At 40.9% G+C, this 1,153,433-nt stretch overlaps 5 protein-coding genes, 1 long non-coding RNA gene and 1 pseudogene across 21 annotated transcripts; 4 read left to right on the forward strand and 3 right to left on the reverse strand.

The window, feature by feature from the left end:
- Window positions 1–13,174: 13,174 nt before the first annotated feature.
- SLC19A2 (solute carrier family 19 member 2) lies at window positions 13,175–41,302 on the forward strand. 2 transcript variants are annotated; one of them, XM_049881302.1, is made up of 6 exons: window positions 13,175–13,584; window positions 22,512–23,114; window positions 34,624–34,846; window positions 35,982–36,174; window positions 36,544–36,685; window positions 39,275–41,302. In XM_049881302.1, the coding sequence occupies exons 1-6, from the start codon at window positions 13,384–13,386 to the stop codon at window positions 39,401–39,403; spliced, it is 1,491 nt and encodes a 496-aa protein (XP_049737259.1). In that variant the 5' UTR covers window positions 13,175–13,383; the 3' UTR covers window positions 39,404–41,302. The 2 variants fall into 2 exon arrangements, with proteins under 2 accessions (XP_049737259.1, XP_049737258.1); XM_049881301.1 differs by lacking the exons at window positions 36,544–36,685; window positions 39,275–41,302 and having other exon boundaries at window positions 35,982–36,522.
- A 50,636-nt stretch (window positions 41,303–91,938) lies between these two features.
- On the reverse strand, window positions 91,939–92,731 carry LOC126073975 (nucleophosmin-like; annotated as a pseudogene).
- A 28,587-nt stretch (window positions 92,732–121,318) lies between these two features.
- CCDC181 (coiled-coil domain containing 181) lies at window positions 121,319–207,575 on the forward strand. Of its 6 annotated transcripts, none has more exons than XR_007516893.1 (8): window positions 121,319–121,491; window positions 126,733–126,872; window positions 129,518–130,468; window positions 144,739–144,885; window positions 170,516–170,670; window positions 172,382–172,546; window positions 201,015–203,745; window positions 205,616–207,575. XR_007516893.1 is itself a non-coding variant. In XM_049881297.1 (7 exons), the coding sequence occupies exons 2-6, from the start codon at window positions 126,756–126,758 to the stop codon at window positions 172,542–172,544; spliced, it is 1,533 nt and encodes a 510-aa protein (XP_049737254.1). In that variant the 5' UTR covers window positions 121,319–121,491; window positions 126,733–126,755; the 3' UTR covers window positions 172,545–172,546; window positions 205,616–207,562. The 6 variants fall into 6 exon arrangements, 4 of the variants coding, with proteins under 4 accessions (XP_049737254.1, XP_049737253.1, XP_049737255.1 ...); XR_007516894.1 differs by having other exon boundaries at window positions 201,015–202,986; window positions 205,616–207,573; XM_049881297.1 differs by lacking the exon at window positions 201,015–203,745 and having other exon boundaries at window positions 205,616–207,562.
- Window positions 185,918–211,022, reverse strand: BLZF1 (basic leucine zipper nuclear factor 1). Its single transcript, XM_049881303.1, has 7 exons — window positions 210,709–211,022; window positions 209,281–209,361; window positions 199,709–200,148; window positions 197,087–197,286; window positions 195,112–195,240; window positions 191,796–192,015; window positions 185,918–187,841 (listed from the first exon to the last, which is right to left on the reverse strand). The coding sequence occupies exons 2-7, from the start codon at window positions 209,309–209,311 to the stop codon at window positions 187,656–187,658; spliced, it is 1,206 nt and encodes a 401-aa protein (XP_049737260.1). The 5' UTR covers window positions 209,312–209,361; window positions 210,709–211,022; the 3' UTR covers window positions 185,918–187,655.
- Window positions 211,023–211,240: 218 nt separating this feature from the next.
- NME7 (NME/NM23 family member 7) lies at window positions 211,241–709,707 on the forward strand. Of its 10 annotated transcripts, XR_007516892.1 has the most exons (14): window positions 211,247–211,332; window positions 255,985–256,085; window positions 280,565–280,672; window positions 281,475–281,641; window positions 300,456–300,566; window positions 312,705–312,755; window positions 315,900–316,107; window positions 334,442–334,547; window positions 389,338–389,402; window positions 391,931–391,999; window positions 415,694–415,795; window positions 503,204–503,311; window positions 530,944–533,118; window positions 533,358–537,851. XR_007516892.1 is itself a non-coding variant. In XM_049881287.1 (13 exons), the coding sequence occupies exons 2-13, from the start codon at window positions 256,035–256,037 to the stop codon at window positions 594,427–594,429; spliced, it is 1,557 nt and encodes a 518-aa protein (XP_049737244.1). In that variant the 5' UTR covers window positions 211,246–211,332; window positions 255,985–256,034; the 3' UTR covers window positions 594,430–594,494. The 10 variants fall into 10 exon arrangements, 9 of the variants coding, with proteins under 9 accessions (XP_049737246.1, XP_049737244.1, XP_049737250.1 ...); XM_049881287.1 differs by lacking the exons at window positions 530,944–533,118; window positions 533,358–537,851 and adding an exon at window positions 594,019–594,494 and having other exon boundaries at window positions 211,246–211,332; XM_049881293.1 differs by lacking the exons at window positions 530,944–533,118; window positions 533,358–537,851 and adding an exon at window positions 709,630–709,707.
- Window positions 560,110–583,064, reverse strand: ATP1B1 (ATPase Na+/K+ transporting subunit beta 1). The gene is made up of 6 exons (XM_049881311.1): window positions 582,496–583,064; window positions 578,065–578,193; window positions 566,822–566,977; window positions 564,981–565,165; window positions 562,112–562,192; window positions 560,110–560,933 (listed from the first exon to the last, which is right to left on the reverse strand). Exons 1-6 carry the CDS (start codon window positions 582,590–582,592, stop codon window positions 560,670–560,672), a joined length of 912 nt encoding a protein of 303 aa, XP_049737268.1. The 5' UTR covers window positions 582,593–583,064; the 3' UTR covers window positions 560,110–560,669.
- Window positions 709,708–974,034: 264,327 nt separating the features above from the next.
- Window positions 974,035–1,040,586, forward strand: LOC126073980 (uncharacterized). The gene is made up of 3 exons (XR_007516897.1): window positions 974,035–974,151; window positions 1,039,871–1,039,965; window positions 1,040,055–1,040,586. It is a non-coding gene; the product is annotated as an uncharacterized LOC126073980 (long non-coding RNA).
- Window positions 1,040,587–1,153,433: the final 112,847 nt, after the last annotated feature.

Below are 1,153,433 nucleotides of genomic sequence, written 5' to 3' on the forward strand. Positions count from 1 at the left end.
TGCCACAGTAGTCAAAACAGCCTGGTACTGGTACAACAACAGATGGACCAATGGAACAGAATTGAGAATCCAGACATAAATCCACCCACATATGAGCAGCTGATATATGACAAAGGCCCAAAGTCAGTTACATGGGGAAAAAACAGTCTCTTTAACAAATAGTGCTGGAATAACTGGATATCCATCTGCAAAAAAATGAAACAAGGGCCATACCTCACATCATGCACAAAAACAAACTCAAAATGGATCGAAGACCTAAACATAAAATCTAAAATGATAAAGATCATGGTGGAAAAAATAGGGACAATGCTAGGAGCCCTGATACATGGCATAAACAATATACAAACATTACTAACAATGCAAAAACACCGGAAGAGAAACTAGGTAACTGGGAGCTCCTAAAAATCAAACACCTATGCTCATCCAAAGACTTCACCAAAAGAGTAAAAAGATTACCTACAGACTGGGAACAAGTTTTTAGCTATGACATTTCCGATCACCACCTGATCTCTAAAATCCACATGATACTGCAAAAACTCAACCCCAAAAAGACAAATAACCCAATTAAAAAATGGGCAAAGGATATAACAGGCACTTCACTAAAGAAGACATTCAGGTAGCTAACAGATACATGAGGAAATGCTCACCATCATTAGTCATTAAAGAAATGCGAATCAACTGTTCACAATAGCAAAAAGATGGAAACAACCAAGGTGCCCATCCACGGATGAACGGATAGATAAATTATGGTATATTCACAAAATGGAATACTACGCATCGATAAAGAACAGTGATGAATCTGTGAAACATTTCATAATGTGGAGGAATCTGGAAGGCATTGTGCTGAGTGAAATTAGTTGCAAAAGGACAAATATTGTATAAGACTACTATTATAAGAACTCGAGAAATAGTTTGAACAGAGAAGAAAATATTATTTGATGGTTACAAGATGGGGGAGGGAGAGGAGTTTTCACTAATTAAATAGTACATAAGAACTACTTTAGGTGAGGGAAAAGACAACACGCAATACGGGCGAGGTCAGCACAACTGGACTAAACCAAAAGCAAAGAAGTTTCCTGAATAAACTGAATGCTTTGAAGGCCAGCGTAGCAGGGGCAGGGGTTTGGGGACCATGGTTTCAAGGGGCATCTAAGTCAAATGACATAATAAAATCTATTAAGGAAACATTCTGCATCCTACTTCGGAGAGTGGCATCTGGGGTCTTATACACTAGGAAGTGGTCATCTAAGATGCATCAATTGGTCTCAACCCACCTGGATCAAAGGAGAATGAAGAACACCAAGGACACAAGGTAATTACGAGCCCAGGAGACAGAAAGGGCCACATAAACCAGAGACTACATCAGACTGAGACCAGAAGAACTAGATAGTGCCCGGCTACAACCGATGACTGCCCTGACAGGGAACACAACAGAGAACCCCTGAGAGAGCAGGAGAGCATTGGGATGCAGACCCCAAATTCTCTTAAAAGGACCAGGCTTAATGGTCTGACTGAGACTAGAAGGACCCCAGTGTTAATGGCCCCAGACCTTCTGTTGGCCCAGGACAGGAACCATTCCCGAGGCCAACTCTTTAGACATGGATTGGACTAGACAATGGGTTGGAGAGGGATGCTGGTGAGGAGTGAGCTTCTTGGATCAGGTGGACACTTGAGACTATGTTGGCATCTCCTGCCTGGAGGGGAGATGAGAGGGTAGAGGGGGTTAGAAGCTAGTGAAATGCACATGAAAAGAAAGAGTGGAGGGAAAGAGCGGGCTGTCTCATTAGGGGGAGAGCAATTGGGAGTATGTAGCAAGGTATATGTAAGTTTTTGTGTGTGAGACTGACTTGATTTGTAAACTTTCACTTAAAGCACAATAAAAATAGAAATGCAAATCAAAAACTACAATGAGATTCAATCTCACTCCAACAAGGCTGGCATTAATCCAAAAAACACAAAATAATAAATGTTGGAGAGGTTGTAGAGAGACTGGAACACTTACACACTGCTGTTGGGAATGTAAAATGGTACAACCACATTGGAAATTGATTTGGTGCTTCCTTAAAAAGCTAGAAATAGAATTACAATAGGATCCAACAATCCCACTCCTTGGAATACATCCTAGAGAAATAAGAGCCTTTACACGAACAGATGTATGTACACCCATGTTCATAGCCACACTGTTTACAATAGCAAAAAGACGGAAGCAACGAAGGTGCCCATCAACGGATGAATGGATAAATAAAAAATTATGGTATATTCACACAATGGAATACTACACAGCGATTAAGAACAATGATGAATCCGTGAAACACTGAGGAATCTGGAAGGCATTATGCTGAGTGAAATTAGCCAGCTGCAAAAGGACAAATATTATATTAGACTACTATTATAACAACTCAAGAAATAGTTTAAATAGTGAAGAAAATATTCTTTGATGGTTACAAGAGTGGGAAGGGAGGGAGGGAGAGGGGGTATTCACGTAGACAAGAACTATTTTAGGTGAAGGGAAAGACAACACTCAACACAGAAGAGGTCAGCACAACTGGACTAAACCAAAAGCAAAGAAGTTTCCTGAATAAACCAAACACTTTGAAGGCCAGCGTAGCAGGGGCGGGGGCTTGGGGGCCATGGTTTCAGGGGACATCTAGGTCAATTGGCATAATAAAATCTATGAAGAAAACATTCCGCATCCCACTTTGGAGAGTGGCTTCTGGGGTCTTAAACACTAGCAAGCAACCATCTAAGATGCATCAATTGATCTCAACCTTCCTGGAGCAAAGGAGATTGAAGGACACCAAAGACATAAGGTAATTATGAGCCCAAGAGACAGAAAGGGCCACATAAACCAGAGACTACATCAGACTGAGACCAGAAGAACTAGATGGTGCCTGGCTACAACAGATGACTGCCCTGACAGGGAACATATCAGAGAATCCCTGAAGGAGCAGGAGAGCAGTTGGATGCAGACCCCAAATTCTCGTAAAAAGACCAGACTTAATGGTCTTACTGAGACTGGGAGGAACCCAGAGATTATGGTCCCCAGACCTTCTGTTAGCCCAAGACAGGAACCATTCCCAAAGCCAACTCGTCAGACAGGGATTGGACTGGACTATAAGATAGAAAATCATACTGGTGAGGAGTGAGCTTCTTGGCTCAAGTAGACACATGAGGCTAAGTGGGCAGCTCGTGTCTGGAGGGGAGATGAGAAGGCAGAGGGGGACAGAAGCTGGCTGAATGGACACAAAAATACAGGGTGGAGAGAAGAAGTGTGCTGTGTCATTAGGGGGAGAGCAACTAGGAGTATATAGCAAGGTGTATTTAAATTTTTGTATGAGAGACTGACTTGATTTGTAAACTTTCACTTAAAGCACAATAAAAATTTTAAAATATATATATATCAAGAATCCTCTTAATCCTGTGAGTTAAAAGAATAAAAAGTACATGTTACAAAAAATGTCTATTAACTCTTTAATGAGAAGCTAGTTTGTTCTGTAAACCTTCATCTAAAGTACAATAAAAAAAATGAAAACCTAAAAGAAAAAAGAATGGGCAAAGGGCTTGAATAGATGTTTCCTCAAAGAAGATATACAAATGGCCAACAAGGACATGAAAACAGCTGAATATTATTCATTCTACCTACTACCATTGAGTTGGTACTGACTTATTGTGATTCCACCTGTGCAGAGTAGAACTACACTTCACAGCGTTGTCAAGGCTGTGAGCTTTTAGAAGCAGGTCGCCAAGCCTTTCTTCCAAGGCATCTCTTGGTGGGTTCGAACCACAACCTTTAGGTTAGTAGTTGACTACTCAACTGATTTGCCACCCAGGAGCTCCTCTTTAGTCATTCTAATCCAATCAGTTGCCAGTCGAGTTGATTTCTACTCATGGTGACACCACGTGTGCAGAGTTGAACTGCTCCATAGGGTTTTCAAGACTGTGGCTTTTTGGAAGCAGATCACTAGGCCTTTTTTCCAAGGTGCCTCTGGGTGAATTTGAACCACTAACATTAGTCAATAGGGAAATGCAAATCAAAACCACAATGAGATACCACTTCACACCCAGTAGGAGGGCTATTTAAAAAAAAAAAAGGAAAATAACAAGTGTTGACAAGTATGTGGAGAAACTGGAACCCTCATACACTGCTGGTAGGAATGTAAAATGGTGCAGCTGCTGTGGAAAACAGTTTGGCGGTTCCTCAAAAAGTTAAACATAGAATTACCATATGATCCCACGATTTCACTTCTAAGTACACATGAAAATAATTAAAAACAGGTATTTAAGCACATGTGCACAAATGTTCATAGCAGCACGGTTCAAAATCGTCAAAAAGTGGAAAAAACCCAAATGCCCACGAATTGATGAATGGATAAATGAAACATGGTATATACAAACAACGGACTATTACTCAGCCAAACAAAGAAATGAAGCACTGATACTTGCTACAATGTGGATGAACCTTGAAAACATTTTGCTAAGAGACAGAAGTCAGACACAAAAGGTCACATGATGTAAAATTCCATTAAAGTCTTTATAGGACATAAACAGCTCTTATAAATTGATAAGAAACATCCACAATAGGTCAATCCACAGAGACAGAAAGCAGACTAGTAGTTGCCAGGAACGAGGCGGAGCGGGGAAAGGACAGTAGCTGTGTAATGGGTACAGGTTTCCTTTTGGGGAGGTGAAAATGTCTTGGAACTAGATAGATGTGATAGCTGCACAACACTGTGAACGCACTGAAGGCCACTGACTTGATATTTTAAAATAATAAATAAAACCATTGCTATCAAGTCGATTCTGCCTCATAGAGACCCTATAGGACAGAGCAGAACTGTCCCATAGGGTTTCCAAGGCTGCAATCTTTATGAACGCAGACTGCCACACCTTTCTACTGCGGAGCAGCTGGTGGATTAGAGCAGCCAAACTTTCAGTTAGCAGCTGAGCACTTAACCACTGTACCACCAGGGCGCCTACTTTAAAATAGTTTACAGTAATTTTATGTTATGTGAATTTTACCTCAATTTTTAAAATATATTTAACTCTGTATTCATTTCCTATTTCTGCATAACAATATGACAAACTTATTGGCTTAAAAAAAAGTTATCATGACAATTTAACTCACAGTTCTGTAGGTCATAAGTCCAGGTGGGCTTGGGTGGGTTCTCTGCTTAGGGTCTCACAAGGCCAAAATTAAGGTGTTGGCTGGGATGGCCTCTTAAGTAGAGGCTCGGGGGCAGAAGCCACTTCAAGGCTCATTTAGGTTGTTGGCAGGATTCAGTTTCTTGTGACTGAAGTCCACATTTCCTGGCTGGCTGACAGCCAAGGAGTCAGTCTCAGTTTCTACAGACCGCCCACATTCCTGGACACATGGCTGCCTCTAGCAACAGGGGGCTGAATCCCTCTTGTCTTTTGAATATCTCTTACTTAATCTCCTAACAGCAGGAGAAAACTCTCCGTATTGAAAGACTCATGTGATTAGATTGGGTCCTGTGGATAATCTCACTTTTCCCATATAATGTAATATAATCACAGGAGAATTATCTCATCAAATTCACAGGTTCCACCCACACTTAAAGGGATGGGGATTGTCTTAGGTTGGATTCTCTAGAGCATCAAAACCAGTGACGTGTGTATATATATCTATTGTGTATTTAGAGGGAGATTTATCCCAAGGAAATGGCTCACAAGGTTATAGAGGCTGGCAAGTCCCAACTCTGTGGATCAAGTGTCAAGCTGGAGGCTTCCCTGACTCACATAGCTGCAGGGGCTGATGAAACCAAGATCCACAGGTTATATGGCAGGCTGCTGGCTCACAGTTCGTGAAGGTTAACGAATCCAAGATCAGCAGGTAAGATCACAGGCCACTGGCTCAAGTCTCAAGAACTGGAGGTCAGATACTGACAAGCCAAATGCAGGATCCAGGGTAGAGCAAAAGCCACTGAGCTTTGTCAGAAAGTCCACATATATTGGATGCAGGCCACACCCCCAAGGAAACACCTCTTCAACTAATTGGCTACTCATAGTAGATTTCAATATGCAGGTAATTACATTATATCAGCTGTCATCATGGAGGTGATTATATCATTACACAACTGCCAAACTACTACATAACTGCCAAACCACTGAGAATTATGGCCCCATCAAGTAGACACACAACCTTAACCGTCACAGCCCACTCCTTTTCAACTTGGCACCTGTATGTATGTCCTTAAACCATACATAATCTCTAAGTAAAGATGATTCTAAAGTCATACTTGCACCTAACATGATACAACTAACACCCACACAACAAAAAATCACTAGCCTGTTTACATCTTATATTTTATAAGTGAAGAAAACAAAAATATTTGATGCACACATACAAGGAAAAAATGCTCATAACAATTACAGTCCTTGTTTCTGGAACTGCTCATGTGGTCATAACTGGTATTTAGAACTAGCTTCTTCCACCATCCATTCTGTGTTTCCTTTGTCCTCAGCAACCTCCTCAGCAGGTTGTTGTTCTTTGCCTGGTGGGATGATCCAAACCTTCATTCCTGAAGGGTCTGGGCCATTAGTAGTCATGTTGGAATTGGATTGCCCTGCAGTTTTCCGTTGACTTTAATCACAGGTCATGGTAGTATTAAAAGACATTTTTAAGACATCTGTATTCCAGGCATACTCTTTTTTTACCTCCATTATGTAATATCAATCTGAATTCCTCTTGGTAATGAGGATCAGTCACACCAGCCAGTACATTAACTCCTTTCTTTACCTGTTGATCCAGAGGCATGAGGAGCCCAAAGTGGCCGGGTGGCACTCTTAACTTCCAGTTCAATGGAATCAGTGTTGTTTCTCCAGGTGGGAGTATTTCTTCCTTTGGAAAAAAGACCTCTAGACTTGCAGGGCCACTGGGACAGGAAGCAAAATTTTTGAGTGGGTCACTAGGTATAGTGAATGGTGCTACTCCTATTTCCATCTCTTGATTCCTGGAACCATGAATCCTGGCTATGGGAAAACAGCACCGTATATTGGATGCTGGTTTAGAGCATATACAGCCTCCTGAAGAATATTGCCCCAATCCTGCAAGGTACTGCCACCTAGCTGGTGCCATAATTGTGTCTTTAGAAGGCCATTCCATCATTCTATCAAGCCAGCTGCTTCAGGATGATAGGGAACATGGTGAGACCAGTCAGTTCCATGAACATGGGCCCGTTGCCACCCTTCGTTTCCTGTGAAGTGAGTTCCTTGATCCAAAGCAATGCTGTGTGGGATACTGTGATGCTTGGATAAGGCATTCTGTAAGTTCATAGAAGGGACTTACAGGGAAGGAAAATCCACATCCAAAGTGTCTATTCTGGTAAGAGCAAAACGCTGCCCTTTCCATGATGGAGTGGCCCAATGTAATCAACCTGCCACCAGGTTGCTGGCTAATCACCTTGGGGAATGGCACCATACTGGGGACTCAGTGTTGGTCTCTGCTGCTGGTAGATTGGGCACTCAGCTGTGGAGGTAGCCATGTCGGCCTCGGTGAGTGGAAATCCATGTTGCTGAGCCCACGCATAACCTCCATCTCTGCTACCATGGCCACTTTGTTCATGAGTCCATTGGGCAATGATGAGAGTGACTGGGGAAACAGGATGGCTGGTTCCCACAGGATGTGCTGTCCTATCCATTTGATTATTAAAATCTTCCTCTGCCGTGGTCACCCTTTGGTGAGCATTCACATGAGGCACAAGTATCTTCACTTCTTTGGCCTACTCAGAGAGGTCTATTCACATACCTCTTCCCCATAAACTCTTGTCTCCAATTTTGCAATCATGTTGTTTCCCAGTTCCTGGAGTTCCATTCAGCCAAACCATTGGCCGCAGCCCATGAATCAGTATACAATAGCACATCTGGCCATTTCTCCTTTCAAGCAAAGTAAATATCTAAGTGCAGTGCTTGAGATTCTGCCCATTGGGAGGATCTCCCTTCACCACTGTCCTTCAGGGAGGTCCCAGAAAGGGGCTGTAGTGCATGCATATTACGTGGAACCATCTGTAAACTAGGCACAAGTTTTTTCTTTCTCAGTCACCTGATCATAAGGAACTCCTCATGAGGCCATAGGTGCAGACTGGGAGGCAGAAGGTAATGTGACAAGAGTGGAGACCATAGCTATTTGGGCCACTTCCATATGCAACTTACTTATACCTTCAGGTCCTGCTCAGGCCCAATTTTTTTTTTTTTTTTTTTGTGGGTTGCATACTTCAAGTCCTTGGTGGTGGTGGTAATCTCTGCAACCCCTCCAGGAATGTGATGTTATTTTTGATTTACTATTTTCCTAAGTAGGGGCAGTTCTAATGGCTTCCAGTTGGCTTTTTCTACCATAATAGCCCTTACTCCATTTGTCAGGGAGCCAACGTGGCGGCTCTGCCAGTTGCTGAGTATATGTATCCTAATTATGCATTCTGGAACTTAGAAATCATTATAGGATGAATTTGGGGACCGGTGGGCCTACTGTGTGACAGACATGAGCTAAGACTCTGTTAACCTCACCTCCACATGTCTCCATTCTAACTGGCAGGCCACAGTGATGTTTTGAGTCTCCTGGAATTAGTGTCAGTTTAGAGCCAGTAGTTCCCAAAAAGTCTGATTATTTCCTTTTACCCAAAGAATAGTCACTCTTGTAAAAGGCTGTAGATCCCTTTGGGGAAGGGCAGGAGAAAGATTAACAGTAGTGGGTCTCTAAACTTGCTCAAGTCTAGGAATTGATTCAGGGGCCGTGACTTTCTATTCTGGTGAATCGTTAGACTGTTGCACACTTGACCTAGGATTCTTCCGCTTGTACAGATCAAGTAAATGTTTAGTAGATTTCCTATCTATTTCACCATGACTAAGCAGCGAATACCATAAGTCCATACGAGTCAGACTATTCTGATTACTGCTTTGACTTCACTGTTCATTACACTAACCACATCCACCTTGTCTTTGTTGACTGAGTGCCAACACTTGGCCCCTACCACCATGGGCTCCAATCAGCCCCATTGCAGTTAGGTGTCTTAACTCAGTTAGGGCAGTTTCCACTGTCAAATCTGACTTACGTAAAATAGCAATGACGACAATCTTCAAAGATGCTGGGGCTCCCTTCACGAATTTGTTCCTCACCATTGTAGTAAATGGTGTATCCTCTGGGAAGTCCATGTGTGGGTTTGTGGGTCTAACCTGAAAAATCCACTCTAACATGCCAATTTCCCTATGCCTTTGGATACCTTCTTCTACAGTATACCAAGGCAGGTCTGGTGCTTCAACTTGACTTAGTGTAGGCCACCATATGATTTATGTTTCAGTGGCCCAACCAGATAAACTATTAGATCCTTTCCTAACTTCTCAAGCAGAAACACTGAATGAAGACTCTGTGCTTAGTGGGTCCATATCAGTAAACTCAGACTGATCCATCTTTATGTTCCTTGTACCATTAGCCCACACCCTTAAAAGCCATTCCCACACATATTCCCCAGGTTTCTGTTTGTATATTAGAAAAGTCAAGCAGTTCTTTTCTAGTGTAGCATGCCTTCTCCTGGGTCATACTTCGTACTTCATCTTTTGTGGCCCGCTGGGACTCTTGTCTCATTACAGGTCTAGAAGCCAAAATGGATGGTACAGGTGTGTTTTGAGAACACTCAGCATTGTCTCGGAAAGCATCTGCCTCAGGCCATGCCCCAGGCAATGGCTCAGCTGATATCTCAGACAAAGGCTCTTCAGATACAGCTGGATTCATCTCATCAGATGGGGTGGAGAGGATAATGGTTTCCATGGCAGGAGCAATTCAAGAGAATTTAGGAACTCACTGTCCCCAGCTTCCTGATTATCTGCCCATATATCCCCATCCCAAGTCTCAGGATCCTATTTCTTCCCAATCAATGCTCTCACTTTAGCTTCAGATACCATTTGAGGTTAGGAATTCAATTGGCGTTGTAATTCACCCACTCTTACATTAAGACTCTGGATTTGGTTTTCAGCAGTATCAGCTCTTTTACTAGTAGAAATAAGGCTTTCTTTCAGGACACGAATGGCAACTTTGAGATCATTTATGTGGCACTTGAGCTTTGACTCTGAAGCCCTGAGCTCATCTCTTTCTTTCAGCACTTTCTCTAGCAAAAGTAGGACCAGCCATCCAGATTCCTTATACTTCTCACTCCTCTGACAAAATTTTAGAGAGGTATCAAACATGTGATCACCGAGAGCCTCACCTCTCCCCAATACCTCATCTATTGGTGGTGATATTTTGTGTATTTCTATTGCTACCTCATGCCATGGGTTAGCAGTGCTCTCTTTACTTACAGAAGCAAAGTCATCAAAATCTTTAAGACTAACCAGACTTCAAAACCATTTTAGAAAAGTCACTTTTACAATTTTCTTTCTCTAGAACCACTCTTCAGACCTGTTGGCATAGTGATTAAGAGCTCAGGCTGCTAATAAAATGTTTGGCAATTCAAATCCACCAGGCACTCCTTGGAAATTCTGTGAGGCAGTTCTACTCTGTCCTACAGGGTCACTATGAGTCAGAATCGACTCGATAGCAAGAGGTTTGGTTTTTGTTTTAGAACCACATTTGGTACAAAATATCTCAGGCTGGGTTCTCTAAAGAAGCAAAACCATTCATGTGTATATACACACACACACACAGATTTATCTCAAGGAAATGGCCCATGTGGTTGTAGAGCCTGCAAGTCTCAAGTCTGTGGGTTAGGCATCAGGCATTGGGCTGGAGGCTTCCCCTGACTCACGCAGCTGCAGGGGCTGATGAATCCAAGATCAGCAGGCAAGATGGCAAGTTGCTGATCCAAGTTTCAAGTCTGTCAGATGCTGATGAACTGAATGCGGTATCCAGAGCAGAATAAGAGACAGTGAGCTTTGTCAGAAAGTTCACACATATTTGATGCAGGCCACAACCCCAAGGAAACTTCTTTTCAACTGTTTGGCTACTCATAGCTGATCTCATCAGGAAAGTAATTACATCATTATATGACTGCCAAACCACTAAGAATCATGGCCCAGCCAAGTTGACACATACCCTGAATGATTACAGGGATTCTACAATGGCAAGGATCATTGGGATCATTCTTAGAATTCTGCCCACCCCGACCTCTGAGAGAAAAATAACAAAAATCATTTTCTACCTAATTCAAGAACATATTAGTTGTCAATATCCTGTCTTGTAGCAAGGAGGGTTTGAGGTGGCTAAGTGATTTATACCAAGAAGAGTTCCAGAACCAGTGATTTATAGATTAACACAGTTCAGGTCTCCAAGCGTCAAGGAAAAGGCACGAAGCTGTCCTTAATACATAGGCTTCTCTTTCTGAGGCCTCTCCTGGCTTTCTTTCTCTTCTCTTCTCTTACTAAAGCACTGAATGTAAATGCAAAGTGGCTGCCAATAGGACCACTGGTGGTCTTTATGTAGGGTCAAGTCATGACGAGCTGGCAATATTTAAATGTGGGACTAGACAATTGTATTGTGTAGATGAGTAGTTCTCAAACTTTTTCCACTCAGGACCCCTGTTCCTGAGGACCCTAAAGAGTTTTTGTTTTTATGTTTTATACCTATTGATATTTGCCATTATTAGAAATTAAACCTGAAACATTTTTTAAACACAGGACTATATAAGCACACTTTCTCTTCAACTTCAGAGTGATGTCATCATACATCATATAGCCTCTAGAATGGAAAAGGAAATAAGGTATTAGAATCATTATGAAAAATGTTTTGACCTGGTGGAACACTGAAAAGGTCCCGAGGACCCCAGGGCTTCCTGACCACACTTGGAGACCCACTGATACATGGCATAGTGGTTTAAGTGCTTGGCTGCTGATGCCAACTGCTCTGCAAGAGAAAAATGTGGTGGGAGAAAAATGCGGCACTGTTTCCTAATGTAAATATTACAGCCTTGGAAACCCTGTGGGGGCAGTTCTGCTTTGTGCTATAGGGTCACTATGTGTCAGAATCCACAAAGAGGTTTTTCGTTTGTTTTTTATGGATGTAAATACCAACAATTGAATTTCTTCAGTCTATTGGTGCATTTCCTCGTGCAGCCTTAGAAACAAACTTCCTTTTACTAACATCTGTTCCACTTGGCAGACTCATTTTTGTTGCTGACATATCCTACTTGCAAAAACTGTCATTTGTTACCAATAGGCGAAAATTGAGCTTGATGGGTCAAACATACATTAAAGAAAAATGGAGTTCAAAAATACTTTTTGTGAGCTTCTGGCATTGTCTGTTACTCTACAAACACACTGACAGGGAAACTTGGTTTAAATGCTGCAGCTAAGTCTCCAGCAGAATTGGGACAGGATTGAGCTGGGAGTCAGGCAGAAACAGGCACACAGAGGGAGATGAAAGCAAGCACTGGGATTCTTGCCAGGCTTTGCCCTTGAAAACTATGCCAAGACCTACATCTCTCTCTCTCGCCCTCCTTTTTTCTCTCTAACGCAGAGATCATGTCCTTTTAAACAGTGATGCGCTTAATTGCTCTTTTTGTATCCTGCCTGCAAAAAAAAAAAAGACGAATTCAAGCTAAATCCCTTTAATTGGGATTTTTGTTAAGTGATTAGCTTGTTCCTTCTTCTCACGCTATTTTTTTTCCACTTCCTTCGGTTCGGTCTCTCGCTAAGCGCCCTGAGCGGTTAGGTCCTGAGCTTCCAAAGTCTTTCTACCGGCAATGAAATAAAGCCGCTGGAGGAAAGGTTTAGCATTTCCCCGCCCCAAGGTCACCAAGTCTCTGGGAAAACGGGACGCCAGTGGAAATCCGAGCAACGGTGATTAAGAGTCAGAGAAAGTGACTGTGTGGAACGGCGCACTCCTTTCGCTGGCGGTTGAGGCCCAGTGGGGCACTCTCCACAGGTGAGCAGCAGCACTGAGGGTGACCCAGCCGACCTCGCTGTGGGACCGCGGCACGCCGCCTGACTAGCGCGCGCCGACGCGACCAGCCACTCCGTTCCGACTTGACTCCCACAAGCACCGCGCCAAAGCCGAAGCACAACAGCGGCCCAGCCTTCCGCGGCTGCCGGTTCGCATCTTGCGAGGGGCGTAGAGCCACTGACCAATGGGGAGCAGCGAAAATGCTAGCGTCCGCTGTGATTGGCTACCAGGCTGAAGGTTGGATTGGGAGGGTGGGCCTTGGGGCGTGTCTTGTTTTCGGCGGCGCGGCGGGGCAGCAACGCGTGAGGGAGCCGCTGCGGAGAAAGGCCCGGGGCGCTGCGATCGGAGGCGGCGGCTGGCGCGGGCCCTGCCGGCAGGAGGCGCCCCTCTCGGCTACAGGTGCCCGCGCCGGGCCAGCCGTGGAACCTCGTTCTAGCTGGAGAAGGAGGAAAAGAGGAGAAGGAAGGGGCCGGGCCGGTTCCCCGCCCCCCGCTCCCCGGATGGATGTGCCGGGCCCGGTGTCCCGGCGGGCGGCGGCGGCGGCCACCATGCTCCTGCGCACGGCTCGGGTCCCCCGCGAGTGCTGGTTCTTGCCCACTGCGCTGCTCTGCGCCTACGGCTTCTTCGCCAGCCTCAGGCCGTCCGAGCCCTTCCTGACCCCCTACCTGCTGGGGCCCGAAAAGAACCTCTCGGAGAGGGAGGTAGGGCGGGCCGGCGGGCCGCCGTGTGGGGAGCGGGGAGCGGGGGGCGACGGGGAGCGGGCGGGCCGCCGTGTGGGGAGCGGGGAGCGGGGAGCGGGGGGCGACGGCCGCCGTGTGGGGAGCGGGGAGCTGGGGGCGAGGAGGGCGCTTGGTGCGAGCAGGAGCGGCCGGCCATTCTGGACCAGCTTCTGTGACTTCCCGGCCGGAGGGCGGCTCCGCGCTGCGTGAGTTCATACTTTGCTGTCGTCCGTTGGGTTTATAGGGCGCGTCCTCTGTAAAGGGCTTGGAGCGCGGAGCTGGAGCCCCTATGCGCTGTACCTCGGGCGAGGTGCTCCTGCCGCTGTAATGTGGGCCTGACCGCCCAGACTGGTCCAGCAGCTCCTGGCTGTTGGAGGTGGAGGGGCCTATTTGATTGAAAAAAGTAACCACAGTAAACTGTACCTTGGACATGGTAGGGTTTTGGTAAAACATTTGTGGACTGACTGAATGTAGGGAGCCAGATGCTGAGTACTGCTTTTTTGAAAGCACCCCTTTCCCCCTACTTTGTTTGCCGTTGACGGATGGATATACCCAGTCAAGTGAGGACAGTAACAGGGACAACAAGAATCCATCGTTTTAATTTGTCTATTTTTAATTGGGTGACATTTCCCCCAAGGATACCCTGCCCATCCCCCCTTAGGTCCCATCTCCTGGGGTAAAAGCAGATACTTAGATGGTATGCCTAATTGTCACTTAATTATAGTTTCTCATGTGTTGTTAGTTGTTGCCTCACAGGTGTTAGTTTTGCTCAGCTAGATGGTGAGAACTTCGAAAGCTTCGGTACTCCTGTGATGCTCAGGGTAATTGAGAGCACACAGCCGATGATCAAGAACTTCTTGCTGATTGATTTTCCCTAGAAGAGGATTTATAAATAAAGTACTTCAGAAGTGCACATAGTGTGCTTTAGAAATGTGTTCACCTCTAAAGTGTATGGTCAATCCCAGCACTTGCCCTTAAACTGAAAAAGGAATTAATCTCCAGGTGCTGCCAAAAACCCAAAATAAATCAGATTCAACCACCTTTTCCTGGAACACAGCAAAGTGTGAAAGCTAATGTTTGGTATTCTTTTTCCTAGTGTTCACTGAGTGGCCACTCATTATCTGGGTTGCTGGATTTTTGTTGTTGTTTGGTTGGTTGGTTTTTCCTATGCCTTCTTTTCCTCCCATCCTGCCTCCCTGCCCCAAACAAACATAGCTGCCCTATAGGACAGAGTAGAACTGCCCCATAGGATTTCCAAGGAGCGCTTGGTGGATTTGAACTGTGGACCTTTTGGTTAGCAGCTGCTCCCAGTGCTGATACCTGGAAGGTGATCTGCTTTGTCACCTGCCCTGGACAGAATGCTGCTCAGTGATGTGTCATCGGGTGCCCTGTCTTATCAGAAAGCTTCCTAGGATGAGTGAGACATGTTCAGGGGTCATAGAAATGCAGCAGGGCTGCCAGGCCCAGCAAATATTTGCCAGTTGTGTAACTAAACCATAAGCCCACTTCTGTATTGCAGATTAGATGAGAAAGAGATCTGGGTTTGAAGAGAAATCTGGTGGTCTGGACAAGGGTGTCATTTTTCCCTGAGGCCCTCGAAATCATGACTCATCTGTTGGTTGTGCACAGTATGGCTCTGCTTACCCTGTAGATAACCCTAGGTGTTTCGAAGAGCTAAAAATTGAAATAAATAGAACAACTGACTCTCCTTCCCAAATGAGTACTTGCTTCCAGCGATGTGTAGTGAAATCGGAAATATTATGTAATTATTAGGCAAAGTGAATGCCAAGCCATGTTCCATGACACTTGTATTTAAGGTTGTATTTCCCACTAGAAGACTTCAGAAGGGCTAAGTTGGATCATCTTAGAGTTCTTGTTATCCTAGTTTGAAGACAAAAAGAGAAAAAAAGACAGAATTTCTTCTTTCCATTCTCAAAGGATTTTTCCTTAGATTTCAGAAAAGTGTTACCTTTAAAAACAGGTACCATTTTATGTCTTGAAATAGGTTAGAATTTGACTGCATTTCAGTAGTTGAAAGCCAAACTTTGAATAAAATAGAGATAGAACTCTTTATCTCCCAACACGTTTTTTTCCTTTTTTAATTGTACCTTAGATGAAAGGTTTACACAACAAACTGGCTTCTCATTAAACCATTAGTACACATATTGTTGTATGACATTGGTTAACAACCCCACAACATGTCAACACTCTCCCTTCTCAACCCCGGGTTCCCTATTACCAGCTTCCCTGTTCCCTCCTGCCTTCTAGTCCTTGCCCCTCGGTTGCTGTGCCCCTTTAGTCTTGTTTTGTTTTGTGCGTCTGTCCAATCTTTGGCTGAAGGGTGAACCTCGGGAGTGACCTCATTACTGAGATGAAAGGGAGTCCGGGGTCCATACTCCCAGGGTTTCTCCAGTCTCTTTCAGGATGGCAAGTCTGGTCTTTCTTTTTGAGTTGGAATTTTGTTCTACATTTTTCTCTAGCTCCGTCCAGAATCCTTTATTGTGATGCCTGTCAGAGCAGTCAGTTCACAACACATTTTTTTTATCCTTACATCTTTTTAGTGTGTGGTCTGACGGATATTCACTGCCTTTCTTTGATTTTTTCTAAACATTCCACGTTTTCTGCCTGACGTTCAGAGCCTTACAGTTTGGCGCTTGCCTCTTTGACAGCCTTATCTCTCACCACATCCTTTTTCTCTTTGCCCTTTTGCACTGACCCAAACCCCAGTCACATTAATCCTGTCATCACAGATCCATTCTGTGCATGGTCTCTAATCTCCTAGTCACACTTAAAGGGGTGACCTCTGCTTGGACTAATCTGCCCAAGTGTGTCTGTTGATGAATTTCTCTTAGCCTCTAACTGTCTCATCCTCAGGACCCATCTCAAGGAAGCAACTTCATAGTTCCTGTTCCTTGGCGGCACTGTGTGTGTATGTAGTCTTCACCAGGCAGGGAACTCTGGGGAAGCCGAGGTTTCGTTTTAGTCTTCTTCTCTAACCTCCACACAGCTTCAGAGTGGTGTTCTGCAAATAAGTGCTTACAAAGTGCTTGTTTAATTGAGACTCGGCTCTGCAATAAGGTCCAAATCTGAGGAAGTGCTTAAAGCTGAACATCTGTTTTCCATTGATGTTTTGTATCTCAGAAGAAAAGATAAATATGCTCTGATCCAGAGTTGGGAAAAGCATCTTGATTAGAATAAAGTAAATTCCCTTGGCTCACGTGGCAGGTTTTACCCAAGATGAGAGATTACGGTATGGACAATTAATAGGGTCTGTAATTGTACAAGGAGCCCTGTTGGCCCAGTGGTTAAAGTGCTTGGCTCCTAACAGAAGGATCAGCAGTCCAAACCCACCAGTTGTTCTGCAGGAGAGAGGTGTATCAGCCTGCTTCTGTAAAGATTTATGGCCTTGAAAACCCTATGGGGCAGTTGTACCCTGTCCTATAGGGTTCCTTTGAGTCAGGATCGACTCAGTGACAGTGGGTTTAGTTTGGGTTGGTAATTTGTACATTTTTGCCTGTAGGAAGTTTCGAGTATCTATCAAAGAACCATTTTCTGGTTTAAAAGTCTTCTCCTTGGGAGCATTGAAAGAGGAAGAATTGCCTTTAGATACTGGACAGCTAAGCTGTGGGGACTGTATCTCTTATCTCTTCATAAAACAACGCATTGCGATCAAGTCAGTTCCAACTCATGACAGCCTCATGTGTTACAGAGTGTAACTGAACTCCTCCATAGGGTTTACTTGGCTGTAATCTTTACCGAAGCGGATTGCCGGCCCTTTCTTCTGGATCTCCACTGGGTGGGTTTGAATCACCCATCCTTCCATTGGTAGTAGAACACGAACTGTTTGTGCTACCCAGGGAAAGTGCCCTATAAAAGCACCTTAGTGAAGATTGCAAAAGCTGCTGCAGCCATTAAAAGTGACCCTGGAACATAGTAGTGATCAGTAAAACCTTCCTGTTAGAAGAAAGGAGGCGTTTTAGTGTGGTAGAGTCATAATTTCAGATTCTTCCTCTGCCAGTTACTAGATGTGATAACTTTGGACAGCTTATTTAACCTTTCTTTAAGCCCAAGTTTCCTCAGTTGTAAAACGGAGGTGCTAAAAATAAATATTTACTTCATAGGGCTGTTGTTTGGATTAAATGAGGTGATTCAGGTAAAGTGCTTAGCACAGCGTGTAGCACGGCAGTTTGGTGTTGGGTGCCGTCAAGTCGATTTTCAACTATGGTGACCCCATGTGACAGAGTAGAACTGCCCCTTAGGGTTTTATAGGCTGTAATCTTTATAGGAGTAGATGACAGCCTAGAGTGGCTTTCTCCCCTGGAGCGGCCAGGTGAGTTTGAACCGCCAACCTTTCACTTGGCAGCGCAGTGCACCACCAGGCTTCCTTGCACATCAGTAGAGGTTTGCTGTTATAATGCTGATAATCGTATTAAAGGGACATTCACCTTAGATTGATACCCATTATGGGAAAGGATGAAAGTCTCTTACTTATAATAAATGAAAGAGAATTTGTCTGGTCTTTTCTCCTACTTGCCTTTACTTTTGTTTTTAGTTGGCACTGCAAGGCTGACTGCGTTACTTTCCCTTGTTTTCATTATCTAAGTTGTGATTTTGTGCTAGGAGTAGAATTAGACTTGTAATTATAGACATTTTAAGTTGATAGTTAAGAGGATGGGGTTTAAACAATGTAAACTTGGCAGGTAATCATCTTGGGGCAACTGAAGGAGGCTGAGTGGCACAAGCAGTTTGTAGTCAGCTGCTAGCCTAGAGGTTGACAGTTCAAACCCACCCAGTGGCTCTGTGGAAGAGAGGCCTGGTGAACTGATTCTGTAAGGCTTACAGCCAAGAAAACTCTATGGAGCACTCTACTGTGAAACATGGGGTTGCCATGAGTCAGGGCTGCCTTGATGGCAGCTAACAATTTTTTTTTTTTTTAATTTTAGGTGAAGGTTTATGGAATAAACTACCTTGTCATTAAACAGTGCACATATTATGACATTGGTTAACAACCCCATAACATGTCAACACTCTGCTTTCTTGACCTTGGGTTCCCTATTACCAGCTTTCCTGTCCATCCTGCCTTCTAGTCCTTGCCCCTGGGCTGGTATGCCCCTTTAGTCTTGTTTTGTTTTACAGGCTTGTCTGATCTTTGAATGGAGGGTAAACATCAGGAGTGACCTCATTATTGAGCCAAAAGGGTGTCCACGGGCCATACTCTCAGGGTTTCTCTAGTCTCTGTCAGGCCAGTAAGCCTGCTCTTTTTTTGTGAGTTAGAATTTTCTACATTTTTCTCCAGCTCTGTCTGGGACCCTCTATTGTGATCCCTGTCAGAGCAGTCAGTGGTAGCCGGTCACCAGCTAGTTGTACTGGACTCAGTCTGGTGAAGGCCATAGTAGTTGTAGTCCGTTAGTTTTTTGGACTAGTCTTTCCCTTGTATCTTTAGTTTTATTCATTCTCTCATGCTTCTGAAGGGGTGAGACCGGTGGAGTATCTTAGATGGCCGCTCACAGTCTTTTAAGACCCCAGACACTACTCACCAAAGTAGAACGTAAAACATTTTCTTTATAACTATGTTATGCCAGTTGAGCTAGATGTTCCCCGAGACCATGGTCCCCACAGCCCTCAGCCCGGCAGTTCAGTCCCTCAGGGAGTCTGGATGTGTCTATGGAGCTGCCATGACCTTGGCTTGTACAGGTTGTGCTGGCTCCCCCAGAATTGTGTACTGCCTTACCCTTCACCAAAGTTCCCACTTACCTATGAAGTGTTTTTCCATCCCCACCCCCCCCATAACCATCAAAGATTGTTTCTTCTTGTGTGTAAACCTTTTCATGAGTTTTTACAGTAGTGGTCTCATACAATATTTGTCCTTTCATGAATGACTTATTTCACTCAGTATAATACTTTCCAGATTCATCCATGTCGGAGCTGCTTTGTAGATCCATCACTGTTCTTTATCGTTGCACAGTGCTCCATTGTGTATATGTACCATAGTTTGTTTATCCATTCCTCTATTGATGACAACTAACAGCATTTTTGAAAAGTATATAAAATGTCCAAGTACAGACAATATTACTGGACTCAAGGTCAAAAGTCCCAGGGGGTGTGATGGAAAACAAAAGAAAATGGAGTGTTGGAGGAGTGATAGAGGACATTTTTAAAGGAAAGACTTGAAGGCTAGTAGCTTTATGGTGCTGTGTTTGGCAAAAAACATACTGGGGAAAATGTGAAGTGAAGAAACATGCTGAATCAAACAGGAGGCAGTTTTCAAACATAAGAAAACTGAAGGAGAGTTTCTGCAAAACTGTAGACAAAAGGAGTGGGAAGCTGTTAGCTGGGAACCCTTCACTCTTCACTGGTTTTATCTCAAGGTTACCTTGCTCCTTCAGTTTTGTGCTGAGAGGAGCCTTAGACTGTGATCATGCCAGCCAAGTGTACTCTGTTCCTCATATTACAGAAAAGGGCAACAAAATTTCCTGATCACGTGGAGGTTGCTAACTGATGTACAAATGTGAATTAGACCAAAATTCAGGAAGATAAGGCTATTTAAACAAATCACTTTGGATATTTGCCCAGTCAGAAATCAAGTCTGGAGTGTATTTCAGAAAATGGGGATTGCGTTTTATTTTATAGTTGTGCTCTAAACTGGCAAAAGTTTCATAGTACTTATTTACTTTATTATTTGTCTACAACACTGGAAAAATTAGCCCATTTCCACTGGGATCAACTGAGGTATACGTGAGAGCTAAAGAGAAAGTTACCCTTCATCTCAGATTGTCAAAGTCCAGGATTAGTCTGTTCTGTCCAGAGCATTTAGTCTGTTAAATACTACATTTCAGAAAGCACTTAAAAACTGGGGCCACTGATCCTGGCTTTAAAATGATCCTTTAAAAAACTATGTTACCTAAGCTGTCAGGACCTTGCTGGACACTGGGTAGGTGTAAGAAGAGGGAATGTCTTCTGTGATTGTTTCTGGAAGAATGGGGTTGACAGTCCAGTTAATGTAGTTATTCACGTTGCACCAGGTGGTATGTTTCAGCGTCTGTCCTCTAGTTTTCAGACCTGTAAATAAATAAAGCATGGTAAGTGATTTACATGCATTCTCTCATTTAATCTTTATAACAAATAACCCTATGAGGTAGGTCATATCCCTCATTTACTAATGATGAAGATTGAGGTTAAGGGAAACTGAAGAAACTTGCCTGTAACCACACAGCTAGCAGATAATAGAACTGAAATTCCAGCTGGGGATTTCCTGATTTCAAGCTTATTTTAAAAGTTATGTCTACTATAAAAAACCCAGTGCCGTCGAGTCGATTCCGACTCATAGCGACCCTATAGGACAGAGTAGAACTGCCCCGTAGAGTTCCCAAGGAGCGCCTGGTGGATTTGAACTGCCAACCCTTTGGTTAGCAGCCATAGCACTATATAACTGAAAAAATATGCATTAAAAAATAGAAAAAACTCCTGTTATTTTTTTCATATTAAGGAAAAGTGAAAGGGACATACAAATTGCCTACAATCCTACCATCCAGAGATAGTTATCCTGTCAAGACAGTAGGAAAGATTTTCTATCTTCTTTACCTATTCTTTTACAGGCCCCCTGTTGGCGCAGTGGTTGCAGCAGTTGCCTGCTAACCGAAAGATCAGTGGTTCGAAACCACCAGGGGCTCCGTGGGAAAAAGATGTGGCAGTCTGCTTCCATAAAGATTATAGCCTTGGAAACCCTGTAGCGTCTGTATGAGTTGGAACAGACTCAACGGCAGTGGGTAGGGTTACCTTCTCCTTAACCCGAAAGAAACAAAAACTGAAATCCGAGAAACCGAACCAAATTGTAGGATCAGGCTCCCTAACCTGTGGCTAGAAGTAAGAATTACTTGATGTTGATTCAATCATTGAGCCTAGTATCTTCCAGAAAGTATACTGGCTATTAGATGGGTTATATATATGAACATGGGGTCCACCCTTACAAACCTGTAAGGCAGTGGTTCTCAACCCTGGCTCATATTAAAGTCTTGCTTATGGATGGCCATCAATATTACTTAAAAGTTCCCTGGGAGATATGCAGCCGGGGTTGAGGAGCAGTGCTATGAGGTATCTGGGGAGTCTGACACTGTCTTAGTTATCTAGTGATACTGTAACAGAAATACCACAAGTGGAAGTTTTGACAAAGAGAAATTTATTCTCTCACAATCTAGGAGGCTAGAAGTCCAAATGCAGGGTGGCAGCTCCAGGGGAAGGCTTTCTGTCTTTGTCAGCTCTGGGGGAAGGTCCTTATCATCAATCTTCCCCAGTCGAGGAGGTCCAACTCATGTGCTGTGCTCCCAGTGGTTCTTTCTTGGTGGCATGAGGTTCCCATGACTCTCTGCTCGATTCTGTCTTTTATATATCAAAAGAGAGTAACTTAAAACACAACCTAATCTTGCAGATTGAGTCCTGCTTCATTAACATAACTGCCGCTAATCCCACCTCATTAACATCATAGAAGTAGAATTTACAACACGCAGGAAAATCACATCAGATGACAACATGGTGGACAATCACACAGTACTGGGAATCGTGGACCAGCCAAGTTGACACACATTTTGGAGGGACGAGTTCAATACATAACAGACAAAAACAAAGAAATATCAGTAGAGAGCTGTAAATGTTGTAATACAAATACTGTCAGGTCCAGCAGAGTCTTCTCGGATGAAGAAGCCCTTGAACTAGGCTTTGGTGAGTGGGAAGGATTTTATTAGGGATGGTGGTGGTGGGTGAGGAGAAGGATATTACAAATAATTATTAGAACTGCCATTCCTGTTGTCAAGGGTTCTTTGGTTGATTAGGATGAGGTTGATTTATAAGAATAAATTGTTACGAATATTCCATTTGATGGCACTAATAGCTTTTTGTTCTTCTCTTTCTACCAGGTCTTCAATGAAATTTATCCAGTATGGACTTACTCTTACCTGGTGCTGCTGTTTCCCGTGTTCCTTGCCACAGACTACCTCCGTTATAAACCTGTTGTTCTGCTGCAGGGACTCAGCCTTATCGTCACATGGTTCATGCTGCTCTACGCCCAGGGACTGCTGGCCATTCAGTTCTTAGAATTCTTCTATGGCGTTGCCACAGCCACTGAAATTGCCTATTACTCTTATATTTACAGTGTGGTAGACCTGGGCATGTACCAGAAAGTCACAAGTTACTGCCGAAGTGCCACCTTGGTGGGCTTCACAGTAGGTTCTGTCCTGGGGCAAATCCTTGTCTCGGTGGCAGGCTGGTCCCTGTTCAGCCTGAACGTCATCTCTCTCACCTGTGTTTCTGTGGCTTTTGCTGTGGCCTGGTTTCTGCCCATGCCACAGAAGAGCCTTTTCTTTCACCACGTTCCATCTACCTGCCAGGCTGTGAATGGCATCAAGGTACAAAATGGTGGCATTGTTCCTGACACCTCAGCTGCTAACCGCCTTCCTGGGTGGGAAGATCTTGAGTCAAAAATCCCTTTAAATATGGCAGAGCCTCCCACGGAGGAACCGGTAAGTTCAACATTAAATGTCTTGGGTGAATACTCAGTTGCTACTCTGGGGACTGGACCAATAATGGAAAAGCAGTCCCTCTTGCTAGACCTTGTATCCATTTGTATTCAGGCTTTATCCTGAGTTGGTTCATTCATTCCTTCATTTGTTTATTCTGGAAAGGGTTGTTTTATTTTGGGAATACCAAGTATATGTTCCCCTGGAGTGAGTGACCTCCAAAGTCAGGCCCGTGAAATAATATAGCGCTCATATCAGAGAGTTCTTCAATGACAGGGACTTTGTCTTCCTCTTTATATCCCCGGTGCTTGGTATGTAAAGAAAGCACTCAAAAAATTTTCCCTAAACGAATAGGTGAAATGATTCCAATAAATGATGAATATATTCTTCAAGTTTCTGAATCAGCGTCCAGAGTATCTAAGGATAGGAGGTTATGTCCCTCTTCTGTGCTGGAAGTGATACCGGGTATCTATTCTGAAATGACCGTTTGAAGAAGTGGTAATGAGTAATACAGAGGAAAAGAATCACAAGAGAAAAGTTTAAGATAATGATGGAATAAATATTAAAAGTGTGACTGTGAAGTTGCTTCTTAAAAGAAAGGGATATAGTATCATAATAATTTATCCCTCTATGCTTTCTAGCCAGGAAGGCTAATTACCGCCTCCCCCCCCGCAGCTCCCACCTTCTTAAATTTTTTTTTTCTTTCTACCAGATCATAGCTGTGAGTGGCAAGATTCATTCTTTGTTGAATTAGTCTCAGTTTTCCTGGGACATATTTGGAAATAAGCCTATTAACATTGCAATTTTGCAGGTGGGCTCAATCAGACATAAAGCTTCATAAGCTTTGTAGGCTGGGTGAGGATAAAGAGCCACCGTGAATAGAATGTTTCAACTTGGCATTTAACATTTCCTTTCAATGGCAATGGGTTTTTTTTTTTTTGACTGCCCATAGCCTTCACCTCTGGTTAAACCAAAACCAAACCCATTCCGACTCACAGCGACCCTATAGGACAGGCTAGACCTGTACCATGGGGTTTTTAATGCTATAAATCTTTACGGAAGCAGACTGTCACATCTTTTTCCCACGGAGTGTCTGGTGGGTTAGAATGCCAACCCTTTGGTTAGCAGCCAAGCGCTTTAACCACCGTGTCACCAGGGCTCTTCCTCACCTCTGGCTACTGGTTAAAATTTAAGTTATCATCCCAAAGATCCATCCCTATAACCTGGGTGATCCTCATCATGAAACTCACCTTGATTACCAGGCACCTGAGGATACTTTGGTCAGAATGAGCAGGGATAGGTGAGCAATGAAATGCTTGTTCCCTCATACTGTGTTCGATGATGCTGGGAGCCAACAGAGGGTTGATGGAGTGGGAAAGGGAAGTATAATCGTTTAATAGCTTTCATGTGATAGAAAAACTCAGGACCCTTTTGATCTGTTTCAAATGTGTTGTTATGGCTTTAGCTAACAAAAAAATACATATACACGTACATATGTATAAATTTTAAATATTAACATATTGGTGATAGTTCTAAAGACTTTCATAGACCAGTGATTTTCAGGTATTTTGAACATGACCCATAGTAAGAAATATATATTTTACATAGTAAAGAGTACGATATAAACCCAACCCATGGCAGTTACTGGGCAAGGATGGATTATATTAGTAGAAAACAGGCCTCTAATCCATTTTGAGAGAACCGTCTTATATATCCACATATGCTAATCCAGCAGCTCCAGCCAGGAAAGCCAGCAATGCTCTTGGCCATGAGACATGAACATGACCCATAATAAGAAATATATTTTACATAGTAAGGAGTACATATATAAACCCAACCCATTGCCGATGAGTCGATTCCAACTCATAGCGACCGTCTAGGATAGAGTAGAAGTGCCCCATAGGGTTTCCAAGGAGCGGTGGATTTGAACTGCTGACCTTTTGGTTGCAGCCAAACTCTTAACCACTGCACCACCAGGGCTTCAGTACATATAGGTATGTGTTTATTTTGCTTATGACTGAAACAGAAGTTTTACAACATAGTACTTTATCCTAAGACGGTCTATCCCATTTTTTTTTTTTAGAATGCAGGTTACTATCAGAGATCAGGCTGCTAAAAGGTCAGCAGTTCAAATTCATCAGCTGCTCCTCGGAAATCCTATGGGGTAGTTCTACTCTGTCCTGTAGGGTCACTATGAGTGGGAATCAACTCGACGGCAATGGGTTTGTTTGTTTTTTTTTGGTTTAATAAAACTATAATTATGAACCATAGTTTACAAAGCTCTGTCTTAGACCAACTGTAAATTTGTTGTTTATACATATATGTAATGCCCACGGACCGATTACCCAATAAGCAAAGTAAGCACCTGTTTAGGGCATCAACAGAATTGGGGCACCAGCTGTCCAAAGCAGACACCTATAGATGTCAAGCAGATAGGATACAAGGAAGAACAAGCGCAGCAGTAAAAAGGGAACTGACAGGGTACTGAGTGAAACCGATACCAGCTCCAGTGCCTGAAAATGTGCTGGCTGGAAATAAAGTTCATGCAGGGTCACCAGGGTGCCCATGCACAAAGTCGTTTAAACTGTGAGGCCCTACCACTTCCACACCTTTGTCGACATGTCTCCTATGATTCCCTCCCATGTCATTGAAACTCCTTGTCTTAGTGGGTCTCTCTGGAGTATATTATTTATTTCAAATAAACAAGAGGTGGGGGTGGGCTGTCGAGTCTAACTCTTGCTGCATTCATCCAGTATGCAATGGATCCAACATAAGCAGTTACTGGGCAAGGATGGATTATATTAATAGATAACAGGTCTCTAATCCATTTTGAGAGAACAGTCTTATATATCCACATATGCTAATCCAGCAGCTCCAGCCAGGACGGCCAGCAATGCTCTTGGCCGTGATGTAAACACAGGGCATGCGCTGGCATACATCCTGATAAACAGCCAATGGGAACTTCAGTTCCAGATAACGCGCAAAAGCGAGAGAACTCCAATGACCATTGCAGTAAATTCAATCAAGTTACTTTTTAACTGTTTAGGATTTATGTGCAGAGTTATGTCCTAAATTTTGTAAATAATAATTATAATTTTAACTTTAAAATATGTTTGGCATACATGCAGATGCAATCTAGCATACATTCAATGTAATACTAACATGAGTAATTTGAGATATTAACATAGCAAATGTCCAAAACACACTGGAAAAATTAAAAATTATCTAACACATAGTTTCACTTTATGTATCAAGTGAGTTCATTTTTTATTGTCTGATGCACCACAGGATACAGTGCTTGATACGACTGTATATATGCTGCATTGAGAGGATGCAGAATTCAGTATTTATTGTGCAAAATATGTTCTGTTTTGCAACAATGAGTGTTTCTAAATTTGTCTTCCAAGAAAACAACAAAGGACATTTATCAGAACATTACATTTACATTTTACCATAATATTTACATATCTCTGTGTAAGGAAATTGAACAATTCCTTGAGGAAATAAATGAATAGTTAGATAATAAAAATTATGTAAATATATTTTCCATTTTCCATCACACTGACTTCTTTTAAGAATTGATTGATATTGTTGTGACCCATAAAATAAACTTGCTTATCTAGAAGTGGTGCTATTGCTTTATTAATTATGTACATATCTCCAAATATAGGAGTTGAACAATTCCACAAAGAAATAAAAGGAACATTTTATAAATTTTTTTACATTAACAGTTATATTTTAATTTTGGACTGATCAGGTATAACCTCACATTCAGTTCTCTCTCATCAGCCACATAAGAATAGAAAGAAATGTTTTTAATTATAACACATTAGAGATGAATGATCTATCTAAAATATAGTAATTCCACATAAGAATAGAAAGAAATGTTTTTAATTATAACACATTAGAGATGAATGATCTATCTAAAATATAGTAATTAGTTGTAATATTTGTTTTCTGATCATTAAATTTTCTTTTATGACATCTTTTCATTTGTTCATTTATAGCATTTCCACCACATTTTTGTCAGTTTGTCATACTGTGGTAGCTTGTGTGTTGCTGTGATGCTGGAAGCTATGCCAGCATTATTTCAAATACCAGCAGGGCCACCCATGGTGGACAGGTTTTAGCAGAGCTTCCAGACTGAGACAGACGAGGAAGAAGGACCTGGTGGCCCACTTCTGAAAAAATTGGCCAGTGAAAACCTTATGAACAGCAGCAGAACACTGTCCAATATAGTGGCGGAAGATGAGCCCTTCAGGTTGGATGCCGAGCGAGTAATTGGAGAAGCTGAATTATAGGAAGAGAAACGGGCATCAAGATTGGTGGAAGACTCATTAACATCCTTTGATACGCAGATGACACAACCTTGTTTGCTGAAGGTGAAGAGGACTTGAAGCACTTAACTGATGAAGATCAAAGACCACAGCCTTCAGTACGGATTACACCTCAACATAAAACAAAAATCCTCACAACTGGGCCAATAAGCAACATCGTGATGAACGGAGAAAAGACTGAAATTGTCAAGGATTTCATTTTACTTGGATCTGTAATCAACGCCCATGGAAGTAGCAGTCAGGAATTCAAACAATGTATTGCATTGGGCAAATCTTCCGCAAAAGACCTCTTTAAAGGGTTGCAAAACAAAGATGTCATTTTGAGGACTCAGCTGTGCCTGACTCAAGCCAGTTGCTTCATATGCATATGAAAGCTGGACTGTAAATAAAGAAGACCAAAGAAGAATTGATGCCTTTGAATTATGGTGTTGGTGAAGAATATTGAATATTTCATGGAGTGCCAGAAGAACGAACGAGTCTGTCTTGGAAGACATATAGCCACAGTGCTCCTTGGACATGTTATTAGGAGGGACCAGTCCCTGGAGAAGGACATCATGTTTTGTTAGGTAGAGGTCAGCAAAAATGATGAAGACTTTCGATGAGATGGATTGACACAGTCGCTGCAACAGTGGGCTCAGACATAGCAACATTTGTGAGGATGGCGCAGGACTGGGCAGTGTTTTGTTCTGTTGTATGTAGGGTCACTATGAGTTGGAACTGACTCAATGACACCTAACAACAACAGCAGCCAGTTATAGCATTTATTATGAAACAAGCATCAAAATTGAAGTATGACCCATTTAAAGCAGAATTGGTGAAAGTCTGTTTTTCGTTGTGGAGATCAACAGAATTTTACATTGATTGTTGGAACAACTAAAATCACGGACTCATTTTCTTTGTTGCAGAACATGTGGAATATTCTTTTTGTATAAAATGTGGTGTATAGTAAAAGTCTTAGTACCCCGCATCCACTAAAAATCTTATAATCCAGTTCATCTCATTCTGCTCAAATGGCGTAGGCCACTTTTGTGTTCAGTCGCTAATATAACCACATTTACAAAGAAGTTACATCATGGATAGCTAAGACACATCCACAAACACGTATATATACCTGTGTGTCTGTATAACATATCCGGTTCAAATGCATGAGTAAGCAGAGGAGAGGGCACCACAGATTAACAGTGTATAGGGCCCTCAGCAGCCTTAATCCAGCCCTGGTAATGCAGGTATTTCACATACTGAAGAATTGTAAAATTTTAGAGTTAGAAGTGGTTCTAACCACAGTTTATGGAACAATCAAAGCACCTGAACGTTAGAGGGAACTTGAGGTCTCCTTAGCCCTCTCATTTTGGAGATAAGGATGTTGGGGTCATAGATTAGTGACTTGTGTACAATTCTACAGATGTTTACTCCTAGTCTAAGCATAATTTAATAGGTATATATGAGATCCACTTCTCTTTATATGTTGCTCCGTAAAGTCTTCCACTAGGGTGACAACGTTGTCAGGGCTGTCTTGTTGGCTACCTGAGAAACCCATTGCGGTCAAGTAGATTCCTACTCACAGTGACCCTAGAGGACAGAGTAGAACTGCCCCATGTGGTTTCCAAGGAGCAGCTGGTGGATTTGAACTGCTGACCTTTTGCTCCCAGAGCCCCATGTTAGCTACAGTGTGGTCAGAATTATCCTTGGCTCCGCTGCTGACGCTGTGGCAGGAAGACAGTACTGCTTGGCAGCAGTACTAACTGGCCCTAAAATGCTGCTGCTTTGTCTTTTGCAAGCTTGAAAGAAAGTCAGTATACGGATATTGGGGATCACGGGGCCATTTAAGTTGACAAAGCCTGTAAGTATTGTGATTGTGGTAATTATGGTAAAGAAGAGTAGGTAGGTGAGTGGTATTACGTTGATTTTCTAAAAAGGAAAAATGAAGTAGGAGGAGTCAAAGCAGTAGCCAGTCCCCAAGCCGCCTTGTGAGTCCTTTCCGGAAAGAGCCTGTTGCTTTGGGGCAAGCGGAGCTGATGCTGCTGGAGACACCAAAGCCAGTGACTGTTTTCACAAACAGGGAAATGGAGTCATTATGTGCTTGGTGTATAGCCGGATCTGATTGGTTCTGAGTTGTTACTCTATTAGAAATTATGTAAATTAAAGCACCTCTTTAACACAGGGCCTGGCGTTAGTAAATGGTACCTGTTACAATGGAAATACTTTCTGGTAGACGGACACCTTTTACTGTTAGCAAGCATTCTGTGTGTGTATCCATGTGTGAATCCTGTTCCTATAAGAGAGACTATAATATCCACTTCATGGAGTAATTTTGCGTACTAAATGAGGCAATGTAAAGCTTTCAATTGCACATACTTGAGTAGGTACTCAATACATGATAAATATTCTTACTATCATTATTAGATATGAATAACCAAGAACAGCTTTGTACCTTCCCTGTAGATGGTTATTTTTTTGAGAGGCTGTAAATAATCTTTTTCCCTTTGAATTAGTACCCCTGGTCTTCTGGGCCTTTTGAAAGGAGTCACCAGATCTAATACTAGTTCCATCACTAGTTCTCCCTCTTAAGCTGAGTTAGACAGCTCTTAAATGTAGAGCAGGTTAGACCAGATCGTACTAAGCTTTCCTTAACTCTAGAATCTGAGTTTAATGAGCTGATTGGTGTGAAGAGACTGTTTTTCTCCTGCTTCCCCGGTACAATGTGGACAGCTTCTCCTTTTCTGCCTTGTTATCGGTAGTTGACGCCAAGCTGATTCTGACTCGTGGCGACCCCTTGCATGCAGAGTAGAACTGCCATAAGGTTTTCAAAGCCATTTGGAAGCAGATAGCCAGGCCTGTCTTCCAGGGTGCCTCTGGGTGGACTTGAACTGCCAGTCTTTCGAATAATAGTCAAGCGCTTAACGATTTGTGCTCCCCGGGGACTCCTAGCTTCTCATACAGGTAAGAATGCATAATAAAGTCATCGTTGTTAACATAGAAGTGATTTAATTGCAATCATCAGCCCTTAATATCGTCTCGGTTTAGGCATTAGCCCTATTTCTCCTTCCCTGTGTGTTTTCCTGTTACATGTAGAAGAAAATCCGAAATTCTCATCGTGACCTGTAAGACCCTAGTCTGGCCCCTTGCCAGTTTCTCTGTCAGTATCTTTTACTACTGTGCTCTGCAAAGCTCTGGCCTAAACTGCATCAAGCTTATTTCTACTTCAGAGCCTTAATCAGGAGGTTCCCTCAGGACTGCCCTTCATTCTGATTTTTCCATGGCTGGTTTCTTTATGTCAATTCAGATCTCAACTCAGACACCAGCTTTTCAGAAGGCCATTCCTCAAATACTCCACCATCGTTACTTCCCCATAACATAGTCACTTGCTAGCCTGTTCCCCTGTTTATTGTCTTCATAGCATTATCATTGTGGCTGTTAGTTGCCGTCAGGTCAGTTCTGACTCGTGGTGAAACATCGGCTTGTCCTTGCCATTTTCATGATCATTGGTATGTTTGAGTCCATTTGTCTATTGTGTCACTCTCGTTGAGAGTTCCCACATTTTTGCTGATCCTGCCTGTACTTTACCAAACATGATATCTTTTTCTCGCAATTGATTTTTCCTGAAGACGTGTCCAAAGTAAGCAAGTCGAAATCTCACCATCCTTGCTTCTAAGGTTGTACCATATTTTTACATAAATAGCACACACCTTCTGTGTGTGTTTGCCCGCTGTGCTCTCCCACCACGAGACATTTTCGTAAGGATGTTTGCTATTTTTTTTACAGCAGTGGGTGGAAGAGGATTAAGGTAGCAGCGCTTGTGAGGGTGTCTTTCAGAGGGAAGACGAGGCCGGCAAACAAACACAGAAGGCACGTGTTTTTGTGTAAAAATAAGATACTTTGTGTAAGACTGATTTGTTCATGCTTCTGGCAGTTCATGGTATATTCGCTATTATTTGCCAACACCATAGTTCAAACACATCAGTTCTTCTGTTTCCCTTTTTCTTTGTCCGGCTTTCACATTCATTTAAGGCTACTGAAGAGGCCATGGCTTGGGTCAGGTGTACCTTGTAAACACTCATATGTGTATTTTTTTATTGTCTGTTTCCCTTATTAAAACGGGAATTTTATGAGGGTAAGGACCTTGCCTGCTGTAATCCAAGTACCTAGAACATTGTCTAGCATGTAGTATAACCAGAAAACCGAACCCACTGCCGTCAGGTTGATTCCAACTCATAGTGACCCTATGGGACAGAGTAGAACTGCCCCATGGGGTTTCCAAGGAGCTCCTGGTGGATTTGAACTGCCGATGTTTTGGTTAGCAGCCATAGCTCATAGTCATTCAGCAAGTATTTGTTGAATATATAAATGAATAGAATGTAAGGGAAGCCTGCTTTTGTCGAGCACCTGCTACACGCGGAGTACGACTCATTTAATTCTTCCAGCAGCCTGTCGCGGTAAACATTAATTTCTAGTTTGTAGTAAGAAAAAAAAACCCTAAAATATAGTTTTCTCATATGCATGCATGCAGGAATGCTCCTTCTGTGTCATCATAGCTCCCGTTTATTTTGACTCTGGTACCAGATACCATTTTGACTGAAGCTGCTAAGAACCTTGGATTCATTATCTCATTTAATTCTTATTAAAACTCTATGATGTCGGCACTGTGTCTACATTTTACAGGTGAGGAAACTGAGACTTGGGTTAAGTAAATTTCCCCGCTGCACATGGGAAGTGACGCAGCCAAAATTTCCAGCCCAGGTCTCCAAAATTGACTCTAAAAATCACTAGAGTAGACGGCCTTTTCTTGAATGAGGGCAATAATGTTTTAGCTTTTTTTTTTTAATTAAAGCAGTATCAAGAACATTTCTTTAAATAAGATCTGAAACTAGAGGCCCAGTGGGATAAACAAGTGAAAACTGAGCTTTTCTCTTTGAAACAGGACTAAGGGTCTGAGACTCTCACCCTCTTGGGCCTATCCTATTCTGCACCCCACATGAAACTCTTAAGGCCCCTTGAGCACATTGCGAAGGTCACTTGATTTAGATAGTGTCCGTGTTAGCTATGGAACAGCTGAAAGTCTTGATGTAATGGAACAGGTTTTTGTTCATTTATAAGGTGTCATTTAGGGACGTAAATAATAACACTTCAGATGCTTCTTTAGAAAGTGTAATTCATATGAGCTCAGCGTTTGAAACCTGGGAATAGCATAGAAGAGAGCAAGCAGATTACCACCAGAGGCACTGACTGTAATCAGGGAACGGCAATCTTTTTTTATTGTGTACCCAGATAATAGACTACTTCCTAACTCCTTACGGCAGAATTCATTATGATAGAGATCTATCTTAAATCCTGAAGTTGGTTACACTGGGCATGATTTTATGTACAGTATGAGTCCTTTGGAGCCCTGGTGGCGCAGTGGTTAAGAGCTTGGCTGCTAACAAGAAGGTTGGCAGTTGGAATCCACCAAGCACTCCTTGGAAACCCGATGGGGCAGTTCTACTCTGTCCTGCAGGACTGTTAGGAGTTGGGATCAACTCGACGGCAACCAGTTTGCTTGTTTTGGCCTTCAGTGTTTTAACTATGTAATAACAGTAGCAGATTTATTGAGCATTTTATAGTAAATAGATGCATATGTAATCTCAATAATCTTATGCAGGTAGGTATTATTATTATTATCGTTTCAATTTTCCAGATGAGAAAACCGTTTCTTATTATTTATGTATCAATTTATGGCAGAGCTTCTGGATTCTTTTCAATTCTTTTAGAAGTAGTAGTGCAAGAATTTTTTTTTTTCTTATAACCTTTCAGCATCTTTGGAAGTTTTAGATATCACAAACATTTTGTAACTTTCGCCACTTGGACAACTGAGACTCAGTAGTAAAATTCTTTAAAGTAGCTCAGTAAAACTGGTGGGCTTAGTGTAGAGAATACAGAAAATGTATTAGGTGCCATTCACTCAACTCAACAAATGCATATACATTTAGATATTATTAAGTATCGACTTGTACTAATTTGTTTAAATTGACCAAGTTTGCTCTCACAGAATGTCAGGAAAGCAGTGTAATGGCAGCAGTATTTGGTTTTTACTTCTAGAGGATTAGCATCACAAATTCAATTGAAGCATTTTCTTTTAGCCTGTCCCCCCCACCCAAGTGCCAGTACCCTCATGCAGTACCAAGAAACCACTACAATAAGGTTGCTTAGGGCTGGTGTGAGTAGGCAGAATGAGGGAACATTACCTGGTTCTCGGTATATGATAGTGTTGTTTCCCATTGCACAAATACTGAGTAATGTAAAAAGTATTAAAAAAAAAAACCCAAACCAAACTCATTGCCATCGAACCGATTCCAACTCATAGCGACCTTGTAGGACAAAGTAGAACTGACCCATAGAGTTTCCAAGGAATGCCTGGTGGATTCAAACTGTCAACCTTTTGGTTAGCAGCTGTAGCTTTTAACCACTACACCACCAGGGTTTCCAATAAAAAAAAAGTATAAGAAAATAAAATCACTAATAACTCCACCACCCAGAGAGAACTACTACTCCCGCCCCCCCCCCCCCCCCCCAAGATTTCTGTCTTAACTACTACTGTTCAACGAATCTGTCAGCTGTAAGGATAGGAGTTTCTCACTAACGGACTATAACTGAACAGTGTTTTAATAGGGTTACTGTCTGGATCTGTTGCTTACTAATGTTACTTGCCTTTGTGTTTGGCAGTGGGGAATATCATCTCCCTTTGGCTGTGTATGCAATCTCTGACCATATTTCTACCTTCGTTTTGTAAACAATAACACCCTTTGCTGGGTTGATTATATACAGCTGTGCTAATGGTTATGTTGTTGTGTGCCGTCGAGTCTATTCCAACTCATAGTGACCTTATAGGACAGAGTAGAACTGCCCCATAGGGTTTCGAAGGAGCAGCTAGTGGGTTCGAACTGCACACCTTTTGGTTAGCAGCCTGAGTCATAACCCCTTTGCCACCAGGGCTAATGGTAATAGAACATATAAAGCAAAAATTATATGAGAACTTATTTTTGCCCCAGATGGGATGAATGTAACTGCTAACAGATTTTTTTTATAGCAAAGAGTATGCAGTTCATTTTTACAAGAAGAATAAAAAAATCCATTAAGCAGAAAATTGAAACTGTGCAATTGGCTTCATGCTGTTTGGGCTTTGTTTCCGTTTTGCCGTGCAGGAAGCCAAGCCAGACCGTCTCCTTGTGCTGAAGGTACTATGGAGTGATTTCTTGGCATGCTACTCCTCTCGCCCTCTGCTCTGCTGGTCCGTGTGGTGGGCCCTCTCCACCTGTGGCTATTTTCAAGTCGTGAACTACACCCAGGGCCTGTGGGAGCAGGTGATGCCTTCCCGCCATGCTGCTGCTTACAATGGCGGTGTGGAGGCTGTTTCAACCTTGCTGGGTAAGTAGCACAAGGTGGTGGAGGCTGGGCCGGAGGGCGTACCCTTGGGAGTTGAGCCACCCGCAATCAGATTTGCTCCCCCTTCCAAATTCGTGGCAGTCCCAAAGAATGATTTACTTATCTTGAGCTCTGGCTTTATAATCGGGGAGGAAAATTTGGACGTGCTTAAGTGGTGAAGGAATATGACTAACACGCTGGAATTCTTTACAAGCTTTGGGGGAAACCTAATGTAATGATTTTCAAAATCGTTTGCTTATCCAAGTTTCCATCATCTCTGTATTTACCGTGTGGTTTTGCCACTTGATGTGAAACTTTGAGTATCCATACACAATAGTTTATAACAACACCTGTGTAGTGCTTTAATGTGTTCTAGGTGCTATTCTAAGGACTTTATGTATGTTAACTCAGTCCTCACAAAATGTCTAAGATAGGGCAATTATTATCCCCAGTTTACAGTTAAGGAAACCAGAATACAGGTAGGTTAAGAACTTGCACGACGCCATATAGACTGTAAGTATGAAAGTCAAGATTTGCACTCAGACAGAGTGGCTCCAGCACCTGTGTCTGTGACCATTACACTCTGTCCCTTCCTTATTTTTTGACTCACCTCCGTGAGTTGTTGAGAGGCTTTACATGTTTTCTGAAAACATTTAGAACTATGCCTGGCCCCTAAAAAGGACTGCAGTACATTTTAGCTGTCATTATCATCACAGTCATTTACCAAAGGCAGAGAAGCCCCTTTGCCATGCTTTTGGCTGCCCCTGGGTTTAAATGATAGATGACCCATTCTGCCGTGTTGCCAAGCTAGCAGCATTGGTCTTTTTTGATCCTTCCCTCTGCCTCAGCACCAGTAGTATTTTTCGTTAGCTGTATCCCTGGGTCTGTGCTCTCCTTTTCCATCTCACTGTTACCTGCCTCTACCCAGTCTTTCATCATCTCTCAGTGGTTCCATGTTGTTTATTCCACTGAGTCCAAAATTCTCTGCTTGGGTTTCAAGGCTCTCTACAGCCTTGAGCTACCCTATTTATAAATTTAGAGATTTTAAAATTTAGTCATCTAAGCTGATTGTTTTATTTATTGAAATAGTATTCATTTAGCAAAATAACTAAGTTACTTTTCTCTTTTTGTTTTGTAGGTGCTGTTGCCGTGTTTGCAGTTGGTTATATAAAAGTATCCTGGTCCACTTGGGGAGAAATGACGCTGTCTCTGTTCTCACTCCTGATTGCTGCCGCTGTGTACATCATGGACACTGCGGGTAACATTTGGGTGTGCTACGCAGCCTACGTTGTCTTCAGGATCATCTACATGCTACTCATCACTATAGCAACGTACGTATTGTGGTTCAAAGAAGCCTCGCGAACATCGTGGCAGGCTGAGCTTTGGTTTCTTCACAGACCGAGAAGTTCAACTTTCTGGTTAAAAGGGGCAAAGAGGAGGAAACATTGTGTCGTATGCGTGTCATCAGTCTTTCTCCTGAGGAAGCATGTAGCAAGGTCCGCTTATCCCCTTGTTTACATGTTCCTACTCTTTTCAAGTGTTGGCATGAAACCTGCATCATTTAGCAACAAACTGCTTATCACTTACTTGGGAAGGGAATTGACAGTAGAAAGAAGAGGCTTCTCTTCACATTTAAAGTAAAAAATTGTAACTATCCAGGAAATAATCTTGCTTATTTATTTCTATACTTTTTTCTAAAGTTTCCAGATTGCTGCAAACCTCAGCATGGAGCGCTATGCCCTAGTGTTTGGAGTAAATACCTTCATTGCCCTGGTGCTGCAGACTCTGCTCACTCTGATTGTGGTAGATGCCAGTGGTCTTGGCTTAGAAATTACCACTCAGGTAAGATGGTCTCTTTCAGAAGATGTTATGACTTGATCAGTGTGACCAAGTGGAGCATGCTTAATGAAAACGTGTTCCAGCGATGTAAACCCATTGCCGTGGAGTTGGTTCTGTCTCATACCAACTCAAAAGACAGGGTAAAACTGCCCCGTAAGGTTTCCAACGAGTGGCTGATGGATTTGACCTGCCGACCTTTTGGTTGGTACCTGAGTTCTTAACCACTGCGCCACTAGGGCTTCTCCAACAATGGAGACAGATAGAAAGTAAAAAAGTAGAAGTGTTCACTCTTTCCTTTAGTCATCCTCTCTTCCTGGTTCTTTTTTACTTAAAGGATGTTGGGACTATCCTTTTTTTGTTTTTTTATTAGGCCCTAGAACCATCTTGAGTGTACCTAACTAGCCCATTGGGACTATTTTAGGTGAGAGGTAATAATGGTTCCTTCCAAGCCAAGTTCCTCTGCTCAACCATTATTCCTGTCCTTGCTTAACTGTGTGCCGAGAATACTGTACCCCATGTTTGAGATACCCTGCTTCATGTCACAGCTCCCTAAATCTCCTCCCATCTTTGTTTAAAATACCCCTTACCCAAATACCAATATTTGCTTTTGACAAATAGTGTAATGATTCTTTACACACGACCTATTAAGAAAACACCTGCACAAACACTCAGGGACAATGTGGCAATGTGGATACTTAAATTCATCCAAGAATTGTATAGTTGTATATACTCACAGGATCGCTATGAGTCAGAACCAACTCGACGGCACCTAACAACAACAATATACGTTCATGGAGCCCTGGTGGCGTGGTAGTTAAGAGCCCAGCTGCTAACCAGAAGGTCGGCATTTCCAATCCACCAGCCACTCCTTGGAAACCCTTTGGGGCAGTTCTACTCTGTCCTATAGGGTCGCTTTGAGTTGGAATCGAGTCAACAGCAGCGGGTTTGGTTTGGGCTTGTATACCTTCGTGCATTGTGAGTTTGTACGTAGGGCTTGCTCTTTACTTTGGTAAAATGGGCAATTGAATCAAGAAGCTTCTGCTCCAAGCCATCCCAGCGCAAGTGATTCCTTCCCCGTTGATCTCTCCTTACATACCACCTGATAGTCCACACTTACCTGTTAGTTTTCTTAGGTATCAGTACCAACATGCTGGCAGAAATTAACTTCGTTTTTATTGAGGAGATCTAAAAGAAATAATAATGCTTAATGTGTATTGCGGAACTCTGGTGCCACAGTGGTTAGGAGCTATGGCTGCTAACCAAAAGGTCGGCAGTTCAAATTCACTAGCCACTCCTTGGAATCCCTATGGGGCATTTCTGCTCTGTCCTGTAGATTACTATGAGTCAGAATCAACTTGATGGCAATGGGTTTGGTTTGGTTTTGGTACTGTGTATTGTGTGCCATCTGTGTGCCAGGTACTTTATATAGAATTTTGCAGGGTTCTTGTCAGGATTAGAAAGTAAGAAAATGAGAGGGATGTTAAATGATTTATTTTAGGTCACACAGTTTGTAATGGTGCAGCAGAACTAGGATTTAAACCGATGTCCGTCTAACCCGAAAGCCTATACTTCTTCCAGGTCTTTACTATGCTCCCTCCTAAAAGGGGGCAAAAGTTGGAGCTTATTACTTTCTGTATGTTTCACAGTTATTACCAGAGGAAAAAAAACAAGAAGACCTCTCAAAGATTAGGTGCTCACTCTTGAGGTGGCGAGTGGGAGAGAAACTAAGCGCCCGCTGTGCTGTGTGTTTCACGAGGAAGTCTCCAGGTCTAGTCGAGGGGAACACACAGCTGACGTGTGAAACTGAATGTGACAGTCTGCTCCTGTTGAAAATGGTGACTTTAAACGCATGGAATAATAGGATTTTATGGGCTGTGCCCAAACTACCATGATTAATTGTTTTCCTATAGGAAAAGCCATCCAAGTTTACTTGAATCAAAAGACTGAGGGCCACACTCTTTTTATAAGCTCTAATCCAGCTTATATTTAGTAAAAAAAAAAAAAAAAATATTTAGTAAGTTGTGTTTAATAGAGGTGAAGATGTTGATAAACATTAGAATATTAGCTTAGGAAAGTTGTTTTTTTTTTTTTTTTTAAGTAACCCTGTAGTGGCGTATGTTTGACCTTCTGCCGCCCTCTTCTGGGGATGAATGGAGTTTCCTGATCCTCAGGGCTTAGCCTGTTGTTCCCACCTGCCAGCTTGAGGGTAGAGACCCTGACTCTTACAGCGGTAGCAGCGACAGTATGAACAGTGGTACCAACGTCAGCATTACGCTAATCAGTATTTACATGCATGATCCTACCTTTTTAATCATTTGAGGGTATTATGAGCAGTATTTTGTAAATGAAGAAGTCAAGGCTCAGAGAAGATTAAGTATCTTGATCAAGGTCACACGGCCAGTAGGGGACGAAGCCAGGGCTGACACTCAGGTGGCCAGGCTCCAGGGCCACTGTGGTGTGCCATCTCTTTGTATCTTCAGGGCTTGAGAAACTCTGAATATACCTTTAAAAATAGAGAATGTTCATGTGCATGTAAGAAAACAGTTCATCTGCTAACGGATAATTCTGTAAATGACTGCTTTCCTCCTTTAGTTCCTGATCTACGCCGGCTATTTTGCTCTCATTGCTGTGGTTTTCCTGGTTAATGGCACAGTCAGTATTATGAAGAAATACAGAAAGCAGGAAGATCCAGAATCGAGCTCTCAAGTAACCACTTCATAATCTACTGCCGAAAGCCGCCTTCTTACAGCAAGAGCTCTGCCCAACGACTGTGCCTGGATGTATTTAACTTTTTAAGGTGTAGACATATATCTATGAATGTGCATTTCATGGCCTCAGAGCAGCCGCTTGACTAGTACCTTGTGTTCTTGGACTAATGTAATGCTATTCAGAGGAGCCAGAAGTGAAGTTTATTTCACGGATTATTTATGAGAGCTATTTTAAGGATAACTCTTCCCTGATTCAAAAGTGAACTTGATTTTGAAACTAAGTGATCAAGCAGCACATGGCTTGTATACTTGATTAACGGGTGAGTTTGATGTTTTAAGGGTCAAGTACTTCTCAATGCCCTTGGCCAGAAGCTTGACCTGGTAGGACCAGGGCTTTCCGGGCCCACAGGAGGCTCTAGTCGAGATGGAAGTGCGGTCTAACAGCACCTGCCTCTGTTCAGCTTAGTTTTGATTTCTGTATTTACCCACGGGCATTTGTGTTTCTACAGATGAAAATTGTTCCTATTTACTGACAGTATTTGCTCTGGTTTAGTGTTCTGTAAGGAGCGTATGTCATTTCTCATTTTAAGTTATTTTTAAAAATTCATTGTATGAGTGTTCTCGGTTAATGTCTTGACAGTTATGTACTCGTGTAGGTTTTCTTCAGAAGTACATTTTTGCATTGTTCATCTGCTTCCTAGAGAAGCTCATGGACTTAGAGGAGAAGGCAAGTTTTAAAGCCTAACAACCTAAACAAAGAGACTAATCAGAAAACTTAAGGTAGGCCTGCTGCCCTTCTTTAATTCTTCGTTATGAAAGACTGTCAATTCCGTGAGGAAAAGTTGGTATCTGGGCTAAGGATATAACTAGCCCATTTTTTATTTGCATTCCCTTTATCTCCAAAATAACATTAAAAAGTTTTTTTGTTTTTTTTCGTCATCACCATTTCTAGCTTTTCTATTGTTTTGTCCTTCTTATACAAGTTAAGGATGCAATTAGGACTTGGGGCATTCCAAGGCCTTTTTCATAAACTGAGCCCCTCTAATTATTTCAGCCGGACAGAGACTTACATTGACTCGATGCCTGGATTTTGTGTGTGAAATCTGTCTTTGTTTCTAAGAGTCAGTAATCCTGAATATTTGCTTAAAATTAGGATTGCTAGTGATTCCATTTCTAAGTTATCTGAAGAAACGGCCTGTATGCGTTTAATTTTGAAATCAGTCTACCAAGTGGCTGCAGTGTATGTGAGATATGAACACTTTTCAGTTTTTGAAAAAGCCAGTTTTCTTGCCTTAACCTGCAAGATCTTTAGGTAGGTGCTTTGAACGAGAGTGTTAACTTTTTCAGAATGACACAGCTGAACAGTGATGATGATAACAACGTGAAGATCGTGAAACTGACGTATTCAATTTGGCTTAAGCCGGAACCCGAACGGCAGATGAACGGGGAGAAGTAGGTCGTTTTCCATGTACCTTCCTTCCCCAGTAAAGGAAAGGAGAGGAGCTCTGGCTACAGAAGGAGGGGGAAGCGGTGACTTAAAGGTAGCAGCCACCAACTTTGCATTTTGTGGATCCCTTTTTGCTTTGTTTTGTTTTTTTGCTACATAGGGAATTGTTTATTCAGAAACAAATAGAAAAGTGGTGTTTGAAGGATTTTATTTAATCTTTTTTTTTTTTAAATAAAGTGGACTGTGGTACAGTAAATTATTCACATTACCAAAGCAATATTTCCCTGTAATTTAATCGGAAGTTGTGGCACACAACCGAAGCCTTTACTTATTTAAGACAAGAATAAGTTCACATTTTGGTGTGTGGCCGTATTTATGGAATGCTAAATCTAGTCTTCAAGTGGTATTGTATGCAGTTTTGCAAAGAAGTGAAAATAATTTGTGGTAACTTTTTATTCAATTCTGTATAGATTATGAAAATTATTTTTATTAAATAAATATTTTACATTCTGTGTCCTTTCTTTTAGGAAATTATCTAAACATCTCACCAGCAGGAACATCTATTCTATCTTTTAACAGTTCCCCCTAAAACAAATTTCATGCCAAGTCTCCCCTCTCCTGGTCTTCTCGACCCGCCTCCAGTCAGCCTGGTCGTTCTTTCATTGCCTGCGGTCTTTACTTTTGATTCTTTTTCTTTGGTACTCTTGTTTTTCCAGTTTTCCCTGGCCTCACTTTGCACTGTTATTTTTCTTGGTCATTATCTTGGCACCTCTCTATCTCTTTTTAAAGCATTGTTCCCTTTAGAAACCTAAAAGATCCATACTCCCTTTGAAGTTAACTGAATTTTAAAAATAAAATAAGTCAAGGCAATGGCAGAAAGTACCATCTTGTTTTGAAACTTATAAAACCTTTCCTCCACCTCAAAGTATTCTGATACCCATCAGCTGAGAACCATTCTTCCTTATATCCCAGAAATTAAATCAATCTTTTCTCACAGTATCCAAATCAGTACCTTCCCTTTCATATTCCATTCCAAAACCTATTTCATTAAAGCATTTCATTAACTATCACCAAAGACTAGGAAAGTTTTCATGAAAATTAATTAATTAAAAATAGAGGATTTTCTGTGTCTACAGTTACATCCCCTGTAACTCATTGCCGTTCAGATTGTAAGCCATCTGAGCAGATTCCGTGTCTTATTTTTGTCTTCTATTGCAAACTACATCCTGGTGCCAGAAGAATATTGAATTGTAATGGCTTGTTCATATGATGGACTCAACATAGTCACCTCCTGTACTACATAGCTCCATGCCCGTGGCCTTAAAAGCCACGTCAACAAAAACGTTAATATGAAAGTGCCTGTTGATGACCTCTAGTCAAGGCATTGCTGTGCTTTAATCAGAGAAATGGGATGAGAACTCCTTGTTTGGCTTTTTATGGCCTCCTCTCCATAATTGATACCTTACATTTGTTTAACTTCTACTTTGGAAAAGGCCTTTGTGAACATTATCTCCTTTGATTCTGGAAAAGGATCTTTCAGTATTATGCATTCCTCTACTTCTTTCAGAAAGTAATACTGATGGAAGAGAGTTCTGAATGCCAGATTTGCCACTCAGCTAAAGCCGTGATACCTTTGGGAAGTCACTCTATTGAGCCTCAGTTTCCTCGTCTGTAAGCGGGGATGATACCGATGTCACAGGATGGTTGTGAAGAAGAGAGAAAACATCCATGACAACACCTGTCACAGTACTGGGCCCTGAAGAGAAGATTGAAAAATCAGCTCCTTTCCCCTTCCTCTCCATTTACTATTCATTTGTAGTTATCTGAAAAGCAGACTCTCAAAGGAAACTTTTCTTGGAATGTTTCCATGAAAATGAAATTGATCAGAGGCTTTTAAAAGCCCTCCTGCCTTTTTTATTCACGTTTTGGAAAGCACTTCACATTTTCAAAGATGAAGAAATCATGGCTCCTGCCCTTAAGGAACTTAAAATGTACGATAGGAAAAGATAAGTAGAGAGGATAACAACTACACAACTAATATAAGACAGTATGTCAGCTAACGTAACAATCCAAAGCCTTGGATTGCAAAGAGAGCAAATAAATACATTGGGAAAATCAGGAGTGGCTTCCTGAAGGAGATGGCATTTGAGTTGACCATGCAGAATGGGTAGGATTTTAACAGAGATTTGGAAAGAGGGAACTCTGAAGTGGAGAAACAGGCATGACGTGTTAAGGACAGACAGTGTGGAGGTGTATATGAGATAGGGTACAATTAACAAGAAAAATGTGGAGAGGAATAGGGTAAGATAAAGCTGGAAAGACAATTTGGGGGTTGTCTTAGGGTTCTCTAGAGAAACAGAACCAAAAAAGATTTATTTAAAAGAGTTGGCTCATGGACTATGAGGGCTGGCAAGTCTAAGATCTGTAGGTCAGACACCAGGCTGGAGATTCTGTCTTCTTGTGTCCCAAAATCCATAGGTCAGGCAATGAGAAGAGTGGAGAGCTTCTGGCAAGATGTCTGTTTACAGTCTGGAGGCAGAATATAGCCTAGGAAAACTCCATTTCACTCGTGAGGCCTTGAATTGATTGGATGAGGCGAACTCACATTATGGAGGGTAATTTGCTTTACTTAAACATAGAAAAAAAAAAGAAACTTTTTTTTTTTTTTTTTTAACTACTTAATAATAGCCAAACAACTGGGCAGCATAGCCAGCCTAGCCAAGTTAACACGTAAAAAACTAACCATCATAGTCCATTCCTTGTCACCTGGGCACCCATAATGCATCTCCTTAAACTGGGTTTAAACCATGCTTAATCTCCAAATAAAGACAATAGCGAAGTCATACTTCCTGCTAACATCATAACGTTATCCTGCTTACAGCCAAAAATGCACTAACCCTTTCCCCAGAGAGGATGCAGGGTCCTTCACTGATGTTGGCCCTATAACATAAATACTACGATGTAAAGTTTATACATCTTATGTTTATGATAAGTAATGGGATAAGGAAGGTGGCACAGTGGTTAAGCGCTCAGCTGCTAACTGAAGGGTCAGTGGTTTGAACTCACCAGCTGCTCCTCGGTAGAAGGATGAGGCAGTCTGCTTCTGCAATGATTTGGAAATGATAGCCTTGGAAACCCTGTAGGACAATTTTACTCGGTTCCTGGGTCGCTGTGATATGGAATAGACTCGAAGGGAATGGGTTTTTTTGTTTGTTTTGTTGTAATAAGACAGGGAAGAAAACAAAAATAACTGAAATTATATACATACATATACCACACACACCAAACCAAACCCAGTGCCATCAAGTCGATTCCGACTCAGCGACCCTATAGGACAGAGTAGAACTGCCCCATAGAGTTTCCAAGGAGCACCTGGCGGATTCGAACTGCCGGCCCTTTGGTTAGCAGCCGTAGCTCTTAACTACTATGCCACCAGGGTTTCTGTCACACACAATTCATAAAATAAGGAAGAAATATTCAACAGTTAGAATCGTCATTTCTTCAACCGGTCAGGTGGTCATAGCTGGTATGTACAACCAGGGCTTTCAGGTTTGAACCCCTGCTGAGAATTTGCATTTCTAACAGGTTCCCAAGAAGTTATACACAAGAATCCCTGGGGGATTTTGTTAAAATGTGGAGTCCAATTCAGTATACCTGGGGTGGAAATGCACATTTTCAGCTGGGAATTTGTTACAAATGTGAATTCTCACAGGGGTTCTAACCAGAACAAACTGGTTCGAAGCCCTGTGTATGACTGTCTTCTCCCGCTGCCAATTCCATATTCCCTCTGCCTTCAGCAAGCACCTCAGCTGGTCGTGTTCTTTGCCTGATGGGGTGAGTCAGATCTTCATTCCTGAAGGGTCTGGGCCGTTGGTTTGTAGCTTCCTATTGAATTTAATCACAGATTAGTACTGAGAGATGCCTTAAGGAATCTCCTGTATTCCAGACATACTCTTCTTCAGCTCCATTATATAACAGTTCAGTTTCCCTTGGTCATCGGGATCAATGACACCAGCCAGTATGGGCCCATTGCTGCATTTCACTTGCTGTGATGTGAGTTCCTTAATCAGAAGCAATACTGTAGAGAATATCATGATGGTAGATAAGAAATAATAGACCTCACTTCACATGTCAGAGAACTAACATTCTGCCAGTTGTTGAGTATGTCTATTCCAATTATGCATTCTGGAATTGGGAAAATCACTACAGGATGGGTTTGGAGACCTTCTGGATTCACTATAAGACGGACCTGAGCTAAAACTCCATTGCTCACCTGACATCCATACACCCCAACTCTGACTGGTGGACCACAACGATGTTTTGGGCCTCTCGATTAGTGTCAGTTCAGAGCCAGTATCTTAGTAATCAGGAAAAGTCTAATGCCAGTCACCTTGGTAAAATGTATGAAGGTGTGGGGGTGTTTATAAGATAGGGAAGAATTAACAAGGAATGTGTTGGAGAGGAGTAGGGTGAGATAAAGTTGGAAAGACAGTTTGGGGGTCATCACATAAGGTTATTAATTAAGAGATGGGGGTGAGGGGTAATGATTAAGCTGATCTTTAAGAAGTATACCTGGCAGCGGTGAATAGGATGAATTGTATGGGACGATACTACCTAAAATTGCTAGTTGGAATGCCATTGTAATTGGTAGGTGACTTACGGCAGTCGAAATAGAAATGGAGAATATATACCAGTGAAGCTCATAATACTGTGTCAGCCTACCCCTGCTGATTTGATAGCATAAAAAAAAAAAGTAGCCGTCAAGTCAATTCCGACTCATAGCGACCCTATGGGACAGAGTTCAACTGCCCCATACAGTTTACAAGAAGTGGTGGGTGGATTCAAACTGCTGGCCTTTTGGTAGCAGCCAGGTTCTTAACCACTGCACCACCAGGGCTCCTAGATAGTCCCCTAGATTGTCTGCTGTGTACAAATACAATGTACAAAAGGCTCCTGTGTTAGGGTAGGTGCCATTGTGCTGGAAGAAGGGCTATGGCTCAGTTGAGGCTGGTTTGAGAGGCAGGAATTGCTGGAGAAGTTCAATTCCAACTTTGGAAAGTTCTCCATTGGGTCTGAGCAATAGTGATTTACAGATTTACATCTGAAGGTTGAGTTTGGGGATGGGTAATTAATGATAATGAAGGAAAAGGAAAACCTAGGATCAAAAAGCAAGATCGACAAATCACAGACTGGGGGATAATTACAAAATGCAAAATTATATATCTAATAAAGGACTTGTCACCAGAGTATATAAAGAACTTTTACAACTCAATAAAAAAAAATAAACAACCCAGTTTAATAATTGGCAAAAGATTTAAATAGACATTTCATCAAAAAAGACGTACCAATGGCTAACAAGCACATGAAAATTGCTCAACATCATTGGTCATCAGGAAAATGCAGATTAATGTGAAATGAGGTATTAAATATACCACTAGAATGGCTGTAACAAAAAAGGCAGGCAATACCAAGTGTTAGCAAGGATGCAGAGAAACTGGGACCTTCATACACTGCTGGAGGGAATGTAACATGGTTCAGCCATGTTTGCGAACAGCTTAGCAGTTTATTGAAAAACTTACATATGGCAGGCGCCATTCTACTGATACAGATCTAACCAAAAAAGAAAACATACAGCCACACAAACAATTGTGTGCAAATTTTCATAGCAGCATTATTCAAAATAGCCCAAAGGGGAAAAGAAACCCAATGCCCATCAACTGGTGAGTAGATAAAATGTAGTCTACCTGTACAGTGACTACTATTCTACCACAAAAAGGAACAAAATCCTGATAGAGAACCTCAAAAACATTGTGCTAAGTGGATGAAGATAGATGTAAAATACTATATATGTGTGATTCTATTCATATGAAATGCCCAGAAAAGACAAATTTAAAGATGAAGAAAGCGGATCAGTGTTTCCCTGGGGCTGAGTGGGCAGTGGGGGCGGGGGGGCAGGATGCAGTACAGATGGGCTCAAGAGAATTTGGGGAGATGATGGAAATGTTTTTAAATGATTGTGGTGATGGCTATACAGCTCCGTAAATTTTCTAAAAATCATCTAGTTCCACACTTACAGTGGGTAAATTTTATAGTATGTCAATCATATCAATCAAGCGGTTTTTTTTTTTAAGCACAATTAGTTGCTCTTGTCAAAATCATCAGGATATAATAGTAAAGGAAACTGAGAGAGTAGCAACAGCTTCTGAATTTGACATACTAAATGTTACACTTTATATATTTATGTACGTACTTCTTGGGGGGTTGCCCCTCCTCCAGTGGAGTGCAAGGTTCGTGAGAGCAGATATTCTTGTCTTATTTCACTGTTTTATCCCCAGGGTCTAGAACAGTGCCGGGCACATGTAGGTGCTCAATGCATATTTGTTGAATGGATGAATGTATAAATTTAGAAAATGTTTGTTGCTTTGACAAAGCTTTTTTTTATGTAATTAATCTCAATGCCATTTATATATATATATATTGTACTTTAGATGAAGGTTTACAGAGCATGCTAGTTTCTTATTAAACAGTACACATACTGTTTTATGACATTGGTTAACAACCCCACAACATGTCAACACTCTCCCTTCTTGACCTTGGGTTCCCTGTTACCAGCTTTCCTATCCCCTTCTGCCTTCTAGTCCTTGCCACTGGGCTGGTGCACCCTATTAGTTTTGTTTTATGGGCCTTATGACAAAGCTTTTTTAATTACAAAAAAAAAGAAATGAGCCACCCCCCACCCCCCGAAAAAGATTCTTGACCAAAGACCAATATCACATCATGTTTTGGAAGATTCAATTGAGAAGGAAGAAATGTCTTTCCAGAAGCCCCCTTATATTATTTATTGGCTTTTTTTTAATTTTTATATTTTAGACTAAAAACTATGGAAGTGATCAGAGTTGATCGTGCAACCTGTGACTACCACAGGGTTAGAAACATTAGCTTGCATTCAATATGCTTTCTACTGGTACCAAAAACAACGAAACCTATTGCCATCCAGTCGATTCCGACTCATAGCTACCCTATAGGACCGAGTAGAACTGCCCCATAGGGTTTCCAAGGACCGCCTGGTGGATTTGAACTGCTGACCTTTTGGGTAGCATCTGTAGCTCTTAACCACTATGCCACCAGGGTTTCTCGTGCTTTCCACAGAAAAGACAAAATAAAGATCTAAAATTTTGAGAGGTGAAACCTAATGGAATGGATAGACTCTTCAGAGAAATCATCCAGGTTCATTACATTTGAAAAAAATGACAATGCAGAATTATGGAAGAATTTATAATGCATAAAAAACTTTTCAACTACAATGCAGTCACTTTGTCTATGAAAAGTATTGTCAAGGAATTTCCAGTTTCAGCTTCAATATGTAAAGAGCTTGGAAGTTGTCACTCCTGTCCTTAACAACAAGAAAAAGCTGAACAAACTAAAAATCAATGACTTATCTTTGACCCATCGGAGAACAGGTTCCAGGGAAAATCGACACCCAAAAATCTGGAAAGATAGTTGAATCCAGAGAATCACGGCCGAGATCTCCTTACCTGAGAACATTAACATTAGAGCCATAAACTGGTGATGTTGTGTGTCCTCTACTTGGTTCCAACTCATAGCGACGCTGTTTACCAGAGTGGAACTGCCCAGTAGGGTTTCCTGGGCTGTAAATCTTTATGGAGAAGAGAGCCAGGTCTTTTCTCCCACAGAGCCCCTGGTGGATTTGAAACCCCTACCTTTCAATTAGCAGCTAAACACTTAACCATTGTACCACCAGTGTAACCAAAAAAACCCATTGCCATTGAGTGCATTCCGACTTATGGCAACCTGAGAGGAAAGCGTAAAACTGCCCCATAAGGTTTCCAAGGAGCTGCTGGTGGATTAGAACTGCCGACCTCTTGTTAGCAGCCAGGTTCTTAACAACTATGCAACCAGGGTAACCAAACCAAACCCAAACTCATTGCCATCGAATTGATTCCGACTCACAGAGACCCTGTAGGACAGAGTAGAACTGCCTCACAGGGCTTCCAAGGAGTGGCTAGTGAATTCGAACTGCTTACCTTTCGGTTAGCAGCCTGAGCTCTTAACCACTGCATCACCAGGGCCCCCTGCCACCAGGGTCCAAAAACCAAAACCAAACCCAGTGCCATCGAGTTGATTCCGACTCATAGCGACCCTATAGGACAGAGTAGAACTGCCCTATAGGGTTTCCAAGGAGCACCTGGTGGATTCGAACTGCTGACCCTTTGGTTAGCAGCCGTAGCACTTAACCACTATGCCACCAGGGTTTCCGCCACCAGGGTACGAACACTTAAATAATAATTGTGATGAACTGCTGGAGGCTGAATGTAGACCAACATGAGAGTGAGAAACTCCTGGGGGCTGCAGTCTTAGGGGTCTCCCGCATTTCCATGGGTTTTATCTCTAGGAACCCCAGGTTCTGATAAAAAGCCAAGAAAGACCCCCTCTTGTCTCTGGCTAAGGGAAAGGGAAAAGTAACCGTTGGGAAATACGCCCAGAGCATTTTCCTTTAAAAAAAGTCTACTCTCCAGGAGTGCCTGGTGGCACAGTGGTTAAGAGCTATGGCTGCTAACCAAAAGGTTGGCAGTTCAAATCCACCAGCCACTCCTTGGAAACCTATGGGGCAGCTCTACTCTGTCCTATAGGGTCACTGTGAGTCGGAATCACCTTGAGGGCAACAGGGTTGGTTTTAGGTTTTACTCTCTAGGAGTAAAGACATTCCCCCAAACCAAACCTACCTGGCCCCATCTAGCTTTCCTGTCTCACCTAAGAGGGAGAAAGGGAAGCTAAGAAACACTTGTGAAGGTCACAACCTTGGGACCCAGGCCCCTAAAAGACTGAGATTTAATCTCCCCCACACCTTACCACCACACTAACAGGGCTTCAGTATAACAACAGCGGGTTACAGCTGAAGGATCTGCAAGACGTAGATTCTCTCTGAGGAGGTGTTCTTAGGGAAAGCAAAAGACAACAGAGGAGACAAAAACGAAGACAGTGGAAGAATTTTATGCCTATGGCTAGAGCAAACATTAGACACAAGCTAACTGCTAGCCAAATTAACATAAATCCTCACATTAAAGGCCAATTTAGCTGGCCCTCTACCAAGCAGGATGTCCTTCTCCAGGGACTGATCCCTCCTGATAACAAGTCCAAAGTATGTGAGACAAAGTCTCACGTGAACATAGATGCAAAAATTCTCAACAAAATATTAGCAAAGTGAATTCAACAATGTACAAAAAGAATTATACACTATGACTCAGTAGGATCTGTGCCAGGTATGCAAGGGAGTTCAACACTCTTTTAGCTCACGTGTATATACATGCACCATGTGTCTGTCAGTTTGTCATACTGTGGTGGCTTGAATGTTGCTGTGACACTGGAAGTTTTGTCACTAGTATTTCAAATACCACCAAGGTCACCCTTGGTTGAAAAGTTTCAGCAGAGATTACAGACTAGGAAGAAGGACCTGGCAGTCTACTTCTGAAAAATAGGCAGTGAAAATTGTACGAATAACAGCGGAGCATCCTCTGATACAGCTCTGAAAGATAAGCCCCTCAGGCTGGAAGGCGCTCAGAATATGACTGGGGAAGTGCTGCCTCTTCAAAATGGAATTGACCTTAATGATGTGGATGGAGTCAAGCTTTTGGGACCTTCGTTTGCTCATGTGGCATGACTTAAAATGAGAAGAAATAACTGCAAACATCCATCAATGATCAGAATGTGGAACGGACAAAGTATGAATCTAGGAAAATTGGAAGTCATCAAAAATGAAACAGAATGCATAAAGATCAATATCCTAGGCGTTTAGTGAGCTGAAATGGGTTGGTGTTGGCCATTTTGAATCAGACAATCATATACTATGCCAGGTGTCTTAGTTATCTCCCATCGAGTTATCTAGTGCTGCTAAAACAGAAATACTACAGTGGATGGCTTAAAAAAAAAAGGAAACTTATTCTCTCACAGTGTAGGAGGGTAGAAGTCTGAATTCAGGTTGTCAACTCCAGGGGGAGGCTTTCTTTCTTTGTCAGCACTGGGGGAAGGTCCTCATCATCAATCTTCCCCTGGTCGAGGAGTTTCGCAGCACGGGGACCCTGGGTTTGAAGGATGTGCTGGTCTCTTGGCTCTTGTTTCTTGGTGATATGAGGTACCCCTGTCTCTGCTTGCTTCTCTCTTTTGTATATCAAAAGAGATTGACTCAAGATACAACCTAATCTTGTAAATTGAGTCCTGTGTCATTAACAAAACTACCTCTAATCCTGCCATATTAACATCATAAAACAAACGAACAAACAAACCCATTATTGTCCATAGTGACCCTATAGGACAGAGTAGAACTGCCTTATACAGTTTTCAAGGAACACCCGGTAGATTCAAACTGCCAACCTTTTGGTTAGCAGCAGTAGCTCTTAACCACTACACCACCAGGGTTTCCATTAACATCATAGAGGTAGGGTTTACAACACATAGGAAAATCATATCAGAATGATGAACAATCACACAGTACTGGGAATTACAGCCTAGCCAAATTGACACAAATTTTGGGGGGACATGATTCAACCCATAACATTCTACCCTTTGGCCCTCCAAAATTCGTGTCCTTATCACATGCAAAACACATTCATGTCATCATATCATAGTAAATCTTAAATCCAAAAATTCCCCTTCATCTGTGAAGTCTGGAATATAAGTTATCTGCTTCCAATGTACAGTGGTGGAACAGACACAAGCCAGACATTTCCTTTACAAATGAGAGAAATGGGAGGGAAAGAAGGGATAACAGGCACCAAACAAGTCAGCAGAATACATTACATTAGCTCTCAAGGCTTGAAAATAATCCTGTGTTCTCTGAGACCATTTAGGCAATGGGTCTGCCCTCCAGATTCTGGGTGTTGGCCACACTCTCGGGTTCTGGGTGGAGGCCCCTCAGCCCAAGGCTTCAGCTCTGCCTCCTAGGCCCAATGGAACAGCAACTTTGCTCCCTCACCTTTGGGTGGCCCCATTCTCCTAGTCTGAGTGGCAACCCTACCCCCTCGGCACCAACAAGTCCTGTTCTGCCCCTTGGGCATGGCAGCCCTGCCCCCTCAGCTTTGGGCAGCAGATTTGGCCCCATCCTGCTGGCACTCGTGAACAGAAGCCCCATGCTCCAGAACCAAATTAGTGAAGATCTGACTCTTTGAAACCTAGGAGGCTGTGGCTCCACCATTTGAGATCCCAGAGGTTGTGGCCTTACCCTTTGAGACTGAGGCAACTCTGTTTCCTGTGTTCCTTGTCTCTTCAGCTTCTGATTCCTGGTTCCTTGGCCTCTTGGCCCCTTTGGACTTTGGGCCAGCCAGCATCTGCCCTGCTCAGGCAAGTGTTCCAAAACTCTTCAGCTCTACCAATGAGAGCCTGGAGGCACCCCACTCCATCAGTAAACTTCAGCAGGAAGGCACTCAGCTCTCTTGCTCTGTGGGTTGGCAAGCCTAGGTCCACCAATAAGTGCCCATAGGTACCCCACTCTGCCAGGAAGCCTCCTGCGAAAAGGCACTCAGCTCTCTTGCACCAAGAGTCGGCTCCAGTGCTGTCTCCCATTGGCCTCCTGGTTCTGCTGCCACCATCTGTGCCATCTCCAGTGTAACAGCTCTCCTCACTTCCTTTGGAGACCTCACCAGAATTACCTGACGTCCATAATTCCAGCAACAGTCTCTTCAAGGCAATCTAGGCTTTTACTATTAGACACTTTAAAACTCTTCCAGCCTCTACCCATTCACAGTTTCAAAACTGCTTCCATGTTTTAGGTATCTGTTAGAGCAGCACCCCATTCCCCATACCAAGTTCTGTCTTAGTTATCTAGTGCTGCTGTAACGGAAATACCACAAGTGGGTGACTTTAACAAGCAGAAATTTATTCTCTCGCAGTCTAGGAGGCTAGAAATCTGAATTCAGGATGCCAGCTCCAGGGGAAGGCTTTCTCTCTCTGTCAACTCTGTGGGAAGGTCCTTGTCATCAATCTTCCCCTGGTCTAGGAGTTTCTCAGCATAGGGACCCTGGGTTCAAAGGACGCAATGTTCTCCTGGCTCTCGTTTCTTGTTGGTATGAGGTACCCGTCTTTCGGCTCAATTCTCTTTTTTATGTCTCAAAAGAGACTGACTCAAGATACCTAATCTTGTAGATTGAGTCCTGTGTCATTAACATAACTACCTCTAATCCTGCCTCATTAACATCGTAAAGGTAGGTTTTATAACACTTAGGAAAATCATATCAAATGGCAGAATGGTGAATAATCACCCAACACTGGGAATCACGGCCTAACCAAATTGACACACATTTTGGGGAGACACGATTCAATCCATAACACCTGGAATGACAAATTGAAGAGGAATGGCATTGCATTCGTTGTCAAAAAGAATATTTCAAGATACATCCTGAAGTACACTGTTAGTGATAATATCCATAAGTCTACAAGGAAGACAAGTTAATACGCCTATTATTCAAATGTGTGAACCAACCACTAAAGCCAAAGATGAAAAAATTGAAGATTTTTACCAACTTCTACATTCTGAAATTGGTCAAGCATGAAATCAAGATTCCTTGATAATTACTGGTGATTAGAATGGCAAAGTTGGACATGAAGAAGAAGGTCGGTAGTTGAAAAATATGGCCTTGATGATAGAAACCACTCTGGAGATCACATGATAGAATTTTGCAAGACCAACGACTTCTTCATTACACATAGCATTTTTCAACAACATAAATGACAACTATACACATGGACCTCACCAGATGGAAAACATAGGAATCAAATAGACTATATCTGTGGAAAGAGACAATGGAAAAGCTCAATATCATCAGTCAGAACAAGACCAGGGCCAATTGCAGAACAGACCATCAATTGCTCATATGCAAGTTCAAGCTGAAGCTGAAGAAAATTAGAGCAAGTCCACAAAAGCCAAAATATGAACTTGAGTATATCCCACCTGAATTTGAAGACCATCTCAAGAATAGAGTTGATGCATTGAACACTGATGCCCGAAGACCAGACAAGTCGTGGGAGGACATCAAGGACATCGTGCATGAAGAAATCAAGAAGTCATTAAAAAAGACAGGAAAGAAAGAAAAGACCAAAATAGATGTCAGAAGAGACCTGAAACTTGATCTTGAACACAGAGAAGCTAGGTGAATGGAAGAAATGATGAAGTAAAAGAGTTGAACAGAATATTTCAAAGGGTGGCTTTAGAAGACGAAGTCAAATATCATAATGAAATGTGCAAAGACCTGGAGTTAGAAAACCAAAAGGGAAGAACGTACTCAGCCTTTCTCAAGCTGAAAGTACTGAAGAAAAAATACAAGCCTCAAGTTGCAATATTGAAGAATTCTACGGGCAAAATATTGAACGGTGCAGGAAGCATCAAAAGCAGATGAAGGAATACACAGAGTCACTGTTCCAAAAAGAATTGGTCAATGTTCAACCATTTCAGGAGGTAATATGTGCTCAAGAACCTATGGTATTGACAGAAGAAGTCCAAGCTGCAGAAAGACATTGGTGAAAAACAAGGCTATAGGAATTGACAGAATACCAACTGAGATGTTTCAACAAACGGGTGCGGTGCTGGAAGCATTCACTTGTCTATGCCAAGAAATTTGGAAGACAGCTACTTGGCCAACCGACTGGAAGAGATCCATATTTATGCCTATTCCCAAGAAAGGTGATCTAACAGAATGAGGAAATTATTGAACAATATCATTAATATCACGAGCAAGTAAAATTTGATGAAGATTATGCAAAAGCTGTTGTAGCAGTACATCCACAGGGAACTGCCAGAAATTCAAGCCACATTCAGAATAGGACATAAAACAGATGTCAGATGGCTCTTGGCTGAAAGGAGAGAATATCAGAGAGATGTTTACTTGTGTTTTATTGACTATGCAATTGCATTTGACTGTGTGGATCCTAACAAATTATGGATAACATTGCAGAGAATGGGAATTTCAGAACACTTAATTGTGCTCATGCAGAACATGTACATAGACAAAGAGGCAGTTGTTCAAACAGAACAAGGTTTAAAGTCAGGAAAGGTGTGCCTCAGGGTTGTATCCTTTCACCACACCTATTCAATCTGTATGCTGAGAAAATAATCTGAGAAGCTGGACTATATGAAGAAGAACGGGGCATCAGGATTGGAGGAAGACTCATTAACAACCTGCGTTATGCACATGTATTTCCTTTTCTGTCTGCCGAGAGGGCCTAGAAGAAACCATAACTCAGTAACAACAATTACAACTTAAACCCAAATCTTGGTTTCTAATAACATTATCCATTAAAAAGAACCAGGGAAAGGGGAAATAAACAGTAATTTTATAGGGGAGAAACCTAGTAAACTCATCCTCCAGGCAATCAAGATCAACGTCAACAGTGATAAATCATGTTGATAGTGTTTACCCTTGTTATGATGTGATGAAGATAGCACTTTATTTCTGTGGTCTTCCTCCATAAAAATCCATAATCCCTAATCATAGGGAAAATATCAGACAACCGAGGGACAGTCTACAAAATACCTGGCCAGTACTTCTCAAAACTGTCAAGGTCATCAAAACAAGGGAAGTCTGATAAACTGTCACAGCCAAGAGGAGCCTGATGAGACATGACAACTAAATATAATGCGGTATCCTGCATGGGATCCTGGAACAGAAAAAGGACATTAGGTAAAAACTAAAGAAATCTGAAGAAAGTATGAACATTAGTTAGAAATAATTTATCAAAATAAGTATATTAATTGTAACCAGTGTACCATGCTAAATGTAAGATGTTAGTAATAGGGGAAACCAGATGTAGGCTATACAGGGAGTTTCTATACTATCTTTACAAATTTTCTGTAAATCTAAAGCTGGTCTAATAATTTTTCTAAAGAAATTTTAATTTCAAGAAAAGTATCTCTATACTTATGAGAGAATCCTCATGATAAAGTCTAGCTGCAGCTGATTTTGAGAAAATTTATCAAGAAAGTGGCTATACCATTTTGCATTTCTGCCAGCAATGGATAACAGTTCCGGTTGCCCCACATCCTCACCAACATTTGTTATTTTCTGTTTTTTTTTTTTTTTTTTTTATCTCAGTCATCCAACCCACTGCCATTGAGTCAATTCCGACTCATAGTGACCCTATAGGACAGAGTAGAAATGCCCCATAGAGTTTCCAAGGAGCACCTGGCGGATTTGAACTGCCGACCTTTTGGTTAGCAGCCGTAGCACTTAACCACTATGCCACCAGGTTTTCTTCAGTCATACTGGTGGGAGTGAAATGGCACCTCACTGTGGTTTTGATTTGCATCTCCCTGATGGCTAATGACACTGTCCTTTTTGGTGAAATATCTATTCTTTTGTCCATTTTATAATTGGGTTATTTGTCTTTTTGTTTTTCAGTTGTTGAAGTTTTATATATATATTGGTTATTAGATTCTTCATCGGACATATAGTTTCCGAAGATATTCTCCTAGTTGGTAGCTTGTCTTTTCACTTTTTTTGGCAAAGTCTTTTGATAAACAAAAGTTTTTAGTTTTTACGAGGTCCTGTTAATTTTGTCTTTTGCTCTTTGTGTTTTTGTTATTATATTAGATCAAAAGCTAGACCCGACAACATTGCCCCTGCATTTTCTTCTAGAAATTTTATGGTTTTGTTTGCACGTTTAGGTCCTTGATCCATTTTGTTTTATTGTGGTTTAAGTGGAAGTTTACAATTCAAGTCAATCTTTCACACAACGACTTATACACACATTGTTATGTGACCTTAGTTGCTCTGCTACAATGAGACAGTATGCTCCTTCTCTCTACCCTATATTTCCCGTGTCCTTTCAACCTGCTTCTGTCCCCCTCTGCTTTCTCATCTCACCTCCAGACAGGAGTTCCCTACATAGTCTCATGTGTCTACTTGAGCTAAGAAGCACAATCCTCACCAGTATCATTTTATGTCTTATAGTCCAATCTAATCTTTGTGTGAAGACTTGGCTTCAGGAATGTTTTTAGTTTTGGGCTAACAGAGAGTCTGGGCCTTGATCCATTTTTAATCTGTATTTGTGTATACTGTGAGACATGAATCCTGTTTCATTCTTCTACATGTGGAAATCCCGTTTTCCTAACAACATTTACCGAAGAGACTCTTCTTTCTCCACCAAATGGGCTTAGCACTCTTGTCAAAAACTGGTTGACCATAGATGTATGAGTTTATTTCTGGACTTTCAATTTTATTACACTGGTCTATGTGCCTATTTTTATACCAGTACCAGGTTGTTTTGGTTACCGTATCTGCATGGTATGTTTTCAAATCTGGAAGTGGAAGTCCTCCTACTTGTTTTTCTCTTTCAACATTACTTTAGCTATGTGGGGCCTCTTGCCATTCCGTATAAAATTTAGGATTGGTTTTTCTGTTTCCATTTTTTATCCATTGCTGGTGGAATGCAAAATAGTACAGCTGTTGTGGAAAACAGTGTGGCGGTGTCTCAAAAAACTAAAAATAAAATGACCATATGAGCCAGCAATGCCACTCCTAGGTATATATCCAAACAACTTGAAAGTAGAGACTCAAACAAAGACTTGTAAACCAGTATGCAATGCAGCAGTATTCACAATGACCAAAAGATGGAAACAACCTAAATGGCCATCGATAGATTGCAGCGCAATGGATCACTTTTGTGTGGCCTTCCTAGCCATGACCTTGTAACTCCCAACCAAACGATTGGCCAGGGCCGTGTGATTCGGTAACTTTGACCCACCAAAGATATGGATCAGTTTTTTTCCCAGACTTTGCATTTGAAAAAGCATCCAGAATCACCTGGAACTGCCGATAGAATGATTTGCATTGGAAGGAAGGACCTGCAGAAAAAGAGTAAATGTCTTGCTTTTTGAATTTTGAGGAAATAGTTTGCTGTTGGATGAATAAATATAGGAAAAGTCAGTGTCAATCAGAAGGGGCGCCCGTTCAGTACTGGAAGTTAAAGGAAGCCAGCAAATAAACAGCTTAGTCTGCTTGCTTGTATTGACCATCTGGGTCAACTCATGAGTGGAAGTGGGAGAAGTGCAGCAATGAAGAGACAGGCTGAGTTTAGACATGTTTCATTGGCGCCCATTGACCTGGTCCATAGGGGACCAGGGATGAGAGAGAGAGAGGAAGGGCTGGCTGGTCAGAAGTAAAAGGAGTTGTGAGGACTACTGAATTACGGTGGAACCCGTTGACTTAGCCCAAGAGCGCTAGGGACAACAGTGTGTGAAGGGGATATCTGAAGTACTGGGAGGTGTGTGTGAAATTTCAAGCCTAAGGCTGCTACCCATTTTGCTTAGCTTGGATGGCTAGGTATGAGCTGACCTGAACCTGACCAAATGAAGAGAAAGATGTTTGATGCTGTGAGCTGGTGTAGATTGCTGCAATTTGATGGCTGCCTCTAGACTGGACTTTGCTATGGATGCAGATGTACAAAGTTCCAACCAGAAGAGAAAACTCTTGAAGACCGAGGAACGTGCTTGTCTCGTCAGAGTACTGGTTTGACGGGGATGGGCAATTTAGAATTGGCTATCTAAAATGGGGGGAGATAAAGGCATAAAGTGACTGAATTACACCCTTTTGTGAGTGCGCTTACATTACATGAAGGAGACACAGGAAGATCCCCACTGAAAAGATTTCTTTTCTCCTGATGGGTCTAGGGAAAAGAGGGTAGGGGAAGACGTTGACAGGATTGTATGATTCAGTTGTGAGTGTTGATTGTTCCAAGGGTTAATTTTCATTGTAAAATCTGTAATTGTAGAAGCTATAAGTGTTAAAGAGTGGACTAAGGGGGTGCTGGACTCAAGTACAGTGGCCAAACCTGTAGTTCCTTATAGGTTTTGCTATGCTGACACCTCGAGTGAGGCTTAGAGCAAGGGAATAATCTTTTCTCAGTTAAATGTCCTCAGAGGCCAGAAGGGGTGAAGATGAGAATAACTATAGGGGAACCTGACCAAATCAGATGGACATCTGCACCAGGCCTTAATGATTGGTACCTGAGTAACCTCACCCCGAGGTCTCTTTGCCCTACTGAAGGACTAATTGTTAATGACTGTTTTGGACTGGTAAAGTGATTGGGAGGGGGAAGTTATCCTCCAAATATGAAAGAACCATGATTAGAAAAACCAGGGGGTGGACAGTGGTGCAATGGATCATTTTTGTGTGGCCTTTCAGGCCATGGTCTTGTAACCCCAACCTGAGTGACAGGGTAATTGTGGCCCACCAAAGAGATTGGTCAGTTTTGCCATCTTGTGGGGCTTGAAATGAACCACCCCAGAGGCGGGAAAGAGAAGATCCCACCACCACCAAGGAAGAACACCAGGATCCAGGACATCCTTTGGACCCAGGACCCCTGTACTGAGAAGCTCCTGGGACCAAGAGACAAAGAGAATGAGAGCTATAACACTGAAGGCAGTGACACCTAGCAACAGAGACCCAGCAGTAGAGACCTGGCATCAGGAGATAGCATGGTGGGCTTCCCAGAGCATGGAAAGAGGAAGCTAAGCACCTTTGGGCAGAGGCCTAGGGCCAGGAAGAGGCGTGCCTGTGAGCATGTCTGGCAAGAGGCTGTCCTGATGGAAGAACTGTACCCTGAGTGTTCCTGAGCTTGAATTGTAACTGTTACTTCCCTAAAAAACCCCATGATCATGAGTATTGTCTGAGAGGTCTGTGTGGCCACTGCAATGAATTATCAAACCCAGCAAAGAAGAGAGTGCTGTGGGAAGAATGGTTAGTGTCAGAATTGGTGAAGATGGCAGAGAGAGAATGCATGTCTGACTGCTGCCTCATAGGACTCAGCCTTGGGCTGTTGATCTTGATTCTCCTTCCCCCTTGTGAAATTAGTGAAGGTCAGACAGCACCCCCATGCCATTTTTACAAGATGAATGGATAAACAAAATGTGGTGCACACATATATAAGAATACTACTTAGCCAGTAGGAGAAATTAAGTCTTGTTACATATTACAGTATGAATGGAGCTTGCAGATATTATGCTGAGTGAAATAAGCCATTCACAAAAGGACAAATATTGTATGACCTCACTTACATAAAATGACAAGAAAAGGCAAATGTGCAGACATCAAAGTTTATTAGTGGTTTCCAGGGGCAGGAGGGAGGGGGAACCAAGGCGTTAATGGTGATGGAAAAATAGCATTGATTAAGAATAGGGTGGGCTAAAGCATTACTGAAAAAGAAGAACAAAGTGGGAGGCCTCATACTACCTGATTTTAGAACCTATTATAACCACCACAGTACTCAAAACAGCCTGTTACTGGTAAAACAACAGATATGTAGACCAGCGGAACGAAATTGAGAATCCAGACATAAATCCATCCACATATGAGTGGCTGATATTTGACAAAGGCCCAAAGTCAGTTAAATGGGGAAAAGACAGTCTTTTTAACAAATGGTACTGGCATAACTGGGTATCCATCTGCAAAAAAATGAAACAAGACCCATTCCTCACACCATGCACAAAAACTAAATCGAAATGGATCACAGACCTAACTATAAAACCTAAAATGATAAATCATGGAAGAAAAAATAGGCACAACGCTAGGAACCCTAATACATGGCATAAAGAGTATACAAAACATTACTAACAAGGGGTGGGGCCAAGATGGCAAAACGGACAGACATTTCCGGTGAGCCCTCTTACAACAAAGACCAAAAAAAACAAGTGAAATGAGTATATTTATGACAAGCTAGGAGCCCTGAACATCAAAGGCAAGGTTAGAAAATGAACTGAGGAGCAGGAGAAGGAAGAGACAGTTCAGAATAGGAGAAGAGTTACCAGACCTGAATCGCCAGGAGCCCTCAGGCACCATTCCCAGAAGTGGCTGCGGTTGGCTGGTACTAGCATTCAGCTGCAGTTTCCTCAGGGAGGAGCAGGCAGCCACACAGCCTACTCACAGCTCCAGAACCACAGAAGAACGGCACTCTAGGCAAAAGCTAAGTACTTGTGTGTAATCCCCCTCCCCCCGCCCCACTTCCAAGCTGACTTCAGCAACTGATTTCTCTGGGCCTGAGATAGGCCCTGTTGAATGCCTAGAGCCATCCTCCTGGCCTTGGAGAAGGAATAAATTTGCAATTGGGAGAAAAGATAATTTGCCATCTCCACTAACCAGGAAAGCTCAGGACAGAAGCGGATCCTGTCCAGGCATAAACAGTCCATGGACTTTGAGTACCTTTCCCCTCTGCATGGACCTGTGTGGGCCTATTTCAGGAGAATAGGCCCTTGCTGGCAGACTACAACTGTTTCAGCTGTGCAGTGGAGAGGTGGGTATTTGATGTTTGACACCATTTTGCCTATTAAACAGAGTCCACAGCTACCCACATCAGGGGCCTAAGGGCTGGTGGCACCACTCAGGTCACCCAGCCACCCGCAACAGGGGTCCAAGGATAACTGGCACGTCCCTGTCCTTACAACAAAAAACATTGGTTCCCATAGTCCATCTGCAGAACACACCCACCAGTACGCTCTAGGGAACAGAGAAACTTGGGGGATGATTCTCAGCCCCCTGCCTTGTTCAGAGCATGGCACCCTGCTACAACCAGATACCGGTACCTACACCAATCACCCCTGCCCCTCTAAGACTGTAGGACAGAGCCTATAGCACACATTTGATGCTCAGCTACCTGGACACCTGCGCTGAATTCATGCAAGAAAAGTGAATGGACTCCTAGACTGATATACCTGATAACAGCTCTAGCCATATGGGGACAGGACATCAGAGCTCCAAAGGTGAAAATAATCAAGCTAGCTCACTCAAGCAACCTATTTGGGCATATCAAAAACAAAACAAAGCTATAACACAGTAAGCAAACATAAAATAAACTAATACAATAACTTATAGATAGCTCGGAGACAACAGACAATACCAAGTCACATAAAGAAACAGACCATGATTGCCTCAACAAGCTCTCAAAATGAAGAATCTAGGGATCTCCTAGACGAAAGTGCATTCTTGGAATTACCAGAGGCAGAATACAAAAGATTAATACGCAGAACCCTTCAAGACATGAGGAAGGAAATCAGGCAATATGCAGAACAAGCAAAGGAACACACAGATAAAGCTGTTGAAGAAATTAAAAAGATTATTCAGAAACATAATGAAAAGTTTAATAAGCTGGAAAAATCCACAGACAGACAGCAATCAGAAATTCAGAAGATTAACAATAAAATTACAGAAGCAGACAACTCAGTAGAAAGCCAGAGGAGTAGAATTGAGCAAGTGGAAGGCAGAATTTCTGAACTTGAAGATAAAGCACTTGGCACCAATATATTTGAAGAAAAATCAGATAAAAGAGTTTTAAAAAATGAAAAAACCTTAAGAATCATGTGAGACTCTATCAAGAGAAATAACCTACGAGTGATTGGAGTACCAGAACAGGAAGGGATAACAGAAAATACATAGAGAATTGTTGAAGATTTGTTGGCAGAAAACTTCCCTGATATCATGAAAGATGAGAAGATATCTATCCAAGATGCTCATTGAACTCCACGTAAGGTAGATGTCGAAAGAAAGTCACCAAGACATATTATAATCAAACTTGCCAAAACCAAAGATAAAGAGACAGTTTTAAGAGCAGCTAGCTATAAATGAAAAGTTACCTATAGAGGAGAGTCAATAAGAATAAGCTTGGACTGCTCAGCAGATACCGTGCAGGCAAGAAGGCAAAGGGATGACTTATATAAAAAACTGAAGGAAGAAAACTGCCAGCCAAGAATCATATATCCAGCAAAACTGTCTCTCAGATATGACGGTGAAATTAGGACACTTCCAGATAAACAGAAGTTTGGGGGATTCGTAAAAATCAAAACAAAACTACAAGAAATACTAAAGGGAGTCCTTTGGTTGGAAAATCAATAATAACAGGTATCAACCCAAGACTAGAACACTGGGCAGAGCAATCCGAAGTCAACCCAGACAGGGAAATCCCCAAAATAAATCAAGGTAAAAAAATGCACAAAACAGGGAAACAGCAATGTTATTATGTAAAAGAAGGCAACATAAAAACAATAAACGGGGATTAAGAAATGTAATCATAGATATTCCATACGGAGAGGAAGACAAGGAGATACAAAGAAATAAAAGCTAGGTTTAAATTTAGGAAAATAAGGGTTAAAAATAAGGGTTAAAAATTTGTCTCCACAAAGGAGACAAATATCCTACACATCAAAATAAAATACAAGAAAAAAAAAATGGAGACTCAGCAGAAACAAAATCAACAACAGTGAATATGAGGAAAGGACAATATAAAAACATAATCTACTCAGCACATAAAATTAAGTGGGAAAAAGAAACTGTCAACAACACAAAAAAAGACATCAAAATGATATCACTAAAGTCATACCTATCCATAATTACACTGAATGGAAATGGACTAAATGCACCAATAAAGAGACAGAGAGTGGCAGAATGGATTAAAAAACATGAACCATCTATATGCTACCTACAAGAGACACACCTTAGACTTAGAGACACAAACAAGCTAAAACCGAAAGGATAGAAATATATATATATATATATATATATATATATATATATAAAGCAAACAACAATCAAAAAAGAGCAGGAGAGGAGATGGAGCCAAGGTGGCAAAATAGACAGATGCTTCCAGTGAGCCCTCTTTACAACAAAGACCAAAAAAACAAGTGAAACGAATATATATGTGACAACCCGGGAGCCCTGAGCATCAAAGGCAAGCGTAGACAATGAACTGAGGCACGGGGGAGGAAGAGACCGTTCAGAAGTAGAGAGGAGTTACCGGACCTGAATCACGGGGAGCCCTCAGGCACCACTCCCGGAGCCGTGGAGGCACCAGGCTGGTACTAGCATTCGGCCACAGTTTCCTCAGGGAGAAGCAACCAGCTGCACAGACTACTCACACCTCCAGAACCTGAGGAGAACTTGCTCTCGGCAAAAGCTGAGTACTGCGCATATTTTACCACCCCCCCACCGCACAAACAGGCTTCAGCTGCTGAATCCCTGGGCCCGAGATAGGCCCTGTTGAGCACCTAGAGCCATCCTCCCGGCCTTGGGGAAGGAAAAATTTGCAGTTGGGGGAAAAAGATAATTTGCTAGCTCCATCAACCGGGGAGCTCAGGACAGAAGCGGCTCCTGTCCAGGCATAAACCTTCCGTGGACTTTGAGCTCCCTTCTCTTCTGCATGGACCTGTGTGGGCCTATTTCGGGAGAATAGGCCCTTGCTGGCAGACTCCAACCATCTCATCTGTGCGGTGCAGAGGTGGGTGTTTGAAATTTGACATTGCTTTGCATATTGAACAGGTTCCTTGCCTGCCCACATCAGGGACCTAAGGACTGGTAGCTCCACTCAGGTCATCCAGCCACCTGCGACAGGGGTCCAAGGATAACTGGTACCTCCCAGTCCTTGCAACCAAAAATTTTAGGTGTCCATGGTCCGTCCACAGAACCACCCACCACCACACTCTAGGGAACAGAGACGCGTTTTCCTCAGATACACTCAGGAGTCAGTTCTCAGCCCCCTGCCTTGTTCAGAGCGTGGCCCCCTGCTGCAATCAGATGCTGGTATATACGCCAATCACCGCTGCCCCTCTAAGACTGTAGGACAGAACGCGTACCACACACTTGATGATCAGCTACCTGGAAACCTGAGCTGAATTCATACAAGAAAACTGAATGGACTCCTAGACTGATATACCAGATAACAGCTCTAGCCAGCTGGGGACAGGACACCAGAGCTCCAAAGGTGAAAATAAGCTAGCTCACTCAAGGAACCCATGGGGGTATACATAAACAAAACAAAGCAAGCAGCTACTACACAGTATGCAAGCAAAAACTAATACAATAACTTATAGATGGCTTGGAGAAGACGATTAATACCAAGTCACATAAAGAAACAGGCCATGATCACCTCAACGGGCTCTCAAAACAAAGAATCCAGGGATCTTCTAGATGAAAGTGCATTCCTGGAATTACCAGACACAGAACACAAGTTTAATATACTGAGCCATTCAAAACATAAGGAAGACAATGAGGCAATACGCAGAACGAGCCAAGGAACACACAGATAAAGCAATTGAAGAAATTGGAAAGATTATTCAGGAACATAATGAAAAGTTTAATAAGCTGGAAAAATCCACAGACAGACAGCAATCAGAAATTCAAAAGATTAACAATAAAATTACAGAAGTAGACAACTCAATAGAAAGTCAGAGGAGCAGAATTGAGCAAGTAGAAGCTAGAATTTCTGAACTCAAACATAAATCACTTGGCATTAATATATTTGAAGAAAAATCAGAGAAAAGAATTTAAAAAATGAAGAAACCTTAAGAATCATGTGAGACTCTATCAAGAGAAATAACCTACGAGTGATTGGAGTACGAGAACAGGGAGGGATAACAGAAAATACAGAGAAAATTGCTGAGGATTTGTTGGCAGAAAACTTCCCTGATATTGTGAAAGATGAGAAGATATCTATCCAAGATGCTCATTGAACTCCACATAAGGTAGATATCAAAAGAAAGTCACCAAGACATATTATAATCAAACTTGCCAAAACCAAAGATAAAGAGACAATTATAAGAGCAGCGAGGGATAAACAAACAAACAAAAAAAAAACACGAAAAGTCACCTACAAAGGAGAGCCAATAAGAATAAGCTCGGACTACTCAGCAGAAACCATGCAGGCAAGAAGGCAATGGGATGACATATTTAAAAAATTGAAGGAAGAAAATTGCCAGGCAAGAATCATATATCCAGCAAAACTGTCTCTTAAATATGAAGGTGAAATTAAGACATTTCCAGATAAACAGAAGCTTAGGGAATTCATAAAAACCAAACCAAAACTACAAGAAATACTAAAGGGAGTTCTTTGGTTAGAAAATCAATAATATCAGGTATCAACCCAAGACTAGAAGACTGAGCAGAGCAACCAGAAGTCAACTCAGACAGGGAAATCTAGAAAAACAAAGCAAGATTATAAAAAAAAAAAAGCCCAAAACAGGGTAACAGCAATGTTATTATATAAAAGAAGACAACATTAAAATAATAAAGAGGGACTAAGAAATGTAATCATACACCTTCCATATGGAGAGGAAGATACAATGATCCCAAGAAATAAAAGTTAGTTTTAAATTTAGAAAAATCAGGGTAAATAATAAGGTAACCAAAAAGGAGACAAACTATCCTACTCATCAAAATAAAATACAAGGGAAAAATACAGACTCAGCAGAAACAAAATCAACAACAACAAATATGAGGAAGGTACAATATATAAAGAAAACATCAGCACATAAAATCAAGTGGGAAAAAGAAACTGTCAACAACACAGAAAAAAAAGACATCGAAATGATAGCACTAAATTCATACCTATCCATAATTACCCTGAATGTAAGTGAACTGAATGCACCAATAAAGAGACAGAGAGTGGCAGAATGGATTAGAAAACAAGATCCGTCTATATGCTGCCTACAAGAGACACACCTTAAACTTAGAGACACAAACAAAAAAATATATCAAGCAAACGACCATCAAAAAAGAGCAGGCGTGGCCACATTAATTTCTGACCAAACAGACTTTAAAGTTAAATCCATTATAAAGGGTAGGGACGGGCACTATATAATGATTAAAAGGACAATACACCAAGAAGATATAACCATATTAAATATTTATGCACCCAATGACAAAGCTGCAACAGACATAAAACAAACTCTATCAGCATTGAAAAGTGAGATAGACAGCTCCACATTAATAGTAGGAGACTTCAACGCACCACTTTCGGTGAAAGACAGAACATCCAGTCCTTTCTTGTGCACATGGAACATTCTCTAGAACAGACCACATACTAAGTCGTAAAGCAAGCCTTAGCAGAATCCAAAACATTGAAATATTACAAAGCATCTTCCCTGACCATAAGGTCATAAAAGTGGAAATCAATAACAGGAAAAGCAGGGAAAAGAAATCAAACATTAGGAAACTGAACAATATCCTGCTCAAAAAGACTGGATTATAGAAGACATTAAGGATGGAATAAAGAAATTCATAGAATCCAGTAAGAATGAAAACGCTTCCTGTCAGAAGCTTTGGGACACAGCAAAAGCGGTGCTCAGAGGCCAATTTATAGCAATAAATGCACACATCCAAAAAGAAGAAAGGGCCAAAATCAAAAGATTATCCCTACAACTTGAACAAATAGAAAGGGAGCAACAAAAGAAACCCTCAGAAACCAGAAGAAAACAAATAATAAAAATTAGAGCTGAGCTAAATGAAACAGAAAACAGAAAAACAATTCAAAGAATTAACAAGACCAAAAGCTGGTTTTTAAAAAAAAATCAACAAAGTTGATAAACCAATGGCCAAACTGACAACGGAAAAACAGGAGAGGAAGCAAATAACCCAAATAAGAAATGAGATGGGCGATATTAGAACACACCCAACTGAAATTAAAAGAATCATATCAGATTACTATGAAAAACTACAGCAGATTTCTACCAAACTTTCAAAGAAGAGTTAACACCACTACTGCAAAAGGTATTTCAGAGCATAGAAAAGGAAGGAATACTACCAAACTCATTCTTTGAAGCCACCATATCCCTGATACCAAGACCAGGTAAAGACACCGCAAGACAAGAATATTATAGACCTATATCCCTCATGAACGTAGATGCAAAAATCCTCAACAAAATTCTAGCCAATAGAATTCAACAACATATCAAAAAAATAATTCACCATCACCAAGTGGGATTCATACCAGGTATGCAGGATGGCTCAGCTTTAGAAAAACAATGTAATCCACCATATACATCAAACAAAAGACAAGAATCACATGATTTTATCAATTGATGCAGAAAAGGCATTTGACAAAGTTCAACACTAATTCATGATAAAAACTCTCAGCAAAATAAGAATAGAAGGAAAATTCCTCAACATAATAAAGGACATTTATACAAAAAAGCCAACAACCAACATCACCCTAAACAGAGAGAGCTGGAAAGCTTTCCCATTGAGATCGGGAACCAAACAAGGATGCCCTTTATCACCGCTCTTTTTCAACATTGTGTTGGAGGTCCTAGCCAGAGCAATTAGGCTAGATAAAGAAATAAAGGGCATCAGATTGGCAAGGAAGAAGTAAAAGTATATTTGCAGATGACATGATCTTATACACAGAAAACCCTAAGGAATCCTCCAGAAAACTACTGAAACTAATAGAAGAGTTCAGCAGAGGATCAGGATACAAGATAAACATACAAAAATCAGTTGGATTCTTCTACGACAACAAAAAGAACATCGAAGAGGAAATCACCAAATCAATGCCATTTATAGCAGCCCCCAAGAAGATAAAACACTTAGGAATAAATCTTACCAAAGATGTAAAAGACTTATACCAATAAAACTGCAGATTACTTCTGCAAGAAACCAAAAGAGACCTACATAACTGGAAAAACATACCTTGCTCCATGCGTAGGAAGACTTAACATTATAAAAATGTCTATTCTATCAAAAGTGATCTATACATTTAATGCAATTCTGATCCAAATTCCAACAACATTTTTTAATGAGATGGAGAAACAAATCACCAACTTCATATGGAAGGGAAAGAGGCCCCAGATAAATAAGGCATTACTGAAAAAGAAGAACAAAGTGGGAGGCCTTACTTTACCTGATTTTAGAACCTATTATACCACCACAGTAGTCAAAACAGCCTGGTACTGGTACAACAACAGATACATAGACCAATGGAACAGAATTGAGAATCCAGACATAAATCCATCCACACATAAGCAGTTGATATTTGACAAAGGCCCCAAAACAGTTTAATGGGGAAAAGACACTCTTTTTAACAAATGGTGCTGGCATAACTGGATATCCATCTGCAAAAAAATGAAACAAGACCCATACCTCACTCCATGCACAAAAACTAACTCAAAATCAATCAAAGACCTAAATGTAAAATCTAAAACGATAAAGATCATGGAAGGAAAAATAGGGACAATGTTGGGAACCCTAATACATGGCATAAACAGTATACAAAACATTATTAAGAATGCAGAAGAAAAACTAGATAACTGGGAGCTGCTAAAAATCAAACACCTGTGCTCATCCAAAGACTTCACCAAAAGAGTAAAAAGACTACCTACAAACTGGGAAAAAGTTTTTAGCTATGACATTTCTGACCAGGGCCTGATCTCTAAAATCTACATGATACTGCAAAAACTGAACTACAGAAAGTCAAGTAACCCAAATTAAAAATGGGCAAAAGATATGAATAGACACTTCACTAAAGAAGACATTCAGGTAGCTAACAGATATATGAGGAAATGTTCACATCATTAGCCATTAGAGAAATGCAGATCAAAACTACAATGAGATTCCATCTCACTCCAACAAGGCTGGCATTAATCCAAAAAACACAAAATAATAAATGTTGGAGAGGCTGTGGAGAGATTGGAGCACTTGTACACTGCTGGTGGGAATATGAAATGGTGCAACCACTTTGGAAATCAGTTTGGCACTTCCTTAAAAAGCTAGAAATAGAACTACCATACTATCCAGCAATCTCACTCCTCGGAATATATCCTACAGAAATAAGAGCCTTTACACGAACAGATATATGCACACCTGTGTTTATTGCAGCACTGTTTACAATAGCAAAAACATGGAAGCAACCAAGGTGCCCATCAATGGACGAATGGATAAATAAATCATGGTATATTCACACAGTGGAATACTACGCATCGATAAAGAACAGTGAGGAATCTGTGAAACATTTCATAACATGGAGGAATCGGGAAGGCATTATGCTGAGTGAAATTAGTTGCAAAAGGACAAATTTGTATAAGACCACTGTTATAAGAACTCAAGAAATAGTTTAAACTGAGAAGAAAACATTCTTTTGTGGTTATGAGAGTGGGGAGGGAGGGAGGGTGGGACAGGGGCATTCACTAATTAGATAGTAGATAGGAGCTACTTTAGGTGAAGGGAAAGGCAGCACACAATACAGGGGAGGTCAGCACAATTGGACTAAACAAAAAGCAAAGAAGTTTCCTGAATAAAATGAATGTTTCCAAGGACAGTGTAGCAGGCTCAGGGGCCTGGGGACCATAGTTTCAGGGGACATCTAAGTCAACTGGCATAATAAAATCTGTTAAGAAAACATTCTGCATCCCACTTTGAAGAGTGGTGTCTGGGATCTTAAACATTAGCAAACAGCCATCTAAGATACATCAATTGGTCTCAACCCAACTGGATCAAAGGAGAATGAAGAACACCAAGGACACAAGCCGATTACGAGCCCAAGAGAGAGAAAGGGCCACATGAACCAGAGACTACATCATCCTGAGACCAGAAGAACTAGATCATGCCTGGCTACAACTGATGACTGCTCTGACAGGGAACACAACAGAGAGCCCCTGAGGGAGCAGAAGAGCAGTGGGATGCAGCCCCCAAATTCTTGTAAGAGCAGACTTAATGGTCTGACTGAGACTAGAAGGACCTCAGTGGTCATGGCCCCCAGACCTTCTGTTGGCCCAGGACAGGAGCCATTCCTGAAGCCAACTCTTCAGACATGGATTGGACTGGACAATGGGTTGGAGAGGGATGCTGGTGAGGAGTGAGCTTCTTGGATCAGGTGGACACTTGAGACTATGTTGGCATTTCCTGCCTGAAGGGTAGATGAGAGGGTGGAGGGGTTAGAACTGGCGAAATGGACATGAAAAGAGAGAGTGGAGGGAGAGAGCGGGCTGTCTCATTAGGGGGAGTGTAATTGGGAGTGTGCAGCAAGGTGTATATGGGTTTTTGTGTGAGAGACTGACTTGGTTTGTAAACTTTCACTTAAAGTACGATAAAAATTATTAAAAAAAAAAATGAACACTTCAAAGGCCAGCATAGAAGGGGCAGGGGTTTGAGGACCATGGTTTCAGGGCACATCTAAGTCAATTTGCATAATAAAATCTATTAAGAAAACATTCTGCATCCCACTTTGGCAAGTGGCGTCTGCAGTCTTAAACGCTAACGAGCAGCCATCTAAGATGCATCAGTTGGTCTCAAACCACCTTGAACAAGGAAGAATGAAGAGCACCAAAGGCACAAAATAATTATGAGCCTAAGAGACAAAAAGGACCACATAAACCAGAGACTACATCAGCCGGAGACCAGAAGAGCTAGATGGTACCTGGCCACAACCGATGACTGCCCTGACAGGGAACTCAACAGAGAAACCCTGACGAAGCAGGAGAGCAGTGGGATGCAGACCCCAAATTCCCGTAAAAATACCAGACTTAATGGTCAGACTGGGACTGGAGGGACGTCGGAGGCCATGGACTCCAGGCCTTCTGTTACCCCAGGGCAGGAACCATTCCCAAAGCCAACTCTTCAGGCAGGGATTGGACTGGAATAGGGGATGGAAAATGAGACTGGTGAAGAACAAGCTTCTTGGATCGAGTCTACACATGAGACTATGTTGGCATCTCCTGCTTGGAGGGGAGATGACAGGGCAGAGGTGGCCAGAAGCTACCTGAATATACACAAGGAGAGGGAAGGGAGGAAGTACTGTGCTATCTCATCAGAGGGAGAGCAATTAGGAGTGTATAGCAAGGTGTACGTAAATTTTTTCTGAGAGTCTGACCTGATTTGTAAACTTTCACTTAAAGCACAATAAAAATTAATTAAAAAAAAAAGAGCAGGAGTGGCAATATTAATTTCTGACCAAACAGACTTTAAAGTTAAATCCATTATAAAGGATAAGGAAGGGCACTATGCAATGATTAAAGGGACAATATACCAAGAAAATATAACCATATTAAATATTTATGCACCCAATGATAGGGCTGCAACAGACATAAAACAAACTCTATCAGCATTGAAAAGTGAAAAGGACAACTCCACAATAATAGGAGGAGACTTCAACCCACCACTTTCAGTGAAGGACAGGACATCCAGAAAGAGGCTCAATAAAGTTACGGAAGAGCTAAATGCCACAATCAACCAACTTGGCCTCATAGACATATACAGAGCACTCCACCCAATAGCAGCCAAGTATACTTTCTTTTCTAGTGCACATGGAACATTCTCTAGAATAGACCACATACTAGGTCATAAAGCAAGCTTTAGTAGAATCCAAAACATTGAAATATTACAAAGCATCTTCTCTTACCATAAGGCCATAAAAGTAGAAATCAATAACAGAAAAAGCAGGGAAAAGAAATCAAACCCTTGGAAACTGAACAATGCCCTGCTCAAAAAAAGACTGGATTATAGAAGACATTAAGGATGGAATAAAGAAATTCATAGAATCCAATGAGAATGAAAACACTTCATAACAGAACCTTTGGGACACAGTGAAAGCAGTGCTCAGAGGTCGATTTATATCAATAAATGCACACATACAAAAGGAAGAAAGGGCCAAAATCAAAAGATTATCCCTACAACTTGAACAAATAGAAAGAGAGCAACAAAAGAAACCAGAAGAAAACAAATAATAAAAATTAGAGAAGAACTAAATGAAGTAGAAAACAGAAAAACAATTGGAAGAGTTAACTAGACCAAAAGCTGGTTTTTTGAAAAAATCAACAAAATTGATAAACCATTGGCCAAACTGACAAAAGAAAAACAGGAGTGGAAGCAAATAACCCAAAGAAGAAATGAGGTGGGCGATATTACAACAGACCTAACTGAAATTAAAAGAATCATATCAGTTTACTATGAAAAATTGTACTCTAACAAATTTGAAAACCTAGAAGAAATGGATGAACTACTAGAAACACACTACGTATCTAAACTAACACAAATACAGGTAGAAAAACTAAAGAGGCCCATTACGAAAGAAGAGATTGAAAACGTAATAAAAAAAACTCCCAACAAAAAAAAAGCCCTGGCCTGGACGGCCTCACTGGAAAGTTCTACAAAACTTTACTAAAGTTATTTCAGAACATAGAAAAGGACGGAATACTCCCAAACTATGAAGCCAGCATAACCCTAATACGACAACCAGATAATGACTCCACACACACACAAAAATTACAGACCAGTATCCCTTTTTTTTTTATCCCTCATGAACTTAGACACAAAAATCTTCAACAAAATCCTAGGCAATAGAATTCAACAACATATCAAAAAATAATCCACCACAACCAGGTGGGATTCATACCAGGTGTACAGGGATGGTTTGACATTAGAAAAACAATCAATGTAATCCACCACATAAATAAAACAAAAGACAAGAACCACATGATCTTATCAATTGATGCAGAAAAGGCATTTGACAAAGTCTAATACCCATTTATGATAAAAATTCTCAGCAAAACAGGAATAGAAGGAAAATTCTTAAACATTATAAACTGCATTTATACAAAGCCAAGAGCCAACATCATCCTTAGTGGAAAGAGACTGAAAGCATTCCCCTTGAGAACAGGAACCAGACAAGAATGCCCTTTATCACCACTCTTATTCAACATCACGCTGGAGGTCCTAGTCAGAGCAGTTAGACTAGATAAAGAAATAAAGGGCATCAGACTGGCAAGGAAGAAGTAAAAGTATCTCTATTTGCAGATGACATAATCTTATACACAGAAAACCCTAAAGAATCCTCCAGAAAACTACTGAAACTAATAGAAGAGTTCAGCAGAGGATCCGGATACAAGACAAACATACAAAAATTAGTTGGATTTCTCTACACCAATAAAAAAAAACATTGAAGAGGAAATCACCAAATAAATACCATTTACAGTAGCCCCCAAGAAGGTAAAAAACTTAGGAATAAATCCTACCAGAGATGTAAAAGACTTATACAAAGAAAACTACAAAACACTTCTGCAAGAAACCAAAAGAGACCTACATAAGTGGAAAAACATATCTTGCTCATGCATAGGAAGACTTAACATTGTAAAAATGTCTATTCTACCAAAAGCGATCTATAGATTTAATGCAATTCCGATCCAAATTCCAACAACATTTTTTAATGAGATGGAGAAACAAATCACCAACTTCATATGGAAGGGAAAGAGGCCCCAGATAAATAAGGCATTACTGAAAAAGAAGAACAAAGTGGGAGGCCTTACTTTACCTGATTTTAGAACCTATTATACCGCCATAGTAGTCAAAACAACCTGGTACTGGTACAACAATAGATACAATAGACCAATGGAACAGAATTGAGAATCCAGACATAAATCCATCCACATATGAGCAGTTGATACTTGACAAAGGCCCCAAAGCAGTTAAATGGGGAAAAGACAGTCTTTTTTAACAAATGGTGCTGGCATAACTGGATATCCATCTGCAAAAAAATGACACACACATCACACCATGCACAATAATGAACTCAAAATGGATCAAAGACCTAAATATAAAACCTAATATGATAAAGATCATGGAAGAAAAAATACGGACAACATTACAAGCCCTAATACATGGCATAAAGAGTATACAGAACATTACTAACAATTCAGAAGAAAAACTGGATGACTGGGAGCTCCTAAAAATAAAACATCTATGCTCATCCAAAGACTTCACCAAAAGAGTAAAAAGATACCTACAGACTGGGAAAAAGTTTTTAGTTATGACATTTCTGATCAGCGCCTGATCTCTAAAATCTACATGATACTGCAAAAACTGAACTACAAAAAGTCAAATAACCCAATTAAAAAATGGGCAAAAGGTATGAACAGACACTTCACTAAAGAAGACATGCCAGTAGCTAATGGATACATGAGGAAATGCTCATGATCATTAGCCAGTACAAAAGAAAAAAAAAAAAACCCAGTGCCATCGAGTCAATTCCGACTCATAGCGACCTTATAGGACAGAGTAGAACTGCCCCATAGAGTTTCCAAGGAGTGCCTGGCGGATTCAAACTGCCTACGCTTTCGTTAGCAGCTGTAGCACTTAACCACTACGCCACCAGGATTTCCATTAGCCAGTAGAGAAATGCAAATCAAAACTACAATGAGATTCTGTCTCAGTCCAACAAGGCTGGCATTAATCCAAAAAACACAAAATAATAAACGTTGGAGAGGTTTGGAAAGACTGGAACACTTATACATTGCTGGTGGGAATGTAAAATGATACAATCACTTTGGAAATCGATTTGGCACTTCCTTAAAATCTAGAAATAGAACAACCATATGATCCACCAATCCCACTTCTTGAAATATATCCTAGAGAAATAAGAGCCTTTTCATGAACAGATATATGCATCCCCATGTTCAAGGTAGCACTGTTTACAATAGCAAAAAGATGGAAGCAACCAAGGTGCCCATCAACAGATGAATGGATAAATAAATTATGGTATATTCACACAAATGGAATACCATGCATTGATAAAGAACAATGATGAATCCGTGAAACATTTCATAACATGGAGGAATCTGGAGGGCATTATGCTGAGTGAAATTAGTCAGTTGCAAAAGGGCAAATGTTGTATGAGACCACTATTATAAGAACTGAAGAAATAGTTTAAACAGAGAAGAAAACATTCTTTGATAGTTACGACAGTGGGGAGGGAGGGAGAGAGAGGGGTATTCACTAATTAGGTAGTAGACAAGAACTATTTTAGGTGAAGGGAAAGACAACACACAATACAGGAGAGGTCGGCGCAACTGGACTAAACCAAAAGCAGTTTCCTGAATAAACTGAATGCTTCGAAGGCCAGTGTAGCAGGGGCAGGGGTTTGAGGACCATGGTTTCAAGGGACACCTAGGTCAATTGGCATAATAAAATCTATTGAGAAAATATTCTGCATACCACTTTGGAGAGTGGTGCCATGGTCTTAAATGCTAGCAAGTGGCCATCTAAGATGCATCAATTGGTCTCAACCCACCTGGAGCAAAGGAGAATAAAGATCACCAAAGACACAAGGTAATTATGAGCCCAAGAGACAGAAAGTGCCACATAAATCAGAGATTACATCAGCTTGAGACCAGAAGAACTAGATGGTGCCCAGCTACAGCCAACAACTGCCCTGATAGGGAACATGATAGAGATCCCCTGAAGGAGCAGTAGAGCAGTGGGATGCAGACCTCAAATTCTCATAAAAAGATCAGACTTAATGGTCTGACTGAGACTAGAAGGACCCCAGAGGTCATGGTCCCCAGACCTTCTGTTAGCCCAAGACAGGAACCATTCCCAAATACAACTCTTCAGACAGGGATTCGACTGGGTTACAAAGTAGAAAATGATGCAGGTGAGAAGTGAGCTTCTTGGCTCAAGTAGTGGGCAGCTCCTGTCTGGAGGGGAGATGAGAAGGCAGAGGGGGACAGAAACTGGGTGAATAGACATGGAAACAGAGGGTAGAGAGAAGGAATACGGTATCTCATTAGGGGGAGAGCAACTAGGAGCATATAGTTAGGTGTATATAAATTTTTGTATGAGAGACTGACTTGATCTGTATACTTTCACTTAAAGCACAATAAAAATTAGAAAAGAATAGGTTTGCCAGGGGAACATGGCTCAGCCCAGAGAAGTCATTGCTCTGTTCCCCAGGTCCCTGGTCAGCAACTGGAGCAGTACCAGCCCCCCAGGGAGGGATGCCCAAGCACTGAGTAAGGTCTGAAAACAGAACAGCAGACATCCCCCTCACCATCATTCCCACCCTCACCAGACCCTGCATCTTCCCAGCGGTTTGGGCCCTGGGAGCTGGCAGCACATGGAAGAATTAGAATCTCAGGAAAGAAATTGGGGGCTGTTTTTTCTGTAATTGTGAAAACAAGGTCTTCAAACATGAAGACTTCTCCCCCGTCACATGAGCATATGTAAATGCTCAGAACCCACCCTGGAAAGGAAGACCGAAAGCATTTGTCCCACCAGGGCCTTGAGTTACCTGTAAGGTGAAGGGCAGGGGTCACGACACCAGCACAGGACTCCCCAAGGATACTGAGAGTGAGCTGGAGCTAGATATGAAAGAAGTCTATGAAATAGGACCTGCATTCCCACTGAGTCCTGCTGCTGCTTTTCCCCCAACTCCTTGCCCTTTTCTCTCTCCCCTCCTGACCCTTTGGTGCCTTTGGTTCCAAAGACTCAGATAAAATGGTATCCTCCCAGCACAGGGAGCTTTGGTGTCTGCCAGGCCACCTTAGGGCAAGACCCAGGGGCAGAGGCCCTGGGAGCACCCAGCAGCTCTTAGAGATGTCCTGTCCATTCAGTCATCTGAACATCCTGCTCATTTAGGGTCACAAGTATATGGAGCCTGAGTTCCTCTGTGTGCAAGTACATGGTTTTATACAGCTCAATCTCTGACCTCCATGTGTGACAACAAAAGCTGTGTTTCAATGTAATACCCGTGTTTCTATCTTAGGGGCCGCTGGCCGCGGGAGGTTATGTTTCTTAGACCCTGGGCTAACACATCCAAGCCATTACTCCCCAGAGCCGCAGAGCGTGCTCAGCATAGCTGTGCTTTGAAGCTGCGGACTTTTCTCTGCTGTCCTTAAAACTGCAGTCTCCCAGTCCAAGCTTTATGCTGTTTTTGCTTGGAAAGTGGCAGTGATTTGGTGGCTTTATTGGAGTCATTTCCTCCCCAAGGGGTGAGGTGCCTTTGCTCTTCCTTGCTTTTGAGGTATCATCCCTTTGTTCTCCCCTCCTGTCTTTTCTTGGCCTTCTGAATTGAGGGAGAAAGACTGATGGCAACCTAGGCTAAAGAAGGGTGTTTGTGACCCGAGTGCCAGAAGGGACAATTTAAGAACAAGGACTGGGCTCTGACTTGGCTGGAGAAGAGGGAGACGGGGGACAGAAAGCAAAATGCCCAGCAGAGGTTGGTTTCTAAGAAGCCTGGAGCCCTAGACGTAGATAGGCTTGAGATCATCTGCCCAAGAGGAGCCACCTCTGACCTGCAGACATTTCCTCCAGGTTTCATGTCCTTGTTTTTGTTCAAGTTGGGTTAAGCCTTCCCCCCTGCCCCCGAAGAAACTCCAATGTTTTATACTTCTTGCCAGCCCCAAGCAGCCTCCCTCTCGCCCATCATTCCTTCTGCTTCCTGCTGCCCCATCGGGCGGTGTTTGGAGCAGTGACTTCCTTTTATCCAGTGAAGTAGCTGGTACGGACATCTTCACCCCACCTAATCTGAGTCACCTCCTGCAAGATGACTCTGAATTTCAGCCTAATTATGCCCTCCCAGGCTCCTGTGGGGTTGACCACGGAACCATCTCTGTTCCTGTTTGCTTTAAATATTGTTGTGTGTTTTGTATCTGTGGCCTTGGCCTACATCGTGCTCTGCACATATTGTAAAGTAACTGTTTGGAGTGATTTTCTTTCCCGTTGGGCAGGTGTGGCCCCATATTCCTGCGCTTTCCACTTCATTGTTTAACAGAGAGGGGCAAGCCTCTGTATTAGCAGGACAGTCTTGGGTTCTGCAGAAGGGAACAGGTTTTTCTTTTTTTTCCTTGAAAACCATTTGGCTTTTTGATCCTTATATCCCATTATACCTTAAAGAGTAGGAGCTGCTCAGAAGAGCAGGTGTAAGCAACAGCGGCAGGATGGCACTGCCTTTTCCTGGGCACTAATCCTTACCAGGTCCGGTCTTCCCTCCCTGAAAGTATACGAAGCAACAGCTGCAGCAGCTATAGAGGAGATGCAAATCCTTGACAAGTACTCAGTGGAGGTTTGCTGTGTGCCTCCAGCCTCCCTACTTGGGGTGGAGGAACACAGGCGGCGGGGGTACATGTGCACCCATGGTCTGGTCAGAGGCATGTGGTGGGAACCCCCGCCCCACCCCAGGAGCAAGGGCTGGAAGAGTTTGCTGCTAAGAGCCCAGACCACCAGACCAAGGCTCTCTGAGTCACCCCACCCAGGCCCTCATGGACATCACTCCTTGGGGCTCCACTAGGGGAGAAGGGAAAGACAGCCTTATCCCCAGGTGGGGTAGCTAAGACGTGGAGGAGAGCTGTTCTTTAGGATTCACATCTATTTCTTCCTCTTCAGGGTGTGCCAGCTCCCTTCCTTCTCTGCCTCGTGCATGTATGAAAATTCCTCCTCTTACCCTACCCTCTCCGTACCTCCCAAGATCAAAGGACCACATACAGAAGGGCCAGAGGGCACCCTGTGAAATGAAATGGTGATTCTTGGGTTTCTTCTCCCCAGGCTGCGAGGTAGGGGTGGAAGGACCTGGCTTAGGGAGTTAAGGTTAAGACTGCAGAAGGGCTAGAGAGTTATTGCATATGGGTTTTGAGGCCACCCATGTCACTTATATCCCATAGACCCTATTCTCCATCCCAATGTCTACTCTAATGCCCCCAAGATTCAACTGGGCAGCTAGTTGGCCCCGTAATACTGGGCCTTTGTCATTGACTTTATTACTAGGGCATCCCAGGAAGCTTCCCAATGATCCCCTGCCATGGGACCCTCCCGGGATCGAGCCCCTCCTGCCCCAGCCCACCTGCTTGCCTTGGTGCTCAGCCCCCCGTTGGGAGCAGGTTGGGGCAAGCTGGAGGCCTGGGCTGGAAGGGCAGTGTTGCTGTTCATAGCTTTCATTCCATTGGCATTGCTCTGTTGGATTTAATTTCAGTCTTTCTGATTCTTCCCTTCTGTAAAGCGTACATTACCAAGTTCCTTGTTTTATACACACACACACACACACACACACACACACAAACTGTACTCTTTTTGCCTTTGTACATTCAGGCAAGAAGAGAATCTAAATCTTTTTAAGAGACAACCACCAGTCTGTGAGGGCTGCTTGTTATTTCTCCTGCAGTTTGCTGCTGAGCTACCTCCCCTTCCCCAGTTTCTCCCTTCTCTCCCAGGTTTCCTGATCTTCCTGGTCTGCTCCATGTGCATCCTCAGCTTCCCCTTCCCCGGCTGATGGCAAGCTGTTTGAACCCAGTGTCCAGACGCCCTGCCCCACAGTACTTTCCTGCCCAGCACTGTTTGCTGGCTTGGCCACTCCTCTTGTCACCCTTAGATCCCATTCACCAAAGTGGTTCAGACCCCTGGGTACTCTAGGACCTGTGTCCTATAGGCCCTGGCTCTGGGCACTCACCTGAGAAGCTATGCAGTTGGGAGTCCTCTGCCTAAGAGTTTGCACTATTTAAACTTGCCTGGGAGTCAGGATGGAGGGTTTTTAGGAATGAGTGAGAAACTGTCTCCCAGCTCTCCCCCTCAGATTCCAGCCTCCAGAGCGCTCTGATCCCAGAGACGGAGCATCATTCCTGGCTGACGGACTCCTGACGGACCCACCAGAACAAGGGCTATGGGTGTTGGGGTCAAGAGCATTTGGTCAGAATTTCAAAGGGTGGTAACATTCTGAAACAACCCAATGAAACCATTGTTCCGCCTCTCTAACTTTCTCCTTTTCCTCTACTTTCCTCCTTTCCCTTTTTCCCCTCTCAACTTCCTTTTCTTAATTGGCTTTGGAATTGAAGTATATTTTTAAGTTATTTGTTGTATTTATTGAATAAAGTTTTTAATGTCCCTTTCTTAAAAAAAAATTAAAAAAGACGGGTTACACAACCAGTTATTGTAATTGTTGTCAGTAAGTTGTACATCTGTGAAAAGCTGAATTGGCAAAAGTTATGTGACAGATATATTTACACTGACAAAATAAATAAATAAAAGAGTAGCTACTGAGGCTACTTGTGTACAACCAAACACCTCATGGGATTTTCTTCCTTGGTTTGGAGGTTTAGTGTCCTGGTTTCATGGAACATCACAGTTAATTGGGCTAATAATATGTTTCATGCTTCTATTCTGTCTCCTAGTTCGCTGTGTGGTGCCTCCAGTCTTAAAAGTTTGCAAGTGGCCATCCAAGTCTCAGTAATTGGTCTGTATGCACCTGGAACAACAGAGGAAAAAGAAGAGTCAGGAATAGAAGGCGAGTACAGAATGTGTGGCTAATCGCCTCCATGAACAACTGCCTCCTTTGCCATGAGACCAGAAGAACTGGATGGTGCCTGGCTACCATTACTGAACATTTTGATAAAAGATTTCATAGAAGAATCCTGATCAAAAGGGGGAAAGTAGAGAACAGAAATTCAAATTCTCAAGGACGCCAGGCTTTCTGGAGCTGTGGAGCATGGATGAACTCCTGAAACCATTGCCCCATGCAGTGCAATGAATCATTTCTGTGTGGTCTTTTGTGCCATGATCTTGTAACCCCACACCCAAGTGATTGGGTGAGACTGTGTCCCATCAAGGGAATTGGTCTGCTTTGCCACACTGCTCAGCTTGAAATGAGCCACCCCAGAGGCAGGAAAGAGAAGATCTCACCACCACCAAGGAAGAACAGCCAGGAGTCAGGACATCCTTTGGACCCGGAATCCCTGCACTGAGAAGCTCCTGGTACCAGGAGACAGAGAGAGAAAAAGAGCTGTAACACTGAAGGCAGTAAGAAGAAGAGGCAGAGACCCAGCAGCAGAGACCTGGCAGCAGGAGATGGCGTGATGGGCTTCCTGGCCCATGGAGAGAGAAAGCTGAGTACCTTTGAGCAGAGGCCTAGGGTCAGATGGAGGGAGGCATGCCTGTGAGCATGGCTGGGAAGAGGCTGTCCTGATGGAAGAACTGTATCCTTGAGTGTTCCTGAGGGACGGCTGGTATCAGAATTGGTAAAGATGGTGGAGAGAGGAGGCATGCCTGACCTTCACCTCATAGGAATCAGCATTGGGCTGTTGATATTGATTCTCCTTCCTCCTTTTCAAGTTAGAGGTAGTCAGACTCCACTTCCATGCTTGTTTCTTTACACCTTGAGATAATCTTTAAACCTTAAACCAAAAAATATCCCCTGAAGTCTTCTTAAAACTGAATAGTTTTAACTTAACTAGTAAAAAAGTTCTGCCTTGAGCATTATGCCTTTTTAAGAACTATCTATATGGGATCAAATTGACAGCAGCAACTTGAAAGATTAGACTGGGAACTTAGGGGGCAGTGAGTTTATGTTAATAAGGGAGGAACAACTCAGAAAAGGGGGGTGAGAATGGTTGCACAGCTCAAAGAGTGTAAGCAAAGTCACGAAGTTGTACATGTAGAAACTGTTGAATTGGTATATTTTTTGCTGTGTATAGTCTCAACAACAACAAAATAAATAAAATTTAGAGGAAAAAAAAGAAAATGGCTAAAAAGATTCTCATGAATGGAGAAAATTCCAAGTGTTAAAGTAGCTTCTGGGAAAGGGCATAAGGGAGTGATGGTCAACAGGAAACTCATTTATTCAGCAAATATTCTTTGAATACGTACTATGTTCCTCGCGATGTTCTCGTCTCTGGAGATACAATAATAAACAAGAGACACAAGGTCCCTGCTCTAATACAGCTTATGTTCTGATGGAAGGAGACGGAAAACCTGTAAGTAAACACTGAGGAAATCTTAGAAAGAAAGTTAAGTTCCATGCAGAAAATGATACAGAGCCATGGGACAGTGACTGGTAGAGGCGCAGAGGGAATGCTCCCAGGAGTGGTCGGTGGAAACCTCTCTGCGGAGGTAACACTTGACCTGAGGCTGAATGATAGAAAGGAACCAGTGACGGGAACATCCTCAAAGGGCATTCCAGGCAGACAGAATTGCAAAGGAGGAGAATAGCTTGGTATGCACGAGAAAAAGAAAGGCAAGGGTGGCTGGCACATAATGAGTGAGCAGAAAAGTGATGGGAGGTAAGATTACAGGGGTAAGAAGAGGCCTCACTCTGCAGGGTCTTGCAACTAAGGTAAGGAGTTTGGGTTTTATTCTAATAGAATTGGAAAGCCAGGGAGTACTGTGATCTGACTTACTTTTTTTTTCTTTTTTTTACTCTTTTTTTTTTTAATTTTTATTGAGCTTCAAGTGAACGTTAACAAATCAAGTCAGTCTGTCACATGTAAGTTTATATACACCTTACTCCATACTCCCATTTTCTCTCCCCCTATTGAGTCAGCCCTTCCAGTCTCTCCTTTCGTGACAATTTTGCCAGCTTCTAACCCTCTCTACCCTCCCACCCCCCTCCAGACAGGAGATGCCAACACAGTCTCAAGCGTCCACCTGATACAAATAGCTCACTCTTCATCAGCATCTCTCTCCTACCCACTGTCCAGTCCCTTCCATGTCTGATGAGTTGTCTTCGGGAATGGTTCCTGTCCTGGGCCAACAGAAGGTTTGGGGACCATGACACCCGGGATCCCTCTAGTCTCAGTCAGACCATTAAGTATGGTCTTTTCGTGAGAATTTGGGGTCTGCATCCCACTGATCTCTGGCTCCCTCAGGGGTTCTCTGTTGTGCTCCCTGTCAGGGCAGTCATCGGTTGTGGCCGGGCACCAACTAGTTCTTCTGGTCGCAGGATGATGTAAGTCTCTGGTTCATGTGGCCCTTTCTGTCTCTTGGGCTCATAGTTGTCGTGTGACCTTGGTGTTCTTCATTCTCCTTTAATCCAGGTGGGTTGAGACCAATTGATGCATCTTAGATGGCCACTTGTTAGCATTTAAGACCCCAGACGCCACATTTCAAAGTGGGATGCAGAATGTTTTCATAATAGAATTATTTTGCCAATTGACTTAGAAGTCCCCTTAAACCATGGTCCCCAAACCCCCGCCCTTGCTCCGCTGACCTTCGAAGCATTCAGTTTATCCCAGAAACTTCTTTGCTTTTGGTGCAGTCCAGTTGAGCTGACCTTCTGTGTATTGAGTATTGTCCTTCCCTTCACCTACAGTAGATCTTATCTACTAAAAAAAAAACTAATCAGTAAAAAACCCTCTCCCACCCTCCCTCCTTCCCTTCCTCGTAACCACAAAAGTATGTGTTCTTCTCAGTTTATACTATTTCTCAAGATCTTATAATAGTGGTCTTATATAATATTTGTCCTTTTGCCTCTGACTAATTTTGCTCAGCATAATGCCTTCCAGGTTCCTCCATGTTATGAAATGTTTCACAGATTCGTCACTGTTCTTTATCGATGAGTAGTATTCCATTGTGTAAATATACCACAATTTATTTACCCATTCATCCGTTGATGGACACCTGGGTTGCTTCCAGCTTTTTGCTATTGTAAACAGAGCTGCAATAAACATGGGTGTGCATATATCTGTTCGTGTGAAGGATCTTATTTCTCTAGGGTATATTCCGAGGAGTGGGATTTCTGGGTTGTATGGTAGTTCTATTTCTAACTGTTTAAGATAACGCCAGATAGATTTCCAAAGTGGTTGTACCATTTTACATTCCCACCAGCAGTGTATAAGAGTTCCAATCTCTCCGCAGCCTCTCCAACATTTCTTATTTTGTGTTTTTTGGATTAATGCCAGCCTTGTTGGAGTGAGATGGAATCTCATCGTAGTTTTCATTTGCATTTCTCTAATGGCTAATGATCGAGAGCATTTTCTCATGTATCTGTTAGCTGCCTGAATATCTTCTTTAGTGAAGTGTGTGTTCATATCCTTTGCCCACTTCTTGATTGGGTTGTTTATCTTTTTGTGACTGAGTTTTGACAGAATCCTATAGATTTTAGAGATCAGGCGCTGGTCGGAGATGTCATAGCTGGAAATTCTTTCCCAGTCTGTAGGTGGTCTTTTTACTCTTTTGGTGAAGTCTTTAGATGAGCATAGGTGTTTGATTTTTAGGAGCTCCCAGTTATCGGGTTTCTCTTTGTCATTTTTGGTAATGTTTTGTATTCTGTTTATGCCTTGTATTAGGGCTCCTAAGGTTGTCCCTATTTTTTCTTCCATGATCTTTATCGTTTTAGTCTTTATGTTTAGGTCTTTGATCCACTTGAAGTTAGTTTTTGTGCCTGGTGTGAGGTATGGGTCCTGTTTCATTTTTTTGCAAATGGATATCCAGTTATGCCAGCACCATTTGTTAAAAAGACTATCTTTTCCCCAATTAACTGGTACTGGGCCTTTGTCAAATATCAGCTGCTCATAAGTGGATGGATTTCTATCTGGGTTCTCAATTCTGTTCCATTGATCTATGTGTCTGTTGTTGTACCAGTACCAGGCTGTTTTGACTACTGTGGCTGTATAATAGGTTCTAAAATCAGGTAGAGTGAGGCCTCCCACTTTCTTCTTCTTTTTCAGTAATGCTTTACTTATCCGAGGCTTCTTTCCCTTCGATATGAAGTTGGTGATTTGTTTCTCCATCACATTAAAAAATGACATTGGAATTTGGATCAGAAGTGCATTGTACGTATAGATGGCTTTTGGTAGAATAGACATTTTTACTATGTTAAGTCTTCCTATCTGTGAGCAAGGTATGTTTTTCCACTTAAGTAGGTCCTTTTTAGTTTCTTGTAGTAGTACTTTGTAGTTTTCTTTGTATAGGTCTTTTACATCTTTGGTAAGATTTATTCCTAAGTATTTTATTTTCTTGGGGGCTACTGTGAATGGTATTGATTTGGTGATTTCCTCTTCGATGTTCTTTTTGTTGATGTAGAGGAATCCAAATGATTTTTGTATGTTTATCTTATAACCTGAGACTGCCAAACTCTTCTATTAGTTTCAGTAGTTTTCTGGAGGATTCCTTAGGGTTTTCTGTGTATAAGATCATGTCATCCGCAAATAGAGATAATTTTACTTCCTCCTTGCCAATCCGGATGCCTTTTATTTCTTTATCTAGCCTAATTGGTCTGGCTAGGACCTCTAGCACAATGTTGAATAAGAGCGGTGATAAAGGGCATCCTTGTCTGGTTCCCGTTCTTAAGAGAAATGCTTTCAGGCTCTCTCCATTTAGAGTGATGTTGGCTGTCGGATGTCCTTTATTATGTTGGGGAATTTTCCTTCAATTCCTATTTTGGTGAGAGTTTTTATCATAAATGGGTGTTGGACTTTGTCAAATGCCTTTACTGCATCAATTGATAAGATCATGTGGTTTTTGTCTTTTGTTTTATTTATATGGTGGATTACATTAATGGTTTTTCTAATATTAAACCAGCCTTGCATACCTGGTATAAATCCCACTTGGTCATGGTGGATTATTTTTTTGATATGTTGTTGAATTCTATTGGCTAGAATTTTGTTGAGGATTTTTGCATCTATGTTCATGAGGGATATAGTTCTGTAATTTTCTTTTTTTGTGATGTCTTTACCTGGTTTTGGTATCAGGGAAATGGTGGCTTCATAAAATGAGTTAGGTAGTATTCCGTCATTTTCTGTGCTTTGAAATACCTTTAGTAGTAGCGGTGTTAACTCTTCTCTGAAAGTTTGGTAGAACTCTGCAGTAAAGCCATCCGGGCCAGGGCTTTTTTTTGTTGGGAGTTTTTTGATTACCGTTTCAATCTCTTTTTTTGTTATGGGTCTATTTAGTTGTTCTACTTCTGATTGTGTTAGTTTATGTAGGTAGTGTTTTTCCAGGAATTCATCCATTTCTTCTAGGTTTGCAAGTTTGTTAGAGTACAATTTTTTGTAATAATCTGATACGATTCTTTTAATTTCAGTTGGGTCTGTTGTGATGTGGCCCTTCTCGTTTCTTATTCGGGTTGTTTGTTTCCTTTCCTGTATTTCTTTAGTCGGTCTGGCCAATGGTTTATCAATTTTGTTGATTTTTTCAAAGAACCAGCTTTTGGCTTTGTTAATTCTTTCAATTGTTTTTCTGTTCTCTAATTCATTTAGTTCAGCTCTAATTTTTATTATTTGTTTTCTTCTGGTGCCTGATGGATTCTTTTGTTGCTCACTTTCTATTTGTTCAAGTTGTAGGGACAGTTTTCTGATTTTGGCTCTTTCTTCTTTTTGTATGTGTGCATTTATCAATATCAATTGGCCTCTGAGCACTGCCTTTGCTGTGTCCCAGAGGTTTTGATAGGAAGTATTTTCATTCTCGTTGCATTCTATGAATTTCTTTATTCCCTCCTTAATGTCTTCTATAACCCAGTCTTTTTTGAGCAGGGTATTGTTCAGTTTTCAAGTATTTGATTTCTTTTCCCTAATTTTTCTGTTTTTGATTTCCACTTTTATGGCCTTGTGGTCTGAGAAGATGCTTTGTAATATTTCGATGTTTTGGATTCTGCAAAGGTTTGTTTTATGACCTAATATGTGATCTATTCTAGAGAATGTTCCATGTGCGCTAGAAAAAGAAGTATACTTTGCAGCAGTTGGGTGGAGAGTTCTGTATAAGTCAATGAGGTCAAGTTGGTTGATTGTAGTAATTAGGTCTTCCGTTTTTTATTTTTTTGCTCTTTTTGTTTGTGTCTCTATTGAGCTTCTTACCGGATGTCCTGTCCTTCTCCGAAAGTGGTGTGTTGAAGTCTCCTACTATAATTGTGAAGGCGTCTATGTCACTTTTCAGTTCTGTTAAAATTTGTTTTATGTATCTTGCGGCCCTGTCATTGGGTGCATAAATATTTAATATGGTTATATCTTCCTGGTCAATTGTCCCTTTTATCATTATGTAGTGTCCTTTTTTGTCCTTTGTGGTGAATTTAACTTTAAAGTCTATTTTGTCAGAAATTAATATTGCTACTCCTGCTCTTTTTTGCTTATTGTTTGCTTGATATATTTTTTTCCATCCTTTGAGTTTTAGCTTGTTTGTCTCTCTAAGTCTAAGATGTGTCTTTTGTAGGCAGCATATAGACGGATCATGTTTGTTTATCCAGTCTGAGACTCTCTGTCTCTTTATTGGTACGTTTAGTCCATTTACATTCAGCGTAATTATAGATGTGTTTAGCGTTGTCATTTTGGTGCCTTTTTCTGTGTGTCATTGACAATTTCATTTTTCCACTTACTTTTTTGTGCTGAGACATTTTTCTTTGTAAATTGTGTGTTCCTCATTTTCATAGTATTTGACTTTATGTTTGCTGAGTCATTACGTTTTTCTTGGTTTTTATTTTGAGTTATGGAGTTATTATACCTCTTTGTGGTTGCTTTAATATTTACCCCTATTTTTCTAAGTAAAAACCTAACTTATATTGTCCTATATCGCCTTGTATCCCTCTCCATGTGGCAATTCTATGCCACCTGTATTTAGTCCCTCTTTTTGATTATTGTGATCTTTTACATATTGAGTTCAATGATTCCCTGTTTTTTAGCGTTTTTTTTTTTAATTAATCTTAATTTGTTTTTGTGATTTCCCTATTTGAGTTGATATCAGGATGTTCTGTTCCGTGACCTTGTGTTGTGCTGGTATCTGATGTTATTGGTTTTCTGACCAAACAATTTCCTTTAGTATTTCTTGTAGCTTTGGTTTGGTTTTTGCAAATTCTCTAAGCTTGTGTTTATCTGTAAATATCTTAATTTCGCCTTCATATTTCAGAGAGAGGTTTGCTGGATATATGATCCTTGGCTGGCAGTTTTTCTCCTTCAGTGCTCTGTATGTGTCATCTCATTGCCTTCTTGCCTGCATGGTTTCTGCTGAGTAGTCTGAACTTATTGATTCTCCCTTGTAGGAGACCTTGTTTTTATTCCTGGCTGCTTTTAAAATTTTCTCTTTATCTTTGGTTTTGGCAAGTTTGATGATAACACGTCTTGGTGTTTTTCTTTTTGGATCAATCTTAAATGGGGTTCGATGAGCATCTTGGATAGATATCCTTTCGTCTTTCATGATGTCAGGGAAGTTTTCTGCCAGCAGATCTTCAACTATTCTGTGTTTTCTGTTATCCCTCCCTGTTCTGGGACTCCAATCACACGCCAGTTATCCTTCTTGATAGTGTCTCACGTGATTCTCAGGGTTTCTTCATTTTTTTTAATTCTTTTATCTGATTTTTTTTCAGCTATATTGGTGTTAATTCCCTGGTCCTCCAGATTTCCCACTCTGCATTCTAATTGCTCGAGTCTGCTCCTCTGACTTCCTATTGCGTTGTCTAATTCTGTAATTTTATTGTTAATCTTTTGGATTTCTGAATGCTGTCTCTCTATGGATTCTTGCAACTTATTAGTTTTTCCACTATGTTCTTCAATAATCTTTTTTAGTTCTTCAACTGCTTTATCAGTGTGTTCCTAGGCTTTTTCTGTAGCTTGCCTTATTTCATTTCTGAGGTCATCCCTGATGTCTTGAAGCATTCTGTAAATTAGTTTTTTATATTCTGTATCTGGTAATTCCAGGATTGTATCTTCATTTGGGAAAGATTTTGATTCTTTAGTTTGGGGGGGTTGTAGAAGCTGTCATGGTTTGCTTCTTTATGTGGTCTGATATCGACTGCTGTCTCCGAGCCATCACTAAGATATTGTAGAGATTTATTCTGTATTTGCTCACTGAGTCTTATCTTGTTTTGTTTTCTTTCAATATATGTAGATGGGCTACTAGATTGCACTGTGTTGATTGTTGTAGCCCTTGACTCACTTATGACCTATTACCAGCTGGTTTGGGCTGTTACCAGATATAGATGCCTGAGTCCATTCACTATTCTTGAGTAGAATCTGATTTTGGGTCATCAAGTGTGTGATGCACAGTGTCACCTATCCACCTTGAGAAGTAGTGGTGATAGTTGTGTGCACCAGATTCTAGTAGCTGCTGGGGTTCACACTCCAGGGGGAGCAGGATGCTGACAGGCTTCCCCCAAGTGTCAGTGAGGTAGGTGTGTCTCTATTCCTAAAGCACCTTGGTGGGTGGGCTCTGCAGCTGTACCTTAGGCCCCCAATGCAAGTACCTCTACAGATTGGTAGGTGTCACCCTCCTTAGACCCCTAAGGCAGGAGGCTAGGTGGTCTGGGGGGAGCTTCAGCCCTCAGTTCCCTGTTGTGGGTCAGTGAGGGCTCTGTTGAATACGCAGAGATATCAGACCTGGGAAACTTGTCTTTCCAGTAAATCTGCTAAAACAAATGCAGTCAGATCCCTGTCAGAAATGCCTTTGCATTATAATAGCCACCTTGTTCCCTGTAGGGATGAAAGCCCGAGACTGTGGATCACATATGCTTGGCTGGAGCTGGTTCTGTGTTTTTAGTCCAATTAGGGAAGGATTTTTGGTCTCTGGGTTTTTTGTGGTTGCTTCTCTCAGGCCAGAAGAATGGGTTAGGAAAAGACCAAAAAAAAAAAAAAAAAAAGGAAAAGAAAAACTGCGGAGTAGTTCTCCCTCTGGCTCAGGAAATTCCAATGTTAATGAAGCTGCCTGGGAAGGGTAGGGGAGGGTTCAGAAAAATAGGAGGGGAGAGTAGCACCCCAGAATATAGACAAAGTTACTTATCTTGCTTGGGATGACTGTTTTATCTGAGATTCCCGAGGGGCACGTCACCTGTGTGTGCTGGCTGGGTAGAGATTGCCCCCGAGGGTCAGGCCCGTGTCCCGTGCTTGCGCTGTCTGAGAAGTCGTGGTGAGTTCCTCCGCTGCCAATCCAAAGCCCCATGCTAAGGTTCCCCAGCTGGGATGCTGCACTCCCAGCTCCAAAACCAGTCACTGCCTCCGGTGACTTCTCCTCCCGCCAGCCGCGTCGCTGCGCTGCCCGCAAGGACTGGCTGGGCCCCCCCGAGGTCAATTCAGGGGCCTGGGGCTGTGCTCTGTGTTTGCACTGTCACAGGATGTCGTGCTCAGCTTCCCTGTGCCCAATCCAAAGCCCTGCGCCAAGGTTCCCCAGCTAGGACGCTGCACTCACGGCTCCAAAACCAGTCGCTGCCTCCCGGTGACTTCTCCTCCCGCCAGCTGCCTCGCCGCGCTGCCCGTGCGGACCGGCTGCACCCCCTCCCGAGGTCAGTTCAGGGGGTAGGGCTGCACCCTGTGTTTGCACCGTCACAGGATGCCGTGCTCAGCTCCCCTGCACCCTGTCCAAAGCCCGGCGCCAAGGTTTCCTGACTGGGACGCCGGCTCCAGGCTCCGAAAACAGTCGCTGCTTCCCCGTAGTTGTTCGTTCTCGGTCTCTGTAACTCAGGTCAACTCTTTAAATCTGTGTTTGTTGGTCAGGGTTCGTAGGTTGTCATGTATGTGATCCATTCACTTGTTTTTCCCAGTCTTTGTTGCAAGAGGGATCCGAGGTAGCGTCTACCTAGTCAGCCATCTTGGCCCCTCCTGACTTACTTTTTAAAGAGTGTTCCAGTTGATGACATGAACTTCTGAGGGTTATGGCAACCCACGTTCTTGGGAGATGTTGACTCTTTGTATGTGGATTCAGAAGATAAGATGTGCCCATTTTCAGCTAATGCCAAAGGTATTCTTGTATATCCAAGTTTTGGAATATGCTTAACAAATTTGCCAACCTCAGAGAACAAAGATATGCAGCCGTCCACTGCTTTTGGATGTCCTAAGAAGGCATGGGGCATTCGCTGGACTTAGGAGAAGAGAAAAAGCTTTGTGTTTAGTGAATTCAATGCAAAATTTTTAAAGTATGTGGTTCTGATATATAGTTTAAGGAAAATTATTCCTCTCATAACGATCTGACAATCCAGAATCATCTTTATTGAGTTTTACAGTTATGCTTTTCTGGCTTTCTTTTTTTTTAAAATTTAAGGTCATTTTAGGTAACAACCATAAGGAACCTGTCTCTCCCTTTGCTGTCGCCCCTGAGAAATTATTTTTAAAATTAATGCCAGGATAATTGGCTTTTCCTGAGGAAACTGTATGATTTTTTTCTTTCTGGTGACAAGATCTACACGATATACTTTATTTCCAGTTTTTGAACTGGCTGCTTAAAATTTGAAATTCAGTCACAGAAATGGAACATACACCTACTGATAGTGTATTGCATCCTCTTATCTGTATTTACTGCTCAGTGTATCTGAGATTTTATTGTAAGCAGCCTCAAATCTTTTTGGGAATAGGGTGGGTGTCAGTTTTACCATATACGTGTGTTGTGACTAATAGTCTGTTTAATAAACCAAAATCTGCTCTAAATCTTTCTATGGGATATTGTTAACAGTAAAGGATACAGGTAAATATGAATCCCAAGGACTACAGTGACTATGAATTTAAAAGCATTTTTATGACAACAGAGTGAACTGATTTCCTCATATATGCGAGTCAGTACTTTCTGCTCCCACACAGCTTGTAAACAGAAGGCAAGGCCATTCTTACTGCTAATCAATAAATACTGCATTTTTTTTTAACACAGAGTTTATTTCACATGCGTATTTTTGTCTCCCCACCATTTCCATTTGTCTGACCACTGCTACTGCTATGTCCTATCATAACACTCCAAGCAAGGAGTGGAGGGAGTTCCAACTTTAAAAACCAAATAGGCATTTTGGACAACACGTTCTTGGCAAAGGAACCTGGACACTTATCAGACACAGTAGGGAAAGTTCTCACTCTGCACTATTGAAAGAACAGACAGCTATCAACTGTTACAGAAATGAAATAAGACAGAAAATTTTAACATACTGTTTAAACTATTTTCTTCAAGAGATTTCTTCCATTGCCAGAGATCTTGATCCTGGTCGGTCATCTGGAAGCAATTCTTCATGTAGTGGATGAGTTTGGCTTCCACTTTGGGAAGAGAACCACCTTTTTCTATACTTGCTTGTGCTTTTCTTTTAATGTCTTTTATGTCCCTTCAGTGTTTTAGGAGTTTTTTCCTGTTTTTGAGGGATTCTTAACCTCTCGATGGTCTTTTACATTCTGGTTTTTTTGTGCATTTTTGGCTGGAGTATCCTGTATAGATTTCTTCACTGAGCTTTGTCTTCAGTTTCTTCATCATCAGAGTCATCCTCGTGATCTCCATCATCATCGTCATCATCATCGGTCGTCTTTGTCAGCAGCAAGTTTTACTTCTTTGTGTGGAACCTTGTCACCACCTGCAGGGGCAGATCACTTTCCCAGTCCTCCTGCTGTTCATCTGACCCTGCATCTCCCCCCACAGCTACTATGCTGTCCACTAATAGGTACAGGCCCCAAGCCACAGCTCTACCCTCAGACCGCAGGTGACTTTACTGCAAAGCCCCCGAGGGAGACCGCTGGCTGTACAGACATTTTCAAAGTTGCCAGCGTTACTGTAATTGGGCTGTCTTCATAGTTCATTGCCTCTGCTTCAGCAATGTGTGATTCATCCTTTGCACCAGCTGCTAAACTGACTGTTCTTAAGGATAACTCGTGCTCATTTTCATCATCATCCACCTTAAAATCATCCATAAATCTTTGTCGGCCTTTAGTTCACAACTGAAAAGATAATTTTGAGGATGTCCATGTCCGATGGATCTTCTGTGTGGTGATGGCATGCAAGGCGGGGGAGAAGGGTGGAGATAAACCACTACAGCTGCTGAGAACAGCTGCGCAGGACGGAATCACACCAGGGCTACTTGTATACTTCAAATAGTCTTTGTAGTTTAGCTTCCTTATTTTTTTCTGCTTTTCATGTTAAATTTGTATGTCCGCATGTTAAGAAAGTGCAACTTCTGCTATAAAACTGTGCTGAAAAAAACTACATTTACAGAATAGCTTAGCAAATGGCACATTCAACCATGCCAGTAGACAGTTTCAAAGAGAAATTCGTAGGTAATAAAACACCACTTAGAGGGGTTTCCTGTCAACAATTTTAAAACTAAATTGTGTGTTGATTCTCTCAAAGGCTAAGCTCTGATTTATTTCTTTCCAATAATATTCCTATCAAGTCCTTTCCAATATAGGTTGGTTACAGTATTCCTGGGCACATACTGACTAAGCTAGAGCCTCACAGCAGGAAATCCGTTTAAACTTCTGCCTTATGGGAGCTGGATATAGACTTGAAAGTGCTAAACATATGAAACAAGTGCTGAGCAAATCTGCTGACCAAACAACAGTAATTATAGTGCAAACACCTTTTTACTTAGAAGGTTTGTCTCAGGGAACGTAGTGCTGGCATACATGCTAAAAGTGGGTGTGTCTGCTGCTAAGGGTCACAGACAAACTCAAGCGCTCCAGCCTTTATCGTGGCACACTCACAAGATACCTTACAAAAAGAAAGGAATGTCTTGATTTTTATATATAGGTAGCTATATTTTCAGGAGCCCTGGTGGTGCAACAGTTGAGCACTAGGCTGCTAACTGAAAGGCTGGCTATTAGAGCCTACTCAGCAGCTTTGCAGGAGAAAGATGTGGCGATCTGCTCCAGATTACAGCCTAGATAACCCTATGGGGCAGTTCTCATCTATCACATAGGGTTGCTAGGAATCCAAGTTGACTCAATGGTATCTAACAACAATGACAACAGCTATATATATAATTATATCCAGATTTGATATATATTGGATATGTAAGACATACCAAATACTATACATATATGTTGTTGTTAGGTGCCATCTAGTTGATTTTTCACTCATAGAGACCCCATGTGACAGAGTGGAACTGCTCCATAGGGTTTTCTAGGCTGTAATTTTTATGGGATATAGATAAATTTTATTATAAATTCAATCTGTATAGCTATAATAAAAGTCTTCAAATGTCACCTCAATCAAGCTTACCCTAACTAAATTATTTAAAATTGCAACCCCACTACCAGAACCTACCCAGCATTCCTGATCCCCTCTTTCTGCTGTTTTCCATATTACTTATCACCTTCTACTGTACAATATGATTTACTTATTTAATGTTTATTATTTATTGTCTTCTTTCTACTAGATAACTTCCATAAGAGTAGGGAATTTTTGACTCCCTAAAGAAAATAGTCTCTACATTATCAATCAGTTTTTTAGTTTAGAAAAGATCTAGATGTTAACATATCAATTTCAAAAAATGTATGTTAAACATACAATTATAGAGCCTTGATGTTCGATAATTGAATGGGCATTAAACGTGGAATGGTAGGAATAATTCAGAAACACATTCTACTTAAATAACCCACCTCTTTCCCTTCTTTTCAAATCATCACATTCTAATTTCTGAGCTAGGAACTCAGAGATCTGAGCTTATTAGAATAAAGTAAAGGCTGTGAGAGACTGTGCTACAAACTACTCAAGACTTGGCTCACAAACTTTGTAATAGCTTTTTATTATTGCTTTCAAGACGTTTACACTTGTTTTTGTTTGCATCTGGGTTCTAGGTGGTTGAGGTGGTTTTCAGGAAATACATTAACTCACGGATACACTGTAAGTGCCTAGGCCAGGGTCTGCACATATGTGCTCAGTAACTGTTGAATGAATCAAAATGCCATAACTACACGCGAGTATGCATATTGTCTGCAAAATGTATTGCTTTGAACAGTTTTATAGAAGACATGTATGATCATGTCCTCAATTCTTGGCATTCAACTTAATCTCCTCTTCTTGGTTACTTGAGTTGAATAAATATTGGCTTTTCTAAGTCAAAGCGTTCCTTCAAAATCTTTATTTGTAGAAAGTGAGTCGCTTAACTTTATGTAATTCTCTTATATTGTGTACCTATTTATTTCTAAATATTGTGTAATGAAAATGACAGAAAAATGGAGGATACTGTCCATTTCTGGGATCTTATTTCAGAATATGCGCATCTAAAACTTATAGTTATGACTAGTGTTAAATTAACAGTGGCAAAGGAAAACAAATGGCACTATTTAAAACAAACCAAACACACTGCCGTGGACTCGATTCCGACTCATAGCGACCCCATGCCAAAAACCAAACCAAACCCGTTGCTGTCGAGTTTGTTCTGACTCATAGCAACCCTAAAGGACAGAGTAGAACTGCCCCCTAGGGTTTCCAAGGAGCTGTTGGTGATTTGAACTGCTGACCTGTTAGTTAGCAGATGAACTGTAGTGACCCCATAGGACAGAGTAAAACTGCCCTCCTGAAGTCACTGGACCAACACTCTAATTTGATGTTTAAACAGATAAAAGTTATTGAAGGAATGAAGCAGGGGAGAGCATGCATTTAGTTTGGCAGTAACTTGTTTTCTGCCTTACAGGCAAAACAAAGAGATATTTAACAAGTAGCGTGAGTACAGAAAACATTTTCACATCAAAACAATGGCAGAAAAGGAGGTGAGATTTACAAGGGTGGCAATTAACTGTGAAACTTTCTTTACGTCAGTTTCTAGTCTAACACAAATCTCTCATATTTGATGCAATTTAACTAAGGCAATATTTCTAACAAGAAAAGTATAAACAATACCAGCATGAAGGCTTAGTGATACGGAAGTTTATGATACATGTGCAGCTGGGCCAGCTTAATTGGAACGGACCATTCGTTAACCAAACCCCACACCAAACCTGTTGCCATCCAGTCAATTCAGACCCATAGTGACCCTATCGGACAGAGTAGAACTGCCGCATATGGTTTCCAAGGAGTGCCTGGTGGATTCGAATTGCTGACCTTTTGGTTAGCAGCCATAGCTCTTACCCACTAGCCACCAGGGTTTCCGACATTCATTAGTGAAGTATAAATGAACTCTGCTTATTTAAAAAAAAAAAAAATTTTTTTTTTTTTTTTTTTTAGCTGAGAGAAAAGAGGTAATGCCTAGGCATTTGCTGAGGAACTTCTTAAATTAGTTAAAACAACATGTTTATCTATAGGCTCTAATTTATTTTAACAAATCAGTGAAGCTTTTTCTAAGGCCAGCTGCAGGAACACTCTTAACAAGTACTACTGAGCTTTGTTTTTCAAACAGCAACTTTAACAGAAGCCCAGTGCTTCTCAGGAGTGTAGAAGTAAAACCCTCAGTATGGTTTCTGAATGGGGTGCTTAATTTTAATTCTGAAAACTCCCCAATCAGACCTACCGGCACCTCAAAGTTTAAAAGTTCCTCACACAATGGTAACTGATGATCTAAATTTACCAGAGTTCTGCACTTTCCAAAATACCCTACCTTAGAAATTCCTTCCTCGTCTCTGATTGTCAAAACACTAATTCTTTCAGTAACCTCTAATCTCCCAATAAAGTGTTAGGAGGAAATTATGAAATTAATTATGTCAATTATGTGATTAAGCTTATTCACCGTAGATTAGCTCATTTATTCTGTTATGTAAACTCAATAAATATTTATTAAACACCTAAACGTCCAGTACTGCAAAGTGTACAGAAATGCCTAAAATGCAGTCCCTGCTTTTAAGTAACTCACAGTTTAATAGGAATGAATAATAAGCCTGACTTTCCCAAGGATGGTTTAATTTCATGAAAATTTTCATGAATGGATATATCTTATTGGTCTTCACACTCTGTTTCAGATATCTCAGAGGCTGCCTTGGGCAATGAGGGAGAGATTTAATCTCATGCCACTCCTTATTCTGCTTATTTTGAGCCAGCAATTATGAATTACCTAAAGATCCCATGTAAACTAGTTGATGTCTCCATGTCTTTTCATCTCTATGTACAATGCTTGTTACACAATTCTTTTCTTTCTTAAAAAGTCACCACTTTGCAGAAGCCTTTTTATTGTCACCCTCCTTGGACTTAATCCTTCCATTTTCTAAATCAACGTACATGCACTTTGTGTGTCACATTGTGCTCCCTTCTGTGACCCTAATACCTCGCAACTTGTTTTCTCCCTTTCAAAATGGATCATTGAGAACCTGACCTAACTAAGGCCATAATGATGCTTTAAGTCATCTATAAGCACTTCTTTATTGCACCAGCAGCACTGGTCTCTTTCCAAAAGGATACAGAGCCCTCTCAGCTCCCTGCAGCCTTGGTCCTCTCTTCTCTTCTTCGTTCCCTTAAGCAATGGCCTTTAGCCTGCAAGACAGCGGCTAGGAAGGCTGCCTGGTGCTTTTGGTCTACAACTTTCTTTCTTGATCCTTAACTCAGATGGAGTGGACTTGACAGTCCAGTTCCACTAGCCGAGAGATTCTTATCTAAGTTTTTTTTCAGTCTGTTATGAACATACAGATTAGAGTCCAGGTGTCCAACATGCATATCTTTAGTTTAATAAAGAGTTTCTTGTAGTTGTTTTGTGATGTATGTGACTATCGGTGGGCTACATGCTTAAAAACATTAGGTAATCCTTGCGAAAATGATATATAAGTTTTAATGTAAAAATTGCTTTTTGGGACTCCATAGAGACAGTTTGCATTACTGTTGGATAGCCGGTAGTGTCACTTCCTAAGTAAGCTTTCTCACTCTTTCTGAATTGGAGTACGTTTCATTGGCTCAGCTGCTCCAGGGCACAGACTTCAACTGGCTAACACTTCTTTTTGTTGTAGAGAAACAACTTTCCCCAAAGCCTTCTGCAACAAAGAGATTTTATTGTGACATATCAGAAGACAAAATGGGAAATTGGCTGCAAGCACGCAGGCTATAACAGATTAAAATCCAAAGAAATACAATCTATAAGTGCTTTTTATACAATTTTGACAGGTGCTGATTCATTATGAATGAATTACCTACAAACTATGATTCGTTAAAGACGAAAAAGTTCATGACTGGGGGACCTTTTGTTGTTTTTCTCTTCTAACAATTTCATCTCTTGGCTCAGGGGTCCCAGGTCTGGCACATGATCGTTGTATTTTATTTGTTATGTGGGCTACTTATGATATAGGGTATATTTTTAACTCATTTCCTGGGGAAATTGTTGTTTAGTTTTGGTATACACATCCGCTGTCCATCGAACTAGTTAGAGTACTCTGTCCCAATCCTTTGATGTAGTTTCCTACTGTTTTAAGCTTTTCAGATACTGACAAACAAGTTGGCATTTTGTGGTGATAGCCTGCTGTAATTATGTTAACCCCTTATCAATCCCTCTTTTTGATTGCTGACAACTGTAAGTATATTGATCATCACAAGATAATGCCTGGACTTTGCTGGGCTCCTAGCATGGAGACCAGGCATCTTTGCCATGAGAGACACTTTGAACTCACAGCCTGGTTTTCGCCAGATATTGTCTTGTTCTTCATCAGGGTCACTAGGTGACAGTTACAGCTCCTTCAATCGTATTGCAGAAGTGGGCAGAATCAATATACACTACTGGTTTAGGAGTTAGACCCGCTCTAAAAAAAGGGAGCTGGAATTTATTAATTCTAGCAACCACACCTTTGAGCAAAATATAGATTAAGCCAGTTAATATTATTATCATTAAAATTTCTTGCAGGAACAAGTGAGCCCAAGATCCTATCCCTTGTGGTAGCCATCCATATAAATCTGGGGTTTGTAAAGGAGGAAGAGTGCAGCCAAACAGCCTGCTGTCTAATTTTAAGGCTCTCTTGTTCTACAATTTCAGAGGTATTTATCCAAGAGCAACAGGATGTATTGGTTACCACACATACCCCTCCTTGTTGGCCAATAAGAAGGCTAACGCAATCTAATTGTCCAGGACCACCTTTACCAGAGAGATTTATGATTTTTGTTGGTATGACATTCCATCAGCAACTTTATCAGCTATCTGTGCCATGTGGCAGACAGGTTTCATAAAGATTTTTCTAGTTCTACTGTTCTATATGGGGGAATTAATACTCTTAAAAATGATACCCCACCCTGGCTGTTCTGTTATGGGATTTCCATGTACTTCTCTTTTGGTTATTGAAATTAGTTTGATGTCACTCATCCAATGTTGACTAGCATTTTTGGAATAAATGTCAAATGAGACACACATTGATCCTAAGGTACATAGCCCTTTCATAGTCTGGTCATGCATACATGGAATAGGCCACACATAAGGATTGTCCCTAGGAAAAGGGTTGCTTAAACCACTGTAATTAGATCTCTCACATAGGAACACAGCACTATAAGGGGCACAAACGAAAATATTGGTATGAGGCTCAGGAATGCATCAGCCATGTCTCAACTAGATTGTTTTTACATATTTGAAATCTTCCAAACTTAAGTTCTAACTTGGTATAATTCCCAGAATAGGGATTGTCATAAATAGAGTTATTGTATTTACCATATTTAGAGTATAGTTCATTCAAGGTTGTTAAACAATCCTGATACTAATGATCATAATACCTAGGTGATTCAGGATAATAAAAATATATATATATATATAGCCTTGATTCTCCTTGTACACAGGGAACTTGGGGGTTAACTGCCTTTGCTCCTTTACAGTCCATAACTAGGCATCGTATACCTGTGAGATTGAAGCGAGGAATACTTGGATGGAACAGCTCGTTAGGGGGATGCCACAATTTAACCCTAATTGCTCGTTTTAGGGCCAGTTATAATTTCAAAAGGGGTTAGTTTATGAGGGCCAAAGGGAATTGATCTTAAATTCATTAACACCAGGGAAAGAGCGTGAGGCCAAGCCAGTCCTAATGAAGAGGTCAATTTAGGTAATTGGTTCTTTATAATACCATTTGTTCTTTCCACCAGTCCTGAGGATTTGGGATGATACGGACAGTGCAAGCCCTGTAGGATGGGAAAATTTTTGCACATAGTGGCTACTACTTGCTAAGTAAAATGAGTTCCTTGATCACTACAGAGAATTCCTGGAGTGCTGTAAATAGGAATTCTATTTTCTAAAACTTCTTTACTACAGAGGTGGCAGTGGCGTTCCTACAAGGATAATCCTGTATCCAACGAGAATATCAACAGATCATGATTAATACATATTTGTATCCCTGTGAGGGGGTTAATTGAATAAAATCCATTTGCCACTCAAACATAGGTCCAGTAGGAAAAGGGTACTTGCCAACAGGGGGTCTGAGTTATTTTGCTAGATTAAATTCAGCACGGGTTGGACATTGTCTGACTACCTTATCTGCAGTCCTCGAAAAATGACCCCAATAGTATTTCTTCATTCTTTGTACTGTCTTATCCCATCCTAAATGATCTCTTAAATGAAAACTAGTAGCCACTGGGATGCATAAATCCTTAGAGAGTACATACTGATTATTTGGTCCCATTTACAATCCCATTTGCTGGTTTATCTGACTTCAGGTTTCCATTGATCTTTTTTGGAGGAAGGGGCAGATTCTTGATATAATGGCATGCTATGCCATTTTTCTTCCCCCTCTTTCCCTGGATCCTCAATCTGAGGTTCAGATAAGGGGGTATTTTGTCCATTATAACAAATTTGGCATTGGTCCTGTCCAAAAAAATGTATATGGGGGCGATAACCTTTCATTTTCAGTTTCTCTCGCCATTAGCATTAGTCTACATTCTGACATTAGTCCACTTCCTGCTTTATATAGATAACAGGCTGCTGCTTTTTAAAAAATTTTCCCCAGAAACTTTGATCTAAAAAGGCAATAACATCTTCCTCCCATATAGTTTTGATTTCAAGTAGGCAAGTTAATAATAATGTAAGGTGGAGACCTTGAGGTATTACTGGTCTGTTTCTGGACCTCATCCATAATTGGGTGGTGGCGTCTAGCTAACACCCTCTTGAGACCCAACTAAGCACCTCTTCTTCTGGAGCTAACTGCTGATGTTTGTTTGGGTAAGTTATGCAGGGTGATTGGCAGTTAACAAGAGGAGCGGGAAGACCTCTGACTCTTCGATCTTGAGTTTTGGGAGACCATATTCTAATTCCCTTAAAATTAGTTGAGCTCCTCTTTTTCTCAGTTGTTGAGGCTATTCTTGCATGGGGGTCTGAGCAGCCAGTTCAGCACTTTTATCAGTCTATCTATTTCCCTTTACTTCCTCTGTTTCGGGGTCCCATTTAGGTTGATGAGCTTGTATTTCTATTATTGCTATTTCAGAAGGTAATAAGAAAGCTCCCAGAAAATCAGCCACTAAATTACCATTCTTTATGGGTTGTCCTGAGGAAGTTAAAAAAAAAAAAAACCCTCTGTTTCCATAATATTCAAAATAAAAAATTATCCCATACCTGTATTGAGAATCTGTGTATATATTGACTGACTAGATTGTGCTAACTTACATGCTCTTGTTAAGGCTATAAGCTCAGTTTACTGGGCCAAGGTTTCCTCAGGCAAGGGTCTGCTTTCCAATGCCTCTACCACAGTACTGACAGCATATCTTCCTTGATACCTAGAAATAGCAGCTTCAGGTTTTAGGATGGAACCATCTACAAACAGCACACGTGAAGGGTTGGAGAGCAGAGTTTCTTGCAGATCTAGGAGATAAAAGTAGATCTGTTAAATAAAAACAGTCATGATCAATGTCATTATCATTGTGATCAGGCATGAGGGTAGTTAGATTTAAGGCCTCTATAGTGTGTAATCTAAGGTTAGGGACAGCCAGAAGAAGAACTTCATATGAAGTTAGTCAGCTAGCAGAAAGGTGTTGGGTTAGAGTAGAATTTAAGATGACAGAAACTGCCTGTGGAACATATACATCTAGATTATTTCCCAATACTGTATCAGCTGTTGTTTGTACTAATTTGGCAATGGCTGCAACCATTGAGGATAAGCTCTAGCTACTGGATCTAATTGTATACTGCAGTACCCTATTCTGAGTTAAGGCTCCTAAGGCATTCCCTTGTCTTTCATAAAGGAAAAGAGAAAAATCTAAAGAATAGTTAGGAAATCCAAGAGCTGGAGTGTACACTAGACATTCCCTTAATTCCGTTATGGCTTGCACAGCTTCCACAGACAGCTCAAAAAGTTCAGAGATATTGCCCTTAAGATATACATAAAGAGATTGTGCTAATAAAAAGAAATTTTGTATCCAAGCTGTACAATATCCACATAATTCTAAAAATCCCCTTAACTGTTTCTTTGTTGTAGGTATAAGGTAGGAAAAAATAGCTTCTTTGTATTTTGGATCAATTGAGTCTCTTCTGCTGAGATTATATGACCAAGATATTTTACTTATGAAAGGGCAAACAGTAATTTTTTCCCTGGGCACCTCATGCCCTCTAACAGCAAGATGATGTAATAACAGAAGACAACCCTGTATGTTTGCTTGCTTGGTGTTAGAACAGACTAAGAGATCATCAACACACTGGGGTTCAAACTATAAAGGCAACAAGTCAACATATAAAACCTGGGAAAAGAAGGTGGGGCTCTCAGTGAATCCTTGGGGCATGACAGTTCAAGAATATTGTTGATTATCCTGCATAAAGGCAAACAGAAATTGGCTGCCTAGATGAACCAGAATAGTGAAAAAAGCACCAGAGAGGTCAAGGACTGTAAACCATATGGTGTCTGGTGGAATTTGTGCTAATAGCAAATGTGGATTTGGAACAACAGGGATTCGAGGGATAACAATGTGGTTAATAATAGCTCTAAGATTTTGTACAAATTGTCAGCCATGGTTATTAGGTTTTCTGACAAGAAATACCGGGGTATTACAAGGGTTAGTACATGAAACAATTAATTTCTAAAAAAATGATTGTTTCTAAAAAGTCTTAGAAGTTTCAGCCCTTCCTTTCCTTCAGGTTTTAAAGCATATTAAGCTACTTTAGATAAGAGCTTTGTTGTTGTTGTTAGGTGCCGTTGAGTCAGCTCCGACTCATAGTGACCCTATGCACAACAGAACGAACACTGCCAGCTCCTGCGCCATCCTTACAATCGTTGTTATGCTTGAGCTTATTGTTGCAGCCACTGTGTCAATCCACCTCATTGAGGGTCTTCCTCTTTTCCATTGACCCTCTACTCTGTCAAGCATGATGTCCTTCTCCAGGGACTGATCTCTCCTGACAACATGTCCGAAGTATGTAAGACGCAGTCTCAGGCTTAGTGGGGTCTATTTGGACTTCAGTAAGTTCAGCTGATGGAATGCGGCTGACATCGTTGATGAGTAGGCCCATATTGTGATGGTATTTGATTAAGGATCCGAGTCTCTTTTTCTAAGGGCAAAGGATCCTTCAATACCAAAAGACCTTGTAATAAACAAAGGGTTTCTTCTATCTCAGGCTTCTGGGTCTTATCATTATTTTCAATTTCAGGGAAATCGAGTAATATATTCCCTATGTCCGTAAACCGAATATGGCATTTCCATTTGGAAAGAAAGTCACACCTTAATAAATTTATAGGAGTACAATCACTTAGTAAAAATGGGTGGAAGTCTTCTATTGGCCCTAAAGAAACTGGTATGGGTAAAGAGTAGGTTAAAATTTATTCCTCATTGGAAACCCCTATGACACAGGAAGTTTGAATACTCTGGGGAAGAGACCTTTGCAAACTCGTAGGGTTGATTGCCAACAGTGTTGCACCCGTGTCCACAAGGAAGATACAAGGGTCCCCATTTACTTGGAGTGTTGTTTCTACCCAATGGGACAAAATGACTACTGCCAAAGCCTCTATAAGCTCTCTGGGGCATTGTCCCATTTATTTTTCTAAAGGTGGCACTTATAACATTCCATCTTAAAGGCTTCTTGCAACAGTTACAGACCGTGGGAGGAGTATTATTGGTGAGGGAATTCCATTGCTTTGGCTTTGCTTCTACAGGTCCCTGTAATTGCTGCAACTGGGGAGTCATTAACTTTTCTTTGTTTTCCTTTTCTCAGACTCTTTCTTTCGTATGGAAACACTGGTGGTGTAGTGGTTAAGTGCTATGGCTGCTAACCAAAGGGTCAGCAGTTTGAATCCACCAGGCACTCCTTGGAGACTCTGTGGGGCAGTTCTACCCTGTCCTATAGGGTTGCTATGAGTTGGAATCAACTCAACGGCACTGGGTTTGGTTTTTTTTTTTTTGGTCTTTCTTTCACTATTCCTTAGTTTGGTTTAATTTATAGGCTAACGTGGATAATTAAAAAAGTATCACTACTTTCTCAATTTAACTGATGATTTTTTTTTTTTTTTTTTTTTTACCATTTCGGCTAATTCAGGATTTGGTCCTCCTACAAACAGTGAATGAAAGGTGACATTAGCCCCCTTCATCAGTAATTTTTAACCCTGAATGTTATACAAACATTTTAGTTAACCTATCTCTCTCTCTCTTTTTTTTTATCTCTATAATCGTGGTTAGATTAATCTTTTTCTTGATTGCAAGATTGTAATTTGGTCCAATTAATTTTTGGAGGGGAAACTTTGAAGAAACAGTCTATAAGGTCTCCTATTAATTTCTTGGTTTCTGTTCTAACAATTGTACCTGAGACACCTATGGGGACATTTGAAGTTTTTTCAGGATCTACCCATTTTGCTGCTTCCATCCACTGATGGGCATCACCAGGACCTAACAACATGTCTATTAAATTATAGGTATCAGCACCAGGCTCATATGTTTCAACTAATAGCCTAAATTAATGAATAAATTTGTAGGGATTTTCCTTTGGGTCAGGGAACTCCTTTACAATGGCTGTAAGTTCAGCCTTAGACCATGGGTGGAAGGAGAACTCAGGGTTCCAGCATTTGGCCCTTTGTTTAACTACCGAGGGCATGATGGACCCAATATCTTCTGACCAAGCAAATGGTATTTCAGATAAGCTGGATCCTTTAACTCAGGATAGAGATTGGAAGGCAATGATTTGTCTGAGTCCAATATTGTACTGCCTTCCAACCCTTCTTGCAGTGTTTGAATTTGTGTGGCTTCCTTAGATACTACTTCCTGTAGGGAGGCAAATTTGTAATGATGTTGACATCATGATGTCTCAAAATACCAATTATAAAAAAACTTCCTGACAGAGGTGGGGCCAAGATGGCAGAGTAGTCAGATGCTTCTGGTGATCCCTGTGACAAAAAAGGCCCCCCAAAACAAGTGAATTGATTATATATATGACAAACTAGGAACCTTGAGCATCAAAAGCAAAGTTAAGAAATCAGACTGAGTGACGGGGGAGAGAGAGATGGTATGGAAGCAGCGAGGAGTTGCCAAGCCGACAGCAGCACCTCAGCCCCGATTCCTTGGTGTGACTGCCACAGGGCTGATGACAGTTTTTGGGGACATGGACACTTAAGCAAAAGAAGGCAAGCAAAGTGGCACGCTCCTCACCCTGTGGCATTTCTGCAATGGGGCAGGCTGTGGCATTTAGGACTCGGAAGATTCAGTGGAAGAAGGAAAGCGTGGGATGCAGCCCTAACCCCCTGGGGTGATCTCAGCGGGGACCCAGCCAGCACACACAGGCTACACAGGCCTCTGGAATCCGACAGAAAACAGTGCTCTTGGGACAAGATAAGTGATTTTGTGTAATTTGCCGCATGGATCTAATAGCTCGTCCTTTTGAAAGAATTCTCTCCTATCTATCTGATCCCTTCTCCCTCTGCCTTAGCCAGCTTCATTAACAGTTGATTTCCCTGGGCCTGAGATAGGTTCTGCTGCACTCCCTGAGCCATTCTCCTGGCCTTGGAGAAGGGACAAATGAACAAATGGGGGAAAAATACTCTGCCGACTCCCCTAATCTTGAAACTCAGAGCAGAAGCTGCTCCAGTCCAGGCACTAGTGATCCACAGACTTTGTCTTTCACCCCCCGCTCCCATAGAGCCAGGTGTCTTCACTTCTCCAGATGGGATCTGGCTATTATATTGCAAGGGTGAGGTTGTTTGAAGGCTGACTGTTTCAGCTGTGTGGTGGAGAGGCAGGTTTTGGATGTTTGATACTGCTCTGCCTATTAAACAAGGCCTTCACCTACCCACATCAGGGGCATGAGGACTGCAGGCCCCAACCACGCCATCTAGCCACCCATGAAAGGGCTCCAGGGATAAGTGGTGCCTACTAGTCCTTACAGGTAAAAGCATTGGGTGCTTATGCTACAGTTGCAGATCCCACCACCAGAGTGCTGTAGAGAACAGGGACATGTCTTCCTCACAGACACTCAGGGAAAAGTTGTCAGCCCCCTGCATTCCTTAGAGTGTGATTCCCTGCTGCTACCAGAAATCTGTGCATACACCAATCACCACTGCTCCTCTAAGATAGTAGGTGAGAGCCTACACCACACACTAGGTGACTGACTATGAGAACACCTGAGGTGAATCTATACAAGAATAGAGAATGGACTCGTAGGCTCATAAGCCTGGTAACAGCTCTAGCCACCTAGTGACAAGACAATAGTGCTTCAAAGTCTCCAATAATCAAGTTAGCTCACTCCAGTAGCCTATTTGGGTATATCAAAACAAAACAAAGCAAGAAACTAGGACACAGTGAGCAAACAAAAAATAAATTAATTCAATAACATACATGGCTCAGAGAAAAGAGTCAATATCAAATCACATAAAGGATCAGACCATAATTACTTCAACAAACTCCCAAAACAAAGAATTAAGGACTCTTCCGGATGAAGATGTATTCCTGGAATTACCAGATGTAGAATAGAAAAGATTAATATACAGAACTCTTCAAGGCATCAGGAACAAGATCAGGCAAAATGCAGAACAAGCCAAGGAACACACAGATAAAGCAATTGAAGCAATTAAAAAGATTATTCAAGAACATAATGAAAAAATTAATAAGCTGCAAGAATCCATAGAGAGACAGCAATCAGAAATTCAGAAGATTAACAATAAAATTTCAGAACTAAACAACTCAGTAGAAAGTCAGAGGAGCAGAATTGAGGAAGAAGAAGGCAGAATCAGTGAGATTGAAGATAAAACACTTGGCAACAATATATTCAAAGAAATATCAGATAAAAGAATTAAAAAAAATTAAGAAACTCTAAGAATCATGTGGGAGTCTATCAAGAAGAATAACTTGCGAGTGATTGGAATACCAGAACAGGGAGGGATAACAGAAAATACAGAGAGAATTGTTGAAGATTTGTTGGCAGAAAACTTCCCTGATATCATGAAAGATGAAAGGATATCTATCTAAGATGCTTATCGAACCCCATACAAGGTAGATCCCAAAAGAAAGTCACCAAGACATATTATAATCAAACCTGTCAAAACCAAAGATAAAGAGAAAATTTTAAGAGCTGCCAGAGATAAGCAAAAAGTCACCTACAAAGGAGAATCAATAATTTCGGACTATTCAGCAGAAACCATGCAGGGAAGAAGGCAATGGGATGACATATATAAAGCATTGAAGGAAAAAAATTGCCAACCAAGAATCATATATCCAGCAAAACTATCTCTCAAATATGAAGGTGAAATTAAGACATTTCCAGAAAAACAGAAGCTTAGGGAATTTGCAAAAACCAAACCAAAACTACAAGAAATACTAAAGAGAATTCTCTGGTTAAAAAAAAAAAAGTCAATTTTATCAGATATCAACCCAACACTGGAACACAGGACAGAGGAACTAGATATCAACCCAGATATGGAAATCACGAAAATAAATCAAGATAAAAAAATGCTCACAACAAGGAATCAGTGATGTCATTATGTAAAAGATGACAACATTACATCAATAAAGAGGGACTAAATAAAGTAGGCATAGATCTTCCATATGGAGAGGAAATCAAGATGATATAGGGAGATACAAGTTAGGTTTAAACTTAGGAAAATAGGGGTAAATATTAAGGTAACCGCAAAGAAGACTAACAATCCTACACATCAAAATAAAAAACAAGAAAAACATAAAGACTCAGCAAAAACGAAATCAACTACAACAAAAAAGAGGAACACACAACTTACAAAGAAAAACTACTCAGCACAAAAAAAGTGGAAAAATGAAACTGTCAACAACACTCAAAAAAAGGCATAAAATGACAAGACTAAATTCATCCCTATTTATAATCACACTGAATGTAAATGGACTAAATGCATCAATACAATAAATACAGAGCTACAGAATGGATTAAAAAAAAACATAATCCATCTATACGCTGCCTACAAGAGACATACCTTAGACTTAAAGACACAAAGAAACTAAAACTCAAAGGATGGAAAAATATATCAAGCAAACAATAGTCAAAAAAGAGCAGGAGTGGCTACACTAATTTCTGACAAAATAGACTTCAAACTTAAATTTACCACAAAGGATAAAGAAGGACACTATATAATGATTAAAGGGATAATATACCAGGAGAATATTACCATAATAAACATTTATGCATCCAATGACCAGGTTTCCAGATACATAAAATAAACTCTAACGGCATTGAAAGGTGAGATAGATAACTCCACAATAACAGGAGGAGGCTTCAACACACAATTTTCAGTGAAGGACAGAACATCCAGAAAGAAGCTAAGTAAAGACAGAGAAGAGCTAAATGCCTCAATTAACTAACTTGACCTCATAGACATATACAGAACACTCTACCCAACAGCAGCCACGTACACTTTCTTTTCTAGTGCACATGGAACATTCTCCAGAATAGACCACATATTAGGCCATAAAGCAAGCCTTAACAGGATCCAAAACATCAAAATATTACAAAGCATCTTCTCTGACCATAAAGCTGTAAAATTAGAAGTCAATAACAGAAAAAGCAGGGAAAAGAAATCAAACACATGGAAACTGAACAACATTTTGTTCAAAAACGATTGGATTATAGAACAAATTAAGGATGGAATAATGAAATTCATAGAATCCAATGAGAATGAAAGCACTTCTTATCAGAACCTTTGGGACACAGTGAAAGCAGCGGTCAGAGGTCAATTTATACCAATAAATGCACACATCCGAAAAGAAGAAAGGGCCAAATTCAAAGAATTATCCTTACAACTTGAACAAACAGAAAGAGAGCAGCAAAAGAAACCTTAAGGCACCAGAAAAAAGCAAGTAATAAAAATCACAGCAGAATTAAATGAAATAGAAAACAGGAAAACAATTCAAACAGTTAACAAGTCCAAAAGCTGGTTCTTTGAAAAGATTTAAAAAATCGATAAACCATTGGCCAGACTGAGAAAAGAAAAACAGGAGACCAAGCAAATAACCAGAATAAGAAATGAGATAGGCAATATCATAACAGACCCAACTGAAATTAAAAGAATCATAACAGAGTACTATGAAAAGTTGTACTCTAACAAATTTGAAAACCTAGAGGAAATAGACAAATTTCTAGAAACACACCACCTACTGAAGCTGACACAAACAGAGGCAGAACAACTAAACAAACCCATAACAAAGGAAGAGATTGAAAAAGTAATTAAGAAACTCCCAACAAAGAAAAGTCCTGGCCGTGACAGCTTCACTGGAGAATTCTACCAAATTTTCAGAGACGAATTAACACCACTACTACTAAAGGTATTTCAGAGCATAGAAAAGGATGGAATACTCCCAAACACATTCTATGAAGCCAGCATAACCCTAATATGGAAACCAGATAAAGACTCCACAAAAAAAGAAAATTACAGACCAATATCCCTCATGAACCTAAATGCAAAAATCTTCAACAAAATTCTAGCCAATAGATTCAACAACATATCAGAAAAAAATAACCCACAACGACCAAGTGGGATTCATACCAGCTATGCAGGGATGGTTCAACATTAGAAAAACAATCAATGTAATCCATCATATAAATAAAACAAAAGACAAGAACCACATGATATTATCAGTTGAGGCAGAAAAGGCATCTGACAAAGTCCAACACCCATTTATGATAAAAATTCTCAGCAAAATAGGAATAGAAGGAAAATTCCTCAACATAATAAAGGCATTTATACAAAGCCAACAGCCAACATCATCCTTAACAGAGAGAGACTGAAAGCATTCCCCTTGAGAACAGGAACCAGACAAAGATGCCCTTTATCACCACTCTTATTCAACATTGTGCTGGAGGTCCTAGCCAGAGCTATTAGGGTAGATAAAGAACTAAAAAAAAAAAAAAAAGCACATCCAAATTGGCAAAAAAGAAGTAAAAGTATCTGTTTGCAGATAACATGATCTTATACACAGAAAAACCTAAAGAATCCTCAAGAAAACTACTGAAACTAATAGAAGAGTTTAGCAGAGTGTCAGGATACAAGATAAACATACAGAAATCAAGTGGATTCCTCTACACCAACAAAGACAGGGTCAAAGAGGAAATCACCAAATCAATACCATTTACAATAGTCCCTAAGAAGGTAAAATACTTAGGAATAAATCTAACTAGAAGGTAAAATACTTAGGAATAAATCTAACTAGACCTATACAAAGAAAACTATAAGACACTACTGCAAGAAACCAAAAGAGACCCACATAAGTCTAAAAATATACCTTGCTCGTGGATAAGAAGACTCAACATTGCAGAAAGGTCTATTCTGCCCAAAGCAATTTATAGGTACAATGCAATCCCGGCCCAAATACCAGTGACACTTTTTTAACGGGATGGAGAAACAAATCACCAACTTCATATAGAAGGGAAAGAGGCCCTGGATAAGTGAAGCATTACTGAAAAAGAAGAACAAAGTGGGAGGCCTCATACTACCTTATTTTAGAACATATTGTACTGCCACGGTAGTCAAAACAGCCTGGTACTTGTACAAGAACAGATACATAGACCAATGGAACAGAATTGAGAATCCAGACATAAATCCATCCACATATGAGTGCCTGATATTTGACAAAGGCCCAAAGTCTGTTAAACGGGGAAAAAACCGTCTCTTTAACAAATGGTGCTGGCATAACTGGATATCCTTCTGTAAAAAAATGAAACAAGACCCATAACTGACACCATGCTCAAAAACAAACTCAAAATGGGTCAAACACCTAAATATAAAATCTAAAATGATAAAGATCATGGAAGAAAAAATAGAAACAACACAAGAAGCCCTAATACATGGCCTAAACAGTATACAAAACATTTCTAGAAATGTACAAACACCAGAAGAGAATTTAGACAAGTGGGAGCTCCTAAAAGTCTGACAACTTTGCTCATCCAAAGACTTCAGCAAAAGAGTAAAAAGATTACCTAAAGATTGGGAAAAAGTTTTTAGCTGTTTCATTTCCGATCAGCACCTGATCTCTAAAATCTACATGTTACTGCAGAAACCCAACTACAAAAAGACAAATAACCCAGTTGAAAAATGGGCAAAGAATATGATTAGGCACTTCACTAAAGAAGACATTCAGGCAGCTATCAGATACATGAGGAAATGCTCACTATCATTAGCCAGGAGAGAAATGCAAATCAGAACTACAATGAGATTCCATCTCACTCCAACAAGGCTGGCATTAATCCAAAAAACACAAAATAATAAATGTTGGAGAGGTTGTGGAGAGACTGGAACACTTATACACTGCTGGTGGGAATGTAAAATGGTACAACGACTTTGGAAATCAATTTGGCGCTTCCTTAAAAAGCCAGAAATAAAACTACGATCCACTAAAAACCCACTGCTGTTGAGTTGATTCCTACTCATAGCGACCCTATAGGACAGAGTAGAACTGTGCCATAGAGTTTTCAAGGAGTGCCGGGTGGATTCGAACTGCAGACCTCTTGGTTAGCAGCTGTAGCACTTAACCACGATGACACCACGGTTTCCAGAATTACCATACAATCCAGCAATCCCACTTGGAATATATCCTAGAGAAATAAGAGCCTTTACATAAACAGATATATGCACACCCATGTTCACTGCAGCACTGTTTACAACAGCAAAAAAATGGACGCAACCAAGCTGCCTACCAACAGATTAATGAATAAATAAATTATGCTATATTCACACAATGCATCGATAAAGAGCAACGATGAATCTGTGAAACATTTCATAACATGGTAGAATCTGGAAGGCATCATGCTGAGTCAAACTAGTTGCAAAAGGACAAGTATTGTATGAGACCACTATTATAAGAATTCAAGAAATAGTTTAAACAGAGAAGAGAATATTCTTTGATAGTTATGAAGAGGAGGGAGGGAGGGAGAGGGGGTTCACTAATTAGATAGTAGACAAAAACTAATTTAGGTGAAGGGTAAGACAACACACAATACAGGAGAGGTTAGCACAACTGAACTAAACTAAAAGCAGAGAAGTTTCCTGAATACAACCAAACGTTTCAAAGGCCAGTGTAGCAGAGGCAGGGGTTTGGGGACCATGGTTTCAGGGGATATCTAGACCAATTGGCATAATAAAATCTATTAAGAAAACATTCTGCATCCCATTTTGGAGAGTGGCATCTGGGGTCTTAAACGCGAGGAAGCAACCATCTAAGATGCATCAATTGGTCTCAATCCACCTGGAGCAAAGGAGAATGAATAACATCAAAGACACAAGTTAATTATGAAGACAGAAAAATAGAATAAGGGTCACACAAATCAGAGACTATATCAGCTGGAGACCAGAAGAACTAGATGGTGCCTGGCCACAACTGATGACCGCCCTGACAGGGAACACAACAGAGAACCCCTGAAGGAGCAGGAGAACAGTGGGATGCAGACCTCAAATTCTCATAAAAACACCAGACTTAGTGGTCTGAGTGAGACTAGAAGGACCCGGAGGTCATGGTCTCCAGACTTTCCATTAGCCAAAGACAGGAACCGTTCCCAGCCAAGTTTTCAGAGTGGGGTTGGACTGGGCTATAAGATGCAAAATGATACTGGTGAGGAGTGAGCCTCTTGGATCAAGTAGACACATAAGACTATGTGGGCAGCTCCTGTCTGGAGGGGAGATATGAAGTCCAAGGGGGTCAGAAGCTGGCTGAATGGACCCAGAAATACAGGGTAGAGGGAAGGAGTGTGCTGTCTCATGAGTGGGAGAGCAACTAGGAATATATACCAAGGTGTATATCACTTTTTGCATGAGATACTGACTTGATTTGTAAACTTTCACTTAAAGCACAATAAAAATTAAAAAAAAAATTCCTACTGTGGTTGCTTTTACATGAGACCCTTGACTTTCTAGTTTACATCTCAAATATAATATTTTTAGCCAAATTGAAACTTCATCATAGGGTCCACTGTTCAAGTTCACAGTCCTTAATGAAATTGTGCCATTTTTCTAAATACTGACCAGCAGTGGCACGAAAGTTTTGAACCATGGAGGCAGCAGGGGTCCTGGATGGGGGGCTTTTGTCACTCTTGTTATTATTTTTTTCTCATTTTCTTTTGTTGGCTAACACAGAAAAGAACAGGAAACAGAAAAGAGAAATAGGCACACAACCATAAAATCAAGAACTGTAGTTTTACCAAAAGACCTCCAGATGGAGCTCTCAAACAAAAACCTCAAATGAAGCTTCAAAGAAAAGTAGCCAAACCTGTATGTCTAACAAAAAATACGTCACAGTAATATCTCTTATTATGCAGAAAGGCAATAAAATTAGTACTTCGATAGTGCTTACCTCAGTTGGAGGATCTCTGAAAGGGACATGGAGTGCAGGAAGCATGACACAAGGGAGACATTGTGGCGCCAGCAAGCAGTCCAAGTCTCCTGGAGGTCCAAGAAGGAATTTGCTAACGAAGACCCTGCTCACACTGTGCCAATCTGTTGCAGAGAAGCAACTTTCACCAAAACCTTCTGCAACAAAGAGATTTTTATTGTGACAGATTGGAAAACAAAATGGGAAATTGGCTGCAAGCACTCAGGCTATACACAGACCAAAATCCAAAGACGTACAAACTATAAGTGCTTTTTATACAATTTTGACAGATGCTGATTAATTATGAGTAAATTACTTGTGAACTATGATTGGTTAAAGTAAAGACGAAGAACGAAGATCATAACTGGTTGACTTTTTCTTGTTTTTCTTTTCTAACAATTTGGTCTCTTGGCTCAGGGGTCCCAACTCTGTCATACGATGCTTGTATTTTATTTCTTATGTGGGCTATGTATCGTTGAGTAAAAACCCAGTGGCCTCTGAACCCAAGGTCAGCCATGTCTCCCAGACACCAAAGAAAGACTCTGGAACCAGCAATGGTGACATACAGTTTATTAGGGGAGCTTACTTACAGAACTGTCCTGGACAGTGGCTGGACCAGTTTAGCACTCTGCCACTGCCTAGCAAAGGACACAAGCTTGTATATAGCTCCAGCTGGGACTAAATCGCCTTGGTTTTCCTCCCTAGTCCTTGGGCAGCCAGCATTGCCAGGGACTTTACGTCCAGGCCCAGATGGTTTTCTTCTTGTTGCTAAGGCCTTCCTTGGCCTTGACCACCGGCCCAGTCACGCCACTCTCGGCCTTGTACTTTAGCCCAAGTCCATCCCGAGTTCATCCCCAGCATGCTTCAGGGAAGAGCGAAGCTGACTCCACTAGGAGGGGCTGCATATAGCTGAATAGCGTTACACTATGGTATGACGGAAACCCTGATGGCGTAGTGGTTAAGTGCTACGGTTGCTAACCAAAGCGTTGGCAGTTTGAATCTGCCAGGTGCTCCTTGGAAACTCTAAGGCGCAGTTCTACTCTGTCCTATAGGGTTGCTACGAGTTAGAATCAACTCAACGGCACTGGGTTTTTTGGGTGAATGGTATGATACTGGGTAGATCTTCAACTCATTTCCTGGGGTAAATTTTTGTTTAGTTTTGGTATACAAGTCCAATGTCCACTGAACTGGCTAGAGCACTCTGTCCCAATCCTTTGATGTAGTTTCCTACTGTTTTAAGCTTTCCAGGTTTTGACAGACAGGTTGGCCTTTTGTGGCTATGGACTGCTGTTTTTAGGTTAACCTTTTATCACTTTAAACCAATCTCCTTTTTCAGTCTGTCAGCTCCTTCACGCAGAGATTGAAGATTACTCATTTCTGTGACCCTAACAGGGCCAACTGGAACAGGGCCAAACTTTTCTTAGTAGTTCAGGTTTATTCTAGGTCAGCTCTGCTTTCAATTTTTTTTTCCTTCTTGAATGTCAGTTTATCACTCTTTTTTTTTGGTGTCAGTGTACCTGCTTTTAACAACCCACTTCTTCTCTTCACTTTCCTTTCAAATTACCACATTCAAGTTTCGGAGATAGGAACTAAGAGAGCTGAATTTATTAAAGTACGCCAAACTACTGTAAAAGACTCTCCTACGAACTGCTCAAGACTTAACTACAAACAAGCCTTTTACAGTTGTTTTTGTTTGCAGCTGAGTCCTAGGTGTTTGAGGTAATTTGGAATTCTGACTTCCATTAAAAAAAAAACCCATTGCCATCAAGTTGATTCCAACTCACAGAGACCCTACAGGACAAAATAGAACTGTCCCATAGGGTTTTCAAGGAGCAGCTGGTAGATTTGAACGGCTGACCTTTTGGTTAGCAGCCAAGCTCTTAATCACTTCATCACTAGGGCCCCATTTAAAGTAGGTATTTTTCTTAATTTTATAGCTATCCATGCCTCCTTTAATGCTCATTCAATTACAAAACACAAGAGTGCTATAATTGTAATATTTAACATACATTTTTAAAAAGTTGATACAGTAACGTCAAAATCTTTTATAAATCAAAAATTTGTTTTGAAGGAGATTGACTGCTAACCAAAAATTTTGTCTGATAATGTAAGGAATATTTCCCTTTTAAGAATTCCACACATAATTTTTTTTTCTTATTTACATTTTAGATATTTGAAGATATTCTAGAGCCTATTTTTATCCTTTTGGAAAACTATGTAATGACGAGAGTTAACATTTGTTGAGTGCCTAAGCGGGTTATCTCACTTAATCCTCACAGCCCTACAGGCAAGTATTATTGCCTTCATTTTATAGATGGAGAACCTAGACCTAGAAATCAAAATCTTCTACAACTAGTTAAGTACAGGAGACAGGATCTATATATTAAGGGTTTTACTTTAAAAGTCAATCTCTAAAGATACCACCTCACCCCTACTAGAATGGCAAATTTTTTTTTATTAACTTTTATTGAGCTTCAAGTGAACACTTACAAATCAAGTCAGTCTGTCACATATAAGTTTATATACATCTTACTCCCTACTTCCACTTGCTCTCCCCCTAATGAGTCAGCCCTTCCAGTCTCTCCTTTCGTGACAAGTTTGCCAGCTTCCAACTCTCTCTACCCTCCCATCCCCCCTCCAGACAGGAGATGCCAACACAGTCTCAAGTGTCCACCTGATATAATTAGCTCACTCTTCATTAGCATCTCTCTCCTACCCACTGTCCAGTCCCTTTCATGTCTGATGAGTTGTCTTTGGGGATGGTTCCTGTCCTGTGCCAACAGAAGGTTTGGGGACCATGACCACTGGGATTCCTCTAGTCAGAGTCAGACCATTAAGTATGGTATTTTTATGCGAATTTGGGGTCTGCATCCCACTGATCTCCTGCTCCCTCAGGGGTTCTCTATTGTGCTCCCTGTCAGGGCGGTCATCGATTGTGGCCGGACACCAACTAGTTCTTCTGGTCTCAGGATAATGTAGGTCTCTGGTTCATGTGGCCGTTTCTGTCTCTTGGGCTCTTAGTTGTCGTGTGACCTTGGTGTTCTTCATTCTCCTTTAATCCAGGTGGGTTGAGACCAATTGATACATCTTAGATGGCCGCTTGTTAGCATTTAAGACCCCAGACGCCACATTTCAAAGTGGGATGCAGAATGTTTTCATAATAGAATTATTTAATGGCAAATATTTTAAAAAACAGAAAATAACAAGTGCTGGTGAGGTTGTGGGAAGATTTGGTCCTTTATCCATTGCTGGTGGGAATGTAAAACAGTACAACCACTGTGGAAAACAGTATGGTGATTCCTCAGACAATTAAAAATAGAACTAGCATAAAAAAAAACAAAAACAAAAGACAACAACCCATATGACCCAGCAATCCCACTCCCAGGTATATACCCTAGGGATCTAATAAAAGTGACATAAAAAGACATGTGCCCACCTATGTTCACTATTCACAATAGCAAAAAGACGGAAACAACCAAAGTGCCCATCAACAGATTAATGGATAAACAAAAAACGGAAAATTAGTCATAAAGAAAAATGAGTTCCTGAATCATCTTGCAATGTGAATGATCCTGGAGGACATTATGCTGAGCAAAACAAGTCAATCACAAAAGGACAAATATTGTATGATTTCGCTTTCATAAAATGACAAGAATAGGTGTATATACAGAGACCAGTGTTCATTGCTGGTTCCCAGGGGTGGGGGTGGGGATTAGAGGGGAATCATTTTCTAGGTGGTAGTCACTTTTTGTTTATGGTAACAGAAAAGGTGGCACCACAGAATGTGGGTGAAGTTAGCACAGCTTAACTAATCTAATTGATGTCACTAAGTTGTACACAAGAAAAAGGACGAGTTGGCAAATTCTATGTGGAAACTGGAAAAGCTATGGAAACCCTGGTGGCGTAGTGGTTAAGTGCTACGACTGCTAACCAAAGGGTTGGCAGTTCAAATCTGCCAGGCACTCCTTGGAAACTCTATGGGGCAGTCCTACTGTGTCCTTTAGGGTTGCCATGAATTGGAATTGACTTGACGGCACTGGGTTTGTTTTGGCTTTGGTTTTATGTTATGTATAATTTTGGGACAACAAAAATAAAATAAGGGGTTACAGATGCTGATACTACTTAGACATAACCAGTCACCTCACAGGATTACTTTTCTTGGTTTGAAGACTTAGGGCCATGGTCTCATGGGACAATCCAGTCAATTGGCATAATACAGTTCTTAAAGCTTATATTCTACTTCCTGGTTTGTTGAGTGATGCCTGAGGTCTTAAAAGCTTATGAAATGCCATCTAAGATACAAATATGGGTCTCTATTCATCTGGAGCAAAAGAGAAAGAAGGAAATCAAAGATTCAGAGAAGGAACTGGACTACAGGACTAACGGTCTCCACGAACCACTGCTTCCTCTACCTTAAGCCCAGAAGAACTAGATGGTACTGGGCTACCACTACTGAATGTTCTGATCAGGGATGCAATAGATGGATCCTGATAGAAAGGGAGAAAATTTTAGATCAGAACTTCAAATTCTTAAAGAATACAGACTTACTGGACTCATTGAGGCTGGAGGGATCCCTGAGACAACGACCCTGAGATACTCTTTAAACGTTGAAGTGAAAATAACCCCTGAAGTCACCTTTAAACTAAACAGAAGTTTAGCTCAAATAGTAAAGAATGTCACTCTTGAGTATTGTGCTCTTTTAAAAATTTACCTGTATGAGACCAAATGGACAAGAGGTAGTCTAAAGCACAGATGAAAAGTCTGGGGGGTGGGGGAGGCCCTGAGTCTAAAATGGGAGTGAAACCACTAGAACAGAAATGAGAATGTTGACACAATGTGAAAAATGTAACCAATGTCACTGAACATTATCTGTAGAAATTCTTGAATGGGAGTGTGTTTTGCTGTGTATATCTTCACCAAAAAGACAATGAAATATCTTTTTTAAAAATCAATTTATAAAAACCTATTTTTCTTATATTTTCAACTCTTCAGTTATAGTTCTTCTTTGTCCTATTCCATTTTTTTATAACAACTTTATTGTTGACATACAATTTATATCCCATACAATTCACTTATTTAAAGTGTATAATTCAATGGTTTTTAGTATTATTACAGAGCTGTGGAAGCATTACCATATTCATTTTCATCAGCCCCAAAAGAAACCCCATACTCTTTAGAAGTCACTCACCTATTCCCCCACTAATATCCCCCAGCCCTAGGCAACCACAAGGTAATCTCCTTTGTCTCTACACATTATTTGCCTGTTCTCAGCATTTCATACAAATGGAATCATACAACGTGGTCTTTTGTGCCTGGCTTCTTTCACTTAACATAATATGTTTTCAGGTTTCATTGGTGTTGCAGCATGTATCAGTACTTCATTCCATTTTATTGTTGAATAATATACCATTGTACAAATATGCCACATTTTATTTATTCATTCATCATTTGATGGACATTTGGGTGGTTTCATTTTTTTGGCTATTATGAATAATGCTGCTATTAAAAAAAGTATCCCATTGCCGTCAATTCCGACTCACAGCAACCCTATAGGACAGAGTAGAACTGCCCCATAGAGTTTCTAAGGAGGGCTTGGTGGATTCAAACTGCTGATCTTTTGGTTGGCAGCTGTAGCTCTTAACCACTATGCCACCAGGGTTTCCAATGCTGCTGTTATTGTTGTTAGTTGCCATCGAGTCGGTTCCAACTCACAGCGACCCTGTCAAAACACTGCCTGGTCCTGAGCCATCCTTACAATCGTTGTTATGCTTGAGCTCATTGTTGCGGCCACTGTGTCAATCCACCTCATTGAGGGTCTTCCTCTTTTCCGCTGGTCCTGTACTCTGCCAAGCATGATGTCCTTCTCCAGGGACAGATCCTTCCTGACAACATTTCCAAAGTATGTAAGATGCAGTCTCGCCATCCTTGCCTCTAAGGAGCATTCTGGTTGTACTTCTTCCAAGACAGATTTGTTATTCTTTCGGCAGTCCCTGAAATATTCAATATTCTTCACCAACACCACAATTCAAAGGTGTCAGTTCTTCTTCAGTCTTCCTTATTCACGGTAGAGCTTTCACATGCATATGATGCAATTGAAAATACCATGGCATGGGTCAGGAGCACCTTAGTCTTCAAGGTGACATCTTTGCTTTTCAACACTTTAAAGAAGTCCTTTGCAGCAGATGTATCCAATGCAATGCGTGTTTGATTTCTTGACTGCTGCTTCCATGGCTGTTGATTGTGGATCCAAGTCAAATGAAATCCTTGACAACTTCAGTCTTTTCTCCATTTATCATGATGTTGCTCATTGGTCCAGTTGTGAGGATTTTTGTTTTCTTTATGTTGTGGTACAATCCATACTGAAGGCTGTGGGCTTTGGTCTTTATTAGTAGGTGCTTCAAGTCCTTTTCACTTTCAGCAAGCAAGGTTGTATCATCTGCGTAACGCAGGTTGTTAATGAGTTTTCCTCCAACCCTGATGCCCCATTTCTTCGTATAGTCCAACTTCTCGGATTATTTGCTCACCATACAGATTGAATAAGTATGGTGAAAAGATACAACCTTGACGTACACCTTTTCTGACTTTAAACTACTCAGTATCCCCTTGTTCTGTCAGACAACTACCTCTTGATCTATGTAAAGGTTTTTCATGAGCATAATTAAGTGTCCTGGAATTCCCAGTCTTGTCAATGTTATCCATAATTTGTTATGATCCACACAGTCGAATGCCTTTGCATAGTCAATAAAACACAGGAAAATATCCTTCTGGTATTCTCTGCTTTCAGCCCGGATCCATTTGACATCAGTAATATATCCCTGGTTCCACGTCCTCTTCTGAAACCAGTCTGAATTTCTGGCAGTTCCCTGTTGATATACTGCTGCAGCCATTTTTGCTGCTATATACCACTAATGCTTGCAAAAATATTTACAAATATTTGGGGTGAGTGGAAACATATTAAACTAGGAGTTCTGAAACGTAGGCTCTACTCTGGCTTTGGTAGTAGCTCCATGCTCATTAAAGATTTGACTAAAATTTCTCCAGCTTTTAACTATCAACAATCTTATATTTTTGCCTGTTTCAATTGGCCAGAGACTTTAGTCATGCAGCAGGAGAAACACCAGGTCATTACAACTATAATTTCTACACTGCAGCTAGGACATGTGCTCAATATCGTCATTCGGTATAACCATAAATCTTAAACAACAAAAAAAAAAACACTTAAGTTTACAGTTTGAGAAAGAGCTTAAAAATTCTATTTTATATTACACCCTTTCGGAGAAAAGATGCTCTCCATCACACCAAATGATAAATCCTAATGATAAACACTTTTAAAATATAGTCCGAATACTCTAAATTGCACTGACGACATAATTTCACTTATCCCCTCTATTATTTCTGGCGGTGGATGGATAGGTCCCCAAAACCCGTCATCTGTCACCACAATCTAAAATTCAACTTGCTTTTCCTTTTCACATAAAGATGATGTTTAAAAATTTTGAGAAAATTCTAGATGACCATTTTAAAATGCTTGAAAGCTGGAGCAAAAATCCAATTTGACAACTCTCTTGGGTAAGGAATATTTTGATTTTGACTCGGGAAAAGGAAAACTTCCGGTCAAAGTCGGTAACTAACTGGCAATCTGGGTATCAACTAGTGAAAACGGAAACTAGTTTTTGACGTTAATGGCGAAGAAAATAACACTGAAATATACTTCTAGAAGCTTTCCTGACAAATCCCATATCTGGCGAGAGAGCAACACGTGAGAAAATTCATAGCCAGTCGCTACGAACGGCAGCGAAACTCTCGGATGACGCATGAGTTGCGTGCTCGTCTCCTTGGAAACCGCAGCCTGACAGGTCCTTTTCCGGCCCCCGGATGAGCCACCGAGGGGCAGGTGTTCACAGGCCGTTGTCTGCGCCTGCGCGCGTTCACCCAGCCCCCGTAGGAAGAGAAGCCCGGATGGAGGACGCGGAGTGGCGTCGTTGCCATGGCAGTACGAGCCTGGCCACCTCCGGAGAGGCGCTGGGGTCCCCTGCGCCAGAGCTTAGAAAGAGGAGGGAAGGAGAGCTCCCCTGGCCATCTCTGTGACCCCCGCCGCCGCATCCTCCACAGGCAGGAGGGGACGTAGAGGGGGAAGGGGAAGGATGATGCAGAGATATTTATGTCGGAGAGCGGGCGAAGGGGTAAACGTCCAGTATAGCTGGGACGAAAGCTGGGTGGATGAGCGAGGAAAGAGCGCCCGTGTTGGCGCCTCAGCTCCGTCCGCGGTCCGGGAAGCCCAGTGCTGGGGGAGCCTGGCAACGCCTTGGTTCGCTGTCTGCGAGGGAAGCTCGTCTGAGGGCACCTTAAGCTCTAAATCTTCGCGGTAGCCTTTCCCTCTCACAGTTCTCCAAGGTGGACAGTAATCATTTTGACCCTGGGGGAAAAGGTCACTCCTGATATGTTAGCTTTCACGAAGAGGTGCTGGTATTTGTTCAGTTGGTAGAGCCTTGCGACCTTGGATACAAAATCAAAGTAACAACTAATGTTTAGGAAATATTTATTTTTATACTTCGTGACAGATTATGATTTAAAACTTTTTCTTGTTTTTAATTAATGGGATCATAGCCTTGGCAGATGTAGCAGAAAGAATGGGCCAGATGGTCTCGTGATGTTAACAGTTAGCAGTTGCTTCAGTACTTATTTTATGTTAAAAGACTGTCTCCTTGATATTCTTACAATTCTTTTAGATTTTAAACAAGCTTAGCTTTGAAAGGCTATGAGGCAAGGCAGGAGTCAGTGAATTGCATTAAACTATTTATGAGTATACAGAATCATGGGAGGAAGTTATCAAAATTATGTACACATATCGACTTAGTTTACACTCCCAGTATAAGATCTGCAGTCACCTGTCCACCGGGGATTTAGCAGACACCCAGGAGGAAGGAATTAATTTCTGTCTATAGTTTTTATTAAGAGGATGGATCTGGTCTAAGACATTTACATTGATGATTACTGATGATAAACTTTGAAGTTTAAATACATGAAGCTCAACTAGGGAATAAATGCTAGGTGATTTGATTCATGTAAGATGCATTCTTGTTCCAACATGTTGACTGTGTAGCATATGGACAGTACACTAGGGATGAAGATTAAAAGAACTGAAGGGGGTTGAATATCTTGTGACGCATTTGAAAAGCGCTTAAGGGATTTGGTAACAAGGAGTTATCATTTATGTTCTTTGTTTACTTGGGAACCAGTTCATAAGTTTTTTTTAGGTTATAGGAAAAGAGTTGTGCTTCATTTACTATTTAGAGTTACTTCGACTATAGCCTTGTTTTTTCCTTCAAACTTATGGCATAATAGCATGATTTAATAACTGTGTTTAATTTGTATCATTTTATTTTTATTATACTGATTCTTTGTTCTAACTTTAAATTTTCACATGGAAGGGTTGTTTGTAAATAATAAAGAATATCTGCTAAAGTCTTCAGGCAACCATATATTTACATGTTCAGGACTACGTTTATTATAAAATTAAGGGGAAGCCCTAAAGAGTCTCATAGAAATCTCATTCTACAGTTAGTTATATAATTTAAACATCTTAAAATAGTAGATTTTAATATTTCTGGTATGAAAGGTGGTTATCTCAAGGCATTTGTGACTGCAAAAAATATTATTTATGTATGTATTTTGCATCCTAGTAAGTTTATTTATTCTTTATCATTCATGGTGTCCCTTAATTTTAATTGGTAGGTAGGTAGGTAGATTTTACCTGTCTTGAAGCTAGACAATGGTAAATAAAATCACTCTGAAATATTGATTTGGTTTCACTGGGTCACTTCAAAATATTATTGCCCTCAACCTCTGATTTACAAATTATTGAAGGCTTACTTTGAGTCCTTTAAGAAAATCTTTTTTTTACTCTTAGTTTAAAAGAAATATCTATAGGGAATTACAGTCCAATTAGTATTTTAGAAATAATAATTATCCAGTTGAATAATTAACATTTAGTGTATCTAAAATTACCTTTGTCTTGAGTGGGAAAGGGAACCAGTATCAAGAAATATCCAGAGGAAAGATGACATTTAAAATGAAACACTTGAGAACGTCTTTTGTTTTTTAAGTCTTGAATTTCATTGTTTCTTGTTGTTACTCATAGGTTTTAACTGGTTAATTCTTTTCAAAAGTAGACTGCCAGGTCTTACTTCCTGGTGTGTCTTAGACTGGAAACTCAGTTGAAACCTGTTTGCCACAGGTGACCCTGCTGGTATTTGAATACCGGTGGCGTAGCTTCCAGCATCACAGCAACACGCAAGCCCCCACAGTACAACAAACTGACAGACGCTTTTTTTTTTTCAGTCTTGAATTTCATTTCATTTGTTGTTCATTATTTAGACATTTAATATTTATTTTAGGTTAAGCTTTATCCTGGTACTATGCATTAGTTTTTAAACTGTTACTCTTCATGAGTTGCAGTTAGCTGTTAATTTGCATCTTGTAAAATGAGAGAATCTGAGTAAAAAGAAACTGTAAGGGTCATCTAGCTCAGACATTTGCCTAAAGCTTCAATCTCCTTTAAAACATTGCTGCCACAGTCTTCTTCCAGGCTGTATATAAATACTTCCATTGACACTCAACACTCAACACTTCTATAGGCAGTGCATTCTAATTCAGGACAAGTTTGAAAATATAAACTATCTTAATTTTGCCAAAATTTGCCCACGAGTTTCCAACCATTGATACCAGTATAATTCCTCCTTGAAATTATACAAGTCTTCTCCTCCCTCACATGGCAGCCATTGAAATATTATAAGGAGTTGTTGTGTCACTCTTGAATTTTCTTTTCTTTAGGAAAGCGTTATCAGTGTTGTCAAGTATTCCTTAGAATCTGGGTTTAGGGCATTTTGCTCTCATAGCCCACCACCTTCCTTTTATCTATCATTCTTCTGGTTTGCTAACCTCTGAATATATTCCATTTTGTCTTTTGTTTAAAACTGTAGTGCAGGGAACTGGACACAAGGCTTCACCATCTCCCCCACAGCCTTAGTCTTAGAGCTCATTACATTTTTGGTATCCTCTCATTCTTTTTTTTTTTCCTCATTCTTTTAACTCATTTTGAACCTACTTTTCACTAGAACCTCTTAAAGCCTGTTGCACACATTGAACTGAAAACCTTGTCTCTTCGATTATCTGATACTTATGCAGCTAGTGGAAGGATGTTTTCCCACATGCTTTCACTAACCTGAGCCCTTGAGGCAATTCCGACTCATAATGACCCTATACGACAGAGTAGAACTGCCCAATATGGTTTCCAAGGAGTGCCTGGTGAATCTGAACTGCTAACTTTTTGGTTAGCAGCTGTAGCTCTTAACCACTGTGCCATCAGGGCTCCCGTTGGTGAATGGTGGGAAGGAAAAAGTGTAAATCTCACTTTAGTAAAATTTGTACCAGATTAGGTAGTTGGGGACAGTAAAATGAAGCTAATGGCTAAAAAGAATTTGTGGGTAATTTATTAATTGAGGTATAATGTCTCTCAGTTTGTGTCTTTAAAAATGTGCCTAGGTCTCATATGTTCTGGACATCTGCACTTTCTACTTCCAAAAAGGATTTTAGGTAATTTATTCTTGATGTAGGACCAAGAGAAGGCGAGTATAGAGACAGGGTCTCAGATATTTGGGGCCCTGAAGATCTGATTTCTATAGTTCCTTTGCAACTGGAGCTAAAATTCTATGTAAATTTAAAAAGTATTGCTCTTTTTTTTTTTTTTAAGTCAGTAGTGGTAAGTGTGTAGATTATTGCCGTATGTTTCTATCTTTGGCTATATTTGATGACGTTTATATCCATAAAAACCAACTGCTGTCGAGTTGATTCCAAGTATTAGTGACCCTGTGTCAGTTACAGCGACAGAGTAGAACTGTCCCATAGGGTTTCCAGGGAGTGGCTGGTGGATTTGAATTGCCAACCTTTTGGTTAGTAGCCGAGCCCTTAACCACTGTACCACCAGGGCTCCTGATGACATTCAGGTCTTTATAAATAACTTTCTCCAACTCTTTTCTTTTTGAAAAGATAATAAGACACCAAACTGACCCCCTCAGTCCTTCCAGATCCTTCTTCAGGAGCATACTTAACGTCAGGCCACACTGGTCAATACCATGCCCTTCCATGTTTGTGTGTTCTTTCTCATGCAGCTCTCTTTGCCTGGAATAACTGATGAGCTCTCCTACCCAGGATTCGAAACCATCTCAGTTTGCCTTGATAGTTCCAATTTTAGACTGAGTTAATTGCTTTTGCTTTTTTATTCTTCTTTCCATAGTCCTTTATATATACCTTTATTATATTTATCTTCTTCATGGTGCTTTATTTGTATTTGTCTTCTGTACTAGACTGTGAGCACCTCAGGGCTTAGGCCTATTTTAAAAGTCTCTACAGGACTATATATATGGGAATATAATAGGTGTTCAACACTTGTTTGTCACAATTGTACTTTAGATGTGTGTGTGTTTATATATGGTATGCTCACATATGTACACAGACACATTGTAGCTAAGGATTCATATGACTACATAGTTTGAAAAGTCATACACAAAAAAATTACCAAGGATAGGAACTGGCCTCAGTCTGTAGATAAGTAACTTTAGCATAGTTCTTTTAAAACTGGCTGAATTTATACACCATCTTCACGAACATTTAGTGACTTTCATCTGGCATCCCTGTTTCCTGTTATTGTCTTCCAGATAGTCTTGGATATCACAGTTCTTTTTAATGAAAATGTATTTTTTACTTAGGGTTGACAGAAGTTTGACTTCTGTGGAAATCAACATTCAGCATAGTTGGGAATTTGTTGTTACTTAGTTAAAAAGATCTCAGATCATAAATTATAATTATACTATGTAGCAATATGTCATTTGCTAGGGAGATTGAAAAATTGAGGATGGGAATTGATACAGTTGTTTTTATTTGAACGTGAGAAATTGCAAGTGGGGGAGATTAAGAAACTGTTACCTCCCCTGATGTGGAAAGAGTTTGATGATTGGCAGGGGATGTGGAAAATCCTTCACTAAGCCTCGGAGAATCTTCTGGTCTACCGTCCTTAGTCTCCGTGTAGAGTAGGGTTTGGGGAACTGAAGGGGGATGGGGAGATTTTAGGAATGGCACACCTATGGAAGTATCTGGCCATTGCAGTTTTCTCTTTTAGGGTATACAGATATATATTTATATTTAAATATTTCATGTTTCGTGTTTTTATTTGCTAATGAGCTTTTTCATGAAAACAATAATGCACTATCTTAAATCTTACCTTCAACATTAATCTCCGTACTTCACTGCTAAAGTAGGTATAACATATACTTTATCTTTTTAAACTCTTAATAGCATTATTCTGTCACAAAAGGAAAATGAATGGAAATGAAGGTATTGATTCAAAAGAAAGTGGAGAATATGAAGATGACTTTGAAAAGGATCTGGAGTGGTTAATTAATGAAAAAGAAAAAAACAATGTCAACATAATAGAGGTATATATAAATTGCCAGTAGAATTCGTAATGATTACATTGGGAAAAAGCATTGCAATTCTTGAAGGGTTTTACATATATTATTTAAACCTCACAAAATTTCTTTGCTATACTTTGGGCAAGTATCATTATGCCCATCTTACAAGATAATATAACTGTTGCCATCAAGTTGGTTCCAACTCATAGCAACCCTGTAGGACAGAGTAGAGCTGCCTCAGAGTTTCCAAGGAGTGGCTGGTGTATTTGAACTCTCAGCCTTTTGGTTAGCAGCTGAACTCTTAACCACTGCGCCACCAGAGCTCCATCTTCATCTTAGAAATGAAGAAATCAAGTTTAAATGTTGTACTCTAAGGCATAGAGCTAGAGAATAGGGATTGAATTAGTACCTAATTAAGGTAAAATTATAAAATTTACATAATAATATAAATAACAAAATTATAATTTATTGCATCAAAAGTAAAAGCAGATACAGTTAATTCCTACTATTTTATGGACTTGGGCAAAATCATGGGGTTATGTTTTTAATATAAATGAAAAATAAAGCAAATTCTCAAAAAAAGGTCTTTCTGCTGATATTTGAAACTCTAAGACTGAATTAGCTCTGCAGGGCAATGAATATAGACAAAAACAAAAGGTCAGATACTGAGCCTCAGGAATACTTCCAGAAAAAAGTGGATCCACTAGAAATGATTATGTGTTATTTGTGAGGGATATAGAAGGGAAACTCAGGAAAACGAACCAGTTCCTGGATTATGGAAGAGCCCGTTTCTCTCTTTGTGCGCGTGCATACGTGCGCACATGCACACATGTGTGTGCCTAGTTTAATGTGTATATTATGATGTATATGTGTATATATGTATGCATGTGTACACACACACAAACACACGTAAAATTAGTGTCAATAAGCAGGAAAATAATGAGGAAAAGTATTAAGACTGGGATATGAATAAGTGGTCTTAGAGGGATAATTAAATTGGTTACAGCAGAAGCCAGATTTCAGAGGGGTAAGGAAAAGAATTTGAGGGAATGAAGGTAGCAGATTTCACATAACAGACCTCTTAGTTCAATCTTCCTTTCTTACACAGTGGAGAGGACAGTGGGGTGAATGATATTTTAAATAAGCAATGGAGTTGACAGTGAAGATTTTTCTCAGGTGGATTTTACATGGGGTTTTTCGTATTTTTAACAGAAGAGTAAATCAGAATGAGTAGAGACAGATACTTAGAGGGGCACGTAAGGCTGAACTAAAGTCTCAGGACTGGGAGGGTGGTAGAAGTAGGGGGTGACAATGCTGATTTATTGTTTCATTTCTGTATTCATTCAGCAAACATTAATCATCTACCATGTATCAGGTCTAGGTGCTGGGGATACAGCCGTGACGAAAACAAAGAGCTCTCATGTATCTTACATTCTAGTGGGTGACCACAGCCATCTCTTCTTTTAAGGCTGGTGGGGAAAACTAGACAGCGCTAGACAGGGGTGAGGTTTGGGGAAGATTTCATTGTGAAAAATGGTAGCTTCATTGTAATGGGTTTTAAAAAACAAAGAAGTGGGAGCCAAAGGAGAATTTGGAAACATACTCTAGGAGGGAATCAGGGAATCAAATAAGGCTAAAAAGAGCAACTGCAATGCAGAGATCTTAGTTAAGTCGTAGGTATTTGGTAGTCTTTTTAATGGGCCAGGTGTATTTGTTTATCAGACATGTAGCAACCTTCTGCAGCTTAGAAAGAGAAGGCTGCCAGCAAGGATGACCTATCGGCAAGTAAAAGAGGAAGCGATTCTAGGGGACTGAAGAGGGCAGCGAGTAGTAGCTTACCATAGAACTGTTTGAGGAGAGAGAGAATTGTCTGAGAAAGAAAAAAATTGACTTGTAGAGGTAGTGTTTGAAAGGTGAGATGTATGTATGTGGGAGAGATGGTAGGTAAGAAGCCTTTAAATAGAAACAGCAGGAATAGAGCAGGGCTTCGTGATGAGATTATACTGGTTTATGCTTCACGTGGAATTATTATTATTATTCTTTTTTTAATGTAAGGCCACGTTATCTGATGGATCACTAGCATGGATTATTGGAGTCTCTGAGTATAGTTGAGGTAGGAAAACCTGATCTAGAGGTAAAAATTGACCTAGAATGTGGATTTAGGTTCTGCAGACAATTGTGGCAATAATAATTTGAAAAGATTATCAGAACTTAAAATGATTAGGAGAGAAAGGACTCTGCTAATAGGGCAAGATGCTGTTTTGAAGAATACGTTACAAGGAGGAGAAAACTTCGATAACTCTTCTTCAAAAATGTGTATGGAGGATAATTTTACAGGGGGATGTATATTAAAATAATGTTATTTATAGTTTTTTGCTGCATTAGCATAAAAAACTTAAAAAAAAAACAACGTAGTGCTTAGCAACATCAAATTCAAATTTTGAGCTATGTTTTCCCTGTAGTGCTCTTGTCACATATATGTATTTCCCATAGTGAAATACACATATATTCATGAATATGAATTAAAATCTGTGAAGTATAAGCAAGAATCACTTAAACTTGCCCATTTATAAAATAAAACTTATGAATAGGAAAATCCGTTTTGGACAAAGAGTGTCAATTTTTACTGAAAAGGAGAACCTCATATCTTTTTTTTTTCTTTTTTTTAGATGGCTTCTGGGAAAGAAGAAATCATTAACCATGCATTAAAAGAGAAAGAAGCAGAAATAGAATGCACCAAGCAGCTTTCTGATCCTGACAGATCTTTGAAGGACGAAGTTTCACCAAGAAGAAATGACTTCATTTCTGTACCAAGTATTCAAACTTCAGATCCCATATCAGATTCAGATAGTGAAAACTCTTTCCAGGAATCCAAAATGGAAAGCCAGAAAGACTTGGAGGAAGAAGAGGATGAGGAAGTAAGGCGATATATTATGGAGAAGATTATACAAGCCAACAGACTTCTACAGAATCAAGAACCTGTGGATGATAAAAGGGAGCGAAAACTTAAGTTCAAGGACAAATTAGTTGATCTAGAAGTTCCTCCACTGGAAGACAATGATACTTACAAAAATTGCTTTGAAAATGAAAGTAAGATGTCTGGAAAACTGTCACAGTTATATATTTCCAATGAAATTAGGCAAGAAGATATGCTCCTATCACTTAATGATGGAAGTTGTGAAGAAAACAAGGATAGAAAGATACTAGTAGAGAGAGATGGAAAGTTCGAACTTCTGAATTTACAAGACATTGAGAGCCAGGGCTTTTTGCCACCCATTAATAATGGTAATAATACAGAAAATGAACCTCAGGAATTATCACCCAGATCTCCCAACTCATCTGTCAACGGTGTTAAGAAAGAAGAGCCTGTAGCAAAGATTCATGCTATTGCTCACTCATCAATAGGAGAGCCACTGGCTTATATCCCTCAGCCACCAGCCAATCCCAAGACTCGTCCAAACTCTGCTGCCAGCTCAGATAGAAGTAAAGGGAATGGGAAATCTAATTATAGGACCCACTCTACAAATATATCTCCAGTTACCTCAACATATTGTCTTTCCCCTCGACAGAAAGAACTGCAAAAACAGCTAGAACAAAGGAGAGAGAAGCTAAAGAGAGAGGTGAGAGCATAATTGGACAATATATTGAAAGTAGAGTATGTTTTCATGTTTTATACATACAGTATGGATTGAGATAGTTATCAAAGCTTAGGAGATTTTTCTTATTTGCTTTCTTTTCTATTATTTGAGTAAGTGCTTAAGTGTTAAGAATGTGTTTATGGAACAAGCAATTGTGATTACCTTGATTTGTTCTTGTAAAAGCACAAAGCATAGTAAAGAATTACCTGTGTTGGAGCTAGATATCTCAGTAATGATTTTATCTAAACCCTTCATTTTAAAGGTGAAACTCAGAGACGTTAAGTGACTGCTGAAAGTCACCTTTATATGAGATTGGTCAAACTCAGATGTCAGATAGAAAAATGAAGGCGCAGAGTTGTTGGAGGTTAGGCGCCATCAAGTAGACTGTAGACTTGGATTATAATTCTCTTCCTTATGTATGCGTGTGCACGTGTCACATATCCTCCATGCCTACAATTCCTTGATTTCGTTTTAGACTAAGAATAGAGCCTGATAATCTTAATGAAATATTTCCTAAATGCCATATGGAGTCCTGAATTAATTTCTTGTGGGTTTGTTTTTGTTGTTGGCTCTTAAATGAAACTCAGCGTATCTTATAATTGACAATTCCAAGTAGGTCAAGTGATTTTCTCTAAACTACTAAGTTAGTGCCCCAATTTTCTGTTTCACTGGATACCTAAGTGCTTGTATTAAGCATACAAAATGTCTTTACCGTAAATATAAAGTATCTTAGGCTGAGTTCTCTAGACAAGCAAAACCAGTGAAGTGTGTGTGTGTCTGTGTGTGTGTGTATATATATATATATAGAGAGAGAGAGAGAGAGACAGACAGACAGTTATCTCAAGGAAATGGCTCACGTGGTTGTAGAGGCTGGCAAGTCCCAAGCCCATGGGTCAGGCATCAGACTGGAAGCTTCTCCTGCTTCATGTAGCTGTGGAGGCTGATGAACCCAATATTGGTAGGTCAGACAGCAGGCTGCTTTCTCACAGGCTGGGGAAACTGATGAATCTCAAGATTGGCAGGTAAGACAGCAGGCTGCAGGCTCAAGTCCCTGGAACTGGAGCTTAGATGATGCGAGCCAGATGCAGGATCCAGAGCAAGCGAGTGAACTTTCCAGAAAGTTCATATATATGTATATACTGGATGCAGGCCACACCCTGGCGGAAACTCCCCTTAAAATTGATTGGCTGATCACATCAGATCACATCATGGAGGATGACTCCATCATTACATAACTGCCAAAATATCATTACATGACTGCCAAACCACTGAAAATCATGGTGCAGGCAAGCTGACACACAACCTTAACTGTCACACAGTTTCAGCAGAATCAAATGTTAGTAAAATTTTATAATTAGTATGGATCTCAAAGATCATTTTACAGATAAGAGAACTTTAGACAGGTTAAATAACTTTAACAAAGTCATTCAGCTTGTTAGTAGCAGAGCTGGAATAAAAATTCCAGTTCTCTTGGCATTCACTGAGAAATGGTGTATTTTCCATCTAATGAGGCTTCAGGGAAATTTCTGGCATTTAAATCACAAATTCACATTACATAAAAAGATGAAAATCAAAAGATGTAAGAATGTGTAGCCTATAGGACGCCGAGGCAGAAATGTGTGAAAGGTTGCATACTTACAGAGTTTTGCTTACTTGGCCACTAAAATCTGAACTCTGTCAGGCTGTTAACTTGGTTCAGGTATATAACAACACACATACTCCTCATTTATTGATATGTTTAGGTTCCAAAGACCAGGTTGTTATGTGAAAATTGCTGTTATGTAAAAATGGAGGATGACCACATCTGATCACAAAATGGAGGATGACTACATCATTGTCATCAGGTGCCATTGAGTTGATTCTGACTCATAGCAACCCTATGTACAACAGAACGAAACACTGCCTAGTCCTGTGACATCCTCACAATCATTGTTATGCTTAAGCCAATTGTTGCAGCTACTGTGTCAGTCCATCTCCTTGAGGGTCTTACTCTTTTTTGCTGACCTTCTACTTTACCAAGGATGATGTCCTTCTCCAGGGACTAATCACTCCTGATAACATGTCCAAAGTACTTGAAGCATAGTCTCTCGCCATCTTTGCTTCTAAGGAGCGTTCTGGTTGTACTTCTTCCAAGAAAGATTTATTCATTCTTTTGGCAGTCCATGGTCTAGTCAATATTCTTTGTCAACACCACAACTGAAAGGCATCAGTTCTTCTTCAGTCTTCCTTATTCATTATCCAGCTTTTGCATGCATATGAGGCGATTGAAAATACCATGGCTTGGGTCAGGCTTATCTTAGTCTTCTAGGTGACATCTTTGCTTTTCAACACTTTAAAGAGTTCTTTTGCAGCAAATTTGTCCAATGGGATGTGTCTTTTGATTTCTTGACTGCTGCTTTCATGGATCTTGATTGTGGATCCAAGTAAAATGAAGTCCTTGACAACTTCAATCTTTTTTCTCTTTATCGTGATGTTGCTTTTTGGTGCAGTTGTGAGGATTTTTGTTTTCTTTATGTTGAGGTGTAATCTGTACTGAAGGCTGTGGTCTTTGATCTTCATCAGTAAGTGCTTCAAGTCCCCTTCACTTTCAACAAGCAAGGTTGTGTTATCTGCATAACACAGGTTGTTAATGAGTCTTCCTCCAATCCTGATGCCCCATTCTTCTTAATATAGTCCAGCTTCTCGTATTATTTGCTCAGCATACAGATTGAATAGGTATGGTGAAAGGATACAGCCCTGATTCACACCTTTCCTGACTTTAAACCACGCAGTATTCCCTTGTTCTGTTTGGACGCCTGCCTCTTGATCTATGTACAGGTTCCACATGAGCACAATTAAGTGTTCTGGAATTTCCATTCTTTGCAGTGGTATCCGTAATGTGTTATGATCCACACAGTTGAATTAAACACAGGTGAAATTCTGGTATTCTCTGCTTTCAGCCAGGATCCATCTAACAACAGCAATGATGTCCGTGGTTCCACGTCCTCTTCGGAATCCGGCTTGAATTTCTGAGTTTCCTGTTGATACACTGCTGCAGCCGCTTTCGAATAGTCTTCAGCAAAATTTTAACTTTTGTGTGATATTAATGATATTGTTTGATAATTTCCACATTCGGTTGGATCACCTTTCTTGGGAATATGGATAAAGATGGATCTCTCCCAGTTGATTGGCCAGGTAGCTGTCTTCCAAATTTCTTGGCATAGATGAGTGAGCACTTCTAGTGATGCATCCAGTTGTTGAAACATCTCAATTGGTAGTCTGTCAGTTCCTGCAGGCTTGTTTTTCACCAGTGCCTACTTTGCAGCTTGTACTTCTTCCTTCAGTACCTTCGGTTCCTGATCATATGCTACCTCCTGAAATGGTTGAATGTTGACCAGTTCTTTTTGGTATAGTGACTCTGTGTATTCCTTCCATCTTGTTTTGATGCTTTCTGCATTGTTAATATTTTCTCCGTAGAAGCCTTCAGTATTGCAAATCAAGCCTTGAATTGTTTCTTCAGTTAGTTCAGCTTGAGAAATGCCAAGTGTGTTCTTCCTTTTTGGTTTTGTGTCTTCAGGTCTTTGTACATGTCATTATAATACTTTGTCTTCTAGAGCCGCCCTTTGAAGTATTCTGTTCAGCTCTCTTACTTCATCTTTTCTTCCCTTGCTATAGCTACTCAGCGTTCAGGAGCAAGATTCAGAGTCTTTTCCGACATCCATTTCATTACGTAACTGCAAAATAAAATCATTATATAACTGCAAAATTACATCATTACGTATCTGCCAAACCACTGAGAATCATGGCCCAGCCAAGTTGACTTATAACCTTAACTATCACAGCCAGTTTTACTCTCACCTCACACCTCGGCATTCATTACTGCCAGACGTATGTCGTTAATGTGCAAAATAGTAGATTTTTTCTATTCCCATAAATGAGAAATGTTGGATGGATAATGAGATAGTGGATAAGTGAGGAGTAGATGTACTAAAAATGATCTGTTAACTCAGAACTTTATGACAATAAAAAAGAATTTGTTGAGAATGATTCAGCTATAACGTTTTTGCTGTATGCACGTGTGTGTGTGTGTGTGTGCATTTCCAAAAAAGTCATACAGAGGATTTTATATAAAGTTTAGTGACTTCTCACTAATGAACAGCTGGTATCTTAAACTGGTGTGACTGGTTTATAGCTGTATTTTCATTTTGATCTCTTTTCTGGGGTCACACTCTCTTTGTTGTGGAATATACTTTTCTCATGTCAGGATCCTCATAACAAAATTTCCCTTTGCTTATGTACTTGCTAAGGGGTGGACTTTAGGTGATAAGGCTTTTAACACTTTTAAGTTGGTTTCAGGGGAAGGCTTTCTCTTCTTTTTTTTTTTTAAATTATTTATTTATTGTGCTTTAAGTGAAAGTTTACAAATCAAGTCAGCCTCTCATACAAAAAGTTATACACACCTTGCTATGTACTCCTAGCTGTTCTCCTCCTAATAAAACAGCACACTTCTCTCCACCCTGTATTCCCCATGTCCATTCAACCAGCTCCTGTCCCCCTCTTCCTTCTCATCTCACCTCCAGATAGGAGGTGCCCACATAGTCTCATGTGTCCACTTGAGCCAAGAAGCTCATTCCTCACCAGTATCATTATCTTAGAGTCCAATCCAATCCCTGTCTGGAGAGTTGGCTTTGGGAATGGCTCCAATCCTGGGCTAACAAAGGGTCTGGGGACCAAGACCTCCAGGGTTCCTCCAGTCTCAGTCAGACCATTAAGCCTGGTCTTTTTATGAGTATTTGTGATCTGCGTCCCACTGTTCTCCTGCTCCATCAGGGATCCCCTGTTGTGTTCCCTGTCAGGGCAGTGATCGGTGATAGCTGGGCACCATCTAGTTCTTCCAGTCTCAGGCTGACAGAGTCTTTGGTTTATGTGGCCCTTTCTGTCTCTTGGGCTGATATTTTCCTTGTGTCTTTGGTGTTCTTCATTTTCCTTTGGTCCAGGTGGGTTGAGACCAATTGATGCATCTTAGATGGCTGCTTGCCAGCGTTTAAGATCCCAGACACCTCTCTCCAAAGTGGGATGCAGAACTTTTTCTTAATACATTTTCTTAAGCCAGTTGACCTGAAATCATGGTCCCCAGACCCCCGTCCCTGCTACCTTGGTCTCCGAAGCTTTTGGTTGTGTTCAGGAAACTTCTTTGCTTTTGGTTTAGTCCAGTTGTGCTGACTTCCCCTGTATTGTGTGATGTCCTTCCCTTCACCTAAAATAATTCTTATCTACTATCTAATTAGTGAGTATCTCTCTCCCTCCCACCCCACCCTCCTAAGCATCAAAGAATATTTTCTTCTGTGTTTAAACTTTTTCTAGAGTTCTTATAATTGTGGTCTCATACAATGTTTGTCCTTTTGCAGCTGACTGATTTCACTCAGCATAATGCCTTCCAGATTCCACCATGTTATGAGATGCTACACAGATTCATCATTGTTCTTAATTGTTGCATAGTATTCCATTATGTGACTATCCTATAATTTATTTATCCATTCATCTGTTAATGGGCACCTTGGTAGCATCCATCTTTTTGCTGTTGTAAACAGTGCTGCAGTGAACATGGGTGTGCATATATCTGTTCATGTGAAGGCTCTTATTTCTCTGGGATATATTCCAAGGAGTGGAATTGCTGAATCATATGGTAGTTCTATTTCTAGCTTTTTAAGGAAGCACCAAATTGATTTCCAATGTGGTTGTACCAATTTACATTCCCACCAGCAGTGTATAAGTGTTCCAGCCTCTCCACAACCTGTCCAACATTTATTATTTTGTGTTTTTTTGATTAATGCCAGCCTTGTTGGGGTGAGATGGAATCTCACTGTAATTTTGATTTGCATTTCTCTACTGGCTAATGATCATGAACATTTCCTCATGTATCTGTTAGCCGCCTGAGTGTCTTCTTTGGTGAAGGGCCTGTTCATATCCTTTGCCCATTTTTTTGGGGGGGGGGGATTATTTTTCATTTTGTTGTTGTTTTTCCAGTATTGTGTAGATTTTAGAGATTAGATGCTGATCAGAAATGTTATAGCTAAAAACTTTTTCCCAGTCTGGAGGTAACCTTTTTACTCTTTTGGTGAGCTCTTTGGATGACCATAGTTGTTTGATTTTTAGGAGCTCCCAGTTATCTAGTTTCTCTTCTGATATTTGTACGTTGCTAGTAATGTTTTGTATACTGTTTATGCCATGTATTAGGGCTCCTAGCATTGTCTCTATTTTTTCTTCCATGGTCTTTACCGTTTTAGATTTTATGTTTATGTCTTTTATCCACTTTGAGTTAGATTTTGTGCATGGTGTGAGGTATGGCTCTTGTTTCATTTTTTTTGTACATGGATATCCAGTTATGCCAGCACTGTTTGTTAAAGAGGCTGTCTTTTCCCATTTAACAGACTTTGAGCGTTTGTCAAATATCAGCTGCTCATATGTGGTTGGATTTATGTCTGGATTCTCAATTCTGTTCCTCTGGTCTGTGTATCTGTTGTACCAGTACCAGGCTGTTTTGACCACTGTGGCTTTATAATACGTTCTAAAATTAGGTAGTGTGAGGCCGCCCGCATTGTTCTTCTTTTTCAATAATACTTATCTGCGGCCTCTTTCCCTTCCATATAAAGTTGGTGATTTGTTTCTCCATCTTATTAAAAAAAGTCACCGGTATTTAGATCGGAATTTTACCTAGAGACTGCTTTGGGTAAAATAGACATTTTTATAATGTTGAGTCTTCCTATCCATGAGCAAGACATGTTTTTCCACTTATGTAGGTCTCTTTTGGTTTCTTGCAATAGTGTCTTGTAGTTTTCTTTGTATAGGTCTTTTACGTCTCTGGTAAGATTTTATCTTCTTGGGGGTTACTGTAAATGGTATTGATTTGGTGATTCCCTCTTCGATGTTCTTTTTGTTGGTGTAGAGGAATCCAACTGATTTTTGTATGTTTATCTTGTATCCTGATACTGTGCTGAACTCTTCTATTAGTTTCGGTAGTTTTCTTGAGGATTCTTAGGGTTTTCTGTGTATAAGATCGTGTCATCTGCAAATAGCGATACTTTCACCTCTTCCTTACCAGTCTGGATGGCTTTTATTTCTTTATCTAACCTAATTGCTCTGGCTATGTCCTCCAGCACAATGTTGAATAAGAGTGGTGATAGAGGGCATCCCTGTCTGGTTCTTGTTCTCAAGGGGAATGCTTTTGGACTCTCTCCAATTAGGCTGTTTGCTTTGTGTAAATGCCTTTTATTATGTTGAGGAATTTTCCTTTTATCCCTATTTTGCTGAGAGTTTTCATCATGAGTGGTTGTTGGTCTTTGTCAAATGCTTTTTCTACATCGATTGATAAGGTCATGTGGTTCTTGTCTTTTGTTTTATTTATATGATGGATTACATTGTTTTTCTAATGTTGAACCATCCCTGCATACCTGGTATGAATTCCACTTGGACATGGTGAATTATTTTTTTGATATGTTGTTGAATTCTATTGCCTAGAATTTTGTTGAGGAGTTTTACGTATAAGTTCATGAGGGATATAGGTCTGTAATTTTCTTTTTTGTGGTGTCTTTATCTGGCTTTGGTATCAGGGTTATGCTGGCTTCATAGAATGAGTTTGGGAGTTTTCCATCGTTTTCTGTGCTCTGAAATACCTTTAGTAGTAGTGGTGTTAACTCTTCTCTGAAATTTTTCTAGAATTCTGCAGTGAAGCGGTCTGGGCCAGTGCCTTTTTTTTTTTTTTTTGAAAGTTTTTAAATTACCTTTTCAATCTTTTGTTATGGGTTTATTTAGTTGTTCTACTTCTGTTGTGTGTTAGTTTAGGTAAATAGTGTGTTTATAGAAATTCATCCATTTCCTCTAGGTTTTCAAATTTGTTAGAGTACAATTTTTCATAGTATTCTGTTATGATTCTTTTAATTGCAGTTGGGTCTGTTGTGATATCACCCATCTCATTTCTTATTTAGATTTTTTGCTTTGTCTCCTGTTTTTCTTGTTTCAGCCTGTGCAGTGGTTTATAGATTTTTTTAATCTTTTCAAAGAATCAGCTTTTGGTTTTGTTAACTCTTTCAATTGTTTTTCTGTTCTCTGTTTCATTTAATTCTGGTTTAATTTCATTATTTGCCTTCTTCTGGTGCCTAAGGCTTTTTTTGTTGCTCTCTTTCTATTTGTTCAAGTTGTAGGGATAATTCTTTGATTTTGGCCCTTTCTCCTTTTTGGATGTGGGCACTTACTGGTGTAAATTGACCTCGGAGCAGTGCTTTAGCTGTGTACCAAAGGTTCTGATAGGGACTATTTTCATTCTCATCTGGTTCTATGAATTTATTTTGTCCTTAATTTCTTCTGTAATCCAATCGTTTTTGAGCAAGGTGTTGTTCAGTTTCCATGTTTGATTTCTTTTCCCTGTTTTTTCTGTTACTGATTTCTAGTTTAATGGCTTTATGGTCAGAGAAGATGCTTTGTAATATTTTGATGTTTTGGATTTTGTTAAGGCCTGCTTTATGACCTAATATGTTGTCTATTCTAGAGAGTGTTCCACATGCATTGGAAAAGAAAGTATACTTGGTTGCTGTTGGGTGAACATTCTGTATATGACTGTGAGGTTAAGTTGGTTGATTGTGGCATTTAGATCTTCCGTGTCGTTATTGAGCTTCTTTTTGAATGTTCTGTCCTTCACTGAAAGTGTTGTGTTGAAGTCTCCTAGTATTATTGTGGAGCTGTCTGTCTTGCTTTTCAATAGTTAGAGTTTGTTTTATGCATCTTAAAGCCCTGTCGTTGGGCGTATAAATATTTAATATGGTTATATCTTCCTAATATATGTCCCTTTAATCGTTATATGGTGTCCTTCCTTATCCTTTTTGGTGGATTTAACTTTGAATTCTGTTTTGTCAGGAATTAATATTGCCACTCCTACTGTTTTTTGATTATTGTTTGCTTGATATATGTATTTTCCCATCCTTTGAGTTTTAGATTGTTTGTGTCTTTAAGCCTAAGGTGTGTCTCTTGTAGGCATGCTCTGTCTCTTTATTTGTGCATTTAGTCCATTTGCATTCAGCGTGATTATGGATATGTGTCAGTTTAGTGCTGTCATTTTGATGTCTTTTTTTGTGTGTTGTTGACAGTTTCTTTTTTCCCTTTAATTTTTTGTGCTGAGTAGTTTTTCTTTGTAAATTGTGTTTTCCTCTTTTTCATTGTTGTTGATTTTGTTTTTGCTGAATCTTTTTATTTTTCTTGTGTTTTATTTTGATGTGTAGGATCATTAGCTTCCTTTGTGGTTACCTTATTATTTACCTCTATTTTCTAAATTTAAACCATACTTTTATCTCCCTATATTGCCTTGACTCCCTCTCCATATGAAAGATCTGTGACTATTTAGTCCCTCTTTACTGATGTAGTGTTGTCATCTTTTACATAATGACATTGCTGTTTCCTTGCTTTGAGTTTTTTAAATCTTGATTTATTTTTCTAATTTCCCTATCAGGTTTGGTATCTGGTTTCTCTGTCCTGTATTCTAGTTTTGGGTTGTTGTTTGATGTTATTGATTTTCTAACCAGAAGCTCCCTTGATTTTGTAGTTTTGCTTTGGTTTTTGCAAATTCCCTAACTTTTTGTTTATCTGGAAATATCCTAATTTCACCTTCATATTTGAGAGACAGTTTTGCTGAATATATGATTTTTGATGGGCAGTTTTTTTCCTCTAAGGCTTTATATATGTCATCCCATTTGCCTTATTGTCTACATGGTTTCAGCTAAGTAGTCTGAGTTTATTCTTATTGACTGTACTCTGTAGGTGACTTTTCATTCATCCCTGTTGTTGTTAGGTGCCGTCGAGTCGGTTCTGACTCATAGCAACCCTGTGCACAACAGAACAAAACACTGCCCGGTCCTGCACCATCCTCACAATTGTTATGCTTGAGCTCATTGTTGCAGCCACTGTGTCAATCCACCTCATTGAGGGTCTTCCTCTTTTCCCCTGACCCTGTACTTTGCGAAGCATGATGTCCTTCTCCAGGGACTGATGCCTCCTGACAACATGTCCAAAGTATGTAAGACGCAGTCTCGCCATCCTTACTTCTAAGGAGCATTCTGGTATTACTTCTTCTAAGACAGATTTGTTTGTTCTTTTGGCAGTCCATGGTATATTCAATATTCTTCGCCAACACCACAATTCAAAGGTGTCAGTTCTTCTTCAGTCTTCCTTACGCACTGTCCAGCTTTCATATGCATATGATGCTATTGAAAATACCGTGCTTGTGTCAGGCGCACCTTAGTCTTCAAGGTGACATCTTTGCTCTTCAACACTTGAAAGAGGTCCTTTTCAGCAGATTTACCCAATGCAATGCATCTTTTGCTCTTAAAATTTTCTCTTTTTCTTTCGTTTGTCCAGTTTGATTATAATATGTGTTGGTGACTTTCTTTTGGGATGTACCTTGTATGGGGTTCGGTGAGCATCTTGGATAGATGCCTTCTCATTTTTCACTATATCAGGGAAGTTTTCTGCCAACAAATCTTCAACAATTCTCTCTGTATTTTCTGTTTTCCCTCCCTGTTCTGGTACTCCAGTCACTTGTAGGTTATTTTTCTTGATAGGGTCTCACATTATTCTTAGGGTTTCTTACCATTTTTTTAAGATTTTTTTTATCTGATTTTTCCTTGACCATAATGTTGCCAAATGTTTTATCTTTTATCTCGCAAATTCTGTCTTCCTCTTTCTCAATTTTTCTTCGCTGATTTTCTGTTGCGTTGTCTAATTGTGAAATTTTATTGTTAATCTCCTGATTGCTATCTCTCTATGGATTCTTGCAGCTTATTAAATTTTTCATTATGCTCTTGAATAATCTTAATTTCTTTGACTGCTTTATCTGTGTGCTCCCTGGCTTGTTTTGCATTTTGCCTCATCTCCTTCCTGATCTTTTGAAGAGTTCTGCATATTAATCTTTTGTATTCTACATCTGGTAATTCCAGGAACATATATTCATCCGGAAGATTCCTCGATTCTTTGTTTTGGGAGTTTGTTGAAGCTATCATGGCCTGCTTCTTTATGTGATTTGATATTGACAGTTTTCTCCAAAACATCTATAGGTTATTGTATTAATCCATTTCATGTTTTCTCACTGTGTCCTAGCTTCTTGCTTTTTTTTGTTTCGATATACCCAAATGGGCTACTTGAGTGAACTAACTTGATTATTAGAGCCTTTGCAGCACTAATGTCCTTTCTCTAGATGACTAGAGCTGTTACCAGGTATATGAGCCTAGGAGTCCATTCACTATTCTTGTATAAATTCAGCTCAGGTGTCCAGGCAGTCAGCCACAAAGTGTGTGGTAAAGGCTCTCAGCTATGATCTAAAAGGAGCAGTGGTGATTGGTGTATGCACAGGTTCTGGTTGCACCAGGGGGTCACACTCTGAATAAGGCAGGGGGCTGACTGTCTTCCCCCAAGTGCCTGTGTGGAAAAAAGGCACGTACCTATTCTCTAGAATGCACTGGTGGATGGGGTCTGCAGCCTTACCATAGGCGCCCAGTGCTTTTAACTGTAAGGACTGGGAGGCACCACTTATCCTTGGACCCCCTGTTGTGGGTGGTAAGGTGGTATGGGTGGAGCTAGCAGTCCTCAGGCCCCTGGTGTGGGTAGGTGAGGACCCTGTTTCATAACTAGAGCCATATCAAATGTTATCACCTGCACTCCCCCGCTGTCTTTACACTGCACAGGTGAAACACTGAAAGTCAGACCTCAGGCTCATTCACCTTTGCAATGTAAGAGCAAGATCCTAGCTGCTTAAATGGGGCCACCTGGGTCCATGCAGGGGTGAAAGACATTCAAAGTACGTGGACTGCTTCTGCCTGGACAGGAGCCGCTTCTGCTCTAAGTTCCCAGGTTAGGGGAACCAGCAGATTATTTTTCCCCCATTTGTTAATTTGTTCCTTCTCCGGTGCCAGGAGAATGGCTCAGGAAGCACAGCAGGACCTATCTCAGGCCCAAGGAAATTGACTGTCACTGAAGCCAGCTTGGGGGCTGAGGGAGGAGGGATCAGATAGATGGAAGAGAGTTCTTTCAAAAGGAGGAGCTATTAGATCTGTGCAGTAAATTAGATGAAATCACTCATTTTGTGCTGAGAGTTGTTTTTCTGCTGATTCTGGAGGTGTGTGCAGATCTTGTGTGCTGACTCGTCCCCACCATAGTCGCACTGGGGGATCTGGGCGGTATCTTTGCTCACCTTCTTTTGCTGAAGCACCCGCGACCTGAACGCCACCAACAGCCCCACCGTGATTGTGCCAGGGGATCAGGGCTGCACCACTTTGCTCGCCTTCTTTTGTTGAAGTAACAGCATCCTGAATGCTACCACCGGCACTGCTGCAGCTGTGCCAGGGGATCAGGGCTGAGGGGTGCTGCTTCCTGCTAAGTCAGGTCCGGCAACTCCTCGCTTCTTCTGCACTGTCTCTTCCTCCCCTGTCACTCAGTCCGATTTCTTAACTTTGCCTTTGATGTCCAGGGTTCCTAGCTTGTCATGTATATAATCGATTCACTTGCTTTTTGGGTCTTTGTTGTATGGGGGACCACTGGAAGCATCTGACTTCTCCGCCATCTTGGCCCCGCCTCAGGGCTTTCTCTTCTTATGCCCAGCTAAATATTCGCCAGGCTGGGATGCTGGGATGCTGCACTCTCTGTCTCCATCCCGAATGTATCATTTCAATGTTCTTATTGGCAACTGCAGGGCTGATACTTTCTGTGTATATACCCAGATATTCCTTCTGGAAAGATAACCATATGATTATGTGTATTTATGCAAAGTATCCAAGATCCTCTTTGTAAAAAGGAAATGTATAAATAAATATAAAATTTAATCTTTAATAAATTCACATTTATATGTTAGCTCCTTTGGGGCTCAGAAAAATGGTATATAGATCTTTTAAAACATGTATTTTATATCCTTAATTTGGTAAAATTTTTTCTTCCCTATCTTTTGTTCAATCAAAAGGAGTTTGAAGGGCTTGCTGTTTTGTCAAAATGTAGGGAAAGCACTTTGAATTCCATTATTTTAAGAAAATTAAACCTGGACTAGTATAATTCAGTTCATTTAACTGGTAAAATTTTAGTATTGGGAAAGACTTATGAATTTGTTAATACAACTCTGTTTTACAGATGTGAATACTGAGGCAGAGGTTAAGTGGCTTGCCCAAACTGACGTAGTGTGATCACAGTAGGGCTGTTATTTGGATCTCCTGACTTCTAACACAGCATTATTTCCACTACTGCAGGCTGCTTTGCTTCCAGTGACTATTTTATACCTCTACATAATTGATACTTCGTGTTTAAGTATTTATTTTGTATAACATTAGCTGACTAATTCAGATTAAAAAAATTCATTTCCTTAATATTTGTGTCTAAATGTTTTTCTGATAGCAACAATGTTAGTTTATGAGCATCACGTACTTGAAAAATATTTTTACGCATTTTAATAAAAAATTATAAACACATAAAACTCCTATATCCCCATCACTCAAATTCAACAGTCATCAAGATTTTGGCAAATTTACTTCATCTCTTCCTCCTTTTTGGCTGAGGTATTTTTAAAGCAAGTCCTAGAAGCATAAACCCATTGTTGTCAAGTTGATTCCAACTCATAGTGACCCTATAGAACAGCGTGGAAGTGCCACGTGGCGTTTCCAGGGAGCGGCTGGTGGATTTGAACTGCTGACCTTTTTGGTTAGCAGCCAAGCTCTTAACCTCTCTTAACCACTGCACCACCAGGGCTCCAGACAGAATATCATGTCTCAATTATATAGGTTAGTATGCATCTCTAAATTATAGAATTTTCTTTCACAGCCACAGTGCCATTATCACACTTAATAAATATAACAATAATATAAAAATATTTAAAGACAGTGATAGTGCTTCAACTGACACTATACAGTGCTTCTAGAGTGTGATTTTTCTTTCTTTTGCATAACTGAAATTTGAGGAGTTGAATAACAAAAGTAAACCAGGAAGTAAAGAAAAGATCCAAGGTATTCCTAAACAACATCTATTATGTGTGTGTAATACGTGTATCTAATTGCAGGTTTTTTCTCTACAGTTTAATTTATCCAGAAAATCTTCATTTTTTTTTTTCCTAAGTGAATTAGAGGCCCAATTTTCAGATAGAAAATTTTAGGGGAAGGGAATCCAGATTTCACAGCTCAAAATATCTCTCTCCACTTTGATAACTCATACACAACATTATGAATGTTTCATTAGTGTCTTTTTTTTCCCGCTAGGAAGAACAACGGAGAATAGAAGAAGAGAAAGAAAAGAAAAAAGAGAATGACATAGTGTTTAAAGCATGGTTACAAAAGAAACGAGAGCAGGTTCTAGAAATGAGGAGAATTCAGCGAGCAAAGGAAATGGAAGACGTGAACAGTAGAGTAAGTAGAACCTCACTATGAAAAATAGTTTCATACAGAGATGAAAGCTGCGTTTATTTATGGAAGGTAGTCTGATTATCAGACCAAGAGCTTGTGGAAGAAGAGCAAAAATTATCAAGAACTACCCTTGCAGAGGATACAACATGCAGATGACTTTACAATTAAGTTCTAGAAAGTCTTCAAAATATCAAATGATTTCTGTTTTATTTAAATTTTCATAAGATAGAAAAAAATGGAAAGCTACCAATTCATTTTTTCAAGCTGGTATAACTTTGATACGCGAATAGGACAAAGATAGCCAAACTGGTCTCACTTAAGAGTAGAGATACAGAATCCGTACATAAAGCTAGCAAATTAAAGAAAATAAATTATTTAATTAAAAAAATTCAAAACCAAATTTGAAACATATAGAAAATCCAAGAGAAAGTAAAAAATCATCCATAACCTTACTACTTAAAAATAGTATTATCTCAGTTATATAGTGCTGCCATAACAGAAATACCACAAGTGGGTGGCTTTAACAAACATAAATTTATTTTCTCACAGTTTAGGGTGCTAAAAGTCCAAATTCAGGGTGCCAATTCTAGTGGAACGCTTTCTCTCTCTGTCCACTCTGGCAGAAGATCCTTGTCCGTCTCTTTTAAGAGTGGGTGATCTTCATGTGGCTTGGCATCTCTTCTCCCCATCTCTCCTTACTAGCTTGCTTGTTTAATCTCTTCAAAAGAGATTGACTCAAAATATACCCTACACTAATCCTGCCTTATCAGCATAAAAAACACAACCCCATTCTCAAATGGGATTATAACCATGGGCAACACATATTTTGGGGGGACACAATTTAATCCATAACGAGTATATGAGTAAACATTGAAAAGCCAATTCCCAGTCCTTTCAGTCTCATCTCCCAGCGACGATTACTTTTAACAAACGAAACCCATTGCTGTCAAGTCAATTCTGGCCCTATAGGACAGAGTAGAACACCCCATAGGGTTTCTAAGCAGTGGCTGGTAGATTCGAACAGCCGACCTTTTGTTAGCAGCCAAGCTCTTAACCACTGTGCCACCAGGGCTCCATCACTTTTAACAGTGAGGTGCAAATCTTTCCAGATCTTATTTAAAATATTTATGTGATTATATACATTTTTTTCTGACAAGAATGAGAGGATGCCAAAAATTTATTATTCTGCTTGCTTTTTTCCATTTATTCCATCACCAACATCGTTGTAGGTCATTACATTCAGATCTTTGCTTTTCTCTCAAATGGCTGCATGGTTATCTCATTTTTTAGAGGTAATTTAATTTATTAAATTACCGTTTGTGAATATTTAGATTGGTTCCAATATTGTGCTGTTAAAAACAATGGTTTAGTGAGCATCTTCATTCTACAGGAGAATATCAATGTTCTATAGGAGAGTTTAAGAGTGGGATTGATGATTTATGAGTGTGCAGAGTAAAGTTTTTGGTTAAATAAGGCAAATTGCTGTCCCAAAAGATTTTACCAATTTATACTTCCTCCAGCAGTGTGTGAAAGTGAATGGTCACCAGCCCTGGCTAACGCTGAGCACAAGTACATATCCTTCTGTGAATTTTCGGTTTATAGTCTAGTCTTTTTTTTTTTTTTTATTTTTGTTATTGAATTGTATATCAGAAATTTTAATCCTTTTTTATTATATCACTTGGAAATATGTTTTCCTAGTCTGACAATAAATTATATATTTTTTACATTGTTTATTTTGCCATTTGTAGAAGTTTTTAGCTTATTTATAATTTTGGAACGGGCAGTACTTTTGCAGGTAAGACACAAAAATTATAAATTAAAAGGGAAAATACTGAGAAATTTGACTGCAATTATATAATTAAAGAATAATATACTGTAATCAAAGAGTTTATTTTATGAAAGAAATTATGGCTCAATAAACAAATCTATTAATATAATTAATCACATAAATAGGTAGATAAAAAGAGAAAAATACATGATTATATTGAAAGATATATAAAAGGTATTTATTAACATTTAACATAATTTATTAAATTCCCAATAAAATATGAATCGTAGTATAAAGACTATCTCAGGAAACACTATAGGAATTCCCATTAAAGTCAGAAAATGGCAAGACTCCCATCTATCTTAAATAACTTTATTCTGGGAATGCTATCCAATTCATCAAGAAGAGAAAAAGAAACAAGGTAAAAGTATTAGCAGAGTGGCCATTTACATTCTAAATGTATAAGAAATTATAGTAATATTCCAGCAATCACCTCATAGAAAAATATAAAAGAAGGATCTCATTCACAATAAAATATGACTGTATAAGATACTTGGGGCTAAAGAAGAATGCATAAGGCCTATATGGAGAATACAATACAGTACAGCTTTGCAATACAGTAAAGAAAGCGGTATAATATTCCTGAATGGGTGGACTAAATAATATAAAAATGTAAGAGTTCCTCTCAATTCATCCATGTATTTAATGACATTTAAAATAAAAGCTAGTTAGGATTTTTTAAATTATTGCTATACTTGTTAATATTGTTAAATTGTGTCATAAACTAATAGTATTCTAAAGTACTTTTATGAATTTTGTCCCTATGCTGAAGCTGAGCTATAATATAATTTGACAGTTAAGTAATTGGGTTTATTACGTTGGGATAATAAGTGTATTTTGTTGATTATTTCTGTGGGACATAGTTTATAATGTGAGTCAGAGTTCCCAGAAAATGCCTTCAGAATATATAGATTGTGGATGACCTGTTGTACATTGGAAGAAAAAAAAGCTTTTAAGGGATGGAATTTTTATTGCCATTTCAAGAGAAATAGCTAAAAATGCCATGCATATTTGTTATGAACTTTCCATCTCTTGTTCAGTGATATTGATAAATGCTGTGTGTGCAGTGTATGTGTGTGTGTGTGTGTGTGTGTGCGTGCATACACATATACATACATATACATGTATCTGTATATAGGTCTGTACACCTGTATGTGTATGTAAATGTTATTTGCAGAGGTGTGTAAATTATTGGCACATAAAAATACAGACATTTCAGATCAAAATAGGAAAGGGAAAAATTGGGTCATTTATTTAAGGTCAGTATTTTCAAAAGAGACTGCATGTGAAACTAATGGCTTGTGTACACACGTACGCGCGTGCAAACACACACACACAGAGACACACACACACACACACACAAGAAATTCCCAGTGTTCAGCGTTTTCTGCCTTCTCCCAGTAGATTTTGAACCAGCATATATAACCTGTTGAGCAAGTCTGGCTACCATATTTGAATTTGAATTTTGCTCGTAAAAGATAGGACAGCTTCTAAAAAGTGGTATTTTTACTTATTTCATTTTTGGGAGTGAGAAATTTTGAAATCTTTGTTATTTTTATGCTACTTCTCTTTTCTCCTGTTTCTTTTATTCTACTAAAAAAATATTGGACAATTCCTCTTTATGGGAGTAAAACAACTCAACTTAAACCCTTTTCCCTCTTCTACCTTACTTGGCAGCCTTCACAAAGTTCATGTCCATAATAGATGTCTTTACTGTATGTAATATGGAGAAAAGTAAGGTTGAAAGGCTCACTCTCTTTACTTCTTTCTTACTAGTATCAGAGCTGTCATGAGTGGCTCATCGAGTGGATTTAGGTAGGATGAAAGCATTCCTGATGCTTGCTGTCATTTGCCCTTGCCTAGAATCGACTCGATGGCAACGGGTTTGGTTTGGTTATATATCTCGAGTAAATTAATTTGCACAGTACGAGGTATGGGCCTTCCTGATTTCCTGGCATTGGAATGCCCTGACAAAATGGAACTCTCCTGAGCTGATGAAAGGGCAAACACAAAAATTGAGGAACAGGCTGCAATTAAACATAATCTTCACAGCAAGACAATGAGAGTGAGAGAGACTCCTAGAGAGCGTGCATAGCTGGAATAAGTTCCGGTAGTTCCACTGTACTGTGCTGTGGCTCAGGCCAAACAGCTTGGGTCACAGCACTTGTGTTCTGGGGCCAAATTATTCCAGAACAGGGCTTGAGAGTTTTCAATATTGCAAAGCTGCATAAACAGTATGCCTATTCCTTGCTTTACTTACTTTTTCATTTTTACAAGCTGCTGCTAGATCTTTGCTCATTCTTTTTTTGGGATTGCTTCTATATAAACTTAATTATATATATTTTTCTTTTAAGTGGCATTTGAAAGGATTTTAATTAAATCAGTGTTTTATTGTTTAGTTTTTAAAATTTTTTTGAGGTAACATTTATATGCAGTGTCATGTGAAGATCTTATATGTATAACTCAGTGACTTTTGACAAATGTGTACCTATGGGTAAACAATACCATAATCAAGATTTAGGAAATTTCTGTCACTCCAGAAATTTCCATTTTGTCCTCTTCCTATCAATTTCCACCCCCTATGGGCAACTTTGGCATACTAGTTAAGTACTATGGCTGGTAACCAAAGGATCAGCAGTTTGAATCTGCCAGGTGCTCCTTGGAAACTCTACACACGGGTCAGTTCCACTCTGTCCTATAGGGTCATTATGAGTGGAATCGACTGCACAGCAATGGGTTGTTTTTTTTTTTTTTTTTTTTTTGCTTTTTGGTATGGGCAACTTGCCCTTGAGCATCAAGTAGCTAAAGCAAAAGGAAGAAATGATGAATAAAAGAGCTGAACAAATGATTTCAAAGGGTGGCTCCAGAAGACAAAGTAAAGTATTATAATGACATGTACAAAGACCTGGAGTTAGAAAACCAAAAGGGAAGAACACACTTGGCACTTCTCAAGCTGAAAGAACTGTGGAAAAAACTCAAGCTTTGAGTTGCAATATTGAGGGATTCTATGGGGAAAATATTAAATGATGCAGGAAGCATTGAAAGAAGATGGAAAGAATACACAAAGTCACTATTCCAAAAAGAATTGGTCAATGTTCAGCCACTTCAGGAGGTAGCGTATGGTCAGGAACCAGCGGTACTGAAGGAAGAGGTCCAAGTTACACTGAAGGCATTGGTGAAAAACAAGCCTCCAGGAATTTATGGAATACCAATTGGGATATTTCAACAAATGGATGTAGCATTGGAAGTGCTCACTTGTCTATGCCAAGAAATTTGGAAGACAGCTACCTGACCAACCGACTGGAAGAGATATAGGAGCTACTTATATATTCCAGCTATAAATTTATTGTCAAATATATGTATTGTGCATATGTTCCCCCAGTTTTCATTTTCTTGACGATACCTTTTGTTGAGCAGAAGTTTTTATTTTCATTGAAATTGAGTTTATCATTTATTCCTCTTATGGTTAATGCTTTTGGTGTTCTTTCTAAGAAAATATTTGCTTACTCCAGGGTTTGAAGATATTCTTCATTTTCTTCTATAAGATGTATTAAAGTTTTACCTTTTATATTTAGATCCCATGATCAAATTTATTTTTGTTTTGTTTGAGGTAGGGGTTGAGATTCATTTTTTTCCATATGTTTATCCAGTTGTTCTAGCATTGATATTGAAAAGATTTTTCTTTTCCCATTAACTTACCTTGGGACCTTTGTCCAAACTCAAATGACCATATATGTGTAGGTCTGTTTCTGGGCTCAATATAATGTTTCATGGATCTTTTTTTTTTTAATCCTTATGCCAGTACCTCACTGTCTTGATAACTGTAGATTTAAAATAAAATTTGGAATTAGCTGTAGATTTTCCAGCTTCTTAGGTATGTATCCAAGAGACTTGTAAGTAGAGACTCAAAACAGATACGTATACACTAATGTTTATTGCAGCATTATCCACAATAGCCAAAAGGTGAAAATAACCCTAGTGTCCATCCACAGATTAATGGATAAACAAAATGTAGTGTATGTGTATGGTTGATCATTGTTCAGCTATAAAGAAAATGAAGTTCTGATAAGTGCTAGGACGTGGATGAGCCTTGAAAATGTTGTGCTGAATGAAATAAGTCACACACAAAAAGACATACTGTATAACCTCACTTATATGAAATACCTAAAATAGGCAAATGCATAGACAAAGAAGTTTATTGGTGATTACTAGAGGCAGAGGGGAAGAGAGAACGGGAGTTTTTGCTGAAAGGGTACTGAATTTCTGTTTGGGGTGATATAAAACTTAGAAATGGATAATGGGGATGGTTGTACAACATGGTGACTGTCGTGGATTGAACTGTGCCCCCAAACATATGTATATCAATTTGGCTAGGCCGTGATTCCCAGTATTGTGTGATTGTCCACATTTTGTCATCTGATGTGAGTTTCCTGTACATTGTAAATCCTACCTCTATGATGTTAGCGAGGTGGGATAGGTGGCAGTTGTGTTAATGAGGCAGGACTCAACCTGCAAGATTGGATTTTGTCTTCAGGCAGTCTCTTTTGGGATACATAAGAAAGAAACAAGCAGAGAAACAGCGGGACCTCATCCTACCAAGAAAGCAGGGCTGGGAGCAGAGTGTGTCCTTTGCACCTGGAGGTCCTGCACGGAGAAGCTCCTAGTCCAGGGAAAGATTGATGAGAAGGACCTCCAGGGCTGACAGAAAGAGAAAGGCTTCCCCTGGCACTGACACCCTGAGTTTGAACTTGTAGCCTACTTTACTGTTAGGAAATAACATTTCTCTTTGCAGTACTAGATAACTAAGACAGTGACTATAATTAATGTCACTGAATTCTATCCTTAAAAACTGTTCAAATGGCAAACTTTTGTTATATATATTTTATCACAATAAAACTTTTTTAAAAAAAGTTAGAGTGGTATTAAATTTTCTTTAAATGTTTAATGGAATTCATCAGTAAAGCCACCTGGGCCTGGAGTTTCCTTTGTGGAAAGGTTTATAGTTATAAATGAAGTTTCTTTTAAAGACGTAGGGCATTCCAGTTTCCTATTTTATCTTGTGTGAGCTTTGGTAAATTGTCTTTTTTAAAGAATTAATCTGTTTCATCTAAATTGCCACATTTATTGGCATAGTGTTTTATTTTTCTATGTAATATTTATAGCGTCTATAGTGACATCTCCATCATTTGTAATATTTGTTAATTTATACTTTTTCTTGATCAACTTTGCTTTTTTTTTCCCCCAAATAAACAATTTTTGGCTTTGTTTACTTTATTATGTCCATTTTTAAATCTTTTCCCAATTTTATCTTTATTATTTTCTTTCTTCTAAATACTTTGTGATTAATATGCCCATTTTTTATTCTCTTTAGAAATTCAGATCCTTGATTTTAAATCTTTGTCTCTTTCTTGAATAAGCATTTAAAGCCATAGTTTTCTCCTCTAAGCATTAATTTCTTTGCAGCTCACAATTTTTTTTTTTTTAATTGTGCTTTAGGTGAAAGTTTACAGGGCAAATTAGTTTCTCATTCAAAAATTTATACACAGATCACTTCGTAACATTGGTTGCAATTTCCGCAGCGTGTCAGCAGTCTCTCCCTTTCAACCCCAGGTTCCCCATGTCTATTCATCCAGTTTTCCTGTCCTTTCATGCCTTCTCATCTGCTTTTGGGCAAGTGTTGCCCTTATGGTCTTGTATACTTGATTGAACTAAGAAGCACGTTCCTCACGTGTGTTATTATTTGTTTTATAGGCCTGTCTAATCTTTGGCTGAAAGGTGGACTTCAGGAGCGGCTTCAGTTCGGAGTTAGAAGGGTGTCTGGGGCCCATAATGTAGAGAATCGCTCAGGTCTCTGTCAGACCAGTAAGCCTGTTCTTTTTTGTGAATTTGAATTTTGTTCTGTATTTTTTCCTCATCCAGTCTGGGGCCCTCTGTTGTGATCCCTGTCAGAGCCAGGCACCATCTAGTTCTTCCACTCAGGCTGGTGGAGGCTGTGGTTCATGTGGTCCATTAGTCCTTTGGACTAATATTTTCCTTGTGTCTTTGGTTTTCTTCATTCTCCTTTGTTCCAGATGGGATGGGACCCATAGATTATCTCAGATGGCCGCTCTCAAGCTCTTAAAACCCCAGACACTACTCACCAAAGTAGGATGTAGAACATTTTCTTTATGAATTATGTTATGTCAATTGACCTAAATGCCCCCTGAGACCATGGTCACCAGCCCTCAGCCCCAGCAACTTGGCCCCTCAAGGTGTTTGGATGTATCTAGGAAGCTTATAAGACTATACCCCTTTGTGTTCTTTTTTATATGTGAATATACGTGCTATACATACAAATATGTATGTAAAAATATCCACAGCCTAACCTATATATGTACACAGGTATACTTCTGTATGCCCTTCTTCTATTCAGTGTATGTATCTGCCTGTAAGTTATTATTTGTTTTTACTGTTGTTGTAGGGTTGTATATGCTATAGTGTTGCCTCTTTTTTTTTTTTCCTTCTGTTCCTTGAAATGTCTTCCTCTGCCTTGGTTAAGTTGCGCAGACTTCCGCTATATTGTGTATCGTCTTTCCCTTCACCGTAGTTAGCACTCATCTACTATCTAGTTAGCAATTTCCCCTTCCCACCCCTCCCATCCCTTGTAACCATCAAAGATTGTTTCTTTCTGTGCGTAAATACTTTCTTGAGTTTTTATAATTGTGGTCTCATAATATTTGTCCTTTTATGATTGACTTACTTCACTCAGCATAATGCCCTCTGGATTCATCCATGTGTGAGATGGTTCGAGAAATCAACAAGTTCTTTATCATTGTGTATTATTCCATTGTGTGTATGTACCATAATTTGTTTACCCATTTATCTGTTGGTGGGTACTTAGGTTGTTTCTATCTTTTGGCTATTGTGAATAATGCTGCAGTGAACATGTATGTCCATATGTCTATTTGTGTGATGGTTCTTATTTGTTGTTGTTGTTAGGTACTGTCGAGTCCGTTCCAACTCATAGCAACCCTAGGCACAACAGAACGAAACACTGCCCTGTCCTGAGCCAACCTTACAATCGTTGTTATGCTTGAGCTCATTGTTGCAGCCACTGTGTCAATCCACCTCATTGACAGTCTTCCTGCTTTCCACTGACCCAGTACTCTGCCACCATGATGTCCTTCTACAGGGACTGATTGCTCCTGACAACGTGTCCAAAGTATGGAAGACGCAGTCTCGCCATCCTTGCCTCTAAGGAGCATTCTGGCTGTACTTATTCTAAGACATATTTGTTTGTTCTTTTCGCAGTCCATGGTATATTCAATATTCTTTGCCAACAGCACAATTCAAAGGCGTCAGTTTTTCTTTGGTCTTCCTTATTCATTGTCCAGCTTTCACTGTGCATATGATGCGATTGAAAATACCATGGCTTGGGTCAGGTACACCTTAGTCTTCAGGGTGACATCTTTGCTTTTCAACACTTTAAAGAGGTCCTTTGCAGCAGATTTACCCAACGCAATGCGTCTTTTGATTTCTTGACTGCTGCTTCCATGGCTGTTGATTGTGGATCCAAGTAAAATGAAATCCTTGACAACTTCAATCTTTTCTCCGTTTATCATGATGTTGCTCATTGGTCCAGCTGTGAGGATTTTTGTTTTCTTTATGTTGAGGTGCAATCCATAATGAAGGCTGTGGTCTTTGATCTTCACTAGTAAGTGCTTCAAGTCCTCTTCACTTTCAGCAAGCAAGGTTGTGTCATCTGCATAACGCAGGTTGTTAATGAGCCTTCCTCCAGTCCTGATGCCCCGTTCTTCATATAGTCCAGCTTCTCGTATTATTTGCTCAGCATACAGATTGAACAGATATGGTGAAAGAATACAACCCTGATGCACACCTTTCCTGACTTTAAACCAATCAGTATCCTCTTGTTCTGTCCAAACAACTGCCTCTTGATCTATGTAAAGGTTCCTCATGAGCACAATTAAGTGTTCTGGAATTCCCAGTCTTCTCAATGTTATCCATAATTTGTTAGGATCCACACAGTCGAATGCCTTTGCATAGTCAGTAAAACACAGGTAAACATCCTTCTTGTATTCTTTGCTTTCAGTCAAGACCCATCTGACATCAGCAGTGATATCCCTGGTTCCATGTCCTCTTTTGAAACCAGCCTGAATTTCTGGCAGTTCCCTGTTGATGCACTGTTACAGCCACTTTTGAATCATCTTCAGCAAAATTTTGCTTGCGTGTGATATTAATGATATTGTTCTATAGTTTCCACATTTGATTGGATCACCTTTCCTGGGAATAGGCATAAATATGGATCTCTTCCAATCAGTTGGCCAGGAAGCTGTCTTCCATATTTCTTGGCATAGACGAGTGAGCACCTCAAGTGCTGCATTTGTTTGTTGGAACATCTCAATTGATAGTCCATCAATTCCTGGAGCCTTTTTTTTTGCCGATGCCTTCAGAGCAGCTTGGACTTCTTCCTTCAGTACCATCGGTTCCTGATCACGTGCCACTTCTTGAAATGGTTGAACATTGACTAATTCTTTTTGATATAATGACTCTGTATTCCTTCCATGTTCTTTGGATGCTTCTTGCATTGTTTAGTATTTCCCCCATAGAATCCTTCACTATTGCAACTTGAGGCTTGAATTTTTTCTTCAGTTTTTTCAGCTTGAGAAACGCTGAGTGGGTTGTTCCCTTTTGGTTTTCCATCTCCAGCTCTTCGCACATGTCATTATAATACTTTGTCTTCTCAAGACGCCCTTTGAAATCTTCTGTTCAGTTCTTTTACTTCATCAATTCTTCTTTTTGCTTTAGCTGCCTGAGGTTCAAGAGCAAGTTTCAGAGTCTCCTCTGACATTCATCTTAGTCCTTTCTTTCTTTCCTGTCTTTTCAGTGACCTCTTGCTTTCTTCAGGGATGATGTCCTTGATGTCATTCCACAACTTGTCTGGTCTTCAGTCACTAGTGTTCAGTGCGTCAAATCTGTTCTTGAGATGGTCTCTAAATTCAGGTGGGGTATACTCAAGTTCATGTTTTCACTCTTGTGGACTTGCTCTGATTTCCTTCAGTTTCAGCTTGAACTCCCATATGAGCAATTGATGGTCTGTTCCACAGTCGGCCCCTGGCCTTGTACTGACAGATGATATTGAGCTTTTCCATCATCTCTTTGCACAGATGTAGTCAATTTGATTCCTGTGTGTTCCATCTGGTGAGGTCCATGTGTATAGTTGTCATTTATGTTGGTGAAAAAAAGTATTTGCAATGAAGAAGTCATTGGTCTTGCAAAATTCTATCATGCGATATCCCATGGTGTTTCTATTATCAAGGCCATATTTTTCAACTACAGATTCTTCTTCGTTTCCAACTTTCGCATTCCAGTCAGCAGTAATTATCAATGCATCTTGATTTCATGTTAGACCAATTTCAGACTGCAGAATCTGATAAAAAATCTTCTATTTCTTCACCTTTGGCACTAGCGGTGGTGCATAAATTTGAATAATAGTCATATTAACTGGTCTTCCTTATAGGCGTATGGATATTATCCTATCACTGACAGCGTTGTACTTCAGGATAGATCTTGAAACATTCTTTTTGGTGATTAATGCAGCACCATTCCTCTTCAAGCTGTCATTCCCAGAATAGTTGACTGTATGATTGTCTGATTCAAAATGGCCAATACCAGTCCATTTCAGCTCACTAATGCCTAGGATATTGATGTTTATGTGTTCCATTTCATTTTTTGACGATTTCCAATCTTCCTAGATTCATACTTCGTACATTCCAGTTTCTAGTTATTAATGGATGTTTGCAGCTGTTTCTTGTCATTTTGAGTCGCGCCACATCAGCAGATGGAGGTCCCAAAAGCTTTACTCCATCTACATCATTAGGTCTAGGACGTATTCCTAGGAGTGGGATTGCTGGACCGTATGGTATTTCTACTTCTAGCTTTTTAAGGAAGCACCATGTTGTTGAACATGTCGTTTATTTGTTGGCTGCGTGATGTACAATTTGATGAAGTATCTGTTTATGCCTTTACACATTTTTTGTTTGGGTTGCTTGTCTTTTTATTGTTGAGTTGTTAAGGTTTTCTGAGTAATTTAGAAAGTCAGGCTTTATCAGATATGTCTTTGCCAAAGATTTTTTTGCCAATCTGTAGGTCCTCTTTTTACTCAACTTGGAAAAGAATTTTGATGAGCATAAATATTTAATCTTTAGGAGGTCCCAGCTACCTAGTTTATCTTCTGGAGTTTGTCTGTTTTTATTTATGCTTGATATTCTATTTATGCCACAAATTGGGACCCCTATGTTGTCCCTGTGTTTTCTTTCATGAACTTTATATTTTTAGGTTTTACATTTAGGTCTTTGATCCATTTTGAGTTAGTGTTTGTATATGGGGTGAAGAATGGATCCTGTTTGATTTTTCTGCAGATAGACATCCAGTTTTGCCATCACCAAGTGTTGAAGAGACTATCTTTTCCCTATTTAATGGAGTTTGACCCTTTGTTGAAGATCAGGTGTCTGTAGGTAGATGGATTTACCTCTGGGTTCTCAATTCTGTACCATTGGTCTATGTGTCTGTGATTGTACCAGTATTAGGCTGTTTTGACTATTGTGGCTGTATAGTAGGTTCTGTGATCAGCTGGTGTGAGGCCTCCTACTTTGTTCTTTTTCTTCAATAGTACTTTGCTTTTCTAGGGCCTCTTTCCTTCCATAGAAAGTTGGTGATTAGTTTTTCCATCCCATTAAGGAATGTTGGAATTTGGATCAGGATTACATTGTATCTATAGATTGCTTTGGGTAGTATTGACATTTTCACAATGTTTAGTCTTCCGGTCCACGAGCATGGTATGCTTTTCCATTTATAAAGGTCTCCTGTAGTTTCTTGCAGTAGTGTTTGTAGTTTTCTTTGTATGAGTCTTTCATGTCCATAGTTAGGTTTATTTCTAAGTATTTTATCTCCGGTGGGGCTATTATAAATGTACTGTTTTCCTGATTTCCTTTTGGGAGTTCTCTTTGTTAATGTAGAGGAACCTGACAGATTTTTGTATGTTGATCTTGTACTCTGCCACTTGCTGAATCCTTCTGTTAGTTGCAGTAGCTTTCTTGTGGATTCTCTGGGATTTCCTATGTATAGGATAATATCATCTGCAAATGAGGATAGTTTTACTTCTTCCTTACCAATTTTGATGGCCTGCATTTTCCTTTCTTGCCTTATTGCTCTGGCTAGGACTTCCAGTAAAATGTTGAATAAGACTAGTGATAAAAGGGTGTCCTTGCCTTGTTCCTGTTCCTAAGGGAAATGTTTTCAGTTTCTCTCCATTGAGAATAATGCTGGCAATTTGTTTTGTGTATATGCTTTTAATTATGTTGAGGAATTTCCTTTTTATTCCTATTTGATGACAGTTTTTATCAGGAATGGGGTTGGACTTTATCAAATGCCTTTTCTGCATCAATTGAGATGATCATGTGACTTTTCCTTTGTTTTACTTATGTGGTAGATTACATTGACTTATTTTCTAATGTTGAGCCATTTTTGCATACCTCGTATGAATTCCACTTGGTCATGATGTATTTTTTTTTTCCCCACATGCTGTTGGATTCTACTGGCTAGAATTTTGTTGAGAATTTTTATGTCAATGTTCATGAGGGATATTGGTCTATAATTTTCTTTTTTAGTGGCACCTTAGCCTGACTTGGTATCAGGGTTATGCTAGTGTCGTAGAATGAATTTGGGACTATTCTTTTCTTTTCTATAATCTGGAATAGTTTGAGTAGCATTGGTGTCAACTCTTCTTTGAATGCTAGGTAGAATTCTCCAGTGAAACCGATTGGGCCAGGTTTTTTTTTTTTTTTTTTTTGGTCATTGTTGTTGGTAGTTTTTTTGTGACCTCTTCAGTTTCTTCATTTGTTATGGGTCTCTTCAGATTTTCTGCCTCATTTTGTGTTAGTTTAGATAGGTAGTGTGTTTCTAGGAATTTGTCCTTTTTCTTTAGGTTTTCAAATTTGTTGGAATATAACTTTTCATAGTATTCTGTTATGATCCTTTTTATTTCAGTTGATCCTTTTGTGATGTTGCCCATCTCATTTTTTATTTGGGTTATTTACATCTTTTTTTCTTTTTTCAGATTGTCCAGTGGTTTGTTGATTTTATTGATCCTTTCAAAGAACCAGCTTCTAGTCTCATTGATTGTTTTAGTCATTTTCTGTTTCATCCATTTCTGCTGTAATCTTTACTATTTCCTTTTTTCTTACAGCTGTGGGTTTCTTTTGCTGATGTTTTTCTATTGTTCGAGTTGTAGGGTTAAGGTATTGATTTTGGCCCTTCTTTTTTGATGTGTGGGTTTATTACTGTTAGGGTTCATTTTATGTATTTTGGAGCCCTGCCTGACATTAGGTGTGCAGATATTTATTATGGTTATGTCCTCTTGATGGATCCCTTAATCCCTTGTCTGTTATGATGGAGTTTGATTTAAAGTCTATTTTATTGAAGATTAATATCGCCACTCTTGCTCTTTTTTGATTACTGTTTGCTTGATATGTTTTTTTCCATCCTTTGATTTTTAACCTCTTTATTTCTTTGTGTCTAAGGTGTGTCTCTTGTAGGCAGCATATTGATGGGTTGTGTTTTTTATTCATTCTGCCACTCTCTGTGTTTTGAATGCTGCATTTAACCTGCTTACATTCAGTGTGATTATTGATAGATATGAATAAATTTACTGTTGTCATTCTGTTAATGCTTTTTTTTTTTGTGATGTTGACAGTTTCTTTGTTCTGCTTAGTTTTCTATGCTGAGTTCTTTTTGTTCATGGATTGTCTCTTCATTTCCTTTGTTTTTGTGTTCACTGAGTCTTTCTGATTGTCTTCTTTGTTTTGGTGATTTGTTAATTTTCTTCATGGTTACTGTGAGGTTTACCTTTATCATCCTATGTTTACATCTCTCTTATTTTTAGATATTGCCTTGGCTTCCTATCCATATGGAAGTTGTGTAACTACACCATTCACTGCCCCTTTTTGTTTTGAAGCCGTCATCGATTTCAGGTTGACATCCCTAGTTCCCTATTTTTGGTTCTTTGGCTTTGTATTACTTCTCAGATTTCTGTATCTGGGTCGGCATTTGGGTGGTACTGTTGTGTGGCCTGCTCTCACGTTATTGTCTGCTGACACTGGGTCTCTATCCAAAGGATTCCCTTTAATATTTCTTGCAAGGATGGTCTGGTTCTTACAAGTTCCCTTAATTTATGTTTATCTGGGAATGTCCTAATTTCACCATCCTATTTGAGAGACAGTTTTGCTGGGTATATGACTCTTGGTTGGCAGTTTTTTTCTTTTAGGGTTTTATATATGTCATCCCATTGCCTTCTTGACTGCATGGTCTCTGCTGAGAAATCAGAGCTTAGTTTTATTGAAGTCCCTTTGTAGGTGATGTTTTGTTTTTCCTGAGCTGCTCTCAGAATTCTTTCTTTTTCTTTGGACTTGGAAATTTGATTATGATATGTGTTGGTGACTTTTTTGGGGGTCTGTCCTGTATGGGGTTCATTGAGCCTCTTAGATGGAAATACTCTCATCTTTCATGATATTAGGGAAGTTTTCTTCCAGCAAATGAAAAAAAAATTCTTTACTGAGCTTTTTTTTTTTTTTTTTGTCTCCTCACGTTTTGGGGTTCCTATCATGTGTAAATTATTCCTCTCCATAGTGTCCCACGTAAGTCTTAGGTTTTCTTCATTTTGTTTTTATTCTTTTTTTCTAATTGTTCCTCAAGCAAATTGCTCCCAGGGATTTGTCTTCTGTTTCATTAATTCTTTCTTCCACTGTTTCAGTTCTATTTCTGTGTCCTTCCATTGAGTTATGTATTCCTTATATTTTATTGTTAATCTTCTGGATTTCTAGTTACTGTTTCTGTATGATTTCTAATCCTGAATTTAATTTGTCATTTTCTTCTTGTATTGTTTTCCTGAATTCTCCTAGGGTTTTGTCTGTGCTTTCCTTGATCTCTTAGAGGACCCTATATGTAAACCTTTTGAATTCTTTATCAGGCAATTCCATTACCATCTCTTCTTCAGAAAGATTTTCTGCCCCTTTATTTTGGTCATTTGGTTGAGCCATCTTGTCTTGTTTCTTCATATGATTTGACATTGTCTGCTGTTTCTGAGGCATTAAGGTGTTATTTGTGATTTTTTTGTTTTGTTTTGATTTTATCAGTTTGAGTGGGTTGGGCATGCTTCGGTGATCACTTGTCTGGCAGCAGAGAGGTGTTTATTTCCTGCCCCAGTTGGATGGGGCAACAGCAGGCAGAGCAAGCCCTCTTTGCTGTTCACTGTATATGTGAGATGGCTGAAGGCATACTGGGTGGGTGCTATATGGCAGTATGGGAATGCTCACAGTCGCTCACCAGGTGGGTGGGCAATGAGCAAGGAGCAAGCAGGCGCCCAGCGGGGAGGGCTCTAAGGCATACCATCTGTTAGGAGGGTGGGGTAGTCACCTGGGGGACATGCAGGTGCTCTCCCTGGTTAGGGAGGGGTGGGAAAGTTGGTCAGGGGGCACACAGGTGCTCACCCTGGTAGGGGAGAGGCAGGAAAGTTGGTCAGGGGCTTGACAGGTGCTCTCTGATGGTAGAGGGGCAGGACGGGTGACTGGAGTTCCTGCAGGCACCCTCTCTTGTGGTGGAGAGGCAGGGCAGGCAATCAAGGGGAGGACAGGCACTCTCTGATGAGAGAGGTGCAGGTTGGGTGGCCAAGAGTCAAATGGATGGTCTCCTGGGTGGGGGAGGGGCAAGGCAGGTGGCTGGGGGTCTGAGCAGGTACCCTCTCCAGTGGGAGAGGGGTAGGTTGGGAGGCCAGCTGTTGCACAGGCACTCTTCTGGGCAAGGGTGGGGTGGGTGGCCAAGGGTCATGCAGGCACTCGTTCCAGTGGGGAAGGGGTAGAGCAGACAGCCAGGGAGGGGGCGAGTGAGAAAAAAGAAAAAAAGCTCATCTATTGCTTTGTGCTTGCCACCTGCCCTACTGGTCAGGTACTGCCCCTGGAGAGTTGCCCTGTCTCTGGGTCCTGGCTCCGTCCCTGCTCTGTATATGCCAGGATCCCTGAAGTTCTCGTCCTCCTTCTTGTACTTTCCCTCCTTAGCTCCAGTTCATGTCCCGGCTTTGTCTCAAAATGGTCTTGCTCTGCCGGGCTCTCTGGGAAGTTACCTCTACTACGTATATCTCGCCCTGTTTGCTGCCGTTGTTCAATTTCTTTTTCCAGTCGGTGTTTGATATAATTCTGTATCCTTTCATCTGATGCTCAGGGTTCCAGGGTTGTCCTCTGTATATGTTTCACTTTGTTTCTAGTGTTTTTGCTGCAGGGGGATGGCATGGTGTGTCTGACTAGGCTGTTGTCTTAAATAAATTCTGTATCTTAAAAATTTTTAATGTTGTGTTGTAATTTTCTTTAAGTTCAAAATACTTTCTACTTTTCCCAGTAATTTCTTTTTGACCCATAGGTTATTAAGAAATGTGTTGTTTAGTTTTAAAATATTTGGGAATTTTGAAGACATCTGTTCTTGATTTCTAATTTAATTCACTTGTGCTTAGACAACATATTCTATAATGTTTTAGTTTTTTGAAGTTTATTGAGATATTTTATGGCACAGCATATTGTCTATCAAGATGAACTTTCCATGGGCACTTGTATACATTATGTATTCTATATATGGGTATACCAAACAAACAAACAAACAAACAAACAAACCCAGTGCCGTCAAGTTGATGCCAACTCATAGCGACCCTATAGGACAGAGTAGAACTGTCCCATAGAGTTTCCAAGGAGCACCTGGTGGATTTGAACTGCCGACCCTTTGGTTAGCAGCTGTAGCACTTAACCACTGCGCCATTTGGGTGTAGTTTTATATTAATGTCAATACAGTCAAGTTGGTTGATAATGTTAAAATCCTCTATATTCTTTTTTTCTCTATTCTTTTAGTTACTGAGAAGGTGGTATTAAAACTTCTAGCTATCATTTTGCACTTGTCTATTTATCATTTAGTTTTACTGGGTTTTGTTTCATGTAATTTAAGTGTTGTACATACGCGTTTAGGATTTTATGTCTTCCTGTTGAATGACCTGTTCACATTGTGAAATGTCCCTGTGTATCTCTGGTGCTCCTTATGTTGAATTCTACTTTTTTTGATATTAAGGAAGCCCCACCAACTTTCTTATGTTTACCATCTACATGGTATATCTTTTTCATATTTTACTTTCAACTTATCTGTGTCTTTATATTTAAAGAGTGCCTTTTGCAGAGACAGCATGTATTTGGAGCTTGCTTTTTTTTTTTTTTCTAATCATGGCTATCAATACCTACCTTTTAATTGGAGTCTATTTGTATTGAATTGTAATTTTTTATCTTGATAGATTTGAGGTCTACCATCTTGATATTTGCCTTCTATTTGCAGTCCTTTTTAGGACCTTTATTCATCTTTTTCTGCCACCTTGTACAATAATCAGGTATTTTTTACTATTCCATTTTATTTTTATTGACTTTTTAGCTATGCCACTTTGTACTATTTTTTAAAATTATTTCTCTAAGAATTAAAATATGTATCCTGACTTAAGAGGAATATATCATTTTGAAGGATTTTCTTTTTTTTTTACTGGATATAGAATTTGGGACTGATAGTTGTTTTTTGTTTTTTTTCCATTCAGTGCTTCAGAAATGGTGTTCAGTTGCTTTCTGGCCTTATTATTTCTGAAGGGTTGTTGTTGTTAGTTGCAATCTACTTGTGGTGGTCCCATAGTAGAACTTCTCCATAGGGTTTCCAAGGCTGTGATCTATTGGAAGCAGATTACTGGGCGTGTCCGAATCACCAGCCTTTCAGCTAGTAAAACCTTTAACCATTTGCACCACCCTGGGACCCCTCTCTGTTGTTTGTCATTACCGTATTTTTATGCAAATCGTGTGTGCCTTCTATGTTTGTTTGCCAACTACCCCCTTCCCCCGCAAGGTATTTTTGTGTCACCATGCCAACTTTTTTTTTTTTTAAGTACACATATTGTTTTATGACATTGGTTAACAACCCCATGACATGTCAACACTCTTCTTTTCAACCTTGGGTTCCCTATTACCCGCTTTCCTGTTTCCTCCTGCCTTCTAGTCTTTGCCCCAGGGCTGGTGTGCCCCTTTAGTCTTGTTTTGTTTTAGGGGCCTGTCTAATCTTTGGCTGAAGAGTGAACCTCAGGAGTGACTTCATTACTGAGCTGAAAGGGTGTCTGGGGGGCCATGCTCTCAGGGTTTCTCCTGTCTCTATCAAGCCAGCAAGCCTGGGCTTTCTTTTTGAGTTAGAATTTTGCTCTACATTTTTCTCCAACCCACAGGCTTTTAAGACCCCAGATGCCACTCACCAAAGAATGTAGAATGTAGGACATTTTCTTTATAAACTCTGTTATGCCAGTTGAGTTAGATGTTCCCTGAAACCGTGGTCCCCACAGGCCTCAGGCCAGCAATTTGGTCCCTCAGGGAGTTTGGATGTGTCTATGGTGCTTCCATGACCTTGACTTGTGCAAGTTATGTTGGCTTCCCCAGTATTGTGTACTGTCTTATCCTTCACCAAAGTTACCACTTATCTATTGTCTATTTAGTGTTTTTCCATCTCCACCCCTCCCCTCCCTCGTAACCATCAAAGACTGTTTCTTTTCATATGTAAACATTTTCAGTACAGTGGTGGTCTCATACAATATTTGTCCTTTTGTGATTGGCTTATTTCACTCAGCATAATGCCCTCCAGATTCTTCCCTGTTAGGAGGTATTTCACAGATTCATTGTTCTCGTATTGTTGCATAATAATCCATCGTGTGCATGTACCACAATTTGTTTATCCATTCATCTATTGTTGAGCGTCTAGGTTGTTTCCATTTTTTGCTGTTGTCAACAATGCTGCAGTGAACATGGGTGTGCATATGTCTATTCGTGTGACGACGCTTATTTCTCTAGGACATATTCCTAAGAGTGGGATCACTGGATCATATGCTATTTCTATTTCTAGCTTCCTAAGGAAGTACCATATTGTTTTCCAAAATAGTTGTATCATTTTGCATTCCCACCAGCAGTGCATAAGAGTTCCCATCTCCCTCAGCCTCTCCAACATTTGTTACTTCCTGTTTTTTTGATTTATGCCAGTAATGCCAGGGTGAGATGGTATCTCACTGAGGTTTTAATTTGCGTTTCTCTAATGGCTAGTGGTCGTTAGCATTTCCTCGTATGTCTGGCCACTTGAATGTCTTCTTTGGTGAAGTGTCTGTTCATTTCCTTTGCCCATTTTTTAAATTGGATTATTTGTCTTTTTGTTGTAGAGGTGTTGTATTTTCTTGTACATTTGAGAGATTAGACCTTTGTCTGATTTATAATAACCAAAATTTTTTTCCCAGTCTGTAGGTTCTCTTTTTACTCTTTTTGGTGAAGTCTTTTGATGGGCATAAGTGTTTAATTTTTAGAAGATCCCAGTTATCTAGCTTATCTTCTGGAGTTTGTGTTTTGTTGGTTGTGGTTTGTATCCTGTTAATGCTGTATATTAAGGCTTCTAGCATTGGCCCTATTTTTTCCTCTATGAACTTCATAGTTTTTGGCTATTTTTTTTTTTTTTTTTAGCATTGGTCCTATTTTTTCCTCTATGAACTTCATAGTTTTTGGCTTTATATTTAGGTCTTTGATGCATTTTGAATTAGTTTTTGTGTATGGCGTGACGTGTGGGTCCTGTTTCATTTTTTGCAGATGGACATCCAGTTTTGCCAGCACCGTTTGTTAAAAAGACTGTCTTTTCTCCATTTGATGGACTTTAGACCCTTATCAAAGATCAGGTGACCATGAGTGGATGGATTTACATCTGGGTTCTCAATTCTGTTGCATTGGTCAATGTGTCTGTCAGTGTGCCTGTATCAGGCTGTTTTGATTACTGTAGCTGTATGGTATGTTCTGAGGTCAGGCAGTGTGAGTCCTCCTACTTTATTCTTCTTCAGTAGTGCTTTACTTATCTGGGGCTTCTTCCCTTTCCATATAAAGTTAATGATAATTTTTTCTATCTCTTTAAAGAATGTTGTTGGTATTTGGATCGGGATTGCATTTTATTTGTAAATCACTTTGGGTAGAATTGGCATTTTCACAATGTTGAGTCTACCTATCCATTAGCATGGTATGTTTTTTTATTTATGTAGATCTCTTTTGGTTTCTTGCAGTTTTTTTTTTTTTTTAATTTTTTATTGTACTTTAGATGAAGGTTTACAGAACAGACTAGTTTCTCATTAAATAGTCAGTACACAGATTGTTTTATGACATTGGTTAACCCCACGGCATGTCAGCACTCTCCTTTTTCAACCTAGGGTTCCCTATTACCAGCTTTCCTGTTCCCTCCTTTCTCCTAGTCCCTGCCCCTTTAGTCTCCTTTTAGGGGCCACATCATTTTCTAAAATGGTGGTATCATTTTGCATTCCCACCAGCAGTGCATAAGAGTGCCTGTTGTGCAATGTCTGAAAATAGCTGCCACCTATATTTTGTCCAGCTTTAGTTACTCAGGGCAGGAGGGTATGTCTGATACCTGTTATTCCATCATGGGTGGATGCTGAAATCACTCAAATCAAAGTCTTTTATTCTTAATCAGAGAATTTAATCCATTAATAATTACTTTTATAATTTATATTTGATCTTTATAATGCATTTTGTTTTTAATGTCTACTTATAATTTCTTTCTATTTTGGTTCCCCCCACTATGGAGAATTATTTACTGTTTTCTTATGCAGTGATTTTGATGATAGATTTTTAATTTATCTTAAATTTTTAGAATATATTCTTAAACCTTTATTAAAAGAAAAATGATATTCTCCTTTGAAGAAGATGAGGGCTTTGGGATTTATGTGCTCCTTTTCCCAGTTTTTGTTAATCTGAAGTTATCAGTCCAATAATTCTTAATTAAAACTTTTAAACACAATATATCCCTAGCATGCAACATTAAAAAAAAAAAGTATTCAGTGTATTATTGGATATATCAAAATGATAGATACATCAAAAATGAGTAAATGCTGATTATTGTATGAGTGAGACTGGACATCTGTGAGCTATTTGAATTTTCATAGAAATATTCTTTTTCAACTTTTCTGTTTAGAATATTGTGTGCATATATATGTATATATATATATATATATATATATATATATATATATATATATATATATAACAAAGCATCTCAAAGTTAGAGGGAGCTTTAAATCTTCTTAGCCCTCTCCTTTTGGAGATAAGGATGTTGGGGCCAGAGATTAGTGACTTGTTGTGCAGGACTGTACAAATATGCTCCTAATCTAAGCATAATTTAATAGGTATATATGAGATCGACTTTGTACTTTGCCCCATAAAGTCTTTCACTAGAGTGACAACGTTGTCAGAACTGTCATATTAGCTACCTGAAAAAACTCGTTTCCGTCAAGTCAGTTCCAACTCATAGTGACCCCATATGACAGAGTTGAACTGCCCCATAGGCTTTCCAAGGATGGGCTGGTGGATTTGAACTGCTGACCTTTTAGTTAGCAGACATAGCTCTTAACTACTGCACCACTGTATATGTGTGTGTATGTGTGTGTATATATATATGTATATATACAGGGTCGCTATGACTCGACGGCACTGGGTTATATATACACGAACTCTTTATATATTAAGATAACTAATTTTTTGAAAAATCAGCTACATTTTTTTAAAATTTATTTCTGCAGTGTGCAACTTTGATTTTATATGGTTGATTTTATAAAACCCTACAAAGAGAACATGGAATAATTAAAATGTCATCCTTAAAGCATGACACAAAACCCCACTTTCAATCTATGAGCAAAGTTTTTGGTTCTGTCTTCCAAGTATATCCAGAATGTCACTATCCTAATCCAAACCACCAGCATCTATTGCCCGAACTGTTGCAAAATCCGGATAACTGGTCTCCCCTTCTCTCAGATTACCTCCCCATTGCCCAGTCAATATTTCCACTTAGTAGCCAGAATAATCCTTCTGAAATGTAGAATAAAAATATGCAATGGCATCTCAACTCAGAATAAAATCCAGAGTCCCTGCTGTGGCCTGTAAGGTTGTACGTTATCTGCTGGCTGTCCCTGGCGGACTTCGCCTCCTGCCGCTCTCTACCCGCTCTCTGCCCGCCCTCTGCCCGCCCTCTGCCCGCCCTCTGCCCGCGCTCTGCCCGCCCTCTGCCCGCGCTCTGCCCGCCCTCTGCCCGCCCTCTGCCCGCCCTCTGCCCCCTCTCTGCCCGCCCTCTGCCCCCTCTCTGCCCGCCCTCTGCCCGCCCTCTGCCCGCCCTCTGCCCGCCCTCTCCCCGCCCTCTCCCCGCCCTCTGCCCCCTCTCTGCCCGCCCTCTGCCCCCTCTCTGCCCGCCCTCTGCCCGCCCTCTGTCCGCCCTCTGCCCCCTCTCTGCCCGTGCTATGCCCGCCCTCTGCCCGCCCTCTGCCCCCTCTCTGCCCGCCCTCTGCCCCCTCTCTGCCCGCCCTCTCCCCGCCCTCTGCCCGCCCTCTCCCCGCCCTCTCCCCGCCCTCTGCCCGCCCTCTGCCCGCCCTCTGCCCCCTCTCTCCCCGCCCTCTGCCCGCCCTCTGCCCCCTCTCTACCCCCTCTCTGCCTGCCCTCTGCCCCCTCTCTGCCCACCCTCTGCCCGCCCTCTCCCCGCCCTCTCCCCGCCCTCTGCCCGCCCTCTGCCCGCCCTCTGCCCGCCCTCTGCCCCCTCTCTCCCCGCCCTCTGCCCGCCCTCTGCCCCCTCACTACCCCCTCTCTGCCTGCCCTCTGCCCCCTCTCTGCCCACCCTCTGCCCGCCCTCTCCCCGCCCTCTGCCCGCCCTCTCCCCGCCCTCTGCCCGCCCTCTGCCCGCCCTCTGCCCGCCCTCTGCCCCCTCTCTGCCCCCTCTCTGCCCGCCCTCTGCCCCCTCTCTGCCCGCCCTCTCCCCGCCCTCTCCCCGCCCTCTGCCCGCCCTCTGCCCGCCCTCTGCCCCCTCTCTGCCCGCCCTCTGCCCGCCCTCTGCCCCCTCTCTCCCCGCCCTCTGCCCGCCCTCTCCCCGCCCTCTGCCCGCCCTCTGCCCCCCCTGCCCGCTCTCTGCCCGCCCTCTGCCCGCCCTCTGCCCGCCCTCTGCCCGCTCTGCTGTAGTTTCACTGACTTCTTTACTGGACACGCCAAACGCAGCCCTTTCTCTGAGCCTTTGTACTTGCTGTTTTAACCGCTTGAACTACTTTCTCCAGATATTCCGTAACTTGCTCCCTTACTTTCTATCTATCATTCTATCATTTCTCCTTATCTCCCCCTTTATTACTCTCTCTCCTTGCCATGCTTTCTTTTGAATCTGACATATCTTTCAATCAATCATCTGTTTATTGTCTTCTGGTCTAGAGCAGTGCTATCCAATAGAAGTTTCTGTGATCATGGAAATGTTCTACCTCTGTGCTTTCCAATACAGTGGCTTTTAGCCACATGTGGCTATTAGCACTTGAGATGTAGCTAGCGTGACCGAGGTACAGAACCTTAAGTTTTATTTAATTTAAATAACCACAGGTGGCTAATGGCTACTGTTCTGGACAGTACAGTTATAGAACGTATGAGAGAAGGAACCTTGTTTTTACTCATTGATGCAGCCCAGTCCCTGTGTGCCCGGTATGTAGTAGATGTAAATATCTGTTGAATGAATGAATGAACAGTGATACTTATCAATCCCATTTGCCCATGAATCCTTGGTTCTTTTAATCTCCAACTCTTCAGTTATCTCTAGCCACCCCCAGACTTCCAGGTGTTCGGCATGATTCTTTATATTTGTGGCATCATGTCCCAAATCCCGGCATTGTACATCAAAGATCCTAAGTTACATAAATTTCATGTCAGACTGCCTTACTTGGCAGTGTGGGCCATAGGTAAAGGAGAAGGCCTTCTTGATCACAGAGCTCATATTTGGGTGAAGTGTCCAACAAGTGTAGCATTTCCTTTTGTGTTGTCACCAGGCATCTGCATAATAAGTCATATTTTTCCCAGGGCTCAAGAGCCCCAGATCAGTGTCTTTGCTCTTCGTCATTCCCTAAAATAAGAACTCTTTCAACGTTTGAAAATTCCCTGAAGGTAGTATCCATTATGAAGGCCAAGGAACCATGCAATAATCTACTCTGACTAGCATTTTCTTATGAAAAAATCTTAGGTTGTTAACTTTATGAGAAAATTCTTTAAGGCTGAAAATCCTTATGATTACTCTCCATACGAGTAATTGCAGTTTTGAGAACAGCTTAGCAGTTAAGTAGCTTCTGACAGATGCTCTGAAAGCTTAAAAACAAGGATAGAATGTGAAGGAATGGATGACTAACACAGGTGTTGGATTGGTGATCTTCAAATTGTACTTCAAGGTGCCCCTTCAGGAACCCTACAAAGACCTCAGGCCCACTCCTACTCATCCCCCCCAATGGTTCTTCAACCCCTTGTTTTAGATGCTTGCACTGTTTTGTAAAATTATTTATTTGAAAACAAGATTTAACTTTGAAAAGTGTGAAAAATCACTGCTTTAGACTTTTTTTTTATGTATATCATTTACCTCAATAAGACTTTTGAAAGGAGCCACCTGGCAGTGAATTCAGTGTAGAATTTTCTGACAGAAGGGTAACCTGTGTTGCTGATTTAAGGTGATATGTTTGGTTTGGATCCTAGTTATACAGATGATGAGGTTTGTATTATTATAAAGAATTCCTCAGTGGAACATGTGTCCTGTGGGGTTCCAGTAGGCAGGGCCTCAGAAAGTAGTTTTGATTTATTTAAATTTAGCAAAGCTTCTTTTTCTAATCAGCAGGAAAACAGAGATCCACATCAAGCTTTTCGGTTATGGCTTAAGAAAAAGCATGAAGAGCAGATGAAAGAAAGAAAGACAGAAGAACTAAGAAGGCAAGAAGAATGCTTATTCTTCCTTAAAGGAACAGAAGGCCGTGAAAGGGCCTTTAAACAGTAAGTTGTAAAGGCAGGGTATCTTTCCCCCTTCCTCATAGTCATTTCATAATCAATAAAGTTCGAGAAAAAAATCAAAATATTTTCTCTCTTACAGTGTGTACCTATTCAGTTTAAATCCAGGCTTATTTAAATGTGTGAGATAGTTCTTTAACTCCATAGTTTATATATGTATACCATTCTTTCTTCAAGATACTTTTCAATATTAAAATTGTTTCTTATGGCATCACTAGGATAGCCTTTGATAGCTTACCATTTACTTGTTCGTTTTCTTAGAGAAACGGGTCAAAGATTGGTTAGAGCTTCTCTTACCTGGTTCTCAGAAAAATTGGACAGAGTTGCTTTTACTAATAAATGATTCTGTTAGTAAACTAGGCAGGCAGGCTTAGGAGGAAAATCTGTGTAGACCAAATTGAAAAAACAATTTGGGTACTTATTTAGGTAATTTAAGGTAAACCTATTTCTTTTCAGTTCTCTGGGTAAGACTGCAGTACCTGGCTAATCTGAGAATACAGACTTGGCTGCATAATTTTGCCAGAAAGCCTTAGGGGGAGTAAGGCAGGGCTGGAAGAATGGATATTGAGTATAGTTGTTTTGAGGTTCATTTCTTTCTTTTTTCACTTTCTTTCTTTGTCTTTCTTTATCTCTTCCTTTCTTAACCTAACCCTTTATTATAACAGAAGCGGTAAATGTGCATTGTGAGAATGGAGGGAAAAGTCCTGTTTTCGTCACCCAGAAATCATTACTGTTAGTACCATAGCGCATATCTTCTGTGCACACATCTATGATCTTAAAATCTAGGTTGAGATCATACTGTAAATGCCGTCTGCAGTGTTCTTATTTTCACTAATGACCACATCTAATACCCCGCTGATATTCATTTTTTTTCCAATTACCCCTTAAGTCACTTACAGTTAATTTGTCTAAACTATTTTCCAATTCAGGATCACACAACAGTAGACCATGATGTTCCTTATGCCTCTTTTAGTCTAACATAGTTATTCGATTATTTAGGTTTATTTCTGACATTATTATTCTCTAACTCTAACACACACACACAGCACATACCCCACATTCACTTATATACTAGATAATATGTGTGTACACAGTTATTTTTAATGTTATTTTACCGAAGCAAGCTTTATAGACTTGAATTTCTTCGAACGTAGACACTTTTCTGTCACTTCTTTTGATGCTTTTACACTTAGGCTTATTTCTCCGTTTTAAGGAAGAACTATTTCATGCAGCAGAAAGCAAGAGTCCCATAATATCTCTACCAAGAAAACCAAGGCAGCGTTTCTGCATGTTGGTATTCTTAAACTGGTTAAGTAACATTTTAGAATACAGCTAGTTGCAAAGAATATGTTAGATGGAATTTATGATTTACATATCTGCATAGAAAAACATTTTTTAAAAGGGTAGGATCTAATCCATATATAAAAATTGTATTTATTACTGAAAAGCTAGTTAAGTTGGCATTGTCCTCATAAAACAAACTTACCTTCAAACATCAATTTTACTTTGATTCCAAAAGTAGCTATGCTTTCTTGGATGAGCCTGGGTTATGAGCCTGAAAATTTTCAGCTAATGTTTTAATAATTTGTGTTGCAACTACAGCATTTCAATGTAAAGAAATGTCAGTTTTCTTTAACTGCTTATAGAGTGTATTTGGGTTGACAGTAACCAAGTCTGATCATGCCTCTCTCTACAGATGGCTAAGAAGGAAACGTATAGAGAAACTAGCAGAGCAACAAGCTGTCAAAGAGAGAAGCAGGCAGCTCCGACTAGAAGCCAAGCGTTCTAAACAGTTACAGAGCCACCTGTATAGTATGTCAGAAGCCAGATCTTTTCGTTTTAGTGATCATTACAACTGAAGGTATCTATTAAATACTTCATTTGGCAGGTGCTGTCCTGCAAAATTTTGTATATCATTTCTTATGGCTTGTGTGCTTTGCTCATACTTTAAATTATGGAAGTGGTATTTACCTTTTGGTGATGTTAACAAGGAATTTATCTTTTTTTTTTTTAATGCTAGAACAAAATAAATAGTTTATTTTGTGATGTTGTAATGTATTGTGCCATCTCTGTGTCTATTCAACAAATAGAACAACAAATGAGCTCTATGTTGCTTTGATTCTAAGTTATTTTATTAACATTTTTGGCTGGGAAGAACACACGAAAGATATAGATTTCTATCCCATAGTTCTTAGTAATAATTCATAGTTTCTATCCATTTTTTAAAAGTTGCAACAGAGTATTTCAATAAAGCAGGAGGAACTTCTTAAATAAGCCTAACTTAAGACCTTACAAAGTTCCACTTACATCAGATTTTGAATTTGAGTAGTTGTAGCAAGCTAAGTGATGAGGTAGACCTACTTCCACATGTTTTCACACACACACACACACAAATAGTAGTAACAATAATGCATAATACTAATTTAGATATGTTACAAAATTATCTAGTCTTTGTAGAGAGCTGTTAGCTTGTCATACTTTTGGGGCTTGAGTGTTGCTCTGATGCTGGAAGCTGTGCTATTGGTATGTCAAATACCAGCAGGGTCACTGATGGTGGACAGGTTTCAGTGGAGCTTTCAGACTCAAACGGACTAGGAAGGACCTGGCGATCTACTTCTACAAAAGCTGGCCAGTGAAAACCTCATGAAAAGCAAGGGGACATTGTCTGATATAGTGCCAGAAGATAAGCCCCTCAGGGTGGAAAAGCCCTCAGAATACGACCGGGGAAGAGCTGCATCCTCAAAGTAGAGTTGACCTTAATGACATGGATAGAGTAAAGCTTCACTGAACACACTTGACATTTCTCAAGCTGAAAGAACTGAAGAAAAAATTCAAACCTCAAGTTGCCATACTGAAGGATCATATGGGAAGAATACTGAATGATGCTGGAAGCATCAAAAGAAGATGAAAGGAATACACAGAATCACTGTACTAAAAAGAATTGGTCAACATTCAACTGTTTCAGGACGTAGCATATGAATAAGAACTGATAGTATCGAAAGAAGAAGTCTAAGCTGCACAGAAGGCATTGGTGAAAAACAAGGCTCCAGGAATTGATGGGTCACCAATTAAGATGTTTCAAGAAATGGTTGCAATGCTGGAAGCACTCATTCATTTATGCCAAGAAATTTGGAAGACAGCTGCCTGGCCAGCTGACTGGAAGAGATCCATATTCGTGTCCATTCCAAAGAAAGGTGATCTAACAGAATGTGGAAATTATCGAATTATATCATTAATATCACACACAAAATTTTGCTGAAGATAATTTAAAAACAGTTGTAGTAGTACATTGACAGGGAGCTGCCAGAAATTCAAGCTAGATTCAGAAGAGGATATGGAATGAAGGGTAACATTGCTGATGTCAGATGGATATTGGCTGAAAGCAGAGAATACCAGAAAGATGTTTACCTGTGTTTTATTGAGTATGCAAAGGCATTTGACTGTGTGGATAACACATTATGGATAATATTGCAAAGAATGGGAATTCCAGAACACTTAACTGTGCTCATGCAGAACCTGTACATAGATAAAGAGGCAGTCATTTGGACAGAACAAAGGGATACTGCGTGGCTTAAAATCAGCAGAGGTGCATCAGGGTTGTATCTTTTCAACATACTTTTTCAATCCATATGCTGAGCAAATAATCCGAGAAACTGGACGATATAAAGAACACAATGGAAGGACTGGAGGAAGACTCATTAACAACCTGCATTATGCAGATGACACAAACTTGCTTGCTGAAAATGAAAAGGACTTGAAGCACCTACTGATATGAAAATCAAAGATCGCAGCCTTCAGTATGGATTCCATCTCAACATAAAACAAAAATCCTCACAACTGGGCCAGTAAACATTATAAACAGAGAAAATATTGGAACTTGTCAAGGATTTCATTTTACTTAGATCAACAATAAACACTCATGGAAACAGCAGTCAAGAAATCAAATGACACATTGCATTGGGCAAATCTGCTGCAAAGGACCTCTTTAAAGTGTTGAAAAGCAAAGATGTCACCTTGAAGACTAAGGTATGTCTGACCCAAGCTGTGCTATTTTCAATTGCTTCCTCTGCATGTGAAAGCTGGACAATGTATAAGGAAGACTTGACAAGAATTGATGCCTTTGAATTGTGGTGTTGGTGAAGAACATCGCATATACCATGGACTGCCAGGAGAACGAACAAATCTGTCTCAGAAGTACAGCCAGGATGCTCCTTAGAAGCAAGGATGGCAGAAGTTCATCTCACATACTTGGGACATGTTATCAGGAGGGGCCAGTCCCTGGAGAAGGACATCATGCTTAGTAGAGAGTCAGCAAAAAAAGAGGAAGACCCTCAACGAGATGGATTGACACAGTGTCCGCAACACTAGGCTGAAGCACAACCGTGACTGTGAGGATGGCATAGAGCCAGGCAGTGTTTCATTCTGTTGTTCATAGGGTCACTATGAGCTGGAACTGACTTGACGACACCTGACAACAATATATAGAGTTTATATTGTACCTAATGTTGTTTTAAATGCTTTGCATATATAATTTGATATAATCCTTATAACAACCCTATTATTCTCGATTTGTAGATGAGGAAGCTACAGTATTGAGAGATGAGCAATTCTCTCATGCAGACTTTGTATGATTGCAAAATCCTTTGTCTTAGCTATATTATAAAGTGTACATACCTTGATAAACATATATGAAATATTTAAGACTATCCAAGTATATGACTATACAGGAATCCAATGTGAGGAGAAGCATTGCTCTTGATGTATGTAACAGCCTAGAGGGTTGCTATGAGTCAATCTACTGGGAGGCAACAGGTTTGTTTGTTTGTATTTTAATAAGGGCAGAGGACAAAGGGAAACTCAGAAGAGTAGTGGGCAGGAGAGAGTTACTGTAGGAGTTCTGTTAAAGGTTCACTAGAAAAAGGTTCTTAACAGCTGGGTATTTGTAGATTAGTCACTTGACCCTAAATTAAAAAAACACAGAACTATCCATCCCTGTGTCAACTTCTGTAGCACTTGGAGGATATGCCAGGCCATTGAACATTTCACTGTGGCTGGTCTTGGGTTCTTGTTTGCACTTATTTCAGGTGTCTTACTATATTTGCCCCCAGTTGATAATAAGTTCCTTAAGGATAAGATTTGACATTAAAAATATGTAGTCCACACACTTGATGTAGTAATGAGCATGAGGATTTAAGGCTGCAGAACTGAGCATAGAGTTGGTGCAGTACTGAAATAACTAATTAGTGAGAATATACATGTAACAATTCGAAGTGCCTGCCCGTCATTATATGAAGTAATTGCTGTTCTAGCTAATTTTCTAAGGAAATGAAATATTTTGCCTAGGAAGAGGTGAGAAAAATCCAGTTATTAGGCAGAATTTGGGAGCTGGATGAAGTAGGCTGTTAGGATGGACAATGAATAGTTCTAAATGATATATCGATATATATTTGAAAAGGATATATTATAATGTAGTAGGATAGCTGGAAAAAAATGATACAGAATTTAAAATCTTGCTTTGGTGGACCATACTGTTTTTCCCTCCATTTTTTTTTTTTTTTATAATTTTTATTGTGCTTTAAGTGAAAGTTTACAAATAAGTCAGTCTCTCACACAAAAAACCACATACACCTTGCGACACACTCCCAGTTACACTACCCCTTATGAGACAGCCCGCTCTCTCCCTCCACTCTCTCTTTTCGTGTCCATTTCGCCAGCTTCTAACCCCCACCACCCTCTCATCTCCCCTCCAGACAGGAGATGCCAACATAGTCTCAAGTGTCCACCTGATCCAAGAAGCTCACTCCTCACCAGAATCCCTCTCCAACCCATTGTCCAGTCCAACCCATGTCTGAAGAGTTGGCTTTGGGAATGATTCCTGTCCTGGGCCAAGATAAGGTCTGGGGGCCATGACCACTGGGGTCCTTCTAGTCTCAGTCAGACCATTAAGCCTGGCCTTATGAGAATTTGGGGTCTGCATCCCACTGCTCTCCTTCTCCCTCAGGGGTTCTCTGTTGTGTTCCGTGTCAGGGCAGTCATTGGTTGTAGGTGGGCACCATCTAGTTCTTCTGGTCTCAGGATGATGTAGTCTCTGGTTCATGTGGCCCTTTCTGTGTCCTAGGCTCGTAATCACCTTGTGTCCTTGATGTTCTTCATTCTCCTTTGATCGAGATGGGTTGAGACTAATTGATGCATCTTAGATGGCTGCTTGCTAGCTTTTATGACCCCATATGCCACTCTTCAAAGCGGGATGCAGAATGTTTTGTTAATAGATTTTATTATGCCAATTGACTTAGATGTCCCCTGAAACCATGGTCCCCAGACCCCTGGCCCTGCTACGCTGGCCTTTGAAGCATTCAGTTTATTCAGGAAACTCCTTTGCTTTTGGTTTAGTCCAGTTGTGCTGACCTCCCCTGTATTGTGTGCTGTCTTTCCCTTCACCTAAAGTAATTCCTATCGACTGTCTAATTAATGAATGTCCCTCTTCCACCCTCCCTCCCTCCCCCCTCTCGTAACCACAAAAGAATGTTTTCTTCTCAGTTTAAACTATTTCTCGAGTTCTTATAATAGTGGTCTTATACAATATTTGTCCTTTTGCAACTGACTAATTTCACTCAGTGTAATGTCCTCCAGGTTCCCCCATGTTATGAAATGTTTCACAGATTCCTCACTGTTCTTTATCGATGCGTAGTATTCCACTGTGTGAATATACCATGATTTATTTATCCATTCATCCATTGATGGGCACCTTGGTTGTTTCCATTTTTTTGCTATTGTAAACAGTGCTGCAGTAAATATGGGTGTGCATATATCTGTTCGTGTAAAAGCTCTTATTTCTCTAGGATATATTCCAAGGAGTGGGATTGCTGGATCATATGGTAGTTCTATTTCTAGCTTTTTATGAAAGGGCCAAATCGATTTCCAAAGTGGTTGTACCATTTGACATTCCTACCAGCAGTGTATAAGTGTTCAAATCTCTCCACAGCCTCTCCAACATTTATTATTTTGTGTTTTTTTGGATTAATGCCAGTCTTGTTGGAGTGAGATGAAATCTCATTGTAGCTTTGATCTGCATTTCTCTAATGGCTAATGATCGTGAACATTTCCTCGCATATCTGTTAGGTACCCGAATGTCTTCTTTAGTGAAGTGTCTATTCATATCTTTGGCCCATTTTTTAATTGGGTTGTCTTTATGTAGTTGAGTTTTTGCAGTATCATGTAGATTTTAGAGATCAGGCGCTGATCAGAAATGTCGTAGCTAAAAACTTTTTTCCATTCTATAGGTAATTTTTTTTACTCTTTTGGTGAAGTCTTTGGATGAGCATAGGTGTTTGATTTTTAGGAGCTCCCAGTTATCTAGTTTTTCTTCTGCATTCTTAATAATGTTTTGTATACTGTTTATGCCATGTATTAGGGCTCCTAACATTGTCCCTATTTTTTCTTTTATGATCTTTATCGTTTTAGATTTTATATTTAGGTCTTTGATCCATTTTGAGTTCGTTATTGTGCATGGTGTAAGGTATGTTTCATTTTTTTGCAGATGGATATCCAGTTATGCCAGCACCATTTGTTAAAAAGACTGTCTTTTCCTCATTTAACAGTTTTGGGGCCATTGTCAAATCAACTGCTCATGTGTGGATGGATTTATGTCTGGATTCTCAGTTCTGTTCCATTGGTCTGCATATCTGTTGTACCAATACCAGGCTGTTTTGACTGCTGTGGCGGTATAATAGGTTCTAAAATCAGGTAAAGTAAGGCCTCCCACGCTGTTCTTTTTCAGTAATGCCTTATTTATCTGGGGCTTCTTTCCCTTCGACATGAAGTTGGTGATTTGTTTCTCCATCTCATTAAAGAATGCCATTGGGATTTGGGTAGGAATTGCATTAAATGTATAGATCGCTTTTGACAGAATAGACATTTTTATCATGTTAAGTCGTCCTATCCACAAGCAAGGTATTTTTTCCCCTTATGTAAGTCTCTCTTGGTTTCTTGCAGAAGTGTACTGTAGTTTTCTTTGTATAAGTCTTTTACATCTCTGGTAAGATTTATTCCTAAGTATTTTACCTTCTTGGGGGCTACTGTAAATGGCATTGATTTAGTGATTTCCTCTTCGATGTTCTTTTTTGTTGGTGTAGAGGAATCCAACTGATTTTTTGCATGTTTATCTTGTATGCCTATACTCTGCTGAACTCTTCATTAGTTTCAGTAGTTTTCTGGAGGATTCCTTAGGGTTTTCTGTGTATAAGATCATGTCATCTGCAAATAGAGATACTTTTACTTCTTCCTTCCCAATCTGGATGCCCTTTATTTCTTTATTTAGCCTAATTGCTCTGGCTAGGATCTCCAACAGAATGTTGAAAAACAGTGGTGATAAAGGGCATCCTTGTCTGGTTCCCGATCTCAGTGGGAATGCTTTCAGGCTCTCTCCATTTAGGGTGATGTTGGCTGTTGGCTTTGTATAAATGCCCTTTATTATGTTGAGGAATCTTCCTTCTATTCCTATTTTGCTGAGAGTTTTTATCATGAATGGGTGTTGAACTTTGTCAAATGCCTTTTCTGCATCAATTGATAAAATCACGTGATTCTTGTCCTTTGTTTTATTTATGTGGTGGAGTACATTAATTGTTTTTCTAGTGTTAAACCATCCCTGCATACCTGGTATGAATCCCCCTTGGTCATGGTGAATTTTTTTTTTTTTTGATATGTTGTTGAGTTCTATTGGCTAGAATTTTGTTGAGGATTTTTGCATCTACGTTCATGAGGGATATAAGTCTATAATTTTCTTTTCCTGTGGTATATTTACCTGGTTTTGGTATCAGGGATATGGTGTCTTCATAGAATGAGTTTGGGAGTATTCCATCCTTGTCTCTGCTCTGAAATACCTTTAGTAGTAGTGGTGTTAACTCTTCTCTGAAAGTTTGGTAGAACTCTGCAGTGAAGCCATCCGGACCAGGGCTTTTTTTTTGTTGGGAGTTTTGTGATGACCTTTTCAATCTCTTCTTTTGTTATAGGTCTATTTAGTTGTTCTACCTCTGTTTGTGTTAGTTTAGGTAGGTAGCGTCTTTCTAGGAATTCATCGATTTCTTCTAGGTTTTCAAATTTGAGTACAATTTTTCATAGTAATCTGATATGATTCTTTTAATTTCTGTTGGGTCTATTGTAATATCGTCCATCTCATTTCTTATTTGGGTTATTTGCTTCTTCTGTTTTTCTTTTGTCTGTTTGGCCAGTTATTTATCAATTTTGTTTATTTTTTCAAAAAACCAGCTTCTGGTCTTGTTAATTCTTTCAGTTGTTTTTCTGCTTTCTATTTCATTTAGTTCAGCTCTAATTTTTATTATTTGTTTTCTTCTGGTGCTGTGGGTTTCTTTTGTTGCTCTCTATTTGTTCAAGTTGTAGGGATAATTCTTTGATTTTGGCCCTTTCTTCTTTTTGGATGTGTGCATTTATTGATATAAATTGGCCTCTGAGCACCGCTTTTGCTGTGTCTCAAAGGTTCTGATAGGAAGTGTTTTCATTCTTGTTGGATTCTATGAATTTCTTTATTCCATCCTTAATGTCTTCTATAATCCAGTCTTTTTTGAGTGGGATACTGTTCAGTTTCCATGTGTTTGATTTCTTTTTCTGTTACTGATTTCTACTTGTATGGCCTTATGGTCAGGGAAGATGCTTTGTAACATTTTAGTGTTTTGGATTCTGGTGTGGCTTGCTTTATGACCTAATATGTGGTCTATTCTAGAGAATGTTCCATGTGCACCATAAAGGACTGGATGTCCTGTCCTTCATCGAAAGTGGTGTGTTGAAGTCTCCTACTATTATTGTGGAGCTATCTATCTCACTTTTCAATGCTGATAGAGTTCGTTTTATGTATCTTGCAGCCCTGCCTTTGGGTGCATTATATTTAATATGGTTATATCTTCTTGGTGTATTGTCCCTTTAATCATTATATAGTGTCCTTTCTTATCCTTTCTGATGGATTTAACTTTAAAGTCTCTTTTGTCAGATATTAATATTGCCACTCCTGCTTTTTTTTGATTGTTGTTTGCTTGACATATTTTTTTCCATCCTTTGAGTTTTAGTTTGTTTGTTTCTCTAAGTCTAAGGTGTGTCTCTTGTAGGCAGCATATAGGTGGATCATGTTTTCCTTATCCATTCTGCTACTCTCTGTCTCTTTATTGGTGCATTTAGCCCATTTACATTGCAGGTAATTATGGACAGGTATGAATTTAGTGTCTTTTTTTGTGTGTTGTTTTTTTCCCCCACTTAATTTTATGTGCTGAATAGATTTTATTTATATATTGTCCTTTCCTTATATTTGTTGTTGTTGATTTTGTTTCTGCTGAGTCTCTGTTTTTCCCTTGTATTTTATTTTGATGAGTAGGATAGTTTGTCTCCTTTGTGGTTACCTTATTATTTACCTGTATTTTTCTAAATTTAAAATTAACTTTTATTTCTTTGTATCACCGTATCTTCCTCTCCATATGGAAGGTCTATAATTACATTTCTTAGTCCCTCTTCAGTATTTTAATATTGTCCTTTTTTATATAAGAACATTGCTGTTACCCTGTTTTGGGCTTTTTTTTTTTTTTTTTTTAAATAATCTTTGCTTTTTGGGATTTCCCTGTCTGGGTTGACTTCTGGTTGCTCTGCCCAGTGTTCTAGTCTTGGGTTGATACCTGATATTATTGATTTTCTAACCAAAGAACTCCTTTTAGTATTTCTTGTAGTTTTGGTTTGGTTTTTACGAATTCCCTAAACTTGTGTTTATCTGGAAATGTCTTGATTTCACCTTCATATTTAAGAGAGAGTTTTACTGGATATACGATTCTTCGCAGGCAGTTTTTCCCTTCAGTTTTTTAAATATGTCATCCTATTGCCGTCTTGCCTGCATGGTTTTTGTGGAGTAGTCCTAGTTTATTCTTATTGGCTCTCCTTTGTAGGTGACTTTTCATTTATCCCTCGCTGCTCTTAAAATTCTCTCTTTATCTTTGGTTTTGGGAAGTTTGATTACAATATGTCTTGGTGACTTTCTTTTCAGATCTACCTTATGTGGAGTTTCATGAGCAGCTTGATAGATACCTTCTCATCTTTCACAATATCAGGGATGTTTTCTGCTAAGAAATCTTCAACAGTTTTCTCTGTATTTTCTGTTATCCCTTTTCTCTGTATTTTCTGTTATCCCTCCCTGTTCTGGTACTCCAGTCACTCGTAGGTTATTTCTCTTGATAGAGTCCCACGTGATTCTTAAGGTGTCTTCATTTTTTTAATTCTTTTATCTGATTTTTCTTCAAATATATTAGTGCCAAGTGACTTATCTTCGATTTCAGAAATTCTAGCTTCTACTTGCTCAATTTTGCTCTTCCTATTGAGTTGCCTAATTCTGTAATTTCATTGTTAATCTTCTGAATTTCTGATTGCTGTCTATAGATTTTTTGAGCTTATTAAACTTTTTATCATGTTCCTGAATAATCTTTCTGATTTCTTCAGTTGCTTTATCTATGTGTTCCTTGGCTTGTTCTGTGTATTGCCTCATTTCCTTCCTGATGTCTTGAAGGGTTCTGTATATTAAACTTTTGTATTCTGTATCTGGTAATTGCAGGAATGCACCTTCATCTGGAAGATCCCTGGATTCTTTGCTTTGAGAGCCTGTTGAGTTGATCATGGTCTCTTTATGTGACTTGATATTGACTATTGTCTCTGAGCCATCTTTAAGTTATTGTACTAGTTTTTGCTTGCTTACTGTGTCATAGCTGCTTGCTTTGTTTTATTTTGTAAACCTCTATGGGTTGTTTGAGTGAGCTAGCTTATTTTCGCCTTTGGAGCTCTGGTGTCCTGTCCCCAGCTGGCTAGAGCTGTTATCAGGTATACCAGTCTAGGAATCCATTCAGTTTTCTTGTGTGAATTCAGCTCAGGTTTCCAGGTAGCTGATCATCAAGTGTGTGGTACAGGCTCTGTTCTACAGTCTTAGAGGGGCAGGGGTGATTGGCGTATATACCGGAATCTGATTGTAGCAGGGTGTCATGCTCTGAACAAGGCGGGGGGCTGAGAACTGGCCCCCGAGTGTCTCTGAGCAAAACACATCTCTGTTCCCTAGATCGTGCTGGAGTGTGGGTTCTGCAGAGGTACCATGGGCACCCAAAGTTTTTGGTTGTAAGGACTGGGAGGTACCAGTTATCTTTGGACCCCTGTCATGGGTGGCTGGGTGACCTGAGTGGAGCTACCAGTCCTTAGGTCCCTGATGTGGGTAGGTGAGGACCTTGTGTAATAGGCAAAGCAACGTCAAACGTCAAACACCCACCTCTCCACCGCAGAGCTGAAATGGTTGGTGTTTGCCAACAAGGGCTTATTTTCCTGAAATAGGCCCACACAGGTCCATGCAGGAGGGAAAGGTGCTCAAGGTCCATGGACGGTTTATGCCTGGACATGAGCCGCTTCTGTCCTGAGCTCCCCCAGTTAGTGGAGCTAGCAAATTATCTTTTCTCCCCAGTTGCAAATCTTTTCCTTCCCCAAGGCCGGGAGGATGGCTCTTGGTGCTCAACAGTGCCTATCTCAGGTCAAGGGATTCGGCTGCTGAAGCCTGCTTGGGGGTGGGGGTGGAGGTGGGGCACAGTAAAATATACACAAGTACATAGCTTTTGCTGAGAGCACTGTTCTCCTCAGGTTCCGGAGGTGTGAGTGGGCTGTGTGGCTGACTGCTTCTCCCTGAGGAAACTGCAGCCAAATGCTAGTACCAGCCCACCGCCTCCACTCCAGGAATGGTGTCTGAGGGCTCCCCTTAGTTCAGGTCCCGTAACTCCTCTCCAGTTCTGAACGGTCTCTTCCCCTGCTCCTCAGCTTGTTGTCTAAGCTTACCTTTGATGCTCAGGGCTCCCCGCTTGTCACAAATATATTCGTTTCACTTGTTTTTTTTGGGTCTTTGTTGTAAAGAGGGCTCACTGGAAGCATCTGTCTATTCCGCCATCTTGGCTCTGCCTCCCTTCATTTTTTTATTAAGGTGAAATTCACATAACATAAAATCAGCCATATTAAAGTGTGGAATTCGGTGGCATTTAGAAAATTCACAAAGTTGTGCAGCCGCCAGCTCTATCTAGTTCCCAAACATCTTCATCTCCCAAAGGTAACTCCACACACATTAAGCAGTCACTCTGTTTATGCCTCCCCCTGCCCCTGGCAACTACCAACTGCTTTCTGTCCTTTTCTAGGGATTGGTCTATCTTGATGACATGCCCAGAGCGAGCTGAAATCTTGCCATGCTTGCTTCTAAGAAGCATTTTGGTTGTAGTTCTTCTGAGACTGATTTGTTTGTTCTTTTGGCAGTCCACAATACATTCTATTTCTTCGCTAACACAATTAGAGTGAAGCAATTCATCTCCTGTTTTCCTTTTTCCTTGTCCAGCTTTCTTATGCATATGAGGTGATTGAAAAGACCCTGACTTGGGTCAGGTGCACCTTAGTCATCAAAGTGACGTCTTTGATTTTTAAAATTTAAAGGGGTCTTTTGCAGCAGATTTGTCCAATGCGATATGGTGTTTGATTTCTTTATTGCTGCTTCCATGGACTTTGATTGTTGATCCAAGTAGAACGATATCATTGTCCAACTTCAGTTTTTCTCCATTTATCATGTTGTTTATTGGTCCAGTTGTAAGGATTTTCATTTTCTTCATGTTCAGGCATAACCCACACTGGAGCCTGTAGTCTTTGACCTTAATCAGGAAGTGCTTCAAGTCAATTTTGTTTTCGGCAAGCAAGGTTGTGTTATCTGCATATTGCAGTGATAAATCAGTTTTCCTTTAATCCTGATGCTGTGTTGTTCTTTGTTGAATACTGGGCATTTTGAATGTTCTTTGTATTTTACTGAAAACTGGGCATTTTGAGTATTATAATGTGGTAACTCTGGAATCAGGTTATTCCTCCTCCTCAGGGTTCGTTTTTATAGCTTGCTGTTGGCTGTAGCTGTTTATGTAGTGACTTGTTCTAATCTATTTTTGTGGAGTCTTGTATTTTGTCACATGTGGTCTCTGCAGTCTGTCCCTTTAGCTTGTGTTCATCTAGACAGACATTTCCTTGAATGTCAGGAGCCCCCGCACCTAAACAAACCAAAAAAAAAAAAAAAAAAAGCCCCAGAAAACACCCAGTCCATCTTTACAGATTGGCTGTGTTGGCCAGGCTGTCTACAACTGCCTTAGCCTTCGGTTGGTGCTTGCACGGAGCCTAGAGATCAGCCAGAGATGACAGCTTAGGATCTGCTTGGGTCTTTTCTGAGCGTGTGTCCTGCCATGGACATGTGCAGGGCTTTCTGAATTCCCCTGTACACATATGTGCTTTTGAATGCCCTAATTTCCCAAAGAAACTCTCTCCAGCTCTTCATCCCAGGCTTTCAGTGCCATATTGTTTGCCTCAACTATAATCTTTTGTCTTATGTAGCAGCAAGTTGTTCATTTCCCTTACAGTGTTTCCAAGGAATGTCTTCTGCTTTTCTGCCCTGAGTTCCAAGTTAGATGAAACAAAGTAAGTGCCTTGTGTCAGTCCTTCAGGGAGTCTGGGTTGGTTAGCACAGGCAAACCCAGCTCTTTGAGGGTAATGTCTGCTCTGCTTTCTTTAAAAACAGGGACCATGGCCCCTCCCTGGGAACAGGGGCTGCCATCTCAAGACTACTGCCAAGCTAGTGAGAGGGATAAGGCAAGGGCAAGTAAAAATGCATCAAAGTTTCCCTCCCATTTTTAAGTTACCTTTGCTTGATTCAACATTCACTTGGTTGCTGTAAACCTTGCACTATTTTCCAGAGTTCTGACAAAGTTGGTTCTGACAGCTTTTCCTTGATTTTTTGATGTTTCTGTGAAGTTACAGTCCCCTCGAGCTACCTACTCCATTTTCACTAAGTCACTCTCTCTAGAGCATTCTTTTTTTTTTTTTTAATCAGATTTTACAATTAGAAAAAATTTCAAAGTAGGGACTAATGTATGACATGTAATACTTTTGCCTGCAGTTATTATCTAGTGTGTATTCAAGACTCAATCTTCATATACTTCAGTTTTATACCTGATATTTTTATTTTCAAGGATTCTTTCTCAAGAATGTATACACAGTATAAACAGTGGCCAACATTTATTGAAAACTTACTGATGTGCCAGGGCTGTAGTAAACTTTATTTTATGTCCATGATCTCATTTAAATTAAAACATTAGAGAGCACTTCTTAAATTTGAAGGTACAAAGAAAAATTGTGATGCCATAGGTAAAAACTTGATTTTTTTAATCTTAGAAAGTAACTTTTTTTTCAGTGATGTCATTTTTACTATGATGTATTGTTTTAATAGCCGTATTACCAAAGACATGTATAGCCTAAGCAACTATAATCAACGGATGGGAAAGGTAAGTAAATCTGAAAGAAAAGGTTGAAGAATCAATTGTAAATAGTATAAGCTAGATGAAAGACTTGAACCAAAGCACAAAATTCTAGTGGGGAAGAAAAGGAATATTCACAATAAAGAAGGTAGAAAAATTTATTGCCTTTTGAAACTATAAATATCACCCAGATGAATCAGCCAAAAAGAAAAAAAGGTCATTAAAACATATTGTTATTTGACCAGATTTCTTTTGAAGATTTCATTACTGATAGGCACTTCTACAACTAATTAATGTTTTGGTATAATTCTGGGGATATTTTGAAGGCCTGTAAAAGGGCATTTTATGATGACTCATCCTAAAAATACAAATAATATGCAAATAATACACACCTTCTTTGTCTGCCAACTGTGCCCTCCCCTTGCAAGTTATTCTCATAAGTACCACTATGCCTATTTTACGTGCTGTTGTAAAAAAATTAGCATAGTTTGCCTACAAAAAATATCTTGTGAGGGAAGGGTGCAGTTGGCAAACCAATGTAGAAGGTGTGCATTATCTGCATAAAAATACAGTATACTAATTGATGGACTGCATTTTTTCTTTGAGTTCCTAGAATGTTCTGTGTTCACCATGTTTTATACAAATCAAGTTGGATATGCCTGTTGAGTGTTGCATTTACCAAAATAAGCTCAACAGTTGAAATATGCTTCATGTCAGGTTGTGTGCATACAGAACCAACAAAAGAACGTGTGTTGCTGACGCATGAGCTAATTTGGCTCTAAAATATTTTTCCCAATAGACAGCATTTATTTTTAAATTATGAGTCCCTTGGGCCCTAGTATTTAGGTAACCCTCTTTTGTAGCCCCCCAAAAAATACCAAAAAGGGAAAGAAACCTCCTCCAGCTATTATTACTTTAGAGTAGAGATCAGGTAACTTTTTCTGTAAAGGGACAGACAGTAAATATTTCGCAGACCTTACAACCCTGTTGGATCTACTCTCCTCTGCTGTGGTAGTGCAAAGGCAGCCACAGACGAGAGGAGACGGATGCCATGTGGCCGGGTTTCACCCATGGCAATCATTTGCCAATCCGTGTTTTAGAGTACCAAAATGAAACCTGTTCATATAAAATACCCCAAACCCAAACCAAACTCACTACCGTCGAGTTAATTTCGACTCACAGCGACCCTATAGGACAGAGTAGAACTGCCCCATAGAGTTTCCAAGGAGCACCTGGTGGATTTGAACTGCCGACCTCTTGGTTAGCAGCTGTAGCACTTACCCCTATGCCACCAGGGTTTCCGTAAAATACCCAGCAACATGAATAATAATTGAGGGCCTAAGGATGAGAAACAGAATTTTTATCTTTCAGAGTCCTTTAGAAAAAGTACAGGGTATTGCCTGAAAAGTATTCTCTAGTGTAAATATATTAACACAATTTTATTTTCTTACCCTGAGATGTTAAGAAAGGGTAGTCTGGGGTCCAATACTTCAGACGTCTTTGGAGATCTATGTTATTTAAATAGAAAGTGATCTTACCTTGTAGCATTATATGAACCCTAGCTCCCAAATAATAATGACTCTTGGGTAATAAGTAAGTGCCCGCAGCATGTCTCTAACACGTTGAATGTTAAAGGGCAATGAGCTCTCCCTGACAGTGATTGCAGCAATTGAAAGTTATGTTTTCATATCTAGTATAGGGATGAAATCGTCCAATGTTTTTCTTCGTAGCAAGTAAGGTAGCTGGTGAAGACTCAGAAAATGGACTCTCAGGTGAGTTCTCTGTACAGGCAACTGGATCCAAAATGCGTAGAATCTAAGGAAAATAAAAAACAACGTCAGTGTATGTGTTAACAGTACAGCTGTAAAACCTCTGGAAGGCTCAACCTTTAGCATATGTATATATACCCACACACCCCTATTCCTCACTTATGGACTATCTCATTATCTGACATTTTCACATTTATGACAATAGTAAAAAATCAACTACCTGACTATTCCGCTCATTAACAACATACATCTGGCAGTAAGAATGCCGAGGTGCAAAGCGGAGTGACAGCTGTGATGGTTAAGGTTAGGTGTCACCTTGGCTGGGTCATGATTCTCGGTGGTTTGGCAGTGATGTAAAGATGTAATTTGGCAGTTATGTAATGATGTAATCATCCTCTATTTTGTGATCTGATGTGGTCATCTTTTTTTACATAATGCCAATTTTCACATAAAGAGCTGGTCTTTGGAACCTAACCATGTTGATAAATGAGAAGTGGATGTCATATATATATATACACACACACACACACACATATATACATATGTGTGTGTATATATATATATATTTGTCAGTTTAAACCCACCCATTGGCATAAAAGAAAATCATGGAAACCTGCTTCTGTAAAGACCCTATGGAGCAATTCTACTCTATAACACATGGGGTTGCCATGAGTTGGAATCTACTTGACAGCAATGAGTTTTTACATATATGTGTATATGTGTATATGTGTGTGTGTGTGTATTACATGGAAACCCTGGTGGCATAGTGGTTAAGTCCTATGGCTGCTAACCAAAGGGTCAGCAGTTCGAATCCGCCAGGCACTCCTTGGAAACACTATGGGGCAGTTCTACTCTGTCCTATAGGGTCACTATGAGTCGGCATCAACTCGATGGCACTGGGTTTTTGTTTTCTGTGTATTACATATATATATATATATATATATATACACACACACACATGATGTAAGGGCCCTGGAAGTACAGTGGTTAAGAGCTACAGCTGCTAACCAAAAGGTCGGCAGTTAAATCTGCCAGCTGCTCCTTGGAAACCCTATGGGGCAGTTATACTCTGACCTATAGGGTTGCTATGAGTCAGAATTAACTGGACAGCAACAGGTAATATACAATGTGTGTAGGTACGTACCCACTTCTCACCTACTGACATGGTTAGGTTTCAAAGACCGAGTTGTTAGGCAAAAATCAGCGTTATGTGAAAATGGAGGATGATCACATCATTATATAACTGCCAGATTACATCTTACATAACTGCCAAACCACTGAGAATCATGGCCCAGCCAAGCTGGAACATAACCTTAACCATCACAGCCAAGGTTACTCTTGCCTTGCACCTCGGTATTTGTTACTGCCTGACGTATACATCGCTAATGCACAAAGTAGGTGGATAGAATGTGAAATATCAGATAATGGGATAATCAATAAGTTAGGAGTAGTTGTATATAGTTTCACTGGTACAGACAGATTCATTTCATTAATATGCAGCTATCATAAAAAATAACATTTGAATGATGAATTTGAATGAGAAGAGAATCAGTCCCTTTGCTCAAAAAGTCCTAAATCTAACAATGATGTCTATGGGTTACCTTTTTTTTTTTTTTAAATGATGAAATTATTACTCTCTTATGGATATTGATGGAAAACCATGAACATATAGAAGAAAATAAGGTTACATCAGTTCTATCTTATGTCAGTTTTTAATCTTCAGTCTTTCATTCAGCTGCTTATTATCAGGATTCTGCCTGTATTCTTTTGTTGAAACGGCTATTTGAAAGTCTTTGATCACTTTTTATTTTAAAACCAATGGCTTTTAACATCCCATTTTTAAATTTACCTGCACTATCTCATGCTAACAACCATGTCCTTGTTCTTGGGTTCCATCATACCATGCTCTCCCAATTGTTTTCCTCCTCTCACTTTTCCTTTTCCCGGTTTTCCTGATGCAGGGAGATCAGTTAGGAAGCAATTGGAAATAAAGGCAAAAGACAGGGGTCAACTAGATTAAGGAAGATGGAGAAAGAATAGATTCAAGGGTTATTTAGGAATATAGTTAACAAGATTTGATGACCTGAAGACTGAGGGGGAGAGAGAGGTATCAAGGAAGACTCATATCTCTGGGATGAACAGTAGAAGGGATGATGGTACCATCACCAAGATGTAGAAAACTAGAGAAGGATCAGATTTAGGAGAGAAAGTAAGTTGTTTTAGATACATTGAGTTTTAGATGCTTCTGTGGCACCCAAATGGAGGTGGTGTTCTTTAGGCAGTAGTTAGGCGTGTCTCGAACTCATAAGGCAGCAGGGCTGAAACAAATTTCAGAATTATACATACATAGGGTGAACTACAGCCATGAATGTACGTAAGCCCTTTCAGTGAGAATGTGTAATGGAAGAAGGGGATCTAAACCAAGCGTAGAGGATACCCAACATTGTTTGGTGAAATAGAATGGGCAGAGAAAAGAAAAAAGCCAGGAGGGCGTAGGGTTACAGAGGCCAAGAGAAGAGAGTGCTTCAAGGAGGAGGGAGTAGTCAACTACACTGGCAGCAACTGAGAAGGCAGTGATAAAGTTTCCCAACAAAGAGAATAGAAAAGGAGGAATAGATTTTTGGATAAAGACAATTCATTTTTAGATACTGATTAATTCAATAAACAGCCGAGCACCTACTCTGTGCAAAATTTTCATCCCAGACCTTGAGGGAACATAGACATAGTCAAGGAACAGGAGTAGTCAGAATGGGAAGAAAAGAACTTGAGAACAAAAATCATGGAGAGAGATATTGAGTTGAAAATTTTAAAAGTGGAACAGCTCTGGTGAGTACAAGACCCAAGATGGGGAAGAGTCAGTTGTTGAAGTGTAGTGGAGGTCAGCCTGGTTGGGGTCTCAGAACTGTGAGAACACTGTATTTGACAGGCCATCTGCATGGACCCTGAGTTCATCCAGGACAGTAGGGACGAGGTCTACACTACTTGATTCTGTAGTATTCAGCACATTCCTATGTATATCTGGAATTAACAAATAATTCCTCAGAAGTAATCGATTATCTATTCATGATTACTATGAAATTACACAGTGGTTTCTCTAGAAACCCTATTAATTATTCAGTTGCTGAAAAATAGGCCCTCCTTCAAAACAATGACATTTTTTTCTCCTTAAGAATAACTAATAATGTTAATTAAAATTAAAGCTCTAAGATCCAAGTTCCTTAGCATGAGAGTCAGGTTTAGAACCCGCATTTCCTGACTCCCAACACCAAGCACTTTCCATTATACCATGTTGTCTTAGTTAACTCGTGCTGCTATAACAGAATTACAAGTGGATGGCTTTAACAAAGAGAAGTTTATTTCCTCACAGTAAAGTAGGCTTAAGGTACAAATTCAGGGTGTCAGCTCCAGGGGAAGGCTCTCTCTTTCTGTCGGCCTTCTAATCAATCTTCCCCTGGATTAGGAGCTTCTATGAGCTGGGACCCTGGGTCCAAAGGATGTACTTTGCTCCTGGCACTGCTTTCTTGGTGATATGAGGTCCCCCTGTCTCTCTGCTCTCTTCCCTCTTTTATATCTCAGGAGAGATTGCCTCAAGACACAATCCAATCTTGTAGACTGAGTCCTGCCTCACTAACACAACTGTCGCCCATCCCCCCTCATTAACATCATAGAGGATTTACCAAAACCAAACCAAACCTACTGCCGTGGAGTCCATTCGGACTCATAGCAACCCTATAGGACAGAGTAGAACTGCCCCATAGAGTTTCCAAGGAGTGCCTGGCGGATTTGAACTGGCAACCTCTTGGTTAAGAGCCGTAGCACCTAACCAGTATGCCACGAGGATTTACAACATATGGGAAAATCACACAATACTGGGAATCATGGCCCAGCCAAATTGATACACACATTCTTTGGGGGAAATAATTCAATCCATGACATATCATCTTTCAGTAAAGGAAAGCCTTTGGAGTTCCACAGATCGTGAAAGAAAAAAATATTTTACCGTTTCAGCCATTTTTTCAGCTGGGGTGCTGCAAAATTCAACTGTTGATGGGATCTTTTTTTGACCGTTAGTGCCAACATTTCCAAGAAGATGGGAATTCACTGCCTTTGCCAACTTGTGATTTGTTAATGCTAGCTCTGCTGTGCTGTGGGGTTGTGCATTAGGGTAGTAAGTCTGCTCTCTTCCCCACTGCAAGGAGACCAAGAGCTCCTCCAATAATCTGTACAGAACACACACACGAACACTGAGCATTAATAACAAGAGAAAACACTAAGGAACACTAAATAAATATTTCTGAAATCATACAATAACTTTCTCCCTTACCTTTCTCTCATAAATCAGGAAGTCTGGTCAAGTAAGTTAAACTGCAGAAAGCATTTCCCAACCTATTAGACTGATATCTGGAAATCAGCAAAACCTACTTTTTTAGTTCTCGTATTCCATTTAGTGCAAGAACTATGGATTTGACTTCACATCTAGTGAGCGTGCTTTTTTTTTCTTTAATCCTTACTGATCTGATTCATAAGAAATCAATCATATAAAAGTACAAAGAGCTTTTTTTTTCAATAGTTTAGAAAAAAGTTTTTAATGAAAAGTAAAACTGTGAACCAGCTCTTGGTTCTTTCATACTTGATTACTTAATCTTAAGTTCTTTTGTCTTGAGTTAGCTTTTTTTTTGTCATTATCTAGAAATTTTACTTTGTTTAGTAATATTTAAATATATATATATAAACTCCTTTAAATATTCTCTTAAATTTGGATATGCACACCTCTTTTGTTTCCTTTCGCTATTCAAAATAGTTTTTTTTTAAACTTTACTGTGTTTTAGGTGAAATTTTACAGTGCAAATTAATTTCTCATTCAAAAATTCATACATAAATTATTTTGTGACATTGGTAGCAATCCCTGCTATATGTCAGCACTCTCCCCCTTTCCCCTTCCACCCTGGGTTCTCCGTGTCCAGTTTTCCTGAGTGGCTTCAGTTGTGAATTAGCTGCATGTCCAGGGGCCATAGTCTCAGGGTTCCTCCATTCTCTGTCAGACCAGTTAAGTCTGGTCGTTTTTTGTGAATTTGGATTTTGGTCTACATTTTTCTCCCACTCTTTCTGGTAGTCTCTGTTGAGATCCCTGTCAGAGCGGTTGGTGGTGGTAGTCGGGCACCATTTAGTTTTTCTAGGCTCAGGCTGGTGGAGGCTGTAGTTCATGTGGTCTGTTAGTCCTTTGAAGTAAAATTTTCCTTGTGTCTTTGGTTTCCTTCATTCTCCTTTGTTCCAAATGTGGTGAGACCAATAAAATGTACTTTAGATGGCCACTCACAAGCTTTTAAGACCCTAGATGCTACTCATCAAAGTAGGTCATAGAACATTTTCTTTATGAACTGTTATTCCAATTGACCTAGATGCTCCCCGAAACCATGGTCCCCAGCCCTCAGCCCCAGTAACTCAGTCCCTCAGAGTGTCTGGATGTATCTAGGAAGCTTCTATGGCTTTGCCTTGGTCAAGTTGTGCTGATTTCCCATATATCGTGTTTTGTCTTTCCCTTCACTGAAGTTAACACTTGTCTACTATCTAGTTAAAGCCCTGGTGGCACAGTGCTTAAGAGCTTGGCTGCTAACCAAAGAAGGTCAGTAGTTTGAATCTACTAGCCACTCCTTGGAAACCCTGTAGGGCAGTTCTACTCTGTCCTATAGGGTCGTTATGAGTTGGAATTGAATCAACGGTACAGGTTTTTTTTTTACTATCTAGTTAATTATTTTCTTCCCCATCCCTCCCCTTCCTCAAAGATTGTTTTCTCTGTGTATAAACCGTTTCTTGGGTTTTTATAATAGTGGTTTCATACCATATTTGTCCTTTTGTGATTGACTTATTTCAGTTAGCATATGCCCTCCAGATTCATCACTGTTCTTTTTCATTCCATTGTGTGTAAACCCAGTGCCGTCGAGGCAATTCCGACTCATAGCGACCCTATAGGACAGAGTAGCACTGCCCCGTATGTACCATAATTTCTTTACCCATTCATGTATTGATGGGCACTTAGGTTACTTCCATCTTTTTGCTGTTGTGAATAATGCTGCAGTGAACATGGATGTGCGTATGTCTATTTGTCACGGCTCTTATTTCTCCAGGATGTATTCCTGGGGTGGGATTGCTGGATCGTATGGTATTTCTATTTCTAGCTTTGTTTTCTATAGTGGTTTACCATTTTACATTCCCACCAGCAGTGTATGAGAGTTCCAATCTCCTGCAACCTCTCCAACGTTTGTTATTTTCCTTTTTTTAATTAGTGCCAGTAATGAGATGGTATGTCAGTGTAGTTTTGATTTGCATTTCTCTAATAGCGAATGACTGTGATCATTTCCTCATATGTCTGTTAGTTGCCTGAATGTCTTCTTTGGTGGTCTGTTCATACCCTTTGCCTGTTTTTTTAACCGGATTGTTTGTCTGTTATTGAGGTGCTTGAGTATTCTATAGATTTCAGAGATCAGATCCCTGTCGGATATGTCGTAGCCAAAAAAATTTTCCCAATCCGTAGGTTTTTTTTTTTCACTTATTTGGTGAAGTCTTTGGATGAACATAGTGTTTAATTTTCAGGAGCTCCCAGTTATCTAGTTTCTCTTCTGGTGTTTGTCCATTTTTAGTTATGGTTTGTATTGCATTTATGCCATGTATTAGGGCCCCTAGCGTTGTCCCTATTTTTTTCTTCCATGATCTTTACTGTTTTTTGATTTTATATTTAGGTTTTTGATCCACTGTGAGTTACGGGTCTTGTTCATTTTTTTACTGATGGACATCCTGTTTTGCCAGTACCCTTTGTTAAAAAGACTTGTCTTTTCCCCACTTAATGGACTTTGGTGCTTTGTCAAAGATCAGCTGATCATAGATGGATAAATTTACATTTGGGATGAAGAGTTTTTAATGAAGACTATCGATTTTGACAGTTCTGGAGCATATCTACATGTAAGCAAACTCTAATGTTAGGGAACAGTCCTCAAAAAGATTTCCTTCCAAGGGACAGAGGTGTACTGTTTGGCTTCTACCAACAACTATACAAAACTACAACAGTAATCAAAAACTACTTTTAAATCAGAGATTTCTGCAACTGTAGAAACAATTATCTTCCCAATTAAGAATGTGGGAAGATGCATGTCTTCTATCTTTTTAGTCCTCTTCTCTCCCCTGTAGCATCTATTTTAAAGTTCTACTCAAAGTATATACTCAATAAACTATTAAATGTAGAAACATAAAAATAAAAACTACCACAATAACAAAAATTGCAAGAGAAAGCTGAAGAGATCAGAATATAAAAAGTGCCATACTTCTGCGTGGCTAACATTTCCTGACGAAACTGTTCTCGTTCACTCAGGAGGTCTTGTATAGCGTTCTGTGCATCACGGCTCTGACGCTGTAAAACTGCTCTGGAGTTGGTTAACTCATCTGCCATCACCCTGAAAAATATTAAAATCTTACATATAAATTCTCTGACAATAAAACTCGATGAAGTTTATATGCTATCTTTGTGATTCTCACTTTCAAAAGTTTACAAAAAAGATTAATAGGCAAATTACTTTCCAATTTTAAGATCTTCATTAAAAGGCATTTAAAAATGTTCATGAGCTTAGAGCCCTTTAAAGCGATTCAGTTAAAATATTTGTTTATAAATGACAAAAAAACAAAAACCAAACCCACTGCTGTCAAGTTGATTTCTGACTCATAGCGACCCTATAGGACAGAGTAGAACTGCCCCATAGAGTTTCCAAGGAGCACCTGGCGGATTTGAACTGCTGACCTCTTGGTTAGCCGCTGTAGCACTTAACCACTATGCCACCAGGGTTTCCATAAATGACAAAAAAGGCAATAGTTAACTTTTCTATAAAATGATTATTTGGAATGGACCTCAATCTTAGTACAGATCCTTCAAATTTTGAAAAAATTAAATTTACTAAATGTTTTAAAAACAGAAAATTTGAAGGAGGAAAACAAACTCATTATTCAACCACTCAATTACCTCTCTGCCCTTCGAAAATATTAATATAGAAAGGGTTATATAAATAAAAGCAAAGTCTTCCTTCTTGCCTAGCATCCCTCTTTCATATGTAGCAAATAAAGTTTAAAAAAATATTTTTCCAGAAAAATAATTTATGACTATATCAACATGAAAGTATATGTTAAAAATAAATATATCCATTTTATTTACACATGAAAGTATATGTTAAAAATAAATATATCCATTTTATTTACACATGAAAGTATATGTTAAAAATAAATATATCCATTTTATTTACAATAAAGGGATTATTCAATATAAACTTTTCTACACCTTGATTTTTTTTCCATTTAATAATTTATCTTGGAGATCTTTCTTTATTAGCACATACCCAGAACCCAGTGCCATTGAAACATACATAGTTATATTTCATTTTTTTTTTAAAGACCACCACTTCATATTTTCTATTGATTGGATGTACCGAATTTTATTTAACTAGTTTCCTATTGATGGAAAGCAGTAACACTTAGCTGAAAATCTTAAGCCTAAAGTCTCAGATCTTAGTGACTACAAGCCAAAACCACACCCACTGCCGTCAAGTCGATTCCCACTCACAGTGACCCTATAGGACAGAGGAGAGCTGGCCCACAGGGTTTCAAAGGCGTAGTCCTTATGGGAGCAGACTGACACATCTTTCTCCCACAGTAACCCCAGAATGCCTTAAAATGAAAACTGTTTTGACATTGAAAGGTTAAATCAACTAAAATATCAATAAATGTGAGCAGAGGAATTTAATTTTTATTGCCCTTAAATGTAACTATCGGTATTGATCTGGATATTAAAAAAAAGTTACATGTTACACTTATCTGTGTAACATACGGATGATTTATTTGCCTCTTAGGCTGTTCAATGAGAATTAGTTTTCATTCTAAGTCAACAAAACAGTTAAGTTCATTTTCCTAAAGAGCATCATATACCAGTACAATTAGAAAACAAATGAACTAAAGGACTTTAGCAGAGTCATCAATTACTATAAAGTACCACAGACATTAAGACATGAAGCAACACTTTCCTAAAAAGTTATTACTATAATCGGTGGTTCTTAAAGGACAGCCTGGAAACCTTTCCTGTTTGGGGAAAAATCCCCAAATGATTCAATTCAAATCAACAGTTACTAAGCATATTACATGTGAAGTGCTTTGCTAAGCGCTGGAAATACACAGATGGTTAACACCCAGAGCCTGCTCTCAAAGACAACACACACAACAAAAGCTAGGAGAGAAAATAACACTGAAGGTAGAAAATACCTGCTTGCGAGGAATTTACTTCGCCACACGTCACACTGTATTGACATGCGTTCCAACTGTTCAGAAAGCTGAGCTGTGTTTCGACCTAGGGCTTCGTTTTCTAAAATAAGCTGGTTTTTCTCTCGGGCTAGACGTTCAAAGTGATACTGAAGGTCATCCCCCACAGAAGCCACCAGCAGCCTCTTTAACTCCCGGTTTACCTGGTAAAGAGCAAAACGATGCAGCGTGCTCAAAGCAATGTCAGTGATGTTAACGCAACAAAAGTCATGACAGAGGGACTGTTTTGTGTGATTTGGACCTCCATTACTTAAAGTGCATGTCAACAAGTGATAGTAAAGATTTAAGTTTCATAAAATATATAAAATAATCTCTACATCGAGCCTCAGTGTGCTTAAAAACTGAACCTCTTATAATAAAAATACAAATCGTTATCAAGAAAATTACAAATTGCTTCCAGTTAACACTTAGGGGAAAAAAAATTAAACTAAACCAATGAATTTTGCTAAAAAAAATCATGGACAAATGTTTTATGTAGTTTTTTATTCAATATTTAAAAATTCATTTCTTTGTAGATCTAAATTTTTACTTGTAGGAGTTTAAACAAAGGCAGTAATCCAGGATATTTATAAGTATGTTCTTTACATTGTTATTGCAAACAGCTACAGATTAAAATACAAATGTCCAATAATAGGCTACTGGTAAATCACAGTGTAGCCATATGAAGAATTATTGCTATTAATAATGACACTGTAGAACAACACTGTGACATGGGGCATGTTAATAAGTGGAATATAAATTAATAAAAGTGAAAAAGCAGGTTATGAAACAAAATTAACTCTATATAAAGTTACACAGAGTTAATATATAGAGTTAATTATATATATATATAGTCTCATATATATATACATATAGTTAAAAAGTGTTGAAAAGCAAGGATGTCACCTTGAGGACTAAGGTGTGCCTCACTCAAGCCATGGTGTTTTCAGTTGCCTCATATGCATGTGAAAGCTGGACAATGAATAATGAAGACTGAAGAAGAATTCATGCCTTCGAAGAATACTGAATATACCATGGACTGCCAAAAGAGAACGGACAAATCTGTCTTGGAAGAAGTACAACCAGAATGTTCCTTAGAAGCAAGGATGGCAGAACTACATCTCATGTATTTTGGAAGTATTATCAGGGGCAATCAGTCCCTAGAGAAGGACATCATGCTTGGTAAAGTAGAAGGTCAGCAAAAAAGAGGAAGACCCTCAATGAGATGGATTGACACACAACAATGGATTCAAACAAAGCAATTGTGAGGATGGCGTAGGACCAGGCAGTGTTTTGTTCTGTTGTGCATAGGGTCGCTACAAGCTGGAACCGACTTGACGGCAGCTAACAACAACAACACATACAGTTACATGGTGTATGGTATGATTGGTATGATTATAGGTGTTATAATAATTATAGATTATTGTGTTTTTCTCTCCTTTATAAAATGTGGTTAAGAGCTCAGGCTGCTAACCAAAAAGTCAGCAGGTTGAATCCACCAGCCACTCCTTGGAAGCCATATAGGGAAGTTCTACCCTGTGCCTGTAGGGTTGCAATGAGTCAGAATCTATTCGACGGCAACATATTTGTAATTAGAAGTTAGTTATTTTAAAAATAAATTATTTTTAGGTGTTTGGACAAGAACAACTAACCATAGTGTCACAAGGACTAGCATCCAACAAAAAATGTATGATCTAACAGAGGAACAAAGGGAGTGCGAGTCAATGATTTACTAAGATGTAAAGATTAGGAGTCCTGGTGGTACAGTGAGAAAAGTACTTGGCAGCTAACCAAAAAGGTTGGTGGTTCAAACCCACCAGCTGCTCTGTGGGAGAAGGATGTGGCAGTCTGCTTCCATAAATATCACAGCCTTAAAAACCCTATGGGGTAGTTCTACCCTGTCCTATAGGGTCACTGTGAATTGAAATTGACTTGATTGCAGTGGGTTTTGGAAAGATTAAAGCAATACAGTTAAGCACTATAAATTTTTTCAGATTCAATAAAGACACTTCACACCACTCTTTATTTCAAGTATCTTGTACACATAGGCAAAAATACTTAGAATGTGTGGATCCTTACAATAGGGACTGCTAACCAGTCAGTTTCAAAGCCTGACCTGGTCAACCTTGAGTTCAGCAGTTGGTAGGTGTAACCTTCCTTTACAACTATGGGTGGGCTTGTCCTAAGCACCTCAGACCTCCATATTCAATCAGGTTTTTAGTTTATAAGTTCTGAGAGAGTGGTAAATTTAAGTGAATGATAAAGAAATTACAAGCTATAAAAAATGCCATTCTCAAAAGGAAGCGTGGTTTTCTAATTAGTGGGCTCAGAAGGCCCAGGTGTACAGAAAGAGGAAAACCAGTGAACTAGGTGCTGCGGAGCTGATTCTGACTCACGGCAACTCCGTGTGTGTCAGAGTAGACTGTGCTCCACAGGGTTTTCAATGGCTGATTGATTTTTTAGAAGTAGATCACCGAAGCTTTTCTTTTAAGGTGCCCCCAGTCTTCTCACTTGGCAGCTGTTTGTACCACCCAGGGGCTCCAAAGAAAGAGCAGCACTTGTTAAAGCTATTAAGGCTGTTCTTACCTCTGTCTGTACTCGGAGCTGGTTCGAAAGGCCTTCTTTGTCCTGTAGTAGCCTCCTCTCAGAGTTCTTCAGCTTTTCCAGTACATGCTTTACCTCAGAGAGTTCTCTCATAGGTTCTAAGGCTCCCTCTGAGTGACCAAGGGATTCTCCTTTTTGATGTCCCAGAGACCTCACCTTCGCATTTTTGTTGGGGATATCATGGCTTATAGCAGCTTTGGGAACTAATATTCTTACAGCTTCAACTTCCACTGCTTTTTCAGGGAGGATCTTCCCTAGGTGAAGAACTCCTAGGTTCTCTGACGCAGCTGCTTTCTTCCGTGGATGCGGAAGGATGTGATGCTTTATGGACTGGACTCCAGAGGTGGGTTCAACAGATTTAGGTGGCTCCTCAGTTTCCATTCCATCTCCTGCTCCTCGGATCGGGGTTGCAGTAGGGGTGGCTGACAAAGGAAGAGAAAACCTGAATACTGACCGAACAGAAATGCCGTGCAGTACGTGCTCTACCCTGCATCCAGAATTACTGGCACTAAAACAAACAGAAAAAATTTAGAGTAGAAAGTGATGTTCAAAACATACATGTATCATTAAAAGCTAAAGTCTTAAAAAGGGTCAAACTTCTTTTAAGTAAATGATTTCTCTCTTAGTAGAAAATGCAAGAGATTTAAGATCAGAGGATTTGGCTCAAACCATGACTTCTACATACAAACAACGCAAGGACTGTGAAGATGGCGCAGGACTGGGCAGTGTTTTGTTCTGATGTACGTAGGGTTGCCCTGAGTTGGAACCAACTCGATGGCACCTGACAACAACGACAACTTCTAGTATGACCTTGGGTAAATAATTTAAACCGCCATGAACCTCTGTTTCCCAGTATGCTACAGGTTGTCATAAGAAAGAATGCAGTAATATCAAGTACCTGGCATGCTATGGACAATAACATTAGTTCAATATAAAAATAAATATCAACCGTATATATGTATATTTGAAATTCTCTATGTCAGAATAGATACATCTGTTTTCATGAACTCTTGGCAAAAAATGCTTTGCAGAGGGGCAAGGAAAGGCATCATGTATGTTATACTTGAGAACTGATTAGGAAAAGATTCAATCCTATTCTTAGGCCCAGAGCTGTGTTTATGTCCCGGTTACACCAATGAAGCTGCAGAGCTGCCAGATTCAACGTCCTTAGCCCTCACTTTCACCGTATCATGACCAAATTATTCTGTTGTTCTTCATTCCCTCTAGAAGCTTTCAGCTTTTTTTTGGTGCCGGGGTTCATTTTTTTTTTCTTTCTTTCTTTCTTAAGGGAAATTCTAAGAGGAGGCCTATCGGGAAAAAAATTACAAGAAGAGGTACTATTTTCCAATGATATGAAGGGAGGAGGTGATGAAACTCAGCCACCCAGTAACCTCAGAGCCACCACCATGAAACAAGTCTGAAAATCACTATCCTACAGGGTAAAAATCAAACTCCTCAGACTATCTTTCCAAGGCCCTCCGTAATTTGGTCTCATACCAGTTGCCTAGCAGACTACACAATACTCTATCTCCTAGGGCCTTAGTCAGGCCTTTGTTCCTGCTACTTCGTGTTCCCCACTCACTATATTCTAACTTATCCTTAAGAAGTCCACTTAAACTCCACTCTTCACATTAAATCTTTCCAACTGCTCCAGCCCACACTCTGAATACTGATGATACTTCCTGTTTCAAACATTCCATTTGGAACTTGTCATTTCGTGTTTGCTAATCTCACTTTCCCAGTAGATCTGATGAGTACATTAAGGGCAAGCATTATGCCTTAAACAAGTGGAAGGAGCGTGGTGTAAAGAGAAAGCATGTGAACTTCGGGAGCAGCCAGATACGGTTTTAAATCCTGTTTCTACCATTACTGCTTGTGCAGCCCTGGACAATATCCTACAATTATCTGAGCTTCAGTTTCAACCTCCATAAACTAGATTTAATATTTATCTCATATGATTACTTTGAGTACTAAATGAGAAAATGTTAAGAGTAATAAACAACGAGCATTTACAAAAAGACTGACTATGTGTCAAACAGTCCAGACATTTGGCATGTACAGTCGTCTCTCCCTCGGTATCCACGGGGGTGGGGGATTGGTTCCAGGTCTCCTCCCACATACCCAAGTCCGTTATGTAAAATGGTGCAGTATTTGCATATAATCTACACACATCCTCCTGTATACTTTAAATCATCTCTAAAAGATGACTTAAAATACCTAATACAATGTAAACACTATGAGAATAGTTGTTAACGCTTATACTTGATGCTTAATGCTTTCTCAGTCTTTGCAAACACTTTATCACGAACCAGAGAGACCAAGAGCTAAGGCTGCTAACCAGAAGGTCGGCAGTTCGAATCCACCAGGTGCTCCTTGGAAACTCTATGGGGCAGTTCTACTCTGTCCTATAGAGTCCCTACGAGTCGGAATCGACTCGACGGCAATGGGTTTTATTAGGTTTCTACTTTTCAATATGCTTATTTTTCTTCCTTTTCCAACTTTGTCACAGAGCTAAAGTAGAACAGGTCATCTTCACATGCAGTCTCACATATCCCCCGGTCTCTATAACTATTTTTAAACATTACATTAAAAGATATTAATGAGAAAAAATTCACCCATATTCCCATCACTATAAAATAACTGCTCATTTGTTCAAATTTCTTCCATATTTTTTATACTTAAAATCATAATAAATTTTGAAAGCCTGATATCTTTTTCTATTTTGCTATAAACCCATTGCTGTTGAGTTGATTGTGACCCAGTGACCCTATGAGACAGAGTAGAACTGCCCCATAGAGTTTCCAAGGAGCGACTGGTGGATTTGAACTTCTGGCCTTTTGGTTAGCAGCCAAGCTCTCAACCATTGTGTCACCAGGGCTCCATTTTGCTATAGTCCTCATATTTTTCATTTTAATGGCTACAATATAGTCCTTGAAGTTAATATAGTATTATTTTATTATTATTCTGTTGTTGGATATTTAGACGCTTCCCGATTTTTCATTATAATAACGTGTTAGTGAACTCTTTTATGCCCAGAGATTTTTCTCAACTTCTGATTTATTTAGGAAAAATTCCCAAACATAGAAGTAACGTGTCTGGTGAAGATTTACAGCATTGAACTTCCTCTGAAAATGACTCTACTGACGCGCCAGATCTATTCCCTGTTAGTTTTATTGATTTTTGCCTGCCGAGTACCCATGATTTAATGTAGCACTCAAAATAGGAGTACCTGTAAAGTGTTCAGAACGGCGTTTGACACCGTAAGCACTCATTAAATGTTCTTATTGCTTTTATTATTATTATTTATAAAATTTTCTAAAAAACCTTGGATCTTGATAAAGAGGGGAAAGAAAGCATAAATCCTGACTTTTATTCTCTTATGTTAGAGTCTTAAAAGTTATCTCATTAGACTATAGGACTACTTATTTCCTTTAACAGATGTTTTCTGAATGTTTACTATGTATATACAGCAATGTACTGGGAATCCTGAATTATGTTAGGAGGTGGAAAGACATCTGGGGTATAAGTAATGTGTTCTATTTCATAAAACACTATATTAGAATAAAATATTTCTCATTTCTACATGAAATGTAAATTAAAATACTCCTTGGGGCTTGGGACTCTACTTTCAAAAAGATGAGCCAATGAATAATTCAGAAGGTGGGATAAAGTTTTGGTAGCTTAGTGAATACATGCTGGAGCACGTTAGTGCTCACCAGGAAAATTTCCTCTAAATTGTTTTAAAAATAAAGGCCTATTCCCATGTTTTTAAAATCTGGCTTTAGGTTTGTCTAACTCTATTCAGTGTAAGTTTAATTTTGTTAATAAGATGCTCTGGCATTTAAGAAGTAATGTAGAACCCTGTGTTAACTCTGGATGAAAAACACTAAAGCCACGCCATTCAGGCCCATTGAAGTTGAAGAAATAAGAAGCAGGTGTGATGCTTCTGTCCCAGCTAAACAGGAAATCCAGCTTTTTCCAAAGAAGCAAGTTACAACACTTCCAAGTCATAATTTCAGGTAATGTAGGCTCAAGAACAACTCACAAAATGACTAATGTAAATTTAAAAGGCAAAGAATCATTGATGAGTATTTAACAGAAATCTCTTTTCAAACAAAACCCATCACTGTAAAATTCCAACAAGAAATTTCAACACCAATTTTCTCTTAACCTTATTAAAAAACAATTTAAGCTGTTCTACTCACTCAAGCATTTATGAATACCCAAGGTTATACTAGCTAATGTGCACGGGCAAGTAGGCAGTGAGAGCCAGGCTTTACATTTTCTCCCCTGGTAACTTAATTTTCATAATTCTGTTTTTTTTCCTGTGACACACATAGGAACCTTTATTACATATGCACTAGGCATAATCCTGGACCCATTCATGAGAAATTAGCTTTCAAGTGGGAAGACAAACATCTATGATACCGACTCCATAATCATGAGCACTTCTTAAGTAAAGCAAAACATCAACGCCTATTCTCTCCACCTTTTGAAAGGAACCAACAAAACAATTCTTAAAATATTCATCAACATTACTTTAACCTTTGGTCACTTACCAAAGAATTAAAGCGCATCTAAGGTTTTTGGTTCTAATTGTCTTCCCCAAGGTTGGGTGAAATAAAGGGAAAGAACAAACAAGGCACTAGTGCAGTGTGATGGATTGCTTTTATATGGCCTTTCTAGCCACGGTCTTGTTTAATCCCCACCAAATAATGGGGTGGGACTATGTAAATGAGGCTCTCGTGGTCCGCCAAGGGGATTGGACACCATGGTAATAATGTAAACAAGGTGCATCAGGCAAATAAGGCATATGGAACTCTAATGAGGGAACTGGTCAGTTTTGCCATCCCACCAGGTTTAAAATGAGCCATTCCAGAGGTGGCAAGAAGAAATAGGAGCGGGACAGGTCCTTTGGACCTGGGGTCTCTGTGCTGAGAACCTCTTACACCCAGGCTAAAGAGAGAGAAAGAGCTGTAACAATGTTGATGACACAAAAGGGCTAGAAGCGGCCACACAGAAATGGTGGCAGCAGGACCAGGAGACCGGTGCGAGATGGTACAGTGGGCTTTCTGGCCCACTGAGTAAGGTGGCTATGGTGGGTGTGATGACCTGCAGAGCAGGACAGCTGAGTGCCCTCAGGCAGGAGGCTTCCTGGTGGAGTGGGGTGCCTCCAGGTACTTGGTGGAGCCAGGCTTGCCAACCCATGGAGTGAGAGCTGAGTGCCTTTGGCCAGGAGGCTTCCTGGTGGAGTGGGGCGCCCCTGGGCATTTATTGGCAGAGCTAAAGAGCTTTGTAACACTTGCATGAGCAGGGCAGAGGCCATACCAAGGGGTCTAGGGCCAGAGAGAGGCCTGCTTGTGGGTGTGGCCGAAAAGCTGTCCTGATTGAAGAATTCTATCCAGAGTTTTTCCTTATTCTGAACTGTGACCTGTTACTTCCCCAATAAGCCCCATAATCATGAATATGGTGAGTTCTGTGTGGCCATTGCAACCAAGTATTGAACCTAGCAGAGAAGTAGAGAGTGCCTTGGGAACCACGTCAGGTGTCAGAATTGGTAAAGGTTGGGGAGAGGAGGTGTGTCTGACCACTGCTTCACAGAAATCAGCATTGGGCTTCTGATGTGATGGTGATTCTCCCCTGTCGAAGTTAGAGAAGGTCAGATCCCCAGTGCGTGCCACTTTTACACACTAGTCAAACACTAAATAGGGGTTGTCAAGCTTTTTCTGCAAACAGCCATAGTAAATATTTTAAGTTTTATAGTCCAAGAGACAAAATCAAAGATACTATGTAGGTATTTATATAACAGAGAAGGTAAATTTCCAGAAATTTTTATTTATTAAATTCAAAATAATAATTGAGCTTAATTTTTTTTTTTTTGTAATACAGGTCTAATAATGAGAACGGCCTCTGTTTTGGGATAACACTTGACTTAATCAGCCCTCGAAGTTTGTCCTCCTCATCATCAAACTGATTGCACATGTTCTCAGCTAACAGGCCTCAGGGCAGCCGTTTCCTGGGCCTTGCTCTACAACACTGCAGTGAGAATATGCTGGGCCTTGCTCTACAACATGGCCGTAAGAATGTGCTGGGCCTTGCTCTACAACACAGCAGTAAGAATGTGTTGAGCCTTACTCTACAACATGGCAGTAAGAATGTGTTGAGCCTTGCTCTACAACACGGCAGTAAGAATGTGCTGGGCCTTCCTCTACAACACGGCAGTAAGAATATAATGGGCCTTGCTCTACAACACGGCAGTAGGAATGTGCTGGGCCTTGCTCTACAACACGGCAGTAAGAATGTGCTGGGCCTTGCTCTACAACATGGCAGTAAGAATGTGCTGGGCCTTGCTCTACAACACGGCAGTAAGAATGTGCTTGTATGTAAATCTATGAAGACAGGTATTCTAATTCAGAGGCAATGCAGTGGGAAGAATACCAAACTCTGAGTGGAAATAACTCTAAGTTTAGTCCCTACTGCTACTTGTTGTAGGCAGATCACTTAGCTTATTCTCCTCCCATCCTGCAGTGCTTTCAGAATAATGAAAATACTATAATATTTTAAAGTAATTTCTCTCTTGTTCTAGACCGCTTCAAGTCCCACAAGCCAGGAATTGCTTCCTGCTACCAATCTTTCTATCACCAGTTGAACAAATGGTGCCTGGCACAGAAAAGATGAATAAATACCCAGGGACTTTCATCAATCTATTAACACACACTACCTAAATTTCATTTCAACATCCAGTAACTCAACCCCCACCCCCCAATTTTTTTTTTCACTACACCAAAGCATTAATTCCTAACTTAGGTAGAGTCTGACAAACTTTTCAGAACATACAAATTCAGGTATAAAGTGGTTAAATTTCAGGATTCTTACTTGGTAATACTAATTCAATATTATTTTAAATGTCACCAATACAACCCAATAAAATCGTTACTATTAAATTAGAAAAATACATTATAATGTTAGACAACATTTACTCACACAAAACCCATTCTTCTTGCCACATTTTCCATGAAAGGAGAGATCCCTGGTCAAAATAAGTGTGGGCAACGCTGCGTATCACTTTTCTTTTTAGGAACTTCGCAATGTACATCGGTATACTGAAGGCTCTGAGGAGTCCTGTAGCATAAGCTTTTCTTTAATCCAGCATCTCCTAAATTATCTGCCCATGGAATCCTTTTTCAAACTAATATGTATTAATCCACAGAACTAGTGTTAGGCTATTTTATGGAATTACATACAAATATTTAAATGTGTCAGACCTCACTATTTGGTCTGCTTTTCCTAAACTATATGACTTTACCACCTTTAATTTGAATCTTACTCTCCAAGAAAAGCTCTGGATTCTACTTTCTAGTTATTTATTATTTATGTATGTTTCCTTTGCATAAGCAGCCCTTGCAGCGATGACACATCCCTCTCATGATGGTAGTATTGCTCAAACGTCCTGGGAGGAAGTTCTGTGGCTACTAACCAAACAATACCATGCTTCTCTTCTGAGGCAGGAAGTGCAGGCAACTGGCAAATGTCAACCATAATTAGTACACCTTTTCTCAGGCTAAATAATACAGACAGCATTTGTTCACTGATAACAATAGTTAGCATATTAAGTACAGTAATAGCTGAATTACCTTCTTTAGAAGATAATTAAGATCAAATAAAATAACGTAGATTAAATGCTTTTAACTCTAATCCTCATGACAAACAAGTAATAAAAACAATAAAAAATAATTTTTAATCTCACAGAGGCCTGGCAAAAACTTTCAATCACTAATCATAATATTGTATTAATTATTATTATTTTTTTTGCTTTTGGCCAAGCACCATGCTAGTTGCTTTCATATTAGTTATCATTTAATTTCTCCTATTTCCCATTAATTCCTAGTGTATTATTTTCATTACAGCCTCTGGTTTGTGTATTCTAACACAGTAAAAGTCTTCTGGTGCCTTATAAAATGCTGCTGCACACGGCTGAATTAAATTCAATTAAATATTTATTGGCATGATCTTTTCTTCCTTGTTACCTAAGCACATTTCACTTCCCTTAGAGACAGCTGGAAACCCTGGTGCTGTAGTGGTTAAGTGCTACGGCTGCGAACCAAAGGGTCGGCAGTTCAAATCCGCCAGGCGCTCCCTGGAAACTCTATGGGGCGGCTCTACTCTGTCCTATAGAGTCACTATGAGTCGGAATCGACTCGACGGCACTGGGTTTGGTTTTTTGGTTAGAGAGAGTTAGTTTGCTGCTGGAGGTCAGCTTGCTGAAAGCTGGCTTCTAGGAAATTATTTCCCATCTCTCACTGATGGCCCTGGCCTCCAGAGCTCATTCCACCAAAATAAGCTGAGTCGGGAGAAGTTCACTTTGTGATACGTTAAAACCGCTGCTCGTGTCTAAGTGAAGATGGCCAGTAGACAGTAGGCTATGAAGGTCTGAATCACAGGGAACGAGATCTAGACTACAGATGGACTTGGATGTCATTCCTACAGATAATTACTGAGGCCCTGGGAGAAGAGAGAGAGGGCTAAAGGGTGAAAACCCAAACCCAAGCCCAAACCCTGTCAAGTCGATTCTGACTCATAGCGACCCTACAGGACAGAGTAGGACTGTCCCATAGGGTTTCCAAGGCTGTAAATCGTTAGGGAAGCAGACTGCTACATCTTTCTCCTGTGGAGTGGTTGGTAGGTTCAAACTGCTGACCTTTAAGTTAACAGCTGAGTGCTTAACTGCTGTGCCACAAAGGCTCCCTGAAGAGTAAAAAAGGGGGCTGAAAAATATTGCTATTTAAAGGATAAACCTAGAGGAGAGGAGGCTGAAGAAGATGCAGGGAAGGTACAACTAGAACAGTGCTGTCATAAAGCTTCCTGCAGTATGCAAATGCTGTACATGCACACCTTCCAATACAACAGCCACCAGGCACACGTGCCTACCAAACACCCGAAATGTGGCTGGTCAGAGTGACAACCTGGATTTTTAACTTTCTAAAGAACATTAATTACTTTAAATTCAAATAGCCACATGTGTCTAACACATTGGGCAGCGACGGGCTGAAAATTGCTGAAATAGACTGAAAACAGGAAGAATGATGTCACGGAAGCCATGAAAAGAAAGCATTTGAAAAGGAGGGGAATGTCAACAGCATTACTGTTATAGACAGGACAAGCAAGGCGGGACTAAAGAGTGACGACTGTATTTAGCAAGGAGGTCTTTGATATCTGCTAATTGTTTGTACATCTATTTAAATCTTTAAAAAATACATACTCCTGTTAATTTAAATCTTATAGGGGATAGGGAATATAGCTGTAAAATTTTGCTTTTACACTAAATGTTTAAGATTGAGTACTCATCTAATAAATACTACTTAATGATGTTAATATTTCCTTGTATATCAGAAGCTCTGAAACATGAATACTGCACTACAAAATAATCATGAAAAGATATGAAACATGAGTGATTCCCAAGGCCTGTAGATTTAGTTACCTGGCTCAAACAGTCCTTCACATTATCATAAATTTCACATTTTGAAAACGATTACTATCAAAAGAAGAAAACTTACCTTTGGTTTCTAAACTTTCAAGAGTAGTCATTTTTTTTTCCTAAAGCAATGTTAACGCACCCCAAGTCTTCTGCTGAAAATCTAGAGATGTATAAACATGAAAGAATTAACAAAACATAATACCATAAAACACATTCACTAAGTGCCTCCAACTTAAATATGACATTCCAATTGCTTCTACATTTAGTACACATACATTTTAGAAAAAAAGTGTTCATCATAGTCTCTTCTCACGAGTGGTATTATTATGGCTACCAAAGTAATCAAAAGATATTGTTACATAAGCTTCTTACAATGTATATATCACACAGGAGTTTAAACACCACTTCTACTTAAATGTTCACAAGCATTAACTGTTAAGGCCTGTGAGGAAAAGTCTGTTGCTGCTGCTTCAGGTTGAAGAATTAGATAGAACTACCCTTGCCATGAAATAAATGGATAATTTGAATATTCTCAGCCCTAGTTTGACTATTTCCCATTGCCCAGTTATTCACAGCTAATTGCGAAGCTGGTGCTGGGGGCAGATCTACTGCAAAGCCATTTTGCGTCATAAAACAACAAAATATTACTCAAGATAACTTAATTTGCACTTTCTTGGTAAAAAAGTTAAAGTGGTGTAGCTCTTAGCTGTAAAATAAAGCATACCCCGAGCATATGTACGCTAACCAAAAGGTCGGCGGTTCGAATCCACCAGCCGCTCCTTGGAAACTCTATGGGGCAGTTCTACTCTGTCCTATAGGGACGCTAAGAATCGGAATGCACCCGACCGCAACGGGTGAACATACTTTTCAGAAATGTATGTTATTTTTTTTATGGCCTTAAAACAAATTTTTTTTTTCTTTTATGGCCTTACAGCATAGTCTCAACAATTCACTGGAGAAGCTCAGGAGGGTTACACTTGTGCGGTGACATTAAAACGAAGATCTCTGCATTACATGACAACTGGTTTCATCACTGAAAATGATCAGTCTGAGTACTCGATACTCGACTCGGTACAAGGACTTCTATGACTAACTTTCTAACACTCACAACCCGCCCACCAAACCCCGCTCCCCCGCTTCACATAAAGTCTGTTGCCCTGAAAACGTATCCAAAGGCCCTTTGTCAGACCAATGACCATTGAAACCGTGCTCGAAAGACGCTTTGTGAAATCTATGAGCACAACGAGTGTTTCCGCCGGCAAATACCAAGGGAAGGGGTGGGGGGAGTGGATAACAAGTGAAAGCGGCGGTGTGGAAGCGATAAGCCTGTTAAGGTTGGCTGTACCGGGAAGACGAACTCGGAAGTTCCGTCCCTGTGTGAACAAGCCTTTCAGGGGCAACAGCAGAACCTTTCTTTAAATCCAAAGCGACTGAACACCAAGCTCCAGCCCAGACCTCTGCCCCCTTCAACATCCCCCCCTTAGTTATAAACTCGTTTCGGACTTACCTCTAAGACTCCTCCTGTCCTTATCAGAGGGCTTCACTAGACAGATTCTCCGGCTCAGAATCACAGGTTTCACACCTCCGTGCACCCAACTCCAATCCGAAGCCGACCCGCCCAGGCTGTCCTGACAGCAAGCTGAGAGCTCACTCAGAATCACTTCCTGTTACTAATGGTTTCGCTTCCGGAATCTTTTTCCAAAACAGTACGCTCTATGGTGCGTTTAAACGGAAGTAACATAGAACAGTAATACGGTGTAAGGTCTCAGTAAATAAAAAACGGGATAGAAACGTATTTGAAAGTAATATATAACAATATTTGGAATCCGAGAGCGCACTAGCTTAAACTTCCGGGTCGCCTGTCAAGCAAACGGAAGAGATGACGCTGGCAAGCGGAACGCGGCGTCCCGTCGTCCCAGGCGACGGAGTAAAGGGGCGGGTCTGTCGAGTGGGTGGGTGGAAGCGCGATTATTTTCAGCCATTAGGGACGAAGGGGCGGGGCGGTGAGGTTACGTATGTCCGGCGGCGGGTGGGGCTCTGTTGCTACAGTAACCGTGCGTGGGGGAATTGGTGGCGGCATCTTCCTCTTGCAAGGATACCTTGCTCCTTCTGCTGAGGTCCTGAGACTATGGTGAGTGCCAGGCGAGGCTGGAGCCACGGTTATGGGTTCCTGGTTCCTCTGCGTCCCGGTCACGGGGGAAGATGGACACTCGGCTGGAGTCGTCCCGTCCCACCCACTGTTGCTCCTTTGTTTCTTTCTCCTTTTTCGGGAGCTGTTCCTGGAATCTCCTCGCACTTCCTGTTCTTGCAGCATCGCAAATTCCAGAGATAGCCTAGTGGGCCTCACCCAGTTCGCTAAGATTCTACAGTAATGCACCAGGAAGTTGAAGGGGAAGACACCGGGTCTAACGGTCTAAGGTGGACGTTATTTCGAACAAGCATTTAATTACATCATTGCATTTTTCAAGCTCTTAGGTTCATCATTAAGGGCCCTTTATGGTGGTCAGTGTGACCATCTCAATACTGCTCCACATCTCCTGGGTCTTGGAATCTTTGCTCTTTTGAGTGGCAGAGCCCTGTCCCCCACCCCGTTAGGGGACATTTAATAATTGCCGCACTTTGGATCACCTGTCTACTAGCCAGTAGATTACCTTCTAGGGCCGTGCTTTTTAAGAGGCGTGCCCCTCAGAATCACTGGGAGAGCTTCACGTGCCTGAGCTTCAGCCTCCAAATTCTAAAAGAGTAGGGATGGGGCTAGAGTGTTTGCATTTTTTAAAAGACTCTAGGTGATTTTACCCACATGTTTGAGAACACCAGGGTTCTAGTTAATTCATGCAATCACCACATCTTTTAAGCACTTATGAATACTGCGCTGGAGGATGGAAAGATGACTACCACCAGATGTGAGTCACTCCTTTCTAAGCAGATGATGGAGTCTGACAGGCAATTTCTTCAACTTCATCTCCTAATCTACACACGGTATTTCTGGCCGTTCTTTCATTTCTAGTTCACAGGAAGAGGTGTTGAAGGATAATGCATCCATCTTTGCTCTTGATCTCATTCCCTCTCATCCATTAGGAGACATTTTGCTTCCAGTAACCTTTTTTCTTTCCTGTGTTTTCAGCCTCTTTCTAGTACTTATATGTGCTCAAGTCATATATCTTAAGAAAATGGAAAAAAAAAAACACTTCCTCCATCCTGTGTGTGTGCAGTCCTCCCATCTATCAGTAACTTCTTGAAAGCGTTGTGTTCTCACTTGCATCTACTCCTGCCCCTTCTCTCTGATCCTCAGCACTGTTGTTTGTTTTCCTCTCTGATGGCTTCAATGGAGTTACTCTTGTTTAAATTTCTAATGCCATTTTTGCCAAATTCAGTAATTCTCAAAATTTATTTTAGTCTCTTTGTGTCAACTTAAGTTCATGGTCATTCATTCCCTCCCTTTTTCAGTGGCTTTGCCTGCTTTTTAAATTCCTTGCCTCTGGGATTCACTCCTCAATCGCTTTCACTTCATAGTCTGTACGTTTCCCTTGGGCGATTTCATCTACACTCAGGGTTTCTACTTTTCCCTGTGCTTTAACTACAACATTTCAATTTTCAGCCCAGAAACTGGGTTAGGCTTTAGTAGGATATCCCTACCTAGGTACTTCAGAGGCCCCTCAAACTCCACAAGAGCAAAACAGAACTTGTTATCACTCCTCCTGGTTTCTCCTATTTCACCAGGTGAATTAATGATACCATCGTATTATAACCTAAACCAGAAATCAGAGCTATCCTGCATTCCTCTTTGCCTCTAACCCCCATAATCATTTGGTCAGTGGGTCCTGTTTTATTTTAGGGCCTTGTCATTTCTCGCCGGGACTGTTGTAATAGTGTCTTTAACAGTCTGTCCTGATGATACTCCTATCCCTTATTTTCTCTGCCACCAGAAGGAATTTTCTAAAATCCAGACCTGTTGATGTTACTTATGTCTTTAAAACCCCAGGATAACTTCTAATTCCCCACGGTATAAAATTCTAAGTGTATGGAATGATGTACGAAGCCCTCCAGGACTTAGAACTTGTCTGTCTCTCTGGCTTCTCTCTTGTGCCTTCCTTTCCCGGACACGACTTTAAGCTACTTGCCTTTCCTGTAACATACCAAGCAGCCTAAGTGGGCGGTATGCCTATTCTGTCTACTTTGCGTATACTGTTTCTTCTACGTGGAGTAATACCCATACTCCCGTGTTTGCCTGCCAGACTCCTAACGATCCTTCAAAACCCAAGGTAGGTGTCGCTTTTTCTGATGCCATTCTTCCCTACTCAAACAGAATTGACTCTTCATTCTTTTTTTTTGTTGTTGTTGTTACAACTGTACCTGGTACACATCTTTGTTAATGTACTTAACACATTCAGTTGAAATTTTGTTTATAGATTTGTTTCTCTTACTGAATTGTGAACTCTTAGAGAAGTAGATCTTGTTCACTGCTATTGCTTAGCCCACATTGTTGCTATTGTTAGCTGCCCTTGAGTTGGCCCCCAACTCATGGCAACTGCATGTGTTACAGAGTAGAACTGCTCCGTAGGGTTTTCTAGGCTATCATCTTTACCGAAGCAGTTTATTCCATGGAGCTGCCGAGTGGGTTCGAACCACCAACCTTTAACAGCCAATTGCAAACCCGTTGCACCAGCCAGGCTTCTAAGTCCATAGTCAGTGCTCAGATGTTTGCTGAATGAATAAAAAAACTAAAGAAGAATGTGGTAAGCAGTCTTGGAGAATACGAAGCACTTGGGGAAACTGACGGATGAAGTCCTCGCTTCAGTCAGAGAGTTAGAAGAGCCATCCTGAAGCAAATGTAATAGAATTCCAGCGACTAGAATGCAGTGACCTCTGTGGTGGCCTAGGGAGATGGAAACGATGTTTCCTGAATCCCGTGTTTGTGTCTGTCTTCTGTTTTGCCATTCTTACCTCGCAGCAGCCCTGAGAGCAGTGAACTCCTCCTTTCCCTACACACATTGCGTGGGGTTGCGGGTGATGGCTGTTTTAAATTGGAGGGTCAGTGAAGACCCCTTCAAGGATGTTCCTTTTGTGCTGAGACCTGAATGATACAAAGGGCTGTGTGCAGTGATCTGGGGAAGTGTTCCAGGCAGCACTAACAACAAGGTCAGAGGCCCTGAGGCAGCAAAGGGCTTGCCGTATTTCAGGAACTGACCTTACGGTTCAGTGCCACAAATACAGAGTAGTAACTGGGGGATGAGGGAGCACGGTGGAGAACAGCAGGAGATGCAGCTGGAGAGGTGGAGAGGCCAGACCACGTGTGCGCACTATGGCAGTGTTTCTCAGACTCTAGGCTGTGACCCATGAGTCGGCCATGGAAGCACTTTGTGGTATGTTGCCAGCATTAAAAAACAAGACATTAGAAATTTACCATATTGTACTGCATGGAGTAAGGGTACCTTCTATTTCACGAAACTTTTTTTTCAAATTATATGTGTGTGTTGTGTGCATACTGGGTTCTGATGTGAAATATATTTCTTTCTGTGAGGCATGATCCACAAAATACCAGATTCGGTGTATGCTGAACAATATATACTTTAGAAGAAAAAGTAGTTGAAATCTCAAGGCATACAGATTTGTTTTATTTTACTTTTGACCTAGTGACAGTCTTACTATATGGCAGAAAAGGCCCTGAATTTAGCAAAAGCCTAAAATTGGGTAGAGTAGAATTTTTTTTTTTTTTTAATTTTTATTGTGCTTTAAGTGAAAGCCCACAAATCAGGTTAGTCTCCCACACATAAACCCATATACAGCCCGCTACACACTCCCGATTACTCTTCCTGCCAATGAGACAGCCCGCTCCCTCCCTCCACTCTCTCTTTTCCTGTCCATTTCGCCAGCCTCTGACCCCCTCCATCCTCTCATCTCCCCTCCAGGCAGGATATGCCAAAACAGTCTCAAGTGTCCACCTGATCCAAGAAGCTCACTCCTCACCAGCATCCCTCTCCAACCCATTGTCCAGTCCTATCCATGTCTGAGGAGCCGGCCTCGGGAATGGTTCGTGTCCTGGGCCAACAGAAAGTCTGGGAGCCATGACCACCGAGGTCCTTCTAGCCTGTCAGACCATTAAGTCTGATCTTATGAGAATTTAGGGTCTGCATCCCACTGCTCTCCTGCTCCCTCAGGGGTTCTCTGTTGTGTTCCCTGTCAGGGCAGTCATTGGTTGTAGGCAGGCACCATCTAGTTCTTCTGATCTCAGGATGCTGTAGTCTCTGGTTCATGTGGCCCTTTCTGTCTCTTGGGCTCGTAATCGCCTTGTGTCCTTGGTGTTCTTCATTCTCCTTTGATCCAGGTGGGTTGAGACCAATTGATGCATCTTAGATGGCTGCTTGCTAGTGTTTAAGACCCCAGACGCCACTCTCCAAAGTGGGATGCAGAATGTTTTCTTAATAGATGTTATTATGCCAGTTGACTTAGATGTCCCCTGAAACCGTGGTCCCCAGATCCCTGCCCCTGCTACACTGGCCTTCGAACCATTCAGTTTATTCAGGAAACTTCTTTGCTTTTGGTTTAGTCTAATTGTGCTGACCTCCCCTGTATTGTGTGCTGTCTTTCCCTTCACCTAAAGTAGTTCTTATCTACTATCCAATTAGTGAATGCCCCTGTCTCACCCTCCCTCCCTCCCCACTCTTGTAACCACAAAAGAATGTTTTCTTCTCAGTTTAAACTATTTCTCAAGTTCTTATAATAGTGGTCTTATACAATATTTGTCCTTTTGCAACTGACTAATTTCACTCAGCGTAATGCCTTCCAGGTTCCTCCATGTTATGAAATGTTTCACAGATTCCTCACTGTTCTTTGTCGATGTGTAGTATTCCATGGTGTGAATATACCATAATTTCTTTATCCATTCATCCGTTGATAGGCACCTTGGTTGCTTCCATCTTTTTGTTATTGTAAACAGTGCTGCAATAAACATGAGAGTGCATATATCTGTTCGTGTAAAGGCTCTTATTTCTCTAGGACATATTCCAAGGAGTGGGATTGCTGGATCGTATGGTAGTTCTATTTCTAGCTTTTTAAGGAAGCGCCAAATCGATTTCCAAAGTGGTTGTACCATTTGACATTCCTACCAGCAGTGTATAACTGTTCCAGTCTTTCCACAGCCTCTCCAGCATTTATTATTTTGTGTTTTTCGGATTAATGCCAGCCTTACTGGAGTGAGATGAAATCTTATTGTTGTTTTGATCTGCATTTCTCTAATGGCTAATGATCATAAACATTTCCTCATGTATCTGTTAGCTACCTGAATGTCTTCTTTAGTGAAGTGCCTATTCATATCTTTTGCCCATTTTTTAATTGGGTTACTTGGCTTTTTGCAGTTGAGTTTTTGCAGTGTCATGTAGATTTTAGAGATCAGGCGCTGATCAGAAATGTCATAGCTAAAAGCTTTTCCCCAGTCTGTAGGTAGTCTTTTTACTCTTTTGGTGAAGTCTTTGGATGAGCATAGGTGTTTGATTTTTAGGAGCTCCCAGTTATCTAGTATTTCTTCTGCATTCTTAATAATGTTTTATATACTGTTTATGCCATGTATTAGGGATCCTAATGTTGTCCCTATTTTTTCTTCCATGATCTTTATTGTTTTAGATTTTATATTTAGGTCTTTGATCCATTTTGAGTTAGTTTTTGTGCATGGAGTGAGGTATCGGTCTTGTTTCAGTTTTTTGCAGATGGTTATCCAGATACGCCAGCACCATTTGTTAAAAAGAATGTCTTTTCCCCATTTAACAGTTTTGGGGCCTTTGTCAAATATCAACTGCTCATCTGTAGATGGATTTATGTCTGGATTCTCAGTTCTGTTCCGTTGGTCTATGTATCTGTTGTTGCACCAGTACCAGGCTGTTTTGACTACTGTGGCGGTATAATAGGTTCTAAAATCAGGTAAAGTAAGGCCTCCCACCTTGTTCTTTTTTGGCAATGCCTTATATATCTAGGGCTTCTTTCCCTTCCACATGAAGTTGGTGATTTGTTTCTCCATCTCATTAAAGAATGCCATTGGGATTTGGATTGGAATTGCATTAAATGTGTAGATTGCTTTTGGTAGAATAGACATTTTCACAATGTTATGTCTTCCTGTCCACAAGCAAGGTATGCGGGTAGAGTAGAATTTTAAAGCTGCTTTCTGCATCCAGATCTCTCTCTGTTTGGCCACTTGCTGTTAATCCTTCATGAGAAAGAGTGGGACTTTAGGAAGGAGAGAGAGAAATGGATGTCCCTTGTTTGTGTTCAGTCTATTGTTAGTTGCTATCACGTTGGCTCTGACTCATGGTGACCTTGTGTATGACAGAACAGAATGTTGCCAAGTCCTTTGCCATCTTCATGGTTGTTGGTATGTTTGAGTCCATTGTTGTGGCTATAGCATCAGTACATCTTTACCAACCATGATGTCCTTTTCCAAGGATTGGTCCTTCCTGATGGCGTGTCCAAAGGAAGCATGCTGATGTCTCACATCCTTGCTTCTAAGGAACATTCTGGTTGTAGCTCTTCTAAGGCTGTTTTTTCCATCCTTTTGTCATTCCATGGTGTCTTCACAATTCAGATACATCAGTTCTTCTGACCTCCTTTTTCATTCTCCACCTTTTGCAGGCACATGAGGTGATTGAAAAGATCATGGCTTGGGCCAGGCACACCTTAGTCATCTTTGCTTTTTAAAACTCTGAAGAGACCTTTTTTTTTTTTAAGCTTCAAGTGAACATTTACCATTCCAATCAGTCTGTCACATGTAGGTTTACATACATCTTACTCCCTTCTCCCACTTGCTCTCCCCCTATTGAGTCAGCCCCCACAGTCTCTCGTTTCGTGCCAATTTTGCCATCTTCCCTCTCTCTCTATCTTCCCATCTCCCCTCCAGTCAAGAGTTGCCAACACACTCTCCCGTGTCCACCTGATTTAATTAGCTCACTCTTCATCAGCATCTCTCTCCCCCCCACTGACCAGTCCTTTTCATGCCTGATGATTTGTCTTTGGGGATGGTTCCTGTCCTGTGCCATCAGAAGTTCTGGGGAGCATTGTCTCTGGGATTCCTCTCGTCGCAATCATACCATTAGGTGTGGTCTTTTAATGAGAATCTGGGGTCTGTCTCTCATTGGTCTCCTGCTCCCTCAGGAGTTGTCTGTTGTGCTCCCTAACAGGGGAGACATCGATTGTGGTCGGGCACCAACTAGTTTGAAGAGACCTTTTGCTGCACATTTGCGCGGTGCAGTACGTTGTCTGATATTTTGACTGCTGCTTTCGTGGACATTGCTTGTTGACCCAAGTTGAGTGAAATTGTCAACTTAAATTTTTTCTTCATTTATCATGATGTTGTTTATTGGTCCTTTTGGAAGATTTTCATTTTCTTCATGTTCAGGAATAATTCATACTAAATAAAGGCTGTAGTCTTTGACCTTCATCAGTAAGTGATTCAGGTTGTCTTTATTTTCGGCAAACATGATTGCATCATCTACATATCGCAGGTTGTTAATGAGCCTTCCTTCAGTTCTGATGCTGCATTTTCTTCATAGTCCAGCTTTTCGGATTATTTGTTCAGCATACAAATTGACTAAGGAAGGTGAAAGGATGCAACCCTGCCATCCACCATTTTGAATCCCGAACTGCTCAGTATCTGCTTGTTTGAACAGCGGCCTCTCGATGCATGTACTGAGCACAGTGAAGCGATCTGGAATTCCTATTCTTGGTAATGTTTTCCATAATATGTTATGATCCACACAGTTGAATACCTTCGTGTAGTCGATAAAACACCACTGGTGTATGTATTGTAGCAAAGCCATGGCATCTGTGCATAAGCAGGTGAGAATGGAAGTTGTTTTCTCTGTTGGTGTGACTTCCTGACTGCTACAATTACATTATCTGGTCAGGTTCTGTTTGTATTTAGTTTGTTACAATTGTAGCTTCCAGCACCAGCGTTAGGTTCTGGGCACAAACTCTAGTTGGGATAACTAGACAAACCACTTTTTATCTTGTAAAGCAGAGATACCCAAACCAAACCCATTGCCATTGATTCGATTCTAACTTGTAGTGACCCTATAGGATAGAGTAGAATTGCCCCATAGGGTTTTCAAGGCTGTAAATCTTTACGGAAGCAGACTGCCACATCTTTGTCCTGCTGAACAGCTGGTGACTTCAAACCGCCAACCTTTTGGTTAGTAGGCCAGCACTTAACCACTGTACTAGCAGGGCTCTGAAGCAGAGATACCGAAAATCCAAACCCACTGCCGTGGAGTCAATTCCTACTCATAGGGACCCTAGAAGACAAAGTGGAACTGCCCCGTGGGGTTGAAGTAGAGACAGGCACTTGTAATTTATCAAGTCTTTCATACATATTAGGATAAATAATCTGCCAGAGTCATCAATTTATATACCTTTATGCATAAAGAGAATAGAGAAGATAGTCCAAGACTCCATTTACTAACAAAGCGTTTATTTGCAATAGTGTTAAAAAAAGATGAACTCTTGGTGTGAAAGACCTTTAAAGATTGTCAGCTATATTCCACAAGAATTAGATAAATCTTTGAAGTACAAAAGTTTCAAAGTTGTTGTTTTAACAGAACTTTCAAAGACAATTCCATGATTATTAAGTAAAGAACAGGGTTTTATCCCAGGAAGTGTTTTTCAGTTTCCAACTTTATCTAAAAAGTTTCTTCTACAAATATCTATTGTATACAGCTAATTTAGAAATCTAAGACTAAAAAAAAAAAACCTTTTTAAAAATATATTTTATTACCGTCTGGGACCTGTTATATTCTGCTTTGATAGGAACCAGTAGTATTAAAAAACTGATAGCAACAGATTATTATCATGCTCTAATTTTCCTCACTCCATGTAACTCTATTTTCCTCTTCTGTAGCTTTTTTGCCTTTTCATTGCTCATTCTTTCTTATTTTCCAATCATTTATCCATTTGAACGGGTATTTATTGAGTGCTTTCTGCATGTTTGTTGTTAGTTGTGGTTGAATGGGCTCCAACTCATGGTGACTTTACATGTAACAGTGAAACGTTACCAGGTCCTGCGCCATCTCCGAGATGTTTGATGTGTTTGAGCCTGTTGTTGAAGCTGTTGTGTCAGTCTGTCCCACTGAGGGTTCTCTTCGTCTTCACTGTCTCTCTGTTGTACCAAACGTGATGTCTTTCCGGATGTTGTGTCCAAAGCAGGCAGGATGAAATCTCGCCATCCTTGCTTTTCAGAAGCATTCTGATTTCATTTCTCCTAAAACAGATATGTTTGTTTTTCTGGCAGTTTATGGTATATTCAGTATTCTTCGCCAACATCACAATTCAAATGCATTAGTTCTTCTTCTGTCTTCTTTTTTCATTGTTCAGTGTTTGCATGCACATGAGGTGATTGAAAAGATCACGGCTTGAATTTCAGTCATTAAAGTGATATCTTTGCTTTTTAAGACTTTAAAGAGGTCTTTTGCTACATGGAAACCCTGGTGGTGTAGTGGTTAAGTGCTACGGCTGCTAACCAAGAGGTCGGCAGTTCGAATCTGCCAGGTGCTCCTTGCAAACTATCGGGCAGTTCTACTCTGTCCTATAGGGTCCCTATAGGGTCGCCATGAGTCGGAATCGGCTCGACGGCACTGGGTTTGGTTTTTTTTTTTTGGTTTGCTGCCTATTTGCCCAGTGCAGTATGTCATCTGACTTCTTGACTGCTGCTTCCATGGACGTTGGTTGTTGATCGAAGTAGAATGAAATCTTTGACAACTTCTTCACCATTTGTTATGATGGTGTTTATTGGTCCCGTTGTGAGAATTTTTGTCTTCTTTACATTCAGAAGTAACCCGTATTGAAGGCTGTGTCTTTTGACCTTCATCAGTAAGTGCTTCAAGTTGTCTAAAGTTTTGGCAAGCAAGGCTGCGTCATCTGCATATTGCAGGTTATTAATGAGCCTTCCTCCAATCCTGGTGTCCTGTTCTTCTTCATACATCCAGCTCTAGGCCTGGTTATACACTGACTAACAAGATAGCACACAATGGTTCCCACCTCATTGAGCTTATGGAGACAAACCCTCCCAGCAGTGTGTGATGGTACCTGTTTCTCTAAGCTGGTATTCCTGTTCATTGCATATATGTATCTCATAATGGATTTAAACTTTTCATAAGAACTTCACCTTCCTTGCCCAGTGTACTGAGAGAAGAAGATGATAAATTACTGTATGTTCTGTAGATGAAAATCACTGTCACTACTTATCTAGAATGCTTAGTTGTCATCATAGTTTCACATCTCTCAAATTGTTAAAATTAAAAATTTATGTCAATATATACTAAAGAAGATAGTGGTGGCTTTTCTTATTGTTCACAGATTATCCAGTTCTCTCTCTTCTGCCTGTTTGGAAGAAGCAGTCAGGTGTAGGACAAAGAAACTGATCTAGAGCTATAAATCTAAAATTTAAGATTCTTGTCCTAGTTCTGGCTTCAGCACTTATGAGCTGGGGGACATGTGATCTTTCTGGACAGTTGCTTTCTCATCCATAAAATTGGAACAATAATTTCTGCTCAGATTACCTCCAAACATTTTTGTGAGGATCAGATGAGGCGATGTATATGAAAATAACAAGCTAATGTACTGTACATACGAGATACAGTCGCATTAATATTGACCAGATTGATGTCTAAGTAGTTGGGCAAAATGGAAGGGGATTAAAATCTGAAACTTCAGAAGTAAATATTTGAGACTCATGGTGTTATTGCCCAATTTTGTGAATATTTATAAATCTACTTATATATTTTAAATTCCTTCTTCACTTTCAATATAGGTTAATTTTCTAATGGAAACAATAAAGGGTTAGGAAGAAGGGAGGGAAGGAATAGGTCCAATTTCAATGCCTCTTATATCCCTTTTTTTTCTGCAGCTAAACATGTCTGATATGTTTTAGCGGGTATTAGATCTGAGATTCCTGAATTTCTGCTCAGCTTAAATGGATTAGCTGGAAACATTTACGCTTAATGCTTTTAGTCTTGAAATTTTATAGCTAAATAATTGGATTGTGAAAATACAATGAGTTCGTGGGACCCAGTATTTTCTTGCTACTTAGAAATACGGCTTTGAAAAAACTGAAAACGCTGCCCTCTAGTGGCAAGTACAGTGCTATAATTTACGTTAAACCACCTGGTCCTTTATGTAGCTTATTGAATTTTACTGTATGCTCCCAAATCTCTGAAAGGTGAATATCTATATATCCTGGTATCTGAATTTTTTTCATAATTAAGAATTAAATTTTATTTCCACAAGTATTTATAATGATGATATAGAGTGAGATATATAGACCTATAATAATATGATCACCTTTTTTTTCTGAGCATTTTCATTTAAAGGCTAGAAATAGCCTTAAGATTTTAACTTCTCTCCCAGATCTCCTGATTGTTCACGCATAGTCTAGGCATTCATAGCTAGAACATCTTAGAACCCAGACTGCAATACTAAGCATTTACAGACTCTAGCATACCTCCTGGCACAGAGTAGGGCCTCATTAATTATTTGTTCAATAAATGAGTAAATGGTAAATTAAAAAAGCATTAAATTGCAAATATTATGTTTGTTTGACCATCAGCTGTATGACCTTGTGAAAGTCATTCCGACCTCCTGGGCTTGAGTTTTCTGTACTTTAAAATGTCGGGGTTGACCCCTGTAATCATCAGGTGTTTTTTTTTTCTTTTAAATTTTTATTGAGCTTCAAGTGAACGTTTACAAATCAAGTCAGTCTGTCACATATAAGTTTATATGCACCTTACTCCATACTCCCACTTTCTCTCCCCCTAATGAGTCAGCCCTTCCAGTCTCTCCTTTCGTGACCATTTTGCCAGCTTCCAACCCTCTCTACCCTCGCATCCCCCCTCCAGACAGGAGATGTCAACACAGTCTCAAGTGTCCACCTGATACAAATAGCTCACTCTTCATCAGCATCTCTCCCCTACCCACTGTCCAGTCCCTTCCATGTCTGATGAGCTGTCTTCGGGAATGGTTCCTTTCCTGGGCCAACAGACACTTTGGGGACTATGACCGCCGGGATTCTTCTAGTCTCAGTCAGACCATTAAGTATGGTCTTTTTGTGAGAATTTGGGGTCTGCATCCCACTGATCTCCTGCTCCCTCAGCGGTTCTCTGTTGTGCTCCCTGTCAGGGCAGTCATCGGTTGTGGCCCGGCACCAACTAGTTCTTCTGGTCTCAGGATGATGTAAGTCTCTGGTTCATGTGGCCCTTTCTGTCTCTTGGGCTCATAGTTATCGTGTGACCTTGGTGTTCTTCATTTTCCTTTGATCCAGGTGGTTTGAGATCAATTGATGCATCTTAGATGGCTGCTTGTTAGCATTTAGGACCCCAGATGCCACATTTCAAAGTGGGATGCAGAATATTTTCATAATAGAGTTATTTTGCCAATTGACTTAGAAGTCCCCTTAAACCATGGTCCCCAAACCCCCGCCCTTGCTCCGCTGACCTTTGAAGCATTCATTTTATCCCAGAAACTTCTTTGCTTTTGGTCCAGTCCAGTTGAGCTGACCTTCCATGTATTGAGCATTGTCCTTCCCTTCGCCTACAGTAGATCTTATCTCCTAACTAATCAGTAAAAAAAACCCTCTCCCACCCTCCCTCCCTCCCCGCCTCGTAACCACAAAAGTATGTGTTCTTCTCAGTTTATACTATTTCTCAAGATCTTATAATAGTGGTCTTATACAATATTTGTCCTTTTGCCTCTGACTAATTTTGCTCAGCATAATGCCTTCCAGGTTCCTCCATGTTATGAAATGTTTCACAGATTCGTCACTGTTCTTTATCGATGCATAGTATTCTATTGTGTGAATATACCACAATTTATTTACCCATTCATCCGTTGATGGACACCTTGGTTGCTTCCAGCTTTTTGCTATTGTAAACAGAGCTGCAATAAACATGGGTGTGCATATATCTGTTTGTGTAAAGGCTCTTATTTCTCTAGGGTATATTTCGAGGAGGGGGATTTCTGAGTTGTATGGTAGTTCTATTTCTAACTTTTTAAGATAACGCCAGATAGATTTCCAAAGTGATTGTATCATTTTACATTCCTACCAGCAGTGTATAAGAGTTCCAATCTCTCCACAGCCTCTCCAACATTTATTATTTTGTGTTTTTTGGATTAATGCCAGCCTTGTTGGAGTGAGATGGAATCTCATCGTAGTTTTCATTTGCATTTTTTTTTTTTGGCTAATGATCGAGAGCATTTTCTCATGTATCTGTTAGCTGCCTGAATATCTTCTTTAGTGAAGTGTGTGTTCATATCCTTTGCCCACTTCTTGATTGGGTTGTTTGTCTTTTTGTGACTGAGTTTTGACAGAATCCTATAAATTTTAGAGATCAGGCGCTGGTCGGAGATGTCATAGCTGGAAATTCTTTCCCAGTCTGTAGGTGGTCTTTTTACTCTTTTGGTGAAGTCTTTAGATGAGCATAGATGTTTGATTTTTAGGAGCTCCCAGTTATCTGGTTTCTCTTTGTCATTTTTGGTAATGTTTTGTATTCTGTTTATGCCCTGTATCAGGGCTCCTAAGGTTGTCCCTATTTTTTCTTCCATGATCTTTATCGTTTTAGTCTTTATGTTTAGGTCTTTGATCCACTTGGAGTTAGTTTTTGTGCCTGGTGTGAGGTATGGGTCCTGTTTCATTTTTTTGCAAATGGATATCCAGTTATGCCAGCACCATTTGTTAAAAAGACTATCTTTTCCCCAATTAACTGGTACTGGGCCTTTGTCAAATATCAGCTCCTCATACGTGGATGGATTTCTATCTGGGTTCTCAATTCTGTTCCATTGGTCTATGTGCCTGTTGTTGTACCAGTACCAGGCTGTTTTGACTACTGTGGCTATATAATAGGTTCTGAAATCAGGTAGAGTGAGGCCTCCCCCTTTCTTCTTCTTTTTCAGTAATGCTTTATTTATCCGAGGCTTCTTTCCCTTCCATAAGAAGTTCGTGATTTGTTTCTCCATCACATTAAAAAATGACATTGGAATTTGGATCGGAAGTGCATTGTATGTATAGATGGCTTTTGGTAGAATAGACATTTTTACTATGTTAAGTCTTCCTATCCATGAGCAAGGTATGTTTTTCCACTTAAGTAGGTCGTTTTCAGTTTCTTGTAGTAGTACTTTGTAGTATTCTTTGTGTAGGTCTTTTACATCTTTGGTAAGATTTATTCCTAAGTATTTTATCTTCTTGGGGGCTACTGTGAATGGTATTGATTTGGTGATTTCCTCTTCGATGTTCTTTTTGTTGATGTAGAGGAATCCAAGTAATTTTTGTATGTTTGTCTTATAACCTGAGACTCTGCCAAACTCTTCTATTAGTTTCAGTAGTTTTCTGGAGGATTCCTTAGGGTTTTCTGTGTATAAGATCATGTCATCTGCAAATAGAGATAATTTTACTTCCTCCTTGCCAATCCGGATGCCCTTTATTTCTTTGTCTTGCCTAATTGCTCTGGCTAGGACCTCTAGCACAATGTTGAATAAGAGCAGTGATAAAGGGCATCCTAGACTGGTTCCCGTTCTTAAGGGAAATGTTTTCAGGCTCTCTCCGTTTAGAGTGATGTTGGCTGTTGGCTTTGTATACATGCCCTTTATTACGTTGAGGTATTTTCCTTCAATTCCTATTTTGGTGAGAGTTTTTATCATAAATGGGTGTTGGACTTTGTCAAATGCCTTTTCTGCATCAATTGATAAGATCATGTGGTTCTTGTCTTTTGTTTTATTTATATGGTGGATTACATTAATGGTTTTTCAAATATTAAACCAGCCTTGCATACCTGGTATAAATCCCATTTGGGCATGGTGGATTATTTTTTTGATATGTTGTTGAATTCTATTGGCTAGAATTTTGTTGAGGATTTTTGCATCCATGTTCATGAGGGATATAGGTCTGTAATTTTCTTTTTTTGTGATGTCTTTACCTGGTTTTGGTATCAGGGAAATGGTGGCTTTATAAAATGAGTTAGGTAGTATTCCGTCATTTTCTATGCTTTGAAATACCTTTAGTAGTAGTGGTGTTAACTCTTCTCTGAAAGTTTGGTAGAACTCTGCAGTAAAGCCATCTGGGCCAGGGCTTTTTTTTTGTTGGGAGTTTTTTGATTACTGTTTCAATCTCTTTTTTTGTTATGGGTCTATTTAGTTGTTCTACTTCTTTCTGATTGTGTTAGTTTAGGTAGGTAGTGTTTTTCCAGGAATTCATCCATTTCTTCTAGGTTTGCAAGTTTGTTAGAGTACAATTTTTCGTAATAATCTGATACGATTCTTTTAATTTCAGTTGGGTCTGTTGTGATGTGGCCCATCTCGTTTCTTATTCGGGTTGTTTGTTTCCTTTCCTGTATTTCTTTAGTCGGTCTGGCCAATGGTTTATCAATTTTGTTAATTTTTTCAAAGAACCAGCTTTTGGCTTTGTTAATTCTTTCAATTGTTTTTCTGTTCTCCAATTCATTTAATTCAGCTCTAGTTTTTATTATTTGTTTTCTTCTGGTGCCTGATGGATTCTTTTGTTGCTCACTTTCTATTTGTTCAAGTTGTAGGGACAGTTCTCTGATTTTGGCTCTTTCTTCTTTTTGTATGTGTGCATTTATCGATATAAATTGGCCTTTGAGCACTGCTTTTGCTGTGTCCCAGAGGTTTTGATAGGAAGTATTTTCATTCTTGTTGCTTTCTATGAATTTCTTTATTCCCTCCTTAATGTCTTCTATAACCCAGTCTTTTTTGAGCAGGGTATTGTTCAGTTTTCAAGTATTTGATTTCTTTTCCCTAATTTTTCTGTTTTTGATTTCCACTTTTATGGCCGTGTGGTCTGAGAAGATGCTTTGTAATATTTCGATGTTTTGGATTCTGCAAAGGTTTGTTTTATGACCTAATATGTGGTCTATTCTAGAGAATGTTCCATGTGCGCTAGAAAAAAGAGTATATTTTGCAGCAGTTGGGTGGAGAGTTCTGTATAAGTCAATGAGGTCAAGTTGGTTGATTGTAGTAATTAGGTCTTCCTTTTTTTTTGCTCTTTTTGTTTGTGTCTCTATTGAGCTTCTTACTGGATGTCCTGTCCTTCTCCGAAAGTGGTGTGTTGAAGTCTCCTACTATAATTGTGAAGGCGTCTATCTCACTTTTCAGTTCTGTTAAAATTTGTTTTATGTATCTTGCAGCCCTGTCATTGGGTGCATAAATATTTAATATGGTTATATCTTCCTGGTCAATTGTCCCCTTTATCATTATGTAGTGTCTTTCTTTATCCTTTGTGGTGAATTTTACTTTAAAGTCTATTTTGTCAGAAATTAATATTGCTACTCCTGCTCTTTTTTGCTTATTGTTTGCTTGATATATTTTTTTCCATCCTTTGAGTTTTAGTTTGTTTGTCTCTCTAAGTCTAAGGTGTGTCTCTTGTGGTCAGCATATAGACGGATCATGTTTGTTTATCCAGTCTGAGACTCTCTGTCTCTTTATTGGTGCATTTAGTCCATTTACATTCAGCGTAATTATAGATGTGTTCAGTGTTGTCATTTTGATGCCTTTTTGTGTGTGTTGTTGACAATTTCATTTTTCCACTTACTTTTTTGTGCTGAGACGTTTTTCTTTGTAAATTGTGTGTTCCTCATTTTCGTAGTATTTGACTTTATGTTTGCTGAGTAGTTACGTTTTTCTTGGTTTTTATTTTGAGTTATGGAGTTATTATACCTCTTCGTGGTTACTTTAATATTTACCCCTATTTTTCTAAGTAAAAACCTAACTTGTATTGTCCTATATCGCCTTGTATCCCTCTCCATATGGCAGTTGTATGCCACCTGTATTTAGTCCCTCTTTTTGATTATTGTGATCTTTTACATATTGAGTTCAATGATTCCCTGTTTTGAGCGTTTTTTTTTTTTTTAATTAATCTTAATTTGTTTTTGTGATTTCCCTATTTGAGTTGATATCAGGATGTTCTGTTCTGTGAGCTTGTGTTGTGCTGGTATCTGATATTATTGGTTTTCTGACCAAACAATTTCCTTTAGTATTTCTTGTAGCTTTGGTTTGGTTTTTGCAAATTCTCTAAGCTTGTGTTTATCTGTAAATATCTTAATTTCGCCTTCATATTTCAGAGAGAGTTTTGCTGGATATATGATCCGTGGCTGGCAGTTTTTCTCCTTCAGTGCTCTGTATATGTCATCTCATTGCCTTCTTGCCTGCATGGTTTCTGCTGAGTAGTCTGAACTTATTGATTCTCCCTTGTAGGAGACCTTTTTTTTTAATCCCTGGCTGCTTTTAAAATTTTCTCTTTATCTTTGGTTTTGGCAAGTTTGATGATAACATGTCTTGGTGTTTTTCTTTTTGGATCAATCTTAAATGGGGTTCGATGAGCAGCTTGGATAGATATCCTTTCGTCTTTCATGATGTCAGGGAAGTTTTCTGCCAGCAGATCTTCAACTATTCTCTCTGTGTTTTCTGTTATCCCTCCCTGTTCTGGGACTCCAATCACACGCAAGTTATCCTTCTTGATAGTGTCTCACATGATTCTTAGGGTTTCTTCATTTTTTTTAATTCTTTTATCTGATTTTTTTTCAGCTATATTGGTATTAATTCCCTGGTCCTCCAGATGTCCCAGTCTGCATTCTAATTGCTCGAGTCTGCTCCTATGACTTCCTATTGCGTTGTCTAATTCTGTAATTTTATTGTTAATCTTTTGGATTTCTGAATGCTGTCTCTCTATGGATTCTTGCAACTTATTAGTTTTTCCACTATGTTCTTCAATAATCTTTTTTAGTTCTTCAACTGCTTTATCAGTGTGTTCCTAGGCTTTTTCTGTAGCTTGCCTTATTTCATTTCTGAGGTCATCCCTGATGTCTTGAAGCATTCTATAAATTAGTTTTTTATATTCTGTATCTGATAACTCCAGGATTGTATCTTCATTTGGGAAAGATTTTGATTCTTTTATTTGGGGGGGTTGTAGAAGCAATCATGGTCTGCTTCTTTATGTGGTTTGATATCGACTGCTGTCTCTGAGCCATCTCTAAGATATTGTAGTGATTTATTCCATATTTGCTCACTGAGTGTTATCTTGTTTTGTTTTCTTTCAATATACATAGATGGGCTACTAGATTGCGCTGCCTTGATTGTTGTAGCCCTTGACTCACTTATGACCTATTAGCAGCTGGTTTGGGCTGTTACCAGATATAGATGCCTGAGTCCATTCACTATTCTTGAGTAGAATCCGATTTTGGGTCATCAAGTGTGTGATGCACAGTGTCACCTATCCACCTTGAGAAGTAGTGGTGATAGTTGTGTGCACCAGATTCTAGTAGCTGCTGGGGTTCACACTCCAGGGGGAGCAGGATGCTGACAGGCTTCCCCCAAGTGTCAGTGAGGTAGGTGTGTCTCTATTCCTAAAGCACCTTGGTGGGTGGGCTCTGCAGCTGTACCTTAGGCCCCCAATGCAAGTACCTCTACAGATTGGTAGGTGTCACCCTCCTTAGACCCCTAAGGCAGGAGGCTAGGTGGTCTGGGGGGAGCTTCAGCCCTCAGTTCCCTGTTGTGGGTCAGTGAAGGCTCTGTTGAATACGCAGAGATATCAGACCTGGGAAACTTGTCTTTCCAGTAAATCTGCTAAAACAAATGCAGTCAGATCCCTGTCAGAAATGCCTTTGCATTGTAATAGCCACCTTGTTCCCTGTAGGGATGAAAGCCCGAGACTGTGGATCACATATGCTTGGCTGGAGCTGGTTCTGTGTTTTTAGTCCAATTAGGGAAGGATTTTTGGTCCCTGGGTTTTTTGTGGTTGCTTCTCTCAGGCCAGAAGAATGGGTTAGGAAAAGACCAAAAAAAAAAAAGGAAAAGAAAAACCGCGGAGTAGTTCTCCCTCTGGCTCAGGAAATTCCAATGTTAATGAAGCCGCCTGGGAAGGGGAGGGGAGGGTTCAGAAAAACAGGAGAGAGTAGCACCCCAGAATATAGACAAAGTTACTTATCTTGCTTGGGATGACTGTTTTATCTGAGATTCCCGAGGGGCACGTTACCTGTGTGTGCTGGCTGGGTAGAGATTGCCCCCGAGGGTCAGGCCCGCTTTCCGTGCTTGTGCTGTCTCAGAAGCCGGGGTCAGTTCCTCCACTGCCAGTCCAAAGCCCCGCGCCAAGGTTCCCCGGCTGGGACGCTGGGCTCCCAGCTCCAAATCCAGTTGCTGCCTCCCGGCAACTTCTCCTCCCGTTAGTTGTGTTGCCGTGCTGCCCGCGCAGACCGGCTGGGCCCCCTCCCGAAGTCAGTTCAGTGGGGTAGGGCTGCGCCCTGTGTTTGAGCCGTCACAGGATGCTGTGCTCAGCTCCCCTGCACCCAGTCCAAAGCCCAGCGCCAAGGTTTTCTGACTGGGATGCTGGCTCCAGGCTCCGAAAACAGGCACTGCTTCCCTGTAGTTGTTCGTTTTCTGTCTCTGTCACTCAGGTGAACTCTTTAAATTTGTGTTTATTGGTCAGGGTTCGTAGATTGTCATGTATGTGATCGATTCAGTTGTTTTTCCGAGTCTTTTTTGCAAGAGGGATCCGAGGTAGTGTCTACCTAGTCAGCCATCTTGGTCCCCTTCTCATCAGGTGTTTTTTAAAGCTCTTACATTCTGTGGTAAATGGCCTCAGGAACTATTGAAATGTGCATACTTTAGCTGTTCCTCTTTTTGTTTTCTTACCTGTTTTCTCTTCTTTTTTAGCTAACATTCTCCTCTCCACCACCTCTTCTTTTGTCATATAAGCTCTTACTGTTTCTTTTCTTTTTTCATTCCCTCATCTTCCTCTAACTCTCCTGATTTTGGTGCTTACAAGAATTTTCTTGGAAAAGTCTGCAAACAAAGGTATATATATATATATATACACACACACACACATTTTTTATTCTCCTTTATAGCCTGCATTGCACTGTTTTTTTTTTTTAGTTGATTTTCAGACATTACAAGTACTAAGCTTCAGGACTATTAGACTTAATAAATTGTACTTGCTATCACAAATGGCAATAAAATGTATGAACCAAGATAGGCACACTCATTTTATTTCATAATATCTTAGAATTTTGAAATTGGGAGGCATGTTAGGTATCATCTTGTTAAGAACATCTTTATACGGGAACTGAGACTAAGGGGGTAAGTAAACTACTTACGGGTCCACTGCTGGTTGGTGGAGAACTACCACTAGAGCTCAGAACTGAATTGGAAGTATGTCTTAAATCAGAGCAACAATTGAGAACCCATGACTTAGAAGGCATGCTTTTGGACCTGCTAGGGTAATGGCTTTCCAACTTTTTCAAAATAAGAAATCCATTTCATGTCACGACCCAATATATGCACATGAATAAATGAATGAATTAATGAAATAGTAACAAAACTTTTACAAAGCAGTGTCCTGGGATACACACTATATTCTTTTCTTTTTTAAAATTCTGGTCTTGACTCACTAAAATTATGTAATGAGCCAGATACATCTTGTCCTACAGTTTAAGAGCACTGCTATGAATGCAGACCCTTTAAAAAAATAGTTTTTCCCTCAAGGTTCTTATTATAACACAATGGGACAAACGTGGTCTACACATGTGTGGTGAAATGAGTTTATGTGGTCTTTTGCCTTGGTGTTTTGGAAAAACAGTCTGAGAGAGTTTTCCCCTAAGCCCTGAGGAGTTACCTTTGCCTTAGTTATCTACCACAGAGGGTTTGTTTCTTTTGTCCAGGTTGATTGACATTTCCTGGTTAGGCTGTAAACCACTCGGTTGTCTGGTCCTGGACTGCAGCCTGCCCTGTGATTCCTATGCACCTTACAGGGATTGGACTATAGACTATGCAAAGGAGGTGAGCCATAGCCAAATATGCAAAAGAAGTATCTGTGGCCTACCAAGAGGGAATTGGGCAGTTCGTGGACACCACTGGGTAGGGCCATGCCTTGAAATTGACAAGGAGTTGTGCATATAAGCAGTCAACCCCACAGAAGTTTTTGAGGCAGAAAGAAGCAGGAAGAGAAGCAGCAGAAAGAAGCAGAAGAAAGAAAGAAGAGAGAAGAAACAGAGAGAGAGGAGGCAAGAAACCTCCTAAAAGAGCAGTAACATGGATTAAGGACCGTAACACTGAAGATGATGAGAGGGGCCCAGTGGCACAGCTGGTGGTGACAGACGGCAAGGCCAAGAGGAGCCTGTCCCGAGGGAGCTGAGAGGAGCCTGTGTGGTCGAGAGGAGCTGAGAGAACTGTCCTACACTGAAGAAGGAGGCTTTGCCTTCATGCTTCTTCATGCTGATCCTGAGTTGTAGCCTGTTGATCCTGATTCCTGAGTTGTACCCTGTTCCTTAATAAACCAGTTAACTGCAAGTGTTGTCTGTGAGTTCTGTGTGGCCACTGCAACAGATTATCGAACTCAAGAGAGAAGTAGAGTGCTGTGGGAGGGACGACAGGTGTCAGAATTGGTAAAAAGGTTAGAGAGCAGAAATTTGTCTCATTTCCACCTCATGGGAATCAGCTTTGAGCTGATGGTGATTCTCATCATTCCCCATGTGAATTTACATAGGTTCTGATGCCATTTCTATTACTACTCCCATCATTTTAAACATGAAAAGCCATGTAATCCTGGAAATGAGTAAAAATTCAACATTTTAATACTGCGTAAGAGTGGTGGCTTGCATGTTGCTGGGATGCTAGAAGCTACGCCACCAGCATTTCAAATACCAGCATGGTCACCTATGGTGGACAGGCTTCAGTGGTGCCTCCAGATAAGACAGACTAGGCAGAAGCACCTAGTAGTCTACTTCTGAAAAAATTGGGCAGTGAAAATCTTAATGAATAGCAGTGTAACATCTGGTATAGTGCTGGAAGACGAGCCCTTCAGGTTGGAAGACACTCAGAATACCAGTGGGGAAGACCTGCCTGTTCCAAAGTAGAGCCAGCCTTACTGATGTGGAAGGAGTAAAGCTTTTGGGACCTTCATTTGCTGAGGTAGCATGACTCAAAATGAGAAGAAACAATGGCAAACATCCATTAATAATGGAAACACGGAATGTACGAAGTATGAATCTAGGAAAATTCGAAGTTGTCAGAAATAAAATGGACCACATAAAGATCGATATCCTAGGTATTAGAGAGCTGAAATGGACTGGTATTGGCTATTTTGAATCAGACAGTCATGTGGTCTGCTATGCTGGGAATGACAAATGGAAGAGAAATGGGGTCATATTGGTCATCAAAAAGAACATATCAAGATCTATCCTGAAGTACAGTGCTGACAGGTAATATCCATAGGCCAAAAAGGAAGACCAGTTAATACGACTATTACTGAAATTTACGTACCAACCGCTAATGCCAACGATGAGAAAATTGAAGATTTTTACCTACTTTTGTAGTCTGAGACTGATCAAACATGCAATCAGCATGCATTGATAATTGCTGGTGATTGGAATGTGAAAGTTAGAAATGAAGAAGAATCTGTAGTTGGAAAATGTGGCCTTGATAATAGAAACACCATGGGAGATTGCATGATAGAGTTTTGCAAGACCAATGACTTCTTCATTGCAAATACTTTTTTTCACCGACATAAACGATGACTGTACACAGGGACATTGCCAAATGGAACACACAGGAATCAAACTGACTACATCTGTGGAAGGAGATGATGGAAAAGCTCAATATTACCAGTCAGAACAAACCAGAGACCAACTGTGAAACAGGCCATCAGTTGCTCACATGCAAGTTCAAGCTGAAACAGAAGAAAATCAGAGCAAGTCCACGAGAGCCAAAGTATGACCTTGAGTATATCCCACCTGAATTTAGAGACCATCTGAAGAATAGATTTGACACATTGAACACTAGTGACTGAAGACCAGATGAGTTGTGGAATGACACCAGGGACATCATAGATGAGGAAAGCAAGAGGTCATTGAAAAGACAGGAAAGAAGGAAAAGACCAAGATGGATGTCAGAGAAGACTCTGAAACTTCCTCACGAATGTCAAGCAGCTAAAGCAAAAGCAAGAATTGATGAAGTAAAAGAACTGAACAGAAGACTTCAAAGGGCGGCTCGAGAAGACAAAATATTATAATGACATGTGCAAAGAGCTGGAGATGGGAAACCAAGGGGGAAGGACACACTTGGCATTTCTCAAGCTGAAAGAACTGAAGAAAAAATTCAAGTCTCGAGTCGCAATAGTGAAGGGTTCTATGGGGAAAATATTAGACGGCGCAGAAAGCATCAAAAGAAAATGCAAGGAATACACAGAGTCATCATACCAAAAAGAATTAGCCAATATTCATCTATTTCAAGAGGTAGCATATGATTAGGAACCAATGGTACTAAGATATTTCAACAAAAAGATGCAGTGTTGGAGGTGCTCTCTTGTCTATGCCAAGAAATACAGAAGACAGCACCCTGGCCAACTGACTGGAAGAAATCCATATTTATGCGTATTCCCAAGAAAGGTGATCCAACCGAATGCAGAAATTATAGAACAATATCATTAATATCACACTCAAGCAAAATTTTGCTGAAGATCGTTCAAAAGTGGCTGCAGCAGCATATTGACAGGGAACTTCCAGAAATTCAGGCTGGTTTCAGAAGAGGACGTGGAACCAGGGATATCATCGCTGATGTCAAATGGATCCTGGCTGAAAGCAGAGAATACGAGAAGGATGTTTACCAGTGTTATTCTACTGTGTGGATCACAACAAATCATGGATAAGATTTTAAAGAATGGGAATTCCAGAACACTTAATTGTGCTCTTGAGGAACCTTTACATAGATCAGAAGGCAGTTGTTGGGACAGAAGAAGGGGATACTGATTGGTTTAAAGTCAGGAAAGGTGTGCGTCAGGGTTGTATTCCTTCACCATACCTATTCAATCTGTGTGCTGAGCAAATAATCCGAGAATCTGGACTATATGAAGAATGGGGCATCAGGATTGGAGGGAGACTCATGAACAACCTGTGTTATACAGATGACACAACCTTGCTTGCTGAAGGTGAAGAGTGCTTGAAGCACTTACTGATGAAGATCAAAGACTGCAGCCTTCAGTATGGATTACACCTCAACATAAAGAAAACAAAAATCCTCAGAACTGGACCGATAAGCAACATCATGATAAGGGAGTAAACGTTGAAATTGTCAAGGGTTTCATTTTGCTTGGATCCATAGTCAATGCCCGTGGAAGCAGTAGTCAGGAAATTAAATGACGTTTTGCATTGGGCAGATCTATGGCAAAAGACCTCTTTAAAGTGTTAAAAAGCAAAGGTGTCACTCTGAGGACTAAGGTGCACCCAACCAAAGCCATGGTATCTTTATTTGCCTCATATGCATGCAAAAGCTGGATGATGAATAAGGAAGACCAAAGAAGTGTTGTTGTTGTTGTTAGGTGCTGTCAACTGTATTCCCACTCATAGTGACCCTGTGCACAACGGAATGAAACACTGCTTGGTCCTGTGCCATCCCCATAATTGTTGCTATGCTTGAGCCCGTTGTTACAGCCACTGTGTAGTGTCTTCCGACCTGAGGGGTTCATCTTCCAGCCCTATATCAGACAGTGTTCCTTTGCTATTCTTAAGGTTTTCACTGGCTAATTCTTTTCAGAAGTGGATCGCCGGGTCCTTCTTCCTCATCTCTCTTAGTCTGGAAGCTCAGCTGAAACCTGTCTGCCATGGGTGACCCTGCTCGTATTTGAATACCGGTGGCAGAACTTCCAGCATCACAGCAACACACAAGCCCCCATGGTACAAACTGACAGACACATGGGGGGAAGAAGAAGTAATGCCTTTGAGTTATGGTATTGGTGAAGAATGTTGAATATACCATGCATGGACAGCCAGAAGAACAAACAAGTCTGTCTTAGAAGAAGTATAGCTAGAGTGCTTCTTAGAAGGGAGGAGATGAGACTTCATCTCATGCACTTTGGATGTGTTATCAGGACGTACCAGTCCCTGGAGAAGGACATCATGCTTGTTAAAGTAGAGGGGCACGGAAAAAGAGGAAGACCCTCAATGAGATATATTGACATAGTGGCTGCAACAATGAGCTTAAGCCTAACTCTGATGGAACGGGCAGTGTTCTGTTCTATTATACGTGTGGTTTCTGTGAGTTTGAACTGACTTGATGGCCACCTAACACCAACAAAAAGAGATTTCTGAAGGCGTACTTGATTAATTGCAGAGTGAGTGCTGAAGGAGCTCAGAGGAGGAAGGGATAATGTGTTAAGGTAGTAAAAAGAAGATTTTTGGAAGAAGAAAGATTTGAGCCGGTTTTTGGAATTTTGTTGGAGTTATATCAGTATTTTTCAAACAGTTATGACCGTTGAAATGTCTTGAACTCAATGACTCATCCACCAATTTATATTTTAATGAAATAGCATTCTAGAACAGAAAATACCATAGTTTGTCACACATGAGATGGGCAAGTATTCTTTTGTGAACTTTTTGACACTCTCTTTGTATCTTTTTACAAATTTGTGTTATTTTTTTCCAGTGCCTCATTTTTTCTTCAGCTGTAAAATGGAGATAATTATAGTGGTACTTAATTTAAAGGGTTTTGGTGAGGACCAAGTGACTTAGTAATTTAAAATGCTTAGAACAGTGCCTGTTTCACATTAAGAGCTGTGTAAATATGGGCTGTGCACATGTACGTGTATGAGGTACTGCGTGGTAAGGTTAAACCTGTTTAACACTGTGGATTGTGATAGAAAAGCCACTGCTTTTGATAAACTAGAGAAATTAGAGAGGGGATTTAAGAAATGGGAGACTTATATGAGGAAAAGCAAATGGGAGAAAGCACAATATGTATTGTCTTACTCATCTAGTGCTGCTATAACAGAAATACAAGTGGATGGCTTTAACTAACAGATTTATTTTCTCACAGTCTGGTAGGCTAGAAGCCGGAATTCAGGGCCTCAGATCCAGGGCAAGGCTTTTTGTCTCTGTTGGCTCTGGAGGAAGGTCCTTGTCATCAATCTTCCTGTGGTCTAGGAGCTTCTCCGTGCAGGAACCTCGTTTCTAAAGAGCGTGCTCTGCTCCCAGCACTGCTTTCTTGTTGGTATGAGGTCCCCTTGTCTCTCTGCTTGCCTCTCTTTTTTATGTTTCAAAAGAGATTGGTTTAAGACACAGTCTAATCCTGTAGATCTCATCAACATAACTGCTGCTAATCTCATCTCTTTGACATCATAGTGATAGGATTTACAACACATAGAAAAGTCACATCAGATGATGAAATGGTGGACAGTCACACAATACTGGGAATCACGGTCTAGCCAAATTAATACACATATTTTGGGGGGACACAATTCAATCTGTAACTTGCATATAAGATACATTTCTGATCAGTTTTCTATAGCAGAGTTTAGGAAAGGTAATTGGCTATGGGGCAGGTAAGGTAATTCCAGAATGTATAAAGCTTTGAGGAAACTCTAGCGGTATAGTGGTTGAGTGGTACGGCTGCTAACCAAAGGGCTGGCAGTTCAGATCCACCAGGCGCTCCTTGGCAACTCTATGGGGCAGTTATCCTCTGTCCTATAGGGTTGCTATGAGTCGGCACTGGGTTTGGTGTTTTGTTTTTTTTTTGGTTTATAAAGCTTTGAATGTCTAAACTTTGTTTTGTAGGACACAGTTTGGGAAGCCACCAAAGGTTTCTAGTGGAAGTTTATTTTGTCAGTAGTGTCCTGGGCACATTGGATTGGAGAGATAAAAGGCGAGGTGTAATTTCATATTTAACAGAAATATTTCGGGAAAGTTACCTCAGTGCAAAGGTTCGTATTGTATTAAAGGCACTCTCCAAGGGCCTTTGATGAAAAGAAGTGGCAGAATTTGGTAGAGGTGAAGCTATGAAAAAGATAGCCTTGACAAAGTGATTGTAGTCTCAATTTTGATGGCATTAAATTGAGAATTGATTGGGTGTTTACACTGAGTGGGTATGCTGGATGCCTCAAGGAGTAGAGATGCAGGTGTGGGCAGATCAGAATTAGAGCATATCAAGAGTTACATTTTTAGTTCTATTTAATTTTCATGTAAAAAATCAGTTAACTTTTAATTATGAATATAGAAAAGAATATAACTGCCTTAGTTATCAAGAGCGCTGTTGGCACAGTGTGAAGTGCATGACTGCTAAAGAAAAGGTTGGCAGCTCAAGTCCACCAGCCAGTCCATGAAAGAAGGATGTGGCAGTCTGCTTCTGTAAAGATTTACAGCCTTAAAAACCCTATGGGGCAGTTGTACCCTATCCTACAGGGTGGCTGTGAGTAGGAATCCACTTGACCTCAGTGAGTTTAGTTTGTATGATCTTAGTTATAACAGAAATACCACAAGTAGATGGCTTTAAAAATCAGAAATTTATTTTCTCACAGTTTAGGACACCAGAAGTCCAAATTCAGGGTGCTGGCTCTAGGGAAGGCTTCTCTCTCCTGGCTCTGGAGGAGGGTCCTTGTCTCTTCTGAGCTTTTGCTCATGGGCAGTCTTCATGTGGCGTGGTAACTCCCTTCCCCCAGCTTTCCTTGCAGTTGTATTTCATCTCTTATATCTCAAAAGAGATTGACTGAAATACCCCCTACATTGATCTTGTGTCATTAATTTAACAAAGACAACTCATTCCCAAATGTCATTATAACCACAGGTGTTGTTAGGTGCCCAACTCATAACCACCTGATGTACAAAAGAGCAAAACATTGCCCAGTCCTGCGCCGCCATCCTCATAATCGTTGCTACGTTTGAGCCCATTGTTACAGCCGCTGTGTCAGTCCCTTTATTGAGAGTCTTTCTCTTTTTCGCTGACCGTCTACTTTACAAAGCATGTTGTTCTTCTCCAAGGACTGTACTTTCCTGATAACATGTCCAAAATACATGAGACAAAGTCTCACCATGCTTGCTTCTAAGGAACGTTCTGACTATACTTCTTCTAAGACAGATGTGATGGTTAAGATTGTGTGTCAACTTGGCTGGGCCATGATTCTCAGTGTTTTGGCAGTTCTATAATGTGCTCACTTCCCTGTTGAAATTTGATATGTGATCACCTCCATGATGGAATCTGCTGAGTGGTACCAGTGGGGGTGGGGCCTGTGGTAGCTCACCACTGCCTCAGCCTTCATCTCTCTGCCCTCTGTCACCTACATCCTTCCTGTTCTCCTTCCCAAGGTTTTTGGCTTGTTCTGGATCCAGCAGCTGCCTCTTGTCTGACCTCTGGTTCTTGGGACTTGAGCTAGCAGCTTACCTGTCAGTCTTCACAGCCTGCGAGCAAGAGACCTGCTTACCCCACCTGCCGATCTTTGCTTTGCCAGCCCCTGCAGCTGTGTTAATCAGGAGAAGCCTTGAGGCCTTGCCTGCTGACCTTGGGATTCCTCGACTTTCACAGACTGTGAGTGGGAGCCCTGCTCTCCTACCTGCCGATCTTGGGTTCACCAGCTTCCGTAGTTCTGTGAATTGGGAGAGGCCTCTATCCTAATCCATGGACTTGGGATGTTCCAACCTCTACAATCACGTGAGGTGTTTCTTTGATACTTATACACTTTACTGCCTTTGTTGCTCTGGACAACCCAGCCTAAGACAACAGATTTATACGTTCTTTTGGCATTCTGTGGTACATTGAATATTCTTCACTTAGGATATCAATCTTTATGTGGTCCATTTCATTTTTGACGACTCCAAATTTTCCTAGATTTATACTTCGTGCATTTCATGTTCTGTTATTAATGGATGTTTGCAGATGTTTCTTCTCATTTTGAGTCATGCCACATCAGCAGACAAAGGTCCTGAACCCTTGACTCCATCCATGTTATTAAGGTTGACTGTGCTTTGAAGGAGGCAACTCTTCCCTAGTCATCTTTGGAGTGCCTTCCAACCTCAGGGGCTCCTCTTCCAGTACTGTATCAGACAGTGTTCTACTGCTTTTCATAAGGTTTTCGCAGGCCAGTTTTGTGTGTGTGTGTGTGTGCATGTGCATGTGTGCTTTAAGTGTAAGTTTACAACTCAAGTTAGTCTCTCATACAAAAATTGATATACACCTTGCTATGTACTCCTGGAAACCCTGGTGGCATAGCGGTTAAGTGCTACAGCTGTTAACCAAGAGGTCAGCTGTTCGAATCTGCCAGGCGCTCCTTGGAAACTCTATGGGGCAGTTCTACTCTGTCCTTCAGGGTCAGTGTGAGTTGGAATTGACTTGACGGCAGTGGGCTCAGTGGGATATACTCCTAGTTGCTCTCCTAGTGAGACAGCACACTCCTCTTTTCCATCCTGTGTTCCCCGTCTCCATTCAGCCAGCTCCTGTCACCCTCTGACATCTCCTTTCAACTCCAGACAGGAGCTGCCCACATAGTCTCATGTGTCCACTTCAGCCAAGAAGCTCACTCCTCACCAGTATCATTTTCTGTCTTATAGGCCAGTCCAATCCCTGTCTGAAGAGTTGGCTTTGGGAACGGTTCCTGTCTTGGGCTAACAAGGTCCGGAGACCATAACCTCCGGGGTTCTTCTAGTCTCAGTCGGACCATTAAGTCTGATCTTTTTATGAGAATTTGAGGTCTGCATCCTACTGTTCTCTTGCTCCATCAGGGATTTTCTGTTATGTTCCCTGTCAGGGCAGTCATCGGTTGTAGCTGAGCACCATCTAGTTCTTCTGGTCTCAGGCTGATGTAGTCTCTGGTTTATGTGTCCCTTTCTGTCTCCTGGGGTCGTAATTACCCTGTGTCTTTGGTGTTCTTCATTCTCCTTTGCTCCAGGTGGGTTGAGACCAGTTGATACATCTTAGATGGCTACTTGCTAGTGTTTAAGACCTCAGACACTACTCACCAGAGTGGGATGCAGGATGTTTTCTTAATAGATTTTATTATGCTAATTGACTTAGATGTCCCCTGAAACCATGGTCCCCAGACCCCTGCCCGTGCTATGCCGGCCTTCGAAGCATTCAGTTGTATTCAGGAAACTTCTTTGCTTTTGGTTTAGTCCACTTGTGCTGACCTCTGCTGTATTGTGTGTTGTCTTTCCCTTCACCTAAAATAGTCTCGTGTACTATCTGATTAGTGATTACCCCTCTCCCTCCCTCCTTCCCCACTGTCGTAACCATCAAAGAATGTTTTTTTCTCTGTTTAAACTATTTCTTGAGTTCTTATAATAGTGGTCTCACACAATATTTGTCCTTTTGCAACTGACTGATTTTGCTCAGCATAATGCCTTCCAGATTCCTCCATGTTATGAGATGTTTCACAGATTCATCATTGTTCTTAATCATTGCGTAGTATTCCATTGTGTGAATATACCATAATTTATTTATCCATTTATCCATTGATGGGCACCTGCTTCCATCTTTTTGCTATTGTAAACAGTGCTGCAGTGAACATGGGTATGCATATGTCGGTTTGTGTAAAGGCTCTTACTTCTCTAGGATATATTCCAAGGAGTGGAATTGATGGTAGTTCTATTTCTAATTTTTTAAGGAAGCACCAAATCGATTTCCAAAGTGGTGGTACTTTTTGACATTCCCACCAGCAGTGTATAAGTGCTCTAGTCTCTCTACAGCCTCTCCAACATATATTATTTTGTGTTTTTTGGATTAATGCCAACCTTGTTGGGGTGAGATGGTCTCATTGTAGTTTTTATTTGCATTTCTCTAATGGTGTATGATCTTGAGCATTTCCTTATATATCTGTTAGCCACCTGATTGTCTTCTTTGGTGAAGTGTCTGTTCATTTCCTTTGCCCATTTTTTAATTGGGTTATTTGTATTTTGTTGAGTTTTTGCAGTATCATATAGATTTTAGAGATCAGAAGCTGATCGGAATTGTCATAGCTAAAAACTTTTTCCCAGTCTATAGGTAATCTTTTTACTCTTTTGGTGAAGTCTTTGGATAAGCATAGGTGTTTGATTTTTAGGAGCTCCTAGTTATCTAGTTTCTCTTCTGGTGTTTGTGCATTGTTAGTAATGTTTTATATACTGTTTATGCCATGTATTAGGGCTCCTAGCATTGTCCCTATTTTTTCTTCCATGATCTTTATCGTTTTAGATTTTAATTTAGGCCTTTGATCCATTTTGAATTAGTTTTTGTGCATGGAGTGAGGTATGGGTCTTGTTTCATTTTTTTGCAGATGGATATCCAGTTATGCCAGCACCATTTGTTAAAGAGATTGTCTTTTCCCCATTTAACTGACTTTGGGCCCTTGTCAAATATCAGCTGTTCATACGTGGATGGATTTATGTCTGGATTCTCAATTCTGTTCCATTGGTCTGTGTATCTGTTGTTGTACCAGTACCAGGCTGTTTTGATTACTGTGGCAGTATAATATGTTCTAAAATCAGGTAGTGTGAGGCCTCCCACTTTGTTCTTCTTTTTCAGTAATGCTTTACTTATCTCGGGCCTCTTTCCCTTCCAGGTGATTTGTTTCTCCGTCTCATTAAAAAATGTTGTTGAAATTTGGATCAGGATTGCATTGTATCTATAGATTGATTTTGGTAGAACTGACATTTTTACAGTGTTGAGTCTTCCTATCCATGAGCAAGGTATGTTTTTCCACTTATTTAGGTCTCTATTGGTGTCTTGTGGTGGTGTCCTGTAATTTTCTTTGTATAGGTCATTTATGTCTCTGATCAGATTTAGTCTTAAATATTTTATCTTCTTGGGGCCTATTGCAAATGGTATTGATTTGCTGATGTCCTCTTCAATGTTCTTTTTGTTGGTGTAGAGGAATCCAACTGATTTTTGTATGTTTAGCAGGTATCCTGATACTCTGCTGAATTCTTCTAGTAGTTTCAGTAGTTTTCTTGAGGATTCCTTAGTGTTTTCTGTGTATAAGATCATGTCATCTGCAAATAGGGTTACTTTTACCTCTTCTTTGCCAATTTGGATGCCCTTTATTTCTTTATCTAGCCTAATTGCTCCAGCTACCACCTCCAGCACAATGTTGAATAAGAGTTGTGTTAAAGGGCATCCTTGTCTGGTTCCTGATCTCAAGCACAGTGCTTTCAGACTCTCTCCATTTAGGATGATGTTGGCTGTTGGCTTTGTATAGATACCGTTTATCATGTTGAGGAATTTTCCTTCTATTCCTATTTTGCTGAGAGTTTTTATCATGAATGGGTGTTGGACTTCCTCAAATGCCTTTTGTGCATCAATTGATAAGATCATGTGGTTCTTGTCTTTTGTTTTATTTATATGATGGATTACATTGTTTTTCCAGTGCACTGGCCAGTGTTTTTAGAAGTAGATTGCCAGGTCTTTCTTCCTAGTTTGTCTTAGTCTGGAAGCTCTACTGAAACCTGTTCCCCATGGGTGACCCCGCTGGTTTTTGAAATAGTGGTGACATAGCTTCCAGCATCACAGAACAGGCAAGCCAGTATAGTACAGCAAACTGACAGGTGAGTTGTGGAACCGCAGGCATAGAGGTTAGGATTTAGAACACATATTGTTGGGTGACATTGCTCGTCCATAACAGTAACTTTTATCAATCTTTTTTTTTTTTTTTTTGCTTTTTTCTAAAAGAAAAATTAATTTTAATTTTTTTTGTGTGTGTGTGAAAATAATACACAGCAAAGGATATACCATTTCAAAAAATTCTACACGTACAATTCAGTGATGCTGCTTACATTCAAGTTTTGTAACTCTTCTCACTGCCCTTTTCTAAATTATTCCACCACCATTGACGTAAAGTCACTGCCCCATAAACTTCAGTCTGAGCCCACAGAGATAAATAGTTGAAAGAACACAATGCTCAAGGCAGACATATTTCACTTACTAAGTCAAACTGTTGTGTGGTTCAGCTCAGACTTCCAGGAAAAGGTTTGGTTTGAGGTTTAAGATTTAAAATTATCTCGGGGTAATAGTTTTAGGTGTTCACCAGCCTCAGTTGCTCCAGAAGGTCTGGATTTAATTGAGAATTTGAAATTCTGTTCTGTTATTTTTTTCCTCCTTTTGATCGGGATTCTTCTATAGAATCTTAGATCAAAATGGTCAGTAATGGTAGCTGGCTACCATTCAGTGCTGTTCTCATGGCACAGAAGGCAGATGTTCATACTGGTAGCATTTCCTCCTCAGATTCTTGACTCTTCCTCCTCTGCTACTCCAGTTGAATGAAGACCTATTGTACCTTGGATGGCTGCTTGCGAGCTTTTAAGACATCAGGCACTATGCAGCAAACTAGGAGGTAGAACAGAAGCACTTTATCAATCTTCTTAATGTAAAGAATTTAGCTAGATAAATTGAGAGCTGGAGAACTGGGGAAAGATGCTTGTAGGGAATGAAAAGCAGTTGCCGTTGAGTTGCTTCTGACCCATGGAGACCCCGTATGTGTTAGGGTGGAACTGTGCTGCTAGGGCAGTCAGGAAGCCTCTCCTTGTCGCTGACGTTTGAGCAGAGGCCTGAAGGAAGTAAGACCATGGACAGCCATGGGGGTCCTCGCAGTGGAGAGGTCTAGGCAGACGGAATGGCAAGTGTGAAGATCATGAGGTAGCAGCCTGCTTGTTTGTCCAGTGGTTTGTCCGTACCAGCAGGAAAGCCAGTGTGACTGTACCAGATGGTGAGGGGAAAGGTGGCAGACAGTGAGGTAGCCTGAGGCCAGGTCAGACAGATAGGCCCCGTGTGGTGTGAAATCATAAAGTCTTAGGTCTGGTAGAGAATTTGGATTTTTGTAAGACCAGTGGTTTTAAAATGGAAGTTGTGACCCATTAGTGGATTATGAACTTAAAATTGTGAATAGCAACTGGCCCTTTAAAAATAGTTTTTGAACTACAATGAGATTTCTTCTCACTCCAACAAGGCTACCATTAATCCAAAAAACACAAAATAATAAATGTTGGAGAGGCTGTGGAGAGACTGGAACACTTATACACTGCTGGTGGAAATGTAAAATGGTACAACCACTTTGGAAATCGATTTGGCACTTCCTTAAACAGCTAGAAATAGAACTACCATACAATCCAGCAATCCCACTCCTTGGAATATATCCTAGAGAAATAATAGCCTTTACCTGCACAGATATATGCACACCCATGTTTATTGCAGCACTGTTTACAATAGGAAAAACATGGAAGCTACCAAGGTGCCTATCAACAGATGAATAGATAAATAAATTATGGTATATTCACACAATGCAATACTACACATTGATAAAGAACAGTGAGGAATCTGTGAAACATTTCATAACATAGAGGAATCTGGAAGGCATTATGCTGAGTAAAATTAGTCAGTTACAAAAGGACAAATATTGTATAAGACTACTATTATAAGAACTTGAGAAATAGTTTAAACTGAGAAGAAAACATTGTTTTGTGGTTATGAGGAGGGGAGTGAGAGGGGTGGAGAGGGGCATTCACTAATTAGATAGTAGATAAGAACTACTTGAGGTGAAGGGAAAGACAGCACACAATACGGGAGAGGTCAGCACAAGTGGACTAAACCAAAAGCAAAGAAGTTTCCTGAATACAACTGAATGGTTCGAAGGCCAGCATAGCAGGGGCAGGGGTCTGTGGACCATGGTTTCAGGGGACATCTAAGTCAATTGGCATAATAAAATCTATTAAGAAAACATTCTGCATCCCACTTTGAAGAGTGGCATCTGGGGTCTTAAGCGCTAGCAAGCAGCCGTCTAAGATGCATCAATTGGTCTCAACCCATCTGGGTCAAAGGAGAATGAGGAACACCAAGGAACAAGGTGATTACGAGGCCAGGAGACAGAAAGGGCCACATGAACCAGAGACTACATCATCCTGAGACTAGAAGAACTAGGTGGTGCCTGGCTACAACCGATGACTGCCCTGACAGGGAACACAACAGAGAACCCCTGAGGGAGCAGGGGAGCAGTGGGATGCAGACCCCAAATTCTCATAAAAAGACTAGACTTAATGGTTTGACTGAGACTAGAAGGACCTCGGTGGTCATGGCCCCCCGACTATCTGTGGGCCCAGGACAGGAACCACTCCTGAAGCCAACTCTTCAGACATGGATTGGACTGGACAATGGGTTGGAGAGGGATGCCGGTAAGGAGTGAGCTTCTTGGATCAGGTGGACACTTGAGACTATGTTGGCACCTCCTGCCTGGAGGGGAGATGAGAGGGTGGAGGGAGTTAGAAGCTGGTGAAATGGACACGAGAAGAGAGAGTAGAGGGAGGGAGCGGGCTGTCTCATTAAAAAAAAAGAGTAATTGGGAGTGTGTAGCAAGGTGTATATGGGTTTTTGTTTGAGAGACTGACTTGATTTGTAAACTTTCACTTAAAGCACAATAAAAATTATAAAAATTAAAAAAAAAGTTTTCAAAAGTAGGTATACAATTATAGAGTACATTGCATGTACTGAGGATAAGAATTGTTTCATGGGGCTTTTTTTTTTTTTTTTTTTTTCAGTTGTTTGAGGTGTGTATATTGCCCTGGATGGAAATTGTAGTTCTTCGTGTTGTTGTTAAGTGCAGTTGAATTGGTTACGACTTACAGCAACTGTATGTAGAATAGAATGAAACGCTACCTGGTTCTGGTAAAAAAAAAAAAAAGTGAGCCACTGATCTACGATTATTTTCCCTCTTTTTTCAGATGAGAAGGCAAAGCTGGGACATACTCAGTGGACCATATGTCTTCTATCTCAGGGTGGTGCTCTTGGTACCATACTGTGCTCCCATCCAAATGTGGTATGCACATCTGTGTGTGAGTGAGACTGGCTCCATACTGAATTCGTTCTAATTTTTAAGTGAAGGAAAAGAATTGAGAACTTTAGTTAGTTTATACTGTATCAAAAAGTACCCATTTCAGTTGTTTTATGGTCCTCTCTTACCCTTTGCCTCATTTTCCTTGTCTTTTTTTCTAAATATCCTTCTGTTTCTCTAGAAAAGATATCCAAAGTGAAGAGATTGGGAGGGAAAGACACCCAAGACTAAGACAGAGGGACAGAGACAAACATCCAAAATGCAGGAGGAAAAAGAGGGAAACATCCATGGCTGAGAGAAAGAGAGACAGAGACAGAGAGACAGAGAGGCAGAGAGAGAGAGAGACAGAGAGGCAGAGAGAGGGACAGAGAGAGAGAGAAAGAGAGAGAGAGACATAGAGACAGAGACAGAGAGACAGAGACAGAGAGGGAGAGAGAGTGATAGGAGAAATGGAGGCATCCCTGCTCCTGTGCAGCACTTCTGCTCTCCACAGTCTCTGCTGCCCCAGGCCCTCGTCTCTTGGGAAGGCAGTGCTTGTGGAGAAGGGAGCCCACCCTCTTTCACGTACTCACTTTGTTAAGTGTCCTGCCTTGTGGCTCTTAAAGTCAGGGCTCAGACTATGGTGCTGGAGAGAGTGAGCTCCTAGAGAGCAGGGCCTGTTTCTCTCTCTTCTTTGCGTTCCCAGGCCTGGTGCATAGAGACCTCCAGTAATGATTTGGCGAATCACACTGACCTTTTAAGAGATGTCTTCTGTGTGTTATAGCTAAATTCTTACTTATATTGTACCTGCAGTAAACCCGTAACCTTAATGACATGGTTAGGCTCAAAAGAGACTTAATTTTGGGATATTTGCAAGGGGCTTAATGGAATTAAGCCAAGGGTAAAACAAGAGGTTCTTTTACACATACATGCTATGCGTGCGTGAACACACACACATCAGATTAAACGTTTTTTGTTAATATCATGAGGAAGATGTTCTTGGAATTGTTTAATAGCATGTAAAAATTACTGTTTTTAATTGTTTAAAGCTCTGTTATATAATTTATTAGATGTCAGAAAAAAAATGAAGGGAATTTACTGGTTCTCACTGATCTTTCTTAAGAGTAGCTGTTTGAATAATTTCTTCAGTGGTTAAAAAAAAAAACGTTTTAAATTTACTTGGGGCTGGCTGGAGAAGGACCAAAACAGAACTCAGATTATGTCATTTTTTGCAAGGGGTTAGAGAGAAATGAAATTGTTGACCTCGCATACGTTGCCTTTTCATTAAAACATTTTTAAAAATTCTGGTGACTGGAGAGGCTATATTAACCAAAAAAAAAAGTATTAACTTTTAAATTAGACTGGGAAGGCTATTTTCTTAGTTACTATCATTTATCATTTATCGGATCCCTATTGTTATGGATTGTATTGTGTTCTCCAAACGTGTGTCAGTTGGCTAGGTCATGATTGCTAGTATTGTGTGGTTATCCACCATTTTGCAATCTGTTGTGATTATCCTATCTGTTGTAAATCCTAACCTGTATGATGTTAGTTAGGCAGGATTAGAGGCAGTTATGCTAATGAGGCAGAACTCAATCTACAGGATTAGGTTGTATTTTGAGTTAATCTCTTTAGAGACATAAAAGAGAGACTCCAGCAGAGAGGAGAGGGACCTCATGCCACCAAGAAAGAAGTGTGGGAAGTGGAGGCACATCTTTTGGACCAGGAGTCCCAGTGCTGAGAAGCTCCTAGATAAGGGGAGGATTGATGACAAGGACCTTCTCCCAGAGCCAACTGCGGGAAAGCCTTCCCTTGGAGCTTGCGCCCTGAATTTGGACTTCTAACCTACTATACTGTGAGAGATAAATTTCCCTTTGTTAAAGCCATCAACTTGTGGTATTTCTGTTATAACAGCACTAGGTAACTAAGACAGAATTTGGTACCAGGAGTGGGATCCAGGAGTGGGATGTTGCTTTAATAGATACCTGAAATGTGGAAATGGTCTTGGAACTGTGAATGGAAAGAGGCTGGAAGAGTTTTAAAGTGCCTAATAGTAAAAAAGCCTAGATTGCCTTGAAGAGACTGTGGGTGGAATTATGGACATCAAATACAGTTCTGGTGAGGGCTCAGAAGGAAGTGAGGAGAGCGCTAACACCGGATACAGCGCAGACGGTGAGAAGCAGCAGCAGAGAAACCGTGGTGGTAGCAGAGAAACGGCAGCAGCAGAACCAGGAGACTGGCATGAGATGGTGCAGGAGCTGACTCATTTAGCAAGAGAACTGAGTGCCTTCGGGTAGTAGGCTTCCTGGCGGAGTGGGGTGCCACTGGGCATTTATTGGTGGAGCTAGGCTTGCTGACCTATAGAGCAAGAGAGCTGAGTGCCTTCTGGCCAAGGTTTACTGGCAGAGTGGGGTGCCTCCAAGTATTCATCAGTAGAGGTAAAGAGCTTTGTGTCACTTGCCTGAGCAGGGCAGAGGCCAGGCTGGCCCGAGAAGCCTGAGGGGTTGAGGGGCTGGGAGAACAAGGAACCAGGGAGCAGAAGCTGAAGAGACAAGGAGCTTGAGAAGCAGAGCTACCTCAGTCTCAAAGCGTAGGGCCATGATCTCTGGGGTCTCAAAAGAGTGAGGCCACAGCCTTCTAGGTTTCAAAGAGTCAGATCTTCACCAACTCGGTTCTGGAGTGTAGGGCTGCCTTTCACAAGTGCCAGCAGGATAGGGTCAGATCCACTGCCCAAAGCTGAGGGCGTGAGGATACCACGCCCAAGGGACAGAGGAGCGGGGCATGCCAGGGCTGAAGGGGTAAAGCTGCCACTCAGATCCACTATTAGAATGGGGCTGCCTAAAGCCAAGGGAACAGAGTTGCCGTTCCAGTGGGCCTGGGAGACAGAGCTAAAGCCCTGGGCTGAGGGTCCTCCACCCAGAATCTGGAGAATGTGGGCAACACCCATATTCTGGGAGGCAGGGCCATTGCCTAGATGGATTCGGAGAACAGAGGATTATTTTCAAACCTTGAGAGCTAATGTAATGTGTTCTGCTGACTTGCTTGGCGCCTGTTATTCCTTCTTTCCCTCCAGTTTCTCCTATTTGTTATGGAAAGTCTGGCTTGTGTCTGTTCCACCATTGTACTTTGGAAGCAGATGACTTATATTCCAGATTGTACAGATGAAGAGGAGTTTTGTCTCAGCAGATTTTGGACTTGGAGTTGACCTAAGACTTTAGCTTTGATATGATGGGGTGAATGTATTTTACATGTGGCAAGGACATGAATTTTGGGGGGCCAAAGGGTGGAATGTTATGGATTGAACTGAGTTCCCCAAACGTGTGTCAACTTGATTAGGCCGTGATTCCCAGTATTGTGTGGTTGTCCACCATTTGGTGGTCTGATGTGATTATCCTATGTGTTGTAAATCATAACATTTGCTATTAATGAGGCAGGATTAGAGGCAGTTATGTTAATAAGGGAGGACTCAGTCTATAGGATTAGGTTGTATTTTAAGCCAATTTCTTATGATATATGATAGAGAAGTGAGGGACCTCATGCCACCAAGAAAGCAGTGTTGTGCTGAGAAGCTCCCAGAGCAGGGAAAGATCGATGACAAGGACCTTCCCCGGGAGCTGGCAGAGACAGAAAGCCTTCCCCTGGAGCTGGTACCCTGAATTTGGACTACTAGCCTCCTAAACTGTGGGAGAACACATTTCTGTTTGTTAAAGCCATTTACTTGTGGTATTTCTGCTCTAGCAGCACTAGATAACTAAGACACCTACTGTGTAATAAGCTCTTCATATCAGTCTCAGGTTTAAAAAACACACCCAAGCTTATTACAGCTAGCAAGTGGCAGGGCCAGGATTTGAACTTGTTTAAAGCCTATTCTCCTTCTCCACTACAGTTGGGGCCAAGAAGTTTAAAATTAAAAAAAAAAAAAAATTTGGAGGCACTCTTATGCCTTTATGTAGTTTTTTTAAGAATTGAAGACCATTAACCTCCTGTCTGAAAACTCACAATTTCCAGAGCGTATAAGTGATAGAAATATTTTTTCAGAAATTCATAATTCATTTTTTGATATTCTCTGCAAAAGTGTTATTTTTTAATGTGTAATTACGGGGCTAAAATTGAGAGGGTGCTTGTGAAGTGGCTGTGCGGCCTGGGCGTGTTGGGACCCACACTGGACGTTAGATGGCGTTCCTCTGTTGTTGAACTTTCAGGAAAAGAGCCATTTAATGGGTTTTGTTAGTTGCTATTAATTTTAATCATATCGATGTGGCATACGGATGCTGTTTATCCAGGCATCACAGAGTACACGGTACCACAGACTATTTCTCACGAAGCCAAAGACACACTTTCTCTTTTTGTATATTCTGAAGTCTAAATGATGAAGAGAGTGGCCTCATTTGGGATTAAACTTGGTTATTTGGAATCTGTTACTCCACCAAAATATCCTTAATCTTATTTTTAAAAAAGCCCAAACAGTAAACTACAAAATAAAAATAACCTGTAAATCACCTGAGATAACACAGGCAGAACATTTCAAAGGGTACGCTGTCTATGATAGTTGTTCTAGCACTTCCCAATGTTTATGAAGCACGTTCACGCTCCTGCTCCTGGAAACTGCATCACTCAGCTGTTCGCATGATATTTTCTCTGTGGCTAATATTTAAAAATACTTAGCCTTCTCCCTTTTCTCGTGAGGGTAACGCCGACAGAAGCGGCAGGCAAACTGTAGCTGATGCGGGGTTATGGTAATTTGCAGTGCACGTACATGCTCCGTGTATATTCAGGCGTGCAGCATTTGGGTTGGATCCTGAGGAAAAATAGGACTCGTCTGGTCTGGACATAGCTCACCATCCATCTCTGCAGCTCGGGCCGCCACACACTCCTCTGCACGCCGCGTGACAGCTATGAGCAAATTACAGATTTGTTTACAGATTTGGTATTTTTCTAACAGATGTCAGTAGTGTTTTTAGAGAGGCACCACTTTTTTTTATTTGCACAAAAGTGCTAGATGGGCTAAAGATCAGCTTCTTATAAAATTTCTATACTAACTGGATATCTGACAAAGTGTATCTATACCATTGACACTTATCCTAGGGAAAAAAAAAAGAGAAGGAAAGGGAACTCAGGAGAGAGAAGGTGACAAAAAAAATAACATTCTGAGATCCTTCTACTGTGCTAAAAATGTCTAAATGGGCTTAGAATGTGCACTGTGGAAGCAGGATGCCTTCCCGCTCCATCTTCCGCTCTCTAACACCACCTCAGGTCATACTGGCTCCTTTGTTTCTTACACTCACCAAGCTCTGTCTCCCTCACAGCTTTACACTTGCTCTCTGCTGGGACTGTTTCTCCCCCAGGTTTCTGCATGACTGGTCTCTTGTTCAAATGACATCTCTTCATAGAGGGCTTTACTGTCCATTCTCTTTGAAGGAGGACACCTCTCTGTCCCTGATCATTAACACATTTGCCTATTCGAAGATGTTTATAGGGCATTATTACAGGAATTATACTGTTTTTTTTTACGTTCTTTGAGAAGAAACAGAAAATAAGTAAGTAAGTGCCATGTTAGGAGGACCTTGTCTACCTTCAGTATCCCCAGTGTCCACCACAGTGCCTGGCCAGGAGGAGACACTCCGTATTTGTTGAATGAATGAGGAGTGAATTAATTCAGCTTTTTATCAGGCAGGACTAACTTTTCATTTCATGGTGGTGAGTAGATAAATGCTTCTTTTTGAATTCATTCATTCGGCAAATATTTAGTGGTTTAAACCCATCCGGCGGGCCATGGAAGAAAAGCCTGGAGATTTGCTTCCGTGAAGATTACGGACAAGAAAACCCTATGGAGCTTGGTTCTACTCTAACTCTAACATGTGGGGTCACCATGAGCCAGAATAGACGCAACAGCAGTGGTTATTTTTTTCAGTCGTTTTGTTTTGTTTTGTTTTAATATATGCCAAGGTCCCTGTATGTCTGTCAGTTTGTCGTACTGTGGTGGCTTGCATGTTGCTGTGATACCGGAACCTTTCCACTGGTATTTTAGTATATGAATAAGGAGGACTGAAGAAGAACTGACACCTTTGAATTGTGGTGTTGTCGAAGAATATTGAATATACCATGGATTACCAAAAGAATAAACAGGTCTGTCTTGGAAGAAGTACAGCCAGAATGCTCCTTAGAAGGAAGGATGGTGAGACTTCATCTCACATACTCCGGACATGTTATCAGGAAAAGGACATCATGCTTGATAAAGCAGTGGGTCAGCGAAAAAGAGGAAGATCCTCAGTGAGATAGATTGACACAGTGGCTGTGCAACAGTGGGCTTAAGCACAACGACAATTGTGAGAATGGCACAAGAACAGGCAGTGTTTTCTTCTCTTGTACATGGGGTTGCTGTGAGTCACAATCAATGTGATGGCACATAACAACAATGAAGTCCCTGGGTGTCAAAAACAGTTTGCACTCAACTACTAACTGAAAGGTTGGCGGTTTGAATCCGCCCAGCGGCGCCATGGAAGAAAGGTATGGCGATCTACTTCTGTAAGGTTACAGCCATTGAAAACCCAGTGGTGTGCAATTCTACTCTGAAACATGGGATTGGAATCCGCTTGATGACGAGGAGTTTTTTTTTTTTTTGAACTATATGCCATGTGTTTATCATTCCTTGAGATGCATCCATGAACAAAACAGGCAATAATCCCCGCCTTTAAAAGGCTTATATTCTCTTGGGGGAGATACACAATAAATAAATATTTAACCTATTAAGTAAAATACGCGTGATATTTGAAAGCATTTTGTGCTATAGGGAAGAAATGCGCAGAGTAATGGACATTGAGCAGTGGGGGTGGATGCAATTTAAAAGGAGGTGGCTGTCAAAATGCCAGGTGTCAAGGTCAGTTAGGACAATGAGCCAAACTGAAAGTAGCAGTAAAGCCTTTATTCACTTACATGACAGTACACGCTAGAGGCTAAAAAGAGAGGCACCGGCTTCCATGTGTTCCATTTTCCCCCGTATTATGGCACCAGGTGAGGGTCAGATGGATGCTGTGCAGATGAGGGGAAGGGTTGTCTCATTGCTGAGACAAGCAAAGGGCTCCTGCATTATGGACCCGTGGGGCTGGGGGGAGGGAGAGGGCCAAGAGTGGAAAGGTACTGAATCAGAACAGATAAAAGAACCTCATCCGAGGCTCCAGATAAGGAAGCCTTGGTAGAGGTGTCTGAAAGTGCCTCAGCTGAGGCCCCTGGTAACTAGGCCTCTGAATGGGGATACTTGGACTAGTAATGTAGTTATGCATATGAGCATGGCAGGTCTGAGGGGCCTGAGTCCAGGATCGCAACTCCCTCCAGAAACTGCAGTGCTGCGGCTGTGCACCAAGTCTGGTGTGAGAAGGGTAACTTCCCCCATGAGGTTTGCCAGACAAGGCCTTGTAATTACCTATGGTTAGGCCTGAAACATCACACATAGACTCCTCAGAGGCCAAGGTCAGTCTCAAAGAGAAAGCATTAGTTGAGCAAAGACTTGAGGGTGAGAAAGGATGAGACATGCAGATGTCGGTGAAGAGTATTCCAGGAAGTAGGATGGCCAGCCAGAGGGCTTTAGGTAGTAGCATGCCTGTTGTGTTCAAGGAACAGTGTGGCTAGGGCAAAGTGAGAAAAAGACTGAACATTCTGGGAGAGGAGGTGAGACAGGTAATTGGAGGTCAAATCTTGTAGGGCTTTATAGGCCCTTCAAAGGGGGCTGACTTTTACTCTGACAGAAATCAGAGGAAAATCTGAATCTGAGGGTTTTAAGCAGAGAAGTGATGCAATTCAACTTATATTTTTGCAGAATCCCCCTGGATGCTTTTTTGAGAGTAGATATAGGAAGGTAAGGATTGAAGTAGGAGACCAGTTATGAGGCTGTAATCTAGATGACAGAGCATTGTAACTTGGAACAGGGTGGTTTCAACGGAGGTAGTAAAGTGGTTGGATTATGTATGTATTTTGCAAGTATAGCAAACAGGGTTTTCTGATGGATCAAGTGTGAGATATGAGAAAGAGTGAGTCAAGGATAGAGTTAAACAGAGATGCTAGGATTTTGGACTGAACAAATGGAGTTGCTATTAACAGAGCTGGGAAAGACTGGGAAGGAGCAAGGTGGCGGGGGTGGGGCGGGTCGGGAGCAGGAGTTCAGTTTTGGTCCTATTAGAGATACATGTTTAATACCTAAGATGGGAGACAATTAGATATATGAGTGTGAAATTTAGAAGAGAGAGGTCTGCTTGGAGAGTTGTCGACATACAGATGGCATTTAAAACCATGAGACCAGACCAGATCATCAACAGGATGAGTGCAGATAAACAAGACAAGAGGTCCAAAGACCAAAACCTAACATTAAGACCTCATGTATTCTAACATTAAGAGATTAAGTAGAAATATCTGTATTAGAAAAGAAGATCTCAAATCAATAACCTAAGCTTCTACTTTAAGAAACTAGAAACAGAAAACAAGAAGAGCAAGTTAAACCTAAAGCAAGAAGAAGGAAAAAAATAAAGATCGAAAAGGAAACCAATAAAATACAACACTGAAAAACAGTAAAGTCTAATGAAACCAAAATTAGTTCTTTGAAATGGTTAACAAAATAGACAAACATTAGTTAGACTGATCTAGAAAAAAATGACCAAACCAAAAAAAACAAACCAAACTTGTTGCCACTGAGTCAATTCCAACTCATAATGACCCTCTAGAGCAGAGTAGAACTGCCCTGGAGGGTTTCCAAGGCTGTAAATCTTTACCGAAGCAGACTGCCATATCTTTCTCCCGCAGAGTGGCTGGTGGGTTCAAACTGCTGACCTTTTGGTTAGCAGCCAAGCACTTAACTACCATGCCATCAGGCCTCCTTAGAAAAAAAGGACAGAAGGTACAAATTAACCAAAATCAGGAATTAAAGAGGAGGTGTCTCTACTGACCCTACAGAAATTAAGAGGATTATAAAGGAATACTACGAACAAATTTATGTCAACAAATTAGACAATTTAGATGAAATGGAAAGTCCTTGAAGGACATAAATTACTAAAACCGACTCAAGAAGAAATAGATATGTGAATAGATGTATAACAGGTGTATAAATTAAGCTAGTAATAATTAAAAATCTTTCCACAAAGAAAAGCTCAGGTTTAGCTGTCTGTTCTGGTGAATTCTATGAGACATTTGCAAATAAATTATTATTTTTTTTACTTTAAAAAATCTTATGGAAAATAGAAGAGGAGAGAACAACTTTCAACTCATTCTGAGAAGCCAGAATTACTCTTATGCCAAAGCCAGACATCGGAAAAAAAGAAAACCACAGACCGATATCTCTCGTGAGTATAGATGCAGAAATACTCAACAGAATACTAGCAAACTGAATTCAACAACATATAAAATGATATACCGTGATAAAGTAGCATTTGTAACAGGAATGCAAGTTTTGTTTAACATCTAAAAATCAATATAATACGCCATATTAACAAAATAAAGGACAAGACTGCACGATTATCTCAATAAATGCAGAAAAAAACTTTAACAAAATCAGCACCATTCCTACTAAAAATTATCAACAAATTAAGACTAGAGGGGAATTTCTTCAATTCCCTGAAAAAGGTCTTTCACAAAAATCCTTTAGCTAACAACATACTTAATGGTGAAAGCCTGAATGCTTTCCTCCTAAGATTGGGAATAAGACAAAGATGTTTGCTCTCAACGCTTTTATATAACATTGTAATGGAAATTATAGCAAGTGCAGTCAGGCAAGACAAAGACATAGAGGGCATCCAGGTCGGATAGGAATAAAGCTGCCTTTATATGCATATGGCTAGACCTTACATGTTTAAAGTCTTAAGGGATCCAGAAGAACACTATTAGAAATAATAAGTTTAGCAAGATTGCAAAATACAAGATCATTGTAAATAATTGTAGTTCACCATGATAACAGAGAACAATCTGAAAATGAGATTAAGAAAGCAGTTCCATTTATAATATCACCCAAAAAGAATAAAATACTTGGGTATAAACTTAGCAGAAAACATGCAAGGCTTGTACACTGAAAACTCTAAAACACTGTTGAATAAAATTAAAGAAGACATAAATAAACAGAGACAATCCACGTTAATGGATTAGAAGACTCAGGGTTGTTAATATGGTGGTGGTGGTTAGGTGCCGTTGAGTTGATTCTGACTCATAGCGACCCTGTGTGCAACAGAAGGAACTGCTGCCTGGTCCTGTGCCATCCTCACAATTGTTGTTAGGCTTGAGCCCATTGTTGCAGCCACTGTGTCAGTCCATTTCATTGAGGGTCTTCCTCTTTTTCCCTGACCTTCTACTTCATCAAGCATGATGTCTTTCTCCAGGGACTGATCCCTCCTGACAACATGTCCAAAGTGTGCGAGATGTAGACTCACCATCCTTGCTTCTAAGGAGCATTCTGGTTGTCCTTCTTCCAAGACAGATTTGTTTGTTCTTGTGGCAGTCCATGGTATATTCAGTATTCTTTGGCAACACCACAATTCAAAGGCTTCAGTTCATCAGTCTTCCTTATCATTCTGTTATTGTATGCATATGAGATGATTGAAAACACCATGGCTTGGGTCAGGCACACCTTGGTCTTCAAGATGACGTCTTTGCTTTTTAACACTTTAAAGAGGTCTTTTGCAGCAGATTTGCCAAATGAAATGCATCTTTTGATTTCTTGACTATTGGTTGTGGATCCAAGTAAAATGAAATCTTTGACAACTTCAGTCTTTTCTCCAATTATCATGATGTTGTATATTGATCCAGTTGTGGGGATTTGTGTTAGCTTTATGTTGAGGTCTAATCAATAGGGAACCCTGTGGTCTTTGATCTTAAGTAAGTGCTTCAAGTCCTTATCACTTTCAGCGAGCAAAGTTGTGTCACCTGCATAATCCAGGTCATTAATGAGTCTTCCTCCAATCTTGATGTCCCAGTCTTCTTCATAGAGTACAGCTTCTTGGATTATTTTCTCAGTACACAGATTCAATAGGTATGGTGAAAGGATACAACCCTGATGCACACCTTTCAAACTTTAAACCATGCAGTATTCTCTTGTTCTGTTTGAACAACTGTCTCTTGATCTATGTAATGGTTCCTCATGAGCACAATTAAGTGTTCTGGAATTCCCATTCTTCGCAGTGTTATCCATAATTTGTTATGATCCACACAGTCAAATGCCTTTGCATAGTCAGCAAAACACAGGTAAACATCTTTCTGGTATTCTCTGCTTTCAGCCAGGATCCATCTGACATCAGCAATAATATCCCTGGTTCCATATCCTCTTCTGAATCTGGCTTGAATTTCTGGCAGTTCCTTGTCAATATACTGCTGCAGCCCCTTTTGAATGATCTTCAGCAAAATTTTAGTTGCTTGTGATATTAATGATATTGGTAATTTCTGCATTCTGTTGGATCACCTTTCTTTGGAATAGGCATAAGTATGGGTCTCTTCCAGTCAGTTAGCCAGGTAGCTGTCTTCCAAATTTCTTGGCATTAGACAAGTGAGCACTTCCAGTGCTGCATCTGTGTTTTAAACATCTCAGTTGGTATTCTGTCAATTTCTGGAGGCTTTTTTTTCACCAATGCCTTCAGTGCAGCTTGGACCTCTTCCTTCAGTACCATCGGATCCTGATCATATGCTACCTCCTGAAATGGTTGAACATCGACTAATTCTTTTTGGTGTAATGACTCTGTGTATGCCTTCCATCTTCTTTTGATGCTTCCTGCATTGTTTAGTATTTTTCCCGTGGACTTCTTCAGTATTGCAAGCTGAGGCTTGAATTTTTCCTACAGTTCTTTCAGCTTGAGAAATGCTGAGCATGTTTGTCCCCTTTGGTTTTCTATCTCCAGGGCTTTGCACATGTCATTATAATACCTTACTTTGTCTTGAGCTGCCCTTGGAAATCTTCTGTTCAACTCTTTTACTTCATCATTTCTTCCATTTGTTTTAGCTACTTGACATTCAAGAGCAAGTTTCAGAGTCTCTTCTAACATCCATCTTGGTCTTTTCTTTCTTTCCTATCTTTTTAATGACCTCTTGCGTTCTTCATGTGTGGTGTCCTTTATGTCATTCCACAACTCGTCTGGTCTTCTGTCTTTAGTGTTCCACATGTCAAATCTTTTCTTGGAATTATTTCTAAATTCAGGTGGGATATATGCAAGGTTGTATGTTGGCTTTCGTCGACTTGTTCTAATTTTCTTCAGTTTTAACATGAACTTGCATTTGAGCAATTGATGGTCTGATCCACAGTCAGCCCCTGGCCTTGTTCTGTCTGATGATGTTGAGCTTTTCCATTGTCTTTTTCCCCATATATAGCTGATTTGATTCCTGTATATTCCATCTGGTGAGATCCCTGTGTATAGTCACCATTTTTGTTGGTGAAAAAAGGTGTTTGTAATGAAGAAGTCATTGGTCTTGCAAAATTTTATCGTGCAATCTCCAGGATTGTTTCTATCACCAACGCCATGTTTTCTAACTACCAGTCCTTCTTCTTTGTTTCCAGTTTTCACATTCCAAGCATCAGTAATTATCAGTGCACCCTGATTGTATGTTTGATCAATTTCAGACTGCAGAAGCTGATAAAAATCTTACGTTTCTTCATCTTTGGCCTTAGTGGTTGGTGTGTAAATTAGAATAATGGTCATATTACCTGGCCTTCCTTATAGGAGTATAGATGTTATCCTTTCACTGACAGTGTTGTACTTAAGGATAGATCTTGAAGTGTTCTTTTTGATGATGAATGCAACACCATTCCTCTTCAAATTGTCGTTCCTGGCATAGTAGACTATATCATTGTCCAATTCAAAATGGCCACTACCAGTCCATTTCAGCTCACTAATGCCTAACCCAACCAAAACCCTAGGATATCAATATTTATACATTCCATTTCATCTTGTTTGAAGCTGTTTCTTCTCATTTTGAATTGTGCCACATCAGCAAATGAAAGTTTGACTCCCTCCACGTCATTAAGGTCAACCTTACTTTGAGGAGGTAGCTCTTTCCCAGTCTTCTTTTGAGTACCTTCCAGCCTGAGGGTCTCATCTTCTGGCACTATGTCAGACAATGTTCCACTGCTATTCATAAGGTTTCCACTGGCTATTTCTTTTCAGAAACAGACTGCTGGGTCCTTCTTTCTAGTTTCTCTTAGCCTCGAAGCTTAGCTGAAAACTGTCCACCATGGGTGGCCCCACTGGTATTTGAATACCGGTGGCATAGCTTTCAGCATCACTCAGTCCCCTACTGTGAGACAAACTGACAGATGTTGAAGGGTAATATGGTAGTTCTCTCTAAATTGATAAATAGGTTTAGTGCTCTAGATTCAGATTTCGATAGAATCAGACTCCTAGTAGGCATTTTTGCAAAACTTGGCAAGCTGATCATAAAATTGATATGGAAATGTAAAGGATCAAAATAGCCAATATAATTTTGAAAAAGAAGAACAACGTTGGAGGACGTACACGTCCTGGTTTCAAAACTTTAAAACTACAGTAATGAAGACAATGTGATAGTGACACAATGATAGGTTTAGATCAGTGGGACAGAGCTGAGAGTCCAGAAATAAACGATTTATGGCAAATTGATTTTTGACAAAAGTGCCAGGGACATTCAGTGAGGAAGCAATAGTTGTTTCGATCATAGATGCTGCTACACGTGAATATCGACATGCAAAAAGACATCTTGCATGAAAAGTAACTCAAAATGGATTATAGCCCTAAAAGTAAAGCTAAAATTATAAAGCTCTTAGAAGAAAAAAAAAAAAAAAAAAACGGAAACCCTGGTGGCATAGTGGTTAAGTGTTACAGCTGCTAACCAATAAGTTGGCAGTTCAGATCCACCAGGCACTCCGTGGAAACTCTGTGGGGCAGTTCTACTCTGTCCTATAGGGTCGCTGTGAGTTGGAATCGACTCGACGGCAGTGGGTTTGGTTTGGGTTTTTTTGGTTTAGAAGAAAATATAGAAATAAATCTTCATGATCTTGGGTTAGGCAAAGCCTTCTTAGATATGACATCAAAAGCACAAGCAGCCAAAATTTGTTTGTTTTCACAGTGAAAATGGTCTGGAACTTGCAAGGTGAGACACGAAAAACATCAACCCCAGTGTCATTCTGGGTCCTAGCAGGGCATAGATATGTTATACTTAAATGAGGTAATTGAAAAGGTCAGAGTTAAGACAGACTAACACGGGATAGCACAGTATGGGAGGGGGAGAGAACTGGCAACTTCAGGAAGCCATTGCTTGCCACTAGGACTGTAGGGGCAAAGGGAGAGAGCTACTGGAGAGAGCAGCTGCAATGGAAGGGCTGTCTGGTTGGTAGAGGGAAACAGATCTGGCAGGGAGGAAGTCAGGGAAATAAATACCTCACTCCTCACTCCTCTTCCTTTGATGTTCAGCCAGTGCACTGCACTGGCCAAACCGATGTCAGAGTCAGAGGACAAGGAAGGCTGATGAAGTCCCTGCAGGTTGGCGTCGCAGGCTAGAGCAGGTTGAAGAAGAGCAGAGCAAAGGTCTGGAGGGACACATGGAAACTGTCTAGCCTATCTGCTTATACACCCAGTGGTGGTGCAGTGGCTATGGGGAAGAGGCCAAACAAAATCAGGCCTGAGGGACTCATCACCTTGATTGAAAAACTCAAAGATAGCATTCATGTTGTTGTTTTCTGTGTCATCAGAAGATTTCTAAACCAGTAATAGAGTCAGCTTTGTAATTGAATATTGAGTAGTGAGTAATTGCTTCTTTTTTGGTTCAGATTCGTTTTTCTTTTTGAGTGTTGTGGTTCAGTTAATTGTTGACAACCAGTCTTGATGTATAACCTCTGCCTTGGAGTTACTTCACATGTTATCAAGAGTATTCTTTTCCGATGCTAGCTTAACAACCACATTTATCCAAAAAAAGTAAGAAAAGATGACTTCTTTCAGGATCTTTCTGGAAATGCAAGCAAATAAACATACTAATAGTAGAGGGAGTTTTTCTGAATTCTGAAGAGCACTATCATGGATTGAATTATATCTCTCCCAAAATGTGTGTATCAATTTAGCTGGGCCATGATTCCTAGTATTGCGTGGTTGTCTTCCATTTTGTGATTGTAATTTTATGTTAAAGAGGATTAGGGTGGGATTGTAACACCCTTACTTAGGTCACATCCCTGACCCAATTTAAAGGGAGTTTCCCTGAGGTATGGCCTGCACCCACCATTTATCTTACAAGAGATGAAAGGGAAGCAAGCAGAGAGTTGGGGACCTCATATCACCAAGAAAGCAGTGCTGGGAGCAGAGTGCGTCCTTTGGACCCTGGGTTCCTGCGTGGAGAAGCTCCTAGTCTGGGGGAAGATTGATGAGAAGGCCGACAGAGAGAAAGCCTTCCCCTGGAGCTGACGCCCTGAATTCAGACTTCTAGCATATTGGACTGTGAGAGAATAAACTTCTCTTTGTTAAAGCCATCCACTTGTGGTATTTCTATTATAGCAGCACTAGATGACTAAGACACGTACATTTTGCCATTTTATCAAGATCTAGTGCTGACTTTTAGACCTTGCTCCTTCAGACCTTTCAGTGTTTATTGGATTGTTTTAAGGTCCTCAAACTGCGAAAGTCACTGTGGAGTTCCAAAAGAAATAAGTGATATAGCTTCTATCTTCAAGGAGCTCATAATTTGGTTAGAGAGAGAATTTATGTTGCACAAACCTGTCAGACTACAACCCAGTGCACTGGTGTGGGAACATCAGTCGGCCATCAAGAAACAAGGGTCCTTGTTAAACTCTGCTGGTTAACAAGTCACGTGACCCTTCTGTTTCCTCATCACTCATGTTCCTTTGATCTCTGAAATTCTGTGAAATTCAGATTCCAAGTACAGAAATATAATTTGGCTAGGGTTGGCCTGGGAAGATTTCACAATCTTTGTGTTTCCTTTAGGAAGTCTAAGGGAAGGTTCAACCTTGCATTTGATGATCTCCTCTGGTAGATGGCGTTTGACCTATAGGATCCAAGGAGCCCCGGTGGTACAGTGGTTAAGATGCTTGGCTGCTAACCAGAAGGTTGGCAGTTTGACTCCACCAGCCATTCCATGAAAACCCTATGGGGCAATTCTACCCTGTCCTGTAGGGTCGCTGTGAGTTGAAAGCAACCGGCCAACAACGGGATAGGGCCCAAGCTGAAGAGGTTTTAAAAAGCCCCACTTTCTTCCCTAAAATTAGATGTGTGCCTTTTAAAATGATTCCATCTTGTTTTATCAGTTTCTGGGTTTACATTTATGCTCCAGAAATGGTTCTTTTCTGGCATTTTTTCACTCTTTAAGAAAATTAAACCAGAAGTGAATAACATATTCCCAAGCGTCACAGTTGGAGGCGTTGACGCGTGTGTGTCCTGCCTACCACAGCAGCGTCACAGTTGGAGGCGTTGACGCGTTTGTGTCCTGCCTACCGCAGCATTGACTTTTCCTGTAAACAGAAACAATAATGCGTTCTATTCCAGAGGCATTGTCTCAAAAGGGCCTATTTTTTTTTAAAAGAAAATAAAATCTTGGAAATATGTGGAATCCTCATATTGAGAATAATATTTTTTTTTCCCCAAAGGGAGAAATTTTTTTTCTTTTAAGATAAAAATGATTTTAGTGGTTTTACTTAGGTCTTAAAGAACTTGAGTGGAATTGGGTAACTAACTAAATTGAGTAATTCGCCTCCTTTTTCCTCCTTATGTAACTTGTCTGACTTTATTATGAGCAGCCCTAAACTTGAGTTGGCAAATCAGACTCTCCCATGAAGGTCTTTTCCACTTGTCTCACCTCTGTCCACCCTCACAGGTGGATTTATGAGGGAACAGTATCTCTCAGAACAATCGGGACCAGCTCCAAACTGGTTCTGGTGGCACTAAAGCAAGGTTAATGGTTGACGCAGTTCAGTGTGAGAGAATACTTACCTGGTCTTTGAAAGAAGCCCTGAGGAAGACTATTTGGTAAAGGATTAATACACAACAACTTACGCTTAAAACCTAGCCCATGTTAACAGGAAAATCTAAACCTTTGGGTGGTTATCTTTCCATTTCTATTGTACTTATCACTGTAGAATCTAAGTAAAGCTACGGGAATTGCTATGCTTATTTGCCTTCAGTGTCAGGTAATAAATCTTAATCTTTAATGATCCATTCTATTCTCAGCATGTTCAAGGTAAAGTGAAGTTTGTCCTTTGGAAACCACTGTTCACTAACCCTTCCTGGAAGCAGCTGGCTGAAGGTGGCAGGTTATCAGATTCTGTTGACTTCTATTAGAATGTCACTCAGGGTTGATGCAGGTTGGGGCTTGGAGACTCAGATCGAACCTTAGAAAGCTGTTGAACTGTGGACTTTATCATCTTGCTTCAGAATGTCTGTAAAGTTGCTCAGATGCAGATAAGTGACTTAAAAATAGATCAAGACCAATCACTGGATCTTAAACATGTGGATTTTGAATTTTTTTTTTTTTATTTCTAGTTAGTTCAAGACAGTTCTCCATGATGTGTTATATAAACCCATCTTAGTATAATTTAAGGGACCACTTTCGTATGAACAAAAATGTTTTGTTGTCTGTAGTAAAGTAATTTTTCTTGAAATACAGCATTATATAATGAAATGCTTACTTTAAAAATAAACTTTGATAAACATTTTTCAATGCTTTAGAATTACAAGTATAACAAGTGTGCCATGATTTTTATTGTTGTGTTGTTGTTTTCTATAACAATTTCTTTTTAACAGGTGATTAAATTGACAGGATTTAGTTGCTGAGTCTAGAGACCCAGCAAACAGTAGCACGTGTAGGCCCCCTAGTCCTTTTTCCCTCCGAGGCCCCTTTTCACTCCTGTAGGGACAGTGATTAAGGGGACAGGATCTGGAATCAGGCTGCCTGGGTTCACATTTGTTTACGAGCCCTGTAATTTTGGGCACTTTCGTAACTTACCTGAGCCTCAGTTTGGCATCTGTCATCTCTCTCATAGGGTTGTTTAGATAAAATGCCTAAGCGTTTAGAACAGTGCTCAGCACGTAGCAAGTGTTCTTGTAATGAATTACAATAAATTGCTTACCTTTCGGGGCCTTATGTCACTGATCTCCTTAAAGTCAAGATTGTTTCTTAGAATCCACAAAGTCTACTACAGAGCTTAGCATAAGGTAGGCAATTGATAAATATTTTTGGAATGAGTAAGTGTGTGAATGAAGTATCTGATCAGCTATGGTCTGTTTTTGGAAAAAAAAAGATAAAACTGACATTGACTTCTTCTAAGAAATAAAAGTGAACAGGGAAGAAAACATAACTCAGTCTTGAAGCTGTTTTGATCTTACATGTCTATCAAAAAAATAGAATACCATCTATACATCAGTGTTTAGTTATAATTTATATGCTACTATATTAATAGATTGCACACATTGTAAATCATATTCAATAATGGAACATTTAATAGGTTACAATAAACAAATAGGAATGTTGATACTTTCTTCTCATACCTCAGCGGGACCCAGTACTTTAGAGACTTTTGGTATAGAAAAAGCTATTTTTGTCAGTCAGACTTGGATTCAAGTCCTGGTTCTGGCATTTAGTGAGTGTGGTTACTTAACCTCTCTGTGCCTCAGTTTCTGTTCTGAAAAACTGACGTAATCTTAACCACCTCCTGAGGTGGTTGTGAGGACCAAGTGCAATGATAGATGCAGAGGACTTATTATGGTGTTTGACACATAAACGAAACCAAGACCAAACCCATTGCCATTGAGTTAATTCCGACTCATAGTGACCCTATAGGACAGAGTAGAACTGCCCCATAGAGTTTCCAAGGAGCGCCTGGGTGGATTTGAGCTACCAGCCTCTTGGTTAGCAGCCATAACACTTAAGCACTACACCTCCAGGGTTTCCTGACACATAAAAGGGCTCAGTAAATGTTAGTTACTATAATAATACTAATGATAAATTAGAGTTATTATTATTATGTGTTTTGGAAGTTATTACTTGTTTTGGGGTGGGAGCTGGGTAATGTTCCTAAATCATCAGTTCTGTTCTCTCACTCAGATTCTAATCCCCTACCTCTAAATGGTTACTGTAATAATTACAAGTTCTGCCTTCACTTCAGAGTCTACAACCCTCCATGTAATCTTGTCATGTTCACCCTTGACAAGGTCCTCTACCCTCCCACTCACTTTGGCTTGAAACCTTGAAAGCACCTTTGATTGATCCCTATCTCTCATTCCCACGTTTCTTCTCGTCACCACTCTTAGGCCTGAATTCCCATAGCTGGTTGGTCTCCTAGTTGGTCTCCCTGTTTTAGACTCTTTCTGCTCCCATCCATCCATCCATCTATCTGTCCTTCCAGTGTTTATATTGGAAAACATTTATTGAGCACCTACTTTGCCAGGGGAAACGCTGGTGGCATCGTGGTTAAGTGCTACGGCTGCTAACCTGAGGGTCAGCAGTTCGAATCCGCCAGGCACTTCTTGGAAACTCTATGGGGCAGTTCTACTCTGTCCTATAGGGTCACTATGAGTCAGAATCGACTTGATGGCGCTGGGTTTGGTTTTTTGGTACTTTGCCAGGTACTTTTCTAGGCCCTGGGAATATAGCCCCTGCCCTCTCACATCCCTGTTAAGATGAGTATTATTTAAACACTAACTTTATGATAATATTTCTCTACTCAGAGTGCTCCCTGGCTCAGTGAACATTTTTAAATGTAAACATATCTGAACACTTTTATCAAGCTCTCTTGTCCTCTTACAGACTTCATCCTCTCAGATTTCCGGTAACACCCAGTGCTTACCCCAGCTCTGACTCTGTGGCTTTGTAATGCTCACCGTCTGGATTGCTCCCCTTCCATCACCTATAGTTTTATATCACAGAGCCTATCTCTGAATTATTTTTATATTGTATAATTGCTGTTATTTTATGTGTTAGTCTTTATGTGTTCCTTTAGAATGACTGTAAGGCATCTGACAGTCAGGATTGTTGCTTTGGCCTCTGTGTACCTGTGGACCCAGGGCCAAGTCTAGAAGGGCACTTATTCTGTCCTGTCGATTCAGTCTGGGCAGAGCCTCAGATTATCCCACTTGAAAGGGACCCACACTGTCAACACATTTTATAGGCCTGTTGTTACGTTATTAAACAAAGAAAGTTGAAGTTGAGTTTTAGTGCTGATTGCGAAGGCGGAGTACGGTGCAGAGCCCGTGGAGCCCCGTGGCACACCTCCTCTTCCCCCCCCACCAGTTGCCGTGGAGTCGGTTCTGACTCACGCAGCCCGCGTGTGTCAGAGTACAACTGTGCTCCATAGGGTTTTCTGTGGCCGATTTTCTTGGAAATAGATTGCTAGGCCTTTCTTCTGAGTTGCCTCTTGGGTGAACTCAAACTGCCAGCATTAGTTCTATTTCGTTTGTCTATGGATTAATTAAATTTATGTTTGTTTAAATAAAAAATATATAGATATATATCATATCTATATATCATGATATATATCTAGATAGAGAAGAAAGAATTTGGCTGGTGTGCATGACTTATCGCTGAAATTAGTACATGTGCAAGGTAAAGATTTTAAAGAAGTAAAGTGTTAAGATATAGAAATACATACAAAATAATTTCTTTGGTAATTTTGCATAAGAAATCAGTTGCCATAGCTTCACAGGGAAAGAAAAGATCATTGCCTTAGTTCTAAATTGAGTCTCAGGTTCTCAGAGAGGGATTAAAAATATCACATCAAAGGTCAGATGACTTAATTACATGCTTTCACTGGCTAGAAAGTCTGTATGATGTGACATGCGATCTCTTGAACAACGTAAGACAGTTACTCGGATTTGCGAGTAATTGATTATTAGCTTGCTGGTATAGTGGACAGAGGCCAAGCAACAACAAGTAAAAACCTGTTCAAGTTGGGTCATGCTAGGTGCTACATAAACAGTTCTCTGTAGGAATTAGATCTGTGTTCTCTGCATCTGAGGTTGAAGTATTGGGCAGACACTGACCGAGTGCCTTGTGCAGGCACTGGATATACACTTTGTCGGGATATAAAGATGACTGGTACCCTCATTTTTGTCCTCGAGCTTACATTATAACAGGAAGATAAGATATGTGTATAAACAACTGTAAATACACTTCCAAAGACTCAGCTAAAGTACAGAAGTATTTCAGAGTACTGAAAAATATCTTTGATTGGGGGGCTCAGGCAGAATTCTGTCAAGTAGGTGGCACTGGAATTGTGTCTCGATGAGAAGATATGTGCAGACTGGAGGGGGACTAAGGGAGGGTGTGCAGCAGTTTAGAGGAAGTGCTGTGAGGAACGAGATAGGTAGGTAGTATGCTTCGTCGTTGAGCCAGGTCTGCAGCGTATCTAAGGGTTTTTTGTGGCAGCATGCCAAACTGCTGTGTGACCACTTTTTGCTTTGTTCCTGGGAAAACTAAATAGGTCAGTTATGTACTACCGCTTTGGAGTCTACCGGCACGCATCCAGAAAGGCCACTCCTCCCTGGGTTGTGATGTAGGTCTGAACTATTTCCCTGATCTCCCTCCACCCTCGTCAAATAAAAATTATGTGCTGCAGGGGCTGTGTTTTTAAAACAGAGGTGGTAATCGTGTACACAGGGTGAACACAGAAAGACATCCATTCTCACACGCTGAAAATGAAAGATTATTCCTGGCTACTGCTGTTATAACTCCTTCGCTTGTCCTTCCCAATTCCACCCACCACTTCCAGACTTAATTACATGTGCTAAGCACAGTGTTAAATAGCCCAAGAGTGGAGGTTGTTTACTGCTGTCCAGACATGAGGAGAACTGGTTTTTTTAAAGTTCAGCCAATGTATCTTGGTTCCTTACAGTCCACTAAATTATTATTTTTTAAATAGTAATGGGTATATTTTGTTAAACTTGTCTGGATTTGTAAAAGATGACTGAATTGTGAGATGCCATAGAAGATAAGGCAACGTTCCCTAAGTTCTCAAGTAAGGAAGTAGGAAAACATAATGAGAAATATGCTAACAGAGCTTGGAGCTAATGTGATTCTTTTTGTTGTTGTTGTTCATTAAGTTCTTCATTGCTTGATGGAGTGAATGAAAACTTCTAAGTGGCACTGAGCTTTGACCTCGTAGGTTCAAATAATATATACATGTGAAACTCGGTGTTTAATTATTAAACTAGTTCTATCGAAGTGGTTGTTCTTCCTGACTAGGATGTAATTGCTTAATCCCAGGGTAGTGTCATATTGACTCTTTTATTGGACTGTCCTTTAGATAAGTGATTTCAGAGGTAGTGTTTCTCTTTTGCTTCATCTTTCTATAGAATTTTAAGTGGCGTCACTGTGCCATACAGTCCTGAAGCATAGCACCACTGCACTCCCTTGTCTTAGAACCTCATGTATTTACGTGAGAAGCTCATCTGCTCATTCAACTCTAGAGTCATAATTTTTTCTTCCTTTTGAAGCATCTAACTACTGTCTAGGCAAGGATGAGTCAGTAGCCAAGGTGAGCTAAAATATTCCTCAGAAATGATTTTTTCCAACTCTTTGCATTTACAATAATTTTACTTTGTAGTCTTTTTTTTAATTTGTGCTTTAGGTGAAAGTTTACAGAGAAAATTAGTTTCTCAATCAATAATTTATACACAAATTGTTTTTTGACATTGGTTTCAGGCCCTGTGATGTGTCAGTACTCTCCTTCATCCACCCCAACTCCCCATTTCTGTCCCTCCATTTTCCTGTCCCTTTCTGCCTTCTCAGTGTCGCTCTTGGGCAGGTGTTGCCCTTTTGGTCTCATATGCATGACTGAACTAAGAAGCATGTTCCTCACATTTGTTATTTGTTTTATAGACCTGTCGCGTCTTGGCTGTAGGGTAGACTTTGGGAGTGGCTTCAGTTCTGAGTTAAAAGGGTATCTGAGGGCCATTGTCTTGGGGGTTCTTCAAGTCTGTCAGACCAGTAAGTCATGTCTTTTTTTTGTGAATTTGAATTTTGTTCTACATTTTTCTGCCGCTCTATCTGGAACCCTCTATTGTGATCCCTGTCAGAGGAATAGGTGGTGGTAGCTGGGCACCATCTAGTTCTTCTGGGCTCAGGCTGGTGGAGGCTGTGGTACTTGTGGTACACCAATCCTTTGGACCAGTGGTTCCCATGTGTCTTTGGTTTTCTTTATTCTTCCTTGGTCCGGATGGAATCGGAGCAGTAGATGTATCTTAGGTGGCTGCTCGCAAGCTTTTAAGACTCCAGATGCTACTCACCAAAGTTGGATGCAAAACATTTTCTTTATGAACTATGTTATGCCAATTGAGCTAGATGTCCCCAGAGACCATGGTCCCCAGCCCTTGCCCCAGTAACTCAGTCCTTCAGGGTGTTGATGTGTCCATGAAGCTTCTGTGACTTTGCCTTGGTCGTGTTTTGCTGACTTCCCCTATATTGTGTATTGTCTTTCCCTCATGAAAGTTAACACTTATCTACTACCTAGTTAATGATTTCCTCTCCCCAGCTCTCCCCTTCCTGGTAACCATCAAAGATTGTTTTTTTCTGTGTGTAAACCTTGAGTTTTCATAATAGTGACCTCATATAGTATTTGTCCTATTATGATTTTCTTTCACTTAGCATAATGCCCTACAGATTCATCCATATGGTGAGATATTTTTCAGATAAATCGTTGTTCTTTATCATTGCATAATATCCATTTATCTGTTAATGGGTGCTTAGGTTGTTCCCATCTTTTTGTTACAGTGAATAATGCTGCAGTGAACATGGGTGTGCATATGTTGAGTCATGTGTTGTCTCTTATTTTTCTAGAATATATTCCTAGGAGTGGGATTGCTGGATCTTATGGTATTTTAATTTCTAGCTTTTTAAGGAGGTGCCATATCATTTTCCATAGTGGTTGTACCATTTTACATTCTCACCTGCAGTGCCTCAGGATTCCAGTTTCCCGAAACCTCTCCAACACTTCTTCCTTCCTTCCTTCCTCCCTTCCTTCCTTCCTCCCTTCCTTCCTCCCTCCCTCCCTCCCTGCCTCCCTTCCCTCCCTTCCTCCCTTCCTCCCTCCCTGCCTCCCTTCCTCCCTCCCTGCCTCCCTTCCCTCCCTTCCTCCCTTCCTCCCTCCCTCCCTCCCTCCCTCCCTTCCCTCCCTTCCCTCCCTTCCCTCCCTTCCCTCCCTTCCCTCCCTTCCTCCCTTCCTTCCTTCCTTTCTTATTAGCACCAGTAATGTCAGATGAGATGGTATCTTAATGTAATTTTAATTTGCATTTCTGTAATGGCTAATGATGGGGAGCATTTCCTCATGTATCTGTTAGGCACCTGAATGTCGTTGTTGGTGAATATCTGTTCATATCCCTTGCCCATTTTTTAATTAGATTATTTGTCTTTTTGTTGTTGAGGTGTTATAGTATCTTATGGATTTTAGAGATCAGACCCTGTCAGATATGCCATAGCCAAAAATTTTTTCCCAGACTGTAGGTTCTCTTTTTACTCTTTTGGTGAAGCCTTCTGATAAGCATTTGTTTAATTTTTAGGAGCTCCCAGTTATCTAGTTTATCTTCTAGTGTTTGTCATTGTTGGTTATAGTTTGTATCATATTTATGCCATATATTATTAGGGCCCCTAGCATTGTCCCTATTTTTTTCTTCCATGATCTTTATAGTTTTAGATTTTATATTTAGGTCTTTGATCCATTTTGAGTTAGGTTTTGTGTATGATGTGAGGTATGGGTCCTGTTTCATTTTTTACAGATAGACGTCTAGTTTTGCTAGCAGCATTTGTTAAATAGACTTTCTTTTACCCATTTAATGGACTTTGGGCCTTTGTCAAAAATCAGCTGACCATAGAGAGACAGATTTATGCCTAGGTTCTCAGTTCTGTTCATTGGTTGACATGTCTGTTGTTGTACCGGTACCAGGCTGTTTTGACTACAGTGGCTGTATAGTAGGTTCAGGAATCAGGTAGTGTGAGGCTTCCTACTTCGTTCTTCTTTTTCAATAATGCTTTACCTATCTGGGGCCTCTTTCCTTTCCATATAAAGTTAGTAACTAGTTTTTCCATCTTGATAAAGAATGCTGTTGATATTTGGATCATGATTTCATTGTATCTGTGGATCACTTTGAGTTGGATTGAAATTTTCACAATGTTGAGTCTTTTTTTTATTTTATTATGCTTCTTTAAGTGAAAGTTTACAAATCAAGTCAGTCTCTCTTACAAAAATTTATATACACCTTACTATGTACTCCTAGCTGCTCTCCCCTAATGAGACAGCACACTCTTCCTTTCCACCGTGTATTCCCTGTGTCCCTTCAGCCAGCTTCTGCCCCCTGTTGAGTCTCCTTATCCATGAGCATGGTGTGTTTTTCTGTTTATGTAGATCTCTTTTGGTTTCTTGCAGTAGTATTTTGTAATTTGCGTTGTATAGGTCTTTTATATCCCTGTTTAGATTTATTGCTAAGTATTTTATCTTTTTAGGGGCTATTACAAATGCTATTGTTTTCCTGATTTCCATTTTGAAGTTCTCTTTGTTGATGTGTAGGAATCCAATTGATTTTTTATGTTGCTCTTTTATCCTGGTGTGCTCCTGATCTATTAGTTCCAGTAGTGTTCTTGTGGAAAATTGGGGTTCTCTTTATATAGGATTGTATCATCTGCAAATAGGAATAGTTTTACTTCTTTCTGTCCAATTTGGATGCCCTTTATTTCTTTTTCATGCCTTCTTGCTCTAGCTAGGGCTTCCATCACAATGTTAAATAGGAGTGGTGATAAAAGACATCTTTGTTTAATTCCCGTTCTTAGGGGGAATGCTGTTAGCCTCTCTCCTATTGAGAATGATGTTAGCTTTTTTTTTTTTTGTATAGCTATCCTTTATTATGTTGAGGAATTTCCATTTTATTCCTATTGTGCTGAGAGTTTTTATCAGGAATAGGTGTTGGACTTTATCAAATGCCTTTTCTGTGATGATTGAGATGATTCGTGATTCTTTTGTTTTGTTTTGTTTATGTGGTGAATTTCATTGATTGATTTTCTAATGGTGAACCATCCTTGCATGCCTGGTATGAATCCCACTAGGTCATGGCAGACCTGGGGTGGTGGTGAGCTGGTGTCTCTCTAGCCATGCAGTGTGGCATGTCCCATCAGGAGGGGGTGGCGGCAGTGCACAGTGCTAAGGGGAAGGGAGAAAGAAAGGGAAGAAAGGGAAAGAGAAAAAAAAAATGGCACTGTGGGAGCTGGCTGGTGGGGGCGGGGCAGACCCAGGGTGGCGGTGAGCTGGTCTCTCTCTAGCTGAGGACCATGATGTGGCCTGTTGGGAAGGGGCAGAGGTGATGCACAGGGCTAGGTGGGAGGGAGAAAGAAAAGGAAGAAAGGGAAACAGAAAAAAAATGGCATAGTGTAAGCTAGCTGATGGGAGCGGGGTGGACTTGGGGCTGCCACTAGCCGATACCTCTCTAGCCGAGCAGCACACTCATCAGGAAGAGGCGGGTGGTTCACAGGGCTAGGTGGGAGGGAGAAAGGAAAGGAGGAAAGGGAAAGAGAAAAGAGATGGCGCAGTGGGAGGTGGCTGGTGGGGGCGAGTCAGACCCAGGACTGCAGTGACCCTGTGTCTCTCCAGCCAGGTGGCATGACGTGGCCCTTTGGAAAGCGGCAGAGGTAGCATATGGGGCAGAAGGGTGAGGGATGGGAAAGTGTGTTTCTCTGGTTACTGGGTACTCTGTCTCCTGTTGTGAGCTGTGCAAAGTTGCTTTCCCATACTCAGTGTCTGGGGTCAGCTGCTGGCTTTGTTACAAGATGGTGATGCTGTGCTGCATTGGCTGGCAGGGGACCTCCACTCTGTAGCTCTCCTCGTTCTCTGTTCTCCGTCACTTTCTTCCATTTGGTGCTTGATCTAGTTCTTTGTCCTTCATTTGATACTTAGAGTTCCAGGGTTGACGCTTGTATCTGTTTTACTTCGTTTTTTGCATCTTTGCTGCAGAGGGATGGTGTGATGTATGTGTCTGTAGTACCATGTTTGCCTGTAGACTGTTTTAATTTAGCACATTAATTTAATGACTGATAGGTTGTTTGGTTCCAATAGGGGAAAACCTTTTTTTTTTTTTTGGAGGAGAGGGAAGGAGAGGATTGGGCGAGGGCATGGGGGTGTGTTGTAGGACAGTGTTTTTCAAAGGATGAGTCTCTTATTTCTAGATCATGAAATCAGTTTAGTGAGTCTCCTTCAGCATTAAAAAAAAGGGCAGAATAAACTAGACTAGAAACTTAGTGCATGTAACATAAAAACCCTGAAAAACCAGACCCATTGCCGTTGGGTCAATTCCATCTCATACCTAGTGACCCTATGGAATAGAGTAGAACTGTCCCATAGGGTTTTCTAGGCTGTAATCTTTATGGAAAGAGACTGTCACATCTTTCTCCCACAGAGCGCGTGGGGAGTTCAAACCACAAAACTCTTGGTTAATAGCCGAGTGCTTAACCACTGCACCACCAGGGTTCCTTGTATAGTACATAGTAAGAATAAATATTGTTGGGTGAACATTTTCAGTAATATATTTACACATACGTGTATTGGGTCACGGTGTGAACTTATTACTCAATAATAATCAAAAGTTCGAAAGTCACTGTTAATGGATTTTTAAATTTGTAGGAAAGAAATAGTACAATTGTATGTACTTTCTGTGACTTTTTTAAAAAAACATGAATAACTCTGAGTTTTTTCTCAGTTAGATTCCAGACTCCTTCAAAAGTCTTATTCAACTTTGTAAGCATTTTCAACCTCCATCCCCTTTGCCCAATACACCTCCAGTGCCGTTGAGTCGGTCCTGACTCACAGTGACCCCACAGGGTTCCTCAGGCTATAAATCTTTCTGGAAGCAGACTACCACATCTTTGTTCTGTGGAGCAGCTGAGAGGTTTGAACCTTTCGGTTAGCTGCCAAGTGCTTTAACCACTGTGCAATCAGGGCTCCTAACCAATACACCTACTCCTCGCTTATCAACTGCCTCGTTATTTGACATTTCACATTTATGACAATAGTAAAAAAATCTACTGTCTATTTTGCGCATTAACGGCATATGTCTGGCAGTAACGGATGCCATGGTGTGAGGTGAGAGTAACGCTGGCTGTGATAGTTAAGGTTATAAGTCACCCTTGGTGGGCCATGATGTTCAGTGGTTTGGCAGCTACGTAATGATGTAATTTTGGAAGTTATAAAATGATGTAATTTGGCAGTTATGTAATTTAGTTGTCCTCCATCTTGTGATCTGATGTGGTCATCTTCCATTACCACATAATGCTGATTTTCACATGAAGACCTGGTTTTTGGAACCTAACCCTGTTGATAAGCGAGGAGTGGGTGTATGCTATTTTATGTGTAGGTTGCCCTTAGTATTTACCCTTTAACATGGCCCTTTGCAGTTCTGTAATTGTAAAATGTGCAAGCAGTACCATTTAAACATTTTGTCTTTTGGTTTTTCAGAAATAAGTACCGAATGATATTTCAGACGTGCAGTAAATGATTGGTGTGTATAATGTCATTAAATTTTTTAAAAAATTTGTGCCTTTGAAAAGCTGAAGTTACTTGGGATACTTTCTTCTCCTCAGTTACTGTTTTGAGGCAGGAGCGTTTAAAGTATTGTTCTTTAAGATGCATTCATGAACAACTGTTAGTTCCGTAACGTAGACTTTTATAATCAGCAGAAGTATCCATCAAAATGGAGGTGAAACAAGATGTTTCCAGACAGATGAACCACACCACCACATCATATCACCGTTGCCACTGCATTTGTCTTTCTTCTTTTGATGCCTTTTAGTCCATGAACTGAGTTTCATTCTCTAGGCCCTAATAATCTTGTGTTGACTCTCGGTAACTCTTCTTTGGTCTTTTACAATAAAATTTAAAAGCAACTGCCAGAAACATTTAACAAGGATTTTAATTATCTTAGAGCCCTGGCGGGGCAGTGGTTAAGAGTTCATCTGTTAACCAAAAGGTTGGCAGTTTTAATCCATCAGCCATTCTTTGGAAATCCTAGGGGCAGCTCTACTCTGTTCTACAGGATTGGTGTGAGTCGGAATTGACTCAATGGTAATGGGGTTTGGGCTTTAGTTATCTTGGAAGGAGCCTTGATGGTGTAAGGGTTAAAGTGCTTGGCTGCTAACCAGAAGGTTGGTGGTTTGAACCCACAAGCCACTCCGAGGAAGAAAGATGTTGCATTCTGCTTCCATAAAGATTTATGGCCTTGAAAACCCTATGGTGCAGTTCTACTCTGTGCTATAGAGTCGCTGTGAGTTGGAATCTACTCTCCAGCAATGGTTGTTTTGTTTTTTGTTTTAGTTACTTTGCCGGAGCTCTTTAACAACTCCCAAATGGTTCCTGTTCTTTCTAGGATCCACCTCAAACTGATTTTCCATCCTGAGTGATCTCCTCTGATTTTTTTATTATCTGTGCTTCTTTTGCTCAGACGCTCTTTGTAGACAGACCGCCTTTCTCACCGTCTCCCACCCTCATAGCTCTTTTGGCTGATCTGGTACTCTTGCTTCTGTATTTTTCTCAATTCAGTGCTTTTGATATCTGGACTTTTAGCATCAGACAAACCTTTGTTTGAATCCCAACTCTGACCCCTACTAGCTGTTTGACTGGTGTGATCTCTAGGGATGGCTAACCTCCCTGAACCTCTGTTTCCCCACTGGCGCCTCCGTTATAGATTTGTTGAGAGGATTAACTGAGATCCTATGTTAAAATGCCTGATGTACTGTTCACTTAGCTCCCTTTCTGTCTGGTCCCTGCCTGCTTAATTCAATATTTGGTGTAACTGTTGTGTGAGATAGGTAAGATTTACAGCAATTAAAATAGTAGCAGTTTAGAGAACACTGAAGGAGTCATATGTACAATCAAATGTAAACAGTGGGTCGCACTGATGCGTGAAAGGGAAAGATAGTTGGTGCCCTAAAACAAACAAACAGTAACGGTGCCCTGCCTCCTTTCGTTTCCTTTTTAGAATTATAAATGTTTAGTCCTTAAACATGAAGCTCTGGTGGCACAGCGGTTAAGAGCTTGGCTCCTAACCAAAAAGTTGACAGTTTGAATCCATCTGCTCCTTGGAAAGCCCGTGGAGCAGTTCTGCTCTGTCCTATAGGGCCGCTATGAGTTGGAATCGACTTGACGGCAACGGGTTTAGTTGTGTCATTCGTGCCAGTATGTTCTGAATTGATGCCTACCTTAACTTCCCTGTTCTCTCTTGAGGCCTCACCAGGATGCTAAGTCCCTGGAAGAATAAAGGGCTTTTACTTGTTAAGTGGCCCCATTACATGGGAGCAAGGTACTATCAGAACTCCTCTTTAGGAACCTCATGATTTACTGGTGAAAAGCAATAAAGAAAAGGCAATTTTCTGTTATTACCATGTATTACTCAGAACTCTTCATCTTCACTTAACATACCCACCAAATGCACATACACACACAAACTCATCCTTCACCCCAAGCTCCTGAGAATTGAGGGGTACTGTTCCACTCATGTTAACATTTCGTTTTATTTCTCTTGAATTTGTAATTGATGTGTGTTTAGACAACGAGAATGATTTTTACTTTTTGCTGCTTTTCCCCCAGGGTTATTACTATGCAGAATAAAATATTACTTGAAAACATTTTTTAAGTAGATATTTTACTTTGCTATTGAGCCATTAAATGGAAATTTAGATAATTTATTTGGAAAATTCGCTGTGCTTTATTTTTAATACCAGAGGAGCCTTGGAGTGAAATGCCTTCTCATCTGTACCTATTTGTTATAGAATTAATCTGAGCTATAGAATCATAGGGTCGCTATGAGTCGGAATCGACTCGACAGCAGTGGTTTTTTTGTGTTATAGAATTAATTTTGCATCTTAGAGAAGCTAAGCAGTAAAATATGATGTCTGCTTTTTTTTTTTTTTTTAACATATATATGGAATGCTGGTAAGTATAATGCCTAACATGACTTGAAGTATTTTCACTGTCTTAGTTATCTAGTGCTGCTATAACAGAAATACCACAGATGGATGGCTTTAACAAAGAGAAATTTATTCCTTCACAGCCTAGGAGGCTACAAGTCCAAACTCAGGGTGCCAACTCCAGTGGAAGGCTTCCTATCTCTGTCGGTTCTGCGGAAAGGTCCTTGTCATCAGTCTTCCCCTTGTCTAGGGGCTTCTCAGCACAGGGACCCCGGGCCCAAAGGATGTGCTCTGCTCCTGGCGCTTCTTTCTTGGCAGCATGAGGTCCCTTTCTTCTCTTGCTTGTCTCTCTCTTTTATGTCTCTAAAGAGATTGACTCAAGATAGAACCTAATCCTGTAGATTGAGTCCTGCCTCATTAACGTAACTACTCTAATCCTGCTTTATTAACATTATGGAGGTTAGGATTTACATACAACACGTAGGATAATCAGATCACAAATTGGTGGACAGCTACACAATACTGGGAATCGTGTCCTAGCCAAGTTGACACACACTTTTGGGGGACACAATTCAATCTATAACATTCAGTATAGAATACAAATGCTTTGTTGTTTTGCACAACATCTTTGACTTCTGTGCTAAGCGGAAACACAGGGTTTAATTTTTCACATCTACAATTTGCAAAAGTAATTTCATGTTGATTTGTGGAATTAATGACTTTTTCCATGGTGCCTTTTCTTCGAGAAGTTTGAATTAAAATACTAATTATTAATGTGTAACAGATGGCATTATAAAATTTAAAAAGAAAATTGTTACTGGATTTTTTATTGATAAAAACAGACCTATGACTTTGTCTGAACTCCCCAAAAGGCAAGAATTTTTACTCTCAATCTGACTGATTATGTGCTTCACAAAAAATAGGAGAAGAAAAGTCATCCTAGCAGAACGGGGAAAAATTGAATGGAACATCCCTGATTTGTTTGTCCGTTATTTTAAGGGAGATTCTTGTTCACTTAGGTTCGCTGAAATGTGATAGAGATGGATCAGGAGAATGGGGCAGCAGCTAATGTAGAGGTGCTTTCTTTGCTTTATATACCGTGAGGAACGTTATATCGTTATTTCCATGCATTCAAATTCTGCATGCTTCATGCCCCACTAGACGCTAATATTGTTTTGTGGAGACTCTTTGTTTAGACCTCCCTGCCGATCGTGCCCTTCTTCAGTTCCGCGAATCACCTGGGATCGTTTTTCTTCTGCCTTCAGAACTCCCTTCAGAATTTCTTTTAATGCGGTTCTACTGGCAATGAATTTTCTTGGCTTTTATTTGCCTGGAAAAGTCTTGATTTTACTCTCACTTTTTGAAGAATATTTTTGCTGCTTATAGAATGTTATGTGGGCCATAATGTTTGGTTAGAAAAATACACGAAGAAAGACTTTTACTAAAGTCATAGTATGTCTCTTGTTTTACGTTTATTTTCTGTTGACTACTAAAAAAAACTAGTATTGCTTAAATATGACTTTTTGGGTGATTGTGAGAAAAATAATGTTTTAGAAACTACCCGTCTACATTATAGTTTATGAGCATAATCCTAAACATAACTAGACATACAGCTTCCACCATTAGAATTTATAAGTGAATTATTAGCATAAAAAGGACTCATCCATATTCCCCAACTGGAGAATCAGATGGCAATTCCAGGATTAGCAACGGAATTCCTAGATTCCTTTCTTCTTATGCCTTAATTTGTTTATTGTAATGAAGGACTTTTGGGGCTGCGGGTGGCAAATCCTGCTCAATCGTCAAGGAAAAAGAGCCAGTCTTTGACTTATTTTTTTAAAAAATTTCTTCTCTGTGATAGCTATAAGAATGCACCTGGCAGACCTCCAACTCAAAAAAAAAAAAATTTTTTTTTTTTTTTTTTGTTAGGGGCCTGAATTGATCAAATGCCCCAGCTGCTGTGCTCTGAAATCCACTGCTGCTTTTGTACCTCAGCTGTGGTTCCCAAGGGCAGTGCCCAGCGAGTGACTGAGCAGAGCAGGGACACTAAAGCGGGCCAGGCTGTCCTTGGGAGACAAGGGACTCTTCTGATGCCCGGCTTTGGCTGGAACACTTGTTGATGACCTTGCTGAACCTTCCTTAGACTGTACAGCATACTGGGATGATTCCATCTAACCTTCCTTCCCTCTTTCTTTCGCTCGGGGTCAGATTTGCGTTGTGGTCTGTCAGGTTTCCCGGCCTTCCCTGGCTCCCTTCTTATTTTCTTTGACGCAAATTTCTCTTATTAAAATTCTTGTATGTTTAGTCCTGTCTTGATATCTACTAGCACATTCTCCAACTGTTTCTATAAAATACCCTTCAAAAAGTGAAGGTAACATGAAGGCTTTTCCAGGTGAACAAAAGCCAAGGAAATTCACTGCCAGACTATCACATTCTCTTACTATTTCTATAAAAATGAAATTACTAAGGAAAGAAAGGGTGTTTACTGTAATTGTAATGGCAAAAATATTCTAATACTGCTAGATTCTTAAATTTAGGAAAGTTAAAACTTCATGTACGTAAGAGCTATCGCCTCAGAAATATTTCCTTATATTATATCAATAAAGATGTCCTTTTTTATATGTAAAGTTGTTTTTAGAAGGATTTTGAATTATTACAGTAGTCAGATTAAGGGAAAATGTTAATTTACTCATGATGATGGGATGGCTGTGGAGTACAAAGCAGTCCCTAAATTATCTCTGAGATATCTTAAAAATATTTCCTGAGGAATTAAGAGGGACCATTCATGAGGGTGTGGTGATGACTGTTGGTACAGTGTTGGAAGGCAGAATAATTCAATACAGTAAATACGTCATAACAAGTTTGTCTCAGATATTTGGTGATTCTCGCTTCCATTTTAACTGATTTTACGTCATTGTTAAAATTCGTCTATCTTTCTTTGCAGAATCATAGTGAAAGGTACGTTTTCATTGCAGAGTGGTATGATCCAAATGCTTCGCTCCTTCGACGTTATGAGCTTTTATTTTACCCAGGGGACGGATCTGTTGAAATGGTAAATGAGCCTTTCTTACTAGAAAGTGAGCGGAGGGGGTGAAGGTGGGATGTGGTGAAGAGGAAGGCAGCCTTTTATGTGGTTGCCGTAAACCAATGTGTGTGTGTGTGTGTGTGTGTGCGCGCTTGTGGCGTATATATATGTATGTATGTTTGTATTTGTATTCATTATAATTCCAGTAGAAGATTACTCTGTGCCTTTATTTTTAATGTCAAAAATAGGAATTAATATTTTTTTGTTAGAAAACTGAAGTAGAATTATACATGTTTTGGATTAAAGAATAGTAAGTGGGTATAGATAAAGATTATCGTTTATGATGTGCTATAAATATGTCTTCATTATTGAATGCTGTTATCACTATAAAAATTCAAATTGAAGAAGTTTGAGCTAAGAGGGGCCTGCTTATTTCTGTGTGTCCTTTTAGTGGCAGCCCCTTTTACAAATGGATCTTTTTGGTATTGGAATTTTGTGTAGGCAAGAAAGCAGAGATTTGGTTGTGTGACAGTTTTTCTTGGGGATTTCGTAGGCACTAATTTGCTAATGTGATTTGACAATAAACAAATATTTCTAAGTTTAGAGTTTTTTTTAGTATTAAATTTGTGATAAGAAATGTTTGTGTTTTTTTGGATTGGACTAGGAAATACAGAAGTTATAAAAAATTTAAGATTTATATTTGTAGCTAAAAAAGAGAAGCATCTTGCCTTTTATAAGACAGAATTGAGTACTATTTCTGGTTTATGATAAGATTGATATTTCCTGTTGACAAGTACCTGTTTTGTTGTGTTAATGTTTTTGGTTCTAGCATGATGTAAAGAATCATCGTACCTTTTTAAAGCGGACCAAATATGATGACCTACGCTTGGAAGATTTATTTATAGGCAACAAAGTGACTATCTTTTCTCGACAACTGGTACTAATTGACTATGGGGATCAATACACCGCTCGCGAGCTGGGCAGTAGGAAAGAAAAGTAAGAAAACAATTACATGATCTTCTTTTTTTCATTTTAAAAATGTTAAGTATGGGGCTTGGCACCAAATTCTAATTTCCTGTTTCTGTCTTGTGTTTTCAAATTGTCGAGAGTTTTTTCAAGTAATCCAGTTCAGTGTTATGACACTTTTAGGATTTTGTGGAGCATATGCTGTGATTTACTGCTTACTGAGAACAGCGAAGTGAAATCCACAGTCTTAGGCAGTGATTTTCTGGGGCAGAAAATACGAACTTTTCGTATGCCTCATCATCCTTCATACCACCTGTCTAACTGGTGGCTGGGAATATTTGAGTATAAAAAGTCTTGGTGATAAATGTGACCTATGGGAAAAAAGTTTTGAACACCTTTTTCAGAGCACTGAAAATTCTTCTCCCCTTTATTGCCAGGTACTTGTGTCTATAGTGAGCATCTTGATGTACGTTTCTGCAACAGGGCAACCTTAGGTTTTCTTTGATTCTGTCTACAGCCATTTTTTTGAGTGCTCAGTATGGGTAAGCCCTCAAGCTACTCACAGATTGGGAAGAAAACTACATGTCAACACAAGTAGCTGTTATACACAATTGGAAATAGTGTCATAAACTCAGTGAAAACTCAGAAGAGAGCAAAGTTATTTCAGTTGTGGAAGAGCAGGAAAGGCTTTGTGGGGACATTTGAGCTGGATCATGAACAGTGGATTGAAGTTTCACCACCCAAATGAAGTGGGTGAAGAAGGCATGCTGGTCAGAGGGGTGACTATGTGCAGAAGCACAAAGGCAGGAAGTCGTAGGTTATGTATAAGGAAGTCAGTTGTTCTGCTTGACTAGCTTGATGGTTTAAAAAACCTAATAAAGTAACAACCTGCATTAGGGTAGTAGCCATAGGAATGAAGAGGAAGAAAGGAATGTATGAAGTTAACAGGGGTAGGGTAGTAGTGATCACAATGATAAGCTCTCAATGACTATATGATTATATCAGGCAGGGTGTTGAACGATTTGTATGCATCATCTTATTTAAGCCACGCAACAACCTTATATTGTTAAGTACTATTATTAGTCCCACTTTGCAGATGGGGAAATTGACTTAGAAATGGAAGGTAACTTGCCCAAGGTCACAGAATAGAGGCAAGATTAAAGCCCAAAGTCTGTCTGACTCACGAATATCAGGATTTAACCTGAGGCAAAAGGTTGCCCTCATTTGGCCTGAATTCGTTTTTATGTTTCCATGGCCCCTAACGCATTTCCTCACACATTATAAGTACCTTATCTATGTTTGCTGAATGAATCAGTGGAAAGCAATTCAAAATTTATCATCTACTCTTTTTCCATTTACTCCCTGTTTTCAAATATAATGACCTTTGATCTAATTATCAAAGAAGTTTTTGTCTAGATTGTAACTAATGTCTGTTATAGAACTTTATACACAGACATGATGTATGTCCTGTAAATGTTGACTGACTGATCAATTGGAGAAAGACAATATGAATGTTGTTAAAAAAAAAAAAAAAAAAGAAAGCTGTGGTTGTTGTGTGCCATTGAGTCAATTGTGACTGATAGCAACCCTATAGGACAGAGTAGAACTGCTCCATAGGGTTTCCATAGCTGTAAATCATTAGGGAAGCAGACTGCTGCATCTTTATCCTTTGGAGTGGCTGGTGGGTTTGAACCGCTGCCCTTTCGGTTACCAGCCAAGGGCTTAACCACTGTACCATCAGGGCTCATTGGTGGAAGTTAGGGGTATGTATATTAAAAGCTCCAAAAACTACGTAATTCAATAGGAAAAAAAAAAATCAGTCAAACTATTTTTTGAGGCCTGCCATCCAGATAACTAGCTGATTGCCTAACCCCTGCGTCATACCCCCGCCCCCTAGTAATATGATCATTTTTTCTGTGACCCGTGAACCTTTCTTTACAGACCTTTTATAACCCTCAGGGTGGTTCAGTGTCCAATGTGGGTATTGTTACCGCAGAGCTGGTGAGGAGTCACCATCTACCAGCTGCCATCGCGTGAGCTCCGATTAGGGCGACCCCCTGTGTGTCAGAGCGGAATTGTGTTCCACAGGGCTTTCAGTGGCTTATTTTTTGGAAGTAGATCACCAGGACATCGTTCTGAGATGCTTCCGGGTTTGCTCGACTCTCCAGCCTTTCAGTTAGCAGCTGAGTGTGTTAACAGTTTGCACCACCCAGGGACTGTTGATGGATCAGAGGAATGGTAAATGCCTCATAAAAAGGAAGGCCAATAGGAGGAAAAAAATTTGGGTGTCAGATAAATAGGAATCTTTCGCTGTTATAAGATCTTATGGTAAAAGTCTTTGAGATTAAGAACAGAAAAGATGTCACTTTAAGGACTAGGTGCTTCTGACCCAAGCCATGGTGTTTTCAATCGCCTCATATGCATAAGAAAGACCAAAGAAAAATTGATGTATTTGAATTATGATGTTGGTGAAGAATATTGAATATACCACGGACTGCCAGAAGAACGAACAAGTCTGTGTTGGAAGAAGTACAGCCACAGTCCTCTGTAGAAGTAAAGGTGCTGAGGTTTCATCTCATGTACTTTGGATGTTATCAAGAGGGACCAGTCCCTACATAAGGGCATCATGCTTGATAAAGTAGAGGGTCAGGGAAAGAGAAGAAAACTCTCACTAAGATGATTTGGCACAGTGGCTGCAACGATGGGCTCAGCCATAGCAACAGTTGTGAGGATGGTGCAGGACTGGGCAGTGTTCCGTTTGGTTGTACATAGGGACGCCATGAGTTGGAACTTACTCGACAGCACCTAACGACAAGAACAATAGCATGCATTAACTCTGATTTGGTTAAAATGAATGTTATTGATTGCATTTTATAGAATGTTAAGTAACTTGATGACAGTGACACAGAAAGAAAAGAGAAACTAGCAAACCTTGTTTCACTCTTCAAACGCATTCTGTATTTAACCTCTGACATATTGGTTAATGTTATTGAGTGGCATTGATTTCTGGCAAAAGCAGGAGGAACAGAAGAATTCTACTTTAATGTGAAGACAAATTTGAAATATTTGGGCTTTATAAATACAGGTAATGAAAATATATATAGTATTATACTTTCACTGATATAAATTGACCATTTTTTCTTCTGATTCTTTCTCAACTGCATTGGGTTGGTGTGAAATGAGTTTCTTTATATGGCCTTTTGCCTTGTTGTTGTTCTATGTTGAGTCGGTTCTGACTCAGTGATTCTGTGTACAGCAGAACAAAACACTGGCCGGTCCTGCGCCATCCTCACAATTGTTGTTGTGTGCCATTGTTGCATCCACTGTGTCAGTCCATCTCGTTGAAGGTCTTCCCCTTTTTAACTGACCCCTCTACCTTACCAAGCATGGTGTCCTTCTCCAGAGACTGCTCCTCTGATAACATGTCCAAAGTATGTGAGACGAAGTCTCACCGTTCTCACTTCTAAGGAGTATTCTGGCTATACTTCTAAGAAAGATTTGTTCATTCTCCTGTCAGTGCATAGTATAGTTACTGTTCTTTACCAACAGCATAATTCAAAGGCATCAGTTCTTCTTCAGTCTTCCTTATTCATTGTCCAGCTTTCAAATGTGTATGAAGGAGGTGAAAACACCATGGCTTAGGTCAGGCACACCTTACACCTTAAAATGACCTCTTTGCTTTTTAGTGCTATAAAGCGGTCTTTTGCAGCAGATTTGTTCAGTGCGACACGTCGTTTGGTTTCTTGACTGCTGCTTCCGTGGGCGCTAATTGTGGATCCAGGTAAAATGAAATTCTTGACAGCTTCAGTATTTTCTCCGTTTATCATGTTGTTGCTTAGTGGTCCAGCTGTGAGGATTTATGTTGAGGTGTAATATATACTGAAGGCTAGTGGCATAGTGGTTAAGTGCTACAGCTGCTAATCAAAAGGTCATCGGTTCAAATCCACCAGGCGCTCCTTGGAAGCTCTATGGGGCAGTTCTACTCTGTCCTGTAGGGTTGCTATGAGTCAGAATCAACGTGACGGCAATGGGTGGGTTATGAGTAGTCTTTGATCTACAGCAGCAAGATTGTGCCATTTTGCCTTGGTTCTTTGGAAAAACAGCTTGAGAGATTTTTCCCCTAATGAGGAGTTACCTTTATTCTAGTTTCGTAACTAAAGGGTTTGTTTCTTTCATCCAGGTTGATTGATATTTTCTGGGTAAGCTACAAACAACTTGTGGTTTGATTCTTTTTGTCCGGTCCTGGGCTTCAGCCTGTCCTGTGATTGGCATGCACCTTGCAGGGATTGGTTCATATACTTTGCAAATAAATGACTATGGACTATGCGGATGAGATGAGTTGTAGCCTGCTATGCAAATGAAGTGTCAGTGGCCTACCCAGAAGGGATTGGTCAGTCAGTGGTCCCATGCTGGGAGGGGCCATGCCTTGAGTTGACAAGGAATTGTGTATATGCAGCCAACGCCACAGAGGTTTTTTAGACAGAAAGAAGACAGGAAGTGGGAAGAAGCAGGAAGGTGAGAGAAGAGAAAAAAAGCAGAGAGGAGGCAAGGAACCTCCTGAAAGAGTTGATCCTGATTTGTACCCTGTGGATCCTGATCCCGAGTCGTACCCTGTTCCTTAATAAACGGCTTAACTGTAAGTATGGCTTGTGAGTTCTGTGTGGCCACTGCAATGGATTATTGAGCACAGAGGAGAGGTAGAGAGTGCTTTGTGGGGAATGGCTGGTGTTAGAATTGGTAAAAAAGGTTGGAGGGTGGAAGTTTGCCTGACTTTCACCTCATGGGAATCAGCTTTGGGCTGATCTTGGTCATTATGCCCCCTGAAGTTAGACAGGTTCTAACTCTGCTACTACCTGAATTTCACAGTTGGTAAACCCAGCAACCATTTGAGTGATTTAAGAAACTTCTTTAGAATCCAAGAGTTTTTATAATGTTTCGTTTCATTTTAAATTACCAAAAAAAGTAGGCATAGGAGATATACATGCGTTTCTACCATGGCCCTACAGAAACAGCTTCAATGTAAGAATTTTAATTTGGATTAGTTCTCAGTTTTATATATTGTGTTTGTTAGGTGCCATCGAGTTGGTTCCAATTCTTAGTGACCCTGTGTACAATAGAATGAAACACTGCCTAGTCCTGCACCATCCTCATAATTGTTGTTATGCTTGAGCCCATTGTTTTGGCCATTGTGTCAGCCCATCTCATTGAGGGTCTTCCTCTTTTTCACTGACCCTCCACTCTACCAAGCATGATGTCCTTCTCCAGGGACTGGTCCCTCCTGATGACATGTCCAAAGTATGTGAGGTGTAGTCTCACCATCCTTGCTTCTGAGGAACATTCTGGCTGTACTTCTTCCAGGACAGATTTGTTCATTCTTTTGGCAGTCCATGGTATATTCAGTATTCTTCGCCAACATTGTAATTCAAAGACGTCAATTCTTTTTTGGTCCTCCTTATTCATTGCCCAACTTTCGCATGCATGTAAGGCAATTGAAAACATCATGGCTTGGGTCAGGTGCACTGTAGTCCTTAAAGTGACATCTTTGCTTTTTAACACTTTGAAGAGGTCTTTTGCAGCAGATTTGCCCAATGCAATATGTCTTTCAATTTCTTATCTGATGCTTCCATGGGTGTTGGTTGTGGATCCACGTAAAAACTGGTTTTGTGTAGATAGCGTCAAGTAAAATTTGTGAATTTATTACATCCCTAGTATGTTCATCATACTTAGTCCTTCCTTTGTGGAGTAAAGCCTGAAGTGGTTCGTGGGATATGTGGGTCTCCACAGGGGCTGTTGGTTAATTGTGAGCTTATGATCCAGGTAATTCAGTGTAATTCAATTCCGTCCACAAACCAGCTTCTGCTTCCCAATTCCCTTGGCTGTAGAAATCTGACATTCAACTCACCTTTCTATCCTTTCTTTATAAAGCTCCTCAAATCAGATGGATAGTGGTTGTTAGTTGTCAGTGAATCAGAGTATTTTGATTTTCTTTTTAGGTAGTAATGAATTGATGCTTTATGGTTTGTTGTTTAGATGCAAGGGCATAGTGCAGTCTATGTCTCTCTAAAATTCTATAACCCCAAACTAGAAATATTGAAGTAGTTTTTGTGTGATGAGTCACCATTGTTGACATCATTGTCATTGTTAGGGATTATGATAGGATTGGTGTGCTGTTGGATGATGGTATTGTCAATGGTAGTCTTCCCAGCAATCTAAAGTGCTATTTTTATATGAACTGGGTAAATGTTTGATATTCTGTTGCAGAACTACCTGGTAATATCGGGTCAGGCACATTATTTAAATTCAAGGCCTAAATAGTTCCTTGCCTGGCCCAAACGCAGATCTTGCTGCTAGCTTGCTGCTGAACCCAAAATAATGGGCACACCATAACACAGTTGTGAGTGGAAGCAGAGAGAGGACAGGACACAGGAGGAGGGGTCAGTCTGGCTCAGCTGTAACCAGTCCATCAGCAAGGAAGCAGAAGTCGCGCATGATCTATTAATGCACAGTGACCCCTGTTCACCCGCATGTGTGATTCCCATCCTTCTAGGGAGGATGTCAGTAGCCCTGGTGGCAAAATGGTTAAGTGCTCGGCTGCTAACCAAAGGGTTAGCAGGTGGAACCCACTAACTACTCTGTGGGAGAAAAGACTCGGCAGTCTGCTTCTGTAAAGAATATAGCCTAAGAAACCCTGTGGGGCAGTTTTGCTCCGTCACGCGGGGTCGCTATGAGTCAGAATCAACTCGATGGTGCCTAATGACAACAACAGGAAGGATATACAGGCTAGGGGTGGGGTGGTAGTGAGGAGAAAGACAGATGCTTTCTCCTCCCCTCTGCAGTCATCACTCAACACTGAATAACACTATATATTTTCAATTTTTATAGGGTCTAAAACATGTACACCAACAAAACAATTTTATGATGCAAATTACAACAACTGTATGCCCTAAACAAAGAAGTAAGTTATAAAAGACTTCTCAGGAATGAAGAAAACGTTTCTCTATGAATTTGCAGTGCCTCTTTCAGACTCTTCCACTTAAAACTGTGTGTCAGATAAGAGGAATATAGAAACATTAAATCATTATTGATCATCCTGAGAAGAGTCAACGACAGTGAGAGGAAGGAACGGAGCCCTGTACAGACATGGCTGGTCAAGGACTTCCGTGTGGGGGACTGAGCTTTGAAAGACTTATCATCGTGAAGTCAATTTGTGTTCAGCATTATAACTCAAGAAGCAGGACTAGATTATGTTCAGTTTACTGTGTTAAAAAAGGCACGATAGCAGGACATTTTAGAAAGTGTGTTATTAAACGATGATAATTTAAAACTTTTTGACATTTAAAGGTGGAAAGTTTTATGTTAATATTAGGAATTATATGTGAGTAGATTGCTTTTCCCATCTGATAAACGAGGTAGCAAAATGTTTCTCTTGATAGCTTTAGACCTATGTTAAAAAGTTTATAAAAGTCAGTGTAAAACAATGCCAGGATCTTACAAATAATTCATTAATTTTGAGTATTCAACCACATATTAAGGCTCAACTGTCCTCATTTCTATTGAGTCTCAGCCAGAAAGCAAACCAATTAATCACATTAAAGGAAGAAAGATATCACTAGGTTTGGTGTCCAGCATTATGTTGTTGTTGTGTGCCATCGAGTCAATTCTGACTTACAGCGACCCTATAGGACAGAGTAGGACTGTCCCATAAGGTTTCCTAGGGAGCAGATAGCTGGGTCTTTTCTACCACGGAGCTACTGGTAGGTTTAAAAACTGTTAACCTTTTGGTTAGCAGCTGAGCACTTAACCATTTACCACAAGGACTCCTTGCCCAGCTTAATATTACATGCTAAATAACACAGAGGGGCAGTGTAGACAGGCTTTGATTCCAGGGTTTGATCCTAAGTTATTTGAAGCTTCATCATAAGAAATGACAGCAGAAACCAAATTCACAGTAGCATTCAACGTACCGATTAAGAAGTCCATTGTCTGAAGAACACCAAAGACACAAGGTAATTATGAGCCCAAGAGACAGAAAGGGCCGCATAAATCAGAGACTACATCAGCCTGAAACCAGAAGAGCTAGATGGTGCCTGGCTACAACCGATGACCGCCCTGACAGGGAACACAAGAGAGAATCCCTGATGGATCAGGAGGACAGCAGGATGCAGACCTCAAATTCTCATAAAAAGACCAAACTTCATGGTCTGACTGAGACTAGAAGGACCCGGAGGTCACGGTCCCCAGACCTTCTGCTAGCCCAAGACTGGAACCATTCCCGAAGCCAACTCTTCAGACAGGGATTGGACTGGACTATGGAATAGAAAATGATATTGGTGAGGAGTGAGCTTCTTGGATCAAGTAGACACATGAGACTGTGTGGGCATCTCCTGTCTGGAGTTGAGATGAGAAGGCAGAGGGGGACAGAAGCTGGCTGAATGGACATGGAAATACAGGGTGGAGAGAAGGAGTGTGCTGTCTCATTAGGCGGAGAACAGCTAAGAGTAAACAGCAGGGTGTATATAAATTTTTGTATGAGAGACTGAATTGATTTGTCCATTGTCCTGAAATGAAATGTGGGTGAACAAGCCACATGTAGGAATACTTCTGTGTGGAGATAGGGGATTGACCGAAAATTACCTTTTCAGTTTTTTTAATACAGCCCAATATCAAATGTTTACTTGATCCAGGTATACCTTATTTCTGAGATTTTCTAAAGGTACTGAAACAGTACTTTATGTATTTTCTAGGCTTATGTAGTTTAAGAATATTTATTAATAAGCATGTATTTTCTGACATTAACGTTTGGTTCATATAACTATTATAATTTTTCATATTTGAGATTTGAAAATGTCAACAGATATATATTTGGAGAAATTTTATCGGAGGGAAATGCCGTAAAATCCTGGTTATGTTAAGTAGCCTTTGAAACAGCCTGAGACATCAGGTATGGCATACTTGGGCAGTGCTGTAATTGTTGTTGGGTGCTGTTAAGTCAATCCAACTGGTGGTGACCCCAGATGACAGACTAGAACTGCCCCAGGGGGTTTCCTAGGCTGTAGGAAGATGTAGCAGCTGATCATGTCTTTCTCCTGTGGAGCCTCTGGGTGGTTCGAACTGCCAGCCTTTCTGTTAGCAGCCGAGCTCTTAACCATTGTGCCCCCAGGGCTCCTGTTAGTAGTATTGTGGTATACTATTTTTTTTTTCTTTTAATAAGTGTAGGTGAGCTGGAAGACGTTAGAATTTCATAAAGGCTAAAAATTCACCTCTCCCCTTCCTCCTTTCCAGCCAGAACAGATGAAGTTTAGGACACCCTAACAGCGATTTATCCCTTCTCTCTGAGACGCGCTTCGTGCGGTTGCTGTGGCCTGGCCCTCCTGCCTCTGCCTTCCTGGCCGTTTCTTCTCTGTGGCTTTGGGCTCTCCTGAACAGCTGCCGTTCCCCACAGTCTGTCCTTGGCCCTCTTGTCATTCTCTGTGCTCTTCCTGGCGATTCTGTTTACCCTGTCACGTCAGCTATATGCTGTTTTCCAAATTGGTATCATTAGCCCAACTGTAAAACCATATACTCAACTCTTTTCTGAATCTTTCTATCTGAATTTCTCACCAACCAAAACCCACTGCTGTGGAGTCGATACCGATTCATAGCCATAGGACAGAGTAGAACTGCCCCATAGGGTCCTAAGGCTGTAATCTTTATGGAGGCAGACTACCACATCTTTCTTCCGTGGAGCGGCTAGTTAGCAGCTGAACGCTTTAACCACTGCACCACCAGGGTTCCTTGAATCTCTCACAGACACTTAAAAATTAACAAACCCAAAGTTGAATTAATTCTCTTTCATTAAAAAGCCTGTTCCGTCTGTATTTTCTAGCACTAAAACCAAAAAAACCAGTGCCCACCCCATGTCTAGATGGAGACCTAGCCTTATTGATTTATTTTACCTCCTTCAAAATGTTTACTTCTCTTCTTCCCTCCTCATACCCCTTGTACCTTACATCATGATCCTTTGCTCTAAATTATTAACTGACAGCAGACACAAGGAACCAAATGGAGATAAAAATAAATCAGTTTTATTTAACCTTTCTGGTGAAAGCTACATGTGAGAATGGATGAGGTTTTCTTCCTATTCCCACTTGCCTGCCTTCTCTACCCCTTGCTCAGTCTCTCCCCAGCTCGGCTTGCCTGAGGGAGAGAGATCTGCAGAGCAAAGTCTGAGAGCACACTTGCCCAGCCAGTTGTTCAGGGGTTCTCCACCTTCCTCAGCCCATCCAGCCCAGGAGGGAGAGCATCAGAGAGAGGGAGGCAGCTGTGCAGGGGCTGGATTCTGACCCAGATGTGCTTAGTATGTGGAAGGAAGAGAACAATGGGATATGCCCTGCTCAGGGGCTACAGGATTGAGAGAGAGGAGGCAGGGCCACAGATGACCAGAAGCCCTTAAATCTGGCCAGTTGCAGAGAATCAACAAAAGGGTTGGACGGACGGAGCTGTCTCCTGGGAGTGGAGTAGAAGTCACTTTACTCAATAGGCCAGGCGGGTAAATGTATTCCCCATTACCAGCTTTTCTGCCCCTTCCTGCCTTCTCATCCCTGCCTCTGGGCTGGTGTGCCCATTTAGTCTCATTTTGTTTGATGGACCTGTCTAATCTTTGGCTGAAGGGTGAACCTCAGGAGTGACTTCCTTACTGAGCTGTAAGGGTGTCTGAGGGCCATACTCCTGGGGTTTCTCCAGTCTCTGTCAGACCAGTAAGTCTGGTCTTTTTATTTTATTTGTAAGTTAGAATTTTGTTCTACATTTTTCTCCAGCTCCATCTGGGATCCCCTATTGTGATCCCTGTCAGAACAGTTGGTGGTGGTAGCTGGGCACCATCTAGTTGTGCTGAACTCTGTCTGGTGGAGGCTGTGGTAGTTGTGGTCCATTAGTCCTTTGGACAAATCTTTTCCTTGTGTCTTTGGATTTCTTCATTCTCCCTTGCTCCAGATGGAAATTTTGTTTTGTTTTTAAGTCTGTAAATATTTTTCATTTTACCCTCTTTCTATAATGCTGATTTTCCTAGGTATGCACCTGTAGGCTGATAGTTACTGTCAAGTTTTCTTTATCCCCCTTTTCTGCCACTACTGGCTTGAAATTATATATTCTATCAATTTTCAACCTTTTTAAATTTATGAACTTAAGGGTATTAATTGTCCTCTAAATATTGTATAGAGTCCCGTTCCACAATATCTGATATGTAATTTTAAAATTTTTATTGAGTTCAAAATATTTTCTAATTTCCATGTGATATCTTCCTTGATGCATTGGTTATTTAGAAGTATGTTTGTTAATTTCCAAGTTCTATGACCATGTGACTTGTATCGGCCAAAGAGACATCAGCAAATGTGCCTCAAGGGGATGCGGGATAAATACTTGTGCATTGGATGCTCTGTGACTGTGTGTGAAGAAGCCTTGTCTAGCCTCCTTAGGGATGAGAGACCACAAGGAAAGAGAGCCCTAGCCATCCCAGGTGAGCCACGCTGGCCCGCTAGCCGAGTGAAGCCATGTGAGTGAGCCCAGGAGAAACCACCACTCAGCCAGCCCATAGAATTTTGAGAGGTTAATTGTTTGTTGTGGTAAACCACTGTGTTTTAGGGTGGTTTATTAATGCAGCAACAGAGGACAGATATACTGTTATATTTTTGTGCTTCTTTTGTTTCTTTGTGTATTATCTTCACTTCATGATAACATATGATTCCTGTTGCCTGTCTTTTTTCCCTCCAGATTACATTTTAATTATTTCCTATTGAATAATTAAGTAGTGAAGACATCACAGAGGAATTCATTTAGAGTAATTAATCACACTTTGTTGTATTGTGTCATACTGTGATGACTTGCGTGTTGTGGTGATACTGGAAGCAGTATTCAGATAACAGCAGGGGTATCCATAGTGGACAGGTTTCAGCTGAGCTTACAGACTAAGACAGACTAGGAAGAAAGACCTTGCAGTCTACTTCCGAAATAAAATTAACCAGTGAAAACCTTATGAATAGCAGCAGAACATTGTCTGATATAGTGCTGGAAGATGATCCCCCCAGGTTGGAAGGCACTCAAAATACGACTGGTGAAGAGCTGCCTTCTCAAAGTAGAGTTGACCTTTCAGGACCTTCATTTGCTGATGTGGCATGACTCAAAATGAGAAGAAACAGCTGCAAACATCCATTAATAATTGGAACGTGGAATGTACAAAGTATGAATTTAGGAAAATTGGGAATTGTCAGAAATGAAATGGAATGCATAAACATTGATACCCTAGGAATTAGTGACTGAAAGGGACTGGTATTGGCCATTTTGAATCAGATAGTCATATGGTCTCCTATGCCAGGAATGACAACTTGAGGAGGAATGCTCTTGCATTCAGTGTCAAAAAGAATATTTCAGGATTTATCCTAAAGTACAATACTGTCAGTGATAGGACAATATCCATATGCCTACAAGGAGGGATCTGTCCCCAGACAGGGTCATCATGCTTGATAAAGTAGAGCATCAGTGAAAATGAGGAAGACCCTCAATGAGATGGATTGACACAGTGGCTGCAACAATGGGCTCAAGTATAACGATTGTGAGGATGGCACAGAACCGGGCAGTGTTTCATTCTGTTGTACATAGGGTCATTATGAGTCAGAACCTACTCCACGGCACCTCACAACAACAACACAAGGAAGACCAGGTAATAAGTCTGTTATTCAAATTTATACACCAACCACTAAGGCCAAAGAAGAAATTGAAGGTTTTTACCAACTTCTGCAGTCTGAAATTGATCAAAGATGCAGTCAAGATGCATTGATAATAGTGATTGGAATGTGAAAACTGGAAACAAAGAATAAGAATCAGTAGTTGGAAAATATGGCCTTGGTGATAGGAATGATGCTGGAGATCACATAATAGAATTTTACAAGATCAACAACTTCTTTATTGTAGATACCTTTTTTCAGCAATATACTTGTGGACCTCTCCAGCTGGAATACACAGGAATCAAATTGACTACATCTGTGGAAAGAAAAGATGGAAAAGCCCAATATTATCAGTCAGAACGAGGCCAAGGGCTGACTGTGTAACAGACCATCAGCTGCTCATATGCAAGTTCGAGTTGAAGCTGAAGAAAATTAGAACAAGTCCACGAGAGCCAAACTATGACCCTGAGTATATCCTGAGTTTAGAGACCATCTCAGGAATAGATTTGACCCGTTGAACGCTAATGACCAACGACCAGATGAGTTGTGTGATGACATCAAGGACATCATATATGAAGAAAGCAAGAGATCATTAAAAAGAGAGGAGAGAAAGAAAGGACCAAAATGGATGTCAGAAGGCTCTGAAAATTGCTCTTGAACGTCGAATAACTAAAACAAACAGAAGAAATGATGAAGTAAAAGGGCTGAACAGAAGACAGATTAAAGTATTATAATGACATGTACAAAGATCTGGAGATAGAAAACCAAAAGGGAAGAAAGATCACGCTTGGCATTTCTCAAGCTGAAAGAACTAAAGACAAAATGCAAACCTGGAGTTGCAATATTAAAGGGTTCTGTGGGCAAAATGCTGAATGATGCAGGAAGCATCAAAAGAATATGGAAGGAATACACAGTCACTGTACCAAAAAGAATTGCTCGACATTTATTCATTTCAGGAGATAACATATGATCAAGAACTAATGGTACTGGAGTAAGAAATCCAAGCTGCACTGAAGACACTGGTGAAAAACAAAGCTTCAGGAATTGACAGAATACCAATTGAGATGTTTCAGCAAACGAATGCAGTGCTCGAAGTGCTCACTCGACTATGCCAAGAAATCTGGAAGACAGCTACCTGGCTAGCTGACCTGAAGAGATCCATATTTATGCCTATTCCAAAGAAAGGTGATCCAACAGAATTTGGAAATTATCTAAAAATATCCTTAATGTCACAGGTAAGTAAAATTTTACTGAAGATTATTCAGCAGTACATCAGCAGGGAACTGCCAGAAATTCAGCGTGCATTCAGAAGAGGACATGGCATAGAGGCTATCATTGCTGATGTCACATGGATCCTGGCTGAAAGCAGAGAATACCGAAAGATGTTTACCTGTGTTTTATTGAGTATGCAAAGGCATCCCACTTTGTGGATCATAACCAATTATGGATAACACTGGAAGAACGGGAATTCCAGAACACTTAATTGTGCTCATGCAGAATCTGTGCATAGAGCAAGAGGCACTTGTTCAAACAGAACAAGGGGATACTGTGTGTTTTAAAGTCAAGAAGGGTGTGCTTTCAGGTTGTATCCTTTCACCATACTTTAGTCTGTATGCTGAACAAATAATCCAAACAGCTAGATTATATGAAGAAGAATGCAGCGTCTGGATACACAGATGACACAACCTCGCTTGCCGAAAGCTGAGGATTTGAAGCACTTACTGATGAAGATCAGAGACTACAGCCTTCACTATGGATTATACCTTTACATAAAGAAAACAAAAACCCTCACAAATGGACCAATAAGCAGCATCATGATAAATGGAAAAAATATTAGAAGTTTTCAAGGATTTCATTTTACTTGGATCCGTATTAATGCCCACGGAAACAGCAGTTGAGAAATCACAGGATGCATCGCATTGGGCAAATCTTCTGCGAAAGACCTTTTTAAAGTGTTAAAAAGCAAAGATGTCACTTTAAGGACTGTGGCACATCTGACCCAAGCCATAATGTTTTCAGTCACCTCATATGCATGTGAAGGGTGGACAGTGAATGAGGAATACCGAAGGAGAATTGATGCCTTTTAATTATTGTGTTGATGGAGAATATTGAACATACTATTGACTTCGAGAAGAATGAACAAATCTGTCTTGGAGAAAGCACAGCCAAAATGTTCCTTAGAAGCAAGAATGGTGAGTCTTCATCTAACATACTTTGGACTTTTTATCAGGAGGGACCAGTCTCTGGAGAAGGACATCATGCTCGGTAAAATGGAGGGTCAGTGAAAAAGAGGAAGACCTTCAATGAGGTGGTTTGACGCAGTGGCTGCAACAATGGGCTCAAGTATAACAGCACTTATGCGGATGGCACAGGACCTGGCAGTGTTTTGTTCTGTTGTACACAGGGTTGTTACGAGTTGGAACCAGCTGGACGGCACCTGACAACAACAACAATTAATCACATTAAATTTAAGTGGTAAAGACATAGCGTCTTAGTCATCTAGTGCTGTTATAACAGAAATACCTCAAGTGGATGACTTTAACAAAGAGAGGTTTATTCTCTCACAGTTCAGAAGGCTAGAATTCAGGGCACTGGCTCTAGGGGAAGGGTTTCTCTCACGGCTCTGAGGGAAGATCCTTGTGATGCATCAGTCTTCCCTTGGCCTGGTAGCATCTCAGCTCAGGAACCTCAGGTTCAAAGGACACGCTCTGCCCCTGGCACTGCTTTCTTGGTGGTGTGAGCTCCCCAACTCTCTGCTTGCTTCCCTTTCCTTTTATCTATTGAGATATAAAAGGTGGTGCAGGCCACACCCCAGGGAAACTCCCTTTACATTGGATCAGGGATGTGACCTGGTAAGGGTGTTACAGTCTCACCCTAATCCTCTTTAATGTAAAATTACAGTCCTAAAATGGAGGGCATCCAGAGAATACTGGGAATCATGGCCTAACCAAGTTAATACACATGTTTATATGGGGGACATAATTCAATCCATGACAATTCACTCTTTGGCCCCCTCATCACATTCTTGTAACATGCAAAACATATCCCTTCATATCATATCAAAAGTCTTAACTCCAAGTCCAAAATCCAAAAATTCCTCTTCATCTGTGAAATCTAGAATACAAGGTATCTGCTTCCAAAGGCACAATGGCAGAACAGGCACAAGCTAGACATCTCCATTACAAATGGGAGAAACTTGAGGAAAAGAAGGGATAGCAGGCACCAAGCAAATCAGTAGAACACATTAGCCCTCAAGGCTGTGAAAATAATCTTCTGTTCTCTGAGACAATTTACACAATGGCTGTGCCCTCTAGACTTTAGGTGTTGGCCACACTTTCCAGATTCTGAGCGGAGGCCCCTTGGCTCTGGGCTTCAGCTCTGTCTTCCAGGCTCACTGGGGCAGCAACTCTGCTCCCTGGGCTTTAGGTGCATCTCCTCCTAGTCCATCTGAGTGTTGACTTTACCCTTGGAAACACCAGAGGCCATGGCTCCACCCTTTGAAAGCCCTAAGGTCCTGGCCATAGCTTTTGAGACTGAGGCAGCTGGGCTTCTTGTGTTCTTTGTCTCTTCAGCTTCTGCTTCCTGGTTTCTTGGCCTCTCAGGTCTCCGGCCTCCTGCCTGCATCTGCCCTGCTGCGGAAAGTGTTCCAAAGCTCTGTAGCTCCACCGATAAGTGCCTGGAGGCACCCCACTCCGCCAGTAAACTTTGGCTGGAAGGCACTCAGCTGTTTTGCTCTCTGGGTCAGCAAGCCTAGCTCCAGCAATAAGTGCCTGGAGACACCCCACTCTGCCAGGAAGTCTCCTGTGCACAGGCACTCAGCTCTTCTGCTGCCTGGGTCAGCAAGCCTAGCTCCAGCGATAAGTGCCTGGAGACACCCCACTCTGCCAGGAAGCCTCCTGCGCACAGGCACTCAGCTCTCTTGCTCCGTGGGTCGGCACCAGTACTGTCTGACACAGGTTTCCTGGTTCTGCTGCTGCCACTTCTTTGCTGCTGCCAGTCCCCTGCCGCTGCCCCTTTTCTGCTGCTGCTCGTCCTCTATCATTCACAGTTTCAATACTGCTTCCACATTTTAGGTATCTGGTAGAGTAGCACCCCACTCTCAGTACCAAATTATGTCTTAGTCATCTAGCACTGCTATGACAGAAGTGCCACAAGTGAATGACTTTAACAAAGAGAAGTTTATTCTTTCACAATCCAGTAGGCTAGGAGTCCGAATACAGGGCACCGGCCCCAAGGGAAGGTTTTCTGTCTCTGTAGGCTCTGAAGGAAGATCTTCGTGATGCATCAGTCTTCCTTGGTCTGGGAGCATCTCAGTGCAGGAACCTCAGGTTCAAAGGATGCGCTCTGCTCCCTGTGCTGCTTTCTTGGTAGTATGAGGTCCGCAACTCTCTGATTGCTTCCCTTTCCTTTTATGTCTTGAGAGATACAAGGTGGCGCAGGCCATACTCCAGGGAAACTCCCTTTACATTGGATCAGGGATGTGACCTGGTAAGGGTGTTAAAATCCCACTCCAATTCTCTCTAACATAAAGTTACGATCACATGATGGAGGACAACCACAGAATACAGGGAATCATGGCCTAATGAAGGTAATACACATATTTTTGGGTGGACGTAATTCAATCCATGACACCTGGGAAAATTGTTTAGAGTAATTAATCATATTGATCAACCCATTGTGTCCTTGAGGCACTGTAAGAGAAAATGAAATTACAATTTAACTCCCATTCTGTCCATTTTGGACTTTTCACATTGCTTCTTGTTTATAAAAATCGATGACTGCTTGTATGTTTTATATTTTCACTTAAGAGCTGTGGTTCCTGAAATCTTCCAATGTTTAGCATCAACAACTTATACAGGTAGTTTGACGTACAGTATTTAAACAGTGTTAACTTTGAAATGAAGAGTTTTAACTGTATCTTCAGTGAAGCCACGTAATAGAAAATAATGTAAGTGACTTATATGCTTCAAAATAAGGAAGAAAATTGTCTGGTACAGCTTGTACCAGTCTAAGATAAAGAACTTTTTTTATTAAGTGTTTTTAAGCCCAGCCATGAGTTATATCCAGTTGTAAATAAGGATATTTGAATTAATATGTCCTCCTTGGTGAAGAAAAGCCATCTACGAAAAGACCAACCATTCTTCTTTGTGGAACCCATGAATTAATGCCATTGGTGTCATAACAACTGAAAAAGAGAAAGGGGCAGCAATTCTTTATGAAACTTTTGTGTTTCCTGTAAACTGATTACTGCAACTAGTCTGGCTTTTATCTTGCATTTGCAAATATTCTGGAAGATTTGGTGATTATCCCCTCTTTTAATGATATTAATATTAACATTTGCAATAAATGTGGTACAAAAGGAAAAGAAACCTAGAGTCTTGTGAGCTGAGTGCTTTGTCCTGATGATGCCACTGACTGGCTGTGTGACCTTTGGGAGGTTACCTCCCTGCACCAGATGTTCTCATCAGTGAAAAAGGGGGCACTTAGGTGAGCTCCATCTCCAAAAGTCTGTTAATTCTGTGACTTCAGAGGGGCGGAGTGCATTGCTCTGCCGTAGCCTGTTGAGGGGAAAGCATGATTTTGACAGTTAGCGTAGTTCCCTTTCTGTATTCATACACATTATTGGATGAGATCACGTTTGATTCTTTGTGCATCACACATGCTAGTCAATAGTCAGTGGAAGAATTTATAATTATCTCCCCGTCGATGCTGAACTGACTGCAAAATATATGTATGTTAAAATCTAAGGGACCAAAAACCAAGCTCATGATATATTCAATGTAACTTTCTAGAGATCAGCTTTCTGTATAAAATATATACTAAGAAATAGTGAGAAATTTCAAGAGCCTGTGTTTTCTAGTTTTGATACAGTTAAAAATTAGTGTTTTTCATAAGTTTTCACTGTTTTGTTTTGTTTTTTAGATTGGGCATCCAATTTTAATTTATTGAAAAACAAAATAAACTTACCTTATATTATACATATATATATATATTTAAGAGATGCCATTAATACACTTCTCCATATAATTAATTTTGATGTTCAATGATCAGGAATGGATGTTAAGAAAACTACTTCTGCCTAAGAATTATACATAAAATCTGCTGAACTACTTTATTTTTCAAAATTATTCTTTATTTCTTTACAGAACATTAGCCCTTATTAAACCAGATGCAGTGTCAAAGGCTGGAGAAATAATTGAAATAATAAACAAAGCCGGATTTACTATAACAAAACTCAAAATGATGATGCTTTCAAGGTAATTTGTTGATCGTTTTGTTAGTAATGTCTGTTTCTTTTTTAAAAACTTTTATTGTGGTAAAAATATATACAATGAAACATTTGCCAACTCAACAATTTCTACATGTATAATTCAGTGGTATCGATTACATTCTTCCTGTTTTACAGCCATTATCACCACCCTTTTCTGATGTCTGGTCCTTTTTTTAAAAACCACTTTCTATCTTTCATACTATTGTGTAGTGTGAAACCCTTCAGTTGAATAGCAAAGAACAGAATCCAACAAATCCTGGATTTGTAAATAATAAATAATGGCTGAAGCTAAGCATAGTAGGATTTGTTAGGTTCTACATGCCTCATCTATTTGACTTCATAACACCAATCCTTGATAATTTTAATGTTTTCTCTTAACATAGAAGTCTAACATACTGTGTAAAGAAGATAGAAGAGAAAATGAATGTTTGATTATGTCTGTTTGACAATGGAGTGCATAGTGTTAGTTTTGAGCTTTGAAAAAACAGTACATTTGGAAATTGTTATGTTGACTCCTCTCTTTTACCTCTTTACTACTCTGAAAAGCAATCCATCCTATCTTACCAGATATTTTCTAAGTCATTTAGTAAAAATAAGATTTATCCTAAGATACAACTATTGGTCTTCTCCCATCTGGAGCAAAGGAGAGTGACCAAAAAAAAAAACCACACCCGTTGCCATCGAGTCGATTCCGACTCATAGCGACCCTATAGGACAGAGTAGAACTGCCCCATAGAGTTTCCAAGGAGTGCCTGGTGGATTTGAACTGCCGACCTTTTGATTAGCAGCCGTAACACTTAACCACTACGCCACCAGGGTTTTCACCACTGCTCCAGAAACCTAAAACTCAAGGAAACAATTAGACCACAAGACTAATGGCCAATATGAACCATAGCCCTCTATAGCTTGAGACCAGAAGAACTAGCTGGCGCCTGGCTACTGCTACTGACTGCTCTGACTGAGGAACATAATAGAAGGTTTCTGTTAGAATGAGATAAAAATGGTGAAAACTCAAATTCATAAAGAAGACCAGACTTACTGGGCTGATAGAGACTGGAGGAACCTCTGAGACTATTGCCCTAAGATACCTTTTTAATCTGGAACTGAAGCTACTCCTGGAGGTCACTTTTCGGCTTATAAAATAAACAGTGACACCCGTGAGGAATGTGCTCCTTAGAACAATTAACCATATTAGACCAAACGGGCAACATTTGCCCAAAGCAAAAATGAGAAGGCAGGAAGGGACAGGGAAACTGGAGGGATGGAAATGGGAAAGGCAGGGTGGAAATAGGGGGAGTGCTGACACATTGCGGGGGTAGCAACCAATGTCACAGAACATTTTGTGTATAAATTGTTGAATGGGAAACTAAATTGCTGGGTAAACCTTCACCTAAAACACAATAAAATGTTCAAAGAAAAAGACCTATACATCCTGTTTGGCTGTTTCTATCACTAAGTAGGTAACTTCAATCAAGTGGTAAAGTTCGTTCCTACCTGGGCATATTACAACGTTAAAATATAGAGGATGGGACAACCTTCTCTTCAGTTTTTTAGAGAACCTTTGGAAAAAGACACACTAATGGTCTTTCCTCAATGTTGGGCCGCCCCTTTTTTTTTTTTAAATTTCCCACTTAGGCCAAGCAATGATTGAAACATTCCCAAGAATGAAGAAGGGAAATAGGGCTTCCGTGAGGGCCCAGGCCTGCTTTCTGTCTGGTCATGTTCTGGTTGGCTGAGTCTCTCACACCCCCAAGTAGCACCAGTGACAACAGGGACATTAACGTAGCACTTAGGCAGAGCTGGCCCTGGCGGTGGTCTTACCTTACTCACTGTTTTTTTTTTTTTTTTTGGCAGGTGTCTTCGCACTGCCTTGGGAAATTATCTGTTTCTGTTCCATGAGACAGTTGATTTTTTTGTCTTTGTGAGAACAGGTACAATGGATAGCAGTAGACATTCACTCAGGTTCCGTATAACTCTGATCCCTAGAAACCTTAACAGAATACCTGCGATCCCCCCTGCCATGACATGTATTTAATTTGAATCTTTGCCTCTCTAAGGTCTCCCAGTTTACATATTTTTTAGAGAGGCAGTAGGCTTATATTTCGGAGCACAGACTGTAGAGCCATATTGCTTATAACACTAGGTTTGTGACTAAACAGTTTGCCTCTGTGCTTCAGTTTCTGCATCTGTAAAATTGGGGTTATAATAGCACCTATATCATAAAGTCAGAATTGACTCGACGGCGGGCGTTTTGCTTTTTGGTTTATATCATAAAGTGGAGCCCTCGTGGTGCATTGGTTAAGAGACTGGCTGCTAATTAAAAGGTCAGCAGTTCAAATCCACCAGCCGTTCCCTAGAAATCCTTGCTCCTTGGGGCAGTTCTGCTCTGTCCTGCAGGGTTGCTGTGAGTCGGAATCAACTTGACGGCAGTGGGTGGGCATATCATAAAGTTATTATGAGAGTTACAGAACCAAACCTGTTGCCATTAAGTTGATTTTGACTTATGGTGACCCCATGTATTACAGAGTGGAACTGCTCAGTGAGGTTTTCTTGAGTATAACTTTTTGTCCTTTGTGCTTCAGGTGAAATTTTACAGAGCACATTCATTTCTTATTCAACAATTTATACACAAATTGTTTTGTGACATTGACTACAACCCCTGTGATGTATTAACACTCTCCTCTTCCACACCCCAATTCCCCATTTCCATCCCTCCATTATTCCTGTCCCTTCCTGCCTTCTTGTCATTGCTTTTGGGCAGGTTTTGCCCTTTTGGTCTTGTACACATGACTGACCTAAGAAGCACGTTTCTGACATGTATTATTGTTTGTTTTATAGGCCTGTTGAATCTTTGGCTTAAAGGTGAACTTCGGGAGTGGCTTCAGTTCTGAGTTAAAAGGGTGTTCAGGGGCCGTAGTGTCAGGGGTTCTTCCAGTCTCCATCAGACCAGTATTGGCTGTAGTTTTTATTGAAGCAGATTGCCAGGCCTTTCTCCTGTGGGACTGCTGGATGGTTAGAACTTTCAGGTTAGCAGCTGAGAGCAAACCCTTTGCGTCACTCAGGGACCTTATTTTGAGGGTTATGTGAGTCTAGTATACATAAAATTCTTTGAAAAACCCTGGCATATAGTAAATGTATATAAATGTTAGCCATTAATGTTAGTAATATAGTCCCAGCGATGTGATTATTTAGTGGGAATTGAGGGTCCCTATGAGTTGGAGTTGATGGTAACGGGTTTGGTTTGGCTGGAGGGCATGAACCTTTATAAGCAGTTACATTTGCCCTATTTCTGCATTTATTGAGAATGCTTGCTTTTAAAGCAGCCAGTGGGACTGAATTCTGGAGAATGACTTTGAATATTCTTAATGAGATTAAAATTTTTCATGTTTCCATATCTACAGTGCTTGAATAACTTGGCATTGAACTTCCCATGATAAAAATGTTACTTCTTTATCATAATGGTTCCTCAGCACATGAAGAAAGATGCTGGAACCAATCAACACTTCAAGAGCACCATGGGGTATAACTTTGCCGAAGCATTGAGTCTAAAACAAAAAAAAAAATTTTGGAACTTCGAATCCTGCTGATTCCATCCAGGCCTTATAAAACCCTTCATTCTTTGGAGGGTCCCAAATGTAAGCCGTTCTAGTTACTTGTCCACACTCATATTCAGTCCTTTGCTGCTCTGCGCTTTCTTCCTCCTTCCTCCTCTGAGCACTAATTGCTTACCAAACCCTTTTTACTGTCCCCTCTGGAAGACAAGCTTCATTTTAAACAAACACCCCTGTGTCCACAGCTTGTGGACACAGAACTTAGAAGTCTCCTGCCCACCTCTTCCCTGTGGTTGAAATCTGGCCCTTCCCTCTGGACACCCTTTCCCTTTCTGTCCTCAGGTGGAGGCTGCTCACTTTTGAGTATTCCTCCTGTTGTGGGGTCACAATACAGCATCAGTATTTTAGCTCCCTTCCGCAAATTCCCACTTCCCTTCTCAAAACCACTCATCTTTGGAAGGTCATGCCATTTTTCTATATTACCGTCCTCTGAACCTCATTTTCAGCCTTCAGGTCACATCTCCACACTTATTAAGGATTTAGGCACCTGTCTCACCGTCTTTCTCTCTATTTGCCTCCTCATCTCTATGAGTGTCACCATCGTTTCCATAGGCCACTGCCATGGCTGTACCTTCTTCTTAAAGTAGATGTTCTTCCCAGTTCTGTGCCTTCTTTTCCTTTAACTTTCCCTGGTAGTCCCATCCATGGCTCTGTCATCACCTACCACTTATTTATAGGTGGATGCCAGACATACCTCCAGCCCTGACTTCTGTCTGTAGCTACAGATCCCCAGTCTCCATATCCACCTGATCTTTAAGTTGTTTTACTTTTGCTTCCCATGTGTCTCTGGGAGCCATTCCCTCCTTATTCCCATTGCAGCAGCTTAAGTTTAAGCAGTTTATAGGCCTTTGATCAGGCCTTCAAAGTGTTAAAATATGCTACTGACTGATTTTTCTACCTCTAGACTTACAGTTCTCTATTATTTGATCGGCCATTTCCTACTCCAAGATCCCTCCATTCCATTCTCTGTATCACCACTATAATGAGACTTCTAAAATGAAAATCTGGACATGTCACCATCCCTTTCCTTAAAATCTTTCAATGATTCTCCATCGTCTACAGGAAAAAAATGACCAGCTCCTTAGTGGAGCACACAGGACCCTTGTTCATCTGGCCTGATCTACCTTAACAGGCCCATCTCTTGCCACTCCTAAAGGTTACCCAGCTTTCAGGTCCTTGGATATGCCATGCTTTATCTCACCTCAGCCCTTTTGTACCTAATTTTGTCTCTGTCGTAAACACTCTGTATTGTCTTCTGTCTAGTCCATTCCTACTCATTATTCAGGCCCAATTCAAATTTCTAATATGACTTAATTCCCAAGAAATCTAACTTTTTTTTTAATTGCCCATAGTAACTCATACATCTCTATTAATGTTACTGTCAAGTTTGGGATTTGTTTTTACCTAACTGATAGGCTAATAAGTTAGTCTGTTACTCTTTCATGCATGCTACCAGAGACATAAGACTCCTGGGTTGGAGACCAAGGACTTTATTACTCACAGTACAACAAGCTGCACGAGCGTCGTGTTTGTGTCAGCTCCCCTTGCCTCTAAGTCCCACGGGGATAGTATGATATGGGCCCAGATAGATGCCATGTATTCAGTGGGTTGTATCACAGCTGAGGAACATTGAATGTGGGTTACCCACTGTTCCGTAGCAAGCAGCAAACAAGCTTGCCTTTCTCTTGAAGAGAGACATTACCTCATCCCTCAAGGTTGGTTGCTATAAACACAACTCTGATAAGTGGTTAAGATAAAAAGGGGTCAGGGTCTTGAATTCTTGGAAAACTCAGCAAGGAGCATGGCAGACTCATGGAGGAGTTTTTCCCAATACTAAAATCTTTCCTAAAATTATTTTTATTAATGTCAAATCCTCTATCATGACAACATTTGAAAGGCAGCAGCTGAGTTATATCCGACTTTGTATTTCTAGTTCTTGAATCAGTGCCTGATTTAAGATAGACCCAAAGTAATTATTACTTGAAAGAATTAATGGATAAATTCTTGTAAAAGAATGGTGCGTTTCTTCATAAAAACAAAACATAACAACAACAAAAAACTTCTCTTAGTGGGATGCATTTGTTAATACCTGTCTCCTAAACTTTTTCAGGGAGGAATTAGATAAGAATAATGAAAAAAAAAAAAAAAAAAACATGACCTTTCCTGCTGGTTTCCACTTTAAATTTTGAGTGGTGATAATTACAGGGTCAGTGGTGTGTTAAAAGAAAACAATGAAACACTTTTAGTAATTCATTAAGATTTTTCTTTTCCTTAGTATTAAAGATTATGATTGTTTTTTTCTTTTTGATAGTTCAGCTTGTTGTGTTGAAAATTTAGAATTGGTCATATCTAGGACCCTTGATCCACCAGTCATCTGTCAGTTTATTGTACTGTGGTGGCTTGCGTGTTGTTGTGATGCTGGACGCTATGCCACCAGTATTTCAAATACCACTAGGATCAACCATGATGGGCAGGTACTAGCAGAGCTTCCAGACTAAGACTAGGAAAAAGGATCTGACGGCCTACTTCTCAAAAAGTTGGCCAATGAAAACCTTATAAATAGCAGTGGAACATTGTCTGATATAGTGACGGAATATGAACCCCTCAGGTTGGAAGGCATTTAAAATACAACTGGGGAAGAGCTGCCTCCTCAAAGTGGAGTCGACTTTATGACATGGATGGGTAAAGCTTTCAGGACCTTCATTTGCGGATATGGTATGACTCAAAATGAGAAGGAACAGCTGCAAACATTCATTAATAACTGAAATGTGGAAATCTGGAAGTCATCAAAAATGAAATGGAGCGCATAAAGATTGATATCCTAGATATCAGTGAGCTGAAATGGACTGGTACTGGCCATTTTGAATCAGATAATGTATGATCTACTCTGCTGGGAATGACAAATTAAGAGTAATGACATCACATTCATTGTCAAAAAGTACATTTCAAGATCTATCATGGAATACAGTGCAGTCAGTGATAGGATAACATCCAGACAACTACAAAGAAGATCAGTTAATGCAAATATTATTCAGATTTACACACCAACCACTCATACCAAACATGAAGAAGTTGAAGATTTTTACCAACTTCTGCAGTCTGAAATTGATCAAACATGTAATCAGGATGCATTGATAATTACTAGTGATTGGAATGTGAAAGTTGGAAACAAAGAAGGATGAGTAGTTGGAAAATAATGGCCTTGGTGATAGAAATGATGCCGGAGATCGCATGATGGAATTTTGCAAGACCAATGACTTCTTCATTGCAAATACCTTTTTTCAACAATATATATGGCAACTATACATGTGGACCTCACTGACAGAAAACACAGGAATCAGATTGGCTATGTTTGTGGAAAGAGACGATAGAAAAGCTCAATATCACGAGTCAGAACAAGGCCAGAGGCCAACTGTGGAACAGACCATCAATTGCTCATATGCATGTTTAAGTTGAAGCTGAAGAAAATTAAACAAGTCCACGAGAACCAAAACACGACCTTGAACATATCCCACCTGTATTTAGAGACCATCTCAGGAAGAGATTTGATGCATTGAACACTAATGGCCGGACGAATTGTGTAATGACATCAAGGACATCATACATGAAGAAAGAAAAAGGTCCTTAAGAAGACAGGAAAGAAAGAAAAAAACAAAATGGATGTCAGAAGAGACTCTGAAACTTGCTCTTGAATGTGGAGTAGCTAAAGTGAATGGAAGAAATGATGAAGTAAAAAAGCTGAGTAGAAGATTTCACAGGCAGCTCGAGAAGACAAAGTATTATAATGACATGTGCAAAGACCTGGAGTTAGAAAACCAAAAGGGAAGAACATGCTCGGCATTTGTCAATCTGAAAAAATTGGTTAAAAAATTCAGGCCTTGAGTGGCAATATTGAAGGATTCTATGGGCAAAATGTTGAACGATGCAGGAAGCATCAAAAAAAAAAAAAAAGAAGTAATACACTGTGCCAAGAAGAATTGGTCGACGTTTAGTCTTTTCAGGAGGTAATACCATATGATCAAGAACCAATGGTACTGTTGGAAGAAGCCCAAGCTGCACTGAAGGCATTGGCGAAAAACAAGGCTCTAGGAATTGAAGGAATACCAACTGAGATGTTTCAACAAATGGATGCAATGCATACAAAATTAATTCTCAAGCCTGAAAGGTTAATCCTCTGGTAGGAGATACTCTAACTTCTTTGCTATTTTAAAAAGTAGTTGTTGATATGTATTTGTCACGTACTGGGAACTCAGTTTAAAGTCATTAAGAAAATTACAAAATTTTAGGGGAAGTACCTGTTTTGATTTTTTTTTTATTAACTTTTATTAAGCTTCAAGTGAACGTTTACAAATCCAGTCTGTCACATATAAGTTTACATACATCTTACTCCGTACTCCCACCTGCTCTTCCCCTATTGAGTCAGCCCTTTCAGTCTCTCCTTTCGTGACAATTTTGCCAGCTTCCCTCTCTCTCTATCCTCCCATCCCCCCTCCAGACAAGAGCTGCCAACACACTCTCAAGTGTCCACCTGATATAATTAGCTCACTCTTCATCAGCATCTCTCTCCCCGCCGCTGACCAGTCCCTTTCATGTCTGATGAGTTGTCTTCGGGGATGGTTCCTGTCCTGTGCTGACAGAAGGTCTGGGGAGCATGGCCGCCGGGATTCCTCTAGTCTCAGTCAGACCATTAAGTATGGTCTTTTTATGAGAATTTGGGGTCTGCATCCCACTGATCTCCTGCTCCCTCAGGAGTTCTCTGTTGTGCTCCCTGTCAGGGCAGTCATCGATTGTGGCCGGGCACCAACTAGTTCTTCTGGTCTCAGGATGATGTAGGTCTCTGGTTCATGTGGCCCTTTCTGTCTCTTGGGCTCCTAGTTGTCATGTGACCTTGGTGTTCTTCATTTTCCTTTGCTCCAGGTAGGTTGAGACCAATTGATGCATCTTAGATGGCTGCTTGTTAGCCTTTAAGACCCCAGACGCCACATTTCAAAGTGGGATGCAGAATGTTTTCATAATAGAATTATTTTGCCAATTGACATAGAAGTCCCCTCAAACCGTTTTCCCCAGACCCCCGCCCCTGCTCCGCTGACCTTTGAAGCATTCAGGTTTATCCCGGAAACTTCTTTGCTTTTGGTCCAGTCCAATTGAGCTGACCTTCCATGTATTGAGTGTTGTCTTTCCCTTCACCCAAAGCAGTTCTTATCTACTGATTAATCAATAAAAAACCCTCTCCCTCCCTCCCTCCCTCCCCCCTTCGTAACCACAACAGTATGTGTTCTTCTCAGTTTTTACTATTTCTCAAGATCTTATAATAGTGGTCTTATACAATATTTGTCCTTTTGCCTCTGACTAATTTCGCTCAGCATAATGCCTTCCAGGTTCCTCCATGTTATGAAATGTTTCACAGATTCGTCACTGTTCTTTATCCATGCGTAGTATTCCATTGTGTGAATATACCACAATTTCTTTACCCATTCATCCGTTGATGGACACCTTGGTTGCTTCCAGCTTTTTGCTATTGTAAACAGAGCTGCAATAAACGTGGGTGTGCATATATCTGTTTGTGTGAAGGCTCTTGTATCTCTAGAGTATATTCTGAGGAGTGGGATTTCTGGGTTGTATGGCAGTTCTATTTCTAACTGTTTAAGATAATGCCAGATAGATTTCCAAAGTGGTTGTACCATTTTACATTCCCACCAGCAGTGTATAAGACTTCCAATCTCTCCGCAGCCTTTCCAACATTTATTATTTTGTGTTTTTTGGATTAATGCCCGCCTTGTTGGAGTGAGATGGAATCTCATCGTAATTTTCATTTGCATTTCTCTAATGGCTAATGATCAAGAGCATTTTCTCATGTATCTGTTGGCTGCCTGAATATCTTCTTTAGTGAAATGTGTGTTCATATCCTTTGCCCACTTCTTGATTGGGTTGTTTGTCTTTTTGTGGTTGAGTTTTGACAGAATCATGTAGATTTTAGAGATCAGGTGCTGGTCTGAGATGTCATAGCTGAAAATTCTTTCCCAGTCTGTAGGTGGTCTTTTTACTCTTTTGGTGAAGTCTTTAGATGAGCATAGATGTTTGATTTTTAGGAGCTCCCAGTTATCGGGTTTCTCTTCATCATTTTTGGTAATGTTTTGTATTCTGTTTATGCCTTGTATCAGGGCTGCTAAGGTTGTCCCTATTTTTTCTTCCATGATCTTTATCGTTTTAGTCTTTATGTTTAGGTCTTTGATCCACTTGGAGTTAGTTTTTGTGCATGGTGTGAGGTATGGGTCCTGTTTCATTCTTTTGCAAATGGATATCCAGTTATGCCAGCACCATTTGTTAAAAAGACTATCTTTTCCCCAATTTACTGACACTGGTCCTTTGTCAAATATCAGCTGCTCATACATGGATGGATTTCCATCTGGGTTCTCAATTCTGTTCCATTGGTCTATGTGCCTGTTGTTGTACCAGTACCAGGCTGTTTTGACTACTGTGGCTGTATAATAGCTTCTGAAATCAGGTAGAGTGAGGCCTCCCACTTTCTTCTTCTTTTTCAGTAATGCTTTGCTTATCCGGGGCTTCTTTCCCTTCCATATGAAATTGGTGATTTGTTTCTCTATCCCCTTAAAATATGACATTGGAATTTGGATCGGAAGTGCGTTATATGTATAGATGGCTTTTGGTAGAATAGACATTTTTACTATGTTAAGTCTTCCTATCCATGAGCAAGGTATGTTTTTCCAGTTAAGTATGTCCTTTTGAATTTCTTGTAGTAGAGCTTTGTAGTTTTTTTCGTATAGGTCTTTTACATCCTTGGTAAGATTTATTCCTAAGTATTTTATCTTCTTGGGGGCTACTGTGAATGGTATTGATTTGGTGATTTCCTCTTCGGTGTTCTTTTTGTTGATGTAGAGGAAGCCAAGTGATTTTTGTATGTTTATTTTATAACCTGAGACTCTTCCAAACTCTTGTATTAGTTTCAGTAGTTTTCTGGAGGATTCCTTAGGGTTTTCTGTGTATAAGATCATGTCATCTGCAAATAGTGATAACTTTACTTCCTCCTTGCCAATCTGGATACCCTTTATTTCTTTGTCTAGCCTAATTGCCCTGGCTAGGACTTCAAGTACGATGTTGAATAAGAGCGGTGATAAAGGGCATCCTTGTCTGGTTCCCGTTCTCAAGGGAAATGCTTTCAGGTTTTCTCCACTTAGAGTGATATTGGCTGTTGGCTTTGCGTAAATGCCCTTTATTATGTTGAGGAATTTTCCTTCTGTTGCTATTTTGCTGAGAGTTTTTATCATAAATGGGTGTTGGACTTTGTCAAATGCCTTTTCTGCATCAATTGATAAGATCGTGTGGTTTTTATCTTTTGTTTTATTTATGTGATGGATTACATTAATGGTTTTTCTGATATTAAACCAGCCTTGCATACCTGGTATAAATCCCACTTGATCATGGTGAATTATTTTTTTGATGTGTTGTTGGATTCTATTGGCTAGAATTTTGTTGAGGATTTTTGCATCTATGTTCATGAGGGATATAGGTCTGTAATTTTCTTTTTTTGTAATGTCTTTACCTGGTTTTGGTATCAGGGAGAGGTGGCTTCATAGAATGAGTTGGGTAGTATTCTGTCCTTTTCTATGCTTTGAAATACCTTCAGTAGTAGTGGTGTTAAGTCTTCTCTGAAAGTTTGGTAGAACTCTGCAGTGAAGCCGTCCAGGCCAGGGCTTTTTTTTGTTGGAAGTTTTTTGATTACCGTTTCAATCTCTTTTTTTGTTTGTTTTGATTTTTTAAAAATTTTTTCTTCAGACTTTTTAGCTAATCAGCTTTTAGTCCGTTGTCCTTTCATTGTCTCCAAAGATATTCTTTAGCAAGAATATAAATTTAAAAAGTAAATCCCTATTACCATTAATAAATTTGAATTTCTCCATATTTCCTCTCTTTGTTATATCAGTTGAAACATTGTTCTTTAATCCATTAATAAGTAATATGAATACATTAGTATGCATAATTTACCATCAGCTTTAAAAACCAGAAACATATAGTCATTCTTTTGGAAAGATTTATCTCATAAAAAATTATAACTATTAAATAAAGAACCTAGTCTAATTTCTCAGGTCGAAAGCCTGTAGAAGACAATGGCAGATTTTGTTTGAGTATGACTGTATTTTTTGATGTAACTTATTTGGACTTTTGAGAACAAACATTTCTTATTGGTCAAATGTTAGATTTTTCTTCCTAGAATGTTCAAGATGCTGGTGAGGGGAAGATAGGTGATATAGAACATGAATATGGAAGTAAATATTACCTCATATTTATTTTAACTTTATATGTTAATAAATCTGTGACCCATACTTGCAGAAAATTTCAAAGGGATTTGAGTAGGATACTTGGTTCAAATCATTTATCAATTCAGATATGGATCAGATAAATATGAGCTTAGAGGATTTCATCTTTGTTTTATTAATGTAAACTAAAAGTTGTTTTTTATATAATTCTTGTTAACTATTATTTTCATTATTTTACAGGAAGGAAGCAACAGATTTTCATGTAGACCATCAATCAAGACCCTTTTTTAAGTAAGTAATTAATTTGGGAGCTAATGGTATGTAATGGAGGATATCCTGAAAAACTGGAGTCATATTTGTACAGTTCCAAAATTGTTATATTTGAATAACCTGTCAGGAGAACCATAGTGACATCTTGGAGTGGTACGAAATTCTTTTCCAAGAATTTTCTATGTCCTTTTTTTTTTTATTAAATAAGAATTTATATATTTCACCATTAAATTTTTTAATTTTTAACATTAAATATCTTTAATCAGAAGCAAATAAGATGATTTGTTTAAATTATATGGAACACAGCTTTCTTTTTATATTTCAATGGATTAAGAAGACAGTGATCTATTTTATGGTGAATATTTTTTTTTATATGTTTTTAAACTCTTGTTTTGTCAGTCTTGTATACATAAAACAATGTTCCTAGACACCTGTATTTCAACTAGTTTGCTATATGTTTTGTTTCTTGAAATATAGTTAATATATGTTAGAAAGTGAATCTGTATTCTAATTGCTTGGAATGTAATTAAATTTAAGTGCATGTTGTGCGTGTTCATATTACTGTTGACAAAGGCATGATTACACCTCTAATAAAGGATACTATCATGGATTGAATTGTGTTCCCGAAAAATATGTGTCAACTTGGCTAGGCCATGATTCCCAGTAATGTGTGTTTTTCCTCCATTTTGTGATTTTCCTGCGTGTTATAAATCATAATCTCTGACTGTGGGATGTACCACCCTTGCTCAGGTCACACCCCTGACCCATTGTAAAGAGAGTTTCCCTAGGGTGTAGCCTTTACCACCTTTCATCTTATAAGGGATAAAAGGGAAGGGAAGCAAGCAGAAAGTTGGGGACCTCATACCACCAAGAGAGCAGTGCTGGGAGCAGACCATGTCCTTTGGACCTGGGGTTCCTGCATGGAGAAGGTCTTAGTCCAGGGGAAGATTGATGACAAGGACCTTCCTTCAGAGCCAACAGTGAAAGCCTTCCCCTGGAGCTGATGCCCTGAATTTGGTCTTCTGGCCTACCAGACTGTGAGAGAATAAATTTCTCTTTGTTGAGGCTACTATCCACTTGTGGTATTTCTGTTATAGCAGCCCCAGGTGACTAAGACAGAATCTATATTAGCCAAGCTCCTAAAATAGATATGCCATTTAGCATGCCACACAGAATAGTGAGTTTTTAATGTTTTATCTAAGAGTGTTACTAAGTTATAGATTATTTCAAATCAATCATTATAATATATTCCCAAGACTTGTTAAAATTGGCATATACAATTTTCTAGGAAGTTGATGGAAATTATACTTTGTTAGAGTTTTTGTGTGTGTTCATAGCATTGAATGACAACTCCTGGCTTAATGTCTTATATGTAATTAGTGTGCAGTAAATTTTATTCAGTGGATGAATAACTAGTTTTCTGGTTTTGGGAAAGACAAAAGACATAACAAAAGATGTAGCTGTAGTAATTGGAAATAGTTTCCTGAAGCAGTGTCTATTATGATTAGGCTCACGTTCCCTGCTTTATTGTATACCACACTCATATTACTGGCTTACTCCACTATGTGTTTTGAGAATTCTGTATCAACAGGACACTAGGTTATCAATTTCTTGAAGGAGGGATCTTGTTTTATAGTGTATATTCCAATGTATAGTATGTAATCAAAAAGTGCTTATTGAATGGATAAACACTGCTTTGTTCTCTTGACTTGAGTTCCCCAAATCTAATGATGTTTCTTTCTTTGTTTTTTGTAGCTAAGGCCTAGCAGAATATGTATGTGGAGGTTCTACGGGCCTCTTAGGGTTTCGGGCATTCATACTTTGTACATACTATTTTTTAAAATTATTCTTCAAAATAGACTGGAATGATTTAAAAAGGAAGCACTGAAGAGAGTTAGCTCATGTAACATGGTTGGTTAGTGAGACAGTCAAGAGTGAATTGTCACAACAGAGCCTGTCACCCTATGCTTTTCTCTCCACAGGGGTCCTGTCCTCTCTCTTGGTTTGGGTGAGAGAGAAATACGGACTTTAAAAAGTACTTTGTCCCTGTTTAACATAGTGGCAGGATGGTATCACGTACTTCACAGTTAAACTTGTCATTGCTGCCTTGAACAAATATAAATCTCAAAAACTAACATGAGTTATCATTTTTTCATGCCTTTCACTGTGACTCTGTGCAGTGCTTTTAATGAAGAACCTGTGTGTATGCTTTAATAACTCAAGGTAAACAGCCCAGAGTAGCTTTGACACCAATAAAAGAATATTTCTTCAAGACCGTTTGATTTTTTATCATTTGATCAACTCAATATATATTGAGTGAAAGTCCTTTGTCAGTTTTTGAATTACAGTAGCTCTTCATAAAAATAATTAAATTCTTATTACAAATATGTGACAAGACACCACGCTTATCACTTTCTGTGTGATGAAACTATTTGGCAGCAGTAGTAAACCACACAGAAGTAAAACGGAAGATCCTGTGTACCTTTCAGAGCAGTGGGGAAAGCCCGGATCAGCAATATGCATCTTAAGTTGATGAATAATATGTTACCTCCCAGTGGTTTTTCTGCTAACAGTAATGGATTTGATGTTACTACTGATTTGTAGTGACTCAGGCCACTGCAAGACGTTCAATTGTTAAAAATTTTATCCTGCTCATGTAAAATTACTATGCCCAGTAGTTCTGAGATCATAATATTCCTGCCTTTGAATTATGGTATTGGCGAAGAATATTGAATATACCATGGACTGCCAGAAGGATGAACAAATCTGTCTTGGAAGAAGTAGTGCTGGAATGCTCCTTAGAAGCAAGGATGGCAAGACTTAGTCTCCCTTACTTTGGACATGTTATCAGGAGGGTCCAGTCACTGGAGAACATCATGCTTGATAAAGTAGAAGGTCAGGGAAAAGGGGAAGACCCTCAATGAGACGGATTGGCACAGTGGCTGCAACAGTGGGTTCAACATAGCAACGATTGTGAGGCTGAGGTGGGACTGGGCAATGTTTCATTCTGTTGTACATGAGGTTGCTGTGAGTTGGAACCGACTTGATGGCACCTAAGAACACAACAACATTGAAATAGTCAAAATTGTGTTACATGCTCACTGGCAAGAGAGATACCTAGGTTACAGAATAATGAAACAAATATATCTTTTACTTGTTTTATAGTGAGCTCATCCAGTTTTTTACAAGTGGTCCTGTTATTGCCGTGGAGATTTTAAGAGATGACGCTATATGTGAATGGAAAAGATTACTTGGACCTGCAAACTCTGGAGTGGCACGTACAGATGCCCCTGGAAGCATTAGAGCCCTGTTTGGGACAGATGGCATAAGAAATGCAGCTCATGGTCCTGACTCATTCGCTTCTGCTGCCAGAGTAAGATATTCTAAAAATGTTTAAATTCTGTTTTGGTTTTGTTAAATGTTTTATGTCAAAGTATAACATTTTTGTCAGAGGTGACTTAGGTTGAATTTATACATGTGATCTAGTAGGAAAGAAAACCTTTAGCCTTTTGTCTAGGATCAAACAGTGTTTCTTCCCATGATATGTTTCCCCTGGGAACTGTTAACCATGGTCAGGGCAGGAATATATGGTTAAAATACAGCTTCTTCAGTTAAAGCATTTATGGACACATTTCTTGTTCCAAAAACTTAAATTACCGAGGCTCATAAGTGTTTGAATTATTGAATTAACATAAGAATACCAGTTTATATATGCCAGTTCTGAGGCCAGTTGCCGTGGAGTTGATTCCAACTTATGGCCCCCCATGTGTGTCAGAGTGGAACTGATTTTGCAGAATTAGATCAGCAGGTCTTTCTTCCTGGGCCCCTCTGGGTGGACTCAAACCTCCAGTACTTCGGTTAGCACGTTAGGTGTTCGCACCACCCAGGGACTCTAGTTTAGGGATAGTAAATATTAAAAAATAAGGCATAATTTTATACATTCTTTCTTTGACTCAGACTAAGCACTCTATTTTCAAGCTTAAGCATCCTTTTATTTTCCTGTATAGCTAGTGGTTATGAAAAAAATTCCCTATACTTAGTCCTTATTTCAAATCCATGTGAATTAAGGTATTGAGTCAGAATCAACTCAACGGAAGAGGGTTTGGTTTTTTTTTTTAGTATTATACTTGGCTTATAGTGATGTTGAATTTGTGAAGTGCAAGTTTGTTCTTAGCATCGTGAAAAGTTTCTCCAGTAAATTAAGATAGTTTTTAGTCTGGTCATGTTTGCAATGAAATAATATTTGACAGTTTTATAACAATCAATGTTTTGTTTGTGTTATATCTTCATTACCCGGTCCTTTCTACTCATCATTCAAAATAGACCCTAAACCTGACGACTGTTTTCTGAATCCCTGTTGTATTTTACCTGGACTACTGCAAATTTTTTTTTTCTTTTTTTCCACTGCAGTAGCTTTCTACTTATTCTTCCCTCTACTCATCTTACACTCAGTTTATGAAAACTTTACCCTGCCCAAATAAAATTCACTACGTCCAGAGCAATCTTTCTGAAACAAATCAGATTAACCATTCACCTACTGAAAACCCTTCAGTGAATTTCTGTCTCTTGTGGAATAAAATCTAAAATCTTTATTCTAGCCTCAGAAACTCTCCCTGTTCTGGCCCCAATCAGTCTATCTAACTTTATCTCCTGGTAATCTCTCCCTTAGTTACTCTGCTCTAGGCACACCCACTATCTTGCTTTTCCTGGAATAGCATATTTATGCCTGGCACAGTCAATTAACAGCAAAGAGGGCAATGTGGTTGGATGCGGGTGATGCGACCACAGAAGTAATCAGGGGAGAGATCATATGGTCTTGTATGCCATGGTAATACTTCTGGCTTTTTCTCTGAGGAAAATGGAGGGCCATTGTGACTTTTGAGCATAGACTGGCACGTTTGACTTGACAGTTAAAAGAAGCATTCTGGCTGTTGCATTGAATATAGACTGTTGAGGGAACGAGTAGCAGCGGAGGCTGTTGGAATATTCCAGAGAGATAGATGGCTTGGACCAATGTGGAAGCAATGGAGAAATGTATGTATCTATATACATATATTTTTTTGTATCTATATTTTAAATTATATTTTGATAGTTGAAGGTCAAATGAACACAATTTCTTGCGAGACTAAATGTAGAGTATGAGGAAAAGAGAGATACCAAGATGAATGTGAAGTTCTTGGCCTGAACAGCTGAAAAGATAGAATTTACATAAACTGAAAGGGGAAAGGTTGTTGATACAGTCAGTATGAGGAGAAAATCAGTAGTTACATTTTGAACATTGTAAATGTAACATGCATGTTAGTCATCCAGTTGGAGATACTGAGCAAACCATTGGGTATATAGTTTGGGGCTTGGGAGAGAGGCCTGGACTAGAGGCGTAAACATGGAGGTCGGCAGCACTAGGTGGTATTTTTAAAGCCAATTACTGGTTGAGATTACCAAGGAGAGAGTATGGATAGAGAATGAAGGGGAATCAAAGAGCGGGCTTTGTGATACTTTAATGTTAAGAGATCTGGTATAAAAAGAAAAATATTCTAAAGGTAGAGAATGGTCAGTGGAGTCAAATAAGGCCAGATACATCAAGTAAAAAGAGTATTGACTATTGACCATTAGATTTTATAATGTAGAGATCATTGGTGAACTTGCTACCTTAGTCATCTAGTGCTGCAATAACAGAAATACCACAAGTGGATGGCACTAACAGAGAGAAACTGTTACTGGAATAAGATTCTTGCCTCTCACTGGTCAAGAATGAGCAGGTAAGGCACATAGTTTTCCAAGCGCCGAGCAAAGCTTTATTGAAGAGGCTTGCAGGCAGAGATGAGGAGGGACTACAGCAATGCATACCCTCATCTCACAGAACAAAAGACAGGCCCAAGTTTTTTAAAAAGTTCTTGGGCGGGGAAAGATTCATGTTTATTCATATGCACAGGCGGGGATATGTTAACTAAGGTGCTGGGGCGCAGCAGCTTTCCAAGATGGCTCCTGTCCTGGAGGCCTCGGGTTCGTAGCAGAACTTATTATGGGGTGTTAACGCCTGCGTGGTCTCCCACTCTCTGGGTTCGATTCCCCAGCTGGGGCTGCAGCCCCTCACTGCCCCTGGGGGAAGGTCACACAGTGGTCACAGGTGGATATTCTGCGCGTGTCTCTGGGCCTGGTTTTCTCCAGCTGCTTCTGAAAGGCAAGTTTAAAGAAGTTTGTGGGCTATTTTTAGATACCCCGCCCCATTGTTCTGTGGAATGGCTTTGTTTCTGCGCCCTAGCGTATTTCTTATTACTTTGTTTGTAGATTTGGGGGCCCCTCTGTTCTCTGTCTCACTAAGTCTCTAGGTTCCACATTCAACCTCCCGTTACCTCCCTTACAATATAGTCTATTTCTCTTTTACTTATTCCTCCTCTAACCACACCAGTCTCCTCGCTGTTTTTCAAACAGGCATCCTCTAATCTCAGGACCTTTGCTCCCTGTCTTAAAATTTATTTATTTACAGAAAAGTAGGCTAAAAGTCCAAATTCAGGGCATCAGCTCCAGGGGAAGGCTTTCTATCTCTGTCGGCCTTCTCATCAGTCTTCCCCTGGACTAGGAGCTTCTCCATGCAGGGACCATGGGTCCAAAGGATGCACTGTGCTCCCAGCACTGCTTTCTTTGTGGTATAAGGTCCCCAACTCTCTGCTTTCTTCCCTTTCCTTTTATCTCTTGTAAGATAAAAGGTGGTGTAGGCCACACCCCAGGGAAACTCCCTTTACATTGGTTCAGGGATATGACCTTAATAAGGGTGTTACAATCCCTCTCCAATTGCCTTTAACATGAAATTACAATGAAAATGGAGGACATCCACACAATACCAGGAATCATGGCCCAGCCAAATTGCTACACACATTTTTGGGGGACATAATTCAGTCCATGACACTTGCCAAGATCAGTGTCAATGGAGAAGTGCTGACAAAGGCTTGCTTGGAATGGATTTGAAAGAAAATCAGAGGATAGGAGTTGGAGATGGTGAATATATATAACTCTTTTGAGGAGTTTTGCTACAAAGGAGAGCAAAGAAATGAGGTGGTTAGCTGAGAAGATTTCACTGGAAGATAGACCACGCTCGCTATTTTCTCTTCCTCAGCTACAGAGGCAGTCCTTCCACTTTGTTTCATCCTCATCATTCCACTGAGACTGTTTGGCTGAGATAATCAGTGTTCTCTTAATTGCCAAGTCCAAGAAAAAATTTTACTTTTTGCCTTACTGTATATCTCTGCTACATTTGAAAGGCTTGAACACTTTCTTCTTTTTGAAAATGCTCACCTTATTTTAATTCAGTAATGTCTCACTTTTCTTATTTCTTTTATGTGTAGCAGACTATGATCTATGTCCTATTAATGGGCTTTTTCTTACTCTCTCTGTTCTTTAAGTGTTAGAATTGTTCAGCTTTCTTTTGATGGTCTACTGCTTTTCTTGCTCTAATTCTCAGTGTCCTTCCTGGTTTGTGAAATGAGGTAATAATTGTACCAACATCATAGTGTTCTTCTGAGGATTAAATGCAGCCGTTTAAGTGCTTAGCGTAGTGCCTAGAACATTGGTTTTAGTGGGTGTTAACTGTTATTAATATTCCATTTTTATGGTGTTTCCCAAATCTATATAAGTTACGCTGGATATAGTGTCAGTATGCAAAGATCAGTAACATTCCTATACCACGGAAATAATCAGCTAGAACGTGTGATTTTAGGAGGGATTTCCACTCATGTAGTAAAATCTATATTATAGCCATAATAAATCTAAAAAATGTGTATGGGTGACTGTTATGGAAATGACACATCTTTGTTGTAGGCAACAACAAAAGACTTAAATAAGGTAAAATATATACCATGTTCTTGGATGGGAAGATTCAATATCATAAAGATATTTATTCTCTCCAGGTTGATTTATACAATATAATTTCAGTCAAAACACTGGCAAATTAATAAAATTCTCATGTGGAACAGCCAAGACAATTTTGAAGAGAAAGAAGAAGGCGTACTGGTTATAAGGTAGAGACTTTATGCAATAACAAGACTTCTTAGAAAGCTTAAGTAGGAAAAACTGTGGTATTGGCATGGGAGTGACAACTATATCAATGTCACAGTCCAGAGTGCTCAGGAAATGATCCATATGTAATAGGAGTTTGGTATCATTCTTAAATCAGTGGGAAAGGGATAGATTGATTAGTTAACAAATTATGCTTGATAATTTCATGTGGAAAAAATAACTTCTTAAGTCTATTCCTAGGATTCGCACTGGCATCTCCACTCCTACCCAAATGATAAACCCGAACTGAATCATTATTATTGTAATTCACCAAACTATTACTTTTGTTTTCTGTGCATCTCTAGCAGAGACATTGTGGAGTCATTCTTTCATCTGTCTCCCTTTTCTCCCACCTCCAATCAATAAGTTGTATAGATTTTACCTTCTAAACATTTTTTTTTTTAATTCTTTTGTTCTCACCATTCATATTATCGCTATTCTAGTTCTGACCTGGGTTGCTGCAGCAGTCCTGGTTCATATTTTTCTCCCTCAAATACACCATCTACCTAAGCTTCTGAGTGAGAAATCTAAGAATTCTAATCTGTCCATGTCATGACTCCACTAAAAACATCTCAAGGTTCTTCATTATCCCCAGAATCAAGTTCAAGTATCTGAAATGGCTTACAGAGCCCTGCATTGATGGCTCCTTTTGTCTCTTCTGCGCCACACCCTGCTTCTCCCCCTGTATACTGTGCCATTCTCATTCCGTTGCCTTTACTCGTACTGCCCGTGGAACGCCCGTGGAATGCCGTCTCTCCCTTCGTCCAGTTTTATTTGTCAGAGTTCTTAACATATTCTGTATATACATTCTTTATCCAGATGCATGGTTTGCAAATATTTCTTCTCTGCCGTTGAGTCACTTCTGACTCACAGCGACCCCCACACTGGAAGACTTGCATTTTTATCCTCTTTAAGGCACTGAGTTTTTTAACGGTGTCTTTGGAAGAGCAGAACTTTCGGTGGAGTCCAGCTTATCAGTTTGTTCTTTCATAGATTGTGCTTTTGGAGTCGAACCTGAGAAACCATTCCCTAACTCTGGATAACAAAGATTTTCTCCTGTGGTATCACCTAGAAGTTCTGTAGTTTTAGGCTTAGATTTAGGTCTGTGATTTTTCTTGAGTTAATTTTTGTATATGGTGCAAGTTATGATCAGAGTTCATCGTTTTGCGTATGGATATCTACTATCCCACCTCCATTCATTGATGGGACTATCCTTTCTGCATTATATTTCTTCATACCTTTGTCAAATTTTTATTGTCTATGTACATGTGGGCCTATTTCTGGACTCTGTTCTGTTCCATTCATCTATTTGTCTATCTTCATGCCAGTTCCATAGTTATTATGAAAATAAACAGCTCAATTAAAAAATTGGCCAAAGATTTGAACAGACATTTCATCAGAAATATGTAAGTAGTAAATAAGCACATTAAAAAGTACCCAACATCATTAGACATCAGGGAAATGCTGATTAAAACCGTAATGAGATATGACTACATACCTATGAGAATGGCTAAAATTAGACTGATCATGCCAACTGTCGCAAGGGTGATGAAGAACTGGAACTGCTGGTGGAGATGTAAAATGATACAACTACTTTGGACAACAGTTTAGCAGTTTCCTAAAAAACATATACCTACTATATAATCCAGCCAGTTCACCCCTAACTATTTACTCAAGAGAAATAAAAGCAAATGTCAGTACAAAAACTTGTACGTAAGTTTTCATAACAGCTTCATTTATAAAATCAAAAAAACCAAACCCATTGCCATCAAGTCGATTTTGACTCATAGCAACCCTGTGGGACAGAGTAGAGCTGCCCCATAGAGTTTCCAAGGAGCGCCTGGTGAATTGGAACTGCCGACCTTTTGGTTAGCAGCCATAGCTCTTAACCACTACGCCACAAGGGTTTCCAGACAAGGGAGTATATAATATGATTCTGTTTATTTAAAATTGTGGAAATGGAGTTAACCTATAATGACAGAAAGCAGATCAATGGTTATGGGGGAAATGGCATCAGGGAGAAGCAGGAGAAAATGATTACCAGAGAAGAGAGGCAAGGGATTGAAGGATGTCTTGATTATGGTGATGTTTCCATGGGAGTAAGCATATGTCAGAACTTAACGAACTATGTGCTTTAGATATGTGCAGTTTAATATATATCAATTACATCTCAATGAAGTAGTTAAAAAAAGGCTGCTCACATATCAACAATTTTTTTTTATTTTATTGTGTTTTAGGTGAAAGTTTACAGTGCAAATGAGTTTGTCATTCAAAAATTTATGTACAGGTTGTCACATTGGTCACAATCCCCACAATGTGTCAGCACGCTCCCCTTTCCCTTTCCATCCTGGGTTCTCCAGGTCTATTTGTCTAAATTTCCTGTCCCTTCTCACCTTCTTACTCTTTGCTTTCGGGCAGGTGTTGCCTGGTTGGTCTCATATTGAAGCTCATTCTTCATGTGTGTTATTGTTTCATAAACCTGTGCAATCTTTGGCTGAAAGGTGGACTTCGGGGGCAGATTCAGTTCTGAGTGAGCAGGGTGTCTGGGGACCATAGCCTCAGGGGTTCCTCCAGTGAGACCAACAAGCCTGGTCTTTTTTTTGTGTGTGTGAATTTTGTTCTACATTTTTCTCCGCTCTACCCGGGCAATTATTGTGATCCTTGTTAGAGTGGTTGATGGTGCTATCCAGGCACCATTTAGTTCTTCTGGGCTCAGCTGGCGATGCTGTGGTTCATGTGGTCCATCAGTCCTTTGGACTAATATTTTCCTTCTGTCTTTGGTTTTCTTCATTCTCCCTTGCTCCAGATGGGATGGGACCAATAAATGTATCTTAGATGGCTACTTGCAAGCTTCTAAGACCCCAGACGCTACTCACCAAAGTAGGATGTAGAACATTTTCTTTATGAACTGTGTTATACCAGTTGACCTAGATGTCCCTGAGACCATGGTTGCTAGCCCTCAGCCCCAATAACTGGGTCCCTCAATGTGTTCTACCAGTCTGAATCAACTCAACGGCAGTGGGTTTGGGTTTGGTTTTCAAGGTGTTCGGATGTGTCTAGGGAGCTTCTATGACTTCACCTCGGTCAAGTTGTGCTGACTTTCTCTATATTGTATGTTGTGTTTCCCTTCACCAAAGTTAACTGGTCTACTATTAGTTAGAGATTTATCCTCTCAACCCCTCCGCTCCCTGGAAACCGTCAAAGATTGTTTCTTTCTGTGTGTAAACTTTTTCTTGGGTTTTTATAATAGTGGCCTCATAGTGATTGACTTATTTCACTGAGTATAATGCCCTCCAGATTCAGCCATGTTATGAGATGTTTCCCAGATTCATCGTTGTTCCTTGTCGTTGCGTAGTAGTCCATGGAGTGTATGTACCATAATTTGCTTATCCATTCATTGTTGATGGGCACTTATGTTGTTTTCATCTTTTTGCTGTTGTGAATAATGCTGCAATGAACATCAAAAAAACCAAAAACAAACCCCTTGCCATCGAGTCAATTCTGACTCATAGCTACCCTATAGGACAGAGTAGAACTGCCCCATAGAGTTGCCAAGGAGTGCCTGGCAGATTTGAACTGCCTACCCTTTGATTAGTGGCCATAGTAATGAACATAGGTGTGCATGTATCTATTTGTGTGAGGGCTCTTATTTCTCTAGGATATATTCCTAGGAATGGGATTGCTGGATCATATGGTATTTCTATTTCTAGCTTTTTAAGGAAGTACCATATTGTTTTCTACAGTGGTTTTACCATTTTACATAGCCACTAGCAGTGCATAAGAGTTCCAGTCTCCTCTCAACCTCTCTGTCTTAGTCATCTACTGCTGCCGTAACAGAAATACCACAAATGGATGGCTTTAACAAAGGGAAATTTATTTCCTCACAATAAAGTAGGCTAGAAGTCCAAATTTAGGGCGTTAGCTCAAGGGGAAGGCTTTCTCTCTCGTTCAACTCTGGAGGGAGGTCCCTGTCTTCAGTCTTCCCTGGTCGAGGAGCTTCTCAGGGACAGGGACCCTGGGTCCAAAGGACGCGCTCTGCTCCTGGTGCTGCTTTCTTGGTGTTTTGAGGTCCCCAACTCGATGCTTGCTTCCCTTTCCTTTTATCTTTTGAGAGATAAAAGGTGGTACAGGCCTCATCCCAGGGAAACTCCCTTTTCCTGAGTAAGGGTAGTATTACAATCCTACCCTAATCCTTTCAACCTAATATTACAGTCACGAAATGGAGGACAGCCACACAATACTGGGAATCATGGCCTAACCAAGTTGATACACGTATTTTTGGGGGGACACAATTCAATCTATGACACTCTCCAACATTTCTTATTTTCAATTTTCTTCATTAGTGCCAGTAATGTTGGGCTGAGATGGTATCTCATTGTAGTTTTGATTTGCATTTCTCCAGTGGCTAATGATCACGAGCATTTCCTCATATGTCTGTTGGCCCCCTGAATGTACTTCTTTGGTGAAGTGTCTGTTCATATCCTTTGGTCATTTTTAATGGGATTTTTTAGCTTTATGTTTTTCAGGTATTCTATAGATTTTAGAGATTAAACCCTTGTCAGATATGTTGCAGCCAAATTTTTTTCCATTCTGTAGATTCTCTTTTTAGTCTTTTGGTGAAGTTTTTTGATGAGCATAAGTGTTTGATTTTGGGGAGCTCCCAGGTATCTAGTTTATCTTCAGGTGTTTGTACATTGTTCATTATGGTCTGTATTATATTTATGCCATGTACTAGGGCTCCTAGCATTGTCCCTAGTTTTTGTTCCATGATCTTTATCATTTTAAGTTTTATATTTAGGTCTTTGATCCATTTTGAGTTAGGTTTTGTGCATGGTGTGAGGTCTGGGTCCTGTTTCGTTTTTTTACAGATGACATCCAGTTTTCCCAGCACCGTTTGTTAAATAGGCTATCTTTTACCAATTTAACAGGCTTTGAGCCTTTGTCAAAGATCAGCTAACCATAGGTAAATGGATTTACGTCTGGGCTCTCAATTCTGTCCCATTGGTGTTGTGTCTGTCATTGTACCAGTACCAGGCTGTTTTGACTGCTGTGGCTATATAGTAGGTTCTGCAATCAGGTAGTGTGAGGCCTCCTGCTTTGTTCTTTTTCTTCAACAATGCTTTGCTTATCCAGGGCCTCTTTTATTGCCATATAAAGTTGGTGATTAGTATTTCCAACTTGTCAAAGAATGCTGTTGGTATTTGGATCGGAATTGCATTGTATCTGTGTACTGCTTTAAGTTGGATTGACCATTTTTACAGTGTTGTCTTTTTATGTATGAACATGTTTTTCCATTTTTGTAGGTTTTCTTGCAGTAGTGTTTTATAGTTTTCTTTGCATAGATCTGTTATGTCTCTGATAGATTTGATCCTAAGTATTTTATCTTTTTAGGGGTTATTATAAATGGCATTGTTTTCCTGATTTACTTTTCGAAGTTCTCTTTGTTGGTGTATAGGAATCCAGCTGATTTTTGTGTGTTGATCTTTTATCTGTTCTGCTGAATCTTTCTATTAGGTCCAGTAGTTTTCTTGTGCAGTCTCTGGGGTTCTCTTTGAACAGGATCATATCATCTGTGAATAGGGATAGTTTTACTTCTTTCTTTCTAATTTGAATGCCCTTTATTTCTTTTTCATGCCTTATTGCTCTGACTAGGACTTCCAGCACAGTGTGAAATAGGAGTGGTGATAAAGGGCATCCTTTTCTTGTCTGTTCCTAGAGGGAATGCTTTCAGCCCCTCTCCACTGAGAATGATTTTGGTTGTTGATTTTGTATGAATGCCCTTTATTATGTAGAGGAATTTCCCTTATATTCCTATTTTATTGACAGTGTTTAGCAGGAATGAGTGTTGTAGTTTATCAAAGCCTTTTCTGCATCGATTGAGATGATGTGTTTCTTCTCTTTTGTTCTATTTATGTGGTAGATTACGTGGATTGATCTTCTGATGTTAAACCATCCTTTCATAGCTTGTATGAGTCCCACTTGGTCATGGTGTATTTTTTATTTTTTTTTATGTGATGCTAAATTCTTTTGGCTAGAATTTTTTGAGAATTTCTGTGTCTATATTCATGAGAGATTTTGGTGTGTAATATTCTTTTTTTGTGGCATCTCTCCCTAGCTTTGGTATCAGGGTTATGCTGGCTTTATAAAATGAATTTGAGAGTATTCCTTTTTTTTCTGTGCCTTGAAATAGTTTAAGTAGTACTGGAGTGAGTTTTTCTCTGAATTTTTGGTAGAATTCCTCAGTGAAGCTGTCCGGCCCAGAGCTTTTTATTTTGTTGTTGTTGTGAGGTTTTTTTTTTTTTATTACCTCTTCAATATTTTCTCTTGTTATGGGGTTTGTTCAGATTTTCTATCTCAGCTTGTGTTAGTTTCAATAGGTAGTGTGTTTCTAGAAATTTGTCGATTTCCTCTAGGTTCTCAAATTTATTGGGGTACAATTTTCCATTGTTTTCTATTATGATCCATTTTATTTCAGTTGGGTCTCTTGTAATGTCCCCCATCTCATTTCTTATTTGGGTTATTTGCTTCCTCTTCTGTTTTTCTTTTGTCACTTTGGCTAATGGTTTGTCCATTTTGTGGATGTTTTCAAAGAACCAACTTTTAGTCTTATTATTTCTGTTGTTTTTCTGTTCTCTATTTCATTTATTTCTGGTCTAATCTTTATTATTTCCTTTCTTATGGTGCTTGTGAGCTTCTTTTGCTGTTCTCTTTCAGTTTTTTAAGTTGTAGGTCTAACGTTTTGATTTTGGCCTGGCTGGTGGGTATGGGTGTACCCAGGGCAGTGGAAGGCCAGTGGCTTTCTAGCTGTAGCATTATGGTGGGGGCCAGTGGGAATGGGGAGAGGTGGTGTATGGGGCTAGGTGGAGGGGGAGAAAGAAAAGGAAGAAAGGAAAGGAAAGAAAAGAAAAAAAAGGCATAGCAGGAGCTGGCAGTGGAGATGGGGGGACCCTGGATGGCAGTAGGTTGTTGGCTGTTAGCCAAGGTGGTGCGGCATGGCCAGACACAAAGGGGCAAAGATAGAGTATGGGGCTAGGTGGGAGGGAGAAAGAAAAGGAGGAAGGGGGAAAAATGGTATGGTGGGATCCATCAGGTAGGTGTGGGATAGACCCTCGGTGGCAGTGGGCTGGTAGCTCTCTTCCTGCAATGGTGCTGCATGGAGTGGTAGGAAGGTATAGTGGTGGCATATGGGGCTAGGTGTGAGGGAGAAAGAAAAAGAAGAAGGGGAAAAAAATAAATGGTGTGGCAGGAGCAGGATCTGGTGGATGGGGGCTGGGCAGACGCAAGGTGATGGTGGGCTGATACCTCTCTAGCCTGTCAGTGCAGCGTGGCCCGTTGGGAGGGGGTGGGAGAGGTGTATATCTAGGTGGGAGGGAGAAAGAAAAGGAAGAAAGGGGAAAAAATTGCATCACAGGAGCTGGTAGGTGGGGCTTGGGGGACCTGGGCGATGGCAGGCCTGTAGCTCTGTAGCTAAGTGGAACGGCCTGGACTGTCTGGAGGGTTGGTGATGGTGTACAGGGCTAGATGAGAGGGAGAAAGAAAAGGAAAAAACAAAGCAAAACAAAAATAGGATCCAGTGGGTAGGGATGGGACAGTCCTGGGTTCACGGTGGGCTGATAGCTCACAAGTTGAGCAGCACAGCGTGGTCCATCAGGAAGGGGTGGGAGTGGTGTTCAGGGCTAGGTGGGAGGGAGGAAGAAAAAGAAGAAAGGGAAAAAAACGGTGTGGTGGCGGGCCGGTAGTTCTATAGTGGAACGGTGCAGCGTGTCTTGTTGGAAAGGGGTGGAGGTGGTATACAGGGCAGAAGCGTGAGGGATGGGAAAGCATGTTTCTCTGGTTACCAGGTGCTGTGTCTCTTGTTGGGAGCTCCATGAAGTTAATTTCCTATACTCCCTGTCCAGGGTTATTGTTGGCTGTGCTCCAAGATGGTGATGCTGTGCTGTGTTAGTTGGCAGGGGACGTCCACTCCGTATCTCTCCTCATTCTCTGCTTTTCTTCAGTTTTTTCTTTTATGAAACTCCTGTGCTGTGTTTGATCTAGTTTTTTATCCCTTCATTTGGTGCTTTGAGTTCCAGGATCAATGTTTGTATCTGTTTTAGTTTTTCGGGTCTTTGCTGCAGAGAGATGGCATAATGCATCTCTCTAAGGTGCCATGTTGACTCTCTCCAGGTGCACTTTCTTGATGCTTCCTTAATACCTGCTATATATCTCTTATCACTTAAGCTTATCACTTACCAAGCCTAAAAAGTACTTGTTTTCTGTGTGTCTTCCTAGTAGACTGTGAATTCTTTGAGGTACATCTCTTTCATCTTTGTATCTGTAGGATTTAGATCACAGGTGTTCAAAATAGTCTCACAATTAAAAACAACAGAAGTGACACTTATTGGGTGCTTACTATCTAATAAGCACAGTTCTAAGCACTTTAGTATCATGTTTAACTGTCTCTACAATTCTGTGTGGTTGGTTATACCATCCCCATTTACGTTACAGAAACTGAGACTCAGAGAGTTTAAGTACTTTGCGCCTGGTCACCCAGACCGTAGGAGGTGGAGTGAGGACCTGAGCCCAGGCCCTCTGGCTCCAGAGCCCCTGTGCATAACCACCACTGTCCATTGTGTGTGCAGAAAATAGCAACCTCCCCTGCTTTATACATTACAGTTTTTTAGGATATCAGAGTAACAAAAACATCTTTTAGAGGATTTGGAAAATTTTGTCATTAGTAATCGTATGAGCAATGTTTAAAATTTACTTATTTATAGTATATTCCTTCAGCTCATTCCTTTGATCATTTATGTAGTTTGCATCGACATAGTTTTACTGTATTTTGATTCTTCTTTCCATTTCCTATTATATCATAACATTTTACTTGTTATCAAAGTACTGTTATAACTGTAATTTTAATGGCTGCAGAATATTCTCTTGCATGGATATAACATGATTTATTTAATTAGTCACTTATTTTTGGACATTTTGTTTGATTACAGTTTTTGTCTTATTTGTAAATAATGATGCTTTGAATATGTGACTGCATATTTTGTTTTTTAATGATTTGGAATATTTTCTGAGTGCAGATTTCTTATTTGATACTAGGAGAGTATGTAGAGAGAAAGTGCAGTATGTTTTAATGTTTTGATCCGAGACATTTGCAAAAATGCTGTTATTTAAACTTTACTATGTACAAGTCTTGGAGAAACTATTAACTAGGAACCATTTAGTAGTATTTTTATTGTGAGAATTAAAGATATGAGGATCTGAGTGTGGAATTAGTCAAAATGGTTTCATGAGACTACTATGGGATACCCATTGCCGTTGAGTCGATTCCAACTCATAGCAACCCTATAGGACAGAGTAGAATTGCCCCACAGAGTTTCCAAGGAGCTGCCTTTGGATTCGAACCTTTTGATTAGCAGCCATACCTCTTAACCACTGCACCACCATGGGATATCAGGGTGAAAATTTATGAAGCAGTGCAACTATATTGTTTAAAATTTCTTAGTAAGTCTTGACTTATCGAGTCTAAATTTTATTTTTTGGGAAGGTTATAGATTTTTACCCTTTCCTGTTAGACTTTTTTTGTTAGACAGTTTAGGGAAATATAAAAGACTAGCAGTTATAACGGAGACCCATGGAAGAAGAGGAGCTTTATGCAAAATGTTTTAGCAACTCAAATCACAAAGGGATATGGAAATTTTTTTGTGTGACTCTATATTTGTTGTGTGAAGCCTTCCAATTAGTTGCCATAACAATGACCTAGTAAAAGTGCTCTTGCAATGCTAGCTTGGATTAATCAGTGGGACAGATAGGACAGCCTGCACAGGGAGAAAGAGAAGGCTTAAAATAGAATCATTCACTTTCACAAAGAAAATATATTTAAGTAAAACCTTTACATCCTATAGGGTCACTATGAGTAAGGATTGACTTGATGGAAATGTTTTTTTTTGTTTTTGTTTTTAACATTCTTTATCTTAAATAAATATTTATTCAGAATATGGGAATTGGTAATGGATCCTTGGAAAGCACTTATTTTCATTTTTAAAAATCAAGCAAGAAAGGAAATTAGAGAAAAATTGAGACAAAAATAATTGGCCAAGTATTTGCTTAAATAATGTGTTAAACTAGAGGTAGAGATGGTCAGCATTGCTTTTGACTTTTGAAAGACAGATGATAGGAAAAGTTCAGGGCTTTGGAGTCAGAGTGACCTGGAATTAAACCCTGACCTTGCTGCTTGTTAAATTATAAAGACTTGTTACTCAGCCTTTCTGAGTCTCGTTTTTCTCATTTGTACAATGTAAATAGACATATTTTATTTAGCACATGTAGAGTTTATACATTTTTGAATTTCATTCATTCTAAAGTATTTATTGAGGGGCTACTATGTGTCAGAAATTTGTTCTAATTGCTGGGGAAACAGGAGTAAAATTCACCTGGAACTTGTATCCCTTCTTGTGGGGGCTGTGATCAGGTAATAAATAAACAGAAATATAACACGTTGGGTGGTAAGTGCTCCGAAGAAAATAGAGCAAAGTAAGAGGATAGAAAACAAGCCGGGTAGAGAAGCGATGGTGTGTTGGGGAGGGATGGGGAATGCTGTTAAATACAGGATCTTCAGGAAGTCTTCACAGTGTCTGATTTGAGCAGAGACATGAAGGAAATGACAGAGAAAACCATGCAAATATCAGGGGGAAGAGTGTTCCCAGCAGAATGAGAACAACGCGTGCAAATATCTTGAGGTGGGAACATGTTTGCTGTGTTCAGGGAGCAGTGAGGGGACCAGTGATGCCAGGGCAGAAATGTGAGTGGTGGAAATGGCTAGAGACTAGGTCAAGAGATCACCGGGAGAGGCCAGACCATATGAGGCCCTGTAGGACATCTGGGGCTTTGGAAATTCATTTTGAATAAGATGGGAGGTCATTGGAGCCTGTATACAGAAGAGTGACATACTTCAGGTTTTTACGAATTTCACTCTGCCTGCTGTGTTGGGATTAGACCAGGAGGATGGGGATAAGTGTACTGTGGGAAAAGTGTGGAATGGCGGCTAGTGCGAAAGTCAGAGGGAGAGATAATGGTGATGTGGACCAGGGTGATAGACGTGGAGGTGGTGAGACTCTGGATGTATTTTAAAGGATTTCCTGACAGATTGAATGGCTGGGTGGAGGGGAGGTAAGAAATGGAGAGGCAGCAAGGATCTCTCTTGAGTTGTTCTTGGTCAATTGGAAGGATGGGGAAAACAGGTGGGGGTAAAGACAGCAGATTTATGGGAGACAGAGTGGAAATCAGGCCTTGCGTTTTGGGTATGTTAAGTATGAAATGGCTGTTAAATGGTGCTGTCAAAGAGGCATTCGCATATATATGGGTGTGGAGTTTAGGGAGGGGGTCGGAGCTAGAGGTACAAGTGCGGGCACCATCAGACTTTTAAAGCTGTGTGACTAGAGATCAGCAAGGGAGTGACCATAGATAGAAGACAGTAGAGTTCAAGGGACTGAGCTCTGGAGCATTCCAGCGCTTAGAGATCAGCTAGATAGGAGAAAACCATGAAGGAAACTGAGAAGGGACAGCCAGTGAGGTAGGAAGAAAGCCAAGTGACAAAAACACTCCAAGATGCAGGGAGTGATTAGCTGCGTCAGATACTGTGGATTGGCCAAGTGAGAAGTTGATGGTAACTGCTCTTGAGTTGGCACCAAGATGAGGACAGAGAATTAACTAGCAGACTTGACAACAGGGAGGTGGCTAGGGGTTTAGATGACAGCTGTGGTGGAATGAAAGCCTGATTAGTTGTGGGTTTAAGAGAGAATGGAGAGCAAGACAACTCTTTTGAGGAGTTTTATTGTAAAGGGAGCAGAGAAATGGGACTCTAAAAAGGGCATGCCCTCTCCAGTTCACAACACTCTACCACTCCTCTTGTCACTCCAGGTCAGCCTCATTGATTACCTGTCAGGCCCTTGTAAGTGTTTGGGATTTCACCTGTGCTGTACAGGTCTTCTAAGACCGTGGAATCAGTGCAGCTGGTATAGGACTGCACTTGATAGTTGTTGTTACTGCTGAAAAAGGCAGCAATATGATACAAAGGTACTTGATGTCTAAGGAATAGGACATTTTTATTTTATTCTAAAATGGACCCTCTCAAGTGTTTCCCCTAGTATTTGAACAATTCCTCATCTCTCTTGTGGGTGTCAAAGATTTTTTTTAAATGTGCATATCAGTTTGGCAACAGTAACATATCCTATGATCTTTCAAGTTTTAAATTCAGTGAAAAATGAATGTTTACTTTGAGCCAAGAATTGTTTCGGGTACTGTGGGACCCACAAAGATACATAAGGTAGTTCCTTTCTTCATATTTATGCTTTGGTAGAAGGTAAACCAAAAAACAAACCCATTGCCGTTGAGTTGATTGCGACTCATAGTGACCCTGTAGGACAGAGTAGAACTGCCCCATAGGGTTTCCAAGAAGCAGCTGGTGGATTCAAACTGTGCCAATCTTTTGGTTAACAGCCAAATGCTTAATCACTGTAACCATAATTTTGGGTGAGTAAAGAGTGCTGGTCGAGACATCAGGAGAGGCTTCCCTGAGAAGGTGGTATTTGAAGTGGCCCTTTACACACTGGTAGGGTTCTTTGGTGTCTGGGGTGGAGCATCTTACAGAAAATAGTAGAAATAAGTAAAAAGCTTAGAGGCAGGAAAGCCACCTGGCTAAGTAATGAAAAGAACTGATTAGTGTGGCCATCTTTGTGGCTAGTTCACATTGCTGGGTTGTCATTTTAGTGAACCATGTGCAAAGCAAATAATACAGCCAGTACCTGAATCTGACTATAAAATATGGTTCCTTTGGTTTTATACTGGAACTATAGTAAGTTTGGGTGTTCCTGGGTGGCTCAAACGGTTAAGCTCCTGGCAGCTAAGCAAAAAGTTGGCCGTTTGAGTCCACCCAAAGGCACCTTGGAGTGACCTACTGAAAACTCACCCACTGCAAATCCTGTGGAGCACAGTTCTACTGACACACATGGAGTCACCGCGAGCCAGAATTGACTTGGCAACGACTAATACTGTAGGTCAGTTAGTTTTAACTAACTATAGTTTTCAGACTCCTGAATGCTAATATCTGTTTCTATGAAGATTTCTTAGTTTTTCAAATAAATGGATCTGTCTTCACAAACTAATACTTTGGGGAGAATTAAAACTTTGTTGGCAGCTTCTAATATTCAAAATATGTTAAGACATTTCAGTTTTAATCCTGAGACAGGATAGTATATATTTTCATTGCTCTAATTACAGTAAAACCTAAAAGCTGGAGCCTTTCTGGTAAGGTGGAAACCTGTCAGAGAAGGAAAACTCAAATATTTTCCGCTAATAGAGGGTGATACAGAAGTGGGAAGACTGCACTCTGTCAAAGGTGGAAAACTTGGAAGACTCAGAAAAACTAGGCAGTCCTGTTGAGTTCTGGCTCTCACAGGTTTCACTGTAATAGTTATTTATATGTTCTTCTGATAATATGTCTTGAAACAGGGTTCAGTTAATCTGTAAAAATCATTTTTAGCAAATTTGAAGCAAAAAATTTATATTATGAAACTTTAACTGCATAGTTCTTCCTCCCCTCGTGAAAATATCCAGATACTTCAAGGTAAGAGATCACACCTGCCAAAGTCATCTCCCTCTGTCTTTAGGAAATGGAGCTGTTCTTTCCTTCCAGCGGAGGCTGTGGGCCAGCAAACACTGCTCGGTTTACCGGTTGCACCTGTTGCATTATAAAGCCCCATGCTGTCAGCGAAGGTGAGTGCTGTGTTGAATACAGTGTGTCCACTGCATTTTGTTAGTGGCTAATTTTTTGATGTACGTTACACGAGGAAATCAAAGAGTACTTTTAATATTTACAGGCACATGAATAAAGGTGACACAGTATGAGGGAAATGTGTCTAAATCTTTATTTTTTATTCTTTATCTTAGTATCTGTACATCCTTAGAAGGTGTTCCTTGAGTTTTAGAAGGTTGATTCCTTGTCTCTTCTCCTTCCAATCAGAAAATTGTGATTCACTTAAATACCACTCCTCTTGGACAATTTAAAACATCATCTACCGCATCTGTAGTGTACGCTTTCTGAGAAAGTGGGAGACGTTTTCATCAGTTCATAGTAAAAAGTTCTTTGATACATGTTACATGTGTGTGTATGTATGAATGTGTGTATATATGACTGTTGTTAGTTTCTGTCAAGTCAGTTCGTCTCATGGCAACCCCGTGTGTGCAGAGTAGAACTGCTCCATAGAGTTTTCAAGGTCGTGACCTTCTGGAAGCAGATCGCCAGGTTGTTCTTCCAAGGCACCTCTGGTTGGGTTTGAACCACCAACTTTTCAGCTAGTAGTTGAGTGCTTAACTGTTTGTTCCACCTAAGACTCCATATATATGTGTGTGTGTGTGTATATATATATATATAATGTGTGTATATACATATATGATATTTATATATAGAGAGAGAATAAGTTTTCTTATCAGTATTTTCATTTATCTCAGTCTCTTCATCTGTTTTAGGCTGTTGTATGCATTTTTTCAGCTATCTCAAATCCTTCTGGAAATGAGGTGCAATGTAATTAAAAAGATCACTCTTAAAACGCTAGAATATACTAAATAATAAACAGAATTATCAGATTTATTTTTTAATTTTATGTTTTCCAAGTATAAAAGTAATTCAGATATATAGTAGAAAATTAGAAAAAAAAAACATAAACAAGGAAACAATAAAAATAACCTGTTTTGTCATCATCGAGAGATAATCAGTTATTATTTCAATGCCTTTCTTCCAACTTTTTCCCCTGGATTCTGTACGTGTGCGTAGCCGGCTACATGGCTGAGATGGAAGTCTGTAGGCTGCTGTTTTCATTCCGTTTTTGTGAGCACTTTTGGATGACTTTAATTCTTCATGAATATTGTATTAGCTGTACAATATACAATCACAGAAATGTAGTACAATACTTGGATATTTAGGTTGTTTCTAGTTTTTTGATATTAAAGATAAAGCTTGAAGAATATCTCTGTACATAAATATTTGACAATATCCCTAATCATTTTCTCTGGCTAGTTTCCTAGAAGTAGAATCATTAGCTGAAAGGATATGAACCTTCAAGCTCTTGTTGCATAATTAACACTTCTTTATTCGGAAAGCACTTTAATATCTTACAGATTCTTAGGACCATCATTGTAGAGCACTAATGTGCATGACAGGTAATGACCATTTATGGAGAAGGTACCGCTGTGTGCCAGATGGGAGACTGGGTACCTTATACATGGCGTCCCTCAGTCTTCACAGCAATCATGTCAAGTAGATGGATTTATCACTCTCAGATAAACCAGCTGAGCCTCCATGAGAATAAGTCATTTCCTCTGATTTTGAGTAGGGAATCTGGGATGCAAATCCTGGTCTCTTTTAATCCCCATATTCTTTCCTGTATACTGTATTGCCCCAACATAGAACAAAACATCGTGAACGACAAAAATGTCCATATTTAGTAATGGCAGGTAACATTTGTGATAGTAATATTTCAGGTGGCTGCTGTTAACAGTCTTTGAAAACAGATTGAAAGCTTGTGTTGACTAATTTTCTTGCCAGGAGATGGAGATTGACATAAAATGCCCACCAGGTATTTTCATAAGCGTGCTTTGCTAATGCCCACCAGGTACTTTCTTAAGAGTGCTATGCTAATTTTTTTTACAGTAGCATATGGAAGAGGATTGGCATGGCGGCACTTGTGAGAATGCCTCGTGGGTGGAGGGCGTGGCCAGCAAACAAATGCAGAGGACGTGTGTTCTTTGTGTAAAAACGTGGCATGCGTGTACGTGTATAAAATATACATACATAGATATCCATGTTTATCCATATATATGCATATATATATATTTGAATGTGATAAGAGATAAGTTAAGTTTTGCCATAAGAGTTCTTATTTAAAGGCCCTAACTTAGACTGCCTGCTATCCAAAAGGTCGGCAGTTCAAATCCGCCAGCTGCTCCTTGGAAACCCAATGGGGCGGTACTGCTTTGCCCTCTAAAAAATTGACTCATCAGCCATGGGTGTTTGGTTAGCTTTTGAAAGAGCTTATCTTTGGCTGTTATTTTGGCACCTTAATATGTTCTGTTCAACTTGGTTTTTATTAGATTTCGTCTTTGCTAAGGAAAATGAGATATGTGGAAATAAAATGAAGATAGAACTAGAATATATGCTAGCTATATATATACCGTAATTATGCAGATAAATATAAGTGAAAATCTAATAAAAATGATGATGCAAATAAATGAAAGGTGATATAAAAATGACTAATTTTATTGTATGTAATTTCATATTTTTACAGACTTAAATCACTTTTAGTCAGCTAGTCTTAAGATTAACTAAATTTCATATATTCATATTTGATGCATAATTAGTTATATGTATTAATTAAAATAAATTATAAGAAAAATCAAAATCAGATGACAGAATGCCTTCAACTTTGGCATTTAGATGCTTCCTCCCCTCCCTTGCCCTCCCCTCCTTTCCTCTCCTTTCCCTGCCCTCTCCTACCCTCCCCTGCCCTGCCCTCCTTTCCCCTTTCTTTGACTTCAGGGACGCTTTAAGACCATTTTGAAATATTATATAATTAATTCAGATTGGAGTTAAATATGACTGTAATTAAATAGTTTTGAACTTTATATTGAATTTATTACTAGATTTACTCTGTTCCCTTTCAAATGCTCGTTTATGTTTATCCTTTTCTATAAAGACCCCATTTCCTGGTCTATTTAATTTTATCCGTAGTCTGGTATAGGTGTGAAAGAAGAGATGAAAAGAAGGAATTGGTGATAGGAGACCCTCTGAAATGGAATAGGGTTGTTCTCTTCTGTCTATTGGAGACTAAGTTTGTTGCTTACTATGGGAAGGGAGAGCGTTACCTTGTCAGAGTCCTAGTTGTAGTGGTTTACAAGAGGGTCGTGGACAGATACTGTAGAGATTTGGGATCTCAGCTTGAGAAGTTGAAGGCAAGTCTTTCAGTGCAGTGATCTGAATGAGATGGGGCAAAGTTCACGATGTGGAAACAGTGAGGCAAGGATCTTGACTGAGACTTGTAAGTACACAGTTGTTTGATAAGTGAATGGTTTGCCCAGTGAGGGAATATTGTGAGAAGGGGACTGTTTGAGTAGTCTGTTGTTGGTGTAAATGGATTTTGGCAAAGTTCCTGAAGCAAATAGTGAAGTTATTTACTGATTTATGGCCTTACCTTTCTGGGCAAGAATTTCCGGGCATAAATAGTAAAGCCATGTGGATGTAGACAGCCTGAGTTCTTAGTCCTGTAGTTAACCTATGTGGAATTGGGTGGTCTTACTTCTCACTTTTAAGAGAGAGAGAAAAAAAGCAAAAGCTTAGTTTGAGGAATAGGTGGTGGGAAAATAATAAGGTATATTTGGGGCTTTTCTGCTCTTTTTATATATGCAGACTGAAATGTATTTTGTCATTTTGGGACTCAGGTTTTAAAAAGAAAGAAAAACAAGGTGAATGCTCTTTTTATTTTCTTTATTAATTGCAAAAATATTCAATATGTTTGCTTTGATGTCCTGTACTGAGTTGAATTTCATCAATAGAATTAATTATTTTCACTGTGAGACCAGACTGTCTAGGTTTGAATTCTGTCTCTGGGTTATTGGACAAATTACTTAACTGTTTTGGTCCTAGTTTCCTCAAGTGTAAAATGAGAATTACAGTACACCGTCTTCATAGGGTAGCTGCAAGGATTGCATGCATTAGTGTATGTCAGGTACTTGGGACACTGGCCAGTACATGACTAAGGGCTCCGCTATTATCACTGTTAGGACTGATTGCTACTTTATTCATTACTTCTACTACTATCATTATCTTTAATAATTAAACTGAAGACTCCTTAGTAACAAAGTAGTAGTCTAATATGCTAAGAAAAATCCAGTATCATCTATAGAAAAAAACAAGATCCCTGTCATTATTTAAGGAACAAAGGACTTCCCCAGCTAGAGCCTGGGTACAACTGAAGCCCCTGAGGTGGGAGTGTGGCCGACACCCAGCCTGTTCGGCAGTCGTCCTTGCCTGGGCTGGTACGGCCGACACCCAGCCTGTTCGGCAGTCGTCCTTGCGTGGGCTGGTACGGCCGACACCCAGCCTACCCGGCAGTCGTCCTTGCCTGGGCTGGTACGGCCGACACCCAGCCTACCCGGCAGTCGTCCTTGCGTGGGCTGGTACGGCCGACACCCAGCCTACCCGGCAGTCGTCCTTGCGTGGGCTGGTACGGCCGACACCCAGCCTACCCGGCAGTCGTCCTTGCCTGGGCTGGTACGGCCGACACCCAGCCTACCCGGCAGTCGTCCTTGCCTGGGCTGGTACGGCCGACACCCAGCCTACCCGGCAGTCGTCCTTGCCTGGGCTGGTACGGCCGACACCCAGCCTACCCGGCAGTCGTCCTTGCGTGGGCTGGTACGGCCGACACCCAGCCTGTTCGGCAGTCGTCCTTGCCTGGGCTGGTACGGCCGACACCCAGCCTACCCGGCAGTCGTCCTTGCGTGGGCTGGTACGGCCGACACCCAGCCTACCCGGCAGTCGTCCTTGCGTGGGCTGGTACGGCCGACACCCAGCCTACCCGGCAGTCGTCCTTGCCTGGGCTGGTACGGCCGACACCCAGCCTACCCGGCAGTCGTCCTTGCGTGGGCTGGTACGGCCGACACCCAGCCTACCCGGCAGTCGTCCTTGCGTGGGCTGGTACGGCCGACACCCAGCCTACCCGGCAGTCGTCCTTGCCTGGGCTGGTACGGCCGACACCCAGCCTACCCGGCAGTCGTCCTTGCCTGGGCTGGTACGGCCGACACCCAGCCTGTTCGGCAGTCGTCCTTGCGTGGGCTGGTACGGCCGACACCCGGCCTACCCGGCAGTCGTCCTTGCCTGGGCTGGTACGGCCGACACCCGGCCTACCCGGCAGTCGTCCTTGCGTGGGCTGGTACGGCCGACACCCGGCCTACCCGGCAGTCGTCCTTGCGTGGGCTGGTACGGCCGACACCCGGCCTACCCGGCAGTCGTCCTTGCCTGGGCTGGTACGGCCGACACCCGGCCTACCCGGCAGTCGTCCTTGCCTGGGCTGGTACGGTCGGCGCCGGGCAGCAGCCAGCAGCCAGGTCTGCTTTCGCTTTTGTAATGGCCAGGCAGCTTAGCCTTTTAAGTATTGGAGCCCTCAGATTTTTGTTAGAAATTTTCCTTTCCTAAAACAGCTTTATGCATGGGACAGTTGGGGTGCGTTTTTGATAATGACAGAGGCCCTTTTGAAATTTAGTTTCTTCGTCAGTAAAATAAGACAAAATGATTTAAACCCAAATAAGCTGTTATTCTGTGAAACTGTGGAGAAAATGCTTCTAAAGGGAAATTGTATTCTATGTTCTGTATCTCAGTTTTGTGTTTTGGCTATACAAATTGTGTTTTCACGGAGACGCAATTTTAAATTTTATTTTTAGAAGACGTAAAGACAGTTTTGGCATGATCTGTGTATTCAATTAATTAGGAAGCAAATGATTTATTAGAGTACTAGACAGTTTGTGAGTTTAACGTTAGAATTGCTAATTAAACGGCACTTGTAGCAGAAATGTCATATTTATCAAGTCCCTCATTTTTTTTTAAATTGAGTTTTCTTACTCAGAACCTCTTTCAGAGTTTTAACTTACACTGCAAATGTTTCTCTTGGTGCCTGGTAGGCCAAGAGCCCTGGAAAACACATTCCATTCTGTGGAACCCCTCTGGATTTGGGCTGATTGAATTGGTTACGTTTCCAGCTTTTTACTAGATTTCGTGCAGGTAATACTGTGGCTTACATACTGTGACAGGTGTAAATTTTTTGGTATATAGTGGTGGATTTAAACATCAGAAATCTAATTCGGTTTTGTTTATAATGTGACAATTTTGGACTTTTGTGATTATGTTATATTCTATGCGAAAGAGTTGGATGGAATTTATAAATAGATGCCCCAAGTACCTTGAATTACATACATGTTAGACCTTGACTTTGAATGCATAGAGCTCAGCATGTATTATATAACCAAGAATTCGATGAATTTGTAAATTATGAGGACTTTAATTAGTGTTTTATTGATTTGGAAGGAACCTCAGAGAGTTCTGCTTGTCCCTGGAAAAGAAGGATCACATTTAATGGTTCTGAAGAGGTAGGCATGTCTTAGGCTGTTAAAAAATTTCACTTAAAATTTGTTTGTAATGTGATTCCACATCTAATAACCTTTAGAGGAGATGAGAGTCCTTAGAATTGGCACTTGTGATGACTTGAGTGGGTGCAGAAGACAAGACTTCCTCAAATCTTATTAATGAGGCTGTTAGAAAGGGCTTTTCAAAACTAGGAACGGAAAAAAAAAAAGAACAACTTTTATATTGGTTATTACTAATTGTAGTTTATGGGATGCTAAGTACTTCACACAAATTATTTATTTCTCAAAGCTATTTATGAAGGTAGGTACTGTTCGAAACATATATTGAGGAGGAGGAAGCTGAGGCACCAAGATGTTAAGTAACTGGCCCAAAGTCACAGAATCTCTTATGTGGTGGGGCTGGAATTTGAACCAAGGCTGTCTTGTTATATAAGATAACCCCATACTGCTTCTACATGGGCTGTCGTTTAAACCCTACAAAACCCTGTACTCAGGTATGATTATTAACCCCATTTTATAGATGTGGAGTCTAAGCATTAGAAGAGGGTAGATAGCATCCTGAAACCCAGAGCTCTTGGATTCCAAAGCTGGGTTATTTCTGTATTCCATGAATACTGAGTTCAGTTGATTGCTTCTGGAAAGCCATTCCTGGTAGAAGGTTGTATAATAATTGGTCTAAAGGGTGGTTTTAATACCTAAGTTTTGACTGAATGAAAAAATATTCACCATTTAGATAAGACTTAGAGAAATTACTGGTATTCTGCTCAAGGTAAAGACAGTTAAAAGCTGAATTAATGAACAAGGTCTGGAGAATTATAAACTTAGAAATGTCCCTAAGACTTTTTCAGTTAAACAGAGAAAATGCCTTTTATATTTTTTGTGATGTTTGATTTGACTGAAAGCAGTCCTTGTTTGTTTTCTTCAGTTTTTATATTTTTAGGAATCTACTTGTCCTGAGTGTAATTTATTAGACTTGTTTCAGGTTACTGTCTCCTGCCTTTCTGCACGCTAGCACCAGTGTCCACCTTTCGCTTCCCTAAATATGCTTGTTCCTTCCCTCCTCAGGGCCTTTTTACCCTGCCCCGCCCTTTGCCTGCAATGTGTGTCCCCAAACTTCCTTCACCTGCCCCCAAAATGTCACTTCCAAAGGGAAACCTAACCTGACACCTCCTTGACTATGACAGGTTCCCAAGTGACATATTTTCTTGGCACTCTCTGCTTTTTCATCACAGTATTTAGTGCAGACAGGCAGACACACACACATACAGACACACCCACACACAGGCACAGATACACACGTACAGAAGCACACATATACCCAGACACACACAGACACAGATACACACGTACAGAAACACACAGACACAGATACACACATACAGAAACATACATACTCACACAGACATAGACACAGACACACAGACACAGATACACACATACAGAAACACACATACACCCACACACATACACAGACACACCCACACACAGATACACACGTACAGAAACATACATACGCACAGACACAGACATAGACACAGACACAAACACGCAGGCACACACACACAGACACAGATACACACATATAGAAACACACAGATACGGACACACGTACAGAAACATACATATGCACAGACACAGACACACACACAGACACAGATACACATGTACAGAAACACACAGACACAGATACACACGTACAGAAACACAGACACACCCACACACAGACACAGACACACCCACACACAGACACAGACACACCCACACACAGACATACACAGACACAGATACACACGTAGAGAAACACGCATACACCCAGACACACACAGACTCAGATATACCCACACACAGACACAGATACGCACAGAAACATATACACAGACACACACATAGACACAGACACACACAGACACAGATACACACGCATAGAAACATACATATGCACAGACACACACACAGAGACACAGATACACACATATAGAAACACAGACACGTAGACACAGACACACCCACACACAGACACAGATACACATGCACAGAAACATACATATGCACGACACGGACATAGACACAGACACACACAGACACAGATACACACGTACAGAAACACACAGACACAGACACACATGTACAGAAACATACATACGCACACAGACACACACAGACACACAGACTACGTAGTGGTTTTTGACTAATGAGCATTGTCTGTATCCCTGAACAGATTACAGACTGACTGTCATAGTTTTCTCAGTATTTTGTCCTCTTCATCGTATTTTTTTATGAGTCTCCTTCAGTGTCTGAACATTTTCAGAGAAAATATGGTCTCTGTAGTAACCTTTTTTTTTTTTTTATTTGTCAATCTTTGTTATGTAGTTGTTGTTCGTTGCCATCAAGTCGATTCCTACTCTTGGTGACCCCGTGTGTGAAAGCAGCACCGTGATCTGTAGGGTTTTCAAGGCTGTGACCTTTCTGAAGCAGACTGCACAGACACAGGTGCCTCTGGATGGATTCAGACTGCCAACTTTTCGGCTAATAGTCAAGCACTTGACCATTTTTGCCACCTCGGGACTCACTTTGTTATGTAGCACATGGTTAATTAAAAAAAAAAAAAAAAATTCTAATGTATTCTCGAAAAGAAGGGTATTTATTTGTTGCAGTGTTCTCTAGCAACTCTGTAGGGCAGAGTAGAACTGCCCCATAGGGTTTCCAAGGAGCAGCTGGTGGATTTGAACTGCCACCCTTTTGGTTAGCAGCTGAACTGGTAACCACTGTGCCTCCAGGGTTCCTCTCTTTATATGGTAACTATGAATCCAAGCCTGTTCAGATCTATAGCCTTACTATTGTTGTGTGCCTCTTTATCAGCTTCTGAAAAAAGCTGTGTTGAATTCTCCCATGTTAAAATTACCTACTATTATTATGAATTTCTTCTTTTAATTTTGACTGTTTTTCTTTGTGTATTCTGAGGCTTCACCTTTACATAGATAAAGGTTGTGTGGTTATTATATCTTTTTGCTCATGATGTTGCATTTCACTTTATTCCTGTTAAGTTTTAGTTTGAACCTTTGTTTGTTTACTCAATTTCATGGAAGTATAAAAAAGCCAAAAAACCAAACCCATTGCCATCGAGTCAATTCCGACTCATAGTGACCCAATTCCTACTCTAGCGACAGAGTAGAACTGCCCTACAGGGTTTCCAAGGAGTAGCTGGTAGATTGCAACTGCCGACCTTTTGGTTAGCAGCCGAACTCTTAACCGCTGCACCACCAGGGTTTCATTTTGATGGAGGTACAACTTACATGAAATGAAATGCACACATGCTAAGTGTACAGTTGTAGCAGTATATTATAGTATTTCAGACTCTTAAAGTCAAGAATCCCTTCTTAGTGTGTAGTCTTGGTCCCGTCTCATGTCTCCTTTTTGGAGATATTTAGGGGATGAGTAGATAGTTGATTGCTTCAATATATTACTGTGGCAAAGCAGGAGGATTGAATAGATTTTTTCAGGCTTAATTGTGTGCCTTACGATTATAGGCTCTCTATCAATGAGAAAGCAATGGAAAGTCACTGTGTCTTTTGAAGTCAGGGCTTGCGCATCACAGCTGACTGGAATAAAGAAACATTTGTTGCCAGGCAGCCAGGCATCAGCACCTAGCAACTGTGATGTCTGCATCAGGAACCTTAGGCTCTCTTCAGAGCCTAGTGATGTGTAGTACAATCCAAAGATCTGCACACATCTGTCTGAATTAGAGGAAACATAGGAATGTAGGTAAAGGAATGGAGAAGAGCTGGTGCTAAGCCTACTCTACCTGACAAGGATGATTTTAGTGTATAATGTTTGGAATAGCTGTTGTTCTGTGGCTTTGACACTTACTAATATGTGACCTTAGAAGTATTTCTTGACTTCCCTGAGGCCTCAGTGTTTTTATCTGCAAAATGGAGATGACAGAACCTACTTCATAAGTAAGTTAATACGTGTGATGCAAGTAGTTCCCTTTGCGTAGTAAGTGCTCATAAATGTTAGTGTTATCAATTAGCAATGGTAGCCTTAGAGATTAGATCATATGATACGACATTTTAAAAAAAAGGCCTGATTCAGCAATGTTTCCATTATCTATTGCTTTGTAACAAAGCATCCCAAAACTTAGTTCTTTAAAAACAGCTATTTGTTATTCCTCATAATTCTTTGGATTGACTGGGCTCAGCTGGCAGTTCCTCTGTGGCATACCTGGGGTGGCTTCATTCAGCTGGGAGCTCTGCTGGAGTTGGCATGTTCAAGATTGGCTATCCTCTTCCAGAAACTCTTTCCATGTAGTCTCTCATTCAGGAGCCTAGCCTGAACTTCTTTACGGCGTGATTGCCGGCTTCCAAGAGGAGCATTCGAAGACAGTCGGCAATCTGTAAGTACTCATCAAGCCTCAGCTTGCTTCGTGCCTTCATGTCCACTTTGCAAAAGCAAGTCATATGGCCAAGTCCAGAACCAACATGTGTGGGGAATACCAAAACCAAAACCAAACCCACTTCCGTTGAGTCGATTCCGACTCATACTGACCCAATAGGACAGAGTAGAACTGCCCCATAGAGTTCCCAAGGAGCATCTGGTGGATTCAAACTGCCAACCTCTTGGTTAGCAGCCATAGCACTTAACCACTACACCACCAGGGTTTCCAAGGGGAATGCATGAAGGCATCAGTACCAGGAATTATGGTTCACTGGGGGCCACCAGCGCAGCAGTCTCCCACGAGTTAATATAAAACATCATAAGATCTTAACACAGTTGGGTTCTGGGACCAGAACCTGCAACCAGTGTTGTGCCACTGGTGTCCTAGACGTCTTAAACTTTAGTGTGGTTCAGGACTTGGCCACTGTTAAGGAGACTGTTAAAAATGCATATTCTCAGCCCCTAGCTTCAAAAATTTTGTTTCAGTGAGTTGGCGTAGAGTCCAGGAATATGAAGTTATAAAAGCCTCTCCAGATTGTCCTGAGAAACACTCAGTTTGGGAACCATTTATCAGAAATGCTGAGGGGATTGCCATCATTGGTGGCAAATCTTATGAAATTTTGTGCTTCATGGAGGATTCCTAGTTCCTTCTCTGTGACCATGGGAGTGGCGAGGGAAGAGTTACCTTATGGTTCTCAGTTGTTCCTGTTACTCAGAAGTAGTTCCCTGTGCTGGCTTTCAGGTTAGTGAAATTTTCTTGGACTCTTGGCAGGTTGGGGTATCCAGGGCATTCTACTTTACTAAAGTTGTTTGTTGTTGGTTGTGGTGGTTGTGTGCCATAGAATCGATTCCAACTCATAGTGACTCTGTAGGACAAAGTAGCCCCCTCTAATATACTTTCACTTCTGTATAACACCTATTGAATAAAAATAGCAGAAAAATTTGATCTGTGGCTAGACAATCTTTAGATTGGCATTTCTCTCTAGTGAGATTGGAATGAACCCCAGTTTCATCGAGACAAATAGCATTGGAGGAAATACAATCTCAAGGAAAATGACTGTTGAGATAGGGCATCTCGAAAGTCGTAGTGCAGTTTTAAGCTTTAATAACTTCCGAAGCATAAATGCGGCAAAGTTACTATCATTTAGGAGCTGGGCTAGTTCGTATGAAGTGAGGATCCAGGGATTCAGGGCACATGATGTTACCTTAGCAGGAAATGTTTAAAAATGAAAGGCCAAGGTCGCATGACCTTATGTCCTAAGACTAAAAGTAAAGATAGTTCAAGTTACATGTTAGATTATAAATGCTTAAGTTCTGACAATATAATGGTAATTAAGTTGTTATGAAGAAGAAAAAGAGGGACTGTCAAGAAAAGAATATGTACGTTGCAGAAAGGCCATGGAAAAGCTTGGGTTTCCAAAGGACATGTTAAAAGGGCGAAGCTGACACTTGAGGAAAGTGCTGAAGATGTGGTCCCTGTAATTGCTTTTCGGTGGATTAGTAAATGGCACTCTGCTCTTCTGCGTGTTCACAGCCTTTGTTACTTCACAAAGCCCATGGTTCGAAGGTCTCACTTATTTTGGTTGCTCGTTTATTTCTAACCTATAAGCAAATGACATCTCCTACATCTGTATTGACATTTAGCGCACATAGGATGGCTTCTGTCTGTGCAAAATGGAGGAAGGTTCCTGTCATTCTTCCAGAGTTGTTTGGATGTTAGTTACTGTGGGGTAGCTTGTCATCAAAGGGTTGGTTTGTGGTGCCTCTTTAGAATAATCATAAGCATTCCAATTTAAGAAAATTGAAGAGTGCTAGGATGCCTCTGGTGTGCTAAAAATCAGTCTTGAAGTTTTTGGTACAAATTCATGCTATACATTCTCTGCCCTGGTTTTCCTATTCTTGACAGTATCCGAGATTTGAGGGCAGGCAAACTTGAAACCAGATCTTATGTTAGCATAAGGCTGAGTCGGGAGATGAAGCTTCTAATATGAGTTTGCAAGGTTTGGCTGCCGGGATGACTTTATAAAATATTAATTATGGTTTTCGTTTAATCTGCTCCCAATAAATGGGATTGAAAGCACATACCCTATCTTCTTCATATATGTGTATATATATGTATATGTATAAAATTTGTTGTAAGGTGCCGTCAAGCCGGTTCCAACTCAGAGCGACCCCATGTACAACATAACGAAACACCGCCCATTCCTGTGCCATCCTCACAGTTGCTGTGTTTGAGCCCGTTGTGGCAGCCACGGTGTCAGTCCCACTCACTGAGGGTCTTCCTCTTTTTTGCTGACCTTCTACCTTACCAAGCATGATGTCCTTCCCCAGGGACTGGTCCCTCCTGATAACGTGTCCAAAGTACATGAGACAAAGTCTCGCCATCCTCGCTTCCAGGGAGCACTCTGGCTGTACTTCTTTCAAGACAGACTTATTTGTTCTTCTGGCAGTCCATGGTATGTTTGATATTCTTCACATATACCATAGTTCAGAGGCATCAGTTCTTCGATCTTCCTTTTTCATTCATTGCGTTCGCAGGTAATATATATATGTCTGTGTGTGTAAATATATATATATATATAAACAAATTAGAGCTCTTTAGGAAAAATTATTTTATTAGCCTAAGGAGAACATCTTACATTGGTACGTAATTAAGTAAATTATGTATCAATGACTTTGTGACTTTTTTTAGCAAATTGTTTTCTATGTAATACATCACACTTTCTGTCTCTTCGAATTCAATTCATATTATCTGTATCATTAAATATAAAACAAATTAAGATATAACTCAAAATAATTTATCACCTCATATTTTGTCATCTGAGTGTTGAGCATCTGATACTGAAATAGATGAGAAAGCAACAAGAAACATGAATACCTGTGCATCAGATTTGTGCACACCTTGGCAATATTCTTAGGGAAAAAATCCCAGGAAATGAAGATGCCTACTAAGGGATTACATTTTCCTTTCCTTAGAATGTTTTCAAGTTAGTAGCACTTCATGCCACCGTCTCCTAAAAAGTTTTGTATGCTTCTGAGCAAGTGACAAAAATCTAACTAAAATGGGATTGTACTAATAACGATCGTTTGTGTCCTTTAACTGAACATACATTTTTTTCTCTTGTGTTTGTCTCCTGCTATACTGCTTCCATTTTCAGATATCCCTCCACAAATGATTTTCTTTTTCCTTTTTTTATTATGCTTAAGTGAAAGTTTACAAATCAAGTCAGTCTCTCATGGAAAAATTTATATACACCTTACTCCTAGTTGCTCTCCCCCTAATGAGACAGCACATTCCTCCTCTCCACCCTGTATTTCCCATGTCCATTCAGCCAGCTTCTGTTCCCCTCTGCCTTCTCATCTCCTCTCCAGACAGGAGATGCCCACATAGTCTCATGTGTCTGCTTGAACCAAGAAGCTCACTCCTCACCAGTGTCATTTTCTGTCTTATAGTCCAGTTCAATTCCTGTCTGAAGAGTTGGCTTTGGGAATGGTTCCAGTCTTGGGCTCACAGAAGGTCTGGGGACCATGACCTCCAGGGTCCTTCTAGTCTCAGTCAGACCATTAAGTCTGGTCTTTTTACGAGAATTTGAGGTCTGCATCCAACTGCTCTCCTGCTCCTTCAGGGATTCTCTCTTGTGTTCCCTGCCAGGGCAGTCATCGATTGTAACCAGGCACCATCTAGTTCTTCTGGTCTCAGTCTGATATAGTCTCTGATTTATGTGGCCCTTTCTGTCTCTTGGGCTCATAATTACCTTGTGTCCTTGGTGTTCTTTATTCTCCTTTGTTCTAGGTGGGTTGAGACCAATTGATGCATTTTAGATGGCCACTTGCTAGTGTTTAAGACCCCCTACTCCACTCTCCAAAGCGGGATGCAGAATGTTTTCTTAATAGATTTTATTATTCCAGATGATCTAGATGTCCCCTGAAACCGTGGTCCCCAGACCCCTGCCCCAGCTACTCTGGCCTTCGAAGCATTCGGTTTATTCAGGAAAGTTCTTTGCTTTCAGTTTAGTCCAGCTGTGCTGATCTCTCCTGTCTTGTGTGTTTTCCTTCCCTTCACCTAAAATAGTTCTTGTCTACTGTCTAATTAGTGAAAGCCCTTTTCCCTCCCTCCCTCCCCACCCTTGTAACCATCAAAGAATATTTTCTTCTCTGTTTAAACTATTTTTCAAGTTCTTATAATAGTGCTCTTGTATAATATTTGTCCTATTGCAACTGGCTAATTTCTCTCAACACAGTGCCTTCCAGATTCCTCCACGTTATGAAATGTTTCACGGATTCATCATTGTTCTTCATTGATGCGTAGTATTTCATTGTCGCGGTCATCTTAATCGATGCAGAAAAAGACATTTGATAAAATCCAACACCCTTGATAAAAACTCTCAGCAAAATATGAATAGAAGGGAAATTCCTCAACATAATTCAGGCCATATATGCAAAGCTAACAGTGAACTTTATTCTCAGTGGAGAAAGATTGGCAGCATTCCCCTTCAGAACAAGAATGAGACAAGGATGCTTGTTATCACCATTCTTATTCAATATTGTAGTGAGGTCCTAGCCAGAGCAATAAGGTGAGAAAGGGAAATAAAGGGTACCCAAACTGGAAGAGAAGAAGTAAAATTATTCTTATTCGCAGATGACATAATCCTATATGTACAAAATCTCCCAGACTGCATAAGAAAGTTACTGGAACTAATAGAAGAATTCAGCAAAGTGACGGGATACAAGATCGAAACACACACATCAGTTGGGTTCCTCTACACCAGTAAGGAGGACTCTGGAAAGGAGATAAAGAAAGGAATACCATTTACAGTAGTCCCCAAAAGGGTAAAATACCTAGGAATAAACCTAACTAAGGAGGTAAAAGACTTACACAAGGAAAAGTATAAAACACTACTGCAGTAAACCAAAAGAAAAAAAAAAATTTTTTTTTTTTTTTAAAAAGAGACCTGCTTAAATGGAAAAACAGTCTATGCTCATGGATTGAAGAATTAACATTGTAAAATGTCGGTACTACTGAAAGCGATATATAGATACATTGTAATCCTGATCCAAATCCCAACAACATTCTTTAATAAAATGGAAAAACTTATCTCCAACTTTATATGGAAAGGAAAGTGGCCCTGAATAGCTAAAGCAATATGGAAGAAGAACAAAGTAGGAGGCCTTACACTTCCTGATCTCAAAACTTAGGCAGCTACGGTAATCAGAACAGCCTGGCACTGGTTGACGGACACACAGACCCAGGAAAAGAACTGAGAGCCCAGAAGTAAACCCATCCATTCGCAGGCAGCTGATCTTTGACAAAGGCTGCATGCCCATTCACTGCTGAAGAGACAGTCTCTTTAACAAATGGTGCTGGCAAACTGGAGATCCATTTGCAGAAAAATGAAACAGTATCCACACCTCATACCATACACAAAACTAACTCAAAATGGATCAAAGACCTAAATATTAAAGCTAAAACTATTAAGATCCTGGAAGATAACATAGGAAAAAAACTAGGAGACTTAAGGGACCTAACTTCTAGCACAAATAGTCTATCAGACACAACTAAAAATACATGAGTAACAGAAGATAAATTAGAGAACTGGTACCTCCGAAAAACTAAATACTTACGCTCATCAAAATACTTTACCAAAAGAGTAAAAAGAGAACCTACAGACTGGAAGAAATCTTGAATGAAATATCTGATAAGGGTCTAATGTCTAAAATATATTAAAAAAACTTCAACAACAAAAACACAATCCAATCAAAGAATGAACAAAGGACATGAATAGACACTTCACAAAGGAGGACATTCAGGCAGCTAACAAACACACGAAAAGATGCTCACGATCATTAGCCATCAAAAACCAAACCAAACCCATCGCCATGGAGTCACTTCTGACTTACAGCTACTCAGCAGGACAGAGTAGAACTTCCCCACAGGGTTTCCAAGGCTGTAATCTGTACAGAAGCAGACTGCTACGTCTTTCTCCTGTGGAGCAACTGGTGGTTTGAACTGCTGAACTTTCGGTTAGTAGCTGAGTGCTTAACTACTGCACCACCAGGACCCCTTGCCATTGGCCATTGTCAAAACCAAACCTTTATGGCCGTTGAGTTGATTCCTACTCATAGCAACCCTATCACCACGGAGTAGAGCTGCCCCATAGGGTTTCCAAGGCTGTAAATCTTCACAGAAACAGACTGCCACATCTTTCTTCTGTGGAGTGGTTGGTGGATTCAGACCACCAATCTTTCAGTTAGCAGCCCAGCACCTAACCACTGCATCAGCAGGGCTTCTCGTCATTAGCCATCAGAAAGGTGCAAATGAAACAACAATGATGTACCATTTCACCCCTTCAAAAACGGCACTGAGAAAAGGCCCTAGGTAGATAAGTAAAGCATTACTGAAAAAGAACAGAGTGGGATGCCTCACCCTACCTGATATTAGAACCTGTTATACCACCACAGTAGTCAGAATACTCTGGTACTGGTAGCAGATACATAAACCAGTGGAACAGAACTGAGAACCCAGACATAAATTCATCCATACGAGCAGCTGATATTTGACAGAGGCCCAAAGTCAGTTAAATGGGGGAAAGGCAGTCTCTTTAACAAATGGTGCTGGCATAACTGGATATCCGTCTGCAAAAAAATGAAACAGGACCCATATTTAACACCATGTGCAAAAACTCACACAAAGTTGATCAAAGACTTAAATATAAAATCTAAAATGATAAAGATCATGGAAGAAAAAATAGGGACAATGCTAGGAGCCCTAGATACATGGCATAAACAGTATATAAAACATTATTAACAATACACAAACACCAGAAGAGAAACTAGATAACTGGGAGCTCCTACAAATCAAACACTTATGCTCATCCAAAGACTTCACCAAAAGAGTAAATTAAGACAACCTATAGGCTGGGAAAAAATTCTTGGCTATGACAAATCCGATCAGCATCTAATTTCTGAAATCTACAAGATACTGCAAAACCTCAACAACAGAAAGACAAATAACTCAATTAAAAATGAGCAAAGACATCAATTGATGAATGAATAAACAAACTGATACATATGCACAATGGAGTGTTATACAGTGATAAAGACTGACGATAAATCTGTGAAACATAACATGGATGAATCTGGAGGACATTATGCTGAGTGAAATAAGTCAATCACAAAAGGACAAATATTGTATGAGACCACTACTGTAAAAACTCATGTAAAGGCTTGCACAAAAAAAGAAACAATCTATGATGGTTACAAGGAAGGGGAGGGGTGGGGATAGAAAAACAGTAAATAGACAATAAAAAAAAGATAAATGGTAACTTTGGTTAAGGGGAAGCCAGAACAACTTTACAAGGGAAGGTCATGAAAGCTCCATAGACACATCCAAACTCCCTGAGGGACCAAGTTGCTGGACTGAGGGCTGTGGGACCATGGTCTGGGGGAACATCTAGGTCAATTGACATAATATAGTTTATAAAGAATATGTTTTACATTCTACTTTGGTGAGTAGCATCTGGGGTCTTAAAAGCCTGTGAGCAGCCATCTAGGATACTTTACTGCTCTCACCCCTTTGGGAGCAAGGAGGAATGAAGAAAACTAAAGATACAAGGGAAAGATTAGTCCAAAGGACTGATGGACCACATCTACCATGGCCTCCAGGATACTGAGCCCAGTACAATGAGAAGGTGCCCGGGTTCCACTGCTGACTGCTCTGACATGGATCACAATAGAGGGTCCCATACAGAGCTGGAGAAAAATGTGGAGCAAAATTCTAACTCAGAAAGAAAGGCCAGACTTGCTGGCCTGACAGAGACTGGTGAAACCCTGAGAGTATGGCTTCCAGATACCCTTTCAGCTTAGTAATGAAGTCAGTCCCAAGGTTTACCCTTCAGACAAAGATTGGACAGGCCATAAAAAAAAAAAAATGAGACTAAAGGGGCACACCAGCCCTGAGGCAAGACCTAGAAGGCAGGAGGAGACAGGAAAGCTAGTAATAGGGAACCCAAGGTTGAGAAGGGAGAGTGTTGACATGTCGTGGGGTTCTTAACCAAATATTGTGAAACAATATGTGTACTAACTGTTTAATGAGAAACTAGTTCTGTGAATCTTCATCTAAAGTACATTTAAGAAGAAAAAACTGCAAAGCAGAAAAAAAAATGGGCAAAAGCTATGAATAGGCACTTCACCAAAGAAGACATTCGGGCGGCTAACAGGTACATGAGGAAATGCTCACCGTCATTAGCCATTAGAGAAATGCAAATCAGAACTCCAGTGAGATACTATCTCACCCCAACAAGGCTGGCATTATTCCAAAAGACACAAAATAATGTTGGAGAGGTTGTGGAGAGACTGGAACACTTACACACTGTTGGTGGGAATGTAAAATGGTACAACCACTTTGGAAATCAATTTGGCGTATCCTTAAAAGGCTAGAAATAGAACTAGCACACGATCCAGGAATCCCACTCCTTGGAATATATCCTAGAGAAGTTAGAACCTTGACACGAACAGATATATGCACACCCATGTTCACTGCAGCACTGTTAGCAAAAGGATGGAAGCAACCAAGGTGCCCATCAATGGATGAATGGATAAATAAATTATGGTATATTCATACAATGGAATCTATGTAACAAGAACAATGATGAATCTGTGAAACAATAACATGGAGGAATCTGGAAGACATTATGCTGAGTGACATTAGTCAGTTGCAAAAGGACAAATATTGTATTAGATCCCTATTATAAGAACTCAAGAAAGGTTTTAAACAGAAGAAAACATTCTTTGATGGTTATGAGGGTGGAGAGGGAGGGAAAGGGGTATTCACTAATTAGATAGAGGAAAAGAATTATTTTAGGTGAAGGGAAGGACAATACACAATACAGGGAAAGTCAGCTGGACTAAACCAAAAGTTAAGTTTCCTGAATACAACCAAACAGTTTGAAGGACAGAGCAGCAGGGGCAGGGATCTGGGACCATGGTTTCATTGGACATCTTGGTCAGTTGGCATAACAAAGTCTGTTAAGAAAATGTTCTGCCTCCCACTTTGGTGAGTGGTATCTGGGGTCCTAAAAGCTAGCAAGTGGCCATCTAAGATGCTTCCATTGGTCTCCTCCCATCTGGAGCAAAGGAGAATGAAGAACACCAAAGACACAAGGAAAATAAGAGCCCAAGAGACAGAAAGGGCCACATAAACCAGAGACTCCATCAGCCTGAGACTGGAACAACTAGATGGTGCCTGGCTACCACCAGCGACTGCCCTGACAAGGAACACAACAGAGAATCCCTGATGCTGCAGGAGAAGAGTGGGATACAGACCTCAAATTCTAGTAAAAAAACCACACTTAATGGTCTGACTGAGACTGGAGGGACCCCAGAGGTCATGGTCCCTGGACTCTCTGTTGGCCCAAAACTAAAACCATTCCAGAATGCAACTCTTCAAAGATTAAACTAGACTGTAAGACATAAAATGATGCTTGTGAGGAGTGAGCTTCTTAGACTAAGTGGGCAGCTTCTGTCCAGAGGTTTGGCCGAGATGAGTAGGCAGAGAGGGACAGGAGCTGGTTGAATGGACACAGGAAATACAGAGTGGAGAGAAGGAGTGTACTGTCACATTGTAGGGAGAGCAGCTAGGGTCACATAACAATGTGTGTATAAGTTTTTGTATGAGAAATTGACTTGAATTGTAAACTTTCACTCAAAGCACAACTAAAAAAAATTTTTTTAAGGAAAAAAACGGCACTGATCAAAAAAACAGAAATCAACAAATGTTGACGAGGTTGTGGAGAGATTGGAGATATCATGCACTGCTGGTGGGACTGTAAAATGGTGCAACCACTATGGAAAACAGTATGGCGTTTCCTCAAAAAGCTAGAAATAGAAATACCTTATGATTCAGCAGTTCCACTCCTAGGTATATATCCTAGAGCTATAAGAACAGTGAAACAAACAGACAGACGGACACATATGTTCGTTCATTGCAGCATTATTCAGAATAGCAAAAAGGTGGAAACAACCTAAGTGGCTATCAGTAGAAAGATGGATAAACAAGTTGTGATTCATACATGCACTGGAATACTATGTAACTATAAAGAATGATATGAACTCTGAAAACATTTTATAACATGGATGAATTTAGAGGATATTATGCTGAGTAAAATACGCTGATTACAAAAGGACAAATATTGTACGGCCTCGCTTTTATAAAAAGTCAAGAATAGGTAGGTATACACAGAGAAAGCAATGTTCTTTGATGGTTACCAGGGAGGGGAGAAGGAGGGAGGGGGAATCACTTTCTAGAAAGTAAAAAACCCATTGCCTTTCAGCTGATTCACTTCCGACGGATAGAGACCCTATAGGATGAGTAGAGCTGCCCCATAGGATGGATTCTAGATAGTAGATGCTTGTTACTTTTGATGATGTGAAAGGCAGTACCGAAATGGGTGAAGTCTGCACAAGCTGACAAGGCAAATGAAGACACTAAGAAGTATGCAAGAATAAGCTTCAGTAAATGCTGTAACGTAAACAATTTTGCGACAACAGTAATAACAACCAGGAAATATGAGTGTAGTTACACAGGTATCTGTGTACGCATATATGTGTACAGGAAGACATGTGAGTACATCGTGTGCATCTATAGATGTACCTGTAGGCATATGTATATACACGTTTGAGTGTGCTAAGTATTTATTCACATATAGAATAAAGTACAAAAGGGGCACAGTTACAGAGGCTTCTCAGGCATATCCAAACACCTCACATGATTGGTTTACTGAGTTAAAAAGTTTAGGACCGTAGGCTCATGGGACACTCAGTCAGTTGGCATAACATAGTTCATAAAGATAACGTTCTATGTACTAGTTTATTGAGTAGTGTCTGGGGTCTTAAAGGCTTACAAGTGCCCATCTAAGATACAACTCTTGGTCTCTGCTTAAGCAGAGACTCAAAGAACCTTCTCCACAGGACTAAGAGCTCACAGGAACCACAGCATCTTCTAGCCTGAGACCAGAAGAGCTAGACGGTGTCCAGCTACCATTACTGACCCTGACCAGGGGCACAATAGAAGGTCCTGAATAAAACGGGAGAAAAATGTAGAAAAATTCAAATTCCTAAAAAAGGCCAGACTTCCTGGAACAATAAAGACTATAGCAACCCCCTAGACTGTCGCCCTAAGATACCCTTTGAACTTGGAACTGAAGCTTCTCCCAGAGGTCACCTTTCAGCCAGATAATAGATTGGATTATAAAGTACACATCATAAAATCATAACCAATGAGTGCCCCCTCAAACAATCAACTCTGTGTAACTAAGTGGTCGACATTTACCCAGAAGCAAAGTTGAGAAGGCAAGGTGGGGCAGGGAAGCTATGTCGGTAGAACACACAGAATGGAAATAATGAGATGGTGACACATTGTGAAAATTGTAACCAATGTCATGGAAAAATTTGTATAAAACGTGTTATTTGGGAACCTAATATGCTGCGTAAACTTTCATCTAAAACACAATTAAAATAAAAAAAAGATACCAACCAAAAATAACCCAAACTTGTTACCGTGGAATCGATTCCAACTCATGACAACTCCATGTGTTAAAGTAGAACGGAGTCCCATAGGGTGTTCTTGGCTGTAATTTTTTTTTTTTTTTTAATTGTGCTTTAAGTGGAACTTTACAAATCAAGTCAGTCTCTCACAAAAAAAACTTATATACACCTTGCTACATACTTCCCCAAATGAGACAGCCGCTCCCTCTCTCCACTCTCTCCACTCTCTCCTGTCGTCTCCATTCCGCCAACTTCTGACCCCCTCTACCCTCTCATCTCCCCTCCAGGCAGGAGATACCAACATAGTCTCAAGTGTCCACCTGATCCAAGAAGCTCACTCCTCACCAGCATCTCTCTCCAACCCATTGTCCAGTCTAATCCCTGTCTGAAGAGTTGGCTTCTAGAATGGTTCCTGTCCTGGGCCAACAGAAGGTCTGGGGGCCATGAGCACCGGGGTCCTTCTAGTCTCAGTCAGACCATTAAGTCTGGTCTTTTTACGAGAATTTGGGGTCTGTATCCCACTGCTCTCCTGCTCCCTCAGGGATTCTCTGTTGTGTTCCCTATCAGGGCAGTCATCAGTTGTAGCTGGGTACCATCTAGCTCTTCTGGTCTCAGGCTGATGTAGTCACTGGTTTACGTGGCCCTTTCTGTGTCTTGGGCTGATAATTACCTTGTGTCCTTGATGTACTTCGTTCTCCTTTGATCCAGGTGGGTTGAGACTAATTGATGCATCTTAGATGGCCGCTTGCTAGCGTTTAAAACCCTAGATGCCTCTCTCCAAGGTGGGATGCAGAATGTGTTCTTAATAGGTTTTATCATGCAAATTGACTTAGATGTCCCCAGAAACCATGGTTCCCAAACCCCTGCCCCTGCTACACTGGCCTTCGAAGCATTTAGTTTATTCCGGAAACTTCCTTGCTTTTGGTTTAGTCCAGTTGTGCAGACCTCCCCTGTATTGTGTGTTGTCTTTCTCATCACCTGAAGTGGTTCTTATCTACTATCTCATTAGTGAATATCCCTCTCACCGTCCCTCCTTCCCTCCACCCTCCTCCTAACCATCAAAGAATAGTTTCTTCTCTGTTTAAATTATTTCTTGAGTTCTTACAATAGTTTTTTTTTTTTTTATAATAGTGGTCTTATACAATATTTATCCTTTTGCAACTGACTGATTTCACTCAGCATAATGCCTTCCAGATTCCTCCATGTTATGAAATGTTTCACAGATTCATCACTGTTCTTTATCGATACATAGTATTTGATTGTGTGAATATACAATAATTTACTTATCCATTCATCTGTTGATGGGTACCTTGGTTGCTTCCATCTTTTTGCTATTGTAAACAGTGCTGCGGTGAACACGGGTGTGCATGTATCTGCTCCTGTAAAGGCTCTTATGTCTCCGGGATATGTTCCAAGGAGTGGGATTGCTGGATCATGTGCTAGTTCTATTTCTAGCTTTTTAAGGAAGCGCCAAATCGATTTCCAAAGTGGTTGTACCATTTGACATTCCTACCAGCAGTGTATAAATGTTCCAATCTCTCCACGGCCTCTCCAACATTTATTATTTTGTGTTTTTTGGATTAATGCCAGCCTTGTTGGAATGAGATGGAATCTCATTGTAGTTTGGATCTGCATTTCTCTAATGGCTAATGATCGTGAACATTTCTTCATATATCTGTTAGCTACCTGAATGTCTTCTTTAGTGAAGTGTCTATTCATATCTTTTGCCCAGTTTTTAATTGGGTTATTTGTCTTTTTGCAGTTGAGTTTTTGAAGTATCATGTAGATTTTAGAGATCTGATGCTGATCCGAAATGTCATAGCTAAAAACTTTTTCCCAGTCTGTAGGTAGTCTTTTTACTCTTTTGGTGAAGTCCTTGGATGATGAGCATAGGTGTTTGATTTTTAGGAGCTCCCAGTTATCTAGTTTCTCTTCTACATTATTAGTAATGATTTGTAAACTGTTTATGCCATGTATTAGGGCTCCTAACTTTGTCCCTATTTTTTCTTCCATGATCTTTATTGTTTTAGATTTTATATTTAGGTCTTTGATCCATTTTGAGTTAGTTTTTGTGCATGGAGTGAGGTTTGGGTCTTGTTTCATGTTTTTGCAGATAGGTATCCAGCTATACCAGCACCATTTGTTAAAGAGACAGTCTTTTCCCCAGTGAACTGTTTTGGGGTCTTTGTCAAGTATCAGTTGCTCATATGTGGATGGATTTATGTCTGGATTCTCAATTCTGTTCCATTGGTCTGTGTATCTGTTGTTGTACCAATACCAGGCTGTTTTGACTACTGTGGCGGTATAATAGGTTCTAAAATCAGGTAGAGTAAGGCCTCCCACTTTGTTCTTTTTAGTAATGCTTTACTTGTCCAGAGCCTCTTTCCCTTCCATATGAAGTTGGTGATTTTATTCTGCATCTCATTAGAGAATTTTGTTGGAATTTGGATCGAAATTGCATTAAATGTATAGATTGCTTTTGGTAGAGTAGACATTTTTATAATGTTAAGTCTTCCTGTCCATTAGCAAGGTATGTTTTTCCACTTACGTAGGTCTCTTTTGGTTTCTTACTGAAGTGTATTGTAGTTTTCTTTGTATAAGTCTTTTACATCTCTGGTAAGATTTATTCCAAGGTATTTTATCTTCTTGGGGGCTGTTGTAAATGGTATTGATTTGGTGATTTCCTCTTCGATGTTCTTTTTCTTTGTGTAGAGGAATCCAACTGATTTTTGTATGTTTTTTTTTTTTTATATCTTGTATTTTATCCCAATATTCTGCTGAACTCTCCTATTAGTTTCAGTAGCTTTCTGGAGGATTCCTTAGGGTTTTCTGTGTATAAGACCATGTCGTCTACAAATACAGATAATTTTACTTCTTTCTTGCCAACCTTGATGCCCTTTTTTTTTTTTTGTCTATCCTGATTTCTCTGGCTAGGGCCTCCAGCACAATGTTGAATAAGAGCGGTGATAAAGGGCATCCTTGTCTGGTTCCTGTTCTCAAGGGGAATGCTTTCAGACTCTCTTCATTTAGGATGATGTTGGCTGTTGGCTTTGTATGAATGCCGTTTATTATGTTGAGGAATTTTCCTTCTATTGCTATTTTGCTGAGAGTTTTTATCATGAATGGGTGTTGAACTTTGTCAAATGCCTTTTCTGCATCAATTGATAAAATCATGTGATCCTGATCCTTGTCTTTTCTTTTATGTGATGGATTACAGTAATTGTTTTTCCAATGTTAAACCATCCCTGCATACCTGGTATGAATCCTACTTGGTCATGGTGAAGTATTTTTTTTTGATATGTTGTTGAATTCTACTGGCTAGAATTTTGCTGAGAATTTTTCTAAGTTCATGAGGGATATAGGCCTGTAATTTTCTTTTTTTTTTTGTGGTGTCTTTACCAGGTTTTGGTATCAGGGATATGCTGGCTTCATGGAATGAGTTTGGTAGTATTCCGTCCTTTTCTATGCTCTGAAATATGTTAGTAGTCGTGGTGTTAACTCTTCTGTAAAAGTTTGGTAGAACTCTGCAGGGAAACCTTCTGGTCCAGGGCTTTTTTTGTGTTGGGAGTTTTTTGATTACCTCTTCAATCTCTTCTTTTGTTATGGGTCTATTTAGTTGTTCTACCTCTGTTCCTGGTAGTAGTAGGTAGTGTATTTCTAGGAAATCATCCATTTCTTCTAGGTTTTGAAATTTCTTAGAGTTCAATTTTTCATAATAATCTGATATGATTCTTTTAATTTCTTTTGGATCTGTTCTAATATCTCCCATCTTATTTCTTATTCGGGTTATTTGCTTCTTCTCCTGTTTTTCTTTTGTCAGTTTGGACAATGGTTTATCAATTTTGTTGATTGTTTCAAAGAACTAGCTTTTGGTCTTGTTAATTTTTTCAACTGTTTTTCTGTTTTCTATTTCATTTAGTTCAGCTCTAATTTTTATTATTTGTTTTCTTCTGGTGCCTGAGGGTTTCTTTTTTTTCTCTTTCTATTTGTTCAAGTTATAGGGATAATTCTTTGATTTTGGCCCTTTCTTCTTTTTGGATGGGGGCATTTATTCGTATAAATTGATCTCTGAGCGCTGCTTTTGCTGTATCCTAAAGGTTCTGATAGAAAGTGTTTTCATTCTCATTGGATTCTATGAATTTCTTTATTCCATCCTTAGTGTCTTCTATAATCCAGTCTTTTTTGAGCAGGGAATTGTTCAATTTCCAAGTGTTTGATTTCTTTTCCCTGGATTTTCTGTTATCGATTTCTGCTTTTCTAGCCTTATGGTCAGAGAAGATGTTTTGTAATATTTCAGTGCTTTGGATTCTGCTAAGGCTTGCTTTATGACCTAATATGTGGTCTATTCTAGAGGATGTTCCATGTGCACTAGAAAAGAACGTATACTTTATTGCTGTTGGGTGGAGTGTTCTGTATATGTCTAAGAGGCCAAGTTGGTTGATTGTGTCATTTAGATCTTCCATGTCTTTATTGAGCTTCTTTCTGGATATCCTGTCCGTCACTGGAAGTGGTGTGTTGAAGTCTCCTACTATTATTGTGGAGCTGTCTATCTCACTTTGAATGCTGATAGAGTTTGTTTTATGTATCTTACAGCCCTGTCGTTGGGTGCATGAGTATTTAATATGGTTATGTCTTCTTGGTATATTGTCCCTTTAATCATTATGTAGTGTCCTTCCTTATCCTTTCTGATGGATTTAACTTTAAAGTCTATTTTGTCAGAAATTAATATTGCCACTCCTGCTCTTATTTGATTTCTGTTTGCTTGATATATTTTTTCCATTCTTTGAATTTTAGTTTGTTTGTGTCTCAAAGTCTAAGGTGTGTTTCTTGTAGGCAACATATAAACGAATGGTGTTTTTTAATCCATTATGCTACTCTCTGTCTCTTTATTGGTGCATTTAGTCCATTTACATTCAGTGTAATTATCGATAGGTATGAATTTAGTGCTATCGTTTTTATGTCTTTTTTTGTGTGTTGTTGACAGTTTTTTTCCCACTTAATTTTACGTGCTGAGTAGATTATCTTTATATATTGTCCTTTCCTTATATTCATTGTTGTTGATTTTGTTTCTTCTGAGCCTCTATTTTTTTCTTGTATTTTATATTAATGAATAGGATAGTTTGTCTTCTTTGTGATTACCTTATTATTTGCCCCTATTTTTCTAAATTAAAACCTAACTGTTATTTCTTTGTATCGCTGTATCTTCCTCTCCATATGGAAGGTCTGTGATTATATTTCTTAGTCCTTCTTTATATTTTTAATGTTGTCTTCTTTTAAGGTTTTTTTTTTTTTTAATCTTGCTTTGTTTTTTTGATTTCCCTGTCTTGGTTGACTTCTCATTGCTCTGCCCAGTGTTCTAGTCTTGGGTTGATACCTGATATTATTGATTTTCTAACCAAGAACTCCCTTTAGTATTTCTTCTAGTTTTGGTTCCATTTTTATGAATTCCCTAAACTTCCATTTATCTGGAAATGTCCTAATTTCACCCTCATATTTAAGAGACAGTTTTGCTGGATATATGATTCTTCGCTGGCAATTTTTTTTCCTTCAATTTTTTAAATAAGCCATCTCATTGCCTTCTGGCATGCATGGTTTCTGCCGAGTACTCCAAGCTTATTCTTATTGGCTCTCCTTTTAGGTGACTTTTCCTTTATCCCTAGCTGCTCTTAAAAGTCTCTCTTTATCTTTGCTTTTGGCAAGTTTGATGACAGTATATCTTGGTGACTTTTTTTTAACATCTACCTTATGTCGAGTTCGATGACCATCTTGGATAGATACCTTCTCATCTTTCACAATATCAAGGATTTGTCAACAAATCTTCAACAGTTCCCTATGTATTTTGTTATCCCTCCCTGTTCTGTTACTTCAGTCACTTCTGGGTTATTTCTCTTGATGGAGTTCCACATGATTCTTAAGGTTTCTTCACTTCTTAAAATTCTTTTCTCTGATTTTTCTTCAAATATATTAGTGCCAAGCGATTTATCTTCAATTTCAGAAATTCTGGCTTCTACTTGCTCAGTTCTGCTCCTCTGACTTTCTGTTGAGTTTTCTGCTTCTCTAATATTATTGTTAATCTTCTGAATTTCTGATTGCTGTCTGATATGGATTTTTCCAGCTTATTAAATTTTTCATTATGTTCCTGAGTAATCTTTCTAATTTCTTCAGTTGCTTTATCTGTGCGCTCCTTGGCTTGTTCTCCGTATTGCCTCATTTCCTTCCTGATGTCTTGAGGGGTTCTGTGTGTTAAAGCTTTGTATTCTGTCTCTGGTAATTGCAGGAGTGCACTTTTATTTAGAAGATCCCTGGGTTCTTTGTTTTGAGAGCTTGTTGAGGTGATCATGGTCTGTTTCTTTATGGGACTTGATATTGACTGTTGTCTCTGAGCCATCTATAAGTTATTGTATTAGTTTATGTTTGCTTACTGTGTCATAGCTTCTCGCTTTGTTTTGTTTTGATATGCCCAAATGGGTTGCTTGAGTGAGCTAGCTTGATTATTTTTGCCTTTGGAGCTCTGACGTCCTGTCCCCAGATGGCTAGAACTGTTATCAGGTATACCGGTCTAGGAGTCCATTCACTTGTATGAATTCAGCTTATGTGTCCAGGTAGCTGATCATCAATTATGCGGTATAGGCTTTGTCCTAGAGTCTTAGAGGGGCAGGGGTGATTGGTGTAGGTATTGGTATCTGGATGCAGCATCAGGTCACGCTCTGAACAAGGCAGGAGATGGAGAACCGACCCTCGAGTATCTTTGAGGAAAGCACGTCCCTGTTCCCTAGAGCATGCTGGTGGGTGGGTTCTGCAGATGGACCATGGACACCCAAAGTTTTTGGTTGTAAGGACTGTGAGGTACCTGTTATCCTTGGACCCCTGTCACGGGTAGTTGGGGGACCTGAGTGGAGCTACCAGACCTTAGGCCCCTGATATAGGTAGGTGAGGACCCTGTTTAGTAGGCAAGGCAATGTCAAACATTAAGCACCCACCTCTCCATCGCACAGCTGAAACGGTTGGAGTCTGCCAACAAGGGCCTATTCTCCTGAAATAGGCCCACACAGGTTCATATAGAGGGGAAAGGTGCTCAAAGTCCACAGATTGTTTATGAGTGGACAGGAGCTGCTTCTGTCCTGAGCTCCCCTGATTAGCTGGGAAATTATCTTTTCCCCCAAATGCAATTTTTTTCCTTCTCCAAGGCTGGGAGGATGGGTCTAGGCACTGAACAGTGCCTGTCTCAGGCCCAAGGAATTCAGCTGCTAAAGCCGGCTTGGGGGGGTGGGATGGGGGCGGTAAAATATATGCAGCTACTTAGCTTTTGCCAAGAGCGCCGTTATTCTCAGGTTCCGGAGGTGTGAGTAAGCTGCATGGCTGGCCGTGTCTCCCTGAGGAAACTGCGGCTGAAGGCTAGTATCAGCCCGCCGCTGGCGGCTGCTATTGCTCCAGGAACGGTGCCTGAGGGTTCCCTGCCATTCAGGTCCAGTAACTCCTTTCTGCTTCTGAATGGTTTCCTCCTCCCCCTGCCCCTCAGTTCATTTTCTAAGCTTGCCTTTGATGCTCAGGGATCCTATCTTGTCATAAATATACTCGTTTCACTTGTTTTTTGTGGTCTTTGTTGTAAAGAGGGCTCGCTGACAGTGTCTGTCTATTCCACCATCTTGGCTCCTGGCTGTAATTTTTCTGAAAGCAGATCACCAGGCCTTCGTTCTGTGGTTCTGCTGGGTGGGTTTAGACTGTCAGGCTTTTGGCTAGTCACCCAGAACAAACCATTTGTGCTCCCCAGGGATCTTTCAGAGAGATGTGTAGGTGGACAGTGCTACATTTAAGTCAGGAGTTTGCCTTAGTAGATAATATTGTGCTTTTTCTTGTATTAATAAAAGTAATGGACATTATAGGAAATTCAGAAAATAACAGAAATTTGTGTATTTTAAAAATTACTTACCCCAGAGATTTGATTTACAAAGTGACATTTTCTTCCTTCCCTGTTAAACATAGCCATACACAACAGCATGGATGAATTTTGAAAACACAAAGTTGAGCAAAATACATAAGACATAAAAACATACATGCTGTATGATTCTAGTCATATAACATCCACATATAGGTAAAAGTCAGCAACATTTACAGGAATGCAGTGGTAGGTGGTGAAGTGTAAAGAGGTGCATGGAGAAGGTTGTTCTAAAGTCAGGCTGTCACCTCCCAAGAGGAGAGGAATGGTGATGCCTGGGAACACTTGCATTGGACTTCCCAGGTAGTGTCAGTGTTCTGTTTCTGTTTCTGTTTTTAACTGAGATGTTCACTTTAAAATTATTTATTAAACTGAGAGTATCTGTTACCTATTTGTCATAAAATATATAATATTTGTATTTACCAATAAATATGTAGAAAGCGACTAGGGATAGAACAGATAGTATGGTATGTTCCCATTTCATTAAAAACGGAAAAGATCACGTCTGTTATTTGTATATGTGTTGAGTAGAAGAATGTATAACAAATTAGTAGCAGTGGTTGCTTCTGAGGAGAAGGATTGAAATTCTGGAATGGGAGGGAGACTTAATTTCAGTATATACTCTCTTATTTCCAATTTCCACTGTAGAATGGTCTCAAAATTAAATGGTAAAGGATAAAGGAAATTAGGACAAAAAAAATAAGTAATTAACACCTTTATGACGTCCTTGTTAAGATTATGAAGGTTTGGAGTTGAGATCAAGGAAGACTATGACTGAATGTTAAAGTGATATGATCGACTTTTCAGATCATATCACCCTTTTTCATTGCCAGAGGAGTGGCTGTCTGTGATGCTCTTAGAAACCGTGCTTATGGTAATGAGCCTGCAACTTTAGCATGCATCAGGATCACCTGGAGGGCTTGGGAAAATACAGATTCCTGGGCCCCACCTTCAGAGTGTCTGAATCAGTAAATTTGTTTTGGAGCCTGAGAATTTGCATTTCTCTAAGTTCCTAGGCCATGCTAATGCTACTGGTCTGGGGACCAGGCTTTGAAAACCACTGGTCAGCAGAGCTACAGCTCCATAGAGGGATATGTTGGGAAATAGCAGAGCAAATGTGGAGAGCCATCATGCGTATAGTACTTGTTTCCAACACAAAAGGAGCAGGAGTTGCAGAATTTGTGCCCCATGTTGTGGCATTGTCTGTTTTTTGGGGATGCATGACAACATAGGCTTTGCCAAAGCTTGGGAAATCTGATAGAACCATTTAAAACCAACCGAAGAAACAGCGTTCTTGAAATAAGGTGCCTAAGTTCGTGGCCATCCTTAACTGTGACTTTAGATAGCCGGAATAAACAAAAATGTTTACACTCATTTAGGAGCCCTGATGGCGTAGTGGTTAAGAGCTGTGGCTGCTAACCAAAAGGTCGACAGTTTGAATCCACCAGCTGCTTCTTGGAAACCCTATGGGACAGTTCTGCTCTGTCCTGTAGAGTCGCTATGAGGCAGAATCAACTCCATGGCAATGGGTTTTTATGTACGCATTTAAAAAACTGTGCAGAAGGCTAGCTTTGAGAACCTTTTTCTTCATATTTCCTTGAAAAAGGAGACAAACAGAGAACTATTTTTTAGGTAAAGGAAAAGATTTATTATTTTGTTCATGTTACAGTTAATGGATCATGATTTTGAATTGCCTTATCAGTCTTCTTTTGAGCCTTCTTTTATTGTGTTTGCCGATAAAACAGATTTCCATTGATGACCTGTAACATGTATGGAACTTGTATAATGAAAATCTCCTAGAAGCATGGAGTCGACTTCTGCTGGGACTTGTGCTTAGTCCAGCCACGTAGAGACTGACCCTTTTTAAGACAGGGAAGGATCTCCCCCACCCGGAAGCTGGCAGTCCCTGGTAGTATAGAAACAGATTTGTTTTGTGATTGTCTCCTTAACTTGTTCTCTGGCTTTACTTTGGACTTCTGATGACCTATTTGCCTATTGTACAATTTTCAGTTTCTGACCTGCCTACTCAGTTACTCCCCTTAATTTTTTTTTTAATTTTTGGACCGTCCTTATTTTAAACTGATCTTGTTTCAACCAAGCTAGTGTTCTTGGCTTTCTTTGCTATCCTGAGCCTACCTTTTCTTCCTGGTAAGGATGGGTCCTTGACTGCCCTTTCCTGGAGACCTTACTTCTGTATGGCTTCTCTGTTTTCCCTACCTTGGTGTGGATCCTGCCCAAGCCTTTACTACGTTGCATTAATGCATCTCAGGATTGTGAATCACTGTGTTGTGGGGTACAGCTATAAAGATGCCGTGTTGGTTAATCTTTTTACTACCTTGTAAAGAACTTAAATATTGTTCTTGTTAGGAAATTGGTCAGGAAAAACATGTATTTGAGATCTGTCTATGTCGTTACTACACAGAACAAGTCAACCAGTAGGTCACAAAGCTAGGTTTCCTACGGTACTGTCAGTTTCTGAGTAGGGGAGATATTCTTTCCAGTCTTAAAAGTGGAGCATTAGAAATGTTGCTGGATGAATTAGGTCTGTCTTTTGTAAGCTTGCTTGCTACGTGAATGGATTTATCAGCTAATGGATTAATTTGTGATCCTTTAAGACTTAAGTGCCTTACTAGTTCTTGGTTTTAACAATTTTGCTGATTCTAACTCTTATCTGCAATTGATTTAATGTGATTTTACAGTATTTTTGCTTACTATAAGACAGAAAAGCATAAAGGACAGTTGCAGCCAAACTGACCTGTGGGTTTATCTTTTCATAAGATTAAAAAATTACTGGAAGATTGTCAATGAATTGCCATTACCTAGTTTTTTTTTAGTGTCTTAGTCATCTAGGTCTGCTACAACAGAAATACCACAAGTGGATGGCTTTAACAAAGAGAATTTTATTCTCTCACTGTCTAGTAGGTTATAAGTCCAAATTCAGGGTGTCAGCTCCAGGGGAAGGCTTTCTCTCTCTGTTGGGTCTGGAGGAAGGTCCTTGTCATCAATCTTCCTTGGATTGAGGAGCTTCTCAGGCGACGGACCCCAGGTCCAAAGGACAAGCTCTGCTCCAGGTGCTACTTTCTTGGTGGTATGAGGTCCCCCTGTCTCTATGCTCACTTCTATCTTTTGTCTTTTAAGAGATTGGTTTAAGACACAATCTAATCTTGTAGATCTCATCAGCAAAACTGCTGCTAATCCACCTCATTAACATCATAGAGAAGGATTTACAACACATAGGAAAATCACATCAGGTGACAAAATAGTGGATAATCACACAATAGTGGGAGTCATAGCCTAACCAAATTGATACACATATTTTGGGGGGACACAGTTCAATCCATGACACAGCAGTAACACATTGCTGCCTAGGAGACAAAGCTTTTGCACCTGGTTTTTATGACTAAGGTTGCTTGTTGTACATGTTTACTGGGATTAATATTAAATTCCTTTTGTTGAATTTAGAAATGCTTGTGATTTCTTTTGTACTTTGGCGTTGAAAATTAATCTAAACTTTCGTAATTTCAAGCTTTATTTGGCTTTATACTAATACATTTTGAAGACACCCTAGCCTTGTTTTCAAATTGATACCTTTTAATTTTATTTCACTAGATTTACAGTTGAAATGAAATCTGATTTCTCTGATTTAGTTATTAATTTAAATATATCACCTATTTATTTGTCATTTTTGTTAGTTCGTGTGCTCTTGTATCAGGAGTAAAACTTTTCCTACAGAGGTTCTAACCCACATAAAATGCAGCATTTTATTGTTGACATTTTCTGATCCCTTAGTCTCTCATCTGTCTCCGCTCCCATTTACTCTCTGGATTGTGGAGGGTAGCATGTAGGTGATGGTGACGTGTCTTGTACAACAGCCTAGTTGCTTCTCTGCAGTTCAGTTTTGCTCACGAGAATTCCCTTTTATGGGCTCTGATTCTTACCTAAAGGGTTGTGTGTGTGTGTGTGTGTGTGTGTGTGTCATTTCTTTCTACCTTGCTAATCGCAAGGAGTCAGCTTAGCATTCACAGTGAAGGTGTTTCTCAAGCTTTCACACAGTATAAGGACAGGCTCCTTGGCTTCAAGATTGCTTTCAGGTTACTGTACCGTATGAATATAGAGATATCAAGGTAAAATGTCAGGATTCCAAGAATGATCTTAACTTTAGGATAAGTTATTGCCACAGAAAATATTTTTTGATATAAAGACTTGTAGCAAATTGAAACTACAGTGAAACCTGTGAGAGCCAGAGCTTAATGGGACTGCCTTGTTTTTCTGGGTCTCACAAGTGTTCCGCCTTTGATAGGGTGCAGCCTTAACCACTTTTCTATCGCTCCTTTTAATGGAAAATGTTTCCGTCTTCCTTCTCTGACAGGTTTCTGCCTTACACAGGTTCCGGTTTTCTGCAGGTTTTGCTCTGCTGTATTATTTCCGTGAAAAGCAATTTTGCAATAACTTGAGAATTATGGTTCGTCTACGTAGTTAAAAACTTTTACAATTTTCTGTCTATAAAACAGTTTTCTGGTACCATTAACAAATAACTAAATACTAATTTTGTTTCATTTCTCTTTTCCGTCAAATTTGATAGTCTTCAAAATGGTGAGATGGAAGGAAACCGAACTAAATAGTCGGTAAACCGGGTGATCATTCACTGAACAATGTTTATTAGATATACATTCTATATTATTCTCTGTTATAGATTTTATAGTATATATTAAGAAGGTAAAAAATAAGTTTCAAGGATATGTATATACTTATATATGTAAATTATTTAATAGAATGATAAGTGGAAGCCAAATAAATATTTTAATAATTAATTTTCTTACCCTGTAACATAGTCTCTGGCCCTGGGGTCAAGCAGAACTGGGTTCAGAGTTTACTGCTGTGTTACTAGCTGTTGGGGCACGTTGTTTAACCTGGAGTGTAGATGAGGAATATCTATAATACAGACCATAATAGTACTTCCTTTCAGGGTTCTTTTGAAGATTACATAAAATAATGTGTGACTAGCACATACCAGGAGTCCCTGGGTGGTGCAGACGGTTAAGTGCTCAATTATTAGCCGAAAGGTTGGCGGTTCAAATCCACCCAGAGGTGCCTTGGAAGACAGGCCTGGCAGTCTGCTTTCAAAAGGTAGAACTGGGAGGCGGGGCCAAGATGGCGGACTAGGTGGATGCTACCGCGGATACTTCTTGCAACAAAGACTCAGAAAAACAAGTGAATCGATCACATACATAACAATCTATGAACCCTGAACAACAAACACAGATTTAGAGATGGAGAACAAACAAATACGGAAAGGCAGCGATTGTTTTCAGAGCCTGGAGGCAGCGTACCAGTCAGCGGATTTTCTGGAAAAACTAGTTTCCCAGTGATGGCTCGGAGACAGCAGTCCATATCAAACCACATAAAGAAGCAGACCATGACAGCTTCTCCAACCCCCCAAACAAAAGAATCAAAATCTTTCCCAAATGAAGATACAATCCTGGAATTATCAGATACAGAATATAAAAAACTAATTTACAGAATGCTTCAAGACATCACAAATGAAATAAGGCAAACTGCAGAAAAAGCCAAGGAACACACCGATAAAACTGTTGAAGAACTCAAAAAGATTATTCAAGAACATAGTGGAAAAATTAATAAGTTGCAAGAATCCATGGAGAGACAGCATGTAGAAATCCAAAAGATTAACAATAAAATTACAGAATTAGACAACGCAATAGGAAGTCAGAGGAGCAGACTCGAGCAATTAGAATGTAGACTGGGACATCTGGAGGACCAGGGAATCAACACCAACATAGCTGAAAAAAAATCAGATAAAAGAATTTAAAAAAATGATGAAACCCTAAGAATCATGTGGGACTCTATCAAGAAGGATAACTTGCGGGTGATTGGAGTCCCAGAACAGGGAGGGGAGACAGAAAACACAGAGAAAATAGTTGAAGAACTCCTGACACAAAACTTCCCTGACATCACGAAAGACGAAAGGATATCTATCCAAGATGCTCATCGAACCCCATTTAAGATTGATCCAAAAAGAAAAACACCAAGACATATTATCATCAAACTCGCCAAAACCAAAGATAAAGAGAAAATTTTAAAAGCAGCCAGGGATTAAAAAAAAAGGTCTCCTACAAGGGAGAATCAATAAGTTCAGACTACTCAGCAGAAACCATGCAGGCAAGAAGGCAATGAGATGACATATACAGAGCACTGAAGGAGAAAAACTGCCAGCCACGGATCATATATCCAGCAAAACTCTCTCTGAAATATGAAGGCGAAATTAAGATATTTACAGATAAACACAAGCTTAGAGAATTTGCAAAAACCAAACCAAAGCTACAAGAAATACTAAAGGAAATTGTTTGGTCAGAAAACCAATAATATCAGATACCAGCACAATACAAGGTCACAAAACAGAATGTCCCGATATCAACTCAAATAGGGAAATCACAAAAACAAACAAATTAAGATTAATTACAAAAAATAATAACAATACACATAATAGGGAATCATGGAAATCAATAGGTAAAAGATCATATAATAAAAAAGAGGGACTAAATACAGGAGGCATTGAACTGCCAGATGCAGAGTGATACAAGGCGATATAGAACGATAGAAGTTAGGTTTTTACTTAGAAAAATAGGGGTAAATAATAAGGTAACCACAAAAAGGTATAACAACTCCATAACTCAAAATAAAAGCCAAGAAAAACGTAACGACTCAACTAACATAAAGTCAAACACTATGAAAATGAGGATCTCACAATTTACTAAGAAAAATGTCTCAGCACAAAAAAGTATGTGGAAAAATGAAATTGCCAACAACACACATGAAAAGGCATCAAAATGACAACACTAAAAACTTATTTATCTATAATTACGCTGAATGTAAATGGACTAAATGCACCAATAAAGAGACAGAGAGTCACGGACTGGATAAAGAAACACGATCCATCTATATGCTGCCTACAAGAGACACACCTTAGACTTAGAGACACAAACAAACTAAAACTCAAAGGATGGAAAAAAATACATCAAGCAAACAATAAGCAAAAAAGAAGAGGAGTAGCAATATTACTTTCTGACAAAATAGACTTTAGACTTAAATCCGCCACAAAGGATAAAGAAGGACACTATATAATGATAAAAGGGACAATTGATCAGGAAGACATAACCATATTAAATATTTATGCACCCAATGACAGGGCTGCAAGATACATAAATCAAATTTTAACAGAATTGAAAAGCGAGATAGACACCTCCACATTTATAGTAGGGGACTCCAACACACCACTTTCGGAGAAGGACAGGACATCCAGTAAGAAGCTCAGTAGAGACACGGTAGACCTACTTACAACAATTAACCAACTTGACCTCATAGACTTATACAGAACTCTCCACCCAACTGCTGCAAAATATACTTTTTTTTCTAGTGCACATGGAACATTCTCTAGAATAGACCACATATTAGGTCATAAAACAAACCTTTGCAGAATCCAAAACATCGAAATATTACAAAGCATCTTCTCAGACCACAAGGCAATGAAGCTAGAAATCCATAACAGAAAAACTAGAGAAAAGAAATGAAATACTTGGAAAATGAACAATACCCTCCTGAAAAAAGACTGGGTTATAGAAGACGTCAAGGAGGGTATAAGGAAATTCTTAGAAAGCAACGAGAATGAAAATACTTCCTATCAAAACCTCTGGGACACAGCAAAAGCAGTGCTCAGAGGCCAATTTATATCAATAAATGCACACATACAAAAAGAAGAAAGAGCCAAAATCAGAGAACTGTCCCTACAACTTGAACAAATAGAAAGTGAGCAACAAAAGAATCCATCAGGCACCAGAAGAAAACAAAAAATAACAATTAGAGCTGAACTAAATGAATTAGAGAACAGAAAAACAATTGAAAGAATTAACAAAGCCAAAAGCTGGTTCTTCGAAAAAATTAACAAAATTGATAAACCATTGGCTAGACTGACTAAAGAAATACAGGAAAGGAAACAAATAACCCGAATAAGAAATGAGAAGGACCACATCACAACAGAACCAAATGAAATTAAAAGAATCATTTCAGATTACTACGAAAAATTGTACTCTAACAAATTTGAAAACCTAGAAGAAATGGATGAATTCTTGGAAAAACACTACCTATCTAAACTAACACATTCAGAAGTAGAACAACTAAATAGACCCATAACAAAAAAAGAGATTGAAACAGAAATCAAAAAACTTCCAACAAAAAAAAAGCCCTGGCCCGGACGGCTTCACTGCAGAGTTCTACCAAACTTTCAGAGAAGAGTTAACACCACTACTACTGAAGGTATTTCAAAGCATAGAAAAGGACGGAATACTACCCAACTCATTCTATGAAGCCACCATCTCCCTGATACCAAAACCAGGTAAAGACATTACCAAAAAAGAAAATTACAGACCTATATCCCTCATGAACATAGATGCAAAAATCCTCAACAAAATTCTAGCCAATAGAATCCAACAACACATCAAAAAAATAATTCACCATGATCAAGTGGGATTTATACCAGGTATGCAAGGCTGGTTTAATATCAGAAAAACCATTAAAGTAATCCATCACATAAATAAAGCAAAAGATAAAAACCACATGATCTTATCAATTGATGCAGAAAAGGCATTTGACAAAGTCCAACACCCATTTATGATAAAAACTCTTACCAAAATAGCAATAGAAGGAAAATTCCTCAACATAATAAAGGGCATCTATGCAAAGCCAACAGCCAGTATCACTCTAAATGGAGAGAAGCTGAAAGCATTTCCCTTGAGAACGGGAACCAGACAAGGATGCCCTTTATCACCGCTCTTATTCAACATCGTACTTGAAGTCCTAGCCAGGGCAATTAGGCTAGACAAAGAAATAAAAGGTATCCGGATTGGCAAGGAGGAAGTAAAGTTATCACTATTTGCAGATGACATGATCTTATACACAGAAAACCCTAAGGAATCCTCCAGAAAACTACTGAAACTAATAGAAGAGTTTGGCAGAGTCTCAGGTTATAAAATAAACATACAAAAATCACTTGGCTTCCTCTACATCAACAAAAAGAACACCGAAGAGGAAATCACCCAATCAATACCATTCACAGTAGCCCCCAAGAAGATAAAATACTTAGGAATAAATCTTACCAAGGATGTAAAAGACCTATACAAAGAAAACTACAAAGCTCTACTACAAGAAACCAAAAGAGACCTACATAGGTGGAAAAACATACCTTGCTCATGGATAGGAAGACTTAACATAGTAAAAATGTCTATTCTACCAAAAGCCATCTATACATATAACGCACTTCCGATCCAAATTCCAATGTCATATTTTAAGGGGATAGAGAAACAAATCACCAATTTCATATGGAAGGGAAAGAAGCCCCAGATAAGCAAAGCATTACTGAAAAAGAAGAAGAAAGTGGGAGGCCTCACTCTACCTGATTTCAGAAGCTATTATACAGCCACAGTAGTCAAAACAGCCTGGTACTGGTACAACAACAGGCACATAGACCAATGGAACAGAATTGAGAACCCAGATATAAATCCATCCACGGATGAGGAGCTGATATTTGACAAAGGACCAGTGTCAGTAAATTGGGGAAAAGATAGCCTTTTTAACAAATGGTGCTGGCATAACTGGATATCCATTTGCAAAAGAATGAAACAGGACCCATACCTCACACCATGCACAAAAACTAACTCCAAGTGGATCAAAGACCTAAACATAAAGACTAAAACGATAAAGATCATGGAAGAAAAAATAGGGACAACCCTAGGAGCCCTAATACAAGGCATAAACAGAATACGAAACATTACCAAAAATGATGAAGAGAAACCCGATAACTGGGAGCTCCTAAAAATCAAACATCTATGCTCATCTAAAGACTTCACCAAAAGAGTAAAAAGACCACCTACAGACTGGGAAAGAATTTTCAGCTATGACATCTCCGACCAGTGCCTGATCTCTAAAATCTACATGATTTTGTCAAAACTCAACCACAAAAAGACAAACAACCCAATCAAGAAGTGGGCAAAGGATATGAACACACATTTCACTAAAGAAGATATTCAGGCAGCCAACAGATAGATGAGAAAATGCTCTTGATCATTAGCCATTAGAGAAATGCAAATGAAAACTACGATGAGATTCCATCTCACTCCATCAAGGCTGGCATTAATCCAAAAAACACAAAATAGTAAAGGTTGGAGAGGCTGCGGAGAGATTGGAAGTCTTATACACTGCTGGTGGGAATGTAAAATGGTACAACCACTTTGGAAATCTATCTGGCATTATCTTAAACAGTTAGAAATAGAACTACCATACAACCCAGAAATCCCACTCCTCGGAATATACTCTAGAGATACAAGAGCCTTCACACAAACAGATATATGCACACCCATGTTTATTGCAGCTCTGTTTACAATAGCAAAAAGCTGGAAGCAACCAAGGTGTCCATCAACAGATGAATGGGTAAATAAATTGTGGTATATTCACACAATGGAATACTACTCATCGATAAAGAACAGTGACGAATCTGTGAAACATTTCATAACATGGAGGAACCTGGAAGGCATTATGCTGAGCGAAATTAGTCAGAGGCAAAAGGACAAATATTGTATAAGACCACTATTATAAGATCTTGAGAAATAGTAAAAACTGAGAAGAACACATACTTTTGTGGTTACGAGGCGGGGAGGGAGGGAGGGAGGGAGAGGGTTTTTTATTGATTAATCAGTAGATAAGAACTGCGTTGGGTGAAGGGAAAAACAACACTCAATACATGGAAGGTCAGCTCAATTGGACTGGACCAAAAGCAAAGAAGTTTCCGGGATAAAATGAATGCTTCAAAGGTCAGCGGAGCAGGGGCGGGGGTCTGGGGAACATGGTTTGAGGGGACTTCTAAGTCAATTGGCAAAATAATTCTATTATGAAAACATTCTGCATCCCACTTTGAAATGTGGCGTCTGGGGTCTTAAAGGCTAACAAGCGGCCATCTAAGATGCATCAATTGGTCTCAACCCACCTGGAGCAAAGGAAAATGAAGAACACCAAGGTCACATAACAACTAGGAGCCCAAGAGACAGAAAGGGCCACATGAACCAGAGACCTACATCATCCTGAGACCAGAAGAACTAGTTGGTGCCCGGCCACAATCGATGACTGCCCTGACAGGGAACACAGCAGAGGACCCCTGAGGGAGCAGGAGATCAGTGGGATGCAGACCCCAAATTCTCATAAAAAGACCATACTTAATGGTCTGACAGAGACTAGAGGAATCCCGGCGGCCATGCTCCCCAGACCTTCTGTTGGCCCAGGACGGGAACCATCCCCGAAGACAACTCATCAGACATGAAAGGGACTGGTCAGCGGGTGGGAGAGAGATGCTGATGAAGAGTGAGCTAACTATATCAGGTGGACACTTGAGAGTGTGTTGGCAGCTCTTGTCTGGAGGGGGGATGGGAGGATAGAGAGAGAGGGAAGCTGGCAAAATTGTCAGGAAAGGAGAGGTTGAAAGGGCTGACTCAATAGGGGAAGAGCAGGTGGGAGTACGGAGTAAGATGTATGTAAACTTATATGTGACAGAGTGTTTGGATTTGTAAACGTTCACTTGAAGCTTAATAAAAGTTAATAAAAAAAAAAAAAAAAAGGTGGAACTGCCCCACAGGGTTTCCAAGGAGCAGCTGGTGTATTTGAACTGCCAGCCTTTGGGTTAACATCCAAATGCCTAACCACTGTGCCACCAGGGCTCCACTTAGAGCACTGCGCTAACCATCTGCACTTTACCTGAGTGAGACTGTATTATGCCTCTGATATATCAGTGTCTGTTTATCTCAGTTACTACCAGTTCAATGTGCTTAATAAACTGGAAAGGTGATACAGTGCAGTGGTTTAAGAACGCAAGCTCTGAAACCAGATTTCCTGAGGTTTTATCCTGACTCTGCTAAGTTCCAGCTGAGTGAACTTGGAAAAGTTACTCAACCACTCTGTACCTCACTTTTTCACTTTGTTTTTTTTTAGATTTTCACTGTGCTTTAAGTGAAAGTTTACAAATCAAGTCAGTCTCTCATACAAAAACTTATATACACCTTGCTGTATATAGTCCTAGTTGCTCTTCCTGTAATGAGAGCGCATATTCCTTCCCTCCACTCTGTTTTCATGTCCATTCAGCCAGCTTCTGACCCCCACTTCCTTCTCATCTCCTCTCCAGACAGGAGATGCCCACATACTCCCATGTGTCTTCTTGATCCAAGAAGCTCAATTTTCACCAGTATCATTTTCTATTCCATAGTCCAGCCCAATAGCTGTCTGAAGAGTTGGCTTTGGGAATGGTCCCTGTCTTGGGCTAACAGGTCTGGGGACCATGACCTGTGGGGTCTGTCTAGTCTCAGTCAGACCATTAAGTCTGGTCTCTTTACAAGAGCTTGAGGTCTGCATCCCACTGTTCTCGTGCTCCCTCAGGGGTTCTTTGTTGTGTTCCCTGTCAGGGTAGTCATTGGTTGTAGCCAAGCACCATCTAGTTCTTCTGGTCTCAGGCTGATGTAGTCTCTGATTTATGTATCTCTTTCTGTCTCTTGGGCTCAAATTTACCTTGTGTCTTTAGTGTCCTTCATTTTCCTTTGATCCACGTGGGTTGAGACCAATCGATGCATCTTAGATGGCCGCTTGCTAGCGTTTAAGACCCCAGACGCCGCTCTCCAAAGTGGCATTTAGGATGTTTTCTTAATAATAGAATGTTTTCTTAATAGATTTTATTATGCCAGTTGACTTAGATGTCCCCAGAAACCGTGGTCCCTAAATCCCCTCCCCTGCTACACTGGCCTTCAAAGCATTCAGTTTATTCAGGAAACTTCTTTGTTTTTGGTTTAGTCCAGTTGTGCCGACCTTTCCTGTATTGTGTGTTGTCTTTCCTTTCACCTAAAATGGTTCTTACCTACTATTTAATTAGTGAAAACACCTCTCCCTCCCTCCGCCCCAGTCTCCTCACCATCAAAGAATGTTTTCTTCTCTGTTTAAACTGTTTTTTGAGTTCTTATAATAGTGGTCTCATACAACGTTTGTCCTTTTGCAACTGACTAATTTCACTCAGCATAATGCCTTCCAGATTCCTCTATGTTATGAAATGTTTCACAGATTCATCATTGTTCTTTGTCGATGTGTAGTATTCAATTATGTGAATATACCATAATTAATTTATCCATTCATCCACTGATGGGCACCTTGGTTGCTTCCATCTTTTTGCTATTGTAAACAGTGCTGCAGTGAACATAGGTGTGCATATATCTGTTTATGTAAAGGCTCTTATTTCTCTAGGATATATTCCAAGGAGTGGGATTGGAGGATCCCATGGTAGATATATTTCTAGTTTTTTAAGGAAGCGCCAAATTGATTTCCAAAGTGGTTGTACCATTTTGTATTCTCACCAGCAGTGTATAAGTGTTCCAGTCTCTCCACAACCTTTCCAACATTTATTATTTTGTGTTTTTTGGATTAATGCCAGCTCTGTTGGAGTGAGATGCAATCTCATTGTAGTTTTGATTTGCATTTCTCTAATGGCTAATAATCGTGAGCATTTCCTCATGTATCTGTTAGCTACCTGAATGTCCTCTTTAGTGAAGTGCCCGTTCATATCCTTTGCCCATTTTTTAACTGGGTTATTTGTCTTTTTGTAGTTGAGTTTTTACAGTATCATTTAGATTTTAGAGAATAGGGGCTGATTTGAAATTTCATAGCTAAAAACTTTTTCCCAGTGTGTGGTTAATCTTTTTACTCTTTTGGTGAAGTCCTTGGATGAGCATAGGTGTTTGATTTTAGGAGCTCCCAGTTATCTAGTTTCTCTTCTGTGTTGTTAATGTTTTGAATACTGTTTATGCCATGTATTGGGGCTCCTAGTGTTGTCCCTATTTTTTATTCCATGATCTTAATTGTTTTAGATTTTATATTTAGGTCTTTGATCCATTTTGAGTTCATTTTTGTGCATGGTGTGAGGTATGGGTCTTGTTTCATTTTTTCGCAGATGGATATCCAGTTATGCCAGCACCATTTGTTTAAAAGGTCTTCTTTTCCCCATTTAACTGACTTTGGGTCAATGTCAAATATCAACTGCTCATATGTGGATGGATTTATGTCTGGATTCTCAATTCTGTTCCATTGGTCCATGTGTCTGTTATTGTACCAGTACCAGGCTGTTTTGACTACTGTGGCGGCATAATAGGTTCAGTCAGTTAGCATGAGGCCTCCCACTTTGTCCTTCTTTTTCATAAATGCTTTACTTATCCAGGGCTTCTTTCCATTCCATGTGAAGTTGGTGATTTGTTTCTCCATCTCATTAAAAAATGTTGTTGGAATTTGAATCGGAATTGTGTTGTATCTGTAGATCGCTTTTGGTAGAATAAACATTTTTACAATGTTAAGTCTTCCTATCCATGAGCAAGGTATGTTTTTCCACCTATGTAGGTCTCTTTTGGTTTCTTGTAGTAGTGTCTTGTAGTTTTCTTTCAATAGGCCTTTTTCATCTCTGGTAAGATTTATTTGTAAGTATTTTATCTTCTTGGGGGCTACCATAAATGGTATTGATTTGGTGATTTCCTCTTTGATGTTCTTTTTGTTGGTGTAGAGGAATCCAACTGATTTTTTGTGTATCCTGATCCTCTGCTGAACCCTTCTGTTAATTTTAATAGTTTTCTGGAGGATTCCTTAGGGTTTTCTGTGTATAAGATCATGTCATCTGCAAATAGAGATACTTTTACTTCTTCCTTGCTAATGTGAATGCCCTTTATTTCTTTATCTAGCCTAATTGCTTTGGCTAGGACCTCCACCACAATGTTGAATAAAAGTGGTGATAAAGGGCATCCTTGTCTGTTTCCCAATCTCAAGGGGACCATTTAGAATGATGTTGGCTGTTTTCTTTGTATAAATTGCCCTTTATTGAGGAATTTACCTTCTGTTCCTATTTTGCTGAGAGTTTTTTATCATGAATGAGTGTTGAACTTTTTCAAATATCTTTTCTGCATCAATTGATAAGATCATGTGGTTCTTGTCTTTGGTTTTGTTGCTTACATTAATTGGTTTTCTAATGCTGGACCATCCCTGCATACTTAGTATGAATCCCGCTTGGTCATGGTGAATTATTTTTTCGATATGTTGTTGAATTCTACTGGCTAGAATTTTGTTGAGGATTTTTGCATCTAAGTTCATGAGGGATAGAGGTCTGTAATTTTCTCTCTTTTTTTTTTTTTTTTGGTGGTGTCTTTACCTGCTTTTGGTATCAGGAATATGCTGCCTCCATAGAATGAGTTTGGGAGTATTCTGCCCTTTTCTATGCTCTGAAATATCTTTAGTAGTAGTGATATTAACTCTCCTCTGAAAGTTTGGTAGAACTCTGCAGGAAGCATCCTGGGCCAGGGCTTTTTTTGGTGGGAGTTTTCAATTACCTTTTTAATATCTTCTTTTGTTATGCGTTTATTTAGTTGTTCTATTTTTGTGTTAGTTTAGGTAGGTAGTGTGTGTCTAGAAATTCATCCATTTCTTTTAAGTTTTCGACTTTGTTAGAGCACAGTTTTTTGTAGTAATCTGAAACGACTCTTTCAATTTCAGTTGGATCTGTTGTAATATCGCCGATCTTATTATTTGGGTTATTTGTTTCGTTTCCTGTTTTTCTTTTGTCAGTTTGGCCAATGGTTAATCAATTTTGTTAATTTTTTCAAAGAAGCAGATTTTGGTCTTGTTAACTCTTTCCATTTTTTTTTTTTTCTGCTTTCTATTTCATTTAATTCTTTTCAGATTTTTATTATTTTCTTCTGGTGCCTGAGGGTTTCTTTTGTTGCTCTCTCTCTATTTGTTCAAGTTGTAGGGGTAATTCTTTGATTTTGGTCCTTTCTTCTTTTTGGATGTGTGCATTTATTGATATAAATTGACTTCTGACCACTGCTTTCACTGTGTCCCAAAGGTTCTGATAGGAAGTGTTTTCATTCTCATTGGATTCTATCAATTTCTTTATTCCATCCTTGATGTCTCCTGTAACCGAGTCTATTCTAGAAAATGTTTATGTGTGTTAGAAAAGAAAGTATACTTGGGTGGTGTTGGGTGGAGGGTTCTGTATAAGCCTATGAGGTCAGTTGTTTGATTGTGGCATTTAGATTTTCTGTGTCTTTATTGAGCTTCTTTCTGGATGTTCTGTCCTTCACTGAAAGTGCTGTGTTGAAGTCTCCTAATATGATTGTGGTGCCGTCTACCTCACTTTTCAATGCTGGGAGAGTTTGTTTTATGCATCTTGCAGCCCTGTCATTGGGTGCATAAGTATTTAATATGACTCTATCCTCCTGGTATATTGTCCCTTTAATCATTATATAGTGTCCTTCCTTATCCTTTGTGGTAGATTTAAGTTTAAAGTCTATTCCGTCAGAAATTTATATTGCTACTCCTGCTCTGTTTTGATTGTTGTTTGCCTGATATATTTTTTTTCCATCCTTTGAGTTTTAGTCTCTAAATCTAAGGTGTGTCTCTGGTAGGCAGCATATAGACGGATCGTGTTTTTATTATCCTTTCTGCCACCTTATGTGTCTTTATTGGTGCATTTAGTGCAGTTAAATTCAGTGTAATTATGGATAGGTATGAGTTTAGTGCTGTAATTTTGATGTCTTTTTTTGTGCGTTGATAGTTTCTTTTTCCCACTTAATTTTTTGTGCTGAGTAGTTTATCTTAATATGTTGTCTTTTCCTCTTATTCGTTGTTGTTGTTTTTGTTTCTGCTCAATCTTTTTTTCTTCTATTTTATTTTGATAAAAAGTCTCCTTTGTGGTTATGTTAATATTTACCCCCATTTTTGTATGTTTAAACCTAACTTTTATTTCTTTATATCGCCTTGTCTTCCTCTCCATATGAAAGATCTAGGACTACATTTCTTAAAAAAATTTTTTTTTTTTCCTTAGTCCCTCTTTATTGCTTTAATGTTGTCTTCCTTTATGCAATGACATCACTGTTTCCCTGTTGTTTTGAGTTTTTTTTTTATCTTGATTTATTTTTGTCATTTGCCTGTGTGGTTTGACATCTGATTGCTTTGTCCAGTGTTCTAGTCTTGGGCTGATATCTGATATTATTGATTTTCTAACCAAAGAATCCCTTTAGTGCGTCTCGTAGTTTTGGTTTGGTTTTTATGAATTCCCTAAACTTCTGTTTATCTGGAAATGTTCTGGTTTTGCCTTCATATTTGAGACAGGTTTTCTGGATATATGATTCTTGGCTGGCAGTTATTTTCCTTCAATGCTTTATATAAGTCATCCCATTATCTTCTTGCCTGCATGGTTTCTGCCGAGTAGTCTGACTTTATTTTTATGGACTCTCTTTTGTAGGTGACTTTTCTTTTATCCCTAGCCGCTCTTAAGATTCTCTGTCTTTGGTTTTGACATGTTTGGTTATAATATGTCTTGGTGACTTTTTTTTAAGATCTACCTTATGTGGAGTTTGATGAGTATCTTGGATAGATATCGTCTCATCTTTCACGATATCAGGGAAGTTTTCTGCCAACAAATCTTCAACAATTCTCTCTGTATTTTCTGTTATGCCTCCCTGTTCTTGTACTCCAATCACTTGTAGGTTATTTCTCCTGCTAGAGTTGCACATGATTCTTAGGATTTCTTAATTTTTTTAAGTTCTTTTATCTGTTTTTACTTCACATATATTGGTGCTAAGTGCTTTATCTTCAGTCTCAACAATTCTGCTTTCCACTTGGTCAGTTCTGCTCCTCTGAGTTTCTATTGAGTTGTATAATTCTGTAATTTATTGTTAATCTTCTGAATTTCTGACTGCCGTCTGTGGATTCTTGCAGCTTATTAAATTTTTGATTATTTTCTTTAATAACCTTTTTAATTTCTTCAACTGCTTTGTCTGTGTATTCCTTGGCTTATACTGTGTGTTGCCTGATCTTCTTCCTGATCTTGTCCCTGATGTCTTGAAGAGTTCTGTATATTAATCTTTTATATTCTGCATCCGGTAATTCCAGGAAGGCACCTTCATCCAGAAGATCCCTTGATTCTTTGTTTTTAGAGCTTGTTGAAACAATCATTGTCTGCTTCTTTAAGTGATTTGATATTGACTTTTATCTCCGAGCCACGTTTAAGTTATTGTATTAGTTTATTTTGTTTGCTATTGTAGCCTGGCTTCTTGCTTTGTTTTGTTTTGATATTCCCAGATTGGTTGTTTGAGTGAGCTATCTTGATTTTTTTCACCTTTGAAGCTCTAACGTCTTGTCACCAGGTGGCTAGAGCTGTTACCAGGTGTATGAGCCTAGGAGTCCATTCATTTTTCTTGTATGGGCTTAGCTCAGCTGTCCTGGTAGTTGGTCATTAAGTGTGTGGTACAGGCTCTGTCCTACAGTCTTAGAGGGGCAGGAATGGTTGGTGTAGTACTGGTATCTGGTTGGAACAGGGGGTCACACTCTCAACAAGGCACATGGCTGACAACCGTCCCTGAAGCATCTGTGAGGAAAGCACCTCCCTGTTTCCTAGAGTGCACAGGTCAGTGGGTTCTGTAGTTCGACCATGGGTACCCAATTCTTTTGGTTTTAAGGCCTGGGAGGTACCAGTTATCCTTGGACCCCTTTTGTGGGTGGCTGGGTGACCTGAGTGGAGCCACCAGTCCTTAGGCCCCTGATGTGTGTAAGTGAGGACCCAGTTTAATAGGTAACGTGGTGACAAACATCAAACACCCACCTCTCCACCCCATGGCTGAAACAATTGTAATCTTCCAACAAGGGCCTATTGTCATGAAATGGACCCACACAAGTCCATGCAAGGAGGAAAGGTATTCAAAGTCTATGGACCGTTTATGCCTGGATAGGAGCCGCTTCTGTCCTGAGCTCCTCAGGTTAGTGGAGGTAGCAGATTATCTTTTCCACCAATTGTGAATTTATTCCTTCTCCAAGGCCAGGAGAATGGCTCAGGGTGCTCCGCAGGACCTATCTCAGGCCCAGGGAAATCGACAGCCACTGAAGCTGGCTTGGAGGCTGGGGGCATGGTAAAATCTACACAAGTACTTAGCTTTTCTCGAGGGCACCATTCTTGTTCCAGAGGTGTGAGTAGGCTGTGTGGCTGGCTGCTTCTCCCTGAGCAAACTGCGTCTGAAGCCCTGCCACAGGTGCTCCTGGTAGTGGTGCCTGAGGGCTCCCGGCGATTGAGGTCCGGCAACTCCTCTCCACTTCTGAACCATCTCTCCCTCCGACTGCTGCTCAGTCCATTTTCTAAATTTGCCTTTGGTGTTCAAGGCTCCTAGGTTACCATAAATATAATCATTTAACTTGTTTTTTCGGGTCTTTCTTGTAAGAGGGTTCAGCAGAAGCGTCTGACTACTCCACCATCTTGGCCCCGCCTTCCTCACTTTGTCACTTTAAAAAAAGGACAATGTAACCTACTTCTTAGGTTGTGAGGATAAAATGAATTGGTGCATGTGGTACTTAAAATAACACATGGCACATAATAAGAACTAGGTATATATAAGCCTAATCTCAAATATTGAGATTTAGCTAAACAATAAGTATTTAATAATTTTTCATTGTTAGACATGGTCTAGTCGTCTTTGCCCACCACCATTTTTTTCTAGCTCTTTATCTCTAATTCACTGCATCAAATGTCGTGTTACATGGTGGTGGTGGTGGTGGTAGGTGTCATGAAGTTGGTTCCGACTCATCCTGTGCACAACAGTAGAAAACACTACCTGATCCTGTGCCATCCTCACCATCGTTGTTAGTATTGAGCCATTGTTGCTGCCACTGTGTCAGTCCATCTCATTGAGGGTCTTCCTCTTTTTCCCTGTCCCTCTAATTTACCAAGCATGATGTCCTTCTCCAGAGACTGGTCCCTCCAGATAACATGTCCAAAGCACATGAGACAAAGCCTTGCCATGGTGGGAAGATTTAAAACGAAACCTTTTTTATAGTGCCTGTGGAGGAGCCCTGGTGGCACAGTGGTTAAAGTGCTCGGCTGCTAACTGAAAGGTTAGCATTTTGAACCCACCAGCCACACTGCAGTATAAAGATATGGCAGTCTGCGTCCATAAATATTACAGCCTTGGAAATCCAATGGGGTAGTTCTACTCTGTCCTATAGGGTCGCTATGAGTCAGAATTGACTCCATGGCAGTGGATTTTTTCTTTGTGGGGGGAGTGCTCAACGAATCATAAATACTAGTGTTTCTTTTATTATTCTGATATGTTTATTTCAGTAGAAAAGGCCCTGTGTCTCTTCTTTTGAGTCCTTTTCCCTTTTTAAACTCACATCTTGTTTGCAGTTTTGACCTTCTTTCATTCCTCATGGTGCCTCTGCCCTGGGGCGTTTTCACTTGTATCTTGGTCTGAAACACTCTTCCATCCTGTCTATTCATTTCACTTTCCTTCTTGTTTCGTGTATGAGCCCCAGTATCCCTTCCTCCCTTCCAGCCTAAGCCAAATCCTCATATCGTTGGCTCCTGTAGCATTGTGAAGCTCTCCTACATAGCATCTATCAGTTGGAATTTTACTTATGTGACATTAATTTTTTTTCTCTCTGACTATATCATAAACTCCATGGCGGTACAGATTGTGTCCATTTTCAGACAACATTGTATCCCTAGGTTATAGCATAATGCCTTTACAGAAAGGCCCAGAATAAATTGTAGATGAATTAATTAATATATCAGTCAATCAGCTTCTCTTAGAGTCCTGTCTTCTGTAAGTGGCCATCATAGTAATAGTCTTCCATGCAGTATGGGAAATGGATTGCATGTCCTGATGATCCTCAGAGCATGAAGTTAGGTAACAGATTGTTTTCTTATGAATAGATTATCAATACGAATAACATTTATAATGAATAGATATGTACAGTGTTTTCTCCTCACATACCGCACAGATTGTGACTATATTGTGAAGATCTATCTTAACTACTATAAGATTGTAAATACACTATAATTACAAATATAGTTTCTCTTTGTTTTTTGAATTAATAAATGTAATGATCATTTGTAAAAACAAGAAAATACAAAGGAAAAAATAAACAGCTGTAATCCTGCTTCTGAAATTAAACTTTTTATTTTGAAACAGTTGTCTCTGGTAAGAAACAATACAGAGGGATCCCATATACTATCTTTTTCCGTTTTCCCCCAGTGGTAACATCTTGCAAAGCTATCCCATAATAAGCAGGCTACTGACATTGACACAGTCAAATGCAGAACATTTCTGTCACCACAAGGAGCCCTCATGCTGTTCTTTTGCAGTCACACCCACTTCCCTCCCACCCTTTTGAAACCCTGGCAACCACTAATTTGTTCTCCATTCCTACAATTTTATCATTTTAAGAAGTTACATAAATTGAATCATAGAATATTTCACTTTATGGAGTATGCTTTTCTTGCTCTGGGAATAAAAATGAATCATAGAATATTTCACTTTGTGGAGTAGGCTTTTTTCACTCTGGAAATTCTCTGAGTTTGTTGCATTATCAAGAGTTTGTTTCTTTTTATTGCTGAGAAGTACTCCATGGTGTAGGTATACCACACTTTGTATAACCGTTCACCCATTGAAGGGCATCTGGGTGGTTTCCAGATGGGGGCTATTAACGAGGTCCGGTGGTGGGACCGGAAACCCTGGTTGCGTAGTGGCTAAGTGTTATGGCTGCTAACCAAAGAGTTGGCTGTTCGAATCCACCAGGCGCTCCTTGGAAGCTCTATGGGGCAGTTCTACTCTGTCCTATAGGGCCACTATGAGTCGAAATTGACTCGACTGCACTGGATTTGATTTGGTTTGGTGGTGGGACCACTCGATTGTCAGTTTGTCGTACTGTGGTGGCTTTTGTGTTGCTGTGATGCTGGAAGCTATGGCACCAGTATTTCAAATACCAGCAGGGTCAGCCATAGTGGGCAGGTTTCAGTGGTGCTTCCAGACCAAGACAGAGTAGGAAGAAGGACCTGGCAGTCTACTAAATATATTTAAACCAGAACAACACATTGCAGCATTGAAAACAGAAGCAGATATGTGAATACAGCTGCTCCCATTGTCAGATGTTAAAGAGATTTTTAAAAATTTAGAACTATGCTACTCTTTTCATTAATTCTTTTTGGAAAACAGTCATTTTTTCACAAAAAAATATATTATTTAACATTTAAAGGATTTAGTATTGTTATATATTAAATGAATTAATAAAGATTTTTATATTTTTCTCAGTTTTAATTTATTAATATTGATAGATATAGCATCTATATAAAAGCTCTTTAGAGTCACAAAATTTCTAAGAACGTAAGGGTCCATGAGACCAAAAACCTTGAGGAATTGTGGTTTACAGAATGAAATCAAGCCTCTTTGTATAAATCCCTCATCATATGGCTTCTGCTTCCTCTCCCATCTCCTCTCCTGTCTTGTTTCCCTTCCACTCTATTATTCAATGCAATGAAAATACTTGACTTTTCCTGAAAGGACCATGCTGTTTTTACATCTCTCTGCTTTTGCTCAGTGCTCCTTTTTCCATGAATTTTCAGTTTCCTCTAGCTTTCTGCCTAAACTACTGTCTCTCAATGTCTCTTGGGATTTTTATCTCTGGTAAACTCTTTGTCTTGAATTCTGCTTAGTCTGAAATTAATGTAACCACTCCAGCCTTCTTGTGCTTATCGTTTGCATGGTATATCATTCATTATCCATTAACTTGCAATTTACCAATTTTCAATCTGTTTACCTTTGTCTTTATATTTAAGGTTGGTTTCTTATATAGTTGGGTCTTGTTTTTTTAATCCATCTGAAATTTCTTCCTGTTTTGTGGCAACTTTCAATCTGTTAAAATATAATGCAGCTGTCGATATGATTGGTTTTAGGTCTACCATTTACTACTTGTCTTGTTTTTCCCTTTGGTTGTTATGATCTTATGTTTCTCCTTTCCTTAGAATTCTATTGTAATTTATTACTTTTTCATGGCTATTTTACTTCATCATGTGACAGGATCACATGGAGGGCTTGTTAAAACAATGATTTCTCTGTCAGTTTACAAATTAATTACAAACTAAACTGTAAAGTCAGTAATGTTTAAGCTAACAAGATTAACGTAACAGAGGACGTTGTTTGCCAAAACTGAGTCACCAAGCTCAGTATGAATGCGGTACAGACTGTGCTGCCAGGCGCGGGCCTGTTCTAATGTGATGACTCAGTAGCCACCACTTTTCTCTCTTGGAACTTTTGAGAAACCTCTGTATCTGCAGCCTGCTGTGAGGTCGTTCAAGAAATAGATCCACCTCTATCTTTTTCTCATTCCTCAGCCTGCTACCATGAAAACTGCAGTACTTCACCACAACAATATAGTAAATAAAAAGGCGTCTTCGGGCACTGATACTGCTTGGTGATTTAGGGTCACTGGGTAAACATCTGGAACCCTGGTTGCATAGTGGGTAAGCATTTGGCTGCTAACCAAAAGCTTTGCAGTTCAGATCCACCAGCTGCATCTTGGAAACCCCATAGGGCTGTTCTGCTCTGTCCTATAGGGTCACTGTGAGCTGGAATCAACTCAGTGGCAACGGGTGTTTGGTTAGGTAAACATCTAGATGATCTTGTGTGTGTGTGTAGGAGTGAGGGAGAGTTTTAACTGACTTTTTTAAAAAAGAAAATTAGAGGATTTTTATAGGAAACTGATGGTCTCAAAATCAGTCCCAGACCCCCATAGTCTACAGATCCCATTATGAAAATAATTTACCTGTGGGATAAAGACCAATTCCTTTATCAATTTGGATTTAACCTTTTTTCCTTTTCAGCTTTTTTTTTTCCCTTTCTTTTACCATCAGTGTGAATATGCCCAGAGTTTCCCAGTTTTTACCTTCTCTCCTCTTGTACCATTACCGCTATTCTAGCCAGCCATCTACAGGCTCTAAGGTCTAGTTCCAGTGCTGATTTCCCCTTGAAGCCTCTGTTTACCTCTTCAATGTTAAATGGATTTTTCTTCTTCGTTGACATCCTCCTTTAAACTTCTGTATCTAGCACTTTGGCATTTATTTTTCTGTAATGCTATTGTTTTAATTTTTTTGTATGGTAAATATTTATGTAACAAATTGTTTACCCTTTCAACATTGTTCACATGTACAGTTCAGTGGCATTAGTTATGTTTCTCATATTTTTCAGCCATTTTTAATTATTTGATTTCCATGTTCATTAGCTCACTAGACTTCAGGGTGCTTAATGGCAAAAAGAATGTCTTTAAAGTTTTTTGCAGTGTGCTTGGGGCCATTGTTGATATTCTTGAAGGACTTACTACTGAGTGATTTAAATGATTAAATGTAACGCTGAGTGTTAGGGGTTTAGTTTCTCCTGCAAAAAAAAAGAGTGTGATTTCTTCATATAGAGTATACACAAAGTACTTCAATGTAGAAAAGTTTACATTTCTAAGAAACTGAAATGCCCTAGAAATTCTGTATTTTTGCACTGCTTTGTTCTGCGTTTACAGGACTGCTGGGCAAGATCCTGATGGCTATCCGAGACGCAGGTTTTGGTATCTCAGCTTTGCAGATGGTAGGTAGCTTGCAATGAATCATAACTGTTTTTTAAAAATAAGTTTTAAAACATTCTGTGTTGAATTTTCTCTGTGCACTCATGAATCCATCTCATGAAAAATAGTATTTATTGAACTCAGTGACCTTCTTATAGTCAAAAAATATTTTAAAATGATTTTCTTCCACTAAGACAGCTAATAGTCAAACTTATTAAGATAAATTTATAGAAATTCTGGAACTTTAATTGCAAAATAAATAAAGACCAAAAAATGTATTTGTTCCTTATAAGAGTAAAATATAAGAAAGCTGAGCAGTTAAAGTGAATTATCTCTGTGGATTCCTGACTAAGCAGAGAATGGAAGAAGAGAATCAGTTCTGACCTTTCCCCTCACCAGTGCCTTTTGCTGGATTTGGAGTGAGCATAGTTTGGCCTCTATGTTGGCAGTTGCTACGCAGGATCTCCAGAGCCCATGCGTGCTTCAACTGCCCTTCCGACAGATTTCCAGGAAACCCCTCATTAAAGAAATCACCTCCACGTCTGTGGAGGCCATACCTCTGTGCTGTGCAGACCTATGCCTCTGACAAGAAATCGGACACCATATTATTGTAGGAATCAGATAGACAATTTGGTTTGTACAATGTTTGAAGGCTAGCAAGTTTATACTATTTAGTGAAATATCAAAACACTCATTTTCGAGCTGAGAATTTATTTAACTAAGATTATTTATATTTGCTTTTTCTGAAGAGGAACTGGTTTTGATTTCCATGAAGTTTTAGTATCACCCAAAATTAGGGGTCAGGGCATGGCACTAATTGGGGTTCTATCTATTTTGGGTCCCTGATTGGTGGGAATGTCCATAAACCAAAAAAGAAAGGGCTAGAAATATCAGCTGGTTTGCAGAATCATCAGGGAAAATGTGAAGACGGACAAGAAAATTGGTATTTGAAGAGTATTACCTGGGAATGGAAAGAAATTGTTAGCCAGAACTTTCTAGAAGTGACCTAAGCCCACTTAAAAAATAATAATTGGGGAAATTTTAGCTTTAACCATTAACCTCACTTAAGGCCTACAACATAGCACAGTGATTGGCCATAGTAGGTGTTGAGTGAAAAAAAGAATAATAAAACAATGATTAATTGAACTTATGGGGGAAGTCCTGGTAGTGTAGTGGCAAACATGAATATCACATACTGCTGTCATAGCGACCCTATAGGACAGGGTTTCCAAGGCTGTAGGTCTTTACGGAAGCAGACTGCCACATCTTTCTCCCATGGAGTGGCTGGAACCACCAACTTCAGTTAACAGCCAAGTGCTTTAAACCCCCACTCATTGATTTGTGGAGTCAAAGTGCTACATCCTGGGTCAGCTGATTTCTAGGTATGTGACGTTGGTCAGATTTCAAGAGTTGTCATCTTCAGTTTTCTTCTCTGTGCAATGAGAACATTATCATATGCCTCAGTGGGTTATTCTGTGGATGAAATGAAGTAACCATGCACAATGCCTTGTAGAGTTTCCAGCACACATTACAAAATAATAAATGATATCTTCTGTTACTCTTCTGTTGTATTAATAGTACAAAAACACTGAAAATAAACAGAACTCCCTCTCTTTAATAGTTATGTCGCCTATGAAGATAAATCCTCCCGGCTTGAATATTGTTTATGTAGGCAGAGATTTCTCAGTGATCTTCAATCTTGGCAGCAGTAAAGAAGCACAGTAGGAGGAAACATAAAATTGGAAATTCTGAGGTGGTTTTTTAAAAAATTAAGGTCTTAGTTCTTGAGACCCTAGAACCTAATGAATTTTTTTTTTTTTTTTCTAACTAAATTTGAATCCAGCCTTTATAAGCATGAGTTTTTGCAGGCTTATCTAATAAGCATACCCTTACTCAAAAATTTTTTGAAGAGTAGTAAAAGAATTCCAGATAGTTTATATAATAAGTGCTTTATTATTAACCAGACTAACTAGGAATTTTCTAGAATGCTTGGAAGAAGAAAAAATATTATCTTCAGCTATTTCTACAAAATCTGCTTTTCTCTAATGATGTTTTTTCTTGTGCCAAGGATTTATCAATAAACATTACATCGTATGTGATTGCTTTATTTTGTATCTAGGGTGGGATTTTATTCAGAGGGAGGTACAATGTGGTGGGTAAGAGCATGATCAATGGGGTCAGATTGTCTGAGATGGAATGCATATTTGGGAAGGTTGTATAACCCCCTGAGCCTTGTTAACCTCATCTGTAAATTGAGAATACTAACACTACCTTTATCATAGGCTTGTTGTAAGGATTAAATGAGATGATACATGTATAGAACCCAGAACAATACTTGACACATTAAGTACGCAATAACTCTTAGCTGTTTTCATTATTGATGAGGTGATCTTCAATCATGCTTTTGCTTCAAAGTGTGTTTAATTTATGCAAGGTTTATATTTTAATATAAACAAAGTATATCCAAGAGATTATAAATGTGAGTGCTAAGTATGGTTAATTTATTTTTCTTTCATTGGTTGGCTTATTTATTACTTATTTTTTAATATAGTTCAACATGGATCGAGTTAATGTTGAAGAATTTTATGAAGTTTATAAAGGAGTAGTGACTGAATATAATGTAAGTATTGAAGTAAATGTAAAACATTGGTCTTGAAAATAAATTTTGTATCTTGGGGGTCTCAGTGTAGTGCAGAATCATGAAACCAAAGGAAAACCAAACCTGTTGCTGTCAGATCAATCCGGACTCATAGTGACCCTACAGAAAGCATTCCTTAAAGTATCCATAATTTGCCAGCTGACTACACTAGTGAGTGAGGCCTTCTTACCCTGAGAGACAGTGGATCCATTTTGAAAAATATATTTCATTTATGAAACAAATATACACAGAATGAAAAAAAAAAAAAAACTTGCTGGATACTGACACATTTTGACATATTCTGTGAAGTTTATAATATTCTTAGCGTGAAAAACTGTTCAAAATGCTTTAGAAAGTTAAAAACAAATAGTTCTTAAGATCACACAGCAGTACCTAATACCTGCTTTAGTGTAAAACACAGATGCTAATAGAATCAACTGAAAGCGTGACTGAGACCGAAGAAATAACACAACTAAAAGAACTTTTGTTCAAAGGGCAATGAGATGTGTCATTGAAAACAAATGACTGTATTCAAATAAGCCAAATCTTGTTTCTTGAAATAGCACAGTAGGTATTTAATAAATGTTAGTTTCCTTCCATTCCTCTTTATCAAGTTATCTTAGACACATTTGTACCAAATCCCTGCCCATCACTCATGTTGCTTTCTAGAGTTTTGAGTTTTTTGTGTATGTGTGCATAATAAAATACACTATTTATGACAATGTAACTAGATTGTCCTCTCCTCACCTCTCAGCTCCCTTTTGTCTTAGTCATCTAGTGCTGCCATAACAGAAATACGACAAGTGGATGGCTTTACTGAAGACAAGTTTATTCTCTCACAGCCCGGTAGACTAGAAGTCTAAATTCGGGGTGCCAGCTCCAGGGGAAGGCTTTCTCTCTCTGTCGGCTGTGGAGGAAGGTCCTTGTCATCAGTCTTTGCTTGGTCTGGGAGCATCTCAGCACAGGAACCTCAGGTCCAAAGGACACCCTCTGCTCCTGGCAGTGCTTTCTTGGTGGTTTGAGGTCCTGAACTCTCTGCTTCCTTCCCTTTTATCTCATGTAAGATAAAAGGTGGTGCAGGCCACACCCCAGGGAAACTCCCTTTACATTGGATCAGGGATGTGACCTGAGCAATGGTGTTACATGCCACCATAACCCTCTTTAACCAGAAGCAGGGATTATGTTTTATAACATGTCGGAAGATCATGAAATGGAGGACAGCTACACAATACTGAGAATCGTGGCCTAACCAAGTTGACACGTGTTTTTTGCGGGACACAGTTCAATCCATGACACCTTTCCTTCCAGTCTACCTTTAAAAAGGAAGAAAGCACTTGTTCTTATCAATGAGAACTGGCCCAAGCCTGTATCTTATTTAGCTCTACATAAACCCATTGCTGTCGAGTCAATTCCGACTCATAGTGACCCTATAAGACAGAGTAGAACTGCCCCATATGGTTTCCAGGAAGCGTCTGGTGGATTCAAACTGACGACCTCTTGGTTAGCAGCTGTAGCTCTTAAATACTACACCACCAGGGTTTCTAGCTGTACATCGTAAAGGCCATTTATGAAATATTTTATTATGTATTTGGCACATTGGTAATGTTCCATTCTTCAGTAGAGACCAGAGTGTTTTTTCTTTTGTTGTAGTTTATCAAACTTCAGTCTTACCAACTTCTTCAACTTAGATTTATTTATTCCTGCTCTTTTATTAAATAGAAGAGATTTAAAATGTGCTCTTAACATCACTGCCCTCATTTTAACTTCAGAACTGACTCGAGGTTGGCAATTCTGTTGGTGTTGTAATTGAGCCACTCATGCGATAAGACTCTGGGTTTGGTTTCCAGCAGCATCAGCTCTGTTAGTACAAGAAATAAGGCTTTCTTTCAAGGCACAAGTGGAAATTTACCTTACAAGACAATGCTGAATACTCTCAAAACACATCCCTACTATCCATTTTGGTTTCTAGACTTAAGTCCCAGTGAGCCCCAAAAGGTAAAATATAAAGTGTGATCCAGGAGGAGGTACACTACACTCCAAAAGAACTGCTTGACTTTTCTAATATGTACAAATGGAAACCTGGGGAATATGTGTGGGAATGGCTATGAAGGGTGTGGGATAATGGTGCAAGTAACATAAAGATGGATGACTCTGAGTTTATCGTTATGGGCTCACTAAATACAGATTCTTCATTCAATGTTGCAGCTCAAGAAGATAGGAAAGGAAGTAATACTTTATTTGTTTGGGTCACTGAAGTATGGATTATGCCGTGGCCTACACTAAATCAAGTTGAACTACTAGACCTGCCTTAGTATAATGTAGAAAGTATCCAAAAGCTTAGGGAAATTAGCATGCCAGAGGACACACCTTTTAGCACAATGGTGAGGAACAAATTTGTGAAGGGAGCCCTAGCATCCTTGAAGACTACTGTGATTGCTATTTTATGTAAGGCAGATTTGACAGTGGGAGCTGCCCTAACTGAATTAAGACACCTAAGTACAACAGGGCTGAGTGGGACCTCTGGTGGGAGAGACCAAGTATTAGCACTCAATTGACAAAGACAAGGTGGACTTGGTTTTTGTAATGGACAGCAAGCAGAGTCAAAACAGTAAGCAGAATAGACTGACTCCTTTGGACTTATAGACTTGGCTACTTAGTCATGGCATTCCCTACGAGTGAAATCGATAGGAAATCTACTAAATATTTACTTGATCTGTACAAGTGGAAGAATTATATGTCAAGTGAACTGTAATCTTAAATCATCAGAATATGGAGTCATGACCCCTCAATGAATTCCCAGACTTGAGCAAGTTTAAAAACCCTCAACCCCTGTGAATGAGGGGGAGGTTGTGTCACCTTGAGGAAGAACCTCAGTACACTTCCAAAAATTTCTGCTGTTAATCTTTGTTCCAGCCTTCCACAAAGGGAGCTACGACCTTTTATTAGAGTGCCTTTTCATTGAGGAAAAAGAAATAATCAGACCTTTCAGGGATTACTGGACAGTGGCTCTGAACTGACACTAATTGCAGGAGACCCAAAGCATCACTGTGGCCCACCAGTCTGAGTAGAGGCATATGGATGTCAGGTTATTAATGGAGTCTTAGCTCACGTCTGTCTTGCAGTAGGTCTGGTGAGTACCCAAACCCATCCTGTAGTGATTTCCCCAATACCAGAATGCATAATTGGAGTAGATATACCTAGCAACTGGCAGAACCCCCACATTGGATCCTTGACAAATGGAGTAAGGGCTGTTATGGTAGGAAAAGCCAAGTGGAAGCCATTAGAACTGCCCCTACCTAGGAAAATGGTAAACTAAAAGCAGTACCACAATCCTGGAGGGATTGCGGAGATTACTGCCACCATCAAGGACTTGAAGGATGCAGGGGTGGTGAATTCCACCACATCCCCATTCAACTCGCCTATTTGGCCTATGAAAAAACAGGTGTATCTTGAACAATAACAGTGGATTATTGAAAACTTAACCAGGCGGTGACTCCAATTTCAGCTGCTGTTCCAGATGTGGTTTCATTGCTTGAGCGAATTCATACATCTCCTGGTACCTGGTGTGCAGCTCCTGACCTGGCTTATGCCTTCTTCTCCATACCTATTTTGAAGGATTGCCAGAAGCAGTTTGCCTTCAGCTGGCAAGGCCAACAATACACCTTCAGTGTCCCACTTCAGAGCTATCTCAGCTCTCCAGCCATGTGTCATAGTTTAGGCTGCGGGAATCTTGATTGGCTTTCCCTTCCAGAAGATGTCACGCTGGTCCATTGATGACATTGTGCTGATTGGACCTAGTAAGGAAGAAACGTCAATGACTCTGGACTTATTGGTAAAACATTTACATGCTCACCCAGTGGAGAGGGTGGGAAATCACTGTGACAAAAATTCAGGCACCTTCCACCTCTGTGAAATTTCTAGGAACCCAGTGGTGTGGGGCATGTGGAGATATTCCTTCTAAAGTGGAGGATAAGTTATTGCATTTGGTCCCTCCCACAACTAAAAGGAGGCACATGCCTAGTGGGCCTCTTTGGATTTTGAAGCCAGCGTATCCCTCATGTGGGTGTGTTACTCCAGCCTATTTATCAAGTGACTTCGAAAGCTGCTAGTTTTGAGTGGGGCCCAGTCCAAGAGAAGCCTCTGCAACAGGTTCAGGCTGCTGTGCAAGCCGCTCTGCCACTTGGGCCATATGATCCTGCTGATCCAGTGGTGCTTAAAGTGTCGGTGCCAAATAGAGATGCTGTTTGGAGCCTTTGGTGGGCGCCTATTGGTGAATCACAGCGCAGACCCTAAGGATTTTGGAGCAAAGTGCTGCCAGCCTCTGCAGATACCTACTCTCCTTTTGAGAAACAGTTTTTGGCTTGTTACTGGGCATTAATAGAGACTGAACACTTAACCATGGGCCACCAGGTCACCATGCAGGCTGAGCTGCCTATCATGAATTAGGTTTGTCTGACCCACAGAGTCATAAAATTGGACGTGCACAGCAGCACTCCATCATTAAATGGAAGTGGCATAGACGAGATTGGCCCAAGCAGGACCCGAAGGCACAAGTAAGTTGCATGAGGAAGTGGCCCAAGTGCTCATGGTCTCCACTCCTGTCACATTATCTTCTGTCTCCCAGTCTGCACCTATGACCTCATGGGGAGTTCCTTATGCTCAGTTAACTTAAGAGGAGAAAACCCATGCCTGGTTTACTGATGGTTCTGTGTGATACGCAGGCACCACTCAAAAGTGGATGGTAGCAACACTACAGCCCCTTCCTGGGACCTGTCTGAAGGACAGTGGTGAAGGGAAACCCTCCCATGGGCAGAACTTCGAGCAGTGCACTTGGTTGTTCACTTTACTTGAAAGTAGAAATAGCCAGATGTGCAATTGTATACTGATTCATGGGCTGTGGCCAATAATTTGACTGAATGGTCAGGGACTTGGAAGGAACATGATTACAGAATTGGAGACCAGGAGGTATGGAGCAGAGGTATGTGGATAGACCTCTCTGAATGGGCCAGAGACATGAAGATATTTGTGTCCCATGTGAATGTTCACCAAAGTGACCTTGGCAGAGGAGGATTTTAACATTCAAGTAGCATGACACGTTCTGTGGAAACCAGTCATCCTCTTTCCCCAGTCACTCCCATCATTGCTAAATGGGCACATGAACAAAGTGGCCATGATGGCAGGGTTGGCAGTGATGCGTGGGCCCGGCAACATGGACTTCCTCTCACCAAGGCTGACTTGGCTACAGTCACTGCTGAGTGCCCAGTCTTCCAGCAGCAGACACCAACACTGAGTCCCCTATATGGAACCATTCCTTGAGGTGATCAGTCAGCAACCTAGTGGCAGGTAGATTACATTGCACCACTTCCATCATGGAAGAGGCAGCATTTTGTTCTTACTGGAACAGACACTTACTCTAGATACAGATTTGCCTTCCCTGTACACAGTACTTCTGCCAGAACTACCATCAGTGGACTTCTGCCTTATCCATCATCATGGTATCCCACACAGCATCAGCTCAGATCAAGGAACTCACTTTCCCAATGCCGTCCCAGACTCACTTTACAGCAAATTAATTGTGGCATTGGGCCCATGCTCATGGAATTGACTAGTCTCACCATGTTCCCCATCCTCCTGAAGCAGCTGGCTTGATAGAATGATGGAATGGTCTTCTAAAGACACAGTTATGGGGCTAGCTAGTTGGCAGTACCTTGCAGGGTTGGGACAGTGTTCTCCAGGAGACTGTATATGCTCTAAACTAGCATCCGGTATGTACTGACTTTTCTCCCATAGCCAGAGTTCGTGAGACCAGGAATCAAGGGGTGGAAATGGGAGTGACACCATTCACTGTTATCCATATTGACCCACCCAGAATTTTTGCTTCCTGTCCCAGTGACCATATGCTCTGCAAGTGTAGGGTTCTTATTTACAAAGGGAGGAATGCTCCCACCTGGAGACACAGCACTGATTCCACTGAACTGAAAGCTAAGAATGCCATCTGGCCACTTTGGGCTCTGTATGACTCTTGATCAACAGGCAAAGAAGGGAGTTACCATATTGACTGGCATGATTGATCCTGATTACCAAGAGGAAATCACATTGATATATAATGGAGGTAAAGAAGAGTATTTCTGGAATGTAGTACATTTTTTACGGCATGTTTTAGTACTACTATGCTGTCTCAGGCTGGGTTCTCTAGAGAAGCAAAAAAATAAAGCATATAAATATCTATATTTCAAAAAACCAGACCAAACCAACTAACATCGAGTTGCTTCCAACTCATAGCGACACCATAGGGATTCCTAGGCTGTAAACCTCTACAGAAGCAGACTGCCACATCTTTCTCCTGTGGAGCCACTGGTGGTTTTGAACCACTGACCTTTTGGTTAGCAGTCGACCACTTTAAACACTGCACCACTGGGGCTACTTAAATATCTATATAGAGAGATTTATATCAACGAAATAGCTTATACAGTTGTACAGGCTGGAACGTCCCAAATCTGTAGATCGTTCTGGAGGCTTCTCCTGATTCATGTAGCCACAGGACCTGCCAAACCCAAGATCAGCAGGTCAGACAGCAGGGTTCTTGCTCACAGGCCACAAAGACAGAGAAATCCAAAGATCAGGGGGCAAACAGCAAGTAAGCTGCTAACTCAAGTCCCAGGATTCGGAGGTCAGATGAAAAGGAGCCAGCTGCAGGAGCCAAAGCGAGTAAAAGCGCACAAGCATTGCCAGGGAGTCCACCCATATTGAATATAGGCCACACCCCCAAGGAAACTCCCTTTCAACTGATTGGCTTCTAACAGCAGATTCCATCATGGAAGTGATCACATTATATCAAACCTCATCATGGAAGTGATTACATCGTCATATGACTGCCAAACTGCACCATTACTGCCAGACCACTGAGAGTCATGGCCCAGCCAAGTTGACACGCGACCTTAACTATCATGGTCCACCCTTGTCAACTTGGCAGCTGTGCACATCTCCTTAAACCATGCATAATCTCTGAATAAAGACAATTATAAAATCATATTTGTGCCTAACATAATACAATGAAATGCACATACAAGGCAGAAATATAACAATTACAATCTCCATTTCTGTAACTGGTCACATGGTCACTACTGGTATTTAGAACTACCTTCTTCCACCACCTATTCCGTATGCCCTTGGTGAGGTTACCAAAACCTTCATTCCTGAAGGGTCTTGGCCATTAATGGTCATGTCAGAATTTGGTTCCATAGCTTTCCATTGACATTAATCACAGGGCATGGTAGTAGTAAGATACGCCATAAGGGATCACCTGCATTCCAGCCATACTCTTCTTTACCTCCATTGGTAAAGAAGGAAATCAAATTTCCAAGAGGAAATCAGTCCTGATTTGGTAATCAGGCCTTGTGGTGCAGTGCTTAAGAGTTCGGCCACTAACCTAAAGGTCAGCAGTTCTAATCCACCAGTCACTCCTTGGAAACCCTATGAGGCAGTTCTACTCTGTCCTGTATGGTCGCTATGAGTCAGAACTAACTCAGTGGCAACGAGTTTGGTTTTTGGTTTTTAATCTTTGCCAGAAGGGTGACCCTTAGGAGTGGCTTCAGTACTGAGTTAAAGGGCTGCCTGGGGGCCATACTCTCGGGATTTCTTCAGTCTCTGTCAAACCAGCAAGCCTAGTCCTTTTTTTGTTGGTGAATATGAATTTTGTTCTACGTTTTTCTCCTGCTCTGTCCACGACGTCCTATTGTGATCCCTGCCAGAGCAGTCGATGGTGGTGATCAGGCACAATCTAGTTGTTCTGGGCTCTGTCTGGTGGAGGTTGTGGTAGTTGTTGTCTGTTAGTCCTTTGGACTAATCTTTCCCTTGTGTCTTTGGTCTTCTTTATTCTCCTTTGCTCCAGCTGGAGTGGGACCAGTGAATGTATCTTAGATGGCTGCCTGCAGCCTTTTAAAACCCAAGTTGCTACTCACCATAGTTGGATGTAGAACGTTTTCTTTATAGACTATGTTATGCCAATTGAGCAAGATGTCCCCCAAAACCATGGTCCCCAGCCCTCAGCCCAGTAACTCGGTCTCTCAGGGTATTTGCATTTATCTGTGAAGCTTGTGTGACTTTGCCCTGGTCAAGTTGCGCTGATTCCCCAGTGTTGTGTACTCTCCTACCCTTCATCAGAGTTACCACTTATCTGCAATCTAGTTAGTGTTTTTCCCTCCCCAGCCATCCCCTCCCTTGTAACCATCAAAAATTGCTTCTTTCTGTGTGGAAACATTTTCATGTGTTTTTATAATAGTGGTCTCATACAGTATTTGTCCTTTTGTGATTGATTTATTTCACTTAGTATAATGCCCTCCAGATTCAACCATGTTGTGAGATGTTTCACAGATTCATCATTGTTCTTTTTTGTTGCATTCTATTCCAGTGTATGTATCGTTTGTTTATTCATTCATCTGTTGATGGGCATCCAGGTTGTTTCCATCTTTTTTCTACTGTGAGCTATGCTGCAATGAACGTGGGTGTGCATATGTCTGTTCGTGTGATGGCTCTTATTTCTCTAGGATATATTCCTAGAAGTGGGATTGCTGGATCATATGGTATTTCTATTTCTAGCTTTTTAAGGAAGCACCGTATCATTTTCCAAAAATGGTTGTACCATTTTTCATTCCCACCAGCAGTGCATAAGAGCTCCAGTCTCCCCACAACCTCTCCATCGTTTGTTATTTTGTACTTGTGTGTGTGTGTGTGTGTGCTACTAATGTCAAGGTGAGATGGTATCTCATTGTAGTTTTGATTTGCGTTTCTCTAATGGCTAGTGATCATGAGCATTTCTTGTGTCTGATAGCTGGCTGAATGTCTTCTTTGGTGAAGTGCCTGTTCATACCCTTTGCCCCTTTTTTAATTGGTTTATTTAACTTTTTATTGTAGAAGTCTTGAATTTTCCTACAGATTTTAGAGTTTAGACCTTTGTCAGATATGTCATAGCCAAAATTTTTTTCCCAGTCTGTAGATTATCTTCTTGTGAAGTCTTTTGATGAGCATAAGTGTTTAATTTTTAGAACATCCCTTCTGGTTTTTATGTATTGTTAATTATAGTTTGTATGCTGTTTACGCCCTGTATTAGGACCCTTAGTGTTGACCCAATTTTTTCTTCCATGATCTTTATAGTTTTAGTTTTATATTTAGGTCATTGATCGATTTTGAATTAGTTTTTGTGTATTGTGTGAGGTATGGGTCCTGTTTAATTTTTTCCATAAGATCATCCAGTTTTGCCAGCACTATTTGTTAAAAAGACTGTCTTTTCCCTCATTTAATGGACTTTCGGCCTTTGTCAAATATCAGGTGGCCATAGGTACATGGATTTATGTCTGGGTTCTCAATTCTGTTCTGTCGGTCAATGTACCTATCATTGTACCAGTACCAGGCTGTTTTGACTACCTTAAGTGTATAGTAGATTCTATGGTCAGGTAGTAAAAGGCCTCCTATTTTGTTTTTTCTTCAGTAATGCTTTACTTATCTGGGGCCTCTTTCCTTTCCATATAAAGTTAATGATTAGTTTTTCCATCTCATTAAAGGATGCTGTTGTACACATTGGGATTGCATTGTATTTATAGATTGCTTTGGGTAGAATTGACATTTTCACAATATTGAGTCTACCCATCCGTGAGCATGATATGTTTTTCCATTTCTATAGATCTCTTCTGGTTTCTTGCAGTGTTGTTTTGTAGTTTTCTTCGTATAGGTCTTTTATGTCCTTGTTAGATTTATTCCTATTTTATCTTGTTGGGGATATTGTAAATGGTATCATTTTCCTGATTCTTTTTTTGTGGTTCTCTTTATTGGTATACAGGAATCTAACTGATTTTTGTATGTTTGTCTTGTATCCTGCTATTCTGGTGGATGTATTAGTTCTAGTAGTTTTCTCATGCAGTCTTTAGGGTTCTCTATGTATAATATCATATCATCCTCCAATAGGGATAGTTTTACTTCTTCCTTACTGTCTTAGTCATCTTGTGCTACCATAACAGAAATACCACAAATGGATGGCTTTAACAAAGAGAAGTTTATTTTCTCACAGTCAGGTAGGCTACAAGTCTAAATTCAGGGTGTCAGCTCCAGGGGAAGGCTTTCTCTCTCTGTTGGCTCTGGAGGAAGGTCCTTGTCCTCAATCTTCCCATGGTTGAGGAGCTTCTCAGGCACAGGGACCCCGTGTCCAAAGGACACTCTCTGCTCCTGATACTGTTTTCTTGGTGCTCTGAGGTCCTCTACTCTCTGCTTGCTTCTCTTTCGTTTTTATCTCTTGAGAGAGAAAAGGTGGTACAGGCCACACCCCAGGGAAACTCCCTTTACATTGGATCAGGGAGGTGACCTGGGTGAGGGTGGTATTACAATCCCACCCTAATTCTTTTAACATAAAATTACAATTACAAAATAGAAGACAACCACAGAATACTGGGAATTATGGCCTAACCAACTTGATACATATTTTTGGGGGGACACAGTTCAATTCATGACACTTAGCAATTTAGATGCCTTTTATTTATTTTTCTTGCTCTATCGCTCTAGCTAGGACTTCCAGCACAGTGTTAAATACAAGTAGTGATAAAGGGTATCCTTGTCTTGTTCCTGCTCTCAAGGGGAATGTTTTCAGCCTCTTTCCATTAAGAATGATGTTTTTGTATAGGTGCACTTTATTATTTTGAGGAATTTCTCTTCTTTTCCTACCTTAATTGAGAGTTTCTATCAGGAATGGCTGTTGGACTTTATTAAATGCTTTTCCTGCACCAGATGAGATGATCATGTGATTCTTTTATTTATGTGGTAGATTACGTTGACTGGTTTTGTAAAGTTGAGCCATTCTTTCATACCTGGTATGAATCCCACTGGTTCATGGTTATGTTATTATTACTTTTTATATGGTGCTGTATTCTTTTGGCTAGAATTTTATTGAGAGTTTTTGCATCTGTATGCATGAGAGGTCAAAATTGGTCTGTAATTTTCTTTTTTTGTTCTGTCTTTGGTTTTGGTATTAGGGTTATGCTGGCTTCATAGAATGAATTTGGAAGTATGCCTTCCTTTTCTATATTCTCAAATAGTTTGAGTAGCACTGGTTGACTCTGTAGCAGTGGGTTTGGTTTGGTTTCAGGTGCAAGCTCTTCTCTGAACGTTTGGAAGAATTCTCCAGTGATGCCATCTGGGTCAGGAGTTTTTTTTTTTGTTGAGAGTTTTTGTTACTACCATTTCAGTCTTTTCTTGCCATGGGTCTGTTCAGATTTTCTACCTCAGATTCTGGTCATTTAGGTAGGTAGTATGTTTCTAGAAGTTTGTCCATTTTCTCTCTGTTTTCACATTTGTTGGGGTACAGTTTTGCATAAACTCTATAATGATCTTTCATTTCTGTTGGGCCTGCTATAATGTCCCCCATTTCATTTCTTATTTTTGTTATTTGCTTCCTCTTCTGTTTTTCTTTTGTCATTTTGGCCAATGGTTTGTGGATTTTGTTGATCATTTCAAAAGAACCAACTTTTGGCTTTGTTGATTCTTTCTATTGTTTCCTATTCTTTATTTCATTTATTTCTGCTCTAATCTATATTATTTCCTTTATTCGAGTGGCTGTGGGTTTCTTTCTCTTGTTTGAATTTTAGGGCTAATGTTTTGATTTTGTCCTTTTCTTCTATTTTTGATGCGTGCATCTATTACTATAAATTTCCTCTAAATTTAGAGCCTTAGCTGTATCCCATAGGTTTTAGTATCATGTATTTTCATTCTCATTTGATTCTAGAAATTTTTTTATTTCATCTTCGATTTCTTCCATCACCCAGTGGTTTTTAAGAAAGGTGTTATTCAGTTTCCATGTATTTTTTTTTTTTTTACTTGCTCTTCCTGTTTTTAATTTCTGTTTTTATGGTGTCATGATCAGAGAAGATACTGTGTTATCTCAGTGTTTCGGATTTTGTTGAGGGTCATTTCACGGCCTACGATGGGGTCTATTATGGAGAATGTTCCCCATCTGTGTTGGAAAGGAATGTGTACTTTGCTGCTGTTAGGTGGGGTGTTCGTATATGTCTGTGAGGTCAAGATGGCTGATTGCGGCCTTAAGATCTTCTGTATCTTTGCTGAGTTTCTAGATTTTCTGTCCTTTACCGAAAGTTGTGTGTTGAAATCTCCCACTATTATTGTGGAACCGTCATTTTCCCTTTTCAGTGCTGTTAGAGTTTGTCTTATATATTTTGGAGCCCTGTCATTGGGTGCATAGATGTTTATTATAGTTATGTCATCATGGTGGACTGTCCTTTTAATCATTATATAATGTCCTTCCTTGTCTTTTATGGTGGATTTTGCCTAAAAGTCTATTTTATCTGAGATTATTAGTATTGCCATTCCTGCTCTTTTCTGGTTGCTGTGTGCTTGATATATTTTTTTCCATACTTTGATTTTTAATATACTTATGTCTTTGTTTCTAAAGTGTGTCTCTTATAGACATCATATTGATGGGTCTTGTTTTTTAATCCATTCTGTCACTCTCTGTCTCTATATGGGTGCATTTAAGCCATTTACATTCAGTGTGGTTATTGGTAGGTATCAGTCTATTGCTGTCATTTCGTGGTGCTTTTTTTTTTTTTTTTCCTGTGGTGCTGACATTTTTTTTGCTCCTCTTGCTCTCATGTATGAGTTTCTTTTGTTCATGAATTTTCTTTTGTTGTTACAGATTTTGTGTTTACTGAGACTTTGTATTTTTCTCCTTTATTTTGATGAGTAGTTTGTTAACTTTCTTTGTGGTTACCTTGAAATTTACCCTTATTTCTGAAGTTTGAACTAGTCTTTTTTTTACTTGATATACCTTGACTTCCTCTCCATTTGAAAGTTCTGTATCTAAATCATGTATTCCCTTTTTGTTGTTCTGGCATTGTCATCACTTTCAAATTGATGCCTCTAATTGCCTGTTTTGAATCTTTTAGTTTTGTTTTATCCTTGAGGCTTCATTACCTAGGTCAGTATTTGGCTAATACTGACCTGTGTCCTAGATCAGGTTGTTGTCTGATATTGTTGGCTCTCTAACTAAAGGACTTCCTTTAATAATTCTTGTAAGTTTGGTTTGGTTTTTACAAATTCCATAATTTCTGTTTATCTGGAAATGTCCTAATTTCCCTATCATATTTGAGAGGGAGTTTTGCAGCATATATTATTATTGGTTGGCAATTTTTTTTTCAAGGTTTTATATGTGTCATCCCGCTGCCTTCTTGCCTGCCTGGTTCTGCTGAGTAATCAGAGCTTAGTCTTATTGTTTCCCCTTTGTATGTGACTTTTTGTTTTTCTTGAGCTGCTCTCAGGATTCTTTCTTTGTCTTTGATCTTGAAGAGTATGATTATGGTATATCTTTGTGACTTTTTGGGGGTCTGTTCTATACAGGGTTTGTTGAGCTTCTTGGATGATCAGCGTTTCATCTTTCGTGATGTTAGGGAAGTTTTCTGTCAGCAAACCAATGATCCTCTCTGTGTTTTCTGCCTTCTACTCCTGTTCTGGAACTCCGATCACACACAGATTTTTGTTTTTGATTGTATCCCACACAGTTCTTAAGTTTTCTTCAGTCTTCTTTATTCTTTTCTCTGATTTTTCCTCAAAGTGACATCCATGGATTTGTCTTCAATTTCAATCGTTTTTTTCAAATTTGTTCCTAAAACCTTTTATTGCATTTTACATTTCTGAAATTTTGTTGTTTATGTTTTGGATTTCTAATTGCTTTTTTTTGGTATGATTTCTATTTATTTATTTATTTTGACATTTTGTTCTTGTATTATTTTCCTGAATTCTTCCATCACTTTGTCTGTATTTTCCTTGATTTTGGCTATGTTTTGGTTGGTTTTGTCTGTATTTTCCGTGATTTTGTGTGTGTTTTCATTGCTCTCTTTCCTAATCTCTTGGAGAGCCCTGAATATTAGGCTTTTGGTTTCCCTATGGGGTAATTCCAGTGCCTTTTCTTCTGCTAGAAGGTCACTGCTAGAGTCATCTTGTCCTTTTTTTAAAAAAATATATTTTGATATTGTCTCCGAGACATTCAGGTATTATTTTCTTTATTTATTGATTGTAAATTTGTTAGTTTTGTTCTGCTTTTTGTTTTATTTTGTTACGTCTGGGCAAATGGGGTGGGCTATCTTTGTTGCTTGGTTGTCCTTGGGCACAGTAGTTCTCACCACCTTGTTGTCCTGGTGTGCAGGACTGGTTGCTTAGCTGTGGTGCAGCAGGGCAGGTCCAGCAGGAATGGAAGGGATGGAGATGGTTTGTTTGTCTGCAGCGTGAACTGGGCTGGGGGCTGAAGCAGTGCTGCTGTGGTCTGCAGGGGAGTCCTGAGCTGGCAGGGAAGGGCCTGGGGTGCAGGCCGAGTTTCCTCAGTGCTGCAGCTTATGGTAGGAGGGGTCCAGAGTCGGTGGGATGGGTCCTAGCATCCAGGCTGGGTCTCCTCACAGTGATGGCAGGCGGCGGGAAGGGTCCAGAGTCGGCCGAAGGGGCCTGAGTTCCAAGTCTTGTCCCCTCAGGGCCACAGCAGGTGGCGAGAGTGGGCCCAAGCTAGTGGGAAGGGGCCTAGAATCAGGATTCGGCCTTCTGGGGTCAGCGGCAGTCTGTAGGAGGGGTCTGGAGCCATGGGAAAGGGTGTGGAGTACAGGCCTGGTCCATTGCGGGCCAAAGTGGGTGGCGTCATGGATTCAGAGGAGTCAGCAAGGACAGGTCTGGGGTCCAGGTTGGGTCCCCTGAGTGCTGTGGTGGATGGTGCGAGGGGTCCAGAGCCAGCAAGCAGGGGCCTAGGGCCTGGGCGGCGTCCCCTCGGGGCTGTGCATAGCAGCAGGAGGGGTCCTTAGCTGGTGTGGAGGGACCTCGAGCCCAGGCCAGGTCCCCTGGGTGTTGCAGCAGGTGGCGAGAGGGCTCAAGAGCCAGTGGGAAGGGGCTTGGGATCCAGGCCAGATGCCCTGGTTGCTGTGGTGGGTGGCAGTAGGGGTCTGGAGTCAGCGGGAAGGGGCCTGAGTTCTGAACTGTGTTCCCTTGGGTCCACACGTGGCCGTGGGAGTGGTCAGGAACTGGCAGAAAGGTTTGGGGTCTGTGCTGGGTCTCCTTGGAGTGCTGGCAGTGGGATAAAAAAAAGAAAGGTCTGGGGTCTGTGCTGGGTCTCCTTGGAGTGCTGGCAGTGGGATGGGAGGGGCAAATGCAGGGGAAGAGGAGGCTAAATGGAAGTTGGCAATAGGGTGGGTTGGTACTCTGGTCCCAGGCAGTCGGGGTTGCTATGATGGGGCAGTTACAGCCGCTGTTAACCAGAAATGTGGGTGGCAATTGTAGGAGAGTGTTCCTGCGGTTAAGAGGTGAGAAAGTCTGGGCTTCTCCTTGAGTTGCAGCCAGCAAATGTGGTCTTAGTTCTGAGTGTGTCCACACTGTACCTCTATCTCCTCTCGGGAATTCCATGGAGGTGCCCTTCTGCTTGCAGGGTTGTTAGCTTTATTCCAGGATGGCAACACTGAGTCATGCCGTTTGGTTAGGAACTTCCAGTCCGCGTCTCTGTTCGTTCCTCATTTTCTATCAGTTTCTTCTTCTCCTCAGTGACTTCCAATCTAATACTTTATTGCTTCGTTTAAGTAAGGGTCAGCGTTCTGGGATGGACGTCTGTATCTGTTTTACTTGGCTTTTCTGGTCTTTGTTGCGGTGGGATGGCTTAGTGCATCTGACTTGTCCTCCATCTTGGCACTACCTCCAAAGCACTATAGTGAGAATTATAGATTTATTACAGAAAAAGGATACAAATCAGGGTCATTGTAAAGAAGAGATGCATGGGGCAAAGTCCAGGAGGGTTTCCAGAGTGGAGCTTTTGTGTTCCAGAAAGGATGTTCTACCCACCCGTATGTATTGATGTCGTTCACCAACTTCCATGTCTAGAGCCTTCATTGGCTTGATTGCATATGCATGACTGGGACCTCATTACACAGGCATGATTGAGGCATGCTTAGCCCCCTTGCTGAGGTCAGCTAATATCAGGCCACAAACCCGTCCTTCTAGCTTGGCCACAAATCCTCAGGCGTAGTCCTTAGGCCTAGGTAACAAAAGGCTCTTCCGTTACTCAGGAAATTCCAGAATTATCTTTCAGGAACCAAGGACAAAGGCCAAGTTGCTGTCTATAAGGTGATTTGTTACCTCATAGAATTTTTTATCCTAGTAATATTTTATTGAAATAAATAATATTCTTATGAATGGTGTGTAATTGCTGATACCCTTGAAGTTCTTCTCCCATTTATAATTCTATTTCATTCAGAGAAGGTTGTGTAGTGGTCTTTATTCATATACTACAAATCCATTGATTTCTGTACTTCTAACACAGACGTGTGATTCTGATCTCCTTCATTGAGTAATTTGGGATACCAAGAATCAAATAGAAAACTCTGAGTCTCACTTGCTATTTGATTGTATTTCCTAAGGGGCCCCTTATTTCTTCATACAGTTAATCTCCAGGACTCAAGTTAAGCTCAAGGAAGAAGTAAAATTTTAACTCCTGCATACCACTAAATCTCTTACTTTTATGAGTTTTATCTAATTCAGTAAAGTAGATCTCATAAAGTAATTTCCAGAAGCAATGTAATCTTAACATACCAAAGCAGGGACTGATCTGTTTCTTACTTTCCAGTAAAACACTTTACCTTCCTTGTCTTAAGGCTCTTACTTATAAAATATATGGTAAGATATTTAAGGTCACAGTATTATGTCCATTTCATTATTCTAAATTTAAAGGCACATTGGTGTGAGGGTATGAAACGAACCTCTTTTAAACAGTGTGAAAGGGAGTAAACAGTGACCGTACCCCTGACATTGTTGTACCAGGTGTTCTTTTGTAACTCTTTTCTATTCCAGGTTTCTCACATAACTTGCTTCAAGCTATGAACTTTTCTTATTTCCCCAAGTTCATTGCACCCAGCTTGCAGCTCCCTATACTCAATTCCCTTCCTTTTTTGCCTCTGAAATCAGATTGTGGGTTCAGATCCCTAATCTGCCAATTGTGTGATCGTAGATAAGTTATTTACCTTCTTTAAGGCTTAGTTTACCCATCTATAAAATGGGCATAATGCTAGTATCTACATTATGAGATAGTTGTAAAAATTAAACGAAATAAATCATGTAAGGCAGTCTTAAATGTTGAGAGTGCTCAGTACATATTGGCTGCTATTGTTCTTGTTACTATTATTATTGTATCTTTAATCTGACTTTTTTTGGTAGTGGATTCCATGTTTATTATTTACACTTATATTTGCTGCTTCACCATTTTCAATTATAAAAAATTTCCTCTCTCATGTTATCATAATTCACTTATTCACAATACATTATGTTGTATGTCTTTTATGTGCCAGAAAATGTGCTATGTACTATAGATACAGTAATGAAGAAGACGACCCCACTACCTGCATTCATGGAGCTTATGTTCTGGTGAGGTAGACATTTGATCAAATGACCCCACGTGCAGCTACATAAGAACTGTGGTCAAACCCACTGCCATCCAGTTGATTTTGACTCCTAGCGACCCCATCGGATGGAGTAGAGCTGCTCCATAGGGTTTCCTAGGTTGTAATCTTTACAGAAGCAGACTGCCCCATCTTTCTTCCTGGAGAACTGTAGTCAAAGGACTGTAAAGGAAACAAAAGGTTTGTTTCTTTGTTTAGACAGCTTAAAAACTTAGCTGACTTCAAAAATCAGGAATACTGTATGCTTTTCATGGTTTCCTCTCTTCAACATTTTTTTCTTTTCATTCTGTGCATTTTGAATAGCCCTGTATATCTGTATTTTTTAAATAATTAATACTGGAAGGAAGGGAGGGAGAAACAGAAGCCAGCCAGCCAGCCAGCCAAAATTCACTCCTGTCTTTTTGAAAAATGCATGCGTGCCTTCTACTCAGGGCTTCCAACCAGTTAGGAACCGTTCAGTAATTGTCGACATACGCTAGGCAGCGTATGCATTGCATAGCCACCAAATCTGTTGCCCATGAGATTTTGACCCAAGTAGGAAACAGTGTTGCCCTACTCGAAGATGGCCGCCGGCCACGGACTCTGGGTGTTATGCTCCACAGCCCTCCCGGTAATCCAGTCTTCCACATCAGGCTCCTGAAACTTTCGAGGTCCATGCAGGAGATTGGATTATTGACATGGTGGCACAGTGGTTAAAGTGCTTGGCTGCTAGTTGAAAGGTTGGCAGTTAGAACCCACCAGCACTCCACTGGAGAAAGATGTGACAGTTTGCTTCTATAAGAATTTACAGTCTTGGAAACCCTATGAGGCAGTTCTGCTCTGTCCTATAGGATCAGTATGCGTTGGAATAGACTTGATAGCACTGGGTTTTGTTTTTGGTAGATAGCTATACACATTGCAAGCAGCGTGGTTGGCAGCCATGTTTGAATGGGGCACCACTGTTTGTTTCTTACGGGTCAAGATCCAACTGGCAGCAGATTTGGTTGTTAGGCAACACATGACTGCCCTGCTTTACGTCAGCAGTTATTGAACCGTTCCAAACTGGTTCAAAGCCCTGTTTCTACCCCTACTGAGAATTTGTGTAGACAGTAGTTTGATATTATGAGACAGAAAATCAGACTCAATTATCTGTAAAAATAAATTATATGTGACCTTTGTGAAATAGCACAGTGACTTCAGGAGGTACATTTTGGGATTCTTATGAGTAGGGTTATATGTTCCATATTAATTATGAAGTTGTTTCTCTTGTCTTTTAACTTCTGGCATTTCCGTTAGGTATGATTACTGAGTTTGGATCAACATTTAAATATTTTTCTGTAATAAAATATTTTACTTTGGCATAATGTGGCCTAAATCCTCCAATGTTATTAAAATGGCTTGTGTGGTCCTATGTGACCTGGCCTCGTCTCTTACTACTTCCCGGCAACGTCACATCTCCCGATAGCCTGGCTCCTTTGCCACTCTTCACATACCCCAGCCATACTTCTGTTCAAAATCTTTGTATTTGCTTTCATCTCTGCCTGAAGTACTCTGTTCCATTCAAGGAGGAGAAAGATTTGTTGAGTGTTCCTGACACTGTGAGAGGCACTTTCCTTTGATTGTGCCTTTTTTTTTTTTTTAATACTAATTCACCAAGAGAATTAAAAACCTTCAGAGTATACTTCTGTTTCCTCCATCCTTTTATGTGCTTTGTTGTCATACATTTTACTTCTATATATGTTAGAAACTCTACAACATATTGTTAATATTTTTGCTTTAAACAATCATCTTTCTGAGCAACTCAACAAAAACAGAATGTTTTCTATATATACTCACGTTTGTCATTGTTTTGGGTAGATGCACATTTTTATCTGGTATTATTTTCTATCTGCTTGAAGAACTTCCTTTAACATTTCTTATGCTGTAAATCTGCTGGCAATGAATTCTCTCAACCCTTGTTTGACTGAAAAATATTTTATTTTTTATTTTTCCTTAATTAAGAAACAACAACAACATTTTATTACCTGGGTATAGAATTCCAGATTGACAGTTGTTCTTCTTCCTCCCTCCCCCCAGTATTTTAAAAATGATGCTTTACCCTCATGTGGCTTACGTAATTTCTGACAAGATGACTGTTGTCTTCCTTATCTTTGTTCTTCTGTTATGTAATATGAGTTTCTATTTTGTCTGACTGTTCCTAAGTTTTTTTTTTTCCTTTACTGTTTATCATTGATATATATATATATATATATATTTTTAGCTAATTTGATTATGATGTTCCCTACTCTATGTTTATTTTCTTGGGGTTTTGTTGCATCTGTAGGTGTATGGGTTTCATCAAATTTAGAAAATTTTAGAAATTCTTGAAATATTTTTCTGCACATAACCCTCTTTTCTCTTTTTCTGAGACTTCAATTGCACATGTATTTGGATAGCTTCACATTGTCCTATAAGTTACTTTTTTTCATTCTTTTTTCTGTCCTTAATTTTGGAAAGTATCTAATGCATGCTTTCAAATTCATTGATCTTCTACAGTGTCTTTTCCCTTTTCATTTCATCCACTGTAGTTTTCAATTCACATGTTACATTTTTAATCTCTAGATGTTCCACTTGGATTTTAAAAATATCTTTGATTTTCTCTTCATGGTGTTCCTGTTTTCTTTAATAATTTGAGCATATGGAGTTTATTTAAAATTGCCTCACTTCTGTCATTGATGGTACCGGTTATGTTCAGTGAGTTTTCTTATGGTGATAGTTCATATTTTCATCCTTTGTATGCCTGGCAATTTTTTTTTTTTTTTGTATGCTGGATATTATGAAAGTTACAGTTTTACATGCTGGATGTCGTATTCCTTTGAGGAGTGTTTGACTTTGTTCTGGCATTCAGTTAAATTACTTGGGATTAGTTTGATTTTTCTTGAGGCTTTCTTTTCAGTTCTATAGGATGGATTCAGAATATCCCTTGATTTAGTCTTAGTTTAGACCAACTACTATGGTGCAGTACTCTTCTGAGGACTCTACCTGACACCCTGTGCATTATGAGGGCTTTCCATTCTTACTGTTAGAAACACAAACTCTTCTCAGACTTGTATTCTCTCTGTGAATTGCTTTGTCTACTGTTTTCTGGTGCTTCTTTCCCCGGCCTTGGATAGTTTCCTTTCACACATATACATAGTTGATTTTAGCCGAAGACTCAGGTGAACCTTTCTACAGATCTCTGTAGCTTTCTCTCTGTAAAGATCTCCTCTCCAATATTCTGTCCTGAAAATTCTAACTGCATTGTTTTTGTTAGGTGCCGTCGAGTCGGTTCCGACTCATAGCAACCCTATGCACACCAGAACGAAACACGTCCCAGTCCTGAGCCATCCTTTCAGTCGTTGTTATGCTTGAGCTCATTGTTGCAGCCGCTGTGTCAGTCCACTCACTGAGAGTCTTCCTCTTTTCCGCTGACCCCGTACTCTTCCAAGCATGATGTCCTTCTCCAGGGACTGATCCCTTCTGACAACATGTCCAAAGCATGTAAGATGCAGTCTCGCCATCCTTGCGTCTAAGGAACATTCTGGCTATACTTCTTGTGAGACAGATTGTTCGTTCTTTTGGCAGTCCATGGTATATTCAGTATTCTTCGTCAACACCACAATTCTTTGGTCTTCCTTATTCATTGTCCAGCTTTCACAAGCCTGTGATGCGATTGAAAATACCATGGCTTGAGTCAGGCGCACCTTAGTCTTCAAGGTGACATCTTTGCTGTTCAAAACTTTAAAGAGGTCCTTTGCAACAGATTTCCCAATGCAATGCATCTTTTGGTTTCTCAACTGCTGCTTCCATAGATGTTGATTGTGGATCCAAGTAAAATGAAATCCTTGACAACTTCAGTCTTTTCTTCGTTTGTCATGACGTTCCTCATTGGTCCAGTTGTGAGGATTTTTCTTTTCTTTTGTTGAGGTGCAATCCATACTGAAGGCTGTGGTCTTTGATCTTCATTACTAAGTGCTTCAAGTCCTCTTCACTTTAAGCAAGCAAGGTTGTGTCATCTGCATAATGCAGGTTGTTAATGACTCTTCCTCCAATCCTGATGCCCGGTTCTTCTTCATATAGTCCAGTTTCTTGGATTATTTGCTCAGCATACAGATTGAATAGGTATGGTGAAAGAATACAACCCTGCCGCACACCTTTCCTGACTTTAAACCGATCAGTATCCCCTTCTTCTGTCCCGACAACTGCCTCTTGATCTATATAAAGGTTCCTCATGAGCACAATTAAGTGTTCAGGAACTCCCTTTCTTTGCAATATTTTCCATAGTTTGTTATGATCCACACAGTTAAATGCCTTTGCATAGTGAATAAAACACAGGTAAACATCCTTCTGGTATTCTCTGCTTTCAGCCGGGATCCATCTGACATCAGCAATGATATCCCTGGTTCCATGTCTTCTTCTGAAACCGGCCTGAATTTCTGGTAGTTCCCTGTCGATATACTGCTGCAGCCATTTTTGAATAGCAAAGTTTTGCTTGCGTGTGATATTAATGATATCACAAGAGCCAAAATATGACCTTGAGTACATCCCACCTGAATTTAGAAACCATCTGAAGAATAGATTTGACACATTGAACACTAGTGACCAAAGACCAGATGAGTTGTGGAATGACATCAAGGACATAATACATGAAGAAAGGAAGAGGTCATTGAAAAGACAGGAAAGAAAGACAAACCAAGATGGATGTCAGAGGAGACTCTGAAACTTCCTCTCAAACATCACGCAGCTAAAGACAAAGGAAGAATTGATGAAGTGAAAGAACTGAACAGAAGATTTCAAAGGGCAGCTCGGGAAGACAAAGTAAAGTATTACAATGACATGTGTAAAGAGCTGGAGATGGAAAACCAAAAGGGAAGAACACACTTGGCGTTTCTCAAGCTGAAAGAACTGAAGAAAAAATTCAAGCCTCGAGTTGCAGTAGTGAAGGATTCTATGGGGAAAATATTAAATGACACAGGAAGCCTCAAAAGAAGATGGAAGGAATACACAGAGTCATTATACCAAAAAGAATTAATCGATGTTCAGCCATTTTAAGAGATAGCATACGATCTGGAACCGATGATACTGAAGGAAGAAGTCCAAGCTGCTCTGAAGGCACTGGCGAAAAACAAGGCTCCAGGAATTGATGGAATATCAATTGAGATGTTTCAACAAACAGATGCAGCGCTGGAGGTGCTCACTCATCTATGCCAAGAAATATGGAAGATAGCTTCTTGGCCAACTGACTGGAAAAGATCCATATTTATGCCTATTCCCAAAAAAGGTGATCCAACCAAATGTGGGAATTATAGAACAATATCATTAATATCACATGCAAGCAAAATTTTGCTGAAGATTTTTCAAAAACGGCTGCTAACTACATTAGCCTCTTTGAACTCAAACTTCTGTTGCTTCAACTCAGTGAGACCCTTGGGCTCTATTTGTGTTTCCCATATGTATCCTGGGGCCTGAAAACTGCCTCCAGGCAGTAAGATAGGGCAGTCATTGGGCCGACCTCATTCGTTTCTCTTCTCTCAGGAACCATAGTCCTGTGCTGCCTGCCTTCCAGTATCTGAAAGCTGTTGTGTCATAGATTCTGCGTAGTTTCTAGTTGTCCAAGGTGGGAGGATACATCTGGTTCCTGTTCTTCCTCTTGCCTAGAACTCATTATACTTTTTCAAAGGTCATTCAGGAGAAACACTTTGAAATTTACCTTTTTAGGAATGTTAATTCGACTGCACTATATTCACAGAGGAGCCCTGGTGGCACAGTGGTTGAGAGTTCGGCAGCTAACCAAAAGGTCGGCAGTTCGAATCCACCAGCTTGGAAACCCTATGGGGCTGTTCTGTTCTGTCCTATAGGGTCACTATGAGTAAGAATTGACTCAATGGGAAGTTTTTTTTTTTTTTTGGTATGTTCACGGGGAGAGAGACCTTAGAAAGATAGAGGTACTAGAAGATAATTGCAAATAATCAAAGTGTGCCTTGATAAGGTACTACATGAAAATGTGGTAGTGGTAGGAATGGAGATGAGGGGACCTATCTGAAAAATATTTTTGCAGGAAAAATATACAAGACTTGGGAACTGACTGATGTATGGGATAGGAGTGGGAAAGAAGTGAAACATGACTTTAAAATTAGTGATACAGTGATCCAATTGAAGGAAGGGTAAAAGATTATTAAATTCTCTTGACTCTTTTATATCATAGGAGATGGTGACAGAAATGTATTCTGGGCCTTGTGTAGCAATGGAGATTCAGCAAAATAATTCTACGAAGACATTTCGGGAATTCTGTGGGCCTGCTGATCCTGTAAGTAATTGTTTAAAATATTAATCAAGTTTGTGTTTTCCATTCACTAGAGATTTCAGTAGGTTTTGAATTTGTTCTTTAAATAAAATAATGTAAGAGAATTTGTTCGCATTTCATGATAAAAGTTAGTATAATAGACAAAGATTTTATTCAAAATACCATTTTACATAATTAATTATTTATGTAGTAGGCTAAGAAAAACTGAATTTTGTATTAGTCTAGCAACAATATAGAATGGGCAGAAACTTTTATTGAGACACTTTCTTTTATTGTTCCTTCTTGCCAAATTGTCTAATTAAGTAAATTTTGTGAACTCTGTGATAAAAGTTATCTAAGGTATTATCCTTTAACCTCTGAGGCCAGAAATAAAGCTCTTAGTGTGAACAATATTAATATGGGGACCTCAAAACATACATAAGTATGAGCAGTGGGTATTAATGTGAAACTTGTTTATTCTCTAGTATACCTTTCAGCTTGCTTTGGTTTTTCTTTCTAAGGGTATTTGGTGGCAGGGGCAGTTCAAATCCACCAGATGCTCCTTGGATACCCTATGGGGTAGTACTACTCTGTCCTGTAGAGTCGATATGAGTCAGAATTTTGACTCGAGGGCAATGGGTTTGTTTTTTCTCTTTTTTTTTTCTTGGAGCTGAAAAACAGATGTAGCATTAGCGTACATATGAGAAGCCTCCAGGCAAATGTTGTACTGAATAGCATTATGGGAAGTGCTACTAATTTTAAACACTACTTACAATTTAAATTTACTCTCTTTCCTTTATTTCTCCATCACCTGTAAATAGTTTATTGAAGATAAGCAGCCAATTCCATTCAGTTTAGTTAGGATAACATTTACTGAGTCTGCTTAAATGTGAGATACTAAGTCACAGCACCTATTAAGGACTCATCTTTGTGAGACAGCTGGTAGATCAAGCCCAGTGGAGAAGGACAGTACACCTGTTGTCAGTGATCCGAGTACGCACATAGATATCTTTTAGAACACATACAGGACAATGTACAAATAAGGACAAAATACTGTTGGTGCAGGTAAATAATAATAAAAAAAATAATAATAAAAAACTATAAATGCTGAAGGGCTGTTTAGTAGTGGAGCAATTAACATGACCTGGGTGTATTTGGAAAATGTAAACAGGGATTTGGAAGCAGAATCGGGGCACAGAGAGAATAGAAATCACTCTAAAGCACATACCGGCATACCTCATTTTGTTACACTTTGCAGGTATTGCATTTTTTACAAATTAAAGGTTTGTGGCAACCCTGTGTTGAGCAGGCCTATCGGCACCGTTTTTCCGACAGCATGTACTCACTTCATGTCTGTATCAGGTTTTGGTAATTCTCACGGTATTTCAAACTGTTTCATTATTGTACCTGTTATGGTGATCAGTGATCTTTGATGTTACTACTGTAATTGTTTTAGGACGCCATGAACCATACCCATGTAAGGCAGCAAACATAACAAATGTATGTGATCTGACTGCTGTACCAAATGGCCATTCCCCCGACTCTCTTCCTCTCCTCGGGACTCCCTATTCCCTGAGACACAACAATATTATATTAATAACCCTATAGTGGCCTCTAAATGTTCAAGTGAAAGGAAGTATTGCCGTCTCTAACTTTAAATCAAAAGCTAGAAATGATTAAGCTTAGTGAGGAAGGCATGTTAAAAGCCAAGATAGGCCAAAAGCTGGCCTCTTGAGCAAACATTTAGCCAAGCTGTGAATGCAAAGGAAAAGTTCTCGAAGGAGATTAAAAGTGCTGCTCCAGTGAACACATGAATGTTAAGACAGTAAAACAGCTTCGTGTCTGATATGGAGAAAATTGTAGGGTTCCAGATAGAAGAGTCAAGATTCTTTTAAGCTAAAGCATTAATCCAGAGCAAGGCCCTAACTCTCTTCAATTCTCTGAAGGCTGAGAGAGGTGAGGAAGCTGCAGAAGAAAAGTTTGAAGCTAGCAGAGGTTGGCTCATAAGGTTTAAGAAAAGAAGCTGTCCCCATAACATAAAAGTTCAGGGCGAAGCGGCAAGTGTGGATGTATCAGCTGCAGCAGGTTGTCCCGGAGACCTAGCGAAGGTAACGGCTGCAGGGGGCTACACTAGAGAACAGATTCTCAGTATAGACAAAACAGCCTTGTATTGGAAGAAGATGCCATCTAGGACTTTAAAAGCTAGAGAGGAGAAGTCAGTGTCTGACTTCAAAGCTTCAAACAACTGGCTGACTCTCTTCTTAGGGGCTAATGCAGCTGGTGACTTTAACTTGAAGCCAGTGCTCATTCACCATTCTGAAAATCCTAGAGCCCTTAAGAATTATGCTAAATCTACTCTGCCTGTGCTCTACAAATGGAACAACAAAGCTGGATGGCAGCACATCTGTTTATAACATAGTTTACTGGATATTTTAAGCCCACTGTGGAGACCTACTGTGCAGAAAAAAAGATTCCTTTCAAAATATCACGCTTGTTGACAATGAATCTGGTCACTCAAGAGCTCTGATGGAGAGTCTCAAGGAAATTAATGCTGTTTTCATGCCTGTTCACACAACATCCATTCTGCAGCCCCTGGATCAAGGAATAATTTTGACTCTCAAGTCTTATTATTTAAGAAATACATTTTGTAAGGCAACAGCTGCCATAGGTAGTGACTCTTTGATGGATCTGAGTGAAGTAAATTGAAAACCTTCTGGAAAGAATTTACCTTTATAGATGCAGTTAAGAACATTTGTGATTCATGGGAGAAGTCAGAATATTAACATTAACAGGAATTTGGAAGAAGTTGATTCCAGCTTTCATAGATGAGTTTGAGGGGTTCAAGACGTCCGTGGAGGAAGTAACTATAGGAAGTATCTTCTTCTGGCTTACATAATTTCTGATAAGATGTCTGTTGTCTTCTTTATCTTTTTTCTTCTGTTATGTGATGTGATTTTTTTTTTTTTGTCTGCCTATTTTTAGGGGTTTTTTTTCCTTTACTTTTTATTACTCTAAGATGTAGAGCTACCTTTTAATGTTATTTAAAAGGAGGTTCTGTGGCAGCACATATTTCTATATATCATCCCAGTATTATTGGACAGTGCCAGTTGCTGTTGAGTTGAATCTAACTCATGATGACCCCCTGTGTGTCAGAGTAGAACTGTGTTCCATAGGGTTTTCAATGGCTGTGGTCTTTCAGAAGTAGATAACCAGGCCTTTCTTCTGAGGTGCCTCTGGGTGGATTTGAACTGCCAACCTTTAGTTAGTAGCCAAGCACTTAGCTGTTCGTGCCAACCAAGGAAGCCTTATTGGACAATTAGAGTTTTTAATGTAATCAATATGTTTGTCCACTAAAAGTTAATCATCCGTGACTGGAAGCCAGAGCCCTTCCTTTGACTTTTGTGACGATAATTCTTGCCTGGTTCTTCTCTGTCATGCTGACTCGTCTACCTTGGTCCCCGTGCTAGACTTTAACTGTCTGTCTTTTAGGTGAGGGTATTCTGAGGATCTCTTCCTTTTGTCTCCTCAGAGCCTGTAAGAGACTCTTCCCTGGGTGAAAACCTTAACACTAATATAACAGCATGTTACACACTACCAGTTAATATGCCGATGGCTCCAAAACCCGCAGCTCCCGCGCAGACCTCTCTCCTGTGCTGCACACGCTTGTGAAACGCAGTGTTTCCTACACGTTTCTCCCTTCTCCTGTCTTTGTGACCGCCACTAATGTCCCCTGTCTGGACGCTGGGTGTCATCTGAAACTCCTTCCTGTCACCCAGACGCATCTATTGGTGTCTTAAGCCCTGTAACATGCCTCCTTAGTGTCTGTTTATCTTCATCTCCAGCACTATGTAGTTTACTACTTACCCTCACTATTGCTCTTCTCTCGTAGATTTTCTCTGGTTTGTGATGTCTTACCCTGCATGTGCATCTCCAACGTTCCTGACACAGCATTATTTCTAAAATGTAGAAACTTAGTGCTCCCTGATCTAAAAACCTGCAGTGACTCCCTGTTGCTTACAGATAAAGTTCACTTTCTCTAGGAGGGTGTGTAAAGTCCTCCACAAGAGATGGCCCTTGCTATTTCTAGCCTCATTTCTTTCTTCTTTTTTTTTCTTTCTTTGTTTTTTTAAATTTTGGCTAAAGTATACACAGCCAAAAATATACCGTTTTAACAGTTTCTACATGTACAATTCAGTGACGTTGGTTACATCCTTCAAGATGTGTTCCCCTTCATACTGCCCTTTTCAGCATTATCCTACCACCATATGGTGGCTAAGGCTGTGTGTCAGCTTGGCTGGGCCGTGATTCTCAGCGGTTTGGCAGTTATGATGTAGTTTGGCAGTTGTGTAGTGATGTAACCACTTCCATGATGAGATCTGATATAATATGATTACTTCCATGATGGGATCTGCTATGAGTAGCCAGTCAGTTGAAAGGGAGTTTCCTGCATCCAATACATGTGGACTTTCTGTCAAGGTTCGCAGGCTTTTGCTTGCTCTGGATCCTGCAACTGGCTCCTGTTCACCTGACGTCCAGTTCTTGGGACTTGAGCTAGCAGCTTATGTGCCAGTCTTGGGATTTGTTGACCTCTGCAGCCTGTGAGCCAGAGGCCTGTTGTCTGACCTTCTCTTGAGTTCACCAGCCCCTGCAGCTAGTGAGTCAGGAGAAGCCCCTAGCCTGATCCACACTGATTTTCCAGTCTCTACACCTTCGTGAGCCATTTCCTTGATATACATCTCTCTCTCTATATATATGTATATATATAGATGCTTCACTGGTTTTTCTTCTTTAGAGAACTCATCCTAAGACACACCATATATCTTAAACTGATTGCCTCCTAAGCTCTCATCCAACCTTTTGAGTTGCCATTGTCAGTGTGCTGTCCCTTAGTTAATTCTTTTAAAAAGTACATGCTCAAAGCAGAAGTACTTTACTAATTACAATAAGGTGGTTTGTTGTTTTTTGGGGTTTTTTTTTTTTTGTTGTTGTTGTTGTTCAAAGAAGACTGCAGGGAATAGTTTTGCTTAAGGTTTAAAGTTTAAAGATTATCTCAGAGCAGTAGTTTCAGGGGTTTATCTAGCCTTGATGGACCCAGAGAGTCTGGATCCCATTGAGAATTTGAAATTCTGTTCTTCATTTTTGCCCCTTTTGATCAGGATTCTTCTATAGAAACTTTGATCAAAACAGTGACAGTAACCAGTCACCATCCAGTTATTCTGGTTCTAGCTTTATTTCTTGTTGCTTTTTTTTTTTTTTTTTTGGTCTCTCTTTTTGTCCCCCACATTTGTACTCTATATCAAACTGTTTATTCTTAATCAGTAAACAACACTGTTTCACATTTCTGTTCCTTTCTTCACTCTGCTCCTGTTTTTATAGTGCCCTTCTCTTACTGGCATAAGAACCTCCTTAACTATTGAGACTTTGCCCAGGCGCCTCGGAACTATTTCCTGGCCACCCCAGCCTCACACAGAATTGGCCACTTCCTTTTTTGTCCCGTCACTGTACAATGTAAATACTGTTTTCATATCACCTGTTAAACTTTACTGTTCTAATTAATTTATAGTCTGTCTATTCCATGAGGGCCTGCCCTGAAGATGATGTTTTATTAACCTTAGTGTTCCTAGCTACTACCAGAGTACCTAGAATGTAGAAAGTGCTCAGTAAATAGTTGTTGGAGGAGCAGACAAATGGACGGACATGTTTAGAGTCACTGAACATAAAAATGAGTGAATATTTCATACATGATATAGTCCTATTGTTAAAGAAAAGGAAAAATGCCTAGAATTTCTCCAGGCCTTTGAATCTGCCTTATGTTTTCACCATTCTTACTGTGCTATGATATGATCTGTTAAATATTATATGAAATATGTATAAATGGATATAACCAGGAAATCTAAGAAGGGAGGGACAGCCCGAGACAAGTTGTGAGACATTAAGCAGGATGAGGAGGTGGCTGCTGTGGTTTCCCTGTGGAAGGATGATCTGGCCTGGTGTGTCAGATCCTGAGCAGAGAGCGGACAGCATGTGACCCAGGTGTGCTGCCTGCCTCAGGGAGTCAGAGCCTGATCGGGCAAAGAAGGCATTCCTGTGTGGAGGCAGCCCAGTGCAAGTTGGCGTATCTGCATGGGGGGTGGGTGGTGATAGAGGTGGGAGATTGGTTACATACAGAGGAATTGATCAAATTAGTAAAAAGAATAAATAAAGGTAAATAAGGGGAATGGGAGCCAGATTTCTCCCAGAGAAGGGAGGTACAAATACAGAAAAGGAGAAAACTGAAATAAACCCTGTGGTATTAGATTGAATTGAAGGTACTAATGTGAACTCATGATTTTGAACATATGTAGATAAATACAGAAATCAATCTGGATGTAAATGTGTGTGTTTGCACACAGAAATGTGCACACACGTCGTGTATGTTTGCACACCCATACACATATTCCTTAGCACTCTTCACACTAATCACAGTGCATGCCTGGTGCCCACATACTAAATACCATTCTTCACTATAAAAAACTGAGGCTACTTGGAGAAATGAAATGGCAAATTCCAGGGATGATCTTGGAACATCTTATTGTGCCGGAGTAAGGGTGACACTTCAAAAGAATGCAGAAGCCAACTTGAAAGGTCTCCCACTAGTGAAATTGGAACCAATTTGAGCATTAAAGTAAATACCGAAGGCAACAAATTAAAACCCATTCACTAGTAAGAAACTGGACTCCATACAGATATAAATACATTAATAACCACTGCACCCCCAGGGCTCTAATAAATTTTTAAAAGTTTGATAAGGAACGGGATATATACATAGTTATAAAGTGCCTCTCCCCAACATACTTAAGGAAAAGAATAACGTTACCATTACTGGTAGTTACTGGAGAAAACTATCATAAAATATATTTTAAATAGCTACCGTGAACAGCAAGAATTAATCGTATATACCCCAAAGAATTGAAAACAGACACTCAGTCACACACATACAGGAATGTTCATAGCAGCACCACTCGCAATACCCAAAAGGTAGAAATATCCCCAATGTTTCTTAGCAGATGAATGGATAAACAAATTGTGGTATATCTAATTTTATGTTACAGGAATATCACCTTAATAAAAGTAAATAAATCTATAAAAATATTTTAAAATACAGCAATCAAAGTGAACATCATAGGTCAGGGAAAATCAAAATCATACACACGTGATAGAATGGAATGAGAAGAATATAACATTGCTTCTGTGATCTCCCCAGCAAATGTTCATAAGGAATTCAGTTATGCAGAAATATCAGACACATTTATGGCCTGACATCTTTGGAAGTGTCAAGGTTGTAAAGTTGAAGAAAGACTGAGAAACTTCCAGACTGAGAGACACAGTAACTAAATGTAGCCTGTGATTCTGAATTTGGGGTCCCTTGACCATGAAAGACATCATTGGGTAATTGGTGAAAACTTCAGTGGGGTCTAAATATGGTTATTTTATTGTGGTTATGTAGGAAAATATTTATTTGTAGGAACTAGATATTGAAATATTTGGGGTTAATGGAGCATCAGATTGGCAACTTATTTTCATAGCAAAGTCCTCTGTACTATACTCTTACTTTTCTGTACATTTGTGGTTGTTTCCAAATAAATCTTAAAAATAAGTAAATAAATAAAATGTGATGGTCTCTAGAGTCAAGGCCAGCTCCACTGAAAAGTTGGAAAGAAGCAGATTATCTTCCTTGTCTCCTTCCTCCACTTTCCACTTTCTTTGGAGCTCAGGCCTAATCTTTATCTTTCTTCTTTACAGAACAGTCTCCGATCAGGTCAGGCAAATTCAGTCCCATGGAGATGCAGACTAGTGCTTGGAATTAATACGTTAGCACACCCTAGGGTCCCTTCCCCTCTCCTGTTTTGTTGCAGAGTGCATTGTTTTTGTCGTAAAAATAATCCCAATTTTAGAGCTTTAGGCCCCAGGAAACTGAGGGATTTCCTAGTTTTGCTTCATTCATTCACCCGAAAATACTTGAGTGCCTACTATGTGCCGGGTACTATTACTTAGGTACCAGAGATACCAGTTTACTGGCAGACTTGTACAGTTGATCACTGTAAATAATTTACCTTGTTAATGCCTGAGGTAAATTATTATAACTAAGGGTTAAACATTCATACTCATTTAAAGAGAATTTTTAAATAGACATTAAATTAAGTTATTCACACTCAGAAGTACAGTTAAGCTGTTCTTGCACAGTGAGCTTGTGGTGAAGGAACGGGGTGGTGAGACTAGTAGACACAAGGTTGAGTGGGTGGGATCTTGGATTATTAAATAGGCATTTTAACATGGTTTTCTCCTCCTGTAAAATGTATGCTGAATGCGCTTCACTGTGCTAGCAGAGTCATTTCAGCCTCACATTTGCAGTGCCATCGAGCTTCTGCTTGCTCGCGAGTTGGAGTTACATGAAGGCTGTCAGGGTCAGTTACTAGAGGGCTGCCTGCACTAGGGAAGGGGCCTCCTCAGCCCAAAGACAGCTGGACTACCTCCATCTCCCTCTCTGCCCTCCAGTATGGTAGCCACCTGTGGTTATATAAAGTAATTACAATTAAGTACACTTTAAGTTAGATTTAAAATTTAATTCTTTAGTTTCACTGACCACATTTCAAGTGTTCCATAATGTAATGTGGCTAATGGCTACCATGTTTGTGCAGATTTCAGAACATTTCTATCAGAAAATTCTGTTGGAGTGTTGGTCTAAAGTCTAGAGAACCCATTTTGTTCTTGTAAGTTTAAGAAATTTTTAAACACAAGGAATTTATGTGATTGCCTACTTTATCTCTCATTTAGTCCTCTGGGGCTTTACACTAAATTCTGTGGTTTTATAAATTATTTAATCAGTTTTAACTGGTGTTTAATTGCATATTAACTGTTCTTTGTTTACCTTGGCCTTCTATGTTTATTATTCACTTCTTAGCTTTTTATGGAATTGACTGGATGGCAATGGGTTTGTTTTTTGGTTCAGCTTTTTGTGTTTACAAGTTTTAGCTACTTTTTTGTGTCCTTTTTCTTATTTTCACTCCCGCCTCCTGTAGCTAAGCTGTCAGCAGCCTTTTTGATTGATCCCAATTTTTTCTGTGCTGATTGACCTAAGTAATGAAGATAGAATGAGGTTCCTACTTGGGGGTGGGAGTATTACGTGTACTAGCAGACTCCGTCAATTTCTATAGAGTTTTTTTTTTTTTCCTGTATATCTATCAGTTCAGTCTCTGTAAGATGATCAGAAATCTATCAATTTTATGATATAAATTCTTTGTTAAGTGAGCAAGCCACTTAAACAGAACATGACATAGTAGAGGAAAGAGGTGGTGATAAAGTTCTTCAGTGTTTACTAACCATTTGTGTTTACCAGACACTGTGCTAAAAGCCGCTATATCATTGAATCTTCCCAGAAATCCTGTAAGAGTGTTATTGATCATTCCAATTTAAAGATGAGAAAACTGAGGTCCTTAGAGGTTGATGTCACACAGTTAATAAGTAACAGACTTGAACTATGTTTGACCTCAAAGCCTGTGATCTTGAACAGAGCTTCCTCTTCTGGACACTCAACGTAATGCCTCTGGATTAGTGATGGCAGGAGACTTTTCTGAGTCTTTTCATGTTTTTTTTTTTTTTCATGTTTTCATGGATGTAGCTGTGCTAGAGGACCTGGGACCAGGTTTTTAAATTTTTCACAAATGAACTTGGCATCCTATCTGCTAATAATCGTGGCCAGTATCAAATCATACTGAGTTTTGGATCTTTTTGTTACATTGGGTTGTCGTGTACCGATCTTAAAATCAAATGAAATGATTACCTGTGGAAAGTGGTCAGCTGCTCCTCCTGTGCTGTGATCCCTGAACCAGGATGTTCCTGTTTTAAAGCCTTTACACTGGCAGTCCCCAGTGGTTGGCATGCTCTTCTACCAGATAGCCACATGGCTAATTCCCTTACCTTCTTCAGGTCTCTGCTTCGATGTGACCTTCCCAATGAAATGTACACTGACCATCTTATGTGATATTGGAACATGCCTCTCTCACTTAAATTCCCCTTCCCCATAGTACTTAATCATACTCTGTGATTTACTTATTTATTATGGTTTTTTGTTTTTAAACGCTTAGGGAAAATATTTAGGTAGTATAAAGAAAGGGAAAGTTGTTCTACTTCCAATAATTAATTAGCAGTGATATTATTATGATTATCATGGGCAATAAGCGTGTCAGTTTCTATATCCAGACATCCCAGGGCACTGGTCAGTATTGTACTCTCACTGGGCTAATAATGCCTTAGCTTACTCATCACTTCCCAGTCATGTTCCTGCTTTCAAAAGCTCAAGGGAAGGTGCTAAGCTAATATCCGGCAACCTTGAAAAAAATGAGCCCTCTCTTTCTTTGTTTCAGTATGGCGTTAACACCTATCACTTCTTCATACACGAAAATAAACAACACCCCTGTATGTTAAAGGGGCCCTGGAGAAAATTACAGACTTTTGCCTTCTCTTCAAATAAAATAATCCTAAGAAGGAAACCTTGCTTCATGCCCAGTGTCTTCTTTCCTAGTCAAAGAATCTTTGAAGTGCTTATGGGAATTTAACTTGGAGTTATTATCATTTTTTGAAAAGGCAAAAAATCAAACAAAAGAAACCTAAGAGACTTAGAGGAGCCACCACAGGTCTGTAGTCACATTTTCAAACCAGACTGCCTACTTCTTTACCGGATTCAGAGAGCACTTTAGAGAAAAGAGCCCCCAGTTTTGTTTTGTTTTTTTTTTAAAGGATTAATGATGGAGAACAGTATCAAGACTTTTTTTCTAAGGGGACCACCCCATTAAAATTCTGTTTCATGAGATGACTCCCTGTTCAAACCACTTGTCTCCAGTAAACCTTCCTTTCACCTTATAAAACACTTTCTTACTGAAATTATCTGTGCCTGGCTTGTCTCCCAACTTTGAAAATGTGATGAGGACTAAGGTTTCCTTATCTTCTGTGTGAACTTTAAAATTCTCAGAAGACTTAACCGTGTGTATAGATCTGCAAGAGATGTGCTTGTGTACGTCAGAAGGTAGCTGACTGCTGTGGACATTCCTGTACTCACACCGCCTGGTAGTTCTGTTACAAAGGGAATGGACAGCGCTGGGCATTCTGGAGACTCTGCTAGTTCACAGAGCCATCACTGTGCTTGTGTATATGTTTCCTTTCAATTTTGTGTATATATTTTCCTGCAAGAGATTTTGCCAATTTTGTGAGACAACTGTGCTGGCAAACAACTGAGATGATTTTAACTTGGGCCTCTGTCTGATCAAGATGGGTCTTCTTTTCACCAGAGCTAAACAGTGATAGGAGCCCTGGTGGTGCAGTGGTTAAGAGCTTGGCTCCTAACCAAAAGGTCAGCAGTTAGAATCTACCGGCGGCTCCTTGGAGACCGCACGGAGCAGTTCTACTCTGTCCTATAGGGTCACCGTGAGTTGGAATCAACTCAACAGCAGGAGGTTTGGTTTTGGTTTAAAACAGTGATCTAGATCTCTTTGGATAGTCAACCAGCTTAAGCCCAGGGAAATTTCTTCAGTTCTTATTCTTTTTCTTTAACATTTTATATATTTAAAGGTTGTTGTCATTGTTGTTAGTTGCTGTTGAGTTCCCTTTGACTCGTGATGACCTTGTATAAAACAGGAGCAAACATTGCCTAGTCATGCACTGTCTCCATGATATTTGATATATTTGAGCTCATTGTTGAAGTTATGTGTCAGTCCATCTCAATGAGGGTTTCCCTCGTTTTCGCTGATCCTCTCATTTACCAAACATGATTTCTTTCTCTAGTGACTGGTCTTTCCTGATGGCAACGGTCAAAGTTAGCAAGACAAGGACTCGCTATTCTCACAATTATTTGGTTATAATTCCTACCTTCAGGAAGAAAAAAAAGAAGATGAACAATTCACAGAAAAAATACCTATTTCACATAATATATGCTCAGCCTTGTTGATCAGGGAAATGCATATTAAGACAGAATGATATATATATTTTTTTAAACCAGTGGGATTGGCAAAACATAAAAAGATAAAATCTAGTGTTGGCAAAAATGTGGTGGAAAAGACACTCTAGATTGTACTGTGGATGAGATGTTGTTCATTTTTATACTTTCCTGTATTTTCTAAGTATTTTATAATGAGTTTATGTCTCTTTTATAAAGGAAAAATACACTGAGAAAAAATTAGCAGTGCTGCCTAAAAACAATACTAGGTAAAAATATTTTCTCTTCAAGTGTAGATAGCAATAAAGGGTTTAGTACAATTAGCTCAAAAAAGTGCATAATACGTGCCGGAAAATTCTTTTATTTCACTGCATCTATTTATTTTTAATTTCTTTTGCTTGTGTTAAATAACATGCAGTTGAAAAGCTTGTTGAAGATAATAACTGTGAACGTAAAGAGATGACTCAATGTTATCTAACCAGGAGAGTGACAAGGAATCTGACTTTTACTTTATGTATTTTTCCATGAAAATTGAAACAAAGATGTGTTCAAATGTAATATTAATGTTTTAACAGCAATATTTCACTGAAAAGGAGGCAATGTAATTCAGATTTACAAGTCAGATGTTCAGAAATTTATATATCCCTGTCCTGTAACGTGTGAACTTTTTAACTAAATTAACTTAAAATGAAAATGTTTTCTCTTTTTTTGGTTGTTCCAGTGAACTTTAGGAAATGAGAGTAGAGCAATAAAATTACAGTTCTTTATAAGTAGATATTTATGTTCTATTAATTTTTTTTTTCCCCTGTAAATGTATTAGCATGAAATCTCTTAGTTTTTAGGCTTTTCACACATTGGCGGTTTGTGGTTGAGGGGGCAGATGAGTTAAAATATCCTTCTTTTTCATATTTTCACATTTGCTACAGAGATGTCCACTTTGCCTTTACTTGGTATGGTCATGGTTTCTAAAGCACGTTTATTATTCCCAGATTTGATGAGTTCAGAGCAGTATTATTACTGTTTCTAGTTTTAAATATTTCAGAATTTATTTAAAAAATCAAAGGCAAATGTGACCATTACTTCTGTTGTTCAGACTCTTCGTCAGTGTTGTCTGTATAATTTTATGATGCGTAACCACCTTTCTGTTTCTGCTTATTGACTGAAAGCAGTTCAGAAATGCATAGTTCTCCGCTTCTTGGAAACCTCATGGAGCAGTTCTACTTTGTCTTCTCGGGTCACTATGAGTTGCAGTCAACTCAACGGCAATTTTTTGTTTTTTTCCCCAGTGAAGATGGCTTGGAATTTTGTTAAGGGTGAGAAATATCAAGTCGTTCTATCAGTGATCATTAAGCTATTAATACCTTTTCAAGCTAACTAAGAAAAAAGATGTTTATTTCTCGGCTAGTAGCAGCGTTGTACCAAACTTTGACTTTAAAAGCATTCAAATTTTAAATTATTATAAATATAATAGGGGTTTGACACAAGACAGATGCTTTAACTGGATTAATACATTCATTGCTGTGGCTAAGTAATAAACGGGTTAAGATGCTGTAAATATGCCGTAGAAGTAGAAGGTATTGCTAAATGGTTTAAGACAGTGAATGACATACCTTATGATAATAACTGACATGGAGCAAATTTAATCATGGCTGGTGCTTCGTTTGTTAATTAAATAACAAAATTCATCCTTGCCTATAAGCACTAATACCCATACCCAAGTTCAACAATAATCAAAATAGATCTATCTAGTTATGAACTGCTACTGGATCATTAATTTAAAAACAAAAGTAACGTACTTTTATTTCCTTGTTCCTTTTTGATTAGTTTTTGAGAAATCTCTATGGAAGAAGCATGAATGAATGCAGCTTTCTTAGCCTAGTGCTGTGCTGAACAGCACAAAGTAGTTAGCATTTATTGAGCACTTACTGTGATCCAGGCACTGCCAGTATTTCATATGTGATAATTCCTTTGATTCTCATACTAACCCAGTGAGGTAGATAACATGCTTATCCAGTGTTTACAAGTGAGAAAACAGAGGCAGAAAGAAGTAAGCAAATTTTCCTCAAGTTATACAGCCATTAAAAATAGAACTGAGGGAGGTGGGACCAAGATGGTGGAATAGACAGGTGCTTCCGGCGAGCCCTCTTACAACAAAGACCTGAAAAAACAAGTGAAATGAGTATATTTATGACAAGCTAGGAGCCCTGAACATCAAAGGCAAAGTTAGAAAACAAAGTGAGCAGCAGGGGGTGGAAGAGATGGTTCAAAAGTGGAAAGGAGTTACTGGACTTGAATTGACAGGAGCCCTCAGGGACCCTTCCCTGGAGCGGCTGCAGCAGACTGATACTGCCATTCGTCCACAGTTTCCTCAGGGAGAAAGAACCAGCCACGCAGCCTACTCACACCTCTGGAACCAGAGAAGAACGGGGCTGTAGGCAAAACTGTCAACAACACACACAAAAAAGACAACAAAAATGATAGCAGTAAATTCATACCTATCCATAATTATTTTCCAGTTTCCAAGGAGCGCCTGGCAGATTCGAACTGCTGACCCTTTGGTTAGCAGCCGTAGCACTTAACCACTACACCACGTGCTCCTTGGAAACTCTGTGGGGCAGTTCTACTCTGTTCTATACAGTCGCTATGAGTCAGAATCAACTCGACGGCACTGGGTTCTGGTGTTATCCATAATTATGCTGAATGTAAATGGACTAAATGCACCAATAAAGAGAGAGTGGCAGAAGTGATTAAAAAACACCATCCGTCTATATGCTGCCTACAAGAGACACACCTTATTAGACTTAGAGACACAAAGAAACTAAAAGGATGGAAAAAAGTATATCAAGCAAACAACAATCAAAAAAGAGCAGAAGTAGCAATATTAATTTCTGACAAAATAGACTTTAAAGTTAAATCCATCATAAAGGATAAGGAAGGACACTAATGATTAAAGGGACCATATATCAGGAGTATATAACCATAGTAAGTATTTATGCACCCAGTGACAGGGCTGCAAGATACATAAAACACTGTATCAGCATTGAAAAGTGAGATAGCTCCACAATAATAGTAGGAGACTGTAACACAGTACTTTCGGTGAAGGACAGGACATCCAGAAAGAAGCTCAATAAAGACACAGAAGATCTAAATGCCACAGTCAACCAACTTGACCTCATAGACATATACAGAACACTCCACCCAAAAGCAGCCAAGTATACTTTCTTTTCTAGTGCATATGGAACATTCTCTAGAATAGACTGCATATTAGGTCATAAAGCAAGCTTAGCAGAATCCAAAACATTGAAATATTACAAAGCATCTTCTCTGACCATAATGCCATAAAAGTGGAAATCAATAACAGAAAAAGCAGGGAAAAGAAATCAAACACTTGGAAACTGAACAATACCCTGCTCAAAAAAGACTGGATTATAGAAGACATTAAGGATGGAAGAAAGAAATTCATAGAATCCTATGAGAATGAAAACACTTCCTATCAGAACCTTTGGGACACAGCAAAAGTGGTACTCAAAGGCCAATTTATATCAATAAATACACACATCCAAAAAGAAGAAAGGGCCAAAATCAAAGAATTATCCCTACAACTTGGACAGATAGAGAGCAACAACAACAACAGAAAAAAACCCTTAGGCACCAGAAGAAAGCAAATAATAAAAATTAGAGCAGAACTAAATGAAATAGAAAAAAAGAAAAACAATTGAAAGAATTAAGACCAAAAGCTGGTTCTTTGAAAAAAATCAATAAAATTGATAAACCATTGGCCAAACCGACAAGAGAAAAACAGGAGAGGAAGCAAATAACCGAAATAAGAAATGAGATGGGCGATATTACAACAGACCCAACTGAAATTAAAAGAACGTTATCAGATTATTGTAAAAAAATGTACTGTAACAAATTTGAAAACCCAGAAGAAATGGATGAATTCCTAGAAACACGCTACCTACCTAAACTAACACAGAGGTAGAACAACTAAATAGACCCACAGTGAAAGGAGAGATTGAAAAGGTAATGAAACAACTCTCAACAAAAACAAAGTCCTGGCCTGGACAGCTTCACTGGAGAGTTCTACCAAACTTTCAGAGAAGAGTTAACACCACCACTACTAAAGGTTTTTCAGAGCTTAGAAAATGATGGAATACTGCCAAACTCATTCTATGAAGCCAACATATCCCTGATACCAAAACCAGGTAAAGATACTACAAAAAAAGAAGATTACAGACCTATATCCCTCATGAACTTAGATGCAAAAATCCTCAACAAAATTCTAGCCAGTAGAATTCAACAACATATCAAAAAAATAATTCACCAAGACCAAGTGGGATTTATATCAGGTATGCAGGGATGGTTCAACATTAGAAAAACAATTAATGTAATCCATCTTATAAATAAAAGACAAGAGTCACATGATTTTATCAATTGATGCAGAAAAGGCATTTGACAAAGTTCAACACCCACTCATGATAAAAATGTAGAACTAAATTGAAATTCACAAAAAAGAACCCAACTTACTGGTCTACCAGAGACTGAAGGAACCCCTGAGACTCTGGCCCCCAGACAACCTGCTAGCTCAGAACTGAAGCTGTTCCCAAAGTCTGTCTTTCAACCAAAGATTAGACAGGCCTATAAAACAAACAGTAATACCCATGAGGAATGTGCTTCTTCATTCAATCAAGTATATATGAGACCAAATGGGCAACACCTGTTCCAAAGCAAAGATGAGAAGACAGGAAGGTACAGGAAATCTGGATGAATGGACATGGAGAACCCAGTGTGAAAAGGGAAAGGGGGAGAAAGCTAACAAATTACAGGATTGCAACCAATGTCACAAAACTGTTTAAATTTTTGAATGAAAAACTAATTTACACTGTAAACTTTCACCTAAAACACAAGAAAAATTTTTTAAAAAGTAGGAAGTATGAAGCAAAAATACTTTTAATCTTGAATTTAAACTGAGTTTCTTAGGTATCTGTCAGCTTTTGGTCAGTTTGGAACCCAATGTTCTTTGGTGGGATATTTCTTGAGTAGGCCTGTTTTCTGTCTCTTTAAAAATAATGTTTTATTGTGTTTTTGGTGAAAGTTTACACTGCAAGTTTTGTTTCCGTCTGACAATTTTTACACCAGTTGTTCAGAGACAGTAGTTACACTTTCCACTATGTGTCAGCATTCTTTTTTTTTTTTTTTTTAACTTTTATTGAGCTTCAAGTGGACGTTTACAAATCAAGTCAGACTGTCACATGTAAGTTTATATACACCTTACTCCGTTCTCCCACTTGCTCTCCCCCTAATGAGTCAGCCCTTCCAGTCTCTCCTTTCGTGACAATTTTGTCAGCTTCCAACTCTCTCTATCCTCCCATCCCCCCTCCAGACAGGAGATGCCAACACAGTCTCAAGTGTCCACCTGATATCATTAGCTCACTCTTCATCAGCATCTCTCTCCTACCCACTGTCCAGTCCTTTTCACGTCTGACGAGTTGTCTTTGGGAATGGTTCCTGTCCTGGGCCAACAGAAGGTTTGGGGACCATGACTGCCGGAATTCCTCTAGTCTCAGTCAGACCATTAAGTATGGTCTTTTTGTGAGAATTTGGGGTCTGCATCCCACTGATCTGCTGCTCCCTCAGGGGTTCTCTGTTGTGCTCCCTGCCAGGGCAGTCATCGGTTGTAGCCAGGCACCATCTAGTTCTTCTGGTCTCAGGATGATGTAAGTTCAGCCTTCTTTTTAATTGCTTCCTGGTTGTTCCTTTCCAGATCTCTAGTTTCCCTGCCCCGTATCTTCTCATCTTTGCTTCAGAATACCATATTTTTACCCAAATAACACATGTCTTCTACATGTGTTTACCATCTGCTTCCCTCCCTCCCCCCAGAGGTATTTTTGTAAGTGCACTATGCTAATTTTTATAGCATGCTTATGAAATTACCTGGGCAGAGGAAGGGAGTGGTTGGCAAACAAGCATAGAAGGTGTATGTTAGTTGCTAAAAATACAGTAATTGTTGACCTTTTGGTCTCATATAGATGGTTTTTTAATGGATCACTTTACTCAGGGATAATATCCTTTATTTTGTGTGCCAGTCTGTTATTTCCATAAAAGGTGACCTCAGGGAATAGTTCCAGTTCAAAGTTTAAAGAGTATCTAAAGGCAATAGTCTCAGGGAGTCCTCTAGTTTCAGCTGGCCAAGTAAGTCTGAACTTCTTAAGAATTTGAGTTCTGTTCTGCCTTTTTCTCCTCTTCTGTCAGGATCCATGTATTGTAGCCCTGACCAGAGTGATCGGTAGTGGTAGCCAGGCACCATCTAGTGCTTCTGGTCTCAGGGTAGATGAAACTGTGGCTCGGTAGACTATTAGCCTAGTTTCTTCTCTGAAACTGTGTTCCTTCTTTCTCTTTTGGTCCTAATGCGTAGAGACCAATAGTTGTATCTTAGATAGCTGCTCGCAAGCTTTTAAGACCCCAGACACTACTCACCTCACTAAGATGCAGCGCATGAACTTTGTGATGCCAGTTGACAGAGTTGTCCCATGAGACTAAGGTCCTAAGCCTTCAAACCCAGAGAACCATTTTCTCAGGGTGTTTGGTTTAATCTGAGAAGTATCTGTAACTGTGTCCTCTGTGAATATATGTGCATGCATACACATATATGCCAATACACCTACATATGTGACCATACACTCATCTTTTGGTTATTGTTGGTGTTGTTGATATATTGTGTCATATTCTTTAGCACAAATATCCTTTTCTCTTGTGTGCTTCTTAGTGGCATCATGTAATTTGGTGAAGCTGTGCTCATTACACCCACATTCTGTGCTACTTTTCCCATCACCAAAAATAACAAGTATCTACAATCTAGAGAGTGATTCTCCCTCCCCTCTACCCACTAATGAACATTGGTAACCACCAGTGGACATTGGTCTCAGTATATATATCTATTCTTATCTTTTTATAAAAGTGGGATGATAAAATATTTGTGTTCTCCAGATCCATCCATGTTATAATGTGTTTCGTGGACTCATAATTGTTCTTTATGGTTACATAGAATCCCATTGTATGTATGTGCCACGTTTTGCTTATCCATTTGTTGAAGGGCACTTAGGCTGTTTTCGTTTTTTTGCTATTGTGAATTATGATGCAACAGATACGCATATGTCTGTTTGTGTCACTTCTGTCCGGTCTCTAGAGTATATACCTAGGAGTGGGATTGCCAGATCATAAGGTAGTTCTGTTTCTAGTTTTTTGAGGAAGGGACATACCATTTTCCATAGTGGTTGTACCATTTTATAGCCACCAGCAATGAATAAGGGCTCCAATCTCCCCATATCCCCACCAACACGAGGATTTTTTTTTATCAGTGCCCTTTTATCTGGGGTAAGGTGGTGTCTCATCGTAGTTTTGATTTGCATCTCTCTGATGGCTAACGATCTTGAGCATCTTTTTTTCTCCTGTTTGTTGGCACTTGAATGTCCTCTTTGGTTTGTTTTGTTCTTAAATCCCTTTCTTCAATGTTAGTTTTATTTATGTATATTTTTTTCAATTCACATTTTGTAAAAACAAAAATGTTATATTTCACCCTGCTGTAACCACCAGCTGTTGCCTTCTTGTTTGTTCTGCTTTTGAGATGCAGAAGTGGGTGGAATTAATTGATTGTGATCCAGAATAGATGAACTCTAAAAACACATTCTTTAAAACCTTCCAGGGTTGAAATGCAACTAATATTTTTTTTTCTAAACCTGCAAGTCTGTAGATAATCTATTTACTATTTTATTGTTTTCTATGAATGTGACCCAAGCCATTAAACACTACATTTTGAAACTTGTTGGGATTGTTGCCAGTTTTGACTTTTATGCCTTCCTATTAATTAATGTAGTTTACTGCTAGGAATTGTGACACTGAGATGTCACATTTAATATTGTGCAAAATGCAAATGAAATGAGGGTTGAATCATTAATACCACAGTCTCCCTAGTCTCAAAGCTGCAGAAATTATTAGAATAGAATGTGCTTTCCCTTTCTGTAGTAAGATTTCACTAGTTTTTTAACTTAAATATAAACTGTGTATGTAGACGTCCACTGAAAAGTTGACTGATAACAGCCATTTTCTATTTGCTATTCTTTGGTACTGTTAACCCCACTTCAAAAGGCTTCCAGAAGATTCTTTATATGTGTTGCAGGGGAAAACAGCACAGTAAACTTGGCCAAAAGTATTTCTTCCCATCTCTTTCATTCATTCATTCATTCATTCAGCCAACCAACACCCCAGGCAACCCACCAATCACCAACCAGTCTACCAACCAAAAAATATTTATGTATCTTCTGTGTCCCAGGTACTTATAGGTTCTGGCAATTAAAACTTGAATAGCATGCTTGTCTTCAGCCAGAGACACTTATATCCTAATAAAAATAGAAGGAACTAATTGTGTAATCAGTAATTGCTGTAAAGTCCTATAATTGCTGTGATAGAAATATATATCAGATAAAAAAAAGATTTATAATAAATTAAGTTTGAGAAATACTGAGTTAAATGAAGCTCAACAGATTTCTTTACTGAAGGACTCTAGAACATTTAGAATGCTAACATGCATTGTGAATCTCTAAAAAGGGCATCTAGTATGAAGTATTTTCCAACTTTGTTGCCAAAACTTAGAGATGACAACCAGGATAAGAAGAAATTCCCAACCATAATTCTTGCTAAGCTGCTTTCCAGAATCATGAAGAAAACATAAAGAACTTTGAAACATAGCTTTTATTTTTTAGGAAAGGAAGAACAATAAACAAGGCTACATAAATCTAAATTTCAAAATGTTATCTTCTTTATTTCCAGCCTGTTCATCCCAACACCCTCCCCACCCTCTGCAATGAATCTTTGGACTGATTTTGAGGCTTTTGTGCTTTCCTGCTTTTGAATTTCTCGTCAGTTTCAGCAAGTAACCATTTGTCCTGTAATAACAGGACAATTTTCTCATCCTGATATACGGACCCTCACATGATTGCATTTTTAGGTCTATTCTCTAGTTATATCATTATAAAATGAAAGGGATTGTCCGCTGTTAAAGGTATTTGGATAAAAAAACATAGTTTTTCTTTTGTTTTTATTTGTTTTCTGGGGGAATAGAGGAGTAATTGATTTTAACCTTTTCTTCCCCCTTGAGTATAGCCTGAGACTGAACCTAGGGCAGGTTTTCGTATTCTGGTGTCTATACACCCTTCACGGTTTGGGGGGTAGAACTCAGAGGTCTGTGAACTTGGATGAGAAAAATCACTCTAAATGAAGTTTAGAATTCCCATGAATATAATCAACAAACTACAGTTTGTTCCTGATATATAACTTCATCAGAAGCTTCTTTTCCTTTTTAAGTGTCATAAAACAGGCATAGCTAAGACCTGACATGGAATTTTCCATCTAATTTTTTTGATGAACTGTAAGATTATTCTGTATGACCAAACTAGGAAGCTTATACATGTGTATTTACTATTGTAATATTAATAATTAATTTAGCATAATGGTAGGTATATGTTATTGTTCTTCAGGATAAAATACACAAATAAGGTAATGCGGTTCACTTAAAAAATAAGAATTACTCTTATAATAATTACATTTTTTAGTTTTTTCATTCGTTTATTAATTCCTTACGTCTGATAAGAAGAGTCGCTGTCAGTAGCTTTTCTCTGATCTCATGCAGTGTAAACTTCGTCACCATCATCATACATACACAAGAAGAGAATAAGGTTTTGGATCTAAAGGCAACATTTGGTGCTTCCTTGACTCTAAACCGCCCCTCTGAAGTCAACATAAAGGAACAAGGCCCCCAAAGCCCCTGCAAGTCTTCCCATCCTGCTCACTAACGGCCAGATAGCTGTGAAGTGCGCATGCAGTGTGTGTCCTCGGCACTGTGTGTAAAGTGAGGGCAGTGAACATTCAGATGTGCCAGACAAGGAGCCCTGCTGGCGCAGATGGTTAGGTGCTTGATTGCTAACCTAAAAATTGGTGGTTCCAACCCACCCAGCCGCTCCATGGGAGAAGAAACCTGGTGATCTGCTCCCCTAAAGATTACAGCCGAGAAAACCCTATGGGACTTTTCTCACGTGGGGTTGCTGTGAGTCAAAATTGACTCAAGGGCACCTAACAACAACAGCAAGCACTGCTTAAAGCTTTTACCCCCATTACCTACTTTAGTCCTCACGAAAGGTATACTCTTCCCAGGAGGAAGCAGGGCATGTTACAAATGAAGACTCTCAGCAAGCCTGGCTACAGAACCCCACTGTAAAGCACCACATCTCAAGGACTGGCATTCATTATTCACTCTTCCTGCTTCTGCTTTTGACCTAATCTGTCTATACTCCAGATGGTAGCCCGAAAGGTATTGTTAAAACATGCCAGATCATGTTGGTCCTCTGCTCATACTCTGAAATGGCCCCCATCTCACTTAGAGTAGAAATTGGAGTGCTTTCGGTGGCTTCCAGTGGAACACACGGTCTTCCTTCTCACGCCTTACCCACTGGCCTCCTGTTCTCTCTGTGTTCACTCTGCTCCAGCCATACTGGCTCCCAGATACTTCCAGTGGACCAGGCCTACTGACTGCATACTGCTCCCTCTGTCTGCATTGCTGAGTGACACGCTCACCTCCTTCAAGTCTGTATCCCGTGTCACCATTTCAGTAGTGCCTTTCCTATCTATTTTATTTAAAAACTGCAAATCTTTCCCTTTCCTTGGGGAAAAAAAACCTATTTCCCTTCCTTGCTTTATTTTTCTCTGTGGCACTTACTGTCACTAGGCACACTATACACTTATTTATTTTCTTCATAGTCTGTTTCATTCTGCTAGACTCTATGAGGGCAGGGTTTGTTGCCTGTTTTCTTCACTTCTTTATCTACAGTGTCTAAAACAGTACCTGGTACATTAAGAAAAAAAAGAAAAATTGCCATTGAGTCGATTCCAACCCATAGCAACCCTATAGGACAGAGTAGAACTGCCCCATGGAGTTTCCAAGGAGTGAATGGTGGATTTGAACTGCTGAACTTCTGGGTAGTAGCCATTGCTCTTAACCACTATGCCACCAGAATTTCCACTGGTGCATGATAGGTCCCCCAAAATACTTATTAAATGAGTAGATGAATAAATTAATCTAAATATCTGTATGGAAGTTGGGGCAGATGTTACAGAGTGAATAGTAAGAACGGGCTCCAAGTCTTACAAGAGGGGATATTCCTTTATCTACAATGCACGGAACATAGTAAATACTAGATAAATATAAGCCATCCTGTTGATGATGCCAATGCTGCCAAATTCACCTGCCTCCACACTTTCCTTCTCAAACTTTTCTCCACTCACTTTTTAAATTGCGTAGCATTCTGTTTTCAACTTTTATTGTCTTTCTCGTTTATATGTCTGTCTGTGATGATTCCATCCATTTAACCACCACCAATATCATGGTAACTCTCAAATTTGTGTTTCCAATACAAAAATGCCTGCTGAGCACCAGATTCATATTTCTGACTAAATATTAGGCATCTCTGCCAGTATGATCCTACAGACCTTTGGCATTAAGATTATGTCAAACCTATTGCATTTTCTTTCTTTACTTCTCTGCTTCTTTTTCTTATCTCCGTGAATGGCATTACCATTCACAAAATCAGCTGAGCTAGAAACCTGAAAGTCTATCTTAAGTCTTGTCTTTTTCCTACCCATTACAATCAAGTTCTGTGAGATTCTTCGTCAACATCTCATATTTTTTTTCTGTCCATCTCCAAGGTCTCTACCTTAACTGAGGTTTTGGCATTCTTGGCTCTTATATACAAGAACCTCCTAACTTGTCCAGAATTACCTCTGTACTGAGTTGAATAATGTCCCTTCCTCCCCCACAAACTTCCTTCCGCTCAGAACATGTGAATGTAACCTTTGGAAATAGGGTCTTTGGAGGTGTAATCAAGTTAAAATGAGATCATACTGGATTTGTTGTTAGGTGCTATCGAATTGGTTCTGATTCATAATGACCCTACGTACAACAAAATGAAACACTCCTGGTCCTGTGCCATCCTCACAATCATTGCTGTGTTTGAGCCCTTTGTTTCTCATTGTGAGTCTTCCTCTTTTTCACTGTCTCTGATGGTTCAGGTGGTGTCAACTTGGCTGGGCCATGACTCTCAGTGATTTAACAGTTACGATGTAGTTTGGCAGTTATGTAATGATATGATCACCTCCATGATGAGATCTGATATAATGTAACCTCTCCCATGATGAGATCTGCTATGAGCAGCCAATCAGTTGAAAGGGAGCTTCCTTAGAGGTATGGCCTGCATCCTATGCATATGGACTTTCTGGCAAAGTTTGCTGGCTTTTGCTGTCCTCTGGATCCTGCATTTGGCTTGTCATCATCTGAATTCCAGTTCTTGGGGCTTGAGCCACCAGCCTGCCATCTAACGTGCCAATCTTGGGTTCATTAGCCCCTACAGCTATGTGAATTAGGAGAATCTTCCAGCCTGACGCATGACCCATGGTCTTGGTACTTTCCAGACTCTACAATCATGTGAGCCATTTCCTTGATATAAATCTCTCTCTGCACATGTGTATATATGTATGTATGTATATATGAGTGTGTGTATATATACACACACACATATACATACATATATGTGTATATATATGCTTCACTGGTTTTGCTTCTCTAGAGAACTCAGCCTAAGACACTGACTGTCTATCAAGCATGATGTTCCTCTCAAGGGACTTGTCCCTCCTGATAACATGTCCAAAGTATGTGAAACAAAGTCTAATATGAGTGGTGTTCTTGTAAGAAGAGGGACATGTAGACACAGAGACACAGGGAGAATGCCTTGTGCTGAGAGGCAGAGATCAGAGAGGTGCTGCTGCAAGGCAAGGATTGCTTGGAGTCGTCAGGAGCTAGGACGGAGGCGTGGAACAGATTCTTCCTCAGAAGGAACCAACTTTGCCAACACCTTGATTTCAGATTTCTAGCACCCAGAACTGTGAGAGAATTTCTTTTGTTTTAAGCCAGTCAGTTTCTGATACTTTGTTATGGCAGCCTTGGTAGACTAATACCCCTCTCTCCAATTTGACAGCCACCTGCTGCCTGATAATCTTTTAAAAATGGAAATCTTATAATGTTATGCCTCTGCTTAAAAAAATTCTGTGGTTTCCATTTTTTCCTGAGTAGTTAAAATTCCTCAAAAAGGCAGACATGGTCTTGCCCCTCCCCACCAGCACTTCCTGCGTCTCACGCTCTCATATGCTATGTTCCAAACAATTCCAAATGACTTGTAATTTCCTAACCACGCCATGCTAAAGTCCTTTACTCTCTTCCTGGAGAAGAATCACTCACCTCTCAGTTTAATGATTATCTTGGTAGAGCCCTCCTGAGACCTCTCTGCCATGGTCATCCAGTGTTACTTCTCCCATTATATTGTATCAGTTGATATTTATGCCTCCCCTCTCCAGACTGTGAGACCCTTGAGATCTGAGATTGTCACATCTGTCTTTGATTCTTTAGAGTCTGCAGCCTCCCACAGTACGTAGTCCATAGTTGACAGTCTGTACATTTGTAGACTGAAACTAATGAATGATTGAGTTCTATATCAGTCATAACTGTGGGAAGGTCGTGATCTCTAGGATTTCTTTCTTTATAAATAAGTAGCCCTGAAATCCTCATTTTTATCATGTGCACAAAGTTGTCATCAAACTGAACAGTTTATACTACTCCTTTAAACTCTAAAAATCTGATATTGGGGTGAGTAAAAAGAAAACTTTCTTTTTAAAAGAAGGTTTTAATTATAATTTTTGTGAATTATACCTTTTGCTTTAACCTTTATATGGCTTGGAGGTATAATTTACAGTTTTAAAAGTTGCAGCTCTGGAAATATGATACATGATTTTTAGTTTGTGTAGACAATAGGATCCAAGAAGTATAGCAGGGTGCTTAACACTCTGGGTTCTGTTAACTGAGTTCCAATCCCACCTCCACCACTTACTACCTTTGCTCTTGGTCAAGGTAGGTAACCTCTCAAAACCTTAATTTACTTATCTGTGAAGTGAGGTGAGTAATGATGCCTACCTCATAGGATTATTATGGTAAAGAATAAGTGATAATTCATGTAAGTTCCCTAACACATAGTGAACACTTAATAGATATTAGGTAGCATTGTTATTGTCATAGGTGTTATAGAGGTTATTATGAGAGCTGTAGGACCCACATGATACTGACAAAGGGTTAAAGGGTGCAATGGCAATATTTTTGAGAAATAAAGAACAGAAGTAATACGATACAGATACATTTAACTTAAGCACTTTTAAGTATTATTTCTTTATTGTATTTTCTGTAATCAAAACAAAGTCAATTAAAGAACATAATTTTTTGTCTTATAATTACCTAGATAGGCTTAAAGCGTACAACCCCTCACCGTTGAGTTGATTCTGACTCATAGCGACCCTACAGACAGAGCAGAACTGCCCCATAAGGACTGCAAAGAGCCACTGGTGGGTTCAAACTGCTGTAAGCAGCCGTAGCTCTTAACCAGTGTGCCATAACACTAATTTTGTACTTCTTTTGTTCCAACCTACACTTAAAAAAAATCAATCTCTCTGATAAATTAACTGTTTAAGAGAGGTTAAAAAATCGGGAAGAAAAGAATCTTGTTGTAAAGTTTGAAAAGACTGAGCAAGGTATGTACATTGGGTTTTTGAGACCTTTTAATGTTTTTGTCTTTTTTTTTTTTAAAGAATGTTGACACCTAAGATGATATACGTTTTTTTGCCAACCTTTAGTAGTGTACAATTTTATAGTCGTGATTGATGGGGCTAACCAAATATTGGAAATAATGATTCATCTAGAATTACACACTTAAATACTAATACAGTTTGTAGAGACCTAGACTTTTTCTGAGTATCAATCACAGTTTTTATTTTGAGACATATACACTTTTCCATAGTGGTTTACAATGTATGAAGCAATGAAATATGTGCTGCCGCATTTGGTCCTAACAACAAGTTAGTGTGATTTACTGTTGCCACTGTCTCCCTGTCTTAGTCTCTTAGTGCTGCTGTAGCAGAAATGCTACGAGTGAGTGGCCTTAAAATTCTACGAGTGAGTGGCCTTAATGAATGGAAATTCATTTTCTCGTGGTTCTGGAGGCTAGAAGTCTGAATTCTGGGCAGCAGTTCCATGGGCTCTGGGGGAAGGTCCTTAACTCTTTTCAACTCCCTTTCCTTTGTTCCTTGGTGATCGTCTAGTGGCCTGGCATCTCTCTTCCCGCTCTGTGCTTGCTCCTTTCTGTAGCTAATCTGCTCTTTCTGTATCTCAATAGTGATTGGCTTAAGACACACCTCACTAACATATCAAAGAAAACCCTGTTCCCAAATGGCATTACAGTCACAGGTGTAAGAGTTAGGATTTACAACATAAACTTTTGGAGGGCACAGTTCAATCCATAAGACTCCACCATATTGTCTGTGAGGTGTCGGAAGCACAAAAACACGCAGGACCCTCCCGGGGCGCTCGCTCAGGAGAAGTCGCGGGACCCTCCCGGGGCGCTCGCTCAGGAGAAGTTGCGGGACCCTCCCGGGGCGCTCGCTCAGGAGAAGTCAAGTCTGCACAGATCTCCTCATCCCTTTCTGAATTATGACCATCCCACCATGCTGCCCCTGCACGGTTAGATTAGGAGTCAGAGTTTTAATTTATCAACTCTTTGTGTGTAAGAAGGCTGCATCCCGAAACTTGGAATCTCCAGTTTCACACCAGTCTATCAGATAACTTGCCCTCTGCAGATGTGCTCAGTCACCAGTAGAGAATGGCAAAGCCATATGTCATGTCAGAGGCTGGGCTGCTTATAAGACTTGCTCAAGCACGATGTGATTGACTCCCACACACCAGCCTCTGCAACATTACAAATTACTGCATGCTCACATCTCTATAGCTTTTTTTTTTTTTTTCAAGTAATTGAAACCGCAAGTGCTAGATCTCTGAATTCCAAGGCTTTACTAATTGTGGAAGTATCCAAGTGATTTTCCCAACTGTATGATCCCTTCCTAAAATCAGTTCTTCATTACTCCTTTCATTAATTCAACAATGCACTGAGTGCTTTTTATATGCCAGGCAATGCGAGGCCGTGAAGACACTGCAGTGAAAAAAAACAAAACCAGACAAAAATCCCTGCCCTCACAGAGTGTTCTTTCAAATGGGGAGCCATATAACCAAAAAAATAAGTAATACAAGTGTTATGGAGAATAAGGAAGCACAAGGGGCGTGGGGAGTGCTGTGGGAGGGACCACCTCTGAAGGCCAGACATGTGAACCTGGCCCAGATGATGCTGCAAAAGAGAAATAAAGAATAGCGTGGAGGACGTAAGATATGGACGGTAAATTTAACTTTGTCTTTGGATAACAACAACAAAAAACTATCCATATATCATCTACATTTTGCAGAAATCCAGATTGGTACTTAGTTAAATGAGTTATTTGTGCTTAGTACTATTTGTGCTTGAATGTCTCATTCGCAAAGAGGTCAGCCTCCACTCCCTGCATTGATGATTGCAAACCTCTGACATTTTCAAGTGCTTATCCTGCTTTGTTTTATTTTTTATTACAAGTGTTCACTTCCAAACATAAATGTCGTTTACTTATTGAACACATCAATTGTTTCCTCCCACTATCAGGTAAACTGCAGGCAGCAATGGATATTTTATTTTTTCACAGATATATCCAGAAGAGTGCCTGGTACATGGTAGGTACTCATTGTATATTTTTTGAAAGAATAATGTTGATAAAGGAAAAATATGAATTAAGTTTCCATTGTATATTGTTTAAATATACATCTCATGTACTATTGATTGTGTCTGCTGTCTTTGTCAGTGACCCCAGAAGCTTTAAACCTTGTGGCAGTTAAAAGTTATGTGTCAGCTTGCCTAGGCCGTGACTCTCAGTGGTTTGGCAGATATCGTGTAATCATCCTGTATTTGGTGATCTGGTGTGAACAGTCAATCAATTGAAAGGGGAGTTTCCCTGGGAGCGTAGCCTGAGCCTGATATTATCTGGATGTTCTGCCAAAATTCATTCTGTCCCTACTGTGCATCCGACTCATCATCCTTTGACCCCTGGTTCTTGAACTTTAACCAGCAGCCGGCCACCTAACCTGCAGATTTTGGATTCTTCAGCCCTTGCAACCATATGAATCAAGAGAAGCCTCCAGCCTGACACCTGATCCATGATTTTGGGAGTTTCCAGCCTCTAAAACTGTGTGAACTATTTCCCTGAAATTCTCTCTATATACATTTACAGACCCCTCGTGGCGCAGTGGTTACAGGCTACAACTGCCAACCAGAAAATCAGCAGTTCGAATCCATTCAGCCACCCCTTGGAAACCATATGATGCAGTTCTACTCTGTCCTCTAGGGTCACTATGAGTCAAAATTACCTCAGTGGCAATGGGTTGGTTTTATATATGTTTTTATGTATACGCTTCACTGGTTTTGCTCCTCTAGAGAACCCAGCTGAAGACGCTTAGTACTGAGAGTGGTTCCAGAGGAACAAAATGGTAAGGATGAGTTTTCTGAATTGGTTCTTAAGTCTGGCTAGTCTTAAAGGCACTGACGACTTTGTAGTAAAGAGTGCACTGCTAATCAATAGTGTGAGGTCGCAATAGAAATATGCAAAATATCACCACCATTGGATCAAATATTTGTGAGAGACATGGCTCTGGGTGATTGCATATTTCATACTTTTCTACAATTTGCCAGAATGAGACGTACATGGAGGCTGGTTGGTTGGTCCTACTTTTGCTAAACAAAGTAGTGAAAGAGATGAGCTCAAAGCTTCAAAGTCACAGCTCAAGTGCTACATACAAGACCTGAAAGCTGACACTTGTGCCGTGAAAAAAAGCCTTATTTCTCATAGTAGCAGAGCTGATATTGCCAAAACCAAACCAGAGTCTTACTATAAGAGTAGATGAATTACAATGTCAGTTGAATTCCCAACCCTGAATACTGTCTAAAGGTAAAGTTAGGGCATTGATTGGGCAGAAATGGGCCCTGAAACTTGGGACAAGGATATATGGACAGTGTCTTACACTGGATTCGTTAGAGAAGCAAAACCAGTGAAGCATATACATCGAGAGAGAGAAGAGACAAAGAGAGAGAGAGATTTATCTCAAGAAAATGGCTCACATGGTTGTAGAGGTTGCAGGTTCTAAGTCCATGGCCAGGCTCAACCTAGAGGCTCCTACTGACTCAGGTAGCTGCAGGGGCTGACGAGCCCAAGATCAGCAGGTCAGATGGCATGCTGCTGGTTCACAGGATGCAGAGGTGGACAGATCCCAAAATCAGCAGGCAACACAGCAGGCCACTGGCTCAAGTCCCAAGAACCAGAGCTCAGATGATGATGAGCCAGATGCAGGATCCAAAGCAAGCAAAAGCCAGTAAGCTTTGCCAGAACATCCATATATACTGGTTGCAGGCCACAGCCTTGAGAAACTCCCCTTACAGCTGATTGGCTGATCAGATCAGATCACATCGTAGAGGTGATAACATTATAAAATGGAGGATAACTACATCATTACATAACTGCCAAACAACATTATTACATAACTGCCAAACCACTGAGAATACTGACCCAGACAAGTTGACACACAACCTTAGCCATCAGATTCCACTCTTTGTCAACTTGGCACCTGCACATATCTCCTTAAACCGTACACGATCTCCAAATAAAGAAAATTACAAAGCATATTCACACCTAACATGATGCAACTAACATGCATACAGCCGAAAATGCAGTAGCCCATTTACCTCTTATATTTTATAAGCGGAGAACACAAAAATACTTGATGCACACCTACAAGGCAGAAATACTCGTAACAATTACAGTCCTCATTTCTGCAACTGGTTGTAACTGGTGTTTAGAACTAACCTCCTCCACCACCATTCTGTATTCGCTTTACCTCAGAAACCACCTCAGCTGGTTGTGATTCTTTGCCTGGTGGGGTGACCAAACCTTCATTCCTGAACAATCTGAGCCATTAATAATCATGATGGAATTGGGTTGCTGTAGTTTTCCATTGACTTTAATCACAGGGAATGGTAGTACTAAGAGACATACTAAGAAATCTCCTGTATTCCAGACATACTCTTCTTTACTTCTACTATATGATATCAATCCAGTTTCCCCTTGATAATCAGGATCAGTTAATATGGTAACTCCCTTCTTTGCCTGTTGATCCAGAGGCATGAGGAGCCCAGTGTGGCCAGGTGGCATTCTTAACTTCCAATTCAAAGGAATGAGTGTTGTGTCTCCTGGTGGGAACATTCTCCCTTTGTAATCAAAACCTCTAGACCTGCAGAGCATAGGGTCATGGTGAGAGGAAGCAAAAATTTTGCAAGTGAGTCAGTAGGGGTAATAGTGAGTGGTGACACTTCCATTTCCACCCCTTGATTCCTGGACCTATGAATCCTCGCTATGGGAGAAATAGCACCGTATATTGGATGTAGCTTTAGAGCATATACAGCCTCCTGGAGAATACCTCCTCAAACCTGCAAGGTATTGCCCCCTAGCTGGCACTGTAATTTTGTCTTTAGAAGGCCATTCCATCGTTCTGTCAAGCCAGCTGCTTCAGGATGATGGGGAACATGGTAAGACCAGTGAATTCCATGAGCACAGGCCCATTGCCAAACTTCATTTGCTTTGAAGTGAGTCACTTGATCCAAGGCAATGCTATGTGGGATACCATGTTGGTGGATAAGGTATTCTGTAAGTCCATGAATGGTAGTTTTAGCAGAAGCATTCAGTGCAGGGAAGGCAAATCCATATCCAGATTAAGTATCTATTCCAGTAAGAACAAGATGCTGCCCTTTCCACGATGGAAGTGGTCCAATGTAATAAACTTGGCCACCAGATTGCTGGCTGATCACCTCGATGCAGGGTGCCATATTGGGGACTCAGTGCTGGTCTCTGCTGCTTGAAGATTGGGCACTCAGCAGTGGCTGTAGCCAAGTCACCCTTGGTGAGTGGAAGTTCCATGTTGCTGAGCCAATTCATAACTTCTGTCCCTTCCATCACAGCCATTTCATTCATGAGCCCATTGGGCAATGACAGGAGTGGCTGTGTATCTTAGTCATCTAATGCTGCCATAATAAATACCACAAGTGGATGGCTTTAACAAAGAGAAATTTTATTTTCTCATAGTCTAGTAGGTTGCAAGTCCAAATTCAGGATGTTGGCTCCAGGGGAAGGCTTTCTCTCTCTGTCGGCCTTCTCATCAGTGTTCCCCCGGACTAGGAGCTTCTTTGCATAGGGACCCCAGGTCTGAAGGACGTGTTCTGCTCCCAGTGCTTCTTTCTCTTGAGAGATAAAAGGTGTTGCAGGCCACACCCCCGGGAAGCTCTCTTTTGGATAAGGGAAGTGACCTGTGTAATCCTTTTAACCACAGGCAGAGATTATGATTTATAACACACAGGAAAATCACAAAATGGAGGAAAACTACATATGGCCTAACCAAGTTGACACATATTTTTTGGGGACACAATTCAATCCATTACACTATGTAAAGACAATGACTGGTTTCCACAGAATGCGTCATCGTATCCACATAAAACACAAATATCTCCACTTCTATGGCCAATTGATAGGGGTCTTTCCACATACCTCTTCCCTATACCTCCTTGCTCCCAGTTTTCAAATTCTGTTCCTTTCAAGTCCCTGACTGTGCAGCCAAACCATTGGCCACAGCCCATGAATCGGTGTACAGTTGTACATCTGGCCATTTCTCCTTCCAATCTAAGCGAAAAACTAGGTGCAGTGCTCAGAGTTTTCCCCACTGAGAATATTTTCCTTCACCACTGTCCTTCAGGGAGGTTCCAGAAAGGGGCTATAGTGCTGCCACTGTCTAGTTCTGAGTGGTGCCTGCATATTGTGCAGAACTGTCTGTACCCAGCCAGGAGCTTTTTCTTCCTCAGTCAGATGATCATAAGGAACTCCCCATGAGGCCATAGGTGTAGACTGAAAGATGGAAGGTACTGTGACAGGAGTGGAGACCAAGTGACAGAGTGGTTTGCACGGCAGCCTGAATCTGTTGCAAAGCCTTCTCTTGTTCTGGGCCCATTTAAAACTACCATCTTTTCAAGTCACTTCATAAATAGGCCTAAGTAGCACCCCCAAATGAGGGATGTGTTGCTTCCAAAGTCCAAACAGGCCCATTAGGCATTGTACCTCCTTTTTAGCTATAGAAGAGGCCAGATGCAATAATATACCTTTCACTTTAGAAGGAATACTCTATGCCCCACACCACTGGTCCCCTAGAAATTTCACTGAGGTAGAAGGCACTTGAACTACTGTTTGATTAATTTGCCACGCTGTAGCACACAAATGTTTTATCAGTAAGCACAAAATCTTTGACATTCCTTCCATACTAGGTCCAACCAGATCAGTAATAGATCAGTGTGACATCTTTTGGAAGGGAATGGTGATCAGGTTCTCTGTGGACTACATTATGACAAAGGGCTGGGGACTTGATATAGCTGAGGTGGAACGGTGAAGGTGTATTGATATCCTTGCCAGCTGAAGGCAAACTGCCTCTGGTGATTCTTTGAAACTGAAATCTAGAAAAAGGCATTGGCCAGCTCAATAGCTGCATACCAAGTACCAAGAGATGTATTAATTTATTCAAACAATGAAACCACATCTGGAACAGCAGCTGCAGTTGGAGTCATCTCATCATCTGGTTAAGTTCATGATAAGCCACTGTCATTTTCCAGGATCCATCTGTTTTTTGCACAGGCCGAATGGGGATGTGCTAGGAATCACTACCCCTTCATTCTTCAGGTTCTTTATGGTGGCACTAATCTCAGCAGTTCCTTCAGGAATACAGTATTGCTTTTGTTCTACTGTTTTCATAGGTAGAGATAGTTCTTAAACCTTCCACTTGACTTTTTGTACCATAATAGCCTTTACTCCATATGTCAGAGATTGAATGTGGGGCTGCTTCTAGTTGCTGAGTGTATCTATTCCAGTTATGCATTCTGGAACTGGAAAAATCACTACAGGATGGGTCCAGGAACCCACTGGATCCACTGTGAGATGGACCTGACCTCCAAACACTCCCATTCTGACTGGTGGGCCACAGTGCCGTTTTGGGTCTCTTGGAAGTAGCATCAGTTCAGGGCCAGTGTCCAATAATCCCCTCAAAGTCTGATTATTTCCTTTTCCCCAGTGAACAGTCACTCTCATAAAAGGCTTTTGATCCCTTTGGGGACGGCTGTGAGAAAGAATGACATTATAAATATTTGGCAGAGCGGCCAGATCCTTCCTCAGGTGAATGGCAGTCTAACTCTAATTGCCAAAATAGTGTCATGGCCCCTCAATCAATTGGCAGCTGTGAGTCAGTTTATAGAGCCATAACCCGTTGATTGAAGGGGAGGCCAGGTCCCCTTGAGGAAGGATTCTACTACACTTCCAAAATTTTATGCTGTTAATTTTCTCCCAGTCTTCCCCAAAGGGATCTGCAGCCTTTTAAGAGAGTGATTGTTTATTGGAAATAATCGGGCCTTTCAGGGATTACTGGACACTGGCTCTGAACTGCAGATAGTTCCAGGAGACTCAAAATGTCACTGTGGCCCACCAGTCAGAGTAGAGGCATATGGGGATCAAGTTATTAATGGAGCATTAGCTCGTGTCCATCTCAAAGTGTATCCAGTGGGTCCCCAAACCCGTCTATAGTGATCTCTCCAGTTCTAGAGTGCATAATTGTAATAAACATACTCAGCAGCTGCCAGAACTCACACGTTGGATCCCTGGCATGTGAAGTAGGAAATGCTAAGTGGAAGCCAGTAGAACTGCCCCTACCTAAGAAAATAGTAAACCAAAAACAATACTGCATTCCTGGAGGGATTTCAGAGATTTCTGCCACCATCAAGGACTTGAAGGATGCAGGGGTGGTGATTCACACCACATCCTCATTCAACTGTCTTATTTGGCCTGTGCAAAAAACAGATGGATCTTGGAGAATGACAGTAGATTATCGAAAACTTAACCAGGTGGTGACTCCAATTGCAGTTGCTGTTCTAGATGTAGTTTCATTACTTGAGCAAAATAATACATCCCCTGGCACCTGGTATGCAGCTGTTGATCAGGCTAATGCCTTTTTCTCCATACCTGTTTTGAAGAATCACCGGAAGCAGTTTGCCTTCAGCTGGCAAGGCCAACAATACACCTTCAGTTGCTTACCTCAGAGCTACATCAACTCTCCATAATTTAGTTCAAATAAACCTTGATTGCCTTTCTCTTCCATAAGTCGTCACACTGGTCCATTACATTGATGACATTATGCTGATTGGACCTTGTAAGAAAGAAGTATCAATGACTGTAGACTTAATGGTAAGACATATTTGTGTGTTCTAAATCCCACAAAAATTCAGGTGTCTTCCACCTCAGTGAAATTCCCAGGGGTCCACTGGTTTGGAAGGTGTTGAATAAAAGATTAGTTGTTACTTCTGGCCCCTCCTACAACTAAAAAGGAGGCACAACACCTGGTGAACCTCTTTGGATTTTGGGGATAACATCGGATTTTGGGGATAACATCTCCCTCAGTTGGGTGTGCTGTCGTTATTGTTAGTTGCCATCCTGTCAGTTCTGACTCATAGCAACCCTATGTACAACAGAATAAAACACTTCCCTGTCCTGTGCCATCCTCGCAATTGTTGCTGTGGTTGAGTCCATCATTGCCGCCACTGTGTCAGTCCATCTGGTTGAGGGTTGTCTTAGTTATTTAGTGCTGCTATAACAGAAATACCACAAGTGAATGGCTTTAACAGAGAGAAATTTATTCTCTCAGTCTAGGAGGCTAGAAGTCCAAATTCAGGGTGCCAGCTCCTGAGGAAGCCTTTCTTTCTCTGTCGGTTCTAGGGGGAACTTCCTTGTCATCAGTCTTCCCCTGGGCTAGGGGCTTCTCAGCACAGGGACCCCGGGGCTAAAGGAAGCACTCTCCTCCTGTTTGTTCATTTTTGGTGGCATGAGGTTCCTCTTCTCTATGCTCAATTCTCTCTTTTATACCTCAAAAGAGATTGACTCAAGATAAAACCTAATCCTGTAGATTGGGTCCTGCCTCATTGTCATGGATTGAATTGTCACCCCCCAAAGTATCTGTCAACTTGGCTAGGTCATGATTCCAAGTATTATATAATTATCTACCATTTTGTCATCTGATGTGATTGCCCTGTGTGTTGTAAATCCTATCACTGTGATGTTAGTGAGATGGATTAGTGACAGTTAAGTTGATGAGATCTACAAGATTAGATAGTGTCTTAATCCAATCTCTTTTTTTTAATAATTTTTATTGAGCTTTAAGTGAACGTTTACAAATCAAGTCAGTCTGTCACATATAAGCTTATATACACCTTACTCCATACTCCTACTTACCCTCCCCCTAATGAGTCAGCCCTTTCAGTCTCTCCTTTCCTGACAATTTTGCCAGTTTCTAACCCTCTCTACCCTCCTATCTCACCTCCAGACAGGAGATGCCAAGGCAGTCTCAAGTGTCCACCTGATACAAGTAGCTCACTCTTCATCAGCATCTGTCTCCTACCCATTGTCCAGTCCCTTCCATGTCTGATGAGTTGTCTTTGGGAATGGTTCCCGCCCTGGGCCAACAGAAGGTTTGGGGACCATGACCGCCGGGATTCCTCTAGTCTCAGACCATTAAGTCTGGTCTTTTTATGAGAATTTGGGGTCTGCATTATCCCACTATTCTCCTGCTCCCTCAGGGGTTCTCTGTTGTGCTCCCTGTCAGGGCAGTCATAGGTTGTGGCCGGGCACCATGTAGTTCTTCTGGTCTCAGGATGATGTAAGTCTCTGGTTCATGTGGCCCTTTCTGTCTTTTGGGCTCACAGTTATCGTGTGACCTTGGTGTTCTTCATTCTCCTTTGATCCAGGTGGGTTGAGACCAACTGATGCATCTTAGATGGCCGCTTGTTAGCATTTAAGACCCCAGATGCCACATTTCAAAGTGGGATGCAGAATGTTTTCATAATAGAATTATTTTGCCAATTGACTTAGAAGTCCCCTTAAGCCATAGTCCCCAAACCCCCGCCTTTGCTCCGCTGACCTTCGAAGCATTCAGTTTATCCCAGAAATTTCTTTGCTTTTGGTCCAGTCCAGTTGAGCTGACCTTCCGTGTATTGAGTATGGTCCTTCCCTTCACCTAAAGTAGTTCTTATCTACTAACTAATCAGTAAATAACCCTCTCCCACCCTCCCTCGCTCCCCGCCTCATAACCACAAAAGTATGTGTTCTTCTCAGTTTATACTATTTCTCAAAATCTTATAACAGTGGTCTTATACAGTATTTGTCCTTTTGACTAATTTCACTCAGCATAATGCCTTCCAGGTACCTCCATGTTATGAAATGTTTCACAGAATTCAATCTCTTTTGAGATATAAAAAAGAAGCCAGCAGAGAGACATGGGGACCTCATACCACTAAGAGTGAAGAGCAGGAGTGCGTGTCCTTTGGACCCAGGGTCCCTTTGCTAACAAACTCCTCAACCAGGAGAAGATTGATGACAAGGACCTTCCTACATAGCCAAGAAGAGAAAGCCTTCTCCTGGAGCTGATGCTCTGAATTTGGACTTGTACCTACTAGACTGCGAGAGAGCAAATTTCTTTGTTGAAGCTGTCCACTTGTGGTGTTTCTGTTACAGCAGCACTAGATGAGTAAGACACTCATTAATGTACGTCTAATGCTGCCTCATTAACATCATAGAGGTTAGAATTTACAAAACGTGGGGTAATCACATCAGATCACAAAATGGTGGAGAACCACACAACACTGGGAATCATGGCCTAGCCAAATTGATACACATGTTTGGGGACTCAGTTGAATCCATAATTTTCCACACTTCGTCCCCTCAAAGTTCATGCCTTTGTCACATGTAAAACACATTCACCCCATTGTATCATGGCAGAAGTCTTAAATCAACCCCAAGTCCAATATCTCTTGAGGCAAAATTGCTCTTCATATATGAAATCTGGGGCACAAGTTATCTGCTTCCAAAGTACATTACAATTGAGAGAAATTGGAGGGAAAGAAATCATAAAAGGTACCAAGCAAGTCAGCAGAACACATTACATTAGCTCTCAAGGCTTGAAAATAATCCTCTATTCCCTGAGACCATTTAAGCAGTGGTCTTGCCCTCCAGACTCTCATGTTGGCCACACTCTCCGGATTCTGGGTGGAGGCCCCTCGGCCCTGAGCTTCAACTCTGCCTTCTAGGCCCACTGGAACAGCAGTGCTGCCTCCCTGCATCTGGGCAGCTGCATTCTCCTAGTCCATCTGAGTGGCAGCTTTACCCCCTTGACCCCTGGCAGGCCCCGTTCTTCTGCCTCTTTGGTATGGCAGTCCTGCGTCCTCAGCTTTGGGCAGCAGATCTGGCCCCATCCCACTGGTGCTCTTGAAAGGCAGCCCTACACTCAGGACCCAAGTTGGTGAAGATCTGACTCTTTGAAACCTAGGAGACTATGGCCCTACCCTTTGAAACCCCAGAAGCCATGGCTCTACCCTTCGAGACTCCAGAGGTTACGGTCCTACCCTTTGAAACTGAGGCACTTCTGCTTCCTGTGTTGCTCGTCTCTTCAGCTTCTGCTAGGTTCCTAGGCCTCTCAGCCCCTCGGGCCTCATGGGCTGGCCCAGTGTCTGCCCTGCTTAGTGATGTGCTCCAAAGCTCTTTAGTTCTACTGATACGTGCCTGGAGGTACCCCGCTCTGCCACTAAACTTCAGCCAGAAGGCACTCAGCGCTCTTGCTCTGTGTCAGCAAACCTAGCTCTACCAATAAGTTCCTGGAGGCACCGTGCTCCTCCAGGAAGCCTTCTGCACAAAGTACTCAGCTCTTTCACTCCATGGGTCAGCTCCTGCATTGTCTCTCACCGGTCTTCTGGTTCTGCTGCCACTGGCTTCTTACTGTCTGCATCATCTCCAGTGTTACAGATCTCCTCACTTCCTTCTGAGCCCTCACCAGAATTGTCTTTGATGTCCATAATTCCACCAACAGTCTCTTCAAGGCAATCTAGGCTCTTACTGTTAGGCACTTTAACGCTCTTCTGTCCTCGTTCACAGTTTCAAAACTGCTTCCATATTAGAGGTATCTGTTACAGCAGCACACCATTCTCAGTACCAAATGCCTTAGGCTAGGTTCTCTAGAGAAGCAAAACCAGTGCGGCTTTTATGTGTGTGTGTATGTGTATATATATATGGAAACCCTGGTGGCGTAGTGGTTAAGTGCTACGGCTGCTAACCAAGAGGTTGGCAGTTCAGATCTGCCAGGCGCTCCTTGGAAACTCTATTGAGCAGTTCTACTCTGTTCTATAGAGTCACTATGAGTCAGAATCGACTCAAGAACAGGGGGGTTTGGGGTTATGTGTATATATATATATTATGTGTGTATATATATATCACCAAAACCAAACCAAACCCATTGCTGTCAATTGCAACTCATAGCGACCCTATAGGACAGAGTAGAGCTACCCTATAGAGTTTCTAAGGAGTACCTGGTGGATTCCAACTGCTGAACTTTTGGTAAGCAGCCATAGCACTTAACCACTACACCACCAGGGTTTCCATATATGTGGAAATTTACACTAACTAGATAATAGATAAGAGTTAATCTTAGGTGAAGGGAAGGACAACATACAATACAGGGGAAGTCAGCACAACTGGACTAAATCAAAAGCAAAGAAGTTTCCTGAATACAACCAAACATTTTGAGGGACAGAGTAGCAGGGGCGGGGGTTTGGGGACTGTGGCTGCAGAGGACATCTAGGTCAATTGGCATAACAAAGTTTATTAAGAAAATGTTCTGCATCCCATTTTGGTGAGTGACATCTGGGGTCTTAAAAGTTATCGAACAGCCATCTAAGATACATTATTGGTCCCAGCCCACCTGGAGCAAAGGACAATGAAGAACACCAAAGACAGAAGGAAAATATTAGCCCAACAGACAGAAAGGGCCACATAAACTAGAGACTCCCTCAGCCTAAGACCAGGAGAACTAGATGGTGCTTGGCTATCACCAATGACTGCCCTGACAGGGAACACAACAAAGAGTCCCTGATGGAGCAGGAGAAAAGTGGGGTGCAGAACTCAAATTCACGTAAAAAGACCAGACCTAATGGTCTGACTAAGACTGGAGGGACCCTAGAAGACATGGCCTCCGGACTCTCTGTTAGCCCAGAGCTGAAATCATTCCTGAAGCCAACTCTTCAGACAAAGGTTAGACTGGTCTATCTGACATGAAATGATACTTGTGAAGAGAATGCTTCCTAGCTCAAGTTGATACGTGAGACTAAATGGGCAGTTCCTGTCCATAGGTGAGATGAGCAGGCAAAAAGGGACAGGAGTTGGTTGGATGGACATGGGAAATCCAGGGTGAAGAGGAGAAGTGTGCTGTCACATCATAGGGAGAGCAACTGGGGTCACCTAACAATGTGTGTATAAATTTTTGTATGAGAAACTAACTTGAAATACAAACTTTCACTTCAACCACAATAAAAAAGAAAAAAAAAATTATATGAAAGAAATGGCTCACACAGTTGTAGAGGCTGGAGAGTCCCAAGTTCATGGGTCAAGCTGGAGGTTTATGCTGACTAATATGCCTTCAGGTGCTGGCGAATCCAAGATTGGAGGGTCAGACAGCAGGCTTCTGGCTCATAGTGGACCTCAGAGGGTCAGATAGCAGGCCCCTGGCTCACAGGGTGTAGAGGCCAACGAATCCCAAGATAGGCAGGTAAGACAGCAGGTAAGTTGCTAGCTCAGGTCCCAGGAGCCAGAAGTCAGATGAACAGGAGCCAGCTGTGGGATCCAGATTGAGCAGAAGCCCGCGAGCCTTGCCAAACAGTCCACCTTTATTGGACCCAGGCCACACCCCCAAGGAAACTCCCTTTCAACCAACTGGCTGTTCACAACAGATCTCATCATGGGTGTGATCACAGTATATCAGATCTCATTATGGAGGTGATTCTATCATTAAAAAGCTGCCAAACTATGTCATAACTCCCAAACCACTTGAGGATCATGGCCCAGCCATGTTGACATACAACTTTAACCATCACAAGGACCTTTCTCTTTTTTGTGGACCCTCTACTTTACCAAGCATTATGTCCTTCTCCAGGGACTGATCCCTCCTGATAATATGTTCAAAGTACGTAAGACAGAGTCTTGCCATCCTCACTTCTAAGGGCATTCTGGCTATACTTCCAAGATGTATTTGTTTGTTCTTTTGGCAGCCCATGTTATATTTAATATTCTTTAATTCAAAGGTGCTAATGCTTCTTCAGTCTTCCTAATTCAGTGTCCAGCTTTCGAATGCATGTAAGGCATTTGAAAATACCAGGGCTTGGGTAGCACCACTTTTTTGGATCAGGCACACCTTAATCTTCAGAGTGACATATTTGCTTTTTAACACTTTAAATAGGTCCTTTGCAGCAGATTCTCCCAATGCAGTACGTCATTTGATTTTTTGACTGCAGCTTCCATGGGCGTTGATTGTGGATCCAAGTAAAATGAAATCCATGACAACTTTGGTCTTGTCCCTTTATCATGGTGTTGCTTCTTGGTCCAGTTGTGAGGAGTTTTGTTTTCTTAATGTTGAGGTGTAATCTATACTGAGGACTATAGTGTTTGATCTTCATCCACCCAGTAAACCCAGTGCCTCTCTTCATCAGTAAGCACTTCAAATCCTCTTCACTTTCAGCAAGCAAGGTTGTGTCATCTGCATATTGCAGGTTTTGTGTACTACTCCTGCCTATTTATCAAGTGACTCAGAAAGTTGCTTGTTTGATTGGGGCCCAGAACAAGACAAAGTTCTGCAGCAGGTTCAGGTTCAGGTTCAGGCTTCCATGCAAGCTGCTCTGCCCTTTGGGTCATGTGATCCAGCTGATCCAGTGGTTCTTGAAGTTTCAGAGGCAGATAGAGATGCTGCTTGGCATCTTTGGCAGGCCACTGTTGGTGAATTACAGCACAGACCCTTAGAATTTTGGAGTTAAGCTCTGCCATCCTCTGCAGATAATTACTCTCCTTTTGAGATACAGCTTTTGGCTTGTTACTGGGCCTTAGTAGAAACTGAAAGCCTAACCGTGGGGCATTTAGTCTAAGAGTTTCACTCCTTCAAACAGGTTCCTTCACGCATACTGGGTGAGGGCAGTGGTGATTCAGGGATGAACTCTTACCTTTCATTTGTGAAGACCTGGGTTCAATTCCTAGCCAGTGCGCCTCTGGGCAGCCAGCACCCGTCTGTCAGTGGAGGCGTGCATGTTGCTGTGGTGCTAAACAGGTTTCAGCAGAGCTTCCGGAGTAAGATAGACTAGGAAGAAAGGCCTAGAAATCTGCTTCTGAAAATCAGCCAGTGAAAACCCTATGGGTCATGATTATCCAGTCCACAACTGATCATGGGGTGGCAAAGGACCAGGCAGCATTTTGTCTCATTTTGTGTGGGGTCACCATGAGTCAGGAGCCTGAGCTGCCCATCATCACCTGGCCTGAGCTGCCATCATGAACTGGGTGTTGTCTGACTCACAGAGTCATAAACTTGGACTGCCCGGCAGCATGCCATCATTAAATGGAAGTGGTGTATACGAGATTGGGCTTTAGCAGAAAGTGCAGGCACAAGTGAGGTACGTGAGGAAGTGGCCAAAATGCCCACGGTGCCCACTCCTGTTACATTACCTTCCTTCTCCCAGTCTGCACCTATGGCCTCACAGAAATCTCCTTATGATCAGTTCACTGAGGAAGAGAAAACTTGTGCCTTGTTTACAAATGGTTCTCTGTGATATGCAGGCACCACTCAGAAGTGGACGGCGACAGCACTACAGTCCCTTTCTGGGACCTCCCGAAGGCCGGTGGTGAAGGGAAATCTTCCCAGTGGGGAGAGCTTCCAGCAGTGCACCTAGTTGTTTATTTTGCTTGGAAGGAAAGATGGCCAGATGTGTGATCGTATACTGATTCATGGGCTGTGGCCAGTGGTTTGGCTGAATGGTCAGGGACTTGGAAGGAACATGATTGGAAAATTGGAGACAAGGATTTATGGGGAAGAGCTATGTGGATAGGCCTCTCTGAATGGGCCAAAGAAGTAAAGATTTTTGTGTCTCATGTGAGTGCTCACCAAAGGGTGATGTCAGCAGAGGAGATTTTAACAATCAAGTGGATAGGATGATGTATCTTTTGTAAACCAGTGATCCTCTTTCCCTAGCCACTCCTATAATTGCCCAATGGGCTGATGAAAAAAGTCACCATGGTAGCAGGTATGAAGGTTAGGCATGGACTCAGGAACACTCACCAAGGTCAACTTGGCCTCTGCCACTGCTGAGTGCCGAATCTGCCAGCAGCAGAGACTAACACTGAGTCCCCGATAATGAAACCATTCCTAGGGGCATTCAGCCAGCAAGCTGGTGGCAAGTTGATTACATTAGACTGCTCCCATCATGGAAAGGGCAGCATTTTGTTCTCACTGTAATAGATATTTACTCTGGATACAAATTTGCCTTACCTACATGCCGTGCTTCTGCCAAAACTACAATCCGTGGACATAACAAAGTACTTTATCCACCGTCCTGGCATCCCACAAAGTATTGCTTTACATCCATGAACTCACTTCACAGGAAATGAACTGTGGCAGTGGGTCACGCTCAGGTAATTCACTGGTCTTAACATGTTCCCCATCATCCTGAAGCAGCTGAATTGATAGAACAATGGAATGGCCTTCTAAAGACACAATTACGGTGCCAGCTAGGGTTGGGGCAGTATTCTCCAGGAGGCCGTATATGGTCTAAAGCCACATCTGATATATGATGCTGTTTCTCCCATAGCCAGTATTGATGGGTCCAGGAATCAAGGGGTAGAAATGGGAGTTAACACCACTCACTCTTACCGCTAGTGACCCACTCGCAAAATTTTTGCTTCCTCTGCTCGTGACCCTATCTGCGGGGTTAGAGGCTTTGAGTCCAAAGGGAGGAGTCTTTCCACGAGGAGACACAACACTGATTCCATTTAACTGTGTCATTGATTGAATTTTGTCCTCCGAAATGTGTGTCAGCTTTCCTGGGCCATGATTCTCAGTATTGTGTGGTAGTCCTCCATTTTGTGACCTGATGTAATTTTCCTATGTGTTGTAAATCCTGGTCTCTGCCTGTGGTTAATCAGGCAAGATTAGGTTATGTTAAAGAGGATTAGGGTAGGATGCAACACCCTTCCTCAGGTCACAGCCCTGATCTGATGGAAGGTGGGTTTCCCTGGAGTTTGGCCTGCATCACCTTTTATAAGAGATGAAACGAGAGAGAAGTGAGCAGAAAGAGAGGAACCTCATACCACCAAGAAAAAGTTCCAGGAGCAGAGTGTGTCCTTTGGTCCCAGGGTCCCTTCACTGAGAAGCTCCTAGACCAGGGAAAGATTAATGACAAGGACCTTCCCCCAGAACTGACAGAGAAAGCCTTTCCCAGGTGTTGGCACCCTAAATTCAGACCTCTAGCCTCTTAGACTGTGAAAGAATAAATTTCTGTATGTAAAGCCGTCCACCTGTGGTATTTCTGTTATAAGAGCACTAGACGACTAAGACAAACTGAAAGTTAAGAATGCCACCCGGCCGCTTTGGGCTCCTTGTGGCTCTGCATCAACAAGCAAAGAAAGGAGTTATCGTATTGGCTAATGTTTTTGATCCTGATTACCAAGGGAACATCGAATCGATCTTACATAATGGCGGTAAAGAATAGAATGTCTAGAATACAGGAGGTCCTTTAGTACGCCTCTTAGTACTACCACACCCTGTGATTAAAGTCAACGGAAAACGACAGCAACTGAATTCTGACATGACTACTAACGGCCCAGACTCTTCAGGAATGAAGGTTGGGGCCATCCCACCAGGCAAAGAACTACGACCAGTGGAGGGCAAAGGAATTCAGAATGGGTGGTTGAAGAAGGTAGCTCTAAATAACCAGCTATGACCATGGAACCAGTTGCAGAAATGAGGACTGCAATTTTTATGAGTATTCTTTGTTTTGTAATATGTGTATGTTAATGTGTATACACACACACATATATGTATCTATGTGTGTATGTTAGGTGCCATCAAGTCAGTTCAGACTCGGCTGCTCTATGTGCAGCAGAACAAAACACTGCCCACTGCTGCGGCATCCTCACATTTGTTGCTGTGTTTGAGCCCATTGTTGCACCTCATTGAGGGTTTTGCTCTTTTTCACTGACCCTCTACTTTACCAAGCATGATGTCCTTCTTCAGGGACTGGTCCCCCCGATAACATTTCCAAAGTACATAAGTCTAAGTCTCTCCATCTTCACGTCTAAGAAACATTCTGGCTCTGTGTGTGTGTGTGTGTGTGTGTATGTGTGTGTGTGTGTGTGTGTGTGTGTGTTTATCAGATGTCTTTGTTTTCGTCTCTAATTTATTCTATTACTTATTATAAAATATAAGATGTAATTGGGGCTAGTGTATGCATGTTTGTTAGTTGTATCATGCTAGGTGCAAGTATGACTTTATAACTGTCTTTATTTAGAGACTATATATGGTTTAAGGAGATGTTTACAGATGCTGGAAACCCTGGTGGCGTAATGGTTAACTGCTACAGCTGCTAACCAAAGGGCCAGCAGTTCGAATCCGCCAGGTGCTCCTTGGAAACTCTACGGAGCAGTTTTACTCTGTTCTATAGGGTCGCTATGAGTAGGAATCGGCTCAACAGCACTGGGTTTGGCTTTTTTTGGTTTACAGGTGCCACGTTGATAAGGAGTGGACTGTGATGGTTAAGGTTGTTTCATCTCAGCTAGGCCAAGTTGGTTTGGCAGATATTATGTAATCATCCACCATTTTGTGATCTGATGTGAGCAACCAGTGTGTTGAAAGGGGAGTTTCCTTGGAAATGTCACCTGCATCCAATACATATGGATGTTCCAGCAAAGATCACCTCTTCCCTATCCTGCATCCAACTCTTCCTCCTCTGACCTCTGGTTCTTGGGACATGGACCAGCAGCCTTCCATTTGACCTACAGAGTTTGGATTCACCATCTTTCACAACCCTGTGAGCCGGCAGCCTTCTGCCTGTCCTGCCAATTTTGGATTTGTCTGCCCCTGCAACCATGTGAGTCAGGACAGGCCTCTAGCCTGATACCTGACCCATGAATTTTGGACTTGCCAGCCTCCACAACTGCTTGAGCCATTTCCTTGAAATAAACGTCTCTATATGTATTTTTGTATACACTTCACTGGTTTTGTTCCTCTAGAGAATTCAGCCTAAGACATACCTATTCACTCTACTTGTCAATTCCCTTCAAGACAGGTTTTTTTATGCCCATCTGATGCAATGGTTAAGAGCTTGGATGCTATCCAGAAGGCCGGCAATTCAAATTCACTAGCCACTCCTTGGAAACCATATGGGGCAGTTCTACTCTGTCCCATAGAGTCACTGTGAGTCAGAATCGACTTGACAGCAACGGGTTTGGTTTGGTTTTACGAAGGACATATTTCATGTAAATGAAATGAAGATTTAAGCTCTGTTCTTCTTGGTTTCATCTTGAAATTTCTTATGATTCAAAATCTCAAGACTGTCATCTCTTCAAATTATAATTGCATGTAGTGTAAGAAATATGTTTTGAGTACCTATTTCAGAGTACCTAAAAATAGAATAATTTTTCTGTGTGTCAGTCTCTGGTCTCTCCAGCTTGGTTTCTACCTGTGATAATGGTAACAACAGATGTTGGATATCAGATGTTTGGTACATTATATGACATCCAAGTTTAGCAGCCCATCATGAAACTTACCCATGAAATTTTAACATTTTTTGAAGACAACTTTCCTGTGTATCGTTTTCGGTTTCACACTCTTCCTGACTGTCCTCTTAGTATTTGAAATTTTGGCATCCCTTTGAAGTTTTTGGTTTTTCTACTCCTCTGGCCATAGCATCTTCTATTATGGCTAAGGCCTGTGTCTCCCTGTCCACTCCCATCCTCGGCTTCTTGTCCCATGAGTGCCACCTTGGCGCACAGGAGCTGGGGGAGCTTTGACAACTACCTTCTTTCTTCCACAATGTGCCATTTCTTTTCTTCTTCTCTCTCTCTCTTTAAAAAAAAAAAAAAATCTTTCAGTCTCTTGTGTCCCTCTTATTTTTCTTTTTTCTTTTAAAAAATACCCACCAGTGACTCTTTTGCTTTTCATCTCTGTACTAATTTTCTGCCAAATAATACTGTTTTCTTCAAGATCTCTTAGTATTTCCCTCTTTTTTTTCTTCCCAGTTTCTTTTTATTCATAGAGGTGATCACTTGTTCTGAACTCTTCAAAAATAACCATTTTACAACCAGACATGTCCCCATCACAGTGAGAAGCAGTCACATTGGGGGTGTGGCACAGCCACCCGCTAGAGTTGCTGGCATTTCACAGTCCCAGGAGGCTGCAGTAACATGCTCCAGGCCTGTCCCCCTACTGAATGCGTGCTGCTTGTCGGTTTCAAATGTTAGCCTCCCACTGGTTACGAATTTCCAACTTACATACAACCTGTAGTTATGAACCAACCCCCAGAAAGCCTATTATATTAAAAATTCGAGGTATGTACAATGGCTGGTAATAATAAAATGGGCAATGCTTTTCGACAGGCATCAAAACATTGTTATTATATTATTATGTTAAAGATGTTTTAGTATATCTGGAAGTGTTTCTTTAATGTTTTTTATGCATAGAAAGGTATACTGTATACTAGATACTAAGACAAACATTTGACTGACTTTGATATGAACCGTACTTAACTATTCAGACTTGACATACTTACAAATTCAACTTAAAGATAGACTTAGGAACAGAACTCATTCACAATCCAGGGACTGCCTGTACTTAAAGACAGTAGGCTTTGTGTTCAGATGGAAGGAAAATACTTCTAACCCTTCTGGGAATCCTGGGGAATTACTGTTTTTGAACATGAAAGGGCCTGTCACCTTACCGGGCTGTCAATAAGTAAAAGCTGCTGACACCAAGGCCAAGTTTGAGTCTGGGGTTGGTTACAGTTTGCCACAGTTCTCAGGATGCTGTTAGTAAGGCTTTTTGTTTATATCTCAGTGAGACAGTCCTGCCACTTGCAAAACCAAGGAGAAGGATTTATTGGGCCCTTAAGCGTAACCATGCAGACATGGGCCACCCTTTCGCCTTGCATGTTGGCTTTTGCTTAGTGACACTAATTAACCACTGATTCTATGTAGTGGATACAGGCATGATCTTTTTGAAAACATTTAACTAAGATAAAATGAAAATAGTAACTCACTGTACATATAATGGTGCCCCGGTGGCGCGTTGGTTAAGAGCTCAGCTGCTAACCAAAGGGTCGGCAGTTTGAATCCACCAGCCGCTCATTGGAAGCCCTTTGGGGCAGTTCCGCTCTGTCCTGTGGGGTCATTGTGAGTCAGAATCGACTCGACAACAATGAATTTTGGTTTTGGTACATATAATCTATGAATTGACTGCTCGTATTATTATAAAATAGATCTGTATTTTGCGGAAGAGTTCTTCAGAATTGCCTCAAAAGGCGAGTCCCCTACATTTTAAATATAAGCTAAATTTAACACATTTAAAATAAAAAAGTAGAATAAATATGTATATGAAAAACATCAGCCTGCCCTCACTCACAGATTGTACATTTCAGCATAAGCAAATGTGATCTTTCAGGCTTCCTTATTCCATTGTCTTCTGAAGCTTTGAGACCTGATTGGTATACTGTTTTCAAGCTAGCATAACTAGGTTGTTCAGAAGAAAAAAGTTTCTCACAGCACAGGGACCCTGCTCATTCCCCAGAGCGCTAGGTATGTCAGACTTACAGAAGTGCTGGGGAGGGGGTTATGCCAGGGAAGGCTAGTACCTCGCCCCTCCCTCTTTCCTTCCTTCTGAGCACCGTCTTTCCTTTAAGAAGCATCTAACAGCCCCAGCTGCCTTCAGACACCATGTGTCACTGCTAGCCTGCTCCTCAGCTGGCAGCTCGCCTGGGCTCCTAGTATAGTTCGTTTTTGATATATTTTTCTCACCCCTGTCTTAGACACCAGTGTGGTAACACAGTCCTCAAACTTTCAGGTGCATATAAACCTCTGGGGATCCTGTTGAACTACAGATTGTGATTCAGTAGGGCCAGGGTGGGGCCTCAAATTTTACATTTACGACAAATCCCAGGGGGCGCAGGTGCAGCTGGCCCACAGCACGTTTTTGGGCACCAGGACTCTGGCAGACTTTCAGCAAATGTCTGTTAATGATGCTACTTGTTTAAAACAAGAAAGGGCAGAAGATTTAAATTGTGTAAATGGTTGATTTTTCTGCACTATAGAAACATCACTTAGAGTGGAAGCAGATTCCTGTCAGTCTCTGTAAACGACTGAAGATGTAGGATGTCTTTTTTTCCTGATTTCTCGATCTGATCAGTAGGAGCAAACTTCAGCTACTCCATTTTAATAGATACCACACTGGATGAGTTTATACATAAATGACTTCTACTTCTGATTTATCAGATTCAAGCTTAAAACTAAAAGCCTTTCTACCATATTTCCAGTTCCCTGAGTTATCCAGTCAGTTGTTTTAGCCTTTGCTCTTGTTCAGGACATTTGGACTTGAGGGACAGATGCTGTTCTTCTGGTAAACTCTCAAATTCTCTCTAATAGGTATCACATTTTAGGCTCAAAATTATGCATGTATTTCTGCATAAGCCCTATAAAGTCCTTCCTCCCCTTTTTTGATGGAACTCAAAAGTGGGGCGATAGAGTTATCAGTAATCAATGAATCTGAGCCCCTCGACTTTTCTGGCAGTGAAGAGGCCCTTCTCCATACCGCAGAGGGAGAGCGCATGGTCCATGCCTGACTCTCCCGGATAGACAGCACGGTAACCCTTGGAGATGGTGCTTCCTTCAGACTCTGATTCCAAATCTTAAAGTATTCAAGTGTGACTACACTTGTTTTTCTGGTTGTCTTGCTAGAAACAGTTCACTTGCTTCCCTCTTGGGAAGTGTGAGCACCATGATTATTTGATGTGAGTCAACCTGGCTTATCTAGTTTTTAGATTGCCTCTCTTCCCAGGGCCCCAAATCTCTACTTCAGTTCACTTCGTCACATGTGAAATCAGACAAGCTAAAATTGAACAAGATACATCTCTGTTCTCCAAGTAGTGAAATGATGCACACTCTTGTAAGAATATATATATATATATATATGATTTTATTGTTTTCTTTCTAATTACCAAAGCAGTTCATGTTTATTAAATGCATCGCCATCCAGTCGATTCCAACTCATAGCAACCCTATAGGTTAGAGTAGAACTGCCCCACAGGGTTTCCAAGGTTATAAATCTTTATGGAAACAGACTGTCCCATTTTTCTCCTGCAGAGCAGCTGGTGGGTTTGAACTGCCAGCCGTTTCAGTTAGCAGCCAAGCACTTTAACCACTGCACCACCAAGGCTCCTTTCATGTTTATTACCCACCCCCCTAAAAAAGAAAGAAAATTGTGGAAAAGAAATAACCAACAAAACAAAAACTACTTTATTCTGCTTCCCAGAAATAAACACTGTCAACATTTTGATGTCAAACCATTATCTTTTTATGCATTTTATGAAAATAAGATTAAGATTATACAGTATTTACTCTTGTAGCATCTTTATTTAATTAAAGAATCTGTTGTGGTCTTTTCTAATGTCATTAAATACCCTTCCACGGCATGGTATGAGTAGCTGCACGGCACTGCGCCGTGTGAGTTAGTTGTCTATTCCCTACCGTTGAATGTTTCTGGTAATGTTCATGCACAGGGACATTGCAGTGAGTGTACCTGCACATATTTCCGCACAAGTTTTCTTATTATTACCTTAGAATAAATTCCTGCAGGTGAGATTGCTGGGCCAGAGAGTAAAAAATATTTGTTCATTTATAATTTGTTTTATCTTGCCTTTCTAAAGTGACAGTAGTAGTTAAGGGACTTTGTTTTAAATGATTTCATGGTTTCCTTTGGAAGAAAAATTTATATGAGTAGCAAGACTTGTTTTGGCTCCTGAAACACATTACTATACAAAAGTTATCGGGTATTTGGAAAACGAATTAGCCTGAAAGAGTGTAAACAGTAAGCATTGCTTGTTGTGTCTCCTTCAGGCAGTCGTCTGTGTACACTCTTGTCGAAGGCAAGGCTTGAGAAGTGTAGAGTGGCAGTCAGCTCAAGGTTAAACGCCCTAATTATGCTGGGATGTGTTTTTCCATGTCTGCGTGCACGTGTAGAGCAGTGTGCTTCACCCCTTCGCCAAACCTGATGGGCGTCCTGTGGCTAGGGAGGGAACAACATGGACATTCACTTAAGTGGATGGGCATTCCCAGTGAGGCAGGCCAAGGGAGCACCCACAGGCAGGACCTGGGCTCGTTTCCAGAAGTGACTGGACAATCAGTCCCCGAAGCTCTGTAATACAGATCATGACTGTATTGCTTTGGACTGAAGTATTAAAAACAAAAAAGGTGTGATCAAATGCCTCTCTCTGCAATAAAGAGAACACGAAAAGTAAAGCAAAAAAAATCTCTCAGGAAATTACCCATAGAACATTTGTGTGGTTTTCTGATGTAGGGTTGCTCTGAGTCAGAATCAACTCGACGGCACTGGTTTTGGTTTTGGCTTTGGTCCAAAGTGAAAGGATCCTGGTGGCACAATGGTTAAGCACTCGACTGATAATTGAAAGGTTGGTGGTGCCATGGGAGAAAGACCTAGCACTCTTTTCCTTGTAAAGATTGCAGCCTAAAAAACCCTATGGGGCAGTTTTGTCACATGGGTTTGCTATGAGTCGAAATCCACTCGATGGCACCTAACAACTCCAAGATGAACTTGTTGCAAATTGTATCTTTAGGTATTTGAGTTAACTTGCTGTATAGAATATGGGATCATTGAAACTTCTTAAGAAGTAAATTGAACATATCCAAATCTTCAAAGAAATAGAGTTGAGATCCTCAGTCTGTGATTTCCCATAAAGCCTGTCTGAAAAAGGGCTACAAAATGTGTCTAGAGCCTGGGGTCCTGTTGGTGGTGCCATCTTGTTATTTGTATGCATCCCTGGTTTCAACTCTAGACTTGGTGAAGTGCCATCTACAAACGGTACTTAAAGAAGTGGTCACAACTCTTCCTTTATGCAGTAGAAATAATCTGATTTTATCGAGATTCCCCGAAGTGAGTCCTGGTTAGTGTCCTGTGTTGCCCATATTTCATCTTCATCCCTTTTGCAATGAATGTATTTGGGTGCGTTCTTGCTTTTTACATATTTTTGGATATACATTTATTTCATAAATCATGGTGCAACTGTCTATTGTTTTTGAATATTTAAATTTTTTTAAATGCCTAGAGAAGATTCAGACCAACTCAAACATCGTATGTTAAGGTACTCTCAGTGTGAGACGTGTTGGGAGGATGATGACATGGCCCCACTTCTGACGGATTTATCAACTCTAGGGAGAGTTATTCAAAATTCTCTTTCCACATGCTGAATAAGTATTAATTGAACATCTATCATATGCTTGGCAGAAGGAGCCCTGGTGGTGTAGTGGTTAAGTGCTTGGCTGCTAACCAAAAGGTCAGCAGTTCAAACCTCCAGCTGCTCCTCAGGAGAAAGATGTGGCAATCGGTTTCCATAAGGATTTACAGCCTTGGAAGCCCTATGGGACAGTTCTACTCTGTCGTTACAGGGTCACTGTGAGTTGGAATCGACTTGATGGCACTGGGTTTGGGTTTCTGGTATGTGCTGAGTACTGTCCTTGACACTGAACAGTAGGGAACATGACAGATATGACGTGCTTTTACAGACAGACTAGGCAATTTCGGTTGCAATAGAATCCAAGCTTTGGTCACAGAGAGTTGTTCACTCTAGCTGGGGATTGGGAAACCCTTCATGGAGATGACGCCTTTTCTGGAAGCTTAGAATTTTACTGATCAGAGAAGAAGAGGGAGAACATGCTGGAGAAGGGATAGCATGGACAAAGCAGGGTGAAAGGCAGGTGCATTCCAAGTTTAGGGAAGGGAGAATACATGTCCTGACAGGCCTCCCCACCCCACTGTGTTTGACAGGGATTTCGAGTGTCACATAGGGTATACAGGACTCAGTGCAAGCTGTATGAAGAGTATTACTGTTAGGAAAAAGGTGTGTGTCCCCTTTTTAATCCTGTCTCCATGTATACATTTTTGTGTCTATTCTGTCAGCCTTTCTCACTTCTTATTTTATAAAGCACAAATCATAGATCGAAGTGCATGAGGGGGATGAGACTAGAAGAGTATCTGGGGCAAGATGGAGAAGCATCTTGAGTTGCCATGCCCTAGCAGTGGGGACCCATAGAGGAGTTTGAGTCGGGGGGAAGTGATATCAGGCTACTCCCATTGCACCTCATTGAACTAGAATAATAGCTGTCAATTGTGGAAAGAAGCTCATGGGTCCAAGAGGATCCTGTGAAACCTGCCGTGAGTGCCCTGGATAGACTTGATTGCTCCCCACTCTGTGTTCCCACAGCACTTTGTAAATGCCTCTGTGAGCCCTTGTCACACCATGAGGGCCTTTGCAGCTGTGTGTTGAAACCACTTGCAGGAGCCTGTTTGTTAGCATCACTTCCAACTCCAGGCTCTGCCTTGGGGAGAATATATTTATACTATGGAAATGGATAAATCATACAAATCTGTTTTTTGTTTGTTCTCATTTTATTTTTTTTAATTTGTTTTGTTTTGAGAGCCAGTTGTTAAACAGTTACCAGCACATCACTGGGTGTTTGTTTATTTGTCTGACTCTTTTAAGATTGTGACTTCTTAGAATAAAAATACCATGTCTCATTAATCTTTGCTTTCCTTAATTTAGCACCAGTGCCTCACATATTGTGTCAACAAATACTTGTAGAATAAATGGAGGGACAGATTAACAAATGAGATAAAACTAATAAATTAACAAATGAGATAGTGGCCAATTAGATGTGGGTAATAATTGAAATTACTAGAAATAGCCCTGAATTTTCAGCCTGAATGTTGGGAGGGTAGTGCTGTCACTAGGAACCAGAGAAGAGCAGTTGAGTTGGGGTGGGGTGGTGGAGGAACAATAGGGGAAGGTAATCATTTTGGGTTTGGACATGTGTATTCCTAAAATACTCAACTATACAAACTGGTTGAAGTACATTTCAAAGTTATTATTTTTTTTTTTAAGATTGCTTTGTTCTAGCAGCATAAGAGAAAACAGAATTTCTGTAATGCGTCCTGAACACCCCTTTGGCAGGGAAAAACAGCTCAGACAGTCTAGAAGAGAATGACCCAGAAATTTGATTTTTTTTTTAATGGTATAAATTTGGTGTTTCAAGCTGAGGGTCACAGTTTACAATCTATAAAGAAAAGAAGATGAATTAGGGGGAGGGATAAATTTACATGTTAAAGTATAACTCCTGAGGAATAGTTTTTCTTTTTAAAAAAGCTGTTACAGTTGAAGACTACCGGGAAAGATCTATTGTGTAATACAGACTAGGGGAGAAAAACAGGATACTCCCAGAAGGCAACAACTTTAATCTGAATTTTCTAGGGTAGGGTATCCTGAATTATTAACTGTTCTCATTTATAGAGTAATTTAGTATATTCTGTACATAAATGATGGCTTTTCAAAAATACAGCAAAAAAAGCTTTACTCTGCAACTATGGTAGACGTGTGAGTTATTGCACTGTAGAGGGGTGTATATTTTTTTACCACCGCCGTCTGCCGGTTTGTCGTACTGTGGTGGCTTGTGTGTTGCTGGGATACTGGGACTTTTGCCGCTGGTAGCGGACAGGTTTTAGCAGAGCTTCCAGACAGGGACAGACTAGGAACAAAGGCCTGGCAATCTACTTCTGAAAATTAGTCAATGAAAACCTTGTGGGTAACAAGAGAACATTGTCTGACTCAACTTGCGTTGGACACGTCATCAGGAGGGGTCACTTGTTAGAGGGGGGACATGGCATTTGGAGAAGGAGAGGGGCCAGCAAGGGCAAAGGAGACCCTTGGTGAATGGACTGATTCAGTAGCCGTAACGATGGACTGAAACAGGCTGGCAATCATGAGGGTAGTATAAGACCTGGCAACGTTTTGTTCTGTTGTTCATGGGTTGCCGTGAGTCAAAGTCAGCTCTATGGCTGCTGTCTACATATAACTTTTTTAAAAGTACAGCAAATAAGATGCGACACCATTTACTATAATATGATCTTAATGTTTAGAGTAAACGGGTCTTTTCTGCACTACAGACACTCACCGGAAGATTCAGTAGCTCTTCGGGGAGTTTAGGTGTGTCTTAATATCCCAAGTGGAATTGTCAGTTACAAGCACCCACTTATAAGTCTAATGCCGCACTGGTGGATTGTGGCCACCCCACCTCATACTCACCACGTGATGTTTTCGATCTATGATGAAACCGTAATATTATCCTCATAAAGGTCACAGAGCGAGTCACTCCAGAGCTGTGGGATTAGTGCTTAGATTTCTTGAGTTCATTCTCAGACAGGTGTGCCCTAGTTTGGGAAAATCTGATAAACAAACCACCAATTCACAATATAGATAAATTAAGTAGTGATTACTTAACATTTCAACAGGATTTGCTTCAGGGTTCCTTAAAATAGACACATCTGAAGAGTGTAATATAGCAGACAGCCTGGACTATTGGTAACGAAGAGGCCTAGTTTCTCTGCCCTGTCATTAACTAAGTATATAAATTTGGGCCTGTTAGTCCTGTCATTCATTCATTCACTCAGCCATTAAATCATTAATGCTTTTACTCAACGAATCTTTCATGAACATTTTCGTTGTGTTGGACATACAAAGAATAAAAAGTCATAGTCCCTGTTTATAACGAGTTTTCAGACAACAGGAGTGTGACATACGTGTAAACAATTGATGATGGAGGCAGGAAGGGCTGTTAGGGGACCACTGTAGTCGAAACAAGATGAGAGAGAACTGTGGGAGTAGGTGGGGGCTTGGAAAGCAAGGAATGGATACTGTGCTAAAGAAATGGAACCTACGGGACTTGATGGCAGACAGACGTGTGGCCCGGCAGGAGGAAGAGGAGGGAGATGACTCAACAGGCCTTTGGCGTAGGTGAGTTGGCTGAATGGTGGTGCCATTCATAAGGAAGGGGAAATTAGGAGGGGGAGTTTTGGGTGGAAGATACTCAGATTAGTTTTGCACAAGCTGCGTGTAAGAATCCTGTAGGATCATCAGGTAAAGTTGGTTAGGCAGCATCCCACTTGGAACTCAGGAGAGAGGACTGGGCAGCAGTTGGGGAGTAAAGGGCCATCTGAGGAGATATGACAGTAGTGAATGAGACTGCCCAGGGAGAGCCAGAAATAAGAGAGCAAGGAGTGCACCCTGCGCAGAAGGGAGACAAACGAAGGAGCCCAGGGAGGAACTAAAACCAAAAAAACCAAACCCATTGCCGTTAAGTCGATTCCGGCTCATAGTGACCTTATAGGACAGAGTAGAACTGCCCCGTAGAGTTTCCAAGGAGTGCCTGGTGATTTGAACTACCAACCTTTTGTTTATCAGCTATAGCACTTGACCACTACGCCACTGGGGTTTCCCTGGGAGGAACAGTCAGGAGGAAACCTGGATTGTGGTATCGCGTGAGCTGAGTAAAGGGAGAGCTCCAGAAACAAGGAAGTGGTCCATAGTGCTAAATGCTGACGGGAGCTCACAAATGGAAAAAACGTGTGGGAACAAGGACGTGGTCCATAGTGCTAAATGCTGACGGGAGCTCACAAATGGAAAAAACGTGTGGACAGTTACAAGGTTAGTGGTGTTTGGCAGAGCAGTTTAGGTAGAGTTGTGGGGCAGAAGGATGAAAGGTAAATGGTAAAGGAGACTGTTAAGACCTCCTTTTTTTTCCCCCTGATAGTTTGTCTAGAAAGGGAAGGGAAAAGGTGAAAGAATAATGAAGGTTGGGGAAAGTTGTATATCTTTTAATGGTGGCAGAGGCATGAGTGTTTCTAATAAGATGCAGAGAAGGAACTGCTGAGAAGAGGAAGGTTGAAGATACAGGAGAGAAAGGGAATTAGAGTGTAGAAAATTCCCTGACCTGGAGCAGACAAGAAGGAAGGGAGCAAAGGGAGGGTACAAATATATATATAAGTGTTTGAGTATAGGAATTTGAGGGAGATCATTCTTGATATCTCAGTTTTCTCTGTAAAGCAGGAGACAAAATTGTCTGCTGAAGGAAAAGATGTAGCTACGGATGAGTGTTTGAGAATAATGGTGAACATTTGCAATGCCAGCTGTGGAGAATACATAGGCTACGGACATTTATGTTAGCTCATACCTTAGGATGGCCGTGTGAGAAGCGTGGCCAGATTGACTACTGTCCTGCATAGAATAAGATCTCCTTTAGTGTCAGAGAGCTTAGCAAATGTTAACAGTGTTGTCTTAGCTTTTAAGTAGAACATTGCTGAGAAGTTATCCTTGGGTCAAGGAAGAGAGCTACTAGTGTCTGGCTGTCCACTGTCTAGTAAGGTAGCCACTAACCACACGAGGCTCCTGAGCACTGGAAATGTAGCTGGTTTAAATTGAGATATGCCATATCTGTAATATATAGCTTCCAGGCAATGTTTTGTTCTCTTGTACATAGGGTCATTATCAGTCGGAGCCAACTCAATAGCACCTAACAACAACAAAGTACTTGTAAAATAAAGAGCCCTCGTGACGCAGTGGCTAACTGAAAGGTTGATGGTTCTAACCCACCCAGCAGCTCCACAGACGAAAGACCTGGCAATCTGCTCTCGTAAAGATTACAACCTAGAAAACCCTATGGGGCAGCTCTCCTCTGTCACATGGGGTTGCTGTGAGTCAGTATCGACTCATCGGCACCTAACAACAACAACATGCATATAACATACATCCTGGATTTTAAAGACAGTACAAAATAAGAATGTAAAATATCTTGCTAATAATTTTTTATATTGACTAGCTGTTGAAATGATAATATCTTGGATATATATGGTTAGATAAATGATATTATTAAAATTAATATCACCTCTTTGTACATTTTAGTGTGACTACTAGACAATTAAATCACGTAAGTGGCTCACATATTTCCATTAGACAGAGCTTAATGGCTTTGCGAGTGCTAACACGGACTAGAATCTTAGCTGCACACAGTCACAGAATCGTGGTGGGCCTGGGGCAACTTAGGGAATTAACCTGTGAAAGAATTTGCTCCAAGTGGTTGGATCTTTGAATACAGTCTTCCCTCAGCACCAGATAGGAGGTCTGACGCTGCCCATGTTGTTGTTAGGAGCCATCAAGTCGGTTCTGACTCACAGTGACCCCATGTGCAACAGGGCAAAACACTGCCTGGTCCAGTACCATCCTCACAGTCGTTGGTGTTTGAGCCCATCATTGCAGCCACTGTCAATCCATCTCACTGAGGGTCTTCACCCTTTTCACTTGTCCTCTACCAGGCACCATATCCTCCACCAGGGAGACCATAGAACCAGGTTATCCATACTCTGTAAAAGGTGAAAAAATGTCTGTCTTTTCAGTTTAATAGGAGGTTTGTTGGATTCTTATGAAGTGGTAGATGCTTTTTAAAATAAAAAAAAAAAAAATTTTTTAAATACAAGGACTACGTAAATGTAAATTGTTAGCTATACTTTTAAGAGTTTATTTATAACATAGTGACCCTATAGGACAGAGTAGAACTGCCCTATAGGGTTTCCGAGAAGCCGCTGGTGGATTCAAACTGCTTTTTGGCTAGCAGCCAAGCTCTTAACCACTTTGCCACCAGAGCTCTACAATAATTGTAGCTGTTGTTAATTGAATGCCTTTAATTTGGCCAGACATTATTAGATATTTTACAGGCATTATCTCATTTAATTCAGCCTAGTACACGGAACCTAAACCTTTAAGACAGTAAAATCTTTCAACTAACTGCTGAGATTTTATGCTAATTTAATTGAACAGATAAATTTAAATTTTATTAACTCTGTGCTGTTGTATATATTGAGGCATACCTGTACTAAGATATGGGTATACCTCAATATATATAAAGTTGGCAGTTCAAATCCACCAGCTGCTCCTTGGAAACCCTGTGGGGCGGTTCTACTCTGTCCTATAGAGTTGGTACAAGTCAGAATCGACTCAACGGCAATGGGTTTGATTTTTGTACTAAGATGAGTTTGTTAGACCACTGCTATCCCTGCTGGTACTTTTATAACTTTAGTGCTATATAAGAAATTTTAGCAAGAAGTCTAATTGGTTATAAACCACCAACCCATGGTTATAGGTGACTTTAAAAAAAAAAAAAAAAAACCTGTTGCCATCAAACCAATTCCAACTCGTAGTGATCCTACAGGTCATGGTAGAACTGCCCTGTAGGGTTTCCAAAGAGCACCTGGTGGATTTGAACTGCCAACCTTTTGGTTAGCAGCCGTAGCACTTAACCGCTATGCCACCAGGGTTTCTAGGTGACTTTAAAAACCAAAAAATAATCAAACCTCTTGGGATCGAGTCAATTCTAACTCATAGTGACCCTACAGGACAAGGCAGAACTGCCTCATTGGGTTTCCAAGGAGTGCCTGGTGGATTTGAACTGCCCACCTGTTGGTTAGCAGCCGTACCCCTTAACCACTGTGCTACCAGGTGACTTTGCAGGGAGCAGTTCCAATAGAGTGGTGAAGGTGAAAGCCAGGTGGCAAGTGGAAGCAGGGAATATAGATTTCTATAGAGATTTTTTTTTTTTTTTTAGAGAGATGAGGAAGAGAGGTGGAACTTCAAAATAACACTCAGGGTTCAGAGAAGGTAACAGAAAGCAGCCCAGGGAGTTTTTAAAAAGGGACTTCAATACAGGAAAGTAGATGTTACAGAATCGTTGGGAGGGCTGCGGGGCCAGAGTTGGGGGTCACCACTGGAGCTGTTGATTTCAAGGGCACCTCACCACACCTGCATCTAGAGGCCGGGAGTTGCTGCTGCCGCCACTACTGTCACCACCACCACTGTCTCCTGTTCCCAGGGGGCTGGTCACTAGGCCCTGCAGCTGGCCGCCACAGCTGCCCCCACATATTCCTGTCTGCCCCCCAGCTGCAGCTGGAACATCAGCAGGAAGACGGCCCTGCTCAGCTCTGCCTGCCACATCTCACTGGTGGAACCTAGTTTGCGTGGAGAATCCTAGTCAGAAGGGTATCTGGGGAATGTCATTTTTAGGTTTCTAACCTCCAGCTAAAAAGGGTAGAATGAAGCATTGAGAGAGCTGTGTATACAATCTACCACACCCGATTAACATTGTTTATTCCAAAGTATATGTAAGGAGCATGAGCTTATTGTGAGAAGAGAAACCAGGAGAATTTTTGAACCAGAATATTCAAGGAGAATAGCATGTGTTTTCATGCTTGAGTTAAGAAGAGCTTTGAAAAACTGAAAGAGGTTGCTATGATGTGGTCATTGCAGGTGAAGGTGGAGAAAGAGTCAGGACCAGATCTTGTAGGACTTACAAGAATTGTGTCATGTTAAGGTCATGTTAAGAATTGTGGATTTTCTCCACTTTGAAATGTGGCGTCTGGGGTCTTAAATGCTAACAAGCAGCCATCTAAAATGCATCAATTGGTCTCAACCCACCTGGATCAAAGGAGAATGAAGAACACCAAGATCACACGATAACTGTGAGCCCAAAAGACAGAAAGGGCCACATGAACCAGAGACTTACATCATCCTGAGACCAGAAGAACTAGATGGTGCCCGGCCACAACCTATGACTGCCCTGACAGGGAGCACAACAGAGAACCCCTGAGGGAGCAGGAGAATAGTGGGATAATGCAGACCCCAAATTCTCATAAAAAGACCAGACTTAATGGTCTGACTGAGACTAGAGGAATCCCGGCAGTCATGGTCCCCAAACCTTCTGTTGGCCCAGGACAGGAACCATTCCCGAAGACAACTCATCAGACATGAAAGGGACTGGACAATGGGTAGGAGAGAGATGCTGATGAAGAGTGAGCTATTTGTATCAGGTGGACACTTGAGACTGTGTTGGCATCTCCTGTCCGGAGGGGAGATAGGAGGGTAGGGAGGGTTAGAAACTGCCAAAATTGTCATGAAAGGAGAGACTGGAAGGGCTGACTCATTAGGGGGAGAGCAAGTGGGAGTAAGGAGTAAGATGTATATTAATTTATATGTGACAGACTGACTTGATTTGTAAACTTTCACTTAAAGCAAAATAAAAATTATTTAAAAAAAAGAATTGTGGATTTTCTGTTATTCGGGAAAGCATCAGAGGGTCTTAGTTGGGAGAATGACATAATTCAACTCATGTTTTGTAACTTAGGTTTTGCTAACTCTGACAATTTTGTGAAGAATATATTTATCAGAAGCGATGGGATCTAGGAGACCAGATAGAGCATCGAGAGTGAACTCTTAAGAAATCAGTGGTCTAAGCGAGGAAGATGGTGGCAGCAGTGAAGATATAAGTAGACCAGTGGGGGCCATGATTTAGCAGTATATTGACAGGACTTGGCAAGGAATTAGATATTAGAGGTGCCAAGAATGGGACACAGCTATTCTATTATTTTATGTTTCTTTAGGGACGTTTCTGAATATTGAGCTTTAGGATTCTTTAATTGTGTAGAGGAAGGTTGGCTAGCCATTCTTTATTTTATCAGGATGAGGTGGGTTGTAGGAAGGTATTCTTTTTGGGGAAGAGATTAGAAATGCCTCTGAAGTTTCTCAATAGTAATATGATTATACTTCAAAGATTACATCTCCTATAACACAGTATTTAAAAAAAATAGAAAATAGGAAAATATTTACCAAAAAGTAGTGTCATTTTCCTCTTTCTTTATGAATGTTCGTGTTTTCAAATTTACTTACGTACGTTTGTAGTTTAGCCAAAATATAATGTATATAAAAGTGAGTAGATTGATTTGCCCACTACTTTTAAAATGAGGAGAATCAGGAATTCATACTTCTACCTCTAAAAACAAGACCTGTGTCAAAATGAGACTTTATTGCCGTCAGTGCCTGTTGTTGACTGAAGTAGCAAGCAGACCAATGAGAGGCGGTAGTTACATTGTCCTGCAACCTATTGAAGCTTAGTGGCAAAGACAGGGATGAGCTGTATAAATATTTCACCAGAAAACTTGCGTTTAATTATAAACCTCTTCAAGTTGTATAAATTTACATCACAGCAAATTCCTACTTAATGAAAAGTGAGGTACAAAACTTGTCAGAGTTCTTAAATCAGATGTTTTAATGATTCCTCATATATAAACAAATACATGTGGTCTCTAGAGCTAATAGGTGTATTTACTGTGAACCCTCAGACAGCTCATTCAGCAAGACTAATTCATAAATATTAGTTTAAATTTGAGTTTAATCTTTCAGTTACTCTTTCAAAGTCCATGTCTAGGTTCTATAAGATCTTTAGACTTACAGGAAGTAGCCTTTGGATCTCTTTCCTAGGTTCTTCCTTCTGAGTCCTTCCATGTGTTTCATCATCTCGTTTTAGTTGCGAATTGGTCTGGAATTGCTTATCTCCCAGGAATATAAAACTGTATTTGTTAATACAGAGTTGCCTGCAGATGGAAAACGCTGTTTGAAGGTCAGCTTTTGTAAGGTATTTCTGAAGTCCCAGAGGAGATGAGGCAAGGCCTTAGCATGTACTATTTACCATTAGAAGACTTGTCAAGGAGTGTCGGTAACGGCTGGAAACAGAATATATGCTGTTTTGATTATGGTTGTTGATTCGTTGGCCTTTGATATTAAGTTCTCTGACCCTTGTTGCCTATGAAATGAAAGCAATGATTACAAAGCTGTTTTCGGTTTTGTTTCCCAGAGGGTTGCCGGGCTTGGGGCCATGCTGATTCCTCTTTTAATATTATCAGCTTAACTGTATTATTGCTTACATGGTTATCCTGTAGTTTTGTTGTTGTTAGTTGCAAATAAGTCAGTTCCAACCCGTGGCAACCCCGTTTGTGCAAAGTAGAACTATGCTTCAGAGGAGTTTCAAGGCTGAGATGTTTCCAAAGCAGATGGCCAGGTGCCCGGGCGGGTTCCAGCAGATGGCCAGGTGTCCCAGGCGGGTTCCAGCAGATGGCCAGGTGTCCCAGGCGGGCTCCAGCAGATGGCCAGGTGCCCGGGCGGGTTCCAGCAGATGGCCAGGTGCACGGGTGGGTTCCAGCAGATGGCCAGGTGCCCGGGCAGGTTCCAGCAGATGGCCAGGTACCCGGGCGGGTTCCAGCAGATGGCCAGATGCCCGGGTGGGTTCCAGCAGATGGCCAGGTGTCCCAGGCGGGCTCCAGCAGATGGCCAGGTGTCCCAGGCGGGCTCCAGCAGATGGCCAGGTGTCCCAGGCGGGCTCCAGCAGATGGCCAGGTGTCCCAGGCGGGCTCCAGCAGATGGCCAGGTGTCCCAGGCGGGTTCCAGCAGATGGCCAGGTGTCCCAGGCGGGTTCCAGCAGATGGCCAGGTGTCCCAGGCGGGTTCCAGCAGATGGCCAGGTGTCCCAGGCGGGTTCCAGCAGATGGCCAGGTGTCCCAGGCGGGCTCCACCAACAACCTTTGAGTTGCTAGCTGAGTGCTTAGCTGTTTGTGTCACCCAGGAACTCCTCCTGCAGCTTGAGGAAGACTTTTTTCCTTTTACTGGAATTTTGTGAAGAAATTAGTGAGTGATCAGGTGTGATTATTCATTTTATGCTGTTCATCATATGAATATATTTTATAGTTGATTACAAAGTTTTTTTTTCTTCAAAACTCTATAATTAGGAAATTTCACTAATCTCTTCCCAATGAAATTGAGTTCTTAAATGGAAGGTCGTTTCGTCTTGCATGCATCTCCTGTATTGTGGAGAACTTACTGGGGAAACAGTTTGTCTTCTTTGTCCAAACATATTTATCAGTCGGGTGGACCTACTATTCAATAAACAATGACATTCTTTATAATGTACACATCCACAGAGTAATTAAATAAATTTTCTCTTCTTTGTCTTTAACAGTTTGATAATTACCATTCAATTCAGTGTATTTTTCCATGTCTTACATTTAGAGGTCATTCTTCAAGCCAGAATTCTTCCTCCTACTGCAGAATTACCTGAGCAGAATTTTTAGTACTTATGATTTGTTTTACAATGAGCTGTACAATAACCAAGGACTTGACTTGTTGGCACTGAGCAGGCAGGATTGTAGTGGGGAATGGATATGCCAGAAATTTGGTAGAGTTTGAAAGACCATGATAATCGAAGTACAACTAAGTAATGTACTTTAAAAAGTCTCATTTCCCACAGCGTGACCCAGCTGTTACAAATACTGCAATAATTTTTAAAAATTATTTATGATATTAAGTGAAATTGTATGGTGATCGTTTGTGTTCTTTTTATGTATCTGACAATCATTTCTGGTGCCCTAAGGTGGGAACTGCAAGGGAGAATGGTTTTCACCACAGAGAGTATAAGGAATGGGGGAATACAAATCACTCAGAAACACTTAGGGCAAGTCTGCCAGGAAATGGAGCAGGAAGATGATCTGTGAGGGGTTTTCTGGACTTTTACTGTCTCAGCATTTCTTACTTTTGTAACCATATATGATATTTGGAAGTATCTCAATACCTTTTTTTAAAAAATGATACCAAATAAGAGCCTAACTTTTAAGAGTGGCTGTGAAGAAAGTACTTGACGTTGTATGTCTTTATGCTTCAGTGTTACCATTGGCCTGGATAAAACATACCATACCGGTAAAAACACTTCACATTTCCTGAGTCGTTTGTTATAGATCAGCTACTCTAAATATCTTATTACTTGATTGTTTAAACTTTTACCTTTAAAACTGTGATAAAAACTGTTTAGAGATATTACATATTTATCAAAAGATACTTGACTATTTGGTTATCTTTGACACATATCAAAATGTGTCTTCTTGTCTCTAATAACTGCCTCTTCTTCTTAATTGACTTTTTAAAAATATTTTATTTCTGTTGTTGAGAATGTACACAGCAGAACATATACCAATTCAGTTTCTACATGTACAAATAGTGGCATTGATTACATCCTTCAAGTTGCACAACTATTCTTACACTCCTGTTCCTGAGTTGTTCCTCCCCCGTTAACAAAAACTTACTGCCCCCTAAGTTTCCAATCTAATCTTTTGAGTTACTGTTGTGAATTTGATCCCATGTAGGTAGATCTTAAAGGAGCACAGTGCTCAAGGCAGACATTCTTTCCTAGTTATTTACATTTAATTCTAAGATTTTTTTTTATTAATTTTATTGTGCTCTTGGTGAAAGTTCACCGTGCAAATTAGTTTCTTATTCAAAACTTTATACACAAATTGTTTTTTGTGACATTGGTTGCAATCCCCACAATGTGTCAGCATTCTCACCCTTTCCACCCCGGGTTGTCTGTCCATTTGCCCTGTTTTCCTTTCCCTTCCTGCCTACTTGTCTTTGCTTTTGGGAGGTGTTGCCCATTTGGTCTCGTATGCTTGATTGAACTAAGAAGCATGTTCCTCACATATGTTATTGTTCGTTTATAGGCCTGTCTAATCTTTGACTGAAAGGCGGACTTTGGTAGTGGCTTCAGTTCTCAGCTAGTATGGTGTCCCGGACAGAGCCTTGGAGGTGCAATGGTTAAGAGCCCGGCTGCTAACCAAAAGGTCAGCAGTTTGACTCCACCAGCCACTCTTTGGAAACCCCTTGGGGCAGTTCTCTGTCCTATAAAGTCGTTATGAGTCAGAACTGACTCAATGGTGACCGGTTTGGTTTTGGTTTAGGGTATCTGAGGGCTGTGATCTTGGGGTTTCTCCAGTCTCTGACATACCAGCCAGTCTGGTCTTTTAAGTGCATTTGAATTTTGTTCTACATTTTTCTCCCTCTCTGTCTGGGACCTGCTATTATAATCCCTGCCAGAATGATCGGTAATGGTAGCCAGGCACCATCTAGTTCTTCTAGGCACAGGCTGGTGGAGGCTGTGGTTCATGTGGTCTCTTAGTCGTTTGGACTAATATTTTCCTTGTGTCTTTGGTTCTTCTCATTCTCCTTTGCTTCGGATGGGAGGGGATGTATCTTAGATGGCGGATCACAAGCTTTTAAGACCCTAGACGCCACTCACCCAAGTAGGATGTAGAGCATTTTATGAGCTATCTTATGCCAGTTGACCTAGATGTCCCCTGAGACCATGGCCTCCATCCCTCAGATGCAGTAACTCAGTCCCTCATGGTGTTTGAGTATGTATAGGAAGCTTCTGTGACTTTGCCTTGGTCAAGTTGTGCTAAATTCCCTTACTGTGTGTTGTCTTTCCCTTCACCAAAGTTACCACTTGTCTGCTATCTAGTTAGTGATTTCCGTTTCATATCCCTTCCCTCTCTAGTAACCATCAAAGATTGTTTTTTTTTTTTTTTGGAGTTTTTGTAATAGTGGTCTCATACAGTATTTGTCCTTTTGCGATTGACTTATTTCACTCAGCATAATGCCGTCCAGATTCATCCATTTTGTGAGATGTTTTGCGGATTCATTGTTCTTTATTGCTGCATGTAATCCTAAGATCATTTTAATAAAACTACCATGTACCAGGCATGTTCTAAATATTTTCATTTGTATTTACTCCTTTCATTTTCATTGCAACACTACAAATCAGGTCCTTTTTTAATCCCTATTTTACAAATGAGAACATTAAAGCAGGCGCAGAGAGGTTAGGTAATGTGGCTTGATCACCCGGCTACTAAATGGTAGAGGTAAAAGTCAAATCTAAAGAGCCTTGCTTCACAGCCCCTGCTCTTTGTCACTACTCCATTCTGGGTTTCTGAATAGAAGTGTTGTCATTTTAAGTCAGTCAGCACGTATTTACTAAACATTTACCCCATGCTCATAAGTAAAACATAGACTACCTGTTGTATTGTGTCAAGGGGTTGAGTGCACATTAAAAAGAAACTATATAAAATGCAAGTTAGAAGGGCTATGATAGGAGCAGAAGCTCCCGTAGGAACACTGAAAAGGAAAGGATTACTCTGGGAGAAGTTTAAGGTAGATTTAAGGCACTGGTGTTTTCATTGGGATCTCAGCTTGCAGGAAATGTGTAGTGTATCATGAGGTCTGAAACATAGATTTAGGCAAGAATGTGGAGCACCTTGCATGTCATGCTAAGGAGTTTAGACTTTAGACCATAGATGATAGTGAGCCTTCAAAGATTTTTGAGCAAGTGAGAAGCATGATGATATCTGCATTTCAGGTACAGAATGATAGCAGCATGTTGGATCTGGGGAAATAGAAAATGTCAGTTAAATGAGACTACATCAAGACAGCAGATGACCATATGTGCCCATCATCCCCTTCCTTCCCACAGTAAATATGTTTTATTTTGTCTTAAAGAGTAAATATCCAGTAATGTGGGAAAAACAAAAGTGCGCCTCTGTTAGCACACCATGAACTTTGAAAGATAAGAAACAGGATTGGACTGTTGAGGAAAACCATTCTGTAAACCATGTAAAAGAGGACTGCTGCAGAAGTGGGAGGGGCTGTGGCTGTGCTCCAGTTTAGACACCGCATGCAGTACTGAGCAGGGCCTGAGTCCATGCGCAGGGTGGTTCGTGGGGAGGCTGCATGAGGTACAGCAGAGTAAGCCAGCCCGTTCACCTTTGCTTGCTTACGTGGAGCAGGAAGAAGCAGATGCTTTTAGCCACGGCCTAAGGCAGTGAATTGAATGTCATGTTCAGGCTTTAGCTAGAGAAGCAAAGTAGTGCTTAGGTAGCTAGTGGCACCAAGCGAATATAGGAAGCCCCCCTCTTAAAAGGAGAACAACCAGTGTACCCCACCTAGCAGCATGCCCTTGGCTTCTACAGCAGATGAACAGAAATACCAAACAGAAATATAAAACAACCAAGAATTACCAAACATTTGCAGTAAACCAATACCATAAGAAAGACATCAAATTCAACAATACGTAAGGAAGCAAACCAATAGAGCTAGCAAAAAGAGACTTAAAAAATGTCCTCAAAAAGACTTAAGAGAATATTGAATGCAAGAAAAAAATTCAAGATATTGAAAATTAAAAACGTAACTATTGAAGTTTTAAAATAATAAATTAGCAGAATTACATAATGAAACAAGCTAATGAGCTGGCAGATCAAATGGAGAAATTCACCCAGAACGTAGCACAAAAAGTTGATTAGGTGGAAAGTATAAAAGAAAGAGGGAAATTAGAACCAGAAGTTTCAGCATCTCTCTCATAGAAAGAGCCAAAAGAAAGAAGAGATAAGATAGAGGAGAGAATATAATAAAAGAAATCATAGAAGCTGACTGCGGGTGTGTACGTTCAGGTTGCACTGGATCACTGAGTGTGGATCAGAATGACAGGTAAATTACCAAGGCCTGGACGTATCATCGTGATACTGTAGAACACCAAGAGAGAAAGTAGTAATGCAAAAGCCTCCAGAGGGAGGGGAAAAAAGCCACCTAAAAAGAATGATAATCACATTGCAATACCCTGCAGTGGCACGTCATATATCGTGTATCTACCACATGTGTCATATATATGTGTGTTTTTGTGTACACATGTATGTACATGGTACGCTTCCTAGATCCTACTCTGCTGCCCAGGACTGAAGCACTCATTTCTCAGCTGCTGGGAGTGTTGGCAGCTGACATTAATCCAGTGGGTCCCTTTCTAGGAATTACTGTCTGCCCCAGAAAACCATTTTGCCCAAGGTCATATCCCCCTCCCTGGAGTACCACGCATTCCGTGACTTGTCGGTTCAGCAGTATAAAGACCCAGCTAGCTCCCTTGCCTTAACTCAGAACACCTCTGAAGGACCATCTCAGCTCCAGATTGTCTGATGACTCTGTTGTCATCGTGTTGCAGTTCAGCTCCTCCCTCTGCCCAGTCCTCTTTCCTTGCTTTTCCACAAGTGTGGCTATCCTGAGTCTGCTCCCCATTACACTCCTGCATGCAGATCTCCGTCTCAGAATCAGCTTCTCAGGAACACCACCTTTGATAAGATTCTTTTCAAACACCCATAGGACACTTATTAAAATTGACTGTGTACTAGGATACAAAGAAAATCTCAACCATAGAGACCACATTCTCTGACCGTAATACAATATGATTAGACATTAACAACAAAAGGATAGCCACCACCAACTCCCCATTACATTCATACACACATGTTGTGTGCTGTCAAGTCAATTGCGACTCATAGTGACCCTATAGGACAGAGTGGAACTGCCCCATTGGGTTTCCTGGGTGTAATTTTTATGGGGGCATATCGCCAGGTGTTTACTGCTGTGGAGCTGCTGGTGGATTCACACTGCCGACCTTCTGGTTAGCAGCCAAGAGCTTAACCATTGCATCACCAGGGCTCCTAGTTCATACACACATACCTGTTGCCACTGAGTCAATTCCAACTTAAGCAAATCTCTAGGACGGAGTATATGTATGTATACATCTACCATCCGTCAGTTTGTGTACTGTGGTGGCTTGTGCATTGGCTATGATGCTGGAAGCTATTTCGCATACCAGCAGGGTCACCCAACATGGTGGACAAGTTTCAGTGGCACGTCTAGACTAAGGCAGACTAGGAAAAAAGGCCTGGCGACAAACTTCCAAAAATTAGCTAATGAAAACCTTAAGGATCACAACAGAATATTATCCAGCATGGTCCTATAAGATGAGCCTCTCAGTTTGAAAGGCACTCAAAATACGACTGGGGAATAGCTGCCTCCTTAAAGTAGAGTCGACCTTAATGATGGAGAAGGAGTGAAGCTTTTAAGGCCTTCATTTGCTGATGTGGCACAACTCAAAATGAGATGGATTTACATAATAGCTGCAACAATAGGCTTAAACATACCAAAGATCCTGAGGTTGGTACAGAACCAGGCAGTGTTTTGTCTCTTACACATAAGAAAATAAGTTATTGTGGCGAACATACAAATCCTCCTTTCAAATTCACGTTGAAAAAAGACCCAATGCCAGCTGCAAGGAGTGTGGTTGGCTGACAGCCTGCACCAGTTAGCTTCATCAGGGTCAGCCAAGATTACATACTTCTTAGGGAGTAACTTAAAGACACTGGTACAAGGGCCTACATATTTCTACCCAATGTGGGACTCTTCTGAGGGGAAAGGTTTGCTCCAGGGATACCAGTGGACAGTCAGAGACTTTGTCAGGTCCGCCTCATGGTCTGCTGTAGCTCTCTGCCAACTCCTGCTTCCTTCTTTTTGTCTTCACTTGCTCTTTGCACTCCTAACTCCACCTGCTTCCTGGAGAACCTAAACAGCACAGTTATTTTCAGGGTTGTCTCCTACCTGGGTCTCTACCTTAAGTTATCTCTTCTCAAATCCACCCAATATTTAAGAACCAGTTCTGTTTTCCTAGGGAATTTTCATTCTCCTCTGACTAAACAAACAAAGTCCTAGTTTCTTAGCTCTACGTAATCTGCCCCAACTGCCATCCCCACTACTCCCTCGCATGTATCCCTTGTGCAAGCTGACTGGGACCAGTCCTCATTCTGCCATTATCTCTTATTCTTTCTTCTGTCTACCTCTTTGTTCATCATATTCCATCTGTGAAATACAGTGAAACCTGTGAGAGCCAGAACTCAACAGGACTGTCTTGTTTTCTGGGTCTTGCAAGTTTCCCACCTTTGACAGGTTCTCACAAGTCTTACCACTTTCCTATAGCTCATTTTAGTGGAAAATATTTGAGTTTTCCTTCTCTGACAGGTTTCTGCCTTGCACAGGTTGCAACTTTCACAGGTTTTACTGGATTTCATTCTCGTTGTCTTCTGGGCTCACCTCATATGCCACCTTCTCCAGGGAAGTCTTCTCTAATTACCACATCTATTTCTAGTTGCAGTCTAGTTAACTCTGACTCATGACGACTCCATGTGTGTCAGAGTAGAACTGTGCTCTTTAGGGTTTTCAGTGGCTGATTTTTTAGAAGTAGATCACCAGACTTTTCTTCAGAGGTGCCTCTGGATGGGCTCAAACCTCCAACTTTTTGGTTAGCAGTCAAAAGGGTTAACCGGTTACACCATTCAAGGACTCCAGTCACAACTAGAAGTGGTCTTTCCTTCTACCTTCCGATCCTCTAATGCCTTTTATAGCTTTCCTGTACCTTCTCCCATGTACATGTGTTATCTCCTAAGATTTTAATTCCCGGAAGCTTACATCTTCATTATCTCCTTAGAATTCAAGTGCTGTGTATGTAGTAGGCACTTATATGAAAGCATTATTTTAATAAGTGTTTTTTTTTTTAATAAGTGTGGTTAGGGCTAAATAAAATTTAACGGACAGACAGTAAGTTCTTACAAAACAATTTACCTATCTGAGTCATTTAAAAAATTTTTTTTTCCCCTAAAAAAAAAAAATCTGGAATCTTAAGAAAAACAAGTACCCACCTTTCATGATTTCATAAAGTACATCTTATTTCACAAAGTGGCAGTTTACCACCATTTAAGTAGTAGGGTAGGTGTTTAATATTGTAGACTAAATTGTAGGGAAATTGGTGGGTGACAGAATGAAAATAGTGAATATGAAACAAGAAAATATAAAGTCATCATTGTTTTATAGCTTACCAATTTTTTTTTATTATCTTGAACATAAAACTTGAATACTTAAAGGCCATAAATGTATATCTTTTAAAATGTGCTTTGATGAAATCACAGATGTGAACGCTACTCATCATCCTTGCATCAGAAGCTACCCGTGTCATAACTCTTGGCAATTTCCATATCTGTGGAGGTGATTCATTCGGTAGTTTGGCCTCTTAGTCTCCTGCCTCTTATCCTCCAACATTCTTGTCTTCCATCTGACCTCAGCCATGTTTATACCTTAAAACTGGTCATTACCGAAAACTGCAACCCTGTCCTTCCCCCAGGCTCCATAATTTCAATTTTAAGCATTCTGTCTCTTAACTTTCAGCTTACACCCTTCAACGTACAACTCTCAGTAATCATTTCATCCCACTAGGAGCTCTGATTCATTGATCTGCCTTTTCACTGTCTCCCCTCACCCAAGTCCTCACTTCTCTTCTTACCCAGATTAAATTTTTTTTGTCCATCATTGTCATCATTCCTTTGCATATACCCTCAACTCCCTTGGTCCTCTCTTGCTTTGTTGTATTCGGTCAGTAAACCCCCAGCCCTGATGGAATCCAGCTCTGTGTCGCATCTTCACCCGTGTAGGTACAGCGGCACATGGCGGGAGGAGAGCGCACAGCCGTGCCGGGTGACTTCTGACGTTCAGGGCCACTGGCCGCAGAAGTGCCCTGAATTCTACTCAGCAGTAATGTTACATTTTTTTTTTTAAAATAATACTGTGTTTTTGGTGAAAGTTTACACAGTTAATTAGGTTCCCATTTGACAATTTCTCTGCAGATTTTTCAGTGACATTAGTTACTTTTTTCACAGTGTGTCGACATCCTCTTTAATTGCATTCGGGGTGTTGTGTTTTCAGTACTCTGGTTTCCCGGCCCCCTTACCTTCTCATCTTTTCTCCAGAGTAAATGTTGACCTGTTGGTCTCATGTAGATGGCTTTTTAGTAGAGTACTGTACTTACTGGTAATATCCTTTGTTTTGTGTGCCAATATGTTATTTTGCTAAAAGATGACCTCAGGGAATAGTTTCAGTTCAGTGTTTAAAGATTATCTCAGGGCGATAGTCTCAGGGAGACCTCTGGTCTCAACTGGTCCAGTAAGTCTAGACTTTTTGAGAATTTGAGTTCTGTTCTGTGTTTTTCTCCCATTCTATCAGGATCCATCAATTGTGACCCTGATCAGAACAGTAGGTAGTGGTAGCCAGGCACCATCTAGTTCATCTGGTCTCAGGGTAGTTGAGGCCATGGCTAATACAGACTCTTAGTCCTTTAGACTAATTTCTTCTCTGAGATTTTGGTTTCCTGCTTACTCTATGCTCCTGCCAAGTAGAGACCGATAGTTGTATCACAGATGGCTGCTTGCAAGCTTTTAAGACCCCAGGAACTACTCAGTTCACTTGAATGGAGAACGTGAACTTTGTGAACCCTGTTATGCCAACTGACTGAGTTGTCCCATGAGACTAAGGTCCTAAGCCTTCAAACCTAGAAAACGAATCTTGCAAGGTGTTTGGTTATGTCTGAGAAGTATCTTTAGTTGTTTCTTCTATGAATATATGTGCCTGCACACCCATATCTATACTTATCATGCATATGTATAGATACTTCTATCTGTGCACACATACGTACACACCTAATCAAATTACATTTTCCTAATTCATTCCCTCTCCTAAAATGTATATTTCCTATATTTTCTCTTCTCAAATCCCAAATACTTCCTCTCCTATCATTACTCTCAGCTGATGATAATCTTCCTTCTGGACAACAGAAGCAGTCAAAAGAGAATTTCTAGAGGAAGCATTCTGGGGAAATAGAAATGCCCTGTGTCTTGTTAAAGTGATGATTACATGAATGTACACAAATGTATACATTTGAGAAAATCCATGGGACAGTGCACTTAAGCAAATGCATATTATAGTGTGTAAATTACATCTCAGTAGAAAATTAAAAAAAAAAAAAATAACAAATTTCCGTACGTTCCCCCATCTACCTGCAGCTGGGCCCAGGTTTGGATCCTAAAGATGAACATCTCATGCTCTTAGATAAGACCAACTCCTCTACTTATGCACTTGATTTCATCATTTCAGCAGTTGTAATTCTCTCTTCTTCTCCTTACTTCATCAGTTCTTTTCTTCGTTAGATCATTCATATCGGTATGTAGTCATGCTATTATTTCTCCCATTTAAAAAAAAAAAAAAAAAAACCCTCTCTTCATCCCATTTCACTCCCCAGTTACTACTCCATATCTCCTCTCCCCTTTACAGCAGAACTCCTCAAAATAGTTGTCTGTACTCACTTTATCCAGTTCTTCCTCTCCCATTCTTTTTTGAAACCACAATAATAAGACTTTTGCCCCATGACTCCTGTGAAACTACTCTTGTGAAGGGCATTAGTAACTATAGATCGTAAATCTAGAGGTCAGTTCTCAGTCTTCACCCTACTTGGCTTATCAGGAGCATTTGACATTGATGATAATTCCCCTGTCCTTGAACTTTTTCTTCGCATGTCTTCTAGGAAAGTGTTCTTCTGGATTTTTTCTTATCTTGCTGGCCATTCTTTCTCAGTCTTCTTTGCTCATCTCACCTCATTGCTTTGAGTCTTTAATGATGTGGTACTGCTGGGCCTCCTCTCCATTGTTTATATTCATTCCCTTGGTGATCTCATCCAACTCATAACTTTAAAAACTCTGTATATGTTACTGGCTTTCAAATTGTCATCTGCAGCATGGAAAACTCACCTGTACTGTAGACTCGTAGCCAGACATGTATTTGACTTCTTCACTGGGATATCTAATAGGCAACTCAAGCTTAACATATTCAAAACTAAAATCTTGGGGACTTGCCTTACCAAATGAACACTTACTCTAAAGTTATAATAATTAAGAGAGTGTAGTGTATATGTAAGAATAGACAAATAGTCCAGTAGAACTTAATAGAAAATCAAGAAACAAACCTACACATACATGGGAAATCTTATATATAAAAAAATATATATATATAATTTTTTTTTTTTTTTTAGAAGACATATAATTGGAGATTGGTAGGAAAAGAGGAGTGAAGAGGGTAAGGGAGGGGAGGAGAGGAGGCTACATACTATGTATGTTCCGTCATACGTAGTAATCTATATAGTAATGAAAATAAATGAGTTACAGCTACATGCATTAACATAGACAAATCTGAAAGAGAATGTTATTAAAAACTATAGAAAACAACAGAATCTTTAAATAAATTTTTGATTAATGGTTAACCACTGCATGGGGGTAGGGGAGGGATGCAATCAGGATGGGGTACACAGGGAACTTAAAAGTTATCGATATGAGTAAGGAGCCAACATAGTGCCTTAGACAGATGCACCATGCTATCCCTCTGCAGCAAAGACCTGAAAAACTAAGAAAAACAGATGCAAACATCAATCCTGGACCCCTGAGCATCAAAAGAAGGCATAAAAACTAGATCAAATGCTGAATGGAAGAAGAAACTGAAGGAAAACAGAAAAAGAGGAGAGATAAGGAGTGGAGGTACCTTGCCAAATAACATAGCACAGTGTGGCCATCTTGAAATACAGCCAGCAATGACCCTGGACAGGGAGTATGGAAGGGCAACTTCAGGGAGCTCCTAGTGGGAAACAGAGCACCTAGTAAGCAGAGAAACATACTTTCCCACCCCTCACCCTTCTGGTGAGTAGAATCAAGAACCCCGCTGCCATCCTCGCAGCCCTCACCACCAAGGTCCACAGTACGAGCCCACCGTCTGGACACATCCTGCCCCCTACCACTGCATGGCTTTTGTTCTTCCCCTCTTTTTTTTTCTTTTTGTCTTTCTTCCTTTTCTTTCTCATTCCCACCAAGCCACCTCGCCCTCCTTTCTGCTGGCTCTTGCTGCGCCTCCATTTTCTTTCTTTTCTTTCTACCCTCCTGCCTAGTCCTGTACACCACCTCCCCCCTTTCCAATGGCCTGTGCTATGCCACTGTGGCTAGAGAACTACTGGAGCACTGGGCTGTTGCCGCCCTGGGTCTACCCCACCCTACCTGCCAGCATATACCACATTGCCATTTTTTTCTTCCTGTTCTTTCTCCGCCCCCGCCCCCCCCGCCACCTAGCCCCATATGCTACTTTCTCCTCTCCTTAACCAGCCCCCACAGCACCACCATGGCTAGAGTGCCCCTAGCACTCAGACCTGATGCCTCACTGGACTTTACCACCCCCCCCACCACTCAACCAGCTGCTGAACAGTAAGAAGCGATCCCATACCACTCCCTGTCTCACGTTCCTGCCTATCTTACAAGGGATTGTGAAGGCTCCCATACCACTGGACCAACATCAGGAGGCAGAAAGTGCCTGCACAGACCGCCTTGGGCCATCTCCCCAAACCAGTGTGCAGTGAAAGTAGGCTCACCCTGTCTGCTGCTTCTCTGCCCACCTGGATAAGGTGTCGTGCCCACAGATGAGCAAACGGCAAAGCACACCCAACCCACTTGCCCTGACATAACAAAACAAACAGGACAGGACAAGTGAACATGCACTTAATAAATAAACAGTACCATAATGTCTCAGAGACAGCAGACAATATCAAAACATAAAAAGCAGGACAAGATGGTTCCAGCAATTGAATAAATAATAAATAACCAAAATAAAGAATCATATAACCTTCCGATAGAAAAAAAAGACATTGGAACTACCCGATATGGGATTCAAAAGACTAATATTTAAGGCTTTCCAAGAAATTAGGAAAGATATCAAGGAAAACACAGATAAAACCAAGGGAAAAAATAGACAAAATCATAGAAAACACAGACAAAACCAAGGAAAACATAGACAAAGTCATGGAAAACACAGACAAAGCGATAGAAGAATTCAGGAAAATACAAGAACAAACCTCAAAATAAATGAACAATTAGAATTCATACAAAACAACTAAAAATCTAAAAGATTAACAATAAAATTTCAGAAATGGACAACTCAAAAGAAGATTTTGTGTGCATATTTGAAATAATGAAAGACAGAATCAGTGAGATTGAAGATAAATGCATGGACACCACTTCGTTGAAGAAAAATCAGAGAAAAGGATGATGAAAAACAAAGAAAACCGAAGAATTATGTGGAACACAATCAAGAGCAAAAATCTCTGTGTAGTCAGAGTTCCAGAAGAAGGGAAGAAAATGGAAAACATAGTAAAGACATTAAATCTTTAATATCATGAAAGACGAAAACTGACCATCCAAGCTCAACAAACCCCATACAGGATAGACCAGAAAAGAAAGCCACCAAGACATACCATATTCACACTCGTCAAAACCAAAGACAAAGAAAGGATCCTGAGAGCAGCTCAAGAACAACAAAAAAATTACTTAAAAAGGAAAACAGTAACACTAAGCTCTGATTACTCAGCAGAAACTGTGCAGTGAAGAAGGCAATGGGATGACATATATAAAACCTTGAAAGAAAAAAACTGCCAACCAAGAATAATATATTCTGCAAAACTCTCCCTCAAATATAGTGGCAAAATTAGGAAACTTCCAGATACACAGAAATTAAGGAAATTTGTAAAAACCAAACCAAACTTAAAAGAAATATTAAAGGGAGTGCTTTGGTTAGAGAACCAAAAACTTGAGACAACAACCAGAGTCACAGAACAGCATCAGGCAGATGCCAACCTAGGTAAAGAACTCTTAAGAATAAAACAAAGCTAAAAGACTTAAGTCAAGGAAACAGGACGTCAGCCTGTAAATGACAATGTCAAAACAATAAATAATAAAAGGGGGATTAAATGGTGTAGGTATAGAACTTTCAAATGGAGAGAGAATCAAGAAAGAAAAGACTGGTTCATATTTAGGAAGATAAGGGTAAATTTCAAGATAACCACAAAGAAAGTTAGCCTACTTATCAAAATAAAAAAAGAAACACGTAAAGACAGTAAATGCAAAATTTAAAATAATGGGAGAAATGAAAATCCACAAACAAAAGAAACTCAGCACAGGAAACTAAGAAGAACAAAGAAAATGTCAGCACCAAAAAAAAAAAAAAAGGCATAAAAATATGGCAGCAATAAAGTCATACCTACCAATAGTCACACTTAATATAAATGGATTAAATGTAAAGAGACAGAGAGTGGCAGAATGGAGGAAAAAAAAACACAACCCGTAAATATGCTATCTACAAGAGAGATACCTTAGACAGAAAGATGTAAATATATTAAAAGTCAAAGGATGGAAAAAATTTATCAAGCAAATAGTAACCAAAAAAGACCAAAGAGTGGCAATACTAATCTCAGATAAAATAGATTTTAAAGTAAAATCCACTATAAAAAAAACAAGGAAGGACATTATATAATGATTAGATGGACAATCCACCAAGAAGACATAATCTGAATAAATATCTATGCACCCAACGACAGGGCTTCAAAATACATAAACTCTAATAACACTGAAAAAAGAAATAGTTCCACTATAATAGTGGGAGACTTTAACATGTCACTCTCGGTAAAGAATAGAACATCTAGAAAGAAACTCAACAAAAATAATATCAAAAGACCCAAATCAACCAACTTGACCTCACAGACATGTATAGAACACTCCACCCAACATCAGCAAAGTATACATTATTTTCCAATGCACATGGAGCATTCTCCAGAATAGGTCACATTTTAGACCTCAAAACAAACCTCTGTAAAATCCAGAACATCAAAATAACACAAAAAATTCTCCCTGATCACAATGCCATAAAAGTAGAAATCAATAACAGAAGGAGCAAGAAAAAAGTCAAATACATGGAAACTGAATAACACCTTATTTAAAAACAACTAGGTAATAGAAGAGATCATAGAGGGAACAAAAAATTCCCAGAATCAAATGAAAATGAAACCACATCATACCAAAAACTTTGGGACACAGAAAAGGCAGTGCTCAGAGGTCAGTTTATAGCAATAAATGTATACATCAAAAAACACAAATGGGCCAAAATTGAAACATTAGCTGTACAACTCAGACAAATAAAAAGAGAACAGCAAAAAAACACACAAGCACCATAAGAAAGGATATAGTAACGAGTAGAGCAGAAATAAATGAAATAGAGAACAGAAAAATGATAGAAAGGACCAATAGTACCAAAAGTTGGTCCTTTGAAAAGGTCAATAAAATCGACAAACCACTGGCCAAACTGACAAAAGAAAAACAGGACAGGAAGCAGATACCCAAATAAGAGATGAGATGGATAACATTACAACACACCCAACTGAAATAAAAAGAATCATAACAGAATACTGTGAAAAACTGTACTCCAACAAATTTGAGAACCTGAAGAAAATGGACAAATTTCTAGGAACGAACTACCTACCTGAACCAACACAAACTGAGATAGAAAATCTGAACAGACCCATAACAAAAGAAGAGATTGAAGAGGTAATTAAAAAAAAAAAAAACTCCTGACCAAAAAAAGCCTGGACCAGATGGCTTTACTGGAGAATTTATGTCATACATTCAGAGAATAGGTCACGCCAGTACTACTCACACTATTTCAGAGCGTGGAAAAGAAAGGAATACTCCCAAATTCGTTCTGTGAAGCTAGGATAACCCCGATACCAAAAGCCAGGCAAAGATGAACAAAAAGGAAAATTACAGACCAATATCTCTAATGAATATAGATGCAAAAATTCTCAACAAAATTCTTCCTAATAGAATTCAACATCATATCAAGAAATAATTCACCACAGCCACGTGGGATTCATACCAGGTATGCAAGGTTGATTCAAAATTAGAAAATCGACATAATCCACCACATAAATTAGAACAAAAGATTCACTTGATCATATCAATCAATGCAGAAAAGGCATTTCATGAAGTCCAACACCCATTCCTGATAAAAACTCTCACACCTGACCTCAGAACCTGCTATACAGCTACAGTAGTCAAAACAGCTTGGTACTGGTACAACAACAGACACATCGACCAATGGAACAGAATTGAGAACCCAGACCTAAAGCCATCCACCTATGGTCACCTGATCTTCAACAAAGGCCCAAAGTCCATTAAATGGGGAAAATATGATCTTTATTACAATTGGTGTTGGCAAAACTGGATGTCCCTTTGTAAAAAAATGAAACAGGACTCATACCTCACACCATATACCGTACACAAAAACTTATTCAAAATGGATCAAAGACCTAAATATAAAACCAGAAACTATAAAGATCCTAGAAGAAAACAAAGGGTCAACGCTAGAGGCCCTAATACACAGCATAAGTAGGAGACAAACCATAACTAATAATACACAAACACCAGAAGATAAGCTAGGTAACTGGGATCTTGGTAAAAATTAAACAAGGTCATCAAAAGACTTCACCAAAAGAGTAAAAAGAGAACCTACAGACAGGGAAAAAAATTTTGGCTGTGACAAATCTGATAAAGGTCTAATCTCTAAAATCTGCAGGAAAATCCAACGACTCTACAACAAAAAGACAAATAATCCAATTAAAAAATGGGCAAAGGATACGAACAGTCACTTCACCAAAAAAGACATTCAGGTGGCGAATAGACATATGAGGAAATGCTCTCAATCATTACCCATTAGAGAAATGCAAATCAGAACTACAGTGAGATACCATCTCACCCTGACACTACTAGCACTAATCCAAACAACAGGAAATAACAAATCTTCGAGAGGCTGCAGCGGTATTAGAACTCTTATGCACTGCTGATGGGAATGCAAAATGGTACAACTATTTTCAAAAACGATATGGTGCTTCCTTAAAACGCTAGAAATAGAAATACCATACAATTCAGCAACCCTACTGCTAGGAATATATTCTAGAGAAATAAGAGCCACGACACAAACAGACATATGCACACCCGTGTTCATTGCAGTGTTATTCACAATAGGAAAAAGATGGAAACAACCTAAATGCCTATCAACAAATGAATGGATAAATAAACTATGGTACATACACATAGTGGATCTGAGAAACATCTCACAACATGGATGAATCTGAGGATATTATGCTGAGTGAAATAAGTCAATCACAAAAGGACAAAAAGATTTATACACAGAAAGAAACAATCTTTTTTGGTTACTAAGGAGAGGATGGGTGGGGAGGGAAAAACACTAACTGAACAATACGTAAGTGGTAACTCTGGTGAGGGATAAGACAGTACACAGTACAGGTGAAGCCAGTACAGCTTGACCAAGGCAAGGTCATGAAAGCTTCATAGATGCATTAAAGCTACCTGAGGGACCAAATTATTGGGCTTAGGGCCGGGGACCATGGTCTTGGGGGACATCTAACTCAACTGACATAACATAATTTATACAGAAGATGTTCCGTATCCTACTACGGTGAGTAGCGTCTGGGATCTTAAAAGCTTGTGAGCGGCCATCTAAGATACTCCACTGATCCCACCCTGTCCGGAGCATGGGAGAATGAAGAAAACCAAAGACACATGGGAAAGATTAATCCAAAGGACTAATGGACCACAAGTACCACAGCTTCCTCCAGACTGAGTCCAGCACAACTAGTTGGTGCCCAACTACCACCACCAACTGCTCTGATAGGGTTCACAACAGAGGTTCTCAGACGGAGCTGGAGAAAAATGCAGAACAAAATTCTAACTCACAAAAATAGACCAGACTTACTGGTCTGACAGAGACTGGAGAAACCGCTAGAGTATGGCCCCCAGACACCCTTTCAGCTCAGTAATGAAGTCACTCCTGAGGTTCACCTTCAGCCAAAGATTAGACAGGCCTATAAAACAAAAGGAGACTAAATGGGCACTTAAGCCCAGGAGTAAGTACAGGAAGACAGGAGGAGACAGGAATGCTGGTAATGGGGAACCCTAAGTCGTGAAGATGAGAGTGTTGACATGTTGTGGGGTTGGCAGCTATCATAGTTATCTAGTGTGCTATACAGAAATACCACAAGTGGATGGCTTTAACAAAAAGAAGTTTATTCTCTCTCACAGTCCACTAAGCTAGAAGTCTGAATTTAGGGTGCCAGCTCCAGGTGAAGGATTTCTCTCTCTGTCGGCTCTGGTGGAATGTCTTTGTCATCAGTCTTCCCTTGGTCTGGGAGCATCTTAGCACAGGAACTTCAGGTCCAAAGGACAGGCTCTGCTCCCAGTGCTGCTTTCTTGGTGGTATGAGGTCCCCACGTCTCTCTGCTCCCTTCTCCCTTTTATATCTCAAAAGAGATTGGCTTAAGACACTAATCTTGTAGATCTCATCAATATAACTGCCACTAATCCACCTTATTAACATCATAGTGATAGGATTTATAACACATAGGAAAATTCCATCAAATGACAAAATGGTAGACAATTCACACAATACTGGGAATCATGGCCTAACCAAGTTAACACATATTTTGGGGGCACACAATTCAATCCATGACATTCCACCCTTTGGCCTTCAAAAATTTATGTCCTTTCCACATGTAAAACATATTCACCCCATCATATCATAGCAAAGGTCTTAAATCAACGTCAGGTCCAAAATCCAAAAAATTCTTCATCTGTGAAATATAGGACATAAGTTATCTGCTTCCAAAAGTACAATGGTGCAACAGGCAGGCACAAGCTAGACATTTCCATTACAAATAGGAGAAATTGGAGGGAAAGAAGGGACAACAGGCACCAAACAAGTCAGCAGAACACATTATGTTAGCCCTCAGGGCTTGAAAATAATCCTCTGTTCTCTGAGACAACTTACACAATGGCCCTGCCCTCCAGATTCTAGGTATTGGCCACATTCTCCGGATTCTGAATGGAGGCCCCTCAGCCCTGGGCTTCAGCTCCACCTTCCAGACCCACTGGGACAGCAACTGTACTCCCTCGGCTTTAGGCACACCATTCTCCTAGTCCAACTGGGTGGCATCTCCAACCTTAGAAACACCAGAGGCCGTGGCTCCATCCTTTGAAACCCCAGAGGTCGTGGCCATACCTTTTGAGACTGAGGCAGCTCAGCTTCCTGTGTTCCTTGGCCTCTTGGCCCTTGGCCTCATGCCTGCATCTGCTCTGCTGGGGCAAGTGTTTCACAGTTCTGTAGCTCCACTGATAAGTGCCTGGAGACATCCCACTCTGCCAGTAAACTTTGACCAGAAGGCACTCAGCTCTCTTGCTCCATGGGTCAGCAAGCCTAGCTCTACCAATAAGTTCCTGGAGGCATCCCACTCTGCCAGGAAGTCTCCTGTGCAAAGGCACTCCATTCTCTTGCTCCGTGGGTTGGCTCCAGCGCTGCCATGCACTAGTCTCCTGGTTCTGCTGCTGCCTGTCCTCTGCTGATGCCGGTCCTCTGCTGCTGCTTATCATCATCTGTGCCATCTCCGGTGTTTAACAGTTCTCCTCCCTTCCTTCTGAGTCCTCTATCCATTCACAGTTTCAAAACTGTTTCCACATTTTAGGTGTCTATTAGAGCAGCACCCCTCCCTTGGTACCAAATTCTGTCTTAGTCATCTAGTGCTGCTATGATAGAAATACCACAAGTATTTGGCTTTAACAAAGAGAAGTTTATTCTTTCAGAGTCCAGTAGACTAGATGTTTGAATTCAGGGTGCCGGCTTCAGGTGAAGGCTTTCTCTCTCTGTCAGCTCTGGTGGATGGTCCTTGTCATCAGTCTTCCCTTGATCTGGGAGCATCTCAGCACAGGAACCTCAGGTCCAAAGGATGAGCTCTGCTCCTGGTACAGCTTTCTTGGTGGTATGAGGTCCCTATGTCTCTCTGCTCACTTCTCTCTTTTATATCTCAAAAGAGATTGGCTTAAGACACAATCTAATCTTGTAGATCTCATCAGTATAACTGCCGCTAATCCATCTTATTAACATTATAGTAATAGGATTTACAACATATAGGAAAATCTCATCAAATAATAAAATGGTGGACAGTCACACAATACTGGGAATCAAGGCCTAACCAAGTTGGCACATGTTTTGGGGGGACACAGTTCAATCCATGGCAGCAACCGATGTCACAAAGCAATATGTGTATTAATTGTTTAATAAGAAACTAATTTACTCTGTATACCTTCGTCTGAAATACAATTAAAAAAGAACTCTCAGTAAAATAGGAATAGAAGGAAAATTTTTCAGCACAGTAAAGGGCATCTGTATAAAACCAACAGCCTACCTCAGTCTCAATGGAGAGGGGCTGAAAGCATTCCCCCTGAGAACGGGAACAAGATAAGGGTTTGCTTTATCAGCACTCCTATTTTAACATTGTGCTGGAAGTCCTAGCTAGAGCAATAAGCCAAGAAAAATAAACGGCATCCATATTGAAAAGAAGAAAGTAAAACTATCCCAATTTGCAGATGATATGGTCCTATAAATAGAAAACCCCGAAGATTCCACAAGAAAACTACCAGAACTAATAGAAAGATTCAGCAGAGTGGCAGGATACAAGATCAACATACAAAAATGAGTTGGATTCCTATACACCAACAAAAAGAACTTTGAAAAGGAAGTCAGGAAAACAATACCATACATAACAGCCACTGAAAAGATAAAATATTCAGGATAGCATAATGGTTAAGAGCTTGGCTGCTAGCCAAAAGGTTGGCAGTTCAAATCCACCAGCCACTCCTTGGAAACCCTATGAGGCAGTTCTACTCTGCCCTATAAGGTCGCTATGAGTCAGAAGTGACTTGACAGCAATGGGTTTTAAGTCTAACCAGGGATATAAAAGCATATACAATGAAAACTACAAAACATTACTGCAAGAAATCAAGACCTACTTAAACGGAACAACATAGAATGCTCATGGATAGGAAGACTCAATATTGTGAAAATGTCAATTCTACCCAAAGCAACCTACAGATATAATGAAATTCCAATCCAAATACCAACAGCATTTTTTTTTTAACAAGATGGAAAGAAAACCCTGATGGCGTAGTGGTTAAGAGCTACAGCTGCTAACCAAAGGGTCAGCAGTTCAAATCCACCAGGCACTCCTTGGAAACCCTATGAGGCAGTTCTACTCTGTCCTATAGGGTTGCTATGAGTTGGAATTGACTCGACAGCAATGGGTTTGGTTTTGGTTGGAAAAACTAATCACCAACTTTATATGGAAAGGAACAAGACTGCGGGCAAACAAAGCATTATTGAATTATTGCAGAAAAAGAACAAAGTAGGAGGCTGCACACTACCTGATCTCAGAACCTGCTACACAGCTAGAGGAGTCAGCACAGACTGGTACTGGTACAATGACAGACACAGTGACCAGTGGAACAGAATCAAGAACCCAGGTGTAAAGCTGTCCCCCGGTGGTCACCTGTTCTTTGACAAAGAACCAAAGTCCATTAAATGGGGAAAAGACAGTCTTTTTAACAAATGGTGCTGGCAAAACTGGATGTCCATTTGTACAAAAATGAAACAGGACCCATACCTCACAGCATACACAAAAACTAACCCAAAATGGATCAAAAACCTAAATATGAAACCTAAAATGATAAAGGTCATGAAAGAAAAAATAAGGATAATGCTAGGGGCCCTAATACATGGCATGTATAGAATAGACACCATAGCTAACAGTGTACAAATACCAGAAGAGAAACTAGATAACTGAGAACTCCTAAAAATTAAACACTTAAGCTCATCAAAAGATTTCAGCAAAAGAGCAGAAAGAGAACCTATAGATTGGGAAAAATTTTTTTGCTATGACAAATCCGACAAGGGTCTTATCTCTAAAATCTATAGAATACTTCAACACCTTAACAACAAAAAGACAAATAATCCAATCGAAAAATGGGCAAAGGATATGAACAGACCCTTCACCCAAAGAAGACATTCAGGCGACTGACAGACACATGAGGAAATGCTTGTGATCATTACCCATTAGAGAAATGCAAATCAAAACTACAGTGAGATAGTATCTCATCTCGACCTTATTGGCACTAATCAAAAAACAAAAGAAAATAACAAATGTTGGAGGTTGAGGGGACATTGGAACTCTGATGTACTACTGGTGGGAATGTAAAAGGGTACAACCACTATGGAAAATATGATGCCTCCTTAAAAACCTAGAAATAGAAATACCATACAATCCAGCAATCCCACTCCTAGGAATATATCCTAGAGAAATAAGAGCCATCACACGAATAGACATATGCACACACGTGTTCACTGCAGCATTAGTCACAGTAGCCAAAAGGTGGAAACAACCTAAGTGCCCATCAACAGATGGATGAATGAATGAATGGATAAACCAACTCTGTAACATATGTACGATGGAATACTAGGTAATGATGACTCTGAGAAACATCTTACAACATAGATGAATTTGGAGGGCATTATGCTGAGTGACGTAAGTCAATCACAAAAGGACAAATATTGTATGAGAACACTATTATAAAAACTCAAGAAAAGGTTTACACACAGAAGGAAACAATCCTTGGTGGTTACTAGGGAGGGGAGGGAAAATCACTAACTAGGTAGTAGACACGTGGTAACTTTGGCGAAGGGAAAGACAACACATAATAAAGGGGACGTCAGCACAGCTTGACTCAGACAAAATCATGGAAGCTTCCTTGACACATCCAGATACCATGAGGGACCGAGTTACTGGGGCTGAGGGATGAGGAACATGGTCTCGGGGAACATCGTAGGTCAACTGGTATAACATAGCTCATAAAGAAAATGTTCTGTATCCTTCTTGTGTGAGTAGTGCCTTGCGTCTTAAACGCTTGTAAGCAGCCATCAAAGATATACCTATGTGTCCCATCCCGTCTGGATGGAGCAAAGGAGAATGAAGAAAACCAAAAGACACAGGGAAAATACCAGTCCAAATGACTAACGAACCACTGTATTGTGCCCAGCTACCACCATGGACCACTCTGACAGGGATCACAATAGAGGGTTCTGGACAGAGAGGGAGAAAAATATAGAGCTAAACTCAAATTCACAAAAAAAGACCAGACTTACTGGTCTGACAGCAAGTGGAGGAATCCCTGAGGCTATGGCCCCTGAATTCCCTTCTAACTCAGAACCGAAGCCACTCCCAAAGTTCACCTTTCAGCCAAAGACTAGAGAAGCCTATAAAACCAACAACACCACATGTGGGGAATGTGCTCCTTAGTTCAGTCAAGTATACAAGGCCAAATGGGCAACACCTGCCCAAAAGCAAAGACAAAAGGGCAGGAAGGGACAGGGAAACTGGATGAATGGGCATGGGGAAGCTGAGGTGGAAAGGGGTGAGTGGTGACAGTGTCAGAACAATTTGCGTATACATTGTTGAATGAGGAACTAATTTGCACTGTAAACTTTCACATAAAGCACAATAAAAAAAAGTTATTGGTAATATTTTAATTCAGCTTAATAGTAGATTCATTTTTTGGTTATTCTTTAATACACTCATATAGCCTTTGGAATAGGTGATATATTTCTTAATTGAAATAGGATTTTTTTTTTTAATTACAAGAAAAGAAAGACTATTAAGTAGGCCATTAATACTCACTCATCTTCAATTTTTTTAACTCCGTGGTTCTTTTATGCAGGACTTTGTGAGTTATTTGTAACTATTTTTTCCCCTGAAGTGAATGTGTACTAAGCTGATACAACTATAATATTTTTGAAAACCTTTTGTAATTAGTACTCCATCAAACTGGCTCATAAATCCAGGTGTTAGGATCTATCTTTATAAGATACAGGTGTTTCACAGCGGTGACCTGGCTTCATATTTTGTGTGACTCCCATCATCTGTTTGCCCTCTGACAGCGATTACACTGGGCTTCACATGGGGCCACAGAGAAAGCCTGACAAGTAAAATGAAATTTTCCAGTGCTGGAAGTTTTTATGCGTCCATGCTACCTTTGAGGAAGATGAGCACCATCAACATTTCCATACATTTTATGAATTAAATAATACAGTGTTGCATACAGCTGGTGGATTTTCTTACTGGGACCATATGACTGACTTGGATCTATATGTTTGTATTTAATAGGAAATTGCCCGGCATTTACGCCCTGGAACCCTCAGAGCAATCTTTGGTAAAACGAAGATCCAGAATGCTGTTCACTGTACTGATCTACCTGAGGACGGTCTGCTAGAGGTGAGTCAGAAGGGTGAACGTGCTGTTCATGTTTCAAGCTCTCCTAGGTGATCTCAGCAGTTCTCCGGTGTAGAAAGCCTCTTAATATTCTCGAACTACACTGTCACTTAGTGGTCTGACAACTTCACGGTACAACTTTTAAAGACCAAATTGGTAGACAACTTTGTAGAATGATTTTTATAACTGTATTTTTGCCAAAGAATTAAGATATTTTTTGTGACTAGCATATATTATGGTTTAAAAATCATTTTAAAAGGAAAAAACTGTAGCACTAAATAAATCACATGAAATTTGTTTTTAAATCAGGTGGGAACACCATTACCCTAAGTTGGTTGTCACGGGAATACTCCACTGAAAAACAGGAAACCCGTTATGCAGTGTGATAGCATTGCAAGTAATAGCTACCTTTTACTGATACTTTTTATGTACCAGGCTCTGCCATATTAAATGTTTTGTGGAAATTATTTCTTTTAATCCCCATAGCAACACTAACAGGCTGGTATTATTACATCTATTTTTTTAAAAAAATGAAGTTGAAACACAGAAAGGTTAAATAACGTCCCCATATCAAATAGCTTATAAGGTAGAGAGCCATATTTTGACCCCTCATTTATTTAATTAACATTAAAATAAGAAACAATGAAAAAATTCTTATACAAGTGAAAATTGGTCTGATTTTGGGTTAAGCATTTCCAAGCCAAAAGTAAAGAACGAAATCTTAGAGTTTGATATTTTTAACTTCTAACAGTTTTGAAAAAAATTTTTATGTCAAAAGGAACTGAATGAAATTAAAAGACAAATGATAAATTTGAGTAATTATAATATAAATGGCAGAAAAAATATTGATATCCTTAATACATAATTATTTTAGTATTTTTTTTTTGTACTGATTTTTGCCTTTGAAGTCGTACATAGAGAACCTTCCCCAACATTTTGCTTTTGTTTTCTTAAAAGGAAATGTTCAGTCCACCCAGAATTTGTTTGATATAAAGCGTGAGGTACGGACCTGCCCAGCTGTCTCATTGTTTACTAAGCCCTCTCATCCTTTCGTTATTGTCTCACACTGTGGAACACTTACATACATTCATGCCTCTTTCTCACCTTTCAGCTGTATTTCATTGCTCTGTACCAGCAAAATAGTTATTATTGTAATTTGTAGATAGTTCATAAAAATTTCCTTGGTTTTTCCCTTGAATTTATTTCTTCAAATTAACTTTATATGAATTTTATTCCACCCACAAAATGCAGATGGGACCTTGGCTGACAGTATGTTTATAAATTAACGTGGGGTGATGTCCATATAGTACTGGGTCTCTCCAGCTGCATACGTGGTGTACCTCTCCTTTTACGCAAGCAGTAGCGTTTCTTCTTTTCTTTCTTAATATGGGCCTTGGACATAGCCTGTTCTGTGTATTGCCATCGGGATTATGTTGCTTTAAAGAATGACTTTATTAGCTCCATTAAGATTCTCTACTATAATCCAAAATGTTAACCCACTAAAGTCTTATCTAAGCTGTGTGCCCTGGTGTGAAATTTAGACACACTTGTGAAATATAAAAATGTAACAAACTTTATTTTTTGATGATCAAAAGGATTAAATATTTGTTTTTAAATTGTAATAATCTTATAAATATTCCCTGTACCTTCTGATAGTTTTGGAGCAGTAGACTAGATTTGAAACAGACACTGTTACTTCAGTGAAACTGAAATATCAGCTGTAACATCGGTGCCCGTTAAAATGCCTTATCCAGGGTATGCCTGTCATTTCCTTGGACGATTTGGAACAGCTTGCTTCCTGTCTGCATTTTTAAAAGCCATTTGTTCAGGGGTTAAAATCTGTCTGCCCTAACAGCACGTGGCAATGTAGTGCCTGGACATAAGATATGCCATTCATTAAGGAAACATCATTTAGATGTAGGGTGACCATAAAATGTATTGCCCAAATCCAGGATCCTTTTGAAAGGCAGCTCTAATCAGACAGGATTCGGGATAACAGGCATAAATCAGAAGTGTCACAAGCAGACTGGTATGTATGACCACCCTTTTTATATGGTAAAAACGGAAAGACAGAAACACTCTACTTGATCTTTTCCTAATATGATGTTTACTGAGCTATTTATTTTTGCCAGCTGTGTGGAGCTCAGGAAGTATGGTTTTAACTTACGTTTGTCATTATTTTATTAATTCTTTTTTTTAATGAAAAGAGAATTTATTTGCTGACGTAAAGGAAAGTCTTTTGGCTTCAGGTATAGCTTGATCCAGGAACTCAAATGATGTCATCAGAGCTCTCTCCCTCTTTTTTTTTTCTTTAATTATAATAATTTATTATGTTTTTGTGTTTTTACACAGCAAATTCAGTTCCCATTTAACAATTTCTATACATATTGTTCACTGACATTGGCTACATTTTTCAGTGTGTCAGCATTCTCATAACATCCATTCTGATTGTTCAGTTTCCATTCATCTGGCTTCCCTTCCCCTCCCTCCCTTTACTTTCTCATCTTTGCTTTAGGCTAAATGTTGACAATTTGGTCTCATATAGATGATTTTTTAAAGGAGCACAGCACTCATGGGTGATATTGCTTATTTTATGAGCCAATCTGTTATTTATCTGAAAGGCGACCTCCTGATGTGGTTTCAGTACAAAGTTTAAAGGGTATCTCAGGGCAGTAGTCATGGGGGTTCCTCTAGTCTCTAACAGTCCAGTAAGTCTGGCCTTTTTTTAAGAATTTGAGTTTTCTACATTTTTCTGCCGTTCTATCTGGGACCATCTATTGTGTCCCTGGTCAGAATGGTAAGTAGTGGTAACTGGGCACCACCTAGTTCTTCTGGACTCAGGATAGATGAGGTAGTGGTTTGTGTAAGCTGTTAGTCCTATAGACTAGTTTCTTTAAGTCTTTGGTTTCCATCTTTCTGTTTTGCTCCATACAAGTAGAGACCAATAGTTGTATCTCAGATGGCTCCTCACAAGCTTTTAAGACCCAAGATGCTGTTCACCATATTAGGATGTAGAACAAAGTTTATGAACTATGTTATTCTAATGATGGAGCTGTCCCACGAGACTGTGGTCCTAAGCCTTCAAACCAGTAAACCAATCCCACGAGGTATTTGGTTATGTCATGGACCTATCTGTAACTGTGCTGCCTGTGTGCTTTATTATATATATGTATATATATGCAGCACGTACATACAGGAGGTGTGGTCACATGCTGGTTAAGAGCTTGGCTAACCAAAAAAAAAAGTTCCACAGTTTGAATCCTGCAGCTGCTCCTTGGAAACCGTATTGGGCAGCTCTACTCTGTCCTACAGGGTCACTATGAGTTGGAATTGACATGACAACAACAGGTTTAGTTTTTGCTTTTTACACACATACATGTATATACACATGCCTACAGGTATGCCTATACCTGTACCCATATATACACACATACGCCTTCCTGTGCACAAATATGCATACATATCTACCTGTGTGACCATGCCCACGTATACACACATACGCCTTCCTGTGCACATGTATGCATGCATTTCTACTTGTGTGACCACACCCGCATATACACACATACGCCTTCCTATGCACATATATGCATACATATCTACCTGTTTGACCACGCCCACATATACACACATATGCCTTCCTGTGCACATATATGCATACATATCTACCTGTGTAACCACACCCACATATACACACATATACCTTCCTGTGCACATATATGCATACATTTCTACTTGTGTGACCACACCCACGTATACACACATATGCCTTCCTGTGCACATATATGCATACATATCTACCTCTGTGACCACGCCCACGTATACACACATATGCCTTCCTGTGCACATATATACATACATTTCTACTTGTGTGACCACACCCACATATACACACATATGCCTTCCTGTGCACATATATGCATACATATCTACCTCTGTGACCACGCCCACGTATACACACATATGCCTTCCTGTGCACATATATGCGTACATATCTACTTGTGTGACCACACCCACATATACACACATTCGCCTTCCTGTGCACATATATGCGTACATATCTACCTGTGTGACCATGCCCATGTATACACACATACACCTTCCTGTGCACATATATGATACATATCTACCTGTGTGACGACACACGTGTATTTTGGTTGTTATTTCTGTTGCAAAATTGCACATTCCTGTAACTGCAAAGAATCATAGAGTGTGTTTTACTTGCTGACACTGTGATAGAGTTTCAAAATCAAACGACATTTTCCCTTTTCTCATGGAGCGCACAATAAATTTTAGAGCTCAGAGATCTTAGCAGGAATATGGAATATCTGATTTCTTTGGACTCTGCCAATTGTGACACAGTCACTTTTGTGGTTATAGAAAAAAATGACTGTATGTACACTGCGACACGTTCTAGATGTTATACTGCCAATGTTCCCTGATACTCTGTCAGTTGTAACTACAGCGATCTTAGACTTATGTTTTAAATAAATTAGTGATAGAAAAATACTCAGCTTAACTAGTAATCGAAGTTCTCTACTACTGGCAATGAATATTAAGGTAATGCCCATTGGTGGTAAAGATGCAATGAAATGGATACCCTCATATTGTTGGTGACAGGTAGGTGGCAACATGGATTGAAAACCATGGGGTTTTTCATAGAATTTGTCTCAAAATTTTATTTAGAATCTAGCCAGGAAAGGAGGGTGCCAGAAAGGCTACAAAATAGAAAATTATCTGCATAGATGTTCATTTGAAGAGTATTTGTGATAATGGGAAATAATGTATGTGTCTGAAGTTTTATTGGTGTTCCCTCAACTGAAAAACCTTCTCTGACACTGAACGTCTGAATTAGGGGTCCATCTGTGTGTTCTCATAGCCCTTTGCTTCTCTCTACCACGTTAGTAGGAGCCCTGGTGGCACAGTGCTTAAGCACTCAGCTGCTAACCAAAAGGTCAGCAGTTCAAACCCCACCAGCCACTCCGTGGGAGAAAGATGTGGCAGTCTGTGTCCGTAAAGACTTACAGCCTTCTACTGTGTCCCGTAGGGTCGCTATGAGTCAGAATCGGCTCAATTGTGATGGGTTTGGGTTTTTTTTGTTTTTGTTTTTTTTTTTTTTTGACCACGTTAGTGCAGTCGAGAGCCAAAATACCTGTGTACTTCTAGGCAAGCTATCCATCTGTGCCCAGGGTACCTCATTCTGTAAAATGAAGGAAATAGCAGTGCCTGGGCTGTAGGAGTCCCTGGGTGGTGGAAACAGTTAAGTGCTTGGCTATTATCTAAAATGTTAGCAGTTCAAATCCACCCCAGAGGCACCTTGGAAGAAAGGTCTGGCCATCTACTTGTGCAGGGTCACAGCCCCTGAAAACCCTGTGGGAGTAGCTCTCCGCTGAAGCACAGCTCCGGTTTGCTTTTTATTGATGTTATAGGATAGCACAGTGCCTAGCACAGAATGATTGCTCAATAAATGATAGCAGTTCTATTATTTTTATAACACATTGTCTGTTTGCTTGTATATTTTCCCCTCGAGACTGCAAGTACCCACAGGGAAGAGATTCTGTCTTGCCTAGCACATAAAAGCTCTCCAACAAATGACTGAAGCATGTAACTTCTTTTCTTCAGTGATAATGAAGACGCTATAGCAGTGGTTTCCTAACCAAGGTTCCGTGTTAGAATCGCTGAGGCAGTTTTTAAAAACCAATGCCCCCGTCAATACCCAAAGAGTCTGATTTTTCCTTGGAAAGTATTCCTAACTTATAGAAGAGTGGCAGGTACAGTACAAAACCCTTTTTGTTTTCTGAGCGTTTGAGTTAATGCTCAAATTGCCAGCATGATGCCCCGCACTCCTGGCAATTTTAGTATTTTTAACATAAAAGAATGCTTTCCTACATAACCACAGTAGAAGTCTCCAAATGAGGAAATGAACATTGAGACATGACTGCCAGACCCAGGCGGGCTTCACAGTTTCCTTTAATAACAGAAGGAGCCAGGTCAGAATCACGACTGCCTTTCGTTGTCTCCTGAGTCTCTTTCAATCTAGAGCAGTTCCTCGGTTTTTCCTTGCCTTTGTAACCTTGACAACTTCGAGGCTAACAGGCAGAGGTTCTAATTGAGTTGATTCATTTATCCCTTTGTTCTCTCCTGTAACTCCCACAAGATACTGGCGAATTCCTTTTGCTGTGTGACCTATATTGCTCATACCCAATGTTATTTTTGGTTCCCCATTTTCCATGAAAATGTGTGATACCTTTTTGATTATGTGACTCAGCCTTAGGCTTCCATTCACCTGTGTCACTGGCAACACTTTTTTTTTTTTAATTTTTATTGTGCTTTAAGTGAAAGTTTACAAATCAAGTCAGTCTGTCACATATAAGCTTATATGCACCTTACTCCATACTCCCATTTTCTCTCCCCCTAATGAGTCAGCCCGCTCCCTCCTTCCAGTCTCTCCTTTCATGACCGTTTTGCCAGTTTCTAACCCTCTCTACCCTCCCATCTCCCCTCCAGACAGGAGATGCCAACACAATCTCAAGTGTCCACCTGATATAATTAGCTCACTCTTCATCAGCATCTCTCTCCTACCCACTGTCCAGTCCCTTCCATGTCTGATGAGTTGTCTTCGGGAATGGTTCCTGTCCTGGGCCAACAGAAGGTTCGGGGACCATGACCGCCGGGATTCTTCTAGTCTCAGTCAGACCATTAAGTTTGGTCTTTTTATGAGAATTTGGGGTCTGCATCCCACTGTTCTCCTGCTCCCTCAGGGGTTCTCTGTTGTGCTCCCTGTCAGGGCAGTCATCGGTTGTAGCTGGGCACCATCTAGTTCTTCTGGTCTCAGGATGCTGTAAGTCTCTGGTTCATGTGACCCTTTCTGTCTCTTGGGCTCATAGTTGTCATGTGACCTTGGTGTTCTTTATTCTCTTTTGATCCAGATGGGTTGAGACCAATTGATGCATCTTAGATGGCCGCTTGTTAGCATTTAAGACCCCAGACGCCATACTTCAAAGTGGGATGCAGAATGTTTTCATAATAGAATTTATTTTGCCAATTTACTTAGAAGTCCCCTTAAGCGATAGTCCCTAAACCCCCACCCTTGCTCTGCTGACCTTCAAAGCATTCAGTTTATCCCAGAAACTTCTTTGCTTTTGGTCCAGTCCAGTTGAGCTGACCTTCCATGTATTGAGTATTGTCCTTCCCTTCACCTAAAGTAGTTCTTATCTACTAACTAATCAGTAAATAACCCTCTCCCACCCTCCCTCCCTTCCCCCTCCTCCCTCCTCGTAACCACAAAAGAATGTGTTCTTCTCAGTTTATACTCTTTCTCAAGGTCCTATAATAGTGGTCTTATACAATATTTGTCTTTTTGCATCTGACTAATTTCACTCAGCATAATACCTTCCAGGTTCCTCCATGTTATGAAATGCTTCATAGATTCGTCACTGTTCTTTATCAATGCGTAGTATTCCATGGTGTGAATATACCATAATTTATTTAACCATTCATCCGTTGATGGACACCTTGGTTGCTTCCAGCTTTTTGCTATTGTAAACAGAGCTGCGATAAAGATGGGTGTGCATATATCTGTTCGTGTAAAGGCTCTTATTTCTCTAGGGTATATTCCGAGGAGTGGGATTTCTGGGTTGTATGGTAGTTCTATTTCTAACTTTTTAAGAAAACGCCAGATAGATTTCCAAAGTGGTTGTACCATTTTCCATTCCCACCAGCAGTGTATAAGAGTTCCAATCTCTCCGCAGCCTCTCCAACATTTATTATTTTGTGTTTTTTGAATTAATGCCAGCCTCGCTGGAGTGAGATGGAATCTCATCGTAGTTTTAATTTGCATTTCTCTATCGAGAGCATTTTCTCATGTATCTGTTAGCTGCCTCAATATCTTCTTTAGTGAAGTGCATGTTCATATTCTTTGCCCACTTTTTGATTGGGTTGTTTGTCTTTTTGTAGTTGAGTTTTAACAGAATCATAGAGATCAGGCGCTGGTCGGAGATGTCATAGCTGAAAATTCTTTCCCAGTCTGTAGGTGGTCTTTTTACTCTTTTGGTGAAGTCTTTAGATGAGCATAGGTGTTTGATTTTTAGGAGCTCCCAGTTACCTGGTTTCCCTTTGTCATTTTTGGTAATGTTTTGTATTCTGTTTATGCCTTGTATTAAGGCTCCTAACATTGTCCTTATTTTTCTTCCATGATCTTTATCGTTTTAGTCTTTATGTTTAGGTCTTTGGTCCACTTGGAGTTACTTTTTGTGCATGGTGTGAGGTATGGGTCCTGTTTCATTTTTTTGCAAATGGATATCCAGTTAACTGGCAACACTTTTGAGGGCCAGTTTTACTTTCTCCTTGCTTTGTTTTTCTCAGGGGCTCATTGACAATACATCTGGCTCTTTGCCTTGTACCTGATCTCTGTACTCGTGTTTCCTGAACCTCTTTTTCTGATTATCTCCAACAGGAACAACCAATGCTTCACATACACTAAAATGGAAGTTCTCAAACTTGCCGAATGGGTATATGGTACAAAATTCAAGTGTATTTGAATTTTGAATTCGGTATACCAAAATGATAGTTCAGTCATTAATTCAGATAATATGAATTTTTTATGAAAAACCTTGCACTGGGGATACAGCAATTAACAAGACACTTGTGGCCCCTGCCCTTATGGAGCTTACTTCCAGGAGATATTATCTTTTATAATGATGAACGTATCGATATTTCATCTTATTTTCCAGTTTCTGTTATTTGGTTATATAACTTTTGTGATAATAAAATTTTAAGAAGCACATAAAATATTTCATTATATGTATAAACAGTTGATCAGAACAAATCTGAATTTGGATATATAATTACTTCTACATGGATTCTTGCTCTGGGATACTCTGGAAAAAAAAATTAGTGATTGAAGGACTCACCAGAAATAAAGACAGGTATAGGGTGACAAATAATGCCACGGATAATGCAGGCCTCTGCCCAGGCTGACACTAATAATTTATCTTTGATTTTAGTTTTATCTCTTTAAGAAGTTTTAATTTTTACTAGTATATTGTCAAAGAGGGAATAGCTTATACAAAGACAAGAGTGAGCAGCTTTCACCTGGAGATCTAAAAATAATTTAGCAGTTTAGCTAGGCTGGGACTTTGACCATGAGGTGGGAAATAGCAAGAGATAAGGCTGGAAAAGTGAGCAGAGGCCTTGTAAAGTCATGTTAAGATATCAGAGGGTAATAGAGAGCCAAATAAATGAAGTAACGCAATCATACCTGTGTTGTAGAGATCACTGTGGTTGCAGTGTGGAGAACAGATCAAAGGGGGCCAACCTGAAAGTAGAGAGACCAGGTAGAAGGCGGTTGAGGTAATTCACTGGGAGATGCTAGTAGCCTGAAGGAGCATGGCAGCAGAGATGAAAGCTCAAGAGATGCTTAGAGGATAGAACTAACACTTGAGAGACTGTTTGGATGTGGAGGGTAACCTCTTGGAGTGAGTCAAAGTTAACTCCCATCCCTAGGGGAAGATGGTGGTTGGTGGTGGTGGTCATGGCAGCCCCACACACAAATGCTGCCCAGTCCTGCACCATCCCCGTGATCAGTGTAGATTGGACTGTTAGGATCCAGGGGGGTTTTATTGACTGATTTCAGGCCATTTTTCCTAGTGCAGCTTAGTTTGAAACCTGTTCAGCATCATAGCAACATGCAAGCCAAGAGACCCTGGTTCAGTTCCTGGCCAATGCAGGAATGGTGGTACAAGTTAAAAATTCTTTGTCTGCAGTTATAAAATCTAACAAGCTCTGAAAACCAAAGGCTTTATTCATTAGTTTAGTGGCAAAACCTGACAAATTTGCATAAGACTTATATCGTTTTTATGTAACCCACTTAATGTGGTTACTCACATTGCCACAGAAATCTTAGTGTATTTGATTTGGGGAATTAACCAGACCCTTGGGGTATTATATAATGTGTATATTATGTATTACCATTTACTGGAGTCCTGGTGGAGCAGTGTTTAAGAGCTCGGCTGCTAACCAAAAAAGGTGGCAGTTTGAGTCCACCATCTGCTCCTTGGAAACCCCATGGGGCAGTTTTGCTGTGTCCTGTAGGGTCGCTATGAGTCAAATCGACTTGATGGCAGCAGGTTAACAGGCTATACCACATTAAAAAAAAAAAATTCCAAAACTCGTCTGCCACCAACAATTCTGAATAAGGGATAGTGCAGAAGGTTTGAAACAGCCTTCTGGGAGAAAGAGCTGATCAAAGAATATAGATTTATGGGTGATGTTCAAGGTTCACTTGATTTGAAAGATTGCACGCATCATTGTTTTATTATTTTTCTGGTGAACAACTGAATTGACCTGGGGGTGGGGTTTTTCCAGGTAAATGCAAGGAGGAAAGGTAACCAGGGATGTTAGTGCAAGGATGGCTAAGTGATGAATAAGGAAAGACGTGCTACAAGGATGAGCTGGGAGAAAGTGGACGGGCCATGGGACTGAACACCTTTCTGAGGCTTACAGGAAGGGGTCTCTACCTGGAATAACAGAGGCAGTGAGGCTGTGGTCGGAGTAGAATATCTAAGTTTAAGATTTCAGAGTTGGAGCCTTTCATGGTCATGATAAAGTTCACGGTGTAGCCATGGAAGACCAAAACAGAGTGGGGTGGAGGTCAGTAGGGGTCACCAGAGATGTGAAGGCCCAAGAACCAAAAGTATTAGTATTGAGTGACATTGAAATTACGTAGGATCATGGCCAGGCGGTAGGGTAAAGAGGAAAATGGTGATCCAGAGTCTGAAGTCTTTAGCAAAGGAGGGAAGTAACCTGAGCTGTGTCAGCAATGAGGAGGAGAAGAGGGTCTTGCCAGATGACAGGAGCCTCAAGGAATAAGAAATACGGCTGAAAACGTCAGCTGGGACCTTGTAAAGCCATGTTAAGACAGCTGAACTTTATAACTTCCTTGTTTATAACTGTAGTAACTTCCTTTTTATAAATCAGCCACCCTTTTACTAATACCCTCAGTTACCTTTCCTCATTGCATTTACCTGAAAAAACCCACCTCTGGGTCAGTCCAACTGTTCACCAGAAAAATAAAAAGAAAAAAAAAATCTTTGTACTGGAGAGGAAGAGCTGCTAGACTGTGAGAGAATAGGCATCCATCACCAAGGGCTGCAAGGAAGTGATGCCCGAGAGGGATGTCCAGGTTTTGTTTAAGGCTAGGAGGCCTTCGTGAGAGGTTCAGGTTTCTAAAGATTTTACTTGGGTGCTGAGGTTTCAGAGGGAGCAAGAGGACCAGTGGAAAACTGGGTTGTTGTTAGCTGCCGCTGAGCCGGTGCCGACTCATGGCGTCCTTATGTGGCAGACGAGAACTGTCACACAGGGTCTCCTAGGCTATGATCTTTACGGGAGCCGACAGCCAGGTCTTTCTCCCACAGAGCCCTTGGGTGGGTTTGAACCACCAACCTTTCAGTTAGCAGCCAAGCGCTTTAGCGTTGCTTCACCATAGCTCCTGGAGATTGGGTTAGGGAGGAGGGATCCCAGAGCCACGTGACAGTAGCAGGATGAGAGAAATAGGCGACTAGCTTGGCCTCCATTTTGATGGGTGGGCATGTTACAAGGGTTCTGTTTCTGGTCACTAGTAAGAGAGACCCTCAAAATAATATCCTTAAAAGTCAGGACATTTATTTTTCTCCCCCATGGTTAGAGGTCCAAAGGTAGGCAGTCTGGGGCTAGCATGGCAGCTCCATCATATAAAGAACCCAGACTCCTTCTCCTTGTTCCCTTCAGCCATCCTTAGCATGTGCTTTTTTGCCTTGTAGTCCCAGCATGGTTGTTGGAACTCCACCTTCACTTCTGGGCTCCAGGTTTTAAATTTGTCTTTGTTAAAGCCATCCACTTGTGGTATTTCTGTTATAGCAGCACTGGATAACTAAGACAGTTATAGACCAAGTTTCTAAACACACTGGCCCCAGCACGTCCCCAGTGTGTGTGGTGGCTCTGAAGTGTCCTCCTCTCATCAGTAGCACCTGCATCACCTGAGAACTTGATGGGAGCGAAATTCTCGGGCTTCGCCCCAGACCTGCTGACTCAGAGACTCTGGGGGGCAGGGCCCGGGAGTCTGTGCTGCAGCAAGCCCTGCCAGTGGTTCTGACGCCACAGTGCGTGGCTCCGACGCCACAGTGCGTGGCTCCCAGCCTGCAGCATACATGAGAATCACCTATGGCATTGTTAAAATTACACAAGCCAGGAGCCCCGGGCTTGTGTAATTTAAACAAAAACTCCATAAGTTTGGTTTTGTTTCTTTTTTTAACAGGGGCCCTGTCATGGAAGATTTGGTTTAGTAGGTCTGGAATGGGCTTCTTGTGTCTTTGGTTATGTTTTTAGTGTTGCAAGGGGTTCTGTAGATAGTATTCAAACTAGCATTTAGAAATTACTGCCCTAGTGAATGGGAGCATCCTCAGACTTTTTGAAACAAGTCAGCCTTGGTTTTGCTTTCGAAGAAACCCTAGACCTTCAGGACTGTGAGTTTGAAAACAGCTACATTCTCTGAAGTTTGGAGGGATCTATAGCCTCTCTTGTGGCCCCTGGGTAGCACGAATGGTTTGCACTCAACTACTAGCCTTAAGGTTGGTGTCGTTCGAACCCACCCGGTGGCTCCTCGGAAGAAAGGCCTAGAAATCTGCTTCCTTAAAGGTTACAGCCAGGAATATCCTGTGGAGCATTTCTACTCTAATACGCGGCGTCACCATGAGTCGGAAACGACTTGTCAGCAATGTGCATGGCCTTTCTCCGTGGACTCCGCTGCAGCCAAGGGTTACTGCACTCTCAAAAGAGTCCCTGTCTCTGAGTGGAGGAGTGTTTGGCCTCTCTGGAAGGAGTGGTCATGATCTTGATTGATTACCTGGATTCCTCAGGGTAAGTCTTGGTGTTGAAGCTACCATAGTGCCCTCCCAGGGAGTGATTAGGGGCCCAGGGTGTGTGTGTGTGTGCACCGTGCAATGCATGCATGCTGAGGCTAACCAGGAAAAAGTCCCTGGGTCTCTCACAGGAAAACAGTTCTCTTCAGGTTCTTCAAATCTGTATTCACCACTTAGCATGGGCATGTGACCCAAAACCCGATGTCCTGTATGGAGGACATTGAGACTTGTCCTTCTCCCCTGTTAGTTGTGTCAGTGCCTGGAGGGCAGGCCTGTCTTAGAATTTTGTATCGTCAGCCCCTGGCTGCTGTATTAGGGTCTCTTAGCCAGTGTCCGCCGCGTGAGTCCACGGGGGATGTATCAGGAGTGGTGTCATTGCACCTCCGCCCCCTCCCTTTTTATGTGGCTGAGACATCACAGTGCCTTCATAAGGGGGAACCCCACTTTCAAGTGCCATATCCCACTATTTCTCACCTAGCAGTTGCCAGAGAAGCACTGCTGGCAGCATTTTCTGTCATTGTTGACTGTGTATTCAGGTAAAAGCTGAAAGGTGAGCATGTGGAAAGCTGATAGTTTGCATAGATTTTTCTTCTTGAACTTGATATTTTAAAAGTCTTACATTAGCCTAAAAAAAGTCTTGAAAATATCAAATGGTAATTCTTTGTTAGTACTCTATTAGCATCGATTGATTTTCTCAGATAAAGGAATCTTGAATGAAGGAGTGATTTCATGTTCCCCCCTGTGTCCTGTCCTAAGCGGAGCTCATGTTCTTTGCTAGATTGCTTCTGTTACCTCTTCCCCATATCGCCCTCACAGCAACTTAGCCGTAAATGCACCTGTCTAATAGTGCCCTCATTCAGCATAGCTAGGAATTGGATTTTTTACTCAAGATAGTGGATCTCTGTTAATAAAATAGTAGTAATACCTCTTTACTTCATGGAAATTTCTATAGGCATTAAACCAAAAAACCAAGCCTACTGCCATTGAGTCAATTGCTGACTCTTAACGACTCTATTGGACAGAGTAGAACTGCCCATAGAGTTTGCAAGGCTGTAATCTTCATGGAAGCAGACTGCCACATCTTCTCCAGTGGAGTGGCTTGTGGGGTTGAACTGCTGACCTTTCGGTTAGCAGCTGAGCACTTAACCACTGCGCAACCAGGGCTCCTCTGTAGACTTAATACTACCATATTCAAGCATTCACCACATTCCACAAATGGGAGTGTATAAGTCCATAGGTCTTTGAGTTTCTCAAAGTATAGTTCCAGCTCCATCTTTCTTTAGGTTGGCTGTCTCCTCAATCTGAAAAGTAACAAGTCTAATGGCTTTAAGGACCGTATTAAATATTGTTTATCCCACTTTATATAAGTGCTTATAAAAATCATTCACTATAGACTCTAAGGGAAATAAATGTAGATGATTTTTTTTGAAAGCTGGCTTAATTTATAACTATGGCGAATCCACCATCACCGTCTGTCAGTTTGTCGTACTGTGGTGGCTTGCGTGTTGTGGTGGTGCCACAAGCTATACCACCAGTATTTCAAATACCAGCAGAATCAGGACAGGTTTCAGCAAGGCGCCCAGACTGGGAAAAAAGGCCTAGCAGTCTACTTCCGAAAATTAGCCAATGAAAATCATACGGATCACAACAGAATATTGCGCAGCACAGTGCTGGAAGATGAGGCTCCTAGTTTGGAAGGCAATAAAAACACACAGTGGCCACAACAACAGACTCAAGCATACCAATGATTGTGAAGGTGGCACAGGACCGGGCAACTTTTTGTTCTGTTGTACATGGGGTCACTGTAAGTCCCAGCCAACTAGATGATAACGAACAACATAGCAAATTCGTATAAAATAAATGGATACAGTCATTAGACTAAAAAAATAACCTTAAAGGTATATTTAAGAATCTCTAGGCATTATGCCTCAGCACTTTCTCATCTTCCCTACCTCGTCCCTAGGCAGGGGTTCTCAAACTTCAGCCTTGAAATCCTCTGGCAGGCTTGTTAGAACAGATCGCTGGGCCCCACTCCAGGGTTTCTGAGGATTTGTATTCCTAATGAATGCCCAGTTGATGCTGTTGCTGTTGGCCCAGAACACCACACTTTAAGAACCACTGCCCTGGGCCAGAAGCCAGTGCATGCTATTAGGTCAGGTTCTCTTAGTGGTTCTGAGATTTGGGATTCCACAGGCCAGGGATATTTCCAAAAACAAACCCAGCAACATTATCTTCACTGGGAATAGACACAGAGTGATCAACTTTTGAAAATTTACCCAGTAAGGACATTGAAAAAAATATTTCTAATAACCACCATCATTTTGCTTTAAAAAGGACATTTAATCACCAATATCATTTTACTTCAGTTTCATTCATTCATTGATAAGAATGTGAAATCATTTCACTAGATGTTATTTTGAGGATACAAGTAATGCATAGTTCTAGCCTTTAAGGAATTAAAGTTTAGCTCAGAAAATAAGGTAAATACCTGTGTAGTTAAACTGTAAGATAAATTTGAAAACCAACATAAAAGAATATTGCCAGACAGTGAGTGTATGATGAAGTGCCAGAAACAGTATGGTGAGAGTTTAAAGGAATGCTGTATGACTGTGGCTGAAGGTTTGTCGTCATTGTTGTTAGGTGCCATCCAGTCGGTTCCAACACAAGTGACCCTGTGTACAACAGAGTGAAACGCTGCCTAGTTTTCCACCATCCTCACAATCATGTTATGCTTAATCCCACTGTTGGAGCCAGTGTATCAATCCATCTCACTGAGAGTCTTCCTCTTTTTCACTGACCCTCTGCTTTACCAAGGATGATGTCCTTCTCCGGGGACTGATCCCTCCTGACAACATGTCCAAAGTATGTGAGAAGTAGTCTTGCCATCCTTGCTTCTAAGGAGCATTCTGGCCGAACTTCTTCCAAGACAGATTTGTTCGTTCTTTTGGCAGTCCACGGTACATTAAATATTCTTCTCCAACACCACAATTCAGAGGTGTCAGTTCTTCTTCAGCCTTCTTTATTCATCATCCCACTTTCACATGCATAGGAGGCAATTTAAAATACCACGGATTGGGTCAGGTACACCTTAGTCTTCAAGGTGACATCTTTGTTTTTCAACACTTTCAAGAGGTCTTTTGCAGCAGATTTGCCCAATGCAATGCATCTTTTGACTTCTTGACTGCGGCTTCCGCGGGTCTTGATTGTGGATCCAAGTAAAATGAAATGCTTGACAACTTTAATTTTTTCTCCATTTATGATGTTGCTTATTGGTCCATTTGTGAGGATTTTTGTTTTCTTTATGTTGAGGTGTAATCCATACTGAGGGCTGTGGTCTTTGATCTTTGATCTTCATCGGTAAATAATTCAAGTCCTCTTCACTTTCAGCAAGCAAGGTTGTGTCACCTGTATAATGCAGGTTTTTAATGGGCCTTCCTACAATTTTGATGCCTAGTTCTTCTTCATAGAGTCCAATTCTGAGATTATTTGTTCAGCATACAGATTGAATAAGTACCCTGACTGTAAACCATGCAGTATCCCCTTGTTCTGTTCTAACAACTGCCTCTTGATCTTTGTAAAGGTTCGTCAAGAGCACAATTAAGTGTTCTGGAATTCCCGTTCTTCACAATGTTATGCATAATTTGTTATCCACACAGTCCAGTGCCTTTACATAGTCAGTAAAATGCAGGTAAACATCTTCCTAGTATTCTCTGCTTTCAGCCCGGATTCATCTGACATGGTTCGGTGTCCTCTTCTGAGTCCGGCTTGAGTGTCTGACAGCTCCCTGTCGATATGCTGCTGCAGCTGCTTTTGAAGGATCTTCAGCAAAATTTCAAAACATGATACAATGCTTTCTTCCTTAGCTCAAAAGAAGTACTTACAACCCAAATAAAAAAGCCTAGGGATTTTTTCATCTCAGGAAAACTACCACTACAATGCATTCTTCGTTACTACAAAAGCAGTACTAACAGCTAAGAAGCAGAAACAGCGAAACAAATAAAACTAAAGGAATTTGAATCTCAGGAAAATTACCCGTACTCTGTATCCTTCATTATAACAAAAGCAGTACTAACCGCTAAGAAGCAGAAACAGCTCCCTGGAACGCTGCAGAACTGCTCACAGCGGTGCATTCCACCTGCTACATGCAGAGGCCATAAGATTGGATGTGGGGTAAGAATAATTCTAGGAGTTCGAGTCTCTTGACAAGTACCACTGCAATGCATTATTTCTTACCGAAAAGGCATTACTTACTGTTCAGAAGCTAGAAAAGCAGGGAGCCGGTAACACTGGAAAAAAAGAATGGCATCGAGGAGAAATGGCCACTATGAATGAATGAAGACTAATAATAGCTTACTCTTGCCATAAGTACATTCTCACGAGAACATAGTAACTGGGAAGCAGTAAGGAGGCTTATCTCACAGAAATAAAGGCAAACCTGTCAAAAATTTAGAAAATTTGCACATCCAAGAGGATCACCTAAGACAATGCTCAGTCTACACAAAAATGAGGCTCCAACTCAGGGTTCTTGAGTTTTACACATTTCAAAAGGCTCCTGCCTTGAGGCTAGATGTGTTAAAATTGGGCTACCTCCCTCCCAAAGAACCCCAGAGACACAGAAAGTGGGTGAGCTACTGTGTGTCCCAGGGGTCTTGAAAGGGAAAGAAACAAAATCAAAACTTTGTTTCATCCATCCCCACAGAGTAATGCTTGTCTCCATTTTGTTGCCCTTTATTCTAACAACCGTCACTAATGCTGACATGTTAATCTAAAAGAGCGTAGTCAATGCTTGATCATTTACCATAACAGAGAAATGAAGGGGTTAGCAAGCCTCATCAGTTTGTTTAATTCTTTCTAGTTTCTGACTTTGAGTCGTTCATGACAATCACATTCATTCAATCAAGAAATACTTAAGAGTATAACAAATACTTCAACAAGCTAGAATTGAAATCCAGAGAGATACCAACAGTCATTTGTCCGTTCATTGCAAGCTGTTCACCAAGATACATTTTACCTTGTTAGTAACAAGTATCTAAATGGACTAGTTTGCTCTTACACATTTAAATTTGGTTTCTTAATTATCTTCTTATAACCCATTGCTGTGAAGTCGATTCCGACTCATAGCGACCGTATAGGACAGAGTAGAACTGTAAACAGAGTAGAAGCCATGGAGCTTCCAAGGCTGTAAATCTTTGTGGAAGCCGACTGCCACATCTTTCTCCTGTGGAGCAGCTGGTGGGTTTGATCCACTGATTTCTGGATTAGCAGCCGAGCATTTTAACCACTGCACCACCAGAGCTCCTTATCTTAGAACACAAAAATATTTGTTATGCACTTAAAATGAATATATTTTGATTGAATGAATGTGATTAAGTATCATGAACAACTCAAAGTCAGAAGCTAGAAAGAATTTAAAAAACTGAGGACCCTAAGTATAATCCTCTACCAACAGAAATATATAACTAAAATATTAACCTCTGAGTTAAATATTATTTAATACTAATAAACAAATATGCTCATTAGTGGTCTTATTTCCAATAATCCTACAGTTGAAAGAACTTCCAAAATAGCATTAGTACAGTGCTTACTGGGTGGGTGGGCATTTTGTAAGGAACGATAGCAGAGAGAAGGCATGAAGCACAGTCCACTTGTGGGTCCGCGGTCTTGATCCTGATATCACATAAGGGAGACAAGTGCCCTTTGTAACCTGAGATATTTGTGTCTCTTCATTTAGGACATCTGATATTGCACTTGCCTTACTAACTACCAAGGCCATCCAGTCCCTGGTTTCCCTTACTGTGAAAGAATGAGGCAGAAGCGGTAACCATCCCACCCATTGACGTTTGCACTCTGTAGTTTGACCCTGAGCTCTTGTCTTTGGTCAGCACACTACTCCATTTTTTAGCCAGTGACTAAGCATGTTCTGTGTTAATAAGTAACTCTCAGGTGAATGATTAAAAGCCCATATAGAGAGGACATGGAAAAGCGCCTAAGACATTGTTGACCTAATGAAATTCATCCTCTTTTACAATCATAAAATATTACTGCTGCTCTCACTTTGGTTTCAGAGCAAAAGTTCTTAAACCCACTGTTCCCTGTCCATTAGTTATGGCATTTCTGTTTTAACAAGGAGAAAAGAGAGGAAGGGCTTAACAAGGAAAATATCCGACCTGGTATTATCAAGAAGAAATGTATCGAGAAGGTTTTGCAGGTTACATAAAGTTTTTAAAGAAACTTGGGACTTTAATCTTCACATGTCAGATGCCTCTGCTATCACGTGGACACTAATATTGTATAAGCAATTTTCTGTGAGATAATTGTGAAAGAAATGATAAATAATAGCTATTCCTGTTCTCCTTTAGGAGCCCTGTGGCACAGCGATTAAGAGCTCAACTGCTCAGCAAATGGTCGGCAGCTCAAATCCACCAGCCACTCCTCAGAAACCCTATGGGGAGGCTCTACTCTGACCTGTAGGGTCGCTGAGTCAGAATCGACTCAACTGCAGTGGGTTTTTGATTTGGTTCTCCTTTAACCTGGACAGCCCTTTAACCACAAAGGTAGTAATTAGGGTGCTATCTTGAAAGTGTCTTATCCGTGGAAAAGTCACACATTCTTTTCTTGATGCAAGTACAGATGAACTGCAACTACTGTAGCTCCTGATCTTCGGTCTCGTATTGGACAAATGAGTCATTGATTTAGCTAATAACTTCATACAGTCGTGTTTGTGACGAAGTTTAGAAGATAGCTGTGCTATGAAATGTATTTGTGCTAATTCCCTCTGGCCGTTTGCTGATTGATTTGCATTTTTATATATATGGTGGCAATATTAATTAGCTTGCAAGGTACACTTACTATGTGCCAAGCCCTGTTGTAAGTATTTTATGTGCATTAACTTACAATAAACCTGATAAGAACCCTATGCAGTAAATATTATTATTCCATTTACAGATGAAGCACCAGGGACTGGGACATTGGTGGATCAGTGGTTAGTGTACCTCAGTGGACGCTTTTGCTTGGAGCCCACGTGGCACAGTGGTTAAGAGCTTGGCTGTTAACCAAAAGGTTGGCAGTTCAAATCCACCAGCTGCTCCTTGGAAACCCTAGGGGGCAGTTCTACTGTGCAATGGGTAATTAGAGCACAGACCAAAACCAGCCAAACCCACTGCCGTAAGTTAGTTCTGACTCACAGCAGCCCTATAGGACATAGTAGATCTGCCCCCTAGGGTTTCCGAGGAGCAGCTGGTGGATTCGAACTGCTGATATTTGGTTAACAGCCAAGCTCTTAACCACTGTGCCACCAGGGCTCTGAAGCACAAAAGGGTTAAGGAATTTTCCCAAAGTCATATAATCTAGAAAACAGAAGCATGGAGACTAGAACCCAGGCAGTGTGGGTTCAGAATTTGCACTCTTTAATCTCAGGGCCTTTTGGTATAATCTTAAACGTAATGATTCTCCATAAACTTCTTCATGAATGTCTCAAGAGTTTGTGATAGAATGGTGAGCAAGAGCAGAAAAATTAAGCTTGTAGGAAGATATTACAGAATATTGTGACAGAATGTTTGCCCTCTCCCCAAAATAAAGACCACTAAATATTTACCTTTATCCTTATTTGCTTGTATTTTTATTCACAAACTCAGCCACCTCAATTTTAGATGAAAAATATGAAATTCTTTAGTCCTAAAATATTTCTCAACCAGCAGGCTGCTATGGTTGTCAGCAGCAGGAGCCTTTTAGGCTCTTCAGAGAAAGATGAGGGTAGTACTGGGGCTCTGGGGATCCCAAGGGGTTACTCTGATTTCACTGTAAATTTCTCACCCATAACAGGGGCACACTGATATTTGCTGAATGAATGAGTGTGTAACCCTCGTCTCTTATTTAATGGTAATATGTCATGTGTTGTTAGCTACCGTCCAGTCAGCCTCCCTGGCTCACGACGGCTACAGGATGGGACTTTGTGAGCCATAGGGTTTTCATTGGCTGATTTTCAGAAGTAGATTGCCAGGCCTTTCTTCCTAGTCTGTCTTAGTCTAAAACCTCCGCTGAAACCTGTTCAGTGTCATAGCAACAACGAAAGCCTCTACTGACAAACAGGTGGTGGCTACACATGAGGAGTGTTGGCTGGGAATTGAACCTGGGTCTTCCACACGGAAGGTGAGAATTCTACCACTTGAAACACCACTGTAACTAAACGTGAAGTCATATGCCTTCTCCTCTTTGTTCTCAGTGCTCTCTGTCATACTTGCGTGAAAGCATTTGTCACATTGTAAAATAATTAATTATTTCTCCGTCACTCTCTCACTGTTAGCTCCTTGAGAGCAGAGGCCAGGTGTTACTCACTTTGTATCCCAAGAATCTAGTACCTGGTTATCAATAACATGATTGATTATTGATAAATGTTTGTGGAAGGAAAGGAGAGAAAGAGGCAGGCGGCCAGGCAGACATACAGCTCTTATCCCATGTGTCTGCTTACGTTTAGTTGGAGGTCTTTGGGTTTTATCATCTGAGCATTTTGAAATATATTTGAAGATGATATTCTTGGATTTGATACTGCTACTATGACAGCCCCTGGGAAGAGGTCACCAGGGACCAAGCAGCATGTGTAACTTGTTCTCGCCCCTAGGCTCACCACCCAACATTGCTGCGTAGTTATGTCATCCTCCAACGGGCTTTGCCTGTGTGCTTGGGGAGTTCATCTCTCACTATTGATAAACACATTCGTTTTTGCTTAATTCATACAGAACGCCAATGGGGTGGCCAGAAATCACTGCAGCGTCCAAATTTCTATGAGTCGAAATTGACCCGAAGACATTTATGTTTGTTTTTTAATTGTACTTTAGACAAAGGTTTACAGAGCAAATTAGTTTCTCATGAAACAATACACATACTGTTTTGTGACATTGGTCAGCAATGGGTTTTTGTTTTTGCTTTTTTATAGGCTAGGAAGTCTGCCTTAGAAAACTATGGCTGAGTCCCTGAAAAATCCATTTATTGTTTGAGGCATGGGTACACTATAGGCCTTCTTCTTCCTAATCACATTACCTGCTGTGTCTGTCTACCTCTTCCTCCCCTGTTCTCTGGTCCAGACCACACGCTCGTACCCCACTACCTTCAGCTCCTGTCTCTTATCTGCATTCTAGAGTCACTCCTGTTTATATGCTGTGTTCCCACAGCTAGGCTGGATTCTGTTGGTGTTTCTAGGTTTTTTTAATTCTATTTTCCTACTTAATTCTTTTTTGTTGTAGTTGTCATTTCTTTATCTGTAAATTCAGGCCAGCGTTTCAATCCTTGTACTACCCCTTGACTTTAGAACACCGACTACCCGTCCAGTAATCTCCTCAGTCTGAGTGGGGGTGGGGACCGCAGTGAGGCCAGGAGAGCAGGTCGGCCTGTCAGCTCTGTCAGCTCTCAGCGGGCCGTGCCTGTTCTTCCCTGGAGGTTTCTGTAGCGCCTCTGCCTGTACCTCCACTCCACCCCTGGCAGAGAGAGGAGAGTCCCAGGTCAGCGAAATGGAAATGTTTGACCTGGTCATCTAACTGATAGTCCACTGTGAAATTCCATTATACATACGCTTTCAGGCTGTTATGTAATGAACGGTAACTCTTCTCAGGTTAAAGGGTGGTCCTTTTTGGCATCAGACTTAAATTGCAAACAGCTTAATCTTCTGGGTAAATGGGTGACAACTGCGGGTATGAAACAACAGAAATAATTCCTTTGCTTGGAGCGTCAGTATGCATGACTTTTTGTACAAAGCTCTCCCCCTTTGCTTATTACACATTAACTTTTTGATTACTGTACAGTCACCAGCTGAGGGCTGAGATCAGCTGCTTACTATTCTTGGCGCAAAGAGAATCGTTAAACATTGTACAGCAGTAGCACGCAGCATGGCATTGAACCTTTCCGTAGGTCATTGTAATGGTACCTTTTCTGAGTGTCACGTCCAAACTATTTTAATAAAGAATCTGTTGTTTGTATTGGCTGCATGTTGATTTTCTGTAACAGAAGTCTGTAGTGGCATTGATACCTTAGGCTAAGGAATTTTTAGTCATCTTACCAAAAGCCAGAAAAACCCATTGCTGTTGAGTTGATTCCAACTCATAGCAACCCTATAGGGCAGAGTAGGACTGGCCCCATAGGGTTTCCAAAGCTGTATTCTTTACAGAAACAGACTGCCATACCTTTCTCCTGTGGAGCAGCTGGTGGGTTCAAACCACCGACCTTTGGGTTAACAGTTGGACACTTAGCCACTGTGCCAGCAAGGCTCCTTTCAGTCATCTTACTAGAGGTAAAATAATTTTGTTCTGTGTCCTACTGTGTTACTAGCCTCTGCTGACAATTACACATTTCAGTTATTCAGTTCCTTTACTGATATTCCAGTTTTCCTTCTCATTTGAGGGCTGTTATCTAAGGATTTTATTAGGTCTTCTATCAGTTTTGGGTTACCATTGTCGATCTTGGTCCTTCAGCAGTTCAGATTAACATGTGTTTATTGTAAGCCTGTTGTGCCGTTCCCTGCTCCAGGCCCTAGGGGTGAATTAGCTGTGGTCCCTCCTCTCAGAGAACTCGGTGTTCTCCAGGAAAGAGTGACACAGAAGTAGGTAATTCTGACTTCAGGAGGCCGATCCTCACTGGGCGGCAGGGGAGCCCCCACCGGGTGCTTATTTCTAGTATGGGGGTCAGGGAAGGCTCCTGGGAGAGATGAGATCTGCTGTCACTGCTGGGGGATGGGTTAAAAAAAAAAGTGGGAAGGGTGTTCCACTCAGAGGAAATGATGTGTATGCTGGGAAACTCTCAGCAGTTTGATACATAATATTAGAATTTAAAATAATACTAGAAATTGTCAGATCAGTTGGAAATGTAGCTAAGGATCAGGTGATGTGGCTGTTTTATGCCAGATATAGGAGCTTGAAATTTATTTGCAGGGTTAGTCCATGAACAGACTTCAGGAGATCTAGGCTCTCCCTGAAATTGTTTGCAGAATGTTGGGAATGTATTCATATTCTTGGGCAAAGGGCACATAGTTTTTATTAGATCTCAGAGTGGTCCATGATCCAAAACTTGTTCAAAATAATTTCTCCTAAAGGTATTAAGCTATAAACCAGCTATACTACTCATTAATTAGAATGAAGCATTACCATGTCCATAGTATACATCACAAGAAATTGATGTACGGAACTATGTCAACTCAAAGAATTAAGAGTTGCCAGGAAGCCTTTTATAACCAAAACTATAAATTCATTTAGTGAAAAAATATTTAACTGAGCCCTGACTACATACTAGACCCTGTGGTAGGCACTGAGGAGGTAGTTTTGAACAAAAGACATGTTATCCCTGTTTATTGTTTACAGACTAGTGACAGAGGCGTGAGCGAGTACTGACAGTGGCCAGTGCTGTGTGGTAGAAGGTAGGATGAGCTATAACAGGGGAACCTGATTAGATTGGGGATCAGGAAAGGTTTTCTTGAAATGATATCTGAACTGAGACCTGAAGAAATGAGTGTCAGCCGGAGAAGGCCAGAGAGAGCCCAGGCAGAGAGAATGGCGTGTTCCAAAGCCCTGATGCAGGACAGTGCTTGGCGCGTTTAGGAAAGGAAAGGAAAGAACGGACGTAAAGTGCACAGGGAGAATAGCAGGAGATGCCCTGCAGAGACAGAGCTTGGGCCCTGCAGGGCCTTTGGGGCTACTTTCAGGACATGGATCTTGATCTGAGGAACAAAGGGAAGCCGTTGGTTATGGGGCTGCAATGTGATTAAGGTTTTATTGTGGTTCCTGTGTGGGCTGAGGGGACAACTTAGAAAAGATTTACCAGATAACATATTAGCGTAACAACTAAAGTACATCAACAGCACATACTTAGTTTATGCGTCATGACTTATAAAATGTGCCTGTGCTTTCGTTTCTCCAAATGGGAAATGCTGAGTCTGAACTTGTGGTTCTCTGAGCTCGGGCTTGCCCTCAAATGAGATCAGGAATCGACCCTCCAAGATCTGGGCACAGCCCGTGGAATCCCGAGCTGCTCCGGCGTTGGCTCCCCTGTACCAAGGAAGAATGAGCATTTTCTTTGTGCCGTGAGGTGATAAAGGTTGAGAAGCTCTGTGCTAAACCTCTGTTCTACACTGACGTGACATTCTAGATTCTGAAAAATTCAAATTCTAATCCACCTGTCCAATGAGAGGAGAGCGTGGCCCACAGAAGGAAAGTGGCCGGCCTAAGATTGCATAGTTAAGTTTGTTCCCCAACCACTCACCCTGGGTTTTCTGCCATGCGCCGCTGTGTCTGTCTCCTTTGTAACCCGTATCATTGATTACTTTTTAATTATCAGGATTACAGGTGCTTCTTTGTGTATTTTCTAGTTAGGAACAGAAATACATTTTATTCTTTTTTTGATAACTGGTAAAAATGTATTGCTGTAAGCTATCAAGCATCTTTCTATTATACTTGAAGTTCAAAAACTTCTCAGAAATGAATCCTCAGGAGTACAAGGCATCTTATTCTGCCTAAGCCGAAAATATTGCAAGGCCAGCATTTCTGTTTCTAAGTCAGTCCAAAGTCTGTAGGCATACAGGAGTGATGAGTAGAAAGAGAAATCGGCTGAGTGTTTAATATAATAACTGTTACTTGATTGGAGCTTGAGTTCAAAAGGAAATGAGAAATTTGAAGTTGAGTTTGAACCTCACTGTGCCACATGGGCCTCCTTTAGCCTTACTTAGAATCTGAAGTACAAGAGAAGCCCAGGAGGATCATGTTCTGAGCACAGGCTCCGGAGTCAGGTGATCTGAGTTCAACCCCCAGCTTTTCCACCCCCGAGTTTGTGACTTAGGAAAAATGTCCTTTCGCGAATTCTTCTCTTTAATTGCAGAAGAGAAATATTGACATTTCACAGTAAATATTAAATGAGACAATTTAGATAAAGGACTATATATATCATCCAAGGTCAGTGCAGAAAATAACCATACCACTCTAGGTGTTTCAAGAAGGAAAGACTTTAATCTGGAAGAGTCTGTGGAAGGGCTGGAGAAGCTGGGAGGATGCCACAGGCACTGATTCCACACTCACCTTACGGTAACTGTGGTCCAGAGGTCAGGCAGCTGCTGTTGTGGTCACCTCAGCCACTTCCACAGCCATGAAGCTGGTGGCAGGACACTGGAAAGCTGACGCTAGCCACTGCCAACAGCAGCATCTCTGACTTGCTTGCCAGTGTTCACAGCAGTAAGGAGATACTTGTCTTACCGCCGTCTTCTGTATTTCACATGAATGCACCTGACTGGTGGAGCGTAATTTGCGGCTAATTCCCTAGCTGTGAGAGAGCCTGGGAAATGTAGTTTGTAGCTTTCCAGCTCTCCAGATAGAGTGAGGATGGCGTGGAGGTTGAGAGACTCAGCGTAAGTATCTGCTGCGAGGAGATAGCCCCGGTCTGGCCCGCAGTAATGCCCGGCAAGTGAGAGTTCCTGTTGGTTTTGCGGCTGTAGCTGTGCCAGCAGCGGGAGTCCACTTCCCACCTGATGTCGACACATACTTTACTGTGTAGACTTCTACCAACTCGAAGAGGTTAATTTGATTCTATTCTTTAAAGATGCAACTAAGGATACAGTTAAATCCAAATCTTCATCTGTGTTGTGAATGATTATTTATAAGAATTTCTTTCTTCACCAAGATGGTGCTAAGTAAGGAAGCAAATTTCTGTGTATTGTCTGATCGAGATAATACAGTAATGAAAATAATGGTGCTAAAATCAGTTCACTGTTTTGTGACGGGCTATGCCTTGTTTTATTAGGTGTTTAGATGCAGCCTGTGTCTTCTTTTCCGAAATCAACTGTGATGGCACAACAATTTTGAAATTATTATTTTCTAAATGTTAATGAAGCAGTAATTGTTTTAATAGTACCATGCCATTACCATTATTTCCTTTCTTCTTTTATTATTTATGTAATTTTTTTCTACTCATTTACTTCTATTCTTACAAGCCTTTGGGGCCCGGAAGCCCTAATAACTGTTATTTTCACCACTATTTTGGGATAAATAACTACAGGGTAAAGAATTACTTTACCTCAAATAATTTGGCTTTTGCCTTGGTTCCTGAGAGATAACTCTGCAGTCTTGGGATTTTCTGAATATTTAAAGTGTCTTTGTTATCTAAATCATACCTGAGGGTTTTCACTAATGGGCGGGGGCTGGCCTGACCAGAAAGACTACTACAAGGCGTGATATCAGCTAACCTCAGGGGAGTGAGGGAGACTGATCCAATCAGTGGTGATTACACAATGAAGCCAGAAAAGGCCGTAGGCACAGAAGCTCCATGGGCTTCCTGGTTGGTGAAGGACACAGAGGCACCTGAGAGGGTAGCAGAGCTTGGTAGCTCCTTCCAGGAACCCGCCCAGACCTTGTCCTGTGCATCTCTTCATTTATATCCTTTTGCCCTACAATAAAACTCTAGTCTTGAGTACAGCACCTTCCATGAGTTCTGTGAGGCATTCCAGCAAATTATTGAACCCAGAGGGGTAGTGGGAGTCTGCAGGTCAGGAGGGAAAGTGTCGTGTAGAGTCCCAAACCTGCAGTTGGCATCTCCCATTGAGCAGTGTGGAGGACAGTGCCCTTTTAAGTCGTGAGATCTGACCAAACTCCAGGTGGCTGGAGTCAGAGAAGTGTGGCCTGGGCACCTGGTGTCAGAATGGAATTGAGAAGTTAAAAGTAGATATTTTATTATACTTGATATTAAAAAAATTGATATTATATTTGTTTTTTAACACAGTTATGAAAGGACAAAACGGTAGATCAATCACAGAGTTCCCTGGTGTTTCTGCTGCAAGGACACCTGCACTGCAGAGGCTCCTGTCCACTGAGAAGCTCTTAGATGGAGCTCTGTCTGCTTGAGGAAAGACAGAGCTAATCCCAAGTAACTTGTAAGATATAGGCCACCACTTTTGCAACTAACTGAACGTACCTGGAAGAGTAAGTAGTGTAGTCATTTGATTTGTCTCTTGCATGTCAAGCAAAAAGTGATGTAATGTAGCTTTCTCCTACTTTAAGTTTTGTGGCATCATTTTCTCTCTTAAACAATTTTTATTTTATTTTCTGTTTTACATTTCCCAACCTGTAGGAAAAAAAGATGCTTATCTTTAGAGTCAGTAGGAGAAGCTGAAATTTAAATATTTAGAGCCAATCAAATTGAAACATCTTTTATTCATCTATTTATTCAAGAAATATTCCTCAGATACCTACTTAACTACATTTAGAATCCAAAAATCTTTTCTACATTGTATTTTTTCTTTGCTTCACATTTTGTTTGATGACTTTGAAAGTAAGCCCTTTGCTTAATGCTATAGATATATCACAAGAGAATGAAAAGGTAAGGCTTGATTCCCGACCTCATGAAGCTGACATTCTAAGAAGAACAAACAAAGATATGACAGCGGGCAAAATGATTATAAAAAAAATTACATAAACCATGTGGTACTAAATAACGAGTTAATGATTGAGCATTATGAGTATTCTGCTTTGTTGTTGTTTAAGCTCCCTGGCAAAAGCCTCAGCGCTCACTTTCTGAAATTCCTTCTGTCATCATTATGAACACATGCTCATTGAGCACCCTCTGTTTACTTGGGGTCTAAAGAGATAAGCGTGTATACATAAAGCAGTGTTTCATATCATCAGTTACACCTTAAAGTATATTCCGATCAGGACAACACAACAGTGGAGGGGTCACTACATTTCTGAAAACACTTCTGTGGAGGGGAGACGTGGCCACACGTTAAAGGGAAAGACGGACGTTCCACAGAGGGAATATTTTGAATAAAGACATGGAAGAAAGATAAGGAAAAAAATTATGTTCAAAGGAGTAAGAATACACATTTGGGCTGGAGTGCAAGGGCCCATGTAGCAAGGAGCAGATGTGGAAAAAAAAAAAAAAAAAGATGTGGAAGGTACGTTTAAATAAGGAAGTACGTGCCAGAAGATGAAGAGCCTTTAATTTGGGATATGGCATTTAATGCCACACACAGAATAGTTTGTTACGTGGACTGTTGCAGTGTAGGCTTATAAAATTGGCCGGAGTCTTTCTAGGTGCATCGTTTCCTCTATTCAGTGGCATGGTAAGTGTAAAACGCCTCTTTAGACCACAAAAGATTACCAAGAATTTGGAACCTTTGTGGGAGGAGCATTCTTCACGTAATACCTTAGTAATCAAAAAAGCAGTTCTGTCTGGTCACGGATAACTCTAAGAGGTACAGTAGAAATCTCAAGTCCGCTTTTAGCAGAAAAAGTGAACGTTCTCACAGAGTGGGTATGTGTGGTATTTCCTGACAATAGACCCAGCCCTCTGTGACCAGCCCACTTTCAGCACAACAGCCTTTATCTTCCAGTCTGTCGTTTAATCTTAGAGGCACCACCAAGAGTTCTGTAAGGTCCGTGCTGGACTAAGCAAGTGCGACCTACTGACCAAATGAAAACGAAGATTTTCTTTACAAATCACACTTCTTTATATACCACACCTGTGTAAAGGTTCTTGGAATTTCTCAGTACTAAAACTAGGGTAATATATAATGGCACAATAATGGTAGACAGTCACACAATACTAAAACTGGGGTAATATTTAATGACACAATAATGGTAGACGTCACACAATACTAAAACTAGGGTAATATTTAATGGCACAGTAATGGTAGACGTCACACAATACTAAAACTAGGGTAATATTTAATGGCACAGTAATGGTAGACGTCACACAATACTAAAACTAGGGTAATATTTAATGGCACAGTAATGGTAGACGTCACACAATACTAAAACTAGGGTAATATTTAATGGCACAATAATGGTAGACAGTACTAAAACCCAGTAAACCCAGTGCCGTCGAGCCGATTCCGACTCATAGCGACCCTATAGGACAGGGTAGGACTGCCCCACAGAGTTTCCAAGGAGCACTAAGGTAGAATTTAATGGCACAATAATGGTAGACGTCACACAATACTAAAACTAGGGTAATATTTAATGGCACAGTAATGGTAGACGTCACACAATACTAAAACTAGGGTAATATTTAATGGCACAATAATGGTAGACAGTACTAAAACCCAGTAAACCCAGTGCCGTCGAGCTGATTCCGACTCATAGCGACCCTATAGGACAGGGTAGGACTGCCCCACAGAGTTTCCAAGGAGCACTAAGGTAGTATTTAATGGCACAATAATGGTAGATGTCACACAATACTAAAACTAGGGTAATATTTAATGGCACAATAATGGTAGATGTCACACAATACTAAAACTAGGGTAATATTTAATGGCACAATAATGGTAGATGTCACACAATACTAAAACTAGGGTAATATTTAATGGCACAATAATGGTAGATGTCACACAATACTAAAACTAGGGTAATATTTAATGGCACAATAATGGTAGATGTCACACAATACTAAAACTAGGGTAATATTTAATGGCACAATAATGGTAGATGTCACACAATACTAAAACTAGGGTAATATTTAATGGCACAATAATGGTAGATGTCACACAATACTAAAACTAGGGTAATATTTAATGGCACAATAATGGTAGATGTCACACAATACTAAAACTAGGGTAATATTTAATGGCACAATAATGGTAGATGTCACACAATACTAAAACTAGGGTAATATTTAATGGCACAATAATGGTAGATGTCACACAATACTAAAACTAGGGTAATATTTAATTGCACAATAATGGTAGATGTCACACAATACTAAAACTAGGGTAATATTTAATGGCACAATAATGGTAGATGTCACACAATACTAAAACTAGGGTAATATTTAATTGCACAATAATGGTAGATGTCACACAATACTAAAACTAGGGTAATATTTAATGGTATAGTAATGGCAGACAATCACACAATACTAGGCATCATGGCCTAGCCAAGTTGACAGATATTTTGGGAGGACACAATTCAATCCATAACACATACCATTAAGATTTTTATCCCTGACCCACTCTGATGTAGCATTTGCACTTTATGGCAAATGGAGTTCTGATGTCCTCTTTACTCAGTGGGATTGGCATTCTCATATGAATTAAAAGTGCCAGATTCTGAATAGCTCTCATTGAATGTTGACATCACAGAAGTCATTTACAAGAAAGAAGCTCAAAATAGCAAAGTATTTTCCCTTTTTGATGTACTCTCAAATGTTTTAAAACTTTTCAAAAGAAAGACCAGCCCTAAATGACATTTTTATCCCTTCCTGCATTTGGTTTGGAAGTGTTCTGTTCTTTTTGAAGTTATACGTCCTTCCACGAGCCTCTTATCAAGCCAGGACTCGAACACAGGCAGATCCCAAATGGCCACCACCATTCCAGCCCCCTCAGTGCTGAGGCTGCCCCCTTCTGTCTTTTCTCCTCCCTCTCTCCTGCTGAGTGGTTAGTGTGCTAATGCCTTCCCACTTCCTCTGCCACCTAGGATTTACTCTTGTCTCAGTCACCTCAGTCTTCCCTCAGGATAGGCAGAGATAGGCATCGTTCAGGATACGGGATCCAAGTCCTCACATTCCTGCCTCTCCTCAGGAGGCGTTGGGGACCTGTTCATTACCTTGTGGGATCAGAGGAGCTGTAGGGGTGGGCTGGTTTAACACCAGAGGTACACGCCAGTACTTACTTGACAAGAGCCACAGGGAATGAAATAAGATGTATTGAGTACCTATTATGTACCAAACACTGTGCTAGGCATTTCCATACGCTGATTTGATTAAATCATAAAGCAGTCTTTCAAGGTAGGAATTGTTATTATTCTCATCTTTGAGATGAGGAAACTGAGGTTTGGGGATATTAAATGATTTGCCCAAGAGCCCATAGCAAGTAAACAAAAATGCTCAAATTCAAATCGCAGTTTATGTCTGATTCCAAAGCTAGTGATTTTTCCATGACATATGATTGCTTCTCTCTGTAGAAGACACGTGTTGATTGATCACTTACTGTAGTTCAGAGTGTTCTGGTTATTTATCGTTGCATAATAAACCACTCCAGAAACTTAATGGCTTAAAAACGTAATCATTTTGTTATCTCTCTCACAATTCTCTGGCTGACTGGGCTTAGCTGGGTGCCCCTTTTGCTCCACACGATACTGGCTGGGACTGCAGTCACCTGGGGGTTCAGCTAGGCTAGACCGTTGAGGATGGCTGATTTTGACAGCTGCCTGACAGCTCGCAGAGGAGAAGTAGAAGAGTGGCTTAGCTGGTACAGCACAGCCTCTGTTTCTCCCATAGAGGCTCAGAGCGTCTCCTTTATCACATGGTGGTCTCTGAGGTGGGCTCTCCAGCAGGATAGCCAGACTTCTTATATTAACGGCTTGGGACACCCAAAAGCAGAAGCTGTCAGGTCTTCTTAAAGGCTTAGGTCAAGGACTGACACAGTCTCCTTTCCACCACGTTCTCTTGGTTAGAGTTTCAGGCCAAGCACATTCAGTGTGGGAGGGGCTACCCAAGGTCACAAATACTGGGTGATGTGGCCCAAAGGGGTCATCCTTAGAGACTAGCTACCACACAGAACTTGCTAAGGAAGAGAAGTGGGGCAGGGGGAGGAGACATTAGCTGCATGTTAAATATTGAGTGATTTATTAATAAAGAACTAAATGGAGAAGTAGTTTTAAAGCACTTCATGAACAAGATGATTTTTCAGGATAGTCATGTTTATGTAGCATCAGTGAAAAGAATTTATACAAATTCAGTGTATTTCATCTTTGTAGGAAACTTTGTAGATTTAATTTTCTAAACTAAATTAGGGGCTTCAGTTGCTTGAAAACATGGACCCAAACACTCATCACTTACTTTGCTAAAGTCGATAGGCAGATTCAGGAATTAGTAAGATGTTACCCTGAAATATGTGAAGAAAAAAGGAAACAGACCATACAGACAGCTCTTACTAATTTTCTGGCTGGAAACGTCATCCCCCTTCCCAGGGATAATCCAGATGACCCAGGACCTTCCACAAGTGGAGTTATTACTGCAACTGACAAAATGCCAGTATTGTCCAACTCTACGTCATCAGAGTAAATTTTTATGATTTCTGTATTTTTTATCTTTGTATTAAAATGTATCTGTAAGTTAATATGTGATGTTTCCAATCCCCAAAGACAAATAAAGATTGGGTTTATAAAGATAAACCCAGTGCCGTCGAGTCGATTCCGACTCATAGCGACCCTATAGGACAGAGTAAAGATACTGATAATAAAAGGCAATAGTAATGAAAACTAAAAAAAAAAAAGACAAGCAATTTCAGCTTACCTCAGAACCGACTTACGCTGGAGTTGTTGGAAGGGAAGCCAGTCATAAATTGGGGACGACTTGTACAACGAAACCTGTGAGAGCTGGAACTTGACAGGTCTGCCTTGTTTTTCTGGGTCTTGCAAGTTTCCCGCCTTTGACAGCGTGCAGTCTTACCATTTTTCTATGGCTGGTTTTAGTGGAAAATGAGTTTTCCTTCTCCGACAGGTTTCCACTTGACACAGATTCTGGCTTTCTCGGGTTTTGCTGTGTATCGGTTATATATATTATTATCAGCTAAAGATATCTGTACTGTTTAGATTATAGATTTAGGTTAAGGGTCGGTCAGCAGACCACAGCCTGCAAAGGCAGTCAGGCCCGTGGCCTGGTTCTGTAAACAGTGTTTTACTGGGACACGGCCGCAGCTCTTCGTGTGCATACTGTCTGTGGCTGCTTCCCCACCTCAGTGTTAGAGCTGAGCAGTTGCAGCAGAGATTGTAAGGGAAGCAAAGCCTGAAATATTTACTGTCCTGGAGACCCCTGATGATGACCTCTTAGAGCATCAGCCTGGAAATTTATCAGTTTTTTAAATTCCACAAGAATCTTTATTTTGTTTTGTTGGTTGGTTGGCTGGCTGGCTGGCTGGTGGCTTAAGATCAGGGATTTAAGGTCACAGAGTGGGGATGGGAAGAGGGATATCAGAAGTGTGTTTTGGGCAGAAGGAACTTCATGTGTAAAGACCCAGAAATGTGACAGAAGATGGAGTATTCAGGTAATTGTTTGAAATTAGAGTGATTATAGTTTAAAATCTGAATTGAACAAGCCGTTAGGGTAGAATTTGAACTAGTAGACTGGGTCTAGGTGGTGTGGGTTGTTTTTTTTTTTTTCTGAGTAAGGAGTGGTTTAAGATAGGCCTGATGGCCATGCAGAGAGTAGATTGGAAGAAGATCAAAGGTAGAAGACGAGTTAGAAAACTGGTGCCTCCTGTCTCTACCTGGGCTTGTCATGAGCATCGCCAGTTTAACATGGACAAAATGGAGTAACTCCTTACCTCCACCAGCCACACTACACTACACGCACCACACTGAACACACACACACCACACCACACTACACACCCCACACTACACACACCATACAACACACACACACACCACACTACACACACACGCCACACTACACACACCATAGAACACACACACACCATACAACACACACACCACACTACACACACCGTACAACACACACACCACACTACACACACCGTACAACACACATACCACACTACACACACACGCCACACTACACACACACCACACCACACTACACACACACCACACACCATACTACACACACCATACAACACACACACCACACTACACACACCGTACAACACACACACCACACTACACACACCACACTACACACACCACACTACACACACCACACTACACACACCGTACAACACACGCCACACTACACACATGCCACACTACGCACACCGTACAACACTCACACCACACTACACACACACGCCACACTACACACACACACCACACCACACACACCATACTACACACACCATACAACACACACACACCATACAACACACACATGCCACACTACACCACACACCGTACTACACACACACCACACTACACACACATACAACACCCACACCATACAACACGCACACACCACACTACACACACCATACAACACACACACCACACTACACACACCATACAACACACACACCACACTACACACACCACACTGCACACACACCACATTACACACACACCATACTACACACACACCCCACACTACACACACCACACTACACATACACACACCATACTACACACCCCACACTACACACACAAACCATATAACACACACACTACACACACCACACTATGCACACCATACTGCACACACCCCACCCTCCACACACCACACTCACACACACTCCACACACCACACTCACACACACTCCACACACCACACTCCACACACCATACTACACACACACCCCACACCCCACACCATAATACACACGTGCCACACTACACATGGCACTCTGCACACACATACCATACTACACACACCACACTACACACACCACACTACACACGCACCACACTACACATACACCACACTACACACACACCACACCATACTGCACACACGACACTACATACACACCACACTACACACACACACCATACTACACACACACGACACTACACACATACCACACACTACACACACACTGTCTACACACACCACACTGTGCACACCACACCATACTACACACACACGACACTACACACACACACCACATTACACACACACACCACACTGCACACACACACACACACATAAGCAAGCAGACATTTCTGCATTTCAGTAAATGGCATAACTATCCACTTTGTTACTGAAGCCAAGATCCTGGAAACCTTCTTGATACCTTTTTCTTGCCTCCCCGTCCACGTCTCAGTCTATGGGTCCACCCTCAGAATGCATCTGACTCTTCCCGCTTCTCTCCATCTTTGTTGTTTATTATATAAACTGCCCTAGTCCACGCCCCATCATCCCTGGCCTGTACCTCTGCACGGGCCTCCAGAGTGAGCTTTTAAATTCATTCATTTATTAAGTCTACTAATATCATTGCCTGTTAATTATGTGTCAGGCATTGTTCCAGGAAGCGGATTCAGTACCACCCTGCAGTTCACCCCCCCACTCCATTCTCTACTGTTCCACCACAGCCAGGGCTGTCTTCTGAAAGCACAGAACAGATCCTATTGTTCTTCTCCTTAAAACATTGCACAACGTTTTATTTCACTTAGGATAGGTCACATTCCAGTTTTTCAAAGTATGACCTGACTCCTGTCTTCCTCTCACCTCATCTCATGCTGCTCTTCTGGCACTTTGTTTCAGTCACAGTGGCTTTTTGTTGGTTTGCTCATTCATTCTTTTGTTTCCTTTCGTGTTCTCCCTCAATCCTATCAGATTTATCCTCATCTCGGGGCTTTGCTGCTTGCTAATCTCCCTGTCTTGATGCTCATTCACCCATCTCTCGTTTAGCTCCTTCTAATATTCACAGCTCACTGTAATACCATCTCCTCAGAGAAGAGCTCTCCTCAGTAGCCCTTGTTATTGTGTCAGAGCACACAGTGCCAAAGCCAAGACCTCGAATATACTCTTCAGAGCAGTAGTAGCCTTTCTGTGTGTATTTTTTAAAATGTATTTGCTTGCTGTTGCTGTTTGTTTTTTCACTCTCAGGCTCCCATGAGAGTTGAGTCCTTGTGTATCTTATTAGTTGTATTCCCAGTACTTAGCACAGTGTCTAGCACATTAGAAGACACTCAATAAGAATGTTATGAATGATGAAGGATATAAGCAAAATATTCTTCTTCCTTAATTTTTTCCCCTAAATTGTCTTAATTCGAATATTGATCTCAGAGAGGTATAAAGCCCAAGCCTCCGCCTTCTCTGCTGTTGTTCATCTCACATAGAAAAGTGAAAGCAGGTACTTGAGGGGCGTGGTCAGTTGGAGGATCTCGGGCTGATCAAAGACAGACCGGACCCGGAGAGGCGGTAACAGACAGCAAGCCTTTGGGGCAGCACTTGGATGGGGCTGTATGAACAGGGAAGTATTTCCCAGCAAGAGACCTTCCAGAGACAGCAGTGTGATGCCACACCCAGAAGGGGAAGAGTATGAGGAGCCTTCCGGGGGAGAAGGGGAAATCAGAAAGAGACCTTACATGTGTAGGTGATAGCTCTCAGCAGCAAAGTGGGGAGTCTCAGAGTCAGAGAGTTCTGAAGGGCAACAGTTTGGGGTCTTTTACAGCTACCAAAACCAAAGTCCATTGCCATGGACTTATAGCAAACCTGCAGGACAGAGTAGAACTGCCCTATAGGGTTCCAAGGAGCTGGTGGATTCAAACTGCCGACCTTTTGGTTAGCAGCTGAGCTCTTAACCACTGTACCAGCAGGCCTCCCTTATAGCTACAGGGCCTTGTCTTGTCTATGCTTAGCAGGTGGTGTGTATAGTTTCATGGGTCATGTAAACTAGGTAGGCTCTCAATAACTAAAAATATGTTTATTTGGACTATATGTGAAGCAATTTAGTTGGATGAGGATTGGTGTTTCACACGGGCGGGCTTTGAACTAATGATCTTGGTCTTCTGTGGGAAGGTAAGTAAAGTGGGAGTCATTTTAAGCCAATACACAGAGGCCGTCTCTGGCCTACTTATGTAACAAATGGGATTGTACAGCATTCTCCTGGGCCCTCTCACTTCTTAATTTCTGTGATTCTGAGTTTCTGAACTATTCAGTTTTGAGGTGACCTAACCAGAATTAAACAGCATTCCCAAATTTTCTTCAGATTCACTGTCGTGTTATAGATTGACTCAAAGGTCAGTTGTGGTCAGAAAAGCTCTTTCATGCTTGGAAGGGGCCCCTGAAGCATCTTAGGAAATCTCATAGGCATCTTCCGAGTACTTTTTTTCAGAACCAACCCAAGCATAAGGGCAGATCATTTCCACCTGTATTAGGGGAGTTGTAGGTCCCCAGGGTGGGCCTGGTGCCTGCACTGAAGAAAACACCATGATGCTGGCACTAATTAGCTCCCTTGGTAATGATTGCAGCTAAAAGGGTAAGGATTGAGTGAATCAATGAGGAAAGACCTCATTCCATACTCCTGAAGGGCGATGACAAGGTCAGGCTAGTGAAATGTGAAGAAGCCGACTGACCCAGTACAGGTGGTTCTGAATCCTCAGATTTCTTTCCGAATTTTCTCTCAGGAACTGTTTGATCTGACCTCTGTCTTTTTAGACAATATTCTGTATGCTTTAAGTGTCTGCATTGAAGGCGTCTAAATTGGAAGTGAATGGCTGTAGCAGTGACGCCAGAACCTCCATTGAGCCACCTGGTCATTTAGTTAGGAGGGTGGTAGAAAGCATAGTGCACACAGGTTGTCTGGATTCAAATCCTGACTCTGCTTCTTTAGCTAGCTATGGGACCTAAGCCCTAGTTGCTTAAGCTGTCATGGAGACATAATAATCATAGGTAGGTAAGTACTGTGAGATCAAACAGAGTCAGGAACGTGAAGCATTTAGAACAGCGCTGTTATGTTACCTCTATTATTGTGGTCATTACTGTTTTATATCGTTGAGAATTTGGCCACTAGAATCAGAAGTGCCAAAAATAGAACGAATGAGAGATGATCTTCTTGTCATATACCAAGAAACCAGGAGGTTGGCAGTGACTGGCAGCTCAAGGATTCAGGCCTGAGATGTCTGCAAAAATCTCGGCCTTTCCCGGGTACTTGCCTCTTGGTTCCAAAGTGGCTATTCTGTCTCTAGCATCATGGCTCATTCCAGGCAAGAAAAAAGGTAAAGGGCGAAAGGACACAGCCAGTTGCCTGTGCCCCTTTTTAAGGAGCTTTCCTGTAAGCCCTACCCAACAACATGTGCTTACTCACATGGCCATTCCTACATGTAACGGAGGCTGGGTGCTTTACTGCTCCCAAGAAATCAAAATTCTCCTTATAAAAGAGAAAGGGAGACTGAGTGTTGGGTGGACACTGTCAATCTCTACCTCATTATTTTCAATATTGTTGTTGTTGCCATTACTGTTATTATCTTGAAACACCACCATCTTTCTCTGCTCCCAAAAATAGAATCCATGGGAATATTTCCCTGTTTTAAACTCTTCTTGAAACTGGCAACATTAATCTTGAAAATGGCACCTGGAAAGAATATGTCAGTAGTATAGTGACCTATGTTTAAGTGGTTGTGTTCGGTTCTAGCCTTTGACATTACCCTTCTTCTAGAGATAGCTTAAGAGAAGGACATTAAAAATTCATTAAAGTAAATTATCAAGATTTTGATGGGGCCAAAGAACCAAGCTACTCTAAACAAAATCTTTGAACTGATAGGGCTTTAAACAATTCATTGTTTTATGCCATTCCAGAAACTCAAAGCACTTTGGGGTTACTTATGGGCCACTTATACTCTTGTTTGAAAATAAATTAATTCATGATAGAAAAGTATTTTTCTGAAGCATGTCTCTGTCTTACCTGCCTCTTTCTGAAAGCCTTATCCACGTACCTTTCTCTAAAGGAATATAGCCACTCATTTCTTACCATCCTGAAATTCTCTCCAATTCTTTACTGCCCTAGATTGTTCATTGTTAGGGACAAACCAACCACGGTCTTCTCTGGCCTAGGGACAGAGCCCTTTCCGTTCTGTTCATGCATATGAGTGTTTGCTGTTACTATATTGGCATGATTGACAGAGGGCTGTGAAGGAGCTCGTGTGAGAAGCTTCTTTTAATCTATTGCCAGGTTAGGGAAAGAGCGGGTGATAAGAGCGTGAAAAAGAAAAGAGATGGAGAACCTGGGGTGCAGATATGTCATCATCAAACACTGTCTACTGCGTGTGAAGAATTTGGAGCGCAGAAAGAAGTAAAGGGGCATTCCTTTCCCTGAAGGCAGTGTAGACATGAAATACAGGGACATTTCAACTGGCAAAGCCCTTTCTCTGCTTTTGAGTGCCAGAGAAGGAAGCCTGACTCGAGCCATGCTGGTTTTAGTGGACTGTGTCATGGGGTTTTATGAAAGCCGAGTCAAGGAGATTCAGTGTGACACAGTGGGAAACAGGGAACCAACGGAGGTCTCGTGCTGGGAGACAGTGAGTGTTCAGGGGAGCCGTGTAGGGTTTAGAGACTGCTTTGCCCCATGATGATGGTGGTGGATGGGGTTCAGGAGGGTGTAGGGGCCTCCACGACACCTTAGCATTAGCTGACAGACTCTTCGCTTTCTCCTGCAGCTGTCTCCCCAGGCTGCTTTCTATTTACCAGTCATCTCAGAACCGTTGCCCCAGTTCACCTGACCCAGGAATGGACGGTGCGACACACTCGTTAATTAGCCACATAGTAAGAACCTTGAAAGGCACCCTGGTGGCACAGTGGTTAAGCGCTTGGCTGCTAACTGAAAGGTCAGCGGTTTGAACCCACCAGCAGCTCCTCGGGGAAAAAAAACCTGGCAATCTCTCCCTTAAAGATTACAGCATGGCAACTCTACAGGGCAGCTCTGCTCTGTCCTGTAAGGGTTGCTGGGAGTCAGAATTGACTCACTGGCACACAGCAACAACAACACAAGAAGCTTGAAACTTCAGTCATTTATTCAGCCCAGGATAACTTTTATCTTGCTAGTAGCAGCAAGGAGCATTTTGTTAGAAAATATGGTGATTGCCGTTTAGAACATTATCAAAGATTAAGAATGTCCCTTCAGCATCCCCAACTTGTCCTTCGGAACGTATTACCAACATGTAGTTAAAACCATTTGAGCCCTTTAAATCTTTGGATGTAGGGAGTGCTTTGTTTTTTAAAATGTCAACATTTGCTCTCTCAATTTCTTTCCAGATTTAAGTGAAAAAGTCCACCCCTTCATTATTTAATGGACTCTGATTATACATTCACTCAGCTTCTATCTGGTCTGACTTAAGAGCTTTTATACTCTTCTAGTCTGTCCTCATAAAGGAGGTATCTTCCTTCTGGATAATTTCAGTTGCAGTTTTCTAGGTCTGTTATTTCCATCTTGGATCTTCCAACTAAAATGTATGGAATAGATCATTGAGAACTTCCCAAGAAACAAATAACCTGTGGGTTTTTTAAAGGGTGGTTGGCAGTTCAAATCCGCCAGGCGCTCCTTGGAAACTCTGTGGGGCAGTTCTACTCTGTCCTATAGGGTCGCTATGAGTCGGAATCGACTCGACGGCACTGGGTTTGGTTTTTTTTTTTTTTGGAAACCCTGGTGGTATAGCGGTTAAGTGCTATGGCTGCTATCCAAAAGGTTGGTAGTTTGAACCCACCAGGTGCTCCTTGAAAACTATGGGGCAGTTCTGCTCTGTCCTATAGGGTCACTGTGAGTCAGAATCAACGTGACGGCAATGGGTTTTATGGGTAGAACCTTGGGTTTAATTTCCAGTTAACGTTTTACAAAGACATTGAGCACTGATGGCCCCCAGTCAGCATTTGCCCTTTGGGCCCAAGTCTTTAGGGAACCCATCAGGGCACTCCAGGATCCCTCTCCTGAGTCACTGTTTATTGTTTGTAGAACTCATTCTGTAAGGCGGCTTTGACTTCTTTCCGTGTAAGTACCCAGGGCGACCCTGTGGAAGTTTACTGTCTACTTTTTGCCCACATTCCCCATCTCGTTATGTGAGGCCTTACCCATCTCCCTGGCACATCACTCACGTTGAGGTCCTCCAGTGTGCTGGGGATACTGGCAAGAGCCAAGTAAGCTGCAAGTGTTTATTCTTTCTGATTGTTTATGACGATATCAGATGGTCCCCGTTCCAGCCCTGATTTTTGAGGCACCCACTTTACCACCTTTCGATCTAGAGCAGGGATTTCAACTCCAGTGAGCTTTAGAATTCTCTGTGGAGCTGTTTGAAAATGTGGAGGTCTGGGTTCAGCTCGGGACGTAATGAGTCAGACTCCCAGGGTGCTTGCCCAAGGGTCTGGTCTTGGTGGTTGTGTTTTTAAAGTTCCGTAGGGTGATTCTGATGTACAGCCGGGGTGAAAATCACTCACTTCAAGAATAAGCCATTATATCTACATTGTGTTTCTCATTTGAAGCCAGTTTTCTACAGACAGAATATGTTCTCTATGAAAAACCTTTCTTCTGGGAAGAGTCAGCAAAAATGAGTTCCTAATATGAAGTGTCAAATTAATCTGCATTTCTCCCCTGGTTGCTTGGCACTTCCAGCCGAGATGGCCCGTGCCTTAGCACCACTGTGGCTGACTTGAGGCACAACCCGTCCTGACCTATGGACGTGAGTGGAAACACTGGGCCAGAGGTGCTGTAGTTTGTACAAAGTGCTGCAACTTTATAAATCCACCCACAGACATATCTGATTTAATAGACAATGACCCAATGAGGTAGTCTTATTCATCCTCAAATTTTAGATTAGAAAACAGCTCAGAGAGTTTAATTAGCTTGCCAAAGAGCACTAGAAAATAATCCAAATCCACTGTTTTCTTGTTTGTTTGGTTTTGTTTTTTACTATATTGTATTTTTCTTTCTACTAATATTTTGATCATTTCATTCTGAAATAATTTCAGACTTGCAGAAAGGTTACCAAAAAAATTACTGTTTCTATGAACTCTTTACCCAAATTCCCCAGGTATTGACATATTACCATGTTCCTTTATTCTTCTTCTCAACTGAAAACTGAAAAGAACACCTACCTTGTAAAGTTCATAGTAAGGTTCATTGTAAGGAGCTCTGGTAGTGCAATGGTTAAGCACCCAGCTGCTATCCAAAAGGTTGGCAGTTCGAACCCACCCAGCGGCTCTGAGGGAGAAAGGCCTGGTGATCTGCTTCCGCAAAGATTGTAGCCAAGAAAACCCTGCGGGGCAGTTCTGCTCTGTTGCATGAGGTTGCTGTGAGTCGGAATCAGCTCAACAGCACCCAAACAACAACAAAGTTAATTTTAAGGTTCCTGGATGTCCCAAGGAAACCCTGGTGACGTAGTGGTTAAATGCTACGGCTGCTAACCAAAGGGTCGACAGTTCGAATCCACCAGGTGCTCCTTGGAAACTCTATGGGGCAGTTCTCCTCTGTCCTATAGGGTCACTATAAGTCAGAATCGACTCAGCGGCACTGGGATTGGTTTGTTTGGAATGTCCCAAGAAGGAGCCCTGTTGGTGCAGTGGTTAAGCACTTGGCTGCTAACCAGAAGATCGATGGTTCAAACTTACCAGCTGCTCTATGGGAGAAAGATGTGGCAGTGTGCCTTAGAAAGCCTGTGAGGCAGCTCTAAACTGTCCTATAGGGTTGCTATGAATCTGAATCAACTTGATGGCAATGGATTTTTTTCGGTTGGGTATCACAAACCGTTTGTGCTTGGCTACTAGCTAAAAAGTTGGCAGTTCAAACCCACCCAACAGCACCATAGAAGAAAGGCCTGGCTATCTGCTTCTGTAAAGATTACAGCCAGGAAAACTTTATGGAGCTCAGTTCTACTGTGTAACACATGGAGTCGCCATGAGTCAAAATCAACTTGACAATAATGGATTTTTTTTTCCAAGTTAATTGTAAGGATCACATACCACAGTCTATGTAAAGCACTTAACATGTAGCAAGTACTCCATTGTTGAAGAGTAAAATTTAAGATGTGAATAATAAAAAATTACCCGTGACTCACACTGAGAGGAGGTAACTCTCAGAAAATACTTCTTAATCATTGGGAGTGGGCAGGAGAAGGGAACAGAAGTGACAAGGATCTATTTATATTTTTTATATTTTCTGAGGGGAGAGGGAGGAGCCAGCTACAGCTAAAACCACCTTCAAGGCAGACGTGGTGAGAGACAGGCCACATACAGTGAATTTATAGATCAGACACCTGTGTCTTTAGTTATATTAGAAAAGAAGGTATTATGTTTCCCATAAAGGTCAGCACCACTCCATTCTCGATTGAGGGATAACTTTTCAGCTTTAGAAGGGAGTTGTTCTCATTGGTATTCAGTGGTCAGACGAATCAGGGGCTTTAAAAGAGAACTTGGAAGGCATTAAGTGTACAGATTTACTGAAATGGGTAGTTGTTTTTAATGTGAAATTTTCATTCTGTCTTAAAATATTTCAAATATGGTCCCTGAACCTTTGGAGAAGATGAATATATGTGAAGGAGAATATATGTAAGTTAACTTAGTTCAACTTTATAAATAGATTTGAGGAGGTACATCTGGAGCCGAAGAACTTTCGGGACTCTGTGTCTGTGGCAATAGGCAAGGACAACGTTTCATCTCCTTCATGTCAAGGTCAGGGTGTTTCCTCTGAGCCATTCAGTCTGGAGAGCCCTAGACTTCCGTTAGCTAACACTGCTTTCCTCAGAACTGTCCGCTCTGAGCTGTGTGTTCTGGGAGCTGAAAATAAGTGGTGACTCAGGAAGGGAAGACAAAGAGGAGAGGAAGTCCAGCAAAGATATGGAAAGGATCAGGTCTCACATGGGTGTGGCCTACTGGTAACGTCTTCTCACCCCCCACACCATAGGCCCTCTCCTCCCTCACCCCTGCCCCAAAGCTGCCCACGTCCAGCCAGTCTGCCAGCTGTCATCTTCCATAGTCTGCCTCCCCCTGTACCTTCCCCAACACCCAACTCCCACTGCTTGTTTAAAATCTAGCTGTTACAACCATATTTTCTACTCAGCTGACTGCCGGGTCTTTTCTCTTGTGGAACTGCTGGTGCATTTGAACTGCAAACCTTTTGGCCAGCAGCCAAGAGCTTAAGCATTGTGCTACAGATCACCTTCCCATAAAGACTGCTACCTAGAAAACCCTGTGGGGCAGTTCTGCTCTGTCACTTGGGGTCACAATGAGTCAAAAGCAACTCCACGGCACCTGACAACAACAACGGACACTTTGGGGTTGTGCTAGAGAAACCGCCTGTGCCTACAGCCGACCTTTCTCCTTTTCTTCGCACCTGTCACCTGGGCCACTTCCCATGTGCCCAGAACTATGAACTGGGAGAGGGGAGTGTCCAGACAAACATGTGCCTTCACACTTCTAAATGTCTTAAATGCCCAAACTATTCTCATCTATACCTACTTCCTTTCCTTCTCTTCTTCTGCAGTTCATTCATTTAACTAGCATATTGAGTAATTTCATCCATGATAATTTAGAGATGAGTAGGACTTGATCCTCAAAACGCTCATAGCCTAGAAAAAGGAAGTAATCAAATAAAATCACTGTGGCGTGTAAAGATAGACATGGGAATAAGTAATTGCCTGTGGAACACAGAATATTTCATAAAAGGGGTAAGTTGTAGTTGACATGGATGAAGAAAGCAAATTTTACCTGAATATACAATTGCTGTGTGAATGGGTAGTTATACTTGACTATTTGTAATATTAACTTGAAGGCTTACAGCCTTGTATTGTCTTTCTTTGTAACTGTAGGTTTTAATAAGAATGACAGCGTATGGCTTCCTGTTACTTCATAGTATACAGTCTAATTTCATCCATAAATCTCATCGCCTTCAAAACAGCTCTGTGAATCTGTTATCACCATTTCCAGTTGTGGATGAGGATCACGAGACTCAGAGGTCCCGTGTCTTCCTCATCATATAAGATCTTACGAGATTGGGAAATGGCTAAGTTGGCAGGATCGGGGCTTGAACCTGTATCTTCCACACCAGCTCTCTGATCTCCCGTTGAATAGTCTCTCATGTCTACAGTCAAAATCACTGGAAATTCCATAACAGTGGAATTCAAACAAGCATAAGTTTTCTGTAATTGCTTCAAGCGTAGGCTCAAGAACAGTGTCCCGAGAATCTCTTATCATTGCCCTGAGTACGGTGACTAGCAAAAATGAGCCTCAGTGCTAATGATTTTAGTCCTACCCACCAGTCCACCAGTGGAATTTCTACTTGCTGAGCTGGCAGGAAGTCTCTTTGCACATCTTAATAAACCCGGCTACGCATCAGAGTCTCCAGTGGAGCTTAACTCTACTGATGCGTGGGCTCTACCACAGACAACCGAATCAGACACGTTGGAGGTAGAGTACAAGCATCCTTTTCTCAGTGATTCTTAATGCTGGATGAGCATCATAAACACTTGTAGGTTTTTTGTTTTTTTTTTTTTTAAGATTATACATGTACCTGAGAAGTGAGGATGGTGAGACTTTGTCTCACGTACTTTGGACATGTTATTAGGAGGGATTGGACTCTACAGAAGGACATCATGCTTGGTAAAGCAGAGGGTCAGCAGAAAAGAGGGAGACCTCAAGGAGATGGATTGACATGATGGCTGCAACAATAGGCTTAAGCATAACAATGATCATGAGGATGGCTCAGGACCAGGCAGTGTTTCCGCAGTACACGGGGTCACTATGAGTCGGGACTGACCCAACAGCACCAAACAACAACAACAGATGTGCCTTAACCCTTACAGAATTTATCTATCTCACTGCTGGTGCTGGAGCTCCGACACCAAATTAGAATATGTGTGCCTGTGCCATTATACTAGATAGATTTTTAGATACTATCAAGCCAATCTGAATTTCACTGAGGTACAATTTTTTAGTGTGCAAATAATGTGATATTGGTTTTAAAATATATCAGTTGAGAAACAACTTTCAACTTACTTTGTGCCCCTTCTAGCCAGGGCTATCTTCATGGGCCACACACTTAAAAATGATGCTATGGCCACATAAACCAGACTACATCAACCTGAGACCAGAAGAACTAGATGATGCCCAGCTACAACCGATGACTGCCCTGACAGGGAACACAACAGAGAACCTCTGAGGGAGCAGGAGAGCCGTGGGATGCAGACCTCAAATTCTCCTAAAAAGACTAGACTTAATGGTCTGACTGAAACTAAAAGGACCCCAGAGGTCATGATCCCCAGACCTTCTGTTAGCTCAAGACAGGAACCATTCCCAAAGCCAACTCTTCAGACAGGGATTGGACTGAACTATAAGACAGAAAATGATACTGGTGAGGAGTGAGCTTCTTGGCTCAGTTAGACACATGAGACTATGTGGGCAGCTCCTGTCTGGAGAGGAGATGACAGGGCAGAGAGGGTCAGAAGCTGGCCAAATGGACACAAAAATAGAGTGGAGGGAAGGAGTGTGCCATCTCATTAGAGGGAGAGCAACTAGGAGTATTTAGCAAGGTGCATATAAATTTTTGTATGAGAGACTGACTTGATTTGTAAACTTTCACTTAAACCACAATAAAAATTAAAAAAAAAAAAAAATAGCCCCATGCTTGATTTAATACTCTTGCTGACGCCATCTTGAAATTCTTAATAACTTTCGAACAAGGGGCCCTGCATTTTCATTGTGCACTTGTTATTGTTAGCCGCCACTGCGTTGACTCCTGACCCCATGCACACAAAAGGCTGCCCAGTCCTCTGCCCTCGCATGATTGGTTGTGTATTGGACCATTGTGATCCATAGGGTTTTCGTTGGCCAACTTTCAGAAGTAGGTCACCAGGCCTTTCTTCCTAGTCTGCCATAGTCTGGAAGCTCTGCAGATATCTGTTCAGCATCATACAACACTAAAGCCTCTACTGACAAACATTTCATATGAGGTGCATTGGCTGGGAACTGAACCCTTGTCCTCTGCGTGGAAGGTGAGAATTCTACCACTGAATCACCACTGCCCCTATTTATTCTGTGCTACAAAAAAAAAAAAAAAACCCACTGCCGTCGAGTAGATTCTGGCTTATAGCAACCCTATAGGACAGAGTAGAACTGCCCTATGGGGTTTTCAAAGAGCAGCTGATGGGTTCAAACTGCCAGCCTTTTGGTTAGCAGCCATAGCTCGCTGTAGCTTTTAACCAGTGTGCCACCAGTTCTCCAATTCTACACTAAAAAAAAAAAAAAAAGTGCGCTAGACCCTATAAATTTTGTAGTCCATTCTTCTGATCCTCAAGGGCCTCTGCCCAGGCTACTTTAGCATGGTTGAATTATCATGGATGAAATTGCTCAATATGCTAGTTAAATGAATGAATTGCAGAAGAAGGGAAGAAAAGAAAGTAGGTATAGATGAGAATAGTCTGGACATTTAAGACATTTAGAAGTGTGAAGGCAAAAATTCCATGACAACCGTGGTTGTCTGGACACTCCCCTCTCCCAGTTCATAGTTCTGGGCACAAGGTAGGTGGCGCAGGTGACAGGTGCGAAGAAAAGGAGAAAGGTCGGCTGTAGGCACAGGCGGTTTCTCTAGCACAACCCCAAAGTGTCCGTTGTTGTTGTCAGGTGCCGTGGAGTTGCTTTTGACTCATAGTGACCCCAAGTGACAGAGCAGAACTGCCCCACAGGGTTTTCTAGGTAGCAGTCTTTATGGGAAGGTGATCTGTAGCACAACAGTTAAGCTCTTGGCTGCTGGCCAAAAGGTTTGCAGTTCAAATGCACCAGCAGTTCCACAAGAGAAAAGACCCGGCAGTCAGCTATCATAAGATTAAAGCCTAGGGGTGCTCCTAAAAATTAAAACGACATCACCAAAAGAGTAGACTCTGGGGTCTTAAAAGCTTGTGAGCAGCCATCTAAGATATTCTACTTGCCCTACCCCGTCTGGAGCAAGGGAGAGTGAAGAAAACCAAAGACGCAAGGGAAAGACTAGTCCAAGGGACTAATGAACCACAACTACCATGGCCTCCACCAGACTGAGACCAGCACAACTAGGTGGTGCCCTGCACCACCACCAACTGCACTGACATGGGATGACAATAGAGGATCCTGGACAGAGCTGGAGAAAATGTAGAACAAAATTCTAACTCACAAAAAAAGATCAGACTTACTGGTCTGACAGAGACTAGAAAAACTCCAAGAGTATGGCCCCTGGACATCCTTTTAGCTCAGTAATGAAGGCATTCCTGACTTCAGCCAAAGATTGGACAGTCCCGTAAAACAAAACAAGACTAAACGGGCACACCAACCCAGGGTTAAGGACAAGAAGGCAGGAAGGGACAGAAAAGCTAGTAAGAGGAAACCCAGAGTCGAGAAGGGCAGAGTGTTGACATGTCGTGGAATTGGCAACCAGTGTCACAGAACAGTATGTGTACTAATTGTTTAGTGAAAAACTAATTTGCTTTGTAAACCTTCATATAAAGTACAATTAAAAAAAAAAAGACTTCACTAAAGGAGTAAAAAGACAGCCTATAGACTGAGAAAAAAATTTCCACTATGACATATCCGACAAGGGTCCAATCTCTAAAATCTAAAGAATAATTCAACAACAAAAAGACAAATAATCCAGTTAAAAAATGGGCAAAGGATATGAACAGACTCTTCACCAAAAGAGACATTCAAACGGCTAACAGATACATGAGGAAATGCTGGTTATCATTAGCCACTAGAGAAATGCAAATCAAAACCACAATGAGATACCACCTCACCTTGACATTACTGGCACTAATAAAAAAATAAAAAATGTTGGAGAGGATGCAGGGTGATTGGAACTCTTATGCACTGCTGATGGAATTGTAAAATGGTACAACCACTTTGGAAAACAATACGGCACCTTAAAAAGCTAGAAATAGAAATACCACACGGTACAGCAGTCCTACTCCTACATAAATAAGAGTCGTCACACAAATAGACATATGCACATCCATGTTCACTATAGCATTATTCACAGCAGAAAGATGGAAACAACCTAAATGCCCATCAACAGTGAATGGACCAACAAATTAGGGTACATATACACCATGGACTACTATGCAGTGATAAAGCACAACGATGAATCTGGGAAACATCTCACAACATGGATGAATCTGAAGGGCATTATGCTGAGCGAAATAAGTCAATCACAAAAGGACAAATATTATATGAGACCACTATTGTAAAAGCCCAAGAAAAGGTTTACATATAGAAAAAAAAAAAAAAACACTCTTTGATGGTTACAAGGGAGGGGAGGGGAAATCACTAACTAAATATTAGACAAGTGTTAACTTTGGTGAAGGAAAAGACAACACACAATATAAGGGAAGTCAGCACAACTTGACCAAGGCAAAGTCATAGAAGCTTCCTAGACACATCCAGATACATTGTGGGACTGAGTTACTGGGGCTAAGGGCTGGGGACCATTGTATCAGAGGACATCTAGGTCAATTGGCATAGCCATAGTTCATAAAGAAAATTTTCAACATCCTACTTTGGTTAGTAGCATCTGAGGTCTTAGAAGCCTGCAATCTGCCATCTTAGATACATCTTTGGGTCCCATCCTGTCCAGAGCAAAGGAGAATGAAGAAAACCAAAGACACAAGAAAAATACTAGTCCAAAGGACTAACGGACCACAGGAACCACAGCCTCCACCAGCCTGAGTCCAGAAGTACTAGATGGTGCCCAGCTACCACCACTGACCACTCTGACAGGGATCACAATAGAGGGTCCTGGAGAGTGCAGGAGGAAAATGTAGGACAAAAGTCAAATTCGCAAAAAAAGACCAGTCTTACTAACCTGACAGAGACTAGAGGAACCCCCAAGACTATGGCATCAGGACACGTTGCTAACTCACAACAGAAGCCACTCCCAAAGTCCACCTTTCAGCCAAAGATTAGACAGGCCTATAAAACAAACCGTAACACCCGTGAGGAATGTGCTTGTTAGTTCAGTCAAGTATATGAGACCAAATGGGCAACCGCTGCCCAAAAACAAAGATGAGAAGGCAGAAAGGGACGGGAAAACTGAAGGAATGGACACAGGGAACCCAGGGTGGAAAGGGAAAAGGGAAGAGTGCTGACACAATGCAGGAATTGCAACCAGTGTCACAAAACAATTTGTGTATAGTTTTGAATAAGAAAAAAAATCCCCCAAAAATGGCACCTATTTTTTTTAAAAATGAGTTATGGACTTCTTTTTGTTTTAGCTGTCTGTATGTTTTCCTTTCATTGGTATCCTCAGGATAGAAGAAGGCTTATAGGTATTTTCACAAATTAAATGCAATAAAAATTTCTTGATTGTCTATTAGCAGCCAAGCACTTAAGCATTTGCACCACCAGGGCTCCTTAAGGGTCCATTAGCCTTAGAGTATTCTCTCGATGCCCATAAGTTCCAGTGTAGCACCTCCCCAAAGCTTGATCCCTGTTCTCTGGTCATCGTAGAACCCCCTGCTCATTATCAAAAAGTAAGGAGTCCCACATCCCATGCCTGTAAGACTGCTCTGTGCTCCTCCATTACTGCTAATTCAATAACCATACATCCCTATGGCAAGTTATGGCCCCTAAAGGGCCACCTTTCACAGATAATACATAGAAGGAAAGAGTTTGATCCCTGAAGCGCTTAAACCAAAGTACTAGTCCAATAATGACTGTGCCAGGCATTGTGGCTGGCTGAAGCGGTGGGTTCCAGATTACCCTGTGGCACCTCCCAACTTGGTCTGCTTAGGACCCACACTAGAGGAAGGTATGTGTTTCCTTGGGAAAGGTGGCGCTTTACAGACTGCCCATAAGATTCCTGAATTTATGAAATCCCAGTTTTTTTAAAAAAGCTTAGTGTTGAGGCAAGCTAGAGATGACACTACAGTATGGGCCTTTTCTTGGGGTATGTGATTCGTATGTGACCAAATAAAATAGCTGGATTTCATAGTCAGGAACAGTCAATAGCTTAATGAGATACTTACTCCTTCAAAACAGACTGGGAGAAAAGTAGGAATTAAAGCATTTGCCTGGTCCAGTCCTCTCTGCTTCACATTGGGTGGGATGTGGGTATTAACTGGGATCATTGGTTGGACGAACGAGTCCCATCTCTCTATTTCCTGGTCATCTTACCCAATGCAGAGCTGAGGGGGCAGCAGATAACATGTCTGGCTAATGCTCATCACCTCTTAGAGAGGAAAGAGTCATTTTTTCCTCTCTTGAACTTGAAACCAAGATCAGTTTACTCACTTGGTTAAAACTGTTCTTGAGTGCTCCTTGGATAGTTTCCTCTGTATTCATGAGGCTTTAGTCCTAGATTTTCAAGGTAGCTTCACTTGATCCTCTTCCATGGGCCACCCAGAAAAACCAAACCCATTGCCGTCAAGTCTATTCTGACTCATAGCGACCCTATAGGAGAGAGTACAACTGCTCCATAGCGTTTTCAGGGAGCACCTGGTGGATTCAAACTGCTGACCTTTTGGTTAGCAGCTGTAGATCTTAACCACTATGCCCTCAGGGTTTCCTCCATGGGCCACATATACACTGATATCAAAGTGTTACTAATCCTTTAAGAAGCCAGGACCATAAGCTGTCATTGGACTTTAAAAGATTCTGATAACTGGGCTTTCGTATCTGATGGCTGATAATGTTTTTAATTTGGAGTTGGAGCAGTTCCCTCTGGTAGTAATTGCAGCTTGAGGAGACAAGGCATGCCGTTGTTCCAAAATAGATAGGGTTCAAATTAGATTTTGTCCAAACGAGTCCAGAACTGAAAACCTTGGCTTCTGTTAACACTATATTTTAGAGCAGAGGTTTCTAAATTTCTGAGTACCACCTGAAGTATTTACTATTCTGGAAATCTATTCACTGCTATACTTGAATATTTTACTGCTATAAATGGAAAACTAACGTTGTTGTTAAGTGCAGTCAAGCCAGTTCCGATTCATAGCTGACGGTGTATAGTAGAATGAAACACTGCCTGGTCCTGCACCATCCTCACAATTAGTGCTATGTTTGAGCCCATTGTAGCAGCCACTGTGTCAGTCCATCTCGTTGAGGGTCTTCCTCTTCTCTGCTGACCCTTTGCTCTACCAAGCATGATGTCCTTCTTCAGGGACTGGCCCCCCTAATACCGTGTCCAAAGTAAGTGAGATGAAGTCTTGCCCTCCTTCTAAGGAGCACTCTGGCTGTACTGCTTTGAAGACAGATTTGTCCCTTCTTCTGGCAGTCCGTGGTATATTAAATATTCTTCACCAACACCATAATTAAAGGGCATCAGTTCTTTGGTCTTATGCATTGTCCAACTTTTGCATACATATGAGGCAATTGAAAATACTATGACTTGGATCAAGCCCACCTCAGTCCTCAAAGTGACATCTTTGCTTTTTAACACTTTTAACAAAGTCTTTTGCAGCAGAATTGCCCAACGCGATACTTTGTTTGATTTCTTGGCTGCTGCTTCCATGGGTGTTGATTATAGATGCAAGTAAAATTAAATCCTTGACAAATTCAATATTTCCTCCATTTATCATGATGTTGCTTATTGATCCAGTTTTGAGGATTTTGGTTTTCTTTATGTTGAGCTGTAATCCACACTGGAGGCCGTGGTCTTTGATCTTCAGCAGTAAGTGCTTCAAGTCCTCTTTGCGTTCTGCAAGCACGGTCGTGTCATCTGCATCTCACAGGTTGTTGATGCTTGTTCCTCGAATCCTGATGCCACATTCGTCTTCATTTAGTCCAGCTTCTTGGATTACTTGCTCGGCATACAGGTTGGATCCATACAGGTTGGATAAGTATGGTGAAAAGATACAACCCTGATGCACACCTTTCCTGATTTTAGATCACATAGTATCCCCTTGTTTTGTTTGGATGACTACCTCTTGGTCTAGGTACAGGTTCCTCATGAGCACAATTAAGCGTTCTGGAATTCCCATTCTTCACAATGTTATCCATAATTTGGTATGATCCACTCAGTCGGATACCTTTGCATAGTCAATAAAACACAGGTAAACATCTTTCAGTATTCTCTGCTTTCAGCCAGGATCCATCTGACATCAGCAATGATATCCCTCATTCCACATCTTCTGAATCCAGCTTGAGTTTCTGGCAGTTCCCTGTTGATATACTGCTGTAACCATTTTTGAATGATCTTCAGCAAAATTTTACTTGCATATGATATTTAATGATATGTTTGATAATTTCCACATTCTGTTGGATCACCTTTCTTTGGAGTGGGCACAAATATGGATCTCTTCAAGTTGGTTGGCTAGGTAGCTGCCTTCCAAATTTCTTGGCATAGATGACGAGTGAGCACTTCCAGTGCTGCATCCATTTGTTAAAACATCTCAATTGGTACTCCGTCAATTCCTGGAATCTTGTTTTTCACCAATACCATCAAGTGCCGCTTGGGCTTCTTCCTTCAGTACCATCGGTTCTTGATCATATGCTACCTTCTGAAAGGGTTTAATGTTTTTTTTGGTACAGTGACTGTGTGTATTCCTTCCATCTTCTTTTGATGCTTCCTGCATTGTTTAATATTTTGTTCTTAGACTCCTTCAATAGTGTGACCTGAGGCTTGAATTTTTTCTTCAGTGTTTTCAGCTTGGGAAATGCCGAGCGTGTTTCTCTTTTAGTTGTCTAACTCCAGGTCTTTGTACATTTTGTTATAATAGAAGTTACTTGAAGGTAATGAAATAAATACAATGAAAATGAAAGTTACTAACCTCTAGCTAGATGATACTGCTTACCAAAGGTTCTGAGCCCAAGGTCTGTCTTCCTTTATTTGAAAGGGAAATTGACCAGGTTTGAAGACATACTAGCACCATGTGAAACTTTCTCTTTCATGGAATATGATGGATTGAAAAAAGAAATTGAAAAGCGAATCCTTTTTTCTCTATTAAATAACTATTCCAGTGCCTTTAATTCTAAGTTGTACTCATCCCTCCTTTGAGAAACTCTTTGTGAGGAATTAAGTATTTGATTGGCTGGCCTTTTGTGAAAACCCCTTTCTAGAATGTGGTAAGAAACCCCCAAGGAGGCAGATGATACTGTCCCTACACCCAAGGGGGGAGTAATCTGATAATCCCCAACGAGAGACATGATAAATGTGTAGAAGTAAGAGTGTCAGAAATATGCAAGTACTTAACACTAGAATGTTTTTGTCTGTTTTGTTCACTGGTGCATCTGTAGCTCTCAGAAGAGTGCTTAGCCCAGAGTATGCAGTCAGCAAATACCCGTTGAGTCAAAGAACACAAAGCACATTCCCCAGTCTCTTGGTAGTACTGTAAACTCTAGGATCATGGTTGAGGAATGGGCTGGCACAGTCTGAAGAGGTTACAGGGAAGCAAGACTTGGACAAGATCTTGAAGGATAGGCAGAAAGCAGCCACACACGAGCACACACACATGCACACGTGATGGCTCAGAACAGAAGGTTCACAGTACATGTGAAAGCAGTGGGTTGTTTGGTCAAGGTCGTGACCATGGAACAGCCTGAATAATGCAAACTGCCCTCCAACTTGAATAAATGTTCCCTTTTCTTCAGATGCCTCTTCCTTCCCCTTCTTATTCAGACATCACAGTTAAGCCATATACAGCCCTGCCAAATGAACTGTTGCAGCAGGACACACAATCTTCTGATTTAGGAGGAATACCTTCCGTTACTTTTTGAGAAACCCAGCTCTATGTAAATAAATTGTTTAGAGATTTTACTATATTTCCTCAGTCATTAAGAGGGCCCCTGAAGACTTTGCAGCTAAATAGTTGGGTGATTTTCCCCATTTCTTTTGCTCCTCCTGTTCAGTGGAGTCATCGTGCCTCAGCTGTACACCTGTCTCACAGAGTTTGCTGCTCTAGAGATTGCGCTCAGGTGATACTTCTAAAGAATAAAGGAAAAGCAGGTCACCAGGATAGTCAGTGTAGGCAGTAAGGTGGAAATTTACATGCTACTGGCGCTTCTGAGTTAGCTGTGTTTTCTACGGGGCTGTGGCCTCTGGCCCCTGGGTGTCTCTCCGTAAAGAGGAACGCTCCTGACTCACACCAACTGGCCTGAAGGCAAGGAAGATTTGCTTGAGCTCAGGCACATAGGCTTTGTGAAAGGTTTCCGTTCTCAGAAATATGACTCCATAATTTTAGTTTGGGTATTTCCCATATTGTGAAAGTCATAGTAAGTCTTCAGCTCGACATCACAACTTTGTGTACCTGGAAAATGTTTTTTAGTTGACCGTTGCCTTCTTTCATACTAAAGCTCATTTTAAAATACAGATGAATAAGGACTTAGGCTAAACCATGAACCCAGATATGAACCTGGTTAATTTACTGAACCTCAAACCTAACTTCGTTTTTTAAAACTAAACTGCTACCTTCTTTAAAAAGAAAAAAATAGACATAACTAATGAAGCACACCACCCACTGCAGTCAATTCCAACTCATAGTGACCCATAGGGTTTCCAAAGCTGTAAATCTTTACAGAAGCAGTCTGCCACATCTTTCTCCTGCAGAGCCGCTGGTGGTTTCGAACCACTGACCTTTCTGTTAGCAGTTGAGCACTTTAACCACTGTGCCACCAGGGCCCCTGGAAGGAAACACACTAGCAGGAACCAAAATCATGTTTTCTGAAGTGGGTGAAGTAGCACTGCAAAATATTCCTAAAACTGAACTTTTATTAAACTAAAGTGTCGTTGATATTCTCTGCCTGCCGCCGTCTACTTCAGAACTAACTCGGTGGTCTCCTTGGGAAGGGGTGGTCTTTGCTGATCCAGCGCCCACGGATTCCTGACCAAGCTGCCCACCTCTGCCACTGTTGTGTAGAAGAGGCTAAACTTCCATATGAACTCATGAAACCATGTGTCTGTCTTTCAGGTTCAGTATTTCTTCAAGATCTTGGATAATTAGCAGTGTAGAAAGCAAAGAAGTCACAACTTGGGACTTGCAGACACGAGACAGTCACACACATGAGAAATGTGTTCATTCTTTTATTGTCCATTGTTTTAACCTGACTGAATACAAGATCAACAAGAGCGCTGTACTCCTGGCAAATATTACATATGTTAGAACATGGATTTTGCACTTTCGACAACATTTAACACCAGTCTACGGGGTACTGCATTGCTTTTTATAAAGTTCAAAATAAAGATTTATTTTCAAACAAGTGACTTTGGTTTATTTCATACATTACACTTTTTCTTGCAGAAAAAAAATAAAATTGTACAACTGCATAAATATAAAATTCTTCCACCATGAAAATGGTTAAAACATTCATAAAGACAGCACCAACATGTGATGCCTCCAGAGAAAAGAAAAGAAAAGAAATGCACAAAGCAAGTTAACCAGCCCAGCGACGGGCCGGGCCAGGTCTCCCGCAGCTTCAGAAGGTACTGGAGGACAGGGAAGAGACGCAAGACAGCATTCAGTGCAGGCTCAACACAGCCCACCACCTTGTGTGTTTTTCTGCAGTGTCACTTAAAATTAAAAGGGCAGTTCCCCCATGACAGCCCACCCCCCAGCCCCAGGAAAAAAGTAAGACCTAACACCACAGGAAAAAGACTATGGAGTGTGTTAAAAATGCTCATTGATGGCCATTATCTTTGAAAGAGCCAAACTAAAAAAAGAAAAATACAGTTACCATGCCAGTTTTATTCCCGTTGAATATTTACACCTTGGACAGCAAACCTTGCTCACATCAAGTAGAAAACAGATACGATAAAACATGGCTTGAAGAATGACCGGAGTATGCACCTATAGTACTGTACACTAAATCAAATACACAAGGCGGCAATACTTAGGGGCCAGAAACACTGCTCACTACACGTCAGTTAGGGAATCATAATTTACAGTAAAAATGGGCACGTCCCAAGGCTCAATTTCTTCTTTTGTCATTTACAGTAGAATAAATATGTTGTTGCTATTGCTAGACTTTAAATTTACATTCTAACCTATTAAATGCAGAAAGCTAGTGTAAAGCATAGAGATAAGTGTAGGTCCCATACGTATGACAGTTTGTTCAAGACTAGTAGGTTTTTTGTTTTTGTATCTTTTTTTAACTTTTTAAATGGCTAATGGGAAAGATTTGTGCTTGTGATCAGCTCTTAACTTCAATTTTCACGTCAAAGCGTCCCTGAAAACGGTCTTTCTCACTGTACCCGATGTTCTCCCCATAGGCCTTACACTCTATGCGAATTTCAGTGTCCACAGTGAGGTTGGTGAACTGCACGGCTAGCAGGGGCTGCAGGTACTTGGGCTGCAGGAGTTTGCCATAGTAGGGATAATACTGCAGAGGAAAACCAGGGTAGCCGCCTAGTCCAAAGTACTCCACATTTCCAATTTTTTCCTTATCTTCATCTCGCTAAAAAGCAGAGTGAAATGGATTTCAGTTGCTGACGTCATAGTTCACTACTTGCACTCACATACAAATACAAACATGACTCTCAACCCCACAGAGCACAGCTTGCAAACTACAGGGAACATACAGTCATCCTCGGACAGGCGTAGCTCAGACCTCTTCCAGAAGCAGGGGAACATTAACTACCAGAACACACGGAAGTGGTATCTGACATGAGCGGAAATATGCTCAGTGTATGTAACCCAGAGCAGTCTTGAGAAATGGTCCTAAAAGGAGGCTGTTCTCATCATACAAATGGGTAAACTGAGGCAAGTGCCAACTAAACATTCCTCTAAGCCACACACCCTCTAGGAACAGGGCCAATGTTCCGTGTCAGTTTTATTTTTTGTTCCTAGGTCTTGGTCCCCCATTGCCGACCCCATTGCCACTGAGTCAGTTCCAACTCACAGCAACCCTATAGGGCAGAGTAGAACTGCCCCATAGGGTTTCCAAGGAGCAGCTGGTGGATTTGAACTGCTGACCTTTTGGTTAGGAGCCAAGCTCTTAACCAGTGTGCCACCAGGGCTAGTAGATATTTCCAGTGATATTTTCTCCAAAGGTTTAACTATTTGCCTCTCATTTTCTTGTATCCATTTCCTTTCTTGATGTCGGCACGAAATAGGACTGGCTGGAGTGATCCTTTCTTCTGTCATCTCTCTCTACACAATCCATCAGGGACCAGGTTTTTAAATCTAAAAGGGGGTAGGGTGCTGATGCTACCCTAATCTTTGAATTTTTCTTAAAGAAGAGCCAAAACCACAAATTTTTGTGTGAAATTGTCAATTTAAAATAATCTTGGCCCCAATTTTTAACACACGGGGTAGGCCAAAGAAGCACTTCTGTGAGCTAGTTTACCTCTCAGTTGTATAAACCAATAGTTTCAATTGATTAAAATCAGATGTTTCAGTTTCTTGCTTCAGTGGAGAAACTTTTATGGACAGAAGAGCATGTCTGACATGAGTTTATTTTTACTGCATATTTCTGTCCTTTAAGAAATCTCTGTAGTGTAGCTACAACTCCACTAACACCTGGAAGCACTGTTTCCTATATTCACATTTGCCTCCCATTTACAATCTTCCCTGTTCTCCCCTCCTCCCATGCCCCCTTCCTGCCCACTTCAGTAACCCTAAATGTCTTCTTACCTTGCCAGTACACTGAACAGGCAGGACATAAGGACTATACTTCATCATTGGGTAAGCTTCCATTGAGTCATTCTTGGGAGGCTAAAAATAAAAGCCACATTGGTCAGTACGTAAGTACATTTATTTATTTCTAGATTATAAATCTGTAGAATGAAAAATAAAACCAGTTTGTAGCCCAAACAAGTACACATTGGTCACAGAATCAACTGACACACCCCTTCAGGATAGCAGAATGAATGACTCCCTTTCACCAATCTAGGGACGGTGACATTTATGATTTCCATGAAATGAAAGTAAGTGTCCAAGTGTCGTGACCACTACAATTATGCTACATTGCAGTACTAAATGGAACTTACAATGGTAACCCATTATAAGCTTTACTCAAGGACACCGAAAAACGAGGAGGTAACCCAGAAACAATACTCACTGATTAATAATAATTGGATGAGAAAGTTGACTGGCATTTGTTTTTATAAAACTTGGGCTTTCCTTCTGATTTAGAAAATACTGGAATCATTATTCACTGTCCTTGAGCAGAAAATGTGACCCAGCTGGAGTTGGGCTCACAAGGGCTGACAGGGACACATCAACTGGACCCTGAGGTATGGAGACAATAGCTAGGATAATCTCAGAAAATATCTTTTAGGGAAATAAATCATCAAAGGGAACACAAAAGACTTTCCACTTATCTTTTTCTGTTAGCATTTAGCGAATGGAGAATTTATTGGACCAATGAAGACCCTCCTGACTATACTGAAAACGGTACCAATCAATGATTATTAAGATAGACAATTCAAAATGTAGGAGCTACTCTGTGGAAAGGTGAAACTTTGAATGGTTTTGCCCATTTGTAATGTTAATATATACTTATGATCCTGTAACGTTCAAGTTGGACTCGGGCAGCCGTGGCTGTGGCAGCGTGCTTGTCCGTGTTCCCGCTCTCGCCTATTCTGTAATATTCCTCGGACTCGGGCAGCCGTGGCTGTGGCAGCGTGCTTGTCCGTGTTCCCGCTCTCGCCTATTCTGTAATATTCCTCGGACTCGGGCAGCCGTGGCTGTGGCAGCGTGCTTGTCCGTGTTCCCGCTCTCGCCTATTCTGTAATATTCCTCGGACTCGGGCAGCCGTGGCTGTGGCAGCGTGCTTGTCCGTGTTCCCGCTCTCGCCTATTCTGTAATATTCCTCGGACTCGGGCAGCCGTGGCTGTGGCAGCGTGCTTGTCCATTTTCCTACTTTAGTCTGTTCTGTAATATTTCCTTGGACTTGGTCAGACGTTAGTTCTGACAGCATGCTTGTCTGCTACCAACTTTTGCCTTTTTGAGTATAGGCCAAATAAAACTTTCTTTTTGCTTTACTAAAAACTTTGTGATGTTTTTTCGCTACAATACTCCTGAGCCATGAATAAATGATGCCATCCTTTTCTCTCAAGCCAAGGCAGGCTTTTTTTTTGTTTGTTTTTTGAAGATCCAGAAGAGTGCTGCCACTGAAGGAGAGCTTCCAGTTCTGACAGGATGTAAAACAGGTAAAAGAGGCATTGCCCTAAATGAAGGGTGTGGCAAGGGACAAACCCAACTGAAGAGACCCACAGAGTACGGTTTGAAAATTACTGCTTTAGTCAAGTACATGGAGCCTCTTCTCCTAGATCCCTAGCTTGAAACCACCTCGGAAGTGTGAAAAACATACCACCGAAGACAGCCACTTGCTTGCTCACATCAGAGAGGCCCGCGAGTCCTGACGCGAGATGTAACTGACACAGAGCCTATTCAAAGCCAGATGAAGTGGACAGCTCTCTACGTCAGTAACCAACTGATACTTTGGCACTATGCTTTGTTTTGCAGTATAAGAGAATGTGCAGATTTGATTCTTTTGGAACTTTCTGCCAGCAACATATTTATCTTTAAAAATATCAAAAGAAAATATTTTTTTATTAAAAAAGAAAAAAAGTTGCCAGAATCTCTCCTCAGACAGTGAGGAACTAACTAAGCACATAAAGTAAGATGGCAGAGCACTATAAACTCTGACAGTGACAAAGTGTTGGGAATTGGGCTGGATGAGGAATTAGAAAGTGGCAATAAATAACCAACAGAGACCAAAAAAAGAAAGAACTGGGGAAAAAAGAGTAGCTGAATTCATCACAAGGGAAAATGGCTATAGGTGTGGGGACAGATATGAACCACGGCAGGCTGAACACCTCTGTGAGCACATCAAATATCACGGAAAGCCTACGAAGAGGAACGTCAAAAGTGAGGGATTCAGAGAGCGGAGATTAGGATCAGTTTTTGGCTACGCCACGCCAATTCCCTCTCATTGCTAAATCATCATTTTATTATTAATGCAAAGCTGATTAATCTCGGTGAAGTGCTCCCTACCAATGGGAATACCAAATACAAGTATGACAGAATGGCTCTCATAATTTTCCTCTCATCATGTCCTAATCTACATGGACAGAAGGTTAAAATCCTGCTGAAAGGTACACTGATTTCACCAGGAGACCCATCAAGCCAGCCAGGGACCATCCAGCCACCCGTCTGTTTTTGTCTCTGGTGGCAGGAAAGGAACTTTGACACATCCTTCAGGTAACAAGCAAGGAATATTTTTCTAAAACTTAGTATCTCTACATTAGTTTTCTTTTGAAAATATTCACGGGTGACAAGCGTTGAATGAATAGCATTTCATAGAAAATTAGTGAACAAAAGAGCCAGATTTCAGAAGGGAAGAAGTGAGTTTGTTCACATAACATTTCCTCATTATCAGGTGCGATAATACCCAAAGCCAACAGTATGATCATCAAAGTTCAACTTCTGATTTTACAGTACTTCATCTAAAACGTGAATAGCTCATTGAAACTTTATGATTTAAACTACTACTTGCCTTAGGTTTGAAGCCCAGAACTCGGTTGAGCTTGATAATGATACACGGTTTGCCCTCTTTGTAGCCAAAAGACTCATCATTTATTCCTGAGCAATTTCCCAGCCACTCCAGCCTGAACCTGCAGACTTTGCGCTCCCCACGCTCGTTGTTATATTCGCCTCGTTCTTTGATGTCGCTGGGCACGTCTGAAAAATGCAAACACCGGGTTTACATTGTACCAGCAATTTCCTTGGCACCACTGGAAGAAGGCTAAGAGCTGTCTTCCTTGTGACTATGGCCTATTTTAAGACAGTGCTGTTCTGTGCTCAATGCGTCGTCTGAATTAAGCAGGGATTTCGAACAAGTCATCTCTAGTCTCTTCACTGACGTTAAAACGGTATTTTACCAAGAGCAGTTTTCCCTTCCTTTGGTTAAAAAAAAAAAAAAAAAAATTTTTTTTTTTTGGTAAGTGATCCCACACCACACTCCACAGCACTTGACGGTCAGCATGTTGCTATTTCCCTTCCTTTAAATAATGGATCACTCAGCTAGTTAGAAGACAGAAAACTGGATCCCTGTTCATGAGTAGCCGCATTTATACAGGTCAACACCAGCTCAGCTCAGCAACAGTGACATAATTAAAACACACATTAAAAGGATTGTCATTAATTTTCAGAATTGGACATTTTTTGGTCAGAATTTATCTGGAGCTGTGTCCCTAGCTGCCATGTTAGACAATAAGGAGAAAGAGAAACAATTGTTTTTTTCTTTTAACCACCACTCAGATTTTATTTGTTGATTTGAGTTTCTTCTGCCTTTTAAAGGTCTGAATTCTTATAAGCATTTATGCAACTGAAAAATCTCAGTGCAGCATTTTTGCGTTATGCCTCGTACCAAGCCAGAGAAACAATCAGTGAATGTAGGCTTTAAAGGAAATTGATGCAAACGCCATAATCTGTGTATGTTGTAAGTTCACAAATTAACTGATTTCCCTTCAAATGGTAAAGTACTCAATTTAATCCATTACCTATGATGTGATTAACCCTGGTTACCAAACAGACCTTTGAATTCCGCAAAGTAAGATGAAACCTCATTTAAATTCCAATGAAAGAAATTCAGTGAAATATTTCTTTTTTTTTCCCAAAATATCTTAAAAATGACAACTGCATATTATGACCAAGCAATAGTCTACCACATAAATAACAAGATGGTAATGCCTGAATCGAGTCAGAATACCACCTAGTAACTCAGGGAAATACCTTTTTTTTGGTAGGTATGAGAACATGGGCTGGGTAACTCACACTGCAGGTAACAAGGAGATTCTGTGTTCATGTCAATGACTTAATGCAGCTAAGAGCCACTCTTTACCCTTCCTCAGTCGCTTCCGCATCTGAAATGCGCAGCTGCCTAATACACGTTTCGTTATCTAAACGAGGCAGGGTCTATAACGTGTGCCCTGACTGACATCACTGTGGTTACAGCTGATTTACACTAAAGGGTCATCCTTAGGGGAAAAGACCCTTCTGTAGACAGAATTTGGGCAGAGGGTATAAGTGAACCCAAACTGTAACTGTGGTCTCTGGGTTTGCGTAGTAAAAAGCAACGGTGTCTGCTTTTAAAGCAAGACACATTTCAAATGCAGTTAATAATAATATACTTGAGGCTACATTGTTTCCTTCATTGCATATAAGCCACAGGAGTCCTTACTTAGAAAACAGAAAGTGTCTTCCCAATATGGCCAGAATTCAATCTTTCCATTACTCCAGGAGTATCTCTCAATCATTAAAAAACAAATAAAAAGGGGATACAAGAATTAAAGGAAAAGAAAACCAATCACAAATATCTACAATGAGTCCACTTACTGCCACAGTCTTCAAATATCATTTCGTCCTTCTGGGCCGAATCTTTGTACTTCTCCAGGAACCTGACTATGTTCAGCACGTACGCCTCGTAGCTCTTGGGGTCCAAGGGTCGAAAGGAAATTTCAGTCTTTTGGATCTGAGGAAGCTGTGTTAACCCTAGAGCAGGCAGAGAGTTAGGAAGGCAGAGAAAATCATTAGTGGGAAGTCAGTCAACCCGGACAATTCAGAAGCTCACTCTCCACACGCAAAACTCACCTGTGCTGTTCGCACCTGCTTAAAAGAACGGGTGAGATCCTCGCTTCCCTCGGGAAATCACGCTGGCACTTGGATTAAATACCTAAGTACTGATGACTACGCCTTAATATTTTATTTGTACAGCAACACTTCGTGATAGGCATTGCCTCCATTTTACGGATGAAAACAGTCTGCACAGAAAGGGTAAGTGCCTGGCCCAGGGTCCCAGAGCAAATGGTGGAACCAGAATTACAATCCAGGAGTGCAGTACGCCCACGTACACACCCGAAAACATACACCGCTAGCCAGCTTTCTGGGCCGCTGGTCTTCCCCCACCCCCGCTCCCCAGCTGCATGTGAGCCTCGAGCAGCAGACTTGAGTGCCCCTTCTAATGAAGGAGTTCCATGGCCATTGCAAACGAGAGACTCACCGGGACTCACGGAGACATTCCTTTCATACCCTGGTGGGTGATTTGACCCAAGCTGCGGGATCTGAGACACGTGTGCAGTTACCACTCCTGCTTTCCAACCCACGAGTTTTAAGTGGCTGTTCTGAGCACGTCAGGTACCACCTAGGCCAGAACTAAATGGATGTCTGCTTTGGGATGAGATTCTTTAATTTTCAAAAGCCTCCACCATCGCAAGACTTCTAGATGGCTATTTGAAGAACACCACACAGCACACCATGGCTAGAGAGTCTGTCAGACTTACATCCAGTCTGGGGTTGCCTGACAACATTTCAGATAAACAAATGTTTAAGTATGTCCCAAATATTGCATGGGGCATACATTTAATACATGTAGTAAGTGTTCCTGCTCATCTAAAATACAAACAGAAGCTGCCCAGTTAATCTGTATTTGCTAAAATTGGCTCATCAGCACAATCCTTAATTGATGACTCCACCTTGGCCTCCCTCTACCACCCCAGAGGCTAGCAAAGCCCCTCCATGACCTTCATGGAGGGGATCTGTTAAACATGCCGCCTCAAAGGCTCCACCCAGACCTACCAAATCATGACCTCTAAGGATGGGCCTCAGTAAGATGCTTAACAACAAGCCCCCAAAAATGCCCAAGCACCATGTTTGAGAACCACAACTCTAGGGAACTGGAATCTGAGTGGCAACAGCAATGCAGACGTGAAGACAACACAATTAAGGTGGAAGTGAGGAAGCGGGGCCTGAGAACCAGGCTTCCCTGGGGGCCAGACTAAATGGCTGTCTTGTTTGGTTTTAGTGGTTGAGGATGGCTCTGAAGTTCAGGAGTTAGACAGTGACAGGGACCAACTCAGAGGGCTGTTCAGGGCAGCTTCTCCAAGTCACACCTTTATTTTGAACTGAAGATTTTTCATGAGCAAATTCTACTTCCGCTTAGATTCATTTCCATCACTGCTGACGGCTTTTTCCCCCCTGAATTCCTCAGGTTCCACATCAGCCTTTTAAAAATGGTTCTTAATGTCACTCCTAAATCTGTGTGTCATGGACAACCCTCCACCTAGCTCCAGACTGCCTGCCTCAGACACTCACCACTCCTAGAGGACGGGAGGACGGAAATGAAGACACGCCAAGTGAGCAGAAGCTCCCTACGACATTCCATGCCTGAGGTAGCAATGGAAAATAGGGCTTCCCTCTAAAAAGGGAAGGCTGGCTAGACAGAGGACAGTCATTCCTGGTTTGAGTTGTAAGCGAGGCATTTAAGTCAAGCTGGTTTGCCTGGACCTGAGGGAGGTGCGCACACAGGTCTAAAGGCCTCCCAACAGATCATTCTTAACAGAACTCAGGAGGACAACGTATTTTCCTAGAATAATCCTCAGGTCAAGAGGAAATGGAGCCTTGAAGGATCTTTCCAACCTGAAGGGCCACCGGAAGAAACTGCAGAGGCAGCCAGAGTTCAGAAGCAAATTCCCTTTGAATTGGGCAGGATGTTAAGGTGCAGGGCAGAAATGCACTGAGAAGAGGCCTGGGAAGCAGGAGGCAGGCGAGTGCTGGATCAGCAGATGAGGGAAGAGAGCAAGGCGGTCAGCTGCTGGAAGCCACGGGGAGGTTCCACCTAACTTCCAGGAAAGTGGAGAAGGTGAGAAGAACTGCTGCCATCTGGCTGACTGGACGACAACGTGATGACTAAAAACCTTGCAAGCTGTGGCCAATCAGCAGGATGGGTGATACAGCAAAAACAAAATGCAAACGAGCCTGGAATGAGATCTGGCGTCTCACTCACTGACTTTACATTTACAGTTATCAGACTAATGGAAAGAAGAAATGGGAAGCAATGGGATTGAATTCGGCAACTTAATTGAGTCCTCACACAAATTCCTCAAATACGGCACTCTCCAAGGGCCACACAAGTCCCCCCTGCTGACGAGGGTCTTCGTTAGCCTTTTCACACTCGACTCGACACTCTCAGCTTGCCCTTCTCCACAGTGCCCACTCCTTCGTGTTAAAATTATAACTTTGGACAAGGCTAAGCTTTGTTTGCAGTGGTAACTCCCAGGGGCCAAAGACAGCAGAACACCCAATCGCTGGCCTGTGCTTTCAAATTCTATTCCAGGAAACACATCTACCCTTTTGCCTCTGGAGTCTTCTGAACTTCAATGGACACCAACCATGCTGAGCTCCATACAGCTTTACTCTGATATGCCCATTGCCTTAAACTACTTATTTAATAAAGCTATCTAAAAGGATGGAATAATTTAGATGTGTGAAATAAAATTTATATTTTATACAACTATAGGGTCGTTATGAGTCGGAATCAACTCGACAGCACTGGGTTTTTTTTTTTTTATAACTTTTTAAACCAATTAAATTTAGTATTTGTTTTTTAATAAGTATGCCAACTTAAGACTTGCAGTTAAAAAAAAAAAACCTTTGGTTTCACACTTGCTTTTTAGAGATACATTTGTGTTTCCTAAGTCCCATATCTCTTGAGAAACAAGGAGAAAACTCAAATCGTTGGCTTTAGTAGATATTCATAGCAAGAGGAGGAAAGGGGAAGAGAAAAAGAAGCTTTTCACTAGGAAAGACCTGTTCCGTTTCCAAGTAGGTATATATTGTACCAAGTCTTCAATTCCTTAATCTACTTGTGGGTTTGAAGTATTTAAACTAGAGGGCAGCAATTTTAACCTTGTAACAGTCACTCATCTGAATCCCAAAGTGCAGCTGCTTGTACCTGTCATGTAACACATCTGATGAGCCATCAGACCAAGCACTGTAAATAGGCACCATGTTCCATGGAGCCCTCCAGGAGCATGACCAGATGACTGGGAAGGGCATGGGGGCAGAGCGCCTGTAAATGGAGCCACGCACCCAGCGCATGCACACCACATGCCTCCACATCCCATGAAGCTGACAATTGCCAATTGTAAAAAATTGGGGGAGTATGATATTCACGCATACCCATTCACGTATGTCTACTTAGGTTTTTTTTTCCCCTTGAAGTATCACTCTGTAAAACCTAAGACATCTCTGGGTTCTGTTTATTTTTGCATCTACAGGATTAGTATCAATTCACATAACAAAACACAAGAAGGGTACAGGAAAAAAGGTGCTTCAGTGCTGTGCTTTCTGGAAGCTGTTGCCCTTGACTCACCTGATTCAAAAGCCCAGCCCTTGACTCAGATGCTGGGATGAGCAAGGAGTCAGTGCCCGTCCTTACCGCCTTCAGGTCACATCTACACCCTCCCAGATACCTGAGAACCTGCCCCTTGGAAAAGGCTTTGAAAGACAGGTGAGCTGGTCTTTCTCTGAGCCATGTGGGTGTCTGAGAGGCCTCGTGTACAGGGGCTTCCCGCCTGTCTACACTGGATGCCTGCGCTCTGGCTGAAGGCCGCTGTTTCATTTACGGAGCCACCCTGAGTCACTTTCCCTGTAGTTGCGTATTCTTTCCCTGGTGGGCAGAGGAAGAGTTTATCTATCTCTAAAAGAACGTATCATTTCACAGGGACTTCTCTTTGACATTTTGTAGAGTTCATAATTGTGCTTGTTCCCCATACAATTAAAAAAAAGGTACCATCTTTAAAAGGGAAATTATAAACAAATAGCCACATCCTTGCACTCGTCATTATGCGTGTTTGTTCAAGGCCAAACTGAAGAACAGATACACATAAATGTAATTGACCTGTCTAGGTACAAAACCTAAACATTTGCTCAGAGATGAATATCCAGAAATAAGACACTACATTATACAGGATGTTTGTTGAGGTCTCTTCATGCATCTACGTGGGAAAAGGAATACTTTTCTGTTTGGAGGCCACTGGATAACACATCCCTATTCCCTTTCATCTCCCAGCTTTCTCTCTAGTCTCGTGTCAGATGGACTCACACGTCACGAGATGACTAGAATGAGAGCCCTGGGCAACCACAGATGTCAGGCAGCCCAAGTCCATCTTATTATACAACAGTAGAGTCCCTGAGGCTGATGCCCTTTCCACCATCCCCCATGACAGACTCCCGGGGGGAGTCAGCGGTGTCTTGAGTGAAGCTTCAGCCATCCAGCTTTTTTCTTTCCACCATTACTCCCACTGACTGGTTACCTAGTCCTAGTTATCAGATACCTCTGCATATCTGGAATGAGTACATAAACTAAGATTCTTTTTCCTGTGCTTCGAGGACATTTTTAAACTATTCATTAGGCTACCAGCAGTCCCAAGAGACAAGTCAGCAGTTGTGTCCTAGTCTTTAGAAATAAAAAATAGCACCATGGATAGGTGAGTTGTTGAAGCCAAACAGGGCATAGCCAGGAATAAGAACATGGGAGCTCTCCACCCCAAGTCCTTTACCAAACCACGTAGCTGGGCAGTAACTTCTGGAAATCCTAACCGCCACCTCTGCTAGCTCATCCACAGCCCCAAACTCTCAAAATGGGTTGGAAGGATCCACCTGTAGGTGGGAGGAGAATAAAGTAAGAGGCAGTCAGGACTATTGTTTTGTTTTTATTGTGCTTTATGTGAAAGTGTATATAGCTCAAGTTAGTTTCTCATACAAAAATTTACACATTGTTATGTGACTCTAGTTGCTCTCTCTATAATGTGACAGCACGCTCCTCCTTTCCACCCCAATTTCCCATGTCCATTCAATCAGCTCCTGTCCCTTTCTGCCTTCTCATCTCGCCTCCGGACAGGAACTGCCCATTTAGTCTCAACTATCTACTTGAACTAAGAAGCATACTCCTCACAAGTATCACTTTATGTCGTATCGTTGTCTGAAGAGTTGGCATTAGGAATGGTTTTAGTTCTGGGTTAACAGAGAGTCCGGGGTCCGTATCTTCCAGGGTTCCTCCAGTCTGTCAGACCATAAGTCTGGTCTTTTTCCGTGAATTTGAGTTCTGTATCCCACTTTTCTCCTGCTCCATCAGGGACTCTGTTATGTCCCCTGTCAGAGTGATCATTGGTGGTAGCCGGGCACCATCTAGTTCTTCTGGTCTCAGGCTGATAGAGTCTCTGGTTTATGTGGCCCTTTCTGTCTCTTGGGCTAATATTTTCCTGTGTCTCTGATGTTCTTCATTCTCCTTTGTTCCAGGTAGGGGTGGGACCAATGAATGCATCTTAGATGGCTGTTCGCTAGCTTTTTAAGACCCCAGACACCACTCACCAAAGTGGGATGCAGAGCATTTTCTTAATAAACCTTGTTAAGCCCATTGACCCAGATGTCCCCTGAAACCATGGTTCCCAGATCCCCGCCCCTGCTACTCTGTGACTTGAAGTGTTTGGTTGTATTCAGGAAACTTCCTAGCTTTTGGTTTAGTCCAGTTTTGTTGACTTTCACTGTATTGTGTATCGTCCTTCCCTTCACCTAATTCTTGTCTACCATCTAGTGAACTCCCCTCTCCTTCCCTCCACACCCTTGTAACCATCAAAGAATGTTTTCTTCTGTGTTTAAACCTTTTCTTGAGTTCTTATAATAATGGTTTCATACAATATGTCCTTTTGCGACTAATTTCACTCAGCATAATGCCTTCCAGATTCACCCACGTTATGAGATGTCTCACGGATTCATCACTGTTCTTTATCGATGTGTCGTATTCCATTGTGTGAATATACCATAATTTATTTATCCATTCATCCACTGATGGGCACCTAGATTGCTTCCATCTTTTTGCTATTGTAAACAGTGCTGCAATGGACATGGGTGTGCATATATCTGTTCTTGTAAAGGTTCTTATTTCTCTAGGACATGTTCCAAGGCGTGGTACTGCTGGATCGTATGGTAGTTCTATTTCTAGCTTTTTAAGGAAACACCAAATCGATTTCCAAAGTGGTTGTACCATTTTACCTTCCCACCAGCAGTGTGTAAGTGTCCCAGTCTCTCCACAGCCTAGGGAGCATCTTTATATGCATCAACTCAGCTGCTGGATTACAAATCTACGGATTCCACTTGGAAATAGCAGAAAATCACCTTATCAGCACCTTGAAAAGCAGTTCCTCCTTAGTATGTTTATTATTGTTAGCTACTGTTGAGCCCATTCCCACTCATGGTGACCATATGTGCAGACTGGAACTGCTCCGTAGGGTTTTCAAGGCTGTAGCCTTTCGGAAGCCGATCACCAACCAGGCTTGTCTTCTCAGACACCTCTGGGTGGGTTCGAATCACCATCTTTTCAGTTAATAGTTGAGCACTTAACCATTGCTAAATGTTTTTAATTTCCCCCTCCGAAATTTGAGTGAAATGTGACATAGTTTGAAAAAATAAGCTGTTTGTAAAATTGATATAAGGATTCTCAAGCACTTTCCTTAATCAGGTTGGGATATGAATTGCAATGGCTTGTAAGCTAATGAATTTCAAGACAAGATACTTCCCCCCTTTCACGATCAAGCTGAGACTGAGGCTGCTGGTCGTGCAGCCTGGTCTGTGACCTTACCGCACCCTCCCCTCCTGCCCTGACTTTGGTCTCCAACAGGCATTATGGCAAGAATAGGACCCTTTTAAAATGAGTTCTGACAGCACTGAGCCATCTTTAAAGCAGAACAAAAAGTCATCCACAATCTCAAGAGGAAGAACAGGAGTGTACATTCATACCTGTGTAGTAGGAAGTAAGTCAGTGGGGAATCTAGCCTGGACCCACCTGTTGACACACAGTGACCTTCACATCATCCCACTGTTGCTAAATGGGCCACGGGGGGTGAGGGCAGCAGCAGGTGTGAGGAGACCAGACTTTTCCATGACACCACCAGGCAAGCAGCAAGAGTCAAAGGGGCAGGGCCTGGGAAGCCGGCATGTGCACGTGTGCAGTTCTCCTCAGCCCTCCCCAGCAGAGCTGCCCGCAGCGCCTCTCAGCTCCCACAGCAGGAGAAGACATGACCGCCGACCACTTCTGCAGGCCTTTAACGGGAGACTCCGGTGGCACAAAGCTCGGCAGGGGCTAACCCAACAGGACTATTTTAAAGAGAAGAGACTATAGAGCCGATACAATGTCATCTACGGTTACTACTCTCAAACCTGTTCCATGAAAGCTAAGGGTCTATCGGCTCTGTGAAAATTCCAGTGTACGAAACACTCCTGCCATGCCCCACAGCTCACAGCCCGCAGCCAGCAAAGACGAATCCTGTGCCCAGAGAAGAAAGCTCTGCCACTAGAAGGGCAGAGTGGCTCTCAGCTGGTCTTTGTTTAGTGCCATTAGTGTTGCACTATAAAGCAGTACTCACTTCATACATATTTACCATCTCATTTAACACTCACGGTATTATTCCCACCTACAGATGAGAAAACAGACTTAGTGAGGCTGGGTAGTGTGTAGAGTGATAGAGATTGTGTCTAAATCCCAAGTCCCGAATCTGCTTTTTCAGGGTAAATTTATCGTGAGGCTCTATGTCTTAGGAACTCAGGGGCTGCTCTGATATTTAGGCAAGGCAATATGAAATTGCTAATTATCAACCACTTTGACCTTTTTTTTTTTTTTTTGACCTACAAAAATAGCAATGTATCATGTGGCTCAGCTAACGTTTCAGCTGGGGCTCTAGCCCTGCGCCTTTCCACATAGCATTCCCACCCCCACGGCAACAACGGTTGTTGAGAACATCAGACTCACTAGCAGCCACAAGGCTCGAGGGCAAGAAAACGCCCACTTTACCCATTTCTCTTTAATTTCACTTGCATTTTGTGGTTTAGTCCTTTCTCTGGGGCTTTCAGGTCTAGCCTATCAGCTTATGCAATATTCTAGGTATACAGACCCAACCGCACTGCATATCTGGCCACATTCATACATGTTGTTTAGGAGATCTAATTACCAAATGTTCCCGTGTGTAAAGGGCAGTCAAAACCCAGTCTGGCCAGATCTGTATCCAGGCCACAGAGTAGCATTAGTAACTCCTTCTGTGCGAGTCTTTCACGCTTGCTAGTCTCGTCTGACTTAAATGTATGACTTCCCCTCTCTTAAACAGTCATGAGAACAGAGGCTTGAGGTACTAAAGCTGAAACCTGTCAGTGTTCTTCCACACATCTATCCAGTCTAGATGCTCAAGGAACAGTCATTACCACCTGTGAAAAATACAAATTCTTAAGATTTGCTCCAAAAGATGTCAAGAGAAGAGGGTCCAGTTAGGGGGGCCTCAGAGACTAGAGGGCTGTGTCTGTTCACAGGTGCCTCTGCAGAAGTTCCTGGAGATCTGCTTCCGAAAAAGCGGCCACTGAAAGCCCTGCGGAGCGCAGAGTTCTACTCTGACACACAGGATAGCAGCTGTCTGTCTGTCCTTCCGTCCATCCATCCAGCGCTTCAGGGGCAGCCCAACAGCCACACTCCTCGGCCCACGTCCTCTCTGAGTGAATGTAACCATCACTTTCAAACAAATGTCCTTCCTCTTAGTAAAGGCACAAAGAACCCCAGGCAAGGTGGCTGGGTGGGGGAAATGAAGACAAGACAGAAATCATAAAGAGCCCAGACGGGGAAGATGGAGGGCTCAGGAAGTACTCTTCCTGTGACTCAGACCAAAGGACAGGAATGCATATTTCCAAGATGAGCCCCCAGCATTCCTCTGGAGATGTGAGTGTTTGTCAGGCCAGTCCAACTGCTGCCAGGGCACTAAATATAGGTGCAAAGAACTTGTCTTTCGGCAATGGACTGAAGAAAGGCAAGGAAAGAGAGCCATTGAGGGGCTGAGCACCTCAGCCAGGGGATTTCACGGGCAAGGTCACTGGCAAGTCCTTATTTAAAAGACCCAGTATGCTGGCTATTTATTTTTTAAAAAGAACATGAAGAAAACTGTCCATTTTAATAAAGGCTGAGACCCCAAAGTTTATGCAGTCAGGACTTTTTTTTTTAATCTAGGAAGTTAAGGAAATGTTTGATTTTGTGGTCATTTTTGGCTGCAGGTATAAGAATTGTTGTAAAATAGCACCATGATTAAAGAATAGCTTGTAATAACAACAACAACAAAAAAGGCTACACAAATTTAAATAGCAGAAGAGGGAGTGAGCAGACGCACTGTCTCTGTGGTCACACAAGCCAGCAGACTGTGCTCATTCATGGTTCCAGTTTCTACAAGCACATCAGGATGCCTTTCACTTCCACAAACCCACTTCTTTTGGGAAATGATCGCTGAAAACGGGATTTTTAAGCAGGTTTGTCATTTTATATACTTACGCATTTTCTTCTTCCACTTCCAAAATTCCTGGGATCTAAACTAAACTATCTGGAAACATTCAGGGTCTTCCTCTTACAGCAGAGCACTACTTGACTTGGGGCTAAAAGACAGCATTTGCCACCCCCGTGTTTTGAACAACTTTCTCCTGTGAGTCTCTCCCACCCCATGAAAAGAGGAGTGACGTGTCTGTGACAGGCAGCAGTACTTGATCCAGGCTGCTCAGTGCTATGCAGACGGCCTCAAGAATGTCCCCTAAATACAGCTGTTACTAAACCGTTGCCCAGGGAAAGTGGAGAGGGGACAAATCATTGACACATTCCAGCAGGAGCCTCAAGGTCACTTGTACTGTGAGAACCCGGAAGTTATATGACACTTCCTCTTTCCCTAAGTCCTCTGGACAATGAATTTTAGAAGACCCAGAGAGTAAAATCATGTGTGCTGTTGCTCCCAACTTTTCCTGTCAGCTCCAGGCCCACCAGCAGCAGGCCTTCCCTGGGGTTTAGTGACAGGTGTGGACACACACAGCTGTGAGCACAGTGCAGGCCACTCCACCCAAAAGTCACAGCAGGGGACTCATGGCATTTTACAGTATTCTCTGACAACCTTTTTGTTAACCTAGTTTTCCAAAGCTAAAGTAGACAGTTCATTCAATGCCAAGCAGGTGCAGAAAGTAGGTAAATAAGACTCCTATTAAACAAACGGATATAAACACTGAGAAGGAAATGAGTGACTTCATTCAAGGTCAAACTGAAAATCAATAGCGCGGGAGAACCAAACCCTGAGGCCCTAGCTCCTTTCCTGGTGAGCAGTCGGCCATTTCAGAGCTTCTCATCACCCATAAAAATAAGTCAGCCTTTTATAAGAGGGGAAGCCCTGGTGGCGTACTGGTTAAGAGCTACGGCTGCTAAGGTCAGCAGTTTGAATCCACCAGGCACTCTTTGGAAACTCTATGGGGCAGTTCTTACTCTGTCCTATAGGATCGCTATGAGTTGGAATCGACTTGACAGCAAAGGGTTTGGTTTTCTTGTTTTTGTTTTCTTACAAGAGGAGCCACAGTGGATTTTTTTACAGGATTTCTCTGAGTCACATTTCCTTTACAAAAGTGAAAACTGTGTGTTAACGCTGGAAAGGCCCTTCCATGACCCACCCCCACTGCCCCGAGGAGACTGAGCCCTCCCCAGAGGGGGTTTGCTGGCAGTCACACAGCTGGTGACAGCAGACTGGGCCAAGGACCAGGGCCCTTACCCCTCCTTCTAGAGCTGTCAGAAGATGTCTGCAGCCCCAGGTACGAGATCTAGCTGCTAGAGCGGGGAGTTCCCACTTTCTCCTCAGGGCTCATTTCAATCTAAATCACACAACAGTTTTCAAAAGACATCTTCTCCACCAAGAAAGAAATGCCCATTTTACCTCTGGAAGAACTGAACTTATTTGGGTTCATTTTACCTGGTGGGGCCACTCGGTCCTGATAGGTGGGCCTGAAGTCACTGATGGTGAGCAGCATCACCTGGATGGTTCCAATGAAGATGCCAGCCAAGCAGCCATAGAATATTACGTAGAAGAGAAGGATCTTAACTGCAAGGAGAACAGAGACAGGGGCTGTGATGCCGTCACGTGCTCAGAATGAAAAGCCTGGGCGGCCCAGAGTGAGCGACTTCCTGGCTTCCCCTCCAACCTGCTTTTCCCACAGCTTCCTTCTCCAACACTGATCAAGAGGGTGCGACTCAGTCCTGGCGACAGTGGGGTAGGCACCTGGTTTGGGGGGGAGGGACAGGTCTCCATCATAGTGTCTGTCGGGGGAGGTACAGGCAAGACGGATGTTCACCTAGAATTAAAATTCTTCATAGGAGACAAATAGTTGTATTCCCTAAATTAAAAATCACATTCAAGGAGCTCACTAATAAAATCTAGAGCAGTTTTTGGGTGCTTACACAACACATTTCAAATATGATGACACGTTCCCTCAGAGACATATATTTTCCTTGCTTGCTTATCCCTTGACATTTAAATACGACAATCCAGGCTCTGGTGCTTCTCCAAACACTCAAATGCCGGCGAGTTTTCAGGCTGTGAAAGGGCAACGAGTGCCGAGAAACCGAGGTGCTCTCACCCCACCTGCGATGTGGGCTGTCGACTAAGCACAGACTTTTCCCTCAGAGAACAGGATGAGGGGAAGAAGAAATCCTATAGTAAAAATGGCAGCTAATTGTGGAATCTGAGTAATGACTGGCTGGATTCCCCCACAGGTAATGAAACAGAGGCAGAAAGCTGCAAAAGTAAAACAAAAACTCCAACAAAACACCCAGCACACAGACTGGAGTGAGGCTATCAGTTACTGGTTTACAAGGATTATCTCCCCGGTGAGCCGCACAGTAACGGGCCGTACTAGGCATCGCCGTGCAGGCTGGTGCCAGCCAAACAACTCCGCTCGCTGTGCAGGCACAAGTGGGAGCCAGTGATCCGCAAGGTTGAGCTAGAAACAGGACTGCACATGGAGCCCTGCGTCACTCCTAAAAAGCTCCAGACCTCCAACATCAAATCGCCGGGTCCGTGGGGAAAGCCACAGGACGACTGTGTTACCGAAAGGTGTGCATGTCATAGGAGTCAGGGCAGGTACGCAATTGCGGGATTAGCCATACTGCCTTCCCCATAGGTTTAAACAACCCAACTCTCCTATCAGCCAATACATAGTTCTGGGGAAATCATGTTATAAGAGCTGTTTAAACAAGTAAAGCACACATAAAACTATATCAAATTGCTTAGTCATATCCTTTTCCTCCTCTATCAAAAGAAAAGAATAAGAAAAAAGCCAAAGAAACCAAAGATAAGGAAGGATGAAAAGGCTGTATAACCCCGAACCACAGCTACCCAACTCAGTTCCTCCCTCCTAGCAGAACAAGGGTTAAGTGCTGCATTCTGCACCCTGCTGCCTGTGATGTCAGGAGAACTGGGTATTTTTCCAGGGGATGTTCTCAGAGGTGTGGGAGTTGGTTTAACCGTCAGCAAGGGCGCTATTACAGCCTGGGTTCATGTTTCCTTCCTTTTTCATGTTGCCCCTAACTCACCTGAGGGCACTGAGCTTAACCACGTTTACCCCTTCTACAAAATGTAGCATTTTTGTTTTCATCCCCTGGACTCTGGATACCTTACTCTAACCACGTAAGAAGGTACATAATCAAGGCTACAATGTAAAATGCAAACAGAGAAACAGGTCATGGTGCGAGCACAAGGATCAGCCTCGAACACGTAGCCTCCTCTGCTCAGAGACACTAGTGAGCAACGTCTCCCCGGTTACTGCTGTGAGGTCACCTGAAGGAGGAGCAGGTGGGGCTGGCAGGGGCTGTGCAGTGGGTGCTCTGAGCCACAGGGCGCCAGGCACCTTGGGGGACACCCTTTGGCAGATTTTTCTTTTTTAAGCAATTTTTCTTTTTTAGTTAAAAAAAATAGTGCCCTTCAAAGGGTCATGGGCAGATGAAGAAACTAGCACCTGGGCCCAGTTGTAAACATCAAAAACCCCACCAATGCCTGTATTAACTTAGTATAAAGGTGGGTGGCTCCAGTGACTTGTGTGCTATGACCCCTCCAGCAGATAACAAGCATGTCTCCTGCCTCCATCTTGGTGAAAATCGACCTAGAAGCAAAACGGAGCCAAGGGCATCCTGCCCTGGTCCCAAGGGCACCCACGTTGGGCCCCGTGCTTTCTAGAAAAGGTGTATTTTCTCCATAAATCAGTTAACCCCTTGTCATGGAGTCAATTCTGACTTACAGTGACCCTATAGGACAGAGTAGAACCGCCCCATAGGGTTTCCAAGGAGCGGCTGGTAGATTCGAACTACCAACCTTTTGGTTAGCAGCTGAACTCTTAACCACTGCTCCACCAGGGCTCCATTTTCTCCATGTGAGTAGCAATTGCTGCAGCTTTCTCTGCCCGAGAGAGGCTCTGGCATTTCTCACATTGCCAGAGGGAACAGACATATTGGCGCAGAACAAAAATTGAATTTTCAGCCCAGCACCTGCATCTTGGAAAATGGCAGTGACGATGAGACAAGACAAGCACACCCTCGTCCTGGTGTCTAAGCGCATACATCAGTTTTATCAATACCCTGCTGGATGTGGTATCAAGACACTCTCTCACATGGAGGTGCTGCCCTGTTCATGTCAGCCTAAAGAAGGCATTCTATACTTCCTTACTCTCTAAAGTTAATGTTGTTCTAAAAAGCATGGAATTGGAATAAGGAAAGGAAGCTATTTTAAGAGGTAAACACTAGAGGGCAAATTTCACAAGGGGTCTGGCGTAAATGCAGCCCATGCCCCCAGTGGCACTGCTGGGGTCAGACCAGCAGGGAGGGAAGGCCCGACAAAGAAATGTGCCTGATCCGCAGTGCACCTCCCAGGCCTTGCTCAAGTTACAGGGAGTTGCTAGGAGATGGCCTTGACAGGAGCCGTCCATCCTATCCAGTTTTGCTTTAACCAGGCAGTTCTGTAGGCTTTCCCCTCAACATTGAGAAAACACACACAGCTTATCTTTGTGCCTGAGGAACTATGGCAACAATTCCATTGAAGAATATAGTCTCCCCAAAATAAAATAAAGCTAAAAGCCATTGCCTTCAAGATCTACATTTCTGGTGGCTCTGGGAAGCCCATGCCTCCCAGTAACACCTTGGAATAAGGCCTCACCTTGACTAACCTTGAAGTGTGATGCAGTATTAACCCTTTACTTTTCAGTCAAGACTCACAAGCTGCATTTTTTTTTCTTATAAAAAAATATATATATATATATATTCTAGCTTCTTTCTTCCATTTCAAAATGTCAGCTAAGCACCCTTTTCCCTGACTCATTCTGCCGGTTCCCAGACCTTCCCAGCCAGGAAGACTGTAGCAGCCCCTACGCAGGGCTCCCTGTGGCTAGTGGTGGTGCTAGTGGAGATGACAGCGATGGTGGTGATGATACGGGGGGGGGGGGGCAGTGATGCAGTGGGGGGAGCTTCCTCCTTTCTTCCGCAGTCACGCTCTTACAGATTGCCTACAACTCTGCCCTTCAAAATGACCTTTTCCAAATGAACATGCCACTCTTTCCAGTGCAGGCGGTGGAAAACAAGTAAGGTACCTCGTTTTCAACGGGAAAAAACGTCCGTCCAGCCAAGCAACAGGCTGCACCCAAGGCTGCACAGAATCCCGTAAAATGAGCTGCTTCTGCCTTTGTGGCATTTATGTCTTAGACTAACCCTCCACGATAATCAACCCAAGCTACTGCCTGTGTAGACGTGGAAAACCACCAAACTTTGTCATGTCTGGGGGCCGGGGCTCAGAAACGGTGTCCTGACGTGGAGCTTCCACGGCAATTTCTGGCTGTGGTGCCGCCTGCAGAGGTCACCAGGGGAGACTGGCCATCGCTATGAAATACTGCAGTGTGGATGGATTCCTGCCCCCTCCTCGCCCTCTTCTGGAGTACATATGTAGACTAGAAGATGCTACACACACAAGCCCGCCTACATCAGATCCGATTACCGCACGAGTTTCTCTCACACCCCAAGCCCCATTTTTTAAGCTTAGGGGCATGACTACAGGGCGAGATAATACCTGGTCTCCCAGAGCCTGACCATTCCCAGGAGGGAAGGGCTCAAAGGACGCTCGACAGAATGAACCGCACATTACTAAAACAAGACCGGTACAGTATCTTTGACCTTCTGCCTGGCGTGCTCCGGCCCCATCCTGGGGGCTCTGCATTCCTCACGGGATAACCAGCCGAGGCCGGCGCGACCCACGCAGCCCCGCCGGCGCGACGGCTGCGGAGCGGCCCGCAGACCCTGCGCAAGGATGGCTGCGCCGCCCGAGAGAGCAAGGCGCGGGGGTGAGGGCTGCGGACCCCGCACTTACACCAACTGCCGCCGGTCCTGCCCAAAAACTCCTTCTTCTCCGAGTTCCAGATGAATTTCTTCCAGCTCCCCTCCTCCTTGGCTTTTCCCCGGGCCATGGTGGCGGGTCAGCAGCTGCCACGGGGGCTGAGGGTGGGTGGCTGCGGCGAGCGTCCGCGCGTCCTCTCCGGCGGCCGGTCGCGTCCCCGGCCCGGCTCTCCCAGGCTGTGCCGGCCGCTGCGGCTGCGGCTGGTGGAGTGCGAGACGCGCGGCGGAGGCGCCGAGGCAGCGGCGGAGGCGGGGAGCGGCGGGGGCGGAGGGAGGGACGGCGCGGCTGGGCGGTTCCGAGCCCGCACCGATTGGTGGGCGCACGGCCGCTCGCCCGGCTCTCTTTGGTGCGCCACGCGCTCCTCACGCTCTGGGGGCTCGGGGGCTCCGCGAACCCGCAGCTGCGGCTCCCGCTGCCCCTAGGGACGCGTGCTCGGCCTCCGCCTCCTGTGACCTCTGCGGTGAGAGGCCGGAGGCAGGAGAAGGAGGGAAGGACGGACTGAGCGGCCGCAGGCCCGCCACGCGCGCCCGCCGCGAGCCGAGGACTAGGCTGAGGACGCACGCCTTGCCTTTACTATATACCGCGCCGCGGCGGCCCGGGGCCCCGCCCGCCAGCGGCCCGGATGGCCAATCGCCGCCGCGGGGGGCGGGGCCGAGGCCCGAAGGGCGGGCGCGGGGCCGGCACAAAGGGCCGCCGGGGGGGGGGCGGTGGACGGGGGCGCGGGGGCCGGCGAGGAGCGCGCACCGGCCCGCGCGCCCCCGCCCCGCCGCCGGCGCCGACCGCCGCTTCCGCGCTGCCGGGCCTGCAGCCGAGTCGCCTAGGGCCCGCTCTGGCACAGCGGCCCGCCGCGCGGACGCCGGGGACCCGGGGCGCCTGTCCTGGTGCAGCCCCGCCCGCCCGCGCCCGCGCTCCCGGCCTCCCTCTGCGGCGGGTCCAGCCCTCTGAGGCCCTGGCGGGTGGGGAAGGTCACTCCGGGACGCCCGCGAGTCGGGACTCTGCCGACTCCGCCCCGCCGCTCGGCTGCTGCACCTGCCGCCCTCGGCGCTCCCCCGCTGCGGTTGCAGTTCCAGCCCTCCCCGTCGTTCCAGGCCAGCCCGACCGGCAGGCCCGCCTCCTGATCGCCTGCCCTTGCTCCTCGTGGGCGACCTGAACCACCGCGAGCAGGACGGCTGCCCAACCCTGAGACTTCGCCCTCCCACCCGGTGCGAGCCTTGGGAAGGGTAGGCGCTGTAGGAGGCAGTGCAGCGCCAGTGAATCCTCCCATCGGAGACCGGTCGCACTGCGTGGCAGCTCGCGTCAGCCTAGACCCCGGGCGACAACGTCTGCACGTGACCCAGCCACTGAGGGCTCTCCTCGGTGCCGGGCCGACCGCTGGTGTTCTCCTTGGTAGGCTTTTATGCCCCTTTTTGGGTATCAACCACTTCATTCTGCTGTGAAACCCCGGGAGCAAAAGGGCCTTTGGGGAGCCCTAACTCATGTGGCAAGAAGTCCCACGGCCGTCGTAGTCACGCAGTCCCCTTTTCCATCCTTTATCCGTTGTTGCTGATAAACCAGACTGCTTGGTTTCATCCCCCTGCAGCTAGCCCCTGAGCGGCTTCACACAAGCCGGTCAGAGCAATGACACAGCAGAAAACGAGGGGTTCCTCTGCAGTCACCACAGAAGGGGCAAGGTGACCCTTCCTGGGAAAAGGGGATTTCCCAGCCCCATATCTAGGAATTAGCCTGTACAGGACGGTTGTTACTCCAGGCCACACCTCTGTCCCCAAGGTTAAGCTGCAGGCCCAAGGTCAACCTTGCACTGCTAAGAATGAGCTCTCTCCCACCAACCCTTCTCAAGGGCCAGGCCAGACGTGGGCAAAGCTGCAGGACCCTGTCATGTGCATGGTGAGAACCCAGTGCAGAGAACCAAAGCCACCCCTGCTTAGCCTCTGCCCTGTTTATGTTGGAAGAGCCCGAGTCGGTGGTAGGAGACCTGCAGGCAGAGGCCACACCTGCAGATTTGATGCCCCTGCTCCCGTCAGCACAGGTTTCCTCATGGAGGAATTTCCAGCAGGACAGGTCACTGGGAAGGACACTACATAAAAGGAAGGAAAGCCTGTGGGACAGAATCAGCAAGAAGGGATGAGTAGGGTGGGGAGGTAGCGTGGGAAGGGAGGAGGGAGTTGGAGGGAAGGTAAGGTGCTCCTCCTTGCACCCACCCCCAAAACACAAAAAACCCATTGGGTCCAGGCAGATTCCCGCTCATAGCGGCCGTATCCCACTCCATAATTTTCTCCTCTCCCTCTTTCCCTTATCTCTGTCTGTCTTTTCCTCTTCCAGGAGAAGCGTGTAGAAACACCATGTAGGGAGAACCACGTGCTTTAGAACCCCCTTTTCTCTTAAAGAAGTGTCCTGTCTCAGCTCTCCAGGGCTGTTGCAAATGCTAAGCCGTCTGGTTCTGTCTGCCAAGGATAGGCCTCCATTGTCCTTGACCTAGTCTTCCTCCTTGGGATACTGCCTTCTCAAATTTTAGCTCCCACGCTTTGCTCATTCTCCCTCTGCTGCGTGTAAACCCTTCCCAGGCTCTGACGAGGGCCTAAGAGTCATGCCTGCACAGCCAATGCAGCCCCTCATTCTAGACCAACTGCCCCATCCCCACCCCAGGCTTCCTAGAAACCTCCATGTTTCCACCAAAACCTGGTGCAGCTGCTGGAGAACATCTCAGCCCTCATGAGACCCAGATTTCTCTCAATGGCTCATCTCAAATTCTACCTGCCCCACCACCATCACGTAGACTATTTTCACCCATAACCACCTGGCCACAGACAGCCATATGGTTAAGAGGATGTCACTTGTACTTGTACTTCCAGGGTCACCACTTACTAGCTTTGAGACCTTGGGCAAGTCCCTTGTTCTCTGCAGGTCTGTTCCCCCAGCTGTGTGAAACTGGAGTAACACAGTGTTTGGAGGATGAAATGAGGAGACGGGGAAGGTGCCAAGCAGGATTTCTAGTGCATAGCAAGAGCTGTGAAGTAGCTAGCTTAATTATAGTTAGCTGTTTCCATTTGACCTTGTCTAACCTTGGGGCTGTTGCTATGACTTTGCCACCTTCCCACTTTGATACCCACCCCCTTCCCAGTGGCCCCTAGAAGGTGGCCCTGACCAAGTCCCCACCCTCTCTGTCACCTTTCCCTTTGGTTTCCAGAGTGCTTCCTGCTCTGTGACCTCCTCTAACTCTAGTAATGAATAACTCAAGCACACCATGTCCCTTTGAGCTGTGCTGGGCTGGGCTTTTGTCCTGAGGCCCTTTCTGTGAAGGGTACATAGCAGCAGGTTGAAAGCGGAAGGCGTGTGGTTCCCCAGAGGGAGGGGAGAGGCTGGGAGGTGGAGTGTGTGGCTGGGTGTAGGGGGAGGTGGGGACCATGGGGAACTAAGAAGCCTGCTCGGTACATGCCTGCGGAGGTCCAGTGTTTCCCTGCAGAAAGAAGGAGGAAGAAATTCTTCAGCTCAGCTTAGAGGCTCAAGGCAAAGAACCATTTTTTCATTCTTTTTTCTACGCAGACTAGGGGAGGGATGGTTCTGGAGTCCTGTGATTGGTTCTGCCCAAGGCTGGTGCTCTGTGTGGGGGCGGACAGAGAAAAGGCAGAGAGCAGGAGTGGCAGAAGGCAGGGATCTCCGTCCAGGTGACGATGACAGGTTCCAACTCCGGAAACAGCTGGCTGCTATTGTGATTGAAGCTGAGTCTCCCCTGGGGCAAGGACAGGGACCCGCAGGTGAAAACAGGACAGGGCAGTCCTGTTTGCAGCAAGATGGCGGGACAAAAGCCAGGCTGAGAGAAAAGGCAAAACAAGTCAACCTCCAGCAGTCCGGTACCTTTGCTGGAGATCAGAGAGGCTAAAATGGAGTTTCACCTGCCTGCAAAAAAGAGGGTGAACTTGGCAGGCAGCTGTGAAACAGAGCCCGTGGGCCAGACACAACGCGGTCTGCTGCAGAGGGCTCCGAAGGCTGTGTGGCCAAGCCCACATTCACACACATGCTGGTCATGCACAGTGGGGCTCTGTTCCACCAGCCCTGGAGTATTTTAAGTACAGAGGAGAGGGGGTGTCGCATGGTGACTCATGCCGGCAGCAGAAGCTGTGTGCAGCGCTGAGGAAAATGGCTCAATGGCAGGCTCTGTTTGCAGCGGAAAGCAGCCGGAATGCACAGCTCTGCAGTGGAGGCTGTGCGTTGGAGAGCAAAGAGGGCTGGGTGAGGCGAGCCCTGGAAAATGCTGCCGGACCAGATGCTACAGTGGGGACTTAGGTGGATGCCTGGATCGCATCTGGCACGGGGGCTGGACTGAGCGCCCAGCCGTCATTCACGGATGTTTGATTCCCCACAGGGCATCCTTCTGTACTTCACAGTGGACCCTATGGGTTTGATAGCAAAACAAATCGTTCTTCAGGACAGTTCTGCTTTTTTAGAGAAACCAGAGACTCTGAGTGGGGACAACTTGAAATTTCCTTTCACTACTTTCATTTAGAGTGTCTTGTCTCACTGGGTCTGGTATTGAGTCTTTGTCCTGGGTGAGGGCAGAATATGAAAATGGCAGAAAAGAGCCTTTGCAATGAGGCCCACTTGGTGAGTTGAATGATTCCTGCAATCAGTGGCAGTGACAGGCTACCTGTTCCTCACCTGCTTACCAGGCCTGACTGGCAGACTTCTCAAACTGCTTTCTGCTGCCCTGTTTCCTCACTTGTGTGTCAAGACGTGTATGGAGACATGCTGCCATTCCTCTCTACCGCCCCTGTCCTTTGCCAATTTGTTATGAGGCATGTGGACCAGGGAGGCAATCATGAGGGAAGAGGACCACAGAGGATGACTTCTGCTTATTTCTTCTGGCAGGACTGCAGAGGCGCATATGCCTGGATGCACGCCAGTGAGGGACAGCACTAAACTACTGGGGGACCTCTTGGAGCCAGTGTACCTGCTCCTTTGTACTTTCCCAGTGGGAGTTAGTTGATTTAATTTATTTTTTCTTGGAAAAATGTCTGGCACCAACCAGAACACCCTCTAGGCTTAAAAAAAAAAAAAAGCTCCTTTCCAGAACTTTCCATTTGCTTAAATGTGACAGGGAACATCTCCCTGAGACTGTAAGCTTAGTGAGGGGGCCCCTACACCACTCCACTGCAGGGAGACATGGTCTTGTCAGCCCAGGGACAGATGGGGTTGAGACATGGATCCGGGCATTTTCTGAGCCCTTTCTCGCTGGACCACTTGAAGTCACCTAGAGATGAGAGGGAATATCTGTTTTATGGTCTGCTTAATCTTCGACTGCTTTCTGTGGTCTTAGGGAGGGTAATGGATTTCATTGTAAATAGGGTCATTGTGCATAGTGCTGAAGATGCTATCTGAGATCCTGTAGTCCAAACTCCCATCTTCCTGGGGACCCACGGGGTTGGTCCACTAGCTCTATTTGAATACCTCCGGGGGTTGTTTGCTCCCCACCTTAAAAAGGAACTTTCCATTGTTGGGCAACTCTAGGCATGGCACCGAGCTAAAACTTAGCACCTTATAACTTCTGTCTAATCCTAGTTCTAGCCTTTGGAGGCTAGGAGCTCTGGTGGCGCAGTGGTTAAAGCACTCGGCTGCTAACTGCAAGGTCGGCCGCTCGAACTCACCAGCCACTCCATGGGAGAAAGATGTGGCAGCCTCCTTCCAAAAAGATTTACAGCCTTGGAAACCTTTGGGGCAGTTCTGTTCTGTCCTACAGGGTCTCTATGAGTCTGAATCAACTTGAAGGGTAACAGGTTAGCATTTGGAGCAGCATGCTGCAGGGACGGATTATACAATAAACAAAGTACGCACGAGCTCACTTGTGCTTACTTACTAATCTGTAGTGCACAATTTCAGAGCCACATGTGAAACTGAAATCCTAGTGGCTCAGTGGTTAAGAGCTACAGTGAGCTACAGCTGCTAACCGAAAGGCCTGCAGTTCAAATTCACCAGGCGCTCCTTGGCAACCCTATGGGGCAGTTTTACTCTGTCCTATAGGGTTGCTATAAGTTGGAATCAACTTGATGGCAATGATTTTTTTTTTCTTTTTTTTTTTGGATCTTCCCAAAGCTACGCATGAGCCAGTGAGCTGCCACCATGATAGTTTTGAGCCAAGGACTCAAGATAGGTATTTTAGAAAAAGCTCTTGTACTTGCAAAAAAAAAAAGAGGCCTCCCTCCCCCACAGTCTAACTGTAATAAACTAGATACAGATGGAGCAATGGGGAGAGGGGGAACCAATGTCTGGACTCCAGGACAAGGCTCTACAGTATACTAGTCTTATAGGGACTGTTCTGGGGGACGTGCTGGACCAGAGTCTGGAGCTCTTTATTCCGGCCTTCACCCACTGACAGCATTCTGCTGTACATGGTGTGTTTGCCTCTTCCTTCTGACCACCACCCAGCTTCCTCGGCTCCCTGCAGTGATTACATGCCTTTGTGGTTGGTCTCTCCTGGGCTCTCAGCTGCAATTCCCATTGCTAACTGGCAAAGTCTCATTTTGCTTTCAGTCTGAATCCCAGGCAGAGGGAATCAGATGGGCACGGTTCACATTTTCCTACCAGGTCATAGATTGCTGGGAAGCTTAAGCATTGACTGTCTTGGCCTGGGATTCTCCCTTCCATGTAGCCAAGAGAGAGGGGAGCGAGTTACGCAGATGAAAATAGCTGCCTAGCTGTTGACTAGCACAAGACAGACAAGCAGACACTCAGGTAAGCAGGCAGACAGGTAGGCACATAGAACAAAGAACCATGTACACCCTATAAAATATGCCTACTTTTCTTCTTCATGAGGTGATGTAGCATTCCATTTCATTTGAGAAAATTACATATTAATGTAGCCAGTTTGTAGGGATTAAACCAAAGGGAAGAAATGCAAAAAGACTGCATTTATTTTACTTTGAGAAGAAGCTGGGAGGCAAGGTATTTAAAAATGCAAAAAAAAGAAAAAAATTTACATAAACTGGATTACAATTTAATTTATATTCATCTTAATACAGAGTGATGAGAAAGATTTTATGTTCTCAAAAGGTAAGTTCCATAGGCAAACTGGTCACTTACAGTAACTATATCCTAGCCGGGGAAACCCTGGTGGTGTAGTAGTTAAGTGCCACGGCTGCTAACCAAAGGGTCGGCAGTTCGAATCCACCAGGTGCTCCTTGGAAACCGTATGGGGCAGTTCTACTTTGTCCTGTAGGGTTGCTATGAGTCGGAATCAACTGATGGCAAAGGGTTTGCTTTTGGTTTTCTACACTAATAGGGTCACATTAACATAACAAAGAAAATCCGTTTCCAAATGGGATTTTACCCACAGGTATAGGGATCAGGATTTACAACACATATTTTGGGAGGGCACAATTCAATCCATAACAGATGCCTATTAGACATCTAAATGGAGATGCCAAGTTAGCAGTTGGGTACATGAGTCTGAAGTTCACAAAGGTGTCTGGGCTGATATTTAGATGAAGAAAAGAATCCCTATTATGGCTTTATCATTTACAGTTAGGTTTGGCTGTGAGTAACAGAGACCCAAAATAACAGTGGCTCCAACCACATGGAGTTTTAGTGTCTTATCATTAATGTCCAGGAGTAGGGGTCTAGGACTTGACGATGGCTCTCTTCCATGAAGCCCTCAGGGACCCAGGCCCCTCCAGCTCACATTTTTGCCATCCCTCATATGTGACCCTTAACCCTTGTGCCACCAGGGCTCCTGATTATCTGGGTAGGGCCCAGGAATCTGCATGTGAACAAGCTTCTCTCTTGGGTACGTGTTACGCACAGTAAATTTGAGGGCCCTCGAAGATAGTGAGACAGGGTTAACTGTGCTGGCAGCTGAATAAAAGAGGTGTTCAAAGATCACCATCTAGAAGTTGGGTAAAGAGGAACCCACCCTGTCAACATGAGATAAGGTTGAAACGACCTTAATGTTTTTCTAGTCCCCTTCTCTTTTTTTTTTCTCCTTTGCAGGCTCCGTATGTGCAGAACAGTGTGACCGCTGTTTAAGCTTCTTTAGCCCTCCGAAGATGGCGATATAGTGCCGAAGATCAAGTGCACTTGCACTATATCCCATAATAAGTGATGCCAAGGCATGCTGAGAGGACTCCATCTTGGATTCCAGATGTGCGTGCAACCTAATTAGTATACACGGCCATTTTGAGAAGTACCCGCCCCTGGAAAGAAGCCCACTAAATACTCATTATTCTGTTGTCTCCACCGAACCCACATAAGCCCTAGCCTTGCTTCCTTTTTCGAGTCAGTCTTTTGGAGAGGCTTAGATCCCTGCTGACTACTTTTGCTTGACTCAAGCAAAATAAAGCTTGCTGAAGATAGAGTTTGTCTTTTTCCTGTATTCTTACTTGGGAAAAGACAAGGACCCTTTGTGTCAGATTGGCGATTGGTAACAATAGCACAGCACGGTGTTATTAAAGCCCATATTCCTAATGCTAGGCCTACTTCCAGAAGAAGCAAAAACAAGAATGCAAACAGAAACCTGTACACTAATGTTCATTGCAGCACTTTTCACAGTAGCTGAAAGGTGGAAAAAAACAAAATGTCCATCGGCATGTGAATGGATAAACAAAATGTGGTATATGCACACAACGAAATGCTACCAACTGAAACAAAAATGAAGTTTTGATGCATGCCACAACATGGATGAATACTGACAATATCAGGCTGAGCAATCTGTCAGTCACTGAGGGTAAATACTATATGACCTCACTTACATGAAATAAGCAAATATATAGAAACCAAAGATTAGTAGTAGTTACCATGGGTGGGAGGGAAAGGGGAAGTTTCTGCCTGGGGGCATTGAGTTCATATTAATCGTGGGAGAATGATTTGGAAAAGGATAGTGAGAATGTTTGCACAACTGAAGATTGTAATCTATGTCACTGAACTCTACATGTAGAAATTGTCGAGATGGTGTTATGATTTGTTACGTATGTTTTCAACATACATACACACACACCAAAAAAAGGCCCCTATGCTGGGCACAGGAGTCCCTGGGTGGCGCAACAGTTAATTACTTGACCAGAGGGTTGGTGCTTCAAGTTCACCCACAGCCCCTCGGAAGAAAGACGAGGTGATATACTTCAAAAAAATTCAGTCATGGAAAACCCTATAGAGCACAATTGTAGCCTGACACAAAATCGACTTGATGGCAACAGATTTGGTTTGGTTTTGGTTATGCTGGGCACAGGAATGAGCGTTTAGGAAGGATGAGATGGTTGCATCAAAAACTACCTCAGCATGCTTGAATTTAGAGAGAAGAAATTTACAAGACAACTTTGTTCTTTGAGATTTGAAAATGCCAGGGAGAATTGAGAGACAGATTAGGGAGTCAAGGTTACAAGGAAACAAAACAATGGTGTGTTTAAGGTAGGATCTTAGCACAACGAATTTTTAAGACGTAAACAAGGGCTTGATTGTTACCACTGACTTGCTATCTCCCCCTCCCTGCCCCCAGGTGGGGTGGAGACACAACGTTCTTGCTGAAAGGCTTTATGAATCGGGGGCTGAGCTCACCAAGGAAACTGGAGTCTGATTTCAAGAGTCCAAACTTAAGACTCCTGTGTTTACCTGCTAAGGTTATCCAGACGTGCTAGCTGGCAAACTTTAATCCTTGTTTTCTTAAAAGAAAATGGAGTATACTGTGCCCAAAAAGTTGAAAATGCACATGATAAGTCCCACTTAGTGAAGTTTAAACATACAATTCAATGAAGGCTGTGAAGGCCACGTAAATCCAGTTACCCTGTTGCCATTGAGTTATAAAAAAAAAATTTGAGTTATAGGAGCGTATAAAAAATGAAAAAAACCAAACCCATTGCTATCGAGTGGATTTGGACACAGATAGCGACCCTATAAGGAAGTGTTCTCTTCTTCTTTTCTCTCTGCCCACCCCGTGTGCTTGTTTTACCTCCCTCCAAATGTCTCCTCTTTCTCTTCTAAGATTCATTTTCCTTCTCTGCCTCCTTGAGGGCCGATTCCTATCTTCTGAAAAGGATCATAGGTTCTTTACCTTCCAAGGATTTTTTTTTTCTCCTTTCTTTCTCCCTGGTAGGACTGAACTGTGTCCCACCCAAATATGTGTCAATTTGGCTACGTCCTGATTCCCAGTAGTGTGTAGTTGTCCTCCATTTTGTGATCTGATGTAATTATCCTCCGTTTTGTGATGCGTTGGAAATCCTAGCCTCTGCCTGTGATTATGGTCCCATTTGAGAGTGAGCTGTTCATTATGTTAATGAGGCAGCATTGTTGTTTTGTTAGGTGCTGTCCAGTCAGTTTGGACTCATAGAGGCCCTATGTACAACAAAACAACCCAGTCCTGTACCATCCTCACGATCATTGTGCTTGAGCCCATTGCTGCAGCCACTGTGCCGATCTGTCTTGTTGAGGGTCTTCCTCTTTTGCAATGACCCTCTGCTTTACCAAGCATGATGTCTTTCTCCAGGGACTGGCCCTGTCTGATAACGTGTCCAAAGTACGTGAGACCAAGTCTCACCATCTTTGCTTCTAAGGAGCATTCTGGCTGTACTTCTTCCAAGACAGATTTGTTTGTTTTTCTGACAGACCATAGTATATTCGATATTCTTTATTAACACCATAATTCAAAGGTGTCAGTTCTTCCTCAGTGTCCCTTATTCATTGTGCAGCTTTCGCATGCATACGAGGCGATTGAAAACACCATGGCTTGGATCAGGTGTACCTTATTCCCCAAAGTGACATCTTTGCTTTTTAAAGTGTTAAAGAGATCTCTTGCAGCAGATTTGCCCAATGCAATGCATCACTTGATATCTTGACTTCTGTTTCATGGGTGTTGATTGTGGATCCAAGTAAAATAAAATCCTCGACAACTTCAATCTTTTCTCCATTTTTCAAGATGTTGCTTATGGGTCCAGTTGGGAGGATTTTTTTTTTCTTTTTTTATTTACTGCTCAGCAGGGGCATGTTATGTGAGATGTGATCTGACATCCAGGTGGGGAGGATGTCGAGCAGGAGGTGGCTCTCCAAGTCTGCGGAAAAGTATAGCCTAAAGATAACACGACTCACCAGATTCAGTGTAGAGATGAAGTTTAAAGCCTTCACGTAGGATGGCATCATCAAAGAGATGGATCCTGGACAAGAGCACTGGGGAGAAATTACAGCTCCTCCAACCCAGTGCTCATGTTTCACAGGAGCAAAAGTTTCAGCCCAGAGAGGGGAGGTTACTGGCCCAAGGTCACACAGCCAACTGTTGGCAAAGTTAGGAATAAGCCCTAGATTTCCCAGTTGCCAAAATCAGTTCCCTTTCCTACACCCAGTGTGCAATTACATTCTTATGACGAATAAGGCTGAGAGTGCTCTGATGCTTTGTCATCTGACCACCATGGTCAGCTCCTGAGGTCACCCAACAGAGAGCTGAGATGACCTTCCCCCCATCACATGCCACAGAGTGCTTTGGACTTGGGAATTCTGACTCCTAATCCAGTGCTCTTTGCTCTCCAGCTCCTGTCTGTGCTGCCTCCTCCAGGAAGCCAGCTCATCCTCTCATGCCCAGATCATCCCTGGACCATCTTTCGTCCTCTCCACATCTCAGCAGACTCTGGATTCTGGGAAGCTGAGGCTGAGGGCTTTGCCACTTGGTGTCCTGCAGCCCAGAGCTCAGCGCCTAGTCGATGCTTCATGTCTGTTGCCACGTGCAATCTTGTAGAAGGGGAGTCTGAGCCTGTGACTGTCCTCCTAGTGAAAGAACCTCCCTGGGGCAGGAACCCTGGTGCTCCATCATATCTGCAAGCTGCCTTGGGCCTAGCCCAGCACCAGGTGCTTGCAAATGGCCCAGTGAAGGTCTGTCAGGTGGTGGATGTATGGCTCTACTCCCCCAGCCAGTCTCATACCTTTGCAATGACACATCCATGACCAATGGGTAAGAGAGGTGATGCCCACTGGCCATCCCCACCCCAAAGGCTAGCATTTAGGTGTGAGGGTTAGGATTTTTGCCTCTCACCATGAATTGTTGTTGGCATCAGTTGCTCTTGAGTCCATACCGACTCATGGCGACCCCACATGTATAGAGTAGAACTGCTCCATGGGGTTTTCATGGCTGTGACCTTTTTTTTTTTTTCCTTTTATTGTGCTTTAGGTGAAAGTTTACTGCTCAAGGTAATTTCTCATGCAAAAATTTAAACAGATATTGTTATGTGACATTAGCTGCAATCCCCTAATGTGACAGCACACTCTCCCTTTCCACTCTGGGTTTCTTGTGTTCATTCAACCAGTTCCTGTCCCTTTGTCCGTTCTTGTCCTGCCTCCAGACAGGAGCTGCCCATTTGGTCTCTTGTATATGACTGAACTAAGAAGCATGCTCTGCACGTGTGTTATTTTTTGTTTTATAGTCCAGTCTAATCTTTTGTCTGAAGAGTGGGCTTCAGGAATGGTTTTAGCTCTGGGTTAACCGAGTGTCTGGGGGGCATGGTTTTGGGGTTCCTCCAGTCTCTGTCAGACCATTAAGTCTGGTCTTTTTACTTGGATTTGAGTTCTACTCCACACATCTCTCCCGCTCTATCCAGGACTCTCTGTTGTGTTCCCTTTCAGGTGGCCATTGGTAGTAGCCGGGCACCATCTAGTTCCTCTGGTCTCAGGCTGATGGAGTTTCCGGTTTATGTGGCCCTTTTGTCTCTTGAGGTAATATTTTCCTTGTGTCTCTGATGGTCTTCATTCTCCTTTGCTCCAGGTGGGTTGGGACCAATTGATGCATCTTAGATGGCTGCCCAAAAGCTTTTAAGACTCCAGACGCCGCTCACCAAAGTGGGATGCAGAACATTTTCTTAATAAAATTTGTTATGCCAGTTGACCTAGATGCTCACTGAAACTATAGTTCCCAGGCCCCAGCCCCAGCTATTCTGTCCCTCAAAGTCTTTGGATGTGTTCAGGAAACTTCTTAGCTTTTGCTTTGGTCCCGTTGTGCTGACTTTCCTGTGTTGTGTGTTGTCCTTCCCGTCATTCATTTTCTTTATTGAGGTATATTCCATATGGAAAGCTGTAGTTTTTGATCTTTGTCAACAAATGTTTCAAGTCTTCTTCACTTTCAGCAAGCAAGGTTGTGTCATCTGCATAACTTAGGTTGTTAATGAGCCTTCTTCCGGCCCTGATGCCCCGTTCTTCTTCACAGAGCCCAGCTTCTTGGATTACTTGCTCAGCATACAGATTGAATAAGTATGGTGAAAAGATACAACCCTGACACACAGCTTTCCTGACTTTAAACTACACAGTATCCTGTGTTCTGTTGGAACAACTGGCTCTTGACGGCAGGGTTAGGTCATGGTAATGAGGATTAGGTTATATTTGTTATGTTACTGAGGCCCTTCACCTCTCTGCAAGAGTTAAAAGCAGACAGAATCAAGCAGAGAGAGAGGGATCTCCTAACACCAAGAAGTAAGACCCAGGAGTGGAGTGCATCATTTGGACCTGGAATCTCTGTGCTGAGAACCTCGTATACCCAAGAGAAGATTGATGCCAAGACACATATAGATCTCTAAGGAATGCCTGGCCCACAGATGTTGAAAGGAGACAAGGACCTTCCCCAAGTGCCAACAGAGACAGAAAGCTTTCCCCTAGAGCTAGAGCCCTGAATTCAGACTTCTAACCACCTAAACTGTGAAAGAATAAATTTCTGTTTGTTAAAGGCATCTGCTTGTGGAATTTGTTACAGCAGTACTAGATACCTAAGACACTTCCATTGCTTCAGGACCCACCTCCTCTTTTAATATCTTTCTAATATCTTGAGTAATCCTTGACATTTCTCTTAAAAAAAGAAAATCATATTGTCTCGTTAAATACCCAACTCTTAAATATTAATTCCGGTTGCCATTGAGTCGACTGGGACTCATGGTAGCCCCATGTGTGTCAGAGTAGAATTGTCCTCCCCAGGGTTTTCAATGGCTGACTTTTCAGAAGTAGATTGCCAGGCCTCTCTTTTGAGGCACCTTTGGGTATGCTGAACCACCAACTTTTCGGTTAGCAGCTCAGCGCATCAGCGATTTGCACCACCCAGGGACTCCTATGTATTAATATCTCTACTAAAAAACAGTATAAGCTGGTGTATGAATTGGGATTTTGGATAAAAACAAAAGTTTAAATCATTACAGATTCAAAACATAAGAAACAAAGAGGATCCGAAATGCAGTCCCTGGAGGAAAACTAGGCAGAAGTAGCTACACTTAAGTTGTGAGCTCCTTGAGAGCAGGGACAAAGTCTTTGTCTCTGAGTTCTCTGCAGTTCCCAGTACAGTGCCTGGCACACATGGGCTTTCAAGACGTATTTGTTGAATACAGGATTAAAGGAGGAAAGATCCCTAGTTTTAAGCAGGTGCCTCCTACTTTTAATAGAAGGTTGATGTTTAAAGTGTTTAAATTAAAAGTCCCACAACATTAAACTAGTATGCGAACTTTGTTTTTTACAATTCATGAATTGGGGAAGTGTCTGGTCTGAACGTCAGACAACAGCCCCCAAGAGTGGTACAAAGTGGGAGGGCTTCTGTAAGTTCAGACATATGGGAGCAAAGAATGTATACTGGGCAAATTTTGGATTGGCTGGTAGACGTTTTCTTTCCTTATTTGTGATTAAGGGGAAATTTTGAACTAAGTTAAACTGAGTGGGCAAGTCCTAATTGGCTAGCTTCTGTTTCTGTTTCTGGGAAAGGCAATTGATGGACTTGGATTTTCACTCCCCGGGAGGTTGAACATTTACAAGAAGTAGAAACTTAGATTTCAGTTTGCTGAGGTAGGACTCAGCACAAGTGACTCCATTTTGGGCATAGGATAATCAGGTTAACAGAAGTAAACTTCGTCTGAACCCAAACAGTTGTGCCCAGCAGCTCCTTAAAGGCCGGATGGTTCAGAAAATGATTGTGGCGGAAAGTTAGGGAAACTGTCCCCTCTTTGCAGTCTCGCCCCTCCCTTCCCAACCCTCTTCTCAGCGTCTTGCCCTCGAAGGCCCTTCTCAACCCTTCGAGGTCCTTTTCAGGTCATGGTAGTGAAAAACACACTCTTCATTGACAAAATGTAGGGTATTTATGTTAAAAGTCCCTTTGTAAAGTTAGCTGGTTACGTGTCACTGTGGGGCCATGGAAGGTACGTGGGCTTTGGATTCCCAGTTTGTGCTGCTGTGAGAGCTAACTATAGGAGGCTCAACCCTCACACCTTCAAAATGGTGATAACAAAGCCCATATTTTATTATCTTTGTGGAAACCTGAGGTAATCACTGTAAAGGGAACATAACAGGAACTCAGTGAACGATAGCCGTTCCCACTGGAATTTAAGCTCTGTAGGTATTTTTGTCCGCTTTGTCATTGCTGTCTTCCCAGTGCCTGACACAGAATAGGCTCTTACAAATATTTGTTAAATAAATTATGTATTTGTTTACTCACCAAGCTACAGGCAGGAAACACATCCTCACATTTCGAATATGCTAAAATAGTATGGTGTTCAGTGTTTCTACTAACATCTGGCTTTAAGGCTTTGTATAGTATGTCAGGAAACCCTGGTGGCACAGTGGTTAAGTGCTACAGCTGCTAACCAAAGGGTCAGCAGTTTGAATCCACCAGGTACTCCTTGGAAACACTATGGCACAGTTCTATTCTGTCTTATAGGGCCGCTATGAGTTGGAATCGACTCGATGGCGCTGGGTCTGGTTTTTTGGTGGTATAGTATGCCAGAAGGAGCCCTGATAATGCAATGGTTAAGTGCTTGCCTGCTAACTGAAAGAATGGCAGTTTGAACCAACCCAGCAGGCCTGCAGGAGAAAAGACCTGGAGATTTGCTCCTGTAAATATTACAGCCAAGAAAACCCTATTGGGGCAGTTCTACCATGTCATATAGGATCTCTGAGTTGGATTCAATTCAACAGCACCTAACAACAACATAGTATGCCAGACAGTCGTGTGCTTTCAGCACAACTTGTGGAACTGCAGACAGATGCTATGTGTCAATGGTTCTAGAAGCGTGGTTCCAGACGACAGCATCAGCATCACCTGGGAGCTTGTTACAAGTGTAAGTTCTCAAGCCCCGCCAGAGGTCCACGACTCAGAAACTCCGGGCACGGGCCAGCAATCAGGTCTAACAAGCCCTCCAGTGATTCTGATGCATGCTGAACTTTGGAACCACTGATGCAGTGGTTAAAGTGCTCAGCTGTGAACCAAAAGAAAGGTCGGCAGTTTGAACCCATCAGCGGCTCTGCAGGAGAAAGACGTGGCAGTCTGCTTCCACAAAGATTCCAGCCTTGGAAACCCTCTGGAGCAGTTCTACTCTGTCCCACCGGGTCGCTATGAGTCGGCATTGACGCCATGGCAATGGGTTTGCTTTTGGATTGGTTTATATAAACTCTCCTATGCAGTAATTGTGAAGAACCTGAGCGCCCAGTGTCTGAGAAGACATGACTCGTACCTAGAAAACATAATCCATTGGAGGTTTCAGAATATGATGCTTGCAGAATTAATATCCTTCCGGTAGAGAAGTTTCAGGAACCTAAGCTGAGCCAGAGCTTGTGGGTTCACTTAACTGTCCCTACCACGTGATCTATGGATGGGCGCTGCTGGAGCTGACTAAACTACCTTGCTTTTATAATGGTGTCCCCTTTGCCTCACTATGGCAGAGTGGACCAGGGTGGGCAGTGGGCTCAAGGAAAACTCCAGCTGCAGGCTAGCCCTCAATTCTTATATTACTTAACAATGCAAACCAAATGCCTCTAATAGAGACCCAAATACCCAGTGGTTTAAAGAGAATAGCAGCCATTTCTTTCTTCCGTAACAGTCTAAGGGTGAACCATCCAGGCTGCGTGAAGTTATTTCCAGACCCTGGTTCCTCCATCTTGCTAGTCTGCCATCCCTCAGCATGTTGTCCCCCTTTACGTGACCAGGGCTGGGTCAACACCACATCCGCATTTCAGCTTACAGAAAGGAGAAAATCCAAGACAATTGGCTTTGTCTTTAAGGAGATGATGCCAGATTTGCCCATCTCACTTCCATTTACATCCCATTACTCACAGTCATGCCCAGCTGCAAAGCCAGCTGGGACTACGGTCTGCAACAGGTGTCTGCGTGCCTGCATAAAGCATAGAGGGTTCTAGCGCTACAACATGGATGAACCTGGAAAACATCAAGCTGAGTGAAATAAGTCAGGCATAAAAGGACAAATGCTGTATGATCCCACTCATATGAAATATCTAGAATATCTAGAGACCAAAGTTTATTAGTGGTGAGCTGGGGTGGGAAGGAGGGACTTCAGGCATACAGAGCTTCTGTCAAAGGGACAGGAAAAAGTGGAAATGAATAGCGGTGATGGTTGAACATGATAAATGGATAAGTTAGTGTTCCTAAATTGCAAAAAATGTTGAAATGGCCAGTGCTTTGTTACATACATATTTTCATCAGTAGCTATGGGCTTGATTCTGACTCACGGCACCCTGTGTGTGTCGGAGCAGAACTGTGCTCCTTAGGAGTTTTAATTGCTGATTTTGGGGAAGTAGACCATCAGGCCTTTCTTTTAAACATCAGGCCTTTCTTTTGAAGTGCCTCTGGGTGGACTGAACCTTCCAGCCTTACAGTTAGCAGCGGAGCATGTTAACCATTTGCACCACTCAGGGACCCACATAAATATTTACCACAAAAAAAGAAAAAAAAAATGAAAGGGAAAATGAACTCTGCCAGTGTCCCAAATAGCTAGCTACTCAATTCCTCTTCTCACGGTGCCCAGCTGTTCCATTCACCCCTATTCTTGGGTTCCTGATACTTCTGTATCCTTAGGTTCAAACCCCATTCCTTGAATTAGCTTGAGTAGGAACCTGTTCTTTATAACCAAGTGTGCTAGATTACAACAAGTTCACCTCAAATTCCTCACATCTTATTTCAAAGGCTGAAATAAACATAGTCGTGGCAAGTGGTGGGCTCAGACTAGGCGCCAAACACAGGGCTAATTGAGAAGGGCTGGGCTGTCCTGAGAAGGAGCCCTGGTGACATACTGGTTAAGTGCTCAGCTGCTAATAGAAAAGTCTGTGGTTTGAACCCACCAGCCGCTCCACAGGAGAAAGATGTGGTAGTCTGCTTCCATAAAGATTACAGCCTTGGAAACCCTAGGGGAAAGTTGTACTCCATCCTACAGGATCGCTAGGCATCAGAAGAGACTCAACCATAAGGGACTTTTTTTGGGGGGAGGGGGCTAGGGCAGTCCTGACTACAAAGATAGCCTTAAAATAAGATGAGGGACTTCTCCTGCAGGGCAGTTCTGAGCTATCCTGAACGCCGTAGGCAGTGGTGGTTCAGTGGTAGAGTTCTCGCCTTCCACGTGGGAAACCTGGATTTGATCCCTGGCCAGTGCACCTCGTGCACAGCCACCACCCGTCTGTCACTGGAGGCTTGCGTGTTGCTGTAATGCCAGCCAATGGCAGCTAACAACGTCCCGAACACTCTGTTGCCTGCAGCGAGAGCTGAGCTAAGACAAAACCTGGAAGTGCGTTAACTGGTCTTTGGCAGCTTTCATTCTGTTTCTGTGTTGTGGGTTTTTTTTTTTGCCCCCAGGATCCCTGCCACCAGAAAGCCACCCCCGTGTCCAGGCCTTCAGTGTTCCATGTTCTGTTGTGGGCATACGTGCCGGGGGCTTCTCAGGCCTTAGTACCTTAACATTAAATGTGACTTGCCAGAAGTGGGGAAATTTTAGGCCAGTTTGGGGGTTAGTCCTGGTTTGTTAGGGGGTTTTGTGGTCTGCAAATAATGCCCCAGCAGGGGCATTCTGACTGTGTTGTAGCATCACCTCTCTGTCCTCATTCTGGGATAATTGTCTGATGAGAGAAATAACACCCTTCTTCTTCTTTTAATTTCAGTTTTTCGTTTAGGATGACTGGTGACGATATAACAACTCAGAAGTGCTTAGATCTGTTCAGGGCATCTATTTCCTGGAAGAAAGAAGGAGAACCCCTGTGTCTCTCCTCTCTCATCCTTGTTTACTTCTCCTCCTCTTAAAGTTGGCCATTTTGACCCTGCCGTACAAATGCTTGGAGCCCTGGTGATGCAGTGTTTAAGGTTGGCATTTTGAATCTGCCAGGCGCTCCTTGGAAATGCTGTGGGGCAGTTCTACTCTGTCCTACAGTGTCACTATGAGTTGGAATCAACTTGATGGCAACTTTTTTTTTTTTTTTTGGTACAAATGCATAATGATACTTTTGGTGAGGGGTCATAATATACTAAGGTGAATCAGAAGAACCCCTCCATAAGATTTTGTACAAAGCTGAAAATAAAGACAATGTTTAAAGTTGATCGGCTCAGCACCTGTCCTTAGGCTCATTTATCCTGGGTTTCTTGACTCCACCTCTGGGTAGTTTTCCCTCTCATGGGGCATGTTTTGATATTCCATAATTTTCAGTGAAATAATGGGACCATTACAGTTCCATGATATTCTGTTCATGGTAGGCTGTTTGGAAGAAAGGGAAGAAGGAGGAGGGGGTAGGGAGAGGGCATGGTATCAGTAAACGGCCGTTATGTGCCCAACACTGCCAGATGCTTCTAATTCTTAGCAACTTGAGAAAGAATTGCTATGCCAACTTCTGAGAAAATTGAGACTCAGAAATGTTATGCAATTTTCCCAGTCACCAATAGCTAATAAGTGGTAAAGGCAGAATCTGAACAAGGTTTTTTTGGTTCTAAAACCTGTACTCAAAAATTGGCTTCAACCATTTTATGTAGAGCATCTTCCATTAGTAGCTGTACCTTGGAAACTAGGAAAGGACTATGGACATCTTAATGGTAGTTTGTATTGTGGATAGGGGTGGAGGGACAATGAGGACTACAGTGAACAAATTCAGTAGTTTATCATGGGGGGGCCACATCTGCTACAGCCTCTTACTGTTTGACTCGAGGAGAATTTATTCCCTTCCCTGTTACTTAGTTTTACTACCAGATTAAAAAAGATAGAGAGAGAGACAACGATCACAGTGGACTCAGTAAAAATAAACAAACAAACCCCAGTGCAGTGTAATGGATCACTTTTTTTTTTTAATTAACTTTTATTGAGCTTCCAGTGAACGTTTACAAATCAAGTCAGTCTGTCACATATAAGTTTATACACATCTTACTCCGTACTCCCACTTGCTCTCTCCCTAATGAGTCAGCCCTTGCAGTCTCTCCTTTCGTGACAATTTTGCCAGCTTCCAACTCTCTCTATCCTCCCATCCCCGCTCCAGACAGGCAATGCCAACACAGTCTCAAGTGTCCACCGGATATAATTAGCTCACTCTTCATCAGCATCTCTCTCCTACCCACTGTCCAGTCCCTTTCATGTCTGATGAGTTGTCTTCGGGGATGGTTCCTGTCCTGTGCCAACAGAAGTTTTGGGGACCATAACCGCCGGGATTCCTCTAGTCTCAGTCAGACCATTAAGTATGGTATTTTTATGCGAATTGGGGTCTGCATCCCACTGATCTACTGCTCCCTCAGGGGTTCTCTATTGTGCTCCCTGTCAGGGCAGTCATCGGTTGTGGCCGGGCACCATCTAGTTCTTCTGGTCTCAGGATGATGTAGGTCTCTGGTTCACGTGGTCCTTTCTGTATCTTGGGCTCCTAGTTGTCGTGTGACCTTGGTGTTCTTCATTCTCCTTTGCTCCAGGTGGGTTGAGACCAATTGATGCATCTTGGATGGCCGCTTGTTAGCATTTAAGACCCCAGACGCCACATTTCAAAGTGGGATACAGAATGTTTTCATAATAGAATTATTTTGCCAATTGACTTTAAACCATGGTTCCCAAACCCCCACCCTTGCTCCGCTGACCTTTGAAGCATTCATTTTATCCCAGAAACTTCTTTGCTTTTGGTCCAGTCCAATTGAGCTGACCTTCCATGTATTGAGTGTTGTCCTTCCCTTCACCTAAAGCAGTTCTTATCTACTAATTAATCAGTAAAAAACCCTCTCCCTCCCTCCCTCCCTCCTCCCCTCGTAACCACAAAAGTATGTGTTCTTCTCAGTTTATACTATTTCTCAAGATCTTATAATAGTGGTCTTATACAATATTTGTCCTTTTGCCTCTGACTGATTTCGCTCAGCATATGGATCACTTTTATAAAGCCTTTCTCACTATGGTTTTGTAACTCCCACCAAATGGTTGGGTGGGACTATGCGTTTAAGGTGCTTGTGGCCCACCAAAGGGATTGGACACCTTGCTAATAATGCAAAAGAGGTGTATGGCACCCTCGTGGTGGTGGGGCTGTGCAAATAAAGTGTATGGAACCCTAACGAGGGGGTTGGTCAGTTTTGCAATCACACTCGGCTTAAAATGAGTCATTCCAGAGGTAGAAAGAGGAGACCTGACTACTACCAAGAAGGAGACGGGAGTGGAGTGTACCCATTGGACTTGGGATCCCTGCACTGAAACCCTCCTAGACCCAGGAGACAGAGAGAGAGAGAGAGCTGTAACACCAAAGATGACAAGAAGGTGAGAAGCAGTGGGAGAGAAATGGCAGCAGCAGAAGCATCCGAAACAGGAGACTGGCAGGAGATGGTATGGTGAGCTTCCCAGTCCATGGAGGGAGAAAGCTAAGAGCCTTCAGGCAGAAAGCTTGCTGGTGGAGTAGGGTGCTTCTGGGCATAGGGTGGAGCTAGCCTTCCTTACCCACATAGAAAGAGAGCTGAGTGCTTTCGAGCTGGGACTTACTGGTGGAGTGGGGTGCCTTTGGGCACTTATCCATGGAGCTAGAGAGCTTTGTAACACTTGCCTGAGCAGGGCAGAAGTCAGGCTGATGGATTAGGCCGAGGGCCAGAGAGAGGCCTGCCTGCAGGCATAACTGAGTAGAGGCTGTCTTGATCAAAGAACTGTATCCTGAATTGTAACCTGTTACTTCTCTAATAAACTCCTAACTGTGAGTATGATCTGGGAGTTCTGTGTTGCTACTGCCAGGAATTATTGAACCCAGCAGAGAAGTAGAGGGTTCTGTGGGAGGGATGGCTGTGTCAAAATTGGTAAAAGGGTTGGAGAGAGGAGGTATGTCTGACCTCCACCCAATAGGAATCAGTCTTGGGTTGTTGATCTTGATTATCCTTCCCCCTTGAGAAGTTAGAGGAGGTCAGATGTCCCTGCCATGCTATTTATATGCTTAGCAAGTAGAAATACATACATATGAATATAAGTAGATTATAAATAGATTATAAACACTCCTTAAAAAGCGTTCAGTATAAAAAAAACTTTTAATTTCTGTTATGACATTAGTCTTAAGTTTTTGAAGGTAGAGACCATGTTTTAGTCAAGAAATTCTAAAATGTTAGAACTGAAAGAAACTTCAGAGATGAACTAGTCTAACCTCGTTTTTATGGATGAAAAGAAAATGTCTTTTCCTGGTTCCCTTAAATGGCCTAGTGAGATGCCTTGTGTAAAAATGGCGTGGGGGTGGTATCTGACCTCCTCTAACTTCACAAGGTGGAAGGAAACTCAAGGTCAACTGCCCAAGGCTGATTCCTATGAGGCAAGGTCAGACATACCTCTTCTCTCTGCCATCTTTACCAATTCTGACACCAACCGTACCTCCCATGGCACTCTCTACTTCTCTGCTGGGTTTGATAATTCTTTGCAATGGCCACACAGAATTCACAGACAATGCTCACAGTTATGGGGTTTATTAAGGAAGTAACAGGTTACAATTCAAGTTCAGGAATGCTCAGGATACAGTTCTCCCATCAGGACACACTCTTCCCAGCCATGCTTGCAGACATGCCTCTCCTTGGCCCTCTGGCTCTGCCCAAAGGCATTCAGCTTTCTCACTCTGTGAGCTGAGAAGCCCGCCACACCCTGTCCTGCTGCCGGGTCTCAGCTGCTGTATCTTTCCTACTGCTCTCACTGCCTTCAGTGTTACAGCTCTCTCTCCTCTCTCTCTGTCTCCTGGTTCCAGGATCTTCTCAGTGCAGGGATCCTGGATCCAAAGGACATGCTCTCCGCTCCTGGCTGTTCTTCCTTGGTGGTGGTAGGATCATCTCCCTCATGCCTCTGATATGGCTCATTTCAAGCCCAGCATGATGGCAAAATTGACCAATCCCTTTCATGGGCCACAATTACCCTATCACACATTATCGCCCAATCACTTGGGTGGGAGTTATAAGACCATGGCTGGAAAGGTCACACAAAAGTGATCCATTGCACCACATCTTGTATAGAGTTGTTGTTGTTAGGTGTCTCTCACGGAGTGAGAGAGCTGAGTGCCTCTGTGCAGGAGGCTTCCTGGTGAAGTGGGGCGCCCATGGGCACTTATCAGTGGAGCTAGGCTTACTGACACAATGGAGCAAGAGGCTAAGTGCCTTCCAGCTGAAGTTTACTGGTGGAGTGGGGTGCCTCCAGGCACTTGTCAGTGGAGCTAAAGAGCTTTGGGACACTTGCCCAAGTAGGGCAGACACAGGCAGTGAGACCTGAGGGACTGAGTGCCCAAGGAACCAGGAAGCAGAAGCTGAAGAGACAAGGAACATAGGAAGCAGAGCTGCCTCAGTCTCGTAGGGTAGAACCATGACCTCTGGGGTCTCAAAGAGTGAAGCCACCACTTAAAAGGACTAGGAGAATGGGCCCATGCTTATGGAATTCACTGGCCTTACCATGTTTCCCATCATCCTGAAGCAGCTGGCTTGATAGAATGATGGACTTGTCTTCTAAAGACACAATTACAGCACCAGCTAGGTGGCAATACCTTGCAGGGTCGGGGCAATGTTCTCTACCCAGACCCTCCAAAAGAAGGCTGTATATGCTCTAAAAAAACCAGTGTCCAATATATGGTGCTGTATCTCCCACAGCCAAGATTCATGGGTCCAGGAATCGAAGAGTGGAAATGGAAGTGGTACCGCTCACTATTATCCCTAGTGACCCACTCAAAAAATTTTTACTTCCAGTCCCTGCAACCTTATGCTTTTCAGGTCTAGAGATCTTAGTTCCGAAGAAAGGAATGCTCCCACCTGGAGACACATTACTGATTCCATTGAGCTGGAAGCTAAGAATGCCACCTGGCCACTTTGGGCTCCTTATGCCTCTGGGTCAACAGGCAAAGAAGGGAGTTACCATATTGTCTGGTGTGATCGGTCCTGATTACTAAGAGGAAATTAGATTAGTATTATGTAATGGAGGTAAAGAAGAGTGTGTCTGGAATGCAGAAGATCCCTAGGATGTCTTTTAGCTCTGCCATGCCCTGTGATTAAAGTCAATGGAAAACTACAGCAATCTAATTCTGACATGAAGGTTTGGGTCACCCCACTAGGTAAAGAATCATGACCAGGTGAGGTGCTTGCTGAGGGCAGATGGAACACGGAATAGGTGGTGGAAGACGGCATTTCTAAATATGACCGTGTGACCAGTTGCAGAAAGGAGGACTGTAACTGTTATGAGTGTTTCTGCCTTGTATGTGTACATTAAATATTTTTGTTTTCTTCACTTATAAAATACAAGATATAAACAGGGCTAGTATGTATTCGGTTGTATGTGTGTTCATTGTATCATGTTAGGTGCAAGTATGACTTTATAATTGTCTTTATTCAGACATTATATAATGTTTAAGATGTTTACAGGTGCCACGTTGACAAGGGGTGGACCGTGATCGTTAAGGTTGTGTGTCAACTTGGCTGGGCTGTGATTCTCAGTGATTTGACAGTTATGATAGTTTGGCAGTGATATGATGATGTGATCACTTCCGTGATGAAATTTGGTATTTCTGTCATAGTAGCACTAGACGATTAAGGCTGGTGCCATCGAGTCCATTTTGACACAGAGCAATCCTGTAGTACAATTGCCCCGTACTGGTTTCTAGGCTGTAATCTTCATGAGAGCAGATCACCAGGTCTCTCTCCTGCAGAGCTGCTGGTGGGTTTGAATAGCCAACATTTCACCTAGCAGCTGAGTGCTTAGCCGTTGCACCACTGGGGCTTAATAAATAGCAGTTGAATAAATGAATGGATTTCCATTATATACTTTGTAGTTTGATCTCACCCGCTGTGAACAAGAACACACAGGAGCAATCTGAACCTCTGAACAATCGTTAATCTCTGCTTTGGAAGTTTACTTGTTTTTTAGCTTTTCCCTTCTGAAATGACCTTTACTGCAGTTTATGTTTAGATTAGAATATAAATTCAGGGTATTCAAGCATTTCATAGAAAACATTCCAGTGTCTTCTCTGATTGCATAAGACCTGCAGTGATGACCAAACCAGTATTTGGGGGACGCTGCTAAACTATGTAACTCTACTTATTTCACCAGTATGACCTTCTGCACCAAGGCTGAGGTCCCTGATGGCAAGGCAAGCTCATTTCTACCCCTGGCTCCAGGGCTGACTTCATGGGCTTGAGGTCTGTGCAAGTCACGCAGGCCCCCACACACCCCTCCTCCCCTGTTGAGAAGAGCCCTGCGCTTGTTTTAATGCACTGCTGTCACCTTCTTGAAATTCTTAACAGTTTTTGAACTAGTGGGTCTGTGTTCCCATTTTTCACTGGGCCCTGTGAATTATACGACAGGCCTGTCTGGCTTCCTGTTCATGCTAGAGCATTTTCCATCTCACTCCTCAAGTCCCCCAGGCTCCTCCTTAAGATAGGGCTATCACATGCCCCATTCTTGGTGGGGTCTAAAACATCTGCCAAGACTAGAATAAACTGGTTAAGTACGTTATTCAGAATGAGCTGCTTTCCTTGTGCATATTGCCAAACTAATAGAGTGGACTGAAGGCATATTAATCATTGAGCAGTACCAGTTGATATATAAGCTACTGGCTTACATTGCTTATTTCTTTTAACTATTATCTCAATCCCTTGAGATACGTGCTATTTTTCTTATTTTGCAGATGGGACAGATGAAGCTCAGGGAGATTAGCAAGTGGCAGGGCTCACATGTCATTCTGATTTTTCTGACTCCAAAAGCCCATTTCCATTTCACTGCCTGTGCTAATCTGAGGCCTGGGAAACCTGCCCCTGAGGTCACTGCATTACCTGGGGTCAAAGGACTTCTCTCACAGTTTTCACACCATTACCTTTTGCACACGACCTTCTACAGGTGTGTGGTTAACAACTGTTGTTGTTAGCAAATGTAAAGTCAGCCCCTGACTCATGGCGACCTCACACACATGGAGCAAAACGCTGCCCAGTCCTGCGCATCACCATGATCAGGTGCAGGTTCAACCATTGTGATCCACAGGGTTTTAATGGCTACTTTTTGGACGTAGATCACCAGGCCTTTCTTCCTACTCAGTCTTAGACATAAGCTCCACTGTAACCTGTTCAGGATCAGAGCAACAGGCAAGTCTCCATGGATGGATGGGTGGCCACTACTGAATCACGTGGTTAACAACTAGGATACATTATTCTAGACTCTCCCCTATCAGGCTTTCGTTGTAGCAGCTGCTTGCTCAGGCTCATCCATGGAACTAGAAATGAAGTGGCACATAGCCTTTGCTTGTGTGGGTGGGACCCAAAAGGTGCAGCACAGAGCAGCTTCAAGAATCGATGTGCTCTGGGGTCTCGAGTCCAAGGCAACATGCGCTGGCATATGCCTCACTCAGCAGCACTTTCCGCTCTGTGATAGCCAATAAAAAAAAAAAAAAATTTAATGACAACCATTTATTCATTAACTTGTTTCACAAACCTCCATACATACTTATAGCAATATGCCAGGTACTGAGGCATAGCAGTTAAGAGCCACGGCTGCTAACCAAAAGGTTGGCGGTTTGAATCCACCAGGTGCTCCTTGGAAACCCTGTGAGGCAGTTCTACTCTGTCCTTTAGGGTCACTATGAGTGGGAATCGACTTTGAATGGCAACGAGGTTTTTCGGTTTTTGGTGCTAGGCTCCACGGAGACAATGATGAGAGACACATAGTCCCTGCCTTCCAGAAAGGTACAGACTTTTATCCTCTTTACTGCAACATCTTGTCAGCCCTAGCTCTGAATTCTAGGAGCCGGAAGTCAGAGTAGATTCAGGAAGTAGATGGAATATTATTTCGGAAGCTCACTGGACTTCTCCCTTGCCTGAACTTTGCTGCAGATCAGGGCCCTGGGCTGGGTGGCACACCTCTCTCTACCATAATTTGCATCCTTGAGTAGCAGCTGGCTCTGGCTAGCTTTAAACCATCCTCTGCCTTGGCACCCAGAAACATTATCCGAAAACTGGAGTGAGGAAGAGGAGAGTAGCAAACAGATGCCGCCCTGGAGCCCCGCGCCCTGCACCTGGCTGCACAACTGTGTACAACCATTGGCTGCTCAGCTGCCTGAGGAAGCCAGCAGGGAGAGAAGGCCAGAAGGACACTCAGCAAAGGCAGGAGTGGCTTACAGTTCTCTGTGAGTGTTTCCACGGCAACAATGACAACAGCTTGTATTTATAGACTATCTCCAAGGAGCTCAAAGCACTTTACAGACACATTGTCTTTCTTCTGAGAGGGAAAGAACAGGAGAGGAGGAAGAATAGAGGACATAGAGGGAACAGGAGAGGAGGGACAGAAGGACATGGTGTGCTATTAAGCATATTTCACAGATGGCCCAGAATGCAGAAGTTGGTGACCCAAGGTGGCGCCGTAAGCCAGTGACAGATGGTAGATTGAATGGACCTAGTGGCTCATATAGCTCCTTGAACCCTTGCTGGTTGCTGGCCTTAGGCAGATGTCAGGGCTGAGCTGACATCTAGCTCTATTCAGTGTCACCTGGTGATCGGATAAACTCTGGGGACATCAAGGCAGTTTGGCTCAGCTATTATTGATGTGAAACATGGGGACAATTCGTCCATCAAGATTTGGGGGTAATGTCCAAAGTCCTTATAGCCACAGCCACCAGGCAGTCCCAGACTGTCCCAGGGCTAGGAGACTGAGATGTCCTAATAAACTCAGGCAACAAGTACTGTAAAATGTACAGAGAGACTGCCCACATGGATGGACATGGTCCCGTAAATGGAGCTTATTTCACAGCAGGAGTTTCGGGGCCTCCGGACCTAGGAAGGAATGCTTCTTGGGTCTCCCCTGAGACACATGCCTGACCTGCTGATGTGGAATGTGGCTTAGAGTTATTGTAGCTTATGAAATTGAAAATGAGGTTTGTGAATCCCAGATCTACCATTCACTGCATAAAATGCTTTGCACAAGTGAAACCAGTGTGCTCAGGTGGAGCTGGACACCTGGGGGTGGGTTAGAGTGCTCTCAAACTCCCTAGCCCTGGAGAGGTTTTTGTCCTCATTCTTCTTTAGTGAAAGTTTGCCAACCTTTGTCCCCACTTCTTACCCTCATAGATCTTCTATTTCACCCACTCCCAAGTTAGACTCTGGGAAGAAAAAAATAAAAATAAGAAAGATCTATTTTCTTTTTAAAAAGGGAGCCGTTATCTGTAGAGCACTCAGCTAATCCAGCCACAGTCCCCATGGCAACCTCGGAGACTGGGTTCATTCTCCTGCAGGTCTTCAGTGATCTTTACGAACAAATTGTGTGGGTTTCTGCAGGCTGCTTCCCCTTGGGCTGAAGGGTCAGTTATTTTTGGTTGTTTGAGTAGTTGACAGGGTGAGTCCCAGGAAAGTCAAGTGTTTGATTTACAAATAGGTGTCTGACCCTTAGAGCAAAAAAGAAAAAAAAAAAAAAAATTAAGCAAGGAACACTCTGAAGAAAGAAATGGTTTGCGAGTGCCTTCTGATTCCTAGCACCAAGTTAGGCATTTTATCTATATTCATCAGTACCTGGATGCTCACCCATCAGCACCCCTTTCACCCTCCCAGGACACACGCTGAATTTCTTTTTGTTCCTCCAAGAGACCATACTCCCTTTAAACTCCTAGCATCAGGCTCTTTGAAAGAAGGAATCTTGCGTTGTTTGCCACTGGATCCCCAGCCCCTAGTTTCTTGCCAGGTACTGACTCAGTGTTTGTAAATGAATGAATGAACCCATGTGTTATGAGTTGAATTGCACCCCCCAAAAATATCAACTTGGCTAGGCCATGGTTCACGATTCTGTGATCCAATGTGATTACCTACGTGTTGTAAATCCTAACCCCTACGATGTTAATGAGGCAGGATTAGAGGAAGTTATGTTAACGAGGTTGGACTCAATCTATAGGATTAGGTTGTATCTTGAGTCAATTGCTTTTGAGGTATAAAAGAGAGAATCAAGCAGAGAGGAGGGGGAACTTATGCCACTAAGAAAGAAGCACTGGGAGCGGAGCACATCCTTTGGACCCAGGGCCCTTGCGCTGAGAAGTTCCTAGACCAGGGGAAGATTAATAACAAGGATATTCCCCCAGAACTAACAGAAAGAGAAAGCTTTTCTCTAGAGCTGGTGCCCTGAATTTGGACTTCTAGCCTCCTAGACTGTGAGAGAATAAATTTCTGTTTGTTAAAGTCATCCATTGTGGTATTTCTGTTATAGCAGCACTACATAACCAAGACACCATGGACTGGAAAGCTTTCTGTGGCTTTTCTCTTCTTCTTTCAGTCCTCACACACTTTTCTTGGCTTAACTGTTCCTCATCCTTAAGGCCTCCATTTCCAACTAGTTGCTCTAGAGTTGATTTCAACTCATGATGACCCCATGTGGGTCAGAGTGAAACTGTGCTCATAGAGTTTTCAGTGGCTGATTTTTTGGAAGTAGATCACCAGGCCTTTCTTCCAAGGGGCATCTGGGTGAAATCCAACCTCAACCTTTTGGTTAGCAGCCGAGCTAGTTAACTGCACCACCCAGGGACTTCAATCATTTCTACAAAGTGAGCTATTACCTCAAACATTTTAAACTGTGAATTATAAATTTAATATGTATAAATTTATCTCCATAGTGGACCTCACCAGATGGAAAACACAGGAATGAAATCAACTACATCCATGGAAAGACACAATGGAAAAGCTCAATATCATCAGTCAGAAAAAGGCCAGGAGCCAACTGTGGCACAGACCATCAATTGCTTATATGCAAGTTCAAGTTGAAGCTGAGGAAAATTAAAACAAGTCTATGAGAACCAAAATACAGCTTTGAGTATATCCCAGCTGAATCTGGAGACCATCTTAAGAATAGGTTTGTCATATTGAACATTAACGACCAAAGACCAGGGAGTTGTGGGATGACATCAAGTACATAACACATGAAGAAAGCAAGAGGTCATTGAAAAGACAGGAAAGAAAGAAAAGACCAAAATGGATGTCAGAAGATAACTTCTCTTGAATGTAGAGTAGCTAAAGCGAATGGAAGAAATGATTAAATAAAAGAGCTGATGAGAAGATTTCGAAGGGTGGCCCTAGAAGACAAAGTAATGTATTACTTTGCAAAGATCTGGAGGTAGAAAAGCAAAAGGGAAGAACATGCTTGGCATTTCTCGGGCTGAAAGAAATGAAAAAAAATTCAAGCCTCGAGTTGCAATTTTGAAGGATTTTGTGGAAAAAATACTGAAAGACATAGGAAGTATCAAGAGAAGATGGAAGGAATACGCAGAGTCACTGTACCAAAAAGAATTGGTTGATGTTAAACCATTTCAGGAAGTAGCATATGACCAAGAACAGATGGTATTGAAGGAAGAAGTCCAAGCTGCATTGAAGGCATTCGCAAAAAACAGGGGCCTAGGAATTGACGGAATACCAGTTGAGATGTTTCAACAAGCAAATGCAGAGCTAAAGTTCCTCACTTTTCTATGCCAAGAAATTTGGAAGTCAGCTACCTGGCCAATAGACTGAAAGAGATCCATATCTGTGCCCATTCCAAAGAAAGCGGATCCAACAGAATGCAGAAATTATCAATCAATATCATTAATATCACACATGAGTAAAATTTTGCTGAAGATAATTCAAAAATAATTGCAGCACTACATTGAAAGAGAACTGCCAGAAATTCAAGCTGGATTCAGAAGAGGACACGAATGAGGGATATCACCGGTGATGTCAAATGCTTCTTGGCTGAAAGCAGAGAATATCGGAAAGATGTTTACCTGTGTTTTATTGACTATGCAAAGGCATTCAACTGTGTGGGTCATAACAATTCATGGATAACATTGCAAAGAATGGGAATTCCAGAACACTTAATTGTGCTCATGAGGAACCCATACATAGATCAAGAGGTAGTCATTTGAACAGAACAAGGAGATACTGTGTGGTTTAAATCAGGAAAGGTGTGCATATCAGGGTTGTATCTTTTCACCATACTTATTCAACCTGTATGCTGAGCAAGTATCTGAGAAGCTGGACTGTATGAAGAAGAACAGGGCATCAGGATTGGAGGAAGACTCGTTAATAACCTGCGATATGCAGATGACACAATCTTGCTTGCTGAAAGTGAAGAGGACTTGAAGCACTAGCTCACGAAGATCAAAGACTGTAGCCTTCAGTATGGATTGCACCTCAACATAAAGAAAACAAAAATCCTCACAAGTGGACCAATAAGCAACATCATGATAAATGGAGAAAAGATAGAAGTTGTCAAGGATTTCATTTTACTTGGATCCACAATCAACAGCCATGGAAGCAGCAGTCTAGAAATCAAATGACACATTGCATTGGGTAAATCTGCTGCAAAGGACCTCTTTAAAGTGTTCATAAGCAAAAGTTTCACTTTAAAACACTAAGATGTGTCTGCCCCAAGTCATGATATTTTCAATCTCCTTATAAGCATGAGAAAGCTGGACTGTCAATAAGGAAGGTGGATGAGGAATTAAAACCTTTGAATTATGCTGTTGGCAAAAATAATGAATATTCCATGGACTTTTAGAAGAAGGAAAAAATCTGTCTTGAAAGAAGAGCAGCCAGAATGTTCCTTAGAAGCAAGGATGGTGAAACTTGGTCTCATGTACTCGGACATGTTATCAGGGAGGACCAGTCCCAGAAGAAGGACATCATACTTGGTAAGGTAGAGGCTCAGTGAAAAAGAGGAAGATGCCCAATGAGATAGATTGACACTGTGGCTACAACAATGGGCTCAGGCAGAGCAATGATTGTGAGGAAGGCACGTGATCAGGCCATGTTTCATTTTGTTGTACACAGGGTCGTTGTGAGTTGGAACTGACTCTGCAGCAGCTAACAGCAGCCCCTCTCTGCTCACAGGGACCTTAAAGGACAGAGTAGAACCTCCCCGTATGGGTTTCTATCCTCTAATGTTTACAGGTGCATATATATCCAGTCCTTCTTCCACAGAGCTGCTGGGTGGGTTTGAACTGTGAACCTTTTGGTTAGCAGCCACGTGCTTAACCACTGCTCCACCAGGGCACCTCAAAATGACAAGATGGCACACAACAACAACCTTCCTCTCTAGAATACTGATGAATCTTATAGTTCAGGTTGCTGCTGGAACTGGAAACTCTGGTGGCGCAGTGGTTAAGAGATATGGCTGCTAACCAAAAGGTCGGCTGTTCAAATCCACCAGATGCTCCTTGGAAACTCTATGGGGGCAGTTCTACTCTGTCCTATAGGGTCACTGTGGGTCAGAATCGACTTGATGGCAGTGGGTTTGGTTTTTTTGTTTGGCTGAAACTGAAGGTTATATTCTCTAAGAGAAAAGATATTGACTGAGGGGTCCATGAGGAAAATGTGAAGTTGTTGGTTGATGGTGGGTAATCTGTGAGCTTTTTAAACCCATAAACAGTGGCCACAGTAGCCCGTTGGTTGGGTTGACAACTGGAAGCTAGTTTCTTAACTGGCAGCAAGCAAACAGGCCCACATCATAATGAGACAAAACATAAAAGAAACCACCTACCACAAATGTCATTGATAGACACAGTAAGTTAATTGATGAACGTGGAATAATAGAAATTCCAGCTGATTTCAGAACTGTATGACATATTCCAAGGCCAAAATGGCTCTGCTGACTCTTTTGAACATAGTTAACAAAAAGATACATTTGTAATTTGTTCCCTTTAAGGCAGTCATATTATCAAAAGGCACTGAAGTTGGCAGGAGAGTTTTTTTCTTGCAACGCTCTGTGTAAAGACTTCCATTCTCACTGCAGGTAGTCACCAGAGTCCTTACTGTGGCTTCCGAGGCTCCATATCTCAATGCTGGCTGCACATTCCTAATGATTTAAGGAGATTTAAAAAAATTCTCATGCTCAGGTCCCACCCAGGATCAACTAAGAATCTCTGAAGGTGGGGCCTGGGCATGGATTTTGTTTTAACTGAAGTATGCTGTTGTTGTTAGGTGCCATCGAGTCGGTTCCGACTCATAGCGACCCTATGCACAACAGAATGAAACACTGCCCGGCCCTGCACCATCCTTACAATCGTTGTTATGCTTAAGCTCATTGTTGCAGCCACTGTGTCAATCTACCTAGTCGAGGGTCTTCCTCTTTTCCGCTGACCCTATACTCTGCCAAGCATGATGTCCTTCTCCAGGGACTCATCCCTCCTGACAACATGTCCAAAGTATGTAAGACGCTGTCTCACCATCCTTGCTTCTAAGGAGCATTCTGGTTGTACTTCTTCTAAGACAGATTTGTTCGTTCTTTTGGCAGTCCATGGTATATTCAATATTCTTCGCCAACACCGCAATTCAAAGACGTCAACTCTTCTTCGGTCTTCCTTATTCATTGTCCAGCTTTCACATGCATATGATGTGATTGAAAATACCATGGGTTGGGTCAGGCGCACCTTAGCCTTCAGGGTGACGTCTTTGCTCTTCAACACTTTGAAGAGGTCCTTTGCGGCAGATCTGCCCAATGCAATGCGTCTTTTGATTTCTTGACTACTGCTTCCACGGTTGTTGATTATGGATCCAAGTAAAATGACATCCTTGACAACTTCAGTCTTTTCTCCGTTTATCATGATGTTGCTCATTGGTCCAGTTGTGAGAATTTTTGTTTTCTTTATGTTGAGGTGTAATCCATACTGAAGGCTGTGGTCTTTGATCTTCATTAGTAAGTGCTTCAAGTCCTCTTCACTTTCAGCAAGCAAGGTTGTGTCATCTGCATAACACAGGTTGTTAATGAGTCTTCCTCCAATCTTGATGCCCCGTTCTTCTTCACACAGTCCAGCTTCTCGGATTATTTGTTCAGCATACAGATTAAATAGGTATGGTGAAAGAATACAACCCTGACGCACACCTTTCCTGACTTTAAACCAATCAGTATCCCTTTGTTCTGTCCGAACAACTGCCTCTTGATCCATGTAAAGGTTCCTCATGAGCACAATTAAGTGTTCTGGAATTCCCATTCTAATTGAAGTATAGTAGACACATAATAATAGACACATATTTAAAGTATACAAATGAATAAGCTTGACCTATGTAAACACCCTGAAACCATCACTACAACCAGGATCGTGAACATATATCCATCACCCCCAAAGTTTCCTTCTGCACTCTTGTAACCCTTCCCTCCTTCCCTTCATTGCTCCCCCAAAGCAATCAGTGATTGTCATCCTGTCACTGTAGGTTAGTTTGCATTTTGTAAGGTTTTATATAAATATAGTCATACAGTAAGGAGCCGTGGTGGTGCAACAGTGAAGTGATTGGCTGCTAACTGAAATGTTGGCAGTTCAAACCCAGCCAGTGGCTTTGTGGGAAAAAGACCTGTAAAGATTACAGCCTGGAAAACCCCATGTGTTTTCTACTCAATTATATATTCAACAGTATATATTCTTTTTTTGTCTGGCTTCTTTCCCTCGGCATAATTATTTTGAGATGTTATTGCATACATTGTAAGTATTTTCCTTTAAACTCATTTTTTTTTTTTTAAATTAAAAGCAGCCAGATTGAGAGCAAACAACTCACACAATCCCTTCCAACCCTCCCCTACCTCTTGTGACCTCTTCTCCTGCTGCCCCTTCCCTTCTCCACTCCCCTCCAGGCATGCTGCCCTGCTTGGTTCAGGCTTTTGCTCTCCTGTTCTTGCCACTCTTCCCTCAGATGCCTGCTTGGCTCACTTCCTCATCCCCTTCAGGCCTTTGCTCAAATGTCACTTTCTCAATGAGACCTATCCTTCTTACTCCTTCCCTGCTTGCACACTCCCTACCCTCCACTAATCTTCTCTCATAGCACTTCTGACCTTACGTCATGTATTTTATGTGAGTATCATTTCTCCTCTCCCACTAGGAGGCCACCCTAAGAGGACAGGGGTTATAATAAAAGCTGGACACATAAAAGCCAAAAAAAAACCAGTTGCTGTTCAGTCAGTTCTGACTCAAGGTGACCCCATGTGTTGCAAAGTAGAACAGCACTCTAGAGTTGTCAAGGCTATGCCCTTTTGAAAGCAGATCGCCAGGCCTCTCTTCCGAGGTGCTTCTGGGTGAGTTCAAAGAGCCAGCCTTTTGGTTAAGTAGTTGAGATCTTAACTGTTTGTACTACCCAGGACTCTAGGCATATAATGTTGTTGCTGTTAGGTGTCCACAAGTCGATTCCGACTCATATGTGCAATAGAATGAAACACTGTCTGGTCCTGTGCCATCCTCACAATCATTGCTATGTTTAAGCCCTTTGTTGAAGCCACTGTGTCAATCCATCTTGTTGAGGGTCTTCCTCTTTTTCACTGACCTTACCAAGCGTGAGGTCCCTCCTGACAACATGTCCAAAGTACATAAAACCAAGTCTCGCCATCCTTGCTTCTAAGAACTATTCTAGCTGTATTTCTTCCAATATAGGCTTGTTCACTCCTCTGGCAATCCATGGTGTATTGAATAGTCTTCATTAACAGCAAAATTCAAAGGCGACAGTTCTTTTTTTTTTCTTTTTTATTGTATTTTAGGTGAAGGTTTACAGAACAAACTAGTTTCTCATTAAACAGTACACAAATTGTTTTATGACATTGGTTAACAGCCCCTCGACATGTCAACACTCTCCCTTCTTAACCTTGGGCTCTCTATTACCAGCTTTCCTGTCTCCTCCTGCCTTCTAGTCCTTGACCCAGGGCTCGTGTGCCCCTTTAGTCTTCTTTTGTTTTATGAGCCTGTCCACTCTTTGGCTGAAGGGTGACCCTCAGGGGTGACTTCATTACTGAGCTGAAAGGGTGTCTGAGGGACATACTCTCAGGGTTTCTCCAGACTCTGTCAAGTCAGCAAATCTGGTCTTTTTATTGAGTTAAAATTTTGTTATACTTTTTTCTCTAGTCCTGTCTGGGACCCTCTATTGTGATCCCTGTCAGAGCCGTCAGTGGTGGTAGCCGGGCACCGTCTAGTTGTACTGGGCTCAGTCTAGTGGAGACTGTGGTGGAAGTGGTCCATTAGTCCAAAGGCAAAAACCTTTAGTCTTCCTTATTCACTGTCCAGCTTTCAATCACAAGGTGATTGAAAACACCATGGCTTGGAGCAGGTGCATCTTAGTCCCCAAAATGACATCTTTGCAATTCAACACTTTAGAAAGGTCTTTTGCAGCAGATTTGCCCAATGCAATATGTTGTTTGATGTCTTGACTGCTGCATCCATGGGCATTTATTTGGATGCAGTTAAAATAAAATCCTTGACAACTTCAATATTTTCTCCATTTCTTATGATATTGCTTATTGATTCATTTGTGAGGATTTTGGCTTTCTTTATGTTGAGGTATAATCCATATTAAAGGCTGTGGTCTTTGATCTTCATCAGTTAGTGCTTCAAGTCCTCTTCATTTTCAGCAAGTAAGTTTGTGTCATCCGCATATCGCAGGTTAAGAGTGAGTCTTCTTCCAATCCTGATGCTGTGTTTTTCTTCATATAGTCCAGCTTCTCGTATTATTTGCTCAGCAAACAGATTGAATAGGTATGGTAAAAGGATACAACCCTTACACACACCTTTCCTTATTTTAAACCACATAGTATCACCTTGTTTTTTTCGAACAACTGCCTCTTGGTCTATGTACAGGTTCCTCATGAGCACAATTAAGTGTTCTGGAATTCCTCTTCTTTACAATGTTGTCCATAATTTGTTAGAATTCACATAGTTGAATGTCTTTGCATAGTCAATAAAACACAGGTAAACATCTATCTGATATTCTCTGCTTTCAGCCATGGTCCATCCGACATCAGCAATAATATCCCTGGTTCCACATTGTCTTCTGAATCTGGCTTGAATTTCTCTCAGTTCTCTGTTGATGTGCTGCTGCAACCATTTCTGAATGGCCTTCAGCAAAATTTTGCTTATGTCTGATATTAATGATATTGTTTGATAATTTCCACATTCTGTTGGATCACCTTTCTTCGGAATGGGCACAGATATGAATCTCTTCCAGTCCTTAGTTGAAGTGGCTGTCTTCCAACTTTCTTGGCATAGATGAGTGAGCACCTTCAGTGCTGCATCTGTTTGTTGAAACACCTGAATTGTTATTGTGTCATTCCTGGAGACTTGTTTCTCCCCAGTGCCTTCAGAGCAGCTTGGACTTCTTCCTTCAGTACTATCAGTTCTTAATCCTGTGCTACCTCCTGAAATGTTTGACTGTAGACCAATTGTTTTTGGTACAGTGACTCTGGGTATTCCTTCCTTTTTTTTTTTTAATGATTCCTGCATCTTTCAATATTTTGCCCATAGAATTTTTCAAAATTGCAACTCAAGGCTTAAATTTTTTCTTCAGTTCTTTCAGCTTGAGAAATGCTAAACATGTTCTTCCATTTTGGTTTTCTAACCCCAGGTCTTTGCATGTTTCATTATAATATTTTACTTTGTCTTCTTAAGCTGCCATTTGAAATCTTCTGTTCAGCTCTTTTACTTCACCATTTCTTCCATTCATTTTAGCCATTGAATGTTCAAGAGCAAGTTTCAGATCTCTTCTGACATCCATTTTGATCTTTTCTTTCTTTCCTGTCTTTTTATTGATCTTTTGCATCTTTATGAATGATGTCTTTGATATTGTTCCACGACTCTTCTGGACTTTGGTCATTAGCCTTTAATGTATCAGATCTATTCTTGAGGCCAACATGGTGTGCTAGAGAGATGTATGGTGCCATCCTTCTGCAACAAAAATATAAAAAACTAAGTAAAACAGATAGAAATGTCAATCCTGAAACCCTAACTATCAAGTAAAGGGGTAAAGAACTAGATGAAACACAAAATGGAAGAAGGAACTGATGGAAAACAGAGAACAAGGAGAGATACTGAGCAGAAGTCCCCAACCTACCAACACCACACAGCATCATCATTTTGAAGCACAGTCAGCAATGACCTGGAAGGGAGCATGGGAAGACTCCCAACAGGAGACAGAGCATCTGGTAACCAGAGAAACATGCTTTCACACCATTCATTCTTCTGGTAATTAGAAGCAAGAACCCCCCATCCTGGTCGCCCCTACTGCCACGGTCCGTAATACAAGGCCCCACCTCCCTGGGCCCATCTAGCCTTCTCCTGAGGTGCAGCTTTTTTCCCCTCTTTCTTACTTTTCTTTCTCCCTCTCACCTAGCCCTATATGCCATCTACCGCACTGCCTGCCGGCCCCCATTCTAACGTGGCAACTATAGAGCCACTGGCCTGCTCTGTCACAGGTCTGCCCCATTCCCACCTGCTGGCTCCAGTTATACCATTTTTTCCTCTCTCCCTTTGTTTCTTTCCTCCACCTTGCCCCATACACCACCTCACACTTCTAGTGGCCTCTGAGTGCTGCTGCATCTATAAAGCCAATGGCTCAGCACAGTCCCGTACACCACCTCCCCCTTCTAGTGGCCTCTGCTGTGCTGCTGCATCTATACAGCCACTGGCCCAGCACAGCCCCATACACCACCTCCCCCTTCCAGTGGCCTCTGCTGTGCTGCATCTATACAACCACTGGCCCAGCACAGCCCCGTACACCACCTCCCCCTTCTAGTGGCCTCTGCTGTGTTCTGCATCTATACAGCCACTGGCCCAGCACAGCCCAGGAACCACCACCTCACGCCTACCTGTTTGCTCACACCTTCGTGATACTTCTTTTTTGTGTCTGGTTTTTATTTTCTTTCTTTTCCTTCTCCCTCCCACCTAGCCCAGTATGTCACATTCCCTACCTTCCCACTGATGCCGAGGTCTGCATCACCATTTTCTTTTCTTTTCTCTTTCTTCCTTTTCTTTTTCCCTGCCACCTAGCCCTGTAGACAACTTCCCTCCCTTCCCACCAGCCCCTATTGCACCACCATGGCTAGAGAGCCACCAGCCCACTGCTGCCTCACATCCATCCCACCCTCACCTGCCAGCTCCCACAGTACCACTATTTTTTTTCTTCATTCTTTTTCTCCTTTTCTTTCTCCCTCCCACCTAGTCTCATAAATCACCTCCCCTCCCTTCCAACCAGTCCCCAGTTTTGCCCCCCACTCTCTGACCCCCACTGACCCACCACTTTTTTCTTTCTCTGTTTTCTTTTCTTACTAATCTTCCTCCCTTCCACCTAGCCCTGTATGCACCTCCCACCCCTTCCCACCAGCCCCCATCATACCGCCATGACTAGAGAGCCACCAGCCCACTGCTACCCTGGATCCTTCCTCCCCAGTAGCCCACACAGTGCTGCAGTTTTTTTTTCTTTTTCTTTCTACCTCCCACCTAGCCTCATATGCCTCTTCCCCACACTTCCCATTGGCCCCAAGGTCTGCCCCACTCCCTTCAGCTGGCTGCCCTTTTTTATTTTCTCTTTCTCTTTTCTTTTCTTTCTCCTTCCCACCTAGCCCCTTATGCTAACTTCCCTCCTTCTTGCTGGCTGTTGCTGCTCCATTAAGGCTAGAGAGTACAAACAGCACTCAGGCCTGCCACCATACTGGGCTCAAACCACCCCTTCCCTCCTGCCACTCAACCAGCTGATGGATGGTGGGATGCAAGCACATACTACTTCCCGTCCAACACCTCTGCCCATCTGGAGAGGGGCTGTGAACACTCCCACACCACTGGACCAACATCAGAAGGCAGACAGAGTCCAACCAATCTGTCCTCAGCTGCCTTACCAAACCAGTGTACAGTGAAGGGGACCTGTCTGCCTGCTGCCATGCCCACCTGGACAACATGGTAAGAAATATCATGCCCATAGATGAGGAAGTAGCAAAGCACATCCAGCCCACATGCCCTGACATATTAAAACAAAATAAAATAGCAGGAAAAGACAAATGAAGATACAATCAATAAATAAAGAAAATAATACATTAATGTCTCGGAGATGGCAGACAATATCAAAACATAAGAAAGCAAGACAAGATGGTTGCAGGAGGTGAGCAAAGTAAAGAATAAAACATCCTCTGGTAGAAGAAAAGGCAGGAGAACTACTTGATATGGGATTCAAAAGATTGATATTTAGGGCTTTCCAAGATATTAGGAAAGAAATTAAGGAAAACACAGACAAAAGCAAGGAAAAAATAGACAAAATCATTAAAACACAGACAAAACCCACAAAAATATAGCCTAATTAAGGAAAACACAGACAATGCAATAGAAGAATTCAGGAAAATAATGCAAGAACAAAGCATCAACACAAATAAACCATTAGAAATCACACACAAACAGCAACTAGAAATCCAAAAGGTAAACAACAAAATCTCAGAAATAGACAACTCAATAGAAGGATTTAGGGGCAAATTTGAAACAATGGAAGATAAAATCAGCGAGATTGAAGACAAATTCATAGATGCCATTTTGAGGAAAAATTAGAAAAGAATCAAACAAAATGAAGAAAACCTAAGAATTATGTGGGACACAATCAAGAGTAAAAATTTAGGTGTGATCAGAGTTTCAGGACATGGTAAGAAAACTGAAAAGATTGCTGAAGATTTGCTGCAGAAAACTTCCCAAACATCATGAAAGATGAAAAGCTGAGCACCCGAGAAGCTCAATGAATTCCAGACTCCAAAAAAAGTCACCAAGACTTTTCATAACCATAATCATACTCATACTTGCCTACACCAAAGCCAAAAAAGAATCCTAAAGCAGCTTGAGGAAAAAAAAAAAAGTCACTTACAATGGGGAAACAATAAGGCTAAGCTCTGATTACTCAACAGAAACTATACAAGCAAGAAGGCAATGGGATGACACATATAAAACCTTAGTGGGGGGAACAAACCGCCAACTAAGAATAATATATGCTGCAAAACTGCTTCTCAAATACAATAGTGAAATTAGAATATTTCCAGATAAATAGAAATTAAGGAAATTTGTAAAAACCAAACCAAATTTACAAGCAATATTAAAGGAAATCCTTCATCTAGGAAACCAACAACATCAGAAAACAGCCAGAATATAGGAGACAGGACAGCTTCAACCAGATACCGACCAAGTTAACGAACTTTCAATAATAAAACAAAGCTAAAAGACTTAAAATGGGGAAACAGAGATGTCAATCTGTAAATGATGACAACCTCAAAACAATAAAGCAGGGAAATAAATGATGTAGGTAAAGAACTTTCAAATAGACAGGATGTCAAGGCAATATCAAGTAATAAAAGACTGGTTCAACTCAGGAAGACAAGGGTAAATTTCAAGGTAACCACAAAGAAAGCTAACAAACTTACTCATCAAAATAACAAGAAAAACATAAAGACTCATTAAACGCAAAATCTATAATAAAGAAGAAAAGAAAATCCACAAACAAAAGAAACTCTTCACAGGAAAGTAAGAGAACAAAGAAAACATTGGCACCACAAAACAAAGCACACAACAGTATGACAGAAGTGAACTCATACCTATCGGTAATCACAAAGAATGTAAGTGCCTTAAATGCACCAGTAAAGAGACAAAGAGTGGCACAAACGATTAAAAAAAAAAAAAGACCCATCAATTAGCTGTCTACAAGAGACTCATCTTAGATACAAAACATAAATATATTAAAAATCAAAGAAAGGAAAAAATATATCATGCACACAGTAACAAAAAAGAGCAGGAGTGGCAATACTCATCTCAGATAAAATGGACTTTAAGGCAAAATCAACCCTAAAAGACAAGGAAGGATGTTATATAATGATTAAAAGGACAATCAACCAGGAAAACATAACCTCCATAAATATCTATGCACTCAAGAATAGGGCTCGAAAAAACACAAAAGAAGCTCTGACAGCACCAAAAAGAGAAATACACAGTTACACAATAATAGTAGGAGACTTCAACATACCACTTTTGGTGAAGGACAGACACCTAGAAAGAAACTAAATAAAGATACAGGAGATCTATATGCAACAATCGACCAACTCGACCCCACAGACATATACAGAACATTTTACCCAACAGCTGAAAAGTATACATTCTTTTTCAATGCACATGGAATATTCTCCAGAATAGACCAAATTTTTGGCCACAAAATAACTCAATAAAATCCAAAATGGTGAAATAATACAAAGCATCTTTGGTCACAATGCCATAAAAATAGAAATCAGTAACACGAAATAAGGAGAAAAAAATCAAACACATGGAAACTGAATAACACCTTGCTTACAAACAACTGGGCAATAGAAGAAATTAAAAAGGAAATAAAAAAAAAAATTCTTTGAATCAAATGAAAATGAGAACACATCATACCAAAACCTTTGGGACACAGAAAAGGCAGTGCTTAGAGGTCAATTTATAGCAGTAAATGCACACATCAAAACAGAAGAAAAGAACAAAATGTAAATATTAACCCTACAACTTGAAGAAATCGAAAGAGAGCAGCAAAAGAAGCCCTCAAACATCAGAAGAAACAAAGATTAGAGCAGAAACAAGTGAAACGGAAACTAGAGAAACAATTGAAAGAATCAACAAGACCAAACAAAAATGGTTCTTTGAAAAGATCAACAAAATCAACAAACCATTGGCCAAACTGACAAAAGAAAAATGGGAGAATAAGCAAAGAACTCAAATAAGAAATAAGGTGGGGGACATTACAACAGACCCAACTGAACTTTGAAAAACTGTACTCCAATAAATTTGAGAACCCAGACGAATTGAACAAATAATGTCCAGGAACACACTACCTACCTAAACGAACACACAGTGAGATGGAAATCTGAATAGATCCATAACGAGAGAAGAGATTGAAGATGTAATAGAAAAAACTGCCCCTGAGCCCTCCCACCAAAAAAAAAAAAGAGAAAAAGAAAAAAGCTCTGGACCAGATGGCTTCACTGGAGATTTCTATTGAACGATCAAAGAAGAGCACACACCAACACTACTCAAAATATTTCAGAGCATAGAAAAGGAAGGAATACTTCCGAATTCATTCTACGAAGCCAGCGTAACCCTGACCCAAAGCAAAAAATAAAATAAAATAACGCATGAATATATTCTCATGAATATAGATGCAAAAATTCTCAACAAAATTCTGGCCAATAGGATTCAGCTTCATATATATATATATATATATATATATATATATATATATATATATATATATCCAAAGTCTCCAGGCAGCTCTATGAGATTAACTGTGAAAAGAAATCAGATGTGATTTCCTTTGCAACTTCCCACTGTATCTGAATATATATATATCTCGACCAAGTGAGATTCATACCTGCTCTGCAAGGATGGTTCAACCTTAGGAAGTTAATCAATGCAATCCACCACATAAATAGAACAAATGTAAAGAATCACTTGACCATCTCAATCGACACAGAAAAGGCATTTGATAAAGTCCAACACCCATTCCTGATAGAAACTCTCAATAAAATAGGAATAGAAGGGAAATTGCTCACCATAATAAAGGTCACCTATACAAAACCAACAGCCAACATCATTCTCAATGGAGAGAATCTGAAAGCATTGCTCCTGAGAACAAGAGTGAGACATAGACGCCCTTTATCACCAGTTCCATTTAACATTGTGTTGGAAGTTCTAGCTAGAGCAATAAGATAATAAATAGAAATAAAAGCCATGCAAATTGGAAAGTAAGAGTCAAATTTATCCCTGTTCTTAGATGATATGATCCTATACATTGTTGTGGTTGTTAGGTGATGTTGAATAGGTTCCCACTCACAGCGACCTTATGTAAAACAGAACAAAATGCAGCTGAATCCTGTGCCATCCTCGCAATCGTTGCTATGCTTGAGCCCATTGTTGTAGCCACTGTGTCACTTCATCTCGTTGAGGGTATCCCTCTTTTTCACTGACCCTCTACTTTACCAAGCATGATGTCCTTCTCCAGGGACTGGTCCCTCCTGATAACATTTCCAAAGTATTCAACATTCTTCTCCAACACCATAACTCAAAGGTGTCAATTCTTCTTTGGCCTTCCTTATTCATTGTCCAGCTTTCGCATGCATATGAGGCGATTGAAAACTCCATAGATTGGGTCAGGCTCACCTTAGTCCTTAAAGTGACATCTTTGCTTTTTAACACTTTGTTGTTGTAATGTTGTTAAAAAATGCTGTCAAGTCTGTTCTGACTCATAGTGACCCTACGCACCACAGAATGAAACACTGCCTTGCTCTGCACCATCCTCACAATTGTTGCTGTGCTTGAGCCCATCTCCTTGAGGGTCTTTCTCTTTTTTGCTGACCCTCTACTTTACCAAGCATGATGTCCTTCTCCAGGGACTGATCCCTCCTGACAACATGTCCAAAGTATATGAGACTCAGTTGCACCATCCTTGCTTCAAAGGAGCATTCTGGTTTTACCTCTACCAAGACAGATTCGTTTGTTCTTTTGGCAGTCCATGGTATATTCAATATTCTTCTCCAACACCACAATTCAAAGGCGTCAATTCTCCTTTGCTCTTCCTTATTCATTGTTCAGCTTTCACATGTATATGAGGTGATTGAAAACACCAGGGCTTGGGTCAGGCTCACCTTAGTCCTCAAGGTGACATCTTTGCTCTTCAACACTTTAAAGAGATCTCTTGCAGCTGATTTGCCCAATGCAATGCGTCTTTTGATTTCTTGACTGCTGCTTCCATGGCTGTTGATTGTGGATCCAAGTAAAATGAAATCCTTGACAACCTCAGTCTTTTCTCTGTTTATCATGATGTTGCTTATTGGTCAAGTTGAAGAGATTTTTGTTTTCTTTATGTTGAGGTGTAATCCTTACTGAGGGCTGTGGTCTTTGATCTTCATCAGTAAGTGCTTTAAGTCCTTTTCACTTTCAGCAAGCAAGGTTGTGTCATCTGTATAATGCAGGTTGTTAATGAGTCTTCCTCCAATCCCGATGCTGTGTTCTTCATATAGTCCAGTTTCTCAGATTATTTGCTCAGCACACAGTTTGAATAGGTATGGTGAAAGGATACAACCATGACACATACCTTCCCTGACTTTAAACCGGGCAGTATCCCCTTGTTCTGTTCTAACGACTGCCTCTTGATCCATGTACAGAATCCTCATGAGCACAATTAAGTGTTCTGGAATTCCCTTTTGTTATCCATAGTTTGTTATGATCCACACCGTCGAATGCCTTAGCATAGTCAATAAAACGTAAGTAAACATCTTTCTGGTATTCTTTGCTTTCAGCCAGGATCCATCTGACATCAGCAATGATATCCCTGGTTCCACGTCCTCTTCTAAGTCCAGCTTAAATTTCTGGTAGTTCCCTGTTGAATGATCTTCAGCAAAATCTCGCTTGCATATTATATTAATATTGTCCGATAATTTCCACATTTGGTTGGGTCACCTTTCTTGGGAATAGGCATAAATATGGATCTTTTCCAGCTGGTTAGCCAGGAAACTGTCTTCCAAATTTCTTGGTATAGACAAGTGAACACTTCCAGCACTGCATCCGTTTATTGAAACATCTCAATTGGTGTTCTGTCAATTCCGGGAGCCTTGTTTTTCACCAATGCCTTCAGTGCAGCTTGGACTTCTTCCTTCAGTATGATCGGTTCCTGATCGTATGTTACCTCCTGAAATGGATGAAGGTCAACCAATTATTTTTGGTATAATGACTCTGTGTATTCCTTCCATCTTCTTTTGATGCTTCCTGTGTCACTTAATATTTTCCCCTTAGATGCGCTCAGTATTGCAATCTGAGGCTTGAGTTTCTTCTTCAGTTCTTTCAGCTTGAGAAATGCTGAGCGTGTTCTTCACTTTTGGTTTTCTATCTCCAGGTTTTTGCACATGTCATCATGATACTATACTTTGTCTTCTCAAACCGCCCTTTGAAATCTTCTGTCCAGCCCTTCTACTTCATTATTTTTTCCTTTTGCTTTAGCTTCTTGGCATTCAAGAGCAAGTATCCGAGTCTCTTCTGACATCCAGTTAGGTCTTTTCTTTCTCTTCTGTCTTTTTAATGACCTTGCTTTCTTCATGTATGATGTCCTTGATGTCATTTCACAACTCTTCTGGTCTTCAATCATTACTGCTCAACAGGTCAAATCTATTCTTGAGATGGTCTCTAAATTCAGGTGGGATATGTTCAAGGTCGTACTTTGGCTCTCTTGGACTTGTTCTAATTTTCTTCAGTTTCAACTTGCACTTGCATATAAGTAATTGATGGTCTGATCTCCAGTCAGCCTCTGGTCTTGTTCTGACTGATGATATTGAGCTTTTCCATCATCTCTTTCCATAGATGTAGTCGATTTGATTCCTGTGTATTCCATCTGGCAAGGTCCACGTGTATAGTCACGGTTTATGTTGGAGAAAAAAGATATTTGCAATGAAGAAGTTGTTAGTCTCGCAAAGTTCAATCATGCGATCTCCAGCATCTTTTCTATCACCAAGGCCATATTTTCCATTACCAGTCCTTCTTTATTTCCAACTTTTGCATTCCAATCACCACTAATTATCAGTGCATCCCGATTGCATGTTCAAGCAATTTGAGACTACAGAAGATGTTAAAAATCTTTAATTTCTTCACCTTTGGCCTTAGTGGTTGGTGTGTAAATTTGAATAATAGTCATATTAACTGATCTTCCTTGTAGGCATGTGGACATTATCCTATCACTGACAGTGTTGTACTTAAGGATAGATTTTGAAATGTTCTTTTTGACATTGATTGCAATGCCATTCCTCTTCAAGTTTTCTTTCCACGTAGTAGACCATATGATCGTCCAATTCAAAATAAACAGTACCAGTCCATTTCAGCTCACTAATGCCTAGGGTATTGATCTTCATGTGTTTCATTTCATTTTTGACTATTTCCAATTTTCCTAGATTCATACTTCGTGCATTCCAGGTTCCGATTATTAATGGATGTTTGCAGCTGTTTCTTCTTGTTTTGAGTAGTTCTACATCAGCAAATGAAGGTCCTGAAAGTGTGACTCCATCCATGCCATTAAAGTTGACTCTATTTTGAGGAGGTAGCTCTTCCCCAGTCATATTTTGAGTGCCTTCCAACCTGAGGCACTCATCTTCCGGCACTATATCAGACAATGTTGTGCTGCTATTCATAAGGTTCTCACTGGTTAATTCTTTTCAGAAGTAGACTGCCGGGTCCTTCTTAGTCTGTCTTAGCCCGGAAGCTCAGCTGAAACCTGTATGCCATGAATGACCCTACTGGTACTTGAATACCGGTGGCATAGCTTCCAGCAGCACAGCGACACACTAGCCCCTGCAGTAAAACATACTGACAGACAAGTGGGGGTTTAAAGCTTTAAAGAGTTCTTTTGTAGCAAATTTGCCCAGTGCAACGTGTCTTTTGATTTCTTTCCATGAGTGTTGTTGACTGTGGATGCAAGTAAAATGAAATCCTTGACCACTTCAATCTTTTCTCCATTTTTCATGATGTTGCTTATTGGTCCAGTTGTGAAGATTTTTGTTTTCTTTATGTTGAGATGTAATCCATTCTGAAGGTTGTGGTCTTTGATCTTCATCTGTAAGTGTTTCAAGTCTTCTTCATTTTCAGCAAGAGAGTTGGTGTCATCTGCATAATGCAGGTTTTTAGTGGGTCTTCCTCCAATTCTGACCCCATCCTTCTTCATATAGTCTAGCTTCTCAGATTATTTGCTCAGCATACAGATTGAATAGGTATGGGGAAAGGATGCAATCCTGATGCATACCTTTCCTGACTTTAAACCATGCAGTATACCCCTGTTCTGTTTCAACGACTGCCTCTTGATCTATGTACAGGTTCTTCACAAGCACAATTAAATGTTCTGGAATTTATTATGATCCACACACTTGAATGCCCTTGCATAGTGAATAAAATACAGGTAAACAGGATCCATCTGACATCAGCAGTGACACTCCTGGTTTCTTGTCTGATCCTATACATACAGAGCCCAAAGATTCCACAATAATACTATTGGAACTAACAGAAATATTCAACAGAGTAGTAGGACACAAGATCAACATACAAAAATCAGTTGGATTCCTGTATACCAACAAAGAGATCTTTGAAAAGGACATAAGAAACACAATACAATTTATAACAGCCCCTAAAAAGATAAAATACTTAGAATAAATCTAACCAGGGACCTAAAAGAGCTCTACAAAGACAACTAAAAAACACTATTGCAAGAAACCAAAAGAGATCAACATTAATGGAAAAACATACTATGCCCATGTATAGGAAGAGTCAACATTGTGAAAATGTGAATTCTTCCCAAAGCAACCTACAGATGTAATGCAATCCTTATCCAAATACCAACACTATTCTTTAATGAGATGGAAAAACTAGTCACCAACTTTACATGGAAAGGAAAGAAGCCCCGGATCAGCAAGGTACTATTGAAAGAAAAGAACAAAGTAGGAGGCCTCACACTACCTGATCTCAGAACGTAGTCTACAGCCAAGGTAGTCAGAACAGCCTGGTACTGGTACAACGACAGACACAATGACCAATGGAACAGACTCGAGAACCTCGATGTCAGCTGATCTATGATAAAGGACCAAAGTTCATTAAATGAGGGAAAAGTTAGTTTTTTCAACAAATGGTGCAGGCATAATTGGATGTCTATCTGTAAAAAAAGGAAACAAAACTCATACCTCACACCATATTCAAAAACTAACTCAAAATGGATCAAGTCCCTAAATATATAACCTGAAATAATGAAGATTATGAAAGAAAAAATAGTGACAATGCTAGAGGCCCTAAAACATGGCATAAATTCAATACAAACCATAACTAACAATGTACAAACACCGGAAGATAAACTAGATAACAGGGAGCTCTTAAAATTTAGACCTTTACACTCATCAAAAGAATTCACCGAAAGAGTAAAAAAAGTACCTACAGACTTGGAAAATTTTTTTGGCTGCGACATATCTGATGTGGGTCTAATCTCTAAAATCTATAGAATACTTCAGCACCTCAACATCAAAAAGACAAATAATCCAATTAAAAAATGTGCTAAAGAATGAACGGACACTTCACCAAAAAAAGACATTCAGGCAGCTAACCAACATATGAGGAAATGCTCGTGATCATTAGCTGTTACAGAAATGCAAATAAAACTGCAATGAGATAACATCTCACACAGATACTACTAGCACTGATAAAAAAAAAAAAAACAGAAAATTATAAATGTTTAAGAGGTTTCAGGGAGATTGGAATTCTTACGCACTGCTGGTGGGAATGTAAAATAGTGCAACCTCTACGGAAAACGATATGGCTTTTCATTAAAAAGCTAGAAATAGAAATACCATAGGATTCAGCAATCCCACTCCTAAGAATATATCCTAGAGAAATAAGAGCCCTCACAGGGATAGACATATGCACACCCATGTTCGTTGCAGCATTATTCAGAATAGAATAGCAAAAAGATGGAAACAACCTAAGTGCCCATCAACAGATGATTGAATAAAAAATTATGGTACATACACACAATGGAATACTATGCAACGAAAAAGAACAATGGTGAATCTGTGAAGAATCTGACAACATGGATGAACCTAGAGGACATTATTCTGAGTGAAATAAGTCAATCACAAAAGAAGAAATATTACACAGGAGGAAAAAAATCTTTGATGGTTATGAGGGAGGGGAGGGGTAGGGAGAGAAAATCACTAACTTGATAGTAGGCAAGTGTTAACTTTGGTGAAGGGAAAGACAATACACCATATAGGGGAAGTCAGCATAACTTGACCAAGGCAAAGTCATAGAAGCGTCCTAGACACATTGAAACACCTTGAGGGGACAGAGTTACTCGGGTGAGGGCTGGGGACCATGGTCTCAGGGGAAATCTAGGTCAACAGGCATAACATAGTTCATAAAGAAAATGTTCTACATTCTACTTTGGTGAGTAGCATCTGGGGTCTTAAAAGCTTGTGAGCAGCCATCTAAGATACATCTACTGGTCCTATCCTATATGGAGCAAAGGAGGATGAAGAAAACCAAAGACACAAGGAAAGTACTAGTCCAAAGGGCTAAAGGACCACATGAATCACAGCCTCTAGTAGCCTAAGCCCGAAAGAACTACATGGTGCCTGGCTACCACCACTGACCGCTCTGACAAGGGTCACCATAGAGGATCCCAGACAGAGCAGGAGAAAAAATGTAGAAATAAATTCAAATTCACAAAAAAAGACCAGGCTTACTGGTCTGATAGAGGCTGGAGGAACCCCTGAGACTATGGCCCCTGGGCACTCTGCTAACTCAGAACAGAAGCCACTCCTGAGGTCTACCTTTCAGCCAAAGATTAGATAGGCCTATAAAATAAACAGTAACACATATGAAGAATGTGCTTCTTAGCGCGACCAAGTATACGAGACCAAATGGACAACACCTGCCCAAAAACAAAGGCAAGAAGGCAGAAAGAGACAGGAAAACTGAATGAATGGCCTTGGGACCCCAGGGTGTATAGGGAAAGGGGGTAGTGGCGATGTATTGTGGGAATTGTAACCAGTGTCACAAAACAATTTGTGTATAAATTTCTGAATGGCAAAATAATTTGCGCTGTAAACTTTCACCTAAAAAAAAAAAAATAAAATCTCTTTGATAGGGTCTCCAAGTTCAGGTAGGATATACTCAATGTTGTACTTTGGCTCTAGCAGAGTTGTTTTAATTGCCTTTAGCTTCAGTTCTGTTCTGACTGATGATACTGAGTTTTTCCATCGTTCTTTCTACAGATATAGTTGATTTGTGATCTCCGGTGTCATTTTTATTACCAAGGCCATATTTTCTTTGTTTCCAGCTTTTGAATTGCAATTACCATTATCAATACATCTTGATTGTATGTTTGATCAATTCCAGACTGCATAATTTGGTTAAACAAAAAAAAAAAGCATCAATTTCTTCATTTTTAGTATTAGTAGTTGGTGCGTAAATTATCTTATGGTCTGCTATGCTAGGAATGACAGATTGAGGAAGAACGACATCTCATTCATCGTCAGAAAGAACATTTCAAGATCCGTCCTGAAGTACAATGCTGTCAGTGGTAGGCTAATATCCATATGCCTGCAAGGAAGACCAGTAACTATGACTATTATTCAAATTTATGCACCAACTATGGCAAATAATAATATAAAAACAAACCCGTTGCCGTCGAGTCGATTCTGACTCAGAGTGACCCTACAGTAATAAAAAGTAATAGACACTCATAAATATTTTCATGGAGTAAATAAATGTGGAGACCCACGAAGCATTGTGTCTTAGTGGACAGTCCATAGAGATGTAGGTATAATAGCTGTGTTATAGGATTAAAAGACATCGTATGCAAAGCAATCTCTCAGGGTGCTTGGCATATTATAGTCAGTTGTCGTCAAGTCAGCTCTGAGTCCTGGTGACCCCACGTATAACAGAATGAAACATTGCCTGGTTGTGCTCCATCTTCATGGCCATTGGTATATTTGAGTCCACAGTTGCAGCCATTATGCCTGGCACATAGAGGGGCTTTAATAAATGCCAGCATTATAATTACTTAGAAGAACAGAGCTCAAAGCCCCATATGGACTTGATGTCATGGCTGGACTTTTCTGTATTTATCTTGCTTCTGCGTTGCCCTGGGGACAGAGGAGAGCGACAACGCTCAGGGGTATCTGATCACTTGACTCCGTTTTGACTTTTGGCTGGTTGCTACAAGAACTCGGCCTCACTCATTCCTACCCACTCCCTGATCCAGCCCAGCCTGAGAGCTGCTGGAGGGAATTCTATAGATCTGGACACAGACCAGAGGACACTGAGAGTGATGGCAGCTGGAAAGATTTTATAGGGAAAGTTCTTTTGGGACTGGGCAAGACCTACCCCCGTGGATGTTAGTGAGTTCTAGACTTTTCTGTACCTCACGAAGACTGAGCGGCTCTGAGAGAGGGCTCCCCTGTAGGCTGGCTCAGTCTGGACCTTGGGGCAGCTCTAGGTAGCCCAGGTTCCTGCTCCCAATACACCTTCTTCAGGCTCATTGGGCCATTAAAACAACAACAAAAGTGACATCAAATCAATTTGTCCTCATGGCAACCAAACATGTTTCAGAGTAGAACTGTGTTCCATGGGGTTTTCAATGATTATGATCTTTTGGAATGAAGTAGGTCTTTCTCCCAAGGTGCCTCTGAGAAGATTCTGGCTGCCAACCTTCTGGTTAGTTGCTGAACGCTTAACTGTTGTACCGCTGAGGCACTCCTCCCTGGGCCCTAGGGAATAGTTTATACAGGGCCTCATTACTTGATACCTCTCTCTGCTTCCTCCCTCAGCCATCTCCAACATGCAGCTTTCAGTATAGCAATGTTCTAAGTTTTGGAGTCTGGGGAGCAGACTGCGGTGCCCAGTGAATAAATAACTGGTGCCTAGTGAGCACTTGCCCTCTTTCTCTACCATACCAGCTCTTTTTTATCCTTCTCTAGAATAGCTTCTCCACCCCTAGTTGCTGGAGTCAGCAAAGCTGGCACAGACCAGGCTCTCAGCCTCCTGCTTTTTACTTGCCAAAAATATTTCTGCTGCTGGAATAAAATGTGGTAAATGTTTTACAAATAGAATCTCCTGGGAGATTTTAATAACCCCGATCAAAGTATGATGTGCTATTCTTCTGGGTAACAGCTCTCAATGCTTTATTTAGCAAATAGAGATCCTAATTGATTAATCTTAGTCCTTGATTCCATCCCAGTCCCTTAATTTGTATAGGAATTCAAAAGGCACCAGGGAAAAAGGTGACAGTCTGCTTCCATAAAGATTACAGCCTTGGAAACCCTATGGAGCAGTTCTCTCTGTCATGTGAGTAGGAATCAACTCAGCAGCAATGGGTAATGGCTATGCAAAAGGTGGACAAAGAAGAAGGAAGACAGAAGAAGAATTGATACGTTTGAATTGTGGCATTGGCAAAAAATATTGAATATCCTGTGGACTGCCAAAAGAATGAATAAGCCAGTCTTAGAAGAAATACACCCAGAATGTTCCTTAGAAGTGAGAATGGCTTATGTAGGGCATGTCATCAGGAAAAAACAATCCCTAGAAAAGGAAATCATGTTTGGAAAATGAGGGAAATCCTTAATGGAATGGATTGTTACAATAGATACAAGAATGGACTGAAGCGTACCAAAAGATCATAAAGATGGTGTAGAACCAGGCAATGTTTTGTTGTTATACATAAGGTCTCCACCAGTTAGGTCCAAGTCAGTAGCAACCAACAACAAGACCAGAAAAGATCCAAAGCTTAAGGAGACTTGAAGTGTACAGAAATACTCAAGATCCTGTTTTTGCCCCAAGGCCATTTACTGGGGAGGGGGAGTCCAGGGCTGGACTCTTTGTGTCTTCTTCTCTCCTGAGGAGTCTGTCCCCTACGTCTCTCACCTGCCACATTGAGTCACTGTGGAAATGTAACTTTTTGAAGGAGTACAGCCTTTAGAAGGTAAGAAAAGGAATGATCTGTCTATCTAGCTGGATGCGTGGATATCTTGTCATATAAATGATATTGTTTTTGTGTTATTAATAATGATTGCCCCTCCTTTGAGAATGCTTATTAAATCTACAGAATAATAAAGAAGTATTTTATTATACTTTGGTCTTTAAATTAAATTACAGTATGTCTTTAACAGCAACAAAAGACCAAAACACAAAAACTTTCTTTAGAAAGACTTTTGGAACAAATAAGCAAATTGCTAAGAGGCAGAAAAATAAGTAAGATTTAATGGTCGATTCATTGTTGGTGAACATTGGCCTGTTTATAGGCTTAAGTTTTAATGTTTATATGAATATATTGAGGGCAAAGTATAGAATCCAACGTGCAAGGATCCTGGAATGATGGGTCGTGAACTGTCCTGTGAGTTAAGACACCTGAATTCTGATCTTACCTTAGTTAATTGTTAAATGCTGACCTGGAGCAAAACATGAAAAAACAAACAAACAAAAAGCTATCCAGGTTTCCATTTTTGTAAAATAAGGGGGATTATACTGGTAGGTTCCTTATAGTTTAAATATTCTAGATTTTGTATGTTCAAATGCGGTGTCAGCCACTTAATGAAAGAAGTTCACAGAAAAATAACTATAATTAGTGTATGCTGTCACCAGGCTTTGGGTCACCAGGTGACAACTCCAAACAGAAAGGCTAATGCCATAGCTGTGGTGTATCTGAAATATATGTTAAACATTCCCAGCTTTCACCACTCCCCCCCATTTAAGACAAATGTTTGTTTAAATGGTTAGCTTAGCCATTATCACAATCTTACTGGGTAGTATGAATCGTGTTCTGTTTGTGATCTGATTTCATCAATTGTCTGTACACGCTTCTTGGCCTGGCAGCTCAGGCTGGGCTCCTGGTGATAACAATGCAGTGTATTTCTGTGCCGCTAATATCATAAAATTAAAACTTGTCCAACCAGAAAAGTCATTTCCTTGTTTCTTCTAAGTGGAGGTACTTTGTAGGTAGATCCTAGATACTAATAGCTCAACTAGGTTGTTTACCAAGAATGCAAATGTTATGGCAGGATTTTTTGATAAGGAAATTTTAGGTCGTTTCCTTAAGTAACACCTTTTACTTTAAAAACCTGTCCAGGAAGTAGACTATCCTAACAATATCCTGTCTGAAAACATGCGTTCACTTTTATTTATTGTGAATTCTATGTTAAACAAAATAAAAGTATAGAAGTTCACAAAATTTTCCAAGATAAGGTAAAGAGGTTTTACGGGAGAAGACTATCACCAAAAGTTTGGAGTAAGGGCCCCAAATTTAATCCTGTGACCGTCAGTGGACGATCATAACCACAACATGTGGCAGCTGGAGACCAAGAAGGACATTAGGAAACATTTGGAGGACAGAATGTCTGGCATAAAATCCCGCATTTAGCACCAAAACCTGCCTTAGGCAAACATCTCTAATATATTGACTTTGGCAATGTGTCCACCTTGTCAGGCCAATAAAGTTAACCGAAGTTGAAAATTCACCAGATAACAACCAGTCCCCTGTCTCTCCCTGCACTGCGCTGGGTTTGGCTTGGCTGGCTGTGGCCAGCGTGCTTGTCCTCCCCTCTGGGCCAAGACCTGTGCAGCTCCCTGCCCTGGGACAGAGAGGCTGCCTGAGGAAGTCATTCTTCCTGACTTCACACATTCGCAGGGCCTTGATTTCTGTTTAAGGAAAACTGAATTTCTATTTACTCTGCAAAGTGTATTTAATAGTGTTCTGTCTACAGACGTTTGTGTGCCTAGTTAATGTAGTTGCAAAGAAAATTAACAGCATCAAAAATCTAACATGACTGTAGCTAAATAGAAGCAGCAACAGGGAAAGTTGATCAGCACCTGCTTGGGCGGCTCATGGGCCATTCCTCTGGCCTTGCACAGCTTGGAAGACGAGGGAAACCCCCAAGGAGATAGATTGACACAATAGCTGCAATAACGGGCTCAAATATACCTATGGTCATGAAAATGGTGTGCTCAGGGGAACCAAAGAAGGAGACAGGGTGCAGAAGCAAGAAAGCCCATCAGACAGGAACCTGAGAGGGTGAGGAAGGGAGGGGTTGTGAGCTACATAGACCTACAGGTTGTTTGAGCTGGGGCGGGGGGAGAAAAAGAAGCAAACCAGTTGCCGTCAAGTCGACTTTGACTTATGGCAACCGCATATATGTCAGAGTAGAACTGTGCTTCATAGGATTTTCGGAGGCTGATTTGTCAGAAGTAGATTGCCAGACCTTTCTTCTGAGGCACATCTTAGTGGACTTGAACCTCTAACTTTTCAGTTAGCGGCTGAGTGCATTAACCATTTGCACCACCTAGAGATCTGGATCTGGAGGGACCCTTCCAGGACAACCTTCTCACGTTACAGGTAGGATGCACAGTCCCTGAAAGGGTAGGTGGCTGCTCAAAGACACATGGATAATTAACTGACAAAACCCACCCTGAAACCCAGGTTTCCCGACTCCTAGCCTACAGTCTTTTCATTACCCCTCACAATCTCCTTTTACTAGCTCCTCCGGCATTTTTGAGAGACAAAGGATTCTAATCATAGCCTCTTACCGATTTTTGGCATGATTTGGGCGAATTGCCCTCTCTGAGCTTCAGTTTCACTCTCTCTTCAAATGAGGACAGGGCTGTCTCAGTGCTGGGCCAAGGTGACCGGAGTCTGCTGAGCTCAAGCTCTCTGGGGAAAAGTGCACTCTAGATGTTATTTCTCGTGAGGTCCTGGGGAGGAATGCTCTGAATGGTCCGTTTTGTTCAGATGAGCCTGCTGTCTTTGTTTTTCTCCTACATATTAATGTTTCCTGATCAGAGTCGGTTAGAGGCAGCTTTATACACGTTTCAGTAATTCCGGAAATCAACCAAACTCCTTAAGCGTGTGAATTCTTCCCACTCAGGTTGTCCATAGAATTGCAAGATGGTGATTGCTCCCCGTAATCCAACTGTATGGATTGAAATGTGTCCCTCCAAAATGTGTATCAACTTGGCTAGGCCACAATTCTCACTATTATGTGGTTGTCCATCATTTTGTGATCTGATGTAATTATCCTATGTTTTGTAAATCCCAACCTCTATGATGTTAATGAGGCAAGATTAGAAGCAGTTATGTTAATGGGGCAGGAGTCAATCTACAGGACTAGATTGTATCTTGAGAGCAAGCAGAGAGGAGAAGGACCTCATATCACCAAGGAAGAAGAGCCAGGAGCAGAGCACGTCCTTTGAAACTGGGGCCCTGTGCTGGGAACCTCCTAGAGTAGGGGAAGATTGATGACAAGGACCTTCCTCCAGAGGCGACAGAGAGAGAAAGCCTTCACCTAGAGCTGGCACCCTGCATTTGGACTTCTAGCCTCCTAGATTTTGAGAGAATAAATTTCTGTTTGCTAAAGCCATCCATTGTGGCATTTCTGTTATAGTAAGCACTGGATAAGTAAGACAGAATTTGATACCAGAAGAATGGGGTGCTGCACGAAAATGTGGAAGAGGTTTTGGAATTGAGTAATGGATAGAGTCTGGAAGGGTTTTAAAGCACCTAATTGTAAAAGCCTAGATTGCCTTGAAGAGAGTATTGGAATTACGGACATCAAGGACAATTCTGATCGGGACTCAGAAGGAAGTGAGGAGAGCTGTAACACAGGAGATGGAGTAGGTGGCAAAGAAACAGCAGCAGGTCCAGGAGACTGGTGTGAGATGGTGTGTGAACTGACGCGTGGTATGAGAGAGCTGAGTGCCTTTGGGCCAGAGAATTCCTGGTGGAGTGGGGTGCCTCCAGGCACTTATCAGAGGATTTAGGCTTGCCGATTCACAGAGCAAGAGCTGAGTGACTTTGGGCCAAGGCTTACTGGCAGAGTGGGGTTCCTCTGGGCACTTATCGGCAGGGCTAAGGAGCTTTGTAACATTTGCCTGAGCAGGGCAGAGGCTGGGTGTCCCAAGAGGCCTGAGAGACTAAGAGGTCAAGAGGCCAAGGAACAAGGAAGCAGAAGCTGCAGAGGCAAGAAACACAGGAAGCAGAGCTTCCTCAGTCTCAAAGGGTAGGGCCACGACACCTGGTGTCTCAGAGGCTGGAACCACAGCCTGCTGGGCCTCAAAGGGTGGGGACTCCTAGGTTTCAAAGAGTCAGATCTTCACTAACTCAGTTCCAGAGGGGGGGCTGCCATTCATGAGCACCATGAGGATGGGGCTGGATCTGCTGCCTGAAGCTGAGGGGGCAGGGCTGCCATAGCCAATGGGCAGATGAATAGGGCCTGCCAGGCCTGAGGGGATAGGTTCACCATTCAGATGGACTAGGAGAATGGGGCTGCCCAAATCCAAGGAAGCAGAGTTGCTGTCCCAGTGGGCATGGAAGGCTGAGCTGAAGCCCAGTGCCAAGGGGCCCCCACCCAGAATTCAGAGGGTGTGGCCAACACTTGAAGTCTGGAGGGCAGGGCCATTGCCTAAATGGTCTCAGAGAACAGAGGACTATTTTCAAGCCTTGAGAGCTAATGTAATGTGTTGCGCTGACTTGCTTGGTGCCTGTTATTCCTTCTTTCCCTCCAATTTCTTCCATTTGTAGTGGAAATGTCTCGCTTGTGCCTATTCCACCATTGTACTTTGGAAGCAGATGACTTGTATTCTAGATTTCACAGATGAAGAGAAATTTTTTTGGAATTTGGACTTGAAATTGATATGATGGAGTGAATGTGTTTTACATGGGGCAAGGACATGAATTTATGGGGGCCAGAGGGTGGAATGTTATGGATTGAATTGTGTTCCCCAAATGTGTGTGTCAACTTTGGTAGGCCACGATTTCCAGTATTGTGTGACGGTTCACCGTTTTGTGATCTGATGTGATTATCTTATGTGTCGTAAATCCTAATCTCTATGATGTTAATGAGGCAGGATTAAAGGCAGTTATGCTAATGAGGCAGGACTTAATCTACAGGACTAGGTTGTATCTTGAGTCAATCCCTTTTGAGGTATAAAAAAGAGAATTGAGCAGAGAGGAGGGAGACCTCATGCCACCAAGAAAGCAGCACCAGGAGTGAAATGTGTCCTTTGGGCCCAGGGTCCCTGTGCTGAGAACCCCCACACCATGGGAAGATTGATGACAAGGACCTTCCTTCAGAACCAACAGACAGAGAAAACATTCTCCTAGAGGTGGTGCCCTGAGTTTGGTCTTCTAGCCTCCTAGATTGTGAGAGAATAAATTTCTTTTTGCCAAAGCCATTGACTTGTGTTATTTCAGCTACAGCAATACTAGATAACTAAGACACCAGGAAAGTAAAAACACAACAGAGACCCAGGATTTCTTAAAATGGTAGAGATTAATAACTTGATCAGGATATTACAAAAGAAAGATTTTGGTGTCTTCTGCTTTAAGTAAATCTGAAGGTTGAAATGTGTGAAAATGGTGCAGTGGAGGCATCTGACCTCCTCCACCTTTATGAGGGGGAGAATCACTATCAGTCCAAGGTGGACTCCTGTGAAGTGGAGGTCAGACATACCTCCACCCTCCAGCATTTTTACCAGTTCTGACACTGGCTCTCCCTCCCATAGCATTCTCTACTCCTCTGCTGTGTTTGATAATTCAATGCAATGGCCATACAGAACTCACAGATCATACTCACAGTTATGGGGTTTATTAGGGAAGTAAGAGTTATAATTCAGTGTACAGTTTTTTAATCAGGACAACCTCTCCTCAGTCATGCCTGCAGGGAGGCTTCTCTTTGGCCTTTGGCCACTCGGCCCAGCCTCTGCTCTGCTTGGGGAAGTGTTACAAAGCTCTTTAGCTATGCCGATAAGTGCCCAGAGCAACCACACACTGCCAGAAAGTCTACTGCCTGAAAGTGCTCAGTTCTCTTACACCATAGCAGTTACCCACTGTAACTGCCTTGCTCTATGGGCCAGAAAGGCCACTGTGCCACCTCATGCTGGTCTCCTGGTTCTGCTATCACCACTTCTCTGCTACCACTTCTCACTGTCTTGCACCATCTCTGGTGTTACAGCTCTCTCCCTCTGTCTCCTGGACCCAGGAGGTTCTCAGCCTAGGGATCCTGGGTTCAAAGGACACACTGTGCTCCATCTGTTCTTCTTGGCGGTTTGAGGGCCCCCCTTTCTGTCTCTGGGATGGCTTGCTTTAAGACTAGTTGGATGGCAAAACTGACCAAATCCCTTGTTAGTGTTCCATATCCTTTATTTGCATGGTCCTACCCCCACAATTGTGCCATGAACCTTATTTGCACAATTAGCACGCTGTCCAATCCCTGGTGGGCCACAAACACCTTATTTGCCTAGTCTCATCCAATCATTTGGTGGGAGTTACAAGACCATGATGAGAAAGGCCATATACAAATGATTCATCTCACCGGAAAATGATTCAAACTTCCAAAACTGAAACATGAGGAAAGAGGTATTCATATTATCAAATGATTCTTTATTTTCTTTGCAAATTTTTTTCATTAACATGATGAAAAATATGATTCAATTTTTACAAGTCTATTGATGCAAATGTTAGTTAAGTGCTCGACTCCTAACTGAAAGGTTGGGGGTGGGAACCCACTCAGAAGTGCCTGGGAAGTAAGGCCTGCTGGTCTGCTTCCAAACAGTCACAGCCCTGGAAACCCCGTGGAGCAGTTCCGCTCTGCACACAAGGGAGCACCACGGGTCACAGTCAGCTCATTGCACACAAGGGGGCACCACGGGTCACAGTCAGCTCATTGCACACAAGGGGGCACCACGGGTCACAGTCAGCTCATTGCACACAAGGGGGCACCACGGGTCACAGTCAGCTCCCTGGCAACTAACAACAACGTGGCGGGAAACAGAGCGCACTCCATTTCCAGAGCTCACCAGGGTCCCGCAGCTTGCTCTCCCTTACCGTATTTTACTACAATTTTGGCTCTGTCTTCTTCTATTACCACTCATTTTAAAGATTACTCTGAAAATTTTTTTAAAATTGTATTATTTGGTAAAAGGCACATGTAATTCTTATGAGAGAGTAGAAGTTCACCCCTTGCTATGGATTGAATTGTGTTCCCCCCAAATATGTGTGTCAACTTGGCTAGTCCATGATTCCCGGTATTGCTTGCTTGTTCACAATTTTGTGATCTGATGTGATTATCCTGTGTGTTGTAAATCCTACCTCTATGATGTTAATGAGGCCTGATTAGAGGCAGTTATGTTAATGAGGTAGGACTCAATCTACAAGATTAGGTTGTGCTTTAAATCAATCTCTTTTGAGAGGTAAAAGAGAGAAGTGAGCAGAGAGACATGGGGACCTTATACCACCAAGAAAAAAGAGCCAGGAGCAGAGTGTATCCTTTGGACCCGGGGTCACTGTGCTGAGAAACTCCTAGCCCAGGGGAAGATTGATGACAAGGACCTTCCTCCAGAATGGACAGAGAGAGAAAGCCTTCTCCTGGAGCTGGTGCCCTGAATTTGGACTTGTAGCCTATTAGACTGTGAGAGAATAAATTTCTCTTTGTTAAAGCCATTCACTTGTGGTATGTCTGTTATAGCAGCACTAGATGACCAAGACACATTTATAATCATACCACCCAGAGGTAACTATTCTCATCACCTTGGTGTATGTCCTTTAGGAACAATACATGTAATAATAATTCTATGCAATACTAATAGTATTATGTAATAGTACTACCCATGCCGTTTTTCTGCCGATTATCTCTAACTTGTTTTTTTATTAACATGTTGTAAACAGCATATTAATTTACAACATTATTATAGTTCTTAACACTTTGTATATGTATTCATACATGTTTATTTTACCAATGCACTGGTAGTAGGCATCTCAGTTGCTCCCAGTTCTTATCTATTACAAATGGCACTTCAATTTACATTTTTTGCACGGTCTCAGTCATTTTCTTATGGTAAGTTCCTAAAGTGGAATTGCTTGGCCGGAGGGTATGCTTACTTTAAGGCTTTCGATATACATCACTAAACCTCCCTGGAGAAGAATTGTACCCAGAAGTCTGAGGGTGATTATCTTTCTCTGCACTCCAATGGGCTTTATGAGCATTATCTTTTTATCTAAGCGTATTGAGGTATAATTGGCATATCATAAAATTCACTCATTGTAAGTGAACAGGTCAAAGATTTTAAATAAATTTAAACAGCTGTGCAACCATTGCCACAATCTAGTTTTAGAATGTTTCCACCATGCGCCAAATTTCCCTCAGCATTACCTTTAAAATTTGTTTGGTTCATTTATGTATACATTAAGATATAAATGAAGAATGAAATGGTCAGATCTTAAGTGTACCTACTGCTTAGTCAGTTTAGACAAATACGTATCAAGACACAGAACATTTCAATCATCCCAGAAAATTTTCTTGTGCTCTGTCCCAATCAACCCTCCACCCCTAAAAGCAACCACTGAGCAGATTTTTATCAGTATAGACCCTAGTCAAAAACCCAAACAAAACTTGTTGCTGTAGGTTTGGTTCCAACTCATGATGGCCCCATGTGTGCAGTGTAGAACTGCTTAATAGGGGTTTCAAGTCTGGAAAACCTTGGAAGCAGACCTCCAGGCCTTCCTTCCAAGGTGCCTTTGGGTGGGTTCAAACCTCCAACCTTGCACCACCCAGAGAGAATTGTTGTTAGGTGTCATTGAGTTGATTCCTACTCAAAGTGACCCCGTGTGACAGAGCAGAACTGCCCCATAAAGTTTCCTGGGCTATAAATCTTTTATGGAAGCAGGCTGCCAAATCTTTCTCTCGAGGAGAGGCTGCTGGGTTTGAACAGCTGATCTCTCGGTTAACAGCTGAGTGCTTAACCACTGCGCCATCAGGACTCCTTTCCAGAGATAAAAAACAAAAAACAAAAGCCCATTGTTCTCAAAGTCCATTCCGACTCTAGCAACTCTATATAGTAGAACTGCCCCATAGAATTTCCAAGGCTGAAATCTTTATGGAAGCTGATTACTGCATCTTTCTCCCACAGAGGGGCTGTTGGGTGCAAACCGGGGACCTTTCAGTTAGCGGCTGAAAGCTTAACCCCCTGGGCCACCAGAGACCATAGGTGCTTATTATTTTCTGTTTGCAAGCATACTTCACTGTACAAATGTCTTAAGTAGGAACACAGCTAAAACTAGAAATTGCGATCATTACTTAGCATTTCTGCGGAAGATTTACACTTCACACTTTGGTGTGCTTTATCTCAGGTGACTCCACAACATCCCTGCAGGCAAACGCTATTAGCTTAAATTTATATATGAGAAAACTGATACTTAAAGAGGTAAAGAATGTTTCCCAAAGCCACAAAGCTAGAACAAAGAGAAGGCAGGACTTTCTTTTTAAAGAAAACAGTCAAATTTATCAAAATCAAACAGTAAATATTTCTGTTACTCTAATGGGAAAACTTGATGTAGTTTTTCCATATTCAAATACAGAGGACTTCTTAAGCACACAGCTTTTTGGAACGTGAGCGTCCCCTGGACCACTCTTTGAAGTTTGATCTTTATTTCTCTTTGCCCCGTGTGCTGACAATGCTAAAATACCACCCCACCTTTTTTTTCTGGTTTATTAGAAATCTTACCACTTCTCATAATACTGACTACCGTGTATTGAGTGCTTACTGAGTGCCAGGCGCTATACCCCAAAAAGCCCAATCCTGTTGCTGTCCGGTAGATTCCGACTCATAGCAACCCTATATGGTAAGCACGTTTCTTGAACCACCTCAATTATTTCCTTCAAGGACCCTAGAAGGAAGCCAGTTAGGACTATTATCTCTTTTTTACAAAATGAGAAACTAAGCCTTGGTGAGGGAGGTTACAAACCTTGTCCAGGTCCGCACAGCTAAGAGGGGGCAGTGCCGGGGATGAAATCCAGCTTTGTCTCGCTGGAGAAGCCAACCTCTTAACAACTGGGAAATAAGCTTCAGAAATGTCTCTGGTCTCCTTTCCTGGGCATTCCCTGGATGCTCTGTCTGGAGCAGGGGGTGTCCTGCTGAACCTGAGATTCTTCATCCCTGGTCACTGACAAGACCTGAGTAGCTCAGCCTGAAACTAATCCTCAGGTGACAGCTGGTATTTCACTTAGTTTGTTCCATGTGTTGTTGTTGTTGTTTGTCCCTTTCTCTTTGCCAATTTAAGTAAGTGCCAATCAAAGATCATTGGATAGTAAACAAGGGCCAATAAAGCTACTATAGGAAAAAACCCAAACCCACTGCCGTCGAGTCAATTCCGACTCATAGTGACCCTATAGGACAGAGTAGAACTGCCCCATAGAGTTTCCAAGGAGCGCCTGGTGGATTCGAACTGCCGACCCTTTGGTTAGCAGCTGTAGCACTTAACCGCTATGCCACCAGGGTTTCCTATAGGAAAGTGTCCTCAATAACACTACTCTGTGCTTGGCACATGGTATTTGAAAACCTTTAAACACAGTGCAACCCTCAGGTACCTGAGTCACATGTTCACCCTAAAAGGGATCTCATCGAGTGCCAGGAGAAGAAGGTGAAACCCAGATGGTATTCCCAAAGTCTCCCCAAGGCCATAAAACGAAATTGACAAGGAAGTGTTTGTTCACTGTAGTTATCATTCTCCTCCTTGCCTTTGAAATAAACAAAGGCATGCAAGAGGCATGGGCTGGCCACTGGGGAAAGTCTGCACAGAAAGCCTCTACCAGCGTCTGCCAAAGTAATTAAATGCCCAGGTTCTAGAGTCAGGCTTATCGGCTGAAACCTCAATAATTCAAAAAACTTTATGCCTCAAATTCCTCATTTGTAAGATGTACGTAACAAGTAAGTGTCTGGTTTTTTAGGATTATTGTGAATTGTGAGGTAGTACTAGAAAGATGCTTAGCAAAGTGGCACACAAGGTCCCAATGGAAAGTTAATGTCACATGTAGGTATAAATCTCCAGTGGGAATCAACCACTTTTAGCATAAATTGTTGGCTACTAAAGAGGCAACTCTATGGGGCAGTTCTTCTCTGTCCTATAGGGTCACTATGAGTCAGAATCAACTCAACGGCAATGAGTGAAGAGGAATCACAAAGCACTAAGAAGGGGAGGCCTCCTGCTGTTCCAGGGAAAGCGTATTACTGAGCACGTACTCTACGTAAAGGAGCCCCGGGGGTGCAGTACTCAACATTTGGCTGCTAACTAAAAAGTCGGCAGTTCGAATTCACCAGGTGCTCCTTGGAAATCTTATGAGGCAGTTCTACTCTGTCCTGCAGGGTCACTGTGACTTGGAATCAACTTGACAGCAACAATTTTTTTGTTTTTGAGTACTCTATGTAAGACACAGTGGTAGATTTTTAGACGGAGAGACTTAATGTATAATTGTCTACATTTTATAAGTGAAAATATGGGAATTCAAGCAATTTACTCAAGGTCAAGTGGGAAAACCATGCTTTTAGCTCACATCAGTCTGGCTTTTCCACTTTAAGGTATCATGTTCCAGGTGCACTTTTTCCAGACTTGAGACACAAGCAGTTAAAATGTTTCCATGAGCTAACACCTGAGCATGACTTAGCCCTGCTCCTGCCTGCTTCCCTGGAGTAAGGAAACTGAGTCTATAAAAGTGGACGTCAGAGAAATCCCAGGGGAAGCTGGCTAATAGGTAACAGAGAACCCTGAGCCTAGGCAACAGGGAGACAATAGGGGTGTGAGAATGGAGTCAGCTGGTCAGTGTGTGCCTAAGCTTGCGTTGCAACTGTTGCTCTAAAAAAATTAAGCTTTGTTTTTTGATCATTGTAGATTTACAAGTAATTGTAAGAAATAATACAAAGAGGTCCTTGAGGGGGTACAAAGGGTTTACTCATGGTTCTAACCTAGAAGTTGGTGGTTCAAGTCCAACCAGCAATGCTGTGGAGGAAAGGCCTGGTGATTTCCTTCTGTAATGATTACAGCTGAAAAAATCCCTGTGGAGCAGTTCTACTCTGCAGCACATGGGGTCACCATGAGCCGGACTCAATAGCAGTGGGTTTAGTATTTTTTTTTCTCTTGGCAGTTTGACATTGATACAGTCAAGATATAGAACATTCCATTATCACAGGAGCTCTTATGTTTCCCTTTTATAGCCACATATACACCCCTCCTGCTCCCACTGCCTTCTTAATCCCAGAAAACCACTAACCTGTTCTCCGTTTCTATAATGTTGTCATTTCTACAAGGTGAAATTGTAAAAACGGTGTGGTGGAGGCATCTGACCTCTAACTTCACAATGGGGACAGAGAATCTACGTCAGCCTCAATAGCCCAAGGCTGATTCCTAAGAAGCAGAAGTCAGACATACTCCTCTCTCCAAACTTTATTAGGGGAGTAACAGGAAGAAATACACAGAGTCACTAAGCCAAAAAGAATTGGTTGACTTTCAACCATTTCAGGAGGTAGCATATGATCAAGGACTGATGGTATTGAAGGAAGAAATCCAAGCTGCACTGAAAGCATTGGTGAAAAATAAGCCTCTAGGAATTGACAGAGTATCAATTGAGGTGTTTCAACAAACAGATGCAATGCTGGAAGTGCTCACTCATCTATGCCAACAAATTTGGAAGACAGCTGCCTGGCCAACAGACTGGAAGAGATCTATATTTGTGCTCATCTCAGAGAAAGATGATCCAACAGAATGTGGAAATAATTGAACAAATCATTAGAATGTGGAAATAATTGAACAAATCATCGAGGAGTGCAGCACCTCTAGGCACTTGTTAGCAGAGAGAGGCTTGCTGACCCACAGAAAGAGAGGGCTGAGTGTCTTTGGCCAAGGCTTACTGGTGTAGTGGGGTGCCCCTAGGCACTTATTGGTGAAGCTAAAGAGGTTCGTAACACTTGCTTGAGCAGGGTAGAGGCTGGGCTGTTGGGGCTGAGGGTCTGAGATACTGAGAGAGAGAGGCCTCCCAGCAGGCATGGCTGAGAAGAGGCTCTCTGATCGAAGAACTGTATCCTGAATGGGGTAGATTAATCAGTAAGCCAGGTACAAACCAATTTACACCACACCAAACCCGTATCACAAAAATATCACACGCAAGTAAAATTTTGTTGAAGATAATTCAAAAATGGTTGCAGCAGTACATCAGCAGGGAACTACGAGAAATTCAAGTCAGATTCCGAAGAGGACAGGGGATATCATTGCTGATGTCAGATGGATCTTGGCTGAAAGCAGAGAATACCAAAAAGATGTTTACCTGTGTTTTATTAACTATGCAAAGGCATTCGACTCTGTGGATCATACCAAATTGTGGATAACACTGTGAAGAATGGGAATTCCAGAACACTTAATTGCGCTCATGAGGAAACTGTACATAGATCAAGAGGAAGTCATTCAAACAGAGCAAGAAGATACTGAGTGGTTTAAAGTCAGGAAAGGTGTGCTTCTGGGTTGTATCCTTTCACCATACCCATTCAATCTGTACGCTGACCAAATAATCCAAGAAACTGGACTATATGAAGAAGAACATGGCATCAGGATTGGAGGAAGACTGATCAACAACCTGCGATATGCAGATGACACAATCTTGCTTGCTGAAAGCCAAGAGGACTTGAAACACTTACTGATGAATATCAAAGACTACAGACTTCAGTATGGATTATCCCTTAACATAAAGAAAAGAAAAATCCTCACAACTGGACCAATGAGCAACATCATGAAAAATGGAGACAAGACTGAAGTGGTCAAGGATTTCATTTTACTCGTATCCACAATCAGCACCCCATGGAAGCAGCAGTCAAGAAATCAAATGAAGAAATCTGCTACAAAAGACCTCTTTAAAGTGTTCAAAAGCAAAGATGTCACTTTGAGAACTAAAGTGTTCCTGATCCAAGCTATGATATTTTTAATCACCTTATCTGCATGCAAAAGCTGAACAGTGAATAAAGAAGACCAAAGAAGAATTGATGCTTTTGAATTATGCTGTTGGTGAAGAATATTGAATATACCATGGACTGCCAGAAGAACAAATAAATCTGTTTTGGAAGAAGTACAGCCAGAATGCTCCTTAGAAGCGAGGATGGCAAGACTTCATCTCATGTACTTTGGACATGTTATCAGGAAGGACCAGAGCCTGGAGAAGAACATCATGCTCGGTAAAGTAGAGGGTCAGAACAAAAGAAGAAGACCCTCAATGAGAGGGACTGACACAGTGTCTGCCATAAAGGGCTCAAACATAGCAATGATTGTGAGGATGGCACAGGACTGAGCAGTGTTTCACTGTACTGTACATAGGCTTGCTATGAGTTGGAACTGACTCATATGTGGGGAAACCCATGTGAAATTGTTCACTACCAATTAGTAAGTAAACACTGGTAAGTCCGTGCATACCTTGCTTAATGTAAATTGGTTTGTACCTGGCTTACTGATTAATCTACCCCATTCAGGATACAGTTCTTCGATCAGAGAGCCTCTTCTCAGCCATGCCTGCTGGGAGGCCTCTCTCTCTCAGTATCTCAGACCCTCAGCCCCAACAGCCCAGCCTCTACCCTGCTCAAGCAAGTGTTACGAACCTCTTTAGCTTCACCAATAAGTGCCTAGGGGCACCCCACTACACCAGTAAGCCTTGGCCAAAGACACTCAGCCCTCTCTTTCTGTGGGTCAGCAAGCCTCTCTCTGCTAACAAGTGCCTAGAGGTGCTGCACTCCTCGAGCAAGCTTCCTGCCAGAAAGTGCTCCGCTTTCTTGCTCCATGGGCTGGGAAGTCCACTGGTTCTGCTGCCTCTGTTGCCACTGTTTCTCTGCTGCTGCTTCTTGCCATCTCTTGTGTCTCCTCTGTTTCAGCTTCTCTGCCTCCTGGGTCTAGGAGTTTCTCAGTGCAGGGATCCTGGGTCCAAAGAATGTGCTCCATTCCTAGCTCTTGTTCTTGGTGGTAGTGGGTCACCCCTCTCTGCTTGCTTCTTTCTCCTTTTATCTCCTGGAAGATAAAAGGTATAACTCAAGTAAGGATGTGACTTGAGTAAGGGTGGAAAGGGTGATAACTGGTCACCTTCTAGTAAGTTGGTGACTCAAGTCCCACCCTAATCCTGCCTCATAATGTAACAGACAACTGATTCCCAGATGAGGCCATAACCACAGACATGAGCCCAGTCCAATAGAGGCTAGGATTTATAATACATCACAAAACGTAAGATAGTTAAATCAGATCACAAAATGGAGGATGACTACATCATTATATAAGTGCCAAACCACTGAAAATCATGGCCCAGCCAAGTTGACACGAAACCTTAGCCATTAGAGGTTCCATACACCTTCTCTGCAGAGCCTCACCCAATCATTGTGGAAGTCCCAAAGACTATGGCTCAAAGGGCCATGTTTAAGTAATTCACTGCACCACTCATATAAATGGAATTATGCAATACGTAGCCTCTATTGACTTTTTTTCTCTTGGCATAATATCTGGATATTTATCCAGGTTATTGCATGTATCAGTAGCTTCATTTTATTATTTTTATTTTATTCATTGTCCTTTGTATTCTGTGGTATGGCTATATTATAGTTTTTTTGTTTTTTTTTTTTTCCAGCTATTCTTCTTCTATGAAAATTTCTGTACATGTTTTTGAGTGAACATAAATCTTCACTTCCCTGGAATAAATGCCTGGAATACAATTGCTGGGTTGTATAGTAATTACATTTTTAAAGAAGCTGCCAGACTGGTTTCCAGAGTGGCTGTACTGTTTTATGTTCCCACCAGCAACATGGGAACATGCAATTTCTTCGCATCCTTGCCAGCATTTGATATCACTAGTTTTTTTTTAATTGTTAACCATTATGATAGGTATGCCCTGATGGTGTAGTGGTTAAGAGTTCAGCTGCTAATCAAAAGGTCGGCTGTTCGAATCCACCAGGTGCTCCTTGGAAACCCCATGGGGCAGTTCTACTGTGTCCTGTAGGGTTGTTATGAGTCGGAATCAACTTGAGGGCAACGGGTTTTGTTCTGGCAGAGGGTGGTAATATTTTTACAGTGGTTTTAATATGCATTTCCCTGATGGCTAATGACGTTGAACATCTTTTCATGTGCTTATTTGTCATCGGTATATCTTTTTCAGTGAAATGTTTGTTCATATCTTATCTTTTGCCCATTTCCTAATGGAATTTTTTTGTTTTTTTACTTTTGAATTTTGAGAGTTCTCTATTTTAGATACTAGTCCTTTGACAGATGTGTGGTTTGCAAATATTTTCTCTGTAGCTTCACTTTTCATCCTCTTAACAGAGTCTTTAGCAAAGAAAAAACTTTAATTTTGAAGAAATCCAGTTTATCAATTTCTACTTTTATGGATCAAAACTTATTTGCCAAGTCCTAGATCTTAAAGACTTTCTCCTACTTTTTATAAAGATAATTATGTAGTTTTCCATTTTACTTTTAAGCCTGTGATTCATTTTGAGTTAATTTTTGTGCAATGTGTAAGACTTAGGCTGAGATTCATCTTTTTGCTTACAACGCCCAAATGTTCCAACACTATTTGTTGAAAAGACTGTATTTCCTCCACTGAATTGTTTTTACACCTGTATATGTTAGGCACATTTGTGTGGTTCTATTTTCTGTATCATTGATCTATATAGGTGTCTATTCTTTTACCAACTGTTAATTTAGATCTTTGATATTTTTAACCAGTGTTATGTAGTTCTCAGTATACAAGTTTTATATAGGTTTTGTTAGTTTTATACCTATTTTATTTTTTTTAGCAATTGTAATGGTATTTTTTTAATTAAAGTGGTTTTTTTTAATTAATTAACTTTATTTTTTAGAGCAGTTTTAGGTTTACAGAAAAATTGATCAGAAAGTACAAAGAGTTCCCATATATTCCCTTCCTTCCACACGGTTCCCCCTATTATTAACATTTTGCACTAGTGTGGTATACTTGTTCTAATTGACGAATCAATAAACCTGTTCTGTTGAGTCAATTTCCACTCATAGTGACCCTTAGAACAGAGTAGAGCCGCCCCATAGGATTTCCAAGGCTGTAATCTTTATGGAAGCAGACTGCCACATCTTTCTTCCTTGGAGCAGGCTGGTGGGTTCGAACACCAACCTTTTGGTTGGCAGCCGAGTACTTTAACCACTGCACAACCAGGACTTCTTTTGGGGAACCCAGTGTTGATACATTATTGTTAACTAAAGTCTATAGTGTACATTAGGGTTCACTGTGTTGTACGGTCTTATGGGTTTTGACAAATGTATAAAGTCACATGCCCGCAATTACAGTAGCAGAGAAAATAGTTCCACTGCCCCCCAGGTCCCCTGTATTTCATCTATTCATCCCTCCATTCATCTTCTTGAATCTTGGGCAAACACTGATTTTTTTTTTTTAAATTGTCTTCTCAAGAATGTCCTATAGTTGGAATTATACGGTATGTAGCAGCCTGTTCACACTGGCTTCTTTTACTTAGCAAGGTTCATTTGAATTCTTTGTGTCTTGTTTCTTTTTATTGCTTAATAATACTCCATTGTATGGATGCACCATGGTTTGTTTATTCATTCACCTGTTGAAGGATATCATGGTTGTTTACCATTTTTAGCAATTATTAATAAAGTTGCTATAAACATTTGTGTGGACATAAATTTTCAGTTAATTTGGGTAAATACCTAGGAGCATGATTGCTGGATTGAACGGTAGGCCTGTATTTGATGCTGTCAGTATTCTGGATTTTGTGTTCTTGGCTGTAATCATTATGTAAGCAGATCACCTGTCCTGTCTTCCAAGGTGCTGCTGGGTGTGTTTGAACACCAATCTTTTGGTTAGTAAACCAAAACCAAACCTACCGCCATCAAGTGGATTCCAACTCATAGCTACCCTATAGGACAGAGTAGAACTGCCCCCATAGGGTTCCCAAGACTGTATCTTTACTGGAACTAGACCATCACATCTTTCTCCTGCAGAGTGGCTGGTGAGTTTGAACTGTCAGCCTTTTCTGTTAGCAGCCAAGCTCTTAACCTCTTCACCTCCAGGGCTCATTAGTAGTCCAGTGCAAATCGTTTGGCCACTCAGGGACCTTCAGAACCTTGTCAATACCTATTTAAATGATTTGAGTGATAAGATTTGGGACTTTTGAGCTAATGAGATAAGAGTTTAGGCTTTGAGTTGATGCCGTAATTAATTGAGTCTTTTGGGAACCTTGAGATAAGGTGAGTGCGTTTTACATGGGGGACAGAAGTGAGTCTTTGGTGGCCAGAGGGCAGACCGTTGTAGGCAGAATAATGGCCCCTCACCAAGATGTCCATATCCTAATCCCTGAAACCTATGAAAGCCCCTTACAGATCTTGGGATGGGGAGATTATCCTGGTGAACACAAGGTCATAACAAGGGTCCTTTTAAGTGAGAAAGTCCCTCAGTGGCTGTTAACCAAAAGGTTGGCTGTTCTAGCCCACCCAGAGGCCCATTGGAAAAAAGGCCTAGTGAGCTACTTCTGAAAAATCAGCCATTGAAAACCTTGTGGAGCACAGTTCTACTATGACACACATGGGGTTGCCATGAGTCAGAATTGACTCGACGGCGACTTCTTTTTTTTTAAGTGTTAGAGAGGCAGGAGAATCAGTGTCAGATGATACGATGTTGGAAAGGCTTGACTGGTCACTGCTGGCTTTGAAGGTGGAAAGGTTCCATGAACTAAGGAATGTAGGCAGTCTCTAGAAGCTGGAAAAGCAAAGAAATGGTTTCTCCACTACAGCCTCCAGGAAGCAACATAACCCTGTCATATCTGGATTTTAGCCCTAGTGAGGCCCATTCACACTCTGTGTTGGTTTAATCCATTAAGTTGGTAAGAATTTGCTTCAGAGCAATAGGAAACCAGCACAAACCCATGTGAGGAGATTTTTATTTCAATTATCATATTTTTCAGTTTTAAAATTTCTACTTGGTTCTCCTTCACATTTTCTATTTCCTTGCTGAGACTTCGTATTTCTCTGTGAAAGCTTTCTTTTGGTAATGTTTCAAGGGTGTTCATAATTGCTTTTTGAAGCATTTTTTTTTTTTTATCATGGTTGCTTTTAAATTTTTGTCAGAAAATCTATCATTTTGGTATCAGCATCTGTTTGAATTTCAAAGTCTATTATTCATTCCGTTTGAGATTTTCTTGGTTCTTGGGATGATGCGTGATCTTTGGTTGAAACCTGGACATTTTTGTATTATGTTCTGATCTTTTTCAAACTTCTGTTTTAGCTGAACTCCTCTGACACTATTCCAGCAGGGAAAGGTGTTGGTAGTGGGGGTTGGGAGTGCCACCTTTTTACTGTCAGATGGGGTAGAAGCCCAGGCACACAATTTAGCTCCCATCAAAACTGGAGCAGGGGGGATTGGAGGTGTCCTCATTACCACTGGGCAGTGGTCAAAGTTCTGATTCTCCATTAGGTCTCCTCTGAGACCATGCCCATGGGGAGTGGGAAGTGTGTCTTGTGACTGCTGGATGAGGGTGGAATATCAGGTTCCTCATTAGGGAAGCCATACAGGCTGTAGTGGATGAAAGTCCTGCTCTCTACTTGGCCTTCTCTGGCACTTCATGGCGTGGTTGGGTGTCTTGTTTTAGGCTTGTGATCGTGGAAATCTAGGTTATCCACTCAACCTTTGCTGGCATGCGTGGAGTGGGGCCACAGTTTTTACTGTGTTGTTTGGCTGGAGTAGAGCAGTTATTGTCTTAAAGTTTTCTGTCTTGCTAGGCTGCCCCTTTCTACTTCCTTTGGCTAGGGAAACCAGTTGTTATTGAGTCAACTCCAACTCATAGTGACTCTGTGTGTATCATAGTAGAACTACTCCATAGGGTTTTCAATGGCTAATTTTTAAGAAACAGATTGCCAGGTCTTTCTTCCAAATCCCTTCTGGGTGGACTTGAACCTCCAACATTTGGTTACCAATCGAACCTATTAACCATTAACACCACTCAGGGACTCCCTTTGGCTAGGGAAAGTAGGCTTTTCTGTACTGTGTTGTTCCTCAGGTCTCAAAGTCCCTACCTAATCTGCCTTTTTCTCTCTACTTTTCAGAATCTTATGTATGTCATATATATAACACTCAGGATTTTTAGTTATACTCAGCTGGAGGGATAGGGGAAATAGGTCTAATACATCTTCCCGGAAATGGAATTCTCTTCTTCTTCTTTTAATGTTGGCAAATAACTAAAAACAAAACTAAAACATTTACAAAAGAAAAGACATCTAGAGACCCTATTTGGTCTGAGTGCTGTTGGTTTGTGATTTGTTAGAAACCCTGTTGGTGTAGTGGTTAAGAGCTACAGCTGCTAACCAAAAGGTCGGCAGTTCGAATCCACCAGGGGCTCCTTGGAAACTCTATGGGGCAGTTCTACTCTGTCCTATAGGGTCCCTGTTAGTCAGAGTTGACTCAACAGCAGTGGGTAAACCCTTCATCCAGATACCACTGTTAACATTTTGGTGTGTTTCCGTTGTCCAGCCTTTTTGTCTATCTATCCATCTCTGTAAACAAAGTTGTGGCTCCCCCCACTTTAATTGTATCCTGAATCTATTGCCCTGTCATTGAATATTTTGGAAAACATTGTTTTGAGAGCTCCATTGTATTCCCTTATTTGGAATTTAGCAACAATTCTCCTATTGTAAATGTCTTCTTGTTTGTAATTTCTGACTAGTGTAAATAGTGCCGTAATGAACATATTTCTAAGAAATGGTTGACCACATATCTTATTATTTCCTTAGGATAATTCCTAGAAGTGGGATAATTTGAGCAAGGCTCTTGATTCATATCATCAAATCGTTCTGTAGAAAACCCACCAAATTACATTTCCACTGGAGGTTTTGCTAAATTCTTGGCTAGCTGTAGTCTTATATGCATTGAGTAATATCATTTTAAAAATCTTTGCAGGTAAAAAGTCATTTTTGAAGGAAAAAAGGTATCTTATTGTTATCTAATGTGTCTTTTTAAAAAAAAATTGCTAGTAGTGTTAAACATCTTTTTTCCCTTTTTTTCTTTTGATAACGGTTTTTTACTATTTGTACATTTTTTCTATTTTAGCGTAATAACGTTTTCTTCTTAATTGTCTGTTTGATGGGATACAAGACTATTTTTCTAGTTTGTCGTTTCCTTTTAATTTTGTATATGATGATAATTAGAGCAGTTTACAGTTTCAAATCTACTATTATTTTGATTCCTACCAAGGTTTTGTTTGGAAAGTCCTTCCCTACCTGTTCCAGCAATCTACTGCTGCATACCAAACTACCTCAAAACTTCGTGGCTTAAAACAACAACAATTTTATTGTATTTATAACTTCTGTCGCTCAGGGATTTGGACAGAGCTCCACTGGATGATTTTTCTGTTCTCATGGTGTTGACGGAAGTCTTCAGTGAATGGGCTGACTTGGAGAGTCCAAGATGTAGGGAGCCTTGGTGGGGTGGCTGGGGGGCTGGGCTCAGCAGAGACTGTTCACCTGGTGCTTACTTGTGGCCTGTCCAACACAGTGGCCTTGGGGGTGGTTGAAATTCTTACAATGCAGCTGAAGGCTCCAAAAGGGGATGTTCCATCAAACACCGGAAACTGCAAGGCCTTTTATGACATAGCCTTCGAAGTCACGTACTCTGTTGGTCAAACCAGCCTGAAGGCTGCCCAGATTCAAATGCGTTCAAGGGAGGCATATCAAAGAATTTGTGGCCATGTGTTTAAACTGCCACACTATCCCAAGATCAGTTATAAGCACTCTTACATTTTCTTCTAGTTTGTTTATACTTCTTTTTTACACATTAGATCCTTAATTCAACTATAACATGTAGCCCCTGGGTGTGGTGCAAACGGTTAAGGCTCGGCTACTAACCAAAATGTTGGAGTTCAAGTTTACCCAGAAAGATCTAGTGGTCTACTTCTGAAAAATCAGCCATTGAAAACCCTATGGAGCACATTTCTACCCCGACACACGTCGGGCTGCCGTAAGTCGGCAATGACTCAGCAGCAACTGGGAGAAAACCAAACACCAAACACCCCAAGATTAGTTATAAGCGTTCTTACATTTTCTTCTAGTGGGTTTATGCTTCTTCTTTTTTTTACACATTAAACCCTTACTCAGTCTAGGGCATATTTTTAATACCATATTGAGGTTCAAATTTGTATATATTTTCCTCTAATAGCTGATTTCACTATAACCTTTTTTTTGTTTTTGAATAACCACCTCTTTACAGATGGCTGCTAACTTTTATAGATAACATGGATCTGTGTGAATATTGTGTTAATGGAGGAAAAACACAACCCATGTTTCTCCTGACTTCTGTAAAACTCATCTGCCCAGGAGGAAAGTGGGACCTCCTGGCTAAATTCGGCTTCTCAGTCTGAGGAGTAGCCACCTGCACCACTGATGCTGGGCTGGCCAGTGAACCCTGGGCGTCTTGCTTTCTGGATGTTCTGTTGTGGCCTGAGGGGCTCCGTGACTTGATGACCTAACTCAGAGGGGCTCCTGCTTCTCAGGCTAGTTTTCAAAACAGCAGGCTCTTCCACACTGCAGAGCTGTGTGCCTTGGGCTGCTGCCTGGGGTGTGCCTGAGGTGGTTTTCTTGTTGTGATTCTAAGTGTAATAATTCTTGGGGAAGATTGCTTCCGAGATGAAGTAACCTGATTGCTTCTAGTGGGAAAATCATGAGCTCACTTTTATTAACAAACTCAGCTCAGCTCAGCAAGGAGGGAAACTCCAGGACCACAGGATTGTTTCCCCACAACCTAGACATCTATCTCAGTGTCTTATCTCACCCTGACTCCACCCGACGTTCCTCCACCCCAGCCAGCTTCCTCATCCACATCTCCACTTCCGCCTTGCTCTCAGGAAGAAGTATAGACCTAATCCCTGTGTAGTGGCTCTCACAGGCTGTATTCTCCTGCTTGGTCGTCCATGTTATTTTATTAATAACAACCAACTACTTGTATATGGGTTCCTGGTGGCACTGTGATTAAGAGCCCAGCTGCTAACCAAAAGGTTGGTAGTTCTAATCCACCAGCTGCTCCTTGGAAGCCCTATGGGGCAGCTCTACTCTGTCCTACAGGATGGTTATGAGTCAGAATCGACTCAATGGTGGCAGGTTTGGTTTTTGGATTGGTTAATTACTTTTATACTTTAAATAAAGAGCCCCGGTTGCGCAATGGTTCAGTACTCAGCTGCTGACCAAAAGGTAGGTGGTTTGAACCCACTAGCTGCTCTCATTATGTCCTGGGAAGCCCTATGGGGCAGTTCTACTCTGTTGTATGGGGTCACTATGAGTCAGCACACAACAAGAACAGTATTGCTGCTGCTACCTACTTTTATATCTGATACTGTGTTCGCTTCACTGTTGCTGTTAGTTGCCATTCAGTCGATTTCAACTAACGGTGACCCCAGTGTGACAGAGTAGAGCTGCTCCATAAGATTTTCTTGGCTGTAATCTTATTAAAAGCAGATCGCTGGGCCTTTTCTTCTGCAATACTGCTGGGTGGTTTTGAACCATCAACCTTTAGGTTAAGAGTTGAGTGCAAACACTACCTTATTTAATGCCACCCAACAGTTTAAGGTAGCCACTATTATTTTTATTTTAGAGATAAGTGGATGGTGGTGGCTTACAGATAATAAATAATGTACCCAAACCATAGGGTTAGTAAGTGGTGAAGCAGAAATTTTAACTGTGGTAGTCTGCTTAATGGAATTTTTTAAAAAATTAACACCCTTAATTTTTTAGAGCAGGTTTAGGTTTACAGAAAAATTGCACAGAAAGTACAGAGAGTTCCCAAATACCTCCTCTCCAGGTGGCATACCATTTTCCCTACAGTTAACATCTTGCATTAGAGTTGTACACTTGTTGCAATTGATGAGCTAATAGTTATACTTTATTTAAAAATTATTTTGGTAAAATGTGTATAAAACGGAACGTTTACCATTTCAGCTGTTTCACATTTTTACACGTACACCCAGTGACATTAATTATGTTCACCACGTTGTGCAACCATCACCACTACCCAGTTTCAATTTTTTTCATCACCCTTAACAGAAGCTCGGCTCCCTGGGTGGCACAGATGGTTAAGCACTTGACTACTAATCGAAAGGCTGGCAGTTCAAACCCACCCAGAGACTCCTCAGAAGGCAGGCCTGGAGATCTACTTCTGAAAGGTCACATCCAAGAAAATCCTGTGGAGCAGTTCTACTCTTCACACGTGATGCTGCCATGAGTCAGAATTGACTCGAGGGCAACTGCCATGGATTGATTCTGTCCCCCCAAAATGTGTGTATCAATTTGGCTAGTCCACTTTTTCCAGTATTGTGTGATTGTCCACCATTTTGTCATCTGATATGATTTTCCTATGTGTTGTAAATTCTACCTCTATGATATAAAATGGGATTAATGACAGTTATGTTAATGAAGCAGGACTCAATCTACAAGGTTGGATTGTGTCTCGAGCCAATCTTTTGAGATATATGAAAGAGAAAAGTTAGCAGAAAGATATGGGGACCTCATACCACCAAGAAAGCAGTGCCAGGAGCAGGACATGTCATTCGGACCTGGGGTTCCTGCATGGACAAGCTCCTAATCCAGGGGAAGATTGATGAAAAGGACCTTCCTCCAGAGCCGACAGAGAGAGAAAATCTTCCCCTGGAGCTGACACCCTGAATTCAGATTTCTAGCCTAGTAGACTGTAAGAGAATAAACTTCTGTCCACTTGTGGTATTTCTGTTATAGCAGCCCCAGATAACTAAGGCAGCAACTAACAACAACAACAGAAACTCAGTGCCCCTTATGTAATAATTACCCTTCTTCCCCACCCACCCATCTCTGGCAACCACTAATAAACTCTGGTCTCTATGCATTTCTCTATCCTAGATATTTCATATAAGTGGGATCATACAGTATTTGTTCTTTTGAGTCTCATTTCTGTTACTTAGCATAATGTTTTCAAGGTCTATCCTTGTCACAGCATGTGATACGTTCTTATGAAAGTCCGTAGTTTACACTAGAAGTCACTTTTTTTGTTGTACAGGTCTATGGGTTTGACAAATGAATGCCATGTATCTACCATTCTGGTGTCATTAATCTGATTAATTTTTAAACACTTCGTGATCTTGCTTCTCTTCTCACATCTTAGGACACACTTCTTAACTAGGAGCTGATATTTTCACACAGCTGACACAATGGTCATAGAAGAAAGATGCCTGCTTGAAGTGATACATCCCTGTCTGGCAGGGACCCACATTAGAAACTTTTTGTTGTTGTTAGGTGCTGTCGAGTCAGTTTTGACTCATAGCAACTCCATGCACAACAGAAGGAAACACTGCCCTGTCCTGAGACATCCTCACAATCATTGCTATATTGCAGCCACTGTGTCAATCCACTCATTGAAGGTCTTCCTTTTTTTCACTGACCCTCTACATCCTTCTCTAGGGACTGGTCACTCCTGATAACACATCTAAATTATTGCCATCTTTGCTTCTAAGGAGCATTCTGGCTGTACTTCTTCCAAGACAGATTTGGAATCTTACTTCTCCTGAAATTTCACTTTCCTGCTCCTTCTGTGGAAAGCCTGGTGGCGTAGTGGTTAAGTGCTACAGCTGCTAGCCAAAAGGTCGGCAGTTCAAATCCACCAGGCACTCACTGGAAACTTTATGGGGCAGTTCTACTCTGTCCTATAGGGTTGCTATGAGTTGGAATCAACTTGACGGCAGTGGGTTTGGTTTTTTGGTTTGGCTCCTTCTGCCTCCAGCCAACTCTTGCTGGCACGTAGAAGCCTCACTCTTTTAAACAATAGACAGAGGAGGTGACCATGCTTTAGTTATCTGGCCTGGCTTTTGAAAACTCCCAGCTGTTTTGTTGGGTGAGTTTTCTGCATATCATAAGGCTGTAGCTACATGACTCACTTTGTTTCCAGGCTCTTCCAGAGGAAATTGGCTTCTGTGGTCGGAGCCCAGAACACATCTCAGCCTTTTCTGTAAAGAAGTAGAGTCAGAAGAGGAAGAGATTTCATAATGTGGGCTTGTTCACTGTTCATCACTGAGGAATCCAAGTGTCAGCTTGCACTCATCATGGGTGGAACGCCCAGCAGCTGGGGGAGGGTCAGCTGCAGTGGGGAGGGAGTACTGGGTGGGGTGAACTACCCTGGGTAGGAGGAGGTGGAGCAATCAGAGGAGACATGGCCCTTCTGAGACTACCTTGGTAGTGGTGGAGACCTGAGTTTTCAGCACCCAAGGTCCTGCCAGACCCCAGAGAGCATGAATTGGAGACATAACTGGCCAACCTAAAGTCAACCCTTTCATGACTCTTAGAACATACAGTATCCCATCCACTTTTTATGCCCCTGGAGTTCTTTGGGAATATGCCTTTCCCACTGAAAGTATTTGATCCCCTCCAGTGGGGACTTGTGCGATGGTGAAAGTGAAAGAAACATATATTGAGGCAAAATAGTTGGGGTATTAGACAAAGCCAGAGGTGATCCATGTACCCAAACGGATGGCTCCCACAATAAAGCCTGCTACCCAAGACCAGTGGGCCAGACAGACTCCTACAAATCATGTATTTTCACATAATATTTCTCAAAATCTATATTACCAACAAAAATTTAAACACACTCAATGTCTTAGCATGCATTCCACTACTGAAAACACATAGAATCAACAAAAAATTCAAAGCAGAAAATCATTGAGTCTTGAAAGGGTAAATGAAAAGATAATGAATTATCAGTGAAATAGCACTTGATCATCTAATTTTATGTTTAATATAAGGGAAACTTATAGTCATGTCTTTAAGATCAAACAGTCACCTTACCTATTTCTTTTTCAAAAGTGCTATATATATATATATATATTTTTTTTTTCCATGAAGAATAGAATATAAAGCCCTTACTGTAGTCTCCGGAAGTTGTGAATTTTTTTCTTGCCTGTGGAACAGAAAAAAAAAAAGCATTTTGTTCTCCAGAGGGAGGCATTGGTCAATTTTGTAACAGAGACTGAAATTGAGTCTTGATGTTTATCTGAATCAGAATGTGTGCACATCAAACCACGTGACTCGACATTATGAGGAGATTTTGTTTCCTTTGGATGGGCAAGCCTACTGTAGTATTTGGTATACTATGGCAGCCATATGGAAAATGGCTGTAAAGCCATCTTGAGTTAAAGATTTTGAAAGAGCCTACTCTCTTCAACCAGATTGCAGCACTGAGTGAGCAAGATCTTTGCCTTACAATGATTTGGCTTCCCCACATATAAAATTAGTATGATTTTACTCCTCTACTTAGAGAAGAGGAGCCCTGGTGGCAGAATGGTTAAGAGCTATGGCTGCTAACCAAAAGTTTGGCAGTCCCAATCCACCAGCCGCTCCTTGGAAATGCTATGGGGCAGTTCTACTCTGTCCTATAGGGTTGCTATGAGGCGGAATCGACTCGACGGCAATGGGTTTGTTTGCTTTTGGTTCTACTTAGAGAGGCCAATGGGGCCAGTTTTCTCTGTGGCAGAAACTGTTGGTTGCCTACCTGGGAGTTAGCTTCCTCTCTCTATCTTGCTATTAAAATCTTGATTTTGGTTACCTTCTTCTGAGGGGTCTTGTCCTTTTTAGGAACTTGGCCTCTACCCAACCCTGGAGGGTGAGTCTTCATTGGTCTAGGCCAATTGTGGTGGCCTCCTCTTGCAGAGTGATTATTTATGATTGTGCTGTTTCTGGCCATTGAAGCATAGGGTCGAGTCTGATAGAAGATGAAGACATTCTCTTTTACTGCCTTCGAAGATTGTTGACAGCATGTGAAACCTGAACTACTATAGATTTTGGGGACTGTGAGAGACAGCTGCAGAGAAGCTGAACTAGATTCATGATGTTTCTGTGACAATGGAATAACTGACTCTGAAGCTTCTCTATCTCCAGACTTCATGTTATGCAAAATAATAAATACCTTTATTGTTTAAGCCACTTTTAGTTAGATCTTCTATTATTTACTGTACAAAGACTCTTACCCAATCTCCCTTTGGGAAGGGGAAGTTGATGTTGGTTAGGGAAGCCAAGGTAAAAGGCTCATTCCTCTATCACATATGAAAAGAGAAAAGAGGAAGCCATGTTCAACTGGCAGTTCTGGTTGCTCTGTTTCCTAAGGAAGCTTCTCTGCTGATATTCTTCAAAGACCTGGGACTGGTGGGAAAACTATTTCTAAGTTTGAGCTGGTTCAAAAAAAGAATACTTCTGATCAAAAGGGGAAAAATGCAGAATAGAATTTCAAATCCTCATGGAATCCAGACTTTCTGGAGTCATGGAGACTGAAAGAACCCCCAAAACTATTGCCCTGAGATAATCTTTAAACCTTAAACCAAAAATATCCCCTAAAATCTTCTTAAAACCAAACACTAGCTTAACTAGTAAAGAATGTTTGCCTTAAGCATTAAGCTCCTTTAAGATCTATCTATATGGGGTCAGACTGACAGCAGCAACTTTAAAAACATAGATAAGAACCTTAGGGAGCAATGAGTTTATGTTAATGGGGGGAGGAACAACTCAGAAAAGGAGGGTGAGAATTATCGCAAAGCTTGAAGAATGTAGTCAATATCACTGAATTGTACCTGCAGAAACTTGAATTGGTGTATGTTTTTGTTGTGTATATTCTCAACAACAACAAAATTAAAATAAATTATTTTTAAAAAAGAATACATTCAAGAGGTAGCAAAGAAGGATTTTCTCCTGTCTGACAGGCAGCAGGAACGTTGTTGGTACCTTTCTGGACACCAAGAAAAAGATTGAAGCCAAATGCGCGTTAACTGCTTGTGGCTTTTTTTGTACACATATGATTTCAAAGTGTGACCCTCATCTTGCCAAGCTGAGACTGAGGCAAGGATCTGGCCAGAAGTGGCGAGTATCTAGTAATGTGGGGAGATGGAGGCTAGCTCTGTAGCCTGGGGGAGGGACATGGTGGTAGGCACACATCTCACACTAGTGGGCAATGGGAACTGCCTATGTTGGGGTCTCAACTATTAATACATTCATTAATTGGTAGATATTGAGCCTCTGATATGTGTCAGGCACTGTGCCAGGTGTTAAGAAGGTATGATCTTTGCCCACAAGCAACGTACAGTCTGGTGTGGAGCCCAGCCTTCAGGAAACCCCCACCCCCCTGCTGCCTGTCTGCTCCAATCTTATTGCCTTGATGGCTTGAAAACTCCTCCCACTCTTAGATGATGTCATCACTGGGGGTGTAAATGCATGCATGCCAGCTGTTTTTACACATACTCCCATACGATTTCCTTGTTGCCAGGATTAAGAAATGTATTCAGTTTAAGTTGGTGACTAGTTACTGAGCACCCATGAGCTGGATGGTGTGGGGCATACAAAGGTGAATGGGATATTCTGTGCTTTCAGGAAACAACAGCCCAGTTAGTGCTATGTGACTTACACATTAAAAGTCAGAGCAAGCTAGTAAGTGACCAGCGGCATCTGAGTGGCACAGATAATAAGTACTGGAGGAATTCAGTTCAAATCATCCTGTATTCGGTGTGCGCCTTCACATGTCAAGTGCTGAATTAGGTCCACGGGACACAGGGATGAACTACCTCTCCTCCAGGAGCTCTGTTGTTGAATTACATGACATGGTAGTATTAATAATATCAGCTAACATTTATTGGCACTAATTATTATTAAACATTTTTATGTGCTTTTCAAACAATAGCTCATTTAATCCTTAAGCGAACCCTATGAGGTAGATACTAATACTATCCCCATTTTACAGATAAGGGTGTTAAGTAACTTTCCCAAGATTACAGAGTTAGTATGCTGGTAAGAGAATAATACAGAACCTATCTATCTACTCGCCCACACATCCATCCGTCCATCCATCCATCATCTAAACTATACTAGGTATAGGTACAGAAAAACTAGGATTTTAGGTAGAGGAGACATGATACTAGCCCGCTAACCAAGCAGAAAGAGTATACCCCACCAGCAGTGCCTGAAACCAGAGAGCCCCAGTGATGTTGCTCCCAGACGGTTGTGACTGACACTAGTGAAAATAGGGGAAGAAAACCATGGTAGAGCAGTAGCCTTTTTCTGTCCACATACACTGAGCTGAGCTGAGAACATTTGGTTCTGGGACACCTGGAGTTAGAATCCCATGGAAAATTACGGCTGAAACAGGGAGTAAATCTCCCTTATTATACAATCTAATTAAAACCGTCAACAACAGCCAATGAACACCAGCAGGGTTGCTTTGAATCCTACTCTGGGCTCAACCTCCCAGGGACTTTTAGGTGGACTAGGAAGTGTGGAGAAGGCTGTTCCTTGATTGCATTAGCTTCTCTGCCTGAGGGATCCAACAAATCCCTTCTGCTAGGCAGGTACTAAGTCATCTTTTAAAAATGGTGCAATCCATTACCCGTCTTACTTTGGGGTAGCATATGACCTTTGATAGGGGTTACAATCTGTCATCTATTAATCTAAGTGCAGCTCTGAAATGAGATTGTAAGGACGTATTTCTACTCTGGGAGTTGGGCTTTTGAATTCAACATGCCAAGCATTCTCCATTCTGTATATTTTCTTTATTCATGGTACATGTCATATTTCATTCTGCTGATAAGAACCAATTAGCTATTCCCCTCCACAAACTAACGTATTTATTTATATCCCTAGATGTTTCTAGAACACACTGATTAGAATAAAATGCTCCTCAGCCTTCAGAAAGGACCTGAGAAGGGCAAATGGGAGAGCCAGAAAGAAAGCGATAAATCTCCTTTAAAGCATTTGCTCACTCATTCATTCATTCAACAAACATTACCAAAGCCCAACTTTGTGATCAGCTCTGTGCTGGGCACTAGAGACACACTGATGAAGATGATAGACATGGTTTCTGCTCTTAGGAGTTCAGTCTAGTGAGGGAGACAGAGAAGATGACAAAAATATACGATTATAAATTGAAATAAGTGTTACAGAAGATGAGAAATGGATAATATGAAAGAGATGCAAGAGGGAGGATAAACATACTTTATTGTTGTGGTCAAGGGCCCGTTGCCGTTGAGTTGATTCCTACTCATAATGACACTATATGACAGAGTAGAACTGCTCCATAGAGTTTCCAACAAGTGGCTAGTGGATTCAAACTGCCGACCATTTTGATTATCACTATGCCACCAGTGCAAAGAAGGAAGTCACATTTAAGCCAAGACCTAAAAATTGAGGAATCTGCCATGGGGAGAACAGGATGAAAATCTTGCCAGGCAGAGGAAAAAAACTTGGAGATTATACACTAAGAACAGACTCGTAGGTTCACAGGGTTAAAAGACAGGTCATGTGGCTGGAATATTGAGAAGAAGGAGGTAAGAATCAGGAAATGGAGTGGAGAGGTGGGCGTGGGCTGTGGGGAGTCGCAGGAAGTCTGCATGTAATGGTGACTTCCCTTTCTCTTCCCTGAAACTACACAACATTGCCTCTAGAGTGAAGGAAGGGAACTTGAGTGGTGAGCTGTAAGGGAAGAGAATTTGATTTCCTCTGAAATCTCTAGGCTTTTGAAAGAACTGTGCCTGCCTATGAATTATGCTATTTCAAGTATGGGACTGACATTTTCAGGATTAATACCATTAACATAATAAAATGGCCTTCAAAGGAGGACTAGAAGAACCAAAGTGTTTTAAAGGGAGATTCTGATTGGAATAATTGTGAAACCTTTGGATGTAACTCAGTTTCCCACTGAACTTCCTCTAGTGATACAGTCAGAGTGAGACAGGTAAAAATAAACACTTACTTATTGAGAATTCACTCCTTGCTGTGAAAGAAGCTGTGGGGGCTGCAGAGACATAGAAATGGTCCCTGTCCTCAAAGACTTTACTATATGTTATAGTAAGGATGACAGAAAAAGTACATCAGAACAACCCCATAACAATTAAGAGTCAAAATGTGTATAACCAGGATTTATAGCTTCCTTCATTTTGGGTTTCCGATTGACACATCACACTCAGAATTCAAACTGCCCAAGGGATGAGGATTTGGAAAGAGAGTTTGGAAATCATTAATAGGCTTGGCAAAGCAAACAGATGAACAACAATGCTGAGATTCTTCTTGCATGGTGCTACTTCTTCCCACAGGATTATTCCAGATACCTGGAATAGAATAGCTAACTGGGATGGTCCATCCTTGTTCATCCTGTGCTTCTTTTCAGTGGCAGGAAGCTTGTGCAAACATTGGGAACCCTGGACACCAAGGCCATTTCCCCAAACCTTGAGAGTCCAATGGAAATAATCACTTCAATTTCCTGAGAGAGGTGAGACCCCAGCCCTTGTCCCCCATGCTGTTCTGCTCGTTTCTAATACCAAGTATGGACTAGGTAGAAGGGCATATAACTTGAGTAGAGAAAACTTGGATGTTTAGGTCTAGTGGCTTGGAATGTAAACACCTCTGAGGTTATAGGCTAGCATGGTAGAGTCTAGACTCTTCCCTGTCACCTTGAGCGAGACATTTGATCTCATTCTATTCACATGAACTGGTCAGACTTGATGAATTCTAGGCAATGAGGTGCCACCCCAACTTGTTGACCCCACTTTTCCTGGAAGCAAGGGGCCTCAGCTCCCCCTGGTGGAGTGCCATTTTGTCCAATAAGATAGAGCCCATCAGAAGATCTCTATTGTCCTGTTTAGATGCTACTGTGAGCTTAGCAATGCATTTAGTTTAAGAAGAGTCCAGTGCTGTATCCCAGGATATGGCTGTCCCTAAAAACTCATTTCTTGGATCAGCCAAGCATAATGCATTTTCTTACGTTTCTCTTTGGTTTGATTTTTACTAGAAAAGGCCCTGGCATGGTGGTACTGTAGGTAATGTCAGAATCTAGTGTGGACTGGATGCACTGGGGGGCGTCCCTGTTTTATTAATTCATGATTCTATTCTTCATTCCACATGCAATGTATGGTTAATTTGGACATTGTGCCGGACACAGGCCTTTGAGATCTCAGGAGCCAGGATAACCATTATGCAAGACAGGATGACTACCTCAAATGATCTCTTAGATCAGCACTCAAACTGATTCATCCTTCATGGGTTCAGGCCTTGAGTCAAAGTGTTAGTTGTGTATCCAACCATTCATCTTTTGTTCTGTGGAAAACACCGTTCAGAACAGGATGCCTCCTTAATTCCCTTAAGAAGGTTTTCCAGGCAGTATGGTTCCTCTCCCTCAGGCTTCTCACTCCAGTGGAGCCTCATCCAAAGGGCTCAGACCTTGAGGTGGCTTTGTCCCTCTCGCAGTCATGAAGTAGAAAGCCTAGGAGAAGGTTGTCATCACGGAACTGAAGACAGCTTGTTGTGGTCCAAGATGCATAGTGATTGAGTCATAAAACCTGTTTTTGAGTGTGTAATCCTTCACTTATTCATTGTGTGATGTTAAACAAGTTAACCTTCCATCACTTCCTCTATGTGGCATCACAGGGTCTAAAGACCTTATTTTACCCATTTGATGCTGTCAGCATTGGATCTAGAGCCCATTAAAATATTTGAGACATGGAATGGGAGAAAAATGTAGAACGAAACTCAAATTCCCCAAAAAGGCCAGAACTACTGGAAAAATAGAGATTAGAGGAAGCCCTGAGACTATCACGTGAAGATATCCTTTGAATTTGGAACTGAAGTCACTCCCAGAAGACACCTTTCAGCCACACAATAGATTGGTTTATAAAATAAACAGTATTACCCATGAGTAATGTTCTCCCTTAAGCAATAAACTATATGACACCAAATGGTCAACATTTGCCCAAAAGCAAAGATGAGAAGGCAAGGAGGAGAAGGGAAACTAGATAAATGGGAACAGAACGAACAGAATAGAAATAATGAGAATTCTGACACATTGTAAAAGTTGCAACAAATGGCATGGAACAATTTGTATAAAAATAGTTAAGAGGAACCTAATTTGCTGTGTAAACTTTCATCTAAAACAAAATAAAGGGGAGGTGGTCCAAGATGGTCCACAATCAGGATGCAGCAAACACACATACAATAAATAAATAAATAAATATAATAACATCTTAATGCCTCGACAACAGCAGGCAATATCAAATCACATAAAGAAGCAGGACAAGATGGCTCCAACAAGTGACCAAAATAAAGAACCAGAATATCTTCTGGAGGAAGAAATGGTAATGGAACTATCTGATAAGGAATTCAAAAGATTAATATATACTATTCTCCAAGAGATCAAGGAAAACACAGACAAAACCAAGGAAAGTGCAGACAAAGCAATAGAATAATTAGGAAAACAATACAAGAACAAAAAGATAAAATAAATAGACAATTAGAAACCATACAAAAACAACTAGAAATCCAAAAGATTAACAATAAAATATCAGAAATAGACAACTCAATAGAAGGACATAGCAAAAGAATTGAATCAATAGATGGCATCTGTGAACTAGAGGACAAATCCCTTGATTAATTTGTTTGAGAAAAAATCAGAAAAATGAATGAAGAAAAGTGAAGAAAGCCAAAGAATTATGTGAGACACTATCAAGAGGAAAAATCTACACATGATTGGAATTCTAGAACAGGAAGGGGCAAAACACACATGAACACAAATTGTCAAAGACTTACTAGGAGAAAACTTCCCTAATATCATGAAAGATGAGAAGAGGTACACCCAAGAAGCTCAACGAACCTCATACAGGATAGACTCCAAAAGAAAGTCACCAAGACATATCATAACGAAACTTGCCAAAACCAAAGACAAAGAAAGAGTCCTGAAAGTAGCTCAGGAAAAATGAAAAGTCATCCACAAAGTGGAACCATGCAGGCAAGAAGGCAATGGGATGACATATATAAAACCTTAAAAGAAAAAAAATAACCAATGAAGAATTATATATCCAGCAAAATTGTGTCTTAAATACAATGGTGAAATTAGGACATGTCCAGATAAAAAGAAATTAAGGGAATTTGTAAAAACCAGATGAAACTTGCAAGAAATATTGAAGAGAGTCCTTTGGGCAGAGGACCAACAACATCAGACAGCAACCTGTGATTAGGACACAGGAAAGCATCCACCAGATATCAACCCAGGTGAAGAATTCCTAAAAATAAAACAAAGCTAGAAGACTGAAAACAGGGAACCAGAGATGTCAATCTGTAAATGACAACATCAAGACCAAAAAAAAAAAAAAAAAAAGGAATAAATGGTATAGTTACAGAACTTTCATAAGGAGAGGAAGGCAAGGCAATATCAAGAAATAAAAGATACTTCACTCTAGGAAAAATAAAGGTAAATTTCAAGATAACCACAAAGAAAGTCAACAAATCTATTCAATAAAATAAAAAAGAGGAAAAACATAAAGACTCAGCAAACACAAAATCGGCAACAATGAAAAAATGAAAAGAAAATCCACAAAAAAGGAACTCAGCACAGAAAATTAAGCCAAACAAAGAAACCATCAACATTCCCAAAAAATCACAACAAAATGACAGCAGTAAACTCATACCTATCAATAATCACAATGAAGGTAAAAGGTTTAAATGCACCAATAAAGAGACAAAGAGTGGCAGAATTGTTAAAAAAACAAAAAACAAAAAAACAGGACCCGTCAATACACTGTCTACAAGAGAAACACATTAGACAAAAGTCAAAAACTAAAACTGAAAGAGTGGAAAAAATACATCAAGCAAACAATAGCCAAAAAAGAGAAGTGGCAATATTAATCTCTGATAAAAACAGATTTTAAGGCAAAATTCACCATAAAACATAAGGAAAGACATTATATAATGATCAAAGGATCAATCCACCAAGAGGACATAACCATAATAAATGTACACGCATGCAACAACAGGACTCCAGATTGCATACAACAGACTCTAACAGCATTGAAAAGAGAAATAGACAGTTCTACAATAATAGTAGGAGATTTCAACCCACCATGTTTGGAGGACTGAACAACCAGAGGAAACTCAACAAAGATATAGAAGATCTATATGCCACAGTCAACCAACTCCCCGTCATAGAACAGTACACCCAACAACAGGAAAGTATTCTTTTTCAATGCACCTAAATTGTTCTCTAGAATAGACCACATTTTAGGCCATAAAGCAAGTCTCAATAAAATCCAAAACATCAAAATAATGCAAAGCATTTTCTCTGATCGCAATGCTATAAAAGTTGAAATCAATAACAGGAAGACCAAGGGAAAAAAATCAAATACACGGAAACTGCATAACGCCTTGCTTAAAAACCACTGAGTAATGGAAGAAATCAAGGATGAAATAATAAAAAAAAAAAACTGGAATCAAATGAGAATGAAAATACAACATACCAAAATCTTTGGTACACAAGAAAAGCAGTGCTCAGTGGTTGTAAAAATGGTGCGACAGTGGTATCTGACCTCTTCTAACTTCACAAGGGGAAAGGAGAATCAAGATCAACAGCCCAAGGCTGATTCCTATGAGATGGAGTTCACACATGTCTCCCCTCTCCACTGTCTTAACCAGTTCTGACACCAACAATCCCTCACTCTGCTGGGTTTGATAATTCATTGCAATGGCCACACAGAACTCACAGACAATACTCAGGATAATGGGGTATATTAGAGAAGTAACAAGTTACCATTCAGGTTCAGGAACACTTAGGATATGGCCCTTCCATCAAGACATCCTCTTCTTAGCTATGCCTGCAGGCACACCTCTCTCTGGCCCCTCGGCCTCTGCCTTGTTACAAAGCTCTTTTAACTTGCTGATAAATGCCCAGAGGCCACCCACTCCACCAGTATATCTCAGCCTGAAGGTGCTCAGCTCAAACTCCATTGGTTGGCACCCTTCTCCACCAGTGAGCCTCGCGCCCAAAGGCACTCAGCTTTCTCTGTGGGCTGGAAGCCCACTATAGCATCTCCTGCTGGTCTCTCCTGCTTCTGTTTCTCTGCCACTGCTTCTTGCAGTCTTCAGTGTTACAGCTCTCTCTCTTTCTCAGTCCCTTGGCTCTAGGAGCTTCTTAGTGCAGGGATTCCAGGCCCAAAGGACATGATCTGCTCTTGGCTCTTCCTGCCTGCTGGTGGGAAACCCTCTGTTTTGCACCTCTGAGATGGCTCGTTTTAAACTTAGCAGAATGACAAAACTGATTCCCTTGGTGGGCCACAATTACCTTATTTACTTGGATAGGAGTTACCAGACAATGACGAGAAAAGCCGTATAAATGCAATCCATCATACCGCAGAGGTCAATTTGTAGCACTAAACTCACACACACAAAAAGAAGGTCCAAATCAAAACATCACCCCTACAACTCAAAGAAATAAAAAGAGAGCAGCAAAAGAAGACCACGGTCACCAGAAAAAGGAAATAATAAAAATGAGAGCAGAAATAAAAGAAACAAAAGAGAAAAATGACAGAATCAACAAGACCAGAAATTGGTTCTTTGAAAGGATCAATAAAATTGACAAAAAACCGGCCAAACTGCAAGAGAAAAGCAGGAGAAGAAACAAATAACTCAAATAATAAATAAGATGGGTGATATTAGAACAGTACCAACTGAAATAAAAAGAATCACAACAGAATACTATGAAAAATTATATTCCAACAAATTTGAAAGCCTAGAGGAAATGGACAAATTTCTAGAAACACCCTACCTACCTAAACTAACACAAACTGAGATAGAAAATCTAAACAGACCCATGACAAGAGAAGAGATTGAAGAGATAATCCCCCCAAAACAAACAAATGAACAAAAACTGTGGGCTGAGGGCTTCGCTAGAGAATTCTCAAAACATTCAAAGAGGAGCTCACAACAGTACTATTCAGACTATTTCAGAGCATAGAAAAGGAAGAAATACTCCTAAATTCATTCTATGAAGCGAGCAGAACCCTGTTACCAAAGCCAGGCAAAGACACTACAAAAAAGAAAATTATAGACCAGATACTTCATGAATATAGACAAAAATTCGCAACAAAATTCTAGCCAATAGAATTCAATAGCACATCAAAAAAAAAAAATAATAATACATCATGATCAAGTGGGATTCATACCACGTGTGCAAGGATGATTCAACATTAGAAAATCAATTTGGGTAATCCACCACATAAATAAAAGGAAAGAAAAGAATCATTAACCCTCTACTTTACCAACCATGATGTCCTTCTCCAGGGGCTGATCCCTCCTGACAACATGTCCAAATGTAGTCTCACAATCCTTGCTTCTAAGGAGCATTCTGGTTGTACTTCTTCCAAGACAGATTTGTTCATTCTTTTGGCAGTCCATGGTATATTCAATATTTTTTGCCAACACCATAATTCAAAGGCATCAATTCTTCTTCAGTCTTCTGTATTCGTTGTCCAGGTTTTGCATGCATATGAGGCTGTTGAAAACACCATGGCTTGGGTCAGGCATATCTTAGTCTTCAGACTGACATCTTTGCTTTCCAATACTTTAAAGACATCTTTTGCAGTGGATTTGCCCAATGCAATGCATCTTTTGATTTCTTGACTGCTGCTTCCATGGGTGTTGACTGTGGATCCAAGTAAAATGTAATCCTTGACAACATCAATCTTTTCTCCTTTTATCATGATGTTGCTCATTGGTACAGTTGTGACAAATTTTGTTTTCTTTATGTTGAGATGTAATCCATACTGAAGGCTGTGGTCTTTCTTTGATGTTCATCAGTAAGTTCTTCAAGTCCACTTCACTTTCAGCAAGCAAGGTTGTGTCATCTGCATAACGCAGGTTGTTAACGAATCTTCCTCCAGTCCCGATGCCCTGTTCTTCTTCATATAGTCCAGCTTCTTGGGTTATTTGCTCAACATAAAGATTGAATAGATATGGTGAAAGGATACAACCCTGACGCACACATTACGTACACCTTTCCTGACTTTAAACCATGCAGTATCTCTTTGTTCTGTTCGAACAACCACCTCTTGATCTATGTACAGGTTCCTCATGAGCACAACTGAGTGTTCTGGAATTCAATTCTTCACAATATTATCAAAAATTTGTTAAGATTCACTTAGTTGAATGCCTTTGCATAGTCAATAAAACACAGGTAAACATTTTTCCATAATTCTCCATCTTCAGCCAGGATCCCTCTGACATCCTCAAAGATATCCCTTGTTCCATGTCCTCTTCTGAATCTGGCTTGAATTTCTGGAAGTTCCCTGCTGATATAATGCTGCAGCTGCTGCAGCTGTTTTTGAATGATCTTCAGCAAAATTTTACTCACGTGCAATATTAAAGATATTGTTTGATAATTTCTCCATTTGCTTGGATCACCTTTCTTGGGAATAGGCATAAATACGGAACTCTTTCAGTTGGTTGACCAGGTAGTTGTCTTCCAAATTTCTTGGCATAAACAAGAGAGCACTTCCAGCACTGCATCTTTTGTTGAAACATCTCAATTGGTATTCTATCAATTCCTGAAGCCTTGTTTTTTTTTTTTGCCAATGCCTTCAGTGCAGCTTGGACTTTTTCCTTCAGTACCATTGGTTCCTGATCATATGCTACCTCCTTAAATGGTTGAACGTTGACAAATTATTTTTGGTATAGTGTCTCTGTGTATTCCTTTCATCTTCTTTTGATGCTTCCTGTGTGGTTTAACATTATCCCCATAGAATCCTTCGATTATGCAGAGCAAGGAAAAAAAAATCAATTACATGGAAACTGAATACACTCTGTTTAAAAGCCACTGGGTAATAGAAGAAATCAAAGGTAGAATAAAAAAATTCTTAGAATGAAAACACAGCATACCAAAACCTTTGGGACACAGCAAAGGCAGTCCTCAGAGGTCAATTTATAGCAATAGATGCACATATCAAAAAAGAAGAAAGGGACAAAATCAAAACATTAGCTATACAACTTGAACCAATATAGAACAGCAAAAGAAGGCTTTAGGCACCAGAAGAAAGGAAATAATTAAGATCAGGGCAGAAATAAATTTAGAGAATAGAAAAACAATAAAAAGAATCAATAAAACCAAAAGTTGATTCTTGGAAAGTATCAACAAAATCTACAAACCACTGGCCAAACTGACAAAAGAAAAGCATGAGAAGACGCAAATAACCCACATAAGAAATGAAATGGGAGACATTACAACAGACCCAACTAAAATAAAAAGGATCATCGTAGAGTATTATGAAAAATTATACGCCAACAAATTTGAAAACCTAGAGGAAATGGACAAATTTCTAGAAATACACTACCTACCAAAACTAACACAAAATGATGTTGAAAATCTGAACAGACTCATAACAAGAGAAGAGATTGAAAAAGGTTTTTTTTTTTTTTAAAAAAAAAAACAAAAAAAAAACCCTGGCCAGATGGCTTCACTGGAGAATCCTACCAAACTTTCAGAGAAGAGCTTATACCAGTACTACTCAAACTATTTCAGGACATAGAAAAGAAAGCAATACTGCCAAATTCATTCTATGAAGCTGGCATAACCCTGATACCAAAGCCAGGCAAAGACACCAAAAGAAAAGAAAATTATAGACCCATGTGTCTCAAGAATATAGATGCAAAAATTCCCAACAAAATTCTAGCAATAGAATTCAGTATTGTTTCAAAAAAATAATGCACCACCAACACGTAAGATTCATACCAGGTATGCAAGGATGGGTCAACATTAGAAAATTAATCAACATAATCCACCACATAAATGAAAGAAAAGAATCACATGATCATCTCAATAGACACAGAAAAGGCATTCAACAAAGTCCAACACCCACTTATGATAAAATAGGTATAGAAGGAAAATTTCTCAAAGTAATAAAGGGCATCTAGGCAACACCAATGGCCAACATCGTTCTTAATGAAGAGAGGCTGAAAACATTTCCCTTGAGAACAGAAACAAGACAATAATGCCCTTTTTCACCATTCCTATTCAACAATGTTCTGGAAGTCCTAGTTAGAACAATAAGGCAAGAAAAAGAAATAAAGGGCACCCAAATTGGTGATGAAGAAGTTAAACTGTCCCTATCTGTGGATGATATGATACTATATGTAGAAAATCCAAAGGATTCCACGAGAAAATGACTGGAACAAATAGATTCAGCAGAGCAGCAGAATACGAGATAAACATACATAAATCAGTTGGATTCCTATACACCAATAAAGAGAACAATGAAAAGGGAATCAGAAAAACAATACCATTTATAATAAATAGCCCCCCCAAAATAAAATAAAAATAAAATACATAGGAATAAATCTACCCAGGGATGTAAAGGACCTATACAAAGAAAACTACAAAACACTACTGCAAGAAACCAAAAGAGATCTACATAAATGGAAAAACATACTGTGCTCGTGGACAGGTAGCCTCAACATTGTGAAAATGACAATTCTACCCAAAGGAATTTACAAATACAATGCAATCCCAATATCAACAACATTCTTTAAAGAGATGGAAAAACTTATCATTAACTTTATATGGAAAGGGAAGAAGCCCCAGATAAGTAAAGCACTGTTGAAGAAGAAGAATAAAGTGAGAGGACTCACACTACCTGACCTCAGAACCTACTACATGATTATGGTAGTCAAAACAGCCTGGTACTAGTACAATGACAGACACATTGACCAATGGAACAGAATTGAGAACCCAGGTGTAAATCCATTCACCTGTGGTCACATGATCTTCGACAAAACCCAAAGTCCATCAAATAGGGAAAAGACAGTCTTTTTAACAAGTGGTGCTGGAAAAACTGGATGTCCATCTGCAAAAAAATGAAACAGGATCCATACCTCACACCATATAGAAAAACTAACTCAAAATGGATTAAAGACCTAAATATAAAGCCAGAAACTATGAAACTCATAGAAGAAAAAATAGGATCAATGCTAGAGGCCCTAATACACAGCATTAACAAGAATCAAACCACAACCAACAACACACAAACTGCAGAAGATAAGCTAGATAACTGGGGTCTTCTAAAAATTAAACACTCATGCTCATCAAAAGACTTGACCAAAAGAGCAAAAAGACGATTTACAGAGTGGGAAAAAATTGTTGGCTATTACAAATCAGACAAAGGTCTAAACTCTAAAATCTACAAGAAAACCCAACACCTCTATAACAAAAAGACAAATAATCCAATTAAAAAAATGGGCAAAGAAAATGAACAGACATTTCAGCAAAGAAGACATTCAAGCAGCCACAAGGCACATGAGGAAATGCTCTTGATAACAAGCCATTAGAGAAATGCAAATCAAAACCATAATGAGATACCATCTCACCCCGTTGTTACTGGCACAAATCAAAACAACAGGAAATACCAAATGCAGGAGAGGCTGCAGGGAGATCAGAACTCTTATGCACTGCTGGTGGGAATGCAAAATGACATGACCATTTTGGAAAATGACATGGTGCTTCCTTAGAAAGCTAGAAAGAGAAATACCACATGATCCATCAATCCCACTCCTAGAGAAATGAGTCATCACACTAATAGACATATGTACACCCATGTTCATTGCAGCATTGTTCACAATAGAAAAATGATGGAAAAATCTAGATGCCCAACAACAGATGAATATTCAAATTGTGTTACATACACGCAATGGAGAATTACGCAATGATAAAGAACAACAGTGAATCTGTGAGGCATCTCATAACATGGATGAACCTGAGTGAGATAAGTCAGTCACAGGACAAGAATTGTATGAGACCATTACTGTGAAAACTCATGAGAAGGTTTACCCACAAAAAGAAACTATCTTTGATGGTTATGGGGGTGGGGTGGGGATAAGAAAGCACTAAATAGACAACAGATAAGTGGTAATTTGGTGAAGGGTAAGACAGTACACAATACTGGGTAAGCCAGCATAACTTGTACAAGGCAAGGTCGTGGAAGCTCCGTAGACACATCCAAACTCTCTTGGGGATCTAATTGCTGGGCTGAGGGCTGTGGGGACCATGGTCTCATGGAAAATCTAGCTCAATTGGCATAAAATAGTTAACAAATCCCCCAACGGTCTGTCAGTTTGTCGTACTGTGGGGGCTTGCGTGTTGCTGCGATGCTGGAAGCTATGCCACCGGTGTTCAGATACCAGCAGGGTCACCCATGGAGGACAGGTTTCAGCTGAGCTTCTAGACTAAGACAGACTAGGAAGAAGGACCCAGCAGTCTACTTCTGAAAAGCATTAGCCAGTGAAAACCTTATGAATAGCAGCAGAACACTGATATAGTGCTGGAAGATGAGCCCCCCAGGTTGGAAGGCACTTGAAAGATGACTGGGGAAGAGCTGCCTCCTCAAAGTAGAGTTGACCTTAATGATGTGGATGGAGTAAAGCTTTCGGGACCTTCATTTGCTGATGCAGTGTGACTCAAAATGAGAAGAAAGACCTGCAAACATCCATTAATAATTGGAACCTGGATTGTACGAAGTATGAATCTAGGAAAATTGGAAATCTTCAAAAATGAAATGGAACACATACACATTGATATCCTACACATTAGTGAGCTGAAATGGACTGGTATTGGCCATTTTGAATAGGACAATCATATAGTCTACTATGCTGGGAATGACAACTTGAAGAGGAATGGTGTTGCATTCATCATCAAAAAGAACGTTTCAAGATCTATCCTGAAGTACAGCGCTGTCAGTGATAGGATAATATCCATACGCCTACAAGGAAGACCAGTTAATACAACTATAATTCAATTTTATGCACCAACCACTAGGGCCAAAGATGAAGAAATAGAAGATTTTTATCAGCTGCTGCAGTCTGAAATTGATCGAACATGCAATCAAGATGCATTGATAATTACTGGCAATTGGGATGCAAAAGCTGGAAACGAAGAAGGATCAGTAGTTGGAAAATATGGCCTTGGTGATAGAAACAATGCCAGAGATCGAATGATAGAATTTTGCAAGACCAATGACTTCTTCATTGCAAATACCTTCTCTCACCAACATAAATGACAACTATACACATGGACCTCGCCAGATGGAACTCACAGAAATCAAATTGACTACATCTGTGGAAAGAGATGATGGAAAAGCTCAATATCATCAGTCACAATAAAGCCAGGGGCTGACTGTGGGACAGGCCATCAATTGCTCATATGCAAGTTCAAGCTGAAACTGAATAAAATCAGAGCAAGTCCACAAAAGCCAAAATATGACCTTGAGTATATCCCACCTAAATTTAGAGACCATCTGAAGAATAGATTTGACCCATTGAACACTAGTGACCGAAAACCAGATGAGTTGTGGAATGACATCAAGGACATCATACATGAAGAAAGCAAGAGGTCATTGAAAAGACAGGAGAAAAAGAAAAGAACAAGATGGATGTCAGAGGACACTCTGAAACTTGCTCTTGAATGTCGAGCAGCTAAAGCAAAAGGAAGAATTGATGAAGTAAAAGAACTGAACAGAAGATTTCAAAGGGCATCTTGAGAAGACAAAGTAAAATATTATAATGAGATGTGCAAGGAGCTGGAAATGGAAAACCAAAAGGGAAGAACACACTCGGCATTTCTCAAGCTGAAAGAACTGAAGAAAAATTCAAGCCTCAAGTTGCAATATTGAAGGGTTCTATGGGAAAATATGAAACGATGAAGGAAGCATCAAAAGAAGATGGAAGGCATACACAGAGTCATTATACCAAAAAGAATTAGTCCATGTTCAACCATTTCAAGAGGTGGCACATGATCAGTAACCGATGGTACCGAAGCAAGAAGTCCAAGCTGCTCTGAAGGCATTGGCGAAAAACAAGGCTCCAGGAATTGATGGAATATCAGTTGAGTTGTCTCAACAAACAGATGCAGCGCTGGAGGTGCTCACTCGCCTATGCCAAGAAATACGGAGGACAGCTTCCTGGCCAACTGACTGGAAGAGATCCATATTTATGCCTCTTCCCGAATCGAATGTGGAAATTATAGAACGATATCATTAATATCACACACAAGCAAAATTTTGCTGAAGATCATTCAAAAATGGCTGCAGCAGTATATCGACAGGGAACTGCCAGAAATTCAGGCTGGTTTTAGAAGAGGACATGGAACCAGGGATATCACTGCTGATGTCAGGTGGATCCTGGCTGAAAGCAGAGAGTACCAGAAGGATATTTACCAGTGTTTTATTGACTACGCAAAGGCATTCGACTGTGTGAATCATAACAAATTATGCATAAGATTGTGAAAAATGGGAATCCCAGAACACTTAATTGTGCTTATGAGGAAACTTTACATAGATCAAGAGGCAGTTGTTCAGATAGAACAAGGCGATACTGATTGGTTTAAAGCCAGGAAAGGTGTGCATCAGGGTTGTATTATTTCACCATACCTATTTAATCTGTATGCTGAACAAATAATACAAGAAGCTGGACTATATGAAGAAGGATGGGGCATCAGGATTGGAGGAAGACTCATTAACAACCTGCATTATGCAGATGACACAACCTTGCTTGCTGAAAGTGAAGAGGACTTGAAGCACCTACTAATGAAGATCAAAGACCACAGCCTTCAGTATGGATTGCACCTCAACATAAAGAAAACAAAAATCCTCACAACTGGACCAATGAGTAACATCATGATAAATGGAGAAAAGATTGAAGTTGTCAAGGATTTCATTTTACTTGGATCTACAATCAACACCCATGGAAGCAGCAGTCAAGAAATCAAAAGATGCATTGCATTGGATAAATCTGCAAAGGACCTCTTTAAAGTGTTGAAGAGCAAAGATATCAGCTTGAAGACTAAGGTGCGCCTGACCCAATCCATGGTATTTTCAATCACATCATACGCATGTGAAAGCTGGACAATGAATAAGGAAGACCGAAGAATTGATGCCTTTGAATTATGGTGTTGGCGAAGAATGTTGAAAATACCATTCACTGCCAAAAGAACGAACAAATCTGTTTTAGAGGAAGTACAACTAGAATGCTCCTTAGAAGCAAGGATGAAGAGACTGCATCTTACATACTTTGGACATGTTGTTAGGAGGGATCAGTCCCTGGAAAAGGACATCATGCTTGGCAGAGTACAGGGTTAGTGGAAAAGAGGAAGACCCTCAATGAGGTGGATTGACACAGTGTCTGCAACAATGAACTCAAGCATAACAATGATTGTAAGGATGGCTCAGGACGAGACAGTGTTTCATTCTGTTGTGCATGGGGTCGCTATGAATCAGAACTGACTCAACGGCACCTAACAACAATAACAGTTTATAAACAAAATGTTCTACATTCTACTTTTATGAGTAGCGTCTATAGTCTTAAAAGCCTGTGAACGGCCATCTAGGGCACTGCACTGGTCTCACCCCTTTGGGAGCAAGGAAGAATGAAGAAAACTAAAGATGCAAGGGAAAGATTAGTCCAAAGGTTTAATGGACCACATTTACCATGGCCTCCACCAGACTGAGAGTCCACTGCAAGTAGATTGTGCTGGCTGCTGTGACAGGAATCACAATAGACAGTCCTGGCCAGAGCTGGAGAAAAATGTAAAAGAAAATTCTAACCTAAAAAGAAAAACCAGACTTGCTGGCCTGACAGAGACTGGAGAAATCCTGAGTATGACCCCCAGACAACCTTTCAGCTCAGTAATTAAGTCAGTCTTGTGGTTCATTCTTCAACCAAAGATTGAACAGGCCCATAAAACAAAATGAGAATAAAGGGTCACACCAGCCCAGGGGCAGGGACTAGGAGGCGGAAGGGAACAGGAAAGCTGGTAATAGGGAACCCAAGGTTGAAAAGGGAGTGTTGACATGTCATGGGATTGTCAACCAATGTCATAGAACAATGTGTGTACTCACTGTTTATCGAGAAACTAGTTGGTCTGTAAACCTTCACTTAAAGTCCAATAACAAATTAATTAAAAAAAAAAAAAGATTCCTTCACTGTTGCAACTTGAGACTTGAATTTTTTCTTCAGGTCTTTCAGCTTGCTGAACATGTTTTTCTCTTTTGGTTTTCTATATCCAGGTCTTTGCACATGTCATGATAAACCTTAGTTTGTCTTCTCTAGGTGCCCCTTGAAATCTTCTGTTCAGCTGTTTTACTTCATCATTTCTTCCTTTTGCTTTAGCTACTCGACGTCCAAGAGCAAGTTTCAGAGTTTCTTCCAACATCCATTTTGGTCTTTTCTTTCTTTCCTGTCTTTTTAATGACCTCTTGCTTTATTCATTTATGATGTCCTTGATGTCATTCCACAACTCATCTGGTCTTCTGCCATTAGTGTTCAACTCATTAAATCTATTCTTGAGATGGTCTCTAAATTCAGGTGGGATATACTGAAAGTTGTGTTTTGGCTCTTGTGGACTTGTTCTAATTTTCTTCAGTTTCAGCTTGAACTTGCATATTCGCAATTGATGGTCTGTTCCACAGTTGGCCGCTGGCCTTGTCATTTTGATCTCATATGACTGATGATATTGAGCTTTTCCATCATCTCTTTCCCCAGATGCAGACTATTTGATTCCTGTTTATTCCATCTGGTGAGGCCCACGTGTATAGTTGCTGTTTATGTTGGTGAAAGAAGGTATTTTCAGTGAAGAAGTTGTTTGTTTTGCAAAATTCAATCATTTGATATCCAGCATTGTTTCTGTCACCAAGGCCATATTTTCCAACTATTGATCCTTCTTCTTTGTTTCCAACTTTTACATTCCAATTACCAGTAATTACCAAGGCATCCTGATTGCATATTTGATTAATTTCAGGCTGCAGAAATTGGTAAAATACTTCATACACTCCACACTCCAATTATTAATGCATGTTTATAGCTGTTTCATCCCTTTTTGAGTCATGCCACATCAACAAATGAAGGTCATTAAGTTTGACTCTACTTTGAGGAGGCAGCTTTTTCCCAGTTGTATTTTGAGTGCCTTCCAACCTGAGGGACTCATCTTCTGGCACTATTATCAGACAGTGTTCTGCTGCTATTATTCATATGTTTTTCACTGGCTAGTTTTTTTCAGAAGTAGACCTTCCCAAGTCCTACTTCCTACTCTGTCTTAGTCTGGAAGCTCAACTGAAACCTCTCTGCCATGGGTTACCCCACTGGTATTTGAATACTGGTGGCATAGCTTCTAGCATCACAGCAACGCACAAGCTCCCACAGTACGACAAACTGACAGATGTGTCAGGAACAAAAGGTTTACACAAAAAGAAAAAAAAATTCTTTGATGGTTACCAGGGGTGGAAGAGGGAGGGAGGGAACATTACTACCTAGATAGAAGATACATGTTACTATTGTTGAAGGGAAAGTCAATACACAATTTGGGGGAAGTCAGCACAATAGGAGCAAGGCAAAGGAAGACACTGAGAACCCAAGAATAAAGGGCAACTTTTTTTACAGTAATTAGTATAATATAGAAAATCTTGCAACAACAGTATTAACAAACCATAATCTACTAATGGATTCATAGGTAGATAGGTATGCTGAAGAGGTTTGGAAAGGTGTAAGGAAGCACACCCACCTGCAGATATTTGTTTGGTCATGGATATTTCTCTATACATAATTGTTGGTGCTGCATGTATATCAATATAGACAATAGAGCACAAAAGAGGCACAACCATAGAAACTTCCTAGACATAACCAAACCCCTTGCCAGATGAAGTTCCTAGGCTCAAAGGCAAAGGACTATAGACTCAGGGGATATCTACATCAATTGGTACAGCACAGTTCATAAAGACAATGTTCCGTATCCTGCTTTAGTGTCTGGGGCCTTAAAAGCTTGTGAGCGGCCATTTAAATAAAACTATTGATCTCTACTATTGGGAGCAAAGAACATGAAGAAGAAAACCAAAGACTCAAGGGAGCAGTTAGTCCAAAGGACCAATGGATCACATGAAGCACAATTTACATGACCCTGAGACCAGAAGAACTAAATGGTGACTGGCTACCACTCTTGATTGATGGGCTCAGAACAGAGGGTCCTGGACAGAGCAGGAGAAAAATGTAGAATAAGACAATGAATTCACAAAAAAGACCAGACTTAGTGGTCTGACAGAGCCTGGAGGAACCCCCAAGACTATGGCCCTAAGACACCCTTCTGACCTAGAACTGAAGTCCTTCTCAGAGACCACATTTCAGCCAAACACTAGACAGGCCCATAAAATAAGCAGTAACATCTAAGAGGAATGCATTCCTTAGAACAATCAAGTATATGAGATCAAAATGACAACATTTGCCCAGAAGCAAAGATGAGAAGCCAAGGAAGTGTAGAAAATCTGGATGAAACGAAACCAGGAACCCAGGGTGGAAATGGAGACAGTGCTAACAAATTGAGGGGAATGCAACCAATGTCACAGAATGCTTTATGTACAAACTATCACATGGGAAACTAATTTGTTCTATAAACATTCACCTAAGCAAAATAAAAAATTTTTAAAAAAACCACAATAAAATATTTAAAATAAAAATAAAAAAGCCAATCTCAAAAAATATATTTATTTGGTATATGGAAAAATGTAAACTCACATCATAAAAAGAAAATGGCAATATCAAAAAAGGAAAATGAATATTTTAATAAGCATCTACAAATTATTTCTTTTCAATTAGTCAACTGCTATACATTTTAATTGTTACCATTGTGTATCAATTATTTTTCACATGTGTTATGGTTGCATCTTGGAGTACCTGCGTAGTGCAAATGGTTAATGTGCTCAGCTGCTAACCGAAAGACTGGTGGTTTGAGTCCACCCGGAGGCACCTCCGAAGAAATGCCTGATGCTCTACTTCTGAAAAATCAGCCACTGAAAACTCTGTAGAGCACGGTTCTACTCTTTACTCATAGTCAGCTGGATAGCAACTTTTTTTTTTTTAAATTGGGTGCATCCTAATATGCTTAATATGATAAAGGGTTGGACCTCCAAGAGGAAGAGTGCTTAGAGCCGTGAGCTACTCTGGTGGTGCTGTCTATATCTTGGGGAATGTGAACCAGGAACAAAGGCCTTTTCTCTTTGTGTGGTTTGTTGTTGTTGTTGTTAGGTGCCTTTGAGTCTATTTTCCACTCATAGATAGCCCATGTGACAGAGTAGAACTGCTCCATAGGGTTTCCCAGGCTGTAATCTTTACGGAAGCAGATCATCATGTCTTTCTCACATTGAGCCAGAGGTGGGTTGGAATCGCCAACCTTTCAGTTAACAGGTGAGCGCTTAACTATTGCACCACCAGGGCTAAAGAAGTTGAGCAGGCTCCAGTTTTGTTCAATTCCAAGATCAGGTGTGCCAACTTGCGGTATGTTTTGAGGAATGTTTATGCTTCAGGACAAATTCTCATTCCCTTCACCCTATCTACCCTTCAGCCTCTTGTCCTTGTATTCTTGTGGTCTGTGGTGTGCCTGGGGCTCTGGATATTTGCAGATATTTATGGAATTCTGGGAGTCCTTGGGTGGTACAAATGGTTAATACACTCAGCTGCTAACCAAAGGTTGGTGGTTCAAGTCTACCCAGCGGTATCTTGGAAGAAAGTCCCCGTGATCTACTTCTGAAAAACAAGCCGCTGAAAGCCCTGTAAAGCACAGTTCTGTTCTGACACACACGGAGTCGCCCTGAGTTGGAGTCAACTTGGTGGCAGCTTATTATTTTTTTTTTTATGGAATTGTGATGAGGCTATTTGGTCTGATGGGCTTGAACTGGAGCTAAGAGATTTTGTGAAAATGGGGACAACACACCCAGCTCCCTTCCTGCCTCTACCACTCCACTGTCTCACTCTGGGCCAACACTTTCCCTCTCTGTTCTTCAGTCCTCTTGTGTGTGTAATGGATGTGGAACACCTATGACAGCAGATGATCCGTTAAGCCCAGCTTTCACCTTCTGTGCTCTGATTGCACTTGCCAGTGGCTTTGAGGTATAAGTTGTCTCTCATAACCACTCCGTAGGGAAACACATCTGTAAACTACTCAGTGAGAGGGACTTGGTTTAAGCTGGCCTTGGCTTGTTCCTTTCTTTCAAGTTGACAAAAGTTTTGTTTTCAAATTTGGAAAGCAGCCTGATGAATTGTTGCATATATTAGATGATTAAAAGCAAAAAAAATAATAAAACTTTTTCATTACAGGAGCAAAAGCGCACTTGACGTTTATTTTTCTCCAATCGATCATCCCACATTTCCTTCGGGGCTATCTGCAATGTGGATGAGGGAAGACGGATGTGCCGATTTACACACTCTGTCAGTTGCCTCCTTGACAGCCATCAGACGCACTCTACCTTGCTAACCCACCACCTGCCTGTCAGTGTGTTGTACTGTGGTGGCTTGTGTGTTGATGTGATGCTGGAAGTTACAACACTGGTATTTCAAATACCAATTGGGTCACCCATGGGGGAGAGATTTCAGCAGAGCTTCCAGACTAAGACAGACTAGGAAGAAAGGTCTGACAAGTAGCCAATAAAACCCAATGGATCACAACAGAATAATGTCCAATATAGAAACCCTGGTGGTGTAGTGGTTAAGTGCTATGGCTGCTAACCAAAAGGTCAGCAGTTTGAATCCACCAGGCGCTCCTTCGAAACTCTATGGGGCAGGTCTACTCTGCCGTGTAGGGTCGCTATGAGTTGGAATGGACTTGACGGCAGTGAGTTTGGTTTTTGTTTTTTTATAGTGCTAGCAGATGAGCCCCCTAGGTTGGAAAGCACTACATAATGGCCACAACAATGGACTCAAACATGCTAATGATCATGAAGACGGTGCTGGACTGGGGAATGTTTTGTTATGTCATACATAGGGTTGCCATGAGTCAGAACTGATTCAAGAGCAACTAACAACAACAGCCCTGCTGACATAACCCTGATTTGGTTCCATATTGGGTGGTCATACTCTTCAGGGGAAGGCAGGTCCCTCCCTAGGCCCAGGAGGCGGGAGAATCTGGCTAAATAATCTAATCCCAGCAATCCCATTTCTCTTGCCTGAAATTTTGTGCTAAGATTCTATCCAATAAGATGTGAGAGGAAACCTGTTGGAATTGAGGGTGAGAGAACCTACTGGAAAGTTTTTCTTGGTCCTTAAAAGGGATGAAAGTTTAAGAGAACGAAAAGACAAACCACAGACTGGGAGAAAATATTTGCAAAATACATATCTGGTAAAGGACTTGTATCCAAGATATACAAAGAATTCTTAAAATTCAACAATAAGAAAACAAACAACCCAATTAAAAATGGGCAAAAGATCTGAATAGGTATCTCACCAAAAAAGATATACAGATGGCAAATAAGCAAATGAAAAAGTGCTCAAAATCATATGTTATTAGGGAATTGCAAATTAAAACAACAATGAGATGCCACTACATACCTATTTGTCATGGATTGAATTATGTTCCCCCAAAAAAGTGTGTATCAGTTTGGCTGGGCCATGATTCCTGGTATTTCATGATTTTCCTATATGTTGTAAATCCTGCCTCTATGGTGCTAATAAATGAAGATGGGTGGCAATTTTGTTAGTGAGGCAGGATTCGATCTACAAGATTGGATTTTGTCTTGAGGTAATCTTTTGAGGTATAAAATAAGGAGGCCAGCAGAGAGACAGGGGGACCTTATACCACCAAGAAAGCAGCACCAGAAGCAGAGAACTTCCTTTGGACTTGGGGTCGCTGTGCCAGAGAATCTCCTAGACCAGGGGAAGACTGAGTACAAGGACCTTCCCCCAGAGCGGACAGAGAGAGAAAGCCTTCTTCCCCTGGAGCTGATTTGGACTTTTCGCCTACTAAATTTCTCTTTGTTAAAGCCATCCACTTGTGGTATTTCTGTTACAGCAGCACTAGATGACTAAGACTCTATTAAAACCCATAACCAAACGCCCTGCAGTCAGGTTGATTCTGACTCATAGCGACCCCATAGGGTTTCCAAGGGTGTAAATCTCTACAGAAGCAGACTGCCACATCTTTCTCCTGCAGAGCCGCTGGTGACCTTTAGGCTAGCAGTAGATCACTTTAACCACTGCGCCACCATCCACAGTGTCGACAGCATCAAGGCTGGTGAGGTTGTGGAGCAGCAGGAACCCATTCGCTGCTGGTAGAAATGTAGAATGATTCAGCCACTTCTGAAGACAGCCTGGCACTTTTGTTTTTACAAAGCTAAATATAGGCCTACCATTCAATCCAGCAATCATGCTCTTATATATTTGTGTAAAGAATTGAAAACTTAATATATTTTTAAGCAAGTAACGTGTGCCTTCTATGTTCGTTTGCCAATCGCACCCTCCCCCGTGAGGTATTTTTGTAAGCGCGTTATGCTAGTTTTTTTTTTTTTTACAGCAACGTATTAAAAAAATGGCATAGCAGCACTTATGAAAATACTTCACAGGGGTAGAGCTTGGTTGGCAAACATAGAAGGCTCGCATTATTTGTGTAAAAACAGTATATAAAAAAACCCCACTGCCATCGAGTCAATTCCGACTCACAGCGAACCTATAGGACAGAGTAGAACCGCCCCATAGAGTTTCCAAGGAGCGCCTGGTGGATTCGAACTGCCGACCTTTTGGTTAGGAGCCATAGCAATTAATGACTAGGCCACCAGGGTTTCCAAAAATGGTATATCCACACACAAACCTGCACACAAACGTTTATAGCAGCTTTATTAACAATTGCCAAAAATTGGAAGCAATCAAGATGCTGTCCGACAGGTGAATGAGTAAACTGTGGTGCAGCTATACAATGAAGTATTATTCAGCAATAAAAAGAAGTGAACTATCAAGCCACAAAAAAGGTCTGGAGGAACCTTAAATGCATACTGCTAAGTGAAAGAAGCCAGCTTAAAGGGTTACATGCCATATGATTCCAATTATATGACGTTCTGGATAAGGCAAAACGATAGAAACAGTAAAAAGATCAGTGGAGTCAGGGAAGAATGTTTTAGGGTAGCGAGGCTATTCTGTGTGATACCGTTAAAGGTGGACACATGACATTATGCATTTGGCATGTAGCAAATGCAAAAAAATGTCCACTCATTATTTTTGCTTCTCCATTTCCTTTTTACCTTTTGCCTAATTCGATAGCAATTTTACCTCCTCATGGGGTGGGTGTGTTTGCAGGGAGTGAAAATAAGAATGGTAGGGGACAGAGGCATTTTTTGGTTTTATTTTTTCTGAAGTCATCTGACTGAAAAAAAAAAAAAATGACACTATTTACTGAGGACCAGACATTTCAAATACTGTGGTGGCTTCAAAGCATGCCCACAGATTTTTGACACTCCTTCAACCAAAAGAAGAGTCTGATTCCTGTCCTCTTGAACATGGGCAGGAAACCCTGGTGGCGTAGTGGTTAAAAGCTACGGCTGCTAACCAAAAGGTCAGCAATTCAAATCCATCAGGAGCTCCTTGGGAACTCTATGGGCAGTTCTTCTTTGTCCTATAGGGTTGCTATGAGTCAGAATTGACTCGACGGCGGTGGGTTTTTGGTTTTGAATGTGGGCTGGGCCTAGTGACTTGCTTCTAACCCACAGAAGGCAGTGGGTGTGATGCTGTGTGATTCCCGAGGCCAGGGTAGAAAAGATGGCACAGCTTCATGAGTCTTTCTTTTTCTTGGAACATATGCCTTTGGAGCCCTGAGCTGCCCTGTAAGAAATCCAGCGACCCTGAAGGGGCCATGACAGAGGACCACATGGTGGGGCCACACACAGATAGAGGGAGATGCCTACAGGGCTCCAGTTGCTCCAGCCTCAGGCTGCTTGAGTCTTCCCAACCCAGGTACCCTCCTTGAAAGAAGAAGCCTTCACAACAACCCCAGCTCTGGCCAGTGACTGACTGAGAGCTTTTGAGAGACCCCGAGTCAGAATAACCCAGCTGAGCTGCTCCTAAATTCCTGACCCACAGAAACCATGAGAGCTAGTAAACAATTATTGCTGTCTTTAGTCACAAAATTTTGCAGTGATTTGTTATGCATTGATAGATAGCCAATATATACGTTATGAACTAATAATTGAGCCCCTAGTGGCGTAAATGGTTAAGCACTACCATTGACTACCAGTCAAAAGGTTGATAGTTCAAACCTACCCAGAGGCACCTCAGAAGTAAGGCCTGGCTATCTGCTTCTGAAAGGTTGCAGTCTTGAAAACCCTATGGAACAGTTTTACTCTGCACATATGGAGTCGTCATGAGTTGAAATTAACTCGAAGGCAACTAACAACAAAAACAAATCACCTAATAACTCTATGTAATGTAGTTACGTCAAACTTAGTCTTACAAATGAAGAAACTAATTAGGTTCCTATTGTTGTTGTTAGGGGCTGTTGAGTCGATTCTGACTTCTAGCGACCCCATGTGACAGAGTAGAGCTGCCCCATAGAGTTTTCTAGGCTGTAATCTGTTGTGCATAGGGTCGCTATAAGTTGGAACCGACTTGATGGCACCTAACAACAACAACAACCTTACAGAAGCAGATCGTCAGATCTTTCTCCCAGGAAGTGGGTGAGTGGGTTCAAACTGTCAACCTTTGGTTAGCACGGCTCCTGAAGGTTCATATAGAGCTTATGAACAGTGATATCACTAAAGGGATTGGGGGTGTGGATCACACAGAGTGACACAGTCAGAGGGGATGACACCAAAATGACCGTCTATAAAATTTTTGTGCAGTGTTTCAGCACAAATTTATTAGTTTTTATAAAAATATCCCTGTAGTTACAACAACAAAAATTTTTTTTGTAAGTCCAGCTCCCATGTATCAACATACCTACAAGGCTAAAACTCTATGCTAATTTCCCTTTTGAACCTTAGTATAATGTGCTCTGGTCAGAGCTGTCATTATTACCCAATTACAATGACGCTTCCAATCATGTGGTTTTGTCTGCATGCGCTAAAACCATGTGCTGCTGTTTTCATTGCTCCAGTGTTTTTATAGTTGCTGAGTTTGTCAAATTTTCTGGTGTTAGCTACGGTATTGTGGTAAATAGCAGGAGGGTGACAGCATAAGTTACTGCATTGCATGACACCAACCCTAGATGTTACTCCTTATGAAACACTCAAGGTGCCAGTTAGAAGGTACAGAGCTGGGGTTCAAATCTGTCCATGTGACTTCAGCATTCATGCTCTCTCCACCTCACCGTGAGGCTGCCGCACTTGATGCTGGAGGAGAAAATAGGTAAAAAAACTATTTTTCTATATCTGTTCTACCCAAACCAAACCAAACCCACTGCTGTCGAGTCGATTCCAACTCATAGCGACCCTATAGAACAGAGTAGAACTGCCCCCATAAGTTTCCAAGGAGCACCTGGTGGATTTGAACTGCCGATCTCTTGGTTAGCAGCTGTAGCACTTAACCATTACACCACAAGCCTCTCAATATTCTAGGGTTAAATACATAATCGCCTTGTTTTTGAAAGATCACCGCTTGCTCAAAACACTTTTGGCTCCGTGTAGGTAACTGGCAAAACCAGACCTTGAAGGAATTTACCAGAAGGCTCTCACTGTCATGTGTCTCCTTATAGGAACAGCGCTTTGCTCACATGAAGCTGCAGAGAAGGGCTGCCAGTTGGAGGGGTCTTTCACAGAACCAGAGGACCCAGGTTGCCCTGGCAAAGCCTGGAGATAGCTGTGAAGCCCTGAGCTCAGGGAAGGCAAGGGAGAGCCATATGGTGTACAGTGAGAAAAGGTGGAGGAAGACAGAACTAACTAGGCAGGGGAGTGGGAGAACAGCTGAGGAGGAAATGAGAAGTAGCACAATGTAACAGAAGGTCCCAAAGAGCAATGAGAGAAATATTCATGGAGAGGACTGATGAATGACCCTGACAGACAAACAACAAGGCACCCTTCTGTTGCTGCAGAGGGGAGGTGATCAGTTTGATATAGCCTCGAGAGGATGTACATGCCATGGCACTCTTTGCAATCACCATCTGTATTAGTTTCCTGCGGCTGCCATAACAAATCACAAACTGGGTGAGTTAAAACAATAGAAATGTTATTCTCTCAGAGTTCTGGGGTCTAGAAGTCTGAAATCAAGGTGTTAGCAGGGCCATGCTCACTCTGAAGGATCTAGGTGAAGATCCTTCCTTGCCTCTTCCAGCTTCTGATGGTTACTGGCAATCCTTAGCATTTCTTGGCTTGTAGGGTCGTCAGTACAATCTCTGCCCCTGTCATCATGTGGCCTTTGTCCCTGTATATTTCAGTGTCTCCAAATCTCTCTCTCCTCATAAGGGTACCTGTCATTGGATTTAGGGTTGGGTAGTGGTTAAGTGTTACAGCTGCTAACCAAAGATGTTGGCAGCTAGAATCCACCAGCCGGTCCTTGGAAAACCTATGGGGCAGGTCTACTCTGTCCTATAGGGTCGCTATGAGTCACAATCGATTCGACGGCAAAAGGCTTGTTTTTTTTGGGGGGGGGTTTTCTAACCCAGTAGACCTCATTTTAACTTGATTATATCTGCAAAGACACTACCTTCAAATAAGGTCACATTCACAGGTCCAAGGGGTTAGGACTTCAATAGGTCTTTCTGGGGGACACAACTCAACCCACAACACTGTCCAAACCTCTAAACTGCTTTACTTCTAAATGTTCCTGAGACATGGTGTCCATTCATTCAGATTAACGTCTATTGAACACCTAGTACGTGCCAGGGGCCAGTCGATGATGGGGCAAGTCCAATATAAATAGAACATATTTTCTGTGTTGGAGGAGCTTGAGGTCTGAAAAGGAATAATATTTGTTGGAGATCTAGTGTGCCAGGCCCTATGTTGAGTGATTTACTTAAATTATCTCATTTAATCTCCACAGAAATCCTATAAAATAGACATTATTACCTTTACAAGAAACTGAGTTTGAGAGATCAAATAACATGCCTTAAAGTTATATACAGTAAATGTTTGGGTTTTAACCCAGGTTAATACAGTTCTAAAGCCCATGCTTCTCAGGTTTATGGGTTCATGCTTTGAGACTACAGAGGAGGAAGTGGTTGGCTTCGTCTTAGGGGAAGCCCAGGGAGGAGACGGAGTGGTTTCACAGAGCAAGTTATTAGTTCTAGTCTGTGAAGGATGAGGAAGAGTTTGGTAGACAAATTGAAAACAAACAAAAAACAGTTGCCATTGAGTTGATTTTGACTCATGGCAACCCCAAGTGTGCAAAGTAGAACTGCAGTCCATAGTGTTTTCAAGGCTTTTAGAAGCCGATCTCCAGGCTTTTGCTCCAAGGCACCTCTCGGTGTGTTTGAAACACCAACCTTTCAATTAGTAGCTGCGCTTACCACCCAGGAACTAGTTAGAGAAGGCAGAAGGAGCTGCATGGCAGAGGGAACAGTGTGTGAGGAAGGAATGGAGGGAGATGACCTGGAAAGACAGGGCAGGACTAAATCGTGAGACACTCTGTGTGTCTTAAGAGCCCTCGTGGCACAATGGTTGAGTTCTCGGCTGCTAACCTAAAGGTTGGTGGATTGAGCCCACCCAGACAGCTACAGGAGAAAGACCTGGCAATTCGGTCCCCTAAAGAAAACCCTATGGGGCGTTTCAAGCCTGTCATATGGGTCACTATGAGTTGGAAATTGACTCGAGGGTGCCTAACAACATCTGTGTGTCTTGTTCAGGGAATATGGATTTACCCTGTGGCAATGAGCAGCACCGAGATTTTTAAGCAAGAAAGTACTTGATCAGATTCATTTTTCAAAAAGGTCATCTTGGTGGTTCTGTGAAGTATTCTTAGGGGTGGGGAGAGCCTGGGAATTTCCATTTGGGTATTGCGCTGTCCCCTGGACCTCAAAATTCCCACAATGAAATGCACGTTTCTTTTTTTCTCCTGCTTGTAAATTGTTGCCTCTTCCTGAGGCACCAACAAATGAATGCCCCACCATCTACCCAGTCGTCCAAGCCAGGAACCTTGGCTTGGACAGATGTGGGCTTATACTGATGGTCATAAAACTCAAGCTTCAGGGCAGCCCATTTTCATGGATTCTTTCCAGGCTCTGTAATTAATTTGTAGTTTTGTAGTCAAGAGTTTTGCTAATCTCTTAGTTGCACTCTTGTCTTTTAAGATCACTCTAATCAGGATTTCCCTAGTAATCTGATTATCTAGTCTGGGTCTACAAATGTCATCTACATGCTGCACTGATTGCCTGATCACTGCACTGATCCCCAGATTAGTTTGTCCTACTCCCTTCTTGACCCATGCACTGGGTTGTTTAATAAATATTGCATAATTTTAATGAGCATCTTAACCTTTTCACCCTAACTTATTCTCCCTTCATCTTTCTCCATATCAAGAAGTAATTCTGTCCTGAAACTACTGCCCTGAGATACTCTTTAAACCTTAAACCAAAGATATCACCTGAAGTCTTCTTAAAACCAGACTATAGTTTATCTTAACTAGTGAAGAATATCTGCCTTGAGCATTGTGCTCTTTTAAGAGCTATTTATATGGAATCAAATTGACAACAGCAACTTGAAAGATGAGATAGGAAACTTAGGGGGCAGTTAGTTTATGTTAATGGCGGAGGAACAACTCAGAAAAGGAGGGTGAGAATGGCTGCACAACTCAAAGAATGTAATCGATGCCACTGAACTGTACATGTAGAAACTGTTGGATTTGTGTATGTTCTGCTGTGAATATTCTCAGCAACAACAATAGCAAAATGAAATACATCATATAAAGAAAAGAAGTAATTCTACTGCCCATTAAGGTAAGTTCTAAACCCAAGAATTACCCTTGGTTCCTCTCATTTTCTGTGTCTATATCCAGTTCATCAGTAAGCCATGTTGATTCTACCTCCAAGATGTGTTCTGAGCCTCTCTTCTACTCCCACCTCCACAGCTACCACTCTGCCCCATGTGTGCCTTCACCTGGACCGCTGCAAGTAATGCTGAAACTGGGATCCCTACTTTCTCTTTTGTCTCAGCTGTAATCCAGTCTCTACACAACAACCAAAGGATCTTCTACAAATTTAAACCAGATACCACCGTTCACTGCTTTAAAATACTCCTATGGCCTCCAATAGCACAAAGAATAAAATGCAGACTCATTAGCATGGCCTACCAGTCCACATGTCCTGTCCTGCCACCTCCCTGGCCTCTTCTCACTCTACATGTCCCCTGGCTGACTACGCACCTGGGATTCTGGCCTTCTCTCTTTTCCTCCAACAGAAACAGGTTTATTCCAGCAGTAAGTCCTCTGTCCTGGCTGCTTCTTCCTGCTGAAACATTGGCAACTGACATCCTCACAGCGTTCAGACTTCAGTCTAATTCTGAATTCCCTGGAGGACGTTCCCTGAGCACTCACCTGAAAGTAGCCAGCCACCACCTAGTCCTCACAACCTCTGCCGTCCTCTATCTTTATTCTGTTTTATTTTCTTGCTGTCTGAATTTCTTTTCTCTATTTGTTTGCTGTCTACTTCTTCACTTAGAATAGAAGCTTTGTGAAAGCAGGGGTTTCGCCTGTCTTGTTCACTGCTATATCTTCTGTTTCTGAAACAGTGGTTGGCACTTCATAGGGCTCAATAGTTGATATGTTGGATGAATGAAGAACGAACACAGGGCTAGCAGAATATGCAGCTGCTAATGTGGAGGCTTCGAAAAATGGTGAAAAGGCCTTTCTTTCCCACAAAGCCTCCCCATCTTGCTACCTGCTAATGCCTGAAGTTCCATTTTTAAAGAATAACAACTGATTTTGGCTTCTGGTTATGATTTAGCTGTACCTGACTAAATCTCATGCAAAAACATATAAAACTTGGATAATATACATAAAGCAATGTTTTTTCTCCTTTTTGAGATTTTTTTTACATGTTGAATGTGAGAATTCGTGCTCTTTATCAGTTCTAGAAAAATCCTAGGCCATTATCTATTTAGATATTGCGTTTCCCTATTCCTTTACCCTCTCTGTTACTAGGCACAGGGTGAACGTTTGCATTCTGTTCTCTATGTTGTTTTCCTTCTCTTCCATAGCTCTTTGTCTCTCTGTGCCGAATTCTGGATACTTTCCTGAGATCTATGTTGTTGTTAGGTGCTGTCTAGTTGGTTCTGACCCACAGCAACCCTATGTACAAAGAGCAAAATGCTGCCTGGTCCTGCACCATTCCCATGATTGTTGTTATGCTTGAGCCCACTGTTACAGCCACTGTGTCAATACATCTCCTTAAGGGTCTTCCTCTTTTTTGCTGACTCTCCACTTTATTAAGCATGATGTCCTTTGGTTCACTAATTATCCCCTCAGAGGTGTTTAACATACTGTTTAACTTACCTTTAAGTCCAATTGCAGTGTTTTTCACTTTTGAAAGTTCAATTTTTTTTCTAAATGGCCTGTCTGTAGTAATCATCTTGTTTTCTCATGTTTTAAATTTTATCTATTTATAATTTAAAAAACAATTATTTTATAATTTAACCAATAATCACATTTTATCTTAATTCTCAGGAGTCTAATTTAGCTGTTCTGCTTTTGCTGACTCTCACTCATGGTGACTTCTTTACTCATATTCTTTATATTTTTCAGTTTTGAACTACTCAGCTAGGCTTTACATACAGGATTTCTGTGGAGCTTGTGTTGAGTATCTGTCCCTACAGATATTATTTGTGTTTACATCTGAGTTCGTTCTCAATCTAGGGCCATTTTATGCTAATTTCTCAGTTTGGGATTTCTGAGTCCACACCAAACCAAAACCAAACCCACTGCTGTCGAGTAGATTCCGACTCATAGTGACCCTGTAGGACAGCGTAGAACTGCACAGATAGTGTAAATATGAACACCAAATCCACATGAGGGCAGATAGGGGTTTTTGATTCTCAAACGAAGACTTTTTTCAAAGAGCCTTGGATAATATATGCAAGACTTTTTCATGCCTCCCTTTGCTGGTGAGCAGATTTTCTTGTTTGGCTTCACTGGGGATAGTATTTCAATGTTCCCAACTGCACGCAGGAGTCTTGGATTCAGACCACCACCTGGTGAAGTCCAAGAGCTTGTCTCCTGGACTTGTGTATTTTAATAGTTAAAGGGAATGGCAGTTCTTCTCAGGACAGTCTTGTTTTCAGCATCCTCTGGAGGATTCCCTTATTTACATACAAGATCAGTTATACATTTGAGAGGCTTTATGTATTTTATCCAGTGTTTTTATATGTATTATCTAGTACACTATATTTTCAGACGTGGAAGTCAACCACTGTCATGTAACCGACATGTTAGTTAGTGCTTTATGCCTTCATATATTGACTTTCCGAATATTGATAACAATCTTAACTCTTAAGAGAAATTTAAAGCTTAGAAATTCTTTTCATATCTATTCTACTGTAGAAATTTTTGTCTTCCTTTTACAGACAAGGAAACTGGGGTCAAAGTTAAGCGGCTTGTCTAATAATAACAGTTTTTTTTTTTAGATACTTACAACGGAATCATGAAGTCAATATTGTCATTCTGTGTCTGGGGTTAAGAGAGCTCAGAGTCTGAGTGCTGACAGCCCATCACACCCGGGCTCATCTGATTCCAGACTTTCAAAACTACCTCTCCTTGTTCCATTTCACTATGATGCTTTCCTGGATGTGGGCTCAGTGAAGACAGACACCATGACTTAGAGTTCTTCTTATTTATTTCAGTGCTAGTTCTTTCTGAGAAAGTTCTTAACTAATAAATGCTACAAGTTCATTGGTTAGTTGCAAACACGTATTTCTGTTTTTTCAATCTCATTTAAATGGGGGAAGTGGGGAGCTCTTTTGAAGCCTTACATGATCCCAGGCATTACCGTATAATGTTGTCAGATACCTAAAACTCTTTTTTTTTTTTATTGTGCTTTAGGTGAAAGTTTACAGTTCAAATTAGTTTCTCGTTCAAAAATTTATACACAAATTGTTTTGTGACATTGGTTGCAATCCCTGCAATGTGTCAGTGCTCTCCCTCTTTCCACCCTGGGTTTCTCGTGTTCATTTATCCAGGTTTCCTGTCCCTTCCTGCCTTCTCATCTTGCCTGTAAGCAGGAGTTGCCCATTTGGTCTCGTATGATTGATTTTACTAAGAAGCGTGTTCTTTACGTGTGTTACTATTTGTTTTATAGGCTTGTCTAATCTTTGGCTGAAAAGTGGGCTTTGGAAGTGGCTTCAGTTCTGAATTAGCAGGGTGCCCAGGGGCTGTAGTCTTGGTGGTTCCTCCAGTCTCTGGTTGACCAGTAAGTCTGGATGCTTAAAAATCTTGTCCAGGGTTTATCAATCTGTGGTTTCTAATCTTTCTCCCTTTGAGCCATAAATTTATAAATCAAAGAATATTTTATACAGAATCCCAATATAGATGAGATAAATCAGAGAAGCAACGACCCTTCTGAGTGGTGCATACAGGCCTAACACCAGTTTCTTTTTTAAGTTTTTTCTTTTTAAAAAATTAGTCACCTCATAAAAACATATGCAAGCAAGTAAAAATAATAATAAAAAAAACCTTGGGTTCCACAAATAAATTGAAGTACCTGCTGAAATAGCTCTTGATTTTTAGTTTCTACTTCCAACTATTCATATCCACGTAATTATGTGAGCATGGGTTCTTAAAAACCTGTATCTCTAAGAAAGAAAAAGAAATTGTCTTGACGTTGAACCTGATATGCTGTGCCAGCACTCTTTAATTCAGTCCAACATTCCTAATTTGTCGTCTCAATGAAATAGCTTAGTGTCCACTAGCCAAAGTCAGAGGTAGGGAACTTGAGACTTCAAAAGGAGTCTCTTCCTTCCAAGTAGGCCACTTTTATTCTCATGGGGAATGCATCTTTCTTCTCTGCTAATCTGGGCACTTCCATGTAAAAGTTCTGAGAGGCTCTGCCTCAGGTCACTCTAAATCCAAAGGTTTGGACTCTATCTGACATCATTCTCAGATCTATGGTTACTCCAACTTAGAGGGCCTCCCTTTTCTCCTCAGCTTTGCCAGAAAAATTCCATTTTTTATTTGAGAACCAGATTGAGTCTCTTTTACTCACAGAAGTCAGTCTAGGTTGCCTCCGTCCACTAAGAATTTTGTTTTTTTAAATTTAGAGTTAATACACTATTATAATTACATTCCAGATACATATTTCGGATCTGTTTTCATATCTATCTGCTTATCTACCTACCTACCTGTCATCTAATTCATTTCTTTAAACGCTATTTCATTATCATTATAGAATAATATTTCATTATAGAATAATTTGTTTAGGTCCATACTGATGGACTTTTCTGTTGGTGCTACATTTGGGTATTATAAACAATGTTGTAGAGAATATCATAGCACTTTTATCTAGGCATATTGATTCCAATAGATTTGCAGGGTAAATTCCTACCATGAGAAGTGTGAGATTAGAGGGCATGAATGCTACATGTTTTGATAGCTTTTATCCAATTGTATAACAGTGACTATTTTGACACAACCTCACTAACAGGGAGTATTATAAAAATTTAGATAGAATTTATTTTGTTTACACGTGTTAGATTTTCTGATGAGGCACTTAAATATGTCTGCTCCCTTTTCTTTTTTCTCTAGAGAAAAGACTTTCTAGATGTAACGCTGAGCAAGTTCTATCTTGGCAAGTCTCAATTTTCTTATCTGAAAAAATGGGGTTAAGAACGCCTATCTCATAAAATTGTCGTAAAGATTCAAACGAAGATGTAACTCAAGAACTGCGCCAGGTGCTTGACAATGCTTAGTAAATGGCAGGAACTTTCTTTTTATATTGTCCATAGCGCTGGTACAAGCAGAGCTCGATGAAAACAAGGTGAGGAAAATCCATTCGTCATACACATATCTAACATCTGGTGAATGTTGACCACATCTGGCCATCATTCTAAGTTCGGCAAGTATCGACTCTTTACTCTCACCACGAGCCTATGGTGGGTGCTATTATTATTCCTGTTTTACACGGACTTAATTTTGCAAGCTAGTTAACAGTGGGCCCGAGATTAAAATGCAGGCAATCTGAATCTAAAACTTGAGATAGTGAACACTCCATCTTTGGGAAATTAGTAGCTGTACAGCACGTTGCCCACCCCTTGTTTATCTTAGGCTGACAGGCTTCCTCAGAGCTGACATCTTGTGAAGGCTGGTGGTCATGGATTGAATTATATCCCCCCAAAAATACGTGTATCAATTTGACTGGGCCGTGTTTTCCAGTATTGTGTGGTTGTCCTACATTTTGTGATTGTAAGAGGATTAGGGTGGGATTGTGACACCCTCACCCAGGTCACAGTCCTGATCCAATGTAAAGGGAGTTTCCCTGGGGTGTGGCCTGCACCACCTTTTATCTCTCCAGAGATAAAAAAGGAAAGGGAAGCAAGCAGAGAGTTAGGGACCTCACACCACCAAGAAAGTACTGCCATGAGCAGAGCATGTCCTTTGGACCTGGGGCCCCTGCGTGGAGAATCTCCTAGTCTATGGAAAGATTGATGAGAAGGCCAACAGAGAGAAAGCCTTCCCCTGGAGCTGACACCCTGAATTTGGACTTCTAGACTACTAGGCTGTGAGAAAATAAATTTCTGTTTGTTAAAACCAACCACTTTTGATATTTCTGTTATAGCAGCACTAGATGACTAAGACACTGGTCCAGCTTTCTCAGGCAGACCTTTACCATTACTCCCCTGGCCTTGACAGTACGTTTATGAGCACCACCTGTTGTGGTTCAACAAAAACACTGTAATTAAAGAGGACACCCAGAGGAAAACAACAAGCATGTTTACTTCAACAGAACAAGACAGAAAAAAAAAATTTACAATTTTTTTAATGTATCCAAAGGCTGATATTATATATAGAGGATAATGTATATGGCCCTGTACCTAAAGATAAAGACTTCCAAGGATCTCTGGCAGGCAAAATTTTATGCTAGGCCTTTACCAGGGCAGAGGCGTAACTAGGGTATGGCAGATATGGCAGGTGTCGTACCAGTCCTGGGCGTATGGCACCACTGAGCAGTTTCTATTAACAGCAGAGTTGCCAGACTAAGATGGACTCAAAAGAAAAGGCTGGTGATCTACTTCCAAAAATTAGCCAGTGAAAACCCGATGGATCACAAAGGCTTGATTTGCAACTGATCACAGGGATGGCACAGGACTGGGCAGCTTTTCCTTCTGTCGTGCATGGGGTCGCCATGAGTTGGGGGTCAACTTCACGGCAGCTAACAACATTTAAAATGGGATTTTTAAATGAGTATAAATATTCATTACTTGACTTCACTTTTATAATTTCTACATAGATGTCAGTGGGAAAGGATTGTGGTAAGAATTGTAATCTTTTTTTTTAATAGAGAATATTCCCCAAAGCCCAGAGGATGTAGATAATTTCACTTTAAATAAAAATACTTGTACTAAGGCGGGGTGATACAAGGTGGCGATCTTATTCTCATTTTACAAATGAACATTGGAAGTGTGGGTGCCAGATAGAAGGTTTTGAACTTCTGTCATGCCACTAGGACAAGTGGAGTCAGGTGTGTGGGGTGCAGCCTTAGCCTTTCACAGGGGTCCTTCTCTGTGTATTAAAAGAAGTATATACAATCACCCAGAAAAAACCGCAAGGATACACGCACAATATTAACTCCATGTAGCAGCATCAAAGGACATTTTTACTTTTTAAACATACTTTTCCGAATTGCTTGAATTTTTTTTTGTAAGCATCTATTCTTTTTATAATCAAGAAAATTAAAAAAAAAAAAAAGTCATTTAAAAGTAATTAATAAAGAAAACCCACTGCCAGGAAATGAGGCAGTGCCTGCCTAGTGGCGATGTAAACCGACTAGGTTGAATTCCCTTCCCTCTCATGCACCTTCCAGCTTCCTCCTCGGTTTAACCCTCGGACTTGAGCTCTTCCTCTCACTCTAGCATGAGACCTGGTGTCTTGTGCTTCTGCTTCATCCTGTGATCTGACAGGTTCCTGGAGTTTCACTCAGGAGCTCCAGCCCAGAGCCCTCTGCCAGCCAGCCACAGTCTAACTCCTGTTGCTCAGCACTTCGGTGCTAATGAATTCCAGTCTGTCCGGCTGCAGTGGAGAAGACAGGGTTTAGAGTTGGACGTCTGTGGGTTCCAATCATAAATGCGATTTTGGGAGGCTATTTAACCAGTCTGAGTTTTGGTTTCCTTATCTGTAGAGTGGGGATAATAATACTGCCCTTCAAGTTTGTTTTAAGCACTAGAGATAACATACATAGAGCAATTACCAAAGTACTTAGTGTTTGCGCATTTGTCCGTTATAACGACAGTTGTTCGCTGTGCCCCTCTTGATGTCAAACACTCTTCATGCACAGGCCGTGTATTTTCTTTAGAATGATATGTATTTTTCAACTTTCATTTTGCTATAGAACATCCTGTACTTACGACCTTTCGACTTATTAATTTCCCTGGATAACCAAGCTGGCACCAGAGTTAAAGCATACCCACTCTGTCCCCAACAAGGAGGTTTTAGCAGTTATCTGTGGAATTTTAGTTTTGCCATCATTCGTTGCCTAAGATGTGTTTGTTGGGTTCTGCTTTTTTTGCAAAGCAAAACAAAAGGAACAAGCTTAAAAAGCTGTAATATTTAATACCACTTTAATGTTAGAGTCATTCACTTGTATTGAAAAGCTACTATCATTGTTCAGATTTCAGGATCCTAACAGATTTATGAAAATGTCTATACTTGTCCACGATGTGGTCTCTTATTATAAATTTTATATGTAATGAGAATAAGAAAGCCAAAATAGGAAGGGCTTTCTAAGAGAGTTGAAATAAAAAAGGAGAGTTGGAACTAATGCCATCAATATGTACAGTTCTCTGGGGACATTTAGGTTATAATACTCAAAACCCAACCCATTGCCACTGCGTTGATTCTGACTAGAAGTAACCCTGAAGGACAGAGTAGAACTGCCCCATAGTGTTTCCAAGGCTGTAAATTTTTATGGAAGCAGACTGCCACATCCTTTTCTCACAGAGCAGCTGGTGGGTTTGAATCGCCAGCCTTTCGCTTAGCAGGCAAGTGCTTAACCACTGCCCCACCAGGGCTCCTTAGGTTTTTATAGATAACTAATAATGTTGAATATTATTATCGAATACTTTGTATGTGCCAGGTACTCTTCTAAATATGTGAATTAATTTAATTTTCATGATGGGTAATCATGATGGGTAGCTATTATTATTAATACCCTACCCCATCCCAATTCTTAGAAGTAATGTAGCCAGGTCACAATTAGTAAGTGGCAGAGCTGGAATTTGAAACCAGGAAATTGGGCCCCAGAAGCTGTATATCAGTATGCTATACTGCCTATGCACATTGGTTTTTTAATTTAGCATCACTAAAGACTTAGGAGCAAATGGACTTATTAGTGGCTTTTTGAACTCTAACCTACTTGTTAGTAGAGGAACTCCTTACTAGACACTAACTACATATGTTTGTTAGGATAAGGAAGATGGAAGTTGCCCGTGGAATACTCACTGTTCTATCCTTTAAGATAGCCTTAGACTCAGAATATGAGGTGGGGGGTGGGGGGGAAAGTATTGAATCTCAGTGGGAAATCTACCTCGTAACTCCATTTTTAAAGTTTTTGTTGATTATTGAGTGATGTTCACGATAGAATTTTAAAAATATTAACAGACAAAAAGCAGCAAAGATCCTTAAAGATAGAAACTACTGAACTAATTAGTACTCTGCAAAGGAGAAAGAAGCCAGTGGAGCGAGAAGGAAGTTGTCAATTTAGTTAAGGCAATCTCTTTCTTCCACCACTCATCTGTCAGTTCATCATACTATGGTGGTTTGCACGTTGCTGTGATGCTGGAAGCTATGCCACCAGTATTTCAAATACCAGCAGGGTTACCCATGGTGGACAGGTTTCAGCAGAGTTTCCAGACTAAGACAGACTAGGAAGAAGGACCTGGCGATCTACTTCTAAAAATACTGGCCAGTGAAAACCTCATGAATAGCAGTGGAACACTGCCTGATACAGTACCGGAAGATGAACCTTTAGGTTGGAAAGCACTCAGAATGAGACTGGAAACAAAGAAGAAGGGTCAGTGATTGGAAAATATGGCCTTGGTGATAGAAATGACACCGGAGATCGCACGACAGGATTTTGCAAGACCAATGACTTATTTATTGGAAACACCTTTTTTCAACGACATAAATGGCAACTATACACACGGACCTTGCTGGATGGAACACACAGGAATCAAATCGACTACATATGCAGAAAGAGATGGTGGGGCAGCTCAAAATCATCTGCCGCAACAAGACCAGAGGCCTACTGGGGAACAGATCATCAATGCTCTCATGCAAGATCAAATTGAAGCTGAAGAAAATTAAAAAAATAAGTCCACCAGAGCCTAAGTATGATCCTAAGTGTATATCACCTGAATTTAGAGACCGTCTCAAGAATAGCTTTGACTCATTGAACACTAATGATGGAAGACCAGGCAAACTGTGGGATGACATCAAGGACATCATACAAGAAAAGGGCAAGAGGCCATTAAAAAGCGAATGGAAGAAATGAGGAAGTAGAAGAGCTGAATAGAAGATTTGAAAGGGCAGCTCAAGAAGACAAACCAAAGTATTACAATGAAATGTACAAAGACCTGGAGTTAGAAAACCAAAATGGAAGAACACACTCAGCATTTCTCAAGCTGAAAGAACAGAAGAAAAAAATTCAAGCCTTGAGTTGCAATTTTGAAGGATTTTATGGGCAAAATATTGAATGATGCAGGAAGTATCAAAAGAAGATGAAAGGAATACACAGAGTCACTGTACCAAAAATATTTGATTGATGTTCAATCATTTCAGGAAATAACATATAATCAACAACTGATGTTATTGAAGGAAGAAGTCCAAGCTGCACTGAAGACATTGGAGAAAAACATGGCTTCAGGAATTGATGGAATACCAATAGAGATGTTTCAACAAGTAGATGCAATGCTGGGAGCATTCACTTGTCTATGCCAAGAAATTTGGAAGACAGCTACCTGGCCAACAGACTAGAAGAGATCCCTATTTGTGCCCATTCCAAAGAAAGGTGACCCAATAGAATGTGGAAGTTTTTGAACAATACCATTAACATCACACACAAGTAAAATTTTGCTGAAGATCATTCAAAAATGGTTGCAGCACTACATTGACAGGGAACTGTTAGAAATTCAAGCCAAATTTAGAAGAGGACATGGACCAAGGGATATCATTGCTGAGGTGAGATGGATCTTGACTGAAAACAGAGAATACCAGAAGGATGTTTACCTGTGTTTTATTGACTATGCAAAGGCATTCAACTACATGAATCATGACAAATTACAGATAACATTGTGAAGAATGGGAATTCCAGAACACTTAATTGTGCTCGTGAGGAACCTGTACATAGACCAAGAATCAGTCATTTGAACAGAAAAAGGGGATACTGTGTGGTTTAAAGTCAGGAAAAGTACACGTCAGGGTTGTACCTTTTTACCATGTTTATTCAATCTGTGTGCTGAGCAAATGATCTGAGAAACTGGACTATATGAAGAAGAACGCAGCATCAGAATTGGAGGAAGACTCATTAACAACCTGCGTTATGCAGATGACACAACCTTGTTTGCTGAAAGTGAAGAGGACTTGAAACACTTACTGATGAAGACCAAAGACCACAGACTTCAGAATGGCTTACACCTAAACATAAAGAAAACAAAAATCCTCATAACTGGGCCAATAAGCAACATCATGGTAAATGGAGAAAAGATTGAAGTCAAGGATTTCATTTGGATCCACAATCAACATCCAGGGAAGTAGCTGTCAAGAAATCAAATCATAGACAAATCTACTCCAAAAGACCTCCTTAAAGTGTTACAAAGCAAAGATGTCACGTGGAGGACTAAGGTGCGCCTGACCCAAGCCGTGGTATTTTCAATCGCCTCACATGCATGTGAGAGCTGGGCAGTAAATAAGGAAGACTAAAGAACAGTTGATGCCTTTGAATTATGGTTTTGGTTAAGAATATTGAATATACCATGGACTGTCAAGAACGAACAAATCTGTGGAAGTACAGCCAGAATGCTCATTAGAAGCTAGGATGGCGAGACTACGTCTCACATTCTTTGGACATGTTATCGGGAGGGATCAGTCCCTGAGAAGGAGATCATGCTTGATAAAGAGTAAAACCCGCTGCCATCGAGTCGATTCCGACTCATAGAGACCCTATATATATGATGATAAAGAGTAGGGCTGGCGAAAAAGAGGAAGACTCTTAACAACATGGATTGACAGAGTGGCTGCAACAATGGGCTCAAACATAATGATTGTGAGGATGGCACAGGACCAGGCTGTGTTTTGTTCTGTTGTACATAGTCGCTATGAGTCAGAACTGACTGGTGGGCACCTAACAACAATGACAAGAATCTCTTTCTTACTGTGAGACAATCATGAGAGGAGCTGCCTATATGACTCCAAGTTCTTTACATTTCCTTCACAGCTTGAACCAATGGTAAGGGACTTATTCTAATACTGATAGTTCAGTCTCAGAGTCTACTGGTAACTTAACTCTAATGATATCAAGTGAGGAATGTGCTTCTTAGTTCAGCCAAGTACATGAGACCAAATGGGCAACACTCACCCCAAAACAAAGAGAAGGCAGAAGGGGACAGGAAAAAATGGATGAATGGAAGTGGGGAATCCTCGGTGGAAAGGGGGAGAGCGTTGATACATTGCAGGGATTGCAACCAATGTCACAAAATAATTTGTGTAGAATTTTTGGATGAGAAACTGATTTTCTCTGTCAGCTTTCACCTAATTAATGCACAATGAAAAACAAAAAGATACTTAAGAGATATATCAATATTATGTAACATGAGGACCTTATTTGGATCCTGATTTGATCAAACTAACTGTTAAATGACATTTCAAAAGACAATTTTGGAAATATGAACATAGATTGGCTAATTAAATTATATTAGAAAATTGTTAGTTTTCTTAGATGTGTTATGATTACTATTTTTAAAAATGCCCTTGGCTGTTAGAAATATACCCTGAGATGTGGCTAAAATCACACGAGAACTGTGATTTGCTTTAAAGGTCCCCACCTGTTAGGGATTAAAGTGTGTCCCAGAAAAATATGGGTTGGAATCCTAATCCCAATTCCCGTGGGTGTAATATAATGTAAGGTAACGTAACGTAATGTAATCACCTTCCCTAATGAAATCTAATGTAATGCAATCAATCAGTTGAGGTCATACTAGTGTTGGGTGGACCCAAAACCTAATCACTTTCGAGTTATGTAAAAAAGCAGCATGGACCCAAAGACATGTATGTACATACTCGGGAAGACAGATGTCACATAAGGATCACCAAGAACCAAGGAACACTTGGGTCTATGACAAGGGAGGATTTGACAAGGCTGGGACCCTGATTTGGACTTTCAGCCTCCAGAATTGTGAGAAAATAAATTTCTGTTCTTCAAAGCAAAAAAAAAAGCTGACGTAAGTGTAACCAGGTAGTCAAAGGCTTTATGACACTCATGGCAAAGCCAATTCTAAGTTTGCAGGACTTCTGACTCTAGGAAGGGACTTAGGGTCAATTTGCAGCTCAGGCCTGGGGACCCAGAAAAAAAAAAACCCCAGTGGAGATCAAATTATTCAATTTACTGAATTGTGGTCAAACTAGTGAATACAGCAAGAGAGTGATTTGACCTAGTTGTTTCTATTTCTCTAGTTCATTCTTCAGATTTTCTCTCTACGTTTATATTACGTAAGCAACTTCAGCAACTCAGCGACCCATGTTGTTGTTTTTGTTGTTATTGCCGCCAAGTTGGTTCCAACTCATAGCGACCCTGTGCACAACAGAACAAAACATTGCCGGGTCCTGCGCCATCCTCACGATTGTTGCTATGCTTGAACCCATTGTTGTAGCCACTGTGTCAGTCCATCTCTTTGAGGGTCTTCCACTTTCTCCCTGACCCTCTACTTTACCAAGCATCATGTCCTTCTCCAAGGACTGATCCCTCCTGACAATGTGTCCAAAGTATGTGAGACATAATCTCTCCATCCTTGCTTCTAAGGAGCATCCTAGTTGTACTTCTTCCAAGACAGGTTTGTTCATTTTTTGGCAGTCCACAGTGTATTAAATGTTCTTCTCCAACACCATAATTCAAAGGTGTCAATTCTTCTTCGGTCTTCCTTATACATTGTCCAGCTTTCACATGCCTATCAGCAACTGAAAACACTATGGCTTGGGTCAGGATCACCTTAGTCCTCAAGGTGACATCCTTGCTTTTCAACACTGTAAAGAGGTCTTTTGCAGCAGGTTTGCCCAATGCAACACATCTTTTGATTTCTTGACTTCTTCCATTGGTGTTGATTGTGGATCCAAGTAAAATGAAATCCTTGACAATCTCAATCTCCTCTCCGTTTTTTCATGATGTTGTTTATTGGTCCAGTTGTGAGGATTTTTGTTTCCTTTATGTTGAGATGTAATCCATACTGAAGGCTGTGGTCTTTGATCTTCATAAGTAGGTGCTTCAAGCCCTCTTCACTTTCAGCGAGCAAGGTTGTGTCATCTGCATAATGCAGTTTGTTAATGAGTCTTCCTCCAATCTTAATGTCACCTTCTTCCTCATATAGTCCAGCTTCTTGGATTATTTGCTCAGCATACAGATGTATTGACCTATACTTATATATAAATATTGTTATACTTTAAAAAGTAGTGGACATCTAATTAAAAATGTTAACTTTATCACCAGACTTAAGAGACTAGAGAAGACGATTTAAAGAAATAATTCCTAGCTATAATTAAAATTAAGTACTTTTCCCACAAATCCCAAATCCTTATTCTAACAATTCTTAATCCCACACTCCCACCCAGCCACTCTCTCTCTCTTTTTCTAATGGAAACACTCATTTTGGAAGTGTCTTTGAGACCATGCAGGTGAAACATCCATCATGACTCCAAGTGATTTCCTTACCAACTCAGAAGTTATAATGCTGGTGAGTTGCTGTGTACTTGCCACACCGCGAAACAATCAATCCTTTCCTCATTCCTTCCTGTCTTGTGGAAGAGAAGTTCCCTTTCCAACCCCTGGTGCAGGTTCTCTCTTTTCCCATACTCATTGACACAATGCCTCATGAATTATCTTTTCTCTTTCCTAGATTGTCGACCTCTCCTTTTCTGTTGGTTCTTTGCCCTGGTTTCAAGGAGACTCATCGACTTGAGGGAAGGGATTGTACATGATTTATTTTTGTACCCTCCTGCCTATCACACTGTCAGAGGTGAGTAATTGTTTTGAGAATTAAAACCCTGTAATGATAAAGATAAGATCTTTGATTTATTTTTCCTCTTCCTTGGACTTGGTGAAGAAATGTTAAACTACCCAGAGCTTGGCTATGCCATTTACTGAGTGCTCAAGTCCCTTCATGATGGGTTTACCTCCTGTGCTAGCAGAGGGAGAATTATGCTGGGGCAGGGGAGCAGAGATGGATTACCCAATAAGTAAGTTTACTTGTGCTCATTGACTCATCTGTAGTGCACAACATCACCTGTTTCTCACCACATCAAATGTGAAAAAATGATCAAAGATGTGATGAAACCCATGTGAAATTGTGTACTACAGATTAGTAAGTAAACACAATTAGGGCCATGCTTACCTTGCTTACTGTAAGCCTGTGCATATCTTGCTTATTGAGTAATCTGCCCCTGCAGGGAGGGTTCTATTAAGGCAAGAATGGGGAGAGGTAAGTTGGCAAGGTCATTCTTTTCCGTCATTCTTGCGTCTAACTTGTCTGCCTGAGGTGGACAGAGAGATAGCTACACATTGTATATCTCCGTATCAGTTGCATGAAATTCTGTGGTCTCTTACCAGTCAGTTATTAACACCCAATGTACCACCACCCTCCCTGCAAACTAGATTTCCCTAGCGGGGAGCCCTGTGAACCTCCCAGGCAACTCCGTGCAGTCCACAACTTGTTTCTGACCAGAACTGGAAGTTACAAAATCAGACTCAATTTCCTAGGACGGGTGGTATCTCTTCCAGAAGAAGCCAGTTTTGGCTGACCAGAATGTGTAACAGATTTTCTAAAACCTTTTTTATATTTAGTTTATTACACATAAAGTCACACATATGCTGAAAGCTGCAAAAGGAGAACCTGAAGGTGACCACCTCTGATCAAAAGAAGTCAAAAAAGAAAAGCTCAAACATGAGCTCTGAGTCTGGGAAGCCAATATGGGGATTGTGCTTGGTTCACGTGGGAGAGGGAGGCAGGAAATAATCTTATCTGACTCCAACAGTCCCACCTCCCCTCAAGGCCATGCAAGTACAGATAATTTTTTTTTTCTTAAGCCAATAGAACTACAGAGTCCTAAGTACTCTTTTGATTTCCACAACTCTCTGGCTAAGGCCACCTCCCCAGTCAGGCTCCCCAGGCTTTTAAGTCACAGAGGGAACTGGGGAATTGCCACAGCCATGAGATCAGGTCCAAAGGACCTGAGCTGACCAGGGGCCCCAGAGGAGTCAGCTTACTGGAATTTGCTGGAGATGGTGACATGGGGTGATAAATGAAGGAAAGGAAAACAGGTAGCTGAGAGACACTGGAGTCTGAGAAGTGTTCTGCTTCAGTGACTCCCTAAATTGGTGGTTGATCACAGTTATTCACAGCTGTGCTAATCTCTCTTCTCGCTCCCTCCCTGGCCAAACACTTTTAAAACAGCATCAAAGGAATGATAGAAAAGTGCCAGAGAAAATCACCTTGAATCCTACTGCCCTAGCACACCTGATTTCATTTTAGCTTTTGTAGATTCTCTCCTGAACTCATCTTCTAATCTATACAATAGGTGAGATAGTTAATGTATTAATATAAAAAGGGACAGAATCCTCTACCGGAATTTTCCTATTTAGTCAAGGTGAAAAAGGCATTTTCATGACGGTAGGAAAGCTCAGGAAATTTGATAATGGGTGCTTGGTGCTTTGGCTTTCTGGTTTCTATTTATCGACATAATTAACGCTTTTCTTTGTGACCTTGGGAAGGTTGCCTCTTCTCTGTGCCTTGCTGAAAGAGGATAATTAAAGTTTTGCTTTGGCAGAAGCAAAGGAATAATACGTATATGAGAGTATTGATACTAATAGTTAACATGCTACACTGTATTCTTCCTTTGTGGTTGTTAATATTTCCCTCAACTTTTCATCTAAAAAAATTCAAATCTACAGAAAAGTTGCAAGAATAGCACAATGAACATCCATTTACCCTTTATCTAGATTTACCAATTGTTAACATTGTACCGCGTTTCCTTTATCTCTTTCTCTCCACACACATGCACGTTCACACAAGTATTTTGTGGTGAGCCATTTGAAAGTCAGTTTCACAGAGAATTTAATTACTGCTACCCTAAATATCTTAATTTTTTACCCTAAATATCTTAATGGAAACCCTGGTGGCGTAGTGGTTAAGAACTACGGCTGCTAACCAAAAGGTCGGCAGTTTGAATCCACCAGCTACTCCTTGGAAACCCTATGGGGTAGTTCTACTCTGCCCTGAGGGGTTGCTCTGAGTTGGAATCAACGTTATGATTTTTTTTTAAGTATCTTAGCACAAGAACAAGGACATTTGCTTACCTTCAGGAAACCTAACATTGAAAACATACAATTATCTACCATATAGTCCAAATTCAAATGTCCCAATATATTTTTAATGTTTTCAGTATTTTTTTCAATTCAGGAGCCAGTCAAGAATCAATCATCACATTAGCTGTCTTATTTATTTAGTCTCTTTTAATCTAGAACAGTTTCACAGCCCTTTTTTCAAAGTCTGTCATCACCTTGAATTTTTGAAGAGCTCAAGCCAGATGTTTTGCAAAATGTTCTTCAATTTAGATTCAGTTAATAGTTTCCTCATGATTACATTCAAATTAACCATTTTTGGTAGTAATAATGCATATGTGATCTTGTGTCCTTCCCTGCACGTTGTATCTGGACGCACCGATGGCAAATGGTCCAGTTATGGGCACTCTTAAGTTCGCTCACTTGGTTCAGTTGGTATCTGTCATATTTCTCCATTTAAAAGCACCTCTTTGATTGTTTCTGGTTAATAAGTAATTTGTGGAGTGACACTTTGATTTGTTCATTGATGTATTTCTTGTCTGCTCATTTATATTTCATTGGTAATTCTATTCTCTTTATCTGGCAATTTCAATGTTTGCAGTACTTGGGGGTCTAAATTTTTTGTCAAGAGTGCGTTTGGTCATCTTTGTTAGTTCATTACTTAAGCTTAATCCGTGAGAATTCTATGGGTGTAACTTGGTGAAGCTTTCCTCCAGAGAGTTCGACTTTGATTGCTGTCAGAAGTACCACCTCAGTCCTCTTGGTAGCTTTTGACTTTGAATGGGAATGTCAGGCCTGGCTTCCTGACCTCATTGCTCTTCCAAGATTCACAATCCTCACTGCAGAGAGACTGTTAGAACCTTGCCGGCTCTCCGTTAAACAATAGGGCTTATGAGAATCTTGAGTATTGTCCCACAGCAACCTCACAGGGAGTTCAAGGTACAGAAAACCTGTCTTAAAGAGATTTGCGACTGTGGCTTTTTGTCTCATGGAGTAAATTATAAATTGATACACAAAGTCACAAAGTTTTTTTAAAGAATGGTATCAGCTTGGACCGAAAGGGGCAAAAACAGTACAAAATGAAAGGAGGCCTCTGGGCCCTTCAGTCACAACAAAAGAAGCTGGTTGAAAAAACTACTCAGCTGGAAAGTCAGGCCATTCTTAGTGAAAAGAGAAGATGACTCAGAGGGCAGAGCCAAGAACCTGAGGGCAAGGCCAAGAGCCAGAGAATAGGCAGCAGGCCTAAACCCCAATCAAAAACTGGCAACGTGTGTCCAGCTGGATTTCAGAGTTACTATGGACCTGTGATTGCTCTGTGCCTCTTGCTTTCCACTTTGTTGAACAGGAGTGCCTAAAGTACTTACGTCCAACCCTTGTATATTTGGGTGCAAGCAGGAGCTGGTATCTTTACTCCACTGGCATTTAGGTTGTGAGAATCTACCCCCGAGGAACTACACCTGAGGAAGTCATACATACTTGGACCTGACCTAGATAACTTGAACTGATGTCATGAGGGGTGGAATTTGGTCTTGGGGGAGAAGATGAGTATATTTTGCAGGTAGGAGGGACATGAAGCAATGTGGCCAGAGAATAGACATGGCAGGTTGTATTTTCCAGATGGCCACAACACTATTCTCTATCTTCTTATAATGTGATTTTGACACCTCTCCCATTGAGGGACAAAGTCTGAGTTCTCTTTCCTTGTATTTGGGCAGACATGTGACTACATGAGAAGTGAGGCTAGATTAAGTACTGTTACAGTTTTTTGTCTGCTTTTTTTGGAATAAAAACCTAAAAAAAACCTATACTGACTCTTAAAACCCAAGCCCTTTGCTCTTAAAAGGCCCAAGTAACCACATGGAAAGGTTATATGTAGGTGTTCCAGTCAAGAGCCCCAGCTGAAGTCCCAGACGACAGCCAGCATTGACTGCCAGACATCTGAGTAAGCCTTAGGTTGATTCCAATCTCCAGTTGTCAAGTTACCCCCAGTCTTCTAATTTCCTCACTCGAGGCCCCAGACATTGTAGAGCAGAGACAAGCTGTTCCCTCTGTGCCTTTTCTAAATTCCTGACCTACAGAATCTGTGAGCATAATAAAATATTTCCTTTGTACTTGATGTAAGTTTGGGGTACTTTCTATCACAGCAATAAAAAAAACAAACAAAAACTAAACTCGTTGCTGTCAAGTAGATTTCGACTAATAGCGACCCTGTAGGACACAGTCCCCCACATGTCCTTCAGTTTGTCATACTGTGGGGGCTTGTGTGTTGCTGGGATGCTGGAAGCTATGCCACTGGTGTTCAGATACCAGCAGGGTCACCCATGGAGGACAGGTTTCAGCTGAGCTTCCAGACTAAGACTAGGAAGAAGGACCCGGCGATCTACTTCTGAAAAGCATTAGCCAGTGAAAACCTTATGAATAGCAGCGGAACATTGTCTGATATAGTGCTGGAAGATGAGCCCCCCAGGTTGGAACGCACTCAAAAGATGACTGGGGAAGAGCTGCCTCCTCAAAGCAGGGTCGACCTTAATGACGTGGATGGAGTAAAGCTTTTGGGACCTTCATTTGCTGATGAGGCATGACTCAAAATAAGAAGAAACAGCTGCAAACATCCATTAATAATCGGAACCTGGAATGTATGAAGTATGAATCTAGGAAAATTGGAAATCGTCAAAAATGAAATGGAATGCATAAACATCGATATCCTGGGCATTAGTGAACTGAAAGGGACTGGTATTGGCTATTTCGAATCAGACAATCATATAGTCTACTATGCTGGGAATGACAACTCGAAGAGGAATGGTGTTGCATTCATTGTCAAAAAGAATGTTTCAAGATCTGTCTTGAAGTACAAAACTGTTAGTGATAGGAAAATATCTATACGTCTACAAGGAAGACCAGTTAATATGACTATTATCCAAATTTACACACCAACCACTAGGGCCAAAGACGAAGAAAAAGAAGATTTTTATCAGCTGCTGCAGTCTGAAAATGAGTGAATATGCAATCAAGATGCATTGATAATTACTGGTGATTAGAATGCGAAAGTTGGAAACAAAGAAGGATCAGTAGTTGGAAAATATGGCCTTGGTGATAGAAACAATGCCAGAGATTGAATGATAGAATTTTGCAAGACCAACGACTTCTTCATTGCAAATACCTTCTTTCACCAACATATACGGCAACTATACACATGGACCTCGCCAGATAGAACACACAGAAATCAAATTGACTACACCTGTGGAAAGAGATGATGGAAAAGCTCAATATCATCAGTCAGAACAAGGCCAGGGGCCGACTGTGGAACAGACCACCAATTGCTCATATGCAAGTTCAAGCTGAAATTGAAGAAAATCAGAGCAAGTCCACAAGAGCCAAAATATGACCTTGAGTATATCCCACCTGAATTTAGAGACCATCTCAAGAATAGATTTGACGCATTCAACACTAGTGACCGAAGACCAGATGAGTTGTGGAATGACATCAAGGACATCATCCATGAAGAAAGCAAGAGGTCACTGAAAAGACAGGAAAGAAAGAAAAGACCAAGACGGACGTCAGAGGAGACTCTGAAACTTGGTCTTGAGGGTAGAGCAGCTAAAGCAAAAGGAAGATTTGAAGAAGTAAAAGAACTGAACAGAAGATTTCAGACGTCCTCTCGAGAAGACAAAATCAAGTATTATAATGACACGTGCAAAGAGCTGGAGATGGAAAACCAAAAGGGAAGAACAAGCTCCGCATTTCTCAAGCTGAAAGAACTGAAGAAAAAATTCAAGCCTCGAGTTGCAATAGTGAAGGATTCCATGGGAAAAATATTAAATGACACAGGAAGCATCAAAAGAAGATGGAAGGAACAGACAGAGTCATCATACCAAAAAGAATTAGTCGATGTTCAACCATTTCAAGAGGTGGCATATGATCAGGAACCGATGGTACTGAAGGAAGAAGTCCAAGCTGCTCTGAAGGCATTGGCGAAAAACAAGGCTCCAGGAATTGATGGAATATCAATTGAGATGTTTCAAGAAACAGATGCAGTGCTGGAGGTGCTCACTGAAATATGGAAGACAGCTTCCTGGCCAACTGATTGGAAGAGGTCCATATTTATGCCTATTCCCAAGAAAGGTGATCCAACCGAATGTGGAAATGATAGAACAATATCATTAATATCACATGCAAGCAAAATTCTGCTGAAGATCATTCAAAAACGGCTGCAGCAGTATATCGACAGGGAACTGCCAGAAATTCAGGCCGGTTTCAGAAGAGGGTGTGGAACCAGGGATATCATTGCTGATGTCAGATGGATCCTGGCTGAAAGCAGAGAATACCAGAAAGATGTTTAGCTGTGTTTTATTGACTATGCAAAGGCATTTGACTGTGTGGATCATAACAAACTATGGATAACACTGTGAAGAATGGGAATTCCAGAACACTTAATTGTGCTCATGAGGAAGTTTTACATAGATCAAGAGGCAGTTGTTCAGACAGAACAAGGGGATACTGATTGGCTTAAAGTCAGGAAAGGAGTGTGTCAGGGTTGTATTCTTTCACCATACCTATTTAATCTGTATGCTGAACAAATAATCCAAGAAACTGGAGTATATGAAGAATGGGGCATGAGTATTGGAGGAAGACTCATTAACAACCTGCATTATGCAGATGACACAACCTTGCTTGCTGAAAGTGAAGAGGACTTGAAGCACTTACTAATGAAGATCAAAGACCACAGCCTTCAGTATGGATTACACCTCAACCTAAAGAAAACAAAAATCCTCACAACTGGACCAATAAGCAACATCATGATAAACGGAGAAAAGATTGAAGTTGTCAAGGATTTCATTACACCTCAGTGTAAAGAAAACAAAAATCTCCCAACCGAACCAAGAAGGATCATCATGATAAACAGAGAAAATATTGAAGTTGTTGAGGGTTTCATTTTACTTGGATCCACAATCAACACCCATGGAAGCAGCAGTCAAGAAATCAAAAGATGCATTGCATTGGGCAAATCTGCTGCAAAGGACCTCTTCAAAGTGTTGAAGAGCAAAGATGTCACCCTGAAGACTGAGGTGCACCTGACCCAAGCCATGGTGTTTTCAATCGCATCATATGCATGTGAAAGCTGGACAATGAATAAGGAAGACCAAAGAAGTGTTGGCGCCTTTGAATTGTGGTGTTGGTGAAGAATATTGAATATACCATCGACTGCCAAAAGAAAGAACAAATCTGTCTTAGGATAAGTACAACCAGAATGCTCCTTAGAAGCAAGGATGGCGAGACAGCGTCTTACATACTTTGGATGGACATGTTGTCAGGAGGGATGAGTCCCTGGAGAAGGACATCATGCTTGGCAGAGTACAGGGTCAGCGGAAAAGAAGAAGACCCTCAACAAGGTGGATTGACACCGTGGCTGCAACAACGAGCTTAAGCATAACAACGATTGTAAGGATGGCTCAGGACAGGGCAGTGTTTCGTTCTGTTGTGCATAGGGTCGCTATGAGTCAGAACCGACTCGATGGCACCTAACAACAACAACAACAGGACAGAGTAGAACTGCCCCATAGGGTTTCCAAGGAGAGGCTGGTGAATTCCAATTGCTGACTTTTTGGTTAGCAGCTGAGTGAAATAGTAACTAGAAAATTGCCTAGAGTTTGCATCTCACTGGGAATCATGTCCGCATAGTTTCTGCACTCACGTTTGCTTCCAAAGAGAAGCCATTTTTAAGGGTAAATGTGAGAGATACTTTCATTTTAGTAAACTAGAAGCAAGGAACCCGGTGTTCAGTCAAGGTAGTGTGCCGGATACTGCCTAAAGGAAAAAATGCTTGGAAATCGAACACTGCTGGGAGAACCAATTTTGTTCTAAATCCAGTCCCAATGAGTGCACATTAAGCACTATGCTAAGTGCCAGGGTGTGGTACAAATGGGAGGCAAGAGACCGAAAATATACAGCATCAGCATTTCAGCTTCTCTTCCTGCAGTTAACTGATTGCTTCTCTTTATAGTTCCCACTTCAAGTTCTCAAGGAAGGATCTGACTTTTCTAGGTAATTACCATCATTCCTCACTGGACAGAGTTCTTGTGCCAAGCCTACGGATTGTCTGCCCTTGGATCAGGCATCTGCAGGGGTTCTGAGGTCCCGGGGCACAGGTGATTGGAACCCAACATGGCTGCTGCTTTGGGGCTGTACCAGTCTAAATTCCCTTTCAAAGGAGACTCTGGCTGAGGCAGGCGTAAAACTTCTTCTGCATTCAGACCCTTCTTTCAAGCTTTATCATCAATTCGTAGAAAAAAAGACAAATAGATATGAAAACCAATATATGAATATGAGGTATAATTTTTTTTTAAATCGTGTTTTAGGTGAAAGTTTACAGCTTAAGTTAATTTCTCATACAAAAATTTATATACATGTTGTGATGTGACACTAGTTGCAATCCCTATAATGTGACAAAACACTCCCCCTTTCCGCCTTGGGTTTCCCGTGTCCTTCCAACCAACTCCTGTCACTTCCTGCTTTCTCATCCTGCATCGGGCAGGAGCTGCCTATTTGGTCTCTTGTATCTGCTTGAACTAAAACGCACATTCCTCACGAGTATTATTTTATGTTTTATAGTTGAGCCCAATCTCTGTATGAAGAGTGGGCTTTGGGAACAATTTTAGTTCTGGGTTAACAGAGCATCTGGGGGCCGTGGCTTTGGGGGTTCCGTCAGTCTCAGTCACACCATTAAATCTGGTCTTTTTATGTGAATTTAAGTCCTGCCCCACACTTTTCTCCTGCTCCGTCCAAGACTCTCTGTTGTGTCCCCTGTTGGGGCAGTCGTTGGTGGTAGCCAGGCACCATCTAGTTCTTCTTGTCTCAAGCTGATAAAGTCTGGTTTATGTGGCCCTTTTGTTTCTCGGGTTAATATTTTCCTTGTGTCTTTGGTGTTCTTCATTCTCCTTCGCTGCAAGTAGATTGGGACCAATTGTTACATCTTAGATGGCTGCTTGCAAGCTTTTAAAACCCCAGATGCCCCTCACCAAAGTAGGATGCAGAACATTTTCTTAATAAATTTTGTTGTACCGATTGACTTAGACCTCCCCTGAAACCATGTTCCCCGGACCTCAGCCCCATCTACTCTGTCCCTCGAAGTGTTTGGTTATGTTCAAGAAGCTTCTTAGCTTTTGGTTTAGTCCAGTTGTGCTGACTTTCTCTGTATCGTGTGTTGTCCTTCCCTTCACCTAAGATGTTCTTGTCTACCATCTGGTTAGTGAATTCCTCTCTTCCTCCCTTCCCAGCTTTGAAACCGTCAAAGAATGTTTCCTTCTGTGTTTAAACCGTTTCTTGACTTCTTATAATAGAGGTCTCATACAATATTTGTCCTTTTGAGACTGACTAATTTCACTCAGCATAATGCCCTCCGGATTCATCCATGTTATGAAAGTTTTGCGGATTCTTCATTGTTCTTTTTCTAGTCTAATTGTTCTGGCTGGGACCTCCGGCACAATGTTGAGTAAGAGTGGTGATAAAGGGCATCCTTGTTTGGGTCACATTCTCAAGGGGAAGGCTTTCAGACTCTCTCCATTTAGGAAGATGTTGGCTGTTGGCTTTATAGAAATGTCCGTTATTATTTTGAGAAATTTCCCTTCTATTCCTATTTTGCTGAGAGTTTTTGTCATGAATGCGTGTTGGACTTTGTCAAATGTCTTTTCTGCATCAATTGATAAGATCATGTGGTTCTCGTCTTGTGTTTTATTTATATGATGGGTTATATTGATTGTTTTTCTAATGTTGAACCATCCCTGCATACCTGGAATGAATCCCAAATGGTCATGGTGAATTATTTTTTGATATGTTGTTGAATTCTATTGGCTAGAATTTTGTTGAGGATTTTTGCATCTAAGTTCATGAGGAATATTGGTCTGTAATTTTCTTTTTTTGTGGTATCTTTACCTGGTTTTGGTATCAGGGTTATGCTGGAAGTATTCCGTCCTTTTCTATGCTCTGAAATACCTTTAGTAGTATGGCGTTAACTGTACTCTGAAAGTTTGGTAGAATGCTCCAGTGAAGCTGACAGGACCAGGGCTTTTTTTGTTGGGAGTTTTAGAATTACCTTTTCAATCTCTTTGTTTGTTATAGGCTTATTTAGTTGTTCTATCTCTGTTTTTGTTAGTTTAGGTAGGTAGTGTGTTTCTAGAAATTTGTCCATTTCCTCTAGGTTTTCAAATTTGTTAGAGTACAATTTTTCATAGTATCTCTGTCATGATTCTTTTAATTTCAGTTGGGCCTGTTTTAATACCACCCATCTCATTTCTTATTCAGGTTATTTGCTTCCTCTCCTGTTTTTCTTTTGTCAGTTTGGCCAATGGTTTCTTGATTTCGTTAATTTTTTCAAAGAACCAGCTTTTGGTCTTGTTAACTCTTTCAATTGTTTCTCTAGTCTCTACTTCATTTAATTCTGCTCTAATTTCTATGATTTGCTTTTTTCTGGTGCCCAAAGGCTTCTTTTGCTGCTGTCTTTCTATTTGTTTGTTAAAGGGTTAATACCTTGATTTTAGCCCTTTGTTCTTTTTAGATATATTGCTATAAATTGACCTTTGAGCACTGCTTTTGCTGTGTCCCAAAGGTTCTGGTAGGATGTGTTTTCATTCTCTTTTGGTTCTGTGAATTTCTTTATTCCATTCTTAATTTCTTCTATAATCCAGTAGTTTTTGAGTAAGGTGTTGTTCAGTTTCCATGTGTTTGATTTTTTTTTTCCTTGCTTTTTCTATTATTGATTTTTGCTTTTATGGCTTTATGGTCAGAGAAGATGCTGTGTAATATTTTGATGGTTTAGATTGTGTTAAGTCTTGCTTTATGGGCTAATATATGGTCTATTCTTTTTTTGTTGTTTAATTTTTTTTTTTATGGTCTATTCTGGAGAATGTTTCATGTGCATTGGAAAAGAAGTATACTTGGCTGCTATTTGGTAGAGTGGTCTGTAAATATCTATGAGGCCAATTTGGTTGATTGTGGCATTTAGATCTTCCATGTCTTTATTGAACCTCTTTCTGGATGTTCTGTCCTTCACCGAAACTGGCATGTTGAAATTGCCTACTATTATTGTGGAGCTGTCTATCTCTCTTTTCAATGTTGTTAAAAATTATTTTATGTATTTTGGAGCCCTGTTGTTGGGTGTGTAAATATTTATTATGGTTATGTCCTCCTGGTGTATTGACCCTTTCTTATCCTTTGTGGTGGATTTTACTTTAAAGTCTATCGCGTAAGAAATTAATATTGCCACTCTTGCTCCTTTTTGGTTGTTGTTTACTTGATATATTTTTTTCCATCCTTTGAGTTTTAGTTTGTTTGTGTCTTTAAGTCTAAGGTGTGTCTCTTATAGGCAGCAGGTATGGATTATGTTTTTTTTGTTTTAATCCATTCTGCCACTCTCTGTCTCTTTATTGGTGCATTTAGTTCATTTACGTTCAGCGTAGTTGTTGATAGGTATGAGTTTAGCGCTGTCATTTTGATGTCTTTTTTGTGTGTTGTTGACAATTTCTTATTTCCACTTAATTTTATGTGCTGAGTAGTTTTTCTTTATATATTGTCTTTTACTTTTTTGCATTGCTGTTGCTTTTGTAGTTGCTGAGTCTTTATGTTTTTCTAGTTTTTCATTTTGATGTGTAGGATCGTTAGTTTCCTTTTTGGTTACTTTAATATTTGCCCCTATTTTTCTAAGTTTAAACTAATCTTTTATTTCTTTGTATTGCCATGACTTCCTCTCCATCTGAAAGATCTATGTCTACATTTTTTAGACCCTCTTTTTTTTTAATGTCATCTTTTACATATTGATGTCTCTGCTTCCCTGTTTTAGCTTTGATTTATTTTTGTAAGTTCCCTATCTGGGTTGATATCTGGTTGCTCTGTCCTGTGTTCTAGTGTTGGGTTGTTATCTAATGTTACTGATTTTTATAAGCAGAGGACTCCCTTTAGTATTTCCTGTAATTTTGGTTTGGTTTTTGCGAATTCCCTAAACTTTTGTTTATGTGAAAATGTCCTAATTTTGCCTTCATATTTGAAAGAGAGTTTTGCTGGATATAATTCTTGGCTGGTGATTTTTTTCCTTCAAAGCTTTATATATATCATTCCATTGCCTTCTTGCCTTCATGGTTTCTGCCGAGTAGTCTGAGCTTAGTCTTATTGACTTTCCTTTGTAGGTGACTTTTCACTTATCCCTACCCAGTTTACCCAGTGCTGTCAAGTCGATTCTGACTCAAAGGGACCCTATTTATCCCTATCCACTCTTAAAATTCTCTCTTTGTCTTTGGTTTTGGCAATTTTGATTATGTCTTAGTGACTTTCTTTTGGGATCTACATTGTGTAGGGTATGATGAGCACCTTGAAAAGATACTGTCTTATCTTTCATGGTATCAGGGAAGTTTTCTGCCAAAAAATTTTCAACAGTTCTCTATATTTTCTATTATCCCCTCTTGTTCTGGTACTCCAATCACTCACAGTTATTCCTCTTGATAGAGTCCCACATAATTCTTAGGGGTTCTTCATTTTTTAAAATTCTTTTATCTGATTTTTCCTCAAATATGTTGGTGTCGAGTGCCTTATCTTCAGTCTCACTAATTCTGACTTTGATTACCTCATTTCCTCTCCTATGACTTTCTATTGAGATGTGTAATTCTGAAATTGTATTGTTAATCTGGATTTCTGTGTGCTTGTCTCTCTATGATTTCTTGTAGCGTATTAAATTTGTCATTATGCTCTTCTCTAGTCTTCTTAAGTTCCCCTATTGCTTTGTCTGTGTGTTCCTTGGCTTGTTGTGCATTTTGCCTGATCTCCTTCCTGATCTCTTGAAGAGTTCTGTATATTAATCTTTTGTATTCTATCTCTGTTAATTCCAGGAAGTTTTCTTTATCACTGAAGCCATCATGATCTGCCTTTTTATGTAATTTGATATTGACTGTTTTCTCTGAGCCATCAATAAGTTATTGTATTTATTTATTTTATTTTTGTTTACCGTGCCCTTGTTTCTTGTTTGTTTTGTTTTGATATACTGAAATAAGCTGCTTTTGTGAGCTAGTTTGATTATTCGCGCCTTTGAAGCTCTAATGTCTTATCATCAGGTGGTTAGAGCTGTTACTAGGTATGTGAGCCTAGGAGCCCATTTACTTTTCTTATATGGATTCAGTTCAAGTGTCCAGGTAGTCAGTCACCAAGTGTGTGGTGCAGGCTTTCACCTACAGTCCTAGATGGGCAGTGGTGATTGTTATAGACACAGGTATCTGTCTTCAGTAGGGGGTCATGTGCTAAGGAAGGCAGGGGGCTGACAACTGCCCTGAGTGTCTGGGAGGAAAGTGTGTCCCTGTTCTCTAGGATGCGTAGGTGCATGGGCTTTACAGCTGAACTATGGGCACCCAATGCTGTTGGCTGTAAGGGCTGGGAAGAGCCACTTATTCTTGGATTCCTGTTGCAGATGGCTAGGTGGGTCCTCAGGCTCCTGATGTGGGTAGGTGAGGACCATGCTTAATAGGCAGAGCAGTGTCAAATGTCACAAACCTATCTTTTCACCATATAACGGAAACAATTGAAGTTAGACTTCAGGTATATACCCTGTTGTACTGTGCTAATGAGGGCCTACACTGTTGAAATGGGCCCACACAGGTCCATGCAGCGGTGAAAAAAAAAAAAAAAAGACATTCAAAATCCGTGGACCCCTTATGCCTGTGCCTAGGCAAATGAACTGTTTCTGTCCTGAGTTCCCAGCTTAGGGGAGCTGGCAGATTATTTATTCCTGTTTGTTAATTCGTTCCCTCTCTAAGGCCAGGAGAATGGCTAAGGGTACGTGACAGGTCCTGCTTCCGGCCCAGGGTAGATGGCAATCTCTTAAGCCAGTTCAGACCCAGTGAAGAGTTGGAAGGGGGCAGGTAAATGGGAGAGAGGTTTTTCCCAAAGTGGAAATCCGCACAGTAGGTTAGACGCATGTATTTATCTTTTGCTGATTGAGTGCCACTTTTCACTGATTCTGGAGGCTTGAGTGGACTCTCTGCTGCTGGGTCTCTCCTGATGTGGAAAACAAGTCCCAAATGCCACTGCTTCTATCACCGTGGTTATACCAGCGGATCATGCCTGTGGGGTGCTGATTCCTACCAGGTCAGGTCTGACAACTTCTCACTGCTTCTAAATAGTCTCTCCCTCCCGCTGCCACTCAGTACGATTCCTCAACTTTGCCTTTGATGTTCAGGGCTCCTAGATTGTCATATATAATAGATTCACTGTTTTTGGGGGTCTTTGTTATAAGCGGGACCACAGGAAGTAGCTGACTACCCCACTGTCTTGGCCCTGCCCCTCACATGGTACTTCTAATTCTAGCTTTTTAGGGAAGCACCAAATTGATTTCCAAAGTGGTTGTACCATTTTACATGCCCACCAGCAGTGCATAAGTGTTCCAGTCTCTCTACAACCTCTCCCACATTTATTATTTTGTGTTTTTTGGACTAATGCCAGCCTCGTTGGGGTGAGATGGTATCTCATTGTAGTTTTGATTTGCATTTCTGTAATGACTAATGATTGTGAGCATTTTCTCATGTATCTGTTAGCCACCTGAAAGTCTTCTCTGAAGTGTCTGTTCATATCCTTTGCCCCCCTTTTTTCAGTTGTTTGTCTTTTTGTCGTTGAGGTGTTGCAATATCTTGTAGGTTTTGGAGATTAGACTCTTACTGATATGTCATAGCCAAAATTTTTTTCCTAGTCTGTTTTCTTTTTCCTCTTTTGGTGAAGTCTTTGGATGAGCATAAGTGTTTGATTTTTAGGAGCTCCTAGTTATCTAGTTTCTCTTCTGTCGTTTGTGCATTGTTAGTTATAGTTTGTATCCTGTTTATGCCATGGTTAGGGCTCCTAATGTTGTCCCTATTTTTTTCTTCCATAATCTATATCATTTTAGATTTTATATTTATGTCTTTGATCCACTTTGAGTTCGTTTTTGAGCATGATGTGAGGTATGGGTCTTGTTTCATTTTTTTGCAGGTAGATATGCAGTTATGCCAGCACCATTTGATAAAGAGACTGTCTTTTCCCAATTTAATGAACTTTGGGCTTTTGTCAAATATCAGCTTCTTATAGGTGGATGAATTTAGGTCTGGATTCTCAAATCTGTTCCATAGGTCTATGCATCTGTTGTTGTACTAGTATCAGCCTGTTTCGACTACCATTGCAGTATAATAGGCTCTAAAATCAGATAGTGTGAGGCCTCCCCTCTTTTTTTCTTCTTCAGTAATGCTTTATTTATCTGGGGCCTCTTCCTGTTCCATATGAAGTTGGTGGTTTGTTTCTCCATCTCATTAAAAAATATCGTTGGAGTTTGGATCGGGATTGCATTGTATCTGTAGATTGCTTTGGGTAGAATAGATGTTTTCACGATGTTGAGTCTTCCTGTCCATGAGCATGTTTTCCCACTTATGTAGGTCTCTTTTGGATTCTTGCAGTATTGCCTTGTAGTTTTCTTTGTACAAGCCTTTTACACCTCTGGCTAGATTTATGTCTAAGTATTTTATCTTCTTGGAGGCTATTGCAAATGGTATTGATTTGGTGCTTTCCTTTTCAAAGTTCTCTTTGTTGGTGTAGAGGAGTCCAACTGATTTTTTGGAGTTTATCTTTTATCCTGATGCTTTGTAGAATTCTTAGCTCCAATAGTTTTCTTTGGGGTTTTCTGCGTATAAGATCATACCACCTGCAAATAGAGATACTTTTACTTCATCCTTATCAATTTGAATGCCCTTTGTTTCTTCTTCTTGCCTTATTGCTCTAGCTAGGACCTCCAGCACAATGTTGAATAAGAGTGGTGATAAAGGGTATTCTTATCTGGTTCCTGTTCTCAAGGGGAATGCTTTCAGACTCTCTTCTGTTTAGGATGATGTTGGCTGTTTGCTTTGTATAAATGTCCTTTATTATGTAGAAGAATTTCCGTTCTACTCCTATTTGGCTGAGAGTTTTTATTAGGAATGAGTGTTGGACTTTGTCAAATGCCTTTTCTGCATGGGTTGATAAAATCCTGTGGTTCTTATCTTTTGTTTTACTTACGCGATGGATTACATTGATTATTTTTCAAATGTTGAACCATCCCTGCATACCTGGTATGAATTCCTCTTGTTCACTGTCTTAGTTATCTAGTGCAGCTATAACAGAAATACCACCAGTGGACGGCCTTAATAAAGAGAAATTTATTCTCTCACAGTCCAGTAGGCTAGAAGTCCGAATTCAGGGCACCGTCTCCAGGGGAAGGCTCTCTATCTCTGTCAGCTCTGGAGGAAGGTCCTTGTCATCAGTCTTACCTTTGTCTGGGAGCATCTAAGCGCAGGAACCTCAGGTCCAAAGGACGCACTCTGCTCCTGGCACTTTTTTTCTTGGTGGTATGATGTCCTCACTGTCTGCTACTTCCTTTTCCTTTTATCTCTTGAGAGATAAAAGGTGGTTCAGGCCACACCCCAGGGAATCTCTCTTTACATCGAATCAGGGATGTGACCTGCTAAGGGTGTTGCAATTCCACCCTAATCCTTTTTATCATAAAATTACATTTCCACACTAATGCTCTCTAACATAAAATTACAGTCACAAAATAAAGGACAACCACACAATATGGGGAATCATGTCCCAGCCAAATTGATACATACATTTTTTTTGGACATAATTGACTCCATGATGTGACCTGGTAAGGGTGTTGCAATCCCACCCTAATCCTTTTTATCATAAAATTACAATTCCACACTAATCCTCTCTAACATAAAATTACAGTCACAAAATAAAGGACAACCACACAATACGGGGAATCATGGCCCAGCCAAATTGATACTTACATTTTTGGGGGACACCCCCCCAAAATCACATCCTTGCAACATGCAAAACATAATTATTCCATCATGTCTTAGCAAAAGTCTTAACTCCCAGTCCAAAATCCAAAATATTTCTCTCCATCTGTCTAGTCTAAAGTTCAAGTTATCTCCTTCCAAAGTACAATGACAGAGCAGGTACAAGATAGACATTTCCATTACAAATCGGAGAAATTGGAGGGAAAGAAGGCATAACAGGCACCAAGCAAGTGAGCAGAACACATTACATTAGCCTTCAAGGCTTTGAAAATAATCCTGTGTTATCTGAGATAATTTACATAATCGCCCTGCCCTGCAGACTCTAGGTATTGGCCACACTCTCCAGGTTTTGTGTGGAGGTCCCTTAGTTCTGGTCTTCATCTCTGCCTTCCAGGCCCACTGGGATGGCATCTCTTCTCCCTCAGCTTTAGGCACAAAATTCTCCTAGTCCATCTGAGTGTCGACTCCACTCTTAGAAACACCGGAGGCCATGGATCCACCCTTTGAAGCCCCAGAGGTCCTGGCCATACCTTTTGAGACTGAAGCAGCTCAACTTCTTGTGTTTCTTGTCTCTTCAGTTTCTGCTCCCTGGTTTCTTGGCCTTTCAGCTCCTCAGGCCTCAAGCCCACATCTGCCCTGTTGGTTCAAGTGTTCCAAAGCTCTGTAGCTCCATTGATAAGTGCCTGAAGACCGCTCACTCTGCCAGTAAATTTTGGCCGGAAGGTACTCACTCCATGGGTCGGCAAGCCTAGCTCCACCTATAAGTGCTCAGAGCCAACCCACTCTGCCAGGAAGCCTCCTGCGCACAGGGACTCAGCTCTCTCACTCCATGGTTTGGCTCCAGTGCTGGCTGGCGCTGGTCTCCTGGATCTGTTGTTGCCCGTTCACTGTTGCTGCCGGTACTCTGCCACTGTTTCTCACCATCTTTGCCTTCCCCAGTGTTATTAACAGTTCTCCTCACTTCCTCCTGAGTCTTCTATCCATTCACATCTTCAAAGCTGCTTTTACATTTTAGGTATCTGTTAGAGCAGCATCCCACTATCTTAGTACCAAATTCTTAGTTATCTAGTTATCCAGTGGATGGCTTTGACAAAGAGAAGTTTAGTCTGTCACAGACCAGAAGGCTAGAAATCTGAATTCAGGGTGTCTTCTCCAGGGAAAGGCTTTCCATCTCTATCGACTCTGGAGGAAGGTTCTTATCATCAATCTTGCCTTGGTCTAGGAGCATCTCAGCACAGGAACCTCAGGTCCAAAGGAGGGGCTCTGCTCCCAGCACTTCTTTTTGGTGGTATGAGGTCCCATCTCTCTCCTAGCTTCCCTTTCGTTTTATCTCTTGAGAGATAAAAGGTGGTGCAGGCCACACCCTAGGGAAAATCACTTTACATTGGATCAAGGAAGTGACCTGGTAAGGGTGTTAAAACTCCACCCTTGTCCTTTTTATGATAAAATTACAATTCCACCCTAATCCTCTCTAACATAAAATTACAATCACAAAATAGAGCACAACCACACAATATGGGGAATCATGGCCTAGCCAAATTAATACATACATTTTGGGGGGGACATGATTCTGTCCATGACAGTCATGGTGAATTATTTTTTTGATATGTTATTAGAATTCTATTAGCTAGACTTTTGTTGAGGATTTTTGCGCCTATGTTCATGAGGGATATTGATCTGTAGTTTTCTTTTTTTTGTGGTGTCTTTATCTGATTTTGGTATCAGGGTTATGCTGGCTTCATAGAATGAGTTTGGGAGTATTCTACCCTTTTCTATGCCCTGAAATACCTTTAGTAGTGTTAGCTCTTGTCTGAAAGTTTGGTAGAATTCTTCAGTGAAGCCATCAGGTCCAGGGCTTTCTTTTTGTTGTTGTTGAGAGTTTTTTTTTTTAACCTCTTCAATCACTTCTGTTGTTTTAGGTTTATTTAGTCGTTCTACTTCAATTTGTGTTAGTTTAGGTAGGTAGTGTGTTTCTAGAAATTTGTCCATTTCCTCTAGGTTTTCAAATTTGTTACAGTTTTTCATGGTATTCTGTTATGATTCTTTTAATTTCAGTTGGGTCTGTTGTGATATCACCCATCTTATTTCTTATTTGGGTTATTTGCTTCACCTGCTGTTTTTCTTTTGTTAGTTTGGCCAATGGTTTACTGATCTTCTTGATCTTTTAAAGGAAGCTGTTTTGGTCTTGTTGACTCACTTGTTTTTCTATTCTGTATTTCATCTCTAATTTTTATTGTTTCCTTTCTTCTGGTGCCTGAGGGCTCCTTTTGCTGCTCTCTTCTTATTTGTTCAAGCTGTAGGGTTAATGTTTTGATTTTGGTCCTTTCTCCTTTTATGCATGTGTACATTTATTGCTATAAATTGACCTCTGAGCACTGCTTTTCTGTATCCCGAAGTTTTTGGTAGGATGTGTTTTCATTGTCATTTTAAAAAATTTTTATTGTGCTTTAAGTGAAAGTTTACAAATCAAGTCAGTCTCTCATACAAAAATTTGTATACACATTGCTATGTACTACTAATTGCTCTCCCCTTAATGAGACAGTACACTCCTTCCCTCCATTCTCTCTTTTCATTTCCATTCTGCCAGCTTCTGACCCCCTCTACCCTCTCATCTCCCCTCCAGATAGGAGATGCCAACATAGTCTTCTGTGTTTACTTGAGACAAGAAGCTCATTCTTCACCAGCATCATTTTCTATCCCATTGTCCAGTCCAATCCCTGTCTGAAGAGTTGGCTTTGGGAATGGTTCCTGTCTTGGGCTAACAGAAGGTCTGGGGACCATGACCACGGGGGTCCTCCCAGCCTCAGTCAGACCATTAAGTCTGGTCTTTTTACGAGAATTTGGGGTCTACATCTCACTGCTCTCCTGCTCCCTCAGGGGTTCTCTGTTGTGTTCCCTGTCAGGGCAGTCATCGGTTGTAGCCAGGTACCATCTAGTTCTTCTGGTCTCAGATGTAGTCTCTGGTTTATGTGGCACTTTCTGTCTCTTGGGCTCATAATTACCTTGTGTCTTTGGTTCTTCATTCTCCTTTGCTCCAGGCAGATTGAGACCAATTGATGCGTCTTAGATGGCTGCTTACTAGGGTTTAAGATCTCAGACGCCACTCTCCAAAGTGGGATGCAGCATGTTTTCTTAATAGATTTTATTATGCCAATTGACTTAGATGTCTCCTGAAACCATGGTCCCCAGACCCCCGCCCCTGCTACACTGGCCTTTGAAGCATTCAGTTTATTCAAGAAACTTCTTTGGTTTTGTTTTAGTCCAGTTGTGCTGACCTCTCCTGAATTGTGTTGTCTTTCCCTTCACCTAAAGTCATTCTTATCTACTATCTAATTAGTGAATACCCCTCTCTCCCACCCTCCCTCCCCCTTCTCATAACCATCAAAGAATATATTCTTCTCTGTTTAAGCTATTTTTTGAGTTCTTATAGTATTGGTCTTATACAATATTTGTCCTTTTGCAACTGACTAATTTCATTTAACATAATGCCTTCCAGATTCCTCCATGTTATGAAAGGTTCCACAGATACATCATTATTCTTTATTGATGCGTAGTATTCCATTGTGTGAATATACCAGAATTTATTTATCCATTCATCCGTTGATGGACACCTTGTTTGCTTCCAACTTTTTGCTGTTATACACAGTGCTGCAATGAACTTAGGTGTAGATATATCTGTTCATGTAAAGGCTCTTACTTCTCTAGGATATATACTGAGGAGTGGGATTGCTGGATCCTATGGTAGTTCTATTTTTAGCTTTTTAAGGAAGCACCAAATTGATTTTCAAAGTGGTTGTACCATTTTACATTCCCACCAGCAGTGTGTAAGTGCTCCAGTCTCTCTACAACCTCTCAGACTTTTGTTATTTTGTGTTTTTTTGGATTAATGCCAGCCTCGTTGGAGTGAGAAGGAATCTTATTATAGTTTTGATTTGCATTTCTCTAATGGCTAATGATTCTGAGCATTTCCTCATGTATCTGTTAGCTACTTGAATGTCTTCTTTAGTGAAGTGCCTGTTCATATCCTTTGCCCATTTTTTAATGGGTTATTTGTCCCTTTGTAGTTGAGTTTTTGCAGTATCATGTAGATTTTAGAGATCAGGTGCTGATCGGAAATGTCATAGCTAAAACCTTTTCCCCAGTGTATAGGTAATCTTTTCACTCTTTTGGTGAAGTCTTTGGATGAGCATAGGTGTTTGATTTTTAGGAGCTTCCAGTTATCTAGTTTCTCTTCTGCATTGTTAGTGATGTTTTGTATTGTCTTTATGCCATGTATTAGGGCTCCTAATGTTATCCCTATTTTTTCTTCCATGATCTTTATCATTTTAGATTTTATATTTAGGTCTTTGATCCATTTTGAATTAGTTTTTGTGCATGGTGTGAGGTATGGGTCTTGCTTCATTTTTTTGCAGGTGGATATCCAGTTATGCCAGCACCATTTGTTAAAAATACTGTCTTTTCCCCATTTAACTGATTTTGGGCCTTTGTCAAATGTCAACTGCTCATATGTGGGTGAATTTATGTCTGGATTCTTAATTCTGTTCCATCGGTCTATGTATCTGTTGTTCTACCAGTACCAGGATGTTTTGACTACTGTGGCGGTATAAGAGGTTCTAAAGTCAGGTAGAGTGAGGCCTCCCACTTTGTTCTTCTTTTTCAGTAATGCTTTACTTACCCAGGGCCTCTTTCCCTTCCGTATGAAGTTGGTGGTTTGTTTATCCAACTCATTAAAAAATGTCATTGGAATTTGGATCGGAATTGCGTTGTATCTATAAGATCGTTTTAGATAGAATAGACATTTTTATAATATTAAGTCTCCCTATCTATGGTTTATCTATGAGGACGGTATGTTTTTCCACTTATGTAGGTCTTTCTTGGTTTCCTGCAGAAGTGTTTTGTAGTTTTCTTTGTATAAGCCTTTTACATCTCTGGTAAGATTTATTCCTAAGTATTTTATCTTCTTGGGGGCTACTGTAAATGCCATTGATTTGGTGATTTCTTCTTTAATGTTCTTTTTTTTGCTGGTGTAGAGGAATACAACTGATTTTTGTATGTTTATCTTGTATCCTGATAATCTGCTGAACTCTTCTATTTCAGTAGTTTTCTTGAGGATTCCTTAGGGTTTTCTGTATATAAGATCATGTCATCTGCAAATAGAGATACTTTTATTTCTTCCTTGCCAATCTGGATGCCCTTTATTTCTTTATCTAGCCTAATTGCTCTGGCTAGGACCTCCAGCACAATGTTGAATTAGAGTGGTGATAAAGGGAATCCTTGTCTGTTTCCAATCTCAAGGGGAATGCTTTCAGACTCTCTTCATTTAAGATGATGTTGGCTATTGGCTTTGTATAAATGCCTTTTATTATGTTGTGGAATTTTCCTTCTATTCTTATTTTGCTGAGAGTTTTTATCATGATTGGGTGTTGGACTTTGTCAAATGCCTTTTCTGCATCAATTGATGAAATCATGTGATCCTTGTCTTTATTTATGTGGTGGATTACATTAATTCTTTTTCTAATGTTGAACCATCCCTGCATACCTGGTATGAATCCCACTTGGTCATGGTGAATTTTTTTTTTTTTTTTGATATGTTGTTGAATTCTATTGGCTAAAATTTGGTTGAGGATTTTTGCATCTAAGTTCATGAGGGTTATAGGTCAGTAATTTTCTTTTTTTTATGGTGTCTCTACCCGGTTTTGGTATCAGGGATATGCTAGCGTCACAGAATGAGTTTGAGAGTATTTCGTCCTTTTCTATGCTTTGAAATACCTTCAGTAGTAGTCGTGTTAACTTTTCTCTGAAAGTTTGGTAAAACTCTGCAGTGAAGCCATCCGGGCCAGAGCTTTTTTTGCTGGGAGTTTTTTGATTACCTTTTCGCTCTCTTCTTTTGTTATGAGTCTATTTATTTGTTCTACTTCTGTTTGTGTTAGTTTAGGTAGGTAGTGTGTTTCTAGGAATTCATCCATTTCTTCTAGGTTTCCAAATTTGTTAGAGTACAATTTTTTGTGGTAATCTGATATGATTCTTTTAATTTCAGTTGGGTCTCTTGTAATATCTCCCCTCTTATTTCTTATTTGGGTTATTTGCTTCCTCTTTTGTTAGTTTGGCCAATGGTTTATCAATTTTGTTAATTTTTTCCAAGATCCAACTTTTGGTCTTGTTAATTGTTGCAATTGTTTTTCTGTTTTCTATTTCATTTAATTTTGTTCAATTTTTTATTATTTGTTTTCTTCTGGTGACTGAGGATTTCTTTTGTTGCTGTGTTTCTATTTTTTCAAGGTGTAGGGATAATTCTTTGATTTTGGTTCTTTCTTCTTTTTGGATGTGTGCATTTATTGATATTAATTGACATCTGAGCACTGCTTTCACTGTGTCCCGAAGGTTTTGATAGGAAGTGTTTTAATTTTCATTGCATTCTATGAATTTCTTTATTCTATCCTTAATGTCTTCTATAACCCAGTCTTTTTTGAGCAGGGTATTGTTGAGTTTCCAAGCATTTAATTTCTTTTCCCTGCTTTTTTTGTTACTGATTTCTACTTTTTTGGCCTTGTGGTCAGAGAAGAGGCTTTGAAATATGTCAATGTTTTGGATTATGCTATGGCCTACTTTATGACTTAATATGTGGCCTAATCTAGAGAATGTTCTGTGTGCACTAGAAAAGAAAGTATACTTAACTGCTCTTGGGTGGAGTGTTCTGTATATGTCTATGAGTACAAATTGGTTGCTTGTCACATTTAGATATTTCATGTCTTTATTAGGCTTCTTTCTGGATGTTCTGTCCTTCACCAAAAGTGGTGTGTTGAAGTCTCCTACTATAATTGTGGAGGTGTCTATCTCACTTTTCAGTTCTGTTAGAGTTTGTTTTATGTATCTTGCAGCCCTGTCATTGGGTGCATAAATTTTTAATATGGTTATATCTTCCTGGTAAATTGTCCCTTTAATCATTAAATAGTGTCCTTCCTTATCCTTTATGATGGATTTAACTTTAAAAGTCTATTTTGTCAGAAATTAATATTGCCACTCCTTCCCTTTCTTGTCTTTTGCTTGATATATATTTTTCCATCCTTTGAGTTTTAGTTTGTTTGTGTCTCTGAATCTAAGGTGTGTTTCTTGTAGTTAGCATATAGATGGACTGTGTTTTTTAATCCATTTTGCCACTCTCTGTCTCGATATTGGTGCATTTAGTCCATTTACATTCAGAGTAACTATGGATAGGTATGAATTTAGTGCTATCATTTTGATGTCTTTTTTTGTGTTTTGTTGACAGTTTCCTTTTCCCACTCAATTTTTTTGTGTTGAGTATTTTATCTTTATATATTGTCTTTTCCTCATATTCATTGTTGTTGATTTTGTTTGTGCTGAGTCTCCATTTTTTTCTTGTATTTTATTTTGGTGTGTAGGATAGTTTGTCTCCTTTGTGGTTTCCTTAATATTTACTCCTATTTTTGTAAATTTAAGCCTGACTTTTATTTCTTTGTATTACCTTGTCTTCCTCTCCATATGGAGGATCTATGACTACATTTCTTAGTCCCTGTTTATTGTTTTAATGGTGTCTTCTTTTACATAATTACATCGCTGTTTCCCTGTTTTGAGTGTTTGTTTATCTTGATTTATTTTTGATTTCCCTGTCTGGGTTGACATCTGATTGCTCTGCCCAGTGTTCTTGGGTTGATACCAGAAATTATTGATTTTCTAACCAAAGAACTCCCTTTAGTATTTCTTGTAGTTTTGGTTCGGTTTTTACGAATTCTCTAAACTTTTGTTTATCTGGAAATGTCCTAATTTCACCTTCATATTTGAAAGACAGTTTTGCTGGATATACGTTTCTGAGCTAGCAATTTTTTCCCTCCAATGCTTTATATAAGTCATCCCATTGCCTTCTTGCCTGCGTGGTTTCTGCCAAGTACTCCAAGCTTATTGACTTTCCTTTGTAGGTGACCTTTCATTTATTCCTAGCTGCTCTTAAAATTCTATCTTTACCTTTGGTTTTGGCAAGTTTGATTATAATATGTCTTCGTGACTCTCTTTTTAAAATTTAACTTATGTGGAGTTAGATGAGGATCTTGGATAGATGTCTTCTTATCTTTCATGATGTCAGGGAAGTTTTCTGCAAACAAATCTCCAACAATTCTCTCTGTATTTTCTGTTATTCCTCCCTGTTCTGGTACTCCAGTCACTCGTAGGTTATTTCTCTTGATAGAGTCCCACATGATTCTTAAGCTTTCTTCACTTTTTAAAATTCTTTTCTCTGATTTTTCTTCAGATATACTAGTGCCAAGTCCTTTATTTTTAAGTTCAGAAATTCTTCCTTTACTTGCTCTATTCTGCTCCTCTGACTCTCTATTGAGTTGTTTAATTCTGTAATTTCATTGTTAATTTTCTGAATTTCTGATTGCTGTCTCTGTATGGATTATTGTAGCTTGTTAAATTTTTCATTTTGTTCTTGAATAACCTTTTTAATTTCTTCAACTACTTTATCTGTGTGTTCCTTGGCTTGTTCTGCGTATTGCCTGATCTCCCTCCTATTTTCGTTCCTGATGTCTTGAAGTGTTCTGTATGTTAATCTTTTGAGTTCTGCATCCGGTAATTCCAGGAAGGCACCTTCATCGAGAAGGTTCATTGACTCTTTGTTTTGAGAGCTTGTTGAGGTGATCATTGTTTCTTTATGTGACTTGGTATTGACTGTTGTCTCTGTGCCATCTATAAGTTATTATCTTATTTTATGTTTGCTTACTGTATCCTAGCTTCTAGCTTGATTTTGTTTGATATGCCCTAATGGGTTGATTGAGTGTGCTAGCTTGAGTATTTTTGCCTTGGGAGCTCTGACATCCTTTCCCCAGATGGCTAGAGCTGTCATCAGGTGTATCAGTCTAGGAGTCCATTCGCTTTTCTTGTATGAATTCAGCTCAGGTGTCCAGGTAGCTGATCATCAAGTGTGTGGTACAGGCTCTGTCCTACAGTCTTAGAGGTGCAGGGGTGATTGGTGTAGGTACCGGTATCTGGTTGTAGCAGGAGGTCACGCTGTGAACAAGGCAAGGGTCTAAGAAGTGTCCCCCAAATGTCTCTGAGGAAACATGTCCCTCTTCCCCACAGTGTACAAGTGGGTGGGTTCTGCAGATGGACAATGGGCACCAACTGTTTTTGGTTGTAAGTTCTGGGAGATACCAGTTATCCTTGGACCCCTGTCTTGGGTGGCTGGGTGATCTGAGTGGAGCTACCTGATGTGGGTAGGTGAGGACCCTGTTTAATAGGCAAAACGATGTCAAAGATCAAACACCAAACTCTCCAACACACAGCTGAAACAGTTGTAGTCTGCCAAGAAGGGCCTATTCTCCTGAAATAGCCCCACACAGGTCCATGCAGTGGGGAAATGTATTCAAAGTCTATGGGCCATTTATGCCTGGACAGGAGCCACTTCTCTCCTGAGCTCCTCAGGTTATTGGAGCTGGTAAATTTTCTTTTCCTCTAATTGAGTATTTATTCCTTCTCCAAGTCTGGGAGGATGGCTCCAGGTACTCAACAGGGCCTATCTCAGGCCCAGGGAAATCACCAGCTACTGAACCTGGCTAGGGGGCGGGAGCATGGTTAAATATATGCAAGTACTTAGCTTTTGCCGAGAGTGCCACTCTTCTCTGGTTCAGAAGGTGTGAGTAGGCTGTGTGGCTGGCTGCTGCTCCCCATGGAAACTGTGGCCAATTCTACCACCAGTCCGCCACAGCCTTTCCTGGGAATGCTTCATGAGGGATCCCATTGATTCAGGTCTGGCAACTCCTCTCCGCTTTGGAACTGTCTCTCCCCCTGCTGCTCAGCCCGTTTTCTAACTTTGCCTTTGAATTTCAGGGCTCCTAGGTTGTCATAAATGCAATTGTTTCACTTGTTTTTTTGAGTCTTTGTTGTAAAAGTGTTTGCAGGAAGCATCTGTCTATGCTGCCATCTTGGCCCCACCTCCTGTTTTCATTGAGAGTTGATTCTAGGAGTTTCTTTATTTCATTTGTCTTACTTATCTAAAGCTGCTGTGACAGAAATGCCACAATTGGGTGGCTTTGATCAAGAGGAATCTATTTCCTTGCAGTAAAGTAGACTGAAACTCCAAATTCAGGGCCTCAGCTCCAGGGGAAGGCATTCTCTGTCTGTTGACCTTCTTATCAATATTCCCCCAGGCTAGGATCTTCTCTGCACAGGGATCCCAGGTCCAAAGGATACGCTCTGCTCCAGGCACTGTTTTCTTGGTATTATGAGGTCCCCCATCTCTGCTCATTTCCCTTTCCTTTTTATCAATTGAGAGATAAAAGATAGTGCAGACCACACCCTAGGGAAACTCCCTTTACATCAGGTTAGGTATGAGACCTGAATAAGGGAGTTACAATCCCTCCCTAATCCTCTTTAACATAAAACTGCAATCACAAAACGGAGGACAACCACACAATTCTGGGAATCATGGCCTAACCAAGTTGACACATATTTTGGGGGGACACAATTCAATCCATGAAATTCTACCCTTTGGCCCCCCAAAATCACATTCTTGCAAATTGCAAAATATATTCACCCCATGATATCATTGCAAAAGTTTTAACTCCAAATCCAGAATTGAAAAATTCCTTTTCGTCTGTGAAATCTAGAATACAAGTTATCTCCCTCCAAAGGTACAATGGCAGAACAGGCACAAGCTAGACATCTCCATTACAAATGGGAGAAACTGGAAGAGGGATAATAGGCACCAAGAAAGTCAGTAGAACACAGTACTTTAGCCCTCAAGGCTTTGAAAATAATCCTCTGTTCTCTGACACAATTTACACAACAGCTCTGCCCTCCAGACGCTAGGTATTGGCCACTCTCCAGATTCTGACTGGAGGCCCCTTGGCCCATGGCTTCAGCTCCATCGTCCAGGCTCACTGGGACAGCAACTCTGCTCTCTTGGCCTTAGGCACACCATTCTCCTAGTCCATATGAGGGGCAACTCCACCCATAAAATTACCAGAGGCCATGGCTCCACCCTTTGAAACCCCTGAGGTCTTGGCCATACCTTTTGAGACTGAGGCAGCTCAACTTCTTGTGTTCCTTGTCTCTTCAGTTTCTGCTTCCTGTTTTTTTTTTTTTTTTTTTTACCTCTCGGCTCTTCAGGCCTCATGGCTGCATCTGCCTTGATGGGTCAAGTGTTCCAAAGCTCTGTGGCTCCACTGATAAGTGCCTGGAGGCTCCCCACTCTCCCAGAAATCCTCCTCCACATAGGCACTCAGCTCTCTCACTCTGTGGGCTGGCTGTAGCTCAGTCTTGAGCTGGTCCCCTTGTTCTGCTACTGCTAGTTCTCTGTTGCTGCCACTTCTCTGCTGCTGCAGGTTTTCTGCTGCCAGTGGTCCTCTGCTGCTGCTGCTCCTGTATCCAATCACAGTTTCAAAACCGCTTCCATGTTTTATGTATCTGTTAGAGTAGCACCCCACTCTTGGTACCAAATGTCTTAGTCTGGGTTCTCTAGAGAAGCAAAACCAGTAAAGCATATAAATATATAGATTTATGTCAAGGAAATAGCTCACACAATTGTAGAGGCTGGAATGTCCCAAGCCCTTGGATCAGGATAGAGGCCTCTTCCAATTCACACAGCTGCAGAAGGTGGTAAACCCAAGATCCACAGGTCAGAGAGCAGGGCTCATGCTCACAGGCTGTGAAGGTTGAAGAATTCCAAGATTGGCAGGCAAGACCGCAAGGTTTCTCCTGATTCAAGTAGCTGCAGGGGTTGCAAACCCAAGATCAGCAAGTTGGCAAGCAGAACTCTTGCTCACAGGCTGTGAAGATCAATGAATCCCAAGTTTGACAGGTAAGTTGCTTGCTCAAGTCCCAAGAGCCAGAGGTGAGATGACAAGAGACAGCTTCTGAATCCAGAACAAGCCAAATACCTTGACAAGGCAAACAGGAAGGAAGCAGGTTGTGGAGGGCAGAGGGATGAAGGCTGAGGGGGTGGTGAGCCACCACAAGTCCTGCCCCGACTGGAGCAACTCAGCAGATTCCATTATGGGGGTGATCGCATATCAAATTTCAACAGGGACGTGATCGCAGCATTATAAAACTGCCAAAACACTGAGAATCATGGTCCAGCCAAGCTGACACACAGTCTTAACCACCATACCATCTTTGATTTCTTGTATAACCCAGTCATTTTTGAGCAATGTGCTGTTCAGTTTCCATGTATTTGATTTTTTTCTGTTATTGATTTCTACTTTTATGGCTTTATGGTCAGAGAAGATGCTTTGTAATATTTCAATGTTTTGGGTTCTGTTAAGGTTTGGCTTGTGGCCTAATATGTGGTCTATTCTGGAGAATGTCCCATTTGTGTTGGAAAAGAAAGTGTATTTGGCTGCTGTTGGGTGGAGTGTTCTGTATATGTCTATGAGATCAAACTGCTTGATCACGGCATTTAGATTTTCCATGTCTTTATTGAGCTTCTTTCTAGATGTTCTATCCTTCACTAAAAGAGGTGTGTAGAAGCCCCCTACTACTATTGTGGAGCTGTCTATTTCTCTTTTCAGTGTTGTTAGAGTTTGTTTTATGAATTTTGGAGCCCTGTCGTTGGGTGTGTTTGTATTTTTTATAGTATGTCCTCCTGGTGTACTGACCCTTTAATCATTATATTAAAAAAAAAAGGTGTCCTTTTTTCCTTATCCTTTGTGGTGGATTTTACTTTAAAGTCTATTTTGTCAGAAATTGATATGACCACTCCTGCTTTTTTTTTCTGATTGTTATTTGAGGACATTGTTTTCCATCCTATGAGTTTTAGTTTGTTTGTGTCTTTGACCCTAAGGTGTGTCTCTTGTAGGCAGCATATAGACAGATTGTGGGTTTTTTTTAACCCATTCTGCCACTCTCTGTCTCTTTCATGGTGCATTTAGTCCATTTACATTCAGTTTAATTATTGATAGGTATGAATTTAGTGCTGTCATTTTAATGAATTTTTTTTTTGTGGTGTTGACAATTTCTTTGTTCCACTTAATTGTCTGTGCTTAGTCGTTTTTCTTTATATGTTTTCTTTTAAACTTTTTCATTGTTGTTGATTTTGTATTTGCTGAGTCTATGTTTTTCTTGTTTTTTATTTTGATGTGTAGATTTATTCATTTCCTTTGTGGTTACCTTAAAATTTACCTCTGTTTTTCTAAGTTTAAAACAATCTTTTATTTCTTAATATCGCCTTAATTTCCTCCCCATATGAAAGTTCTGTGACTACACTGTTGAGTCCCTCTTTTTTGTTTAATGTCATCATCTTTTATATATTGATGTCTCTGTTTCCCTGTCTTTAGTGTTTTAGCTTTGACTTATTTTTGTGGCTTCTCTATCTGGGTTGATACCTGGTTGTTCTGTCCTGTGTTTTAGTCTTGGGTTGTTATCTGATATTATTGATTCTCTAGTTGGGGGATTCACTTTAGTATTTCTTGTAATTTTGACTTGGTTTTTAAAAATTCCCTTAACTTCTGTTTATCAGGAAATGTCCTAATTTTGTCTTCATATTTTAGAGACAGTTTTGCTGGATATATAATTCTGGGCTGGCAATTTTTTTCCTTCAAGGCTTTATATATGTCATCCCATTGCCTTCTTGCCTGCATGGCTTCTGCTGTGAAGTCCGAACTTAGTCTTATTGACTCTCCTTTGTAGGTAACTTTTCATTTATCCCTGGCCACTCTTAAATTCATTCTTTATCTTTGGTTTTGACAAGTCTGATTATAATATGTCTTAGTGACTTTCTTTTGGGATCTACCTTGTGTGGGGTACGATGAGCATCTTGGAAAGATATCTTCTCATCTTTCACAATATCAGGGAAGTTTTCTGCCACCAAATCTTCAAAAAAATTATCTGTATATTTTCTGTTATTCTCCCCTGTTCTCGTACTACAATCACTAGTAGGTTATTCCTCTTGATAGAGTCCCACATAATTCTTAGGGTTTCTTCATTTTTTTAAATTCTTTTATCTGATTTTTCCACAAATAAATTGGTGTCAAGTACTTTATCTTGAATCTCACTAATTCTGACTTCCATTGCCTCAATTCTGTTCCTATGACTTTCTATGAGTTTTCTAATTCTGAAATTTTATTGTTAATCTTTGGGTTCCTATTTGCTGTTTCACCACTCCCCCTTAGCTGTTGCAGTTGAAAATAGACTTTATGTATACACTCAGTTGTACTGTGCTAATGAGGGTCTATGCTATTGAATGGACCCACACAGGTTTATGTAGGGGTGAAAGGCATTCAAAGTCTGTGCACCCCTTGTTCCTGTGTCTATGCAAAGGGGTAGTGCCTGCCCTGAGTTCCTGGCTTAGGGGACGTGGAGATTTTTTAAAGCTGTGAGACTGGTTCTGGCATGGTGAGTCCTGAGCACCCAGCTTAGGGGAGCTGGTCATTTCTTTCTTTCTTTTTTTTGGCTTAGTTTGTTTATTTTTTTCCTTCCCCAAAGCCTGGTGACTGGCTCGGGTGCATCGAGTCCTACTTCCAGACACAGGGGTGTGGCAACTGCTGAACACTGCCAGGCCGGCACTGGAGCAGAGCGGGGGGGGGGGGGTACATGAGTGAAAGAGAGGCACTTCTCCCTTACAAAGTCCCAGGGGAAAGGGTTATCTTGATCCCGTAGGCAGATTAGACGCTTTCACTTAACTTTCACAGATCCAGCGTTGCTTCCCAGATCGAGCTGTCTCTGGAGGCTTGTGCAGGCTCTCTGCTGCTTGGTTTCTCCTGATGTGGTAAAATGCATCCTGTGCACTACTGCTGACCTCAGCCCACATCTGCCAAACAATCCAGCCTGCAGGGTGCAGCCAGGTCAGGTCGAGCACTTCTTCACTGCTTCTGAACTGTCTCTCCCTCCCCCTGCCACTCAGTCCATCTCCTCAACTTTGTCTTTGATGTTCAGGGCTCCTAGATTGTCATATATAATCAATTCACTTGTTTTTTGGGGGTCTTTGTTGTAAGAGGGACCATAGAAAGTGTCTGACTGTTCCACCATCTTTGCCCCACCTTGAGTATTGGGAATAATTAAGTAACAAACCATATGAAGCAGAAAGTTATATGATACAGTGTTTACACTGTAAAAATTCCGAGGAGGGGGAACTCAATGTGGATTTTAGCAATGAGGGTGACCTTTATGACAATGATGGGATATATATTGTACCTCTTAAATTGGGTGGGATCTAAATAGGCTTGAGGGAGGTAAAAGGGCACTCTGGGTAAGGCTGAGTGAGACACATGGAACATCAGTGAAGAAGTGGTTCTGTGCAGGGCAGACCCAAACATGTCAGGAGCTAGTGGAAGACAAGATTGGCCAGATGAGGTAGAGTCAGGTAATGGAAAACCTTAAAAATTGGCTTGCACTCTCATGGTTCTCAGGGTTGATCTGCACAAGTTACCCTTCAAGTATCCCAAGATTCACCAATAGCAGTTTTTTTTTTTTTTTAAGCTACAGTGTGGCACAGGTATAATCATTCATTAGAATAATTGCATAATTATGGGAAAGAAAAAAGTTATATTACTATTAAAGAAGTTTCTAATTACAAGGCTGAAAATCCAACTTCTCTAGAGAAAACAGAAAATTATTCATTCACTGAATAAATATTTTTTTAAATAATACTTTATTGTGTTTTTGGTGAAAGTTTACATTCAACAAATATCTGTTGAATGCTTATTAAGGGCCAGATATGGGATAAAGAGATGAGACAGATAGTCTTTGCCTCTGGGATTCGTAGTGGACAGCAAGTATGGATAGGCAGAAAGGTAGGAGAGCATTCCTAAAGGGTAGAGTCTGATGGTGAAGATGGAGAGGAAAGAATAATGGAGAAGGGTGAGGAGATTTGCTGAAATGAAGTGGAAGGTATAGCCAGAGGGAGCAGAAGTGAGGATGCAGAAGTGGGATGTGCTAGATTACATATACTATTGGACCTTACAAGTCAGGCAGACAGCAGATTTAGTAAACTCTATTTTCCAAGGCAGAAATGTGAGCCTCATGGTTTAGAAGGATTCCATCAAAAGATAATAGGTGTGAGGGAGGTAAAAGGAACTTTATCATTTTAGAAGTTAACTTATTTATATTAAATATACCACACCCACCAATCAATTAAGACAACCAAGCTGTGCCATAGATTCGGTCATCTTCTCTTCGAAATGCTTTTAAAAAACAATATAATCTTCCTTACAAGGAATTAGAAATACTCAAATAGAAAAGTTGAATAAAACAGTGACGCGATTGTGCATAGTTGGCATTAACTTTACAGGAGGCTATTAAGCACAGAATCAGTTCTTAAAACCTTTCTTTAAAAAAAAGAAAAGCATCTCTATTGTCTAACTCTTACAGTTAGAGGATGAATATTTTGGTCAAGTTTTCAGTCTTTGAATAGAAGCATCTATCTGTTTAGATCAAGCTGGACATCAAATTCTAGGAGAATAACCCAGTTCAGTTGCCATACAGTTGATTCCAACTCATGGAAACACCATGTGTATCAGAGTAGGACTGTGCTCTGTAGGGTTTTAAGTGGTTGAATTTTTGGAAGTAAATTGCCAGACCTTTCTTCTGAGGCATCTCTCAAACTTCCACTTTTGGTTAGTAGCCAAGTGTGCTGTTTGCACCATCCAGAGGCTCCTCCAGGAGAATAGAGGAATTCTTTTAGATGAAAGGGTCCTTGGAGATTATCTAGCCTAATGTTCCACACCACAGATGTCTGTCATTCAGACAGCTTCCATTATCCTCCCAGATTCAGACAGGTACCTAGATAGCAGACAGGCAACCACTGGAGTCCAGCTTTTGCACACATTGTCCAAGGAAGTTGAGTCCCAAAGTTGGACATTAAAAATTTCAATTTCAGAGGGTAATGACCACAGAGTTTGATTTGCCACAACATGTCCTTCTAACAGCCCAGGTCAGTATTTCTGAGTATTCTTTTTTTATTGCTAACACTTCCATCAGAAGCTCCTGGGCTGATTGTTAAAAAAAATTTAGATTCCCAGAACCCTGTCCAGACCTAAGGAATAAGAACCCTGAAACAGGGACTGGGAATCTGTATCTTAATACATAGCTCATGTGATTTTTATTCACACTAAAATTTGAGAATTACTACCCCAGGGCAGGCACACCTTAGTCCTCAAAGTGACTAAGGTGCGCCTGACCCAGGCCATGATATGTTCAGTTGCCTCATATGCATGCGAAAGCTGGACAATGAATAAGGAAGACAAAAGAAGAATTGACACCTTTGAATTACGGTGTTGGTGGAGAATATTGAATATACCATGGACTGACAGAAGAGTGAACAAATCTGTCGTGGAAGAAGTACAGCTATGGTACTCCTTGGAAGCAAGGATAGGGAGACTTCATCTCACATACTTTGGACATGTTATCAAGAGGGACCAGTCCCTGGACAAAGACATTATGCTTGGTAGAGTAGACGGTCAGTGAAAAAGAGGAAGATTCTCAATGACATGGATTAACACAGTGGCTGCAACAATGGGCTCGAACATAACAACCATTGTGAGGATGGCGTAGGACTGGGCGGCATTTCATTCTGTTGTACATAGATAGGGTCACTCTGAGTCAGAATCGACTCAACAGCACCTGTCTTAATCATCTAGTGCTGCCATAACAGAAATACCACAAGTGGATGGCTTTAACAAAGAGAAATTTATTTTCTCAATATCAACAAATTAATTTTCTCACAGTCTAGTTTAGTAGGTTACAAATCCAAATTCAGGGTGTTAGCTTCAGGGGAAGGCTTTCTCTCTCTCTGTCGGCTCTGGAGGAAGGTCCTTGTCCTCAGTCTTGCCCTGGTCGAGGAGCTTCTCAGGGGCAGGAACCCTGAGTCCAAAGGATGTGCTCTGCTCCCAGAGCTGCTTTCTTGGTGGTATGAGGCCCCCAGCTCTCTGCTTGCTTCCCTTTCCTTTTATCTCTTGAGAGAATAAAGGTTGTGCAGGCCACACCCCAGGGAAACACCTTTTACCTTGGACAGAGAGGTGACCTGAGTAAGGCTGGTGTTACAATCCCACCCTAATCCTCTCAACATAAAATTACAATCACAAAATGGGGAACAACCACACGTGGCCTAACCAAGTTGATACACAGATTTTTTGGGGGATGTAATTCAGTCGAGGACAGCATCTAACAGCCACAACAAAGCCCAGAACAAGTGCAGATTTCTGCAGTGGCATCTTACTCCCTAACACCTTTCTTTTACCTATCTTTCCTTTTGGTTTCCTAGACCCAACCACTTCAGCCTAATACTGTCCTGGGTGTTCCCAGCTCACATTTCCCCTGCTGCTCTCTTTTCTGTCTCCTAACCCATTGCCATTGAGTTGACTCATAGTGACCCTATAGGACAGAGTAGAACTGCCTCATAGTGTTTCCAAGATTTTTTTAATCTTTACAGAAGTAGACTGCCACATCTTTCTCCCATGGAGTGGCTGGTGGATTCAAACCTCTGACTCTTCAGTTAACAGCCGGGTGCTTAACAACCGTGCCACCAGGACTCCTTTCTATCCCCTACTCTCCTCTATCCTTTGTTGCTCTTCATCCTTCCAATTTTCCTCTTCTTTTCTCTTTGCTGCTCTTTTGTGCTCTTACTTTTGTCTCTTCTTCTTCCTCCCCTGGAGAACACAGATATCACCCCCATTTGGGTACAGGCTGGGTTCTAAGAGGCCCAGGAAGTGCTGTTGCTGACAGAGGGTTCCATGTGGCTGTCACCTTCTCTCCCTTGTTTCTCACCCACTGTACCAATCCCGCCCCCTCCAAAGTGGTCTGGGGCAGTAAGAGGCATCCAGAGGCAAGATGGGACATGAGCGGAGCTCAAGGCCTCAGAGATCAGCGTTCTGATCAGAGAACAGACGTCATCAGGGGAGGCCAGAGACTCCAAAAGTGGGACTGAGGGGGCATGCACAGCTCCAAGGGATGGAGGGGAGGAAGGGTGTGATTTATGACCAGGAAACTCCAAGAGGAAGTGGGTCAAGGAGCCCATGGTGAAGGGGAGAGCAGGGTGGGAGCCCGGTGCACACCTGTTTCCTTCCTTCTCAGTGACTTGTATGTGGGTGAGCTAACGAGAAACGGAGAAACAGGTGTGCACTGTAGAATAGACTCTTCCTAGACATATTCCCAAGTGCTTATTCCACCTTTCAGAACGGGTCGTGTCCTCAGTCTGTCAGAATGGAGACTTTTTAAGAAAGCGGCCCACATAGCTTACCGAGGAAGAAGCTTAAGTGTGTGGGAATGAAGACTTTTCCCAGACGGGCCCTCACACCCAGAGGCGAAGGTGTCAGGTATCTAACCTACAGTTCAATGCACCATGCCCCGGGCAAAATTGAGAGGCCGTCCCAGTTAGTCTTGTTTGCACAATTCAATCTGACAAGCAGGTACTGAGCACTTATCTTCGAGCCTCAGTGTTGTTGTCAGCTGCTGTTGAGTGGCCCCCAACTCAAGGACCCCCTTTACAAAGGAACTCACACTGCCTAGTCCTGCACCATCCCCGTGATCAGTTGCAGATCAGACTGTTGTGATCCATAGGGCTTCCAGTGGCCAATTTTTGGAAGAGACTTGTCAGGACTTTCTTCCTAGTTTATCTTAGTCTGGAGGCTCTACTGAAACCTGTTCAGTGTTGTAGCAACATGTAAGCCTTCACTGATGGAAGGTGGCTGCTCCTGAGGTGCATTGGCTGGGGATGAAACCCTGGTCAGCCATGTGGAAGGTGAGAATTCTACCACTGAACAGCACTGCCCCATAGGCACTCAGTGCATGTTGGGTAAAACTATATTTTATTATTAGAAAAGAGTAGCCTTATAGCTGCTGTATGCCTCATTTGTCATAATATTCCTTTCAGAGTAGGCAGAAGGCCTGGCTTTTTGGGACCTCTCACAAGGAGGCCTCCCTGTCAGAATACCTGGCAAGACAATTGGAGGCAATTTCTTCCTCCCCTGGAGAACACAGCTGTCACCCCTAGCTGGCTGCAGGCTGGGTTCTTAGGGGACCCAGGAAGTGTTGTTGCTGATAAAGGAATTCCATGTGGTTGTCACCTGCACCTGTATGGGGCAGGACAGCACCTCAGAGGAGGTGAGAAGGGTCCCTTCCGGGAGCCCTCCCTTCTTGGTATGTAGCCCCTGACAGTGCTGTCTCGGTAGGGGTTCAGAATGGCTGTCATCTTTTATTGGTCTGAATGAGCTAGAAACCTGCTCCATTTATTTATTTCCTCTCTTTAAATTCTCAGGTATCTCCCTTCAGAGGAGTGTATTCCTTCAGCCTGGGATGCCTCTGGGGGTTGGGGCTGCCCTGCCACCCCTGGGCAGGGAATTTTGCTCGGCATTTGTTCTAGAAGCTGCGTCTGAATTTGAATCTGAGTTTCCTGATCCTTTATGAGCTGTATTCTAGAATCACAGAATGGGTCCTTGTGGTGTAGTAAATTACTTAACATGGCCCTTCGAGCCATGGTCTTTGTGACTCTCACACAATGATTGGGTGGGACTGTACAAATAAGGTGCGTGGAACCTGTGATGGTTAAGGTTATGTGTCAGCTTGGTTGGGCCATGATTTTCAGTGGTTTGGCAGTTATGTAATGATGTAATTTGGTAGTTAAGTAACAATGTGGTCATCTTCCCTTTTGTGATCTGATGTTACTATCTTCCGTTTTGGAATATGTTGTAAATACTAGCCTCTATGCCTATGGTTGTGGTCCCATTTGGGAATGAGTTGTCTGTTATGTTAATGAGGCGAGATTAGGGTGGGCTGTATCTTGAGCCACTGCCTTATTAGAGGGTATGACTCAAATCATCCCCCTTACCTCAGTCACCATCCTTACTACCCTTATTCAAGTCATGCCCTTACTTGAGTCACACCTAACAAGAGAGAAAAGGAGCGAGAAGCAAGCAGAGAGAGGGCTTATCTCACTACCACCAAGAAAGAGGAACCATGAGTGGAGTGTATCCTTTGGACCCAGGGTCCCTGCACCGCGAACCTCTCAGACCCAGGAGACAGAGGAGCTGTAACATGGGAGATGCTGAGAGATAGCAAGAAACAGCGGCACAGAAACAGTGACAGCAGAGGCAGCAGAACCAGGAGACTGGCAGGAAAAAGTGGGTGGGCTCCCTTGCCCTCAGAGTGAGAAAGCTGAGCACCTTTGGGCAGAAGGCTTGCTGGCAGAGTGGGGTGCCTCCAGGCACATGGTGGAGCTAGGCTCACCAACCAAGAGAGCCAGAGAGCTGAATGCCTTCGAGCCAAGGCTTACTGGTGGAATGGGGTGCCTCCGGACACTTACCAGGACAGCTAAAGAGCTTTGTAACACTTGCCTGAGCAGGGCAGAGGCTGGGCTGAGGGGCTGAGCGGCCAAAGGTCAGAGAGAGGCCTGCCTGCAGGCACAACCCAGAAGATGCTGTCCTGATTAAAGAACTGTATCCTGAATTGTAATCTGTTACTGCCCTGATAAACCCCATAACTTTAAGTCTGATTTGTAACTTCTCTGTGGCCATTGCAATGAATTATCAGATCGGGAAGAGAAGAAGAGAGTGCTGTGGGAGGAATGGCTGGTGTCAGAATCGGCAAAAAGGTTGGAGAGAGGAGCTATGCATGACCTCCACCTATTAGGGCTCAGCCTTGGGCTGTTGATGGGAACAATGATTCCCCCTGCCCCCACCCCTTGTGAAGTTAGAGGAGTTCAGACGCCTCCACCACGCCATTTTTTCTGTCCTACATTCCAGCTTGGCCTTTGCATACTTTGGTAGAGTCATCCTCCTCTGCCTTCCTCCACCACCACACAGTGTTACTCACCCCTCGGGCCTCCCCTTGCACTTCCATCCTTGCTTGCCTTTTTTTTCCTGCCTTTCTTCACTGCTTGAAATATTCTTGCTGAATTTCCCTTCTGTTAATATTCCAGTCAAAGCACAGCTCAAAATAAATCTCAGAAGCTTTCTGCCTGTCCCTGTTACCTTCCCCACCTGCTCCCACAGAAGTAACCTACTTGTCCTCTGTGCTTCAACTACTTCTGCACACGCTCTGTTTTATTGCATCAACAATGGATGTTTACTTCTGCGCCTCCTCTTGGGCTCGAATGTGAGCTCTACAGGTCTTTAATTGTGTCCCCGAGGCCAGCTGCAGGGCTCCAGCACGATGGGCTGTCCGGAATGACTGCATTTTATTCTGATAGTGTTGTCTTCAATCCCAGTGCTTCCGCTCTCCCTAACCCGAAAGGAAAGCAGCTGGAAGGGGGATCCTTGGATAGTTAATCTGCAGTGTCACCTCCACATAAGACCAGACTGAAGCTTCTACTGCTGGCTGATTCTGAGGTGACAGAGCCCCTCCCAAGATAGAAGGGGCCTTTGGTGACTAGACTGTGTTCTAGACTTAGCTTCCTTGTGTTTGTAATCTCACTCATTCATTCTTTCATTCATTTATTCTGCAGTGCCTCACCTGATCAAGCTTTCTAAAGTAGGATCCCCCTGCTGATGCTTATCAAAGCACTCTGTTTCTTTTCTTCATGACACACTAATAATAATCTACAATTATTTGTCTACTTGTTTATTGTCTGTCTCCTCATTAGAATACAGACTCCTTGAGGACAGAGCTCTTACCTACTTCCTTTGCTCTAGTTCCTTCAGCACTTAGCTCAGTGCCTGTTCTAATGCTTGTTGAATGGACAAGTGAATGGCCAAACATATATTTCTCCATGCCCCCGTGTACCAGACTCTGGGTTAGGGCCAGGAGGTACAAAAGAAATAAGACGTGTTTTCTGTTCTCAATAGGCTTACTCACAAGTGGTGGAGACAGATTACAACTACAATGTTGTTGTTGTTAGGTGCTGTTAAGTCAGTTTGGACTCATAGCAGCAGAATGAAACACTACCGGGTTCTGTACCATTCTCACAATTGTTATTATGCTTGAGGCCATTGTTGCAGCCACTGTGTCAATCCACCTCATTGAGGGTCTTCCTCTTGACCCTGTACTTTACCAAGAATGATGTCTTTCTCCAGGGACTGGTCCCTCCTGATAACAAGTCCAAAGTAGGTGAGATGGAATCTCGCCATCTTCGCCTCGAAGGAGCATTCTGGCTGTACTTCTTCCAAGACAGATTTGTTTGTTCTTCTGGCAGTCCATGGTATATTCAATATTCTTCTCCAACACCATAATTGAAAGGCATCAATTCTTCTTTGGTCTTCCTTGTTCATTGTCCAGCTTTCACATGTATATGAGGTGATTAAAAATACCATATCTTGGATCAGGCTCACTTTCGTCCTCAAGGAGACATTTTTGCTTTTTAACACTTTAAAGAGATCTTTTGCAGCAGATTTGCCCAATGGAATAGGTCGTTTGATTTCTTGATTGCTCCTTCCATGGGTGTTGATTGTGGATCTAAGTAAAATGAAATCCTTGACAACTTCAATCTTTTCTCCATTTTTCATGTTTCTTATTGGTCTAGTTGTGAGAATATTTGTTTTCTTTATGTTGAAGTGTAATCCATACTGAAGGCTATGGTCTTTGATCTTCATTGATAAGTACTTCAAGTCCTCTTCACTTCCGGCAAGCAAGGTTGTGTCAACTGCATATGGCAGGTTGTTAATGAGTCTTCCTCCAAGCTCGATGCCCCGTTCTTCTTCATATAGTCCAGGTTCTCTGACTATTTGCTCAGCATACAGATTGAATGGGTATGGTGAAAGAATACACAACCCTGATGCACACCTTTCCTAATTTTAAATCACACAGTATCCCCTTGTTCTGTTTGAACGACTGCCTCTTCATCTATGTATATGTTCTGGATGAGCACAACAAAGTGCTCTAGAATTCCCATCCTTTGCAATGTTATTTATAATTTGTTATGATCCACACAGTTGAATGCCTTTGCATGGTCAATAAAACAAATACCATGGAGAGCGACAAATGCTGATCTAGCAAAACAGGGGATCATGAGATCACAGGGGACTAACCCAGACTAAGGAGGAGGTGCCTGTCAGGGAACGTGACATTTGGGTTAGCCCCAAAAGTGAGGACAAGCAAAGCTGGGTAAAGGGATTGGAAAGCAGATTCTAGAGAGATGACTCCACATGTACAAAAGTCCAGGGGAAGAGAATGGAGATGAAAGGAAGTGGCTAGCACGTGATGTGTGAGGCAGGCCAGTGGAGAAACTGGCTTCTTGGCAGAGTGGTTGGCTGTCCTTGCATGGTTGGTGGCTTTACTTCCTCCTCTGGCTCTGGGTCAACCTGCAGACTTCAAGGCAGGGTAGTTCTGCCTGAAGAGAATGAAAGCTGCATATCCAGATGACCCCAGTCCCTGGCTCCACGTGTCCCTTTGTCTCTGAGCTATTACAGGGAGGCAGAGGAGAGGAAGGCTCAGGGTGGTCCTGCCTGGGGCTTCTGAGACAGGGAGCCAGGGCAGCACAGGGCAGCCCTGAGTTCACCATCTCCAGGGAGGGCTATGGCAGCCGTCTCGAGAGCTGTGCTGAGGAGGCACCGGGAGCAGAAAAAAGGGAAAAGAAGAACATAGGTTTTGGTTCCTGAAAGAAGGCAGATGACAAGCCTCAGAAAACTCCTTTTTCAAGACTCCGTGGGCACCTTTGGGCTGGAGACTTTGTTACCAATTGCCAATCTGACACAAAGGGACCTTGTGTTTTTTCAAATAAGAATACACACGAAAGACAAACTTTATCTTCAGTAAGCTTTATTTTGCTTGAGTTAAGCAAAAGGAGTCAGCGGGGTATTAAGACTCTCCAAAAGGCTGACTCGAAAAGGGAAGCAAGGCTAGGGCTTATATGGGTTTGGTGGAGACAATAGAGTAATGAATATTCAGTGGGCTTCTTTCAAGGGGCAAGTACTTCTCAGAATGGAGGTGCATGTTAATTAGGTTGTGTGCGCATCTGGAATCCAAGATGGAACCTGCTGATATTCAAAATGGAGTCCTCTTGGCAGCCCCTGACATCACTTATTATGGGATATAGCACAAGCACACTGATCTTCAGCACTACATCTCCATTTTCGGAGGGCTAAGAAGAAAGGTTAAACAGTGGTCACACTTAGTTCTTCTGCTCATGCGGAGCCTGTAAAGGGAGAAGGGACTAGAAAAACACTAAGAAAAAGTAATTCTAGGATTGTTTCAACCTTATCTCATGTTGACAGAGTGGGTTCCTGTTTACCCAACTTCTAGATGGTAATCTTTTAACAGCTCTTTTGTTCTGCCAGCACAGTTAACCGTATCTGTCTCACCTTTGGAGGTCCTGCTTGGGATGCCAGAGAGGGAGGGTGATGTACAGTCTCTTAGCCACCGTCCTTCCTTAAAGAAACAAAAAACAAATGAACCTATTGCTGATGAGTCTACTCCTATTCATGGTGACTCCATGTGACAGAATGGAACTGCTTCACAGGATTTTCTTGGCTATAATATTTATGGAAGCAGATTGCTGGGCCTTTCTTCCAAGGTTCCCCTGGGTAGGTTCAAACAACTCACTTTTAGGTTAGGTAGGTAAGCACAAACCATTTGGCCACCCAGGGGCCTTCTTCCTCCCTCTAGTGAATGCTACCGAGGGTCCGTTAGGTGAGGGTAATGTGCCAGTCCCTGGGGATGCGATACTGAGCAGTCAAAGGTTCGTGCAGTGCTCTACAGAGCTCACCTTCTGGGTGAGGGGTGGGTAGACGATGCATACGAGAAAAGGAGTCTTACAATGAACATCAGGTAGTGATAAGAACAATGGAGAGACATGAAGGCAGGCAAGGAGAAGGAGGGTGATTGGTGTGGGGTGTGTGCTATCTGAGACAGGAGTTGGGGTAGTCTCACTGAAGAGGCAACATTTGAATGAAAGTGACCTGAATGAAGTCAAGGAACAAGTGTGTGGACCTCTGGGTGAAGTGTCTGACTGCATAACACGAGGGTGCTGCACCATGAAGAGGGCCTAGTCTGGCAGGATGGGCCTCCCTTAAGTGCTCGACTACTAGTTGAAGGCTTGGTGGTTTGAACTCACCCAGAGGTGAGTAGGAAGAAAGCCTGGTGATCTGCTTCCAAAAGGTCACACCTTGAAGACTCTACGGAGCAGTTCTACTCTGCACACACGGAGTCACCATGGGTTGGAACTGACTCAGCAGAAACTATCAACTAGTTTAGCAGGGCGGTGCAAAAGTTTCAACGCTTAGCTGTCAACTGAAAGGTTGGAGGTTCAAGTCCATCCAGAGGCACCTCAGAAGAAAGTCCTGGCAATCTACTTCTGAAAAATCAGCCTTCAAAAACCCTACGGAGCGTAGTTCTACTCTTAACGCAGGGGGTAGCCATGAGCTGGAATCCACTCAATAGAACTAGTTTGGTTTATCAGGCAGAACACAGCTGAAAACAATGTCCTACTGTATATGTGACAGAGAAACCTAATATAGATTTAGATTAATCTAAATCTTTCCTCTATTTCCAATTCCTTGCAAAGCTACCCCTGGATTTACCTCTATTCACTCAGTAGCATCATTATATCAGGTGGAGATTTCAGAAACTACAGACAGCAAAGGGTCAGATTCTTGGCTTTTGTATTCTAAAACAAGCTTATTTCATTCTTATAATTTCCCTGTAAAAGTTAAGTATAAAGTCCATTTCTGAGGTGAAGTTCAGAGGCTTAGAAACTCTTGAAATGCAAAGCAGAAACAATGGCCCTAAAAGCCAAGGCTTGGATTTGCAACAGTCTAATCCCTTTTCATAATCTGCTAAAAACGAGAGATTGTTAAGAGAAGAACCCAGGCACCAGAGCCCTGGCTGAGGAAACTACCTACGCCTCTGGAGGTGAAGCAGAGATGGCTGCCCGAGCCATGGCCACACGGGCCTGAGGCGGCGCCACAGAGGCCGTTCCCCGGGGCTCCTTCAGCAGGGGGAGGGCTGCATAGCCTCTGGGCTCCAGTTACCACAGTGCTGGCCGCTATAACTTGAGACGTGGCTGAGGGAAACACAAAGACCCGAGTGGGAGCCAGATGGGGTCTGAGACTTACCAGCAAGTGCCAGTGGGGCAGGTACCCATGAGAACCAGGGCAGCATTGAAAGCCACCAACGACCAACGGCACCTTCACCCCAGGCCGTCATGCCATCTTACCAGTTGCTTTCGACTCTCATTCATGGCTACCCCATGTGTGTCAGAGTAGATCTGTGCACCATAGGGTTTTCAGTGGCTGATTTTTCAGAAGTAGATTGCCAGGCCTTTCTTCCGAAGTGCATCTGGGTAGATTTGGAACTCTAACCTCTTGGTTAGCGGTGGAGAGCATTAACCATTCACACCACCCAGGGACTCCCATCATGCCATGTGAACCCCCAGAATGTGGATGCCACACTGGGGAGAGGAAGCTGGGGAAGGGGAATATGGAAGTTTAAATTTGAAGTGACTACTGTTTTTTTTTTTTTTTTTTTTTTTACCAAAAGGCAGAATTAGTGCATGGAATAGCAGTTACAGAAGAGTAAAAAAATTACAGTTTTTTTCCCACATTTGAATCATGTAGCTTATAAACGAAGCACTTTTGCCCACTACACTAGTGTTGACTAGGTAGCCTACAGACAGATATGCAAAGAGCCTGCTGGGGCTTTTTCCAGCTCAGAGTCCATTATCAGTCTTTGTGTCCTCCGAACCCAGAGAAAGTGACAAATTCTCCTCTGAAGAAAAAAGAGGAGGCTGGGAAATAGTACTCCGCCTTGCTTTTCTGCAAATATTGCAGCTATCAATTAGACTGCCTCCGAATGGAAGATCTTGGCTAAGCCTTTGCCTTTGAAATTCCCAGTGCCGGCTCCTGTGTGATACTCTCAATGTTTCCCTCCTCAAGGGAATCCTCAATCTGGTGTTTTGGAATAAGGCAGGAAGGACGGTTCTCCTTTAAAGTGAGCGGGGCCTGAGACATCAAGTGGGGTGTCAGAGAAGAGGTTTTAGGATCAGGCAGACTTTGGTTCTGTCACTTGTTGGCTGTATGAGCTCCGTAAAGTTACTTTACCTTTTCAAGCCTCTGATTACTCACCTCAAAAATGGACTTTATACCTACTTCTCCTTCCGTTCATCCAACCAGTTGCCATCGAGTCAATTCTGACTGATGGTGACCCCATGTGTGCAAAGTAGAGCTGCTCTACGGGCTTTCATAGCTGTGACCTTTTGGAAACAGATCACCAGGCCTTCCTTCTGAAGTGTCTCTGGGTAGATTTGAACTGCCAGCCTTTCAGTTACTAGTCCAGGGCTTAACCATGTGCACCACGCAGGGACTCCTTTGGTAAAGTACACAGTGTTAAACAAACGTGAAGTGTTTACATGTTCTCCCGCTGACCTGACCTCAGAGTCCCAGGCTGTGAGAGTGGAGACACCTGACCTCAGAACCCCAGGCTGTGAGAGTGGAGATACCCATATGTTGTTAGAGGCCCAAATGTGCTGGTCTCTTGCATACTGCTTTTGTCATAGGGCAAAATCACGGAGCCTGGTTAAAATTGAGTATGAAGAGTTTTATTGAGGAAATAGAGACAGCTGCAGCACAAAAGAACATTGCAATGGGGGAACGTGGAGTCCCAGCAAACGGAACACACGAATCCAAGGGGGGACATTTGGGAGCTTGTGGTTGTAGGGCTGGAGGAGGAAGTACAAAACACAATATTCTGATTGGTTGATAGCGATTGAGGTCAGTCAAAGGCAAGACAAAGTAAAGCATAATCTTCGACATTATTGGTTACATGAGTACATTGACTGAAAGACATGCAGTCAAGGGAAGGCTTCCTGCTGGTTACAAAGCGATGACATGATGGAAAGTTTCAGGAGCGGTCTGATAATTTACTTTATTCAGAGTGTCACTCTCCAGAGGACACTGGGAACAAAGAGTTTCCACACTCTGTCACTTTGCTCTGTGTGTCAGAACTGAGGAGGCTGAGGTCAAAATTTCCATTAAGAGCTCACATTCTTTAGCCTGACCACAAAGAAACTTACTTCCTCAACAGTAATAGGGGTTGGTTCCTAGGCAGCAAAGGTAGAGTCTACAGGAAGGCTACACCGAGCTCTTAGAGTTAGCTCAGTCATTTTACAAATAGGTCAGGTGCCTCTGTTTTGATTTTAGCCCTTATCATTTTTCAGGTGACTAGCTCCCTGGGAGGAGACCCAGAGGATGCAAATAGTTAACAAGCTTGGCTGCTAACCAAAAGCTGGAGATCTAAGTCTACCCAGAAGTGACTCCGAAGAAAGGTCTGACGATCTACTGCTGAAAAATCAGCGATTGGAAATCCTATGAAGCACAGTTCTACTTTGACACACATTGGCAAGTGGCAGCGCTCTGGGATGCGGAGAAGTGGAAGGCCCTACCCAATCTCCACCGGAAGAGGAAGTTCCGGATAGCTGTTGTTCTCCAAGGCCCTGAAGGAGAAACTGGAGTGGCTGCTCTTGCTGCTTTCACATCTGTCCTGGGGAAATCAGTAAGAGAGCTGCACCAAGGCCCAGAAGCCTCTTCTCAGGCTTCCCTGTGTCTTCTCCTAAAAAGACACACAGAAGCCTCTATCTCCCTGACATCTGCCTCTGGAACTGTATCTGCCTCAGAAGCTTACATAGGTGACTGGGCCTTCTTGAAAGCAGAACCAAGTGTTGTTTTCTTTTCATATCACAGAAGCCTGTCATCACAACTGACAAATGGTTAGTGCTCCATCAAAGCTTGCTACATGGAGACTGGGCTTCCCTGGTCTGGGCTGAACTTCCTTCTAAGACAACAGGAGTCTGTCTCTCAGGTACTCACAGTTCCCAGAATCTTCTCCACCTCCATAGGGATATTGTCTTGGAGAGGGCTTCCCTCACTTCCCAGGACCCCATGAGAGTGGGGAGGGGAATTATAGTTTGTGTGTTTCAGCAAGAAACCGTGGGGGCAGGAGGTGGCCTATAGTTGCTGGGTGATCTTATTTCTTACAAAGCCAGTTTTTGTTTCTATTTTTGTTTTTCCCATGAGGCTTACTCATCCAAATGCTCTTGTTCTTGAAGTCCAGAATGTGAATCAAAAGGCTGAGCTGGGTCTACAGGGGGCTGCCCTCATTCTGTGGAGGAGAGGAGGTGTGGGAATGAGTCACTGATTCTCTCCTCCTGCTTGGAAAGCTGGCACAAAGGTTCATCAAGCAAGGACATTTAAAGGAGCTGAGTGAACAGCCCAGCTTGCCGAGGTTTTCCTCCAGTCAGCAGAGATGCTTTCAGGCTCCAGGACTGTCTGAAATGCCCAATGGCGTCAACAGGAAAGCAATCTCATTGGGCTCTTCCCTGCAAAGGAAAATGTGGTGTGTGTGTGGTATCCTGATACAGAGCTTGGTTTTTATTTTTAGAACATCCATTTAAGTTATAGTGATTCCCCTTTAATGGTCAATATTGACTTTCCCAAGTAGAGACGTGATTATTTCGATTGTTGTATTTTCTAGCACAGGAGAAGCCACATTTCTCCAGAAAGTGGGTTTGATGGAGGTGAATGTTTTTGTGTGTGATATATGCTCCTCAGGTAATAGTGCCTGACGCTGTTTTCTCACATGTATGCTGTTTGGGTTACTGCTGTGGCTAGGTGGCCCTGCTTCTTCTCTGGCTTTTTCAGGGGCCGTGGAAATGGGCATTCTTACCCTGGAAAGGAAAGGGGCTTTATTCCTACAGTGAAGATAGCCAGATAGTAATGACAGTCAGCTCCTCACATCTTAAAAAAAAAAAAAACTTAGCTCCTCACAAATAAGGAAGGATAATATTAATGTCTACGTTCCTTTTGATATATTTATTCTCACAAAAACCCTATGAGATAGGTCCTATAGATATTCCAATTACACAAATGCAGGAGCAGGCTTAGAGAGGTTTACTAAAAAATTCCCACAGCTAATATACAGCCAAGCTGATTCAAATCCAGGTCTAATCTGACTCTAAAACCTGTTTTCATAACTGCCTGTCAATTTAAGAATGATCTTACCAGGACATCCCTATAGCGGTTCTCAAAGTGTGGTCCTTGGTCCAGCATCACCTAGAAACGTGCTAGAAATACAAATTCCCAGGCTGCCCAAAACTACTGAATCAGAAACTCTGGGGACTCAAGTTTGACCTAAAGCCCTCAAACATGTTATACAAGCCTTCATGTTGAGACTTCCAGAGACAGGAGCCTTACTATCCCATAGGCCAGTCATTCTCTCTCTTCTACTTGCTTGGTTCCACTAACTGTTAGAAAGCTCTTCCTTATATTGGAGTATAATTTGCTTCTCTATGGTGTTTGTTCACTGGTTCTAGTTCTGCCCTTTGTCCCATCAGCCGATAGTTGCACGTAGCAATTGAAACTCACATGATCAAGAGCAGGAAATTGCTAAAGTATTAAAAAGAGCTTGTCTGATGGAACATGTGCAGTTTGAATGCCAGCTGCCTGTTTGGTACAGTCATCACAGATGTTTTTCCCTTTGCCCCACAAGTCAGATAGAAAAGAACATATTTGAAAAGGGGAACAAAGAAAGACTTACGAGTCAGGCGTCAAGGGTCTACTATTTCTTCTTCTTCTTTTTAATAATTTATTTTTGATGTTGTTGAAAATATACACAGCAAAACATCCACCAATTAAAAAATTTCTACAGGTACAATTCAGTGGCACTCTACTATTTCTTTAGGGAGTAGTACTTCTAGTGGCCCTGGGCCGGGCAGATATTCTGTTGCCTCCAAAATCATAGGTCAGATATAAAATTCCTCCTGGTGAACGAAATGGATTGGTGAAACCTGAGCAAGTTTTAACAGCAGGGTGAGACTAGGCTGACTAGAGTTGCCATAGGTCAGAGTGACTAAGACCAGAAATCAGATGTGATTAGTGGGTATTAAATCTGTGTCCATAGAACCAAAGGTGGGATTCATGTACTTCTGTCTTAACCAGTACACCCCAGAAAACATAGCTGGAGACAAAGAGCTTCTGTGCTACTGTGGATTAGTTGCCATCTCAGGGAAACAGGAATAAGGGAAAATGGGTATAAGTCAAGGAAACAGGGAGAGCCAACACAACAGTGCATTACTGAGTTGACTTCTGCTCAGTATGGCTGCCTGCTTGATTCTGCTGGGCCAGCCATGTAAAGCCGAAGAGTGCATCTTAGGACAGTGCTCCTGCAGGAAAAGTTTATTTACTGGTTCCAATGCCAATTGGCCAAAGATTTGCCCACAGAACATAAACTTCCCTAAACTCCTGTGTCATGCACATGTGGGATCCAAGTTGGGTCCTACAGCAACTCATGTCCTACTGTCAACAGGGGGAGACAAGAGGCATTTGGTACAGACACGAGGTGAGAAACTGTCAGAGTTTACCTGTATGAACTTGGCCAAAGCCTAGGTGGAGCTGGTAGCTACAGTGCTGTCTGGAACAAGAATCAGATGATGGTGAGAGGACCCAAAATGGCATGTAATAGCTGTCTGATACGCCCCTAAAATATGTCCCTCTTACAAATTCTAAAGTTAACACCTAAACTCTTTTCATCATTTGTTTAAATAATGGCAAAGGGTATAATTCTTGGCCAATCATACATGTTGACATTTTAAAATAAAATTAAGTTCTGCTTCCAGGTTTGGTGAGCTAAGGCCCTACTGGCTGGCCACCCTACCTCCACCTCTGTGGAAAAGAACTGTAAAATCTGGACATAAACAAAAAGCAATTACCTTGAAGGTACTGGAGAGTGAACGGAAGCACACATACTGCTAGGAAGTTCATACTTGCTTGGACAGAGGAGATTGCAGACAATACAAATAAGTTCCTGTCTCTGGGGCTGTTAGCCTGGGGCTAAGTACAGTCTGCTTGAGACTACAGTAGTGGCAGTAGCTCATATAACAAAACACCCAATCCGTTAAGCCTGGAGAACAAAAAATGTGAAACCAGTTAACTGAACACTGAAGAAGTTCTGGAAGGGAAAGAGCCATCTACCCACAACTCTGGCTGACCCCTGAATTACCCATGGACAGAACAGACTCAACGCAGCCAGTGAAAGACAAAAAATCTCAACAGTGACTGGAGGTGTCATACAGGAAACGGAGTTTGCGATTCAAGTCCCGTCAAGAAAACTACCTGCTAAGACACAGTAAACAATCCCATGTGAGGAAGATAACAAGATCCAGAATTTCCACAACATAATGTTTATAACGTCCAGGATAGACGCCAAAGTTAACTGCCGCATGAAGAACAAAGAAAATAAAGCACATTCTCAAGAGAAAAGAACGTTAAAAGGCCAGACTCCAAGATTAATCAAATGTTGGAGCTAACAGAAAACGATTTTTAAACTATGCGCAATGAAGTAAAACAAAATATGTTTTTAGTACAGGAAAATCTCAGCAGAGAAATAGAAAGTCCCACCAGAAAAATAAAAACAATAAAAAAGAGCTAAATGGAAATTTTAGAACAAAAACAACTTTCTGAAATAAAAATTTCACTGGATGGCCTTAACAGCTGAATGAACATGACAGAGAGAATAGTAAATAGATTTGAAGATAGATAAATAGGAATTATCCAAGATGAAGAACTGAAAGAAAAAGATTACAAATAAATGACACAACCTCAGAGATCTGTTAATGATATCAGACAGTCAAATGCATGTGTAAATAAAGTACCAGAAGGAAAGAAGAGGGAAAATGGAGCAAAAAAACAGAAGAAATAGTAGACAAAGATTTTACAAATTTTATGAAAGACAGGCATTTACAGATACAAGATGCTGAATGAATACTAAGCAGAATAAACACTAAAAAAGCCCAGTCTGAGGCATGTTATAATAAGATGTTGAAAGCTAAAGGAGTGAATCTTGCAAGCAATGAGACAAAAATGACATATCATATATGGGAGAATAAGAGAGTGATAAATTGTTGACTTATCAGAAACCATGGAGACCAGAAAAGAGTGAAATAACATCTTTAAAAGTGCTGAAAGGAAAAAACAAACAAACAAAAAACAACCTGCCTGCCCAGAACTCTATGACTAGGGAAGATATCATTCAACAATGAAGACAAAATAAAGACAATTTCAGACGAAAGAAAACTAAGAGGATTCATTGCCAGCAGACCTATACTACAAGAAATGCTAAAGGAAGTTCTTCAGGCTGAAGAAGAACAATAGTAGATGGAAACATGGATCAGGAAAAGTGAAGAACATCAGAAATAGTAAACATCTTGATAAACGAAAAAGATTACAGTTTTGCCATTTTCCTTTTTCCTTCCTTACAAACTATATAGCTGTTCAAAACTAAAATTATACATTGTCCTGAAGGGTTTACACCTTTTGTAAATGTATTACGCATAATACTATAACATTAAGGACAGAGGGATATAGGATCACAAGTTTGCAAGATTTCTATACTTTATGTAAAGTGATACGTTATAAGCTATAAGTGGATTGTGAAAATTAAGAATAAATATTGTACTCCCTAGAGAAACTATTATAAAAATAATGCAAAAAAAGTAAAAAGGAGACAGGAAATTAAAATGGAATTCTAAAATATAGTGAAGCAAACAAGAAACACAGGTGGCAATGGAGCAAAAAGGGAACAAAAAATAGAAAACACAAAATTAATTGGCAGATTTGAATGCAAACATATTAATAATATTAAGCATTAACGGAAAAAGGCTCCAACTGGAAGTCAGAGACTGACAGAATGAATACAAGAAACCAGACCCAACTATATATGATCGAACAGAGGTGTACTTTAAATATAAAGACACAGGTAAGGTAAACATAAATGGATAGAAAAAGATATATTATGCAATTAGTATTTGATACCTAGAATGGTTATAATAATATCAGATAAAATAGATTTTTAGACAAAATGTATTACCAGAGATAAAGAGGGACTCTTCCTAATGATAAAAGAGTCAGCCTAATGGGAAGAAATACTAGTCATAATGCATGAAACAAAAATTGACAGAACAAAAAGGAGAAAGAGGCATTCAGTCATAGTTTGATATTTTAACCCACTCTTCCTGCGTTTGGTAGAATAACTAGAAAAAAACTGATAAAGACATAAAAAATTTGAATAACACTATGAACTTCCTTGACTTAAACATATTCTTGATTTTTAACAAGATTTTTTTAATATTTAACATTATACTAGAGTGTAATAAGGGAAGAAAATACAAGGCATAAACATGATTCAATAATGTATATGGAAAATCTTAAGGAATCCATTAAAAAAGCTATTAAAATTAATTAATAAAGTTAGCAAGGTTGCAGGATATAAAGACAATATACAAAAATCAATTGTAATTTTATATGCTAGCAAAGAATAATTTGAAAAGAAAATTTAAAAAACCACCACATTCACAATAGCATAAAAATCAAATGGTTAAGAATAAATGTGAAAGATGTGCTATATCTGTTCCCTGAAGATTACATTACACAACATTGGAAAGGAAAACAAAGAAAGACCTGAATAAATGGAGGGATATACCATGTTTGTAATCTGGAATACTCAATGTTGTTAAGATGTTGAGCCTCTGAATATTTATCTATATATTCAAGACAATGCAATACAAATCCTAACAAGCTCTTTTGAAGGAACTGACAAGTTAATTTTAAATTTTCTGTAGAAAGGCAAAGGACCGAGGGAAGTTAAAACAATTTTGAAAAAGTAGAACAAAGTTGAAGGACTTAAATTACCTAATTTTAAAGCTTACTATAAATCAAAAAACCCAAACCCGCTGCCACTGAGTCAATTCCGACTCTACAGGACAGAGTAGAATTGCCGCATAGGGCTTCCAAGGCTGTAGTCTTTATGGATGCAGACTGCATCCTAAGGAAAGCCTGGTGGGTTCAAATTGCTGATCTTTAGGTAAGCAGCCCATTGTTTAACCACTGCACTACTGGGGATCCTGAACTTACTATAAAGCTATAGTAATCAGGACAGTGTGGCATCAGTTGGCCTCAACCCACCTAGAGCAAAGGAAAATGAAGAACACCAAAAACACAAGGTAATTAATTATGAGCCCAAGAGACAGAAAGGACCACATAAACCAGAGACTCCATCAGCCTGAGACCAGAAGAACTAAATGGTGCCCGGCTACTTCCGATCACTGCCCGAACAGGGAACACAACAGAGAATCCCTGATGGAACAGGAGAATAGTGGGTTGCAGATCTTAAATTCTCGTAAGAAGACCAGGCTTAATGGTCTGAGCGAGACTAGAGGGAGCCTGACGGTCATGGTCCCTGGGCCCTTTGATAGCCCAAGATTGGAACCATTCCTGAAACCAACCCTACAGACAGAGATTGACCTGGGCTATAAGATAGATAATGATGCTGGTGAGGAGTGAACTTCATGACTGAAGTAGAGACATGAGACTATGCGGGCAACTCCTGTCTGGTGATGAGATGAGAAGGAAGAGGGGGACAGGAGCTGGTTGAATGGACACGGGGAATACAGGGTGGAGAGGAGGAGTATTCTGTCTCATTAAGGGGAGAGCAGCTGGAAGTGCACAGCGGGGTGTGTATGGCTTTTTGTACGAGAGACTGACTTGATTTGTAAACTTTCATCTAAAGCACAATAAATTAAAAAAAATGGTGCTGGAACAACTGGATTTTTGAATAGAGAAAATGAATCTCAACTCTCACCTCACTGTAAATTGAACTCAAAATGGATCGTAAACCTGAATATAAGAGCTAAAACTATTAAACTTCTTGAAGAAAACAGTGTTGCTGTTAGGGGCTGTGGAGCTGGTTCTGACTCATAGTGACCCTGTGTACAACAGTACAAAACACTGCCTGGTCCTGTGCTATCCTCACAATAGTTGTTAAGCTTGAGACCCTCGTTGCAGCTACTGTGTCAACCGATTTTGTTGAAGGTCTTCCTTTTTTTTGCTCACCCTCTACCAAGTATGATGACCCTCTCCAGGGACTGGTCTCTCCTGACAACATGTCCAAAGTATGTGAGACGAAGTCTCATCATCCTCCCTTCTAAGCTGTACTTCTTCCAAGACAGGTTTGTCCGTTCTTTTGGCAGTCCATGTGTATTCAATATTCTTTGCCAACATAGTAATTCAAAGGCGTCAATTCTTCTTAGATCTTGCTTATTCTTTTGCATGCATATGAGGCGATTGAAAACACCCTCGCTTGGGTCAGGTGCACCTTAGTCCTCAAAGTGACATCTTTGCTTTTTTACACTTTAAAGAGGTCCTCTACAGCAAATTTGCCCAATGCAATATGTCGTTTGATTTCTTTTTATATAAACTTTTTTAAAAAATTGTGCTTTAGGTAAAAGTTTATAGCACAAATTAGTTTTTCATTCAAAAATTTATACACAGATTGTTTCAGGACATTGGTTGCAATCCTTGCATGAAATATATTCTTTTTTTTTAATTTTTATTGTGCTTTAAGTGAAAGTTTACAAATCAAGTCAGTCTCTCATACAAAAATTTATATGTTGTTGTTGTTAGGTGCCGTTGAGTAGGCTCCGACTCATAGCGACCCTGTGCACAACAGAACGAAACACTGCCTGGTCCTGAGCCATCCTTAACAATCGTTGTTATGCTTGAGCCCATTGTTGCAGCCACTGTGTCAATCCACCTCATTGAGCGTCTTCCTCTTTTCCACTGACCCTGTACTCTGCCAAGCATGATGTCCTTCTCCAGGGACTGATCCCTCCTGACAACATGTCCAAAGTATGTAAGACGCAGTCTCGCCATCCTTGCTTCTAAACAGCATTCTGGTTGTACTTCTTCAAAAAAAAAACAAAAAAAACAGCATTCTGGTTGTACTTCTTCAAAGACATATTTATTCCTTCTTCCGGCAGTCCATGGTATATTCAATATTCTTCGCCAGCACCACAATTCAAAGGCATCAATTCTTCTTCGGTCTTCCTTATTCATTGTCCAGCTTTCACATGCATATGATGTGATTGAAAATACCATGGATTGGGTCAGGTGCACCTTAGTCTTCAAGGTGACATCTTTGCTCTTCAAAACTTTAAAGAGGTCCTTTGCAGCAGATTTACCCAATACAATGCATCTTTTAATTTCTTGACTGCTGCTTCCATGGGTGTTGATTGTAGATCCAAGTAAAATGAAATCCTTGACAACTTCAATCTTTTCTCCGTTTATCATGATGTTGCTCATTGGTCCAGTTGTGAGAATTTTTGTTTTCTTTATGTAGAGGTGCAATCCATACTGAAGGCTGTGGTCTTTGATCTTCATTAGTAAGTTCTTCAAGTCCTCTTCACTTTCAGCAAGGAAGGTTGTGGCATCTGCATAACGCAGGTTGTTAATGAGTCTTCCTCCAATCCTGATGCCCCGTCCTTCTTCATATAGTCCAGCTTCTCAGATTATTTGCTCAGCATACAGATTGAATAGGTATGGTGAAAGAATACAACCCTGACGCACACCTTTCCTGACTTTAAACCGATCAGTATACCCTTTTTCTGTCTGAACAACTGCCTCTTGATCTATATAAAGGTGCCTCATGAGCACAATTAAGTGTTCTGGAATTCCCATTCTTTGCAATGTGTCTGTCAGTTTGTCGTACTGTGGGGGCTTGCGTGTTGCTGTGATGCTGGAAGCTATGCCACCGGTATTCAGATACCAGCAGGGTCACCCATGGAGGACAGGTTTCAGCTGAGCTTCCAGACCAAGACAGACTAGGAAGAAGGACCCAGCAGTCTACTTCTGAAAAGTATAAGCCAGTGAAAACCTTATGAGTAATAGCGGAAAAATTTACATACACCTTGCTATTTACTCCTAGCTGCTCTCGCCCTAATAAGACAGTACTCTCCTCTCCACCCTGTATTTCCCATGTCCATTCAGTCAGCTTCCGTCCCCTTCTGCCTTCTCATCTCCCCTCCAGATAGGAGATGCTCACATAGTCTCACGTGTCTACTTGAACCAAGAAGCTCACTCCTCACCTGTATCATTTTCTTATAGTCCAGTCCAATCCCTTTCTGAAAAGTTGGCTTTGGAAATGGTTCCAGTCTTGGGCTAACACAAGATCTGGGGACCATGACCTCTGGGGTCCTTCTAGTCTCAGTCAGACCATTAAGTCTGGTCTTTTTACGAGAATTTGAGGTCTGCATCCCATGGCTCTTACGCTCCATCAGGGATTTTCTGTTGTGTTCCCTGTCAGGGCAGTCATTGGTTATAGCCAGGCACCATTCAGTTCTTCTGGTCTCAGGCTGATGTAGTCTCTGGTTCATGTGGCCCTTTCTGTCTTTTGGGCTCATAATTACCTTGTATCTTTGGTGTTCTTCATTCTCCTTTGCTCCAGGTGGGTTGAGACCAATTGATGCATCTTAGACGGCTGCTTGCTAGCGTTTAAGACCCCAGATGCCACTCACCAAACTGGGATGGAGAATGTTTTCTTAGTAGATTTTATTATGCCAATTGACTTAGATGTTCCCTGAAACCATGGTCCCCAATCCTGCTCCCCTGCTACACTGGCCTTCAAAACATTCATTTTATTCAGGAAACTTCTTTGATTTTGGTTTTGTCCAGTTGTGCTGACTTCTCCTGTATTTTGTGTTATCTTTCCCTTCATGTAAAATAGCTCTTGTCTACTATCTAATTAGTGAGTACTCCCTCCCTCCGCCTCCCTCCCCCCCTCATAACCATCAAAGAATATTTTCTTCTCTGTTTAAACTATTTCTTGAGTTCTTATAATAGTGGTCTCATACAATATTTGTCTTTTGCAACTAATTTCACTCAGCATAATGCCTTCCAGATTCCTCCATGTTATGAAATGTTTCACGGATTCATCAGTGTTCTTTATTGATGCCTATTATTCCATTGTACGAATATACCATAATTTATTTATCCATTCATCTCTTGATGGGCACCTTGGTTGCTTCCATCTTTTTGCTATTATAAACAGTACTGAAATGAACAAGAGTGTGCATATATCTGTTCGTGTAAAGGCTCTTATTTCTCTAGGTTATATTCCAAGGAATGGGATTGCTAGATCTTATGGCTCTTCTATATCTAGGTTTTTAAGGAAGCACCAAATCGACTTCCAAAGTGGTTGTACCATTTTACATTCCCACCAGCACTGTATATGTGTTTCAGTATCCCCACAACCTCTCAAACATTTATTATTTGTGTTTTTGGATTAATGCCAGCCTTGTTGGAGTGAGATGGAATCTCATTGTAGTTTTGATTTGCATTTCTCTAATGGCTAATGATCATGAGCATTTCCTCATGTATCTGTTAGCTACCTGAATATTTTCTTTAGTGAAATGCCTGTTCATGTCTTTTGTCCATTTTTTAATTGGGTTATTTGTCTTTTTGTAGTTGAGTTTTTGCAGTATTATGTAGATTTTAGAGATCAGATGCTGATTGAAAATGTCATATGTAAAAACTCTTTCCTAGTCTCTAGGTAATATTTTTAATCTTTTGGTGAAGTCTTTGGATGAGCATAGGTGTTTGATTTTTAGGAGCTCTGAGTTATCTAATTTCTCTTCTGGTGTTTGTCGTCATCTGATTTCTTGACTTCTGCTTCAATGGATGTTGATTGCGGATCCAAGTAAAATGAAATCCTTGACAACTTCAGTCTTTTCTCCGTTTATCATAATTCTGCTTGTTGGTTCATTTGTGAGGATTTTTGTTTTCTTTATATTGAGGTGTAATCTATACTGAAGGCTATGGTATTTGATCTTCATCAGTAAGTGCTTCAAATCCTCTTCACTTTCAGCAAGGAAGGTTGTGTTATCTGCATATGGCAGGTTGTAAACGAATCTTGCTCCAATCCTGATGCCCTGTTCTTTTTTATATAGCCCAGCTTCTCATACTATTTCCTCAGCATACAAGTTTTTTTTTCAAAAAAGACATAGAAGAAAAAAAATCTTTGCAACCTTGTGTTATACAATATTTTCTTAAAAAAGACATGAAAAACAAAAAGTTGATAAAATGTAATTTGTTAAGTTTACAAACTTTTGCTGTTCAAAAGACATAAGAAAAGAAAAGGGGAAGCCAGAAACTGGGGAGAATTTTTGAAAAACAAATATCAAAAAAAGTGCTTGTATACAGAATATATAAAGAACTCTATGGAATCAATCAAAAGACAATGAGCCCAATTAAAAACAGGGCAAAATATTTGAACAAATACTCCACAAAAGAATATATGCAATGGCCAACAGGCACATGAAAGAATGTCCAACATCGCTACTCATTAGAGAAAAAAAATTGAAACCATAAGATACCACTCCAGATTTACTAGAACTGCTTAAGTTGTAAGTTGCAAATGCAGAGAACCTGGAACTCTCATGTAAATGGTACAGTCATTTTGGAAAATAGCATGGCAGTGTCTTATAAAATTAAAAATACATTTACCTTATGACCCAGTAATTGGACTCCTAGGCAAATACTCAAGGGAAGTGAAATCTCCATACAAACATGTGTACACAAATGTTCATAGCAACCGTATTCATAGTAGCCACAAAATGTAAGCAACTCATAGCTCCACGAACTTGAATGGATAAACAAATTGCTGTTTATCCATATATAACATCTCAGGTGAGCCTCAAAACCAATCTACCAAGTGAAGGAAGTTAAACACAAAGGACCTTGTAATGTATGATTCCATTTATACGGTACTTAGAGAATCTCATGTGGTCGTAAAGCAAATCAGTGGTTTCCTGGGGCTGGGGTCGGGGATTTAGTGCAAAGGACACAGGAAACACCTTAAGGTGAGGGAACTATTCCTATATCTTGATTGTGATGTAGTTATCCAATTGTGTGCAACAATTAAAATTTATCCAAACAGGCTTGTAATTGTGAGTTTTATTGAATATTAAGAAAACCTTAAGAAAAAACAAAATTATTACATCATTTTCAGTATATCCATTTGAATTTAAATATCATAGTGATTTAATATTTAAAAAATACTTAAACAAATCCCCCTTTAATAGTCTGAAGTTTTATATTGTTCTCTTTTCTCCTCGAAATAAAATTTTCATTTTTCTACCCCCCACAGAATTTTATCCAAATGTAAAGTAATTTTATGGTTTAATGCATCTTGTTAATCGCTCCACATAATTCTCTCTGTCTCTTTTGATAGTTAAGATTTTAGTTTTATGTACATAAGATTCTAGCTGTTAAAAAATCTATTTTAAATTGAATTACCATTCTTTATATTGTTATTACACAATTGTTCAAAACAGTGGGAATATATTATAAATGTTGATAACTATTCAAGAAAGAGTAAATTCTAATTGCAGGTGCATATCTGACAAGAGAGATGAGTTCATTTTTTCAATTTGTTTACCCCAATATTCTTGGATGAATACTAGTTATTGTTAGTATGAGCTAATGTTTCTAATTTTTTGTAGGTATAACTACTGAGAGAGTTTATTCATATAAATAAGTAGATGTAACTGAAAGCAGTTATATTAGTAGCAGTCAATAGTTATCATTTATCAAAAATGACTCCTCAGTTACACAACTTTAAGAAAGTAATCAATGTCACGGAACTGTACGGGTAGAAATTGTTGAATTGCTGTACGTTGGGCTGTCTATATTTTCACCATAATTTAAAAAATGGTTCTTAATTCATCAGCTAATATTTCCTTAAGTTTTATAGACAGCAAAGAATTGGAAACCACCTCATTCATGAGGATTCTTTTCTCTAGGTCATTGGAGACACTCACTTTCTGAGCACAGAAATAATATTTAAAATTGTCACTTTGGTGCCCTGGAGGTTTTTTTTTTTTGTTTTTTTTTTAACACTCTGGGCAATGAATTGAAGTAAGTCTTTCGTTCATTAAGTTGGACACGATGATAAAAAAAGATTCAGCAGTAAAGGAATAAACAGGATGAACAGCCATGCTCATGAATATCAATTCAGGAAAGAGTTCGGATAGAAGTTGAGGGTCTAGAAATCAATTCCTTTGAAACCATGCACTAATGCATACTCCCTGGGAAGTCTTTCTGTACGCCAGTTCACACTCCAGTTTTAAGACCAGTGACTTAGGAACTCAGGGAACCAGGAGTCACTCGTAAGAGACCTCAGAGAAAGTTTAGGGTTAAGAAGCAGCTTGCATACCTGAAAGGGTAAGAAAGGATCTCAGGCTAAAATCAGTCAGTGTTGTTGTTAGGTGCTGTTGAGTCAATTTCTGACTCATAGTGACCCCATGTGACAGGGTAGAACTGCCCCGTAGGGTTTTCTGTGCTGTAATCTTCATGGAAGCAGATCGCCAGGTCTTTCTTCCATGGAGCCTTAAATGGGTTTGAAATTCCACCCTTTCGGTTAGGAGCTGAGTGCCCAACTCTCAGGGCTCCTTCACCAGCCAAGAGTTTAATACAAAACTGGGAAACTTTGGCCAGTTCAGATTAACTTAGTGTCCAAAGTGCGGCTGATAACAGTGAAGCCTGGGTTTCCTGAGTAGGTGGGGGAAATTTCCACTCTTAGCAGCGTAATGCGATGCCCAGCTACACAACAACGCAAAGGCGCAGGGATGGGGAAGAGCAGCGCAGGGCTACAAGGAGCTGTACTGCAGTACTTGCAGGAAGGATAGAAAGCCATGTTTGTGAGGTGCTGAACTTGAGCTACTGCACTGGAGTCTGAGGGAGTCCTTGAAAGCAGCTTGCTTCTTGAGATCCTAATACCACCAGAAGAAGACCATTAGGTTCAGTGAGATTCAACTGAGGACTCAGAAGTCAAAGAAAGGAGAACACGTAGAATTGAAGTGGTGATGGCACACGATCGAGTTCACTAAGTGGTCAGTTGCATAGTTACCAAGTACAATACTGGTACAGAAGGTAGGATCCAGGCTTATACTATCACCCCTTTCTACATCTTCTTTTTGCTTCATTTCATGAGGCCTTACACATTTTGAAAGATTTCTTTTGGCTATACTCCTGATTGTCACTGTAATGCTTCAGGCAGAGCCTAATATCCCATTTACTGTCTCCGAACAGGCAAACAGAAACTATCCATTTCTTTGTTCAGCAGAGGCTGTGGAGAATAATAACAGCTACCATTTATTTGGCATCTACTGTGTACAAGGCACTGAGAAAGGTGGCATTTCCATTGTCTTAAAAAAAAAGGTGCAATATAATTCAAGCAAGTGTTATGGGTTACTAAAGCAACGAGGAGATGGACTTAGACCACTGGGAAAAATTACTCAGGTCCCTGGAGTATTGCATTCAGTTTTGGTCACAACATTTTAATGTGTAGTAGAATGAGGAGACTAAGTCCTCAACCAAGATATTTGTATGAGAATTCTTTCCATTGCATGATTGCATGTACCAAAACCTGACCCAAACTGGCTGAAGGAAAAAAAGAAAAGAAAAGAATTTGTTTCTCATGGCATTGAAGACTTCAGGGGTACGTTTGGCTGCATGTATGTCTTATCCAGGATTCAAATATAGTCACCAGGATGCATTTCTCATCTCTGCTTCCTGCTGTGCAAGTGCCAGCCTCAGCTTCAGGTCTCTTGTTGAAGTTCCCTGGTAGCTGCCCCAGTCTCACATCATGCCAAGCACAGAGCGAAGAGGAAATTCTGTTTCCCCTCATTCCCAGCAAAAGTGCACAGGTCCACTCTGATTGAATCGGCTTAGCTCACGTTCTCCATTCTTCTTCCCTCCTGCCCCACCAAACCAATACTGGGCAAGAGAGAATAAGATTTATTGGTTGACTTAGCCAGCTGGGGTTCATTCCTGGAGCTAAGAGTGAGTTCTAAGTCAGCCAAACTATAGCTGTTCCTCAAAGGAAAATTCGAGTACTGTTGGCATCTTGGAGAAGTAACCAACACATGTCCAATATGCCATGTGGAACAATGTCAAGACATATTGGGATGTTTAAAACCAAAATAAAACCCAGTGCTGTCGAGTCGATTCTGACTCATAGCAGCCCTATAGGACAGAGTAGAATTGCCCCATAGAGTTCCCAAGGAGCGCCTGTCGGATTCAAGCTGTAGCACCTAACCACTACGCCACCAGGGTTTCCATTGCGGTGTTTACCCTCACCAAATTTTAAAGTTGGAACAGACCTCAAATCATCTAGTCTAGTCTTCTTAATGTAGAGTCTGATAAAAACTCAAAATAACTACATTAAAATATTTAAGTGCTGTTGTGTGGGAAAGGAATTAAACTGTGTTCTATAGGGTTGCTATGAGTCGAGATCGACTCGATGGCAATGGGTTTTTTTTTTTTTTTTTTGCTGGCCCCAGGTGGAAGAGCTAGAACAAAATCTATGAAGTTGGAAATAAACAAAACCTACGGAAAAATGTATTTTGGCTGTCCAACACTGGACTAGAAATATGTTGTGACTATTCTAGCTGTCTAACACTATTCTTGAGGAAATAGTGAGTTTCCTGTTTTGGGAGTTATTCAAATAAGGCTAAGTATTATCTTAGGAATGTTGTGGGAGAGATTCCTAATTGTATAGAGATTGGACAGGATGGCTGCTAAGCTTTCTTGCAGCTCTAAGATCTTATGAAAGAATACTACACAAATGTTCACAGCAGCATTATTCATAATAACCAAAGAGTGGAAACAATCCACATGTCCATCAACTGATGAATGGATAAACAAAAAGTGGCATACCCATACAATGGAATAGTATTCAGCCATAAAAAAGGAATGAAGTACTGACACATGCTACGACATGGATGAACCTTGAAAACATTATGGTAAGTGAAAGAAGCCAGTCACAAAAGACCACATACTGTGTGATTCCAGTTATACGAAATGTTCAGAATAGGCAAATCACAGAGGCAGAGGTAGGTAATGGTTGCCAGGAGCTGGGAGAAGGGGCGGCAGGGGGAAAATGGCATATGGTGACTGCTCATGGGTATGGGCTTTCTGTTTGGCTTGACAAAAAGGTTCTAAAATTGTGTTGATGCTTGTCCAACTCTGTGAACATACTGAAACCACTGAATTATACACTTAAACAGGTGAATCCCATGGTCTGTGAACTCCATGGTATTAACAAAACTGTTAAAAACAAAAAAACGAACACTAAGAAAATACTTTGAAAGGAGAACAGAGCTTGGGCCCTGGTGAAATGAGACATGGGACTATTCTGTTTTTCCAGAGAGCTGAAAGGAGAGGAAGGAGAAGCAACTCAGGGAGGAGGAGCTCACTGGAATACAGCTCCGCGGGGCAGCCGGGGTGGGCAGAGGGAATGTGAGGACAGTGGGCATTGGTGGTGGGTGAGGGGGTGAAGGAGACGTCCAGAGATGGAGAAGGAAGCACAACCAGACAGCTCTAGGGAGAACTGCAGACCGACTCTGTCTGTGTCGCGCCCCGCCTGGGGCCAGATCTGCACGTGAGCATGGCTTTCTATACGGATCTCCTTGCCACTTCACCCACACCTATATCCGGGAATCTAAAGGCATGTATTTTCCCCTGGCTCTTCCTCTCACGTCAAAAAGCCTTCTTCTTTGCTGGCTTCTGTATCTTTAAACATAACGTTTCTCTCCTTTTTTCATTTGTGCTAATGTGTACTTTCTCTCTCCTCGGCATAAGGCTATTTCTTTTCTTTCCTTATTATTAACAAGCCAGTTTTTGACTTTCATATGTCATTTATTCTTCACTTGGGTTCTTTGTGACCTTATCATAAAGTTTTATTAAGTATAAATGTAAAAATTCACTAATACACTGGAAAACCAGTGTTAGCAAATGCTACTAAGATGGAAAATTCTGAGCAATGAAAATATGGACAAAACAAGCTGACATCCTATTTATTTCTGAACAATCTACACAATAAAGAGCTTCATAACCTACCTGAAAGTTTTTTTGTTCTGTATTTGCATTCATTCTTTATGGCAGCAGCGGCACAGGCTTATGTCTTATCCTGGGTTTGTCCAAAGTATCCTCTAACTTTTTATCCAGCTAAAACTGACAGTGGATTTTAAATTTATCCATTCCTTCAATCCATTCATTCATTCATTAATTCACTCATAGCAGCTACTATGTACGAGGCACCTTGCTACCTGCTGGGAATGTAGGATGAATCTGAGAGAATGCTCCTGGCTCTCATGAAGCTTATAATCTAACAGGAGAGACCAATGATAAGGAGACTTCGTAAATAATTATATAATTACAACCATGGTGTTAGAAAGAATAATATACAGAGTCTCTACTCCTACACTTACTTGTTAAAGAAGCTCCTGAAAAATATTGGCTGGGGCTGAAAGAGGAGCCCTGGTGCTACAGTGATTAAAGCACTCAGCTGCTAACGAAAAGTTTGGCCATTTGAACCCAACTTCTGCTCCATGGGAGAGAGATGTGGTAGTCTCTTTCCATAAAGATTACAGCCTTGGAAACTCTTCAAGGCACTCTGTCCTGTTAGGGTAGCTATGGGTCGGAATTGACTAGTTGACAATGGGGTTTGTGTTTAAGGGCTAAAAGAGAAAAAATGGAAAAGGGAAGAGACATTCATTCAGCATTTCAACAAATACACATTGTTCTAAGCTTGAATTCTAATTAGTGTGTATATGTCTGCACTGAGGGGAATTTAAAATTTCTGAATATTTGAAAAAATTAAAATTTAAAGCTTTCAATTGCTTTAATTAACTCCAGTAGAGGTGGCTGTAGTTTAATGAACAGATCACTCATTGTAATTAGCACCATTTTTTTTATTTTTAATTTTAGCAACTTTTAATTCAGTATAACATTATCTTAGGCTGGGTTCTCTGGAGAAGCAAAACCAGTGAAGTATATATATATATAATATATATATGTCTTAGTTACCTAGTGCTGCTATAACAGAAATACCACAAGTAGATGGCTTTAACAAACAGAAGTGTATTCTCTCACAGGCTAGTAGGCTAGAAGTCCGAATTCAGGGCGCTAGCTTCAGGGGAAGACTTTCTCTCTGTGTTGGCTCTGGATGATGGTTCTTGTCATGATCTTCCCCTGGTCTAGGAGCTTCACAGCACAGGGATCCCAGGTCCAAAGAACTCACTTTACTCCTGACACTACTTTCTTGGTGGGATGAAGTCCTCATGTCTCTCTGCTCACTTCTCTCTTTTATCTCAAAAGAGATTGATTTAAGACACAACTTAATCTCGTAGATTGAGTCCTGCCTTGTTAACATAACTGCCTCTAATCCTGCCTCATTAATATCATAGAGGTAGGATTTACAGCACATGGGAAAATCACACCAGATGACAAAATGGTGGACAATCACACGATCGGTCTAGCCAAGTGGACACACAATTTTTGGGGGACACGATTTAATCCATAAATACACACACACACACACAAGTATATATATTCAGAGAGAGAGATTTACATCAAGGACATGGCTCACATAGTTGTAGAGGCTGGAAAGTTCCAAGTCCATGGGTCAGGTTGGAGGCTTCTCCTGACTCATGTAGCTGCAGGGACTGGTGAACTCAAAGATTGGCAGATAAGATGGTAGCTCAAGTCCCAAGAACCAGAGGTCAGATGAGGATTCAGAGCAAGCAAAAGCCAGTGAACTTTGCTAGAAAGTCCACCTATATTGGATGTAGGCCACTCACACACACGGAAACTCACTTTCAACTAATTGGCTGCTCATAACTGATCTCATCATGGACGTAATTACATTATTTTATATCTCATTATGGAGGTGATTACATCATTATATAGCTTCCAAATTACATCATAACTGCCAAACCACTGAGAATCATGGCCCACCCAAGTTGACACACAACCTTAACCAATGCAAACATATATATGAAAAAAGTGTAGCGATCCCAAGTGTACAGCTAGGTGAATTTTTACAAACTGAACATACCACTATAAGCAGCATCTAGATGAATAAACAGAACCTTATCAGAACTCCAGAACCTCCATTCATCCCCCTTTCATTCACTAACAACAACAACAAAAAAACAACAAACAAACCTATTGCGGTTGAGTCGATTCTGACTCTTAGCAACTGCATAGGACGGAGTAGAACTTCTCCACAGGATTTTCAAAGCTGTAGTCTTCACAGAAGCGGACTGCCATATCTGTCGTCTGCCGAGCGGCTGGCGGGTTCCAACGGCCAACTCGGTTAGCAGCAGAACACTTTAACTACTGTACCACCGGGGCTCCCCAAGTCAGATTACAAGAGGACTAATGTTTTTGAGCATTTGTTCTGTGCTAGGCAATGTACCATATTACGTTAAGAACAGTGTTTTTCCTTTTAAGTAGGTTAAATTAGACTCTGGAAATCTAGTTGACCCATGTCAATTTAATTAGCTAAACCTTTCTTTTTGGCAGGACTTCAAACTGGCTCTTCTCGGTTCAGTCATGACCGAGGAAGCAAACCCGGAACAGACCCAAATTTAAAAAATTTGGGATGAGTAGCCCTGCTGGAAAACTAATCTTTTTTTGGAAAACAAGGCAGTGTATGCATTGCTTAGCAACCAAATCTCTTGCCTATTGGATTTTGAGCAGAGTTGGAAAGAGTAGTGCCCCACTCAAAGATGGCAGCTGATCTTACCATTTTGAATGTTTTTTACTCTCCACAGTCCAGCCGATAACCTAATCTCACGCATTAGGCTCCTGAAAGGGCTTATGCCTCTTCCCAGTCTCCCATTCCAGGGCTTTGACCCATAATTTTTCCCATTCCAGTTATCATTCCAGATCACTCAAACTGTAAAAATTTGGGTCTGTTCTGGCTTCCCTTAGTCTGCCATGACCGAACGGGGTTGTACTGGTTTGAAGTCCTGCTTTTTGGGTAGCCAGAAAGGCATGCTTCAGCCCAGCATAGCTAGAACTCTCACAATTCTACCTTGCTGGAGATTTTCCACAAGGGCAGGAAATTTCCATGATGCCAGAGGCCTGGGAGACCATGAACAGAAGCCGGGAAATGGCAGTCTCTCTGGATGGCTATGTGCCAGACCCTTGAGAAACTGGTGCAGGGATTTCTTAACTTGCTTTCTGTATCTCCTCCTCCCCAAGAGAAAACAGTCAGCCTGTATGTCTCTCCTCACTTCCCTCACCCAAAACCCTCCTTCAGGATAACTAAGACCGACTTGCTAGTTTCCATGAATTGCAAAGGCCACTGTGGGCTGAGCATTTCTTAGACTACTGTAACCATTCAAAATTCTTAAAAAACAAAACAAAACAAAACAAAACTATATCTATTACTTGGGGCATCATCACTCTGAACTTTAGGGGTTTGTGGCAGAGGACTGTAGTGGGGTCATAGGTATAGAGTCTGCTTGGGAAGAAGGGAACCCAAAAGGTCCTGGTAAAAAGAGAGACAGAAAAAGTCACCTTCTACTTAGAGAAGGCTCAGTCTTCATGCAAAAATATTAAGAGCATTTACTGGCAGTTGTTTCTTTGCTTTGAGGCCAATCTAGACCAGAAGGCAGGGTCAGAGAGCCAAGGAGTTAATATTCTTGTCAATTTTACTAGGAGTTACACAGAACAAAATGTGTATCATGAAGTTACAACTACCGTGATCTGTGCTGGTGAGACTCTGGACTGTTTAGATAATCAGGTGGCTGGGTACTTATTTTGAAGGTGCATGCTGGGTTGGGAGGGGTCATGTGATCTTTGGAGATTAAGAAAGCACAGTGGGCAGGACCTGTCTTGAGCACTCGTGAAAGGAAAGCTTCTTCAGCCTCAGATCCTTCAGGGCACTTATTCCTTTGGACCCCTAGTCGGAGCATGCCCTGTACAAAATTAGTGCGATTAATTCCATTCTGACATGAATTATCTGGAGTTAAGTCAGATTTCACAGGTTAAGGGTACAGTCTTCCACAAGCTTGTCCTCACTCCAGAGATTAGCCGAAAGCTCAAAGGTCCCCAGGCCACTTACACTTCTGACCTGCTGGCTACAAGTTCAGGGTTCTCATTACCTTACCCAGTACCCAGTGCCGTCAAGTAGATTCCGACTCATAGCGACCCTAGTTTCCATAATTTGCTAGAATGGCTCATAGAACTCAAAAAAGTGTTATATTCATGAGTATGGTTTTATTAAAGCAAAAAATAATACAAAAGAAAAGATTCACAGGGTGAGGTCTGGGAGGGTCTCAAATATGAAGCTCCCACGTCCTCTCCACATGGAGTCAGGACAGGTCACTCTCATGGCACATCGACATATTGTCAATCAAGGAAGCACATCTGAACTTTGATGTCCACAGTTTTTATTGGAGTTTCACTATATAGGTATGACTGATTGAGTTGGCTATGTGACTGAACTCTATCTCTAGTTCCCTCCCCCTCCTATAGGTCAGGTTAGCATAAACTCTCAGGGGTGGTCCAGAACCCTCCGTGAATAACGAAGACACTCTAATCATTCCAGAAATTTGAATGGTTTAAAGATTATCTAAGGAGCCCTGGAAACCCAGGTGGCATAGTGGTTAAGAGCTACGACTTCTAACCAAAGCATCGCAGTTCAAATCCATCACGCATCCCTTGGACTCTACGGCAATGGGTTTGTATGTGAGTGTGTGTATGTGTGTTAAGGAGCCCTAGTGGTGCAATGGTAAGTGCCTGGCTGCCAACCGAGAGGTTGGCAGTTCAAACCCAGCAGCTGCTCTGTGGGAAAAAGACATAGCAATCTGCTACCATAAGGATTTGCAGTCTTGGAAACCGTATGGGGCAGTTCTAGTCTGCCAGGTAGGGTCACTATGAGTCAGGACAGATTCAACGGCAATGGGTTTGGTTTTTAGCAATTACCTCCCTAGAACTGGGACAAAGATCAAATTCTATGGGTAAAGAAATTTTGATTCCACACCCTACAGTGAAGAGGGAGACAGGTCCAGAAAGGAAGGTGGAGAGATTCCACATTTTCTCTCAGACCTGATCCACAAATACAGCAGTTCCCTATACTTCTCCAGGTTTAACCAGACTGTTTCCTTAAATTAGCATCTGGGAGTGATTAGGATGGGAGGACAATGAAAAATTTCAACACAGAAGGACACTGGGAGGAAGGAGTAGTGAGCTCTTCCAAGCTCTGACCTTCGAACGCTCCTTAAATTCTCTGAGTGCCCCTCACACTAGCCCTAGAAGCCATTTGCACATTCAGACCTCTGATAAGACATGTTTACTTTGTGCCTTTGCAGCTGTTGCTCAGCTGTGCTAAAGGCAGCAGTGAAAATCTCAAAGGTGTCAGGTCAGAGAAAATTGGCCATGCTCCCCTAGCCCCTGAGAGTAATGCTGCTGAAAACGATCAAATGGTGTGGTACACTTTATTCAAATAAACACACACAGGGTCCCACTCCTGGTCATTGCTTGCTGCTGAGGGCCCAGGGGAAATTACAGACTGTCCATCTCAGGCCCAGGCCCAGAGGAGGCCAGTGAATACACCTGGGCCAGGGCTGCTTCGATGTGCACAGATGTCTCCAGCCTGGTGGTTTCCAGACTTGTCCACACAGAAAAATCTCTTTGGAGTGTTAAAAAAAAATCTAAATGCATAGAGAAACACCAAAAATTAGTAGCAGAATATATTTATTGTGAGTAGATACGATTTGAATCGGGCAGTGTCAACCCAAGATATTGGGAAGGTACTCCAAAGAGGGGACAGTAAAAACAGGTTATACAGGTGGGGTCCGGGCAGGGTAGCCTCCTGAGGGTCATTGTAAATTCCTCCCATGTCGGTTTCTCAGAGCACTGCAGGGCCTCAGGGTCAGTCAGTTGTAAAAACAGAATCATTAAAGACATGCCATACATCCTAAAACACAGCTTCCCATCAGATCCTGGAGTTCCTGATTCGCAAACTGGCTGCATGTAGATAATTCCCAAAAGAGCCAAAGCCTAAGGCCAAACAGTCTCTGAGAAGCTGCTTCCTCGGCTACTGTTTAACCTGAAGGTGACTCCAGGAAAACCAGGTCCTTAAAGGCTCAAAGTTCAAAAGGACACCTAAGGGCAAATGTTCTGAGTTGGTCACCCCGCTTCTGCCGACCCAGAAACCTGGTTTTCAGGAGAATTAAAACACTTTCTCAGGAGCCTTGTTAAAGCCTTGTCACCACACTGATTTCTGAATGTTCTGAATCTGAATCTTTGAGGCTAGAGAACACAGAAATTTGTATTTGCGACAAGTTCTTCAGGTGACTTTTTTGCAGCCCATAGATGACTGTTGGGAGCCACTGCTTGAAGTCACTCTCCTTTAGCAGCCACTTGCCTCTGTCTCTCACAGCTGGTTGAATGTGAGTAAATCCTAACCACAGATAACCTGGTCCTGTATGAGGTGGAGGTGGTGCTTCTTCCTAGTCCTGAGAACCTGTCTTTATGGAATCTCTATCCCTTGGGAATACACTGTTTATTTACTCAAGGAGTGCTCCCAGTCATCCAGTGTCCCCTGGCATGTCCCTAGGCATGGATATTTCCTCTTCGCAACAGTGGAATTCAGGGACATGTAGGGATCATCTCTGGGAAGCACCAACTGATGGGGGTCCTAAAACATGGCTGGGTGTTGACAGTTGTATTTATCAATGCTTACCCAGTCCCTGGGTGGCAAAATCAGTTAAGTGCTCAGCTACTACCAAAAAGGTTGGCAGTTCGAACCCACCCAGAGGTGCCTCAGAAGAAAGGAAAGGACTGATGATCTACTTCCTAAAGCTTAGCCGTTGAAAACCCTGTAGAGCAGTTCTACTCTGATATACATGGGGTTAACCACGAGCTGGAGCTGATTAGACAGCAAGGGGTTTGCTTGCGGGGGGTGTGAAGTGTGATTTGAAGGGTTACTTTGGTAAGGGATTTGGGGAGAGGATGACATTCTTGAGAATTGTGCTCCGGTAACAATAAGTGGTCATTCTTGAGCGTGAGGGCAAGTTTGGTTTGCTATAGTGTTTCAAAAATAAAATTCCTCTATGGGACCTCTACATTTGAGTGTGGGGTCCCCAACTCCTTCTTTGTCTTTTCCTACTCAGCATTCATCAAGTCTTTGGAAGAGATGTTGAACAAATATGATATGCCAGGAGGGTCCCAGGGGGAAGTTATACAATACTTATTTTAGAACTGATCTCACTGTCAGCTCTCCTCTGTGGCACCTTTTTTAATCTTTCCAGGAAGAATTCATCACCTCTCACAGCATTTTATGCCATCGTACTGTGGTCTTCTGCAGATTGCCTGTTACTGTAGTGGGTTAAGTACATGTCTGCCGCTCCTGCAGGTTGTGAACTGATTTATTACTTCATCCTATATGGTATTTATTGGGTATATACTATAGTCAAGTCATTGTACTTTCTGGCCTTTGGGTTCGAAAGAGTAAAACCATGGAACAGAGGAGGGGTAAGAGGACAGCAGCAACAATAATAATTAGCTAACACTAACTGAGCTTATTTACTCTTTAAATTAAAGCACTTTGCAAGTTAAATGAAGCGATCATCCCTATAATCCTGTGGGATAGTTAACTATTACTTTGTTATTTTACAGACCAGAAACTGAGCCCCGGAGAAGTTAAGAGAGCAGGGTCCCAGAAAGAGACAAGAAGCTGTCAGGCTCAAACAAAAGCAGACTGGAGCCATTTCTCTCTGGTTGTTAAGTGGAGGCTGGCCTTTGGTAGATTTGAGGGAAGAAAAGTATCTTTAAAATCAATTGATGAGGACACTTAAAATCAAAAATTATAGCAATTATAGAAGCAGAGATTCAGAATTTTCTATAAATTGCAATAATTGCTGATACCAAGAAGTTCAACCATCCTCAATTGTTAATTCCATAAAGTCTTCAGTTAAAGTACCCTGCAGATGTAGTTATAAATAGCTCTCTGGGTGTGTTGGGCTCTAGCTGAGAATTATAGTCAAGATTTTACCCCAAACGGGAAAATCAAGAAGCAGATCCACTTAGAGAAAGGTGTTTTTAAAGAAGTGTTAATCCTTTCTGGCTGTGCTCTGGGGGCCGAGAAAGTGGGCAAAGGAGCGTATAAGTCACGTACCCACGAGGGATGGAATTTTTGTTTGTTTTGTTCACTATTATGTCACCGGTTCTTAAAACAGTGCTTGGCACACAGTATGCCCTTAATGAAAAATTGTTGACTGAATGAATAAGTGACAGAGGAGCAGTATGGGTAAAGTATGGTGGAAAATATGCGTAGTAGGTGCTCAACCCCCTCATGTCATTCCTCACTTTCCTCGTGTCACATGAATTCGAGGCCATTTCTCACCCTGGTCTTTCTCCTTTGGTTCCAGTTAGTCAACGTGGCTTCTACCATGTAGTACTCAGGACAGGTACTAGGGGACCAACAAGGGCTAAGTCACTGGTATCATCCGTATGAAGTACAAAGGAAAAGACAGAGTTTACTTAGCGGTCTCACTAAGGCAGGAATTAGAATAAATATCCAAAAAAAATAAAGGAAAAAAACTTCAACAAATTAAAAGAGGTCTGCTTGACTTGTGAGCATTAGCCTGCAGTATTCTGTGGAATATTTAAGTTCTCCTTTCAGTATAGAATCCCTTTTCAGATGGCCCCTCCCCCATGCTCTTTACTCCATCTGCTACATGGTGATTCGCTTGGAAAATACCAAAAGTTTCTGCTCTCCTTTTCTCATTTCAGGAGAGGTAGGTGGTGATTCTAGAGCAGAATGAAGACACGGTCCTTGAAGAACTTAAAACAAAGCTGCTTACAGAGAGAGGTGAGAGTTTTTCCAGAAGCTCTGGCCCCTCTTCAGCAGAGGTCCATTTAAGAAACCCTCCTCTCTAATAATTACATGGTCATGCTTTTTCATGCCACCATTGCATACTTCTGCTGCTTGGCTTGCCAGTCGCGAGTGTGTATTTGTCACACTGGCATTTTCTGTTGTGTGTGAGGTTATGTCGGCACACAGAGCGACACTTCCTCAGCCTCTCCAGGTGCCTTGCATGCAGAACTCCTCTTTCTAGAATGGCTTTCCCTGGTGAAGATTCAGTCCTCTTTAAAGCTCTGGTATAGTGTCATCTCAACTTTGAGATCTTACCAACCTCCTCAGGCAGAGTTAATTATATTGTCTCCTTTGTTATCTCTGTTTCTTGTACACAATTCATTTATTGTTAAATAAATGCATAAATGAATGAGTCAAGAAATCTTATCTTACTCTTCTTGATAGCTCCAGTCCTTTTCATAGCAGTTGCTCTGATAACCAAAATATCACAGCACATAATGGAGGTTTGATAAATGTTCATCTGAACTGAACTTTACCTTCCATTTTCTCTTCTGCTCTTTGATATGATCATCAAATACAAGTGTTTGTGAGCAGTTCAGAGATCATCTGTTCCATTGTACTATGCAATGTAAAAATCATCTATAGAGAGGGTTTTATTGTCTATTTAAACATCTCCAGTGGTGGGAAGCTCACTACTGCATAATACAGCATGAGCCATCTTGGACCACTCAAATTGTTAGCAAAGTGTTCTTTAATATTGAGCTGAAAATTGCCTCCTTGTAACTCTTACCTATTGGTTTTATTTCTGCCCCCTGCCTTCCAAACACACACACTAGAAACTATCCAAAATAATTCTGTTCCCCCTCCATATGGCCATCCTCAAGTATTTGAAAATAACCATCATGTCCCATTTTGTATTCTCTTTTTCCAAATCAGACTTCAACAGTCCCTTATATCACATGGATTCTAGGCTGTTTCTCATCCTGGTCTTTCTCCTTTGGCTTCCAGTTAGTCAACGTGGCTTCTACCTTGTAGTACTCAGGACGGGAAAAGTCACAGGTATCATCCTTGTTAAAATTTTTCAGCCTTCTAAGTGCCAGGGCTGTGCTAGGGGCTGACATTCAGAGATGATGGGACCCTACCCTCAACAAACACATAGAGGAAAAGACATGCTTCACACTGAAACTCTCTCTAAGACTCTGTTCACTGGTCCATGTTGCTGTGGCAGGAGCGAGGTGTTTTCCTCTAGAACTTAGATTGCATGAAAGAGTTTATCTCCTGTTGGTCTTTCCTAGCTGAGGTGACCTGGAATAAATAAGGCTGCCCAGCAGTAGAGTAGATGAGTGGTCAATGACATCATCTAGGGCCCACAATCACTGGTAGGAATTGAGGAAAGCTATGTGTGTGAAAGAGTCCCTGGACTGTGCAAATGGTTAATGTGCTCTGCTGCTGAACAAAAGGTTGGAGATTCAAGTCCACCAAGAGGCACCTCAGAAGAAAGACCTGGTGATCTATTTTTAAAAAATCAGCCATTAAAGACCCAACTGAACACAGTTCTACTCTGACACACATAAGATTGTCATGAATCAAAATCGACTTGATGGCAATTGATTTTGTGTGTGTGTGTCTTAGGCTGAGTTCTCTAGAGAAGTAAAACCAGTGAAACACATAAATATATACATAGAGAGAGAGAGAGATTTATATGAAGGAAACAGCTGATGCCATTGTAGAGACCGGAAAGTCCCAAGTCCGTGGGTCAGGCTAGAGGCTTCTCCTGATAAAAGTAGCTGGAGGGGATGGTGAACCAAGACTGGAAGATCAGACAGCAGGCCTCTGGCTCACAGGCCACAGAGGATGATGAATCCCAAGATCAGCAGGTAAGCTGCTAGCTTGAGTCCCAAGAACCAGGGGTCAGATGAACAGGAGCCAGCAGCAGGATCCAGAGTAAGCAAAAGCTAATGAGCTTTGCCAGAAAGTCCACCTATATTGGATGCAGGTCAAACCCCCAAGGAAACTCCCTTTCAACTGCTTGGCTGCTCATAACAGATATCATCATGGAGGTGATTACATTGTATCATATCTCATTATGGAGGTGATTACATCATTACATACCTACCAAACTACATCATAACTGCCAGACCACTGACAATCATGGCCCAACCAAGTTGACACACAATCTAAACCATTACAGTGTGTGTGTGGGGCGGGGGGTGGTTGGGAGGGGAAGGACAGGGTGCGAAAGTCAGAGCATCCTGGACCGTGGAAAAGGCTGACACAATATTGTGTTGATTTCTGAGACTTGTTGGGGCTGTCGAGGTAGAGGATTGTCACTTTCAGAAAACCACCTGAATTTGTATGCACCACTCCTGTGGGGTGGAGAAGGCAGGTAAACAGTCTAGAGTAGATGGCAGGTGTTAAGAATTGAGAGATGAGTGCAGAAGATTGGGGCTTCAGTGTCTTTCCCTCCAATATCTGCAGGAGAAACACAAACACTCTAAGAGTTGCACACTCTAGACAAGAATCAACCCAATCAAGAAATGTTTTGGAAAAGGCCTTCCCTCCTTCCCCACCTCCACTTAGGATCCATCTGTCAAACATCTGGGGAAAACCGAAGAGGGCAACATTTACCCTCCTTCTTACAAAGATCCCAGTTTGTTGTCCTGAACTTATTCAGGAACATTCTGGAGCTGGCAGTATGGTTCCGAGACTCAGAGGTCATTCTCAGCTTGTACACACGTGCAATGAGATCTCCAAAAAATAAACTAAAAATGGGGTGACAGAAACAAAATGCAAACTTAAAAAACAAGAAGTAGATGAAAGGAAGCCGACTGTGGTGAATGGAGGTTCTTTGATTAACACAGAGCACAAAGGAGTCATGGGTTTGGATGGTGGGGGTGGCCTTATGCCCAGAGTAGAGCAGGCCAGGGGTTGGAGGGCTGAAGAAGAAGGAGGCAGTGGGACTCTGACAGAAGCTGTGGCAGCAGGTATTTTGGGTGTTCTCAGTGTATGTATCACTTGAAGGCAGAGGCCTATGTGACATGGCCTTTTTGGGGCTCTGAGAAGTTCTGGAAATTCCAGACTGTGATGCTGCAGAAGCAGCAGAAAAGCCTGACACTGATTTCTTCTCAGATGCTCCATAGATGGTGCAAGGGTAACCTGTTTAGTTTCAACTCGTGGATCATCACAGTAAGCTTCCCACATGTAGATTGCATGTGGCATGAAGGGCCATGGCGAAATATCAGTGACTACTTTCACTGGTAGTCTTCCAATATGGGTTGAGTAGGGTCAGTCTGATGAAAAGTCAAAGGTGGCACTGGCAGCAGGCTTCTGCTGGTAAAGGTCATGTTTAGAGCGATGCCAGTTCCTGACGAAAGACCTGAGTCCGTGTTTATACTTCTCCTTTGTCTCCAGTTCTGAGTGGATGATTCTGTGCCTGTCCCACCCATAATACAATGAACAAACATTTGTTTGGGTAGTGTGTCCCCAACTAACTTAAGTCCTCTAACTCCAGTGCTGTCACCAATTCTCTCACCTCAGTGTAATTTTATTGTTCATATCGCTAGTCCAGTCATCATCTGATATGGACACTAGTCTCCACGACCTTGGTTTTCTTTCTTTCCTGCTGGTGGTATTTCCGGACCCTAACTAATGCCATCTTACATTTCTCTTACTTACTCTGCTGCCCAAGCCAGTTATACCAGCCTTGCTCACTTCTGTTGAGGAGGGCAGAAAATAACTAAATTACCCTTCTTCAAATTCATCTGGTTTCAGACTTCTTGGGTTTGAGGACCATTTTGCCGTGTCTCACCAGCCTGCCTACCCCAGAGAGTGTTCCATTCTGCAGAGGCAGCCATTGACAGGATTAACAGGAGGCTGGCTTAGTATATATTCATTTTTCTTTCTACATACTATATACTAAAAATATACCTGAGGTCATAATTGAAAAGAATACTGCAAATAGCAAGAACAATACAATATACCTAAGAATAACCATACCTAGAAATGTGAGGGAATATATAAATAAAACTGCAAAAGAATAAAAGGAGGCTTGATTAAATGACAGTACATACTATACCTCTGAATACAAATCAATTAGGAGCCCTGGTGGTGCAATGGTTAAGCACTCAGCTGCTAACTGAAAGACTTGGTGACCTGTTCCCATTAAGATTATAGCCTAGAAAACTCTATGGGGGCAGTTCTACTCTGTCACATGGTACTCCAATTTGAAATTGACTCAATGGCACCCAATAACAATAATGAAGCTTTTGTTTCTCCCCAATTACATTTATGGGTTTATCACAAACCCAACAAAATGCCAACGGTATTCTCTTGAGAAGCTCTACAGATTTTTTGCTCTGTGATATATGAGAGAATAAAGATGTTCAAAAGTGTCTAAAACGTTTTAAGGGATCTGCCCTATAGGCACTGGGTTTGGGGCCCTATAGTAGATTGTTTCCAAAATGGTTTCCATAGTTCTCTTCATGTCCAGGCCCTTGGGTAGTCCCTCCCACATGGACACCTGGCTTGGCTAGGCGATGTGGCACAGCAGATACTTGATAAGTGCTTGCGCACTGGAGCTTGCCCTCTCTTGCTGGATGGAACCCTGAGATCATCACATGAGCAAGCCTGGGGTTGTCTCCAGGAGGAAGAGGCATGTGGAGAAAGGCTTCAGCTGTCCCAGCTGTCCCAGTGTCCCAGACAAAACACCAGCCCTGTGACTGAGGCTATCATAGATCATCCAGTTCCAGCCAGCCTGCCAAGTTCAGAAGAAATGCCTAATCAGTCCCTATTATCATGAGAAATAATAAACATTTGTTGTTTTAAGCTACTAAGTTTTGAGGTAGCTTGTTCCACAGCAATAACCGAGTCATCCAAACCATAATACACATTAATATGTATTATCAGGTTACAGCAGTAAGATTAATATGAGACTTATATGTAACAAACCCCTTCAGAAGCAGACCTTGAATTGCATAGAGGTTACTATGTGAAAGTGAAACAGGCTGCTCAGCCATATCTTGAACCGTACCCGAGCCATTTTTTCTCTTCTTTCTTCTTTCTCTCCTTTCCCTCTCCTAGCCCATCCCTGCCTCCAAGTAAGATCCTGATGTTAGCTCCCCAAATGGTTAAGTGTTAACCAATGTTTCCTCTGAGACTGTGGAAAAGAAGTGATATTGATCTGAGCCTGTCAAATAAGACAAAGGATGGTGCCAGTTACCCCCTGAACTAATGCGATAATGGCAGGAAAAAATCAACATGTTTGAGATAGGACCACCAAAACCAAACAGAAGAAAGAGAGCGCACATTCCACAAGTCCCTAAAACTTATGGCCCCTTTTCCCTTAAAAACCCAAACCCATCGGTAGTCTGGTGAGACAGACGACTTTAGGAGGAGATCATTCCCCTCTGTCTCCATACACTGGTATATCTAATAAAGCTCATGCTACCCACCTCATCCTGTCTCAAGAATTGGCTATTTGCGGCAGGCGGCTCTAACTCGCAAAATTGCGGTAACAAAAGGAGCCCTTGGGTGGTGCAAATGGTTAAGGTGCTGGGCTGATAACTGAAAGGTTGTAGGATTGAGTCCACCCAGAGGTGCCTTGGAAGAAAGGCCTAGCAACCTAATTCTGACAAATAAGCCATTGAAAACCCTATGAAATACAGGCCTACTCTGACACACATGGGGTCGCCCGCCATTAGTCAGAATCAACTTGATGGCAACTGGTTTGTTTGTTTGTTTGTTTGACTGTTAATATGTGAAAAAGGAGGTACTGAGAATTAGGCGAGAGACAGAGACAGAAAGACAGAGACAGGCAGAGGGACAAAGAGATGGAGACAGAGAGAGAGAGACACAGAGAGAAAGAGGGACAGAGACAGGGAGAGGGAAAGAAATAGAGAAAGATGAAGACAGACCACGGAACAGGGGATGAGCTGACAATGTTCTCTTTCTTCTAACTCCTTATGAATCAGATGAGTTGGGTTTTTTTTTTTTTTTTTTTTCCCCAGTGAGGAAGAGTAAGAGAAGGGGTGGAAAGAGTATTATTCCAGGGAAAGAATTCTCAATTTTTTTGTGCCAGGACCATCTTGGCCGTCTGGTGAAGCCTATGGACCTTCTTCTCAGAATAATGCTTTAAAATTCATTCAATAAAATACATAAACAAAAAATACATAGGAAGCCAATTATACTGAAATTCAGTAATAAAAATACATTTTTTAATTTGTGGTGTAGTAAAATACACCCTTCTTAATTATCCCATTAAATAGCATGACCTAGCAGCAGATCTAGTAACTACCACAATTTTGAAGCAGTAATGAGCACAAATTATATTTTGAGTTAAGTAACGTGATGAGAAAATACCTATGATGTCTACTGGTGGCAAGATCACAGGTACTGCTAATATTAACATGGTTTGTTGGCTGCGTTCAGAGCGGAAGGAAACCCTAACTTCCAGTAAATATTAATGAAAATAAAGACACAATTTCTTCCCATTTGAGTTCACAGATGCCACCCCTCCCTCCCCCATTTTCTATCCAGACCCAGTGGACCTCAGTTAAAGAATCTTTTCTTCATCATAACATCAGAAAAGCCTCACACAAGTTAACAGGAAAAGTCCCAAGGGACTTAACAAACAGATAGGCAATGATAAACATCTGAAGAAAAATTCAGCCTCAATCAAAGCAATCAGAGTAACAGAAATGAACTTTTTTGGCCTTGTAAATTGGGATAAAACACGCACTCATACAAATGTACAATAGAATAGCTGCCAAGTGGCACTGGGAAGACCATATTCACCGCTATTTAAGTTAAAAATTGGTGCAGTTGTTTTGGAAAACAGATCTTAAATTATTCACATTTTTGAATCAGTAATTTAACTCCTTAAATCAACTTAAATTGCTGTTATTTAATAGCTGGACCCTGAGATTTTTCTCGTAGAACCCAGGTGTCTTAGCCATCTAGCGCTGCTATAACAGAAATGCCACAAGTGGATGGCTTTAACAAAGAGAAATTTGTTTCTGCACAGTAAAGTAGGCTAAAAGTCCAAATTTAGGGTGTCAGCTCCAGGGCAAGACTTTCTCTGTCAGTCTTCTCATCGGTCTTCCCCTGGACTAGGAGCTTCTCCATGCAGGGATCCGGGGTCCAAAGGATGTACTTTGCTCCTGGCACTGCTTTCTTAGTGGTATGAGGTCCCCCTGTCTCTCTGCTTTCTTCTCTCTTTTGTATCTCAAGAGATTGCCTCGAAACACAATCCAATCTTGTAGATTGAGTCCTGCCTCACTAACACAACTGCCACCCATTCTCCGTCATTAATATCGTAGAGGCAGGATTTACAACATATAGGAAAATCACACCATATGGGGAATTATGATCCAGCCAAATTGATACACACATATTTTGAGAGACACAGCTCAATACATGACATTCCACGCTTTGGCCCCCCAAAATCACATCCTTGCAACATGCAAAACATATTCACTCCATCATATCATAGCAAAAGTCTTAACTCCAAGTCCAAAATCCAAAAATTCCTTTTCATCTGTGAAATCTAGGATACAAGTTATTTGCTTTCAAAGGTACAATGGCAGAACAGGCACAAGCTAGATATTTCCACTACAAATGGGAAAAACTGGAGGAAAAGAAGGGCTACGAGGCACCAAGCAAGTCAGCAGAACACATTACATTAGTTCTCAAAGCTTTGAAAATAACCCTCTGTTCTCTAAGATGATTTACGCAATGGACCTGCCCTCCAGACTCTGGCTATTGGCCACACTCTCCGGATTCTGAGTGGAGTCTCCTCTGCCTTCCAGACCCACTGGGGCAGCAACTCTGCTCCATCGGCTTTAAGTGCGCCATTCTTCTAGTCCATCTGAGTGGTGACTCCACCCTTAGAAACACCAGAGGCCACGGCTCCGCCCTTTGAAACCCCTGAGGTCATGGTCATACCTTTTGAGACTGAGGCAGCTTGGCTTCTTGTATTCCTTGTCTCTTCAGCTTCTGGTTCCTATTTTTTTGGCTTCTCTGCTCTTGGGCAAGACCCACAACTGTCCTGCTGAGGCGAGTGTTTCAAAGCTCTGTACCTCCACCGATAAGTGCCCAAAGGCACCCCACTCTGCCAGAAAGCCTTCTACTCACAGGCACTCAGCTCTCTTTCTCTGTGGGTCAGCTCCGGTGCTGTCTGGAGCTGGTCTCTTAGTTCTGCTGCTGCTGGTTCTCTGTTGCTTTCACTTCGCTGCTGCAGGTTCTCTGCTGCTGCTGGCCCTCTGCCTCTGCTCCAACTCTATCCATTCACAGTTTTGAAACCGCTTTCACATTTTACTTATCTGTTAGAGCAGAACCCCAGTCTTGGTACCAAATGTCTTAGGCTGGGTTCTCTAGAGAAGCAAAACCAATAAAGTGTATAAATACATATAAAAAAAACATATAGAGAGGTTTATATCAAGGAAACAGCTCACGTGATTGTAGGAGTTGAAACGTCTCAAGTCCTTGGATCAGGGTAGAGGCCTGTGGCTTCATGGGGAGTTCCTTATGACCAGCTGACTGAAGAAGAGAAAACTCGTGCCTGGTTTACAGATGGTTCTGCCCAATATGCAGGCATCATTTGAAAGTGGACAGCAGCAGCACTACCACACCTTTCTGGGACCTCCCTGAAGCACAGTGGTGAAGGGAAATCCTCCCAATGGGCAGTACTTCAAGAAGTGTACCTGGTTGTTCACTTTGCTTGGAAGGAGAAATGGCCAGATGTGCAATTGTATACTGGTTCATGGGCTGTGGCCAAAGGTTTGGCTGGGTGGTCAGGGACTTGGAAGGAACTTGATTGGAAAACTGGAGACAAGGATTTATGGGGAATAGGTATGTGGACAGACCTCTCCGAATGGGCCAAAGAAGTGAAGATATTTGTGTTTCATGTGAATGCTCACCAAAGGGTGATGTCAGCAGAGAAGGATTTTAACAGTCAAGTGGATAGGATGATGCGTTCTATGGAAACCACTAATTATCTTTCCCCAGCTACTCCTATCATTGTCCAATGGGCTCATGAACAAAGTGGCCACGATGGCGGGGTTGCAGATGGTGTCTGGGCCCAGCAACATGGACTTCCACTCACCAAGGCTGACTTGGCTACAGCCACTCCTGAGTGCCCAATATGCCAGCAGCAGAGACCAACTCTGAGTTCTCAACGTGGCACCATCCCTTGAGGTGATCAGCCAGCAACCTGGTGGCAGGTTGATTACATTGGACCACTCACATCATAGGAGGGGCAGTGTTTTGTCCTTGCTGGAATAGACGCTTACTCTGGATATGGATTTGCCTTCCCTACATGCCACACTTCTGCCATAACTACCATCTGTGGACTTACACAATGCCTTATCCACCATCATGGTATCCCACACAGCATTGCCTCTAATCAAGGGGGTCACTTCACAGCAAATATAGTGCAGCAGTGGGCCCATGCTCATGGAATTCACTGGTCCTACCATGTTTCCCATCATCCTGATAGAACAATGGAATGGACTCCTAAAGACCAATTATGGTGCCAGCTAGGTGGCAATATCTTGAGGGGTTGGGGCAATGTTCTCCAGGAGGCTGTATATGCCCTAAACCAGTGTCCAATATATGGTGCAAACCCTGGTGGTGTAGTGGTTAAGTGCTACAACTGCTAACCAAGAGGTTGGCAGTTTGAATCCACCAGGTGCTCCTTGGAAACTCTATGGGGCAGTTCTACTCTACCCTATAGGTTCGCTATGAGTTGGAATCGACTAGACGGCACTAGGGCCTAGGTTAGGTTTCTCCCATAGCCAGGATCATAGATCCAGGAATCAAGGCATTGTAATTGGAGTGGCATCACTCACTATTACCCCTAGTGACCTACTTGCAAGATTTTTGCTTCCTGTCCCCATGACCTTACGCTCTGCAGGCCTAGAGATCTTAGTTCCAAAGGGAGGAATGATCCCACCTGGAGACACATCACTGATTCCATTGAACTGGAAACTAAGAATGCCACCTGGCCACTTTGGGCTCCTTATGCCTCTGAATTGACAGGAGAAGAAGGGAGTTACCGTGATGGCTGGTGTGATTGATCCTGATTACCAAGAGGAAATCATACTGATATTATATAATGTAGGTAAAGAAGAGTATGTCTGGAATGCAGGAGATCCCTTACAGCATCTGTCATAGATCAAATTTTGTCCCCCCAAAAATATGTGTATATGGGTATCAATTGGGCTGGGCCACGATTCCCAGTATTGTGTGATTTTCCTATATGTTGTAAATCCTGCCTCTATGATGTTAATGAGGGGGAATGGGTAGCAGTTGTGTTAGTGAGGCAGGACTCAACCTACAGGATTGGACTGTGTCTTGAGTGTTTTGTATCTCGAGATACAAAAGAAAGAAGAGAGCAGAGAAACAGGGAGACCTCATACCTCCAAGAAAGTAGCACTGGGAGCAAAGTGCGCCCTTTGGACCTGGGGGTCCCTGTGCCTGAGAAGCTTCTCGACCATGGGAAGATTGAGGACAAGGACCTTCCTCCAGAGCCGACAGAGAGAGAAAGCCTTTCCCTGGAGCCGATGCCTTGAATTTGGACTTTTAGCCTACTTTACTGTGAGGAAATAAATTCCTCTTTGTTAAAGTCATCCACTCGTGGTATTTCTGTTATGGCAGCACTGGATGACTAAGACAGTGTCTTTTAGTACTACCATGTCCTGTGATTAAAGTCAATGGAAAACTACAGCAACCCAATTCTAACATGACTACTGATAGCCCAGACCCTTCAAAAATGAAGGTTTTGGCCACCCCACCAGGCAGAGAACTATGATCAGCTGAGGTGCTTGCTGAGGGCAAAGGGAATACAGAATAGGTTGTGGAAGAAGGTAGTTCTAAATACCAAGTCACATGACCAGTTGCAGAAACAAGGACTGTAATTGTTATGAGTATTTCTGCTTTGTATGTGTGCATCAGATATTTTTGTTTTCTTATAAAAATAAGATGTAAATGGGGCTAGTGCATTTTTGGATGTATGTGTGTTTTTTTTTTTTTTTTTTTTAGTGTGTTAGTTATATCATGTTACGTGCAAGTATGACTTTGTAATTGTGTTTACTCAGAGATCAGGAATGGTTTGGGGAGATGTGTAGAGATGCCAAGCTGACAAGAGGTGGACTATGATGGTTAAGATTGTGTGTCAACTTGCCTGGGCCATGATTCTCAGTGTTTGGCAGTTGTATAATGTTCTGATCACTTCCTTGTTGAAATTTGATATGTGATCACCCCCATGATAGAATCTGCTGAGTGGTACTATTGGGGGTGGGGCATGTGGTGGTCCACTGCCCCCTCAGCCTTCATCTCTCTACCTTCTGCCATCTACTTCCTTCCTGCTTGCACTGCCAAGGTCATTGCCTTGTTCTGGATCCAGCAGCTGTCTCTTGTCTGGCTTCTGGTTTTTGGGACTTGAGCTAGCAGTTTATCTGTCCATCTGGGTATTTGTTGATCTTCACAGCCTGTGAGCAAGAGTCCTACTTCCTGACCCACTGATCTTGGGTTTTGCCAGCCCCTGCAGGCATGAGAATCAGGAGAAATCTTGTGGTCTTGTCTGCCGAACTCGGGGATTCCTTGACCTGCACAGCCTGTAAGCAAGAGCCCTTCTCTCCGACCTGCTGATCTTGGGTTCACCATATTCTGCAGTTCTGTCCTAATCCAAGGACTTGGGACATTCCAGCCCGTACAATCAGATGAGCTTTTTCCTTGATATAAACCTCTCTCTCTATATTTATATGCCTTACTGGTTTTGCTTCTCTAGAGAACCCAGCCTAAGACACCAGGCTACCCAAATCTTAAAGGACCCTCTGGGTTATGCGTACCACTAACTTGCTCCCTCCATCACCATCAAACAAATTTTTCCCAGTTTCAAAATCATAGCATGAAAAAGCCCACCACACTCCATCCTATGTGCTTAAACCTCATAGGGCCTTACGTATGCTGAACCCTCCTTTAAATCTGCTGATCTTTCGTATTATTTCTGGAGGCATGGCAATTTGCCTAGGAGGACAGACATTTGGGCGTGCATATTTTGCCATAGTATTTATTGACTTGTGTTTAATTTTTTGCACAGAATATTTCTTTCTGTTCATGTTTTTTTTTCTATTATCTTTGTCTCATATTTGGCTTTCCTATCAGTTCATGCCTTTTTCTTTGAACTTGGCATCATTGCTTCATTGATTTAAAATGTATTTCTTGAATACAATTATGTTCCAGGCATTGTGCTAGGCATTAGAGATTCAACGGTGAATAGACCTCATCCTGTCCTCATGGGGCTTATCATCTAATTCAGGGACTGCAAATTACTGCACATGGGTCAAATCCATCCTGTCAGTTTTTGAACGATCGACAAGCTAAGAATGGTTTTTACATTTTAACATGCAATAAAAATCAAAAGAAGAATAATACTTCATGATACATGAAAATTATATGAAACTCAAATTTTAGTGTTGATAAATCAAGTTTTATTGGAGCACTGCCACACGAATTTGTTTACAGATTGTTTGTAGCCACCTTTATGCTACAGTAGGAGAATTGAGTATTTGCAACAGAAACTATATCACCACCAACTTCAAATATCTACCCTCTGGCCATTTACAGAAAGTTTGCCTGATTTAGTGGAATAAACAGAAAAGAAAAAAGAAAGTAAACAATAAATAAAATAATCACAAGTTGTGGAAAGTGCTATGAAGGGGAGAAAAGAGACCAAGAATTGGTCAGACATGTTGAGATGTGAAGAGTGGCAGTTCTGTTCCAGCAGAGGAGATGGGGGTGGGTGAGCAAATGTGCTGAGGTGGGGAAGATCTTGATATGTTTGTGGCACTGAGAAGCCACTGGAGCTGGAGGAGTAAGGCATACGGGAAACCACTGAAGGAATTTAAGAAAAGGAATTACATGATATGATTTGCATCACTTTTTTTTTTTTTTAGCTGCGCTGTGGAGAAGGGATTGCAAGAAGGAAAGTGGGGAAAGGAGGGGGTGTTTAGAAGTTTATTGCTGTACCCTCTCTGTAACACCCTCTTCCTTGTCTTTCTCCTGTTAGTAATATGTCCTCCTTATTGACTCCACAAACTGGGTGAGATAAGCTACTTCAGGACCTCGTGATGTTTTACAATCATTCTTTTGAAAGCCAGTTATTAACAAGTTTTAGACATGTAGAATAGCAACTGATAAAAACTTCTGAAAAAATAAGAATTTATTGGAAAATATTTTCTTGCTAAAAATACAGTTTTCAAATATGGTGCAACCGAACATATACAGAGTTGTTAGAAACCATAACTAATGGTAGCCACTCGAGTCTCCTGGCTAAGAGGTGTCATACTTCTCTGTAATAGTCTTTTGTCTTGCAAAATACCTTAATAAACCGTATTAGGGAAAAAGATGAGGGAAATTCCTGATGAAGGGTTAGTCTGTGGATTTTTAAGAACTCTGATTCTACACATTTTTTGTTTTTGTTTGTTCTCTTTTTTGCAAGGCTGGTTTTTTGGCATGAACGGGGGTGCTGTCTCATAAAGTCTGATACAGCACAGACAGGGGCTTGCATGTACAGGGTGGCAAGATGATCCATGAATGAAGTAGTTTGGTAGAAGCAGTAATTCAGAGCCAAGGCCAACTAGGAGAAAATTTGTCCAAGAAATATAAGAATCCCAGGGAAGATCAGGTGAGATACCATGTAACAGAGATTTTGAGGCAATTTCGTTTGACCCTTTAAGGACAATGTGGCTCCAGCTTACATTTGTGTTACATACCATCTTGCTCTGCCCTCATATTAATTATATTATTTACAGAAGATCAAGTAGTGTTGTGCTGATTTCAGAGACCAGGAAAAGCAGTCAGAGAGAGGTTAAGTGACATCCAAGGACATGGACATTGGCAGAGATAGAACCACTGTTACTTCTTTGGCCACTAGGGCCCTTGGTGAAGCCTGTCCTTCTAGCTACTTGGTGGATGAGAGCCAAGACTAAAGAAAAGCTGAAAAGAACAAAAGTAAATGTTTATGGAAAAACAAAATCCAGCATTTACAGGAAGCATTTGTTTCCTCCTATGTCTTGCTCTTTCTGAATTTAGGATTTCCCTGAAGGAAACAGTTCTATTTTGGGGGAAAAAAAACACACATGGGCCAAATTTTGCTGAGCCTCTGATAGGAAGTACTTTCCCACCAATCTGTTTCTGGGTCTGACATACCAACTCAGAAAGTGTCAAGCTGACTGGAGCCAAAGTATCCATGTTTCCATAACCTTTTCCAGTCACCCAGTGCCCAGTGGAAAAAAAAAAAAAAAAGCAGGGTGGAAGTAGGCTATTGTAATTCAAGAAAGATTGGGTGATTTAGCGTTTAGGATCCAATTAGGAATCTGCTTAGATTTGCACAACTCAAGAAATAATGGCGTGTTTAGTCAATTCAGTCTCATAAGGAACTTTTCAAATAAGCTTTTTTACTTTTATAATCTTAGAGCTGACTGAAAGGCTCTTGGAGACTCAAGTCAACGTCTTGTTACCCAAGGATCTAAGCAAATGGCTTTGGCTATGAGGTAGTTTGGTGCAATAGTATGGATAAGCTGTTAGGATTTGAAGGCTTCATGGCCTTACCTGAAATGGCCAACAAGATTGAATGACTTCATTTCCTCTTTACTGTAGAATAAGTAAGGTCTCTGGGTGGCACAAATTGTTTGTACTCAACTACTAACTTAACGGTTGGAGGTTCAAACTCACTCAGTGCTGCCACAGGAAAAAGGCCTGACAAGCTTCTTCCATGAAGTCAATAAAACCCTGTGGAGCAGCTCTACTCTATAACACATAGGGTTGCCATGAGGTGGAATTGACTTGATGGCAATGGGTTTGGTTTGGCTGTGGTGGTATAAGTTAGAGCTCCTTTTCTGCTACAAAATTTTCTTCTTCCCACGTGTCTTAGATGAAACCCTGACATAAACGCCAGGTAGAGATGGGAGCAGGCCAGAGAGAGGGCCAAAAGGCCTCCTTTCATGGACATGGAAATGGAAGTCAATGTGTAGGTTAGAAATCTACCTGGGCCTTCTGATCTACTTTTCTCCATTTTGTCAACCTTAAAAGAATTTCCTTCTTTCTTCACTCTCAGATTGCAAGAATGAATGAGATCATTGTCTACAAAGCATCTTGTGTTTCTTCCAGAAAAGTACTCTCTGGGTATAAAAGTGAATGTGCTAGACAGCTATCAAAGCTTGAAGCAAATAAGGTCACAGACTTGTGAAGAAATTTGCAAAATATAACTTAATGCCTCAAATTCAAAATTTTGTAGGAATGACTAAGTGGTATATTTTGAGGTTAAGCCAACCTGTAGGACCTATAGTTCCCACTAAACTGTGATAGCAACAACCAGCCTGTCTAGTGATTAATAGCTTGCAAAGCACGTTCACGTACATGACCTCATTTGTCACAGAAGAGACAGTGCACATGTAGCAGAAACACTAAGACAATCGTTACTATTATTTGAAAGCAAAAGAACTCAGGGAGGGTTAATTTTACTCAAAGTTCCTCAACTTCAGTTGGTAGGATCAGGCATTGAATCTAGATCTTGTGATGTCAAAGTCCATGCCATTTCTACCTTGTTGTTATTGTTAGGTGCCATTGAGTTGATTCCAACTAATAGCGGCCCTATGTGTAACAGGACCAAACATTGCTTGGTTCTATGCCATCCCAACAAAAGTAAGTATGTTTGAGCCCAATTTCCATTATTTGTTACTGTTAGGCGATGTCGAGTCAGTTCTGACTCATAGAGACCCTACGTACAACAGAATGAAGCACTGACCGGTCCTGGTTCCATCCTCACAATCTTTGATATGTTTGAGCCCATTTTTGCAGCCAACGTGTCAGTCCATCTCATTGAGGGTCTTCCTTCCTCTATTGCGCTGAGCCTCTACCTTACCAAGCATGATGTCCTTCTCCAGGGACTGGTCCCTCCTGATAACATGTCCAAAGCACATGAGATGAAGTCTCACCATCCTCGCTTCTAAGGAGCATTTTGGCTGCACTTCTTCCAAGACGGACTTGTTTGTTCTGGCAGTCCATGGTATATTCAATATTCTTCATTAACACCATAATTCAAGGGTGTCAGTTCTTCTTTGGTCTTCCTTATTCATTGTCCAGCTTTCACATGCATATGAGGTGATTGAAAATACTATGGCTCGGGTCAGGTGCACCTTAGGCCTCAAAGTGACACCCTTGCTTTTTAACACTTTAAAGAGGTCTTTTGCAGCAGATTTGCCCAATGCAATATGTTATATGATTTCTTGACTGCTGCTTCCATGGGTGTTGATTGTGGATTCAAGGAAAATGAAACCCTCAACAACTTCAATATTTTCTCTGTTTATCATGATGATCCTTATTGGTTCAGTTGGGAGAATTTTTGTTTTCTTTACATTGAGGTGTGTAAAAATGGCGTGGGGTCAGAGTCTGACCTTCCCTAATTTCACAAGGGGAAAGGAGAATCAAGATCAACAGCCTAAGGCTGATTCCTATGAGGTGGAAGTCAGACATGCCTCCTCTCCCTGTCATCTTTACCATTCTGACAGCGGTCCCCCACACGGCACTCTCTCCTTCTCTGCTGGGTTTGATGATTCATTGCAATGGCCACACGCAACTCACAGACAGTACTCATGATTATGGCGTTTATTAGGGAAGTAACAGGTTACAATTCAGGTTCAGGAACTCTCAGGATATAGTACTTCTTTTTTCAGCTGTGCTTGCAGGGTTCACCTCTCTCTGGCCCTAGGCCTCTGACCTGCTCAGGCAAATGTTACAAAGCTCTTTTAGTCCCTGCCAATAAGTCCCCAGAGGCATTCCAGGCACTCAGCTTTCTTGCTCTATAGGTCGGGAATCCCACTGCAGAGTCTCCTCTTGGTCTCTCCAGTCACTGCTTCTCACCATCTTCAGGGTTACAGCTTGCTCTCTTTCTCAGTCTTCTGGTTCCAGGAGCCTTTCAGCACACGAAGCGCTGGTGATGTAGTGGTTAACAGCTACGGCTGCTAACCAAAAGGTAGGCAGTTCGAATCTACCAGGTGCTCCTTGGAAATGGTACAGGACAGTTCTCCTCTGTTCTCTAGGGTCACTATGAGTCAAAATTGACTCCACAGCAGTGGGTTTTTAGTGGAGTTTTCAGCACAGGTATGGGGCCCAAAGGGTGTGCTGGATCTTCTTCCTTTGTGGTGGTAGGATCCTCACTTTTCTGTCTCTGGGGTGGCTCATTAGAAGCCCAGTGGGATGACAAAACTGACCAATTCCCTTAGTGGACCACAATTACAGTATTTGCACAGTTCCACCCAATCACTTAGGTGTGAATTACAAGACCATGGCGAGAAAGGCCACACAAAAGTGATCATTTGCACAGCAAGGCATAATTCATACTAAAGGCTGTAGTATTTGATCTTCATCAGTAAGTGCTACAAGTCCTCTTCACGTTCAGCAAGCAAGGTTGCGTCACCTGCATGTGGCAGGTTTTTAGTGAGTCTTCTACCAATCCTGATGGCACGTTCTTCTTCATAGTCCTGCTTCTTGGATTGTTTGCTCAGCATACAGATTGAATAAGTATAAGGATACAACCCTGACACACATCTTTCCTGATTTTAAATCACATAGTATCCCCTTGTACTGTTTGAACGACAGCCTCTTGGTATACGTACAGATTCTGCATGAGCACAATGAAGTGTTCTGGAATTCCCATTCTTCGCAATGTTATCCATTATTTGTTATGATCCACATACTTGAATGCCTTTGTGTAGTCAATAAGACCCAGGTGAACATCTTTCTGATATTCTCTGCTTTTAGCCAAAATCCACCTGGCATCAGCAATGATATCCCTCAGTCCACATACTGTTCTGAATCTGGCTTAAATTTCCTTTTTTTGAAAATTGCATTTTAGATGAGTATTGACAGAGCAAATTAGTTCCTTATTAAATGATTAATACAGATATTGTTTTGTGACATCTGTTGCCACCCCCACAACATGCCAACACTATTCCCTTCTTGATCTTGGGTTCCCTGTTACCAGCTTTCCCGTCCCCTCCTGCCTTCTTATCCTTGCTCCTGGGCTGGTGTGCCCATTTAGTCTTGTTTTGTTTTATGAGCCTTTCTAATCTTTGAATAAAGGTGAACCTCAGGAGTGACTTCAGTACTGAGTTAAAAGTGAGTCCGGGGGCCATATTCCAATCTCCATTTCTTCATTCTCTGTCAGACCAGTAAGCCTTTTTTTTTTTTTTTGTGAGTTAGAATTTTTTTCTACATTTCTCTGCAGCTCTGTCCAGGATCATCTATTGTGCTCCCTGTCAGAGCAGTTGGTGTGGTAGCCGGGCATCATCTAGATGTGCTGGATTCAGTCTGGTGGTGGCTGTGGTACTTACTGTCCACTAGTCCTTTGGACTAACCTTTCCGTTGCGTTTTTGGTTTTCGTCCTTCTTTCTTGCTCCAGATGGGGTGAGACTAATGGAGTATCTTAGATGGCTCTTTCCAAGCTTTTAAGACCCTAGACGCTATTTACCGAAAAAGGATATAGAACATTTTCTTTATGAACTATGTTATGCCAATTGAGTTAGATGTTCCCTGAGACCATAGTCCCCAGGACCCAGCCCCAATAACTTGGTCTCTCTGGTGTTTGCTGCTTTTGGCCAAAATCCATCTGACATCAGCAATGATATCCCTCAGTCCACGTGCTCTTCTGAATCTGGCTTGAATTTCTGGCAGTTCCCAATCAATGTACTGCTGCAAATGTTTTTTGAATTATCTTCAGCAAAATTTTACTTGCATGTGATGTTAATAATATTGTTCAATAATTTACACATTCTATTGGATTGCCTTTCTTTGGAATGGGAAAAAATATGGATCTCTTCCAGTTGGTTGACTAGGTAGCTATCTTCCAAAATTCTTGGCATAGATGAGTGAGCTCTTCCAGGGTTGCCTCTATTTGTTGAAACATCTCAACTGTATTCTGTCAATTCCTGCAGCCTTGTTTTTTGCCAATGCCTTCAGTGCAGTTTGGATTTCTTCCTTCAGTACCTTCAGTCCTTGATCATATGTTACCTTCTGAAATGGTTGGATGTTGACCAATTCTTTTTGGTACAATGATTCTGTGTATTTCTTTAATTTTCTTTGATGCTTCCTGTGTTTTTCAGTATTTTGCTCATAAAAAAAACATAGAATCCTTCAAAATTGCTCCTTGAGCCTTGAATTTTTTCTTCAGGTTCTCAGCTTGAGAAATATCCAGTGTGTTCTTCCCTTTTGTTTTTCTTACTTCAATTCTTTGCACATGTCATTATAATACTTTACTTTGTCTTCTGAAGCTGCCCTTTAAAATATTCTGTTTAGCTCTTTTACTTCATCATTTCTTCCATTCACTTTAGCTACTCTACGTTCAATAGCAAGTTTCAGAGTAGGAATTGACATGATGGCATTGGTTTTTTTTTTTTTTTTCAAGAGGAATATGAAATGTTGGTGTAGGGCTGGTGGTATGATGTTGCTACATAATACATGTGATTAGGGAAGGTCTCTGATTTGAGCAGATCATCCATGGAAACGAGGAAGCAAAACATGGGGTTATTTGGGGATAGAGATTTCCGAAGAGCGAGAACAGAGTGCAAATGTCCTGGGGTAAGAGAGGCTGGGCATATTTGAGAAACCTCCAGTAGAACGATGTGGCTGGAGCAAGAGAAGATAGGTAGAAGGTAAGAGAGGGAGAGGGTGGAGTGAGAAGTCCAAGGGCTTAGTGGTTTTTCTCTTTTTCTTTTTATTTTATTTTTTTTTAGGTGACAGTTTACAGAGCAAATTAATTTCTCATTCAAAAATTTATACACAAATGGTTTCATGACAATGGTTGCAATTCTTGCAATGTGTCAGCATGGAGAGTGTTGACTCTCCTTTCCACCCCAAGTTCTCCATTTCCATTTGTCCAGTTTTTTCTATCCCTTCTTGCCTTTGCTTTTGGGCCCATTCGATCTTGTATACTTGATTGATCTAAGAAGCATATTCCTCACTTGTGTTATTGCATATTTTATAGGCCTGCCTAATCTTTGGCTGAAAGGTGAACTTTGGGAGTAGGTTCTCTTCTGAGTTAGCGGGGTGTCTGGGGGCCATAGTTTTATGGTTCCTCCAGTCTCTGCCAAACCAGTTAGTCTGGTCTTTTTTGTAAATTTGAATTTTGTTCTACATTTTTCTCCCACTCAGTCCAGGACCCTTTGTTGTGATCCCTGTCAGAGCTGTTGGTGCTGGTAGCTGGAAACCACCTAGTTCTTTTCGGCTCAGGTTGGTGGAGGCTGTGGTTCATGTAGTCCATTTGTCCTTTGAACTAATATTTTCCTTATGTCTTTGATTCTGTTTGCTCTGCTTTTGCTCCAGACAGAATGTGACAGACAGGTAGATTTTAGATGGCCGCTTAGAAGCTTTTAAGACCCCAAATGCTACTCATCAAAGTAAGATGTAGAACATTTTCTTCATGAACTATGTTGTCGCAATTGACCTAGATGTCCCCTCAAGACCATGGTCCCCAGCACTCAGCCCCAGTAACCTGGTCTGTCAAGGTGTTTGGATGTGTCTAGGGAGCTTCTACAACTGTGTCCCCTTTGTGCTGTATTATACAAATGAATATATGTGCTATACATACAAATGCGTATGTAAAAATATCCACAGTCTAACCTATACACAGGCATACCTTGAAGATATTGCAGGTTCAGTTCCAGACCACCACAATAAATCGAACATTGCAATAAAGTGAATCAGATGAATTTTTTTTGGTTTCCCAGTGCATATAAAGATGATGTTTACACTATATTGTTGTCTATTAAGTGTGTAATAGCATTATTTCTAAACAACAAGTGTGCATATCTTAATTAAAAAATGCTTTAATGCTAAAAATGATAGCCATCATGTGAGCCTTCAGAGAGTCATAACCTTTTTGCTGGTGGGGGGTTCTTGCCTGGATGTTGACGGCTGCTGGCTGATCAGGGTGGTGACTGTTGAAGGTTGAGGTGGCTGTGGAAATTTCTTAATATAAGACAACAGTGAAGTTTGCTGAATCAATTGACTCTTCCTTTCACAAAAGATTTCTCTGTAGCATGCGATGCTGTTTGATAGCATTTTACCCACAGTAGAACTTCTTTCAAAATTAGAGTCAATCCTCTCAAACCCTGTCACTGTTTTATCAACTAAGTTTATGTAATAATCTGAATCCTTTGTTGTCATTTCAACAATGTTCACAGCATCTTCACCAGGAGTAGATTCCATCTCAAGAAACCACTTTCTTTGCTCATCCATAAGAAGCAGCTACTCATCTCTTAAAATTTTATCATGATATTGCAGCAGTTCAGTCACATTTTCAGGCTCCACTTCTAATTCTGTTTCTCTTGCTATTTCCACCACATCTGCAGTTACTTCCTCCACTGAAGACTTGAACCCCTCAAAGTCATCCATGAAAGTTGGAATCAACTTCTTCCAAACTCCTGTTAATGTTGATTATTTTGACCTTTTCCCATGAATCACAGATGTTCTTAATAGCATATAGAATGGCGAATCTCTCTGAAAGTTTTCAATTTACTTTGCCCAGATCCATCAGAGGGATCACTATCTATGGCAGCTTATAGCCTTATGAAATGTATTTCTTAAATAATAAGACTCGAAAGTCAAAATTACTCCTTGATCCATGGGCTGCGGAATGTATGTTGTTTACATACATTAGCAGGCACGAAAACAACATTAATTTCCTTGCATATCTCCATTAGAGGTCTTGGGTGACCAGGTGCATTGTCAATGAACAGCAATATTTTGAAAGGAATCTTTTTTTCTGAACAGTAGGTCTCAACAGTGGGCTTAAAATATCCAGTAAACCATGTTGTAAACAGATGTGCTGTCATCCAGGCTTTGTTGTTCCATTTATAGAGCACAGGCAGAATAGATTTAGCATAATTCTTAAGAGCCCTAGGGTTTTTGGAGTAGTAAATGAGCATTGGCTTCAATTTAAAGTCACCAGCTGCATTAGCCCCTACCACAGGAGTTGTCCTGTCCTTTGAAGCTTTGAAACCAGGCATTGACTTCTTCTCTCTAGTTATGATAGTCCTAGATGCCATCTTCTTCCAATATAAGGCTGTTTTGTCTTCTTTGAAAATCTGCTGTTTAGTGTAGCCACCTTTGTAAATTATCTTACCTAGATCTTATGGATAACTTCCTGCAGCTTTTATATCAACACTTGCTGGTTCACCTTGCACTTTTATGTTATGGAGACAGCTTCTTTCTTTAAACCTCATGAAGCAACCTCTCTGCTACCTTCAAACTTTTCTTCTGTAGCTTCCTCCACTCTCTCAGCCTTCATACATTTGAAGAGAGTTAGGACTTTGCTCTGGATTAGGCTTTGGCTTAACGGAATGTTGTGGCTGTTTTGATCTTCTATCCAGACCACTAAAACTTTCTCTATATCAGCAATAAGTCTGTTTCTTTTCTTGTAATTCGTGTGTTCACAGGAGTAGCCCCTTTTACTTTCCTTCAAGAACTTTTCCTTTGCATTCACAGCTTGGCTAACTGCTTGGTGCAAGAGGCCTAGCTTTGAGCCTATCTCTGTTTTTGACATACCCTCCTTACTAAGCTTAATCATTTCTAGCTTTTAGTTTAAAGTGAGAGATATGCGATTCTTCCTTTCACTTGAACAATTAGAGGCCATTGTAGGGTTATTAATTGGCCTAATTTCAATATTGTTTTGTCTCAGGGAATATAGAGGCCCAAGGAGAGGGAGAGAGATGGGGGGATAGCTAGTCAAGGGAGCAGTCAGAACACACACAACATTCATCAATTCAGCTGGTCATCTTAAATGGTGCGGTTCATGGTGTCCCCCAACCCCAGTTACAGTAGTGTCATCAAAGATCACTGATCACAGATCAACATAACAGATATAATAATAATGAAAAAGTTTGAAATATTGTGAGAATTACCAAAATGTAACATAGAGACATTATGTGAGCACGTGCTATTAGAAAAATGGTGCTGATAGGCTTGTTCAACCCAGGGTTGACACAAACCTTCAATTTGTAAAAACGCAGAATCTGTGAGGTACAATAAAGTGAAGCACAATAAAACGAGATATGCCTGTATTCCTATATGCCGTCATTACCCTACTCAGCACACATGTATGTCTAAGTATCTGTTCGTAAGTCATTATTTGCTTTTATAGTTGTAGGGGTGTATATGCTATAGTATTTACTGTGGTTGCCTGTTTTTTTTTTTTTTTGCCTTGTGTTCCTCTATGTGTTTTCCTTTGCCTTGGTCAAGTTGTGTTGACTTCCCCAATATCGTGTATTGTCTTTCACTTCACCAAAGTTAACACTTGTCTGCTATCCAGTTCCTGATTTCCTCTCCCCACTCTGCCCCCATCAAAGATTGTTTCTTTCTGTGTATAAACCTTTTGTTGAGTTTTTAAATAGTGGTCACTTACAATATTTGTCCTTTTGTGATTGACTTATTTTACTCAACATGCTGCCCTCCAGATTCAACCATATTGTGAGACATTTTGCCAATTCATCTTTGTTCTTTATTGTTGTATAGTGTTTCATTCTGTGTATGTACTATAACTTGTTTATCCATTCATCTATTGAGGGGCACTTAGGTTGTTTCCATCTTTTTGCTACTGTGAACAATACTGCAATGGACGTGTGTGTATGGTGGGATCCCTGAAGCTCTAGTCCTCCTTCTAGTACTTTCCTTCCTTAGCTTCAGTTCATGTCCTGCTCACCTTGCTTCGCTCCGGGTAAGTTGACATAGTTTCTCTGTTTTCTATTGGGATTTTCATGATGCTGCCTTCCTATGCTTCTCATCCAGGGTCACTGTTGGCTTTGTCTCAAAATGGCCCCACTTTACTGGGCTGTCTGGCAGGGCGCCTTTACTCTGTATCTCTCCCTGTCCACTGCTGTCATTCAGTTTATTTTTCCAGTTGTTGTTTGATCTAATTCTACACCCTTTCATTTGATGCTCAGGGTTCCAGGGTTGTCGTCTGTATCTGTTTCACTTTTTTCTTGGGTCTTTGCTATACGGGAATGCTTGGTGTGTCTGACTAGGCCACCATCTTGAATCCAGTCTTATAGGCCAATTTTAAGAGCATGGATTTCCAATGAATCTTCACAACAAATGGATCCTATAACTCCCATTTTATAGAAAAAGGGATGTGGAAAGAGAAATTTCATAATGAGCTCAAGACTATTATGAAATAGTAAGTCCAACCTTCATCTTAAGAAAAAAACCAAAAACCAAACCTGTTGCCATCGAGTCAATTCTGACTCATAGCATCCCTACAGGACAGAGTAGAACTGCCCCATAGTGTCCCCAAGGAACGCCTGGTGGATTTGAACTGCTGACCTTTTGGTTAGCAGTTGAGCTCTTAACCACTGTGCCACCAGGGCTCCACCTTCATCTTAACCAAGTCTTTTAAGATAATTTTATTTTCAGTTCCTTTGGCTTTCTGTGCCAGTCTTCTGCACTTCTTTCACATGTATAGTTAACCACTTTCACGTTGTATTAGATATATTTGCTTACCTTTTCTACTCTCCTTCAGCACCGAGCGCAGAGGGTCTACTCTGTCTCAGGCACTGCACTAGATTCATGACACGGATAGGCATGGTTTCTTCCTCCATACAGCTTATAGGCTAATGCTTCAAGAAAAGGGTCTTCTTTTTTTTTTTTTTTTAACTGAATATGAAACTGACAGTATATAAATATTTGTTATATTATTATTATCAATAATAAAGAGATTGAGCTCAATTTCTCACCAGAAATTTCAGCCACAATATTGGGGCAACTTTATGCTTTCACTAATTCACCAAAGAGCAAAAATAATTAATTATTAAGGTAATTTACTGACTAATGAAACAGAAATAGAGGAGCATTCTCTATAATTGTCCGATTATGGATGCAAAGTGGACAGTATTAAAATGTTATGGTCCTTATAACCTAATTTCAAAATAATCTTTTATACTTAGACAAAAATAAAAAACAAAGCAGATTTTCTTTGATTTTTCTTTTCATTGGGGCAGAATAAAATAGAAAATAAACAATGGAAGGAAATACCCTCTGGGATACATAGGAAAGTAAGAAAAATGAAAGCAAATGAAAATATCCATTCAATCAAAATTATTTACAACTGGCTTTGCATAGAAGCCTTGATGGTACAGTGGTTAAAGCACTCGGCTGCCAACTGAAAGGGCGGCCATTTGAACCCACCAGCCGCTTCATGACAGAAAGATGGGGCAGTCTGCTTCCGCAAAGATTTACAGCCTTGGAAACCTTATGGGGCAGTTCTACTAAGTCGCTATGAGCCAGAATTGACTGCTGCAGTGGGTTTTGGGGCTTTGCATAGTGGAAATAAACAGGACTGTGTTGCTTTGGGCAAGTTACTTAAACGCTCTGAGCTTCAATTTTCTTATCTGTAAAATCAGGACAATGATGCCTTCCTTACTTTATTGCTGTAACATTAAATTGAAAAAAATAAAAGTTTATTTCTGTTGTTGTTTTTGTGGGGTGCCATCCAGTCAATTCTGACTTATAGCCATCTCATGTAGTAGAACCACCCCACAGAGTTTTCTTGGCTGTAAGCTTTACGGAAGCAGATCACCAGGTCTCTCTCCTGCAGAGCCACTGGGTGAGTTTGAACCACCAGCCTTTTAGTTAGCAGCCCAGTGCTTAAGCATTGTGCCATAAGGACTCCTTTGTTTATTTCTAAGTAATTAATATTTAAATAGGAATGCATATGCCATGCAAGTACCTGGAAAGCAGTAGTCAATTTTAAAAATTATTATTATTATTAGATGGTGTTGTGTTTCTGTTTAAAATATCAGTGAAAAAGGCAACTAGGAAGGACCCAAGGCATATCATTGTTATTAGAAAACAAAAAACTCATGGCACTTGCAGTAAATTGAAAACATGAGAGGAACCAGATCATTTTTTCAGCTTTGTTCTGGTTCTGCTGATGACTTCCTAATGGAATCTTTGTCTTTTCTGATTTGGGCTAATCATTTAACTCATACTTTTGTCCTCCATGAAGCCGAGAAGTCCAGGCGTAAACACAGAAAATAAGTAGTTAAGGAGGATGCAAAAGAGCATGGCTGGGGCTTGGCTGGAGTTGACAGGTTTGTGCTTTTTTGTGACTTTTGGAGAAAGAAATTAAACATGGAACCTAAGGAACTGCACCAAGAGAGCCTACTTTTGCTGTTGTTACACACAGCATGGTGCAAGGTGGAGCCCCTACTTCACATGTAATAACAGAAAGGCTATCCTATCTTCAGTACCTCGAGGAATAATCTCAGTGGACATAAATTTGCAGAGGACTGTTGTCTTAGTTTCTTAGTGCTGCTGTAACGACATGCCACAAGTGGGTGGTTTTAAAGAACAGAAATCTATTTTCTCACAGTTCAGGAGGCTAGAAGTCTGAATTCAGGGCACCAGCTCTAATGGAAACCTCTTTCTGTGTAGGCTCTGAAGGAAGATACTTGTCTCAGCTTCTCTGACCCCGGTGTTACTTGGTTACTGGGCGATTTGCATGTAGTACCTACCTTTCCCCCACTTGTGCTGGTTTTTCTCTGTGTCTAATATGCTCTTTTATAGCTCAAAAGTCATTAAGTTTAGGACACACCCTGCACTGATAGAGCCTCGTTAACACAACAAAGAAAACCCTATGCCCAAGTGCGGTTATGTCCACAACTATAAGGGTTAGGACATCAACAAATATTTTGGGGGGACAAGATTCAATCCATAACACCTGTCTTGTTCATAACAATATCGTCAAATCCTATTGCAGTGGTTAGTATAGAGTTTCAATATAAATGACTCAGCTTTAGCGAAATTTTTTGGTTCAAATATAATGATGTAAAAACATCTAAGTAAGTTGTGAAGAAGGAGTCCTGGTGGTGCAGTGGTTAAGTACTTGGCTGCTAACCAAAAGGTTGGTGGTTCAAACCCACCAGCTACTGCGCAGGAGAAAGCTGTGGCGATATGCTTCTGGAAAGATTACAGCCTTGGAAGAAACCACAAGAGATCTGTATAAACGGGAAAACATACCATGCTCATGGATAGCAAGGCTCAACCTTGTGAAAACGTCAATTCTACCCAGAGCCTTCTACAGATATAATGCGATCCTTATCCAAATACCAACAGCATTCTTTAACGAGATGAAAAAACCAATCACCAACTGTATATGGAAAGGAAAGAGGCCCTGGATCAGTAAGCATTATTGAAGAAAAAGAACAAAGTAGGAGGCCTCACGCTACCTGATCTCAGAACCTACTATACGCCCTGGTGGTCAAAACAGCCTGGTACTGATACAATGACAAACACATAGACCAATGGAACAGAATTGAGAACCCAGATGTAAATCCATTTACCTGTGGTCAGCTGATCTGTGACAAAAGACTAAAGTCTATTATATGGGGAAAAGATAGTCTTTTTAACAAATGGGGCTGGCAAAACTGGTTGTCCATTGTAAAAAAATGAAACAGAACCCATACCTCACACCATACACAAAAACTAACTCAAAATGGATCAAAGACCTAAATATAAAACCTAAAATGATAAAGATCATGGAAAAAAATTAGGGACAACGCTAGGGGCCCTAATAAACCCAAAAACCAAACCCACAGCCTTCGAATCAATTCAGATTCACAGCGATCCTATAGGACAGAGTAGATATTCCCTATACAGTTTCCAAGGAGTGCCTGGTGGATTTGAACTGCTGACCTCTTGGTTAGCAGCTGTAGTACTTAACCACTACACTGCCAGGGTTTCCAAGGGGTGCTAATATATAGCAGAAATACAGTGCAAACCATAACTAACAATGCACAAAATACCAGAAGATAAATTAGATAACTGTTTAATTTCCTAAAAATTAAACACTTATGCTCATCAAAAGACTTCAACAAAAGAGCAGAAAGATAACCTACAAACTGGGAAAAAAAATTTGGCTATACATATCCGCCAAAGGTCTAATCTCTAAAATCTATAGAACACTTCAACACCTCAATAATAAAAAGACAAATAATCAAATTAAAAAATGGGCAAAGAATATGAACAGACACTTCCAGGGAAGACATTCAGGTAGATAACAGACACATGAGGAAAAGCTCGAGATCATTAGCCATTAGATAAATACAAATTAAAACTGCAATGAGATACCATCTCATCCCAACATTACTGGCACTTATCAAAAAACTAGAAAATAACAAATGTTGGGGAGGTTGCGGGGAGATTGGAACCCTTTTGCACTGATGGTGGGAAGATACCACCAGTATGGAAAACGATATGGACCTCCTTAAAAAGCTAGAAATAGAAATATCATATGATCCAGCAATTCTGCTTCTAGGAATATATGCTAGAGAAATAAGAGCCATAATAGGAATACACATATGCACACCCATGTTCATTGCAACATTATTCACAATATCAAAAAGATGGAAACAACCTAAGTGCCCATCGACAGATGAATGGATAAACAAATTATGTTACATACACACAGTGGAATACTACGCACTGATAAAGAACAATGATGAATCAGGAAAACACCTCACAACATGAGTGAATCTGTAGGGCATTATACTGAGCGAAATAAGTCAATCACAAAAGGATGAATCTTGTATGAGACCACTATTATAAAAAAAACCAAGGAAAAGTTTAAACACAGAAAAAAACAATATTTGATAGTCACTAGGGAGAGGAGGGTTGGGGAGGGGAAATCACTAACTAGGTAGTAGACAAGTATTAATTTGGTGAAGGGAAAGACAACACACAATACAGGGGAAGTCAGCATAACCTGACCAAGGCAAAGTCATATTGCTTCCTAGACACATCCAAACACCTTGAGGGACTGAGTTACTGGGGCTGAGGGCTGGGGACCATGGTCTTGTGGGACATCTAGGTCAATTGCCACAACATAGTTCATAAAGAAAATGGTCTACCTCCTACTTTGGTGAGTAGTGCCTGGGTTCTCAGATGTTTTTGAGTGGCCATCTAAGATACAACTACGGGTCCCCTCACATTCGGAGAAAAGGAGGATGAAGAGAATCAAAGATACAAGGAAAATATCAGTGGAAAGGACTAATGGACTACATGAACCACAGCCTCCACCAGCCTGGGCCCAGAAGAACTAGATGGCTCCCTGCTACCACCATTGACCGCTCTGACAGGGATCACAATAGAGGGCCCCAGGCAGAGTTGGAGAAAAATGTAGAACAAAATTCAAATTCACAAAAAAGGACCAGACTTACTGGTCTGACAGAAACTGGAGGAACCCCAGAGGCTTTCTTTTGAGGCACCTCTGGGTGGATTCAAACTTCCAATCTGTCAGTTATCAGTCGAGTTCATTAATCATTTGTACCTCCCAGGGACTCCTAAGCAAGCCTCTTTACAGAAGGAAAATATCTTACTCCTTAATGAAGCCTTTTTCTCTAAGTCTACAGTTTCCTAAAGTAAAGTCCCTTTGGAAGAAGGAAGACAAGGTGTACAAATATTTCACACATTGTGTGTTGAAGGGATAATCCCAGGCCTTGTTTTCTTTTGAACAACATATTACTTTCTTCTCATGTCTTAACGTACCTTTAAGAAGGCCTGTGAAGTTCAGAGAGATCTAGGTTATGGCACTTACCGTTTTGTGAACTGGGGTAAGTTACTCTGGGGCTTTAATTTTCTCACAAGTACAATGAGAGTCATCGAATGTGACAGGGAAGGGGAAGAAGTCCAGCAAAGATGATCCTGCAGGGGAGCTTGAGAGTATTAAGTAATGCCTCAAAGTTTATTCACACTCAGGATGCAAATCAGTTGACCTTGGCTCATGGGGTCCCTGGGTGGTATAAATGGTAATGTGCTCAGCTGCTAACCAAAGGTTGGAGGTTCGAGTTCATTCAGAGGCATCTGGGAAGAAAGGCTTGATGATCTGCTTCAGAAAAATCAGCCACTGAAAACCCTATGGAGCACAGTTCTACTCTGACACATATGGGGTTGCCATGAGTTAGTGCCCACTTGGCAACTGGTCTGGAGGCAAAAGTGAGACCAGCAGCCCACCCGCCATCTTGAATAGGCAAGGGGTTGTGCCTACCATCTTCTGTGATATAGGAACTAACTCCCTGCCCTTAAGCTATCTTCTTATTATGTATGTTTTCGGTTGCCAGCTCAGTTGAGAAAAACAAGAGACTGGGGTGGCAGGACCAGCAGAAACTGGCAAGAACCAGACGTGGCTTGCCTGACATGTGTAGCACCAGCAACTGTGTCCTTTGGATGACCTATTGACATCAGAGGACAAAAAGCACACCCCAGTCTACATCCTGGATGTGGGAAAAACCCATCTTTGCAATGTCCCTTACAGACTGAGCAGGTGCAGAAGACCAGATTGCCCTGGGAACGCCTTTTCAAACCAGACCAATCAGCAAGCTAGCTCCACCTTAAGGAGTTCCTGAAGACCCCAGACCCAATTTACTTTACCCACATAAACTCCTTGAGCTATTGTTCGAGGAGCCATCTCAGTGACAGGAGTCCCAGTGTGCCCCTTTACTTGGCGACCTAAGTACAACTTCTTTCACTTTTATCGGCTTGGCACCTTTATAGCCACTCTTAGCAGACCTGAACAGTCTGGTTACAAAGGAGCTTCTGCTCCTGTAATCATTTGGTCCTTCGTGGAAGGGATGAAATGATCAGGCACCAGTAGCCCCAAGTCAGCTTGCTTAGAAGAGTTGTGAGTGCCCAGTGTAGACGCATGAGCACACAGAAGCTGAGGAATACACAGAACCTGTGGAGATTTGAACAGAACCCCAACAGCATTTGCTTCAGTCTGCTTTGAAGGTCAGATGGTACAACGGATATAACGCCCTGAGCACAGAATCTAGAGCAGAGACTGCACTTACTGGATATTACCTACTATAATTAATATCTTTATTATCTTCTCTATGGTATTAGAAACCCTGTTCCCCCACGGCTTCATTTCAAACAGAGGCCATAAACCCAAATGCTTTCGGGTAATGTAAATTAGAGAAAATGCCAGGTGGAAGACCAGGAAGAGGCAGTGCAGTTTAACTGGAGCACATCTGCTCCATCAAAAATAAGGCATTTAAATCAAGTGTTGATAAAACACTGATCACTTAAAGTCAAATAAATCAAACCAAAACAAAAACACATCTGGCTGGTGGACTGTCAGTTTGCCAGGGCTAACTCTAAGCCTTTCTCATAATCTCCACCCTGCAAGTATCTGCTTCCTCTCATGGACTGTGTTTGGTTGCATGCACACTGATGAGGGCTTCTTGACAGGCTTTCTGGGAAGCTAGGAGATCCTGGAATAACTTATTTATTTTTTTCCTGGGAGGTCTGTCCTCTCCACCCTGGACAGCAACTTCTCGTGAACTCCTTTCTCCAAGTGAGGGCTCTGAACTTCACGATGATGCCTTCTCCTGCATGCTTAGTGTGTTCTCTAATATGAATCAGGGTCTGCAATATCATCTTCAAATGTAGGGGGTGGCACAATACAATGGTGCGTGGTTGTCCATTTTTTGTTCATTCAGGAAGTATTTATGGAACACTACAAAGTTCTGTGAGTCGGAATCGACTCAACGGCAATGGGTTCGGTTTTTTGGTTTACCAAGTTCTACGGAATCCCTGGGAGGTGTGAAAGTTTAAGCACTCAGCTAGGTACTAGCAAACCTCTAAAACTGAAGCAATTGCATAATAAGACGACTGACATAACCTCTGAATCAAAACTCAGTTTTGTTACAAGTTCTTACTTTGGCATTCCTGAGAACGTAACCTTGACTTCTTCTCATTCATGTGCACATGGTGTTGGGCCTCTGGCTGGGTGGGACCAGAAGACGCTGGCCCCCTATCAAATCATCCTCCTTAACTGGCCTGGCTCTTGCTCCAAGCCACTCTTAAGTAAATAAGGGTAGGAATTAGGAATGCAGTTTAGCAGCTCTTAGTAAGAGAATTTGGGGGTCCAGAATGTGATTGTAGACAAAGGAGTTTACTCCAGATGTTCTAGGAAAAAAATGAAACCAAACCCGTGCCGTGCGGTTGACTCCTACAAGACAGAGCAGAAGCGCCCCGTAGGGCTTCCAAGGCTGCAGTCTTCACTGGGGCACACAGTCACATCTGTCTGTCGCGGGGCAGCTGGTGGGTTTCACCTTTAGTTTAGCAGCTGAGGGCTTAACAACTGCACCACCAGGGCTCCTTCCAGGAAGAAGGTAGCTGCAGAGTTGATGATGTACCCACCTTATGACCACCATGCACCCCCCTTCCCCATCCTTACTATAAAAGGACACCTCTCCCTCTATCCTTTGGAGCACTTGGTAGATTCCTCTCTGTCCTGTATTACCCCAGTTCAGGAATTATATTACCCGTGATAAATCTCTTTGCTTTTACTTTAACAGAGTGAGTGCTCTTAATCTTTGACAGCTACTCTCGGAAAGGTTGGCAGTTTGAACCTACCCAGAGGCATCTCAGTACACAGGCCTGGCACTGTATTTCCAATAAAATTAGCCATTGAAAATCTTACGGAGCACAGATATACTCTGACACACGTGGGCTCTGATGAGAAACAATGTGTGTTGTGTGTGTGTGTGAGAGAGAGACTGAGCGAATGACACGGTTGAGAATAAGTCATGGTTTAGAAAAGCCCCTCACTTCCCTCCCAGGGAATATAAAGAATCAGGAATACAATACATTGCTTATCTATCCTCTTCTTTGGCCATTTGACTCACTACTTTGCTAACACCTGATTTAGGAGATAATATTGGAGCCCTTATTCCCCGTCCTAGAACGTGGCCAGCTGGAGCTGGACTCACAGGGACACATCAGCTGGGCTCTGAGGTATAAACACCATAGCTAGGACAATCTTGGAAAACATCTTTTAGGGAAACTTTCACATAAACTGGAAACCCCGGTGGTGTAGTGGTTAAGTGCTACAGCTGCTAACCAAGAGGTCGGCAGTTCAAATCTGCCAGGTGCTCCTTGGAAACTCTATGGGGCAGTTCTACTCTGTCCTATAGGATCGCTATGAGCCGAAATCAACTCAACGGTTGTGGGTTTGGTTTGGTTTTAGGTTCACATAAACTAATCATAAATGGAGCACAAAAGACCCACATACCTTCCATTCTTATCTTTTTCTACTAGCATTTAATGAATAGTAAGAATTATTGGACCAATGAAGACCCTCCTAACTTAAACCTCTACCAGTGATTATTAAGAAAGACAATTCAAAATGTAGGGTTAAGATGATTTGGCAGTCTCTAGCCAATCTGTGAAAAAGTGAAGCTTTCAATGGTTCTGCCCATTTGTAATGTTAATATACACTGATGATTCTGTAGCATTCCTCGAACTCGGACAGACATGGCTGTGGCAGTATACTTGTTGGTTTTCCCACTCTTGTCTGTTCTGTAATATTCCCGGGACTTGGGCAGACATGGCACTGGCAGCATGCTTGTCCATTTCCCACTTTTGCCTCTTCGAATGTGTGCTGAATAAGATTTTTCTTTTTGCTTTACTCTAACTTTGTGATGTTTTTACTCTAGAACACACATTTTAACATACCCTTCTCACATGAACTCTGGCCCTGCTAAGCTGACCAATCAACCTCATGCCTGCTAATGAGTATAGCTCTATGCTTAGCACTCAGAAGTGGGGGTTTAGGTACAAGAGAAAACTAAGACACAGCCCTGAGGAAATAGGACACACATTTGGTGACTCATCAAAGGTCTAGGACAGTGTTTAATAGACTGTGAAGTTGTAAAGGTGGGGCTATAAGGGTGGCAGATGGAGAGAAGCCTGATGGCTGAGAGATGTGACATCAGGGAAAATGTAGTCCTAAGCTGGCACTATACTCATCCAATTTATGCATTATAATTCTCTTTACATATTTTTATCTTATTCTATATTCACTTCACTTTTCTGATCAAAATTTAACATGTTTTTCACAGGAAGCTTGAAAGAACATAAAAACAAAGAATGAAAAACTGCTCATAATCCTATTATGCAAATGTAGCCACAATTCAGTAGTTTTCCTTCTGGAAAGGAAAGATTATTGGCATAATCCTATTTTGCAATGTATTTTTTTTTTCATTTAACAGTTTATCCTGAACTTTTCCCCATATAATTAAGTACTCTCATATGACTCTTAATGGCTATGTAATATTTCATCTAAAAGATATACTATAATTTATGCAAACTCTCATTCCTTGCTCCCTTTCCCCCACCCCCAAGATCTGTCTCCCTGTTCCGTGTTCTAACTAAAACCAGACTTTTAAGGATACCCTCAGGGTCCCACAAGCCAGCAATAGTTGGTTTGCCCTATTCCTTCCCAAGAACGTCAAAGAGCTGCAAGAGATTAACTGCCATGTTCTATTTCCGTATTTAGTGAAGTGACAGCTCAGCTTGAGGCTACTACATAGGTGAGGTTGGGGTTGGGGAGGGGTGGCTGGGAGGCAGGGTGGGTTTGGGATTAAAAGATGGTCAATAGCCAGAGAGATAGCAGCATTAAAGCCTTCTCATGCAGGCTTCTTTCAGAAAGCAAAAGATACCAGCCATACTCTCAGGATTGTTTTGAAAGCCAAGGAGGAATGGCAATGGTACATTTGAGAACTGAAACGGCTCCGTTTGTTCAAGTGGAGGTGGGTGGTTTCAGCTGCCTAGGAAACAAGGCTTTGAATATGTGCTTCCTGGAATTCTTTATGCTTCTCTCCTGAAAGGGTTCCCAGTGTTCCTGATAAAGGATTCTTATTATTTGGCATTTGCAGGCAGCCTAGTTTTGGCAACAGTCTGCTCAATCCTTTATGTTAGTTCTTCTAAAGGCCAGTGTTCCTTCAGGGCTAGGCCAGAATTGTTAGGCTCCATGCGCCTCCCTCTCCTCCCCTCCCTGCCTTACTCCACCACCAGCCTTGCCTACACCTTCCTTTCATCTCCACTTTGAAAGCTGAAACCTTGGCACAGTTAGGTGAAGCTACACAGATCACCCGCTCCAGCATCTTCAGCATTTCAGGATGCTGTTTAGAAAAGTAACAGCAAGTGCGGGGTGTGGGTGCTGAATCGGACGTGGGTGCTGCATTGGACGTGGGTGCTGAATCTGACTTGGGTGCTGAATCGGATGTGGGTGCTGAATCGGATGTAGGTGCTGAATTGGATGTGGGTGCTGCATTGGATGTGGGTGCCGAATCAGACACCGGTGCTGAATCAGACATGGAGCAAACATCGCCATTACCAGTGGAATGTTGACCATAGAGGAGGCATGACACAGAACATGTGGTCAAAGCCTGCCGGACTTTGCACCTAAAGGAACAAAAACATGCACGGCCTGCCCTTTCACTTCATCCAGATGTAAGGGGTGGAAAACAAAAGTGGAGGACAAAAGAAGGTCTAGAAAGGAAAGCTTCATTCATTCACCTGCTCATTCATTCATTCACTTGTTTCTTCAGCAAACCAAGCTTAAGCATCTGTTTCAGTATGGTTCACCTATGAGAAGCTGAGTAATGGCGAGGTATACTTCAGTTAGATGAGATAATGTATTGAAGTGTCCTGCAGAGTGTTGGGCACATAGTAGGCATTCTATTTATATTAATTATGGCCAACTTACCCTGAGCTTTCTATTTGCCAGACACTATTCTAAGCATATATGTTTATATAAACAACATATTTAGTCATTAAAGCAATCTTATGGGATAGGTACTACTAGTACCTCAAATTTACAGGAGATGTTAATCAATGTATCCAATATCATTTGCTTGACTTCTTTTTCTTATCTATGTATAGTTTTATTCCAAGAGTCCTGCTCTTCTCAGCAAAGATTAGCTGAGCTCTTAACCAGACTTGGGAAGCTAAACTTCCATGGAAAGACTGGGATGAGAAGAAAGGAAAGGATGAAAAGGGGAGACAGAGCTGTGAGATTAAGAGCTTATTCTGGGATAGGATTCTCACCATAATTCTATTGGTTCAGCTGGCATTGGAAGCTTAGCCTAAGCAAGCAGCAATAGGGGCCTAGCCTAGGGAGACTTCTGTCTGGGGATCCTGTTACCCTTTTATTATACACACACACACATACAGTTTCTGCATTCAAGAATCTTGAAATCTTTTATGGATGTAAATCAGACCCCGCTCTGCCAGCTCTCCTGTCCCACACATAGGACAGAGTGCAGTCTGGAACACATACATGGACTCTTCTCCCCAGTTCATCCAAGACACTCGCTATGAGGCTGGTGGGTGACAGGAGAGGAGAGATAGGGCCCCGGACACTGGCTTTTAAATCCACTCAACAGCAATGGGTTTGGGTTTTTGGTTTGGTATCACATACACAGTGGATTCACAATTGACACTCTTGGGAGCAGCAGTCAAGAAATCAAACGTGTTGCATTGGACAAATCTGCTGCAAAGGACTTCTTTAAAGTGTTAAAAAACAAAGATGTCATCTTGAAGACTAAGGTGTGCCTGACCCAAGCAATGGCATTTTCAGTCACCTCATATGCATGTGAAAGCCGGACAATGAATAAGGAAGACTGAAGAAGAATTGATACCTTTGAATTATGCCGTTGGTGAAGAATATCGAATATACTATGGGCTGCCAGGAGAACAAACAAATCTGTCTTGGAAGTACAGCCAGAATTCTCCTTAGATGTGAGGATGGCAAGACTTCTTCTCAAGTACTTTGGACATGCTATCGGTAGGGATCAGTCCCTGGAGGAGAGCATCATGCTTGGTAGGGTAGAGCATCAGTGAAAAAGAGGAAGATCTCCAACGAGATGGATTGATGCAGTGGCTGCAACAATGGGCTCAAACATAGCAACGATTGAGAGAATGGCTCAGTGTTTCGTTCTGTTGTATGGGGTTGCTGTGAGTGGGAGCCAACTCGATGGCACCTAACAACATTACACGTGGGGCAATTTTAAACACTTCTTTCAGGGAGGGACTGCATCTCCTCCTAATGTGATAGCCCCATGTTCTAGAGCAGCGTCATTCCCATGGGTGTTGATGACGAAAAGAAGGTCAAAGGCAGAACTGAGAAACAGAGCCCTCGGCCCAGAAACATGACATTGTGTTTGTCAGAAAGGTTTTTTGACAAAAAAAGAAAAGGAGAGAATTTCAGAAATCTGACCTCAGAATTCCATAATTCCAAGTTAAGGGACCAGATTTTCCATGATAGATTTTGGGGTTTTTTTGGGAAAGGGGGTGGAAGTAGAGATAGGGCATGACAACTTTTGTAATGAATAATTTGAGAAGCCTTATTCTGGGGCAGCTGAGGAGAAATGATGGATCTTCACACATTACATGTAAACTTGTCACTGTGTGACTCAAAATCTGGAAGGTAGAGAAGCTCCAAGCAGCCAGGACAAGGACAAAGCAGGCAGGGAAGAGGATCCCTGACCTGAGTCCTCTGATTGGATCACTCAGACACAGAGGCGGCAGGAGAGGTGTCCCCAGCTGCTCAACGGCCCTGTCGCTGCAGAACTATCATCCTAATTAAGGGAAAGCCCTGCAGATTTGGCTGCAAAAGGAAAGGTGCTGTACACTTCTTTGTGGTCCAGCTAGCTGAGTAAAGCAGAGTGAAGAATGCTCAGAATGAAGCCAAGTTGTGCTAAGAAGCCCACTGATGGTTCAAAAGTGTGGGGTGGGGTGGGAGTTGAAGATGAGCAGGGAAAGAGAAATCAGGAGGATGGAGAAGAAACAGGAAAAGGAAGGAGGGGGAAGGAAGTTTTATGCTAAGCTTTGTCAATATCTAAATTGGGTGTCTCTGTTTAGACAGCCAATAATTTATTTCAAGGCCTGTGAAATCACGTATTCTGCTCTGCTGTCTATGTGAAATCTCATACACACTTCACAGAAATGAATTCAATCCCTGTGGGGTGGGGGTGGGGATTTGAACCCACGCTCCCTGGCAGAACCAGTATTTCTGTGTAAGATGTACTCAGGGTTGGTGGTTTAGCTGGAAGAGGGTGTTAGGCTAGGAGACTTGCATTGAGTCTGTGTTTGAGTATTGAGCACATTTTTTAAAGCTTGTATTGTGTGCTTGTTTGTTATGGCCCAGGAAGGGAATTAAAGTTTCCCTAGTCCCCCAAATGCCCCCTTCCCCTGGCAACACTAGGGGCATGTAGGAGATGCGGACAGCACCGGGTGATGCTGTCAGAGGGGGTGATACCAAAATACCAGGTGGTGCTGTCAGAGGGGGTGATACCAAAATGACTGTCTATAAAATTTTTGTGCAGTGTTTCAGCAGAAATTTATAAAAATATACTTGTAGTTTATTATAACAACAAAAACGTTTTTCATAAGCCCAGCTTACATGTATCAATATACCTACAAGGCTAAAGCCCTATGCTAATTTACTTTTTGAAACTTCTAATGGGCTCCATTCAGAGCTGTCATTATTACCCAATTACAATGATGCTTCTAATCTCGAGATTTCATCTGCACATGCTACAAGCGTTATTGCTTTCATTACCGTCGGTGTTTTTTTTGTCACGGATTTTGTGACTACAATACTACAATATTGTGGTAATTAGCATGGTGAGGGTGACACCATAAGTTACCACACTGGGTGACACCAGCCCTAGTGACACCACTTCCCCTACCTCCTGTGGCATCTCTGCTCAGAATGGGCCACTGCAATGGTCAGGCTGTGAGAGGGGCTCCCTGTGTACCTGGCCAGGTGTTCATAGGACTGTGTGGTGAGCTGACCACAGACTGGCAGTCAACCCCACTGGCACCCCCAGGATCTTTGTAGGCTCCTGAATTCCCCCTTCATCTAGTCACCTGAATCCTTTATCCAAGCCACCCATTTGTTTTCCTCCTGATTCCTTAGCTGTGTTTCTACCATAAAAAAAGCGAAAAACCCCAGCTTCTGCACTAGTTTCACTTCTGTGATTTTAAAAGGCCCCCAAGTCTATGTTGTATCTAAGACAATGGACAGTTCTTATTGGCCTGTCTCCATCCTTCTGGATTCATACTCTAAAGTAATGCTACTGGAAGTGTGGTCCTGGACCTGGATGGATCAGCATCACCTGGGAGCTTGTTAGAAACGCAAATTCTGAGATCCCATCCAGATGTGCTGAATCAGAAACTGTCAGTATGGGCTCCAGGAATCTGTGTTTAACCACTTTTCCAGGTGATTTTCATGCCACACTAAAATTTGAGAACATAACAAAAGTGATGGAATGTCACTTTTGAGATTAGGTTACAAAAAGACTCTGGCTTCTGTCTTGCTCTCCCTCTTCTGCTCTCAGTTGTTTGCTGTGATGAAAACCAGCTGCCATGTTGTGAGCTGCCCTATAGAGAGTCCCTTGTAGTAAGGAACTGAGGGAGACTTCTAGCCAACAGCTATTCTAAGGGACTCCATTTGTCACTTTATATTTTTTTCTCTTCCCAGTATTGGTACTGTTTATTACTGATTAAAATTTACCTTTGAATATGACTGAAAATTTTATTTTGATTATTAAATATCTGTTAAAGCAAAGCAATTTGAAAGATGCCACAACATTTTACATGCTTAAGAGATATCCCTGAAACATGATGCTGTCTTCGCACTGCCTGTGTTCTTATTCCCAGATTGTGAATGAATGAAAGAGAATCCCAATAGGCTTTAGATATCAAATACCAGGAGGAAAGTTGGTTGTGTTATTTACGGTTTTGCTTTATCTGCTGGACAAAAAACTCATTGCCCTCAGCGCTGACTCGTAGTGACCACTGAACAGAGAGACCCAAGGTAATAATGGAAATGGATTAAACATAGTAAAAGTTCATTTCTCTCTCATGTAGAAAACGCGCAGCATTGCACCTCCACAATCATCAAAGACTCGGACTCCTTCAATCTTATTGCTCTGCAATCCTCAAGTTGCATCTTCCATTTTGTGGTCTAAAAAGGCTGCTCCAGCTCCTGCCTTCACATCTGCATTCCAACTAGTAGGAGGAGGACAAAGGGAAGGGAATCATACTTAAATTAGTAACTATGAGGCAACACGATCAGAATCACAGAGGAGACATATCCGAAGTACATGGGTGCTGTTCTAGTCTTGGGCCTCTTTGCCCTTAAATCCATTCTTCTTGCTCTTCTGTGTTTTGTCAAAGGACCATCCTTGCAGGCTACATTTCCCAGGTTCCCCTGTTGGTTGAGTTTCACCTGGATTGAACCAATGGGAGGCACTGGCGAGAAACTGTGGGGCAGGAGGAAAAGTGAAGCCAGGGCATTTCTTCCCATCTGCTTCAGTCTCATGCAATGATTCCAGTGTTGACTGCGTCTTTTCTGTGTCTCTACTCCCACTGGCCCTTAGGCTCTAGTAACACTGTCTCCCTGCTTTGTCTCTCCAGTCCAGGGGTAGTAGTGGCTTCTCGCTGTTGCTAATCTCTGTGTTGCTTCACCATCCTGTTTGTTTTTTTAGCTCTCCACTACCTGAACTCAATTCCTTGTACTAAATCCCCCACTTGTAAGTAGGTAAAGTAGTCAGATGCTGACTGAAACAGGAGGGAGTATTTTATCTAGAAGAGACTTCATAGGGGAAGTGACATTTATACTGGGTCTTCAAGGTCCTCTGACTGATTTCCATTAATTAATTCAAATTTGAGCTTTCTGGGCCTTGGGCCTAGGGAAGACACAAAGGGAGAAATAATATGGGGCTCAGATCTCTTAGCACAGAAATTGTACAACCCAGGGCTGTGGGTCACAAGTGCTTATAACCCAGGATTTCTCAACCTTGACACTATTGACATTTTGAGTCAGGTAATTCTTTGTTAAGGAGCCCTGGTGGTGTAGTGGTTAAGAGCTCAGCTGCTAACTCAAAAGTCAGTGGTTTGAATCTACCAGCTGCTCTGTGGAGGAAAGACATGGCAGCCTGCTTCGGTAAGGACTACAGCTTTGGGAACCCTATGGGGAAGTTCTACTCTGTCCTATAGTGTCACTATGAGTTTGAATTGCCTCAATTCTTTGTTGGGTGCTGTCTTGTGCATTGTATATTATTGACCCTCATTCCTTGTCTCTACCCATAAATGCCAGTAGAACCCCTACCCAGACCAAAAATGTCTCCAGACATTGTCAAATATACCTTGGGGGTAAAATCACCCCTAGTTGACAACCACTACTCTGTATTGGTGGCTTAGCACCAAAACACTAACTGGAGAACATTTTAATCCCAAAAGTCAGAAAGTCACTACCTTCTGAGGAAGGCAGCTGCCATCCTACCCCTCTCCTTCTCCTCTATCTCCCTCAGCCGGTGAGTGCCTTCATTTCTTGTAAACACTGTCAACTAGAGAGCAATGATCCCATAGTCTCTCAGGGAGCACCACGGCCAAACCATTATCTTCCCGCCAAGAAGCAGTAACACAGTAAAGTGAGACTCATCATCACTATAATGTTATAATTCTTTGATTTTTGAGATGCTTGCAGAATTCTGAAGAACATTTAATTTTATCATTCACGAAGAGCCTTTTCTTCCTAAGATACATTTTCTGCTTCCCTCCCAACCCCAAATACACACCTATCCTGGTCCATTGGACAATAAAACTCAAGGAGAAGTACTAATTTTAAAAATAATAACTTCACTACTAGCACAATCAGCACACCATCAAGAGTTACCTGCCACAAGCCAGACATTTTATATTCATGTCAATATATTTTATTAATCTTCACATGAACCTTACAATGTAGATATGGTTTTCCCAGCTGAGAGCTGAAGAACCAACTTGTCTAAGGAAATATAGCTCGTTTGGTGAAGAAATCCAAGTCCTCTTATCAGTTAAAAATAATAGCTGCACTTTATGCTTGCATTGTGGTTTATGAATTTTTAACCATTACATTAACTGTCTTGCTCCCCCTCTCTTGTTTTCTCAGTTATTGCTCTGGTGAAAACTAGCTGCCATGTTGTGATCTGCCCTATGGAGAGACCTACTTGGTAAGGAACTGAGAGAGACTTACAGCCAATGGCTAGTGTGGAACTGAGGACCTAAGTCCAATAGCCCAAAAGGAACTGAATTCTGAACCATGTGAATATGCTGAAAAGCTAATCCTCCCTCCATTGAACCTTCAGATGAGATTGCAGCCCCAGCTGATACCTCGATTACAGCCTTGCAAGAGGCCGTATGCTAGAAAGCCTCACCCAGACTTCTCACCAACAGAAAGTGTGAGATAATAAATGTTTGCTATTTTCAAGTAATTGATTGATTACATTACATTAGATCACATTATGGGATAGAACTAGACCAGTGTTTGGCCAAAGAGCTGAAAACCATAGCCTAGCAAAGTTGACACATAAAATTAACCATCACAATAACCTAAATTACAAAGATAGCGTTTGATTATAAACTGTCATATTGTTTTCCTGTTGTTTCATATAGGTAGATCCCATTTTCCCAGCTGCATTGTAATGTCCCTGAGGGCAAAGGCTATGTCTTCTATTGCTTCCCCAGAGTTCTTGGTACAGTCATAGATCCACTCTTGTCACTTAATCAATACTTGTTGATTGACAGAACAATTTCCCTATGAATTTTCCTTCTTCATATTGAATGAAACAGAATGATCTCACCAAATTACAAAATCCTAGATTTAAGGGATTTTTTTAGTCAATTCCCTGCTTCCAGAGATTTAAGTGACACTAGTTAGAAACTGTTAGTTGCCTAAAAAGGAGGCTCTGCTGCTTTTCCCAGGAGTTAATATAGTAAATGTATCATCTCTAAGTCTATTTATATCTCTCTCTCTATCTACCTATCATCTATCTATCTACTATCTCTATGTCTCTCTATATCTTTTCACAAATAGATGCTCAGATCTTGGTAAGAGAAGATGCTATTTTTTTCCCCTTTGTTATCACAATGAGAAAAACCCAAGGATGTAGAAATTAACAGGAAACACAAGGAGAACAGTCCAAAAGACTCTGGAAATTCCAACATGGTTGGTAAATGTATCAATGATTTCAGTGACTGACCACAGAAACTTCCTTCATCATGCCACCTTCATCACCTTTACCTAATCCATATTTTCTGACCAAACCCTTAATTTGTCAAGCTCAAAGTCAGCCTTCAAGTACCTCTAGGATCATTCATGCTCTGCCATACCTGTTCTTGAAACTCTTCTTGAATTGAACCTCTCTGATGTCCTCATTGTTAATTAAGATTTACAATGTCCATGAGGAAAATAAATATGAAGCACTGAGGGACTTTATACCCCACAGAGCAAGGAAGGTGTGGTTCTTGCTTAGTCAGTCAAATTCACTATTTATTTGTTGAGTACCTTGTATCACCTGTGCCACGTATATTCTCTATAACAGAATACAAACAACTTTGTCCCTGCTCACAACCTAGGGAAGACAAAAGTAAGACACTTAAAACTAGATAAAAATAAAATACCCAGAGTGTGCATTCTTAAAAATAAGCACCATGGGAATTTAGAGAAGCTGTAAAATGTTTGGTGTGGTAGGAGGGAGTTTCATAAAGAACTGGGAAATGGGCTGGTCCATGAAGATGACATGTATCTGAATAGTTGTTGATGTTGTTAGTGGAGGTAGAGGTGGTAGAGGAGAGTTCGTTTTAGACAGATGACATGAGCAAGACCCAGAGTCATGGATAAGTTGGTACACAGGAGAAGCAAGCAAATAGGTTAACGTGACCAGAACCAATGGTTCTTGATGGCAGGGAAAGAGATGGGATGGATATGTCTGGCAGGATCAGATTATGCAGAGCCCGAAAATCCAGAAAGGACAGTTCACATATTATGAAACAGCCAATGGAAAACGTTTGAAGTTTGTAAGCAGAAGTGAACATATTGCATACTGTTCAGACGTCAACTCGTCAGAGGAGCATTATCAAACTCCCTCCGTGATGCCCTGCTTTGGGTGTTGTCTGAAGGTGCCCTGAGTCTTGCTTCTCTTGATAATGGCCCTAAAAGACTGTGAGCTCTGAGAACAGAGCTCTGACTTACCCATCCTTGTGTCCTCAAGGCCTGGCCTGTAGTAGGCCTTCAGTAAATGGACTGAGTGGTGAGTAAATGGACCCCAACAGAAAACCATATGCTCCCTTGACTTTTCAATGCCACTTGAGGACTAATTCCAAGGAGAAGAAGGCCACTAAGTTGAAGAGAAAAAAGATTCTGAATGTTAGAAGGTATGGAGGAGGAGTCTTAAAGCTGTCTCAGACAAAGAGTTCACTTCAGGAGAGCAGAGTTGGAGGAGAGATGAATTGAGGAAACTCTAGGCGTGGAGGACAAGGAACTGCAGATGAGAGTCACAAGTTAATAAAAATGTGTTTGAGAACCATGACCATCTTTCCCTATTCAGAAACATTGTACATTTCAGGCATTACATGGCAATAATATTAGGCATTATTACTGTTGTAACTAATGGGCAATGCTCTTTTGTAGGAAGAGTCATATTCTTAATCTGAAAAACTGAAAAATGTTTCTCCAAATACTTCCCTCTTACTGCTTCCTCCTACCCCGCATTCACATTGGCAAGTGGACATGTTCCCACCAAATGAGTCAGTCAGATAGGAACATTAGTTTATCTGAGCAGATGTCACTTTAAAAAAACATCATTGCACCATTGCACAAAGCTTACCAATAATGTCTGTCATGTAGCGATGGCACTGATATAAAGAAAACGGGTAATTTTGGTGAAATCAAAGGAGGTAAGATTACTGTAATTATAGGAGACTGCTTCTAAATAATCCTGGGGTTGGGGAGAAGAGGCTGTTTTGTGTCATGGGGAGAAGGGAGGAAGCCTGGCAAGTTGGTAGGTTGTCAGAAGGGAGGAGGTGGGGGATGGCAGTCTTTACTGGGGGTATTCTTGTGGCTGACTTACCCTGCCTTGAGCTGAACACTTCTGTAAGGATAAACAAGATCATTGAAGGTCATTGGGAAAAGACTCTAATAAGTTTGCTCAAGATAAGCTATAACTCTTTCTTCTCACAGGTTGCCTAAATCCAACACTTGTTTCAAAGCCCTGCTCAAATTCTTTCCCCTCTGTGAAACCATCCCACTCACTCCAGCCTGCAGAAGTCTCTTCCTCCTGAATGCCAGCAATACTGTCAGTACCAGTTATAGGGCAATTAATTAGGGTGGGTCTGTGGCATCAGCATTGATGAACCGATATCTTCCATAGTTATTTAATCTTCCCTGTGTTCATAGACAGGCTCCTTAACCAGGTCAGCACCTCTTGAAGGGAGGCATGGTAAAGCATACCATCCTAGGACCCTCTAGAGTGCCTTACATAGGGTAGGTGCTCAATACACGTTGGTTGGTTGATTAGTTATTTATGCAAGTGGCCGTTAGCTAAGCTGTGGTCTACCTTTGTGATGTGAGATCTGATGAATTAAATAGAGGAAGGAAATTAACACTTACTGAACACTTATCGTGAGCCAGACCCTGTGTTAGGATTAAATTCTCAATTTAACTATTCACAAACACTGAGAAATAGATATCCTCTAATTAATGATGGGGGTGGAGACTCAGGGAAATTAAAGTCAGTTTCCTAAGTTTAAAAGATTCATAAGTGACAGAAGCTGGGATTTAATTTTGGATTTGTCTGGCTCCAAAGTTTATGTCCTGTTATGAATTGAATTGTGTCCCCAAAAACAGTGTGTTGAGATTCTAACTCCTGTATCTGTGAATGGGACTTTGTTTGGAAATAGAGTCTTTCTTTGAAGATGTTATCAGTTAAGTTAATGAGGTTGCATCAGAGTAGAGTGGGTCTTAATTCCTTTTGCATGGTGTCTTAAAAAGGGAGAGGAGCCCTGATGGTACAGTGGTTAAAAGCTACAGCTGTAGTGGTTTGAATCCACCAGCTGCTCCTTGGAAACCCTATGGGCCAGCTCTACTCTGTCCTAATAGGATCACTATGAGTTGGTATTGACTCTACGGCAACCAGTTATAGAAGTGAGAACAGAAAAGAGGGCAGAGCCATGCAGGGGGAAGACATATGCTGCCATATAAAGGTGCATCTGAAAAGCCAAGGAAAGCCAAGAAATACCTGGTCTACCAGACGCTGGAAGAGACAAGGCTGGATCTTCCCCTACAGCAGATGGAGCACGGTCCTCCCGAAGCCCCAAATTCAGACTTCTAGCCTCCAGAACTGTGAAATAATCAATTTTGTTCTTTAAAAGACACCCACTTTTGGTATTTTGTTATGGCAATCCTAGGAAACTAATAACCCTTTTAGATGACGTGTCTCGTGCCCCCAGTATCGTCTCCTTTTATTTCGCAAACATCAGAATTCTGGCAATTTTATTCTGGTAGCTTGAAACTTTGAAAGCTGTCAAATTAAAGGCGCTACTAAGGTTAGGTGGTAGGCAGTAGACTATGGCCACCAAAGATGCCCATACTCTAAACCCTGGCACCTGTGATATGTTAGTTTACATGGCTTAGTGGAATAAAGGTTGCAGATGGAATGAAGGTTTTTAAATAGCTTACCTTAAAGGAGGTGGATTATACACATAGCAGTTGGGCTTAAAATATATCACTTTAAAGGTTCCTAGTTTTAAAGCAAGGACCCCTGGTGGCGTGGTGGTTATGTGCTCAGTTGCTAACTGAAAGGATGGTGCTTGGAGCCCCCCAGTCACTCCATGGGAGAAAGATGTGGCAATCTGCTTCTGTAAAAATTACAGCCTTGGAAACACTATGGGGCAGTTTTACTCTGTCCTATAGGGTTCCTATGAGTTGAAATAAACCCAACATCAATGGGGTATCCTGGATTATCTGAATGGACCCAATACGATCACAAGGGTCCTTAAACATGGGAGGCAGAAAAGTCAGTGCCAGAGCGAGGACTAGACTCGCCATTGTTGGCTTGGAGGGTGGATGGAGCACAGAAGCCAAGGAATGTTAACAGCTGCTGGAAACTGGAAAAGTAAAAGAAGCATTCTTCTCTAGAGCCTCCAGAAAGGAACTTAGCTCTGCAGACACATTGATTTTAGCCCAGTGAGACCCACATCACATTTCTAACCTACTATGAGAAAACAAATTCATGTTGTTTTAAGCTACTAAGTTTGTGGTAATTTGCTACAGCAGTAATAGGAAGCTAATATATAAAGTAACAATAAACTGGTGTCTGCTACGAACTTAGGAAGGCTTTGACAACAGGTCTGGAGGACTTGAAGGAGAGAACAAGCCATTGTCGGGCTTAGACAGTGGGGTAGAGGGAATGTTGTTGTTGTTAGGTGCTGTCCAGTTGGTTCTGACTCATAGTGACCCTGTGTACAACAGACAGAACACTGACCAGTCCTGCACCACCCTTACAATTGTTGCTATGCTTGAGCCCATTGTTGCAGCCACTGTGTCAATCAACCCCATGAAGGACCTTCCTCTTTTTTGCTGACCCTGTACTTAACCAAGCATAATGTCCTTCTCCAGGGAATGATCACTCCTGATAATGTGTCCAGAGTACTTGAGACAAAGCCTCACTGTCCTTGGCTCTGAGAAGCATTCTGGCTGTACTTCTTCCAAGATAGATTTGATTGTTCTTCTGGCAGTCCATGGTATATTCAGTATTCTTTGCCAACACGATAATTCAAAGGCATCAATTCTTTTTCAGTCTTCCTTATTCATTGTTCAGCTTTCACATGCATATAAAGTGATTGAAAACACCATGGCTTGGGTCAGGTGCACCTTTTAGATTTCAAAGTGATATCTTTGCTTTCGAACACTTTAAAGAGGTCTTTTGCAACAGATTTGTCCAGTGCAATGCATCGTTTGATTTCTTGACTGCTTCTTCCATGGGTGTTGATGGTGGATCCAAGTAAAACGAAATCTTTGACAACTTCAATATTTTTCCATTTATCATGATGTTATTTATTGGTCCAGCTGGAGGGTTTTTGTTTTCTTTGTTTCATTTCAGGAAGTAGCATATGGTCAAGAATCGATGACACTGAAGGAAGAAGTCCAAGCTACACTGAAGGGAGTGGTAAAAATAAGGCTCCAGGAATTGACAGAATACCAATTGACATGATTCAACAAACAGATGCAGAGCTAGAGGTGCTCACTCGTCTATGCCAAGAAAGTTGGAAGACAGCTACCTGGCCAACTGACTGGAAGAGATCCATATTTGTGTCCATTCCAAAGAAAGTGATACAACAGAGTGCAGAAATTATCAATGTCATTAATATCACACAAGTAAAATTTTGCAGTAGATCATTCAAAACCTTTTGTAGCAGTACATAGACAGGGTACTGCCAGAAATTCAAGCTGGATTCAGAAGAGGAAGCAGATGGATCTTGGCTGAAAGCAGAGAATACCAGAAAGATGTTCGCCTCTGTTTTATTGACTATGCAAGGCCATTCGACACAAGGATCCTATACATAAACCAAGACGCAGTCATTTGAACAGAACGAGAGAATACTGTATGGTTTAAAATCAGGAAAGGTGTGCGTCAAGGTTGTATCCTTTCACCATACTTCTTCAATCTGTTTCCTGGGCAACTAATCCATGAAGCTGGACTATATGAAGAAGAACAGAGCATCAGAATTGAAGGAAGGCTTATTAGCCACCTGCGATATGCAACCTTGTTTGCTGAAAGTGAAGAGGACTTGAAGCACTTACTGATGATCAAAGCTTATAGCCTTCACCATGGATTGGACTTCAACATAAAGAAAACAAAAATCTTTACAACTGGGCCAGTAAGCAACATCATGGTAAATGGAGAAAAGAAGTTGTTGAGGATTTTATTTTACTTGGATTCACAATCAATGCCCATGGAAGCACCAGTCAAGAAATCAGATGACATATTGCATTGGGCAACCCTGCTGCAAAAGATCTCTTTAAAGTGTTGAAAAGCAAGGATGTCACTTTGAAGAGTAAGGTGTACCTAACCCAAACTACTGTGTTTCCAATTGCCTCATATGCATGCGAAAGCTGGATAATGAATAAGGAAGATGGAAGAAGAATCAATGCCTTTGAATTATGGTGTTGGCAAAGAATAATGAATAATATCCTGTAGCCAGAAGAACAAACAAATCTGTCCTGCAGTAAGTATGGGCAGAACACTCTTTAGAAGCAAGGATGGCGAGACTTTGTCTCATGTACTTTGCACATGTCATCAGGAGGGACCATTCCCTGGAGAAGGATATCATGCGTGGTAAAGTGGAGGGTGACTGTAAAAGAGAAAAACCCTCAAGAAGATGGACTGACACAGTGTCTGAAATGATGGACTCAGGCATAGCAAAGATTGTACGAATGGTGCAGGACTGGGCAGTGTTTAGTTCTGTTGTGCACAGGGTCGCTGTGAGTTGGAACTGACTTGATGGCGTCTGACAGCAACAACAGTGTTTTCGATTCCTGTGGTTTCCATCCAGTCAGGTCCGTGTGTATAGTTGCTATTTATGTTGCTGGAAAAAATAATTTGCAGTGAATAAGTTGTTGATCTTGCAAAATTCTGACATGTGATCTCCAAAGTCATTTCTATCACCCAGGACATGTTTTACATCTACCAATTCTTCTTGGTTTCCATATTCCAATCACCAGTAACTATCAATGCATCTTGATTGCATGTTCAATCAATTTCAGTCTACAGAAGTTAGTAAAATTTTTCAGTTTTCTCGTCTTTGGCATTAGTGGTTGGTGGGTAAGTTTGTATAATATTTGTATTACCTGGTCTTCCTTGTAGGTGTATGGATATTATTCTGTTGCTGACAGGGTTGTACTTCAGGATAGATATTGAAATGTTCTTTTTGACAATGAATGTGATGCCGTTCCTCTTCACTTTGTCATCCCTGGCAAAGTAGACCACCTTGCCCACTATGGGTGACCCTGCTGCATTTGAAATATCGGTAGCATAGCTTCCAGCATCACAGCAACACGCAAGCCACCACAGCACAACAAACTAGCAGATGTGTGGTGTGTGGAGGAAATGAGAAGAGAAAATCCTAGACAAAAAAAAAGGAGTAGAGCTAAAACAGAGAATGAGAATTGGAGCTCCTGGATGACAGAGACCATTTTCATCCAACTTGGTAGCCCCAGTGCCAAGAACAGAGCTTGAGATAGATAGATGCTTCTTTAAAAAGTCACAGATTCAACAGAATGAACAGAATTCAGCAGATGGAGGAAATGATGAAGTAAGGAAGGAGAGAAAGGCTGGAGGAAAGAAGGAAGGGAGCAGAGAAGGAAGCTACATGTGTATGGGGATAAGTGGTCCCATATGAGGGGAATAGAGTGGGAGGACAGCAGACTTAAGGTTCTGAAAGACATTTATGCTATTTGGACTAGTCCTTTTGTGAAACCTGTGGCCTGGCCTGGAAACTCCATCAACAGTAAAATCCATGCAAGATTCTCACCAATATCATTGCTAGCTTTAAATTTCTCAACCCTTTATTTCTCACACGCTATTGAACAGAAGAAATAGATATATTAGGCAGAAAAATACAATCTGTCAGCATGATAGCCAAAGGGGAGTGGAGTACTGTTGGTTAAGAACAATGGTTTTGCAGGCAATGGGATTGAAAAGATGTTTTCTCTGATATCTCAGGTTTTTGCATCAAGCAATCTTCATTCAGAACATATGGTCTGAAGGATTAAGGATAATATTAGACATTTAGATTGTCTGCATTAATCTTACCCTCCTATTGGAAAGTTTTAAACATGATGTTTAAAGCAGAGTCTTCATCGCTAATTCTTTAAATCCTTTCAGTTCCCATTAAACTGGAGCCAAGAGCTCCAAATCTGACCATATCTCAATACAGGTATTAAAGTACCTGCTTCTCAGATGTCCAGGCAATGTCAAAAAATAATAATGGATAATATTTATTGTCTTGGATTATAATATGAAAATAGCTATCTACAGAACTACTTTCTATGAGCATTGAAAATATTGGTTATATAAGAATTGAAATCTCAAGTTCAGGATGTGAAAGATATTGAGTAGATTTTCCTTGTTCCTGTCTCTTTCTTCTTAATCCTTTCATATTCTCATTTTTCTTCTTTCATAGACACATATACACTCACACAGCCACCCTGTTCACACCTACATTTTAATCTACCTGCATGAAATAATTCACAGAATAACCACAGGTGGAGGTCATCTAATCCAGTCCCTTTTAACAGATAATGGGATTGTGACCACAGAGATACTAGTTAGTGGGAGCAAGAAATCCAAATTTCAAGCCTCCTGATAACCTTCAGAACTATGTGCTTTTTACTGTACCACACTGCTTCTAAGGGCAATACACATATTAGTGAAAATTCTGAAAACACCCAGAGCAACTGTGTTGTGTCTCTTCCCCCTTCCTCTGCTTGGATTACATTTTATATTTATTAATTGAGCCCATCATCAGTTTTCCCACCAAGGTGGGTGGGGAACCAAACTCTTTAATGTCTGTCTTGGAAGGAGGATGCCAAAACGATGCAGAGTAATGGCTAGGAAGAATGCTGGTGTTAGTAGAATTAAAAAATAAGTGGTAAAAAATCACAATATTCGTCAATTGGGGAAATGGTTATATAGGCTGTTACATCCATATTATGAAAATGAATGCTTCAAGTACAAAGAATGAATTGGCTTTACATATTTTGTTGTTAGTTGTTATAGAGCTGCTGTACCCAGAGTAGAACGGTTTCATAGAATTTTCAAGGCTGTGACATTTCAGAAGCAAATTGCCAGGCCTGCTCCAGATTGAGAATTCAACCAACAATGGTATTTTGTACCTTTGAACTCTATATATACCTGGTGCCTCTGGGTGGGTTCGAACTGTCAACTTTTTGGCTAGTAGTCAAGTGCTTAGCCATTTGCACCCAGCAGGCACTCCTAGCTTTACATATACTGACGTGGAAAGATGCCTCTGGGACATTCATTGAGAAAAGCAAATTATAGAATGTGATGTATAGAGTTATCATATTTTTGTTCAAATATATAGGAGAATATGTGGAAAGATACACTCCAAATTGATTTTATTGGTTGCATTTATGGGGTGGGATTGTGGGGAAGATGAACAGACACTTTTTTTTACTGTAGAGGCTCTGCGTAATTTAAATAATATTAAGAGAGAAGTGAGTTGGCCTGGAACATGGTACTTATTGGACAAAAGGTGACGGCAGACCATCACTAGAGCTGCTGCCTTGGTGACCTCCATGCACAGGCTCCCCTCACCTCACCTTCTCTGCTTTGGCGTCTTTACTAAACCCTTAGCTGCTCTCCCCTTTTCCTTTGCTTCCTGCCTCCTCATGCACTGCCTGGTAAACTCAGCCTTACTGTAAGACCCAGGTCTCAGTGGCCCAGCCTCTGATGTCTCCACAAATCTACCCTGAGAACCCGACCCTGGCTTGGAGTGAAGAGTCAAAGCCAAGGTCCAGCCCCCGCACAGCCATTGCATATGGCCATCTGCACTAGCCTTAGCTTCTGCTGATGTTCCCCTCCTTATCCTTGAACATCACCCCTCCATCCAGCCTAGCTAATGCCAGTCCCCTCATTGGGGTCAGCCTCTATGCATGGACAGATCTATTATTTACACAGTTACCACTCTCTGGCTTGTCCTATTGTTGTGCCTCTGCCCTGCCTGCATGCTGGAGTACTCTGGTGTAGTTAGTTTCTGGAATTCAACTAATAATAATATTGTGCACCCTTTGTACTCTGTACCTGGACCTTCTACTGCTTTTCCCATAGTCACTTTTTATAGGCCAGTATCCACCCTGCCCCAGGTTTTTTCTGTTCCATTGCTTTGTGATATTCTTCCCTGCCAACTCTGGACTTTTGAGTGACCACTAGGAAAAAATTAAAATTAAAAAAATTTTTTGTGTGTGTATGTGAAAATGTACACAGCGAAACATATACCAACTCAAGAATTTGTACACGTAAAATTCATTGACATTGATTACAGCCTTCCAGTTGTACAACCATTCTCACTATCCTTTTCCAAATTATTCCTCCAACATTAACATAAACTCACTGCCTCCTTCACTCTTCATCTAATCTTTCAAGATGCTGTTGTCAATTTGATTCCATATAAATAATTTTTTAAAAGAGCACAATGCTCAAGGCAGGCATTCTTTGCTAATCAAGTAAACGACTGTTTACTTTAAAGATAGTTTTCGTTTATGATTTAAGGGTTAAAGATTATCTCTGGGCAATAGCTTTGGGAATTCGGTTTTGGTTTATGATTTAAGCATTAAAGATTATCTATGGGCAATAGTTTGGGGAATTCGTCCAGCCTCAATGGCTCAAGAAAGTCTGGATTCCATGTGAATTTGAAATCCCATTCTGTAATTTTTCTTCTTTTGATTAAGATTCTTCTATAAAATCTTTGATCAAAGCATTCAATAATGGTAGCCAGGTACCATCCAGTTTTCTGGCCTCATGGCAGAGGAAATAGTTGCTCATGAAGGCAATTAAGCACACATTCCATTTCCTCCTCTGATTCCCATTAGGCTCAGTTTCACTGTGATGGATTCTTGGATTGCCTCAGCTCTCCAACTGGATAGTGCCCAAGCTTCAGGGTAGCCATTGTGTGTTGGGAGGATTCTTTAGAAGCTTTAATTTTGTCACTCTTGGGCTTGACTCTCTCCCCTAGAGGGGACTGAAGGTCCAGATGTGGAGCTGGAGGACCATTGCAGCACCATGAACCACAAGCGCCCTTCATCTCCCATTCAGGTTGTAGTGAAGCAACATGGTACTGTCCATCATGGCAGCACTAGATAGTGGAAAAGCCTCCAGCTTTGGAGCCCAGAAAACCTGGTCTTGAATTCCAGAAGCTCTATGTTATGGGACTGAGCAGTCATTTGATCTCTTTGAGCCTAAATTTCCTCAGAATAAGACTGAGGATAATACCTACTTTGCAAAGCTCTTGGGAGGACTAGAGATTATTCATGTGTAAAGCGGCTGAAAGTGGAGTTGCTGAGATTTATGCAAAAGTGGAAACCTGGGAGTTCTGCCTGCTTGGCCTTTATCTCATCTTCCATTCACATCAGCACCCCCATTTCGGGTCTGCCCAAGGCTCTGTTCAGTGAGTTACTTTTTGGGGCCCAATGTAAAGACCGCTGCTCTAGATAACATGAAGTCACCGACATTAAGCTCAGATCCAGGAGCATTAATATACCTAATACTGAGTCCACACAGATGCCTATGACCTCAAAGGTAGGTAGAGGGAGGGTGAACAACTGCTCTGGTTTTTCCAGGACTGTCTCACTTTTACCACTGAAAATCCTGCATCCCAGGAAGACCCTCACAACCAGGTGAACCAAGACAGTTAATCCCCCTAGGAGTAGAAGGTAGACACAGATGAGGGTTGAAAGACAACCCCCAAGGCACTACAGAGAAGATTTTTGCAAAGTGATGTTAATCACAACATTGATTTAAAGTAGCAAGAAACTAGAAAACACACAAAAAAGGAAGTTAAATCATTGTACATTTATCCACATGAGCATCTGGTAGTCACTAAAAACCGTATTTTGAAGTGTGTTTAGTAACAAGAGGAATTTTCATGGTGAAAATTTTCTAGGTGAAAAGTCATAATGTGGGTGTTATTATAGATGATTTTATTTTCTTTTTATAATTTCTCTAATCAGTTTGTATTATCTTTGTAATTATAAAAAAATCAGTAAAAATTACTTTAAGTTTTTTTTTTTTTTTACTACAATAATGAGAGGATTAAATTTATTGGGGGTAGTTCCACTTTCCAGCTCCAAGGGTGCCACTCCCAATTTGCTTGGGAGTAAGAGGGTTCCCAGGATGTGACACTGTCAGTGCTAAAACCAGTTAAGTCCTGGGCACACAGGGATGAGTTGGTCACCCTAATGGAGTCACATATCCTTATCCAAGCATATGCTGTAGCCTTCTCTAGAACTGGTTATTAGGCAGGAAACATATGGGATCACGCTGCTGGGTTGGCTCAGAGCCTGTGAAAAAGAAGCTGGGCTTCCCAACACAAGCATCTTTTCAAGATTGCAAAGATCTGCCTAACTGGGAGAGCCACTTCAGACTAGAAATCACGGGTCTGGATCTCTCAGGTTCTGCCAAAGACCTTATCCAGGATTTCTGTAAGAGGTGATTACAACCAGTTGGAATCAAGATGCTGAAAGCCATAGTGCAGAGATCCAAGAAAAGCCTCACCAGTCCATGAAAAAAGACTCTTTCCCAGATTAAGACTTAGAAGATCCAGGTAAAAGGAGCTGTCCTGATAATGAGTGCTGACCATTCTTTGTCAGTTTCCATGAAGTTATCAAGTTTGGCAATTAAAAAGGCACCCCATGTAAGAGAAAAGAAGCAACATTAGACTGTCTCACCTCTTGGAGATGGCCTCCAAGGACATCTCCCCTGATGCTATAGAGACATTGGTATTTGCTAAGTTCTCTGGCAGCCCCATCCAGCATCTTCAAGTCCCCACCCTCTGTGGGAAAATAACACTAACAGAATTAGACGCGGATGACCTACACCAAGGAAGCACACTGCCAACCTCTCTGAGATACTTGCCAAGCTCTTTTCCCTAAAATTATCTACTCCCACATCCCCAGATTTTCATTTTGCCAAACACTGTACCACTTGTTAGCTAAGCACTGATGACTATCTAGAACCTCACACTGACTCCAACTTCATTGGATATGTATATATATATCAGTACTTTATTGGACTATAATTTACATAATACTCAAATGCACAAATCCTAACATATATAGCTTGATAAATTTTGACAAATGTTCACACCCAAGGCAAATGCCCACATCACCAAGACCAATATACAGAATATTTCTATCACTCCAGGAAGTTCCTTTGCACCCCTTTCCAGTCAATACCCCACTTTTCACCAGAGCAACCACTATTCTGCTTTACATTAAAAAAAAAAAAAATACATTACCACAGCTCATATCTGTACCTGAGTTATTTAGTACTGGTATAACAGAAATGGAGCCCTGGCTATTAACCAAAAGGTGAGCAGTTCAAATCCACCAACCACTCCTTGGAACCCCTCTGGGGCAATTCTACTCTGTCCTATAGGGTCACTTTGAGTCGGAATCAACTTGATGGCAATTTTTTTTTTTTTTAAATAACAGAAATACCACAAATGGTTGACTTTAAAAAACAGAAATTTATTTGTACACAGTTTAGAAGGCTCGAAGTGTGAATTAAGAGCACAGGCTATAGGGGAAGCTTCTCTCTATCCACCCTAGGCAAAAACCCATCTCTCAGCTCCTCTGGCATTCCCTGGAGATCTTCCCCTTCCCCTCTATTTATGCTTCCCTGCTTCTGTGCCTAATCTTCTCTTTTTATACTTTTTGTTAGCAATTGAGTGCTTAACCACTGCACCACAAGTGCTCCTATTATATCCCAAAAGTGATTGACTTTAGACACACCCTACACTGATATGACCTCATTAAAATAGCAAAGAAAGCCCTATTTCCAAATGGGATTACATCTACAGATTTGGGGAACACAATTCAATCCATTACAATCTGACTTCAAAAAACTAAAAAATGTGGGTACAGAACTCAGGAAAGTACTTGAAATAAAAGAAAAAAAAATCAGAAATGAAGACAAAACTAGGAAGATTACAAGAACGAATCAATGAAAAGTATAATGCCATACAAAAAATAGAAGGTAGAAGAATTTAAAAATAAAAGAGAAATGAAGAATTAAATAGAACTTGAGAGAATGTTACAAACATTGAAGAGAGGCAAAGAAAGCCTAACATACGGATAGAAGTTGCGATACAAATACTAGTTACCTACTTACATAATGGGAAGACGTTTCATCTTCCCAGCTCTTTCCTCATGAGTTCCTTTGCCTTTTTTGAGTTTATCTATCATATATCGCAGAGCAGGTATTATAAAAATAGTTTCAAATTAAGAAAAGGAAGGAGAAAATAAGGAAGAGAGGAAGGAAATGGCCTGTGATGTCTCCCTACTTAGAATTCCACAGAAAGTTAGGAAATCTGAAGTATTAACAACCAAGTCAGTTTTTGCCTAGAAAAAATGTGAATACCCTTCTAACTCTGACAATAAGATTCTTGGTAGATTTGCTGTAGAGAAATAGGTTTGTGTTAACTATTCTTATAGCTCCACAGGATGTGTCCCTAGAAAATAATTTACATTTTTTATAAGAATGTTTGAGACGATTAACCTCCTAGTACACCTCATACACAGTGAGAGTTGGGCTGCAAGAGCATAAAGTTGGTGCTTTCATAGATAATGCTTCTAGTTTATAAGAAAAGCTTTGTAAGCCCACCTCTGCTCCCCTACACGGATGCAGTGGATTCTGGAGTTTGGTGGATACACACATCTCTCCTCTGAAATCATCTATTGCCCACATTGGGCTTATCTGCCCCCTGAAAAAGGGCCACCCATGTAAGAACATGTGTGATTATGTTGGTGGTCTACCCATGCTCAGGGTAAGGTCTAAGAAGAGGACCCTGGCTCCACCTCTGTTTTTCTGCTTAACTTGTTCATGTCACCTGGCCTCTCTTCTCCAAGTTATGGAAGATGCTTCCTCTGCTTAGGCTGCTGAACCTTGGGCATTCTTTTCAGTTTCCATAAAGTCCTTTCCTTCTTTTGTTTCTTTTTTCCAGCAGTTGGAACTCTTGTGCTCAGTGAATTCCATGGTGTATGATGGTGGTCTTTGAGGGTCTCTTTGAGAAGAAGCAGTATGGTGTAGAGAAAAAAGAGATCAACCAGAGCTGTAGTCAAATTCTGGATTGTCATGGAGATTAACATGCAATGGTTAAGTGCTCAGCTGCTAATAGAAAGGTTGGCAGTTTGAACTCACTGTGATTATTAGGGTTGTGTGTCAACTTGGCTGGGTCATGATTCTCAGTGATTTGACAGTTATGATGTAGTTTGGCAGTTGTATGATAAAGTGATCACTTCCATGATGAAATTTGATATAATGTGATCACCTCCATGTTGGGATCTGCTATGAGTAGCCAATCAATTGAAAGGGAATTTCTTTGAAGGTGTGGCCTGCATCAAATATAAGTGGACTTTCTGGCAATGCTTGTGGGCTTTTGCTCACTCTGGATCCTGCAGCTGACTCCTGTTCATCTGACTTCCAGTCCTTTGGACTTGAGCTAGCAGCTTACCTGTCATCTTCCCTGCCGATTTTGGGATGCGTTGGTCTTTGCAGCCTGTGAGCAAGAGCCCTGCTGTCTGCCTTGCCAGTCATGGATTCATCAGTCCTTGTGGCTACATGAATCAGGAGAAGCCTCTATCCTGACCCATGGAGTTGGGTCTTTCCAGCCTCTACAACCATTTCCTTGATATGAATCTCATTCTATAGATATTTATACACTTAAGTGGTTTTGTTTCTCTAGAGAACCCAGCCTAAGACACCCACCTAGAGGCTCCATGGTAAGAAAGACCTGGCTATCTGGATCCATAAAGATTACAGCCAAGAAAACCATTTGGGGAGGTCCTACACTGTCTTGTGAAGTCTCTATGGGTCAAAAATCGACTTGACGGCATCTAAAAACAATAACAATGCATGTGAAAGAGTCTAACACACAGTTGGTGCTCAGAAATGTTGGTTTCTTTTCTTCCTCCAGATGGACTGTGGGCTGATTGGTCTCTAGCTGAACTGATGTTTATAGGCTGACAATATCAGTTCCATCTGCAGTAATTTGGCACCAATTAGGAACTCAAATAAAGTGAAAGACAAACACGTAGCACAGATTTGCTCTGAGATTTTTGATATCCTGCTTTTGTTTAGTTTCAGGATTTTAGAAAATAAATAGACTTTGCTTTCATCTATCCTACTATTTTTAGTAAATGCAACACAAAGGCTTTAATTTAGGTGAAGGTTCAAGAGAAGAAAAATGACTTCTATTTAGGATTAATATTGATTTTTTCCACTTGATTTTTAGATAATGTGAATCTTTTGATCTGCTTCCCCCTTTATTTCTGTTTCTCTCTCACACACATCTTAGTATATTTCCAAGAGCAAAACTAGCTTTCTTCTTTAACTGATACCTTTATGCAATGACCTATAAACCAGAAAGAAAACACCTGTATTGTTTTCCACCACAATTTAAGAGATGAGCCAGATTATTAAGGCTGCTTGGGGCCTTAGTAAAAGGAGTGGTCACATAGCAGGTGTCAGGTAGGTTGGCTGTCATCAGCAATCAGTGCTGAAAATAGACAATGTCCGCATGACAGTCAGGTTGATGTCCCTGAGAGAATGGTTCCAGCTCTGCTACTAATTTTGTAATCTTGGGAAAATCACACCACCTCTGGAAGCTTTAGTTTCTTACGGAGTAAATGATGTCTAGGATCTCTTTCAGTTCTGCTGTTCAATTTTTCCTTGAACACAAAAGCAGTAATTAGACAAGACTCAGCTGCCAGGAACAACAATGGAGGCCAGATAAGACAAGCTAGAATATTGATGCATGAACCTTAAGTGGATCTGAAAATCAGTGGAAGGTACTGGAAGCCAAGAAACGGTAAATTAAAGAACAGAGAGAGGTATCGATTCAAACAGAAAAATGTATAATTGGCAAGAGGGCTGTGATGGTTAATGTTGTGTGTCAACGTGACTAGGCTGTAATTCTCAGTGGTTTGGCAGACATGATTTAATCATCTTCCATTCTGTGAAGCAGCCAGTCAATTGAAAAGGGAGTTTATTGGGGGTGTGGCCTGCCTCCAGGACATAAATGGATGTTCTGGCAAATCTCACTCTCTTTCTCGACCCTGCACTCTTCTCGTCACCTGACCTCCAGTTCTTGGGACTAAGCCTGCAGAAGGCTCTGGCCTGCCACCTGACCTGTAGATTTTGTGTTTGTTAGCCACTGTGACCACTTGAGCAGCAGAGGTCTTCAGCCAGTTGCCTAACCCATGGATTTGCCATCCCCCACAATTGAGTGAGCCATCTCCTCGTAATTGCATGAGCCATTCCTGGAATTAAATTTCTCTCTCTATGTATCTATATATGCTTCACTGGTTTTGCTCCTCTAGAGAACCCAGACTAAGCCAGGGGCTACTTCATCATAATCTTTCTTTTAGCTTTTACTCTCTTTACCTCTACTCTCCCCTTTCCCACTGACACTATTGAACCCAGCAAATCTAATGGGTGAGCATTTGAGGGTGAGCCATAGACATGCTGACAAAAGTAAAGGACCACAGAGTGGCGAGTATGGGGGCAGCAACATGTCCAAATAGAGTAATTGCAAAGAAGCATGACTCAATCCAGGTTTGGGGGGCAGAATTGTGAGCAGTAAGATGAGCCCCCCAGATTGGAAGGCACTCAGAGGATGACTGGGGAAGAGCTGCCTCCTCAAAGTAGAGTTGACCTTAATGACATGGATGGAGTAAAGCTTTTGGGACCTTCATTTGCTGATGTGGCACCACTCAAAATGAGAAGAGCTGCAAACATCCATTAATAATTGGAACCTGGAATGTATGAAGTATGAATCTAGGAAAATTGGAAATCATCAAAAAATGAAATGGAATACGTAAACATCGATATCCTAGGCATTAGTGAGCTGAAATGGACTGGTATTGGCCATTTTGAATGGACAATCATATAGTCTACTACGCTGGGAATGACAACTTGAGGAGGAATGGCATTACATTCATCCTCAAAAAGAACATTTCAAGATCAATCCTGAAGTACAACGCTTTCAGTGATAGGATAATATCCATACGCCTACAAGGAAGGCCGGTTAATACGACTATTATTCAAATTTATGTACTAACCACTAGGGCCAAAGATGAAGAAATAGAAGATTTTTATTAGCTGCTGCAGCCTGAAATTGATCGAACATGTAATCAAGATGCATTGATAAGTACTGGCAATTGGAATGTGAAAGTTGGAAACGGAGAATCAGTAGTTATACCTCCCAATACAGGCCATTTAGTTTTCACTTTTCTCTGATGATTAGAAAGTTGTTTTCTTCTGTGGGCTCAAATATGGATTGCTTTAGCAGCTAATCAATATTCTTTGTTTTATTTCCAGAGCTACAGAGGCTAGAACTCTGAGGCTCTTTGACTCTGAGGACAGCTGGTATGTACCTTTGCAATCTTCTTTTCTTTACACTTAACTGCCCATTTCCCCTTAATGGCCAATAGCCAAACTCTTCACCTTCCTTTGGGTAAGCTGGCCCCCTGTGACAGTCCTAGGTCTTCTCAGTTCAGTCTTCATGGGAATCTCTGCCCCAGGTTCTCTGCTCGAATTGCCTTGTTTGGCCCTTCCATCACATAATAAGGAATTAAAGCATCTGTACAAATGCAGCCTTCAGCCTGCGAATCACGTCTGTAAGGCTCACATCTCATTCTTCAGGCTAGGTCCTATAGCAGAGCTGATGAGAGCTGAGTGGTCACGTCCAAATGGAAAATGTTGGCCTCCCACAGCTTTCGTTCTGAAAAGTTTGTGGACACTTGGAGCCCTGGCACTGCTAAGCAGTTGCTGTCATTCCCATTGACTGCTTATTCTTTAACACTTTCACAGATAATTTGGCTGTGTAACCTCATTATGATAAGCACATCAGATACAGCATGTAGCACTAGACTCTGGGAAGAGAAATCAGAATGCCCTCCTAAAGGCAAATATGTCAATATATTGCTTCATACATTAGCCAGCTTAATATAGTGGAAAGAGCGTGGATCTGGGTTCATGAAAAACTGAGTTCAAATTGTAACTCTGCCACTTACTACTGAGTCACCTCAGGCTTTGGAAGCATTAAATTAGACGGTAATAATAAAATGTCTGGTACAGTTGATGATACCTGGTAGTTGCACAGTGTGTTGCCACCCTTAATCCTTTTCCTGGAAACCAATCCTGCATTATATTTCCTGAGACGCCTGGAAATCTCAAAGCAACATGTCTTCATATCTTTGTTTGAAAAATAACTTCCTGGCTAAGAAATATGTCCTATTAACAACTGGTTAATGTGGATTAACCAGTGAGGCAAGAGTGGATTTGCCAATAAGCAAAGTTAAGTGCTTACTTAGTAATCTGTAGTGAACAATTTCACATGGGTTTCACATGTAAGAAAGCGCAAATAAGACCCTGCTCACCTTGCTTCCTGGGGAATCCGTCCCTGCCTGTTATCCTTTTTGCAAATTTCCTCACTAGTGTGATTACCTCTCCTGGACCCCTCGGAGTGACTTTTCTCCCCTGGGCAGGTGCTCGGTGAGGCTGCCCCGCTGCACTCCTTGCCAGGGCCTGCTCTTACTCACCATGTCACTCTTGTGACTTTGAATTGACTGCAGTGGAATAAACAGAAGGTTGCTCGGAATCTGGATGAATGAGCTATTCTAATGGGGGCTAAGCTGGGGCTGCTGAACTCTCCAAGTTCTTACAAAATAAGAAAGAAAGAAAATGCCACTTTTTGATTAAGTTGAAAATCAGGAGGACTGGCAAAAAATGAACGGAGTATTTCGTTTGGTCTTTTGATGTCACAAAGGGACATGTTGTTGTTTCATGTAGACCGTGTCTTGTATCTCGTGCCACGGCACCATACAGGCGCTTTGTGTACACGGCTAGGTGCTCAACCCTGCTAACAGTGAGGCTAAACGAACAAGCTGACATCGGCAAAACTCATATCCAATGTGATCTGAACCTTACAGAATGTAGAAAGATGCCATAAAAAAAAAAAAAAATTTTTTTTTTTTTTTTCTCACATGTCCCGGAGGGTACTATGTGGTGGGGACATCACTGAGTTCAAGCACCACTTGTATGACTTTGAAAAAGTAAAGTAATCTCTGTGTCTCCATTCCTCATTTGTAAAATGGAATTAAATATAGCCTACTTCATAGGGTGGTTATGAGAATTAAGTGAAATTATTTATGTAAGACACTTTGAACGGTGCCTGGTGCATATTCAGTTTTGTATACAGGATTGCCGTTACAGTCAAACCCCGACAAAACACCTGAAGTTCAGAAGGACCATTAGCTTCCCTCCACACCTCAACCACTCTGATTGCTAGACAGTTTGTTTTTCCAATTTTTATTAATTTAATAAATATTACTGATAACCTGGAATGTTCCAGGCACTATTCTGGGTGAACAGAGGTGAGTAATACCACCAAAATCCTTTCGTTTATGGTTCTAAATCTGTCTCCTTATAAATTCTGCGTGATGGTTCTGGCTTTACCATGAGCAACAGTACCAAATAAATTTGCTCCCTTTCATGGCTAGCTGTAGGCCTTTAATTTGAGGATAGCTCTAGCTCTTCTTTAGTTTTGCCTTTTCTGATTAATTAAATGGGACAATTCTTGCCACTGTGTCTAGCGTGATAGATGATTTTAAGCCCAGCTCCTGGAGCCCTGTCTTCAGAAGCCATGGAGGAAAGAATGAGCTAAGTGGGAAGAGCTCCCGCTCTGGGCTCCACTTTAACCGGGGCAACCCTGGGACTCTAGTCCTGCTCCTGGCACCCTCCCAGGCTCCATCTGGCTTCACTCTTGCCCTGCTTGCTCCTGCTCTGGAATTGGCTAGCTCACTTTGTACCGTTAAGAGGATTTTAGTTTTAAATCCATTCTCTGGCTGTTTCTGCTCCTGCTTGTTGCGTATACCATCCTGCCACTGGCGCCCTACTCAGGATTCGAACTATCCTACCTGGGCCCAATCTAGCCTCCAACATGATGATTTCAAATTGATGCAAGTTCCTGTTTGTAGTAAATGCTTTGTTTTAGTAGTCCTAAACTCCTTGAGGAGTCCCTGAGTCGTGCAGATAGTTAAGGCACTTGGCTGCTAACCAAAAGGTTGGAGGTTCGAGTTCACTCTGAGGTGTCTCAGAAGAAAGGCCTGGTGATCTATTTCTGAGAAATCAGCCACTGAAAACCCTATGGATCAGTCCTACTCCAACACGCATGGGGTCTCCACGAGTTGGATTCAACTCAACAGCTGCTGAGTAAACTCCTTGAGCTCTGAGCCAGACCAGCTTATGTAAGCGGATGGAATAAACCGCACATGTGTTACCGAGTGCAAGATGCCCTTGGTTGTAAGGTGGACCGATATTTCAGGTACTGTAAAGAAAAGTGTGGCCAAGTAAACCGTTGCCACCGTCCTTCCTTACCACTTACAACTCTGATTTATACTTACCAAAGGAGCGCTTTTAGACTTACTTAGCAGTAGTTTTTTTTTTTCAATCTTACCTCACTTGTGCATAATTAGCAACCAAGTCCCATTACATTTCAAAAGCTTATACAGTAACTGTTTACCAACGCGTCAAGGATCCACGTGCTTGCTGGTTGTACAGAGCTCTTGGACTTCCAGCCTTACGGAGGCCTTTGGCATCCATCGGTGTTTTGTGTGTGCCTGAGCACATCTTTGAGAAGCATCTTATCCTTGGGCAGAGGTGGATCTGCTTGTAGCGAATGAAGCTTAGGTTTCAGGGCTTCTCAGCCGCACAAGTCCCTGCCTTCCTCTGAATGGGACACGATAGTAGAGAATCGTGATATGAAAAGGCGATCAAAGAGTATACAGCCACAAAATCTCGGAAAAAGTACTAAAAAGTCATGCCAAGAATTTAACTAATAAAAATATTATCTTGTCTTCAATTTCATTATATTTTGCAGGTTTTTAAAATTTATAATTCATCATGATTTATTTTCTTTTTAAAATAAACTATAAAAAAAACCACTATTGCACCCAGTTTTTATCCATACTTTTGTGTTCTCTTTGCTGGGGAGCCCATTACCGTAGAGTCACGCTGACCCCAGAGCAGAACTGTGCTCCACAAGGTTTTCAGGGACTGTGACCTTCCGGAAGGTGACTGCCGGCACTTTCTTCTCAAACATCTCTGGGTGGATTTGAACTGACTACCTTTCAGTTCGTAGACAAGTATTTAACCATTTGCGCCAGCCAGGGACTCCTCTTTGCTAGAGAGGGGATTGCAAATTGTACAAACCTAGGGCCCTGCCAAAATCTGGATTTGCCATTCTTACATACAGTGTTTTGGTTTAAATTTAAGTATGGTGGCAACTCTAGGCCACTGGTAGTACACATGCCATCACAGTGACATGCTGCTTTTCATAATTTGTGCTCATAATTTTGCTCTCTTTAGCTCCTTTTGGAAACCCTGGTGCTATGGCTGCTGACCAAGAGGTCAGCGGTTCAAATCCACCAGGCACCCCTTGGAAACTCAATGGGGCGGTTCTGTTCTGTCCTATAGGGTCTCTGTAAGTTAGAATCAACTCGATGGCAATGGATTTGGTTTAGCTCCTTTAGCATTGGTATTATTTTGAGGCATGAAGTATATCATGTTTTCATTAGCATTTTCTACTTGACTAATCTTAGTTTTGTTTTTCCTTAATTAAATCACATGTTATCAGAAGTTAAGAATCATCTGTTCAAAGTTAGCTGAAAATTTCTGGTGAATTGATGTCCTGCTCAGTAAATGAATTGGTCATACCAGCCTCTCATTGCTTTAGAATTTCTTTCATCTATTCCAAGATTTTTGGGCATTTTTTCCTTGCCTTCAGTTGATATATGATAGGTGTTATGGATTAAATTACACCCCCCCCCAAATATGTGTTTTAAGTCCTAACCTCTATGCCTGTAGTTATAATCCCATTTGGAAAGGGGTTGTCTTTGTTATGACAATGAGGCAGGATTAGCGTAGGGTGTATCTCAAGATATAACAGAGATTAAACAAGCACGATAGCAAGCAGAGATGGGGAAGAGACATGCCAAGCCACATGAAGATTTCCCAAGAGCAAAAGCTCAAAGACACAAAGACCCTCCAGAGCTGACAGAGAAAGCCTTCCCCTAGAGCCAGCACCCTGAATTCAGACTTCTAACCTCCTAAACTATGAGAAGATAAATTTCTATTTGTTAAAGAAACCCATTTGTGGTATTTCTGTTATAGCAGCACCAGATAACTTAGAATTTGGTATTGAGAAGTGGGGGTGCTACTCTAACAAATACCTACAATGTGGTAGTGGTCTTGGAATTGGGTAACGAGGGGACGCTGGAAGAGTTTTAAGGTGCTCTCTTAGGCTGGGTTCTCTAGAGACGCAAAACCAGTAAGGAGTATAAATATATATGTGGAGATTTATATCAAGGAAACATCTCACGTGCTTGTAGAGGTTGGAACGTCCCAAGTCTGTGGATTCACAGAGCCACAGAAGGTGGTAAACCCAAGATCAGTAGGTCAGAGAACAGAGCTCCTGCTCAGAGGCTGTGAAGGTCAAGGAATCCCCAAGGTTGGCAGGCCAGATTGAAAGGTTTCTCCTGATTCACGTTGCTGCTGGGGCTGGCGAACCCAAGATCAGTAGGTTGGGGAGCAGGACTCTTGCTCGCAGTCTGTGAAGATCGATGAATCCCAAGATGGGCAGTTAAGCTGCTAGCTCAAGTCCCAAGAACCGGAGGTCAGACAAGAGACAGCTGCTGGATCCAGAACAAGCCAACAACCTTGGCAAAGTGAGCAGGAAGGAAGTAGGAGGCAGAAGGCAGAGAGATGAAGGCTGAGGTGCTGGTGAGCCACCACATGGCTCACCCCCAACAGTACCTCTCAGCAGAATCCATCATGGGGGTGATCACATATCAAATTTCAACAGGGAAGTGATCACAACATTATACAACTGCTGAAACACTGAGAAATCATGACCCAGCCATGTTGACACACAATGTTAATCATCACAGGTGCTTAATAGTAAAAACCTAGATTGCATTAAAGAGACTGTTGGTAGAATTATGGATGTCAAAGGCAATTCTTGTGAGGGTTCAGAAGAAAGCGAAGAGAGCTATATAGAAAGTCTATACCATCTTAGAGAATACATTTGATGCCAGCAACAGAATGTTGCTAGAAATGTGGACATTAAATGTGCTCCTGGTGAGGCTTTAAAAGGAAATAGTGAACATATGATTGGACAATGGTGGAAGGGCGATGTTTTTATGTAGTGGCAAAGAACTTGTCTGAATTATGTTCAAATGTTTGGTGGAAGGTAGAATTTGTAAGTGATGAGCTTGGAAATTTGGTTGACAAGATTTCTAAGCAACATCTTAAAGGGGTCGGGTGGTTTCTCCTTGACACTTATCATAAAACGCAAGAGGAAGGAGATGGACTTAAAAATGAGCTGGCAAGATGAAAACAACTTAAAGATTTGGAAAATTCTATTGTACAAATTAAGGACAAATGTCCTAGAATTTTCACCAAGGATGTCGCTACACAATTTTTTTTTTAAAGGAGATTAAGCCTGTGACTGATGGATGTAACCAACTACCACAGAAGAAAACCCATCAGCTCAGACTGAAGGGGACAGAAAAAGAAGAAATAAAAAGAACACTGTCTCTTGGAATTCTACAGGCAGAGAACAGGCCAAAGGGGCTACTATATCTGTTGTCTTCCAAGAAAAGAAAATGACCATCCTTGAAGCTGCTTAGAGATAAGTAGATCTGTTGGAAAGGGCACGGGAAGCAGAACCTTCTCACTTTCAAAGGATGGGGCCACAGTCTCCTGGATCTCAAAGGGTGGGGCCAGGGCCTTCTAGGTTTCAAAGAGATCTTTGCCATCTTGGTTCCAGAATGTGGGGTTGCTATTAAGGTGTGCCTGTGGAATGCGGCCACTGCCCAAAGCTAAGGGGGTGGGACTGCCATACCCAAAGTGCAGAAGAACAGGGCCTGCCAGGGCTGAGGGTGTGGGGTCGCCACTCAAATGGACTGGGAGAATGGGGCTGTCCAAAGCTGAGGGAGCAGAGTTGCTGTCCCAGTGGGCCTGCAGGCAAAGCTGAAGCCTAGGGCCAAGGGGTCACCACCCAGAATCTGGAAGGCACAGCTGGTACCCAGAATCTGTAGGGCAGAGCCATTGCCTAGGTGGTCCCAAAGAGCAGAGGATTATTTTCAAGCCTTGTTCTGCTGGGTTATGGACTTTGTGGGTGCTTGTTATCCCTTCTTTCCTTCTAATTTCTTCCTTTTTTAATGGAAATGTTTACCTTGTGTCTGTCCCACCATTGTACTTTGGAAACAGATAACTTGTAGTCTAGATTCAGAGGTGCATAGATGAAGAGGAATTTTGCTCAAGGATGGAATACACCTGAAGTTTCACCCATATTTGATTTAGATGATTAAAAAGATGAGATTTTGGACTTGGAGTTGATTTAATACTTTTTAGATCATGTGATGGAGTGACTGTGTTTTACATGTGGCAAGGATATAAATTTTGGGGAACCAAAGGGTGGACTGTTATAGATTGAATTGTGTTCCTCAAAAATATGTGTTGTAAATTATAACCTCAACAATGCCTGTGGTTATAATCCCATTTGGAAATAAATTGCCTTTGTTATGTTAATGACATAGGAGTAGTGTAAGGTGTATCTTGAGTCAATCATTTTTGAGATATAAAAGAGATTAAACAAGCAGCCTAGAGGAGGTGGAGCCAACATGGGGCACTAAGCAGATGCATCATGCTGTCCCTCTGTAGCAAAGACTCAAAAAACTACCTAAAACAGATACAAACATCAGTCCTGGAACCCTAAGTATCAAATGAAGGAATAAAGAAATAGAACACCAAACGGAAGAAGAAACTGACAGAAAAACAAAGAAAGACGAAAGATATGGAGTGGAAGTCCCCTGCCAATTAACACGGCACAGTATCATCTTAGAGCACAGCCATCAATGACCCCAGACAGGGAGTACAGGAAGGCAACTTCCTGGAGCTCCCAACAGGAGACAGAGCACCCGGTAACCAGAGAAACACACTTCCTCACCCATCACTTTTCTGCCCTATACAACACCTCCACTCCTCCCAGTGGGCCTTGCTGAGCCACCTTGGCTACAGAGCTACTGGCCTCTACCAGCACAGGTCCACTCTACTTCCACCATTATTTTTTCCACACATTTTTTTTTTCCTTTTCCTCTTTTTCTTTCTCTCTTCCACCTAGCCTGTACCTCAGCTCTACCCCTTCCTGCCGGGCCATGCCACGCCACCTTGATTACAGAGGCACCAACTCATTGCCAACCAGAGTCCACCCCACCCCCACTTGCTGGTTCCACCCATGACATCCCCCCCTTTCTTCTTTTAATTTCTCCCTCCCACCTAGCCATATACTCCACCTCTACCCCTTTCCGCCAAACTACATCACGCCACCTTGGCAAGAGAGCCTCTTGAGCACCGCGAAACCGGGTCCACCTGACCTCACCCCCCAGTTCCTGCCATGTCATTGTTTTTATTTTGTTATTCCCCCCCCTTCTTCATTTTCTTTTTTCCCTTTCACCTAGCCCAGTGCCCCACCTCTACCCATTCCCACCAAGCACGAACGCCTCCTTGGCTAGAGAGACTGCTGCCAGCCTGGGTCTACCCCATCCCCACCAACTGGCTCCTGCCACAAAATTTTTTCCCTTTCTTCCTTTTTTTGGTCCCTCCCACCTAGTCCCATACGCCACTTCTACCCCTTTCTGCTGGGCCTCTCCACACCACCGTGGGTAGAGAACTACTAGCCTGCTACAAGCCCAGGACCACCCCAAAGCAACTTCCAGCTCCTACTGTGCCATCTTTTTTCTTTCCCTTTCCTCCTTTTCTTTCTCCCTCCCACCTAGCCCTGTCCTCACTTCTACCCCTTCCCTCCAAGCTACAGTGAGCTTCCTTGGCTAGAGAGACACTGGCCCATCACCAGTCTGGGTCAGCTCTTGCTGTGCCGTTTTTTTCTTTTTTTCCTCCCTCCCACCTAACCCTGTACACCACCTTCCCACCAGGCCCACTGTGGGTAGAGGGCTACTGGCTTGCTACCACTGCAGGTCCACCCTGCCCCCAACTACCAGCTCCTGCCACACCATTTTTTTCTATGTTATTTCTCTTCCTTTCTATTTTATTTTATTTATTCCTTTTTTCCCCTCCCACTAAGCCCCATAAGCCACTTCCCCTCTCCCCCTGGGCTGTGCTTTACCACCATGGCTAGAAAGCCACTGAACTGCTGCTTTCTACCTCCCACCTAGCCCTGTATGCCACCTCTTCTCCCTCCCCACAGTTACCCAGGTCTACTCTGCTCCCATCTGCTGGCTACCACAATTTTTTCTTTCTATCTCTTTTCTTTTATTTGTTCCCCCCACCTAGCCTTGTACCCTTTACCCCTTCCAGCTACATCTTGCTGTGCCACTGTGACTAGAATGTTACCAGCTCATGCCCACTGCCTCACCAGGCCCACAATGCTTCTCCTCTCTTGCCACTCAAATGGAGGGAAGTGAGCCTGTACCACTCCCCAGCCACCACCGTATCCTATCTGGCAAGGGGCTGTGAATGATCCAATACCACTGGGCCAACATCAGGAGACAGACAGTGCCCACTCAGTCCACCCTCAGCCACCTGGCTAATCCAGTATACAGTGAAGTGGGCTCACCCTGCCTGCTGCTGTCCTCCCCACCACAAGGTGGTGAGAACTATTGTGCCCACAGACAAACAAGCAACAAACACACCTGGCCTGCTTGCCCTGACATACCAAAACAAAACTAAGAAGCAGGGCCAAACAAATGAACATGCAATCAATATATAAAGAAAATAATATCTTAATGTCTTCAAGACAGCAGACAATATCAAAATGTATAAAAATGCAAGACAAGATGGCTCCATCAAGTGATCAAAATAAAAAATCAGATGACATTTTGGTAGAGAAAAGGCAGTGGAACTTCTGGATATGGAATTCAAAAGACTAATATTTTGGGCTTTCCAAGAGATTAGGAAAGAGATCAAGCAAAACACAGACAAAATCAAGGAAAAAATAGAGAAAATCATGGAAAACATGGGCAAAACCAAAAAAATATAGCCAAAATCAAGGAAAGACAAAGAAATAGAATAGTTCAGGAAAATAATACAAGAACAAAATGTCGAATAAAGAAACAATTAGAAATCATACAAAAATGGCATTAGAAATCCAAAAGATAAATAACAAAATTTTCCAAACGGACAACTCAATAGAAGGTTTTAGGAGCAAATTTGAAATAAAGGAAGACAGGACTAGCAAGATTGAAGACAAATCCATGAACGCCGCTTTGAAGAAAAATCAGAGAAAAGAATGAAGAAAACCTAAGAATTATGTGGGTCACACTCAAGAGCAAAAAACTGTGGGTGATTGGAGTCCAGAACAGGGGGAGAAAATGGAAAATACAGAGAAGACTGTTGAAAATTTGCTGGCAGAAAACTTCCCATATATCATGAAAGAGAAGCAGCTGACTATCCAAAGAGCGCAACAAACTCTGTATAGGATAGTCTTCAAAATAAAGTCACCAAGACATATCATAATCAAATTTGCCAAATCCAAAGACAATGAAAGAACACTGAGAGCAGCTCAACAAAAACAAAAAGTTACTTACAAAGGGGAAACAATAAGACTAAGCTCTGATTACTCAGTAGAAACTATGGAGACAAGAAGACAATGAGATGACATATAAAAAGAAAAAAACAAAACCCATTGCTGTTGAGTTGATTCCAAATCATAGAAACCCTATATGATAGCATGGGCCTGCCCCATAGAGTCTCTAAGGAGCACCTGGTGGATTTGAACAGCTGACCTCTTGGTTAGCTGTGGTAGCACTTAACCACTACGCTACCAAGGTTTCCAGAGATGACATATATAAAACCTTAAAAGAAAAAAAAAATGCCAACCAAGAATAATATATCCTCCAAAACTCTCTCTCAAACACAATGATGAAATTAGGACATTTCAAGATAAACAGAAATTAAGAGAATTTGTAAAAACTGAACCAAACTTACAAGAAATATTAAAAGGAGCCGTTCGGTTAGAGAACAACATCGGATAACAACCAGAGTCTAGGACACAGGGCAGTATCAACTAGATACCAACCTAGGTAAAGAATTCTCGATAGTAAAACAAAGCCAAAAGACTTAAAACAGGGAAATGGAGATGTCAATCTGTAAATGATACAACGTCAAAACAATAAAAGGGGGAGTGAACATTTAGGAATAGAATTTTCAAATGGAGAGGAAGTCTAGGCAATATCAAGTAATAAAAGACTAGCTCAAACTTCAGAAGATAAGGGTAAATTACAAGGTAACCACAAAGAAAGTTAACAAACCCACTAAAAAAGACTATAAAGTCTCAGTAAACACAAAATCTATAATAATGAAAGCAAATCAGTAAACAAAAGGAACTCAGCATAGGAAAGAAAGTGAAACAAAGAAAACGTCAGGGCCACAAAAAAAAAAGCATGACAATGTGACAGCAATAAACTCATACCTATCAATAATCATAATGAATGTAAATGGCTTAAATGCACTTGTAAAGAAATGGCGAGTAGTGAAATATATAAAAAAGCATGACCCATCAATGTGCTGTCTATAAGAGACATACCTTAGACACAAAGACATAAATATATTAAAAATGAAAGGACGGAAAAACATGTTGAGCAAATAATAACCAAAAAAGAGCAGAAGTGGCAATACTAATCTTAGATAAAATAGATTTTAAGGCAAAATCAACCATAAAAGATAAGGAAGGGCATTATATAATGATAAAAAGGACAATCCACCAAGAAGACATAATCTTAAAAAATATCTATGCAGCCAAAGACAGGGCTCCAAAATATATAAATTCTACAGCACTGAAAAGAGAAATAGGCAGTTCCACAGTAATTGTAGGAGACTTCAACGCACCACTCTAGGTAAAAGGCAGAACATCTGGAAAGAAACTCAGCAAAAATACAGAAGATTTAAATGCCAAAACCAACCAACTTGACCTCATAGATATATAGAACACTCTGCCCAAAAGCAGCAAAGTATACATTTTTTTCCAATATACATGAACATTCTCCAGAAAAGACCATATTTTAGGCCATAAAGCAACCCTCACTAAAAAAAATCAAAGTAATACAAAGCATTCTCTATGATCACAATTCCATGAAAGTAGAAATTAATAACAGGAAGAGCGAGGGGAAAAAAAAATCAAATATAAGGAAACTGAATAACACCTTGCTTAAAAACAACTGGGTAATAGAAGAAACCAAAGAGGGGATAAAAAAATTTCTAGAATCAAATGAGAATGAAAACACATCATACAAAAATCTTTGGGACATAGCAAAAGCAGTGCTCAGAGGTGAATTTATAGCAATAAATGCACACACCAAAAAAGAACCGAACAAAATCAAAACGTTAGCCCTACAACTTGAACAAATAGAAAGAAAACAGCAAAAGGCATCAGAAGAAGGGAAATAATAAAGACTAGAGAAAAATAATTGAAATAGAGAACAGAGAAAACAATAGGAAGAATCAACAAGACCAAAATTTGGTTCTTTGAAAAGATAAACAAAATTGACAAGCCTTTGGCCAAACTGACAAGAGAAAAACAGAAGAGTAAGAAAATAGCCCAAATAAGAAATGACATGGGGGACATTACAACAGACCCAGCTGAAATAAAAAAGGTAATAACAGAATACTATGAAAAATTTCATTCCAACAAATTTGAAAACCTAGAGGAAATGGATAAATTTCTAGAGACATAATACCTGCTTTAACACAAGCTGAGAACAAAAATCTGAACAGACCCATAACAGATGAAGAGATTAAAAAGGTAATTAAAAAAACTCAAAAAAAAAAAAAAATGCCTGGCCCAAATGGATTCAACTCTCTACCAAAAATCCAGAGAAGAGTTCATACCAGTACTACTCAAACTATTTCAGAACATAGAAAAGGAACGAATACTCCCAAATTCATTCCATCCATAGCCCTGATACCAAAGCCAGGCAAAGACATCACAGAAAAAGAAAATTACAGAGTAATATTTCTCATGAACATAGATGCAAAAATTCTCAAAAAAATCTTAGCCAATGGATTTCGGCATCATATTAAAAAAATGATACACCACAACCAAGTGGGATTCATACTAGGTATGCAAGGATGGTTCAACATTAGAAAATCAATCCACATAATCTACTACATAAATAGAACAGAGGAAAAGAATCACATGATCATCTCAATTGACACAGAAATGGCATTTGATAAAGTCTAACATCCATTCCTCATAAAAACTCTCAAAGTAGGAATAGAAGGGAAATTCCTCCACATGATAAAGGGCATCTATGCAAAACCAACAGCCAACGTCATTCTCTAAGGAGAGAGGCTGAAAGCATTCCCCCTGAGAGTGGTAACAAGGACACACTTTATCACTATTCAATAAAATAAAAAACATCAAAGTAATGCAAAGCATTCTCTATGATCACAATGCCATATAAGTAGAAATCAATAACAGGAAGAGCAAGGAAAAAAAATGCTATACTCCCTACTAAGGAGCATTCTGGCTGTATTTCTTCCAAGACAGATTTGTTCATTCTTCTGGTAGTCCACAGTATATTCAATATTCTTCGGCAACGCTGTAATTCAAAGGCATTGGTTTTTCTTCGGTCATCCGTATTCATTGTCCAGCTTTCCCGTGCATATGAGACGATTGAAAACACTATGGCTTGAGTCAGGCCCACCTTAGTCCTTAAAGTGACATCTTTACTTTTTAACACTTTAAAGAGATCTTTTGTGGCAGATTTGCTCAATGCAATGCATCGTTTGTTTTCTTGGCTGCTGCTTCCATGGGTGTTGATTGTGGATCCAAGTAAAATGAAATCCCTGACAACATCAATCTTTTCTCCATTTACCATGATGTTGCTTATTGGCCTAGTTATGAGAATTTTTGTTTTCCTTATATTGAGGTGTAATCTATTCTGAAGGCTGTGGTCTTCGATCTTCATCAATAAATGCTTCAAGTCCTCTTCACTTTCAGCAAGAAAGGTTGTGTCATCTGAATATCACAGGTTGTTCATGAGTCGTCCTCCAAGCCTGATGCTCTGTTCTTCATACAAAAAAAAAAAAAAATTTTTTTTTTTTTTTTTACTGTCTGGATTATTTGCTCAGGATATAGACTAAGTATGGTGAAAGGATATAATCCTGACACACACCTTTCTTGACTTTAAACCGCGCAGTATCCCCTTGTTCTGTTTGAACGACTGCCTCTTGGTCTAAGTACAAATTCCTCATGAGTACAATTAAGAATTCTGGAATTCCCGTTCTACACAGGAAGCATCAAAAGAAGATGGAAGGAATACACAGAGCCACTGTACCAAAAAGAATTGGTCAACGTTCAAACATTTCAGGAGGTAGCATGTGATGAAGAACCAAGGGTACTGATGGAAGCGATCCAAGCTGCACTGAAGACATTGGTGAAAAACAAGGCTCCAGGAATTGAAAGAATGTCGGTTGAGAAATTTCAACAAATGGATGCAGCAATGGAAGTGCTCAGAAATTTGGTAGACAGCTACCTGGCCAGCCAACTGAAGAGTTCCATATTTGTGCCTATTCCAAAAAGAGATGATCCAACAGAATGGGGAAATTATCAATGTGATTAAAATTACACATGAGTAAAATTTTGCTGAAGATCATTCAAAAGCAGTTTGCAGCAGTATATCAACAGGGAACTGCCAGGTATTCAAGCTGGATTCAGAAGAGGACATGGAACAAAGGATATCATTGCTAATATCAAATGGATCATGACTGAAAGCAGAGAATACCAGAAAAATGTTTATCTGTGTTTTATTGACTATGCACAGGCATTCAACTGCGGGGACCATAACAAATTATGGATAAAATTGTGAAGGATGGGAATTCCAGAACACTTAATTGCACTCATGAGGAACTAACTTCTTTTTTAAATAATCTCAAGCTTATAGAAAAGCAGCAAAAACGGTGTGAAAAACTTCTCCCAGATTTCCCAATTACCACATTTGCTTTATTATTCCCTTGTCATGGATTTAATTGTGTCCCCCCTAAAATGTGTGTATTAACTTGGTTAGGCCATGATTCCCAGCATTTCTGTGGTTGTCCTCCATTTTGTGATTGTAATTTTGTGTCAGAGAGGATTAGGGTGGGATTGTAGCACCCTTACCAGGTCACATCCCTGTTCCAATGTAAAGAGAGTTTCCCTGGGGTGTGGCCAGCACCACCTTTTATCTCTGAAGAGATAAAAGGAAAGGGAAGCTAGCAGAGAGTTGGGAACATCCTACCACCAAGAAAGCAGTTCCGGAGGCAGAGTGAGTCCTTTGGACCTGAGGTTCCTGTGCTGAGATGCTCCCAGACTAAGGAACGACTGATGACAAGGACCTTCCTCCAGAGCCGACAGAGGGAGAAAGCCTTCCCCTGGAGGTGGCACCTAAATTCAGACTTCTAGCCTACTGGCCTGTGAGAGAATTAACTTCTCTTTGTTAAAGCCAACCACTTGTGGTATTTCTGTTATAGCAGCACTAGATGACTAAGACACTCATATGTAATCTGTCTTGGAAGAAGTACAACCAGAACGATTGTACAAGCAAGGATCACAAGACTACATCTCATGTACTTTGGACATGTTATCAGGAGAGATCAGTCCCTGGAAAAGGACATGATGCTTGGTAAAGTAGGGGGTCAGTGAAAAAGAGGAAGACCCTCAACAAGATGAATTGACACAGAGGCTGCAACATAACGAGGATTGCGAGCATGGCACAGAATCGGGCAGTGTTTTGTTCTGTTGTACACAGGGTTCCTGAGGTGGAATTGACTCGACGGCATCTAACAGCAACAGCAATTATTTTGCTCAATCATTCAGGAGTAAGTTGCAGACATGATGCCCCATAATACCTTAATACTTCAGTATGCATTTCCTAAAAACAAGGACACTCTCCTACATAAACATAGGACAACCATGAAAATCAGGGTGCTGGTGTTGATACACTACCACAATTTAACACACATTTAAATTCTGCTGATTGTCCCCAAAATGACCTTTTTAGGGTCAAGGGTTTCCCTCGATTTTTACTAAATACTTAAAAGTTCCTTAGTTTTCCCTCCTCTTCCACGACTTAGATATTTTTGAAAAATCTAGGCAGGTTACTTTGTAGAATGTCCTTCAGTTTGAGTTTGTCTGATGTTTCCTTCTGATTAGATTTAGGTTTACATCTTTGCAGGAATATCACAGAAGTGATGCTTTGTTCTTTTCATTGTATAATATCGGGTGGCACACAATTTCTGGTGATGTTATTTCTTGCCACTTGGTTAACAGTCTTCTCAACTTCTCCATTTTCCACTGTAGAAAAATTAGTAAGTAGTTTCTGGGGATATTCTTTAAGACTATGTAAATATCATGCTTCTCATCAAACTTTCAGCCACCAGTTTTGGCATCCATTGAATACCTATTTTGCAAATAAAATTTTATTGGCATACAACTATGCCATCCTTTTAAGTATTTTCTGTGGTGCTTCTGCACTACAGCCACAGAGTTGAGTAATTTCAACAGAGACTATTTGTCCTATAAAGCCTAAAATATTTACTATATGGTCTTTTACAGAAGAATTTTCCAACCCTTGCTCTATGGGCCTGGTAACCAGGATTTTAACAAGTGCCGAGGTACTTAAAAACCTTGCTGCAGCGTACGTTTTTCTCTGTACTGCTGTAGTCTATACACTATTTTATTTACATGCCTGTTCAGCTCTATGGTGTTATCTTCTCTTTTACATCTTCTTTTCTTTCTTTGTTTTTGAATTTTTTGTTGTGTTTTGTGTAAAAGTTTACACAGCAAATTAGGTTCCCATTTAACAACTTTTATACAAATTATTTTGTACTAGTGGTTATGATTTTCACAATGTGCCAGCATTCTCACGTCTTATTTTTTAGTAAGGCTATGAGTTTTATGAAAGCAGAGGCCAAGACTCGTGAATCTTTAAAATGCCAACCATATAACATGTATAAAGAGTGTTAACCTGACAGGAGTTTTCAGTAGACACTCTTTGATATTATGGTTGGTTGAAAAACTTCAAAATTTTGATTAGAAAGAACCCTAATATTTTTCACAATAGTGACAATTTTGAGCCGGATTCTCTGACTTCCTATTCCTCCGATCTCTTTAAATCCTGCCGTAGGATTAGCCTTCCTAAAGGAATTAGCCTTCCTAAAGTTTCTCTTTCCTAGTTAAGAGACAAAAACAACATTTCCCAATCTCTCCATGCCCTAATGAACAAGGCTTTCATTCCTTAGCATGGCATTCATGAATTGTCATGAGCTGGACCCAACCTACCTTCCAGCAACACCTCCCACTCCTTGCATTCTCTCTCTCAGTGCTTCAGATTACTCGAAGTACTACCTCTTTACCATATGTAACCCACATTCAGGTTGCACTTTATATCACATGCATACACTCATCACATTCCTAGCTTGTAGTCTCTGCTGATACAGTTCCCAGGACCTATCCTTTGAAACTGTCTCTGTTGGTCCAAATCTCTATTAGCTCCAGTTAAAATTCCACCCCTTTAAGAAAGCTCTTCTTTATATTAGTAGATTTGAAGTAATCTTTCGCCCCTTTGGACATGATTTGTACTTTATCTATGCTTCTCTCATGGAATGTGTCACTTTCTATCTTGAATTACAGCTACCTCGGTTCATGCTTTATCTGTATCACAATTCTGTAAAAAGGTAAGGATAAGCTTTATTTGTGATTTGTCTTTTTAATACAGCCTTTTAACCTTAATCCTCAGTAAAGAGTGAATGAGTGATTCATAGGTCTGTCAGGGTGTCCATCTTCCCCAGAACACCTGGTTGTGAGTAGAATAGCTGCTGGGTGCACCTAAGTACCTGATATCTCTCTTGGGGCCTTTGAGTTCCATTTGCTGTGAGATCTGAGAGGTGCTGGGCCAATTTGCAGTCCTGCTTCCTGTTACTCCATGTCCAAAAGTATACAATGACAGCATTGAGGAGGTGGGAGGTGATGTCCCCCCTGTCCAGTTTACTCTTCATTAACTTTGGATTCCGTAAGGAGAAGACAGACTGGGGTCAGCCTGGGTATTACTGACTCCTTCTATTCCAGCATCCAACTTTCCCCTTTACCTTTCCAAGGATTCTCCCTGCCGCTATCACCAATTCCTTAACTTGACTTTTTCTAGACATAGAGAGAGGATTAGGGAAAGGGTGACCAAGGCTAAGTAACAAAAGAAAAAGACATATTTCAGTGTAGGCAGACCTAGGTTCCAATTCTAAATCTGCCACACTTAGTGTCGAATGTTAAGTAATTTACTTTAGTCTTTCTGAGATTCAGTTTCCTAATCTGTAGAATGGAAATAATAATTGCTACCTCATGTGGTAGGTGCTAATTTATGTAAAGCACTTGGTAACACGGTACCAAACCAAAACCTGTTGCCAGTGAGTCCATTCCAACTCATAGGCTCAAGAATTTCCTGCAGTTATATGATGCTGTGGAGAAACTAGCCAAAAGAAAAGAAATCAAAAAATAAGAAGTGGCCATGTCAATTATGAATACATTAATTGAAGGCTCTGCATATATGATGATGTTACTTTTTCTTAAAAAAAAAAAAAAAAAAACTTTTTTTTATGAAAAACACATCTAAATGGGATGGAAGGTATGAGATCCAGAGTATAGGTAAAGGACTCAGACAACTAGAGAAGCACAACTCCTGCACTGGAGAAGCAATGAAGCAACAAGAATGGGCACTGATTGATGCAGGCTTGGTTGTAGACGAGATGACAGGAAGTTGAAGGTGTTTCCATTTCATGGTTTTTATTTTCTCCATTAAGTAGTAGAGGCCAAGGTCATCTGGTAAGAGTGAGAGAGATGAGAGGTGAGGTAGATGATTTGATGTAGGCTACAGAAGGTTAAATAAAAGGTGATATGGGTTAAGTCAAAGTTAAGTAATCGCGATGTGAGGACACTGAAAGGATAGTGAGGCAAATAGCAAGAGTTTTGGCAAGATGGTCATTCAAGTGTTGGGATATGGAGTCTACACTGGATAAGAAAAGGTGTGAAGACAAAAGTAGTCTGAAACAGAGAAAGATTGGAGGGTTTTGAGGTCTAAGAGCAGGTAAGGTGGGAGTAACTCAGTGAAAGAACCAGATAGAAGATTGTGCTTGGAAAGTAATATGTCTAAACTGAAGATTTCAAGGATGAAATAGTTACAAGTTATGACAAGGTCCAGAATGTGGCCACTGGAGTGGGTGACTGAAGTGGGGGGTGAAGGAGAAGGTCCCTAGAGATAGTGAGGCAAAGAAACTGATTTGGAAGCACTGACTATGTAGACACAAGTCTTCCAGAAGTACTTTGGCATAATAAAAAGGTTAACTAAATATTAAATCTTTAATGATTATTGGGTGTGGTGACCAAAAGATAGCAGCAGATGAAACAATGAGGACTACTTACACAGGTCAAGAGTCAATTGGATTTTTAGCAGAACAAAATCTGGATCTTTTAAATGACCTTTCATCCCTAAATGATAAAGTCCTTATGTTGTTTGACTTTAGAATGTTGGGTAGAACCTGCCATCACTCTGTATCTTGCCTCTATTTTGAAAACAGGTGTTTTCCCTCATCCCAGAGATTATAGCTGATAAATTTTCCTTCCTGGATCTTGTTCCTGAAGCAATAGCTTGTTGGTTTTTGATTTCTCCCTGTCCCTTATATTAAACAATATGTTTAATTCTATTTTCCACTTACAGCTTATGTTTAACTAGAAATCCCAGTGGCTTGCATTTGTTTCATCCTAATAAAAACAAAATAGTCTCAAAACAAGACTTTTGTAGAAACTGGTACAACACAGAATTCAACAAATCCTTCTCTTGCAATGAAAAGTAAGGACTCATCAATATTTACTGGAGTTAGAAAACACTCCCCAGCAGGTGCATAACTACATTTTGAATGATGCCTGTGACTCATTCCTGCCCTGACTATTCAGGATGTTTTCTATTCATTAGCTTGTGATATTATCTGTCTTAGTATGAAAGTCATTTTGAATTTAATGGCCAAGAATATCAAATGGAAAAATTACTGGAAGAGCCCCCACGCATGTATTTGTTAACATGATAAAGTTCAAATTAGCAATTAAACAGCACTTTGGTGTTTCACTCCTTAAAATAATATTAATTTGCCTGTGGGACTCTGTGTATATATTTTCTTAAGGTGACTTTGTTCCATATTGAATATCTCTTTTTTATAAATGACTATGGTATCCTTGAAGACAGAAATAAGTGCTGGGGCTTTGGATAGAACACCTTTATGATGGCTCAAAAAAAAAAAAAAATTTTTTTTTTTTTGGTGTGTTAATAGTTTTGAGAGCACTCAGGAGCTCTACACAATGGACTAATTGATTTAAATGCAATCTTTTCCCTGTTAAGTGCTCTACTCCACAAGAGAACTAGCTTCTCAACTGTAGGGTCTCATGGATTGACAAGAATGGCTAATTTTCATCCTCTCCATCCCCAGGGAGGCATATAAGTGCCTTTCAGACAGGACATATAGTTTAAATACGCATAATCATTATTAAAATATCATTTTTAATTTAAAAAAAGCTATTATTTTTATAATTTAAGCTTCTGAGAGAAAAACCCAATAAAAGCCTTTTGGCTGGCAAGGCCCCATCAACACAAGACTATATTGTTCATGTATCAGTTATTTTCATAGACAAAAAAAAAGGTCTTAGTTTACTTACGATTTCTGTTCTTGACTATGGATTCCATTTTTTCTTTGGCATCAGCCAGACCTATAGCTAGATGGGGATTTTACCTGGCTGAGTAAACCAAACCTTTATTCTTTCGTGGTATCATCTGTATATGATCATTGTAGTTTTCTATTAATATTCAGTAGATCCAAGTTTGTGCTAGCAGAAGAGTGTCAGGGAGGGAAAACAAATCCAAATAAATAATTATTCTAGTAAGGCTAAATTATTTCCCCCTCAATGCAAAATGACATTCAATGTGATCAACCTGCTACCAACCAGCTGACTGGCCAGCGCCCACTGTATGGCTCCATATTAGTACTTAGAGTTGATCAAAGCAGTTGGCAAATTGGGCACTCAACTGTGGTAGTAGCTTGATTCAATTCCATAAAAATTCCTGTGGTAAAGACTTTGACTTGTTTCTAGACCGGCCACCATGTCTTACTTGTTTAAAAGATTGTTGAACAAGCTCCAGGGTATGCTTTAAGGGCAAGTTTACAAATCAAGTCAGTCTCTCATACAAAAACTTATACACACCTTGCTATGTACTCCTAACTGCTCTGCCCCTAGTGAAACAGCACACTCCTCCTCTCCACCCTGTACTCCCCGTGTCTATTCTACCAGCTTCTGTCCCCCTCTGCCTTCTCATCTTGCCTCCAACAGGAGCTGGCCACATAGTCTCATGTGTCTTCTTGAGCCAAGAAGCTGACTCCTCACCAGTTATCACTTCTGTCTTATAGTCCAGTCCAATCGCTGTTTGAAGAGTTGGCTTCAGGAATGGTTCCAGTCTTGGGCTAACAGAGGATCTGGGGACCGTGACCTCCACGGTGCCTCTAGTCTCAGTCAGACCATTAAGTATGGTTTTTTTTAACAAGAATTTGAGATCTGCATCTCACTGTTCTCCTCCTTCCGCAGGGATTCTCTGTTGTGTTTCCTGTCAGGGCAATCACTGGTGGTAGTTGGGCACTATCTAGTTCTCCTGATCTCAGGCTGATGGAGTCTGCTCTAGGTGAGTTGAGACCAATTAATGTATCTTAGATGGCTGCTTGTTAGCGTTTAAGTCTCCAGACACCACTCACCAAAGTGGGATGCAAAATGTTTTCTTAATACATTTTGTTATCCCAATTGACCTAGATGTCCCCTGAAACCATGGTCCCCAGGCCCCCGTCCCTGCTACTCTGGGCTTCGAAGCATTTGGTTGTATTCAGGAAACTTTACTTTTGGTTTAGTCCAGTTGTACTGACCTCCCCTTTATTGTGTGTTGTCGTTCCCTTCACCTAAAACACTTCTTGTCTACTATCTAATTAGTGAATACCCCTCACCCTCCCTCCCCACCCTCATAATCATCAAAGAATATTTTCTTCTGTGTTTAAACTTTTCTTGAGTTCTTATAATAGTAGTCTATTACAATGTTTGTCCTTTTGCAACTGACTAATTTCACACAGCATAATGCCTTCCAGATTCCTCCCTGTTATGAGATGTTTCATGGATTCATCATTGTTCTTAATCATTGTGCAGTATTCCTTTTTGTGAATATACCGTAATTTATCCATTCATCTGTTAATGGGCACCTTGATCGTTTCCATCTTTTTGCTATTGTAAACAGTGCTGCAATGGATATGGGTGTGCATATATCTGTTCATGTGAGGGCTCTTATTTCTCTAGGATATATTCCAAGGAGTGGGATTGCTGGATCGTATGGCAGTTCTATTTCTAGCTTTTTAAGGAAGCGCCAAGTTGATTTCCACAGTGATTGTACCATTTTACATTCCCACCAGCAGTGTAGAAGTGTTCCAGTCTCTCCACAACCTCTCCAACATTTATTAACTTGTGTTTTTGGTTTAATGTCAGCCTTGTTGGGGTGAGATGGTATCTCACTGTAGTTTTGATTTGCGTTTCTCTAATGGCTAATGATCCTGAGCATTTCCTCATGTATCTGTTAGCCGCCTGAATATCTTCTTTGGTGAAGTGCCTGTTCATATCCTTTGCCCATTTTTAATTGGGCTATTTGTCTTTTTGTTGTTGATTGTGCAGTATCACATAGATTTTAGAGATCAGACACTGATCAGATTTTTCATAGCCAAAAACATTTTCCCAGTCTGTAGGTAATCTTTTTACTCTTTTGATGAAGTCTTTAAATGAGCATAATAACTATTTGATTTTTAGGAGCTCCCAGTTATCTAGTTTCTCTTCTGGTATTTGTGCATTGTTAGTAATGTTTTCTATACTGTTTATGCCATGTATTAGGGCTCCTAGCGTTGTCCCTATTTTTCCTTCCATGATCTTTATCATTTTAGATTTTATATTTAGGTCTTTGATCCATTTTGAGTTAGTTTTTGTGCATGGTGTAAGGCATGGGTCATTTTTTTTTTTTTTTTTGCAAATGGATACCCAGTGATGCAAGCACCATTTGTTAAAGAGACTGTCTTTTCCCCATTTAACAGAATTTGGGCTTTTGTCAAATATCAGCTGCCCATATATATGTAGATGGATTAATGTCTGGATTCTTAATTCTGTTCCATTGGTCTATGCATCTGTTGTACCAGAACCAGACTGTTTTGACTACTGTAATGGTATGATAGGTTCTAAAATCAGGTAGTGTGGGGCTTTCCACTTTGTTTTTCTTTTTAGATAATGCTTTACCTATCTGGGGCCTCTTCCTTTTCCATACGAAGTTGGTGATTTGTCATTGGAATTTGAATCGGAATTGTATTGTATCTATACATCACTTTGGGTAGAATAGGCATTTTCACAATGTTAAGTCTTCCTATCCATGAGCAAAGTATATTTGTGCACTTATGTAGATCTCTTTTGGTTTCTTTCAGTAATGCCTTGTAGTTTTCTTTGTATAGGTCTTTTAAGTCTCTGTTTAGATTTATTCCTAAGTATTTTATCTTCTTGGGGGCTATTGTAAATGGTACTGATTTGGTGATTTCCTCTTCCAAGTTCTCTTTGTTGGTATAGAGGAACTCAACTGATTTTTGTATGTCTATCTTGTATTCTGATACTCTGCTGAACTCTTCTATTAGTTTCAGTAGTTTTCTTGAGGCTTTTTTTTAGGGTTTTCTGTGTATAGGATCATGTCATCTGCAAATAAAGAGACTTCTTTCCCACCAACTAGGATGCCCATTTTTTCTTTTTCTAGCCTAATTGCTCTGGCTAGGACCTTCCAGCACAATGTTGAATTAGAGTGGTGATAAAGGGCATCCTTGTCTGGTTCCTATTCTCAAGGGGAGTGCTTTCAGACTCTCTCCATTTAGGGTGATGTTTGCTGTTGGCTTTGTATAAATGCCCTTTATTATGTTGAGAAATTTTCCTTCTATTTGTATTGTACTGAGTTTTTATCATGAATGAGTGTTGGACTTTGTCAAATGCCTTTTCTGCATCAATTGATAGGATCATTTGGTTCATGTCTTTTGTTTTATTTATATGACAGATTACACTGATTGTTTTCCTAATGTCGAACCATCCCTGCATACCAGATATGAATCCCACTTAGTTATGGTGAATTAGTTTTTTGATATGTTGTCAAATTCTATTGGCTAGAATTTTGTTGAGGGTTTGCATCTAAGTTCATGAGGGATGTTGATGTTGTTGTTGTTAGGTGCCATCGAGTTAGTTCCAACTCATAGTGACCCTAGGCACAACAGAACAAAACACTGCCTGGTCCTGCACCATCCTTACAATTGTTGTTATGCTTGAGCTCATTGTTGCAGCCACTGTGTCAATCCACCTCGTTGAGGGTCTTACTCTTTTCCTCAGACCCTGTACTTTGACAAGTATGTTGTTCTTCTCCATGGACTGATCCCTCCTGACAACATGTCCAAAGTATGTAAGACACAGTCTCACCATGAGGAACCTTTACATAGATCAAGAGGCAGTTGTTCCGACAGAACAAAGGGGATACTGATTGGTTTAAAGCCAGGAAAGCTGTGCGTCAGGGTTGTATCCTTTCACCATACCTATTCAATCTGTATGCTGAGCAAATAATCCAAGAAGTTGGACTATATGAAGAAGAATGGGGCATCAGGATTGGAGGAAGACTCATTAACAGCCTGCATTATGCAGATGACACAACCTTGCTTACCGAAAGTGAAGAGTACTTGAAGCACTTACTAATGAAGATCAGAGACCACAGCCTTCAGTACAGATTGCACCTCAACGTAAAGAAAACAAAAATCCTCACAACTAGACCAATAAGCAACATCATGATAAATGGAGAAATGATTGACATTGTCAAGGATTTCATTTTACATGGATCCACAATCAACAATGGAAGCAGTTGTCAAGAAAATCATGAGGGATATAAGCCTGTAATTTTCTTTTTTTGTGGTGTCTTTACCTGGTTTTGGTATCAGAGGATACAACTTTCTTGCACACCTTTGAATTGTGGTGTTGGTGAAGAATATTGAATATACCATGGACTGCCAAAAGAACGAACAGATCTGTCTTGGAAGAAGTGCAACCAGAATGCTCCTTAGAAGAAGGATGGCAAGACTGTGTCCTATATACTTTGGAAATGTTGTCAGGAGGGATCAGTCCCTGGAGAAGGACATCATGCTTGGCAAAGTACATGGTCAGCGAAAGAGAGGAAGACCATCAACGAGGTGGATTGACACAGTGGCTACAACAATGAGCTCTAGCATAACAAAGATTGTAAGGATGGCGCAGGACCGGGCAGTGTTTTGTTCTGTTGTGCATAGGGTCGCTATGAGTTGGAACTGACTTGAAGGCATCTAAGAACAACACCTGTTGTGGTATCACGCATCTAATTTCTTATTTGGATTATTTGCTTCCTCTCCTGTTTTTCTATTATCAGTTTAACCTGTGGTTTATTGATTCTGTTAATCTTTTCTAAGAATCGGTTTTTGGTCTTGTTAACTCTTTCAATTGTCTTTCTGTTCCCGATTTCATTTAATTGTGCTCTAATTTTTATTATTTGCTTTCTTCTGGTGCCCGAGGGCTCCTTTTGTTGCTCTGTTTCTATTTTTCAAGTTGTAGGGATAATTCTTTGATTTTGGCCCTTTCTTCTTTTTGTATGTGTGTATTTATTGCCCTAAACTGACCTCTGAGCGCTGCTTTAGCTGTGTCCCACAGGTTCTGATAGGAAGTGTTTTCATTCTCATTGGATTCTATGAATTTCTTTATTCCATCCTTAATTTGTTCTGTAACCCATTAGTTTTTGAGTGAGGTGTTGTTCAGTTTCCATTTGTTTGATTTATTTTCCCTGCTTTTTCTGTTATTGATTTCTACTTTTACGGCTGTATGGTCAGAGAAGATGCTTTGTAGTATTTCAATGCTTTTGATTCTGTATGTGGTCTATTCTAGGGAATGTTCCATATGCACTGGAAAAGAAAGTATACTTGGCTGCTCTTGGCTGAAGTGTTCGATATATGGCTATGAGGTCAAATTGGTTGACTGTGGCATTTAGATCTTCCCAGTCTTTATTGAGTTTCTCTAGCTGTTCTGTCCTTCACCGAAAGTGGTGTGTTGAAGTCTTCTACTATTATTGAAGAGTTGTCTATCTCACTTTTCAACCCTGTTAGAGTTTGTTTGATGTATCTTGAAGCCCTGTTGTTGGGTGCATAAATATTTAATATATCTTCCTGGTATATTGTCCCTTTAATCATTGTATAGTGTCCTTCTTATCCTTTGTGGTGGATTTAACTTTAAAGCCTATTTTGTCAGAAATTAATATTGACATTCTTGTTTTTTTGTTGTTGTTGTTTCCTTGATATTTTTTTCCATACTTTGAGTTTTAGCTTGTTTGTGTCTTTAAGTCTAAGGCGTGTCTCTTGTAGGCAGCATATAGATGGATCGTGTTTTTTAATCTGTTCTGCCACTTTCTGTCTCTTTATTGGTGTGTTTAGTCCATTTTCATTCAGTGTAACTATGGATAGGTATGAGTATAGTGCTGTCATTTTGATGTCTTTTTGTGTGTATTGTTGATAGTTTCTTTTTTCCACTTGTTTTTCTCTGCTTAGTAGTTTTTCTTTATAAATTGTGTTTTCCTCTTTTTCATTGTTGTTGCTTTTGTTTTTGCTGAGTCTTTATGTTTTGATGTGCAGGGTTGTTAGTGTCCTTTGTGGTTACCTTAATATTTACCCCCATTTTCCTAAGTTTAAACCAAGCTTTTATTTCTTTATATGGCCTTGACTTCCTCTCCATATGAAAGATCTATGACTGCATTTTTTTAGTCCTTCTTTTTCCATTTAATGTTGTCATCTTTTACATAATGACATTGCTGTTTCCTGTTTTGAACATTTTTTTTTTTAATCTTGATTTATTTTTGTGATTTCCCTATTTGGGTTGATATCTGGTTGCTGTGTCCTGTGTTCTAGTTTTGGGTTGTTATCTGACGTTATCGATTTTCTAACCAGAGGAGTTACTTCAAAATTTCTTGTAATTTTGTTTTGGTTTTTGCAAATTCCCTAAACTTCTGTTTATCTGGAGATGTTCTAATTTTTTCTTCATATTTGAGAGAAAGCTTTGTTGGTTATATGATTCTTCCCTGGCATTTTTTTTCCTTCAAAGCTGTATGTAACTTATCCCATTGCCTTCTTGCCTACCTGGTTTCAGCTGAGTAGTCTGAACTTATTGACTCTTCTTTGTAGGTAAAATTTTGTTTACCCCTAGCCACTCTTCAAATTACTTTTATCTTTGGCTTTGGCAACTTTGATTATAGTATGTCTTGGTGATTTTCTTTTGGGATCTATCTTGTGAGGGATTTGATAAGCATCTTGGATAGATATCTTCTTGTCTTCCTTGATATCAGGGAAGTTTTCTGCCAACAAATCTTCAACAATTTTCCTGTATTTTCTGTTCTCCCTCCCTATTCTGGTACTCCAGTCACTCGTAGGTTATTTCTCTTGATAAAGTCCCACATGATTCTTAGGGTTTCTTCATTTTGTAAAATTCTTTTATCTGATTTTTCTTCAACTATACTGGTGCCAAGTGTTTTATCTTCAACTTGACTAATTCTGACTTCCATTTCCTCTGTTCTTCTCCTGTCTTAGTTATCTAGTGCTGCTATAACAGAAATATCACAAGTGGATGGCTTTAACAAAAGAAGTTTATTGTCTCACAGTCCACTAGGCTAGAAGTCCAAATTCAGGGTACCAGCTCAAGAGGAAGGCTTTCCCTCTATGTCGGCTCTGGAGAAGGGTCTTTGTCCTCAGTCTTCCCTTGGTCTTGGAGCATCTCAGTGCAGGAACTCCAAGTCCAAAGGAGCAGTGCTCCCAGCAGTGCTTTCTTAGTGGTATTAGGTTCCCATGTCTGCCTGCTCACTTCTCTATTTGTATCTCAAAAGAGATTGCAGCAGGTGGTCACACTCTGAGCAAGGCAGGTGGTTGACAATTGTCCCCTGAGTGTCTGTGAGGAAAGTACACCTCTGTTCCCTAGAGCTTACAGGTGGGTGGGCTGTGTAGCTGGACCATGGGTACCCAATGCTTTTGGCTGTAAGGAGTGGGAGGCACCACTTATCCTTAGACACCTGTCACGGGTAGCTAGGTAGTGTGCATGGAGCCACCAGTCCTCAGGCCTCTGATGTGTGTAGGTGAGAACCTTGCTTAATAGGCAGAGCAGTGTCAAATGTCAAAAATCTGGCTCTCCATCTCACAGCTGAAATAGTTGAAGTCAGACTTCAGGTACATACACCATTGCACTGTGCCAACAAGGCCCTAAGCTGCTGAAATGGGCCCACAGAGGTCCATGCAGGGGTGACAGGCTTTCAAAATCTGAGGATTGCTTGTGTCTGGACAGGAGCTGCTTCTGCCCTGAGTTCCTAGCTTACTGGAGCTCGCAGATTATTTTTTCCCCATTTGTTAATTTGTTCCTTCTCCAAGGCCAGGAGAATGGCTTAGGGTGTGCAGCACAGCCTCCCTCATGCCCAGGGAAATCGACCACCACCGACACCATCTTGGGGGCTAGGGCAGAGGGAGGGAGAATCAGAGTTGTTTTGCAAGGGCTGCTTTTTGATCTGTGTGGTAAATTAGACACAAGTACTTATCTTTTGTTGAGAGTACTATTCTTAGCTGATTCCAGAGTCGTGAGTAGCCTCTGTGCCTCTTGCTGTGGAAAATGTGTCCTGAATGTTACTTCCAGCCCTGCCACAGCCACACCATGGGCTCGTGTCTGAGGGGCACCAGTTCCACCCAAGTTAGTTCTGGCAACTCCATGACGCTTCTGAACAGTCTCTCCCTCCCCTTGCTGCTCAGTCTGATTTCTTAACTTTGCCTTTGAGGTTCAGGGCTCCTAGCTTGTCTTATGTATAATTGATTCACTTGTTTTTTTGGGCCTCTGTTGTAAGAGGGACAACCAGAAATGTCTGACTACTCTGCCATCTTGGTCATGTCTCCTCTACTTGCTTTTATTACTCCATAGGGGAGTATTCTGCAAGAGCATTCATATCACATGGAACATAAATGTTCTTATACTCTGGGACAATTCCAAGAAGACCATATATATAAAAATGTTCCCCAGACTTTTTGTAATTAATCCTCATGTTCTACTCCTTTGAAGACTCTGACCAGTAAATGCAGATCCTTACCAAAGCCAAAAAACCAAACCCATTGCTGTTGAGTCAATTCCAACTTATAGTGACCCTATAGGACAGAGTAGAACTGCTCCATAGGGTTCCAAGGAGCAGGTGGTGGATTCAAACTGCCAATCTTCTGGTTAGCAGCCAAGCTCTTAACCACTGCACCATGAAGGCTTCACATCATGCTAAGCCATCTGTAAATGAGACTCAAAATGTGGTCCTGAGGGAGCTCTTCATGAAGTCATGACTGTGGTGGGAAAAGGTAGGGTGTTGCTGGTGGCTAAAGTAGGCATACTGGGAGTGTTAGCCCTTTGCTTGTCCAACTTGGAGACTTGCTTGGGCCATATTCTGGAGATACTATTTCCATTTGATAATGCAGCACTTATGGGTATGCCTGACTTTATGATTAGGTGGATCAGAAAACATCCAATTCATAATATGTATAATCATTCCTGTGGCTTTTTGATCTCCCATGGCCATGCATTAACATTCTTGATGAACTACTCTACCTCTACTAGTTTTATAGCTATACATTCAATTTCTTTAAGTGTGTTTCTTAAAATTATAATATTCACACTTCTATTAACAAAGTAAATAATTAATCACTCTCTTCTGTCCATTAGAAAAACAAAAGAACCTGGGAACACTGGAACTCTAATCATCCATTCTGTCTTACATATTTTAGTTTGACCTTGATTTTGTACCTCTAAAGTTAATAATCATTATTGTGTTATAAAATTCAGTAGTTGCTTAGAATTACTGATATTTGTCAATTTCTTTGCTCAAAAACTCTGGTATGGTTTCATAAAAAAACCCCTATTTCCAACCAGGGTCATATTCCAGGTATAGGGTTAGGATATCAACACATATTTTGGGGAAACATGATTCAACCCACAACAGCTCTCTCACCTAATGTCCACCCATGCTCTCACTCTGATCCACTGACTGTGTTGCTGTTCCTTGGAAATGTCAGGCATGTACCTGCTTCAGGGATTTTGCACCAGCTGTTCCCTCTATGAGCAACACTCTTCCCTTAGATAGCCACATTGTCTGTTCCTTCACATAATTCAGGTCTCTACCCAAAGGTTACCATCTAGCAGTCACTAGGAATGGATAAGGGACTTAAAATGCTTTTCTATTTAATATCTTGTCAAGCTCTTGCAAATACTAGGGCTAACAGGAACTTTATCCTAGTTGTGTTTTTCAGTGTATGTAACAGGCTAAATACTTTTCAGCTAAGTGTAGCAGCATAATTGGGCCTTTTAGCTTAATGGGTGAGGCATAGTACTGAGACCTTGGCCAAGATTGTGAACCTCATGCAGACTAGTTTGCCTCATTCAGAGGTAAAGCCATGTTTGTTCTGTTTCCTGGAGTTTTCTCCCTGTCCTCAGCAAACCATTTGGGATGTGTGCATCATTGGACCCAACACAGTGGTCTTGGCACTGGCACTGACCCCTCACAAAATTAGGAGGAGAGAGGAGTAAGTTTTGGTGCCTTCCAACTCCCCTGTCCTCTTAAGTGTCATCTGCTGTTCCTTACACCTATCTGGCACTTTATTTTCTTGTGGTCTATGATACTGTAGATGTTATGATGTTGTTAAGTTGATCCCATCCAAGACAATTATATACAACAGCTTAAAATGTGGGTGATTGATTCATTTTCTTTTCCAATAAATAACATTTGAAGATAAAACACCTATGCCAGAAGGTGAGAAGTCTGAATCTCTAGACCACTAACCGAGCAGTTTTAGATGTGTCAATATTGATGACATTTTAGATGCCCCTCAAATCACACCATACTCATAAAAATTCTTTGATCATATCTAGGTTAGTAGTATCACAGTCACCCCATTCATTATCCCAGGAGTAAGTTCAGATCCTCAGAAAAGTAAGGATCTTATTTTTCCTGCTTTGGGGAATTATCTATTGGTCAGTTATGATTGCCCTGTGAATTAGTTTGAGAAAGAGACTTAGTTTATCCCTTCTCTAGTTTTTTTTTTTTTTTTAGAGAACATAGTAAAATTATTTGTCTTCCATGTAATTTTAGGAAGAGCTATGAAAGTCTGAGATCCCCACGACCTGGCCTGATATTTTATAGTCTTTTGTTGTTGTTCTTTGCCATCAAGCCAACTCTGATTCATGGCGACTCAATGTATGCAAAGTAGAACTGCTCCACAAGGTTTGTTTTCAAGACTGCGACCTTTTGGAAGCAGGTTGACAGGCCTGTCTTCCAAAGAACATCTGTTTGGGTTTGAACTGGCAACCTTCAGCTAGTAGAGTGCTTAACTGTTTGCACCACCCAGGGACTCCTTTATGATCCTTAGCATATTGTTAATATGGCACACATTTTATTTATAAGGCATATACCATATAGTGAAGTCCATGATATGGGTGATCCTCATGCTTCATGATTTGTGATGATTTAGGTGGTGTGGTGGTTAAGCACTCGGCTACTAGCAGAAAAGTCAGAGGTTCAAACCCACCAGCCACTCCATGGGAGAAAGATGTGTCAGCCTGCTTCCATAAAGATTTATAGCCTTGGAAACCTACGGGGCAGTTCTACTTTGTTTTATAGGGTCACTATGAGTTGGAGTCAACTTGATGGCAATGGGTTTGGAATTTTTTTTTTTCTTTCTTTGGAAGAAAAGACAACTTGTAGAGAAAATGAATTTGATTACTAATAAACCCTGGTGGCATAGTGGTTAAGTGCTACGGCTGCCAACCAAAGGGTCGGCAGTTCAAATCCACCAGGCGGTCCTTGGAAACTCTATGGGGCAGTTCTACTCTGTCCTGTAGGGTCGCTATGAGTCGGAATTGACTCGACGGCACTGGGTTTTTTTTTTTTTAAAACATTTTAATGAAATTTTATTGAAATATGATGTGAAACACAAAAGCACACAACACTTTTACTTACATCTGTGTCAAAAGGAAAGAGTTCAAAATAGTTGTTTATTCACTTTGGGAAATGAAAGCAAGTGGATGATTTTTCATTTCTATTTTTTTTTATTTATTTAGGGAAGTGAAGGCTAGTGTAGCTGGTGCTATTGTGTAAATGGCCAGCTCAGCAGTCAAAAGTTTGCTGTATCAATGGCATTCTTTACAGGAAAGTCTGTATCTAGGTGTAATAAAGTAAGAATTAAGTGTTATTTTTATTATAATAATAGATACTGAGTGAGCGCTTGGAACCTGCTTGGCATTGTAGAAGGATGGATAAGCTCTATGTCTACTAACTCTCAGTGGTATGACACACAGGTTTTGTGGACCTTGAAACATATCGTGGAGGAGGCCTTCTCAAAGAAAAAAATGCAAGATTCGGCAACTTTTGAAATTTTACAACATATGACCACGTGAACATGATGCTAGGGCCTCAGCCAAGGCTTGGAAAAGCCTGTACAAATGCAGGGCCCTGACACTTACGCTTCATTCACTTCAAGGTAAATCTGCCTCTGGCAATCCTTAAGAAAAGCAGGGACAACATTATGTTTTCAGGGTAGAAAGAGAGGCTTGGAGGATCCTGAACTCCAAAGGTCTCCAGCAGGAGCCTATAGTGTGCATACGTTCACACGTGAGGCATATGGAGAGTCACTTGAGGGAAAATGGAAAATCCATCACTGAAACTCTAGACAGGTGGGGTGGACTTCTCTTGTCCTTCTCCAAATTCTCCAAAAAGATACATTAAAGGCAGGCTGGGTATCCCCACTGACCCCTTTTCTCTGGACCTACCTGAATCCTAATCTCAACCCTGGATATCTCACTTCTCTGGTGGGGAGAAGCAAGACAGAAAGAAAAATGCAGAAGAGAGAATTTCTTTCTAAAATCAAAAGAAGTGCCTCAACACCTTCTCTCTAGACCTTCCCAGGTAAAGTGGTCCTTTTCTAAAGGGGGAGGTGTTAGGGTTTAAGTTTTGTGCCCCCAGAAGTTACATTGAAGCCCTAGCTCCTGGTACCTGTGAACTCAGTCTTGTTTGGAAATAGGATCTTTAAAGATGTTGCCAGTGTACTAACATGAGGTCATACCAGAGTAGGGTGGGTTCTAAGCCAAGAGAGACAACAGAACAAGGACGGCTACATAAAGATGCATCTACAAGCCAAGGGATGCCTGGGGCTGCTGGAAGCTGGGGGAGACAAGAAAGGGTCTTCCTCTAAAGGCTTCAGAGGGAGCATGGCCTTGCCAGTGTGTTGATTGAACTTGAAGCCTCCAGAGTGCGAGACAATACATTTCCTTCTGGCTATGAAAAGCCCCACATGTCTCTGTGTAACACCAAACATTAGGGTGCCCAGAAGACACTTCACATTTGAATGTTTCCTCCCACAATGTTCGGCCCTTGTACATTAAAATCTGGTAGATTATGTAATTCTATTCACCAGGGGCCCTGGTGGCACGGTGATTAAGAACTCTGCTGCTAACCAAAAGGTCGGCAGTTTGAATCCACCAGCCAGTCCTTGGAAACACTATGGGGCAGTCAATTCTTTCCTATAGAGTCTCTATGAGTAGGAATCAACTCGATGGCAGTGGGTTAGGTTTAAGTTATTCAGCAAATAAAGGAATGACAGTAAGATAGAATTGCCCGTCTGTACAGTAATCACACAGGGACTATGACTAGAAAAAAAAGAAAACCAGAGTCCTCTGTATTCTTTCCTACAAATTTAAAATTAAGTAGAGAATGTGGGATAATATAATGTCTGGTATGAAAGCTTCAACTAGGAAAGCTGGTAAGACAACAAAGTTAGAGACTGTTTGGCATCCTTGTTATTCAGCATGGAGGCTTTTAGTTAGTTAGGACAGGAAGGGAGAAATCCTGAACCCTTCCAGCTGGGAGCCCAGTTAAGGCCATTGTAATTCTGATTAAGCATTGCCCTTTGAAACTCCTCCACAGATGCCAGGTACTATCTGGATACTCTTTTCCTAAGGACCTCCAAAGCACAAGATCCACATGCTTTCTTGACTTACTAACTCACTTATTTGAATGATACGGCTTCGTTTTCTTCATCAATAAACCCTTGTTTATTCCTATCACAGAAAGTGCCACTACCCAAAATGTTAACAGACTGATCCATTTCTAATAGTTCTGAAATTTGAGAAATTTAACTCTAAAAAAGTGTAATGGTTGAAAAAAGATGCTTTAGTATGTTATGTGCGTGAGTGTGTGTGTGTGTGTGTATACTTGAAATTCAATGCTTTAAAATAGTTGCTATTTTTGAAATACAGAAACAAAGAATCTTCATCTAATCACTTGCCAATGAGACTGTTACAATGCCCTTGCAGTTGTACTTGACGTTCTGCATCATCCAGTCTGATCGTCAGGCAGGTTGGCCTCTAGAATCACCAACCGGTCATTCTTAGCCCAGCAGATTCTATTTTTACTGTGCACTGTGTCTTAGCAAATCACATTTCACCTGTTAAATTGGCATAACTTTTAAAGTGGGTGATCATAAAAATAGCCCTTTCAGAACCATTCTGTGGTTGAATACTTCTGGTGCTTTCACTCCCAGATACATGACATTTGACACTATTATTATATTCAGTCTGTGAGTTTTTGTAGCCAGTTTTTCTTTATGTCATTATTATGTCTGTGTTGTCTGCTAATCATATGTAAGACCCTCGAGGGCAGAAGCCCAAGTTTTAACACCTGTAATGCTGGCACAGTGTCTAGCTCAAGGTTCATGTTAGGTCAGGCCCTTGATGGCATGGGGTTTTCTGGTGCTCCTAGCTTGAGGAGGTGGGAAGGAAGATTGAGCTATTCAGGAGACCAGGACCAGGGCTGGGAAGGGCAGAGATCAAGGAGTCTTAGAATTAGGAAACTTTTGAGGAGGAACGAAAAAGGGAAAAAATTGGAAGCCAAAGTGGGCCCATTGAGAGGAGAGTCAGAGGAAATTCTGGGCTTTCATGGAGCCGAGAGCACAGGAGAGTCCCTCTGGACTGGGCTGAGGTTGAGGGCAGGAATGGAAGCCAGGGGCCAGAGCTCATCAAAAAGGTCATGGAGGAAGGCAGGATTAGGTAGGCCCAAAGGCTGAGATCACAAAGGAGGAGGCTTGAAACTGTGGAGATGGAGTGGGGTGTGAAAGAGAAATGACAGTGAAACACAAGCAGGGTCCCCGGGGAGAGGGGATATCTGGGTGCTAGTTCAGTTACGTTTACTCCTGACCATCACATGTGTCTGACCCCAAGTATTAAAGGAACCAGGCAGGGCTTCTGGCAAATACTCTTAATCAAATATGGTTTCTGCCTCCGTCTCTGGTCTTTGCTTGTCCTCAATTGCACTCTCTCTTTCTTTCTCTTTAGCTCTCTCTTATTCTATAAGATCACAAAAATACAATTAATGTGCAATTCGAATTATTACTAGCATAGACGCCAAGAAAAGGACACCAGTAGGTGCAGCAAAACACATGAAAAACAGTAGTATGGTTATGTGATACATGGCTTGGTCCAGGATTATAACAGGGATAAGGAAAAATGGAGGAGTGGTGAAGGCAATTTGGAGAGGATGTCCAAAGGAATGAATGATAGCTCCTGGGAATATCTTTACCATTTATTTTACACTTACTAAAAAAATAAAAAATAATTTTTTTTTTTTTTTTTACAGGCCAGCCACTATGCATCTGTCAGTTTGTTGTACTGTGGTGGGTTGAAGAAGAATGTGGCATCAGAATTGGTGGAAGACTAATTGACAACCTGTGTTATGCGCATGACATAACTTTGCTTGCTGAAAGCAAAAAGGACTTGAAGCACTTACTGATGAAGATCAAAGACTTCAGCCTTCTGTATGAATTACACCTCAACACAAACAAAACAAAAAATCCTCACAACTGGACCAATAAGCAACATCACGATAAAAAGATTGTCAAGGATTTCATTTTACTTGTGTCCACAGTCAATGCCCATGGATGCAGCAGTCAGGAAATCAAAAACATATTCCGCTGGGCAAATCTGCTGCAAAAGACCTCTTTAAATTGTTAAAAAGCAAAAATGCCACTTTCAAGAATAAGGTACTCTTGACCCAAGCCATGATATTTTCAATCACCTCATATGCATGAGAAAGCTGGACAATGAATAAAGGAACCAAGAAGAATGATGCCCTTGAATTATGGTGTTGGTGAAGAACCAAGAAGTGTCTTGTTCTGTTGTACATAGGGTCACTAGGAGTCAGAACTGACTTCATGGCACCTAACAACAACAACAACAACACGGATCAGACACCAATTCTCTCTGCATATTCATTTTCATCCTTGAGTAGCGCTCCAAAAAACAAACAAACCAACCAAACCCGATGCCTTGGAAATGATTCTGACTCCTAGCGACCCTATAGGACAAAGAACTGCCCCATAGGATTTCTAAAGAGAGGCCGGTGTATTCGAACTGCTGACATTTTGGCTAGCAGCCAAGCTCTTAACTACTGCACCACCCGGGCTCCTGAACAGCGCTACAAGACAGATGTTATCTTCATTTTTAGAATAAGAAAACTGTAACACAGAAAGGTGGAGTAATTGCCCAAGGTCACGTAGCTCTGTGGCCAAACTAGTATTCAAATTCGGGTCCTTCTGACCCACAGTATTCTTTCTGCTTCCCTCCAAGAAAATTCTCTACTTTGGAAAGACCCAGTGGCTTCTGGATCCCCCAGAGTCAGCGCATTCTTGGTGTCCTTTTCCCTCATGTTGATGAAAGGTACAGTCGTGTACCACCTTTTAGATTTACTCCTGGGCATTCTGTAATATTCTTCAGAACATTTTTTCTTGGCATTTTCTTTCTCTCTCTTGCTTGAATATTATTGGTGAAATAGAACAAATGAATAAAACAGTTTTTATCAAAAATAATGTGACTCAAACTGTTTACGTTATGGGTCTTAAATACTTGGTCTGTTACTTACTCACCGGAGCTGGATTTAATTCTTAATTCTTCTGTAGTTGCAGAAGGAGAATTTGGATAAGTGCTATTTGTCTCTGTGCCTCAGGCTACTTGGCTTCAGCAGGAAGGACATTCTAGAATCTTCAGGAGGGTGAGGAAACCGCATCCAGACTCCCCGTGGTGGCAGAGCCTGGGGTCGGCAGCTGTGAACTGCTAGGCAATTGCCAGGTACTATTGAGATTTCTGTGCCTGATCCAAGAAGCTGTTTACTCACTAGGACCCAATTTTTCTGGTCTCAGGAAATATAAGTGATCCTTGGCTGAAGTCAATGTCCCAAAAAACCCTAAGAAAATTTTTTCAGAATCTCATTTTGAAATCTTCCCGTGGGGAAACAAGGAAAGCCAAGCACTGACACTGTATGGAGAAGATAAGGCTGGGATAAAAACCACCATGGACCCAGATGTTATCTGGTCCACCTCCTCAGTGATACTCCGGAGTGTGTGCTTCCTGAGGAGAGACGTGCTGTTGGGAGTTGATTCCTGATTCTGAGTGCTCCCACTGGTCCTGCAGTCATGCTGTCTTTATTCACATGGGGTGGCTTGTTTACCTTCTGATCATATCTGTTTAGGATACGTGTGTTCATTCACTGAACAGACATTAGTTGAACACCTACTATGTGTCAGGCTCTGTGTAGGAGCTGGGAACACAACACTGAGCAGATGCAAACCCACCTCTTACACTCACGGAGCTTACAGTCTAGTAAAGGAAAACCAGAAAGAAAATAATCACAGCAATACGTAATTTCTAACAGTGGTGAATGGTCTATAGAAAATGATAGCCAGGTTTTGAGAGTATATGACATGGATGGATTCTAGCATGAAAAATGCAGTAGACATCCCTGGAAAATGATGTTGGAGCTGAGATTTGAAAACCATGGACAACTTCACAGACCCTTGGAATTGTAATGAGGTAAGATTAGGATTTGACAAGCCACAGAAAGTGTGCACACATCAATGTCTGCGCAATCTTGGGTTTTAACTCTTAAGAGGACAGCATGCTTTGGCAAAGGGAGGAGGGGCCCAGACTTGTGCAGACTCAGCCTCATCCAAGTGAGGGCTGTCTCCTTTCCCCAGCTCACCCCGAGACAACTGGCTTGGTTTGACTCGGCTAGTCATCTATTTCCTCTGTTTGTTGTACAATGTCAGAGTCAGCTGATTGACCCTTTGTTGAAAGCCTTGTGTGTCATCCCTAACTATTGAGCTGGTTCCACAATTTGCCTTCTTTCTCTCCCACCTTCCTGTGTTCCAGGCCACCATTCTGACTCTCCTCCATTAGTATGCTGGTTCTCATCTTCCCTCTCTCGTCTCCTTCCTGTCCTTGGCCTTCTAGGATGCAACTGTGACACTGGAATACCGACAAGACCAATTCCTGTGGCATGTGCTTTCATAGTTACGGTGAAAAATTCACACATTGCGTCAGCTCATGTGATTTTCCCTGCCATCTGCCACTGATCTGAGGGGAGTTGAATCACTTTTATGATGACATTTGCCCAAATCCATCCTTCTCCTGTGAATTATCTTTACATGGGAAACAATGTGCTCTAGAAGGTTTGAATAAAAGAACCGTTGTTCTCTTCTGTTACCGTGTTCCACCCAGGCTGGAAGAGGTGTTATGCATAAGCTGAAAGTAAATTTAACAGGAAAATTGGATTTTATTTCCTTAGCAATGTTAATTCAGGCCCCTTACAAATGGCAATGACACTGGAGGCCTTTGTTTCTGCAATCCCAGCTCTAGAGAGCAATGTGTCACGCTGAGCACTCTGCAGACTGCGCTGGAGAATTCCACCACAGGTACTTTAGAATCTTCCCTCACTAAGTTCCATACAAGCTCTGGGCCTTGTGCTGCACCTGCTAGTCACACTGCTTGGCTGCTGGAAGAATGGGGCAGAAGAATATCTAATGCCGTGACCTAGTATACAGGGAGTGCACATCAACAAGGCAAGGTGCCTCACACAATGGCAGGATAAGGAGTTTCGTGATTCAGGAGCAATCACGGCTAGAAGGATCTCCGTCCTGTGCCAGGGCACAGTCTACAAGTCTACAGTGTCTAGTAGTTCAGGTCGTTCAGGGCTGGACCACTGTTGTGTAGGAACATAACCACACTGCACACTCAGTCACTCATCCTCACTTCCCACATCTATCCTGAACGTTTTATAAATGCAAAGGGTGAGTTTCAGTAAAAATCCTGAATGACACAGTAATCCACGCTCATCCATTTGAATACTTTGCATTCAAGAGGCTTTGATAAAATTTGGTCTATTTTCTTCATCCAGGAGGTTTCATGGGTGGGTTTCTACTGGGAGGCTTTATAATGCAGTGGTAATTGTCCAGGGCTCTAGGGATGACTGTCAAAATTTAAAACTTGGCTTCACTGCTTACTAATTGTGAGACCTAGGCAAGCTGCTTACTTTGTGAACCTCGGCTTCCTCATTTGTAAGATAGTTACAGTTACTGTAAAGGGTTGTGGTGATGGTTAAATGAAGATATCCACATAAAGCACTGTATTAGTTTCCTGGGGCTGCTGTAACAAAGTACAGTAGTCCCCCATTATCCACAGGGGACATGTTCTGAGACCCCTGCAGATGCCTGAAACCGAGGATGGTACTGAACCCTAGAGATAATATGTTTTGTCCTATACATACGTACCTATGATAAAGCTTAATTTATAAATTAGGCACAGTAAGAGATTAACAACAATAACTAATAATAAAATAGAGCAATTATAACAATATACTGTAATAAAAGTCATGTGCATGTGGTTCTGGGCAGGATGGAGCGGGACAGTGCGTGATTTCATCATGCTACTCTTTCTGGCTGTGGCTGAAACCGTGGAAAGTGAAATCACTGATAAGAGGGGAGTAGGTACAGTGGTTAAGAGCTCAGCTGCTAACCAAAAGGTCAGTAGTTCGAATCCACCAGCCGCTCCTTGGAAACTCTGCAGGGCAGCTCTACTCTGTCCTACAGGGTTGCTATGAGTTGGAACCGACTTGATGGTACCTAACGACAACAACTGTACCACAAAGTGGGCATCTTTAAACAGCATGCATGATATTCTCTCATAGTCCTTCAGGCTAGTAAACCAAATTCAGGATGTCGGCAGGGCTATGTGGTCTCCAAAGGCTCTGTGGGAGGATCTTTCCTGTCTCTCTCAGCTATTGGCAGCCCCAGTGCCCCTTGGCTTTATAGAAGCATCTTCCCACGACCGTCCTCCCTCTGCCTGTCTCTCTGTGTCTCTTCTCCTCTTTTGAAAGGACACCACTCAGATTGGATTATGACCCATCCTACTCCAGTATGACCTCATGCTAACTTAACTGATAACATTTTTAAAGACTCTATTTCCAAACGAGGTCACATTCACGGTTACTGGCGAGCGGGAGGTTAGGACTGCAACAGATCTTCTTGGGGGACGTAGTTCAATGCATAACTTGCACTAAGAGCAATGCCTACCCATTGCAAATAGTGCTTAGTATGTGTTAGATAAAGGTCCCTGGGTGACGCAGTTTACACTCAACTGTTAACCTAAAGGTTGGTGGACCCAACCCACCCAGTGGTACCATGGAAGGAAAGGTCTGGCGATCTGCTTCTGTTAAGATTACAGCCAAGAAAACCCTACGGAGCAATTCTACTCTCTAACACATGGGGTCGCCATAAGTTGGAATTGACTCCATGGCAACAAATGCCAACAATACATGTTAGATATTGAACTTCCCCACCTTCCCACCCATTTCCCACAGGAAGAGACAGCACTTGTCAGCTGTTAGTCCTTTGGAGAACATATTCCCAGAAATGACTAAATTTTTGCCTTCCTAATTCCATGGGAATTTGACTGTCCTTTTTTTTTTTATTTGTAGCTAGGAGTCCCTGGGTGGTGCGTACAGTTAAGCACCGAAAGGTTGGTGGTTTGAACACGCTCAGAGGTGCCCTTGGAAGAAAGGCCTGGTGATCTACCTCTGAAAACTCAGTCACGGAAAATCCCATGGAGCACGGTTCTGCTCTGACACATGTGGGGTGGTCATGAGTTGGAGTCGGCTCGGTAGCGACTGGTTTGTTTTTTCTTGTTTTTATTTTGTGGCTATTCCTTTAACCCTGTGGTGGGGCAGGAGGAGATGGAGTGGGGGGAGGAACAGGAGGCGATGAGAAATCCCACGATTTCAGTGCTGCAGGCTGGTGCTTACATACCTCCTTCTTCCAAAAATGTTTGCTAATTCCCAGAAACTGGAGACCTTGCTTGCGACTAGGAGTTGCTTTTATCCTGATCTCAAAGAGCCAAATCTGAAACACAACCCCTCAGTGTGAAGTCACTCACAGGTTATTAAGTAGCACTGCGTCTTGCAAACAGAAAACAGGCTCAGCACAGCCCTGGATTCTGTGTGGGCGTGCAGATGTGAAAGGTTTATGTATTCATTTCTTTTTCTCCCTTAAGGGTAAGCTCAGAAAGAGCAATAAGGATTAACCCCCCCTGTTTTTACCTGTCTTTCTTAAACATTCAACTTGCAGTTTTAGAAGATGAGAGGGCATGGTATTCACTTAAGTAAGATGGCGTTAAGACCAAGATTAGCAAACGTCAGGCAGGAGAGCAAGGGCCACACGTTCTCTTTTTGCTTGCCAGGAGGCTAAATGTTACCTTATTGCACTTATCATTATTGGCACTCCTCCTCCTCCCATCCCTCCACATTCTCCTGTTCCTGAGAGATGTGAGAGGACAGGAGACATGCTGCCCATCCCTGGAGAGAAATTCTGTCCTAAACTCAGACCCTCGGAAGGGCATACTCAGCTCCTCGGGATCCGGCCCCCACCTTCCCAGGCATCTCCCAGCCTTTCCCTTCTCGTACCCTGCTTTATTCTTCAGCAGCACTGAACCTCTGAGAGTTCTCTCCCACCCTCACCCCTTGGCTTATGCTGATGCTTCCTCTCATCCCATACACTCACTCTCAACTTACATTTTTGCAAACTCTTGCTCCTTCCCTTGGAGTCTCAACACAGTCTTGACTTGTTCATAGAAAAGGTCATATTTCTGAAATCCGAGTACTATTATCCACATTAATGGTCAACAGGAGCTTGCGGAAAACCCTGGTGACATAGTGGTTAAAGTGCTATGGCTGCTAACCGAAAGGTCTGCAGTTCAAATCTGCCACGTGCTCCTTGGAAACTCTATGGGGCAGTTCTGCTCTGACCTATAGCGTCACTATGAGTCAGAATCGACTGGTTAGGAGCTTGTGATTAAGTCCCAGCTTATGATCGGTGCCTAACTGAGGCTGATTAATGAATTCATTTGCTCTCTGCTTTTCCCTGGTACCAGTGACATCACTGTGGGATGAGTATTCTGCAGCAAACATATGAAATTTAACATCTTAATCTCTGGATTTGTAGACATAAGCGAGAGTGAAATTCAAGGATACAGAGGACAGAATTTATCAGTCAACATGTGCTTTTTCCCCTCTGATTTCCCTGACTTTTACCAACCTTTTCAGAAGGTGTTGGGGGAGGAGGAGAAAATCACATAGCTTCTCCCCTTCCCCTTCATTTCTCGCTAAGTAAATAGTGTTACATTACTGGGTCTGGAAGGTGCAGCCCCGGTGGGTTGGATAAAAACCTAGTGCCGTTGAGTCGATTCCGACTCATAGCGACCCTTTAGGACAGAGTAGAACTGCCCCATAGAGTTTCCAAGGAGCGCCTGGTGGATGTGAACTGCTGGCCCTTTGGTTCACAGACTATAAACCCTGAATGCTATGTGAAGAGCAAAACAGGAAGGCTTTATGGAACAGACTCCAGTGTGAGCAGCTCCCTCTTTGTCTCTGCATTGGCCGGGGTGAGACAATGGCAATAGCTGACAATTACTGATACTCACAGTTGAAGAAACTGAGGCTTACATGGGTAAACAACACGTCAGAGTGGGAGCTCAAACCTACCTGTTGCCTTCGAGTCAGTCCTGACTCATGGCAACCCCATGTGTTACAAAGTAGAACTGCTCCACAGGATTTTCTTGGCTGTAATCTTTATGGAAGTAGATTGCCAGGCCTTTCTTCTGCAGTGCTGCTGCATGGGTTTGAACTGCCAACCTTTATTCTATTTTAATTTTTTATTGTGTATTAGGTGAAATTTTACAGAGCAAATTTTAGTTTCCCATTCGATGGTTTGTACGTAAAGTGTTCCATGACATTGGTTGCATTCCCCACACTGTGTCAGCGCTCCCCCCATTTCTGTCCTACGTACCCCGTTTCCTTTTGTCCTGGTTTTCTATCCCTTCCTGCCTTATCATCTTGGCTTTTGGGCAAATGTCACCCTTTTGATCTTATCTAAAGGATTGTTCTAAGGAGAACATTCCTGTCAGGTGTTACTGCTTATTTTATGGGCCTGTCTATGGTTTGGCTGAAAGATGGTCTCTGGAAATGACTTCAGTTCAGATTCAGAAGGGTGTCTTAGGGCCATATCTCAGGGGTTCCTCCAGTCTCTGTCAGACCAGTAAGTCTGGTCTATTTTGTGAATTTTTTGTTCTACAATTTTTCTCCCACTCTGAGACCCTCTATTGTGATAAGAGTCAAAGCAGTGGGTAGTGGTAGCTGGGCACCATCTACTTCTTCTGGTCTCAGGGTTGCAGAGGCTGTGGTTCATGTGGTCCATTAGTCCTTTGGACCATTTGCTCCCTTGAGACTTTGCTTTCCAATAGATGTATCTTAGATGGCCACTTGCTTTTAAGACCCCAAATGCTACTCATCAAAGTAGGATGCAGAACTTTATCTTTATGAACTATATTGTGCCAGCTGATATATTATGGTCCTTCACCTTAGGGCCTAGGAACTTCATCCCACAAGATGTTTGGTTATGTCTAAGAAGCTGCTCTGTGGCTCTTGTGTGCTCTATTGCCTATATTAATATATAAGCAGTTATGTATGTAGATAATCTTATCTTTTCCTTATCAATTTGAGTGCCCTTTATTTCCTTTTCTTGCCTTATTGCTCTAGCTAGGACCTCCAGTACGAGGTTGAATAAGAGTGGTGATAAAAGGCATTCTTTTCTGGTTCCCATTCTCAAGGCGAACGCTTTCAGTCCCTCTCCATTGAGAATAATGTTGGTTGTTGGTTTTGTATAAATGCCCTTTATTATGTTGAGGAATTTCCCTTCTATTCCTATTTTGCTGAGTTTTTATCATGAATGGGTGTTGAACTTTGTCAAATGCCTTTTCTGCATCAATTAATAAAATCATGTGATTCTTGCCTTTTGTTTTATTTACGTGGAGGATTATGTTGATTGATTTTCTAAAGGTCAATCATCCTTGCATACTTGGTATGAATCCCACTTGGTCATTGTCGTGGGTTGAATTGTGTCTCCCCAAAATAAGAGTCAACTTTGTGTGGTATGCCATGATTCCCAGTATTGGGTGGTTGTTCTCCATTTTGTGATTGTATTTATGTTAAAGTGTTAAAGAGGATTAGGGTGGGTTTGTAACCCTTACTAAGGTTACGTCCCTGATCCAATGTAAAGGGAGTTTTTCTGGAGTGTGGCCTGCACCACCTTTTATCTTACAAGAGATAAATGGAAAGGGAAGCAAGCAGAGAGGGGGGACCTCATACCACCAAGAAAGCAGTGCCAGGAGCAGAAAGTATCCTTTGGACCTGGGCTTGCTGTGTGGAGAAGCTCCTGGTCCAGGGGAAGATTAATGACAGAGACCTTCCTCCAGAACCAAAAGAGAGACAAAGCCTTCCGCCAGAGCTGACACCCTGAATTTGAACTTCCAGCCTACTAGACTGTGAGAAAATAAATTTCTCTTTGTTAAAGCCATCCATTTATGGTATTTCTGTTATAGCAGCGCTAGATGACTAAGACAGTCATGATGTATTACTTTTTTGATACGTTGTTGAATTCTATTGGCTAGAACTTTAGTGAGAATTTTTGTGTCTGTATTCATTAGAGATATTCAGCTTAATTTTCTCTTTTTTGTGGTGTCTTTGCCTGGCTTTGGTATCAGTGTTTTGTTAGCTTCAGGAAATGAATTTGAGAGTATCCCTTCCTTTTCCATACTTTGAAATAGTTTGAGTAGTACTGGTATGAGCTCTTCTCTGAATGTTTGGTAGAATTCTCAAGTGAAGCTGTCCAGGCCAGGGATTTTTTGTTGTTGGTAGTTTTTTTTTTTTTAAATTACCTCTTCAATCTTTTCTTTCATTATGGATCTGTTCAGCTTTTCTACCTCAATTTGTGTTAGTTTAGGTAAGTAGTGTGTTTCTAGAAATTCATGCATTTCCTCTAGGAGTACAGTTTTTCGTAGCGTTCTGTTGTTATCCTTTTTATTTTAGTTTGTTCTGTTGTAATGTCACTTATCTCCTTTCTTATTCAGGCTATTTGCTTTCTCTCCTGGTTTCATTCATTAGTGTGGCCAGTGGTTTGTCAATTTTGTTGAACCTTTCAAAGAACCAACTTGTCAATTCTATTGTTTTTCTGTTCTCTATTTCATTTATTTCTACTCTAATCTTTATTTCCTTTCTTCTAATTATTGTGGGCTTCATATTTATCTCTTGCTGCTCTCTATTTTTTCGAGTTGTTGAGTTAATATTTTGATTTTGGCCTTTTCTTCTGTTTTGATGTGTGCATTTATTACTATAAATTGACCTTTGAGCACTGCCTTTGCTGTGTCCCAAAAGTTTTGTTGTAATGTGTTTTCATTCTTATTTGATTTTAGGAATTTTTTAATTCCATTTTTTTGTTTCTTTATACCTAGTGGTTTTTAAGCAAGGTGTTATTCAGTTTTCATGTATTTGATTTTTTTTTTCCTTGCTGTTCTTGTTATTGATTTCTGCTTTTATGGTGTTGTGATCAGAGAAAATGCTTTGTATCATTTCAACATTTTGGATTTTGTTAAGGCTTTCTTTGTGGCCTAAAATGTGGTCTATTCTGAAGATTGTTCCATATGCATTGGAAAAGAATGTGTACTTTCCTGCTGTTGGGTGAAGTGTTCTGCAGATGTCTATGAGATTGAGTTGGTTGATTGTGGAATTTAGATATTCTGTACCGTTTTTTTTTTTTTTTTGTACCTTAGTTCTATTTTGCCCTTTATAGTTGCTATGAGTTGGGATTGACTCAACAACAGTGGGTTTGTTGTCTCTTTTATTTGGTATATTAGATTTTTTGGTTTTCTGCAATAATTCAGTTCAATCATTCTGGCATGCTTATAGGGCTTTCTTTTATATTCTACAGTTTGAAAATTCGAGAACATTTACCTGGATCTTATAACAATCGTAATATGTTTCTTATTTCTCCTTTTTAAATCAATAAATGGTTGGGTTTCTTAGTAGGAATTCAAATTTTACCTAATTAAGGAGTTGATGTTTTCTGAATGTGACATTGTGACCCTATGACTCAGCTACCTGGGTTTCATCTCCATAACTGGGCCACCTAAATTATTCTGAATCAGATCCAGTAGATGGCTATGGGGCCCTACTATGTGCTGTGAACTTCCCATATGTTACCTTGCTTAACGCTCACAACAACCCCATCTTATGGATGGGACTTGACATTTGGGACTCTGAGGCTCAGGGTGACATGGTGACCTGTGCAGTGTGATTTCAGCAGCTGAGATTGTGACTCAGGTTTCAAACTTTGCACCAAGAACAATGCTTTTTACTATATCAGATTTGCATTACCTGTTTCCCAATGGATGCACCTCTTATTTCTCTAAAAAAGTCACTGAATGGCATACAGAATTTTTAAAAAGACAATTACATGAAAACAAATCAGGTTTTACCTTATGTGTTGACATTTTTAGCCTTTATCTACAACATGACGTTGGATCTGTCATGCCCGTTATTTGAGCTTGGTAATTATGAGCAGATTGCTTTGTTTCTGGCCCAAAATGAATTTGGGGGTAGAAGGCTTTGTGGGTGGCTTGGGTCCTCTGTCCCTCCTATCCCCATAATTATCCCTTTGAGTAATTGCTTTGTGCCCTTTGGGAGAGAAAAACAGTAACCACATTGAAATAAGCTATTTGTGAAATGATGGTAAGATTTTTTTTTAAGCTTATTTTTAACCTTTGTTTTTTTTTTTTGAACAGAGCACAGTTGAGAGAACATCTAAAACTGAGACCCACATTTAACTGAACTGAAAATCTACCCAACTGGATAATGATTTTTTAAAATCATGTCAAAACTCCTGCCCTTGCTGTCTCTTTTTTCAGAATCCCACAGGATCCAAAGTGCTCTTGGCAACTGCCCTAGGAGTGGGTGCCAAGGGAGGGGCGGAGATCAGGAGTGTAAAAGACAGGCTCTCCCCAGGGCTCCCTCCTGAACTGCCAGCATTGCAGCTATTTGAATACCCACAGAGAGTGGGTGCAATTTGATACATTATTTGGCAAGGAGTACAATAAAATGTGCAAATGAACACACTGTGTTCTCCATTCTGAGTTCCCGTGTAACTGCTTTCTCTTTTGCACATAAACTTGATTTCAGGGCTATTTGGGTGGGTTTACTTGACTGATTAATGCTGCAGTTGACCAAGCCAAGCTTGTACATTCGATCCTGATAAGAGCCACTTAAGAATCCCTGGATATTTCAAATGATTAAGGACCCAAATACTAGCCAAAAGATTGGCAGTTTGAACCCATCCAAAGGCACCACAGAAGGCAGTCCAGGTGATCTGCTTCTGAGAGATTCCAGCCTTGAAAACTCTTTGGAGCAGTTCTACTCTGCACATGTGGGGTCGCCATGAGTTGGAATCAACTAGACAGCAACCAATAACAAGGGTCACTTAGCTTTGCTTTTTTACTGTGCCAACAGATTGCATCCCCAAACACCATATACCTAAGGCCTTGATCGCCAGGCTGGCCATTTAGGGCGCTAGCCATTCCATCACTCGGACTGGTAAAGTAACACAATTCACCTGTCTATCTAATGGGGACCTCTCTTTGAATATGACAAGTTGGTATCTTCAGAAGCAATTCCAGTGCTGCTCTAAATCACTGCAAAATGTACTGAATTGTCATTCTAGCTAAGCACCAGGCTCTGTGTTCTTTCTTCTATTCAGTAATTGTATGCATAACCTTGAGAGGCACTGGTCATGGAACCCTGCCACACAGAGACGGAGAGTGCGTGTGTGGGGGGGGGGACTTTAAAGGCACAGTGTCTGTTTGGCCACTGATGTACCTTGCTTTGAATTCTGGCCCTAACCCCTTGCTAGCAATGAAACCTGGGGTAAGCCTCTTCACTTTCTTAAGGCTCAGACTCTTCATCTAGAAAACAGGGATAACAAGGAGTCAGTACGTGCCTCATAAGGCCTTTTTAAGGACCAAACAAGATAATCCATGCAAAAGCAGTCACCCTAGTACTTTGTAAATAATAAATACTTAAATAAATGTTAACTATGATTAATATTTTAATTTCCATTTTATGGAGGGGAAAATGAGGACTCAGTAGATGAAATAACTTATGAAATTATCTTTTGGAGCTTGGTCTGGATTGATAAGATATTAAAATAGACTCTGTACAAAAGTTAACTTTCTGCTGTTGCAAGGCAGGTTCCAATAATTGGATAAATAACATATTTAACATATGCGGGACATGTGGAAAAGAAGAGCCAGAATCGTTCAATTTTCATTTTTATTTTAACCTTTTTGGCAAAAACCACCACACCAACCAGCATTCAGAGGTTTCTTTGGCAGCGGGACAGATCAAAGGATTCCTGGGTTCAAAATGGACCATTGAGCAACTAGAGCTCACAGCAAGCCTTAGATGGCTAAGCATTCCCGTTATAAAAAAGGGTCAGAAATCTTAGTTCACCGCGTTCTCAAGAGCACTGAGTAGGATAGTGCATATGAAAGTACTTCCTAATCCACAGAATGCCTTAAAAGGTAAAAAGCATTATAATTACTAAGTAGCATATTACTATAACAAGTATTATTATCTTCTATCACTGAAGAGTTAAGAGACAAGGAAGTTACTCAGTCCCTTGAATACAGCCCAGAGAGTGAAGAATCTCCTTTTTCTATACCCATGTTTATTGATCACCAGCCTGGCAGATAGCATTGGATTACATGTGCCTGATCTAAAACCTCACTGATGGTGCCTCCGCTTCTCTGCTCTCTGTCCTTGCTGGCCACGCATCACAGAACAACTCACAGGCTCAAAAAACCAAAACCAAACCCATTTCCATCGAGTCAATTCCAACTCATAGCAGCCCTACAGGACAGAGTAGAACTGCCCCATAGGGTTTCCAAGGAGCGCCTGGTGGATTCAAACGGCTGAGCTTTTGGTTAACAGCCATAGCACTTAACCAGTACGCCACCAGGGTTTCCCTCACAGGCTCAGGGAGGGCTAATTCCTTCCTTGTGGCATTTTGATCTTTTTTCAGGGAAGGCGTCTTTCTCCTTAAGAATCTGAAATCCATTTTTCGAAATGGAAGTTATGTACCTTGTTGGGAAAAAAAAAAATCTATTTGCAAAGAAAGTCTTACAAAGAAAACAATGAATCCAATGGTATTATTCCTTCAGATTCATGGTCTGAAAATGGTTATCTGTAGGCAGAGCTGTGGCAAGTCCCCAGTCGGTGATTATAAGGGAAAGTGAAGTGTCACTGGAAGAGATTTCTTTTTCTTTTTAATTGAACTTTAGATGAAGGTTTCCAGAGCAAACTAGTTTCTCATCAGTTAGTACACACATTGCTGTATGACCTTGGTTAACAATCCCACGGCACGTCAACACTCTCCCTTCTCAACCCTGAGTTTCCTATTACTGGATTTCCTGTCCCCTTCTGCCTTCCAGTCCCTGTCCCAGGGCTGGTGTGCCCCTTTAGTCTTGTTTTGTTCCATGGGCCTGTTCAATCTTTAGCTGAAGGGTGAACCTCAAGAGTGGCCTCATTACCAAGCTGAAAGGGTATCCGGGGGCCATACTGTAAGGGTTTCTCCAGTCTGTGTCAGGCCAGCAAGTCTGGTCTTTCTTTTTGAGTTAGAATTTCGATGTACGTTTTTCTCCAGCCCTGTCCAGGACTCTCTATTGTGATCCCTGTCAGAGCAGTCAGTGGTGGTAGCTGGGCACCTTCTAGTTGTATTGGACTCAGTCTGGTGGAGGTTGTGGTAGATGTGGTCCATTAGTCCTTTGGACTAATCTTTCCCTTTTGTCTTCAGTTTTCTTCATTCTTCCTTGCTCCTGAAAGGGTGAGACCAGTGGAGTGGCCTAGATGGCTGCTCACAGGCTTTTAAGACCCCAGATGCTACTCACAAAAGTAGAATGTAGAACATTTTCTTTATAAACTCTGTTATGCCAGTTGAACTAGATGTTCCCCGAGACAATGGTCCCCACAGCCCTCGGCCCAGCAAGTCAGTCCTTCAGGGGGTTTGGATGTGTCTATGGAGCTACTGGGGCCTTGCCTTGTACAGGGTTTGCTGGCTTCCCCAGTATTGTGTACTGTCTTACCCTTCATCAAAGTTGCCGCTTTTGTCTATTAAGTGTTTTTTCATCCCCACCCCTACCCTCCCTCATAACCATCAAATATTCTATTTATATGTAACCTTTTCATGAGTTTTTACAGTAGTGGTCTCATGCAATATTTGTCCTTTTGCAATTGACTGATTTCTCTCAGCATGATGTCTTCCAGATGCATCCATGTTATGAGATGCTTCACAGATTCATCTGATTTTTTCTTTGTTCCTCTTACTGTCCTGTGCTGAGTTTCTTTAGTTTGTGGATTTCCTTTTCATTTCTTTTGTTTCTGTAGATTTTGTTTTTATTGAGACTTTATCTTTTTCTTCTTTATTTTGATGAGTAGGTTTGTTGACTTCCTTTGTAGTTACCTTGAAATTTACCCTTATCTTCCTAGGTTTGATCCAGTCTATTATTACTTGGTATCACTTTGCATTCCTCTCCTTTAGAAAGTTCTATACCTATACTGTTTATTCCCTCTTTTATTGTTCTGATGTTATTGTCGTTTACAGATTAACCCCTCTGGTTTGCTGTTGCAAATGTTTTGCTTTTGGATAGTCCTCGAGAGTTCATTTCCTAGGTTGGTATCTGACTGGTACAATCTTGCATCCTAGATTCAGGCTGTGGTCTGAGGTTGTTTGTTCTCAAACTGAAAGACTCCCTTTAATAATTCTTTTAAGTTTGGTTTGGTTTTTACATACCCCCTTAATTTCTATTTACCTGGAAATGACCTAATTTCACCATCATATTTGAATGAAAGTTTTGCAGGGTATATTGTTCTTGGTTGGCAATATTTTTCTTTCAAGGTTTTATGTATGTCATCCCATTGCCTTCTTGCCTGCTTGGTTTCCTCCAAATAATCAGAGCTTAGTCTTATTGTTTCTCCTCTGTTTGTGACTTTTTGTTTTTCTTGAGCTGCTCGTAGGATTTTTTCTTTGTCTTTGGTTTTCTCAAGCGTGATTATGATGTGTCTTGATGTTTTCCTTTTGGGATCTATCCTATATGGGGTTCGTTGAGCTTCTTGTATGGTCAGCTTTTCATCATTCATGACATTAGGGAAGTTTCTGTCAGTAATTCTTCAATGATCCTCTCTGTGTTTTCCATTTTCTCTCCCTCTTCTGGAACTCTGATCACTGGTAAATTTTTGCTTTTGATTGTATCCTACATAATTCTCAGGGTTTCTTCATTTTTCTTCATCCTTTTTTCTGATTTTTCCTCAAACAGAGTTGTACCCAAGTGTTTGTCTTCAATTTCACTGATTCTGTCTTCCATCATTTCAAACCTGCTCCTCAGCCTTCTATGACACTGTCCATTTCTGAGATCTTGTTATTTATCTTTTGGATTTCTAATTGTTGTTTTTGTATGATTTCTGGTTGTGAATTTATTTTGGTGTTTTGTTCCTGTATTACTTTCCTGAATTGTTCCTTTTTTTTTTTGGTCTGTATTTTCCATGAGTTTGTCTGCCTTTTCCAAAAATTTGTCTATTTTTTCCTCATTTTTTCAGCTTTTTGCTTCAACTCTTGGATTGCTCTGAATATTAGAGATTTTAATTCCCTGTCAGGTAGTTCTAGTGCCTTTTCTTCTACTGGAAAGTCATCTGGTGTTTTATTTTGGACACCTGCTGGACCCATCCCATCCTGTTTTTTAATATGTTTTGATATTGTCTCCTGTCTTTGGGACATTCAGTAGTTATTTTCTTCATTTCTTGATTGTAGATTTTTTTTTTGTTTCATCCTGCTTTTTTGTTTTATTTGGTTATGTCTGAGCAGGCAGGCTGTGTTTTCTCTGTTGTTTGCTTTGTCTGTAGTCACAATATTTTTCCCTGCCTTGTCCAATGGGCAGGGCCGGTCACTCAGCTACGGTGCAGCAGGGCAGGTCCAGCTGAAGGGGAGGGTCTGGGATGGGTTGTTTGTGGCATGTACTAGGCCGACAGGGTGGGCCAGGAATCAGTGATCAGCTGGTTCCAGGAGGCTGTGCCTGTGCTGCTCAGGGGTGTGATGTTCAGTGCAGGTAGGCAGGAAAGAGGGGGAGGTTGTGATGTGTGGAGAAAATAGGGGTACAGGAAAGAGGAGAGAAAGGAGAGAAAAAGAGGAGCCAAAAGCAAATACTCAAAGAGAAAGAAAAAAAAAGAGTGCTAAGGGAGCTTGCCATCGGAGTTGAGAGCTGAGAAACTGAGAAATGGAGAAAAGCAAAAAGAAAAAAATAGAAAAAGGGAAAAAGAAAGAGAAAAAAACGAGATAAAAAATTGGAAAGAAAGAAAAGCCTTCAGGAGCCCCAGATTCCCACTGGTGGGGCTGCTAAAACCAGGAAGTAGCTCCCAGGCTATGCAGTATAGCCTGGCTAGAAAGGATATAGATGTCACACAGCACCAGGTATTTAGGAGACAGGAAAAGAAGATAAGTGTCGGGAGACAAGAACTGAGAAAAGAAGACAGAAAGGGAAAAAGAGACAGAGAAAAAAGAGATGCCCCCAGGGATTCCAGTGATGGGGCTGTGCAGATTGGGGGAGTGGCTCCTAAGCTGTGCAGTGCAGCCTGGCTAGAAGGGGCTCCCAAGCTACGAAAAGGAAAAGAAAACAAAGAAACAGAACAAAGCAAAACAAAGAAAAAAAAAAAAGCTCCAGGGATCCCACCAGCATGGTGTCACAGGCCAGGGGAGTGGTTTCCTAGTTAAGCGTGGCTTCACAGCCTTTCACGAAGAAGCAAAGATGGCACACAGAGCCTTGTGTTCCAAAAAAAGGAGGGGGGGAGGTGGTAGGAGGCACAGAAGAAACCAAAAGAGATAGAAAGAACCAAAACCAGCTCAGGCACCTGGCCAGTGTGGGCAGGGTGAATCCAAGCAGCCTGAGGCCAAAGCAGTTGCCTCCTGGACAAGAGACTGTTGCTGGCAGGAAGCAGAGGAGGCCGACGGCAGGGGTGTGGGGGGAGGGGGTGGGGGGTTCCTAACGAGGATATCACTTGTTACCAGGTGCTCTGTCTCCTGCTGGGAACTTTGTGAAGCAGCTTTCCTGTACTCTCAGCCTGCTGATCTCCAGTGGTGGTGGTGGTGGTGGGGACAAATCTAAATGGCACAGATGCTGCACTTCCCAGCCTGCCAAGCCACTGCAGCCAGCCAGGAAGCTCAGACATAGAGTAGCAGGGAAAGAATGGGGGGTAGGAAAGCATGTATCACTAGTCATCGGGTGCTCTGTCTCCTGCTGGGAGTTCTGCACAGCTCCCTGTCTGTGAATCCCCAACTGGAGTCCAAGATGGCAGATCCATGCTGCGTTACCTGATGGGGCCCTCCACATGTATGTCTCCTCGCTCTCTGTCCTCTGTTAGTTTCTTATTCCATTCAGTGCTTGGCTGAGTTCTCTATCTCTTCATTTGGCACTTCAGGTTCCAGGAATGACGTTTGTCTTTTTACTTAATTTTTTCAGTCTTTGCTGTGGAGGGACAGCGTGATACTTCCATCTATGGTGCCATTTTGGCCGGAATTCTCTCACTGGAAGAGATTTTATTTTTACATCCAGAACTTTTCTGTTTAAAAATGAGAGAAGTGAGGCCTGGAGTTGTTAAACCTACCACTTAGCTATTCAGTTTCTTCTCTCAGTGCATCCCAGCTTTTATTTTGTGTTTTAGCCATGCAGCTTTGTGTTCCTTATACTCCTGGAAATGCCTTTTGCACGTACCTACCTCTAGGCCTTTGCACATGCTGTTCCCACAGCTTAAACAGTCTCTCCTTCTCCCCTATCATGTCTCGTGACAGCAGCTTACTCCATACTGACTGACATTAATAAAAAAAAAAAAATGACATTAATAGCACTTGTAATTTATCTGTCTGTATCAACACTTCATCAGATTTTAAGTCTTAAGGGAAAGGATCATTGCATTTTCCCCAATGTATTTCTTTTGTTTTGCCAAAAGCCTTGCTCATTTTCGGTGTTCAATAAGTATCTGCAGAATGAATAAGTAAATGAAGCTATGTCACTATTTTTATATTTAATATTTTAATCTCTGGGGGACATTTTTAATGAAAATTCTCACAACTGGACTGATAAACAATATTATATAAAAGGAGAAAAAATCGAAGTTGTCAGTGATTTCATTCTACTTGGGTCAACAACATCCATGAAAACAGCAGTCAAGAAATCAAACAATATATTGCATTGGAAAAATCTTTGGCAAAGGATATCTTTAAAGTTTTAAACAGGAAAGATGTCACTTTATGACTAAGGTGTACATGACCCAAGCCATGGTCTTTCAATCACCTCATATACATGCAAAAGCTGGACAATGAATAAGGAAGACCAAAGAATAACTGATGAATTTGAATTACGGTGTTGGCAAAGAATATTGACTATATCATGGACTGCCAGAAAAATAAACAGATCCGTTTTGGAAGAAGCACAGCCAGAATGCTCTTTAGACGCGAGAATGGTGAGACTTTGTCTCACTTACTTTGGACACTTCATCGGGAAAGACCAGTTGCTAGAAAAGGACTTCATGTTTGGTAGAAGTTCAGCAAAAATGAGAGAAAGCCTCAATGAGATACAATAGCCATAGCAATGGACTCAAACATACCTACCATCGTGAAGATGGGACAGGATCAGACAACATTTCATTCTGTTGTACATAAGGTTGCCATAAGTCAGAGCTGACTTGGTGGCAGCTAACAACAACAAGGACACTTTTATAGTCTGCAAGGAGTGTAAGGGCCTAGGATCCTTAAACCTGCGGTCAATGACAGGATAAAAAAAAAAACTAGAATTTGCTACTTAAGCCTTAGCAAAAATCCGGTAACAAGTGAAAATATATTTCTTGGTTGGCAATGTAGTATCTCAAAGATTTACATATAATAAAAAATGGAATAAGTGGGAAATATTGGGGAAAAAGTTTATGGATGACAAGACTTCTCTTTGGGAATAGCTCTAGGTAAATGAAGGGAACTGAAGTCCTAGAGTTGGAATAGTTAATTGGCGAGAATCCATCCTGTGTGGAAGAATTGTCAGCTGAGGAAGATCCACTGAGTAAGAAACACTCTACTGCGAGAGCTTTTGAGTCAGGGCTGGGCTATGGTTCAGCTCACATACGAAGCCTTTTTTTAGTTGAGGGCACAGTCCTGGACTGTAGGTAGCCACATGCGAGTTTCTTTCTTTCTTTCTTTCTTTTTTTTTTTTAATATTTCTCTTCCCTGGTCTCAAAAGGGACTGCTCCAACGGGAAGGGGCTTGTCTCAGTTATCTCTGAATCCCACAGGACTTGCACAGAGTCTGGCACAGAGTGGGATCTCGTGAATATTTTTGAATAACTGACTAAATAAGTGGGAGGAGACACAATTAGTCTAGATATGCACATCCAACTGTACGTTCTATTGACTCAGCAATGTAGGAAGAATGGCTGGTTGCTTACAGCTGGCAGCGTGGACAGTAAGCCCTTCCTCTGGCATCCAAGAGGGGACATAATCAGTGGGGTCAAGTGAGGAACTCAGGCCTGGGCTCAATACTACTGCTGCTGCTTATTAACTGTGTGACCTACGGTTAGACATCTAGGCACAGTGACCCCTAGGACAGTCATCTTTTTATTTATTTATTTATTTATTTATTATGTTTTAAGTGAAAGCTTACAGTTTGTCAGTCTCTCATACAAAAACTTATACTTGCTTTGCTAGGCAATCCTAGCTGCTCTCCCCCTAATGTGACAGCACCCTCCTCCTCTCCACCCTGTATTCCCCATGTACATTCAACCAGCTCCTGTCTCTCTATGCCTTCTCATCCAGGCAGAAGCTGCCCACATAGTCTCATGTGTCTGCTTGAGCCAAGAAGCTAACTCCACACCAGTATCATTTTCTGTCCTATAGCCAGAACAGTCATCTTTAAAAGAGCTTAACAGTATTACTTATAGCTTAGGTTGCTTGTGAGGAATAAATGAGTTTATGTATGTAAAATGCTTGGCACCCTCCTGGTGCATAGTGAGCAGTCAATAAGTGTTAGCGAGAATAACAATGTCCATTTATTGAGGACTACCATATGTCATTTTGATGACTAAAGTGTGCCTGACCCAAGCCATGGTCTTTTCCATCATCTCATATGTATATGAAAGCTAGACAATAAAAAAGGAAGACCAAAGAAAAATTGACACATTCAAATTTTGGTGTTGGTGAAGAATATTGACTACGCCATGGACCACCAGAAGAATGGGCAAATCTGTCCCAGAGGCAGCACAGCCAGAATGCTCCTTAGAAGTGAGATTTCTTGCTTACTTTGGTACCAATCGCTGGAGAAGGACATCATGCTCGGCAAAGCAAACAGTTGGGAGACCCTCAATGAAATGGATTGACACAGTGGCTGCTATAATGGGCTCAAACATAGCAACAGTTGTGAGGATGGTGCAGGACTGGGTAACGTTCTGTTATACATAAGGTCACTATGAGTCAGAGCTGACTCAATGGCACCTAACGATAATCACCGTGTGTGTGTGTGTGTGTGTGTGTGTGTATGCACATATACACGTAGATATACACAGTGGAAACTATGAGAGCCAGAATTCAACGGGACTGCCTTGGTTTTCCCAGTCTTGCAAGTTTTCTGCCTTTGACAGGGTGTAGTCTTACCACTTTTCTAAAAATATTTGAGTTCTCCTCTTCTGACAGATTTCTGCCTTACACAGGTTCCAGCTTTTGCAGGTTTTATTGTATATAATTATCTATTTTCATATCATAAAAACAAGCATGAGAGAACAGTACTACTACTATCCATGTTTTACAGAAGAAGAAAGTAATGTTAAATAAGTTTCCTGAAGTCAGTTTGACAGAGTCAAGATTTGAACCCCAGAACCTGCCATCATAACTTCCATGCCCTCTAGTGCTTCTTTGCTATTGGCATTTCAGATTTAAAAGGGCGGGTGGGTGGGGAGAGGTGGGAGTCTTTGCTCAGAGTCACGGATGTCATTAGGCTCTGCATAAGGCAGCTTAGTTACCTAGCCAAAGTGATAAACAATATTTTTTTCCCATTCAGGTGTCACTTTTATCATTTTCTTCATATGGTCCAGAGGCCTAGAAATTCACTGTTTAATTACCACAATTATGTTAAGAAGCTATTTTAGAAGGTGAAAAAGCACACAAAGAAAGAGGCATGAAACTGTTTTTGGCAGAGATTTACCTCATTGGCCATAATCTCGGTGTTACTGAAAGCAATGGGTTCATCACCTGTGCTCTTGTGATTTTAAACCATGGCATGGTTTATTACTTGCAGCAAGCAAGGAGACAGGGAGATCAGTCTCAAAGCACTGTCTCTCTGAACAAAGGGCTGGAGGAAGTTTTATGCTACATGGGAAAGGGGAAGTCATATATATTCATTAAATTCTTGGGAAGTGGCATGTGTATTTATTGTGGGACCAGGCTAGGATTAGCACAGAAGTAGCTGATGGACCTCTGCTTCTGAAATGGGCTCGGCTGCCGCTGCTGATGTAAGTCTGGTGATTTTTAGTTCCTTGGCGTGAGTCTTTTGGTTCCTTGACATGAGTTTCAGAGCTCAGGTTCAACTTCAGATCACTGATTGTCTCACAGCACATGTGTGGGGGTCTGGTTTCAGCTGGTTTGCCTGAAAAACATCTGCAAGCAGGGAGATTAGAAGGAAACAGAATGGGAGGGGTGCCTCGTAATCTTGACTGTAATCTGCTGTTTAAAGTTGTTTTGTAAAATTCTTCATTGGCACAGCTTTCAGCTCAAGGCCTGTCTGTTTCCTAACTGGTCTCATTAGGAGTGGCCTGAGTTTATACTGTTCACTTTAGAGAAATTTTATCATAATGGACTTTTCTTAGAGAAGACTAAGTCATGGCCAAAATATCTTTAGAGTTAGGAAGAGTTTGTACTGATGACACATGGAGAAATAGGAAGGGGGAAAAGAAAAAGGGTAGTCAAGGCGCATTTCACCTGAGGGATGACAAATAGTTATTTTTAACACATCAAATATTAGCATACAGATTACTGCAACGGGATCATCTAGTTTCTTCTGAACGTGGCCTACTTTACTGCTGAGAGCTCCAATTCTCAGTCAAATGGTAGTAAGAATTATCAGTCGAGAACGTCTACCACACATGTGGAGTGGGTCAATCTCCAACTGGGGTTTTCTATTACCTCCTTGGCGTGGACGTCATTGAAAGGGGGCTGATGTTGACACCTCTCTGTTACCTAACTTCTCAATCAGCCTGTCAAGCTGCTCCCAAGAAATGCCTGGGAGGGAGCTGCTGGGATTTATGTATGTATATGAGCTGGGAGTAGGATATGGGGGGAGGAGAGAGAGGGCAGGGAAGTCTGGAAGGTGGCAATGGCAACGCTTTATCAGGTGGCTCTTCTCCGCTCTCATGCTTCAAAATCAAACAGATTAAGATCTCAGGTGACATGGTTGTGTGGGAAGCCTGGCCTGGTGGACGTCTTAGTCTCCTAGCACTGCTGCAACACAAACACCACACCCAGGTGGCTTTAAAGAGCAGACACTTATTTTCGAAGAGTTATGGAGGCTAAAAGTAAAATCAAGGTGTCCGCCAGGTCGATTCCTTCTTTGCCGGTGGCCCCAGGCATTCCTTGGTTCCTCAGCTTGTAGAAGATCCTCGCAAGGCCTGTCTCCCCCTCCTCACCCCTGGGGTGTGCGTATCCCTGTGTCTAATCTGCTGTTTTTATAACTCAGAAGTGGTTAGACTTAGAATCCACCCTACTTGGGTATGATCTGATTAGAATAACAAAAATCCTATTTCCAAACAGGATTACATCCACAGGTACAGAAGTTAGGATCCCAACACATATTGGGGGGGCCACAATTCAAACCATAATAGTGGAGAATGCTCAGGAGGGGTGTGGGGGTAACACTGGCTGCAAGGCTCCTCAAATTGAACCTAAAGAAACTGTACAGCCAGTCACATACCAACACACCTACCTGATGCAGACACGTGGCTCCTGGAATTAGGGTCCTTATACATTCAACCCCAGCAGTGATAGTGATGTACACCTACTCTGTGAGAGAACTCCAAGGAAACCATGGCAATGGAAGGAGGCAAGAGCAGAGAAATTACTACACAGCACACGGCTCCTTTGTTAGTTTAGGCAGCAACAAGGAGGCTCTGGAGCCCTTGAATTGCCTACTGAAAGCTCTAATGTGGTACTCCTACCTAGGGTCCTCAGAGCTCCTCTGGGGCACAGCCCTTAGAATAGATGTGACAGTACCATGAGGAAAAAGCAAAAGAAAGCAAAATTTAAAAGGGCATAATCAAACCAGAGTTTGATGAGTAATATTTGCCTAGTGCTTTTAAAAGAAACATGTAATCAAAGAGTGAATTATTAGGATAGTACAAAAAGCAGGTGGCTGGCTAGCATTAGGCTTTCAGATAACCCCAAATCTAAGCTCCAGTGTCCAAGAACAAGCAGGCTATTGAAAGGATTTTGTCATTTATTTTGAAAGGATCTCAGGTTTTAAGGAAAGGACCATGATGGACTTTAAAGGTGAGCAAACACTCAAAAGTGCATGGCCATGAGATCAGAAGTAACTGATAGAATATTAATTCATTATTCCCTAATACTGAGTGAGAGAAAGGAAATAAAAAGCCACTCAAGTTAGAGGCTGTGGCTTACTAACACAAGGAGAAAATCATCATTTCTACTCCGTTGCTGTCTGAGTTGCTTCTGATTTATAGCAACCCTACAGAGTAGAGCTGCCCCACAGGGTTTCCAAAGAGTGGCTGGTGGATTAGAACTGCTGACCTTTTGGTTAGCAGCTGTAGCTCTTAACCACTATGCCACCAGGGTTTCCTTAAATTCACGTAGCAATGAACAATTTGTAATATGCTGTTTATTGAAGTTGGTGGTTTTGAGTATTGCAGCAAGAAAAAGAATGGGCATACATATCCCCAATTATATATGAAGGAATGGGGGCTCAGGCTCACATTTCAGAATGGGTTTCTCTCCTTCCAAGTCGAGACTCCTCCATTGTGTTATGACTACCTCACACCCTGGGTACAATGGAAATAAACCGATACCACCAACAGGGTCTGCCCAAGTTCCATCCCGGCTGCCACAAGGTAGGCTCGCTGGTTGGTTGGGGCTGTCCTAAAGAAGGGAGGCACAGGGAGTGGTAATACTGGGGCTGTGCCATGTGGTGTGTTGATTATGTAATAACTGGCAAGTGTTGAACACTTACTGGCACAGTTCTGAGACCTTTTCATGTACTATCTCATTTAATCCTCAGAATAATCTATGAAATTTGTATTGTTATAACCTGCATTTACAGACAAGGACACTGAGGCGCAGATATCAAATTGCATAAAGTCACAGTAAATTCAAATTGAGTCCAGTCTAGTGGGCTTGAACAGTTAATACTTTGTCATTAATGTTGTTGCTAACGTCATTCCTAAGTGCTTGAATGAATTTAGAAGAGCAATTAAGTCGGGGAGAAGGAGCATGTTCTTGGAATCAGGAGGCCTCAGCAGGGTTCCAACTAGTCCCAAGGCTGTTACTGATTACCTTGTGTCTACATCTCACCTTCCTCATCTGAAAAATGCATAGAGATAACCATATGTTATCTCTGGGGTTCCTTAGAAATCTAATGGGTATGTTCTACTAAAGATTCTTCCCTAGTCGGTCCTCAAGGGTCTTCCTTTCAAAACTTAAACTAAGACCTGAAGGTACTCCCTGGGCTTCTGAAACTCTGAAAGGCTATACAAATTACCTTGCAAAAACTGAATTTATTCTTTTGTTTTATTTAGCGTTTGAGCTTTGCTGAGCTCCTACAAATGTTATAACTCACATTTTCCTGCTGCTGTCTGGAGTTTCCCTGGGGTGTGGCCTGCACTGCCTTTTATCTCTCAAGAGATAAAAAGGAAAGGACCTCATACTACCAAGAAAGCACTGCCAGGAGAAGAGCGCGTCCTTTGAACTCTGGGTCCCTCTCCAGAAAAGCTCCTACTCTGGGGGAAGATTGATGAGAAGGCCAACAGAGAGAGAAAATCTTCCCCTGGAGCTGACACCTTGAGTTTGGACTTTTAGCCTACGAGACTGTGAGGAAAGAAAAGCTTCTCTTTGTTAAAGGCATCCACTGTGGTAGTTCTGTTATAGCAGCACCAGATGACCAAGACAGCTTCTAAAGCTCATTTTTGTCTTTTAAACTCAGCTTTAAAAAGTAAACTCACAAATGATATAATATGTTAGTCAGGCTGCTCCCTCAGGCATTAAGTTCAGAAGTGTAAACTCTAATGGAAACTCAAGCATTGGAACATCTATATTCTGCCTATACCGCTGTGTCCCTGGTAAAACATTTATCCATTCTCAATTTACAGTGTAGTAAGAAAAAGATGGATGCCCTAACAGAGTAAATAAGTCTCAGAGCTAGATTTCCCAACTTTTTTTTTTTTTAATTAATTTTTATTGTGCTTTAAGTGAAAGTTTACAAATTAGGTCAGTCTCTCATATAAAAATTTACATACACCTTGCCATACATTCCTAATTACTCTCCCTCTAATGAGATAGCATAGTTCTTCCCTCCACTTTCTCTCCTCATGTCCATTTGGGCAGCTTCTGGTCCCCTCTGCCCTCTCGTCTCCCCTCCAGACAGGAGATGCCAACATAGTCTCATGTGTCTACTTGATCCAAGAAGCTCGTTCTTCACAAGTATCATTTTCCATCCCATATTCCAGTCCACTCCCTGTCTGAAGAGTTGACTTAGGGAATTGTTCCTGTCCTGGGCTAACAGAAGGTCTGGGGTCCGTGGCCTCCGGGGTCCTTCTAGTCCCAGTCTGACCATTAAGTCTGGTCTTTTTAAGAGAATTTGGGGTCTGTATTCCACTGCTCCCCTGCTCCCTCAGGGGTTCTCTGTTGTGTTCCCTGTCAGGGCAGTCATCGGTTGTAGCCAGGTACCATCTAGTTCTTCTGGTCTCAGGCTGATGTAGTCTCTGGTTTATGTGGTCCTTTCTGTCTCTTAGGCTCGTAATTACCCTGTGTCTTTGGTGTTCTTCATTCTTCCTTGCCCTAGGTGGTTTGAGATCATTTGATGCATCTTAGATGGCTGCTTGCTAACGTTTAAGACCCCTGATGCCACTCTTCAAAGTGGGATGCAGAATGTTTTCTTAATAGATTTTATTATGCCAATTGACTTAGATGTCCCCTGAAACCATGGTCCCCAAACTCCCACCCCTGCTACACTGGGCTTTGAAGCATTCAGTTCATTCAGGAAACTTCTTTGCTTTTTTTAGTCTGGTTGTGTTCACCTCTCCTGTATTGTGTATTATCTTTCCCTTCACCTAAAATAAAATTTATCTACTATCTAATTAGTGAATACCCCTCTCTCTCCTTCCCTCCCTACCCCCTCTTGTAACCATCAAAGAATATTTTCTTCTCTGTTTAAACTATTTCTCGAGTTCTTATAATACTGACTCATACAATATTTGTCCTTTTGCAACTTACTAATTTCACTCAGCATAATGCCTTCCAGGTTCCTCCATGTTATAAAATGTTTCATGGATTTATCATTGTTTTTTATCGATGCGTAGTTCTCCATTGTGTAAATATACCATAATTTATTTATCCATTCATCCGTTAATGGGCACCTTGGTTGCTTCCATCTTTTTGCTATTGTAAACAGTGCTGCAGTGAACATGGGTGTGCATATATCTGTTCATGTAAAGGCTCTTATTTCTCTAGGATATATTCCAAGGACTGGGACTGCTGGATTGTATAGTAGTTCTATTTCTAGCTTTTTAAGGAAGTGCCAAATTGATTTCCAAAGTGGCTGTACCATTTTACATTCCCACCAGCAGTGTATAAGCATTCCAGTATCTCCACAACCTCTCCAACATTTATTATTTTGTGTTTTTTGGATTAATGCCAGCCTTGATGGAGTGAGATGAAATCTCATTGTAGTTTTGATTTGCCTTTCTCTTAATGGCTAATGATCATGAGCATTTCCTCATGTATGTTAGCTACCTGAATGTCTTCTTTAGTGAAGTACCTGTTCATATCCTTTGCCCATTTTTAATTGGGTTATTTGTCTTTTTGTGGTTGAGTTTTAGCAGAATCACGTAGATTTTAGAGATCAGGTGCTGATCGGAAATGTCACAGCTAAAAACTTTTTCCCAGTCTGTAGGTAATCTTTTTACTCTTTTGGAGAAGTTTTCGGATGAACATAGGTGTTTGATTCTTAGGAGCTCCCAGTTATCTGGTTTCTCTTCTGCATTTTTAGTAATGTTTTGTATACTGTTTATGCCATGTATTAGGGCTCCTAACGTTGGGCCTATTTTTTCTTCCATGATCTTTATTGTTTTAGACTTTATGTTTAGGTCTTTGAGCCATTTTGTGTTAGTTTTTGTGCATGGTGATTTTTCCAATTTTTTATATTTCTTGTTGTACACATTTAGTTAGAAACAGAAATTTTTATTTTGACCACCATCCTTATTTTTCAGTTCCAGAAGTTAGGTACCCTACTGGTTTGCCACCTGATTATCACAGTTGGTTTCTGGTGTTGGGAAAGGGAAGGCAGACTATCATTTATTGACCTACTAAATGTGCAAGGCCCTCTTTTGCCCTGCAAAGGAGCTTGTGGAGCTGTGCAGTGCTATCTGGCCCAGAATCTGTGGTCTGCACTTCATCTTACTGCCTGTCAGGACTCCTTTGTCTTCTTTGTCAAGGTCTCTCATGAACCAAGGAAAATGAAGATTGTTTGTCAGCAAGTTCAAGATCTTGTCAACTGCAACAATCTCTGTTAGAAAAGGAGAGTGGTGTCTTGTCCTCTACTGCTTTAACAAACAGAAATTTATTCCCTCACAGTCTAGTAGGCTAGAAGTCCGAATTCAGGATGCCAGCTCCAGGGGAAGGCTTCCTCTCTCTGTCGGCTCTGGGGGAAGGTCCTTGTCATCAATCTTCCCCAGTTGAGGAGCTTCTCAGTGCAGGGACGCGGGGTCCAAAGGTCACGCTATTCTCCTGGTCCTTGTTTCTTGGTGCTGTAAGGTCCCCATGTCTCTCTGCTCGCTTCTGTCTTTTATATCTCAAAAGAGATTGGCTCAAGACACAATCCAATCTTGCAGATTGGTCCTGCCTCATTAACATAACTGCCAATAATCCCATTTTATCAACATCATAGAGATAGGATTTACAACACATAGGAAAATCACTTCAGATGATAAAATGGTAGACAATCACACAATACGGGGAATCATGGCCCAGCCAAATTGGTACACATATTTTTGGGGGACACAATTCATTCCATGACAAGTGGGAATGCATTCGCCAAAGGAATTCTCTAGTTTAGGAGATGCAGGAAAGCACAGGAGGAGGGTCGGGATCAGGAGACCCGGGTCTATGTTCCGGTTCCATCACCATGTCCCTTTGAGAACTTGGGTAAAGACTAAACATTTTCTGGGTCTTGGTTTCATCTTGCATTAAAGGAAAGGTTTAAAATAATAAATCACTAAGGTCCCTCCCAGCTTAGAGCTGGGATCTTATGGACTAAAGTGAGCCTTCTTATGTGACTGTAATTATGGTAAAACAATCCAAGCTTAAGAACAGTATGATAAATACGCTAAGTTTTTAAGTGCTCAATTTTGGTTATATATAATAATGGTTTTAACAAAAAGTAAAAATGTGGAAGATTGGTGGTTGAAACCCTCATTTACCCTCTCCCTACACAAGGAGGTTGGCAGTTTTTCAGACAAAGTTTCTTTCTCAGTATAATGCCAGGAGAACAAAATGGGTTTTGTAGCATAGATGGTGCAGCTATCTTGGGATTCTTGCTTCCATGACATAGGCAGATTCTCATAATCTCAATGGGCACAGCTTGAGAGCTGTGTAGGTGATCTGAAAGCCGTCATCATCACCTAGGTTTAAGCTGAGATGCTTACTATGCAAGGTACCTCCTGCCCAGTGATCAATGTGTTGCACAGATAGGTTTGGCTATTGGGAGGCAGAGGAGACAATAATCTCTCAAGGGTAAGGATGTTGGAGAACGCTATAAGGAGGTGACTGGAAGACTCTTCTTTAAAGGTTGCATTAAAAAAAGCAAGCAGTTATTGTAAAGTAGATTCTGACTCATTGTGACCCCATGTGTGTTACAGTAGAACTTTGCTCTGTAAAGTTTTCAGTGGCTGATTTTTTAGAAAGATTGCCAGGCCTTTTTCTGAGGTGCTTCTTGGTGAACTCGGATTTCCAAACTTTCAGTTAGCAGCTGAGCAAACCACCCAGGGACTTCAAAGTTTGGATAGGACCCAGACAAATAGAGAAGAGTTGAGGCTAGTTGAGCAGAATGAAATAAAGTACAAAGTGCCATGGGGGCGGGAGACGAATGGGTCAGTTTTGCACAGGCAGCTCAGATACAGAGTTCTTCCAAACCAAGCAGAATATCTAGGCTCTAAAGAAATGCAGAGTTATGTAGATGAGTCACAATAAATCAGACAGGTCAGACATTTCAATTCTATCCAGTTTTTCTTTATTTGAAGTGAATTTTGTTCACTATCTGTGATGGTTAAGTTTGTGTGTCAACTTGGCTGGGCCATGATTCTCAGTGGTTTGGCAGTTTTATGATGCTGTGATCACTTCCATGATGAGATTTGATATAATGTGATCACCTTCATGATGGAATCTGCTGTGAGTAGCCAGTCAGTTGAAAGGAAGTTTCCTTGGGCGTGTGGCCTCCATTGAATATAAGTGGACATTCTGGCAAGGCTTGTGGGCTTTTGCTCACTCAGGATCCTGCAGCTGGCTCCTGTTCATCTGACCCCTGGTTCTTGGGACTTGAGCTAGCAGCTTACCTGCAGTCTTGACTGCTTATCCTGGGATTCATCCAGGATTCTCTACAGTCTAGTGAGGTATTTCCTTGATATAAATCTCTTTCTCTATATATGTATTTATACACTTTACTGGTTTTACTTCTCTAGAGAACTTAGCCTAAGACATTATTCATGTTATTTTTTTCTTCTGAAGTGAACTTGGGTAGTTTGTGTCTTTCAAGAATTTTTTTCCATTTTTCTAAGTTATTGAATTTATTAGTATAACACTGTTCATTAATGCTTCCTTATTTTCCTTTGAGTGTCTGTAGGATCTGTGATAATATTTCCTCTCTCATTCTTGATATTGGTTAATTGTGTCTTCTCTCTCTGATTCCTGATTACTTTGGCTTGAGATTTATCAGTTTTATTGATTTAATTATTTTAATCTGTTTTATATTTTATTGTTTTCTGTCCTTTATTATTTCCTTCTTCCTCTTACTTTGGGCTTAATTTGCATTAAGCAAGTATAACTTAGCCAAGATATACTAAAATTATCTCCCTTTTTTAGATATTAAAGTGAAGGTTTTTGTTTAACTAGAAGATTAATGTCTTTTTCAATCAATTCCTCTTCTAGGACCATTAGCAGTTCAACTAAAATCAAATAAGACATAATTGCTTTCCTATAGAAAAAATTGCAACAAAAGAAAGAAGTGGAATCAAGAAAAATAGTTTATTTTACTTTCTCATGTCAATTTTTCATACTGCATATTTTTAATAAACCTCATAACATCACCATATTCAATTAATGAAAAACAAATGACAGGAAGTGGTCTTTATAACTCACCTTTTGAGAATATCTTGTAAAACTGAACAATTATGAAGTACCCCTATGAAAACAGCTGTGAAGTGTAGTTGCCAATATGCTAACTAAAAATTCATCAAGAGTGTCAACATACTGACATTGAAAATTTCCAATTTATCTAAGAATTACTATGTTTCATAATTGAGATGATGTTATCATTGGCACCCAAAGCAACAAATGTTTACAGGATGTCTGCTTGTGCAGGACACTGGGTTAACAAAAAAGTGCCTGCTCTCAAAGAGTTTCTATTTTCATTGGGACTCCAAGTCATACATAAAAAGATAAGAGGTATAGTGAGTGATGCAGAACTTGAGAAATTCAGAGTGTCACTAAACGCAAGGGCTGTAATCACAGAAGACAAGGGCTGTAGGAGAAAGCTTTATGTCAAAAGAAATGAAATTTATTTGGACCTAGAAGGAAAAAACAAACTGAAACAGAAACAAAGGAAAAAAAGAGAAGAAACAGCAACTCATTCAGATTGTGAAGAGAAAAAAAAATGCTTATAATATATTTTTGAAACAAGTAGAACAGTTTTGTGAGAGTGCACAGTTTGTGAAAATGAGTAGAGGAAAAACTGGAGATGAATCAACAACACCCTAAATTGTGTTTGTATGTACTTTGCACATAATTGCTGTTCCCATGCTATCCTTGTTAGCTTGGAAGGATTATTACCCTAATTTCACAGCAGAGAAAGCTGAGGCTCAGAGAGGTGAAGTGATTGCCCCAAATTCTGAGTCAGGATGGCAGTTTCTGTCTTTCGACTCAATCCCAAGCCATGTTAGGCTGGCCCTAGCAACACAACCGAAAGGAATTTGGATCTTATTGTGTAAACAATACAGGCTCACTGGTGGTTTGAAGGCATGGGACGATGAGCACAAAGCAGAGTTTCAGGAAGGTTAGTAGGCAGAGTGTATCAGATGCATTGAAGAGGGAACATGGAGGCAGGGTGAAGGTCTGTGCAATAGTCCCTGTACAAAAAAAAAAGTTTTTTTTTTTAGTCCCTGTGCAAGGTACTTCAATTAGAGAGAAAGCAGTGAGAGTGAGAGGAAATGGTAAGACGCTTTTCCAAGTGACTTTAAAAGGTATGTTTTCAACACACTTTTAAAAAGTAAATTTTCTTGATCTTAAAATGAAAAATAGGGAAAATTTTGTTACATATAGGTAAGAAGGATGAGGAAGAAGGGAAAATAAATAATGATTCAAATATTTTAAGATAGGGTAATTGAGACAGTAACAAAACACAGCAGGGGTGGGTCTGATTAGGAGAAGAAAGATAATATGTTCTTTTTGGGGCAGGTTAAGTTTGAGGAGTAGGTGAGGCATCCAGCAGAGATCTTTTGAAGGGCACAGAAGTCTAATATGGTGCTGAAATTGACAAGTAACCAGGAAGTGAACATATACTTAGAGGTCAAGGTTAAGGCTCTTTCTGTAATTCTCCTCTTATAGCCATCTTTTCCCCTAGAGGGCAGTTTTAATCTTACACTCCATACTTAAAGAGAAGTCTAGTATAATGTTCTAGAAAATTGATGAAAAACTTTGGAAAAGTAGACATAAGGAGAAAGGCTTCCCAACAATAGCAGCAGCAGTAGCCAGAAATGATTAAGTCTGGTACTATGAGGAACTTAAGGAGCCCTGGTGGCACAATGGTTAAAAGCTGCTAACTGAAATGTAGGCAGTTCAAACCCACCAGCTGCTCCACGGGACGAAGATGTGGTGATCTGCTTCCATAAAGATTATAGCCTTGGAAACCCAATGGGGCAGCTCTACTCTGTCCTATAGGGTTGCTATGAGTTGGAATTGACTCGACAACAATGGGACAAGGAACTTACATTTGTTGAGTGCTTACTATGAGGATGCTTTCCAGATGCAGCCTTGTGTGACAACGTTGACAAGCCAGGTAGATAAAGTAATGGAGGAATCTTGTGATAGAATTACAGAGCTGAAAAGAACCCTGGAGACTAGACTGAGCATTCTTTTTATTGATGAGGAAATTTGGGCCCAGACAGGTTAACTGATTTTTTTTCTGAAGTTTGAAAAAGAAAAAGCATAATCAATCATTTTGACTTAATTACAATTCTTGTTTAAAGCTGTTAAGAAGAGCTATGCACCCTTACAAAATCCCTCTTGAGTGTGTCAATCTGTTTTGGAATTACATTTAGTAAGGATGATCTGAGTCATGACTCAGTCTGTGGCTGTGTGTCTACTCTCTGGAGTGACCGGGGCACCACCAAGTATATGGCCTCTTCTGGTACCTTGAATGCAACCACAGTGACCAAACATTTCTACTGTTCTAAACAATGAGCAGTTTTCTCCAGAGGCCCTGTAGGTCAGTCCCACATAGCCTATTTTGAGCTATTTAAACTACTTAAGCTTCTTTTTTCTCCCAGATTAACATTTTCCAGAGTTTGATTAGCCCTGAAGAAAATTATTTTGGGAAATTTCTAAAGAAAATTTGTTCAGCTATTTTTAAGTTTTCAGAGCGAGAAAAGTCAATAGTTTATTGCTGCAAAAAAAAAAAAAATGTTTATGCTCTGGATCCCTAGACAATTTTAAAAACTGTCTTCTAATGGAACGCTCTAACTCAGTGTGCTCACAGCTCTCCACAAAAACCAGCCACTATGCAGAGTATGACAGTATTGGATTCTGTTTTAGTTTTCTATTGCCATGTAACAAAATTGCCATAAACTTAGTGGCTTAAACAACTCATTTATTTTCTCACAGTTTAGCTGGATCCACTAGTCAGGCCTCAGAAGGCTGTTGTCACGGTTTCAGCTGGGGCTGCAGCTCACATGGGGACTCAGGGTTCTCTTTCAAGTTCTTTAAGATTGTTGGCTGTGTTTGGCTTCTCATGGTATTGTCCCTGAGGTCTGTGCTTTCTTGTTAGCTGTCAGGGGCCACTCTCAGCAGTCAGAGGTCCTCCTTTCCACAGGCAGTTCACGACAAGGTGGATTGCTTTCTTCCTCTAAAGGAGCTGAGAAAACGCTCTGCTTTTAAAGGGCTTACCTGGCCAGGTTAGCCAACCCAGGTTAAAGCCAGCTGATTTGGGATCTTGATTACGGCTGCAAGATCCCATTTGCCATGTAATGTGACATAATCAGAGGGTGATAGAGCAACATATTCACAAGCCCCACCCGCATATAAGGGAGGGGTGATTCAAGGGTAAGAGTCATTGAGGCCATCTTAGAATTCTGCCTTCCACAGGTTGCTTCAAATGGGTAAACACCCTCATATGTTATTTTATCAATTTCTTCATCAAGATATTACAGTCAGGTTTGATTGCATAGCTGAAAAGAACCATGAATTCATCATACTTTCTTGTTCCCCTTCTTTGTAGTGTTAGAAAGAGCAAGAAAGCTAAACCAAACCCATTGCCATCCAGTCATTTCCGACTCATAGCAACCTAAAGGACTTAATTATGGGGGTGGGGTAAGGACAAGGGAAGGGTCTAGGAAGATGTTCAGGCCCTGGGCAATGGTATTATAATTTCTTGATATTATCACAATGATTTGAAACCGATCATGGGTATGGTACCTAACCGGGCAGTATTTTGTTCAGTTGTGCATGGGGCCACCATGAGTCAAGGTCCAACTCACTGGCAGCTAACAACAACGCTGCCATTATACTCCAGGTGGTTATCTAGGCACTTTACATACATTGACTCAAATCCTTATGCATTTTTGCAAGGTAGGTATTGTTTTTCTGTTTTACTGATGAAGAAACAGAGGCAAGAAGAGGTTAAGTGACTACCAAAGATCTGGCTAAGTAGAGGAAGAAGTCAGATTCAGTTCAAAATACTCACGCATTACAAAGTCCTCACATTTTTCTGTATGCTGAAGACATTATTTTTGTTGAGATTTAACCTCTTTTTTTTGATAGCCTCTTCTGCCCTTCCAAACCCATTATCCTTTCTGCACTCTGGGTGCCCACTTAACTCCTGTTGATCCAGACTTTTTTTTTGTGCATCAAGGGGAGAAACTACGAAGCACATTTGCAAGGTGTTAAGTGGCTTATGTGTTATGTTCCCTGGATCTTTCGACTCCACAGCAGATAAGAAAGAGAAGCAGAACATGAAGATTTGTTTTTTGTAGCCCCTGATGAAGGTGTGTTATATCAATTTGTCTCACATTGCACTGACCAGAACTCAGTCTTATGGCCCCACCTCTTTAAGGACAGCCAATAAAGGTGGTTGAACTCTATGCCCAAGATGATCCCTGTCAGATCACTCAGGTATAGCAGAAATATGCACAGGGAGATATCATACTTCAATATGATAGTCATATAGAGAGGCACTATTTTACAGATCAAATGGAAAGACTAGTGGGAATGATCAGAGAGAGAGGCCAGGTGGTGATCCTGAGCTCAGAGAAAGGATTTACTATAATCCTGATTTTACATGCAAGGAAATTATGACCTAGGTAACTAAAGTGACCTGTTCAAGTCACCAAAAATCAGCTACTGAGCTGAACTCCTAGGACGGTGTACTTCTTGTCATTCGTGCAGTACAATCACAATGTCAGCATTCTTTGGAGAAAAGCTTACTGGCTCTGGTTCAAGATCTAAGTTATCAACCTTAGTGTTTTTTTAATGGAACTAATAATAAAAAAAAAAAAAAAAAAAAGGAAGGACTTTGAGTTCTGGAGACCTGTTGCAAGCCACTGAATGTGTGTGAGTACAGTGTAGGCATTTAATCACGAGAGAGAGAGAGAGAAAGCCAAAAAAAGAGCCAAAGGTCAGTTAAAGAACTGCCCTTTTGATGATTCACCTGAAATTACTGATCTTTCTGTTTAACTCTCTTTGATGTCTTCACCAAACCTAGGGTGGTGGCTCAGGTCAATCCACTTTGATGATCCTGAAGATTTATAACATGAATTTTACTTCCTGATTTGAAGTTCTAAAGAAAGCCAGCCCCTAAGCAAATATTGAAGAAAGCAAAGACTACCTTTGGGCTCTTTTCTATCCTTCTAACATTCTAAGTTCTGTTGCTGTCTCCTCTCCCCTCACCAGGCAGCAGTGCCCTCATTCCATTTCCTGCTCACTTTGATCACCCATTGTCATCCCCAAACAGACCTGTCCTGGCTGCTGGGCTCCAGGACTGGTGACTCCCAGACCTGGCTCCTGCAACACTCACGTCACACCTTATTGACTAAATATTACGTTTCCATTGGGAAAGCAGCCTACTCACCACCTGCCTGCAATAGTGGCTGATAAAGTCTTCACGGGAACAATAAAAATTACCTATAAAGTCTCGTTATATGTGCACTCATTGCCTCCTTTAGTCCTCACACAAACCCTGCTGTTGTACACTATTGAGTCAGTTTTGACTCATATTGGCCCTAGATAATAGAGTAGAACTGCCCCTGTAGGGTTTCCTAGGCTATAAATTTTCATGGGAGCAGGTCATCAGGTCTTTTCTCCCACAGAGCCACTGGTGGGCTTGAACCACTGACTTTTTGGTTAGCAGCTGAGTAATTGACCATTGCATCACTGAGATGCCTACATAAACCTTAGGGGGTAAGTTTTATTATCCCAATTTTATGCATGGGTAAACTGGCACCCAGAACTACCAATTGTTGAGCACCTACTATGTGCCACAAGTTTTATATACACTATCACATTTCATACAACCATCTGGTTAAACATTATATCCTTTCATAAGATGAGGAATTGTTTATGGATTGAATTGTGTCCCCCCAAAATGTGTGTCTACTTGGCTAGCCCATCATTCCCAGTATTGTGTGCTTGTCTGTTTTGTGACCTGATGTGATTTTCCCATGTGTTGTAAACCCTACCTCTATAATGTTAATGAAGCAGGATTAGAAGTAGTTATGCTAATAAGGCAGGACTCAATCTGCAGAATTAGGTTGTATTTTGAATCAATCTCTTTTGAGATAGGAAAGAGAGAATCGAGCAGGAAAAGGAGGGACCTCACGTCATAAGAAAGAAGCGCCAAGAGCAGAGCTTGTCCTTTGGACACAGAGTGCCTGCGCTGAGAAGCTCCTAGCCCAGGGGAAGATGGATGACAAGGACATTCCTCCAGAGCCCACAGACAAAGTCTTCCCCTGGAGCTAGCTACCTGAATTCAGACTTCTAGCCTACTAGGCTGTGAGAGAATACATTTGTGTTTGTTAAAGCCATCCACTTGTAGCATTTCTGTTATAGCAGCACTAGATAACTAAGACAGAACTCAGTATCAGAGATATTATATAATTTTCCCAAGATCACCAAGCTAGCAAGACGAAGAGCTGGGATTTAAACCAAGATCTCTCTGATTCTAAAACCTATGTTTTCCATGAGGCCTAAAAATAATTACAATAATAATTATTTTAGTATATTTATTATTATACTTTATATTTTTATCATTTTTGTTGTTATGAACTTTTTATTTCACAGCCTTCCCAGAGAAAATTCACATTATGTGGTAGGATTGTTAGAGATGCAATGCTTTAAGCCCACTGAAAGCAGTAGTTCAATTTATCAGTTAGGATGATTTGGCTGCAAGTAATGAAAATCCAACAACAAATGACATAAACAATAAGGCTATTTATTTTCACACTTAATGAAAAGTCCAGAGATGAAGAAGTTCCAAAGCTGGCTCATTTCACAGCTCAGTGGTGTCATCAAGGATGCAGGATCCATCCAGCTTTCTGCTCTGTTGTCCAGGGCAAATTGGTATGTCCTCTTAGGCTGGCTCCCTGATGGTACCAGACTGCTGTACCATTGCATGTGTCGTAAGTAGGTGACACTATCCAGTGGCAGAAATTCTAGACTCGTGTCCTGTTTTAAGTGTGGGAAGGACACTCCCAGAGCCTCACCAGTTGTCTCCCCTTGACATCTCTTCAGCCCAAACTGCATCACACACCCATTCCTAAGCCAGTCACCTTTCAAGGGGAACAGAGCTACCATGTTTGACTTAATCTAAGCAAGACTCACCCCCTAGGGCTTTGGCCAATATCTGAACAAAATTATGGTTCTAGAAAGAAGGTGCAGGGCAAATGACTAGTGGGTAGAGAGCAATAGGGCTGATCGCATGTAGGCACCAGGACTTAGTGGGATAGAAGCAGACAGTGGTAGAAGTAGCAGTTTTCAAGTCCACCACAGAGGTTTCTTGCCTTCCCGTGAGCCCAACCCTGCTATCGGCCTTGTTACAGAAATAAATACTCTAAGTGGGAAAGAATTTTCATGTTGTTATAATGTGCTGTTTTGAAATTACAAAGATCCCAAGTTAATTGGTTGTAAATCATATGAGAAAAAGAAAAAATCAAATTCTGATTCTTTAAGGGTTTCTTGTGTTACTGTATTGTGGACTCATGAATTTTAAATAACAATAGAGTCATTTAGTTCAACACCCAAAACTCTGTTATAATGCTTGGCTTCCTTCCACAATGTCTTTTCCAACTGATTATCTAGCATCTGCTTAAATATGTGTTGTGGCAGGGAGCTCACTACTTATTAAGGTGTTCCATTTTGGGGCAAGGTATTTCACCTTTTAGACTGAACTTGTCATAATTAAATAAATATATCTTTTAAATAGACACATATGTGTTGCATAGAAAAGACATGGTTTGGAGGCAGACAGACCAAGGTTGGTGTTTCTGATTTGACAGTGACTTGTTAAAGGGTTGGGAGCCAGACTACCAGTATTCAGATCCCAGATATGCAGCCCTGGTGATACGATGGTTAAGAACTTGGCCGCTAACTGAAAGGTTGCTGGTTCGAACTCATCCAGCAGCTGTGTGGGAGAAAAACTTGGCCTGCTCCCTTAAAAATTACAACATAGAAAACTCTATGGGGCAGTTCTACTCTGTCACATGGGGTCACTATGAGTCAAAATTGACTCAATGACAAATAACAACTACCTTAGGGAAAGCACTTAACTCGTCCTCAGCCCCCATGCCATGGTTTTAGCTGTACCATGAGCTCTGCAGTGAGATCTAATTAATAGAGCTAAGTGAGTCAGTACAAATAAAGCTTAGTGCTGAAGACAATAAGTGTTGCTTATTATTCTTAAAATTAGCTGTGAAGACTTATGAAAATAATTGCAGCTCTCTGAGACTCAGTAAAATTGATATAATCATACCTACCTCTGAGGTTTACTATGATTAAATGAAACCATGAATTTGGAGAACTCAAAAAAAAAAAAAAAAGTTAGTTCTTCTTCCTGCTGCACTTACCCAATGCCTGCTTGGAACATAGGAGACACCCTATAACCCTATCTGCTGCATTAGTTCCCTTCTCCCCATGAAACAAGGCAGGTGAAGGTCACAGAGTGGATGAGTCTCAGTCCTCCGTGCAGACCCCATGTTCCTGAGGAGGGCAAATCTGTTCTCAGGGCTCAGGTCTCACCATCATTGGCTTTTCTTTATCCACTACAACATAAGCTTCTCAAGTGTGGGGCCAAATCTTATTCATCCTCCTACCTGCAGTGCCCAGAACAATAGCTGGGGCAAAATTAGTGATCGATACATATTTATATCTCAATTAACTTTTCTCTGTGACTGTCTGTAAAGCTGAGTACAACACCTTGTACACATAGTGTCCAACAAATACCCAAAGCCACTGCTGTCAAGTCGATTCCGACTCATACTGACCCTATAGGACGGGTAGAACTGCCTCATAGAGTTTCCAAGGAGCGCCTGGCAGATTTGAACTGCCAACCTCTCGGCTTATCAGCTGTAGTACTTAATCACTACGCCGCCAGGGCTTCCATCCAACAAATACTAGCTATTAAATCGTTATTATTATATAACAAACACAATTGTCCATGCAGCTTAATGGGACCTGGGGATAATAGGAAATACAATTGTTCCAGGGTTCTACGGTACCATTTCCTTTCTTCCCTAGCCAGAACATCAAATGCTGACTTTTCCTATCCCAAGAGGCAAGTCATACCCACAAAGATCAGCCAGTACAGTGGGCAGAGGACTGAGTGTCTCGTGGGCCTGCTTCCTGCTTTTCTTAGCCCTGGCTGGGGCTACATTTTCAGCTCACCATGAAGTCTGGGGTCATGCAAATTGTATTTTAAGGAGAATGACTGAAATCAGTGTTTGATGCCTGCTGCCCGCGAACATGCTTTATCTAAATCACTCATTTTTGCTCTTCAAATGGTAACCTAAATTCCGTATGAAATATGGCGTGTCTCACATTAATTCAGAGCATAAATCCACTCAACCCAACATTCTGTCCCTGATACAGTCTGGGCAGAGCACAATACTTCCATGGCATTAACTTAAAAAACAAGAGCAATTCTTCATAACCTTTTAGAGATGCATCATCATAGATTTAGCTTAGTGTTTCTTGAAGTTCTGTCAGGGAATGCCAAGGTCTAGTTCTTGGGATCAAGTTTGTGTTTGCACTATGGTCTTGTGGAGTCCCTGGGTGGTGCAATCTTAGAGCGCTTGACTGCTAACACAAAGGTTGGTGGTTCGAGTCCACTCAGGGCTATCTCAGAAGAAAGGCCTGGAAATTTTCTGCTGAAAAATCAGTCATCGAAAACCCTACAGAGCATAGTTCTACCCTGACACACTTGGGGTCACCATGATTCAGAATCAACTTCATGGCAACTGGTGGTATGGTCTTGTAGATGCTGATCATCTTCCAACTTCAATCTTAGCAGACCTTAGAGGCCTGGTTTGCACAATGCTTTACTTGGCTTTTTGTGACCCCTGCTTTAATCTTTCATACATTTGAACCCTAAATAACTTTCTTAGAGTCTCCCTCCCTGGGAAAGAGACTCAAACCTCTTCCACTCAAGACACACCTTCCAGGGTAGGAGAAACCTGTTTACCTAAGGAGCTGGAAGTTCAGAAGCTTTCCTGAACTATTGTTTCTTTGGGAACGAAGTCAAAAGTCTGATGATGAGTTGACTCCTATTTCATTTTAGCTGGGATGCGACGTCCTTATAAACAAATTTTCTTATGACAATTTGGCAATTCAACTTCTGGTCAGGAAGAGGAGAATCATTTCTTAGTCCCCGTCCTCACCCACCCTCCGCTTCACTGACCTTTCTCTGAACCAAGACTAGAGTTTGACTGGGGCTTTGTTTTGTGCCTTGGGCAAAAAGTGCAGGTCAGCTGAGGTCAGTTCTGATTTAATCTAAATCAGTTTGCCTTTCCCCATTCTCAATGGAAAAACTTCAACAAAAATACATTTACACGTAAGTCTTAGTTTTCATTGAGTTCTGTGTTGGCAAAAGAGGCAAGATCATTATCCCTGGGGACACTTAATCTCTAGAACAATGTTTTATTAATTTTTTTTTCTGAGAACTTCTACTTAATGACAGCTAAGTTGGCTCCTCTTCTCCTAATGCTGACTCCAGAAGCCTGTGGGTTTTGGGGTTTTCTGTAGCTTTAACTAGACATTTTCACACATATGTAGTAAGGAGGCAGCATCATGGAATGGAGATGAGAGGATTGTGGTCAGGAAACCTGGATTTTGATCTTGGCTTTGTCAATAATTAGCTAGGTATGACCTTGGGCAAGTTCCTAGGCTTCTCATCTCAATAATGAGAAGCCCAAATAATACATAAGGTTTCTCTAGATTCCAAGATTTCATGATTCAACTGAGAGAAGCTGAATGGAAATCCAAGACAACTTAGTATATGAAAAGATATTAAATTTAGATTAAAACTCACAATATTATATGTTGCTGATTAAGTAAAGAATATCATGAAAGATGAGAAGATCTCTATCCAAGATGCTCATCCAACTCCACAAAAGGTAGATGTTAAGAGAAAGTCACCAAGACATATTATAATCAAACTTGCCAAAACCAAAGATAAAGAGAGAATTTTAAGAGCAGCTAGGGATAAATGAAAAGTCATCTATAAAAGAGAGCCAGTAAGAATAAGCTCGGACTATTCAGCAGAAACCATGAAGGAAGAAGGCAATGGGATGACTTATTTAAAAAACTGAAGGAAAAAAAAATTGCCAGCCAAGAATCATATATCCAGCAAAACTGTCTCTCCAATATGAAGGTGAAAGTAGGACATTTCCAGATAAATAGAAGTTTAGGGAACTTGTAGAAACCAAACCAAAACTGCAAGAAATACTAAAGGGAGTTCTTTGGTTAGAAAATCAATAATAACAGGTATCAACCCAAGACTAGAACACTGGGCAGAGCAACCAGAAGTCAACCGAGACAGGGAAATCAAAAAAACAAACCGAGGTTAAAAAAAAAAAAAGCTCAAAACAGCGTAACAGCGATGTTATTATATAAAAGAAGACAACATTAAAACAAGAAAGAGGGACTAAGAAATGTAATCACAGATCTTCCATATGGAGGGGAAGATATGGCGATACAAAGAAATAAAAGTTAGGTTTAAATTTAGAAAAATAGGGGTAAATAATAAGGTAATCACAAAGGAGACAAACTATCCTACACATCATAATAAAATATAGGAAAAAAATGGAGACTCAGCAGAAACAAATTTAGCAACAATAAATATGAGGAAAGGAAAATATATAATCTACTCAACACAAAAAATTAAGTGGGAAAAAGAAACTGTCAACAACACACAAAAAAGACATCAAAATGATAGCACTCAATTCATACCAATCCATAATTACGCTGAATGTAAATGGACTAAATGGATCAATAAAGAGACAGAGAGTGGAAGAATGGATTAAAAAACATGATCTGGCTTTATGCTGCCTACAAGAGACACACCTTAAACTTAGAGAGGCAAGCAAACTAAAACTCAAAGAATGGAAAAAAAATATATCAAGCAAACAACAACCAAAAAAAAGCAGGTGTAGCAATATTAATTTCGGACAAAATAGACTTTAAAGTTAAAACCATCATAAATGATAAGGAAGGATACTATATAATGATTAAAGGGACAATATACCAAGAAGATATAACCATATTAAATATTTATACACCCAATGAGAGGCCTGCAAGATACATAAAACAAACTCTATCAGCATTGAAAAGTGAGATAGACAGTTCCACAATAATAGTAGGAGACTTCCACACACCAATTTTGGTGAAGGACAGGACATCCAGAAAGAAACTCAATAAAGACATGGAAGATCCTAATGCCACAATCAACCAACTTGACCTCATAGACATATACAGAACACTCCACCCAACAGCAACCAAGTATACTTTCTTTTCTAGTGCACATGGAACATTCTCTAGAATAGACCACATATTAGGTCATAAAGCAAGCCTCAGCAGAATCCAAAACATTGAGATATTACAAAGCATCTTCCCTGACCATAAGGCCATAAAAGTGGAAATCAATAACAGGAAAAGCAGGGAAAAGAAATCAAACACTTGGAAACTGAATAATACCCTGCTCAAAAAAGACTGGATTATAGAAGACATTAAGGATGGAATAAAGAAATTCATAGAATCCATTGAGAATGAAAACACTTCCTATCAGAACCTTTGGGACACAGCAAAAGCAGTGCTCAGAGGTCAATTTATATCAAGAAACGCACACATCCAAAAAGAAGAAAGGGCCAAAATCAAAGAATTATCCCTACAACTTGAACAAATAGAAAGAGAGCAACAAAAGAAACCCCCAGGCACCAGAAGAAAACAAATAATAAAAATTAGAGAAGAACTAAATGACATAGAAAACAGAAAAACAATTGAAAGAATTAAGACCAAAAGCTGGTTCTTTGAAAAAATCAACAAAATTGATAAACCATTGGCCAAACTGACAAAAGAAAAACAGGAGAGGAAGCAAATAACCCAAAGAAGAAATGAGATGGGTGATATTACAACAGACCCAACTGAAATTAAAAGAATCATATCAGATTACTATGAAAAATTGTACTCTAACAAATGTGAAAACCTACAAGAAATGGATGAATTCCCAGAAACACACTACCCTCCTAAACTAACACAAACAGAGGTAGAACAACTAAATAGGCCCATAACAAAAGAAGAGATTGAAAAGGTAATCAAAAAAACTCCCAACCAAAAGAAGCCCTGGCCCAGACGGCTTTCCTGCAGAGTTCTGCCAAACTTTCAGAGAAGAGTTAACACCACTACTACTAAAGGTATTTCAGAGCATAGAAAAGGAAGGAATACCACCAAACTCATTCTCTGAATACCACCATATCCCTGATACCAAAACCAGGTAAAGACACCAGAAAAAAAGAAAATTACAGACCTACATCCCTCATGAACTTAGATGCAAAAATCCTCAACAAAATCTAGCCAATAGAATTCAACAACATATCAAAAAAATAATTCACCATGACCAAGTAGGATTTATACCAGGTATGCAGGGGTGGTTCAACATTGGAAAAACAATTAAAGTAATCCACCACATAAATAAAACAAAAGACAAGAATTGCATGATTTTATCAATTGATGCAGAAAAGGCATTTGACAGAGTCCAACACCCATTCATGATAAAAACTCTCAGCAAAATAGGAATAGAAGGAAAATTCCTCAACATAATAAAGGGCATTTATACAAAGCCAATACCCAACATCATCCTAAATGGAGAGAAACTGAAAGCATTCCCCTTGAGAAGAGGAACCAGACAAGGATGCCTTTTATCACTGCTCTTATTCAATGTTGTGCTGGAGGTCCCAGCCAGAGCAATTAGGCTAGCTAAAGAAATAAAGTGCATCCAGATTGGTAAGGAAGAAGTTGAATTATCTCCATTTGCAGATGACATGATCTTATACACAGAAAACCCTAAGGAATCTTCAAGAAAACTACTGAAACTAATAGAAGAGTTCAGCAGAGTATTGGGATACAAGATAAACATACAGAAATCAGTTGGATTCCTCTACACCACAAAAAGAACATCAAAGAGGAAATCACCAAATCAATACCATTCACAGTAGCCCCCCAACTAGATCAAATACTTAGGAATAAATCTTACCAGAGATGTAAAAGACTTATACAAAGAAAACTACAATACATTTCTGCAAGAAACCGAAAGAGACCTACATAAGTGGAAAAACATACTTTGCTCATGGATAGGAAGACAACATTATAAAAATGTCTATTCTAACAAAAGCGATCTATACATTTAATGCAATTCTGATCCAAATTCCAATGAATTCTTTAGTGAGATGGAGAAACAAATTACCAACTTCATATGGAAGGGAAAGAAGCCACAGAAAAGTAAACCATTACTGAAAAAGAAGAACAAAGTGGAAGGCCTTGCTTACCTGATTTTAGAACCAATTATACCACCCCAGAAGCCCTGATGGCATAGTAATTAAGTGCTATGGCTGCTAATCAAAAGGTCAGCAGTTTGAATCTGCCAGCCAATCTTTGGAAACTGTACGGGGCCTTCTACTCTGTCCTATAGAGTCGCTATGAGTCAGAATTGACTTGACAGCAGTGGGTTTGTTTTTTTTTTTTTTTTTGGCTTTATACTGCCACGGTAGTCAAAACAGCCTGGTACTGATACAACAGATACATAGACCAATGGAACAGAATTGAGAATTCAGACATAAATCCACCCACATATGAGCAGTTGATATTTGACAAAGGCCTCAAAACAGTTAACTGGGGAAAAGGCAGTCTTTTTAACAAATGGTGATGGCATAACTGGATATCCATCCGCAAAAAAATGAAACAAGACCCATACCTCACTCCATGCACAAAAACAAGCTCAAAATGGATCAAAGGCCTAAATATGAAATCTAAAATGATAAAGATCATGGAAGAAAAAATAGGGACAAGGTTAGGATCCTTAACACATGGCATAAACAGTGTACAAAACATTACTAACAATATAGAAGAAAAAGTAGATAACTGGGAGCTCCTAAAAATCAAACGCCTATGCTCATCCAAAGACTTCACCGAAAGAATAAAAAGATTACCTATAGACTGGGTAAAAGATTTTAGCTATGACATTTCTGATCAGCGCCTGATCTCTAAAATCTCCATGATAATGCAAAAACTCAACTACAAAAAGACAAATAACCCAATTTAAAAATGGGCAAAAGATAAGAACAGACACTTCACTAAAGAAGACGTTCAGGTAGCTAACAGATACATGAGGAAATGCTCATGATCATTAGCCATTAGAGAAATGCAAGTCAAAACTACAATGAGATTTCATCTCACTCCAACAAGGTTGGCATTAATCCAAAAAACACAAAACAATAAATGTTGGTGAGGCTGTGGAGAGATTGGAACACTTATACACTGCTGGTGGGAATGTAAAATGGTACAACCACTTTGGAAGTAGATTTGGCACTTCCTTAAAAAGCTAGAAATAGAACTACCATATGATCCAGCAGTCTCACTCCTTGGAATATATCCTGGAGAAATATACCCATGTTTATTGCAGCACTGTTTACAATAGCAAAAAGATTGAAACAACCAAGGTGCCCATCAACGGATGAATGGATAAATAAATTGTGGTATATTCACACAATGGAATACTACACATCAATAAAGAACAGTGATGAATCTGTGAAACATTTCATAACATGGAGGAATCTGGAAGGCATTATGCTGAGTGAAATTAGTCAGTTTCAAAAGGACAAATATTGTATAAGACCACTATTATAAGAACTCAAGAAATAGTTTGAGCAGAGAAGGAAATATTCTCTAATGGTTACCAGACGGGGGAGGGAGGGTGGGAGAGGGGTATTTCCTAATTAGAGAGTTGATAAGAACTACTTTAGGTGACAGGAAAGACAACACACAATACAGGCGAGGTCAGAACAACTGGACTAAAACAAAAGCAAAGAAGTCTCCAGAATAACCTGAATGCTTCAAAGGCCAGCATAACAGGGAGGGGCTTTGGGGACCAGGGTTTCAGGGAATATCTAAGTCGATTGGCATAATAAAATCTGTTAAGAAAAGTTTCTGCATCCCACCTTCGAGAGAGGCGTCTGGGGTCTTAAATGCTAAAAAGTGGGCATCTAAGATGTATGAGTTGGTCTCAACCTACCTGGATCAACGGAGAAGGAAGAACACCAAGGACACAAGGTGATTACGAGCCAAAGAGATAGAAAGGGCCACATAAACCGGAGACTACATCAGCCTAAGACCAGAAGAACTAGATGGTGCTGGGCTACAACAGATGACTGCCCTGACAGGGAACACAACAAAGAACCCCTGAGGGAGCAGGAGAGCAGTGGGTTGCAGACCCCAAATTCTCATAAGACCAGACTTAATGGTCTGACTGAGACTGGAATGACCCTGGTGGTCATGGCCCCCAGACCTTCTGTTGGCCCAGGACAGGAACCATTCCCGTAGCCAACTCTTCAGACAGAGGTTGGACTGGACAATGGGTTGGAGAGGGATGCTGGTGACAAGTGAGCTTTTTGGATCAAGTGGACACTTGAGACTTCGTTGGCATCTTCTGCCTGGAGGGGAGATGAGTTGGTGGAGGAGGTGAGAAGCTGGCGAAATGGACACGAAAAGAGAGAGTGGAGGGAGGGAGAGGGCTGTCTCATTGGGGAGAGAGCAATTGGGAGTATGCATCAAGGTGCATATAAGTTTTTGTGTGAGAGACTGACTTGATTTGTAAACTTTAACTTGAAGCACAATAAAAATTTTTTTAAAAAAGGAAGAAAATAAATTAAAATACTACCCTGTGTGAGGCCATCTGAATACCATGTCTTTCATCCTTTTTGTTGGTTCTAAGTATGGTAATTATCTAGTGAATTCATGCCTGAAAAATACTTTCTTTACACAATTATCCAAAGACTACTTTTATCCAAGTTACCTGGGTACCTGAAGTCCAAGTTTATTTCAGAAATATGAATTAACAGGATTGTTGACTTTGGTAAGTTTATATATCACATTACAGAGTACAAGAGCATAGATTTTTTTTTTTTTGTCCAAATATCCCCCCAAATTTTATATTCCAGTATTCCTCAGACAATCAGGACAAGTCCAGGACCTCAAACTCTGAAATTCTCCTCTTTGTAGCAGACCTAGGCTTCTTGTTATTGTACCTAGTTCATTTCTTCCCTTACACTCCCTAACCTTTCTGTCATCACAACTCTCAGGCCTCAGGTATCTCTTTCTCTCTCTCCTTGCTTTATTATCCCTTTCCAGCTTCACTTGCCATCCTGGACTCAACAATGATCAGTCATGTCAACTACTCTCTTCTTGACTCCTAACCCAAGGGTACGTAACCCAAGGTCTTTCTCTCTGTTTTCTACCTTAATTATTCCACATCTGATTAAACAGCATCAAGATTCAAATGGTCTACTTTTATTCCTAAACTGGCAGTGTTGCAATATAACGTAAAATAATCCTGAGGCTAACTGATTCCTCTACAAATTTCTGCGCATCACTCTCAGCTAGGCCCCTAGATGCTTAGCAAATTTTCATGTGTGTCCAACTGACACACTACTGTATACCCAGGATTTTCACTTTCCTTGTATTTATTTTTGTCTTTAGCCCTGCCGTTGTCTCCTTATTCACTATAGATGACTTTCCATTTATTCACGCACAAATAATTTAACGGATTCACTCATTCATTCAACACTCATTTACTGAGAATCTAGTATGGACCTTATCATACATTTATCTAATTTTTTAGGCCTTCTAATAAGAGGGTAAGGAGCCCTGGTTGCAAAGTGATTGAAGCACTTGGCTGCTAACCGAAAGGTTGGCAGTTCAAATCCGCCAGCCACTCCACAGGAGAAAGATGTGGCAGTTTGCTTCTATAAAGATTATAGCCTTAGGAACTCTGTGGGGGCAGTGCTACTCTGTCCTATATGGTTGCTATGAGTTGGAACTGACTTAATGGCAACGGGTAATATGAAGGAATAGACTTGATAGCAACAGGCAGTGGGTAACTTCCCCTTGATTTCAAAATGTCTTTGTATCCTCTTACCTCTCTGCTTCTTTCCTGTCTCAGAAAAAAAACAAAAATCCCTCCTTATTCCTTACACTTGTGTATTAAATCTTATCCATTTTCTCTCTCGTGGGAAACACTTATGAATTTTTCATTTTTTGTTCTGCGTGTTCAGCTCTGAAGTAATGCTTTCATATCCTCTATTAGTGTTGGGCTGCTAACCAAAATGTTGGCAGTTCAAATCCACCAGTTGCTTCTTGGAAACGCTATAGGGCAGTTCTACTCTGTTCTATTGGGTCACTATGAGTTGGAATCAACTTGACAGCAATGAGTTTATGCTAGAAAAGCAAACCCTTCTCTCGATGCTACTACAGCTTAGAGAAATATCTTCCTCCCCAATTTTTTTTTCATAAAAGCTGTTTTGTATATTTTACTACAAGTTAACACTTTAATTTCTAGAAATCTGGTGGCTCAACTCTGCTACTGAAATCGTTCTCTTAAAGTTTACTTTTGACTTACTTATTACTAAAGATGATCTTCTTTTCTTAGTTCTTATTTCCCCTAATCTCTATTTACCAACTTTTAAAAGTAATATTATACTAAAAAAAAAACTGTACAAATCGTAAGTGTCTTTACAGTAAGTCTCAATTCTGGTAGTTTAAGTGTCCCAACTTTGACATCTTCAATGTTTTTTTGGCCAATCTGGTCCTTTGAGTTTCCATATAAATTCTAAAATCATATCATCAATTTCCATGCACCCCCATACTCAAACACAGACTGCTAAGATTTTTGTTTTGACTGGGATTTTATTAAACGTTTTTTTTTACAGATCAATTTGGAAAGAATTGATATCTTTATAATATTGAACCCTCCTCTCTATAAATATGGTATATCTATTTAAGTCTCCTTTCAATTCTCTCAGTAATGTAGACTTATTCCTAGGTAATTGATGCTTTTGCTGTTGTTGGTTTTTAAAACCTTAGTTTCCAATTGTTTATTAGTGATATATAGAATTACTGTAAAAAGACTTCCCCTAAGGGAGAAGGAGAATCAAGATCAATAGGCCAAGGCTGATTCCTAGGAGGTGGAGGTCAGACTTTTTTTTTTTTTTACCAATCCTGACACCACGTGTTCCTCCCATAGTGTGCTCTACTTCTCTGCTGGACTCAATAATCATTGCAGTGGCCACACAGAACTCACAGACCATACTTGGCAGTTATGGGGTTTATTAGGGAGGTAATAGGTTACAATTCAGGAGCAGGAACACTCAGGATACGTTCCTCCATCAGCCATGACTGCAGGCAGATATCTCCCTGGCCCTTGGCCCCTTGGGCCCTCAGCCTGGCCTCTGCCCTCCTTGGGCAAGTGTTACAAAGCTCTCTTAAGTGCCTAGAGACATCCCACTTCACCATTAAGCCTCCCGCCCAAAGTCACTCAGCTTTCTGGCTCCATGGGTCAGGAAGCCCATTGTACCACCTCCTGCTGGTCTCCTGCCAATCTCCTGGTTCCACTGCTGCCGTTTGCCACTGCTTCTGTCGCTGGTGTTACAGCCCTCTCTCTCTAATTTTCATGTTACAGCTCTTCTTCCCTCTCTCTGTGCCTCCCTTTATGCCTAGTGGGATGGCAAAAGTAATCAATCCCCTTCTTAATGCTCCGTACATGTCATTTGCATAGCCCCACCCAGTCATTTGGTGGGAATTACATTTTATGGCTAGAAGGGCCACATTAAGTAACTTACTGCACCGCAGAATTCAATGTATTTTTTTTATTGATCTTGAACCCAGAGAACTTGCTAAATTAATTTTTAATTCTAATCTTTTATCTGAAGATTCTTTTGAATTATAGATAGATAGGTAGATAGTCGTGTTGTTTTTGAACAGTTACTATTTTGCTTCTTTCTTTCCAAGGCTTATTCCTTTATTTCTCTTTCTTGTTTTACTGAGGAAAGCATCGAGTAGAATGTTTAAATGGTGATAGCAAACATCCTTAAAGACTTTCAATATTTTAGCAGTAAATATTGTACTTTTTGTAGATGTTTTATAGATGCTTTTTATCAGGTTAAAAAGATAATTTTCTATTTCTAGTTTTCAAATAATTTTTTATTTTGTATTTTTAGATCTCGAATGGGTGTTGAATTTTGTCAAGCAACTTTTCTTCATCTATTGCTGACAATGGAAATCCATGGGTGGTACAAATTGTTACTGTGCTTAGCTGCCAAATGCAAGCAAGGTTGGAGATTCAGGTCCACCTGGGGTGCCTGGGAAGAAAGGCCTGGTGATCTACTTCCAAAAAACCAGTCAGTGAAACCCTCCAGAGCACAGTTCTACTCTGACATGTGTGGGGTTACCACAAGTCAGAATCAACTCCATGGCAACTGACGATTGTAATAATATATTCTTTTCTCTTTTTTTCCTATTAATATTGGGAATCATATTGGTTGGTTTATAAATGTTAAATCAACTTTATATGCCAGGATTAAACATAACTTGGAGATAAAATATTATGCTTTTGTATATTTGCTAATATATTATTTGGGACTTCTGCATCTAAATTCATGACTGGCCTATAAGTTTCTTTCCTTGTAATTTGCTTTTCAGTTTTAGTATCAATATCATTTTGGGCTTATAAAAACATTTGGGAAGTGGTCATTCTTTCATATTCTCTTGGAGAGTTTATATGGGGTAATGTTATTTCTTTTTAATGTGTTTTAGAAGAATTTCTGCTGAAGTCACTGGAGATTTCTTTGTGGAAATCTTTTTAAATTACAGGCTTATTTCCTAATAAATATAGTGCTATCCTGACTTTCTGTTTTCTTCTTGTGTCAGTTTTGAAACGTACATTTTTTCCTAGGAATTTGTTTATTTTATCTGTATTTTCAAATAATCATTGCCATAAATTGATAAGAAAGTTTTTATATTTTTAATGTCTATGGGACATGTGGTGATGTCTCCTTTTTTTTCTTGATATTGGTTATTTATGCTTTATCTCTTTTTTCCTTGATCGGTCTTACTAGAGAGTTATCAACACTATTAGACTTTTCTAAGGGCAAACTTTTTGCTGTGGTTTATTATCTTTATGAACCCTTTCCTATATAATTATTTTCTGTTTTTATCTTTATAATTTCCTTACTTCTACTTTCTTTGAATTTAATTAGCTGCTGTTATTTTTCTTGCTTCTTTAAATGGGTATTTAGATGTGGTTTTTCAGTCTTTCTTCCTTTCTTATATACCTATTTAGGGCTATAAATTTACCTCTAAGTGTTGCTGTGGTTTCATCTCACATGTTTGATATGTTACATATTTTTAATTTTTTTGAGATTTATTTTTTGAACTATGGGTTATTTCATAGAATATCATTTAATATACATTTGAGAAATGTCTAGTTATCTTTCTGCTTTTTTTCCCCTCAGTTTAATTCCACTATGGTCTGAGAAGATTCACTGACTAAGATCTTTTGAAGATATTTTAGACATATTTTATGTCTCAACACATCTGGCCAATTCTGGTTAATGTTCTATGTGATTTGTAAAGAATATGTGTTCAATTATTGGGTGTGTGTATGTGTGTGCATGTAGAGGGAGAGAGAGCGGAGCAATGGTTAAGTGTTCAGCTGCTAACCAAAAGGTGGTAGTTTGAACCCACCAGCCACTCCATGGGAGAAAAGACCTGGAGATCTACTCTTGTAAAGATTATAGCCTAGGAAACCCTACCGGAAAGTTCTACTCTATCACATGGAGTTGCTATGAGTTGAAAATCAACTCAACAGCACACAAAAACAATACACAGTGAAACCTGTGAAAGCCAGGCCTCAATGCAACTGCCTTGTTTTTCCAGATCTCACAAGTTTTCTGCCTTTGACAGGGTACAGTTTTATCACTTTTCTTTCTCTCCTTTTAGTGGAAAATACTGGGGTTTTCCTTCTGTGATGGGTTTCTGCCTTACAGAGTTTCTGTAAGTGTGTGCATGTGTGTGTGTATACACAGACATATTGTTTAAATCTTCGTTATACTTACTGGTTTTATGTCTGTTTCTCCCATTAATTATTCAGAGAATTTTGTTAAATAGCACGCTATGATTATGAATTTGTCTGTATCTCTTTTTCAGTTTTGTCAGTTTTTGCTTCATATTTTTAGATTACATTATACGTGCATATAATTTTAAAGTTATTATTTATTCCTGATAGATTCACTGTTTTGGCATTTTAAAATAGTCCCCTTTATTGCCAATTTTTTTGGATGTAAATTTTACTTTATCTGATAATTATAGCCATACCAAAACCAAACTCACTGCTGTTGAGACAATTATAGCCATAGGTGCTTTTTTTCGGGTTAGTGTTTACAGAGTGTATCATTTTTTATATTTTTACATTTCTGTGTCTTTATTTTTAAGGGATTTCTCTTGTAAAGAACGTATACTTTGCTTTGTTTTATTACCCAGTCTAACAATATTGATTTTTTTCATTGTACTAGTCTATGTACATTTAATGCAATTTTGGGTAAAATACACCATTTTAATATGCATCCTCTGTTTTTACCCACTTATTTCACTTTCATATTGACCTTTTTCTTTGTTTTGCCTTCTTCTGAATTAACCAAGCATTTTTTTTTTAATTTGCAATTTTCCGTCCTCAGTGTTGCTAGTTATACATTCTTTTACTATTCTTTTGGTGATTACCATAGAGATTACACATACATTTATGACTAATATAAATTAGTACTTTTACTACTTCTTTGAGAATTCAAAGATTTAGAAACTTTAGCTATATCTACCCTCTCCCCTTTCGTGTTATTAATGCTATGATTTTAATTATACATATGTCTGCAACTCTACAAGCATGATGTTTATTGTTTTATGCAGCCAATATTTATTTATGTTCACCCACATATTCCCCTTTGTATCCCTCTTCATTCCTTTCTGCATCTTCATATTTAGGATCATATTTCTTTTTCCTGAAGTACTTTTTTTTAGTATTTCTTTTCACCCATGTCTCCTGGCCATAAATAAACTGAGATTTGTAGAGGAGTGGAGGTGGGAGAAGATTACAGATGTCTTTATTTCACTTTTATTTTTGAAGGTTCTATTCACCAAACATAGAATTCTAGATTGGCAGTTATTTACTTTCAGTGCTTTAAATATGGCATTCAGAGGTGGAGCCAAGATGCTTCTGGCAAGCTCCCTTTACAACAAAGATCCGAAAAAACAAGTGAAACGAATATATTTACGACAAGCAAGGATCCCTGAGCATCAAAGGCAAGCTAAGGAAATGAACCGAGGGGCAAGGGGAGGAAGAGATGGTTCAGAAGTGGAGAGGAATTACCAGACCAGAATTTCGGGGAGCCCTAAGGCACCATTCCTGGGAATGGTGGCAGTGGGCTGGTACTAGAGTTTGGCCACAGTTTCCTCAGGGAGAAGCAGCCAGCCACACAGCCTACTCACACCTCTGGAACCAGAGAAGAACAGCGCTCTCAGGAAAAGCTAAGTACTTTACGTATATTTTGCTGCACCCTCCCCCCCCCGCCCCCAATCCCAAGCCAGCTTCAGCAGCTGACTTCCCTGGGCCTGAGATAGGCACTGTTGAGTGCCTAGAGCTGTCCACCCAGCCTTGGAGAAGGAATAAATTTGCAACTGGGGGAAAAAGTTAATTTGCCAGCTCCACTAGCCTAGGGAGCTCAGGACAGAAGCAGCTCCTGTCCAGGCATAAATAGTCCGTGAACTTTGAGTACCTTTCCCCTCTGCATGGACTTCTGTGGGCCTGTTTCAGGAGAATAGGCCCTTGCTGGCAGACTCAGACCATTTCAGCTGTGCGGTGGAGAGGTGTGTGTTTGATGTTTGACATTGCTTTGCCTATTAAACGCGGTCCTCACCTATCCACATCAGGGGCCTAAGGACTGGTAGATTCACTCAGGTCACCCAGCCACCTGTGTCAGGGATCCAAGGATAACAGGAACCTCCCAGTCCTTATGACCAAAAACACTGGATGCCCATGGTCGGCCTGCAGAACCCACCCACCTGTATGCTACAGGGAACAGGGACACACTTTCCTCAGAGACACATGGGAGATGATTCTCAGCCGCCTGCCTTGTTCAGAGTGTGACCCCCTAGGGCAACCAGATACCAGTACCTAGACCAATCACTCCTGCCCCCTAAGGCTGTAGGACAGAGCCTGTAGCAAAAATTGACACCTGAGCTGAATTCATACAAGAAAAGTGAATGGACTCCTAGACTGATATACCTGATAATGGCTTTAGCCTTCTGGGGACAGGATGTCAGAGCCCCGAAGGTGGAAAAAATCAAGCTAGCTCACTCAAGCAACCCATTTGGACATATCAAAACAAAACATAGCAAGAAGCTATGACACAGTAAGCAAATAAAAATAAATTAATACAATAGCTTATAGATGGCTTGGAGACAACAGTCACTATCAAGCCACATAAAGAAACAGATCATGATAGCCTCAAAAGGCTCTCAAAACAAAGAATCAAGGGATCTTCTAGATGAAAGTACTCTCCTGGAATTACCAGAGGCAGAATGCAAAAGATTAATATACAGAACCCTTCAAGACATTGGGAAGGAAATGAGGCAATATGCAGAACCAGCCAAGGAACACAAAGATAAAGCAATTGAAGAAATTAAAAAGGTTATTCAGGAACATAATGAAAAATTTAATAAGCTGGAAAAATCCATAGACAGACAGCAATAAGAAATTCAGAAGATTAACAATAAGAATACAGAAGTAGACAACTTGATAGAAAGTCAGAGGAGCAGAACTGAGCAAGCGGAAGGCAGAATTTCTGAATCTGAAGATAAATCACTTGGCACTAATATATTTGAAGAAAAATCAGATAAAAGAATTAAAAAAAATGAAGAAACCTTAAGAGTCATGTGGGACTCTATCAAAAGAAATAACCTAAGAGAGATTGGAGTACCAGGACAGGGAGGGATAACAGAAAATAGAGAAAGAATTGTTGAAGATTTGTTGGCAGAATACTTCCCTAATATCGTGAAAGATGAGAAGATATCTATCCAAGATGCTCATCCAATGCCACAAAAGGTAGATGTTAAAAGAAAGTCACCAAGACATATTATAATCAAACTCGCCAAAACCTAAGATAAAAAGAGAATTTTAAGAGCAGCTAGCGATAAACGAAAGGTCACCTACAAAGCAGAGCCAATAAGAATAAGCTCGGACTACTGGGCAAAAACCATGCAGGCAAGAAGGCAATGAGATGACTTACATAAAAAAGTGAAGGAAAAAAATTGCCAGACAAGAATCACATATTCAGCAAAACTGGCTCTCAAATATGAAGGTGAAATTAGGATATTTCCAGATAAACAGAATTTTAGGGAATTCATAAAAACCAAACCAAAACTACAAGAAATACTAAAGGGAGTTCTTTGGTTAGAAAATCAATAATACCAGGTATCGACCCAAGACTAGAACACTGGGCAGAGCAATCAGAAGTCAACCCAGACAGGGAAGTCCAAAAAGTAAATCAAGATTTAAAAAATGCTCAAAACAGGATAACAACGATGTCATTATGTAAAAGAAGACAACATTAAAACAATAAAGAGGGACTAAGAAATATAGTCATAGATTTTCCATATGGAGAGGAAGATAAAGTGATAGAAAGAAATAAAAGTTAGGTTTAAATTTAGAAAAATAAGGGTAAATAATAAGGTAACCACAAAGGAGACAAACTATCCTACGCATCAAAATAAAATAGAGGAGAAAACAGGGATTCAGCAGAAGCAAATTCAGTAACAATGAATAAGAGGAAAGGACAATGTATAAAGATAATCTACTCAGCACAAAAAATTAAGTGGAAAAAGAAACTGTCAACAACACACAAAAAAAGACATTAAAATGATAGCACTAAATTCATAAAAAAAAAAAAAAAAAATTACCCTGAATGTAAATGGACTAAATGCACCAATTAAGAGACAGAGAGTGGCAGAATGGATTAAAAAACACAATCTGTCTATATGCTGCCTAAAAGAGACACACATTAGACTTACAGAAACAAACAAACTAAAAGTAAAAGGATAGAAAAAAGTATATTAAGCAACAACAATCAAACAAGAGCAGGAGTGGCAATATTAATTTCTGACAAAATAGACTTTAAAGTTAAATCCATTACAAAGGATAAGGAAGGACAGTATGTAATGATTAAAGGGACAATATACCAAGAAGATATAACCACATTAAATATTTATGCACCCAATGACAAGGCTGAAAGATACATAAAACACTCTATCGGGATTGAAAAGTGAGATAGACAGCTCCACAATAATAGTAGGAGACTTCAACACACCACTTTCGGTGAAGGACAGGACATCCAGAAAGAAGCTCAATAAAGACGTGGAAGATCTCAATGCCACAATCAACCAGCTTGACCTCATAGAATATACAGAACACGCCACCCAACAGCAACCACGTGTACTTTCTTTTCTAGTGCACATGGAACATTCTCTAGAATAGACCACATATTAGGTCATAAAGCAAGTCTTAGCAGAACCCAAAAGATTGAAATATTACAAAGCATCTTCTCTGACCATAAGGCCATAAAAGTAGAAATCAAAAACAGAAAAAGCAGGGAAATGAAATCAAACACTTGGAAACTGAACAATAAAAACAATACCCTGTTCAAAAAAGACAGGATTGTAGAAGACATTAAAGATGGAATAAAGAAATTCATAGAATCCAATGAGAATGAAAACACTTCCTGTCAGAACCTTTGGGACACAGCGAAAGCAGTGCTCAGAGGTCAATTTATATCAAGAAACGCACACACAGAAAAAGAAGAAAGGGCCAAAATCAAGGAATTATCCCTACAACTTGAACGAATAGAAAGAGAGCAACAAAAGGAACCCTCAGGCACCAGAAGAAAACAAATAATAAAAATTAGAGCAGAACTAAATGAAACAGAAAACAGAAAAACATTGAAAGAATTAACAAGACCAAAAGCTGGTTCTTTGAAAAAATCAACAAAATTGATAAACCATTGGCCAAACTGACAAAAGAAAAGCAGGAGAGGAAGCAAATAACCCGAATAAGAAATGAGTGGTATTACCACAGACCCGACTGAAATTGAAACAATCATATCAGATTACTATGAAAAACTGTACTCAAACTAATGTGCAAACCTCGAAGATACGGATGAATTCCTAGAAACACACTACCTACCTAAACTAACACAGAGGTAGAACAACTAAATAGACCCATAACAAAAGAAGAGATTGAAAAGGTAATCAAAAAACTCCCAAAAAAAAAAGCCCTGGCCTGGACTGCTTCACTGCAGAGTTCTACCAAACTTTCAGAGAAGAAATAACACCACTACTACTAAAGGTATTTCAGAGCATAAAAAAGGACAAAATATTACCAAACTCTTTCTATGGAGCCACCATATCCCTGATACCAAAACCAGGTAAAGGCACCACAAAAAAAAAAATTACAGACCTCTATCCCTTGTGAACTTAGATGCAAAAAATCCTCAACAAAATTCTAGCCAATAGAATTCAACAACGTATCAAAAAAATAATTCACCATGACCAAGTGGGATTCATAGCAGGTATGCAGGGATGGTTCAACATTAGAAAAACAATTAATGTAATCCATCACATAAATAAAACAAAAGACAAGAATCACGTGATTTTATCAATTGATGCAGAAAAGGCATTCGACAAAGTCCAACACCCATTCATGATTAAAAACTCTCAGGAAAATAGGAATAGAAGGAAAATTCTTCAACATAATAAAGGGCATTTATACAAAGCCAACAGCCAACATCATCCTAAATGGAGACAGCCTGGAAGCTTCTGCTCTTATTCAACATTGTGCTGGAGGTCCTAGACAGAGCAATTAGGCTAACTAAAGAAACAAAGAGCATCCAGATTGGTAAGGAAAAATTAAATTATCTCTATTTGCAGATGACTTGATATTATACACAGAAAATTCTAAGGAATCCTCAAGAAAACTAGTGAAACTAATAGAAGAATTCAGCAGAGTATCGGGTTACAAGACAAACATACAAAAACCAGCTGGATTTCTCTACACTAACAAAAAGAACATCGAAGAGGAAATCACCAAACCAGTACCATTTACAGTAGCTCCCAAGAAGATAAAATACTTAGAGATAAATCTTACCAGAGTTGTAAAAGACTTATACAAAGAAAACTACAATACACTTCTGCAACAAAACAAAAGAGACTTACATAAGTGGAAAAACATACCTTGCTTGTGGATAGGAAGACTTAACATTATAAAAATGTCTATTCTACCAAATGCTATCTATAGATTTAATCCAATTCTGATCCAAATTCCAAAGACATTCTTTAATGAGATGGAGAAACAAATTACCAACTTCATATGGAAGGGAAAGAGACCACAGATAAGTAAAGCATTACTGAAAAAGAAGAACAAAGTGGAAGGCCTTACTCTACCTGATTTTAGAACCTATTATACTGCCACAGTAGTCAAAACAGCCCGGTACTGGTACTACAACAGGCACATAGACCAATGGAACGGAATTGAGAATGTAGACATAAATGAATCCACATATGAGCAGTTGATATTTGACAAAGGCCCCAAAACAGTTAACTGGGGAAAAGGCAGTCTTTTTAACAAATGGTGCTGGCATAACTGGATATCCATCTGCAAAAAAATGAAGCAAGACCCATACCTCACTCCATGCAAAAAATGAGTTCAAAATGGATCAAAGACGTAAATATAAAATCTAAAATGATAAAGTTCATGGAAGAAAAATTAGGGACAACCTTAGGAGCCCTAAAAAATGGCATAAACAGTACACGAAACACTACTAACAATATAGGAGAAAAAGTAGATAACTGGGAGCTCCTAAAAATCAAACGCCTATGCTCATCCAAAGACTTCACCAAAGAGTAAAAACATTACCTACAGACTGGGAAAAAGTTCTTAGCTATGAGATTTCTTATCAGCAGAAATCTCTACAATCTACACGATACTGCAAAAACTCAACTACAAAAGGACAAATAACCCAATTAAAAAATGGGCAAAAGATATGACCAGACACTTCACCAAAGAAGACAGATACATGAGGAAATGCTCACGATCATTAGCCATTAGAGAAATGCAAATCAAAACTACAATAAGATTTCATCTCATTCCAACAAGGCTGACATTAATCCAAAAAACACAAAACAAAAGATGTTGGAGAGGCTGTGGAGAGATTCAAACACTTATACACTTCTGGTGGGAATGTAAAATGGCACTACCACTTTGGAAATCGATTTGGCCCTTTCTTAAAAAGCTAGAAATAGAACTACCATATGATACAGCAATCCCACTCCTTGGAATATAGCCTAGAGAAATAAGAGCCTTTTCACGAACAGATGTATGCACACCCATGTCCATTGCAGCTCTGTTTACAATAGCAAAAGGATGGAAGCAACCAAGGTGCCCATCAATGGATGAATGGATAAATAAATTATGGTATATTCACACAATGGAATACTGCATATTGACAAATGTGAAACATTTCATAACATGGAGGAATCTGGAAGGCACTATGCTGAGTGAAATTAGTCAGTTGCAAAAGGACAAATATTGTATAAGATCACTATTATAAGACTGAGAAATAGTTTAAACAGAGAAGAAAATAATCTTTGACGGTTACGAGAGGGGGGAGAGAGGGAAAGTGGAAGAGGGGTATTCACTAATTAGATAGTTGATAAGAACTGCTCTAGGTGATGAGTAAGACAACACACAATACAGGGGAGGCCAGCACAACTGGACTAAACCAAAAGCAAAGAAGTTTCCTGAATAAACTGAATGCTTCGAAGGCCAGCGTAGTAGGGCGGAGGTTTGGGGACCATGGTTTCAGGGGACATTTAAGTCAATTGGCATAATAAAATCTATTAAGAAAACATTCTGCATCCCACTTTGGAGAGTGGCTTCTTGGGTCTTAAATGCTAGAAAGTGGCCATCTAAGATGCATCAATTGGTCTCAACCCACCTGGACCAAAGGAGAATGAAGAACACCAAGGACACAAGGTAATTACGAACCTAAGAGACAGAAAGGGCCACATAAACCAGAGACTATATCAGCCTGAGACCAGAAGAACTAGATGGTGCCCGGCTGCAACCACTGACTGCCCTGACAGGGAACACAACAGAGAACCCCTGAGGGAGCAGGAGAGCAGTGGGATGCAGACCCCAAATTCTCATAATGAGACCAGACTTAATGGTCTGACTGAGACTAGAAGGACTCTGGTGGTCATGCCCCCCAGACCTTCTGTTGGCCCAAGACAGGAACCATCCCCAAAGCCAACTCTTCAGACATGGATTGGACTGGACAATGGGTTGGAGAGGGATGCTGGTGAGGAGTGAGCTTCTTGGATCAGGTGGGCACTTGAGACTATGTTGGCATCTCCTGCCTGGAGGGGAGATGAGAGAGTTGAGGGGTTAGAAGCTGGTGAAATGGACACAAAAGAGAATGTAGAGGGAGGGAGAGAGCTGCCTCATTAGGGGGGAGCAACTGGGAGTATGTAGCAAGGTGTATATATTTTTTTGCTTGAGGGACTGATTTGATTTGTAAACTTTCACTTAAAGCACAATAAAAATTAAAAAAAATATATGGCATTCATTGTTTTTGTTGAGAAGTCAGCTGCCAGTTTTACTGTTGCTTTTCTGAATGTAATAAATCTTTTTTCTCTACCTACTATTAAGATTATCACCTAGTCTTTGGTTTTCAGCAGTCTTTAACTGATGTGCCTAGGTGTGTGTGTATCTGTGTGTGTGTGTATTTTGATTGAGTTCTGAACTGATTCTAGAAGGCGTGCTTGCCGCCTTGTTCCTCTGAATCCATCCTCAAATTTGCAAACAGAAATGCTGTATAAAATGCAAATTTGACCATGTTATTATCTTTTAAAAACTTTCAAATATGTATACAATGAAGCCTAGGCCCTTGTCCTGGTCTACAAACCCTCTATGACCTTTACGTAACAGTGAATTCTCATTTCACGTCCTTTCCTGGATCTAACCTTACCCTTGACAAATAATAAGGTGCATATACTAAGCCCCGTGCCCAAACTTTCATACTTCCATGGCTTTGCTTTTGCTATTCCGTTTGTTTGGGATATTTTTCCTTTACCTCCACCCTAAAGGAACCCTTATGGCTCAATGGTTAAGTGCTTAGCTGTGAACCAAAGGTTCGTGGTTTGAACCACTGAGTGGCTCCACAGGAGAAAGACCTGGTGATTTGCTTGGGTAAAGATTACAGCCTAAGAAACCTGATGAGGAGGTTCTACTCTGTCACACGGGGTCGGTATGAGTTGAAAATTGACTTGATGGTCCCTAACAACAACTACAGCAACGATCCCCACCCCCACACACATCGTACTTCAGTTAAACCCTAAGTATCCTTCAGAATTCATCTCAGATATCAGTCTTCCAGGCAACTTCTCTGTGCCCAAGACTGGGCCGTGCGTGCCTGGCACACCCTTCACAGACCTCCTCACTGACCATGCTAGACTCAGAGCTTCTTAGAACCTGGAACCAGAGATGACTCACGCTTTCACGTCCAACGCTTAACCCAGTGCGTGGCTTATTGCAAACAAACATTTATGAAATAAATGAGATAAAGTACAAATAAGTAGGCCTCAATGAATATCAACTTTTCCCAACATTTATTGAGCCCTTCTTGTGTACTGGCCACTGAGCTAAGTCCTTACACTTGTGTTCTTCAATTCTCCATAGAGACTCTGTGAAACGGCTGCTATGTTATCCCTTCTTCACGAATGAGCTACACAAGTTGAATAACGCTTTATGGAAGTTATACAATTTGCTCAAAAGTACACAGCTAGTAAATGACAAAGCTGAGTTTCAAACGAAGCCTTTGTAACTGCAGAACCCAAAGGCTTACCCAGAAAAACAGGATGACTGTTTCCCTCAACAGCCAATTTCTGATAGCATCACCCACCCTTTTCCTAGCCCTCACTACCATCCCACCAACAATTTCCTAGATTTGGAAACTAATTTGTATGTTACCACCAAAGCAAGGAATTTTCTGGAACATAGTAGCCCTTAATAAATGCTTATTAAGTAATTAAATGAACAAATGAGAAAATAAAATTTTCATGAGTCCTGAAATTTAGCAGGCTTTGTTTTCAGCCATCCGATATTCCTGGGGCATTGAGATTGGAAGGGATGAGGTAACTTAAAAGAATGCGATTCAAATTCTCAAAACCTACATGTGAATTAGAATCTTAGAGACAGAACCTGGAGTATTTTATATTTCAGGCCATTTATACAGCATTTTTTTTTTAATTAACTTTTATTGAGCTTCAAGTGAACATTTACATATCAAGTCAGACTGTCACATATAAGTTTATATACACCTTACTCCATACTCCCACTTGCTCTCCCCCTAACGAGTCAGCCCTTCCAGTCTCTCCTTTCATGACAATTTTGCCAGCTTCCAACTCTCTCTATCCTCCCATCCCCCCTCCAGACAGGAGATGCCAACACAGTCTCAAGTGTCCACCTGATACAAATAGCTCACTCTTCATCAGCATCTCTCTCCTACCCACTGTCCAGTCCCTTTCATGTCTGATGAGTTGTCTTCGGGAATGGTTCCTGTCCTGGGCCAACAGAAGGTTTGGGGACCATGACCGCCAGGATTCCTCTAGTCTCAGTCAGACTATTAAGTATGGTCTTTTTGTGAGAATTTGGGGTCTGCATCCCACTGATCTCCTGCTCCCTCAGGGGTTCTCTGCTGTGCTCCCTGTCAGGGCAGTCATCGGTTGTGGCCGGGCACCAACTAGTTCTTCTGGTCTCAGGACGATGTAGGTCTCTGGTTCATGTGGCCCTTTCTGTCTCTTGGGCTCTTAGTTATCGTGTGACCTTGGTGTTCTTCATTCTCCTTTGATCCAGGTGGGTTGAGACCAATTGATGCATCTTAGATGGCTGCTTGTTAGCATTTAAGACCCCAGACGCCACATTTCAAAGTGGGATGCAGAATGTTTTCATAATAGAATTATTTTGCCAATTGACTTAGAAGTCCGCTTAAACCATGGTCCCCAAACCCCCGCCCTTGCTCTGCTGACCTTTGAAGCATTCAGTTTATCCCGGAAACTTCTTTGCTTTTGGTCCAGTCCAGTGGAGCTGACCTTGCATATATTGAGTATTGTCCTTCCCTTCACCTAAAGCAGTTCTTATCTACTAATTAATCAGCAAAAAACCCTCTCCCTCCGTTCCTCCCTCCCCCCTCGTAACCACAAAAGTATGTGTTCTTCTGAGTTTATACTATTTCTCAAGATCTTATAATAGTGGTCTTATACAATATTTGTCCTTTTGCCTCTGACTAATTTCACTCAGCATAATGCCTTCCAGGTTCGCCCATGTTATGAAATGTTTCAGAGATTCGTCACTGTTCTTTATCGATGCGTAGTATTCCATTGTGTGAATATACCACAATTTATTTAACCATTCATCTGTTGATGGACACCTTGGTTGCTTCCAGCTTTTTGCTATTGTAAACAGAGCTGCAATACACATGGGTGTGCATATCTCTCTTTGTGTGAAGGCTCTTATTTCTCTACGGTATATTCCGAGGAGTGGGATTTCTGGGTTGTATGGTAGTTCTATTTCTAACTGTTTAAGATAACGCCAGGTAGATTTCCAAAGTGGTTGTACCATTTTACATTCCCACCAGCAGTGTATAAGAGTTCCAATCTCTCCGCAGCCTCTCCAACATTTATTATTTTGTGTTTTTTGGATTAATGCCAGCCTTGTGGGGTGAGATGGAATCTCATCGTAGTTTTCATTTGCATTTCTCTAATGGCTAATGATCGAGAGCATTTTCTCATGTATCTGTTAGCTGCCTGAATATCTTCTTTAGTGAAGTGTGTGTTCATATCCTTTGCCCACTTCTTGATTGGGTTGTTTGTCTTTTTGTGGTTGAGTTTTGACAGAATCATATAGATTTTAGAGATCAGGTGCTGGTTGGAGATGTCATAGCTGAAAATTCTTTCCCAGTCTGTAGGTGGTCTTTTTACTCTTTTGGTGAAGTCTTTAGATGAGCATAGGTGTTTGATTTTTAGGAGCTTCCAGTTATCTGGTTTCTGTTCGTCATTTTTGGTAATGTTTTGTATTCTGTTTATGCCTTGTATTAGGGCTCCTAACGTTGTCCCCGTTTTTTCTTCCATGATCTTTATCGTTTTAGTCTTTATGTTTAGATCTTTGATCCACTTGGAGTCAGTTTTTGTGCTTGGTGTGAGGTATGGGTCCTGTTTCATTTTTTTGCAAATGGATATCCAGTTATGCCAGCACCATTTGTTAAAAAGACTATCTTTTCCCCAATTAACTGACACTGGGTCTTTGTCAAATATCAGCTGCTCATATGTGGATGGATTTATATCTGGGTTCTCAATTCTGTTCCATTGGTCTATGTGTCTGTTGTTGTACCAATACCAGGCTGTTTCGACTACTGTGGCTGTATAATAGGTTCTGAAATCAGGTAGAGTGAGGCCTCCCACTTTCTTCTTCTTTTTCAGTAATGCTTTGCTTATCCGAGGCTTCTTTCCCTTCCATATGAAGTTGGTGATTTGTTTCTCTATCACCTTAAAAAACGACATTGGAATTTGGATCAGAAGTGCATTGTATGTATCAGATTGCTTTTGGTAGAATAGATATTTTTACTATGTTAAGTCTTCTTATCCATGAGCAAGGTATGTTTTTCCACTTAAGTATGTCCTTTTTAATTTCTTGTAGTAGTACTTTGGAGTTTTCTTTGTATAGGTCTTTTACATCCTTGGTAAGATTTATTCCTAAGTATTTTATCTTCTTGGGGGCTACTGTGAATGGTATTGATTTGGTGATTTCCTCTTCGATGTTCTTTTTGTTGATGTAGAGGAATCCAAGTGATTTTTGTATGTTTATCTTATAACCTGAGACTGCCAAACTCTTAGTTTCAGTAGTTTTCTGGAGAATTCCTTAGGGTTTTCTGTGTATAAGATCATGTCATCTGCAAATAGAGATAATTTTACTTCCTCTTTGCCAATCCGGATGCCCTTTATTTCTTTGTCTAGCCTAATTGCCCTGGCTAGGACTTCTAGCACAATGTTGAATAAGAGCGGTGATAAAGGGCATCCTTGTCTGGTTTCCATTCTCAAGGGAAATGCTTTCAGTCTCTCTCCATTTAGAGTGATGTTGGCTGTTGGCTTTGCATAGATGCCCTTTATTATGTTGAGGAATTTTCCTTCAATTCCTATTTTGGTGAGAGTTTTTATCATAAATGGGTGTTGGACTTTGTCAAATGCCTTTTCTGCATCAATTGATAAGATCATGTGGTTCTTGTCTTTTGTTTTATTTATATGGTGGATTACATTAATGGTTTTTCAAATATTAAACCAGCCTTGCATACCTGGTATAAATCCCACTTGATCGTGGTGAATTATTTTTTTGATATGTTGTTGAATTCTATTGGCTAGAATTTTGTTGAGGATTTTTGCATCTATGTTCATGAGGGATATAGGTCTATAATTTTCTTTTTTTGTAATGTCTTTACCTGGTTTTGGTATCAGGCAGATGGTGGCTTCATAGAATGAGTTAGGTAGTATTCCGTCATTTTCTATGCTTTGAAATACCTTTAGTAGTAGTGGTGTTAACTCTTTTCTGAAAGTTTGGTAGAACTCTGCAGTATAGCCATCTGGGCCAGGGCTTTTTTTTATTGGGAGTTTTTTGATTACCGTTTCAATCTCTTTTTTTGTTATGGGTCTAATTAGTTGTTCTACTTCTGATTGTGTTAGTTTAGATAGGTAGTGTTTTTCCAGGAATTCAGCCATTTCTTATAGGTTTGCAAATTTGTTAGAGTACAATTTTTTGTAATAATCTATTATGATTCTTTTAATTTCAGTTGGTTCTGTTGTGATGTGGCCCTTCTCGTTTCTTATTCGGGTTATTTGTTTCCTTTCCTGTATTTCTTTAGTCAGTCTAGCCAATGGTTTATCAATTTTGTTAATTTTTTCAAAGAACCAGCTTTTGGCTTTGTGAATTCTTTTCAATTGTTTTCTGTTCTCTAATCATTTAGTTCAGCTCTAATTTTTATTATTTGTTTTCTTCTGGTGCCTGATGGATTCTTTTGTTGCTCACTTTCTATTTGTTCAAGTTGTCGGGACATTTCTCTGATTTTGGCTCTTTCTTCCTTTTGTATGTGTGCATTTATCGATATATATTGGCCTCTGAGCACTGCTTTTGCTGTGTCCCAGAGGTTTTGATAGGAAGTATTTTCATTCTCGTTGCATTCTATGAATTTCCTTATTCCCTCCTTAATGTCTTCTATAACCCAGTCTTTTTTCAGGAGGGTATTGTTCAGTTTCCAAGTATTTGATGTCTTTTCCCTAATTTTTCTGTTATTGATTTCCACTTTTATGGCCTTGTGGTCTGAGAAGATGCTTTGTAATATTTCGATGTTTTGGATTCTGCAAAGGTTTGTCTTATGACCTAATATGTGGTCTATTCTAGAGAATGTTCCATGTGTGCTAGAAAAAAAAGTATACTTTGCAGCAGTTGGGTGGAGAGTTCTGTATAAGTCAATGAGGTCAAGTTGGTTGATTGTTGTAATTAGGTCTTCCGTGTCTCTATTCAGCTTCTTACTGGATGTCCTGTCCTTCTCCGAAAGTGGTGTGTTGAAGTCTCCTAGTATAATTGTGGAGGTGTCTATCTCACTTTTCAGGTCTGTTAAAATTTGATTTATGTATCTTGCAGCCCTGTCATTGGGTGCATAAATATTTAATATGGTTATATCTTCCTGATCAATTGTCCCTTTTATCATTATGTAGTGTCCTTCTTTATCCTTTGTGGTGGATTTAAGTTTAAAGTCTATTTTGTCAGAAATTAATATTGCTACTCCTCTTCTTTTTTGCTTATTGTTTGCTTGATATATTTTTTTCCATCCTTTGAGTTTTAGTTTGTTTGTGTCTCTAAGTCTAAGGTGTGTTTCTCGTAGGCAGCATATAGACGGATCGTGTTTCTTTATCTAGTCCGAGACTCTCTGTCTCTTTATTGGTGCATTTAGTCCATTTACATTCAGCGTAATTATAGATAAGTAAGTGTTTAGTGTTGTCATTTTGATGCCTTTTTATGTGTGTTGTTGATCATTTCATTTTTCCACTTACTTTTTTGTGCTTAGACTTTTTCTTTGTAAATTGTGAGATCCTCATTTTCATAGTATTTGACTTTATTTTTGTTGAGTCGTTACGTTTTTCTTGGTTTTTATTTTGAGTTATGGAGTTGTTATACCTCTTTGTGGTTACCTTAATATTTATCCCTATTTTTCTAAGTAAAAACCTAACTTGTATTGTCCTATATCGCCTTGTATCCCTCTCCATATGGCAGTTCTATGCCACCTGTATTTAGTCCCTCTTTTTGATTATTGTAATCTTTTACATATTGACTTCAATGATTCCCTGTTTTGAGCATTTTTTTTTTTTAAGTAATCTTAATTTGTTTTTACGATTTCCCTATTTGAGTTGATATCAGGATGTTCTGTTCTGTGACCTTGTGTTGTGCTGGTATCTGATATTATTGGTTTTCTGACCAATTTCCTTTAGTATTTCCTGTAGCTTTGGTTTGGTTTTTGCAAATTCTCTAAGCTTGTGTTTATCTGTAAATATCTTAATTTCACCTTCATATTTCAGAGAGAGTTTTGCTGGATATATGATCCGTGGCTGGCAGTTTTTCTCCTTCAGTGCTCTGTATATGTCATCCCATTGCCTTCTTGCCTGCATGGTTTCTGCTGAGTAGTCTGAACTTATTCTTATTGATTCTCCCTTGAAGGAAACCTTTCTTTTCTCCCTGGCTGCTTTTAAAATTTTCTCTTTATCTTTGGTTTTGGCAAGTTTGATGATAATATGTCTTGGTGTTTTTCTTTTTGGATCAATCTTAAATGGGGTTCGATGAGCATCTTGGATAGATATCCTTTCGTCTTTCATGATGTCAGGGAAGTTTTCTGTCAGCAGATCTTCAACTATTTTCTCTGTGTTTTCTGTCCTCCCTCCCTGTTCTGGGACTCCAATCACATGCAAGTTATCCTTCTTGATAGAGTCCCACATGATTCTTAGGGTTTCTTCATTTTTTTTTTTAATTCTTTTATCTGATTTTTTTTCAGCTATGTTGTTGTTAATTCCCTGATCCTCCAGATTTCCCACTCTGCATTCTACTTGCTCGAGTCTGCTCCTCTGACTTCCTATTGCATTGTCTAATTCTGTAATTTTATTGTTAATCTTTTGGATTTCTGCCTGCTGTCTCTCTATGGATTCTTGCAACTTATTAATTTTTCCACTATGTTCTTGAATAATCTTTTTGAGTTCTTCAACTGTTTTATCAGTGTGTTCCTTGGCTTTTTCTGTAGTTTGCCTTATTTCATTTCTGAGGTCATCCCTGATGTCTTGAAGCATTCTGTAAATTAGTTTTTTATATTCTGTATCTGATAATTCCAGGATTGTATCTTCATTTGGGAAAGATTTTGATTCTTTTGTTTGGGGGGTTGTAGAAGCTGTCATGGTCTGCTTCTTTATGTGGTTTGATATTGACTGCTGTCTCCAAGCAATCACTAAGATATTGTAGAGATTTATTCTATATTTGCTTACTGAGTCTTATCTTGTTTTGTTTTCTTTCAATATACGTGGATGGCCTACTAGATTGTGCTGTCTTGTTTGTTGTAGTCCTTGACTTACTTATGACCTATTACTAGCTGGTTTGGGCTGTGGCCAGATATATATGCCTGACTCTATTCAGTATTCTTGAGAAGAATCTGATTTTGGGTCATCAAGTGTGCTGCACCCTAACACCTATCCACCTCGAGAAGTAGTGGTGATAGTTGTGTGCACCAGATTCTATTAGCAGCTGGGGTTCACACTCCAGGGGGGGCAGGATGCTGACAGGCTTCCCCCAAGTGTCAGTGAGGTAGGTGTGTCTCTATTCCTAAAGCACCTTGGTGGGAGGGCTCTGCAGCTGTACCTTGGGCCCCCAATGCAAGTACCTCTACTGATTGGTAGGTGTCACCCTCCTTAGACCCCTAAGGCAAGAGGCTAGGTGGTCTGTGGGGAGCTTCAGCCCTCAGTTCCCTGTTGTGGGTCAGTGAGGGCTCTGTTGAATAAGCAGAGATATCAGACCTGGGAAACTTGTTTTTCCAGTAAATCCGCTAAAAAAAATGCAGTCAGATCCCTATCAGAAATGCCTTTGCATTATAATAGCCACCTTGTTCTCTGTTGGGATGAAAGCCCGAGATATGGATCATATATGCTTGGCTGGAGCTGGTTCTGTGTTTTTAGTCCAATTAGGGAAGGATTTTTGGTCCCTGGGTTTTTTGTGGTTGCTTCTCTCAGGCCGGAAGAATGGGTTAGGAAAAGACCAAAAAAAAGGGGGAAAAGCAAAGCCGCAGAGCCGGAGCTGTTCTCCCTCTGGCTCAGGAAATTCCAACGTTAATGAAGCCGCCTGGGAAGGGGAGGGGAGGGTTCAGAAAAACTGGAGAGAGTAGCACCCTGGAATATAGCCAAAGTTGCTTATCTTGCTTGGGATGACTATTTTATCTGAGATTCCCGAGGGGCGTGTCACCTATGTGTGCTGGCTGTGTAGAGATTGCCCCCGAGGGTCTGGCCCACTGAAGCCGCAGTCACATCCTCAGCTGCCAGTCCAAAGCCCAGCGTCAAGGTTCCCCTGCTGGGTCGCTGCACTCCCGGCTCCAAAATCAGTCGCTGCCTCCCGGGGACTTCTCCTCCCACCAGCCGTGTCGCTGCGCTGCCCGCGTGGACCGGCTGGGCCCCCTCCCGGTCTTAGTTCAGGAGGTAGGGCTGCGCCCCATGTTTGCGCTGTCTCCTGTGCCCAGTCCAAAGCCCAGCGCCAAGGTTCCCCAGCTGGGATGCTGCACTCCCAGCTCCAAAACCAGTCACTGCCTCTTGGGGACTTCTCCCACCAGCCGCATCGCCACGCCACCCACGCGGACTGGCTAGGCCCCCTCCTGGGGTCAGTTCAGGGGGGTAGGGCTGCGCCCCGTGTTTGCGCCATCACAGGTTGTTGTGTTCACCTCCCCTGGGCCCAATCCTAAGCCCGGCGCCAAGGTTATCCGATTGGGACCCTGGCTCCAGGCTCCAAAAACAGTCGCTGCTTCCCCGTAGTTGTTCTTTCTCTGTCTCTGTCACTCAGGTCAACTCTTTAAGTCTGTGTTTGTTGTTCAGAGTTCGTAGATTGTCATGTATGTGATCGATTCACTTGTTTTTCCGAGTCTTTGTTGCAAGAGGGATCCGAGGTAGTGTCTACCTAGTCAGCCATCTTGGCCCCCCTCCCCTATACAGCATGTTTTAAGTGAGTTCTTTAGACTGCTGATTGCGTGTAATCGTGCACATTCTGTAAGTACAAGACAAAGTGAAGTATGCTAAACCTGGTGGTCTCCGTTTTCTGAAAGGTTCACAGGGACGCAATCCTCTACACACAAGTTCACTGTGCCCTGAAGGAGTTGATGAATCTTTCAGAGGAGCCTGATTCGAAGCCAGGGTACCAACTAGCCCTGAGAGGCTGAATCTCCTTCCTTCCTCCTGGCACTGGGGTCCCGCCTGTTTTGCATTACAGGCTGCAGTGTACGCATTGGTTGTCTCTCGGTGGTTTGTTAGTGCCCAGTGGGAATGCTCATCACTGGAAAATATGCGCATGTTCTGTGTCTGGGGCACAGGAGGGGCACAGTCTGTCCTTGGGCAAACCCTGGGCTGCCTCACCCTGCAGCCTGGGAAGGCATCCCTTGGCTTCCATTGAGGGGCAGATGAATGTGGGAGGGATGGATGTTGTCCTTTCCGTTTGTCCTTGTCTTCATAGGTTGTTGTTGTTAGCTGCCAGCAACAGCTGCTGTCCAGCAGGCCCCTGACTCACGGTGACCCCATGCACAACAAAATGAAATTCTGCCCAGTCCTGTACGCTCCCTATAATTTGTTGTTCATCTGACCATTGTGATCCATAGGGTTTTCGATGGCTGATTTTTCAGAACTAGATCACCTGGCCTTTCCTTCTAGTCTGCCCTAGTCTAAAGGCTCTGCTGAAATCTGTTCAGCATTCACTGACAGACGGGTAGTGGCTGCGCATGACTGCATGAGTCTCCCAAATGGAAGGCAAGAATTCTACCACTGAACCACCACGGCCTCATCTTAATAGTTCCTGCCTTCCATGTTCAAACCTTTTAGGTTCAATCTTCAGCCTCCCTGAAGTATTACTCTCCTTATTCAAAAAAGACAGGAGGTGGGTGTCCCAGAGGGTACAGTCGTGAACTGCTGTTGTTCAGTGTGAGTTACACAGTGCACCAGGTGTGAATGTGAGAGCGCTTTATACACCAAGAGGTGCTCCGCAAATATAAGAAGTCATTATATTATATATTGTCCTGTGATTTGAGGGGAGAATGTTGGATAGCAAAGGAGTCATCTGTGGCTGCCTGGAATGATGCCTGTGACAAAGTCAGCCCTGCATATTAGCCCTGTTAATTTAATAGGAATTTAGACTGAACCTAAAGGTAATGGAGGGGTAAAAAAAAAAGCAATTGAAGGAGGGATGCATTTTGTTGCTTTTAGCAGGCAGTTAACTCAGAGTGATACCTCCAATTTGCACAGCAGGGTGCATTTTTCAAAGCACATTCCCCTCATCTGATTTGATCCTCACAGTAACCGTATAAAGAGAATAACAATACTGCCCTTTTATTCAAACCAAGAAACAGTTACTCAGATGTTTGTCTGTTGTCCATTACCTGTCATCCATGGGGAGTCAGGGTAGAGCTGGGAACTGAGACTGGATCTCCTGATTTCAAATTCTTGGTCCTTTCCAAGGCAGTGGGTCTAGGACTATGTACATCCATGATCTAAAATCCCCATGGCACTTGGAATATGATTCTTTTATTAAACTGACTTTCTTTCTACTGTGCTACTGACACCTGGTAACGTAGTGATTAAGAGCTCAGGTGCTAACCCAAAGTCAGGAGTTCAAATTCACCAACTGCTACTTGGAAACCCTATAGGGCAGTTGTACCCTGTCCTATAGTGTCGCTATGAGTCAGAGCTGACTCGACAGCATCTAACAACAATAACAACCTACACCTTAGACAAAATGGGGGCAGTAAAATTTGTGTAAGGAGCCCTGGTGGCACCAACAGTTAAGCACTTAACTGCTAACCAGAAGGATGGTGGTTCAAACCCACCCAGTGGCTTTGCCAAAGAAAGATCCTGCAATCTGCTTCCATAAAGATCACAGCCAAGAAAATCCTATGAGGCAGTTCTACTCTGTCATGTGGGGTCACCATGAGTTTAAATAGATTCAATAGCACTCAACCACAGCAACAGCACAAAGTTTGCGTAGACTTGAGGGGGTTTTGCAATTGGCTTTGAGTTATTATTATTGTTTTTTAATTGTGGTAAAATACATATTTATAACACATTTGCCAATTCAGCCTATTACACGTACGATTCAGTGACATTGATTACATTAATCATTTTGTGAAACCACCATTTGACTTTGAGTTCTTGTGTCGATGGTATCACAGAGTAGTGTTCTCTCTGGGATTCTGTTTAATCAAGCAATTGTGAAGGGAGTCTGCCCCATAGGCTGACCCGCAGACTCCACAGGGACGATGCTGCCCATATTCAGCCTCACCCTTCCTCTCCCACAGTAGAGTAGCAGATTTCGTCAACAAGCATGCTTTGTGCACTGTGCTGGACACCATAGGGGATACAGTAGTGGTGTATTAGATCTTTTCTCCCAGGAGCCTAAAATCTAGACTAAACAAATGTACACAAAGAAGTATGCATTGCCAGCTCTCTTTGAGATAGTATTTCAGAGAAAGGGGAGGCCAGTGAGAGCAGGAGCAGCTGCAGGAAGGTGCTGTCATTTAAAGCCAACCATGATGTAGCTGAGTTATAGAGTAGATTGTTGGGGGAAAGTAACTACTTTCAAGTGGAGGGACCACATGAGCAAAAGCTTAGAGGAAGGAACAGATAGGATGTGTGCGTGAGACAGTAAAGAGGTCATCTGGATTGGGGCAGAAGGAGGGTAGAACACTTGCCCAATCTTTTAGGAGAAACGCTGACTACCAGGCCAAGCCTGAGGCAGGAGCAGTGAGCACAGGGTTAGGAGGGACTCCTCCCCTTTCCAGTTGTAACTGCCCTTGACCTGGATGATCCTCAGAGTGGTGGGCTGCCTATGCTCATTGTGGGTGTGAATTGTTTTGAATGAGGGAGTGTAGGGACACAGGAGAGAGGGGAAAGAGTGCTTTGAGGTGGAGGAGATATAGGTTTCTACCTGAGCACGTTGCCCCATGGGGAAAAGGCTTTCCACAAGATAACCCCCCTTGCTTGTGTTTGTAGCTGATTCCTGCCAACCATTTTCCTTTGGGAGATTTCCCTTCTTCTCTCTCGTTTCCCGCTTGGTGCATACTTTTTCTTCTCATGGCGGATTCTGTATTTTTAGCTCAGGCAGTTGCTGTGGCAACCACTAGGGCTGAACATTTTGTCTCCCAAGAACAAATGCATGTTTAAATATTCAAGCAATTTTCCGTTGTTCAAAAGAGCTGAGATTTCAAGCATATTATTCAGACCATATGAGAGACACTGAGTTTCTGTAAGGGTTATTATTTGTAAGGGTTCCCACGGTGCTTGTGCTTGTCCAGGGTTAGAGCGAAGGTCAGGGTTCATGTTTACATCAAATGTATAATTCAGGAAGGAGAATAAAGAATAATTGTATGCTATTATCCTCCTTCCCACTCACTTTTTTTGGGACATCTTAATCATGAGTACTTGTTATGGATTAAATTACGTCCTGCCAAAATATGTGTTGGATCTGAATCCCTAAACCTGTGGATGAAACCCTGTTTGGAAACGGGTTCTTTGCTGTGTAAATTCGATCACACCAGGTAGAATAGTTCCTAAATCTAATCACTTCTTTTTTCTTTTCTTTTTACTTTTCATTGTGCTTTAGGTGTAAGTTTACAGTGCAAATTAGTTTCTCATTCAAAAATTTATGCACATTTTGTGACACTGGCTGCAATCTCGCAATGTGTCAGCAATCTCCCCCTTCTGTTTACGTCCTAGGTTCCCTGCGTCCATTTGTCCAATTTCCCTGTCCCTCCCTGCCTTCTCATCTTTGCTTTTGGGCAGGTGTTGCCCATTTGATCTCGTATACTTGGAGAGTATATACTTGGAGAGTATACGAGATCACATTCCTTAGAGGCACTTTTCTCAAGTGTGTTATTGTTTGTTTAATGGGCCTGATTTTTGGCTGAAAAGTGGACTTTGGGAGGAGCTTCAGTTCTAAGTAAGCAGGGTATCTGGGAGCCACAGTCCCAGGGGTCCCTCCAGTCTCTGTCAGACCAGTAAGCGTGGTCTTTTTGTGCGTGTGTGTGAATTAGAATTTTGTTCTACATTTTTCTCCCGCTCTGTCTGGGACCGTTTATTGTGGTCCCTGTCAGATTAGTTGGTACTGGTAGTCTGGCACCATTTAGTTCTTCCGGGCTCAGGCTGGTGGAGGCTGTGGTTTATGTGGCCCATTTGTCTTTTGGGCTAATATTGTCCTTGTGTCTTTGGTTTTCTTCCTTCTCCTCGGGACCAAGGGATGTGTCTTACATGGCCACGCAAAAGCTTTTAAGATCCCAGATGCTACTCGCCAAAGTAGGATGTAGAACATTTTCTTTATGAACCATGTTATGCCAATTGACCTAGATGTCCCCTAAGACCATGGTCTCCAGCCCTCAGTCCCAGTAACTCCTCAAGGTGTTTAGTCATGTCTAGGAAGCTTCTATGACTTATAGTCATATTTTTTTAGGAAGCTTCTATGACTTAGCTTTGGTCAAGTTGTGCTGACTTCCCTTAGGAAGCTTCTATGACTTATAGTCATATTTTTTTAGGAAGCTTCTATGACTTAGCTTTGGTCAAGTTGTGCTGACTTCCCCTATATTGACACTTGTCAACTAAACTATCTAGTTAGTAATTTTCCCTCCTTCCCCCGCCCTACCCTTTTAACCATCGAATACTTTTTTTTTCTGTGTGTAAACCTTTTCTTGAATTCTTATAATAGTGCTCTCATACAATATTTGTCCTTGTGTAACTGACTTATTTTATTCATCATACTGCCCTCCAGATTCATCCATGTTGTGAGATGTTCTGCAGATTCATCATTGTTCTTTATCGTTTCATATTATTCCATCATGTGTATGTACCATCATCTGTTTATCCATCCATCTATTGGTGGGCACTTAGGTTGTTCCCATCTTTTTGCTATTGTGAACAATGCTGCAATGAACATGGGTGTGCATATGCTTATATGTGTGAAGGCTCTTATTTCTCTAGGCTATATTCCTAGGAGTGGGACTGCTGAGTTCTATGGTATTTCTATTTCTAGCTTTTTAAGGAAATTCCATATTGTTTTCCAAAGTGGTTGTAGCATTTTACATTCCCACCAGTGGTGCATAAGAGTTCCAATTTCCCTGCAACCTCTCCAACATTTGTTGTTTTCTGTTTTTATGATTCTTGCCAGTAATGTTGAGGCGAGATGGTATCTCATTGCAATTTTGATTTGCATTTCTCTATAAATCTATTCTATAGATTTTAGAGATTAGATCTTTGCTGGATATGTTATAGGCAAAACTTTTTCCCCAATCTGTAGATTCTGTTTTAATGCTTTTGGTGAAGTCCTTTGATGAGCACAGTGTTTAGTTTTCAGGAGCTACCGGTTATCTACTTTCTCTTCTGGTGTTTCTGCATTGTTAGTTATGGTTTGCCTTGAATCTATGCCATGTATTAGGGCCCCTAACATTGTCCCTAATTTTTCTTCCATTATTTTTATCATTTTAAGTTTTATATTTAGGTCTTTGATCCACTTTGAGTTAGTTTTTGTATATGGTGTGAGGTATGAGTCCTGTTTTATTTTTTAAGAGATGGACATCATTTTGCCAGCACCATTTTTTAAAACGAATATCTTTTTCCTATTTAATGGACTATAGTCCTTTGCCAAAGATTAGTTGACCATAGGTGGATTAATTTACATCTGGGTTCTCAATTCTGTACCATTGGTCTGTGTGTCTGTTGTTGTACCAGTACCAGGCTGTTTTGACTACCGTGGTTGTATGGCAGGTTCTGAGATCAGGTAGTGTGAGGCCTCCTACTTTGTTTTTTTCTTCAATAATGCTTTGCTTCTTCAGGGCCTCTTTCCTTCCCATGTCAAGTTGGTGATTATTTTTTCTGTCTCAATAAAGAATGCTGTTGGTATTTGAATCGGGATTGCGTTATATCTGTAGATCTCTTTGGATAGGATTGACATTTTTACAATGTTGAGTCTTTCTATCCATGAGCACGGTATGGTTTTCCATTTATGATGGCCTTTTTTGGTTTCTTGCAATAATATTTTGTAGTTTTCTTTGTATAGGTCTTTTACATCCCTAGTTAGATTTATTCCTAAGAATTTTATCTTTTTAGGGACTGTTATAAATGGTATTGTTTTCCTGATTTCCTTTTCAAAGTTCTCTTTGTTGGTGTATAGGAATCCAACTGATTTTTGTATGTTGAATCTTTCTATTAGCTCCGGTAGTTTTCTTGTGGAATCTTTGGGGTTTCTCGTGTACAATATCATATCATCCACAAATAGGAATAGTTTTACTTTTTACTTTCCAATTTGAATGCCCTTTATTTCTTTTTCTTGCCTTATTGCTTTAGCTAGAATTTCCAGCACAATATTAATTGGAGTGGTGATAAAGGGAAACCTTTTCTTGTTCCTGTTTTCAAAAGAAATGTTCTCAGCCTCTCTCTGTTGAGAATGATGTTGGTTGTTGGTTTTGTATGGATGCCCTTTGTTATGTTGGGGAATTTCCCTTCTGTTCCTATTTTATTGAAAGTTTTTACCAGGAATGGGTGTTTTTCTGTGTGGATTGAGATGGCCATGTGATTCTTTTCTTTTATTCTATTTATGTGGTGGATTACATGGATTGATTTCCTAATGTTGAACTATCCTTGCATACCTAGAATGAATCTCACTTGGTCATCGTGTATTATTATTATTTTGATATGACGCCAAATTCTATTGGCTAGAATTTTGTTTTGAATTTTTGCATCTACACTCATGAGAGATATTGGTCTGTAATTTTCCTTCCTTCCTTCCTTCCTTCCTTCCTTCCTTCCTTCCTTCCTTCCTTCCTTCCTTCCTTCCTTCCTTCCTTCCTTCCTTCCTTCCTTCCTTCCTTCCTTCCTTCCTTCCTTCCTTCCTTCCCTCCCTCCCTCCCTCCCTCCCTCCCTCCCTCCCTCCCTCCCTCCCTCCCTCCCTCCCTCCTTCCCTTTCTCCCTCTCTCCCTCCCTCCCTTCCCTCTTTTCTTTCTTTTGTAGTGCCCTTGTCTGGCTTTGGTATCAGAGTTATGCTGGCTTCATAGAATGAATTCGAGAGTATTTTGTCTTTTCTATGCTCTGAAATAATTTGAGTAGTACTGGTGTGAGCTGTTTTCCGGATGTTTGGTGGAATTTTCCAGTGATGCCATCTGGGCCACAGCTTTTTTTTGTTGAGAGTTTTTTTGTTTGTTCATTTGTTCTACCTCCTCAATCTCTTCTGTTATGGGTCTGTTCAGATTTTCTATCTCAACTTTTGTTAGTTTAGGTAGGTGTCATGGATTGAATTGTGCCCCCCAAAATATGCATATCAATTTGGCTAGTCCATGACTTCCATTATTGCATTTTGTTACCCAATGTGATTTTTCTATGTGTTGTAAATCCTATCACTATGATGTTAATGAGATGGATTAGCAACAGTTACGTTGATGAGATCTATGAGATTAAATTGTGTCTTAAGCCAATCTCCTTTGAGATATAAAATAGAGAAGCAAGCAGAAAGACAGGGGGACTTCATACCATCAAGAAAGCAGCACCTATAGCAGAGGGCATCCTTTGGTCCCTGTGCCTGAGAAGCTTCTGGACCAGTGGAAGATTGATGACAAGGACCTTCCTCCAGAGCTGGCAGAGAGAGAAAGCATTCCCCTCGAGCTGGCACCCTGAATTCTGACTCGTAGACTACTAGACTCTGAGAGAATAGATTTTCTCTTTGTTAAAGCCATCCACTTGTGGTATTTCTGTTATAGCAGCACTAGATGACTAAGACAGTATTTATTACGAGGAGTGAGGTGCTGCTCAAACAGACACCTAAAATGTGGAAGTGGTTTTGAAACTGTGAATGGATAGAGGACTCAGAAGGAAGTGAGGAAAACTGTTAACACTGAAGACAGGCTAGATGGTGAGAAGCAGCAGCAGAGAACCAGCAAGAGCAAAGAACCAGTAGCAGCAGAGAACGAGCAGCAGCAGAACAAGTAGACCAGCACCAGACAGCAATGGAGCCAACCCATGGAGCAAGAGAGCTGAGTGCCTTTGTGCAGGAGGTTTCATGGTGGAGTGGGATGCCTCCGGGCACTTATCGATGGAGCTAGTCCACAGAGCAAGAGAGCTGAGTGCCTTCCGGTTGAAGATTACTGGTGGAGTGAAGTGCCTCCAGGCACTTACTGGTGAAGCTACAGAGCTTTGGAACACTTGCCCCAGTAGTGCAGACTAGGGCGGAGAGGCCCAAGGGGCCGAGAGACCAAGGAACAAGGAAGCAAAAGCTGAAGAGACAAGGAATACGGGAAGCTGAGCTGTCTCAGTCTCAAGGGGTATGGCCATGACCTCTGGGGTTTCAAAGGGTGGAGTCATGGCCTCTGGTGTTTCTAAGGGCAGAGTCACCACTCAGATGAACTAGGAGAATGGTGCCTCTAAAGCTGAGGGAATGGAGCTGCAGGTCCAGTGGGTCTGGAAGGCAGAGCTAAAGCCCAGGGCTGAGGGGTCTCCACTCAGAATCTGGAGAATGTGGCCAATACCTAGCATCTGGAGGGCAGGGCCAATGTGTAAATTATCTCAGATAACACAGGATTATTTTCAAAGCCTTGAGTGCTAATGTAATGTGTTCTGCTGACTTGCTTGGTGCCTGTTATCCCTTCTTTTCTTCCAATTTCTCCCATTTGTAATGGAAATGTCTGGCTTGTGCCTGCCTGTTGCACCATTGTACCTTTGGAAACAGATAACTTGTGTTCTAGATTTCACAGATGAAGAGGAATTTTTGGATTTTAGACTTGGAGTTGATTTAAGACTTTTGCTATGATATACTGGGGTGAATATGTCTTACATGTGGCAAAGACATGAGTTTTGGGGGCCAAATGGTAGAATGTCATGGATTGAATTGGGTCCCCCAAAATATGTGTATCAATTTGGCCAGTCCATGACTCTTAGTATTGTGTGACTGTCCACCATTTTGTCACCTGATGTGATTTTCCTGTGTTGTAAATCCTTCTCTATGATGTTAATGAGATGGATTAGCAGCAGTTATGTTGATGAGACCTACAAGATTAGATTTTGTCTTAAGCCAATTTCTTTCAAGATGTAAAAGAGAAAATTGAGCAGAAAGACACTGGGACCTCATACCACCAAGAAAGCAGCACCAGGAGCAGAGCAAGTCCTTTGGGCCCTGGGGTCCCTACACCTGAGAAGCTCCTTGACCTGAGGAAGATTGATGACAAGGCCCTTCCTTCAGAGTCAACAGAGAGAGAAAGCTTTCCCCTGGAGCTGGCACCCTGAATTTGGACTTGTAGACTACTAGAGTGTGAGAGAATAAATTTCTCTTAGTTAAAGCCATCTGCTTATGATATTTCTGTTACAGCAGCATTAGATGACTAAGGTAGTAGGGAATGTGCTCCTAGAGTTTTGTCCATTTCCTCTAGGTTTTCAAATTTTTTGGAGTACAGTTTTTCATAGCATTCTATTCTGGTCCTTTTTATTTCAGATGGTTCTGTTATAATGCTTCCCCCCAAACCCATCTCATTTCTTATTTGGGCTATTTCCTTCCTGTTCTGTTTTTCTTTTGTCAGTATGGCCAATGGTTTGTCAATTTTGTTGATCTTTTAAAAGAACAAAACTTTTGGTCTTATTGATTGTATTGTTTTTCTGTTCTCTATTTCATTTTTTTTCTCCTCTAATCTTTATTGTTTCCTTTCTTCTGGTGGCTGTGGACTTCTTTTGATGTTCTCTTTCTATTTGTTCTAGTTGTAGGGCTAAAGTTTTGATTTTGGCCTGTTCTTCTTTTTTGATGTGTGTATTAATTACTATCCCCCACATGTCTGTCAGTTTGTTATAGTGTGGGGGCTTGTGTGTTGTTGTTATGCAGGAAGTTATGCCACCAGCATTCAAATACCAGCAGGGTCACTGTCTTAGTTATCTAGTGCTGCTATAATAGAGATACCACAAGTGGATGATTTTAACAAAGAGAAGTTTATTTTCTCACAGTAAAGTAGCCTAAAAGTCTAAATTCAGGGTGTCAGCTCCAGAGGAAGACTTTCTCTCTCTGTTGACTCTAAGAAAGGTCTTTCTTTCTCATCAATCTTCCCCTGGACTAGGAGCTTCTCTGCACAGGAACTCCGGGTCTAAAGGATGTGCTCTGCTCCTAGTGTTTCTTTCTTGGTGGTATGAGGTCCCCAACTCTCTGCTTGCTTCCCTTTCCTTTTATCTCTTTACAGATAAAAGGTGGTACAGGCCAAACCCCAGGGAAACTCCCTTTACCTTGGATCAGGGATGTGACCTAAGAGAGGGTGGTGTTACAATCCCACCTCAATCCTTTTAACATAAAATTACAATCACAAAATGGAGCACAACCACTCAATACTGAGAAGCATGGCCTAACCAAGTTGATACACACATTTTTGGGGGAACATACTTCAATCCATGACAGTCGTCCATGGCAGACAGGGTTCAGCTTAGTTGCCAGACTAAGACAGACTAGAAAGAAGGACCTGGCAGTCTACTTCTGAAAAGAATTAGGCAGTGAAAACCTTATGAATAACAGCAGAACATTGTCTGATATAGTGCCAAAAGACGAGCCCCTCAAGTTGGAAGTCACTCAAAATACGACTGGGGAAGAGCTGCATTCTCAAAGTAGAGTTGACCTTAATGACATGGATGTAGTCAAGCTTTTGGGACCTTCATTTGTTGATGTGGCAGACTCAGAATGAGAAGAAACAGCTGCTAACATCCATTAGTAATCAGAACATGGAATGTATGAAGTATAAATCTAGAAAAATTAGAAATTGTCAAAAATGAAATGAAATGCATAAACATTGATATCCTAGGCATTAGTGAGCTGAAATGGACTGCCACTGGCCATTTTGAATCAGACAATCATATGGTCTACTATGCCAGGAATGATAACTTGAAGAAGAATGGTGTTGCATTCATTTTCAAAAAGAACATTTCAAGGTCTATCCTGGAGTACAATGCTGTCAGTGATAGGATAATATCCATACACCTACAAGGAAGACCAGTTAATACAAATATTATTCAAATTTACACACCAACCACTGGGGCCAAAGATTAAGAAATTGAAGATTTTTACCAATTTCTCCAGGCTGAAATTGATCAAACATATAATCAGGATGCATTGACAATCACTGGTGATTTGAATGCAAAAGTTGGAAAAAAAGAAGAAGAATCAATAGTTGGAAAATATGACCTTGGTGATAGAAACTATGCTGGAGATTGCATGATAGAATTTTGCAAGACCAATGACTTCTTCATTGCAAATACTATTTTCAACAACATAAACTGTGACTCTACACATAGATCTCACCAGATGGAATACACAGGAATCAACTCAACTACATCTGTGGAAAGAAATGATGGAGAAGCTCAATATCATCAGTCAGAAAGAGGCCAGGGGCCAACTATGGAACAGACTATCAATTGCTCATATGCAAGTTTAAGTTGAAGCTGAAGAAAATTAGAACAAGTTCAGGAGAAATAAAGTACAACTTTGAGTACATTCCACCTGAATTTAGAGACCAACTCAAGAAGAGATTTGATGCATTAAATAGTGAGGACTGAAGACCAGACAAGTTGTGGAATGACATCAAGGACATCATACATAAAGAAAGCAACAGGTCATTGAAAAGACAGGAAAGAAAGAAAAGACGAAAATGGATGTCGGAAGAGATCTTGAACTTCAAGTAGCTAAAGCAAATGAAAGAAATGATGAAGTAAAAGAGCTGAACAGAAGATTTCAAAGTGCAGCTCAAGAAAACAAAGTATTATGACGTGCAAATACCTGGAATTAGAAAGCCAAAAGGGAAGAACACGCTTAGTATTTCTCAAGCTGAAAGAATGGAAGAAAGAATTCAAGCCTTGCGTTGCAATATTGAAAAATGCTGGAAAAATGTTTCACTGCTATTCATAACCTTTTCATTGGCTAATTCTTCTCAGAAGTAAACCACTGGGTCCTTCTTCCTAGTGTTAGTATGGAAGCTCAGCTGAAACGTGGGTGACGCTGGTATTTGAACACCTGCATCAGAGCCACAGGAAAGCCTCCACTGTACAACAAACTGACAGACACATTTAACAAATTATGAATAACATTGCAAAGAATGGGAATCCCAGAACACTTAATTGTGCTCATTAGTAACCTGTACATAGATCAAGGGGCAGTCATTGGAACAGAATAAGGGAATACTGCGTGGTTTAAAGCCAGGAAAGGTGTGTGTCAGGGTTGTATTCTTTCACTGTACTTATTCAATCTGTATGCTAAGTAAGTAATCAGAGAAGCTGGACTGTATGGAGAACAGGGCATCAGGATTGGAGGAAGACTCATTAACAACTGTAATATGTAGATGACACAACCGTACTTACTGAAAGTGAAGAGGAATTAAAGCACTTTCTGATGAAGATCAAAGACTACAGCCTTCAGTATGGATTACATCTTAACATAAAGAAAACAAAAACCCTCACAACTGAACCGATAAGCAACACCATGATAAATGGAGAAAAGACTGAAGTTGTCAAGGGTTTCGTTTTACCTGGATCCACAACCACTGCTCATGGAAGCAGCAATCAAGACATCAGAGGATGCATTTCATTGGGCAAATCTGTTGCAAAGGACCTCTTTAAAGTGTTAAAAGCAAAGAAGTCACCTTGAAGACTAAGGTGCCCCTGACCCAAGCCATGATATTTTCAATGACCTCATATGCTTGTGAAAGCTGGGCAGTGAATAAGGAAGACTGAAGAATTGATGCCTTTGAATTGTGGTGTTTGTAAAGAATTTTGAATATACCATGGTCTGCCAAAAGATAAATCTGTCTTGGAAGAAATACAGCCAAAATGCTCCTTAGAAGCAAGGAAGGCAAAGCTATGTCTCACGTATTTTGGACATGTTATTAGGATGAATCAGTTCCTGGAGAAGGACATCATGCTTGGTAAAGTAGAGGGTCAGTGAAAAAGAGGAAGACTCTCATTTTTTTTTTTTTTTTTTTCTCAATGAGATGCATTCATACAATGCCTGCAACAATGGGCTCAAGCAAAACAACTATTTGTGAGGATAGCGCAGGACCAGGAAGCATTTCCGTCTGTTGTACACAGGGTTGTTATGAGCTGGAACCGACTAGACGGCACCTAACAACAACAAAAATTTATTAATATAAATTGACCTCTGAACACTGACTTTGTTGTGTTCCAAAGGTTTTACTATGATATGTTTTCAAGCCCATTTGATTACAGAAATTGTTTGTTCCCTCTTTGATTTCTTCTATTGCCCAGCTGTTTTTAGTAAGGTCTTATTAAGTTTCCATGTTTTTTATTTTTCCTTGCTCTTTATATTATTCATTTCTACTTTCATGGCTTTGTGATTATAGAGAATGCTTTGTATTATTTCAATGTTTTTAATTTAATTGAGGGTTGGTTTGTGACCTGAAATATGGTCTATTCTGGAGAATGTTCCACGTGCTTAGAAAAAGAATGTGTATTTTGCTGCTTTTGGGTGGAGTGTTCTAAATATGTCTATGTGATCAAGTGGGTTGATTTTGTCCTTTAGATCTTCTGTAACTTTTCTGAGTTTCTTTCTAAGTGTTCTATCCTTTCCTAAGAGTAGTGTGTTGAAGTCTCCTATTATGACTGTGGAAATGGCTAGTTCTCTTTTCAGGGCTGTTAGGGTTTGTTTTACGTATTTTGAATCTCTATCACCGGGTGCATAGAAATTTATTAAGGTTATGTCTTCTTGGTTGATTCTCCCTTTAATCATTATATAACACCCTTCCTTGTCTTTTATGGTTAATTTTGCCTTAAAGTCTATTTTCTCTGAAATTAGTATAGTCACTCCTGCTCTTTTTTGGTTACTGTTTGCTTGATATACTTTTTTCCATCCTTTGATATTTAATATATTTATGTCTTCGTGCCTAAGGTAAGTCTCTTGTAGACAGCATATTTAAATGAGTCTTTATTTTTTTTTATCCAATGTGCCACTCTCTGTCTCTTTATGGGTGCATTTAAGTCATTTATATTCAGTGTGATTATCAGTAAGTATGAGTTTTTTTATGAGCTTAGTGCCATCATTTTGTAGTGCTTTTTTTGTGGAGCTGATGTTTTCATTGTTCCTCATACTTTCCTGTGCCGAGTTCCTTTTGTTTGTGGATTTTCTTTTCTTTTCCTTCTTTATTACAGATTTTGTGTTTACTGAGTCTTTGTTTTTCTTCTTTTTTATTTTGATGAGTTGGTTTGGTAATTTCCTTGTGGTTACCTTGAAATTTACTCTTATCTTCCTAATTTTGGATCAGTCTTTTGTTCCTTGGTATCGCCTTGACTTCCTCTCCATTTGAAGGTTCTACAGGTACACTGTTTATCCCCCCCTTTTTTTGTTTTGACATTGTCATCATTTACAGATTGACATCTCTGGTTCCCTATTTTAAGTCTTTCAGCTGTGTTTTAATACTGACAGTTCTTTACCTAGGTTGGTATCTGGCTGATGCTGTCCCGTGTCCTAGACTTCACTTGTTGAATGCTGTTGTTGGTTCTGTAAGTGAAGGACTACCTTTTATATTTCTTATAAGCTTGGTTTTGTTTTTTACAAATTGTCTTAATTTCTGTTTATCTGAAAATGTTCTAATTTCTCCATCTTATTTGAGAGTTTTACAGGATATATTATTCTTGGCTGGCAGTTTTTCCCTGCCCCCCAAGGTTTTATGTATGTTATCCCATTACCTTGCCTGCATGGTTTCTACTGAGTAATCAAAGATTAGTCCTATTGTTTCTTATTTGTAAGTGACTTTAGTTTTTCTTGAGTTGCTTTCAGGATTCTTTCTTTGCCTTGATTTTAGCAAGTATGATGATGATATGTCTTGGTAATTTTCTTTTGGGGGTCTATCCTATATAGGGTTCATTGAGCTTCTTGGATGGTCAGCTTTTCATCTTTCATGATATTTGGGAAGTTTTCTGCCAGTAAATCTTGAACAACCTTCTATGTGTTTACCATCTTCTATCCCCTGTTCTGGAACTCCGAAATCACATGAAAATTTTTGCTCTTGATTGTGTCCCACTTAATTCTCAGCTTTTCTTCATTCATTTCTCTGATTTTTCCTCAAAGAAATTAGCATCCATGCATTTGTCTTCAGTCTTGCTCTTCAGCCTTCCATTGTTTCAAATTGGCTCCTAAAACCTTCTATCGAGTTGTCCATTCCTGAAATGTTGCTATCTTTTTAATTTCTAGGTGCAGTTTTTGAATGATTTCTAATTATTTATTCTGATGTTTTGTTCTTGTATTATTTTCTTGAATTCTTCTATTGCTTTGCCTCTGTTTTCCTTGATGTTGGCTATGTTTTCATCTCTGTTTTCCTTGATCTATTTCCTGATTTCTTAACCAAAAAAAACCATTTCCATCAAACCGATTCCAACTCATAGTAACCCTATAGGACAGAGTAGAGCTGCCCCAAAGTGTTTCCAAGGAGTGTCTGGTGGACTTGAACTACTGACCTTTTGATTAGGAGCCAAATTCCTAACCACTGCTCCACCTAATCTCTTGGAGAGCCCTAAATATTTGTCTTTCGTTTCTGTATCAGGTACTTCCACTGCCTTTTTTTCCTATCAGAAGGTTATCTGATTCTTTATTTTGGACACTTACTGGAGCTATCTTATCCTGCATTTTTATATGTTTTGATATTGTCTGCTATCTCTGAGACATTAAGGTATTATTTTCTTTATTGACTCTATTTTGTTTGTTTCATCCTGTTTTTTTGTTTTATTTCATGATATGTCAGGGTGTTCAGGCCATGTGTTCTTTGTTGCTTGCTCTTCTTTGGGCATGATAGCTCTCACCACCTTGTCTGGGTGGGCAAGGCAGCAGTAGACAGGGTGAGCCCACTTTGCTGTATGTTGGTTTGGCAAGGTGTCTGAAAACGGACTGTGCGGGAACTGTCTGCCTCCTAATGTTGGTCCAGCAGTGTTGGAGTGTTCACAGCCACTCACCAGATGGGCAGGTGTGTTGGACAGGGAGTTGTACAGGCTGACTTCCTACCATTCAGCAGTTGGTCGGGCAGCAGGTGGTGTGGTGTGGTGTGGACCTGTGGCAGTGGCTGGCTGGTGTATCCATTGTAGCGCAGTGAGGTGGTGGGAAGAGAGTAAAGGTGGCATATGGGGCTATGTAGGAGGGAGAAAGAAAAGAAAATAGAAAGTAAATTATAGGGTAGCCAGCAGGTGCAGCAGGGCAGACCTGGGAGCCAGTGGGAAGGGGTGGATATGGCGTACATGGCTAGTTAGGAGGTAGAAAGAAAAGAAAGCAAAAGAAAAGAGAAATAAAATAAATGGCAATATGATGGGAATGAGTGAATAGGGGCAGGGCAAACACATGGCAGCAGGGGTCTGATGGCTCTCTAGCTGTGGCAGTGCAGCAGAGTCTGGCAGGAAGGGTGGGGATGTGGTGTACAGGGCTAGGTGGAACAGAGAAAGGAAACGAAGAGAGGAAAAAAAATGGTGTGGTGGCTGCTGGCAGGTTGGAGTGGGGTGGACCTGGGGCAGCAGTAGGCCAGTGGTTCTCTACCTGCCATAGGGACTGATGGGAAGGGATGGAGGTGGCATACTGGGTTAAGTGGGAGGAAAAAAGAAAAGGAAGAAAGAAAAAAATAAAATAAAAAATCTGGCAGTGCAGTGGAATCCAGCAAGTTGAGGCGGGGTGGACCCGAGAGCCAATGGGAAGGGAGAGAAGGTGATGCATGGGGCTAGGTGGGAGGGACAAAGAAAAGAAAGAAGAGAAAGAAAAAAGCTAATAAAAAGTTTCAGCATGGCAGGAGCCTATGGGTGGGGAGGGGCAGACCTGGGGCAGCTGTGGGGTGATTGCTCTCTTAACCACAGTGGTGAGGTGGGGCTGGTGGGATGTGGGGGAGGTGAAGTATGGGGCTAGGTGGGAGGAGAAAGGAAAGGAAGAAAGGGAAACAAAAAAAAATGACATGGTGGGAACCAGCTGGTAGAGGCAAGGGGGTCAGGGTAGACCCTGAGTGGTGGCAACCTGTGGCTCTCTATCCATGGCAGCATGTTGGAGGCTGGTGGGAAGGGGGAGCTAGGTGACTGGGAGACAGAAAAGGAAGCAAGAGAAAAAAGAAAACCCATGTGGTGGGAGGGGTGGGGTGGCCACACAACTCAAAGAATATAATCAATGTAATGAATTGTACATGCAGAAATTGCTGAATTTGTATTATGTTCTGCTGTGTATATTCCCAACAACAACAAAAAGAAAATAGATTATTATTAAAAAACAAAAAAAGAATCAAGTGCTCACTTCTTCCCTCCTGGAAGGGAAGATTCATAAAGGAGTTTCTTCTCCAGCCTTTTAATAAACAGACACCACCCCTCTCTTGTCTAACTTATATGCTGGCAGTGAAAAATGGCTTTTTGTTAAATCTTTCGAACTTTGTTTACATTGGAGAAATTGTACAAATCACTTTTACAGTATTTGAGTAATCATCCCCTCCCCCTCCCCCAAGGAAATTCCATATACGCTTTACAGATTATGGAATGAAAATCTGGTCCCTATGTTGACAGGTGAGAGTCAGGTGACAAACCTTGAGTACGGGGCTGCGTGGGTCGGTGTCCGACAGTGATCTCGTGTGGCAGGAACAAGAATGATGGCAGCTGAGCAAGGGCTGCTTGAGGAAGAGTGGGGTGCTAGGAGAGGCAGGCACTCCTGTGGGGGCGGGCCATGGGACCAACCCCTGGAGAAATCCTCCCATTGGTATCTAATGTCCTGAAGATTATGCCAGGCTCCAGTTTCCCTCCAAGCACATTAGAGTGTGAAAATGGATCTCCCAAACAACTAGAATAGGGATTGTTAAACTCGGGTCCATAAACTTGGATGGAAAAAAATTATACCACTATTTTTGCTAACTTCTACCTGCAATTTATCATTTCCTTCAATTACGAATGTAGGTAACTGCCTTAGTCTGGGTTCTCTCTAGAGAAGCAAAGCTGGTGAAATATACACACAGAGGCTGATGAATAGCAAGATCAACAGATAACCTGCTAGCTCAAGTCCCAAGAACTAGAGGTCAGATGTAGAATCCAGAGCAAGCAAAAGTCATCTAGCTTCACCAGATAATCCACATATATTGGATGTAGGCGACGCCCCCAAGGAAACTCTCTTTCAACTGATTGGCTGCTCATAGCAGATCTCATCATGGAGGTGATTACATTATATCATATCTCAATATGGAGGTGATTACAACATTACATAACTCCTAGACTATATCATTAGTGCCAAACCACTGAGAGCCATGGCCCAGCCGAGTTGACACACAACCTTAACCATCACAGTAACCAACAACAAAATCACCATTAGAAGCACCATCACGTTACAATTATTGCAGATTTATATAAGAATGTTGTGTATACTCATCACTACTTTGAATTATAATAGTTATTAGACATGTAGCACAGGTTGATCTTGTTGCTTTTGTCAATAAAGAAGAGTATATGTATTCATATTAAAAATTGGATTTTTAATATTTTGAGAACTGTATTTCAATATAATTGCCTTCCTTTTTAATCCATTATGTTTTGTTTTATGCATTTAAAAGCACTATTCCAAGAAGGGGTCCATAGGTTTTCCTCACGACCAAAGAGTTCATGGCACACAAAGGTTAAGAACTCCTGTTGTAGATGTTGCAAGATAGCATTACCATCTCTGCATCTATGATTAGATGTGCTTAATGAAATGTTTGACACATCTCCTTGGTTTCTATTCACTAAGATGACTGAAACATTAAGCCATGTTTCTCAGTAGCATGATTTTGACTTTGACAAAGAAGCCCTGGCTCTTTTTAGAGAGCAGCCTTTGAGGAGCTATCGGCAATGATTCACCATCACTTGCAACATGCTCTGCACTCTGTTCACCTCTTTGAAATCCACATGTGCAACCGATAATTTAGAAATAATGCTGCAGGAAGAAAAATACTGCCATCAGGGTACAGCCCGTAATCAGAAACTATTCTGGGTATTTCAAGAAGAGAGAGATTGAATATAGGGAGTTAGGGGTTGCGCAGGGGAGGGAAAGTTAACCACTAGTGTTCAAGAAGTAACAAAGTTTAAGGAATTGCAAGAAACCATCCTTGACATTCTCAGCTGCTGCAGCATTAAAGCGTACGATTTGCAGAAGGACACCTGGAAGCTGCTGGACAGTGTCACATCTACTATCTTCTGAAGCCCACATAGCTCACACAACTGCCTGTTGCTGCTACAGGGACATTAATGGTTTCTGCTTCTCCTCTGATTTCCAGATTTTGCGCTTGCTTTTCATTGTCAGAACCTAACCCAGAACCTCACTGGTTGGAATTCTGAGAAAGATAGATTTCAGACCTCCAGCCTCTGGAATACGGGAGAAGCACAAGGGTAGGGGTGAGGAGCAGGGAAAGAAAAGTGCTCGGTTGCCAATAGACGATCCAGCACACAAGCCGGGAGAATGATGGTGCAGTGAAGAGTCTCAGGTTTGAACGCTGAGACACCTGAGCTCCAACGTTGGGTCTGTGCCTTGGGGTACCTCCTACTTGCCCTCTCTGGAGTCAGCGTTTACATTTAACCAACCAGTTGCCATTGAGTCCACTTCAACTCATGGTGACCCCATGTGTGTCAGAGTGGAAATATGCTCTATACAGTTTTCAGCGGTTGGTTTTTGCTATGCACAGGAATCAACTCGATGGCAACGGGTTCGGTTTTTTGGAAGCAGATCACCGGGCCTTTCTTCTGAGGTGCTTCTACTTGAACTTGAGCCTCCAGATTTTGGTTAGCAGATGAGTGCATTAATTGTTTGCACTACCCAGGCACTCTGTTTTTACGTTTACAAACATTTAATTTTTAGACTGAAATAGATTATGGCTAAGGTCATTTTTGGTCTTGATCTCTATGGTTCTGTGAATGTAGCTTCTTGGAATTCAAATCTTTGAAAGGAAGATTGATTTCTTGGCATTGATGAGCGAATGGGTCTGTGATAAGAAAACTCTGTCAAACAATAGGCTGAGGGCTTCCTGAAGGATTCCTCTGGTTTGCTTGTGCTCTACAGTGCAGATGCCTGTCCACAGCAGCACTCTGTAGATCTGAAAACCCACCTGCGTTTGTGGCCTGACATCTTTATGCTGCCGCTTAGGTAACTTGCCAGGCGGAAAGCAGGGAGACTAACTCCACAAGACACACCTGATTGCTTCATCTGAGTGTCTCATCACTTACGTGCATTCTTATGAGAATATTTTGGAGATAATTTCTGATTAATCCAGAGGCATTTCTGTGCGATGCAGTCAACCACTTTGAAGAGTCTCCTGCTAATCTTATATGTATTCACCTTCATCACTTCCCCGACTCACTCCATCCCCCATCATCTCGCCAAGTGAAGAAAAAAACAGATTAAGAGTCCAAATGTTTCAATCACTCCAAACAAGTCAAAGCAGTATGGATTGGATAAGGAGCCCTTGCTACGGGTCCATAGCTCCTGTCAGCTTGCTAGTAAACGTTCTCTTCTTTCCAAGTGTACCCAGGAGGCCAGGGCCACTGTGCTCAGGACGCTAAGCTCATTGTCCAGACACCCCAGTGGTGCCATGCTGCCTGCCACCAATCTGAACTGCCAAGGGGAGAGGTTTTGAATGGCCAACATTAATTTCAGAGCTTAAGGCTTATGTGCGGCTGAGAGAACTGGTTTAACAGGAATTATCAATAAGGAAGGGACTTAATATTTAATTTCTTGCTTTATAAAGGGCAAGCATTGGTTTTCACAAGCATGTCAACTTTCTATTCCTTTCCTGAGAATGGACAGGCCTCCAGGCAGAGGTGGGGCAAAGCCAGAGGCCTAGGCTTCCTGGAACCCTTGGCTGTGTTGAGCAGAGATAAGCTAGCCAGAGAGCTGAGGAAGAAAGAACTTTGGAGACCTCTGCTTTCCACTGCATACCTACTTTCAGCCCTTGGATGACTAAGAGAAAAATCAACTGAACTCACTTTTAAAAAGCAACTATTCATCACCTATGTGCAGAGTTGGATTCTGGAGCTATTGGGGATTCAGAGGTAAAAAAAGTACATGGTTTCTGAAAACACATCTAAATAACTTGGATGTAACTCTGTGCTGAGTCCTAAAATATGGTTACAAACGTCTTTTATGGGAGTGGGAAGTATGATTACTTTCTCCACAAATCTGAGAAGGCTTCTTAGAAGATACAAGGTTTACATGGGACCTTGAAGGTTGCAGAGGGGTTTCATATTTAAATTTGCGATTGGGGAAGATCAGCAAGAAGGAGGAAACCTGTCAAAAAAAAAAAATTTTTTTTTTTGCAGAACCCAAAATTTGAACTGAGGTCCAGTGTGGAAGGGTGAGGGACGTTTGCTCTTTGAGAAATATGGCATTGTCTCAGGCGAATTTGCTATGTCGGGGGTGGAAGAGATGGAATTGTATAGTTAGAGACCAGCTCGTGGAAGGTTGAGCTGAGTGGTTTGGAGTTCACCCCACAAATGGCGAGGGAGCGGGTCACTGAAGGTTTTTGAGCTGGGGAGTGATACGATCAAAGCGTGTTTAAGGAAGATAATTCTGGTACGCACGTGTGGACTGAAATTTGAGAGACGGAAAGACTGAAGCTTGAACTAAGGGTGGGAGGTATGAACGGAAAAAGGGAGATAGTCTGAGAAACATTATGGAGATGGAGTTGACAGGAATGGAGTAATGGCTCCCAACCTAATCTTGAGTTTATGTTATCTGATAAACTATAGAGTCTTAGACTTGTTTTGTGAAACATTAGAGCTGACATAGTTTTAGACATAATCTCGCCTTTGCCTTATTTTACCAATAGGTAACGTGAGACTCAGAGAGGTGAAGTACCAAATTGTAATTTCTTTTGCTACAAGGGTCCCTGGTGGCTCAGGGGCTACGAGTTTGACTGATAACCAGGAGGTTGGATGTTCGAATCCATCAGCTGCTCCTCGGAAACCCTATGGGGCATTTCTACGCTGGGTTGCGGTTAATCGGAATCTACTTTAAGGCAGTAGGTTTTGGGTTTTTAGCTAAAAGGCTTAAATATTCATATGAACTTTTCAGATAATCTAGGAAAGTAGTTTCTAACTCAAAATGTATCCTCACCTTATAAAAAGCCACCTGAAGCATGAAGACACAAAATGGAGCTTCCAAACATATCCGAGGAATTCAATAGTGCTGTCGTTCTACCATGCCATCCCTCAGTGGGGAGAGTTCGATTTGATTCTCAAACATTAAAAACAATTCTCTCCCCTATTAACTTTCTCTTCTCATCTTGATGTCTACTGTTTGACTTTGTTCTTCATCCTCAGAAATATTACGAGGCCACAACTGGAAGTGTGTGTAGTTTTGGCCCATTTGATTCCAAACATCAGTCTCAGTGGGTTCAGCTGAGAATACCTGACTGAAAAACCCTAGGCGGGGCCTTAGAGATATTCTGGCCCAGTCTCCTTAGAAATTAAATTAGATTATGTCTAAGGACTCTTCAAGAGGAAAATTCTAAGCTGCTATGATCTTTGATCAAACTGTCACTTTATATACTGTCGTCTCCATAACCTGGGCCCAGCTCTCATGTCCTCACCCTGCCAAGGAAGACAAGGGTTGGCCAGGATAGGAGACCATGGGATCTTTCAGGTTTGCCCTATCCAAGGAGGAGAACTATGTTACGCACTTTCATTTCTGTAAGTTTTATTCTGAGGCCCAGCTCAGATGAGTGTGGGAAGAGGAGGGGAAGATGCAATTCTAGCAGCTTCTGGTTTTATGGGGGCTGAAACACTCTTAGAAAAAAGCAGAAATAAGAACTTCTTGGTGAAAAAAAAAAAACCGAAAAACTCTTGTCTGTGTTTCAAGATTAAGAGGAACACAAAATTTATAGGCAAAGAGAAGCAGAAAGAGTAGAAATTTTACAGGACTCTAGGCTCTGTGACATGACCTTAAAAGCTCAGTAGGACTTAGAGTGGTACACTGGCCCAAACACTGTCTTTGAACTTGTAAGACTAAAAACAACTACAGTGTACACGTAGGGAGCATTCTCTAAGTACCAGACAATCAATGCTCTCCGCAACTCTGAGGTAGGTCCTGTTAATATCCCCATATTTTCGGATGAGGAAACCAAGGCTCGGAGAACTGAAATAAATGGCTCAAAGTTGTAAGTGGCAGAGCTGGGGTATGAAACCAGGCAGGCTGACTTCAGAACCCATTCTCTAACGCACTACACTATATTGCCTCCACACTGAATGAATGAATGGGTAGATGAAGCATTTTGCTCACGTAACAAAGTCTTCCTTAGGCATGGAATGGCAATGAGGCATGGCTGAAGGCTTGCCGGATATTTGTCATCCTTGGGTTAGACAACCATACTATGAACCAAACCAGCTGCCATCAAGTCGATCCCAACTCCTGGTGACCCCGTGTGTGTCAGAGTAGAACTGTGCTCCATAGGGTTTTCAATGGCTAATTTTTTAGAAGTAGATCGCCAGGTCTTTCTTGTGAGGCACTTCTGTGGGTGGACCTGAACCTCCAACCTTTCAGTTAGCAGCTGCGTGCATTAACTGTTTACATCACCCTGGGACTTCTGATTAATTACTACGTTATCAGGCGCTGTTTTGGTGTTAGACATACAGCGAGGAAAGAGACACAGTTCACCCTCAAGGAGTTTATAGTTCAGGGGAAATACGGGCACTAATATACTCATTATGAGGGGATGGGTGTTCTGAAAAGGAAATTATGGCATGCCACGGGAGCATATAAAAAAAGGCCCTAATCTACAGGTAAGTATTATTATTCTCCCTGCGTGAAGAACCTGGGGCACAAAATGGTTAAGTAATTTGCCCCATGTTCCCTCTCCCCATTTTGCACGACCTCCTCTGGGGGTGGAAAAGCTGGCAGGTTGAAAAGCAGAAGTGACGAAGTTTCTTTATTGAAGGAAGCTTGGTTCTACGCGATTCACTCTAAATTCCGGGGCAGAGAAAAGCAGCTCCAGGGGCCTCTGCCAATGAAGACACCGCACGGCTTCCGTTGCGATGGCAGTCAGCGAGACATAGTCAGCTCTCTAAGCATTTCATTATTCACAGCTTTGCAAGGGTAAGTCTGCTGCATAAATCAAGGTGGTTCTTTGCACATCCATTCCAGTCTCTAAAATGTCATAGAGAAACATTTTCCTATCTCCTTTCTCCTCCTCCCCCTGCTCTGGCTCTGCGCTTCTCTCTCAAGGTCATGGTTTCTCAACTTCGCTGTATCCAATTTTCTGATTAAACTCAGTACACTGTTGGTATTCTGTAGTTCCTGAGAGTAAGAGAATAGAGGAAAGAGAAGCAAGTGGCAAGTGGCTTTCTCTCATTTCATTCTCACTTTCTAGAGATTTAATTAGTTCCTGGCAATGGGTAACAGCTTCTCAGGGACCTTGGCGTACATACGGTAGAAGTGGAAAAAAATCTATAGGGAAACACACGTTTTTCTTGTCTGTGTAAACATACCAGCACTCCTCTGGCCTTGGGCTAAAGAAAGAGGCATTTCCCAGTGACCAAGTACACACACACACACACACACACACACACATCACACACACACAGACAAATCAGTTGCCAGCTGAGTTGATTTCAACTTATAGAGACCCTCTGCGTGTCAGGGTGGTACTGTGCTCCATAGGGTTTTCGGTGACTGATTTTGGGGCAGTAGGCCACCAGGCCTTTGCCTGGATGAACTTTTGGGTTAGCAGCTGAATGGATAATTCTTTATATTACTCAGAGACTCCACAAGTACAAAAGAAGGAAGGGAATAAAGGGTTCCCCTTGGGGGGGGGGCCCATGGTGGGTGTCAGGGAGCGGGTGAAGCATTTATTCGGCGGAGACCTGACAAAGTAGCATCAGTTCCCGACAAAGAACAGCCACTTTAGGTTGCTTCAACAGGGTGCAAATTAAATTCCTTTCCCGGTGGTACATATCCCAGTTCTACTTTCTGTGTTTTGTAAACCTTTGTTGCTTCATTGAATGTACGATGCCTTTCTACTTCCCACCATTCCTTCACATCACAGCCGTCCCTGCAGTGGGTGGGAGTGATTACTCGTAGTTTTTCTGATGGGAAACAGACCCTCGAGAAAGAAAATGACTTGTCCAGGGCTCTCCAGCCCATAAGTAACAGCTGTGACTTAGAGCCTGTAGCCATTAGAGGCCACAGAAAACCAAACCCAAACCCATTGCCAGTGAGTGGATTCTGACTCATAGTAGGACAGAGTAGAATTGCCCCATAGGGTTTCCAAGGGTGTAAATCTTTACGGAGGCAGACTGCCACATCTTTCTCCCTGTGGCACACCACTGCACCACCAGGAATCCTTCACAGAAAAAATCCTTAGCAGCCACAGAGCAGACAGAAAATACCGGCAAGAAAATGTCCTTCTCTGAAAACTAACCTGCAAACTTACCACTTGCTGAGGGCTCAGTCATCTTTCTCTTAAAACCAGCTGACTTATAGGAGCCTACTAGATGGCATCTAACAACAGCAACTTTTACTGAAAATCTTACACTCTGCTGAGGTTTTAAACATGGCTTATTAAATCCAAAAACAGACAAATTTATATGAAAATGAGGTTCATACTTCAATTGCAAGAGTGAACTGTTTGATTACAAAATCCCAAATGCCTTGATCAGGGATTCTATGTGAAAATAAAGCTGAGTTTAGCTTTCTGATTTAAAATAGGACACTAGCAACACTGTAACACACATATAGGAGATCTTTCAGAGGTGGCTATCATCGGGCAAGCTGGAAAAGGTGGATCCAGTGTACGGTTGCCAGATAAAATGCAGGACACCCAGCCAAATTTGAATTTCAGATGAGCAACAATTGTTTTTTTAGTATAAAAAAATAAGGATATCCCAAATATTTCATGGGATACCTGTACTAAAAAAAATGATTCATTGTTTACGTGAAATTCAGATTTAACTGAGAGTCCTACATTTTTGTTTACTAACTATGGCAACCCTAATCCAGCATTTTAAAATTAACACCTAGTCCTAGATATTAGAATTGTAAATAGAATTATGAAAACAATGCCTTTCCAAAACATATGCTCAACAAATAATTATATAAGACTAATAAAGTAGAGAGCTCTGGTGACACAATGGTTAAGCACTCAGGTGCTAACCAAAAGGTTAGCAGTTCCAACCCACCCAGTGGTTCCACAGGAGAAAGACCTAACAATCTCTTCCGTAAAGATCACAGCCTAGAAAACCCCGTGGGGAAGTTCTACTCTGTCACATGGAGTCTCTATGAGTCAAAATTGCTCAACAGCACCTAACAAAACCAACAACTTCCTATATAGTAAATCTATCTGTTTGCTTGGTTCCAAGACTTTGCTGCACATGGGAATCACCTGTGGGTATTTAGAACCACTGCTACGTGGTTCCCAGCCCCACTCCTCCACATACACACAGTCTGATGTATCGGTATGGAGTGCAACCTGATCACTGGCACTGCAATTGCTAAAAGCTCCCCACCCAAAACCAAACCCATTGCTGTGGAGTCAATTCTGACTCACAACGACCTCATAGGACAAAGCAAGGCAAGATTGCCCAGTAAGCAAGGTTAGTATGGGCCTACTTGAATGTAGTGAACAATTTCACCTGTTTTCATTTGAATTTCAGATAAACAATGAAAACCCATGTGAAATTGGGTTACACAAGTAAGCCCATGAGTATTTCACTTAATGTAAGTTGGTGTGTACCATGCAACAGAGTAGAACTGCCCATAGGGTTTCCAAGGCTGTAATCTGTACAGAAGCAGACTGTCATATCTTTCTCCTGTGGAGCATTGGTGGGTTTGAACCGTGAACCTTTCAGTTAGCAGCTAAGCACATAACCACTATACCAGCATATTGTAATATGCTGCAAACCATGGGTTTATATGGATGATTTGTAATAGGTATTCAATAAATGCCATTGAATGAATGAATGAATGAATGAATGGAAAAAGAAAACAGAGAGAACTCCACTTCTATAGACATTTATCTTCCCATTTAGCACTCCATCTCTGACAAGGAGGCTGGGTGGGGCATAAACAGGGCCTGGTAACCCTTTGTGCTCTGGTTATTATCACTGTGTAACAAAATACCCCAAAACATAGTGGCTTAAAATAATAGTTAACTTTATCCTATTATAATTTTGTGGGTTGCCTGGGCTCAGCTGGACAAATCTTACTTAGGGTCTTTCATGAGATTGCAATCAGATAGTGCTGGGGCTGAAGTCATCTGAAGGCTAAACTAGGCTGAACATTCTAGATGGCTCATTCACATAGATGGTAGTTGGTGTTGGTTTTGACGGGGAACTTACCTGGGGCTATCAAATGAAGAACCTACATATATCCCCTCCATGTAGTTTGGACTTTCCACAGCATAGTGACTGGTCCTGGATATAAGCTTTAGGGGGCTGGTATTGGGTTTTTAATGGTTACAAAGGACAAGTGATTACATCTAAAGGCATTTGAGGTGAACAGTTGTAATAGAGTCTGTGATGGTTAAGGTTGTGTGTCAACTTGCCTGGACTATGATTCTCAATGGTTTGGCTGTTATGTAATGATATAGTTTGGCAGTTAAATAATGATGTCATAATGTATATAGTGATACAATGTAATCGCTTTCATGATGTAATCGGACAATCAGTTTAAAGGGGAGTTTCCTCTGGGGTGTGGCCTGCATCCAATATATGGAAATTCTGGCAAAACCCCTGGCTTTTGCTCACTCTGGATCCTGTATCTGGTTCATCATCATCTGACTTCCAGTTTTGGAAACTTGAGTCAGCAGCCTGCTGTATTGCCTGCCTGTCTTGGGATTTGTTGCCTTCAGCAGCCTGTGAGCCAGCAGCTTGCCATCTTACCTGCCAATCTTGAGTTCATCAGCCCTTGCAGCTATGTGAGTGAGGAGAAGCCTCCAACCTGATGCCTGACCCACAGACTTGGGACTTGCTAGCCTTTACAACCACATGAGCCATTTCTTTGAGGTAAATCTCTCTCTCTATATATACATATACACACTTCACTGGTTTTGCTTCTCTAGAGAACCCAGCCAAGACAGAGTCTCCTACTTATTGCTGAGATGTTTGAAGGCATACCCTGTCCATGAAAAAACAATTGGTAGAAGATCAATCAATGTAATCCATCACATAAATAAAACAAAGCAAAAGAACCACATGATCATCTCTATTGATGCAAAAAGGCATTTAATAAAATCCAACATCCTTTCTTGATAAAAACTGTCAGCAAAATAAGAATAGACGGGAAATTCCTCAACATAATTAAGGGCAAACAGCCAACAGTCAATATTATTCCTAATGGACAAAGGCTGAGAGTCTTCCCCTTGAGAACAGGAACAAAACATTTATTCAATATTCTACTGGAAGTCCTAGACAGAGAAATAAGACAAGAAAGAGAAATAAAGGGTATCCAATGAGTAACGAAGAAGTAAAACTATTTCTACTCACAGGTGACATGACCCTATACACAGAAAATACCAAAGATTCCACAAGAAAGCTACTGGATCTAATAAAAGAATTCAGCAATATTGCAGAGTATAAGATCAGCACACAAAAAATTAGTTGGTTTCCTTTACACTAACAAGGAGAATTCTGAAAACGAAATCAAGAAAACTATATCATTTGCAATAGCTCCCAAATGATAAAATACCTAGGCATAAACCTTACTAGAGACATAAAGATTTCTACAATGAAAACTATAAAACACTACTACAAGAGACTAAAAGAGACCTACATACATAGAAAGACATTCTGTGCTCATAGATTGAAAGACTTAATATCGTGAAAATGGCTATTACTACCCAAAGCAGTCTATAGATACAATGCAATCCTGATCCAAATACCAACAATATTCTTCACTGAAATGGAGAAACTAATCACCAACTTTACATGGAAAGGAAAGAGACCCCAAATAGCCCAAGCAATATTGAAGAAGAAGAACAAAGTAGAAGGCCTCACATTTCCCAATCTCAAAACATACTATACAGCAACAGTAATCAAAACAGCCTGATGCTGGTTCAGTGATAGACACATAGACCAGTGGAATAGAAGTGAGAAACCAGAAATAAATCCCTCCATCTATGGACAACAGATTTTCAACAAGACATAAAAGTCAATATAATGGGGAAGAAGCTCTTTATTAAATGGTGCTGCAAAACTGGATAGCCTCGTGTACTTGCAGGACCCATACTTCACACCATATACAAAAATCAAATAAAAATGAAGACCTAAATGTTAAAGCTAAAACTATAAAGTTCTTGGAAAAAAACGTAGGTACAAACTATGGAACCTAATTAAAAAAATATATACACATATATTTATAATCAAACTCAACTATAAATGCACAGACAGTAGAAAACAAATAATGTAACTGGAATCTCATAAAAATTAAATACTTATACTTATCAAAATACTTTATCAAAAGAATAAGAAGACAACCCCGTAGACTGGGAAAAAAAATCTTCAGAAACGACATATCCAATAAAGGTCTAATCTCTAAAACATATGAGAACTCCAGCAACTCAACAACAGAAGACAAACAACCCAGTTAAGAAATGGGCAAAGGACATGAACAGACACTTCACCAAAGAGGACATTCACATTCAAGTGACCAATAAATGCATGAAAAGGAAAGATCCTTGCAATCATTAGCCATTAGAGAAACAAAAATCTAGACGGGAGTACATGGGAACTGTATTTCTGTGCAAATTTTCTGTAAACCTAACATGACTGTGAAAAAATAAGTTCTGATATTTGTACAAATAACAACAAATTTTTAAAAATCCTGCTAAAATGTCACCAAGAAAACCCAAAAAACAAAAAACAACAAATGCTGGTGAGGATGTGGAGAGATTGAGATACTCCCACAAACCATCAGAATCCCCAGTGAAAACTACCTCCATTAAAGATTAACTTACAGGAGTGGGGCCAAGATGGCAGAGTAGTCAAACACTTCATGTCGATCCTCTCACAACAAAGGCCTGGAAAAACAAGTGAATCTGATATATATGACAATCTAGGAACCCTATGCCTCAAAGACAAAGCTGAAGAATAGGACTGAGTGACAGGCGGAAGGAGAGACAATTCAAAAACTGCAGAAAGGGGAATTATGGATTGCTGGATTGCCAGTGTCCTACTAGCTGAATCTGCATAGCACATATATATTGAGGCAAGCAGCAGCATCCCAAGCCAAAATCTACCCCATCTGGTTCAGTTAAGCAGGAGTGACTTTGCACATACCTCCAGAATCAGACAGGAGGGACACCGGACCTGCAAAAGTTAAGTGCATGCTCCCAACCCACAGTATGTACCACAGCCCTACCCTCACCAGAGCTTCATGGATTAAGGAGCATTCCTGTTCCCTCATTCATCCCCCTCCCATTCCAACACCAGTCCATCAGCATTCAACACCACCACACCCTCTAAGCAGGGAGCTCAAGGCCCTGGTCCTGAGGCACACGCCCCTTCACCCAGCCATAGGCACAAGGGGTCCTTGGGCCTGCAGTGACCTCTATCCCCTCTGACCACCTGCACCAGTGCCATGCCGGCCAACTCAGCACAGCACCCACATGTAGGCATAAGGTGGGCAAGAGTTCTCAGCTGAAGCCCATTTTCACCAGCAGTAGCCAAGTTGGAGCTGCAGATCTGTGACATTCAATACCACCCCACCCCCTAAACTGGTAGCTCTAGGCCAAGCCTGAGGCTCTCAGCCTGGTTTAAGCCAAGCCACTGGCATAGGGGATTCACGGACTTGCAATCCCCTTCACCCCCCTCGATCACCCACACCAGTGCCTTACTGGCCACCCCAGCAGGTCAGCCCTCATTAGGACAAAGTGGGCTGGGTTCCCAGCTGAAGCCCATTTTCACTTGCAGCAGTCAGGTGGGAGCTACAGATTTGTGGAATTCAACACAGCCCTACCCCCTCAGAGGGGTCTCAACCAGCCACACCAGAGGTCTGAGGGTCAGTGGTAACACCCACTCCATTCAGCCATCCTCAACAGGGACCTGAGAACAAGTGGTGCCCTCCAATGCCACCAGGCAATGGCACCAGGTGCCTAAGAACCAGCTTCACTACACCTCCCGCAATGAGCTCTAGAGGATAGGTGCATGCCCCCTACCCGGATACCCAGGGACATCAACAGCCCCCTATCTTCCACCCCACATCGCCCTACTGAAACCTGTGCCTGCTCCAAACACTCTGAAAACCCCCATACAGTCTTGCCCATCCAGGACTGTATGTGCGTCTCCAGACTGCCCAATCAGTGACTAACTACACGGGCACCTACACCCCAATCGACTGCAAAAAGCAGAGCACACACACAACACCAAACGCAATGACCAGGGAGAACACCCCTTCTCCCACAGCCAGGTGAACAGCAGGACAGATTTATTGCCTCCGAAGTTCCGCCTATATCCTCAGCAGCCTCACAAAAATAGTAAACAGACTCCTGGTTCACACATCTAGTATCTGCTCCACCCACCTGGAGACAAGAGGTGAGAGCTGCAATGTGGCCAGATTAACAACCAGAGCAGCATACATGTCCAGCCTACTTGGATATATCAAAACAAAAATTCAGGATGCAGTAAACAAACATACAATAAATAAATAAATATAATAACTTCTTGATGTCTCAGAGACAACAGTCAACATCAAATCACATAAAGAAGCAGGAGAGGATGGTTCTAGTAAACAACCAAAATAAAGAACCAGAAAACCTTCTGGAGGAAGATATGGCAATGGAGCTACCTGACAAAGAATTCAAACTACTAATATACAGAGTCCTCCAAGATATCAAGAAGGACATTAGGAAAACACAGATCAAATCAAGGAACACATAGATGAAGCAATTGAAGAATTCAGGAAAACAATACAAGAACAAAACAAGAGAATAAATAAGCAACTAAAACCATACAAAAACAGCAACTAGAAATTTAAAAGATGAACAATAAAATTTCAGAATTAGACAACTCAGTGTAAAGTCGTAGGAGCAGAATTACGACAAAGGAAGTCAGAATTAATGAGATTGAAGATAAATACCTTGACATCCATTTGTTTGAGGAAAAATCAGAAAAAAAGAATGAAGAAAGCCTAAGAGTTACGTGGGATACTATCAAGAGGAAAAACCTATGAGTGATCAGAGTGTCAGAATAGGGGATTGGGGAGGAATGGAAAACACAGAGAGAATTGTTGGAGGTTTGCTGGCAGAAAACTTCCCTAATATCATAAAAGGTGAGAAGATATCAATCCAAGAAGCTGAATGAGCTCCATACAGGATAGGCCCCAAAAGAAAGTCACCAAGACATATAATTAAACTTGCCGAAAGCAAAGACAAAGAATCCTGAGAGTGGCTAGGGATAAATGAAAAGTCACCTACAAAGGAGAACCAATAAGACTGAGCTCTGATTACTCGACAGAAACCATGCAGGCAAGAAGTCAATAGGGTGACATATATAAAGCCTTGAAGAACAAAAATTGCCCACAAAGAATTATACCTCCAGCAAAACGGTCTCTCAAATATGATGGCAAAATTAGGTCATTTCCAGATGAACAGAAATTAAGGGAATATGTAAAAACCAGACCAAAATTACAAAAAATATTAAAGGGAGTCCTCCAGTTAGAGAACCAACACCAGACAACTAGGGCACAGGACAGATCAACCAGATAGCAACCCAGATAGGGAATTTACAAAAACCAAATAAAGCTAAAAGACTGAAAATAAACCAAAAAAAACAAACCCACTGCTCTGGAGTCAATTCCGACTCATAGCAACCCTACAGGACAGAGTAGAACTGCCCCATAGAGTTCCCAAGGAGCATCTAGTGGATTCGACCTACTGACCTTTTGGTTAGCAGATGTTGCTCCTAACCACTATGCCACCACGTTTTGAAAATAGGGAACCAGAAATATCAGTATGTAAATGAAGACAACATCAAAACAAAAAAGAGGAAATAAACAGTGTAGTCATAGAACTTCCATATGTAGAGTAAGACAAAGTGACATCAAGAAATAAAAGACTACTTTAAACTTAGAAAAGTGAAGGTAAATTTCAAGGTAACCACAAAGGAAGCTAACAAAGCTATCCACCAAAATTAAAAAGGAGAAAAACATAAAGTCTCAGCAAACACAAAATCAACAATAATGGGGAAAAAATCCATAAACAGAAAGCCCAGAAAATTAAGTGGAACAAAGAAACCATCAACATTGCACACACACACACATACACACAACAAAATGACGGCAGTAAACTCATACCTATCAATAATTAAACTGAATCTAAATGGCCCAAATGAACCAGTAAAAAGACGGAGTGGTAGAATGGATTAAAAAACATGATCCATCTACCTGCTGTCTACAAGAGACAAACCTTAGCCACAGAGACATAAACTAAAACTCAAAGGAGGGAAAAAAATATATCAAGCAAAGAATAACCAAAAAGAGCAGTAATGACAATACTAATCTTCAATAAAATAGACTTTAAATCAAAATTCACCAAAAAGGATAAGGAAGGACATTATATAATGATTAAAGCGTCAATACGCCAGGAGGGTATAACCACAGCCAATGACAGGGCTCCCAAATACAAAAAACAAACTCTAACAGCATCGCAAAGAGAACTAGACAGTTCTACAAAATAGTAGGAGACTTCAACACACCACTTTGGTGAAGGACAGAACATTTAGAAAGAAACTCAATGAAGATACAGAAGATCTAAATGCTGCGGTCAACCAATTTGGCTTCTTAGATGTATACAGAACACTCCACCCAACAGCAGCAAAGTACACATTCTTTTCCAATGCACATGGAACATTCTCCAGAAAAGCCTACATTTTAGGCCACAAAGCAAGCCTTAAAAAAACCAAAAACATCAAAATAATACAAAGCATCTTCTCTGATCATAATGCCATCAAAGTAGGAATCAATAAAGAAACATCAAGGAAAAGAAATCAAATATATGGAAGCTGAAAAACACCTCATTTAAAAACTACTGTGTATTAGAAAAAATCAAGGATGGAATAAAAAAATTATAATACCAGATGAGAATGAAAACACATCTTACAAAACTTTTGGGACACGGCAAAAGCCATTTTAGAGGTCAATTTATAGCAATAAACACATCAAAAAAGAAGAAAGGGCCAAAATCAAAACATTAACCCTACAACTGAGAAAAATAGAACGGGAGCAGCAAAGAAGCCCTCAGTCACCAGAAGAAAGGAAATAATAAAGATTAGAGAAGAAATAAATGAAAGAGAGCAGCAAAACAATACAAAGAATCAGCAGTACCAAAACTTGGTTAATCATAACAAAATACTATGAAAAATCATACTCCAACAAATTTCAAAACCTAGAGGAAATGGACAAATTTCTAGAAACACACTACCTACCCAACCTAACACAAACTGAGGTAGAAAAACTAGAAAAACTAAACAGGCCCATAATAAAAAAAGAGATTGAACACGTAATAATAACAAAAACTCCCCCCCCCCCCAAAAAAAGCCCTGGCCCAAATGGCTTCACTGGGGAATTCTACCAAACTTTCAGAGAAGAGTTCACACTAATACTACTCAAGCTATTTCAGAGCATAGAAAAGGAAGGAATACTCCCAAATTGATCGTATGAAGCCAACATAACCCTGATATCAACACCAGGAAGAGAAATCACAAAGAAAGAAAATTACAGACCAACATCCCTCAAGAACATGTTCTGTTGTTCGGTGCTGTCAAGTCGGTTCTGACTCATATCGACTCATATTTTTTTCCCTCCTTTGAGTTTTAGTTTATGTCTCTGTGGCTAAGGTTTGTCTCCTGTAGACAGCAGGTAGATGGATCATGTTTTTTAATCCATTCTACCACTCTGTCATATCGACCCTGTGTACAACAGAATGAAACACTGCCCGGTCCTGCGCCATCCTCACAATTGTTGCCCATTATCGCAGCCACTATGTCAACCTATCTCCTTGAGGCTCTTCCTCTACTTCACTGACCCTCTACTTTACCAACCATGATGCATGATGTCCTTCTCCAGGGGATTGATCCTTCCTGTTAACCTGTCCAAAGTATGTGAGATGTAGTCCTGCCATTCTTGTTTCTAAGGGGCTTTCTGGCTGTGCTTCGTCCAAGACAGATTTGTTTGTTCTTTTGGCAGTCCATGGTATGTTCGGTATTCTTTGCCAAAACCATACTTCAAAGGCGTTAATTCGTCATGTTGCTTATTCATTGCCCAGCTTTTGCATGCATATGAGGCTACTGAAAGCACCATGGCTTGGGTTAGGTGTACCTTGGTCTTCAAGGGGACATCTTTGCTTTTTGACACTTTAAAGAGGTCTTTTGCAGCAGATTTGCCCAACACAATGCATCATTTGACTTCTTGACTGCTGCTTCTATGGGTGTTGATTGTGGATACAAGTAAAATGAAGTCCTTGACAACTTCAATATTTTCTCCCTTTATCATGATGTTGCTTATTGGTCCAGTTGTGAGGATTTTTGTTTTCCTTATGCTGAGGTGTAATCCATACTGAAGGCTGTACATATATGCAAAAACATAGATGCAAAAATTCTTAACGAAATTCTAGCCAATAGAATTCGATAAAAAAATAAAAATTTGATAGCATATCAAAATAAAATAATACATCATGACCAAGTGGGATTTATACCAGCTATTTTTTTTTTTTATGCAGGGATGATTCAACATTAGAAAATCAATCCATGTAATCCATTACATAAAACAAACAAAAAAAATCACATGATCATATCAATCAATGCAGAAGAGGCATTTGACAAAGCCCAGAACACATTGCTGATAAAATCTCTCAGCAAAATAGGAATAGAAAGTAGATTCCTCCACATAATAAAAGGCATTTATACAAAGCGAACAGTGAACATCATTCTAAACTGAGACTGAAAACAATCCCCTTGAGAATGGGAATCAGACACGGCTGCTCTTTATCACCACTCTTATCCAACATCGTGCTGTAAAACCTAGCTAGAGCAAAAGGCAAGAAGAAGAAATTAAGGCCATCCAAATTGGTAAAGAACAGGTAAAACTATCCCTATTTTCAGATGATATAATCTTATACACAGAAAACCCCAAAGAATCTACAACAAAGCTACTAGAACTACCAGAAGATTTCAGCAAAGTAACAGGAAACAAGATTAACACCCCAAAATCAGTTGGATTCCTCTACACCAACAAAGAGAACTTTGAAAAGAAAATCACTAAATCAATACCATGTACGATAGCCCCAAGAAGACAAAGTACTTAGGAATAAATCTAACGGGGACATAAAAGACCTATACAAATGAAACTACAAAACACTAATGGGAGAAAAATGTAGAACAGAATTCAAATTCATGTAAAAAGACCAGGCTTACCGGTCTGACAGAGACTGGAGGAACCCCAGAAACTATGGCCTCCGGACACTCCACTAATCCAAAACTGAAACTATTCCTGAAGCCCACTTTTCAGACAAAGATTAGACAGGCCAGTAAAACAAAAAAATAGCACACGTGAGGAACATGCGTCTTAGTTCAATCAAATATACAAGACCAAATGGGTAGCTCCTGCCCAAAAGCAGGACAAGAAGGCAGAAGGGACAGAAAATGAATAAACTGACACAGGGAACCCAGGGTGGAAAGATGGAGCATGCTGTCACATTGTGGAGATTGCCACCAATATCACAAAACAATGTGTATAAATTTTTGAATGAGAAATTAACTTGAGCTGTAAATTTTCTCCTAAAGCACAATAAAAAATAAAATAAACGTCTGTGATGAGGAAATTCAGTCTATGATTAGCAAACTTTGCCTGAAAGTACCTTTATTTCACCTTAACCTTGAAATAATAGTTGATCATTTTCAAGATGTTTTTGGTATTACTCTGTGAATAATCTGCCTTTTCTTATAAATTTATTCTTCCTCATCTTTGTTATTCTTTTGTTTCACTTTACCCTCCTTCGAATTTCTGGAGAACATTTAATATAAGGACTCATATCTTTATTTAGTTCTGGAAAATTCTAAGCCAGTATCTTTTTAAATATTATCTCACTCTCACTCGCACTAGCAGGCGTATATTAAATCTTCTCATTCTAATCTCAATTTATCTGACTTTCTCTATAGTATAGCCCATCTATCATTCTTTGTTGCATTCTGAATGCATTATTCAGATCTAGCTTCCATTAATTAATTGTCTTCAGGTGCATCTAATTTTCTGAGTTTTCAATGTAATGACCATATTTTTTATTTCTTCAAATTCTGTTTTTTTTTCTGCTTTTTGTCTCATACTATTAAGTGCTTGTCTTCTGATTTCTACACTTTCTTTTAATGCTCTAAAATAAACTCTAGTACATGTATTTTCTCATTCTTTTTTTTTACAGTTTTCCCAAATGAACATTTTCCTGTCTGTGCCATCTGCTAAGTCTTCCTCAATATTCAAGCAAAAACACATTTACTTGTGCTAATTATAATTTTAATCATAAGCTAATCTTTTTTTTATATATATATAATGCTTTAAACTACCCAAACCAAACCCACTGCCGTGTGTCAGGGATTGAATTGTGTCCCCCAAAATATGTGTCAACTTGGTTAGGCCATGATTCCCAGTACCGTGTGGTTGTCTTCCATTTTCTGATTGTAATTTTATGTTAACATAAAATTTTCTATTTTGGACCTGGGGTCCCTATGTGGAGAAGCTCCTAGTCCAGGGGAAGATTGATGAGAAGGGCAACAGAGAGAAAAAGCCTTCCGCTGGAGCTGACATCCTGAATTTGGACTTTTAGCCTACTTTACTGTGATGAAATTAACTTCTCTTTGTTAAAGCCATTCACTGTGGTATTTCTGTTATGGCGGCACTAGATGACTAAGACATCGTAGAGTTGATCCTGACTGTTAGCAACCCTATAGGACAGAGCCGAACTGCCCCATAGAGTTTCCAAGGAGCACCTGGTGGATTTGAACTGCTAAACTTCTATAGTGCTTTAGGTGAAATTCTACAGCTCAAGCTAATTTCTCTTTCAAATATTTATATGCATATTGTTTTGTGATGTTGGGTGCAATCCCATAATGTGATAGCATACTCCCCTTTCCACCTCCAGTTCCCTGTGTCCATTCATCCAGTTCCTGTCCCTTCCAGCCTTCTCATCTTGCTTTTGGGCAGGAGTTGCTCATTTGATCTCATATATTTGATTAAACTAAAAAGAATGTTCCTCAGTGTGTTATTGTTTCTTTTACAGGCCTGTGTAATCTTTGTCTGAAAAGTGGGCTTCAGGAGTGATTTTAATTCTGGATTAGCAGAGTGTCCAGGGACCATAGTCTAGACGGTTCCTCCAGTCTCTGTCAAACCAATAAGTCTGGTCCTTTTTTGTGAATTTGAATTTTGTTTTACATTTTCTCCTGCTCTGTCCAGGACTGTCTGTTGTGATTCCTGTTAGAGCCATTGGTGGTGGTAGCTGGGCACCACCTAGTGCTTCTGGTCTCAGGCTAGCGGAGTCTCTAGTTCATGTGGTCTTTTAGTCCTTTGGCCTAGTATGTTCCTTGTGTCTTTGGTTTTCTTCATTCTCCTTTTCTCCGGACATATTGGGACCTATAGGTGTATTTTAGATGACCGCTTGCAAGCTTTGGAGACCCCAGGCACTACTCACCAAAGTGGAAGGTAGAACATTTTCTTTATGAACTTTGTTATGCCAGTTGAACTAGATATCCCCAGAAGCTATGGTCCCAAGACCCCGGCACCACCTACTTGTTCCCTCAAACAAGGATGTATCTATGAAACTTCTATGCTTTTGCTTTGATCCAGTAGTGCTCACTTCCCCTACATTGTGTGTTGTCCTTTCCCTCACCGAAGTTGACGCTTGTCTACTATTTAGTTGGTGATTTCCCTTTCCCAGCACTCCCCACCCTTGTAACCACCAAAGAATTTTTTTTTTTTCTGTAGGTAAAAGTTTTCTTGAGTTCTTATAATAGTGATCTCATACAATATTTGTCCTTTTGTGATTGACTTATTTCAGTCAGCATAATGCCCTCCAGATTCATCCATGTAGTGAGCTGTTTCGCGGATTCATCATTGTTCTTTACCATTGCATAGTATTCCGTTGTGTGTATGTATCACAATTTGTTTACCCATTCATCTGTTGATTGGCATTTAGGTTGTTGCCATCTTTTTGCTATTGTGAAAAATGCTGCAATGAACATGGTGTGCATATATCTATTTGTCTGATGGTTCTTATTTCTCTAGGGTGTATTCCTAGTAGTGGAATTGCTGGGTCCTATGGTATTTCTATTTCTAGCTTCTTAAGGAAGCATCACATCGTTTTCCAAAGTGGTTGTACCATTTTACATACCCACCAGCAGTGTATAAGAGTTCCAGTCTCACCACAACTTCACCAACATCTGTTATTTTCTGTTTTTTTGGTTAGTGCTGTTGAATCTCATTGTAGTTTTGATTTGCCTTTCTTTAATGCGTAATGATCGAGAGCATTTCCTCATGTACCTGTTAGCTGCCTGAATGTCTTCTTTGGCAAAGTGTATATTCATATCCTTTGCTAATTTTTTAATTGGATTATTTGTCTTTTTATTATTGAGGTGTTGAAGTAGTCTATAGGTTTTAGAGATTAGACACTGATCGGACTTGTCATATCCCCAAATTTTTTCCCAGTCGGTAGGTTGCCTGTTTACTCTTCTGGTGAAGTCTTTTGATGAGCATAAGTTTTTAATTTTTAGGATCTCCCAGTTATCTAGTTTCTCCTCTGCTGTTTGTGCATTGTTATTTATGGTTTTTTATACTAATTACGCCATCTTTAGGGCCCCTAGCATTATCCCTATTTTTTCTGCCATGGTCTGTATCATTTTAGATTTTATGTTTAAGTCTTTGATCCATTTTGAGTTACTTTTTGTTTATGGCATGAGGTATGGGTCTTCTTTCATTTTTTCATAGACGGACATCCAGTTATGCCAACACCATTTATTAAAGAGACTGTCTTTTCCCCATTTAATGGACTTTGATCCTTTGTCAAATATCTACTGCTCATAGATGGATGGATGTACATCTGGGTTCTCAGTTCTGTTCCATTGGTCTATGTGTCTGCTTCTGTACCAGTACCAGGCTGTTTTGACTACCATGGCTGTATAATAGGTTCTAAGATCAGGTAGTGTGAAGCCTTTCATTTTGTTCTTCTTCAATAATGCTTTACTTACCTGGGGACTCTTCTCTTTCCATACACAGTTGGTGATTTTTTTTCTCCATCTTGCTAAAGAATGCTGTTGGAATTTGAACCAGGATTGCATTGTATCTGTAGATCGCTTTGGGTAGTATTGATATTTTCACAATGAATCACTCCTGCGAACAGAACCATTAGCCCCTCCACTCCCAACTAATGAGCTGCATCTAAAGCACCTTTGTCTGGGACATTACCTGAGGTAGAAGTTTTACAAGACAATGCTGAATGTTCTCAGAACACTTCCCCACCGATTTTGACTTCTAGACCTATAAATAGACTTAAGTCCCAGAGTGCCCCAAAGGGTGAAGTACAAAGTGTAACTCAGGAGGAGGTACACTATACTCCAAAAGAAATTCTTGACTTTTCTAATATGTACAAACAGAACCCTGGGGAGCATGTGTGGGAATGGTTATTAAGCGAGTAGAATAATGGTACAAAGGAACATAAAGATGGATCAGTCTGAGTTCACTGATATCGGCTCACTAAACACACATTCTTCATTCAATATTTCAGCTCGAGAAGTTAGGAAAAGATCTAACAGTTTTTTTGATTGGGTTGCTGAAGTATGGATTATGCAGCAGCCTAAAATAAACCAAGTTGAAGTGCCAGACCTGCTCAGGTATACTGTAGAAGGCATCCAAAGCCTTAGGGAAATTGGCATGCTAGAGCAGATTTATCAGGTTAGGCCCACAGGCCCACACATACAGTACCCAGAGGACACACCTTTTACCACAACCGAGAGGATCATATTTGCAAAGAGAGCTCCAGCATCCTTGAAGAATGCTGTGATTGCTATATTACGTAAGTCAGATTTGACAGTGGGAACTGCCCTAACTGAAGTGAGATACCTAATTGCAATGGAGCTGATTGGAGCCCGTGGTGGTAGGGGCCAAGTGGAGGCACTCGATCGAAAAAGACAAGGTGGGTGTGGTTACCATAATGGACCGCAGAATCAAAGTAGTAATCAGAATACTCTGACTCGTATGGACTTACCGCCTTGGCTACTTAGTCATGGTGTCCCTAGGAGTGAAATAGATCAGAAATATACTAAATATTTCCTTGTCTGTACAAGCAGGTAAATTCTAGGTCACATAAATAGCAGTCTAACTCAAATCACCAGAATAGAGAGTCACAGCCCCTCAATCATTTCCCAGACTTGAGCAAGGTTACAGACCCACAGCCCCTTGATTGAAGGGAAGGTGGGGTCCCCTTGAGGAAGGCCTCCAATACACTGCCAAAAAGATGTACTATTAATCTTTCTCCCAGCCTTCCCCAAAGGGATCTATGGTCTTTTACATGTGACTGTTCACTAGGGAAAAGGGAATAATCAGACTTTTCCAGAATTACTGGATACTGGCTCTGAACTCTGGGCTCTGAACTGACACTAATTCCAAGAGACCCAAAACATCACTGTGGCCCACCAGTCAGAGTGAGAACATATGGGGGTCAGGTTACTAATGGAGTCTTAGCTCATGTTAGTCTCAGGGTAGGTCCAGTGGGTCCCTGAACCCATCCTGTAGTGATTTTCCCAGCTTCAGGGTGCATAATTGAAATAGATACACTCAGACACCAGTAGCACCCCCACGTTGGATCCCTGATGAAGGGAGTAAGGGCTATTATGGTAGGAAAAGTCAAGTGGAAGCCATTAGAACCATCCCCTACCTAGGAAAATAGTAAACCAAAAGCAATACTGCATTCCTGGAGAGATCGCAGAGATTACTGCTGCCATCAAGGACTTGAAGAATGCAGGGGCGGTGATTCCCACCACATCCCCATTCAGCTCACCTATCTGGCCTGTGCAAAAAATAGATGGATCTTGGAAAATGACAATGGATTATTGAAAACTTAACCAGGTGGTGACTCCAATTGTAGCTGCTGTTCCAGATGTAGTCTTATTGCTTGAGCAAATTGATACATCTCCTGATACCTGGTATGAAGCTATTTATCTGGCTTATGCCTTTTCTCCACACCTGTTTTGAAGGACCATCAGAAGCAGTTTGCCTTTAGCTGACAAGATCAGCAATATGCCTTTGGTTGCCTACCTCAGAGATACATCAAATCTCCAGCCCTATGTCATAATTTAGTCCACAGGGACTTTGATCACCTTTCCCTTCCTCAAGACATCACACTGGTCCATTACATTGATGACATTATGCTGATTGAACCTAGTAAGGAAGAAGAGTCAATGACTCTGGGCTTATTGGTAAAATAGTTGTGTCCTAGAGAGTGGTAAATTAGTTCCACAAAAATTCATGCTCCTACTACCTCTGTGAAATTTTTAGGGATCCAATGGTGTGGGTCATATCAAGATATTTCTTCTAAAGTGAAGGAAAAGTTATTGCATCTGGCTCTTCCCACAACTAAAAAGGAGGCACAATACCTAGTGGGCCTCTTTGGATTTTGGAGGCCGCATATTCCTCATTTGGGTGTGTTATTCCTCATTTCCGCCATGTGTCTGTCAGTTTGTGGGGGCTTGCATGTTGCTGTGATGCTGGAAGCTATGCCACCGGTGTTCAGATACCAGCAGGGTCACCCATGGAGGACAGGTTTCAGCTGAGCTTCTAGACTAAGACAGACTAGGGAGAAGGACCCAGCAGTCTACTTCTGAAAAGCATTAGCCAGTGAAAACCTTATGAATAGCAGCAGAACACTGTCTGATATAGTGCTAGAAGACGAGCCCCCCAGGTTGGAAGGCACTCAGAAGATGACTGGGGAAGAGCTGCCTCCTCAAAGTAGAGTCAACCTTAATGATGTGGATGGAATAAAGCTTTTGGGACCTTCATTTGCTGATGTGGCATGGCTCAAAATGAGAAGAAACAGCTGCAAACATCCATTAATAATCAGAACCTGGAATGTATAAAGTATGAATCTAGGAAAATTGGAAATCATAAAAAAAGAAATGGAACGCATAAACATCAATATCCTAGGCATTAGTGAACTGAAATGGACTGCTATTGGCCATTTTGAATCAGATAATCATATAGTCTACTATGCTGGGAACGACAGCTTGAAGAGGAATGGTGTTGCATTCATTGTAAAAAAGAACATTTCAAGATCTATCCTAAAGTACAATGCTGTCAATGATAGAATAATATCCATACGCCTACAAGGAAGACCAGTTAATACGCCTATTATTCAAATTTATGCACCAACCACTAGGGCCAAAGATGACGAAATAGAAGATTTTTATCAGCTGCTGCAGTTTGAAATTGATCGAACATGCAATCAAGACGCATTGATAATTACTGGTGATTGGAATCCGAAAGTTGGAAACAAAGAAGAAGGATCAGTAGCTGGAAAATATGATCTTGGTGATAGAAACAATGCCAGAGATCGAATGATAGAATTTTGCAAGACCAACCACTTCTTCATTGCAAATACCTTCTTTCACCAACATAAACGGTGACTATACACATGGACCTCTCCAGGTGGAATGCACAGAAATCAAATTGACTACATCTGTGGAAAGAGACGATGGAAAAGCTCAATATCATCAGTCAGAACAAGGCCAGGGGCCGACTGTGGAACACACCGTCAACCGCTCACATGCAAGTTCAAGCTGAAACTGAAGAAAATCAGAGCAAGTCCACGAGAGCAAAAATATGACCTTGAGTACATCCCACCGAAATTTAGACACCTTCTGAAGAACAGATTCGACCCACTGAACACTAGTGACCGAAAGCCAGACGAGCTGTGGAATGACATCATCCATGAAAAAAGCCAGAGGTCATTGAAGAGACAGGAAAGAAAGAAAAGACCAAGATGGATGTTGGAGGAGACTCTGAAACTTGCTCTTGAGCATCGAGCAACTAAAGCAAAAGGAAGAATTAATGAAGTAAAATAAATGAACAGGCGATTTCGAGGGGCGTCTTGAGAAGACAAAGTAAAGTGTTACAATGACTTGTGCAAAGAGCTGGAGATGGAAAACCAAAAGTGGACAACATGCTCAGTGTTTCTCAAGCTGAAAGAACTGAAGAAAAATAAAAGCCTCGAGTTGCAATAGTGAAGGACTTGATGGGGAAAATACTAAAAGATGCAGGAAACATCAAAAGAAGATGGAAGGAATACACAGAGTCATTATACCAAAAAGAATTAGTTGATGTTCAACCATTTCAAGAGGTGGTATATGATCAGGGACCAGTGGTACTGAAAGAAGAAGTCCAAGCTTCTCTGAAGGCATTGGTGAAAAACAAGACTCCAGGAATTGATGGAATATTAACTGAGATGTTTCAACAAACAGATGCAGCGCTGGAGGTGCTCACTCGTCTATGCCAAGAAATATGGAAGACAGCTTCCTGGCCAACTGACTGGAAGAGGTCCATATTCATGCCTATTCCCAAGAAAGGTGATCCAACTGAATGTGGAAATTATAGAACAATATCATTAATATCACATGCAAGCAAAAGTTTGCTAAAGATCATTCAAAAATGGCTACAGCAATATATCAACAGGGAACTGCCAGAAGTTCAGTCCGGTTTCAGAAGAGGACATGGAACCAGGGATATCATTGCTGATGTCAGATGGATCCTGGCTGAAAGCAGAGAATACCAGAAGGAGGTTTACCTGTGTTTTATTGACTATGCAAAGGCATTCAACTGTGTGGATCATAACAAATTATGATAACATTTCGAAGAATGGGAATTCCAGAACACTTAATTGTGCTCATGAAGAACCTTTACATAGATCAAGAGGCAGTTATTCAGACACAGCAAGGGGATATTGAGTGGTTTAGAGTCAGGAAAGGTGTGCGTCAGGGTGGTATTCTTTCACCATACCTATTCAATCAGTTATTCAACCTGTATGCTGAGCAAATAATCCGAGAAGCTGGACTATAGGAACAAGAATGGGGCATGAGGATAGGAGGAAGGCTCATTAACAACCTGCGTTATGCAGATGACACAACATTGCTTGCTGCAAATGAAGAGGACTTGAAGCACTTACTAGTGAAGATCAAAGACCACAGCCTTCAGTACGGACTGCACCTCAGCATAAAGAAAACAAAAATCCTCATCACTGGACCAATGAGCAACATCATGATGAACGGAGAAAAGTTTGAAGTTGTCGAGGATTTCATTTTACTTGAATCCACAGTCAACAGCCATGGAAGCAGCAGTCAAGAAATCAAAAGATGCACTGCCTTGGGTAAATATGCTGCAAAGGACCTCTTTAAAGTGTTGAAGAGCAAAGATGTCACCCTGAAGACTAAGGTGCACCTGACCCAAGCCATGGTATTTTCAATCTCATCATATGCATGTGAAAGCTGGACAATGATTAAGGAAGACTGAAGAAGAATTGATGCCTTTGAATTGTGGTGTTGGAGAAGGTTATTGAATATACCATGGACTGCCAAAAGAATGAACAAATCTGTTTTGGAAGAAGTACAACCAAGATGCTCCTTAGAAGAAAGAATGGCGAGACGGCGTCTTACATACTTTGGACATGTTGTCAGGAGGGATCAGTCCCTGGAGAAGGACATCATGCTTGGCAGAGTACAGGGTCAGCAGGAAAGAGGAAGACCCTCAACAAGGTGGATTGACACAGTGGCTGCAACAATGAGCTCAAGCATAACAACGATTGTAAGGATGGCTCAGGACAGGGCAGTGTTTCGTTCTGTTGTGCATAGGGTTGCTATGAGTTGGAACTGACTCGATGGCACCTAACAACAACAAGAACTCCTCATTTGGGGTAGCACACCCAAATGAGGAATATGTTTGAAAAGCTGCCAGTTTTGAGTGAGGCCCGGAACAAGACAAGGCTCTGCAACAGGTTCAGGCTGTTATGCAAATTGCTGTGCCACTTGGGCCATATGATCCCACTGATCCAATAGTGCTTGTAGTGTCAGTGACAGATAGAGTTGCTATTTGGAGTCTCTGGCAGGTCCCTATTGGTGAATCATGGCACAGGTCCTTAGGATTTTTGAGCAAAGCCTTGCTATACTCTGCACGTACCTACTCTTCTTTTGAGAAACAGCTTTTGGCTTGTTACTGGGCCTCAGAAGAGACAGAATGCTAAACCATGGGCCACCAAGTCAACTTTCAGCCTGAACTGCCTGTCGTGAACTGAGTGTTGTCTGACACTCAGAGCCATAAAATTGCACGTGCACAGCAGCACTCCATCATTAAAAGGAAGTGATATACAGGACTTGAAGGCACAAATAAGTTGCATGAGGAAGTGGCCCAAATGCCCATGGTCTCTACTCCTGTCACATTACCTTCCATCTCCCAGTCTGCACCTGTGACTTCATGGGGAGTTCCTTATGATTAGCTGACTGAAGAAGAGAAAACCCATTCCTGGTTTACAGATGGTTCTGCTTGATATGCTGGCAGCACTTGAAAGTGGACAGTGGCAGCACCGTACTCCCTTTCTGGGACCTCCCTGAAGGACAGTGGTGAAAGGAAATCTTCCCAATGGACAGAACTTTGAGCAGTGCACCTGGTTGTTCACTTTGCTTGGAAGGAGACATGGCAATATGTGTGATTGTATACTGACTCATGGGCTGTGACAATGGTCTGGCTGAATGGTCAGGGACTTGGAAGGAACATGATTGGAGACTAGGAGACAAGGATTTATGGGGAAGAAGTATGTGGAAAAACCAAAAAACCAAACCCATTGCTGTCGAGCAGATTCTGACTCATATCAACCCTATAGGACAGAGTAGAACTGTCCCATAGAGTTTCCAAGGAGTGCCTGATGGGTTCGAGCTGCAGACCTTTTTGTTAGCATCTATAGCTCTTAACCACTATGCCACCAGTGTTTCCAAGTATGTGGCTAGACCTCTCTAAAAGGGCCAAAGAAGTGAAGGTATTTGTGTCTTATGTGAATGCTCACCAAAAGGTGACCTCAGCAGAGGAAGATTTTAACAATCAAATGGATAAGATGATACATTCTGTGGAAACTACTTATCCTCTTTCCACAGCTACTCCCTTCATTGCTCAATGGACTCATGAACAAAGTGGTCAGAGTGGCAGAGATGGAGGTTATGCATGTACTCAGCAACATGGACTTCCATTCACCAAGGCTGACTTGGCTACAGCAGCTGCTGAGTACCCAATCTGCCAGCAGCAGAGACCAACACTGAGTCCCCAATATGGCACCATCACTAGAAGTGATCAGCCAGCAACCTGGTGGCAAGTTGATGACATTGGACCACTTCCATCATGGAAAGGGCCGCATTTTATTCTTACTGGAATAGACACTTACTCTGGATATTGATTTGCCTTCCCTGCACTCAATGCTTCTGTCAAAACTACCATCTGTGGACTTACAGAATGCCTTATCCACCATCCTGGTATCCCACACAGCATTGCTTTGGAACTAGGGACTCATTTCACAGGAAATGAAGTGTGGCAATGGGCCCATGCTCATGGCATTCACTAATCTTACCATGTTCCCCATCATCCTGAAGCAGCTGGCTTGATAGAATGGTGGAATGGCCTTCTAAAGACACAATTATGGTGCCAGCTACATGGCAATAACTTGCAGGACTGGGGCTATGTTCTCCAGGAGGCTTTATTTGCAATAAAACAGCATCCTATACATGGTGCTGTTTCTCCTATAACCAGGATTCATGGGCCCAGGAATCAAGGGGTGAAAGTGGAAGTGGCATCATTCACCATTACCCCTAGTGACCCCCTCACAAGATTTTTGTTTCCTGTCCCTGCAACCTTATGTTCTGCAGGTCTGGAGGTCTTAGTTCCAAAGGGAAGAATGCTCCCATCTGGACACACATCACCGATTCCATTGAGCTGGAATTTAAGAATGCCACCTGGCCACTTTGGGCTCCTTATGCCTCTGGATCAACAGGCAAAGAAGAGAGTTACCATACTGGCTGGTGTGATTAATCCTGATTGCCAAGAGGAAATTGGGTTGATATTATGTAATGGAGGTAAAGAAGAGTATGTCTGGAATGCAGGAGATCACTTAGAGGGTCTCATAATACTACCATGCTCTGGGATTAAAGTTAATGGAAAACTATAGCAACCCAATTCAGACATTACTACTAATGGCCCAGACCCTTTAGGAATGAAAGCCTGAGTCACCCAACCAGGCAAAGAACCATGACCAACTAACGTGCCTGCTGAGGGCAAAGGAAATATGGAATGGGTGGTGGAAGAAGGTAGTTCTAAATACCAGTTATGGCCAAGTGACCAGTTTTGGAAACAAGGATTGTAATTGTTATGAGTATTTCTGCTTTGTATATGTGAATCAAATATTTTTGTCCTCTTTACTTATAAAATATAAGATGTAAATGGGGCTATTGCATTTTCTGTTGTATGTGTGTTTGTTGTATCATGTTAGGCCCAAGTATGACTTTATAATTGTCTTTATTCAGAGATTATATATCGTTTAAGGAGATGTGTACAGGTGCCAAGTTGACAAGGGGTGGACTATGATGGTTAAGATTGTGTGTCAACTTGGCTGGGCCATGATTTTCAGTGTTTTGGCAGTTGTATAATGTTGTGATCACTTCTCTGTTGAAAATTTGTTAGGTCATCACCCCCATGATGGGATCTGCTGTGCGTTGGTAGTGGTGGGGTCTGGGTCTGGTGGCTCCCCACCTCCCTCAGCCTTAATCTATTCCCCCTCCTAGCTCTTTCTTCTCTCCTTGTCAGGGCTTTTGCTTGTCCTGAATTCTGCAGCTGGCTCCTGTTTGTCTGACCTCTTGTTCCTGGGACTTGAGCTGGCGGCTTACCTGCGGCCTTGACTGTGGATCTTGGGATTTGTTGATCTTCACAACCTGTGAGCAACATCCCTGCTCTCTGGCATGCCAATCTTGGGTTCACCAGGCCCTGTGGCTACATAGTCAGGAGAAGCCTCTTTCTTATTCCACGGATTTGGGATGTACAACATCTTTAACTGTGTGAGCAATTTCCTTGATATAAATCTCTCTGTGTATACATATTTATAGGCTTTACTGGTTTGCTTCTCTAGAGAACCCAGCCCAAGACAACCATATTAATAGATTCAAGGAGAAAAATCATATAATAAACAACTTGATGCATTACCAAACTAAACTTGTTGCCATTGAGTTAGTTCTGACTCGTATAGGACAGAGTAGAAGTGCCTCATGGGCTTTCCAAGGTTTTAATCTTTATGGAAGCAAACCGCCCCATCTTTCTCCCTCAGAAAGGCTGGTGGGTTCAAACAACAGAACTTTGCGTTAGCAGCCAAGCGCTTCACCATTGCACCACCTTAAATAACTTGATAGATGCAAAGAAAGCATTTTATAAAAATTTTATAAAATTTCAACACCCTTTGTGATGTGAAATAGCAGCAACACCTATCAAAATATCAAAGAGAAGTTCTTTAACTTGATTAAGATAATCTAACAAATCCGTACAATGAATACCATATTTATAACCTTGTAAGTTTTTCCTTTGATGTCAGAAATATGGCAGAGATTCCCACTACTATTGTTTCTATTCATCTTTGTACTGGAGGTCTTTGGCAATGCAACGAGGCTAGAAAATGAAATAAGAGGAAAAAAGGTTAGATAGGAAGAAATAAAATTTTCCATGTCCAGATAAGCTATTAGAACAAAAATTTGAACATCTTTTAAGTTATAGGGTCAATATTCAGAAATATCTTAGAGGATGAGGAGAAGGGATCTGTTTTCAGAATGTGAGTTCCATTATGTAGGCGTGTAATGGTCCACACACTCCCCCTCCAGCTGTTCCTGCTCCAGACCTCACTTTAGTTATTATAAGCAACTGTGGTGTCACCCTGGTGGCACAGTGGTTAAAAGGCACCCCTGCCAACCAAAAGGTCAAATCCCCCGGCCACTATTTAGGAACTGCCCTTAGGCAGTTCTGCTCTGTCCTGTAGGGTCACTATGAGTCCGAATCTACTTGATGACAACTGCTTTGGTTTTATTTATTTATTTGGTTTATTATGCAGTCAAATTTTCTGTGATATATTCTTTCTTTGGTCAGATTCCCTTCACTGACCACTGGATTGTATCTTTCCATAACACATTTCTCCTTGTCCGTTTGGTTACAGATCCATACCATAATTACACCATAGGCTGTTAGGGATATTTTGAGGCTGTATAAAAAATATGGCAGAATTTCATATAACAGTTAATCCATACTTTCAGTCAATACAGTGAAGGATTTTTAGATTCCTATAGTTTTTTCACAAAACAAATTTTACCAAACATCATAGGAAGCTGAATGTTTTGATGCTTCCCCGTTTCAGTAACTAAAAACAGAAGAATTTACAACCTTTTTATCCTACTATGTATCCTGAGGCAAAGGACCCAGAAAATGCAAATCAATTACACTGGTAGTTGCACTGATTGAATGACTGTCACAGCTTGGGTGATATGCAGGGAGGAAAACACCACATCAAAGGAGGGTATGCGGGGGTGAGGGGTAACATCATGTCACGATAGGGTATGCAGGGAGGGGGACTTCATGTCACTGGAGGGTATGAGGAGAAGACATCACATCACAGGAGGGTATGCAGGGAGGGGGACATGATGTCTCAGGAGGGTATACAGGGAGGAAGACAGAATTTCGCAGGAGGACATGCAGGAAGGAGGATATCACATCACAGGAGGACATGCAGGGAGGAGGAAATCACATCACAGGAGGGCATGCAGGGAGGACATCTCATCACAGGAGGGTATACAGGGAGGAGGGCATCATGTCATAGAAGCACATGCAGGGAGGAGGACATCATGACACAGGAGGACATGCAGGGAGGACATCACATCACAGGAAGACATGCAGGGAGGATATCATGTCACTGGAGAGCATACAGAGAGGAGGAGGACATCATGTCACTGGAGGGCATACAGGGAGGAGGACACAATGTCAAAGGAGGATATACAGTAAGGGGTACACGACTTCACAGGAGGGTATACAAGGAGGAGGACAGCACGTCACAGGAGGAGCTTCACAGAGGACATTTCATCACAGGATGACATGCAGGGAGGGGACACCACATCACAGGTAGGTATGCAGAGAGGACATGAGGTCACAGGAGAACAAGTAGTGAGGAGGACAAGTCAAAGGAGGCCATGCAAGGAGGACATCATGTCACAGGAGAGTATACAGGGAGGAGGATGTCAAGTCACAGGAGGGCATGCAGTGAGGAAAACATGTCACAGGAAGGCATGCAGGTTGGAGGACATCAAGTCACAGGAGGGCGTGCAGTGAGGACATCACATCAGAGGAGGGTGAATAGGGAGGAAGACATCACATCAGAGGAGGACATGCAGGAAGGACATCACACCAGAGAAGGACATGCAGGGAGAAGGACATCACGTCACAGGAGGGAATGTAAATTGATATTAAAGATCATTGGGATGCAATTACCACTGATTCAGGTGGCACATATACTGGGAGTTTTTTTTTTTTTTTTTTTTCTTCTTCTTTTTCAGCGTGATTTTATTCTTTTGCTCCTAGATTCTTTTATGTTCTTCATGGCCCGGGGAATATGTGCCTATGCAAAATAGCATTTAGAGTCTTATAAACAATAGCATACCTGACATGTACAAAATGTCTCATAGTTTACATAGTTTACACTTTCACATATAGTATGTCCTTAGATACTCACAAATCCCTGTCACTGAGGTGTGATGTCATTTCCACTTGGTAAGGATGTATTGGACACTGCTCAAAGTCACACAGCTCACTTCGTGGCAAGACCGGATTCAAGCCAGTAGGCTGTCTGATTCCAAATTCAGCGTTCTTTCCACCACACTTTGGAACCCAATGACTGATATAATGAGCGGCAGAAAACACTGCTCAAAGTCACACAGCTCACTTCGTGGCAAGACCGGATTCAAGCCAGTAGGCTGTCTGATTCCAAATTCAGCGTTCTTTCCACCACACTTTGGAACCCAATGACTGATATAATGAGCGGCAGAAAATAGGGTATCAGAAGCCATCTGTCGGTAGGTAACAGTTTTTCTGGAATTTCAGGTCTCTGCCAAGGACAGACGGTACAGAAAATTGTCTTTGGGAGCTATGCCATGCCTTCTTAGTGCTCCAAAGATTTCACCCACTTCAACGGACTCTAATCAGGTCTCTTGAATTTTAGTCTTGACTTTTCCATTAAGTTTGGAATCTTGGGCAATTGATTTTATCTCTGTGGTCTTAGTTTTCTATTCATTAAATGTAATTAAAAATAATTAGCCTAATAACCTTGGGAATTAGAGAAATAATAAATAACATCCCAGGAAGATTTAAGTGCAATATAAAAGTGAGAAAAGTATCATTATCCTTGTCAGTAATGATGTAATAAATAGCATGGCAAGGCTTTGGTTTCAGTTAGCATTCCACATATGTCCATAAGCCACAAGGTAAATCCCGAAGGAGCTGACTGGTATTGCATGCACTTATTTTTCTAATTTAAATTAGTAAAACATATATCAACATAAAGTCATGCATATATTCAATACTGAAAATTGATATAAAGTAAAAACTTAAAATTTCCTGCCTTCTCCTCACCTCCACCCTCACTATTGCCTCTCCATCCTACCTCTAGAGTTAATCACTTTTTCCTGCTCCTTGTTCTCTTTCCTTCAGTTTCTTGATTTTCATAAAATGCAATACAGTCAGAAACAGTATTGTTATACAAATAATGACAATACTTTACAATCATGCGTGACTTTGTAGTTTATGAAACGCGAGTCTGAGCATTGTCTCTTTTGGGCCTCTTAACAGCCCTTGAGAAGTGCTTGTTATGAACCATGTTGAGGTTCAGCCAGGCTAGTACAACATTTAGTGAGTGTGCACATGTCTGTCAGTTTGTCATACTGTGGGGGCTTGCATGTTGTTGTGATACTGGAAGCTATGCCACCAGTATTCAGATCCCAACGGGGTCACCCATGGAGGACAGGTTTCAGCTGAGCTTTCAGACTAAGACAGACTAGGAAGAAGGACCCAGCAGGCTATTTCTGAAGAGAATTAGCCAGTGCAAAACCTTATGAACAGCAGCGGAACATTGATATAGTGCTGGAAGATAAGCCCCCCAGGTTGAAAGGCACTCAAAAGATGACTGGGGAAGAGCTGCCTTCTCAAAGTAGAGTCAACCTTAATGATGTGGATGGAATGAAGTTTTCGGGACTTTCATTTGCTGACGTGGCAAGACTCAAAATGAGAAGAAACAGCTGCAAACATCCATTAATAATTGGAACCTGGAATATACGAAGTGTGAATCTAGGAAAATTGGAAATTGTCAAAAATGAAATGGAACACATAAACATTGACATGGTACTAGACATTTTGAATCAGACAAATATATAGTCTACTATGCTGGAAATAACAACTTGAATGGTGTTGCATTCATCGTCAAAAAGAACATTTCAAGATCTATCCTGAAGTGCAACACTGTCAATGGTAGGATAATATCCTACAAGGGAAGATCAATTAATACGACTATTATTCAAATTTATGCACCAACCACTAAGGCCAAAGATGAAAAAATTGAAGATTTTTATCAGCTTCTGTAGTCTAAAATGCAATCAGGATGCATCGATAATTACTAGTGATTGGAATGCAAAAGTCGGAAACAAAGAAGAAGGATCAGTAGTTGGAAAATATGGCCTTGGTGATAGAAACAATGCCGGAGATGGAATGATAGAATTCTGCAAGACCAACGACTTCTTCATTGCAAATACCTTTTTTCAACAACATAAGTGGCGTCTATACACATGGACCTCACCAGATAGAATACACAGGAATCATATCCACTATATATGTGGAAAGAGACAATGGAAAAGCTCAATATCATCAGTCAGAACAAGGCCAGGGGCCGACTGTGGAACAGACCATCAATTGCTCATATGAAAGTTCAAGCTGAAACTGAAGAAAATCAGAGCAAGTCCACGAGAACAAAAATACAACCTTGAGTATATCCCACCTGAATTTAGAGACCATTTCAAGAACAGATTTGATGCATTGAACACTTATGACTGAAAACCAGACAAGTTGTGGAATGACATCAAGGACGTCATACATAAGGAAAGCAAGAGGTCATTGAAAAGACAGGGAAGAAAGAAAAGACCAAGGTGGTTGTCAGAGGAGACTCTGAACTTGTTCTTGAATGTCAAGCAGCTAAAGCAAAAGGAAGACTTGATGAAGTAAAAGAAATGAACAGAAGACTCCAAAGGGCAGCTCAAGAAGACGAAGTAAAGTATTAAAATGACATGCGGAAAAAGCTGGAGATAGAAAACCAAAAGGGAAGAACACACTCGGCATTTCTCAAGCTGGAAGAACCGAAGAAAAATTCAAGCCTCGAGTTGCAATGGTGAAGGATTCTATAGGGAACATATTAAATGACTCAGGAAGCATCAAAAGAAGATAGGAGGAATACACAGAGTCATTATATCAAAAAGAATTTGTTGATGTTCAACCATTTGAAGAGGTGGAATATGGTCAGAAACCGATGGTACTAAGGGAAGAAGTCCAAGCTGCACTGAAGAAAAAAAAAAAAAATTTTTTTTTCTTTTTTTGGCATTGGCAAAAAACAAGGCTCCAGAAATTGGTGGGAAATAAATTGAGATGTTTCAACAAACTGATGCAGCACTGGAAGAGCTCACTCATCTATGCCAAGAAATATGGAAGATAGCTTCCTGGCCAACTGACTGGAAGAGATCCATATTTATGCCTATTCCAAAGAAAGGTGATCCAACAACGTGGAAATTATCAAACAATATCATTAATAAGAGAAGCAAGCAAAATTTTGCTGAAGATCATTCAAAAGTGGCTGCAGCAGTATATCGACAAGGAACTGCCAGAATTTAGGCTGGTTTCAGAAGAGGACATGGAACCAGGGGTATCATTGCTGTTGTCATGTGGATCCTGGGTGAAAGCAGAGAATACCAGAGAGGTGTTTTATTGACTATGCAAATGCATTCGACTGTGTGGACCATAACAAATTATGGATAACATTGCAAAGAATGGGAATTCCAGAACACTTAATTGTGTTCACGAGGAACCTTTACATAGATCAAGAGGCAGTTGTTCGGACAGAACAAGGGGATACTGATTGCTTTGAAGTTGGGAGAGGTGTTCCCCAGGATTGTATCCTTTCACCATACCTATTCAATCTGTATGCTGAGCAAATAATCTGAGAAGCCAGACTGTATGAAGAAGAATGGAGCATCAGGTTTGGAGGAAGACTCATTAACAACCTGCATTATGCAGATGACACAGCCTGCTTGCTGAATGTGAAGGACTTGAAGCACTTACTGATGAAGATCAATGACCACAGCCTTCAGCACGGATCACACCTCAACATAAAACAAAAATCCTTACAACTGAACCAATGAGCAACATCATGATAAACAGAGAAAAGACTGAAGTTGTCAAGGATTTCATTTTTCTTGGATTCACAGTCAACACCCATGGAAGCAGCAGTCAAGAAATCAAAAGATGCATTGCCTTGAGTAAATCTGCTGCAAAAGACCTCTTTAAAGTGTTGAAAAGCAAAGCTGTCACCTTGAAGACTAACGTGCACCTGACCCAAGCCATGGTATTTTCAATCGCATCATACGCATGTGAAAGCTGGACAATGAATAAGGATGACTGAAGAAGAATTGATGCCTTTGAATTGTGGTGTTGGCAAGGAATATTGAATATACCATGGACTGCCAAAAGAACAAACAAATCTGTCTTGCAAGAAGTACAACCCAGACGCTCCTTAGAAGCAAGGATGGTGAGACTGCCTCTTAGATATTTTGGACATGTTGTCAGGCGGCACCAGTCCCTGGAGAAGGACGTCAAATAGAAGGTCAGCAGAAAAGAGGAAGACCCTCGACGAGATGGATTGACACGGTGGCTGCAACAATGGGCTCAAGCATAACAAAGATTGTAAGGATGGGACAGAACCAGGCAGTGTTTTGTTCTGTTGTGCATAGGGTCACTATGAATCAGAGCCAACTTGACAGCACCTAACGAAAGCAACGCTATAAGTTAGATGCTGGGCAGGGAGGGCCTGGGGAGTCCCAGCCAGGAGTCCTGCAGGATCCAGAGTTAAGTGAGGGAAATAAAAATGTATGTATGTGCATATAATTCCATGCTATGCACAGGACACAAGTCAGTACAAAGTGTAGAAAGACCACAGAAGGAGTAAGTTAATTCTGTCTGGGTCTGCAAGAATGATAGCTAGGGAATCTTTCATAGAGGAAATTATAATAAGGCACAGGTTTGAATGATACCGAAATCTAGAGAAGCTGTGCTACGCAAGGTGAAGCCACTAGAATGACTCAAGCCCAGAGATAATGGTTCCAAGTCCAGGGTTCTTTCTCCCAGACTCTGCTGTACAGTTTATGGTTTGCTCATTCAAAGCAGGTATGTATTACATAGGAATTTACCAGCTTCAAAGACATTTAGTACAGTTGACAAAGACATGAGATTGCCAGAATGGGTTCTAAAGTTCATAGAATCACCAGTTATTTTAAGAATAACCTTGATTTATCAGGATATGTATACTGCAAAATAGAGACATCAGTACTTTACTTTTATACTATTTTTCCTCGCATCATTCATATATCAGGCTTCCCAGAGGCCCCCACTGTGGTAACACAATCAGGGCTGCCTGGCTCTTAACCTGGGCCGATTCCTAAGTTATTCACTAGCACTGACTAGCCAGTATCTTATAATGGTATTGATCAGGCTACAGTGAAATCTGGTGTGAGTTTATTACCACGATGTTATCAATAAATAATAACCATTTGAGGTGATTTAATTGTGCATAATGAATAAGGAAGACCAAAGAAGACTTGATATCTTTGAATTATGGTGTTGTGAAGAATATTAAATATACCATGGACTGCCAGAAGAAAAACAATTTTGTCTTGAAAGAAGTACAGCCTGAATGCTCCTTAGAAGGAAGGACAGCCTACTTACCCAACTTTGGACATATTATCAGGAGGGACCAGTCCCTGGAGAAGGACATCATGTTTGGTAAGGTAGAAGGTTAGAGAAAAAGAGGAAGACCCTCAACGAGATGGATTGACACAGTGGCTGCAACAATGGGCACAAACATACACAGATTGTGAAGATGGCACAGGACTGGGCAGTGTTTTATTCTGTTGTACACGTGGTCACTATGAGTCAGAATCGAACAACAATGTTTAGCACAATTAAGCATGGGGTTTGCAGAAACTACAGTTCCTCAGTTCAAAGGGATAGGTTTTCAAAGTAGAATTTGGGATATTGTGTTGCCTGTGGGGGAATATTATTTGCGGTTGACAGTAAGGCATTAGAAACCACCAACTCAGCTCATATGTGATGCTGGATCTCAAAAGAAGTAATTGTGACTATGTTTAGCTTACTCATTTGTCTTCCATGCTGGTGGTGATTGCTATTTTGGTGGGAAAGGAGGAATTATGATTTTGTTTTTCTAAAACAGAAGAAAATATTTGGTGTGCTCAGCCCCGAGGGACTAGCCCCCCTTGGCCTTGGGTCTTATCACCCCTGCGGCAAGAAGGAAGAAGCCTGCTGGGGTTGAGAGCTTTGGCAGGGCTACCTCCGGTTTCCCGTTCTTTAGGCTGCCATGGTGGCAGGGGGCAGGTAGCAGGGGGGATCACTGGCTGCCAAAGGAAGGGTAGTTTAAAGAAGTTGATAATGGTTCAAGAATTAGGAGAAAAAAAAAAAAAAGCCCTAAACATGACCTGCTGGTTTCCACCAAGAAGCCTGTTATCAGGACCACAAGTGCCCAAAGACGCTTCCAACACCAGCATTCAATGGCTTCATGAGCATTGTGGGGGGCAGGGGGGAGGTGGGCAGGGAGGACAGAGTGAGTGGTGGTGACAGTTCTTATTGAGGGACCCAAAACTTTGGTTAGGCCTTTGCAGGTCTCCATGCCACACCTTTATTTCCAGTCCTTCACATTTCCATAGTGACCTGCATGGGAAGGCACTTGGTCTATTGTGTTTACTGCTCTATTACAGTGCTTAGCACAGTGCCTGGTACATAGCAGAAAATCCATAAACATTGTTGAGTGGCCTTTATAATCATTTATTTGAGGAGAAATTCCAAACCACTTAGTTCTCTCTCAACTAAAAATTGTTTGGGTTTACACTCATGTTAAGCAAATAAATAAAATGTGCATAGAAAGAAGGCTAGAAGGACACAACCAGCATATTATCAATAGCTATTTTTAGGAAATAGGAATATATTTTTCTTTCTTTTGCTTTTATTTCACTTTCTGCTTTGCTAACTTTCTATAATAAAAATGTGTTACTTTTATAATGAAAAAATATTTAGCAAAATTTATTTTAAAATGTTAAATGTTTCTGTGGAATCCATCTATTTTCTGAAGCCGAAACAAATGCCTACATACGTCTTACAGTGTTTGGGTCGGGTGTATCTATGGGTGGCTTTATATACATGGGTATACATTGCTCCAACACAGGTGATGAGTCATTCTTCAAAAGTTCACTGTAACCTAATAAATAAGACAGGGAATGAACTTGGTAAGTTCTTCCAGAATGATAGCATTACACACTTCCTCCGTGAACATTTATAGAAGTGATTCCCCAGCTGATTAGTTCTAGTCTCATCTCTTGCGGGGCCCATCTCCCCATCACCTTCTCCCTTATCTTAAGTCATACAGAAGTGCTTGTAACTCCTTGATGAAGAGGCTAGTTCTCTCTTATCTCTGTGTGTATTAGGGACTGCCATACCAGAGTGCTACAAAGTGGGTGGCTTGTAAGAATGGAAACTTTTTGTCTCTGAGTTCTGGAGGCTAGTAGTCTGAATTCAGGGTGTCTGCTCAAACGATACCTCCTCCTAAGATCCTTCCCTGACAAGCCCTATTGAAAATAATCTTCCCCATCAATCTTTATGCCTATATTCTGATTTACGTGTTTTTATATCACTATTTACTGCCTAATTCTATGTATTCACTCATTTGCTTGTTCATATTTCTCTTCTCCACTATAATAGAAGATCATTGACACTATTCTCCATGGGTCTCTCATGTTTCTGCACATCTTTCAGGCAGGAACTACCTTTGTTCCAGACAATTTTTTTTGATATGTTTGAACAGTGAACAGTCTTGGAAGACAAAGATAGTCTCTTCTTCTAAAGTGAAGGGCTGGGAGGTTTACTCCCCATTAAAAAATATTTGGATTCCCTAAACTCAGAGTTCCTTTCCTATAAGGCATCCCACTGTAAGTCCAACTGACATCTGAGTCCCCAAGCCCTAATCACCACAGGGTGACACCAGGGCAGGAAAGTCCTCTAAGTCTGCATCTATGAAAATGTGGCAGGCTAACTTGTTAGTTTTCAAATGGAGTAAAATGCTTTCCTTAGGTAAACTCTTTCAAAGAGATAAGACTCACCTATTTGTTATATCTTGGCAAAGAGCCCTACCCCCCCACCCCAACCACCAATGCTTATCACCCCTATTCTGTTTGTTAGAAACTCTCAGTGTCTGGAGAACACAAGATGTGAACCTTCAGTGAAACATTCTAAGATCAAACCAGGGATCCTTATCCAGCTTTTGCACGCATATGAGGCAATTGAAAATACCATGACTTGGGTCAGGCATATCTTAGTGCTCAAAATAACATCCTTCTTTTTCAGATTTTTAGAGATTTTTGTTATGCAGATATGCCCAGTGCAATACATCACTTGATTTCTTGACTGCTGCTTCCATGGGCATTGATTGTGGATCCAAGTGAAATGAAATCCTTGACAACTTCAATATTTTCTCCATTTACCATGATGTTGCTTATTGGTCCAGTTATGAAGATTTTTGTTTTCTTTATGTTGAGGTGAAATCTATACTGAAGGCTGTGGTCTTGGATCTTCATCAGTAAGTGCTTCAAGTCCTCTTCATGTTCAGCAAGCAAGGTTGTGTCATCTGCATAACGCAGGTTGTTAATGTGTCTTCCTGAAATCCTGATGCTGCGTTCTTCTTCATAATTCAGCTTCTTGGATTATTTGCTCAGCATACAGATTGAATAAGTACGATGAGGATGCAACCCTGATGTACACATTTCCTGATATAAAACCAGGCAGTATTCCCTTGTTCTGTTTGAACAATTCCTCCCATTTTTCACGATGTTATCCATAATTTGTTATGATCCACACAGTCAAGTGCTTTTGCATAGTCAATAAAACACAGGTAAAGACCTTTCTGGAATTCTCTGCTTTCAGCCAGGATCCATCTGACATCAGCAACGATATCCCTTGTTCTACATCCTCTTCTGAATCCAGCTTGAACTCCTGGTAGTTCCCTGTCAAAGTACTGGTGCAACCACTTTTGAATGATTAGCAAAATTTTAGAGTGTGATATTAATGATATGGTTTGATAATCTCTGCATTCTGTTGGATCACCTTTCTTTGAAATGGGCACAAACATGGATCTCTTCCAGTCAGTTGGCCAGGGAGCTGTCTTCCAAATTTCTTGACATAGATAACTCAGCATGTACAGCACTGCATTCATTTGTTGAACCGCCTCAGTTGGTATTTTGTCAATTCCTGGAGGCTTGTTTTTCGTCAGTCCCCTCAGTGCAGCTTGGACTTCTTCCTTCAGTGCCGTTGGTCCTTGATCATATGCTACCTCCTGAAATGTTTTGGCACAGTGACTCTGTGTATTCCTTCCATCTGCTTTTGATGCTTCTGGCATCATTCAACATTTTTCCTGTAGAATACTTCAGTATTGCAACTTGGGGCTTGAACTTCAGCTCTTTCAACTTGAGAAATACTGAGCATATTCCTTGGTATTGGTTTTTTTACTCCAGGTCTTTGTACATGTGATTGTAATACTTTACTTTGTCTTCCTCAGCTGCCCTTTGAGATCTTCTGTTCAGCTCTTTTACTTCATTTCTTCCACTCACTTTAGCTGCTTTATGTTCAAGGGCAAGTTTCAGAGTCTCTTCTGACATCCATTTTGGTCTTTTCTTTCTTTCCTGTCTTTTTAATGATCTTCTGCTTTCTTCATGTATGATGTCCTTGATGTCATCCCACAGCTCCTCTGGTCTTCAGTCACTAGTATTCAATAAGCCAAATCTGTTCTTGAGATGTTCTCCAAATTCAGGTGGGATATACTCAAGGTCTTATTTTGGATCTTGTGGGCTTACTTTAATTTTCTTCAGCTTCATCTTAAACTCACATAGGAACAATTCATGTTCTGTTCCACAGTGGGCTCCTGGCCTTGTTCTGACTGATGATATTGAGCTTTCCATTGTCTCTTTCCAAAGATGCAGTCAATTTGATTCCTGTGTATTCCATCTGGTGAGGCCCATGTGTTTGGCCACCATTTATGTTGTTGAAAAAGGTATGTGTAATGAAGAAATCATTGGTCTTGCAAAATTCTAACGTGGGATCTCCAGCATCATTCCTATCACCAAGGCCAATGTTTTCCAACTTCTGATCATTTTTCTTTGTTTCCAACTTTCACATTCCAATCACCAGTAGTTACCAATGCATCTTGATTGCATGTTTGATCAATTTGAGACTGCAGAAACTGCTAAATTTCTTCAGTTTTCTCATCCTTGGCATTAGTGATTGGTGTGTAAATTTGAATAATAATCATATTAACCAGTCTTCCTTTTAAGCATATAGACATTTTTCTACCACTGGCAGCACTGTACTTCAGGATCGATCTTGAAGTGTTCTTTCTGTCAGTGAATGTGACGTCATTCCTCTTCATTTTGTCATTGCTGGCATATGATTGTCCAGTTCCAAATGGCCAATACTAGTCCATTTCAGCTCACTAATGCCTTTTTTTTTTTTTTAATGCCTAGGATATTGATTTTTGTGTGGTCTATTTCATTTTTGAAAATTTCCAGTTTTCCTAGATTCATATTTCATACATTCCACTTTCTGATTATTAATGGATGTTTGCAGCTATTTCTTTTCATTTTAAGTAATGCCACCTCTGCAAATGAAGGCCTGGAAAACTTTACTCTCTCCACATCATTAAGGTGAACATTACTTTGAGGTGGCAACTCTTTCCCAGTCATATTTTGAGGGCCTTCCAACCTGAAGAGCTCATATTCTGGCCCTATCCCAGACAATGTTCTGCTGCTATTCATAAGGTTTTCACTGGCCAATTTTTTCAGAAGTAGACCTCCAGATCCTTCTTCCTAGTCTCTCTTAGTCTGGAAGCTCTGCTGAAACCTTTCCGCCATGGGTGTTTGGAACACCAGTGACATAATTTCCAGCATCACAGCAACATGCAAGCCACTACAGTACAAGAAACTGGTAGTTAGAGAAATTCCCAACTAGTGGGTCAAACCTCAAATCCTTCTACCCACCCCACCTTTACATACAGAAAGTCAGTTTAGGTAATCTCTGACTTTTGCCTCAGCCTCACAGAGTCTGGATTTTATTTATGAGCATTATTTACAGAGAGTTTTCTTTGTGCACAGACAAGGCTGAGAATTTACAAGGATGTTTTGATGTCTGCCTGACTCTCAGCTGTCTTGAAAGCATTTCATTCATAGTCGAGCACTATTGCTAATGCTAGAGGGTCCATTTCTGAGCCTGGATTGCTGTTTTGCAGAATTAGCCTAAGCATATTTTTTAAAGAGACACAGCTATTCATCTACATTACTAATAGAAGCACACACAACAAACATTATCCCCAAAGGTCATATGTAATGGAAATTTTATAGATAAAATTGTATTTTCTCATTCAATTACATTATAATTTTAGAGATAATAATATTTATTTTTATTCCTTATTGGTCTACATCTGGAAGTGATTACAGCCTCTATTTTCATTTTCCAAATATTTACTGAGCACCTTCTATATCCAAAGGATAGTGTCAGGCTTCCAATTAAGTAGACATGTGCAGAGTTCAGGAGTCCCCAAGAGTATTTGCACTTCTGACACAAACTTTAAAGCTTGGATGTCCCCAAGACCACCCTCAGGTTTAATAATTTGCTAGAATTCACAGAATTCACTGAAAGCAGTTTTACTCATGGTTGTGATTTATTACAGAGAAAGGATACAGATTAAAGTCAGCCAAGGGAAGAGACACATAGGGCAAAGTCCAGGAAAGTTCCAAGCACGAAACTTCCAGTTGTTCTCTCTGGTGGAGTCACGGACAGTGCTTTCTTTTCTTACCAATGATGAGTGACAATACTTATGGAGTATTGTGTACTCATGGAGTATTGTGAACCAAGGAAGCTCAATTGATTCTTGGTGTCCAGAGTTTTTACTGGTGATCAGTCATGTAGCCATCTTTGACCACTTGGGTGACTGACCTTTATTTTCCAGCATCTCCAGTGGTTGAGCTGATGGGCTCAAAGACCCCATCAAAAATCACATAGTCAATATCTGGAGAGGCTGAAAGCACCAGGTAAACAAAAATATTGTTATCAGGCAGGACATTCCAAGTACTTAGAGGGGCGCTGGTGGTGCAGTGGTTAAGTGTGGTTGCTAACCAAAAGGTTGTCGATTCAAACTCACCAGCTGTTCTATGGGAGAAAGATGTGGCAACCTGTTTCTATGAAGATTACAGCCTTGGAAACCCTGTGCGGGTAGTTTTGCTCTGTCCTATAGGGTCCTATGAGTCAGAATTTACTTAAGGGAATTTTTTTTTAAGAGATCACCTACCAGGAGGTAAGAGCAAAGGCTGGACCTCTCTTTGAGTAAGGTTAATTTGTCACTACACAGCATGTAAGACAAGTACACCATAATCACACTAGAACACCATACATGACTTAAAGTATAACTCAAATGTGAGGGTTTCAGGAAAAGGAGTGATCCAGAGTGGGTACAGTTCTTACAGCATCAAGCACAGGGTCTGATTTAAAGTAAGCTCTTGGTAACTGCTTGTTGAATTGAATGCAAGATAGGGAGTGTATCTTACTGCAAAAGTTAATAGTTTTAGAGAAGAAATGTTATTTCATGGGTAGACTGATATAAACTCTCCGGAGACAATCCCAACATTTTAGTAAATATATATGAAGGAAAGAGACAGTGTTCTGCCTTTGGTCCCTTGTACTGATTTTATTCACAACTTTAATCTCACCTTCTCTGCTTTATTAATAATTAGCATTAATAAACACCACACGCCTGTCAGTTTGTCATACTGTGGTGGCTTGTGTGTTACTGGAAGTTTTGCCACTGATATTTCAAATACCAGCAGGGTCACCCTTAGTGGACAGGTTTCAGCAGAGCTTCCAGAGTGAGACAGGCTAGGAAGAAGGACCTGACAGTCTACTTCTGGAAAAATTGGCCAGTACAAACATCCATTAATAACCAGAACATGGAATGTACCAAGTATGAATCTAGGAAAATTGGAAGTCATCAAAAATGGAATGGAATGAATAAGATCAATATCCTAGGCATTGGTGAGCTGAAATAGACTGGTATAGGCCATTTTGAATCAGGCAATGATATGGTCTACTATGCCAAGAATGACAAATTGAAGAGGAATGGTATTGCATTTATGGTCAAAAAGAACATTTCAAGTTCTACCCTGAAGTACAACACTGTCAGTGATAAGAAAATATCCATATGCTTACAAGGAAAACCAGTTAATATGACTATTATTCAAATTTATGGAGCAACCACTAATGCCAAAGATGAGGAAATTGAAGATTTTTACCAACTTCTGAAGCCTGAAATTTATCAAATATGCAGTCAAGATGCATTGATAATTATTGGTGATTGGAAAGTGAAAGTTGGAAACAAAGAAGAATAGGTAGTTGGAAAATATGGCCTTGATGATAGAAACAATGCCAGAGACCATGTGATAGAATTTTGCAAGACCAACGACTTCTTCGTTGCACATACTCTTTCTTCAACAACATAAACGGCAGCTGTAGACATGGCTTTCACTGATGGAAAACACGAATCAAATCAACCACATCTATGGAAAGAGATGATGGAAAAGGTCAATAACACCAGTCAGAACAAGGCCAGGAGCCCACTGTGGAACAGACCATCAATTGTTCATATGTGAGTTCAAGATGAAGCTGAAGAAAATTACAGTAAGTCTACGAGATCCAAAATAAGACCTTGAGTATATCCCACCTGAATTTGAAGACAATTTCAAGAAGAGATTTGACTCAGTGAACACTAATGATCAAAGACCAGAGGTGCCATGGATCAAGGGCATCATATATGAAGAAAGCAGAAGATCATTAAAAAGACAGGAAGGAAAGAAAAGACTAAAATGGATGTCAGAAGAGACTCTGAAACGTGCCCTTGAACATATAGCAGCTAAAGTGAGTGGAAGAAATGAAGTAAAAAAGCTGAACAAGATCTCAAAGGGCAGCTCGAGAAGACAAAATAAAGTATTATAATGACATGTGCAAAGACCTGGAGTTAGAAAACCAAAAGGGAAGAACATGCTCAGTATTTCTCGAGTTGAAAGAACTGAAGAAAAAATTCAAGCCTCGAGTTGCAATATTGAAGTATTCTACAGGGAAACTGTTGAATGATGCAGGAAGCATCAAAAGCAGATGGAAGAAATACATACTCACTTTACCAAAAAGAGCTGGTCACTGTTCAACCATTTCAGGAGGTAGCATATGATCAAGAGCCAATGTCACTGAAGGAAGAGGTCCAAGCTGCACTGAAGGCATTGGTGAAAAACAAGGGTCACAAACTGATGGTGTACCAATTGAGAAGTTTCAACAAAGGGATGCCTCACTAGAAGTGCTCAGTCTTATATGCCAAAAAATTTGGAAGACAGCTGCCTGGAAAGAAAATTGATCCAACAGGATGCAGAAATCATTGAACAATATCATTAATTTCACATGCAGGTAAAATTTTGCAAAGATCATTCAAAAGCATTTGCAGCAGTACATCAACAGGGAACTGCCAGAACTTCAAGCCAGATTCAGAAGAGGACATGGAACAAGGGATATCATTGTTTATGTCAGATGGATCTTGGCTGAAAGCCGAGAATGCCAGAAGGATGTTTATCAGTGTTTTACTGACTATGCAAATGCGTTCGATTGTGTGGACCATAACAAATTATGGATAATATTGTAAAAAATGGGAATTCCAGAACACTTAATTGTGCTCATGAGTAACCTGCACAAAGGCCTAGAGGCAGGTGTTTGAACAGAGCACAGGGATACTGCATTGTTTAAAATCAAGAAAGGTGTGTGTCAGGGATGTATCCTTTTGCCATACTTATTCAATCTGTATGCTAAGCCAATAATCTGAAAAGCTGGAGAATATGAAGAAGAATGTGGCATCAAGGATGGCAGGAGACTCGTCAACAACCTGCAATATGGAGATGACAGATCCTTGCTTGCTGAAAGTGAAGAGGACTCAAAGCACTTCCTGATGAAGACCAAAGACTGGGCAGCCTTTAGTGTGGATTTCACCTCAACATAAAGAAAACAAATTCCTCACAACTGGACCAATAAGCAACAGCATGCTAAATGGAGAAAAGATTGAAGTTGCCAAAGGATTTTGTTTTACTTAGATCCACAATCAATACCCATGGAAGCAGCAGTCAAGAAATCAAAGTATTGCACTGGGCAAATCTGCTGCAAAAGATCTCTTTAAAGCATTAAAAAACAAAGATGTCACTTTGAGGACTAACGTGTGCCGGACCCAAGCCTTGATATTTTCAACTACCTCATATGCATGGGAAAGTTGGACAATGAATAATGAAGACCGAAGAAGAATAGATGCCTTTGAATTATGGCGTTGGTGAAGCATGTTGAATATACCATGGACTGCCAGAAGAATGAACGAGTCTGTCTTGGAGGAACTACAGCCAGAGTGCTCTCTGGAAGCAAGGACAGAGAGGTTTCATCTTACGTACTTTGGTCAAGTTAACAGGAGGGACCAGTCCCCGGAGACTGACATCATGCTTGATAAAGCAGTGGCTCGGGAAGACCCTAGATGAGATGGATTGACACCATGGCTGCAACAATGGGCTGAAATATAGCGACGATTGTGAGGGGACACAGGACTGGGCAGTGTTTCATTCTATTGTACATAAATAGGTGGCTAGGAGTTGGAACTGACTTGATGACACCTAACAACAGCACTAGTAATTATACTAATAGGAATTATTGCTCTTTGGTGAGGTTTCTCTATCATTAAATGTTTCTCATTGTTGTCTTCTCTACTCCAAAGAAATGATTTTCATGGTAACTAGTGCCTTTTTACATTTTAAAAATAAGTTTAAACCCAGGGCCGCTCTTGTCAAAACTGTGAAGCAAGAGGAGTTTGTCATTAGCTTTTCCTTACTAGGTAACACTTATATTCTGAAACACCATATTTATATTAATCTAAACCATTTGGATCCCAATTCTTTAAGAGTTCACTGTCTGTTAGTCTACAGGTAACTTGCTTAATAAACAAATGGCCAAAAAAAATTATAATATAATGCGTTGCTTTTCTCTTATCTTACATATTTAGAGATGACAACATGGGACCAATTCATGATCTTAGAGCCGTGGTTCAAGTGGTGGAAATTTTGGTCACGCTGCTACATTCACGTGTCTCCTTTGAAACCATAGAAATCTGAAAGCTGAGAAAAAAAAAACCTTAAAAATCACCTAGTCTGATACTCTTATTTTCAGATAAGAAAACTGAGGCCTAGAGGGGTAAAAACAAGTTAGCAAGCAAGCCAATCAACGGAATTTACCATGCGTTAAGAAAGCAGCAAGCTTACAGCACCGAACTGGGTGAAGCTAGAATTCAGGCCCTTTGATGTCTAAACTAGGGTTCTTAGCAATTTTAGGAATTGTCACTTACCTGTTGTTCTGATACAACTTATCCTGTAATCAAGAACTGATGTCTAACTGATAGTTACTTTGTTGTACTATATGAAAGGAAAAAAAAAACCTGAATATTAATTATGGATTCATTATATGTTATAATTTTAAGTTACATCAAAGGGACAGCAAGTTCCGCTCTGCAAAATAGAAAAGTGAATAGTTTCAAGGTAAAGTTACTGATACAAAAAAAAAAAAAAGTTATGATACAAAGTCATACAAAATGGTGGCTTAGCTGGACCTGGGACTCAGATTATTGTCCTCATGAAAACCTTTGTCTTGAGCCCCCAGATCCCTTCAGGAAGCCCTTATTTCATACAAGATTCTTACCTGGATTTTTTTTTTTTTAATTCTTATTGTGCTTTAAGTGAAAGTTTAAATATCAAGTCAATCTCTCATATAAAAATTTATATACACCTTGCTATATACTCCTAATTGCTCTCCCCCAATGAGACAGTACACTCCTTCCCTCCACCCTCTTTTTTCGTGTCTATTCTGCTAGCTTCTGACCCCCTCTGCCCTCTCATCTCCCCTCCAGATAGGAGATGTCAACCTAGTCTCATGTGTCTACTTGATCCAAGAAGCTCATTCTTCACCAGCATCATTTTCTGTCCCATTGTCCAGTCCAATCCCTGTCTGAAGAGCTGGCTTTGGGAATGGTTCCTCTCCTGGGCTAACAGAAGGTCTGGGGACCATGACCACCAGAGTCCTTCTAGTCTCATTCAGACCATTAAGTCTGGTCTTTTTACAAGAATTTGGGGTCTGCATCCCACTGCTCTCCTGCTCCCTCAGGGGTTCTCTGTTGTGTTCCCTGTCAGGGCAGTCATTGGTTGTATCCAGGCACCATCTAGTTCTTCTGGTCTCATGCTCTGGTTTATGTGGCCCTTTTTGTCTCCTGGGCTCAAAATTATCTAGTGTTCTTCATTCTTCTTTGCTCCAGGTAGGTCGAGACCAATTGATGCATCTTAGATGGCCACTTGCTAGTGTTTAAGAATCCAGATGTCAGTCTCCAAGGTGGGACGCAGAATGTTTTCTTAATAGATTTTATTATGCCAATTGACGTAGATGTCCCCTGAAACCATGGTCCCCAAACCCACACCCCTGCTACGCTGGCCTTTGAAACATTCAGTTTATTCAGGAAACTGCTTTTGATTTAGTCCAGCTGTGGTGACCTCTGCTGTATTGTGTGTTGTCTTTCCCTTCACCTAAAATAGTTCTTGTCTACTATCTAATTGGTGAATACCCCTCTCCCACCCTCCTTCCCTCCCTCCCCCCTCTCGTAACCATCAAAGAATATATTCTTCTCTGTTTAAACTATTTCTCAGGTTCTTGTAATAGTGGTCTTACACAATATTTGTCCTTTTGCAACTGACTAATTTCACTCAGCATAATGCCTTCCAGATTGCTGCATGTTATGAAATGTTTCACAGATTCCTCACTATTCTTTATTGATGCGTAGTATTCCATTGTGTGAATATACCGTAATTTATTTATCCATTCATCTGTTGATGGGCACCTTAGTTGCTTCCATCTTTTTGCTATTGTAAACAGTGCTGCAATGAACATAGGTGTGCATATATCTGTTCATGTAAAGGCTCTTATTTCTCTAGGATATATTCCAAGGATTGGGATTGCTGGATTGTATGATAGTTCTATTTCTAGTTTTTTTAGGAAGAGCAAAATCGATTTCCAAAGTAGTTGTACCATTTTACATTTCCACCAGTAGTGTATAAGTGTTCCAATCTCTCCACAACCTCTCCAACATTTATTATTTTGTGTTTCTTTGATTCGATGGCATTGGGTTTCTGGGGTTCTTTGATTAAAGCCAGCCTTGTTGGGGTGAGATGGAATCTCATCGTACTTTTGATTTGCATTTCTCTAATGGCTAATGATCCTGAGCATTTCCTCATGTATCTGTTTAGCAGCCTGAATGTCTTCTTTAGTGAAGTGCCTGTTCATATCCTTTGCCCATTTTTTTAATTGGGTTATTTGTCCTTTTGTGGTTGAGTTTTAGCAGAATCATGTAGATTTCAGAGATCAGGCGCTGACTGGAAATGTCATAGCTAAAAACTTTTTCCCAATCTGTAGGTAATCTTTTGACTTCTTTTGATGAAGTCTTTGGATGAGCCTAGGTGTTTGATTTTTAGGAGATCCCAGTTATATAGTTTCTCTTCTGCATTGTAGGTCTATTATCCATTTTGAGTTCGTTTTTGTGCATGGTGTGAGGTATGGGTCTTGTTTCATTTTTTTGCAGCTGGATATCCAGTTATGCCAGCACCATTTGTTAAAAAGACTGTCTTTTCCCCATTTAACTGATTTTGGGCCTTTGTCAAATATCGACTGCTCATATGTGGATGGATTTATGTCTGGATTCTCAATTCTGTTCCATTGGTCTACGTATCTGTTGTTGTACAAGTACCAAGGTGTTTTGACTACTGTGGCAATATATAGGTTCTAAAATCAGGTAGAGTGAGGCCTCCCACTTTGTTCTTCTTTTTCAGTAATGCTTTACTTATCTGGGGCCTCTTTCCCTTCCATATGAAGTTGGTGATTTGTTTCTCCATGTCATTAAAGAATGTTGTCGGAATTTGGATAGGAATTGCAACGAATCTACAGATGGTTTTTGGTAGAGTAGACATTTTTACAACACTAAGTTTTCCTATCCATGAGCAAGGTATGTTTTTCCACTTATGTAGGTCTCTTTTGGTTTCTTGCAGAAGTGTTTTGTAGTTTTCTTGGAGTTTACATCTTACAGCTCTGGTAAAATTTGTCCCTAGGTATTTTATCTTCTTGGGGGCTACTGTAAATGGCATTGATTTGGTGATTTCCTCTTCGATGTTCTTTTTTGTTGGTGTAGAGGAATCCAACTGATTTTTGTATGTTTATCTTGTATCCTGATCCTCTGCTGAATTTTTCTATTCATTTCAGTAGTTTTCTTGAGGATTCCTTAGGGTTTTCTGTGTATAAGATCATGTTATCTGCAAATAGAGAATACTTTTACTTCTTCCTTGCCAATCTGGATGCCCTTTATTTCTTTGTCTAGCCTAATTGCTCTGGCTAGGACTTCCAGCACAATGTTGAATAAGAGTGGTGATAAAGGACATCCTTGTCTGGTTTCCCATCTCAAGTGGAATGCTTTCAGACTCTCTCCATTTAGGATGATGTTGGCCACTGGCTTTGTATAAATGCCCTTTATTATGTTGAGGAATTTTCCTTCTATTCCTATTTTGCTGAGAGTTTTTATCATGATGGGTGTTGAACTTTTTCAAATGCCTTTTCTGCATCAATTGATAAAATCATGTGATTCTTATCTTTTGTTTTATTTATATAATGGATTACAATTAATTGTTTTTCTAATGTTGAACCATCCCTGCATACTTGGTATGATTCCCACTTGGTCATGGTGAATTAATTTTTTGATATGTTGCTGAATTCTATTGGCTAGAATTTTGCTGAGGATATTTGCATCTAAGTTCATGAGGGATAGTGGTATGTATTTTCTTTTTTTGTAATGTCTTTGCCTGATTTTGGTATCAGGGGTATACTGGCTTCATAGAAGTAGTTTGGTAGTATTCTGTCCTTTTCTATGCTCTGAAATACCTTTAGTAGTAGTGGTGTTAACTCTTCTCTGAAAGTTTGGTAGAACTCTGCAGTGAAGCCGTCTGGGCTGGGCCTTTTTTTGTTGTTGTTGTTTTGGGGAGTTGTTTGATTACCTCTTCAATCTCTTCTTTTATTATGAGCCTGTTTAGTTGTTCTACCTCTGTGTGTTAGTTTAGGTAGGTATTGTGTTTCTAGGAATTCATCCATTTCTTCTAAGTTTTCAAATTTGTTAGAGTACAATTTTTCATAGTAACCTGATATGATTCTTTTAATTTCAGTTGGGTCTTTTGTGATATTGCCTATCTCATTTCTTATTCAGGTTATTTGATTCATTTCCTGTTTTTGTTTTGTCAGTTTGGCCAGTGGTTTATCAGTGTTGTTAATTTTTTCAAAGAACCAGCTTTTGGTCTTGTTAATTCTTTCAGTTGTTTTTCTGTATTCTGTTTCATTTAATTCTGCTCTAATTTTTATTATTTGCTTTCTTCTAGTGCCTGAGGATTTCTTTTGTTGTCTCTTTCTATTTGTTCAAGTTGTAGGGATAATTCTTTGATTTTTGGCTCTTTCTTCTGTTAGTATGTGTATGTTTATTGATATAAATGGACCTCTGAGCACGGCTTTCGCTGTGTCCCCAATGTTCTGGTAGGAAGTATTTCCATTCTCATTGGATTCTATAAATTTCTTTATTCCATCCTTAATGTCTTCTATAACCCAGTCTTTTTTGAGCAGGGTATTGTTTGGTTTCCAAGTGTCTGATATCTTTTGCCTGCTTTTTCTGTTATTGATTTCTACTTTTATGGCCTTACGGTCAGAGAAGATGCTTTGTAATATTTCAACATTTTTGATTCTGCTAAGGCTTGCTTTATGACCTATTCTAGAGAATGTTCCATATGCAGTAGAAAAGAAAGTATACTTGGTTGCTGTTGGATGGAGTGTTCTGTAGGTGTCAATAAGGTCAAGTTTGCTGATTGTGGCATTTAGGTCTTCCTTGCCTTTATTGAGCTTCATGTCCTTCACCAAAAGTGATGTGTTCAAGTCTCCTACTATAACTGTGGAGCTGTCTATCTCACTTTTCAATGCTGTTTATGTTTTATGTATCTGGCAGCCCTGCCATTGGGTGCATAAATATTTAATACGGTTATATCCTCCTGGTATATTGTCCCTTTAATCATTATATAGTGTCCTTCCTTATCCTTTTTGATGGATTTAACTTTAAAGTCTATTTTGTCAGAAATTAATATTGCCACTCCTGCTTTTTTTGATCATCATTTGCTTGATGTATTTTTTTTTCCATCGTTTGAGTTTTAGTTTGTTTGTGTCTCTAAGTCTAAGGTTTGTCCCTTGTTGGCAGCATATAGACGGCTTGTATTTTTTTTATCTACTCTGCTACTCTCTATGTCTTTATTGGTGCATTTAGTCCATTTACATTCAGTGTAATTATGGATAGGTAAGAATTTAGTGCTGTCATTTTGATGTTATTTTGTGTGTGTTGTTGACAGTTTCTTTTTCCCACTTAATATTTTGTGCTGAGTACTTTATATATTGTCTTTTCCTCATATTCGTTGTTGTTGTTTTTGTTTCTGCTGAGTCTCTATTTTTTTCTTGTGTTTTATTTTCATGCGTAGGATAGTTTGTCTCCTTTGTGGTTACCTTAATATTTACCCCCATTTTTCTAAATTTAAACCTAACTTTTATTTCTTTGTATCACCTGTCTTCCTCTCCATATGAAAGATCTATGACTGCATTTCTTAGTCCCTCTTTATTGTTTTAATGTTATCTTCTTTTACATAATAACATCGCTGTTTCCCACTTTTGAGCATTTTTTTATGTTAATTTATTTTTGTGATTTCCCTGTCTGGGTTGACATCTGATTCCTCTGCCCAGTGTTCTGGTCTTGGGTTGATAACTGATATTTTTGATCTTCTAACCAAAGAACTCCTTTTAGTATTTCTTATAGTTTTTGTTTGGTTTTTACGAATTCCCTAATCTTCTGTTTGTCTATAAGTGACCTAATTTCACCTTCATATTTGAGAGGCAGTTTTTCTGGATATATGATTCTTGGCTGGCAATTTTTTTTCTTTTGATATTTTATATAAGTTATCCCATTACTTTCTTGCCTGCATGGTTTCTGCAGAGTAGTTGGAGTTTATTCTTATAGACAGTCCTTTTTAGGTGACTTTTCATTTATCCCTAGCTGCTCTTAAATTTCTCTCTTTATCTTTGGTTTTGGCAAGTTTGATTATAATATGTTTTGGTGAATTTCTTTTCAAAGCTACCTCATGTGGAGTTGGATGAGCATCTTGGACAGATATCTTCTCATCTGTCACGATATCAGAGAAGTTTTCTGCCAACAAATCTTCAACAATTCTTTCTGTATTTTCTGTTATCCCTCCCTGTTCTGGTACTCCAATCACTTGTGGGTTATTTCTCTTGATAGAATCCCACATGATTCTTAAAGTGTCCTCATTTTTTAAAAATTCTTTTGTCTGATTTTTCTTCAAATATATTGATGCCAAGTGCTTTATCTTCAAGTTCAGAAATTCTGCCTTCCACTTGCTCAATTCTGCTCCTCTGACTTTCTATTGAGTTGTCTAATTCTGTTATTTTATTGTTAATCTTCTGAATTTCTGATTGCTGTCTCTCTATGGATTCTTGCAGCTTATTAAATATTTCATTATGTTCTTGAATAACCTTTTAATATCTTCAACTACTTTATCTGTGTGTTCCTTGGCTTGTTCTGTGTATTGCCTAATTTCCTTTCTAAATTCATTCCTGCTGTCTTGAAAAAAAAAATTTTTTTTTTTGAAGAGTTCTGTATATTAATCTTTTCAATTCTGCATCTGGTAATTCCAGGACAGTGCCTTCATCCAGAAGATTTGTTGATTCTTTGTTTTGATAGCTTGTTGAGACAATCATGATCTGTTTCTTTATGTGACTTGATATTGACTCTTGTCTCCAAGCCATCTCTAAGTTATTTTATTAGTTTATTTTATGTTTGGTTACTTATCCTAACTTCTTGCTTTGTTTTTTTTGATATGCCCAAATGGGTTGCTTGAGTGAGATAGCTTGATTATTTTTGCCTTTGGAGCTCTGACGTCCTGTTACCAGATGGCTAGAGCTGTTATCAGATATATCAGTCTAGGAGCCCATTCACTTTTCTTGTATGAATTCAGCTCATGTGTCCAGGTAGCTGATCATCAAGTGTGTGGTACAGGCTCTGTCCCATAGTCTTAGAGGGGCAGGGAAGAATGGTGTAGGTACCGGTATCTGGTTGCAGCAGGAGGTCACACTTTGAACAAGGCAGGGAGCTGAGAATCATCCCCTAAGTATCTCTGAGAAAAGCATGTCCCTCTTCCCTAGAGTGTACAGGTAGGTGGGTTCTGCAGATGGACCATGGGCATCCAGTGTTTTTGGTTTTAAGGACTGGGAGGTACCAGTTATCCTTGACCCCTGTCACTGGTGTCTGGGTGACCTGAGTAGAGCCACCAGTCCTTAGGCCCCTTATGTGGGTAGGTTAGGTCCCTTTTTAATAGGCAAAGTGGTGTCAAACATTGAACACTCACCTCTCCACCTCACAGCTGAAATAGTTGTAGTCTGCCAAGAAGGGCCTATTCTCCTGAAATAGGCCCACACGGATTCATGCAGTGGGGAAAGGTATTCAAAGTCCACGGACCGTTAATGCCTGGGCAGGAGGCGCTTCTGTCCTGAGCTCCCCAGGTTAGTGGAGCTGACAAATTAGCTTTTCCCCGATTGCAAATTTATTCCTTCTCCAAGGCCTGGAGGGTGACTCTAGGTACTCAGCAGGGCCTATCTCAGGCACAGGGAAATCAACAGCCACTGAAGGTGGCTGGGAGTGGTGGGCACGGTAAAATATATGCAAGTACTTAGCTTTTGCTGAGAGCTCTATTCTTCTCTGGTTCCGGAGGTGTGAGTAGGCTGTGTGCCTGGCTGCTTCTCCCTGTGGAAACTGCAGCCAAATGCTACTACCAGTCCAACACATCCATTCCCATGAATGGTGCCTGAGGGATCCCCGTGATTCAGGTCAGCAACTCCTCTCTGCTTCTAAACCATCTCTCCCCCCGCTGCTCAGTCTGTTTTCTAACTTTGCCTTTGTTGTTCAGGGCTCCTAGGTTGTCATAAATATAATTGTTTCACTTGTTTTTTGGGGGGGCCTTTGTTGTAAAAGGGTTCACAGGAAGCACCTGGCTATTCCACCATTTTGGCCCTGCCTTCAAGTTTTGAAGTAATAAATCATCACAGCTCAAGTATTTATGAATGCCCCAAAGAAATTGCCAGCTGAGCTAGAAGGAAGCAGGATCTCTGTCATCAAGGAGTTTACAACTGGCTGCGAAGAGACAGAGGTATGTTTCATCCAGGAACAAGGAGGTCAAGACTCATTTAGATGACGATATGGTTTGTAAGTTTCTGCGGGTGATTTTAGGCTTAGTAATCTTGATCTGTATACCTATAAACAAAAGATAATAACAGTAAAATAAACAAACCATGGCAAAACTTTTACTCAAGGCCCTAGGCGCTCACAGATTTTTCTGTCTGGAATTTTTCACTCCTTGCTCTCTTCATATTGAGGTCAAACATCCAAAATATGTCTTACTGGGCCAAACTCAATGTGCTGGCAGGCCTGCATTCCTTCTGGAGTCTCTTTTAAGTAATTTGATTCTGATAATGGATCAGTTCCTGGAGAAGAACATCATGCTTGGTAAAGTAGAGGGTCAGTGAAAAAGAGGAAAATCCTCAATGTGATGGATTGACACAGTGGCTGCAACAATGGGCTCAGGCATAGCAATAATTGTGGGGATGGCACAGGGCTGGACAGTTTGTAGCTCTGTTGTACATGGGGTCACTATGAGTTGGATCTGACTTGATGGCACCTAACAACAACAACAATGGCACAGCAACAGAGCTCAAAGTCTGACAGCCTGATAAGCCAGTCAGGGAAGTAATTACTGCTTTCATCTAAAGAAGAACTGTTTGTGCCTCTATAGACAGCAAATTCCATATCAAGTAGGACCTCCATCATACCTACCATGCTGCATCCATCATTTTCTGTGGGTTTACATCCCAGACCTCAGGACAACTGGCTGTCTCTTTGGGTCTCCAGATGTCATAGACACATTGGTAGCCATTTAATTTGTCATTGAATCTTAGAATTGAAAAGGCTCATATCAATAATCTCCTCTAACTCTCTACTCTAGGTAGTATTAATCCTAAAAAAGGAACCCCTGTCTACTTGGGTGTTTCAGTGATGGGAACACAGTCTTTGAATCAGTCTACCAAGGATCTCATGCATCTACACTCTCGAACAAGGCATTCAAGATAACTTGTGAGTAGATCACAGAACTATAGCCTAAGCCTTAGTTTGCTTGCCTTTTCCAACTTCTAGAGGCTGTCCACATTCCTTGGGTTACAGCCTTCTTCCATCTTCAAAGCCAGCAACATCAGATGAGTCCCACGCTGTCATCAGTCTGGTTCCTTTTCCCAATTCTCTCTTTCACATATAAGGACCTTTGTGATTACATTGAGCCCACCAGATATTCCAGAATAATCTCTTTATTTTAAGGTCAGCTGATTAACAAACTTAACTCCATATACAACGCGCATTTCTCTTTGCCATGTGTTATGTATGAAATTATGTCTCCCCAAAATATGTATTGTAAATCCTAACTTCCATGGCTGTGGTTATATTTCCAATTTGCCATAGGTTGTTTTTGTTATGTTAAGGAGGCAGGGTTAGTGTAGTGTGTATCGTGAATCGATCTCTTGAAATACAGGCATGCCTTGGAGATGTTGTAGGTTTTGTTCCAGACCACTGCAACAAAGCAAATATCACAATAAAGCAAGTCACACAAATTTTTTGGTTTCCCAGTGCATATAAAAGTTATGTTTACACTATACTGTAGTCTATTAAGTGTGCAATAGCATTATGTCTAAAAAAAAAAAAAAGAAAAACAGCATGCATACCTTAATAAAAAACACTTTTTACTAAAAAATGCTAACCATCATCTGAGTCTTCAGCAAGTTGCAATCTTTTTGCTGGTGGGAGGACTTGCCTCAGTGTTGATGGATTCTGACTGATGAGGTTGATGGTTGCTGAAGGTCGGGGTTGCTATGGCAATTTCTTAAAATAAGACAACAATGAAGTTTGCCACAACAACTGACTCTTCCTGTCACAAAAGATTTCTTTGTAGCATGTGATGCTGTTTGATAGTATTTTACCAGCAGTAGAACTTCTTTCAAAATTAGAATCAATCCCCTCAAACCCTGCCACTGCTTTATCAATTAAGTTTTTGTAATATTCAAATCTTTTGTTGTCATTTCAACGATGTTCACAGCATCTTTACCAAGAGTAGATTCCATCTCAAGAAACCACTTTCTTTGCTCATTCATAAGAAGCAACTCCTCATCCATTAAATTTTATCACAAGATTGCAGCAATTCAGTCATAACCTCAGGCTCCACTTCTAATCCTAGTTCTCTTGCTATTTCCACCACATCTGCAGTTAGTTCCTCCACTGAAGACTTGAACCCCTCAAAGTCATCCATGTGCGTTGGAATCAACTTCTTCCAAACTCCTGTTAATGTTGATTATTTTGACCTCCTCCCATGAATCACAAATGTTCTTAATGGTATCTAGAATGGTGAATCCTTTCCAAAAGTTTTTCAATTTACTTTGCCCAGATCCATCACAGGAATCATTAACTATGGCAGCTATAGCCTCACAAAATGTATTTCTTAAATAATAAGACTTGGAAGTCAAAATTACTCCTTGATCCATGCAAAATTGATGTTGTGTTAGCAAAATTAATCTCCTTGTACATCTCCATCAGAGCTCTTGGGTGGCCAGGTGCACCACCAATGAGCAATAATATTTTAGATGAATCTTTTTTTCTGAGTAGTAGGTCTCAACAGTAGGCTTAAAATATTTGGTAAACCATGTTATAAACAGATGTGCTCTCATTCAGGCTTTGTTGTTCCATTTACAGAGCAAAGGCAGAGTAGATTTAGCATAATTCTTAAGGATCCTAGGATTTTTGGAATGGTAAATGAACATTGGCTTCACTACCTTCATTATCCCCTGACAAGAGAGTCAGCCTGTCTCTTGAAGCTTTGAAGCCAGGCATTGACTTCCCCTCTTTAGCTATGAAAATCCTAGATGGCATTTTCTTCCAATATAAGGCTATTTTGTCTACACTGAAAATCTGTTGCTTAGTGTAGCCACCTTCATCAATTATCTTATCTAGATCTTCTGCACAACTTGCTGCAGCCTCTTCCTCAGCACTTGGTGCTTCACCTTGCACTTCTATGTTATAGAGATGGCTTCTCTTCTTAAACCTCATGAACCAACCTCTGCTAACTTCAAACTTTTCTTCTGTAGCTTCCTCACCCTTCTTGGCCTTCACAGAGTTGGAGAGAGTTAAGGCCTTGTTCTGGATTAGGCTTTGGCTTAAGGGAGTGTTGTGGCTGGTTTGACCTTCTATGTAGACCACTGAAACTTTCTCCATATCAGTAATAAGGCTGCTTCATTTTCTTATCATTCATGTGTTCACTGGAGCAGCACTTTTAATTTTCTTCAAGAACTTTTCGTTTGTGTTCACAACTTAGCTGTTTGATGCAAGAGGCCTCGGTTTCAGCCTATCTCAGTTTTCAATATGCCTTTGATATTCCTTAATTATTTCTAGCTTTTGATTTAAAGTGAGAGATGTGTGACTTTTCCTTTCACTTGAACACTTAGAGGCCACTGTGGGGTTATTAATTGGCCTAATCTCAATATTGTCATATCTCAGGGAACAGGAAGGCCCGAGGAGAGGGAGAGAGATGGGGAACGGCCAGTTGATGGAGCAGTCAGAACACACAAAACATTTATCGATTAAGTTCATTGCCTTATATGGGCAGTTCGTGTTGACCCAAAACTATTACAATAGTAACAGTAAAGATCACTGATCATAGATCACCATAACAGATATAATAATAATGAAAGTGTTTGAAATATTGCAAGAATTGCCAAAATGTGACACAGAAACATGAAGTGAGCACATGCTGTTGGAAAAATGGCTCCAATAGACTGGGTTGCTGCGAACTTTCATTTGTAAAAATGCAGTATCTGCAAACTGCAATAAAGTGAGGTGTCATAAAAAGAGTTATGTCTTTATAAAAGAGATTAAACAAGCAAGCACAGCAGAGATGAGGGAAAAGTGATGCAAGAGACGTGAAGATGGCCTGGGAGCAGAAACTCAAAAGAAATAAGGACCTTCCCCCAGAGCCAACAGAGAGAAAAAGCCTTTCCCTAGAGCCATCACTCTGATTCTAGCCTCCTAAACTGTGAGAAAATACATTTCTGTTTGTATAAGCCATCTACTTGTGGTATTTCTGTTATAGCAGCTCTAGATAACTAAGACACCATGTAACCTAAAATATTCACAAGTTCTGAGAAATGTTGTTTTTGTTAGGTGCTGTCAAGTCAGTTCTGACTCAACGGCCCTATGTACAATCTTTGGGTGTCGTTGTTATGCCTGCCACAGGGATGTTACAAAAAAAAAATTTTGTGCCCCAGTTTGATCACGTTGTCAATGAGGCCCACTGGTTTACAAGCTGTTCCCATGCAGAGAGAGCTTCCAAGTGGCTTGTTAGAGCTTTACCCTTATGTACAAATAAACACACAGCCAAGGGCCATCAGGCATTAGGCAACCACTTAGAGAAATACAGACAAATGCATGCATGCACGCATACCACCATCACACTCAACCACATTTACACTCACATCCCCACTTCCATAGACAACCCTACTACAGATAGAACAGGATTGGGCATTAGGCACTCAGGTCATTCTAGAAAGAATGAGGCTTCTTGATATATTCTCTCTCTTCCCCTAGAGTGACAACAGAAGGAAGGCCAGAAACACCATTTATCAAAGGACAGATTAAGCTGGGTGCCCTTTGACCTGGGTGTCTGGGCCCTGTGGCCCCAGGCTGGGTATAGGAAAAGTCCTTGGATATCTATGAAAGAAATTTTCTGGCCATAAGGGACAGGGTCAGGGTCTGGGGCAGAGCTGGAGTGGCTTGTTCCACTTGGCTCCAGACAAAGCGGCAGAGTCAGGAAAGGTCCTTGGGTTGTCAGGTTTGCAAGTAATACAAGAATGGCTGAGGGACTGGGCAACATCCACTGTATGAATTTCATCCCAGCTCTCACTCTTCCCGTTCTTCCCCTACTCTTTGCCTTCCCTAATCCCCTTATTTCTCTCTTTCCTCTATAACACTTCCCTTTAATCTGTTTTTTCCCTTCTTCTTCAGTTTCCCCTGCATTTATTTCTTTCTCTCTACCTATGTAAGACCTAAAATAGCCAAACTACGACAACTCTCACTTATTCCATATACAAACCTACCAGAGTCAACATACTTTCCTTAGTTTTTCTGAAAATTAGTTTGATAGAATATTGCCACTGGTGCATATTCTCTTCCCTGACTTCCCAAGGTTCCTAGGAATAGCTGAAGCATGGAAAGGACTTTTAGCAAATGTAATAATTGCCTTCCTTTCATAACAGTCTTTCATCAGATGCACTCTGAGAAAGTGTGCTAACAGAAGAGGTGGAAGTTTCGTGGTGTCCAGTAAGGCAAAAAACCTAATTAAAACCTCCTAAATACTCCTCAGTTGTGTCCTGGGTTAATACAATCTCTTTGTTGCAGTCATTTTGGTAGTGTTGATGGCATCAGTGAATGCTAAATGCTAGTGGAGACGTTGGGGTGAGCTCATAATATCCTGCTCCTACATTGATGACTCACATCCAAGTGTTCTAGTTTCCCAAGCTAAGCACTTCCTAGAGACATCAATGACATCCCAACAGGTGAAGGAATAAGGATCAGGGTGTATGATTTCTCTTAAAAAATGAAAAGAAGAAAATTACATGTTTCTTAAATATATGGTGTTTTGTACATAATCATGCCCAAATTGATAAAAATGAAAAAGAAAGAACTAGCATCAAAACTTCTTAAAACTCTATACCATTAACTTTTCACATGCTTAATTTGCTTTAAAATTTTTAAATTAATTTTTAAATTTTTATCAAATAATACACGTACATAGTTTCAACATTCAAATAGTGCTAAGTTTACCAAGGAGTCCCCGGGTGGTACAAATGACGTGTGCACTCGATTGGTAACCAAAAGGTTGGAGGTTCAAGTCCACCCAGAAGTGCCTTGGGAGAAAGGTCTGGCTATCTACTTCTGAAAAATAAACTATTGAAAACCTATACGGAGCACAGTTCTACTCTGACACACATGGGGTTACCGTGAGTCAGAGCCAACTCTAAGGCAACTGGTTTTAAAATAGATCATGAAACACAACAGCTCTCAGCTGCACCCTTTTCCACTCCTGGTTCCTACTCTTAAGATGTAATCATTGCTTCTGTTGCACTGGCTTTTTTCGCAGCAAAAAAAAAAAAAAAATTTTTTTTTTTTTTTGCTAAACAGCTGTCACCTGGACTCTCTCTTTATCAAAAACCAAACCCAACCCATTGCTGTCGAGTCAATTTCAACTTAGAGTGAACTTAGAGTGATCCTACAGGGGCTTCACAAAGTAGAACTGCCCCCACCCCAGGGTTCCCAAGGCTGTAATCTTTCCGGAAGCAAACTGCCACGTTTTGCTCCCACAGAGTGGTTGGTGAGTTCGAATTGCTGACCTTTCATTTAGCAGCCAAGTCCTTAACTTGGCTCCTTCTCTCTTCGTCCTTACCCCAAAATGTCCCTTGTCTTTCACCTAAGTTGATCTTGTCTCTTGGATTCTATGATCTGGCCCTCCTTATCTTTTGTTTATCCTCCTTTTGGTGCAAAATAACCTTTAGAAACTTTCTAAGAAAGGGTATAAATGTTTTGAGACTTTGCATGTAAATGAAAATCTTATTCTACCTGGATATTTGAGTGATAGTTTATCTTGGTATTCATCTATAGGTTGGAATTGAATTTTTCCTCAATATTTTAAAAGCATTTCTTCACTATCATCGAGGTTCTAGCTTTGCTGTTGGATAATTTAATGCCATTCTGATTTCAAGTCATTTGGATATGACCTGTTTTTCCTTTCCTCCTTCAAAAAACTTTGAGCATGTGTTATATAGTCAGTGCTTTGTAATTTCATAATGATGTGCTTTGGCATGAGTCTTTTCATCCATCATAAAGGGTCATTACAAATGTTGTGCTACATATATTTTTACAGCTATAAAAAATTGGAGAAAAGATTGAAGTTGTCAAGAATTTTATTTTACTTGGATCCACAATCAATAACCATGAAAGCAGCAGTCGAGAAATCAAAAAACGCATTGCACTGTGCAAATCTGCTGCAAAAGGCCTCTTTAAAGTGTTGAAAAGCAAAGATGTCACCTTGAAGATTAAGGTGCGCCTGACCCAAGCCATGGTATTTTCAATGGCATCATATGCATGTGAAAGCTGGACAATGGATAAGAAAGACTGAAGAAGAATTGATGCCTTTGAATTGTGCTGTTGGTGAAGAATATCGAATTTACCATTGACTGCCAAAAGAATGAACAAATCTGTCTTGGAAGAAGTACAATCAGAATGGTCCTTAGACGCAAGGATGGCGAGACTGCGTCTTACATACTTTGGACATGTTGTCAGGAAGGATCAGTCCCTGGAGAAGGACATTATGCTTGGTAAAGTAGAGGGCCAGCAGAAAAGAGGAAGACCCTCAGTGAGATGGATTGACACAGTGGTTGGAACAATGGGCTCAAGCATAGCAACGATTGTGAGGATGGCTCAGGACCGGGCAGTGTTTCATCCTGTTGTTCACAGGGTCGCTATGAGTTGGAACCAGCTTGATGGCACCTAACAACAACACAACAACTTAAAATTAGTGACTGGACTCTATAGACAGTGATACCATAAAAGGGAATTTATATCTTTTTTCAAAATAGATAGTATTTCTATTTACATAATTTTCCAGGTCATCAAAAAAGAGTGATTAAAATAAAGATTTGTATAAAGGGCTATTAGTGAGGCTTTCAGTTTCAGACTTCTGTCCTTCAGTTCTTGGAAGTTTTCTGATATCATCATTTCCTTAATAGTCTTCTTCACACATCCCTGCCCTTCCACCCTTTCCCTGTCTTCGGTTACTGGATCTTCTGGATCATTCTCTGATTTTCCTAGTTCCTATCTTCTATTTTCCACCTCACTGATCTTTTTGTTTTATTTTTTGAGATAGTTCCCTTAACTCTATCTTCCAACCTATGCATTGACTTTTTTTTTTTTTTGGAGGGGTGTAAATTTCTGCTATGTTTAATTTTCCAAGATCTTTCACGTTCTCTCAGTGCTCCTTTTTAGTATTACCCTGTTTTTGTCTTACTGCTATAAAATCTTAGTTAAATCAATTAATTTTTGGTGTTCAAAGTTGTCATTTTTTGCTAACCAGGAGTGTCTCCATTTCTCCTGAGTTATTCTTTCTTTTTGTCTTATATCTTTCTTCTCTTTCGTGAAGTGATACCTGTCAACTCATAATGAAATTAGAGGCACAAAAAGCTGATTGGGGAACTTGGGTCAAATGGGGCTGCATTTGAGTGTCAGGGTTCTGGGAGTCAGACTGGGAAAGACTGCAGTGTGTTCCACTGTCCAACCTGCAGGCTTTTACTCAATTCTTTGATGCTTCAGTATGGTGAACCGGGTGGTCCTGGTATCCTCAGGTGGGCCTGGTGTTCTCACACCCGGTGTTACTCTATTTTAACCTCTTTAGAGAAGAAACCTCTCTCCTTTCCCAAAGTGGGAGAAGGGCAGCCTCCTGCCTATGGAGGATGAGTAGAGAGAATCTGTAGGACTAATCTCTGTATACAAACTTACAGACGCTCTTATTTTTCTCAACCTTCCATCCCTATTGCCCCCCCCTCCCCCCCCGCTGGAAAATCTGTCATTTCTAAGCCTTTCTGGGAATCTGGGACTTGAACTGGCTTGCTTTTTCCTTGACTTTCCTCCTACACACTTAGGTTTCAGCTTTATCAGACCTACTTGGTCGGTTGCCACTGGTCCTTTCCTTTTCCATCTTCCAAAATTTTCTTGGCATTTCTTACTGATTGTTGTCTCCCTTTCATTTATCTTTTTCCTTATATATTTATAAATTTATAAAATCCTTTACTATAACTTTAGTATGGTTCCAGGATGGAGTGGTGGTCAGTCCACCACACTTAACTGATGTGATAGAAATAAACTGAACTTTCAGTGAGAAACCTGAGCATGAGACTTGATTCTGCTACGTCTTAACTTGAATGATTACAGTCAAGTAAATTAGTTTCTTGAGTCCACCCATGTAGTCGTCCAAAGATAGGGAACCAATTTTACATCTGTGTAATGCAAAGTACCAATCTCCAAAGGGTTGCCGTGAACCTTTGTGAGGGCGGGTGTTGGTCAGTCCTGTTCAACAGCATGTCCCAGTACCTCGTTCAGAGCGTGATGCATCTCAGGCACCTACTGCTGTTACTGAATGTGAAATTGCTGTGTGAAGTGTAAAATGCTGAACATGTGTAGGGATTACCAGTAGATATCATGCAAAGGTTAAAAGGCAATAGAAGGGAATACTGGTTAAACTCACAGCTCACTATTAACTTCTAAGGAATTTTCCCTCCAAACGATCACGAAGTAAATTTCTCATCAAGGCTGTTTCTTCTGCTGCTGCTATCTTGAAATACTAATCATTCACAGGACCTACTTTTCTGGTTTTCCCAGGACAATCCCAATGTATGTTTATTATCTTGGAATTCCTTCTCCTTTCGAAGAGTGCTTGGATCACCATATTCCTTCCTGCTCTCAACCGGCCCCCAGGGTCTACATGGAATCCCTTTGATGTCCATTTCCCCAACTTTGTCACCTCTTCCAGGGATACCACCCTTGCCTTATGGCTCTTACCCATCAAAATTAATTATTAAATTCCCAAGCCTGGCTAGATGATAGTATCTGTGAGTCCCCAAGAGTAATTGATTTCTGGAATTCAAAGAAAGCAGTTTGCTAAACTGTGAGTTCCGAAATCATGGATTCTGCATGTTTTATTCACCAAGGTATCCTCAAAACTGAGCAAAGTGTCTATCCCTTGCTTTAAAATAACTTCTTGAATGAATTGAATAGAGAATACATGGAAGAGCATGACCTTAAGTCATGCAGCTTGATTTACTCCAAGCCTTATATGTCCAGCCCAGTACTTGGCATCTCACCCTTCTCTGACAGTGGAAGCCAACCATTCCAGATGCTGAGAGTTGGATTCTCCTTCCAATGTGGCATTTCCCATTCATATAGCTTGTTCACCCATCTTCAACCTCAGTGACACAGGCAGTTGCCCTTCTAAACATACCCCTTTTAAACACTGCTTCAGGGAACTCCATGCTTAAGCCTAATTCATCAGGGGACAAGGTAGCTTACCTTCCAATCTCATGCAATATATACATGAACGTGCCTGTTACTCTTTTCTTGCCAAAAATAGCAGAACAATCCATTGCATCTTGTAGTCCCCACAACATTTTAATGGTTTTCTATTTATCCTTAAAATTCTTAGCAGGTGACTGATTAACAAATATAATACAATAATTCATTCTGAGGAATTGATGATTTTTAATGATTAGTCCTCTCAGATAACATGTTTATGTTTGTTGAGATCTTCAGTCCCCAGCTCAGAAATTTTTCAGGTGGCCAGTGGATGAGGTGTCTGTGGCTGGATTTTCCATTAGATGTTCCTCCAATGTTATCATATTGACAGCCTCATACTCTGCTTATCCTCAAAGTCTAAGTGGCTGAGCCATCTCTGTTAGGGTGCCTGAGCCAGCTCTGTGGAGATGCAACCAAGGGTTACCACAGAGAAGTTGACACGCACCTTCTGAAGAGAGCTGCATTCAACCCAGATCCTGGCTCCATTAAACTGAGCACATCCACTGAATGGTTTGTATAACTGAGGATTACTTTGCAAGCAAACACTGCCACTAGGATCCCCAGAGTAAGGAAGATTCTGTTCATTCCTGGGATCATAGCCTGATTTGATCCTTCATCGCTCAAAGTGACTTTGGAGGAGGTGTGCTTGTCCTTACTGGAAGTGACCAGAAGTTCAGGTAGAAAGATGGTGTATTTAGTAAACCTGAAGAACAGGATAAATGAAAGGTATTCAGGCCTCTGAAGGCCGAAGAGTTAGGTGTTTGGAAAGTACCGGCATTTCCTAGTTTATTGATCCATACACTGACACCAACCTACAGCATAATTTTCACCTATCTGCTAAATGCTTCCATTTACACGTCTTAATTTCTAAAATCTGAAAATTGCGTGGCAAAGTGAATATATCCTAATTCAATGTGATGAGTGTGATTTTTTGTTTCACTTCAGTTATAAAAGATAACTGAAAATTTATTTAAAATAACTACTTTGAAAAGAGAAAGAGATGTATGGGAATGCTTTTTCTGTAAACCTAAAACTGCTCTAAAAAATGAGGACTATTAAAAATTACATTGACGCATTCCCTCTCTCTTTCTCTATATGCATACGTATGTTAATGCCTATGGCCTTTTTAACGGTTTGAGTAGATATTTTCTTGTCCCACAGTAAAGTTTGAATTGGGACAAGTAATTTAGATCGGTGATTCTCAATCTTGGCTGCACGTTGGAATCTTCCAGATAGTCTTATTTCATAGATGTGAGGTGTATGCTAGGCACCTGGATATTTTAAAACTTCCCAGTCACTCTTGTGTACTCAGAGTTAAAAACCACTGATCTAAATCATCCTTCTACTTCCACAATGGCGCTGTCACTGCTGTCATTGTGACCAGCTGTAGAGTCAGCCCCCGACTCAGGCGACTCCATGTACAGTAGAACAAAACATTGCCAGTCCTGTGCCATCACCCAATAGAACTATTAATGACTGTATATTGCACATATACTATGTGATATCATTACTACAATATTTTAAATTGTAAGATTCATAATCCTTGCTGCAAACATGAAAGGCACGTGTTATCATTTCCATTGAACAGATAAGGAACACACACACACACACACACACACAAAACTATCCTTGAATCTCCACCACCCATCCCTCTCTGAGCACACTAGCGTGCCGATAAATTTGGACTTTCAAATGACATGGGCAATTTTCTGTAAAAACAAACGACCAAATTTGTCTTCAGAAGGAGGTTTAGAAATTTTCCAATTTTTTTACTTTCTGACTTAGATGCAATACCAACAGCACTCCTATTCTGCTCCTGCACTTTATTTTTCTCCAAAGCACTTCTTAGTTTCTAACATAGTATAGATAACATATTTATTTATTTTACTTATTATGTGTTCTCACCCGAACTAGATTAAATTTGCACAAGGTCAGGGTTTTGTTTTGTTTTGTTTCAGATCATTCTTTGCAGGGCCTAAGGTTCTCAGAACTCATCACCTCCTTCTAACTGACTCAGGTGGGCCCTGTATTTCATACCTTTTAGTACCTCTCTCTGTCTGGCTTTAAAAATGAAGCAAAAACAAAATACAATAAAACAAACACATACCACACTTCAAATATATAATATTACCTCTGAGTCTTGCTAGGTGATTGGTTTACTACCATGATTAAGATATTACTAATATAATTTATATAGTAATAATAAATTTAAGTAGTAATTATATAGTTAACAATTAAATTGTCTTATTTATTTAATTCCCTATTTGTACATGTTTGGTGTATGATGTGTTCATTTGGTATCATTAAACTTCTTATAATGAGGCATGTTTACTTTTTTATTGTGGTAAATACCTATGTAACAGGACGTTTGCCATTTCAGCATTCTTCACATGTACAATTCAGTGACATTAATTATGTTAACATGTTGTTCAACCATCACCATTATATATTTCCAAAATTTTCTATCATCCTTCACAGAAGCTCGATGTCCCTCACGCTATGAGTCCCCCTTTTCCCCTTCCTCCCACTTGCCCCAGAAACCACTAATCAACTTTGGTCAGTGTACACTTGCCTAGTCTAGGTATTTCATATAAGTGGCATCATACCGTATTTGTCCTTTTGTGGTTGGTTCACTTCACTTAGCATAATGTTTTCCAGATTTGCTCATGTTATGACATGTGTCAGGACCTCTTTCCTCTTTAGGGCTGAGTAACAGTCCATCGCATGTATACACCACATTTTATCTTCCCATTCACCTGTTGGTAGATATTTAGGCTGTGTCCACTTTTTGGCTGTTGTGAAGAGTGCTGCAATGAACATTGGTGTATAACTATCTGTTTGCTCTCTTGTCTTTCACTCTTTGGGTATATACAAGGGAGTGTAATTACTGGAATACATGGTAATTCTATGCTTAAATATTTTGAGGAACTGCCAAACTGTTTTTGATACATCTACTTTTAGTAACTCTTGTCAACGACTCTAAGTCAACTTTTGGAGACTTCGGGCCCTAAGGCAGGCAGATGTGTTTTGAACAATGGAAGTGAGTGCAGCACATTCAGTGTGATACAGGAGATGAGAAGAGGGGGAAGTGGGACCCAGTTAAACAGGCCTTCTGACAAAAACACCTTCATCTAATGCAGGTGTGCTTAGGCTGGGTTCTCTAGAGAAGCAAAACAAGTGAAGCATATATGTATAAATATACAGAGAGATTTATCTCAAGGAAATGGGTCACACAGTTGTGGAGGCTGGCAAGTCCCAAATCCATGGGTCAGGTGTCAGGCTGAAGGCTTTTCCTGACCAGCATGGTTGCAGGGGCTGATGAACCCAAAATTGGCAGGTCAGGTTGAAGGCTGCTGTTTCACAGGGTCGTGGAGGCTGGTAAATCCCAAGGTCTGCAGGTCAGATAGCAGGCTGCTGGCTCACAATTCAAGAAATGGTGGTCAGAGGATGATGAGTCAGATGCAGGATCCAGAGGACTCTGAGGATTCTGACTGGTAACTTTGCTCTAACCTTTCATAACAACTGAGACATATAGGCCCCAATTACACTTTTTGCCTCTCTGGTTTCTTGGGATGTTTTGTCCCACTTCTACTACATGCTGCCATCTGGTAGGGACATAAATGTATCTCAGTAAAACTGAAGAAACTTTCGTTGGCACCAAATCCCTGTGTGTAGGTTATTGTATGAGGTGGCACATCCTGGAGGTTTGATTGTGTAAAACTTTTGTCTCTTTTGGCTTTGGTACAGCAAGATAAACCTTGTAGGTATAATTATAGTTTCCTGTGTGTTATTTAACCCAGTCAGAAGTGGGTTTTTCTGGGTGCGTTATTTGCAAGTGGCATTTTTTGTGATGACTTAATTTTCACGTGAATAATTTATTTTCAGGCACAATACATTACAAGCGTGTGTTGTAGTGTCCTTGATGCACTGTATGAACATTTCATGTAACTGTCGAGGACCTCTCTTCTGGCTTATGAGCTGTAAGTAGGTCATTTGTGATAAAAATTGATTGATTATAGTAGTGCTTTTCTCACAACACCAATTCCTTCTCGTGCTTTTATTTTTACAGGAGGCTGGAATTACACAATATCTCCTCTTGTGTATTATCATATTGGTTTGGAGGTATGGTATTTGTGTTATCTTGGTTTTGCTTACCCTGGGATTACTTTTTTCTGAATAATTCCTCTTTTTCAGAAATGGGCTCTTTGAAGGACAAAGCAAATCTAGATTATTTCTTTTCTGTACCCAAGAATGAGGATGATTCTGAGGAGAAGTATGATGAAGATGCCTCAGAGGAGCTTACCTGTATTCTGGAATCTGAAGCTCATTTTGTTTGGAACAACAGGATACTGACAGGGGATTAGGGCATGATGAAGTGTTGATGTTGCAGAAGAAAGGGTGCACCAGATGACGATGCCTGTGATGAAAGTGGAAAAAAAAAAAAAGGTGAAACTCAAAAGCCGTGTATAAGGAGAACCTGGCTGTGATGATCTTCACAAATTGCACCCGATTATCAGTACTCTCAATAGCTGCCCAAAAGAAGCGTATGTGGCATCAAGTGTCGTGGCAGTCAATGAACACATGATGCTATTCAAGGGCCATTCGTCAATAAAACGATATGTGCCAATGAAGCCCATCAAGCGTGGGTACAAAGTTTGGTGCTTGCCTGACTCATGCACTGACTTTGTAAGTCACTTCGATATCTATTCTGGAAAGAAAGGCATAGACCATGACTCCTCTTTCTCCCTTGGTGAGAGTGTTGTACTTGGACTATGTCATTCATGCAACCATTCTCATAAGCTCATTGCCTTTGACAGTTTCTTTTCTTCCTATCGCCAGATGAACAGTGTGAATGAAAGGGGACTTGTAGGCACAGTATGAGCAAGTAGGAAGTGGCTACCAGAGATGATGAAGACTAAAGATAAATTACAATGGGGAGAATTTCTGCTTTGTATGAAATAATGTATGTCAGCAGTAAAGTGACCAGACAATAAACCTGTGACAGTTCTATCCACAGACGGTCCAAGGGACATCACTAGTGGAACAAAAACAGTTCCTCCTCATTAATCCCTTGCCTGAGAGCAGTCACAGAATAGAACACCTGAAGGGAGCTGTACTGCTTTGTGGGCCACTTTGACCAGAGACATGAGAGGTACACAATTGGCAGGCACTCTCTCAAATGATGACATCGATTGCTGTATTTCCTTATTGACTCTGGTTTGTAAACAGTTTTACAATGTGGAACTGTAAATATCAGGGCAGATGTGACCAAATTTACTTTAGCTTCACTCTCATTAGACAGCTTACTGGAGGCTGGAAGACCCTCCTGTCTTGTGAGGAACAAGCCAAGAGTAAGCAGGGTGCCAAATGGCATATGGCCCTGGCAAGTTGGGAAGCATTTACCAGTCAAGGGATTTAGAAGGCAATGCATAGAATGCAGTACTAAAAAGGAGCCTCGAACCACAACTATGTGCAGCCATTGAAAGGTGCCTTTACGCATTACCTCGTGTTTTTAAAGGTTTCACTCAATAAAATAAAATTGCTAAGATAAAACAATTTTTTCTATGCCTCAACCCACTTATCCTAGCACCAGTGTTTAGTAGGACATACGTGTCCCACATAATATTTATCAAAACCTGTCTTGCCTAACAAAAATTTAATAAGACTCAAAGATTTAGCATGTATTCCATTACTGAAAAAACATATCATAAAAAACTTAGTAACAAAAAATAATTTGGCCATGAAAGGGCTAACTGCAGGAAGCCCTGAGAGATAATTCATAAAGGCATCGAAAGTCTGCCCGGGTTGGTGGTTGCAAGTGAGGATGTGGTGGAACATCTAGAAACTTTGGACTTAGCATCAGAGCCTCTGGGTTTGAACCCTAATTCTGTCAGATACAGTTGGGTGGATATCTGTGTTTTATTTGCATAATGGAACGAACACTACCTCTGAGGATTTCTGTGAATACTAAACTCTGGTGTATATGTGAAAAGAACCAGTGTCAGAACCAACCCTATGGTAGGTGATCAATAAATGTTAGTCCTATCTGGACCACAAACCTGAAATTTTCACTTTGGCTTTTCAAAACTGTGAAGCCACACAATAATGACATTGGTTTGGAAAACTGGGGAAACCTTCATTCTTTTCTTTGTGCACCTGCACAGGAGTGACAGTTCTTAACTCATCAGAGCCAACGCTCAGAATTTGGTCCCTCAAATCTCACATGTTCATTGATCACGTGGATAAAGAGAAGGAATCAGCCTGTGTTTCTCGGCAAAAGTGAACATGAACAGTGAGTTCTGTATCTGTAAATTAATATGCAGAGATTTACATAGAAGAGAATGATGTCTATGTGTTTCAAGTCAAAGGAAAATAAAGCAGACCTTTAGTTGCCCTATTGATGCTGTTGGGAAGGGAAAAGAATATTGATACATGATGAAGAATATTAAAGACCATTCTAGGTAGATGGTGACAAAGCAGCAGAGCCAAAGGAGGAAAAATGTGAGAGGATCTTGTTTCTGTACTTCTGCTGAGTCACTATGTCCTGAAAAATCGTGTGTAAATGGAATCAATAAGGTGAAAGAACCTCTTTGTATTTAAAGGAAAACTTTGGAGGAGCTATATATAAAACAAATATTCTCCTTTTAGTTGGCAATTTGTGAAAAAGGAATTTTTGAAATTTAAATGTGTTTTAAGCAGGTGACTCCTCTGTATGCATACAGAGAAGAATAATTATTTCTGTACTTATGAACCACAGAAGGTACGCACCAGCATTTTTGGAACAAACCACCATGACATACTATAGCTTACACAGAAAAGACTAATATGAATCATGGAAATTGAGGCAAAACTAGCAGTTCTTTGACAAATGCAGTACATTTATGACTCTAAATTACTATAAAGCTAAGTTTTGAAAATGTTAATTTGACCAACAGTTACAATAATTTAAGAAACAAAAGTTAGACTCTATTAGGAGGGTTAATAGACTCAAGATGTCTCTGAAAAGAAGACAGAGGATGGTTTAGCCACTTTTCTTCACTGATACAAACAGGGTTACCAGGAACCTGCCATTCACTCTGAATCTTCACAGAACAAGGTGAGAAGAACTGGGTATAAACTGTATTGTGGGAATTTGCTTAGATATAAACAGCTCTGCTCCCCTAGTTGGTGTTTGAACATTGAAACATGTGAGAAAGAGAGTTTGCAAAGAGCTCCCCTGAAAAACCCAAATGAGCAAGGCAGGCACTTATAAATGGATGCTTCTGGTCTTGACACAAACTTGTTTGAATGAGAATCTGGGGCTATCTGACTGTGAAAGCTCCTTCTGACCCTAACACTCACTGGTCACATCTATGTGTGACAAAACACTCCATGAAGAGTGAAGAACCCAAAAGGCATGAGTATGTTTGGTCTATAACCATCTCTGGAGAGCTGAAGGGAAAACTCTGAGATCTGCAGCATTTTCCTCTCTCTTTGTGCTCTTCTTCCTCCCATGTAGTCATATCTCCTTGGGTTGCACCACTCCCTGTCGTGTATGGGCATTATTCCTTGGGTCTGTGCACTCCTTACACTTCTTGAGACATAGCCAGCAAGCAAGACTGCAGGAGATACTTAAACAAATGAGTGAATGTATGAATTAATGGGTACACTCTCTCATAGAGCCTTGCCTTCTCTAAATAGTGTCTCAGGTCCTAGATCCATCTTTTTACCCTTTTATTCATCAAAACAGAAACCCTGGTGACATAATGGTTAAGTGATACAGCTGCTAACCAAAAGGTCAGCAGTTCAACTCCACCAGGTGCTTCTTGGAAACTCTATGGGGCAGGTCTACTCTATCCTTTAGGGTCAATGGCAACAGGTTTGGTTTGATTTTGGTATTCATCAAAGCGTACTAACTGTCTTTATCCTCTCCCTTCCTCCCTTGCACAGATACTTTGTGTTCCCAGCAGTGGAAAACAATATAAGGAACAATTGTGCCAGGATATGTGACCTCTCAGGTGCCATTTCCATTTTAACAAGAGGTTTCTGGATATGCAAACCAGTTAAGTCAAAACAACAAACCTCTAATGACTGAAGAGGAGTCATTTAGGGCTCCCCAAAATAAACCACCTAGGGATTGTTCAGTCAGTGCATTGGGGTAGCTCTTTCTAGAACACTGAAGGTCTAAAAAAAATCCCTAATTAGAATCATGAAGACTGTGGTAGTTATCTAGTGCTCCTATCACAGAAAGACCACAAGTGGATGGCTTTTAACGAACAGAAGTTTAGTCTGCAGTTTAGGAGAAGTCTGAATTCAGGGGGCCAGCTCTAGGGGAAGGCTTTCTCTCTCTGTTGGCTCTGGAGGAAGGTCCTTGTCATTAACCTTCCCCTGGTCTAGGAGCTTCTCAAGTGCCGTAACCCTGGGTCCAAAGGATGTACTCCGCTCCCCGCTCTGCTCTCTTGGTAGTAGGAGGTCTCCCTGTCTCTCTGCTAGCTTCTCTCTTTTATATCTCAAAAGAGATTGACTCAAGATACAACCTAATCTTGTAGATTGAGCCCTGCCTCATTAACATAACTGCTTCTAATCCTACCTCATTAACATCATAGAGGCAGGATTTACAACACACAGGAAAATCGTATTAGATGACAAAATGGACAATCACACAATAGTGAGGATCATGGCCTAGCCAAGCTGACACACATTTTTTGGACACAATTCAACCCATGGGAAAGACCAATCAAGGCTAATCAATTCATTGAATATTTGCTATTTAAACTCCCACCTTTATAAAATGTAAAACAAAACAAAACAAAAAACCTATGAGTTGGAATTGACTCGACGGCAACAGGTTTGGTTTTTTACAAAACGTGGGGACTGAATGAAGCCTTTGGTTACAGGGTTTCACCATGCATTCAGCAAATATTGTGCCCCTGCTGCCTGACAGGTACTTCTCTAGGCTCTCAGGATACGTTAGGGAACAAAACAGACAGTAAGGTAAATGCCACAACTTGGATGAACTTTGAAAACATACTGAGCAAAATAAGTCAGCTGCAAAAGGACAGATACTGTATTATCGCAGTTACACGGACTAAGTAAATTTATAGAAACCAAAGACTACTAGTAGTTACCAGAAGTGGGGGGAACCTTGGTGGCACAGTGGTTAAGTGCTATGGCTGCTAACCAAGGGTAGGCAGTTCAAACCTGCCAGGCGCTCCTTGGAAGCTCTGTGGGGCAGTTCCACTCTGTCCTATAAGGTCGCTATGAGTCGGAAATGACTTGATGGCACTGGGTTTTTTTTTTGTTTTTTTTGGCTACCAGGGGTAGGAGGGAGAGGGAAACAGGGTTTTTGCTTAGGGGGCATTGAGTTTATGTTAATAGTGGTGAAATGATCTAGAAAAGGATAGTGAAAATGGCTGCATAACTTGAAGAATGCAATCAATGTCACTGAATTATACATGTAAAAGTTGTTGAATTGTTGTATGTTTTGTTGTGTGTATTTTCAACAAACAGACAATTAGTTCTGCCCTTAAGGAGCTTATATTCTAACTGGGTGAGACAGACAATATATAATATGCTAATAAATTAACTTATTAATGTATTAACTAACTATATGGCAGAAAAGAAGCATAACAGAGCAGGGTGAGGAAGCTTGAGTGTGCAGAGGGGTGGTGAGGGTGTGGGTGGCAGGCTGTGGTATTAACAGGGTGGCCAAGTTAGGTTTTATTGAAGAGGTAGGTTGAGGGAGTTGGTCAATAGATGTCTGAGGAAAGAAGACAGTAGCCAAACCACACCCTCAAAAATAGCCCAGGAAATAGGGCACCTTGCAATATCTAGTCATCCTTCACTTCCCCTACAATTGATTAAAATCCTCAAATAAATTGAACCTCCTTCCATATGTTTTTAAACTAAATCTTTCTTTGAAGAGCTCTCTTCTAGTAAAACAGCTACAGATTATAGAACACCTTTACAGATATAGGTAGTATATTTGCAAAAAGAAAACAAGTAACCATGAAAATGACTGACCAAAAAACAGGGCTCTGGAATCTGAGGAACTCTTCTGAGGGAAGGAAAGACACTGTATCAGCCAGGGTGCTCCAGAGGAAGAGAACCGGTAGGCAATAGACAGAGAGTCAAACAGACATTGTTGTTGAGTGCTGTTGAGTCGATTCCGACTTTATTTTTTCTTGGTTGTAATCTTTCTGAGGAAACCCTGGTGGCCTAGTGGTTAAGTGCTATGGCTGCAAACCAAAGGGTCGGCAGTTCAAATCCCGCAGGCGCTCCTTGGAAACTCTAGAGGGCAGTTCTACTCTGTCCTATAGGGTAGCTATGAGTCGGAATTGACTCGACGGCACTGGGTTTGGTTTTGGTTGGTTTTAATCTTTATGGAGGCAGATTGCCAGGTCTTTCTGCCGCAGAGCAACTGGTGGCTTCGAACCACCAACCTTTTGGTTATAGCCCAGCACTTAGCCATTTGTGCCATCAAGGATAGACAGATATCGATAGATTTATTTCAAGGAATTGGAGTACACAATTTTGGGAGCTGGCAAGCGCAAAATCTGAATGACAGGCCAGAAACTTGAGCAACTGCTGACGCTGCAGTCTTGAGGCAGAATTTCCTCTTTCTTAGGTAAACCTGCTTTGCTCTTGTCATGTGCCATCGAATCAATTCTGGCTCAAAGCAACTCTGTAGCACAGAGTAGAACTGCCCCATAGCGTATCCTAGTTTGTAATCTTTACAGGAGCAGATTGCTAGGCCTTTCCTCCTGCAGCGACACTGGGTGGGTTCGAACTGCTGACCTTTTGGTTAGCAGCCGTAGTTCTTAACCATGTATTTATAGTACATGTATTATTGTAACCCATTGCCACTGAGTAGATTCTGACTCACAGTGACCCTATATAACAGAGCAGAACTGCCCCCATAGGGTTTCCTAGGCTGTAAATCTTTACAGAAGCTGACTACCACACCTTTCTCCCGTGGAGCGGCTAGTGAGTTTGAACCACTGACCTTTTGGTTAGCAGCCACCAGGGCACCTTTGTACTATTGTAGTGATATATTATTATGTATTTTATAAAACATACACAAAACAAAAATTAAATATAGTAATTTCATCCTGCACCCCAATGGATCATCTTTATCCCTGGAGTGAATGCCCCCAACTTGGAAAACCACTGAATTTAGCCATGAAAGTGCTATAGGGAAGTTTTCAGCTAAAGGCAGCCTCTCTGTCTCAGTCCCCATTCTGCTTCAGCTCTGGATTGCTGCCCTGCCCCATCTAACACAGAACCGTGGGCACCCTAAGCCTTCAGTGGGCGGGATATAAATGTCACAGTACCAGCCAGCCTTTGCCAAGTTCAGACTATGCCAAGTCTTTTGCAGAATCTTTAGTAATTTTCATTGCTCTCCATCCCTACCAACAGCAATATGAAAATCGCTCCTCTCAGAAGCAGTGCACAAGGCAGTCTCTCTCCTAGGCAGGCTTTCCTCCCAGTCTTCTGCAGATCCCTGGCAGTTCGCTTTTTAATAATATTTTATTGTGTTTTCGGTGAAAGTTTACATTGTAAATTAGGTTCCCATTTGACAATTTTTATATGTTTTGTTCAGTGACAACAGTTACATTTTTCACAATGAGTCAGCATTTTCTTTCATTGCAGTCTCTTTGTTCCATTTCCAGTACTCTAGTTTCCCTTCCCCCTTATCTTTCTTTTAGAATAATTGCTGACCTTTAATGGCGTATAGATTTTTTTTTTTTTAATAGAGCACCATACTGATAGGTGATATCCTTTATTTTGTGTGCCACTCTGTTATTTTGCTAAAAGGTGATTTCAGGGGATAGTTTCAGTTCAAGGTTTAAAGAGTATCTCAAGGTGATAATCTCAGGGAGTCCTCCGGTCTCAATTGGTCCAATAAGTCTGAACTTATTAAGAAATTGAGTTCTGTTCCATGTTTTTCTTCATTCTATCAGGATTCATCTCTATGGCCCTTATTAGTACGGTCAGTATTGGTAGCCAGGTACCATCTAGCTCTTCTGGTCTCGAGGTAGATCAGGCTGTGGCTCGTGTAGGCTGTTAGACCTGTAGACTAGTTTCTTCTCTGAGACTTTAGTTTCCCTCTTTCTCCTTTGCTTCTGACAAGTGGAGACCAATAGTTGTATCTTGGATGGCTGCTCACAAGCTTTTAAGACTCCAGCCACTACTCATCTCACTAGAATGCAGAACATAAACTTTGTGATGCCAATTGACTGCACTGTCTCGTGAGACTAAGGCCCTAAGCTTTCAAACCCAGAAAAGCTATCTCCTAAGATGTTTGGTTATGTCTGGGGGTATCTGTAATTGTGTCCTCTGTGAATAAATGTGCCTGCACACTCATACCTTTATTTATACACATATATAGTTTCTTCTATCTATGCACTTGTATGTATACACGTGAACCTACCCTTAAACCTGTACGCCTATACACATACATAGGTTACCATACGTATGTTTTTTTTTTGGTCATTGTTGGTGTCATTGCCAAATTATATACATCAAATTCTTTAGTACAAACATCCTTTTCTCTTGAGTGCTTCTCAGTGACATCATTTACTTCGGTCAAGCTGTGCTAACTCCACCCACACTGGGTGCTACTCTTCCCATCTCCATAAGTAACAAGTATCTGTGATCTAAGGCATGATTCCCCTTCCTGCCCTCCTCCTGGTAACCGCCAATGAACATTGGTCTCTGTATATATTTATCTATTCTTGTCTTCTTATAAAAGTGGAATCATACAATATTTGTCCTTACGTGATTGGCTTACTTCACTTGGCATTATGTCCTCCAGGTCCAACCATGTTATAATATGTTTCACAGATTCATTACTGGCAGTTACACCTCCAGGTCCATGTGGTTGGTTGGTTTCCACCATGGATTCCTCACATTGAACTTACTCTCTTTTCTCATGGAAATTCTGTGTGTGTGTTTCAGTCCACGTGCACCCACCCACATCTATGCATGCTGTTCAAGAAAAACTGCTTTTAAGGCTGAGCTGACACCAAGAGAAGGAAATAAATGATCATGTGTTCATTATCGACAGTACAGATGGACAACCTAGATAATTTAACCATCCTCTCACCCCATTTCTTTTTATGATGGAATTATTGAGGGCCCCCTTTGCAAGAGAACATATACACACCAAGTCACTGACAAGGTGTCACATCACTGATCACAAGAAAGTGTCATGGTTAGTCATTTATTTTGTCCATTTTAATGCTTTGGATGGCTAGATAGTGAATCTGATCACCTGAGCCAAAACCATCTGATCACATGACCAAAGACCACATAGTTGAATTGTTGTAGATGGTTTCATTTGCAGGTAAAGCAATTAGAGCCCCTCTATGGCTCTGCAGGAGAGAGGCCTAGCAATCTGCTCCCATAAAGATTAAAAAAAAAAAAAAAGATTAGAGCCTAGAAAATCCTACGGGGCCGTTCTACTCTGTCATATGAGGTTGTTACGAGTTGAAATCAACTCAAAGGTACCTAACAACAACAATATGAATGCCCTTAAAGAGAAAGAACAATCTGCAATCATAAATTATGGTCTTGTTTACACTTCAGTATGGAGGATAATCATATGTCGACTTCAGCAAGTCCTTACGTTACTACCAGCTGTCAGTGAATCGAGTTTTATCTTAACTCTTACTACCTGCTATGAAATTTAGAATAATGAAAATCAGTTATGCTCTTGAAACATTGTCATTTTTAACAATAAACACCTGTTTTCTATTCTAATAAAATATTAATATTGAAAATTTAAATGCTAATAGAATTTTAGCTCAAAAAATCTGAGTTTTTTCTTTGACTAAAGCCATTAGCTGGTTTTCACCTTTTGCCAGATACGAATTCAATCAGAGCATCTTTCAAGGAAAAATAAAGGAGGAAATTTTAAAAATTTAAATAAGTTAAAAAATTAGACTTGACTCACTATATTGGCACATGAAGGTATTCTGGATGGTTCAGTGTCTTGGCATATTTATAAATGTATTATGCACTATTCAGTGCCAGTAGCTTATGTGTGTTGAAATCTATAATGTTCAAGTTGCAGATTTATGAGGTTAAATTATCATACATAATCACACTGATTATCCTACTCACACGCACAGAGATAAGATATATAAAAGTATTTATGTATCTGTTTCCATTTCCCTTAGAAAACTAAGAAAATGTTAGAAGGATACAAATTGTTTCATAGAACTTTCATGCTTAAACAGAATTAAGGCACCATCTTTTCCAGTCCAATAGTTTTATGGCTGGGGAACCTGATCCTTGTTCCAATGTCTCACAGCTACCCAATAGCAAAGACAAGACTAGAAGAGATAACACCCAGTTCTTTCTGATTTTTCCTAGTCTTTAAGCAAAAATGGGCCCAACCATGGCTTCCTTCAAGTAAATAACAAAGGAGAAAATATTAAAGTTTAATGAAGATTTATAAAAGTTACAATTTCCTTTGTGTAGTCAAGTTTTTCAATTGCTGCATATGCATGAAAAGATGGGCAATGAATAAGAAAGACTGAAGAATTGTGGCGCTGGCGAAGAACACTGAATATATTGAGGAATGCCAAAAGAACAAACAAATCTATCTTGGAAGAAGTACACCCAGAATACTCCTTAGGAACAAGGATGGCAAGACTGTGTCTCACATACTTTGGACATGTTATCAGGAGGGATCGGTCCCTGGAAAAGGACATCACGCTTGATAAATGAGAGGGTCAGCAAAAAAGAGGAAGACCCTCAATGAGATGGATTGACACAGTGGCTGCAACCATGGGCTCAAACATAGCAATGATTGTGAGGATGGCACCAGGCAGTATTGTTCTTCTGTGCATAGGGTCACTAAGAGTTGAAACCAACTCGACGGCACCTAACGACAACAACATTCAATTCACTATTTGTGCATATTTTTATCGAAAGCTATACAGTAGCTTATTACACTGATAATAAGGACACTTTTGTTATGCTTAAATTTAGAATGCTAATGACACGGATGTCCTAACTGGTTGCACAATTCCAATCATGTCCCCCCCACCTCGTGCCACCAGACTATCTAAATATATGAACTATATAAACTATAAACCTAACCATGTCTTCCCCTGACTAAAGTTCTTCAGTGGCCTCCCTTCCATTGACACAGGTCGAAGAAAAGCGACTTCATTCAGCCCTGTCCACATCTTCAGCCTCATCTCTTACACTGCCTGTCTCAGTCTTTATCCCTTTCAAGAGCCAGTTATTTTTCTCCTTTGAATTTTTTAATGATACTATACATTTTCACTAATGGAAGCATGCTGATTAACCAAAACCCACCAAACCCGTTGCCATCGAGTTGATTCCGACTCATAGCGACCCTAGAGGACAGAGTAGAACTGCCCCATAGAGTTTCCAAGGAGCACCTGGGAGATTCGAACTGCAGACCTTTTGGTTAGCAGTCATAGCATTTAACCACTATGCCACCAGGTTTTCCATGCTGATTAACCAAAAAAAAAACCAAACCCATTGCCGTCGAATCGATTCCGACTCATAGCGACCCTATAAAGGACGTAGTAAATTCTACTAATATGAGTCAATAATAATCTTTTTTGTAACTTCTTGAAAGTTTGCAAAACATAAGGTGAAACATGAAGGCACCTGGCAATAACTGCACATACGTTTTATTCTAGTCTCCTTCTTATTTTTCATGACACTTTTCAAAACATGGTACAATGTATTTTTCCTTACTGCAAAAGCGGTACTTACAGTCCAAATAAACATAGCCACGGAATTTTTTATCTCAGGAAAATTACCACTACGAGGCATTCTTCATTTCTGCAAAAGCAGTACTGACAGGCCAAGTAAATAAAACTAAAGGATTTTGAATCTCAGAAAAATGACTACTACTATGTACTCTCCACTGTGACAGAAGTAGTTCCAACAACGAAGGAGCAGAAGCAGTCGCCCTGGAATACTGCAGACCTGCTCACAGTGGCGCATCCCACCTGCTATACGGGGAAGGAATGACTGAGTCCGAAGATTTAATGTAGGGCAAGAATAACCTACAGGTGTTCCGATTTCTCAGAAAGGACCAGCGCAATGCATTATTCTCATTTCAAAGGCATCGTTTACTGTTCAGAAGCTAGAAAAGCAGAAGCCAGTATCACCTGAAAGCAACGAATGGCGTCAAGGAGAAAATGGTCACGATGACTGACTGAAGACTGGCAACAGTTTGTTCTCACATTAAGTGCATTGTCACAAGAACCTAGTAACTAGGAAACAGAGTGAGCGGGCTTATTTCACAGAAATAAAACAATCCCACCAAAAAGTTTAGAAAATTCACAAATCCAGGAGGTTTCACCTAAGGCAACACTTAATCTACACAAAAATGAGGCTCCAAGTTGTGGTTCTTGAATTTCACGCATCTCAAAGGCTCCCACCTTGAGGCTAAACATGTTAAAGGCAAGCTACCTCCTTTCCAAAGAACTCCCTCCGGAGACATAAAAAGTAGGGGGGCTACAGCTTGTCCCACATGTTTTGAAGGGGTTTTACTCAGTATCACTGAGCTGGTTGTGGCTTCCAGACAGCGCACACTGCTCAACTCCTCCATGCATTTGTTTCTGCTCACCTCTCTGCCTGAAACATCCTACTCACCACCACCACAGCCCCATCCCACTCTATCTGGCACACCTTTCATCCACCCTCAGCCTCAGTTCACCCTTGAGACTCAGCACTCAGATGACATCTTCTTCAGGAGATTCTCCCTAACATCTCCCCTGGACGCTGTTTACTAGACTAGGTATCCTTCCTCCATGGTTCTGTATCTCTCTCTTCATAACTAATCACCACCTTTAGACACAGAGATGATTATAAAGCATTGTGTTATATGTCTGCCGCACCTAACTTACTCTGAGTTCCTTGAGGGAAGGGAGTATTTGACAGCAAGCATGCTATATGATAACTGCTTGGGAAGACCTCAATGAGAGTTATTGGAATATATAATTAAAGGAGCTAATACATGTAAAGGGCATAGAATAGTGGTTGGCATACAGAACATAAAGAGTGCACTCTTAGTTATCTAGTGCTGCTATAACGATACCACAAGTGGGTGCTTTTAACAGGAATTTACTTTCTCACAGTTGAGGAGGTTGGAAGTCCGAATTCAGGGTGGCAGCTCTAGGGGAAGGCTTTCTCTCTCTGTCAGCTCTGGGGAAGGTCTTTGTCTCTTTAGCTCCTGTTTCCCGGTTCTTTGGAGATCTCCATGTGGCTTGGCAGCTATCTTCCCCTACCTCTGCTTGCTTAACCTGCTCCTTTTGTATCTTACAAGAGATTGACTCAAGACACATCTTACACTGTTCCTTCCTCACTAACTTAACAAAGAAAACCCATCCTCAAATGGGATTACAAACGCAGACATAAAGGTTAGGATTTACAATACATATTTGGGGGAGGGGGGGTTCAATTCAATCTATAATGAAGGCCCAAAAAGGATCTGAATGAGCTTTGGGTTCTGCTCCAGTCTGTGTTCCTCTTTGTGAACATTGTGTTTCAATAGGAGTTAGCATGTAGGTAGATGGAGATGGCTTTGAATTTGCCAGTGGGATTGAGAAATCCGATTTAGACAGTGCCCATGAAGAATCTTCATGTGTGAGCATATTGGCCCTGCAGGCAGTCTTAAGAGTGAACTGCAGCACGTGAGACTGTGCGGACAACTCCCGTCAGGAGGCAAGATGAGAAGGCAGAGGGGGACAGGAGCTGGCCGAATGGACATGGAAGTAGAGGGTGGAGAGGAGGAGTGTGCTGTCTCATCAGGGGAGAGCAACGAGGAGTACATAGCAATTTTCGTTTGAGAGTCTGACTTGATTTATAAACTTTCTCTTAAAGCACAAAAAAAGAAAAAAGCGAACTTCGGAAAAATCAGCCTAACCAATAGTTTCATGCAAGCTCTTTCAGGATACAAAGGAAATGACAGACTCCTGAGGCTTTAAAGCAGACCTGCTTCCTACCTCTTTGGCATTCAATAGTCTATTAGTCGGAATCAACTCCGTCTCAATGGGGTTTTTTCTGGTTTTAGTCTTCCATTAGGTTGTGACAGATTTTATGCCTGATTTATCCACTAGAGGTCAAACTTTTAAATACAGTATATCAACAGCATTGCTGGCTGCAGGGGGGAAAATAGCTCATTTTTTTTCTTGACTGGAGTCAAAATTGCTGTTCTCTGTGCGTGGATTACATCATTAATCAATCAAACTCTTATCACAATTTGGGGAGTAGGAATAAATTAAACCTTTTAAAGAATGTAGTTTTACCTCCTGTCCTAGGTCATGGCTTTGCTCTTAGCAGTGATGGGCGACGGTGACATTGGCAATTCGAAGATGAGACCCATCCGCAGGGTGGTGTACACAGGTCTCCACCTACAAGCAGCGGATGGACCCAGTCCTTACTAGCACTGATTTAACTTTTGTTTGTTTTATCTGGTGCATGCTATAAATTCAGACATTTTCCACACCTCTCTTTGCTCCTGTCCCCCTCTTGTCATCGTAGGAGTTTCACAAGCTCTGGATTCCATTCTAGGTTTCCATTCCCACTCAAAGTATGATGTTGACAAAGTTATTCACCCCAAGTGTCCATAAGGGCATTCATGAGCCTCCACTTCCTGTTTAAGTTACACTAACTTAATTCATTTAGGAAAAACTAAAATTAATATTTGTATAATTGTCTATAGTTGACGAAGTATTTTCACAAGCACTGTGCAATTAGACCCTTGTAATACTCCAGTTAGTTGGACAGGAACAGTAATGTAACCACATTTATTTTTATGGTGGGAGAAACTAAGGCTTAAATGGTTAAGTGACTTGCTCAAGGTCACAAAGATAGAATGTAGCAGGGCTGGAATGAAAACTCTGTCTTTGGAAAGATACCTGTGTTTTTACTCTCTGGAAGTCCACTTAACGTAGCAGACTGTATCAGGTTTTTAGAGCCATTAGGGTACCCTAAGAAATATGTTTTCACATCTGTTTGTCTGCATGAGTTGAGAGATTCTCAAAGAGAAGTGTTCATGAGATGAAGCGGTGTAATCCACAGCCTCTGGGAGGTGAATGTCTACAAACCGGTAGAGATCACTCATTTTCTACTCGAGGGGTTTAGGTACTAAGCTTTTTATTAGTGTATTTCATCACACTGATAATTAAAAAGTTGCTTTTTATGTAAAATGAAAATCTATCCTGAAGAACATTTTTTGTTCTTTCAAACAATTTTTCTCAGGTTTGCACTTTTGATACAACAGCAAACCGAAGCATCCATCTTTGTTTTGGAGAGGGGAAAATATTCTCTCATCTTCTATTTCCTCTTTCTTTTCTCTCTTTTGTATCCCAAACCTTTGCTGGCTATATTTCTCATCTAATTTCCATATGACTGCTATAGCCTTCCTTGTGTCATATGTGGATTGTATCACGCATCATATTTTACCAGGTCTTTCTGATGACAGACTTCTCCTCTGCAAGTCATAACTGAATTGCTTAAAAACAGCAATAATGAGAAAAACCTAGAAACATCCATAGAACAAAAATATACTTATGTACAGAGAAACAAATTTAAGAACAGTTAGACTTTTCATCAGAAACAATGCAAGAAAGAAGAAAGTAGAGCAAATCTTCACAATACCAAAACAAAAATAGCACAAAGGTTGGGAGGGGAGAAACAGAAGTGCATCATTGGAAGGTTCTTACACTTTATGTGAAGTGTTATAATATTATTTGAATGTATATTGTGATCATTTAAGTATGTAAACCTCAACCCTAAAGCAAATAAGTAAAGTAATAATAACAAATTTTATGTCTAATAAACTAAGAAAGGAGACAAAATTGAACCTTAAAAAATAATAATCAATTTAAAGGAAGATTAAAAAAAAAAAGGACAAGAGAAAAAGGAACAAAGAACAAATGAGACAAATAGAAAACAAGTAAACCAATGTTATATTTAAATCCAGCTTTATCAACAATCACATGAAATGTAAATGAGCTGGACACAATGATTTAGAGGCAGTGATTGCCAGGCAGTGAGTGTCAGATTTTTGCTTTTTAAATAAAAAGCAAAAGGACATAAAAACCCTAAACATTTAGGCACCTAATGACAGACATCAAAATAAATGCAGTGCTTCAAAAATCAATAAAACTACAATGAAAAAATAGACAAATCCACAAGTATAGTTAGAAATTTCAATAATACCCTTCTCTAAGTTATTGATAGAACAAGTCCAAACCCAAAACCCAAACCCACGGCTGTTGAGTCAATTCCGACTCATAGCAACCCTACAGGACAGAGTAGAACTGCCCTATAGAGTTTCCAAGGAGCGCCTGGCGGATTCAAACTGCCGACCTCTTGGTTAGCTGCTGTAGCACTTAACCATTATGCCACCAGGGTTTCCGTAGAACAAGTAGGCAGCAAAAAAAAAAGAATGTCAATTCTTCCACACTGATCTATAGATTTCATAGGATTCCATTCAATTCTCACCAGGCATTTTTGCAGAAATTATCAAGCTGATTCTAAAATTTATATAAAAGTTCAAACAACCTAGAATAGTCAATACAACGTTGGAAAAGACAGACACAGCTGGAAGGCTTACTCTAGCTCCTGGACCTGACAAAACTGCAATAATCAAGACAATACAGCATCGAAGACAAGACAAACAGTCAATGAAACAGTAGAGAGTCCAGAAACAAACCCAACCTTCCTACTGCATACCATCCAAAGAAATGTGGCGACGTGACTTCCTCATTAAAATGAAATCAACCTGCTTTCTTTTTAAGTACGTTATTAAAAGATGCACATGCATACACACAATACCACACAACATACACATAAACACACATACAGAGTTTCCCAGGTCTGATCACAACCACCTTTGTCATTTCTTCAAACATTGTCAATTTGGACGTGATACTTCCGCCACACTGTTTATTAAACTAATGAGCTGTGATGGACGTTAATACAAAAAGGTTACCCTGTTTACCGTTTAAATGGTTACACCATTGTTGTTGTGGACTTAGAAATCACAAAGACCAAGCTTTGAGCTTGGGTTCTACCACAGCCTAATAATGTGACTCTGAGTAAATTCTTAAGAATGTTTTTAGTGGTAGAATTCTTGCTGTCCCCGTGGGAGCCCAGGATCAATTCCCGGCCAATGCACCTCAAGGACAGTCACTGCACGTCTGTCAGCGAAGGCTTCGTGTTGCTATGATGTGGACAGGCTTCAGCGGAGCTTCCAGGCTAAAAGGGACTAGAAGAAAGGCCTGGTGGCCTATTTCTGAAAGTTGGTCAGTGAAAACCCTATGCTTCGTAATAGTCCAAATCACTTCGTACGTGGGATTACCATGAGATGGGGGCCAAGTTGAAGGCAGCTAACAGCAGCAACAAAAAGAGTGTTTTACTACCTGTAAAACACATATATGATACTTTCTTGACCCATTTCAAACCTTGATGTAAGGATTAAGTGAAATCGTGTTTCTACATGTGCCAGCATCCAAACAGAAACACATTACACTCAGTCAATATCTAACTGCTGCTCTTCTGACTGCCTTGGACCCAGGGACTCAATCTCCCTCCAGTTTCTCTCTTTTCTCGTGTCTCAGAATCTTCAAGTTCAGTTTGTTTCGTGGTGGGATGAGTCAGCACAGCTCAGCACCTCACACAGAGAGCTCACCTCATTGTCCTTAAGTCTGTCCACCTGTCTTCAAGTCTGATGAGCATTTCTAGGCAGCACTAGTCCTCCCACGTCGGCCTGAGGACACTCACAGCTAACAAACAATGGGAGCCCTGGCTCATGCAGAACTTTTGAATATTTTCTCATTCCTAAGGCCCAACTCAATTACTGGTGTCTCCCTAAAACATTGATTTCTTTAGAGTAATTTAATCTCACATTTTTTTCACGCTGTCTTCCCTGCCATCAATCAATAAATGAAATAAAATATAAATAAAAAACAAAGGCTTCCTCCTGTAGCACCTATCATGTGCATCTCACAGAACCCGAGCACAAAACTTCTATTGCGATATTCTCTTGGATTAGTCTCATTTTTTATGTTTATGTTTTTCCCCAAACTAGACAATCTTTAAGGCCAAGAGCCATTTTCTTTTGAATTATATAAGTACTAATATAGTGTGCAACGTATATTTGCTATATTAAGTATGATAGTGTTAATTAGAAAGTCATAGCTACCTCTGACAACTTGTATGTCTGTCTTCAAAGATTTCTTTACTCATATATTTTTTCTCTTTCTGGAGTTCCTTTCCTTCTTACCTCTGTTCCAGAAGATTGAGTGCCAACTTATATCACTCTTCCTTCAGGAGGCTTCCCCTTACTGCTTTGACTTAAATTTTAACTTTCCCCTTCCCTCGTCCTTCCATTGTACTGAACTGGGATTTGAAAGATCTGTATGCCAATAACAATCTGTTGGAACATAGGCAAAACATTTAATCTTTGTGAGCCGTGGTGATCTATAACTCTAAAATGAGGATAATAACACCTATCTCACAGGGCCATTGTGAGGATCAAATGAGGTAACGTATATAGACATTCTTTGTGAACTGAACCCTGGATAAACTAACTAAAGGGGCGATTATCTCTTCTACAGCTCTTATCATGCCAGCCTTGTATTGTAGTTACATGTCAGTGGATCTAAATTGGTTTGTGAAATCCTGAGAGCATGAAGACTGTTTAAGTCACTCGTGTAGCTCCCACTATGCCTTGCACACAGTAGGTGCACGTTAGAAGGTGTTGAGTTGAGTGTGCTGAGTGCACATATTGAGCCAGGTTCTTCTTCCTCTAGAGAGACAAATGTCTATCAAACTATTTGTAATTCTATAAATAGCCAAAACAAAAAACAAAAAAACAGCAGCCACATGTGGTTTTTTTTTTTTTTTTCCTAATGCACCAAAAGATGATTTTCAAATGGCAGAGGGGAATCATTTCCCCTGACAAGTGCCACGTGTTTAAAGCTTGCAGAAAGAGTAACCGACACAATTCGTCAAATGAGATTATAGGAATTCAGGAAACAGCAAGTCCTAATTAAACCAAAACAACAGTTCAGCCCAGACGCACATTCTGTTTTCAAGTCATGACCTCGGATTTCATTGTCCCACAGGGCTCTGGAGGCAGGACTTGTGACAGAGGGGCTGAGCTGGGGGCCAAAGAGGATGATACTCCAGCTCTTGTGGAGGCGCCTCACTTAGAATGTAAGATGTTGATATGGAAAGTCAGGGATAGATTCCAGCCAATGGGGGGATGGTACTCTTAACTTACCAACTGACTTCCTGGAACCAAAGTGGGACAAACCACGCTGCGAATCTCCTTCTAAACATCCTCCTTTTATATAACTTCCTTGAGAGGTTTTATCTGACCCTGCTTGTAGAGTTAGCCACTTTCTGACTGTGCTCCCATCATTCTGTGCTCTGTTTGGGAACAAGATGGTCACCTGATCCATATATGGCCGAGCAGAATGTCTTTATTACGAGGCTTAGAACACAGAGACTGAATTAGTCAGACAGTGTTAAGCTTGAAATGCCCGTAAGTCCTCCAAGAGGAAATGTTGACTAGGCCACTGGATGTGACTTTGGAACTCTGAAGAGAGTTGTAGGCTGGAAATATTACATTTGGAAGTCATCACTATAGATGGTAAAAAATGTAGGTACAATTTCCCAGGGTAAAAGATTACCACAGAAGAGAAGACAAGAGGAGGGAAAGGAAAAGGAATTTAAGGCAAGGAGGGAAAGAAGGGAAAGGGAAGTGAGGCAAGGAGAAAAGAGAGGGCAGGGATGGGAAGGGAGAAGAAGGGAGGGGAAGGAAATGGAGGGAAGAGGAGGAGAGGGGAGGGGAGGGAAGGCAATGGAGATCTAGTCTCAGATTTACCATTTATTTACTTACTGAGAGACTTCAGGAAAGGCTTTTGATTATCCTAGGTGACAATTATATCTTCCATAAAAAAGTTATTCATTCATTCACTTGACAAATAATTTATTAAATGCTTTTTATAGGCCTGACACTGTGTAAGTTGTTGAGGAGACACTGGTAAACATGACATGGACCTCATCTCAAAAAATGTATATCATCTAGAGTGAGACAGAGACAAATGAATGCTAGGCGAGGGTGTTGCCTGGATGACCTGGTACTCTTCTGAGCAGCAACCACCCCAGTCACCTCCAGGAGAGGTGTATGGAGAAATGATGTCTAAAAGAAGACCTGGGGAATAAACAGCAGTTACCCAGGTGAAGGTATTATAAGTTACCCGGGTGAGGAATTATAAGCATTTTAATATGTCTTAGAGAGTATGCAATGAGGAGAGATAATTGAGGTAGGCAGGGTCCAGATTATGAAGCATCTAGGAGGCCAAGTTAAGAAGATAGACTTTCATCCTGAGGAAAGTGGAAAGCCATGGAGTTTTAACCAAGGAGATTCTAATAGATTCTACCAAGGGAATCCGTGTTTCATCATGGAGACCAGATTGGAAGCAGGAAGGTCAGTTAGGAAGCTGTTGAAGTAATGTTGAGTAATGTTGACAAACGAAAATGTCCTGAATCATATCAGTGGCTGTAGAGATGAAGAAAAAAGTTTGGATTCTAGAGGCAATGAGAATGTAGATTGCAAAAGCAACTAGGGTTCCTGGGTTGAGCAGAAATCAAGAAGAACTGGACTTCAGTAGCAAGGTGGGTGGCATTTTGCTGTCAGCTTGACAACGAGAAGCAATTAACTCAACCGTCACGAAGATCTCTGACCTCTGACTGCAAAACATATGTGTTTATGTTCATGCGTGTATATATATGCATATCCATATCTATATATATTTGCCCTGAGAAGCCATCAACAACACCACCCTCAATTTTCAACTGTCAAGACACTTACCTAGACCAGCACCTATCCTCTCCTCCTTTCCTTTATTAGAAGTCGAGAACTTGTCCATCCAATCCAACACTCAGTGCCTCCTCCTGTGCTTTGGGCCCTTCTGCTTTATCTTCTTATGGAAGTTTTCCCTTCTCTTTCTTGCATATGACAACTCTGCCTCTCAATTGAACCCTTCACTTTGGCATTTAAACATGCTCAAGTGTTTCCCGATAAAGTGCAAATGACTCAACCCACATCCTCCTCCCAACCTCTCGCCTCTTTTTTACTATCAAATGTCTTGAAGGAATAGTCCAAATTCACTGTTCCTCTTTTCTCTCTTACACCTCACTCCTCAGCACACACTTCAGTCTGCTGTTTACTCCATTGATTTTCCAGGTACAGCTCTTGTTGTGGTTTCCAAAAATTTTTAAATGTTAACATTGTTACAATGGCTTCAGTCCTATTTTTTCAAAAAATAAAACATTGCTGCTGTTAACACCACCGGTCCCATTACCTTCTTCCTCTCTCCGCTGGGTCAGCCTTTGTCAGAACTTTAATGTGCAGCCCCCACCCCACTGTGCTCTGCTCACCATTGTATCTCCTGGGCTTAGCACAGTGCCTGGCATTTAGTAGGAGCTCAATAAATGTTGTTGAGTAAATAAATTAATGGAAATAAAAGAATCAATGGCATATTTCAATACTTCAAGGGAAACAGAGAAATTTACTATTTTTCTGAGATTAAGACTGGGGAGGAGCAGCTACATAGGGCAAGTACCTTGTAGAAAAGAATAGGACCAAGAACTAGTCTTCAGGACCTGGGGAAGTGGGGGGCCAGTCTGCAGACATTTTTCTGGCACAATTATAAAATGTTAGAAAATCCAAGCTTTATGGTATACACTTCCAGTGACAGGTGATGTGTTGCTTAAGGCAACTCATCTCATTTTCATGTCTTGCTAGTAGAAAATATTAGTTTTCACTTTAATATCTCTTCAGATATTTTATTTCAGTATTTCACAGCAACAACTATGCATGGCTCATGCTTAGCAGAAACAGAGAGGATTTCCTCGTTTGAAATAATGGTCCTTTCAAGAGGGGGGTACTTGAAAGGGTCGTTTCCACTTGGCAGACCGTGGTAGAATGGACGCATACGAGAGACAGAAAAGAGAAGAGAGAAGTGTGAAGAGTCTTCTCAACAAACAAAAAAAGAAAAGTAAACGAGGATTAGCTGCAGAACCATCAAACTATACTCCTGTATACATACAACTTGCCCACACACACACATACAAGTATACAAGTAAAGAAAACACGCAATTGGGGTTCCGGTTTGGGATTCTATAACCACCCCCAATCCCAGTGTTTTCATAAAGCAGCCTTCGTGTCTTCAGTTGCTGTGGACACATTGTAAGGAACCGGCCACTTGTCTTGTGTCCATGTCCTGTAACGACATACGCACTTTATTCTGCCAGCTACGAAGAAGTACTAGAGGGTTTAGTCAGGGAAGAGACATGATCAGACCTATGGCGAGTAAGATGAGGATTTTGGGTGACTTTTTTTTCCCATTCGTGGAGAAGATCACGGTGTTATTAACTGTGGCTATAGGAAGAAGGGGCATCGGTCTTGGAGAGGAAGACAATGAGCCAACCCAGGACATGCAGAGACCTACAGATGGAGACTCTCACTTACCCTAGAAGAGGAACCCACCCCCAAGTGTTGCCTGTGTAATTTTCCCACTTTCCCTAAGCTTTTCCCATAATGTCACTAATTTTATTGATCTATTTTATAGAATTTAGAACTACTAAAAAAATTTTTTTAAGTTTAATTAAAATGTGCCCTTTGATTGTCCTTTTTCTTTCAATTTACTATCAGAAAAGGCTTTCCCTGACAGAAAACAGGCTGCCTTTCTCCCAGGAGATTATGCTTGCTTAAGTCTTCAAAGTCTTCTTCATTTATCAGAGATTCCATGTCCTTACTCAATATGGAAGGACTAGTCCCTTGTTTAGGAGCCCTGGTGACACACTGGTTAACGAGCTTGGGTGCTAACCTAAAAGTCGGAGGTTGGAATCCACTAGCTGCTCCACAGGAGAAAGATGTGACAGTCTACTTCCATACAGATTTACAGCCTTGGAAACCCCGTGGGCAGTTCTACCCTGTCCTATAGGGTCACTAAAAGTCAGGATTGACTCAATGGCAGTGGGTAGTCCCTTGTTTATCATGATGTTGTTTATTGGGCCAGTTGTGAGGATTTATGTTTTCTTTATGTTAAGGTGTAATCCATAGTGAAGGCTGTGGTCTTTGTCTTCATCAAAGTAAGTGCTTCAAGTCCTTTTAACTTTCAGCAAGCAAGGTTGTGTCATCTGCATATCGCAGGCTGTTAATGAGTCTTCCGCCAATTCTGATGCCCATTCTTCTTCATATAGTTAAGCTTCTCGGATTATATGCTCAGCATACAGACTGAACAAGTATGGTGAAAGAACACAACCCTGGCGCACCCCTTTCTTTTGACTTTAAGTCATGCAGTATCCCCTTGTTCTGTACAAACAACTGCCTCTTGGTCTATGCACAGGTTCCGTGTGAACACAACTAAGTGTTCTGAAATTCCCATTCTTCGTGATGTTATCCATAATTTGTTATGATCCACACGGTCAAATGCCTTTGTGTAGTCAATAAAACACAGGTAAACATCTTTCTGATATTTTCTGCTTTCAACCAAGGTCCATCTGGCATAAGCAGTGAAATCCATTGTCCCATGTCCTCTTCTGAATCCAGCTTGAGTTTCTGGCAGTTACCTGTTATGTACTACTGTAATTGTTTTTTTTTTTTAATAATTTTTATTGTGCTTTAAGTGAAAGTTTACAAATCAAGTCAGTCTTTCACATATAAACTTATGTACACCTTACTACGTACTCCCATTTACTCTCCCCCTAATGAGTCAGCCCTCTCCCTCCTTCCAGTCTCTCCTTTTGTGACCGTTTTGCCAGTTTCTAACCCTCTCTACCCTCCCAACTCCCCTCTAGACAGGAGATGCCAACACAGTCTCAAGTGTCCACCTGATACAAGTAGCTCACTCCTCATCAACAGCTTTACGTAGACCAAGCAAGAGGCAGTCATTGGAACAGAACAAGGGGATAACTCATCGTTTAAAATCAGAAAGGGTGTGCGTCAGGGTTGTATCTTTTCATCATACTTTTTAATCTGAGCAAGTAATCTGAGAAGCTGGACTACATGAAGAAGAATATGACATCAGGATTAGTGGAAGACTCATCAACAACTTTGCTTGCTGAAAGCAAAGAGGATCTGAAGCACTTACAGGTGATGATCTAAAGACTATAGCCTTCAGTATGGATTACACCTCAACATAAAGAAAACAAAAATCCTCACAATTGGACCTATAAGTAACACTTCATGATAAAGGGAGAAAATATTGAAGTTGTCAAGAATTTATTTTTACTGGATCTACAATCAATGCCCATGGAAGCATCAGTCAAGAGATCAAATGACGTGCTGCATCTGGCAAATCGCCTGCAAAAGACCTCTTTAAAGTGTTGTAAAGCAAAGATGTCACTTTCAGGACTAAGGTGAGCCTGACCCGAACCAGTATGTTTTCAACCACCTCATATGCATGCAAAACCTGGACAATAACTAAGGAACACCAAAAAAGAATCGATGTCTCTGAATTATGGTATTGGCAAAGAATATCGAATATACCATGGATTGCCAGAAGAATGAACAGATCTGTCTTGGAAGAAGTACAGCCAGAATGTTCCTTAGAAGCAAGGATGGTGAGACTTATTCTCACATATTTTGACATGTTATCAGGAGGGATCAGTTCCTGGAGAAGGACACCATGCTTGGTAAGGTAAAGGGTCAGCAAAAAGGAGGAAGACTCTGGACAAGATGGATTGATGGCTCAAACATAGCAACAGTTATGAGGATGACATAGGACCTGGCAGTGTTTCATTCTGTTGCACATAGGGTCACTATGAGTCACAACCAACTCAATGACACCTAACAAAAACAACAACAAGGAGGCAGTCCTGGCAGTCTTTTGTAAGTGGTTTCACTCCTGATGTTGTTTGGGGAGCTCTCAAAAGATTTTTGATGTTTAATAAGTTTTTTTTTTCCTCCTTTCCAGAGGAAGGACATGCTGCTCCTATTATCATCTTTGGGACTGAACATAAACTGACAATGACAATTCTGTGTTCTTCACCAACATACAAGCGGCCAGGCACCTAAAGACCAATCATTGAACCAGGCATAGAGTCAAGGTAAACACTGGCTTCATTTCATGTTATGGGGCAGTTGTATAGGTAGGAAGAAGTAGGATTTTGGGCAGAATAATGAACAGGACTTTTAAGTCATATGAACACAAATTTTTAAAAAAAGGTTTGCTTTATTCTGACATTGTCCAAATATGTTAACCCATATTAACATGGGTTAATATGTTATATTTACTGATTTCCAATGTGCTATCCTGCCCCTGCTTCACACTCCATTATGAAGACCTAGTTATCTGCCTGTATTGCTAACTAGGATGGTCTGGGTGGACCAGCTCAGAAGCTGAGGAACTACAATAACTGACAATGGGATGTTGTGGAAGGGTTCAGGAGACCTGGATGTAATGCCCAACTCAGTCACCTACTGGTTCTAGGATTCTGATTTGTGTTTGTATGTTTATATTCATACATATTTATCGAACCATTGTAATAACTATTATAAAGTAAGCTCATAATAAATTATTGTCTAACTTTTCTTCCTCCTGAAATAACTGCTCCATTTCTAACCTCCAAATAAATATAAAAGGAGCTTACACTATCTTCCTCAATAGACATAAGTGTGGAGTTTTGGTATAAGAATGAGACTGATAGTTAACTTTAACCTATCCGAAAGCTCTTCCCACTGTTGTAAGAGAAAAACAAGTTTTCACCCACTATATTCTCAGTTACTAGGTTATCTTCTTCATGGAAAAAAACTCCTGTAATTATGGTAGTTGTGATCAAGGGAATAAAGATAATCAGGAGAAAAGAAATGGTCTTTATAGGGTTTGTCTAGCAATCCATCTGTAATAAGTAACAGCAAATGACATAATTCATTCCTCAAACTGGGGCCCAAAAGATGTTTTTTAGTAAAACTCAACCATCTGCTGAGTCTTTCCCTTTGTGTCTTTTCCACTCCTGTTTCCATCTAACCCACACACCTGGATTTTAAGGGGCTCTGGATCAGGAATCCATACTCCAGACAATAGAAAACCAATTACTAAAAAGAAATCTTTAATATGAATGTTATCTGCAAATTAAAAACTCAGCTTCTGTAAATACCATGAAAGCATACACAATTTATGGTTGTAGCTCTAAATTATTTTAATCCCTGAAAAAGATCCTCAAGAGGAAGATATGGAGATATTCACAAGAAGGATTGGTTTAAGGCCAGGACCCATCTGTCATGGATTGACTTATGTCCCCCCCAAAAATGTGTGTGTCAATATGGCTGGGCCATGATTTCTAGTATTGTGGGGTTGTCCTCCATTTTGTGATTGTAATTTTATGTTAAAGAGGATTGGAGTGGGATTGTAACATACTTACCCAGGTCACATTCCTGATCCAATGTAAAGGTGGTTTCCCTGGTGTGTGGCCCGCGCCACCTTTTAACTCTCAAGAGATAAAAAGGAAAGGGAAGCAATCAGAGAGATGAGGACCTTATACTATCAAGAAAGCAGCACGAGGAGCAGAGCTCATCCTTTGCACCTGGAGTCCCTGCACCTGAGAAGCTGCTTGATGAGGGGAACATTGGTGACAAGGAATCTTCCTCCAGAGCCTACAGAGATAAAGCCAACCCCTGGAGCTGACACCCTGAATTTGGATTTGTAACCTACTAGACTGTGAGAGAATAAATTTCTCTTTGTTAAAGCTATCCACTTGTGATATTTCTGTTATTAAAGCACTAGATGACTAAGACACTACCCTAGGTACATTTTTTTTTTCTTGATGGGAGAAAGAGAGCTTCCTTTTAAATTCTACCTTTTCTTTTGCTTTCTTTCTTTAAAAAATGCAATATTTTATTTGAGAAAGTCAACTGATGAATTTGTTTTTACTCATCAAAACCTTACCACAGATTCTTTTCTCAGAGAAAGAGACAGCCAGATCCTGAAAAAAGAGAGAGAGAAAAAAGGAGGTGTTTGAGAATTATAAGATAAACAGTATCACCCATAAGTCCTGTTCTCCTCTTATATATATATATATACATATATTTTAAAATCATCTATCTGAGACCAAATGGTCAATATTTAGCCTAAAGCAAAGATAAGAGGTTCAGGAGGGGCAGGTAAGAAAGAATAATGGAACTGGAACAAGCAGAACAGAAAAAATGAGAATGTTGATGCAATGTAGAAAATATAACCAGTGTCACTGAACAATATGCATAGAAATTGTTAACTGGGAATCTAATTTGCTGTGTAAACTTTCACCAAAAATGCAATAAAATCCTTTTTAAAAAAATAAAGAAATAAAAAAAATAATAAATGAGAACCTATCACACTTTTCTCAGTTGTTTTAAAATGGGAACAAAATAGTTCTATTAAAATTCTTTAACACAGATTAGTGAATAATGTAAATGATGTCGAGAGCAATATTTCCTTACAAACAAAGGAGTTACATACAAAAAAATTAAAAGAGTATTTGGGTAGTGTGTTCTGAAGGAAATTTCATAGCCCTTTCTTCTACTATCATCCAAAAAGAAAAAAAGCTTCCTCACTAGGTGCCATGGTGTTTGAAATGCAACTATTAGAAATATGTCTATTTCAGTGATATATTGTCTTCTCCCCTTGGTCCATTTGTTTGTTGTTTTTATAAAAAAAAAATACCCTGGAGAGCAATCATAACTGAGTCACTGATACTTTAGTATAAATTAATCACAAAAATTTTTTCAGTCTTAGGAGAATTTTTATGAGCACTCTAGCTTCTGGGTTGGGCATGCATCCAGGAAGAAATTGACAAAGGAGAATAAGAAGAAAAGGACAGACACAGAAATGGTTAAATCCTTACTGGTTTAACTAGATCTCTAACCCTATGGCCCGCAACACCCTTCAGATCTCTTCCTCTCTTTCGTGCCATATTTTCTGAGGCCATTATCAGTCATTGCACATGTGAGAGCACACGCATGCCTGTGGGTGGGTATATATGTCTAGATACCAGTATCCAGTCTTATTATGAGTATGATTTTATCTATGATCACTTGGAAAGGGTGTCAGAGAAAAAGAAGAGCTCAGAAATTCAGTGCAATGATTAAGGTTATATGTCAACTTGGCTAGATCATGATTCTCAGTGGTTTTGCAGATATTGTGTAATCATCCTCCTTTTTGTGATCTGATGTGAGCAGCCAATCAGTTGAAAGGGGAGTTTCCTTGGGGGTGTGGCCTACATTCAATATATATATAGATGTTCTGTCAAAGCTTGCCCACTCTGGATCCTGCATCCAACTCGTCATCCTCTGACCTCTGGTTCTTGGGATGTGAGCCAGCAGCCCACCAACTGACCTGTAGATTTTGTAATTCTCCAGCTACCACAGCCCCCTGAGCCAGCAACCTGCTATCTGTCCTGCACATTTTGGGTTCATTAGCCCCTGCAACCACATAAGTCAAGAGAAGCCTCCAGTCTGACATGTGACCCTGTGGACTTGGAACTTTCCAGCCTCCACAACTCTGTGAACCATTTCCTTAAAATAAACCTCTCTCTCTCTCTCTATATATATATGCTTCACTGGTTTGGCTTCTCTAGAGAACCTAGCATAAGACATCTGGTACTGGGAGCAAGGAGAAGATGGCAGAAGAGTCAGACTATTCATGTTGTCCCTCTTACTACTAAGACCTGAAGAAACAAGTGAGTTGGATATATATGACAATCTAGGAACCCTCATCATCAAAGACAAAGCTGAAGAATCAGACTGAGTGTCAGGTACCCCAGAGCCCAGTGCCGTCGAGTCGATTCCGACTCATAGCGACCCTATAGGACACAGTAGTGGCAGGTAGAGGGAGAGAAATTCAAAAACAGTGAAAATGGGGAATTACAGACTGTGGAATCACTGGTGTCCTGCTAGCTGAATCTGCACAGCACACACAGGCTGAGGCAAGCGGCAACATACCAAGCTGAAACCCACCCCATCTGGGGCAGCCATGCAGCGGTGAATCTGCACACACCTCCAGAGCCAGAAGGAGTGAAACAAGACCTGCAAAAGTCAAGTGCAAGATCCCAATCCACCATGTGCCCCTCCCCTACCAGGGCTCCACAGCCAGGGAGCATTTCCCTTCCTCCACCAATCCCCCTCCCAGGTCCAAAGCCAGTCCTGTGGCATTCAACAACTCCACACCCTCTAAGCTGAGAACTCATGGCTGGATCCAGAGGCACCAGCTCCTTCACCCAGCCACTGGCATAGGGTGTCCATGGACTTGCAGTGCTCTTTACCCCCACCCCTGTGCCTAGTGGGCTGATCCAAACACTTCATGCCTTCATTAGGATAACATGGGCAGGGCATCCATCTGAAGCCAAGTGGGAGCTGCAGATTTGTAATATTCGACATCATCCCACCACCTAAGAAGGGGCTCACCAACCCACACCAGGGGCCTGAGAGCCAGTGGTACAACCCACTCTATCAAGCCACCCACCATAGGGGCCTGAGAATTAGTGGTGCCTCCTAATCCCTCCAGCCAACTGCACCACCCGGGAACCAGCTGCACTATGCCCCCCACCACTATGTGCTGTAGTGGACAGGGGCATGCCCTCCATCCAGGGACTTAGAGACAGCTGGCAGCTCGTTGCCTTGCCCCTGTATTGCCCCCCATTGCAACCAGAGACCAGTGTCTGCTCCGAACACCCCCAAGCAACCCTGCCTACATAAGACTATAGATGACAGTTTCCACACCACACACTTGGTGACCAATGACCCAGGCACCTGTGACCTGAACAACTGCACCTCTGCAAGAACAGTGAACAGACTCCCAGGCTCACACACCTAGTATTTGCTCTGGCCACCTGAAGACAGGTGGTGAGGGCTTCACTGATGCCAACAATCAAAGTAGTGCACACACTCAGCCTACTTGGACATATCAAAACAAAACAAAAATATAGGATGCAGTAAACAAAAATACAAGAAATATGTAAATATAATAACTTATTGATGCCTCGGACATACAGTCAATATCAAATCACATAAAGAAGCAGGACAAGATGGCTCCAGCAACCAACCAAAATAAAGAACCGGAAAAACTTCTGAAGGAAGATAAGGCAATGGAACTACATGATAAAGAATTCAAAAGACTAATATACAGAGCTTTCTGAAAGATCAGGAAGGTGATCAGGCAAAACACAGACCAAACTAAGGAACAAACCGATAAAGCAATAGAAGAAATCAGGAAAACAATACAAGAATAAAACAACAGAATAAACAGTCTGTTAGATATCATACAGAGACCCAAAAAACCCAGTGCTGTTGAGTCCATTCTGACTCATAGTGACCCTATGGGACAGAGCAGAACTGTCCCATAGAGTTTCCAAGGAGTGCCTAGTGGATTTAAACTCCCAACCCTTTGGTTAGCAGCCATAGCACTTAACTACTATGCCACAAGGGTTTCCCCATACAGAGACAGCAAGTAGAAATCTAAAAGATTCAAAAATTTTTTCAGAATTAGACAACTCTACAGAAGGTCATAGGAGCAAAATTGAGATAATAGAAGTCAGAATTAGTAAGACTGAAGACAAATCCTTCAATCAATTTGTTTGAGGAAAAATCAGAAAAAAATAATGGGAAAAAAAAATGAAGAAAGCCTAAGAATTATGTGGGACAATTTCAAGAGAAAAGTCCCACAAGTGATTGGAGTACCAAAACGGGGAACAGGGGGGAGTAATGGAAAACACAGAGGAATTGTTGAAGATTTGCTGGCAGGAAATTACCCTAATCACTAAAGATAAGAAGATATCTATCCAAGAAGCTTAATGAACCTCATACATGATAGACCCAAAAAGAAAGCCACCACACATATCATAATTGAACTTGCCAAAACCAGACAAAAAGAAAGAATTCTGAGAGTGATTAGGGATAAACGAAAAGTCACCTAAAAAGGAAAAGAAATAACACTAAACTCTGGTCACTCAGCAGAAACTATGCAGGCAAGATGGCAATGGAATGACATATACAAAACCTTGAAGGAAAAAAATTGCAGCCAAGAATTATATATCCAGCAAAATTGTCTCTCAAATATTATGGTGAAATTAAGTCACTTCCAGATAAACAGGAATAAAGGGAATTTGAAGAAGAAGGAAAAAGAAAAAAAGACCAAAATTACAAAAAATATTAAAGGGAGTCTTCCAGTTTTTTTTTTAACAACCAACATCAGACAACAATCTAAGACTAAGGCACAGGACAGATCAACTAGATATCAACCCAGATAAGGAATTCACAAAAACAAATCAAAGCTAAAAGACTGAAATTAGGGATGAAACTAGAGACAAGAATATGTAAACAATGACAACGTCAAAACAAAAAGAGGGAATAAATGGTGTAGTCATAGAACTTCCAAATGGACGGGAAGTCAAGGTGAAGCAAGAACTACAAGACCAGTTTAAACTTAGAAAAATGAAGGTAAACTTCAAGGTAAACACAAAGGAAGCTAACAAATCTGTACATCAAAAGAAAAAAGAAGAAAAACATAAAGACTCAGAAAACACAAAACCAACAGTAATGAAAGAGATGAAAAGAAAACACATAAACAAAAAGAGCTCAGCACAGAAAATTAAGCGAAACAAAGAAGCTGTCAACAACACACACACACACAAAAAACTTAAAAAGGACAGCAGTAAATTCATACTTATCAATAATTACTCTGAATGTAAATGGCCTAACTGCACCAGTAAAGAGACAGACTGGCAAAATGGATAAAAAAGCATGATTCATCAATACACTGTCAATAAGAGACACACCTTAGACACAAAGACATAAACAAACTAAAACTCAAAGGATGGAAAAAAAATATATCAAGCAAACAATAACCAAAAAAGAGCAGGAGTGGCAATATGAATCTCTGACAAAATAGACTGTAGAGGAAAATCCACCATAAAGATAAGGAAGGACACTGTACAATGATGAAAGGGCCAATATACTAGGAAGACATAGTCATAATAAATATATATGCACCTAATGACGAATCTCCAAAATACATAAAAAACTCTAACAGCATTGAAAACAGAAGTAGGCAGTTCTACAATAATAGTAGGAGATTTCAGCACACCACTTTCAGTGAAGGACAGAACATCTAGAAAGAAACTCAATAAAGGCACAAAAATGTCTAAATGCCAAAACCAACCATCTCAACCTCTTAGACATATACAGAATACACCACCCAATAGCAGCAACATACACATTCTTTTCCAGCACGCATAGAACATTCTCCGGAATAGACCACATTTTAGGCCACAAAGCAAGCCTTAAAAAAATCCAAAACATCAAAATAATACAAAGCATCTTCTCTGATCATAATGCCATAAAAGTAAAAAGAAGTAGAAACCAATAATAGAAACATCAAGGAAAAAAAAAATCAAATACATGGAAATTGAACAACATCTCGCTTAAAAACTACTGGGTAACACAAGAAATCAAGGATGGGATTAAAAAATTCATAGAATCAAATAAGAATGAAAACAATTCCTATCATAACCTTTGGGACACAGCAAAAGCAGTGCTTAGAGGTCAATATATAGTAATAAACACACATATCATAAAAAGAAGAAAGGGCCAAAGTCAAAATATTAATCCTACAACTTGAACAAATAGAAGGAGAGCAAACCAAAGGAGCCCTCAGGGACCAGAGGAAAGAAAACAATAAGATTAGAGCAGAAATAAGTGAAACAGAGAATAGAAAAACAATTGAAAGAATCAACAAGACCAAAAGTTGGCTCTCTGAAAAGATCAACAAACCATTGTCCAAACAGACAAAAGAAAAACAGGAGAGAAAGCAAACAACCCATATAAAAAATGAGACAAGTGATATCACAACAGACCTGATTGAAATAAAAAGGATCATAATGGAATACTATGAAAAATTGTACTCCAAAAAAATTGAAAACCTAGAAGAAATGGACAAATGTCTTGAAACACACTGCCTACCTAAACTAACAGAAACTGAGGTAGAAAAACTGAACAGACCCGTAACAAATGAAGCGACAGAAGGGGTTAAAAAAATAAAAAACCTCCCAATCAAAAAAAGCCCTGGCCTGGACAGATTTACAGGCGAATTCTACCAAACTTTCAGAGAAGAACTAACATCAATACTACTCACTGTATTTCAGAGCATAAAAAAGGAAGGAATATTCTTGAACTCAGCCAGCATAACCCTGATACAAAAGCCAGACAAAGATAACACAAAAACAGAAAACTACAGACGAATATCCCTCATGAACATAGATGCAAAAATCCTCATCAAAATTCTAGCCAATACAATTCAACCACATAAAAAAAAAAATAAAAGATCATGACCAAGTGGGATTAATAGCAGGTGTGCAGGATGGTTCAACATTAGGAAATCCATTAAGGTAATCCACCACATAAATAAAACAAGAGAAAAGAACCACATGATCTTATCAATCGACACAGAAAAGGCGTGTGAAAAAGTCCAACACCCATTCCTGATTAAAAACTCTCAGCTAAATAGGAATGGAAGGGAAATTACTCAATATAACAAAGGGCATTTATACAAAGCCAACAGCCAAAATCATTCTAAACAAAGAGAGACTAAAGGCATTCTCCCTGAGAATGGGAAGCAGACAAGGATGCCCTTTATCAGCACTCTTATTCAACTCTGTTGGAAGTCCTAGCTAGAGCAATAAGGCAAGAAGAAGAAATAAAGGGCTTCCAAATAGGTAAGGAAGAGGTAAAACTACACTTATTTGTAGACTATATGATCTTATACACTGAAAACCCCAAAGAATCCACAAGAAAGCAACTGGAACTAATAGAAGATTTCAGCAAAGTAGCAGGACACAAGATTAACATGCAAAAATCAGTTGTATTTCTCTACACCAACAAACAGAACTTCAAAAAGGAAATCACTAAATCAATATCATTTACAATAGTCCCCAAGAAGATAAAGTACTTAAGGAATAAATCTAACCAGGTATGTAAAAGTCCTACACAAAGAAAACTACAAAGCACTATTGCAAGGAACTAAAAGAGAGCTGTGTAAGTAGAAAAACATACCATGCTCATGGATAGGAAGACTCAACATTGCGAAAATATCGATTCTACCCAACATGATCTACAGATACAATGGAATCCTGATCCAAATTCCAATAGCATTCTTTAACAAGATGGAGAAACAAATCACCAACTTTATATGAAAAAGGGAGAGGTCTCAGATAAGTAAAGCATTACATAAGAAGAACAATGTGGGAGGCCTCACACTACCTGATTTTAGAACTTATTATACAGCCATGGTAGCCAAAACAGGCTGGTACTGATACAACAACAGACACATAGACCAGTGAAACAGAATTGAGAGCTCAGACGTAAATGCATCCATCTATGAGCAGCTGATATTTGACAAAGGTATAAAGTCAGTTAAATGAGGGAAAAGACAGTCTCTTTAACAAATGGTGCTGGCATAACTGGATCTCCATCTGTAAAAAAAAATGAAACAAGATCCATATCTCATGCCATACACAAAAACTAACTCAAAATAGATCAAAGACCTAAATACAAAATCTAAAATGATAAGGATCATTGAAAAAAAAAATAGGGACAATACTAGGGCAGAAAATATGGCATAGTTAGTATATGAACAATAACTAACAATACACAAATACCAGAAGAGAAACTTGATAACTGGAAACTCCTAAAAATTAAACACTTATGCTCATCAAAAGACTTGACCAAAAAAGTAAACAGAAAACCTACAGACCTGTAAAAAAAATTTGACTATGACATATCCTACAAGGGTCTAATCTCTAAAATCTACAAGATGCCACAACACCTCAATGACAAAAACTTAAATAATCCAATTTAAAAATGGACAAAGGACACGAACAGAAATTTCACTGCAGACATTCAGATGGCTAACAAGACATACAAGGAGGTATTCTCAAACATTAGCCATTCTCAAACATTAGCCATTAGAGAAATGAAAATCAAAACGACAATGAGATACCATCCAACAGGACAATAATGGCACTAATTCAAAAAACAGAAAATAACAAATGTTGGAGAGATTGAGGGGAGATTGGATAAGACGTTTGTGTGTTTGTTGTTGTAATTAGGTGCCATCCAATCGGTTACGACTCATGGTGACTCCACGTACAACATAAGGAAACACTACCTCGTCCTGCACCATCCTCACATTTGTTGCTATGTTTGAGTCCATGTTGCAGTCACTGTGTCAGTCCATCTGGTTGAGGGTGTGGCTTTTTTTCACTGACCCTCTACTTTAACAAGCATGATGTCCTTCTCCAGGAACTGGTCCTTCCTGATAACATGTCCAAAGTACATAAGACAAAGTCTTGTCATCCTTACTTCTAAGGAGCATTCTTGTTGTACTTCTTCCAAGACAGATTTGTTCGTTCTTCTGGAAGTCTGTGGTATATTCAATATTCTTCACCAACACCGTAATTCAAATCATCAATTCTTCTTCATTCTTCCTTATCCATTGTCCACCTTTCACATGCATATGAGGCAATTGAAAATAGTATGTCTCTGGCTAGGCACACCTTAGTCCTCAAAATGACATCTTTGCTTCACAACACTTTAAAGAGGTCTTTTGCAGCGGTTTTGCTCGATGCACATTGGTCATTTAATTTCTCGACTGCTGCTTCCAAGGATCCAAGTAAAATGAAATCCTTGCTTCCAAGGATCCAAGTAAAATGAAATCCTTGACAACTTCAATATTTTCTCCATTTATCATGATGTTGTTTACTGGTCCAATCGTGAGAATTTTTGTTTTCTTCAGGTTGAAGCGCAGTGCATACTGTAGGCTGTAGTCTTTGATCTTCATCAGTAAGTGTGCCAAGTCCTCTTCACTTTCAGCAAGCAAGGTTGTGTTACCTGCATAATGCAGGCTGTTAATGAGTCTTCCTCCAGTCATGTTGCCACATTCTTTTTCATATCATCTAGTTTCTCAGATGATTGGCTCAGCACGAATAACTATGGTGAAAAGATACAACCCTGATGAATGCCTTTCCTGATTTTAAACCCTGCAGTATCACCTCATTCCATTTGAAAAATAATGCTATCAGTGATAGGATATTATCCATAAGCCTACAAGGAAGTCCAGTTAATATGACTATTATTCACAGTTACACACCAACCATTAATGCCAAAGACGAAGTAAATCAAGATTTTTACCAACTTCTGCAGTCTGAAATTGATCAAACATGCATTCAAGATGCATTGAGAATTACTGGTGATTGATGCAAAAGTTGGAAACAAAGAAGAATCAGTAGTCGGAAAATATATTCCTGTTGATAGAAATCACGCTGGAGATTTCATGATAGAATTTTACAAGATCAATGACCTATTCACTGGAAATACCTTTTTTCAACAACGTGTTTTTTTTACACACGTGAACCTCACTGGAGTACACAGGAATCAAACTGACTGTATCTGTGGAAAGAGACTATAGAGAAGCTCAATATCATGAGACAGAACAAGGCCAGGGGCTGACTGGGGAACAGACCAGCAATTGCTCATATGCAAGTTCAAGTTGAAGCTGAAGGAAATTAATACAAATTCACAAGGTCAAAGTACAAAATTGATTATATCCCATATGAATTTAGAGAGAATCTCAAGAATAGATTTGACATAGATTTGTGTGCTGGAGTGTGGGAAATTAATCAAATATCTTGGCTTTCTCCCGTCTTTTATTCCATTACCAAGCCAAACCAACACCACAGCCGCGAGGTGGATTCCTACTCACAGCTACCCTGTGGGACAGAGTGGAACTGCCCCACAGGGTTTCCAAGGCTGTAAATCTTTACGGAAGCAGATGACCACATCTTCCTCCTGCAGAGAGGCTGGTGGGTTTGAACTGCAGACCTTTTGGTTAGCAGCCAAGTGTTTTAATGATTGTGCTACCAGGGTTTTTCCTTATACAGTACTTATTATAAAATAAGATGTAAATCCATCTAGTGAGTTTTCAGTTGTACTCATGTTAGTTGTATCATATTAGGGGCAAGTATGACTTTATAAAGTTTATTTATAAAGACAATTATAATTGTCTTTATTTAGAGATTACGTACGGTTTAAGGAGATGTGTACCGGCAGTTTCCCCTGAGACTCACTCTTGCTCTCACAGCTTCAGGAAATCAAGCTTTCCTTTGTTAATTTGATGCCACCATAAGAATACTGGGGGGAACCCTTGTGGCAGAGTGGTTAAGTGCTATAGCTGCTAATGAAAAGGTCAGTAGTTTGAATCCACCAGGTGCTCCTTGGAAACTCTACGGGACAGTTCTACTCTGTCCTGTAGGGTCACTATGAGTTGGAATCGACTCAACGGCAATGTTATAAGAACATTGTATGACCCTATTAAGGGATAGAAAGCTTCCTACACAATGTTTTTGTTAGGTGCTGTCAAGTCAGCTTCAACTCATAGTGACCCTATGTACAACAGAATGAACTGCTGCCTGGTTCTTTGTCATCCTCATAATTGTTACTATGTTTTAGCCCAAAGTTGTAGCCACTGTGTCACTCTATCTCATTGAGGGTCTTCCTGTTTTTTGCTGAACCTCTACTTTATCAAGCATGATGGCCTTCTCCAGGGACTGATTCCTTCTGATGATATGTTCAAAGTATGTAAGACAAAGTTTTGCCAGCCTTGCTTCTAAGGAGTGTTCTGGCTGTACTTCTTCCAAGACGGATTTGTTTGTTCTTCTGGCAGTCCATGGTACATTCAAGATTCTTTTCCAACAGGACAAGAAAGCTCCTAGGGAGCCCTGAATTGTCTAGGTGACCCTGGCTGTAGTTTTTTTAAAAAAAAAATTAATATAGGCTGTAGTTTAGGTTATATTAATTCACTTTTACCACACACTCAGGTCATATAGCTCTAGTGATTTGATCTTAACTTTTTTAAGTTTTTTGTTTCTGTCTTAGGCTGTATGCTCTAGAGAAGTGAAACCATATATAAACGTAGAGAGAGAGAGAGAGACAGAGGGAGCCCTGATGGCACGGTGGTTAAGAGCTACCAAGATGAATTTGAATCCACCAGCCGCTCCTTGGAAACCCTGTGGAGAGAGAGATTTATATCAAGGAAATGGCTCACACAGTTGTAGAGGCTGGAAAGTCCCAAGTCTGTGGGCCAGACTGGAGGCCTCCTCCAACTCATGTAGCTGCAGGTGCTGGTGAACCCAAGATCCAGACAGCAGAGGCCAACAAATCCCAAGATCAGTAGGCAAACTACTAGCTCAAGCCCCAAGAACTAGAAGTCAGATGAACAGGAGCCAGCTGGGTCCAGAGCAAGAAAAAGCCAGGGAATCTTGCTAGAAAGTTCACCTGTATTGGATGTAGGCCACACCCCCAAGGAAACTCCCTTTCAACTGATTGGCTACTCATAGCAGATCCCATCGTGGAGGCAGTCGCATTATATCAGATCTCATTGTGGAAGTGATTACATCATCCTACAACTGCCAAACTACATTATAACTACCAAACCACTGAGAGTCATGGCCCAGCCAAGTTGACACACAACATTAATGATCACAGTTTCCCTACAGATATTAACATGTCCCTTCACAGATTCAATGATATATCTCAATATTACTATATGAACTCATCTGTGCTGACTTCTTAAATATTTCAGTCTATGTTCAAACTCTGTACTTTAGTGTTCTAAATAACAGAGTTTTGTTAACATTGTCAACAACTTCATAACTAATCTCTAGGTTCTGTCACGCTGAAGCTCAATATTTGCTTTTTCCAAAAGGGAGAGAGTTGAACCTAAAGGTTGGTGATTTTCTTTTAGAATAAAAGACTCTTCCCCAACTCCTACTTCAGACATTGCTTAGTATTTACAGGGCCAGCAGTAGGTTCTTGCCTTTTAGGCCCACTGGATGCTGAGGTTTGAAATAGTAGAGAAGGCTGAATGGCGGACAGTGGAAAGAAATGCTCTGAGGCATTCCTTTGTAGGACAGGGCTTGCTCAGGATGGCTCTCACCCAGACTGAGCATTTCAGAAACACAAATCACCTACTTAAAATGATTGAAACAATTGAGCATCCAAATATATACTGGCTCATAACTTGTGTTACACCCTATTTAGATCGTCAGGCACTTAACCCACTAATAGATATCCTTACAGAGGAAAGCTATGTAATCTGTATCAGTGATTCTCAAACTATCAGTGGGAAAGGGCCTGTTTTTTTCCTTTTTTTTAAGTGATTTTCAAATTATTGCCAAATTATTGTCAACAACTTACAGATGTGTAAAATACACTAAAAATAATCACGAGGAAAAATTTATTTTAAAAAGATAGACAAAACACTAGCCCCCAATTTTAAATTTATTATTACTCCATTTTTTAATTTTTATTATTAAATTCAACATAAATTACATTTCAGTAAGTATAATCAGAATAAACATAGCATAGGGAAAAAGAATTTTAAAAAACTGTATCTTTTGCATTGAGAGTATGCACATAGGTCTAGGGCCCACACTTTGAGTAGTACCGACGTAGAAGGCTTGGCTTTGGAGTCAGAGCTACCTGGTTTTGTGTTGGTCTTTTACTGGCTGTGTGACCTGAGACAACTTACTTCTCTTAGCCTCTGTAAAGCGTGAATAATAATAACACCACGAAAGGCTACTGTGAGGATCAGGTAAGGCAATGACCTTACCAGTGTTAAGGTCTGGGAGGAAATTCTCAAAAACAATAGCCAGGATATTCGTGAAGGGATCGGCATGGGAAAGGTCCAAAGTGGTTTGGTGAAAAGTATAAAGAGCACCCATGCACCTAGCTTCAGTGTACCATCCAATAAAAGAAGTCAGATATACATCGAAAATTCACAGAGCAATGCACTAAAAAATTAGTAAGAGAGTTCAGCAAGGTTGCTAGGTACAAATTCAATTTACACTATCAATATCCAACAAGAAATTGAAATGAAAACGAGATGCCATTCATAATGTCAAGAATCTCTAAAGTTTCCAGGAATAGAAATAACAAGGAATATATAAAAACATACTGTTAAAACTTTTAACTCTGTTAAAAGCCAATGAAGAAGACATGAATAATGGATAGATGACTGAATTAATGGAATTAGTTGGTATTATGTCTGTCAATTCTCCAAATTAATCTAGATATTCGATGTGTTCCAGTGAAAACTCAAGCTGGATTTTTTTTTTAAATAATTTTTATTGTGCTTTAAGTGAAAGTTTACAAATCAAGTCAGTCTGTCACATGTAACCTTATATACACCTTACTCCATACTCCCCACCTACCCTCCCCCTAATGAGTCAGCCCACTCCCTTCCTCCAGTCTCTCCTTTCGTGACCCTTTTGCCAGTTTCTAACCCTCTCTACCCTCCCATCTCCCCTCCAGACAGGAGATGCCAATACAGTCTCAAGTGTCCATCTGATACAAGTAGCTCACTCTTCATCGGCATCTCTCTCCAGCCCATTGTCCAGTCCCTCCCATGTCCGATGAGTAGTCTTCGGGAATAGTTCCTGTCCTGGGCCGACAGAAGGTTTGGGGACCATGACCACCGGGATTCCTCTAGTCTCAGTCAGACCATCAAGTCTGGTCTTTTTATGAGAATTTGGGGTCTGCATCCCACTGTTCTCCTGCTCCCTCAGGAGTTCTCTGTTGTGTTCTCTGTCAGGGCAGTCATCAGTTGTGGCCGGGCACCATCCAGTTCTTCTGGTTTCAGGATGATGTAAGTCTCTAGTTCATGTGGCCCTTTCTGTCACAGGCTTATAGTCACCGTGTGACCTTGGTGTTCTTCATTCTCCTTTGATCCAGGTGGGTTGAGACTCATCGATGCATCTTAGATGACCGCTTGTTAGCATTTAAGACCCCAGACGCCACACTTCTAAGTGGGATGCAGACTGTTATCACAATAGAGTTTATTATGCCAATTGACTTAGAAGTCCCTTTAAGCCGTAGTCCCCAAACCCCCACACTTGCTCCACTGACCTTCGAAGCATTCAGTTTATCCTGGAAACTTCTTTGCTTTTGGTCCAGTCCAGTGGAGCTGACCTTCCCTGTATTGAGTATTGTCCTTCCCTTCACCTAAAGTAGTTCTTATCTACTAACTAATCAGTAAATAACCCTTTCCCACCCTCCCTCCCTCCCCCCTCTCATAACCACAAAAGAATGTGTTCTTCTCAGTTTATACTATTTCTCAAGAACTTATAATAGTGGTCTTATACAGTATTTGTCCTTTTGCATCTAACTAATTTCACTCAGCATAATGCCTTCCAGGTTCCTCCATGTTATGAAATGTTTCACAGATTCGTCACTGTTCTTTATCGATGCGTAGTATTCCATTGTGTGAATGTACCATAATTTATTTAACCATTCATCTATTGATGGACACCTTGGTTGCTTCCAGCTTTTTGCTATTGTAAACAGAGCTGCAATGAACATGGGTGTGCAGATATCTGTTCGTGTAAAGGCTCTTATTTCTCTAGGGTATATTCCGAGGAGTGGGATTTCTCGGTTGTATAGCAGTTCTATTTTTAACTTTTTAAGAAAATGCCAGATAGATTTCCAAAGTGGTTGTACCATTTGACATTCCCACCAGCAGTGTATAAGAGTTCCAATCTCTCCGCAGCCTCTCCAATGTTTACTATTTTGTGTTTTTTGGATTAATGCCAGCCTTGTTGGAGTGAGATGGAATCTCATCATAGTTTTAATTTGCATTTCTCTAATGGCTAATGATCGAGAACACTTTCTCATGTGTCTGTTAGCTGCCTGAATATCTTCTTTAGTGAAGTGCGTGTTCATATCCTTTGTCCACTTCTTGATTGGGTTGTCTGTCTTTTTCTGGTTGAGTTTTAACAGAATCATATAGATTTTAGAGATCAGGCGCTGGTCAGAGATATCATAGCTGAAAATTTTTTCCCAATCTGTAGGTGGTCTTTCTTCTCTTTTGGTGCAGTCTTTAGATGAGCATAGGTGTTTGATTTTTAGGAGCTCCCAGTTATCGGGTTTCTGTTCGTCATTTTTGGTAATGTTTTGTATTCTGTTTATGCCTTGTATTAGGGCTCCTAGGGTTGTCCCTATTTTTTCTTCCATGATCTTTATTGTTTTAGTCTTTATGTTTAGGTCTTTGATCACTTGGAGTTAGTTTTTGTGCATGGTGTGAGGTATGGGTCCTGTTTCGTTTTTTTGCAAATGGATATCCAGTTATGCCAGCAGCATTTGTTAAAAAGACAATCTTCTGCCCAATTAACTGACACTGGGCCTTTGTCAAATATCAGCTGCTCATATGTGGATGGATTTATATGTGGGTTCTCAATTCTGTTCCATTGGTCTATGTGCCTGTTGTTGTACCAGTACCAGGCTGTTTTGACTACTGTGGCTGTATAATATGTTCTAAAATCAGGTAGAATGAGGCCTCCCACTTTCTTCTCCTTTTTCAGTAATGCTTTACTTATCCGGGGCTTCTTTCCCTTCCATATGAAGTTGGTGATTTGTTTCTCCATCACTTTAAAAAATGTCATTGGAATTTGGATCGGAAGTGCATTGTATGTATAGATGGCTTTTGGTAGAATAGACATTTTTACTATGTTAAGTCTTCCTATCCATGAGCAAGGTATGTTTTTCCACTCACGTAGGTCCGTTTTAGTTTCTTGTAGTTGTACTTTGTAGTTTTCTTTGTATAGGTCTTTTACATCTTTGGGAAGATTTATTCCTAAGTATTTTATCTTCTTGGGGGCTACTGTGAATGGTATTGATTTGGTGATTTCCTCTTCAATGTTCTTTTTGTTCGTGTAGAGGAATCCAACTGATTTTTGTATGTTTATCTTGTAACCTGAGACTCTGCCAAACTCTTCTATTAGTTTCAGTAGTTTTCTGGAGGATTCCTTAGGGTTTTCTGTGTATAAGATCATGTTATCTGCAAATAGAGAAATTTTACTTCCTCCTTGCCAATCCGGATGCCCTTTATTTCTTTGTCTAGCCTAATTGCTCTGGCTAGGACCTCTAGCACAATGTTGAATAAGAGCGGTGATAAAGGGCATCCTTGTCTGGTTCCCATTCTCAAGGGAAATGCTTTCAGGCTCTCTCCATTTAGAATGATGTTGGCTGTTGACTTACAAAAAAAAGACTTATAGATGCCCTTTATTATGTTGAGGAATTTTCCTTCAATTCCTATTTTGGTGAGAGTTTTTATCATGAATGGGTGTTGGACTTAGTCGAATGCCTTTTCTGCATCAATTGATAAGATCGTGTGGTTTTTGTCTTTTGTTTTATTTATATGGTGGATTACATTAATGGTTTTTCAAATATTAAACCAGGCTTGCGTTAAAAAAAAGAAAAAAATTTTTTTGGTTGTGGTGGATTATTTTTTTGATATGTTGTTGAATTCTTTTGGCTAGAATTTTGTTGAGGATTTTTGCATCTATATTCATGAGGGATATAGGTCTGTAATTTTCTTTTTTTGTGATGTCTTTATCTGGTTTTGGTATCAGGGAGATGATGGCTTCATAGAATGAGTTAGGTAGTATTCCATCATCTTCTATGCTTTGAAATACCTTTAGTAGTAGTGGTGTTAACTCTTCTCTGAAAGTTTGGTGGAACTCTGCAGTGAAGCGGTCTGGGCCAGAGCTTTTTTTTGTTGGGAGTTTTTTGATTACCTTATCAATCTCTTTTTTTGTTATGGGTCTATTTAGTTGTTCTGCTTCTGATTATGTTAGTTTAGGTAGGTAGTGTTTTTCTAGGAATTCATCCATTTCTTGTAGGTTTGCAAATTTGTTAGAGTACAATTTTTCGTAATAATCTGATATGATTCTTTTAATTTCAGTTGGGTCTGTCGTGATATGGCCCATCTCGTCTGTTATTTGGGTTATTTGTTTCCTGTATCTCTTTAGTCAGTCTGGCCAATGGTTTATCAATTTTGTTAATTTTTTCAAAGAACCAGCTTTTGACTTCATTAATTCTTTCAATTGCTTTTCTGTTCTCTATTTCATTTAGTTCAGCTCTAATTTTTATTATTTGTTTTCTTCTGGTGCCTGATGGATTCTTTTGTTGCTCACTTTCTATCTGTTCAAGTTGTAGGGACAGTTCTCCGATTTTGGCTCTTTCTTCTTTTTGTATGTGTGCATTTATCGATATAAATTGACCTCTGAGCACTGCTTTTGCTGTGTCCCAGAGGCTTTGACAGGAAGTGTTTTCATTCTCGTTGCATTCTATGAATTTCTTTATTCCCTCCTTAATGTCTTCTATAACCCAGACTTTTTTGAGCAGGGTATTGTTCAGTTTCCAAGTATTTGATTTCTTTTCCCTAATTTTTCTGTTATTGATTTCCACTTTTATGGCCTTGTGATCCGAGAAGATGCTTTGTAATATTTCGATGTTTTGGATTCTGCAAAGGTTTGTTTTATGACCTAATATGTGATCTATTCTAGAGAATGTTCCATGTGCACTAGAAAAAAAAGTGTATTTTGCAGCTGTTGGGTGGAGTGTTCTGTATAGGTCTATGAGGTCAATTTGGTTGATTGTAGCAATTAGGTCTTCTGTGTCTCTATTGAGCTTCTTACTGGATGTCCTGTCCTTCTCCGAAAGTCGTGTGTTGAAGTCTCCTACTGTAATTGTGGAGGTGTCTATCTCACTTTTCAGTTCTGTTAAAGTTTGTTTTATGTATCTTGCAGCCCTGTCATTGGGTGCATAAATATTTAATATGGTTATATCTTCCTGGTCTATTGTCTCTTTAATCATTATGTAGTGTCCTTTTTTATCCTTTCTGGTGGATTTAACTTTAAAGTCTATTTTGTCAGAAATTAATATTGCTACTCCTGCTCTTTTTTGTTCGTTGTTTGCTTGATATATTTTTTTCCATCCTTTGAGTTTTAGTTTGTTTGTGTCTCTAAGTCTAAGGTGTGTCTCTTGTAGGCAGCATATAGACGGATCGTGTTTCTTTATCCAGCCTGAGACTCTCTGTCTCTTTATTGATGCATTTAGTCTGTTTAAATTCTACGTAATTATAGATAAGTATGTGTTTAGTGCTGTCATTTTGATGCCTTTTTGTGTGTGTTGTTGACAATTTCATTTTTCCACTTACTTTTTTGTGCTGGGATGTTTTTCTTTGTAAATTGTGTGTTCCTCATTTTCATAGTCGTCCAATTTATGTTTGCTGAGTCGTTATGTTTTTCTTGGTTTTTATTTTGAGTAATGGAATTGTTAGACCTCTTTGTGGTTACCTTAATATTTGCCCCTATTTTTCTAAGTAAAAACCTAACTTGTATTGTCCTATATCGCCTTGTTTTCCTCTCCATATTGCAGTTCTATGTGTCCTGTATTTAGTCCCTCTTTTTGATTATTGTGATCTTTTACATAATGACTTCAATGATTCCCTGTTTTGAGCATTTTTTTCTTTTTAAAATTAATCTTAATTTGTTTTTGTGATTTCCTTATTTGAGTTGATATCAGGATGTTCTGTTCTGTGACCTTGTATTGTGTTGTTCTCCGGTGTTATTGATTTTCTGACCAATTTCCTTCAGTATTTCTTGTAGCTTTGGTTTGGTTTTTGCAAATTCTCTAAGCTTGTGTTTATCTGTAAATGTTTTAATTTCACCTTCATATTTGAGAGAGAGTTTTGCTGGATATATGATCCTTGGCTGGCAGTTTTTCTCCTTCAGTGCTCTATATATGTCATCCCATTGCCTTCTTGACTGCATGGTTTCTGCTGAGTAGTCTGAACTTATTCTTATTGATTCTCCTTTGTAGGAGACCTTTCTTTTATCCCTGGCTGCTTTTAAAATTTTCTGTTTATCTTTGGTTTTGGCAAGTTTAATGATAATATGTCTTGGTGATTTTCTTTTTGGATCAATCTTACATGGGGTTCGATGAGCATCTTGGATAGATATCCTTTTGTCTTTCATGATGTCAGGGAAGTTTTCTGCCAACAGATCTTCAACTATTCTCTTTGTATCTTCTGTTATCCCTCCTTGTTCTGGAATACCAATCACACGCAAGTTATTCTTCTTGATAGAGTCCCACATGATTCTTAGGGTTTCTTCATTTTTTTTTAATTCTTTTATCTGATTTTTCTTCAGCTATATTGGTGTCAATTGCCTTATCCTCCAACTCCCCCACTCTGCATTCCAGTTGCTCGATTCTGCTCCTCTGACTTCCTACTGAGTTGTCTAATTCTGTAATTTTACTGTTAATCTCTTGGATTTCTGAATGCTGTCTTGCTATGGATTCTTGTAGCTTATTAATTTTTCCACTATGTTCTTGAATAATCTTTTTGATTTCTTCAACTGTTTTATCAGTGTGTTCCTTGGCTTTTTCTGTGGATTGCCTTATTTCATTTCTGAGGTCATCCCTGATGTCTTGAAGCATTCTGTAAATTAGTTTTTTATGTTCTGCGTCTGGCAATTCCAGGATTGTATCTTCATTTGGGAAAGATTTTGATTCTTTAATTTGGGGAGTTGTAGAAGCAATCATGGTCTGCTTCTTTATGTGGTTTGATATCAACTGTTGGCTCCGAGCCATCTGTAAGATATTGTAAGGGTTTATTTTATATTTGCTCACTAAGACTTATCTTGTTTTGTTTTCTTTCAATGTATGTAGATGGGCTACTAGATTGCGCTGTCTTGATTGTTGTAGGCTTTGAATCACTTATGTCCTCTTACCAGGTGGTTTGGGCTGTTACCAGAAATATAAGCCTAAGAGTCCAGTCACTATTCTTGAGTAGAATCTGATTTTGGGTCACCAAGTGTGTGGGGTAGACTGTCACCTATTCACCTAGAGGAGTAGTGGTGATAGTTGTGTGCACCAGATTCTAGTAGCAGCAGGGGGTCACATTCCAGGAGGGATAGGATGCTGGCAGGCTTCCCCCAAGTGCCAGTGAGGTAGGTGTGTCTCTATTCCTAAAGCACTTTGGTAGGTGGGCTCTGCAGCTGTACCTTACGCACCCAATGCATGTACCTCTACAGATTGGTAGATGTCACTATCTTCAGACCCCTATGGCAGGAGGCTAGGTGGTTTGGGTGGAGCTTCAGCCCTGAGTTCCCCGTTGTGGGTCAGTGAGGGCTCTGTTTAATAGGTAGAGATATCAGGCCTGGGAAACTTGTCTTTCCAGTAATCTGCTAAAACAATTACAGTCCGATCCCTATCAGAATTGCCTTTGCATTATTATAGCCACCTTGTTCCCTGTAGGGATGAAAGCCCAAGACTGTGGATCTCAGATGCTTGGCTGGAGCCAGTTCTGTATTTTTAGTCCAATTTTGGGAAGTCAGGGAAGGATTCTTGGTCCCTGGGTTTTTTGTAGTTGCTTCTCTCAGGCCAGGAGAATGGATTAGGAAAAGACAAAACAAACAAAGAAAAACTGCAGAGCACTTCACTGTCTGGCCCAGGAAATTCCAATGTTAATGAAGCCACCTGGGAAGGGGAGGGGAGGGTTCAGATAAATAGAAGAGAGTAGCAGCCCAGAATATACACAAAGTTACTTATCTTGCTTGGGATGACTGTTTTATCTGAGATTCCCGAGGGGCGCATCGACTCTGTGTGCTGGCTGGGTAGAGATTGTCCCCGAGGGTCAGGCCCGCATCCCGTGCTTGTGCTGTCTCAGAAGCCGTGGTCAGTTCCTCCGCTCCCAGTCCAAAGCCCAGCGCCAACGTTCCCCAGCTGGGACACCGCACTCCTGGCTCCAAAACCAGTCGCTGCCTCCCGGTGACTTCTCCTCCTGTCAGCCACTTCGCTGCGCTGCCTGCGTGCACTGGCTGGGCTTCCCCCGAGGTCACTTCTGGGGGCTAGGTCTGCCTCCTGTGTTTGCGCCGTCTCAGGATGCCCTGCTCAGCTCCCCTGCGCCCAGTCCAAAGCCCCACGCCAAGGTTTTCTGACTGGGACGCTGGCTCCAGGCTCCGAAAACAGTCGCTGCTTCCCTGTGGTTGTTTGTTCTCTCATTAGCCCCATCAGCTTGCAGTCTGCTTGCGCTGGCTGAGTCTCTGAGGAGGTTACCCCAGGGGGCTAGGGGTTAGGGCTGTGTCCCGTGCCTACCCCACCTCAGCAAGCCACAATCAGCCCCGCCACTTGGCACCAGGGAACCGTCGGGGCTCAAGGCTGTGGGGTGGGTCACGGGTTCCAGAAGCCGTTGCTGGTTCAGGATGCAGCTTTTCGCTCACCTGTCACTCAGGTCAACTCTTTAGATCTGTGTTTGATGGTAAGTGTTCATAGATTGTCATGTATGTGATCGATTCACTTGTTTTTCTGAGTCTTTGTTGCAAGAGGGATCCGAGGTAGCGTCTGCCTAGTCAACCATCTTGGCCCCCTCCCTCCAAGCAGGAATTTTTGAGAAGCTTAATAGACTGATTCCAAAGCGTACATGAAGAATTAAGATTGATAAATAACTGAGACAATTTCGTAAATAAATGGATGGACAGATAGATAAATGCGAATTGTCCCTACAAATAGAGAATAGACTCTACTAGCACAGCAGCAAACAAATAAAACACAGAACAGATGAGAGTGTCCAGGAATGGAACGTGTGTGTAAGAAAATGATACACAATAGCATGGGGACAGATAAATTATCTAATAGAGAGTGCTGGGAAAGCTGGCTTCATTATATTGAAAATAAAATGTAGATTCCTCCCTTCATGCTGCATGTACATTGGACTCCAGATGGCTCGATGACCTGAATATGAAGGAAACAACTTTAAACTTTAAAGCTAATGAGAGAAAATATGACATTGGGGTGGAAAAGGATTTTTAAACAAGACTCCAAAACACAAAGTATAAGGTTGAAAATTGTTGGAGTTGAGTACATAAAAATTAAGTATTTCTGCTGAACATGAGCATAATAGACAATGTTAACAGATGCGTAAAATACCGAGGGAAGATATTTGCCAAGCTAAAAATCAACCAGGAATTAATATTTAGATTATAAAAGGAATTCCTGCTAACCATCGAGGGAAAAAAAAAAAAAAAAAAGGAAACGGGCAAAGGATATGAATACACAATTCACGAAAGGAAAAGCCTGGACAATTAAACTTGAGTAAAGAGATTCTCAACCTCATCAGGAGTAAGAGAAATAAAATTTAAAACAGCAGTGATATGCCATTAATATCTGCTCAATTGGCAAAAATTTAAAAGTTAGAAAACTCAGAGTTTTCAACAAGTCAGGAGAAACAGGAATCCCCAGGCACAGCTGGTAGGAGTGTGAACTGACCCACCCTTTCTGGAAGCACTCTGGCAGTTTTTAATGAAATTAGGTATCTGCGTATCCTGTAATACAGCAACCTCTCTCTTGGCAACATGCCTGAGAAATTCTTGCTTAGACCCGTAAGGAACCATATAGAAAAATTCACATAGCAACGTTATTGGTAGCAGATAGTTGCCTGTCATTAGACGGAATATTAATATTATGCAGCGCTTAGAAGCAATAAAGGAGCCTTGGTGGCGCAGTGGCTAAGCATTCGGTTGCTAACTGAAAGGTCAGCGGTTCCAGCCCTCCAGGCGCTCCACAGGACAAAGATGTGGCAGTCTACTCCTGTAAAGATTACAGCCTTGGAAATACTATGGGACAGTTCTACTCTGTCCTAAAGGTTGCCATGAGTCAGAATCGACTCAATGGCAATGGGAGAAGCAATACTAGCAAGTTTACATACAGCATAGCGTTGAGTGAAAAGGTAAGAAATATGATGAGACACTGTCATGGAAACTAAAAAGTATTTACATACACAAAATACTACTGTGTATTTTTCAGGAATATATGCACAGAGATATACATTAAACACCTTAGAGTGGATGCCTACTCAATGTTCAGGAGTGGTAATGAGAGATGGAGGATGAAGTGAAAAATTAAAATAAGACAAGACAGGGGTTTAGGAGATCAGACATGACAGTGTGCCCTGAATTGGGATAGCAGTATGATTAAATCAAACATTTACTCCTAAAATCCATAGTAAAAAAAAAAAAAAGGCGTACACAGTATGGAACAGGGAGTTACAGGAAGGCAGACTTGGGCCCCAATAGAAGCTTTTCCTAAACACGTGGACACATATGAGCCCCACAAAGATGGAATATGCAGATTGAGACCTTGTTCTTAAATTCAGAAACTGAGATTCAGATTTCTCCATCTGGGTGATTCACCTTCAATATCCTGAAGCTCTTTTCAGTTCAGCAACACTAGTGATGATCAGCCAAGGGGGGAGGCTAAGACATGGCTTCTCTTTCCTGAGAATCCGCTGACGAAGATTCCTCCTGGCTGAGGTATCCTGGAAACGCGTGATTGTGTTCCCGCCTGAGCGGTATTTTCCATGTTTCTCCTCTACATGCTGGCGGGAGTAAGTGCCTTTGTCATGGCTGCAGTCCAGAGATTTCAAGGCCAGAGCTTTGCTCTGGGAGATTTTGCGGAGGAGGGATTTGGATTTCACAGCTGAAGAGTCCGGAACTTTAAGGAGGACCAAGAGGCTATGCTGAATGTCTCCTCAAGCCTTTATAAGTAAAAGAAGGAAAAAGGTTGAAACCCCTCAGTCATTCTCAAAGCTGTGTGCTTGCCTAACTTTGATTTTCATCAGATGTTTAGAATTTTTTCAAGAGTCCGGGCATTACCCAGTATAGACGGTCTGAATTGGAATGTTGTTGTTAACAGTTGTTAGGTGCCAACTCCTAGCGACTCTACCTGCCACAGAATGAAACACTGCCCGGGCATGCTCACAATCGTTATACTTGAGTCCATTGTTGCAGCCACTGTGTCAGTCCATCTCATTGAGGGTCTTCCTCTTTTCCACTGACCCTCTACTTTACCAGCATGATATCCTAATCCAGGGACTGATCCCTCCTGACAACATGTCCAAAATATCTAAGATGCAGTCTCACCATCCTTGCTTCTAGGGAGCTTTGTAGTTGTACTTCTTCCAAGACAGATTTGTTCATTCCTTTGACAGTCCATGGTATGTTCAATATTCTTCACCAACACCACAATTCAAAGGCCTCAATTCTTCGGCCTCCCTTATTCGTTGTCCAGCATTCACATGCATATGATGCGATTGAAATACCATGGCTTGGGTCAGGTGCACCTTAGTCTCCAAGGTGACGTCTTTGATTGGAGCGGGATTACATATTTGTGTTTTAGGTCTTGCCCCTTCCCCAAACAAGGGAAAGAAGATTGGTTGGGTAGAATTTTCCTCATGAGTGCTGTATTCATGTCTAGACAGAAGTGTGTTTATCTTTTCGGTGTGGAAGCAATACCATCCACTGAGAAAGAAAGCAGATACCTACATAGGATGACACAAGGTGTCCACAGTCCTTCCCACCTAACATCCAACATTCTCCTGGGCTCCAAAAGCCCCATTGCTCTTAATATCAATAACTACCCTCTTTAGTACCTACAGTTTTCTAGACTCTTTATAAACAAAATTTCATTTCATAATTTTAGCAACAGAGCTAAGTAGCTATTACCATTCCCATTTTATGATGAAGAGTCACAGAGAGGATACCTGCCTTGGTCAAGGTGGCAACCTCGGAGGTGGGAGAGGCAGGCTGCAACCCATGCCTATATGGATCCATGCCTATGGCTTTCCACCATAGTAAAAGAAAAACAAAACGACACAAACCCCATTGCTGTCAAGTTGATCCCGACTCATGGTGACCCCATGCATTACAGAGTAGAATTGCTCCATAGGGTTTTCTTGGCTGTAATCTTTACAGCAGCAGATCACCAGGCCTTTCTTCTGCAGCTCAACTGGATGGGTTTGAACCACCAACCATCAAGGTTAGTAGCTGGTGGAAAACCGCTTATGCCTTCCAGGGGCCCACAGCACACCAGTATTGATAGTAAAAGCTTCTGTTAATATACAGGTATGTTTTTATGAAGCAGATTGGGACCAAGCCATCCTCAATACCTCAGTATTATTAATTGATTCTGTTTAGGCAGCTGTGGCTGAGAAAGCGGGGCCTTAGGAGAACAAAACACAGAAAAATAAAAGTGTTCCCAAGTTTCAGGACACCTGCTACCTGGAGAGAGCAAACTACCCAGCGCACAGGAGAGGCCTAATCAGCACTAATCCCCTCAAGTCTTGTCCTGTCTTGCATGAGATGTCACAGTGGAGTGCTAGGGGAAGAAGGCTGGACACCAGAGGTCCTGGATTCCAGGGAAGGGGGAGCTAAAAACTGAAGGTGCTCTGAAAGGGTGATAAGAGGCTCCCCAAGGCCAAAATAGCCTATTTTTCCAATCACACCGAAGGTCAGGACTCTCACTCCGTTTGCACAAGGGCTGATTTCTACCCCATTTTCTAGCTGAAGCTGATGGTCCCTAAGCAAGTGTGAGGTTTTGGTTCTTTCTCATCTCCTCTGAGTCCACCTGTAGATTCTGCCGAAAGAGAGCCTGTAAAATGTGTCATTGTATGTACCAGGCATATCGACTTTTATTTGATAGCCGAAATGCCCCATGCTAACAGGTAATAATTATTGTAGTTGCAGTGATAAAAGCAAAAAAAAAAAAACCAAACCCATTGCTGTTGAGTCGATTCTGGCTCATAGCAACCGTATAGGACAGAGTAGAACTGTCCTGTAGGGTTTCTAAGGAGTGGCTGGTAGATTCGAACTACTGACCTTTTAGTTAGCAGCCGGGGCAACCAGGGTTCCCAGTTGCTAATTAAGCATTTAGTACGGGTCAGATGCTGTGCCAAATGATTGATATATATATGTGTGTGTGTGTGTGTACATATACAGATATATATAATTTTATTTGACCTTTAAACAGCCCTCAGAAGTTAATAACATTACTCCTATTTTAAAATTAAAAACAGAATAGAGAGTTCATATAATTTGCCCACGACCACCCAGCTAATACATGGTGGCACTAGATTCATTTTGTTTCAGACTCCAAATGCCATATTCTTGACCCTTACTTTGTACCCTTTGTCACTATTACTGTCATCATGAGCTGGGGACACTGAGGCACAGAGTGTTAATTCATCAAGGTAAGAGTTTGGATAGATTTGTGATTTAAAAAATATAAAAAATGGCAAAAAATAAATACTAAATATAATCATAACTGTTCTTTCCTCCACAATGTATTACTTTCTACTTAAAAGCCTCTTGAATTTCCTTTAAACCAGGGATTCTTAATCCGGGGTCCCAAAGGATTCATAGATAGACTTCTGGAGTGTTGAGGGATGCACACGGAATGGATAGGAAAAAAATGACATTTTAATTTTAGTAACCTCTAATTGAATTTTAGTATTTTTAAAATTACAAATATTGGCAACAAACTATTGCGGTATTTAGGAATACCTGTAACTTTGTCCCCAACAGAAATGACAGATTTCTAAATATCGTTTTAAGGTGTTACAAATATCTTGAAATATTGTTTTTGTTCATCTCTACTTTGAGATCACAATAGTTATTAGATCCACTGTTAAATCTTTTATCTAATACTTTAATAAAGAAGCGTTTATGTTACTATATTACAAACTTTGAACATTTTCATGACTGCATTTTAATATAATTTGTTTCTTTTGTAATCCTGTGTATCTTATTTCGTGCGTTTGAAAACATCATTCAGAGGAGAGTCTGTAGATTTTCCGTAGAAAAGTCTGAGAAGCCCTGTTGTAAGCCACGCGTTCCAGTTTACCAGTTGCTGTCAAGCCAGCTCCGACTCCTGGCAACCCCATGTGAGTCAGAGGAGAACTGCGAGCCGCAGAGTTTCGATGGCTGAGTTTTCAGTAGATCACTAGGCCTTACTTTTGAGGTGTCTCTGAGTGAACTTGAACCTCCCTCCTTTGGTTTAGCAGTCAAACATGTTAACCTTTTGTACCCCCAGGGATGCGTAAGCCGTGCATTGCATTACAAATGGGACCTGGGGTACAGAGACGGCACCTGTGCCCCTGCAGAGCAAGGAGTCCTGAACCCGAGGCCATTGCTGCAAAACTCCTTCCCATACACCCCGCTCTGAGCAAGGAATGTGCAGAGAAGTTTCCTTCTTTAGTTAGCTTACTTCCTTGTGATCACAGAAAGCAAGTCCTTACAGACAAAAAGCTCAGCAACTGGTGTTTCTCCAAACGCTGACTAAGGCCCAGGGACCTGCAATGCTGGCTGGTCATCCGGGAGCTCGGTATAGACCCCTGGGTTCTTACTGGGCCTTCCTGGGTGGTCCTGCACAAGTTCTTCAAGATTCTGAGCCTCAGAAACATATAAAATGGGGGTAAGACTTGGTATTTCTTAAGTGCTTTCCAACTTTGCATAATTCCTTCAATTCTCAGAACAATGCTAGTAGGCCGGACAAGCATTATCACTCTTACATCACAGAGGACAACGTGCCCCCGACAATGCACAGTTTCCCACCCTGTGTGGTGCTCCTCGTGGAGTCTCAGGCCTGCCACAAATGAGCTGGCTGACCTTGGACAAATCACGTAAGCTTTTGAACCTTTGCTTTCTCTTCTATATATGGAGGATAATATCAATTTCAGAGATTTGTTGTGAAAAGAGATAAGATACTGTATGAAGATGCCTTTGTGGAACCATAAAGTGCTGTATAAACTGTCACTTGATGCTTTAAACAACCAATGGGAAGTAGACGGGAGTCGGTGAGGTTCAGTGAGTGACTCAGAGAAAAGTCTGGCTGAAGTCTTGGCTATGATATTTCATTCTTGTATAACTCCAGGAAAATTCTTGTATAACCCCTCCCTTACTGAGCCTTAGCTTATCGTTGTTGATAGATTTACTTTTATCTTCCTATTAAAGTTTTTGAGATGATAAAATGAGACCACGCATCAAAGTTCTTAACACAATGCCTGGTACTCAGTGAACTGTGTTGTTATAATTTTCTCCTTTTCGCATATATTTTGTGTCCTACAGCATTAAGCATAAGTGCTTTGCAAACAATGTTGCTGTTGTTAGGTGCCGTTGAGTTGTTTCTGACTCATACCAACCCTGTGTGCAACAGAACCGCCCACTGCCTGGTCCTGCACCAGCCTATGTTTGAGCCCATCATTGCATTCACTGTGTCAGTCCATCTCGATGAGGGTCTTCATCTCCTTCACTTCCAATCCTCCACTTTACCAAGCATGATGTTCTTCTCCAGGGACTGGTCCCTCCTGATAATTTATCCAAAGTATGTGAGACAAAGTCTTGCCATCCTTGCTTCCAAGGAGCACTCTAGCTGTGTTTATTCCAAGACAGATTTGTTCATTCTTCTGGCAGTCCATGATATATTCAGTATTCTTTGCCAACACCAGAATTCAAAGGTATCAGTTCTTCCTCAGTCTTCCTTACTTATTTTCCAGCTTTCGCATGCATATGAAGTGATTGAAGATACCATGGCTTGGATCAGGTGTACCTTAGTCCTTAAAGTGACATCTTTGCTTTTTGATACTTTAAAGAGTTCTTTTGCAGCAGATTTGCCCAACACAATGGCAAATAGTAAGTGCCAGAAAATAATTTTTGAAGTAATGATTGAGTTTTGAAGATGATAAGAAGTAAGAAAAAGATGGATGTTTGCAGCTGTTTCTTCTCATTTTGAGTTGTGCCACATCAGCAAACTAAGGTCCCAAAAGCGTGACTCCATCCATGTCATTAAGGTTGACTCTACTTTGAGGAGGCAGCTCTTCCCTATTTGTATTTTGAGTGTCTTCCAACCTGAGGGGTTCATCTTCCGAGACAACGTTCTGCTGCTATTCATAAGGCTTTCACTGACCAATTGTCTTAGAAGTAGATCGCTAGGTCCTTCTTCCTAGGCTGTCATAGTCTGGAAGCACTGCTGAAACCGGTCCACCATGTGTCCTCTGCTGGTATTTGAAATATCAGTGGCAGCTTCCAGCATCACAGCAACACAGAAGTCACCACAGTATGACAAACTGACAGACGAGTGGTGGTGACAGACGAGTAGTGGTGACAGACGAGTGGTGGTGACAGGCGAGTGGTAAATAGGGGGTCAGCGGAAAAGGGGAAGACCCTCAATGAGATAGACTGACACGGTGGCTCTGACAATGGGCTCAAACATAGCAAAGATTGTGAGGGTTGAGCAGGACCTGGCAGTGTTTCATTCTGCTGTACATAGGCTCCCTATGAGTAGGAACTAACTTGATGGCACCTAATAACAACAATAAAAAGATGGGAGCCACTGTAAATTTTTTTCAATAGACTGTTTTTTAGAGTAGTTTTTAGTTCAGAAAAAAGCTGTGCAGAATGTACAGAGAGCTCCCATCTGCCCCCTTTCCCTCTACACGGTTTCTCCTGTTTTTAACGTCTTGTAGTCCTGTGGTACATTTGTTACAATTGATAGGCTAATATCGATACATCATTATTAACTAAAGTCAGCAGTTTACCTCAGGGTTTACTCTTGGTGTTGAATAGTACTGTGGGTTTTGGAAAATGAATAATGTCATGTGTCCACCATTACAGTGTCATGCGGAACAGTGTCACTGCCCTAAAAATGCCCTGTGCTCTACCGATTCCTACCTCCTCCCCTCAGCATAAGCCCCTGAAAAATTTAAAAAATATTTTTATTCGCATATCATGTCTTACTACTTTTCTGTGGTCGGAGACACCATGTTATAGAGCAGAGTGAACAGGATGAAATAGAAATCCAATCCTAGGGTTTATCCTGGCCATCTCTTCCTCTTATAGACTGTAGGGTATTTTACCCACACAATACTTCCCGCTCCTTAGTGTCTGCTCCACTGCACATGCAGCTTTTAACAGCTCCATCTCTCTCATGGGAAACCCTGGTGGCGTAGTGGTTAACTGCTACAGCTGCGAACCAAAAGGTTGGTGGTTCGAATCCATCAGGCAATCCTTGGAAATGCTATGGGGCAGTTCTACTCTGACCTATGGGGTTGCTATGAGTCAGAATCAACTCAACAGCAACGGGTTATCTCCCTCATTAGATGCTCCTTAGTGGGTGCTCCATTGCAAACGCAGCTTTTCACAGCCCCATCTCCCTCAGTAGATGCTCCTTAGTGGGTGCTCTTTTGCACGTGCAACTTTTCACAGCTCCATCACCCTCGTTGAGGTGAGCTCCACAGGAACTGAGTCCATATTTCCAGCTCTTTGAATTTTCAGTGGTCAGCATAACACAGGGCAAGTGGGATACCCCCACTGAATGACTGTTGCAGACTGTAATGGCTCTGTCCATCCCATGGCCCAGGGCCCAGGCTAAGGCTTTGAATATAGGACCCTTTCTACTGTCACCTTATATGAATTCTTTTGTAAAAAGAAGCCCTTAGTCTTAACATAAATAGAAAACCAAAACACCCATGAAGCATGACATGATTTTTATTACAGGTGCTAATTGTCAGCTCATAGATGAATAAAGAAAGTTTTTTTTTAGGCATTTAATGTGAAACTAATTAAATAAACATCTGGGCACTGCAGCATTGCCCCAGCAGATATATTGCAGTTAACTCTGTACCTCTAGCCTGTTAATTCTAGACTGTCATGATCCACACCACCCATTGCTGTCAAATTGATTCCGATTCATAGCGACTATACAACGGAGTAGGACTGTCCTCCAGGGTTTCTAAGGCTGTAATGCTTTCGGAAGCAGATAGCTGCATCTTTCTCCCGAGGAATGGCTGGTAGGTTGGAACCTTTCAGTTAGCAGCTGAACGCTTAACCACTGTGCCACCAGGGCTCGATCTCCTGATACTTACCACTAAACAATTAAGACTGAAAAGCCATCTAACTAAATTATGATAGTTCTGGGATGGATGTCTTCCTTTTACACAGCACCTTACTGTGCATGAATAGCTTGTATTTGCATCCTATCATTTGATTCTCATGACAACTTTGTGGGCTGGGTTGTATTATCCCCATTTTTACAGATGAGAAGATTGGAGTGTGGGGATGAAATCACTGTTTTTGACTACACAGTCAGTGTGTATTGGTTGTCTATTGCTTTGTAACCAATTACCTCAAAATGTGGAAGCTAAAAAGAAGAAAAAATGTTTATTGTCTCATAGTTTCTATCAGTCAAGAATCAGCTCCAAGCTTAGCTGGATGCCTCTGGGTCACGGTCTTTCATGAGGTTCCAATCAAGCTGCTGCTGAAGGCTCAGCTGAGAGAGAATTCACTCCCAGCTCACTCAGGTGGTTGATGGTAGGATTGTTTCTTTGAGGCTGTTGAGCTAAGGACCTCAGTTCCTCACTAGCTGCTAGCTTCGGGCTTCCCTCAGTTCCTTGACACATGAGCCTCTCCATAGGGCAGCTCACCACATGGCAGCTGGCTTCCCTCACAGTAAGCAAGTGAGAGTGAGAGAGAGCACCCAACATACAAGCCACAGCCATTTCACAACCTAATCTCAAATGGGATATCCCATCACTTCTGCTGTATTCTGTTAATAGAGGCGAGTCAGTGAGTTTAGCCAAACTCAAGGGGAGGGCATAACAGAGGTGTGTGAATACCAAGAGACACGGGTCATTGGGGGCCATCATAGAGGCTGGCTGCCGTAGCTAGTTAGCAGTAAAATTTAGATTAGCATTCTTTCTGACATTTCACAAAGTGCAAATCGCTTTGTATAACTGCAATTTATGGTGCCAAAAGGCAATCAACCATGTTGAGACTGGAGATTTAAGCTGCACGTAGTGCCTCTTGACTCTGCTTACATTAAAACCACCTGGAGGGTTTTTAAAAATATGCCTTAAGTTAAATTAACTGCATCAAAATCTTTGGGGGTGGAGCCAGGACGTTGGTATTTTTTTAATCGGTGTTGTCTGGTTGAGAACTAACAGGTTAGATCACAAAAGAGCCTTGTATACTATGCTAAGAAGTTTACATTTTTCTTGAAAGTAGCAAGGGAAATTTAAATTAGGGTAGTGAGTTGATAAGATTTGTATTTTTAAATTATCATTCTGTCTATACAGTCTGAAGATAAAATAAAGAAGGAACTGAAAAGCAGGAGTCCAGCTAAGAGCCTGTTGTAATAACCCAGATTAGAAATGATGCACATTAGAAATCATGAACCAAAGGAGAAGCAGTGAAGACGCAGGGAACTTGATGATATGAAAGCAGTCAACTGATTGCAATGGGGAGGGAGGAACTACAGACGACCACAGGTTTCTGGCTTATAACAATGGAGAGACAGCAGCAGGATTCCCTAAGAAAGGGGATGCAGGAGGAGCGGCAGAGATGAGTGAGGAAAGGGAAGATATATAAGTTTCGTTTGAACAGGACATCCAGGTGGAGATGCCCAGCACACCACTGGAATTATTGTCAGGCTCTGAAAAGAGAGGTGTCAACTGGAGATAATTACTTCAGGGTCATGAATCCAAGGGAGTGGATAGGATCAAGAAAGGAGAAGGGTAAGGATGGAACCCTGAGGCACAGTGAGGTTTAGGGGACAGAGAAAGGGAAGCTGTCCTTTGAGACTAGAGAAGAAAACCAGAAAAAAAAAGTATTGGCACTTAAGGCAAAAGAGGAGAGACTTTCATTAAAAGGAAGTGATCAACAGGGCCAAATGCTACAGAGAGGTGAAAAATAATTAAAAGTTATGATGAGTTCTTTTTTGAGGGGTAGGCATTTCACAACTCTTTCAATGAGGAAAATTTGGGCAATAAATACAAGAACAGCCCTGATTTACATAATAAGAGCATTATGATTTTGCACATCGAGGAGTCTACAGAGAGAGAAGACTCCCAGAAGTGTATTCCGAGGATCAGGGTTTACCCCTCAGCTGGCATATGGTCATCCTCCAAGAGGGTGGCCACCTGTGCAAATTTTACATCTCTGTTAACGAGTTGTTGCTGTTAGTCGCCATGGAGTCGGCTCTGACATATGGCAACCTTACTTTAGGTATAACAGAACAAAGCGTTACCAGGTCCTGCGCCATCTCCGTTACCATAGGTATGTTTGAATCCGTTGTTGCAGCTGTTGTATAATGTCTTCCAACTTAGGGAGCTTATCTTCCAGCACTATATATCATACAGTATTCTGTTGTGATCCATAAGGTTTTCATTGGTTAATTTTTAGAACTAGATCGCTGGGCCTTTCTTCCTAGTCTGTCTTAGTCTGGAAGCGCTGCTGAAGCCTGTCTCCCATGAGTGTCCCTGCTGGTATTTGAAATACCAGTGGCATAGCTTCTAGCATTGCAGCAACACGCAAGCCACCACAGTACAAGAAACTGACAGGTGGGTGGTGGGTTAATGAGCAGAAAGGAAGAAATGGGTGTTGGCTAGTAAACCAACAGTGCCTGCTACATAGGAATTTCTTCATTCATCCATCACAATAATTGTGCAACGCAGAGATTATTACCTCCTTTTTAAAGATGAGAAAATCAAAGGAAGCAGAAATAAGAACCTGTCCAAGAGTACATGTCTAGAAAGTGGAGGACCCAGGATTCAAATGCAAGTCTGTCTTATTCCAAAAACTGTGGTTTTCAAACAGCTTATAATGAAAGTTCCTTCTATAGCTCTCCATAAAGGGGCACTCAGTCCTTTCTTAATGTATTTTTCTTAGGCATTTATTTCCTCATTCATGTATTTGTGAAGGTGTTCTCTCTAAATAAACTACTGTGACCTTACAGATCTGTGACTTCATCAGCTTATAACTAATAACTTCTCTAACTTGTTAGGATTACTCAGAATTCTATCCTTATTCTGCAAGGTGTCAGTCATTTCTTCTGACTCTGAATTACCTGGAGAGAGACGCACGCCCTCAGCATCTTTCCAGCTGTGACCTCAGCCTCCAATGTGTGCTGGGTGGCCAGGACTGCTCCTGAGAGGGATTAGTGGGGCATCCACCAACAGTGAAATGGCTTCTGGGACTGTGCTTTCCTAGTTTGTTTAGCATTTGCTGGGGCACAGAGTGATATGTCTTATTGAAGATAAGATAGGCCATATTTATTACTTATTTTATCTCTAGCACATCCCATCAGTCTGCCACAGAAGAATATTAAATCAGTTTACATGAAATGGTTTCAAAGCAAGTTTGTTAATACAAGCAGCTGTGATCGTCCATGTGTTAGCAAATTCGTCATCTGACTTTCTCTAGGGTCTTTCCAGGAAGCCAGGTCACAATGGTTGATCAACCATGTCCATTAAATTTTTCTTTACTTTGCTTTTTTACCTACATTTTTTTACTTCCTCTGACACTTGCCTCTACCCTTTTATTCGTTCCTCTGGATTCCTTTTCCGCAGAGATTCGGCTTATTTAGCCTTGGCCTTAATCTCAGTGATGAATAGGCACAGACTGGAAAAATACTTCATTGTTGATGGATTATTAACTCTCCAGCTTCTACACTAATGCCATTTGTGCACAAGTCTATTCTACATTCCAAAGGGGAAAGAGAGCAAATAAAATGAGCGGGCCCCACATCTAAGACAGTCTTAAGGCAGAAGAATTTGCTTAGATCTCCAAGGCCCCCATTGGCCAGTGACTTACTCTTTCCACTCCATGAAGGCCGCCAATGAGATGTATGGAAGGCACACTCCCTCAATCTCCCAGCGCCAACGTAACAGAAATACCACAGGTAGGTGGGTGGCTTTAAAGAATAGAAATTTACTTTTTTCACAGCTCTGGAGGCTGAAGATCCAAATCAGGGTCGTGGCTGTGTCTATTCCTTCCTTGTAGGTTCTTCGGATTGTGTATGATCCTCGCATGGTGTCTCTCTTCCCCTTGCACATTTTTGCTTCTAATCTTCACGTTCTGTAATTCAGAAGTTAACAGATTTAGAATCTACCCTGCTCTCGTATGATTAACACAACAAAGAAAACCCTATTTCCAAGCAGAATTACATCCACAGGCATCACGGATTGAATTACGTCCCCACAAAAATGTGTATATCAGTTGGGCTGGACCATGATTCCCCGTATTGTGTGATTTTCCTATAAGTTATAGATCCTGCCTCTACAACTGCCACCCATCCTCCTTCTTTAACATCATACCCAGAACCCTTTGCTGAGTTCTGGGTATGATGTTAATGAGGGAGGATGGGTGGCAGTTGTATTAGTGAGGCAGGACTCAACCTATAAGATTGGATTGTGTCTTGAGGCAATGTCTTGAGATATAAAAGAGTGAAGGGAGCAGAGAGGCAGGGGGACCTCATACCACCAAGAAAGCCGTGCCAGGAGCAGAGTGCATCCTTTGGACCTGGGGTTCCTGCACAGAGAAGCTCCTAGTCCAGGGGAAGATTGTTGAGAAGGCCGACAGAGAGAGAAAGCCTGGAGTTGACACTTTGAATTTGGACTTTTAGCCTACTTTACTGTGAAGAAATAAATTTCTCTTTGTTAAAACCATCCACTTGAGGTATTTCTGTTATAGCAGCACTAGGTAACTAAGACAACAGGTATAGGGGTTAGGATTCCAACACATATTTTGAGGGGACACAATTTAATCTGTAACACCAACACATGGCTGGAATGTTGGTAACAGCAGAGTTGATGATAATAATAATAGCTATATTGATCGAGTGCTTACTATATGCCAGGCACTGTGCTGAGCACTTTTCCATACCATAACTCTTTTAATCTTCGTAGTAAAAAAAAAAAAAAAAAAAAGCTGCTGTAAATACCCATATTGTACAATCAAGAAAACTGAGGGCTGGAGAGGTTAAATAATTTGCATAAGGTCAGAGTCAGGAAATGATAATCTGAAATTGCAGCCCAAGTTTTTCTGTCTTCAAAGAAGGGAATTCTTAACCATTCTGCTATTCTATCTTCCAAATGTTAAAATAAGTAATACCATACCACTCTTTTTTTTAATAATTTATTTTATTTTTGTTGTTGATAATATACACAGCAAAACATACGCCAATTCAATAGTTCCTACATGTACAATTCAGTGTCACTGATTACAGTCTTCCAGTTGCGCAACCTTTCTCACCTTCCTCTCCTGAGTTGTACCTCCCATCAACATTATCTCACTGCCTCCTAAATTTCCTGTCTAATCTTTTGAGTTGCTATTGTCAATTTGATCCTGTATAAGATAGACCTTAAAAGAGCACAGTGCTCAAGGCAGTCATTGTTTACTAGTTAAGCTAAACAGTTGTTTGGTTTTAAGAAGACTTCAGGGAATATTTTTGGTTTAAGGTTTAAAGATTATCTCAGGGCAATAATTTCAGGGGTTCATCTACCTCCATGTCTTTTCAAAGTCTGGATTCCACCATTCCCACCATGTGTTGGTGTTACAGATTAAATTGTGTCCCCTCAAAATATGTGTTGGAATCCTAACCCCTATACCTGTTGTCTTAGTTATCTAGTGCTGCTATAACAGAAATACCACAAGTGGATGGTTTTAACAAAGAGAAATTTATTTCTTCACAGTAAAGTAGGCCAAAAGTCCAAATTCAAAGTGTCAACTCCAGGCTTTCTCTCTCTGTCGGCCTTCTCAGCAATCTTCCCCTGGACTAGGAGCTTCTCTGCGCAGGAACCCCAGGTCCTATGAAATTTTATTCTGTATTTTTCCCTTTTTGGTCAGGATTCTTCTAAAGAACCTTTGATCAAAATGTTCAATAATGGTAGCTGGGCACCATCCAGTTCTTCTGGTCTTACAGCAAAGGAGGCAGCTGTCCATGGAGGCATTTAGCCACACATTCCATTTCCTGCTCCTATTCCTGACTCTCCTTCTTCCTCTGCTGCTCCAGGCAAATACAGACCAATTGTTGTGCCTTGGATGACCACTTGCAAGCTTTTAAGACCCCAGCAAGCCTCTCTTTACTCGTTCATTTAATACATATATACTAAAATCTTGCTATTGTGTGATAAAAGGACTTTTGTTTAAAAAGTGAATTACACTTTAATCTCTTCTGTTGGATAAATTCTAAAATACCCAAATTTACCTCCACAGAGAGGGTAAAACCCACCCTGCTCTATAGCAGAAGTGAAAGGTGTAGGGAAGGTTTTTTGAGGGAAGTGCTGACTTAGTGCTCAACAAGCCCAGACTTGTCTGAGCTGGAGAGGGTTCTTCCAGGAGTGAAGGTTGGGGCACTGACTCACCTGTGGCAGAGCATAGGTAGGGATACCTAATATGTGTGTAAGAAGGCAGCTAAATATTTTTTTTAATAATTTTTATTGTGCTTTAAGTGAAAGTTTACAAATCAAGTCAGTCTCTCATATATAAACTTATATACACTTTAGTACATACTCCAACTTACTCTCCCCCTAATGAGTCAGCCCACTCCCTCCTTCCAGTCTCTCCTTTCATGACTGTTTTGCCAGCTTCTAACCCCTCTACCCTCCCATCTCCCCTCCAGACAGGAGATGCTAACATAGTCTCAAGTGTCCACCTGATGCAAGTAGCTCACTCCTCATCAGCATCTCTCTCCAACCCATTGTCCAGTCCGATCCATGTCTGATGAGTTGTCTTCGGGAATGGTTCCTGTCCTGGGCCAACCGAAGGTTTGGGGACCATGACCGCTGGGATTCTTCTAGCCTTAGTCAGGCCATTAAGTCTGATCTTTTTATGGGAATTTGGGGTCTGCATCCCACTGTTCTCCTGCTCCCTCAGGGGTTCTCTGTTGTGCTCCTTGTCAGGGCAGTCATTGGTTGTAGCTGGGCACCATCTAGTTCTTCTGGTCTCAGGATGATGTAGTCTCTAGTTTGTGTAGCCCTTTCTGTCTCTTGGGCTCATAATTACCTTGTGACCTTGGTGTTCTTCATTCTCCTTTGATCCAGGTGGGTTGAGACTCATTGATGCATCTTAGATGGCTGCTTGTTAGCACTTAAGACCCCAGACACCACACTTCAAAGTGGGATGCAGAATATTTTCTTAATAGAATTTATTTTGCCTATTGACTTAGATATCCCCTGAAGCCATAGTCCCTAAACCCCTGAGCTAAATATTTTTTAGCAAACTTCTAAAGGCCAAGTGTAAGCTACTGTCAAAGATGGAATGCTGGCAGCCATAGGCACAAGAGAAATTGCAACCACTCAGAGGTTCTTCACTGTAGATATCTATCGAGTGCTCATGAGGAAGATCAGGGGCAGGCCAGATACCAGAGAAACCCTTCCTTGATGATGCTGGTCAGGTGGTGCAGTACTGTTGCACTAAAATATGAAACACCACCCAGACCCTTTTCTTCTAAGACAGCTAACCCTGATAGCCTAGGTTAAAAATGAAGACCCACTGGGGCTAGAGGAAGTTAAAGGAGAAAAAACGGGACACTGTACCCCTGGAAGAGGGGCAGGGAATTGCCCTGGGCCAGATCATTAGAAGTATCTTAGTACTGGGGTGGAGTCCCTGGGTTGTGCAAACAGTTGAGCGCTTGCTTGCCAACTGAAAGACTGGTAGTTTGAGATGCCTCAAAAGAAAGGCCTGGAGATCTACTTCCAAAAAGTCAACCAATGGAAACCTTATGAATCACAGGTCTACTCTGACACACATGTGGTCACGAGAATCTCAAATTGACTCAATGGCAACTGTTTTTTTTCAGTGCTGCGGTGGGGTAGCATCAGAGAGGAAGGCACAACCCAATAACCTGAGACATAGCACAGGCCTAAAACCAGACTTGCAAGCAACAGCAGTCTAATGCTGGAGACAGACGAAGGAGCAGGGAAAGATCCTCTCAGATGCACAAATGCACAAGGAGAGTGAGGGTGTGGGTGGGGGAGCAGGGACATTGAGAAGACAGTCAGGCAGTAGACCCTCACCAAAGGAAGTGCTAGAGGACTCTGAGGCTGGTGGTGCACTGAAGACAGCCTACAACCAAGGCCAAACTCTGCCTGAGTGTCTGAAACGGAGGGTTTATGTCAGTAATTGATGCTTACCACGGCCTTCCAGTATCTTCTGAAATGTCGCCTTTTCTCCATTTTCATTCTGAATTCTGATTAGGCCTAAGTTAGTCATCTAGTCCCCAGTGTCCACATTTTTTTTTTGGATGAATTCTTATTTGATTTTTCTTTATGTGGAAAAGACTTCTGGCATTCTTGTATGAAGATTTGTGTTTACTTTAGCCAGATGATAAGAGGCAACTTAGATGACATCATCTACACATAATATTTTGACTAGCAGCTTTTTTTAAAAATCTGAATAGGTAACATGAATTTGGTACACAAACCTACATGAAGGCCAACTTTTAGTTAAAACTTCTCAGAAGATAATATTTTATTTCCTTCTCCACCTATGGCCAAGTTTAAGACAGAGACTTTTCCTTATTGTCCTCTGTGTGATTTTTTTGTTTGTTTGTATAGAGTTTATTTTTTTAGAGTGTAACCAACCAGTTGCTGCCAAGTCAACCCCAATTCATGGCAGCCCCATGTGTGTAAGAGTAGAACCGTGCTCCACAGGGTTTCCAGTGGCTGATTTTTTGGAAGTAGATCTCCAGGCCTTTCTTCTAAGGTGTCTATGGGTGGAATCAAACCTCCAACCTTTCAGTTGGCAGCGGAGTATGGTAACCATCTGCACCATGCAGAGACATCTTCCAGAGTGCAGTTGGCCCTTTACTGTTCTGGTTTTATTTACTATCCCTATTTGATTGAATTCCTACAATATGGATGGTCACCAAGGTCAAAAGAAATGAGCTGACTTCTCTAGGACAGCTGGGGGTTTAAAAGCTTACTCACCTTTTGAATTCCTACTTTCACTTTGTTTTTGTCAAGTTGAAATCACATAAAAAATGAAGGCACAGAATATCCTAGTGGTGCCTGTTAGTCTATTCCTCAGTTTGAATTGCAGGTCTGCTATCTTAATCACTGTGCAGTCTTGGGTAATCTATTTGCTTTTCTGAATTTGCTTTGTCTTTCGTAAGACTTGAATAACTCTTATCTAATTATCTGACTCTCACAAAGACTCAAGATAATGAATGTAAAGGGCCTACTACAGAGGAGAGAACATGCCAGGCACTAAACCAGTGACAGCTCTTATGAGTTTTGTTAGCAGAGTCACTTGAGAAAAATGTCCTAAAATCTTAAAAAATGACAAACCAGTCATTTTACAGCCAGGAGTTCTGCCCAATTATCCCAGAGTGGTAGTAACAAAGAAGACACATGAGTTGGAGTCCTTGGAACTGTTATATTGTGGGTGAGCACGGTGGAAAAGACAGTTTCCCTGTGTTATGGATTGAATTGTGTTCCTCCAAAATTATGTGTGTCAACTTGGGTAGGCCAAGATTCCCAGTATTGTGTGACTGTCCATCATTTTGTCACCTGACATGATTTTCCCATGTGTTGGAAATCCTGCCTCCATGATGTTAATGAGGCAGGACTCAATTTACAAGATTAGGTTGTATTTTAAGCCAACCTCTTTTGAGAGATAAAAGAGAGAAGCGAGCAGAGAGACATGGGGACCTCATATAACCAAGAAAGTAGTGCCAAGAAAAGAGCACATCTTTTGGACCCTGAGTTTCTGCACTGAGAAGTCTTTTGTCCAGGGGAGGATTGATCACAAGAACCTTCCTCCAGAGCTGACAGAGAAAGCTGGCACCCCGAATTTGGACTTCTAACCTCCTAGACTGTGAGAGAGTAAATTCTCTTTGTTAAATCCATCCACTTGTGGCATTTCTTTTATAGCGGCACTAGATAACTAAGACACCCTGTTTGTCCATTTTCTATGTCAACATTCTCCCTTTCTCGAACTTGGGTTCCCAATTTCGGTTCGTCCAACTTTCCTGTCCCCTCCTGCCTTCTCATCCTTATCCCTGGGCTGGAATGCCCTTTTAGTCTCTTATACATGGTTAAGCTACTGTATCATTGTCTGTTTCATGGGTCTGTTTAATCCTTGGCTGAGGAGTGAACCTCAGAAGTGACTTCAGTACTGAGTTAAAAGGGTGTCCAGGGGCCAAACTCTCGGGGTTTCTCCAGCCTCTGTCAGGCCAGTAAGTCTGGTCTTTTTTTGTGAGTTAGAATTTTGTTCTACATTTTTTCTCCAGCTCTCTCTAGGACCCTCTATTGTGCTCCCTGTCAGAGCAGCTGGTGGTGTTAACCAAGCACCATCTAGTTGTGCTGGACTCAGTCTCATGGAGGCTGGGGTAGTTGTGGTCCATTAGTCCTTTGGACTAATCTTTCCCTTGTATCTTTGGTTTTCTTCATTCTCCCTTGCTCCAGATGGGTTGGGACCACTGGAGTATCTCAACTAGCCGCTCGCAAGCTTTTAAGATCCCAGATGCTACTCACCAAAGTAGGTTGTAGAACATTTTCTTTATTTACTATGTTACGCTAATTTAGCTAGATATCCCCAAGATATTTTTAATAATACAGAGATATCTGGCTCTAGAGATTCTGATTTAGCAGGTCTAGATTGGGCCCTGGCATCTGTAATTATAAAAAGATCCCGAACTTGTTCCTATGCATTTGAAGTTTGAGAAGCACTGCTCTATTCTGTCTGCTTTGTCGCTCTGTGAGACTCCTCCCCTCACTCAGATTTACATTCATGACTTGAATACTTTTATCCTCTGGTGAAATTCTGCACTACTCTAAAGATGGAGCTCAAGTGTCACCACCCTGTTTAAGAACAAAGTGGAACTGTGACTGCACGTGGACTCTGGAATCAGACATAAGAAATTAAATATCAACTACTTAGTGGCACATAGGATTACGTTTTATTACAGAATATCCTTGAGCTTCAGTTCCTTCATCTGTCGTATGAGGATGATAATACTATTTATGCATAGGGTTGTGACGAGGATTAACTGATATATTACCTGCAAGGTGTTTAGTACGTAACCAGGCACATGCCAGGCAGGCACATGTCACTTCCCTGGGTGCAGATAGCACAGTGATTATGAGTGCAGGTTCTCTGTCCACAATGTGGTTAGAAATGTGACCTTGGACAATGACCTTAAGTTCTCTGAGCCTCAGCTGCTTCTTTTCCAAATTGGAGTAATAATATCCATCCCAAAAGATTAATGTGAGGATTAGAGAAGATAATGCATAAAAGTGCTTTGTACTTTCCTGGCACTTAGGAAGCATTTCAGCAAATACCTATTACTATTATTCTACGAAGACGTTCTGTCCTCCCACTCAGGAGGCAGAATTCATTTTTCCTCTTTGGCACTTCATAAAACTCTGTTCATACCATTATTAAAGTACTCATATTACTTAACAAATATTTCCATGTTTTTCCGTTAGGTCTTGTTATGGTGTGTGTATATATATATATATATGAGCCCTGGTGGTGCAACGGGTAAGTGCTCAGTCTCTAACCAAAAGGATAGTGGTTCAAATCCATCAGCTGCTCCGCAGGAGAAATGACCTGGAATCTGTTGATAAAGATTAGAGCCTAGGAGACCCTATGGGGCAGTCCTACTCTATCCTATAGGGTTCCTGTGAGTTGGAACTGACTCAATGGCACACAACAACTCTTAGGGTTTCCAAGGACTGGCGGGTGGGTTTGAACTGCCGACCTCTTGGTTAGCAGCTGTAGCACTTAACCACTACTCCACCAGGGTTTCCATATATATATATACACACACACACACACATATATATATATACATATATAACCCCCCAGAAATATATATATATATATATATATAAAATATGACTAGTACCAGGATGGGCACCAGTCTGGCTGATGCCCAGGCATCCTGAACCACGGACTAGAAGGTCATGGTGTACAAAAGGAAAACAGCACTGGCTTTTGAAAGATTCATAAGCATAAGTTTCAGAGATTCAGAAAATCATGCACAGAATATGAATAAAGGTGAATTTAGTCACTGGTGAGGGCTTCTATAAAACTAGGTGTTCCTAGATCAAAGAATGTTATTAAGGCGCAAAGGGAAGTGGACAGGAGAGGAAAGAGCTTAGGAGTTCTGACAGACTCTGGAATGAGTAGAAAGGCGCACATGGGAGAGGTTGCAAGGTAGTGTGGTGTAGGGGAAAGCGTCAACCTCGCAGCAAGAAGATTTAAACTGAGGTTTCAATTTCAGTTCTGATGTTCTCTAACAGAGTGCCTTGGGTATGTTACTTTACCCAGCTGAGTTATGGCTTCCCAGTTATAACTTAGAGATATGAAGACCTACTTCGCAGCAATGTGATGACAATTAATAAGAACATATGTTTAAAGTGCCAGTTGCAGAGCAGGCTTTTGATAATCAGTAGCTATATCTGTTAGCAAGATATGAGTCCCACTTCTGATCTTTCGGTTTTGGAGAGGTTAGAAGGCAGAAAGTGTTCAGAAAGCCAGGCCGCTTCACTGGGGGAGGAGATGTGGCCCAGGGCAGCCTTGGCTGGTTGGGTGTTGCTAGTACAAGCCAGACCTTGCCTTTATTGCTCTCCAGGAAGGAATGAGGGGATGGTTCAGGTTCACTGGCTGGTGACAGGCAGTTTCCACTGGCTTAGAAGAATTGAGTACAGGAACTGCTCAAGGCAAGGTTACCTCCCTAGGGAAATGCCACCAAAGAGCCGTGCTCTGCCCAGAAAGCAGCAACATGCAGGCACCAAGCCTTTCAGTTTGTAGAGTCCCAGGTACTGGGAAGGGGGAGGGAAGAAATAGAGGACTAGCAAGGTCACTTGCAAGCAGGGCTGGACAAAGATATTTTTGTGCTCTGTGCCAGGATAGAGAGCATTGGGGATGCCCTAGCACCAGAAAACAAAACAAAACAAAAACTCTACTTATTTGTTCATTTTATTTCAAATAACAAATTGAGGAAAATAATGTAATGAAAATACATGCAGGGGAGATGGCTCATGATGGTGACTTAGTGACACATGCTATGTCAATCCCCTCCAGCAAAGAACCGAGAAACTAAGTGAAACAGATACAGATGACAATCTGGAAACCCAGAACAGCAAATAGAAGGATGAAGAATTGGACCAAACACCAAAGGGGAGGAGAAATTGAATGAAAACAGCAAAGGAGGAGACTTATGGACTGTAGGTGCCCTGCCAGCAGGCCCGGTGCAGAGTGGCCATCTTGATACAAAGTGAGAAGTGTTACCAGGTGAGGAGCACAGGATGGCAACTTCATGGAATTCCCAATAGGAGACAGAGATACTGTGAGACGAACCTAGAGCAAAGCAAGGGATCTAAAGAGAGAAAGTACAGGAAGGTGGGCAAGAGCTCTAGGGACCCAGGGGATCATAGAGCAGGGAGGGAGCCATAAAATAGGGACGGAACTACTCACCAGGTCCCTAATCATTTGGGCAAGTAGCGCTTGCAGAGTGGAACATCCATGGAGCGGCGACTAGAGATCTCCCACTTGGCTAGACTCTGGGCAGCACCCCCCTCCTGGAATTTGGTTGGGGTCAGTCCTGATTGCCAGCTGCTGCAGGGAGGGCCCCAGTGCCCACATCAGAGACTGGGGGAACATACTTCCCCCTTCCTCCCCCACGACCCTCCCAGTGACCAGTGTCGTGCTCCCCTCCTTCACGCAGTGATCTGCGGTGTGCACTCCTGCACTGTTAGATAATCAATTGCAGGCTCGCACTCACCCCACCCACCCCCACGCTGTCTTGTCCACCTAGCAATCTACAGCATGAGCTCCCAAGCCATTGGGCCTGTAACCAGAGGCTTGTATCCACACTACCAACCCCTGCATCACCACATGCTCCAGGCTATCCACAGCACACCCTCCTGCACTGTCAGACCAGCAACTGGAGGTTCATGTTCATGCAACCCCCACTCCCAGCACCCTGTCAACCCAGCAACTGGTGGAGCAAGCTCCCTTGCCACCCACCTGCTGACAGGTGACGAGTGCATCCTCGCTTCAACCACCTGGCAACTGGCAGTGAACACACGGCACCCAACCCAGCAACCAGCAAGAATGCTCCCTGTGCCCATGCCTGGTGACCATCGGATAGAAACACCACCTCACCAGCAACGCCAGTCACATCCTGACAGATGCTATCTGCACTTCTGCCAGACAACGAGCAGGAGAGCCTGGTAACCTCATCCAACACCCACCCAGCTGCAATGTCCAACATTCCACACCCAAACAGTTCCTACAGGCACTGAAACCCCTTGATACCCTACTACCTAATGAGACACCAATTTGTGCATGCACAGTGGACCTACCCCATCCATTTGGGTAGCACTCCCTCACAGCAAATGTGGAAATATCCTGTCCTGACCTCCAGAAAACACACTAACTGCTAGCTTACACTGACCCAGAAGGATCCCACCATGCAACGAGGGCTGTGGAGGGACCCTGACCACTCAACACTTGTCACTCAATTATCAGGGAAAGAATCTGCTCTCCCACCTCCACTCAATCCAGTAAGAGAAGACATACAAGCCTAACCACAGAGGACTCGCATGTGGATTTAACCCACCATACCCACCATACCCACTAGTGAGCGAAAATCACACGCAGTCAACAGATGCCACAAAATTAACAGACCAGAACCACAAAACAACAATAAAAATAATACAAAGACAGACATTCTAAGGAGAAAGAAGTGAAGCTCCTGATACACCAAAACAAACAAAAAAACAAAACAAACATATATACAATCAATAAAGAAATACATAAATAAGATAATGAGACAGCAAACAACAACAAATCATATGAAGAAACAGCATAAGATGGCTCAAACAAGTGAGCAAAATCAAAGGGCAGGAAACCTTCCCAAAGAAGAAATGGGAACAAACTACTTGATAAGTAATTCAAAAGACATATATAGGATATTCAAAGAGATCAAACAAAAACACAGATGCACTCTAGAATAATTCAGGGAAACAATACAAGAACAAAATTACAAAATAGATAAACAATTAGAAACCATAAAAAAAAAACCCTAGAAATCCAGAAGATTAACAATAAAATATCAGAAATAGATAACTCAATGGAAGCAGAATTGATCAATGGAAGAAAGGATCATCAAAATAGAGTACAAAATCCTTGCTACTAATTTATTTGAGGAATAATCAGAATAAAGAATGAAGAAAAATGAAGAAAGCCTAAGAGCTTTGTGGGACACTATCAACAGGAATAATTTATGTGTAATAGAATTCTAGAAGAGGAGAAAAAAAAAGAGAATTAAAAAAAAATTTTTTACTGTGCTTTTAAGTGAAAGTTTACAAATCAAGTCAGTCTCTCATACAAAAATTTACATACACCTTGCTATATACCCCTAATTGCTCTCCCTCTAATGAGACAGCCCGCTCCTTCCCTCCACTGTCTCTTTTCATGTCCATTCTGCCAGCTTCTAACCCCCTCTACCCTCCCATCTCTTCTCCAGATAGGAGCGGCCCACATAGTCCCATGTGTCTGCTTGATCCAAGAAGCTCACTCCTCACCAGTATCATTTTCTATACCATAGTCCAGTCCAATCCCTGTCTAAAGAGTTGGCTTTGGGAATGGTTCATGTCTTGGGCTAATAGAAGGTCTGGGGACCATGACCTCTGGGGTTCTTCTAGTCTCAGTCAGACCATTAAGTCTGATCTTTTTATGAGAATTTGAGGTCTGCGTCCCACTGCCCTCCTACTTCCTCAGGGGTTCTCTGTTGCATTCCCTGTCAGGGCAGTCATCGGTTGTAGCAGGGCACCATCTAGTTCTTCCGGTCTCAGGCTAATGTAGTCAGTCTCTGGTTTACGTGGCCTTTCTGTCTCTTGGGCTCAAAGTTACCTTCTTTCTTTGGTGTTCTTCGTTCTCCTTTGCTTGAGGTGGGTTGAGACCAATTGATGTATCTTTGATGCGTGCTAGTGTTTAAGACCCCAGCAGCCACTCTCCAAAGTGGAATACAGAATGTTTTCTTAGTAGATTTTATTATGCCAATTGACCTAGATGTCTCCTGAAACCATGGTCCCCAAATCCCCGGCCCTGCTACACTGGCCTTCTAAGCATTCAGTTTATTCAGGAAACTTCTTTGCTTTTGGTTTAGTCCAGTTGTGCTGACCTCTCCTGTACTGTGTGTTGTCTTTCCCTTCACATAAAATACTTCTTGTCTACCATCTAGTTAGTGAATACCCCTCTCCCTCCCTCCGTCCCCACTCTCGTAATCAACAAAAAGTTCTTCTCTGATTAAACTATTTCTCGAGCTCTTATAAATATTTGTCATTTTGCAACGAACTAATTTCACTCAGCATAATGCCTTCCAGAATCCTCCATGTTATGAAATGTTTTACGGATTCATCATTGTTCTTTATTGATGCATAGTATTCCATTGTGTGAATATACCATAACTTATTTATACATTTATCCATTTATGGGCACCTTGGCTGCTTCCATTTTTTTGCTATTGTAAACAGTGCTGCAGTGAACATGGGCATGCATATATCTGTTTATGTAAAGGCTCTTATTTCTCTAGGATATATTCCAAGAGTGGGATTGCTGGATCATTTGGTAGTTGTATTTCTAGCTTCTTAAGGAAGCACCAAAACAATTTCCAAAGTGGTTGTACCATTTTACATTCCCACCAGCAGTGTATAAGCATTCCAGTATCTCCACAACCTCTCCAACATTTACTATTTTGTGTTTTTTGGATTAATGCCAGCCTTGCTGGAGTGAGATGGAATCTCAGTGTAGTTTTGATTTGCATTTCTGTAATGGCAAATGCTGACTCGACGGCACTGGTTGTTTTTTTTTTTAATGGCAAATGATCGTGAGCATTTCTTCATGTATCTGTTAGCTACTTGAATGTCTTCTTTAGTGAAGTGTCTGTTCATACCCTTTGCCCATTTTTTAGTTGGCTTTTTTTTTTTGGAGTTGAGTTTTTGCTGTATCATGTAGATTTTAGAGATCAGATGGTGATCGGAAATGCCATAGCTAAAAACTTTTTCCCAGTCTATCGGTAATCTTTTGACTCTTTTGGTGAAGTCTTTGGATGAGCATAGGTGTTTGATTTTTAGGAGCTCCCAGTTATCTAGTTTCTCCTCTGCATTGTTAGTAATGTTTTGTATACTGTCTATGCCATGTATTAGGGCTCCTAACATTGTCCCTATTTTTTCTTCCATGACCTTTATTGTTTTAGATTTTATATTTAGGTCTCTGATCCATTTTGAGTTAGTTTTTGTGCATGGTGTGAGGAATGGGTCTTGTTTCATTTTTTTGCAGATGGATATCCACTTATGCCAGCACTGTTTGTTAAAGACTGTCTTTTCCCTATTTAACTGACTTTGGGCTTTGTCAAATATCAACTGCTCATATGTGAGTGGATTTATGTCTGGATTCTCAATTCTGTTCCATTGGTCTATGTATTTGTTCTTGTACCAGTACCAGGCTGTTTTGACTACTGTGGTGGTATAATAGGTTCTAAAATCAGGTAGTGTGAGGCCTCCCACTTTGTCCTTTTTCAGTAATGCTTTACTTATCCAGGGCCTCTTCCCTTTCCATATGAAGTTGATGATTTGTTTCTCCATCTCATTAAAAATGTCATTGGAATTTCGATCAGAATTGCATTGTATGTATAGATTGCTTTTGCAAGAATAGACATTTTTACAGCGTTAAAACTTCCTATTCATGAGCAAGGTATCTTTTTCCACTTATGTAGGTCTCTTTTGGTTTCTTGCAGTAGTGTTTTGTAGTTTTCTTCGTATAAGTCTTTTACATCTCCTGTAAGATTTATTCCTAAGTATTTTGTCTTCTTGGGGGCTACTGTAAATGGTATTGATTTGGTGATTTCCTTTCGATGTCCTTTTTGTCGGTGTAGAGGAATCCAACTGATTTTTGTATGTTTATCTTGTATTCTGATTCTCTGCTGAACTCTTCTATTACTTTCAGTAGTTTTCTGGAGGATTCCTTAGGGTTTTCTGTGTATAAGATCATGCCATCTGAAAATAGACATACTTTTACTTCTTCCTTACCAATCTGGATGCCCTTTTTGTCTTTATCTGGTCTAATTGCTCTGGCTAGGACCTCCAGCACAATGTTGAATAAGAGTGGTGATAAAGGGCATCCATGTCTGGTTCCCGATCTCAAGGGGAATTATTTTAGACTCTCTCTATTTAGGATGATGTTGGCTGTTGGCTTTGTAAAAATGCCCTTTATTATGTTGAGGAATTGTCCTTCTATTCCTATTTTGCTGAGAGTTTTTATCATGAATCGGTGTTGAACTTTGTCAAATGCCTTTTCTGCATCAATTGATAAGATCGTGTGGTTCTTGTCTTTTGTTTTATTTATATGAGGGATTATATTAATTGTTTTTCTAATGTAGAACCATCCCTGCATACCTGGTATGAATCCCCCTTGGTCATGGTGAATTTTTTTTTGATATGTTGTTGAATTCTATTGGCTAGAATTCTGTTGAAGATTTTTGCTTCAAAGTTCATGAGGGATCTAGGCCTGTAATTTTCTTTTTTTGTTGTGTTTTTACCTGGTTTTGGTATCAGGGATATGCTGGCTTCATAGAATGAGTTTGGGAGTATTCCATCCTTTTCTATGCTCTGAAACACCTTTAATAGTAGTGGTGTTAACTCTTCTCTAAAAGTTTGGTAGAACTCTGGAGTGAAGCCATCTGGGCCAGGGCTTTTTTTTTTTTGTTGTTGGAAGTTTTTTGATAACCTTTTCAATCTCTTCTTTTGTTATGGGTTTGTTTAGTTGTTTACCTCTGTTTGTATTAGTTTAGGTAGGTAGTGGGTTTCTAGAAATTCGTCCATTTCTTCTAGGTTTTCAAATTCGTTAGAGTACAATTTTTCATAGTAATCTGATATGATTCTTTTAATTTCAGTGGGGTCTGTTGTGATATTTCCCATCTCATTTCTTATTGGAGCTATTTGCTTCCTCTCCTGTTTCTCTCTTGTCAGTTTGGCCAATGGTTTATCAATTTTGTTAATTTTTCAAAGAACCAGCTTTTGGTCTTGTTAACACTTTCAATTGTTTTTCTGTTCTCTATTTCATGTAATTCTGCTCTAATTTTTATTATTTGCTTTCTTCTGGTGACAGAGTGTTTCTTTTGTTGCTCTCTTTCTATTTGTTCAAGGTGCAGGGATGGTTCTCTGATTTTGAGCCTTTCTTCTTTTTGTATGCGTACATTTATTGATATAAATTGCCATCTGAGCACTGCTTTTGCTGTGTCCCAAAGGTTCTGATAGGAAGTGTTTTCATTCTCTTTGGATTCAATGAATTTCTTTATTCCATCCTCAATGCCTTCTATGACTCAGTCTTTTTTGAGCAGGTATTATTTGGTTTCCAAGAGTCTGATTTCTTTCCCCTTCTTTTTCTGTTATTGATTTATACTTTTATGGCCTTATGCTCAGAGAAGATGCTTTGTAATATTTCAATGTTTTGGATTCTGCTAAGGCTTGCTTTATTACCTAACATGTGGTCTATTCTAGAGAATGTTCCATGTGCACTAGAAAAGAAAGTATACTTGGTTGCTGTTGGGTGGAGTGTTCTGTATATGTCTATGAGGTCAAGTTGATTGATTTTGGAATTTAGATCTTCTGTGTCTTTATTGATCTTCTTTCTGGATGTTCTGTCCTTCACTGAAAGTGGTGTGTTGAAGCCTCCTACTATAATTGTGGAGCTATCTATCTCACTTTTCAATCCTGTTAGAGTTTGTTTTATGTATCTGGTAGCCCTGTCATTGGGTGCATAAATATTTAATATGGTTATATTCTCCTGGTATATTGTCCCTTTAATCACTATGTAGTGTCCTTCCATATGCTTTGTGGTGGATTTAACTTCAAAGTCTATTTTGTCGGAAATTAATATTGCCACTCCTGCTGTCTTTTTGATTGTTGTTTGCTTGATATATTTTTTTCTATCCTTTGAGTTTTAGTTTGTTTGTATCTCTAAGCCTAAGTTGTGTCCCTTGTACTCAGCTTATAGACAGATCTTTTTTTTTTTTTTTAATCCATTCTGCCACTCTTGTCTCTGTATTGGTGCATTTAGTCCATTTACATTCAGTGTAATTATGGATAGATATGAGTTTGGAAACCCTGGTGGCGTAGTGGTTAAGTGCTGTGGCTGCTCACCAACAGGTTGCCAGTTCAAATCCACCATGTGCTCCTTAGAAACTCTGTGGGGCAGTTGTACTTTGTTCTATAGGGTCGTTACAAGTTGGAATTGACTCGACGGCAATGGGTTTGGTTTAGGTTTTTTTTTTAATGGGTTTAGTGCTGTCATTTTGATGCCTTTTTTTGTGTATTGTTGACAGTTTGTTTTTCCCACTTAATTTTTTTGTTCTGAGTAGTTTATCTTTATATATTGTCTTTTCCTCTTATTTGTTGTTGTTGATTTTTTTTCTGCTGAGTCTTTATTTGTTTCTTGTATTTTATATTGATGAGTAGGGTTGTTAGTCTCCTTTGTGGTTACCTTAATATTTACCCCTATTTTTCAAAGTTTAAACCTAACTTTTATTTCTTTGTATCACCTTGTCTTCCTCTTCATATGAAAGATCTATGAATACATTTCTTAGTCCCTCTTTATTGTTTTAATGTTGTCTTCTTTTACAAAAGGACATCACTGTTTCCCTGTTTTGAACTTTTTTTTTTTAATGTTGATTTATTTTTGTGATTTCCCTAACTGGGTTGACATCTGGTTGCTCTGTCCTTTTTTGTAGTCTTGGGTTGATACCTGATATTATTGATTTTCTAAGCAGAGAACTCCCTTTAGTATTCTTGTACTTTTGGTTTGGTTTTTAAGAATTCATTAAAATTCTGTTTATCTGGAAATGTCCTAATTTCATCTTCATATTTGAGAGACAGTTTTGCTGGATATATGATTCTTGGCTGGCGATTTTTTCCTTCAATGTTTATATAAGTCATCCATTGCCTTCTTGCCTGCATGGTTTCTGCCGAGTAGTCCCAGCTTATTCTTATTGACTCTCCTTTGCAGGTGACTTTTCATTTATCCCTAGGCACTCTTAAAATTGTCTCTTTATCTTTGGTTTTGACAAGTTTGATTGTAATATATCTTGGTGACTTTCTTTTAAGATCTACCTTATGTGGAGTTCAATGAGAATCTTGGATAGATATCTTCTGATCTTTCATGATAATCAGGAAAGTTTTCTACCAACAAATCCTCAACAATTCTCACTGTATTTTCTGTTATCTCTCCCTGTTCTTGTACTCCAATGAGTTGTAGGTTACTTCTCTTGATAGAGTCCCACCTGGCTCTTGGGGTTTCTTCATTTTTTTTTTTTTATCTTTATCTGATTTTTCTTCAAATATATTGGTGCCAAGTGTTTTATCTTCAATCTCACTAATCCTGCCTTCCACTTCCACAATTCTTCTCCTCTGACTTCCTATTGAGTTGTTAATTCTGCAATTTTATTCTTAATCTTCTGAATTTCTGATTGCTGTCTCTTTATGGATTCTTGCAGTTTATTAAATTCTTCATTGTGTTCTTGAATAACCTTTTTAATTTCTTCATCTGCTTTATCTATGTGTTTCTTGGCTTGTTCTGTGTATTGCCTGATCTCTTTCTTCATCTCATTCCTGATGTCTTGAAGAGTTGTGTATATTAATCTTTTGTGTTCTGCATCTGGTAATTCCAGAAGAACACCTTCATCCAGAAGATCCCTTGATTCTTTGTTCTGAGAGCTTGTTGAAGTGATCATATTCTGCTTATTTGTGTGATTTGATATTGACTGTTGTCTCTGAGCCATCCACAAGTTATTGTATTAGTTTATTTTATGTTTGCTTACTGTATCTAGCTTTTGCTTTGTTTTGATATGCCAAAATAGGTTGTTTGAGTGAGCTATCTTGATTATTTTCACTTTTGGATCTCTAATGTCCTGTCACCAGATGCCTAGAGCTGTTATCAGGTATATGAGCCTAGGAGTCCATTCACTTTTCTTGTATGGATTCAGCTCAGGTGTCTAGGTAGTTCGTCCTCAAGTGTGTGGTACAGGCTCTGTCCTACAATCTTAGAGGGGCAAGAAAGATTGGTGTAGGTATGGGTATCTAGTTGTAGTAGGGGGTCACACTCTCAACAAGGCAGGGGGCTGACAACCATTCCCCCAGTGTCTGTGAGGAAAGTGTATCCCTTATTCCTACAGCACATAGGTGGGTGGGTTCTGCAGATGAGCCAACAGCACCCAGTGCTTTTGGTTGTAATCACTGGGAGGTACTAGTTATCCTTGGACCCCTGTTGCAGGTGGTTGGGTAACATGAGTGTAGCCACCGGTCCTTAGTCCCCTGATGTGGGTAGCTGAGGACCCTGTTTAATAGGCAAAGTGGAGTCAAACATCAAACACCCACCTCTCCATGGCACAGCTGAAACAGTTGCAGTCTGTCAACAAGGGCTTATTCTCCTGAAACAGGCCCACATAGCTCCATGCAGGGAGGAAAGGTATTCAAAGTCCACAGACCATTTATGCCTGGACAGGAGCTTCTTCTGTCCTGAGCTTCCCAGGTTAGTGGAGTTGGCAGATTATCTTTTCTCCCAGTTGTGAATTTGTTCCTTCTCCAAGGCTGGGAGAATGGCTCAGCACACTCAGTAGAACCTATCTCAGTCCCAGGGAAATATATGCAAGTACTTAGCTTTTGCCAAGAGCGCTGTTCTTCTCTGGTTCTGGAGATGTGAGTAGGCTGTATGGCTGGATGTTTCTCCCTGAGGAAACTGCAGTCGAACGCTACCACCAGCCTGCCATAGTCACTCCTGGGAACGGTTCCTGTGGGTTCCTGGCGATTCAAGTCCAGCAACTCCTTGCCGGTTCTGAACCATCTCTCCCTCCCCCACCACTCAGTCCATTTTCTAACTTTGCCTTTGATGTTCAGGGCTCCTAGCTTGTCATAAATATAATCATTTCACTTGTTTTTTGTGGGGTCTTTTTGTAAGTGGGAACACCAAAAATGTCTGACTACTCCACCATCTTGGCCTCACCCTCCAGAGAGAATTTTTGAAGAATTATTGGCAGAAAACTTCCCTAATATCATGAAAGACAAGAAGGTTTCCATCCAAAAGGCTCGATGAACCCTATATAGGATAGATCTCAAAAGAAAGTCATCAAGACATATCATAATCAAATTTTCTAAAACCAGAAACAAAGGAAGAATTCTGAAAGCAGCTTGTGAAAAATGAAATTTCACTTACAAAGGGGCACCAATAAGATTAAATGCTGATTTCTCAGTGGAAACCATGCAGGCAAGAAGGCAATAGGATGATGTATATAAAACCCTGAAAGAAAAGAATTGTCAGCACTTAGGGGTTGAATTGGATCTCCCAAGAATGTGTGTCAACTTGCCTAGGCCATGATTCCCAACATTTTGTGATTGTCCACCATTTCGTCATCTGATGTAATTTTCCTATGTGTTGTAAATCCTACCTCTATGATGTTAATAAGGCAGGATTAGTAACAGTTATGTTAATGAGGCAGGACTCAATCTATAAGGTTAGGTTGTGTCTTAGTAAATCTATTTTGATATATAAAAGAGAGAAATGAGAGAGAGACAGAGGGACCTCATGCCACCAAGAAAGCAGCACCTGGAGCAGAACCTGTTATTTGGACCCAGGGTCCCTGCTCCTGAGAAACTCCTAGACCAGCAGAAGATTGATGATAAGTACCTTCCTCCAGAGTCAACAGACAGAGAAAGCTATCCCCTGGAGCTGGTGCCCCAAATTTGGACTTCTAGCTTACTAGGCTGTGAAAGAATAAACTTCTCTTTGTTAAAGCCATTTACTTGTGGTATTTCTGTTATAGCAGCACTAGGTAACTAAGAAGCCCTGGTGCTGCAGTAGTTAAGATCTTGGGTGCTAACCAAAATGTCACAGTTCAAATTCTCTAGCCACTCCATGGAAACCCTATGGGGCAGTTCTACTCTTTCTTACAGGGTTGCTATTAGTCAGAACCAACTTGATGGCAATGGGTTTTTAGATAACTAAGACACCAACCAAGAATCATATATCCAGCAAAATCACCTTTAACCCAAATAGGATGGCAAAACTAGGACATTCCCAGATAAACAGAAATTAAGAAAATTTATAAAAACCAGACCAACCTTACAAAAATATTAAAGGGAGTCCTTTGGACAGAGAACCAATAACATCTGACCTGTGATTAAGACCATGACAGCAACACTCAGATACCAGCCCAGATAAAGAAATCTCAAAAGTAAAATAAAAGTACAAAACTGAAAACAGGAAACCAGAGATGTCAATCTGTAAATAACAACTTCAAAACAAAAAAAGGAAATAAATGATGTAGCTATAGAACTTCCCTACAGAGGGGAAGACAAGGCAATATCAAGATATAACAGACTGTTTTAAACTTAGGAAGAGAAAGGTAAATTTCAGAGTGACCACAAAGGAAATAAACAAATTTTACTCAACTAAAATAAAGAAAAAAAAGACTCAGTAAACACAAAATCAACAACAAAGAATATGAAAAGAAAATCCATAAACAAAAAGAACTCAGAGCAGAAAATTAAGTGGTACAAAGATACTAATAACACCACAAAAAAGCATAACAAAATGGCAGCAGTAATTCATACCTATTGATAATCACATTGAATGAAAATGTTTTAAATGTGCCAGTCAAGAGACAGAGAGTGCCAGAAGGGATAAAAAACATGGCCCACCAATATGTTGCCTACAAGAGACACTCCTGAGCTACAACCATATAAACAGGTTAAAAATCAAATGATGTAAAAAATATATATCAAGCAAACAGTAACCAAAAGAGAGCAGAGTTGCAATAATAATCTGATAAAATAGACTTTAAGTGAAAATCCATTATAAGAGACAAAGAAGGGCATTATATAATGATTAAAAGGTCAATCTACCAAGAGGACATAACCATATTATTATGTACCAAATTTCAGAGCTCCAAAATACATGAAGCAAGCTCTACTAGAATTGAGAAGAGAAATAGACAGTTCCACAGTAATAGTAGGAGGCTTTAACACACTACTTTCGATGATGGACAGAACAACTAGAAAGAAACTCAGCAAAGATACAGAAGATCTAAATACCACGATCAGCCAGCTGGACCTCATAGATGCATACAGAACACACCACCTGTGATGGTTAAGGTTGTGTGTCAACTTATCTGGACCATGATTCTCAGTGGTTTGGCAGTTAAGTAATGATATAGTTTGGTAGTTTTGTAATGATGTAGTTTTGCAGTTATATAATGATGTAGTCATCCCCCATGATGTGATCTGATGTGATCAGCCAATCAATTGAAAGAGGAGTTTTCTTAGGGGTATGGCCTGCATTCAATATGTATATGAATGTCTGGCAAAGCTTAATTGCTTGCTCTGGATTCTGCATCTGCTTTGTCCTCATCTGACATCCGGTTCTTGGGCCTTGAGGCAGCAGCCTGCTGTATTGCTTTCCAATATTGGGATTCCTCAGTCTCTGCAGCCTGTGAGCTAGCAGCCTGACGTCTTACCTGCTGATCATGCATTCATTAGCCTCTGCAGCCCATGAGCCAGTGGCCTGCTGTCTGACCGGCCAATCTTGGGTTCGTCAGCCCCTGCAACTACATGAGGCAGGAGAAGCCTCCACATTTGATGCCTAATCTATGGACTTGGGACTTCCCAGACTCCACAACTGTGTCAGCCATTTCCTTGAGATAATTCTCTTTTATATATATATATAAGCTCAGCCTAACACACCACCCAACAGCAGCACAGTATACCTTCTTCTCCAATGCACATGGATCAATTTCCAGGACACACCATATTTTAGGCAACAAAGCAAGCCTCAAAAAATTCAAAAACATTGAAATAACACAAAGCCTCTTCTTTGACCACAATGCTATAAAATTAAAAATGAATAACGAAAGAACAAGGAAAAAATTAAATGCATGGAAACTGAATGGCACCTTACTTAAAAACTATTGGGTAATAGAAGAAATTAAAAATGAAATTTAAAAAATTCTTAGAATCAAATGAGAATGAAAACACAACATACCAAAACAGAAAAAGCAGTGCTCAGAGAATTTAGAGCAATAAATGTGCACATCTAAAAAGAAAAAGGGGCCAAAATCAGTAGCTTAATCTGACAACTTGAACAAATAGAAAAAGAGCAGCAAAAGAAGACCACAGTAACCAGAAGAAAGAAAATAATAAAGATCAGAGAAGAAAAAAATGAAATAGAAAACAGAAAAATGATAGAAAGAATCAATAAGACTAAAAGTTGGTTCTTTGAGAAGATCAATAAAAATGACAAACCACCAGCCAAATTGACAAAGGAAAAAAAAAAATGAAAAGATGCAAATAAGCAAAATAAGAAATGAGATGGGTGACATTACAACAAAACCAACTGACAGAAAAAGGACCGTAACAGAATATTATGGAAAACTGTACTCCAACAAATTTGAAAACTTAAAAGAAATGGAAAATTTTCTAGAAACACACTACCTACATAAGCTAACACAAATAGAAGTAGAAAATTTGAACAGACCCATAACAAAAGAAGAAATTGAAGATGTCATAAAAAAAAAAAACTCCCAGCAAAAAGAAGCCCCAGCCCAGGTGGCTTCACTGGAGAATTCTACTAAACATTCTGAGAGGAGCTCACACCAGTACTACTCAAACTATTCCAGAATATAGAAAAGGAAGGAATACTCCCAAATTCATTTGATGAAGCCAGCATAACCCTGATACCAAAACCAGGCAAAGAGACCAAAAAAAAAAAAAAAAAGAAAAGAAAATTTCAATCCAATATCCAGCATGAATATAGACACAAAAATTCTCAACAAAATTCTAGCCAACAGAATTCAACAGGATATAAAAAAGTAATAATAATACATCACAATCAAGTAGGATTCATACTATGGAGGCAAGGATGGTTCAGCATTAGAAAATCAATCAACATAATTCACCACATAAATAAAAAAAAAGAAAAGGATCACATGATCACCCCAATTGATTCACAAAAGGCATTTGATAAAATCCAACACTTGTTCCTGATAAAAAATCTCAGCAAAACAGGAATAGAAGGGAAATTCCTTAACATAATTAAGGGCACAGGTGCAAAATCATGAAGAATGGGGCATCAGGATTGGAGGAACTCATTAACACCCTGTGTTATGCAGATGACACAACCTTGCTTGCTGAAAGTGAAGAGGACTTGAAGCACTTACTGATGAAGATCAGAGACCACAGCCTTCAGTATGGATTACACCTCAACATAAAGAAGACAAAAATCCTCACAACTGGACCATGATAAACGGAGGAAAGATTGAAGTTGTCAAGGATTTCATTTTACTTAGATCCACAATCAACATTCATGGAAGCAGCAGCCAAGAAATCAAAAGATGCAGTGCACTGGGCAAATCTGCAGCAAAAGACCTCTTTGGAGTGTTGAGAAGCAAAGATGTCACCTTGAAGACTAAAGTACGCCTGACCCAAGCCATGGTGTTTTCAATCACCTCATATGCACGTGAAAGCTGGACAATGAATCAGGAAGACCAAAAAAGAATTGACGCCTTTAAATTATGGTGTTGGTGAAGAATATTGAATATATCATGGGCTGCCAAAAGAATAAACAAATCTTTTTTGGAAGAAGCACAACCACAATGCTCCTTAGAAGCAGGGATGGTGAAGCTATGTCTCACATACTTTGAACATGTTATCAGGAGAATTCAGTCCCTGGAGAAGGACATTATCCTTGGTAAAGTAGAGGGCTAGCAAAAAATCAGAACAACCTCAAGGAGAGGGATTGGCACAGTGGCTGTAACAATGGGCTCAAGCATAACAGCAATTGTGAGGATGGTGCAGTATTTCATTTTGCTGTACATACGGTCACTATGAGTTGGAACAAGTTGATGGCACCTAAAACAGCAATATGCAAAACCAACAGCCGACATTATTCTCAACAGAGAAAGATTGAAATCATTCCCTTTGAGAACAGAAATGAGACAAAGATGCCCTTTCTCACCACTCTTAGTAATGTACTGAAGTTTAGCTAGAGCAATAAGGCAATAAAGGGAAATAAGAAGTATTCAAATTGGCAGGAAGAAGTAAAACTATTTTTATTCACACATGACATAATCTTGTACATAGAAAATTCCACAGACTACACAGAATTACTTGAAGTTATAGAAGGACTCAGTTTAAAGTGGCAGGGGTGTAAGACCAACACTTAAAAATCTCTTGGGTCCCTTTACACTATTGAGGACGATTCTAAAAGAAATCAAGAAATTAATACCATTTACGATAGCCCCTAAAATGATAAAATACCTGGGAATAAGCCTAACCATGGATGTAAAATATTTATACAAGGAAAACTGCAAAAACGCTACCGCAAGAAACCAGAAGAGATCTACATAAATGGAAAAACATTCCATGCTCATGGTTTGGAAGACTTAACATTGAGAAAATGTCAATACTACTAAAAAGTGATCCATAGATATAATGCAAGCCCTGTTGAATCCCGATAACATGCATTAATGAAATGGAAAAACTAATCTCCAACTAGGAGACCCCTAATTGCTAAAGCAATATCAAAGAAGAACAAAGTAGGAATTCTCACACTTCCTGATCTCAAAACTTACTATACAGCCATGGTGATCAAAACAGCATGGTCTTGTTTTGTTGACAGACACACAGATGAACAGAATAGAATTGAGAACCCAGAAGTAAATCTATCCATCTACTGGCAGCTGATCTTCATAAAAGGGTAAAATTATGTTCAGTGGGGAAGAAATAGTCTTTAACAAATGGGGCAGACAAAACTGGATATCCATATGCAGAAAAATCAAACAGGATCCATGCCTCACAACATACACAAAAACTCACTTAAAATGAATCAAGACGTAATGTTAAAGCTAAAAATATTAAGTTCCTGGAAGACAACATAAGTTCACAACTACGGGACCTAATTTCCAACAAAAATAGCTTATCAAACAAAACTAAAAATTCACAAATGACAGAAGATAAATTAGAGAGCTGGGATCTCCTAAAAATTGAATACTTAAGCTCACCAAAAGACTTTACTAAGAGAGTAAAAAGAGAACCTACAGACCAGGAAAAAGTCTTTGGCAATGACATGTCTGATAAAAGTCTAATTAGTCTCTAGAATATATAAGAAAACTTCAACAACTCAACAATGAAAAGACAAACAATCCAAACAAAAATGGGCAAAGGACATGAACAGACACTTCACCAAAGAGGACATTCAGGCAGCCAACAAATACATAAAAAGATGCTCTAAATCATTAGCAATAAAATCATTAGCTCTAAATCATTAGCCAATAGAGAGATGCAAATCAAAACTACAATGAGATATCATCTCACCCCTTCAAAAATGGCAATGCTAAAAAAAAAAAAAACAGCTTGAGAGGTTGTAGGGAGATTAGAACTCTTATACATTACAGGTGGGATTATAACACGGTACAACAAACACTAAGGAAGACAGTATGCACTTCCTCAATAAGCTAGAAAACGAAATTCCTTATGATCTAACAATCCCATTCTTAGGTATATATCCTAGAGATATGAGAGCAGTGACATGAATAACCATATGCACACCTATGTTCATTGAACCATTATTCACAATAGCAAAAACATGGAAACAGCCTGAGTGCCCATCAATGGATAAATGGATAAGCAATTATGGTACATACATACATTCAATGGACTACTATGCAACTATAAAGAATAATGAGGAATCCAGTAAACACAACATGGATTAATCTGGAAGACATTATGCTGAGTGAAATAAGTCAATCACAAAAAGACTAATTTTGTATGGTCCCGCTTTTCTAAAAAGTCAAGAATGGATATACACAGAGAAAGCAAAGTTCTTTGACGGGAGGGAGAGGAAAGGGAAATAATTTTCTAGATAGTAGACACTTGTTACCTTCGGTGATGGGAAAGGCAATCCCAAATATGGCTGAAGTCAGCGCAAGGTATTGACCAAGGTAAATAAAGACACTAAGAAGTACACACAAAAACGGGACAACTTCAGTAAATTCTAAAATTTGACAACAACAGTAAAAACAACCAAAAAAAAAATGTGTGCAGTTACATAGGTAGATATGGTGCATATATGCATATAGGAGCCCTGGTGGTAGCGTAGTTAAAAGCTATGGCTTCCAACAAAAAGGTCAGCAGTTCAAATCCACCAGCCACTCCTTGGAAACCCTAAGGAGCAGTTCTACTCTGTCTTATAGGGTCGCTATGAGTCGGAATTGACTTGACAGCAACAGGTTTATATGTGTATAGGAAGGCATATTCTTGTAAATGTGTGTGCATGTATAGTTGTGTCTGTAGGCATATATGTATAGATGGTTGTGTGTGCTGCACATACATCCACATACATAGTAACTACATAGCGGGCACAGTTACGGAGGCTTCCTAGACATAGCCAAACAACTCACAGGATTAGTTCACTGTGGTAAAAGGCTTGGGACCATAGTTTTGGGGGACAACTTAGTCAACTGGCAAAACTCAGTTCACAAAGATAATGTTCTACATCCTAGTTTGGTGATTAGTGTCTGGAGACTTAAAACCTCACAAGCAGCAATCTAAGATACACATACTGGTCTCTACTCATATGGAGTAAAAGAGAACGAAAGAAATGAAAGGCTCAAAAAAGAAATTAGTCCATGGGACTAATAGCCCACACGAACCACAGCCTCTTCTGACCTGAGGACAGAAGAACTAGATGGTGCCCAGCTACTACTACTGACCATTCTGACCAGGGACACTGTAGAAGGTCTTGGATAGAATGGGAGATAAATGTAGAACAAAACCTACATTCCTAAAAAACGCTGGACCTGCTGGACTTATAGAGACTGGAGAAACCCTAAGTCTATCACCAGAAGATAGCCTTTGAATTTGGGATTGAAACTATTTCTGAGGTCACCTTTCAGCCAAATAATAGATTGGCTTATAAAACAAACAATTTCACCCATGAGTAATGTGCTCCCTAAAACAATTAACTATACGAGACCAAACAGAAAACATTCACCCAAAAGCAACAATGAGAAGGCAAGCAGGCGAAGGGAAGCTAGATCAATGGAAATAGAACAAACAGAACAGAAATAAAGAGAATGCTGACACATTGTAAAAATTGTAACCAATGGCACAGACCAATTTGTATAAAAATTGTTAAAGGGGAGCCTAATTTGCTACTATATTAGGTTCCTCTTTAACTATATCTGTACATACACTCAGCTCCTTGTCATGTCAATTAATTTTCACCAACTGACTGTGGTCCAGTGACATACTGCTTTTGTCCAAGTTGTTTCCAGGGCTTCTTACAGGGCTGCCTACAGGGCTCCCACGGGTGATGCACAACTCCTAAGTTCTCTGGAGTCGTCCTCGCATAGTGGTGAACTTACCATGCGAGATTAGAGCACTAATTAGTTTCTTAATTATGGAAGTGTTTTCTACAGCAGGGTTTCCTACACCCTATTCATGCCACTGTCCCACAGCCCATACAATGGGAACGTCTATATAAACAAATGTGTCTGTCAGTTTGTCGTACTATGGGGGCTTGTGTGTTGCTGTGATGCTGGAAGCTATGCCACCAGTATTCAGATACCAGTAGGGTCACCCATGGAGGCCAGGTTTCCGCTGAGCTCCTAGACTAAGACAGACTAGGAAGAAGGACCCGGCACTCTACTTCTGAAAAGCATTAGCCAGTGAAAACCTTATGAATAGCAGTGGAACATTGTGCTGGAAGATGAGCTCCCCAGGTTGGAAGGCACTAAAAAGATGACTGGGGAAGAGCTGCCTCCTCAAAGTAGAGTCGACCTTAATGACGTGGATGGAGTAAAGCTTTCGGGACCTTCATTTGCTGATGTGGCATGACTCAACATGAGAAGAAACAGCTGCACACATCCATTAATAATAGGAACCTGGAATGTACTAAGTATGAATCTAGGAAAATTGGAAATCATCAAAAATGAAATGGAATGCATAAACATTGATATCCTAGGCATTAGTGAACTGAAATGGACTGGTATTGGCCATCTTGAATAGGACAATCATATAGTCTACTATGCTGGGAATGACAACTCGAAGAGGAATGGTGTTGCATTCATCGTCAAAAGAAACGTTTCAAGATCTATCCTGAAGTAAAACTCTGTCAGTGATAGAATAATATCCATATGCCCAAAAGGAAGACCAGTTAATACGACTATTGTTCAAATTTACACACCAACCACTAAGGCCAAAGATGAAGAAATTGAAGTTTTTATCAGCTTCTGCAGTCTGAAATTGATCAAAGATGCAATCAGGATGCATTGATAATTACTGGTGATTGGAATGCAAAAGTTGGAAACAAAGAAGAAGGTTCGTTGGTTGGAAAATATGGCCTTGGTGATAGAAACAATGCTGGAGATTGCATAAAATTTTGCAAGACCAACAACTTCTTCATACCTTTTTTCACCAACATAAACTGCTACTATATACATGAGCCTCATCAGATGGAATACACAGGAAATGAATTGGCTACATCTGTGGAAAGAGACAATGGGAAACCTCAGTATCATCAATCAGAAGAAGGGCAGGGGCTGACTGTGGAACAGACCATCAATTGCTCACATGTAAGTTCAAGCTGAAACTGAAGAAAATCAGAGCAAGTCCACGAGAGCCAAAATATGACCTTGAGTACATTCCACTTGAATTTAGAGACCATCTCAAGAATAGATTTGACCCGTTGAACACTAATGGCTAAAGACCAGACGAGTTGTGGAATGACATCAAGGACACCATACGTGAAGGAAGCAAGACGTCATTGAAAAGGCAGGAAAGAAAGAAAAGACCAAGATGGATGCCAGAGGAGACTCTGAAACTTGTTCTCGAACGTCAAGCAGCTAAAGCAAAAGGAAGAAATGATGAAGTAAAAGAACTGAACAGAAGATTTCAAAGGGCGGCTCGAGAAGACAAAGCATTATAATGACATGTGCAAAGAGCTGGAGATAGAAAACCAAAAGGGAAGAGTGCGCTCGGCATTTCTCGAGCCGAAAGAAATGAAAACACTCAAGCCTCAAGTTGCAACAGTGAAGGATTCTATGGGGAAAATATTAAATGACGCAGGAAGCATCAAAAGAAGATGGAAGGAATACACATAGTCATTATACTAAAAGGAATTAGTCGACATTCAAGAGGTAGCATATGATCAGGAACCGATGGTGCTGGGGGAGGAAGTCCAAGCTGCACTGAAGGCATTGGTGAAGAACAAGGCCCCAGGAATTGACAGACTATCAACTGAGATGTTTCAACAAACGGATGCAGGCTGGAAGTGCTCACTCGTCTATGCCGAGGAATTTGGAAGACAGCTACCTGGCGAACTGACTGGAAGAGATCCATATTTATGCCTATTCCTAAGAAAAGTGATCCAATTGAATGTGAAACTATTGAGCAATATCATTAATATCACACGCAAGCAAAATTTTGCTGAAGATCATTCAAAAGCGACTGCAGCTGTATATCAACAAAGAACTGCCAGAAATTCAGGCCAGATTCAGAAGAGGACGTGGAACCAGGGACATCATTGCTGATGTCAGATGGATCCTGGCTGAAAGCAGGGAATACCAGAAGGATGTTTACCTGTGTTTCATTGACTATGCAAAGGCATTCAACTGTGTGGGTCATAACAAATCATGGATAACATTGCAAAGAATGGGAATTCCAGAACACTTAATTGTGCTCATGAAGAACCTGTACACAGATTAAGAGACAGTTGTTCAGACAGAACATGTGGATACTGAGTGGTTTAAAGTCAGGAAAAGTGTGCGTCAGGGTTGTATCCTTTCACCATACCTATTTAATCTGTACGCTGAGCAAATAATACGAGAAGCTGGACTATATGAAGAACAGGGCACCAGGATTGGAGGAAGGCTCATTAACAACCTGCATTGTGCAGATGACTCAACCTTGCTTGCTGAACGTGAAGAGGACTTGAAGCACTTACTAATGAAGATCAAAGACCACAGCCTTCAGTATGCATTATGCCTGAACATAAAGAAAACAAAAATCCTCACAAGTGGACCAATAAGCCACATCATAATAAGTGGAGAAAAGATTGTAGTTGTCAAGGATTTTATTTTACTTGGATCCACAATCAACACCCATGGAAGCAGCAGTCAAGAAATCAAAAGACACACTGTATTGGCCAAATCTGCTGCAAAGGACCTCTCAGAAGTGTTGAAAAGCAAAGATGTCACCTTGAAGACTAAGGTGAACCTGACCAAAGCCATGGTGTTTTCAGTTATATCATATGCATGTGAAAGCTGGGCAGTGAATAAAGAAGACCGAAGAAGAACTAACACCACTGAACTGTGGTGTTGGTGAGAAATATTGAATATACCAAAGAGTGCCAAAAGAACAAAGAAATCTGTCTTGAAAGAAGTACAACCAGAATGCTCCTTAGAAGCAAGGAAGGTGAGACTGTCTGACATACTTTGGACATGTTGCTAGGAGGGATCAGTCCCTGGAGAAGGGCACCGTGCTTGGTAAAGTAGAGGATCAGTGAAAAAGAGGAAGACCCTCAACACGATGGATTGACACAGTGACTGCAACAATGGGCTCAAGCATAACAACGATTGTAAAGATGGCACAGGGCAGGGTAGTATTTCATTCTGTGGTAGATAGGGTCTCTATGAGTTGGAACCAACTCGACTTGACAGCACCTAACAACAACATATAAACTTATGTTAGCCACTTGGTATTTAGTTTATTTTGCAGTATTTTCATCCAATTAATTTCTTTGATACATATCGAATATGGTGCTCCTTTAAGCCTAGCGCCCTGGGCGGCACCCATGTAGCCTGCCCCTTAATCCCATGCAGTTGGCGGGCCTCAAGTTTTTCTACACCTCACACAGCTTTCGGCAGAGACAAGGGCAGCTCCACCCCTTGCCAGGTCACCTTCTGTTTTGCTTGCTGACCATTAGGCTCTCAGGGGCAGGGCTTTTAGAAGAGTAGGTGCTTTCTAATTGCACATAATGGAGTCTGCAAGGCAACAGGGCCTCAGTGTTTATTATTCCTCAGGAGACTTTTGCTACTTTATTTAATTTGCAGTCAATATGGTAAACTTTTTCTCACTGCCAGCAACCTTGACAAAGGTTCTCTCACTGTGGAGTAGGGGCTACATAGCACAGGAGTTAAGAGCCCTGACTTTGAAGCACACAATGCAGGATAGTAACCTGCTCCAGCCACTGCTTACTGACTCAATTGTCCAATCTATCAAATTGGAATAATGATAATGTACACCTGATATAAATAACTAATACATTGTAATATGCTTACTCTAGTGCTGGCACATGTTAGATGCTCAGTAAATGTCATTAATATAACTAGTAGCGGTAGCCGCAACAATGGACTCAAACATGACAGTGATCGTTAAGATGGCACAGGATGGGGCCAGGCTTTGTCTGTTATACATAAGGTCCACTTGAGTCGGAGCTGGCTGAATGGCAGCTAACAACAGTATTGATAGTTGTGTTATCAATGTGGCCACGAGGAAAAGCAGAAGAAATATAACGGAATGAAATACATATATCCCATGCGTAGAAACATAGAATGCACAACTATGGAGAATGACCTTAAAGGCATTATTCAATACGGATGGCCACACCGTTACCAATAAAAGTCAGTTGGCTCTAAGGGAGCCTCAGCTTTAGAACTCCATTTCAATGAGAAGGATTTTTAACTTTGTTATCATATGGCTCAGGGGTGTTGGTGATAATTTCATTCATTCCACAAATATTTTTACTGCCTACCATGTGCAAAAGTTTTCAAAATAAATCAACTGACACATTCAGACACGCATGGTACATATAATTTCTTGTTAACTGATTGGAATTATTTGGGGCAGAACTGAGAAGAGGGTGAAGTTTGCCCTGTGCGTTCTCCATATTCTTCAACACTCTTGCTTCAGTCCCCACCCCACGCCAACCCCGCCCCCACCACGCCTCATCTCAGTTGTTTCTTAGGGTCTCCCCTCTTCTGACGCAAATCAAAACTTATCTGACCTTGTTCATCCTATCTTTGGTTTCTTCGGTGCCCTAGTCTCTGCTAGTTCTAAAAACCTGAACTGGAAACCAAAACCAAAAACCAAACCCAGTGCCGTCGAGTCGATTCCGACTCCTAGTGACCCTGTAGGCCAGAGTAGAACTGCCCCATAGAGTTTCCAAGGAGCGCCTGGTGGATTCGAACTGCCAACCTTTTGGTTAGCAGCCGCAGCACTTAACCACTGTGCCACCAGGGTTTCCTAAAATGGAAACCAGTCACCTTATATTAATGTGTTACAATCCCATTAAAGTGTTAACCATTCTAGAAATATTTACAGTTTAAAAGGCTAACAGCTGAGAGTTTGCCCCTTGGCACAAAGAACAGAGTCTAATAGAGCTGCAGACATTCCATGAGGAGGTAAGACACACACAAATATTCCTGGTGTCCTCAAATCCTACTCCCTGCTCTGACATTTTTGCCAAAAGATGGGAGGAAGGAAGAGAAGAATGTGTGGAAGGAACAATGAGCCAGATACTGCCTTGGGCTTTGTAAATGCATGAGTGAATCAGACAGTCTAGATAAGTTTTTTAAGTAGGAAAAGTTTTGTGATCTAAAGGATGCTAAGATACCCAACACTTTCACTCCAAATGGAGATTGTAGCCATTATGATGGTGACACTATCTTGACATTTTCCCCTCTGTTGAAATCTCTGAGGCTTCATGGCTCTCACCTGCCACCCAAAGTGTCTCCTGCCTGGCCTGTTGGTGCAATCCTTAAAACGTCCCAGTTCACTGTGCAGACTTTTTCTTTTTAATTTTTATTGTGCTTTAAGTGAAAGTTTACAAATTAAGTCAGTCTCTCACACAAAAACTTATATACAGCTTGCTACATACTCCCAATTGATCTCTACCTAATAAGACAGCCCGCTCCCTCCCTCCACTCTCTCTTTCCCTGTCCATTCTGCCAGCTTCTAACCCCCTCTACGCTCTTATCTCCCCTCCGGACAGAAGATACCAACATAGTCTCAGGTGTCCACCTGATCCAAGAAGCTCACTCCTCATCAGCATCCCTCTCCATTCCATTGTCCAGTCGAAACCTTGTCTGAAGAGTTGGCTTTGGGAATGGTTCCTGTCCTGGGCTAACAGAAGGTCTGGGGTCCATGACCAATGGGGTCCTTCTAGTCCCAGTCAGACCATTAAGTCTGCTCTTTTTACCAGAATTTGGGGTCTGTATCCTGCTGCTCCCCTGCTCCCTCAAGGGCTCTCTGTTTTGTTCCCTGTCAGGGCAGTCATCGGTTATAGCCGGGCACCATCTAGTTCTGGTCTCAGGCTGATGTAGTCTCTGGTTTATGTGGCCTTTTCTGTCTCTCGGGCTTGTAGTTACCTTGTATCCTCGGTGTATCCATTCTCATTTGGTCCAGGTGGGTTGAGACCAATTAATACATCTTAGATGGCCGCTTGCTAGTGTTTAAGACCCCAGGTGAGTCTTTCCAAAGTGGGATGCAGAATGTATTCTTAATAGATTTTATTATGCCAATTGACGTAGATGTCCCCTGAAACCATGGTCCCCAAACCCCCGCCCCTGCTACACTGGGCTTCGAAGCATTCAATTTATTCAGGAAACTGCTTTTGGTTTAGTCTGGTTGTGCTGACCTCACCTCTATTGTGTGTTGTCTTTCCCTTCACCTAAAGTAATTCTTATCTACTAATTAGTGAATACCCCTCTTCTACCCTCCTCCCTCCCCCATCTTGTAACGATCAAAGAATATTTTCTTCTCTGTTTAAACTATTTCTAGAGTTCTTATAATAGTGGTCTTATACAATATTTGTCCTTTTGCAAATAACTAATTTCAATCAGCATAATGGCTTCCAGATTCCTCCATGTTATGAAATGTTTCACAGGTTCATCACCGTTCTTTATTGATATATAGTATTCCATTGTGTGAATATACCATAATTTATTTGTCCATTCATCCGTTGATGGGCACCTTGGTTGCTTCCACGTTTTTGCTATTGTAAACAGTGCTGCAATAAACATGGGTGTGCATATATCTGTTCGTGTAAAGGCTCTTATTTCTCTAGGATATACTCCGAGGAGTGGGATTGCTGGATCGTATGGTAGTTCTATTCGTAGCTTTTTAAGGAAGTGCCAAATTGATTTCCAAAGTGGTTGTACCATTGTTACATTCTCACCAGCAGTGTATACGTGTTACAATCTCTCCACAGCCTCTCCAACATTTATTATTTTGTCTTTTTTGGATTAATGCCAGCCTTGCTGGAGTGAGATGGAACCTCACAGTAGTTTTGATCTGCATTTCTCTAATGGCTAATGATCGTGAACATTTCCTCATACATCTGTTAGCTACCTGAATGTCTTCTTTAGTGAAGTGTCTGTTCATATCTTTTGCCCATTTTTTAATTGGGTTATTTGTCTTTTTGTAGTAGAGTTTTTGCAGTATCATGTAGATTTTAGAGATCAGGGGCTGATTGGAAATGTCATAGCTAAAAACTTTTTCCCAGTCTTTTGGCGAAGTCTTTGGCTGAGCATAGGTGTTTGATTTGTAGGAGCTCCCAGTTATCTAGTTTTTCTTCTGCATTTTTAGTAATGTTTTGTATACTGTTTATGCCATGTATTAGGGCTCCTAACTTTGTCCCTATTTTTTCTTCCACGATCTTTATCATTTCAGATTTTCTATTTAGGTCTTTGATCCATTTTGAATTAGTTTTTGTGCATGGTGTGAGGTATGTGTCTTGTTTCATTTTTTTGCAGATGGATATCCAGTTATGCCAGCACCATTTGTTAAAAAGACTGTCTTTTCCCCATTTAACTGCTTTGGGGTCTTTGTCAAACATCAACTGCTCATATGTGGATGGATTTATGTCTGGATTCTCAGTTCTGTTCCATTGGTCTATGTATCCACTGTTGTACAAATACCAGGCTGTTTTACTACTGTGGCAGTATAATAGGTTCTAAAATCAGATAGAGTGAGGCCTCCCACTTTGTTCTTCTTCTTCAGTAATGCTTTACTTCTCCAGGGCCGCTTTCCCTTCCATATGAAGTAAATGATTTGTTTCTCGATCTCATTAAAAAATGTCATTGGAATTTGGATCAGAATTGCATTAAATCTATAAATCGTTTTTAGTAGAATAGACATTTTTATAATGTTAAGTCTTCCTATCCATGAGCAAGGTATGTTTTCCCACTTACATAGGTCTCCTTTGGTTTCTTGCAGCAGTGTTTTGTAGTTTTCTTTGTACAAGTTTTTTTACAACTCTGGTAAGATTTTTTCCTAAGTATTTTATCTTCTTGCGGACTACTGTAAATGGTATTTATTGGTTTGGTGATTTCCTCTTCGTTGTTCTTTTTGTTGGTGTAGAGGAATCCAACTGATTTTTCTATGTTTATCTTGTATCCTGATCCTCTGCTGAACTCTTCTATTAGTTTCAATAGTTTTCTTGAGGATTCCTTAGGGCTTTCTGTGTATGAGATCACGTCATCTGCAAATAGAGATACTTTTACTTCTTCCTTGCCAATCTGGGTGCCCTTTATTTCTTTATCTAGCCTAGTTGCTCTGGCTAGGACTTCCAGCACAATGTTGAATAAGAGTGGTGATAAAGGGCATCCTTTCTGGTTCCCGTTCTCAAGAGGAACGCTTTCAGATTCTCTCCATTTAGGGTGATGTTGGCTGTTGGCTTTGTACAGATGCCCTTTATTATGTTGAGGAATTTTCCTTCTATTCCTATTTTGTTGAGAGTTTTTATCATGAGTGGGTGTTGAACTTTGTCAAATTCCTTTTCTGCATCAATTGATAAAATCATGTGATTCTTTTGTTTTTTTACATGATGGATTACATTAATTGCTTTTCTAATGTTGAACCATCCCTGCATACCTGGTATGAATCCCACTTGGTCATGGTGAATTATTTTTTTGATATGTTGTTGAATTCTATTGGCTAGAATTTTGTTGAGAATTTTTGCATCTAAGTTCATGGGGGATATAGGTCTGTAATTTTCTTTTTTTTGTGGTGTCTTTACCTGGATTTGGTATCAGGGATATGCTGGCTTCATAGAATGAGTTTGGTAGTATTCTGCCCTTTTCTATGCTCTGAAACACCTTAGTGTTAACTCTTCTCTGAAAGTTTGGTAGAACTCTGCAGTGAAGCCATCCAGCCCAGGGCTTTTTTTTGTTGGAAGTTTTTTGATTACCTTTTCAATCTCTTCTTTTGTTATGGGTCTATTTAGTTGTTCTACCTCTGTTTGTGTTAGTTTAAGTAGGTAGTGTGTTTCTAGAAATTCATTCATTTCTTCTAGGTTTTCAAATTTGTTAGAGTACAATTTTTCATAGTAATCTGATATGATTCTTTTAATTTCAGTTGGGTCTGTTGTGATATCTCCCATCTCATTTCTTATTCAGGTTATTTGATTCCTCTCCTGTTTTTGCTTTTTCAGTTTGGCCAGTGGTTTATCAATTTTGTTGATTTTTTCAAAGTACCAGCTTTTGGTCTTTTTAATTCTTTCAATTGCTTTTCTCTTTTCTATTTCATTTAGTTCAGCTCTAATTTTTATTATTTCCTTTCTTCTGGTGCCTGAGTGTTTCTTTTGTTGCTCTCTTTCTATTTGTTCAAGTTGTAGGGATAATTCTTTGATTTTAGCCCCTTCTTCTGTTTGGATGGGTGCATTTATTCATGTAAATTGACCTCTGAGCACTGCTTTCGCAGTGTCCGAAAGCTTCTGATAGGAAGTGTTTTCATTCTCAATGGATTCTATGAATTTCTTTATTCCATCCTGAATGTCTTCCATAATCCAGTCTTTTTTGAGCAGGGTATTGTTCAGTTTCCAAGTATCTGGTATCTTTTCCCTGCTTTTTCTGTTATTGATTTCCACTTTTATGGCCTTATGGTCAGAGAAGATACTTTGTAATATCTCAATGTTTTGGATTCTGCTAAGACTTGCTTTATGACCTAATACGTGGTCTATTCAAGAGAATGTTCCATGTTCACTAGAAAAGAAAGTATACTTGGCTGCTGTTGGGTAGAGTGCTCTGTATATTTCTCTGAGGTCAAGTTGGTTGATTGCAGCATTTAGATCTTCCGTTTCTTTATTGAGCTTCTTTCTGGATGTGACCTTCACTGAAAGTGGTGTGTTGAAGTCTCCTATTGTTATTGTGGAGCTGTCTATCTCACTTTTCAATGCTGATGGAGTTTGTTTTATGTATCTTGCAGCCCTGTCATTGGGTTCATAAATATTTAATATGGTTATATATCCTCCTGGCATATTATCCCTTGAATCATCATATAGTGTACTTCCTTATCCTTTCTGATGGATTTAGCTTTAAAGTCTATTTTATCAGAAATTAATATTGCCACTCCTGGTCTTTTTTGATTGTTGTTTGCTTGATATGTTTTTTTCCATCCTTTGAGTTTTAGTTTGTGTCTCTGAATCTAAGGTGCTACTCTTGTAGGCAGCATATAGAAGGATTGTGTTTTTTAATTCATTCTGCCACTCTCTGTCTCCTTTTTGGTGCACTTAGTCCATTTACATTCAGTGTAATTATGGATAGGTTATGAATTTAGTGCTATCATTTTGATGTCTTTTTTTGTGTGTTGTGGAAAGTTTCTTTTTCCTGCTTAATTTTTTGTGCTGAGTTGATTATCTTTATATATTGTCCTTTCCTCATATTCGTTGTTGTTGATTTTGTTTCTGCTGAGTCTCTATTTTTTTATTGTATTTTGTTTTGATATGTAGAATGGTTTGTCTCCTTTGTGGTTAGCTTATTATTTACCCCTATTTTTCAGTTTTTTAAACCTAACTTTTATTTCTTTGTATTGCCTTGTCTTCCTGCCCATATGGAAGATGTATGACTACATTTCTTAGTCCCTCTTTATTGTTTTAATGTTGTCTTCTTTTACATAATAACATCGTTGTTTCCCTGTTTTGAGCGTTATTGTATCGTGATTTATTTTTGTGATTTCCTTGTCTGGGTTGACTTCTGATTGCTCTGCCCAGTGTTCTAGTCTTGGGTTGATACCTGATATTATTGATTTTCTAACCAAAGAACTCCCTTTAGTATTTTTTATTGTTTTGGTTTGGTTTTTATAAATTCCTTAAGCTTCTGTTTATCTGGAAATGTCCTAATTTCACCTTCATATTTGAGACAGATTTGCTGGATGTGATTATTGGCTGGCAATTTTTTACCTTCAATGTTTATATAAGTTATCCCATTGCCTTCTTGCCTGTGTGGTTTCCCCTGAGTACTCTGAGTTTATTCTTATTGACTCTCCTTTGTAGGTGACTTTTTGTTTATCCCTCGCTGCTCTTAAAATTCTCTCTTTTTCTTATGTTTTGTCAAGTTTGATTATAATATGTCTTGGTGACTTTCTTTTAAAATCTACCTTATGTGGAGTTCAATGAGCATCTTGGATAGATATCTTCTCATCTTTCTTGATATCAGGGAAGTTTTCTGCCAACAAATCTTCAACAATTCTCTCTGTATTTTCTGTTATTCCTCCCTGTTCTGGTACTCCAATCACTCATAGGTTATTTTCTCTTGATACAGTCTGACATGATTCTTAAGTTTTCTTCATTTTTTAAATTCTTTTATCTGATTTTTCTTCGAATATATTAGTACCAAATGCTTAATCTTCAGTTCACAAATTCTGGCTTCTACTTGCTCAATTCTGCTTCTATGACTTTCTATTTAGTTTTCTACTTCTGAAATTTTATCGTTAATCTTCTGAATTTCTGATTGCTGTCTGTCTATGGATTTTTCCAGCTTATTAGATTTTTCGTTATGTTCCTGAATAATCTTTTTAATTGCTTCAATTGCTTTATCTCTGTGTTACTTGGCTTGCTCTGCGTATTGCCTCATTTCCTTCCTGATGTTTTGAAGGGTTCTGTATAGTAACCTTTTGTATTCTGCCTCTGGTAATTCCAGGAGGGCACTTTTATCTAGAAGATCCCTAGATTCTTTGTTTTGAGATCTTGTTGAGGTGATCATGGTCTGTTTCTTTATGTGACTTGATAATGACTGTTGTCTCTCAGCCATCTATAAGTTATTGTATTATTTTTATTTTATGTTTGCTTATTATGTTGTAGCTTCTTGCTTTGTTTTGTTTTGATATACCCAAATGGGTTGCTTGAGTGAGCTAGCTTGATTATTTTCACCTTTGGAGCTCTGACTTCCTGTCCCCAGGTGGCTCGAGGTGTTATCAGGTATATCAGTCTAGAATTCCATTCACTTTTCTTGTATGAATTCAGCTCAGATGTCCAGGTAGCTGATCATCAAGTGTGTGGTACAGGTTCTGTCCTACACTTTTAGAGGGGCAGGGGTGATCAGTGTAGGTACTGGTATCTTGTTGCATTAGGGGGTCACACTCTGAACAAGGCAGGGGGCTGAGGATTATCCCCCATGTGTCTCTGAGGAAAGCATGTCCCTGTTCCCTAGAGCATACAGGTGGGTGGGTTCTGCAGATGGACCATGGTCACCCAATGGTTTCGGTTGTAAGGGCTGGGAGGTACCAGTTATCCTTGGATCCCTGTCATGGGTGGCTGGGTAACCTGAGTGGACACACCAGTCCTTAGGCCCCTGATGTGGGTAGGCAAGGACCCTGTTTAATAGACAAAGCAATGTCAAACATCAAATACGCAGCTCTGTGCCACACAGCTGAAACAGTTGGAGTCCGTCAACAAGGGCCTATTCTCCTGAAATAGGTGCACACAGGTCCATGCAGAGGGGAAAGGTACTCAAAGTCCACTGACCATTTATGCCTGGACAGGAGCTGCTTCCGTCCTGAGCTCCCCCGGTTAGTGGAGCTGGCAAATTATCTTTTTCCCCAATTGCAAATTTATTCCTTCTCCAAGGCCAGGAGGATGACTCTAGGTACTCAACAGGGCCTATCTCAGGTCCAGGGAAATCAGCTGCTGAAGCCAGCTTGGTAGCAGGGTGTGGGGGGCATGGTAAAATATACACAAGTACTTAGCTTTTGCCAAAAGCGCCATTCTCTGGTTCCAGAGGTGTGAGTTGGCTGCTTCTCCCTGAGGAAACTGCAGCCAAATGCTAGTAACAGCCTGCTGCCACCGCTCCCAGGAATGGTGCCTGAGGGCTCCCGGCGATTCAGGTCTGATAACTCCTCTCCGCTTCTGAACTTGCTCTTCCTTCCCCTGCCCCTCAGTTTGTTTTCTAAGCTTGCCTTTGATGTTCAGGGTTCCTCCAGTCATAAATATACTCATTTCACTTGTTTTTTCAGGTCTTTGTTGTAAGAGGCTCGCCAGAAGCATCTGTCTATTCCACCATCTTGGCCGTGCCTCACACTGTGAAGATTTTTAAAAGGGCATTCATGATTGTCATAAGGCAGTACTTATGTTCAGTGGTCCATCCTTAAGTTTGTTTTCCTGACATTCTGAAACAATGGTCCCATCAGAGGTTCTCCTTAAACCTAATTAAGGCAACGAGGTCTCTTAAGTGAATAGTAGTTCTAATCAAAATGGGATTATTTTATTTGTTTATTTTCACCATTTGGGGTCAGTTTTTTCCCCCAGGGACGTGTCTTTGAAATCATAATGCAAGGAGAAAGTTTGATTCATTGCACAAGTTTAATTTTACTTACGAATACACAGAAAGAAACCTAAGGCTTGTAATTGAGGTCATTTGATTAAATTTTTATAATACTATATGGATTAAAAGTCAGGAGAGATCAGATTTTTCATTTTTAATCTGATACTCTCTGGAATATTGAATTTAAAATTGGTATCTTTAAAGGTAGGAGCAGTGCCCTTATGTTTTACCCCCTATTGGTATTAACTCAGGAAACCCTGGTGTTGCAATAGTTAAGAGCTATGGATGCTCACCAAAAGGTCTGTAGTTCAAATCCATCAGGTGCTCCTTGGAAACTCTATGAGGCAGTTCTAGTCTGTCCTATAGGGCTGGTATGGGGTTCCTATGAGTTGGAACCAACTTGACAGCAACAGGTTTATTTTTTTCTCTTTTTGGTATTAACTCCTAGTCTATAAAATATCAGGAAAGGATCCTCTAGAGCACGGATTGTTAACCCATGGCCTGTGGATGGATTCAAGTTGTCCATAATTTCTCTGAAAATGTAGGAGCCCTGAGCTCGGCTGCTAACCAAAAGCTAGACAGTTCCACTAGCCACTACTTAGAAACCTTAAGGGGCAGTTCTACATGGTCACTGTGAGTTGGATTCGACTCCACTACAACAGGTCTGGCTTTTTTTTTTTTTTTTTTTTTTTTTGGTGTTCTGATGGCACAGTGGTTAAGAGTTTGGCTGCTAACCAAAATGTCAGCAATTTGAATCCACCAGCTGGTCTTTGGAAACCCTATGGGGCAGCTCTACTCTGTCCTATAGGGTCACTATGAAAATGTGTGATAAATGCTGAATATATGTGGTTCCTCAGAAATGTTTACAGTTTTCATTTGGTTCTCAAAGTTGCCTCTGATCTTCAAAATGTTAAGAATCACAGCCTTGGAGATAAACCCATTGCCATCTAGTCAATTTTGACTCATAGATAAACTACACCAAAAAAACAGTTGCCATCAAGTGAATTCAGACTCATGGTGACCCCATGTGTGTCAGAGTAGAACTGTGCTCCGTAGGGTTTTCATTGACTGATTTTTTTGAAAGTAGAATGCCAGGCCTTTATTTTGGCGGCATCTCTGAGTGAACTTGAACCATCAGTCTTTCGGGTAGCAGCCGTATGTGTTAACTATTTGCACCAAACAGGGATTCCCTAAACTACACCAACTGCCTTATTTTACCAATTGGAAAACTACACCTTCACACCCCAAACCTGAATAGTTAAAGTGTCCTGCCTGACATTCTCCCTGAGAATGAGGCAGAGCACAGTACCAACTGCCTATGGACTTCCAGGAGCCTAAGAATCAGAACCACCAACACCAACATCCCCAACCCTGGGCCATTCAGGCAAACCATGAGGAGGAGCTGGGATTGCATTATTTCAAGTTCATCATAACCATCTTTGGCTCTGATTTAGGATGAAGCTGAACAGTGCTTGAACAAACCCTGACTCCTTCCTGGCCTCTCTCACTTCATCCTGCTCATATGTTTGGTGCCTGAGGCTAGTGTTTGGTTTCCTTTGATGAAGCTTTCCCATCAGGAAGGTGCTGTCTGCTTTTCTTTCATGGAAAAGTACTCCGCTATCTAGCCCTTATATCTGAAACCTCACACCACAGTTCTCATCCAACAGGTCTTTCAGGTGTGAGGAGTTTGCACAACTGCCTCTTGGACAATAATGGAGAAGATAAAATTGCACAGATAAGGAGGAAGCAGTGTGAGTGGAAACCTGCAGAGGTTTAATTTCCATCCTTTTCTCCCCACATCCAGTTCCCCCCAACCCCTCTCCTGGTCTCTTAGTGGGACATTTGTCTGTACATGTAACCACAGATTTTAGACAGGCCACAAGAGTAATTATGAATGACCCACCAGTTATTATTTATTCTATATATACAATGTACAAGGAGCCCTGGTGGCACAATGGTTAAGTGCTCAGCTACTGTCCAAAAGATCAGTGATTTGAACTCACCAGCCACTCCTCAGTAGAAAGACTTGCTGATCTGCTTTCACAAAGATTACAGCCCAGGAAACCCTATGAAGGAGTTCTATTCTGTCCCCTAGGGTCACTATGAATTGAAGTGGACTCAATGGCACACAACAACAACAACACGTGTAATCCACTTTGTCTTTAGCTAAGTGGGAGTAAGGTTGGATTTGAAAGGATAAACTGTCAGCAGTTGAGTAACCTTGATTCCTTTTCCTGGCAAACCTGGAAAAAATTGCCCAATTCTTCCATTTCAATGCTCTCCCAACAACTTGTTAATAGCATTAACTGTAAGAGTTGATTAACTCCTTTGATTCCAATACATAAATATTTTTCTCAATTATTTCCCTTGTAAAATGAAATTTTTATTTGCATGATTCAGTCTCATCTTCTCACTGTAGCCTGACCCTATGATTGCCAGTAAATTTCCATTAGTCCTTAAACTAGCCCAGGCCAGATTTGGCCTGCAGAAGGGCTAGCTGTGAGCACTAATTGACTTCAACAGAGGACGCAGCAATAGGTAGAATCAATCAGAAGGAAAATCGCACACAGACTCTATTCTGAAGCGAGAGGCCCGACAAGAGCCACATCATCTCCTGCTTCCTGTCCGCCTTCTAGAATTTTACGCCTGCAAGGCCACCATCTTGCTACCCAAATCACATATAAGCCCTGCTTCCCCTGCTTGGGGAGCCGAATCTGAGGCACTTCCTCCCTGCTCCTTGGTCTGTGTATTGCAATAAAGTTACTTTCTCTTTCTCAAAGGCCAGTGTCCAGATTATTGGCAAGTCTGAGCATTTGGACAAAGACCCACCTTCTAGAGTTCGGTAACATCACTCTCAACCAATTTCTTGACCACCATCTCAGGGGGTTGTTCAGCTTTTTTTGTTTCTTACTGTTTTAGTTGTTGTTTGGGGGGAGGGGTATGTAGCATCTCTAATCTAGTTATCATGGTGGGCAAAAGGAGTTTTCCTTTTTAATTCATCGTTTTAGTTTAGTTGAGAAATGACTGTTGAGCCTTTATTCTGTATGTTCACAGATGATGAGGCACACACGGCTGAGAGAAGCAGTCTTTATCCACGAGGAGCACATGGTTTTGTATGGGAGTCTCACGTAAGCTGCTAATTATAACATAGGCAGCATGGCAATTTCAGGTTGGAAAGAAATACAGGCAAAATGATGTGACAGCCCAGGGAGTAATCACATCTTAGTTGAGTGATCAGGAAACTCTTCACAGAGGAGGACACATTTGAGTAGAGCTCTTAATGCTGAAAGTAGCTAACAGGTATAATTTATTGAGTGCTTACTACGAAGCAGCGTGCTCACTACCAACCAGCGTGCTCAGCAATTTCCCATGCGTTTTCTCATTTCATACAACAATCCTATGAAGTAGACACTGTTATTATCCTGACTTTACAACTGGGCAAACACAGGCTTAGAGTTCAAATTACTCTAGTTCTTTCTAACTTCAGGGCCCCTGCCCTGTCCATGCTACCGCACGCCTGCTTATTTGAGTAGGTTTTCTAACTGGCAGAAGGTGGAAGGCTTTCCAGGCTGCCCTTCCACGCTCATTGACCAAGCAAGGAAATGAGGAAATGGAGTCTCAGAAGGCAGCCCTAGGGCAGCCTAGAAAAATAGTGTAGTAACGGTTCTCATTATCAAGCAGTTACTATATGCCAGGCATTGCTGGAGCATTTTACAGACATGCTTTCCTCACAATAACCTTGAGAATTCAATATTATTATCCCAATTTTTATACTCGAGAAAATTCAGAGAGGTTAAGCTTACTTGCCAGAGGCCTTACAGAAAGTTGAAGAGCAGAGATTGGATCTGAAGTTTGCTGATTCCTTTCCAGCTCTGTATATAATCCATTAGAGAGGAGGCTCCACGGACCTAATCAAAGACTCTCTGGGTGTTTAGCCATAACTGTGCCTTCCCTTCCTTCCTTTCCCCAACCCAGAACCTGAAGACAAATTAAGGGAAAAGGAAAAGAAAATTTCTAAATACCTTCCAAGTAGTCTTTGTCCTTAAGGAACACACGATTTTATATAAGAGTCTCATGTAAGCTACTAATTATAAGACAGGCAGCATGACAAATTCACTTTGGAAAGAAATATGGGCAATGTTTTATTATGACAGCCCAGGAGCAACTACATCTCAGCTGGGTGATCAGGAAACTCTTCAGAGAAGGGAATGCATTTGAGTCAAGCTCTTCTCTTCTTCCCGTTATCTTCTCCTCCCTATTGTCAGCCAGACTATTAGCCGTTGGACTGTAAACTGACATAAAAAAGAAATGGGAGTAGAGTAATTCTCACCACAATCCCCAAAGCTGAGTACTACTATCCCTATTTTACAAACTGAAAAACTTAGAGAATTAAGAACCTTGGCCAAAGTCAGACAGCATTTAAGTGGCAGAAGGGGTGATGGCTCATTGGTTAATATTTACAAAGCTTGCTTATCAATCTGTAAGACACATTGTATTCAGATATTTATATCTGGCTATTCTGGACCATTCTTTTAAAGGATTCAAAGTCATGGTTTGTAGATGGCTTCAGTGGTGTCACTAGGGTTGGTGTTGCCCAGTGCAGTAACTCATGGTGTCACCCCTCTCCCATACCAGACCATACAGAATCCTTAGTAATGTTTTCTGTTTTACTAAGGTTACTCATAAATTGTAATTCTCATGTATCACTGAATATAATGGCAATAGTAGTGACATTACAGCTTTAAATTATATCGTATGCACAGCCTAAATGTATTTCCATTTATATCATTTCCTGTGGTTAAAGTGAAAATTTGGTAAGAAAACAACAGAATTCAAAGTAAAAATGTTTAAGAACTACATCAAAATTACGTTAAACGTTATCTTTACATGAGATACATTAATGGATTAAGTTTGCATGAGTAACAACCCAAATAATACAGAAGTTGTGGACAAATGCATATGGAAATATATTCCTAAATGAAATAATATCATAAAAATAAACAGGAACATTTCAACAAGCATTTCGGCACTTAGTGAACAACAACAACAACAAAAAACCCACTGCTGTAGAATCAATTCCGACTCATAGCAACCCTGTAGGACAGAGTAGAACTGCACCATAGAGTTTCCAAGGAGCACCTGGAAGATTCGAACTCCCGACCTCTTGGTTAGCAGCCATAGTACTTAACCACTACCCACCAGGGTTTCCACATCTCAACTAAATTAGAACTTTCCTTTGCTGGCCTTCAAAGCTACAAACTTGGGAATGAATAACTTCATTGAAATCAGTGCCTTTTGCCAATTCACCTTTTTTTTTTTTTTTTGAACATTTTATCGTGATTTAGGTGAAAGTTTACAGATAGCATGAGTTCTTCCATCAATATTTAATCACAAATTGTTCTGTGACATTGGTTGCAGTCCCCACAGTGTGGCAGCACTCTATTTCCTCCCCCGTTTCCCCGTTTCCATTTGTCAGGTTTCCCTGCCCCTTCCTGCCTCCTCAACTTTGCTTTTGGGCAAATGCTGCCTTTTGGTCCTACACAGTTGATTATTCTAAGAGCTGTCATTGTCACCCAATCACAAGGATGTTTCCAGTCACTTGGTTTCCTCTACACGTGCCGCAAGCATGCGCTGTTGTTGTAGTGGCTGCCCATGTTTTTATAGGCTCTGATTTTGTCAGATTTTCTGCTGTTTTAGCTACAATACTGTGGTAATTAGCATTTGTGAACCTATATTTATAATTTTTTGATAATGAAGTAGTAATTAAAGGAAAAGGAGAAAATCAGAAAGGGCTTCCACTCAGTCACTGATAATCTTGTAACTAATAATGTCGTAATTCAATGTAGAAATATATATAAAACTGTTTTGTTATTATTCATATAATCTAAGAAATATTACATTTAAGTAATATACAGCTATATTTATCAATATTATTCTATTATTAAAATTGATAATAAACTTATATGTATAACAGTTATTGATTATGTAACTCTTCGATAGCTAAATAGAGAAACTGCCAGTTTAAAACGTGAATTGGAGATATGCTTGTCTCTTGATACGTGTTTAGGAATAAAATTTAAACCTTAAATTCAATTTTTAAATAAATTTTAGTCTTTTAAAACTTTTCTTTAAAAACATCACTGTCTTGCAAATGTAAATCTGACTTTAATGTAATTTTTAGGGTTAAATTTCGAATAATGGTTTAAAAAAATAGTGACTCATCAAAAAGTGAGGCTGGTCTTACAAGCCCATGAGTGGCCGTCTATGCCACAACGTGGTTGAACCTGGAAAATATGCTGAGTAAAATCAGTCAGCCACAAAAGGATAAATGCTGAATAATCCCACTTATATGAAATATCTAGGATAGGCAAATGCATAGAGACAAAAGTTTATTAGTAGTTACCAGGAACTAGGGGAGTTTGTTTGTGGGTCACTATGAGTCGGAATCGACTCAATGGTGCTGGGTTTGCTTTGGGTTGGGGTACTAAGTTTTTGTTTGGGGTGATGAAAAAAATTGGAAATAGTGGTGATAACTACATAACATGGTGAATGTAATTACTGTCACTGAACCCTACACACAAAAAAATGCTTAAAATGGCAAAGGTTTTCTATATGTATTTTACCAAATAATACTTAAACAAATAGGCAGGCTTGGTGAAGCGTGGGGAAGTGCCACAACAGGGGCACATACATTGTGAAACGGGAAAGCACACGAGGGGCACTATCTACATGGGAGGATCGGGGAAGGCTTCCCCGGGAGGTGCTGTCTAAGCTAAAACCTGCAGGGTGAGCTGGGCTGAGCTGGGTGAATGGGGAGGAGAACACGGCGGGTGATGTGTGCGATGGGCAGAATGTGCAAAGGCCAGGGAGTAAGAACCATCGTGGTGTTTTTAGGTACCTGAAAGTCATGAATGTGGCTGAATCACGCGGCTCTGGAGAAGCAGTAGGGGCAGGTTTCTAACCTTTCTCAATAGCCAAATCTTTTCCAGAACCAGTAATTGAATGATAACCTCCAGGTGTCAGAGACTGAAGTTTTGTCAACACCAAAGAAGATTTTTATTTATTTTTTTCAAGAATATATTTTAAATATAGAATCACTAAATATTAGAGGTGAAAAAGACCTCACATCATCTAATCCAGTTCCCTTGTTTAACAAATGAAGAGACTGAGGCTCGGAGAAGTTTGGTGACTTATCCGAGGACCCCCAGCAAGCTTTAACAGTGCTTTTGCTTTAATTAACGTACGGGCATACAACATGCTAGGAAACCCTGGTGGCTTAGTGGTTAAGAGCTATGGCTGCTAACCAAAAGGTAAACAGTTCAAATCCACCAGGTGCTCCTTGGAAGTTCCATGGGACAGTTCTACTCTGTCCTATATGGTCACTATGAGTCAAAACTGATTTGACAGAAATAGTTGTTTTTTTTTTTTTTTTCCTACATCCTAAGGAGCCCTGGTGGCAAAATGGCTAAGTGCTCGGCTACTAACCAAAAGGTCAGCCTTTCAAACCCACCAGAAGGAAAGACCCGGCTATGTGTTTCCATAAAGATTTCAGCCTAGGAAACCCTACGGGGCAGTTCTACTCTGTCCTACAGGTTTTTACGCATTGAATCGACTGGACAGCACACAACAACAACACACTATGTTCCTGGCTGGGAAGAACACATATTGTCAAGGTGAGGACTTTTTCCACATCTAAGTACAATGTCCATACAACTCCAATTAAGATGACAAAAGGATTACTTATAGACAACCCAACAAAATCATTCTAAAATTCATTGAGACTTAAGTGTTTGCATTGTTCACAGTAATTGTCTATTCAATAGCACATTCTAGACAAAAGGGAAGAGACAGGGACCCTTTCCCCCTAACATACAATACAGCTCAGCCCAGCTCACCCTGCAGGTTTTAGCTTAGATGCCACCTCCTGGGGAAGCCTTCCCTGATTCTCCCATCTGCATAGTGCCCCTCGTGTGCTTTCCTGTGCTGTGCTGTGCTGTGCTGTGCTGTGCTGTGCTGTGCTGTGCTGTGCTGTGCTGTGCTGTTATATCCCGGTTTTAATGAGTATGAATATATTTTAAGGCCATGCCTTCCAGGGAAATATTCTTGTCCCTAATGCTGCTCATCAGTCTGACTGGTGGCCAGCAAGCTGATTTAAAGCTAAGCCGTGTGCTGATGCCTGTAATGAAGGGAAACCAGCAAAGGCATGGGAAGTCATCGCTGACTCAAAGCCTTCCATTCCAGCCCCTAAAAATACTTACCTGGCTTAGCTCTTCTTCCTTCCAAGTGCAATAATAACCAGTGTTTACGGAATGTCTGTTATTTCAGGGGCTTTAAGGGATTTACTAACAGTACAGTGCTTGGCTCCCCCCTGATTAGCCTTGTCACTCAGGAAAATTACTACCCTTCCCAATTTAAGGTACCACACATAGCCTAATTTGTCATCCTCACGCCAGGAGAGAGGGGTACTGGTAAGAGAGGGGCAGACTGAGACCCAGACAAGGCAGGGGCTTAGTCAGGGACCTAGGATGCTGTATTGCTGAGATGGCAGTGTTTACAGAAGGCACTGACTCCCCCATGTAAGCAGTGCTGTGGAAATTCTGTGTTCCAGAAGCCATTCACTCTCTGCATGGTTGTTCCTGGTTTACTGCACTGTATTTTAAGTAGTGTAGTTTGAAATCATAGGCTTCCTATAAGCCACTCTTTAATGTTTCATGGGGATATTTCAGAGGCTAAGAGGGGTGTGTGTGTGTGTGTGTGTGTGTGTGTGTAGCTCCTAATTACTATGATTAATCAGTGGACTGGGTAGCAGAGTGTAGGGCACCCTCCTCCAGAACCAGCACTCTAAGTTGGGAGTGTCCAACTAGCTAGAGAAAATATATTATTTTCATGGGACAAAGGAGCATTTTATATTCCTTTTCCATCATTATAATAAGCAACAGGCTATCTCACACTAGAGAGAAGGGTGAGACCCTGAACTCTGAAGTCAGAATTCTTGACTGCAAATCCCAGGTGCTCTACAACCTGGCCATGTAACCTTGGGCAATTATTTAAATTCTTTCTGTGATATAGTTTTCTCATTTCTAAAGTATGTATGATCTATCTCAAAGGGTTGTTGTGAGGACCAAGCATGAGAGTAAACAAAAAACTTGGCATGGCAGCCAGCACACAGCATGCAGATGGCAACTTTCGTTATACCCATAAAATGGTTGCTGCTGACATACTTGCTCCTAGAGCTAAGCCAAGTACCCTTTCGCCTTTGTAAAGAGGAATGAGAAACAGGAAGCCATCGGGATCTTTTCCTGCTTCTACGGTAATCAGGTTTTTTTTTTTTTTTTTAAGATTTATGAACTGAGACCTGGTAAAAACAATACTTTCAAAGGCCACTTTCCACTAATACCTCTCCCTCCACATGCTGACTTCTTTTTATTGCTCATCTTTTTAAAATAAGGTATTTATACAATTATCAGCTTGTTCCCAAAGGATTCGTGTATAACAGAGAATTTTTATTAACATTTGATATCAGGCAAAACCAAAACCTCCTTACACTATCTCATAGTTACCCCTATTGATTACTTAGTATGTGCCCCCGCCACTCATCTGTCAATTTGCCATACTGTGCTGGTTTGCATGTTGCTGTGGCGTTGGAAGCTATGCCACCAGTATTCAAATACCAGCAGGGTCACCCATGGTGGACAGGTTTCAACAGAGCTTCCAGACTAAGACACACTAGGAAGAAGGACCTGGCAATCCATTTATTAAAAAAATTGGCCAGTGAAAACCTTATGAATAGCAGTGGAACATTGTCTGATATAGTGCTAGAGTATGAGCCCCTCAGGTTGGAAGGCACTCAAAAGATGACTAGGAAAGAGAGGCCTCCTCAAAGTAGAGTCAACATTAATAATGTAGACAGAGAAAAACTTCCAGGACTTTCATTTGCTGATGTGGCATGACTCAAAATGAGAAGAAACAGCCGCAAGCATCCATTAATAATCAGCACATGAAATGAATGAAGTATGAATCTAGAAAAATTGAGAATCATCAAAAATGAAATGGAACAAATAAAGATCAACATCCTAAGAATCAGTGAGCTGAAATGAACTGGTACTGGCCATTTCGAATCGGATAATCATATTGTCTACTACACCGGGAATGAAAAAAATGAAGAAGAATGGCATCACAGTCATCATCGAAAAGAAGATTTCAAGATCTGTCCCGAAGCACAACACTGTCAGTGACAAGAAAATACGCCTACAAGGAAGACCAGTTAGTACGACTACTGTTCAGACTTATGCACCAGCCACTAATGCCAATGATGAAGAAACTGAAGATTTTTACATTGACCAAACATGCATTCAAGATGCATTGATAATTTTGGTGATTGGAATGGAAAGTTGGAAACAAAGAAGGATTAGTGTTTGGAAAATGAGGCCTCGGCAATACAAACTACACTGGGGGATCACATGATAGAATTTTGCAAGACTAGCAACTTCATTGCAAATATCTTTTTTCAACATAAACAGCAAATATAATCATGGACCTTGCTGAATGGAATACACAGGGATCAAATTGACTACATCTGTGGAAAGAGATGATGGAGAAGCTCGATATCATCAGTGACAACAAGGCCAGGGGCAGACAGCTGAATAGAGTATCATTGCTCATTTGCAAGTTCAAGTTGAAGTTGAAGAAAAAAATAAGTACACAAGAGCCAAAACACAACCTTGAGTATATCCCACCTGTTTTGGAGACCACCTCAAGAATAGATTTGACACATTAAACAGTAATGAACAAAGACCAGATGACCTGTGGAATGACATCAAGGACATCATACATGAAGAAAGCAAAAGGTCATTAAAAAGACAGGAAAGAAAGATAAGACCAAAATGGATGCCGGAAAAGACTCTGAAACTTGCTCTTGAACACAGAGTAGCTAAAGTGAGTGGAAGAAATGATGCAGTAAAAGAGCTGAACAGAAGATTTCAAAGGGCAGCTCGAGGAGACAAAGTATTATAATGAAATGTGCAAAGACTGGAGTTAGAAAACCAAAAGGGAAGAATATACTTGGCTTTTCTCAAGCTGAAAAAACTGAAGAAAAAATTCAAGCCTTGGGTTGCAATTTTGAAGGATTCTATGGGCAAAATATTGAACAAGGCAGAAAGCATCAAAAGAAGATGGAAGGAATACACAGCGCTGTACCAAAAAGAATTGGTTGACGTTCAGCCATTTCAGGAGTAGAATATGATCATGAACTGATGATACTGAAGGAAGAAGTCCAAGCTGCACTGAAGGCATTGACGATAAGCAAGTCTCCAGGAA

Source organism: Elephas maximus, chromosome 3, assembly GCF_024166365.1.
Source record: "Elephas maximus indicus isolate mEleMax1 chromosome 3, mEleMax1 primary haplotype, whole genome shotgun sequence".
Classification (NCBI taxonomy): domain Eukaryota; kingdom Metazoa; phylum Chordata; class Mammalia; order Proboscidea; family Elephantidae; genus Elephas; species Elephas maximus.

What these genes read in the sequence shown, in the direction of transcription:
- CCDC181 (XM_049881297.1), top strand. Translation starts at nt 126,756, where the DNA reads ATGAATGGAAATGAAGGTATTGATTCAAAAGAAAGTGGAGAATATGAA. An exon ending in GAGAGAAGCTAAAGAGAGAG is followed by an intron (nt 130,469 to 144,738) that starts GTGAGAGCATAA and finishes TTTTCCCGCTAG; the next exon opens with GAAGAACAACGGAGAATAGA. An exon ending in CGTGAAAGGGCCTTTAAACA is followed by an intron (nt 170,671 to 172,381) that starts GTAAGTTGTAAA and finishes CTCTCTCTACAG; the next exon opens with ATGGCTAAGAAGGAAACGTA.
- NME7 (XM_049881287.1), top strand. Translation starts at nt 256,035, where the DNA reads ATGCCAAAGCCAGACATCGGAAAAAAAGAAAACCACAGACCGATATCT. An exon ending in ACCACAGACCGATATCTCTC is followed by an intron (nt 256,086 to 280,564) that starts GTGAGTATAGAT and finishes CTTTCTTTGCAG; the next exon opens with AATCATAGTGAAAGGTACGT. An exon ending in CAATCAAGACCCTTTTTTAA is followed by an intron (nt 312,756 to 315,899) that starts GTAAGTAATTAA and finishes CTTGTTTTATAG; the next exon opens with TGAGCTCATCCAGTTTTTTA.
- SLC19A2 (XM_049881301.1), top strand. Translation starts at nt 13,384, where the DNA reads ATGGATGTGCCGGGCCCGGTGTCCCGGCGGGCGGCGGCGGCGGCCACC. An exon ending in AGAACCTCTCGGAGAGGGAG is followed by an intron (nt 13,585 to 22,511) that starts GTAGGGCGGGCC and finishes TCTTTCTACCAG; the next exon opens with GTCTTCAATGAAATTTATCC. An exon ending in GGCTGTTTCAACCTTGCTGG is followed by an intron (nt 34,847 to 35,981) that starts GTAAGTAGCACA and finishes TTTGTTTTGTAG; the next exon opens with GTGCTGTTGCCGTGTTTGCA.
- BLZF1 (XM_049881303.1), bottom strand. Translation starts at nt 209,311, where the DNA reads ATGACTACTCTTGAAAGTTTAGAAACCAAAG. An exon ending in TGAAAGTTTAGAAACCAAAG is followed by an intron (nt 200,149 to 209,280) that starts GTAAGTTTTCTT and finishes TTCCTTTGTCAG; the next exon opens with CCACCCCTACTGCAACCCCG. An exon ending in AGTAAATTCCTCGCAAGCAG is followed by an intron (nt 195,241 to 197,086) that starts GTATTTTCTACC and finishes AATATTTTTCAG; the next exon opens with GGTGATGGCAGATGAGTTAA.
- ATP1B1 (XM_049881311.1), bottom strand. Translation starts at nt 582,592, where the DNA reads ATGGCCCGGGGAAAAGCCAAGGAGGAGGGGAGCTGGAAGAAATTCATC. An exon ending in CAGGACCGGCGGCAGTTGGT is followed by an intron (nt 578,194 to 582,495) that starts GTAAGTGCGGGG and finishes TTCTCCTTGCAG; the next exon opens with TTAAGATCCTTCTCTTCTAC. An exon ending in CTGTTCAGTGTACTGGCAAG is followed by an intron (nt 560,934 to 562,111) that starts GTAAGAAGACAT and finishes TCTGCTTTTTAG; the next exon opens with CGAGATGAAGATAAGGAAAA.